Source organism: Gorilla gorilla, chromosome 2, assembly GCF_029281585.2.
Source record: "Gorilla gorilla gorilla isolate KB3781 chromosome 2, NHGRI_mGorGor1-v2.1_pri, whole genome shotgun sequence".
NCBI classification, from domain to species: domain Eukaryota; kingdom Metazoa; phylum Chordata; class Mammalia; order Primates; family Hominidae; genus Gorilla; species Gorilla gorilla.
In genome coordinates this window covers 189,311,999-190,436,727 of record NC_086017.1, presented here as the reverse complement: position 1 = coordinate 190,436,727, position 1,124,729 = coordinate 189,311,999, and the positions used below count along the sequence as shown (strand labels likewise).

The following is a 1,124,729-nucleotide window of genomic DNA, read 5'->3' as shown; positions in this document are numbered from 1 at the left end:
CTTTTGAAACTTTCTGAAAACCCAAATAAGATGAGTTGTAAAGATAACAGTAATCAGCCATAGAATATAATTTCAGAAATAATGTATTTAAAAAAAGATGAATAAGGCCGGGAGTGGTGGCTCATGACTGTAATCCCAGCACTTTGGGAGGCTGAGGCAGGTGGATTGCTTGAGCCCAGGAGTTTGAGATCTGCCTGGGCCTCTCTTATAAAAGAAAATGAAAAACAGAAAAAGACAAATAATGCCACTCTGGACATAACCACGAATGAACAGCGTAGGCAGGAAACGTGTGAATTCTGTATTCTCAAATTTTAGCCAACCAAAATTCTGAACAGCATGGTGAATAGCCTTAAAAAGAAAAAAGAAAATTACCCACCAGAAATTACATTTGCTGAATATGATTCCAATTTCTGATTTCAGCTTTACTTTGAAGAGTAAAGGTGAAAATGTCAATAATTCAACTGCAGTATTTTTCGGTAGTGGATACACTCTCCAGACAAGATATTAAAAACTAGAAAACTTTGAGTTTTCATTCAAAATGTGTACTATTCATTACATTTTCGGAATGTAATTCATTCAGCTCAATATTTCTAGCAAGGGGAAAAAAGATGTCAGGTTAGATTCATTTGCCTATTTAAAAACAAACAACAAAGAACACACTTTTAAATGTTCTGTTAATTTCTTTTAAAACTCTCTAAATAATCACCCTTCATAAAGTATGGGAATAAGATTAGTAGATACTATTCTTTTCTAGCAATGTAAGAAAATTTCTTTTTAGAATGAATAAATTACTCTTCACAAATTTATTTTGGGTTCAGATAGTTACCACTTTAACACCAAAATTACTAAGGAGAATTAACTTAATAAGGAATTGGTGGTGACTGATGCTTTAGTATGGAAATTCGTTATCCAGAAAATTATTTTTCACATCACTAGTACAAAGTAAATTCCTAACAACTCTAATAGTCTTAAAATCTTAGTTTTTAAACTTACAAATTGGACATATAACTTTATATAAACAGGTAAACCATATGTGAAAACTTTTAGCTTTGCAAATTTATGTTTTAAATCATGAATGTACACATTTATTAGATGTGAATGTTGTCTTAAAAGATTAATTTATGGAAAGCCAAATTAACATAAGGAGTATATATAATCCCATAAACTCAGTGCCATAATAAAAATTCTCTTGTGACTCTATCTTTAGTCATCAGTACTGAGGTTAAAAGTTACAGGCAAGCGAATATATATCCCAAAATTTGTTTTATTTATTGGGATGAAACTGTTAATTGTACAGTATACCTGACTAACCAGATTGGTTTCTCCACTGGGTTTACCAGTTGATCTTAACTATTTATTTTCACTTAAATTCTTTTTTTGTTGTTGTTTTTGAGATGGAGTCTCACTCTGTCACCCAGGCTGGAGTGCAGTGGTGCAATCTCAGCTCACTGCAACCTCTGCCTCCTGGGTTCAAGCAACTCTCTGCCTCAGCCTCCCGAGTAGCTGGGATTACAGGCGCCCACCACCATGCCCAGCTAATTTTTGTATTTTTAGTAGAGACAGGGTTTCACCATCTTGGCCAGGCTGGTCTTGAACTTCTGACCTCGTGATCCACCCACCTTGGACTCCCAAAGTGCTGAGATTACAGGTGTGAGCCACCATGTGCGTCCAGCCTCACTTAAATTCTTAATGAATATTGATGTTTTGGTAAGCCAATCTACTTCCCAAGAAGATTGTGGCCATTTGATTTTTATTAGCTCTTTCAAATTTATATAACATATGTTTTTGTTTTCTTCTTTTGAGACAGAGTTTCACTCTTGTCACCCGGGAAATGGTGCAATCTTGGCTCACTGCAACCTCTGCCTCCCGGGTTCAAGCAACTCTCCTGTCTCTGCCCCCCAAGTAGCTGGGATTACAGGTGCCAACCACCACACCTGGCTAACAACCCTCTAGATCTGTATAAGTCTATCCTCTAGTCCTTTCGGCCATTTGATAGAAATTGACCAGGGGGTCAGAAACTGGGAATCAGAGTCTCCAAGTTCTTGCTCACTGACCGTGACCTTGGAGAGATGTTTGTCTTTTTAAGAATCTGTTTCCTCATCTGGAAACCAATGGAAATTTTGTTGTTGTTTTTTATTTTTAGTAGAGAAGGGGTTTTGCCATGTTGGCCAGGCTGGTCCCAAACTCCTGACCTCAGATGATCTGTCCGCCTCAACCTCCCAAAGTGCTGGGATTACAGGTGTGAGCCATCGCACCTGGCCAACATATGGCCTTTTTAGGCCTTAAAATTCTGTTAAAAAATTAACACAGCAGCTTGGAAAATATACTAAGTCTCTTGTAAAAGGTAGTAAGACATACAAACGGGCCAGGTGCGGTGGCTCACGCCTGTAATCCCAGCACTTTGGGAGGACACCGTGGGCGGATCACGAGGTCAGGAGATCGAGACCATCCTGGCTAACATGCTGAAACCCCGTCTCTACTGAAAATACAAAAAATTAGCCAGGCGTGGTGGCAGGCGCCTGTGGTCCCAGCTACTCGGGAGGCTGAGGCAGGAGAATGGCGTGAACCCGGGAGGCGGAGCTTGCAGTGAGTGGAGATCTCGCCACTGCACTCCAACCTGGGCGACAGAGCAAGACTCCGTCTCAAACAAAAAAAAAAAAAAAAAAAAAAAAAAAAGCAAAGTGGTGCCAGGATTAAGTCATTCAATGCTTTGTAAATCAGATTTAATAATTAGGAATAGTGCTAGTCTATTAAAAACAAACAAAAGCCTGTAACAATTCAGCAAACAATAGATTATAGAAACTGTGAAATTGACAAATAATATACAATTCAGAGAAATGTAAGAAAGGTGATTTAAAATGGCAAAATTGGCAAATTTATAAGCAGGAAAAGAAGAGGCTTTTTAGTGAACAACCATTTTCAATTTCTGGAATACAGGGAAATGTTTTGGAATTTCAAAATAACTCATTGTAAGATGAAGATTTAAAACAGCAAGAAAAACAGTAATGACCTGTCACTACTGTTCACTGCTGCGAAGAATTCTACTGAAGTGTTAATAAACATCATCAGTTAGGTAATCTCAGACTTGAATTGTGGTGCAAGTCACAAGAATACAGTGAAAATGTCTGTCTCTGAAGTAAAACCAAACAAAAAACAAAACAAAACCAGGAGTGTTAATTTTTTTAGGTAGGTTTGTTTTTCTGAAGTTCTTTAAGTTAAAAATAAAGACTGGCCGGGCGTGGTAGCTCACGCCTGTAATCCCAGCACTTTGGGAGGCCGAAGTGGGTGGATCACAAGGTCAGGAGTTCAAGACCAGCCTGGCCAAGATGGTGAAACCCCATCTCTACTAAAAATACAAAAATTAGCTGGGTGTGGTGGTGGGCACCTGTATCCCAGCTACTCGGGGGGCTGAGGCAGGAGAATTGCTTAAACCCGGGAGGCAGAGGTTGCAGTGAGCCAAGATCACGCCACTGCATTCCAGTCTGGGCGACAGAGCGAGGCTCCATCTCAAAAAATAAATAAATAAAGACCAACTATTTCAAGCAATTTATGGTCAATCACTGATTTGAAAACTGGGCCAAGGCAAAAAGGTTTTGTGGGACAAACTGTCATTGGGATAGGTCCTGAAGCTGCAGATTCATCAAAAAGTACAAAATTATGCCGGGTGCAGTGGCTCACGCCTGTAATCCTAGCACTTTGGGAGGTCGAGGTGGGCAGATCACAAGAGGTCAGGAGTTCAAGACCAGCCTGGTCAACATGGTGAAACCCCGTCTCTATTAAAAACACAAAAATTAGCCGGGTGTTGTGGCACACGCCTATAATCCCAGATACTTGGGAGGCTAAGGCAGGAGAATTGCTTACACCTGAAAGGTGGAGGTTGCCTTGAGCCAAGATCACGCCACTACACTCCAGCCTGGGCAACAGAGCAAGACTGTCTGAAAAAAAAAAAGTACAAAATTATATGGTTCTGAAACTTGGATATATGTCTCTTGAGTAGCTGCATTGCAATCTTTTCTTCTTTTCTTTTTTTTTTTTTTGAGACAGTCTCTGTCACCCAGGCTGGAATGTGGTGGCGCGATCTCGGCTCACTGCAAGCTCCACCTCCCGGGTTCACGCCATTCTCCTGCCTCAGCCTCCCGAGTAGCTGGGACTACAGGTGCCCACCACCATGCCCAGCTAATTTTTTTTTGTATTTTTAGTAGAGACGGGGTTTCACTGTTAGCCAGGATGGTCTGGATCTCCTGACCTCGTGATCCGCCCGTCTCAGCCTCCCCCAAAGTGCTGGGATTAGAGGCGTGGGCCACCACGCCCGGCCTGCAATCTTTTCAATTACTAACACTTGATCCAAATGTAAAGCAGCAAATAGATTAAAAGAAAACAAACAAACCAAGGCATTACTTAAGGTGTTTTTCCAAAAATCCAATTCCTGGAGCTAGATGTATAAAAAGCATAAAAAGAAAATTATCAACAACTAGGTTAATTGTTAGGTGAAGTAGTCACAAAAAACATCCCAGGGACAAAGGTTAGGTTTATGTAACATGATGTAATGGAAACATCACTAGACAGTAAACCAGATAACCTGGATCCCACTCCCATGAGACATAACTGGTTATATGTACTTGGCCTCATAGCGATCTACATTTCTATTTCTGCGAGAAACTTAGAAAACTGGAGGGTTTAGACCAGATGCTTTCTAAGGTTATCTTACAATTTAAACTGTTACAATTTTAAGTCTTCTGAGAAACATTTGTTATCAGCCGTAACAGGAATGTTATAATTAGATGGAATGTGAGTTGCTAGGAACACAGGTATGCACATACAACAAAATAGTGGGGATAAAAATAATACCTTCTAAGAATACTTGCAGCCACCATTGTCCAAACAGACTAAATTCTTGAAGTGGGAAAATCATTGGTCATAAATTGATCTTCCACTTATATCAATAAATCTAAAAAATAATATTGTTAGCAGTGCTTGTTAAATTTGAGGGCAATGATACATATAATTCTATCTTCTTTATACTGCTGTTTCAGACTCTGCTACTCAATTGTGTTCCCTCCCAAACTCATATGTTGAAGTCCTAAACCTCAGCACCTTAGAATATGACCTCATTTGGAGATCAGGTCTTTAAGTTAAAAGGAGGACATTGGGAGGGGCCCTAATCCTATCAATATGACTGGAGTCCTTATAAAAACAAGAAATTTGGCCTGGGGCGGTGGCTCATGCCTGTAATCTCAGCACTTTGGGAGACTGAGGCAGGTGGATCACCTGAGGTCAGGAATTTGAGGCCAGCCTGGCCAACGTGGTGAAACCCCGTTTCTACTAAAAATACAAAATTAGCCTGGCATGGTGGCTGGCGCCTGTTAACCCCAGCTACTTGGGAAGCTGAGGCAGGAGAATCACTTGAACCTGGGAGGCGGAGGTTGCAATGAGCTGAGATCGCGCCACTGTACTCCAGCCTGGGCGACAAGAGTGAAATTCTGTCTCAAAAAATTAAAAAAGCAAAAAAAAAAAAGAGGAAATTTGGGGACAGACTTGCACACAGGGAGAACACCATGTGAACATGAGGCTATCCATCTACAAGCCAAGGACAGACCTGAAATAGATCCTTCCCCCACAACCCTCAGAAGGAACCAACTGCCAATAACTCCATTTTGAATGTCTGGCCTCCACAACTGTGAGACCATAAATTTCTGCTAGGTAGGCAACTCAGTTTGTAGTAATTTGTTATGGCAGCCATACGAACTAATATTGATGCTACTTTATCATTTTATTAATAAATGTTGTAAGTTATACATTTTCATGCCAGCAACCCCTATCTCCCAGATCTTCCTAACGTTACATTAAATACTTCAGTGGGTTTTCTGTCAATGAACAATTTGACATCAGAAATTTGGGCAAGAGTCAGGCATAATGGCTCATGCCTATAATCCCAGTGATTTGGAAGGCCAAGGTGGGAGGATTGCTTGAGTCCAGGAGTTTGAGACTGGCCTGGGCAACATAGTGAGATCTCATCTCTACAAGAAATTTAAAAACTTAGCGGGCATGGTGCCACATGCCTGTAGTCCTAGCTATGCAGGAGGGTGAAGTGGGAGGATTGCTCGAGCCTGGGAGACTACAGCCTGGGAGCTATGATCAACCACTGCACTCCATCCTGGACAACAGAACGAGACCGTCTCTAAGAAAAAAATATTAAGTCTGTGAATGAATTTATGGTTCCTCAACAGAAAATGAAACATCAAGTTATGAATGAGTTATGATATAGTTATTTTTTATTGTGTAAGCCCTTATTAGTTCCTCCCTCATCCCATCTTAAAATATTCAACAATAGATAGTGGCTCAAAAATTTTTTTTTAAAAAAACAGACTGCCATGAAAACCAAATCTTTTCTTCCCGTGATAATAGTGGCTTCCTAGTGTTATTTCTTATTAATGGGAGTATCCGTGGACTTAATTGTATATTGCATTTTAGTTCTGGTCGTGTAATAATTTAATGACTTCACACATAAAAAACTAATCTTGTCTTGAGTTTTAAAAAGTTACTAGCACCCATGGTTAAGGAAGGAAAACTGTAGCTCACTTCTTCAATACATTTGTTTCTTTTCAATTCATGAAATCAGAGAATAGGCAAGAAACAGGATGACAGTCACCAAGAGTGGTTGAAACTACAAACTATCACGCAATTGAAAATACCACATTAAAGATATATTTATATACAGAAAATGGAGTAATGCCAATAAAATTTTATAATTTAAAAAAGTTACTTGTTAAAGGCAGATTTCATAAGTTGTGTTTACAATCATCCATTTAATCATCTCCAAAAAAAGGATGAATTTATTATTTTAAACTAACATTCTGTAAGTTAAAGAGAATAATCAAGTTGTCTCATGGACTGGAAGGTGACTTATTAATTCCCTTTCATTTCCAAACCTCATCAAGCAGTCACTACATTTATGAGGCAAGTCAGCTGAATGCTTGAAATCTAGATGAATTTTAAGATCTTCAATTTGTCCTGTTGAATATTCACAATATTGACATAAATAAATCCCTTCAGATAAATGTGAATTTAAATGCTTGCAATATTCTAGCATACTTGAAAAGCCTTTCCCACAGTCATCACAAACATGAGGAAAAATTTTTGTATGTTCAATAGCAACATGCCTGTTAACATTTGTATGAAGTCTACTCCGAAAACCACATACTTGACATACAAAGAAGTTTTTACATTTGTCAAAGGTAATTTTGCTTAAGAGGCTATACTGTCCATGTTCACCATTGTTATACTTATCACTTAACTCTATTAATTTACATGCATGCTCATTTACCACATGGCTATGCAAGTCTTCTGGATCATTAGTTTCATGTTCACAGAACTGACACAAGTACTGTTCATCACAGCTGTGCTCCTGGAAATGTAGGTAGAGTTCACTGCTTGAGGAGAACTGTACATCACACTGTTCACACCAATAGAGGTGATCACTAAAATGGGTGTCTGCAATGTGCTGGCTGAGGTTCTCAAAAATTACTGTCTTATAATCACAGTATTTACAAATGTAGGGATCCTCTTCATGCAATTTGGCATGTTCTATCAGAAGCATATTGGTAGAGAAACTTTCCTTGCATACTCGACACACATTTGAATCAGTACGTTTATGCTTCAGGATCATATGCTGCTTTAAGTCAGAAAAATATTTGCTGTTAAACTCACAAAGTTCACATTTATAGAGGCCACTGCTATTAGCTCTCAGTAAAGGCCATTTCTGCTGGGCAGTCACATTCAAACCTTGGCTCTTGTCAAGAATTTTACAAAGTTTAGCTGGCGGTTCTTCATCAGTTTGGTCTTGGAGACTCTCAGAGGAATTGTTTTCTGTCTCTATATCATAATCCTCAGAAATCGCATGCACTTCTACGGCAATTGGAACATCTTCAGCAGTGTGAACTTCTATAGGACTCTCCTCTTGGGTTTGCTGGTTGACTGATTCAGGTGAGTCACACTCTTCATCACAAATTTCAATATCAGCAGATTTTTCTGAAGAATAAAACAAACCTATTATATGACTATAACTAAATAAGATCTGTTAAATACAACCGGGGAAAAAAAAATTTATTGCATGCACTTTTTTTTAAATTCACCAATACAAAATATATCAATGCTATAAATTAGTTCCCCCAACCTGTAGAAAAGGCAGTGTGGTCTAGAATTCTAAGTACAGGACTGGGAACCAGGTAGTTCTGATTTCTGTTTCTGGCCTTGATTCCATCTGCAAATTTTGGCAAGTCATTTGATGTCTCGGTATCAGAATCATCATCTGTAAAAAGGGATTTGGAAGAATACTTATTATTTATACAATCAAAGCATTAATTATAGAACAAAGCATCAATTTTTAAATACGATTTTGAATTCCAACAGGAATTAAGGACTTGGATTTAGTCATAAAAAGAGAAGTTATCTATATATCTCAGACACAGAAAATCTGCTCAAACAAGCAAATGCTTTAGAATTGATGCCCCATTTGGACTAGATCACACTTTTTGAAGTTCCTTAGGATTTTAAGTTTAAATTACTGAGTTTGAATAAGTCTTTATACCCTCAGGCCAGCCACAGTGTTTCAAAGTTAGCACGGGGAAACTGAAATACAGGTTAATAGTGAAAACTGGGCTTCAACATTTTGCGAGGGACCAAGTTTTACTCAGTCTGCCAAGGCTGGAGTACACTGGCATGATCATGGCTCGCTCACTGCAGCCTCAAACTCCTGGGCTCAAGTGATCCTTCAGCCTCAGCCTCCTGAGTAGATAGGACTACAGGCATGCACCACCAAGCCCGGGTAATTCTTGTTTTTTGAGATGGGGTCTTGCTATGTTGTCCAGGCTGGCCTTGAACTCCTGGCCTCAAGCGATCCTCCCACCTTGGCCTCCCAAAGACCTGGGATTATAGGCGTGAGCCACCACACTCAGCCCATCCATCATGTTTTCTTAAAATAGACCTTATTTTTTAGAATAGTTTTAGAATTACAGAAAAATCTGAGAGGATAGTATGGAGAGGTCCCATGTATCCCAGTTTCTCCACAACTAACATCTAACATTAGTGTGGCACATTTGTTACAATTAATGACCAATACTGGTAACTTATTAATAAAGTCAATAAAGTCATCTAAATGCCCTTAGTTTTTAACCTAATGTCCCTTTTCTGTTCCAGGATACCACATTCCATTAAGGTGCCATGTCTCTCTATGCTATTGTTGGCTGTGGCAGTTTCTCACTCCTTGAGGAGTACTAATCAGGTATTCTGTAGGATTCCTTGCTAATGGAATTTGTCTGCTTTCTTTTTTTTTAAATGATTACGCTGGAATTATGGATTACTGGGAGATAGACCAGAGGTAAATTGCCATTTTCATCATTTCTTATCAAGGGTACATACTATCAATATGATTTATGGTTGTTGATGTTGATCTTGATCACCTGGCTAAGTCTTTATCAGGTTTCAACACTATAAAGTTGTCTTTTTTTTTTTTTGAGATGGAGTTTCACTCTTGTTGCCCAGGCTGCAGTGCAATGGCGCGATCTCGGCTCACCACAACCTCCGCCTCCCAGGTTCAAGCAATTCTCCTGCCTCAGCCTCCCGAGTAGCTGGGATTACAGGCATGCACCACCATGCCCAGCTAATTTTGTATTTTTAGTAGAGACCGGGTCTCTCCATGTTGAGGCTGGTCTCAAACTCCTGACCTCAGGTGATCTGCCCGCCTCAGCCTCCCAAAGCGCTGGGATTACAGGCGTGAACCACCGCACCTGGCCTAAAGTTGTGCTTTTACTTGCCATATTTTACCCTTTGTAAGAAGTCACTATGTGCAGTCCATGCTTAAGGAGTGCAGACTTATATTCCACCTCCTAGAGGGAGGAGTAGCTACATAAATAATTTGGAGTTTTATTGCTTCTTGGCCTTTTGGCTAAGATGAAGTCTAATAATTTGGAATTTTTCTGCACAGATTTGCCTCATCTCCTCTATTTAATAATTTATAACAGCATGAATTCATGGATATTTATTTTATACTCTGGGTTATAATTTTTTGTCCCCAAATAGTTTTCAGTTTTGGCTGTTGGGAGCTCTTTAAGTTGACGTGTGCTCCTTTGGCATACCCCTGTCAAGTGCGTGTGTTTAGGTTTTTTTAAGTACTTTCCTATTTTCCAGCACTACAAAATGCTCCAGGTTCATCTTGTATATTTCCTGCCCCAGACCTAGAATCAGCCACTTTCCCAAGGAGGCCTAGTTCCTTTTACTAAAGAATGGCATTAGAAACCAAGACCTGGGCATTGAATGTGCTCATGCTCACTGCTTCTGGGTGTCATTTCTTTTAGCCCTTCTCAGCTAACACAGCAAAGTGTGTGTGTACAGTACCACATGTATATACACACACATATCTACAAGCATTCTGTATGTAGCCATCTGAATCTATAGTAAGCTAAACAGGAATTCATACTGATGTCTCTAACTCTTTAACTCTACATGTTTTTTGTAATTTATATTTCTGTGCCTGTAACGGGAGCTCAAGGGAACTGGGACAATCTGGTTGCAGAAGAAGCTTAAGTGCAAGTTGTAAATTGTTATCATTCACCAATGCTCTAGAACAGAGGAGCCAATAGAAGATCCAACATTGAAAAATACCAAATCACCCTCTGTTCTTTTCTTCCACACTATGCGGTATAGCTGAGTAGAACTGTGTCTAACACTATTCTTAACCTTTCAACATAAATACTCCAACTCTGAGTCACTCCTGCATTGCCACCAATTCCTAATCAACTAAAGTGGATTTAGGGCTGAGAGCCGTGGCTCACACCTGCAATCTCAGCACTCTGTGAGGCCAACATGGGAGGACTGCTTGAGGCCAGGAGTTCAAGACCAGCCTGGGCAACACAGCAAGACCCTGTCTTTACAAAAAAATTTTTAAAAATTAGCCAGGCATCGTGGTGCATGCCTTTAGTCCCAGCTACTCAAAAGGCTGAGTGGGAGTATTGCTTTAGCTCAAGAGGTCAAGAATGCAGTCAGCCATAATCCATGGAGTGAGACATGGCTGCATGGGTGACAGAATGAAGACTGTCTCCCCCTAACCCCACCCCCTTCAAAAAATGGACTTAGGAGAGTGCACTTTTTTATTTACATGTCAGAAATAACGTTAAAAGTTCAAATTAACGCCGGGCACGGTGGCTCAAGCCTGTAATCCCAGCACTTTTGGAGGCCAAGGTGGGCGGGTCATGAGGTCAGGAATTTGAGACCAGCCTGACCAACATGGTGAAACCCTGTCTCTACTAAAAGTACAAAAATTAGCTGAGCGTGGTGGCGCACACCTGTAACCCCAGCTACTCAGGAAGCTGAGGCAGGAGAATTGCTTGAACCTGGGAGGCGGAGGTTGCAGTGAGCCAAGATCGCGCAGCAATGCTGCACTCCAGCCTGGGCGACAAAGTGAGACTCCATCTCAAAAAAAAAAAAAAAAGAATAATTAAAATTACTTGCTTTCTTAAAAAAATACAACTTTGTTTTCTTACATTGTAACAAACTTCAAAGACTTGTCTGTTTTGAAATCATCAATCCACATTTTACCCACATTTTCAAGTAAGGAATAAAAAATGTAAAAGCAGTTTAAAGAAACGTATTTTCGAAAATATTAGATATACCTTTGTTGTCAAAATATTTTAAATCTGGCTGTCTCATAGAACAGACACTGTAACAATGATCAGAGAAAATTCCATTGAATCCATCTGCAATTCTGCTTATTCCAGAGGAATCTGAACATAAAATGAAAAATATTTCAAGCACAGTAAACGTACACATTTAATGAGAAACTTCCCATTATCTAACTTATACAAATGTTCTTAATGTTAATTATAGTATCTGTAATGAAAATATTATATATTTTCAACTTTTAAAGCTTTTATATTTCAGATCCGATATTTGACACAGGACTTTGAAAGAACCACAAATTACATACTCTAAAACGTAACAACTTTGAAATATAGAAGGACACATTTGTTTTATACTCAGAGTCACACAAAATAAAAATATATGATAAACACTGTATTAACTGCACAAAAGAGTGAAATAAACACCAGGAAGGTGTGCCATGTCATGCAGAGAAATGTTATTACATAGGGGAAATGGTAAGGACCACTTAGGGCTTCTGAATATAGTCATTTCAAGTCTTGTCTAGGAAGGGCCAGTAAGCAGTATACTAGGCTTAATTTCTTCAGATATGAAGAATGTGTAGGCTGGGTAGACTAATAGGTAAGACTGAGATGGTCCCAAGTAAATGTATGCGAGGTGTATTAGAGATGGCCACAAACACCCCTTTTCTTATACTGCCAACACAGCAGAGCCAACCTCAACGAAAGGATCTAAAATTACACAGTCATCCAGCCTGTGCAGCATGGTGAAACCCCATCTCTACTTTAAAAATACAAAAAATTAGCCAGGTGTGGCAGTACACGCCTGTAATCCCAGCTACTTGGGAGGCTGAGGCAGGAGAATCACTTGAACCCAGAAAGCAGAGGTTGCAGTGAGCTGACATCACACCATGGCACTCCAGCCTGGGTTAGAGAGTGAGACTCTGTCTCAAAAAAAAAAAAAAATTACACATTCAGCATGAAAGTTTACATTTCCTAAAGTAATAGAGAGGATAAAGTCTTTTTTCCCCAATAATGTAAAATATTTTCTACCAAGGTTGTCATTATTGGGTCTTAAGCACAGCTTCGGTATCAGACATGCAAATCCCAATTATGCTATATAAGTAAATAACCTTGGCTATCTAATTTTAAATATTTATAACCCATAGAGCTGTGAGGAATAATATAATGTCTGTAAAGTTCTTATGTGTGCCTAGCACATGGTAGACAATAAGGAATATCTATTCAGATAATGTATTTAAACCGCTGTTTTACCTAAATATTGACCCAGATATTTAAGTCTTATCTGATCACTTAGGAGAAAATGGATGAGAATATAATTTTGTGGGAATTAATCCATACCCAACTTTAAAATAATTATACACTGACCTGAATAACGAGAAGGGTGTAGAGTCTTCCTTTTTCTTTTTTTAGGATACTCATTCATATCTTTTCAATCTAAAAAATGAAAAAAATTAACAAATATGTCACAAATAACAACTGTTAATGACGTTATAAAAATTCTAACTGAAGAATTTATTGGCAATATGAAATATGTGAGCCACTTGAAAATCTATGGTATAAGAAAAATGTTAAACGATGCCTCTGTTTGTATTTCAGATTGTTTTCCAGTCAGGTTTCAAGGCAGAAACTGATTTCTGTTTTCTTTCTTACGGAGGTTAAAAAATTCTTTTTCAAATGTTGATATAAATTGTGAGAACTGGATAATTACAATAAACCACATGTTTAAGTCATTTTATTTTGTGTATATATAAAAAAAGAAACACTGTGCCTATGGCACCATACTAGGAGTTTTATAGGCACATTTCCTACCACTGGAAGTATTTTTAGGTAGTTTTCAAGCTAAAGGCGGAGACATTTCCTTTAAAAAAATATTGTCACAAATATGTATCAGCCTCCTGGCTTCCAGAAAAAAGTACTCATCACACAGATCAGAATATAAATAATTTTCAAGAAAAAAATCATTTTCCTATTTATGAGGTCACATTCAATGTTCCACTGAGAACACAACAGGTGCAGCAACCACTATCCAATTAAATTCTCATTAACTGTTACAAAATTAATTAGTTTCAATACAGTCCACTTACTTGGTATAATTCTTACTACTGGAGTGAGGAAAAATGAATTACAATAAGTTTCTGTAGACGGTAAAAAAATGCCTGTAAGTAAAACATGAAAGAAGTTAGTAAGCAAAAATACAGCTCATTTCTGGTACTGAATAATACAACGGCACCAGATCTTTAATCAATTGGAAAGTTATACAGAACTAATTAAGATATATTATTTTGAAAACAATGTACTACACACTAAAAACTGTATATATTGATAAATATGTGATTATATGTAAATTTCCACATTTCTTTGAAATGATTTACCTTCTATAGTTTTTTTTTTGTTTGAGACAGTCTCACGCCTGACCTATAGTTAAATCTTTTGACACCAAAATAGGACTATGAATCTGAATTAATTTATTCATCCATAAGGAAAGCAAGCATAATGAAAGCAAACCAAATTATAAACTTTTTGTTTTTGAGACCGAGTTTTGCTCGTTACCCAGGCTGGAGTGCAATGGCGTGATCTCAGCTCACTGCACCTCTGCCTCCTGGGTTCAAGCGATTCTCCTGCCTCAGCCTCCCAAGTAGCTGGGATTACAGGCATGTGGCACCACACCGGGCTAATTTTTCTATTTTTAGCAGAGACGGGGTTTCACCATGTTGGCCAGGCTGGTCTCAAACTCCTGACCTCAGGTGATCCACCCACCTGGGCCTCCCAAAGTGCTGGGATTACAGGCGTGAGTCACCTTGCCTGGCCCAAATTATAAACTTTAAACTGTTACAGCCCTTATAGATTATTTAAGAAATAAAAGTAAAAGTGGCTGGGCACAGTGGCTCACGCGTGTAATTCCAGCACTCTGGGATGCCGAGGCGGGTGGATCACCCCAGGTCAAGAGATCGAGACCAGCCTGGCCAATATGGTGAAATCCCGTCTCTGCTAAAAATACAAAAATCAGCCGGGTGTGATGGTGCGCACCTGCATCCCAGTTACTCAAGAGGCTGAAGCAGGAGAATGGCTTGAACCTGGGAGGTGGAGGGCTACAGTGAGCTGACATCGTGCCACTGCACTCCAGCCTGGGCAACAGAGCAAGACTCTCTCTCAAAAACAAAAAATCAGAACAAAACAAAAAAAGAAAAAAGTAAAAGTGATAATAATAATTTACTGACCACCAATTATGTACCAGGCTGTGAACATACTTTATCTCATTTAATCCTATGTAATCATATGAGATGCAAAATTCACATCACCCTCTCAAAATTATACTTCCTGTTATTGAGGAAACTGAGGCACAGTAAAGTCAAAGCTAGATACTCAGTAAATGCTGGGGTTGGGATTTGAATAAAGGTTTACCCAACTTTATTTATTAATCTATTTATTTATTTGAAACGGAGTCTTGCTCTGTCACCCAGGCTGGAGTGCAGTGGCGCGATCTTGGCTCATTGCAAGCTCTGCCTCCCCAGCTCAAGCGATTCTCCTGCTTCAGCCTCCTGAGTGGCTGGGATTACGGGCGCCCGCCAGCAGGAGGCTGGGATTACAGGTACCCGCGAGCACACCCAGCTAATTTTTGTATTTTTAGTAGAGACGGGGGTTTACTATGTTAGCCAGGCTGGTCTTGAACTCCTGACCTCAAGTGATCCGCCCACCTCAGCCTCCCAAAGTGCTGGGATTACAGGCAGGAGGCACCGCGCCCGGCCTATAATGCTCTTAACACCAAGGTGATACACATGACAGGTGTTCTAGCTGAGGTGCACATACTATTTTTGCTGCTTCACTAAGTTCTGGGTATATCAGCACTGAAGTGATATAATACAGCAGGGAATGAGATAGTGCTTTTTCAGTTTATTTTATTTTTATTTTTTTTTCGGACAGAGTCTCGCTCTTTCGCCCAGGCTGGAGTGCAGTGGCGCTATCTTGGCTCACTGCAAGCTCCGCTTCCCGGGTTCATGCCATTCTCCTGCCTCAGCCTCCCAAGTAGCTGGGACAACAGGCACCCGCCACGGCGCCCGGCTAATTTTTTGTATTTTTAGTACAGACGGGGTTTCACCGTGTTAGCCAGGATGTTCTCGATCTCCTGACCTCGTGATCTGCCCGCCTCGGCCTCCCAAGGTGCTGGGATTACAGGCGTGAGCCACCGCGCCCGGCCTTTTCAGTTTATTAAGCATTTTCCTAACCCTTATTCTATTTCATCTTCAAAATGGTCCTGTGCGGTACATGGAGGAGTTACTATCAAACCCATTTACATTTTTACTGATGTGGAAACAGCCTTAGTGAAAGTTAAGTCAACTAGTAAGTGGGAGAACCAGAGATGAAAATGCATGCACATCTTGCTTCCAGTTCTTAGCTACCAGTTGGGAGAAGGGGAACAGAACAGCCTAAAGAAACAGACAACCATGAAATGTACAGAAATGATACCAATATATTAAATACCTCACCTCGCTGGGCGCAGTGGTTCACGCCTGTAATCCCAGCACTTTGGGAGGCCGAGGCGAACAGATCACCTGAGGTCGGGAATTCAAGACTAGCCTGACCAACATGGAGAAACCCCGTCTCGACTGAAAATACAAAATTAGCCGGGCGTGGTGGCCCATGCCTGTAATCTCAGCTACTCGGGAGGCTGAGGCATGAGGATCGCTTGAACCCGGGAGGCGGAGGTTGTGGTGACCCGAGATCACATCATTGTCCTCCAGCCTGGGTAACAAGAGCGAAACTCTGTTTCAAAAAAAAAGAAAGAGGCCGGGCGCGGTGGCTCACGCCTGTAATCCCAGCACTTTGGGAGGCCGAGGCGGGTGGATCACGAGGTCAGGAGATCGAGACCATCTTGGCTAACACGGTGAAACCCCGTCTCTACTAAAAATACAAAAAAAATTAGCCGGGCGTGCTGGCGGGCGCCTGTAGTCCCAGCTACTTGGGAGGCTGAGGCAGGAGAATGGCGTGAACCCAGGAGGCGGAGCTTGCAGTGAGCCGAGATCGCGCCACTGCACTCCACCCTGGGCGACAGAGCGAGACTCTGTCTCAAAAAAAAAAAAAAAAAAAAAAAAAAGGAAAAAAGAAAAAAGAATAAAATCAAATGCCTCACCTAACAATGTAAACAATCATTCCTTGAGTAACCATCTCAATTCACTGCATTCAAAAATCAAAAAGAGAAGAGCTATTAGGATTCATATAGCCCAAAGCTTCACACTTCATGCTCTAAATACTCTAAAAGTAGCAGGGAGAACACTGAAAACACTCAGCCGAACATGTTAAGTAGTCTCTTGTTATTTCAGAATGCATCTCAAGTTCTTTGCAACTTGAAGAATAAAAGTAAGAAAAGGAAACCAAGCGTGGTATTAAAATCAACGTTGCAAGCTGGCCTGGATTCAGGCTGTTAGGTGAGAGGAGGAGGCACATGGATCAGGAAGAGTTTGACTCCTACTTAGGGCCGAACGATAACCAAATGTCTATCGGACTTCCTTTCAGCACAATGGTGATGCCTACTCAAGACCAAAAATGCTAACCATTCTTCATTTTAGCAATCATTTTCATGTGCCTTTTGTGTGCATAACAGCCTTGAAAAAACTTAGCTTTTTACTCAAGGATGTCATAAACATTTGCTCACTAGTCTTCTTAGCAGGAAGATTCTGAATCACAAGCAACCTATCACAGTCCCCCCTCCCTCTGAAATACAAACGACATATGTAACACGTGTCACTGAAGAAAAATCAGAAAACTGTTTAAAAATTTTTTATATCACCTAGAAACCAACATCTTTCCACCTGTCATTTTTTTCAACCAACAAGAAAGTCTATGCACAAAATACAATACACACAACAGGCAGTCAGCAATCATCAAATAGATAAACGTTTTAAAAGGCTTTTCATGCAATGTATAGTCTTTCTTCCTAATTGCTATAAGACGTCTTTACAGTAAATAACTCCATTTTTAACGAATTTAAAAAGAGTTAAGCTTTCTTTTTCGCTCTCATTAAAATAAGCATATGCTTTAAATTGTAAAAGAATTGAAACAAAACATGTTGCAGGAGAGCCTGAACTAGAATCCACTACATGTCCAACGTGGAGGCAGTCTTTACTGCAGTATCACACGGTCACTAAATAACTTGATTCGCTATTTTTCAGTCCGGCATAAATCTTTCTCTTCGAAAAAAAAAAAAGGTATAAACTGCTTCAAATGACTCGTTTCCCTAGACAGTACTTAAAGACAAAACCAAAAAAAAGGGTTTCTAAGCACCGTCACGAGTGAGGCGACTCTCAGGCTGGAGGCTTTGGGCGCCAGCATCGACGCCTGCTCTCCGCGGCTGCAACTCGCTGCGCGAGCCCGGGGATTAGCTGCCGGAGGTCACGAAGCCGCCGGGCAGGGCCGCAGCGCCAGCGAGGACCCAGGATCGTCCCGAGCCCGGACGCAGCCAAATGCCCGTCGGAGGCGCAGGGCAGAAGTCCCCGGGACTTAGCCGCCTCCACCCCGGCGCCACGCACCAGCCTCGCCCGGGCCCAGAAGCCGGCGCCAAGGAGACTCCCAAGCCCCGACACCAAAGGTTCCGTAAAGACAACGGCAGCAGGGGGCCGAGGGGAGCCCGGTCAAGGCGTCCTGCGCAGGGGGTGGAACTGCCTTCGGGATGGGGGAGGGGAACGCCATCCCGCCATATAACGAAGGCAGAGTTTCCGTATAAAGGGAGCTCCGGTCTCTCCCGCCCTCTCCCGTTAGAAGATGCGCCCGCACGCCCGCGTCCCCTGGAGCAGTCCAGCGCCCGGCCCACCCGCTCCTCCCTCACACTCACCAGGCAGTCCCCCGAGGCCCTCCCGGCCGGCCCACGCAGAGGCGGCGGCGGCCGAGAGCGCAGGCGGAGGGGCCGCGCGGTCCTTCCCGCGGACGCACGGCGGCGGGCAGCGCTGCTCCGGCCCTGGCGCTCCCGGACGCTGTGCCGGGCCGACCCCTCTCCCTCCCCGCGCGCCCCACGCCCTGAGCGCCAGGCCCCTGGCCTAGGCTCCGCGGCCGCACCGCCCTGGCCGCCTCGCTCCGCGCCTGCGCCGCGCACCTCAGGGGCCCGCCGAGAGGGCGGGGAGGTGACGAGGTGAGGTGGGGGCAGGGAGCGGGCTGCGCGAACGCACCGCACACGCGGCCTGGGAGGGACCACCGGCCCGCACCCCGGGGGAGGCCCAGCGGCCCGCGCCCCCTGCCGGAGGGCTTGCGCCGCCGCAGTCTCCTTCTGGGCGGGGAAGAGCCCCTCCCGAGCCCCGAGGGCGATCCCACCCTCTAGGATTACTCCACGCCAGGCGGCCGGCGAATTTATCCCGCCCGCCTCCACCGCCCCTTCAAGCCCTGGGGAACTGGGAGAAACGTGGCGCGCAGCGGCACCTTTCCCACGCTGCTCCTCAAGGGAAAGGACGCGAATGGTTTTGCCCAGGTTAGGCAAGGCAGATGGCATTTCAGACCCCGAAGTGTGCCAGCCGCCTGTTGGGGACAAAGAGGCCGAGGACCGCGTCACAGTTTTACTGAGGCCACACCAGAGAACCACCCAGGGCTAGGATGCTGCCCTCAGGGCAAGAGGGTGAAACCTGAAGACTGCGAGTCGGTGTTGAGTTTCACCCGATTCCTTGGCTCGAGAAATAGTGGAATGAATGAGGAGTTAAGGGGGACTGGACTCGACGATTTAAGTCCTTTCTCGACTTTGACTTTCTTTGAGCAGCTGTAGAAATGATTAAATTACACGAGCATAAATAAATTTGTGAACATGGTTCCATAAATGATCTCTGTGCAAGTGTGGTGATATGTTTAATTCAGTCCTTTTGACAATGAGTTGAGGTTTTTAGTCACATTTTACAAAATGGAAAAGTAAATGTGTGAGAAGCTAAAGACTGGGTCTTAATTCATTTTGGTAGCCTAAACCCCTGAGGTTCAAACGGTTAAGAGGATGACTGAGGGCCATGTGGATTATCAGGTACCCAAGGTCACTCGGATAGTTAGGGCTGCAATGATGTCTCTTTGTTCACGTCCACTGCTTTTTCTGACAACCACATGCTAATCAACCAATCAATCGCTGGAAAGTAATAATCACAGACTTTACTCCGATCCCTTCACCATCCCCCAGGAGATAAAGCTATATTTGAAAGAGACACTACTTGTTTGTGAGGCTAAGTTTTTATGACCTCCTAAGTTTTATGTGCGTACTCAGCTCAAATAAATGCTCACGAATGCTAGTATGGCCCGAATTAAAGTTCGAAGAAATGTACATTTTTAAATCCTAGAATAGTTAGTATCTAGCACAGAACCGGGAATCGGTGGAAACCACAAGGGGGTGTCATGCCACCATCTTACCATTTTGCCTTACCACATAGCCTTGTGTCCAACAAAATCTTTATATTTCAAAATGAAGTTTTACTCCAAAACATTTTGTAGTGAAAGTAAACGCACACTCTCCCCAGGATCCCACGTATTGTTTGCACTTAGAGGAGCTTGACTTTGTTTAGATGTTGTTTAACATAGTCACAAATTGCAAGCAATTTCAAGTTCTTGATTAGCTGGAGTGTTTTTCAGTTTCATTTTTGGGTCCCTCTTTTCCTCATCCCCCGCTCCAAGGGAGGGTGATAGCTGGGATAAAACCCTAAAATCTCAAGAGTACTAAATTGTAGAGTTTGTTAAATACTATTATAAATTTGATTCAGGGCTATTAAAACATCGTTCTTCCAACTTTTTCACACACTTGTAGAATAGCTTAATTTCTCCTTCCTTCTTTTCTTTTTTTTCTTTTTTCTTTTTTCTTTCTCACGGTCTCACTCTGTCGCCCAGGCTACAGTACAGAGATGGGATATCGGCTCACTGCAATCTCCACCTCCTAAATTCAAGCAATTCTCGTGCCCCACCCTTCAGATTAGCTGAGATTACAGGCGCGAGCTGCCACACCTGGCTAATTTTTGTATATTTAGTGGCGATGAGATTTCACCATATTGGCCAGGCTGGTCTTGAGCTTCTGGCATCAAGTGATCCGCCCGCCTTGGCCTCCTGAAGTGCTGGGATTACAGGCGCGAGCCACCGCGCCCGGCCACTTAATTTCTTCCTGATTAGAAAATAGTTACGTTTTTAGTACAGAATGGAGACAACAGAAAAGTACAAAGAGCAAAAGTAAATTTACCATAATCTCACAATCCTGAGCTTATCAATGGTAACATTTTGCTTTCTATCTTTCCGTCATTTTTATACCTATACTGACATAAAAATTTGTTTTCAAAATTAGAATATTGGCTGTGTTTTTTTCTAACAGGTGCTTTTTTCCAATTAGTATAGCACGAGCATTCTTTATGTTTTTTGTTTGTTTGTTTGTGTGTTTTTGAGACAGAGTCTTGCTCTTTCGCCCAGGCTGGAGTGCAATGACGTGATCTTGGCTCACTGCAACCTCCGCCTCCCAGATTCAAGCGATTCTCCTGCCTCATCCTCCGAGTAGCTGGGATTACAGGCGCGTGGCACCACACGGGGCTAATTTTTGTATTTTTAGCAGAGACGGGTTTCACCATGTTGGCCAGGCTGGTCTCAAACTCCTGACCTCAGGTGATCCGCCCACCTCGGCCTCCGAAAGTACTGGGATTACAGGCGTAATGGTAGTTTGTTGTTTGTTTTTTAATTTTGTTAGTGGTGCAAACATTTTAAATTGTAGTGAAAGCAAGTCTATTAATCTTTTCCTTTGCAAGTTCTATTTTTGGCCTTTTGCTGAGATAATCTTTTCTTCTATGCAGGATCTGGTTGCATTTTTTGCTTTAACTTTTTTGTTTGTCTACAATTTATTTTGGGATATGGGATGAAGAGAACTGGGTAAATCTGGACTAGGGCCTGAGTAGCTGCAGTTCTAACAAATTTCCTTTCGAAGTCCATGCTGCTGGCCTGCGATCACATCTGGAGAACCACTATCCTAAGTCTTTCCTCACCCAACCCCACACTAACCATATAGTATTTCCCACACTAACCATATAGTATTTCTCACTATTCCACAGATACGCTCTGCCTTTTTCTCACTTGTGTGATCTAGCACGTTTCTTCCACCTGCAATTTGTTTCCTTTGTTTCTGTAAGATGAAGCTCACAGTTGATCTCTTCTATGAAACCTTGATTTTCCCTTGCCGAAATCTCTGACCAATCTTTAGAGATTCCACAGTAGTTAGTACATTTGTCCACTTCTTCCCAGAGATGGAGTTACTGTGAAGTTATTGAAGCTTAAATTTCAAGTCCCTTCAATTGCATGAATCTCTTCCAGGACCAGGTGCTTAATTTTGTATTATTTATTTTGAGACAGAATCTCACTCTATCGCCCAGGCTGAAGTGCAGTGGCATGATCTCGGCTCTCTGCAACCTCCTCCTTCTGGGTTCAAGCGATTCTCGTGACTCAGCTTCCCAAGTAGCTGGGACTACAGGTGTGCACCACCATGCCTGGCTAATTTTTGTATTTTTAGTAGAGACGGGATTTCACCATGTTGGCCGGTCTGGTCTCAAACTTCTGACCTCAAGTGATCCACCCACTTCAGCCTCAACAAAGTGCTGGGATTACAGGCATGAGCCACCACACCCAGCCTGTATTAAAATTTTATATTATTTTTCTTAAATTGATCTTCCCAGTTTGCATAAGCATCTGCCCTTGCAAAATTTGGCTCCATCTGTTCATCATGTTGTCTCTCCACGGACTGTAAGTTCCAGTTTTATTATCTTCCAATCTGCTCCATTTCCCTGCTTAGCACAGTATCTTGCACACAGCTTCATTCATTTCTTTCGGTAGAATATTCATTGCATATCTACCTTGTGTTCAGCACTGTACTAGATACTGGCAATACAGTGTGAGCAAGATATACATGGTCATTGGTCTCCTGGTCCTTACAGTTGAGTAGGGAATATGAGCAATTATACAACACTGGAATGTAATTAGTAAACTTACATAGTGCAGGTATGGGAACACATGACACATGGCCTAGCTTGGTATTCTGTTTGTCGAATGAATTGATAAACTCTGTCATGGTTACCTAGTCAGCTAACACTAGTGCACACCTAAGGGACATGCTTCTGACTCAGGCATGAGGTGGCTGCATGCAAAAGTCTCAAGTTAGTGATCTCACATACTCAACAGAGCCATCTGAGCTCCAAAATTCCAAGCCACCCTTACACAGGTACAAGGACTAAATTTATACATTTCTTTTTTGAAAGCACTACAGGCCAGGTACGGTGGCTCACACCTGTAATCTCAGCACTTTGGGAGGCCAAGGCAGGCAGGTCACTTGAATGCAGGAATTTGAGATGAGCCTGGGCAATGTGGCAAAACTGTGTCTCTCCAAAAAAACAAAAAACACAAAAAATTAGCCACGTGCCTGTAGTCCCTACTCAGGAGGCTGAAGTAAGAGGATCTCTTGAACCCAGGAGTTCAAGGCTGCAGTGAGCTGTGATTGTACCACTGTACTCTAGCCTGGGTAACAGAGTGAGACCCTGTCGAAAAAACAACAAAAAAGCAGTCCAACAAAGCCCAAATCTGGCCGTTCCAGTCAACGCACTCAGACAATTTGCTTTCCTAAAATGGGACAGGGAAAGTGTTTTGGTTGTAAAAGATCTAGCCTATTTCTCCTTTTTTTTTTTTTTTTTGAGATGGAGTTTTGTTCTTGTTGCCCAGGCTAGAGTGGAATGGCACGATCTTGGCTCACCTCAGCCTCCACCTCCCAGGTTCAAGCAATTCTCCTGTCTCAGCCTCCTGAGTAGCTGGGATTACAGGCACCTACCACTATACCCAGCTAATTTTTGGTATTTTTATTAGAGATGGGGTTTCACCATGTTGGCCAGGCTGGTCTCAAACTCCTGAACTTAGGTGATCCGCCTCCCAAAATGCTGGAATTACAGGCGTGAGCCACCGAGCCTGGCTTATTTCTCCTTTCTTGAACCTCATCCCAGAGAGCCAACTAGACTCTGTGCTGACCCAGGATCTCTGCTTATCTGTCAAACCTCTTCACTCAGTGCTCAATTTTCAGTATCAGTCTTTATTTTTTCCATTAGCTTAGTGAATGACTGAATGAATGAATAACACCTGATTAGTCTTGCATATTGGGATATTAACAATGATTCTTTCTACAGTGTTTCTGAGGCACTGTTCATTTTCTAGAGCACTGACTGTGTTTACATTACCTAGGAGTAAAGGTCATGGTGTATCCATTTGATAGATTTGAATTCAGACACACATACCTGCAAAGATCCGAACGCTGAACCTCTTCAAGGGAAATTGACACCAGTAGATGATGAAAAGGAAGTATTTCCCCAGTAAATAGATATATTTGTTATCCCTAAGAGGAAAACTTATTGACTGTTTAGGTCTGTGGTAGGCATTACTACTGTTCACCAATATCAAGGTGGGGTATGGAGACTTATACCTATAATTTTGGCACATTGGGAGGCTGAGGTGGGAGGATTGATTGAGTCCAAGAGCTTGAGACCAGCCTGGGCATCATAGTGAGACCCTGTTTCTAAAAAAAAAAAAAAAAAAAGTAGAATATTAGCCAGGCATGGTGGTGCACACCTGCAATCCCAGCTCCTCAGGAGGCTGAGGCAGAAAAATCCCTTGAGCCAAGCAGGAGGGTCCACTGCAGTCTAGCATGGACGATAGAGTAAGACCCCCATCTCTAAAAAAATGTAAAAATTAAAAGCACTATCCAATTTTTGATACTCTCTACTTTCAGGCATGTAGGAGATTATACTGCCTGTCCTGCTTGAAGTTAGGTGTAATCATATAACTTGCTTTGGCCATTGACATAACAGTAGAAGTGTTCTGTGTCACTTCGAAGTAGAGGCATTTCATGTCCAGTGCTCAATTCTCTAGCCCTCCCTTCCATTGAATGGAGTCATCAGGACCCATAGCAGACACCGTATGAAGAAACAGATTTAGGCTGGGCGTGGTGGCTCATGCCTGTAATCTCAGCACTTTGGGAGGCTGAGGTGGGTGAATCACTTGAGGCTAAGAGTTTGAGAGCATCCTGGCTAACATGGTGAAAACCTGTCCCTACTATAAAAATACAAAGAAGTAGCTGGGCATGGTGGCACACACCTGTAATCCCAAGTACTTGGGAGGCTGAGGCAGGAGAATCACTTGAACCAGGGAGGCACAGGCTGCAGTGAGCCGAGATCACACCACTGCACTCCAGCCTGGGTGACAGAGCGAGACTTGGAAAAAAAAAACCCACACATAAAAACAAAAAACAAATTTAATTATTTACCTTGTTTATGATGCAGAGACCTTCATTCACATGTTTACCTGCTGACCTTCTCTTCACTATTATCCTATGATCCTGCCACATCCCCCTCTCCGAGAAACACCCAATAATGATCAATAAATACTAAGGGAACTCAGAGGCCGGCGTGGATCCTCCGTATGCTGAACGCCGGTCCCGGGCCCTCTTTTTTCTTTCTCTATACTTTGTCTCTGTGTCTGTTTCTTTTCCAAGTCTCTCGTTCCACCTAAAGAGAAATGCCCACAGGTGTGGAGGGGCAAACCACCCCTTCACAAATCATTATTGTGTTAAACTGTTAAGCTTTGGGGATTGTTTGTTATTTCAGAATCACTAGCCTATCCTGATGGTTACAAGGGCTAAATTTATGCATTTCTTCAGCCACAGTCTGAGTCTAAAGAACAGAATCTATTAAAAATCTATAGTTCAGTAATGTGCCTTTGGATTTCATTTGGATTCATTTAAGAAGCATTTATTAAAGCCTACTATTTTCAAGATAACTGTGGTGGCCACTGTGGCTGTTTTCACTTTCTTTCATGACTCTTCTAAGCCACTGTGGAGCGGGCTGTTTTACTTTCTTTTCTGACAGTCTTGTAAGGACACATTGAAAATCTTTGTAAATCTGTTAGAACTGTAATTTTCATGTTGCAGTTCTCAAGTCTTACACCAAGTGGTGCCACATACTAAATGGTAACCAACGGAGCTGCTTTTGATGATCAAGCATATCCAGAGTTTATCTAGTGCAAACTTTGAGTAGCCCAACTTAGCCACTTTGCTTTTCCTGTTATTGCTAATGAGAGTTTAAAACAACCTCAAACGTGTACTTATTTGTAATAATTGCTAATCACACACACACACACACACCCACACACACCCACACACACCCACACAAAACAATCTCCTTGCTGGGGCAAGGTGGGGGTGAGGTGGGTCAGGGTAGGCGAACAAGACTCTGTGGTGTCTTTTCTGGTAGACTGTATGCTCTGTGAAGGTAGAAAATTTGTGTGTCTAATAAAAAACTAGCAAGGTGCTGTCCCACAGTAATTTCCTAATAAGTATGCATTGTATGAATGAAGGACAAAAGGAAGGAGTGCATGAAATCCTTAGCACAGTGTAAATCTTCATACAATGTTTAGTTTATTCTGTGTGTTTGCCTAATAGCAAAAGGCTTACTTAGTAGGCATTTTTTCTCATTTTTAATTCCTTCCAAAATTACGTTTTGAAGTTTAAAATCTTTATTTTCGAATCGGAAAATTGATGTGGAATCTTAAGGACAAAGCTAGCATTAAAGTGAGCTTCACTTAGTCACCCTTAAAGCTACAAGGTTTTCAGATATTTTTAAGCCATTAAGAAAAGAAAAACGAGGGCCATATGTGGTGGCTCACGCCTATAATCCCAGAAGTTTGGGAGGCCGGGGCGGGTGGATCACTTGAGGCCAGGAGTTCGAAACCAGCCTGGCCAACATGGTATAACTCCATCTCTACTAAAAATACAAAAATTAACCAGGCGTGGTGGGCGCCTGTAGTCCCAGCTACTCTGGAGGCTGAAGCATGAGAATAGCTGGAACCCAGGAGGCAGAGGTTGCAGTGAGCAGAGATCGCACCACTGCACTCCAGCCTGGACAACAGAGTAAGACTCTGTTTCAGAAAAGAAGAAAGAAGAAAAACAAAAAGAAAATAAAAGAAAAAAAAGAAAAGAAAAAGAAAAAGAAAAGCTTTAAAGAGGACCATCATGATAGTGAATACCGGCCTTAGTTTTTCTGCTCTTCACGGATGTAAAATCTCTTTATTTAAGAATTTTAAAATGGATTATGTATAATTGATTTGCTCATAAAAATGATGAGGTTTAGTATATCCAAAGGGTAGTTTGGACCATAATCCCGCTAAATGAATGTTTTCCATTTTTAATCTGCATGCCTTTTGGGTATTTTTATGGCTTTTATAAGCTTTTTCAAACACACAGAAGAATAGGGAGAATAATAAATGAACCTTCTGTGTTCAGCACCCAGTTTTCAATAATTATCAAAAATTTGCTATACTTCTACTGGTTTATCTCTCTGTTTTTTGTTTTGTTTTGTTTTGTTTTTTTGACACTGAGTTTCACTCTTATTGCCCAGGCTGGAGTGCAATGGTGCGATCTTGGCTCACCGCAACCTCCCCCTCCTGGGTTCAAGTGATTCTCCTGCCTCAGCCTCTCAAGTAGCTGGGATTACAGGTGCATGCCACCATGCCTGGCTACTTTCTGTATTTTTAGTAGAGACGGGGTTTCGCCACATTGGCCAGGCTGGTCTCGAACTCCTGACCTCAGGTGATCTGCCTGCCTGAGCTTCCCAAAGTGCTGGGATTACAGGTGTGAGCCACCGTGCCTGGCCGTATCTCTCTGTTTTTTCTGTCCTCTCTTCCTCCATCCATCCTTCCTTCTTTCTTCTTTCTTTTTATCTCTTTCCTGTGGCTATTTATGTATTTATTTATTTAGAGACAGAGTCTCAGTTTGTTATCCAGCTGGAGTGCAGTGGTGTGATCACGGCTCACTCGTAACTTTGAACTCCTGGGCTCAATCGCTCCTCCTGCCTCAGCATCCTGAGCAGTTAGGAATACAGGCTCACACCACTAGACCTAGCTAATTTTTAAAATTTTTTTGTAAAGACAGGATCTTGCTATGTTGATCAGGCTGATCTCAAACAATCCTCCTCCCTTGGCCTCCTAAACTGCTGAGATTACAGGCATGAGCCACTGCACCCAGCTTCTGTGGCATTTGAAGGAAACATCAGGTCATTTTACTTCTATGTACTTCTCTATAAAACATTATATCTTCTTACGTGAACATAAGTCATTTTCACACCTAACAAAAAATAACGCTAATTCCTTAATATCCTCTAGTACTGATATTTCTTTGTCCCGCAAATGTCTTTTTCCAGTTGGTTGTTCAAAACCAAGATCTAAACGAGGTCCATACATCAAACCTAGTTGTCATATCTCTTTAGTTTCATTTAAGCGGGAATAAACCCTTCCCACTTTTTCATGCCATTGATTTGTGAAAGATGAATTTATATATTTTTCTTTTAAATGTAAAAAGTTTTGTTATGAACAGAACTCCAAAGATCTGCATTGTAAAGAATCTTGTATCTCTGAGTCTTTCTCTGCCAGTTTGCAAAAAAGCAGACAAACATTTAAAATAGAGTAACTAGCTTTATAGGGACAAAGAGGATCTGTTTTTATGAATTTATTTGGCTCCATTACAATAAGGAAATTCATATTTTTCTTTCTTTCTTTTTTTTTTTTTTTGAGACGGAGTCTCGCTGTCGCCCAGGCTGGAGTGCAGTGGCGCGATCTTGGCTCACTGCAGGCTCCGTCCCCCGGGGTTCACGCCATTCTCTTGCCTCAGCCTCCTGAGTAGTTGGGACTGCAGGCGCGCCACCTCGCCCGGTTAATTTTTTGTATTTTTAGTAGAGACAGGGTTTCACCGTGTTAGCCAGGATGGTCTTGATCTCCTGACCTCGTGATCTGCCCGCCTCGGCCTCCCAAAGTGCTGGATTACAGGCGTGAGCCACCGCGCCCGGCCAGGAAATTCATATTTTTCAAGGAGAAACAAAACATTATTAAGTACAACACAGGTAATTCGATCATACTTTCCTAGCTTATCACTTGTAATATTTCTTGCTTCTCTGGCTGCTTAATTTTCTTTCCCTGTAAGGACCTGTGAAAATTAAAGTTTAAACCAAGATTGAGAGTTCCCTAAGCAGCATACATCTCACTCTCTTCCTTGTGAACTAAATCCTGATTTTACTGAGGACTACAGTGTCCATTTTTAAAAAAAACTATGTTTTTCAGCCTCTCTTACAGATAAGGGTGGTATTAAGTTGCAGGTCTGGGCCGAGTGCAGTGGCTCACGCCTGTAATCCCAACACTTTTGGAGGCTGAGGTGGTAAAATGGCTTGAAGCCAGAAGTTTGAGCCCAGGAGTTCGAGACCAGCCTGGGCAACATAGAGACACTCCATCTCCACAAAAAATTAAGCAACTTGTGGGGCATGGTGGAATATGCCTGCAGTTCTAGCTACTCAGGAAGCTGAGCTGGGAGGATGGTTTGAGCCCAGGAGCTTGAGATTACAGTGGGCTATGATCATGACACTGCACTCCAGCCTGGGCAACAGAGCAAGATTGTGTCTTTAAAAAAAAAAAAAAAAAAAGGAAGAAGAATAAAGATGCAGGTCTGATCGATGAAATACATGTAGGCAGAGGTAGTTATAAGGGGCTATCAGAAAGCTCCCGCGGTGGCTCACCCCTGTAATCCCAGCACTTTGGGAGGCCGAGGTGGGCAGATTACGAGGTCAGGAGATCAAGACTATCCTGGCTAACACGGTGAAACCCTGTCTCTACTAAAAATACAAAAAATTAGCCCATCGTGGTGGTGGGCGCCTGTAGTCTCAGCTACTGGGGAGGCTGAGGCAGAATGGCATGAACCCGGGAGGCAGAGCTTGCAGCGAGCCGAGATCGCACCACTGCACTCCAGCCTGGGCAACAGAACGAGACTCTGTCTCAAAAATAAATAAATAAATAAATAAATAAATAAATAAAATAAAATAAAATAAAATAAAAATAAAAATGGAGACAAAACCATTTATAAAGAGAGATGGCCCTTAAATGTATTTTTTAAATGCTTAAATTAATTCATAAGAATTTGAATACAAATTAAAACTACCTTGAGCTCTCACTTCTCACTGGCACATTGGCGTAAATAAAACAATTTAGGCTGAGCGTGGTGGGCCAGGCTTGTAATCTCAGCACTTTGGGAGGCCGAGGCAGGGGGATTACTTGAGCTCAGAAGTTCAAGACCAGCCTGGGCAACATGACGAAACCCCAATCTCTACAAAAATTAGCCAGACGTGGTGACACGTGCCTGTAGTCCTAGCTACTTGGAGGCTAAGGTGGGAGGATCACTTGAGCCTGGGAGATCAAGGCTATAGGGAGACGAAATCATGTCACTGCACTCCAGCCCGGGTGACAGAGTGAGACTCTATCTTAAAAAACAAACAAACAAACAAACAAAAAACCAAAAACTCTTTTAGAGAGATTGTAGGGAAATAAGCAATTTCATGAATGTAAAATGATACATCCCTTGACGCAAGATTTGAACAATACTAGCAAAATTACAGATAAATTTGCCATTTGATTAATAAATCTCACTTCTAGAAATTTATCCTTAAAACACACTAGCATGAATATGAAATCACATATGCACAAGGTGTGTTTGTGTGTGTAAGTGTTTTTATGTGTTGAAGCAAAAATTATAACATGCAATTTGGTGCTCATTATGTGAAGAGGAAATGCAGAAGATAATAGTATTTGAAAAATGGAGAGGGTAAAGGGACCTAAATGAAATTCGGCTTCTACATTTCACTCAAAGTGGTCAAACATCAAATGAGTTTGTCAAACCCCATTTATACGAGTAGGCTATGGTAAGTTGCATATGTATATTGCAATAACTAGAGGAAACACTAAGGAAACTACACAAAAAGATATACTCAAAAACACTACAAATAAATCAAGAGAAAAAAATTAAAAATCAAATAACCCACAAGAAGTTAAGAAAAGAGAAACAGAGGAAACAGACAGAAAACAAAATTTAAATAGCAGATTTAAGCCCTAACATATCAATAATTACTTTCAATGCAAATGGTCTAAATATGCTATTAACAGAGAGAGGTTGTCAGAGCAGATTAAGAAAATTGATCCAACAATGTTATGTTTATAATAAATTCACTTCAGGCTGGGCAAAGTGACTCACACCTGTAATCCCAGCACTTTGGGAAGCTAAAGAAAGAGGATCACTTGAGTCTAGGAGTTCAGGACGAGCCTGGACAACATAGCGAAGCCCCCATTTCTAAAAAAACAAATACAAAATACACTCCAAATTTAATGGCATAGATACACTAAAAATAGAAAAAATAAAACAACTTAATAGATATCTATTTGATTTTTTTGTAAGCTTTTGCTAACATTATTTATAGCAAGCAACAGTTCTTATCACATATCTATGGATAGTACAAATTCAAAGTTATTTTTGTTTTCTGCCAAATCCTTGATCCATTTTTAAAATAAGGCTTCCAAGCCAGGTGTGGTGGCACATGTCTGTAGTCCCAGCTACTTGGGAGGCTGAGGCAGGAGGATCGCTTGAGGTCAGGAGTTCAAGGCTATAATCGCGCCTCGGAATAGCGACTGAACTCCAGCCTGGGCAACATAGCAAGGCCTCATCTCTAAAAAATAAAATGAATCTTTTATTTTTAGAATAGCTTTAGATTTACAGAAAAATTGCAAAGATAGTACAGAGAGTTATCTAATACTTCTCACTTAGTTTTAACAATTATTGACATCTTACATAACTTCGGTACACTTGTCTCAACTAATAAATCAATACTGATGTGTTATTCACTAAAAGCAGTATTTACAAATTCATAAAACAGCCTTCTTAAATTTATGAGAGAGAGAGGGAGAAAGAGGAGTGTTGATAATTCCCATCTCATAGGATTATCCATGTTAGAAAATATCAACATTATTTATAAAATGCACATTATATGCCTGTGGTTATGCTACTCACTGAGGAATACAAAGCTGAATAAAACAAAGGTTCTCAAAGATTACGATAAACTAATAGTCTTCTGGATTGGACATGTTACTGGGTGGGGGGATGCAGGGTAGGGAAGTTTTCTTGGAGGACTTGTAGGAATCAGCTAAGTGACAAAGAGGGGGACGTTTATTGGCCAAAGGGAATGCATAAATAAAGACAATGAGTAACATACATGTCTTGACATTTCTGGAAGAAGGGGTTAAATTTGAAGTTGAATGTGTTTAGAGACAGGCAAAATGGGCAGGGACCAGGTCTGAGAGGGTTTTGTATGGCTTATTAAGAAGCTTAGACTTTGTCTTATAGCCAACATGAAGCCATTGATAAATGGGGGAATAACCATTGCATTTGTATTCTAGTACAAGCAACAGTGCATTAGCAACGGATTTCTAGCCACAGTGATGTGGAATAAGGGTTGTTTCCCTGGAGATGGAAGAGTTAGAAACTATTGCATTGTTCTAGGTGGCAGAAGATAAAGACTTTGAAATAGATCAATGGTATTAAGGACATAAGAACCAGACAAATTCAAGAAATAGGAAGTGAAAGAGTCAGAACTTGGTTATAACAGGGTGTTTGGAGGTGAGGAAGAGGGAACAGTCTAGAAGGAATTCCCAGTGTCTGGCTTGTGTGACTAAGTGGCAGATTAACTGGCATAGGTAATGCAAGATGGGGAGCAAGTCTGCTGGGGAAAGAGGATGAGTTAAGTTTTGGTCTTGTTGAATTTGATGTACAGTTGGAGTTTAGTAGGCAGGTCAGACACTTCATAGAAGGAGCCAATCTGGGGATAGACCATATACTGTAAAGATTCATTGTCATAGCTTATTTGCATAGCACAGAATTTCAGATTTATTCATTTATGATTCCTGTTTCAGTGTATTGTCTGCTAGTAACACTATCAGGTAGCTGTTGCAAGTGATAGAAATTCAATTTCAACAGTAACATATTGGTTCACATACAAGTGGGAGAAAAAGGACACAGAGAATGTAACTTGTGTCAACATTAGAGGGAAAGAGGTCATGAATACTTCAGAACCTGCAAAATGGATATATTTAATACAAGAATTAACTTACTTAGCAGACCACAGAAAGCCAAGTTCTGTCAAAGTCCACCAGCCAGGGATCACCAGGAACACAACTGGAGTTAAACAAGTTATGTTCATTTAGTTTGCTGCAGCAAGGGAGAATACACCTCAGAGGAACCTTGGAAGCATCTCAGTAAGTGAGCATAGGGAACAGGCAGGGGCTCCTTATAGGACTAGATTTGTGCTGCATAAGGATTAAGGAATTGGGCTGCCAACTGTGAGTGGGATATAGCCAAGAAGTGGGGGAATTTCAGCAATTGGATAGCTCAGACATTTTTTTCAGGAGGCTGAGGAACAAACTCAGACTGAGGGTGTCATTGGTAACAAAGCAGCAGTCACTTAGAAGAAAAGATTGTTAGTCTTTTTTTTTTTTAAAGTTTTACTTATTTATTTAGAGACAGGATCTTGCCCTGTTACCCAGGCTCAAGTGCAGTAGGTGCAATCATAGCCTACTGCAGCCTTGACCTCCTGGGCTCAAGGGATTCTACTGCTTCAGCCTCCTGAGTAGCTAAGACTACAGGTGTGTGCCAGCAATCCTGGCTATTTTTTATTTTTATTTTATTATTATTATTTTTTGTAGAGACAGGGGTCTTGCTGTGTTGCCTGGCCTGGACTCAAACTCCCTTGCTGTGTTGCCTGGCCTGGTCTCAAACTCCTGGTCTCAAGTGATCCTCCCACCTTGGCCTCCCAAAGTGCTGAGATTATAGGTGTGAGCCACCACACTGGGCCAAGGTTGTTGGTGTTTCTGCAACTGTGGTATGTTCTTATATAGAAAAGTTGTTTCTATGACCTTGCTCATATTCCTTGGAAACATTGTTCATGTTCTGTTAGGAATATCACAGGCTGATTACCAGTAAGGCTGGTTTTCATTTTCTTAAATCTAACTGCTTATAGGAGGGTGACTCCAAGAAGCAGGCTGATTTTCATAGCAGAATTCTGGAAAGGTTTGAATTAGACACAACAGGCAAGAGTGGGTATGACTGGGACTAAAAACATGAGGAAGTCTGCATAAAAATGAAAGAAAGCAGTCAGGCCTTTAGAACTCTTTCTCTACATAGCCAGGCTACAACTTCTCACCCCAAGAGAGGATTGAAGCTTTACTTTCTAGAGAGAATTAGAGAGATTCTGGATTTAGAAATATGAGGAGTAGCAAACAGAAGAAAGATCCTACTAAAAAGGAACTGACAGAAAGTTTGCATTTTCTTTTTTTCTTTATAATTATTTTATTTTATTTTTTTTAAGTTCCAGGGTACATGTGCAGAATGTGCAGGTTTGTTACGTAGGTAAACGTGTGCCATGATGGTTTGCTGCTCCTATCAACCCAACACCTAGGTATTAAACCCAGCATGCATTAGCTCTTTTCCCTAATGCTCTGCCCCTTCTCCACCCTCTCCTGACGGGCCCCAGTAAGTGTTGTTCCCCTCCCTGTGTTTATGTGTTCTCATTGTTCAGCTCCCACTTATAAGTGAAAACATGCAGTGTTTGGTTTTCTGTTTCTGCATTAGTTTGCTGAGGATAATGGCTTCCAGCTTCATCCATGTCCCTGCAAAGGACATGATCTCGTTCCTTTTTATGGTTGCATAGTATTCCATGGTGTATATGTACCACAGTTTCTTTACGCAGTCAAGAAACAACAGATGCTGGCAAGGTTGTGGAGAAAACACTTTTACACTGTTGGTGGGAATGTAAATTAGTTCAACCATTGTGGAAGACAGTGTGGCCATTCCTCAAAGACTTAGAATCAGAAACACCATTTGACCCAGCAATCCCATTACTGGGTATATACCCAAAGGAATATAAATCATTCTATTATAAAGATGCATGCATGCATATGTTCATTGCAGCACTATTCACAATAGTAAAGACATGCAATCAACCCAAATGCCCATCAGTGATAAACTGGATAAAGTCTGCATTTCTATAGTTAGACTTCAGCCCCCTTCCCTGACTCAGCTGTCAGAAGACTGGCTTACAGACTTAGAAACAGGATGATTCCTCCCTTGGGAAACCAGAGAATCCAAGGGAAAAAACTTATAGTTATGGGCAGGGGACAATGTGGGCCCCCAGGGAAACAGCTGGGTCCTGGCCTGATCACCCTACAATAAAGGCTACCACTGTGCTCCCAAACAGCTTTGTAGAGCCTTACTTACTCTTAAATATGGGCAGTACCCAAGGACCGTAAGAGATTTGGGAAAAGCATTCAACAAGAAAGAAAATAAACACCGTTTTTTTTTAAATTAGAAGAAAAGAGACAATCCAGGGAGAAGAAGATTTTGAGCCATGAAATAGGAAAAAAAAACAAAACTAAACTAAAAAAGGAACATTCAACAATCAAGAAAACGTTTTTGATAATTAAAAATGCATTAGCTAAATTACTAGTTAAATTAGGGACCGGGTGCAATGGTTGATGCCTGTAATCTCAGCACTTTGGGAGGCTGAGGCTAGTGGATGGCTTGAGCTCAGGAGTTTGAGACCAGCTTGGGCAACATGGTAAAACTCTGCCTCTACAAAAATTAGCTGGGCATGGACCTGCAGTTCCAGCTAGTCAAGAGGCTGAGGTGGGAGGGTGGCTTGAACCTGGGAGGTCAAGGCTGCAGTGAGCCAAGATTGTGTCACTGCACTCCAGCATGGGTGACATGGAAAAAAACAATTAAATCAATAAAAGTTTAAAAAATAATATGAGGAAGTGGGATCATTTGAGCAGATCCAATGCTCAAATGAGGAGTTCCAAAATGACAGAACATAGAAAAGAGAGGAGAAAATAATCAGGAAAAAGTATTAGAAACTTTCTCAGAATAAAAGCTCATGAGTCTCCAGGTTGAAGGATCCATAGAGTGCCCAGCAAAATAAATGGAAAAAAATTCCTACGCCTTGATGAAGCATTGTGAGATTTTAGAACATCAGGATTAAAGAGAAGATTTTAAAAGTCAAGGAATGGAGAAGGGGGTAGAACACATACAAAGCATAGAAAACTGGACGATGATGAAGCAATATCTTCAAATTTCCAAGGGAAAATGAAATCCAATCTAGAATTCTATAGCTAACATACTATCAATCAAATAAGGGTAGCATAAAGACAACCAAGGCTTTAAAACCCTTACTGTAACAAATTGTTTTTCAGGAAGCTCTGGATAATATACTCTATTGAAAGAGAGGGTGAATCAAGAAAGAAATATGTGAGCTCCAGTAACAACACAAAAGAAAAATGAGAATTGCCAGGATGATGGTAAATATAATTCCCAGAGTACAATAATGTAGCAGGCCTAGAATTTTAAAAATCGAAATTAAAATGGAATGGTGGAGAGCTCCAGACATGTCTAAATTTAAAAACAAACAAAGTAGAATACATAGTATTTTTAAAAGCACCAAAAGGAGATTTATACTTCTAGCACAGAGCTTGAAATGAATTAGAAAATTAAGCCAAATGAAGCACATATAAACTCCAAGGAAAATTAAAAGTGAAGTGGCTCAGGTAACAGCAATATGTATTTACATAGTTGCTATAGTATAAATACTAAATATTTAACAACAATAATAAAGAAAACATAAGGAAGTGAGTGTTTGGGTGTGGGTGTGTGCATGTTGTGAGGGTGGTTTTCCCACGTAAAGAGATGGAGGTAGAAGAGATCTAAACCCTTTTGATCAGGAGTAGGATGCCAGTAGAAGATATCTGAACTTGAAAAATCAAATTCCTATATAATCATGATGTCTGGAATATGGAGTAAAGTGTCAGACACTATAGCCAAAAGAGTTGGAAGTGGCTGCCATTGGCAGGGCAGAAACTGGGTATGAGGAGGGGTGGAGGAAGGGACTGCTGCTGTATATTACAAACCTTATGAAACTATTGGATTTGCCAGGCACGGTGGCTCATGCCTATAATCCCAGCACTTTGGGAGGCTGAGGCGGGCAGATCACTTAAGGTCAGGAGTTTGAGACAAGCCTGACCAACATGGTGAAATCTGTCTCTACTAAAAATGCAAAAAATTAGCCGGGCATGGTGGTGTGCACCTGTAATCCCAGCTACTCGGGAGACAGGCAGGAGAATCGATTGAACCCGGGAGGTGGAGGTTGTAGTGAGCCGAGATCGTGCCACTGCACTCCAGCCTGGGGGACAGAGCAAGACTCCATCTCAAACAAACAAATAAGCAAACAAACAAATGCCAAAAACTATTGGACTTTTAAAAAATATGTACATATATTACTTTGATATAAGTAAAGCATTATCTTAAAAATTGTAATGAGACAGGAAGGAGGACAAGTGAAAACAATTGAAACCAAGTTTTCTGTTTCCTTTTTTCTGTTTCTCTTTGTGCCTCTGATTCACTCTCCCTGCCTCGTGGATGGGATTTATCGGAGCTCTGTGGGGTGGGAAGGACTAGAGAGGATGTGTCAGGGTAAGGGGATGGCTCTCAGCAGATCTGGACTCACAGCTTTGCCGACAGAGAGCAAAGGACTCTTCACCCCAACTCCAGTTAGTATAAGAATGACTTACACTTCTCTTTTCACAGCCCCCTGTGTATTTGTGAAGGCTGTTTTATTGTCTTCAGTACTCTTCCTCCCAATGAAGATGTATTTGATGATCACAGAAATATTTGTAAATATTTTATGTACTTGTGTTTACAAATATATTTCTTTTCTCAGAATGATTTGGAGCCCCATAATGATTCCTAGGGATACTAGTTACTGACTATTCCATGATGATACAGAAAAGAAAAAGACTAGATTAGTGACCACTTTTCTCATACATATTAACAAAAGCATGCACATATGTGGCACTACATCTTTTCAGTCTAATTCCTTGGCAGAAATTTGTCCTTGCTCCTCACCTGGGAGTGTGAAAAATGCAAAATCTCAAGTGCCACTTTGTCAGAACCTGATTGATTGATTGACCGATTAATTTAGAGACAAGGTATTGCTCTGTCACCCAGACTGGAGTGCAGTGGCACAATTGCAGTTTACTGCAGCCTTGACCTCTTAGGCTCAGTGGTCCTCCTGCCTCTGCCTCCGGAATAGCTGAACCACAGGGGCTTGCCACCATGCCTGGCTAATTTTTTAATTTTTTGTAGAGATGGGATTTCTTTATGTTGTCCAGGCTTATTTCAAGCAATTCTCCTGCCTGGGATTATGGGCATGAGCCACTGCGCTCAGCCCAGAATCTGATTTAGTCTGAAGCCTGGGTTTCTTTTTCTTTATTTGGCTCCCCAGGTGACTAGGTTGTTACCGAACCATCTGAACAAATAATAACTCTATTCCTATTTATTTCACATTTGTGACTGAGGTAAACAAACAGAGTCATTGTTTCCAAAATTTTGTGTGTACTTAAATCACCTGGGGATCTTTTAAAAACAAACAAACAAACAAACAAACAAACAAACAAACCCTTTCATTTTGAAACAATTATAGACTCACAGGAAGTTGCAAAGACAATACAAGAGGTCTTGTGTACCCTTCACCCTGTTTCCCCTAGTATTGACATTGTTATGTAACGTTAGCACAGCATTAAAGCCCAGAAATTGACATTAGTACAATGTGTGTGTAGTCAGATGCCATTTTATCACATATGAGATTCCTGTAACTGCAATCACAATACAGAACCAGTCCAAAACCACAAAGATCTCTCTGATGCTACCCCTTTATAATCACACCTCCTATCCCTTTCCCCCTGCTTCCCCGGTAACCTCTAACAACCACTGTGTTCCATCTCTATATTTTTGTGATTTTTGAGAATGTTATACACATGGAATTATTCAGTGTGTGGCCTTTTGAGAGTGGCTTTTTCACTCAGCATAATACCCTTTTAAAATAAAAATAAATTTTTTAAAATTAATAATTTTAATTATTAATTATTAAATTATTTATTCTAAATAAAATTAAAAATTTTACTTTAAAATCAAATATGTAGATTATACTAGCAGATTTTATTTTTAAATCAAATATGTAGATTATATTGGCAGATTATATAATATATATATATATAATTTTTTTTTTTTTTGAGACGGACTCTTGCTCTATCACCGAGGCTGGAGTGCAGTGGTGCGATCTCGGCTCACTACAACCTGCACCTCCCAGGTTCAAGCGATTCTCCTGCCTCAGCCTACCAAGTAGCTGGGATTACAGGTGCCTGCCACCACACCCAGCTAATTTTTGTATTTTTAATAGAGATGGGTTTCACCATGTTGGCCAGGCTGGTCTCGAACTCCTGACCTCAAGTGATCCCCCAGCCTCTGCCTCCCAAAGTGCTGAGATTACAGGCGTGAGCCACCATGCCCGGCCCATTTTTATACTTAAAGAAAAATATAAGTTTTCTTTTAGCCTCTTTTGGTCATAGGAGAAGCTAGCTTATAGCTTTTTTTCTAAATTACATATGGAGAAAGGATTTCTCTTTCTCCTACCAAGAATCTTTTGAGTAGAAAAGACTGTTAATTCTCTATATCTGTGATTATTGTTTTCCGTTTCAGTGGTCCTGGAGCTCCTTGAACTCAGGATGTTTTTTACCCAAGACCATTATGTATGGCTTCAGTAAACCAAAAATAAGACATATTTTTGTGCTAAATGTAATCTTGTTTTCCTTTAATATGTAGCATAGACAAATTGTAATTGGCCTCAAAAATTAAAGAAAAAATTTATAGGAAAAGAGATCTTGAGGACAGACATGGTGGCTAACGCCAGTAATCCCAACACTTTGGGAGGCCAAGGTGGACAGATTGCCTGAGCTCAGGAGTTGGAGACCAGCCTGGACAACACGGTGAAACACTCTCTCCACTAAAATACAAAAAATTAGCCGGGTGTAGCAGCCTGCGCCTGCAGTCCCAGCTACTTGAGAGGCTGAGGGAGGAGAATTGCTTGAACCTGGGAGGCGGAGGTTGCAGTAAGCTGAGATCACGCAACTGCACTCCAGCCTGGGTGACAGAGCAAGACTCTGTCTCCAAAAAAAAAAAAAGAGGTCTTATAACTGAGAACACTTTCTTTGCCTATAATTGCAAAAAGACACTAGTGCTCTATATCTTTGGGAAATGGGCACGTATCAGTCAAAAGAACGTTTCTACTCCCCTGTAGATCAAACACTTAACATAAAAAGGACATTGAATTCTTTTTCAATTTCTTACAAAAAAGATAATGTCTCTGATGAAGGGTGGCAGAATATGTCACCCCGAAATATGCCACTTTGGCGTAAGAATTATTTTGAGCTAAAGGGACTTAAAAAACAACAGGTATAAGAAGAATGTTCTGAGTGTCTCTTTTCTTCCTGAAAGTAGGAGATAAAACTGCTGTATGAAAGGTATCCTCCCTACACTAGGAGGAAATAAGATTTTTATCACCAGGGACAGGGAGTTGAAGCACAGAGAATTCTGTACAAACAAAACTTGTTAAAATAACACTTATCTGCCTCTAGCCTCCCTACATATTTTAGTTACTTTTCCACAATTGCCTCTCTCTGTTCAAACTAGTATAAAAGCATTTAGGTTTTGCCACTTCTTTGGGTCTTCATTTTCTTATAAAAAATTCCGTGTCGCATAAAACTTACACTAAATAAATTCATGTGCTTTTCTTCTGTTAATCTGTTTTATGTCAATTTAATTCTCAGGCCCAGCTGAAAATTCTAAGAGGGTAAAGTTTTGCCTCTGCTATACTGAAAAAGAGAACAATATTACACAGTTACATTTGAGAACTCTATGATCTGATATGTCTTGCTTCTTCAGAAATTGTAATATTGTAGTTTTATATAAAGTTCATTCTTTTTTTTTTGAGACAGAGTTTCACTCTTGTTGCCCAGGCTGGAGTGTAATGGTGCCGTCTCGGCTCACTGCAACCACCACCTCCCAGGTTCAAGCAATTCTCCTGCTTCAGCCTCCCAAGTAGCTGGGACGACTGGCGGCCGCCACCAGGCCTGGCTAATTTTTGTATTTTTAGTAGAGACGGGGTTTTGCTATGTTGGCCAGGCTGGTCTCAATCTCCTGACTTCAGGTGATCCACCCACCTCAGCCTCGCAAAGTGCTGGGATTACAGGTGTGAGCCCGAGACCGGCCAAAATTCTAATAATAATAAACATTTAAAAAGTCATTTTATATGGATTTTAGAAATAATTGTAGGAGAAGACAGCAGTGAGTCTTGTATAGCTATTAACAAATACCCTTCTCATATAATTATTGGTATTACAAATTTACATTTGTTAGCTTTCTTTTTTTAATGTGTAGAGAGGGAAGCATTGAAGAAACATGTTTTGGCTCCCTTTCCTACTCTTGTGTTCCCACTTTTCTCCCTCCATATCTCTGCTTTGCTTGGTGAAAACAGAAATGTAGGTGTTGCTGGGCGCAGTGACTCACCATTATCCCAACACTGGGAGGCTGAGGCGGGTGGATCACTTGAGCCCAGAAGTTCAAGAGCAGCCTGGGCAACATAGTAAGACTGTCTCTACAAAAATCAAAATAAAATCATTAGGTGCGGTGGCTCATGCCTGCAGTCTCAGCCACTCGGGAGGCTGAGATGGGAGAATTGCTTGAGCCCAGGAGGTCAAGGCTGTGGTCGCACCACTGCATTCCAGCCTGAGCAACAGAGCGAGACCCTGTCTCAAAAATGAATACAATAAAACAAACAAACACACAAACAAATAAATAAATAAAGGTAGGGAAAGCAAGACAAAGTAAGAGCCTGGTAAGAGGGTGCATGAGTGAGCTCAGTCAGTCTCTTGGATATCATTTACATGAGGGTGTAAATTCAGAATGAAACTCAGTGAACAGTCAGGAGTTCTACAAATGACTGAGAGGTTTCAAAAAGTTGTTGATGACATTTGAAAGAACAGAAATAAGGTCTTCAGGGAGGATATTTGAAACTATTTAATTGTAGAGACAGTTTTGTTTTGTTTTGTTTTGTTTTACAGGCAGCCATCAATCTGCCTTTGGTCTTTATACTTCTGCCTTTCTGTGGCGGACAGACCCCGAGGTGACCTGCATGATTCCTACCCCCGGTGTTCATGCCTTCGTGTAATACCCTCTCCTTGGGTATGGGCAGAACCTATGACTTGCTTTTAACCAATGGGATATGGCAAACGTGATGGGATGTCACCTCTGTGATTAAGTTAGCATAACAAATGTGATGAGATGTCATTCCTGTGCTTATGTTACATTATATAAGATCCTGACTTGCTAGCAGATTGGCTCTCTCTTGCCCTCCTGAAAGCCTTGAAGAAGCAAGCTGCTATGTGACAGCCATTAAGAGGGTCATGTGATAGGGAACTGTGGGCAGGTCGTGGCAGCCTCTCAGTTCTCCAGCCTCCAACAAGTGACTTCTGTCAATAACCTAAGGGAATGCTGAGATAGACCTTTCTTCAGTTGAGCCTCTGATGGGACTGCAGCCCTGGCCAACACCTGGATTACAGCCTAGTGGGACCCAGAGGGAGAGAACAAATGTGTGTTGATAATATTGTGTGGAAGATAATAAATGTGTGCTGTTTTATGCCACTAAGTTTGTGATGCAGCAACAGATAATGAATTTGCTTTTTTAGAAATTTCGTACAAATGAAATACCATAATAAATCATCTTTTGTCTGGCTTCTTTCCCTTAACACATGCCTTTGAGATTCATCAATATTGTTGCATATATCAGTAGTCATTCATTTTTATTGCTGAGTAATATTCCATTTATGGATATACCACATTTGGTATATCCATTCACCAGTTGATAGACATTTGCATTGTTTCTACTTTTGGGCTATTATGTTTCTACTTTGGGCTATTATGAATAATACCGTTACTGTGATAATACTAATACTGTAATATTTATGTACAAGTCTCCGTGTAGATGTATGTTTTCGTCTCTCTTGGGCAGATATCTAGCAGTAGAATTGCTGGGTCATGTGGGTAGTATGTTTAACTTTTTTAATGCTGCCAAACTGTTTCGAAATTGGCGGCACCACTTTACATTCTCACCAATGGGTGATAGTTTCAGTTTATTCACTTTCTCTGTAAACTTGGTATTTTCAGTTTTTAAAACCGGTATCTCACTGTGATTTTAATTTTTATTTTCCTACTGACTTTGGAAAAGTGCTTATTAAAATCTTTTGCCAATTATTTTTTCGATCGAGTTGTTTATCTTCTTACTGAGTTGTAAGAGTTGTAAGGATTCTTGTTATAGTCTGGATAGAAGTCTTTTAACAGATGTATCAGTGAATGTTCAATCAAAGAATCAGAACCATTAGGAGGCATGCATATGTATACACACACATGTATATTTTAAATACACACAGATTTTTAAAATCAGAAATATGGCCTTATATAAATCAGATCAGGGATCTGATTGTGCCCTGTGTACAAGCTAATAAGTTAGCTTGTTATTATTTCATGAATGCTGACAGGAGATATAAGAATCTTGGGACAGAGAAAAAGGATTTCATATTGGTGGTACAATAAGCTGAATGAGAATAAGCATTTTGGCATCAGCTCCTCTTGCCCCTCAAGTTCCACGGAGTAACGTGAGTGACACTGATGGGTGACTGAACACACAGTGGCCTTACAGGAGAAGAACACTGAAGCTGAGGCTGTAAACAGCCTGCTCTTTGTCCGGGAAGGAAACATTACTTCATCCCACAAGGTTACTCATGGCAACTATCACCCTGAGAAATGGCCTGGGTGAAGAGCTCCGAGGGCCTTGTGTTCTGAGTATTCTCAGCAAGAATGTGCAAGGAAGCTCAGGGCTCATGGTGAAGCCTCTCCCAACAATCTAACCCTTGCCCTCTAAGGCTCCTTTGGGTATCAGGAGAAGTATACAAATACGTATCAGTGAGATTGAAACAAGATTGTGCTGGTCCTTGTGTTTGTACACAAATGGTGAAGGGCACATTCAGGAACTGTCATCGGTGGTCTCAGGCATAGGGGAATAATTCAGCATCAGACATATCCACATGAGCTTCTGTGTTTTCACTAGCATATAGACAGGGATGACAAACTCAGTGGTAGGTCAGATTTCCCCTCACAGCTGCTGCTTGTTACAAGTAGACCACAAGATCATTTTGCCAGACTGTGTTGGTGGGTATAACAGAGAGAGCATAAACTCTTCTGCCCCTCCCTCTACTTCCTAGGGTCTAAGGTATTCCCTAATCTGGTGCTAGGGTGTTGCTTTCCCTTCATGGCCACAATATTGATGTGTCCATTCTAGTAACCATACCTTTTTTTCTAAGAATCTCCTATTTGTACCCAGGGGGATCAGGTATGAGAGGAACAAGGGCGTTTTAATGAAATTTACAGAGATCCATTATATCTTCCACCTTGGCTCACACAGACCACTCTACAAGGACTTGGTGATTGATGTACTGAACCAAGTGATCATTACCTCTAGGATCTAGGACCATGTCAGTCCAACAAGTTTGAATTCAATAAGAGAATCAAGTAATTTTAAATGCTTAGGCATCCTTTTTGCCTGGCTGTTACACGGAAAGTATACCAATCACACAAGTCTGGGGCTGCTGTTAGTGGAATAAAAGAATCATTGTGCTCAGAAATGGTCGGGGTAAAAATCTCACATTTTCAAAACAGGTCTATATAACCCCTTCTTTCTTCCTGATCATTACAAAGAAGGAGGCTAAAAGGAAATGATCTCTCTCTGGGGATAGCCACGTGCATTGACCAAACTACCTTATTAAAGTGTTTGAACCAGAAGGAGGTGAGAGAGATAGACTAAGAAATTTTGGGGGTTGATCTTTCGAGAAGACTGTTTTAGTGCTCTACAATACCTAATGCCAGCCCATGGCATTAGGTGGGGAGCAGATTCTATGGTGGGGAGCATGGAATCTCCTTTGAATAACTTGATTATTGGCCCATTGTCAGACAGTCTTTGAGGGAGAGAGGAGAGAGAGAGGAGATGATACAATGGCTTTAGCCTGTGCCTGCTGAGCTCAAGTCTGACCAATATTCCTTTCTGGACTACCTGCTCTTTGGATTGTGAACTTGCTTAGACGGCCCCTACAATGGCATAAACCAACTCCTTGTAATAAATCACACACACATTGGAAATTGTTGGGATGAACAATTTTGGGAGTGAGAACTAGGAATTCCCTTTTGGACATCTTCAGTAGATGGTGTAGACCTCTAAATGGGGAAGTCAAGTAGGCGCTTGGATGGTTAACAACCATGAGGGCTACAGATGTAAATTTGGGACTCATGATTATAGAGATGCCTATTTTAAACCATGGGTCTCATGAAATTGGATGGGATCACTAAGGAGAGAATGTATACAGAGAAAAGAAGAAAAACCACAACTGAGCCCTGGGTAGTCCACTGTTTAGAGCTCCAACAAAGCGGGAAAGCCAGAAAAGAAGATGGAAGAGTCACAGTCCCCGAGGTAAGAGAAAACAAGAGAGTGTCATGTCACGGAATCCACGAGCAAACAATATTTCAAGAAACTAGAAGCCAAATTCCAATGTTGGTAAACCGTAAAAGGAAGTGACTACTGGATTTTTTTTTTTTTTTTTTTTTTGAGACAGGATGTCACTGTGTTGCCAAGGCTGGATGCAGTGGCTCAGTCTCAGCTCACTGCAGCCTCTGCCTCTCAGGCCCAAGTGATCCTCTCACCTCAGCCTCCCAAGTAGCTGGGATTACAGGCATGCACTACCAAGTCCAACTAATTTTTGTATTTTTAGTAGAGACGAGGTTTCACCATGTTTCCCAGGCTGGTCTCGAACTCCTGACCTCAAGTGATCTGCACACCTTGGCCTCTCAAAATGCTGGGATTACAGGTGTGAGCCATCTTGCATGGCTGTAACCATTGGATTTGATAATCACAATAAATCAGCGTTCATATGAAACATTTTGGAGCACTTTTATAACACCTGTAGTCTCAGGATTTTTCTCTTACGTGAGATAGTGGGAGGTAGTTATAATTACTATTATCCCTCTTTTATTAATGAGGATTTGGGGCTAAGATAGATTTTAGGGAATTGCTGAAAGTTAAAGTAGCTAGTCATGGCAGACCTGGGTTAGAACCAGATTTCTTTATTGCAGCTCATTTTTCTGATTCTAAATCCTGGTTGGCATAGGAGTCATCTGCGGAGCTTTCTAAAAATACAGGCACAAATAGTCTCATCAAGGAACTCTGGGATAAGGGTCAGGTCATAAGCGTAAAAAAATGTACATATACAATTCATCAAGTCGTTCTAATGAGAGGCCAGAGTTGAGGATCTATAATGAGTTAGTCTATAATGTGTTCTAAGCAACCGTTAAAATTAGGCTTCTTAGGATGAAAGTCTATGCAAGATTTGGTTAACTTAGCTCAGAAGGTCAGCAGAAACTTCTTTGAGTTTCCCCAGGGTGGAAATGCTAATTAACCCCCTATGTTAATGCCTCAGTTCAATCTGCTAAGTGTTTTCTTATAATTAGTCTCCTGCTTCTGAATGGAGAAAACATTATTAGGGTTTTATCCAATCACAATACATCGTGCAACACCACATGCAAATCTACACACAAGTCAGAACTGCCTTTCACAAAAAACAGTTGTTTTCTTTGTGACTGAACTTCCAAATTTAACTTAGTTGTCTCATCAATGAATTTCCATGACTAGGTTCCCCAGATTGAGAATCACTTAGAGCGACGAGAGATGCAACAACTGGGAACGTATGGGGATTGTCATCTGCAAGTTTATGAAATAAGGATTGTATCCAAAACGTAAGCACTTATCTGCTACAACAGAGAAAATTATGATTTATGGGTAATTAAAGCAGGGACTCATACTTATTAAATTGTGAGGTATTTTTTTTCCCAAAATTTTTTGTTGCCTAGGCTGGAATGCAGTGGTGTAATTGTGGCTCAATGCAGCCTTGACCTGGGTTTAAGTGATTCTCCCACCTCAGCCTGCTGAGTACCTGGGACTACAGGTGTGCTGTCATTCCCAAAAAATGTTTGTATTTTTTGTAGAATCTGGGGTTTCACCGTGCTGCCCAGGCTGGTCTTGAACTCCTGGGCTCCAGGGAAAAAGTATGTACAGACGTTTTTTTCTTGACTCAATTGTAAGCTTTTTCAGAACAGGAACCATGTCTTATTCAGCCCCCACAATGTTTAAGAGTAGTAAAGGATCAGTCAATGTTTGTTGAATGAATAAGTGAATGAATGGGTGATAGCTTCTTGTAGTTTCTGATTTATTAATAAACGAGTAATATATAAATTTTTCAACAGTGAGATTTTGCTTTGTATCTTTTTATTTTCGTATGTGGTTTCTTTTCTTCTGACGTTGTGCTGCTTGTTTGTTTTCACATTGCAAGATTTGAAGGAAGCTTCAAAGAGCTGACGAGATAACGCTGCTTCACCGGCAAGTATTCCCTCCCCACCTTAGTGAAGAAGGCAATTACTATTTTCTCTTTCTGCTGAGGGAATGAGACTCAGAAAATACAGGGATTTATATGTCACAGATTTTGCAGTAAAATTAGCATTCGAATGTTTAGCCTTCACAGTGACAGAAGCAATTCTTTATTTTATTCTGCGGATTCCTCTTTTCTTCTGCTTTTCTATTTATGTGTGGGGAATCTATGAGATAAAAATAACCCCTACATTTCTTATTCCTTTCTCAAAGAAAACATTTCCCAGATAAGAAATAATGTTAAAAATAAGAAACATCAAAATAACTGATAAGGTGAGAGGCCAAGGGAGATGAGCAATGGTGTTACCTAGCTTGTCCCAGCTCTATCTTTTAAAACATTTTTATCGGAAAATATTGCGCATTTGTTTAGAAATATGCATCAATTAATTCACACAGTTTAACAAATATTTATAAGGGAAACATCCATGTAACTGGCATTCAGATTAAAAAATTAAACATTGTGAGCACTTCAGAGTAATCCACCTATCAATTTCTGATTATAATCCCTGCCCTCTTTCCAGGGGAAACTGTTTTCTTTATGTTAATCACTTTCTTTCTTTTCTTTATAGTTTAACCACGTCTGCGTACATCCTTAAAAATATTGCATAGTTTTTGTGTGTTTTCAAGCTTTGTATAAATCATAGCGTATATATTATTTTATATTTCTTTTGAGACAGTCTCACTCTGTCACTCAGGCTGGAGTGCAGTGTGCAATATTGGCTCACTGCAACCTCTGCCTCCCGGGTTTAAGCGATTCTTATGCCTCAGCCTCCTGAGTAGCTGGAACTACAGGCGTGCACCACCACGCCCAGCTAATTTTTGTATTTTTTGTACAAATGGGGGTTTTGTCATGTTGGCTAGGCTGATCTCCAACTCCTGAGCTCAAGTGATCTGCCTGTCTCAGCCTTCAAACGTGCTGGGATTAAAGGCATGAGCCACTGTGCCCAGCCTGTATAAATTCTTTTGTGTCTTTTTGCCCTCAACATTATGCTGTAAGAGTTACTCATATCGCCGCATGTAGCTGAAGTTGATCAGTTTTGTTGTTAAATGATATTCCTGCTTGAATATACTATACTTTTTTCCATGTGTATGTATATCTTTAACTTTACTAGATACTACCAAATTGTTTTCCAAAATGGTTATACCACTTTACAACCTCACCAACATTAGAGTTCCCGTTACTCTGAGTCTTTACCCACACTTGGCATTCTTTTTTTCCCCCGCCTTATTTGTGGCTATTACAGTGCCAGGATAGTGTGTATCAGTGTGGTTGCAATTTGCGTGATAACTAATGAGGTTTACACCTTTTCATTGACAATTTGGATTTCTTGTTTTGTGAAGTATCTGTTCAAGTTTTACTCATTTTTCTGTTGGATTGCATGGCTTTTTCTCAGTAATTTGGTCTGTCTTTGAGTTATAAAGGTGGGCATTGATAGTGAAGTTCAGTGGTAATAGCTTACCTTTCTAGAAAACTGTTAGCTGCAGTGTAAATTTTTGTTTTTGTTTTTGAGATGGAGTCTCGCTCTGTCGCCCAGGCTGGAGTGCAGTGGCATGACCTCAGCTCACTGCATCCTCTGCCTCCCAGGTCCAGGAGATTCTCCTGCCTCAGCCTCCTGAGTAGCTGGGGTTACAGGCACTCGCCACCACACCTAGCTAATTTTTGTATTTTGAGTAGAGACGGGTTTTTGCCATGTTGGCCAGGCTGGCCTCGAATTCCTGACATCAGGTGATCCGCCCTCCTCGGCCTCCCAAATTGCTGGGATTACAGGCATGAGCTCCCCGCCCAGTGCTGGGATTACAGGTGTGAGCCCCATGCCTGGCCCAGTGTAAGTTTTTGGGAGTGGGGTGAAGAAAAGAATTGTGTGTAATGGCTTCTCCTTTTCAGATGCTACCTCCAGGCAGTTCATGAGTTTTCTGCTCTTGAGCCTGGGTAAATGACTCTGTAAGATTTGAGTAAGTGCCACCAAGGGAGAATACAGAAAGCTGATATCAGGAGACAATTTAATGGGGGACATCAAAGGATATTTATTGCTTGCGGAAGACCTGTTAATTATTACCTAGAAACAGAGAGCAGAGCATTCGCTGGCTGATCAGCCCCCTAAACTGGTGACTTCCCTTTAACTAATGCTTTGAAGATAATTCAAATTCCCATTAGACCCATCACCTCATCTGGAAACCACTGTTTACATGGAAATGAGCCAAATGAGAAAGGGATTTTCTGAAACAATCCCCTGGAGGAACACATCTTCCTTCCCCTTAAATAAAGTAAAGAGAAAGTGGAGGACAGAGAGGGAAGTAGAAGAAAGTTAATTGTAGTTTCTGATAAACACTCTGCTGGAGCACCTTTGTGGGTCTTTAAGCAAGTACTATTTAGGAAGAGCTGATGGGCTAACTGTAATCCAATGACTGATAATTGATCTTTTAAACATTTTTTCTGCACAGAGGATTAATCTGAAGAGTTTTTTTTGTTTTTTTTTTAAACAATGCTTGAGGTGGTTGGAATTTTGCAAAGCATTATTTCTCAAACAAGACAGGAATTATAACTGTATTTTTTTTGAGACAGAGTCTTGCTCTGTCACCTAGGCTGGAGTGCAATGGCACAATCTTGACTCACTGCAACCTCCGCCTCCCAGGTTCAAGCGATTCTCCTACCCTCAGCCTCTCGAGTAGCTGGGATTACAGGCTCCCGCCACGACACCTGGCTAATTTTTGTATTCTTTTAGTAGAGACAGGGTTTCTCCAAGCTGGCCAGGCTGGTCTTGAGCTCCTGACCTCAAGTGATCCACCCGCCTCGGCCTCCCAAAGTGCTGGGATTACAGGCATGATTCACTGTGCACGGCCAGGAATCATAACTCTTAATAAGCTCCACAAAGGCTGACATTTGGGTCTTTTACCTGCACCATTGTTTTTCCTGAGCCTTGAGCAGTGCCTGGTACATGATAGGGATTCAAATACTCATGAATAAATGAATGAACAAATGATTTTTTTGACACTGATGGATAATGAATGGTAATAGCTTAATAACAGAAGGAAGCAAAGATGATGGTCAAAGGGTACAATTTTTAGTTATGCAAGATAAATAAGTTCTGGAGATTTACTATACAGCATAGTGCCTATAGCTAACAATACTGTACTATATATTTAAAATTTGCTAAAAGGATAGATCTTAAAGGTTTTTTAACATGAAAATAATAATAATAATAATAAAATAGGGTGGAAGGAAACTTTGGAAGGTGACGTGTATGTCTGTGGCCTTAATGGTGGTGATGGTTACACGGGTGTATACTTATCCCCAAACTCATCAAGTTGTGCACATTAAATATGAACAATCTTTTTCCTGTCATCGTACTTCAATAAAGTGTTTTTCTAAGGATTATACTTGTTATTACGTGAACACATGAAAGCACTCAGAGTCTACTTAAATTTAACCATGTTTGTGACTTTCCAGTGGAAAAGATGCACAATTCTGCTCTTAGATAGTGCGCAAGTAACTAATGAGAATGCAAACAGTTTTATAGCCACAGACACAGGCGATAAGCTTAAAGTCTTAGTTCTTGAGGGCAAAAACTGCTTCACCCCCACTTCTTAAGGATTCTCCTGGTTAGAAAGGCTTAAAATACACTCTGTACATAAAAGATTCTCAAAAAATATCCAGAGGATGAACATCATATATCCAGAGGATGGACACCATTTACCTGAAGTTATAATTTAATTCATTGCAAATCAACACATCTCGTGTAGCATTTTTTGCCTGTTGGAAATCAGCCCTGACATGGGAAGTGTGTGGGTGGGACTGCATCCCATTGATCTCTGTGTTCTGAGTGCATTGCACATGACCTGGTACGTAATAGGGTGTGATCTTGTTGATTGAATGAATTAATCTGTCCTATGAAGAAGAGTTGAAGAAGCTGAGTATGATTAATCTGCAGAAAGATAAGTCTTTGGAGAGAAGAGGAGATTGCTATCTTTGGGGATTTGAGGACCTAACCTGTGGCAGACGAAGAGCAGAGTGAGGACGCTATGTGGACACTTCCGGTAGGCAGATTTTTATTCATTACGTATCAGCTGAGGAACAGTTTGATCTTAAAACCAAAACCCAGAAGAGAAAAAAGTTGCATTCCTTTTCTGGGTTATTTTTTGCAAGGCATTTTTATGGGGCACCTCGCTTCCCCCTCTTATTCATTCCCTTGTTTTCTTCCAAGGTTTACCTTATGAGTTCCCTGACTCAGCAGAAAAGCTCCAGCTCTCTATCAGCAGATCTGCTTCCTGAGGAATGATGATCCTCTCTGGGTCATTACATACACTACATTTCAAGGCTTAGAATTCCATGGCTACCATCAGTTGAGAGTGCTATATAGCTCTACCTTTGTCTATAAAAATGAGACCTAAGACATGGTAAGACATAAATCAATTTCAGGGCCACCTAAACCTCCACAGCATTGCTCCTAATGAGTGTTGCTAAGGACTCCCCACAAATCAACGTGAAAAATTAGTCTCTACAAACAGTGATGTATCTGTTGCCCTTGGTATTAATTTGGACATTACCTTGCTATTACTATGAGTTTATCTTGGATTAAAAATATTAGTTTTACCTTGACTTTTGTTTGGATGACAAAAATCTCAACTATTGGGCTTTTACATACTAATCTTTTCTACTTTAAATTCAGACCTCATCTTCTATTTAGAAAATGCAGGTAATCGAAGAGAAGTGCTATGACTTAGAAAGAGACCAGGAACAGGAATAGAAAGCGTTCTCAACTTGTCAGCTCCTGAAACTTCATGCAATCTTAGGTAAATTGTCCAATTTCTTAGCATCTCATGGTTCTACCCATAAAATAATGTTAACAAGAGAGATTTACTACATTCTTTCTGCTGGAGGATGAAGGTATGCTTAAAAATTGTTGGCATATATTATTAAATTGTCCCTGGAAATAGTGTAAAAATGACTAGATTTAAGTCATTTTGTCAAAATATTTTAAAAATATATATATATATATTCATTCATACTTCTTTCTTATGAACAGGGCCATATGGGACCTGGCTTGGGGGCACGCCCTGGGTGAGCTTTACAGGTGGAATTTTGGTGACGATGTAGGAGTCCCCAAGGAGAGCTTGTCCAAAGAGCGAGAGGGCCAGAAGGGAATGTGGTCAGTTTGAGGGATGGCCCCCAAAATGCCTGAAAATCAACCTCAGCAACCCATCAGTTTAACAGTGCCTCACTACACGTGGTGTGATAGAAAGGTCAGTGTTAGGAAGCTTGGGTTAGTTCCAACTTAGCTACAAACTGACAATAACTCTGAGCAGGTCATTTAACCTCTCTGTGCTACAGTTTCTTCATCTGTAAGTTGAGGTATTTCAGCTAGTTTGACACTTTCCAATACAGTGGCCGCCAGCCACATATGGCTATTGATCACTTGAAATGTGTGTGGCTAGTGCAGCTGGGGAGAAACTGAATTTTAAATTGTATTTAACTTTAATGAATTCAAATTCTTATTTATTTATTTATTTATTTATTTATTTACTTATTTACTTACTTAGAGGCAGGGTATCCCTTGTCACCCAGGCTGGAGTGCAGTGGCATGATCTCAGCTCACTGCAGCCTTGACTTCCTAGGCTCAGGTAATTCTCTCTACTTAGCCTCCTGAGTACCCAGGACTATAGGTGTGCACCACCACAGCTGGCTACTTTTTCGTACTGTTTTGTAGAGATGAGGTTTTGTCATGTTGCCCAAGCTGGTCTCAAACTTCTGGGCCCAAGCGATCCACCTGCCTTGGCCTCCCAAAATGCTGGGATTATAGGTGTAAGCTGCCGCACTGTCAAATTTAAATTTAAAAATGGGAACAGCATAAAACATTTTTCTTTTAAACAAAACGTAGTAACTTTGACAGCACTACATTTTACTTTAGCCGTTGAAAATTTAGTATCCTTACTGAGATGGGTTAGAAGTGTAAAATCGTATTTAAAGAACAGTGTGAAAAACACTATAAACTATCTCATTAATAAATTTTTGTATTGACTGTATGTTTACGTGATAATATTTTAGATATGTTGGATTAAATAAAATAATACTATTAAAATTAATTTCACCTGTTTCTTTTTAATGTTTTAAAAATGTGGCTACTAGAAAAATTTAAGTTATTTATATGGCCCACATTGTATCCGTATTGGATAGTGATAGACTAGGCGATCTCAATTGCATCTTCCAACAATAAAGCCTATTGTTCTAGGTAGCTAATGGGAAGCTTCAGCTCCGAGTGGCTTTGAGCATGGACTTTCAAAGTAGAGAGTATAAATTATATCCCCCCTTGCCAGCTATGTGATTTTGTGCAAACTTCTTGACCTCACTGGGCCTTGGTTTTCTCATCTGAGGAGTAGAAACACATCTTCTTCATAAGGTTGTTGTAAGGATTAAATGAAATGGCATGTGTAAGGCACCAAGCACAGTGCCTGTGACCATGTTGAAATAAGTTCTCCCCAACTTTCTCATTTCTCTGATTGAGAAATACCCATGAGGACCAAAAGAGGAAACAAAGGTAGGAGGGTTTTAGGAAGCACAAGTTCCTGTGTGGTGGTGGGAGCCTGTAATCCCAGCTACTTGGGAGGCTGAGGCAGGAGAATTGCTTGAACCTGGGAGGCAGAGGTTGCAGTGAGCTGAGATTGCACCATTGCACTCCAGCCTGGGCAACAAAAGCGAAACTCCGTCTAAAAAAAAAAAAAAAAAAAAAAAAAAAAAAAGAGCCAGAGTGTAAAGAGGTTTAGGAGGTCAAAGGAAATGCATGGCTTTGTCGACATGGATCAGCCATATTCAGATTTGATCCTTGACTTAATCCAGATGCCCACTTTCTAATCCTGCAGCTCATGTCTCTTCCTCCCTTTACTATTCCCTTTTTGCCCTGACAGTCTTTCTGTTAGTTATATTCCAGGCCTTTATAGCTTGCTGGTCTCAAGATGTAGAATTGCTGAAAGATGTAACTCAGACTGTTTGGGAAAGAAGACAAGTTCCTCCCTCCTGCCTGGGTTTCACTGTGAACCATGGAGGTTTCTACGATACATGGTTCTAACCGCTGAAAATTTACTGTCCTTACTGAGATATTTTAGAAGTGTAAAATACAGACTGTATTTCAAAGACAGCATGAAAAAGCCAGCTTTTGTAGCAGGCACCAAGCTTGTTTTACTTTATACAGGCTCCCTAATTCCTCTCTGCCACTTCAACCCTCAACTGATATCCCTGGCAGAAGGATGAAAAATCAAAAGGGCAAGAGAAAGAACATTTGTTTTAGGTATTGGGACAACTCCAAGTATTAAGATAACAGATTTATTTCATGCTGTTTCATTTAATCAATGTTTATTCATGCCAAATTTTATTTTTTATTTTTATTTTTTATTTTAATTTTCGTGGGTACATAGTAGTTTTATGGATTTATGGGTTACGTGAGATATTTTGATACAGGCATGCAATAATCACATCAGGGTAAATGGGGTGTCCATCATCTCAAGTATTTATCCTTGTGTCACAAACAATCCAATTATACTCTTTTAGTTGTTTAAAAATGCGGGGAGTGGAGGGCAAGTGGAGGGAGAGCATTAGGACAAATACCTAATGCATGCGGGGCTTAAAACCTATGTGATGGGTTGATGGGTGCAGCAAACCACCATGGCACATGTATACCTATGTAACAAACCTGCACGTTCTGCACATGTATCCCGTAATGTAAAGTAAAATAAAATAGCATAAAATCAAATAAAGGAATCACTAATGAAACCTACATTTGCAAAATAAATTATAAATATTGAAAAGAAATAAAAAGTACAAAAAATTATTTTTGTCTATAGTCACTCTGTTGTGCTATCAAATACTAGTCTTATTCATTCTTTTTGTTTTTTGTACCCACTAACCATCCCACTCCCCGCCCTACACCCACCAACAACCCGCCCCACTACTCTTCCCAGCCTCTGGTAACCGTCCTTCTACTATCTCCATGAGTCGAATTGTTTTAATTTTTAACTTCCACAAATAAGTGAGAATATGTGAAGTTTGTCTTTCTGTACCTGGCTTAAATTTCACTTAACATAATGACGTCCAGTTCCATCCATGTTATTGCAAATGACTGGACCTCATTTTCTTAATGGCTGAATAGTACTCCATTGTGTATACGTACCACATTAAAAAAAATCAATTTGTTAGTTGATGGATTGCTTTCAAATCTTGGCTATTGCGAATAGTGCTGCAATAGCCAAGATTTGGATATCTTTGGGAGTGTAGATATCTTTGGGATATCTTTTAATCTTTTCTTTTCTTTTTGAGATGGAGTCTCGCTCTGTTGCCCAGGCTGGAGTGTAGTGGCACGATCTTGGCTCACTGCAACCTCTGCCTCCCGGGTTCAAGCAATTCTCCTGCCTCAGCCTCCTGAGTAGCTTGGATTACAGGCACGCACCACCATGCCCAGATAATTTTTGTATTTTTAGTAGAGATGGGGTTTCACCATGTTGGCCAGGCTGGTCTCAAACTCCTGACCTCAGATGATCCACCCATCTCGGCCTCCCAAAGTGCTGGGATTACAGGCATGAGCCACCTCGCCCAGCCTGATTTTTTTTCTTTTGAGTATATACCTACCTCTATTTTCAGTTTTTTGAGGCACCTCCAAACTGTTCTCCATAGTGATTGTACTAATTTACATTCCCACTAACAGTGTACAAGGGTTCCCTTTTCTCCCTATTCCTGCCAGCATTTGTTATTGCTTGACTTTTGGATAAAAGCCATTTTAACTGGGGTGAGATGATATGTCATTGTAGTTTTGATTTGCATTTCTCTGATGATCAATGACAATGCCTTTTTGTATGCTTGTTTCCCACTTGTATGTCTTCCTTTGAGAAATGTCTATGCAGATCTTTTGCCCATTTAAAAAATTGGATTATTATATTTTTCCTATAGAGTTGTTTGAGCTCCTTTTATATTCTGATTATTAATCCCTTGTCAGATGGGTAGTTTGCAATTATTTTCTACCACTCTGTGGTTTGTCTCTTCACTTTGTTGATTCTTTCTTTTGCTATGCAGAAAGTTTTTAATTTGATATGATCCTATGTGTCCACATTTGCTTTGGTTGCCTGTGCTTATGAGGTTTTACTCAAGGAATCTTTGCCTACTCCGGGACTTACTGTTTTCTTTTACTAGTTTCATAGTTTGAGGTCTTAAATTTCAGTCTTTAATCCATTTTGATTTGATTTTTGTATAAGGCTAGAGATAACAGGTCTAGTTTCACTCTTTTGCATATGGATATCCAGTTTTCCCAGCACCATTTATTGAAGAGACTGTCATTTCCCCAGTTTATGCTCTTGGTAGCTTTGTCAAAAATGAATTCACTGCAGATGTATGCATTTACCTCTGGGTTCTCTATTCTGTTCCGCTGATCTATGTGTCTGTTTTTATGCCAGTACCTTGCTGTTTTGGTTACTATAGTTTTATAGTATAAATTTAAGTCAGATAAAGTGATTTCTCCCATTTTGTTCTTTTTGCTCAGGGTAGCTTTGGCTCTTCTGGGTCTTTCGTGGTTCCAAATGAATTTTAGAAATTTTTTTCTATTTCTGTGAAGAATGTCATTGGTATTTTGATAGGCATTGCATTAAATCTGTAGATCGCTTTGAGTAGTATGGACATTTTAACATTATTGATGTTTCCAATCCATGAACATGTAATGTCTTTCCTTTTTTGTGTCTTCTTCAATTTCTTGCATTAATGTTTTATAGTTTTCATTTTAGATATCATTCACTTCATTAGTTAATTCCTAGGTATTTAATTTTATTTGTAGCTATTGTAAATGGAATTTTTTAAAATTTCTTTTTCAGATTGTTCACTGTTAGCATATAGAAATGCTACTGATGTTTGTATGCTGAATTTGTATCCTTCAACTTTACTGAGTTTGTTTATCAGTTCTTATAGTTTTCTTGATGGTATCTTTAGTATTTCCCAAATATAAGATCATATCTGAAAACCAGGATAATTTGACTTCTTCCTATCCAATTTGGATGCCCTTTATTTCTTTCTCTTGTCTGATTGCTCAAGCTAGGACTTTCAGTATTATGTTGAATAACAGTGGTGTAAGTGGGCATCCTTGTTGTTTTCCAGATCTTAGAGAAAAGGCTTTCAATTTTTCCCCATTCAGTATGATACTAACTGTGGATCTGTTGTATATGCTTTTTATTATGTTGAGGTATGTTCCTTCTGTAACCAGTTTTGTGAGGTTTTTGTTATGAAGGGCTGTTGAATTTTATCAAGTGCTTTTTCAGCATCAATTGAAATGATCATATAGTTTTGTCTTTCATTCTGTTGATATGATGTATTACATTAATTGATTTGCATATGTTGAACTACCTTTGCATCCCTAGGCTAAATCTCACTTGGTCATAATGAATGGATGAGTGATTGAGTTAGTGAATATTGATGAGTTATCGAATGATGAGTTATCGAATATTGAGTTTGATTTGGTAGTATTTGAGAATTTTTGCATCAATATTCATCAGAAATATTGGTGTATAGTTTTATTTTTTTGATGTGTCTTTGTCTAGTTTTAGTATCAAGATAATACTGGCCTCATAGAATGAGTTTGGAAGTATTCCCTCCTTTCTTTGTGTTTTTGAATAGTTTGAGTAGGATTGGTATAGTTTTTTTTTTATTTATTTGTTTATTTGTTTGTTTGAGACACGGTGTCATTCTGTCACCCAGGCTGGAGTACAGTGGTGTGATCTTGGCTTACCATAGCCTCTGCCTCGCCTCCCAGGCTAAAGTGATTCTCTAATAATATTTGCTTTATATATCTGGGTGCTCCAGTGTTTGGTGCATATATATTTATCAAATTGTTATATCCTCTTGCTGAATTGACCCCTTTATCATTATATAGTGACCTTCTTGTTCTCTTCTTATAGTTTTTGTCTTGAAATCTATTTGTCTGATTTATCCAATTTATTTATCTGACTCCTGCTCTTTTTTTGGTTTCCATTTGCATGGAATATTTTTTTCCATCCCTTATTTTCAGTTTACTGTGTATTCTTGGACAAGTTACTTTCTGAGCCTCAATTTCCTCATCTGATAGTTGGTGCCTATTAGGATTTATCTTACAGGACTGTTTTAAGGATTAAATGAGACAATGCACAGTGCGTGGGGCATGATGAGATATGGTAATTAGGAAATAATTACTCAGGCCAGGCACAGTGGCTCATGCCTATAATTCCAACATTTTGGGAGGCTATGGTGGGAGGATCACTTGAGCCCAGGAGTTTAACACCAGCCTGGGCAATATAGTCACACCATGTCTCTCCAAAGAAAGAAAGAAAGAAAAAAAAAATTAGCCCACGATTGTGGTCACATGACTGTAGTCCCAGCTACTCAGGAGGCTGAGATGGGAGGATCACCTGAGCCTGGAAGGTTGAGGGTGCAGTGAGCCATGATTGTGCTACTGCGCTCCAGCTTGGGCAACAACGTGAGAACTTATTTCAAAATAGCTAACAAATGGTAGTTATTATTGTTGTTATATTTATTTATTTAGAATTATTATTCAATTATTATTATGTAATAATCAACTAAAATTATCCTTGTTTTGTAGCATCTTTTTATCTCTTCTCTGATTTCTTTTTTGAAACAAATTTAAAAACATATTATAATATTAAAAAACGGAGACCAGGTCTCCCTGTGTTACCCAGGCTGTCCTCAAACTCCTGGGCTCAAGCAATCCTTCCGCCACAGCTTTCCAAAGTGCTGCGGTTACAGGCGTGAGCCACTGTGCCTGGCCTTGCATTATTTCTGTTAGGGTTATTTGTTTATTTGTTATCTGTGTAATTTATTTACTTTGATGTTTAAAGCAAAGAATTACAACTCAGTGAAGGAGATATCCTCACATGTAACTTGCAACTCTAAATATGACCTTATCTAAGAGGGTATTAGTTTCAATTATGCTGCCCCTATGGGTCATTGAAGTGAGACTCTTCTGTGTGTCCCATAAGAGTGCACTAAGGCAACTGAAGTCATTTGATGTCCTCAGCCCCCTTGGCAAGCACAGAGGTGCTCAAAAGACTGATGAACTTGGCACTAAGATTTTTCTTCCAGAAGACAGGGAGAAATCACCAAATGGATTTTTTTTTAAAGCAAACTAAATATTTAGCCACCTTTTGGGTTCACTTTTTTTTTCTTTTTCTTTTTTACTAGTCATTGACTTGAAGCTCATGGTTTTACTCTTTAACACCAGCCAGTCAACTGCAGGTTCCTGGGACAAAAAGCAAAAGGAATAATGATCCCTTGTGGATTCCTGAGTCACCTGCTTTGTGGGCTGTGCAGCGTCTGTGGTCAGCACTACACCGGCTACCTCACTATTGCTCAGGGTTTGTGCTTTGGGAGCTAGCCTGGAAGCTAAGAACTCTCACTTTCACCTGGTATTAACTACTTTGTTTCTTTTTTTTTTTTTTTTTGAGACCGAGTTTCGCTCTTGTCACCCAGGCTGGAGTGCAGTGGCGCGATCTCAGCTCACTGCAACCTCTGCCTCCTGGGTTCAAGCGATTCTCCTGCCTCAGCCTCCCGAGTAGCTGGGATTAAAGGCTCCTGCCACCGCCCTGAGCTAATTTTTTTTATTTTTAGTAGAGATGGAGTTTCATCATGTTGGGCAGGCTGGCCTCGAACTTCTGACCTCCGGTGATCCTCCCACCTTGGCCTCCTGAAGTGCTGGGATTACAGGCGTGAGCCACATTGCCCAGCCTGGTATTAACTACTTTCTAAAGGCGCTTCCTGTTGCACAAGAATGCTGCTTGCAGGAATGCCTGTAGACACCTGAACCCTGGGCCTGCTGCTCCCTTAATTTGAGGGAAGCTATGGATGTCAAGCAGAGCAGAGCTATTTTGTTATTTGACCAGGTTTCCATAACTTTTTGTGCATACCTTTATTCCTGCACCTGTCCCACATAATTATCCCTTTATAGCTCTTTCACCAGCAGGAATATAAATGTCATGGCAGGGCCACCATGTTGCAAACTCCCAGGGTCCATCCTGCAGTTAGTAGCTTGTGTGAATGGTACTTCTTGGAGGTACCATTGCAATGCACAGCCTGAGCAGCCCTCTGCAGTAAGTCCAACTGTGGATGGGGCAAAATGAGTGGTTAGCAGAATTGGCCTCGTACATCTTTTATTCTGACATTGGGTACATGGTAGGCACTCAAGAAATATTTTTAAATGAATGACACTGGTCTTCCCATTTATTTTGAGTTAATTTGGCCCAGCTTAATCAGTGGATCTTTTCAGCTAGTTAATTGTCCTACCCTTCCACGCAGGAAGGTGTTTCAGTTTTAGTAGATTTTTGTTATTGGTGTTTTTTTGCACATTCAGCAAAACCTCTGGAAAGAAGAGTTCATATCAGCCCCTCAAGCAGAGGGAGCTGTGAGTATTCAGGCTGCTTGGTGCTGCTGCGGTCTTTCCAGCAGAGGTGGCTGGTCCTAGAGTGGTGGTTTGGTCCATTCTTGACCTATGATGATGCTGGGAAATAACTCAGTGATGTGGCGTCATTTTTTTATCTCACAGATGTGGCTCTGGAGAAGAGATTAAGTTTATATCTTCAGAACACAGCATCAATGAGTTTGGGTCATAGCTGCAGCCAACTCAACCAGAAACAGATACACAGTACGCAACCAAGTGGGAATAAATTCAACCCATTTTCCTAATTTGGAATATAGAGCCTGAGGGGTGAAGTTGTGGGTGGATTATCTGTCCTGGGTTCCTATTTCCTGAATTTATACTTTAGTGAAGGGAAATTTTGCTAAGACTGTTCATGTGCCAGAATGGGAAAGCCCCCAACCTAGGCCCTCACCTCTGAATTCTTCCAGTTCAAGTGGACAAGTAGTTTTTGAGCACTCACTATGTGTCAGGCTCAGGGTGACCTTTGCGATTTCCACTTCCTTCTGATCTTTTCACCTAAGGCTGTGGGACTTGTGTTCTGGGAGAAAATTAGAAGTTACATCATCCTTATGGTTTGAAAAAATTGAGCTCCCCAGACTTGGGTTCACCTGATCTGCTTCTCAAGTGTTAAAGAGGAACATAAAGCCATGTAGAAAATCCTTTTCTTTTGACAAAGCCTGGCTTTCAAATTCTACTGTTGCTGCAGTCACCAAAATTATACATTTGAATGTCAGAGACTGAATGTTGACATCCTTATTGCAAAAATCCTATCCCCACTTCTGGCTTAGCTGCCCCAGCGAGCTCTGTGTCTCGGGCTGACTAGAGAAAAGACCACACAGTTAGAGATGCAAAAAAGGAAATGCCATTAACATATTTCAGGGTGAATATTTCTTTGCATTTGGCACTTTGCAATCTAGTCCAGGCTTAAGATTTGTAGGATTTCTTTTGCTGTTTCCCTTTTTTTACTTGTCAGGGAAACGAGGCATAAATATTTCAGCTTGGACGAACCAGATGGGGTAACCCATGAAGTTGTCGATTGTTTTGCCCGCCTGGCTGCAAAGCGAGGCAAGTAATCGTGTGCTCTGGAAGTAGTCGTGGTGTAGCATGTCCTTACAGAGAGAACTGATTCCTTGCTGCCAGAATGTTAATGGGAATGTGATCACTTAACTTTGCCAATATTGATAGTTTGCTTCAATTTATGATTGATTCATAATTATAATTCATTATGATTAACAGTTCATATTCAGTTAGAAGATAGGCTTTAATTCATGATTAATAGCTGGCACATAGAGCAAATTTGATTTTCTAGCCTATTTGCCCTTTCCTAGATCATTTAAAGTCGGTAAGTTGATGGGTACTTCACTCATGACCATCTTTATGAGTATGCGAATGGGTCAGTTTTTCTGCAAAAGAAGGCAGAAAATAAGAAAAATTACTTTCATATTTTGGTGAAACTTCTTTCTTTTACCTAGATGGCAGAAATTCACTCTTTCAGAGACAAATGAAAGAAACCCAAGTCAGTCTGGCTTCAGGTGAAAGTGAATTTACTGACTCATGTAACAGGGAAGTGTATCCAGGAGTGGACTGGCTTCAGGCACGGCTGGATCTAGAAGTTCAAACATTCTCATTTGGGCAACTTTTCTCTCTCTACCTTTTTCCCTCTCCTCGTCTGTCCTACAGACAAGTTCCCTCTATGTGGTAGGTAAGATGGGTGACAATATCTCTGAATAAAATTCTCTAGCTGAACGGCCCTGGTGAAAATAGAAGTTTTGTCTTCCAGCATCCTTACACTACTCTCAGAGAAAACTCATTTGCTCCACTTGGGTCGTGTGTTCATTCTGGAAGTAGTCCCTCACTGGGAACATGGTATATGTGAACTGGATGATCTGGGTGAAATACTCATCCCTGTGGGAGAGTGGCCGGATACCACAATTGAGAGGTCCCTAAGGACACACGTGGGCAAGGAGTAGTTTCTCCAAAGGAATCAGAAGAAAAGGGGTGGGAAGCGGGATGAGCAGACAAAAGTTGTAGTTACCACAGTCTTGCAAATGGTCTTTCAAAATATCTGCCTTCCTCTCATTCTACCAGATACTGCCTTTTGTTCTGGAACTGTCTGGGTCTCTCCAGCTTCAGGAAGCTTATTTCTGTCCTGTCTCTCCTTCACTGTCTTCTGGCACTCGTGGGCCATGCCACCAATTAAAATAATACATGTTGCTCTGTATTCTTTTGAATTAATAAAAAAATTTTATTTTATTTTGAGACGGGGTTTTGCTCTTGTTGCCCAGGCAATGGTGTGATCTTGGCTCACTGCAACCTCCACCTCCTGGGTTCAAGCGATTCTCCTGCCTCAGCCTCCCGAGTAGCTGGGATTACTGGCATGTGCTATCACACCCAGCTAATTTTGTATTTTTAGTAGAGACGAGGTTTCACCATGTTGGCCAGGCTGGTCTCCAACTCCTGACCTCAAGTGATCCACCCGCCTCGGCCTCCCAAAGTGCTGGGATTACAGGCATGGGCCACCTCGCTCGGCCGAATAAAAATATTTTAAATTTTATAAATGATTTGATGATGCAGCTGACTACAAAAATGACAAAGTTAATAAAAATAAAATCATATTGTATAAAAGGAGGCATTGCCCACTACCCTGCATAGAGTGGGTATTTAATAATATTTATGATTTGATTTAATGTTTATGAAAGATAGTCAGCGACTGTGGGGCATGGATTTTGTACTCTCTGAATGCCCTAGTGGGCCTGGAGCAGTGGCCAGTCTGCGAGGCTTATGTGCTGAATGTGTCGAGGATAATCCAGAGGCCTGCTGCCTGTGTACTCTCTGGTCTGGCAAAAACTTTTCTGATGCTCATACAATGTAGTTCCAGTTAGAATTTATTGAAACTGCATGTGGTGGGGATACAAATAAGAAAATCTCCATGTTTCTAGCCTTTTACCAACCAATGCTATCTAAGGAAGATCCCGTCTTTGCAGTGCTAAGCCTAGCACACCTTGTCGTGCTGACTGGTTTAACAGATAAACATAAGGTTTGGAAGAAGCAGGGGATTTAAACAGAATTACATAAGAAAAGGCATTGGTCAACTGGAGAGGAGCCATTCAGAGATGGAGGGCTGAACTATTTTGTCGAGGTCAGTAGAGAAGAGAGAGAAGAGAAATTGGGAGTACCAAGGGTACTTACTATGTGAGATTGCAGGGAAACAAATATAATAAGAATTTTTAGGGCACATGCTTCAGATCACATACTGTAATGTCCTCCCTCACCTCACTCCAGCTCTGCTGGTATTTCAGCTGAATCCATTAGAACCCATTTGTTAAAAGTCACCAAAAATACGTCTTTATAGCAAAACAAAAACAAAAACAAAAACAAAACAAAACAAAACAAAACCCAAAAAAACCCCGGAATTTCTAGCTCCTGTAAATAAAATAGTATCACGTAGTTTGATTAGCCTGATTTAGGTACAGTTTCATCTAGGATCTCAAGCAATATGGTCAGAATTTCATTTCCGTTCAGCTTTTGAATCTACCTTCTATCATGTCGGTTTCATTCTTTGCTACCATGAGAAGGTCCCAGGTGTTCAGAGCTTTAATCTCAGTTTCTAGTCCCGTGGGAAAAGAAAGCTTGTCTCTCTTCCAACAACCCCAAAAAACGTTCCTTAATGGCTCATTGGCTCTATATTCGTTCACATGCCCAGCTTTGAATCACAAATGAGGGTAAGGGGATGTGCTGCTCTGATAGGCTACGCCTGAGTCATATGCTTCATCCTGGAGATAGAGATGTAGGACAAGAATGGAGAGGGAAGGAAGGAAGGCTGGTGTCAAAAGAAAGCTGGCAAGGATAGGAGGGAAAGTATAAGAAGGCCAGTTAAAACAGAACATATTGAGAGCCTCTAATAAAAGTTTGAGTTTATTGTTTCAGCCCTTTTTTTTTTTTTTTTTTTTTTAAAGACAAAGTCTCACTCTGTTGCCCAGGCTGGAGTGCAGTGGCGTGGTCTTGGCTCACTGTAATCTCCACCTCCCAGGTTCAAGCGATTCTCCTGCCTCAGCCTCCTGAGTAGCTGGGATTACAGGTGCACAACACCACGCCTAGCTAATTTTTGTACTTTTAGTAGAGAAGGAGATTGGCCAGGCTGATCTGGAACTCCTGGCCTCAAGGGATGCATCTGCCTCAGCCTCCCAAAGTGCAATGTGCCACTATGCCTGGCCCTGATAGTTTCTTTTGCTGTGCAGAAGCTCTTTAGTGCAATGGTGCGATTTCGGTTCACTGTAACCTCCATCTCCTGGGTTCAAGTGATTCTCCTGCCTCAGCCTCTTGAGTAGCTGGGATTACAGGCACCCACCAGGACACACAGTTAATTTTTGTGTTTTTAGCAGAGATGGGGTTTCACCATGTTGGTCAGGCTGGTCTCGAACTCCTGACCTCAGGTGATCTACCCGCCTTAACTTCCTAAAGTGCTGGGATTACAGGCGTGAGCCACCGTGCCCGGCCAATACTGGCCTATTAAATAACTTTAAGTCTCTTGGAGAATAGTCTGTATTTTTTACAAGGTCCAGATATATGAAAAACTGGTAATACCATTGTCTCTGTGGAGGGTTTTTGGGTAGCTGAGCAACAGGGATGGGAGGAGGACTCTTCACTGTAAAGTGGTGAACCATGGTTAAATATTACCTATTTAAAATAAATGTGTAAATTTAAAAGAGTCTCCATAGATGATCTAGATACAGCCAAGACTGAGAACCACAGGTATAGTTAATTAGTGAATTAAAAACAAAATAATGTGAAACAAGTAATTAAAATTTTCTATTAAAGATAATAGGTGCTAGAATAGATTTGATGCTTGAGGGGTTAATAATCTTAAAGAAAGCAACTTTCCAGTAATGGGATGGAGAAGTTAGATCACAATGGTTAAGGAGTCAGGAAAGGGGGTGAGCAGAGGCCAAAGACTGTAAGCTGTTTGTTGATTGGCAGCTGCAAGGCAGGCTGTCTAAACCCTGATGCCTCCACTCATGAGCTGTGGGACTTGGGAAAGTTTCTCAGTCCCCCAGATACCTCATTGTAACATAGTATAATATTATATGCCCTGTGATTCTTCAAGGATCTAGAACCAGAAATACCATTTGACCAAGCAATCTCATTACTGGTTACATACCCAAAGGATTATAAATCATTCCACTATAAAGACACATGTGCACATATATTTATTGCAGCACTATTTACAACAGCAAAGACATGGAACCAACCCAAATGCCCATCAATGATAGACTGGATAAAAAAATGTGGCACATCTACACCATGGAATACTATGCAGCCATAAAAAAGAATGAGTTCATGTCCTTTGCAGGGACATGGATGAAGCTGGAAGCCATCATCCTCAGCAAACTAACACAGGAACAGAAAACCAAATACCGCATGTTCTCACTTATAAGTGGGAGTTGAACAATGAGAACACATGGACACAGGGAGTGGAACAACACACACCAGGGCCTGTTGCGGGGTGGGGGATGAGGGGTGAGGGGTGGGAACTTAGAGGATGGGTCAGTAGGTGCAGCAAACCACCATGGCACACGTATACCTATGTAACAAACCTGCACGTTCTGTACATGTATCCTGTTTGTTTTTTTTTTTTAGAAGAAATAAAAAACATATAGTACTAGAAAAATCTTTCTCTCTCTCTCTCTGTCAATCATCTTTCCTAAAAATGGTACAGGATGGTGGGGTGATGAGGAAGAAAAGGACAGCTTACATACTCTTATATATAAACTTAGACATATAGAGAAGGCTGGATGTTTTCAAGGCAGGAATTGTTTGCGTTTCTCTGCACAAGCATGTTGAAACCTCCCCCAAATGAACCAACTGAGATGGGAGTATAGATCCACTTGAGTAGACATGTCCCATTTGGGTCAAGAAAGGAATACAATATGTTGAGTCAAGCTTAAAAAAAAAATCCTAAATCATAATTGTCCGCTTTCTTAGCAAGGAGAACAGTAGTGTTCAATTCCTTTAGCCCCAATGCCCCAATGCACTCTCCCCGCCAACTTTTTTTTTTTTTTTAATGGGGTCTCGCTCTGTCACCCAGGCTGGAGTGCAGTGGCGTGATCTCGGCTCACTGCAAGCTCCGCCTCCTGGGTTCACCCCATTCTTCTGCCTCAGCCTCCTGAGTAGCTGGGACTACAGGCGCCTGCCACCATGCGCAGCTAATTTTTTGTATTTTTAGTAGAGATGGGGTTTCACCGTGTTAGCCAGGATGGTCTCCATCTCCTGAGCTCATGATCCGCCTGCCTGGGCCTCCCAAAGTGCTGGGATTACAGGCGTGAGCCACCGCACCCAGCCCCCAATGCCCCTTTTAAAGCAAACACTTTACTATTCTGAAATCAAGTGCATAGATAGTATAGCTTACCTGCATGCATTAAAAAATAATATAATGGCCTAACTATGGGATACAGGAGAAATTAAAGTTAAGTAGTTTATTATTATTATTTTATTTTATTTTTGAGATGGAGTCTCACTCTGTCACCCAGGCTGGAGTGAAATGGTGTGATCTCAGCTCACTGCAACCTCCACTTCTTGTGTTCAAGTGATTCTCCTGCCTCAGCCTCCCGAGTAGCTGGGGTTACAGCATGCACCATGATGTCTGGCTAATTTTTTGTGTATTTTTAGTAGAGATGGGGTTTTGCCATGTTGGCAAGGCTGGTCTTGAACTCCTGACCTCAAGTGATCTGCCCACTTTGGCCTCCCAAGATGCTGGGATTACAGGTATGAGTCACTACGCCCAGCCAATAATTTCTCATTAAATATTTAATTCTTCATGTGAATCCTTGAGCATGGCTACATCAGTAATAGAAGGAAGTGGTCAGCTGCTGACATGTATATGGACAGTGTGGAAGCGACAGCTGGGAACAGGTTGTACTGGGTGTGTTATTGCCTTGGAAACTCAAGTACCATGAACAGCTTTGCTGATGGTGATGTGGTTTCCTAAAATGGTGAAGAACTTTGGAAATGTCTGAATAAAACAAAGTACAAATTTCTCTTGATTTACATAGTAGATGCATTTTGGGGAAATTCAGTGGATATTGAAAAAGCACAAAAAATACTTCAACACAAGGTATTTTGTACTTCATGTAAAATGGCATTAGGTTTTTACTCAGATCATAATAAGTAGCCCTGTCATCTACATTAATTTGCAGTGGACATGAAATTAATTTCCATCACACTTCGGGCAATTCTTTGTTGCATGGGACTGCCCTGCAAACTGTAGGACATCTGCCACATGTAGCTCTCCACTCCCTAAGTGCCTGGCAGTGCCCTTCCAATCATGGTGACAACCAAGAAACACCCTCACCCACAGATTCCCAAATGCCCACCAGGAGGTGGCACCGTTCCTTTTGAGGCGCCACTAAATAGTCCACTAAAGTGGAATATTTGAGTCAAATTGAAGTCTACACTATGAGAGGCTCATTAAATGCTTGTGGAACAGAGTGAGCAGGAATCTTGAAGATCCTCACAGCCATCATTTTGAATTTTAATTCACAATGTGGAGAGACTATAGACATAAATAGAAGAGCTATACAGGGATAGCCTAATGGTTTAATCTTTCAAGCCTAGTCCAATTTGTTGGAAGTTGCTGCCTTTAGTGGTGAATACAGAATAGTTTTTGCAGTAGAGTCCAGCTTATTCAATCATCCAGGAGCTATTTACTGAGCATCCATGCCAAGCACTATTCCAGGAGCTGGTGATACAGTTATAAATAAAAGACACAGATTCAGGCCTTTGTGGAGCTAAAATTTCAAGCTCAGCAGGAGCTAACAAAGGTGTGCGCCATGGGGTCGGGAACATACTATCCATGAATTTGTCTTACCTGAAACAACAGAGTTATGTGAATTACTACTAATCCTCAAGGACTTTCCTGGGATTTTATTTTTATTTTTTATTTTTGAGACAGGGCTTCACTCTGTCATCTAGGCTGGAGTGCAGTGGCGCTATCTTGCCTCACTGCAACCTCCACCTCCTGGGTTCAAGTGATTCTCGTGCTTCAGCCTCCCAAGTAGCTGGGACTACAGGTGTGTGCCACCACACCTAGCTAATTTTTGTATTTTTAGTAGAGACAGGGTTTTGCCATGTTGGCCAGGCTGGTCTCAGACTCTTGGCCTCAAGTGATCCACCTGCCTCAGCCTCCCAAAATGTTGAGATTACAGGAGTGAGCCCCTGTACCTGGCCTGGGATTTTATTTTTAAAAATTAAGCACTGGGGCCAGGTGCGGTGGCTCACACCTGTAATCCCAGCACTTTGGGAGGCGAGGCGGGCGAATCACAAAGTCAGGAGATCAAGACCATCCTGGCTAACATGGTGAAACCCTGTCTCTACTAAACAAAATACAAAAAATTAGCCGGGCGTGGTGGTTGGCGCCTGTAGTCCCAGCTACTCAGGAGGCTGAGGCAGGAGAATGACATGAACTCGGGAGGTGGAGCTTGCAGTGAGCCGAGATCTCGCCACTGCACTCCAGCCTGGGTGACAGAGTGAGACTCTGTCACACAGACAAAAAAAATTAAGCACTGGATATAGATTTATTTTTCTATTCTTTGTCTTTTTTTCCTTAGAAAGAGAAACAGAAAAAAAAACCAAAATAAAATAACTTCTACTTGATTAAGAATTCAGGTTATTTGCGTTCTTATTAATAGGGGTTATTCTATAACATTTAGGAATGCATCAAAATTCATGATCAGATATCACTTGCCAAGAATGGGGGCTTCATCAGATCTGGAACAGAATTTATCTAAAAGTGATCAAGACATGCAGACTTATAAAAAGCTATGAACATCCTGTCTGTATAACAACTTGGCCAGCAACATTCCTGGGGCAAAGGGCTAAGGCTCCTTCAAGCCTTGAGAATAAGACACTTATAAGAATAAGCCCAAGCTCCTCCTGAGCGAGGAGGCCGAATATTGTCAGTAGAAGCATGGACTTTTGGATGTGATCTGTTCTGGAGCCCCGGACCTAGCCCTTGTTACTTTGTGATTTTTGCACAAGTTCCTCGGACTCTCTGGTCTTCTGTGTCCTCATCTGCTGAATGAGCAAAAAGTTCCTACCTCCTCAAGTTCTGTGTCTGAAGGGCATTATGTTCCCACAGCACTGAGCACAATCCCTGGCACATGGTTACTCAGGGCACCCAAGTTATCATTATGTGTCTAGGGAAAGTGGGGTTGGGCGTGCAGTTGTTGAATTCTCTTCTTTCTGGGTGAGCGCTGCCTCTCAGCAGCTGATGGGGGAATCCTTGCATTATTGTCACTCCAGGAGAGAAGGTACCTGCTTCCTGCAAGCAAACTTATGGTTTCATACACTTTATTGGATCTCAAAGGCAGATCTTTTTTTGTTTTGTTTTGCTTTTTTGAGATAGAGTTTCGCTCTCATTGCCCAGGCTAGAGTGCAATGGCACGATCTGATCGTGGCTCATTGCAATCTCTGCCTCGTGGGTTCAAGCGATTCTCCTACGTCAGCCTCCCAAGTATCTGGGATGACAGGCATGCGCCACCATGGCCAGCTAATTTTGTAGTTTTAGTAGAGATGGGGTTTCACCATGTTGGTAAGGCTGGTCTCGAACTCCTGACTTCAGGAGATCTACCTGTGTCAGCCTCCCAAAGTGCTGGGATTATGGTGGTGAGCCACCACACCCAGCTTAAAGGCAGATCTTAAAAACACATTAAATCATCTGCTCTAACTCCCACACTGCACAGAGAAATAAGCTGAGTTCCAAGGAGGCAGCATAACCTGAGACGAGAAATGGTGCTTAGGTTCCTAAGCCCAGGCCTCCAAGGTCTATTTACTGTATAATGTGACCTGATGTCTCCCAAAGTATAAATGTAGGGTCACCTGTGTTAGGATCATATGAAGGGCTTTTTAAAATGCAAGTTCTTGGGTCCTTCGCCCTAATTGTTTTATCAGAATCTCTAGAGATGGGACCTGGGAATCTGTATTTAACAGAGCATCACACTTGAGTTCAAGAACCACTCATGTAGTAGAACAATTACCTCAACTTAAAATATGAAATGTGTCTGTAGTAAGTGCCACCTGGTAAAGACTCGATCACAGTGGATTTCAAACAAGACAAAATATTGAGGGCTGTTGAACTGTCAAAGAATTTCAGCTATTATTTCTATTAGTTTCTGCCTCACTATCCACCGAGTTGTTTGTATGCCAGGATAGGCCAAGTTCTCTGGCTCTTGTGAGCTTGTGTAAGTCAGTGTAGCTCTCTGCTCTTGAAAAAGCCCAAAAAGTGAATTAACATTTGTATAGACTTAGAACTGTAACTAGCTCATAAATAGTAGCCATTAGTATTATCACTCAGAGCAGGAAAAGCATCTGCACAGAGGTGACGCTGGTTTCTCTGATGTGAGCCTAGTTCAGGCAGTCAGGTGCCCATTTGATTAGCAAGATGGCTGGAGATAATAATCAGGGTAAAGGAAAGATCCCATCGAAGGCTCCAGAAGTTTGTGGCACAGATCATACTTCCTTGTTGTTTGTTTTCCTGCAAAGAGAATGTAAGATCAGATGTGACTTTACTTTTGACAGTTTGAATTCTTGCTCACATCAGCAAAAATTCCCCATATTGGAATGACTGTCCAGTTAGGGGTTTATTTATTCTCCTACAAACAAATATAGATAGTCACGCAAAGAACATAGGCTGTTGTATAAATTTCAGGTTGTCGTCAATGATTTGTGCATCTCTAAATTGGAAAACACAGACATAGTTTTCATGAACATGGAGAATTTCAGCTACAAAATAATTCTTAGCCATAATAGGTATTGTATATTTAATTGAGAGAATGTGAAAAACAATGAGGAAGTAGTTTCTCCAGTATGGTGAAAGGCAAAGAGGGTTCTTTTTTTTCCCCCTAAGTAAAGCATCTACTAAATGCAAAATAAATGATTGTGGACTCTGGAATCTGGAATCCATGATGCTAGCATTTTGCAGTAATAGCCTCTTTCATGTATAGATCTCACAACAGTTTGTAGACACTAAGTTTTTCCATGCTCCTGCAACTCACACTGAGTTTTTATTTACTCCCTTTTTACTCTGGAAAAGCAGGGCAGGAAGTTTTTAAAGGGTTCCTTGCAGTTACGAAGCTAGAATTTGAACCCAGTGTCAAAGCCTCTGGGTCAGATTGGGAGGGGGCCCACGTTGTGAACTTGACAGTTAATTCATGGTTGCTGTTTTATGGAGCAGGAAGTGATCTTTAGTGACTCAGAGGAAGGAATAAGCTGAGGGAGGGTCCAGGAGACCAGAGGTACAGTGCCTGGCATCTCTTATCACTGCATTCTAAGTGGCTTAGCCTTGCTGTGTTCCTGAATGCACACATTGGGATTGCAACTCACACCGACCACTTTAGGTTCTTCTTGAGAGATAGGCTGTGAGTCCTGAATGGAGTGTGTGTGTGTAGGGGGCTTGGCTTTCAGGCCAAGAGTGGAGTGAGTGTGGTACTTGGTGGACAGAGAGGCCAGTTGGTTATCAAGTGAAGGGGCATTAGGGAAAAAGTTCGGAAGGCAAAAAGCTATGTTGCTCCTTCTCACTTATTGTCCATGAGTATTTTCTTTTAAATGGAACCGGAATCATAAGATAAGAATGACCAGGAGGCTCTGGTAAAGGCAGGTGCAAGTTTTGTGTGACAAGCTATCCATATATACAAGGTTAAGTTGGAAGAAGGAGGCAGAAAGACGAAATTCCAGTTGTTATCATTATTTTTTATTCCAAATTGCATCTGTTCACTAAAATACTTCGGACTGGGTGCAGTGGCTTACACCTATAATCCCAGCACTTTGGGAGACTAGGCGGGCAGATCACTTGAGGTCAGGCATTCGAGACCAGCCTGGTCAACATGATGAAACCCTGTCTTTACTAAAAATACAAAAATTAGCCAGTCGTGGTGGCACATGCCTGTAATCCCAGCTACTCGGGAGGCTGAGGCAGGAGAATCCCTTGAACCTGGGAGGTGGAGGTTGCAGTGAGCCAAGATTGAGCCACTGCACTCCAGCCTGGGTGACAGAGGGAGACTCCATCTCAAAAAAACCCAAACAAATATTTTATAAAATAGAAATAGAAAAATAATACAAATGAAAAGTCTATTAAGTATATATTTTTATTAAGCAATATTAAAATGACTGCAAGTAAGAGTTTATATAGCTATATGTACATGGATATTTATAGATGAGATTACGCTTACATTCTTGCCCACACCATCTTGGAAAATGTTAAGATAATATCGCCTTGACTGAAAAACATACAGCAAACATGGTCTCTTTGGCATTCTGTCATCCACATCTACAGGTGCCTGTAGCAATGTGTGGTACTATAATATAATGGTAATTGATGTTCCTAATTTGGGAGTGTGGAAAGATCCCCAAATGTCTTTTACGTCATCAGAGAAAGATAAAATAATATTTGATACAGCTTTTTTTAAAATTTGAGATAATTTTAATGGCGAGTTATTTTATGGCCCTTTGTATCTTGAAAAATTGGGAAATCACATATGGTTTAAAAGCGAATTATCTTAATTGGAACATGCCATTAACTAGAAAACCCATTATTTCAGCTTGCACTCTAACAGACAATACGTGGAAAAGGAAACGCGGCCAGGGCAAAACATTTCCTCTTCTTATAAACCTTGAACTGAGTATGTCCCTCACCAATTATAGAGGGTCCCTTGGGCCTCAGAACTTTCCACAAGCGTTGAGGTCTCTATGGCGATGCTCCCGGCTGCCGAGGCGGAAACACAGGTGATGAGGTGGCGGCAAGCACAGTGCAAAGAGAGAGAAGCAGCTTCGGCTGCAGCAAACCACGCAGGTCCTTCTTGATCGTCTAGAACTGACCGCTCCGCCTTGCCAGGAGTCTGCAGAACCACGTGGCTGGCCTGCCTTAAGTTCTCACCTCTCCAGGAAGGCGGGCGGGGCGGGGGGGGGGGGTGGCTTCTAATGGCTGCAGCTGCGCTGGGGGCTGGGGGCTCCCGCTGGGACTCCACTTCCGTGGATGCCTAAGCTTCACCTTTCTTGCGCCCGCAGGGGCATGACTCAGGTGAAAGGGGGCCATTTTCTCAGGCCCCTGGCCTCATGCAGCCCTTCAGCATCCCCGTGCAAATCACACTTCAGGGCAGCCGGAGGCGCCAGGGGAGGTAAGTCACTTCCGGAAGCTCTGCCGGTAGTGGGAATCTGGCTGAACAAGCAGTTGCAAGAAGAGGGGACATCTCGAGCTTGGGGAGCGAGTGTTTCCTTGTTCTCTGAGGATGCCCACTTGCCATGCCTCCCAGGGTACCCAGCAGGCTTCCCCAGTAGCACTCACATCACGGGGCTGCAGCCTTTCCTGTTGGCTCTATCCTCTAGGTTGCCAGTTCTTGGAGACTGGAGACCTTTTAAACTCACCTGTGGCTCCCCAGCACTGATCATAGCCCAGCCCATAGTTGGTGCTCAAGAATGATCTGTTGGTTGAATGAGGAATGAAGAAATTAGACCAGCATTTGGTCCCATTGGTGAAGCCCTGGAGTCACGGCCCTTGGATTCAAACCCAGCTCACCACTTAATCAGCCATATGACTGGGCAAGTCACTTAACTTCTCTGTTTGCCTCATCTCCTTATCTGTGAAATGCAGATAGTAAGAGCCCCTGCGTGTCTCAGCACAGTATACCACATCCTCTCTAAACTATACTGTTATACCGGGTATACGCTCTACACCTCCCTAAACTCTAGCCTTTTAGCTATTGTTATTACCCACCCTACTCTTCTCCTTAAAGGGGGAAGTGAGAGATTATTTTCAGGACCCGTTTTCTCCCCCAGGGAAGTGAAAAGCAAAGAAGCTGAAAGCCTCTAGTGACCTGCACCCCTTTTGCCTGCCCCAGGGTTGGGGCATGGGGCAGTCAATGTGGGAACCAAAATGGAGAGAAGAGTGATGCCTGAGGGTGTTGGACAAATGGGATACTAAAACCTTTTGTGCCAGGCGCGGTGGCTCACACCTGTAATCCCAGCACTTTGGGAGGCCGAGGTGAGTGGATCACCTGAGGTCAGGAGTTCAAGACCAGCCTGGCCAACATGGTGAAACCCCGTCTCTACTAAAAATACAAAAATTAGCTGGGCATGGTGGTGGCACGCCTGTAATCCCAGCTACTCAGGAGGCTGAGGCTGGAGAATTGCTTGAACCTGGGAGGAGGAGGTTGCAGTGAGCAGAGATTGTGCCATTGCACTCCAGCCTGGGCGACAAGAGCCAAACTCTGTCTCAAACAAAGAAAAACCTTTTGGGAGGGGTACATTTCAGAACCAGGTTCACTCACTATCTGGAAATATGCATGATTTATTATTGGCTCTAGTGGAGTTGGGAGCTGAGAATTGGAAAACATTAAAGATGGTAATGGTCATCATGTTACTCACTTCCATTATCATTTAACTGCACTCAGAGGTATTTGAGAGAGAGCATGAGGAGAGTGAGATACAGGAGTCTGGATAAGATGGGGGTTCAGGGAAGAAGGACCAGACAGACTACAGAGGAAAGAAAGGTGTTCTTCTCGCTAGACATGAACCAATTTTTTTGTGAACAGACAAAATGAATTACTTTATGGCAAAAGATCAAATGAGAAACATGCAAGCAAACAAGTTTTAGTGTCCCATACGTCACACAATTAACTAGATAGAAAGGCAGTTGTGTTGTCATCAAAGCAACCTACTATATCCCATTTTCATTTCTGAAATGCACAACTGAATTATTGCTATTTCCTCTTGCTGAACTTGATGAACTATGTTGACTTAACCTTATTTGCTGTTTCAAAATAAGGTGTTAAATAATGTTGTAATTAAAAAATAGAAGAGTAAAAATAATTACCAAGGGTCTCCTCTGTAACCAAAACAAATTACAGGGAAATATTAATATAGTGTACTTCATGTTTAGACATTCATTTCACATACACCCGTGAAATGAATGTCAGATGAATTATGAAGTTTTGATGAGCCACAGCATGTTTCTAAGGAATACTTCTTGCAAAAGTTTCAGTGCTGGAGGGAGAGGCTGCTGGCTTCTGTGGGGATCACACCCAGGTGAGTGTGTTCAGGCTGTTTGTAATTGAGTTTGCCTCAGGCTAAGCCAGAAGCTGCCTGTAGCTATGTGTCGTACTTGGGCTGGGTGGGAAAGTCAGTCCTATCTGCAGTGAAGAGAATAGAAGGTGGTGGATATTGCCTTGATTATGAATAAAACAGCTCAAGGTAATACACTGGTTAGAAGTGGACATGTATTACTGGCAGAAAAAGGAATCAATATGCTTTTTATCCATCTTCCTGACTAGAAAGCAAACTAGATCATACTTAAGTGCTTCGGGGTCCTTGGATGAAAGATGCTTGTAAATACAACAAAGTTAATTACAAGGCTGTTTATGGTCTGAGAAAACTGGAAACAACCTAATAATATTCAATAATAAGGAAATGGTTAAGGAAATATGGCATATCTAATTGATGGAACATTATGTAGCCAATAGGATTACAAAGAATTGTTAATGACATGGGAAAGTTCTTATTATGTTAAGTGAAAAAGATAAGATTAACAAAAAAACCTCAAATCATATGTAATGTGATCTCATTCTGTTTAAAACAATATAGGCCAGGTGCGGTGGATTATGCCTATAATCTCAGCACTTTGGGAGGCCGAGGCAGGTGGATCACTTGAGGTCAAGATTTCGAGACTAGCCTGGCCAACATGGTGAAACCCCGTTTCTACTAAAAACAAAAAAATTAGCTGGGCGTGGTAGCCGGCGCCTATAATCCTAGCTACCTGGGAGGCTGAGGCAGGAGAATTGCTTGAACCCGGGAAGCAGAGGTTGTAGTGAGCTGAGATCATGCCACTGCACTGCAGCCTGGATGACAGAGGGAGACTCCATCTCAAAAAAAAAAAAAAAAGAAAAGAAAAAGAAAAACAAAACAGAAACAAAAAACAAAAAACCTAATATACAGCAGGAGGGGATTAACCCAGCAATCAAGTGCACAATAATTACCTTTAAGTGTTGTGGGTGAGTTTTTGTTCTCTTCTGTACATTTTTTTTTGTATTTTTCAAGTTTCATACAATGAGCATATAAAAATATATTACTTTCATGAATCATTTGACATTTGTTGAGGAATTCTTTGTGGCTAAGTTTGTAGTCAGGTCTTGAGAGGTGACAACGTGCTGGCAGCCCTTGCAGCCCTCGCTCGCTCTCGGCACCTCCTCGGCCTTGGCGCCCACTCTGGCCGCGCCTGAGGAGCCCTGCAGCCCACTGCTGCACTGTGGGAGCCCCTTTCTGGGCTGGCCAAGGCTAGAGCCGGCTCCCTCAGCTTGCAGGGAGGTGTGGAGGGAGAGGCGCGGGCGGGAACCCGGGCTGTGCGTGGAGCTTGCGGGCCAGTCCGAGTTCCAGGTGGGCGTGGGCTCAGCGGGCCAGCACTCCGAGTGGCCGGCCGGCCTACAAGCCCCGGACAGTGAGGGGCTTAGCACCTGGGCCAGCAGCTGCTGTGCTCAATTTCTCGCAGGGCCTTAGGTGCCTCCCCGTGGGGCAAGGCTCAGGACCTGCAGCTCGCCATACCTGAGCCTCCCCCCGCCTCCGTCGGCTCCTGTGCTGCCCGAGCCTCCCTGATGAGCGCTGCCCCCTGCTCCACGGTGCCCAGTCCCATCGACCACTCAAGGTCTGAGGAGTGCGGGCACATGCACAGGACTGGCAGGCAGCTCCACCTGTGGCCCCGGCGCAGGATCCACTGGGTGAAGCCAGCTGGGCTCCTGAGTCTGGTGGGGACTTGGAGAACGTTTATGTTTAGCTAAGGGATTGTAAATACACCAATCAGTACTGTGTATCTAGCTCAAGGTTTACAAACACACCAATCAGCACCCTGTGTCTAGCTCAGGGTTTGTGAATGCACCAATCGACACTGTATCTAGCTACTCTAGTGGGGACTTGGAAAACGTTTGTGTCCGCACTCTGTATCTAGCTAATCTAGTGGGGACGTGGAGAACCTTTGTGTCTAGCTCAGGGATTGTAAACGCACCAATCAGCACCCTGTCAAAATGGGCCAATTAGCTCTCTGTAAAATGGACCAATCGGCTCTCTGTAAAATGGACCAATCAGCAGGATGTGGGTGGGGCCAGATAAGAATAAAAGTAGGCTGCCGCAGCCAACAGTGGCAATCTGCTCAGGTCCCTTTCCACACTGTGGAGGCTTTGTTCCTTTGCTCTTTGCAATAAATCTTGGTACTGCTCCTATTTTGTGTCCACACTGCCTTAATGAGCTGTAACACTCACTGCGAAGGTCTGCAGCTTCACTCCTGAAGCCAGGGAGACCACGAACCCATCGGGAGGAATGAACAACTCCAGAGGCGCCGCCTTAAGAGTTATAACAGTCACTGCGAAGGTCCGCGGCTTCATTCTTGAAGTCGGTGAGACCAAGAACCCACCAATTCCGGACACAGTTTCATAAATGTTCCATACATGCTTGGGAATAATATATATTATGTAGAAGTGAGTATTCTATATTTATCATTTAGATAAAACTTGTTAATTGCTTTACTTAAATCTATTACCCTACTGATTTGTTCAGGTCAAGCTATCTAAATTACTTGGGGGAGCGTATAAAAATACCTCATAATCTGATAGTGGATTTTGTCTATTTCTTCTTGCAGTTTAATCAGTGAAACAATGCTATCAGGTACATACAAATTAGCATTGTTACATTTTCCGTGTGAATTGAGCCTTTAATCAGTGTTAAAACACTTATTTTTAAATTTCTAATAAAGCTTTTTAATTCTTAACATTCATGTTTGCTTTTTGTTACATTTTGCCTATAAATTTCACCCTTTTTGTATCTGTTTTAGATGTATCTTTTGTAAAAACATGCATATAGATAGTCCTCCATTTACAGTGGGATTACATCCTGACAAATCCATCATAAGTGGAAAATACTGTAAGTTGAAAACTTCAGAGTATTAGCTATTTACCCTCATGATTGTGTGGCAGACTGGGAACTATGGCTCGCTGCCACTGCCCAGCATCTCAAGAGAGTAGGGTACTGCATATCGCTAGCCCAGGAAATAATGCAAATTCAAAATCTGAGGTACAGTTTCTACTGAATGCATATTGCTTTCACACCATAGTAATGTAAAAAAATTGCAAGTGTGGGGCGGGGCGGGCCATGGGGCGGGAGGAGGCGCCCGAGCCCCGCTTCCTCCGAGCCCTTCCACCCCCGGCCTGGCTCAGCCCGCGGCCACCTACGCCCCGCCCCTGCCGGCTGCGCCCGAGCCCAGTCCCGCGAGCCGCTCCCCGGCGGGCTGGCTCTTGGCCCCGGAAGCGCGAGCGTTCACTTCGCGGCGAGTGGCTCCGTCTCCGCGGACAGAGCGCGCGCCCCCTGGCCCGGCCCGCGGGGAGCTCCGGCACGGTCCCCGAGCGTTCCCCGCCGGGTGGAGCGGGCCGAGCCCAGCAGGATGACTAGCCCCGCGGCACACAGAGCCGGGAGATCTACTGTTTGAGCCCGGAAGCGCAGAGGATGGCGGAGGTTCGGCTCGCCGCAAAACGGGCGGCCCTTGCGGAGGCTCGTGAGATCCCCATGAAGGAGCTGGAGCGGCAGCAGAAGGAGGTAGAAGAGAGACCAGAAAAATATTTTACTGAGAAGGGGTCTCGGAACATGCCGGGCCTGTCTGCAGCCACGCTGGCCTTTCTGGGTGGGACTTCCTCTCTGAGAGGCAGCGGAGACACCTCTATCTCCATCGACACCGAGGCGTCCATCAGGGAAATCAAGGACTCTCTAGCAGAAGTTGAAGAGAAATATAAGAAGGTTATGTTTTCCAATGCTCAGCTAGACAACGAAAAGACAAACTTCATTTACCAAGTTGACCCCCTGAAAGATATGTTGCTGGAGCTTGAAGAACAGCTGGCTGAATCTAGGCGGCAGTACGAAGAGAAAAACAAAGAATTTGAAAGGGAAAAACACGCCCACAGTATACTGCAGTTTCAGTTTGCTGAAGTCAAGGAGGCCCTGAAGCAAACAGAGGAAATGCTCGAGAAACATGGAATAATCCTAAATTCAGAAATAGTTACCAATGGAGAGACTTCCGACACTCTCAGTAATGTTGGATACCAAGATCCAACCAAGATGACGAAAGAAGAGTTAAATGCCCTCAAGTCGACAGGGGATGGGACCCTAGGAAAGCCAGTGAAGTGGAGGTGAAGAATGAAATCGTGGCGAATGTGGGTAAAAGCGATATCTTGCACAATACTGAGAAAGAACAACACACAGAGGACACAGTGAAGGATTGTGTGGACATAGAGGTATTCACTGCTGGTGAGAATGCCGAGGACCAGAAATCCTCTGAAGACACTGCCCCATTCCTAGGAACCTTAGCAGGTGCTACCTATGAGGAACAGGTTCAAAGCCAAATTCTTGAGAGCGCTTCTCTCCCTGAAAACACAGCACAGGTTGAGTCAAATGAGGTCATGGGGTGCACCAGATGACAGGACCAGAACTCCCCTTGAGCCATCCAACTGTTGGAGTGACTTAGATGGTGGGAGCCACACAGAGAATGTGGGAGAGGCAGCGGTGACTCAGGTTGGAGAGCAGGCAGACACAGTGGCCTCATGTCCTTCAGGGCATAGTGATGACACAGTTAATCATGATGACAGATGTATGGTAGAGGTCCCCCAAGAGTTAGAGACAAGCATAGGGCATAGTTTAGAGAAAGAATTCACCAACCAGGAAGCAGCTGAGCCCAAGGAGGTTCCAGTGCAGAGTACAGAAGCAGGTAGGGATCACAACGAAGAAGAGGGTGAAGAAAAAGGATTAAGAGATGAGAAACCAATCAAGACAGATGTTCCTGGTTCTCCAGCAGGAACTGAGAGCAAGGGTCAGGAGGCGACAGGTCCAAGTACAGTAGACACTCAAAGTGAACCCTCAGATATGAAAGAGCCAGATGAAGAAAAGAATGACCAACAGGGAGAGGCATTGGACTCATCGCAGAAGAGAAAGAACAAGAAAAAGAAAAGAAGAAAAAATCCCCAGTACCCGTAGAAACGCTTAAAGATGTTTAAAAAGAGTTAACTTATCAGAACACAGATTTAAGTGAAATTAAGGAAGAAGAGCAGGTAAAGTCTACTGACAGAAAGTCAGCAGTGGAAGCCCAAAACGAGGTGACTGAAAATCCAAAACAGAAAATTGCAGCAGAAAGCAGTGAAAATGTTGATTGTCCAGAGAATCCTAAAATGAAGTTGGATGGAAAACTTGACCAAGAAGGCAATGATGTAAAAACAGCAGCTGAGGAGGTACTAGCTGGTAGAGACACAGTAGATTTTGAGGATGTCACAGTTCAATCATCAGGTCCGAGGGCTGGTGGTGAAGAATTAGATGAAGGTGTTGCAAAAGATAATGCTAAAATAGATGGTGCCACTTAAAGCAATCCTGAAGAACCAGAGAGCGAAGATGCAGATCGCTGCACCCTACCCAAAAATGAAAGTCCTCACGGGACATTAGTGATGCCTGTGAAGCAGAAAGTACAGAGAGGTGTGGGATGTCAGAACATCCAAGTCAGACCATCAGGAAAGCTTTAGACAGCGATAGCCTAAAAAACGATGACTTGTTGGCACCAGGAGGAGAGCCGGGGGACTTCAATCCAGAAAGCAGAGAAGATACCAGAGGAGGGAACGAGAAGGGCAAAAGCAAAGAAGACCGTACCATGTCCTAAGCTGAGGCAGGCGGCAGGCATGGTGCACAGGAAGTCTGAGTGTGAGGGGCTCTTTTCTCTCCACTGCCAATGTAAGTAGAATGTTCTAAATTCATAGAGATGCACTGTATGCCAATCACGAGGTGATCTACTGCTTTAAGTTATAGACTGTTACTTGTAGATTTCCATGTAATCATTGAGGTTATCACCCAGATTAGAAAGACATATTTGTTATCAGTGTACGTTCTAATTGAGAGCATATATCCAGTAGTATCAAACAATAATGTCTACTGTTTATAGTCCACTTAATAAAAATAGAAGCATTTACCATTTGCCTTAGGCTGATAGGAATGTGAATATTCTTGACCAAATATATCAGCATCTAATTGAAATGACCAAATAGCATTCTTAGACTTCTGTATTATGAATATAATTAATATTTAAATTAATGTCTTGTTCATATATGTGTACTTTCATATTTGATTTTAAAATATACATTATAACCTGTATGGTATTTTATTTAAAGGAGATAAACCGCCAAATAGCAAATAGGTCACTGAAAAGATTTGCACCTTAGAACAATAATCATTTTAAGGATAACAAGTAAACGTCTGAAAGCACGAGGGGCTTTATTTGCCTTCACCTCATATAAGTCTTTGTTTTTGAACCAATGCTTTTGGATCTCATTGTTGATGATACTTGAATTTACTTTGTAGGAGATTTTAACTTCATGCTGATGATGTATCAAATTCATTTTATACAAAGTTTAAAGATTTTTTCTGGAAGTGATACATGTCAAATTACATTTCCTACTGCAGTATTTGAGCAGGGACAGTCATTTTTTAAATGTTTTTGGCCAGGCGTGGTGGCTCACGCCTGTAATCTCAGCACGTTGGGAGGCCAAGGCGGGTGGATCACCTGAGGTCAGGAGTTCAAGGCCAGCCTGGCCAACATGGTGAAACCCTGTCTCTACTAAAAATACAAAAAATTGGCCAGGCATGGTGGTGGGCGCCTGTAATCCCAGCCACTCCGGAGGCTGAGGCAGGAGAATCGCTTGAACCTGAGAGGCGGAGATTGCAGTCAGCCAAGATCAAGCCATTGTACTCCAGCCTGGACAACGAGCGAAACTCTGTCTAAAAAACACACACACACACAAAACAATGTTTTCATGCCTGTAACCCTAGCACATTGGGAAGCCAAGTTTGGAGGATTGCTTGAGGCCAGGAGTTCAAGGCTGCAGTGAGCTATGATTGCACCACTGTACTCTAGCCTGGGAGACAGAGTGAGACCCTGTCTCTAAAAAAAAAAAAAAGTTTTTGAACCTTAAAATTACTTCTCTTTGTTTGAATTTCTAATCATCATTCAAAAGAACAGTAAAAAAAGGTTACTTGTTCTTGTGCAAACTACGAGTTAGACTGGAGTAGGATACTTTAAAGAGCTGAATCACTTTTGGTATTTTGTTATAAATGTTTTCATTTGTTATGTCCCAGTATATTCTTATTGGAAAATTCTTGTTTTGATCTGCCTGAAGAAAATATCTGTTTTCTATATGAACATTTAAAAATAATTGTAAAGTTAGATTTAATTGTAAAATATAAAATCACAAAGGAATGTACCGTATGAATGTTGACATTTTATGAAATTATGTAGATTCATATTACTGTTACAAGATAGAATTGAATGCAAAAAGACCAAATCCTCATTAAAATTTGAGGAAAACATAAGTTATTATGTAATTGAAATAAAAACATTTTATAGTTGTAAAAAAATTGCAAGTGGAACCATCTTAAGTTGGGGGACCATCTATATGTACTTAAATCTAGTCTGACAATCTTTATATTTGAAAAACAGTTTTTTTAGAGATAGGGTCTCACCTATCACTGAGGCTGGAGTGCAGTGGCACAATCACAGCTTATTGCAGCCTCAAACACCTGGGCTCAAGCAATCCTCCTGGCTCAGCCTCCTGAGTAGCTAGGACTATAGGTGTGCCACTACAACTGGATGGTGTTTTAATTTTTATTGTGTAGAGACAGGGTCTTGCTATGTTGCCCAGGTTGGTCTCGAACTCCTGGGTTCAAGTGATTCTCCCACGTTGGTTTCCCAAAGTGTTGGGACTATAGGCATGAGCCACCACAGCCAGCCCTAATCTCTGTCTTTTAACTGGATCATTTACTCCACTTAGTTTTATTGTAATTACTGATATACTGATGCAATAACATTATTCTATCATGTTATTTTGTGCTATTTGTCCTGACTGTTTCATGGGTTTTTCCCTCTTCTTTATTGCCTTTTTTGGATTGATTTTTTTCCCTTCCATTCTTTGTTTCTCTACTAGTTTGGAATTTCTGGAATATCACCTAAAAGAGTAGAGAAAGGTGATATTTCTATTTAGCATGCATATTTGAACTTTTCAACATGAAATTAATGTCTTTATTTTTCCCCATGGAAAAATTACCACTGTTACTCCCTCTAAATTATATCCTCTTGTCATGTATTTATCTTTTCTTTTAACCCCACAAGACATAATAGTAATAAGATAATTACTATTATTATTATTTTATAGAATTAATATCTTTTTTTTTCTTTGAGATGGAGTCTTCCTCTGTTGCCCAGGCTGGAGTGCAGTGATGTGATCTTGGCTTACTGCAACCTCTGCCTCCTGGGTTTAGGTGATTCTCCTGTTTCAGCCTTCCGAGTAGCTGGGATTACAGGTGTGTGCCACCACGTCCAGCTAATTTTTGTATTTTTTGTAGAGATGGGGTTTCGCCATGTTGGGCAGGCTGGTCTGGAACTCCTGACGTCAGGTGATCTGCCCACTTGGGCCTCCCAAAGTGTTGGGATTACAGGCGTGAGCCACTGTGTCCAGCTTAGAGTTAATATCTTTACTTACCTGTTTACTTCTGTATTTGCTCTTCATTTCTGGTTAAATATCAGCTGTTACCTGGATTTTTTTTCGTTCTGCCTTGAGTAAATACTTGACCCTTTTCCTTCAGTGAGGGTCTATCAAGGAAAAACTCAGTTTTGTGTTTGAAATGTCTTTGTCTGAAATGTCTTTATTTATTGAGAGGATTTTTTTGTAGACACAGAATTCTGTGGTTACTTTTTCTCAGTATATTGATAATATTCTTGCCTTATGGCTTCTAGTCTTGTTACCGAGAAGTAAGCTCTCAGCCAAACTGTCATTACTTTGAAGTTAATTTGTCTTTTTCTTTGGCGGCTGTTAAGATTTTCTCTTGTCTTTGTAGCTGTGCAATATATCTGTGATGTGTTTAAGTTCCTCTTTATTTTATTCCATGGGCTTCTGGAGTCTGGGAACTGGATCTTCAATCAGTTCTAGAATTTGACTATCTTTTTAAAATATTGCTTCTGACTTATGTCTCTTCTCTTCTTCTGGAATTCTGAATAGATATTATGTTACACTATTTAATCTATCTTTCATGTCTCTGAACCTCTCTTTAATACTTTCCATTTAAAAATCTCTCTGTATTATACTCTGGCTATTTTTGCAGATCCAGCTCTGTGTTCACTAATTATCTTCTCAGATGTATCTAATTGAGTGTTATGTCTGTTCATTAAATTTTTACTTTCAATTATTTTATTTTTGATTTCTATAAATTCTTTTTTAAATATTAGCTCTACATTTTAGAATTCCTTGATTTCTGACATTTTTGATCCTTCCTTTATTTCTTTAAATATGTTACAGATGTGTATTTTATATTCTGTGCAAAATATCTGAAATTTTTCGTGGATCTCATTTTGTGGTCTATTTTTTTTTGCACTCAAACGCCTTGATTTCCGTGTGTTTTATGACTTTTATTTTATTTTTTATTATTTATTTATTTATTCATTTTTTTTTGAGATAGAGTCTTGCTCTGTTGCCCAGACTGGAGTGCAGTGGCACGACCTCAGCTCACTGCAACGTCCACCTTCTGGGTTCAAGTGATTGTCCCACCTCAGCCTCCCGAGTAGCCGGGATTACAGGTGCCTGCCACTACGCCTGGCTAATTTTTGTATTTTTAATAGAGACAGGGCTTAGCCACGTTGGCCAGGCTCGTCTCAAACTCCTGACCTCAGGTGATCCACCTGCCTTAGCCTCTGAAAGTGCTGGGATTATAGCCATGAACTACCTCGCCTGGCTGTTGTGTGTTTTATGACTTTTAAATGAGTGCATATACTCCTTGGACATTTATATACGTCTTCTTTTTTTATTTTATTTTATTTGAGACGAGTCTCGCTCTGTTGCTAGGCTGGAGAGCAGTGGCGTGATCTTGGCTCACTGCAACCTCCGACTCTTTGTTCAAAGGATTCTCCTGCCGCAGCAGCTAGAATTACAGGCATGTGCCACCACGCCCAGCTAATTTTTTGTATTTTTAGTAGAGATAGGGTTTCTCACCATGTAGGCCAGGATGGTCTTGATCTCCTGACTTCATGATTCGCCCGCCTTGACCTCCAAAAGTGCTGGGATTACAGGCGTGAGCCATTGCGCCTGGCCTATAGAATTCTTTTAAGGCCTAAGTTAAATGTGTGTGCCTACAGAGAACATATGTATTTAAATTTGCCAGGTTGCAGAGGGCACTACCTACTTAAACAACATTACACGAAATTCTTAGCTTGAGATTTTTGTATTACCCAGGTAGTATGAATTCAGGCTGTAAACTCCCTTGAGGATCCCCTTGAGGATTATCTAAAATTTCAGGGGAGATTGTAGTTTTCCTCTTTTAGTCAGTGTTAAGGTCTGAGAAAGGCATTTTCCTTGCCATTTCGTATGGAGTGGTGCGGTGCGGGTGAAGGGAGAGGGGCTATTTCCAGTTCAACCTGACACTGACTTTTAAGTCCTTTGGGGTCCCAGCTCTAGTTGGATGGTATATTAAACTACATACCTCAGATAGACCCTGGACATTGTCTCCTGTCCCTCTGACCCTATAAACTGTGAAACAAAAGCTCAAGTTCCGCAAATGCCCTCAAGTTAAAACTTGACTTCTGTCCACCTTCCTCTCTGGGTTCCTACTTTCACATAGTTTTTGTCTTTTGAGTATTTCCAATTCTTTTTAAGCTTTGGCCAGAAGTTTTAGTTGTCTGTAGTTAGAGTGGGTGTCTAGTGTACCATACCACTGAAACAGAAGCCTGCTACTTTTACAATAATAAAAACGTATCTATGTGGGCTTTTAAAAAAAATTTTTAATTTATTTATTTACTTTTTTTTTGAGACGGAGTCTCACTCTGTCGCCCAGGCTGGAGTGCAGTGGCGTGATCTTGGCTCACTGCAACCTCTGCCACCCGGGTTCAAGCGATTTTCCTGCCTCAGCCTCCTGAGAAGCTGTGATTACAGGCGCATGCCACCGTGCCTGGCTAAATTTTGTATTTTTAGTAGAGACAGGGTTTCACCATGTTGGTCAGGCTGGTCTCAAACTCCTGAGCTCAGGTGATCTGCCCACCTTGGCCTCCCAAAGTGCTGGGATTACAAGCATGAGCCACTGCGCCTGGCCAAACCTATCTATGTTTTAGTTTTTTATGATTATTTTATATTATCCCTTCCCCACACATGAAATAACTTCTTTCCAAGTGACTTATGAAGTTGTCAACTTTTCATAAAGCCTTGGAACAAAGTGGGCAGAAAAATTATAAATAAAAAGTCTTGTCTAGGACAGTACAGGTCTGTCTTATTCCTAAATTAGATCAGAATCGGGTTATGCCAGTTTTTTATAACATACCATTATAATTGGGTATGTTAAAGAATGTATTAGGGATGCATTAGAAGAGCGACCTCATTAAAAGCCTCTTCACCCATGGATTCCAAGGATATCTTACAATAAACCTCTGGGATACCTTACGCTACAGAGCAACTAAAGTCCAGCTTTAGAGCACAAGGGAAAATGCAGGATATTGGGTCCTGGAAACTACAAAAACCATCAAACTCTACTTTAGGGCTAAAACTTTCTTTTAATCAATCTGTCTTATTTATTGATAAATTAGAAAATGTGGCTGGGTGCAGTGGCTCACACCTGTAATCCTAGCAGTTTGGGAGGCCGAGGTGGGTGGATCACGAGGTCAGGAGATCGAGACCATCCTGGCTAACACAGTGAAACCCCGTCTCTACTAAAAATACGAAAATTAGCCGGGCGTGGTGGTGCGCGCCTGTAGTCCCAGCTACTCAGGAGGCGGAGGCAGGAGAATTGCTTGAACCTGGGAGACGGAGGTTGCAGTGAGCCGAGATTGCCCCACTGCACTCCAGCCTGGGTGACAGAGGGAGACTCCATCTCAAAAAAAAAAAAAAGTACAGGTTCAAATTTCATTAAAATTTTTTTCCATGCCCCTTCTCTGATGGTAGGATGATAGGGGATGAGTAAAATATCAAAGACAACTAAAAATTCCTAAACTAGATCCTCGGGTCCCAAAGAAGTGTTAACCATGGAGTGCCGCCATCTTCTGAGGTTGGTGCTTCCTGGCACAGGCTCTTGGAACATTCTGGACTGTCTGACATTCCTTTTACTCGCTTTAGAACCTAAAGATGTTGCTGGGGGAAAAGGGAGCTAGGGAGAGGGAAGGGGAAGGATGTGGGATAAGGCATAAACTGCTTTTGGGAAAAAAACAACCAGTAATTTCCTTGATGGGGTTTTTGCTTGACTTTAAAATGCAGTAAGCTTTTAGGAAGCTTGATGGAGCCTGTGTTTCTACCATTAGTGCTGCATTTGTTTGGCTTAAGATTTCATTAAGCTTCTTAAAATGGAGATACTTCTGGAACTCAAATGGCTACTGAGCAGGGAATGGCAAATCAGTGACACTGTAGGAAGTGGAGGGATTTTGGCAAACTAGAGAACACACCTTCCACAGGGGCAGCCACTGCTCTGCTGGGCCCGCTGTTCATCTGCAGGGACGTGCATCTTGGGATTATTTCCAAAGTCAGAACTCAGCATTTTTATGAGAAATGTCATGATTTTTAAGGTCTTAACAAGTTATCCCACATTAAAAAAATAATAATAAACCGGGCCGGGCGCAGTGGCTCACGCCTGTAGTCCCAACATTTTCGGAGGCTGAGGTGGGTGGATCATGAGGTCAGGCGTTCGAGACCATTATGGCCAACATGGTGAAACACCGTCTCTACTTAAAATACAAAAATTAGCTGGGCATGGTGGCCGGCGCCTGTAATCCCAGCTACTAGGGAGGCTGAGGCAGGAGAATCGCTTGAACCTGGGAGGCGGAGGAGGTTGCAGTGAACTGAGATTGTACCCAGCCTGGGCAACAGGGCGAGGCTCCGTCTCAAAAAAAGCAAAAAACAGAAAAACACAAAAACACAAAAACGACAGAGAAGGCCAAACAAAACACATCTGTGGGCTGGATGCCACCATGCCCACCGGTTTGCGACCTTTGTGTTGGACTCTTCTGTTCACCAGACACCCTGCCCTGCGAGAATGTATCTCATCCTTTGCTGGAGCAGGTTTGCAGGCACAGTGGAGAGAGGAGAGAAGAAATGAAGGGACACTTAGGCAGAACCATGAGTGGCCAGAGAGGAGGAGAAGGAGGGTGAGAGGAGCAAAGAGGCCATGACAACTTCATAATTCTGAGTGGACTGGGCAGTGGCCAGAAATTCTGGTGGTGGATATGCTGCCTTTCCAACAGGTGAATATGAAAGAACAAGTCAAACCCTGTTCAGGACGCTGTTAATTCCAAATGTGAACTTTTTGAGTCATTCTTTCCATGTGGAATTCAAAGGAGAATGTAAACAAATTTTCAGGAGGGACGTGCAATATCCCTGAAAGATAACAAAGTTTGTAACACTTATTTACATACAACATTCTCTAGTTATTGATTAAACAGATCTCTACAGACTTGCATGAGGCAACATTTCTTAGGCTTGTTTGCTACAATATCTTTAAAAATACTTGATTACACATCACTTTAGCTTGTTTAGATGGACTTTTCACCAAGCTCTGAACTGGGATTTCATTGTGTTGCATTCATCCTGCTCACGAGACACAGGTGGGCAGCAAATGAGATTATCCCTCCAGTCCCCATGGATTGGAAATGTTCCCCCTTCTTTATGAGCTCACTGCAGTATCTCCTTCTCCCTTTCCCCAAAGGACAGCCTTTCCTGCCTCAGGGAAGAAGAGAGAGACAGGCTACAGTGATGGAGACCCACTAGATGTGCACAAGAGGCTGCCATCCAGTGCTGGAGAGGACCGAGCCGTGATGCTGGGGTTTGCCATGATGGGCTTCTCAGTCCTAATGTTCTTCTTGCTCGGAACAACCATTCTAAAGCCTTTTATGCTCAGGTAAGAAACAGAGGAAGGAAATCTAGAGTTTCCAATTCAGATAAGATCCAGGCACAGCGGTAAAGGAGGAGAGGCTGGCTTTGGTTTCTCAATCTGTGACTCTCTGCCATGGTCCAGAAAAAGAAAAATACAATTCCTCTTCCGTTGTCAGTGCTGGGGGCAGCTGGGTGTGGAGGAAGAGGTGGCGAGAAGGTCAAAGATATTGCCCTGCACTGCCTCCTCCCATCTCATAATCTATATATACCTCCAAACACGTAATCCACAAATTATAGTTTCTTCATTTAGGTCATAAATCCTCCCCTTAAAATGTTGGTATTCCAAGAGAGAGTTAAACCTTGTATGCGAGCACAATAAAAGTTTTTTGAGTCTGAATTTTTTGAGTTTGACAGTGTCTACCTGGCACATAGTAGTTGCTCAATACATATTAGTTTCCTTCCTTTTCTTTTAATTAGGTTCTTTATTCAATATATGTAGTGATACAGTTGACCTTTGAACAACATGGGTTTGAACTTCGGGAATCCACTTATAAATGGATTTTCTTCTGTGCCTGCCACCCCTGAGACAGTAAGATCAATCCCTCCTCTTTCTCCTCCTCCTCAGCGTACTCAACATGAAGAGGACAGGGAGAGGACCTTTATGATGATCCACTTCCATTTAGTAAATAGTAAACATGTTTTCTCTTCCTTATGATTTTTTTTCTTCAATTTTTATTTTAAGTTCCGGGGTACATGTACAGAATGTGCAGGTTTGTTACAAAGGTAAACGTGTGCCATGGTGGTTTGCAGCACAGATCAACCCATCACCTGGGTATTAATTAAGCCCAGCATGCATTAGCTATTCTTCCTGATGCTCTCCCTCCCCCTACTCCACTGAGAGGCCCCAGTGTGTGTTGCTCCCCCCTAGGTGTCCATGTGTTCTCATCATTCAGCTCCCACTTATAAGTGAGAACATTCAGTGTTCGGTTCTCTGTTTCTGCATTAGTTTGCTGAGGATAATGGCTTCCAGCTTCATTTCATCTATGTCCCCGCAAATGACATGATCTTGTTCTTCCTTATGATTTTCTTTTCTTTTCTTTTTTCTGAGACGGAGTCTTGCTCTGTCGCCAGGCTGGAGTGCAGTGGCGCGATCTTGGCTCACTGCAACCTCTGCCTCCCGAATTCAAGCAATTCTCCTGCCTCAGCCTCCTGAGTAGCTGGGATTACAGGCGCCTGCCACCATGCCCACTAATTTTTGTATTTTTAGTAGAGATGGGGTTTCACCATGTTGGCCAGGCTGGTCTTGAACTCCTGACCTTTGAACTCCTGACCCTGTGATCTGCCCGCCTTGGCCTCCCAAAGTGCTGGGATTACAGGCGTGAGCCACCATGCCTGGCCATGATTTGCTTAATAACATTTTCTTTTCTCTAGCTTATTTATTTATTTTTTTAAGAGAAGGGGTTGGGCCAGGCGCAGTGGCTCACGCCTGTAATCCCAGCACTTTGGGAGGCCGAGATGGGTGGATCACGAGGTCAGGAGATCGAGACCATCCTGGCTAACACGGTGAAACCCCGTCTCTACTAAAAGTACAAAAAAATTAGCCGGGCGCGGTGGCGGGCACCTGTAGTCCCAGCTACTCAGGAGGCTGAGGCAGGAGAATGGCATGAACCCAGGAGGTGGAGCTTGCAGTGAGCCGAGATTGCGCCATTGCACTCCAGCCTGGGTGACTGAGCGAGACTCTGTCTCAAAAAAAAAAAAAAAAAAAAGAGACGGGGTCTTGCTCTGTCACACTGGAGTGCAGTGGTGTGATCACAGCTCATTGCAGTCTTGAACTCCTGGGCTCAAGCAGTCCTCCCACCTCAGCTTTCTGAGTCAGTGGGGTTACAGGCATAAGCTACTGTGCCTGGCTATTCTAGCTTATTTTATTGTAAGAATTCAATATATAATATAATACATATAAACATACAAAATATGTCTTAATCAACTGTTTATTGGTAAGGCTTCCAGTCAACAGTAGGCTATTAGTAGTTAAGTTTTTTTTTTGAAGCAGGGTGTCACTCTGTCACCCAGGCTGAAGTGCAGTGGTTCAATCATGGCTCACTGCAGCTTTGACCTCCTGGGCTCAGGCGATCCTCCTGCCTCAGCCTCCCAAGTAGCTGGGACCACAGGTGTGTGCCACCATACTTGGCTAATTTTTAAATTGTTGGTAGAGATGGGATCCCCCTATGTTGCCCAGGCTGGTCATGAACTCCTAAGCTCAAGTCATCCTTCTACCTTGGTCTCCCAAAGTGCTGGAATTACAGGCATGAGCCACCATGCCTGACCAGTAGTTAAATTTTTGAGGAGTCAAAAGTTATATGCAAATTTTCAACTGCAGGTTTGGGGGTGTGGTGTTGGCATCCCTAACCCCTGAATTGTTCAAGGGTCAACTTTAGTTGCTACTTATTAGGTATATGCTGTATGCTCAATACATACTATATTTTATCCTACTTAAACCTACAGCAGCCCATGATGGAAGTGTTATTATTTTAGTTTTCATTTTATAAATGAGAAAGCTGAGGCTCAGAAAGGCCAAGTAACTTGCCCAAGTTCACATAGCTGGTAAATAATATGCCTGCCATTCTGACATAAGACTTGCTTCTTAATACCTAAATGATGTTTGCTGAAATGAGGGGAATGGGGGTTCTGATTAGGGAAGGGGAGGAGCTATTTAATTTTGTAAGATGGCCCACACAACATGTGGTACTCTGGGGCCAGGTCAGTTCAGGGTAAAAGGAAGGCAAGGGGTGCTTTTTGGACATTGCTTTATTTTTGGACAGCCCTTTTTTTTTTTGGACAGCCAAAGAGCAACAGGAGTCCCAGGGGGAGTGGAAGAGGAAGGCCTAGGAGTTCAGTGAGGGAAAGGGGTCATCAACAAGGAAGAGAGTGGCCTACTTCTGTTATTTATGATTCATCTCCTGCCATTCCTAGGTTACCATTGTTAGGGGAAAGATGTAGAAGTCACCATTTACTAGAGCACACAGTGCCACTGTTGGAAGAATTCCAGAAGAAGCTTCTCTCTGGTATTAGCACCAGGAGAAGCTGTGCTGCTCCTGATCAACCAGGTTACTTTCATTTAATGGACACCAGGAGTCTTGTATCTGGTTGTGTTTCCTTCATTGCTTTGGCTGCTAGGAAGCCCAGAGGCAAATTTGTAGCTCGGTTCTCATAACTACAAGGGATCTTATGGTCTGCAGACTACATATTTGTACCTCACTTTTTTTTAAACTTTTTTTTTTTTAAGAAGTGGGATCTCACTATGTTGTCCAGGCTAGTCTCAAACTCCTAGGCTCAAGATATTCTCTTGTCTTGACTGTACCTCACTTCTGACTTCATTCTGTCTTTTTTTCCTCTTTTTCATTTACTCCTTTTCCCCTCATCTTATATATATATATATGCATTACATGTCTATGTAATTTGATTGAATGTTTGAATGTATGGGAATGTTGAGTAAATGTCCATGTATGTGCACAGGCAGATCAGATTATTTTTAAAAATGTGACATATTTGGGAGATGGCTTGAGGGTACCTTCTGCAAGCTGGTACCAAACTGTTGCTCATAATTAAGTTTTACTTTTCTAAGCATCCCTGGAAATTATTTGGTTAAATTAATTAAGTGAATGCCTAAGAGTGGTGAGTTCTCATCTCTCTCTTGCCTTACATCTTGTGCCATCTCAGCGAGTAGTTTTGCTCCATAAAGGGTGGTAGTTAAGAAGGCCTGCGTAGTTCATACCTATCCCCACTCCCTCAACCTCTCATCTCTCAATCAGATGCTGGATTTTGTCACAGCTGTAGCCAAATACACACCCGATGCTATTGAAGGAACATGCTTATTTTTTAGCCCTAAATACATCCCTGGTTCCACCTGAAAGGCTCTGACCGGGGCCTTGTGCATGGGACAGAATGTCCCACTCTATTTTGAAGCTTTCTAAAATCTTCAAGGAAAATTCAAATCATACTCAGTTCAGTACTCGGTCAAGATTTAGAGAGCTTAAGTTCTAACAGATAAAAAGTAACTCTAAATTATTATTTCAAGATGCCTAGTTAAAATAAACATATAAATTAATTTAGCGAAAAAGCAGGCCAGTGCTAAGTCTATGAAATAATCTTATTTTCCACTTTTGTATTTTCACTTGCCCAGTATTTTTTCTTTGGCCACATCTAGTGATTTTTATACCCCAGACCTTGAGGTCATGTTGAACGGCACAGTGTGTCTCAAGTTTGTTATATTAATAAGGGAAAATGATTATTTTGGTCAAAGAGATTAATGAGAGTGCATTATGAACCTAGCTAAATATTGCTTTTCTAACATTCTTACTTTTTTTTTTTTTTTTGGGACAGAGTCGGCCTCTGTTGCCCTGGCTGGAGTGCAGTAGCACAATCTTGGCTCACTGCAACTTCTGCCTCCCGGGTTTAAGCAATTCTCCTGCCTCAGCCTCCTGTATAGCTGGGATTACAGGTGCCTGCCACCATGCCCAGCTAATTTTTGTATTTTCAGTGAAGACGTGGTTTCGCCATGTTGGCCAGGCTGGTCTCAAACTCCTGGCCTCAAGTGATCTGCCCGCCTCGGCCTCCCAAACTGCTGGGATTATAGGCATGAGCCACTGCCTCTGGCCCTGCTTTTCAAACATTCTGACTTTAGAGCTTGCTAATCTAACTTATTATGTTTAAGGAACCGGTAAGTAAACACAGGAGTCCACCTATATGTGAGTGTGAGGGTATATGAAGAGCTGGTCTCATATATTCAATCAAAGCGTTTCCTCTTCCCCTCGTTTACTTTGTCTTGGACTTGTTTTCAAATTATTTCATACATATACACATGTCCTTTCTCTTCAACATCACCACAAGGTCTTCATGGCAGGAATTTTGTCTGTCCCTTCTCATAGCACCTGGGATGTTTTGCATATGTATTACATGTGAAAATTCTCAAGAAATTTTCCAAGTACAATTTAATTCAGGCCAGGAGCCGTGGCTCACGCCTGTAATCCCAGCACTTTGGGAGGCCAAGGTGGGAGGATCACGAGGTCAGGAGTTCAAGACCAGCCTGGCCAACGCGGTGAAACCCCATCTCTACTAAAAATACAAAAAATTAGCTGGGCGTGATGGTGCGCACCTGTAATCCCAGCTACTCAGGAGGCTGAGGCAGGAGAATCACTTGAAACCAGAAGGCGGAGGTTGCAGTGAGCTGAGATTGTACCACTCCAGCCTGGGCAACAAGAGCGAAACTCCATCCCCCCCCCCCAAAAAAATTAATTCAGTACAGCACTTATTAAACATCTACTCAGTGAGAAGCATTCTGTTTCATGCTTTGAGGAACATACAGATGAATTGGATATAGCTCTTGACCTCTAGGAACCTAACTGACAGCAAAAATATGGTAAGTATTCTACTGAGAGATTCCATGTATGATTTGCACTTGCCTCTTTGGAAGTAGCGGGTATGTGGAATTGTACCTTGTTGCCAGAAAGTGTGTAGGCTATGTTGACCAACGGCCCTGTAGTTAGACTCCTTCCAAAGGCACATTTTCATCAGGACAAGCCAGTGCATCTTGAGATGATGAAGCATGAGAGATGATGAGATTCCTGAGTGAGTGTGAATCTTGGTGGTTACAGCATTACGGTAATGCTAACACTGTTTACACTGTGGTTCTCCAAATACCTGCATCTTAAATACTATTAAAGATAAAGATTCCTGGGCCTCAAGTCAGACCTACCAAACCAGAATTTCTGGAATGAAGCCCTGGAATCCACAGTTTAACAAATTCTTCATTCTAACAAACTCACAGATGATTCTGAAGTTTGAAAACCACTGGTGTAGTGAGAAATACGCCAGTAGGGTCATCAGAAGTGAGGTGGAACTTGGCACTTTGCGGCTCTTTACCCCAACTCTGTGTCTTCCATGCTCCCTGTTTATTATGTGCCTGCTGTAAGGATCCTGCACCACCTCAAAATACACAAATGCCTTGTACACAAATGCCTTGGGCATTGTGTACATAAGCTCATAACCACACCAAAATGTAGAATGAAATTTTCTAGTAAGTGAAGAACTTTTTTTTTTTTCAAATTGAAGCATTCAGAGAGAAGAATCGACCTGCACTGCCATCCACACAGATATCATGGATGACTGGCTGGACTGTGCCTTCACCTGTGGTGTGCACTGCCGCGGTCAGGGGAAGTACCCGTGTCTTCGGGTGTTTGTGAACCTCAGCCATTCAGGTCAGAAAGCTCTCCTACATTATAATGAAGAGGCTGTCCAGATAAATCCCAAGGTATTGTAAAGTTTAAAGAGTTCTTATGACAGCAACCCTTCCCTGCCAGACTGTCCCTAGCAGGGTACATAAATAACCCAGGGTTGTCTTTAGGGATAAATCTATTTTTTTGGAGTGAACATTTTTATAGTGATCAAATCAGGATAAATGAAGCTTTCTTCTTGGTGGAGAAATGGGGTATATAGAAAGGAGAGAAATTATTCCAATTTCACAACTTGGTGTCTGGAATTTATAGGCTGAGCCAATGAGTAGTCATTTGTGGGGAGTCTTTCTTTTGGAGATTCCACTCCGCGCCATATGACATATGCTACAGTGTACTCACAGTCTCCCTTGAATCAAGCGAGTAATTTTTCTTATCAAATAAATGTAAAGATTATTTTTATTTTAATAAGTTACACAATGGGTTCATATGATTTAACGAATTATAGAAATGATCCCTGAAATAGTCTTTCATATGATTTAAAATTTATATTTATACCTAACTATAAAAGTTGTGTTAGATTAGTTGACATGTTACACTTTATTGTCTTTAAGCATCAATTTCAATCCGATGACTTTTGTTTTCTATTTTGGATGCAATGATTTTTAAGATTTCAAACAGTTTGTAGGCCTTTAGCACAGTACCTCAAGGACCTAATGGATATGGTAATAAACCTCAAGCTTTTTTGAAAAAAGTCACCAGCTGACAGAGCTCCCTTCTCCACTGGTTCTGTCTCCCAGGAACCAAAGTCCAGGTGGGGCTCCCTCTCTGTGAGTCTAGAGCAAAAGCCTCAACGTGCTTTTCTTCAGGGTAATATTTTGCTACAGGAGATCAAGACAGAGACAACAGAGGCATTACTAAGCGTTGAAAGCTCATAGTGAGGCCCAATACATTTTTGTTCAATGGACAAACGGATTCATACTGTCCAAGAGTCCAAGAAACTGCATGTAGGGAGGAGTCATATTCCTTATGAAGTTGGTCACTGACTCTCCTGCAATGTCATATAAACTAAGAATTCTCTTCCACATCCTTGCTTAATGACTGGAAATGGCCATTTCACTGTGGCCCTCCAATCAACCCTTTCCCATGAGCTATGTAATATTTTACCACCTTCTAAGATTGAAACTGCCCACTAATAACTTCAGCCTGAAGCTATTTCATAATTAAAAACTGTTAAGTATTTGGTATTGGTGACAGTGCCTTTATCTTTTTCCCTCTTCCATATTCCTAGTGCTTTTACACACCTAAGTGCCACCAAGATAGAAATGATTTGCTCAACAGTGCTCTGGACATAAAAGAATTCTTCGATCACAAAAATGGAACCCCCTTTTCATGCTTCTACAGTCCAGCCAGCCAATCTGAAGATGTCATTCTTATAAAAAAGTATGACCAAATGGCTATCTTCCACTGTGTATTTTGGCCTTCACTGACTCTGCTAGGTGGTGCCCTGATTGTTGGCATGGTGAGATTAACACAACACCTGTCCTTACTGTGTGAAAAATATAGCACTGTAGTCAGAGATGAGGTAGGTGGAAAAGTACCTTATATAGAACAGCATCAGTTCAAACTGTGCAGTATGAGGAGGAGCAAAGGAAGGAGCAGAGAAATCTTAAGACGGTGGCCAAATTAAAGTGCTGGCCTTCAGATGTCTGTGATTTCTGCAACTGAGGACCTAATTATGCCTGTCTGCAAACTAACAATGTAAAAGGTAATAATTAAAGTATCATATTTTCATGTGGGAAAAAATTTAAAAGCCTCATTTTGTATTCTATTTATTTCTATAAATACATACAAATTCACCATCTTTTCTAATCCCAATCTCTTTCCAAATGAGCTAAGGAAGCACTTTTTTTTTTCCTGTATAGCAAAATGAGTTCAAGATATTCTTTGCCTAATTTCAGCTCTAGCTAGAACCAGTCAATATGGAAATAAACAATGAGGGCATCTAACCTACTGAACACTGAACCATCAGCCTAACTCTATGCAATATGGTCATACTAAAATATTTCTCATAATAAAGTTCTTAACAGTTCGTTCACTATACGAAGATAAAAATCTGGTAGAAAACTTAAGAAAACATGGACCTAACATATTTATTATAGTTTTGTTTTTTTTTTCCTTTTTGAGATGGAGTTTTGCTCTTGTCGCTCAGGCTGGAGCACAGTGGCGCAATCTTGGCTCACTGTGACCTCTGCCTCCTGGGTTCAAGCAATTCTCTTGCTTCAGCTTCCTAAGTAGCTGGGATTACAGGTGTGCACCACCATGCCCAGCTAATTTTTGTATTTTTAGTGTAGACAGGGTTTCACCATGTTGGTCAGGCTGGTCTTGAACTCCTGACTTCAGGTGATTTGCCCGCCTCGGCCTCCCAAAGTGCTGGGATTACAGGCGTGAGCCACTGCGCCTGGCTTTAGTTTGTTCTTTACCAGTCTAGCCAGCAGAGGAAAGCTGCTGCCTAGAAAATTCACTAAGTTTAGAGTTACTAGTATTTAGCCTTGTCATGTACCATGTAATTTTTCTTTCAGTAACATTTTTCTAGTTAATTAAGCTTTTCATAAGCTCATTTCACTTTGTGCACTTTCTGGTGGGAAAAAATGGGCCAGAAATATGAAGAAGCTATACTGGATTTCAACATTCATCTCAGATGATCCACATCGTATTAGGCTGGTGCAAAAGTAATTCCAGTTTTTGCTGTTAACTTTTAATGGCGAAAAACCGCAATTATTTTTGCATCAACCTAATAGAAAAGTCCCACATGGATAGTCAACAATTGTCTGTACTTTAATTAATGAATCAACCGTGGTTATTAAATGATGTCATAAGGCTCTCAACAAATGCTTTCCAGATTGATTAAGCCGAATCTATGAGTGGAAAAGAGATTTTGGTCTGATTTTCCAAAGTGCCTCAAAGTATCTTTAAAATTTTATTATACTCAAAAATCTTAAATTATGGACAGTAGAATGAGACATTTGAAGCTACTTTTGTATGTAGATATAATCAAACAAAAAACTGATTCTAAGTTTAATCCCTTTTAGCAATTAATTTTGACACATATTACTAAATTAGCTGAATACAGCAATATTGACTTGATCAGTAATGAATAATCTTGGTGTTTTCCTTTCTAGTGTGCAATGGTGGAAAGAACATGTGTCTCAGAGTAGGATTTATTTGACTTCGTAGGCCATAATTACAACTTTGGGCAAATAAGCTAACCTGTGTAAACCTTTCTTTTCTCATCTATAAAATGGGGATAACCTGTTCTTTCACGCAGTTATTTTATGGAATAAGCAAAGTAGGGCATGTGAAACACTTTAGCTTGGCTTCTAGCATCTAGTAGCAGTGCTCAAAAATGTTAGATCATTTATTTAAAAATCTGCCAGGTTATAACATTCAGTGAGCCTTGGTACTTTTCACTGGACAGCTGGTATAGAAGCTAGGGATAGGGAGCTGCAGTTCATTTCCCATGCCCCTACCCGAGTTCTCTTGGCTAAATGTGATATGCATTTAAGGCCCAGAACCTGCTGTTTAAAAGGTTGTGGTAAACTATTTTGTATACCAAAGACTTCTCTGTAATAAAGTATGTAAGTACACATGAACATTTGATATGCACGCACATTTTAAATCATCTGCACATTGAGATTCTACACTTTTCTCAAGGGCACATCTCTATTCTGTTTTTGTAAATTTGACTTCTACCTAACAATATGCAATTGCTGGGATTTTTTTTTCCCTAATAAATTCAAAACTGCTAATTTAAAATGTAAAGTGTGTGTTTCAATTACCACAGTTTTCCATTTAGATAGGAGCTACCTGATTCATTCCAGCAAAGAGAGAGATTATCCCTGGAGAACAAAGTCAATTCAAAATTATTTAAACCATTTGGCAAACAAAATTTAAGTGATTATTTGCTTAATTGCTCAGAAATACTAAGTTGTTAATGCCTATGTGCATTAATGGTCAAAGAAAAGCCCACACTTACCTTTTGCAATGTTTATGAGAACTGAAAGCAAAACCAGTTTGCTTCTAGCCTAACTTCATTTCTAGGTTCTGATCTTCAAATGACTTGGAAAAAAGTCCACTTACCTATTGCATATACATACATACATTCATACATATATGTATATACATATATTTCTTAAAATACAAGCATATAATTCTTTATGCTTAAAGGAAGTAAATATTTATACATTCCTTTAATATTCATCACTTTACTGGGGTAGAAAAATTGGCTTTTAAGGTATAATAGTTTCAGATTTTCAATCAAGTATTCTTAGTCATTACTGAAAAGAACTCAAATTCAGCTAAATTTTGATTATTAGCAACACTGGCTTGCTTTTCAAAAGGAATGGCAAAAGAGAATTATCACAGTTTTTTGCTTATGTAGTACACTAAGGATTGTTTGGACACAAAAAGTAATTTTTCTTTTTTTTTAATAAACAGCGTGATGTTACAGACTGCAGAGTTAAAGAAAAGCAGACATTGACAGTTTCTGATGAGCATAAACAGTAAGTGCAGTCACAGGCCAAACTTGCTAGGAACAGCAAGACTGGGAAGAGGTCTTAAATTTAGTGATACTGTTATTATTCTATATTCTCAATATAGTAACACATGCATCTTGCTGTGTCAAATGCTTTCTGGGCCATCATTAAAAGGACATTAAAAACGTTTTTCTTCTAATGAATGCAGTATACCACAGGACTTCAATTCACTGAATGACAAAACATAGAGAAATAAACTTGCTACAATTAATGGGGCCAAAAGGGTGGTTCGAATTTCTTGTTAAAGCTTCCAGGTGAACATCTGACGTGTTAGTAGTCTTCTTTTGGTAGTGCCACATTCCCCAAGGTATTAAAATGTTATGCTCCAAAAGGGTATATTCTTTTAGATTTTATTCAACCCAGTTAGGTCTGAGGACTGAATCACACTGAAACCATTAACTTCATTTGAAACTCAAAACGTTTTTGAAATCAGATGAAGGCCAAGTTCTCCAACCACTCTTAGGAACATAAATTAAATTGAACAAGGGACTTTTAAAAATGAAATAAAAACAAAATTAAATAAAAATGAAATAAATAGATGATTTTGGAAATTCATACTAGAATTGTTTAGTCTAATTATATTTTAATATGAAACAATGAAGGTTTTCTGCCTCCTTGCTAACCTAGAAAAATTGACAAAAATAAGAATACCTAAAAGTATACATGGTTCTTAGCATAACCACAAAATGATTGTAGTGACAGATTAAATAAGGTTGCAGATAGATTCATAGACTTTAACTGGCTAACAAAATACATTTAAAAACCTTTTCTGTACTTACCTACATGAGGAATGGAGTATACTGTTGGTAGAAAAATCATTTACCTAACTACTGTATACGCACAAGGGACTAATTTTTTTTCTCCACTAAAACTCTTACATGTAGTTGTGTACAAATTAAGTCAGAAAATTTCCTCATGGCTCACACCTGTCACTTTATGCTAACTAGCAAGGCTGGAATATTAACATACCTAAAATCAAGCAGAAGAAATGGCGCTGCACTAATAAAAAGGAGGTGCAAAACCTTAAGTGGAATAGGTGCATGAAGTTTATTTAAAGACTAACATCCCAACTTGGGAAACTCCTAATAAATTCTAAACTCTTCCGAATTTTAGAACCTTGATATTTCTTTACACCTTTTATAAAAGATGCCTCTTGACTAGGGCTAAGCAAGCAGTGTGTACACAAACAGAATTGTGTGCAAGTATACACACACCAAATGCACTAATAATGAAGAAGAGAGAACAAAATGAATTTCGAATGCCGAATTCGGGAACCTCCTGGAACTACTGCCTTTTTCAAATGGCTGGACCAACGATTAACCTTCAGCCAAGTTTTTTTCTTAAGGTCTTCCATATCATTAAAAACAAGGCATGCCAACTCTGACTTTATAAATCTAAAATTCAGTGATCTGCACAGTTTCTGAGCTTGAAGTATTGAATTGTGACTCCATCTATTTTTTTTCCCATTTTCCTTCTGAGGTAGAGTTACCAATCCAATTTTATCAGGACCACAGATATTTTGAGCTAAACCCCATAATCTTTTCATACAGTAAAAATAATTTTTATGAAAAAAGAAAGCAGGCTTCCCAGGCCATGGCACATAGATATATTTACAATTTTTAATGTAATAATTAAAAATGGTATTGTTTATATTTTAAAAAACAGCCCAGCTGTATTATTCTGTCACCAAGAATTATTAATTGAGGATGCTGTCAATGCTGAATTTTACAGTTCAGCCTTCACAATCCCATCCATGATGAAGAGTTGATTCTCTTACGGTATACAATATACTCTCACAACTTTCAGCCTTCTCTTAAAGACATGCCCCAAATGAGCAGGATGGATATAAAGAATGTAATTCATTCGAACAACTCCTCCCTGTTCTGCCCCCTCCCCTCACATTCCCCTCTTCTCAAAAACATCTGAAGTATGAAAGTTGTCTTTAAATAGTAAAAGCACCACAATCTATTAACACCACAATCTATTAATATTATCTTTAAACTTAAATATTTTAGTGATGTCTTGGACATCAAAATAATTTCTTAAGGTGGACTCTTGAGTATGTGGGTCCAGCCCAGGTCTGCAGTTTGTGCAGACATAGAAAAAAGAGGAACTTTAAATATTCAGAAAAAGTTAACAGGCTAGCTTTAAAATACTGCTGGAAATTAAATTTCTTCAGAGTTGGCAAGCATGGGCTATTGATCAAAGTATGAATTAAACGGATTTACATCATTAAGAAAAAAACAAATCCGTGTTATTGTGCTGTGAAATTTCCATGATGCCTTTCAAATAGGCTGCTCACAATTTTTTTATAATTCCAAATCACTCGATTTTTGATGGAAGAATACAGATGGACTGTGTTTTACCTATGTGAAAGTCACCAATCCATTTAAAATAAAATCCAAGAGGGCATATACAGTCTAATCAAGTCATCATTTTCCTGATTAATAAGAACTACACTTTACACAAAATACTTTATCAGCAGCTGTTTTCATCAAAAAATCAATAGTCAGTTTCACAGTTGAAAAAGTTACACATTAAAATATTTTACAATTCATTATATATTCACCAGGTTCCCATTTTCTAATGGGCTTTTAATATAAAGCAGAATAGAAGGGAAAATCTCAAAGTTGATTACTTTGACACTAAGTTTTACATAGGACACTAAGAACCACAAAAAGCTTAGGTTCTATTGTAAAATAGCAACCAAATTCCATTCTTCTTTTAAAAATCCAATTAGAAACATCTTTTTTAAAAAAACAAATTCCACAATAAGAGTAACAGATTTCAAATTAACAGTAGTCTAAAAATCTTCAAAATAAATGGTTTTGTATAGCTGAGAATACGGTAGAAAGTGAAAGCATAATTTTCCAACAGTCATTTCTTACTACAGTGTGTTTAAAATTATTTTTATTATGTTTAGACTTTTTCTCAAAATAATTATTCAAGGAAATATTTCTTAAGTGGCCCAATAAAACTGTAGAGCCAATAGTCAGTTACACCATATTCAAGGACAAGGATAGTCAGCTATAGATAGGAACTGTCTAAACCACGAGAACTGATCTCTGATACTGAAGTACCCAGAAGTGGCTATATTATCACTGACTTGAAACAGATCTTAGTCACCCATGTAGCATTTAATTCAATGTTTGGTTCTTTGCCTCATTTCTTTCTTAGGTCACAATCTATAGTCTTTATAGAATTTGTCTACATTTCTTCTAATAGAATTAATTTGGTTGTAGTAACTTTTGAAAATCAATGTAAATGGTGAAATCGGCCATGTGGTTTGTGCATTTTAATGGTGGAGAGGTCCTGGGAGAAGGAGGGGAGACAACTATCTGGACTGATAGATAAAAATGCAAAAGTGGTATAAATTTTGTGCAAGGAGGCTCACAGCATTTTTGGCACTCGGGTAAAACACAGTTCTCTGTTAAATCTTCAGTTTCTACCATCAAAGTTTCAGATTTGTACCATTTTACTGAGTTTTCCTATAATTTAACCCTGATATTGAAAAGGCTGGGATGTTAGTATGTATCAACTGCCTATATCTAAACAACACAAAATGTTAATAAGTTTTAATAAGTTATGAAATCTTCTACAACTGCAAAATAATCTTTCTGGTTTCCTGCTTAAAACAGAGTTTAAATTCTGCTTAACTATTGCAAGACAGTTTGCAGAAGTAAGTTCCCTTAATCTTCAAATTTATTTTTCTTGTTGGCAATATTATATACATGCTTTAGTGAAATACCTAAATTTCCAATTATTATGCCCTTTAAGGGATCTAAAATAGCCAGATATTAAGAGTATTGGTATTAGAGTCCCTTGTTCACTACTCTTCAACTATAGGTAACAGATTTCATAAATGAATATTTTTAAAGTGATGCTGTTTTACTAGAGTATACAATGTTCACTCTTTATAAAGTTGTTTTCCAATAATATGCCTAATCTAAAAAACTGTCAATAATTATTGCACTTTTTTGATGTGGCACCTGGACATCTGCTAAAGCTAATTTCCTAGGACATTAATCATTCATTTCAAATACAGAGTAAAATATCAGATTCTAGAATGACGACTAGCAGTAGCCTCTACATCTTGGGTTAATGTTTTTCAAAATGTTTAAGAATGTGTCCTGTGCTCAAATAGTATTTAATAAAGTTGGAGAGTGAGCTCTGACTACTTGGGAATGAGACATATCTTAAAATGGTTTAATGTTCTACTTTGGAGATATGGATAAATAGTTTAAAAAGGTAAAAAGTTCATGGTTTCTATTCCCCCATATTTTAAAGTATTATTCATGAGTATACTTCAGTAAAGGGGTTTAAGGAATCAGGAAGAGAGTCTAAATTGTGTTAATTCTGGTAACTAATTTCATATGATTGAGACATTCTCAATTATAAAAGAGAATGGAAGATGGGAGATTCACATAAGAAATAAAAGGAAAGAAGATGAAGTTTTTATGTTTTCCTTAAGTAGTTATACACTGGTTATTGGTATAAATGGGATAGTGCCTGAGCCTCATCTATAGACCAAGAAGAAAGCTGACCATGCTGCTATGAACAATAAAAAATTTGGGGTGCAAAACAATGCATGACTATGGGACAGATCATGTAAATAAAGAATATATATTAATGATAGTTTCTATAATATAAATAGCCTTTAATAAAAAAAATAATCTTTTTAATAACATTAATACTTCTATTTTCTGGAAAACATGCGTGAAAAATGTATTCAGTTCAATTGCAGAAGGAGAAAAAAATCAACTTAAGGTGAATACTGTACAATTCTGGAATAAGAACTATTCCTGCTCATTCTTTTTCTATGATGATTTTTTTTTTTTTTTTTTACTTTGTGGGAGCCCAGAATTTCCCTGGGAAATAAGAATAAGATCCTTTAAATACTGTCCAGAAGAAAAAAAAAAATACCACCTTATAACAGGTCTCATTTGTGACTGCTTCCAAAACTGCAGGTAAGACCTCAGATCATCAAAAGGTTTGATTTATTAAAAAGAAAAAGTCTCTGGTGAAATCTCAAGAGTCCCTTCCACCCCAAGCATTTTTCTTCATTAAACAAGGAGTCAAAAACCCACTTCAAACTATAAATTGAACAGCAATGGAAAAATAAGAAATTTTCATTCTTTTCCAATCAATGTAATTTAACATAAACTCCAGTTTACTTACACCTAATGCAATAACAGCCTTTGTTGTGTCCACATTTCAAAACATAGAACATTTGCAAGACAAAAAAAAACATCATTCTTTTTCCTTCTCCATCATTTCTATATATTTTGGGGATTTTTGTTTTGTTTTGTTTTTTAAAAAAAGATACAAACTTCAAAGTTTACCTTTTTGGACTTAAGGCATAACATGAAATTGCGCATTATTCTAAAGCTTAATTTTGAAATGAACTAGTTTAAGTGCTATCAAACCCTGTTTGCGTTTACATTATTTAAATTATATAGTATTTTATTTCTGTTCTTGCTGTAAATTCTAATGCTGTTCATGGATTGTGCAATTCCTATGCAATCGGCCTTTGCCTGCTGAGAGTTATTAACAGTGCAGTGTGGAATCCAGAGTGAGCTTTCATTTTCTCAGTTATCTTTTCAGTTCAATGCATGCTGTTTAATTGTGTGGAAGATCCAATCCATTTTTGTTGTCCAGCCACCATGATGTGCATCATTCATTTGTTTCATGAAATACTCCAAAGCCTCTTGCTCAGTTTTATCTAAGGCTAGGGTCTTTCGAATGTATGCAATGTCATCAAAAGATTGTAGTTCTGGCATTCCAGAGCCAAGCATCATTGAGAAAAGATTTATGAAGAGATTGGCATGCTGTCGAATAGCTAGATAAGCCTTGTAACACATCTCCTGAAACCTATAAGTAATAAGAACAGTTTGGTCAGTATGGAGCAAATGATGTTAATACCTTCAGGTCTTTGCTCAAATGTCACAAAATTAGAGAGGCTTTCGTAGACAAAGCTATAAAAAAATAGCATTCCTCTCTCACTTCTCTTACCAACATCTTTTGATTCCCTTTACCCCACTAGAATGTAAACTTCAAGAGAATAAGGACTTTTTAAAAACTGCTTTATTACCAGCACCTACAACAATGCCTGGCATGTCAGGAGTTTAATAAGTATTAAATGTATGAATTGGTCCATACTAAATCCTTTTGTGCTTAAGCTAGAGTCAGGACTGTGTTGTAGACAAAGCAGAATTTTATAGAAGATTGTAAAAAGTACTTTAAAGTCTGATATAGTCTAATGAGATACCATAAGGTGGTAAAAAAGTTATGAATAAACAAGGTGATTATGGTTGACTGAGTTTCCTCAAATTGTATGACCAAAAAATGTCGTATTAAGCACTATACATTATTTGTCAATATAGAGGTGGAGTCCAACTATTTAAAGCTCAGTAAATAAAAACCTTTAATGTGTTATGAAGTTTAAGGATTACTTTCTTTTTAGGCCTTAATTAGCTCAACAAATTAAATTGTATTCCCTTTCCATTTTCCTTCACAGCATCACACAAATAAATACAAAAAAAAAAAATTAAAATAGTTTTTCACTCAACAAACTAGGCATAGAAGGGACTTACCTCAAAATAATAAAAGTCATGTGACAAACCCACGGCCAATATCATACTGAATGGGGAAAAGCTGAAAGCACTCCCCCTGAGAACTAGAACAAGACAAGGAAGCCCACATTGGCATCCAAATTGGAAAAGAGGAAGTCAAACTATCGCTGTTTACCAATGACATAATCATATACCTAGAAAACCCAAGAGTTCTCCAAAAAATTCCTAGATTTCAGCCGGGTGTGGTGGCTCATTTCTATAATCCCAGCACTTTGGGAAGCCGAGGCGGGAGGATCACCTGAGATCGGGAGTTCAAGACCAGCCTGGCCAACAAAGTGAAACCCCATCTCTACTAAAAAATACAAAAATTAGCTGAGCATGGTGGTGCATGCCTGTAATCCCAGCTACTTGGAAAGCTGAGGCAGGAGAATTGCTTAAACCCAGGAGGTGGAGGTTGCAGTGAGCTGAGATCGCACCACTACGCTCTAGCCTGGGGGACAGAGCAAGACTCTGTCTGTCTTAAAAAAAATAAAAGACTCCTAGATTTGATAAATGAATTCAGTAAAGTCTCAGGTTACAAAATCAGTGAACACAAATCAGCAGCATTGCTATACACCAACAACCACCAAGCTGAGAATCAAATTAAGAACACAAGCCCTTTTAGCTTCAAAAAAATACCTAGGAATGTACTTAACCAAGGGGGTGAAAGATCTTTTCAAGGAAAACTACAAAACACTGCCACCATCATTTTTCACAGAATTAGAAAAAAAAAATCCTAAAATTCATATAAAACCCACCAAAAAGAGTCTGAATAGCCAAAGCAAGACTAAGCAAAAAGAACAAATCTGGAGGCATCATATTACTGGACTTCAAATTATACCAGAAAACTATAATTACCAAAACAGCAGATACACACAAAAGCAGACACACAGACCAATGGAACAGAATGGAGAACCCAGAAATAAAGCCAAAAACTTACAACTGATCTTAGACATATAAAAACATAAACTGGAGAAAGGACATCCTGTTTAATAAATGGTGGTGGGAAAACTAGCTAGCCACATGTAAAAGAATGAAACTGGATCCCTGTCTCTCACCTTATACAAAAATCAACTCAAGATGGATCGAAGACTTAAATCTAAGACCTGAAACCATAAAAATTCTAGAAGATAACTTAGGAAAAACTCTTTTAAACACTGGCCTAGGCAAATAATAAATGACTAAGACCCCAAAAGCAAATGCGACAAAAACAAACAAAATAAATGGGACCTAATTAAACTAAAAAGCCTCTGCATAACAAAAGAAAGAATCATCAAAGTTAACAGACAACCCGTAGAATGGGAGAAAATATTCCCAAACTATGCATCTGACAAAGGACTAATATCCAGAATCTATAAGGAACTCTAATCAGCAAGAAACAAAGAATCCCATCAAAAAGTGGGTTAAAGCGGGATGCAGTGGCTCAAGCCTGTAATCCCAGCACTTAGGGAGGCTGAGGCGGGTGGATCACCTGAGGTCAGGAATTCAAGACCAGCCTGACCAACATGGTGAAACCCTGTCTCTACTAAAAATTCAAAAATTAGCCGTGTGGTGGCATGTGCCTGTAGTCCCAGCTACTTGGGAGGCTGAGGCAGGAGAATTGCTTTGAACCCAGGAGGTGGAGGTTGCGGTGAGCTGAGATCATGCCATTGTACTCCAGCCTGGGCAACAAGAGTGAGACTCCATCTCAAAAAAAAAAAAAAAAAAGTGGGCTAAGGACATGAATAGACAATTTCAAAAGAAGATATATAAATGGTCAACAAACATGAAAAAAATGCTCAACATCATTAATCATCAGGGAAATGCAAATTAAAACCACAATGAGATACCACCTTACTCCTGCAAGAATGGCCATAATTAAAAAGTCAAAAAACAACAGATGTTGACATGGATGTGGTGAAATGAGAATGCTTATACACTCCTGGTGGGAATGTAAATTAGTACAGCCTCTATGGAAAACAGTATGGAGATTTCTTAAAGAACTAAAAGTAGATCTACCATTTGGTCCAGGAATCCCTCTACCCAGAGGAAAAGAAGTCATTATATCAAAAAGGCATCTGCATGCATATCGTATGTTTACTGCAGCACAATTCACAATTGCAAAGATATGAAACCAACGTAAGTACCCACTGACCAATGAGTGGATAAAGAAAGTGTACATATACACCACAGAATACTACTCCACCACAGAAAAGAATGAAATAATGTCTTTTGCAGCAACTGGGATGGAGCTGGAGGCCAGGAATGGAAAACCTGAAAATACAGTATGTTCTCACTTGTAAGTGGGAGCTGAGCTATAGGTACACAAAGGCATACAGAGTGATATAATGGACTACGGAGACTCAGATGGGAGAGGGTGGGAAGAACAGTGAGGGATAAAAAAGTATATATTGGGGGCAAAGCACACTACTTGGGTTACAGGTACGCTAAAATCTCAGACTTTACCACTATTTAATTCATCCATGTAATCAAAAACCACGTGTACCCCAAAAGCTACTGAAATAAAATAAAATAAAAAACAAACAAAAAATAGTTTTTGCTAAAGTGGTAAAAGAACTTCTATTATTTCATTTTATTTATTTTGTTACAGGGTCTCACTCTGTTGCCCAGGTTGGAGTACAGTGGCGTGATCATGGCTCACTGCAACCTCAACCTCCTGGGCTCAAGTGATCCTCCCATCTCAGCCTCCTGAGTAGCTGGGACTACAGTGCATGCCACCACACCTGGCTACTTTTTAAACTTTTTTGTAGACATGAGTTCTCACTATGTTACCCAGGCTGGTTTCAATTCCTGAGCTCAAGTGATCCTCCAGCCTCGGCCTCCCAAAGAGGGGATTACAGGCATGAACCACCACACCCAGCCAACATTTATTATTTTGAAATTGCTTGAAAAATATTGATTGTTTCTAATAGAGCAGCCAGAACTCTTTATTTTGTGTTTTTAATTGCTCGAGCTCACCTCTCAAATTCTCTTGTCTTTGTGCATTCTTGGGCTCCTTTACTAATCACTATTAAGAAATCCTGTGTCAAAACAAATGGCACACGTTCTCGTTTATAACCAAATTTTTTCTTCTTGTGATCCAAAAAGTGTCCAAAATCTATATGAAACAGCTTTCAAAAATAAGAAATTATGTTATAGTTTGATATATGCAGATACAAAATGTCTTGAATAAATTAAGAACACCAAAACATTTTAAACAGAGAAAACCATTACTTGTCCATCGTCTTTCACCATGATGTTACTATTGTGACGATCTCCAATTCCCAAAATGAAGGTAGCTACACAGTATCCAGCACATGAACGTGTAAACAGGTCAATGGCTGCATCATATCTACAAAGAATAAACACCTCATGAGTAGTATGGAAATATAGTGATTCAGGCCAACTTGAGAAAAGAAAACAGGGTGCAAGTTTCCATTTAAACAATGAAAACAATCACTGACAACGAATAAGGAAATTATGTCCAAAGATTTTGAGATTGTGAAGTTTTCATGGGTTTCTAAGGAAATTTCCAGATGTTCCCTGACCAAAGTATAATTCTTCATGTGAAAAAGTACTTGGCATGTCATTAAAATTATTTTTTTCTAATCATTTTAACAATGAATTAGAAATAAAATTTTGAATGTGCAATATTCATTTGTTTTAAAAAGAATAAGCAATAACAATACATTTTAGATAATACATAAAATGAATGTTTAAGATTTTACCAAATTAAAAGTAATTATAATCATTTAAATCCATTAACATCAAATATTTCAAAGGTTGAGCATATTTTTTTCCATAGAAAGTACAATTGTTTTCTCTGGTCTAACTCAGAGGAATACACAAACGCCGACAGACTCATCTAACAAAAACTTAGATTAACATAGGAAGAAAGAATAATACAACTCACATTTCTCCTTTGTTCTTGTCTTTGAGCCACTGATGTAGTGTGTGGCTGTTGAACTGCAGTGCACCTTTCAAGCCGCCTTTGCACTGAATTTGCATAATAGTGTGAGAATTTCGCACCACCTCAATAAGTCCCACACAGTCACCGATTGACAGACAACCATAAGGTAACATTCTGAAAGAGGAGTAACACGTTTACAATTAAATGATGGAATTTTAAAATAGCAAATGTTTTAATAGGCTAAAACATGAGTATTTTATTAGTAAATTTGTCATGCATGACCTTTACTGCCTTTCCCCAATTTTAATTTTCTTTTTTATGGTGTGATAAACGTACTCCTGGAATAATCCTCAAAATTACCTGTCATCATTTATTATAACCTTCAACTGAGAAAGCACTATTTTTATCAGAAAAGAATTAAGAAAATTATTGCGGCAATTAAAATTTTACAAACATTTATGATTTTAAAAATATGTGTTAATTTAAAGATGTTTAATTGACATCGAAATAAAACTGTAGGGCAGAAGTTCTCAATTTTGGTCTCAGGACTCCTTTACACTTGTAGAAATTACTGAGGACTCCAAAGAGCTTTTAGTTATGTGAATTACATCTACTGATATTAGAAATTGAAATAGGGAAAATAAAAATTTTAAATATTTACTAATTCATTTAAAAGCAACAAACTATGACATGTTAATATAAGTAACATATTTCATGAAACAAAAAATGCATTTAAAAAATTTAGTGAGAAGAGTGAAATTCTTTCACATTTAAAAAATTTTTTAAATGTCTGACTTCATAGTACCCAGCTGGATTCTCATATATGCTTTTGTATGCAATCTAATGCAATGTTTTAATTAAAGTATAAAAAGAAAATCTGGCCTCACAAAGACAGGTAGGTAGAAAAAGAAGGAGTATTATAATAGACTTTTCAGATAATTGTGATATTTTTCTTTGGTACTGTTCTAAAACCTGACAAGATAAGTTTCTTAAGTTGCAAAATGTAATCTAAAACTGTATCAATAAACTTTTCATACTCAGTTACATTAAAATCAATTTGTCTTTCTTGCCTTTTAATGTATCTCTTACCCATACATGATTTTATAGTATCCTGCATGGTCATTTGTAGATGTTCCAAATGTTGATACTTTTCATTATACCATACTAAAAAACCACAATTGTTAATATTACCAAGAATCTCATCAGAAAGATGTTAAGTTTAGGGACTCTATTAGGTTCAGTGGCAGATACTGAAAATTAGAATTTTCAAAATTCTAATTTTGAATTTCTAATGAAATTTTTGTTGCAAGTTTGAATTTTATCATTGGCAACAAATACTGTCACAGTTGTTTTCTTCAAAGAGACAGGCACATATTGTTCATTTTCAAGAAAATGTCTGCCAAATATCCATGTCTGAATAACCATAGCTTGCCTACTAGTTATTTAAGTAAAAATCGTGTTCCATAAAAACACCAGCTAGTTCAGCTCACAACTCAAATAATCCCACAAATATTTCCCTTTGATACAACCATAATACTTGGGATGTGGCACAAATGCTTTTTAGGGTACCTCTCATTTATTCACATAGAAAATTAAATAGGACACATAGTCAAGGGTGCAGATGTGAGGATTTAAAGAGACAATGAAAAAAAGCACCTAACATTCAGATTGACACGTAAGTATCCAAAGTTTGGTTTTCCTTGCTCTGTTCTTCTCATAAGCTACTCTCCATATTTTCCACCTTTCCTTTACTTCTTAAATTCCTAATACAGTCTATACTTATTTTCATTTTCTTACTTAATTCCTTGTAGCCTAGCTTCTACACCTACCACTCTAGTGAGTAAACTCTTAAAACTAATGATGAGTCACTAAATCCAAGTGCTTTTTCACAGGCCTTATTCTTTTAACCCCCTTGAAGCCCTTGGCCCTACAAATTGTCAATCACTTCCTCTAGTACTCCTACTTCCTTTGATGACTTCTCTTACACAACCTTTTCTTCTACCTGCCCTCGTAAATAGGGAAATGTCTTAAGGTTGTACTCCTGCTCATTCTTTCTTATTTTATGTTTTTATCACTGTTGAACATGCTCACAGTTTACAGAATTTAATTGTCTTCTAAGTCTTGTTATTAAAAAAAAAAGCAGGGTTAAAATAAACCCGATTCTGAATTATAGTTTTGCCAAGTATAAATAAAAATGCTGTTATGATTTTACTTAAATAATTTTAATCTAAAGTTAAACTTGAAATAAAATTTTTACTTACATTTACTTAAGTTAAAAATATTCAGAAAATACAAGACTAAAAAACCATTAATATTTCTAATCATCTTAACTTCAGATGCTTTTTTGCAAAGTCATTAATTTATAATTAAACAATGTAATTAACCAGCATTACACAGTTATCTCCTTTACTCTTTCTTAGCTCTACAATCTTTTTTACAGTCTATTCCTTTGGGGGACATGGTAGTAGTGGCATGTGGATCTCTCATGACACAGGAAATTATACCAAAAAATGAAATTTGATTCATATAACATTAACCATTTTTGGAAAGCAGCAGGGGTTAAGCAACGTATCAGGAGTTACAAATTTGAAGTTGATGACAATTTTGTGCCTTAGCAGGTCACCTGAAATGTCCACTTTCTTCTTTGCAATAAAAGGGTACAACTATTTGTCACTGACACATTTTTGTATACTAGCTACTCTTAAAATTTATAAGAGGCATACAAATAAGCCCTTGTCTGGTGTTACCTGCAATTCCTACTAAATGTACCTTGTTGTTACAGCTAGACTTGACTCTATGTCCACTTATAGGCCAAAATACTTTGGACAGAGTGGGCTTTGCCTGAATGACTATGGATTTGCAAAAAGACAAGTCAGGTAAGGAAGAACATTTTAGAAGCAACAATGACTAGGAGAAGATGAAGCATGACAGAAAACTTGGTGATAATACTGATATTGTGGAAAGTTGGGTAGAAACCAACAGACTGGTAAAAACTCTAAGATAGCTGGTTGCATAATTTTGCTGCAAAACTGATTTCAATATTTGAGGATTTATACAGTTTTAGAATTAGAAAATTCCCATTATGAAACTTTCTTTTAAACTCTTAATTTCTGAATGAAAACAGGGGTCTTTTGTGTCTCCTTTGTCTTGTTCCTAATGGTGACACTCCAGAGGCAGTAGCAGAGTGTTTATTAGCTTATTAGCTCTTTTTACTTAGCTGAATATAATTTAGCTATTCTAAGTCAAGTAAGAGGAGGATATGTCAAAGTACTATAGTGTAATCAACTACTGATAATTACTGCATACATTTCTTTTTAGACATATGCCTCTATATGCTTCTATAATTATTAATAGTTCACTTTTTCAGGATAACTTTCAACATACAGGTTGCCTTACTGGTTACCTACCGAAGATCAAGACCTTGATTTTGCCAGATATTTTCCATAATACGAATAATTTGAAGTGTTAGCATATCTTGCCGTAAATCTGAAATTCAAATAATATGTATCACCATTTAATGCCACAGATGCAAATTTGGGGATCACGCCATCACATGGTTTTCAAATGAAAAACAAATACAGCTATATTTACTCTTCAAAAGAAACTTCAGGAAAGCACTATTCTGATTTCTTTTCAAAAAAATTTATAAATGAGTGTATATGTCCACTCAAAGCCTTTACATAGCTTTATTAATGTATTTATAATTTTTTGAGATGGGGTCTTGCTAAGTTGCCCAGGCTGGTCTAAAACTCCTGGGCTCAAGTAATCCTCCAGAGCAACTGGGATCACAAGCATGCACCACTACAAATGGCTCTTAATATTCTGATTCTTAAATCCACTTTTAAAGTCTTTGCATAAACATATTTGAATAACAGTGTAGGATAAGTGAGCACGCATCTCACAAAAATTTTTAATTAAAGCATTTATAGTAATTATTTTTCTGAATCCTTAAATTTGAACATATGTTTATATTAAAATATTGGGATCAACAGAATTCACTGCTGAAATGTCATTTCCTATTGAAAACCCATCCATGATCCTCCTTCACTCCCCCCATAGCCTTTTCCTCCATATAAGTACCTTCTTTTATATGGTTCCTGAGCAGACTACACTTTTCCTTTGCACCATGCTTGCAATTTTATTTTTGTAATTATTCATTTAATGTCCCTCTTTTCTCTGTTAAGCTGTAAGCTCCAAGAGGGCAGGGATTCTGTTTTCTTCACTGCTAAAACCCCAGGGCCTAGCACATAGAATATTTATGGAATGAATGGATACTCACACAGCTAAGCAAATGATAATTAGAAACTGATTAAAAAAAAAAACCAAAACAACAACAAAAAATACTTCTCTACACAGGTCCACGGGAGGGGGGTTGGAGGCAGGGAACAGGAAAAAGAAAAAACAAAAAACTGATTTCAGGACTTCTGATCTAAACCTAGTACTTCTTTTCTTTTCATTGATTATACATGCATATTTCAAAGGTCAAGACATCTGATAAATATTACATATTTTATCACATGTGTATATTCCTTAAATGGCTTTCAATAGTTTTTCATGGTTCATAAATATCCTGTGTATAAAAAGATAGCTAAATTCATGCATCATAAGCTCATTAATACTCTTCCTTACCATCCCCATTTTTAAAGATGATCTCATTGTTCTGAAACAGTAACTCTGACATGATGTCTGGGTTCTCCCAATTCAACCACAGTGGCCTTTTTGCAGAGGACATAATTCGACACTCTTCAAGCCTTTAAAATAGTTAAAAACTTTACTAGGTACCTTTGCTTTATTATTCTTTTACCCTCAAATTTATTTTAAAATATAAATACAATATAGCTTTTTGAAGTGTTACAAAGATTTAAAACTTTCACCTCAATTTTTATTTAGGAATCCATTTCTAAAGAGTATAAAAAAAAACTAAAAGTTTTAAAAGTTATATAATTGCATATGAATTTCCAACAAATATATAGAGATATATCATTAGTTTTACAGATATTACATTTCCATTTCTTATCCTATGGTAACAGAAATTCTGGCCATAGAAGGTTTTAAACTGTATTATTTAAGTAGTAAAAACTCATTCTGAATAAAGGCAGTACTGAACTTAAGATAATTTACTACTCTTATTTTGAGGGTAGGAGAATGAGAGAGAGAAGCATAAATTATTGAACATTCTAATTATAACAGACATTTTTACTTTTCTCAAGATTTTATCCAGAAAAGGTATTTATTTAAATATATCAATGAAACCCCCAAGAAAGTACCTGAGGTTTCCTAGTTGATGAGCAGGGTTTAGAGGAGACAGAAAGCCCTGCAGAGCATCCATGAAATCTGGTCGCCTCATTTGCTCAACTAAAAACTTCATCTGTACCTGATTAAAAAAAAGGATAGTCACAGTAAGAAACTGACTTAATAAAAGATAAAACTAACTGCTAATCTCTTTCTCACATGAGAACCTCAGTACTGTACAGTCTCTGAATCTACATCCTAGACTGGCTGCTTTCTAATTAAGAGGGTTTCTACAACACAGAGCAGCAACACTCAGAGACAGAAGCAAGACTGGCAGCACTGTGTACCCCTTCCTGTAAGAAGATGAAATCTGCTTGGTGATAGTGGCAATGCTTTTGGCTGTAGAGCAGAGCTAGTCAACCGGCAGGTCAGCTGCCAGTTTTTGTAAATTGAGTTGTATTAGAATATAGCTACACCCATTCATTACATATTGGCTGCTTTTACGAGAATAGCAGAGTTGAATAGTTAAGACAGAGACCACATGGGCCTGCAAAGTCTAAAACAGTTACTATCTGGCCCTTTAAGAAAATTTGCTGATCTGTGTTCTAGAGGAAAAACTAAGGAGACCATGTTACATTAGCTTAATAACCTTACTTTTAGGCTTTTAAGAAAACACAGCATTCATACTCTCTTTGCTGGGTGAAAAGTGGTCTAGTGAGGCTAAAAGAAATTGTTGGGAAAAGGACTTGTAAAAACATTTGTTACATGGAGTCTCATACTATATTCAGGTTTTAGTATGTGGCTACAAAACAATATCCCTTTTTAATCAATTCAAATCAGAGCCCAGACTGCTGAGTTATCACGCAATAGCTGGGATTTTATTTTAGGAAACTTTCACCTATTGAAAATATAAAATGTGAGTGAGGGAAAAAGTGGTTAGGAGCTAGGAATTAATAATAAATTAATTTTCATGCTGGAATTTAAATAATAAAGTTTTTTTCTTCTTGTTATATACAAATGAATAGTTAGAAAATCTAGTCATCACTGACTAGATAGCTCTTGTTCATGTAAAGGCATTTCTATCACTGACAACTCTAATGTTAGCACAATGCTTCATATATTTTATCACTCATTGTTACAACAAAACACAAAGCCACTCAAAGTAACTGCTCTTGTTTCTATGACTGCATCTTAGTTCCCTATCAAAATCTCATTTAAGCCAATAATGATCTGAGTAATGAATTTCATGTTCCTAATTAATCCACTGTATCATAGCCAATTTGTGATATAAAAACTCCAGCTTAGAAGAAATGCCTACACAGATGGTCTCCAACTTACAACGGTTTTGACTTACTATTTTTCAACTTTGTGATGGTGTGAAAGCAACATGCATTCAGAAATTATATGTCAAATTTTGAACTTTTATCTCTTCCTACATGCATTCAGTAGAAACTATACATCAAATTTTAAACTTTTATCTCTTCCTGGGCTAGTGACATGCAACACAGTATTTTCTTGAGATGCTGGGTAGCAGCAGCGAGCCGCAGCTCCCAGTCAGCCATGCAGTCAGGAGGGTAAACGACCAATACTCTACAGTGTACTGTGTGGCCAGCATTTTTTGAATACTGTGTTTTGTGTTTTCGCATCCCATCACATCTACAAAATGCCCATTTTTGCCTGTAAGATATTTTCAACTTATGATGTGTTTATCAGGATATAACCCTGTTATAAGTTGAGGAACATCTGTATTTACAAATGTATCTAAAATTTAGTTTCTTTTTTCTCAGCTCAGTTACAATATATAAATGCAATAGATTTTGTTCTTCCAGGGCAATCTAGACCCTTCTTGCTCATCAATTCCAGTATCAGAAAGAGTACAATTATTTTCTAACATCCTATATTTGAATTTATATATCACACTTCAATAAAATCAACTCACACTGTATGACATTTACATTAATACAATAACTTTGTTTTAATTTTTTTTTTTCCCTTCAAGTACTAGTAATGAAGATGCTGGAAACATTCATTCAGTACTGCTAACTTACATTCTCTGTCCTTTGGGGACTTACTAATATACGATTTTTTTTTTTCCTTTTACTAGAGGTGAGGAATGAGCTTCAATTGTAAGAGGTGGTGAATTTAGGATGTGGTGGATTGGACTGAATAAAGAATAGGGTGTAGGAAAAGGTCATAAAAAAGTTTACATTGGGCTAGGCACAGTGGCTCATGCCTGTAATTCCAGCACTTTGGGAGGCCGAGGTGGGCAGACTGCTTGAGCCCAGTAATTGGAGACCAGCCTGGGCAACAAAGCGAAACACTGTCTCTACTAAAAATACAAAAATTAGCTGGAAGTGGTGGCATGCTCCTATAGTCCTAGCTACTCAGGAGGCTGAGGTGGGAGGATGGCTTGAACCCAGGAGGTCAAGGCTGCAGTGAGCCGAAATTGCACCACTGCATTCCAGGCCAGGCAAAAGAGCCAGACCCTGTCTCAAAAAAAAAAAAAAAAAAAAAAAAGTTTACATTGTATTTCCTACTCTTAGTTATACTAAGCTAGACAGCAGATGACTAGAGTGTGATATATTTACTGAGTGACTTGAAATCCATTTTAAACTTGGAAATGTAAAAACTAACTTCTTTCCACTCATTTTCAGGGTCATTACTGAGAGACAATAAATGACAGAATAAGGAAATAATCACTGTAAATACTTAGGGACCTGAATAAGAGAAAGGAAGGGAAAGTAAAGGGATCTAACATTTATTGGGCACCTTCTATGTTCCAAGGATTGTGATAGGTTCTTTGCATATCTCATGTAATTTAATTCTCACAATGGCCTTATGAAGCAGGTATTATTCCCATTTTACAGACAAAGAAAATGAGTCCTGAGAGCCTGCATGACGTGTCTAACACTACACAGCTGAGAGGCAGTGGAACTTGGTTCCAAATCCTAATCTGCTTGATTCCAAGGACCGTGATCTGTATATACACTGGGCTTCTAAACAACTCTGCCCCACTGCAGTGAAAAGAGTCTCAAACACAAACTAGAGTCACACACCTTTTGCGTTTCATCCTTCTTCTCCTGTTTGAGAATGTCAGTTAAGTTAATGAGCTTTTCCATTGCCTCGACTTGCCTATTCAGGTGCTTCAAATACATCCCACATGCACGACAATAGGACTCCAAAAGCAGGCCAAACCTCTGGCTAACTGTTTTATTGTGCATCTCAGATCTAAAAGAATCGTGCAAAATTAAAAATATATATATATAGTCTTAAATCAGTATACAAATAATCTTTGCTAAACAATTTAAACACTCATTTTTGAAATCCAGTAAATGTTACAATCATACTAATAATAAAATTATTCAAAACCTGTAATTTAGAAACAAAACCACCACGAGTTTCAGGTACTTCCTGAATATGTGATTAAATAAACATCTAGTTTTTAGGTTTATTTCAACTAGTTTTCATTGACTAATCTCAGTACAAGATATAAAAACATGAAAAAAGGAAATTGAGCACAAAAATAATCAAATGAAGAGGGAGGGAACAAAGCGCTCAGTGAATGCTGCTTGACTCTTCTGACACACGCCTATGCTTCTTGTTTTCAACTTAACTTCTGGGTTCCATTTTTAAATTTTAACACTTAAAATATCATATTAGATATAAATCTGCTTCTAAATTTATGAAAAGTTATATGGTTTATGACCTGTAACTTTTGAGTACTACATATATCACATTCTACAAAACATTTTTTATTCTTAATTAGCTTGTTTTTCAGTAAGAACCACGGGAGTTTGACATTGTTCTGAATTTCAAGGTAAAACATTTTTTTCTTTGTTTGGGGATATTGTAATCCATACACACAGTGAAACCTACAGCAATATTCATCTGGACCTAGAAAATTTGACTTAAGTAGAACAAAAATCTTTAAAAATATTTAAGCTCTCATTCATGACTAAAATTTAGTTTTGAATTTACTGCTTTTTAAATTTCAAAGAGCAAAAGTTGAGAAGCTCATCACTGGTACAAAATACTTTTAGTATGGAAAACTCTTCCAGCCAAACATAAACAAAAGTATATAATACATATTTATAAATCTATTAAGAAAGCAAGTAATATGTACCTTAAGAATTTAATGGGAAAATAATTAGACTTACTTTAAATGCCAAAAGAAAAAGTGCCCAATCCTTTGATTAGTCAATGCTTTCTTCAGTAAAAATCTCACAAGCAAGTTATCCAAATATTGTTCATATTTTAGGACCTAGGTGATTCAAAAAAAACAAATCAGGGTCAGTTTCTGCATGGCCGATCTAAAGAAAATTTTTTCAAAAAGAAAGTGGATATTACTGGTAATAATTTTTTTTTTAAGCATAAAACTAGTTAGTGCAGTAGGTTTTTTAAAAGGAAGTTGTATGGATCTAGAATAAATTATTATTGTAATTAAACATTATTTACTATTTTGCATTATTTTACCTGTACTAGCTGAATTAAATACTGAGAAAGTTTGTCATCTGTTAAATATTTTTCCAAGCACCGAACAGCAAAACCTCGAACCATAGGATCTGGGTAATTACAGTCCAGAAGTTCCATAGCCTGTTCAGGTTTGATTGGAGGCCAATCTTTTACCAAGCAATACATCTGTGTATGAGAAAGACAATAAATCATATTTAAAGGAGAAAGATAGTTGTGAATGAGCCATCTAAAACACTGCCTTAACTTCTGATTTTAAAATTAGTTTAGATAAATAATCTCCTTAGAATTTACAGTTCTAATTAGTTTTATCTATGGAAATAATGTTAAGGGTGTTTTTTTCTACACTGTATTACTATTATTAGTTTATTTCGTTTATTTATGTGGACTTTCTGAGAGAAAACAATTTAAGTGACATACCAATTTGTACAACAGTTATCTAGTAATCTCAAACATACATTTACCTGGGCTACTTCATCTCTAGAATTCCATTTAACAGACAGAAGCAATTTGGGTAGAATTTCGGGGATAGTTACACAATAGTGTCTGTGTGGGAGAAACAAAATAAACATAAACATTCTTGCATGCTATTCAAAAGGCTGACATGTCTAACTTCTCCATATGCAATCTTCTTAAGAAGTCCCAAACTTCTTACATTACTAGCTTTTTTAAAATTCAAAAGACATCAGTGTTTAACACTGTAGTTGGAAATATATTTACATATATACTTAGGCACAGTTATAATGGCAAAGAACACAAAAGGAAAATGCAAATGGATTATAAGTACTTAAATTTAGTTAACAGTTAAGAAAAATTATGAATATATGTTATACCACTCTTCATATAGCTCATATTTTTCACCCACTTACGCAACATGAATGAATCATAGAGTCACCACTTCTACTGTAGTTACTGGACAAAATTTATGTCTCAATGGACTTTCTGCAGAAATGCACTGCAACTGGTTTATTTAAATATACCCGTATCACCAACAGCAGGGTAATTTCTTCATAAATGAAAATAAGGCATTATACTATTTGAAGAAACGTAAGAAAAAAGAAAAATGAAAGGGAACCCCTAAAAATTATAATATCTAGACCAACTAAATCACATCTAAATTGATCTAAAACTACTAGAATATTTTAAACAATCCTAAAGAAAGTCATATCAGGAATTCAGAGTAAGAAAAAGCATTTAATGTGCCAACTACCAATGTAGTATGATTTTCTACAAATACCAATTTACAGCCATTGTTTTTAAAAAGGCAATGTTTATAGTTTAAAAATCATGTAAATTCTGCTTTATTTATTCCAATAGGTATGGTAAAAACATGCTGAGATCAGCCAAAGTCAGTTATTTTTTCTGTAATAAAGAAAAAGAAACAGAGAATCTCCATTTTAGCACTTACCTGTGGCTCCATAGAAAATCTTTCTCCTGCTCAGTGATTTCAGAGAGAGGATCTCGTGTAGAAATTGCTTTGAGCTGTTCTTTGTCATTTTCCCTTAATTCATTGTCTCTAGCTAGTCTGTTACTCTGTAAAATAAAATAATATCTTATATAGCTTTCTTTGTCATATTTTTCCCCTCTGGATTCACAGATGATTTACAGAAAAAGCAAATACATTTTCAATAAATTTTACATTGCTAATTAACTGTTGTAAAATAATTTATTCTCATTGCAAGACTTTATTTTCAGAGACAGGAAAGAACCAATCTAAGACATAATATTTGTGGAACAAATCCAGTAATTTATTTGGTTAATATTACACCAGTCACAGAATAGTAACTGCTGAAGTTAGCCAACAACAAGACCAGATTAGGATACTAGAGGATGGTAGTGAACAATTTACTTTTCCTCCTGATGAGGATCTTGTTAACTTATCTGTGAATGTTTTTGATATAGAGAATAAGAAACACTAAAATGATAAAAATGTAAACCCTTTCATGTTCTTTGCCTGAACAGATGCTTATGATCACTGCAAGGCTTTCAAATTTAAAAAGTAAAAACCAGTAAGAAAAAAAGAATGAAGAAACACCCCCATTAAAACACTGTATCCTGAATATTAGAAAACGAAAAATAATATTTTTTTGTATAATTCCAAGCAATGTATATTCCCTGCAAATATAGATATATTAACTGTGTAATGAATAATGAGTACATATTAATGTATTATGCAAAACAAATATAAACCCCTTAGGATGGGTTACATATATTTTTAAATGGCTAAAAATGAAAGCAGACATCCATGCCACTTGGTTTGTATGTGTTTATATGCTGTTAACTTATTCAGCAGCACGAAGAAATATTACTGGCACATATTTGTTCAACAAGTATTTATTAAATATGTACTACGTACCTTGTTTTGTTCTTGCTGTTGGGATTACAAAATAGTAAAAGACCCTGCACTAACAGAGCCTCTGTTATAGTGGGAAATCAAATAAATAAAAATATTGGAAAATTGATATAATGTACTCTGGATGATGTAACAGAGAATGACTGAGAACATAGTATTTGTGATTCAAGTAACAAGAAGGAACCTTTATCCACACTAAGATTTGGGAAAGACTATTGCAGATGGAGAAAACACTGCAAGCCTTCCTCCCACCCCAGAAATAACTAGTTTGGTGTGAAGGAATAAAGCCAGTGAGCCTGATGGGCAATAGACAAGGGAAAGAAGAAATGTAAGCTGAATTCAGATCACGTAAAATTTGCGAACAGGGTATAAAGTTGGGATTTTATTTTTATTGATAGCTATTTAAAGAATGAATACCATGATTTGATTTGTATTTCATAAAGATTATTATGGCTTCTCTGGAAGGAGGGAGAGGTTATTCCAATAGTCCAGGAAAGAGATAATACATACTCAATCCTCGATTTACCAGGAAAAGAAGTTGCTGCTGTTTATTTACTTATTTTTATTTGTTTACATTTTAAATGTAAAATAACTTACAGAAGAATAAAGTGATGGGGAAAACAATTTTATTAGACATTTTAATAAGAATTTAAATATTATAAAACCAAATTCTTATCTACATTTTCCTGGTTTTGAAGATAAATATATCATTGTCAAACTAGAAACTACACTGTCAAAATGCAGTATTTTTGAAAATTCTGACGGCTCATAACTGTTGAAGGAAAGGCCATCTTTTTTCCTCTGTAATTACAAAACATTTCTACTCTATAAATGCCAATCAGAATGATCAACTCAAGGAGTTATTTTATTTCTACATCATCTTTTTACTTCTAGTCACATTTGTATACACAGCTACCTTCGGCATTTGTCCATTTAGAAAGTGTATCAGGTAAATTTTTAACGTAGATTTAGAGGTTCAAGAAAATTTTTAAAAAATTTTGGTGCATATAATAAAAAATGAAAAGAATATTGTAAAACATGAGGCTGTTCAGGTTCTTGTCACAAAATATTGTGTGATGAAGTCATTCTGGTGGAATGACTAACTGAATGTGAATACAAATTTCCTTTTTGTCTTTAGAAATACTATCAAATTTCCTTTTTGTTGTTAGAAATATATTCTTTACTCATCATTATCCTGAGTTTGAGAAGACTTAAGATAACTGAGAGACAGTTTAGGTATTGTCATCTGACATTTCATTTATATAATAAACTTCACCATGATTAGAGTTTAGAGTAGTGGTTCTCAACTAGGGTGACTTTGTGTCCCCTTGACCACCCAGGAACCTTGGCTAATGTCTGGAGACATTTTTGATAGCCATAACTTAGCAGGATGGCACTACTGGCCTGCAGCAGGGTAGAGGACAGGGATGCTAAACATCCTGGATTGCACACACAGGATGGCTCCTACAACAAAGAATTATTTGGCGCAAAATGTCAATAGTGCTGAGGTTGGGAAACTCTGCTCTAGGCTGCTACTATCTATCTACATTCATATTATGATTTGTCTAATGCTTGTGAAATATCTTCCTTGGTCAGTTTTCATCTGTCATTATTCTGGGTGAAAAGTGAAAAATTCTGAATTCTCAAGTGTCCAATGAAAGCCTGAAAGAAACCAACCAACCAAACAAAAAAAATTGCAAAGACAGTGTCTGCAGACTTCTTCTATACTTCTGGAAAGATGATGCAAGACACTGGGCAATGCAATAAGAAAACTGAAGGATGATGTAACATCATGATTTACTTCACTATTTTATTATCCTTCTAGGCTATTCTATCCTTCTTTTATATTTTCATATTATTTTAGTCTTTTTTAGCATAGTTGGAAATAATGAATATGGATAAAGTAATTTCTAGGATGATGAAATAGTAAAATATTTAAGATACAGAAAAACTAAGATCCCATGTCGTATCTTAGATTTACAAAAGTTTCCAATAGATACAAATTGTAACTGAAAAATAGAAGTTTTATTCTGCTATAAAATAAGCAAATTTTTCTTTGAAATAAAATTTCTTTTAAGAAAGAATACAGTCATCAAATATCAATTCTTACAAAGAGAACTGCTCAAAAAAGAGACTCGTATCTTTTAAATGCAGAAAAATATATATGCAGAAAAGATAATTCGTTTTCCGAAAAGTAGTGGTAAACGCCTTACTGAGAACACAGCTATGAATCAATAAATTTCCTAAGTGCAATATACCAGGCTGCCTCTTGATGCTGCTGTTACTGTTAATGGGATAGGGGTGTTTTGGACTTCTTGGCCCAAAATTCACTGGCTGGTTTATCTATAGCCAACAAGGCCAAAGAAAAAGTAATATATTTGGAAACACCAATGAACACAAACATCTTCTCGTGGCATTGACATCTTTGCCCTTGAGAAATCAGGGAGAGTTAATGGTTCTTGAACCTAGATAATTATACTGTGGTTCGAAAGCTATGGCCAAGATTAGACAACTAGATCAATATTTAAATTCCATCTTACATACGGTCTTTCCTGGGGAACCTGGGATAACATGGTGAAGACCTGCTGTTTTCTCTGCTTCCAAGCTCAACTAACAATATATTTATGCAGGTGTACCCTGTATTATTGTGCTTTGCTTTATCATACCTCACAGATATTGCATTTCCAACAAACTGAAGGTTTGTGGTGGTATCCCTATGTAAAGGAAGTCTCCTGGCACTATTTTTCCAAATGCATGGCTCATTTTTTGTCTCTGTGTCACATTTTGGTAATTCTTATAATATTTCAAGCTTTTCATTATTATTATACATTATGATGATCTGTGATCAAAGATCAGTGATCTTTGATGTTACTCTGATGCAGTTGGGGGTGCCATGAGCCAATTAAGATGGTGAACTTATTCGATAAGTGTTGCATGTTCCGACTTCTTCACCGACCAACCTTTGCTCATCTTTCTTCCTCCTCTCAGGACTCCCTATTCCCTGAGACACAACAATATTGAAATTAGGCCAATTAATAACCCTACAATGGCCTCTAAGTGTTCAAGTGACAGGAAGAGTGCCACGTCTCTTGCTTCACATCAAAAGCTAGAAATGTTAAGTTTAGTGAGAAATGCATGTCAAAAGCCACACAGGCCAAGGCTAGGCCTCTGGTGCCAAACAGCTAAGTTGTGAATGCAAAGGAAAAGTTTCTGAAGAAAACTAAAAGTGCTACTTCAGTGAATGAAGTATAAGAAAACAAAACAGCCTTAATGCTGAAATGGAGAAAGTTTCAGTGGTCTAGATAGAAGATCAAACCAGCCACAACTTTTCCTTAAGTCAAAGCCTAATCCAGAGCAAGACCATAACTCTTCAATTCTATGAATATTGAGAGAGATGAAGACGCTTCAGAGGAAAAGTTTGAAGCTAGCAGAGGTTGCTTTAAGAGGTTTAAAAAAGAAGCTGTGAAGCAGCAAGTGCTGATGGAGAAGCTGCTGCAAGTTATCCAGAAGATCTAGCCAAGATAACTGATGAAGGTGGCCACACTAAGCAACAGATTTTCAATGTAAACAAAACAGTCTTACAATGGAAGAAGATGCCATCTAGGACTTTCACAGCTAGAGAAGAGAAGTTAATGCCTGGCTTCAAAGCTTCAGGTTGACTCTCTTGTTAGGGGCTAATGCAGCTGGTTAACTGTAACGTCAGGTTTTGAGAGGACTGACTCCAAATCTGAAAGAAGTTCTATTGTGGGCAAAATGCTATCAAATAGCATCACATGCTGCAGAGAAATCTTTCACAAAAGGAAGGGTCAATCAATGTGGCAAACTTCACTGTCGTCTTAAAGAAATTGCTGTAGCCACGCTAACATTACTTCAGCAACCACCAGCTTGATAAGTCAGCAGCCATCAACACTGAGGCAAGACCCTCCACCAGCAAAAAGATTACAACTTGCTGAAGGCTTGCATGATCATCAGCATTTTTGAGCAATATTTTTAAAGTATGTACATTGTTGTGTTAGACATAAGGCTATCACACACTTTACAGATGACAGACTATTACACACTTTACAGATGACAGTATAATGTGAACAGAACTTTTATATGCACTGGGAAACTAAAACATTTGTGACTCTATTGTGATTTCTGCTTTAGTACAGTGGTCTAGAATCAAACTCACAATACCTCAGAGGTATAGCTGTACTTCAGTCTCAACTTCAAGGTTACCATCTCAGAGAGGTCTTTCCTGAACCCAATATATATATATATTTGCCTTTTCCCCACAAATCCTCAGTTAGTTATTCTTAGCTCACTATTGTTTTTTCCTTCCTGGCACTTAACGTGATTTATACAGCTGACCCTTGGACAATATAGGGGATAGGGGCAACTGATCTCCTCCTGTACAATTGAAAATCCATGTGTAAATTTTGACTCCCCAAAAACTTAACTACAAATGCCTACTGTAGACTGGAAGTCTTAACAGAAATAGAAACAGTTGATTAACACTTACTTGGTATATGTACTATACACTATATTCTTACAATAGAGTAAGACAGTGAAAATAAAATGTTATTAAGAAAATCATAAGGAAGAGAAAATTCATTTTCAGTACTGTACTGTATTTATTGATACTATACATTTATTTTGTCTTTTGGCTGGGCATGATGGCTCACACCTGTAATCCTAGCACTTTGGGAGGTAGGGGAGGGAGGATCACTTGAGCTCAGGAGTTCGAGACCAGCCCAGGCAACACAGTGAGACCCTATCTCTCTCTTGTTTTTTGTTTTTTGAGACGGAGTCTCACTCTGTTGCCCAGGCTGGAGTGCAGTGGCGCAATCTCGGCTCACTGCAACCTCCATCTCCCAGGTTCAAGTGATTCTCCCGCCTCAGCCTCCTGAGTAGCTAACAGGCATGTGCCACAACGCCTGGCTAATTTTTGTATTTTTAGTAGAGACGGGGTTTCACCATATTGGTCGGGCTGGTCTTGAACTCCTGACCTCGTGATCCACCCGCCTCGGCCTCCCAAAATGCTAGGATTACAGGTGTGAGCCACCTACCCCATCTCTTATTAAAAAAAAAAAAGTTTGGCCGGGCGCGGTGGCTCACGCCTGTAATCCCAGCACTTTGGGAGGCCGAGGCGGGCGGATCACATGAAGTCAGGAGTTCAAGACCAGCCTGACCAACATGGAGACACCCCGTCTCTACTAAAAATACAAAAATTAGCTGGGCATGGTGGCGCATGCCTGTAATCCCAGCTACTCAGGAGGCTGAGGCAGGAGGATCACTTGAACCCGGCAGGCGGAGGTTGCAGTGAGCCAAGATTGTGCCATCGCACTCTAGCCTGAGCAACAAGAGCAAAACTCCGTCTCAAAAAAGCAAAAACAAACAAAGTTTATGTTGTCTGTTTACAAGATTAGTTGTCTGTCTGAAATAAGGGCAACTGCAGCTGCAGACCTCAATATATGGTACACATCAAGCAATTCAACTTTTGCTAGTAACGTCATGACGTTTCTCTGCTTCTTGAGAGTACCTCTAGCATCACTAGAGGCACTCCTTACAGCCCTCATAGTGTTATTCAGGGTTCACGGTATTGCACTAAACATGATGAAAAATATCCAAGAACTGTGAGAGATCACTTTTTACTGCAATAAACAATTTACTGAAGTGATGAAGTGCTCATGTAGAGATGATCAGCATTACATAGCGTTTTGTTTTGTTTTGTTTTTTGAGACGGAGTCTTGCTCTGTTGCCCAGGCTGGAGTGCAATGGCGTGACCTCGGCTCACTGCAACCTCTGCCTCCCGGATTCAAGCAATTCTCCTAACTTAGCCACCCGAGTAGCTGGGATTACAGGCACATGCCACCACACCCGGCTTTTTGTATTTTTAGTAGAGACGGGATTTCACCATGTTTGCCAGGCTGGTTTTGAACTCTGACCTCAGCTGATTCACCCGCTTCGGCCTTCGAAAGTGCTGGGATTACAGGCATGAGCCACTGCACCCAGTCTACATAGCATTTTAAGTGGATATATGCAATGCTTGAGCTTACTACAATAGCAACAGGAGGTGGCTATGAAATTATTACAGTAGTACAGTATGTACTACAGTTAATTTTATGCAGATACAATTTAATACTGCATCTTTATATATGTTTGCATTTCTCTTGACTATGAGTGGTACCATGTATGGTCTGTGTTTGTGTATGTTTTGATAAATTTTAACTTTTTATAATAGATTTGTGTATATTTTATGGTCGTAAATAATAAAATAGACTTGTATCTATATATATTTTATGGATTCATGACATACCTAACTTCAATTTTTTTGATACTTCTGGACAATGTAGTTTATCTCCAAGTTTTTTTCAAATTGTCACAAATCTCCAAAAAATTTTCCAATATATTTATTGAAAAAAATCCACATATAAGTAGACCAGTGTAGTTCATATCCATGTTGTTCAAGGGTCAACTGTAATCTTATATTTCTGCTTTTATCTGCTTAATGTCTGTTTTCACAATTAGAGTGCATACTCAATGAAGGTCTGTTTAGTTCATGACTTTATTACCTAGTGCCTTTCCCAGTGCTTTACACATAGTCGGCATTCAATAAATATTTGTTAAATGAATGAAGGCAAGCTAGGGCTTTAAAAAAGCAGAGGTGCAGTAAAAATATTAGCATACAGAGAACTTAATTCTATTGCAATATTGGTCCTAAAGCTCATAGTATCTATGCCAGTAAAATATATGGATCCTTTTCCATAGAGAAAGTATCTACCTAAATCCACAGATTATGATTGATACTTAATAAACTCAGTGATTTGCCTTACCAGTCCTGCGTGGGAATAGCTAAATCCTGCTTCTCGGGATACAGACCAATTGGCATGCTCTTCAATCACTGACATATCTGGGAACTTTACCACACTGCTGAACCAGTCAAACTCCAACTCTAAGCATGGAGTTTCCTAAGAGATGGAAGAAAAGCTATTATATATACATAAGAGAGAAGGTTTGACTGCCATAAAAAATATCTAATTTATGACAATAAAAACCTTACTTTATTTGGATTTGATCCAGTAACACCAATAGGGTTCAGCAAATCTTCTAATCCATGAGGTACTGGCCAAAGATTCAAAGCCATTTTTCCAGATACTAGAGTGTCTGTGTAATCAAACAAGTTTATATTTCCCCATGCCAATGGACAGTGTTCCTTAAAAAACAAAGAAAAATATTCACTAGTCTAAATTATAAAACACATTTCAAAACACTTTTCTTCCCCAGAAAGGAAAATTCAACAATCATCTCTATAATAATGGGAATATAATATCTAAAAAAAAAAAAACATTGATTTTTCAAAGTTTAAGCCCATTCTTTCCTTTTTCCCCATTTGAAATTACATGTATTTTAATTATAAATAGAAAATATGAACCAAAGCAAGCATGAGATATTTGCATGCAATCCCTGTTATATAGTCACTTTGCATTTTTAAAAATGGTATCAATAAGAACTCAAAACATATTCATCATAAATTCCTGAAGCTCTCCCAAGGTATTCTTCCATGATACATTTATTAAAATTTTAAAAATAGGTTTGATTTATTATTATTTTCTTAAATATAAAGTAACATCCAATTTGTGAAAAAATTCAATCAGCGGTATAATCAGGAGTTTTTAAAGGTAAACATAATTGTTCCTTCTGAAATACTTTACCTCTTTAGCACCCTTTCGGCCTTTAACAGAGCAAATGGAAAGGCAAAGTCGAGCAGCACGAGGAAGATCAGGAATGTATATATCATAATTCAGCCATTCATTCCACCTATGTAAAATTTTAAAGAAAAAAATAATACATCAAGAAAAGTCTTCATCAAAGTATATAAATGACTCCTACAAATCATGAAGAAAAAGATCAACCAAACGAAAAACAGGCAAGAGACTGATTGGAAAAGGCACTTTATAAGGTCATATTCAAATAGTTAATAAACATGAAAAGGGAGTCATTATTAGTCATACAGAAAATGAAAATTAAAATCTCATGGAGATATCACTATACATAAGAATGGCTAAACTATAAAGACTGATGATGCCAAGGGGTGGTAAGGTTATGCAGTAATAGGAAATCTCATACACTAAGAGTATTGGGGTATAATTTGTTACAACCAATTTGGAAAGCATAATCTAATAAAAGTGAGCATATGTATTCCCTGTGACCCAGCTCCAACTGTAGGAATAAAACCACAGAAATGTGTGCATTTGTTAAAAGGAGAACACATGGGTATTTACTTTGTGACTGAACTATACAATTATGATTTGTATACTTTTATGCATGTGTGCTACATACGTCACTAAAAAACTTATTTATATTATATATTTATATTATATAATATACTATATACATAATATAAATATATATATATTTATTATTTCTATGTTTATATATATAATTTTGCTCATAAAAGTCAAACAAAAGGAAAACTAAAGGTAAAATAAGATTTCCTATTATGATTACATTTAGTTACTTTTATACATAATATAGTTTTATCCAAAGGAATCCACTAAATAAATCAGTAGGTAAATAAAATGATGGATACATAAAGTATTTGAATTGAAGAATAATTATTTTATAAAAGGTAATAAAACTTCACATTCATAAGGGAAGAATAAAACACTGCTACAAAAAGTGAACAAGATAAAAAATTATTTGAATTTTAATGATAAATTCCCTCAATTTACTGGGTGCTACATGTGAAATTATGTCTGTCTTTGGTGAACATATTTGTAAAGAACCACATACAATAAACAGTTTTGTATTTTAAAAAAACATTATAACAATGGATAAAGAGTATGGGCTCAGAAATCAGACTGGAGTAGAATCTTATTTCCCCTTTTTCACTAAGTGTGTGACCCTTGCTTTGTCTTTTGCCTCCTCTATGAAATGGGACTAATAATAGTACCTACCCTCATAAGGTTGATAACTATCTCATAAAATTAAATGAGATAACACAAGCAAAGGAATTAGAATAGCAATTGTCCCATGATAGAAGCTCATATGTTAGATAGTAATTTTAAAAACTTTTCAAATGTCTTATCATTCTGGTCTAATCTTGATTATAAATAAAATAATTCTTAATCAACAATAAAATAGTATAACAATTCTATTTTTAATTAGCCAACTAAGTAATAAACTTCATCAGTAAAATAAGTTCCATTTATTCTAGCATTTTTGCTCAAGTATGGATAAAGATTTTTAAAAATATGGTCTATTTATAGAAACAAGACACATTTAAAATGGGGAAATGTGGCAAGAATTCTAAAGGTAAAAGAAAAAACAAATGTTATTATTATTATTATTTTTTAGAGATAGGGTATTGCTATGTGCCCAGGCTGAAGTGCAGTGGCTAGTCACAGGCATGACCAAAGTGCATTATAGCTTCGAACTCCTGGGCTCAAGTGATCCTCTTGCCTCAGCCTCCCTTAGCCTCCTGAGTTGCTGGGATTTCAGGCGCATACTACCATGCCCAGTAACACATATAATTGTAGAAACATATAGAGAAAAATATTATGGGACTTAAGTCCGCAATGATTTAAAAAAAATTAGGCTGGGCATGGTGGCTCACACCTGTAATCTCAGCACTTTGGGAGGCCAAGGTGGACGGATCACCTGAGGTCAGGAGTTCAAAGCCAGTCTGGCCAACATGGCAAAACCCCATCTCTACTAAAAATGCCAAGATTAGCTGGGCGTGGTGGTGGGCACCTATAATTCCAGCTACTCAGGAGGCTGAGGCAGAGGTTGCAGTGAGTCGAGTTTGTGCCATGCACTCCAGCCTGGGCGACAGAGCAAGACTCCGTCTCCAAAAAAAAAAAGAAAAGAAAAATTAAAGATACATTACTTTAATGTAGCAGACTTTTTATTATTCCTAAATCTTTAGAAGTGCTCATAAATTAATAAGAAGTGTTCTATACTCTAAGAGAGCTATGTCCTACAAATCTACTTGTTCAGCCCTAAGCTAACAAAATAAAGCATGTTAAATGGTTGTGTGTGTGTATACAGTCCAAATTGACTCTGATTTTGGGAGATGCTTGTAACATTTACGAAGAAATCATAAAGCATCTAATTTATCTAGCATAAAAGAAGCACAGATTTGAAACAAATATTTAGTAAGAATTTTTAAAATCTACTTTTCTATCTTTTTAATAACTTCATATTCATTTATCTGATTTTTGTTTTTGTAAGCACAGAAAAGTTTAAAAAATTTACTTAAATTTTCACACTACCATAAATACTTTACCTTTTAGACTACAGAATGCTTAAAGACAAATATAGTCCTTTCTAAATAGCTATTTTACTAAAATTTCAGCATTTTAATCATATATTATTAAATAAATTTATCTTTTACTTTTTTTTTTTTTTTTTTTGAGTCGGGGTCTCACTCTGCCCCCTAGACTGGACTGCAGTAGTACGATCATGGCTCACTGCAGTCTCAATCTCCCTGGGCTCAGGTGATCCTCCCACCTCACCCTCCTGAGTAGCTGGGACTACAGGTACACACACCACCATCCCAGGCTAATTTTTTGTATTTTTGGTAGAGACTGTGTTTTTCCATATAGCCCAGGGTGGTCTCAAACTCCCGGGCTCAAATGATCCATCTGCCTTGGCTTCCCAAAGTGTTGGGATTATAGGCATGAGCCACCACGCCCAGCCTTTTACTTTTATAAAGCTAGTTTAACTTGTGGTACTTGAAACAGCTAGCTAGGATAATTCTATCCAGTATTATTTTGGGGTCTTTGCTTGGGGCTTGTTGAACTCCTTGGATTGATGGGTTTATAGTTTTTACCAAATTTGGAAAAATTCTGGCTATTATTTCCTCAAATGTTGTTTTTCTTTTCCTCCTACAACCACCCCACTAATCAGTGTGAGGCATACCAGTATGAGTGGGATATAAACTCTTGTTTTAGCAAGAATTTAAAAAGATCCTGGCCGGGCATGATGGCTCAGGCCTGTAATCCCAGCACTTTGGGAGGCCAAGGTGGGTGGGATCACCTGAGGTCAGAAGTTCAAGACCAGCCTGGCCAACATGGTGAAACCCCTCTCTACTGAAAATACAAAACATAAGCTGGGCGCAGTGGCACGCGCCTGTAGTCCCAGCTACTAGGGAGGCTGAGGCAGGAGAATCGCTTACACTTGACTGTACTCCAGCCTGGGCCACAGAGTGAGACTTCAACTCAAAAAAAAAAAAAAAAGATCCTGAAGTTGTTTGTTGTCACAATCTCATTTCTGACCTGAATGATACGTTTTCTGACCTACAATGGTTTAGGTAGGCTGAGGAACTATCTTCCTTCCCTGTGGCAGACAAGGCTACCATCTCTTTTAACTTTACCTAGGCTCTAAAACGGTGGCCATCTTTAGCAACAAGACCACTACTTTTTCTTGAATGTCTTAGAACTCAGTCTAAATTCATTATGAGATTTACTTCTGGAGAAGTCACTAGTTAGCTCTATTGTTATTTTATCATAAAGTCCAATAACAGTTTGAGTTCTCTTGAAATATTACTGCTATTACATTCAGGGGTACTCTTATTCCCAAATGATTGTATAGAGAGAAGCAAAGAAATGCAGGATAGTGAGCTATTGGATTATACTACTTTTTATTTCTTCATCACATCCAGGTAGTAATAATTTAAAATGTTCCCCATAACTCCCTCTCCCACTAACAAATTAATTTGCTACCAAAGACCCTTTATTTGAAAGCCATAAATATCTATTCTTGGGAGTGATTTGAAGGAAACTGCCTCAGGGTAGTTTGGTTATGGAGTTGCTTGCCAACTCTTACTTCTCCTTCATGTGAATGATGATGGAGACAGGAAAAGAATAAAATGCTAGGTTTTTAATCTAATGTGGGGAATCATTAGCATAAAATTGTAACCATACTCTGTTCTCTCTTTGATACAATGAAAAGAGACAATTAGAAACTATTCTGATAAAACTTTAGACAGAATCAATAAAATAATCCTGTGACTGATACTCATTTGACAGAAAGTCTTGCTGGTCTATATGTACATTTCTGGTAATTTATTAATATATAGCTTGTATAAAGCTAATGATGTAAAATATACATATTTTTTTGAGATCAGGTCTCACTAAGGCTGGAATGCAGTGGCACGATCATAGCTGACTGCAGCCTGGAACTTCCAGGATCAAGCAATTCTCCTGTTCTCCTGTCTCAGCCTCCCTAATGGCTGGGACTACAGGCACATGCCACTGTGCCTAGCTAATTTTTTTTTTTTTTTTTTTTTGAGACGGAGTCTCGCTCTGTTGCCCAGGCTGGAGTGCAATGGCACAATCTCAGCTCACTGCAACCTCAGCCTTCCAGGTTCAAGCGATTCTCCTGCCTCAGTCTCCCAAGTAGCTGGGATTACAGGCGCCTGCCACCACGCCCGGCTAATGTTTTTTTTATTTTTAGTAGAGATGGGGTTTCTCCATCTTGGCCAGGCTGGTCTCAGACTCCGACCTCGTGATCCACCCGCCTCAGCCTCCCAAAGCGCTGGGATTACAGGCATGAGCCACCGTGCCTGGTCAGTGCCTAGCTAATTTTTAAGAAAAACTTTTTGTAGAGATGGGGTCCTGCTTTGTTGCCCAGGCTGGTCTAAAAAAATATACTACTTTTATGGATCACACTGCTAAACACTAATATAACCTTTGGAAATATAAATCTATATACTTCCTTACCTGGGATTGGAACAAGGTACTCTTTGAGTGTTCACATTGTCACATAAGGGTTCTCCTCCATGGTAGATACCTGTTCGAACATAGATCTAAAAGAAAAAAGCATGTATATACTAATGTATACACTCAACATAGACACATGCACACACTCGATAGAATCAAATATAAAACCATGGAATTTTTGTTCAGATATAGCTTGGTTGTCCTTTTTTTCACATATGTAACACGTTAATACTGATGTAGAGTCTTCACCAAAATTAGTTGCTGCCTTCATCCACTAATAACAATGGAGACATCAGACTACTAAAACATAAATATAGGCCCACAATCCCCTTAAGGGAGGTATGTAATTCAGAGTTTTTCCGTATTTTAGAAAGCTAAATTGGTACACGTACTTACTAAATACTACTTCCTTAGCTGGTGAAGCAGTACCTCATAAAGACATTAATATTTCTTTAATAAGATACCGGAATTTTATACTAAGTGGGGTTAATAAAGATTATAAAAACCCTCACTTAAGGTTGGCCCAGGTCTTTCTGCCAAACGAATTCTGTAAAACTTTTGATTTTAAGAGCTAGAATTGTGAATATTAGAATTATTAACAAAGGACTGAGCTGTATAATAGCTAAGGTAGATGGAAGCTCAAGTAAAATTCTTGATATATTTTTACATTCGGAGATTTGGATGTTCTCCTAACCATCTGAAAACATACTACAGGTCAACAGATTACTGTATAGTTCAAGAAAAAGGTTATCTAAAATAATTTCTATAAAATAATAAGCATCAGCATTTGACTTTACCTTATCAATGTCTCGAATATTTACATTCACGTAGGTTGCACAAAGAATTTTTATTCTGAGTGCACTATTTATAACCCAAAGGGATTTTGTAGATGTTTCTCCATTCATATATGGTGTAGCTGTGGAAATGCGTCTGGAATAAGATGGCATTGTAAAACAGTCCATTGGCAGTTGAGAATAAAGGCTTTCTTTAGCCATCAACATCAAATTGGGCATCCTCCCAAGCATTATACAGCTTCTTATATACTGTAAGAGATTAAGGGGGCGAGCCATTTCCTGTAAGGTTTTTCATTTCAAAAGTAACATGTAAGAGTATTATGACTATTTACATATTAATCTGCAAAGGTGATAAAAAAATTAAACATTATAGACCACGTTTATTAGTAGTTCCTACAACATTTAAAATACTAACATTTAGGATTTAGGTTGAAGCACAAGATCAATCAAACACTTCTGAATAAAAATTGCATGAAAGAAAAAAATTAAGGTCAACTTTTGAAACTGTAGTTCTACCCTTAACTGGAGGCAAAAAAAGGAATTAAAAACAAGGATCACAGGATACTCATTATGAAAACATTGTATATGATAACAGAAAAGTAATATTACTTAGGACGCCTCTGTCATTCAATCTATTAAGTCATACTGATGTCCCATCCAAAGGCTGCTGTTCACTTGCTTTTTTGTCCAAACATTTCCTGAGAAACATTAGTTTTGCTAAAATTAAAACAAAAAACCACAAATAGTGGAGACCAGTAACATTATGGATAAATATTTACAAAAAATGTTAAAATACACTGGTCTGAATTTTGAAATGGTAGTTAAGACAGAGATTTTTAATATAAATGTTACCATATACACATTATTTTCTTACCCATAAGCCCCACTAGAAAATAAGCAACCTGAAGGCCAGGCCCAGGTTTTACTTGGTTATGTAAATTAGTACTCGACATATGCTTGGCACAAACGTAGTTGCTTCTTATAGGTATTTATTTAATAAACAGAAAAAGAGAGTAGGAAAGTATCAATAGTATATCTTAACAGTAGGTCATGGATTTTTTGAAATGTCTATTTCAATTCCATTCCACAGCCACTGGTTGGAGGGGATAAAAATCACGAAATAGGCTGGGCGCAATGGCTCACGCCTGTAATCCCAGCACTGTGGGAGGCCAAGGCAGGAGGATTGTTTGTGCCCAGAATTCGAGACCAACCTGGACAATATAATGAGACTCTGTCTCTAAACAAACAAACAAACAAACAAACAAAAATTAGCTGGGCATGGTGGCACATGCATGTGGTCCCAGCCACTTAGAAGGCTGAGGTGAGAGGACTGTTGAGCCTGGGAGGCTGATGCTGCAGTAAGCCATGATCATACCACTGCATTCCAGCCTGAGAGACAAAGCGAGACCCTGTCTCGAAAAACAAACAAACAACAACAACAACAACAACAAACCCATGGAATATCTATATTTGGGAGCTAGAGTAACTGCCAACATTTTCAGCCTCTCGAATTAATCACAGAATTAAAAGAATAAGCTTACAAATGCTATTTACTAATATTACTTATCAAGAAGTATATCCTAAAAATAGATACTTGGCCGGGCGTGGTGGCTCACGTCTGTAATCCCAGCACTTTGGGAAGCCACGGAGAGCGGATCACAAGGTCAGGAGATCAAGACTATCCTAGATAACATGGTGCAAAACCTGTCTCTACTAAAAATACAAAAAATTAGCCAGGTGTGGTGGTGGGTGCCTGTAGTCCCAGCTGCTCGGGAGGCTGAGGCAGGAGAATGGCATGAACCCAGGAGGCAGAGCTTGCAGTGAGCCGAGATCGCGCCACTGCACTCCAGCCTGGGCGAGAGTGAGATTCCGTCTCAAAAAAAAAAAAAAAAATACAGATACTCATCCTCAATGTGATTACTTTTTAAATTAAAAATTAATATTTTGAAACTTGTTACTCACCTTATACTGACTCAGAGGATATTTTTCTAGGAAGTATTCATCACATCCACACACTTTTAAAATATACTTGCCCTGATATTCTAAAACACAGAGTTTTAGTTGTTCAGAGGATAGCAACATACTTCGAGTTTTTTTCCTGATTGCTTCAGCAATTACTTGTTCTGGTACACAGTCATGGTTGATTTTCAGAGTATACTTCTGCTTGTCATTATTTGGAGAAACTATTACCCAGATCACCACTATTATTTGCCCTATAACAGGAAAACATTAGATGCAATCACCATCTCTCTTTCATTTTTCAAGGTAGAAATTTCAGCAAGTATTCACTATCATTACTTTATCCATATCAGAAATGCTGTTTAATCAGCCCAATTAAAACTAGGTAAATATCAGGTAGAAACAGAAAATGTTTATATCTGAGCGGGCTGCCAGACCATTCCCAAATCTCATGTTTTATGACAAGCACACAAAACCGTGATATGTGGGTCACAAGTACCTGAGACCAAGCTAATTTCCATTCTAAACTGTATGACATACTTCATGGGTACCGCCCCTATGAATAGTGATTCATGATGGTATCAAAGGTTTGACAGTGCCTAAGGTGGAAGTTTTTGGTAACTATGGGAGGTAAAGAAAGAACCAACGGAGGCTTAAAGATGTTCAATTAGAATGACAGAAAATGTGAGGGAGGAAAGGTAAGAAAATTACGAGGGGAGAGGAAATGGATTGTCTAATTTTCTCCTTTTAAGATTAAGCCAGGAGTCCAAAAAAGAAGAAAAGAGAAAGATGAAGAAAACGGGAAGACAAACTATTTAGAGAGGTTTGGTTGTTCACAGTACATTTCTTTCAAGTTGTCTATATGTTGAAAATTTTTCACAAAAAATGTTCGGGAAAATGAAAAGAGCATTAAAATATATGCTAGAATAGAAAAGAATTTTGAAAGATTTTATGTTGCATTAAACTACTTTGAAAAATACGAATAGTAATAAGATGTCTTAACTTATTCTACTAACAGAATTTGATATTTAATAGTGTGTGTTAACTCAAATTGATAATTTTACTGTTACCCTGAAAAATATAGATATTTATCTGATACAATGACATGCATTTTGAAAACAATATAGTTTAGTTTCTTGTTCCCTTAATTCTAGAAACTGATATATTAAATATCAAAAATCTCCCTATATATTATCACCCATGATCAGAATTACTGCATTTAATACTTAAGAAAATTACTTATTTTTTTCTGGTGTATTTATGATATATAACAACAAGAATGTATAAAGTTTTCCCAAAATTTCATAAAATGTTTCTGTTTATAGTTTTTATTTATGAAAAGATAATCAGCTCTAATTCTGAATCCTAAAAAATAGTAAATTTCAAACTCATACTTCTTCCATTTTATAGACAATTTACCAAGAAATCAGTATCATATTCACACAAAAATTCAACCAATAAATATTGATTGTACATAATTTCTATTTAGCACTCAACTATATCTTGTCAGTATAGTCAGTATAAGCAGTCCTTGCCTTCAAGAAGCTTACTATCTAGCTGGAAAAAAAAAAAAAGACTATACAAAGATATAGGCACAGGTAGAAGACTGCACTATAGTAATGATTAGAGTAGATGAGTCATTTTCTTACCTTTATCTAATTTATTATATATGTGCTTTGGCAATTCTGGTGAAGATTCTACATTTGGAGGATAGACATACATTGCTCTACTATGAGGTGAATTGAGGTCCCTAAGATCCACAGCTTCTTTACAAACGTTCAGAATATTTCTTCGGAAGTCCTGTACTTCTGGATCTTTAACCATATCAAATTCACACACTGGCATGCCGATAGCAAAACCTTTAATAAAATTACATAAAGAATATAACATTCTATTACATACACAGTATGAACATTTTTTTTTTTACAAACAGGGAACTCTGTAGATTTGGAAGATCACAATAGAGTAAAAAAAGTACCGCTAGGTTAAAACAAATTTTTGATGAATGCATATATATTAAAAGTTGACAAAGTCCTGAATATTTTTAATATATAAAAAATAATATATTCAGCAATTTTGAGCAAAGGCAGCAAACATTCCTATCAATCATTTTTAAAAGAATAACAAAACTGAGATATAACAAATCTAAGTCATCCCACAAATGACATTTCTTAAATAAAACCTTATGGAATAATATCAAGGTGTTAAAAATAGTTCCATAGTCCGATAGTAAAACATACTTTAGATTTATAATGATTTTTATTTAGAAAGCTATTTAAGATTACGAAGGTATTGGTTTAGACAGAAATATTTTAGTAAGGGACAACAGCTAAGCTTCATGGTTATTTGCATTTTAGAATAGGATATTGTATCATACCAATTTCTCGATTGAGGATCTTTTCTTCACGGTTGCCTACTGGTTCAATTACTTTTAAAAAGGGTTGAAAAAGCCGAAGGTCACAAAGTCGTCTCGTTTCATCAAAAAATTCTTCCCTTTCTGCTTCTTGAGTAACACTTACGAAAATGTAAGAAGATTCATCTTGAAGAAGTTGATGGAGGGGGTATTTTCTTGCTTCTTTAAATAGTTCATGCTTTATGGTTATTAATGTAGCCTCACGGAGGCATTCTAAAGTCACTATCATTCCATTTGGTAGTAAACATTCTACTAGGATTCTTGGGGGCATCAAGTGGATGCCCCACAGTTCACCTGATGATGGTCGTGGAGGCATTGTTCTGATTCTTTGCAAGTTTTACATATAAAACTACTTTAAGGAATTAGATGTATGGTTGTCCCAAAGCAGAAACCTAAATCAAAGAAGGAAAACATATGTTAAAAGAGACACAACTACAGAAGAATACATATATAACACTGCTAAAATGTAAAAACTCATTTTCCATAGTTTGACTTGATTAGGCTAAGCAGTAATAATTCATCTTAAGTATTCTAATCGAGACTGTTGCTCTAAATTAGGCTATAAAGAATTTATTTCAGCAGAGATTAGAAAAACCATTTGTATTTAATTAAATTTAATAAAGTCATTTAAGAAAACACTATATTTGAGTGGATTTTCTAAGGTTTCATCAAGACAGAGATGAGGCTATAGGAAGAATGAAAAGTAAGTTGCAATTCAACCCAAAATTCCCATTGCATATCACCTTTATCATTCTCTTCTATCTTACGGAAAAACAGAATTTAGGCCAGAAACAATCTTTTAGATCATGGGTCCACTGCTCTTATCTTAAAATAAGTAAAACCATGCCTAGAGAAGTCAAATCCTTTTCCTTTTTCACTCCCTGCCCTCAACCTGTAATAATGAGAAATTTTATGGCTTCGTCTTTTTTCTTTCTTAAATCAATCTTTGTAATTTTCCTTTTTCTTTTTGTATTGATTCTTATCTAGGTGATGTCTTAGACATTCTGTTCTTAAAGTATGATTTAGGTATATAGTCACAATATTAGAAAGTGTCATCAATGACTTTTCCTTGAAGTATGACGATGAATTTGTAATGATCTATTTACTTTCTCAAATAAACCAGTCCTAATACTTCTGACTGAAATGAATCTACACATAAATAAGATCCATGACTCTCTTTGTTAGTGCAATGTTCCAATCAGTTTGTAATATTTTAAGAACTATTAAGTATTATTATGAGTTGAAGGCCCTTAATTTTTTTAGACATCAACAATCTTGGGGGGTCTTTTAGAAGATGTTATCAAAATCCATAAAACAAAAGTTTACTTCTTGCTGTTTATATTTTCTTTTACTCAGTGAGCGAAACTGTAAGAGTATATCAAAAGGCAAAGTGAGAGATACCAAATAAGAAAAAAATGAAAGTTAAGCTAGAGACATGAATCAAAAAGGCCCAGATAACCTACTATATTTGATTAGTCTATCAGATATTGTAGGTAAGAGCTATAAATGACACTGTTTGCTTATGCACCAAAAGTGCATTGGTGCTGTCCCCAGGACTATGTTGGATGTGGGAATCTAATGACTAATAAGATAGACATGGCCCTTGCCTTCACAAGACAAGGCAAAGAATATGAAGATTATGTGTATGCTGTGTGTAGGGTAATTACATTCACACTTACAAAACAGAATAAATGCTATCCTGGAGAAGTGCCAGGTTCTATAAAAGCACATAATGCGGTCATCAAGTTTGGGATGGGACGGTTTCCCATAGTAGGAAACATAAACTTAATCCTTTAAAGATAAGTGGCTGGGCATGGTGGCTCACACCTGTAATCCCAGCACTTTGGGAGGCTGAGGTGGGCAGATCACGAGGTCAGGAGTTTGAGACCAGCCTGACCAACACGGTGAAACCCCATCTCTACTAAAAATACAAAAGTTAGCTGGGCGTGGTGCAATGCACCTGTAATCCCACCTACTCAGGAGGCTGAAGCAGGAGAATCACTTAAACCTGGGAGGCAGAGGTTGCAGTGAGCTGAGATCACTCCACTGCACTCCAGTCTGGGCGACAGAGCGAGACTCCATCAAAAAAACAAAGAAAAAAAAAAAGATAAGCAAGAGTTGAACAAACACAACAAGAAAGAGGAGAGGAAACCTGCCATCCCTGACTCCTCTCTCCATCTCACACCAATCAACATCTAACCCATCAACAAGCTTCGTTAATTCTCTCTTTATTCTGTCTACATTCCTTCAAATACCACTCTTAGTACCTTGGGCCGGCCATCAATATTTCTTGTCTGGACCACTGCAAAGGCCTAAATGGTCTCCCTGAATCGATGCCTGCCCCCTATAATCCACCTCCACCTCATAGCCAGTGTGACTTAAAGAGAGCAAGAGGGCCTAATTTGATTAGACATTTATGCTGTACCAATTCTTGGTTGCAAACAAATAATTATGGTATGCTTCAGAGTTATAACACACGAAGGATGTGAAGAGTAGGAATAGCAGAAATTATTAGCCTTTTTAGCCCCCACGAAAATACAGAAATTAACTGGAAACAATGAAGAATATAAGAAAAATATTTTTTGATAGTTGAAACTATTTTTCTTCAAACTTATAAAAGAGATCCACTGAAATTATAGAATTTAAAATAACTGTCCTTTTTCCTACATGTAAAAAATTTCATTGGCTAGTAAAAAGACCAGATGGATCAATCTGTATGAACAATTATAGAAGTGACTTAAATTTTTTTAAGCCTACAAAAAATCTGAAGAATGCAAGGGAAAACGCCAAATGACTACTTTTAAATGATGACATGCCTGCATAAAAAAGTTCAAATGAAAACAAAACCAAAACCACAAGCCACACAAAAACAGCAGCTGTGTTTATGATTTTTCTCTGCTGAATGGCACTGACAGGTCTCTATTATGGAACTACCGGAGCAACTATTTTATATAATAAATAACAACCCACAGGGAACCCTCATATGTTCCCTAAGTATTACCAAGAAAGAAACCTAGTTAGTATAGTAGACAGATCACTGGTTTTATTCCTTATTCTACTGTAGTATATTTATGGGTAATTAACTATTAGATACTCAAGACACACCCTTTTCATTAAGAGAATAAATGTGATTATGGTAATAAAACACTTGTTGATCCTGGAAGGCAGGCACTGGTTGACATTCTGGTAGACAGAATGACAGCTTTTTTATTTGTCAGATGGTTTTTGTCTTCTCATGCCAGGCCTTATTCTGTACAAACCATTATCCCAGGGTTCACATAAAGTGTAGAAGTGGCAAATGGAACTAACATTTGCTTTTTTAGTATGTACCGTGTACATGGGTGGGCAGTAACATTTTTGAGGTAGATATTGTCATTTTACATATGAGAAAACTGAAGATCAGAAGTGAAGTCACTTGCCTCCAATAAATGGATTTTGAATCCAGGTCTAGATTATTTTAAAGCCCATATTATAACCATGCTGTTATTTGGACTTCAGTTATGGCCAGGCAATATTCCCCAGTAGTGAATAAGAGAATGAGCTCTAATTTGAATCTACACTAGATTCAAATTTTGGCCCCCTTAGTCGATAGTTGTATGGCCTTGGGTAGTTTAGTTTATCTCAATGAATCTCATTTTTCCCATTTGTGAAATTGGGATAATAATGGCATCTACTTCATTGGACTGTTGTGAAGATAGATGAAGTGATATATGAAAAATATGTAAACACAGAGATCAGCACACAGCAAGCACTTAATAAATGTTAAACATTAGCAATAAACTTGTAAAGTATTGCCAACATTATCTTTTCAAGCTTATTAGGAATTATACAGTGCTGGCACCAGATGGGGTAGGAAACGGTTTTTGTTGTTTTTTTTTTTTTTTTCACCGAAAAGGCAAGTAAATAAGGAGCTTCATAAAGAAGTTATATTTCAAGTGCTAATACCTGAAGGTGGCAAGGCTCACACACAAGCCTGGAAGAGTACTGAGTGGCTCAGATGCCGGTGCTTTCCCAGCTGCTTCCAGTTCCCCAGATTCCCAAGATTCCTATTGAAATGTTATAGCTATCTACAGCTTAGGTGTCAGGAATCCCTTGTTATCTGTCTCTACCCTGTGTGTGTGTGTTGTTGTTTTTTTGTTTTTTTTTTTTTTTTTTTTTTTTTTGAGAAGTACCTGCTTAATGTCAGGCTCTAGGCTAAGTATGGCACAAAAACAAAGGTTAAAAAGATGCCTTCCCTTCCACAGTTAAGGGTCTCATAGTTTACTGGGGAACGACTTTAACAACGTGATAACTGTTACAAGATAGAATATGAACAATGGAAAAGCCTGAGGAGATTAGGGAAGGCTTCAGAGAGGTAAAGTTTCAGTAGAATATTACAGATTAAAAATTTCACAGAAAGGCTATGGCCTGAATGTAAGAGAGCCTATAGACGGGTGTCCTAGGTTGCCACAAGAGAGTGTGTATAAAGTCAGACCATGAAATAATGCGGCCTGTTCCTAGCAATACAAGCTGTTTTTCATTACTTGAGTCTAAAGTGTTTTTCATTACTTGAGTCTAAAGTGCATGGGAAAAGGTGGAGTATGTGACAAAGAAGGAGAGGCGAAAGGTAGGTAGGGGCCAGATGTAAAACCATGTTAGAGTTTGAATTTTATGTTGTACACCGTTAGTAAAAAGGAGACTCTGGGCTGGGGGCTGTGGCTCACACCTGTAATCCCAGCACTTTGGGAGGCTGAGGCAGCAGGATCCCTTGAGCTGAGGAGTTTGAGACCAGCCTGGGCTCAAGACCCCATCTCTACAAAAAAACAAACAAATTAGCTAGGTGTGGTGGCACATGCCTATGGTCCCAGGTACTCAGGAGGCTGAGGTGGGAGGATCATTTTAGCCTGGGAGGTCAAGGCTGCAGCAAGCCGTGATGGCACCACTGCATTCCAGCCTGGGCAACAGAGCAAGACCCTGTCTCCAAAAAAAAAAAAAAAAAAATTCTCTGAAGTATTTTGAGCTAAAAATGACACGATGCTTTTAAAATGATTTTTAAATTCTCTCAGATTTCTTTAAAAATTGCTTTTCAAGTGTAGGTTATAATCAAATGAACATTAAAGTGTAAAAATTACATATTCTCAATTGTCTAGAGAAAAATCCCTAAAATTAAGAAATCAGAATATATAACATTTTAAATAAAAGGGCCTTTAGACTACAGAAAAAATTAAATACCAATAAAGAAGGTGGGATTATTAAATTTAAAGCAATGGGGGGATAAATCACTATAAAATTATGAAATCACAATGTAGTTTGGAGGTTTGAGGTCACAGAATTAAAAATGTATTTACTAAAAATAAAACACTTTAAGGGTCAAGAAACCGCTCTATTGAGGTTTTGAGTTCAGAATGCCAGGACTAAAGATTCATATGCATACTGACAAATCACTACTATCTGGAACTCTTAAGAGTAAATAAATTGGTTTTGCTTATCCTAATTTTCTATATATCGAAATAAGTTATTTCAATTTGAAGACTGTTCAAAATAGAGCAGTCCCATTTGCTTAGAAGAGTGTGTGTGTGTGTGCACAATTCACAATTTACCTTTTTGATGAAGTATAGTCCTCATTACAAGCACCAATTACTGTGTTATATTAAAACACAAACAGCAAAACTCTTCAGGATTATTGAGAAATTTGGTGGAGACTTGGGGGTACATTTCTGGTCCTAAAACCAACAACCCCAGTTGCTGAATGCCTCCCATTTCTTTGTTTTCTAGCAATCAATGGTCACTTCTCAGCGAAGGCCAACCTGCCTGATTACAGTAGCATCTCCTTCTTCTAGTCAGCATTGACACGTGACCACCATTTTACAAACTATAAACTAAAGGCCAACAGACCAAAAGATAATACAAGAGGCTCTGCTGTATGACCTTAGGAGCACAAAATATATGACAACAGATGCCTCAATCATCAGAGATTTTTGTTTACTTCTTGCTTCTGGTGTTAAAATTACTGTTAAAAGTTACTGTGTTTAGGAAGGAAGTACTTAAAAATCTTTTGGTTCTCAGAAGGCCTGAACCTGTGTTAACTTGTTGGTATGGACCGGGTCTGCATCAGCAGTCCAACTGAGTAGACACTACTACCCGGCAGAAGTAACGACGCCTTTAAGAACAACATAAGTAGCAGAAATAAAGAGTAAAAAACAGTATCAGACTCTCCATTGTCATTTGACTTTTATACTGGAAAGCTTCTTAATTCATTGGGCAATTCACTATTTTGAACACTTGATGTGTACTCTTTCAGACCAAGAAGACAATGACATCTTGACTGTTTGATTTTTAATCCCTAAATTGAAAGCCTTTCTATATTTACATTAGAACTCTATTTTTAGATTTCATCAGTTAAGGCAAGGGTCGTCAAAGTATGACCCACAGGCCAAATCCAACTCACCACTTGCTTTTGTAAATAAAGTTTTATTGGAACACAGGTAACAAACTGTGTTTACATAATGTCAACAATACTTTTGCACTGCAACAACAGAGTTGAGCAGATGCTATAGAGACCATATGGCCTGCAAAGCCTAAAATATTACTATCTGGCATCTTGCAGAAAAAAAGTTTGCTGATCCCTGTAATGTATTAGAATTACCTGGTATCAACCGCATAAGTGCCCAGTGGCTAAGAAGTTATCCCAAACCCTGCCTCTGCAAACCACAGTCCTACAGTGTCAACCTAAGTTCTTTAAGCCATTAAGTTAAAATCTTGAAATAGGAAAGTATCTCAGAAGTGATTTAAGTGGGTACTTTCATTGCTGGGAGCTTACTACCTGAAAGGGAACTTTTTGTGGAGTAATTCTGAAGTTATCCCTAAACATTGTTACTCCTAAATTATCTTGTTCATTCCCTCAGTTCCGCTTTCTCTATCTCATCACATACTTGAAAGCTATTAGAATTTCCCCTGGGTCTTTTTCCGCCAATTCCTTCAACCATAATTCAGGCAAGATAGTTTACCATCTCATTTTTGCCATCACTGGATATGCCCTTTTGCTAATATTCATCTCAAAATCTGGCAATGAAAATCTACTACAATATTCTGGAATCAGTATTTCCAAGGCAGAGTACAGAAAACTATTACTTGACTATGGATTACCAGTCTCTATAAATAGAGCCTAAGACGTTTTCTGGCTTAACTACTTTAAAATATGCAGAAAGTATATTTTATATATTTCAGTTCGAGTTTCAATTTCAAAAGTGTATTATGTTTAAAATACTTATGTTTTTAGGCCAGGTGTGGTGGCTCATGCCTGTAATCCTAGCACTTTGGGAGGCTGAGGAGGGTGGCTCACCTGAAGTCAAGAGTTTGAGACCAGCCTGGCTAACATGGTGAAACCCCATCTCTACTAAAAATACAAAAATTAGCTGGGCCCTGGTGGCGGGAGCCTGTAATCCCAGCTACTTGGGAGGCTGAGGCAAGAGAATTGTTTGAACCTGGGAGGCAGAGGTTGCAGTGAGCCGAGACTGCGCCATTGCACTCTAGCCTAGGCAACAAGAGCGAAACTCCATCTCAAAAAACAAAACAAAACAAAACACCAAATACTTATGTTTTTAAAGCATCGATATTGCACCTGCATTAAAAAGTCATTAAAAATAAGAAAGAAAGTTATTTTGAAGCATACCTCAGCACAATTGGCGCAACTGGCAGCCTGATCAATGCAAACAGCCACAATTTGCTAAAATAAGCAGCTTGTATTTTCTAGTTATTTATGTTCCACAAGTATAGAAGCTGTTTAAATGTTTGCTGAATGACCAACAGTTTGTAAAACAAGTTTTACCCATACATTTAGATATATGTTCACAGAACATTTTCCACTCTCATTTTTAGATAGAGCCAACAGAAAAAAATAGTTTTGTGGCTGAGTTACATCTCTTTATTTGCTCATGTTAGGGGTCAGGAAACTATACCCCAAAGTATGACACTTTGACATGATGAGTTCCTTGAACTAAAAAAGCAGCATCAGAACCAAGGTCTGACATTCCCCTGTACCTCTGTCTCTTCATCCTCTTCTCTCCTCAAGTGAAGAAAGGGGTTTCTCTGAAATTTCCCTTATCAAGACGGAAGTTCCTCCAGAAGGAATGGAATTGTGAACCCCATCTCTGGAATCTACATTAACTCCTATCACAGGAGAGGAGACTAGAGGTCCGCACACCTAAGACACCAAGCCCATACAGACTTTTCACCTATTCTTCTGAGGGCTACTATCTGAGAGACTTTATCCGCATAGCAAGACAATTTTCGTTCGCAGTACAGTTCTTCCCCTCACCCTCCAGGAGCCTTAAGCCCGTATTTGTTTCTGTAGCTAAAAGTACTATTTAAGCTTCAGCCGTCTGGCCCTTATCTGAGTCTCATACTTTGTAGGACCCCTATGCATATGCATACGATACATTTACATGCCTTTTCTCCTGTTAATCTGTCTACTGTCAAGTTTATTTCTTGGACTCAAATACTGAGCCTCCAGAGGAGAGAGAGATGGTTCTTTCACCCCCCCTACAACCCATTAACGAGAGAGAGAGAAAAAAAAGCTTTTCTGATTTCTAAATTACCAAATGAATCTTTAGTCTGATTTGGAACAGGAGAACAAAACTTCCCTCTACATTTGCTACAGAAACAACATGATTCAAATCTGGGTTAATAATTCAATGGTCTTATTACTGCAGTTGAAAGTTACTTTAAATATTTCTAGAGTCAGTTACTCCCTTTTTAAATGTTACCACAGCCTTTTATATGTATTTCTATAACTGTACCTCAACATACTCATTAAAATTATCTGTAGTCATGTTTGACCTCCTATTAGGCTATGAACTTTTTCAGGATAGGGTCTTTTATGCTGGGGGTGGTGGGGGGGTATCACTATAATCCTACAGCATAGAAGAGCAGGTAGAAAAACTAAATTGTTGAAATTACTCTAGTGAAAATGTAACAAGGGCCTGAACAAAGCGAGGTAGCAATAGAAATAGTAGGAAACGGATGGTTAAAGAAAAATCAAAAGCACTCAAGAGACCATTTGGATTTGAGGGCTAAGAAGCATAATTTTAAACAAATTTCACTATAGTGGAGATGCACGGGAAGCAAGTATCCTTCAGTACAATTTTCTGGGCCCCAGTTAGGGCCTCTAAAATTCTCTTCCTCTAAGAGTCACTGAGCTGTTTCTGGAGTGAGTCCAAAGGGACAGCTGTAATATATACTAGCTCTGGAAGGATGCATATTATCCATTTCTTTCAAAGTGCCGTCCTTCACTGACCTTTAAAAGCTGGCCATGAGAAAATAGATTTAACTCACACTTTTAGAGAGACTGAAAGACCTTTACAACTTCAGGGTGGAAAATCAAGTCCTCACCACTAGTATGCAAAAAATTTAAATTCCTTTAGTGAGGAACTGCAATTCATTTTCATTATCAAATTCATATTTACAATGCTAAGAAATTAGTGAGGAACTGCAATTCATTTTCATTATCAAATTCATATTTACAATGCTAAGAAACATGTTATAAAAATATATTTCAGAGATTTAATGCATTATATAAGACAAGGGTTTCCTAATATGAGGCCCATGAATGGGTTTAGAGAGGATCTGTGCTAACAAATTTTTTTTTAATGACAAACAATCAAGGCTTAGGTGAGTAGTATTTATAGCAATGTGGACTTCTGATTATCAGTAAATGTGACCAAGGTTGGGTTAAAAGAATCCAGTTTGAATAGCAGAATCAAATGTGGTAAAGAACCATTAATGAAGTATAGATTAATACTTGGATCTTAGATTATTAGATAAAGCATGAACTTTAAATTTTGTATTTTATAAAGAGAAACCATACCAGATACTGAAATGTGTAGTCACTTTATGTATCTTTTACATGAAGAGAGAAACAATCCTAAGGTATTTAAGTTTGGCAGCACTGTAAATATGAATTTAATCGTGAAAATGAATTTTCTCAATTTGAATTTTTTTTATTTTTACTTTTTTTTTGAGATGGAGTCTTGCTGTGTCACGCAGGCTGGAGTGCAGTGGCATGAGTTCGGCTCACTGCAACCTCTGTTTACCAGGTTCGAGCAATTCTCCTGCCTCAGCCTCCCGAATAGCTGGGACTACAAGCATGTGCTACCATGCCCAGCTAACTTTTTTGTATTTTTAGTAGAGATGGGGTTTTGCCATGTTGGCCAGGCTGGTCTCGAACTCCTGACGTCAAGTGATCTGCCCACCTCATTCTCCCAAAGTCCTGGGATTACAGGTGTGAGCCACTGTGCCCAGCATACTTGAATTTTAAAAATTCAAATTTCAGCGTGCAAAAGGACAAATTAAAGTTCCTTAAAATATAAGCTCAAAGTGTGACTAAACATTAATAAAGGTGAAGGTGAGATAGGCAAATGTACTTAATGTGGAAAACGATATATATTTCATAATATACCATTTAATAGGATACAAATGATTCCACAGTGATAAAGAGTTTTCTACTAAATATTTTTCTTATTTAATTATTTTATTTCTTTCTTTCCTAGGAGGAAGGGAGTCAAGGCAGATTATCACAGTTTCACATAAAAGCAGCAGCAGGCAGTCAGAAGTAAACCATCAATCTCAGTTCCAGTGACCCTAAATCAGGTAACACTGAAAACTCTGTTTGCATTTTCACATCAAGAAGACTGTATTGGTAAATGATGATTTCAAAATACAGAACTAAAAGAATGACTACTATTCCAAATGGAAAAAAATATACTAACATTTGCCTTTGTTTTTCTAGTAGTACAATACTTGGTCTCCAATTCATTTATTCCTTTATCTTAACCAACCCACCTTGTGACCAATGGCATGCACTGGTAAGACAGGTGGACAGAATTAGGGTGTCTCCTGGCCAAAGAAAAGGACAAAAGCTAATCAAACCACAAAGAGAGCCCAACTAGTGACTTGAGCTTTTACACATCTTTAGCAACACCTGTAGCAAATGAGTAACCAAGGAACCTGGAAACATTATGGAAATCTTCAGATTATTTAACATACAGTAGCAAAGAGAACAATGTGTATTAACACAATCTAGTCCTGAGAAGACATGGTCCAACCAGTAGTTTCGTTTTAGTTGAGATCAGTGCACCATCATCCTGAATTCCACTGACCCTAGGGAGAACTCTCCAATTCTTAAGTCTTCTTTGTAGGCTCATTTGAAGGCAGTTTCCTTATTTGCAAAAGGTGAATAAAAATAGTTACTATCTCATAGTAATGTTATAAGAATTAAATGAGGGTCGGGCATGGTGGCTCATGCCTATAATCCCAGCATTTTGGGAGGCCGAGGCGGGTGGATCACAAGGTCAGGAGATCGAGACCAGCCTGGCCAACATGGTGAAACCCCGTCTCTACTAAAAATACAAAAAATTAGCCAGGCGTGGTGGTGGGCGCCTGTAGTCCCAGCTACTCGGGAGACTGAGGCAGGAGAATAGCTTGAACCCGGGAGGTGGAGGTTGCAGTGAGCCGAGATGGTGCCACTGCACTCCACCCTGGGCGACAGAGCAAGACCCCATCCCAAAGAAAAACAAACAAAATAATTAAATGAGATGGTATATGTAAAGTTCTCAGCATAGTGCTTGGAACACAGAAATTCAATAAAGGATCCCTTTCTCTTTTTTTTTTTTTGAGGCGGAGTCTTGCTCTGTCGCCCAGGCTGGAGTGCAGTGGCGCGATCTCGGCTCACTGCAACCTCCACCTCCCGGGTTCAAGCAATTCTCCTGCCTCAGCCTCCTGAGTAGCTGGGACTACAGGTGCCCGCCACCACGCCCAGCTCATTTTTTTGTATTTTTAGTAGAGACGGGGTTTCACTCTGTTAGCCAGGATGGTCTCGATCTCCTGACCTCGTGATCCGCCCGCCTCGGCCTCCCAAAGTGCTGGGATTACAGGTGTGAGCCACCGCACCCGGCCTCCCTTTCTCTTATCTACTGGATCAATGTTATCTAAATGCATGTGTCCAGAAAAGGAAACAGAACTTTACTGTTTCAGGCTTGTTGTAAAGAGATGGTAGATATTATCTAGCTAGAACTCCTACACTTAGTAAAACACTATTTGGTTCACTGAAGCAACACTTAAAGGAAATTTGGTTATCATATAGAGGGTAATTTTTTAAATTAGAAAAAAAAACACTTCCCTTATAAAATGACTATAAAGTAGCATCTTTTGCATAAAGAGAGAAACAATCCTAAGGTATTTAAGTTTGCCAGCTGTATATCCATATCAGGACCAACTGTATATACTGAAGACAGTGAAAATAGAAGTCTATGCACCTGGTTGCCTCAATGAAAATTTAACCAATGAGATCAATGAAGAGACCAACTTAGCAAGGAATCATGGTCTAATATAAAGGAAATGCAAAATACGGAAGGGTTCTTGAAATGTTACTGCAATTTCCTACTAAGCAAACATTTCAGCTCCTGTGGAACTCTAAGAGAAAAGGTCCTGATGGTTTAACTCTTTACAACAAGTTTATAACTAAATCTATATTGATGATAACCAAAAAAAATAGGGCTCATTGTCCTTCGTAATTCCCATTTACAAATGACTCACATCCCACATACTTCAGGAAGAAAATCCCTCTGTGACTTGGAACTTCAAAGATGATGCTAACCACACATTGTTCCATTCTTGATTGATGGATTTATTAAAGAAAAAAGTATAAAAGGGCTCTACTTTTCAACTTAAAGTCAATGTTAAAACCACCTCTCCTCTCTTTTTCTTCAAAAAGCCCAGGGCTTCACGAAAAGTAACTTCACTCTTTCTTGCTATAATGAAGCTAACACCATTCTGGACTTGGCTGACTTATAAAATAGTTGTTTCCTGGCTTCTTGTGAGCTAAAGAAAGAAACAAAAGGGTACATTATCCAGGGCTCAGCTTGTTGAGTTCATTAAGAGTTTAAGAATATCTAGATTAACATCTTAATTAAATTAAGAACATCTATGTGATATTGTGAAATACATATTTAGTCTCTGTCCTCTCTCCTGGCACACAACTCCTAAATTCCTTGGAATCTCCAAAGTGGTAAGTGCCTTTCTGTATGCTAATGAGTTGACTGGTGGCTGGCAGCCCCTAGGCTGCTTCAGGATGAGGGCTGGTCACCAGAAAAACCAAGGCAAGATTAAAGAACTTGGGCTTTTAGTCCTACCCCTACCTCCACCCCCCACCCACCTCCTCAGAGGAGAGAGGGGCTGAAGGTCAAGCTCATCACCAATGGCCAATTATTTAATCAATCATGCTACTTAATGAAGTTTCCATAAAAATCCAAAAAGGACTGAGTTCGAGGACCTTCTGGATAGCTGAACAAGTGGAGGTTCCTGGAAGGTGGTGTGTCCACAAAGGGCACGGAAGCTCCACACCCCTTCCCACAAGCCCTGCCCTATGCATCTTCTTCATCTATATCCTTTGTAGTATTCTTTATAATAAACTGAGAAATGTATTTCCCTGAGTTCTATGAGCTGCTCTATCAAATTAATCAAACCCAAGGAGGGGGTCATGGGAACCCTGATTTATAGCCAGTCACTCAGAAGCACAAGTAAAACAACCTGAAGCTTATGACTGCCATTGGAAATGGATGGCAGTCTTGTGACTGAGCCCTCAATCTATGGGATCTGATGCTATCTCTAGGCAGATAGTGTCAGAACTGAATTGAATTACAGGATACTCAACTGCTGTCTATTGAATAATCTGCAGCAGAATCAACTGACTGGTTGTTGGTGGGGAGAAATCCCCATATACTTCTTGGTGACCAGCAGTTACAGAAGTCTTCTGTGTTGATTATTGTAGTGTGAGAGCAGAGGAAAAATGGTTTATTTCTACAGAATCTAGAAAAAGGTAATATTAGCAATATGTCTTTCAAATCACTTGACCTGATTCTTTTAAAGATCTGTAAGAAGCTGAAGGCAAGATGTTTCTGTAAGTCATCAGGGATTAGAACTTCTCCCCCCTGAAGTTTATCAAATGGCTTCTGCTCTTTTGTTTTTATGTTTCTTTCTAGTATAGCTCAATGACTTAATAAACCTTTCTGTGGCTCTGAATACCTCAACAGCTTTCTTTCAAGTCTTTCCACTACTATGGGTGAGAGTGGATAACTTCTTGGAAAACAGTTGCTACACACTGTTCCCACAGTCTTTCTTCATCAAAAATCAACGGCTAGCTTATTTCCTTATATCATGGGGTGAGGACATAATTTAGTCACCATAGGGACTTGTATTCAAGTACTATCCCTTCTAGTGATACTCTTTAGTATTTAGATAAATTAAAACTTGCCTTCATCTCACTGATTAGCCCTATTGTCTTGAGAATGAAGAAGAGATGAGTCTTTCATACCAAACTTTTAAAGTGCTGCCATCATAAAGTGAAACTTAGGTTAGCTACAGGTTTCTTGGTAGAACCAATTGTTCTATCTTCCTTAAATATAACAGTCGGTATCCACAGAGGGGAAAAAAATCCCCACCAAAATGCCTAAACAGAAGATTTTCAGTCTAGGCTGGTCCCATAAATAAAGCTATCAACTTTGGGGACACCAGCAGATACAATATATTCACCTAATTGCATCCACATATGTTTTACAGAAGGTCTTTTTGCTTTGGACTATTATTTTCATTTTTGACCAATTCAACATTCCAAACTTAACAGATTTATCTGTACTGTCTGTCAGAAGGCCAAAGTGATCTGGAGGGGAGAGAACCAGGGACTAATGATAAAGCTTCATCATGGTCTACTGTCTTCTGTAGAGTTCTCTATTTCCTGAGACCAAGTGTCATAAAACTGTAGCTATGGTGTCTGTGACTATGATTACATACTCCCAGGCACAAATAATAAGCAAAGAAGATATTAATATGTCATTGTCCTAGCTGGCTGTTGCAAGGACATTATTTTCAAAATCAAATGACACTGTCTGGACTGTGCTGCTGTGATCGTGGTGGTGATTCTGCCAATACTTATAGGCTAAGGAGGAGGTGTAAATGGACTCCACCAATTTTGCTTTGCAGCAGGAAAACAGCCTGCTGGTAAGTGAATCAAATAAAAAGATTAGCTTAAAAATATGGAATACTTCTTGAATGTGTCTATCAATTTTGCACAGGGAGGGGCAATGCTCGTCTTCTGTCGTCCTCCTAATTTTAGTAGTATTTGCTGTGAAAATAGGCACTAGCCAATAATCTTCTACCAAAAATACTAGAAGGACCTTGCTTTTAGTTTAATTCCTGCCAAGACACAGGCCCTAATGGCTTCCATTACATAATTATGCATCAGTTAACACAGTGTCATAAAACATATATTAGTTCCCAAAGTATTTAATATACAACAAGGATTAGACACTGGAAAAAGTCTGGCTCTAGATGTACTGAGTATCCTTGTTTGCCATATAAATACTTAGATCCCTGACATTTTTGTCTAGTTATTTATCTATCCTTGCTATTATCTTTTTGTCCACATCACAACCTCAGCCTATGTCCTTGGACTGATTTCCTTTCTTAGGAGCTATTATTGTAATCTCTTATTCTTTCCTCCTATACCATATTGATATATTATTGGTATTCTTACAAATAGATATAAAGCACAGAATGTATAGTGCACTGAAATTTTATTGCACTTAAGGTGATCACTTAATGTCTATTCTTAACCTGCTCATTTCAAATGCCAAATTTATTGGTCAAAACAACTTTTTCCTGGCTCTACATAAATTAATCAGATAAATCCATAAAAAGCTTCTTGCAAAAATAATACATTTTCTTCCAACTATACTCTAATGAACATAAGATATTGTATTTTTTTTAAGTGAATACACCCCAAGTCTATCTGGGATGTTATGACATTGGATGAAACACATGATATACAGTAGAAATTTGATTTAAATAACAATGCTTTTTCCATGATAAAGACCAAACAATAACTTTATATTCTGATATAATTGGTTGCCATCTGCCCCATTTTCTGGCAATAACAAAATATTCTAGTATTATGTTAGTAATAATGAAAATGTCCATTGCAAGCAATTATTGACTAATAGTGATTTATCATCCTTCAGTATTTGATCTCTGGCAAAAGGGCTATTTCACAACAGGAAAGCTTGAAGTAATAACTTTGGCAAGCAAAGAAACTCAGATCTCCCAGAAGTGCAATCAGAGAGAGGGTAGCTTAATTTCAGTACAAGTGTCACCTAGCTAAGATGTGAAGAGAAGTTCTATGAATGAAAGCAACAACAATGTGAAGTCATGTAAGCACAGATTTCTAAAAAATCCATCTTTTCGATAATACAATACAGCCAAAATACTTCAATGGTGGGAGAGAAATATTAGTAAGTGGTCTTTATTTTCCCTTTCAAGCATTTACTATTTATTTATACTTATGTACAGTTCAATGTACCAAGTATCTTGGAAATTATAATTACTATACCTTAAAAAGCAAGCAATGAGAATGACAAACTGAAATGGGTATAACTGTGTAAAAGCAGCAACATACATGAACAGTGAGTAGAATATTACCCTTTTTTTTTTGAGACAGGGTCTCTCTCAGTTACCCAGGCTGGAGTACAGTGCTACGAACATGGCTCACTACAGCCCCAACCCCAGGCTCAAGCAATTCTCCTGCCTCAGCTTCACGAGTAGCTAGGAACTAGGACTACCTGTGTGTACTACCATGCCCAGCTAAATTTTTTTTTTTAAATGCAGAGATGGGGTCTCGCCATGTTGCCCAGGCTGATCTTGAACTCCTGGGCTCTGGTGATCTTTCTGCCTCTGACTTTCAAAGTGCTGGGATTAGAGGCGTGAGTCATAGCACCCAGCCAATACTGCCACTCTTATTCACTGATGCTCTGTATGACATTAGTTAACCACCCAAGGCATGCAGTTAAACAATAAATTACTTACAATGCTTTAATACATTAAAATGCTTCTTTATAAAGCTTATCAACTGACAAAAACTTTTAAACTGGCTATTTAACATAAGTCATTAAAAGCTGTCAATTATTCCAAACAACTGCTTCACATGTTATGATTCATGAGCTAACTTCTGCTGACTTTAAAATAAAGGCACAGAGGAAGACGTAAGAAAGTTTGAAAAAGGGAACTTTAAGATCTAAAACTTTAAGCCATCACTAGGGAGTAAAGAGGTAATTCAGGAAAGGGAACGACTGAAGAGATTAAAGTGAAGAGAAATGGGAAAGTTTTTAGGTTGGACAGAGATACCGTAAAGGACAACTCTTTTGTGTATGTGCCCAATAATTATAATTACAGAGATAAATATGTGATGGAGTATCCTGACATGGTAGAAATTCAGAGTGAGAGCATCTAGTACTATGGTATATAAAGAAGACATTCAAACCTCTATTTCTTAAATTATAAGACTTTAAAGGTTAAAATAAAACTAGAATATAATCTTTGAACTTCACCTAGCTGATACTCTTTTGATAGTTGCTTTATGGTGTATGTGACTATAATTTAGTAGACCTATACTAATTTTGAGGAACATAAGGAAAAAAGGCAGAGAAAATATGTTTAATTAACTCCACTGTCAATATTGGAAGTTAGAAATTTAACTTCTGACATAAACCCCTCAAAATAATGAAGTATTAAAAAAATAAAATTATGGGTCCTATTTCTATTACATAATTCACAGAATTAAAACAATTAATTTGTTTAAAAAATCTACTTTCCCATCTAGAATCAGCTAATTAAGATGTGCTTGGTTTCTCTGTTACAACTGGGTTTATAATACTAGTGTTCTTACCCATCACTAGTCTACTCACAATAGTATCATTAGCACTAAGATCTAAATAACAGTGCCGTATTTATGACTGCACTTTAGTTTCCACAAAAGCAAAATTCTGAGAACAGCATGAGTCATTATCCCTAGGGTAAAAAAAAAAAATGTTTCTTTGGTCAGAATATGAAACTTATTGCTGATACCAGTAATTTAGTCTAGAAATTCCTTTTCTGAATAAAAGGAACAGAATGTTTCTTTTCTCTATTCACACACTCCAAAACTAACAGAACTGTCCATCTGTCTGCTTTTACTACTCTCCATATCTGGTGTGTGGTGACAGAAAAACAACCTTTAATCTAGCTATTTTCAGTACTGCTCTTTTGTTCTTCTGTTCTCTCAGTTTGTCTTTTTGCCAGGACAAAACACACAAATACACACACATATAGAGACACAGACACACTCTCCGACCTTTCTCTTCCTAGTGGGGTATTTATGACAAAATCATGCATTAACACACAGAGAACATTCTAAACATGGATATGTACATCCATAATGTTAAATGTTAAAAAGTTCTCAGGTTCACATTTTATATTTCATCTTAAAACATCTTCATTAATTAAAAGTTACAAAGGTAAAGAAATACTGATGTTATTATTTAATTAAAGTGTGTACCCCAAATTTCCTCAATAGAATGTTGAAATGATGTGTTGTTTTTATGGCCTCCTTTAATTGTTTCATTTGTTGGTACCTCTTACTCTGCTCATTATTCAAATGTGGAATACATTCTTCATGACATCACCACTTTCTCAATCTCCAAGGTTAAAACATTTGGTGCTTTCAACTCCTCTCTTGCATGACATCACTTCCACCCCTTAAATTACCCTCAAATTCATCACCTTTTTTTTCAATCTTCTCTATCACTATTAGACCCTAAAAGAGTTCTCATATGCAGGACTGATCTGTCTCTAATTCAACAAGCATTCATTAAGCAATTACTTTCTATTAAGACACTAGCAGCCGAAGCAAAGAGATGGGTGATGGAAAGGAAAGGAGGAGAAAAACACTCATACAAGTATATAAATGAAGTATATAAATGAGGTTGAAAAGACCTTATTATCTAACAATCTACAAGGCAGAACGTGGTAATTTTAGGAGAAAGTGGGCCTGATTTCTGACAGGTACAGAATGAGAAGAGTGCAACAGGTTAAGTAGACAGTATGAACTAAGGCAAGAGGCCCTGAAAGCACAAAGTATCCAATTTCTCCCCTACCCACTTCATTATCCACAGTGTCACTAGAATTGGCTATCTAAAAACATATATCTAATTACACCATTACTCAATTAAGACAATATTGTGAATCTCTAGTAACTATGCAATACAGCCTTGACTCAAGCCTCAAACATTACAACTGTGCTCTTCTCTTATTTTTCCCACACTCCAAGCTCTAATCTTACTAGATCAATCTTTTCCCTTTACAGTTTTTTGTCTTTGTAAATATGCTCCATGATCTTTTACCTCATATTCACATTTATTGCCATTTTAATCATACTCATCCTTTAAATTCAGCCCAAGTATCTTCTGTAAAGTCCCTTCACAGTCTTATTAAACTTGGCTGATAATTCCAGATGAACTTTTGAATATTTTGCTAAATTCAAAAACAAAAATCAAGGCAAAACTTCTTGGTATTTTGAGAACAGGGAGAACTGACATCTTTACAAGATGTTTTTCCTATCCAAATATGTATTTTCACTTACCTATTTTTCAATGTTTCTCAGTAGTTAATTTTTCAAATTGAACTATAGTTAACAATGAACTCTGCACATCTTAAGCATTAAGTTTGATGACTTTTGACAACTTCTTATACCCACGTAACCACTGCACAAAACAAGATATATAATATACATTTCTATTATCCTAGAACATTCTGTCATGCTCTTTTCCAATTAATTTCTCTCTCTGCCCCCAGGCAATCACATTTTGGTTTCTGTAATTACAGATTAGTTTTGCTGATTCTTAACTTTACATAAATTGAATCACAGTGTATACTCTTATATTTGGCTTCTTTTGGTTAACATACTGTCAGGTACAGAATGAGAAGAGTGCAACAGGTTGGGATTCATCAATGTTTTAATGTATTAGTGGTTAGTTAGTTCTTTTTAAGTGGTATTCCAAAATATACTACAGCTTGTTTATACAATTTCCAGTTGTTGAATATGTGGGCTGTTTCCAGCATCGGCTATCAAAATTCCTACATCAATTTTTGTTATACTTAGCAAAATGCTAGGTTGTAAACTTGCAGAAAAGAGTTAATATTCTTATGCTTATCCTTAAAAAAGCCTGTTTGCAAGGCTGGCTTGGCATCTGGGAACTTGGATTTTAGGAGGATTCCTACCCTGATTCCCATCTGATAAGACTGGCTCCATGTGTCTAAAGCATTTATGATAACAATATGGTTTATGCTTAATACCTGCTTTCCTTTGGGAGTCTGGAATTTGGGTGTGCGCTGAGCAGAGGGTATGATCAGACCCCAGTAAAAGCCCTGGGCACTGAATCTCTAGCGAACTTCCCTGGCTGGTTAGATTTCACAAGTATTGTCACAGCTCTTTGCTGGGGGAATTAAGTGTGTCTTGTGAGACTCTATGGAAGAGGACTGTTGGAAGCTTGTACCTGGTCTCCCCTGGATTTTGCCCCATTCACCTTTTCCCTTTGCTGACTGTGCTTTGTGTCTTTTCATTGTAGTAAGTGATAGAGCCATGAGTACGACATCATGCTGAGTCCTGTGAGTTGTCCTAGCGAACCATGGAACCTAGGGATGATTCTGGGAACCTCCTGACACATTAGGTAAATGTTATGTTTAACTTTATAAGAAATAGTTCTTATATTCCCACCAGCAATAAGTTAGAATTCCAGTTGGTCTACATCATAACTATTCAGTAGTATCAGTCACTTTTATTTCAGCTATTCTAGTGGGTATCTCATGATGGTTTGAATTTGTAGTGGTATCTTACCATGGTTTTAATTTGCATTTACTGATGACTAATAATGATGGTGGAAATCTTTTCATGTGCTTATTGGCCATTTGTATATCTTCTGTGAAATGTCTGCTCGAGTCTTTTGCCCATTTTTATATTAAGTAGTTCATAATTTTTTAAATGTTAATTTCTAATTTTTTTTTTTTTGATCTTTAGAGACAAGGTCGCACGTGGTCACCCAGGCTGGAATGCAGTGGCATGATCACAGCTTACTACAGCCTCAAGCTCCTAAATAGCTGGGACTATAGGCACATGCCTCCATGCCTAGCTAACTTAAAAACAAAAAAAAACACACACAAAAAAAAACAAAAACTTTTTTTTTTTTTTTTGGTAAAGACAGAATCTTGTTTCACTATGTTACCAGGCTGGTCTTGAACTCCTAACTTTAAGTGATCCTCCCACCTTGGCCTCCCAGAGCACTGGGATTAAAGGTGTAAACCACCACACCTGGCCTTCAGAGGTTCTTTATATATTCTGATACACATCCTTAATCCCTTGTAAATGCTGGGAATTCTGTTTTTTTAACTCATTCTGTGGCTTGTCTATTCATTTTCTTAATGCTGTCTTTTGATGAGCAAAAACTATGAATAAGACCTATTTATCAAGTTTTCTTTTGAGATTAGTGCTGTGTCCTGTCCAACAAATCCTTGCTCAGTTTTAAAAGATTTCTTCATGTAAGCTCTGCTATGGTTTAAGTTTATTTCTAGATAAGTGATCTTTTTGTCAATTTTCTGAATGGGTTTTTCTCTTCCACTATACTTTATAATTAGTTATTGTTCAGATAAAGAAAAACTATAGCCTGGGCGTGGTGGCTCATGCCTGTAATCCCAGCACTTTGGGAGGCCAAGGCGGGCGGATCACCTGAGATCAGGAGTTTGAGACCAGCCTGACCAACATGATGAAACCCCATCTCTACTAAAAATACAAAAATTAGCTGGGTGTGGTGGCAGATGCCTGTAATCCCAGCTACTCAGGAGGCTGAGGCAGGAGAATCACTTGAAACGAGGAGGCGGAGGTTGCAGTGAGTGGAGACCAGGCCACTGCACGCCAGCCTGGGCGACAGAGTGAGACTCCATCTCAAAAAAAAAAAAAAGAAAAGAGAAACTATAGTTTATATATTAATGCTATAATACCAAGATGCCACACAGAAAAAGATGGATAAATCTCACTAAATAAAAGTCAAAGATTCTGGTCTATCAAAAGTACCATAAACCAAAATGAATGAGCACTGGCAAACTGGAAAAGCACCTGCAACACATACAACAAAGGGCTAATTTCTGTAACTTACAAATAGTTCAGGCAAGTCAATAAGAATTTTAAAAGGCTATAAATACAAAGTTTTCAGAAAAAGAAATTTAAGTAGCCAACTAACCTAAGAAAATATTTAAAAATGCAAATAAAAACAAAAATATATCCCCATTTTTAAACCTATCATACTGAAAAAAACAAGTTTGATGAAACCTAGTAACTGCAAAGATAGCTCTCTCAGATTGTTGGTAGGAATGTAAACTTTCTGGGAGACAGTCTGACAATATGATTCAAATTTTAAATGCACTTATTCTTAGATTAGGCAATCCCACTACTGGGAACTTATTATATGGATGTCTTTGTAAAAATTCACCCAAAAGTAAGCCAAATAATATTCATTGCAACAATATTCATGAAAGCAAAAACTAGAAACCACCAAAATCTTCATCAATAGGAAGATGATTACATAAATTATAATAAAGCATTTTATGGAGTACTATATAGCTGATAATATCAATGATATAGACTTGTAGGTCCTGACATGAAAAGATCTCCAAGATGTAGCAAAGTCGTGAAGGAACAGCTGCAGAATATTTATAAAAAAGGGGTAGAATACACTTCAGATCTTAAAATATCAGAGTACAGACCTTTGTGTCACCAATCATTTCTAAACAAGGAGAATGAGAAAAACTCTTTCTTTGATGAAGCTGGAAAACTGTAACCCTAAACCATAATATACAAAGACAGGGAGAAAAAACAAACAAACAAACAAACAAACAAAAACCTCACCGGAGGTGAGGAATGTTAAATTTAAGTGCCTAAAGAAGCCAGTCAATTCTCATGAAACCCCATTAAGTTCAGGACTAGGAGGTTCCTGGAACTACTGGAATTCCAGGTCTCCAACTCCAGTTGGTGTACTCAGTGACTTCCCAATCATGCAGAAATGAGAAGGCATAATTTCTGGAAAAACTAAACTCAAGATGCTTTGGACTTCAATAGATACAGAAGTAGATATGACTAAAACCAGAAGATTATGTGCAACTCTAAAGAGACCCAAAGTCCCTTTCTTCAGTATTTCTCTAAAACATAAGCAGCCCCCACAGAGAAGACTATAGATTTCCTCTGGAAAGGATTCAAAACTAGAGAAAACAAAACTAACCTAAAGAAAAATTGTGATATGAAGATTTCCTACAGCATAGTTTACCAATAGACAAGAGCTCTGACTTCACACCCAGAGCTTTCGGTCAGCTTTTCACATCTTTTAAATATAAATGACCACCGAGGATCTTCATGCATTTGAGGAATGTCTCCAATATTAAAGATTGAGACCAAAATGAAACAGAAGTGGTGAGAAACAGAGAATGATGGGACAGAGGAAAATGTCAAAGAAACTGTAAAGATAAAAGACTGCATCCTTATGCAGAGGAACCAATAAGACCAGAGAATAAGAACTGAAAAAAAAAAAAAAAAAATCAATGAATGTTTGAAGTTAAAGTTAAGGCAATTTTCCAGAAGGCAGAATAAAAAGAAAGGGATGAGTAAGAGGAGGGAATGGTAAAAATTTAGAAAAACAATCTAGGAAGTGTAGTATCTGGCTAGTAACAGTTCCAGAGAGAATAATGAAAACAAAGGAGAGGGAACTACCAAAAAAGGCAAGGATACTTCTGAGAAGAATGTAAGTCTGCAAGCAGCAGGGACTTACGGAGTACACAGCACAACAGATAAACGATGCACACCAAGGTACCATACCATAAAATGAAGAGATTAATCACTTCCAGACAGAGAGAAAAAAGAATAAATAAAAAATCAGGAAACAGAGTGGCACTTAGAACTCTAGCAAAATTGAAAGCTGGAAGATACCAGAGCAATATCTGGGTAAAAATGATTTTCAATCTAGCATTCTACACTCACTTAAAATATCACATAATTGTAGGAGTAGAATAACACATATTCAGGTATGTAAAATCTCAAAAAAATTACCTCCCAGTTATCTCTCTTCAAGATGCCACGAGAGGATAAGCTCCTATAGAATGAGGTAGTCAACCATGAAGGTATGGGGCATAGGAGGAATCAATGCTTCAACACAGGAAGCAGGTGTAGGGAATTTCCAGGATGAAGACAAAAGAGTCTTGAGATAACAGCTGTGAAACAGACCTAGCAAGCAATCAAGATTAAATCAGAAATACTGAAGGCTCTATGAAGGATATTATAGGAAAATAACCAAACTAATTATCACATGTGAGAGTTACTGCAAAGATGGATTGAAGACCATGGAAAGACAAATTCAGACACAATGGTAACTAAGCAGATTTCTGAGATGAAGCAATTAATTAAAAAATAACAACAAAGTTGTAATAGAAAAAATATAACCCCATGTAGCATTTGCTTTATTACTATATGGTCACTGAATAATGAAATAACTAAATGTGGATTTAACCAGTAATGATTAAATATAGGATGATGAGATAAGGCAAAGGAAGATATGACCATTAAAATTATAAGAGAAAACTAATGAATAATGTCAAATATTGGTGGACTAAGACAGAGCAATATACCCCATTATTATAAGGTGGCAAATACCAGAAGTAGTAGCTTAAATAGTTGAAGTGGTTTCCTGAAGCATGACATGAGACAAGACAAAGTTGTGAGAGGGAATGAGGGGGAAGTGAGATACAGTAATGAACTGATGTTTTGTTTGTTTCTGAGATGGAGTCTAGCTCTGCTGCCCAGGCTGGAGAGTGCAGTGGCACAATCTTGGCTCACTGCAACCTCTGCCTCCCAGGTTCAAGCTATTCTCCTGCCTTAGCTTCCCGAGAGCTGGGATTACAGGTGCTTGCCACCATGCCCAGCTAATTTTTTTGTATTTTTAGTAGAGACAGGGTTTCACTGTGTTGGCCAGGCTGGTCTCGAACTCCTGACCTCATGACCCACCTCAGCCTCCCAAAGTGCTGGGATTACAGGCATGAGCCACCATGCCTGGCCTGATGTTTTTATTAACCTTTCAGTTGTAATTTGAAAATAATATGCATGTATTATTTTATTTTAGCTTTACCTGAGGTATAAATTAAAATTCAGTTTGATGAGCCTTGGTGAATGTATAGTTGTAAAAACCACCACTACAATCAAGTTTTAAAACACTTCCGGGTCGGGTGCAATGGGTCATGCCTGTAATCCCAGCACTTCGGGAGGCCGAGGCGGGTGGATCACCTGAGGTCAGGAGTTTGAGACCAGCCTGGCCAATATAGCGAAACCCTGTCTCTACTAAAAATACAAAAAATTAGCCAGGTGTGGTGGCAGGGGCCTGTAATCCCAGCTACTTGGGAGGCTGAGGCAGAAGAATTGCTTGAACCCGGGAGGCGGAGGTTGCAGTGCACCGAGATTGTGCCACTGCACTCTAGCCTGGGCAACAAGAGTGAAACTCCACCTCTAAACAAAAACAAAAAAACACTGCCAAAACCCACCTCTACAAGTTTTCTCCCTTTGTTGTCAATACACCACGTAGGTAATTACTGGGGTAAGAACTTAAGTTTAGGTCTACGAACCATAAATCCATTTTTAATAAATTTTTTGTTATTCTAGCACTTTTTTTTTTGAGATGGAGTCTCCCTCTGTCGCCCAGGCTGGAGTGCAGTGGCACGATATAGGCTCACTGCAAGCTCCGCCTCCCAGATTCCTGCCATTCCCCTGCCTCAGCCTCCCGAGCAGCTGGGACTACAGGCGTCCGCCACCACACCTGGCTAAGTTTTTTTTTTTTTTTTTTTTTTTTTTGTATTTTTAGTAGAGACGGGGTTTCACTGTGTGTTACCCAGGATGGTCTCCATCACCTGACCTCGTGATCCGCCCGCCTCAGCCTCCCGAAGTGCTGGGATTACAGGCGTGAGCTACCGCGCCTGGCCTTTCTTTTTTTTGAAAAGACTATTCTTTTCCCATTGAATTACCTTGGCACCTTTGTTGAAAATCAGTTACCACATAAATAATACCTAACCAAGTTTATTTATGTGTTTTTATTAACAAATAAGGTAACATATAATATACAAAGCAAAAATGTTCAATAAAAAGAAAATTATTATAAATGTTACATTTCATTAAATCACGGGAAAAAGATCTATAGGATATACCAATTGTCCAAAATAAGAAATTAATTGAAAAATATTACTATATTAAGAATTACTATTTCTAGATTCTCAAATCTCTTTCATCCATCTATATGTCTATCCTTATGCTAATACTGTACTATTTTGATTATTGTAGCTTTATAGCAAGTACAAATCAGGTACTTGTAAGTGTTCAGATTTTATAGTTTTTGTGTGCAGTTATGTTTTTTGCACTTCCATATAAATTTTAGAACCAGCCTGTCAATTTCTATGAGAAAACCTGACAAGATTTTGACTGGGACTGCACTGAACATAGTGTACCAATTGATGAATATAGTGTACCTCTCAATTAACTTAGTTCTTCTTTAACTTCCATCAACAATATTTTGTAGTGTTCAGTGTACAGGTTTGTGTATCTATTCTTATTACTAAGTATTTAGCTATGCAATACCACTGTAAATGGTTTTTTAATTTCATTTTTGGATGGTTCATTGCTACTGTTTAGAAATATAATTAATTCTTGTTTGTTATCTTTTACTCTACAGCCTTGCCTAAGTCACTTGTTAGTTCTAGTAGTTTTTTTTTTTTTTTTCTGTTTGGTAGATTCTTTAGAACTTTCTCTATAAATGCCATCTATTTGGTTTTACTTCTTCCTTTCCATTCCAAATATCCTTTAAATTTCTTTTTCTTGCCTTACTGCATTAGCTAGGACCTCCAGGATAATGCTGAATAAAAGCAGTAAGAGCAAACATCCTTGCCTTGTTCTTCATCTTAAGTGGGAAAACTATAAAATCATTCACCATGAAGTATGATTTTTTTTTCACAGACATTCTTTATCAGGTTGAGGAAGTTGCCTTCAATTCCTAGGCTTGCTAAGAGTTTTTATTATAATTTGTATTGAATTTTGTCAAATACTTTTCTGCATCTATTGAGATGATCACTTTTTTTTCAAATACTTTTTTTTATACTAATATTAGTATGGTATATTACACAGAATTGATATTTCTAAGTTAAGTGAGCCTTGCATTGCTGGGATAAATCCTACTTGACCATGATTATAGTATTATCCTTTTAAATCTAATATTGCTAATTAAACATGCTAATATTTTGCTAAGGATTTTTGTGTCTACATTTATGAGGAATACTGGCTGCTAGTTTTCTTTTCTTGGGATGCCTTTGTGTTGGCTTTGGTATCTAGTAATACTGTCCTCATAAAATGAATTGTGATGCTCTCCTTCCTCCTGCTTTCCTGAAAATGTGGTTGGGACTTTTATTTTTTTCTTCCTTTGGTGTTTCACAGAATTACTAGCTATGCCATCAGAGCCCAGATTTTCTTTATTGGAAGTTTTTAACTACTAATTCAATTTATTTACTCTATATAGGTCTATTTAGATTTTCTACTTCTTTTGGAGTCAGTTTTGGTAATTAGTATCTTTCAAAGAATTTGTTCATCTAAGTTGCCAAATTGGTTGTTGTAAACTTGTTCATAATATTCCTTTATCTTTTTAGTATTTATAGTATCTGTAGTAATACCCATTCTTTCATTCTCAGTATTTCTAATTTACATCCCTTCTTGAGCATTTTAGCTAAAGATTTACTGAACTCTTTAAAGAACCAGCTTTTGATTTCCTTGATTTCTGTTCTGATCTTTATTACTCCCTTTCTTCTACTTACTTTGGTATACTTTACTCTTTCTTTTCTAGCTTCTTAAGGTAGCAGCTTAGATAATTGATTTTTTTACCTTTCTTCCTTTCTGGCATAAGCATTTAAAGCCAAACATTTCTTTCTTAGCACTGCCTGAGAGCTACATACCAAATATTTTCTTACATTTTGTGTTCATTTTCACTCAGTTAAAAATATTTTCTATTTTGCCCAGTGAATTCTTTTTTCACCCATGGGTTACTCAGAAATAGTATTCATTTCCACATATTTGGGGATTTTACTTATTTCTTTCCATTTTCCTTATTTTTCTCCATGATTTTTAATTCCTTTGTAGTTGCAAAACATACCATATAATTTCAATTCTTTCGTATTTATTAAAACATTTCATTTTTGTGGGCCAGTATACTATTCACCCTGGCTAATGTTACCAATGCACTTTAGAAGAATGTGTTTTCTACTGTTGTTGGGTATTCTGCAGATGTCAATTAGATTGAGTTGGCTGATTGCTTTATTGCTGTCTTCTGTATCCTGTTTTCTGTTTACTTATCCTATCAACTGTTGAGAGAAGAGTATTAAAATCTCCAACTCTTCTAAATATTGAATTGCCTATTTCATCTCTCAGTTCTATCAATCTTTGTTTCATGTATTTTGTGCCTCTATTAAGTGCATATACATTTAGAATTTTTGTATTTCCTGCCATATTTGTCACTTCATAATTTTGAAATGTTCCTCTTTATCTCTAATAATACTCCTTTTCTTACAATCTATTTTGGCTGACATTAACACAGTTACTCCAGTATTTTGATGCCTGTTTTCTGAAGAAGGAAATCATCCAACCTCCTCACACTGTCCTTACTGGAAGATACATTTATTTTGATGATAAAAATTAAACAAAAATTTAAAAGGGGAATATAATTATAGGTTCAGAAGATATTTAAAATGAAAGCATGTTTATCACACTTTTATACTAATACAATTAAAAATCTGTGTTAAAAAGCATATATGAACAAATGTATTTCCATATCCCCTCCAATGTCCCCCACTAGAATTCACTCCGTTACCAACACTGGCTTCACTTTGGGGAGAATGTGAGTGAGTGGTCAGGAGAAACTGATACAGGAAATTAAAATTTGCGAATATGTCTTCTCCTTTATATTATTTTTTTCCCTTACAAAAGCAAGGCAAAAAAATAGCTATTGATTGTTTCTTGAATTATTCGTAATATGAATGACAATGCGAGTCTTACATTATTAAGCCTGATTGAAGCTTCTAGTTTGGTATGTCTATTACTTAGTATGTCAAAGAATAGCTTTCTATCCCTATTTTACTAAGGTCATGTGTGTGTGTGTGTGTGTGTGTGTGTGTGTGTGTGTGTGTGTGCGCGCGCGCGCGCACATGCGCGTGTCTGTGCTGGAGAAAGGAAGAGGGAGGGAGGAAGGGAGGGAGGGAAAGAGAGAGAATTAATGCCTGTTACAGATTTCCTAAGATTAAAATGACCTTTGTATTTCTAGAATAAATGCCATTTGGCTATGGTATGTATGTGTGTTTTAACAAACTACTGAATCTGCTAATATTTTATTTAAGATAACTAATACTTTAAGTGAGATTGGCTTGTAGTTTTTTTCTATGTGTGTAATGTCTATGTCCGCCTCTAAAACAGAGTAAGAAGTGTTATAACAGCTTTTAATATACTGAATGTTTGAAAGAAGAGTAATGAGAAGGGGCTAGCCTAAGTAGGTATTAAATCCTTAGTTATAAAAACAGAATAGTATTGGCCCATGCAGATCCAGAGAACAGAACTGAGTTCAGAAACAAACTTAAGTACAATAGTTGCTGCAATTTTGTATAGGGAAAAACCCCAGAACCTTAATTAGGACAGATTATTTAATAGACGGTCCTGGTAGAATTGATTAGTCACGTGAACGGAAAAAAAATGAATTTTAACTGCTTTAAAATAAATGAAGAAAACTTTAAAATGCTCCCAAGTAACACAAAAGACTGAAGACATGGAAAAACATTCCACATTCTCGGATAGGAAGACAACCAATTCACAAAGATGTCAATTCTTCCTTAGGTAATCTACACATCTGATGTAATCCCAATAAAATGCCAATAGGATTTTTGTGTTTGTGTGTAGAATTATAAGCATGCTGATTCTAATGTTTAAAAAAAAATTGCAGGAGACCAGAAAAATTAGGGGAGGGGAGAAGGCAGGGGGAGAGAAAGGTCTAGCCCTACTGGATAGGTCACTTCAAAGAGGGCTTGTGGGGCTGTGAAACCAAGAGGTCTTAACAGTATGACCAAAAACTGAAGTTCTCTATAGGATGCTGTAGCTCTCAATGGTGCTATGTTTTCCTCAGGAGATATGACTCAGCCACTCATAAACACAACATGATAGTCCATGATTGTTGACGTGGGAAAATAAATAAACGTCTCAAAAGTTTAACCAAACCTTCTCTTCTCTAGAAAAAAAAATTATGAAACTACAATAATCACAGTGGTAAGATACGGCTCATAAAGAGCCAGACAAAAAGAAAAAAAAAAACCCAGAAATTAAAAAAATAGACACAGAATGTGTTACATGATAAAGGTATCATTTCAAATCAATAGGGAAGAGACCACCTGGAAACGGGTAGACATTTGGGAAAAAAGAGTGGGTTTCCAATTTATACCTTATATTGAAATGAATCTTAATAGAATAACAAACACAATATAAAAATAAAATCATAAGGATATAACATTTCACCTATATTTGCAAAATTTAAAAAAATGCTAGAACATAGAGCAACAAGATAGACATAATGAAACAAGGGTGAAAAAGATATACAATAAATCAAAGAGGTTCAACAACTGAATACTTCCTTATTGCACAAGTCCTGAAGTAAGAGAAAAATGGAAGAAAGGAAATTAAAGATATAAAAGAAAAACATCTGGGAGCTGGAGAGACTTACATGTTTAGATTAAAAGGGACCAGTGGGCAGAATAAATGTAAAGAACTATACTAGACAATAAAAGATAGAGATAAAAGCTTAAAAGCTTTCAGAGATGGAAAAACAAGTAATCTGCAAAAGAAAAATTATCTGACTGGCAATGCTATTCTCATCAATAACAAGTAAAAAACAATGAAGTAATTAAAATGCTGGAAAACAATTTGACCAGGAATTCTATACTCAGCAAACTATCATGTGTAAAGAAAAAATAAAAGTCTTTTCAGACAATTAGTTTTCCAAAGTTTTACTTCCCCTGAGCCAATTCTAAGGCACTTAATTGATTAATTTCTCTAGCCAACCAAAGGTGGAGGTCAAGAAAGAGGAAGAGACCACATGCTAGAAATGGTGAAACTGAACCAGTGGTCAAATAACGTAAACAAATCATTAAGAAAAAGCAGTCCTGAGATAAACTTTAATTACAGAAAGTAATATGCCCAAACTTGAAGATGAAATCTGAATTCCAGAGTAAAAAGTATTCAGGAAAAACAATACAACAGGTTTGAAGCAACAGATGAAGAACTGAGGAGTCCAGCAGCACTAATGGCACGCTGAATACCGTTTCTATGGTTTTCACAATAGAAAAAAGAAACGTAATTGGAAACTTTACGGGAAAACAAAAAAATGTATAACATCATGCTAAAAATGAAGCAAAATTGTGAGCACAATTTTGAGCAGTATGTGGAATATATGAAAAGATAAACCATATGATCTGAATGCAAAGAATATTCATTGCGTAGTTCATGATGCTGGACACAGATTCAGAGAAAGAAATCCAACTGTAGCACTCTACTTGGTTGTAAAGTGAAACATTTTTATATAATATTAATGTAAATAGTACTAGGTTCAACTATTACAATCTATCTATAGTTAAAAAGAAAGAGGATTTAAATATGGTTATAGAACAGAATGCAAATGTTATCAATACTTGACAATTTAAAAAGTAATTATATATAACATTTTGTAGAAGGGTGGGAAAGACTTGAAAGGAAGAATGGGACACGATTATCACTGTCTAACATAGTGAGGAATCAGGAATATTACTGAAAGTTGATGTGGTAGAAAATGAAGATATGAGTATCTTAAAAGTAGAAAGATAGTAACAAAAGCTAAAGAAATGAATGAAAGGCTAGTGAGATACTGATTAAACATGGTAACAAAATTAAGAAACAATATCAGAAACTTTCAAAAATGGAATTAGAATGCTCAAATTTAATAATCTTCAAGTCCAGTAGCTATTAAGAGGCAATTCTTCCACTTCTCAAATGCTCCTATTATTTACTAAGGTATGTGTATATTTCAGCTTAATACTGGGGAGGGTTATTGTAGATAATTGCTTTTTATAAAAATCTTCTGAGGCACTGAAGAACTCTTTTTGGAAATCCTATAAGATATAACAGTTTTTCAAGTGTTTAATACATTTCAAAGTGTGGTGCCCTAATTTCCATTTTCTTGGTTTCAGTTCCAGAAATATTGGCAGAAAAAGTAAAAAGCTGACAGCTGGGTATAAGATATTACAAGACGACTCTAATGATCTAAAATGTTTCTTTTAAAAGAACAGTTGCTACTAAATATTTCATTGCTAACATTTGGTTTAAACCGTGGCTACATGTATCCTATGGCATACTGGATCTGAATTTTGCAGCTGGTTGTTAATTTCCATCAACACCTTAAGAGTGAAGTCTACAGTAAGGCTAAACACATCTAAACTTTGGAAACTGAGCTTTCAAAACTACAGTGGAAACCCATGTGAATACTTACACACATATATCTGTTTGCCTTAATTGTTGCAGAATAAAATGTTTCCTACATAAATATCAGCTCAATTTGATTAAACAAATATTTGTAGACATCCCATAAGGCACTATAACATGCTTTCTGCAAGAGAAATAAGCATTACAAAGCAGAGTAAAGAAGGTTAGATGTGAAAGTGAGAGACAAATGGCTTAATATCCAGCAATCTGTTCATACCCTAGAGGAATAGGCATTATTTTATTTTTATAAAGTGTGAATATGATGTAAAAGTTTATTAAAACACCTTTACCCATAACATGATAAAACATAAACTAATATGTGAGCTTTATGGGTAGAAAATGCAGGGGGTAATTTAAATGAACATGTGAGCCGTGTGGGTAAAAATGGAAGGGGTAATTTTACAGTTATTCTCTATCTTTTCTGTAAAGACCAAAACCAGAAAAGAAGCCAGATTTCTTATGTGTAAGTCTTGAGCCTACACTTACAAGCTGGGTAATTAAAAGCAAATACTTAATTTCTCAAGATATCATTTTCCTCACTGAAAATGGGACTAATTACTCCTTGCCTTCTTTATTGGATTGTTAATGATTTGACAAATATTTAGCATGCAATTATTTTGTGCCAGGCTTTTACTGTAAGATTAAATAAAAGATCTAAAATATGGCATCGCTGACTTCAAGAGGTTCATGGTCTAGTGAGGAAGGGATGAAAAGAAGTGTAATTTGGTATATGTGTGTTGTAATAGAGGCTATGGAAATACAGAAGAGGGAGAGATAGACTTTGTCTAGGAGAGTGAGTCTGGGAACACTTTACTCAGATTACATATAAGCTGAAGATAGTGTACCAAGATCAACATGTTACTGAGTAGGAGAAGCCATAGCAAAAAAGGCTGTGAACCACAGAACAGCATGAGCACAAGAACAGGGGTCCACAATAACCTAGGTGAGCGTGTAGCAGTTCAGAGTGACTAGACTGTAAGGTGTCCATGAGAAAAAAATGTAGAAAATGAGCACAGAAAAGAAGGCTGATGCCAAATTGTGAGAATTACAGTAAATTAATGAGACTGCATGTTATCCCAAGGTCTGTTCTTCAATATCTTGTCCTGGGATCATATGCATAAGGATCATGAGAGGGAAGCCTTATTAAAATTCAGGTTCCAGGCTCAACACAGTGGCGCATGCCTGCAATCTTAAGGCTTTGGGAGGTGGAGGTGGGAGGACTACTTAAGCCCAGGAGTTCAAGGCTGCAGTGAGTTATGATCAGCCACTGCACTCCAGCCTGGGTGTCACAGTGAGACTCTTGTTTCAAAAAATTAAAATAAAAATAAAATTCAGGTTCCCAGTACTATGGATCCACTCAACCAGAATTTCTAGGGTCTGGATAATTTGCACATTATCAAGTCTCCTGGGTGATTTTATACAACCCAAGTTTGAGAAGCATCAATATAGGTCATAAGGAATTACTAAGCTTTAAGCAGATCAATATTGTATTTTAGGGTGATTATCGTAATAGCAGTGTGAAAGCAGTGTTAATCTCCCCCCAGTCTCTTCCATACAGCCTATTTATAATAGCACACACACAAAATTCTGCTATTTACCTGACAATTTTTACAGCAGTGTGGAAAGTAAAAGAGGAGAGTAGAAAGGTAGAAGGACAGGTAGGGACAGTAAAGTGAAATGGGAAAGGAATAAACTAAGGCAGTGATTATGAGAAAAGATGGGGCTAAAATCCAGAGACATTTCTAAGAAAGAATACCCAAGATTTGGTAATCAGTTGGATTTGGCAGGTCAAAAGGGATAGAATCAAGGTTAGCAGAAATTTCTTTTTTTTTTTTTTAAGACAGAGTTTCACTCTTGTTGCCCAGGCTGGAGTACAATGGCACAATCTTGGCTCACTGCTACCTCCGCCTCCTGGGTTCAAGTGATTCTTCTGCCTCAGCCTTCTGAGTAGCTGGAATTACAGGTATGCGCCACCATGCCCGGCTAATTTTATATTTTTTAGTAGAGACGGGGTTTTGCCATGTTGGTCAGGCTGGTCTTGAACTCCTGACCTCAGGTTATCCACCCGCCTTGGCCTCCCAAAGTGCTGGGATTACAGGCATGAGGCACCACGCCCAGCCGGTTAGCACAAATTTCTAACTTAGGTAAGTAATGATGTTATTAAATTAGAACAGAAAACGATCGCATAAAATAGAGATGTGAAAACATTCTGAAAACAAAATCTAATTGTAAGGTATTAATCAGTTTCCTTTCTAGAGTGCTTCCCACATTTTTCCTTTTCTTAACTTGGATGGAAAGTGTATTCATATTTCTTTCAATGTAAATGAATCCCATGTTTATTATAGAAATTTATTCACTTAAGCACTGACCGAAAGGTCTATTATGGGCCTGGGATTGTGCTCTGTAAGTATCGGAAATATAGCGGTGCACAGATGAATGATGAAACCAAAAGAAAACGTACCTAAGACACCATATTAGCATCTTTTATGTATTCTCTTACAGCTTTTTTGTCTGGATATTTTTGGTTTATTTCTTTGTTTTCTATAGTTTTGTATACTTGTACTCATATAGTATACATAATTTTGTATCTTTTTTCACTACAAAAACATTTCCGCAAATTATTGTAAACTCTTCATAAACATTTTCTAGGACAACCTATTTCCATGGGAGATGTTAAACAGTTTAGTTGTTAAATACATAAGCTGTTGTAAATTATTATATCTAATGCTGCAAAGAGAATTATTGGGTCAAACTGTATGTTGATTTTAAAGGCATGCAAATTGTTCACGTGCTTTTCGAAAGGGTTAAACCAATTCAGACTGTCAATGGAAATAAATGGACAAGCACATTGCATGGTACTCTCACCAGCAAAAACATCATTAGAAAAATACTTTTGCTAACTCAAAAAGTAAAAAAAAAAAAAAAAAAAAAATCACTACATCTTAAAATTTCACTTCTTCAATTACCTGTCAGGGAAAAACATGTCCCTTATGCTTGTACCTGCATTTCCTCTTTAGTAAATGAGCCCAACTTCTCAAATTCTTTGCTCATTCATCCATATGGGTCATGGTGCTTTTGAAAGTATTTGTAGTAAAAATTTAAAGACAAACATCTATTGAATTTTTGCAGAACTCTAATCCTGGTCTGCACATCTTTTAATTTGTTCACTTGTATGGGGGTTGGGGGGAGCGGAGGTGAGAGAAAGAGATTTTTTTCTTTTTTTTTTTTTTTTAAAGATAGGGAGTCTTGCTAGCAGGCTGCATTTAAACTCCTGGGGTCAAGCAGTCTTCCTGCCTCAGTCTCCTGAGTAGCTTGGACTAGAGGGGGCACATTGCCATGCCCCAATCTTATTTGAGAGTCGAACGAATGATTGTTCCTTCTTTTGAGTACTTACAATTCTTGAAGCTTTGGAAAGTATTTCCCCATTCACATAAATGTCTTTTTAAAATGACACTAGGCATAAGTTTACTCTTTTCCAGTCAACTCTTTAACTTACCTAGACTTTATTTTGGTATGTAAGATGAAATAAAGATTCAAAAGTCTATTTTCCTAAGTATTTAATACTCTCAAAAACAAATCTTAGTCTTCCTTTTTCTCCTAATTTCTGATTACTTCTTTATCATATTTAGAGTGTTTCTGGGATCTCTATTCCCTTTTACCAATTTTACTATCAATGTGTATGCCAGTATTCAACTCTTTTATTTACTCTAATTGTATTGTACATTTTGATAGCTAATAAGCTACAGGGTTAGCTCTCTGTCCTTCATTTTCCACTCAAAAGATACCTTACTTTTATCTGTTTATAGTTTCTCAGACAAAATTAAAAATTACCTTGCTAATTTCTCACTTTTTTTTTTTTAAAGAAGAGAATTAGGCTAAACCTGTAATTTAATGAGGAAAACTGGTATCTGTAATTGCTGGACTTCCCATTCAGAAACATGATATTCCTTTCCCTGTACCTTCCAACATCCCAGTAGATTTTTAGGTTTCTTCACATTGGCTCATTTATAATTTTATATTTTCTGTTACTATTCTAAATGGTTTTTTTTCCATTTTCTAAACAATTACTGCTATCATAAGGAAGAACTATTGATTTTTAAATATTTGCCTTACATCTATTTACTCTAGAATTCTTATTCATTCTAACAATTTCTCAGTTGACTCTTGGTTTTCCTAGGAATGAAATCCTATCATACCAGGCCGGGTATGATATTATGTCTAACTTAGGCATGTAATCCCAACACTTTGGGAGACTGAGGTAGGCAGACTGCTTGAGCCCAGGAGTTCAAGACCAGCCTGGGCAACATGGCGAAACCCTGTCTCTACCAAAAATATGAAAAATTAGATGGGTGTGGCAGAGTGTGACTCTACAACATGTGTTTAGATAATGTGTTTATCTACTTGTAGATAATTTCTACAAGTAGAAATTATCCTTAAAATGCAAAGATGGCTTAATATGGCCACAACAAACTATCATCTGTGCATGTGTATTCTCTTTGATACATGTATGTATACACATAAATTCACACTGTTTTAAATACATGTATTGCATATATTGCATATATAACTTCATGTTTTAGATTTCTGTATATGTTTTATACAGAGATAAAATGTATATTTCTGTACAAGGTGATATATAAAAACTATATACATTGTACTTTATGAGTAATTAAAGAGATTTTTCAAGGAAAACGTTGACCGTACAATCACAGAGTATGTTTGTGTTGTTTACCATTATATACCCAGGGTCTACCACATTGTCAATTATAGGGTATATTGAATAAACAGGAAATAATGTTTAATCACTCAGCTTTTTAAAAAAATATAAATATACATATAGTGATATTTTCTCAGCCCAATTCTGAAGGCGCTTTTGAAAAATGTTTCATTCCCCAGATGAATTACTTGAGTCATATTAGAACAATATGGAAATGGAACATTTGGAATTACAACCATCTCACAACATCTGGTCCTGTGACCACTGGACTTTCTGTTATTTCTTTATTATTATCACTTTTTGAGACAGAGTCTCATTCTGTCACCCAGGCTGGAGTGCAGTGGCGTGATCTCAGCTCACGGCAACCTCCAACTCCTGGGTTTAAGCGATTCTCCTGCCTAAGCCTCCCGATAGCTGGGATTACAGGCATGCGCCACCACGCCCAGCTAATTTTTTGTATTTTTGGTAGAGACGGGGTTTTGCCATGTTGGCCAGGGTGGTCTTAAACTCCTGACCTCAAGTGATCTGCCCGCCTCGGCCTCCCAAAGTGCTGGGATTACAGGCGTGAGCCACCACGCCCAGCACTTCCTGTTATTTATGTTTCTTTCTCCTATCTGTTCTGTTGTATGTCTATGGATGTGCTAAAGGAAATTCAATGATACTAGGCAGAATTTACTTTATAAAAACACTAAGCAGGTTTCTGTTACCCCCTTTGCCTAGAGACAAGAAGACAGAAAATGTAAATAAGGTGACAAATCTATGTGTTACTTTCACCTCCTTATGGAATCATCACTCCCTTTGTGCAAACACCCAATTTTTGTCCTATCTGCTCTGTGTGGAGAAGCAGCACTTCCCTTAAGGCCTTGTAATGAGAAGTGTACCCTGAGCCTCCTGTGCCATTCTTGCTAGCTGGACAGAAGACATTGCTACTGAGCCAAGAAGACTTGATCTCTCTTACACCGAGGAAGAAGGGAAGGTCTGATGCAATGAAACAGGACATTTGCTTATAATTCTAGATCAGAACCATAATAGTAATTTGCCTACTAACTATGTAACATTGAACAAACTACTGTTTTGTGAGCCTGAAAAGTTGGTACCAAGTAGCTAGTAACTGAAAGAGGTATTTCTGGGGTGCCATGTTCTAGAAAGGAGTATGTGCAAACAGAGTCTATGATTGTACAGAATCGACATTTTTCTTGAAAAATCTCAAGTCATCCATAAGGTACAATGTATGTGGTTTTTGTATACCACACTACAAAATTGTGTGTTGTACAAAGATATAATGCACATACAGCAATCTAAAACAATAAAACTACATATGCAATATATAAAATATACATAGAATTAAGAAGGGTGAAGGCTTACATGTGGGGTGCACACGTGTGTATATCAAAGAGAATACATGACAGTTTCTTGTTGCCATATCTGCAGGCCACATTGGAGACCAATACAATTGCTCAGCAAGCCCAAACAGCAGTTTCTCTTCCAGCACCGGATCAAACTGCTGTTTCTTTGGTTGGGCACTACAGGCTGGGTATTAGAGGCCATGTTGTATGAACATTACATGTCTGAATAACAGAATCACACTCAACACAGCAAAATGTACATACCTAGACCTAGGCACTGAGACCAACTGAAAGGATGGCAAATTCTTATCTTTAAGTGTCTACTTCGAAGCAAAAGCTCAGTAGTCAGATGTGATTTGCAATATTTACATTAGTTATGTGCTACATAACAATGTTCTGGTCAACTGTGGACTACATATACAACAGAGATCCTGTAAGATTAATGGAGCTAACAAACTCTCATCATTTAGTGACATCATAGCTGTCATAACATTGTAGCGCAATTACTTTACTTTTTAAAAAATCTAGTGTAGCCTAAGGGTGCAGTGTTCATCAAGTCTACGGTAGTGTGTAGTAATGTCCTGGGCCTTCACATTCACTCACCACTCACTCACCAACTCACCCAGAGTAACTTCTAGTCCTGCAAGCTTCACTTACGGTAAGGCTTTATACATGCATACCATTTTTTAAATTTTTTACACCGTATTTTACTGTACCTTTTCTATGTTTAGATATATTTATATATACAAATACCACTGTGTTACATTTGCCTATGGTATTCAGTATAGTAATATACTGTACAGGTCTGTAGCCCAGGAGTAACAGGCTGTACCAGATAGCATAGGTGTTTAGTAAGCTATACCATCTAAGTTTGTGTCGGTACACTCTGTGGTGTTTGCACAGTGATGAAATCATCTAATGATGCATTTCTCACAACATATTGCCACTGTAAAGCTACACATGACTGTATTATTTTTGTCACGTTTTTATGTTTGACTGAGTAGGTACAGTTGATTTCATGTAAAATAAATAAGGTGAGATTCTACTGTACTAATTTGATGTGGGACTTCATTTTCCTAATCATGGAAATGAAGTGATTACACATGTATCAGAAGTGTTATTGTGAGGATTAAGGGAGGCAGCATATACAAAGTCCATAATGCTCTCCCTCCTCAGGTTTATATTAAAGTTTGGGTTTATGGGAATTCAAAATACACATTTGTGTGTACATATAGAAAAATCAAGAAAACTTCTTCCATGGGTTTCAGCTGTAACTCTTCGTGATGTCATTTAAAAATAAGTAATAAATTCTTAACTTCAATGCCTAAATTAGTCATAATCCCTTACTATGGAAACAAACTCTTGGTCAGCACCAGGGCAATCCAATGTCATGTTATTTTTTCATTGTACATATCACCCCCTAAAAGAGACAAAATTATATGCAGTTTTTCATGTACAAAAAAGCTTGGAAGCATGCTTAATAAAAATCATTCTTTAAAAGCACACAACAATGAAAACAATTACAACAAAAATCGCAGATAATTTCTGAAGAAACCTCCATATATGTTAACAACAACATATGTAGTTTTTTAAAGTGTGTAGATTTTACTATTATCCTGGCATATGAGAAATACAGACCATGAAATCATCAACTTTAGAAAAATAAGTTACCCTGCATGACCATCAAGAGCAGTCTAGCCAAAACTGCTAAAACGCAAGAACATAAACATATATACATTTTCCATAAACTTAAATATGAGTGAATAGTCTCATTTACATAAAGTAGTAACAACAGTACTAAAACCAGGTAGCCAATACCACAGAAACTTGTATCAGTGGCACCACATAGCTGTTTGGTAATTAAAGGCAAAGACTTAGAGATTGAACTGATGGAAATAATTAAAACACATGGTTGCTTTCCTTATTTTTACATAAATGACTTGTAAAGTTTACACATGTCCATTGAGTGTCCTAGGTAACAATGATATGCAAAAGAGTTAAATATTATATTCAATAAAGACTTCATAGCAAGTAGAATGGACAAACAAGATACAAGCAGCTTGAAAACAGGACGTGAGATTTCTTTAAAAGCCCTGTAATATAAGGACTATGTGACAATACGACACAACTCCTGTCTTTAGTGCATGAAAAAAAGACAAGACAGGGAAAGGAAGTATCTAACAGCACAAAACAAAACTGCTTCAATGGTAGAGTGCTATTAAGATAAGTGCTGGGAATTCGAAGATTCCAGGAATGGACAGGGAAAATCAATCCACAGGAAGCACAGACTAGATGTGAAAATTGTACATTCACTTACTTAATACCTTCTGTCCATTAATTCCTCATTCCTATTAAACTAAATATCCATATGCTAACTTCCCTTAGGAGTAGGTATGAAATAGTATTCAGATTCCTAGAGCTAGAATGAAATTTTAAAAGTTTTAACGAATAAAAAGCAAGCAGTATTGTAAAGAACTGAAAACTACTCTCAACTTGTTTGAAGGCAACCTTATTGCTCACTATCCAGAAATCGGATCCACTGGTAAATTCTTGGAAGGGACAGAATTCAATTCACTTCATAATGTTAAAGCACCCAAATAAATGGATGAATGTAACATGGTTCTTACTCTCAAGGAGTTCACAGATACTTACTGAGTGCTTACTATGTACAACGCACTTTACTAAATGCTTTCAAGTATTATTTATTTAATCCTCATTACAACATTGTGATGTAGGTAGTTATTACCCCTCATTTACAAATGAAGAAATACGTATTACCCGGAGAATATTTAACAGGTTAAATAACTTTCCCAAAGCTACAAAACTAGTAATCTCGATAGTCTGACTCTAGAGAACATGCTCTTAACCATTATGAGATATATTTAGGAAAAGGCAAGGAAAATTAAAGAAGTCTAAGTACATTGACCATATTTTGTGGCTTTTCTAAGACTATCCTGACTGCAAATATCCTGTCCCATTGTCAGATTACGTGCCTCAATTTTGATTGGTAAAAAAAATTAGTTTTAGAGTAAACAAACATATATGTCTGATATTTATACCAAACAAACAAACAAAAAAGACCACAGCATGATACATTTAACTGTGCTTTAGCAGTTATACACTGGTAGATTTACTCAAAATGATTTTGAAGAAATCTAGAGTCTCATAATATCACTAAGAAATCTGAAAGCTGGTCATTTCTAGTGAAGAAAAGTCTCTACACTGTAAAATTACTAATATTTTAAACTGTTCTGAGTTTTACTACCACTGCTATTATGAAGTATAGAAACTGCTTTGAAAAAGTCATGTTCAACTTTTACAATTGGTATATAGTTAGAAAAAAGAACACAAATATCATTTTCATAAATACCATAAGATGCTGCCTATCATGGTCTCAACTGCAAATAATAGTAGCCATTAGATTTTAAGAAAAGCTTCATAAGGCATATAACTTTAAAATGACATTACTATGCATTGATATCTATATGTATAAAAGTTAGGGTTCCAAAATGTAATTCTTTCCTTTCCCTGCTGTCATGTATGGTTTCATTTCAGATTGGAGTTTATAAGTAGTGTCTAATTTCAATATTTTTTCCACAAATTTTCCCATTAATGCTGCTTTGAATTTGATGATACACTCCATAAATCTATATTCACAAAATAGTGGCTGACTTAGCAAAAAGTTCCAAGGATGTTTAGCTTGCCAAAGACGTTAACCTCCTAAGAAAATAATACAGTTCAGTCACTGTCGGGCTAAAGGCAGTCAGTTGTTTTGAAATACAATAGTACTTTCAGGTCTAGACCTGCCATAAGTCCATCATGAAAAAGAACTTGGAAAAGCAAGAACTCTCAAAGAAAAACAAGCCGCAGAAATATGCTTAGCTTGTTGAAAAATGAGTACATCCTCAAAATAACTCTAAATAATATCTCATTACCTGAGCAGTGTGCTGGTTAAAAAATATTCAAAAGTTGAAGGTAATTTGAATATTAACAAAAAAAAAACAAATCAATAGCATAAACATCACTGCTTTCTGATCAAATACAATGATTTCTGTTATCTTTCCACATACTTATCTGCACAACTGAGGACAGACCTAGATAAAAGAGGCTTACCATGCCTACAGATTTATGTTTCTAAGATTAGAACACATTTTCTGAAAACCACCTAGAGGGATGAGTTACCAAGGGAAATATGGAACATACTTTCCTAGAAGTCTTTAACAAGCAAGGATGATGGCCAGTGGCTATTAAGGGTGCTGTGACAAGTCGGCTGGGCTTTATAACCCTGGCAACTGGTGTGCAGTAGATGACCTACTCTCAATGTCTGGCAGTCATTTAATTGCTCCCAGTGCCAGTAACCAAAATTTTGACCACACCTGTAGCAATTTATTCTCCAAAGTCACTAACGGTTTCAAAAAAAGGGGGGAAAAATCCTTCCACTCCATTCTTTTCCAATGGCAGCTTTTCTCTGCCACAGAATTTCACACAAGACCTTTAAAATATGTGCAAATGTATAAACAGGCAGACAAAATGATCTTAGCTTCTGAAAATACAACAAACTGAGCTAGACTGTCTTCCCTCTAGGGAGTGATTTACTTACTCTTCCCTGAAATAAAAAACAGGCTTTAACATACTAGGAATCTCAGCATTTGGGAGTTGTATTACAAATTTTGCAGGTGAAGAAACAAGCTCTGAAAGGCCAAGATCTCAGGCCAAACAGCTAGTTAATAGATGAATGTAGAAATCGTGTTTTCTGATTCGTGATCTAATTTTTTTTCACCACAGCACACAGCCTCTCTGTAACCTAACAATCTTTGCCAAAATGTCTCCAAATATCAATAGAAATAGGCAACTAGTTAATAACTTATACAAAAGTGTTTCTTATATACAGTTATCCCTTGGTATCTATGGAAAATTGGAGATTGGGTCTAGGACCCCTGTGGATACCAGAATCCATAGAGGTTCAAGTCCCTTATATAAAATGGGGTAGTAGATGCATATAACCTACTCCTGTATATTTTAAATCATCTCTAGATTACTTTTAATACTTAATACAATGTAAATGTTATGTAAATAGTTGTTCTACTGTTTTGTTTAGGGAATAATGACCAAAAAAAATCTGTATATGTATAGTACAGAAATAACTATCCTTTTTTTCCCTAATATTTTCAATCCATGGTAAGTGGAACCCATGGAGGCAAAACCCACGAATACAAAGGGCCAAATCTGTGCTCAATAAATGATCAAATAAGACTGGCACACAGCAATTTACCTGCTTTTCAAATAAAGCGTATGGCTCCTGATAGAAATATAAGAAAGTATTTTTATTTCTAAATATGATTCTATGTCACAAAGATCAGTGCTTACTGATCACCTACATTTGGACACTACGGTATGTGCTGAGGATACAACAATAAACACAACATGGTCTCCTCCTGTTCAAAAACATATGCCTAAAATCCTCTTCATAATAGTGCCTTATATTTTTGTTGTACTTATAAGACATATTCGTCCACTGAGCCTTGCTAACTCCTGGTGAGTTAGGAGAGTTATGATTAGAGCAAAATGATTCTATCCTTATACAGTTTTTTTCTTCACATCACAACACTGATTTCCTTGGCTTTACTATACAAATACTTAAAATCCGAAGTGAACCTGACAAGCATAGTCTGTAAGAATTCTTATAGATTTTTAAAAATCCCTAATTTATTTCAAATGGCAATGCTGGCCATCATACAGACCCCTTTGTAACAATCGCAATAATGTACAAAAGTTGCTAAAACACAACCTCTTATAAATGAGTACAATTTAAATTATCAAGCTAACTACCAAAGTGATACCTGAGAAATGAGTACATTGTCAGGCCAAATATAAAACATTATGCTTCTGTTAAATATAAATTTAAAATAATAATTAGTACGTGCACATTTTTTCCTAGTTTTATGCAACTTGTGATTATTTAAATTATCTCATTAATTATGTCACTTAGCAAGCAACACATTACAATTCCTATTGTATCAATATAGAAAAAGACACAAAAATGTGTTACAATCTGTCCCCCACCATATACATATACAAAGTAGCAGTCCGAAGGGGAATTTAGTCCCTTAGGCCAGTGGTCCCCAACTTTTTTGGCACCAGGGAGCAGTTTCGTGGAAGACAATTTTTCCACGGATTGGGGAAGTGTGGGGGCGATGGTTTGGGGATGAAACTGTTCCACCTCAGATCATCAGGCATTAGATTCTCATTAGGAGCAGGCAACCTGGATCCCTTGCATGTGCAGTTCACAATAGGGTTGGTACTTCTATGAGAATCTAGTGCCGCTGCTGCTCCGACAACAGGCAGAGCTCATGTAATGCTGGCCCCACTGCTCACCTCCAGCTGTGCAGCCCGGTTCCTAACAGGCCAGGGACAGGTACTGGGTCTGCTGGCCAGGGGACCCGTTTTAGGCATCTAAACCAGAGTTATCTAATACGTATTAGACACAGTTTCACTTTAAGAACTATTTGAAGAAAAGATAGCTCTAAGCCACCGCTTTTATTACAAACTTACAAACTTTTTATTGGAATATTTTAACTTAAAACTCCCTAAACTGTATAGGTAGAGAGGGAAAGAAAGAACACCTAAAAATTCCTTAACCAGGATCAACTGATTCATATAATGAAGAATTAAATGTGAATAAGGTATACAGTGATAAAATATTAGCAGTATATCCAATAGCTGAATAATCTTTTTGAATGATGGAAATCTCTAGCCTTGAAGCTGAATCCTCAGACTTTAACTATATATTGCCTCATATTTCTCTTTTATATCCTAACACTTCAGTTTCCCCTATCCACAGTTTTTAATTTTTATTACAGTATTTCTTCCAAATAAGTTACTTATAAAATTCACTTTCACATAAACTTAAAGGAAAACTCAGGCAAGCAAATTTGATTTATACAAAAATAAGACTGGTAACAAGAAACTTCTGCAGAGCAATGTTTTGAGTATCCCTTATCCAAAACACTGGAGATTTCAGATTTCAGATTTTGGAATATTTGCATATACATAATGAGACATACTGGGGACCCAAGTCTAAACACAAAATTCATTTATGTTTCACATACACCTTATACACACAGGCTGAAGGTAATTTAATACAGTATTTTAAATATATGCATGAAACAAAGTTTGTGTACCTTTGACCACCAGAAAGCAAAGGTGCCAGGTGTAGAATTTTCCACTTATGGCCGTACGTTGGCACTCAAGAAGTTTCAGATTTTGGAGCATATAAAATTTCAAATTTTCAGATTAGGGATGTCCAACCTGTATTACATTCTGTGTAAGTTTACTTTCAATATTACCAAATAAATAAAGGTGATATATATAACACAATATTAAATTTTAAAACATAGTTCCCAAGTAGAGAAAGGTATCAACAACTTCAGTCTGCTGATATCTGTAACCACTAATCTGACATTGAAAACATTATTTGTGCCTATGTTCTGGAATTAGTCCTGACCAGAAGACCAATTTTTCCTATATTTCTTATATCACCTGAAAATTACTAAATAATGGTTCCTGAATTTTAAGGTTTGGTGAACAGAGACTTCACCAAAATCTTTGGATTTTCTTTTATAAATCATCCTTAATCTTGTTTCCTTTTTTTAGAATGATGAAGTCTGATTTTACTTATCTCTGGAGACAGTGTAAGTTCATCAGTTTAGACTGTACCCTTCTGCATATTATTATGTATGTGTGAATAGCTTGGCACTTGCTATTCTCTCTTGGTTGAAACTTCCAGGCATAATTATTTCCCAAGCAGGTTGACTAACACCTGGGTGTTTGACAGTGGAATGGGGTTCTGAGAGACTGAAACCAAATGTCACAGTGTTTTTTTGGTCCCTAATCACACCTGCAGTGCTAACAGTCAGCAAAGTGGAAAATAAGATTTATTACATAAACTGTGTCCTTCTGTTATCTCAGATAAGTCCACTCATGAGATCTAACACTTCCTAAGGAGAAAGGAAATGAACATTTATTAAGCACCTGATCCAGGGCAAGAACTCTCTTGGATCTACATTATCTCATTTAATTCAACAACTCTGTTGAATAGTAATCACCCCCATTACAGATAAGAAAATCTGTCCAAAGTAATCCTGCCAGTAAGTTTAAGAACTAGGTTTTGAACCATGGTGCCTCAGATTCCAAAGCCAATACTGTTGATACTCACAGAATTTTAAGGCTAGATCAGTGAGAACCACGTAGAGCACCTCGTACAATCCCTCTGTATTACACATGACACCCAAAGAGATTGAGACGTGCCCAAATGTTTGTGCTGAAACAGGGGTAAGAATTCAAGTCTCCTTATTTCCAGTGCAGTACTATATATCATAATAATCTTCATTTTTTGCGTGTGTGTGTATATGTCTGAGGTGGAATGCCACTCTATACAATTTATAACATCTCAACTGTCCCCAAATGAAATTCGTATGTGTGGCAATTTCAGGGTTGTACATTTTTAGTGACCAAAAATATTAAATGAAATTGGCAAGAATAAAAACTGGTGCTTATGAATCACTACATGTTTTAAAGAAGTCTGTCTCTACTATATTTATTTGTTTAGTCAAGTGCTGTAATGTACAGGCTACTGTGCTTGGCAATAAGAATACTACTGTACAGTATATAAGATAGGAGTCCCTATCCTCATGGAATTTACAGCCTGGTAGAGGATATGGACAAAGAAATAGGCTATTACAATGCAGTGAGGTTAATGCTATGACAGTGGGAGTACACGATGCTATGGGAACAGGAAGCAGGGATACCTAACTCAGGCCAGACTTTTCAAAGGAGGTGATGTGAAAGATGAGTAGGAGTCAACCAGTTAAAGAAGAAGAATGGAGTGTTCAAATGTCTCAGGAAGTACAAACTGTATTTGCACAGGAGAGTATGAAAAGACCAAGGGAGCTGCAGGAGTAGGGAGGAGAAATAAACCTAGAGAAAGAAGCAAGGACCAAATCATACAGGTCCTTGACAGCCAGGGCTTTACATCCTTTTCTATTAGCATTTCCTGGTGAACTTCAAAACAAACAAACAAAACACAGATAACTGGGATCCATCTCAGACCAATTAAATCAGAATCTCTGGGGATGAGACCAGAGTACTTTTAAAAAGCTCCCTAGATTATTCTAATGTGTAGCCAGGATTGAAAACCACTGTTCATGATGTAAAGGAAATTAAATAAAGATATTACTGCAAATATAGGAAATGGAGATCTTCGGTAATTAAGCCTCCTTGGGCCCTAATTTCTTCAGTTCTATTAAAAAACAGGCTGGAGATTAGACGCAGCATGATACAGTGAAAGGAGTCGGAAAATGTTGGTTTTGTCAATGAGTCTGTCAACTGCCAACTGACTTCAGATTAGAATACCATTTCTTAGGGATAGTAATACCACTCTGTCTACGGCACTGTTAATATAGCTCAAGGTAATACTTAAGAAAAACTATTTGATAACTGTGCTAATAAAATGTAAACCATGATATTCTAAGACATATACTTCTAAAGCTGAATAATTTTTAAGATTGTAAATACTTTCACAGGAGATGAAATATTTTATAATGCTTAAGAAACACACTTCATTTAAAGAATCACCCCTATCTTGGAATTCAAGATATAAAATAACAAAATAGAGAACTGATCCTTTTAATGCTACTGTAGCTGCTCAAGAGATCAAATGGGATTAAGTTACCTCTCTTCAAATAAACAGATCAACAGAGCAAGTGCCATTTAAATGGTAATCGTAACTGTTTAAAAATCTTTATTCAGTAAAGGGTACTTATAAGAAGCGGCACACAAAGTAAACTGGTTTAGAGAAAAAGTTATTACAGTCTACTTTATGTTGTGCATTATTTATAAGTTTGGGTTTTTTGTTTTGTTTTTAAAGGGGATACTGATTTGGGATGGAGAGGACCTTATCCTGACAGGAAGGAAGCTCTGCCCCCAGAAAGGCTGTTCCTCGCACAGAGCAAGCAAAACCACTGCACTTTTACAGTCTCCCTTTTAAATATATCAAGGCCCATGACAATTTACACTTCCATGAAGCCATTTTTCAGTTTAAGTACAATATTTGTATTTAGTAACATCTCTTTAATGCTATAATCAATTTAGTTAAAATTTTTTTAACCTTAAATAAAAACACTCTTCTATATTTACAGGTGTTTCATTTTTAATTATTTAAAACTGACAGGAATGTCTTTAAAACTTTATACGCACAATCAATCATGCCATATTAATATTCCTTTACTTTCTTGTTATTTCCCCCATGATGCTATTATTACGATATGCTATCATTTTTTAATAAACTATTTTGTGATTTTAATGGGAAGGTACTCTAGTTTGAAAAAGCACAAGAAACTTTTGAAAAAAGCTATGAAGTTTTATTTTGTCCCAAAATGTGAGATGAAACTTAAGCAAAATACCAACACACACACACACACACACACACACACACACACACACGTAAACACACACAGTCCTCTTCAGATAATTTTGGCTGATGACACTGCAGAACAGTTAATCTGATAATTAAAATTTTCCAGAACATGTGATGTTTAGACGGAGATCTATGCTGTCAATCGGACTTCAGTGCTTCAGTTAAAAGAAAAAAAAAAAAAACCAAAAACTTAAAACCTGAATACAAAGACACGTTAAATTGTTAAGACTGTAGTTGCTCTGAAAGCAAAGTGTTTCGATTTATCCAAACTAACTTAGCAACACGGTATTTTGAGTATTTTCCAGAAGTTTTCTTAAAACACGCAATCCAGCACATAAACAAATTTTGTACGGTGCAATGTAAGCAAATACTCAGAAAAATTCAATTTCTAAGCAGGATAACATATGACCAATATTGCCCTCAGTGGTTCAAAAGTCGCAGTAGAAATAATCCCCTGAGATAACCTGGAATTTACCTACCCAAGTATTCTAAGGGGTTCTCCCCGGCCACACAAACTATGATTCAAAACATCGTTCCGAAAACCCAGGTCCTGCATGTGCACAAAGGCGCAGTGCTGGAATGAGGAAGCTTCACCAAGATGAAATCACAACTCTAATTCATTAAAGAATATGCAGACTGTTTTCTAGAAAGCCCCTCTTGTTGCGCTCCCTTTACCCTACCCTTTATTTAACCATGTAAACAGTCTCAATTATTGACATAAAAAAAATAGCTTTCGATTCCCAAGTCTGGTAACACGGTTGGCCACCATCACTATTCCTTTAGCATCCTAAAATAAACCCCTCGAGCCGAGGTCAAAAACACGCCGGCTGAACGTCTGGTGTTTACATAGCCCAATCCCGGGCCCTACCCTACCTTTCCGAGCCACTTAGGAGCCATGGAACAGGCATCACATAATACACTTAGTAAAGAGACAAGTCACATGAATCAGTGTCTCAGGTCTATGAATGAAAGATCTAAGCGTTTGTCTCAGCTAAAAGGAAAAAACAACCTCGAAAGGAAGGGTGGGAGGGGAGCTGGCGGGGGTGAGGGGAGCGGTGTTCCTTCCATATCCCTGCCGGGCGATTTAAACCCAGTAAGAGGCAAACGCAGGGCCGCCAGGCTGGCGGGGCCGGAGTCCTCGGGCGTGACAGCCCCTCAGGAAAAGCTCGCCGTTTCGCGCCCGGGTCCCTTGCGCCGCGGTCCTCGCGGCAGCCCCTCCATCCGCGGGCTGGGTGGGCGTGCAGGACGCGGGAGACGGAGCCACCGCGGCCGGGGCGGCGGCCTGGGCGCACTTCCTCAACCTCCAGCCGCCCCGTCCCCAAAACTGGGAGTAGAAGCAAAGGAAGAGCGAGGCGGCAGCCAGAGAGAAAGGAGAGGGAGCGGCGAGCTCTCGCCTCTGCAGCTGGGAGAGGCCAGAGGCAGGCGAGGGAGAGGGAGCGGCGATCGCAGGCGAACTCCGCCGCGGGCCGACGCTGGGAGACGACCAGCCCGTAGCCCCCGCCCAACACGGCGGGCGCGCCCGGGAGTCTCCGGCACCCACCCGGTCCCCATTCCCACCGCACCCGCTCCCGGCCAGTCCGCGCTCTACTCACGCTCGGGGCTCTTCCAGGCTCCGCGGCTCTAACCGCATCGGGTCCCAGCCCCGCGGGCGGCGGCGGCGGCGCCGAGGGAGAGGAGAGCGGGCGGCACGGCCCCCGCCTCCCGGCCCCTCTCCCCCGCCGCTCCGGAGCTGCCCGGCCGGGCCCGAGCCCTGCCTCGCCGGCGGCCCCAGCCCCAGTCCCAGCGTCCGCGGCAGCAGCAGCCCGACACCTCAGCGGCCGCAGCGGCGGCACCGGAACTGCCGCTTTCTCCTTCTCGCTCCCTCTCCTCGCTAGCCCCCGCCACACGCCCCCGCCCCCGACTCCTTTCTCCGTCGCCCCTGTTTTTTTTTCCTTTTGTTTCCAGAATAAACTTTATTGGTCTCTTTTTCCGCTCACATCGTGTAAACAAACAACGAACTCTTCCCCACCCCCTCGGCCCCCCCCTCCTCCGGCAGAGGAGGGTAAGAGCTGAGGAGGGGCAGAGCCTACAATCCCCCGGAAGCAGATGCGCAAAGAAGCGGAAGTGAAATTGAGGCGAGGAGGAGCAGGGAATGGGCAAATAGGGTAACAATATGTGCTACTGCGCCTGCGTCTTGCTTTTCCGCCCGAAGTTTATGTACAGTTGGGGCTGCTCTTCTGACGTTTGTTTAGTGATCCGTCTTCTGCAGTAGTGAGGGTGTTGTGTCATCCTAGGACAGCGTACATGTAGTATATTTGTTTCTACGAGCAGCAGGCGAGCTGGGGTAGAGATATAGAAAGGAATATTGGGAGCAAGTGGGTTATTTCACTTTTACACCTATAGAGGAAACGAGATTAGTTCGGGGGTGAGAGGAGGTGCGGTGGCTAACCGCCGCTGTCAGTGGCTAACCAGCGTGGTTATGGATTCTATAATAGAAAGAATGCTTTTTACAAAGCGTTGCTGTGCGTTCTTCTGCCAACATGGTTTAAGTTGTATACCATCCCGAAGGCGGAATGCACTGTCACAGCCCTCTGCAGTCCTTTGACTCACTTCGTGGAGACCTTTTGCTATTCCCTCATTTTTTTTGTTTTAAATCGAATTCTGATTCGAAGCAGCTTGTAGGATTCAATTCTAACTATTCAGAAGACGTGGGGGATTTTTCGCGTAATGCCAACAGAGACTTCAGAAATGTCATATAGGCTATAGATTTGATTCAAGGTAGTGTCTTGGTGCTGCGTACCTTAGAAGTCTGTTTGCTTGAGAGTAAATCAATCTGTTGACTTTTGAGATTACTACTGATAAGGGTTCGGTACTGTGCGTTTTTCTCCCCCTACTGGTCTTTCGTTGTAATATTGGAAAAGCGTAGGAGCAGTGATTAGAAGTCTGAGATACAAGTACTCCAGCATCGGTTCCTCCTTGAATTTTTAAGTAATAGAGGGCTTGGGAAGTGACCCATCCTAGAGATGTTACAGTCCTACTTGTCCTCTAGAGCAAAACTCTGACCAATAACAGTCTTCTCGAACACCGCACGTCCGTCCATACCCCAATGGTAAATGAGATGGATCTGTTCCTCTTTGTGGTCGTAGTTTCACTTGACTGTATTTCTTTCTTTTCTGTGTTTTCTTTCTTTCGTCCTTTTTCTCCCTTTAGCTCGGGTTTTCATCTCACATTCCAGGGGTTTGTGTTTCTAAATGTTTTTCTCGAACCAATGTTCTTCAACAGTTTTAGAACACTGTTACTCCAGAGTACAGATTTTTTTTTAAAAAGGAACACTGAATTGCTAGTCAAAGTAAATTTTAAGGCAATATATCCCAAATTGTGTTTCAAGCACAGAGTTATATGAGATATTAATAGGTAGACCTTGGTGGGGAAAAATATACTAGGGATATTTTTCCTTATAAAATTTATTTTTTATTTATTATTATTATTATTTTGAGCCAGAGTCTCACTCTGTAGCCCAGGCTGGAGTTCAGCGGTGCAGTCTCGGCTCACTGCAGCCTCTGCCTCCCGGGTTCAAGCGATTCTTCTGCCTCAGCCTCCCGAGTAGCTGGGATTACAGGCACCAGCCGCCATGCCAGCTAATTTTTGTATTTCTTAGTAGAGACGGGGTTTCACCATGTTGGTCAGGCTGGTCTCAAACTTCTGACTTCAGGTGATCCACCCCCCTCGACTTCCCAGAGTGCTGGGATTACAGGCGTGAGCCACCGCACCTGGCCTATTTGTGATTTTTAAAAATGTTTTATTTTTTGTAAAGACAGGGTCTTGCTTCGTTGCCCAGACTGGTCTCCAACTCCTGGGCTCAAGAGATTCATCTACCTCGGCCTCCCAAAGTGTTGGGATTACAGACTTCAGCCGACATGCCCAGCCTAAAATTTATTTTTTAATAAGTAAGAAAATGCTAATTACATAATATGTTTTTTGTTATGTGATTATCTGCCCTTAAGAAGTTGTGTGTCATAGCAGAAAAAGCCATACCTGGTACTTGAATGCATGACACTATTCATTGGTGCAGGAGTAGCATTTACTATTCAATTCACGGTTGATAATGTTTGCCTTATATGTAAGCCATTGGTCTTAGGTGTCATCTTGCTTTCAAAGGTTTTTGCAATGTTATTCAGTGTTTAAAATATCTATATGATATAAAAATACCTGTATGACATAAGCATCTATATGACTAAACTCATCACTCAAGGATTAGGAGCTGAAAGAAGGTTTTAAAAAAATAGTGATTCTCAGGCTGTAAAGGAAACAAAAAATGGTATGCTTCAAAATTAAATAATTGCATCCTAAGGGTTCTAAAGATGGGAGGTGAAATGTCCAGTATGTAGCTATTGTTCTATTCTAATAATCAGAATTATAATGACAGTTACTTGCCTTTTGGGTTTATTTCCATTGAAAATCATAACTGATACTCAAATATGCACCGAAACATTCTCTAATAGCACTTAAGTCACTACTAAGCTTTGAAGTCCTTTGTAAATAAGTCAAGTTGATTATGTAGCAGTATACTTTAGATGTAAAAAATTGCCAAGTCAAACAGTACAAACACACCAAGAGATAACGATATGAGTTACCATGCAGCACTGTTTTTTTTTGAGATGGAATCTCGCTCTGTCACCCAGGCTGGAGTGCAGTGGCGCGATCTTGGCTCACTGCAACCTCTGCCTCCCAGGTTCAAGTGATTCTCCTGCCTCAGCCTTCCAAGTAGCTGGGACTACAGGCATGTGCCACCACGCCCGGCTAATTTTTGTATTTTTAGTAGAGACGGGGTTTCACCATATTGGTCAGGCTGGTCTTGAACTCCTGACCTCATGATCCGCCCACCTTGGCCTCCCAAAGTGCTGAGATTACAGGTGTGAGCCACCACGCCTGACCGAGACTCCATCTTAAAAAAAAAAAAACCATACACCCACACACACATACACACACGTACTTTTAAGATTTCAGTTCTTTTCAAGTTAAGATTTGTGTTGCCCCAGAATATCTTGGTGAATGTCCCATGTGCACTTATGAAAGAATATTTTGTTTGCTATTGTTGGGCAGAATGTTGTTTCTTACCAAGTTGACGATTTTGTTAGCATTGATGTTTCAAAATATAATTGTGGATTTCTTTATTTCTCATTTCACTTCTGTGTATTTTTACTTTGTGTGTTTTGAAGCTTTGTTGTTAGATGTATACACATTTAGAACTCTTGTGTTTTGATACACAAGATACTCTTTTTAATCAATCTGTACTATCTCTCTTTATTCCTAGTAATATCTTTGTTCTGAAATCTACTTTGTCTGATATTAATACAGCCAGTCCAGCTTTTTTTGATTAATTTTTCCATAGTATTTTTCCCATCTTTTTTCTATCTATTTTTATATTTAAAGTGAGTTACTCGTAGACAACACGTATTAGATCTCTTTTTAAAAATTCCAATCTGACAATTTCTGTGTTTTAATTGCTGTGTTTAATTTACATTTAATGTAATTATATGGATTTAGGCTTGCCATTTTATTATTTGTTTTCTGTTTTTCCTCTATATTTTTGTTTTTATGTTTCTACTTTCCTGCTTTTTTGTGGATTATTTGAAAAATTTTTAATATTCCATTTTAATTTCTATATTGTAGTTTTAATATATTTCTTGGTAATTTTTTGGTAATTCTATGGATTATAATATACATACCTAAAGTTTTGCGGCCTACTTAATATTACTATTACACCACTTCAAGTAAAATGTAGAAAGAAGCCTTGCAACCATGTAGATTTACCACTGTCTCCTACCCCACTCCCTGACCTTTATGTCATTAGTTGGCATATGTATTACATTTATATATATGGAAGCCCCATCAGATGTTTTTATAATTTTTGCTTTCAACAGTCATATAGAACTCAAGAGGAAAAATAATCTTTTATATTTACGTATCCATTTACATTTATGTTTTGCTTCATTCCTGAAAATCCATTTTTCCTTCTGGTATAATTTCCCTTTATCCTGAAGAATTTTAGCATTCTTTTTAGAGAAAGTCTGCTTGTGACACATTCCCTTCGTTTTCCTTCATTTGAGAATATTTTACTTTTGCCTTCATTTCTGCAAAATATTTTAGCTGATTATACAATTCTCGGTTAATGGTTTTCTCCCCTCCCTGACCCATCAGTACTTTAAAGAATCATCATTGCATTTCTTAGGAGATGAAGAGCAAACCCTGTACTTTCCTCAAAATTCCACTATGTGAGCTAAGAGATCTGGTATCTGAGAAGTTCACCTTAAAACACTTAACAGTCAATGTTTTTCATTCCAGCCATGCCTTGCCTAGAGTCAGATATGAATGTCATTACTATTACACAACGATGTTAAAGTCTAACTGCTCTACTTACACTTAGCACGGGAGGATTCTGGCAAAGCTCCTTTCCATACTTGAGATACAAAACAATTCTGGCCACAGAAAGGAGACAAATGTGTAATGTTCTCAAGTTACCAGGAGTGCACTCATGGAGAAATCAAAGCTTTGAAACTCCTAAAAGACTATTTTCGGCCAGGTGTGTTGGCTCACGCCTGTAATTCCAGCACTTTGGGAGGCTGAGGTGGGTGGATCACTTGAGCCCAGCGGTTTGAGACCAACCTGGGCAACAGGGCGAAACGCCGTCTCTACAAAATAATACAAAAAAATTAGCCGGTCCTAGTGGCATGCATCTGTAGCCGCAGCTACTCGGGTGGCTGTTGCTGAGGTGGGAGGATCCGTTGAGCCCAGGAGTTTGAGGCTGCAGTGTGCTGTGAGCATGTCGTTGCACTCTAGCCTAGGCGACAGAGCAAAACCATGTCTCCAATAAGTAAATAAATAAATTAATTTAAAAAACATAAAAAAGACTATCTTCAGGTCTCATCTGTGGTCATTCAAATAGTTTCCCCCAATACGTAATTTTTCTTTTTTCTCTAGATTATATCAAGATTTAAAAATTTAGTTGGGAGGCCGAGGTGGGTGGATCACGAGGTCAGGAGATCGAGACCATCCTGGCTAACATGGTGAAACCCCGTCTCTACTAAACAATACAAAAAATTAGCCGGGTGTGGTGGCGGGCGCCTGTAGTCCCAGCTACTCGGGAGGTTGAGGCAGGAGAGTGGCGTGAACCCGGGAGGCGGAGCTGGCAGTGAGCCTGGATCGCACCATTGCACTCCAGCCTGGGTGACAGAGCGAGACTCCGTCTCAAAAAAAAAAAAAAAAGTTTAAAAATTTAGGTTTTAAATGGTTTGATTCTGATATGTTGAGGTATTGTTTTATTTCTTCTGTTTGTGTGTGTCTAGTTCCTGAATTTGTAAAATTATGTATTTCACTAATTTTGGGAAGTTTTCAGAAATTACTTTTTCCAAATATTTTTCTGCCCCAGTTATTTTATTCTCTTCTGGGAATCCAGTGACAAGAATGTTAGCTGTTTTGAAATTGTCCTACATGTCTCTAAGGCTCCGTTCATTTTTTTTTTTCCAATCTTTTTTCCTCTCTCTTGTTCCTCATATCTATCTATGCTGGATATTTTCTGTTGCTATATCTTGTAGTTCACTTACTTTTGTCTCTGTCATATCTGTTCTGCTATTGAGCTCCCCCAGAGATTTTTAAAATCTTAGATACTGTATTTTTTAACTCTTCATTTTCTGATTGGCTCTTTTTTCAATGGTTTCTGTTCCTCTCCTGAGTACCTATACCTTTCTGTTCAAGTTAGGTCTTTACCTCAGGGACCATAGTTAGTACCTACGTTAAACTCTTTCTCTGATAATTCCAACATTTGGATCAACTCAGGATTGGCATTTGCTGATCGTCCTTTCCCTTGAGAATTGGACGCATTTTCCTGTTTTTTTTTTTTTTTAATATGTCGAGTCATTTTGGATTGTATATTGGAAAATTTGAATATTATGTTGATTTGATTATGTGTTCTGTTATCCTCTGGATAATATTAATTTTTTGTTTGTTTTAGTAGGAAATCCATGTGACTAAGCGTACTCTTGCTTTCTGTGGAAAGTGATTCTAATCTCGGTTTTGATTTTAATGTCTTTCCTATGCGGCTTTTGTCCTACCCTGTGGATGTGCTTGCTACTCAGGGGTTAGTCTGAGCTATAGTTAGAATTTTATTTTTCATTTTTCTTTCCGACTCTTATTTTGGGTTCAAGGGATACATGTGCAGGTTTGTTACATGGGTAAATTGTGTGTCATGGGGGTTTGGTGTACAGATAATTTTGTCACCCAGGTAATCTCATAATACTCGATAGGTAGTTTTCAGTCCTCACCTTCCTCCCACCCTCCACACTCCCATAGGCTTCAGTGTCTATTGTTCCCTTTTTTGTGTCCATGTATACTCAATATTTAGCTACCATTTATAAGTAAAAACATGCAGTATTTGATTTTCTGTTCCTGCATTAACTCGTTTAAGATGACAGCTTCCAGCTCCATCCATGTTGTTGCAAAGGCCATGATCTCATTTTTTAATAACTGTGTAGTATTCCATGGTGTATGCATACCACATTTTCTTTATCCAGTCCACTGTTGATGGGCTTCTAGGTTGATTCTGTGTCTTTGCTATTGTGAATAGTGCTGCGATAAACATACGCATACCTGTGTCTTTATGGTAAATTATTTATATTTCTTTGGATGTATACCCAGTAATGAAATTGCTGGGTCAAATGGTAGTTCTATTTTAAGTTCTTTCAGAAATCTCCAGACTGCTTTCCACAGTGACTGAACTAATTTACATTCCCACTACCAGTGTATAAGTATTCCCTTTCCTCCACAACCTTGCCAGCATCTGTTATTTTTTTGACTTTTTAATAATAGCCATTCTGACTGGTGTGAGATGGTATTTCACTGTGCTTTAAATTTGCATTTCCCTAATGATTAGTGATATGGAGCATTTTTTCATAGGCTTGTTGACCGTGTGTTTATCTTCTTTTGAGAAGTGTCTATTCATGTCCTTTGCCCATTTTTAATGGGGTTGTTTGTATTGTGCTTGTTGATTTGTTTATGTTCCTTATAGATTCTGAATATTAGAACTTTGTTGGATGTGTAGTTTGCAAATATTTTCTGCCATTCTGTATACATTGTCTGTTTGCTTTATTGGTAGTTTCTCTTGCTGTGCAGAAGCTCTTTCATTTAATTAGGTCTCATTTTTCAATTTTCGTTTTTGTTGCAATTGCTTTTGGCATCTTTGTCATGAAATCTTTGCCTGGGCCAATGTCCAGAATGGTATTTCCCAGATTTTTTTCTAGGGTCTTTATAGTTTTAGGTTCTCTATTTAAGTCTTTAATGCATCTTGAGTTGATTTTTGTATATGGTGAAAGTTACAGGTTTAATTTTAATCTTCTGCATGTGACTAGCCAGTTATCCCAGCAGCATTTATTAAATAGGGAGTCCTTTCCCCATTGCTTGTTTTTGCAACTTTGTTGAAGATCAGGTGGTTATAGATATACGGCTTTATTTCTGGGTTCTGTATTCTGTTCCATTGGTCTATGTGTCTGTTTTTGTATCAGTACCATGCTGTTTTGGTAACTTTTTGTTTTTTTTTTTTTTTTGAGACGGAGTCTCGCTGTGTTGCCTAGGCTGGAGTGCAATGTCAAGATCTCAGCTTACTGCAACCTCTGCCTCCCAGGTTCACGCCATTCTCCTGCCTCAGCCTCCCGAGTAGCTGGGATTACAGGTGTCTGCCACCACGCCTGCCTAATTTTTTTTTTTTTTTTGTATTTTTAGTAGAGACGGGGTTTTACTATGTTGGCCAGGCTGGGCTTGAACTCCTGACCTTGTGATCCACCCACCTTGGCTTCCCAAAGTGCTGGGATTACCAGCGTGAGCCCCCTCGCTGTGCCTGGTTACTCTATCTTTATAGTATAGTTTGAAGTCAGATAGTGTGATGCTTCTGGCTTTGTGCTTTTTGCTTAGGATTGCTTTGGGTATTTGGGCTCTTTTTTGGTTCCAAATGAATTTTAGAATGTTTTTTTCTAGTTCCCTAAAAAATGTCATTGGTAGTTTGACAGGATTAGCATTGAATCTGTAAATAGTTGTGGGCAGTATGACCATTTTTAAAATACTGATTCTTCCTATTCATGAGCGTAGAATTTTTTTCATTTGTTTGTGTCACCTCTGATTTTTTTCAACAGTGTTTTGTAATTCTCACTGTAGAGCTCTTTCACCTCCCTGGTTATCTGTATTCCAATTCCTTTTTGTTGCTGTTGTGAATAGGATTTCACTCTTGATTTGTCTCTCAGCTTGGATGTTATTGGTGTATAGAAATGGTACTGATTTTTGTACATTGATTTTGTATCCTAAAACTTTGCTGACGTTGTTCATCAGATCTAGAAGCCTTTGGGCAGAGACTATGGGGTTTTTTAGGTATAGAGCCACATCATCCGTGAAGAGAGAGAGTTTGACTTCCTCTCTTCCTGTTTGGATGCCTTTTATTTCTTTCTCTTGTCTGATTGCTCTGGCTACGACTTCTAGTGATATGTTGAATAGGAGTGTGGGAATGGGCATTTTTGTCTTATTCCAGTTCTCAAGGAGAATAGTTCCAGCTTTTGCCCATTCAGTATGATGTTGGCTGTGGGTTTGTCATAGATAGCTCCTATTATTTTAGGATATGTATCTTTGGTGTCTAGTTTTTTGAGGGTTTTTAATATGAAGGGATTTGAATTTTATCAAAAGCCTTTTCTGCATCTGTTGAGATGTTCATGTAGTTTTTGTTTCTGTTTATGAGATGAATCACTTTTATTGATTTGCATATGTTGAACCACACTCTGTATCCCAGAAATAAAGCCTACTTGATTGTGGTGGATTAGCTTTTTGATGTGCTGCTAGGTTTGGTTTGCTAGTATTTTATTGTGGATTTTTACGTTTATGGTTGTCAGGGATATTGGTCTGAAGTTTTCTTTTTTTGTTGTTGTGTCTCTGCCGAGTTTTGATATCAAAATGATGCTGGCATTATCAAATGAGTAAGGGAGGAGACCTTCCTCCTCAACTATTTGGGATAGTTTCAGTAGAATTGGTACCAGCTCTTCTTTCTATATCTGGTAGAATTGGGCTGTGAATTTTTCTGGTCCAGGGCTTTTTCTGGTTAGTAGTTTTTAAATTACTGATTCGATTTTAGAATTCATTATTAGTCTGTTCTAGTATTCATGTTCTTTCTGGTTCAATCTTGGGATTGAACCAGATTCCAGGAATTTATCCATTTCTATTATGTTTTCTAGTTTGTGAGGTATTCGTAATATTCTTGGTCAGTGGTAATGTCCCCTTTGTCCTTTCTGATTGTGTTTATTTGAATCTTCTCTCTTTTTTCTTTATTAGTCTAGCTAGCAGTCTATCACTCTTATTTATTCTTTTAAAAAACCCACTTTTGGTTTTGTTGATCTTTTGTGTGGTTTTTCCTGTCTCTGTTTCATTCAGTTCAGTTCAGCTCTGCTCTTCTTCTGCTACCTTTGGGGTTGGTTTGCTCTTGTTTATCAGATTCCTCTAGGTGTGATGTTAGGTTGTTGATTTGAGATCTTTCTGACTTTTTGATGTGGGCATTTAGCACTATCATCTTTCCTTGTAACACTGCTTTAGCTGTGTCCAGAGTTTCTAGTATGTTGTATGTTTGTTTTCATTAGTTTCAAAGAATTTCTTAATTTCTGCCTTAATTTCATTGTTTACCCAAATGTCATTGGGGAGCTCATTGTTTAATTTTCACTTAATTGTTTGGTTTTAGTAGATCTTCTTGGTATTGATTTCTGGTTTCTTTGAGTTGTGTTCCAAGGGTGTGGCTGGTAGGATTTTTTTTTCTAATTTGTTGAGAATTGCTTTATGGCCAAGTATGTGATCAATTTTAGAGTATGTGCCATGTGCAGATGAGAAGAATGTACATTCTATGTTGGGTGGAATGGTCTGTAGATGTCTGTTAGGTCCATTTTGCCAAATGTCAAGTTAAGGTCCCAAATATCGTTGTTAGTTTTTCTGCCTCAACGATCTGTCCAGTACTGTCAGTGGGGTGTTAAGGTTTCCCACAATTGTTGTATAGTTATCTAAGTCTCTTCATAAGTCTCTAAGAACTTATTTTGTTAATCTGGGTGCTCCAGTATTGTGTGCATATATATTTACGATAGTTAAATCTTCTCATTGAATTGAATACAGAGCTACTGCCGGTAGGAATGTTCAGTTGGGTGTGGGATAGCTGCTCCTGGGGGCCTTGCCTTGTGAAGAGTATGGGGTGGGCACTCACAAGGAAGAGAGACTAGGCTCCTCTGTGTTTGGCAGTTGTGGTATCCTGGAAGTGGCAGTGAAGTGACCAGTCCCTTTGTTCCTTCTCTAGAGTAAGGGCAATAAGTGCAGCACCACTTCAGCTGCAGTGGCAGAGTGGCTGTGGGTTGTCTCTGGGATTTCCTCATCAGTGAAATGCAGAGCTGCCACTGACTGAAGTGTTCAAGTCGGGGCAGCAGAGTTGTACTGGCAGCCCAGGTAGAGAGGCCCTGCCCAGTGAAGAGTAACAGGGACAGGGACCCATATGGAAGGCGTCCTGGCTACTTTTCCGTAAGGCAGCCATGCTGTGCTGAAGCACAGTCATCCTTAAGCTCTTTCTCATGAGCCCGAGGCCAGTAGGAGTGGGGCTGCTCAGTGGCAAAAATGGTGGGCCTGCCTATTACCTCTGGGGGCTCTGTCCCAGGGAAATGCAGAACTGCTACCAGCCTGAGAGCTCAGGTGGGGCTGGGGTGGTCATGCTGGGGGTCCCAGGCCGGTGGGCCTTGCCCGGCAAGGTACAGCAAAGGCGAGGCATGCAGTCTGCCCACTCCTCAGCCCTATATATAGGTTTGGCCTTTATCCTAGGGGCATGAGAGAGAGCCTGGCCTCCCCCATTGCTGGAGCTATAGCTACTAGTTCCATGAACTAGTAGGGGTCCAGGGCCCCTTGGTCTCTGCATGTGCCTGAGTGGTGGCTTTGCCCAGACTCCATGCAGCTCTCTGTGTCGGTGCAGAGGCCTTAGGTGGAAGGGGTCAGGAAGGATCTTCTGAGCTCAGGGTTGCAAAGGTCCATGGCAGAAGTGCGGGTGCCCAGGGGCTCTCACTCACCATTTCCCCACATTGATTCGGGAGTCTCCCTTGGCTCCACACCAATCCTGGGTGAGCAGCTATCCTGTCTCACTCCTCTCTGTTCTCCATGGGTTGCATTGCTTCCTTGATGAATCCTAGAATGTCCTCCTGGATGATCCAGTTGAAGAGCTGATGTTTACTTACCACTCTGTCTCCTCTCCATGAGAGCAGTGCACACTAGCTGCTTCTAGTCAGCCATCTTTTGTAGTTTAAATTTTAGTTCAGGTTTTAAAACCTTTGCTATGCTTCTTTTGATCTGTGCAATCTTTACGAGGCTCAGGGATACGCCCAAGTCTTGCATAGGCTCATACACAGACTTAGATGATCCCCCTTTCCAGCTCTCTCCTCTCTGGAAATTACCACACATTCTGGCCTTCTGAGGCCTCTTTTCCTGGTTCCTTTGTCCAGAAAGATGGGTTTTTATTGCAGTTTTAGCCACTCACGCTGCTACTCTTCTGCACAGTTCTGTGACTAGGGCCTTTCCTTGGGGGAAAAGCCATGAGATAGAAAAACAAAGACCTGGGAGACTTACCTGTTGGAGGTAGCACCTCAACATTTTTGACTACCTTCCATGACTGACTGACTTTTATTTACTTTTCAGAGTCCTCAGGTAGTTATTTCATTTTATCTAGAGCTTTAGAGGGAGAATTAGGCTATAGTGGGATTGTCCTACCATACTGGAGGTAGGACTTTGAAACTATGGTTAAATATTTTATTGTTTCTTTATATGAGTCATGGCACAAGAAAGTAAGTTCCATGAGACCAAACTGTTTTCGTAGCACTTAAACAGTATTAAAAGTGCTAGATTTATAGAAGGACTCAAATTGAATGGGAAACATGTTGATATGTGTGCTGCTTGTTAGAAAAGGAACAGGTCTTTATTACAAATGGAAGTGTGGCACCAGACGTCACCTAGTGTCATGTGTTACAGAGACAAGCACTAGCAATGAAAAGAAAATCTACATCCCTCAACAATTAAGAAGTATGTATCATCTCAAAGTATAATTAAATCTAATAGTTTTCAATTTATTTGGAGTGAAGCAATAGATTATTTGCAAATAGTATCTTTTAAACACGCAGAGTATTATCCACAAGTAAAATTTGTATTAGTTTATTTGAGCTATCTTGTGAACTATATATTTTTAACTTTAAAAATATTTTTATTGATACATAATATTTGCACATATTTATGGGGCATATGTGATATTTTGTTAGTTGCATAGACTGTGTAATGATCAAGTAGGGATATTCACGATATCCCTCACCTCAAGTATGTGTCATTTCAATGTTTTGGGAACATTTCAAGTCCTCTCATGTAGCTATTTTGAAATATACGTTGTTGTGAACTATAGTCACCTACTCTGCTGTCGGACGTTAGAACTTATTTCTTCTATCTAACTGTATGTTTGTACCAATTAACCAATCTCCCTTCATCCTCTGCCCACAACACACATACCCTTCCCAGTCTCTGGTAACCATCATTCTACTCTCTACCTCTATGAGATTAGTGTTTTAGCTCCCATGTATGGGTGAGAACATGCAATATTTGTCTCTCTGTGCCTGGCTTATTTCACTTAGCATAATGACCTCCAGTTCTATCTATGTTGCTGCAAATGACAGGATTTCATTCTTTTTATAGCTGAATAGTATTCATATATATATATATGTATATATATATATATGATCACATTTTCTTCATCTATTCATCAATTGGTAGATAGATACTTAGGTTGGTTCCGTATTTTTCCTATTGTGAATAATGCTGCAATAAACATGGGAGTGCAGGTATCCCTTTGACATACCAATTTCTTTTCCTTTGGATAAATACCCTGTAGTGGTATTGCTGGATCATATGGTAGTTCTATTTTTAGTTTTTTGAGATATATCCATACTGCTTTTCATAATGGCTGTACTAATTTACATTCCCACCAACAGTATGAAGAGTTCCCTTTTCTCTGAATCCTTGCCAGCATCTGTTATTTTTTGTCTTTTTAATAATAGCCATTCTAACTGGGGCAAGATGATATCTCATGATTTTTGATTTGCATTTCCTTGATGACTGGTAATGCTGAGTATTTTTTATATACTTGTTAGCCATTTGTATGTCTTTTGAGAATTGTCTACTCATGTCCTTTCTCCACTTTTAAACGGGATTATTTGTTTTTTTGTTTGTTTGTTTGTTTTTTTGCTGTTGAGTTGTTTGAGTTCCTTGTATATTCTGGATAATAGTTTCTGGTCAGATGAATAGTTTGCAGATGTTTTCTCCTATTCAGCGGTTGTTTCTTCACTCTGCTGATTGTTTTCTTTGCTGTGCAGAAGCTTTTTAGTTTAATATAGTCCCATTTTTCTATTTTCGTTTTTGTTGCCTGTGCTTTTCAGGTCCTAGCCATAAAATATTTGACTAGACCAGTGTCCCGAAGTGCTTCCTGTCTGTTTTCTTCTAGTAGTATTATATTTTCAGATATTTCTTTTAAGTCTTTAATCTATTTTGAGTTTATTTTAGTATATAATGAAATATCTACCTTATTCTGCATATGGATATTCAATTTTCGCAGAACCATTTATTGAAGAAAGTGTCCTTTCTCCCATGTATGTTCTTGGTGACTTTGTCAAAAATCAGTAAGCTGTAAAAAAATATGTGGATTTATATTTAGGTTCTCTATTCTGTTCTATTAATTTATGTGTCTATATTTATTCAAATATATTTTTATTTGGGTTACTATATCCTTGTAACTGTTTGAAGTCAGGTAGTATGATGCCTCTAGTTTTGTTCTTTCTGCTTAAGATTGCTTTGATTATTTGGCCTCGTTTTTGTTTCCATATAAATTTTAGAATTATTTTTTCTATTTCTGTGAAAAATGGCACTGGTATTTTGAGAGAAATTTCATGGGATCTGTAGGTTACTTTGGGTAGTGTGGTCATTTTAACAGTATTAATTCCTGCAATCCACAAGCATGAGATGTCCTTTCATTTGTTTGTGCCCACTTCAATTTCTGTCATCACTGTTTTGTAGCTTTCCTTGGAGAGCTTTTTTCCCACTTTGGTTATTTCTAGGCATTTTACTTTTTGGTAGGTATTCTTGATTTCTATTTCAGCTAGTTCATTATTAGTGTAGAGAAATGCTACTGAGTTTTATATGTTGATTTTGTATTCTGCAACTTTACTGAATTTGTTAATCAGATCTAATAGTTTTTTGGTGGAGACTTTAGGTTTTTCTAAATATAAGATCATGTCATCTGCAAAGAGGGATAGTTTCACTTCCTCTTTTCCAATTTAGATGCTTTTTCTTTTCCCCCTTTCTCTTGTCTGATTGCTCTGGCTAGGACTTCCAGCACTGTGTTGACTAGTACACAGTGGTGAAAGTGGGCATCCTTTCCTGTTCCATTCCAGATCTTATAGGAAAGGCATTCAGCTTTTCCCCATTCAGCATGATGTTAGTTGTGGGTTTGTGATATATGGCCTTTATTATGTTGTGGTATGTTACTTGTATGCCTAGTTTGTTGAGAGTTTTTTTTTTTTACATGAATGATGTTGAATTTTATTAAGTGCTTTTTCTGCATCAATTGAGATGATCATATGGTTTTTGTCCATCATTCTGTTAATGTGATGTATCACATTTATTGATTTGAATATGTTGAATTATCCTCACAACCATGGGATATATGACACTTGATCATGGTGTATAATCTTTTTGATGTGTCGTTGGATTTGGTTTGCTAGTATCTTGTTGAGGATTTTTGTGTCTGTGTTCATCAGGGATATTGGCCTGTAGTTTTTGATGTTGGGTCCTTGTCTGTTTTTGATATCAGGGTAATGCTGGCCTTATAGAATGAGTCAGGGAGAATTCCCTCTTCTTCCATTTTTTTGAATAGTTTGAAAAGAATTCGTGTTAGTTTTTCATTGAAAGTTTAGTAGAATTTGGCAGACATCTGGTCCTTGGTTTTTGTTTGTTGGAAGACTTTTTGTTACTGATTTAACATCATTACTTATTATTGGCCTGTTCAGGTATTCTATTTCTTCCCGATTCAATCTTGGTAGGTTGTATGCATCCAGGAATTTATCTATTTCTACTAGGTTTTAATGTGACCTTTTTTGTTTCTAGTTTTGTTTGAGTCATTTCACTTTTTTTCTTGGTTAGTCCAGCCAGAAGTTTATTGATTTTGTTTATCTTTTAAAAAATCAGCTTTTGGGCCGGGCATGGTGGCTCATGCCTGTAATCCCAGCACTTTGGGAGGCTAAGGCGGGCAGATCACCAGAGGTCAGGAGTTCGTGACCAGCCTGCCCAACACGGCGAAACCCTGTCTCTACTAAAAATACAAAAAATTAGCCGGGCATGGTGGTAGGCACCTGTAATCCCAGCTACTTGGGAGGCTGAGGCAGGAGAATCGCTTGAACCCGGGAGGCGGAGGTTGCGGTGAGCCAAGATCATGCCACTGCACTCTAGCCTGGGCGACAAGAGCGAAACTCCATCTCAAAAACAAAAACAAAAATACCATTTTTGTTTTGTTGATCCTTTGTATTGATCTTTTTAGTCTCTATTTCATTTAGTTCTGCTCTGATATTTGATCTTTATTATTTCTTCTACAGATTTGGGGTTTGGTTTGTTCTTGCTTTTCTGTTTCTTTGAGGTATATCATTAGGTTGTTTATTTGAGAGCTTTGTGGGGTTTTTTTTTCTGATATAGATGTTTGTTGCTATAAACTTCTCTTAGCATTGCTTGCCATATCACATAGGTTTTGGTATACTGTATTTAAATTTTCATTTGTGTCAAGACATTTTTTGATTTCCTCCTTAATTTCTTCCTTGACCCAATGGTCATTCAGGAATGTGTTAATTTCTACTTGTACAGTTTCTGAAATTCCTCTGGTCATTGATTTCTAATTTTATTCCATTTTGGTCTGAGAAGTTACTTGGCATAATTTTGATTTAAAAAAATTTGTTGAGGTTTGTTTTCTGGCCTAACATATGGTCTATCCTAAAGAATGTCCCATCTGCTAATGAGAACAATGTATATTCTGCAACTGCAATTTACAGAATGTAATTCTGTAAATATCTCTTATGTCTATTTGGTCAAAAGTGCAGTAAGTCCAATATTTCTATGTTAAATTTCTATCCAGATGATCTTTCTTATGCTGAGAGTGGGTTGTTGAAGCCTCCAACTATTATTGTATTGGAGTCTATCTCTCCCGTTAGATCTAATAATATTGTCTTTATATACCTGGGTGCTCCATTGTTGGGTACATACATATTTAGAATTGTTATATCTTTTTGCTGAATTGATCTCTTTATTATTATATTATGACCATCTTTGTCAACCATTGTTGACTTACCATCTGTTTTGTCTGATGTAAGTATAGCTACTCCTGATTGCTTTTGGTTTCCAATTTGTATGGAATATTTTTTTCATTCCCTTTACTTTCAGGCTATATGTGTTTTTACAGGTGAAGTGAGTTTATTGTGGCAGCATATAGTTGGGTAATTTTTTTATCCATTCAGACAGCCTACAAATTTTAAGTGGAAAATTTCATTCACTTACATTCAGGGTTAATATTGTTATGTGAGGGCTTATTCTCGTTGATTTATTATTTGATTTCTGGTAGTTTTGTATATCCCTTGTTCCTCTCTTATTGTTTTATCATTGTGGCTTGATGGTTTTCTATAGCGGTAACATTTGAGTCCTTTCTCTGCCTTATTTGTATGTTTGCTATACCAGTGAGTTTTATACATTTATGTGTTTTCATGATGGTAGATGCAATTTTTTTACTGTTAAGTTGTAAGACCCCGTAACCATTTCTTATAGAATCAGACTAGTGGTGATGCATTCTCTCAGTTTTTGCTTGTCTGGGAATCAAACAAAAACTTGCTTTCTCCTTCATTTGTGAAGGAAACCTTTGCTGGGTATAGTATCCTTGGCTGGCTTTTTTTTTTTTTTTTTTTCACTGCTTTGAATATATCGTCTAATTCTCTCCTGGCCTGTAAAGTTTCTGCTGAGGAATCCATAGTTAATCTGATGGCAGGGGTCGGGGGAATTCTCTTACATATGATAGATGCTTATCTCTTGCTGTTTTTAGAAGTCTCCCTTTGTCTTTGACTTTTGACAATTTGATTATAATGTGCTGGGAGAAGACCTTTTTGACTGTATCAATTTGGTGATCTCTGAGTTCTTGTATCTAGATATCTAAGTCTTTGACTAGACTTGGGAAATTTTAAGCTATGATTTCATGAAATAGGCTTTCTATTCCTTTGGTCTTCTATTCATCTTCTGGAATGCCAAAAATTCAAACATTTGATTATTTTATGATGTCTCACATGTCACATAGGTTTTGTTCATTCTTTTTCTTTTCTTTTTTTAAATAAATTTTGGTCTGGCTGGATTATTTCAAAGACTTGTCTTCAAGTTCTGAAATTCTTTGTTCCGCTTGATCTAGTCTACTGGTGAAGCTCTGAAATGCATTTTTAAATTTTATTTATTGAATTATTCGGTTCCAGGATTTCTGTATCATACTTTTTTATGATATCTATCTCATTCATATCCTGAATCACATTTCTGATTCCTTTGTATTCTGTGATTTCTTGTCTCTCACTAAGCTTTACAATGAATATTTTGAACATTTTTCCCGGCATTTCATACATCTCTTTTTTATTGGAATCTGTTGCTGGAGAATTATTGTGTTCCTTTTGAGACATCATATTTCCTTGCTTTTTCATGTTTCTGTGTCTTTATAATGATATCTGCACATCTGGTATAACAGTTATTTCTTCCAATTTTTGGATTGGATTTCCTAGGGCAAGATTTTTTCTTGAAGATGTATCTGTGCTGTTGGTTGGGTTGGACATTTTGGTTTTGATTCTAGGTGCATGCAGTAGTGTAGTCTCTGTATGATTTCTTTGGCTATAAATAATGTCAGTGTTGTTTGTGATTTCCTCAGTGCCTTAGGCTGTGGTTGTTAGTGGAGGCTCAGGGCCCAGGAAAGTTGAGGGGCTCTCCAATGGCTAGAGTTATGAGAGTTTGTGGTGGGAATGTGGACTGCTGGGGATCTCTCACTTACCCTTTGCCTGCACTGAGAAACCTCTCTGGGTTCCCAGCTGATCCTGGCCTAACTGGATACTTTGCTTTCCCTCTCCTTCCATGCCTCAGGTGTTTGCTGTTATTTCCTTGTTGAATCTTAGTGTTCTGTCTTAGATGCTCTATTTGAAGTGTGATTATCTACTTGCTATTTTGGTTTTTCTTCATGGAGGAGGTGAGTGCTGGATGCCTATAGTCAGCCATCTTGGAACCCCTCTCTATATGTTACAAATATTGTTTCCCAGTTTGTCATTTATCTGTTAATTTTGTTTATGATATCTTGCATAGTACAGAATATTTAAATGTTTATGTAGTCAAGTCTACCAGTCTTTTCTATGTTTAGTTTTCAGGCTTGGTGTCATACAAAGAAAATCCTGGCTGGGCGTAGTGGCTCACGCTTGTAATCCCAGCACTCTGGTAGGCTGAGGTGGGCAGATCTCTTGAGCTCAGGAGTTCAAGACCAGCCTGGGCAACATGGTGAAACCTTGTCTCTACCAGAAATACAAAAAATTAGTCAGGCATGGTGGTGCATGCCTGTAGTCCCAGCTATTTGGGAGGCTGAGGTGGGAGATTCACTTGAGCCTGGAGGGCAGAGGTTGCAGTGAGCCAAAATTTTGCCACTGTACACTCCAGCCTGGGCTACAGAGTAAGACCCTGTCTCAAACAACAACAGCAACAGAAAATCCACCTTCACTTTATAAAGATACAATACTATTGTATTTTTTAAATCACTTAGTTTAATTTTTACAGTTTATATATATGTATATATATATATACATATATATGTATGTATATATTACATGTTGAGGTATGTATATATAAACTGTAAAAATTAAACACGTGCAAATTTATATGTCTGTGTGTGTGTGTGTATGTGTGTGTGTGTATAAAAAACTGGGGTAATGTGATTCCCCCAGTTTTGTTCTTTTTGCTCAGTATAGCTTTGGCTACTCTGGGTCTTTTGTGGTTCCATATACGTTTTAGGATTGTTTTTTCTATGTCTGTGAGGAATGTCCTTGGTATTTTGATAGCCATTGCATTGCATCTGTAGATTGCTTTGAGTAGTATGGGCATTTTAACAATAGTGATTCTTCCAATCCATGAACATGGAATATCTTTCCATTTTTTTGGTGTCCCATTTCTTTTACCTATGCTTTATAATTTTCATTGAAGAGTTCTTTCATGTCTTTGGTTAAAGTAACTTCTAGGTATTTAATTTTATTTGTAGCTATTGTAAATGGGATTACTTTATTGATTTCATTTTCAGATTCTTCACTATTGGCATATAGAAATGCTACTGATGTTTTGGCTAGGCGTGGTGGCTCACACTTCTAATCACAGCACTTTGGGAGGCTGAGGTGGGCAGATCACTTGAGTTCAGGAGATCAAGATCAGCCTAGGCAATATGGTGAAACCTTGTCTCTACAAAATTAGCCAGGTGTGGTGACACATGTCTGTGGTCCCACCTACTCAAGTGGCTGAGGTGGGAGGATTGTTTGACCCTGGGAGGTGGAGGTTGCAGTGAACCGAGATTGCACCACTGTACTGAAGCCTAGGTGACAGAGTGAGATTCTATCTCAAAAAAAAAAAAAAAAGTAATAAAAAGAAAGGAAGGATACTAATTTTTGTTTATTGATTTTATATTCTGCTACTTTACTGAATTTACCAGTTCTAATAGTTTTTTTGTAGATTATTTAGGTTTTTCCAATATAAGATCATATCATCTGTAAACAAGGGTAATTTGACATCTTCCTTTCCAATTTGGATGCTCTTTGTTTCTCTTGTCTGATTGCTCTAGCTAGGACTTCTAGTACTATGTAGAATGATAGTGGTAAAAGTGGGCATCCTTGTTTTGTTTCAGATCTTAGAGGAAAGGCTTTCCATTTCTCCCCATTCAGTATGATACTAGCTATGGCTCTGTGATATATGGCTTTTATTATGTTGGAGTATGTTCCTTCTATACCCAGTTTTTTGAGGCTTTTTATCATGAATGGATGTTTTTGTATATATGTAATATATAAATAAAAATATGTAATATATAAATATATATAAAATATTATATATATATATATATTTTTTTTGAGACAGAGTGTCATCCTGTTGCCCTGGCTAGAGTGCAGTGGCATGATCACAGCCCAGTCCAGCCTCAACCTCCTGGGCTCAAGAAATCCTCCTACCTCAGCCTCCTCAGTAGCTGGGACTGGAGGTATGTGCCATCATGCCAAGCTAATTTTTAAAGTTTTTGTAGAGACAGTGTCTCCCTATGTTGTCCAGGTTGGTTTCAGGGATGTTGAATTTTATCTAATGCATTTTCAGCATTAATTGAAATGATCATATGGTTTTTGTTCTTCACTCTGTTGATGTGACGTAGCACATTGATTGATTTCCATGTGTTGAACCATACTTGCATCCCTGGGAAAAATCCCACTTGGTTATGATGACTGATCATTTTAATATGTTGTTGAATTCAGTTTGCTAGCATTTTATTGAGGATTTTTATATCAATATATATCAGAGATATTGGCCTATGGTTTTCTTTTGTCGGTATGTCTTTGTCTGGTTTGTTGTCACGGTAATACTGGCCTCATAGAATGAATCTGGAAGTGTTCCATCCTCCTCTATTTTTTTGGAATAGTTTGAGAAGCACTGGCATTGGTTCTTCTCTAAATGTTTTGTAAAACTCATTAGTGAAACCCTTGGGTCCCAGAGTTTTCTTTGGTGGGCGACTTTTTATTATGACTTTGATCTTGTTACTTGATATTAGTCTGCTCAAGTTTTAGATTCCTTCATGGTTCAATCTTGATAGGCTGTATGTGTCTAAGAATTTATCCATTTATTTGAGGTTTTTCAATTTAGTGGCCTATAGTTGCTCATAGTAGCCACAAATGATCCCTTGATTTTCTGCAGTTATCAGTTGCAGTGTCTCCTTTTTCATTTCAGATTTTATGTATTTGGGTCCTCTCTCTTTGTTTTTTAGTTTATCTGACTAAAGGTTTTGTCAATTTTGTTCTTTTCCACACAAAAAACAACTTTTGATTCATTGATCTTTTGTATTGTTTTCTTCTTTTCAATTTCATTTATTTCTGCCATGATCTTTATTATTTCTTTTCTTCTAATAATTTTGGGTTTGCTTTGCTCTTGCTTTTCTAGTTCTTTAAGATACGTCGTTAGTTTTTTTTTTGAAGTTTTTTTTCTTTTTTGTTGTAGGCACTTATAGCTATAAATTTCCCTCTTATTGTTGCTTTCACTATATCCCATGGGTTGTGGTATGTTGTGTTTCCATTGTTGTTTATGTCAAGACATTTTTCTAATTTCCTTCTTAATCTCTTCATTAACCTGCTGGTCATTCAGGAGCATATTGTTTAATTTTCACGTGTTTATATAGTTTCCAACATTTCTCATGTTATTGATTTCTAATTTTATTCCATTGTGGTTAGTTGAAATTATTTTAGTTTTTTGTATATTTTAAGACTTGTTTCATGGCCTGACATATGGTCTATCCTTGATCCATGTACTGAGAGAATGTGTATTCTGTAGCTGTTTGATGGAATATTCTGTAAATATCTATTAGGTCCATGTGGTCTGCGGTACAGATTAAGTCCAATGTTTCTTTGTTGATTTTCTGTCTGTTCAATGCTGAAAGTGGGGTATAGGTCAGAATAATACTCATTTCTTATGTACTTTGGGAGTATAGGTAAAAATAATAGTCACAATGCAGAAGAAAATCCTTTTGATTTTGAAAACTTTCCCAAAATGTTGACTTGGAAAGAGCTTAAACATTCACTAAAAGCTTCTATTGTATCTTTCTCTCTCTCTCTCTCTCTCTCTCTGTCTCTCTCTCTATATATATGTATATTCAAATTTTTAAAAATACACTGAAGGAATGGAAACACATCAACACTATACTTAAAACGTGTACTGTGCATCAGGTTTTCATTCCATGAATTCATATTCATTTTTTATTTTTATGCATGAAATTTTACTGGGTAGTGGAATTTACCATCCCTGTTTAGAGTTCTGCATTGATGACATATCCTGTTCAATGTCATAACCCCTAGTTAACCAGCGTGTTCACCCCAGATGGATCCATTTATGATACATGGAGAAAGAACTTGTTTTTGTTGGTCAATTTATGCCTGTGTGGACTGATCACATTGTGCCTTATTCAGAAGACATAATCACAAGTTCTTTAAAAAAATAATAAAACATATAAAAGTCACTTGACATTTCAGAATCTAAGTCCCTTTTTAATTCCAAAAATACATAAAACACTATTTTCTTGGTGAGTATTTTCTCATATACTTTGCTACTTTAACAAAGATTAATTCATTTAAGTCTTATTTTTAAAAAATGACTCAAGTGTCTCTTTTTTTAGGTAGCATGAGTATTTCAAGATGAAAGAAGACAGCTTGGTTCCTAACTAAGCCTGTCCTTCACGACCTTGGTATTTACTTCATTCTTATATTTCTTTAAGAGTAAAGCAAGACCAAGGGGAGGTACAGTTGCCCCCTGAAAAATCACAGTTCTGTTTGATGCATCGTTTCCCTTGAGGGAAGAGAAGATAACACCTGAAATATGTCAAGGAATTAGCTGTTAATGATTTCTGTGTACAAATATTTTAAGTTGGGAGTGTTGAGAAACTTGAAATTTATATGGGAATTCTTTTCCCTTTCTGAAGCCATTCTTCAGAAAAAAAATTCAAATTCTTGTCACAATTCAGATATGGGAAATTATTTTGCTTTATTTTAAAATGAAGTTTTTTGTTAAGTCTGTATTCCCTTTATTGTGTAAATAAAAAAAAATGACCGAGGCAAGTCTCAGTCATTTTAGGTTTATTTGCCAAAGTTAAGGATGTGTGCCTGGGAGGCAGGTCTATGCCTTTCTCTGAAGATGATTTTGAGGGCTTCAATATTTAAAGGGAAAAGGGCAGGATATTGGGAAATACACAATTTTCATGTGAGAAGTGAGAAAACAGTCATTCATGCCTTTGTCTGGATCTGTGAATCTGCATTTTTACATAAGACAACATAGACAAATAGAACAGAAGAAGCAATGAGATATACATTTGTCTCAGGTGAGCGGAGGGATGATTTTGAGTTCTGTCCTATGTCCCCACACCTGTGAAGATAAGCTATGAATTTACATCACCGTGGTGAGCTTCACCGGAACTGGTTTAGGGTAGAGATCTTGGGGCCCACAAGGATTCCCTCATGGGCAAAGTGTGAGGGAGGTGTGTAGTTTTTCATCTTTGTAGCCATCTTATTTAGGAACCAAAACGGGAGGCAGGTTTGCATGACCCAGCTTGACTTTTCCTTTAGGCTTAGTGAGTCCGGGGTTCGAAGATTTATTTTCCTTTCACGGACGTCTTTATGTGTAAATATTTAGATGTTTTATCTGATCAGGAAGATTATCTAAATGCCAGTTTAGTGGTTTTTAGGAAGTGATTAATGCATGAATACACATTCTTGAACTTTCCTCCAATCATACAATCTTAGACTGTTTATGTAAGTAAGAGCTTAGACCAGTGGATCTCAAACTCTAGAGAGCTTCAGACTCACTGTGAAGACTTGCTAAAACACAGATTGCTGGGCTCTACCCTCAGGGTTTCCGAGTCTGTAGTCCTGGGAAGGGATTTATAAATCTGCATTTCTAACAAGTTTCTACATGACGCTGATGTTGCTGGTCCCCACACTCTGAGAATCACAGATTGAAACTGCTTGGTTAAATTAGTGGCTATCAACCATGGTTCTGCCCTGCCCTTACACACTTGAAGGATAGAACATTAATAGTAGCGTGTCAATTTAAGGGTCAAGGCGTGGCTGGGTGTGGGGGCTCATGCCTATAATCCTCACTCTGTCACCCCGGCTAGAGTACAGTGGCATGATCATAGCTCACTGTAGCCTTGACTCCCGGGGCTCAAGTGATCTTCCTGCCACAACCTCCCAAAGCACTGGGATTACAGGCAAACACCACCACACCTGGCTGTTTAATTTTTTGGTAGAGATGGGGTCTCACTATGTTGTCCAGGCTGGTCTTAAACTCCTGGCCTCAAGCAACCTTCCCACCTCAGCCTCCCAAAGTGCTGGGATTACAGGCATGAGCCACTGTGCCTGGCCTATCCTACCTTTGTGCCAGGTAATCCTCCTCATGTGTATTACAGTCTCTTACCAACAATTTAGAAACCTCAAGTGCTCCGAAAACTACAGGTTTTTTCTTTTCATAAATCATGTAGTGGCAAAACCTTATATGATCTGAACTAATTTGGTGGCACAGCGTGACCTGAACTATAAAAGCATGAAGCTATTGCTTAGTCTGGTATTTTTTGTTGTTTCTTGTTTGTTTGTTTTTTGAGACAGAGTCTTGCTCTGTTGCCCAGGCTGGAGTACATTGGCACGATTTTGGCTTACTGCAACCTCTGTCTCCCAGGTTCAAGAGATTCTCATGCCTCAGCCTCCTGAGTAGCTGGGACTACAGGCTCACGTCACCACACCTGGCTAATTTTTTTGTATTTTTAGTAGAGACGGGGTTTTGTCATGTTGGCCAGGCTGGTCTCGAACTCCTGATCTCAAGTGATCTGCCCTCCTCAGCCTCACAGTGTTAGGATTACAGGTGTGAGCCACCATGCCCAGCCTGCTGTTATGAAATTAGATGCCATTTTAATGTCCTTTTTTTTGAGCCATTAAAGTGTGTATTTTCTAAGAACAAAGATATTCATTTACATAACAACAGTGCAATTTTGAAAATCTGGAAATTTAACATTGATGTAGTACTTTTTTCTACAATCTTTATTAAAATTCTATCATTTATTCTAATAATGTCCTTTAAAACATCAAAAAAATCATGATCCGTGACCCAATATAAGGTCACACATTGCGTTTAGTTTCCAAGTGTTTATGTTTCTTTAATCTAGAACAGTCCTTCAGACTTTCTGTCTTTCATGACATTGACATTTTTGAAAACCACAGGCCATTTATTTTATAGAATATCCCTCAGTTTGGAGTTGTCAGATATTTCCTTATGCTTGGGTTCAGCTTACATACTTTTGGCAGGAATACTACATAAATGCTGATCTGTTCTTAAAACATCACATTGAGAGGCACACGACGTCAGTTTGCCCCCTAGTATTTGTGATACTAACTTTGATCACTTGGTTTAGGTGCTTTTGCCAAATTTCTCCACTATAGGTTACTATTTTTCCTTTTGTAATTAATAAATGATATATGGGGAAATACTTGACTATGTAATTATTCTGTTCCTAAATTACTTTCATCTGCTAGTTTTAGGATTCTTTGATGATTCTTGCTTAATCAATTGTCATCATTTTAGAATGATCTGTTTTCCTCTGGAAGCATAGAGCATTCTATTCTTCCTCTGGAAGAGTAGAATAAACGCTATTCTAGGTGTACCATAATTTCATGATTCTGATGCTGGAATTTAATGATACTAGTGTATTCTTTTTTTAATTCATACTACTGAGTGCTCAGTTGATTTTTTAAATGGAGATTCTTCTCCTTTGGAAAGTTTTATTTTCATTATTTTTTACCATTTTCTTTTTTCTGGAATTCTCATTGGTCAGATATTATACCTCCTGTGTCATTCATTTTTATTTTTGTTAATATTATCTGTATTACAGTCTGTCTCTTTAATCTTCTCTTTGCTGTACTATCTAGAACTTATCAGTCCAATACCCCTATTAAATTTTGAATTTTTATGACCATGCTTTTAATTTTATAGAGCTATGTTTTCTCTTAATGTTACTTTTTAAAAAGTCACGGCCGGGCGCGGTGGCTCACGCCTGTAATCCCAGCACTTTGGGAGGCCGAGGTGGGCGGATCACGAGGTCAGGAGATCGAGACCACGGTGAAACCCCATCTCTACTAAAAATACAAAAAATTAGCCGGGCGCAGTGGCGGGCGCCTGTAGTCCCAGCTACTCGGGAGGCTGCGGCAGGAGAATGGCGTGAACCCGGGAGGCAGAGCTTGCAGTGAGCCGAGATTGCACCACTGCACTCCAGCCTGGGTGACAGAGCGAGACTCCGTCTCAAAAAAAAAAAAAAAAAAAAAAAAGTCACATCTTGTATATCATTTACGCAATGTGTTCTTTCCATATATGCATAACAAAATGTCTGGATGTCTTGTTCATTTTCTCTCATCTAGGTTGGATTTCCATTTTCCCAGCTGTTTTATTTGAGTATTGTATTGTTAGGGGCTTTCCTCAAATGCCTGGTGACCCAGGCTATCAGTTTATATTTTATAATGAGGCTTCAAAAAAGCTGGGTGGTACTCTGACTAGTAGCCTTCATTGGAGGGCGATCAGCTGTTAGGATCTGCAGAACTAGGTCACCTGGTTCAACCATGTTTTGAGCCTCCCAGGGGTTAAGTGAGGTGAGTCAATATGCTTCGTTTTGGTGGTTAACTTATGGCATCCTCCTCTTCTCTGTTGTCATTTCTCCATCTTGTTTTCACGTTCCAAAAATTTGTTGACATCTTTTGTAAGTTGGTGTTCCCGATTTTCCTTATTTTCCTTGTGAATTTATCCTTTTCAAAAATACATTTAATGCCATTTTTAGGTGGGACTAAAGGGAGACAAACTTCTGTAGTCAATGTAGCATCTATTTCTGGTTATTTTAATGTATTTTATTCTCCTAATGAACTTTATAATCTGTTTTCCATGTTATACCAGCTTATCTACCCATCTACATATGGGAATTTGTTTAGAATTACATTAAATCTATAGGTTAATTTGCAGGGAACAGACATTTTAACAACACTGAGTTTTCCATTCTAGGAATTCTCCATTTTTTAAGTGTGCTTTGATATGTATTTCAGTAAATTACTACCAGGTCCTTTATATAGAGCTTATGTGTTTCTTATAATCTTATCAATAGATATTTCATTTTCTTGGTTGCTGTAGGGAACAGATCCCTACTCCAACATTTCCATTACATTTTATAACTGATTATAGAAAATAAAACTGATTTGTATATTTATCTTGTATCTGATCACCTTGATGAAATCCCACAAGTTCTGAAAAAATTTAGTTGATTCTCCTATAAAAATGTGTATAAACATAATTTGCAAATGTATATCATATTTTATAACAAAAGCATGAGATTAAAGCTGTTTTTCTAAGCTTGATGTATTTTGTTAATATATTTTATTTTCTTGCAGCAATTAGTTTGTGAGAATTTTTTTCTATTTCTTTTTATCCAAATAAACATGATATATTCGAAATTCGTCTGATGGAGATTTATTGTACACTTTCATTTGAGTATTCCATCATCAAATACATTTGAAAAATCCTATCTTAAAATACTCAACACCTAAAACAGTACCAGGTACTTAATAGTAGCTCAACTAGTACTTACTAAATGAATGAGTAAATGTTTTCAATCTTCCCAGTCATCTTCCTTAGGCTTAATTCTCTAAACCCCTACAGATGGGACATTTTCCAAAAACTCTCCAAAGTGAATATTTCATAACATCTCTGGACACCCACGTTAGTGTTTAACAAATTTCAATGTCAGGAAACTTCTTTACTTTCAGGCTATTTTGCTGTAGCTTAAGTCATTTCCTTTCATTTTCTTTAGTACTCCTAGAGAGCAGGTTACCATTCGCTGTGTATGAATATGAGAAGAGCATTACACGGAACTCAAAATTTAAAGATTTGCTTTACAAATTCTTTCCTCTTTCCTCCACTTTGATTCCATAAAGTGAGGATAATTCTGGGACCTAGGGGGGGAAAGTAGATTTATTCATTGAAAAATATTAGAAAACCATGTCTAACAATTTTAGAGAAGGGTGGTATTTAAATATGAAGGAAAGGTGATACTTAAATATGAAGATGTTTATCTCACTCTCCTCAGAATTCTTTGGAATAATGGTTTCCAAACTTGGCCACATTTTTTAAATACCTGAGTAATGTAATAAAATATAAATATGTTTAGTCCTCACCTCAGATATATTGAATTTGGATCCTAGATAGATGTTGCTTAGAAAATTGTAATAAAAACAAAAAACTCATAACAATAATTTTCCAGGTGAATGGCCAGGTTTACTGTGTTAAAAGTTTCTTAGTCAGAACTTGATTTAAATTATGTAAATATTATTTACTTTGAGCCATAGAGAGTATTATTGTTATTTTATTTTTCATATACCTTTTCTTTTCTTTTTTCTTTTTAAGAGATGGGGTCTAGCTATGTTGTCCAGGCTGGCCTTGAACTCCTGGGCTCAAGCAATCCTCCCAGTTTGGCCTCCCAAAGTGCTGGGATTATAGGCATGAGCCACTGCACCCAGTCTCATACACCTTTTAATATTTCTTGGAGTTAAAATTATCCTATCTTTTCATTTGTTTCATTTTTATGTATATATTGCTAATTCTTTCCACACTCAGTCGACTATATATAGGATGAAACCTGTTAGATAATTTATGTCATATGCATTTTTCCCCAGAGCCTTATATTCTCCTCCAATTTTGACTTCAGTCTAAAACAACACAAGTGCATGGTTCCTATATTGAGATTTTATGGATTTTCTGTGTCAAATCTGCTTATTTTATCTCATGTCATTTTCCTTCTTTCTTTATTCCCTCATTTTAATAACGCGTATTAGCTACAACATCCTAAAAGAGCATGAGGCATACATTTCTGAGACCTTACATGTCTGAACATTCTTTGTTTACCCCTCACAAGTAATTAATACCATCTTTGCTTGGGCTATGATAACAAAATACCATAACTGGGTAACTTAAACAATAGAAATGTATTTCTCACAGTTCTGGAGACTGAAAGTCCGAGTGCTAATATGGCAGGTTTCTGGTGATGGCCCTCTTTCTAGCTTACAGAGTGCTGCCTTCTTACTGTGTCCTCATGTGGTGAGGAGAGTAACAGAATAAGTTTTCTGACATCTCTTCTAGGGACACAAATCCCATAATGGGGGTTTCTACTCTCATGACCTCTTTTTTTGTTATTGTTATTTTTGTATTATTTTGTATTTTGTTATTTTTTGTATTGTTATTTTTTTGTTATTGTTATTAGAGTCTTGTTCTGTCACCCAAGCTGGAGTACAGTGGCATGATGATAGCTCAATGTAACCTCAAACTCCTGGGCTCAAGCGATCCCTGCCTGTCAGCCTCTCAAGTAGCCAGGACTACAGACACATCCCACCATGCCCCACTCTTTTTTTTTTTTTTTTTTAGAGATGGGGGTCTTACTATGTTGTCCAGACTGGTCTCTAACTCCAGGCCTCAAGTGTTCCTCCCATCTTGGCCTCCCAAAGCTTTGAGATTACAGGTGTAAGCCACTGCCACTGGCCCCCACATGGCCTCTAAACATAATTATCTCCCAAATACACCATCCCTATATGCCATCACACTGGGGGTTAGGGCTTCAATATACAAATTTTGGGGGGGGTCATAATTCAGTCCATAGCAAATCATTTAGTTGATTATAGAATTAAGATAGAAGTTGGCCAGGCGTGGTGGCTCATGCCTGTAATCCCAGCACTTTGCGAGGCTGAGGCAGGTGGATCACCCGAGGTCGGGAGTTCGAGACCAGCCTGACCAACATGGAGAAACCCCATCTCTACTAAAAATACCAAATTAGCTGAGCATGGTGGCACATGCCTGTAATCCCAGCTACTCGGGAGGCTGAGGCAGGAGAATTGCTTGAACCCAGGAGGTGGAGGTTGCATTGAGCCGAGATCATGCCATTGCACTCCAGCCTGGGCAACAAGAGTGAAACTCCATCTCAAAAAAAAAAAAAAAAAATAGAAGTTGTATTCACCCAGAATTTTGAAGACATTACCTCATTGTTTTCTAGATGCAATGTTGTTGAGAAGTTTCATATCATTTTTGTCCTGGTTTTTTGTATATATTTGTCTTTCTATTCTGGAAGCTTTTAGTATCTCTTTTTTATTCCTGGTGTTTTTGTGTTTTGGTCTGGCTCATTTTTTAATACATTGTGCTCGGCAAGAGGGAATCCTTTTATGAAGTTGGAGGTTTATGTCCTTCAATTCTGGGATAATCTTTTAATTATTGATATAATTTGGATATTTGTCTCACCTGAATGTCACATTGAAATGAGAATCTCCAGCGTTGGAGGTGGAACCTGATGGGAGGTGTTTGGGACATGGGGGTGGATTTCTCATGGCTTGGTGCTGTCCTTGCAATAGTGAGTCCTCATGAGATCTGGTTGTTTAAACGTGTGTGGCCTCTCCCCCCATTCAATCTCTCTCTTGCTCCTGCTCTTGCCATGTGACACATCTGCTCCCCCTTTGCCTTCTGCCATGATTATGACTGTAAGCTTCCTGAGGCCTCCCCTGAAGCTGAGCAGATGCCAGCACCATGCTTCCTGTACTTTCTGAAGAACTGTCAGCCGATTAAACCTCTTTATTTTATAAATTATCCAGCCTTGGGTATTTCTTTATAGCAATGCAAGAACAACCTAATACAATTATGTCCCACTTTTATATTCTTCGTTCTTTCTTCTTGAAGTTCCAATAATTTGGGTGTTTGAACTTCTGGATTAAAGCTCTATTTTTTGAGCCATTTTTTCTCATATTAATCATCTTTGACTTTTGGGCAAATTTTTTCAACTTTACCTGATAGTACTTCTACTGAATTTTTATCTTGATGGTCGTGCTTTGATCACATATATAATCATTTCCTAGAGCAATTTTTTTTGTCTTGTGTGGTGGTTTAGTATGTCCACAAATTTTTTGATGCTCCTATCAAAAAACTTTTGCCTGATAACCCTCTTCTTGCATATGGGCTAGATTAGTAACTTGCTTCTAATGAATTTTAGAAAGAGAGCAAGCGATGGTGTGTGACTTTGGGTACTAGATTATAAAGGACATTGTGGCTTTCTGATTGCTTTTTCTCTTGATTACTTGCTGTAACTATGTCATGAGAACCCACCAGAATCTTATGGAGAGGTCTGTGTAGCTAAACTGAGGTATCTTACCAGCAGCCATGTAATGAGTCATCTTAAAGAGGGTCCTCCAAATCTTCAGAAAACTGCAGCCCCAGATGACAGCTTGACTGCGATTTTATGAGAGACTCTGATTCCAAACCATTTAGCTAGGTTGCTCCCAGATTCTTGACTCACAGAAACTACGTGAGATAATACTTGTTGTAAGCTGCTAAGTTTTGAAGTAATTTGTCATGCAGCAATAGATAACTAACATACTTTGCCTCTGAGTGTTCTTATAGCATCCTGCTCTTGTTTCACAGATATCCTATTGTCTGTTATTTCACAGGACATAAATAGTCATTATTTGTGTATTTTAAGTTTTCATTTGCTCACTGCATTGTCTAATTCTTTTGGATTTCATTTTTTTTTTGTATTAAGGATAGCTGACAAAAAGCCAAAAAGATAGAAGGGGATACAGATTCTGGGAGTGAGGTGTGGGGAGAGGAGGCAAACAAATGTCCAAGTCAGCTACGAAAATCAAGAAGAATAAAGTGGAGTAAATGATAAATATCCTATAAAAGAGATAATTATGTATATACTCCAGAGCAGGGGACCTCAACCCCCTGGTACCAGTCTGTGGCCTGTTAAGAACAGGCCACACAGCAGGAAGCGAGTGGTGGGTAAGCAAGCAAAGCTTCATGTGTATTTACAGCTACTCCCTATTGCTTGTATTAACACCTGACCTCTGCCTCCTGTCAGATCAGTGGTGGCATTAGATTCTCATATGAGTGCAAACCCTACTGTGAATTCTGCATGCGAGGGATCTAGGTTGCACTGCCCTTATGAGATTCTAGTGCCTGATGGTCTGTCACTATCTCCGATCACCCCCAGATGGGACTGTCTAGTTGCAGGAAAACAAGCTCAAGGTTCCCACTGATTCTACATTATGGCGAGTTGTATAATTATTTCATTATATATTACAATGAAATTATAGTATAAATAAAGTGCACAATAAATGTAATACGTTTGAATAATTCCAAAATCACCCGTACCCCAGTCTGTGGAAAAATTGTCTTCCACAAAACCTGTCCCTGGTGCCAAAAAGGTTGGGAACTGCTGTTCTAGAGGTTTGCTTTGCTCACTTATAAATCATGGGAAGCATTAAACATAGTCTGTCAACCTGATTTAATCAACTATCATTGGCACTCAAATTTCTTTCTTTCCTTTTTTTTTTTTTTTTTTTTTTTGAGATGGAGTCTGGCTCTGTCGCCCAGGCTGGAGGGCAGTAGCATGATCTTGGCTCACCGCAACCTCCACTTCCAGCTCAAGCGATTCTCCCACCTCAGCCCACGCAGTAGCTGGGATTACAGGTGTACGCCACCACACCTGGCTAATTTTTTGTATTTTTAGTAGAGGCAGAGTCTCACCATGTTGGCCAGGCAGGTCTCGAACTCCTGGTCTCAAGTGATCCGCCCGCCTCAGCCTCCCAAAGTGCTGGGATTACAGGCGTAAACCACTGCACCCGGCCTCAAATTTCTTAATTCACATAATCTTTGACAAATATTTCTAATATAATGTAAGTTAGAAGTACTCAGTGGTGATTCTATACTGTTTGACTTGAATTCTCCTGTCCTAAAGCTGTGTGATGGATAAACCAAGAAGTTACAAGACTGTATTTAGAAAACCTACATATTATTTATCTAACAAGTGGACTGAATGTGGAATTAGTTGAAGAGTAGTTTTCAGACAAAGATAAAGGTCAATAGAATCTTTGTAAACCCCATCACCTACTGTCTGTGTCCTTGAGTAAGTTTCTTACACTTTAAGAGCCTCTTTTGTAAAATGGGGTTATTTATATATCTACCATAAGGTTGTTATAACAATTTAATGAGATAAAGTACTTAGCATAGTGCACGGAACATTGTTAGCCTTTTTTTTGTCTTCTTCTCCTTCTAACTTCTCTTCTCCTTCTAACTTCTCTTCTCCCCACTATTCTCTTCCTTATGCTACCTCTCTCTCTCTCTCTTTTTTTTTTTTTGCTTCTCCTCTACTTTATACTTCTCCGTAGTATTAGTATTACATAACAATGAGTTATCATGAATTTTGGATCTGTCTTGGAAGGGCTTCTGACTTAGTGACAAGTTTTCTTTTCTTTTCTTTTCCTTTCCTTTTCTTTTCCTTTCTTTCTTTCTTTTCTTTCTTGACAGGTTCTTGCTCTGTCACCCAGGCTGGAGTGCACTGGTGTGATTATAGCAACTGCAGCCTTGACCTGCTGGGTTCAAGTGATCCTCCTGCCTTGGTCTCCTAAAGTGCTGGGATAACAGGCATGAGCCACTGTACCCAGCCTTTATTGGCCAGTTTCATAAGTCTTATCAATATGCTACCACACCAAAAGATATTGGTACCTACATTTATGAGTCATAATCAGACCTCAAACACAGAAGCTTGACTTTCTATAACACACCTAAATCACTGAACAAAATGTTACAGAGAGCCTACTCTGTGAGAGAAATTGCTGGGTGGTGGCTACACCAAAATATGACATACTGCTGAAAGTCTAGGGGAGGACGCAGTCAAATATGCTATTACATGGAACTATCACTAATATAGGCATTTTCAGAATGTTATGGGAGCACTGATATGCTTATGATGGTCACTGAAGGCTTGGCAAAAAAGAAAGAACTTGAAAGGGATGGTGTCTGTGTTTGTGGTTTTTTTTGTGTGTGTGTATAAGGTTGGGCATCTTTCCACATGTAAGAAATAACATATGCAAACTACAGAGATATGAGAGTGTATTATTATGATTGGAGACTAGTAGGTAGCTGAGTGTAAAATCTGAGGACTTGCTATGTATCAAAGTTGTGTGGGAAAACATGGAGTCTTCAAAGACAAAAATACAGTTTTTGCCTGTACAAAAGCAACAAATTAAGTCCGTACTTGCTATCGGAGAATTATAAAATCAGCAGAAGAAATACTCTCATAGCACTTCGTTATAGTCTTTGTTTAATAATCTATCAATGTTTAATTTATTGTCAATGTATTTGTTACTTAATCTGTCAATGCATTTAATAATCTATCAATGTTTATTGGATAAAGAAATAATTAATGACAAATCTTGAAAAATGTTCAAGAGTCAATGAAGATGAAGCTTTATTTCTCTTTCCCAGATATTACTATTGCCTCTACTCACTCCAGTGTTTCGATATTTATGTGGTACCCATGTGTTTCCTTTTATGTATTTGGCCCCTCTCATTGTTTGCTGCCATCTAGTGTAATGAAGTTGATGTTGTAATGTTTTGTTAACTAAAATGATATTCTGTTGGTTTTTGAGGAGTACTGCCCTTCATAATTCATTTAAAAACTTAAGCCATAATAAAAATTTCAATAAAAGGTGAGAGAGTGCCATCATTATGATGATATTATTTAATAGTGTATAATGATAATTTTGGAGATTAGATTCTATGCATTAAAGCTAAGTAAGTGAAAGAACCTGTATACAATTCGAGAGACCGTAGTTCCAGTAATGGTAATTAATATAATTTTAAAAACTAAATACATTCTGAGGTAATGAAATGGGATGAGGTGCAATCTGAAACACCTTCTGTTCAGTATCACCGTGTCCTGAATTCCTGTACTTCCATCTGCTCAAAGGTCATTAATCTTTTGCTGACAATGATTTTTTTTTTTTTTTTTTTTTTGAGATGGAGTCTCGCTCTGTCGCCCAGGCTGGAGTGCAGTGGCGCGATCTCGGCTCACTGCAAGCTCCGCCTCCCGGGTTCACGCCATTCTCCTGCCGCAGCCTCCCGAGTAGCTGGGACTACAGGCGCCCCCTACCACGCCCGGCTAATTTTTTGTATTTTTAGTAGAGACGGGGTTTCACCGTGTTAGCCAGGATGGTCCCGATCTCCTGACCTCGTGATCCGCCCGCCTCAGCCTCCCAAAGTGCTGGGATTATAGGCGTGAACCACTGCACCCGGCCAGCAATTATTTTTAAAATGTAAAAATGAGGTAGGTAATATTATTTCTTGATAATTAAAACAATTTTAAGTAAATTAAGGTCAGAAAATATCATTTAATTTGTTCACTAGCTTTCACTGTTGCTGTGGTCTGAATATTTGTGTTCCCCTCAGATTCATATGTTGAAACTTAATCCCCAGTGCAAGAGTGTTAAGGTTGGGGCCTTTAGGAGGTGATTAGGTCAGGAGGGCAAAATCCTCACCGTCATGAATGTGATTGGTGCCATTATAAAAGAGGCCCCAGGGAGCTTGTTTGTTCCTGCTACCACATGAGGACACATAAAAGGCACCATTTATGAGGAACAAGCCATCACCAGACACCAAATCTGCTGGCCTCTTGATCTTAGACTTCCCAGCCTCCAGAACTGTGAACAATAAATTGTTTTTGTTTATAAGTTACTCAGTCTAAGGTATTTTGTTATAGCAGCCTGGATGGACCAAGACAATTGTCATACACTTATTATAGTGTCATTTTCTCTCTCTCCCTCTCCACTCCCCTTTCTTTTTGCATTCTGTGAAATGGGAAATGTTTTTATTTTTTATATTTATTTCACTTTTAGAAAACTTGTGGCCCTAAAGAAAATGTTGGCTGGGTAGGCGTGCCATGACAACATTACTAGACTTTTCAAAGCAAATGTAAAATTAAATTGTTTTTGAAACCAGCATTTGCTGTGATGGAAGAGACTCCAGATGAAGGACTTCCTTCCGTTCTAGACATAGGGCCTCTTAGAATTTCCTCTGAGAGTCATCAAATTAGAAATGGAATGCCTTATTAGAATATTTCATCTTTGTTGGGCATGGTGGCTCAGGTCTGTAATCTCAGTGCGTTGGGAGGCCAAGGTGAGAAGATCGCTTGAGGCCAGGAGTTTGAGACCAGCCTGGGCAACATAGTGAGACCCTGTCTCTAAAAAAGAGAAAAAAAATTTTTTTTTAAAAAATTAACCATGTCTGGTGGTGCATGCGTATAGTCCTAGCTACTAGGGAGGCTGAGACAGGAGGATTGGTTGAGCCCAGGAGCTTGAGGCAGTGAGCTCTTATTACACCCCTGCATTCTAGTCTGGGCAACAAAGTGAGACCCTGTTTCTTAGAAAAGAAAAAAGAATATTTCATTCCCCCCCTCCCCAATTCTCCATCCACTTCTACCATTAACATCATGAATTCCTACATATGAGAAACTCTAGGCTGGCCCTGGGGAGCCTGAATTCTAATCCTGGCTGTTTGTTGTAAGTAGTGGTGTGACCTTAGTCCGGACACATAGGCCACTCAGGGTCTCATTTTCCTGTTTTATACATTCGAGCATTGGGTTTAGGTGTGTTTTTGTTTTTGTTTTGCTTTCCATTTCTAAGATGTAGCTTTTTTTTTCACATGCCATTTACTTTGCAGAGCTTTATTTATCCTCCAGATTTGAGGGGAAAGCAAACCTAGGTTAGAAAACAGTCCCTGAAAAGGAGGAAAATAGCTGTGGAAAAGTTGTTGGAGAAACAAGAAAGGTTAACTCCTTGCGTTCTTTTTTTCAGGTCCATCTGCTCTGCTAAAAGGTAGCAGAATAGTTCCAGGTGTATCTCTCATCCTCCCCAAATTAAAAACTGGCTAGATTGATTCTGAACATATGTTTCTGTTACTCAAAGGATACAATATCCGGTATTGGGAAAGATGGAAGTTCACAATAGATAGTTTATCACAGGGAAATGCAAAGCACAGGTGAGATAAAATGAAATGGAAAGTACAGTACTGCAGGCATGTTTAAATATTCAAAACACCACAGGAGATAAAGAATATACTGACTCCTCACTGAGAAGTTGTAGTCTGTGACCATCTTCTTACATTACTTGTGGAAACTGGAGCTCTGCTATATGAAGTAATTACTAATTCTCTAGAGTGGTTTATGGAAATTGGTTTTATTGTCTCGTAAATAGGATATTAGAAATAATGAACAAATTATTTGGAGAATCTGAAAAAGAAAGAATTTCACCTTTAAAAGTGAGGCAACTTAATTTCATTTGGAGATGGCAGCAAGGAACCACTTAACCTTATAAAGCAAATTAAAGAGTTATGTGTCAGATTGTGAATTCATCACTGCTGAAAACCTTCCCAGGAGCTTGTATTATGGGGAAAAATATTCAACCATTTAGTTATGCTTTCTTGTCAATTTTCTTCTTTAAGTCTCCTATAATCTATTTAAAAGCATTTATATAGCACCCATTGTTCTCCACTATCTCAAAGGCCCCTTTTTAAAAGCATGAAAAATTTTAAGAAAATGCCTACCGTATAGTAATTATATTTTTGTATTTGGTAATTGGGAGAAGACACAATATATAAAAATCTCCCTGAAGTTAGACCACTTTTAATGGAATTTGATTAACTGTACCCAGCATCTCTACATATCTCAAACATAGTGTATATATTATCTGGAGATACTGTTTCAGACTACAGATAATTTTTGTGTGCCAAAGGATTGGATGATCTCTTATATATCTCCGCAGGGCCTAAGGTCCAAAGGTAGGTACCTGACTGCTCTAGAATAATGACACTCAACCAGATCAGGGAGGGGAAAACCTGAGATACAAGGTGTTGAGCTTTTGCTCCTATAGTCAGTGTTACAAAAACAAAGGGTAAATTGAAGGTGTGTTTTCCCCCCCTCAAACATTATCCTGCCCCTGCCCCACCATTCTTCAGTACTTCTCTAGGAGCAGGGGTTCCTGCACTTAGTAGTTTCATGCACAGTGAACACTTAATAAGACAAAACTGAACAAAAACACATAAATGCTGGGGAGAGGGAATGGGGAAATTGTATGATTAAGAACATCAAACAACCACCACTGACTGTTATGGTCATATTATAAAAGAAGGCACATAAAAATTAGGAAGACGATAGATCTCAATATGAACAGTCAAATTTAAGTTGAATAAATTTAATATAATAGAAAATTGAATGCATTGTTCTTTTTCTTGTTTTCTGACAGACTGGTGAAAATATATTTATGGACTGGTGATTGGGAATCACTACTTAGAAGATAAAAATACGATCTTCATTTCTAATCACTTATAACTGTTGAATATTTTTTTCTATCTAGAACTTATGTTTAAATCTGTTTTAAAAGTTTCAAATAAAACTGTAGTTTCCTCCACGTTGAAGAAAACTTCAAACTTAGGTGTAACATGCAATGTTTTATTTATTTGCTTCTATTCTATTATCTTCCTCTGGTTATATTTTGTCATAAAAATTACTTTGCCTCATTCCCCAAAACTATTCGAGGTGGCTTATGGCATATTGTAGTAAAGTTAAATAAACAGAAAATGGAATTAAAATTAAAAAAATAAGGAAATACAGCAAAAAAAAAAAAAATAATGCTAGGGTAAAAAAAATAAATGATGGGAGTCCTGTGTAGATTTTAGAGGTGAGTTTCATGTTTGAATCTAGTATCCATAACAGCCAGAAAAAGGAGTGAAGATGATTGATAAATTATCTATTAAAGTATAACAAATTACCTCAAAACTCAGCTGCTTAAAACAACAAACATTGTCTCTTAGGATCAGGAACCTAGGAGTGGCTTAGCTGGGTGGTTCTGGCCCAGAATTTTTCATGAAGCTGCAGTTAAGATGTCAACAAGGGCTGCAGTTATGTGTAGGCTTGACTGGGGTTGAAGGATCTCCTTCCAAGATAACTCATCACATGGCTGTTGGCCAAGGCTACTGACCTTGGCTCCTTGCTGGGCTGGCTATTGGTAGGAGACACCAGTTCCTTACCATGCCTCTGAACAGGGCTGCCTGGGTGTCTGTATAACATGGCAGCTGGTTTTACCCAAAATGAGTGATTTAAGAAAGGTAGAGAGGAAGCTATATTGCCTTTTATGATCTAGTCTGGGAAATGGCATACTAACATTATTATAGTATTCTTTTGGTCACAGAGACCATCTCTGGTACATTGTGGAAATCAATTAAACAAGAATGTGAATATCAGGAGGCTGGGATCACTGGGGGCCATCTTGGCAGGATATCCACCACAGGGATCGAATTATAAGATGCAGTGTTATTAGCTTAAAAAAAAAACCAGTCTCTTAGGAAAAGGAAAGTTGATTTTTTTTCTAGACTGAGGTAGGAAAGACATTTATTTCTTTGAACTGCATAAAGGGGACATTATATGAAATTGTGTGCAATGCTCTCAACAATGTACCAAAAATAGCTCTAGTTAGTGAGTTACATGTGTTTTTTCTGTTACTCCCTTAATGTAAATTGATGGCATAAAAATGAAATATCATTCACTGAAAGCACTGATGAAAAATCTACGCAATCAATCAAAATTCAAAGTGTTCAGGTGTCCTGGTATGATCCAAGCATAATCTTCAGGGAGACGGAAGTGAAGCTTCTCAAATTGCAGTAATTTTACCCCGGGATTATACATATTAGTGTTCTGGGGGTAATTAAACCCAAAGAATTCACAAGTCTCATCTTTCTGAAATCTATGTTAAGATTTTGGAGGAAAGTAGTGGATTTTGTGTGTGTGTGTGTGTGTGGAGGAGACAGTCTCACTCCATCGCTCAGGCTGGAATGCAGTGGTGCCATCTCTGCTCACGGCAGCCTTAACCTCCCTGGACTCCCTGGCTGAGGTGATCCTCCTACCTCAGCCTCCTGAGTAGCTGGGACCACAGGTGTGTGCCACCACCCCTGGCCAATTTTTGTATTTTTTTGTAAAGATGGGGTTTCACCATGTTGCCCAAGTTGGTCTTGAACTGCTGGGCTGAAGTGATCCACCTTCTTTGGCATCCCAAAGTGCTGGGATTTCAGGCGTGAGTTACTGCACCCGGCTGGATTTTTTTTTTTTCTTAAAACATTTGTCATATAAATCCATAAGCAAAAGCAGCAGTTATCATTTGCATTTATACAAATTTTATATTTTATATTTGTTCAATTTTTATATGTTTTTATATTGTTACAAACCAAGAATCGCTAAGAAATTTTGACTTTTATATCATTGGTTTATTTGCTACCCTCCCCACCCATACACAATTGGGTACATTATTACTATGAGTCTAGATTATGTAAATGCAATTTCCTCCTCATTATCCACTCCCTCCAGAGTATTGATTGCACCCAGACCATGTGATTTCTCAGTTATCCTATAGAGGCTTACATATTCATTATTTTGAAGCATGAGGTTGCATCTTTTTAAATTCCTATATGTATTTGTTTGTATATTTACTTATAATTTTGATTATAGAAAACATTTCATTCTCACATATCAGTGTAACTTACTAACATAATTTCCCATAAACAAATGTTTTGTTTACATATATGAAGCTCTGCTTAGTTTACTTCCTATGCCAGTGAGTTTTCTTGTAATACAAATATACCTGAAATTCCATTTTAAGAGCTATTGTAATGATTCTTTTTGTCATCTTAAAATGCTACACATTTTAAATTACATCTTCAATTAGGACCACCCATTGATGGTGGAAAATAAAAATTTTCATGCATAAGCTTAAAACCCATGAATATATAAAATGTTCATACTAAAATAAAATAACCAAAATGATCAAAGGTTGTGAACAAGTGGAAGGGTCCCTGAAGACTTCCTCATTAAACTTCCCAGAAAAAAAGTTAGCATTACTCCAACTACAGTAGAGTGAGCAGTAGGAGGCAGCAGTAAATGAAAAAATGGAGAATGTACTCAGATTCTAGGTTATGGGTGGTAGCATATTAACATCAAAATCTTAGTGGCTTAATGCAATGGCTTATTTCTCACTTGCCTAGTTGATTATAGATCCGATAGACTCTCCAGGGCAGCTCCCTTCCAGACAGATACTCGGGTAGCTAGTCTGCTTTCATATTGTGACTCATCGCAAAACACAGCTTCCATATTTGGAAGATCATGTACTGGCTGTTAAATGCTTTGACTTAGAAATTGCTTACGTATTTTCTTTCCCAGCCGAGAATACTTACATTGAGATTATCTGGCTGCAAGTGTGTAAGGAAATGTGGAGAAGCATATAGATATTTGGTGGGCAGGAGATGCCTCTTCTGTGGATATTTCTGTAAGCATGAGTCTTATTGGGGATGTACAGAATAGCTTAAACCTTAGTATGATTTATGGGGACGAGTAACTATACAAAACAACCGCTCTTTCAGTGGTGTTTAAAAACCAACCACACAAATGAAGAAAGTCACTAAAAATTTTCAAACTGAAAAAAAAAACCATACAATAATTTAAACAAAAAGATGATATAATTAAAGCCACCTATAAAATCTGTTTCAGAATCCTTGTGGGTAACGAAGCTACTGACCAAGAGGAGATTTGATGAAGATTCGGAACTGCAGATTTGGCCAAAACATGTTTTGCCTCAAAAATTGGTATTCGAACTGAAACAGTGGACCTTTTTGAACTCTATTATTGAAGGACACATTTTCATATGCTCAAAGTGTATTCACACATGTTACGTTGAAGACAAATATTGATCTAGTTTTTCACTGATTTTTGTTTACTACTATTTGCAATGAGAATATTTGTGAAATTATGTCTATTTGCAAAGTGCAAACAAAAATATTTCAATAAAATACATGAGTTGTTAGTGAACAGAGCAGCAACTTAAAAAATAATAAATGGGGCCAAATTAATCACATGTAAAACTTTGGGAGTGCTTATATCTTGAATTTATTAGTGAACACTGCTTCTGTTATATATTTAGACTAGTCAAATGCAATGGCTAGAAGTGGGGAAGTAGAAACAGGAGTTCGATTTATAACTGACTAGGAGCAAACAACTGACATAACTCACTACCTTCGGATCAGCCTGCTTCATTTTGAGAACATCTCATCTCAAAGCCATTTCCCTTTACTTAGTATGTTTAAAAGGATGGTACATGATAAATTGCGAAAGTTTTCACTGAAAACAATAGTATTGCTTCAATCAAAAATGAAGTTTGAGCATTGTGTGCAGAAAGTTGATCTTGAAGACTGCAAACTATTTAAATGTGATAAAAAAATTACAGCTTCAATGGTAAAATGTCACTATATTCGCTGAAAATGTTTTTGGACAGGTAATCCCAAGATTGACCCCAGAGTAGGGAACCTATCAGTCTTCCTTATGTCATTAGTGACTTGTTCTCACAGAATGTCCTACAGTAACTTGAAATTTCTGCTTGCTTTCTGTCTTTGTAGCTGCAATCAAGTGTCTTTCCTTGATTATTTCTCCTCATAGCTTACAATGTAGTAAAAGCAAACAAGCATACGTACATACAAACTTCTTGTCATCTCTGTTCACATATTTTTGAGACTCTGGGATTCCCAAAATATTGTTACTCCAAGAAAGAAGAGAAAATTGACAAGAAACTGAAACTGATACTTGGTAATAGCTTGCTCCAATCTGATTTTGCAAAATTGATACATTCATTGCAATAGCATCTTATTCATTTATCACGACATGCTTTTTGATTCATTTTTTCCTGGCAGTAACTAATTTAAAATATTGTTTCTATATTCAAATATATAAAGTAGATTGCAAGAGTTCTAACAGGCAATTTCTATTCTGGAGCTACCCATGGAGTTGGAGATCTGTACCCTCAGAACCTTCAGAGGCACCCATCTCTCTCTATTAAGAGTTCGCACTCTCATCTCCTATTCCCAGTATGGGAAGACACTACGGAGGCCTCTGCTGTGTGAAGCAACACAGGCTCCCTCAGGATCTGCATTACCTTTCCCGGCTGCCAGGCTGATAACTAAGACTAAGTAACAGTATAGCCCATACAGGAATGAGCTAGACTTGACATGGAAAGAAAAAGACCATGTCCCAAAGAAGCTGCAAGAATTAGTCTACCTGCACTGAAAGGAGCTACGGAAGGTTCTGGCCAAGGTCTGAAATTAAAGACTGGATAAAGAAGAGTGTATTGACTTGGGGCCACTCTCTTGGGATGTGAGATTTCCTGACAAGGACCCCAGAGGATAGTGCAGACTCATTGCTAGGGAGGCTCTTAGAAGCTTGGAAAAAGTGACGGCCCAGGCTGAATGAAATTGAAATGCCTATATCCCTCTCTCGTCATAGCAAGAGGGATATGAGATCTTGCTCACAGAAAGAAAAGTTGTGGGCCAGGCACGGTGGCTCACGCCTGTAATCCCAGCACTTTGGGAGGCCGAGGAGGGTGGATCACGGGGTCAGGAGATCAAGACCATCCTGGCTAACACGGTGAAACCCCATCTCTACTAAAAATACAAAAATATTAGCCAGGTGTGGTGGTGGGCCCCTGTAGTCCCAGCTACTCGGGAGGCTGAGGCAGGAGAATGGCGCGAACCCACGGGGCGGAGTTTGCAGTGAGCCGAGATTGCGCCACTGCACTCCAGCCTGGGCGACACAGCGAGACTCCGTCTCAAAAAAAAAAAAAGAAGAAGAAGAAGAGGAAGAAAAAATAATAATAGTAAAAGAAAGAAAGAAAAGTTGTGAATTCCTGGGCTTTGTTCCAGGAGAAATTGTAGTCTCTCCTTTCTGGCAATTCTGAAGGAAAATATAGTCAGCTATTTTTATTACATTCAATATGAAATCTAGCCTGGAATAATAGTGCTCATTCTAAATAGTAATAATTAATTATTATTCCTCTGCTTTATTGAGCTATAACTCCCTTTTGAGACACAGTGATGGATATTTTGCTTACATGTTTTATCTAATTTAATCTCAATATCTTTTCTGTCAATTTTTATTATTATGCTTATTTTGCAGATAAGTACCTTGAAGCTTAGAGAGGTTAAATTACTAATATTAGTGAGATCCATGGTCCAGATGTCATGGAATTCTCTTCAAGGTGCCATTACCAAAATGAATTGTCTGAAACTGTTCCCATTCCTTTTCACTTGTTTCAAAATTCTGATTCCTAGGAGAGGTCATTGATTGGACTTAGCTTGGATCATGTCCTCACTCCCTGGCTAGGAGAGGGTGACACCCTGACTGACAGTCATTTTATACTCTGTGTACCAGGGTAGAAACAGTTCTCTAAGGGAAAATCAGAGTACTGTTCCAAAATGATTGCAGAGGCTGATAATATCTACTATCGGGTCACATTACCAGCGGTGTCAAGAAATGGAGTTAGAAATACTTGGTAGTAGGAAAAAATAGGAATTAGTTTAGTTTAATTCCAACATCCCACTCCCTGCTTCTGAAGAGGTTATATTTATCTGAGTTCTGCATATCCACTAGCTTTCAACAATTCAAACTCCTTTTTTTCTTAAGAGAACAGGATGCCATCTGTCTCTATAAAAGTGTGCACACACATGTGTGCATACATGTGTATTTTGTGTACTGGGAAAGAGAAGAGAAAAAGAGAGAGAGAGACAGATTGAATATGCTATTTGGGAGCTATGAAAATGGACAGTGTCCTAGCGTGGTGGCTCATACCTGTAATCCTAGCACGTTGGGAGGCTGAGGCAGGCAGATCACTTGAGGTCAGGAGCTCAAGATCCATCCTGGCCAACATGGTGAAACTCCGTCTCTACTAAAAATACAAAAGTTAGCTGGGCATTGTCGCACACACTTGTAATCCCAGTTACTCAGGAGGCTGAGGTGGGAGAATCACTTGAACCCAGGAGACAGAGGTTGCAGTGATCTGAGATCACTCCACTGCAGTTCAGCCTGGGCAACAGAGCAAGACTCCGTCTTAAAAAAAAAAAAAAAAGAAATTGGAGAGGAATGGGAAGATATGTGTTGTTTTAGAAACAGGTACTAGATGATGGCTGGGCGTGGTGGCTCATGCCAGTAATCCCAGCACTTTGGGAGGCTGAGGCAGGCGGATCACAAGGTCAGGAGATCAAGACCATCCTGGCTAACACGGTGAAACCCCATCTCTACTAAAAATACAAAAAATTAGCCAGGCATGGTGGCACACGTCTGTAGTCTCAGCTACTCGGGAGGCTGAGGCAGGGGAATTGCTTGAACCCGGGAGGCAGAGGTTGCAGTGAGCCGAGATCGTGCCACTGCACTCCAGTCTGGGCGACAGAGCGATACTCCATCTCAAAAAAAAAAAAAAAAAAAAAGAAAGAAAAAAAGAAACAGTACTAGAATAAGTCAATCTGCTCCGCTTTGGCATGATGTTTCACACCCTGGAAGTGGGACAGTTTTGGATGGGGTCTAGTTTCATCAAGAAAAAGGGGGTTAAGATCTGTAGGGCATTAAATACATTCAGGTAAGTTTTTTTAGCTCTTGACTTAGAATAATCAAAAGAGAAAGAGGCATATCTCTTTTCTGAGTTGCTGCTAACCTCAAATAGCACTTGGAGGTAGTTGGTGAAATGGAAGGAAACCTTCAAAATGTCATAGTTTTAAAAACCTGAGCCAAGTTCATTGAATTGTATGATTTGCTTTATAATAGGCCTTTCCTATTAGAGCAAGGGTACATATTCAAATGATTTCCAGGGCCAAGTAGATAATAGGTGGATCATAAGATGATAAATGCCAAATGACACTCTCCCTCAGTACAGGTCATACTCTAAGGAGTAGTGGGGACTGTGGGTGGTGAGGAATGCATGATGTATGTGAAGGCAGCAGCTGTTATTTACCCACACCTCTCTGTGGAGACCAGAAGTCCCAAGTGCAGGAAGGGAAAGCTTGAGTCTGGTGCCTTAGACCACTTGGCCATTCTGACACACTCAGCAGCTGTTATTTAGTTGTAGCTGATCATTGCAATGTGGACTGCAGTCCTACTGTTACTAGATAATGACAAAACCTAACACGTAATTCTGCTTTAAGTACTTTATATAAATTAATTTATTTAAAGACCCTGCTTTAAGTACTTTATATAATTCTGCTTTAAGTACTTTATATAAATTAATTTATTTAAAGACCTTGCTTTAAGTACTTTATATAAATTAATTTAATCCCAGAACAACCCTATGATTGCATACTATTATTAGCCCCACTTAGCAGATGAGAAACTGAGGCATGAGAGAGGTTAAGTAACTTGTCTGAGGTGACATGGCTAGTGATAGGCATAGCTAGAATTCAAACCCAAGTTCAAATCCAGAGTCCATGCTCTTAAGCATGACGCTCAGATGAACTCTTGATTTTCAAGAGAAGCTAGGATTTGTCTCATGTGAAATCTACCGATTTAAAAAATGTTAATGACTAAACAAAATAAGCCCATGTACTGAATTTAATACCAGCTAGGACTTCTTGATTGGGCTTTAATATAAACACAGGAGCTGCAGCGGTAAACAGAAAATAAGATGTAAATTAGTAATGTAGAAAAATCACAATAATCAGTGCAGGCAGAGATTTGGGAAATTCCTAAATGGCAAGGCATAGAAAGTTGTCAGGCATAGTTAGTGCCTACATCTTGGTTTCTAAATACCATTCTTCAGTGAAAAGACCTAGGGCTCTACGGACATGTGGTTGATTCTAGGACTATGACAGGGAAAGTAGGAGGAGAAACCTAGAACATCTTGTGGTGCCAGAAAATAAGAAAGTGCTTAAATAGTAATGGGAATACATCAAAGGACACAAGAGACCACTTTAAGGATTTTCCATTGGCCAAATCTAGGACAATTTGTGCAACAAATTAAATGATGACAATAATGGGTTATAGCCCATAGAATAAAATAAATGCACGAGTCCATACCAATATAAATAAATAATTGAACATATAAATAAATGGGGGAGAATGGAAAGCTCTTTCTTACAGTTGAATTCTAACTAATACATGTAGAATAATAATGGAAAATGGATTATTACCATTTGGCAAACACCACAGTAACAATTATTTCCAGCAAGAATCATCTGTGGATGCTAAAATTAGTGAAAGTATGATGATCTTGTAAACAGAATATTCACAAAGTATTAAAGTATCTCCCCACAAGACACTGATTAATTATAAAGATAAAAAGAGTAACTTTACGGTGGAAGAACCTGGGAGACACCACCTTAAATTATCAAAGGTAACACCACCAATAATTAGACATATTCACATCATATGCCTTCTGTTATGATGCACTGTAAAGAACATAGTCTCAGCTGGGTGCAGCGGCTCACACCTGTAATCCCAGCACTTTGGGAGGCTGAGGTATGTGGATCATCTGAGGTCGGGAGTTTGAGACCAGCCTGACCAACATGGTGAAACCTTGTCTCTACTAGAAATACAAAAATTAGCCAGGCGTGGTGGCATGCACCTGTAATCCCAGCTACCTGGGAGGCTGAGGCAGGAGAATTGCTTGAACCCGGGAGGCGGAGGTTGCAGTGAGCCAACACTGCACCACTGCACTCCAGCCTGGGCGACAGAGTGAGACTCTGTCTCAAAAAAAAAAAAAGAAAAAAAGAAAAAAAGAAAAAAAAAGAACATAGTCTCACTTCTGTGATATTCTTGTCAAAAATACAAAATCTGAATTTAATCATGAGGAAACACTAGACAAACTGAAATTGAGTGATGTTCTACAAAAAAATTGACCAGTACTCTTCAAAAATATCAAGGTCAAGAAAAGCAAAGACTAAGGAATTATTACACACTAAAAGTGATATGAAATCAAATGCCACATGTGGTTTTTATTTTCTTCTTTCCACCTTTTATTTTACAATCGGGGTACATGTGCAGGTTTGTTACAAAAGTGTATGTGTGATGCTGAGGTTTGGGGTGTGATTGAACCTATCACCCAGGTAGTAAGCATAGTATCAACAGGTAGTTTTCAGTGCTTGCCCTTCTCCCTCTCTCCCGAGTAGTCCCCAGTGTCTATTTGTTCCCATCTTTATGTCCATGCATACCCAGTATTTAGCTCTCACTTATAAGTGAGAATATGTGGTATTTGATTTTTTGTTCCTGCATTGATTCAGTTAGGATAATGACCTCCAGCTGTATTCATGTTGCTGCAAAGGATATTATTTCATTCTTCCATAGCTGCATAGTATTTCATGGTAATATGTGCCACATTTTCTTTATCCAGTCTACCATTGATGGGCAACTGGGTTGATTCCATGTTTTTGCTGTTTTGAATAGCTCTGCAACAAACATACAGCTGCGTGGGTCCTTTTGGTATAATAATTTATTTTCCTTTGGGTATATACCCAGTAATAAGATTGCTGAGTTGAACGGTAGTTCAACTCTTAGTTCTTTGAGAAATCTCCAAACTGTTCTTCACAGTGGCTGGACTAATTTTACATTTCCACCAACAGTGTATAAATGTCTGCTTTTCTCCACAGCCTTGTCAACATCTGTTATTTTTTGACTTTTTAAAAAATGCCATTCTGACTGGTATGAGATAGTATCTCATTGTGATTTTGGTTTTCATTTCTCTTATGATTAGTGACGATTAGTGATATGAAGCAGTTTTTCATATATTTGTTGGCAACTTGTATGTCTTCTTTTGAGAAATGTTTGTTCATGTCCTTTGCCTACTTTTTAATGGGGTTATTTGTTTTTTGCTTATTGAATTATTTAAGTTATTATAGATTCTGGATATTAGACTTTTGTCAAATGCATAGTTTGTGAACATTTTCTCCCATTCCATAGGTTGTCTGTTTACTCCCTTGATGGGTTCTCTTGCAGTGCAGAAGCTCTTTAGTTTAATTAGGTTCCAAATCAATTTTTGTTTGTGTTGCAATTGCTTGTGAGGACTTAGACTTACTCTTTTTTTTTTTTTTTTTTTTGCCAAGGCTGATATCAAGAAAGGTATTTCCTAGGTTTTCTTCTAGGATTTTTATAGTTGGAGGTCTTACATTTAAGTCTTTAATCTATCTTGAGTTAATTTTTGTATATGGTGATAGGTAGGGGTCCGGTTTCATTATTCTGCATATGGCTAGCCAGGTATCCCAGCACCATTTTATTGAATGAGGAGTTCTTTTCCCATTGCCTATTTTTGTTGCATTTGTCAAAGTTCAGATGGTTGTAGGTGTGTGGCTTTATTTCTGGGTTCTTTAGTCTGTTCCATTGGTCTATGTGTCTGTTTCAGTATCAGCATAATGCTGTTTTGGTTATAGTAGCCTTAGGAGCAGTGTCCAATCTTTTGGTTTCCCTGGGCCACATTGGAAGAAGAATTGTTGTGGGCCATACATAAAATACGATAACATTAATGATAGCTGATGAACTAAAAAAATTGCAAAAAAATCTCATAATGTTTTAAGGAAGTTCATGAATTTGTGTTCATCACATTCAAAGCCATTCTGGGCCACAGGTTGGACAAGCTTGCATTATAGTATGGTTTGAAGTTGGATAATGTGATGCCTCTTTTTGGTTAAGATTGCTTTGACTATTTGGGCTCCTTTTTGATTCCATATAAATTTTAGAATCATTTTTAAAAATTCTGTGAAAAATGATGTTGGTAGTTTGATAGGAATACTGTTGAATCTATGCGTTGCTTTGGACAGTATGGACATTTTAACAATACTGATTCTTCCAATGTATGATCATGGAATGTTTTTTCATTTACTTGTATCACCTCTGTAGGCTTTGTTCCTAGGATGCAAAGTTGGTTCAACATATGCAAATTGATAAAGGTGATTCACCACATAAACTGAATTAAAAACAAAGTCCTATGATCATCTAAATAGATGTAGAAAAAACTTTTATAAAATCAGACATCCCTTCATGATAAACACTCAACAAACTAGGCATCAAAGGAACATACCTGAAAATAAGAGCCATCTATGACAAACCCACAGCCAACATAATACTGAATGGCCAAAGCTGGAACCATTCCCCTTGAAAACTGGAACAAGACAAGGGTACCCACTCTCACGACTCCTATTCAACATAGTACTAGAAATCCTAGCCAGAGCAGTCGGGCAAGAGAAAGAGATAAAAGGCATCCAAATAGGAAAAGAAGAAGTCAAACTCTCTCTCTTTGCTGATGATATGATTCTATACCTAGAAAACCCTAGAGACTCTGCCAAAAGGCTCTTAGAACTGATAAACAACTTCGTGAAGTTTCAGGACACAATACCATTGTACAAAAATTGGTAGCATTTCTATACACCAATAGTGTTCAAGCTGAGAATCAAATCAAGAATGCAATTCCATTTACAACAGACACACACACACACACACACACACACACTCAGGGATACATCTCAACAAGGAGATGAAAGATCTCTACAAGGACAATTACAAAACACTGCTGTGCTGGCAACATATAATTTTGAATGGGATCCTGGTTCCCCAAAAAAGACATGATTGGTAGAATTTGTAAAATTTGAATAAGGTCTATAGTTTAAAAATATTCTATCAATGTGAATTTCCTGGTTTTTATTATTATACTATAGGCTATACATTAATATTTGGGAAACCTGTGTGATGGTTATATTGGAATTATTTGTACTAACTTTACAACTCTTGTAAGTCTAAAATTATTTCAAAATTTAAAATTAAAGTTAAAAATTGTCAGACATGAGCTGGGCGCGGTGGCTCATGCCTGTAATCCCAGCACTTTGGGAGGCTAAGGCGGGCAGATCACGAGGTCAGGAGATCAAGACCATCCTGGCTAACACGGTGAAACCCTGTCTCTACTAAAAATACAAAACAATAGCCGGGCGTGATGGTGGGCGCCTGTAGTCCCAGCTACTCGGGAGGCTGAGGCAGGAGAATGGCATGAACCTGGGAGGAGGAGCTTTCAGCAAGCCGAGATAGTGCCACTTCACTCCAGCCTGGGCGACAGAGCGAGACTCCGTTTCAAAAAAAAAAAAAAAAATTGTCAGACATATGCAGCTAATCTCATTGAAGGATGCCCAGAGAATTGCAAAAATAGCTAGTTTGAGAGTAGTGAGTGACCACTTGAACAGCATGTTTTCTGGTTTCAAGACAAGGCTTTGTATCAGCTAGTATAGGCTGGGTTATGCTGTGATAAAAAGAAACCTAGAAATCTTAGTAGCTTAACACATAGAACTCTATTTCTCACTCACACAAAGTCTACTATGGGTCTGGGAGGGCAACTCCCTAAGCAGCAATTCTCTGTTTCTACTTCTCATGTGGCTTCCACAGTGCCTTGATGGGGAGGATAAGCATAGACAGTGTTAAACCCTTTGTCCAGGAAGTTCCACGTCACTTCTGCTCAAAGCTCATTGGCCATAAGTAGTCATGTGATCCCTCTAACTGCAAAGAGATTGGAAAGCATGGGGGAAGCCTATTGATAGCAATAAATGCCTTTGCCACAGTGCTATTATCTTGCAAATGAGGAAACTGGCTCGTCCAAATTAAGTAAATTCTTCAAGGCCACATAGTTTATTAATAGTGTATGAAACTTATTGTTTGACTTAATTATTTCCAAATAATATGATGAAAAACCTTTTCTTTCTCTGAATGTCTTATGTGGTAAAAAGCCAGCAAGGGTGTCTCAAAGGCTTATCCTCATGAATGTAACCAGAATGGAGGATTAACAAGATGGCTCCCAAGAACTTGTTAATATGGGAAAGATTGTCGCTTGAGAGTTTAATTAAATCCACACTTGGTAGGTTAATAACTTGACCATAGGGTATACACTGGTGTGATTTTCATTACCACTGACCTAACGTCTCTATCGGAGGCCCAATCTCCCTTCCCTGATCCTACGATTACACTCTGCAGGTCTTGTTTTTTATTTTTATTTTGAAAATATAGCATATATACACAAAAGTATATGAAAACCTATATGTATAATTTAAGGAAAAATAATTCATATTCATATACCCACTAATGGACGAAGTGTTTGTAATTTAAATATGCTGGAATCCCTGGATATATTCTTGCTGGATTGCATGCCAATCATTCATCTCCAGAAGGAGTTACTATCCATAATTTGTGTTAATAACTCCCTTAGTTTTCTTTATTGTTTTTACAACCTGGTAACATGTCCCTAAATAATACATAGCTTAGTTTTGCCTGTTTTTAATCTTTATATAAATGTAATTACTCTTTATGTGTTCTTCTTTGGCTTGTTTTTTCAGTTTAGCATTCCTTTTGCGATTTATCCATGTGGATGTAAGTAGCTGTAGTTTAATTTTCATTGCTTTGTAGTATTCTATTTTATGAATATACCATAACTTATTAATAAATTCTACCTTGAGGAGCATTTGGGTTTTTTCTTTTCTTTTTTTTTTTTACAGTACTGCTGTAAACATTTTTGTTCACATTTCCTGATGAACATTGGTACAAGTTTTTCCTGGATTTTATATCTAGGACTGAAATTGTTCAGCCGTAGAGTATACACATGTTCAACTATACTACGTAATTAAAAACTGTTTTCCGAAGGGTCTGTGCCAATTTAACTTCACCAAAGAATGAGAATTGCTTCGTATCGTTATCAAAATTGGGAATTTGAATTTTCAGGTTTTTTTCTCTGATATGGTAATGTGAAATGATATCTCATTGAGGTTGTAATTTTAATTAAAAACTTCATTCCCCTGATAATTATGTTAAACATCTTTATATAAGTTTATTAGCCATTTGAGATTTATTTTCCTTGAAATTCTTTTTATTACCTTTGCCTATTTTTCTATTGGGTTTTATCCTTTTAATTAATTCACAATAATATATATTTATAAAGAATTCTTGTATGTTGTATACACATGTATAATTTTAATCTTTTGTTGGTTTCTAATCCTTTTTTTTAGGCAGGGTCTCGCTCTGTCATCGGGGCTGGAGTGCAGGGGCATGATCACGGCTCACTGCAGCCTCGACCTCCTGGGCTCTAGCAGTCCTCTTACCTCAGCCCCTGAATAGCTGAGACTACAGACGCACACCACCACACCTGGCTAATTTTTGTATTTTTTGTTGAGATGAGGTTTCGTCATGTTGCCCAGGCTAGTCTCGAACTCCTGAGCTCAAGCGATCCACCAGCCTCAGCCTCTCAAAGTACTGGGATTATAGGCATGTGCCACCATGCCCAGCCTGATTTCTAATCCTTTGTTGATTATACACATGCCAAAGATTTTTTTCAGCTTATGGCTTTTTATTCTTTTTGTGTTGTCTTTGTTTTGTAGAATGACATTTATATTTATGACTTTATCTTTACAACATTACATACCCTTTGCACAGCAAGACCTTATTAAATATAGAAATTGCCTTGATAAGGTAAATCTTTGGGGGTGATTCTAAAAACTGAGGCTTTCAGAGCTTTGGTATGTTTGGGAAGATTAATGGTTGACAGAGTTTGCAATATATGATTATAATACAAATATAAAGAAATCCAAGAAACAGACTTTTTTTAAAATCACATCCAGACTCCTAATAAATTGCCTTTCTAGACAAACACTTTTTCTTGTGATATATTCATTTTGTTCTTTTGGTTTTTGTTTATCTTATAGTCTCTGATGATTTCTTTGAAAATAAATTGCAATATAATAATATTTTGAGTTATTGCACTAGCCCAATAAAACAGTTGCCTGTTTGCCTCAGTACATTTATGCTGTTGAGAATAGGATGTGCTCATTTGCCCAGTTATTCTCCAGAACACATGATAGTTATCTATTTCACTGATCTTCAACTGATTTCAGAAAGATCTTAAATTACTGGTGGATCTTCTCCTACTAAATGGAAACCGAAAGAAAAGTGAAATTAAACAATAGAAACAATTAAATAAACTTGAAGAGAAGCTGACCAAGATATATAAATTAGGATATCTAAGTGTTTTTCTAAAATCTTTAATCTTTCATGACTACATTGAATGTTTATTAAAGTTTACTGTACAAATTTTCCATTTATCATTTGAAAGGCCTTATTATGAAGGCAATTCTTCCCATTTGATGACAAACGTCAGGCTTGGGGTGAAATTTGATTTTCCTTGAGATACAGACTTCCTTCTCCATTTCTAAAGTAAAGTTTTATTGTTTCTCCAGTGCCTGACCAACGTGGATGCATTGGTAAATCCAGTTATTTGCTTTCCACAGGATGCTGAGAAATTGTAAAAGAGAGCTGGGTGCGGTGGCTCACGCCCGTAATCCCAGAACTTTGGGAGGCCGAGGCGGCGGGTGGGTCACGAGGTCAGGAGATCGAGACCATCCTGGCTAACACGGTGAAACCCCGTCTCTACTAAAAATACAAAAAATTAGTCAGGTGTAGTGGTGGGTGCCTGTAGTCCCAGCTACTTGGGAGGCTGAGGCAGGAGAATGGCGTGAACCCAGGAGGCAGAGCTTTCAGTGAGCCGAGATCATGCCACTGCATTCCAGCCTGGGCGACGGAGCGAGACTTTGTCTCAAAAAAAAAAAAAAAGAAAAAAAAAATTGCAAAAGAGTGAGATGGTCTTCCTGCTCACCTCCAATCTTTGGAACTGGGGTTGTCTTTTCTGTCAGGGAACCTTATTAACACTATATTTTCACTACCTGAATTACTAATACCCAGCATAGCCTTTGACTAGGGGATTGCTGGGTCAAATTTCTGCCTCTGCGTCTTTGAGGAATCACTACATTGTCTTGCACAATGGTTGTACTAATTTACACTCCCACCAACAGTGTAAAAGCGTTCCTTTTTCTCCGCAACCTCAACAGCATCTTCTTCTAGGATTTTTATAGTTGGAGGTCTTACATTTAATCCTGAATCCATCTTTAGTTAACTTTTGTGTATGGTCATAGGTAGGGGTCCAGTTTCATTCCTCTGCATATGGCTAGCCAGGTATCCCAGCACCATTTATTGAATGGGGAGTCATTTTCCCATTGCTTATTTTTGTCAAGTTTGCCAAAGATCAGCTGACTGTTATTTCCAGGTACTCTGTTCCATTGGTCTATGTGTCTGTTTCTGTACCAGTAGCATGCTGTTTTGGTTACTATGGCCTTATGATATAGTTTGAGGTTGGGTAATGTGATTCCTCCAGCTTTTTTCTTTCTGCTTAGGATTGCTTTGATTATTTGGCTCTTTTTTGATTCCATATGAATTTTAGAATAGTTTTTTTCTAATTCTGTAAAAAATGATGTTTGTAGTTTGATAGGAATAGTGTTGAATCTATAGATTGCTTTGGACAGTATGGCCATTTTAACAATATTGATTCAATCCATGAATATGGAATGTTTTTCAATTAGTTTGTGTCATCTATGATTTATTTCAGCGGTGTTTCATAGTTCTCCTTGTAGAGATCTTTCACTTCCTTGGTTAGAGGTATTCCTATTCCTTTTTTGGTTGCTATTGTAAGTGAAATTGTATTCTTCTTGATTTGACTCTCAGCTCGAACATTACTGTTGTATATAAATGCTATTAATTTTGTATCCTGAAACTTTACTGAAGTTGTTTATCAGTTCCAGGAGCCTTTTGGTGAAGTCTTCAGGGGTTTTCTAGGTATAGAATCATATCATCAAAGAAGAAAGCTAATTCGACCACTTCTTTTTTTATTTGGATGCTTTTTCTTTCTTTCTCTTGCCTGTCTGCTCTGGCTAGGACTTCCTGTTTATCTTCTTAATTAGCATGCAAGAACAAAGAGCTTAGGGGTTTCTTTGTCTTGTTCTCTGCTGTATCCCCAGCATCTAGAATAGTACCTGACACATAGCAGGCTTTGACTGAATTTGTTAAATGAATGAATACATGAATGAGGTGATGGATTCCCCTAAAGTAATGGCCACTTTTTTGGACACCAATGAACCTTTCTCTATTCATATGTTTCTAGATGAAACTTCAACTGACATGCCTCTATTACCTGTGGTTGTTGTTTCAAGCCCTTGTTTTGTTAAGCAGAGGGAGGGTGGGATTGCCTTGCTTGAAAAGAAAAACTAATTTGACAGTAAAGGCCAGAGTTATAACAAATCATAAAGAGTTCTATCAACTTCAAGTGCACTCTTTTTTCAAATGCAACTTGTAAGTCACCTTGACATTAAAGAACATCAGCACTGGTATGGACCTCTAGGACTTTGTCAGGCATAACCGTCATTCTTCAATAGTTTGGAAAATACTAAAGGGCAATGTGCCATTTTGTAGATTTTTTTTAAGTAGCTTACATTTAAACTTGAAGAAATCCTACATTTCTATCATCTGTATATATATATATAGAGAGAGAGAGAGAGAGAGAGAGAGATTCATAAAATGTTATATTTGTCTATGACTGAGATATAATCTAATCCAAATAATTTATTATGCAAATAAAGATAATGCCCAGAGCTATTGATTTATCCAAAATCATTTCAGAAATGAGTGGCATAATCAGCACATCTACCTAGGTTCCTGACACCTAGTTCAGTTTTTCCTTCCAGCACTTAAATGTCATTCAGTATAGTTGTCACCAGCTGACCAATTGAAGTAGCTGGTACTTCACAGCAAGACCTGCCTCTCTGAGCTTGTCCCTCTGACCAGAGATGATGGATCCAGGCATGGACATCTGACCTACTCTTATTCAAGCAAATTCTGGGTCAAGGTTGTTAAGTTGGAACAGAATGATAGACAATGAGATTCGGTTTTCCCTGAGGGTGGAAGTCATGAGCTGAAAGCCTTGGGAACTCTGGGCACCCATGTTTCCTTCCCTGTGGGAGAACCAAGGCTGCAGTGAAGCAGAGTGAACTCTGTTCGCCCTAAGAAAGAAACAACTCCTAAAGAGCAAGAGAGATTCCAGGCAGCATCTGAGTCCTCACTTCCAGGTTCCCAGCTGCCTTCCCTATAGTAGGGCTACTAGAGAATCTCCAGGGTCTTTCCATTCCTTTGGACCAAATCAATTTGAGTGTGTTTCTGTCATTGTCACAAAAAAACATACCTATTGAATAACTAGAAGATTTATAGCAACATTCTAATCTCCCAAGGAAAGACAAATCAATACTGAGCTTCTACTACGTGTCAGGTACTGGAAATACATTGTTTTTTCAACCTAACAATCCTATGAAGCTGGTCTTATTTTCTGCATTTTAGATTAGGGAAGTGAAGTTCCATGCTAAGTCAGAAGGCCTTAAGTACCTGCATTCGAATCTGAATTCAGATGCTCAAATTCCAAAGTTTGTAATCCTTCCAATGAGTCACATTGCCTTAAATTCACTGTGATCTATGCTTTGCTACTCAAAGTGTGACATCACCTGGAAGCTTGTTAGAAATGCAGAATCACAATCACAGCGTCAGACTACTGAGACATTATCTGTACTTTAAAAAGATTGCCAGGTGATTCGCATGCATGTTCAAGTCTGAGAAGCTCTGATCTAGTAGAAACAAAGGTACAGGGAGATGTAAGCTGAATAACTTTGAACTGTAACCTAACATTTCAGAATCATCTCTAAAATAAGTAAAATAATATCTACCTCACTGGAATTATTGTGACTGAGAAAAGAAAAATATCTCAGAGCAGTCTGAGCTATGCAAGGTGTACAAAACTTATTAGGCCAAGAACAGCATGAATATGGGACTTCAGTCATTCATGCGCTAACCCCCTCGTGCCTGGGGCAGTTATTTAAAGGCATTTGTTCCTGACTAGCTGCCTCACTCACTATCTCAATGTTCTGGAATTTGTGTTACAAAGAACAATGTATAGTCAAACAACAGCTTAAAATTTTTTTTTAGAGATGGTGTCTTGCTATGTTGCCCAGGCTGCTTTCAAACCCTTGGCCTCAAGGGATTCTGCCACTTCAGCCTCCCGAGTAGCTGAGACTATAGATGTGAGCCACTTCACTGGCTCTCATGTTTTGTAATGTAAATTCTTGGTAAACAACTTAGGAACTGCCTCTTCTGCTTTATAAGCCTACTTGTAACTGCTGCTAATTGGAACATATATTCAGGGCAACATGAATCTCTGCTCCCAGGTTGCAATCCTCAAACTTGCCCCAATTAAACTCTCTACTTATATTAAATTTGCATCATTTTTTTCTTTAGGTCAACATGAGGATGATATGAGCTAGGGTATAAAAGCCCTAGTTAGAGTACCTATCTAGGGTATAGTGCCTGGCATAGTAGGCTCTTACTGTAGTATCCTTACATTCCAACATTAAATAAATGTATCATTCTTCTCGTTGTTGGACAGCACTGATAAACACATACACAAAATGATGCAGGTAAGAATGTATGGATGCATAATGAACAAGCATTTCCTCAAAATAGTATTGTGACTGCAAGCGTAAAAGGTCAAAGGGAAATATGGTTTGATTTTCTTTGTCATAATGGGTATGCAAAATTAAGTTCACACTAGCGATGTCAATGGCAAAGCAACAATGAAAGCTAACCAATTTGAATAAGAGACACAGAATTAAAACAAAGGTTAACTCCAGTAATTTTAGAAGTAGCAGAGAAGTTGTGTAGGTTGAGAGAGGGAAAAGAATATTGGATCAGAAAAGGAATACAGTTTTTAGGAAAGTTGCTAATTATTTCTACTGCTTTCAGATCATAAGACCTAAATTGGATAATCATATAACTCACAGGATACAGAAAAGAAATGTGATTGCTATTGTATTAAAAATATTCATTTTCTCTCTTGTATATTGATAGACCTGTCCACAAGGAAGAGTGTAGAATTTTAGCAATAGTACAAGTAGACAATAAAGTATTTTAAACACTTGAATATAATTCAAGACTTTGGTAATTTTTCTCTATGCCAGAAATATTACATAAAAGAAAATGCTTTTTTTTAGAATTTCATTAAATATTGTACATACAATGAAGAAAATCACAAAATGTTAGCGAAGAGCATGAAAGTCTTCAATCATTGTACAGTGGTAGGAAAGAGAATAGTGTAAAATTTTAACTTATCCACAAATGTATGTATAGATTTGACAAAATTCAATTGAAATCCCAATGGAAGTTGAGGAATTTGACAATGTGATTCTAAAGTTAATCAAGAAGTATAAACAACAAATACTAAGCAAGGAAAGTAAAAATAAAACAAACAAAAAACTAGGAATGAGAGATATACATTTTTAACAAAGTAATCTGTATACATAGTTTAAAGAGTCACAAAAAGGTAGGGGGACTTATATTAATCTCTGCCTAAAAAATTACCCCAAGCTGGCTGGGCACGGTGGCTCATGCCTGTAATCCCAAGCACTTTGGGAGGCCGAGATGGGTGGATTGCCTGAGGTCAGGAGTTCAAGACCAGTCTGGCCAACATGGTGAAACCCTGTCTCTAATAAAAATACAAAAAAATTAGCTGGAAGTGGTGGCGGGTGCCTGTAATCCCAGCTACTGGGGAGGCTGAGGCAGAGGAATTGCCTCTGCTGAGGCAGAGATGGAGGTTGCAGTGAGCCGAGATCGCTCCATTGCACTCCAGTCTAGGTGACAGAGTGAGACACCGTCTCAAAAAACAAACAACCCCCCACCAAAAAAACACAAAAAAACAAAAAACCCCAAAATTACCCTAAGCTTAGCAGTTTGTAACAACATTCATTACCTCACATGGTCTCTGTGGTTAGGTCTCTGGGACTGATTTAATTGGATGGTTCTGATTCAGGGTCTCTCATGAGGTTGCAGTCAAGTCAGGAGGCGGCCATCTAAAGGCTTGACTGGAACTTGGACGACCTACTTCTAAGGTCACATGCCATGTGGGCCCCTCCAGAGGGCAGTTTGAGTGAGGCAAGGGTCTCTAAAAGAGCAAGCAGTTCGTCTTCACAAGTAGCTCTTTTAATAGGTTCACATTCTGATCTTTTAGGAGCAAAAATTTCCAGAAGCAAGTAACGAAGTTTTGTTCTGCTTGTTCTAGTTTTGTTAAACATAGGTACGGGAAAGTATGGCTGGTCTCAGAATCATTTAACAGAAGACGGGAAACTATGTTTGGTTTTAACATTGTTCAGCACAGGAGCAGGGTATTATGTTGGCTTCTTTCTCAGATCTACGAAGGGAGGTATGGGATACTTGGCATATATGCACCCAGGAGGGACTGGTGACTGCAACTTTAGGGTTAGAATAGACTTCACAGAAGAGGTGTCATAGAAGCCGAGACCCATAGGATGAGTCAAACTTCCTTTCCTTATCTGTCTCTCTCTTTTTTGTCTTGTCTTGTCTTGTCTTGCTTTGTCACCGAGGCTGGAGTGCAGTGACCCAATCTCAGTTTACTGCAGCCTTAACCTCCTGGGTGCAAGCAATCCTCCCTCCATAACCTCCTGAGTGTCTAGGTCTACAGGTGCATCCCACCATGCCTGCCTAATTTTGTTCATTTTTTTGTAGAGATGAAGTGTCACTATATTGCCCAGGCTGGCTTCAAACTCCTGGGCTCAAGGCCTTCTCCTGCCCCGGCCTCCAAAGTGCTGGGACTACAGGCATAAGCCGCCATGCCTGGCCTAAAATTTCTGTAAGTAAAAAAATATTGGCCGGGTGCGGTGGCTCATGCCTGTCATCCCAGCACTTTGGGGGCCAGGACAGGGGGATCATCTGAGGTTAGGAGTTTGAGACCAGCCTGGCCAACATGGTGAAACCCCGTCTCTACTAAAAATACAAAAAATTAGCTGAGTGTGGTGGTGGGTGCCTGTAATCTCAGCTACTCAGGAGGCTGAGGCAGGAGAATCATTTGAACCCTGGGGGTGGTGGTGGTGGGGGGGCGGAGGTTGTAGTGAGCCGAGACAGAGCCACTGCACTCCAGTCTGGGTGACAAAGCAAGACTCTGTCTCAAAAAAAAAAAAAAAAAAAAAAAAAAAATATATATATATATATATATATATATAGAGAGAGAGAGAGAGAGAGAGAGAGAGAGAGAGAGTGCACGAGAGAGAGCAAGTAAACAAAAAACTAGGAGAACTACTCTTAACATAAAGAGACAATGGGTTGATGTTCTCAAAAGTGTATACTACATAATAAATGAGATTAGTCTCCAGAAGAAAAATAAAGGACAAAATCAGACAATTCTCAAAAAATAACTGCAAAAATTAAATAAGGAAAGACATGAAAATGTCAACATACCATTTTGTTGCTTAGCAAATTGTAAAGAAGAAAAATTTTGTAATAAGCAATATTGTGTGCGAACAGTGAGAGGATCACACTCAGAAAGGGCCTAGTGGGAATGTTGAGTGGGCCACTGTTTTGGAAAGCCAATTTGGCAAAATGTATTATAAGCCTTAAAAGCGTTCATTCCCTTTGATCTAGTAACTTCATATTATAATAATTTAATCTAATAAAAATAATTATAAATTCAAATCAAGATATATGAACAATGATGAGGTGCTGTTTATTTTAGTGAGAAAGTGGAAAGAAACTCAATGCCCAACAAGAAGTTAATGTTTAAATTTTTTTTTTTGAGATGGAGTTTTGCACTGTCACCAGGCTGGAGTACAGTGGCATGATATCATCTCACTGCAACCTCCACCTCCCGGGTTCAGGTGATTCTCCTGCCTCAGCCTCCCGAGTAGCTGGGACTACAGGCGCGTGCCACCATGCCCAGCTAATTTTTGTATTTTTAATAGAGACGGGGTTTCACCATGTTGGCCAGGATGGTCTCGATATCTTGACCTCATGATCCGCCTGCCTCGGCCTCCCAAAGTGCTGGGATTACAAGCGTGAGCCACCGTGCCTGGCTGAATGTTTAAATTTTACTATGTCTATTGGATGGAATATTAGGGAGCCATTAAAAGTGCCGTGTTCTAGGATTATTTATTGAAAGCACTTATGATATAAGTAAAAAAAAAAAAGGTACATACATAGCGTAATCCAATTTCACTAAAAATATGTCTTTACATGGGTAGAAAAACGCCTGAAAGGAAATGGTGCAAACTTAAAAAAAAAGCATGGTGTGACTATGAGAAGTCTATTTCTGCTTTATATCTTTCTGCATTTTATACAATGATGAGGTGTTATTAGTTTTCTTCTGTTTTTAAAAGTTTCTGTATTGTAAAATATGACATAGATATTGAAAAATGCATTAAAAATTACAGTTTAATGCATTATTAGAAGTTTTATTTCTTGACCGCCACCTGTGTGAATAGTAAGGACTACTGTTCCAGTAGTAGTAAGGTTTAGTAAGTAGTAAGGATAGTGGTTATTATTTAGTAAGCTAGTAATTTAGTAAGTAGCTTAGTATTTAATAAGTAGTAAGCTAGCAAACAGTGCGGACACTGGAGTAGCTGGTAAATGGTGGAGGTTCCTCACCATTCGCCAGCTTCTTCAGAAACCTTCCATGTTTCTTCTCCCAATCACACCCCATCTGCCTACCCGCTGGGAAAAAGAACCACTATTCCGATTTTTATTGTAATTAACTCTTTGCTTTTTGTTATGGCTTATCGCCCAAGCATTCTTTCTTAAACATTGTAATTTGATTTTGCCTATATCTTAAAATCTTTTAAGACTTTAAAAAATCTCCACATTCCCTTTTCATTCCCTGCCCCGCCTTTTCTGTGTAATGTACTTGTTGTATATATCAGGTCATTGTCCTATAGTATGGATTTTGCTGAGCTCAGGCCCAGAGTGTAGTTTAAGGTATTTCTTTGCCATCTGTATTTCTTGCAAGCTGGCAGTTGAATCACAGATGTGATCAGAAGCTGACGGATGGGTGGTTTAGGACACATTTCTTAATCCAGACTCTAGAGCTCCCTCTGCTCTTGTCCTCCTGTCATTTTCCAAAGGCAGTGACTTACTTTCTGAGATCTCCTGGTTCCTTCCTGTTTTTTCTTTTTTTTTTCCTATTTCTCTAACCTATACTCTTTGGATTCAAATCCCAGCATTTTCTCTTCCATTTGGGAAAGGAGTTTGGGATAGTTAGATCCGAGAGTTTATGGGCCCCAAACTGCTTCAGTCTATGGGAAAAATGAAAATCAGAATATAAATTTTAAAAGTGGCCCAAGATAGCTACAGGTTGGAGATATGGCTAATAAAATCTAGGTTTATGAACTAAGCTGTACTCACACCTGCAGGGCTGGAGTCTGTCAAATATTTCACTGACTTGTAGTAATTACAAACTTGTCTATCAGATAAAACACAAAGGCAGGATAAAATCAATCATTCCTCTCCAGACTCTGAGGCCTACATGTTTGTTAAGCACATATTTGCTGTATCTTACGTATAATGTCAATGAGCACCAATCAAAACCGTAGAACATCCCCTTTGCTTCACTACTCCCCTTCTCCTATTTTCTAGTAGCAGAACCTATAAATATTGTGTCTTGTATAGTCTACTCAGGAACACACTCTCAGTTAGCTCTGAGGTCTGTGTTTCCAGGGTTATTAGTCCTCAAACTTGGCCCAGAAACTAACTTTAATTTTCTTTAAGCTACAGTGCCTGTTATATAACCATTCCATCCACAAGTCCTGTCAAAACTCCCCTCTTACCCATTGCACGAATCCACTCTTAGAAGTGCAAAGCTCCTCTCAGTTTCAGTTACTGTTCTCAAATCAGCTCTCTGAACTTTCCAGTGAGTCCCATTAGCTACAGCTGTCCCTCAGTATGTGTGGGATTGGTTTCAGGACCCTCCAGACCTAGCATACCCAAATCTGCAGCTGCCTTGATATAAAATGTCATAGTATTTGTATATAACATATGTATATCCTCCAGTAAACTTTAAATCATCTCTAGATTGCTATAATACCTAATACAATGTAAATGCTCTGTAGATCATTGTTATATTATTTTTAAATTTTTTAAAAAATATTTTTGATCCATAGTTGTGGTTGCAGAACCCAGTGGGTATGGAGAGCTGAGAGCACCTTGGTTTTCTTCTGTCAGTTGCCCTGTTGTTTCTCTCTACTTTCTCCTGTTGATGCCACACAGGTCTCGTAGCTATTGGTGGTTTGTCCCCACTCCCTCCTATATTTTGTTATAGTTGGCTATAGGCCTTTGGTTTTGCTATCTATTTTGCGCGCCCCCCCTTTTGTTTTCAGAATACACATTCTTCTCAAGGTCCATTTTTAAAATTAGGGGAATTCAGGGAAAAAAATTTGCGACTGCTGTTGCCATGTTTCCACTATTTCTTCATATTCTATTTTTAGGTTAAAAAATGTTAGAATATTATTAAAATGCACGAGAGCCTATTTTGCTGGATTTGAGATTTTTGTATTGCTTTACTCTGATTGTAAGGAAGGATTGTGTTGAAAAGCCGAGGTTATTATGACAGACAATGAATGTTGGAGGCATTCTCTGATGATTTAAAGAAAGAAGTCGGTCTGGAAGACATTATGTGTTATGAAAGAAAAGGTATGTGGAGTCTCAAAGGATGACACAAACTCCCATACAAGAGAGGATCTGACCTGACGAATTGTATCAGTCCCTGGAGAGGGATGTGTGTTTCTCTCCTGATTGTGAGTACATCATGTAGCTTTCTGGACAGATTCCCAAAAACTAAAGCCATGCCACCAAAAGTTAAGTGTGTTAGGACCATCTCCTTTGTAAATAAATACAAATGTAGATTTTCTCAATATACGATCTAGCATAATGAAAAATAATTATCCTTATTTTAATATGAGAGTTCCTTTCTGATAAATTCAGAGAGTTTCCCACATAATAGTTACATTAAAAAAGGAAACATTGCAGTGAAGTACATAGTCAGGCACTATAATGCCTATTACAGAATGCAGAAAATAAATTCCTCATTCATTCATACATTTATGCAATCAACTATGGTCATCCAAATGTACTGGTTATACTATATCAGGTCATGAAAGTCAGTGTATAAAAGCATTGCTTTTAAAAAAGTAATTAAAATTAGTCTCAATGTTGAGATCCTGTTCTTTTTCAAGAGAGAAAAAAATTAGTCAATTCTACATGTATTTCTATTACCCACAAATCTCTCCTGTCTCCGAGTCATTTCTGGCTAATATCTAATCACTTCAAAATGATCTGCTTCCCCTTATTTTTCTGAGGATAACCCTAAAATTTGGGGTGGGGTTGGGTGAAATGGGGAGGCAGGTGGCAAGAGGAAGTAGACATCAGTGCAAACACTCCTTGGCTTTGGCCTCAATGGGCGATGTCTATTTTTTCTCTGCTATCAGATCAGTGATCTGTTCATTCAGTTCTATCCTTCCCCTTTCCGGCCTGTAGGCTCATCAGCCCCCTACAGCTGTCAGCTCCCTTGAATAGTCTCTAATGCCATAAATACTAAAAAAAAAAAAAAAAAAAGTTTAGGGGCATTCCTCTGGCTGAAACAGTTCAGGCTAACATCCTACTCTCTTTTGACTTATTGAGGCAAAACCCTAGACCTTGATTGCTTTTCTGATCCCCACTGGGAATAGAGCTCAGATGCCCCCAATCTCTAGATCTTCAAACATGTGGGAATTGTATTATTTCTAGCTCCACAGTTTCTTTCAAAGGAATCCCAACGACTGGGTGTGTGTGGCTGGTGGGTGGGTGGGGATTTATAGGCCTTTCTTTGGGACATACACCAATATCTCTGGGGAGAGAAAATTGGTTCCCCCATCTTTGTGGCAGATTGCATTATTGTTTACAATTAACCACACAACCCCCACTCCAAAAAAATTACAATCCATGCCCATTGCCATGTGATTTGCCTATGAAAGAAGTAGACTTCTCCACTTACTTGGGGTTTGGCCATATGAAAGACCTTGGCCAATGGGATTTGAATAGACATGTCATGAGACATTAGAGAAGCAGCTTTAAGAGGCTTCACAAGTTTCTAACAGCTTTCTGGCTCTTCCCATCTCCCTTGAGAATTGCCAAGTTCTACATAGGGGCAGCTTCTTCAGCTTGGGCACTGGATTGAGGAGACCCATGGAGCAGAACCTCAGATGACCCAGCATGTAATACAAATAAGAAATAAACCTTTGTGGCCATCAGCCATTTTTTTTTTTCAACAGCAAAAGTGATGAATATATTGTTTGTGGCTTTTTTTCCTTTCACCTCGTGCTGAAACTCATGAAGTCCAGCCAATTCTAAACTACAAACTCTGACTTATGAGACTACTGTCACTGCCATGAGCTTCAAATATCTATTACACAAGCATCAGATTTGCCTTTTCTTTCTCCCCGAGGCAGGGAAGGAAATGCCCTAGCTGTCTGAGAAGAGTATGTGAGCAGAGAACACGGAATTGTTCAGATTTTTATCCTGATGGATGAGAACACATCAAACTATCAAACATAAAACTTGAAAACTCCAAGACATTTATCCTTCCTGGACTCAAGGTATTTACAGGGCAGAGGAAATATCTCTTAAGTAATTATAATGTGGGACAACAAATAGTGTGTCATCAAGGTGTGCGGAGAAAAGTGCTGTGGGAGCTCATGAAAGAAGAGGCCTGGAAGGACAGGTAGGATTTGACAATTCAAGGGGAGGGGGGAGAAAGCATTTTGTATTCAAGATGCAGACAGAGCTAAATTACAGAGGCAGGAAATGAAGGGGCATGGATGGGGGTGTGAGTGAAATGAGGAGGGGAGACTGGTGGAAGGTCAGATCGGAAAGGCTCCGCAAGGCCTAGTTGTGGTCCTAGATAAGGAGTGTGGACTGTGAAGTTCTAAGACTGGCTAAAGACCATATAGAAAAGGGGCTGGAGAGTGGATTTTAGCAGCATTTATTATTTTAGAAACAATATAGCCCTTTAAAATAGTGACACATAAAGTAAATGTACCTATACAGCTGGAAAAACAATTCAGGTGATGGATTACTCTCCCCAAATGGCTGGTGTACACTGTGTGTATATGTTTGTACTTCATATTCATTGTACTTATGAAGTCTTTTATGGTTTGTTGTTGTTGATATTGGATTGGTGCATTTTTCAGCCAAAGAAACAGCCTTGATTTCCTGCAGTTGTTTCCCTACTAATAGGGCACATCTTACTATACTTAGATCTCCTTGGCATTTTAATTCGTGTTTTAAAAAATAACCACACAATAATGCAAATGTACTTAATGCCACTGAACTGTACTTTTTTTTTTTTTTTTTTTTTGGAGACGGAGTCTCGCTCTGTCACCCAGGCTGGAGTGCAGTGGCGCGATCTCGGCTCACTGCAAGCTCCGCCTCCTGGGTTCACGCCATTCTCCTGCCTCAGCCTCCCGAGTAGCTGGGACTACAGGCGCCCGCCACCACGCCTGGCTAATATTTTTGTATTTTTAGTAGAGATGGGGTTTCACCATGTTAGCCAGGATGGTCTCGATCTCCTGACCCCGTGATCCACCCGCCTCGGCCTCCCAAAGTGTCGGGATTACAGGCGTGAGCCACCGCGCCCAGCCCGTACTCTTAAAGTAGTATATTTGTTATCGTTTGCCACACACAAAAATAATACCCCAGCAGATCTTCATACGAGTTAATTTACGCTATAAGTTTAGAGCCGGAATTTCCTCAGCTAATCACTCAGTGTTAACATTGAAGATGTCCAGGTTGGTTACGAAGGATGTGACATCCTAGCGTTGGCCACTCTTTTCCTGGTCCTTCCTGTCTTGCAGGTGAGCCTCTGGGGGTCAGGAGAAAGTCTCCTCTATCTCCTGCTCACTTTCGTGTAGGGGAGGGAAGGTGTGTGTGTGGGTGGGTGGGGGCGTTTTGTGTGAGGGAGGCCGCTACTGGGCAGGCAGCCACGCTCTTCTTCCTCCATCCTGGGGCGGAAGTGGGGAGAGCAGCAGTTTAAAGGTTCTGTTGCAGCAGTTTAAAGGATCCACTCAGCCGCCTTAACCGCCAACCAGCAGGCTAAGGGAGGAACAGAATGAACAATGTTTGGATCCCAATGACTGGAGATGAAAGTTGCAAAAGCTCTGCCCAGGCTTCTACCAAGGATTAACTTTCCAGGGCATCTGCTGAACAGCTCTTCGGGGCTGTCTGCTGAGATTGGCGGCGGGACCCTCCCGCCTCTCAGTCGTGCCTTTGTTCCCCACGCCGGCCTAACCCCGCGCCCCTGCGCTCGCGGCCACGGCACCTGACCCACGCGCCGCCCGCCGGGGATGCGGCAGCCGCCACTGCTACCGCTGCCACCGCTGCCGGGCCTGCTCCGCCAGGCACATGCGCAGTGGCGACGCCGAGCCGGCGCCCTCAGTCTCCTCCTCCACCGCCTCCCGGTTCCGCAGTCACTTCCTGCAGCTGTTTCCCTGTGGGTCGGGTTGGACTGACTTTTGACAGTCAGCCTTCGGCTGCGGAGGGGCTCGGCGGCGGCCGGCGGAGAAAGTTGCTCCGAGAAGAGGCTGGGTCGAGCTGGGCCGAGCCGGGCGCGCAGGGCGGGCGTCGCGGGCGTCCCGGGCGGACGCGGCGCGGAGACTGCCGGCGCGTCCCGGGGGTTCCGGTAAGTGCGGGCGATTGGGAGCCGCGGAGCTTTCAGGTCGAGCCCCTGGAGCGCCGGGGACTAGCGGTTCTTTTCCGATGCTCTTTCCATCTGCCCTCCACGTGACAGGGCTTGCGCTGCTTCTATTTATCAGTTTGCTCGTTTCAGGCATTTCACGTGGACCAGGTGGATCATCTGTGCGTGCAGCTGCCTTGGCCCTCTCAGTTGCCCCCGCCCCGTGGGAGTCGGGGGATTCCATCCTTCGTGATGGCATCCATACCAGGTTGAGGTGCGTGTGTGGGTTCGTGTGTATGCATGCACATCTTAGGAATGTAAGGTGGATGTGGGCGACGCTGAACTGTCTGTAGCTTTGATTCAAATCTGTAAACAGTTCTCTAGGATTAGGAACCGTCACAGCGGAGACTGAAAAACGTTCGCCAATTCACCAAGGCCTCTTCACCAGTTTTCTGCGTTCTTTTGAGCCTTCTTTATAGGATATACCTTGCCTCAAGTGATTATTGTTATTATTTTTTTTACTTTTCTCCCTCTCATTCCTTCTTGCTGCGTTCTGATGACCTCTGAGTAATGCTCGCTGCCTTTCCCTCATTTCCAGAATTCTCAATTACAGACTTACCTAGTTTGCTGAGGTGCTGCTAACCTGTTCCTTGATTCTATTCTCTTTCCTCTGTAGATTTCTCCAAATGAGACAAGAGATTGTCTTTAACACAGTATGTGAAGAGTAGGCCCCAGTCCAATCGTTAAAACTAAGTATGCTATGACAATTACTTTTCTTTAAACAGGGTACCTTGTGAAGCTTTGATTTTCTTTAATGTCGTCTTAGCTCCTTTCCAAACCAGGACATTAACCAGCATAAATCCTTCATTTATGCCATCGCAAGCATCAAAGTGACTGGTTTTTAAGATTTGAAGAATATTTATGCCAGTCTTCAAATTAGTCCCTTTTAAACCAATGCAACAGTTGAACAGATCTGAGTTGCATGTTTTGGGTCTCTGTGTTCCATCATTCATGCATTCACTGAAGACTTGGTTTTATTCATTTTAAGATTTATATTTTATACTAATTTTTGTTTGCAAATGTACTAATATTTGATGCAATTGTCATATATAGATTTTTTTGAGGAGTCGACATTGTGTTGATTGTTAAATATAACAAGAAATAAATTTGGGATATCAAGCTACTCTTTAAAAATTGTAAAGATCAAATGTGATAATGGGTAAATCTGTGTTTGGCAAGAATTTTTTCTTTAAATCAGGTAACTTTATCACCTCTGGTAGGAGGCCTTCTGTGCCTCTGTTCTTTGAGAAGGATCTTTATTTTGAGGGAAACCTGTAGATAACACTGGGGGAGACACATGCTAGAATTTCCTCAAGTGAAAGTGAGCTTTCATAAAACAAGTCCAGACATGCCTAGGCAATTGGTAGCATTTGATTTTCTGTTTATATTGCTGATTTCCTTTATCCAGAGGTTTTGACACCCCCCCTCCACCTTTTCACTAATGAACTAGCAGAATGTTTGTGGCAATTTGACATCAGTAGCTTTTTAACATTATGAATTATTATTATTAGGTAGTTAAACTTTTTAAAAGCTGTTCTTTGTCTACTTAGTTCCGTTTTCTAAAATGACCATATCTGTCTTTGCTTTCTGGATTATCTTTGCTTGATTCAATTAAGAGAAATAATACCATTACAGAGAACCTGACTTTTTAAATGTTAAAACTCTATATTGCTTTTCTTTATGTTCCCAGAGATATGGGCAGTACACTTCTGCTTAAAAATTAAATAATATCATTTTTCTAAATTTTGTGATTAATGAGAAGTATTGTTAAATTCTATGACTAATACTTTTGCACTTTGTCCTTAACTACATTATTTTCCCATCACGCTGATTTCCTTTGTTGCCTCCCCACCCCAAATTTCGTCTGAAAGTTGTTACTTGATTTTCAGGGGCTGTGTAGTTATCAAATGTGGTAAAATAGACTTTAACTTTTCAAAATTTACTTGATTCATTTTAGTAATTCTATTATTGCCATAATGTACACATTTCCATTGCAGATGGAAAATTTCAGCAGCTTAAAATAGCCATATTCTATTGACCAAGAGAAGAGGTTTTAATAATACTGTATTGAGAGAGTGGAGGGAATTGTGGATTTTGAAATAAGGATTCTAATTTGGGTTAATTAGAATCTTGGGAACTCAAAGGGTGTACTGTGGTTCATTTTGAGACACTCAGGGTTAGACGGCGCCATCTGGGGGGTAGGCAGGAGACATTATGGATAAAGATTGAAGAGGGAGAGGAACATTTTGGGTCTTTTCTGAGGGAATTATAATAGAGACTATCAGTTATTTGTTAAGAAGGAGGAGGGAAATAGCCTCAAGATTGAGGAACTGGAATTATACTATGGCTTATGGTGGTGTGATCCATTACTCCATTGGACATTTCCTTGATACCTTATTTTGTGTAGGTAATTTACCTAGAGAAGGAGGAAAAATTTGGGTTTTACAGGGGACTGATGAATATAATCTAAGGCTGTATGAGGCAGGGCTGTAAACTCAAGAGCTCACAGAGAACAGGCAAGTAACAAGTACAGGCAGCAGCTGAGTGGGGACTGAGGTGTCCCAGAGAAGGCAGGCCTCGCTAGAGGGCACAGTGCCTCTGAGCACTAACTAGCTAATTGCGTCCCATATAGGAATGTGGGCCAAGTGATGCCAGATCATCCTTTTTCAAGAGAAGCCATGAATCTCTTGATTTTTAAATGCTAACACTAATTCGACTTAAAAAAATGAAAACAAAACTGTATATTCCAAACAGCACATCTGTGGCTGTATGTGGCCCACAGGCTGTTTGCCACCTCTGCTATACATTTGCTCAACTACTTAAATATTGCTAGTTGATCAGAAGGAACATATTTTATTTATTTCTGTCATACTTTAAGCTATTCCTAGAGTTCCTTGAAATTATAGCTAGTTCTATAAGTGCTTTAAGAATTCTGCAAGATGATATTCTTTTATTCACTCTTTTTGATATTGGTTGGTTGGAAGATATGTTTGCTAAGATTTTTAGCTGGTGGTCTTTTTTTTTTTTTTTGAGTCACAGTCTTGCTCTGTCACCCAGGCTGGAGTGCAATGGCACGATCTCGGCTCACTACCACCTCTGCCTCCGCGGTTCAAGCGATTCTCCTGCCTCAGCCTCCTGAGTAGCTGGGATTACAGGCGCTCGCCACCACACCTGGCTAGTTTTTGTATTTTTAGTAGAGAGGGGGTTTCACCATGTTGTCTTGAACAGGCTGGTCTCGAACTACTGACCTCAGGTGATCCGCCCACCTTGGCCTCCCAAAATGCTGGGATTACAGGCGTGAGCCACCACACCTGGACAGCTCGTGGTGTTTTTGTCTGTGCGTGATTATCATTAAGAGTGTTTAAGTGTAAGTGTGCCTGAGGGAAGGGGTCTGGACTAGGTGACCTTTGATGTCCATTTCAGCCATGTGACTTTTAGATTTAGCCGTGGATGCAATGCTGTTAATGTTCACGGGCCAGAGGGATAGCAGTTGGAACTGTGCCAAGCAAAATAAAGCCAAATCTATAAAGCCATTCTCAGTGGAAGAGCACCGTGTTAACATGAATTAACAGGCAGGGGAAGTCTGCTAAATGAGGCCAAAGGAAAGAAGTCCCAAAGATGGGTTTGGAGAAGTAGAAGAAAGGGTCAGATTATGTTGTCATTTACATGTTATCTTGCTGAAGTCTGATTTTCAAGTGAGTTTTTTGTTTCTGTTTTTTTGCTGTTGATTCAGATTTGAAGACCTTGCTTCTCATCACCCACTGGATTATGCCCAAGGCTTTCCTACCCAATGATCCTCTTGCAACACGCCGTGCTTCCTCCACCTAAGCAGCCCTCACCCTCGCCTCCTATGTCAGTGGCCACCAGGTCTACAGGAACCTTGCAGCTTCCACCACAGAAGCCTTTTGGGCAGGAAGCTTCCTTGCCTCTTGCAGGGGAAGAAGAGTTATCGAAGGGAGGGGAGCAAGACTGTGCCCTGGAGGAGCTATGTAAGCCCCTGTACTGCAAACTCTGCAATGTCACCTTGAACTCTGCACAGCAAGCCCAGGCTCATTATCAGGTAAAGGGAGAAAAGAAAACCAGGCATTTAGTGGGGTGAACATTTCAGGGCTCTGGCTATTTAGCAGTTGTCTCTCCAGATATGACTGTGCCTGGAATATCAAGATGGCTTAGAGAACAACCAAGTATGAATTTGTTTGATTAAAAGCCTTATGTTTTTACTTTAAAAATAAGTATCACTTTTTGTAGAATGGATCTCAACCTGTTACACTAAGCTGTGTGGCATGCGATAGCTTACCAGTCTTTGTAGGCAAATGTAAATTATCTATGCTGGCATCTGAACCTGTAGTCTTAAGAAGAACAAGTATTTAAACCACTATTTACCAGCCTGGGTGACAGAGCGAGACTTTGTCTCAGACAAACAAAAAAACCCATGATGTACCGAACTCAATTCAGTGTAAAATTGTTTAGAAGCTAATATAATTTGCATCATTTCGAGGTGACCTCTGTGCATGACTCTTATGCTTTCCATTTTTGACTTCTAACTCTTATATATCCTATCACTGGTAAGGAAAACACACGTATCTTTTTGTGGTGAGAATAAAATGACATTGCAATATTGAGCCCTATCCTTCATTCATAATAAACATACTCTGATTTATTTTAGCCCATTAGCGTAAACTAATACTGGTTTTTAAGATTTAAAGCTTTCACCTCCATGTTGAATAGCTAGTGGAAAGGACCATTTTAAAGGGTAATATTACCTAAGAACAAATGGAAAATTAAACTTTGGTTAGCAAGAGAGGGTACAATATTTCTTTTTATTCTAGACATTTGTCTGTATAAAGTTAAATAATTTCCTTTTTTGGAGAAAAGAGACCTGGGAAATAATCAAGGACAAAACCCACTGAATGATGTCTTCCTGGGTCATCACTGATTTGATTATTTATTATCTGCATGAAAATCTCTAGTAATAAGAGAGTATGGTAGAAGACTGTTACACAGGTATTTCTTCTGTTGTGCACTATAACTTTCTCCACTTTGTTTACTGTGGGTGTTAAGTCTTTTCTGTTTTGTTTTGATCCCAAAGACTGATTATTGTGTTGCTTTTTGATTGTATGTTGGAAGTATTTTGATGGTCAATTGTTTTCTCTGGTATTTAGGGGAAGACATAATATGTTGCCTTCTTTAAGTTCCCATTATGTGGTTTTGTTTTGCCCTCAGGTGCAGGGAGTTGAGTTAATTATATCTCGCAGCTCTTGACATGTGTCATCATTGGTTCCTAAAGGTCTCTTCTGGTTTTATTTTTATGTTTTCCCCCTTTCCCCAGTATGTACTCTCATCACCTTGCTGTCCAGTACAGTTGTTTGATACAGGGTCTTCCTTTGCCTGTCTTTACCATTCAAGCAGAGTCTGTTAGCATGATTAATCTCAACTCCAAGACTGTATTAGCTTTCTTCATTTATTCCTACGGAATGTTCAGTTTTATAGCCTAAGACTCACTTTGAAAAAAGAAGCCAGGGTTCTAAAGGTTTAATTATTAGCCATATAAAGCCCCTAACAAATCATTAACTTGGGGGCAAACCCACTTGTATGCTATATACATATATAATTATCTTTATTTATTTATTTTTTTTGAGACAGAGTCTCGCTCTGTTGCCCAGGCTGGAGTGCAGTGGCGCGATCTTGGCTCACTGCAGCCCCTGTCTCCGGGGTTCAAGTGATTCTCATGCCTCAGCCTCTCAAGTAGCTGGGATTACAAGCACACACCAGCCACCCAGCTAATTTTTGTATTTTTGGTAGAGGTGGAGGTTTGCCATGTTGGCTAGATTCAGCCTCCCAAAGCGCTGGGATTACAGGCGTGAGTGACCTACCGCACCCAGCCTATAATTCCCTTTTAAGGAAGAGTTGTTTACTTTTATGAGGGAAAACTCTCGGGCAGTGTGTAATTTTAACATGTCCATGGATTATACACATACCTTATTTCTTTTTTTCTCCTAATAAAACTTTTTGACTTCATGGACTTTGAAAGGTGCTACTGATGATACATAGAGAAGATTCAGTTTGATGCAAGGTCTTTGGATTATAAGGCTAAAACTAGATAAGCAGAATCAACATTTGTTTTTTTCTTTTATTTTACATTTTTGCGTATGTTCTAAACTATTTAGTTGACAAGATTAGTAATTATACTTAATTTCAGTTTCCTCAGTGATACAGTGAATAAATAAATTAGAAAATATAAGAAAAGGGAAATACAATTTAGGTAAATTTCTCAAAAATCAGAATTTTTAAGTGGAAAGGTTGAAGGAGAACAGGATGTAATGGGACAATTTAAGCAGCTAAAAACCAGGGTAAAGATGGGAAAGAAAAGAGGCAAGCAAGTAATCAGAAAGTAGGAGCTTACAGAAAATGGAAAGTTTGGATATAATAAAGTATATTGCTAAGACTTCAGAAGCAAAGATTCGAATGAGACTGATGTTATTGGTAACTCTTAAAGAGAGAAGGTTTTAACAGACAACTAAGGCAAAGCAGTTCATGTGTAAAAATACAGAGCAATTGTGTTAGGGTAACAGAAGAAAGGTAATCTTAGAAGTGAAATCTGGATTTCAATAAGATAGAAATGGTCAAGATGAGAGTGGATAGTGCAAAGTGTAGATCAGAATAATAAACAGAGTGTGAACATAACTCTAGAAGTGGGTGAGCTACCAAAGAAGGAAAGCATAGAAATGTTAGCCAAAAAGATGCATCAGAGGGTGTACATGAATAAGCAGTAATAAAAGAAAGATTACTGGAGACAAGGCTAAGACCAGGCCAGGTGTGGTGCCTCACACCTGTAATTCTAGCACTTTGGGAGGCTGAGGCGGGAAGATAGCTTGCGTTCAGGAGTTCAAGACCAGCATGGACAGCATAACAAGACCCTGTCTCTACAAAAATACAAGGAAATTAGCTGGGCATAGTGGCAGACACTTGTAGTCCCAGCTACTCGTGAGGCTGAGACAGGAGGCTCACTTGAGCCTGGGAGATTGCGGCAGCAGTGAGCTATAATCATGCCACTGCACTCCAGCAAACAAAGACAACAACAAAAAACACACAAAAAGAGAAGGATAAGACCAATGAGTAAGGCTTACCAAGCACAGGAATAAGTAGAATGCCAGTGACTGTAGACTAATAAAGTGGTTTAGGATTAAATGAGATGATGGATGTAAAATTTTATTTCAAGACTAAAAACTTACTGATTTTTAATACAGAGCATTACCAAGCTGTACCTTCATTATTTCAGTTATGTGTGAGCTAAAATGGGTCACGGGTAGCCTGTTTATGAGCTAGAAACACATTTGTGTGAAGTGATAAATCACTGTGATTACATTACTCAAAACTTTTTAGTCAGTTGATGCCATTGTTGAAATCGTGGAGTTTCAAATTGCCTCGGGTATTGTAAACAATGGTGGTTACACTAGAGCCGGACTGTATCATGTGCCAGTAATCCAGGACACGCAGTGGAAACTGCCCAATAAATACTTCCCTTTAAGCTCACTAGCGTTTTTTCCTGACATCCCAGTGTTCCCAAGCTGGGGCTACCTTAGCAGTGACCCATGTGTATCTGTAGTCATCACAGATTTAGTTTTATTCCAAGGACTTTTTAAAACTGGTCAGTTGGCTTCAAAACATCATCAACTATTGTTTTATTTTTAATGAAGCCATCAAATATTATATTCTTAAAATTAGGGCTTTGGGTATAACTTAATTTAAAATCCAGTCTTTGGAGGAGAAACATATTTTCATTTTATTAAAGTCTATCTGCAGGCTTCAGGTTACTTAGGGCAAGGCTGGCATGGGGTAACATACCACTGTTTCCTCAGCATAAATGCCCAGAGGAAGAATTGCTTTAGCAGGGAAGGTTATTAACAGAAATAAAGAAAAGCAAAAAGCACGGATGAATTTTGCTAAGGCATCCACAGTTTAAAGTCACCAGTTTATTTGCTAATTTGCATGTATATATTTGACAAGATCTGCTTACTCAAAGTACATTTATAAAATTTGTCATAAACATGGCTTTCTATTTGTAATAGTTAGTGGCCAAATAGCAACCTACCATGAATTAGATTGATTAGAGAAAGAGAACACAGGTGAAAGAATAGTTTTAGAATTAGGATGCTGAGTGTAGTGGTCTTAATTCATAATTCATAATGAAGAGAATGCTATTAGATTTTTCCCAAAATTTAAAGCACTGATTTTGGCACTTACATTTTAATATTGAGCACCCAGGTTTGGATCAGTGAATTAAATCTCAGCTAATTTTCATGTATTCAAAATTCTCCTATCTGATTTTTTTCCAAATGGACTTGCAGTGGACTGAGAATGGCCAAAATACACTTCAGATTTGGTTTTAATGCATGTGCTTTACACGTGGCATATATGTTTTGGAATCTAACAACTTTGGGCTAGGATCTTGGCTCAGTTACTTTAGGCAAGACACTGAATCTCTCTTTATTCAATATCTGTAAAGTAGGGGTCATTGTACTTCCTCTGCAGGATTGTGAGACTTGCATATGTTATCTTAATAAATGCTGGTTGATTGAAATAGGTTGCTATTGTTTAGAAGTGTTTGGGTCTCAAATGAGCAGAATGAGATGGTACACAGCTGTCTTACTGTTGTTACTACCTTGATAGTAACTTGCTGTAGGACCTTGTGTAAATAAGCAAAACTTTGTTTTCCTTGATTGTTCTCCCGAGATAGTCTTTTAGATCCAGATACCAGGTTACCTTAAAAGATTCTCATGAAGAATAATTCAACCAACAAATGAGGCAAAATAAAATGATTTTCAAATGTAAATATGCTTTCAACCATACTACTCGGCTGTCAGCTTAGTCCATTTACCCAATAATCAATCCTTGTTGGTTTTCTTGTTCTGCTCTCTGAAATCACCAGCTCTGTAGGCTTTTCTAGCTCTTGCTTTGATCACTTTAGAGGACAGAAGCTCTCTGTGATCCTGCCAGTTTTTTGCCTCCTCCTCTAGTCTACCCCTACCTCATTTCTTCTTATTTTGAAATGATAGATACCCTTTCTTTTGTCCAAGTTTGATTCCTCATCCTGTTTTCTGGATTTCATCACCTTTTCACCTCAATCGAAAACTATGCCCAAGTCTTTTCTATATAAATAAAAATAACAGCAGCAACCTTCTGTTTACTTTTAATCCCTTCTATTAGCAACCTTTCTCCTCTCCTCTCCTGTCCTTAGCATTCTGCAGGTAGAATTGTTCTCTTCAGGTCTTTATTTCCCATTCATTCCTCAGCCCACTGTACTCTGATTTCCATTCCTATAGGCCACTGAAATGGTCCTTTCCAGTGTCACCATGATCTTACAGGCCAAATCTAACTCCTTCTCACTTGACCCCTTTGTAGCATTAGCCAATGGTAACAACTTTCTCCTAAAAAAATTTAAAAATATTTTTATTTAAAATAATGCCTGAGGAACCAAAGAATTTATAATGAAAAGTAGTAATCACCTGTTCTCCACCCATTCCCTACCTTTTTTTTCCTCTCCATTCTCTTCTCCTTTCTGACTCCCAACTTGAGCTGGCTATAGTTTTACTTTGACACTGTCAAGATTGATCACATTTTTATCCATTCTGTCATCAAATTAAGTTTTCCATGCTCTATTTGCAGGTTGATGCCAATTGTTGAAAATTAACATTGAGTTTTTGCATTATTGTGAATAGGGAATTTTGCACTATTATGAGTGGGGAAATATTGTTCACTGCAGAGCTGTTTCCTTCCCTGTATTTCCAGTGTCATGATCCCATGCTATTCACAAGAGATGTTCAAATAGGTAACCCTTTCCTGAATGCCACCAGTTGCTCAAAATTGTGTCTATTTTAGTTTGCTTCATATGTGGATTATAACTTTGAAATAACTTGTTTTTCCTTGAGTTTCTGGTACTTAAAAAAAAACTAGAGAGAAGAATCTTAAGCCTTTCAAAAAAGGTATTAGCATCTCAATCTTTCTTTATATTGCTTACAACCCATTTCATTTATCTTCATGAAACCTACTGTTTTCTGACTCTGATTTTGACTAGTTGTTCTAATTTGGATTAGTTGTTCCATATTTGAATCACTACTTCATTGTGTAGGTTTTTATTTCCCGGAGATTTTAATTGCTTTTCTTCTCCCCTCTTTTTCTTGCATTATATTTTTCATATTATTCTCCCCTCCATCCCTAAATCTCAACCCCACTATTTATTGTATGGAATTTTCCTTTTATCCTAGATCCCTCTATCTCCTTGCTCCATTTTCAGCTGGTGTCTGTTGGGTTTGCTGCACAGCTTTGTCAGCTTTGGACTTACCACTCTTTAGGTTGGATCACTATTTTCTAAATATATGTTTTCTTTTTTAAATCTTGTTTTGTTGGAGTATATTGTCACATTAAGGAAGAAAGAATGAATATAAATGTACAACACATTTTTTTTCTTGAAATAAAATGAGGGAGTAATGGGAAATAATTTTTTTGAGCCCTTGCATTTCTAAAAAATGTTTGCATTGTGCCTTCATATTTGACAGTTCAGTTCCAGGTTGAAAATTATTTTTCTTTGGAATGTTAACAGCTGCCCTCTATTTTCTGTTTTTATCTAATGTTGCTGAAGAGAAATCTTCTGATTCTTATTCTTTTGTTGGTGACCTGTTTTAATTTTGTGTCTTTCTTTTTTTTCCCCTGGAAGCTTTTAGGCTCTCCCTTTTATTCTTGTAGTCTGAGATCTGACAATGATGGTTGTGTCTAGTTTTCCCCGGGATACTTTTTCATTTGTCCTGGTCAGCACTAGTAGATCCTTTCAGTTTGTGTACTTCTGTTTCTCTTGCTCTGGAGAATTAAAAAAATATATATATTTTTGAGACAGAGTCTCACTCTGTCACCCAGGTTAGAGGGCAGTGGTGTAGTCTCAACTCACTGCAACTTCCGCCTCCTGTGTTTAAGCGATTCTCCTGTCTCAGCCACCTGAGTAGCTGGGATTACAGGTGCCTGCCACCACGCCCAGCTAATTTTTTTGTATTTTTAGTAGAGGCAGGGTTTCACCACGTTGGCCAGGCTGGTGTGGAACTCCTGACCTCAGGTGGTCCACCTGCCTTGGCCTCCCAAAAAAAGAAAATATTCTTTCTTAGTTACTATTCTCCAGATTTTTTTGTCTTTCCTTCTAGGAATCCTGTTAGCTATTGTCATGGTTCTGCTTGATTGATTCTTTTTTATTTTTCTAGCTTTATTGAAGTATAATTGATGGACAGATACTTTATATTGTTTGTCTCTGCTATCTTTTATCATTCTTTTTTCGTTTTAATTTGAGACATGTTCTTGACTTCTAATCTCATATTGAATTTTTTTTTTGCAGTTGCAAGATTTAATAGAGTGAAATAGAGTGAAAACAGAGCTCCCATACAAAGGGAGGGGACCCAAAGAGGGTAGCTGTTGCTGGCTCGAATGCCTGGGTTTGTATCCCGATCATTGTCCCTCCCACTGTGCTCTCAGGCAATAGATGATTGGCTATTTCTTCACCTCCTGTTTTGCCTAATTAGCATTTTAGTGAGCTCTCTTACTGGTCAGGTGTGAGCTAAGTTGCAAGCCCCGTGTTTAAAGGTGGACACGGTCACCTTCCCAGCTAGGCTTAGGGATTCTTAGTTGACCTAGGAAATCCAGCTAGTCCTGTCTCTCAGTCCCCCCTCTCAACAGGAAAACTCAAGTGCTGTTGGGGAGGTTGGCCGACAACCACTCTAACTAACTACTTCCTGCTGAATCAGGGCATAGTAGGGGTTGTGCAGTTGAGATTTCCTCTGGAGGGGTGTCTTCGATGTCATTAACATCGGAGAATGGGCTAGCAGGCTGGTCCAGGGGTCCATGGTAGATTTTAGTCATGGACTGCATCTGGGGCTCCATTCGAAGAACCATTTGTAGTTTTACAGCCTCGATTCTGGAAGAGACAAACTTAACAAGGAGGTTAAAGATACAGGGATTGAAATGTATGGCCTGCAGTGCAGGGGATTATTTCTTTGGTACACTTCACAGGCCCTGACTATCTGCTTGATAGTTTTGAAAAGGCCTGGTCCAGTAGATAATACTTTGGCCATCTGATGGGTGCTGTCAATGCCTAAGTGAAAGGTTTGGTGAAGGGTTTTAAGTAATTTCCATTGGTTAGCTGCAGGCAAAAGTATTTTTCCTTCTTCGGTGGCTAGCCATCCTGAGGGGAGGAAATGATGTCCCTGTGAGGTTCCCCATTCTGTTTCTTCTTCTGAGTACTGGGGCTTGGTTTCCCGGAGGGGATTACCCCATACTAGGGGTCCTTCTATAAGCATTTCTAATGGAGGGTCCTGCATTGAAGCTCTTTTGGCTTCAATATCCACTTGGCGTTTCCCTTCTATTTCCCTTTCCTTTCCTTTCTGACGACCCCAGCAGTGTAAGACTGCCACCTCTTTAGGTTTCTGTACAGCCAATAATAATCTCCTAATGGCTTCCTGATGTTTGATAGGTGTTCCCTTGGAAGTTAGGAATTCCCTTTCTCTGCATATTGCTGCATAGGCATGGAGGACTAGGTAGGCATACTTAGAGTCTGTATATATATTTACCCTTTTTCCTTCTCCTAATTCTAGTGCCCAAGTGAGGTCTATTAGTTCTGCCAGCTGAGCACTAGTTCCTGGAGTGAGGGAATTACTTTCAAGTATTCCATTATCACTGACCACTGCATACCCTACTCTTTGAAGTCCTTTTTCTACAAAGGAACTTCCATCAGTATACAAGTTGATGTTGGGATCAGTCAAGGGAACCTCTAAAAGGTCCCCTCGAGTGGCATAGGTTTGAGCAATTACTTGTTGACAGTTATGTTCTATCTTTTCTTCATTGTCTGGAAGAAATGTGGCTGGGTTGAGTTGCACAAGTGCACAGTCGCAGCACTGGCCCTTCAAGTAATGGAGCCTGATATTTAAGTAAACGGTTGTCTGACAGCAAGTCTTCTTTAGCAGTGAGTATGCCGTTCACATCATGTCCACACAGTAAGATCTCTTCCCTGTGTTATTTTAACTGCTTCAGATACTAAGACTGCTACTGCCACCACTATCTGTAAACAATGAGGCTACCCCTTTGCCACTACATCAGTTTCCTTACTCAGGTATACCACGGGTTGCAAGCTCATCCCTTGGACCTGTGTAAGGACTCCTAGAGCTATTCCTGTTTTTTCTGTGACATATAAAGAAAAATCTTGTCCTGTTGGCAAGCTTAACACTGGGGCTTGGGTTAGGGCCTTCTTTAGGTCCTAGAAAGCTACTTCCGCTTCAGGTGTCCATTTTACTAAATGGGTATTGGCTTTCTGAGTTTCCTTAATTAGTGTATAGAATGTTCTGGGCATTTCACTGTACCTGGGAATCCATATTCGGCAGAAACCTGTTAAGGAACCCTATTAGTTGCTTTAGGGTTTTGGGATGAGGATAAGCCAGTATAGGCTGGGTACGTTCCTCACTGAGGGCCCTGGTGCCTTTGGATAATTTTAGCCCTAAGTATTTAACCTGCTGTGAGCAGAGCTGAGCCTTTGGTTTGGAAACCTTGTAGCCACAGGTAGCGAGGAAATTTAAGAGTGCTTGGGTGGCTTGATGGCACAAGGTTTCTGAATGGGCAGCTAAAAGTAAATCATCCACGTACCGAAGGACAAGAGTGTCCAGGTATTATGAGAATTGGCTCAAGTCTTGGGCTAATGCCTGGCCAGATAGATGGGGGCTATCCCTCAACCCTTAGGGTAAAACAGTCCAGGTGAGTTGAGACACTGGGTTCCAAGGATCTTCAAAAGCAAACAAGAATTGACAGTCAGGATGTAAAGGGATGCAAAAAAGGCATCCTTAAGGTCCAGGACTGTAAACCACTCTGCTTCCTCTGGTATTTGGGAAAGCAGAGTATAAGGGTTAGGTACAGCTGGGTATAGAGGGACAGCGGCCTCATTGATAATCCTGAGATCTTGCACTAACTTCCACTGTCTGTTGGGTTTCTGTACTCCTAAAATTGGAGTATTGCAGGGGCTATTGCATGGTTTTACTAGGCCTTGGGCTTTTAGGTCCTTAACAATCTTTTGGAGTTCTTGTTGGGCCTCGGGTCTAAGGGGGTACTGCTTTTGGTAGGGAAAGGACGCGGAATCCTTTAGTTTAACTTGAACTGGACAGGCATTCTTTGCTCATCCATATTGTCCTTTTGTTGCCCAGACTTCAGGATTAATTCGTTCCTCAAGCTGGGGACAACAAACAGGTGTTCCTTCTCCTGTGTTCAGGTGTATAATGGCCCCTGCTTTTGCTAGAATGTCTCTCCCTAACAAAGGAGTGGGGCTTTCAGGCATAATTAGAAAAGCATGTGAAAAGAGTAAAGTTCCCCGTCACAACTTAGTGGCTGGGAGAAGTATCTAGTGACTGGCTGTCCTAGGACCCCTTGGATAGTGACAGATCTGGAGGACAGTTGTCTGGGACAGGAGAGTAAGACTGAGAAGGCTGCGCCAGTGTCCAGGAGACAGTTAACCTCCTGGCTCTCAATGGTCAAGCATACCCGGGGCTCTGTGAGGGTGATGGCATGGGCTGGCGCTCGCCCCGGGCACCCTCAGTCCTGCTGCTGGATCATCTGGTTAATGGCTTCTCACTCAGAGTATCTTCATCCCCTGGGGCAGTGGGCCTTCCAGTGATTCCCTTGACGTAAGGTGCATGGACAAGGGGGCGGCTTATTTCTACTTGGATAATCTTTTTTAAAGTGTCCTTGTAGACCGCACTGGAAGCCAGCCCTATTAGGCATTTGATTTGCCCAGCTTTTCCCTTTTCCAGAGCCTCCAAAGTCTGCTTGCCTGAGGGCCATGACTAAAGTGGTGGACCCCCCTTTTTTTATCCTGTTTGTCCCGTTTTGCCTGCTCCTCCTGATCTCTATTATAAAAAACTGAGGTTGCCAAGTTAAATAGGGTTTCTAAGTTCTGCTCTGGGCCTAAGGCAGACTTTTGAAGTTTTTTCTAATGTCTGCAGCTGACTGAGTGATAAACTTATCCTTTAAGATTAGTTGGCCTTCAATAGAGTCAGGTGACAGGGAGGTAGGCTTCCTCAATGCCTCCCTTAGTCTGTCCAGAAAAGCAGTAGGATTTTCTTCCTTTCCCTGTGTTATAGTGGACATCATTGAATAATTCATAGGCTTCTTCCTAGTTTTCCTTAGTCCTTCTAGCACGCAAGTTAGCAAATGTTTGTGGCACCAATCTCCATGTTCTGATTCTGTGTCCCAATGAGGGTCTACACTGGGAACTGCCTGCTGGCCTGTGGGGAGTTGTTCTTTCCTCTGTTGTCATCCTATTGTTGACCTGACTGTGATACCAAAGATCGCCAAACTCTCGGGCTGCAGTTACAGCGGCACTTCTCTCATTTGGGGTTAATGTCTGATTTAGTAGTAACATTATATCTCTCCATGTCAGATCAAAGGATTGTCCTAACCCTTGTAAAACATCAATATAGCCGTCAGGATTATCTGAGAATTTACCTAGGTCTATTTTAATTTGCTTTAAGTCTGAGAGAGAAAAAGGTACAGGCACTCTGGCTGGGCCGAATTCTCCTCCTCCCACTGCTTGGAGGGGGCATAATCGGGGAATATTGGCACTCTTTGGTTCATTGTTTACCCCTTTGTCTATCTCCTTTTGGACCATTTGGGTTAAAGGGGGGTCCTTATTAGTTGAGGAAGGAGTTGGGGGGGCCGCTGGGGTAGGGAGATGGACTCTGAGGGCTTCCTGTAGGGCATAAACCACACTTTTTACATAATTGTGAGTTGTCTCATAATGAAAAGAAAGTTTGCACATATGGCACTTCACTCCATTTGCCCTCCTTTCTGCAGAAGAGGTCTAGCTGTAAGATGATGTTATAATTTATACTTCCCTCAGGAGGCCAGGTTTCTCTCCCTTGAAGAGGATATTGTGGCCAGGCGGTACTGCGGAAGAATGTAAATCGTTTCTTTCTTAGCGTCTGAGTGTCAAATTGGTCCCAATTCTCCAGAATACATCTTAGGGGCGTTTTTGCCTTGGAGGGAATGTCTCCCATCGTTTTGGAGGTCCCTTCGTGGTTGCCAAAATGTTACTGGGGGGTCCTTGCTTCCAGAGCTCCCAAGATGGCGGCGGGCCACTTCCAAGATGGTGGCAAGCCTCGTGTTCTCTGACCTGGGGTTCTTGGCCTCACGGATTCCAAGGAATGGAATCTTGGGCCATGTGGTGAGTATTATAGCTCTATTAGAAGCCGTGGGTCATGGAAGAGAACCATGGAACCCAGTGACTAGTGTTCAGCTCAATTAGGATGAACCCGGGCACTTAGCCGTGTGGGAGCAATGGCAAGCCTTTAGCCCAGTTGGGAGCAGCAATGGGTGCCTCGCTGGATCAGGAGCACAGTGGACACCCTGCTGGATCCGGAGGCATGGAAGTCGCTGGCGGGTCTGCGATGGTGGCAAGCAGCAGTGTTGGACGGCGAGCGAAAGCTCTGCTCCAGCCGTAACAAACACGGACCAGAAGAGTACAGTTGCAAGATTTGATAGAGTGAAATAGAGTGAGAACAGAGCTCCCATACAAAGGGAGGGGACCCAAAGAGGGTAGCCTCATATTGAATTTTTTAATTTGACAGTCATATTTTTAATTTTTAAATTTTAATGTTACATTTCAAACATTAACATTTTACATAATTACAGTACAATTGTCAAAATCAGGAAATTGACACAGATTTAAATAAATAAGACTTCTAGATTTTTTATTCTCAATTCATAGCATCTGTTTTATAGGATATTAAGAACCTGAAATCATGGACTTTGGGGTCAGACTAGTATTTGATGTTGTGGTCTTACTACTCGCTAGATGTATGATATCGAAAACATTTCCTAACCCTTCTCTGCCTCACGAAGAAGGAGATGATGATGAGGAGGATGATACTAATAATATCTGCATGTTAGTATGTGTGGGGCATTTAGAATAGTTCCTGGTACCTGAGATAGTCCTTGACAGTGTTGAGTGGTCCCAAGGTGCAGTGGGACCAGATTTTCCCAGCTCTGCATTGGACAATTGTGGCATTGGCCGAGTTTTATTTTTATTTTATCAACATTTTAGTTTGAATTATTTTAGACTTACAAAACAGTTCCAAAAGTAGTACAAATAATTCCTGTATGCACCTTATTCAGACTCCCCAAACATTAACATTTTACATAACTACAGTATAGTTGTCAAAATCAGGAATTTAACACAGATTCAAATGATATTGTTTAATCTATATACTGTTTACATTTCATTAATTGTGTACTAATGGCCTTTCCCTGGTTCTAGTTATTTAATCCAGGATGAAATTTTGCAGGTAGTTTTCATGTCTCCTTTAATTTGGATAGGTCCTTGGTTTTTCTTTGCTTTTTATCATCTTGCCATTTTTGAAGGGTTGTTTTGTAGAATGTCCGAAATTTGAGCTTGTTTGATGTTTGATTAAATTCAGGTTATGTGTTTTTTAGCAAGAATACCACAGAAATGATACTGCGTTCTTCCTAGTGTGTCATATCAAGAAGGATGTGATGTGAATATCTTGTATTACTGGTGCTGTTAACTCTGATCACTTGTTTAAGCTACTGCCTGCCATGGTTCTCCTTTGCAAAGTTACTCTTTTTTCTTTTGTGTTCAACAAATGTTATATGGGGAGGTGCTTTAAGACTGTGAATATTTTATTTCTCATCATAGTTTTGGTCAGTGATGATTCTTGTCTGCAATAATTATTACTGTGGCGTTTGCCAAATGGTGATTTTTCTGTTTTAATCATTTCTTCTAAGCTTGTTACTTGGAATTTTACTTTAAGAAAGATCTTTCCCATTTTTGCATTTATTTATTCAGTTATTTATATTACTGGGGATTTATGGATTCTAATTTTATAGATATTCTATATCTATATAGATATAAAGTATCTCTATATAGAATATAGATATTTTATAGATATATTTTATATCTATAGAATTTTATATCTAGATATATTTTATATCTATAGATATTCTATATCTATATTCTGTATCTATACCTATATTCTAATTTTATTTATTTTGATTTATTTTATTTTATTTTTTTGAGACAGAGTCTTGCTCTGTCACCGAGGCTGGAGTGCAGTGGCACAATCTCCGCTCACTGCAACCTCCGCCTCCTGGGCTCAAGCGATTCTCCTGCCTTAGCCTCCTGAGTAGCTGGGATTACAGATGCCTGCCACTGTGCCTGGCTAATTTTTGTATTTTTAGTAGAGACGGGGTTTCACCATGTTGGCCAGGCTGATCTTGAACTCCTGACCTCATGTGATCTGCCCGCCTCAGCCTTTCAAAGTGCTGGGATTACAGGTGTGAGCCACCGCGCCTGGCCCAGGTTGCTGCAAATGCCATTATTTCGTTCCTTTTTATGGCTGAGTAGTATTCCATAGTATATATTAATATATGCCACATTTTCTTTATCCATGCGTTGATTGATGGGCGTATTTTTTCAGTTGCAAATTGTGCTGGTATAAACGTGTGCACAAGTATCTTTTTCGTGTAATGACTTCTTTTCCTGTGGGTAGATACCCTGGAGAGGGATTGCTGGATCAAATGGTAGATCTACTTTTAGTTCTTTAAGGAAGGAATCTCCACACTGTTTTCCATGGTGGTTGTACTATTTTACATTCCTAACAATAGTGTAAAAGTGTTCCCTTTTGACCACATCCATGCCAACATCTATTATTTTTTGAGTTTTTGATTATGGCCATTCTTGCAGGAGTAAGGTGATATCATGTGGTAGTTTCGATTTACATTTCTCTGATAATTAGTGACGTTGAGCTTTTTTTTCATATGTTTATTGCCCATTTGTATATCTTCTTTTGAGAATTGTCTATTCATGTCCTTAGGCCACTTTTTGATGGTATTGTTTGTTTTTTGTTGCTGATTTGTTTGAATTCCTTGTAGACTGGATATTAGTTCTTTGTTGGATGTATAGATTGCAAAAATTTTCTCCTACTCTATGGGTTGTCTGTTTACTCTGCTGATTATTTCTTTTGCTGTGCAGAAGCTTTTTAGTTTAATTAAATCCCATCTATTTATCTTTATCTTATTGAAGTCTTTGCTTAAGTCAATGTCTAGAAGAGTTTTTCCAATGTTCTAGAATTTTTATGGTTTCAGGTTTTAGATTTAAGTCTTTGATCCATCTCTAGTTGATTTTTGTATAAGGTGAGAGATGAGGATCCAGTTTCATTATTCTACGTGTGACTTGCCAATTATCTCAGCACCATTTGTTCAATAGAGTGTCCTTTCCCCACTTTATGTTTTTGTTTGTTTTGTTGAAGATCAGTTGACCGTAAGTATTTGGCTTTATTTCTGGGTTCTCTATTCTGTTTTATTGGTCTAAATGCCTGTTTTTATACCAGTACCATGCTGTTTTGGTGACTGTAGCTGTATGCTATAGTTTGAAGTCAGGTAATGTAAGACCTCTTGATTTGTTCTTTTTGCTTAGTCTTGCTTTGGCTATGCAGGCTCTTTTTTGGTTCCATATAAATTTTTTTCTAGTTCTGTGAAGAACGATGATGGTATTTTGATGAGAATTGCATTGAATTTGATGATGGTATTTTGATGGGAATTGCATTGAATTTGTAGATTGCTTTTCGCAGTGTGGTCATTTTCACAACATTGATTCTACCCATCATGAGCATGGTTTGTGTTTCCATTTGTTTGTGTCATCTATTATTTCTTTCAGCAGTGTTTTGTACTTTTCTTTGTAGAGGTCTTTCAGCTCTTTGGTTAAGTATATCCCTATGTATTTTATTTTATTTTTTTTGTAGGTATTGTAAAAGGGGCTGAGTTCTTGATTTGATTATCTGCTTGGTAGCTGTTGGTGTATAGTGGTGTATAGCAGAGCTACTGATTTGTGTATATTAATTTTGTATCCTAAAACTTTGCTGAATTCATTTACCAGTACCAGAAGCTTTTTGGATAAGTCTTTAGGATTTTCTAGATACACGATCATTTTCATTAGCAAACAGTGACAGTTTGACTTCCTCTTTATTGATTTGGATGCCCTTTATTTCTTTCTCTTGTCTGATTGCTCTGGCTAGGATTTCCAGTACTAGGGTGAATAGAAGTGGTGAAAGTGGGCATCCTTGTCTTGTTCCAGTTCTCAGGGGGAATGCTTTCAACTTTTCCGCATTCAGTATAATGTTGGCCTGTGGGTTTGTCATAGATGGCTTTTATTACCTTAAGGTGTGTTTCTTCTATGCTGATTTTGCTGAGGGTTTTAACCATAAAGGGATGCTGGATTTTGTCAAATGCTTTTTCTGTGTCTATTGAGGTGATCATATGATTTTTGTTTTTAATTCTGTTTATGTAGTGTATCACATTTATTGACTTGAGGATGTTAAACCGTCCCTAGATGTAAAACCATCCCTAAATCCCTGGTGTGAAATCCACTTGATCATGGTGGATTATCTTTTTGATATGCTGTTGGATTTGCTTAGCTAGTGTTTTGTTGAGGATTTTTGCATCTGTGTTCATCAGGGATATTGGTCTGTAGTTTTCTTTTTTTTAGAATATCCTTTCCTGGTTTTGGTGTTAGGGTGATATGGACTTCATAGAATGATTTCGGGAGGATTCCCTCTGTGTTTTGGAGTAGTGTCAGTAGGAATGGTACCAGTTCTTCTTTGAATGTCTGATAGAATTCAGCTGTGCATCTTTCTGGTCTTGGACTTTTTTTTTTGTTGGTAACTTTTAAATTACCATTGCAATCTTGCTGCTTGTTATTGGTCTGTTCAGTTTCTATGTATTCTTGGTTTAATCTAGGAGGGTTGTATATTTCTACCCATCTCCTTTAGGTTTTCTAGTTTATGCACATAAAGGTGTTCATAATAGCCTTGAATGATTTTTTGTATTTCTGTGGTATTCGTTGTAATATCTCCCGTTTCATTTCTAATTGAGCTTATTTGGATTTTCTCTCTTATTTTCTTGGCTAACCTCAATAATCGTTTATCAGTTTTATTTATCTTGTCAAAAAACCAACCTTTTGTTTCACTTAATCTTTTGTATTTTTTTTGTTTCAATTTCATTTAGTTCTGTTCTGATCTTGACTATTTCTTTTCTTCTGCTGGGTTTGGGTTTGGATTGTTTTGTTTCTCCAGTTCTGTGAGGTGTGACCTTACATTGTCTATTTGTGTTCTTTTAGGCTTGACTTTTTTTTTTTTTTTTTTGAGACGGAGTCTTGCTCTGTTGCCCAGACTAGAGTGCAGTGGCGTGATCTTGGCTTACTGCCAGCTCTGCCTCCCAGGTTCATGCCATTCTCCTGCCTCAGCCTCCCGAGTAGCTGAGACTACAGGCGCCCACCACCATGCCCGGCTAATTTTTTTGTATTTTTAGTAGAGACGTGGTTTCACCATGTTAGCCAGGATGGTCTTGATCTCTTGACCTCGTGATCCACCTGCCCTGGCCTCCCAAAGTGCTGGGATTACAGGCATGAGCAACCATGCCCGGCCCCTTTCAAACTTTTTGATGTAGGCAGTTAACGCTATGAACTTTCCTCTTAGCACTGCCTTTGCTGTATCACAGAGGTTTTCATAGGTTGTGTCACTATTATCGTTCAGTTCAAATAATTTTTTAATTTCCATCTTGATTTTATTGTTGACCCAACAATCATTCAGGAGCAGGTTATTTAATTTCCATGTATTTGCATGGTTTTGAGGGTTTCTTTTGGAGTTGATTTCCAATTTTATTCTACTGTGGTCTGAGAAAGTACTTGCTATAAGTTCGATTTTCTTAAATTTGTTGAGACTTGTTTTGTGGCTATCATATGGTCTATCTTGAAGAATGTTCCATGTGCTGATGAATAGAATGTATATTCTGCAGTTGTTGGGTAGGATCCTCTGTAAATATCTGTGAAGTGCATTTGTTGTAATGTATAGTTTATTGTTTCTTTGTTGACTTTCTGTCTTAAAGACCCGTCTAGTGCTGTCAGTGGAGTATTGAAGTCCCCCACAATTATTGTATTGCTGTCTATCTCATTTGTTAGGTCTAGTAGTAATTGTTTTATAAGTTTGGAAGCTCCAGTATTCGGTGCATATATATTTAGGATTGTGATGTTTTCCTTTTGGACTAGTCCTTTTATTGTATTATGTCCCTCTTTGTCTTTTTTAACTGCTGTTGCTTTGAAGTTTGTTTTGTCTCAAATAAGAATAGCTACTCCTGCTCACTTTTGTTGTCCATTTGCATAGAATATCTTTTTTTCACCCCGTTACCTTAAGTTTATGTGAGTCCTTATGTATCACATGAGTCTCTTGAAGATAGCAGATACTTGGTTGGTGAATTCTTATCCGTTTTGCCATTTGGAATCTTTTAAGTGGAGAATTTAGGCAATTTGCATTCAATGTTAATATTGACATGTGAAGTACTATTTTGTTCATTGTGCTGTTTTTTTTTTTTTTTTGCCTGAATACCTTGGGTTTTTTTCATTGTGTTATTTTATAGGTCCTGTGAGATTTATGCTTTAAGGATTTCCTATTTTTGTGTATTTGGAGGATTTGTTTCAAGATTTAGAACTCCTTTTAGTAGTTCTTGTAGTGCTGGCTTGGTAGTGGCAAATTCTCTCAGAAGTTTTTTGTCTGACAAAGACAGTATCTTTCCTTCATTTATGCAGCTTAGTTTCACTGGATACAAAGTTCTTGGCTGATAATTGTTTTGTTTAAGAAGGCTAAAGATAGGACCCCAGTCCCTTCTAGCTTGTAGGGTTTTGGCTGAGAAATCTGCTGTTAATCTGATAGGTTTTCCTTTATAGGTTACCTGATGCTTTTGCCTCACAGCTCTTAAGATTCTTTCTTTCATCTTGACTTTAGGTAACCTGATGACTGTATGCCTAGGCGATGATCTTTTTGCAATGAATTTCCTAGGTGTTCTTTGAGCTTCTTGTATTCGGATGTCTAGATCTCTAGCAAGGCTGAGGAAGTTTTCCTCAATTATTCCCTCAAATATGTTTTGCAAACTTTTAGATTTCTCTTCTTCCACAGGAACAGCAATTATTCTTAGGTTTGGTCTATCATAATCTCAAACTTCTTCGAGGCTTTGTTCATTTTTTAAAAATTCTTTTTTCTTTGTCTTTATCGATTTGGGTTAATTCAAAAGCCTTATCTTTGAGCTCTGAAGTTCTTCTACTTGTCCGATTCTATTGCTGAGACTTTTCAGTGCATTTTGCATTTCTCTGAGCGTGTCCTTCATTTCCAGAAGTTGTGATTGTTTTTTATTTATGCTATTTCACTGAAAAATTTCCATTCATACCTGTATTATTTTTTGATTTATTTAAGTTGGACTTCACCTTTCTCTGGTGCCTCCTTTTTTTTTTGAGACTGAGTCTTACTCTGTCACCCAGGCTGGAGTGCAGTCACATGATCTCAGCTCACTGCTACCTTTGCCTCCCGGACTGAAGTGATTCTCCTGCTTCAGCCTCCTGAGTAGCTGAGACTATAGGCGAGCACCACCACATCCGGCTATTTTTTTTTTGTATTTTTAGTAGCGATTGGGTTTCACCATGTTGGTCAGGCTGGTCTTGAACTCCTGACCTCAGGTGATCTGCCTGCCTCAGCCTCCCAAAGTGCTGGGATTACAGGCGTGAGCCACCACGCTTGGCCTGGTGCCTCCTTGATTGGATTAGTAGTTGACCTTCTGAATTCTTTTTCTGGCAATTCAGATATTTCACCTTGGTTTGGATCCACTGCTGGTGAGCTAGGGTGATCTTTTGGGGGTGTTAAAGAACCTTGTTTTGTCATGTCACAAGAATTATTTTTGTGGTTCTTCCTCATTTGGGTAGACTATGTCAGAGGGAAGATCTGGGACTCAGAGGCTGCTCTTCAGATTCTTTTGTCCCACAGGGTGCTCCCCTGATGTGGTGCTCTCACCTTTCCTCTAGGATGGGGCTTACTGAGAGCTGAACTGCAATAATTGTTATTTTTCTTCTGAATCTAGCCACCTAGTGGAGCTACCGGGCTCTGGGTTGGTACTGGGGAGTGTCTGCAGGGAGTCCTGTGATATGATTCATCTTCATGTCTGTCAGCTGTGGATACCAGCACCTGCTCTGGTAGAGGTAGCCGGGGAGTGAAGTGGACTCAGTGAGGGTCCTTAGTTGTATTTTTGTTAAGTGTGCTGGTTTTGTGTTGGTTGGTCTCCAGCCAGGAGGTGGTGCTTTCAAGAGTGCATCAGCTATGGTAGTATAGAGATGATCACGCAGTGGGTGGGGCCCCAGAGCTCCCAAGAGCTTATGTCCTTTGTCTTCGGCTACCAGTGTGGGTAGAGAAGACCATCGGGTTGGGGCAGGGTTAGGCATGTCTGAGGTCAGTCTCTCCTTGGGTGGGGCTTGCTGCAGCTGCTATGGGGAATAGGGGTGTGAATGGGCCAATGGAGTTATGTTCCCAGGGGGATTATGGCTGCCTCTGCTGTGTCACACAGGTCACCAGGGAATTGGGGGAAAGCTGGCTGTTACAGGCCTCACCCAGCTGCCATGCATCCCACAGCCCTAAAGGCTGGTCTGCCTCCCACTGTGCCTCATCTGTAGCACTGAGTTCATTTCCAGGCAGCTGGTGGGCAGGGCTGAGAACTTGCCCCAGACCACAAGCCTCCCAGCTGAGAAAGCAGGCCGACTCAGTTCCTCAGCTGGCCCACGGAGTCTGCAGTGGCAATCCGCCTCCTTCAAAGGGCCTGTGGATACCCTCCGCTTTCCTGGTATGTTCCTGCTGTAGTTCTTGGAGCAAAATTTCATGATATGGGTCTCCACACACTGCTCTGTCCATCTGAGTGGGAGCTGCTAGTTAGTCCTGCCTCCTGTCTGCTATTTTCCCTGCAAATTTGCATACTTCTCTTAGTTGCCATTAGTATCATTATGTTGTGGATGCAATATCTGCTTGAATACTACTGGGGATGCTGCTTTGGAAATGAAATACCTGATACTATCTAACCTTGACCCCTCCACTAGTACTGGGTACCTCTTCTGCCTTTTCATGGACTGTGTTCCTGTAGTCATGCTCTTCAGCTCCTGTATCAGCTGTTCTTCTGCTTTTAGTGACTTCTTCCTGTTGTCATACAGACAAGCCTCTAAAATCCATATTTCAAAGAGAAATGATCCCATTTCTCTGTCTAGCTGCGTGCCGGATTTCTCTGCTCCCTGTCATAGAGCTCTTCTGCATAGTTGCCTGTACTGGGTGTTTTCCTAGTTAAACCATTCACATGACCTTTATCTCTCACTGTTCTACTGAAGTGATTCTTACCTAGGCCAGTTGTGACCTCTGTCTTTGCAAATCCAAGTATCCCTTCTCTCTCCTGACTTTATTCACAGCAGCTTTTGACCTGATGAACTACTCCCTTTTTTGGTTATTGTTGTGTTGAATGATTATGAAGTCCTTCAGATATAAGGTACCAAAAATATAATAAACATTTGTATTTGCCATCTAGCTTAAGGAGTACAAATTATTAATTCAGCTGAAGTCCCCATATATCTCTTCCCAATTGTATCCCTATCCTATGCCCCTAGATGTAGCCACTATACTGGATTGATGTTTATTGTTACCACACATTGTTTTTGTATATTTGCTACATATATGTTCCCTTATATAAGTATATAGTGTTGTTTTTTATATTTTTAGACCCTATATTAAAAATTATTCTTACATATCTTCTTTTGCAGTGTGCTCTTTTTATTCAGTATTTTGTTATGAGACCGATTCATGTTTCCATGCATGGCCCTAGAGTGTTTACTTTCACTACTGTGTAGTGTTCCTCTGTATGAATAATCTACAGTTTATCTATTGTCCTGTAGGTGGTCACTTACATTGTTTCCACCTTTTTTGCTGTTACAAACAATACTTCTAGGAGCATCCTTATGGTTATCTCCTATGTATGTTTCTGTTTGGTAATACCTAGAACTATAGTTCCTGGGTCATAATGTATTTAACTAGACTCTTCTTTTGAGCCACTTTGTTCCAGACTTCTATGACACTGCACTTGTCTGGTTTTTATCTTATTTCATGGGCATTCTCAATCTTATTTTTGGATTCTTTGCCACACTTGATATTGTAGTGTCTTAGAGGTTTGTCCTTTGCTCTCTATCACCGAGTCGTCTAGGTAACTTACCTAGTTTCATGGTTTTATTTAATTTTATTTATTATTATTATTTTTTATTATACTTTAAGTTCTGGGGTACATGTGCACAACGTGCAGGTTTGATACATAGGTATACATGTGCCATGTTGGTTTGCTGCACCCATCAACTCGTCATTTACACTAGGTATATCTCCTAATGCTATCCCTCCCCTAGTCCCCCGCCCCCTGACAGGCCCTAGTGTGTGATGTTCCCCGCCCTGTGTCCAAGTGATATCCTTGTTCAGTTCCCACGTATGAGTGAGAACATAAGGTATTTGGTTTTCTGTCCTTGTGATAGTTTGCTGAGAATGATGGTTTCCAGCTCCATCCATGTCCCTGCAAAGGACATGAACTCATCCTTTTTTATGGCTGCATAGTATTCCATGGTGTATATGTGTCACATTTTCTTTCTTTTTTCTTTTGAGACAGAGTCTTGCTCTGTCGTCCAGGCGGGAGTGTGGTGGTGCAATCTTGGCTCACTGCAAGCTCCGCCTCCTGGGTTCATGCCATTCTCCTGCCTCAGCCTCCCAAGTAGCTGGGACTACAAGCACCTGCAACCACGCCTGGCTAATTTTTTGTAGTTTTAGTAGAGACAGGGTTTCACCATGTTAGCCAGGATGTTCTCAATCTCCTGACCTCGTGATCCTCCTGCCTTGGCCTCCCAAAGTGCTGGGATTACAGGCGTGAGCCACCGTGCCCGGCCACCACATTTTCTTCATCCAGTCTATCATTGATGGACATTCGGGTTGGTTCCAAGTCTTTGCTATTGTGAATAGTGCCGCAATAAACATATGTGTGCATGTGTCTTTATAGTAGTATGATTTATAATCCTTTGGGTATATACCTAGTAATGGGATTGCTGGGTCAAATGGTATTTCTAGTTCTAGATCCTTAAGGGATTGCCACACTGTCTTCCACAGTGGTTGAACTAATTTACACTCCCACCAACAGTGTAAAGCGTTCCTATTTCTCCACATCCTCTCCAGCATTTGTTGTTTCCTGACTTTTTAATGATTGCCATTCTAACTGGTGTGAATCTTCATTGTGGTTTTGATTTTCATTTCTCTGACGACGAATGATGATGAGCATTTTTCCATGTATCTGTTGGCTGCATAGATGTCGTCTTTTGAGAAGTGTCTGTTCATATCCTCATATCCTTTGCCCACTTTTTGATGGGGTTCTTTGTTTTTTTCTTGTAAATTTGAGTTCTTTGTAGATTCTGGATATTAGCCCTTTGTCAGATGGGGAGATTGCAAAAATTTTCTCCCATTCTGTAGGTTGCCTGTTCACTCTGATGGTAGTTTCTTGTGCTGTGCAGAAGCTCTTTAGTTTAATTAGGTCCCATTTGTCTATTTTGGCTTTTGTTGCCATTGCTTTTGGTGTTTTAGTTATGAAGTCTGTGCCCATGCCTATGTGCTGAATGGTATTGCCTAGGTTTTCTTCTAGGATTTTTATGGTTTTAGGTCTAACATTTAAGTCTTTAATCCATCTTGAATTAATTTTTGTATAAGGAGTAAGGAAGGGATCCAGTTTCAGCTTTCTACATATGGCTAGCCAGTTTTCCCAGCACCATTTATTAAATAGGGAATCCTTTCCCCATTTCTTGTTTTTGTCAGGTTTGTCAAAGATCAGATGGTTGTAGATGTGTGGTGTTATTTCTGAGGCCTGTTCTTTTCCATTGGTCTATATCTCTGTTTTGGTACCAGTACCATGCTGTTTTGGTTACTGTAGCCTTGTAGTATAGTTTGAAGTCAGGTAGCATGATGCCTCCAGCTTTGTTCTTTTGGCTTAGGATTGTCTTGGCAATGTGGGCTCTTTTTTTGGTTCCATGTGAACTTTAAAGTAGTTTTTTCCAATTCTGTGAAGAAAGTCATTTGTAGCTTGATGGGGATGGCATTGAATCTATAAATTACCTTGGGCAGTATGGCTGTTTTCACGATATTGATTCTTCCTGTTCATGAGCATGGAATGTTCTTCCATTTGTTTGTGTCCTCTTTTATTTCCTTAAGCAGTGGTTTGTAGCTCTCTTTGAAGAGGTCCTTCACATCCCTTGTAAGTTGGATTCCTAGGTATTTTATTGTTTTCGTAGCAATTGTGAATGGGAGTTCACTCATGATTTGGCTCTCTGTTTGTCTGTTATTGGTGTATAGGAGTGCTTGTGATTTTTGCACATTGATTTTGTATCTGAGACTTTGCTGATGTTGCTTATCAGCTTAAGGAGATTTTGGGCTGAGACGATGGGGTTTTCTAAATATACAGTCATGTCGTCTGCAAGCAGGGACAATTTGACTTCCTCTTTTCCTAATTGAATACCCTTTATTTCTTTCTCTTGCCTGATTGCCCTGGCCAGAACTTCCAACACTATGTTGAATAGGAGTGGTGAGAGAGGGCGTCCTTGTCTTGTGCCGGTTTTCAAAGAGAATGCTTCCGGTTTTTGCCCATTCAGTGTGATATTGGCTGTGGGTTTGTCATAAATAGCTCTTATTATTTTGAGATACGTCCCATCAATACCTAATTTATTGAGAGTTTTTGGCATGAAGGCTGTTGAGTTTTGTCAAAGGCCTTTTCTGCATCTATTGAGATAATCATGTGGTTTTTGTCATTGGTTCTGTTTATGTGATGGGTTATGTTTTTTGATTTGTGTATATTGAACCAGCCTTGCATCCCAGGGATGAAGCTGACCTGATCATTGTGGATAAGCTTTTTGATACGCTGCTGGATTCGGTTTGCCGGTATTTTATTGAGGATTTTTGCATCGATGTTTATCAGGGATATTGGTCTAAAGTTCTCTTGTTTTTGTTGTATCTCTGCCAGGCTTTGGTGTCAGGATGATGTTGGCCTCATAAAATGAGTTCCCTCTTTTTATTGATTGGAATAGTTTCAGAAGGAATGGTACCAGCTCCTCTTTGTACCTCTGGTAGAATTCGGCTGTGAATCTGTCTGGCCCTGGACTTTTTTGATTGGTAGGCTATTAATTATTGCCTCAATTTCAGAGCCTGTTACTGGTCTATTCAGAGATTCAACTTCTTCCTGGATTAGTCTTGGGAGGGTGTATGTGCCCAGGAGTTTATCCATTTCTTCTAGATTTTCTAGTTTGTTTGCGTAGAGGTGTTTATAGTGTTCACTGATGGTAGTTTGTATTTCTGTGGGATCGGTGGTGACATCCCCTTTATCATTTTTTATTGCATCTATTTGATTCTTCTCTCTTTTCTTCTTTATTAGTCTTGCTAGTGGTCTCTCAATTTTGTTGATCTTTAAAAAAAACAGCTCCTGGATTCAGTGATTTTTTGAAGGAATTTTTGTGTGTCTATCTCTTTCAGTTCTGCTCTGATCTTAGTTATTTCTTGCCTTCTGCTAGCCTTTGAATTTGTTTGCTCTTACTTCTCTAGTTCTTTTAATTGTAATGTTAGGGTGTCAATTTTAGATCTTTCCTGCTTTCTCTTGTGGGCATTTAGTGCTATAAATTTCCCTCTACCACACTGCTTTAAATGTGTCCCAGAGACTCTGGTACGTTGAGTTTTTGTTCTCATTTGTTTCAAAGAACATCTTTATTTCTGCCTTCATTTCATTATTTACCCAGTAGTCATTCAGGAGCAAGTTGTTCAGTTTCCATGTAGTTGTGCAGTTTTGAGTGAGTTTCTTAATACTGAGTTCTAATTTGATTGCACTGTGGTCTGAGATGCAGTTTGTTGTGATTTCTGTTCTTTTACATTTGCTGAGGAATGCTTTACTTCCAATTATGTGGTCAATTTTAGAATAAGTGTGATGTGGTGCTGAGAAGAATGTATATTCTGTTGATTTGGGGTGGAGAGTTCTGTAGATATCTATTAGGTCTGCTTGGTGCAGAGCTGAGTTCAAGTCCTGTATATGCTTGTTAACCTTGTGTCTCATTAATCTGTCTAATATTGACAGTGGGATGTTAAAGTCTCCTATTATTATTGTGTGGGAGTCTAAGTCTCTTTGTAGGTCTCTGAGGACTTGCTTTATGAATCTGGGTGCTCCTGTATTGGGTGCATATATATTTAGGATAGTTAGCTCTTCTCATTGAATTGATCCCTTTACCATTATGTAATGCCCTTCTTTGTCTCTTTTGATCTTTGTTGATTTAAAGTCTGTTTTATTGGAGAGTAGGATTGTTACCCCTGCTTTTTTTTTTTTTGCTTTCCATTTGCTTGGTAGATCTTCCTCCATCCCTTTATTTTGAGCCTCTGTGTGTTTTTGCACATGAGATGGGTCTCCTGAATACAGCACGCTGATGGGTCTTGACTCTTTATCCAATTTGCCAGTCTGTGTCTTTTAATTGGGGCATTTAGCCCATTTACATTTAAGGTTAATATTGTTATGTGTGAATTTGATCCTGTCATGATGTTTGCTGGTTGTTTTGCCCATTAATTGATGCAGTTTTTTCATAGCATCGATGGTCTTTATAATTTGGCAGTTTTTGCAGTGGTTGTTACCGGTTGTTTCTTTCTATGTTTAGTGCTTCCTTCAGGAACTCTTGTAAGGCAGGCCTGGTGGTGACAAAATCTCTCAGCATTTGCTTGTCTGTAAAGGGTTTCATTTCTCCTTCACTTATGAAGCTTAGTTTGGCTGGATATGAAATTCTGGGTTGAAAATTCTTTTCTTTAAGGAAGTTGAATATTGGTCCCCACTCTTTTCTGGCTTGTAGGGTTTCTGCCGAGAGATCCGCTGTTAGTCTGATGGGTTTCCCTTTGTGGGTAACTTGACCTTTCTCTCTGGCTGCCCTTAACATTTTTTCCTTAATTTCAACCGTGGTGAATGTGACAATTACATGTCTTGGGGTTGCTCTTCCCAAGGAGTATCTTTGTGGCATTCCCTGTATTTCCTGAATTTGAATGTTGGCCTGCCTTGCTAGGTTGGGGAAGTTCTCCTGGATAATATCCTGAAGAGTGTTTTCCAACCTGGTTCCATTCTCCCTATCACTTTCAGGTACACCAATCAAACGTAGATTTGGTCTTTTCACATAGTCTCATATTTCTTGGAGGCTTTGTTCATTTCTTTTTACTCTTTTTCTCTAACCATGTCTTCTTGCTTTATTTCATTAATTAATTTGATCATTAATCACTGATACCCTTTCTTCCACTAGATCAAATTGGCTATTGAAGCTTGTGCATGTGTCACGAAGTTCCCATGCCATGGTTTTCAGCTCCATCAGTCATTTAAGGTCTTCTCTACAGTGTTTATTCTAGTTAGCCATTCGTCTAACCTTTTTTCAAGGTTTTTAGCTTCCTTGCGATGGGTTTGAACATGCTCCTTTAGCTTGGAGAAGTTTGTTATTACTGACCTTCTGAAGTCTATTTCTGTCACCTCGTCAAAGTCATTCTTCGTCCAGCTGTGTTCCATTGCTGGTGAGGAACTATGATCCTTTGGAGAAGAGGCACTCTGATTTTTAGAATTTTCAGCTTTTCTGCTCTGGTTTCTCCCCATCTTTTTGGTTTTATCTATCTTTGGTCTTTGATGTTGATGACCTACAGATGGGGTTTTGGTGTAGACGTTCTTTTTGTTGATGTTGATGCTATTCCTTTCTGTTTGTTAGTTTTCCTTCTAATAGGTCCCTCAGCTGCAGGTCTGTTGGAGTTTGCTGGAGGTCCACTCCAGACCCGGTTTGCCTGGGTATCACCAGCGGAGGCTGCAGAACAGCAAATATTGCAGAACAGCAAATATTGCTGCCTGATCCTTCCTCCGGAATCTGCATCCCAGAGGGGCACCCATCTATATGAGGTGACTGTTGGCCCTTACTGGGACGTGTCTCCCAGTTAGGCTACATGGAGGTCAAGGAGCCACTTGAAGAGGCAGTCTGTCCATTCTCAGAGCTCAAACACCATGTTGGGAGAACCACTGCTCTCTTCAGAGCTGTCAGAAAGGGACATTGAACTTTGCAGAAGTTGTCTGCTGCCTTTTGTTCAGCTAAGCCCTGCCCACAGAGGTGGAGTCTGGAGGCAGTAGGCCTTGTTGAGCTGTGGTGGGCTCCGCCCAGTTCGAGCTTCCCAGCCACTTTGTTTACCTACTCAAGCCTCAGCAATGGCTGAGGCCCCTCCCCCAGCCAGGCTGCTGCCATGCAGTTTGATCTCAGACTGCTGCGCTAGCAGTGAGTGAGGCTCCGTGGACGTGGGACCTGCCAAGCCAGGCACGGGAGAGTATCTCCTTGTTTTCCGGTTGCTAAGACCTTGGGAAAAGCGCAGTATTTGGGCAGAAGTGTCCTGTTTTTCCAGGTGCAGTCCGTCACGGCTTCTCTTGGCTAGGAAAGGGAAATCCCCTGACCTCTTGGCTTCCCGGTTGAGGCAACACCCCACCCTGCTTCAGTTCGTCCTCCGTGGGCTGCACCCACTGTACAACCAGTCCCAGTGAGATGAACCAGGTACCTCAGTTCAAAATGCGGATATCACCCGTCTGCTGCATTGATCACGCTGGGAGCTGCAGACCAGAGCTGTTCCTATTTGGCCATCTTGTATTTTATTTTATTTTTTGAGACAGGGTCTCACTCTGTCACCCAGCTGGAGTGTAGTGTTGCAGTCATGGCTCACTGCAACCTCAACCTTCTGGGTTTAACTGATCCTTCCATCTCAGTGCTCCCAGCAGCTGGGACCATAGGTTTGCACCACCATGCCTGGCTCATTTTTCTTTTTTTAGAGATGGGGTTTTGTCATTTTGCCCAGTTTGGTCTCAAAGTCTTAGACTCAAGTGATCCTTCTGCCTCAGCCTCCCAAAATGCTGGGATTATAGGCATGAGCCACTGTGCCTGGCCCTAGTTCCATGGTTTTAAATTCCACCTACATACTGATAACTCCTCAGATTCTATCTCTAACCTGACCTCGTTCGTAAACTCCAGGTTGGTCTCTCTTTGGACATCTGAAAGGGATCTCAGACTTAACACAGCAAGTGGGTCTCTTGATGCCCAGCTCTTCCCCCTTTCTCTACATTGCATGGCTGGAGCTATCTCATGCTTCAGCTTTTAGCTGACATGTATCTCCCCAGAGAAGCCTTGTCGGCCCACCCCACTCTCTCCCTGTCCATTATCTGTTATATCATCCTGTTTTATTTTTTGCAGAGCAGTTGTCAGTAACTCTTTTTTCTTTGGTTGTGTGTGTGTACATATATATATGTACATGTATATATTCTGTTTATGTCCCCTAGAAAAGCTTCTTGAGGGCAGAGACTTTGCCTTTGTTCACTGTTTTATCTCCTTTTCTTAGAATGGTTGCCAGAACATAGAGGGTAGTCAGTAACTATTTAACCCTGTTATCTTCTGCCAGAGTTGTAGATTCAAATTCTCACCTGTTTTTAGAAGATTTCTAAACCTTCTTAGCCTTGACTTCCTTAGTGCTAATGTTGCAGCTTTTGTAGTTCAGCAAGCGGGAGGAAATGGCACACTGGCTTTTTTTCCCCGTTGCTCAGTGAGCGGGAGGGAGGGTTGCAGTGTAAGGATTCCTTTGGTGCTGCTTCACCAGCCGGAAATCTCTGTGGGTGCTGTGTCCTCTGCCTGGGGCCTCATTCCACCGAGCTCACTCCGCCCACTCAGCCTGGCAGGCTGTGCTCGGCTTGTGCCTTGGCCTGGATCCTGTGCCCGCTGAGGGATCTGCACTCAGCCCATGGCTCCACTGGGTGTGTTGCCAGCAGCTTCTGCATTGGGTGTCATTGTCTAGATGAGGGGAATGTGGGTGGTGCCCGAAAACTCAGAGATGTCAGTAATGGCAGAGTCCCAAGGGGTGTTACAGCTCTCATCCGGGGAGTCCCAAGATTTGACCTCCCAAAAAATGTTGCAGCTTTGTATTGTTCCTGCCACCTGCAGCTTGGCGAACAGGGGCATGTTACAGCTCAGTCGGTCCCACCACCCGCAGCTCAGTGAATGGGTGTGTGTTACAGGTTGGCCTATTCTGGGTTCTTGTCCCGCGACCAAGAGGAATAAGAGGAATAAGGTACATGGACGCTGGAGAGTGAATAGGGTGGAGAAGAATTTCATTGAGCAACAGAAGGAAAGCTCTCAGCAGAGGGGGGCCCAAGAGTGATTAGCCCTCTGTGTGAGAGGGGACCCAAAAGAGGTTTGCCATCTGTGGGGATGAGTCTGGGATTTTTATGGGCTCAGAATGGGGGAGTGCATGCTGATTGGTTCACGGGTGGGCTTGGAAAAAGCACCATTTGATTGCCTAAAAGGCATCGAGGAAGTTCTCACTCTGGTTGTGGACTCCACCTGCAACCGGCAGCTCAGTTTTCAGTCTTTAAACTGTCTTTGGCATGAAGGTTGGGTTTCACAGGGACCCATCCCTGTCTGCCTAGGAATTTGTCTGTCTCCAGTTGCTGTCACTAAGCCACACATTGCACTGTCTCTTGGATTCATTAAGATGTCTTTCGGTTGTCTCAATCTCATATTGAGATTGAGATTGTTGCTCTATCTTCTTCCCCAAAGCCTTTTTTCCTCCCCACACCTTTAAAAATTTTTCATAAATATTTCCATCTACCCTGCAGTTCACCTCCCTTCTACCCTCTTATCCAATATGCTATTACTTGTTCTTACCTTCTTCATAGTTCCTGCGTCTTTCTCCTTTATCTAGCCATTATCTTGCTTGAGGCCCATTTTGCAAGCTGTTATCTCTCTCCACTCTGTCTAGGTGATAGTTTTTGGCTCCATAGCTTTAAATACCATCCACATTCAGATCATTCCTGAGAGTCTGTCTTCATCCTGACCACACTCTTGAACTCCAGTTTGGTTGTGGGCTTCTATGATAACATACTGTCTGATTTTTATCTTACTTTTTGGCTAGACCTTGTCAATCTCATTTTCTGGATCTTCATTCTCTACTAGACTCTATGTTGTAGTGTCTAGGATTTTGTCCTTGACTCTCCTCTGTGTATCTTCCCAGCTTCCAGCTTTGGTCTGCTACCCTGATGCTCATTTTTATCAAATACAATCAAGTCATGCACTGCTTTGCTTAAAGTTCCTCAGAGGCTCCCTGCTGCCTCTGAAGTCCAAGTTCTTTATCATGGGCAAAGGCATTAAGAATGAGCCCCCTGTGTATTTTAATTTTTGCCTCTCCTCCAAAGGATCTAGAAGACCGTTATCTCTCCTTGTAGCCCCTCAACACAGAAGGCTGGGCTTTTGCTCATGCTATTTTCTCGGTGCACAGTTTTCTTTTCCCGTATTGCTTACCTGCCCTGTAAACATTTGCTCATTTAAAAAGATGAGTCAGTTGCCCCCTTTTCAGGGAAGTCTTCCGTGATACATTCAGGCAGGAGTAAGAAATTCCTTCTCTGTGTTCTCCTATCAGTTTATTATCTTCATTATAATACTTGGTTCATTTATCCAACAGTTATTTATTGCTTGCTTGCTATATTCTGGAAACTATTCTAGGCATTGGGATTAGAACAGTAAACAAGACAGATGAGGTCCTCATTTTCAAGGAGTCTACATTACAGAGCGGAGGAAAGAGAAAAAAAAACAAGTCAACAAACTATATTTTAGATATTGATTAGTGGTACTAAGATAAAATAAAACCGGACAGTGTGGTAATATGATGGAGTGTGTGTGGTGTGGAGAGGGGGAATGGTTGTGACACTTGAGAGTGAGTGAGGTCCAGTTTGAGTTGAGACTTGAAAGATTAGAAGGAGCAATCCATACAGAGATCTGCAAGAGGTACATTCTAGGCAAAAGGAACAGTTAAGTACAAAGGCCTTGGAGCTAGCCTGAGCTTGGCATGTTTAAGGAGCACATGCAGCCTAGTGAGCCAGGAGCATAATGAGCAGGGGAAAGGAAGGAGTGCTGTCTGACATAAGACCCAAGAGATAGACGGGGCCAGATCATGTAGGGCCTTATAGGTAAGATTTGTTAATTAGATGGGGCCAGAACATGTAGGGCCTTATAGGTAAGATTTGTCAATTTTAAGTATAGCAGAAAGCCATTGGAAGAGTTTTATGTGAGGGAGTGACATGGAACTGATTCATGTCAAGAATTATTACTTGGGTTTATAATGAGGAGAATTCTAGGAGGACAAGATTAACAGCAGAGACCAATTAGGAGTTGTTACCTACTGCAAATGACCACTGTTACCTACTGCAAATGAAAAATGTTGGTACCTTGGATTACTGTGGTATTTGTAGTATCCATGGAGAGAAGTGGAGTGATGTGGGATGTATTTTGAATGACAAGACTTGCTGATGGGTTGAATGTGTTGGGCTTAGGGAAGGATGGAATCAGGAAAAGGACCCCTTGGCTTTTCTTGGGTAACTTTGTGGATGGTGGTGCCATTTACTTACTGTGGATGACTAGTGGTGGTGGTGATGGTGGTGATGAGAAAGTTCTATGGAGGAGGAATCAAAAGTTATTTTAAGTTGGATATGCCTCTTAAGACGTGAAAGTATGGATGACCAGGAGGAAGTTGGATATATGGTTCTGAAGGTCAAAGATGGAGATTGATGATTTGGGGAGTCACCAACTTACTCATGGTATTTGAAAGCTATAGGTCTGGGTAGAATAACCTAGAGTCAGAGAATAAAAGAGGGCTAAGGATGGGTCCTTGGACATTGTAGAGTTTAGAGGTCTGATAGAGGAGGAGAGGTGGGGAGGGAAGAAGGAGTATAGATGATAGTAGGAGGAATGTTTCAAGAAGGAAATGAACTGTGTCATGCTACTTTGAGTTCCAGTAAGATGAAGGCACATATGTGACCACTGGATTTGACTCTGGAGTTCACTGTGACCATGGTAAAAGCACCTTTAGGGTACTGAAGTGAGGAGAAGATGGTTCTTAGTTCATTACTCTATTTAGCTGCTTATGTATCTGTCTCCCCCTCTATGTGCTAGTCCTTAGTTTATTTCTAGGGCTTAGCATATAAGTAGATGGTGAATAAATGTTTGCCTGCAGGTTTGAGTTTTACAATGCAGTTTAAAGAATAATATACTGTTTTACCCTTATTTAGAATGCTTTTGTACTATTGACCCTTGCCACTAGTTTGTGTCAGTTCAAGGAATATAATCATGTGACTAATAAAATGTGATGAGAAAGGCAAGTTCATGTTAGTAGAGGTTCTTAGTGCATCTTGAAGCCATCATGCTGTAGTGGAAAAGGGCCGTTCTTTGATTTGGAAGGCCTGTCTCAGGCTTTGGCTGTGCTATTTAGCCCTTGAGAAGGGAGCTGGGGGCAAGCTCCTTACAGTCTCTGGATCGCAGTTCCTTGGCTGTCATAAATGGACAATATTAACAAATTCCTCTTACAAGATTTTTGTGAGCAGCAAATGAATAAATGCAATGAACATCCTTTGTAAGTAAAAAGATACTCTGTAAGGGCAGTTTTAAAAGAATAATTGGATTATCCATTTCATTACTAACTTATAAAGTATATTAGATCAGAGTGTCATGAAATTCATATTTATCTGTGGCATATAAATGGCAAGAAGTTGGGTGAGGACGTAAGTCACTGGAAAATGTGATACTTCTTTTTTTTTTTTTTCTAAAATCCCATATTCTTTTCTTTTCTTTCTTTCCTTTTTTTTAAAAAATTTTTTTAGTATTTATTGATCATTCTTGGGTGTTTCTCGGAGAGGGGGATTTGGCAGGGTCATAGGACAATAGTGGAGGGAAGGTCAGCAGATAAACATGTGAACAAAGGTCTCTGGTTTTCCTAGACAGAGGGCCCTGCTTCCGCAGTGTTTGTGTCTCTGGGTACTTGAGATTAGGGAGTGGTGATGACTCTTAACGAGTATGCTGCCTTCAAGCATCTGTTTAACAAAGCACATCTTGCACCACCCTTAATCCATTTAACCCTTAGTGGACACAGCACATGTTTCAGAGAGCACGGGGTTGGGGGTAAGGTTACAGATTAACAGCAGCCCAAGGCAGAAGAATTTTTCTTAGTACAGAACAGAGTGGAGTCTCCTATGTCTACTTCTTTCTACACAGACACAGTAACAATCTGATCTCTCTTTCCTTTCCCCACACTTCCCCCTTTTCTATTCGACAAAACCGCCATCGTCATCGTGGCCCGTTCTCAATGAGCTGTTGGGTACACCTCCCTGACGGGGTGGTGGCCGGGCAAGGGGCTCCTCACTTCCCAGATGGGGCGGCTGGGCAGAGGCGCCCCCCCCCACCTCCCAGATGGTGTGGCGGCCGGGCAGGGGCTGCCCTCCACCTCCTGGACAGGGTGGCTGCCAGGCGGAGATGCTCCTCACTTCCCAGACGGGGCGGCTGCCGGGTGGAGGGGCTCCTCACTTCCCAGACGGGGCGGCTGCGGGGCAGAGGGGCTCCTCACTTCTCAGACGGGGTGGCCGGTCAGAGACGCTCCTCACCTCCCAGACGGGGTGGCAGCGGGGCAGACACACTCCTCAGTTCCCAGACGGGGTCGCGGCTGGGCAGAGGCGCTCTTCACATCTCAGATGGGGCAGCGGGGCAGAGGTGCTCCCCACATCCCAGACAATGGGTGGCTGGGCAGAGACGCTCCTCACTTCCCAGACGGGATGACGGCCGGGAAGAGGCGCTCCTCACTTCCCAGACTGGGCGGCCGGGCAGAGGGGCTCCTCACATCCCAGACAATGGGCGGCCAGGCAGAGACGCTCCTCACTTCCTAGACGGGGTGGCGGCCAGGCAGAGGCTGCACTGTTGGCACTTTGGGAGGCCAAGGCAGGCGGCTGGGAGGTGGAGGTTGTAGCAAGCCGAGATCATGCCACTGCAGTCCAGCCTGGGCAACATTGAGCACTGAGTGAGCGAGACTCCATCTGCAATCCCGGCACCTTGGGAGGCCGAGGCTGGCAGATTACTCGCGGTCAGGAGCTGGAGACCAGCCCGGCCAACACGGCGAAACCCCGTCTCCACCAAAAAATACGAAAACCAGTCAGGCGTGGCGGTGCGCGCCTGCAATCCCAGGCACTCGGCAGGCTGAGGCAGGAGAATCAGGCAGGGAGGTTGCAGTGAGCCGAGATGGCGGCAGCACAGTCCAGCCTCGGATCGGCATCAGAGGGAGGCCGTGCGGAGGGGAAGGGGGAGGGGAAGGAGGAGGGGGAGGGGGAGGGAGAGGGAGAGGTTTTTTTTTTTTTTTGAGACAGAGTCTAACTTTGTCACCCAGGCTGGAGTGCAGTGGTGTGATTTCCGCTCACTGCAACCTCCACCTCCCAGGTTAAAGTGGTTCTCCTGCCTCAGCCTCCCGAGTAGCTGGGATTACAGGCATGTGCCACCATGCTCAGCTAATTTTTGTATTTTTAGTAGAGATGGGGTTTCACCATGTTGGTCAGGCTGGTCTCGAACTCCTGACCTCAGGTGATCCACCCTCTTTGGCCTCCCAAAGTGCTGAGATACAGGCATGAGCCACCGCACCCAGCCAATGTGATATTTTTTAAGAAACATACAGGAAATTAATTTCCTTTGGCTGTGTTCTCTTGTCTTTCCCAGATAAATTTAATTGTTCTGTTAGAGCCAAAGAGTAGGCTCTTTTACTTCAAGATCTAGCAATCAAATCTAGCACTATAGTAGTCTGTTTACCACCAGGGTTGTGTATGTATGAAGGAATAAAATGTAGTTAGTATTGTGTTTTTTTCTTTTTTTTTTAAGTGATTAAGTAAATACATTGATTAACTCAGTTTGACACACTTTCTCATGGTGATTACAGTTTTTTTTTTTTAATCCGTAGGAGATATCAAGACCCCTAGTAGAAGCCTAAAACCGTGATATTTCTGAACTCTTCTATATGCGTTTTTTTTTTCCTGTACATACATAACCCATGAGAAAGTTTAATTTATAAATTGGGCTAGTAAGAGAATAACAACAATAATTAATTAGAAAAAAGAACAATTATAAAAATATACTGTCATGGAAATTATGTGAATGTGGTCTCTCTCTCAAAATATCTTAATATTTTTGGACCACAGTTGACCATAGCTAACTGAAATTGCTGAAACTGCAGATAAGGGGGGACTGCTGTACTCATTTTATTTTTATTTCTAGGGTAAAAATCATGGTAAGAAACTCCGAAATTACTATGCAGCAAATAGCTGTCCTCCTCCTGCTAGAATGAGCAATGTGGTCGAGCCTGCAGCTACTCCAGTTGTTCCAGTCCCTCCGCAGGTGAGACATGTGTGTCAGGGTGAAGCAGCATTAGGGTGGAAGCTGTAGTATGCACAAATGGTTATAGATGACATTTGTCGTCCATGTGTCCATTAGGGTACAGTTGGGAAAATAATCCTGAAAGATGCTGCTTGGTACTTTTAACTCCTTGAACTACAGTGCTGGATTTAATGCAGGCTATTGTTACGTGAGTCTTTATACATTTCTTAAAATTCTGGGCTAAATAGGCCAGGTGCGGTCACTCACGCCTGTAATCCCAGCACTTTGGGAGGCTGAGACGGGCAAATCACGAGGTCAAGAGATCGAGACCATCCTGGCTAACACGGTGAAACCCTGTCCCAATTAAAAATACAGAAAATTAGCCAGGCGTGGTGGCGGGCACCTGTAGTCCCAGCTACTCGGGAGGCTGAGGCAGGAGAAAGGTGCGAACCCGGGAGGCGGAGCTTGCAGTGAGCCGAGATTGCACCACTGCACTCCAGCCTGGGCAACAGTGTGAGACTCCATCTCAAAAAAAAAAAAAAAAAAGAAATTCTGGGCTAAGTGATCCTGACTGTCTAGGCTAACCCCAAAATGAAAAGAGAGATTTTCAAACATGTGTTCCTTTACTGCAGTTCATCCCATTTATTTCAGATTTTGTCTTCCAGTTGCAAAATTAGGTGTTTGAGATTGCTTATTACTTACCTCTATTCAGAGAGCCTGTGTAAACATGTTTTGGACCTTGCTATCATGAAACAGACTTGAAAACCAAGTTCTTTTGCTCTTTGGAAGATAGAACAGGTGCTTTAGGCAAGATATTCCTGTACCTTAGTAGCCTCTGAAACATGGAGTCTACTCTTAATCTGTCTTTGAAGTGTTATATGTCCATAAAAACAATACAGTGGTCATAAATAATAATAGTTATAATAGAGTACATATCGTGCCAGGCACTGTGCTGAGCATGTTTCATACGTTGTTTCAGTCAGGGCTGGGACTATGGTGAGGTGATGGATGCATTAAACTTGGGCATAAAATTTAAGAAGGAGCCAAAAAACTCAGTAATAAAGATAGATATTTAATACGATATTTTAGAAATGTAAAAGTGATGTAAAATAGTGGTGAACAAAACATTAAAAACTTAAAATAAGTATTACTGATTTTCCTTTTGCCCCAGGCTGCAATATGACTTGGTGTGGCAGTGTTGTTACTGATTCTGAATGTAAAATTTTGGTATTTTATTCATCCTTAATTTTTTGCATTAAATTTAATTTTTTAAGCTGGGTGTGGTGGTGTGTGCCTGTAGTCTCAGGTACTTGGGAGGGTGAGGCACAAGAATCACTTGAACCCGGGAGGTGGAGGTTGCAGTGAGCCAAGATTGTGCCACTGCATTCCAGTCTGGGCGACAGAGCGAGACTATCTCAAAAAAATAAAAAGAAAATGTAATTAAAAAAATTCCATTAAAGTATTATTAATCTTGATTGCTGAGTTTTTTTTGATGCTCCATTAAATTCTGGGCCCAAGGCAAGTGTCTCACTTGCTTCATTTTAGTCCCAGGCCCTGACGTCATTTAATGCTTGCAGTGACTTAGAGGTATTGGCCATATTACTCAAATTGGTGTCCATAGGTCAGCAGTTTCAGCCTCACTGAAGTTTATTAGAAGCTTAGATGAGCTAAGTAACTTTCCATGGTGTTACAGGTTTTGTAAAGTGGTGGAGCAAGAATTTCTTTCTTTTTTTTTTTTTTTTCGAGATGGAGTTTTGCTCTTGTTGTCCAGGCTGGAGTGCAATGGTGTGCTGGGCTCACTGCAACCTCCGCCTCCTGGGTTTCAAGCAATTCTCTTGCCTCAGCCTCCTGAGTAGCTGGGATTACAGGTGCCTGCCACCATGCCAAGCTAATTTTTGTTATTTTAGTAGAGACAGGGTTTTGTCATGTTGGCCAGGCTGGTCTCGAACTCCTGACCTCAGGTGATCCACCTGCCTCGGCCTCCCAAAGTGCTGGGACTACAGGCATGAGCCACCGTGCCCAGCCCAAGAATTTCTTTTGATCTTAGACCTTTGCTTTTAACCAGCTTGTATCATTTTACTTTTCTGAGTGTTAGTTTTTAGTATTTAAAAGTGTGGGTAGCAATTCTGGCTGTTCTTCCTTCTCATGGATTTGTGGGGAAAATGAGATATATAAAAAACCAAATCAGAGAACAAGAAGATACCCAGAGAGATCTTCAAGCTGCGTAGTTTTCCTGTCACTGGTTTCTGAAGGCTGCTCTAGAATTGAATAGCTACCCCCAGTGGGGGCTGTTTTTGGTGGGCTCCACCCTCCTGGGCAGGCAGCCTAAGCCTTTCTTCAGAGCATACCCCAGAAAAAACTTCCCTTCCAAGTGAAACGATGCTATTTTCTGCAACTGTTCCTGATATATGTGGTTTCCAGAATCTTTATCATGTACTATATTATTCTCTTCTGGCCAAAACCTAGTGTGTCATTTTTTTTGTTAACCTAATATTTACTGAGTGCCTACTATCTTCTGGGCAACCTGTTAGGCTCTCTTTAACATGTTATTCCACAACCTGAATACAGTTGACCGGATTTGCTACTTATTTTTAATTTTTTTCCAGATTATATCTGTAGCTAGTTTGTAGACTCTTTGTGGACAGGGGCTCTTTTTAAAAATATATATGACTATGTATCCCTTCTGGACTAGACAGCAACCCTAATAAAGAGTTAACAGTCACTAAATGCTTATCGATGGATTCTGCAGACTTTACTGTTTCCCGTAATGTGATTTTAGGCCTTACCTATTTTACCCATGACTTACTGTCCTAAATCTAAGGTTTTTAAACTCTTAAAAAATGTCTTCAGTGGCGACAGCAACTAAGCATTCACTAATTTGGTACCTAAGTGATTATAATGCAAAACCATGATTAAGTATCTCCCAGCCTTTTTGTTTTCCTGGAATGAATTATTTTCTTGATGAAGCTTAATGCTTGTGGTCATGCCATATCCTTTGGTTGTTTTTCAGCTCTTAGAAAGACCTTTGAGGAGAGGGAGGAAACTCTGTATTTTTTTTAACCTTGTTTCTTCTTGTGTCTTTGATGTCAGATGGGCTCCTTTAAGCCAGGAGGCCGAGTGATCCTGGCCACGGAGAATGATTACTGTAAGCTCTGTGATGCCTCCTTCAGTTCCCCAGCTGTGGCTCAGGCTCACTATCAAGGGAAGAATCATGCCAAGAGGCTGCGGCTGGCGGAAGCTCAGAGTAACTCATTCTCGTAGGTATTGCCATTTTCTCTGAGGCCAAAGTGTTATGTGAGATTGACTGTCTTTAAAGAAAAAGAGTAGAAAGGGATTCTTGTTTAGAAGACTCACTCTTTTTTAAACTTCTTTTCTCCAGGGAATCCTCAGAGCTGGGTCAACGGCGGGCCAGGAAAGAAGGGAATGAGTTTAAGATGATGCCTAACAGGAGAAATATGTATACAGTACAGAATAATTCAGGTATCTTGTCTGTTTCCACATACCTTGGGTACATTCTGTACCTAGTCTCCTTTGTTTTTATTTCTTTTAATGATAATAGATAGCCCTGAGAATTTGGAGTTAGTCAGTGTTTTATTGAATTAGTCTAGTGGCGGCCTTTCAGGCTGGTGTGTATTTCAGGTCTCATTTATTTACTTTATTATTGTAAATAATATATTATTTATTTTGGTTTTACACTATAGTCTGTGTTTTAGGGTCTCTTATCTTTGTCCCCTTATGTTTGTTTATATTTCCAGCTGAGAAATGTAAAAGACATGATAAAAATGGGCTACTTGGTTTAAAGTTGTACCATGTTAAAGAAAAGATTCTAAAGCAGTGTTTTTTAACCAGGCTAGTGAAACAGAATTACCCAAGGAGCTTTTACAAAATGCCTGAACCATGACTTAGAGATTTTCAATGAATAAATTTGGAGTAGGACCCAGACATATGTGTGTTTTGAAAATGCTTGCTTGATGCTTCTGATATACACATTTAGTTCACAAACACTGATTTGTAGGAATAAATTCTGCATTTTCTGATTGTCTTCAGTAGGGAGAGTGGGCTGAGTAGTCCCTCACCCTCCCCTCTACTTCAGCCTCTGATTCATGCACATGCCAGCAGAGGTCATTTACTTGAACAGTGAAACAAATAGAAAACAGAGCTAACTGAAAAGCCAGAGAAGCCTACTAAAAAAGGGACATATAGAAAGCACAATTCAGGCCAGGCGCCTGTGGCTCGTGCCTGTAATCCCAGCACTTTGGGAGGCTGAGGTAGGTGGATCACCTGAGGTCAGGAGTTCGAGACCAGCCTGGCCAACACGGTGAAACTCCGTGTCTACTGAAAATACAAAATTAGCTGGGCATGGTGGCATACGCCTGTAATCCCAGCTACTTGGGAGGCTGAGGCAGGAGAATCGCTTGAACCTGGGAGGTGGAGGCTACAGTGAGCTGAGATTACACCACTGCATTCCAGTCTGGGTGACAGAGCAAGACTCTGTCTCAAAAAAAAAAAACACAATTCATTATGATTAATAAAAGTCTAAACATATATTAGTAATTATAATAAATGTAAAATTACCAAAGTCCAAAAAATGTTAAATTGGATGAAAGAAATCCATCTGAAATGAAAGAAGCTGGGATAGCTGTATTAATATCAGAAAAATAAATTTTAGGATAGATTATGTTCTCTGACTAGAGTACAATGAAATGAGATGTAAACAACAAAAATAGAAAAGCAAACAAAATTTCCATTTGTTTGGGAATTTAAAAACACTTCTAAATAACTCATGGTTCAAAGAAACAATTATACTGGAAATTAAAAATTCTTACAACGAAACAGTAATGAAAATATATTAACACTTGTAGGATGCAGTGAAAGCAGTATTTTGAGAAAAGTATTACCTATATATTATCATAGTGGAAGTGAAAAGCATAAAGTTAACGAACTAAGGGTCCAGCTTATGAGGTCAGTAATGTAAAAAGAAGAAAATGAAATGATCAGTAATGTCAGCAACACTTTTGCAGATTTCATTCTAGTCTCTTCATATGTATGACTTCTTTAAAATAGAAATGGGATCCTAGTTTGGGATATTCATAGTTTACTTAATAGCATAAGAGTTTTCTATAGCATTATTATATTTAGCAATGGCATAGTTTTCCATTGCATTCATTACCATACTTTCTTTAATCCTATTTTTGAATCTCCTTCCCCCTAAATTTTTGCTTTTATAATCACTGCTGAGATAAACATATTGCTATTAAATCTCAGTGTGAAAATTCTTAATATTTTCTTAGGATAATTCTTACAAGTAGAATTTTTGGATTAAAGGGTTAGTATAAGCGTAAGACTTCTGATATAATGCTTGGAAATTAAAGTATTTTTAAAAGTGTATTCACTTTTTTAGAGACACAGCCATTTGGAATTTGGGTTTGGCTCTACAGCAATTTTTCTGACAATAGTTGGAGGAATCATTTTATCTTTTTAGATCGAACCTGTGTAAAATTGTAATTTTAAAAATCCATTAACTTCACATTCACTTAAAGCTAAGAATCTGTGAATTTTATAATTTGAACTTAGAATTACAAATTACAGTGATAATTGGTCAGGTTGTCATTCACTTAATGAATATTTTGAATATATTATTTTTATCTCTTGCTTTAGCAGGTCCTTACTTCAATCCCCGCTCTCGGCAGAGAATTCCACGTGATCTGGCCATGTGTGTTACTCCAAGTGGCCAGTTTTACTGCTCAATGTGTAATGTTGGAGCTGGCGAAGAGATGGAATTCCGGCAGCATTTAGAGAGCAAGCAACATAAGAGCAAGGTGTCTGAACAGCGGTACAGGAATGAGATGGAAAATCTGGGATATGTATAGTGATTATCATATTAAGATAGAGCAGCTTGTCCTGCCTGTTGTTTGCCTTTTGTCAACTTGCCCTGCTTTGTGGTCTTTTTGATATGAGTACATTCCTCTGCTTAATGTTAATACATGTAACCCACAGTGGTACCATGAGATGTCAAAACCTGGGGGCCCGGGGGTGGGGCGGGGGAGGTGGGTGTGAAGAACGTGCTTCTTAGGTCATAACGCTTTTGCAGGGTCAATTGTGTTAAGCCGCTCATAGCATGTGACCTACCTACCCCATCAGAAATAACTTTTTATCTTGCTCAAGTTCTGGTCAACTAGTAGCCTGACTGCTTAGAACTTTGACTATTTAAAAGTTTCATTTTCTTTTGCAATTTTAGTTTTATGTACTGTTAAAGAATTGTATTGAATTCTTTTTAGATCACAGTAAAAATAGGTTGGCAGAGATTTCCGTTTCCCAGGGCTTAACCAGAACCGCCACCTCAATGCATTGTCAGTAGAATACATTATTAGAAACTGTTAAGGTCTTTCCCGGGACATTTTTTTTCTGCCATTTTCTTTTGCAATTGTAGTTTTATGTACTGTTAAAGAATTGTATTGAATTCTTTTTAGATCAAAGTAAAAATAGGTCAGCAGAGATTTCAGTTTCCCAGGGCTTAACCAGAACCGCCACCTCAATGCATTGTCAGTAGGATACATTATTAGAAACTGTTAGGGTCTTTCCCAGGACATTTTTTTTTCTGTATCGTGTCTCCCCATCATTGAAATGCAAGTTTTCTTGAATTCAAATACTCCCAATGAGCTTGTATACTTCCAAACCGCTAAACTTGATTTCCAGTTGTGGATTTCACACATGTAATTGCCCCCTTCTTCCCTCCTCTTTTTTCCCCCCAGTTGAATCAGCTTGTCTAACAAGCCCATTTTCATGCCCCAGCTGTGCTGTGGGTTTTCCAAGCCTCATATTTGAATATTCAATGAGTTTAAGATGGATATGATTTTAAAAAATAGGGCCGGGCGCGGTGGCTCACGCCTGTAATCCCAGCACTTTGGGAGGCCGAGACCGGCGGATCACGAGGTCAGGAAATCAAGAACATCCTGGCTAACACGGTGAAACCCCATCTGTACTAAAAATACAAAAAATTAGCCGGGCGTGGTGGCGGGCGCCTGTAGTCCCAGCTACTCTGGAGGCTGAGGCAGGAGAATGGCGTGAACCCGGGAGGCGGAGCTTGCAGTGAGCCGAGATCGCGCCACTGCACTCCAGCCTGGGTGACAGAGCGAGACTCCGTCTCAAAGAAAAAAAAAAAAAAAAAAAAAAAAATATATATATATATATACATATATATATATATATATTTTCCAGCAGATTTTAGGAAACAAAGGTGTGTTTGCTTTTCCAATTTAGAGTTACTTCATTGATAGTAACATGCGCTTATATCATGATCTAAACCATAAGTTCAGATTGCTTGATATTTTGTTTTGCCAGACTTTTTTGATAATCTGATTCTTACGGTTTACTTACATTTTCCTCTGTCTTGCCAGTCTGGTGGCCATCCTGAAAAATATCACCACCTGCTGTTTTATACACAGAGAGGAATTTTTTAAAAAGCAAATAAAGTTTCACTATCTTCGTTTCCAGTAGAAATATACACGAACTATGGTTTTATTCTTTGTAATTCGGCTTTCTTGAAGATACTAACAAGTATATGATAGATCACTTTGGCATCTGATAATTATATCAGTATTATGATTTTTGTTTTTTGCGTTTAAAATAAGAAGTTGTATGAACCCAGGAGGTGGAGGTTGCAGTCAGCCAAGAATCGTGCCACTGCACTCCAGTCTGGGTGACAGAGCAAGACTCCGTCTCCAAAAAAAAAAAAAAAAGAAGCTATAATATATATCTAGATTAACTAATGGAGTGCTCTGTGAATATTCATTAACTACATTTTATCTATTTACTATATTTTATATGGGTAAGACCAGTGGTCATCCGTATTTCTTTTGAAAGCCCACTTGATCAGGAAGTTTATATTTTAAGCAGTATGTTTGCACAATGGTCAGTTCACATTTGATTGCTTGTATTACTAATTAGAGGTAAAACTTCTATTTTTTTCTTGAGAATTCTGTAGGCAAATAGATGGGGGAAGGCAAATTACAATCATTCTTTTTCTGTAATACTTTGGGACAATTTTTAAACAACTCAGACCCATGTTTAAAAACGAGTTTTGTGTGATTAACCCTTGTATAGTATCCAGTTACTGTCTTCTGTTGAAGTGGTGGTTCTTTGAGAAGTAGAATTATTTTGTAACTTTTCTTCTCCCAGAAACAGAAGAATCAAATACTATTCTGTTAGGATTCTATCTAGACCTGTGACTCTTAGTATAATAACCCTTTTATTATTATTATTTTTTTTCAGTAATCTATAAAGTAGAGTTGCTTAGTTTTGAGCAATTTAGGGCTTTTCTTATTGGCCAGTAGGTTATTCATTTTGCTGCTAAATATAATTTTTTGGTTAATTTTAACATTATAGTGCTGGCCGCTTGGTTCTATGATTACCTAAAAATCTAGTTTTTTTCCTCCATAGGTAGATGTGTGTGTATGCATACCCACACACATACACACGTACATATATGTTGTCATAGAGAGGTATTTCAACCCTTATTTCAAATAACAGTAGAAGATATGAACATGAATTTATATTTTGTAAAAATGTCATTCATCCACTTTGTTTTCCATTGGAAATAGTTTTAAAAGAAGGGTTCCCCTTGCTCTCTCCACTTAACAATTTCATTATATACATAGAAAAAGCAGCCGACTTAAGGGCTTGATGTTTTTTCAGGCCTTGTGTATTCAGGTTTCCAGTTTCCCAGTGCCCTTAATGGATGTTATGAATGCATAAGCGCATTTTCTTTTAAAGAAAGAAGTTAGATTTATAGTGTTATTTCTTACTTGCTATATTTCTTTGCACTAAAAAAGAGCTATGTGTTTGTTTTATAGGACACTTTAGTACCGTATTGCCTACAATAACTCAGTTTGCTCCTTAAATTCCAAACTCTGGGAAGTTGATAAATAACTTCCATGATCACTTGTAAAAGTTACATGCACATCTGAAAAAAAATCTCAAATCTCAATGACAGTAGGTTGTTTTGAGCTTGTTACCTTGCAGTATTCTTCTCTGTTCCATAGGTGAAAACAAAGGGTGACAGAGGTTATCAGGCAGGAAATGCCTAAATAGATACATCTCTGCATGGTACAATTTCTCATATTCATGTATTCCATAAACAGTGTTTTTTCTCTGTTTAAGCAGACTGTTGTTTCTTCTGAGTCAGTGATATGTGATCTTCGTTGGTTTCATTTTGTGAAGCTCAGTCTGTCTCTGTAACATACTTTAGGATTTGCACCTTGTGCTCCCCAGGAATTATGTTAGTGTCTTTTTCTATGCTGTCTTCAAGGATGGACAGAGGCCTAAACAACAACAACAACAACAACAAAAATTAGAAAAAAAAAAACTTAGATTTCGGTAGTCATCCATAGGAACTCATAGCATCAGTCTCTTCTCTGTGAATAATATCTTTGTGTAAGTTGTCATAAAAAATCAACGTTAGAAGATGACAATTAGAATTCTTCTTAGGTATTGAGGGTAAGAAGTTGTAAAGAACGAAAATTCGTGTTTCAACTAAAAGATTGGATTGCATATACCTTTGAAGTGGTTTTGTAAAGAAAGTTCAGTTACTGAACTGAGTGTGCCCTGTAATCCTTTTGAGTGCACTGAAGATGCTTTGAAAATACTTTGTTGGTCTTCACGTTGTGCATCATGTCCTGCAACTTGTAAATATGTGCATGTTGTTTATGTTTGTCTGCCTGTCTCTTATTGCACTAAATTCTGCAAGGTGAATAATTTTTTATACCATTTATTTGGAAAAAGTTCCTCCTCCAACTCTTCTTCACTGACCTTTTAATTAGTTGGTAAACTTAGAAAACCAGGTAGGATTTTTGAAGCTCTGAGTTTAAAAGAAGAATCGTGGCTATTTGACATCATCCTTACGTTCCCCTGACTTAAAAAACTACCAAGAAGCATGAGATCTTCCACCTCATTTTAGAAAGCTTTTCTACAGAACTATATGCGTGCTTATAGCTACCTATCTACAGTTTGAACAGAGAGAAAGGGAGATATGTATGTCTGGTTACATCTTCCTTCACTCCTGAGTTGGCTGGGACAGCAAGCAACAACAGTTTGAGGTCCAGTGACCTACGTAAAATGAGTGTCATTTGTGTCAGGGGACACATGTAACTGTGCAACATGGTATTTTCTACAGGGAGGGCTAGGAAGGGTGGTTTTGGAACCTAACCTACTTTGTGTCTTCATTGTCAGAACTTAGGTTGGAAATGCCCTTTAAAGAACTTGGTGAGGCATATGCTAGGACAATAGAGCTGCTTTAGAAAGAAATTGAGACATGTTTTGTCAGGACAGATAAAAGTTTAATGCAGGTTTTTGAACAGATGTTTTAAAAAAAATTTGACCTTACCAACTATTTTTTTCTTCTAGCCAAATCATTGTATAGGAGTTTCATATATGATAAAAAGTGTTTTGTTACTGTTTTTGCTTTCTTGGCAGGGGAGAACCCCTACCATTGTGAGCTGTTACTGTCACTCTGGCTGAATGGACAAATAGCTGTGTAAATAGCTTCTCATAAAACACTTCTACTGATAGCTGTTTGACTTTTTCTTCCCGTTATGAATGGGAGGAACATTTGTAAACTTCCTTTCTGGGTAGCTACCAAAAAACGTACTGGCTCATGGTCCCATGTGACCTTGTCTCCGTTAAGCCCAGAATCTGAGTGCCTTTAGCAAGTGTTAGCATTTCACAGAGAGAAGAGAGACAGAATTATTGCTATTAATCACCATTCATAAATAGGAGCTTGGAATAACAAAGGTCTGTGTGAATTCTGTTCTACGTCTTTTTTTCCCTTTCTTAAATAAATCTCAATTTGATATCAAGTAAAACTATTGTCATTATTGATCAGAAACCATACATTCTGAAAATGAATCCAGTTTTCCCAAGCTGGCAGAAGTCAGAGATCATTTTTCACCTTGATCTGTGTTGCGTTTATACTTAGTGAATGGCAGTGTGGTTGATTGGAAGAGCTTGACACTGATGTTTGGAAACATTCTTTATTCTAATGGTCATTTTCAAACTTGTTTTCTGTAGAGAGGGGAAAAATTATGTATTTGCAGCTAAAGCGAAGAGACTGGCACAATAATTATTAATTGTGTTAGTTCATTTCTGTATTAAATGAAGCATCTTCACAAATCAGGTTTGAAGCCATTAAAAGCAAAATTTTCCCTAGTTTAATTAATTTAAAATTCTAAATTGCCTGACTACTTAGAATCTTAGAAACACACTGCTAGACTAATTTTATTATAGAAATGTTAACATGTTCCTCAACATTTTCTCAAGAAAATTTTCAGACCTATATCAAAGTTGAAAAAACTTTGCAGTATAACCACTGCTAGATTCTGCCATCAACATTTGACTATACTTGTATTGCCACGTATCTGTTCATATTCTCTATCCCTCTTTTCATCCATTGATCCATCAGATTTTTTTTTTTTAAAGAACATTCCAAAGTAAATTTTAGGCAATACACTGCCCTAAATTCTTAGCATGGGTGTCATTAATTAAGGTTTAGTATTCGTTTAAATATCTATTTTGAAAGTGGTGTATGAAGTTGATAATCTGAGCCAATTAACATACTTTTTTTTTTTTTCCTCCTGTAGACTTTTGTCTTCCAGTTTCTCTTCTTGTGTGTGCTTAGGGTGAGGGAGGACAATTCCTTTCAAACACAAGTTTATTTTAGAATTGGTCATTTTTAAGTGCTTGTCATAAATTTTAAAGTTTCAATATAATTTTTCTTTTCCCCACTTCTGATAATGTATTTTTGCCAAACTATGCAGCTTCTTCAAAAAACTGTAAATTACTGATTGGGGTTTATGAAATCAGCGAATACCTCATTTCAATCTTGCTGCTTTTCTCCCTCTTGTCACTTCTCCTTTCACTACTTTCAGCTGCTCTACCAGAAGGTAGAGGGGAGTAAAGGGTCAAACCCCTATATAATTAGCTGTTTTAAACAACTCTCGGAGAGCAGATTAAGTAGCTTAGTAAATTGAAACTATTAATTTTTTTAAAGAATTTGATTTGAATTCCTTGAGAATTGTAATTATCCACACTTCCTCCAGCTGTAATTAGCAGAATTAAAAATGATTGTACTGTACAATGAGTTGTTGAAATTGTAAGCCTTAGTAACCATCTTTAGCTTTACTGTAGTCATGTTTAGAAAAAATTATTTTTACATATGCCTTTATTTTTATGCCCACTTTTTGTGGATAAGATTCTTTAGATACAATCTAAAGAATTTAAGTGACTTTCTCCAGGTCATGAAGATTCAATGGGTAGAATTGAATCAGAATTGAAATGTTCCAGATTCATATTCTTGTGTGTGTTTGATAAAATTCATGGTTTCCAAAGTAACTGAACACTTCCTTTGGGCCCTTGGAGGGAAAATCCATATTTTTACTAATTACACTTTTATTTTTAGACATCTGGCAGTTCTTTGAACTTAAAAATATTCTCATGGCCATAGTTCCAAATTAAGCCCGACGCAGTTGCTAAAAATCTTGCTGCACTGTTGAATACTAATAATGCAACATTTATCGGATGTTTTTGCATTTTGATGACCTTCATGATTCATTTATAAGTCTTTGTAAGTGCTTAAGTGACCCCCTCACTAGTGAAAATAATAAATGTTCTATATCATTTATTATTATTTGTGTATTCTCTACATGATATATTTTTTTAAGGAAGAGTAACTCCACATGTCAGAATGAGTGATATTATCCTAGGGCAAAGCGCATATAGGGCAGTTTATTTCTACTCTGCAAATATGGCATGTACAGTAACAAAACTCCTTTGGAGTGGCTGGTCATTGTTTTGCCCTCTTTTGGTACCTGAGTACCTTTCTGGGGTTTTGTAAATCATGTGTCATTTGTAAGAATTTCTCGTTAACTCTGCGTTACTTGGTGTTCACCTGTGGTATCCTTGACTGACCATAATGATTTAGTTTGGGTATGATGTGTCTGCTTTGAAATGCCTTACTGGACTATGTCAGATCCTGCTTTAAAGCATTCCATATATCTGCTGGGACAACAAGTTGCTTCTCCTTGGAAATATGCTCTAGATTCAGAAGCAAAACCGGTTTTGCTTTCACCATTAAGGTTGCATTTTAATGCAGTTATTGTTTTAAATTAGGGAATAAAATGTAAAACCAAGGGAGGCTTTAGAACCCTTCATTGAATGGCATGGCAAACTTTTAAAACTGCTTTTGCTATTTCACTAGAACTATCTTTGATAAAGGATATAGCTAAAAAATGTCAGCCCAAACTGTGTGTAATTAGGGTTGTTTATTAAAATTTTCTCTAAATGTCATACAGGGGCTTAAGATCTGTGTATGCTGTTGGGTCGGAGTGCCAGTCACTGCTTTGGAAGTCTGTGTTCTGGGGCTGCAGAATGACAAACGTGTCATGGGATTAAAACCAATCAACTGTGAATTGTGAAATTGAAACTACTCTTTCGGTTTTATTTTCTTTAGCATATTGAGTATAGAAATCTGAAACTTATTTAAAATTTATACTGCTTTTGTTGATGGCTCATTTTGGCTGTGTATCCTCACTTATGTACTGATTTCTGATAAAGGCTTGACATTATTATAACACGCATTTTGTGTTCCAGTTTAATAAAACGGTTTCTGAGTCTTGTCTGAAAATTGTTTGGTTATGAGTTGAAGATCAAGGGAAGAAGGTACATTGTCATCACTGAGACGTTATTTTGATGCCGATTCTCGATGACTGTGGGTTCCCCATTCATCAGTCTGCACACAGTCTGCCATGGTCTTCTGGAAATCATGCAAGTACTGTAAGCTTTTAGGTTGGCAGTAGAATCAACCTAGCTGCCCACACTGCCCGTTCTCCCCGTCACTGGAGTTAGCCTGGGACTGGAGTGAGTTCTCAATTTTGTTGGTAGATTTTAATATTTATTTTCCCTTCAAATTTTAAGAAAGTTGGCCTTAGTACCATAAACACTGCTGGAAATAAACACATTATTAAAAAGCATATACCCATTAATCTTTTGGAGGTGTTTTACATGTAAAATACTCTTACAAATATAATCAATTTATATATGCAATATAATTGAGATGTGGTCCTTTAAACAGCCTGGTTTTCTGTATACAGTGTACTTTTGAATTTAAATGCTCACTTAAAAAAGTAGATTATAGGCTGTAAGATGCTGTTATGCTTTGATTAATCAGGATGCAAGACACATACCCTTACTGTTGTGGGAAAAATTCTTCGGTCTGCACACACAAAAAAATGTTTCTGAATGAAGTGAATAGATCACATTGAATTTGTGTGTTGTAAAGTACTCAAGGCATCAGCACATTTTATTAAATCATCTCCAGGAGATTCTTAGCTTTAAAAAAGCCATGATAATATGCACCAAAAAAGTCTTAAATGATTTCAGATTTTCAGCCTTTTTAAAGGCATTTCTGAGGCTCATTCATTGGCTGAAAATCTATTCAAGATCAAATGCTGGGTGTTATCATTTATAATTTCTTAAAAGGCTGGTGATAAAGTTTCCCAATGTATGATAAATTGATATAAGATTATAAAGATCAGAAATAGATCTTTTTATGTGAGCTTTAAGATTTTTATCATCTGAGTTGAGGCTTAAACCACCAAGTTTTATTCTTAATTGTGGGATCTTCATAACTTGAAAATTAAGAATTACAAAAAGATGAAGACAGTTAACTATTGTGTAATGTGAATATTATTTTAAAGGGATCTGATTATGAGTTCTTACCAAAAAAATCCCCTAAAAATACATTTCATGGTTTTTAATCTTCAAGTCTGTGTGTGTATGTGTGTATATATATATAGGGGGAATGTATACTAGGAGGGAGTTTATGGAAACATGTTTAAGATGATCATATGCTAGTAATGAAGTGTATCCAAAGGAACAGATGTAAATTTGCCACTGGAAGAAATACACTCCACCATAGGCAGTCTATAACTTATGCTTGGCATTTTGGATAAATCTTTAAGTATGTAATTAGGGCTTCAAATGTGTTTTGGCTGGAAGTTGTCCCTCTAGACAGGAACAAGATGCCTTTCATATTAGCTTCAATTTTTCATCTTTGCTGATGCCAGAGGCACCTCTCTAACCCTGTTTTCTAGAAATCCTTACTAGGTTATGGACTTTGACCAACGGTATCTAGTGCCACCTTGTGGACTCTCTAGATTTTACAGTTAGCAGTTTGTGGTTGGTGAACTAACTTTAAAGCAGGATGTTTGGTTGAAAACCACCTTGTGGAGGATATGAGTTTTTATCTGTAAATAAAACAAGTCATGTCTTTAAGAGATACTGAGGACTGTTTTTGCAGCTTAAGTCTATAAAGGATGACAGAGTGGGAAAGTGTTGAATTGGAAATCAGGATCCATATATATGTATGGATAGATATATATGCACAGGCGTGTGTGAATGTCTCATTTTTTGTGATTATTTAAAAACGTCTATTTTGTTTAAAAAAATCTGTTCTCTACATATTCGATGATGTGAACAACAACAAACATGGAAATTAAAATAATGGTCAATGAAAGCCCCAACCAGGAAGTAAAGGACTAGAAAAATCTTTCATCAAAGAAGACTTGAAAATTTAAAAACACAATTATATACAAGGGCAAATGTTACCAAACATGGAAATCTTACTGACATAAAAATTAAACTATAAAATATTAAAATTTTCCCAAACATAGTTTATTTTTGGGGAAAACAATATTTTCTGCTTTAATAAGCTAGCAGTGAAGAAGGAGACTTTTTTAAAAAAGTATTTTTATTAAATATTTCAAATATTCAGAAAAAGTACATACTGGGTAACTGGTCTCAGTTCTGTCACCAGTGTGTTCCCTGGCTTGTCACTTGACCTCTTGAAATTCAGATCCCCATAACTGGGGTATTAGGGGTGGATCTAGTTATTTCTTCTTTATTCCTCTCTTTCAGTACTATGGATAATTTAGAAGATTGCTGTTTTCAAAAAGAATTTTTTTTTTTTTTTGGAATACGTAAGTCCTGAACTCACCCCTGAACTCCATGCTGCCATGTCCCCCCTGCCCAGCGGCAATTGATCGCGGTTAGCAGTTTCTTGAGTCTTTTCCAGATAAAGTCTATGTAACGTGAATGGAGGCATTCCATCCCTACTGTTCTGTTCATCACCTTGGGGGGTGTGTGTGTGTGTGTATGTGTGTCTGTGTGTGTGACCTTGGCAAGCATTCCGTACCAGCACATGTGGATCTATTTCATTGTTTTTCATTCTGTGGTGTTTCCTTGTATGATTTCTAAAATTTCTGTTATTGATCCTCTATTGATGGACATTTATGTAATAATAATTTTAAAAAATTAAACCCTTAAAAATAGCAAAACATATAAAATTTACCATTTTAACCATTTAGTGTACAATCATAATCACTCTCCATCTCCAGAAATTTTTTATCTTCCCAAACTGAAATTTTACTCATTAAACAATAACTCCACATTCTCTCTTCCCCAGTCCCTGGTAACCACCATTCTACTTTCTGTCTCTATGATTTTGACTACTTGAGGTACCTCATATAAGTGGAATCATATGACAATTGTCCTTTTGTGTCTGGCTTATTTCACTTGGCATAATGTCCTCAAGGTTCATCCATGTCATAGTATGTATCAGGATTTCCTTCATTTTTAAAAATTATTTTTAATTAGGGATATATAATATTGTACGTATTTATGGGGTACATGTGTTATTTTGATACAAGCATTCAATGTGTAATGATCAAATCAGGGTAATTGGGGTATCTTATCACCTCAAGCATTTATCAACTTTCCTTCCTTTTTTGAGGCTGAATAATATCCCATTGCATGTATCGATGACATTTTGTTTATTCATCCACTGATGGACACTTACGTTGCTTCTACCTTTTAGCTATTGTGAATAATGCTACTGTGACCATAGGTGTACATAGCTGAAGACTTGGAAAATTATAAACTATTTTATATATGCAAAGTGTATAAAAGTTTAATTTTTTTCACTGAAGCTTTGATCATTTGAGTCTGTAAAACAAACTGACCATGGATTAACAGGAAAAAAGGCATACAGATTTATTAATGTACATATGGGCATGGGAGTCATACAAAATATGAAAAACTCAAATGTCCAGACAGCTGATGCTGTAAACCAAAAAGTATCTGAGACAGGTCTCAATCAACTGAGAGTTATTTTGCCAAGGTTGATGATACACCCAGGAAGAAAAGCCACTAGCCACAATAGAATCTGTGGCCCACACTTTTTTTCCAAAGAGGATTTTGAGTGCTTCCATATTTAAAGGGGAAAACATGGGCAGGAGAGAAAAGAAGTGTAGATGAAAGAGGCAAGGAGTTGCAATCTTTTGAAGATTTCATCAGCGTTCAGTGGATCCACATTTTACATGTGAAAGGAGAGGGTAGAGGCATTTGTCTCATGCTCAGTGAATCTACATTTTTACATAAGATAAGTAAACAGAATAGAGGAAGCAGTCAAATATGCATTTGTCTCAGGTGAGCAGAGGTATGACTTCTGGTTCCATCCTTTGTCCCGTTCTTCTGAAGATAAATTGTTTGTTATTGTCAGGGTGAAATTCAACAGAACTGTTTTAGGGTAAGGATCTTGAGGGCCCACGAAAAATTTGCTTGTGAGCAAATTGTGAGGGAGGTATGTAGGTAGTCTTTCATCTTTGTAGCTGTTGAGGAACAAAATGGGAGGCAGTTTTGTGTGACTCAGTTCTCAAGCTTGACTTTTTCCCTTAGGTATGGTGAATATGGGGTCCCAAAATTTTATTTTCCATTCACAACTCTTTAATACTATCTTGAGGTTACAGAAAGAATAGGGGCTTGAAGCTTGTCAAGACAGGTTATGGTGGCATGACAGGTTATGGGAAGGAGAGAAGAGGCAAGGTGTGCTGCAAAGGTGGTCTTGTTATGCAGATGATCTCACAGGTAGCAGCCCTCAGAAAGGAAAAATGGGAGGCCGGGTACGGTGGCTCATGCCTGTAATCCCAGCACTTTGGGAGACCAAGGCAAGTGGATCACCTGAGGTCAGGAGTTCGAGACCAGCCTGGACAACATGGTGAAACCCTGTCTCTACTAAAAATACAAAATTAGCTGGGTGTGGTAGCGGGCGCTTTTAGTCCCAGCTACTTGGGAGGCTGAGGCAGGAGAATAGCTTGAACCTGGGAGGCGGAGGTTGCAGTGAGCTGAGAGCACACCACTGCACTCTAGCCTGGGCGACAGAGCAAGACTCCATCTCAAAAAAAAAAAAAGAGATGGGAGCCTGTGGTAGATGTTTCTATAAAACCTTTAAAGGTGTCAGGCTCTCAGTTAATCTTGCCTTGTTCTGGACAAGGTGGGCTTCAGAAAAAGCCTGTTTGCATCTGTTGTTTACTTCACTTTATTTCCTCTACAGATGCAAATCCCCGTAAAAGACTCAGCTTTGCAGGCTGATTCTTGTGTTGCAGGCCCTCTGAATAGTCATCTCAAAATATGTCAAAGAAGTATATTTTGGAGTGAAACATTTCTTAGTTTCCTTTAGTCCCCCACTTGAAATTTTAGAACGTTTCGCTTATTCATGTTTGGGCGCAGTGGCTCATGCCTGTAATCTCAACACTTTAGGAGGCTGAGGTGGGTGGATCGCTTGAGCCCAGGAGTTTGAGATCAGCCTGGGAAATACGGCAAAAGCCCATCTCTACAGAAAAAAAAAAATAATTAGCTAGCCACGGTGGCACGTGCCTGTAGTCCCAGCTATTCAGGAGGCTGAGGTGGGAGGATCACTTGAGCCTTGAGGGGGAGGTTGCAGTGACCTGAGGTTGTGCCACTCTATCCTGAGTGACAGAGAGAGACCCTGTCTCAAAAAAAAAAAAAAAAAAAAAAAACACAAAAGTGTCACTTATTAAAGTGGGATTGGTAGCTATGGAGAGATTCGGGTTAGAAGTTTTGAGATAAGAGGGAGCAAAACAAATTGGGATAAGCAGAAAAGAACAAATATAAGTATGTCATGCCATATCTTCTTGAATCCGTCTCTTAGTTGTGATACTACATCAGTTAAACTGTTGTTTCCCATTGCAACAGGTGGCATTGCAGATGGGCTCTCAAAGTTAGGCCAAACATCTTTGATAAGAGACATTTCTATGAAAACAGAGAAAAATAACGTTAACATTTGGAACAGCCTATAAATTAGTTTCTTTAGAGTCTGGAGGGCAGTCAGTTGAGAAGATGCCCAGATTTGGGTTAGAAACATCTTCAGTTGAAACAGACAGGCAGTGGCAATCTGGCAGATTTTCCTGGGTTGTAGTTTTTTTTTTTTTTTTAGTTTTTGTGGGTACATAGGTGTATACATGGGGTACATGAGATATTTTGGTACAGGCATGCAATGCATAATAATCACATCATGGAAAATTGGGTATCCATCCCCTCAAGCATTCGTCCTTTGTATTACAAACAATCCAATTATACTCTTTTAGTTATTTTAAAACGTACAGGTAAATTATTATTAACTATAGTCAACCTGGTATGCTATCAAATACTAGGTCTTATTCACTCTTTCTAACTACTTTTTTGTGTCCATTAACCATCCCCACTTCCTCCCCTCCCCTTACTACACTTCCCAGCCTCTGGTAACCATCAGTCTACACTCTATCTCCATGAGTTCAATTGTTTTGATTTTTACATCTCATAAATAAGTAAGAACGTGCATTTATCTTTCTGTGCCTGGCTTATTTCACTTAATATATTGACCTCCAATTCCATCCTTGTTGTTGCAAATAATAGAATCTCATTCTTTTTTGTGGCTACAGAGTACTCCATTATGTATAGGTATCACATTTTCTTTATGCATTCATCTATTGATGGACAGTTAGGTTGCTTCCAAATTTTGGCTATGGTGAACAGTGCTACAACAAATATGGGAGTACAGATATCTCCTTGATATACTGATTTCCTTTCTTTTGGGTATATGCCCAGCAGTGGGATTGCTGGATTGCATGGTAGCTGAATTTTTAGTTTTTTGAGGAATCTCAAAACTTCTTCAAAGTGGTTTTACTAATTTACTTTCCCACCAACAGGGTATGAGCGTTTCCTTTTCTCCAAATCCTCACTGGCATTTGTTATTGCCTGTCTTTTCTATATAAGCCATTTTAACTGGGGTAAGATGATATCTCACTGTAGTTTTGATTTGCATTTCTCTGATAATCAATGATATTGAACACCTTTTCATATGCCTGTTTGTCATTTGTGTTTCTTCTTTTGAGAAATGTTTGTTCAAATCTCTTGCTTATTTTAAATCAGATTATTAGATTTTTTTTCCTGTAGAGTTGTTTGAGCTCCTTATATATTCTGGTTATTAATCTTTTGTCAGATGGGTAGTTTGTAAATATTTGCTCTCATTCTGTGGGTTGTCTCTTCACTTTATTGCTTGTTGCCTTTTCTGTACAGAAGCTTTTAAACTTGATGCGATCCTCTTTATCCATTTTTGCTTTGATTGCCTGTGCTTGTGAGGTATTACTCAAAATTTTGCCCAGAACAATGTCCTGGAGAATTTCCCCAGTGTTTTATTGTAGTACATTCATATTAAGTCTTTAATCCGGTTTCATTTGATTTTTATATAACACAAGAGATATAGATAAAATTTGTTCCTCTGCATGTGGTTATCCAGTTTTCCCAGCACAATTTATTGAAGAGACTGTCTTTTCTGTAATGTATGCTTTTGGCACCTTTGTTGAAAATGTATTCACTGTAGGTATATGGATTTGTTTCTGGGTTTTCTATTCTGTTCCATTGGTCTATGTGTCTGTTCTTATGCCAGTACCATGTTGTTTTGGTTACCATAGCTCTGTAGTATAATTTGAAGTTAGCTAGTGTGATTCCTACAGTTTTGTTCTTTGCACTCAGGATAGCTTTGGCTAGTCTGGGTCTTTTATGGTTTCATAAACATTTTAGGATTGTTTTTTCTATTTCTGTGAAGAATGTCATTGGTATGTGAATAGGGATTACATTAAATCTGTAGATTGCTTTGGGTAGTGTGGACATTTTAACAATATTGATTCTTCCAATCCATGAACATGGGATTTCTTTCCATTTCTTGGTGTCCAATTTATTTCATCAGTGTTTTATAGTTTTCATTATAGAGATCTTTCACTTCCTTGGTTAATTCCTAAGTATTTAATTTTACGTTTGGCTATCATAAATGGGATTACTTTTTAAATTTCTTTTTCAGATTGTTCACTGTTGGCATATAGAAATGTTACTGATTTTTGTATGTTAATTTTATGTCCTGCAACTTTACTGAATTTATTTATCAGTTCTATTAGTATTTTGGTTGCATCTTTAGGTTTTTCCAAATATAAGATCATATCATTTGCAAACAAGGATAATTTCACTTCTTCCATTTCAATTTGATACCCTTTTTTTTTTCTCATGTCCGATCATTCTAGCTAAGACTTTCAGTACTATGTTGAATAACAGTGGTGAAAGTGGGCATTCTTGTTGTGTTCCTGCTCTTAGAGGAAAGGCTTTCATTTCGTTTTTTTATCCATTCAGTATGATACTATCTGTGGGTCTGTTATATGTGGCTTTTATTATGTTGAGGTGTATTTCTCCTATTCCCAGTTTTTTTGTGAGTTTTTATCATGAAAGAATGTTGAACTTTGTCAAATGCTTGCTCAGCCTCAGTTGAAATAATCATATAGTTTTTGTCTTTCATTCTGATGATATGCTGTATCACATTGATTGATTTTTATATGTTGAGTCATTCTTGCATCCCTGGAATAAATCTCACTTGGTTATGATGAATGATCTTTTTAATATATTGTTGAATTAGGCTTGCTAGTATTTTGTTGAATATTTTTGCATTAATATTTATCAGAGATATTAGCCTGTAGTTTTCTTTTTTTGATGAATTTTGCCTGGTTTTGACATCAGGGAATACTGGCTTTGTAGAATGAATTTGAAAGTATTCCCTCCTCTATAATAGTTTCAGTGGAATTGGTATCAGTTCTCCTTTAAACATTTGGTAGAATTCAGCAGTGAAGCCATTGGATCCTGGGCTTCCCTTACTGGGAGATGTTTTTTTTTTTGGTCTGTTTGGGTTTGGGATTTCTTCATGGTTTAATTTTTATAGGTTGTATGTGTCTAGCGTTTTGCCAATTTCTTCCATATTTTCCAATTCATTGCCATATAGTTACTCATACTAGCCACTAATTATCCTTTGCTTTCTGAGGTATCAGTTGTAATATCACCTTTTTCATCTCTGATTTTATTTATTTGAATCTTCTCTCTTTTATTCTTAGCCTGGCTAAAGGTTTGTCAATTTTGTTTAACTTTTCAAAAAGCCAACTTTTTGCTTCAAAGATCTTTTGTATTGTTTTCTTCACTTCAATTTCATTTATTTCTGCTCTGATCTTTATTATTTCTTCTACTAATTTTGGATTTGGTGTGCTCTTGCTTTTTTAGTTCTTTAAGATTCATTGTTATGTTGTTTATTTGAATTTTTCTACCTTTTTGATGTTTCTGGCTATAAATTTCTCTTTTTGTACCGCTTTTGCTGTGTCCCATAGCTTTTGGTATGTTGTGTTTCCATTATCATTTGTTTCAAGAAAGTTTTCAACTTCCTTCTTAATTTCTTCATTGATCCACTGGTTATTCAGGATCATATTGTTTAATTTCCTTGCATTTGTATAGTTTCCAGAATTCCTCCTGTCACTGATTTGTAGTTTTATCCCGTTGTTTTTAGAGAAGATGCTTGATATTATTTCAGTTTTTTTGAATGTTTTATGACTTTTTTTGTGACCTAACATATAGTTTATTTTTGAGAATGATCCATGTGCTGAGAAAAAGAATGTGTATTCTGCAGCCATTTGATGACATGTTCCATAAATATCTATTAGATCCATTTGTTTTATGGGGCAGATTAAGTCATATGTTTCCTTGTTGATTTTCTGTACAGTGCTAAAAATGGGGCATTGACATCTCCGGCTATTATTGTATTGGAGTCTATCTCTCTTTAGCTCTAATAATATTTCCTTTATATATCTGGGTGCTCCAGTGTTTTGTGCATGTATATTTACTATTGTTATGTCCTCTTGCTGAATTGACCCCTTTACCATTATTATATAATGATCTTCTTTGTTTCTTCCTATAGTTTTTGTCTTGTAATCTATTTTGTCTGAAATAAGTGTGACTACTCCTGCTCATTTTTGGTTTCCAATGGCATGGAACATATTTTTTCATCCCTTTATTTTTCTGTCTATGTGTGTCTTTATAGGTAAAACGTGTTTTGTTTTTGTTTTTTGTTTTTTTTTTTGTAGGTAACACATCAATGGGTCTTTTTTTTTTTTTAATTCATTCAACCACTCTGTGTGTTTTGATTGGGGAGTTTAGTCCATTTAATTTACTGTTATTATTGATAAGTAGGGACTCACTCCTGCCAGTTTGTTATTTGTTTTCTGGTCTTCTCTTCCTACTTTCTTTTCTTCTTATCTTCCTTTTATTGAAGGTGATTTTCTCTGGTGATATTATTTAGTTTCTTGCTTTTTAGTTTCTGTATCTGTTGTATGTTTTTTTGTTTGAGGTTACCGTGAGGCTTGCAAATATTATCTTATAACCCATTATTTTAAGCTGATAAAAATTTAACACTCTTTTCATAAAGAAACAAACCAATGAGCAAAAAGAAAACTGATAAAAATTCTGAACTTTAACTTTGTTTCCATACTTCTTAACTCTTTGTTTTTTATATTTACATTTTATTTTACTGTGTATGTCTTGAAAAGTTGTTGTAGTTACTATTTTTGATTGGTTAATTGTTTAGTCTTTCTTCTTAGAATGAGAGTAGTTTACATTACCATACAGTGTTAGAATATTCTGTGTTTTTCTGTGTACTGACTGTTTCCAATTAGTTTTATGCCTTCAATTGATTACTTATTCCTCAGTAACATCCTTTTCTTTCTGATTGAAGTACTCCCTTTAGCATTTCTTGCATAACAGGTCTGGTGTTGATGAAATCTCTCAGCTTTTGTTTGTCTGTGAAAGTCTTTATTTCTCCTTCATGTTTGAAGAATATTTTCACTGGATATACTATTCCAGGATAAAGTGGTTTTTGTCCTTCAGCACTTTAAATATGTCATGCCACACTCTTGTGGCCTGTAAGTTTTCCACTGGAAAGTCTGCTGCCAGATGTATTGGAGCTTCATTGCATGTTATTTGTTTCTTTTGCTGCTTTTAGGATCTTTTTTTTTATCCTTGACCTTTGAGAATTTGATTATTAAATGCCTTGAAGTAGTCTTCTTTGGATTAAATCTTGGTGTTTGAGAACCTCCTTGTACTGGGATATTGATATCTTTCACTAGGTTTGGGAAGTTCTATGTTTTTATCCCTTTGAATAAACTTTCTACCCCGTTTATTTCTCTACCTCTTCTTTAAGGCCAAGAACTCTTAGATTTGCTGTTGTGAGGCTATTTTCTGTATCCTGTAGGTATTCTTCATTGTGTTTTATTCTTTAGTCTCTTCTGAAGGTGTATATTCAAATGGCCTGTCTTCAGACTCACCAGTTCTTTCTTCTGATTGATTAATTCTGCTATTAAAAGACTCTGATGCATTCTTCAGTATGTCAATTGCATTTTCAACTCTAAGATTTCTGCTTAATTTTTATAAATTATTTCAATCTCTGTTAAATTTATCTGAAAAAACTCTGAATTCCTTCTCTGTGTTATCTTGAATTTTGCTGAGTTTCCTCAAAACAGCTATTTTGAGTTCTCTTTCTGAAAGGTCACATATCTCTGTTTCTCCAGGATTGGTCCTTGGTGCCTTATTTAGTTCATTTGGTGAGGTCATGTTTTCCTGGATGGTGTTGATACTTGCAGATGTTTGTCTGGGTCTTGGCATTGAAGACTTAGGTATTAATTATAGTCTTTTCAGTCTGGGCTTGTTTGTACCCATCCTTCTTATGAAGGCATTCAGGTATTTGAAATGACTTGGATGTTATTATCTAAGCTGTACCTGATTTAGAAGGCACCCCAAGCCCAGTAGCATTGTGATTCTTACAGACTTATAGAGGTACCGCCTTGATGGTCTTGGACAAGATCTGGGAGAATTCTCTGTATTATAAAGCAGAGACTCTTGTACTCTTCCCTTACTTTCTCCCAAACAAATGGAGTCTTTCTCTTTCTCTCTGTTCTGAGCCACCTAAAGTTGGTGGTGGAGTGACAAAATCACCATTGTGACAAAATCACCACTATGACCATACTGGGTCAGACCTGAAGCCAGCACAGCACTGGGTCTCACCCAAAGACTGCTATAATCACTCCCTGGCCGCTGCCTATGTTCACTCAAGGTGATGGGGCTCAACAATCAGCAAATGGCAAAGCCAGCCAGGCCTGTGTCTTCTTCTCAGGGTGGTGAGTTCCCCAGGCCCCAGGTGGGTCCAGAGGTGCCATCCAGGAGCCAGGGATTAGAGGTCAAAAACCTTAGATGTCTACCTGCTGTTCTATTGTACTGCAGCTGACCTGGCATTCAAACTACAAGACACAGTCCTTAACACTCTTCCCTCCCATTTTCAAAGGCAGAGGAGTCTCGCTCTGTGGCCACTGCCACCAAAGGCCCATGGGGAGTTTTGCCAGACTACTGCCAATGTTCCCTCAAGGCCCAGTGGCTCTTTAGTCAGCTTGTGGTGAATGCTTGCTGGCCTGGGACTCACCCTTCAGGGTGGTGACCTCCCCTCTGGCCCAGGGCAGGTCCAGAAATGCCATCCAAGAGCCAAGTCCTAGAATGGGGATCCCAAGAGCCTATTTGGTGGTCTACCCGGCTTTGGCTGAGCTGGTACCTAAGGTGTAAGACAAAGTACTCTTTACTTTTCCCTCTGCTTCCTCAAGCAGATGGAGTTTTGCCCTGTAGCCATCAGATGTGGGAATGTTCTGAGTCTCACCTGATGCCAGTAAGTCTCAGAGGCTCACCCAAGGCCCTCAACATAATATGTGGGTAATACTGCTGGTTGTTTAGGACCCAAGGGCTCTTCAGTTAGCAGGTGATGTATGCTGCCAGGTCTGGGTCCTTTCCTTCAAGACAGCAGATTCCCGTCTGGCCTAGGATGTGTCTAGAAATGTCATCTGGGAGCTAGGGCTGGAATGGGGATCTCACGACCTTGACAGGTGCCCTTTCCTGCTGTGGCTGAGCTGGTATTCAAGATGCAAGACAAAGTCCTCCCCACTCTTCCCTCTCCTCTCAAGTGGAAGGAAGAGATCTCTTTTGGAGCCTTGAGCTGTTCAACCCGGGTTTAGGGGAGAGGTGATGCCAGCACTGACTTAGTTGCCCTAGTAGGTGTTTCAGTAGGTCACATACTCCCATAGTCCACTGTCTCTGGGCCCTGCTCAGCAGTAGGACTCTCCTATGAGTTGCAGTCCTTGTGACCTAGACTGCCTTTCTAGTTTATTTAGATCTGAGCACTTTAGCCCGCGGTGGTGAGGCTTGTGGGAACTCAAGTTCCAAGCACTGGGATCAGCGATACCTCTCTGGCTAGGGCTGTTTTAAATGCTCCCTCTGTGGGTGGATGTTGGCTGAGTTTGGTCCAGTTTTCCTTTCAACTGTAAGAAAGGCAGCACTGAGTTCAATGCCTCATAATCGCTGTGCTCTTCCTTTCCCCAGGATACAGAAATGCTCTCTGCACTGCGCTGCCACTGCTGGGGGATGGAGGGATTTTGTGTCAGCAACTCAAGACTGTTTTTTCTACCTCTTCGGTGCCTCTTTCAGTGATATGAAGTTAAAACCAGGTACTTTGAGTGCTCACCTGATTTTTGGTTCTTATGAAGATGCTTTTTGGTGTGTAGATAGTTGTTAAATTGGTGTCCCTGTCGGGGGGACGATCATTGAAGCCTTCTATTCTGCCATCTTACTCTGCCTCCTATCCTCCTTCTGTTTTATCTATATCATTCTTCTTTTATTCCTTCAATGTGAAATAACCTTTAAATAACCTCTAAACTAGACAAAATTGCATTTCCATGAACAAAAACTACATCTTTATGTCTCATTTATAAACTTCCCTGCCAAAAACACATCCTATCTTGTATATTTTTTCTTTATATCTGTATATTGTTTTCTTTATATCTGTATACATATATATTGTTTTCTTTATATCTAATATTTTAAATTATATATATTAACTATAATTTTAACTACTACTAATGAGTAACCCTCATTTCCAGTGAAAAACCAAGAAAGTTAGAAATTTCCATTGTTATGTACCAGATGGAGAGCCCAGGACAGAGGACAGAGCTGTGATAACAATGCCTGAAGGATTCAACATTTCCCAACTTGCCCAGGAGACCAAGCTGGGCCAGGAAAGATGGGGCCATATTGGGCTTAGCTCTGTTCTGTAGCCCAGACATTGGTGACACACATATTTCCCCAGGCCTCACCATGGCCACCTGTCTAGACTCCAGAATCTAAAGGCTCAAAATCAAGGACATAAACTCACAGCAAGTTGCATGCAAGGATTTGGGGGAGCCCAGAAACCAGCCCACATAGCTTTAGCACACTGACAAATAATTACCAAAATGTGGGAGCTAAGCAATTTGAATACATGGAGGTATAGTACAAAAACACATAACAGAGGCTGGGAAGAGTGAATGGTAGGGAGAGGGAACTGGTAGGGAGAAGGGAATGGTAGGGAGAGGGAAACTGAAGAGGATAGAGAGAAGTGGGCTAAAGGGTACAAACATACAGTAAGATATATTTTATATATATATATATAATCTATTCTATAATGTCTGATAGCAGAGTAGGATGACTGTATTAGCAAAAGGGTATCATACTCAGGTGGTGGATACCCTAAATACCCTGACTTGATTGCTAATATATACATATAACAAAATTTCTCATGTACCCCATAAATTTGTACAAATACAAAAAATAAAGTCAAAAAATCACAGAAGCAAAAGTTTTATGACTTTAAAACATGTAGTAGAGACAGTATAAATTGGTTTGACCGGTAGACCCATGGAAAAATGCTTAAAATTCTGAAGACATTTCTATTTTATTATACCAACAATTTAAAAACTAGCTGTATTTATCTAAGATTGCTAGTCATGTGAACTTGAAAATCATTTGGACTTATTTACTGAATTTATGAGGGATCATTTATGTCAATTTTGTACCATGTGGACTATATATAAACACAGAAATGTACAAATGTATACATAAAAATGCAGACAAACACAGATTTTATAGATTTGATTTTCAAATTTTGCTGTGAGACAGGTAAAACTCCCTAGTTTAAAAGTACTGTTGGATTAAACTGTGCCTCTGTAAATGTAACAAGTTAAAATTTATCAGCCGGGCGCGGTGGCTCACGCCTGTAATCCCAGCACTTTGGGAGGCCGAGGCGGGTGGATCACGAGGTCAGGAGATCGAGACCATCCTGGCTAACACGGTGAAACCCCGTCTCTACTAAAAATACTAAAAATTAGCCGGGCGTGGTGGCGGGCACCTGTAGTCCCAGCTACTCGGGAGGCTGAGGCAGGAGAATGGCGTGAACCCAGGAGGCGGAGCTTGCAGTGAGCCGAGATCGCGCCACTGCACTCCAGCCTGGGCGACAGAGCGAGACTCCGTCTCAAAAAAAAAAAAAAAAAAAAAAAAATTTATCTATGCCACATGGTTTAAGTCCCTACTAAGTTTAAAGGAAACAGGGTAGCAAATTTACTGTCAAACCAAAGAGAATTTAAGCTTTTTCAAGAAAAAGTTTGGGTGTGCATTACAGACACAGAAGAAGTTTAAAAATAGATATCAAGATAACACAAAATCATAGGAATTCATCACATACTTTATAAGGAGACCAATTTTAGTTAGATTCGTAACTTCCAATTTAGTTTCCGTGTTTTTACCGGACCATGGAGCTCAGGGCAGTGAATAGGGCTTACAAGGCTTTTGTAGTTTCCAGGGCCCAGTACTTTATATGTGGAAAGCAGGCTTAGCTGGAAGGCAGAGCACCTAGATCCCCAGAAACCAAGGATCCCATTTTTACACTGAATCCCAGGTGCCCCAGAGCTGAGGCAAAAGGCCAAGAGGGAAATGTCATGGGGCTAGGCTGTGCAACAATTCTACAGTGCACCTCACTGCAAGGACATTTTCTTTGAGGCTGTTGGGAAACCTAATGCCAATTAGCCCACTCCGTGACCAGCCTATCCCCCATGGGAATTTTATACCTTGATAGCAAGTGTTCCTACAGCCTCCAAGTGTCCAAACTGTGCTTTTCTTATCTAAATACTCAAACAATTAGCCTCACTTCAGTAATAACCATTCACTGAACAACTGTCAGCCCCCTCTAAAACTGCAGTGACCTATCAGCCATCGAACACCCAAAGGTTAAGTGTTCTTTCACAGTAAAAAGTAACCCCTGGTATTCCTAAAAGCCAAGGAGATTGGGAAACTCAATGCAAAACGGAGCTGAGCTTTAGACCTGAGAGCAGCCTGCCTGGGACTCTTGGGGTTCCATGAGGAATACAGAAGACCCTAATGGTATGGACAGGAGACGAGGAAATACTGGGTAGAAGAGGGCAGTTCCCCTGCAAAGGCCCCATCCTCAAGCCTGGATACCTGCGGCCCTAAATGGGAACAGGCATACCTGTTTTCATGTCCAAAAAGTTGTCTTTTGGCCCACCACACCCCGTATCCTATACTCATGTAAACCCCAAACCCCTGAATCCAGCAGGAGATAAGCAGACGAACAGAAGAGCAGAAGAGCAGCAGAGAAGGAGAGAAGAGAAGGAATGTTAGGAGGAGTTCAGCTGGGGACGGTCGGAGAATTGGCTGCTGGATGGCCCAACTCTAGGGGAAGATCACCTTCCCACTCCATACACTTTCCAGTTCCCCATCTATCCTGCTGAGAGCCACCTCCATCACCCAATAAAACCCCAAATTCACCATCCTTCAAGTCCATGTGTGGCCCACTTCCTCTGGGATGCTGAACTCTTGTCGGGATACAGAAAGCTGTCACACTGGCCCTCTGCCGTTGCAAAAAGGCAGAGGGTCCACTGGTTAACAAGCTGTCTGTGGATGGCAAGGCTAAAAGAGTGGACTGTAACACATGCCAACTTGGGATCTGGGAGTCACAGACTCCCACTCCTGGACGCTGCTGTGAGGCTGAAGCCCAGTGCTCCAGCTTCTGCACCTGTCCATCTACATGCTCCCCATCCCATAAGGGGTTTGAGCAGCAGCAGCAACCGAATAGACAAGCCACACCCCTGTCACATGTCCTGCGAGGGGGTCAGGGAACTCTCTCATTTCACTAACAAAGGGGTATGTGCTGCTGCTTTCTGTGTTCTTCAAGCAGTCTCAGGGCCACCAGAAGTCCACTCTAGATCTCTTCATGTGGTATTGAATGTCACAAAAAAGGAAGGAGTAGAAGTAAATGGGAAAACAAGTCTTAGGGCAACCATTTGGAAAGATTTTAAACCTTCCAAAAACCAATTAAGTTTTACATTTTTTTTTCTCAGCAAAAATTATACCAACAAGAAAGAAAGTGAACAAAGGGATGGAACATATAACTTTTTTACAACAGATTTCATTCAACGGAAAAACTTCTAGGGAGAAACAAGATCCAAAAGAAAAAAAGCAGATGGACCATTAAATATATATATATATATAGCCTGAATATCAGCTTTTTATTAAGCTGACTTTTGCCTACAGAGCTCTTAAAAAATCTTTTCAAATCTCTTACTATCAGATTTTTAAACCAAAGGTATTTTCCAAGTGACTCAGAGCCAAAACCAATAAGCCTTTTATGACTTAACCAAAGACTCATGAGGCATCTTCTAAGAGGCACAAAGCAGTCCTTGCAACCTTCTCAAAACCACCCCAAAGAAAGGTCAAAGAAAGGAAAGTGTTAGTAGCTACAAATAGGGTACAATCTGCATTTCTGTCCAGCAATATTCTCTAGCATGTCAGCTTCTCAGCTGACCATCAGCATACACATTGTACATACAATTGTATACCCCATAGATGGAGGATTAAAAGAGACAAAATATCAATAAGACAGGCTAGAAGTTGTCCATGGAAGGGAAAAGGATCTGGGAAGCCAAGGTGGGCGGATCACGAGGTCAGGAGATCGAGCCCAGCCTGACCAACATGGTGAAACGCTGTCTCTACTAAAAATACAAAAATTAGCCAGGTGTGGTGGCACGCGCCTATAATCCCTGGTATTCAGGAGGCTGAGGCAGGAGAATCACTTGAACCCAGGAGGCGGAGGTTGCAGTGAGGCAAGATCACGCCATTGTACTTCATACTCAGAGTGACAGAGTGAGATTCCATCTCAAATAAATAAATAAATAAATAAATAAATAAATAAATGGATGCCCCTTAAAGTGAAGAATCACACACATATTACACCAATTTTTATTTACTTTTAGAAACAGGGTCTTTCTCTATTGCCCAGGTTGAGTGCAGTGGCACAATCATAGCTCACTGTATCCTTGAACTCCTGGGCTCAGGGGATCCTCCTGCCTCAGCCTTCTGAGTAGCTGTAGGACTACAGGTGCAAGCCACCATGCCTGTTTGTTTCGTGTTTTTTTTTTTTTTGAGGGGAGGTCTTGCTATGTTGCCCAGTCTGGTCTTGAACTCCTCAAGCAATCTTCCCCCCTTGGCCTCACAAGGGGCAGGGATTACAGGTGTGAGCCACTGTGCCTGGCCCAAATAAATTTCCTAATAAATATTTCTCTCTCTTTTTTTTTCCTCCTGAGTTGAAGGACTTACATCACCAAGACACTGGTTCCCTGCTGGGAATCAGACCTAGGCTGAAGTGGTGAAAGTGTAGAATCTTAACTAATAGACTACTAGGTGGAGTGCCCTTCTTTGCAAATCTTACAGGGGATCCAAAGCAGGCTGTTTGAATATAGAAAAGATTTTGAGTTTAAATCTGATTTCTGCTTTCCTTTTTTTTTTTTTTAAATCTTGCCAAGGGAGTTTCTAAGGCTATATTCCTTTTGTATATTTTCATAGGTACTGATAAGATAGCTGTTTAAGATGAAAGTTTTAAAAAATGTTTATTTTAAGTATAGCCAATTTATTTATTCCATAAGTGAACTAGTTTGGATACATTTTTTTCCTGTTAATCCAGCTTGGAAAGGGAACAAGACAGATTCTTACTTCCCTCATTTGACCTGAGTACCATAGGCAGAGATCTGATAAAAGTGACTCGGGAAAAAATTTCTTACCTTTCTTTGCTGGCTTTGATCAGTTGCTCCAAAATCTCATCCATAGGCTCCAGAACTGAGTGATTTGTTATCCTGCTGACAACACCAAGACTGCAGGGAAGTTGAAAAATTTCCCATGAAATTTTACTAATTTGAGTCTATAAAACAAACTGATAATGGACAGATTAACAGGGGAAAAAGACATACAAATTTATTAAGGTGCCTATCAGATGGAAGTTATACAAAGTGTGAGAAACTCAAAGAAATGGCCAGATGGTTGGTGCTTTTATACTATCTCGAGAATATGGAAAGAATAGAGGCTTGAAGCTCGTCAAGACAGGTTATGGTGGCATGAGAGATTATGGGAAGGAGAGAAGAGGCAAGGAGTGCTGCAAAGGTGGTCTTGTTATGCAGATGATCTCACAGGTAGCAGCCTTCAGGAAGAAGAGATGGGAGCCTGTGGTAGATGTTTCTGTAAAACGTTTAAAGGTATCTGGCTCTCAGTTAATTTTTCCCAGATCTGGGCAATGGGGGCTTCAGAAAAAGCCTGTTTCAATCTATTGTTTACTTCACTTTATTTCTTCTACAGATGCAGATCTCTTCCACAAAAGACAGCTTTGCAGGCTGATTCTTGTGTTTGCAGGCCCTCTGAATAGTCATCTCAAAATATGTCAAAGAAGTATACTTTGATGTGAAATATTCTTGATTTTCTTTAAAAGTATTATTGAGGATAAGAAATCAACATACATATATCACTACTGAGCTCCCCAGCACTATCAAATCTTAAGATTCTGCCATATTTTATTCTACATTTACCGTATTCTATTTTTAAAATAAACAAAACATTACAGATTTAGCTGAGGCCCATTTTACACCCCTCTCCAATATCAATCTCCTGTCTACCTTCCCAGATAAGCCCACAATCTTGAGTTTGCTGTTTATTATTTCCATGTATATTGTTATATTGAAATGGGAGAGTTCCCTGGGCCCCCTCACAGGATGTGCAGCAGAAGCATGGCTCTCTGTTCTGCCACCATGAGCTCAAACCACTTATGGGAGGGGGAGCATACAGATGGTAGGCATAGGAACTGGGGTGAGTCCTTTTGGGCTCCAACCCCACGGCAGCATCTAGGGGTGGGTGTCTGTGACTCCCAAAGCCCAAGTGGGCATGTGTTACAGTGTGCCCTTTTAGCCTTGCTGTCTGTAGATGGCTTAAGTGTTAACCAGCTCAGAGGACCCTCTGCCTTTTTGCAAAGGCAGAGGGCCAATGTGACAGCTTTCCATATTCTGAGCATCCTGGAAGAATCGGATCACACATGGACTTGAAGAGTGAATGTAGGGGTTTTATTGAGTGGTGGAGGTGGCTTTCAGTGGGATGGATGGGGAGTGGGAAGGGGGATGAAGTGGGAGGATGATTTTCCCCTGGAGGTTGGCCATCCAGTGGCTGATCCCCTCTCTGATTATCCCCAGTCAAACTCCTGTTGGTGTTCAAATGGTCCTTCTCTTCTCTCCTTCTCTGTCATGCTATTCTGCTGTTTGCTCGTCTGTTGATCTCCTTCTGGAGCCTTGGGTTCAGGGTTTATATGGGTACAGGATAGGGGTCATGGGAGGCCAAAAGGCAACTTTTTGGGTGTGAAAACAGGAATGCCTGTTCCCATTTAGGGCCATGGGTATCCAGGCTTGAAGATGGGGTCTTTGCCAGGGAACTGCTATCTTCTCCCTGGTATTTCCTGTCTCCTGCTTATATCAGTATTAATACCATAGGTATCTATAAACAATACACAGTATTGTTGCTTATGCTTTCAAAATTAATATAAATGAGATCTCCATACTCAACATTGTGAGGAGAACAAAAATCACCTGGTGGCCCTGAAGCAGATCAGCCAGAGGCAAAACTCCTGATCTCAGGAATTCAGAAGTAATTAGACTTCCCTATTATCTAGAGCAAGCATCTGGTTCCAGGTTTCTTTTCCAAAAAGTTATAAGTAACTAGAATTTCTGTACATCTCCAGAATGCATGCATAAAGAAACTCATTGAGCAATGCTTGCTGACAGTAAGGCACCAAAATGCCCAAAATTGTAATCATTTGTCATGAGCTACCTGGGTAATATGATCCGAATTACCCTTAGTCTCCTGCTTTAAGGCCCATAAATCCTACTAAGGAAAAATCCACAGTGGTGCGCTCAGTCCTCTCTCATTGAGGTGCCCAGCTGTGCTCTTCTGCAGTGTACTTTCTATGTAATAAAACTTTCCTTTTCAAACCTATACTGTTATTGGTAAATTCTTCTTACCAACCCACAAGTCAACCACTTTCTGTTCCTGGGGCTCTGACACCTTGCTCAGCACATTGTTTATGAGATTTATGTATGATGATACAGGAAGCCGTAATTTATTTAAAATGCTATATAGAGTTTCATTGTCTGAATATGCCACAATTCATCCTCTGTCCATAGACATTTAGGTGGTTTTCAATATTTTCTTATTGCAAACCACACTGCAATGAATGTTTTGATACATAATCTCCATAGACATTTGCATGAGAGTAAGTCTTTGTTACATCACCTTGGAGCTTGTTAGAAATGCAGCATCCGAGGACCCACTCAAGACCTTACAGAAATAGAACTTATATTTATTCAAGATCCCCAGGTGAACCATAGGCTTATTAAAGTTTGAGCAGTTGTTCTCAAATTTAGTAGCAAATTGGAATTACCTGAGAAGTTCAAAACCAAAATAAGACAAAACAACTTGTGCCAGGGAATACCTTCAGAGATTCTGACTTAATTACTCTAGGATGTGCCTGGGTCTCCAGGGATTATTTATTTATTTATTATCATTATTTTTTATTCATTTTTTTTTGAGACGGAGTCTCACTCTGTCGCCCAGGCTGGAGTGCAGTGGCGTGATCTTGGCTCACTGCAACCTCTGCCTCCCAGGTTCAAGTGATTCGCCTGCCTCAGCCTCCTGAGTATCTGGGACTACAGGTGCATGACACCACGCCCGGCTAATTTTTTGTGTTTTTAGTAGAGACAGGGTTTCACCATGTTAGCAGGCTGGTCTCGATCTCCTGACTTCGTGATCCACCTGCCTTAGCCTCCCGAAGTGCTGGGATTACAGGCGTGAGCCACCGTGCCTGGCCTCTAGGGATTTTTAAAAACTCTTTAGATGATTCTAATATGTAGCCATGTCCACTGGACTGAAATTACTATGGCTGCAGTGTGTGTGGCGCATGGTTTTTATTGGGATGCCTCTCTAGAAAGAACAGTTTTACCCATAAGGGGCTAGAGCTGGTAGGTAGATGGAACTTCCAGTAACTTATCAAAGCGCTTTGTCCTATTTTAAGTATAATTAGTTCTTAGCTGAACAAACACTAGCAAGCCTCTAGCTATACATCAGGTGATCTAATAAGCACTTTACTAATATTATCTAACTTAATTTTTGTGGGAAAATTTCCTTTCCACTTAAGAAGACATTGAGATTTTGAATGAAATGGTACAGTTTATCAGAAAGTCAGAAGAATATATTAGTCATAAGAAATAATAAGACACTGAAGGAAGGTAAGATTCCTTTGCTTGATGTTGAGTGAGAATATGCCGCCGTCTGCTTTCAGCATCCAGTCTGGACCCCGCCATAGGAAAAGCTGCCACCCACTCACCTGGATATGGCACGGACTCTCAGTACACAAAGGAAGAGAACTCAGGATTGTGTTGATTCAGTGGTTGGGGCTTTTCTGCCCAACCCTACAACGTCATTGTGATCAACACTGGGAAAATTCCTGATCTTTCAGTGGAGTCTCTGAGCAATTATTAGTCTCTCCAGTCACTCCACATCTTTGCACATAAATTGTAGAACGGAGCAGTTAAATCACAACTGGATTTCAAATATCAAAATGGAAACTTCAAAACTGAAAGTTCGTTTTTTTTCATTACTTAAATTCACATCTAATCACATAAGTAAACATACATACATCTTCACCATCAAATAAACACTTTTGAAAGGGAAAAGTCTCTTTTAACTCCCTATTTCCCTAATCCTGCTTTCCCCTTCCCAGAGGTAAATAGCATTATTGATATAATGTGTATCCTTTCAAATCTTTTTCTATGTATTTCTACATATATAGTTTTTTTGTTGTTGTTGAATAATTTTAAACCCTATGCTTTTAATATCAATTATAGTGCTTCTTATGTAACTGTATTTTCTCACCTCTCTCCCAGATTTGCTAAACTCTTCCATTTGTTATCCTAGCTATGAATTTATTCACTCAGGATACAGCTTAAAAATACACTGCAGAGGATTGAAACAAATTGCCAAAGTTGAAGAGTTCACTGCTGTATCAGAATTATATTTTTAAAAGGCAAGCAGTAACATCTATGTATCTCCTGTTGTAGATGGATAACATTGTAAGGACGAGGCCTTTCCTGGGGGTGAGGAATGTGCCTTATTTTTGCACTTGGATTCCTTTTCTCCTAGAGCTAGTGGCTTCTTTAGTCAGTAGCCTGAGGGATTTTCATTTGCTGAGTGAGATGCTGTTCCTTCTCCCTTTCCTTCCTCTACCAGTGCAGGAAGACTGATGAATTTGGTTCAGTAGGAATTCTCTCAGAAAGCTGGGAGGACAGCATCCGGCCACTGGGTTCAAGCTATTAGGAAGAGCCGCAGGAAATATCCATTCTGTTTGGCAGATGGACACTCTCAGAATGACTGTTGTCTAATGCCATTGTACATTTCTTCAATATGCCCTCCTACCAAGTCTTTCTTAGTGGACCGTGGAAAGAGAATGAGAGCTTAATGTTTGTTTGCATATGGTCATCATTTTATCACTTGGTAATTGAGGAGGAAAACAGGAAATTCGTCTTTGGGCTCAAGGACTTTGCAAAGTCACTACCAGTTAGGAAAACTCTGGCTATGCTGGATTTGAAGAGAGATTTGACTGCTACCTCATAACTGTCCTACTGCATGTGATTGCCACCTTTGGATTTCATGGACCGATGGGCTTTAGTAAAAGCAAAGCATTTGAAGGTGGACAAACTTAAAAAGGGGGAGTACTTCCAAGTAAAATCCAGTCATGACATTGTTTTGCTTAAAAACTTCTATTGGTTTCTCATTGCCTAAACTTTAAATTCTATTGGCAGAGGTCACAAACCAGCAGCCTAGGTCTCAATTTGGCTGGCAGATATGTTTTGCCTAGCCCTACAGTTGTTTTAAAAAAATTAGAATTTATCACCAAGAGATTAAGGTCAAGGGATTTAATAAATAAATTTGGATTTCTGGTCGTGTTGGCCAACATTCTGTATAGGTCAGGTGAAATAAGTTGTGGCTACACTCTTCGGAAGGGGCATGAGGTCTCTTCCACTTTGCAACAGTCCTTCCCGTATTGGACTCCCCTAGGGCTACTTTCTTAATTGAGCTGCTGTTTCACTTTGTAAATATTGCTTTTTCCCCTAGAGCTTCCTCTGCTACTTCAGGGTGGGTTGCACATAGGAATTCAGCCTTTCCGATGAACATGCAAACTGAGAAGTGTGAGAAATTAATACCCTATGGGCTAACCCCTGGGTAATAAGGATGAAGAGTCAGTTGATAACAGCTGATAAATACTCCCCACTCTTATGTCTCAGATGGATGTTTCCAAGGAATATCCTACATAACTTTTCAGAGTACCCCTTGGAATAGAGCTTAGTTTTCCACAGCAGTAACCTGATCCACATTCACCCTTGGACTGGCTTTCTCCTCTTCTCCTTTTTGCTCTTTTCAGTCCCTCACTCTAATTTCTTGGGAACACTTCCTAAAATAAACTGCCTGCAGTTAAGCCCCTGTTGAAGCCTTTGCTTTTAGGTGGGAACCCATCCCTTCCCTGTTTTCTTAACCAGCTTACTTGACTCAGTCAGTTTACCTTCATGACCCTATAGGCATTTGAGGTTGTGACCCGCCTTAGAGACTCACATTTAGGAACTAGTCCCAGGTCTTCTATGCAACTATTACCCTGAGCAACTCCTCAAATATTCCATGCAATATCAAAGCTATTTGCTAGTGCTGTTTCTCTTGCCTGAAATCCCATCCCCTCAACTACCCACTGATTCCAGGCTACCTCTTTTTCTATCAAGCAAAATCCTATTCAGTCTTCAAGGCTGGTTTTATGGCAGGCCACGTCTCCCTAAAGGTTGCATAGGCAGGCCTCCATAACAACTGTTTCAGCACTGACTGAGTGGTTAAGTTAAATATTAAAAGCTGAAAGAGGCAGTGCCCTATACAAAGGCTGGAAATGTAACAAAAGCCCACCAAGAGTTTTGCCTAGGCTTTTTCCTGGGCCTTGAAGCCTGACAAGATAACAAATGAGTTCTTAACAGGACCCATTTAGAATTAAACAAGTTTTACTGGGGATCTGAAGAAACTCCCTGGGGATCTGAAGAAACTCCCCAGGCCTCCACAAACAAGTTTATTGGGGTCTGAAGGAACTTCCAAACCTCCATGATTTAGCAGGATACAAGATACGGGTAATACCCCAGCACCTGGACCCATTTAGATTAAGTAAATTTACTGATGCTCCAGAGGAAGGTCTTCAGGACTCAGACCTTAATTATAGATTTTAAAAAGTTAATTACTTATGTCTTTAAACGAATGCACACTTACAAGTAGACATATAGCTTAGAAGGCATATAAGCTCTGGAAAACTTTGTAAGTTTGTTGGTCAGGTGATATTTTCCAGGCCTTCTCCCTGTACCCAGTTTCTGAAATAAACTCCCTCCTTTGCCAGTTCATCTGCATCTCATTATTGGGCCATGAGAAAAAGCAGCCTGACCCTCAGTTTGGTCTGGGAATAGTTTTAGTTGACCTTCCTCTGTGAGCCCTTCCCTAATTCTTCCACACCTGCACACCTTTAAAGGTAAAGAGAGGGAACTAGAAGAGAGTGAGAGATTGCAGTTAGAGGAAAAGACACTGATAGAGCCAGCTCTTGTTGGAGATGATGGTAATGGCATCAGGGGTGCAAGTGTAGGAGCTTACCTACAGAAAAGAATTCTTCATTTTCTGAGATTAGAATAATGATATCAAACACTGACCTATACCTATTATGTGCCAGGCATTATTCTGGGTGCTTTCAAAATATTTAGTAAATGTTAACCTTTCTTTCTCACAAGGACCCTATGAGGTTTGTATTATTATCATTACCCTAATTTCACATATTAGAAAAGTGAGGTACAGAGAGGTCGAGTAATTTGCCCAAGATCACACAACTGGTGGGTAGTCAGGTAGATGGGTGGTCTCGTTTGGAGTCTATGCTTCTTATCACTATGACTTGCCAGTTCTTTATTATTATTATTATTATACTTTAAGTTCTGGGATACATGTGCAGAATGTGCAGGTTTGTTAAGGGAAGCTAAGTAGAAAATACATAAATAGGGAAAATAAAGCTGAGATGGTTTCTGTCAGTTGGTCTAAATTTTCTTAATGAAGCAGGAGACAAAGCCAGCCAATATGATTACAGGAAGCAGTGACCCAAATTAAATTCGCCTAGGGAGTGAGAATATGAAGTAGGAAGGGTAAATTGGTCTTGGTCTTGTTTTTCCAAACCTCTTCAATATGGTTTGGCTCTGTGTCCCTACCCAAATCTCATCCTGAGCTATAATACCCATGTGTCAAGGGAGGGACCTGGTGGGAGGCAATTGGATCATGGGGGTGGTTTCCCCCATGCTATTCTTGTGATAGCAAGTGAGTTCTCATGAGATCTGATGGTTTTATAAGTGGAAGTTTCCCCTGCTTTCTCTCTCTTTTCTGCTGCCTTGTAAAGAAGGTACTTGCTTCTCCTTCACCTTCTGCCATGACTGTAAGTTTTCTGAGGCCTCTCCAGCCATGCAGAACTGTAAGTCAATTAAACCTCTTTTCTTTATAAATTACTCAGTCTCATGCAGTTCTTTATAGCAGTGTGAGAACAGACTAATGCTGTACATTGGTACCAGGAGCTTGGGCACTACTATAAAGACACTTAAAAATATGGAAGTGACTTTGGAACTGGGTAACAGACAGAGGTTGGAATGGTTTGGAGGACTCAGAAGAAGACAGGGAGATGTGGGGAAAGTTTGGAACTTTCGTAAAGCAAAAGGCCTTAGCAAAGAGAATGGCAGCATTTTGCCCCTGCCCTAGAGATCTGTGGAACTTTGAACTTGAGAGAGCTGATTTAGGGTATCTGGCAGAAGAAATTTCTAAGCAGCAAGGCATTCAAGAGATGATAGAGTGTAAAAGCTTGGAAAATTTGCATCCTGACCATGGTAGAAAAGAAAAACCATTTTCTGGGGAGGAATTCAAGCTGGCTGCAGAAGTTTGCATAAGTAATGAGGAACTAAATGTTAATTGCCAAGACAATGGGGAAATGTCTCCAGGGCATTTCAGAGATCTTTGTGGCAGCCCCTCCTGCTACAGGCCTGGAGGCCTAGGAAGGAAAAATGGTTTTGTAGGCGAGGCCCAGGGTCTTGCTGCTCTGCGCAGCCTTGGGACTTTGTGTCCTGTGTCCCAGCTGCTCCAGCTCCAGCTGTGGCTAAAAAGGACCAAGGTATAGCTCTGGCCATTGGTTCAGAGAGTGCAAACCCCAAGCCTTGGTGGCTTCCACATGGTATTGGGCCTGTGGGTGCACAGAAGTCAAAAATCGAGGTTTGAAAACCTCTGCCTAGATTTCAGATGATACATGGAAATGCCTGGATGTCCAGGCAAAAGTCTGCTGCAGCAGAGCCCTCATTGAGAATGTCTGCTAGGGCAGTGCAGAAGGGAAACGTGGGGTTGGAGCCCCCACACAGAATCCTCACTGGGGCATTGCCTACTGGAGCTATGAGAGGACAGCCATCATCCTCCAGACCCCAGAATAATAGATCCACTGACAGCTTGCATCATGTGCCCAGAAAAGACACAGGCATTCAATGCCAGTCCATGAGAGCAGCTGCAGGGGCTGAACCCTGGGAAGCCACAGGGGTGGAGCTTCCCAAGGCCTTGGGAGCCCACCCTTTGCATCAGCCTGCCATAGATATGAGACATGGAGTCAAATAACATTATTTTGGAGCTTTAAGACTGAATGACTGCCCTGCTGGATTTTGGACTTTCATGGGGTTGTAGCCTCTTTGTTTTGGCCAATTTCTACCATTTGGAATGGGAACATTTATCCAATGCCTGTACCCCCATTTTGCCTTGGAAATAACTAACTTGCTTTTGATTTTACAGGCTGCCAGGTAAAAGAGACTTGCCTTGTCTCAGATGAGACTTTGGACTTGGACTTTTGGGTTAATGCTGGAATGAGTTCTGACTTTGGGGGACTGTTGAAAAGGCATAATTGTGTTTTGAAATGTGAGGACATGAGGTTTGGGAGGGGTCAGGGGTGGAATTATACGGTTTGGCTCTGTGTTCTCACCCAAATCTCATCTCAAACTGTAATCCCCATGTGTCAAGGGAGGGACCTGGTGGGAGGTGATTGGATAATGGAGGCAGTTTCCCCCATGTTGTTCTTGTGATAGTGAGTGAGTTTTCATGAGGTTTGATGGTTTTATAAGTGGTGATTTCCCCTGCTCTCTCTGTCTTTCCTGCTGCCTTGTGAAGAAGGTACTTTCTTCTCCTTTGTCTTCCACCATGATTGTAAGTTTCCTGAGGTCTCCGCAGCCATGTAGAACTGTTAATCAATTAAATCTCCTTTCTTTATAAATTATCCAGTTCCAGGCAGTTCTTTATAGCAGTGTGAGAATAGACTAATACACTACTACAGTATCAGTAATGCTATGTCTGCCTCTTTATGTATTATCAAGTACTTGGCAATCCAACTTCTACTTTTTCCAAATTGCATCATTTCTCCTCTATTGGTTTTCCACACAGCACTTCCAGAAACCACAGTACCTGAGCATCTTACATGTTTTGGAAATGACAGGTGTAGGAATGAACCTCAAACTGTCCAGAAGTCTCACTCTGGGAAAGCATGCTTCTGGAAAAAGGACCTTTGCTTCTCCCAGCATTGCTGTGAACCCCTAGGAAGGATTTGGAGTGCCCTGTAGTCAGGCACAACCTGAGTGGTTTCCAGAACAAATAGGCATTAGATCTTCATGAGAATGGAAAAAAAAAGGACTCATATGTAGGAAATTCTCATCCCCAGGAAGGTGGTTTGTGGGGGTTAAGTCAGGATGGTAGGGAAAATTATAAGCCACAAACCTTCTTGGAAGGCCTGAAGTCTTTTGCAAAAGTCTTGGGATAAGGTTATGGCTGAAGGCGACCTAATCCTTACCTTGAGTAAATAGCTTAAAGTAGGTACAAAGGAAGGTAGAGTAGTTTACCTAAATAGCTTGTTTATTCATGTGGTCCTAAGACTAACCTTTGATCTACTGTGGGTGCTTAATTGCTTTCTACTCAAGAGGTCCACAGTGTCAATTACCCTCTATTGGTGTTTACTCACGACCTTTGTCAATTAATCTCTACTGAATAAATGCAAGTCTTGCTGACTGATCAAGGCTGTGGCTGTGACTAAGTGGCCCGGATGCTCAGCTGAACTGGCAAAGCAGAATATCTGTGTATCAGTGTGCTTTATTCACCTGTCGTTAGGTCACGGTCTGCAGGACAGACCCCCACAGTGGTTTATTCACAGTAGTGCATTTCCCTGTGGAATATATGGGTATCTAGGAAGTTTTGTTTCTATTTGTGTTATTGCCTGTGAATGAGTTCCAAAAATGCCACATCAAAATATGCTGCTTTGGTGTGCTCATTACTTTAAACTGAGAGCACTTGGGGAATAGCAAATGCGGGGGGGAGCTTTCTCTGAACTTCCCTTAAGTGTCTAAAGATGAATTCTCAAAGAGCAACTCAATTGTCATGAATTACTTCTCTGGGAATCTTGTCAACCAGGGAGGATTAACTCAGATCACAGAAGGAGACACAATGCACAGACAGACTTTGCCAGAGTGTCACCTATTCTTCTGAGGGCTACTCATGTTACAGCCCAACAGGTTCTTTTTGCCCAGTGCACAGATAAAGCCAATGCACTGAGACAGCAGTGCTGCAACAGAGAAAGAGTTTAATTATCTCAAGGCAGTTGAGCAGAAGGATGGAAAATATTTTTCAAATCTTCCTCCCCAAGAGCTAAAAGCCTAGAGTTTTTAAGGATAATCTAATGGGCAGGGGACTAGGGAATGGGTGCTCCTGATTGGTTGGGGATAACGTCATAGAAATGTTGGAATTATGTTTGCATGCTGAGTTGCTTTCTGTGTGGAGTTCACAGAATCAGTTGAGTCACAGGTCCAGGTGGCATTAATCAGTTTGCCAGAATGCAAAATTGTAAAAAAAATCTCAAAGACCTATCTTAGGTTTTACAATAGTGATGTTATCTATAGGAGAGACTGGGGAAGTTACAAGTCTGGTGACCCCTGGCTGCATAACTGGTGAGCAGTAAGCAAGCTAGGAAGCAGTGGCTGGTTATCACTTAACTATGCGTAGGTCTTAGCAGAGTTCAGGCTTTTTTCATAATTCTAACCTTTTACACAGACAGTTTCAGTCCCCAAACCAGGAGGAGGGTAGTTTCAGGAAGGGACAGTTATTTTTGTTTTAAAGTTAAACTATAAACTAAATCCTTACCATAGTTAGCTTGGCCTATGCCCAAGAATAAGCAAAGATAGCTTGTGAAGTTAGAAGCAAGGCGGAGTCAGCTTTGTCAGATGTCTCTCACTGTCATAACTTTTGCAAGGGCAGTTTTACTCAGAGACACCTTTTATTACCTGAGAGACTTTTTATCTGCATAACAAGACAACCTTTATTCACCATACAATTCCTCCCCTCGTCATCACATAATTTGTATCACCACCACTTCAGAAGCCCCAACTGCCTATTCTTTTCTTTATTTCAGGCACCGTGTAAGCTTTCTTGGAGTCTCATATTTTGTGGAATTCCCATGCATATGTATGTAATACATTTTTTCTCATATTAATCTGCCTCACATTAATTTAATTTGTAACCCAGCCAAAGAACCTAGAAGGGTAGAGGGAAGTCATTTTTGGCTCCCCTACACCTGCTTTGTGTAACCATCTTTGAAATTTTTATATTCTCTACCGTTGAAGAAACTTTATATCATTGATGTCTGTGGAAATCTTTTTATCATCTTGTCAACCTAAAAAAAGACACTAGAGAAAATTATCTCTAAATATGTTGGCTTTACTCTGGCATAGAAATGAGGATTATACTTTGGAATGTGTGAAATGGCAAGTCACTAGTGCATTCAGTGAGGGAAGGATAAAGGGAGCTTTTATTTGCAGAAAAGTAGATTTACATAAGCTGCTTAGAAACTGAGTTCATTCGATCTAGAGGTTCAAAGTTAGAGCTGCTGTCAGTTCATTTATGGAGATGCCATTACTAGGCAAATGCTCTTCCAAGAACATCTTTTATGAATTATTGCAGTTCTAAAGAATATCTAGTGATAAACTGTACCAAAAGAAAAGAGGCATGAATGACATGAAAGGTTTTTAGAAAGTCTTTGGGAACAGTTCTTATCTTAGACATGTAAGCATGAGCCTCCCTTCTTGGCCTTTCTGGTCCTGTTTTGTCTGGATCTGACAAAAGTAATTTAATCCTGATATCTTCAGCTTTTATAATCTCATAACCATCCCACCATGACAGACTCACAACAGACTTACCTCAACAGAGGCAAGAATACAGATTTGTGGAGGGATGGAAGTATGGTGTGTCTAATTCAAGGATGTAATATGCAAACTTATTATATTTAAAAACTTTAATCAGGAAACAAAATTGAAGTAAACAAACAGACAAACAAGCTAAAAGTGTGTATGCATATGTGTGTGAATAATGGAAAAGAAAATGTTGGATTCTGTCTGGTCCTGGGCTTTTTTGTTTGGTAGGCTATTAATTACTAACTCAATTTCAGAACCTGTTATTGGTCTATTCAGAGATTCGACTTCTTCCTGGTTTAGTCTTTGGAGGGTGTATGTGTCCAGGAATTTATCCATTTCTTCTAGATTTTTGGATTCACAGCCGAATTCTACCAGAGGTACAAAGAGGAGCTGATATCATTCCTTCTGAAACTATTCTAAACAATAGAAAAAGAGGGACTCCTCCCTAACTCGTTTTATGAGGCCAGGATCATCCTGAACCCAAAACCTGGCAGAAACACATCAACAACAAAAAAAGAAAATTTCAGGCCAATATTCCTGATGAATGTTGATGCAAAAATCCTCAATAAAATACTGGCAAACTGAATCCAGCAGCACATCAAAAAGCTTAACCACCATGATCAAGTCGGCTTCATCCCTGGGATGCAAGGCTGGTTCAACATACACAAATCCATAAACGTAATCCATCACATAAACAGAACCAATGACAAAAACCACATGCTTATCTCAACAGATGCATTCAACACCCCTTCATGCTAAAAACTCCCCATAAACTAGTATTGAGGGAGCATATCTCAAAATAATAAGAGCTATTTATGGCAAACCCATAGCAAATATCATACTGAATGGGCAAAAACTGGAAGCATTCTCTTTGAAAACCAGCACAAGACAAGGATGCCCTCTCTCACCACTCCTATTCAACATAGTGTTGGAAGTTCTGGCCAGGGCAATCAGGCAAGAGAAAGAAATAAAATGTATTCAAATAGGAAGAGAGGAAGTCAATTATCTCTGTTTGCAGATGACATGATTGTATATTTAGAAAACCCCATCATCTCCTTAAGCTGATAAGCAACTTCAGCAAAGTCTCAGCATACAAAATCAATGTGCAAAAATCACAAGCATTACTATACACCAATAACAGACAAACAGAGAGCGAAATCATGAGTGAACTCTCATTCACAATTGCTATAAAGACAATAAAATACCTAGGAACACAACTTACAAGGGATGTGAAGGACCTCTTCAAGGAGAACTATAAACCAATGCTCAAGAAAATAAGAGAGGCCACAAACAAATGCAAAAACATTCCATCCTCATGGATATGAAGAATCAATATCATGAAAATGGCCATACTGCCTAAAGTAATTTATAGATTCAATGCTATCCCCATCAAGCTACCATTGACTTTCTTCACAGAATTAGAGAAAACTACTTTAAACTTCATATGGAACCAAAAAAGAGCCCATATAGCCAAGACAATCCTAAGCAAAAAGAACAAAGCTGGAGGCATCACACTACCTGACTTCAAACAATACTACAAGGATACAGTAACCAAAACAGCATGGTACTGATACCAAAACAGATATATAGACCAATGGAACAGAACAAAATCCTCAGGAATAACACCACACATCTACAACTATCTGATCTTTGACAAACCTGACAAAAACAAGCAATGGGGAAAAGATTTCCTATTTAATAAGTGTTGTTGGGAAAACTGGCTAGCCATATGCAGAAAACTGAAACTGGACTCCTTCCTTACACCTTATACAAAAATTAACTCAAGATGGATTAAAGACTTAAACGTAAGACCTAAAACCATTAAAGCCCTAGAAGAAAACCTAGGCAATACCATTCAGGACATAGGCATGGGCAAGGACTTCATGACTAAAACACCAAAAGCAATGGCAACAAAAGCCAAAATAGACAAATGGGATCTGATTAAAGTAAAGAGCTTCTGCACAGAAAAAGAAACTATCATCAGCATGAACAGATAACCTAGAGAATGGGAGAAAATTTTTGCAATCTATCCATCTGACAAAGGGCTAATATCCAGAATCTACAAAGAACTCAAACAAATTTACAAGAAACAAACAGTCCCATCAAAAAGTGGGTGAAAGATATGAACAGACACTTCTCAAAAGAAGACATTTTTGCAGCCAACAAACATATGAAAAAAAGCTCATCATCACTGGTAATCAGAGAAATGCAAATCAAAACCACAATGAGATAGCATCTCAGGCCAGTTAGAATGGTGATCATTAAAAAGTCAGGAAACAACAGATGCTGGAGAGGATGTGGAGAAATGGAAATGCTTTTACACTGTTGGTGGGGGTGTCAATTAGTTCAACCATAGTGGAAGACAGAGGGGCAATTCCTCAAGGATCCAGAACCAGAAATACCATTTGACCCAGCAATCCTATTTCTGGGTATATACCCAAAGGATTATAAATCATTCTACTATAAGGACACATGCACACGTATGTTTATTGCAGCACTATTCACAATAGCAACGACTTGGAACCAACCCAAATGCCCTCAATGATAGACTGGATAAAGAAAATGTGGCACATATACACCATGGAATACTATGCAGCCATAAAAAGGATGAGTTCATTTCCTTTGCAGGGACATGGATGAAGCTGGAAACCATCATTGTCAGCAAACTAACATAGCAACAGAAAACCAAACACCGCATGTTCTCACTCATAAGTGGGAGTTGAACAATGAGAACACATGGACACAGGGAGGGCAACATCACACACCAGGGCCTGTCGGGAGGTTGGGGGGTAAGGGAGAGATAGCATTAGGAGAAATACCTAATGTAGATGATGAGTTGATGGGTGCAGCAAACCACCATGGCACGTGTATACCTATGTAACAAACCTGCATGTTCTGCACATGTATCCCAGAAGTTAAAGTATAATAATAAAAAGAAAATGTAAAACTGAAAAAAAAATGTTGGAAAGTAAAATTACATTTTTTTTTACTTCCCAGTCGTGGCTGTTTTTTGTATTTGGTTTTGTCAAAAAATTGTTTGCCATAGTATTACTAGATCATCCTTTTTTTATGGAACAAAACTAAAAGCTCTTCAGTTGTGACAATTATCTCTAGAAGCCTTTCAATAGAAAGGAGATTTAGATATGGCTACTTTTTTTTTCTTTCAATGTCTTCTAGGAGCCAGACACTGGACTATGTATTTAGGCATTTATCATTTAATTTAACTCATCCGATGGTACAAAAGATAAAATAAGAATGAAGAATAAAAGATAAGTTCTGAAGACACTGAGAGTGCTCTTTGGGCTTCATGAACTCTTGAGATTGAGGTCTTAGTTCCCAAAATTCAGTGTGCTTTAAGATCCTTAGGGTGCCTGCTCAAAACAGGAATTTTTTAGCCTCACCCTAAGTGATTTGGTTTAAGTAAACCTGGGATGGAGTTCAGAGATCTGCATTTTGAACAAACAACAGTTAACCTTGATGTAGGGGGCCCACACTGGTTAGAGAGAATGTTTTGTTTTAAAAGTAAAGAAAATGAAAATAACATGTTCTTTTAATGCTTAAATTAACTTATTGCTGGAATTATTAAAATGAGAAACCTCCTCCAAAGTTTTGGTACTTTAAGTCAGATTTATTCATTTTTGAGGTGGTAAGTCTTGAACCTGAAAGAGAAGCCACTGTGAGGGAAAGGGATTATAAACTCATTTAAAGAGATGGAGTTTCAAGTTGATAGAATGTTAACTCTAAGGGAAATTGCTAAACTGTATTTTTATCTGTTAAATGCTTGGAAAGTTGAATTTTACTTTTATTTATTATTATTATCATTTTTCTCCAAATACCTTTTCTTATTCCTTAAAGATCTGAAAGGTCAATGGTGTAGTGGAAAGCGTGTAGATGTTGGCATTAGACCCAAGTTAAACCTCAGGTCCTTCCAGTTACAGACTGTGTCATCATGAGTAAGTTAAACTCTCAGAACTTTTGGTTCCTCATTGGCAAAACCTGTGTCATAACTACCTCAGAGTGTTACGTGGCTATCCACTGCAATAACTGATAGGAAATTCCCCAATACTGCCTGATACTTAATAAGTGCTTACTACATTTTCCCTGGGTGTGGCAATCAAACATAATTGTAGACTAGCTTTTTCTCTCCCCTAATTTCCAATTATATGCTGACGTACATTTAAACCTTATTGCATCTTAGTTTGCTTGTTTCCAGTATGTTAATTTAGTTAACTCTGAGAGAGTTTTAGCATGTGGTGATGGCTAAGTTTTTATAATATTTTTACCTGTATCCCTAGCACTCTTTATTTCTGTTCATTTTCATCTAATTCATACATATTCATTTGCTGATACATTGGTTTGTGATATTCTTTAAACATTTCATATGCTTATCTACTGAAGTATTATTATAAGTAATAAAGTTTAGATTTCTCAGAGTCCTCAGGCTGGTGGTGACCACTAAGATTCTTCAACTCATTCAGAAATATGCATTGAGAAAAAAAAAAAGAAAAGAAAGAAATAGGCATTGAGCAATAAGGAGAACCAAACCAGTGAGTAGATAATTATATTTCAGATAGGTAATTCAAAGAGAACACTGGAATTCAGCAGAAAAGTGATGGGAAATATTGAAAGCAAGGAAGACAAACCCACCCATTCCAGCTTTGCCTGCCCCTCCCCCCATGCCAGAGCATGCAGTCTAGGGACCTGGGGATTGCCTGTCTCATTTCACCACTGTTGGAGCCTGAGTTCTCCTCCTGGGGGCCTGAGGTTGGGCTATATACCTTGCCACCACCATGACAGCTGGTACCAACATGCACACACCATCTGATATATCCAAAGTGCTGAAAGAAAAGAGACTGCTAGCCAAGTATGTTATATCCAACAAAGTTATCCTTCATAAATGAAGGAGAAAGAAAGTCTTTCCCAGACAAACAAAAGCCAAGAGAATTCATCACCACTAGTCTGGTCCTATAAGAAATGCTGAAGAGAGTTCGACACCTGGAAGTAAAGGAAGATTATTTACCATCATGAAAACATCTGACATTGTAAAAATCATGGGTAGAGAAACCACACAAACAAGGAAGAGAAACAACACAAATGTTAACACTATGGGAAAACCACCAAAACACAATGATAAACAATAACAGAGAGGATATGCAAAACAATCAGAGATATTGTTTTGTATTATCTGTCATTTAGTAAAATGATAGAAATAAACTTTCACATAATAACCTTTAACATAAACAGATTAAACTTCACATTTAAAATATATAGACTGGATACATGAATGTAAAAGCATGACCCCACTATATGCTGCTTATAAGAAATTCATTTCACCTGTAAAGACACATGCAGACTGAAAATAAAGGGGTTGAAAAAAGTATTCCATGCAGATAAAAACCAAAAGCAAGCAGGAGTAGCTATATATATATATCAGATAAAAATAGACTTTGTGTAAAAGACAGCAAAAAAGAGAAAGAAGGTAATTGCATGATGACAAAGGAATCAATTCAGCAAGAGAGTAAAATTCTAAACATGCATGCATGTTTAAATGGTTGCTATGAAAAAAATATATGCACTCAACACTGGAGTACCCAGATACATAAAGCAAATATTATTAGATGTAAAGGAAGAGATGGACTTCAATACAATAATTGTTGGGGACTTCAGCCCCACACTCTGATTGTTATACAAATCATCTAGACAGAAAATTCACAAAGAAATATTGGACTTACATTGCACTTTAGACCAAATGGAGGTAACAAACATTTACAGAACATTGCATCCAACAGCTGCAGAATTCTCCTCACCACCGTACGGAACATCCTCCAGGATAGGAAAGATGTTAGGACACAAAGCAAACTCAACAATTTAAAAAAATCAAAATCATATCTGAGAAGATAGAATCTTCTCAGACCACAATAGAATAAAACTAGAAAACAACAACAAGAGGAATGTTAGAAACTATAGAAATACATGGAAATTAACAATATATTCCTGAGTTACCACTGGGTCAAGGAAAATATTAAGGAGGAAATTAATAAAATCTTAAATGAAATTTGAAACACAACTTACCAAAACCTATGAGATACAGCAAAATCAGTGCTAAGAAGGAATTTTATAGCAATAAACATCTGCATCAGGCTGGGCGTGGTGGCTCACGCCTGTAATACCAACACTTTGGGAGGCCGAGGTGGGTGGATCACGAGGTCAGGAGATCGAGACCATCCTGGCTAACATGGTGAAACCCCGTCTCTACTAAAAATACAAAAAAAATTAGCCAGGCGTGGTGGCGGGCACCTGTAGTCCTAGCTACTCGGGAGGCTGAGGCAGGAGAATGGCGTGAACCCGGGAGGCAGAGCTTGCAGTGAGCAGAGATCATGCCACTGCACTCCAGCCTCGGCGACAGAGCAAGACTCCGTCTCAAAAAAAAAAAAAAAGAAAAAAATCTGCATCAAAAAGGTAGAAAGATTTCAAATACTTAATCTAATGATGCACCTCAAGGAACTAGAAAAGCAAGAACAAACCAACCTCAAATTAGTAGAAGGAAAGAAATAATAAAGATCAGAGTAGAACTAAATGAAATAGAGACTAAAAAATAAAAGGAAGCAACAATGAAAAATTGGTATTTAGAAAAGATAAACAAAATCAATAAACCACTTGTTAGACTCACCAACAAGAAAATTGCTGGGCATGGTGGCCATGCCTGTAATGCCAGCACTATGGGAGGCCGAGGCAGCAGGATTGCTTGAGCCCAGTAGTTCAAGGCCAGCCTAGGCAAAACGGGGAGAGCCATTTCTACCAAAAAAAAAAAAAAAAAAAAAAAAAAAAAAAAAATAGCTGGATGTGGAGGCATGAGCCTCTAATCCCAGCAACTCAGGAGGTTGAGGTGAAAGGATTACTTGAGCTCAGGAGGTTGAGACTGCAGTAAGCCCTGATTGCACCACTGTACTCCAGTCTGGGTGACAGAGCACAAAACTGTCCCCCAAAATAAATAACAAAAATGTGATCTGATGAGAATTGCAAAATTTCGAGATAGTAAGAAACCAATAAATGAAAAAGATGTATCATGTCTTGTGATAGGAAAGTTAATGATGTTTTGGTGGAAATGTTAGTGGGAGTTTTGACAAAATTATTCTGAATTTCACATGAAAAGTGAATAAATAAGAATAGTCATGAAAATGTTGATAAAGAACAGTAATGATGAGTGGAGGGGATGAAAGATGTCTTACAGCTATGTATTAATATATATTTTAAAACTAAAATAATTAGTAAGTGTCAGACCAGTAGAATAGAATAGAAAGCCTGGAAGCAGACAAAACAGTAAAATAATTTCACATATGATAGAAGTAGCATCCAAATCACTAGAGAAAGGCTGCATTGTTTTGTAAGTAGTGCTTGAGCAACTTGTTAAATAGGGGGAAAATTAGATTTTAGTTCTTGCTGTAAATCAAATAAATTCTTAGTTTATTGGAGAAGCAAATGTAAAAATAATAAGCAATAAAAACTTGAATAAAATATGGTCAATATCTTACTTCAGGTAACAAAGAAAAATTGGGTGAACTACATGAAAATGAAGTTTCTGTACTCCCAGTAGAGGCCAAAGCAATTCCATCCTGGGAACAAATCCACCATGTTGGCTTCTGACTAGCCCCTGTTCTGGGAGGGCCTCTCAGATTTCCAGTTTACCTATTGTTCCTTGTGTAAAAGCACGTACTTAATGTAAATCCTGCCTTTAGGTCAAGCAACCTCGGTGTTATCGTACTTCAGCTGTCCTACACATTCCTTCTGAACCACCCCTTCTCTATGGTATAGAAGCCCTGGGTCTGAGGGATAATGGTGTAGGGATCCTCCATCTTGTCTCACTACCACCTGAGACACAGACATAGCTTCTGTTAGCAAGTTGTTATTAAATGTTTCTTTCTAAGGAACTGGATACATCAGTCTCTTTTCTTTGGCCTTTCAGCCTCCTTGGACTTTGGGGTAGGTTTGCATAGGCCTGCCCATCTTGAAACACTCCCCAGATTGCTTCAAACAGGTTTTAAAACATACTATTAATAATAATAGCCATAGAATACATGACAAACCAAAATTAATCTCTTTTACATATGCAGGGTTTTAATAAGTAAATTAGAAAACAAATACTACAGTAGAAAAGTGAGCAAAGAATATAAACAGATAATTCACAAAAAGGAAATACAAATACCAATAATCCTATGAAAAATATTTGCCTTCAACAGTAATAAAAAATGAAAAAATAAACCAAAACAACCAGTTAACATTTAAAAATCTTTCATATTGGCAATACTTTTTTTAAAAAAGCCTGAGAAACATAGGAAGACCCCATCTCTACAATAATAATAAAAAGTATTAGCCAGAAGTTGGGGGGCGGGGGTGTGCCTGTGGTCTCAGCTACTAGGGAGGCTGAGATGGGAGGCTTGCCTAAGCCTGGGAGGTTGAGGCTGCAGTGAGCTGTGATCACACCACTGTACTCCAGCCTGGGTGACAGAGCGAGAACTTGTCTCAAATAAAAATTAATAATGTCTAATATTGATGAAAATATTAGATAAATGTGTATTGCTGTATATCTTAAGTAAATTAGCACAGCGTTTCTAGAATAAAATTTGGAATTTTAAATCAAGATACATTAGTCCTTTGCCTCACTTATGAAACCAAGAACTTTTCATAAAGAAAAATAATCAGAGATGTTCCAAGATTTACATACAAGGATGTACATTAGAACACAACAGGACAATGGTAAAATAAACCATAATACATTGCAGAAACCTGCATAAAAAGAAATAAATTTATTGTATTCCTGTATGCATGCCATTTGCCATGTGACTTTGCAGTTCCTCACAAAAAGAGACGAAGCCTATGTCTTCACTTTTTGACTCTGGGGATGGTCATGTGACATGTTAGTGTACAATGGTACTTTATCAAACATGATGTAAGTAAGCAGAGGCTAAAAATATGCTGTGCATTGAGATTTGGCCTCTCTTGCTGCTGGAAACCCTTTCATTAATTACTACCTGAAAATGCCTGGGCTAGCTTCTTGGAAGATGAGAGACCACGTGTAGAGAGGCTCCCACTGTTCTAGCTATCCCCGCCTTCCCAGCTGATGCCTCAGATATGTAAGTAAGGCCATCTCGAATGGCCCATACCAGATATGTAAGTAAGGCCATCTCGAATGGCCCATACCAGAGGTGTCCAGCCACCCACATAACTGTAAGCAATAATAAATCTTCATTATTTTATTTTATTTATTATTACTATTTTTTGAGATGGAGTTTTGCTCTTGTCACCCAGGCTGGAGTGCAATGGCACAATCTTGACTCACTGCAATTTCCACCTCCCAAGTTCAAGGGATTCTGCTGCCTCAGCCTCCCGAGTACTGAGATTACAGGTGCACACCACCACACCCAGTTAATTTTTGTATTTTTAGTAGAGATGGTTTCGCCATGTTGGCCAGGCTGGTCTCAAACTCCCGACCTCGGGTGATCCACCTGCTTCGGCTTCCTAAAGTGTTGGGATTACAGGCATGAGCCACTGCACCCAGCTGTTATTTTAAACCATTAGGTTTTGAGGCAGTTTGTTATACAGCAGAAGTTAACAGACATATAAATCTCAAGAGTGGCAAGCTCAAATGGCTTTAGTGGTCAGCAGGTAACATAGATATATAAAATGTCTTTCTGTTTATTTAGATTATTTGGTTTCCGTTATCGGCATTTTGTAGTTCGTTGCATACAAGTCCTGTACATAACTTATTAGGTCTACATAAACATCAGTACGGATGGTTCCTGACTTATGATGTTTCAACTCATGATTTTTGGACTTTATGATGGGTTTATCAGGACTTAACTGCATCATAAATTGAGGAGCTCCTTGCAACTTATGATGGGGTTACTATTCCTAGTGAATATGTATTGCTTTTGCACTATTGTAAAGTGGAAAAATCATAAGTTGAAATATTGTAAGTAGGAGACTGTCTGCTGTGTTGCCAGCAATGAATGCATTTTTGCTTTGTGACATTTTTGACTTATCATAGGTTTATCAGGAGGTAACCCCATTGTAAGTCAAGGAGTATTTGTATTTCATTTTTTGAGTTGTTGTAAATGACTTTATATTTCTAATTTGTGTCCATGTATTCATTGCTAATATGTAGAAAAACAGTTGATTTTTAATATATATATCTTGTATCCTGAAAACTTGCTGAACTCATTTAATAGTTCTAGGAGTATTTTTTAGTAGATTCAGTGAAATGTTCTATGTAGATAATCACATCATCTGCAAATAGGGACAGTTTTATTTCTCCCTACAAGTTCTGTATGCTTTGTATTTCCTTTTCTTGCCTTGTTGTATTGGTTTGACCTTCTGTCACTGAGTTGAATGAGAGTAGTGGAGTTGCCTTGTTTCTAATCTTACGGGAAAGACACTCAGTCTTTCACCGTTAGGCAAAATGTTAGCTGCAGTTTTTTGAATAGATTTTTTTTTAATCAAGGTAAAAGAAGATTCCTTTATTCCTGTTTTTTTTTTCTGAGAGTTTTTATTATAACTAAGTGTTGATTTTTGTCAAATGCTTTTTCTGCATTGATTGATATGGTTTCTTCTTTTCAGTCTCTTAATGCAGTAGAGTACATTTATTGACTTTCAGATATTAAACTAACGTTGCAACCATGGAATAACTTATGTCAGTTTACTGGAATTGTCCTTTTACTAGTACAAGTCCTTTTACTAGTGAAAGTGTCCTTTTACTAGCACTAGTCCTTTTACTAGTAAAAGTATATTTTTACTAGTATTACTTTCACTAGTAAAAGCGTCCTTTTACTAGTACACATCCTTTTACTAGCACTAGTACAAGAAACCATGGTCAGAAAGGAGTGACTCAACATTCAGTCATTCAAATGACAAACTTTTACTAGTGAAAGTAGTACTAGTAAAAAGATACTTTTACTAGTAAAAGGACTAGTACTAGTAAAAGGACAGTTTCACTAGTAAAAGGACTTGTACTAGTAAAAGGACAATTCCAATAAACTGACATAAGTTATTCCATGATTGCAACGTTAGTTTAATATCTAAAAGTCAATCAATGTAATCTACTGCATTTCTCTCATTGCTTTTAATTATTTTTCTTTGTTTTGGGAAGTTTGAGTATGATGTCTCTTGGTGTAGATTTCTTTGGTTTATCCTGTTAAGGATTTTATCAGCTTCTTGAATTTGTAGCTTTATGTCTTTTGCCAAATTTGAGAAGTTTTTAGTCATTATTTCTTTGAGTCCTTTTTCAGCACAACCTCTTTCTTCTCTCTTTTCCAAACTCTGATGACACTAATATTTCCTCTTTTGTTTTTTCCCAAATGTCTCTGAAGCTGTATTTATTTTCTTTTTCTTTCTTTCCTTCCTTCCTTCCTTCCCTCCTTCCTTAACTTCCTTTTTTTTTAAATTTTGAAACAGAGTTTCACTCTTGTTGCCCAGGCTGGAGTGCAATGGCATGATCTCAGCTCACTGCAACCTCTGCCTCCCGGGTTGAAGCAATTCTCCTGCTCAGCTTCCTAAGTAGCTGGGATTATGGGCACCCACCACCACACCTGGCTAATTTTTGTATTTTTAATAGACAGGGTTTCTCCATGTTGGCCAGGCTGGTCTCAAACTCCTGACCTCATGTGATCCATCTGCCTCAGCCTCCTAACGTGCTGGGATTATAGGCATGAACCACCATGCCTGGCCATATTTATTTCTTAAAATTACATTTCCTTCAGGTTGTTCAAACTGGATAATTTCTATTGTTCTATCTTCCATTTCATGAATTCTTTCCCCTGTCCTTTCCATTATGCTATTGTATTGGTCCATTTTCACACTGCTGATAAAGACATACCCAAGACTGGGCAATTTGCAAAAGAAAGGTTTAATGGACTTACAGTTCCATGTGGCTGGGGAAGCCTCACAATCATGGTGGAAGGCAAGGAGGAGCAAGTCACATCTTACGTGGAAGGCAGCAGGCAAAGAGGGGGTTCGTGCAGGGAAACTCCCTCTTATAAAACTGTCAGATCTCATGAGACTTATTCACTTTCACAAGAACAGCACGGGAAAGACCTGCCCCCATGATTCAATTACCTCCTACCAGGTCCTTCCCACAACATGTGGGAATTCAAGAGGAGATTTGGGTGGGGACACAGCCAAACCATATCAGCTGCTGACTTCATCCACTGAGTCTTTTCATTTTAGCTATTGCATTTTTAAGTTCTAAAATTTTCATTTTACTTCTTTATGTATTCTCTTTCTTCACTAAGACGCCTCAATATTTTCATTTGTTTCAAGTGTGTTTGTTATTACTCATTGAAATATTTTTATGACTGATGCTTTAAAACATTTGTCAGATAATTCTGCCATCTCTGTCATCTCACAGTTGGCATCTCTTGATTATGTTTTTCATTCAGTTTGATATCTTCCTGTTTCTTGATATGACAGGTGACTTTTGATAAAAATCTGGATATTCATGGTATTGTGAGAATGTGTGGATCTTATTTAAACCTTCTGTATTTGCTGGCTTTCTGAAACACTGCTTTAGCAGAGAAAGGGCAGCTGAGCCTTGTTACTGCCAGGTGGGGGTGGAAGTCCAGGTTTCCCACTTGACACCTGTTGACACTTAAGGAGAGGGCTCCTTATTACTTCTGGTCAGGGTGAAAATTCTGGCTCCCATTAGATCTCTTCTGATACCTGCCTATGTGGAAGGTGTAGGAGTGCCTTGTTACTCCTCACATAGTCTTCACTGACACTATGGGAGGAAGGTGGCCTCATTACCTCTGGACATTGGTGAAAATTCTGATTCAGTGGTTTGCCTCCTCTCACATTCACCAGTGGGGATGGTAGGGAGCTCATTACTGGCCAGTGGGGATAAGAGTTCAGGCCCCCACTTGGCCTTCTCTGTTGCAACACTGGTAGGGGTGTTGGGATACATTATTATAGCCTGGTGATGGTGGAAATCTAGGTTCTCCATTCAGCCTTTGTTGGCATGGACAGGATTGGGGTACAGCTTTTTTCTGTTGTGTTTGGCTGCAGTAAAACAATTTTTATCTAAACACTTTCTGTCTTGCTTGCCTGCTCCTTTCTTGGTCCTTTGGCTAGACAGCATGCATTTTGGGGCTTTAAGAAAAAAAATCTACACTTGGTGTTTACTGTATGGCTGTCTTCTTTAGCTCTGAGTCTGGGATATATAAAAACAGAAAGACCAGGGTACTCAACATGTCATTCCTCAAGTCTTGAGTTTCCTAGCCAGACCTCAGGGTCTGCCTTCTTTTCTCCTCCTTTTTGAGTATTCTTAATGTTTGTTTTACATATAATATCCAGGGCTTTTAGTTATATTAGCAGTAGGAATAGGAAAAAGCACATTGCCTTCCTCCCAGAAACAGAGGTCCAGAGCTTTTAAAACACATATGTCCACAAAACAAATGTAAACTATGAGCTATAGTGGCTGTTTTTACTTAAAATTTTATTAAGGGGGTTTTCTTTAGGCTATATGTTCCTGAAAAAATGCTCCTTTAAATTATTGTACAATATAACATTGGTTCAGTGGGCTCTAACTTATTCAACTGATCCCTTATTTTTTTTGAGATTTAGACCATTTTTAATTCCTCACTAGTATAGGTAACACTAAGTGAACATTAACTCATAATATTCATCCAATTCTCTAATTGTTTTCTTAGGATATGTTTCTAGAAGGGGAGTTACTAGATTAGAGAGTATACAAACATTTAAAGCCCCTTGATAAATATTTGTTTCCAGAAAGATGGTACTAATTTTGATGCCTAAAAGTAGTGTATGAGAATGCCAGGCTTACCATACTCTAAAGTTGAATACTATCACTTAAAAACTATTGCTGATTTAAAAGACAGAAAGAATGTTTTTAAATGTTAAATAGGGTGTCTTTAGTAGTGAGGCTGAATTTCACTACAATGCTAATTTAATAAACTCACCAACAACATGGGAGTTTAAAAAGTAGTTTACCATATTCATGAAATTTAAAGCTTGATAATATATAAAAATCTACATATGTGGTAAAATTACACAGAACTATACACATACACAGAAACACATACAAATGAGTGAATGAAAATAAAACAGGTGAAATCTGAATAAGGTCTGTAGGTTGTACCAATGTCAATTTCTCGATTTTGAAATTATACTATTGTTTTATAAATTGTTACCTTTGGAGAAAACTGACTGATGGGTATATGGGACCTCTTTAAACTATTTTTGTGACTTCATGTGAACCTGTAATTATTTAAAAACTAAAGTTAAAAACAAACAAATGTTGATAATATTATCTTCTATTTTATTTTAATAAACCTTTTTTTGGATTGTCTGAACATCTGGCTCTTGAACTAGTTTCCTTCTAAGTTTCTCTGCTTGGATCAGGGACAAGTGAAGACTCTATTCTAGTTGTCACAGCTGAATCTGATATGGACACTTTTCCTTGCCCATGGGGAGGCCTTACTCCTGTTGGGCATATCATATCACTGGCCACGACATTGCTGATAAGCAGAGCTGAGCAGTAGTTTCATCTCAGGCAATTTAATCTTGCTTCATGTCTTGTTCCTGACTCATACATACCTGCACTTGGAGTTTCTACTTCCCACTTCACTATTCTGCTAGGTGGACACTGTTTCTCCTGTCATTTGATCCTGCTTGAAAACTGAATCTGTTTTGTCTCTTACTTTTTACAGAAGAGGATCTTGTAATTGTCTATATAACCTGTGACATTGGGGTTTATAAATAATATTGATAGGATGGTCTCTGATCAAAAATGAGAAAATGTATATAAAATAATTAAATTTAAAAGAGTAAATCGTTTTTAAAAGACTATAATAATAGCAAGGAAAAGTTTCACTGAAAAATAAAATAATGCCTAAGAATATTCTTAGGCTGTTAGGATTTTGCCTGTGAGGCAGAACCAGGGTCAGGACCTGAAAGGTTGCCTTTGAATTATATTTGCTCCTATCCTAATAAAAATCCAAATATAACTTTGACAATGCTGATTTGTGTAATATATAAAACATGCTCACTTAGACGTCAAAGTTTATGTACCTTTTAGTTATGTTCCCAAAGGACAAAATTGACAAAATATTTTATCTAATTGATTATTTCAAATAGCATTAAAATTTAGATTCAGCATATTAACTATCTTCCCAGGTACATTTTACTTGGAAAAAGATCAGGAATATGTGCAGGATTTCAGTATTGAGATTACATAAGAAAGTGTAGTCCTGTGAAACAAATGAAAAATATTGGGTTTAAGCTCATGTAGGGACCAAGGGAGGGCTTCCCTTTTGCGTTCTTCAGGTTCACTGAAAATCACTGACAAAGGCATATTAACAAAAGAAAAGACATACAAATTTATTTGATCACAGTTTTATGTGACACAGGAGCCTTTAGAATAAAGACCCAAAGCAGGGAAAACTGTCCAGTTTTATGCTTAGGTTTAACAAAGTATGGACAACCATGTGCAAATATGATTGGACAAAAAGGGTATCATTTAATGCTAATAGAGTGAGTAGGGAAACCCAATAAAGCCTATCTGTCTAGATTATTTTTCTTCTTTTTTTTTTTTTTCTTAATGAGACGGAGTTTTGCTCTTGTCACCCAGACCGGAGTGCAATGGCGTGACCTCAGCTCACTGCAACCTCCATCTCCCGGGTTCAAATGATTCTTCTGCCTCAGCCTCCCGAGTAGCTGGGATTACAGGTGCCGGCCACCACGCCCGGATAATTTTTGTATTTTTAGTAGAGACAGGGTTTCACCATGTTGGCTAGGCTGGCCTCGAACTCCTGACCTCAGGTGATCTGCCTGCCTTGGCCTTCCAAAGTGTTGGGATTACAGGCGTGAGCTACTGTGCCCGGCCTGTCTAGATTCTTCTTGGCCTCTCTGTGCATGCATTCCTTCCTTCTGGGTGTGGGGCAAGACACTCTCTGGAATTGGGGGTGGGGTCTTATAACCTATGATTGAACAACTAGGCTAGATAATTTCTTTATGGCAGATTTTTACATAGAAAGGTGGGAGGAAAGTTAGAGCAACATGTTCAGGTTTTATGGCTGGCTATGGGGAAAAAGGTTTCTGGTTTCTATAGCCCACTTTGGAGAAGAAGATTCCAGTTTCTATGACTAGCCTTAGGGGAGAATAAAAAGGCAAAGACAGGAGGGTAGGAAGTTAGAGGAAAAACTTTGGGTTCTGAGGCCTTTATTTTGGGATATCATTTTCTGAGCCCCAGCACTTAGTATTCAAAAAATGTAAGACTGCCTTGGTAGTGACCTTCTGGACACTGGAAACTTTCAATGAAAGATTATAGGGATTATTACTGGAATCCACCTGGAATAATCCTTCTGGACACTGGAAACTTTCAATGAAAGAGTATAGGAATTATTACTGGAATCCACCTGGAATAACAATCTACATCTTTAAAATATTTTCTGGGAATCTGTGATCCTATGTCACTTAGTTCAGCCTTTGGAAGAATATGTCTCATGAATTTACAGAATTTACACCTTTCTCTTGTTAAGCCTTGGTAGCCAGACTTTCTGTTTGGAAGTGCCTTTTCAGATAAGACCTAAATCTCCCTTGATATATGGAGCCTCCTTCTAGAGCCAATCTGTCTTTCCAAAGCTGAATATGAAAAGTTTCCAGGCACCGCCACGTTATTGATGACTTCCATTACCCTTTGACGACTTAAATGACAGCCCTGCTGGGCAGAAAAACAAACTGACAATGGAGCTTCTCCTTCTCCATTTTGCAATCGTACACACTCTTCAGTCTTCTACTTTACTTTTGAAAAATGTCTGTAGTCACTTCTGTCTACTCTTTCACTTCTGAAATGATTTTGAAATTGTTTTTTTGAGTAAACATCTGAACTCAGGGGCCCGGGATTACTGTTGGTTGGCCCAATTGACAACCATTAATTTAGTGAACCTCTTATTCATTTCATCTATGTCCATGAAAATTACCAGCAAGTTCAGGGTCAGGAGGGTGTGTAAGCATTCATACACAGTGTGTATGTGTGTCTGTGGTGTGTTTGGTGTGTGATAGAGAACTGATTGATAACAGTCGGCCCTATGATCCTCCCCTTTCTGGGTGTCCTAGAAGATGGGCTAAGGGTATGATGAGAGAGGGGTGTTGAGCTTTCCAAGTTAATGCTGTAAGTATTTATTAGAGGGGTAGATTATGGAAGAGGATAGAGTCCATATTTAGCTAGCGTCTTCAAAGAGGAACTGATACCTTCAAGTGAAAGAAAATGTGCATGTTGCCTTATAGAGGCGTTCTTCCTGGCAGGTGACATGCTGTGGCTTTTTATAGAAGTGCCTAAATGTCTCAATTATTCTTGCTTTATTTAAATTTTTTCTTTCTTAAAAATAGGATACATAATAACAATGACTGCTTATTACAGAAGAAGGTGATTAACTAATGAATTTAAACTTACTTGAAGTTTCTGGAGAAGACTGCTTTGGAAGAAAAAGGCCTATTAGTGTTAAAACTATTAATTATCCTTCTTCTAAATAATAATTGTTTATAGATGATTATCAGTGAATTCTGGGACTTGAGCCTCTCTTCCCCCATTTAAAAAATTAAATACATATGTGCAGATTAAATATCTATGTCTTTCATACGCAGCTATCAATTTTGGAGTCCTTGTTGGGACTGGAGGTCAATAGAAGTCACCTTCTTATGTTTTTACATTACCTCTGACATTGCAGATAAATTCATAGTCAAGGAAGTGCTTTTGCAGACATTTTCTTAGGTCTTGCAGAAACCTAGTGAAGAACGGTGAGGATTAGCCATGGGGGTTTGGAGTTTGCCACTCAGTGACTCTGCCATTCAATGAGCTCCAGGCTCTGGTTCTGACTCATCTTGTCTGTGCTTCTCCCATCATCCCTCTGCCCCTTCCTGTGGAGAGGTTGGGGTCTGCTTTGCGCCATTGTCTCCTCACCCCCAAGTCTCTTATCCGTGGTGACTGGGTCTATGCCAGAGAGGAGGAGTCCTCTCATTTGAACTGTGGCATCTTAAGGCTCTATGTGACTATTTTGAAAATGTTCTTAATGATAGGTTTAGAGTTTTCTTTCTTTTCTCTTCCTATACCCTTTCCTCTTCATTTCCTATAGGGCAAAAAGAGTGAAGACAGTAAAGAGTGAATCCTATAGATTTGATTATTTTCCATTAATAATCCAACTGAGTGTGGCACATGGTAGATGTTCAATAGACAGCTGATAAATTAATGAATGAATAACCACTATCATATCCACACTGGAAGGTGGTGTGTATGGTTGTAGAGTGTGAGCTCTGGAGTCAGACTACCTGGGTTTGAATTTCAGATTTAGTAGCTAGGAGACTTTAGGCAGGTTACTTAGTTTCTCTGCCTCAGTTTTCTTATCTGTAAAGTAGGGATAAAATTCTCTCTCTTGAAGTTCTTGTGAAGAGTAAATGAGTTAGTAAGTAATAAGGGCTAAGAATAGTGCCTAATACATATTAAGTACTCAATAAATGCTATTAAAGTATATTTCCATATGTAATCTCATTTTATCCTAACAACTATTTGGTGACATAAATGAGACAGGTATTTCTGGACCTAATAGCTGAGGAATCTCAGGTTCACAGGACTGCTAAGCAGTAGAGGGATGTCTAACATTCATTCTGATTCCAAGGTCTGATTTTTCTAGATTGAAGTTATTTGTTTAGTTTTGAAGGTGATTAAAAGACATTTAAAAAGAAAAGCAATTAGCTTTGATTTCAGTAAAGGTTATGGGTCTTATAAAAGGTCGAAATCACTTTCTGTAGTTGAATGAGATGAAAAGAGGTTGAATGAAGTAACAAAGATAAGAACTGGTGCTACAGAAATAATGAGTCGTTATCAAAACACCTCAGTGTCTCGGGGAAGAGCGAAAGAAGCACTTTGGAATAACCAAGAGAAAGAATTAATCAATCCAATTTAAAACTGAATAATACCTTCTTTATTTTTCAGTGTTAGCACTGAGCTTTTGCTGAAAATTCACTTTGCTCTAAAATGGCCTAATTTTTCCTTTTAATTTGCATTTCCTTCCTGCCCAGATGCGACTGGCAGCAGCCCAGTGGTAGTTCCACTAAAGCAACTGTGCTACAGCACCTCAATTTGGATCTCAGAGCTGTCCTTTTACATTTGCTTCTTTGCATAATTTGTCAAACTTTGTAAGTTGCACAGCAAAATTCTGCCAATAAAGAACAGGAAGTTTGGGTCATCCTTCTGGGTTTACTGTTTTATATTTGTTTTTTCAGCAACTGGAATCAAGCTCTGGTGAAAGTATTAACACATTAGCAGTTTGGAATTGTGCTCCAGGCTTCTGGTCAATGAATATGAAAAAACTGAGCAACAAGGAGACTTGGGCACATTATTTATACATTTGGTGAGCTCATTCACTCGCCCAGGGAAATCAGGCAGCACAGCCGCCAGCCCAAGGTTAATTTTGTTTTCTTCTCAGCCAGGAACAGGGTGTGCTATTACACAGAGAGAAATGAGGACTTTTTAATTGGCAAAGAGGAACTTCTGCTGCATAAAGAGATATTCCAATCACTGGAGGTCAAAAGAAATTCTTTCAGATTTTAAAATCTTGCTGTGTTGAAAGTTTAATGCAAAATCCTTCAAATTGCTAGTATTCAAAAACCCTGCATTAACTGTTTAGAAACAGAAGAGGGCACCTCATCATTCCTTATGCCAAATTTATTTATTTATTTTTTTAAGAGTGAAAAGGAAACTGGCTTGTGAATGAAAATGAAAAACCACTTCCTTTTCCTAATGAATGAATGAAAAGATTCTGTTAATATTTTTAAAAGCTTAACTATGAGTAGAAAAGCTGTATTCACTTTCTAGTTTCAAGAGACCTCAGAGTTTAAGTTGGAGACTAGCTATAAAAAGTTTAATTCTATTATAAAGTGGCTGTCAAATACAACACATTTAGATTTTAAACGAAGAGCCGCCTGGATATCCTTCTTTTCTATTGGCTAGGTAACTAGTTAATTAGGGTAACTCCTCCTTTCTTCTTCTCCTCATGTTTGAATCCCAGTTTTTCTCAGAATTAAATCTTTCTAAGCATCAGTGAATCTTTTAAATTTTATGCAAAATGTGTTTGTGTATTTTTCTAGAGGAGGTTTGGAGTTTTGATCAAATTATCTACCCTTTCCTGGGTTAAAACTCCAGGAAGTTTCCATGTTTAATTCTACCTTATGCTAATTGAGCTTTTACTCTATATTCTGTCATAATAAATACTATTAGAATAAAAACCTTAGGACTTTTCTAATAATTTAAACCATAACTGTTATGGAATGTAGCAACAAACCTTTTGATAGTCTTTGATATTCTTTGTATTAAGTTTTAGACAGAGTCAAAAGGAAACTTTTTAGTCTAACCTAATCACTTTAATTACTGGTCCTAGAGGGTAGCACTGATTTGTCCTGGGTTACACAAGCAGTGAGCATGAGAATTCAGAAGTAATAGAACGGTCTTTTACCTTTACATTCTTTTAGTCTGCATTCTTTTTTCTGAGTCATGCTTGGTTGAAAATTTGCACTGATTGATACATTTATGGAATCCTTATATTGCTCTGCTCACACATATGAGTTGCTTTTTTTTTTGTAAGAGTTGAGGGTCTCACTATGTTGCCCAGGCTGGAGTGCACTGACTATTCACAGGTGAGTTCATAGCTCACTGCAGCCTTGAACTCTTGGTTTGAAGTGAGCCTCCCTCCTTAGCCTCCTGAATAGCTGAGACTATAAGCACATGCCACCATACCTGGCTTCTGTGTTGTTTTGTGTTTTATACTTTGGTAGATAGTTTTATTCTCTAAGTGAACACTTTAAAAGCAGCAAAATGCATGTTGTTTCTTTTCCAAGTTGTCTTCGTATGTAAGTTCCCCTGATAAGCACTATGTCTTGTTCATGTCTCCAGGTCTCTTCTTCAGCCCTTGGACACAGTGTCATCCCTATTGGAGTCAATAAAGGTATGGCATGACATATGTATTCTGGGGATAGACTATTTTCACAAAGCACAGTTGTCAATTTCATTAACACTGTACCATACAGGAGTGTTTCTAGGGGGCACTTGCTTTCTTATAATAATAATAAAGCAAACATGTATATAGTGTTTACTACTTACAAGACTGGGAAACACACAAACCAACAGACTGTTCTGTCCTACTATACTCTCAGCACAGAACATTTTAGTGGCCAGATGTGTATGGGTCTTTTCACATACTTCAAGCAGCTCTCCAGCAGATATCAACTGGGTCTTCCACAATTCAATTCGATTTTGACATTGTCTACCTGAATAGCCCTTACAAGTTGAAGGCTCAGTCCCATACGACTGCTCTCATTTCAGACGCCAATCTCAAGTCTGGGGCCCCCATATTTCTGACTGACCAGCAATAAATTGGAGGTTCCCATGACCCCCTCTCAGGTTCAATAATTTGCTGGAATGGCTCACAGAACTCAGGGAAACACTTTGCTTACAATTACCCATTTATTATAAAGGGCACCACTCAAGGACAGCCAGATGGAAGAGATGCACAGGCTGAGTAGAGACGTGAGGGGCATCCCACCCTCCCAGCACCTCTACACATTCAGCAACTGTGAAGCTTGTCAAATCTTGTTCGACAGCTTTGGAGAGCTTAATCTCTAGACCCCACTCCATTTCCTGGAGGTTGGTCAACAAGGCTGAAAGTTCCAACCCTCTAATCCCTTAATCACTTGGTCTTTCTGGGGACTGGCCCCATCCTGAGGTTATCTAGGGTTATCTAAATCACCTCATTAGCATGAACTCAAGTGTTATTATAAAGGGGATCATTATGAATAATGAAAGACGTTCCTATCACTCAGGACTTCCAAAAATTTCAGAAGCCCTGCAACAAAAACTAGGAACAAAGACCAAATATATTTCTTATTATATCACACAAGCACTATTCTGGGCACTTAATTTCACTCTCAAACGACCCTATAATGTGGATACTATTATTATCTGCCTTTTATAGATAGAACAATAGAATCTCAGAGACATTAAGTAATTTACCAAAGATCACAAAATCCGTAGGTAGTGTAGGAGTGAAGGGAACACTTCATCTCTGTCCACTGAGGATTTGCTGAAAATGAGCTGATAAAAGGCAGATTAATAGAAGAAAAAGGCATATAAAATGTATTCAACATGCATAAACACAGAAGCTACACACAAAATATGAGACTTAAGGAGGAGTCAGATGTTTGATTTTTAAATGCTGTCTTCATAGAGGAGAGATGTATGGACATAGAAGGCAGACATTATTTTGTAAATTATTCTCTTTGGAAGCTGGATGACAAGGTTACAGGACGGAGAGGGGCAGAACTTCACAAGAACAAAGGTTGTCTTATTATGAAGATAAAGTCCCCAGGTAGTCTCTCAGAGCTGTCCTCAAAAAAATATATGAAAAGTCTGTCTGGTTGTAATCATGACCCCCAGTCTCTTCTCCAGTGGTTAATCTTTCCTGGTTATTTGATGAGATTCCTAGGTAAGAGGTCTTAAGACAATTGCATTGTCTTAAGAAAGAAAATTTCTTAGTCAGATAAAGAAATTCCAAAGAGGGTCCCTCTTAGTTCTTTGGGAAAGAGGATCAGAGGCATAAGGAGGCAGGGGTCAGAGGGAGGGGGCTGGAGGTAGAAGGTTAGAGAGAACTTAAGGCTGCTTCTCCCGGCCAGCACGTCAAACCACCATATTTTGGGGCATCAGTTTTTGAACCCTAACAGTGGCAAAGTGAGGATTTGAACTTGAATAATCTGACTCTAGAAGAATCTGAGCACCTCCCCACTATAGTATATAATCAATTGACCTTTGGCCAGCTTCTTGATCACCTCTGGACTAGGCCAATCTGATAAGCAAGAACCTTGCAGTCTTGAATTATTTTTATATCAAGAGATTATTCGGTTCTAATCTAAGGATGAAAACAGACACAACAAACTCAAATGCCTATGGGGGTACCGGCAAGTAGTGTTAATGAGTAAAGAAGACTGGGTGAAGGATAATCAAAAGGATAATCTTAGTTTCTACTTTTCCTTTCAATTTTTAATTCAAAATGTATTTAACATAAAGACATTTTTACAGAAAAATATTTTCCTACCACAAAAAGAAAAATAATACAGATGAAATAATTGATGATAGCTGACATTCATCGTCAGCATTAGGAAGACAATAGAGGCAGGGAGGACTGTGAAATATTGGAAATTACTTGCACTGTCTGAAAAGAAAAGTCATTATGAACTATCACCAGATTCTTTCTCAAGAAAAGGCAGGTACTCATATTTTTGTGTAAAATATGTAGATTTTGTCAGCTCAGTGTTTTAAAAGGTACAATAAGAGCTAAATGAAGCCTATTTTTCAGCCAGAGGTTACTGGTTTGTAGCCTCTGGAAGAAAGGGTATCTATCTTGTAATTGTGTTCGTGGGCATGTGCAGGTGAAAGAATAGATGGGAAAATAGATAGAGTTATTTTGTACCACAATAGCCTGAAGTCAATAGTGAAAGATTACATTTATCATCCTTTAACTGGGTTGTATTATAAGTAGTGGTTTTCAAGTCAGAGAAGTAAAAGGTCTGGAAACTGATAATAATGGGCTTATAGATTTATAAAGTAAAAAAAGAACTTCCTAAATATTTAAAATGAATTGATATAATCTATGGACAATCATAATAGGTGAGCCTTTTTCTCTGTGTGTACAGGGTAATCTTCAATTGTAGCAATTTGCATCTTGATGGATGGGTTATTTTATCTAGAATTTTGAACTCTTCCTTTATTCTGTAAAAATACAGGTTTAGGCAATTCTACTTTTCTCTTTTACTATGAGACTTTGAGAAAATGTAGACAACAAATATGCTTAAAGGGAAGAAGAAACTAATTTGTTGTAAATTCCTGCTCCATGTAGTCCCATCCTACCTGTGTAGAATGAACATTTCTGGAGACTTCCCTGCCTCTCTCCTTTCACTGATGACAGTCCAGCTGCAAGTTACAATGGGGCAATGGCTCTTTTTTAGTTAGTGTCTAGAAATTGGGACTTTCAGAATGGTAGAGTGAAGAATATAGCAAATCCTCTTCCTCTCAAAATAATAATAACACTAAACAAGACTCTAAAATTCAACCACTTGAGAAATCTCGGAATTGACCAAGGACATTCAGAAAATTGATTAGTGTTTATTTAAGAAGATCTACTAAACTATGGGTACAAACAATGAGAGTCTGTGCTGTATTAACCTGGGCTGCTTCCCTTCTACCTCCCACAGTCCCATCATGTGATAGCTTGGACAGAATAGGGCAAGCCCTACTCAGCTAAGATGAATTTAGCTGCTGGCGGGGGCTGACTTGGTTTGGAGAGGGGAGCAGAAAACCCCACACCCTCGGGTGTTTGTTATCACATATGGTTGGCAAACAAATGTTGCAGCTAGCCCAACATTATGATCCTGGTTTTGGTAAGAAGCAGAACACCAGCAAGAAGTCAGCAAACCAGTGAGAAATTTAACAGAGAGATAGCCATAGTGGGACTTGGTAAACTCTTACTTATCCATGATGATTTGGAAGGCTGCCCAAGGCTGTGCACATTCTCAGGAGTTATCCACAAATCCTTGGCTGAACATGAGGGCTTCAGCCAGAAAGGTCCAGGGGGAAGTAAAAGCTGGAATAGGCTTGTAAACAATGTGCTTGGTATACTGGGTTGAATATTGTCCCCTGCAAAGATGAGTTCAGGTCCTCACCCCTGGTACCAGTGAATGTTACCTTATTTGGACATAGAGTCTTTGCAGTTGTAATTAAGATTTTTGAGATAAGTTCATTCTAAATCACCCTAAATCCAATGACTGTTGTCCTTATAAGAGAATGGAAAGAGAGATTCAAGACACACAAAGAGGATAAACATGGAGTTGAAGGCCATGTGAAGATGGAAGCAGAGACTGGAATGATGCGTCACCATCAAGAATTGCTGGCACCCACAAGAAGCTAGGAGAGAGGCGTGGGACAGATTCTCCCTCTAAACCTCGAGAAGAAACCAACTCTGCTGACACCATGATTTCAGACTTCTGGTCCTCGCAACTGTGAGAGAATTCATTTCTGTTGCTATAAGCCACCAAATTTGTGGTAACTTGTTCTGCAGCCTTAGGAAATTAACACACTTGGTGTTAATTAACACTTGGTGTGTTAATTAGGTTGATAATTAGGTCAACTTCCCATAAGTGAAAGCCTGTGGGAATGGTGGGCTAAGAGACCTATTTCTGATTTCTGGCTCCACAACTTATTAGTTTGTGGTCATAAATATTTAACCTCTGTGAACCTCAGTTTTCTTATCTGTAAAATGGGCTTCCTTGAAGGAGCCTTCTCCTGAATCCAGTCTGTAAAAACCTTTTGTTCTCTAGGCAAACTTTCCCTTTATCTCTGCACTTAGGCCCTGTGTTAATTATTTTTGCTTATCTTTGATTCTATCAGACTGAACAAATTCTCTGAGGGCTGAGATTATATGATGTTTACCTTAATGGTAATGATACCTATAACACAGCAGGTATCCTCAATCCATGCTTATATGGTTGTTTGGAGGAGTAAGTCTGGTACTTGGTAGCAATGGTTATCTATGATAATTATTTATGACTGTTTTTAAGATTTGTAGTCTTCTTTTTCATTTTTAGTCACACATCTGTACATCCCTCAGGGAAAAGGCAGAATTTAGACTGTTTTTTTGAGGAACATGTATACTTAAGCTCATGGAGAGGTTCAAGGAAAATGCTGTAGGTGAAGGATACAACAGGAAATGAGCGTGGTCTGCTCACAGGATGCTAGGAGCCTATCTGCATAGAGGGGAAGCTTCATTCCTGCACAAAAAGATGTATTCTTAGGTATTCTTAGCTGTATTGTAAGTTCCCTTTCCCTTAAAGCATGGTATGCAAACTCTATAGTATAGGATCCACATTTTTGCACGTGTTTCCTTTTTGTTAAACTTATTTGTTTATATACATGACCTCAACATGTTTGTGGCCTAGGGTCATGTGTGGTGAAACTAAATGGGATCACAGATCTCAGAACTATGGCCAGACCAGCTGTCCGAATCTGGGATTATCTCCATCTATAAATAGTGACTGGGCACAAAATCAACTAGCAAAATTAAGGGTTATAGGGCTTGGGTATTTGGGAAAAAAAAGAAAGGAAAGCATGCCAAGAAATCCAAGTGTTAGAAATTAACCCTCCAGGAACAAAAGCAGTGGAAAGCTATAGGCAACTGCAATTGACAGCAATAAAGCTCGTCAGGAATGGAAATGTATGAATTGGTAAAAAGGAAAATATAAGGTGTTTTGAGATGCTAAACTCCCTCTGTATCAGAACTGTGCTGCCTGTTTTTGAAAAAATAATTCAAAGGATTTCACTCTTTAAGGGTATTGCATATGAAAAATTGAAATCTTTATATTCATAAAACAACTGCATGAATAAAATTAGCATTTAAAAGGGAGTTTTTCACATCCCATGCTCATGGATGGGTAGAATCAATATTGTGAAAATGACCATACTGCCAAAAGCAATGTGCAAATTCAATGCAACCCCCATCAGAATACCACCATCATTCTTCACAGAATTAGAAAAAAAATTCTAAAATTTATATGGAAACAAAAAAGAGCCTGCATAGCCAAAGCAAGACTAAACAAAAAAGAACAAATCTGGAGGCATCACACTACCTGATTTCAACCTATACTATAAGGCCATAGTCACCAAAACAGCATGGCACTGGTATAAAAATAGGCACATAGACCAATGGAACAGAGTAGAGAACCCAGAAGTACACCCAAATACTTACAGCCAATTAATCTTCAACAAAGCAAACAAAAACATAAAGTGGGGAAAGGATACCCTTTTCAACAAAGCAAACAAAAACATAAAGTGGGGAAAGGACACCCTTTTCAACAAATGGTGCTGGGATAATTGGCTAGCCACGTGTAGGAGAATGAAACTGGATCCTCATCTCTCACCTTAGACAAAAATCAACTCAAGATGGTTAAAAGACTTAAATCTAAGACCTGAAAATATAAAAATTCTAGAAGATAACATTGGAAAAACTCTTCTAGACATTGGCTTAGGCAAGGATTTCATGACCAAGAACCCAGAAGCAAATGCAATAAAAAGAAAGATAAATAGCTGGGACCTAATTAAACTAAAGAGCTTTTGCATGGCAAAAGGAACAGCCAGCAGAGTAAACAGACAACCCACAGAGAGGGAGAAAATCTTCAAAATCTATACATCTGACAAAGGACTAATATCCAGAACCTACAATGAACTCAGACAAATCAGTAAGAAAAAAACAAACAATCCCATCAAAAAGTGGGCTAAGGCCATGAATAGACAATTCTCAAAAGAAGATATACAAATGGCCAACAAACATATGAAAAAATGCTCAGCATCACTAATGATTGGGGAAACACAAATCAAAACCACAATGTGGTACCACCTTACTCCTGCAAGAATGGTCATAATAAAAATATCAAAAAACAGTAGATTTTGGCGTGGATGCGGTGAACAGGGAACACACTTCTACACAGCTGGTGGGAATGTAAACTAGTACAACCACTATGGAAAATATTGTGGAGATTTCTTAAAGAACTAAAAGTAGAACTACCATTTCATCCAGCAATCCCACTACTGGGTACCTACCCAGAGGAACAGAAGTCATTATTTGAAAAAGACACTTGCACACACATGTTTATAGCAGCACAATCCACAATTGCAAAATTGTGGAACCAACCCAGATGCCCATCAATCAATGAGTGGATAAAGAAACTGTGATACATATATATATGTGTGTGTGTGTGTGTATATATATATATATATCAAGTCCAGCCTGGGCAATGTAATATATATATATATTATATGTGTATATATACATATAATGATATGTGTATGTATATATATATATATATATATATATATATATATATATATATATATATATATATGATGGAATACTACGCAGCCATAAAAAGGAATGAACTAACAGCATTTGCAGTGAACTGGATGAGACTGGAGATTATTATTTTAAGTGATGTAACTCAGGCATGGAAAACCAAACAACGTATTTTCTCACTGAGAAATATGGTGCAGTGTATACTGCTCCGGTGATGGGTGCACCAAAATCTCACAAATCATCACTAAAGAACTTACTCATGTAACCAAATACCACCTGTGTGCTGATAACTTAAGGAAAAATAAAATAAAATAAAAAGATGTTTTTGGTGAATGGCATAAAAAGCCATATGTACTTTCTTAGAAGGCATCACATGTTGTTAAAATTTCTGGCATCATATAAAATTATGAGTAGAATTAGAAAGATCCTCACTCCATTATTATTTTGGTAAATATTATGCGTGTAATGCATATAAATTGCAGAAAAATTTAGAAGCTTTAGCTAAGTATGATTTTTTTCCCTCAGAGATGGGTCTCATTATATTGCCCAGGCTGGACTTGAACTCCTGCCCTCAAGTAATCTTCCCACCTCAGCCTCCCAAGTAGCTGGGACCACAGCACTCAACTTAGCTAATTATAAATAAAAAAAAAAATCACTAATTTTCCACCACCCAAAGCTAATGGCATAAACCTTTTTTGTTTTTTTTTTTTGAGGCAAAGTCTCACTCTGTCACCCAGACTGGAGTGCAGTGGCACGATCTTGGCTCACTGCAACCTTCGCCTCCCTGGTTCAAGTGATCCTCCTGCCCAGGCTTCCCGAGTAGCTGGGACTACAGGCGCACACCACCACGCCTGGCTAACTTTTCTATTTTTAGTAGAGACGGGGTTTTGCCATGTTGACCAGGTTGGTCTTGAACTCCTGGCCTCAAGTGATCCACCCATCTCAGCCTCCCAAAGTGCTGGGATTACAGGCGTGAGCCACTGCGCCCGGCCAACATAAACATTTTTATGTGAATCCTCCTAGATGTATTATGTATATCATGTTAAAATGAGCTTTCACACTATTATTGATAAATTCTTGATATTAGTTGAGATATTGTATAGCAATAAGTTTTCAGCCACTTTTAAAGGGGGATTAATTTATGTAGACATGAATCTATTCTTTAAGTTTCCCAAATATATTATTTGTTGTGGAAAAGAGTCTATTTCTATCACCCATCTATCTAATCTAGCTGTTTTTTTTTTAGCTAGCTAGCTTCCCTGGGTCTGGACCCCTTCCTTTATTTTGGGAAGTACCATGGCTGAACCTGACTTTCATGGTAGAAGCTGAAAATACCAGATACATGTTCCTTAACCTGGCTTGCAGTTAGGGTCCAGGGTCCAGAGTGCAGCAGCTGCAGGGGAGGTGAGCCCACCAATCTAGTCTGTGACCTAATTTTTGCTCCTGTCCTGGCTGCTGCCTAGTCTCTCTTATTCCTGTCTATTTTCTTAGCCTGTATCTCCGTATTTTGGTGATTCTGAAAACTACCCAGAAATCCTTTAGAAAATACTTTCCTTCTTAAATGAGCCAGTCTTTTTGTTACTCACAACTGAGAACGCCGATCCATAGAGCACTCTTCTCAGTTTCACCCAGAAAATAGAAGATCTAATTGTCTTCAGTAGGATAGTGAGCCATCTGGATTTTAACCCTCTCCCAGGGGCCTAGGAATTTAGACCCAGAAAGAATTCTGGACATGGTTTTGTCATCTGCATAGATTGAGGACAATCATGCACTATAGTGGAAAGAGCACCAGGCTCGGAGCCAGAAGAAGCCCTGGATTCAAGGTCTTACTGTCACTCTTAGCTGTGAGATATTGAGAAAATCGGTGAATTTCTTGGGCTGTATTTGTATGTATATGTAAATGTGTGTGTATCTGTCTATGACCTCTAGCGTGAGGGACTTAAACTTGAATCTCCTCCGCATTAGAAGATCTTTGATTTTAATCAGATCCAGAAACTTTAGACTTCACCTTATAGCTCCTAATTCTGAATTCTCAGTCCTAGTAATTACATAATGCTAAGTAAGTATAAATAATAATTTGAAAATCAAAGAAATAAAAAGGGAATCAATCTATATTCTTCTTTTGCAAGTTTAAACTCATTTGACCTTTTGATGAATCAGTAGCCCCACAGATACCCGACTGGAATAATTTATATGGATGAAAGGATATTTACGCTCAGGTTCATAGCTAAACACATGAATTACACTTTCACAATGATCAATTATTTGTTTCCTCTATGGTAGCTTCTTACCTTATGAAAGAAAGCTCTTAAATGTTATTAATAAGTATGTGTGTTACCTGTGATGCCTTTCCCTACAGTCTCTCAAGGACTCAAAATCTTATCTCAGGTGAAACTTTGAAGATATAATTGACCTGTACGTTCATAGTTAAGCACAAGTCGGTCAACGTTATACTATCCAGTTTAGATGTTTGTGTAATGAGTGCTTTCATCTGCTTCCTTTGATGTATAACCGATTAGTGACAGCAGCATAAATATTTATAGCATTTTCCTACTGGACAGAATCTAGTCCAACTTCTATGTTTTACAGATGAGACTAAAGAGACTGAGAAATTAACTGACTTGTCCAAGATCACGTAACTATCTTCAAGTTGAGTGGTAAATCTAAGACTAGAACCCAGGGCTTATTATACCTTAAGCAATATGATGTCTAAGGCAGTGTTTCTCAATGACTGTTGAGACCCAGAGCCTTGTTCATAGTGGGTACTCAATCACTAAATGCTGACTGTCAATAGGTTTTAGTACAGTGTAATTTCTGCTATGACATGTGTACTGAGGAATCAAAGAAAATACTCAGGAGTTAAATTTTTAAAAACAGAATTGAATATTTTAATTCTGGGAGACTGTGATTTATTTTGGTACTTAGGTTTTAGATTCAGGCTTCAAGTTGCTAAAATCTCAAACTGTTAATACTATATTGAAATAGATGATAACTGACCCAATGTCTTTCATTCTGAAAGCTCAAGTTGGTGTAGGATGATAGTGACATTGCTTGTCTCTTTAAATAACTAATAAGAATATTAATGTTGATGTAAAGCAGGTGGTGGGGCCATTTAACGTGTGCTCTGATTAACAGGCCATTGCTATTCTGTCAAGGTATTTGACATACGCACCCCGTGGCTCAGTGATGATGCTCTCTTCTTGTTTGGGTAAGGATTATTTGCTTAGATTATGATCTGAAGTCTTTATAGTGTATTAAGTCACTTATTTAAATGTGGCTAAAGCAGAATGGCAAATCTTCTTCAACAGTGTGTAATGACTTAGTTAAAATATAATTTATCAGATGAGATTGATATGTTCTGACAATAATGCACAACTGAGTTAAATTAAAGGAGAACAGAGATAAAATTCTGCTGGGGATGTGTTCAGAAATATGTGTGTAGGTTTATTTTGGAATCTTGGTAATTAAGATGCAGCTGATCTGATTTATTAGACCTCCTCTGCCTCCTTTCATATTTCACTGTCATCTCTTCCCAATTTTAGGATCATCTCTCATTTTCTGCTTTAGTGCGCTGACATTTTCCTTCTCTCCAGTGAGAAGCTGTTGGACCTGTTTTCATACATAAAAAAGTAGTCTTTTTACATCTTAAAGTTTGCAGTTAGTTCTCTAGAGTTAGGGGTCCTATTTGAATAACATAAATTGAAAAAAATATTCTTTGATACTTGTAGATCTTGAGTTTCCATAGTCTTTTGGGGGTATATTTCTGGCAAAAGTGAAGTGGCTTTGAATACTCTACAGAGAGTACTCTGCTCTGAGATTTTTTCACTGTGGTATTACTCTTTAACAGAGTTTAGTTTGTGACAGGGACCTTTCCATGTTCAGTACCTACAATGTGCTGTGAACATTATTTCTACATTGGTGTTAATTGAGAAGACAGGAGAGTAGCAGAAATGACCTGGGATAAACAGTGACATCTATGGACGAAGGTAAAAATAAGTATGCTTTTTAATTGCCAAAAAAAGCATTGCATTGTGTGCAGAATACTTTCAACAAATGTTCTGTTTTCTAACATGCCAGTTACTCTATTGTTTCATTACCTGATACTTCTGTGAGGTTACAGGACAAGAAAATTTATAATAAGGATGCCCTGAGGCATCGTGAGATTACTAAATCCCTTTTAAGCAATTGGTTTCTAATTTTAAAAAGTGAGTGGAAACCTTTAAAAAATGAAGTCATACATGAAACCACCATATTAAACAGAAAAAGCAGATGTGTTTGCTGCCTGTGTGGATTGTAGTATTGGAGGGGCTGAGCCTGGCTTACTTGGCCTCCCTGTATTAGCTCTCCCCATGCCTGGATTTTCTGGCATCATTTTCATGTAGCATATTTTAAAAATCAAATTCTAATTTGGAAAATATTAATCTATACTTAATGTAGGCTGAGATTCTCTATTAACTAAAATAGAAAGCTCATTTCCAGACCTTACCAGATAACAGTATATTAACTGTGCAGGGCAGATTTTATAAGTAGGTTGAGTAAATGGCTTCATTTATGATTACATTTGAGGGGTGTCAAAGGTCCCTGGGAAAAAGTATCTGCTTTACAAGATTAGAGGTCACACTGGAAAGAGAATTCTGAAAAGACCCTTGATTCAAGTGGCTTAAGTAATTACTTTATCTGCATAACATAATACATTAGGGAGAAATTCGACCCAATTCAGCATGAATGTGATGAATGTCTATGATACATGAAGCACTGTATGTATCTTTCAGGAATACAAAGATGAATAAAACAGATCTTGCACTCAGAAAGTTTACAGTTTGATAGTGAAATTCAGTTTAGAGGAATATGAGATAATCTATCTAATTCAACCGCCACATTTTGTCAAGAGGATCTGTTACTGTATGACTTACCCAGGATCCCACAGCTGGTTATGACACAAACCTGACAATTGTTTGGCTGTTCACCAACTTTTCCTACATCTCCAAGAAAAATTAAATTCAGTTCTTAGTGTCTTTCTTATTCCACATTTAAAATAAAAAAAGCAAACTACAGAAGAACGATTCTTGAATAAACCCCATGCACTCATCCACAACCAACCTATGGCAGCTTCTGTCCCATCCATTCCCCTCTCAGTCCATGTTATTGAATTAAATCCCAGACATCATGTCATTTAATTTGTGAATACTTTAATATGTATCTGTAAAAGATAAGGATTCTTATTAGAAATACATAAGCCCAATACTGTTGCCACTCTTAAAAATCTAACAGTAGTTTCTTAATATCATAAATTATACTAATAATATTAAAATTCCCAATTGTCTTATGAATGTCATGGATACATTTTTCTTTATTTCCCCCTCAAAATCAGGATCCCAGCAAGATCCTCACTGCTAATTGGTTGACACATTTTTAAAGTCTTTTAATCTATAGGTTCCCCTCTGCGTCCCTTTTGTCTTGCTAGTTTTTGTTTGTCCTCTAGAGTTTTCCACATCTGATTATTCTTGCTGAATTTCTGTGACGTAGTTCAGTAGTTCACTATGTTCCTCTGTCCTTGGTATTTTCTGCAAATTGGTAGTTACCTCTGGAGGCTTTATCAGATTCAAGTTAGATTACTTTGGTGAGACTGCCTCACAGATTGGACTGTGGTCATTCATCTTCCGTAAGAAGACTCAGACACAGAATATCTGGGTCTTCCTCTTACTCTCTTTCTGAAAAGGGCAACAATTGATGGCAATCAGTGCCTAGACCCTTTAGTTCATTAGGGATTGTAGAATAGTGATGTTCTAATTCTATCATTTTTACAAATTTACTGTCTAGAATACTTTTTTATTTTTTTCTATAGGTTTTTGGGGAACAGGTGTTGTTTGGTTACATGAGTGAGTCCTTTAGTGGCGATTTCTGAGATTTTGGTGCACCCATCACCCAAGCAGTATACACTGTACCAAATTTGCAGTCTTTTATCTCTCACTCCCTTCCATCCTTTACCCCCTCCCCCCGAGTCCCCAAAGTCCGTTGTATCATTCTTATACCTTTGCATCCTCATTTGGCTGGAATATTTCTGTAAAGAGAAACTTTCTATATTCATTTGTTTTCTGTTGCTTATAACAGAATGACTGGAATCAGGTAATTTATAAAGAGAAGGAGTTTATTTCTTACAGTCCTGGAGGCTGAGAAGTCCAAGACCAAGGAGTCACATCTGGTGAGGGCCTTTTTGCTGGTAGAATCTCTGCAGAGCCCTGAGATGGTACAGGGCATCACATGGACAGGGGGCTGAGTTCTGTCCTCCTCTTCTTATAAAGCTACCAGTTCCACTCACATAATAGCCCATTAATCCATACCAATTAATTCATTTGCCCTTTATTCCATGATCCAGAAATGGATTAATTTATTCATGAAGCTCCTCATGATCCAATCACCTCTTAAAGGCCCCACCTCTCAGTATTGCCACATTGGGGATTAAATTTCAACATGAGTTTTGGAGGGGACATTCAAGCCATAGCAATTCCCTCATTCACTATTTGCTGGAGTTTGTGTAGTAAAAGCAGGATCAATATTTGGTTCTTTCCCTTTATTTACAAGTTTTCAGAATAATGAGTTGGTTTCTTATCATCCCTCGAGAGTATCAATAATGACTCCCCACTTCTTTCTTCATTATTGAGATGGTTAATTTTATATGTCAACTAGACTAGGCTAAGGGATGTTCATAGAGCTTGTAGAAGATTATTTCTGGGTATGTCTGTGAGGGTGTTTCCAGAAGAGATTAGCATTTTAATTGGTAGACTGAGTACAGAAGATCACGCTTACCAATGTGCGTGGGCACCATTCAATCTATTAAGGGCCGGAATAGAAAGAAAATGTGGTAGGAGGGTGAATTTTGCCCTCTGTTTGAGCTGGCACATTGATCTTCCCTTGTACTTAACATTAGCACTCCTGGTTTGGACTAGAACTACACCACTAGCTTTTCTGGGCCGCCAGCTTGCAGATAGCAGATTGTGGGACTCCTCAGCCTCCATAATTATGTGAGCCTTCATAATTATGTGAACCTCCATAATAAATCTCTTTCTCTATATATATCTCTTTAGTTCTGTTTCTCTGGAGAACCCTAATACAAGTATCATTGGGAACTCATAGGATTTAAATGAATTTGATGTGTTTTAATCCATTGCAGTTATTATTCTTATTCATGTACAGATTTCCCCATCTTTGGTCAGTGCAAGCCCTTCTTGACTCCTAGGTCCTCTCGACTTGACCTCAGTAGTCTTTGATAGCTTTCCTGCTATCTGTCAATAAAAAGATTTTTCAGGTTTATCTTTTATATTCCCTTCTCATGTATCAAAATTTAAGAGGAAAATACAAACATTTCTTAATAATTTTCCTGACAAGGAATGGTAAGGCTGAATTTCAGTGGTTTCTTCATGGTTATTACCTTTATAGGACAAACCCTCAGGCACTGGTTCTGAATTTGAGTCTGCACTACACAGAAGCATAGCTACCTGGGACTCCTCCTACCTTCATTGACAGTGTTCCAGGATCTTGTCTGAGTCACTTTTGCCAACCTCAGGTCTTGTAATTTCTGTACTGAATAAATCTTTCCTTGTTGCTTGATTTTGTTAGCAGTAAAATTCTTCAATAGGAAGTGATTCATTGTACACATCCTGTCCTATAAGTGGTCAATTCAGCAAATGGCTTTGCTTCTTTTTTTAAAACTGTCAAGTTTCTCTATGTATTTTCCCCCATCATCTCTGTTATGAATTATGTCCCCCCAAAAGAGATGTCCCCAATATCTCAGAATATGACTTATTTGGAAATAAGATCATTGCACATGTAATTAGTTAAATTAAAGTGAGGTCATATCAAGGTAGGGTAGGTCACTAATCCAATATGTTTGGCATCCTGATAAGAAGAGGGAAGATAATGTGAAAAGAGACACACAGGGAGAACCCTATGCGACCATAGAGGAAGAGATCAGAGTGATGCAGCTACAAGCCAAGGAACGCTGGCCACTAGAGCTAGAAAGAGGTAGGGGAGGATTCTATCCATAATCTGAGGGAGAATAGCCTGTTAACACCTTGATTCCCGACTTCTAGCCTCCATAACTGTGAGAAAATAAATTTCTGTTTCTGTAAGACACATAGTTTGTGGAACTTTGTTAAAGTAACCCTAAGAAATGAATGCAATAATCTTTGCCAGTAATATACTACATGGACCAGTCTAACTACAGTCATGTGCCATACAATGATGTTTTCAACGATGTTCTTATAAGATTATAATGAAGCTGAAAAATTCCCATTGGCTAGTGATGTCATAGCCATCCTAATGTTTTAGTGCCATGTGTGACTCATGTGTTTGTGATGATGCTGATGTAAATAAACTGGCTGCTCTAGCAGTTGTATAAAAGTCTAGCACATACAATTATGTATGGTACATCATACTTGACAAACAAATGACTGTATTAGTCCGTTCTCATGCTGCTAATAAAGACGTACCTGAGTCTGGGTAATTTATAAAGGAAAGGGGTTTACTGGACTCACAGTTCCACATGGCTGTGGAGGCCTCACAATCGTGGCAGATGGTGAAGAAGAAGCCAAGGCATGTCTTACATGGCAGAAGACAAGAGAGAGGTGCAGAGGAACTGCCCTTTGTAAAACCATCAGATCTTGTGAGACCTATTCACTATCATGAGAACATCACAGGAAAAATCTACCTGCATGATTCAATTACCTCCCACCAGGTCCCTCTCATGACACATGGGGACTGTGGAGGCTACAGTTCAAGATGAGATTTGGGTGCGGACACAGCCAAACCGTGTCAGTGACTGTGTTACTGCTTTGTGTATTTAATTATGCTATACTTTTAATTATTATTTTGTTGTTTTGATTTTTGTTTTTTGAGACAGGGTCTCACTCTGTGGCCCAGGCTGGAGTGCAGTGGCATGATCATGACTCCCTGTAGCCTCAAACTCCTGAGCTCAAGCAGTCCTACTGCCTGGCTAATTTTTTAATTTTTGTGGAGATAGGGTCTTGTTATGTTGGCTAGGCTGATCTCCAGCTCCTGGGCTCACACAATCATCCTATTTTAGCATCCCAAAGTGTTGGGATTATAGGCGTCAATCACCGTGCCTGGCCACTATTTTAGAATGCACTTCTTCTACATGTAAAAAAAGTTAGGTGTACAACAGCCTTAGGCAGGTCCTTTAGGAGGTATTCTAGAAAAAGGCATTGTTATCATAGGAGATGACAGCTTCATGTGTGTTATTGCCCCTGAAGACCTTTCAGTGGGAAAAGACTTGGCAGTGGAAAACAGTGATAGTGATAGTCCTGAACCTGTGTAGGCCTAGGCTAATGTGTGTGTTTATGTCTTAGTTTTTAACAAGAAAAGTTTGAAACATTAAAAAAAAAATTTAAATATAGAAGATGACTTATAGAATAAGGATATGAGGAAATGAGATATTTTTTGTATAGCTGTACAATATGTTCATGTTTTAAGCTGTGTTATATAAAAGAGTCAAAAAATTAAAAAAAATAAAAGTTATAGAAAGCTAAGATTGGTTTATTATAAAATTTAGAAAATAAATTTAGTGTAGTCTAAGTGAACAGTGTTTATAAAGTCTACAGTAGTGTACAGTAATGTCCTAGGCTTTCACATTCACTCAACACTCACTCACTCACTGACTCACCCAGAGCAGCTTCCAGTCCTGCAAACTCCATTCACAGTAAGTGCTCTATACAGGTGTACCACTTTTTATCTTTTATGCTGTATTTTTATTGTACCTTTCTTATACTTAGATATGTTATATACACAAATTCTTACCATTGTGTTACAATTGCCTAGAGTATTCAGTATAGTAACTTGCTGTATAGATTTGTAGCTTAGGAGTAATAGGTTGTACCGTGTATCCTAGGTATGTAGTGGGCTTCCCCATCTAGGTTTGTGTAAGTACATATTATGTTCATATTTCTCAGAGCATATCCCCTTTGTTAAGTGATGCATGATTGTATTGAGTCAATAATACAATTGAGGATGTATTCTAAATTGAGGATGTTTTCTAAAAATGGTGATTTAGGTTTTTTTTTTCAGATTAGAAAATAAATTGTTAGAATTTCTTAGTTTGCATTTAGCATAGAGAATCAGAGAATTTGGGTCAAATCCTTATTTAACTGATGGGGAAAGTGAAGCCTTAGGGAGGAAGGTGGCTTGCCCAAGGTTACATAGGTTATATGTGGGAGAAATAGAATCAGAACTCAGATTTCTGAATGCACAGTTTAACGACTTTTCCATTCCATACATTTTTCTTTTTAGCTTTAAATTATTTCTCTTTGCCTCTTTCTTCTTATCTTTGCAGTGAAATTTTAATAACATGAAATGCAGTATGCTTAGTCAGTGGAGTATAGCATGGAGAGGAAAGGATAGTCCATACTTATGCCAAAAAATAAATTCTTTTATTATATTTGCACTAATTTTGTGAAAGTGGATTTTGGTTTTACTGGAACATTTTTGTAATCCCTCTGTCTCTAGGGGTCAGTGTGGCTTAAAGAAACTTTGTTCTACTTTGTTTCAAACTATATTCAGTTAACACTTAATTGAAGTGACTTTAATCAAAGGTGACAATAAAATGGTGCCCCAGGGGAACAGGAATTAATTCAAAATTACAACCATTATAAACTTTAACATATACAATAATATTGATGTTGGCACATGGAACTTTTCACTGAGCCCATAGGTTTTAACGACTGGAAATAATTGAACTAACTCTTATACCTTTTAGCATGTAAATTATTAATTTTTTTGTTTAAAAGATATATGACTCTATATTAGTCTGTTTTCATGCTGCTGATAAAGACATACCTGAGACTGGGAAGAAAAAGAGATTTAATTGGACTCAACAGTTCCACATGGCTGGGGAGGCCTCAGAATTATGGTGGGAGGTGAAAGGCACTTCTTACATGGTGGCAGCAAGAGAAAATGAGGAAGCAAAACTGGAAACCCTTAGTACCCATCAGATCTTGTGGGACTTATTCACTACCATGAGAACAGTATGGAGGAAACCACCCCCATGATTCAAATTATCTCCCACTGGGTCCCTCTCACAACACATGGGAATTATGGGAGTACAATTCAAAATGAGATTTGGGTGCAGACACAGAGCCAAACCATATCAGACTCCATTCCAGATTCATTTTAGAAAGAGATGTTTGTGCTTCTTGTTTGAATGAACATTTATGACTAGTCACATTTGTTCTCCATAAAGACATTTTGAAGCAGATATATATATATATGATGAATATATATGATGTATATAAGATTAATATATATATTTGTATACATATATTTCATCCTTAAGTGGCACTTAATGAAGAAGAGGCTTCGTGAGGTACTCGAGATAGAAAATTTTCATGGGAAAAAATGGAATGTCATTGAAAAGTTTGGGAAATCTTTGTGACAACTATCAACTTTCTTATCCAAAAAGCTTTCAAAGCTCTTTTCCTCTCCTGTTGCCTCTTCCTCACTCTTTCCTTTCTTATCTTATTGGGATAGCGTAAGGTTGAACTGCTGACAAAATTAATAGGTTTCGTGCCATTAACAAGAACTCTCAGATGAGTTTGCCTATTGAAGTGCTTATCAATGAACACACAGTAATACTGAGACAAGGATAGGATAGGAAGGGAGACATGTTTCCTATCTCCTTGGGGCCAGGCAGCTGCTAAGTAAGAATGTGCCCCTCCCTGCCACAATCTCAACAGTTCTGCTGTTGTTTGTTCCCTTTATTGGAGTTCCATGGGTAATTTTATTTGTAGAAAGAATCCAATTGTTAAGATTCAAAAACCCTGTATAGTGATTACAGACAGTAAATTATAAGTAGAGTAAGGGTGGCTGAATAGAAGCAGCAAACATGCTTAAGGCAATAAAAAGCAGTAACTAAATTCTGATGATAAGGCAAGAGAAAGAAAAACCAAAAGTGTGGACCAAGAACTTCATAGCAGTGTGGGGCCATTTTGTGTATGGAGAACTGACTCTGCATACTTGTATGGACATTATTACCTTTCTCATCAGTTAATATTTATTGAACTCTTAGGGTGTGCTGGGCACTGTTCTAATTGCGGGAGATACTAAGAAATATTTAGCACAGATTCTGCCCTAAAGTTTGGTTGACATAGAAAGAAAATGTGTCAAAAAAAAAATACCCAAGTTACTACAGCCTATATGATAATGGAAAGTACTAGAAAAGTTCAGAGGAAGGAGGAATTATGGAAAGTTGGATTGGTCTGGAAAGGAATCACAAGCAAGTACAACAGATACTGATGGCTTTTTATCAAAACTATTTCATCTTATCCCTGGGCCCACAACTTCTCTTGCCATCTTAGATGTGGCCACGTGAATGAGTTCTAGCTAATGGAATATTAGCCATGCCCTGTGCCATTTCCAGGCCTAATTCATGAGGTCCTCTCATGCATGTTCCTCCATACACTTTCTCTTTGTGCAGCAGTGACACTGGAAGCCAAGGATTAAAGATAGCAGAGTCATCAGATGGAAGAGCCAGGGTGCCTGGGTTCCTGAATCACCAGTTGGAGGAGAGCCACCTGACTAACAGGAATACCCAGTTTAGACTTTCTGAGAGCAAGAAATAAACTTCAATTGTGTTAAACCGATATAGTTTGGATCTGTGTCCCCACCCAAATCTCATGGCGAATTGTAATCCCCAATGTTGGAGGTGGGACCTGGTGGAAGGTGACTGGATCATGGGGGCGGATTTCCCCCATGTGCTGCTCTAGTGATAGTAAATGCTTGAGAGATCTAGTTGTTTAAAAGCGTGTGGCACCTCCCCCATCTCTCACTTGGTCCTGCTCCTGACATGTAAGACGAGCCTGCTTCCCCTTTACCTTCCACCATGGTTGTTAAGTTTCCTGAGGCCCCCCAGGAAGCCAAGCAGATGCCAGCATCATGCTTCCTGTACAGCTTGTGAAACCATGAGCCAATTAAACCTCTCTTCCTTATAAATTACCCAGTCTCTGTTACTTCTTCATAGCAGTGCGAGAATGGACCAATACATAAACCACTGAGATTTTGGTGTTTTTCTGTCATAGAGCTTATGTTACTTAACTAATACAGAAAGTGAGACTAGAACAGAATGTTGAAGGATATTTAGAATATAGACAGTCACAGAAAATGCTGAGGGCATCTCAAACAGGAAGAATCAAATGACCAATGTCAGGGAGAAGGAAATGCAACACAGGTGGCTGAAATGGAATATTAAAGGAAATTTGAAAGTTAGGTAGTCTCAGTTTATGGAGGCTAAGGCGTTTGCACCCAACTTTATTGCCGAGGTAAAAATTGGAAAGATAAAGGGAAATAATAATAATACTGTACTTTACCAAAATAAAAGTTTATTGTTTCAGTGGTGGTGGAGGCATGTTATAGGAAGATTCATATGGAAGTGGTGTTTTGGATGGATTAGCTATTGATGAGGTAAGAGTGAAGGCAGAGAACTTCCAGGAGAATGTTGGTGAAGACCTGAACTGGGTGATAGTGGAGGGGATAAAAGCAAAGGCTGAACATTTGAGTCATTACTAAGTGTGAATGTGGTTGACTAACTGTGGGAGTACTGAGAAAGGAAAGAAGGAACATAACTTCCAGGTCCGTATATTAGCTCAGAACAGTGAGTGATCCTTGTAATTATGAACTTGAGGCATGAAGAAAAGAGAGTATAATGTTTATTGTTGTCTTTAAGAAAACAAGGTGGTATTATAATATGTTGTAGAAAGCTCATCATCAAACTAGTTAACATGTAAACACATCAGCATATGGCATGCACACAAATCCATCTTATCTTCCTGGGCACAAAGGAAGAGTATATTTCCCAGGTCAAAACATGTGGCTGAGTTCTAACCAGAAGAGTATGGATGGAATGCTATATACCACTACTAGGTCTGTCCATATATCCCTGGGTTTGATTCCCCGGCCTCTTGAAGGCTACATGTTTCAAATGATGAATTGCAATATGGAAGAATCCTAGATCCCTGAGTCACCACTTGAATGAGAGCTTTCCAGAATAGCTACCCAAACACATTAAACTGTGATTTGAGAAAGAAATACACTTTTAGTGCCTTAACCTCTAAGATTTTAGGGTGTATTTATTATAGTAGCATAGCTAATCTCTTTCTGAATAAAACACAACTTTCAGTTTTTCAGCAAACTTTTATTGAGAATCTAATATATTCAAGGGATGAGATACTTCTAAAAATCAAACTTTATTTATAACAAACATCTCCTGGTGGAATATCCCTATGACACACTGTTCCAATGGATTTTTATCATCTTGAAATTCATAAAACTTTGAAGTCATCCATCTCCTGTTTACTCCCATCCTCCCATTATTTGAATGTTAGTTATTAAATTCTGGCCTTTGTGTCAGTTTTTAAAATAAAAGTGCTGACAGCATATTTTGACTCTGCCGTTTATTAAATTACTTTTTGACAAAACTCTTAACAGATGAGAAGAGCTTGAAATAAAGAAAACTTAACTCAAAATATCTTTCCTGAGATAGCTTTGGGGGTGTTAACAGATATAGTTTAGATCTGTTTTATTTTTTCTTTATTTGACAGCCAGTCAACCTAATGATGTCATAACATCTGCCCACATACACTGGAGATTTGAGCAGAGATAAAAAACCTTGATCACCTTGGGAATTCCAGTTCTGCAACAAGAAGTTAAATAACCTGAAGATTTTATGGAAATGGATTTATATCTCCTCTCTCTGTCAGATCTATCTACCGTCACATTTGAATGTCAGAGTCTGATGTAAGCATTCCTAAAACAGTAATTTTCAACATACTCTTATATACTCATCATTATTTTTATTGAGTACTGTCTGAGTAAGCAGATACCATTCTTAGGATGAAAACTGTAGACAGACCTGATTGCTGGAAAACAGATTCTTCACCTCAGCTAATGTCATTATGCAATTCTGGAACAATTACATGTCAGTCAATTGGATAACCTAGAAGACATGAATGAATTCTTAGACACATACAACCTACCAAAATTAAATCACGAAAAAATATAAAATCTGAAGAGACCAATACTGTGTAAGAATATTGAATCAGTAGTAAAAAGTCTACCATCAAAGAAAAACTCAGGACTGGGTGGCTTCGTTGCTGAATTCTACCACGCTTTTTTTTTTTTTTTTTTTTTTTTTTGAGATGGAGTCTCACTCTGTCTCCCAGGCTGGAGTGCAGTAGCACGATCCCGTCTCACTGGAATCTCTGCCTCCTGTGTTTAAGTATTCTTTGCCTCAGCCTCCTGAGTAGTTGGGATTACAGGCATGTGCCACCACACCTGGCTAATTTTTGTATTTTTAGTAGAGACGGGGTTTCACCACCTTGGCCAGGCTGGTCTTGAACTCCTCACCTCGTGATCCACCTGCCTCGGCCTCCCAAAGTGTTGGGATTACAGGCGTGAGCCACCGTGCCAGGCCGTATCAAACTTTTAAAGAGGACCTAATACTAATTCTTCTGAAACCCTTCCAAAAAAGCAAAGTAGAGGGACTACTTGCAAGTTCATTTTACAAGGCCAGAATTACTCTGATACCAAAGGTAGACAAGTACACAACAAGAAAAGAAAATTATCCTTCATGAACATAGATGCAAAGATCTTTAAAAAATATTAGCAAACTGAATTTAACAACATTTTGAAACAATCATTCACCACGATCAAGTGAGATTTATCTCTGAGATGCAGGAATGGTTCAACATATGCAAATCAATAAATGTGATCTGCTGTATTAAGAGAATGAAGAACGGAAACCATTTGACCATCATAATGGAGGCAGAAAAAGCATTTGGCATAATTCAACATCTCTTTATGATAAAAACTCTCAACAAATTAGGTATAGAAGGAATGTACCTCAAAACAAAAAAGGCCGTATATGACAAACCCATTGCTAATATTATTCTCAATGGTAAAAAGTTGGAAGGTTTTCCTCTTAGATCAGGGACAAAATAAGAATGCCCACTCTCGCGCCCGCCATTGCCCAGGCTTGCTTAGGTAAACAAAGCAGCCAGGAAGCTCGAACTGGGTGGAGCCCACCACAGCTCAAGGAGGCCTGCCTGCCTCTGTAGGCTCCACCTCTGGGGGCAGGGCACAGACAAACAAAAAGACAGCAGTAACCTCTGCAGACTTAAATGTCCCTGTCTGACAGCTTTGAAGAGAGCAGTGGTTCTCCCAGCGCACAGCTGGAGATCTGAGAACGGGCAGACTGCCTCCTCAAGTGGGTCCCTGACCTCTGACCCCCGAGCAGCCTAACTGGGAGGCACCTCCCAGCAGGGGCAGACTGACACTTCACACGGCGGGGTACTCCAACAGACCTGCAGCTGAGGGTCTTGTCTGTTAGAAGGAAAACTAACAAAAAGGACATCCACACCAAAAACCCATCTGTACATCACCATCATCAAAGACCAAAAGTAGATAAAACCACAAAGATGGGGAAAAAACAGAGCAGAAAAACTGGAAACTCTAGAAAGCAGAGCACATCTCCTCCTCCAATGGACCACAGTTCCTCACCAGCAATGGAACAAAGCAGGACGGAGAATGACTTTGACGAGTTGAGAGAAGAAGGCTTCAGATGATCAAATTACTCTGAGCTACGGGAGGACATTCAAACCAAAGGCAAAGAAGTTGAAAACTTTGAAAAAATTTAGAAGAATGTATAACTAGAATAACCAATACAGAGAAGTGCTTAAAGGAGCTGATGGAGCTGAAAACCAAGGCTCGAGAACTACGTGAAGAATGCAGAAGCCTCAGGAGCCGATGCGATCAACTGGAAGAAAGGGTATCAGCAATGGAAGATGAAATGAATGAAATGAAGCGAGAAGGGAAGTTTAGAGAAAAAAGAATAAAAAGAAATGAGCAAATCCTCCAAGAAATATGGGACTATGTGAAAAGACCAAATCTACGTCTGATTGGTGTACCTGAAAGTGATGGGGAGAATGGAACCAAGTTGGAAAACACTCTGCAGGATATTATCCAGGAGAACTTCCCCAATCTAGCAAGGCAGGCCAACATTCAGATTCAGGAAATACAGAGAACACCACAAAGATACTCCTCAAGAAGAGCAACTCCAAGACACATAATTGTCAGATTCACCAAAGTTGAAATGAAGGAAAAAATGTTAAGGGCAGCCAGAGAGAAAGGTCGGGTTACCCACAAAGGGAAGCCCATCAGACTAACAGCGGATCTCTCGGCAGAAACTCTACAAGCCAGAAGAGAGTGGGGGCCAATATTCAACATTCTTAAAGAAAAGAATTTTCAACCCAGAATTTTATATCCAGCCAAACTAAGCTTCATAAGTGAAGGAGAAATAAAATACTTTACAGACAAGCAAATGCTGAGAGATTTTGTCACCACCAGGCCTGCCCTAAAAGAGCTCCTGAAGGAAGCGCTAAACATGGAAAGGAACAACCGGTACCAGCCGCTGCAAAATCATGCCAAAATGTAAAGACCATCGAGACTAGGAAGAAACTGCATCAACTAACGAGCAAAATAACCAGCTAACATCATAATGACAGGATCAAATTCACACATAACAATATTAACTTTAAATGTAAATGGACTAAATGCTCCAATTAAAAGACACAGACTGGCAAATTGGATAAAGAGTCAAGACCCATCAGTGTGCTGTATTCAGGAAACCCATCTCACGTGCAGAGACACACATAGGCTCAAAATAAAAGGATGGAGGAAGATCTACCAAAAAAATGGAGAACAAAAAAAGGCAGGGGTTGCAATACTAGTCTCTGATAAAACAGACTTTAAACTAACAAAGATCAAAAGAGACAAAGAAGGCCATTACATAATGGTAAAGGGATCAATGCAACAAGAAGAGCTAACTATCCTAAATATATATGCACCCAATACAGGAGCACCCAGATTCATAAAGCAAGTCCTGAGTGACCTACAAAGAGACTTAGACTCCCACACATTAATAATGGGAGACTTTAACACCCCACTGTCAATATTAGACAGATCAACGAGGCAGAAAGTCAACAAGGATACCCAGGAATTGAACTCAGCTCTGCACCAAGCAGACCTAATAGACATCTACAGAACTCTCCACCCCAAATCAACAGAATGTACATTTTTTTCAGCACCACACCACACCTATTCCAAAATTGACCACATAGTTGGAAGTAAAGCTCTCCTCAGCAAATGTAAAAGAACAGAAATTATAACAAACTATCTGTCAGACCACAGTGCAATCAAACTAGAACTCAGGATTAAGAAACTCACTGAAAACCGCTCAACTATATGGAAGCTGAAAAACTTGCTCCTGAATGACTACTGGGTACATAACGCAATGAAGGCAGAAATAAAGATGTTCTTTGAAACCAACGAGAACAAAGACACAACATACCAGAATCTCTGGGACGCATTCAAAGCAATGTGTAGAGGGAAATTTATAGCACTAAATGCCCACAAGAGAAAGCAGGAAAGATCCAAAATTGACACCCTAACATCACAATTAAAAGAACTAGAAAAGCAAGAGCAAACACATTCAAAAGCTAGCAGAAGGCAAGAAATAACTAAAATCAGAGCAGAACTGATGGAAATAGAGACACAAAAAACCATTCAAAAATTAATGAATCCAGAAGCTGGTTTTTTGAAAGGATCAACAAAATTGATAGACCGCTAGCAAGACTAATAAAGAAAAAAAGAGAGAAGAATCAAATAGACACAATAAAAAATGATGAAGGGGATCTCACCACGGATCCCACAGAAATACAAACTACCATCAGAGATTACTACAAACACCTCTATGCAAATAAACTAGAAAATCTAGAAGAAATGGATAAATTCCTCGACACATACACTCTCCCAAGACTAAACCAGGAAGAAGTTGAATCTCTGAATAGACCAATAACAGGAGCTGAAATTGTGGCAATAATCAATAGCTTACCAACCAAAAAGAGTCCAGGACCAGATGGATTCACAGCCGAATTCTACCAGCGGTACAATGAGGAACTGGTACCATTTCTTCTGAAACTATTCCAATCAATAGAAAAAGAGGGAATCCTCCCTAACTCATTTTATGAGGCCAGCATCATCCTGATACCAAAGCCGGGCAGAGACACAACCAAAAAAGAGAATTTTAGACCAATATCCTTGATGAACATTGATGCAAAAATCCTCAATAAAATACTGGCAAACCGAATCCAGCAGCACATCAAAAAGCTTATCCACCATGATCAAGTGGGCTTCATCCCTGGGATGCAAGGCTGGTTCAATATACGCAAATCAATAAATGTAATCCAGGATATAAACAGAACCAAAGACAAAAACCACATGGTTATCTTAATAGATGCAGAAAAGGCCTTTGACAAAATTCAACAACCCTTCATGCTAAAAACTCTCAATAAATTAGGTATTGATGGGACATATCTCAAAATAATAAGAGCTATCTATGACAAACCCACAGCCAATATCATACTGAATGGGCAAAACCTGGAAGCATTCCCTTTGAAAACTGGCTCAAGACAGGGATGCCCTCTCTCACCACTCCTATTCAGTGTTGGAAGTTCTGGCCACGGCAATTAGGCAGGAGAAGGAAATAAAGGGTATTCAATTAGGGAAAAAGGAAGTCAAATTGTCCCTGTTTGCAGATGACATAATTGTATATCTAGAAAACCCCATTGTCTGAGCCCAAAATCTCCTTAAGCTGATAAGCAACTTCAGCAAAGTCCAAGGATACAAAATCAATGTACAAAAATCAGAAGCATTCTTATACACCAACAACAGACAAACAGAGAGCCAAATCATGAGTGAACTCCCATTCACAATTGCTTCAAAGAGAATAAAATACCTAGGAATCCACCTTACAAGGGACGTGAAGGACCTCTTCAAGGAGAACTACAAACCACTGCTCAAGGAAATAAAAGAGGATACAAACAAATGGAAGAACATTCCATGCTCATGGGTAGGAAGAATCAAAATCGTGAAAATGGCCATACTGCCCAAGGTAATTTATAGATTTAATGCCATCCCCATCAAGCTACCAATGACTTTCTTCACGGAATTGGAAAAAACTACTTTAAAGTTCATATGGAACCAAAAAGAGCCCACATTGCCAAGTCAATCCTAAGCCAAAAGAACAAAGCTGGAGGCATCACACTACCTGACTTCAAACTATACTACAAGGCTACAGTAACCAAAACAGCATGGTACTGGTACCAAAACAGAGCTATAGATCAATGGAACAGAACAGAGCCCTCAGAAATAATGCCGTATATCTACAACTATCTGATCTTTGACAAACCTGAGAAAAACAAGCAATGGGGAAAGATTCCCTATTTAATAAATGGTGCTGGGAAAACTGGCTAGCCATATGTAGAAAACTGAAACTGGATCCCTTCCTTACACCTTAGACAAAAATCAATTCAAGATGGATTAAAGACTTAAACGTTAGACCTAAAACCATAAAAACCCTAGAAGAAAACCTAGGCATTACCATTCAGGACATAGGCATGGGCAAGGACTTCATGTCTAAAACACCAAAAGCAATGGCAACAAAAGACAAAATTGACAAATGGGATCTAATTAAAGAGCTTCTGCACAGCAAAAGAAACTACCATCAGAGTGAACAGGCAACCCACAAAATGGGAGAAAATTTTTGCCACCTACTCATCTTGACAAAGGGCTAATATCCAGAATCTACAATGAACTCAAACAAATTTACAAGAAAAAAACAAACAACCCCATCAAAAAGTGGGCAAAGGATATGAACAGACACTTCTCAAAAGAAGACATTTATGCAGCCAAAAGACACGTGAAAAAATCCTCATCATCACTGGCCATCAGAGAAATGCAAATCAGAACCACAATGAGATACCATCTCACACCAGTTAGAATGGCGATCATTAGAAAGTCAGGAAACAACAGGTGCTGGAGAGGATGTGGAGAAATAGGAACACTTTTACACTGTTGGTGGGACTATAAAGTAGTTCAACCAATGTGGAGGTCAGTGTGGTGATTCCTCAGGGATCTAGAACTAGAAATACCATTTGACCCAGCCATCCCATTACTGGGTATATACCCAAAGGACTATAAATCATGCTGCTATAAAGACATATGCACACGTATGTTTATTGCGGCATTATTCACAATAGCAAAGGCTTGGAACCAACCCAAATGTCCAACAATGATAGACTGGATTAAGAAAATGTGGCACATATACACCATGGAATACTATGCAGCCATAAAAAATGATGAGTTCACGTCCTTTCTAGGGACATGGATGAAATTGGAAATCATCATTCTCAGTAAACTATCGCAAGAACAGAAAACCAAACACCGCATATTCTCACTCATAGGTGGGAATTGAACAATGAGAACACATGGACACAGGAAGGGGAATATCACACTCTGGGGACTGTTGTGGGGTGGGAGGAGGGGGGAAGGATAGCATTTGGAGATATACCTAATGCTAGATGATGAGTTAGTGGGTGCAGCACACCAGCATGGCACATGTATACGTATGTAACTAACCTGCACATTGTGCACATGTACCCTAAAACTTAAAGTATAATAATAAAAAATTAAAAAAAAAAAGAATGCCCACTCTCACCACTTCTTTTGAACATGGTACTGAAAGTCTTAGCTGGAACAATTAGGCATGAGAAGAAATAAAAGGCATCCTACTCATAGGTGGGAATTGAACAATGAGAACACATGGACACAGGAAGGGGAACATCACACTCTGGGGACTGTTGTGGGGTGGGGGGAGAGGGGAGGGATAGCTTTAGGAGATATACCTAATGCTAAATGATAAGTTAATGGGTGCAGCACACCAGCATGGCACATGTATACATATGTAACTAACCTGCACATTGTGCACGTGTACCCTAAAACTTAAAGTATAATAATAATTTTAAAAAAAGGCATCCTAATATGAAAAGAAGTGAAATTGCCTGTGTTTGCTGACAACATGATTTTATGTACTGAAAAACTCTTAAGACTCCACCAAAAAACTGTTAGAGCTGATAAACAAAGTCAGTAAAGTTGCAGGGTACAAAATCAATGTATAAAAATTAGCACTTTCAATATGATAATAAAACCATCTGAAGATAAAATTAAAAAATAATCCAATTTACAATAGCAACAAAAATTAATTTGATGTAAATTTAACCAAGGAAGTGAAATATCTGTATACTAAAATCTACAAAACATCATTGAAAAAATTGAAGAAAACACACAAAAATGGAAAGCTAGCCTGTGTTTATAGATTTTAAGAATTAATATTGTGAAAATGTCTGTATTGCCCAAAGCAATCAACATATTTAATGCAATCCCTACCAAAATTCCAATGTCATTCATCACAATAATACAAAAACAATCCTTAAAGCAGTATGGAACCACAAAAGACCCCAAAGAGCCAAAATAATCTTGAGAAAAATGAACAAAGCTGGAGGCATCACCTTCCCCAATTTCAAAGCATGTTACAAAGCAATTGTAGTCAAAACATCAGGGTACTGGCATAAAAATGGACACATTGACAAATGAAACGGGTTAGAAAGCCCAGAGATAAACCTGCACATTTACAGTCAATTGATTTGTGACAAAGTTGTCAGGAACACACAATGGGTGAAAGAACAGGCTCTGTGATAAATGATTCACGTTTATCACATATAAATGATAAATTGGATATCCACATGCAGAAGAATGAAGATTGACCTTCGTCTCATACCATATACAAAAATAATCTCAAAATGGATTAAAGACTTATATATAAGATGTGAAATTGTAAAACAACAAGAAGAAAGCATAAGAGAAAAACTCCATGATGTTGATCTGGGCAGCAATTGTTGCCCCCAAAACACTGGCAAAGAAACAAAATTAGACAAGTGGGAAGACATCAAACTAAAAAGCTTCTGCCCAGCAAAGGAAACAACAAAATGGAGAGACAGTTTGTAGAATGGAAGAAAATATTTGCAAACCATATATCTGATAAGAAGTTAATATCCAAAATATATAAAGAACTCAAACAACTCAATAGCAAGAAGACAAACAACCTGATTTAAAAATGGGCAAAGAAATTGAGCAGACATTTCTCAAAAGAAGACATATAAATGACCAACACATACATGGAAAAAAATGCTCAGCATCCCTAATCTTAGGGAAATGCAAATTAAAACCACAATGAGGTATCACCTCACATCTGTTAGAATGACTTTTATAAAATAGATGAAAGATAAGTATTGGTGAAGATGCAGACAAAAGGGGACTCTTGTACAATTGTTGGTAGGAATGTAAATTAATGCAGCCATTATAGAAAATGGTATGGATGTTCCTCAAGAAACTAAAAATAGAACTACCTTATGATCTGGTAATCCCACTTCTGGGTATATATCCAAAGGAACCAAAATCAATATGTTGAAGGGATATATGTACTCGTATGTTCATTGTAGGAATAGTGACTGATATGGTTTGCCTGTGTCCCCACTCAAATCTCTTCTTGAATTGTAGCTCCCATAATTCCCATGTGTTGGGGGAGGGACCCAGTGGGAGATAATTGAATCATAGGAGGGGTTTCCTTCTTACTGTTCTCATGGTAGTGAACAAGTCTCACGAGATCTTATGGTTTTACAAGGGGCAACCCCTTTCACTTAATTCTCATTCTCTCTTGTCTGCTGCCTTTCACCTTCCACCATGATTGTGAGGCCTCCCCAGCCACATGGAACTGTGAGTCCATTAAACCTCTTTTTCTTTATATATTACCCAGTCTCGGATATGTCTTTATCAGCAGTGTGAAAACAGACTAATACAGTCACAATAGCCAAGATATGGAATTAACCTAAGTGTCTATCAGTGGATGAACAAAGAAACTGTGTCATATATAATGAAACAGTGTTCAGCCTTAAAAGAAGGGGGAAATACTGTCATTTATGACAACATGGGTGAATCTGGAGGATACTATGCTAAGTGAAATAAGCCAGGCACAGAAAGACAAAAAAGTCATGATCTCCCTTATATGTGGAATCTAAAAAAGTTGAATTCATAGAAGTAGAGAGTAGAATGATGGTTACCAGAAGCTAGGGTTTGGGGAGAAAAGAAAGTGAATGGGACTTGCTGGTCAAATAGTACAAAGTTTCAGTGGGATAGTAGGAATACATTTTGAGACCCACTGCATAGCAAGAGAACTATAATAATGTACTATATATTTCAAAATAACAAAGAGTAAATTTAAAGTATCTCAATATAAAAGTAATATGTGGCTGGGTGCGGTGGCTCACGCCTGTAATCCCAGCACTTTGGCAGGCTGAAGCAGGTGAATCACTTGAGGTCAGGAGTTTGAGACCAGCTTGGCCAACATGGTAAAACCCCATTTCTACTAAAAATACAAAAATTAGCCGGTGTGGTGTTGCATGCCTGTAATCCCAGCACTCAATCCCAGCTTGAACCCAGGAGGCGGAGGTTGGAGTGTGAGCCCAGATTGCACCACTGCACTCCAATCTGAGTGACAAAGTGAGACTGTCTCAAAAAAAAAAAAAGTAAGTTAGATGATGGACATGTTAATATGCTTGATTTGATCACCCCACATTGTATACATATATCAAAGCATCACATTGTACTCCATAAATTTATACAATTATAATTTGTCAACCAAAAATAATATTGATAATAATAAAAAAGGAAAAGAGAAACAAAATTCTGGGAGGGTTGGAAAGTGATAGCTACTATACAGTTTAAACATTTTTCTTTTTTTTAATTTTTTATTGATCATTCTTGGGTGTTTCTCGCAGAGGGGGATTTGGCAGGGTTACAGGACAATAGTGGAGGGAAGGTCAGCAGATAAGCAAGTGAACAAAGTTCTCTGGTTTTCCTAGGCAGAGGACCCTGCGGCCTTCCGCAGTGTTTGTGTCCCTGGGTACTTGAGATTAGGGAGTGGTGATGGCTCTTAACGAGCATGCTGCCTTCAAGCCTCTGTTTAACAAAGCACATCTTGCACCGCCCTTAATCCATTCAACCCTGAGTGGATACAGCACATGTTTCAGAGAGCACAGGGTTGGGGGTAGGGTCACAGATCAACAGGATCCCAAGGCAGAAGAATTTTTTCTTAGTACAGAACAAAATGAAAAGTCTCCCATGTCTACCTCTTTCTACACAGACATGGCAACCATTCGATTTCTCAATCTTTTCCCCACCTTTCCCCCCTTTCCATTCCACAAAACCGCCATTGTCATCATGACCCGTTCTCAATGAGCTGTTGGGTACACCTCCAAGATGGGGTGGTGGCCGGGCAGAGGGGCTCCTCACTTTCCAGTAGGGGCGGCCGGGCAGAGGTGCCCCTCACCTCCCGGACGGGGCGGCTGGCCGGGCAGGGGGCTGACCCCCCCCACCTCCCTCCCGGATGGGGCGGCTGGCCAGGCGGGGGGCCGAACCCCCACCTCCCTCCCGGACAGGGCGGCAGGCTGGGCGGTGGGCTGACCCCCCCACCTCCCTCCCGGACGGGGCGGCTGGCCAGGCGGGGGGCTGACCCCCCACCTCCCTCCCGGACAGGGCAGCAGGCTGGGCGGTGGGCTGACCCCCCCACCTCCCTCCCGGACGGGGCGGCTGGCCGGGCTGAGGGGCTCCTCACTTCCCAGTAGGGGCGGCCGGGCAGAGGCGCCCCTCACCTCCCGGACGGGGCAGCTGGCCAGGCGGGGGGCTAACCCCCCACCTCCCTCCCGGACGGGGCGGCTGGCTGGGCGGGGGGCTGACCCCCCCACCTCCCTCCCGGACGGGGCGGCTGGCCGGGCGGGGGGGCTCCTCACTTCCCAGTAGGGGCGGCCGGGCAGAGGTGCCCCTCACCTCCCGGATGGGGCAGCTGGCCAGGCAGGGGGCTAACCCCCCCACCTCCCTCCCGGATGGGGCGGCTGGCCGGGTGGGGGGTTGACCCCCCCACCTCCCTTCCGGACGGGGTGGCTGGCCGGGCGGGGGGCTGACCCCCCCACCTCCCTCCCGGACGGAGCGGCTGGCCGGGCAGAGGGGCTCCTCACTTCCCAGTAGGGGCGGCCGGGCAGAGGCGCCCCTCACCTCTCGGACCGGGTGGCCGGCCAGGCGGGGGGCCGAACCCCCACCTCCCTCCCGGACAGGGCGGCAGGCTGGGCGGTGGGCTAACCCCCCCACCTCCCTCCCGGACGGGGCGGCTGGCTGGGCGGGGGGCTGACCTCCCCCACCTCCCTTCCGGATGGGGCGGCTCCCCGGGCGGGGGGCTGGCCCCCCCCACCTCCCTCCCGGACGGGGAGGCTGGCCGGGTGGGGGGTTGGCCCCCCCACCTCCCTCCCGGATGGGGAGGCTGGCCGGGCGGGGGGCTGACCCCCCCACCTCCCTCCTGGACGAGGTGGCTGCCGGGCAGAGATGCTCCTCACTTCCCAGACGGGGTGGCTGCTGGGCGGAGGGGCTCCTCACTTCTCGGGCGGGGTGGCTACCGGGCGGAGGGGCTCCTCACTTCTCAGACGGGGCGGTTGCCAGGCAGAGGGTCTCCTCACTTCTCAGATGGGGCGGCCGGGCAGAGACGCTCCTCACATCCCGGACGGGGCGGCAGGGCAGAGGTGCTCCCCACATCTCAGACGATGGGCGGCCGGGCAGAGACGCTCCTCACTTCCCAGATGTGATGGCGGCCGGGAAGAGGTGCTCCTTGTTTCCTAGATGGGATGGCGGCCGGGCAGAGACGCTCCTCACTTTCCAGACTGGGCAGCCAGGCAGAGGGGCTCCTCACATCCCGGATGATGGGTGGCCAGGCGGAGACGCTCCTCACTTCCCAGACGGGGTGGCAGCCGGGCAGAGGCTGCAATCTCGGCACTTTGGGAGGCCAAGGCAGGCGGCTGGGAGGTGGTTGTAGCGGGCCGAGATCATGCCACTGCACTCCAGCCTGGGCACCATTGAGCACTGAGTTAACGAGACTCTGTCTGCAATCCCGGCACCTCGGGAGGCCGAGGCTGGCAGATCACTCGCGGTTAGGAGCTGGAGACCAGCCCGGCCAACACAGCGAAACCCCGTCTCCACCAAAAAAATATGAAAACCAGTCAGGCGGGGCGGTGCGCGCCTGCAATCGCAGGCACTCGGCAGGCTGAGGCAGGAGAATCAGGCAGGGAGGTTGCAGTGAGCTGAGATGGCAGCAGTACCGTCCAGCTTCGGCTCGGCATCAGAGGGAGACCGTGGAAAGGGGAGGAGAGGGAGAGGGAGAGGGAGAGGGAGAGGGAGAGGGAGAGGGAGAGCAACATTTTTCCCCCAAATAAAAATTATATTACTTTTATGATTGTAAATATAGTATGTGAATATTTAAAAACTGAAGCAGTGCAGAAAAGTATATGAAAGAAATATACCCCAAAACCTACAAAGGAAAGAGAACTGATGTTAACATTTTGGAGTATATCTTTTCAGCCTTCTCTACTCATAAACAAAACCAGACATACATAGTTTTTCTTTTTTTTTGCATGTGTACAGTATTTTTATTTTTAACTTTTATTTTAAATTTGGTGGTACATGTGAATGTTTGTTACACAGATAAACACATGTCATGTAGGTTTGTTGTACATATTGTTTTAAGCCCAGTACCCAATAGTTATCTTTTCTGCCTCTCTCCTTCCTCTCACCCTCCCCCATCAAGTAGGCCCCCGTGTCCATTGTTTCCTTCCTCGTGTTTGTAGGTTCTCATCATTTACCTCCCACTTATAAGTGAGAGCACTTGGTATTCGGTTTTCTGTTCCCTTGTTAGTTTGCTAAGGATAATAGCCTCCAGCTCCATCCATGTTCCTGCAGAAGACATGGTCTTATTTTCTTTTTTCTTTCTATTTATTTATTTATTTATTATTATTATTTTTTTTTGGAGAGACAGGGTTTCACCATGTTGCCAAGGCTGGTCTCGAATTTCTGGGCTCAAGTGATCCACCTGCTTCGGCCTCCCAAAATGCTGGGACTACAGGTGTGAGCCACTGCACCCAGCCTACTATGATCTCATTTGTTTTTAAGGCTGCATAGTATTCCATGGTATATGTGTACCACATTTTCTTTATCCAATCTGTCATTGATGGGCATTTAGTTTGATTCCATGTCTTTGCCATTGTAAGTAGTGCTGCAATGAACATTCACATGCATGTGTCTTTATGGTAGCATGATTTATATTCCTCTGGGTATATACCCAGTAATGGGATTGCTAGGTTGAATGGTAGTTCTGCTTTTAGCTCTTTGAGGAATCACCATACTGCTTTCCACAATAGTTGAATGAATGTACACTCTCACATACAGTCTATAAGTGTTCCCTTTTCTCCACAACCTCACCAGCATCTGTTATTTTTTGACTTTTTAATAATAATTATTGTGACTGGTGTGAGATGGTATCTCATTGTGGTTTTGATTTGCATTTCTCGAATGATCAATGATTTTGAGCTTTCTTAAAAACATGCTTATTGGCTGCATGTAAGTCATCTTTTGAGAAGTGCTTGTTCATGTCTTTTGCCCACTTTTTAATGTTATTTTTCTCCTTGTAAATTTGTTTAAATTTATTTTAGATGTTGGATATTAGACCTTTGTCAGATGCATAGTTTGCAAAAATTTTCTCCCATTCTGTCTATTTACTCTGTTGACATTTTCTTTTGCTGTGCAGCTCTTAAGTTTAATTAGATCCCACTTGTCAATTTTTTTTTTGCTTTTGTTGCAATTGCTTTTGGTGTCATTATCATGAAATCTTTGCCTGTTCCTATGTCCAGGATGGTATTGCCTAGGTTGTCTTCCAGGGTTTTTATAGTTTTGGGTTTTAATAAGTATTTAATCCATCTTGAGTTAATTTTTGTGTATGGCATAAGGAGGGGTTCAAGCTTCAATCTTCTGCATATGGCTAGCCAGTTTTCCCAGGACCATTTATTGAATAGGGAGTCTTTTCCTCATTGCTTGTTTTTGTCAGCTTTGTTGATGATCAGATGGTCGTAAATGTGAGGCCTTATTTCTGGGCTATTTTGTTCTATTGGTCTATGTGCCTGTTTTTGTACCAGTACCATGCTATTTTGGTTACTATAGCCCTGTAATATAGTTTGAAGTTGAGTAGCGTGATGTCTCTAGCTTTGTTCTTTTTGCTTAGGATTGTATTGGCTATTCAGGCTTTTTTTTTTGGTTTTATATGAATTTTAAAATAGTTACTTCTAGTTCTGTGAAGAATGTTGTTGGTAGTTTGATAGGAATAGCATTGAATCTGTAAATTGCTTTGGAAAGTATAGCCATTTTAATGATGATTCTTCCTGTCCATGAGCATGGAATGTTTTTTCATTTGTTTGTTCCTTCTCTGATTTCTTTGAGCAGTGTTTTATAATTTTCATTGTAGAGATCTTTCATCTCCCTGGTTAGCTGTATTCCTAGGTATTGCATTCTTTTTGTGGCAATTGTGAATGGGATTGCCTTTCTGATTTGGCTCTCAGATTGGCTGTTGTTGGTGCATAGGAATGCTAGTGATTTTTTTTTGTACATTGATTTCATATCCTGCAACTTTTCTGAAGTTGTTTATCAGCTGTAAGAACTTTTGGGCAGATACCATGGGGTTTTCTAGACCTAAGATCATGTCATCTGCCAACAGAGATAGTTTGACTTCCTCTCTTCCTATTTGGATGCCCTTTATTTCTTTCTCTTGCCTGATTGCTTTGGCCAGGACTTCCAATACTATGTTGAATAGAAGTGGTGAGAGAGGGCATCCTTGTCTTATGCCAGTTTTCCAGGGGAATGTTTCCAGTTTTGCCCATTCAGCAAGATGTTGGCTATGGGTTTGTATAGATGGCTTTTATTATTTTGAGGTATTTTCTTTCAATACCTAGTTTATTGGGCATTTTTAACATCAAGGGATTGAATTTGATTGAAACCCTTTCTTGCATCTATTGAGATAATTATGTGGTTTTTGTCTCTAGTTCTGTCTATGTGATTAATCGCATTTATTAATGTGTGTATGTTGAACCAACCTTGCATCTGGGGATGAAGCCTACTTGATCAAAGTGGATTAGCTTTTTGATGTGCTGCTGAATTCAGTTTGCCAGTAATTTGTTGAGGATTTTTGTATCAATGTTCAACAGGGATATTGACCTGAAGTTTTCCTTTTTTCTTGTGTCTTTTTAAGGTTTTGTTATTTGGATGATGTTTGCCTCATAGAATGAGTTGAGGAGGAGTCCCTCCTCCTTAATTCTTTGCAATAATTTCTGTAAGAATGGTACCATCTCTTCTTTGTACATCTGGTAGAATGTGACTGTAAACCCATCAGGTCATGGGCTTTTTTTTATTGGTAGGCTATTTATTACTGATTCAATTTTGGAGCTCGTTATTGGTTCTGTTCAGGGAATCCATTTCTTCCTGGCTCAGTCTTGAGAGGGTGTGTGTGTCCAGAAATTTGTCCATCTCTTCTAGGTCTTCTAGTTTGTGTGCGTAGAGGTGTTCGTAGCAGTTTCCAGTGGTTTGACATGGTTTGGCTGTGTCACCACCCAAAATCTCATCTTGAACCATAATAATCCCCACATGTCAAGGGCAGGACTGGGTGGAGATAACTGAATCATGGGGCAGTCTCCCCCATACTGTTCTCATGATAGTGAATAAGTTCTCATGATATATGATGGTTTTATAAGAGACTTCTCCTTTCACTTGGCTCTCATTGTCTCTCTTGCCACCATGTGAAGAAAGATGTGTTTGCTTCCCTTTTCACCATGACTTTAAGTTTCCTGAGGCCTCCCCAGCCATGTGGAACTGTGAGTCAATTAAATCTCTTTTCTTTATAAATTACCCAGTCTCAGAAAGTTCTTTATAGCAGCGTGAAAACAGACTAATACGTGGTTGTTTTTATTTCTGTGGGGTCAGTAGTAACATTCTCTTCATCATTTCTAATTGTGTTTATTGTGTTTGTTTGGATCTTTTCTCTTTTCTTTTTTATTGATCTAGCTAGTGGCCTACTTTATTAATTTTTTCAAAAAACCAACTCCTGGATTTATTGATCTTTTGAATATTATTTTGTGTCTCAGTTTCTTTCAGTTGAGCTCTGATTTTTGTTATTTCGTATCTTCTGCTAGCTTTGGGGTTGATTTGTTTTCACTTCTCTAATTCTTTCAGTTGGGAAGTTAGGTTGTTAATTTGAGATCTCTCTAACTTTTTGATGTGGGTATTTAGTGCTATAAGTTTCCCTCTAAACACTGTCTTAGCTGTGTCCCAGAGATTCTGGTATGTGTATCTTTGTTCTCATTAGTTTCAAAGAACTTCTTGATTTCTGCATTAATTTCATTATTTACCCAAAAGTCATTCAGGAACGTCATGTTTAATTTCCATGTAATTGCATGGCTTTGAGCTATTTTCATAGTCTTTACTTCTTTTGACTATTTTTATTGCACTGTGGTCTGAGAGTGTGTTTAGTATGATTTTGGTCCTTTTACATTTGTTGAGGATTTTTTTATATCCAATTATGTGGTCAATTTTAGAGTATGTGCCATATGGCAATGAGAAGAATGTATATTCTGTTGGGTGGAGAGTTCTGTATAGGTCTTTCAGATCCATTTGGTCCAATGTTGAATTTTGGTTCTGAATATCTTTGTTAATTTTCTGCCTTAATGATTAGTCAAATACTCTCAGTAGAGTATTAAAGTCTCCTGCTATTATTGTGTGGGAGTCTGTGTCTCTTTGTAGGTCTCTAAGAACTTGCTTTATGAATCTGGATGTTCCTGTGTTAGGTGCATATATATTTAGCATAGTTAGGTCTACTTGTTGAATTGAACCCTTCACCATTATGTAATGGCCTTCTCATATTTTCTGATCTTAGTTTGGAATCTGTTTTGTTTGAAATTAGGATTTCAACCCATTAGTATGCTTTCACACTGCTATAAAGAACTTCCCTAAGACTGGGTAGATTATAGAGGAAAGAGGTTTAATCAAATCACAGTTCCACATGGCTGGGGAGTCATCAGGAAACTTGCAATCATGGTGGAAGTGGAAGCAGGCACCTTCTTCACAAGGTGGCAGGAGAGAAAGAGAGTGAGTGTGTGAAGGAGGAACTGTCAAACACTTATAAAACCATCAGATCTCATGAGAACTTACTCACTATCAGCATGGGGGAAACTGACCCCATGATCCAATCAGCTCACACCAGGTACCTCCCTAGACACATGGGGATTATGGGGGATTACATTTCGAGATGAGATTTGGGTGGGGACACAGAGCCAAACCATATCACCTGCTTTTTTTCTGTTTTCCATTTGCTTGGTAGATTTTCCTCTATCCCTTTATTCTGAGCCTACGAGTGTAATTACATGTCAGATGAGTCTCTTGAAGATAGCATACCATTGGGTCTTGCTTTTTTATCCATCTTGTTACTCTGTGCCATTTAAGTGGGGCATTTAGTATTGATATGTGTGGATTTGATCCTGTCATTGTGCTGTTAGCTGGTTATTATGCTGGCTTACTTGTGTGGTTGCTTTAAAGTGACACTAGTCTGTGTGTTTAAGTATGTTTTTGTGTTAGCTTTCCTTTCCTTTCCATATTTTGTTTCCTTTCCATATTTTGTACTCCTTTCAAGATTTCTTGTAAGGCAGGTCTTGTGGTAATAAATTCCCTCAATATTTGCTTATCTGAAAGGGGTCTTATTTCTCCTTCATTTAGGGAAGCTTAGTTTGGCTGGATATAATATTCTTGATTGGAGATTTTTTTCTTAAGGAACATTGATTATAGGCCCCCAATCTCTTCTGGCTTGTAGGATTTCAGCTGAGAGGTCTGCTGTTAGCCTGATGGGGTTCTCTTTACAGGTGACCTGCCCTTTCTCTCTAGCTTCCTTTAACATTTTTTCTTTCATTTTGACCTTGGAAAATATGAAGATCATTTGTCTTGGGGATGATCTTCTTGTGTAGAACCTTGCAGAAGTTCTTCATATTTCTTGAATTTGACTGTTGGCCTCTCCAGCAAGGTTGGAGAAGTTTTCACTAATGATATTCTGAAATATGTTTTCTTTTTTTTTGTTTGTTTGTTTTATTATACTTTAACTTCTAGGGTACATGTGCACAATGTGCAGGTTTGTTACATGTGTATACATGTGCCATGTTGGTGTGCTGCACCCATTAACTTGTCATTTACATTAGGTATATCTCCTAATGCTATCCCTCCTCATTCCCCCCACCCCATGACAGGCCCTGGTGTGTGATGTTCCCCTTCCCATGTCCAAGTGTTCTCATTGTTCAAGTCCCACCTATGAGTGAGAACATGTAGTGTTTGGTTTTTTGTCCTTGCAGTAGTTTGCTGAGAATGATGGTTTCCAGCTTCATCCACGTCCCTACGAAGGACATGAACTCATCCTTTTTATGGCTGCATAGTATTCCATGGTGTATATGTGCCACATTTTCTTAATCCAGTCTATCACTGATGGACATTTGGGTTGGTTCCAAGACTTTGCTAATGTGAATAGTGCCTCAATAAACATACATGTGCATGTGTCTTTATAGCAGCATGATTTATGATACTTTGGGTATATACCCAGTAATGGGATGGCTGGGTCAAATGGTATTTCTAGTTCTAGATCCTTGAGGAATCGCCACACTGTCTTCCACAATGGTTGAACTAGTTTACAGTCCCACCAACAGTGTAAAAGTGTTCCTATTTCTCCACATCCTCTCCAGCATCTGTTGTTTCCTGACTTTTTAATGATCGCCATTCTAACTGGTGTGAGATGGTATCTCATTGTGGTTTTGATTTGCATTTCTCTGGTGGCCAGTGATGATGAGCATTTTTTCATGTGTCTGTTGGCTGCATAAATGTCTTCTTTTAAGAAATGTCTGTTCATATCCTTCGCCCACTTTTTGACAGGGTTGTTTGTTTTTTTCTTGTAAATTTGTTTGGGTTCTTTGTAGATTCTAGATATTAGCCCTTTGTCAGATGAGTGATTGCAAAAATTTTCTCCCATTTTGTAGTTTGCCTGTTCACTCTGATGGTAGTTTCTTTTGCTGTGCAGAAGCTCTTTAGTTTAATTAGATCCCATTTGTCAATTTTGGCTTTTGTTGCTATTGCTTTTGGTGTTTTAGACATGAAGTCCTTGCCCATGCCCATGCCCTGAATGGTATTGCCTAGGTTTCCTTCTAGGGTTTTTATGGTTTTAGGTCTAACATTTAAGTTTTTAATCCATCTTGAATTGATTTTTGTCTAAGGTATAAGGAAGGGATCCAGTTTCAGTTTTCTACATATGGCTAGCCAGTTTTCCCAGCACCATTTATTAAATAGGGAATCCTTCCCCCATTTCTTGTTTTTGTCAGGTTTGTCAAAGATCAGATGGTTGTTGATGTGTGATATTATTTCTGAGGTCTCTGTTCTGTTCCGTTGGTCTATATCTCTGTTTGGGTACCAGTACCATGCTGTCCTGTAGTATAGTTTGAAGTCAGGTAGCATGATGCCTCCAGCTTTGTTCTTTTGGCTTAGGATTAACTTGGCAATGCAGGCTCTTTTTTGGTTCCATATGAACTTTAAAGTGGTTTTCTCCAAATTTTGTGGAGAAAGTCATTGGTAGCTTGATGGGGATGGCATTGAATCTGTAAATTACCTTGGGCAGTATGGCCATTTTCACGATACTGATTCTTTCTATCCATGAGCATGGAATGTTCTTCCATTTGTTTGTATCCTCTTTTATTTCGTTGGGCATTGGTTTGTAGTTCTCCTTGAAGAGGTCTTTCACATCCCTTGTAAGGTGGATTCCTAGGTATTTTATTCTCTTTGAAGCAATTGTGAATGGGAGTTCACTCATGATTTGGCTCTATGTTTGTCTGTTATTGGTGTATAAGAATGCTTGTGATTTTTGCACATTGATTTTGTATCCTGAGACTTTGCTGAAGTTGCCTATCAGCTTAAGGAGATTTTGGGCTGAGATGATGGGATTTCCTAGATATACAATCAAGTCATCTGCAAACAAGGACAATTTGACTTCCTCTTTTCCTAATTGAATACCCTTTATTTCTTTCTGCTGCCTGGTTGCCCAGGCTAGAACTTCCAACACTATGTTGAATAAGAATGGTGAGAGAGGGCATCCCTGTCTTGAGCCAGTTTTCAAAGGGAATGCTTCCAGTTTTTGCTCATTCAGTATGATACTGGCTATGGGTTTGTCATAAATAGCTCTTATTATTTTGAGATATTTCCCATCAATACCTAATTTACTGAGAGTTTTTAGCATGAAGGGTTGTTGAATTTTGTCAAAGGCGTTTTCTGCATCTATTGAGATAATCATGTGGTTTTTGTCTTTGGTTCTGTTTATATGCTGGATTACATTTATTGATTTGTGTGTGTTGAACCAGCCTTGCATTTTTTCCAAGTTGTTTGATTTCTTACCCTCCATTTCAGGGATGCCAATGTTCATAGATTTGGCCTCTTTACATATCCCATGCTTCTAGAAGGTTTTGTTCATTGGTTTTTATTACTTTTTCTTTATTTTTGTCTGATTGTCTCATTTCAGGGAACCAGTCTTCAAGTTCTGAGATTCTTTCCTCAGCTTGGTTTATTCTGCTGTTAATACTTGTGACTGCATTGTGAAATTCTTGTATTGTGTTATTCTGCTCTTTCAGACCTGTTAGCTTCTTTTTTTATACTGGCTGTTTTATCCTTCAGCTCCTGTATCACTTTATTGTGATTATTCTTTTCCTTAGATTGAGTTTTGCCATCCTACTGAATCTTGTTGACCTTCGTTCCTATCCATATTCTGAAATCTTTTTATGTCATTCCAACCTTAGCCTGGTTAAGAACACTTGCTGGAGAGCTGGTGTGGTCATTTGGAGGACATATGACACTCTGGCCATTTGAGTTACTGGAATTCTTGCATTGGTTCTTTCTCATATCTGTGTGTGGGTGTTCCTTTACCTGCAGTGTAGATTGAATACAGTCAGTAGACTTCTTTTCTGCTTGTTTTCACTGGGCCTAGGCTTTGTGCAGGGTCTTTATTTGAAGGTGCTTTCTTGTCTCTGGTTTCAGAGAGGGGGTATATTAGTGAGATATGTGTGGTTTTGAAGCTTTGGGGTGTGATCCAGCAGGTAGTACTCAGGCTTCTTTGTCAGTTGGTAGACTCTTGTTTGGTTGTGTGGCTTCCCTATGTTTCCACATGCAGCCATGTTCCCTCTCAATACTCTGAAAGCGTGGGTTCCTTTCCCCCTTGAGTGCTGGCTGTAGATCATGACTTGGCACTCTTGGCTGCCCACTGCAGCTCTGGGGTGATCTCAGTGTTTATTTTCTTTTTCTGACTAGGAGGCAGCAGAGGAAGGGATCTTAGTAGTGGTGTGGCCTAGGGTCATTTGCATATCTCCTAGGGGCTCCATTCCAGAAAGATGAAGGTCAGCAATTGCTCAGTGCAATCAGCTCAGGATGCAGTGTCTGTCCTGTGGACGTAAGCCAGGGATTCCCTGTCTGGTGATGAGCAGTGGTGGTATGTGGGACCCATGGGAGATGGACTGGTCTCTCCTTGGGTTGACTGCAGCGTTTTGGAGGTGTGGATAAGGCACTTAGGGTCTTTGCTCCTTTGTTAGTCCAAAGGTGGCATATGGGAATGGGCATTCACCTAACAGTCTGGGCACTTTTCCGTAGGGCTGCTGTGGTATGCTTGGGGCCCACTCGAGTTGCTAGTCACCTTGAATTTTCCAGTACCCAGAGGTATAACCAGTGAAGGTTTTGAAACAGCAAAGATGGCAGCCTGTCCCTCCCTCTGGGAGCTTTGTTCCAGAGAGGTACAAGCTTGTTGCTGGAAGGGCTAAATTGCCCAAACAGCAAAGATGGTGGCCTGCCCCTCCCTCTGGGGGATAAATCCCAGGGAGGTTACAAATCTTTGTCAGCAGGAGAACACTGACCAGGGGGTGGATGGAGGCCCCAGTTGGGAGGTCCCACCCAGTGAGGAGGAATGGAATCAGAGGCCTACTTAATGAAGCAGTCTGGCCACATTTTGGTAGAGCAGCTGTGCTGTGCTGGGGGATCTCTTCTGGCCCCAGTTGGCTAGGACTCTCCAAAGCCCAAAGCCTGGATCAGCTAAGTTACCCAAACAGCAAAGATGGTGTCCTGCCCCTCCCTTTGGGGGTGCAGTCTCAGGGAGAATTTAAATCTCTGTTGGCTGGAGAGTACAAGTGGGATGGCTAGAGGCCCCATTTGGGAGGTCCTGCCTAGTGAGGAGAAATGGGATTGGGCACCTGCTTAAAGCAGCAGTCTGGCCATGTTTTGATAGAGCAGCTGTGCTGTGCTGGGGGATACTTTCCACTCTGGTCAGCTCAGGCTCTCTGAAGCCTGAAGGCTGGAATGGCTAAGGCACCCAAACAGCAAAGATAGTGGCCTGCCCCTCCCCTGGGAGCTTCTTCTTAGGGAGGTGCAATCCTGCTACTGGTGGCTGGCTGGAATTCCAAGCCAGTGGGTCTTATCTTATGAAGTGCCATGAAAGTCTGACCTGCAGCTTGTCACTGCTCAGCCCCCTGGATTCAGCCTCTTTCTTAGGGGTATTTACAGGGGTCTAGCCTCCCACATTGCTGGAGCTTCAGCTACTTTTGCCAGATAGCCCAAATATCTAAGGCTCTAGGGTCTCCATATGTGCCTGGATGGCTGCTCTGCTGAGACTCCACATATCTATCTGACTGAAGGTCCTGGTGGAGTAGGTGCACAAGGTCTCTTGACCCAAGGGTTTCAAAGATCTGTGGAAGAAGCATGGTTTCCCTGGGTCCAATATTTACTCACTACTTCCCCTGGTCAGGGAGTTTCCCTTGGCTCTGTATTGCTCCCAGAGGTGCTGTTGTCCTGTCTTGCTTTTCTTCATTCTCCATGGGTCAAGTTGTTTTCTTGATTAGTCCCAGTGCAAGTACCTGGATGTTTCAGTTGAAGGTATTGTATTTACTCACCCCTTCCATTCCTCTCCATGAAAGCTGCGTCTAGTTGGCCATCTTGGCCACTCCTTCCCAGTTTTTTATAAATAGGATTACACTACAGATATTTTTATAATGCACATTTTTACTCACAAACCTGGCATGGGTGTGTTTGCATGTCAATAAATCTAGAGCTACCAAATCATTTTTATGAACCATAAAATATTTTTTAAGGTAAATACCATAACTAATATGTCCAGTCTTTTGTTAATGAACATTTCAGTTGCTTCCAGTTTTTCACTATTATAAATGATGCTGCCATGAACTTATATGTACATATGTTTGAATTTTGCATGAGTAGTGTAAATTCAGGGAGAAATTGCTGGGAGGAAGGTAAGCACATTTATTATTTCCAAGTTTAATGTTACCGGAAGGAGAGTGTATCTTTTCTTTTGTATAATGCATGGGAAAGACAATGGAGAGGAGGATGCCTAAATGTAAATGAATTGAGAGAAAGAAGTTCATGCTTTGTTCCACCAAGAGTAGGTAGAAACTTCCTAGAATAGATGATAGAATCTGTTCTGCATCTATAAGCCATTCTGTGGGTCTTTAAAATCTTTCTTTGTTATGGAATCTTGTATTCCAGTGTATGACAATCTTCAGCATAGCAGAGAATTTATTAAAGTTTTATCAAAAGTGTAAATTTGGTGTGGGTAGCAAGAAGAAGAAGGATTTTGTTGGAGTAGAATAATGCCACAGCCTATGTGCATTTCATCCACTTCTCCTCTTGCTCCAAGCCAACCTGTGGACTCCCTCATGATACCAGTTCTGTTGTGGTGTCTTGTAAAGTTATGATCTCCTCCTGGTATTCATGTGGCTCCTTCACAAATATTTTATTCCCACATCCCTGTTGAAGAAAATGGTAGCGTTTGATATATTTATTTCCTCATCTCTTTTTCTCTGCCTTACATTAGATAAGTACTCTGAAAAGACAAGTTGGAAGAAAGAGTTTTAGGGTTGAGGACACAGGTTTTGGGGTCTGTGTTAGGGTAATGCAAGAATATGCTGTGGCGGCAACAACAACAACAGCAACAACAACAACAACAACAACAACAACAACAACAAGAACAGCAACAAAACCAGAAAATCTCTGGAGTGTTAGGGGATTAACATAACAAAGGTTTGTTTCTTGCTTTCAGAAAGTCTAATGCACATCTTGTGATTCCTCACAGTAACCCTCTTCCACATGGTGTCTCATGGATTCAGGCTCTGTATTTCAAGACTGTACCATCTCAACTCATGGCTTTGAGAGTTACTGCTTTTAAATGCCTAGCTCAGAAAAGGCACACACATCATTGTAATTTGCTCCTTGTTTTGCTCTCACCTATTGGGCACATGACCTCAGTCTAAGTGCATGGAGGCTGGAAGATGCAGGGTAGCACACAGAATATTTGGTGAGTACCACAGTCTGAGGCAGTCAGACCTGGTATCAATTCAAAATTTTGCATCTTATGAGTGTGTCAACTTGAAAAGTTTGTTAATGTTTCTGTGCCTTGATTTCTTCATTTGTAAAATAGGGATTTGAATACAGATGCTTCCACGATGGGCTTATCGAGACATAGCCCCATGGTGGTAAATTGAGTAGTGTACTCAATGCATATAGGTTTTGCACCACCATAAAGTTGAAAAATTGTGAAGTCAGAGCATTGCAAGTTAAATCTCTGGAGAAAAAAGCAACCTTGCAGAGACTGGGGCATCAGGGGAAGACCATTAGTATTGAGCAAATTTCAGTGTGTTTTGACCTGAAATGAAAAACAAGGTATGAACAAATGACAAGTAAGCTGATATTAGTTATGAGTCAGTAGTCTTTGTTTTGTAAACAAAAGACTTCAGTCCTGGTTTTATTATTTTGGGGGTGTGCTATTCAGCTAGGTTATCTGAGTTAGGACCATCTTAATGTTTGACCTTCGCAATCTAACGTTAGGGAGTAAAACAGCCCAACTTGTGGAACCCAGCTCTATGAGAAGAAGTTTGAAGCACATCCACAGCTAAATTTATTTTTACCTTTTCAAACAAAGAGAACTTGTTTGAGCTCAGCTATAGAAACACAAATTGAATAAGAATTTTTAAAAATTAAAATTAAAATTTTAGATTCAGGGGATACATGGGAAGGATTGTTACATGAATATATTGCATAATGATGTTTGGGCTTCCAGTGAACCCATTACTCAAATAGTAAACATTGTACCCAATAGGGAATTTTTAACCCTCACCCCCCTTGCCACTGTCCCCTCTTTGGAGTTCCCAGTATTTATTATTTCCACCTTTATGTCCATATGTACCCATTGTTTAGCCCCCACTTATAAATGAGAACATGTGGTAGGTGGTTTTCTATTTTTGAGTTATTTTTGTTAGAAAAATGCCTTGTGCTCCACCCATTTTGCTGCAAAGAACATGATTTCATTTTTTGAATGACTGTATAGTGTTTCATGATGTACATACACCGTATTTTCTTTATCTAATCAACTGTTGATGGACACTTGGGTTTATTCCGTAACTTGCTTATTGTGGATAGTGCTGAGATAAACATACAAGTGCAGGTGTCTTTTTTGTATAATGATTTTTTTTTCTTTGGGTAGGTGCCCAGTAGGGGATTGCTAGGTCAAATAGTAGTTCTATTTATTAGTTCTTTCAGAAGTCTGCATACTATTTTTAATAGTGGTTGTGCTAATTTACATTCCCACCAACAATGTGTAAGCGTTCCCTTTTCTCTGCATCCTTGCCAACATCTACTGTTTTTTGATGTTTTAATAGACATTCTGTACTACACAGCCAAAAAAAGGGACAAAATTATGTCCTTTGCAGCAATATGAATGGAGCTGGAGGCCATTTTCCTAAGTGAACTAACATAGAAACAGAAAACCAAATACCACATGTTCTCAAAGTGAGAGCTAAACACTGAGTACATAAGGACACCAAGAAGGGAACAACAGACACTGGGAAACTGAGGGTGGAGGAGGATGAGGAAAGGAGGAAAGGAGGATGAGGATCAAAAAACTACCTATTGGGTATTATGCTTATTACTTGGGTGGGGAAATTATCTGTACATCAAACCCCTGTGATATGCAATTTATCTATATAACAAACCTGCACATATACCTCTGAAACTAAAATAAAAATTAAAAAAATAAAAACCAACTAAAAAACAGCCATTCTGATTGGTGTGAGATGGTACTTCATTGTGATTTTAATTTGCATTTCTCTGATGATTACTGATGTTGAGCACGTTTTCATATGTTTGTTGGCTGTTTGTATATTTTCTTTTGAGAAATGTCTGTTCATGTCTTTTGGCCGCTTTTTAATGGGATTATGTGTTTTTTGTCTTGAGTTGTTTGAGTTTTTTTTTTAGATTCTGGATATTTGTCCTTTGTCAGAGGCATAACTTGCAAATATTTTCTCTCATTCTTTAGGTTGTCTGTTTACTCTCTTGATTATTTCTTTTGCTGTGAAGAAGCTTTTTAGGTTAATTGAATCCCATTAATCTATTTTTGTTTTGTTGCATTTGCTTTTGTGGTCTGATTCATAAATTCTTTGCCTAGACCAATGTCCAGAAGAGTTTTTCCTAAGTTTTCTTCTAGGAATTTTTAGTTTCAGGTCTTACATTTAGGTCTTTAATCCATCTTTAGTTAATTTTGGTATATGGTGAGAGGTAGGAGTTGTTTTATTCTTCTGCATATGGCTACCCAATTTCCCTAGCACCATTTATTGAATAAGGTGTCCTTTTCTATTGTTTATTTTTGTCAATGTTATTAAGATCAATTGGCTGTAGGTATGTGGCTTTACTTTAGGGTTTTTTATTCTGTTCCATTGATCAGTATGTGTCTCTTTTTGTACCAGTAACATGCTGTTTTAGTTACTATAGCTTTGTGATATAATTTGAAGTTAGGCAATGTGATGCCTCTGGATTTGTTCTTTTTGCTTAGGATTGCTTTGGCTATTTCGACTCCTTTTTGGATCCATACAAACTTTAAATGGTTGTTTTTTTTTTAATTTTGTGAAGAATAACATTGATACTTTGATAGAAATTGTGTTGATTCTGTAGACTGCTTTGGGCAATATGTTCATTTTAACAATATTGATTCTTCCAATCCATGAGCATGGAATGCTTTCTATTAGTTTGTGTCATCTATGATTTACTTTATCAGTGTTTTGTAGAGATCTTTCATCTCCTTGGTTAAATGTATTCCTAGTATTTTTTATTGTGTGACTATTGTAAATTGGATTGAGTTCTTGATTTGTCTTTAAGCTTGAATGTTATTGGTGTATAGAAATGTTACTGAGTTTTGTACATTGATTTTGTATCCCGATACTTTATTGAAGTAATTTATCAAGTCTAGGAATCTTTTGGGGGAGTCTATAGAGTTTCCTATGTATAATATCATGTCTACAATGAACAGAGATAATTTGGTCTTCTTTTTTTTTTTTTTTGAGATGGGGTCTTGTGCTGTCGCCCAGGCTGCGGTGCCGTGGTGCAATCTCGGCTCACTGCAAGCTCCGCTTCCCGGGTTAACGCCATTCTCCTGCCTCAGCCTCCTAAGTAGCTGGGACTACAGGTGCCCGCCACCACGCCCGGCTAATTTTTTGTATTTTTAGTAGAGACGGGGTTTCACCATGTTAGCCAGGATGGTCTTGATCTCCTGACCTTGTGATCCACCTGCCTCAGCCTCCCAAAGTGCTGGGATTACAGGTGTGAGCCACCATGCCCAGCCTAGTCTTCTTTTTCAATTTGAATGGCTGTTATTTCTTTCTCTTGCCTGGTTGCTTTGGTGGGAACTTCCAGTACTATGTTGAATAGGAGTGTGGTGAGAATGGACATCCTTGTCTTGTTCCAGGTTATTTTTATTTTTTATTTTTTATTTTTTGTGTTTTTGAGATGGAATCTCTCTCTGTCACCCAGGCTAGAGTGCAATGGTGCGATCTCGGCTCACTGCAACCTCTGCCTCCCGGGTTCAAGCAATTCTACTGCCTCAGCTTCCTGAGTAGCTGGGATTACAGGTGCGTGTCACCATGCCCAGCTAATTTTTTGTGTTTTTGTGGAGATGGGGTTTTGCCGTGTTAGCCAGGATGGTCTCAGTATCATGACCTTGTGATCTGTCCACCTCGGCCTCCCAAAGTGCTGAGATTACAGGCGTGAGCCACCACGCCTGGCCTTGTTCCAGTTTTTAGGGTTAATACTTTCAAGTTCTCCCTTTCAGTATGATGTTGGCTATGGTTTGTCATATATGGCTCTTATTACATTGAGGAATGTTCCCTCAGATCCTGATTTGTTGAGGGTTTTTTTATCATAAAGTGATGTGGAATTTTGTCAAATGCTTTTTCTGCATCTATTAAGATGATCATATAGTTTCTGTTTTTAATTCTGTTTATGTGGTGAATAACATTTATTAATTTGTGAATATTGAACCATCCTTGCATCCCATAATAAAACCCACTTGATCATGATGAATTATCTTTTTGATGTGCTATTGGATTCAGTTTGCTAGTATTTTGTTGAGGATTTTTGCACCTATATTCATCAGAGATATTGGTCTGTAGTTTTTTGTTGTATTCTTGCCTGATTTGCATATCAGAGTGACACTGGTTTCATAGAATGACTTAGGAAGGAATCCCTCCTCCCTGAGTGTTTGGAATAATTTCAGTAAGATTGCTACTAGCTCCCCCTTGAATGGTAAAATTCTGCTGTGAATCTGTCTAGTCCTGGGCTTTTTGTTGTTTAAAGGTTTAAAATTTTTTTTTTCAAATTGCTCATTCAATTTTACTTGTTGTTGGTCTGTTCAGAATTTCTCTTTCTGCCTCGTTCAATCTGGAGATGTTTTATATTCCCAGGAATTTATTTCTTTCCTCTAGGTATCCTAGTTTGTGCACATAGAGATGTCCATGGTAATCTCTGATGATCTTTTATATTTCTATGGTATCAGTTATAATGTCACCTTGTCATTTCTGATGGTGCTTATTTGAAAATGCATTTTTTTTTGGTTAAGATAGCTAGTGGTTTATCAATTTTGCTTATCCTTTCAAAAAACCAACTTTTTGTTCCATTGATCCTTTATATCACTTTTTTTCTCAATCTCAGTTCTGCTCTGATCTTTGTTATTTATTTTCTGCTGCTAACTTTGGGTTTGGTTTGTTCTTGTTTTTCTAGTTCCTTGAGGTGTGACATTAAGTTGTTAATTCAAGATCTTTCTATCTTTTTGATGTAGGCATTTAATGTTATAAACTTCCCTCTTAGCACTGCTTTCGCTGTATCCCAGAGGTTTTGGTATGTTCTGTCTATTTGCCTTTGATTTGCTCTTTTACATTGACCTTGGGTAGTCTGATGACTATGTGTCCTGGTGATGTTCAGCTTGTATAGTATTTTCCAGATGTGATTTGGATTTCTTGTATCTCGATGTCTGTATCTCTAGCAAGATCAGGGAAATTTTCCTGAACCTTTTCTTCAAATATGTTTTCCAAACTTCTTACTTTTTTCTCCCTCAAGAATACCTATAAAATCATAGGGTTGGTCACTTTACATTATCTTGTATTTCTCAAAGGCTTTGTTCATTTTTTTAAAAATTCTTTTTTATTTGTTTTTGTCTTACTGAAGTAATTAGAAAGACTGCTCTTCAAGCCCTGAAATTCTTTTCTTCTGCTTGGTCTAGTCTGTTGTTAAAGGTCTCAACTGTGTTTTGAAATTCTTTCAGAGAATTTTTCATTTCCAGAAATTCTGGTTGGTTTTTAAAAATATAACTATCTAATTTTTCATCTCTTGAATTGTTTTTTTTTCGTTTCTTTGTGTTGTTTTCAACTTTCTCTTGGATCTCATTGAACTTCCTTATAATCCATATTGAGAATTCCTTATCTGTCATTTCAATGTTTTCCAAATGAAAACTTTGAAATGGATCTTTGAAAAAGGATCTATTGTTAGAGAGCTAGTGTGGTCCTTTGGGAATGTCACAACGTTCTGTTTCTTCATGGTGCTGGAGCTCTTATGTTAGTTTCTTCTCATCTGTAGAAGCTGTCACTTCTTATTTTTGGTTATTTTCATTTGGGTGGGATTTTTCTTCTTTCCCTCCTGAGAGGTGACTGTTGTATATGTTGGGTAGGATCCTTAGGCTTTGTGTCTATGTGCTTTTAGAGGGCCAAGGCTCTGCATGAATTCCTTGGTTATAGATAGTCTTGGTGTATTTTCTCAAATTCTAGTAGCTCGTACATTGTAGTGGTGGGGTGATGTATGTGTGGTCAGGCTCACTATCTCTTACAGAGATGGGAAAAGAGAGATCTCAGGAGGCTCATCTCATCTCCCAATGCTATGCAATTCTTTCAGTAGTAATTATATTGGGTTGAGCAGTTTACTCTACAGGCCAGCGGTTGGTGCTTGCGTGTAAAAGCCAGCTGAGCACTGTACAAAGATATCAATAGTTGTGATGGGTCCTGCAGTTTGACTTCCCAGCAAGTAGGCGGAACTTTCAGATGAGAGGCAGTTGTGGTAATGGCAGTGGAATTTTAACCTGGCCTTTTGTTGATTGGCAGGTCATGGGACTTTCAGGGTTCACATCCTGTTTCTGTGCTCTGCTGCCAAGGTGGCTGAAGGGAGTAAAGCTGGCTGGGGCTGCATTGGGCCAATCTGCAACTAGGCTTTCCAGGGCAAATGTAAGTGCTGACCTCGGTGGGGATTTAGGGGAAGCTCTCAGGCTGCCGGTATCACCCTCCTGGTAGGAGTGGAGGTGCCTCTCCTGTACCACTAAACCTGCTCAAGAGAAGAGGGGTGATCTGGGATTTTCAGCTCAGCAGGTGGCCACAGGGCCCACCAGCCTCTCACACCCTGGACCAACACAGATGCCCTGGACCCACCCAGATGCCTTGGCTGGGTGGGCCAAAGGATCTGCCTGGCAGCAGGCCTTACTGGTTAGGCTAGTGCCAAGTTCAATGATGCTGGTCCAGAATAAAAACACTTCCTGCTTCTGGAACCAGCCTGGTCCCTGGCTCTCTTATCCTTGACTGCACAGCCAGCTTCTGACATCTGCACTTGTCCCTTGATTTGGGGCACTTATGAACTCTTACCATTTTTGGTTGCTTGATTGACCTTCCCTCTCAATTCTTGGCCCTGCTTATTTTCCTGATTTTGTGGCTCCCTCAGGTGACTCCTGCCTCTAAGAAACTCTTTGGCCAATCCAAGCCCTGGACTCCCTTTCAACCTGATTCCAGGAGCCTCTCAGTCTGTTAGGGGAACAGACTGATGCAAGGCAATGTGGTGTGGTAAAGAGTGAATGCTTCAGAACCAGGCTGCCTGTGTCAGAATCTTGTGTCTGCCGCTTACTGGCTATATGACCCTATCCAAGACATTTTGACTTTTTGTGCCTCAGTTTTCTCATTTAAAAAATGGGGATAATAATAATAGTCCTAGCCTCATGGGGTTGTTGTGAGGATTAAACAAGAATTAATTAAATGAATAAAAGTGCTTAGAACTATGGCTGGCATATAGTTAAGTGCTTAATGATTTTCATCTATTATTATTTATTTAGAATAAGAGTGCCCCGGAAGCATGAGGAAGGAAGCAATTAATTTGGCCCAGGAGAGCTGCAAAAAGTTCCATAGAAACCATGATACTGGAGCAGAGTTTTGGTCAATGAGTACTTTCCCAGAAGTTGGGTTGGAAGGAGGGCAATCTAAGAAGAAAAAGGCTGATGCAAAGGCTCAGGTAGGAGACATAGAATAGAAAATGTACTGTGCATGGGGCTTTGGATGAATGCTGGAGCTAGGGATAAGGGAAGGCATGGCAAGTGATGCAGCTAGAGATGTGGGGCAACAGGAAGTTGGGAAGGGCTTTAATGCTAAACCAGTAAGTTAGTTCTTTCCTCCTAGGCAGCAGGAAGGCAATGAAAGTCTTTAGGCAAGGAAGTAATTTCGATCAGATTTGTAAGCTTACATTGGCTGTGCTGTAAAAGATGGATTGCGGTGAGTTGGAGTGTTGGCAAGGAGTCCCTTTGAAGAGGCTATTTCATTAATCCATGGGGAGACATCATGTGAGAGTTTAATATGATGGGCTATTAATGACTGCTCTTCCCTGACCTTTTTCACATTGAGTTTTTGGGTTGGATAGGAGGATTTTTTACTCATTTGTTTTGTTTTTTTATTTCTATTTTATTTTATTTGTTCCAAAGCATAACATAAAAAAGCCAGTCCTTTCTATACTAATAATTCACAGCATAAAGCCACTACATGGCATTAGTCAACTTGAAAACCTTTCTGTAGCCAATGCAGCCTAGGATTGGTTAAAACTTATTTGATATAGTATTGTAGCTTTGAGTATGCATGAGTTTTAAGTTGCCCCAGAAGTTAGTCCTTCCTCGGCTTCACTTGTCACAGCATTAGCAATATCCCTGGGTGAATGACCGAGAGTTAAGGATTAAGTTTAAAAGCCATCTTGGCAATTTCCTGCTTGCATTGGTTGGATTTAGGCTGATTTCATTAAATATTTAATTTTATTTGGTTTGCTGCCAGTTAATGCCTAAAAGAATTCTGAATGGTTTTTCTTCATTGTTCACCTGTAATTCTTGTTATTTTCTCAAATGGAAAGATCTTTCCTTCAGATGCACAGTGATTTCAAGAGTTTTATTATTGTACACCCTACCTCAAGTAATTTGAATTATGTTACCTGTAGAACTGATTCATCAAGAGCTTTGTGAAAACCCTGCACAGGTCTGAAGAGTGTCCATTTGTAATTCCAAGTTATATTTCCTATCTAAACATTCCCTGTATTTGCTCATGTCATTTTGTTTGTTTGTTTTAACTCCCATGCTCTGTCCTTTTGAAAAAGTAGCAAAGACGCCTATGGTTTTAGAATTTTTTTCCCCCAGAGCAGCTAAGGCAAAAATCTATATAGACAAAAGAAAACCCTGGCAGAGATCTTTTTTTCAAACACATTTCTATTTAGCTGAGAAAAAGACTGCGTAAATGCTTATACCATACAATTCATTGTTCCTTTTCAGTAATACTGAATAAAAGGTTTTTGGAGTTGACCAGTTTGCCCCTCTTTGAAATATTCCTCTTCATTAAACAACATTTAGAAGTGTTCAACCCAATCTGAATAGTAATCAGGGTTCTGTTTCCTTTCTCTTTTTGTTTTGGGTCTTCAGAGCGGGGAAAGGTAACTGATGCTTTGTTTAAAAATTTTTCTTTCAGAAGCAATTAATTAATGTGGTGAAACAACTGCTAAAAGTATCCCTACACTTTCTTTCAGGATTGCTGGGTTTTTCAGTGTTCCTTGGTTGGAGGACCTCCAGCTGACACTGTAGATTTCTCTTTGCTTAACATCCTTTTAAAATTTCTCTGGATGTGTGTGCCAGAAAGATCCATGGACTTACAGATTGTCAGTGCCTCCAAAGCCATTAGGGTTCCCACCTACTTTTTCTTATTTTAAGTTCCGGGATACATGTGCAGGATGTGCAGGTTTGTTATATAGGTAAATGTGTGCCATGGTGGTTTATGGCACCTATCAACACATCACCTAGGTATTAAGCCCTGCATGCATTAGCCATTTATCCTGATGCTCTCCCTCCCCTCGACACGCCCTGGTGTGTGTTGTTACTCTCCCTGTGTCCATGTGTTCTCATTGTTCAACTCCCACTTATGAGTGAGAACATGTGGTGTTTGGTTTTCTGTTCCTGTGTGAGTTTGCTGAGTATAATGGCTTCTAGCTTTATCCAAATCCCTGCAAAGGACATGATCTCATTCCTTTTTATGGCTGCATAGTATTCCATGGTGTGTATGTACCACATTTTCTTTAACCAGTCTCTCATTGATGGACGTTTGGGTTGATACCATGTCTTTGCTATTGTGAATAGTGCTGCAATGAAGATATGCGTACATGTATGTTTATAATAGAGTGGCTTATATTTCTTTGGGTATATACCTAGTAAGGGGATTGCTGGGTCAAATGATATTTCTTGTTCTAGATCCTTTAGGCATCACCACACTGTCTCCCACAATGACTGAAAAAATTTACATTCCCAACAATGGTGTAAAAGTGTTCTTATTTTTCCACAGCCTTGCCAGCACTTTTGTTTCTTGACTTTTTAATAATCGCCATTCTGAATGGCATGAGATGGTATCTCGTTGTGGTTTTGATTTTGCATTTCTCTAGTGATCAGTGATGTTGAGCTGTTTTTCATGTTTGCTGGGCACATAAATGTCTTTTTTTGAGAAATGTCTGTTCACGTCCTTTGCCCACTTTTTGATGGCATTGTTTGTTTTTTTCTTGTAAATTTGTTTAAGTTCCTCGTAGATTCTAGATATTAGATCTTTGTCAGACAGGTAGATTGCAAAAATTTTCTCCCATTCTGTAGGGTGCCTGTTTGGTCTGATGACAGTTTCTCTCAGCTTATGTGCAACCAGCCTCTGGAGGGTTTCAGAGGAATATGAGAGCTATCTTCAGATATTTGAAGTTTCATCAAGTGGAGGAAGAATTTAACATATTTAGTATAGAGCTCTGAGCGATAGCACCAGGATAGGTGAGGAAAAGAATGTTCAGAAGCAAACATTTTCCTCAGTGTGTTCTGCAGGACTGTGGAATGCTAATGGATGGGGTTGGGGTGTGGAAAGATATAGGGTTAAATGACTTAGAAAATGCTGCATTCATGCTTTTAAACATTTCTTTATCAAAGCTAATGAGTGTGGTAAATATCTGAGAGGAACATAATATATGTGTATTTGACCATGGAATGTTTTTCATGGAATGGGTCAAAGGATGGATGTCCCACACTTAGAGTGCTAAGAAAGTACTCTGTTGCCTAACATGAAAATAAGTTTTAGTGTTTTACGTTAAAAGGATTAGGTGTGATTTCTAGCTGCAATAAGGTACAGTGGGACGCCCCACACAAATATAAATACCTAAAGATTTAGTTTTATTTGTATGACAGGAAGTACAACTGCATATTCTTGAGGTCCTTACTAGGTCTCAATTGCTATGGGTGGCATCGGGATATATTAACCTTCCCATCTGTTGTGGTGTTCATGCCTGAAGTGGAACCCACTTGAAAAGCACACAGGGCATTCATGCTGGTTGCTAAATATTTATCAGCAGACCACTTCCAGAGCCTTACCAAAAAACTATCTTTCAGATGTGTCTCTTCTGAAATTGTACATGGCATTGTCATTACTACTATTATGTTACTTATAAAATGAAATTAATCATAGTGCTGATTTTACTGATAGATATTTGGGGCTTTCTCTACTAAGTGATAAAAGATTGCTTCAACAATACATACCATTTTGTTAGAATAGGGCTAATATGGTGATCATGTGCTGACTTATTTTAGTTTGGAATTTCAAAGGCTAGTAGAGTTTATATTATTTACATCTGTAGGACTTGAAAAGTAAGTATCATAGTATATTTAAAACAAGGTTCTGGGCTGGGCACAGTGGTTCATGCCTGTAATCCCAGCACTTTCGGAGACCACAGCAGGAGGATTGCTTGAGTCCAGGAGTTTGAGACCAGTCTAGGCAATATAGTAAGACCCTGTCTCTACAAAAAATAAAAAAAAAATAGCTGGTTATGGTAGTGCATGCTTATAATCCCAGCTATTCAGGAGGCTGAGGTGGAAGGATCGCTTGAGCCCAAGGAGTCGAGGCTTCAGTGAGCTGTGATCATGCCACTGCACTCAAGCCTTGGTGACTGAGTGAGACCCTGTCTCAAAAACAAACAAATGAACAAAAACTAAGTTCTTGCCAGCCATATATATGGGTTTTTAGAAAGTGGAAAAACATGGAAAATAGATGTACTATAACAAAGACATCATATCTCTTTATGTAAATAAGACCGAGGCAAAGTACTTCTTAAGCAGATTTTTTTGGATAACAGACATAAATAAAAGAGAAATAAATAAAGATGTTGAATTATAGACTTTGGATCTGAAGAAGTTTGAACAGGTTGGAATGACTACATGTTTTAGAGACAAATGTTAAGTCCCACATTTGGATATAAAAATGTTTTGAGCTACAGAAAAGGGGAAATACTAACTCTACCTCACCAACTATGGGGACAAATGATTTTAATCAGCAGTGAGTATATGTTCTGTGGTTACTAACAGAGTGAATGTGCACTTAGACCACAAGTGGAAGTCTGATAGGTGAGACAGAGAGATGACAGTTATGTTGAACCCAACCCAAGAGAAATGTCATTTCTGTGAAACAAGGCCAAGAAAATTCATGTCTGGTTTTTAGTTGGGACCATTGAGACAAGACTAATTTTTGTTAAGCTGGCTGCATGAATTTATAGCCATATACAGTAAATATTATGGTTGAAATTTGCTGATGTTCGGTGGTATTGAAAGACAATTAGTTAACCAGTCATTCTCTCTTTTTGTTTTACAGAGGCATGGTTTGCATATCCATCATAGGTCATGACTGACAGTCTAGAGGTTGGAGCTAACATTGAAAAACATATTATTATGGGACCAAGTGTTTCCCAGATGAGGGTAAGTGTCATAATGGCCCAGAATTTAATCCCAGGAAAATATTATTTTCTAAACATGCTTTCTTTCCTACCCTTTCTCTTCCTCTTTCCCTTTCTCTTCATAATTAAATTGGTATCATCCAATATTTATCCATATTTTTCATTGTCTGCCACAAAGCTCAGAACCAAATTTAGTGTGCTCAGTTACAGAAAGCAAGTCACTCATCCATGAATTCCAGTTCACTGTTCTTTCACCTTTTTTTTTTTTTTGAGACAGAGTCTCGCTCTGTCACCCAGGCTGGAGTGCAGTGGCGCGATCTCGGCTCATGGCAAGCTCTGCCTTCCAGGTTCACACCATTCTCCTGCCTCAGCCTCCCGAGTAGCTGGGACTACAGGCGCCCGCCACCACGCCTGGCTAATTTTTTCATATTTTTTAGTGAAGACGGGGTTTCACCGTGTTAGCCAGGATGGTCTCGATCTCCTGACCTTGTGATCTGCCCGCCTCGGCCTCCCAAAGTGCTGGGATTACAGGCGTGAGCCACCGCGCCCGGCCTCACCTTTCTGATGATTAATAATCATCATTTTATATCTATTTCACCTATTTTGTTTCATATGCATCTTGATATTACATATTTTTTCAAATTTATTTTTGGAAATAGGCAGAAAATACATGATGTATATATTTAAAAAATGCTGCCCCAGAAGTTACATTAATAGATGAAACTGCTTGTGTTCCACAAGTATTTTTGAATATGAATCAGGCTTTATTATAAGGAAATATCTTGTATGAAAATATTAAATATGATTTAAACAAAGGAGGGTGCCATATGTTTAGTATTTTCATATGAAGTAGAACATTCCTATATTGAGACAGACTTTTTCCAAAATAAATATTTTGACTCTCTTTGTCAGTCTTCCCAGCGATGAACAGGTAATAATTTTGTAATTGTTCATAGATCTTCTGATTCAAAGACCTACTACATCCTAGACAGGGCTCCAGGTGTTAGAGAGGGGCGTATGGAGTATTGAGACCTACTGCGTGTGCAGACCGGATGAAGGGCTGTGTTAATGACTACAGCAGAAGCAGTGACCCAGAGAAGGTTGGTGAGATGAACTTCGTCAAAGTTCTGTTGCCTGAGAAAGAATCAAGCTGTGGTGGGAGACCCAGCGATTGCTTTGGAGCACTGGTTATGAAATTCGCTGTACATTGGAATCATCTGAAAAAGCTTAAAAACACTGAAGTCTGGGTAAGCAAGGAGGGGGAATCAGAAGTCAGTGTGATACAGTTTTTCCTTGAGTACAGGGTTTTCTCTGCCTCAGAACTGTCTAAATCATCACTCATCACTACATTCTGGAGGTCTTGAGGTTGCCTTCTAAAGGGCTTAGGAGTGGAGGGAAGCTGGGGTTATTTTCTTTAGAAAGACCTCAATGACTAGTCCTCATGGATCTGTTCTAGATAACTGTTCTATTTTGGTTGGAGCAATGTGGCCCTTTTAATGCTGGCTTTAATGTAACCTCTCCCTTTTCCCTGGGGACATAATTGTGCCTACAAAGGGAATCAATCCATTTACCAATTTCAAATGGACACTTTCCTATCAATACATAGTTAAATCCTTGGAGTGAAGCATGCAGGATCTGGAGTTGATTGCTAAGTTTTGAGTGCTTTGTCTACCACTTACTAGCTAGGCAAGTCACTTAACCTCTTTATCTGTAGAATACAAATACTAATAACACAAACCTTATAGTTTAAAAATTATTTTATTTTTAAATTGATAAATAATAATTATATGTATTTATGGAGTACAGTATGATGTTTTGATACACATATATATTGTGGAATAATCAAATAAGGCTAATTAGCATAACTATCACCTCCAATATTTATTATTTCTTTGTGGTAAGAACATTTAAACTCCTTTCTTTTAGCTATTTTGAAATATACAATATATTATTATTAACTATAGTTATCATGCTATGCAGTGAAACATCAGAACTTATTCATCCTATCTAACTGAAACTTTGTACTTGTTGACCAACCTCTTCCCTTTCCCTGTCAACCTCACTCCACCGGAAAAAACCCTCTTGTAAACACCATTCTACTTCCTATTTTTATAAGTTTGACTTCTTCAGATTTTACAGAATCTAGATATGAAATAGATAATGTGGTATTTTTCTGTATGTGCCTGGCTCATTTCACTAAACATAACGACCTCTAGGTTCATAGGTTTTTATTGTAAGTATTAAATGATATAATATAAGGAAATAATGTAGAAAATGTCCTGGGACATAGTAAATACTAGGTCAGTGAGTCTCAATATGTGGTCAGAGTCTCAATGTGTGGTCCCCAGACCAGAAGCTGCAGTGTCACCTAAGGACTTGTTAGAAATGAAAATGCCTTGTTCCCATCACGGTTACTGAGTCAAAAACTCTCAGGATGGGGCCCAGCAATTTGTATTTTAACAAGCTCTCCAAGCAATTCTGATTTTAGCTAAAGTTTGAGAGCCAAACTTTAATCTTATTAAAGATGATTTGTGGTTATTTAATTTATTCCCACCAGCTCTCATTTCAAACAACAAACACAACCTAGTGGTTATTCTATTATCTAAAAAGAAATACCTTATACTAAATTAAAATTTTTAAAATTAATTTATTAATAATTTTAGAAACAGAGTCTTGCTCTGTTGCCCTGGCTGGAGTGCAGTGGTGTGGTCATGACTCATTGCAGTCTCAACCTCTTGGGCTCAAGCGATCCTCCTGTCTCATCCTCCCAAGTAGCTGGGACTAGAGGTGTATGCCACCATGCCTGGCTAATTTTTATCTTAGAGATGGAGTCTCACCATATTTCCCAGACTGGTCTTGAACTCTTGAGCTCAAGCGATTCTCCTGCCTCAGCCTCCTGAAATGCTAGGATTACTAGCATAAGCCACTGCATCTGGCCAGAATTAAGTTTAAATAGTCAAACTAGTCTTCTTAATTTGCATTTCAAACAATCACTTTAAAATAACTTATTTGTAATCAAGACCCTATACTGTCTTCATTACTGAAAAACCACTGCAAAGTTTTTGTAATGCGATGTATCAGTCCAGAGGAATATTTTTCTCCTTTGCTCCAGGATACAGCTCTGGAAAACCTTGGGAATAAGGTGGCTGTCTGGAACTGTGAAGTGATGGGCCTGACTAGAGCACTCCAAATTGTGGGAAATCAGGTTGACCAGGTGGGGTATTACTGTTTATGAAAGGCCTTGAAAGTTAGTAAAATTAAGCTTGATGTAGTAAAAACCAATGGTGACCATTGAATCTTTTTGAGAAGGCAAGAGAATGGAAAGTGAAAAGGTTAAATTGTAATAGGGAAGGCCTGGATACCCAAAGCCAGTGTCTTAGAGCTGGCTAAGTTCTGAGGAATGTGGAGACTTCAGAGGTTTTAGAATATTGGGATGGGAAGGAGGCCTGGAGAGAAAATTTACTGGCCTCTACCAGAGACTATATGTCAAATTACAATAATAGCAGTGACTTTATCAGGTCCAGGGATGTCACCCAAAGGGGTGCATTCTAGTGTGGGCTTTTGAGCTACAGGAGTTCCTAGATTGCAGTCTAGGCAATTGCTTTGTATTTACAGGTGGTCTTCATTGGCTAGCAGGTGGAGGCATGAGAGTGGGTAATTATAAATTGAGTTCAGCCCTCTCTTGCTTGCTTGCTTTTGCGCTCTTTTGGCCTGACAAGACAAAATAGGTGATATGGATGCCTTCAAATACTCTGAGACTGGGGAAAACCTTCAGTTCAAAAGCATGCATTTTCCAGGGGTTGTGCCAGCTGTATTGGATATGGGCCTTAAAGTCAACAAGTGGTTTTTTAGACTCTAGTGACTTGAGCTGTGTGTGTGTGTGTGTGTAAAGTGTGTGTGTGTGTTTGAGAGGGAGAAGAGAAGAGAAGAGAAGAGAAGAGAAGAGAACTGCTCACCTTGTTTTACTGGTGGGAGTCTATCTATTCTTTTCCTTAATGTAATTTTGCAAGTCACTCTGGGTTGGATTCTTTGCTAAGGAAAGGCTGAGTGTTTTGTGTACCTGCCCTTTCCTCATAGCGTCTAAGTAGGAACCAAGTTGACTTCCACCTCTGTAGGAACCCTTGCATAAAGATATATAGGTTCTAATAGTCATTTTCCTTTTATTCCATGGTTTGGGGAGCTACAGCTGTTGCGTAGTCCTATCACAGAATTTCATTTTTGCCAGGGTCACTATAGCATGAACATTTTTCCTCTATAATAGTTTTTGTGGTGGGGGTGGGAAAGCAGATTTATAGAAATATCTTACTTTGAATTTATCTATTGTAATGATAAGGTAGACTTAAAAAGTTCTGCAATCATCTGTTTGTGGGAGGGTATAAGCATAAATACCAAGTAAGTCTCGGTCATTTTGAGATCATGCTCAAAGTCATCTTAACCTGGGATACACTTGGGTTTTAGAGGGGGATGTGCAAGGTCACCAATACTGCGTCCATCAATTTCATGAGTTACATTTCTCAAATAGAAAAACCATCAGCTGACAGGGATACTAGAGATAATGTGGACCGTGTTCTGTGTCTTTGGTGCTGATTTTGACTTTTTCTTGCTGCTTTCAACACTAGGACCAGCAAGAACAAATTCATCATCATCTACTCTATTTCCAGAGGTCTTAGGTTCATTGTTCTTCCATCTATTTATTATTCAATTCTTCCACCCAATCATTAAATATACATTTATTGAATTGCCTTCTACATATCAGGCAAAGTATTAAGTGCAGGGATTAATATAGCTGACATTCAATTATTGCTATGAAAATGTGAAGAAGACATTGTGTTCTGTTATATTTAATGAACTATTCTGAGGTTATCATTGATAGAATCAACTTTGGCATGTAGAATAAGGTATAGTCAGAGGTTTAGTCAAAAGAGATAAACTACAGATAAAGTAGGAATGGTTGAGTGGTGACAGTCCCAGATTTCATTCACAGATTTGGGATTGTGGCATAAACAAAAGAATAATTCAAAAGCTTTCTAATTTTTTTCCTACTTCAATTAAGCTTCAGACATAAGTTCACATCTATGGCAACAGTTTTTCTTCTTTGTGTGATGCCAGGATGAAAATGTACTATTTTTGCAACACCACTTTCTTATACTTTTATGTCACCGATTTTTAAAGGTATCAATCAGATTAAACAATTGAAAAATAATGTATTATTTTTCATGTATGCAATTTCAACAGGAAGTAAGATAATAAAAAATTAAAGAAATATTCCTAAGGGTGTTATTTTTCAAAGTGAAACTATCTCAGAATTGAGAGGTATCCTAGATCAAACCATTTGGTTTAGAAAAATGGCAACATAAGTAGAAATACATGTATTTACATAGTGTGTGTATGTATGTATGAATGTACATTGTATATCCATAAATGGCTTTCAAATTTCTTTCTTCCTCCCTTCTTCACCTCTTTATTTCTTCCTTTCTTTCTCTCTTTTATAACTATCTGTATCTATCTATCATCTATCTCTCTGTTATCTATCTATCTATTTGTCATCTATCTATCTATCTTAGTTTGTTTTATGTTGATTTAATAGAACACCACGGAGTGTGTAATCCATGATGAATAGAAATTTATTTGACTCACAATTGTGGAGGCTGGGAAGCCCAAGGGAATGGCACCAGCATCTGGTGAAGGTCTTGGTGCAAAATGACAGAAGGCAGAAGGGCAAGAGAGTGCAAAAGCAAGCAAGCAAGACAGGGCTGAACTCACTTTTGTAATAACTCACTCTCATAACAAATCCACTTTCTTAATAATGAACCTACTCCTGAGATAATGAAATTAATCCATTCATGAAGGCAGTGCCCTCATGGCCTAATCACCTCTTAATGGTCCTACCTCTTAATGTCCCACCTCCTGATACTGTCACAATGGCAATTAAATTTCAACATGAGTTTTGGAGGAGACATTCAAGCAATATTATTTTATCCCTTGTCCCCCACGACTCATGTTCTTTTCACATACAAAATACATTCATTCCATCCCAATGCCCCAAAACTCTTAACTTATTCCAACAACTCAAAAGTTCAAAATCCAGAGCCTCATCTAACTCAGATGTGGATGAGATCAAGACACAATTCATCCTGAGGCAAATTCCTCTCCATCTGTGAGCTTGTGAAATTAACAAACTACGTGCTTCCAAAATACAATGGTGGGGTAGGCATAGGATAGATATTCCAAAAGGGGGAAATAGGCAAGAAAAAAAAGTAACAGGCCCGAAGTAAGTCTAAAACCCCAAAGGGAAAACAGCATTAAATTTTAAAGCTCCATAATAATCTTCCTTGATTCCATGTCTCACTTTCTGGACACACTGGGGCAAAGATTGGGTTCCTGTGGGGTTGGGCAGTTGTGTCCCTATGGTTTTGCTGGGCTTAGTCCACTCAGCAGCTCTCATGGCTTGGAGTCTTGTGCCTACAGCTTTCCCAGGCTGGGTTGTCTGCTGGTGGCCCTACAGTTTTGCGATCTTGGGGGCACCTCTAGTTTTATGCCTCTATTAGGTATTGCCCTAGTAGGTATTGCCCTATGAGAAACTAGGTATTACTCTAGTAGGGACTCTCTGCAGAGACCTTGTTCCTATGGCTTCACTGGGCATTGCTTTAGTGTGAGCTCTCTGTGGTGGCTCTGTCACTGTGATGAGTCTCTGCCTGGGCCCCAGGCTGTCTGTGACATCCTTTTAAATATTGATGGAGCCTATCATGGCTCCACAGTGTGTGTACTCTGTGTGCTGTAGAGTTATTGCCACATGGTCAGGAGTTCGAGATCAATCTTTTACACAAGGCTTGCTGCTTATACCTTCTGGGTTGGCAGATTGAGCCACATTAGGGTCCACTTGCGCTATGGCTGGGGCAGTTGAGGAGTGCTGTGCTGGAATGTGGAAAGCAGAGGACCAAGGTGGCTCTGGGCAGTAAGTCTGTAGAGGGTGCCCCAGGTCTGTCCTCTGAAACCATTCTGCCCTCCTAGAGCTCTGAGTCTGTGATGGAAGCGGCAGCCTCAAAGATCTCTGAAATGCCTTTAGGACCACTCTTCAATTGTCTTCATGATCTCTTCCATTTGTACTAATGATCTAATGATCTTCATGATCTCTTCTATTTGTACTAATCTCTTTAGCAGATGGTCACTTGGCCAAACCTTTAGTTTGCTCTCCCAAATATACTTTCTCATTCTTTACATGGTCAGGCAGAATGTTTAAACAAAATTTGTTTGCTTCTCTTTTAATTATAAATTTCATATTTAACATTGCTTTTCAGCCTTTTGGGTAAAATCCAGTGTATAAGTTCCATATTTAAGTCATTTCTTTCCACTTGCATCTTACTGTATGCAGTTAAAAGTAGCCACACAGATCCTTCTATATTTTGCTTACAAATTTCTTTTGCCAGATATTCTGGTTCATTGCTATTAAATTCTGCCTTTCATAAAGCTGTAGAGTATGGATATAGTTCAGACAAGTTCTTTGCCAACTTAAAACAAGGATGGCCCTTACTCAAGTTTCCAATAAGACATTTCTCATTTTTGGGAAGGGCGTGGTAGCTCACGCCTGTAATCCCAGCACTTCGGGAGGCCGAGGCAGGTGGATCACCTGAGGTCACGAGTTCAAGATCAGCCTGGCCAACATGGTGAAGCCCTGTCTGTACTAAAAAAAATACAAACATTAGCCGGGCATGGTGGCAGGTGCCTGTAATCCCAGCTACTCGGGAGGCTGAGACAGGAAAATTGATTGAATCCAGGAAGTGGAGGTTGCAGTGAGCCGAGATCACGCCATTGCACTCCACCCTGGGTGACAAGAGCAAGACTTCATCTCAAAAAAAAAAAAAAAAAGATATTTCTCATTTTTGCCTGAGACCTCATTAGAATGGCCTTTATTATTTATATTTCTACTAGCATTGTAATCATGACCACTTAAGTATTTATCTCTAAAGTTTTAGACTTCCCTACAGTTCTTCTCTTCTTCTGAACCCTCACCACAATCACCCTTAATGCTCCATTCATGGCAATCTAGGCTTTTTCCATTCCTCCAAATTCTTCCAGCTTCTATCCATTACTCAGTTCCAAAGCTACTTCAACGTTTTCAAGTATTTGACTAGCAGCAGCCCCACCTCTTGAGACCAATTTTCTGGCTTAGTCTATTTTATTTCACTCTAAGAGAGTATCACAGTCTGGGTAATCTGTAATGAACAGAAATTTATTTGCCTCATGCTTCTGAAGAGTGGGAAGTCCAAAAGCATGTTGCCAGCATCTGGCAAGGGCCTCTGTGCTGCATCATCGCATGGCAGAAGGTGGATGGGCAAGACAGCTCAGAAGCCAGTGAGCAAGAAAGGGCTGAATTCACTTTTATAACAACTTACTCCAACAATAATGACATTGATCCATCCATGAGGGTGGAGCCTTCATGGCCTAATTGCCTCTTAATGGCTTCACCTCTTAATACTGTCACAATGGCAATTAAATTTCAACATGAATTTTGGAGAGGATATTCAACCCATAACAATATCTATCTTTGCTTAAACAAGATCATACAATTATAATATTTGTGGATGAAGATGCTTCTATCATCAGAATAAGTAAATCATTCTTCTTTAAAGCTTTAGCCTTTAGAGGCCTATTAAAAGAATAGCAGGAGATTTTTTCAATGATGCTCTGTTATTGTTTTAGTTCAAAAAGCAGTTTCAGTAGAACAGGAGTGAGACTGAATATAGTGTTGATTCAATGCTTTTCCATCAGCCAACATCCTGCTAGGTCTTTCCATCTAGCAGAACCCACCTATTGAGATAAGCATCAGGGCTCTTTCATGCAGAGGAACAATGTAGATGTAGAAATTCCCTTTCAAGAGGATGATAAAAGGATCAAGATGGGCATTTAGTTTTTTTTTTTTCCTGATGCATTCTTCTCGATAACATAATAGCTGAAAGGTCACCCTTACAGCTCAGAAGAGTAAGAATGTTACTGCAAGAGATGATCATAAGAAAAAGTATAGATTCACTAGGAAGAAAACAACTGATTGCTCAAGTGTGCATGTGTGTGTGTATGTGTGTGTGTACATGCATAGGGAGCCTCATGCATTAAACATTTGAGAAAGCATAGGTACAGCTGGTGCCCAGAGAGTGAGTCATGTGATCTCTGAAACATCAAATAATCCCTCTCTGTTTATCTACTTTGTAATTATGGCCTGTCAAATTTCCTTCTTGTATTTGTTTGAAAAATAAATATCCAGCCAGAGTGATTTAACTCTTTCCATGTTTTCCAACTGTTCCATTTGCATCATTGGCTCAAATGTCACCCTGAGCTGTTGAAGCCTGCCTATGTGGCATTATATTAAGTAACCTTTTGTTTCACATAGGTCACCACATGGCTTTTAAATGGTAGTAAATTTCAGGCACTACTGCTTCATTCTGAGCTGCTACAGGTGAAAGGCTTTATCTCTCTGGAATCCTTGTAAAATAGCCAGTCACTCAAAAAGCAATTTTGAATCTTTTACACAAAGCTAAAAGATTAATGCCATTACTAAGGTGACATAAAGGGGATGCACCTGCCTTACAAAACTAGTAGCTTTTTCATTACCTTATTCATGTACTGAGGCTCCTCTGAGTTGCTGGCTATGTTCTGCAGTCTTTTGGAAGCTTGGTTCATGGACAGGTAAATATGTTATTCAGTCTTGTCATTATTGTGATTTTTTTCAGTCAATATTTGGATAGGGGAGCATAGATCCATTAAGTTTTCTTCCTAGATCAAAGTCTCAGTCCAGGCTGGACATTGTGGCTCACGCCTGCAATTCCAGCACTTTGGGAGGCCAAGGTGGCTGGATTACCTGAGGTCAGGAGTTCGAGACCAGCCTGGCCAACATGGTGAAACCTCATCTCTACTAAAAATACAAAAATTAGACAGGTGTGGTGGCAGGTGCCTGTAATCCCAGCTACTCAAGAGGCTGAGGCAGGAGAATCACTTGAACCTGGGAGGCGGAGGCTGCAGTGAGCCGAGATCACACCATTACACTCCAGTCTGGGCAACAAGAGCAAAATTCCATCTCAAAAAAAATGAAACAAAACAAAAACAAAAATAAAACAAAACAAAGTCTCAGTTGAGATTTCTCAGACGGTCACTATCGATATCTGCTGTTTAGTATTACCCTGCATTCCTTAATTTGTACCATTAACTTAACTGTATGAAAAAAAGATGAATTGTAGAGGATGCCTCTCCTGCCATTTTCTTCTCTTTACTCATAGTCCCTAGTAGTCAAGATTCAGAGTAGCTTAGACACATAAGGCTTCTGGCCATGGGGAAGTCTAACATTATATTTGGAATTTCTCTAGAAAGAAGTTTAGTTTCTCTAAATACCTCTATTTTGTGACACTTTTTTGATCCTATTTCCATTTTTAAAGTATTTACCACCTCCTAAGAAGACAGGAGAGATGATTCCAGAAATGAGCTAGCTCCCACTGAAGAATACGCTATACAAAAGCCTAGAACGAGTGGAAAGCAGAAAATAGAAGCTATGTGCCTGGTCTTTTTATGCCATATTCTTCATGCCTGTACAAAACTTGGCAGAAATTATGACTGAGACCATTAAAAATTGTAGAACCTCTCTTTTGTGCCAGCCACTATGTTAAACGATGGTATTTACAATGTTGTGAAATGTACAGGGCTGCTATATCCCCATTCTGTAGATGAATATACTGAAAATATAACATATTACATGAATTGCTCAAGATTACATGGCAGTTAAGTGACACAGCTGGGTTGGAAACACTTTTTCTCTGATTACATGCAAAGTTCTGTTTTACATGCAAAGTTCTATTTTGCATATTCAATAAGATAACATAGATCAACTTCTTGGTACTTATTTCCCTTTGCTTCTCCTATTCTGTTCCTCCTTCCCACTTTCCTTTACCTGTCTTCCCCTTCAAGTCACAGTTTAAATAGTTTTCACCTTGTTGAATGTTACTTGTTCTAGGAATTCTCAGACCTTTCAGACAAAGGAGTCCCTCTGTGACATGCTCTCATGTCACCCTGAAGTTTTCTTTCAGAGCATATATCACAACTAATAGTTATTTGTGTCATTCTTTTCTAACGTCTCTTTTCCATAGCAGATTTATAGTTCACGAGAACATAAAATTCTCTGTCTTGTTCTTCGTTGTGTCACTAGCCCTTGGCAGAGGCTACACACGTAAAAGCAGCTTAAAACATATTTGTTGGCTGGTCGCGGTGGCTCATGCCTCTAATCCCAGCACTTTGGGAGGCTGAGGTGAGCAGATCACCTGAGGTCAGGAGTTCGAAACCAGCCTGACCAATATGGTGAAACCCTGTCTCTACTAAAAGTACAAAAATTACCTGGGCGTGGTGGTGGGCGCCTGTATTCCCACCTACTTGGGAGGCTGAGACAGGCGAATTGCTTGAACCCAGGAGGCGGAGGTTGCAGTGAGCCGAGATTGTGCCACTGCACTCCAGCCTGGATGACAGAGCGAGACTCCATCTCAAAAAAAAATTTGTTAAATGAATAAATAGCTATAAGTAGTAGTAGTTGTGTTATATTTACTATTTTTGATAATTATATATCATGCCTTATATGGATACTCAATGGGGCAATTGAGGAATCTGTCAGAATAAAAGCAACAAAAAACCTACCGGGGTTAGTGATTTCTGAACACAGCCTGAGGTTGAGGTGATCACACCAAGAATGATGACATGTCCAAAGTGGGAAAGGAGCGCCAGATGAATGGAAAGCAAGTTAGCAATTGCTTTGCCTTTGGCCTACCTGCCAGTCAGTATTCAAGAACTTCTGAAAGAGAATAGCCTTTCATCCTATAGCTTTGAATTAAGGGAAATAATCAATTAATCTCCATGTTTACCATGTTAATAAAAAAAGAAAGATCCAGAGGCAATTTCAATTATACAGTTTCCCCCTAAGTAATTTTCAGTTTACCTCCATTATTTTTCAGTGCCAGTTATGGATTTCTACATTCCTAATCAGACTCTATTTTTGAGCAAATTGTCTACATGTCTTATAAACCTGCACTCTGTTTTATATGTGTGTGAAGTTCAGAGAGAGATTTCATCTTCTCTTTAGGTTTTGCTGCTTAAAGTCATGTGAGACAACTTTGATTGCGTTTTTATTAGTTCTGTTTCACAATATATCAACTTTGAAGTGTTTCCAAGATCTTAGCCAAAGATAATGTAACCCGACCCACTTTGGCTTCTGATTTATTAGTTTGATTTGTAGATTGAATACTGGAGAGATGTTAAGAACGTCAGTTTTTAGAGCTTTCAGGCTAACTAAAACAACTACTGTAGAAGTGTTTTTAATTCATTCTATAAGATTGTGCTAAGTGAATATTCAGTGCTATACAACATTGTAAAATGCTTTAAATCAAGGAAAAATAATTTTAATGCACCAAAATCTGTTTAAGAGTATGAAAAGACAGCAGAAACAAACTCCTTTTTGTATAATAGAAAATTATGGTTCCAAACCTGTAAGATTGAGGTAGTCAAACTATAATAGGCACACAAATGGCTATTAAACACAAAAACAAGAAAGATCCAGAGGAATAAATATAAAACAAATTATGCTACTCATTCAAAAATAAAATCTGGTAATTTACAGAAATATACAAAATACAATAGGATGAAAAATAAATAGAAGAATTTAAATTACTTCAATTTAAAACCAACATGTAAGGAGAGGATTTTGTGTTGTAAAGTTTTTTTTGTAAAGATTTTTAGTTATGCAGCAACGGATTTTTAATTATTAAATAGTAGAATTAAGTTTTAGATGGTTTCAGGCCTGCCCAGGTGCACTGAAAGAAATACAGGTAGATTCTAATTTAAGAATGGATAATTTAGGAAGAATCTGCCTATGCAGACAAGACCAGATGCTTCTCTTTATTCTCCTCTAGGATAGTTGGACCTTAGACCCCATTTAAAGACTACTGAAAGGATCAATGAACTGAAAATATATTTTTCAATGAAAATACAGAGAGGTAGAATGTGCAAAGATCAGCCCGTTTCTCCCTAATTGCTCCCTTCCCTAGTGGTGCGCAATCTATTTCTGGGAAATGGCTGGTGAGAAGTGAGCAAGGAACAGAGAAGTAGAGGATCTATTACTTTTGAAGTTTACTTCCCCTTACTTTTATTTCATTATATTTTATTTTTCAATTTACAAATTTTAGATAAATGCAAAAAATTGTGTACCCACATCCCAACCAGGATATACAAGAGTTCCCTTGTTCTCCCAAATTTCCTCCTAGTGCACCTTATATTAAAACTCTCCCGTCTCTGATGTGTTCTCTGTCCCTACAGTCTTGCCTCTCCTCCCCCCTCCCCTCTCATCCCATTCCCTCCCCTCCCCTTCCCTCTCCTCCTCTCTTCTTTTTTTTTCTTGAGACGGAGTCTCACCCTTGTCGCCCAGGCTGGAGTGCAGTGGCTCACGCAACCTCCGCCTCCTGGGTTCAGGCAATTCTCCTGCCTCAGCCTCCCGAGTAGCTGGGATTACAGGCGCCCGCCACCATGCCCAGCTAATTTTTGTTATTTTTAGTAGAGACGGTTTTCGCCATGTTGGCCAGACTGGTCCAGTCTTGCCTTTTCTAAAGTGTCAAAAAAGGGAATTAGCTGCTCTATGAAGTAGCCATTCTTTTATTCCTTTACTTTCTTAATAAACTTGAACAACAACAACAAAATGGAATCATAGAGTATGTGATCTTTCAAGTCCAGCTTTTTCCACTTAGGTTAATGGATTTAAGATTTATCCATGTTGTTTTACATATGAATAGTTTACATTTTGTTTTGACTGCTGAGCAGTACTTCATTGTATGGATGTTCCACAGTTTGTTTATTCATTCGTCTACTGAAGAACACTTCGGTAGTCTTCAGTTTCTGGTGACTATAAAAAATGCTGCTATAAACATTTGTGTCAAATATTGTGTATGTATGTGTGAACATAAATTTTCACTTCTCTTGTGTTAATAGTAGGAGTGGGATTTTTGACTTCGAGTCATATGGTCAGTGTATGTTTAACTTTGTAAGAGACTGCCAAACTGTTTTATGAAGTGGCTGTACCATTTTGCATTCCCACACCAACCTATGAGGGTATCAGTTGCTTAAAAAAAAAAAGTCATTCCACTAGAATTGCAGTGTATCTTATTATGGTTTCAGTTTGCATTTGCCTAACATTGAGCACCTTTTCATTTGCTTTCTTACTATTTACACATCTTTTTTGGTGAAGTGTCTATTTATTTTTTTTGCCCAATTTTCGTTTTCTTGTGGAGCTTCAAGTGTTCTTTATCTATTCCCAATATAAGTCACTTTTCAGGTATGTGATATGCAAATATTTTTTTTCCAGTCTGTAGCTTGTGCTTTTATTCTTGTAATAGTGTCTGTCACCAAACAAAAGTTTTTAGTTTTGATGAAGATTGATTTATCAGTTAAGAACTCTTCACTTAACTCAAGGTCACAAAAAATTTTTCTGTGTTTTCCTCCAAAGTTTAAAGTTTTATAATTTACATTTAAATATAAGATGCGTTTTGAGTTACTTTTTTGCATAAGTGCTAGATATAGGTGAAGGTTTAAAAATATATATGTACAATTGTTTTAGCACTATTTGTTGTAAAGATTATTGTTTCTCCATTGAATTTTTCCTTGCATTTTTGTCAAAATCGGTTGATAGAATTCACCAGTGAAAGCATTTGAGCCTGTAGTTTTCTTTGTTGGGAGGATTTTAATTACAAATTCAATTTCTTTAGTAAAAGTAGGAATATTCAGGTTATTTATTTCTTTTTGAGTAGGCTTTGGGTCATTTGAATCTTTCAAGGAATTGCTCTATTTTAGTTACGTTGCTGAATTCACAGCTACAAGGTTGTGTTTAGTATTGTTTCACTGTCCTTTTTTTTTGGAGACAGAGTTTCGCTCCTGTCACCCAGGCTAGAGTGCAGTGGCATGATCTTGGCTCTCTGCAATCTCCGCCTCCCGGGTTCAAGCGATTCTCCTGCCTCAGCCTCCCGAGTAGCTGGGATTACAAGTGCCTGCCACCACACCCACGTAATTTTTTGTATTTTTAGTAGAGACGGGGTTTCGCCATGTTGGTCAGGCTGGTTTCGAACGCATGACCTCAGGTGATCCACCTGCCTCGGCCTCTCAAAAGTGCTGGGATTACAGGCGTGAGCCACCATGCCCAGCCGGCCTACTATCCTTTTAATGTGAGGTTTGTGGTGACACATTTTCTTTCATTTATGTTATAAACAATTTCCATCTTTTTCCTATTTTTATTGATCTGTCTGGCTAAAGATTAATCAATTTTATTTTATTTTTTTAAAATAGAACCAACTTTTCATTAATTTTCTGTTTTCTTTTTTCATTTTTATTGATTTCCAGTGCTATAATTATTAATTCTTTTTTTCCACTTGTGTATATATTTATGGGGTACATTTTCTTTGGGGCTTAATTTGCTCTTATTTTTTAATTTCTTAAGTGGAGGTGCACCTTAATGACTTGAAATATTGCATCTTTTCTAATATTAGCATTAAGTACAATAAATTTCACCTGTTAGCACTGATTTAGCCTCATCCCATAAATTCTGATATGTTGTATTTTCATTTTCATTTAGTTCAAAATATTTTCCTATTTCTTTGAGCTCTATTTGGCCCATTGATTTCTTAGAAGTATATTGTTTAACTTCCAAATTTCAGGGATTTTTTCGGATATTTGTGTTACTGAGTCCTAGTTTAATTCCATTATGGTCGGAGAACATATTTTGTGTGATTTCAGTTCTTTAAAATTTTTTAAAGTTCATTTTACAAGATGGGATATGATGTATCTTGGTGTATGTCGCATGTGTGCTTGAAAAGAATATGTATTCTAGTGTTGTTGAGTGGGGTGTTCAACAATTGTCAATTAGGTATGGTTGGTTCATGGTGTTGTTCAATTCTTCTATATTACTTCTAATTTTTCTATTAGTTCTACTGATTGTTGAACTGATTGTTCTACTGATTGTTGAGAAAGAAATGTTGAAAACTCCTAATGTAAATGATGTGTCAATTTCTCCTTTCAGTTCTGTGAGTTTCTGCTTTGTGTATTTTTAAGGTTTGTATTGTACTGTAAATTATTTTTGACTATAGTCATTCTGTTTTGCTAGCAAATATTAGGTCTTATTCATTCTTTCTATTTTTTTTTTGTATCCGTTAACCATCCCTGTATCCCCATGCTCTGAACCCCCCAGCCCCACTACCCTTCACAGCCTCTGGTAAATTCGTATCAGGGTCATACAAATTTAGAATTGCTGGGTCTTCCTGGTACAAATTGACCCTTTTCTCATGCAGTGTCTTTCTTTATCTTTGGTAACTTTTCATACCCTAAAATCTTTTTTTAGTCTGATATTAATAAAGGTCCTGCAGCTTTCTTTTGAATAGTGTTTCCAGGTAGATCTTTTACCATCATCTTACTTTTACCCTGTAGGTCTTTTAATATATCCACTCTGAACATTTCTGCATATTAATTGGTATATCCAGAACATTTGCTTTCAATATAATTAATAATATGGTTGTAATTAGGCCTATCATTTTAAAATTTATTTTTTTCTTATTTTTAATGTGTATATTTTTCCTTTCCTGAATTCTTTTGGATTATTTGAATTATTATTATTTTATTTAGCATTGTAACTGAATTTATCTATTGGCTTTTCTCCCTTTTTAATTTTTATTTCCAATTTTTGTGGGTATACAGGGGGTGTATATATTTATGCGGTCCAAGAGATACTTTGATACAGGCATGCAATGTGTAATAATCACATCATGGTAAATGGGGTATCCAACGTCTCAAGCATTTATCCTTTGTGTTACAAGCAATCCAATTATACTCTTTAGTTATTTTAAAATGCACTATTACATTATTTTTGACTATAGTCATTCTGTTTTGCTAGCAAATATTAGGTCTTATTCATTCTTTCTATTGTTTGTATGCATTAACCATCCCTGTATCCCTGTGCCCTGAACCCCCCAGCCCCACTACCCTTCACAGCCTCTGGTAACTATTCTTCTACTCTCTGTCTCCATGAGATCAATTGTTTTAATGTTTAGTTCCCACAAATAAGTGACAACATGTGATGTTAGTCTTTCTGAGCCTGGTTTATTTCACTTAATGACCTCCACTTCCATCCATGTTGTTGCAAATGACATGACCTCATTCTTTTTATAGAAGAATAGCACTCCATTGTGAACATGTACCATATTTTCTTTATGCATTTGTCTGTCGATGGACACTAAGGTTGTTTCCAAATCTTGGCTATTGTGTACAGTGCTGCAACAAACATGAAGTGCAGATATCTCTTCAATATACTAGTTTCCTTTCTTTTCAGTATGTATCTATCAGTGGGATTGCTGCATTGTATGATAGGTCTATTTTTAGACTTTTGAAGAGCCTCCGAACTGTTTTCCATAGTGGTTGTACTAATTTACATTCCCACCAACAATGTATGAGGGTTCTCTTTTCTTCATATCCTTGTCAACATTTATTATTGCCTGTCTTTTGCATATAAGCCATTTTAACTGGGGGGAGATAATATCTCATTTTAGTTTTGATTTGCATTTCTCTGATGATCAATGATATTGAGCACCTTTCATATGACTGTTTGTCATTTGTATGTCTTTTTTGAGAAATGTCTGTTCACATCTTGTGCCCATTTTAAATCAAATTATTAGATTTTTTTCCTATAGAATTGTTTGAGTTCCTTATATATTCTGGTTATTAATCCCTTTTCAGGTGGATAGGTTGCAAATATTTTCTCCCATTCTGTGGGTGGTCTCTTTGCTTTTTTGATTTTTTTTGCTTTGTACAAGCTTTTTAACTTGATGTGATCCCATTTGTTCATTTTTGCTTTGTTACCTGTGCTTGCGAGGCATGACTCAAGGAAATTTTGCCTACTCCAATGTCCTGGAGAGTTTCTCCAATGTTTTGTCAAAGTAGTTTCATAGTTTGAGGTCTTAAGATATAAGTCCTTAATACATTGTAATTTGATTTTTGCATATGGTGAGAGATAGTGGTCCAGTTTCATTCTTCTGCTTATGAACATCCAGTTTTCCCAGAACCATTTGTTGAAGAGACTGTCCTTTCCTCCAATGTACATTCTTGGCAACTTTGTCAAAAATGAGTTCACTGCAGATGTATGGATTTGTTTCTCGGTTCTCTATTCTGTTCCATTTGGTCTATGTGTCTGTTTTTATACCAGTGTCATGCCATTTTAGTTACTATAGCTTTGTAGTATAATTGGAAGTCTGATAATGTGATTCATCTAGTTTTGTTCTTTTTGGTTAGGATAGCTTTGGCTATTCTGGTTTCTTTGTAGTTCCACATGAGTTTTAAGATTTTTTTTTTCTATTTCTGTGAAGAATATCATTGGTAATTTGATAGGGATTCTATTGAATCTGTAGATTGCTTTGTGTAGTATGACTGTTTTAACAATATTGATTTTTCCAATCCATGAACGTGGACTGACTATTCATTTTTTGGTGTCCCCTTTAATTTCTTGCATTAATATTTTATAGTTTTTTATTGTAGAGGTCTTTCAATTATTTGGTTAATTCCTAGTATTTAATTTTATTTGTAACTATTGTAAGTGGGATTGCATTCTTGATTTCTTTTTCAGTTTGTTCACTCTTGGCATATGGAAATGCTACTAATTTGTTTTTCAGTATGAATAGTTTTTTGGTGGAGTCTTTAGATTTTTTTTCAATATAAGATCATATCATCTGCAAACAAGGATAATTTGACTTTGTCATTTCCAATTTGGGTGCCCTTTATTTCTTTCACTTGTCTGACTGCTCAAGCTAGAACTTTCAGTACCATGCAGAATAACAGTGGTGAAAGTGGGCATCCTTGTCATGTTCCAGATCTTACAGGAAAGGCTTTCAGTTTTTCCCTATTCAAGGTGATACTAGCTATAGGTCTGTTATATATGGCTTTTATTATGTTAAGGTACCTTCTTCTATACACAGTTTTTTGAGGGTTTTCATCATGAACAAATATTGAATTGTATTAAATGTGTTTTCAGCATCAATTGAAATAATCACATGGTTTTGCCCTTCATTCTGTTGCTGTGATGAATCAATTTGATTGATTTGTGTATGTTGAACCATCCTTGCCTCCCTGGGATAAATCTCACTTGGTTATGATGAATAATTTTTTTTAATATGTTGTTGGATTTGGTTTGCTAGTATTTTGTTGAGGATTTTTTGCATCAATATTCATCAGTCATATTGACCTATAGTTTTTTGTTTTTGATGTGGCTTTGGTTTTGGTATCAGGGTAATACTGGCCTTGCAGAATGAGTTTGGAAGTATTCCCTCCTCCTCTATCTTTTGGAATAGTTTGAGTACAATTGGTATGAGTTGTTCTTTAAATGTTTGGTAGAATTCAGCAGTGAAGACATGGGATCCTGGTTTTTTTTTTTTTTTTTTTTTGTGGGGAGACTATTACAGCTTTGATCTCATTACTTTTTATTGGTCTGTTCAGGTTTTGGATTTCTTCATGCTTCAATCTGGGTAAGTTTTATGTGTCTAGAAACTCATTCATTTCTTCTAGATTTTCCAACTTATTGGCATATGGTTGCTCATAGTAGCCACTAATAATCCTTTGAATTTCTGTGGTATGAATTGTAATGGCTCCTTTTTCACCTCTGATTTTATTTATTTGGATCTTTTCTCTTTTTCTCTTAGTCTGGCTAAAGGTTTGTCAATTTTATTTATCTTTTCAAAGAATAGACTTTTTGTTTTGTTGATGATTTGTATCGTTTCCTTCATTTCAATTTTACTTATTTCTGATCTGATCTTTATTTTTTTTTCTTCTGCTAATTTTTGGATTTGCTCTGCTCTTGTTTTTATTGTCTTTTAATATGCATCATTAGGTTGTTTACTTGAAGTTTTTCTTTTTTTGATGTAGGTGTTTGTAGGTATATATGTCCCTCTTATTATTGCTTTTGCTGTATCCCATAGGTTTTGGTATCTTGTCTTTCCATTATCATTTGTTGCAAGAAATTTTTCAATTTCTTTCTTAATTTCTTCATTTACCCACTGGTCATTCAGGAGCATATTGTTTAATTTCCATGTGTTTGTATTGTTTCCAAAATCCCCTTTGTTACTAATTTCTACTTTTATTCCACTGTGGTCACAGAAGATGCTTGACATTATTTCATTTTTTTGAATGTTTTAAGACTTGTTTTATGACTTAATATGTGGTCTATCTTTGAGAATGGCACATGTTCTTAGGAAAATAATGTATTCTGTAACCGTTTGATGAAATGTTCTGTAAATATTTATTAGGTCCATTTGCTCTATAGTGCAGATTAAGTTCAATGTTTCTTTGTTGATTTTCTGTCTGGAAGATCTGTCCAATATGAAAATGGGTGTTGAAATTTCCAGTTATTATTGCATTGGGGTCTATGTTTCTCTTTAGCTCTAATAATGCTTTATATATTTGGGTTCTGCAGTGTTAGGTGTATATATATTTACAATTGTTATATTCTCTTGCTTAATTGACTCATTTGTCATTATATAATGATGTTCTTTGTCTCCTTTTATAGTTTTTGTCTTGAAATCTATTTTGTCTGATATAAGTATAGCTGCCTCTGTTCTTTATGGTTTCCATTGGCATGAAATATCTTTCTCCATCTTTTTATTTTCAGTCTTTTTGTGTCTTTATAGGTGGAGTGGGTTTCTTTCTTCTATTTTTATTTTTGCCTTTTAAGTTCAGGGGTACATGTGCAGGTTTGTTACAAGGTAAACTTGTGTCGTGGGAATTTGTTGTACAGATTATTCCATCACTCAGGTATTAAGCCTGGTTTCCTGATCCTCTCCCTCTTCTCACCCTCCATTCTCTGATATGCCCCAGTGTGTGTTGTTCCCCTCTATGTGTCCGTGTGTTCTGCTCATTTAGCTCCTACTTTTAAATGAGAATGTGTGGTATTTGGTTTTTTGTTTCTGAATTAATTTTCTAAGGATAATGCCTCTAGCTCCATCCATGTCCCTGCAAAAGACATAATCTCATTCTTTTTTATGGCTGCATGGTATTTCATTCTGTATATGTATCACATTTTCTTTACCCAGTCTATCATTGATGGACATTTAGGTTGATTCCATATCTTCGTTATTGTGAATAGTGCTGCAATGAACATACACGTGCATGTGTATTTACAATAGAATGATTTATATTCCTTTAGGTATTTGCCCATTAATGGGATTGCTCAGTCAAATGGTAGTTCTGTCTTTAGGTCTTTGAGGAATCGCCACACTGTCTTCCACAATGGTTGAACTAATTTACCCTCCCACCAACAGTCTATAAGTGTTCCCTTTTCTTCACAACCTCACCAGCATCTGTTATTTTCTGACTTTTTAGTAGTAGCCATTCTGACTGGTGTGAGATGGTATTTCATTATAGTTTTAATTTGCAATTCTCTAATGATCAGTGGTGTTGAGCATTTTTTCATATGATTGTTGACCACATGTATGTCTTCTTTTGAAAAGTGTCTATTCATGTCCTTTGCCCAATTTAATGGGATTGTTTTTTTTTCTTGTAAATTGGTTTAGTTATTTATAGATGCTGGATATTAGACCTTTGTCAGATGCATAGTTTGCAATTTTTTTCCCATTCTGTAGGTTGTCTGTTTACTCTGTTGATAGTTTCTTTTCCTGTGCAGAAGCTCTTAGTTCAATTAGATCCCATTTATCAATTTTTGCTTTAGTTGCAATTGCTTTTGGCATCTTTGTCATGAAATCTTTGCCCATTTCTATGTCCTGAATGGTATTGTCTAGGTTTTCTTCTAGGGTTTTTATATTTTTGGTTCTTTTTAAGTTTTATTTATTTTATTTCCATAGGTTTTTTGGTGGGATGGATGGTATTTGGTTACATGAACAAGTTCTTTAGTGGTGATTTGTGAGATTTTGGTACACCCATCACCTGAACAGTATACATTAAACCCAATTTGTAGTCTTTTATCCCTCACCTGCTTCCCACCCTTTCACCCTGAGTCCCCAGAGTCCATCGTGTCATTCTTATGTTTTGCTTCCTCATAATTTCGCTCCCACTTATGAGTTAGAACATACAATGTTTGCTTTTCCATTCTTGAGTTACTGCACTTAGAGTAATAGTCTCCAATTCCATCCAGATTGCTGTGAGTGCCATTAATTCATTCCTTTTTATGACTGAGTAGTATTTCATTATATATATATATATCTATATATATCACAATTTCTTTATCCACTCATTGATTGATGGGCATTTGGGCTTGTTCCACATTTTTGCAATTGCAAATGTGCTGCTATAAACATGAGTGTGCAAGTATCCTTTGTAGAATGACTTCCTTTCTTCTGAGTAGATACCCAGTAGTAGGATTGCTGGATCAAATGATAGTTCTCTTTTAGTTCTTTAAGGAAACCCCCCCGCTGTTTTCCATAGTGGTGTTACATTTAAGTCTTTAATCCATCTTGAGTTAGTTTTTGTATATGGTGTAAGGAAGGGGTCCAGTTTCAATCTTGTGCACATGGCTAGCCAGTTATACCAGCACCACTTATTGAATAGGGATATTTTTCCTCATTGCTTGTTTTTGTCAGGCTTGTCAAAGATCAGATAGTTGTAGGTGTGCAGTCTTATTTTGGGGTTCTCTATTCTGTTGTTGTACCAGTACCGTTCTGTTTTGGTTACTGTAGTCCTATAGTATAGTTTAGAGTTGGGTAGCATGATGCCTTCAGCTTTGTTCTTTTTGCTTAGGATTGCCTTGGCTATTTTCACTCTTTTGTGGTTCTGTAGGAATTTTAAATAGTTTTTTTTCTAGTTATGTGAAGAATCTCAATGGTAGTTTAATGAGAATGGCATTAAATCTATAAATTGCTTTGGGAAGTATAGCCGTTTTAATGATATTGATTCTTCCTATCCATGAGCGTGAAATGTTTTTTATTTGTTTGTGTCATCTCTAATTTCTTTGAGCAGTGGTTTGTAGTTCTCCTTGTAGGGATCTTTCACCTTCCTAGTTAGCTGTATTCCAAGGTATTTTGTTCTTTTTGTGGCGGTTGTGAATGGGTGTTCATTCCTGATTTGGCTGTCAGCTTGACTGTTGTTTGTGTTTAGGCGTGCTAGTGATTTTTGACCATTAATTATGTATCCTGAGACTTTTCTGAAATTGTTTTTCAGCTTAAGAAGCTTTTAGGCTGAGACTACTGGGTATTCTAGATATAAGATCATATCAATAGAGACATTTTGACTTCCTCTCTTCCTATTTGGATTCCCTTTATTTCATTCTCTTGCCTTATTTTCCTGGCCAGGACTTCCAATACTATGTTGAATAGAAGTGGTAAGAGAGGGCATCCTTGTCTTGTGCTGGTTTTCAAGGAGAATGCTTCCAGCTTTTGTCCAATCAGTATGATGTTGGTTATAGGTTTGTCATAGATGGTGCTTATTATTTTCATATATATTTCTTTCAATGCCTAGTTTATTGATAGTTTTTAACATGAATGGCTATTGAATTTGATCAAAAGCCTTTTCTGTGTCTATTGAGACAATCATATGGTTTTTTGTCTTTAGTTCTGCTTATGTGATGAATAACATTTATTGATTTGCATATGTTGAACCAACTTTGCATCCCAGGGATAAAGTCTACCGACTGTGGTAGATAAGCTTTTTGGTATACTGCTGGATTTGGTTTGCCAGTATTTTGTTGAGGATTTTTGCATTGATGTTCATCAAGATATTGGCCCAAAGTTTCCTTTTTTGTTGTATTTCTGCCAGGTTTTGGTATCAGAATGATGCTGGCCTTATAGAATGAGTTTGGGAGGAGTCCCTCTTCTCCTTAATTTTTTGGAATAGTTTCAGTAGGAATGGTACCAGCTCTTCTTTGTACATCTGGTGAATCTGTCTGGTCGTGGGTTTTTTTTTAGTTGTTAGAATATTTATTATTGCCTCAATTTCAGAGTTCATTATTAATCTGCTCAGGGATTCAGTTTCCTTCTTGGTTTAGTTTTGGGCCAGTGTATGTGTCCAGGAATTTATTCATTTCTTCTAGATTTTCTAGTTTATGTGCATAGTGGTATTCATAATTCTCTGATGACTGTTTGTATTTCTGTGGTGCCAGTGGTAATATTCCCCTTGTTGTTTCTGATTGTGTTTATTTAAATCTTCTCTCTTTTCTTCTTTATTAGTCTATCTAGTGATCTATCTATTTTATTAATTTTGTTCAAAAAGACCAGCTGCTGGATTCATTGATCTTTTGAATTTTTTGTGTGTCTCCTTCAGCTCTGATTTTGGTTATTTCCTGTCTTCTGCTAGCTTTGGGATTTGTTTGATCTTGGTTCTCTAGTTCTTCTAGTTGGGATGTTAGCTTGCTAACTTGAGATCTTTCTAACTATTTGATGTGGGCATTTAGTGTTTTAAATTTCCCTCTTAACACTGCATTAGCTGTGTCCCAGAGATTCTGGTATGTTGTATCTGTGTTCTCATTAGGTTCAAAGAACTTCTTAATCTCTGCCTTATTTTCATTAATTACCCAAAAGTTATTCAGGAGTAGGTTATTCCATTTCTATGTAATTGTATGGTTTTGAGTGAATTTCTTAGTCTTGATTTCTAATTTGATTGCACTGTGGTCTGGGAGACTGTTACTATTTTAGTTCTTTTGCATTTGCTGAGGAGTGTTTTACTTTCAACTGTGTGATCAATTTTAGAGTAAGTGCCTTGTGGCACTGAGAAGAATGTATATTCTGTTGTTTTGGGGTGGAGAGTTCTGTAGATATGTATCAGGTCTATTTAATCCAGTTTTGAGTTCAGGTCCTGAATATCTTTGTTAATTTTCTGTTTCAATGATCTGTCTAATATTGTCAGTGGGGTGTTAAAGTCTACCACTATTATTTTGTGAGAGTCTAAGTCTCTTTGAAGGTCTCTAAGAACTTGCTTTATGAATCTGGGTGCTCCTGTGTTGGATGAATATATATTTGTGATAGTTAGATCTTCTTGTTGAATTCAACCCTTTACTATTGGTAAAGTATTTCCTGTAGGCAACAGGTCATTGGGTCTTGTTTTTCTATTCATTCAGCCACTGTATGTGTTTTGATTGGATAGTTTAGTCCACTTACATTTAATGTTATTATTGATAAGTAAGAACTTACTTCTGCCATGTTGTTATTTATTGTTTTCTGGTTGTTTTGCGATCTTCTCATTTTTCATTCCTTCCTGTCTTTCTTTCAGTGAAAGTTATTTTCTCTGGTGGTGGGGTTCTTGTTGTTCCTTTCTTGGTGTTTCTTTTTTATTCATTGTATGTTTTTTTTTATTTGAAGTTACCATGAGGCTTGCAAATACTATCTCATAACCCATTATTTTAAGCTGATAACAACTTAACACTGCCTGTTGCAGAAACAAACATGCCAAAAGAAAACTGATTAAAAGCTCTACACTTTGTGTCTCCTTTTTATTGTTTCTATTTATATATTATTGTACTGTATATGTCTTGAAAAATTGTAGTTATTGGTTTTGATTGGTTCATCCTTTAGTCTTTCAACTTAAGACTAGTTTACACACCACAGTTATAGTGTTATAATATTCTGTTTTTCTGTGCACTTATTATTACCTGTGAGCTTTGTACCTTCAGATGATTTCTTTTTCCTCTTTTTTTTTTTTTTTGAGACGGAGTCTTGCTCTGTCTCCAGGCTGGAGTGCAGTGGCATGATCTCCACTAACTGCAACCTCCACCTCCTGGGTTCAAGCTATTCTCCTGCCTCAGCCTCCTGAGTAGCTGGGACTACAGGCACTCACCACCACACGCAGCTAATTTTTTGTATTTTTAGTAGAGACTGGGTTTCACCATGTTGGCCAGGATGGTCTTGATCTCCTGACTTCGTGATCTGCCCACTTCAGCCTTCCAAAGTGCTGGGATTATAGGCGTGAGCCACTGCGCCTGGCCTGTACCTTCAGATTATTTATTATTGCTCATTAACATCCTTTTCTTTCAGTTTAAAGTACTCCCTTTCACATTTCTGGTAGGTCAGGTCTTGTGTTGATGACATCACTCTACTTTTGTTTGTCTGGGAGAATCTTTATTTCTCCTTTAGGTTTGAAAGTTATTTTCGCTGGATATACTATCCTAGGGCAAATGTTTTTCTTTTTTCCTTTAGCATTTTATATATGTAATGCCACATTCTCCTGGCCTGTAAAGTATTAATGTCTACTGAAAAGTCTGCTGCCAGATGTATTGGAGCTCCATTGTATGTTATTTATTTATTTTCTCTTGCTGCTGTTATGATTCTTTCTTTATCCATGACTTTTGGGAGTTTGATTATTAAATGCCTTGAGGTAGTTTTCTTTGGGTTATTATGTATTCTTTACAGAGGTTTTTGCTTGTGATTCATGAGCGAGACAGTGGACTTTCTCTATGTTAGCCCAAGGTGGAAGCCTCACCCAATTTTTTCAAAGCATTTGTTTATTCTATAAGTGGTGATCAGTTATAGTTTAAATCATTTTATTTGTTGTGTCCTTCAGGTTTGTTATGAATTAAGTAGAGTTGTGGGGTATCTGGGTAACTTATTTCCATTTTAACATCATTTATCTGTGAAAATATATTCTAAATTCTAAAAAACCATCATATGAAAACAACACTTGTAACATAACTCATTCCTATTGTATCTTCCAGATAACAGAAGGACTTGGGTCTGAAAGAAAAACTTGCATTGTTACTAAAGTTTTCTTTGTTTCTGTGTTCTCTACCCTAACGGTTGATTTTAGTTTTCAGATGTTCCAGTCCATGTCTGCTTTTCTGGCTCAGAACATGTGTAATCCTATTTCCCTATGGCTTCATGGCCTTTTAGCTTGATTGACCCCTTTGTTTCTGTCCTTCTGGGTCTTGATCTTATGCTATCACAGTCTATTCAAACCCTTCATGCTGATTTTTGGAGAAGATGACATTGGCTGACACTAATATGATTTGGTTTTATTCTTAATTGATTAATTTGAAATCTTTTATACTTTGTGCCAGGCATTGTTTTAGGTATTCCAATACCAAAATTAATGTCATATAAACCATGACTTTATGAAACTTCTCCTTTAGTAGAAGACTACAAATGACCGTATTACAAGGGTGAAAGGGAGGCTATGGGAATTTAGAGCAAGGCTGGATTACTTCTTGCTGAGGAGATTAGAGAAGACTTAATCAAAGAAGTAGCAATTGAATGGGTCTGAGAGAAGAAGCAGGGCTTAATCATGCAGAGAAAGGAAGACAATACGTTTGAAGGAAAGTGTATGGGAGAAAGTCAAGGAAATAGAGAAGTACAAGTTGGGAACAGTGGGTTCAGTTCACTGGCTGGAAGTAAGGGATTCAGAAGGAATAGCATTCACCCTCTCATCAAGCATAGATGTGCCACAGTATAGCCATGATCCTGTGTTCAGGCAACTTCTTTATATTCACCCATTCCATTCCTCAATGCTCATCCTTCTCTAAGACATGGTTATTGTGGAAATTAAGAAAGCAACATGCCATTGAAGATGCCATATAAATACTGGAGATCTTTATTCTTTAAGGGGACTCTACCTAATCTCCAGATGCAGGTGATAGGGAGCATGATTATGTAAACATCCTCCATCTTCTCAAAAGCCTGGTTCTCATAACACAGTAGTCTCTGCTTCCAGAATGCCCAGAAGTATACTTTCTGCTCCCCAGATGGGGCAAATTCTCCCTTAAATTTACTGTAGACTGGATCCCCAGTGAGATCAGAGAACTGGAGGTCTCATCAACTAGCTCTGAAGGCATCTTGAGAAGGAGGATTTCTAAAGTGTTCTAAGTAAGTAGAAGGATTTTTGGAATAAGCAAATTGACTCCCAAGATGACAAAACTCATTTGCATATAAATTTTCTCATCTATTTTTATTTTAAAGCCTCATTACGTCATAGTCATCCTGCATATAGCTCAGAGCTGTATGTCTTGTGTTTTTTTTAGGTCAGCTTAAGCAGGCTAATTGTCTCAATGCCTCTTACAACCTGTTATTTATTCAAAAGTGCATTTGCAATAATGTATTAAGTGGTAGCCTAGTGACCTGAAAGAGTTAATGTGCTTCCCCTTTTGCCGAACTCCTTCTACCTTAGAATCACTTAGGCACTTAGAGAATTTTATTCAGTGAATACGATATAATCATGTTTGACTCAGACACAGCAAGCACAGGCTTTTAAAACATGTTAAGACAGGGTTGTCTACTGACCCATGGCAAACATCAGAGAGGAATTAACAGACAGTTAAAGAATAACTGTCCATTTTATTGCAGCTGTACCTGCCATCATGAAGTATTTAAAGTCAAATCAGAACCAAGACTGGAGACTAGCAAGTCAAATATAAGCAAGTCACTAGGGAGGGTCAAGTAGAATTTAAACTTAAATGCAAAATAAATGAAAAAAAAAGCAAACCAGATCATGCCACTTCCATGTTTAAAAACGTTCAGTGGTTCAGAATAAATCTTAAATTCCTCAGTAGGACATAAAGATTCTTTATGAATCAATCCCAAACTAAATCTCTGGGCTCATTTCTTGCATGTATGTCTGTTAGTTTGCTAAGGGTTTCATTACAAAGTACCACAGACTGAGTGGCTTAAACAACAGAAATGTATTTTCTCTGGAGGCTCCAAGTCTGTTATTAAGGAATCAGCAGGGTTGGTTTCTTCTGAGTCCTCTCTCCCTGGCTTATAGATGACTGCCTTCTCCCTGTCTTCACATGGTTTTCCTTCTCTGCCCATCTTTGTCCAAATTTCCTCTTGTAAGGACAAAATGAGAACACTGAAATGAGAACAGTATAGTGAGCCCTAATCCAGGATTCTCATTTTAACTTAGTTACCTCTTTAAAGAGTCTATCTCCAAATACAGTCACATTCCAAGGTACTGGGGGTCAGAACTTTAACATGTGAATCTCAGGAATGTAATTCAGCTCATAACACCCATCCTCCAATCACACCAAATTACCCTCAGTTCTCCAAATAGGCCTTGTTTGCTCTCACTTCTTGGCTTTATGCACCCAGGCTCTTTCTACACTTCCTTGCCTGGTCAGCTTCTACTTGAATCAAGCAACACCTTTGTCCCTGCTAGCTGTGACCTAGAGATCAAAATGGTGTCTCACTTCTGCACTGAAGAAAGTTGTGCTCAACAAATTGATAATTTTAGGGAGTGAAACAAATAAAATGCGATCGGTATTATTGATTCTTCTGTACATTTCTCCCCTTTTCACATCTCTTCTCCTTAATGACACTTGCCAGTCCATATCCAGCCCAGGCCAGCCTTCTGGGTCTGGGTCTGGCTTGAGTTGAAGCTGGGTGATCCACACATGAGGGAGGATGGCATGGTAATGTGTGGGTCCTTGTGGCTGGGTGAGCAGTCTGCTCAATAAGGTAACCATTAACCAAATATGGCTATTTCCATTTAAGTGACTTAAAATTAAATAAAATTAAAAATTCAGTTTCTCAGATGTGCTAGTTATATTTCAGCTGCTCAAGAGCTACAAATGGCTAGGGGCTGCTACACTGGCTAGCAGATCATTTCCATCATAGAGAAGTCCTATTACACAGCTCTATGAGGACACAAAAGGCCAGGTTGGTCTGTGTTTACTTCCTCTGCCTAACCTTGACCCTTTTATTTGGGAATAGGGCAATCCCAAGCGTAGTGAGCTGACCAAGGTTTCTTGGCTTTCTGGAAACAAACAAAACTTTGACTTCAGAATTTACATGTTTTATTATGGTCCTTGGGTAGAACTCAAAGTTGATTCTCATAGCTAGAATAAACAACTCTTTTAACACATGTCTACTCATATCCATTCCAAGGCTACAGAAGTGTTCAGGGAACACTTGGAATACAGGGGAAGGTTGTCTTGGGTGCTCCAAGTTTCCTTTTATATGCTTTGTTCTCGTTTTGAGTGTTACAGTCTCCTCTTACCGTCACCAAATATTATTTCTTGTTTTTTTCCCACTAAGAACTGATCTTAGGGAAAAATTGTGTATTCATCATTTCTTCCTTAGCATGGATTCATTATATTACCATGCCATAGTGTAGGATGACTTAATATAGTGAATCTGAATTAGAAAATATGACTCTCCCCCTACTAGCTGTGCAAGCCTGGAGAAGTATTCTGTCCCTTCTCAGTCTGTATTTCTTCTGCTATAAAATGAGGACAATAATGTCTGTTTCATATGGTTCTAAGTATTGGGAGGGTGTACAACACCTACCTCAGAATACACATATTAAAGTTAGCTAAAAATGTTTTTCCTCTGTGAAAGAAATTTAATTATTGGCAAGTCACCAGAAGACGCTTATTTAGGGTGGGAGAGAAGTAGAGCCCTCTTGTAGGACTCCTAAAAACATTCTCAGAGCCAGCTCTCTATTTTGCCTGCAGATCAGTTTGAGCCTTGAAGGGGGCACAAAAGGTGAAGCATTGTTTGGCCTCTGGTTTTTCCTTCCACAGGTGGTGTGTTTATGATCTAATTTCTGTAATGATATTGTGAGGCTCTTCATCGTGAACAGAGGCTTCACATTGTGAAGAAAAAGTGACTTCTGGAAGTTCAGAGAAAAGGCTCAGTGTGGCAGTTCATTATTTCTGGTAGCCAAAGTGGAAACGAGGTGGATCCAGCCTAGGAACAGATTGGACTTGTTAGGCGTGGCTATGCACCTTTGCCCCTGTGAGAAATACCTCAGAGAGTGGGAGAAAATTTTCACAATCTATATGTCCAAAAAAGTACTACTATCCAGAATCTACAAAAAACTCAAACAAATCAGCAAGAAACAAACAAACAATCCCATCAAAAAGTGGGCCAAGGACATGAAAAGACAATTCTCAAAAGAAGATATACAAATGGCCAACAAGCATACGGAAAAGCTCAACATCATTAATGATCAGGGAAATGCAAATCAAAACCACAAAACAATACCACATCACTGCTGTAAGAATGGCCATAAAAAAAAAAAAAAGATGTTGGTGGGAAAGTAAACTAGTGCAACCGCTATGGAAAACAGTGTGGAGATTCCTTAAAGAACTAAAAGTAGAGGTACTGTTTGATCTCGCAATTCCACAGCTAGGTATCTACCCAAAGGAGAAGAAGTCATTATACGAAAAAGATACTTGCACACGCATGTTTATGGCAGCACAATTTGCAATTGCAAAAATATGGAACCAGCCCAAATGCCCATCAATGAATGAGTGGATAAAGGAAATGTGGTGTATATATATATACATATATATATATATACACACACATACATATATATGTGTGTATATATGTACACATACATACATATATACACACCACATATATATACACCACATATATATACCATATATATATATATCACTGAACAGTATTCCATAATTATATATAACAGTATTTATATATAATATATGTAATGGAATACTGTTCAGCTATAAAAAGGAATGAAATAATGGCATTCGCAGCAACCTGGATGGAATTGGAGACTACTGTTCCAAATTAAGTAACTCTGGAATGGAAACTAAACATTGTATGTTCTCACTCATATGTAGGAGTTAAGCTATGAGGACGCAAGGCATAAAATGATACATTGGACTTCGGGAACTTGGGGGAAATGGTTGGGGGTGGTGAGGTATAAAAGACTACACATTGGGTACAGTGCACACTGCTCTGGTGGTGGGTGCACCAAATCTCAGAAATGATCACGTAAGAACTTATTCATGTAACGAAACACTATCTGTTCCCCAAAAACCTATTGAAATAAAAAAAGTAAAACAAACAAACAAAAAAAAGAAATCCTCCAACTGTTCCACCCAGTTATCCTGTCAAAAGACTGCCCATATTGTGGGGATATTTGGGGATAACAGGACAAGGCGATGACTATCCTTATTCAGTAAAAAACCTGGCATTAGAGGGACAAGTTTACTTTTAAAATTATGCTTTTAATTGATTCTTATAATTACCAATAATCAGAAAATCACCTTAAAAGAAAGACAGTTAGAATGTAGCCTTCCAATTCCAGCATGAGGAAGCTGATTTCAGGATATTAGCATTTAAAGGAAAGCTCTGCTTTTCAGGTAAGTATTCCACTTGTATAAAAACAAAATTTATTTCTAAGAGTCACCCTTTATTGATGGTCATCACTGACAAGAAGAATAATGTGCTACCCAGAAGTTACAGATGTAAATGAAGAGTACTAGAAATAGAAGCTCTTCATATAATGCCACAAAAGCCTCCTTAAAGTTTTCCCCTAAACTGAGCTAAATGTTCTATCAGGTAATTACTTTAATGGTGTTTTCTCATGATGTATTTTAAATTTGAAAAACATATGTGAAAGTGTTACAATAGAAAGAGATTTATGTGCTATTGTCCTATTTGTTTTCCTATGTTATAGCAATTTACTACATAATTCAAACATTTTAGACCTGAGCTTTCAGATACCATGAGCAGAAATAATAACTGGGTTAGAATAAATTCTCAAAGGGTCAAATAGGGTAACATGATGGTATTTTGATGGACTACACAGTATTTAATGGGCTATTTCTTTTATTCACTGAGATAAATTGTCCTCCCTCCACTCCTTTTTTATCTCTTCTTCCTTCCTTCTTTTTCTCCTTCCTTTCTTCCCTTTCTTCCTCCCTCCATTCATACCCTTCCTTTTTAAACTAATGAGTCTAGGAGCTTCTAGTTTTACTCCCTGCTATATAATATTAAGTCTTGTAGAATCAAGTACACAGTATTGACTGAATACCTGCTATATTCCAGACATGGTTATAGGCATTAGGAATATAGCCAATGAAAAGGTATATAAACCGGTGTCCTCATGGAGCTTATATTTTCAAAATAATCTCTAGATTTGTTGGGGATTTTCTTGAAGCATTTTGGGGGGATTTTCATAAACTGTAAAAGAGAATTCAATTTCTCTGGTTTTCAGCACACATTAAAAATCCATTTCCATGTACTGAAGGACTTGTAGACAGCCCATTACCGAAAGCTTGGGAAGCCTTGACCTTAAGATTACTGTTCTGGTCAAGTGCCTTAAACATCTCTATCTCTAAATCTCACATTTCAAATGTAACTCATCTACAAACTTCCATGGTCATAAGTCATCTTTTAAAAAACGAAAACTGTTTTTCTTTTCTTTTTTTTTTTTAACCTTGATGGATTGTCCTGTTTCTTCATTTCCATTGGAATGTTTATGAGCAAATGCCACACAGATCCTGATTTATCTTATTCATTTAGGTCCTGAAATTTGCATCCCTTTTCCTCTGACAAACAATAGATGGCAACATGTTCTGCATCAAGATCACAGCCATTCTGTTTTTCTTATGCCTAATATATTTTTGAGTTCCTAAGCACGAACTGTCCAACTCTCAGACCATATGTTAACAAATTAGGTGGCAGGAATCAAAACGCAAGCAAAAGCGAGCACTCTCAGGGAAAGGCATTTTGCATGAATTTAGCATTTATGAATGGGGAAATGCCAGGCAAGTTTAAAACAACTCATTTGAAGTAATTACCTTTGTCTTACCTTTTTGAATTCTCTCCACAGTGTCATTCTTTATCATAATTTTCTGAACTATACCTAGCAATTCAGATTGTGAATGAACTTAGCTAAGCATAGTCTAAGTGTTACCAGGAGACAGCCCAACTGGTGTGTAGGAACATTTTCATTTTTTTTATACTTAATTTTTTCTTTCTTTAACAAAGGGAGACAATTTATCCTTTAAATTACACAAACTTGATTTTTGTTATTTTATTTACTGCTTTTTCTCAAGTATAATCATCCTAAAGTTTGACTTCTCCCTCTCTGAAGAATCCCTCTATGAGGGGGTCTGAATTTGATGGCAATGCCACTTTTGTTCTGAAGATTTAGGTTTGCAAATGGGAAGTATTAGTAGTACATATTTTATGAAAGCTTATGTCTAGGGCAAGAAAATCCTTTGATCCTTTTTCCCATATTTTCATGCCTTCTCTAACTTTTATTCTCAAATATTTAATGAATATTTATTAAATATTTATATAAATATGTATAATATTAAATATTATTATACAATATTGTTATATATGAAGCACTATTCTTGGGGATGAGAATTAATATAAATAATATTATGATGGTGATAATAGTTAATGGATACCACTCAGTGCCTATTTCTGCCAGGCACTTAGTTTATTCATGAACATATTTCCTGAACCCTGGCTTGGAGCTCTAAAATCAGGAGTATAGCATCCTGCTCATGCACAGCAGGTGCATAGTAAATGTTAACCAAACACATGGGAAAACTCCATTTCCATGAAAAATAAAAAAATATTAGCCAGAGGTGGTGGCAGGTGCCTGTAGTCCCAGCTACTTAGGAGGCTGAGGTGGGAGAATTGCTTGAGCCTGGGGAGGTCAAGGCTGCAGTGAGCTGTGATCGTACCACTGCACTCCAGCCTGGGCAACAGAGCAAGACCCTGTCTCAAAACAAAACAAAACAAACAAAACAAAATAAAACAAACAAAAATGTTAACCAAACACATTTTCAGTTGTGCGTGTTGTTCATGAAGAGCTTGTCTCACTCTTCCCCTTTTATTTACCTCTGAAACTTTATTTTGGAGAGGTACTGTCAAGTGATCCAGGGAGGTGATTTGGTCATGGCTTCAGTTATGGTGTTTATGAAGACGCTGACCGTTGATTTTCAAGTCATCAGGAGACAGAGAGAGGGAGAAGGGTTTTGATTAAAAGAGGAGATATCGGGGTTAAACAAAGTGAAGGACTTGACTGAGTGGTAAAAGATGGAGTGAGCTCCTTTGTTGTGTCTCCATTCCTGCAAAAGTTAAACAAAGTCGGTAATAATTGACTACTATGGATGTTTTTTCACTTTCTAAGGACAGAGTGGGAAGAGAGAGCTAGGGAGATGGGGTGCAAATGGTGGCTATAACAGTGAAGGCAGTTGTGTGGAGAGCGAGTTGGGAGAAGGAAGGAGCCTAGCTTCTTGGTTGAGGATGAGAGCGGAGACATTTCTCTTGTTGTGGGTCCCAAGGTCGATTTAGCAGCCCTCCCAGTTCTTCCTTTCTGGGCTCCTTTGTATCATAGTTTCATAAATGAAGTAGTTTCATGCCTGCTTTTTTTTGCCTTCTTCTATGCTGACTAAATCACTTATTTCTGGTTGTATTTGCTGTTGGTGGAACCAATTATTCTACTCCTATCTTTTTTCATCCTAACCCCCTTTTATTTTTAATTTTTTTTAAAAAACATACATAAAGAGGTTGGCAAACTCTGAAGATAACGAAAAGATCCTTGAACACAGAAGGTGGTTCATAACATTTATTTCTTTCTTTATTTTGAGATGGAGTTTCTCTCTGTTGCCCAGGCTGGAGTGCAATGGTGCAATCTTGGCTCACTGCAGCCTCTGCCTCCCAGGTTCAAGTGATTCTCCTGCCTCAGACTCCCGAGTAGCTGGGAATACAGGTACCTGCCACCACACTCGGTTAATTTTTTGTATTTTTAGTAGAGATGGGGTTTCATATGTTGGCCAGGCTGGTCTTGAACTCCTGACCTCATGTGATCTGCCTGTCTCAGACTCCCAAAGTGCTGGGATTACAGGCGTGAGCCACTGCGCCTGGCCCGATTCATAACATTTAGGTATGGGATGGAGTGTGATATGGGTGTAATGTAGGCACAGGGGATGGGGAGGGAATGAGAATAACATTAAGAGTTTTCCATATTTATAACAGATCCTAAAAATTAAAATGCAAAGCAATTTAGAATACATTGATAAGTAAAAAGAAGAAAATAAAATTACCTAATAATGACTGAAAACAATTTTATGTCTAACCAAATATTTTTTCTTATTTGTATTTATACTTATTATTTTCAAACTGAATTAAAAACCTCATCAATGTACGACAAATTCATTTCCACACACATATATATATACATTTAGATTATTATATATATATATACACACACACACACACACACACACACACACACACACACACACAATAATTCCAAGAAAGGGATTTTCCTATAATATTTTATAGCTAGAATGACTTGGTATACATAAAAGCCATAGATTTTTGTTACATTTGTTAGATAATGGCCACCTACTAATCTTGCTTATTGTTTCTAATAGACGAGATCATCTTTGGTGTCTTAGAGAGGAAAGCAAGTGCTCTAGGAGCCAGGGGAGGGGCAACTGACTGGCCACTTATAGGCTTCATGGGTTGTAAACTTTAGTCCTGCAGTTATAGAAACTGTACCTTCACCAATACCCCCACAGACCGATAAAAATCCACATTAGCAGGAGATTAATGGGTAAAGCAGAATGATAACTCATTAACATATCATGAAAAGTCATCCCTTTGTAGGGATGAGAATGATCTCATGGTTCAATACAAGACACTCTCATTCTTTATTTTGAGGTAGCTGGGAAATAAAATTAAAAATGAAAAATTTACTTTGGAAGCAGGTAGATCAATGGACCTGGAGTTCATTTCAGATGGGTCATATTGGAACTGATGGATTTTCTCAAATCTCAAGCAGGGAACAAACACTTTCCGCAGGTCCAGAATGTTAGATTTCATCCTGAGCAATTTTTATTCTCCTGCCTAGTGCTGGATACATACTCCTAAGGGGTTTGCCTTCTAAATCCAGCATTTTTCTGGGTCACTGACTGTATTAGTGCATTCTCACACTGCTATGAAGAAATATCCAAGACTGGGTAAGTTATAAAGGAAAAAGGTTTCATTGACTCATAGTTCTGCATGGCTGGGGAGACCTCAGAAAACTTAGAATCATGGCAGAAGGCAAAGGAGAAGCAGGCACCTTCTTCACAGGGCAGCAGGATGGAGTGAGTGCAAGCAGGGGAAATTCCAGATGCTTATAAAACCATCAGATCTTGTGAGAACTCACTCACTATCATGAGAACAGCATGGGGGAAACTGCCCCCATGATCCAATTACCTCCACTTGATCCCAACCTTGACATGAGGATGGGGATTACAACTCGAGGTGAGATTTGTGTGGGGGCACAGAGCCAAATCGTATCACCAAATTTGAATACTTTTTTTTCTTTTTTCGATTTTTTTTCTTTTTGAGACAGAGTCTCATTCTGTTGCCCAAGCTGGAGTGCACTGGCACAATTATGGCTCACTGCAGCCTCAACCTCCCAGGTTTAAGTGATCCTCCCACCTTGGCCTCCCAAGTAGCTGGGAGCGCAGGCACAGGCCACCATGCCCAGCTTTCTTTTTTCTTTCTTTTTTTTTTTTTTTTTGTATTTTTAGTAGAGATGGGCTTTCCCCATGTTGCCTAGGCTGGTCTCAAACTCCTGAGCTCAAGTGATCCACCCGCTTTGGCTTCCCAAAGTGTTGGGATTACAGGCATGAGCTGCCGCACCTGGCCACATTCTTCCTTTAGATATGTTCTTACTACTGAAAAAGCTAGCAAGCTGTTTTTACAAGAGTAAGTCTTTCTATAGGGACAAACAGACTTTCTGTCTCCTCCCATTATGTGTTGATTTAATTAGATTAAATTTCAGAAGGTGGACTTAATTTTCTGATTTCCAAATTTAGAGTGCATGTGAGAAAACTGCCTATAAACCCCTTTGTCCATGGTTTCTACAAGCATAGTGAAAAAAATAGAAGGATTGGTGGCCATGTGGCCTCCTGTAATTTCTTTTGTAAAAACTAAGGTTGTTAGAAATACAAAGGGAAGGCTGGGTGTGGTGGCTCACACCTGTAATTCAAGCACTTTGGGAGGCCGAGGCGGTGGATCACGAGGTCAGGAGTTCAAGACCAGCCTGGCAAATATGGTGAAACCCTCTCTCTACTAAAAACTACAAAAATTAGCCAGGCATAGTGGCAGGTGCCTTTAATCCCAGCTACTCGGGAGGCTGAGGCAGGAGAATCGCTTGAACTTGGCGGCAGTGGTTGCAGGGAGCCAAGATCGTGCCACTGCATTCCAGCCTGGGCAACAGAGTGAGACTCCGTCTCAAAAAACAAAAAACAAAAAAACAAAAAAAACCCACAAAGGGAAGTTAATAAATGCATTTTGATGACAATGGAGGGCATTGCCAAAGCTCAGGAAGAGATGGAACCAATAAAGCTTGAATGTGCATACCTTTGACCTTCTTCACCTCATTTTGCTTTCTGTGGCCAACACCAGTACCACATCTGTGAGAATCTTTCAATGACAGCTGAAGGGTGCTCTAGAAAAGAAAAGGCCTGGACATTTTTGAGAATATTTTTGGATGATGGGCTGAGGGTTCTTTTCCTGTTGGCGCCTAAGGGGCTTATGTTATTGTTTTCTCATGAACCAGAAGAGGAGAATTAAGGCCCTTAATGCAAAATGAGCAGATAAAAGCTCACCAACTTAATAAATAAACATCACTTTGTTACAGTTTGGCTTAGTACAATTTATTGGAGTCAGTCCATTGGGTGTTATCTGAAACATTTGCCAGAAAACATGTTTCAGCTAGGTTTGCTTAACCTGAGAAAGCATGCAAAATATCCACCAAATTTAACATAAATAAAAACTGAAAGAGGAGCCAGACAGAAAACAGCATCACATTATGTAAGTAACCTTATAAGTGATGAGGGCTAATTAGGCTGAACAGGAGCATTTTACTTGGGTTTGGTGTTTGAACATCCATTGTTGGTCCTTTACTTCTTCCTTTATGATTTGCATGTGTGTGTGTGTATTGCAATGCATATAGCAATGCATATATATATATATGTAATTTATGCATTTACTTGGTCCTGTTGTTTGAACATCTGTTGTTGCTCTAGAGCAGCTATCATGCTCTAGACTTTCCACATGCTGCTGATGTGAGTTGATGGTCTTACTTCCACTTTACATGTAGAGAAAAAGAGATGCTTTCCTAAATTGAAAGCTTAAAAGAGAGCAACCTTCCTAGTGCCTGTGTTTCATGCACCTTTCAGAACCTTCAAAGCTGTCGCAGTGTATTTAGCTACATTACCTTCACCAGGTGGTAGCTGGCAAACCACAGCCAAGTCCTGGAATAGCTTCCATGTTTGTCAGCTTAAACATTTCAGGACCAGAAGGGGAAATCCTCAACAAATTGCTGCTGAATTACTAAAGGAGTCCTTTAAATAGGGCTGGGTTTTGAATTATTGGGAGTGGCTGCCAGTAAAAGGCAAGAATATAAAAATAAAGAAGAAAATAACAGACCTGAGCAGGAAAAAGATCTAGAAGAGGCAGAGTTAGAGAAATCAGAGAAGAAGGAAATCATAGGCTGCAGCCTCCCTAAAGTCAGGTGAGCAAATGGCCATTTCAATGAGAACCAGGAAAAACCTGATGAGAACCTACTGGCTTTTGGAATAAAGAATTCATTAATGGAACAGTTTCAGCAGAGTGGGAAGAGCAGGGTCAGACCACAAGGGGTTGAGAAGGAAAAGGGCAATCAGGGAAGAGACAATCTAGCTGGGTGGTTAGCACAGTCATTTGCAGTTAGCTGGTCTGGGTCCAGTTCTACATCCTGCCATTTACTAGCTCTTTCTGATGAGTTCCTGAAACTTTCCAAGTCACTTTCCTCATTTTTACCAATGAACTTATGACAGTACCTACCTCAGGAGGAATAAATGTGATAATGCCTATAAAACTTAGCTCAGTCTTGGACCCACAAGAAACATTTAATAAATATTAGCTGCAGAAAAAGAAGTAGAGGCAGTAAATTTAGATATTTTTGAGAAAGGAAGAGGTAAAGGTGATTGAAGAACAGAAAAAACTTGAGGACATTTATAGGCTCAGTAAAATGGTAAATGTAAAGGAACATACTGGTGTAGAAGAGAGAAAAGGTGGTTAGTGGAGGTGTGAGAGGAGAGTGAGGTCAGAAAGCTGAAAGGAAGAAGGCCTTGACCAGCCATGCCTTTTTCAAGCAGAGTACAAAGAAGGGAAAGAGCTTGCTAGATTATCCTAACCTTAAGAGTGAAAACTCAGAGGTAAATGTATCTGCTGAGAGAATGAGGATGGAGTGAATGTTTAAGGGCTTAGTAGAGGAGAAATGATTTTGAATAGTTGTGGCACCTGCTATGGAAAATTAATGAAAGAAAAACACAAGACAAGATAAACAGCTAAGCTCTGTGGGTCTTGCTGATGGTAGTCTGATTTTATGGTGGACCGTATATCCAAATGGTGAGTTATGAGGCTAAGATTGGTAAAGCTCTCTGGGCAGAAAGAAGGTGCCCAACTGGTAGGCAGGGGAGTTTCTCCAGAGCTGGGACTGGCAATAAAGTACAGTAGAAGGTCTAGAGAAGAGGGGTCTAGGGCAAGGGAGGGCATTGTTGATAACTGACTATGAGGTCCAGATGGGAAATGAGCCAACTGATGCTTCAAATGAGACTAGGGAATGGAAAAATTATGTATAGGCAGATGTTATAATGGATATTTTACTGCATCTTGCTAGAGTTCACATGAACTCTCGTGGAGTTTGAGAGATACTGGCTTCTTGGACAAAACTAAGGTAATTTTTCAAGGAAAACTTGGCAAACCTTCACTACAAAAAGAAATAAACTTTGGGTCTGTGTCCTTCTGATAAAAACTGAAGAATTCACAGAGGTCATTCAGTTTTCTTGGCCAAATGTCTTCTTTGAATGTAGACTTCAAGGTCAGTAAGTCAGGAAACAAAATATTTTAAAAATTTATTTCACCCTGTGGGAACATTTGAGAAGCAAATCTCCTCCACATCTGGAGAACTGGATACACAAAAATGAACCCTGTAGTTAAGACTTGTGAAAATTGGAATGATTGAATATGAACATTTTTGGCTTACAGAGATAGTTTATTTATAGGTAACTCATTTCTCAGAATCATTTTTAAAAATAGCCTTTCTATTAATAAATGTTGCCATAATTAAAAGAATACTTTTAATCTCATGATAGCTCTGTAAAAAGGTATGTTAGTTTCCTATTGCTGCTGCAAAAAATTACCGCAAGTTTAGTGGCCTAAAACAACCTAAATTTATTACCGTATAGCCTTAGAGGTTAGAAATCGATTTCACTGGGCTAAAATCAAGGTTTTGGCAGAGGCTTCTGGAGGATCTAGGGGCAAATTTGTTTCTTTGCCTCTTTCAGCTTCTACAGGTTGCCTGTATTCCGTGGCTTACAGTTCCTTCCCTCATTTTTAAAGCTCACAACATAGCATCTCCACATCTCTTGTTCTTTGACCTCTGCTTCCATTGCCACGTCTTCTCTGAGCCTCCTTTTCTCCCTCTTATGAGGACCATTGTGATTACACCGGTCACCTGTATCCTTAACTGTATCACATCTGCAAAGTTCCTTTAGCCTGTAAAGTCACATATTAACCCATTCTGGGGATTAAAATGTGAACATCTTTGGGAGCCGTTGCTTTGCCTACCACAGTAGGTATTATTACCCATTTCATGGGTGAAGAAACTGAGACTCAGTGTTTAAGTGCTTTTCCTGAAGCCATGTAGCTAGTGATGGTGTATGATAGCAGAAGTCAAGTCTCTCTGAATCCAAAGATCTCATTCTTTCTGTGAGACCATGGTAATTTCCCTAGTCATGAGGAAGTTTTGGATTATTATATTTTTACACAAGTGCTACATGAAATACGCATGTATATGAGTTTCCTGTTGACACTGTAACAAGTTACAACAAACTTGCTGTCTTAAAACAGCAGAGGTTGATTTTCTCATAGTTTTGGAGGAGCCATGAAAAGTTTAAATCAGTGTAAAATCAGAAGTTTAAAATCAGTTTCACTGGGCCAAAATAGAAGTGTCAGCAGGGCTACTCCCACCAGAGGATTTAGGGGAGAGCTTGTTCCTTGCCATTTCCAGCTTCTGGTGGCTGCTGGCGTAACTGGGCTTCTGGATACATCACCCCAATCTCTGCCTCTTTGTCTTCTCCTATGTGTGTCCATCTAATCTCCCTCTGCCTTGCTCTTGTAAGGATGCTTGAAATGACATTTAGGGCTCTCCGTACAGGATGATTTTTTTATTTCAAGATGATGTTTATTTGTATCAATCTGGGTTCTCTAGAGAAATTGAATTAGTAGGAAGTACACACACACACACACACATGCATATTTCCTATATATGCATATAGAAAGTATGGTATATATATTATATATACACTTCCTATATGTATATGTGTGTGTGTGTGTGCGTGCACGCACACACACACACACATATTTTAAATAATTGACTTACATGATTGTGGGGCTTGGTAAGTCCAAAATCTGTAGGACAGGCCTGCAGGCTGGCAACTCAGGCAGGAATTGATGTTTCCGTCTTGTGGCAGAATCTCTTCTTCTCTGGGAAACCTGAGTTTTTTTCTCAAGCCTTTAACTGATTGAATAAGGCTCATCCACATTATTGAAGATAATTAAAGTCAACTAACTAAATCTTAACGATGTCTGTGGAACACTTCTATAGCAACACATAGAGTAGCGTTTATGAATAATAACTGAGTACGATAGCCTGGCCAAATGGACATATGTGTCACAGGACTTATGTCTATGAGGGCACCATTTGGTGTATTATAGCATATTACAAAAATTAAGATTTAGATGGCATAGAAGGATGAAGAGTTAAAGTGAAAGCTCTTAGTTCATTTTCTGTCCCCCATTCTATTCTCCTTCCCAGAAGAAACACTGTTAACTGTTGGGTGTCTATAATTTCAAACCTTCCCCCATGTATTTATAGATCCACATAATATATGCATATATGCATAAATCTATTTTATGTGTATTATAATTTTGACTTGCTTTTAAAATATTATGTCTTAAAATTTTTCTATGTCTGTACATGTGGGTCTATTTCAATTTTTAAGAATTATCTGCATAGATGTCCAAGGTATGAATGTCTCATAATACATTTAACTACTTTCCTTAGTGATAGACCATCATTTTCATTTTTTAAACTATGAAAAACACTGTTACTGTGCATATCTAAGAATGATTATGTCTCTAGGAGACATTCTTAGAAGTGGAATTACTAAGTCAAGTGGAATTCACATTTTAATATTTGATAAGGCTCCTAAATTGTTCTTCATAAGGGCTATACTAATTTATCCTCACACAACCACAGAGTACAGTACTCATTCATCCTCACCCTTGTCAACATTGAGAATCGTAACATTTTAATATTTTTCAGCCTGATTGGGGGGAATGAAATATCCTTGTTGTTTTGGTTTATTTTTTCTTGATTACTAATGTTATATTAAGCATCTTTTCAAGCACTTATTGGCCATTTTTATTTCCTTTCCTATGAATTACCTGTGCCTATACTTTGCTGATTCTTGTTTGGGGTGCCTTTTTAAATAGCTTTTTAGGAGCTCATTTATTCAACATATTGTTAATTTATTCAACATATTTTTAATTTGTTTACTATATGAATTACAAGCATTTTACCTGTGTTTTTCACTTGCTTGTGAACTTTATTTATTTTTTATTTATTTATTTATTTATTTTTTTATTATAGTTTAAGTTTTAGGGTACATGTGCACATTGTGCAGGTTAGTTACATATGTATACATGTGCCATGCTGGTGCACTGCACCCACTAACTCATCATCTAGCATTAGGTATATCTCCCAATGCTATCCCTCCCCCCTCCCCCCACCCCACAACAGTCCCCAGAGTGTGATATTCCCCTTCCTGTGTCCATGTGATCTCATTGTTCAATTCCCACCTATGAGTGAGAATATGTGGTGTTTGGTTTTTTGTTCTTGCGATAGTTTACTGAGAATGATGTTTTCCAATTTCATCCATGTCCCTACAAAGGACATGAACTCATCATTTTTTATGGCTGCATAGTATTCCATGGTGTATATGTGCCACAATTTCTTAATCCAGTCTACCATTGTTGGACATTTGGGTTGGTTCCAAGTCTTTGCTATTGTGAATAGTGCCGCAATAAACATACGTGTGCATGTGTCTTTATAGCAGCATGATTTATAGTCCTTTGGGTATATACCCAGTAATGGGATGGCTGGGTCAAATGGTATTTCTAGTTCTAGATCCCTGAGGAATCGCCACACTGACTTCCACAATGGTTGAACTAGTTTACAGTCCCACCAACAGTGTAAAAGTGTTCCTATTTCTCCACATCCTCTCCAGCACCTATTGTTTCCTGAGTTTTTAATGATTGCCATTCTAACTGGTGTGAGATGGTATCTCATTGTGGTTCTGATTTGCATTTCTCTGATGGCCAGTGATGATGAGCATTTTTTCATGTGTTTTTTGGCTGCATAAATGTCTTCTTTTGAGAAGTGTCTGTTCATGTCCTTCGCCAACTTTTTGATGGGGTTGTTTGTTTTTTTCTTGTAAATTTGTTTGAGTTCATCGTAGATTCTGGATATTAGCCCTTTGTCAGATGAGTAGGTTGCGAAAATTTTCTCCCATTTTGTAGTTTGCCTGTTCACTCTGATGGTAGTTTCTTTTGCTGTGCAGAAGCTCTTTAGTTTAATTAGATCCCATTTGTCAATTTTGGCTTTTGTTGCCATTGCTTTTGGTGTTTTAGACATGAAGTCCTTGCCCATGCCTATGTCCTGAATGGTAATGCCTAGGTTTTCTTCTAGGGTTTTTATGGTTTTAGGTCTAACGTTTAAGTCTTTAATCCATCTTGAATTGATTTTTGTATAAGGTGTAAGGAAGGGATCTAGTTTCAGTTTTCTACATATGGCTAGCCAGTTTTCCCAGCACCATTTATTAAATAGGGAATCCTTTCCCCATTGCTTGTTTTTCTCAGGTTTGTCAAAGATCAGATAGTTGTAGATATGCGGCGTTATTTCTGAGGGCTCTGTTCTGTTCCATTGATCTATATCTCTGTTTTGGTACCAGTACCATGCTGTTTTGGTTACTGTAGCCTTGTAGTATAGTTTGAAGTCAGGTAGTGTGATGCCTCCAGCTTTGTTCTTTTGGCTTAGGATTGACTTGGTGATGCAGGCTCTTTTTTGGTTCCATATGAACTTTCAAGTATTTTTTTCCAATTCTGTGAAGAAAGGCATTGGTAGCTTGATGGGGATGGCATTGAATCTATAAATTACCTTGGGCAGTATGGCCATTTTCACGATATTGATTCTTCCTACCCATGAGCATGGAATGTTCTTCCATTTGTTTGTATCCTCTTTGATTTCCTTGAGCACTGGTTTGTAGTTCTCCTTGAAGAGGTCCTTCACATCCCTTGTAAGTTGGATTCCTAGGTATTTTATTCTCTTTGAAGCAATTGTGAATGGGAGTTCACTCATGATTTGGCTCTCTGTTTGTCTGTTGTTGGTGTATAAGAATGCTTGTGATTTTTGTACATTGATTTTGTATCCTGAGACTTTGCTGAAGTTGCTCATCAGCTTAAGGAGATTTTGGGCTGAGACAATGGGGTTTTCTAGATATACAATCATGTCGTCTGCAAACAGGGACAATTTGACTTCCTCTTTTCCTAATTGAATACCCTTTATTTCCTTCTCCTGCCTAATTGCCCTGGCCAGAACTTCCAACACTATGTTGAATAGGAGTGGTGAGAGAGGGCATCCCTGTCTTGTGCCAGTTTTCAAAGGGAATGCTTCCTGTTTTTGCCCATTCAGTATGATATTGGCTGTGGGTTTGTCATAGATAGCTCTTACTATTTTGAAATACGTCCCATCAACACCTAATTTATTGAGAGTTTTTAGCATGAAGGGTTGTTGAATTTTGTCAAAGGCTTTTTCTGCATCTATTGAGATAATCATGTGGTTTTTGTCTTTGGCTCTGTTTATATGCTGGATTACGTTTATTGATTTGTGTATATTGAACCAGCCTTGTATCCCAGGGATGAAGCCCACTTGATCATGGTGGATAAGCTTTTTGATGTGCTGCTGGATTCGGTTTGCCAGTATTTTATTGAGGATTTTTGCATCGATGTTCATCAAGGATATTGCTCTAAAATTCTCTTTTTTGGTTGTGTCTCTGCCTGGCTTTGGTATCAGAATGATGCTGGCCTCATAAAATGAGTTAGGGAGGATTCCCTCTTTTTCTATTGATTGGAATAGTTTCAGAAGGAATGGTACCAGTTCCTCCTTGTACCTCTGGTAGAATTCAGCTGTGAATCCATCTGGTCCTAGACTCTTTTTGGTTGGTAAGCTATTGATTATTGCCACAATTTCAGCTCCTGTTATTGGTCTATTCAGAGATTCAACTTCTTCCTGGTTTAGTCTTGGGAGAGTGTATGTGTCGAGGAATTTATCCATTTCTTCTAGATTTTCTAGTTTATTTGCGTAGAGGTGTTTGTAGTATTCTCTGATGGTAGTTGGTATTTCTGTGGGATCGGTGGTGATATCCCCTTTATCATTTTTTATTGCGTCTATTAGATTCTTCTCTCTCTTTTTCTTTATTAGTCTTGCTAGCGGTCTATCAATTGTGTTGATCCTTTCAAAAAACCAGCTTCTGGATTCATTAATTTTTTGAAGGATTTTTTGTGTCTCTATTTCCTTCAGTTCTGCTCTGATTTTAGTTATTTCTTGCCTTCTGCTAGTTTTTGAATGTGTTTGCTCTTGCTTTTCTAGTTCTTTTAATTGTGATGTTAGGGTGTCAATTTTGGATCTTTCCTGCTTTCTCTTGTGGGCATTTAGTGCTATAAATTTCCCTCTACACACTGCTTTGAATGCGTCCCAGAGATTCTGGTATGTTGTGTCTTTGTTCTCGTTGGTTTCAAAGAACATCTTTATTTCTGCCTTCATTTCGTTATGTACCCAGTAGTCATTCAGGAGCAAGTTGTTCAGTTTCCATGTAGTTGAGCGGTTCTGAGTGAGATTCTTAATCCTGAGTTCTAGTTTGATTGCACTGTGGTCTGAGAGATAGTTTGTTATAATTTCTGTTCTTTTACATTTGCTGAGGAGAGCTTTACTTCCAAGTATGTGGTCAATTTTGGAATAGGTGTGGTGTGGTGCTGAAAAAAATGTATATTCTGTTGATTTGGGGTGGAGAGTTCTGTAGATGTCTGTTAGGTCTGCTTGGTGCAGAGCTGAGTTCAATTCCTGGGTATCCTTGTGGACTTTCTGCCTCGTTGATCTGTCTAATGTTGACAGTGGGGTGTTAAAGTCTCCCATTATTAATGTGTGGGAGTCTAAGTCTCTTTGTAGGTCACTCAGGACTTGCTTTATGAATCTGGGTGCTCCTGTATTGGGTGCATATATATTTAGGATAGTTAGCTCTTCTTGTTGCATTGATCCCTTTACCATTATGTAATGGCCTTCTTTGTCTCTTTTGATCTTTGTTGGTTTGAAGTCTGTTTTATCAGAGACTAGTATTGCAACCCCTGCCTTTTTTTGTTTTCCATTTGCTTGGTAGATCTTCCTCCATCCTTTTATTTTGAGCCTATGTGTGTCTCTGCACGTGAGATGGGTTTCCTGAATACAGCACACTGATGGGTCTTGACTCTTTATCCAATTTGCCAGTCTGTGTCTTTTAATTGGAGCATTTAGTCCATTTACATTTAAAGTTAATATTGTTATGTGTGAATTTGATCCTGTCATTATGATGTTAGCTGGTTGTTTTGCTCGTTAGTTGATGCAGTTTCTTCCTAGTCTTGATGGTCTTTACATTTTGGCATGATTTTGCAGCGGCTGGTACCGGTTGTTCCTTTCCATGTTTAGCGCTTCCTTCAGGAGCTCTTTTAGGGCAGGCCTGGTGGTGACAAAATCTGTCAGCATTTGCTTGTCTGTAAAGTATTTTATTTCTCCTTCACTTATGAAGCTTAGTTTGGCTGGATATGAAATTCTGGGTTGAAAATTCTTTTCTTTAAGAATGTTGAATATTGGCCCCCACTCTCTCCTGGCTTGTAGAGTTTCTGCCGAGAGATCTGCTGTTAGTCTGATGGGCTTCCCTTTGAGGGTAACCCGACCTTTCTCTCTGGCTGCCCTTAACATTTTTTCCTTCATTTCAACTTTGGTGAATCTGACAATTATGTGCCTTGGAGTTGCTCTTCTCGAGGAGTATCTTTGTGGCGTTCTCTGTATTTCCTGAATCTGAATGTTGGCCTGCCTTGCTAGATTGGGGAAGTTCTCCTGGATAATATCCTGCAGAGTGTTTTCTAACTTGGTTCCATTCTCCCCATCACTTTCAGGTACACCAATCAGACGTAGATTTGGTCTTTTCACATAGTCCCATGTTTTTTGGAGGCTTCGCTCATTTCTTTTTATTCTTTATTCTCTAAACTTCCCTTCTCGCTTCATTTCATCTTCCATTGCTGATACCCTTTCTTCCAGTTGATCGCATCAGCTCCTGAGGCTTCTGCATTCTTCACGTAGTTCTCGAGCCTTGGTTTTCAGCTCCATCAGCTCCTTTAAGCACTTCTCTGTATTGGTTATTCTAGTTATACATTCTTCTAAATTTTTTTCAAAGTTTTCAACTTCTTTGCCTTTGGTTTGAATGTCCTCCCGTAGCTCAGAGTAATTTGATCATCTGAAGCCTTCTTCTCTCAGCTCGTCAAAGTCATTCTCCAACCACCTTTGTTCCGTTTCTAGTGAGGAACTGCGTTCCTTTGGAGGAGGAGAGGCTCTCTGCTTTTTAGAGTTTCCAGTTTTTCTGTTCTGTTTTTTTCCCCATCTTTGTGGTTTTATCTACTTTTGGTCTTTGATGATGGTGATGTACAGATGGGTTTTTGGTGTGGATGTCCTTTCTGTTTGTTAGTTTTCCTTCCTACAGACAGGACCCTCAGCTGCAGGTCTGTTGGAATACCCTGCCGTGTGAGATGACAGTGTGCCCCTGCTGGGGGGTGCCTCCCAGTTAGGCTGCTCAGGGGTCAGGGGTCAGGGACCCACTTGAGGAGGCAGTCTGCCCGTTCTCAGATCTCCAGCTGCGTGCTGGGAGAACCACTGCTCTCTTCAAAGCTGTCAGACAGGGACATTTAAGTCTGCAGAGGTTACTGCTGTCTTTTTGTTTGTCTGTGCCCTGCCCCCAGAGGTGGAGCCTACAGAGGCAGGCAGGCCTCCTTGAGCTGTGGTGGGCTCCGCCCAGTTGGAGCTTCCCAGCTGCTTTGTTTACCTAATCAAGCCTGGGCAATGGCGGGCGCCTCTCCCCCAGCCTGGCTGCCGCCTTGCAGTTTGATCTCAGACTGCTGGGCTAGCAATCAGCGAGACTCCGTGGGCGTAGGACCCTCCGAGCCAGGTGCGTGATAAAATCTCGTGGTGCGCCGTTTTTTAAGCCCGTCGGAAAAGCGCAGTATTCGGGTGGGAGTGACCCGATTTTCCAGGTGCCGTCCCTCACCCCTTTCTTTGACTCGGAAAGCGAACTCCCTGACCCCTTGGGCTTCCCAAGTGAGGCAATGCCTCGCCCTGCTTTGGCTCGTGCACGGTGTGCGCACCCACTGACCTGCGCCCACTGTCTGGCACTCCCTAGTGAGATGAACCTGGTACCTCAGATGGAAATGCAGAAATCACCGTCTTCTGCGTCGCTCACGCTGGGAGCTGCAGACCGGAGCTGTTCCTATTCGGCCATCTTGGCTCCACTTCCGAACTTTATTTTGTTTTATGGATTTTTTGACTGTCAATATTTTGATGTACTTGAATCTGTTAATATTTTCCTCTATGGCTTCTTGGTTTTGTGCCTTGCTTAGGAAGGTTTTACCTATTTTCTAATAGGCTATGAAACAGAAAACATATTGATTTTATATTTTTAGCAAAGAGTTTATATTTGATCACCATAGTGCTAGAAAACCCGGATGATTGTGCAGTGGCTTGATAGTTGGCTGCAGTTATCACGGTTTTCCACAGACTTTGTTCTCAAAGAGCTTTGAAAGAACTGAGCTCTCTAGATCTTATTTTGTTTTATTTTTTTAGAGATGGGATCTTACTACATTGCCCAGGCTGAAGTGCAGTGGCTATTAACAGCTGTAATCATAATGCATTGCAGCTTTGAATTCCTGGGCTTGAGCGACCTCCCCACCTCAGCCTCCTGAGTAGCTGAGACTACAGGTATGTGCCAGCAATGCCTAGCTTTTTCTTTTCTTTTTTTTTTTTTTTTAATTTTCTGTGCTTACTAATAAAGGAGCTGTTATTTTTATTTTCTTCTGGAAGCATCAGAAGCTAGTTTCTTCAGTGCCGTATTTTCCATCCTATACTTCACAGACATGGCATTTCTGCTTACAGTAAAATTAATGCCAAAGGAAGCAAACAGTCAGTAGATAAACTCAGTCTTAACCTTCAGTATCATGCTGGTGATGGGCTGTTTCTCAGTCTCCCTCTGTATCATTTGTATGTTGGCTTTTTATTTCCTGCCGTTTCATTGATTGAGAGCTAGTTCCCGCCAGTTTTATCTGTTATGGTAAGGATCCCAATTGGAGATGATATCTGCTATGGAAATTGTGTATATATTTTTTATAACAACATCTGCCTTTTCACGCTGCAAAAATTGGTCCTGGGCAATGCATCACCATCAAGTTACATGGCTTCAAATGACACCCCCAAATCCCAGGAAACATGAAATATGTAACATAGCATAATGGGGCTTCCTGTTGGGCTGCAACTGAGTACTCACCTGTTTCTTTGATGTTTTGCCCATTTCAAAGTGGATCTCAACAATATTTTCATACATGAGATAGGTAGCTGGGAAATTCTCCTTTATTCTGCTTGTAGCCTGTGAATTTGGCAAAGATAGATTATTTGGAACAATTTCAAAGTCTTTTAAAATTATGTTGATCATTGAACTTTTCAAGGCACGTATAGCTTGAAGGAGTCCACATTTTGAAAACTGTGTGGTTGAAGTGACTTTTTTTGGAGCAATCTACCTAGGTGAACATAGATAAGAACTTTTCATATGTAAGAGTATATGAAAAATGGAAGAGAAAATAGGTGAGAATTAGAATCAAATTCTTTTGGAGAATTACATTTCTTAAAAATAAAGAAATTAAAACTCTTTGAATAGGTAATATAGTCAATAGTTCAAAACTCAATGCTACTAAAGGATATATGTGACAAGTAGCATTGCATCCCCCAACTTCCAGCCACTAAGTACCCTCCTAGAAGGCAATCAACAATATAAGTTCCTTGTGCATTTTGCAGAGATAGTCATGTGTAGGCAAATGTATACCTATATGTATCTGTATACCTTAGGGCAGTCTGTCAGGAAGGGCAAACTGGAACTCTCAGGCCACAGGCAGAATTCACCTGATAGAAATGAGCCCACTCAGATTATCTAGTATAATCTTCTTTATTTAGTCAATTGATCATAGATGCTAATCATGTCTACAAAATACTTTCACATGACACTTAGATTTAGTATTTGATTGAATAACTGGGACCATATCCTGGTCAAGTTGACACATAAAACTGATCATCACAAGTCCACTGCTTGTCAATTTGGCACTCATACATACCTCTTTAAACTATATGTAATCTCCAAATAAAGACAGTAACAAAGTCATACTTCCACTTAACGTGTTACAACTATCCTGTGTAGAATACAAATATGCTAATTATTTCCCAGAATACTAATTATTTCACAAATCCTTGGGTGACGTTCACTCTTATTCTTAATATCTTGCAACTTAAGTATACTGATGTAAAGTTAACTGTAATTAAACTGTAAGTATACTGATGTAAAGTTAACTGATGTAAAGTGAACTGTAATTAAAACTGTAACATCTATATTATGTTAGATGATAAGAGAATAAGAGTGGGAAGAAAACAAATATATTTGGTTAAAATATATGCAAATGTATTCATAACAAAATGAGAAAACAGCACTAATAACTATCACAGTTCTCATTTCTACAACCGGCCATATGATCATAACTGGTATTTGTTGCTACCTTCTTCCACTACACATTACATATTCCATTTTCATTTTGGCCTCAGCAAGCACCTAAGTTTATCTTGGCTCTTTGCCTGGTGGGGTGACCCAAATCTCATTCCTGAAGGATCTGGGCCATTATCCTGCCTGAACTGGGTTGTTGTAGTTTTTCACCAATTCAAGGCAATAGGCATGGCTGTACTAAGAGATGCCATAAGGCAGGGGTCCCCAATCCACAGGTCATGGACCAAACTGGGCTGCACAGCAGGAGGTGAGTGGCGGGTGAGGAGAATTACAGCCTGAGCTCTGCCTCCAGTCAGATCAGCGGTGGCAGTAGATTCTCACAGGTGCGCAAACCCTATTGTGAACTGCACATGCGAGGGATCTGGGTTGCACACTCCTTATGAGAATCTAACTAATGTCTGATGATCCGAGGTGGAACAGTAGTATCCTGAAACTGCCTCCCCCTTCCACCAGTTCATGGAAAAATTGTCTTCTATGAAACTGGTCCCTGGTGCCAAAAAGTTGGAGATTGCGGCCATAATGGATCTCCTGTATTCCAACACATACTGTTCTGTACACTCATTTTGTAATAGCAACCTGTTTTTTTTCCCTTGGTAATTAACATCAGTCTCCCCAGCCAGTACAGTAAATCCCTCTTTGCCTGTTGATTCAGGGCCATGAGTAGTAAGTGGCTGAGTGCCAGTCTTAACTTACAGTGTAGTGAAATCATACAGTGTAGTGAAGCATTTACTCTCTCTGAGACTATGACCTTTGGACCAGCAGGGCAGAGGTCTGCTGGGGACGGGAAGTCATAAGATGAGAAGCAAAATTTTTGCCAGTGGATGATTAGGGCTAATTTTGAGTGATGCCACTCCCATTTCTACCCTTTAATTCCTGGACTTTTGAATTCTGGCTATCAGAGAAACAGCACCACATATTGGATGAAAATTCAGAGCATAATCAGCTTTCTAGAGAACATTGACCCAGCACTATAAGGCTTTGCCAACTAGCTGGTGTGGTAACTGAGTCTTCAGAAGGCCATTCCACCATTCTGTCAAACCAGCTGCTTCAGAATGGTGGGGAACATAAGACTAGTGAATTCCACGAGCCTGGGTCTATTGCTGCACTTCATTTGCTGTAAAGTGAGTTCTTTAATCAGAAGCAATGCTGGAGGGTAGAATACTAGGGATAAGACATTTTGTAAGTTGAAAGACGGCATTTTCAGCAGTATTATTTCATGAAGCAAAGGCAAATTCCTATCCAGAGTAAGTTTTTATTCCAGAAAGAACAAATTTCTGCCCCCGTTGATGATGGAAGTGGTCCAGACTAATCAACCTGCAACCAAATTGATCACCCTACAGAATGGTGTCATGCCAGAGACTCAGTGTTGTTCTCTGATGCTGGAAGATTGGACATTCATTGGTGGCTGTAGCTGGATCAGCCTTGGAATTTATATTACGGAACCTATGCATATCTTTAATCTCTGCCTCAGTGACCACATTTTATGAGCCCATTGGGTGATGGGGAATGGCTAGGGAAAGAGGCTGAGTGGCATCCACAGTCATCCCATGTACTCGAAGCTGGTATTACATACTGGCTTCTCCCTTGCTTCTTTTACTTAATAAATCTCTTGCAAATATTCCATATCAGTGCATGAAGAGTTTTGAGAAAACACATCTTTCCAAGATATTTTTTTTCCTTTGTATAATGTGCACAGACTGAATTTATGGCCATGTGATTTAAGTGAAAGTCAACAAAGGGGCGAGCTCATGTCTGGACTTGAACTGGTGGCATTTTCTGATGTGCTGAGCTGACCACGGAATTAGAAATACTCAGTACCTGAGAAGGAAGCCTGTGCCACAGGATGCCAGGAAAGTTCCTGAAGCTTCAGAGTCCAGTCGAGTTTTGGTCATGACTGTATAACACTTTCATAGTAGCTCATGAGCATTGACCCAAACCAATGACTATCCTTGGCTGTCCTTGTCTTTTCCCAACTTGTCTTTAACTCAATGATGCCTATTCCTTTCATTTGTTAATCTGTGTATCCTCTCTCATCTTCTCATAGCAGGGACCTTGACATAATCATTGTTGTAGTCTAAGTGCCTAGCATAATGCCTGATACATAGTAGGTGCTCAATTTATATTCACATTTAAATTCATTCAACAAATGTTAACTGAGCCCCTGCTATTAATGCATGTTGACTGAATACTCCCTTTCTGTTTTCTTTATTTCTTTTTCTGGCTATAACTCTTTCCTTCTTTCTTTCTTTATTTGGCACAAAAGGAAAACAAGTCTTATTGAAAGACAACTTAGTTCAACTCAATTCTACAAACACTTAGTGAGTGTCTACTTTATGCTAGGCATAGAATTTGACAAAGTTTTCTCTCAGGACACTATCTAATAGAAAAGAAAGACACCCAAGAATATAATCAAAAGTAAGGTTGGGGAATGCCAGGATAGGAACATGCATTTGGAGCTAGGAGAGTATTTTCCTGCCAGCAGATGTTTAGTGTGACAGAAGAGGTCAGAGTAAGAGATTAATACTAACAACAACAATTAGAATTTATGTAGTGATTACTAAGTTCTTGGCACTATTGTTAGTACTTTACATATATTAGCTCATATACTCCTCACAACAACCCTAAAAGATAGGTACTAGTGTTATCCCAGCTTTTGGAGTGGGAGAACTGAGACATAGAGAGGTTTGCTAATATGGCAGAGGCCCATATTCCAATCCCCCACCTCCACCCACCAGTTTCACCCTCAACCAATGGCTGATAGGAACTGGTGTATTAGTAACTGAGGAATCTTACCTCTCAGGTGGCTAATTCTTAGGTGGGATAGCTCTGAGCAAAAGTTCTTCGTTATTGCACAGTTTTCCTGTGGGATAAAATGTCAGCTGTCATAGAGGCAGCGGGCTTGATAATGTTCCGTTAACTAAGGTGAAGTTTTTTCTCTTTCTCCTTTCCCTACTCTCCTGCTGGTATTTTCCGAACCTCTCAAATAAACTGCTGGCCCTTGAATCCTTGTCTCAGTCTGCTTCTGGGTGAATCCAAAGTTGTGAGTGAACCCAAACCAAAACAAGTGACACACCCAGGGTAGATTTGAACCCAGCCTTTGGACTCCTGAGTGTATGCGCTCACCAATCCCTTTACCTACACTAGGGGGCAGGATAGACAAAGAGACTGAGAAAGTCCTCTGGGTTTGAAGAAAACAGTTCAGTGTGACTAGAACAGAGCGGTCTGGGGAGTGGGGGTGTGGGGAAGGGGTGGGGAGATGAGATCAAACATGCAACGTGGGATGAATGCATGAAGTTCATGTAGATCAAACTAAGGCATGTGAGCCTTATCGCAAAGGCAATGGGAAGTCACTGCATGGTTTTGCTCAGGGTTTGATATGATCAGATATATATTTACAAAAGTTCATTCTGGTGACAATGTAGAGGATGAATTGGAGTAAGGGGCAGTGGAGAGACTGCAGGTAGGATGACTGGTTTGAGGCTACAGCAACTAGGAGAACAACAGTGTATATAGAAAAGAAGGGGCTGACCTGACAGGCACTTAGGACATAGGATCAATGCTACAAGGTGCAGGGCAGTTTTGTGGATGGCCTTCGACTGACTCAGTTCTCCATCTTTCTCACTTGTAGTTCTCAAGAATAACTATAGAATGTGCTGAGAACGCAACATCCTGAGATAAGGAGGGACTGGCTGGAACAGCTCAGTCTCTGTTCTAGTCTGCCCTAGAAACTGGAGGTCTTCCAATGCTTCAGCCTAGCAAATCACATAACCCCAAGGTATAAAATCTAGGGGGGGCTGCTTTCTGGGATCCCTCAGCTTTGGCACAAGTGGGCGCATGCGGTCATGACTCCATTTGCCCTGAGCCTTGGAGGGCCAGCTTACAATGAATCTTAGGCTTCTTTTGTCCCTTGCTGCCTCGTTGTAAGTAACTTCTTATATGTGAGTGTTCTGTATCACTGGATTCAGACAATTTGATGACCAATTTACAGTGAAGCTACTTTGCACATGGTGACTGGGTGTGGTTAGGTGCATACTTGAAGGAAATTGAGATATGTAGGGTGAATCTGAGGATTTGGGTGGAGGGTAGTGACTTTAACTGTGGTGGGAATACATTGGGGGCGGGGATTGGGGTATGTGAGAGAGTCTGTGTTTAGAAAAAGGACTATTTCAAGTGGACATACTAAGTTGTAAGTGCCTGAAGGCTATCCAGGTGGAGATGTCCAGAGGCAGATGAAAATAGAGCTCTGAGATTTAGGAAGGAGGCAACAACTGGATGTACAAATTTGGGGATGTCAGTTGATATCTGAAGGTATTAAAGCCCTGGGCATGAATGGAGTTCCTTGAAAACTCCAAAAGGCAAAAAAGCTGCTGTGGACAGTATATATTTTCAAGCATATTATCTCATTTAATTTTCATAATAATCATCTAAGATGAGGATGAAAGATATTATTTTCATCATCATCTTGTAAAGGAGAAAGCTGAGACGTGAGAGAGGTTAGAAAACTTACTTCCTTAGCTGGAGATGGGAAAGAGTTGAGATAAAGGCTAGATCTACTGGCTCCAAGTCCAGTGTCCTTCCCATCCCACCACACTGGTGACATCTCAAAATATGTTTGCATGCCTGTGTTGAGTAATTTAGGTATTCTCTAGGAAAGTTTCTTTTTAAGAGAAGGTATTGTATTTTTCTTTATGTTTTATATATATATATCTGTATTGTATTGTAGAAACCTGGCATATGCCATAACATGATGTGTAATGTTCTTTTCTGTAATTTATACTTATTTACTGATAACTGGACATATATTTAACTCAATGATTGGACCTAGGCGTAGATGACACTGAATCCCATTTTTCAAGGGAGTGCTTTCTTTGCAGGTGAATTCTCAGAGGCTCAGCTAATACTGGTGCATTTTTCTCGGTCCATTTATTTCTACATCACCTGTCACCATGGTTGTCTCCCTTTTCATTATTTTTGACCATGTGCTAAGCATCCAACCTTACTCTATAGAATTAAGTTTTAGGCTGTAATAATTCACATTTATTCAGTGGACATCCTGAATGCCTACAGCAAATCGTTCCGAGGTTTTTCTTGTCCACCTTTTATGATCTGAGGAAAACACTCTCCAAACAGTACCATAAGTCACGTCAGGAAAGGACCCTGACACAGAGCCACCTTGGAACTCAACCAGTTTTGGCCAAGATGTTAGAAAACCTACTTCCCTCTGTTATTTGCCCAGGAAATGACACTGACATTTGAAAAAATGTTACAGAAGAGGCCTTATTATGTGACAAACTGTGACATTAAAAAAATACATGATTTGTGGCATATTTTATTTATTTGGGGAAAAAATCCTGACAATGTCAAATACATATAAGTGAGTCAGGTCCTCGTTCCAACCCTGTGGCAGTCAATGCCAGAACTCAGCTGAACAGACTAAAGGAGCTGCTGGAAGCCACAGAGAGCAGAAAGGGGCCTGGCAATTCACTTTCCCACCTCTTGAAGCTTATGTTAAGTGGTGGTGGGAAAAATGATCCCCGATTATGGTATGACACTCCCTGATGTGTTTTTCAGCTTGTTGCTATTTTATTTAATTTCCAGTCAATTATACTGATGTCTGGATCATTAGTGATTTCCTTTTAGGCAGAAAAACATCACTATCCTGATCCTTTTCTTTGAACATCAGAGTTTTCTTATTCTATATTTTAATTATGATAGTAATCAATCATGACTTACTTATAAGAAGGGACAGTTTCTGAAACTTCTATCCCCTACTTTCACCCTCTTCAATGTGTCTAGAACAGAGCAGCTGCAACTCATTTAGGCTGTGGATGTGGCCTGCCTGGTGAAAAACTTGAATAAGCCATTTCTTCCAGAGGGGGTGTGTGTGTGTGTGTGTGTGTGTGTGTGTTTGTGTGTACGTGCAGACTTCTGAAACACTATGGCCCTTTTCCCACCACATCAGACTTTCTGAGTATTCAAATTATTTTTGTGAGAGCAGAAAGTGTTTTACCATATGAAGAAAATGTTGGTCATCTACAGTCATCTTTTGTTTTTAGGAGATAAAAATGTTTCCAGTATAATAACATTAAGCCATATATCAGGTAATATTCGTACTTTTTTCGATTTGCTAGCAATTGGAGAAAGTAAAGGATAAATAACATTTTCACTTTCTGAATTGATAGCTCATGTTTATGTCCTTAATCTGAAGTTAAAATAAATGCTGGAAAATCCTTGCATAAAAGTGTGAATATACTTAGAGTGTGTGTTTAATCAGAGCCCAGTTTCTTGACTCTTTTCTGGGGAAAAAAACAGAGGAACTTGGGTTCAGTTTCTGGCACTTTTGCATGTAGCCTTGTTGTTAACAACCCTGGTTCTAATGTATATATTCATTCTCTACTGCTCATCTGCATCTCTCCCTGTACCTCTTGTTTTCTTTTTGGGTGACTCTGAATTTTCTAAACTCAGACACTTCCTTGCTCAGCCTCATGCCTCTATGTTAACAGGCAGTTTCTGGGATTTCAGACATGCTAGATGAGATTCAACACTGGGACCAAATGCCTTCTTTCACCATTTGGGGGAGTGGATGGGAATCCTCCTCAGAGGTTGCTCCCTGAAAGGAACTGGGAGCAAGTGATAAAAACCCACATTAGTCTCTTGACACCTCATCCACATTCCTCTGATTTGGATGCTTTTAAATCTTCCCAGAACTGATCTTAGTTATGAGATTCCATTTGGCAGAACTAAGGCTGGGGCCAGTCCTAGGAAAAACTATAGGAGAGATGAAACTTGTCTTAAGAATCTTTTATTGTGAAACATGCTATGAACATCTGTCTACTTTATCTCCAGACTCTTAGTGTACATTCTTAAAAAATAATAATTATATATCCCCACCCAAATCTCACCTTGAATTGTAATAATCCCCATGTATCAAGGGTGGGGCCAAGTGGAGATAATTGAATCGTGGGGGTGGTTCCCTCATACTGTTCTCGAGGTAGTGAATAAGTCTCACGAGGGCTGATGTTTTTGTAAATGGGAGTTCCCCTGCACAAGCTCGCTTGCCTGTCACTGCGTAAGATGTCCCTTTGCTCTTGCTTCATTTTCTGCCATGATTGTGAGGCCTCCCTAGCCATTTGGAACTGAGTCAATTAAATCTCTTTCCTTTATAAATCACTCAGCCTTGAGTATGCCTTTATTAGCAGCATGAAAACAGATGAATACAGTAGGATATATAATTATTATTATTTTTAAGAGTGTAAACTAAGAGTTTGGAGGCGTTGCAACAGGGTGTTTGTGAAACATAGAAGATAGGCAACTAGCCTGGGACACAGGAGGTTAGGAATCACCTCTTGGTGCAGGTGAGGTTGGAGCTAAACTTTAAAGGATGAGTATGAGTTAGCCAAGTGGAGAGAAGGGAGATCAGAGAAGGTTGAAACAGAGGAAACTGTAAGTGCAAAAGCCCAGAGGTGTGAAAAAATTTGGAACATTGGGGATGGCCTTTGACTGGAATGGCTGAGGTATAAAGTGACAGTGGGAAATAGACTTGAAGGGCCAGTTGCCTTCACAATCCAAGTCATCATCAGCAGCAAAATGTTACTAGTTTTTCTTAGGAGTGTAAGTCTTCCTTAATAAAGGCTGCTCTGCAGTGCCTTGCTGAATGAGAAATCTCCTCCTTTTAGCTTGCTTTGATGCCTGCAAATGCAAGGGTTTGAGCTGGGTTTGACTTACTGCTTCCCATAAAACAAAAATGAAAATGGCAAGAATGACCACATGAAGATAGCTTTTAATTTTCCAGTGGCTGCTTTTCAGGGATCTTGGACTACAGTGATATCAGAGGTAAAGTAAATTGCTGGCTTTCCCTGGTCTTGCAAAGTGTCCCTTTGTTCCAGTTCCCCATGGGATTTTTGCAAATCAAGTTTGGTGGTTAATGCCAGGAGTTTTTGAGGCTACTCAACTATTAAAAGTTGAGTATAAACTTTTGAGTTTAAAAGTTGAGTATAGTAAAACTATAAAAAGTTCCTTCTTAAGAGAGGAGACAGTTGTGTATTTTCATTGTTGGATAATTTGGACATGTGGCTTCTCAAACATACCAAGTGAAATCTTCTAAACAGTCTTGGATGTTTGCCAGGTGAACTTGAGGATTGTTAGTATTCAAAGGGTTATTTACTCAGCCAGATAGTGTGACATTTTCAAAGAAATTGAGAATTGGAAAAGGGAAAGCCTCTGTTAGTGTTAGCAGAAAACCAATCCGTAACAAGTGGCCCCGACTGACCAGCCTAGATCTGGCTCCTGGAATTTCTGTTGGCAGATACCTGAGCTATATTTAGAGCATTCACTTTCTCTAGGAATGCTGAAACTTCACAGCTGATTATGACTTTCTGGAGATGGACCTAAATGTAGAATTGGCACCAAATTCTGCATCTGTCACAACTGATAGAAAGGAAGGGGCCTATTTTACATCAGTCCCCAGTCTGAACTCCCTGTTTTCTTCTCAGTATTGCTAGATGTTAGCTACAGCAGCTGAATGCTTTTGGTTAGAGACAGACACTGTCAATTGTTCCAAAATGATACTTCTGTCGTGCTCCAGAAGGCACAGGGAAGGCCTATTTTATTTGCTCACCATGAGAAGGAACTAAGTGTCAGGGTTTGCAGCTGCCTGGTAGAAACTGCTAGAATTTTAATGCAGCAAGTAAAAGGGTTGAGATTTGATGATTGTCCAACTAGAGGAGGCTGATGGGTTTGGGCAGAACTTACGTGAGGTTATCACATGGATGATGAGGTGTTGAAATAACCACAGTGTTGCAGATGGTAGGTGGGGTAAGTAATGCTTTCTGTTGATTTATCTGTGATAAGAAATATCACTGGATGGTCCAAGGAGGACTCACTTTCTTAAATGTTATGATGTGAGAAAAAAACTAAGAGGTAGGGAGAAGGAGAATTCATTCCTTCATCTTCTTCATGCTCCTTAAAGTTGATTTACTCCAAAATAAGCAGGTAACAGGGCAGTTGAATCTGTGCTAGACCAAATAGGTATTACTCAACGCAAGGGACAACAGCCTTAAGAAAAATGCAGAGAAATTCGTTAGTATCTCATGAATAGTAATGGTTGCTTAAATTAGAGTTTTAAAATTCTGAATGATTCCTCACATATTATCACTCCCTTCCTTTCTCTTAAACTAGTTTTTGTTTCCTATAAACTCTTATTATATCAGTTGCCCCCTACTATCTTTTTCTAAGGGAACTTCTTGTCTTCTGCTAAAATAAAAATATTTCTGCATCTTTCACTTAGTGAAAATCTGAAATGCTTTTCCCTCCTTTTAAATTGTATGAGATTACTGAGTGACTCATGCATGTAAAAATTGCAAAGTAAATTTTGAGCACTGGTTCTTTCGCTCTTTTACGCTTTCAGTAATACTTGCTTTCCTTCCCATATATGTGGGACCTTCAACCAAAATCTGGGAGAAGATTTTGGGACAAGACTCTGGCGTGAGTTTTTTTTTTCACATTTCCAGTAGTGGACATCTGCTGTTCTTACTTGCCCAGCATCCCTTCTTCTGTTCTTTACATACACCAGTTGACCTTTGAGGAATTATCTGACTTCCACTTAGTGTGGCAGATAATCACATGCCCTGCCTCCATCATTACAGAAGCGGGCATATAATGCCATGCTATAAGTCTGGCCCCAAAGAGTTTACTATCCTCTGAGCCATACTGGTGGGCCCAGTAGTGGACAGGAGATACAAAGAGAGCTGGCTTTTGTGAGGACTGATATTAATACTGGGGTTTTCTCCTTCTGTAACTATAGAAATAGGGATTTTGTGAACATGTAGTTGCTGGAGATTATCTTTGCTGGTATGTGATTACAAGTGCAATCAAAAGAAGGAAAAAATCTGAGTGAGAGAGAGAGAGAGAGAGAGAGAGAGGATTTTATGAAGATAAGTTGTGTCTGCTACCTAAAGAAATTTTTAGTATTGCTAATATACTAGTTGGTGAAGTTGTGTGGAGGGTATAGAGGACTTTGAAGCTTTCTCTGTGGTCTCTTCATATACTATGCTGGTAACAAGTCATACTACAACTTGCAAGGGCTTGGAGATTAAATTTGTTTTAAGGTTAAAAAAGCAGTTCTGGAAACCCTAGTTAAGTGATTATATTGTTTGAGAGAATGACTTCTTTTTCCACCTCAATGAAACACTTATCACAAAGTCACAACGGGAATTCACAGACTGACATTTTCTTCCAATTCTTTGGTATTGCACTGCAGAATTCATAGTGCCTTAGCCAAGACAAACCCATGGCAACTGTAGTAATATTTTGTTAGGAGCACAGCTATGCTCTTAAGTACTCTGAGTCTGGTTGTCATCAGATTGAATTAGAACATAATGCAGAGTTTCAGCAATGTTACTTTTCAGAAGGCCGAATCATACTTAAGAGGTGGTACAGGATTAAAACCAACATAGACATCAGAAGGAGTTAGCTAGTTCATCAGTTTAACTCATACATGAATATTTGGGTTCTAGTGGATATATTCTTAATCTTTTAAAACTGATGTCCTTTGTGCTACCTTCATAAATTTCCCTTTATGTCATAATTCTGTCTGAATGGGTTATTTTTCATGGTCTTATGTTTGAGACAAATGGAAATTGCTCTTCCCCATCCCCTCCTTCATTTCAATAAAATAACACTAATAAAATAAGTCAGTGCAGGAGTATTGATTTTATTGTATAGATTTGGTGGGTAGCTATTACAGGGAGACAGACTTCAACTTGTTATGAGGAAAACATGTTAGCATTAAGTGGTGACCTGTCCTATCACTGGCAGGATTCAGGTAGTAACCATTCCTATTGCTAGATGATTCCTGCTTAAAATCTATAGAAGGAATTTGTTGATGTGCATTTTGGGCAAAATGACATTTTAGAGCTATTCTAGCTCCAAGAGATTATATACTACTAGTGGATATACTAATATGACTTGTACATTTATTATTAATTATAATAACTACTGTTAGTTACTATTATGTCTGTTATATGCTGTATACAATGCTTGATATTTACATACATAAGCCATTTAAGCCCCATACCAATACTTTGTAAATATTATCCCCACCCATGTGGATTAGGTACCTAATTGTTGTTCTCTATTTTTAATTTCATGTGTGTTTGTTGACCCATCTAGTAGATTACAAAGGCATTCTTAAAATATAAGGCAGGGTTGTATACTTTGTATTATTTCTTACATTTACTTCAAATATGGAAAGGTGGAACAGATTCAACGTAGAAGTTATTTCTTCAGTCCTGCTGTGCATATCATGCTGACAAACTTTTCAGGGGAGTCCTGAAACTATTTCTTGAGTCTACTTTCCTACATGATCCATACATCGAAGTGGTTATTGTAGAACTGTGACTGTTCTTACTAAATTATTTTACAAGGGAGAGAGAAAAGAGCAGAAGTTAAGAAGAGAAGGAACAGTGTCTACCCTTTAATCATCCCTTCTTCCTTATACGGACAATGAGAACTACCTTACTTACTTAACCATTGTTCATTTCAGTGTTTTGGTCGGGGAGGGAGGAAATTTAACTATGCTTGTATTAGAACAAACCATTGCTTTACAATTATTGTTTTAACTCACTTGAGTCAATTACTCATATTGTTTTGCTAGCCTGCTGGTCTCACTTTTAATGCCAGTGGAATGATTACAGTGTTAAGATGTTTCACCCACAGAAATGTGGTAAGAAATTTATGGCTTGACATTCTGAAAATAATATTTGCTTTATAAATGCCATGCATTCACAGCATGGCCAACATGGTCATTCACAGCAATGGGAAACGGTAGCCTGCTGGAACTCTACATGTCACGTGGTCTACATAAGAGGTATTGTATGATTGCCTACATTGTTATTACCAGTGTCAGCTAGTGTTTTGCCAGTAGCTTTCTACAGAATCATATATTTATTATAGCTATTTGCAAGCAATCATTGGTGCATTTACCATTTCTGGGTTTTAATACAATTGCAACTCAGAGAATCTGAAATCAATTAAGTTTTAGATGGGGTGTGCCAATTGGATAATGAAAGTGATTTGGAAGTGTAGACGTTTATACCATTTAGGGAAGTCATTCTTGATGAATCATATGGAGATCAGAGCTCTGCTTCTAGCAGATGGAAATATAGCTTTAGGGCTTAAAAATGAAAGACTTACTAGGAATATCAATAGAAAAGCTGTTTTTCAATCCATAGATTAATATATACAGATTCTGTTTGAGAATCAGACCTGTGCTCTGAAGGTTAGCAAATGATATTCATTCCTCTTTCCACATACCTAGGATGGAATGTTAGTGTTAAAAGGGACCTTGATGATCAGCTGACTTCACCTCCTAATTTTACAGTCAAAGAAGTCAAAAGACTAATTGAGAACTTTAAAGTCATCTAGTCACCGTATCTCCACTGAAGTCTTTGACTTCCAGTTCAATGCTTTTTCTTCACTCCTGTAATCTTTTCCAAGCCTCAGAATCCCCCTGTGTTATCTAAAAGATGCCAAAGTCGTGGAAATGGTCACCATAGCAGGAAAACTACAGACCGTTTTCTTAGCTCTTCACCATCTTAGTATGTGCATAGCCTTGGGGAAATTATTTAACATCTCTGAGCTTCAACATTCTCATCTGTAGGATGAGATAATAATAATACCTCGTCCAATAGAGTTGTTAAATAATGAAATTAGTTAACATGTGCAAAGCATTTAAAACATTATTAGTTCCAGATCTTTCTCTTTTAATAATGAGCATTAATTGCATATATATCTAAATTTTTTGAAGGGGCTGTTGCTGTGTTGGGATTCTAGAAGGCAGCAGTTAATCTCTTTTTGGTGTCATTATTTAAAAATTTCTACATTGTTATCTTAAACATTATTTGGGAATTTTTAATAAAAATTCAGAATTAAGTAAAAATAAAATAACCCATCTGATAATTTCACTCACATATATTTCACCCTTGGATCACTCGAAGGGAAGCCTAAGGAACATTAAAGACTGCACATTTTCAGCTCTATAGTCTCAAATATTTCTTTAGTATCTTCAGAATTATATGTTTTAAAGTAGAGTAGAAATAAAAGAGTTTTTCATCCTATTTTTCAAATGGTCACAACATTATGTGTATGTGTTTGGGTGTTAAAAAAAGAAACTTTCTTTGTAATCACTCAAAATATTTTTAAAGGTATTGAAATACAAATTTTTGGACTACCATGGGCTTGTCAGCTCAGAATGCAAGAAGTATTCAAATCTTGCAATTTAATAGATTTTTTTAAAAAAAATTTAATTACACATTTGAAGTCCTGATTACATCCTAGGGATTTATTTGCTTATGAAAAGTCAAACTATGAATTACAATATTGCAGAATAATTTTCCATTTCATCAGATTAGTTTTACCATTCATTCCACAAATGATTTGTAAAATTTTGCATTACCTAAAAAACTTTGATACTACATTACAAAAAGGTACTTAAATATAGATGAGAAAGATAGATGTTTGTCTTCTTCTTTTGATATTGATATTAAATGAAAGATGGAATGTTTTTTATTTAAAATCAATCCCTCGTATTTTCCCCCAAACACAAAAGTAAATAGCAATGTGAACAAAGGCTTTCTTTAAGTCTGTTATTCAGTTCAAATATGTGTTAGAAAAAAGATCTATTCTGTGTATAAAATATAACAACAAAAAAGGGAATTATAAATAGAAAAATAAAACATGTAGAAGAGACTAATATTCTGTGCACATAGCTTTAAAATCCCAATAGGGAATGCTTGTCAGAAGGAGATACTACACATTCATTGACTTAAGCACAAATTCACAAAGAGCAATATTCCAACACATTAATTTGCCACAACAGATTTAGCCATTGAAACCAGTCCACCAATTTTTACCAACAAGTAGCATCTTAATTTTACCATCTAATGGTTAAATTGAAATGAAATAAAGATTTCCACACAAATATCAGTAACACAGACTTTCCTGGATTGTAATGGAGCACCTACCAACATTCAGTCAGCTCACAGGTAATGACACTCCTTGTAAGTATCATCTCTTCACACAGTAGCAGGGTCTTAAATGGAAAAGGGGTGTGTTCATTTTCTACATAAATCACAGGAAGATATTGTAGAACTGGCTAATGAAAACAGCTTATATTTTGGAAATTAGTTTTACAAATCTGAAGTTATGAATAAAAAGTGATGAAAAAAAGTAGCTGGCTGGGTTTCCCCTCTTCTTTACAGTGATATGGTAAAAAATACAAGGAAAGTACCTAACTTCCTTTAATTAGGAAATCTGGTCCCTTCACTTGCTATAGGGCTCAGTTTAGAATAAGAAAAAAAAATATTTTTGGCTGTAGCTTTAGTAAACAATAAGTGATGAAAAATATTGTCTTCAAGAGATCTGACAACTCAGAACACAGACTTTATCACATTGATGTCACCTACATTCCTCCACGAAGCTTGGCAAATGAATAACTGAGCCCTGTTTTGGCGGAATGAGAGAAGAAAGTACTAGTTCCAGTACAGAAATAAGATTATGAAAACCACCAACCAACACAAAACAGTTATTTATTCTCCTGAATAATAAAGACATCATGTTTGCATATAGAACAGCTTTTGCATTATTGCTCTACATATAAGAATATATTAGGGAACTCATAACAGACTGCACGTTACAAACTTAAGGTTCTTTGGTGAAGAATGAAAGAAAACAGTATTTGAGCTTTAACAAAAATTATTTTATCCATTTTTGTGTTTATCTATTGATCCGTTGGATCCTCTCACATAGTAGGGAGAGGTACTGTGTAAGTTTCACCATGGCAACAATTGCCACGCCCCCAGCCATCATACAGGTTGGCCAGAAGAGTGAATGGAACAGCACGTTGGAACTGTAGAGTTTGGTTAGGATAACGCTCTTCTGGTTTCCTTCTGGGTCAGAATAGCAGGAGAAGTGTTGATACTTCCTGAAGTTTTCCATGACAACATTCACCAGGGACATGGATTCTTCAAAATTTTTTCCACATTTAGGTATATAGGAGCACTGTGGAGAATAAGATAAACTGTTACTAGAAGATACTCTGTGTGTTTGAGACTCTAGGAGGGGGTGGAGTATTGTGTCCAAATTAGTGATCTGTGAAATAACCATGGTGGTTATTCTTTTCATATTCAAACTGGTGCCTTTGGAAACCCTAATAAATAACACATTGATTAAAACAATGTTTTAAGGTATCTGACCAAGATGTCCCTTGATTGCTCACCCATATATTATTTATTGATTGAAATAAAATGATAGATATGTTAATTAGCTTGATTTAATCATTCCATGTTGCATGCGTAAAATAGATTAAATGATTCCCAGGATTCTTTTTGCCATAGCTAGGTATGATAGGTTTTAATTATTTTCTATTGAACATACTTCTTTATGGAATCAGAATGTCAACTCTGCCATCATTTTGTCTGTCCACATCACATAAAAACTTACCAGTTCTCTCAGGGAAAGTAGTATACTCTTATCCTTTTATCTTGGCTTCATTTTATTTGGTTACCTTGCAACTGTCATAAAAAAACAGCTACACTTCTGTTGAATTACTGAAAAAGAAATCTGTAATATGTAGGAATATTGAATAAAGAGCTGAGATGAGTGGGTCAGACCCATTTAGTGTGCCAAAGTGGCTTTTCCTATAAGCCAAGGAAAAATAAAACAGCTTTTCCTATAAGCCAAGGAAGAATAAAACAGTTCTTTAATCACCACTCACCTGAGAACTTATGCTACCTTTCTTTTGATCTTTTCACCTCTCTTTTCTTTGGCTACCTCTTTTACATGTCTCTCCGCTCTGTATTTCTACACACTTTGATATGGTTTGGCTCTGTGTCTCCACCCAAATCTCACTTGAATTGTAATACCATGTATCAGGAGAGGGACCTGGTGGGAGGTGATTGGATCATGGGGGCAATTTCCCCCATGCTTTTCTTATGACAGTGAGTAAGTTCTCATGAGATTTGATGGTTTAAAACTGTTTGACAGTTCTTCTCTCATGTTCTCTCTCTTGCTTGCCACCATGAGAAGATGTGCCTTGCTTCTCCTTCATTTTCTGCCATGACTGTAAGTTCCCTGAGGCCTTCCCAGCCATGTGGAACTGTGAGTTAATTAAACCTTTTTCATTTATAAATTACCCAGTCTCAGGTAGTATCTTTATAACAGTGTGAAAATAGGCTAATACAGAGAATTGGTACCAGGCCAGTGGGGAATTGCTATAAAGATAACTTGAAAATGTGGAAGCAACTTTGGAACTGGGTAACAGGCAGAAGTTGGAACAGTTTGGAGCACTCAGAAGAAGACAGGAAGATGAAGGAAAATTTGGAACTTCCTAGAGATTTGTTGAATGGTTTTGACCAAAATGATGATAGTGATACGGAGAAAGAAGTCTGGAATGAGGTAGTTTCAGATGGAGATGAGTAACTTACTGGGAACTGGAGCAAAGGTTGCGCTTGCCCTGCTTTAGCAAAGAGATTAGCAGCATTTTGTCCCTGCCATAGAAATATGTGGAACTTTGAACTTGAGAGAAATGAATTAGGATATCTGACAGAAGAAATTTCTAACCAGCAAAGCATTGAAGAGGTGACCTGGCTTTTCTTGAAATGTGCAGTTATATGCATTCACAAAGAGATGATTTGAAATTGGAGCTTATGTTTAAAAGCATAAAAATTTGGAAAATGTGCAGCCTGACCATGTTGGTAGAAAAGAAAAACCCATTTTCTGGGGAGAAATTCAAGCTTCCTGCAGAAATTGGCATAAGTAAGGAGGAGCTGAATGTTAATAGCCAACACAATGGGGAAAATGTCTCTAGGCATGTCAGAGATTTTTGTACAGCTCTTCCCATCACAGGCCTGGAGGCATCTGAGGGAAAAATGGCCTAGGGCCCTGCTGCTCTGTGCAGCCTTGAGACTTGGTGCCCTGTTTTCCAGCTGCTCCAGCTGTGGCTATAAGGGGTCAATGTACAGCTCAGGCCATTGCTTCAGAGGGTGCAAGCCCCAAGCCTTGGCAGCTTCGAGGTGTTGTTGGGACTGCAGGTGTGCAAAAGAGTTAAGGTTTTGGAACTTCCACCTAGATTTCAGAGGATAGATAGAAATGCCTGCGTGTCCAGGCAGAATTCTGATGTAGGGGTGGAGACCTCATGGAAAACCTCTGCTAGGGCAATGCAGAAGGGAAATTTGGGGTTGGAGTTCCCACACAGAATCCCCACTGGGGCACTGCCTAGTGGAGCTGTGAGAAGAGGGCCGCTGTCCTTCAGACCCCAGAAGGATAGATCCACCGACAGCTTGCACTGTGTGCCTAGAAAAGCTGCAGGCACTCAGAGCCAGCACGGGAAAGCAACTGCAGGGGCTGTATCCTGCAGAACCACACCACAGGGTGAAGCTGCCCAAGGCCTTGGGAACCCATCTCTTGCATCAGTGTGCCCCGAATGTGAGACATGGAGTCAAAGGAGATTATTTTGGAACTTTAAGATTTAATGACTGCCTGTCCAGGTTTTGGACTTGTATGGGGCCTGTGGTCCCTTTGTTTTAGCCAATTTCTCCCATTTGGAATGGGTCTATTTACCCATTGCCTATACCCCCATTGTATCTTGGAAGTAACTAACTTGCTTTTGATTTTACAGGCTTATAGGCGGAAGGGATTTACCTTATCTCAGATGAGACTTTGGACTTGGAATTTTGAGTTAATGCTGGAATGATTTAAGACTTTGGGGGACTGTTGGGAAGGCATGATTGGTTTTGAAATGTATAAAGGACATGAGATTTGGGAAGAGCCGGGGCAGAATGATATGGTTTGGCTCTGTGTCTCTACCCAAGTCTCATCTCAAATCGTAATTTCCACGTGTCAGGGAAGGACCTGGTGGGAGGGGACTGGATCATGGAGGTGGCTTCCCCATGCTGTTCTCATGATAATGAGTGAGTTCTCATGAGATGTGATGGTTTAAAAGTGTCTGGCAGCCCCCTGGCCCTCATGCTGTCTCTCCTGCCAGTATGAAAAGACATGCCTTGCTTCCCCTTTGCCTTCCATCATGATTGTAAGCTTCCTGATGCCTCCCCAGCCATGCAGAACCATGAGTCAACTAAACCTTTTTCTTTTATAAATTACCCAGTCTCAGTTGTTCTTTCTAGCAGTGTGAAAACAGATTAATACACACTTGTATCTTTGGATTTTGTTTTCTTTTGTATCTCCTCCTTCCTTGCCCTTCCCTCAACCCCCACCTGGCTTTAAATCTTTCTCTCTGTTCCTCTTCCTGTTCACTCTTCCCTTTCTCCTCTTTCTTATCTAGATACAGATGGAATTAAATCACTTTTTTGTAGTTTTTCTTTTTATTTTATGTTAGATATAGTTGGACACATTTTTAATTAAAAAAGCTATCTCTGAGGAAATCTCTGTGACTTATTTTCCTTGGTTTATAAATGTGCCATGACAAAACTGATATAATAATGAGGGTTTTTTTTAAGTTTGGAAAAACGTGATTTAAATCACTTTTCTGAGAGATGTTTGGGTTTTTGGTTAACTCTCTTCTCTATTGGTAAGAACCTCTCAATAGACTTTTTACTGTCCTGCCCCTTATGTAATCAAATGATTAACTTATCTGATTTATCAGAATTAAATTGGTTTCTGACAGAATCACTGCTTATCTGTACAGTGTTTTAGTGTGAGTTGAAACACTTTGCTCCTTCTTCAAAACATTATCATTTTCAGTTGGAAAATTATCCTGATAAACTTATTTTTTTTTTATAAAACTCACATCTTACTGTCATTTACCAATTTTTGCATTGTAACTATAAATATTCACATATATGACTTTTACAATGTGATTGGTACCTCTGTGCAATGCACAACCTCCATGACTATATGCAGAGACACAGATAAGGAAGCGGGTGAACTTTGAGGTACATTGATATAGGTTTTGGGGTAGAAGCCTGAAATTTCAGAAAAATTTAGACGAGTAGATTTCCCAGAAACAAAGTATTTAAAAAACAAAGAGTTTTGGCTAATGAAATATATTTGAATTACTCTTTCCCATGACTTTATCAGTGGGCACACAGGCACCTTGCTCTTTTTTTTTTTTTTTTTTTTTTGCTGAACTGTAGTCATTGAATCATTTGACTATAAACAGCAGGAAGTTAATCTTTGATTAGTTAAGAATGGAGGATGAGCATGCTGGCATTTATCGTAAACCATGTTTAATGTGCTGTTCTTGTAGCAAGGTCTGGTTGACACCTTAAAATTTAACCAGCTAAGAATAAATGTGAATACATTTGTATAGGTGAGTAGAGCAGAGAATCCCCTGGTACTAGCAAGGCATTAAGGGGGTGAAAGTATCACCAAGAAAGCAGAATTTTTCAGTCAGTTATAATTTAGTATGAAAACTGGACTTTGACTGCCATGAAGCAAATTTCCTACCAGTTGGATGCCTCTGGATCAAAAGGGTGTAAGGCAGTGTGGGAATACCTTAATTTTTGTCCTTCAAAAACGGACATCTTCAAAGATGCCCTGATCATTTCTTTAACATTTTTAGAAATGTTTTTTGAACCAAAGCATTTTAAAAAATAACAGACAAACCATTTCTGGTTGAATTTAAACCAAGCCAATTTAGATTATGAATGCTTCAGGTATCTTTATATTTTTGTGCCAAGATAGTTTATAGTAGCAATTTCAGTGGTGAACAGTGCTAAGTTATTGAAATGATCTCAGTAAAAATGGCATTCCATTGAAAGTGAAGTTTTTCCTTTTCTTATGCTTTTGTGAATTGATTCAGCTTAAAAATATAGATTTTTAAAGAAACATTTGTCAGACAAATGGCAATAATTCTGTCACTAGGTAAGATTCTTCATATAAACTACCACTGAGACCATCTGGCGGAACTGTAATACAGGAGCTGCTAATTAAAGTTGAAAGCCATTGGGCTTTCATTGCATGCATGTGGGCTGGATGGATGAGGCATGGTCCATACTTGATTGATTGTGGGACCTCAGGGCCAATGGTACACATATGAGCAACAGACAGATACCAGTGGAGAAAAGGTCCTCTGCCCTGGTGTTTTTAGCTCTTTCTCCTCTTGTCATTTTTCAACATACATATAAACCAGCTGTCACTAGATCATTAACTGCCCCTGAAAATGAAAATTCTACTATTTGTCAATCAGTCATGTACTTTTATTATTGATAAGTCCTTTGGTGATTATGAATGTGTGAGTAGTATAACAAGCTCCTAACTTGTGCTCAGGAGATCTGGTTACTGTGTGACTGTAGGCAAGTTACGTGGCCTCTCAGAATCAATTTTTTTGAATCTATATAATGGGGTTAATAGAGCCTTCATGGCAGGGTTTTTTTTGTGAGGATTAAGTGATGAATATGCATAAAGCCTCAATAAATTTTCATTAACATGTTTTTCTATTGGAATTTCACATTTGTCCACATGATCGTCTAAAAGTCGTCAATCAAGCATCACATACTAAACTATGAAATCTCTAAGACGAGAAAATTACTAGCTGCATGGTTTTCACAGAAGCAGTCCTGTTTAATGGCTGTCATCTCATGTCCCTTGCCTTTTTGTCTTAGGAGATTTGCATTGTGCTGAATTCTACACTAGGAGCCTAGGTTTTTGTTTCTGTGGCTCAAATGATAGTCATGAGTATGTTTCTTAGGCAGGTGTGAATTTAGAGTGAAGATTTAGTTATCTTATGATTTTATCATGTGTTCAGAGGGTATTTTTATGTCTTTGGTTTTGAATACATAGAATGCATTTCAATAAACAAAACTTTACTAAGTGAGATATACACTTAGTTGGAAAAATGTAATTTAGATAGAAAAAATAAACATCCATCATTTTTAGATCTCTCTTTTTTGGTGGGAGGTGTGGGAAAGGGAAGATTTAGCTTTTAGACTCTGTATGATATTTAACAGAAATAATATATGGGTAATAATTTTATATATACAATATATTTTAGTACTGATAAAAAATATGCTAATATTTTACCATGGCTATAGGTCATTCTTTCTTTTGTGCCTTAACATGTGACTATATAAATCTATCAAACCTCTGAAGCAGCCATTCAGTGGAAGATTTAGACTTACATCTCTCTTAATACTGAGTTTTGTTAATAAAATCTTACTGCTTTTCCCAATCCTTAGATTCTTGACAGACAGAAACTTCTCTTTAGTACTGAAAACCACAGAGATGGACCCATGATCATGCTCTTTCCTTTCCCAGCTGAAAAACCTTGGGTCCTGTCAATGTCTTCTGATCATCCTTTCCCTTACATGGGCAATGAAGGTCCAGCAATTGCATCTTCTCTCCAATTTTTGGGGAACTGACTAAATTTTTTTTTCCTTAGCCTCTCTTCCAGAATCTTTCAGAATAGTTATTTTTATTCTCATGATGGACAGAAGTTTTGAGAACTACCTGTTGGGCTTTTTTTCAGACATGCCTCACTAGGCTTGTGTGAAGCGAAGAGTGACATGCCTTCATCTTAAAAATAAAAGATGTGGGGAAGGGAGGAGGCAGTAAGAGAGTGTTTTTGGCTGAATAACCTCACTGTCAGCCTCCTTTTCCTTGTGATGGTAGGAAGGGAGCTATCCATTTCTCAGATCACTTCAAGGGAAAGGTGTGTTCTTCATTTGCCTTTTTATAAAGAGGGAAGTGTCTTATTCTTGAAATGGGGTTAGAAATTTGATAAAATCCGTGCGATATTTGTTGGCTCCAATATACCATGTAGCATGTTATATATAGGTGACAAAAACATAAACAATATAGAATGTATAGTGAAACAGAAAAAAAAAAACACAGATGGGTGATGAAATGAATTGAGAATGTGGCTAAAAAGCCTTTCAGTAAAGACTGTACCATCATAGAGGTGGGCCACACATGTACTGTAAGAACTCCTTAGTAACCAGGTCCTAGTCTACAATGTCCATGACGTAAACAAACAAACAAACAAAAACCAAAAATGGAAAAAAAGCATTGCTCATGTGAAACATAAATATTATTAGTTCCAAAGTCAATGGAACTTTTTCTAGTGTTCCCAAACAATGAATATTGTGCACATATTTATTAAGCATATATAATGTACCAGACTTTGCATTCTATGCTTGAGAATGGGACATAGCTCAAATGTTCAAAGAATGTATAGTTCCCCAGCTGGTAGCCTTGGATTCACAAATATATTTTGAACTTTTGAATTTTTTGAACATTAGTGATAAACAGGTGAGTTGAGAAAGTAAATTGAGACTTCATTTCTTCCCACTCCTTTAGAGACTTCATGCTCTTTACTGTCAACTTTTTAAAAAAGTGGATCCTACAACATTTACCTTAGACTTGTTTAGTTTGAACTTCTAGTATCTGCTTGATTTTGGCAAGTGGACCATTCCAAGAATTTAGTAGTGAAAAGGAAAACAGAATTCACACTGCTATGCATGACTGTTTCTTTCAGTATTGAGACAAAGGTCCCACTACAGAGAGATTTTCCTTTCCTGTATTTGCCCACAGATCTCATATCTATTATGGCACTTCTGCTTGATTTGGAGTAGAGAAGAAACTTGAAAGACCTAGGAAATTGACTAAGGAGATACAATCTTCTCGGCGCTTTGGGATTAGACAATATCCAGAGAGCTTAAACCATGGAATCCCTAGGATTCTGATGTATCCAATTAGTCCTAAAGTGAGGCTGATATCTAATCTCACCTTGAATCTTCACCACGCCCCTCTCTCTTGGCAATTGAAAAGCACTAGGTTCCTTCCCCCTGCTTTTCTTCTTGATGCTCAGTATCAGCTTCTTTCTGGCACATTCTTTCTTTTACTTATACACAAAGGTGCCCTCTTCAGCTGTCCCAGATTCAACTTTGGTAAGGAGTGACTAAACTTTGTCAGTCACAAAGTGTTTCTGAATCTATGGTCTACAGGCAGTTTCAGCAAATGTCTAAGAAATATCTCAAATTTAAGATGCTAATTATGGGATGTCAAATGCCAAATTTCAGGGCATATTCCCCTCCTCCACGCCCCCACTTTTTTTTTTTAACCCCTTTCAGGGTAAGCTTCTATCTGTTTAATATCCACTCTACATAAACTGGTGCTGAATATACAGTCCTAATCTTACGTATGGATCACAGATAATTCTATTCCTTGCTCATTGTTTCTTACTTGATCCTAAGTGCCTCTTGGAATAGGATGGAATGGTGTAGATTCTCACCTGTTCACCAAAATATCTATCAGCAGGATAAATAATTCATAGAATTTGGATTTTTCAGAACTCTTGTCTTTATTCTCTCAAGGGGATGCTCTAATGTTTTACTCTTTTAAGAGCAAGCATGATGAAATAAAAAGACTTAGATTTTAATTCAGACATAATTAGTTAGTGAATGTGTAACTCTGGGAAAATTATTTTATTATTCTGAGCTCACCTTCATTATGTGTGGGGAAAAGCCCCACACACACCTGGAGTTAGCAGTGTGTTGTGAGAGTATAGTAGGAGAAACTGAATTTGGATTTTTCTACATCATCAGAACAGATATATAGTATTATGCCATATACCAAAAAATGGGTATAGTTTCCTTTTTTTTTGCACCAAACTACATTTTTAATCTAACCTCAAATCATAGGGGCATGTTTTGGGAATTCCTGGTGAGTAAAAGAGGTTTTAAACTCCTGAAGGAGATGGACATTGAGGTATTCACAAGCAACAACCATAGTGAATTAATACTCAGCTGCTGTTTTTTATGATGCTGGTGACAGCCTTGTAGCCAAGGGAGGCAGGGACCCTTGAGCCCTCTTGTAGCTCCCAGAGCCCATTAGTCAGCCAGTGGCTCCAGGAGAGCATGACAGTTTATCAGCTTAAGCAGCTTCGGTCATAATGTTGACAAGAGGTTGGGCACTGGGTTTAAAGGCTAAAGAAAAACTATGTGAAAGAGGGTAAAAATGTAAAAATAAAATGCTTTCTACCAAGATGCAGACAGATTGACTAATATCCTTTCACCTCCTATTGTCTTAGGACAGTTATTATCAGTAGCGCCTGATGTATCTCAGTACAACCATGCCCATTTCTTGGTAACTGTGAGGGAGACCATTATTTTTGGTGAGCTTGGGAAGGATAACAGGAAGGGGAGTTGACATTGAAAATTGTTTATGTTTTTGCCAGAATTATCTTGAATATTCCTCATTTTGCATGAAGATGGTTTAATGACCTTTCGACATGGAGATAATTGTGTATTTTCAGTGTGTATATTTCAGATTAAAAGCAGAGGCTAGCTTTCTAGAAAGTAAAGAATCACTGGGCCAGGAAAGTGAGCCAAATGTTTGGTGCCTTTTTTCCCTGGGAGCATTTGCTGATTGTGGAAGTGGGGTGAGAGCCCAGGAGGCTAACTGGCGTTTTTGACAGCCTTGCAGAGCTATGAGCAGGAATTATGATTGTGGGCCTATCAAGCTGGGGTCTTGATAATTCCCCTATTCACTTTGGGTTGGGATTCTGAAGGGCTGCATCCTGGGAGAATAGTCAGCCTGAAATACATAGGTCCTCATAGGGACTTCAGTTCAGATTTGAATATCACAATTTGTGAAGTCAGAATGAGGTGGTCCTGAATGGCTTGTACCTGGCAGAAGTAAGTGGAAATAATTTTTGGAAAAGATGACATTGTAACATTATCCTAGTATTGAAGTTATTTTTTATAAAAATTTTGCAAATATAATATCAGAAACCTAATAAAACATAGCCAGATATTATAAGACAACATGAAAGCAAACAAGAGAAAACAAAAACAGAACAGGTATATATGGGCTTCAAATAGTGAAGATATCAAAATAGACTTTATAATGACTATAATTTTACTTTTTATGTTGAAAGATTTAAAAGACAATAATTAAAATATTGCAGAGAACTAGAAATGATAAAACAAGACTCAGCTGGATATTCTAGAATTGAAAACACAGTAAGAGAAATTAAGGACTCAATGGATGGGTTTAACAGTTGATCTGCAGAGCAGAGGAAAGAATTGCTGAATTAGAAGATAGGTATGTATCCAGAAAGAAGCAAAGAGAGACAAAAGGAGGGAGAAAAACAAAAGGGAGCATAAGACATGTAGGGGATACAATGAGAAAACCTCGTATGTGGCCAACTGGAGTCCCAGAGGTGAAGAGGCAGAGAATGACTACAGACAATGTTGATGAGATAATGACAGAATTTTCTAAAATTGACAAAGAATATTAAGGAGCAGGGAAAGAAGTCCTGGAAATGCTAATGCTAAGTAGGCTAAATAAAAATAATTGCATGTATTGGCACATAATAGTTAAACTGTAGAAAAACCAATAAAATAATCTTTAAAATAGGCCAAGATTACCTTCAAAGAAGCAGCAATTAGACTGAGGGCTGATTTCTGAATAGTAACAATGCTCACCAGAAGACAATGGAAAAAAAATAGACAACTTAGAATTTTATACTCAGTGAATGTGTCCTTCCAGAAGAAAAATAAAATGAAAAATGCTTTCAGACAAATGAAAAATGAGAACATTTTTTAGGGATGTCATTGCACTAAAATGAATACTAGTAAAGATGATCCTAGGTAGAAGAACAGAGATAAAGGAATACGAATAATAAAAATGGAAAAATGTGGATCCATGTAAATTAACATTGGCTATATACAACAACAGTAGTAATGTCTACATGAGCTTCAAGTATACATAACATAAAAATGATAATATATAAGTTGGGAAAAGAATAAAAAAGTGGAGTTAAAATGTTTCAATGTCTTTGATTAGTCAAGATTGCAAGTTGTGAAGTTTTATTTTAGGTTTAGGTGCCGGTTTGTTACATAGGTAAATTGCATGTCACAGGGGTGTGGTGTACAGTTTATTTCACCACCCAGGTAATAAGCATAGTACCCTATGTAGTTTTAAATTCTCACCCTCCTTCCTCCCTCCACACTCAAGCAGGCTTTGGTGTGTGCTTTTTCATTCATTATGTCCATGTGTACTCAATGTTTAGCTACCACTTATAAGTGAGAATATGTGGTATTTGGTTTTCTGTTCCTGTGTTAGTTTACTTAGCATGATGACCTCCAGCTCCATCCATGGTTGTTGCAAAGGACATGATCTCATTCTTTTTCATGGCTGCGTAGTATTATTCCATGGTGTATATGTACCACATTTTCTTTATCCTGTCCACTGCTGATGGGCATTTAGGTTGATTCCATATCTTTGCTATTGTGAGAACTGCTGCCATGAACATACATGTACATGTGTCTTTGTGGCAGAACAATTTGTATTGTTCAGGGTATATACCCAATACTGGGATTGCCGGGATGAATGATAGTTCTGCTTTGTGTTCTCTGAACACAATGGCTGAACCAGTTTACATTCCCACCAAAAGTGGATAGGCGTTCCTTTTTCTTTGCAACCTCACCAGTATCTGTTATTTTTTGACTTTAAAAAGAATAGTAACAGAATAGATAACTTCTGATAAAACAGAGGAAGAAATGAGATTCTAAAAATAATTCAATGAGGAAAAGTGTGATCTCTTCAAAAATGGACTGGAGCACATGGGTGTCCATATGAAAAAACAAACAAACAAAAAAGAAACTTGATCCATATATAAAAATTAATTCCAGTCAGATTTTACTGTATACATGAAAGGGAAAACAATAATACACCTAGAATGTCATTTAGGAGAATGACTTTATGATATTAGGGTGGGCATAAGACTTAAACAGAACAGCAAAAGCACTGAACAGAAAGAAAAAGATTGACAAAATCTGGTTACACTGAAATTAGAAGTTTCTTCCATTGAAAGACGTTCAGAGAGTGAAAAGGCCACATAATGCGAGAAGATATTTACAACACATATAACCAACAGAGGTTCATATTTAAATGATTCCTATATTGAATGTAAAGAAGAAACAATTCCACAGAAAAATGGGCAAACAACTTGCATGGACACAGCCCAAAATGGATACCCAAATGGCCAATAAATAAATGAAAAGGCACTTGATAACATTAGCCATCAGAATCATGAGGAAATATCACCACATTAGCTAAATTAAAATTACAGATATTACCAAATGTTGGCAAAGATTTGGAGCAGTAAGAACTCTCATACCCATAGGGTTGGTGAGAATGTATATTTGCATATACATTTTGGAAAACTACTTGGCATTATCTACTTAACTTTAAGATATGGATACTCTGTGATTTAAATATTCCATTCCCAGGTTTATACCTGATGGAAGTGTGTGTGCTTGTGCACCAGAGACATATATGAGAATATTCATGGTAGAATTACTTGTAGTAGTCCCAAACTATAGACAATTCAAAATGTCCATCAGCAGTAGAATGAATAAATAAACAGACATACTCATACAATGGAATATGATACAGTAATGAAAATGAATGAACTGTAACCAAATGGAATAAATCTAACAAACATAACACTATGTGAAGAAAACCAGACAGAAAGGAAAGTATTCTATGTGATTCCATTTATATAATGCTTAAAAATGAGGCAAAACTATTAACAAAATATATATGTTTAAGGATATATCCTTAGGTGATAAAAGTACAAAGAAAAGTAAGAAAGTAATTGCCATAAACAGTCAGGATAATTGTCTTTGGTGGAGGCAGAGCCTGTAGTTATTGAGAGGGGGCATGTAGGGTGTTTTTGGGGTACAGAAAATGTTGTATTTCTTTACCCTTAAGATGGTTACACGGTGGTTACGAATCTGTTTGTCATACTTGAGCTGTACTTTTTCATTTCATGCACAGTTCTGTATGTTATAATTTACTTTAAAAAACAAGATAGTGGGGCCAATAAAACAAATGATGACCTAGTATTATGCTGAGAGCAAATAAGGTACCAGTCCTGAATACATATCTGGGACATTTATTGGTAGCTTCCCTCTCCGTTTATAGCCTAAATAATGCATTCACAGGGCTGTAGTGATAAATTGTCAAAATGAGGAAATGAAAATATGTCCCACTTTTTGATGCCTATTCAGGTTTAAGAGTTTTATAGGCATTTGTCATTACTGGTCAGCTTTGATTTTAAAATGTGACTTAAGGGAAGATCTTGAAAGACAAGCACTTTGTGAGAGAGCTAGGCTTTACATACTGCAGCACAGCGCTGGGACTGGTATTATTTGTGGCTACTACAAATGAAAGAAAATCAGAGCCAGCATTTTCAAACAACATTCTCTGAAATATTTATTATGTTGAGTCCTCAGAGATATTTGCAAGAATTCCTTTAAGTTATTGTAACAAAAGTTCAAGGTGGGTTTGTCAGAAACAAATCCTATTCACTCTCTATGTGCTAGTATTGAACCTTGAATCTACTGCATTTTTTTCAATAAGTTATTTCATTTAAGTGCTGACAATTTAATGAAAAGAAAAGCTTTTACAAGAAAGATTAGAGGTCAGAAGGGTTTATCCTGGTAATAAGAGCCAAGAGTGGCATCGAGTTGTCTTGGCATATGGGATTATTCTGCATATCGAATTGTTACCACAAATCCAAAACTCAATATATTTAACTTAAAATTGTAATGGCAAGTTGGTTCTGCTGACACCTTCCTGGTCATCCCAGACCTTATCAATGTAAATTTTATGTAAAGCTTTAATAAAATACACATTCGTTGAATATCTACCATGTGGACTTGAATATCTTAGTGGACTGGAAAATTCAGCCTCTATGAATATAACATATGTGAAGAACACACACACACACACACACACACACACACACACACACACACACACACACACAGTGACCATGGGTTGAAAGTAGCATGCTCTGCTTAACATTGTACATGCTCAGGACTCATCTTCATAAGGACCTTGCAAGGTGGCCATTTGTTACTTTTTAGAGAAAAGGAAGCTGAGGATCAGAAAGGTTAAGTTATATCCCTGAGGTCACAGAACTAAATGACATTGACCATGGACAAACAGAATACACCTTTACTTGATGGTTCCCAGGTACAGGACAAACCCACGGTTTTGTCTTGTACATCTCTAAGCTGCATACTTGCTTTGAAAGACTCAGTCTATTTGTGTAAAGATATATTAATATTTACCCTTTCAAATGGAAGTGAAAGCTAAATCTGCACTACCACAAATGTAGGAATGATTTGTCCACAACTTGCACAGAAAATAAATATTTTCTAGGCAAGAGTCACATAGCAAGTTCTCTGAATGGAAGAGACAGGCTCTGCTTCCTGGAAGTATTTTCCTTTGAAATGCTGGCAAAGGGGAACTTCAGAGGCAGAGAGCCTGGTGTGAAGCTCTGCGGGGTAACTGAAATGCAGTACGCCAAGTTCCTACCTTCTGATTGATTTTTATTGTCTCTTCTGTGTGGTAGAGGAGGAGCTTTTCCCCGGAAGAAGTCAGGTTAACGTACACCTGGAGGCAGGGGTACTGAGAAAGTTTCCAGCAGTCTGGACCACAGCTGAAGGAGCAATTAAATGTTTCCGTGATGGACGCATTCAGCAAGGTGCATTGAGACTCTTCGGTCCACACGCTACAGAGAAAGGGGTGAGAGTAAACACAGGCCCAAGAGCTAATAGTGAGAAAGGTATAGTCTGAGGGAATTATTTCTCATCTCCTGAAGCTGAAAAATCTTTTCTAAATCTCTAATATGATCTATCTGTGTAAAGTTTAGGCCTTCGAGTAGAACAGCTTTAAGCAAACTACCGTGTAACATAGACAAACTTGGACACGTGAGAACGTTTTCAATGACTTCCACTGGATATGGTATTCTCCAGTGCTTGACTTAAGTTCTTTTTTCCCTTATGGAACTCACTGGTAACATGAGGCATACTTTAAAATCATCACGTGTCCTCACCCTGTATTTCTACATTGTAGGCAGCTTCTTGACATGCTCCAGCCCCTACCTCTGTATGTTTTACTTTGTACTTTCTGCATCCCAGCTCCCTCCCCAGCCCAGTTTGTGGGCACAGAAGGTGTGAGGGAGAAGGAGGGGAGAGATGGCAAAGGAGTGGAGGGTCGTGTGGTCCAGCTTGACAGAGATGGAAGGACAGTGACAGAATGCCTTAAGGTCTTTCTAATAAGGGAAAAAAGATAACTCAACCCTTTCATTATGTCATGAGCAATCACTTACTGCACATTCCTTTCACCCTAATTGGTAATTTACATACATTACCTTCTTTTGTTCTCTCAACAGCTGTGCAAGTTGGGTAGTAATTTCTTTTTAAAAGTGAGTGAACTGAGAAATCCCATGACATATGCAAGGACATATAGGCAGTAAGTGATGGAAATTATGATCCAATCTTGTAATTCTCTAAGGCCCAGGCTCATTCTGTTGTGTTTTGCTGTCTCCCCACAAACACAATGGAAAAGAAACCCTTTTACGCAGACTAATGGATGAATAAGGGTGCCCTGTTACCTCTCACCTGGAAGGATTCCAGCTGCCCATTGGTCAACTGGTCATTTAAAAATACCTTTAATTTTATGATCAAGATTAACATTTGTAATTAGGAATTAACACACCAGCAATTGATGGTTTGGTTTTGGGTATAAGCTGATCACCATAGCAATGGGAAAACATGTTTTCTTTGCAGATTAATACCCTTTCCTTTTGTTGGACAGGCATCCACAGCTTCCTGCCCCTTTGCATGTGTGAAGTTTTATTCCAGAAGCAGGATACTAGACCTGATCCCCTCCCTTGGTGTGGCAAACTGTATTTTCCTGGAACATGGGTGGTCACATTTTGCTTATATACTGAGGAAAAAGTCTCTGATGGTTCTAACCAGATGTGAAGAGCTGAAAGCATTTTGGAATCAACGACCACTTGGGGCCTGAGGCATCAGCACTTTCATAGAAAATGAGCACAGCTGAAGGCCATCAGAGAAACAGAGCAGAGCAGCCACAAATGTGAAAGATGATGCCTTAATTTCAGCAAATTACTGTATTTCAGCTAGATTTTGCTTCTAAAATGAAAGTATTAATTTAGATGGAGAAACAAATGCCACAAAATGGTTTCATTTTCTTTTGGATTGAAACCTCAATTTTTCATTTGAAAAGGTCTTGTTTCTTTAAGCTGAACTGCTGTGAGACTTCCCCCCATTCGATACATCAGGGCTGGGCTCGCCTATGTTTAGAGTGTCCAATTTATGGACAACAGTTAGCTAGAGATGCTGGTGGGATTTACTACATGGCTTACTGAGGACAGGAGTACACTTGCTATCCCACAATTTATTTGCCTCCCTATCCATTCAATACACCTACAGCAAATATTGAAATGAAAAGATTCAAAATCTGTTATTTTTAAAAGTTGATGCATAGCAGTGTTTCTCAGCCTAGAAGGCCCATTAGAACAACCTGGGGAGCTTTAACAGATACTGGTGACTGGGTCCCTCTCCGGACCAATTAAATCTGACCTTCTGGGTTGATGATGATGGGGGCTGGGTATTAGCATTTTTAAGAGTTTCTGGGGAAGTTGGAATATACAGTTGAGAACCACTCACGTGGAAGGTGATGGAGGGGTTGGTTGGGGTGGAAAAGGGAGGAGGGTGGGGAACGGACAGAAGTGTGAAGTGGCAGGAACAGTGACTTTGGAATAAGCGAGATGTGGGCTTGAATCTTAGCTCTGCCACAAGCAAGAGCTGTATGACACTGGGGAAATCATATCTCTCTTGAGCCTCAGTTTTGCCGTTTTTATAATGAGTATATTTATACTTACCTTATAGAGTAATTGTGATAATTAAAGAAGTAGAAGTCTTTGACACCTGGTATCCAGATTATATGTAGAGCTATATGTATCATTATTATTAGATAACATTATTGAAAAGTATTATTTACCAGGAACTTCTCAAAGTTCTTATCAGGAAAGAAGGTGAGGAAGGTGACCTTAGGGTTGCCTAAGTGATGGGGGAGGATGGAGGAGGAGACAAACAGCAGGGTTCCACCCACCCAGTGGTATTACCTCTGCATGTATGAGCGCAGGAGTGTGATTCCCAGCAGAAAATACATCATGATGGAGCACACCATCATAGCCAGTCCCAGGAGAATAGCTCGGTCCTCTCCTGCCTTCAGTGCTGTGACTGTTTTCCTTTTGTCCAGGAGGTCATGGTCCCTGATTTTCTGGTAAATATTTCTGAGGTTAAAAACAATATGGTCTTACATTAAGTTTAGTTAATCAGCATGCCCCTAGAGAGCAGGTCAGTTTCTGCCCATGCCTTCCTAGGGCCCTCCAAACCTGCTTCAGTGCAGCTGGACCTCAGTGTGTGTCCACTACCTCCCACACAAGCACACACATGCACACATGCATGCACACACACTCACAAGCACATGCACGCCTGTATGTGTACCAGTCCTGAGCAGAAATAAGCCCTCCTTCTTTACTCTGGGGCCAATGTCTTAACTGCAAATTAATTTTCCTTCTATCTAATTCTAAAGAAAGAAACCAATCCCCTCAACCCTCAAAATAATGCTTTCGGTTTGTTGACTTTACTATTTAACCCAAATCTGATCATTATTGATTTTTAAATAATTTTGGAATACCTAATGGAGCATTGATTCAAATAAATGGCAACATATACTAGGAATATATCAAATTAATCTTTCATTTCTCTTCAGTAGTGATAGGTAGAAGTTATTTTGGTTAACATTTTTCTCAAGCTGAGAGCTGCTTAGGGCTTTGTTGGCTTGAGATTGATAAGCAGTGTGAAGATGTAGAGTGGTGATCCAGCTATTCTTATATGTGAAAACTTTCGATTGAGTTAGAAAAGTGTCATTCAAATCGAGGCCAGGCCCTATAACTTTGGACAATTTTATTAGTATTTTTGTTTTTTATTTTAGAGCAGCAATGTAGGGTAAGAAAGAACAAGAAATTGAAATCAACTCTCTCCTGAGTTCAGACTGATATCACTGCTTGTTAGCTGTGTGATCAATAACAAGTGCCTTAGTCTTTCTGATCCCCAGTCGCCTGCAAAGTGAAAATAATGTTTAAATGCATTTTAATGGCTAAGTGACATGATACAAGCAAATTATTTAAGAGAATGACTGACATGAGATTTGGCCGGGCGTGGTGGCTCATGCCTGTAATCCCAGCACTTTGGGAGGCCGAGGCTGGCGGATCACAAGATCAGACGATTGAGATCATCCTGGCTAACATGGTGAAACCCCGTCTCTACTAAAAAAAAATACAAAAAATTAGCCGGGCATGGTGGCGGGCACCTGTAGTCCCAGCTACTCGGGAGGCTGAGGCAAGAGAATGGCGTGAACCTGGGAGGTGGAGCTTGCTGTGAGCCAAGATCATGCCACTGCACTCCAGCCTGGGTGAAAGAGCGAGTCTCCATCTCCAAAAAAAAAGACAATGAGTGACAAGAGATTAGTAATAAATGCTCCCATTCAAAAATGGGGTGGGGAGCTACAGCTCAATGACACGGACATCAGAACATCCTAAAATTGCTACTATTCTCCAGAGAATTTTTAATGGACAAAATGGCAAGAAAATGAGTAGTGTATAAAGCTTGGAGATGGAGGATTGGATTTGAAACCAGGTCTGGAGGAGAAGGTAGAAAAGAAATGCGGAAGTGCTGGATGCTTGGGGAGATGATGAGAAGCTTGAGTAGGAAGGCAATGCACAGGAATTCCTGCAAGGCCTGTGACCAAGAAACAGCTCATGATTTTTCAATGTCTATTTTGAGAAGGGAGCTTTGGATTGCAGGGCAGTGGAAATGGGAAAATCGCTGGCCTTTAGAGCCTAGAAACAGCAAGGAGGACAAATAAAATGCTGAAAATGGAAAAAGAAACTGAAGTCATTTTTTTTTTTAGCTTCAGGCAAAAAGCCAATATGCACAAGAATAACTTCAGATTTTTCATTCAGATTTTTATGGCTAATCGCTCTTGTTGCTTGGGAGAGGAACCAGAGTTGACTCTAAAGTGGAACTTTGCGGGGGAGGGAAGATATGCCTGTTGTTTGTGCAGTTGTGTGTTTATTCAGGGCTTATATTTAGCTTTGTGCTCCAGGATGGCCTGACTGGTGTTTATGGCCAGTATCTGTTCTGATTGGCTGATCCATTCTGGGCTGGTTCCTAAATATTTTGATTCCTTATAGAGGTGATGGAGTGTGTATGTACTTAATATATTTCCATGAGGTTGTAGGGCCGAGTATTTATTAATCTAAGTATTGGTTGTGCAAAATTAACTGATTAGCTTCTTCTTCTTATTATTTTAAAGTTCTCTTTTTGAGGTGGTTTGTATAAATCTTACTCTTTCCTTGAGAAGTGAGCCCATTGTAGTAGGAGAGTCGGAGCTAAATACAGGCCTTTGTTTATCATCATTTCACGGCGCTGTCTTTCCTGGCTTCTTCCCACTCTCACTTGCTCTTGGCTGCTCATGGTCATTGCCAGAGGCCTGGAGAGCCCATATCTTTCATTGTTCCCCAGCTCCCAATCCCAATGCCTCTGGATTAGCTGGCCTGCCCTGCTTTTGACTTCCACAGACTGGCAACCACCCACCCTCTGTGTTTCTTCATTCTTTTTTGAGATTTTGTTTGGAAATTCTAGGATTTACATCAAAGCTTTTAAAACTTCACCCTTTATGAACTCAAATTTTAAAAAATCAGTGTCCGTTAGCAGCTAAAGCCAGTGGGCTGAAAGCTTTTCTGAATCAGGAAGAGACAGGCTGAGTCTGAGTAGCTTCAAAGACCTGCTGTAAAATAATAATCTGCTGTTACTTCACTTATATTATTTATCAACATGTATTTAACTCTGATGGCTGCCATAGAGATCTGAATTTCCTGCAGATAGAAGACAGCAAGGAGGGAGCATAATCTCACAATTCCAGGGTATTAGACTGTCACACAGCATCACTTATGTCAGCCTATACCCATAAAAGAGAAGAAGTTTAATCAGTCAGTTGTGTCATCAGAACAAGAAGCATATAAAAATGATTCAAACATGTAATTCAAAAACAAATCACAATTTGAAAAAACAAATGTTTTTGATATGCTCTGGAATGTATAGAGAGGGAAAAGTGAATGATTTTCATACAGCCCAAAAATATCTGAGAAATCAGGATACTACCCAGCAAAATGAAAGCGGGTGAGTGGAGTGGGCCATACCCATGGAATTCATTAGTAAATGATTATAGAATTAATGGAAAATAAAGAAATGAATAAATGATTTGGAAGAGCAAAGAGTTCAGTTTAGGTTCACAAACTTCTCCTGAATGCTGGTAATCTCTTGTTATTGGGGATATGGCCCCTGCCCCAAAGGAAAACAGACATGTATATAAATATCAGCATAGGGTGAAAAACTTAATGATGGAGCAATTCACAGAGTGTTATGGGAATAGAGAAGAGGGAAGGATACCCCAGCTTAAGGGAGCAGGACAGAGAGCCAGGGTTGAATTTAGGGAAGGGTTCCTTAAGGAGAAACACCTTAAACAAAATCTTCAAGATTGAATCAGAGTTAACCAAATGAGACAAAGAGTCAAAGGTATTTTAGACAGAAAGACTCACATGAACGAAGGGATGGAGACTTGCAATTGCATGGTGAATATCAGAAACTGCAACTGTTTTAATATTACTGAGATGCCTATGGGACAGGGAAAAAGAGGCAGATGAGTTTGCAAAGGTAGGTAGGCCATGAAGGTTTTTGTAAGTCATTCTAAAGAGCTTGGCCTTTATTCTGTAGTGAATAGGAATCTGTTAGAGGGTGACATGATTGAGTTTCAAAATGATCACTCTGGCTTCTGTGCAGAGTTTAAGAAAAAGGATAAGGCTTAAATCAGAGAGAGGAATGGGGGGATTGTTACTGTAGTGTTGGCAAAGGACAGTGAGGGCTGGATCTAGGATCAAGGTAGGATGTATAAAGAAGAAACGATACGTGGAGAAATATCTGTGAGACAGAACTTCAGGATTTGGTGGCTGATAGAATACAGGGGATGATGAGGAAGTAAGAAAAAGGGTGTAGTTTAGATTTATGCTCTAGTACTTGATGTGGATGACTGGAGAAATCATGGAGAGTGGTAAGGTGAGATTCTTGTTTCCGTATTTCCCTACTCTTCCAGGATCCAAAGAGGTGACTTCTGCTGACCTTGCTAAAAAGGAAGAAAGTGATTGCACATTTATAGATTCTCTTTCCACAAGTTTAGTGTCCTAAGCACAGGCAGAGGAGTGACTAATCTCAATGGTGAGATAGGCCAGAGTCAGAGGGCCACCTCTGTTTTTTGGGTCATTGCTTATGTGTGGCATAATTTTTGTAAAAAAAAATTATGATTTGGACTTGCTTTTGTTCAGGCTTTGGTTTTTTGCATGTCCAGGTAGTAAAGGTAGTAAGTCTCAGTTGGGAAAGAGGGTGTTCACAGCCTGAGACAGGGTGCATTAGTTGGCCCCTTCTACACCATGTTGTCTTCAGTGCTAGTTGGAAGGAGCAAGATGCCATATTTTGGGCCACAGCCCTATGTATCCTCTTCCATACTACGAAGCCTTGTAATGTGTGAGTTACCATGTAAGTATTAACAAGGCTGATAGCTTATCACCCTTTGGTTCTTCCTGTCTATTCTTTATGAATCTACCTGAGAGGAATTGAGGGTGGGGGTGGTAGTGCTAAGAATAATGGAATGAGGGACAATTCACTGATGTAGAGAGCTCAGGAGGAAGAATGAGTCTGGGGTATGACTACAAATTCAGTTTTGACTAAGTGTGCTGCCCAACAGTGGGTGTAGAGCAGGAATTTGACTTTATAAGTTTGAAGCTGATCTAGCCTTGGTGTGTCCTGGCAAAGCACCATATTTAAGGTCTGTTGAGATAGTCTTGGCTTCACGGTGAACCACATGTTGACAATAACAAATAGTAGATATGTGCAGTCTTTACTATATATAGGGAACATTCTGTTCAAAGCCTTTGGAGAAGTTATTAATAAATCTACATGGCAAATCCAAGTATAACAAAAGTGTTTGTGATAAATATCTTGTAAACAAAATATTTTCAATTGTTTAGTAAGGCTTCAATCAATTTTACGCCAAGCATTAGTCAACCTAGTAAAATTTTATTTTGAGCTCCTTTTATATAGTTTCTTGAAGTTTGATATTGGGGGTCAGCCCATAATTCATAAACAAATTATTTTTGAGGCCATGCACATACAAATATGGATATAAAGAGTAAAATGTGAAAGAAAGTTTTTCCTCCTTGGCTGTCACACCCATTTAAATTCAGATTCCCTTGGTATCTATCCTATAAAGAGAAGGAGAAAAGTATTCAGGTTAAGGCAGCATAAAGGCCATTTATGAATTAATTTGCTTATTCATTAGTCAACATTTCTAAGTCTTCATCAGATGAAACACAATGTGCTAAGTTCTGGCGATACCAAATAAATAAGACTTAGAGTCCCAAGGGAGCTGAGTGAGATGTCAGTCATTGCAGTGTATGGCAATGAGACTGATTAGATAGGTGTGTACAGGAGAAGCAAACTGATACGCCAAGGGCCAACTTGCTAAAGGATCAGTTTCTCAATGGCTAATTCCCCAAAAGCCAGTTTACTGAAGGATCAGCTCACTACATAAATATTTTGCCAACTTTACGACACTTACAGATTTAACAAAGACTTATTTTAAGGAGTATTGTTTTAAATATAGTAAATGAATATAAATAAATTTTTGTATGAATATTTTAAGACTATATTTTAAAAATCTGTTCAATCATAAAGTGTATTTTTCTTACGGATACATTCATCTTAGTGGTATTTTTGGATCAGTTTGATATTTTTAAAAGCTAAGTTTTCTAAGGAGGCTTAGTCTCTTTGTAAATATATTCTTATGAATATATTTATAAATATGCCTTTCTTGAATACGTTTGTGAATATATCCTTCTAACAAATATGACAAAAATTTAGCATTTCACCTGGGAGCCTTTCTATTTTTACTAGTTTTCAGATTCTTTTTAGAGTCACTGGCTCTTTTGCTAATATTTTAGAATTATTGAAATTCTTGTGGCAAATTTCACATTATGACCACTTTGATGGATTTATCAACTTTATCAATTAACCAAAATTTGTTTCTTGACTCATTGATAAAGGTTATGGTAAGAATAGTAGGACCCTCTGCTAAGTTGAAAAGAAGAATCAGTGAAACACGAAGTCTGGCCCACTGACCTAGAGAGGGGGACACACAGGGGTAGAGGAGGGAAGACTAGTGGGCAGAGGAAGCAGGAGGGCATGGCTGGGATGGGGGTGGGGGGAACAGGGGACAGAGAGGAAGGGAGACTGGAGGCCGAGGGTGTCTGGGACAAGAGATGGAAAGACAGAGGGGCGGAGAGATTGAGAGACAATGGCTGCAGAGAGTGAGAGACGGAGTGGAGCGAGTCTGAAGGCCCTAAATCTGGCCCCCCTGTAAATGTTTTCATTCCATCGTAGTGTGGTTTATTATAGAACTGTGTAGGGTTACAGTGGTATATAGCTACATACAGTGGTATATAGCTAAATTCGATAAATTCATCAAAATGACTGATGGCAAATGGATTCTTTGGCAAATTGGCTTCAGGCACATTGGCCATTACTTTTTCAGGCATTCCTTAAAATGAACAGTCAGTGGATCGATGGTAGAAGAAAAAAACAGAAAAGGGCCAAATAAATGTCAGGAATTAAAAACCATAACTACAGACATGTTATGGATTAAATTGGCCCAGGGCTATGATTTACAAGCTCAAAGGTGGTTTAGGAAGCCTGCCAGTTAGGGACCATAACTTGATTTAAATGGTGATGATTAAGAGTCCTTTGACGGACCAAACTAAGTCTTGGACGAGCAAATGATTGAGAAGGGAAGAGTATCCAGGCAGAATGTAAGAGAATAGAGGTAGTAGAGTGTGGTTGGATTCCAGGATATTGTGGGCGGGGAATGGCAGACAGTGAGCTGGTTAGATAGGCAGGCACCAGAGAAAAAGGATCTTGTATGTCTTTTGAAGTTAGGGGGGGGCATTAAAAGAATTAAGCAAGTACAATGATTAGATATGTGCTTTAGAAAGATCACTCGTGTTAGTGTGGTTGGTTTTTTAGAAATGTTTACATATGGAGACAAAGGGACTGATTCTTAAACTCTCCCAGTGTTTCAGGTATTAGATAAAGAGGGGTTTAAAAAAAGAGAAGTGATGGAGGAGATTAAGATTTAGATTTACTTAGATGAAGCTGGAAGCCATTATCCTCAGCAAACTAACGCAGAAACAGAAAACCAAACACCACATGTTCTCACTTATAAGTGGGAGCTGAGCAATGAGAACACGTGGACACAGGGAGGGGAACAACATTTACTGGGGCGTGTTGGGGGAGAGTGGGAGTGGAAGAGTGTAAGGGAAAACAGCTAATGCATGCTGGGCTTAATACCTAGGTGTTGGGTTGATAGGTGCAGCAAACCACCTATGGCACATGTTTACCTGTGTAACAAACCTGCACATCCTGCACATGTACCCCAGAACTTAAGAACAAACAAACAAACAAATAGGTTTAGATCTGGGCATCATTTGTGTCTAGAACTAGCAACACTATGGGTTTTAATGAGACTCTTTAAGTAGTCAGAGAAACAAAAGACAGTGTGGCCACTAAAACATGGAAAGGGCAGAAGAGAATTCTGCAGAATCCTGAAGCTATCAGATACGTGATGGGGCACCTGGGTGGATGCAGGGAAGAGAAGTAGGGAAAGCATGAATTAGAAATGAAGAATTAAATATATCTGAAATTACTTGGCTGAGAGCTCTTCCAGAACTTACATGTGCTGAATATTTATGTTTGTGCCTCTCTGGCCCAGTGAATACTGAGCTGTTCAAGAGTTAAAGACAGACCACATCTTTGTAAGTTCAGTCTCTTGCATTTATTAGGCTCACAAAATATGTTCCTTTTATTTGGACTAGACTGGCTACAACAAGCATAGGTTGTGAGATAGCCAGTTATAGGGAGGCTGAATGGTCTATTAAAACTAAATAAATCAGGGAATGATGGCTAGAACAAACCTCCAGTTTCTATCTTCCCATCAGTGTCCACTGGACTCTACCACCAACAAATTTAGTACTCTTTCCAGAAAAAAATCAAACTCTCCAGGCACTGAACCCTCTAGTTCCCAGACTTAGGGAAACACGTCCTTCTGTTAGATCTTATGAAGGTGTACCTATGAGGCAATGGATTGCTGAGTGCCTTCAGAGCTTCAGTGAGCACAGCTGCTATACATCTCTGCCCCACGAGAACACACGTGTTGTTTCATATGGCAGAGAAGGCATGGCATTGATGAACACAGCCATTGTTCTGCCTTCTGTCCACCACAGCCTCCTCCATTTTTGAGATGTGCTTCTTTTACATATATCCTCATCTTAAATTATTTTCAGATTTTATAGATTTTTCCTTGAGCTGGTAAGTATATATTTTATGGTACAATTTGATTAGTTTAATTATTATTATCTGTTTTGGTCTTTTAATGTGTACATTTCATCAGGAGCAATGTGTTTTTGAGTTTGGGGAGAAATGACAGTCACACTTCATTTATATATATATGTCATTAACATGAAGGATTTTGTCCATGAGCTTAACGTTATTATTGCCAATGTATTAATTCATGGGACTTCCCAGGAAGTCTTGTAACACTGTGACCCAGGTCTTATGGGTAAGACACTAAAAGTGAGAACAAAATTATGGAAACAAAGGTTGGAATTATTCTTTTTAGTCCTGCCTTTAGCTTATCAGATAACACACTCTCCCAATGATATCTTAATATTTTAATTCATATTTATTTTTGTTGGACCAATTAGCATATTAAATTTTATGAAAAGCTTTAATCCAAGATATAGAAAGAAACAGAAAATTATGTGAATCGTCCAGATAAGTGAGGGTGTTATAACCTAGAGAGACTTTGAGAAGTACTGGCCTTTTTATTGACCACATTATTTGGCTCTAATGCAATAATGCTAGAAATAAATAACAAAAATAACTAGAATGACATCTACAGAAGAAAGTAAAACCATAGTACAAAGAACTCATGGGTCATAGAATAAAGTCCAGCAAAAATTAAAAATCAGAATTAAATGATATGAAAAACACTCTAGAACAATTAGTGGGATGCAGCTAAAGCAAAACTGTATATTTCTAAGGATAGAAATATATAGTTTCAAATACTTAGATAAGAAGAAAGCCTGAAGATTAATGCACTAGGCATCCAAATTAGTAAGTTAGGAAAAGATTGACAGAATATACTAAAACAAAGTATAAGGAAGGAAATAATAAACTTGAGCAGAAATAAATGAAATAGATGAACCATATTAAAGGACTAATTAATGAGTTCAAAGGTTAATTTCTTTTGAAAAGACTAATGAAAAACTGAAAAAATTGATCAAGGAAAAAAATAGAAAAGGGCCAAATAAGTATCAGGAATTAAAAACTATAACTACAGATAAGGTATGGATTGGAAAGAAAATATTGAAAATAACTATATAATGAGACATTTGAAAACTCTGAAGTTTATAACTTCCTGAAATATACAGCAAACTTTTCCAAAAATATAACTTACTGAAACTGATTCAGAAATAAATAGAAAACTCAAATACTTATAAACCATTAAAAATTTGAATCATCAGTTAAAAATATCACCATAATGGAAACAGTAGTCTCTGATGATTTATAGCTAAACTGTACTTATAGTATACAAATCATTCCAGAATATAGAAAAAGATGAAATGCTACCCAACCTATTAATGAAGTTAGTAAACTTTGATACTAAAACCAAATCAGAACAATACACAAAAAAATTATAGGTCAATATCTTTCACAAACATAAATGTGAAATTTTAAAAACAAGATAAACTAGCAATATATAAAAATGAAAATATATCATGATCAAGCTGTGGTTATCCCAGGAACTTATAATGTGGGTTATTATCTGAGTAGTAATGTAATCTATTACATAAATAATATACTAAAGGGTTATAATCATATAATAATGTAATAAATGTAGATAAACATATTTGACAAAATTTAACATTCATTCATGATAAAAACTCCTATCAAATTAAAAATAGATAGGAACATCCTTAATATGATAAAGGGTATAGAAGAAATACCTATAGTAAACTTGATACTTAATCGTGAAATGTTGACAGAATCCATTTTATGAGCAGAAACAAAAGTAAAGATGTCCATTATTACCTGTTTTATTCATGATTTACTGATTTACTAGCAGTATAACATATGAATGAATAGTATATTTACTGTAAAGAAGAAATAAAAACGTATTCACCAATGATGTAATTATGAAGAAAATACAAAAGAATCTATAGATTAATTATTAATAAGAAAATTTAGGCTGGGTGAGGTGGCTTGCATCTGTAATCTCTACACTTTGGGAGGCTGAGGTGGGAGGAGGATCACTTGAACTCAGGAGTTCAAGACCACAGCAAGGCACCATCTCTAAAAAGAAAATTAGCCAGGCGTAGTGGTGCATGCCCGTAGTTTCAGCTGCATGGAGGGCCGAGGTGGGAGGATTGCTTGAGCCCAGGATTTCAAGGCTGCAGTGAATCATGATTGTGCTACTGTACTCCAGCCAGTGTGACAGAGCGAGACCCTTTTGCAAAAAACAAAACAAAACAAAAAACAAACAAAAACTAGTATAGTTGCTGAAACCAAAGTGATATGCAATAGTCAATTGCCTTTTTATATATTAGCAAAAATGGTGTAATTTAAACATTACAAAAAAAAAGATAGCGCTCAAAAGTAAATGGAACAAAACCAAAAATTGACAAATGGGACTTAATTAAACTAAAGAGCTTCTGCACAGCAAAATAAATAATTAACAGAGTAAACAGACTACCTACAGAATGGGAGAAAATATTTGCAAGCTCTGCACCTGACAAAGGACTAATATCCAGAATCTATCAGGAAGTTAAACAAATCAACAAGGAGAAAACAAATAACCCATTGAAAAGTGGACAAAGGACGTGAACAGACACTTCTCAAAAAAAGACACATATATGGAAGCCAATAAACATGAAAAAATACTCAACATTACTAATCATTAGAGAAATGCAAATTAAGACCACAATGAGACCATGCAGGATGGCTGTTATTAAAAAGCCAAAAATAACAAATCTTGGTGAGGCTGAGAGGAAAAGGGAACACTTAGGCACTATTGGTGGAAATGTAACTTAGTTCAACCTCTATGAAAAGCAGTGTGGAGATTTCTCAAATTACTAAAAATGGAACTACCATTTGACCCAGCAACCATAATTGATACCATTACTGGAGTGGGTATCTACCCAAAGGAAAAGAAATCATTCTATCAAAGAATATCTGCACTCATATGTTTATCAAAGCACTATTCATAATAGTAAAGTCATAGAATCAACCTAAGTGTTCATCAAATGTGGTACATATACACCATCAAATATTGCACAGCCATAAAAAAGAATGAAATCATGCCATTTGCAGCGGGAGGCTGTTACCCTAAGTGAATTAACGCAGAAACCGAAAACCAAATACTGCATGTTCTCACTTACACATGGGAGTTAAACAATGGGTACATGTGGACATAAAACTGGAAACAATAGACACTGGGGACTCCAAAAGGGGGCAGGGAGGGAGGAAAAAAGAGTTGAAAAACTACCTATTGGGTACTAGTTTCATTATTTGGTTGATGGGTTCAATAGAGGCCCAAACTTCAGTATTACTCAATATGCCCATATAACAAATCTTGCACATGTACCTCCTGAGTCTACGATTAGAAAAACAACAGCAGCAACAACAATAATAATAACAACAACAACAACGTAGTGAAGTTATGAGAGTAGGGGTCGTTCAAGTTTCTTTTTTGGCAGGATAATGAAAGCATTAATTATCTTCATATTGGTCAATTCATGCACACATATGAAAATGTAATTATCTAAAAACATAAATGAAATATCCAAATTTCCAAATGGGAGAAAATAAAATACAATTTTAAAGACTTAATTAGTTTGGCTGAATTAAACAGACCAAAATTACACAAACACATGATGAGTTAAAAAGTAACTTGAGTTTGAAAAAGGCAGCCCAAATATATTAGTAATCATAATTGATTTACTCTACAATATTATCCTGAAAGTTCCTGCCGATAGAGTAAGAGTGTAACACATGAGAAAAAACCATAAGGATTGGAAACAAAGAAACATTGTTATTTGTAGAAAATACAAATAGGGAAATCAAAACAAATCTATCAGCAACTATTTGAAAGCATACTGAGTTCTACGAGGTTGATTGATAGAAAAAAATCAGTAACTACAAAAGCAGTAGCATTTCTACACATCAGCAGTAAAAACACATATATAACATAAGAGGTATGATTATAATTGCCGCAAAATGTTGCTTAAATATAAATCTAATGAAATAATTGCAAAATGATAGCATGATTGATACTGCAGTCATGATAATTCATGATATAATTCATGAATAAATAAGGAATTATATTCCAGGATGTGGAGACTCAATATTTAAAACAATTCAGTTATTCAGTAAATTCAATGCCATTTCAATACAAAGGTAGTACTTAGGAATAAATCTAATAAATGATGTACACTTTTTTTAAATGCAAAACTTTATTAGGAGATACTAGGGAAGACAAACCAATGTAGAGGTTAATCGTATTCATTCAGAGAAAGACTTGGTGACATAAAGATGTAAATTTATCACAAATTAATTAATAAATTTTATAAAATTCTAATAAAAATCCCTAGAGTTTTTTTTGGGAAGTGCGATAGGTGTGACTTGCCAACCTGATTTTAAAACTTACTTGGAAGTGCAAGTGGCTAAGAATAGTAAATACACTTCTGACTACAAAATAACAAGATGGGTGACTGGTCCTATCAAATATCAAGATGTATTACAGGCATAATGCTAAAATTTGTAAACTGATGTGAGGTGTTTGTCTGAGGTGGACAAAACTGGCCGCTAGAACAGAATAGAGATTCAAAAACATATCCATGTACATATGGAAATGTAATATATGACAAGTGATTTTTAGATCAATGGGGAAAGGAGAAACTCTCCAATAAATGATGCTGGGGCAATTGGTTATCCATATAAAAACTGGATATTGGGTATCAGTTCCAGATGATTAAATACGTAATTGTGAAACATAATGCTACATAAAATTTAGAAAACTGTGCAGGAGGATGTCTATTTGAAACTGGAGTAGGATGGGATTTCAAAATGTTACAAAAATTGTTAATTTAGAATATATTAAAATTACCAAACACCGCATGTTCTCACTCATAGGTGGGAATTGAGCAATGAGAACACAGGGACACAGGAAGGGGAACATCACACACCGGGGACTGTTGTGGGGTGGGGGGAGGGGGGAGGGATAGCATTAGGAGATATACCTAATGCTAAATGACGAGTTAATGGGTGCAGCACACCAACATGGCACATGTATACATATGTAACAAAACTGCACGTTGTGCACATGTACCCTAAAACTTAAAAGTATAATAATAAAAAAATTAAGAACATATTAATATATTTATCAAAAGACATGAAAAAGAAAGTGAAAAGCCAAACCACAAACTGGGAGAAGCTATTTACATACATATAGCAGATAAATAATCAATATGGACTTTTATAAAGAATTCCTGCAAGTCAAGTAAAAGACAAACAATCCAGTAGAAAAATGATAAGAGGTATGATTATAATTGTTGCAAAATGTTGCTTAAATATAAATCTAATGAAATAATTGCAAATTATTTAAACAGTCAAGTATTTGACCTAATTGGGCCAAATATTTAAACAGTCAACTCAGAAAAAAGGACTAAGGAAATAGGCTCAATCTCATTAATAATCTGAGAAATGAAAATTAAAATAATAATACCCTCTTGATTACTGAAAATTAGAAATCTGAAAACTCTAAACAAGGCTGTTGAGCAATGGGAATCGCATGTATGGCTCCTTCGGAAAACCATGGCATTACTTGGTAAAATTAAAGCTGCGCGTACTTTTGAACCAACCATTCCCATGTTAGGTATAACATGGGACATTAAGAAATGTTCATACATGTGCACAAAGAGACATGTACAAGAATAGCATCATTGTTGGCAATGACAAAAGAACTGGAAATAATGCAAATGTCGCTCAGCAGTAGACTGGATGAATAAATGGTAGTATGTTCATGTAGTGGGAGACTACATAGCAGATAAAATGAACTACAGCGACTCACGCCGGCATTGGTAAATCATAACAACATAATGTTTGGTGAAAAAAACAAGTTGCAGAATAAATATGGCATGATTCCATTTACATGAAGTCTCCAAACATTTAGATGGAAACAATATATTGTTTAAAGATCCAAATGTGATAAACTCATGAAAAAAAATCAGGGAATGATATGCCCAAAATTCAGAATACTGATTGATATTGATTGATGGGGAGTAGAATAGTATTGGGAAAGCATCCTCAAGGGCTTCAAAAATTCTGATTGTTTTGTTTTTTAAACTGAATGATGGGTACCTGGATGTTTATAACATCACTTTGTATATTAACATATGTAATAAATATTCATTTGTATCACTTCAATATTTAAAAAAACAATTTAAAGAATATTTGATAAACAGTCTGTAATGCCCTTAGCTTAAAAACCTCTCTCTTCTTTAATTTCTAAATTAATTATTCTGTTTGTTTGCTGCTTGAAATTTAGGGATCGCGCTGGGTGTGGTGGCCCACGCCTGTAATCCCAGCACTTTGGGAGGCTCAGGTGGGCGGATCACCAGGTCAGGAGATCGAGACCATCCTGGCTAACATGGTGAAGCCCCGTCTCTACTAAAAATACCAAAAAAAAAAAAAAAAAAAAGTTAGCCAGGTGTGGTGGCGGGCGCCTGTAGTCCTAGCTACTTGGGAGGCTGAGGCAGGAGAATGGTGTGAACCCGGGAGGCGGAGGTTGCAGTGAGCTAAGATCGCACCACTGCACTCCAGCCTGGGCGACAGAGTGAGAGTCCGTCTCAAAAAAAAAGAAAAGGAATTTAGGGATTAAAGTAAGTTCAACTAACAAAGAAGTTTGTTTAGAGAAGAAAAAAATATTTCTCCACAATGCTGGGTTGCAGAATGGAAGATGAAGATAGGACCTTATGTTTTGTATATAGAAGATGATCAGAAAAAGATCTGGCTTGGAATTAAAATAAGGAAAAAAAAGTGAAACTGACTTCCATTTCTTCTGAGCAAAAAAACATTTGGTTTCAGAATTTTCAGTGAACTTTTCCTTCCACTGAAGTTGCTCTGCCTGCCCTTAAGCTGGTTTCCTGGTATTCTACCATTTGAGGAATCCCAGGGAATCCGATATACTGACACATTTGGCCCTGTTCTCAGGAAGAGGAGGTGTGGAGAGCAGCTGAGGATTTTGTATGGCCTGGCTTCTGGGATTGCTGTGGGAACACAGCTGGAGAAAGCAGGCACACACAGAGGCCAGGTTTGCAGAACAAGAAGAAACTGAATTACCAGCAATTTGAGGCAGTGCTGTCAGACAATCTAATTAATTTATTTCCAAATAATTAACTGGAGGACCTTAATTATGTAGATTAATTATCAGCCATCATCATCTTCATTATCACCATGTTTATTGCCACCAAGAGCACCTTAAACAGAGCCACAGATACTGCTCAAAGTCAGTTTAAAATCTGAGTCGTATCTTCCAAGAGTTTGTGAATTAAGCAGCAAAGACAAAGATGTGGTCAAAGAAAAAGCACAGACAAATTGACTTCCAACATTAAACTAAGGAATGGCAGATTCTATTGCTTAATGGCAGATTCTATTGCTTGTACTTTTTGGCCATGCAGACTTATTTAATAAGCTTTTGCATCCCTATCCCATAAATAAAGCTTGCTGAAAAATGATTTCTTCATAGTCAATATTTTAATTATTATAAATCCCATAGTTCTGAAATCATACTTTAAAAATAAAAAATTAAAACAGTATTTTCAGTTTCATAGAATCTTACTGATGCAGAATACTAAGCTAATTGTTCACACCTTTCAAACGCCACAAATATTACCAATACGTCAGTCACATATTTATTATCTTCTTCGATATGCAATATCCAACTCTATTTTAACATACTTTTCCCCTTGTGGGCTTGGCTGTTCACTATCACTCCAAATATTTCAAGTTTGACAAGAACCTGGGCAGGTACTGGGGTACAGGGAGAGAGCATCAGCTGGGTTCAAATCCTGATTCCATCACTGGCTAGTTGTTGGGCCTTTGGAAGTTATTGAAAATCACTCAGTTATTTAAAAAGCCTCAGTTTCCTAATCTGTGAAGCCAGCATAATAATCTCTATCTTAAGAGAACACAATTAAAACCTACAGTACACAGTAATTGCTTCTTAAATGTTAATTCCTTTGTTCATAAAAAGTAGCAAAATATATTAAATTATTTGCTGAGAGTAAATAGAAGGTGAAAGAAATATATTACACTTCCCTTGCTCTAATAAAGCCTTCAGAATTTCAGGACAGCTGGCTGTTGACAGTTACAATATTCCTGTAGGGCAACAAAACTCTTGGATTTGGTCCTGGCATGAAAGTTGCAGGACCAAACCTCTGTCTTTCTGCACTTTCAAATATAGAATTTGAAATGACATATGAAATTTTATAGTGTTACAGAAAAGATCTTGCTGAAAGATGATTCAACTTGAAAGCAAATGAAAAATAATTTGATTAAGCCTTGAGAAAAAGCAGTGAAAACGTAGAGATGATCAAGTAAAGTAAATTTTCAGTTAATCTGCTTGGTGTCATGATGAGCACTGGGACTTGTTTTTTAAATGCTGACAAGACAACATTATTTGCCTTCTGGGCTATAATTTTACTTAAATATCATATAATTATTTTTTCCATAATTAAGGTAACAATATGTTACAAAGCATTTGGAAAGCAGAGCAGTAAAAACCATGCTATTTCTTCCAGACTTTTGCCTATGTGTATTTTTTGTGGCTGCAATCGTAGTTTGTATGCAAATTTTCAACTTGCTTTTTTCAGTTAATATTGTGTCAAAGCATTTTAAAGTGCTAAGTGGTATATTACATTCAGTGATTTATTTAGCACATTTTCTATTGTGAATTTTCAAGTTGCTTCCCAATTTTTGCTGTAATATATAATTATTGTAAAGAACAACTTTGCTTTTGAAATTTTTAAAAGAATTTTTATCTGTGAGGCAATTCAGGTTTTAGAAGGAAAATAAAAGTATCAGCTCTGAAAACAGTATTCAGGCAAACCTCCTTCAGGTTCTTCTCCTTGTGCCCAGCACCATTTATCAATTGTAGTTTTTAATTTTTATTTTATTATTATTTTTTCACAAATTTCCTTCAACCAAATCAGTCCTGACTTCTGTCAGATTCTGCCTGATGCGCAACTTGCTTACGTCGCCATATGCTGGTGAAGGCAATTATACTTAAAATTTAGCTTCACTTAACCCAAATAATAGGGCAAGGTCAATGAGAAAGAGGAAGACTAAATATTTAAAAATGACTAGAGAATTTTATGAATACATTTACTCCCTAAACCCAAGTGAGAGGACTGGATTGAGTTGCACAAAGGTCATCTTGTCTTTCATTAATGCTGCCTTTGCCCTTTATCTTTCTTCTTATTCCCTCATTTTTCCCTTCCTCCCAGGCTATTCTTCCAAGGATTTTGAGGGTTCAATGGATTTGTATGTCCTCTTTTCCTCCTCTCGTAGCTTCTGTTTTCCTTCCCTGCCATATGTCCAGTGCCCAGAAATGCAGTTTTCATCACTTCAGAAGAAGAAACTGAATTGCCAGTAGTTCTCAGTATTATTTTATTAATTATATTATTTTTTATTATTAATTTTTTATTGTTAATAAAATTAATTCAGTTAATAAATTATTATTAATACATTTGGTGCTCAGTATTTATTGAGCGCCATGTGCCAGGTACAGTGCTAGGTGCTGGAAATTCAACAACATAGTCTGTTTGGTTAAAGAGGATGATGGGAGTGGTGGTTCTTATTGATATCTGAAGGCAGAGCTGGAGTTAGCTAAGCAAAGAGCTTGTGACATGGGAATTTCTGACAGGGAACAACTTTTGCAAAGCTATGTGCTGAAAGCGAACATGTAAAGTGCAAGGAGAAGGAAGGCCAAAGTGTCTGAAACCCTACTCCTGTAGTGTAGAGTCTGTCCCCACATTGCAAAGCATAAGGCTCAGTTGCCTACTACTTTCCTGTCAGTATCCTCTTTGGAGAGTCAGGTTAAATGCTTCTGAAAAGTGCCCAGAATCCCAGTGCATTTACCTTTTTTCATCATGTCTATAAGATGAAGAGGTCCGGCCACTGGTCCATATAAACATCTTAGAGAATGTTGGTCCAGGGTCTCCTTTCCTTATGGTGGATGTCCTGGAGGAATGACAAAAAGACCTAGAAGAGGTACACAATGAAGTTAACAGCAACAAATAGCTCTCAGTGGATTGACTCTTACATAACAACAGGGTTTTGATTCCATAGGGGCAGTGGTTTTCTATCCCGGCTGCATATTAAAATTGACTGGGAATTTTTAAGAAAACAGTAGAGCCTAGTCCTCTCTCAGAAATTTGCATTCAATCTTTTTAAATCTTCCTTAGCTGATTGTAACACACTGCCGGGATTGAGAATTACTGCCTTAGGAGAACGTGGTTTTCTAATTGATGTTAAAATCACATTTTCCCAAAAATATCTCCTTCAAAATATCACTTTGGTATGGTTTCATACTCTGTACTATGCTGTATTTTTCCAAAATTTTAGTTCAGATTTGGATACTAAAACTCAACTTCTTCTTTCCTCTTCAATCTGTTTTTTTCTTTAAAATGCTGACAAGTGTGACATGTTGGTGATGAAACGTCATCTTTAACTGTGCCCCACTTTTGCCAATGTTGTGGCATCTGCCCATGGCAGTTGAGTCTCTGCCTAAGAAAATTACAGCATCAGTGGCAGCTGATACTCACTGGCTTCTGGAGAAGCCAGGTTTATAGGCTCTGGAGTCAAGACGTTTTAAGAATGTTGTGGGTTTATTATTATTATTATTATTATGACTTGGCTTTGGGAGAAGTTCTTTCCTCTCTAAGCACAGCACTAAAAGTAGTTAGCTATTATTGTTTTCCACATAATAATAATTTTCTTGAGAGTTAGGAACATTAAATAAAGAAGCCTTAATCATATATAAAAGTTAAAATGATATTTAACACATTAGAACAAAGGAAGGAAGACTGGTGATTCCTTCATGGATGCATAGTCATTAGTGGCTTTCAGTTTGGTTAAGCACAATATTAATGATAAGCATGAGACAGGAAATAACATTAGCTACTATATACCATATTATCTACTATATGCCACACAGTTTGAATGTATTATTTATGCACATACGTATTTCATGAAATGAACATGCATATATCTGTGTTATGCTTATACAGTGAAAACTCTGCAAGGTGGGTAGTGATATTATTTCCAGGTTCTAAATGATGCTTTCAGAAGGTTGAGATTTTTGCTTACATTTAGAAGAGGTAGACCCACGCTTCAAACCAGTATCTACTTGCCTTCCATTCTTTTAGTTTTTAAATTAAAAATATATTCTTTAGAGATGAGAACTTGCTACATTTCCCAGGCAGGAATGCAGTGGCTATTCACTTGCGCAGTCATAGCTCACTGCAGCCTCAAACTCCTGGGTTCAAGAAATCCTACCTCCTCAGCTTCCCCAGTAGTTGGGACTACAGGTGCGTGCCAATGTGCCTGGCTTGGCTTCAGCTCTGTAATGTGCGTATGAATGATCTAAAGATTTGGGCCAGTTGTGGTGGCTTATGCCTATAATCCCAGCAATTTGAGAGGCTTAGTAGGGAGGATCGCTTGAGTCCAGGAATTTGAGACCAGACCTGGCAACATAGCAAGATCCCGTCTCTACATAAAATTAAAAAAAAAAAAAATTAGCCACGTGTGGTAGTGTGTGCCTGTAGTTCCAGCTACTCGGGAGGCTAAGGTGGGAGGATGGCTTTAGCCTGGGAGTACCAGGCTGCAGTGAGCCGTGGTTGTGTCACTGCACCACTCCAGCCTGGATGACACAGTGACACCCCCTGTTTAAAAAAAAAAAAAGAAAAAGATTTGTTACAATTCAAATTCTGCTTTAGAGGGTCTTGGGTGGAGTCTGAGAGCCTGCCTTTGTAACAAGCTCTCAAGCGATGCTGATATTGCTGGTCTGCAAACAACACCGAGCAGCAAAGGATCAGAGCATGCACTCATAAGTGATTGGTTATAGGCCCTGTTTTGTCACTAACTAGCTGTGTGACCTTGAGAAAGTCACTTAACATCTTTAGGGCTTACTCTGTACCATGGAGAGTTTGAAATTGTTAGCTTCTAAGATTCCTCTCAGCGCCAATATTTTGTGATTCAATAAATTGAAGAATGGATCTAAGCATATGCTATATCGTGGTGTATTTACTTTCTGGGATTAGGTTTGGGAATTGATCTCCTTCTATAACCCTTGGGTCAGCATCAGAGCTATGAGGAACAGAGACTGTGGGAGGTAGAACAGAGGCTGAGAGTTTAGTAACCAGTACAGATGCAAGAATTCATACATCTACCCTTGTTCTAGGATAATGGCAGGAATCAAAGGATTCACCTGAATGGATGCCCTAGACGCTAGATTTAGTAAGACGTAGAAATTAAGTCTGCTATCTCTTTAAATGGCTTAGGCCCGGTTGTTTAAAGTTATTTGTTTCTTTTTGAACATCTCTAAAATATCAAATAGAATAGGGACTACATCCATTATTAAAACCAGTTAACTTTCAGGAAATAAGAATACTTTTCATCTAAATTGAATGAATTACTTCATAAGAATGAGGATTGGCTTAAACTTTCAAGAAGTTGTTTCAACTTGGACTCTGGTGGAATCCTCTGATTGCTTTAGTCATTCCTTCACAGGGTTTGGGCACAATTTGAGTCTAGCTAAACCAATAAATTCCTGAGTGCTGTCCTGTTCCTGGCTATTAGGCAGCATTTAATAGACACATCATACAAATTATAAATGTTTTGAAACTATACAAAGCGAAAGGAGCTGCAGTGATTTCAATACATTTAGAATACTTTTCAGACTGTGTGTCATTATTCCAGCATTGCATCTTCGCTCTATTTCAAGATGATATAGAAAGAGGGAGATTAAAGGAGATTAAATATATATTTATTCTAATGAACTGTCTAAATCTTGTTGGAAAGGACTTAGTGACTCCTCAGTTTATTCCAACAAGTGGATTTGGAGTGTTTCCACCCTAGTTTTCTTTCATAAAGAGAAACCATTATTTAAAACCTGCTGAAGTCATTGTTAATTAAAATAAAAGGGAGTAGCTGCTTTAAAGGCAACAGTACAAAGGTTCTGTGCAGGTTAAAAAAATTTCCAGGCTTCAAAGAAACACCTATAATTCCAAATATGTTAATGGAAGCTGGCTTGGAGGTTCTTTCCCAGCTCAAAGACAGCCCTCCTGAACTCCTTAAGAAATTAATTCAATTTTGCTCATTTTATAGGACAAGAAACTTTTCATTTGAATTGTGATCAGGATAGGGATATAGAGACCAAAAAAGAAAGTACTTTGTACAATTTTGTAATTTGGAATCCTCACGTAAAACAGAGATCTGCATTGTATAGTGGCTGAACAGAGCTGTGGGCAGTGAGGAGAGGAAACCTGAATCTAATTCCACCATTAAATGATCTAGGAACTGGAGTGAACCTGGCAGAACCATTCCTATGTAACTGCAGATGAGTATGATGTGAAAATTCAAAGCTTAAAGATATAATCTCAGCCCTGAGTAAAAGGAGGGAGTCAGTGAGAATGTGATAATTTCCCCGTCTCAGAAATTTATAAAGGGCCCTTTCCATTTCTCAAGCACACACCTTGCTAGTTTCTGTTTCCATGATTCAGTTCGGCCATTCCTTCTGCCTTCATGGTGAATGAGTTACCCTGTTTCAAAGCCATCTCAGATGACCCTCTTCTGTGAGGTCTTCTCTGACCCATATGAACAGTTTCTTCATCTCTGCTCCCAGTTATCGGTACTTACTTCTGCTAAGGCAAGGCAAAATCTATCCTGTTTGTGCACAAATCTGCCTCCCATGCTAGGTTATAAGCATCTGTAGGGCAGGACTGTGTCTCATGCACCCTTACAGCACAATCCAGGACACACAGTAACACACTGGCTGTATTTGCTGCCTTGACCATCTAAGTATGTATTGGGAAATGTGGCCATTAGTATGACTTTGGCCTCATGCACGTGACTCATCTGCTGGGTGCAGTTGATGTTTCCTTTCTGACCCTTCCCTTAGCTTGCACTGTCTTTCATTCTTCTTACTCTCTACTTCTTCTCTTTCCTTCTCTCAATTGTCCAGCTCCATCTATCCCTTTCATTGGCTTGGACAGAAAACTTCTGTTGCTTGGTGAAGTATCATTCACTAAGATTTTCTTTAGATAGGGCAGCATGGCCTGATGAAAAGATAAGTGAGAGCAGCAGATGGGGCCATTTGTTTGTTTGCCTCCTGGCATCACCATATGCCAACTCTGTGACTTTGGACAAGTCAATTTAACGTCTCTGAGTTTTTGTTTCCTCAACTGTAAAAATGGGAATAATAATATTTGCCTTTCTGGGTTGCTTGGGAGACTAAGTAAAACAATACATGTAAAAGTGTTTAAAGTAGACCATGAAACATAATAACATAATAATTGGTTAGTGGCACACACTAACCAATAGTTTACTTCTTTTTCACCCTGTTATTAAACTTAAAAACAAATGGATTGAATTTTCTCTTTTTGTAAAAAATTTCGATTAAGTCACTTTGTACTTGTACATTTAGACTATTGATCTTTTTTCTTATGGGTCAGTGGCACTCAATAGAGGAAAAGTGGTTTTCTGAGATATAGGGTGATAAAATCTGAAGTACTTTCTCATTAGCATTAAGTTCTGATACCCATTCTGAGATATAAAGACATAAAGATAGCGCCTCTGAATGCTGGCCACACATTAGAATTATCTGGAAGAATTTTAAAAAATACTGGTGCCTGGATCTCACTCCAGGCCAATGAGAACCTCTGGGAGTGGGTCTCTGGCATTAATGTATTTTTGGAAGCTATCCAGGTAATTATGATGGGCAGCCGAGAAACACGACTATCACCTCTCAGGTTCTGATTTCATTTAAGTTTAATTAGTGATGGATACTCTTTCTGTTTCTAGAAGCTTCTACTGGGTGCCACTTCTCAGAGGCTTCTCACTTCCTACCAGTGCTGAGGCCTCAAGGTGACAGCTGCAAGGACAAGTGAGATATGGGGCAGGGAAAGAACAAAGTGGTTGCAGTTTTCTAGTGTCAGTGGCCCTGAGCTACGCATTTGGGATACTCTTAACGAACTCTTCTTTATTAAATGAGCAAGCAGGAGCCCATGGAACTATTTAACACATACTTACACGCCTAATCTTGCATAAAACTGTAACACTAATGACATCACTCTGGCAACTCAAAAGGTCACTCTAAGCACAGAAATTTAGAGTTGCTTCTTATGTTTGAGACTTTATCTTTGTAGGTGGCAAATTATATATTCTCCTTAGGAACTGAGTTGTTTTGGCTTCAGGGCCTTTGGGGAAGAAGCCAAATATATGGTGATAATTTTAGACTTAGTGATTTAATTAAGAAAATATTGGTGCATCTTATTACAAGCAGTTTTAAATGTCATTGGGATCTTTTCCCTCCAAATCAACTACATACTTTACTTTGTTTTAGTTCATTCATTTGCCAAACATTTATTAAGTGCCTCTTACATTCCAGGCACTGTCCTAGGTACTGTGGGGACCAAAACATTCAGACCTGCTTCTAAGGAGTGCAGTCCATGGAAGAGTCAGAATAACAAATCAACATTTGTACTACACCAGACCAGCTCTCTTCTAAGGTTGCTATGACTTCCTAGCAGGTATATATAATAGTTGCCTCTCCACATTTACTTAAGCTCTCAGCTTGCTGAATTTGATATTGTTGCTCATTTCCTTCTACTATAAAGAGAAATGTTGTAAATACTTTGCAACCTTGACTTAGAGGACAATGACCTCTTAGCTTTCCTTCTTATTATCTAGCTGCTCCTTCCATTTCTTTTGTGAATTCTTATTTCTCTAACTACCCCTTAAATGTCAGTATAATTTTGGGAACTGGCAAGTACTACTGAATAGTCTCTTGATGCTTCATAACAAGAATGAAAAATACTTTTCTCTCCCAATTTGATGCCTAGAAGATTGAATGAATAGCCCTGCTTACTGCCCAGTTGTAGAGGAAAAGAAGAGTGCATTGCAGAACACTATTGTCTTTTGAGAAGAATGAAATAAGAGAGAATACATTCTTTGGATTTTTATTGCAGACTTCTTTTCTTTCTTTCTTTTTAATTTTTATGGGTACATAGTATTGCATATAGTATGGGGTACATGAGTTATTTTGATACAGGCATACAATGGGTAACAATCATATCAGAGTAAATGGGGTATCCATCACCTCAAGCATTTATCATTTCATCGTGTTACAAACCATCCAATTATTACTCTTCTAGTTATTTTAAAATGTGCAGTAAATTATTGTAGACTGCAGTCACCCTGTTGTGCTGTTAAATACTAGATCTTATTCATTCTATCAACTATATTTTGTACCCATTAACCATTCTCATTTTCTCCCTCCATTCCCGACTTTCCTTCCCAGCCTCTGGTAACCATCCTTCTACTTTCTATCTCCATGAGTTCAATTGTTTTAACTTTTAGCTTCCACAAATGAGTGAGACCATGCGAACTTTGTCTTTCTGTGCCTGGCTTATTTCACGTAATATAGTGACCTCAAGTTCTATCTATGTTGGAATAAATGACAGGATCTATTTTTTTTGTGGCTGAATAGTACTTCATTGTGTATATGTACGACATTTTCTTTATCTGTTCATCTGTTGATGGACACTTAAGTTGCTTCCAAATCTTGGCTATTGTGAATAGTGCTGCAACAAACATGGTAGTACAGGTATCTCTTTGACATACTGAATTGCATTCTTTTGGGTTTATCTAGCAGCGGGATTGCTGGATTATATGGTAGTTCTATTTATATTTTTTTGAGGAACCTCCAAACTGTTTTCCATAATGGTTGTACTAATTTACATTCCCACCAACAGTGTACAAGAGTTCCCTTTTCTCCACATCCTCACTAGCATTTGTTATTCCCTGTCTTTTGGATAAAAGCCATTTTAACTTGGGGTGAGACGATATCTCATTGTAGTTTTAATTTGCATTTCTTTGATGACCAATGATGTTGAGCACCTTTTCATATACTTGTTTGCCATTTGTATGTCTATTGAGAAATGTCTATTCGGAACTGTTGCCCATTCTTTAATCAGATTATTAGATTTTTTTCCTATAGATTTGTTTGAGCTCCTTACATATTCTGGTTACTAATCCCTTGTCAGATGGATAGATTGCAGATATTTTCTCCCATTTCGTGGGTTGTCTCTTCACTTTGTTGATTCTTTTCTTTGCTATGCAGAAGCTTTTTAACTTGATGTGATCCCATTGGTGGATTTTTGCTCTGTTTTCTTGTGTTTTTGGGGTACTGCTCAAGAAATCGTTGTCCAGACCAATGTCCTGGAGAGCTTCCTTAATGTTTTCTTACAGTGGTTTCATGGTTTGAGATCTTAGATTTAAGTTTTTAATCCATTTTGATTTGTTTTTTGCACATGGCAAGAGACAGAGTCTGGTTTCATTCTTCAGCATATAGATATTTAGTTTTCCCAGCACCATTTATTGAAAAGACTATCTTTTTCCCCAATATATGTTCTTGCTACCTTTGTTGAAAATGAGTTTAATGTAGATGTGTAGATTTGTTTCTGGGTTCTCTATTTTGTTTCTTTGGTGTATTTGTCTCTTTTTCTTCCAGTGCCATGCTGTTTTGGTTACTATAGCTGTGTGGCATAATTTGATGTCAGATAATATGATTCCTCCAGTTGTGCTCTTTTTGCTCAGTATCGCTTTGGCTACTCTAGGTCTTTTGTGTTTCCATATAAATTGTAGGATCATTTTTCTATTTCTGTGGAGAATGTCATTGGTATTTTGATAGGGATTGCATTGAATCTGTAGATTGCTTTGGGTAGTATGGACATTTTAACAATATTGATTCTCCCAATCCATGACTATGGAATATCTTTTCATTTTTTGTGAACTCTTCAATTTTTTGCATCATCGTTTTATAGTTTTCATTGTAGAGTTCTTTTGCCTCTTTGGTTAAGTTTATTCCCAGATTTTTTTTTATTTGTAGTTATTGTAAGTGGAATTACTTTCTTAATTTCTTTTTCGGATTGTTTGCTGTTGGCATATAGAAATGCTACTATTTTTGTGTGTTGATTTTTGGATCCTGCAACTTTACTGAATTTGCTTATCAGTTCTAATAGGTTTTTGGAGAAGTCTTTAGGTTTTTCCAAGTATAAGATTATATAGTCTTCAAACAAGGATAATTTGACTTCTTCCTTTCCAATTTGGATGTCTTTTATTTCTCTCCCTTGTCTGATTGCTCTAACTAGGGCTTCCAGTACTATGTTGAATAACAGTGGTGAAAGTAGGCATCCTTGGTGTGTTCCAGATCTTAGAGAAAAGGCTTTCATTTATTCCCCATTCAGTATGATATCAGCTATGGGTATGTCATATATGGTCTTTCTTATGTTGAGATATGTTCCTTCTATGCCTACTTTGTTGAGAGTTTTTTTTTATTATCAAGGGATATTGTATTTTATTAAGTGCTTTATTTTTGAGTCAGTGACCAACATCACATTGTTTATTTTTATTTCTTTTTTTTCTTAATTTTAATTTTTAAGTTCTGGGGTACATGTGCAGGATGTGCAGGTTTGTTACATAAGTAAACATGTGCCATGGTGGTTTGCTGCACCTATCAACCCACCACCTAATAATTAAGCCCAGCATGCATTATCTATTTTTCCTAATGCTCTCCCTCCCCCCACCTCACTCCCTGACAGGCCCTGGTGTGTGTAGTTCCCCTCCCTGTGTCTATGTGTTCCCATTGTTCAGCTCTCACTTATAAGTGAGAACATGCAGTGCTTGGTTTTCTGTTCCTGCATTAGTTTGCTCAGGATAATGGCATCCAGCTCCATCCATGTCCCTGCAAGGAACATGATCTTGTTACTTTTTATGGCTGCATAGTATTCCATGGTGTATATGTACCACATTTTCTTTATCCAGTCTATCATTGATGGGCATTTGGGTTGATTCCATGTCTTTGCTGTTGTGAATAGTGCTGCAATGAGCCTACCAACCAAAACAAGCAAACAAACAAACAAACAAACAAACACAAAAACAAACCAAGGACCAGATGGATTTACAGCTGAATTCTCTTAATAACTCTTAATAAGCTAGGTATTGAAGGAACATACCTCAAAATAATAAAAGCCACTTATGACAAACCCACAGCCAACATCATACTAAATGGGAAAAAGCTGGAAGCCTTCCCCTTGAAAACCAGCACAAGACAAGGATGCCCTCTCTCACCACTCCTATTCAACATAGTATGGAAGTTCTGGCCGGGGCAATCAGGCAAGAGGAAGAAATAAACCGTATTCAAACAGAAAGAGAGGAAGCCAAATTGTCTTTGTTTGCACATGACATGATCCTATATCTAGAAAACCCCATCGTCTCAGCCCAAAAGCTTCTTAAACTGATAAGCAACTTCAGTAAGATCTCAAGATACAAAATCAATGTGCAAAAGTCACAAGCATTTCTGTACACCAACAACAGGCAAGCAGAGAGCCAAATCATAAATGAACTCCCATTCACACTTGCTACAAAGTGAATAAAATACCTAGGAATACAGCTAAGAAGGGAAGTGAAGGACCTCTTCGAGGAGAACTACAAACCACTGCTCAAGGAAATCACAGAGGACACAAACAAATGCAAAAATATTCATGCTCATGGATAGGAAGAATCAATATCATGAAAATGGCCATACTGCCCAAAGTAATTTATAGATTCAATGCTATTCCCATTAAACTACCATTGACATTCTTCACAGAATTAAATGCTTTTTCAACATCAGTCGAAATGATCATATGGTTTTTGTCCTTCATTCTGTTTATACGATGTATCACATTGATTGATTTGCATATGTTGAATCATCCATGCATCTCTGGGATAAATCTCACTTGGTCATGATGAATTATCTTTTTAATGTGTTGTTGAGTTTGATTTGCTATTTGTTGAGGATTTTTGCATCAATATTCATCAGGGATATTGGCCTGTAGTTTTCTTTTTTTGATGTCTTTGGTTTTTGTATCTGGGTAATAATGGTCTCATAGAATGAGTTTGGAAGTGTTCCCTACTGCTCTATTTTTTTGAATAGTTTGAGTAGGATTGGTATTAGTTGTTCTTTAAGTGTTTGGTAGAATTCAGCAGTGAAGGCATTAGGTCCTGGGCTTTTCTTTGCAGGAAGCTTTTTATTATGGCTTTGATCTCATTACTTATTATTGGTCTATTCAGGTTTTGAGTTCCTTTCTGGTTCAATTTTAGTGGATTGTATGCACCTAGGAATTTATCTGTTTCTTCTAAGTTTTCCAATTTATTGCCATATAGTTGCTTGTAGTAGTCTAATGATCCTTTGAATTTCTGCAGTATCAGGTGTAATGCCTCCTTTTTCTTATCTGATTTTATTTATTTGAGTCTTCTCTTGTTTTCTTAGTCTGGCTAATGGTTTTTCAACTTTATCTTTTCAAAAAACCAACTTTTTGTTTCATTGATCTTTTGTATTGTTTTCCTTCATTTCAATTTCTTTATTTCTGCTCTCTGTTATGTCTTTTCTTTTATTAAGAATGGGTTTGGTTTGCTTCTGCTTTTTTAGTTCTTTGAGATGCATCATTAGGTTGTTTATTTGAAGTTTTTCTACTTTTCTGATGTAGGTGTTTACTGCTATAAACTTTCCTCTTACTACTGCTTTCACTGTATCCCATAGGTTTTGCTATGTTGTATTTCCATTTTTATTTCAATAAAATTTTAATTTCCTTCTTAATTTATTCCTTGACCCATTGGTCATTCAGGAGCATATTGTTTAATTTCCATACATTTTTATAGTTTCTGAAATTCCTCTTGTTATTGATTTCTAGTTTTATTCCATTGTGGTCAGAAAAGATATTTGATATTATTTCAGTTTTTTTGAATATTTAAAGACTTATTTGTGGCATAACTTATGGTTTATCCTTGAGAATGATGCATGTGCCGAGGAGAAGAATGTGTATTCTGCTGCCATTGGATGAAATGTTCTGTAAATATCTATTAGGTCAATTTATGTGATAGTGCAGATTAAATCCAATGTTTCTTCGCTGATTTCTGTCTGGATAATCTGTCCAATACTGAAAGTGGGGTGTTGAAGCTATTATTGTCTTGGGATTTATCTCTTGCTTTAGCTCTAATATTTGCTTTTTATATCTAGGGGCTTCAGTGTTGGGTGCACATATTTATAATTATTATATCCTCTTGATGAATTAACCCCTTTATCATTACATAATGACCTTCTTTGTCTCTTCTTATACATTTTCTTCTTTTTCCAAGTTTCTGTAAGCTGGTTTATTTTTCATTTTCATTTACATTATAATATAAGATAGTATCTTCCTTGCTTGACTTCACAAGCATAAAGGTGGTAATATTAGTGGCAGGAACACCCATGGTGACATTTCCAGAGCGCTGTCCAGCTGTTTATCATCAGCAAACTGTGTTTCATACACCAGGACAGTGATACACATAACTCAAGTACAAATATTAAATTTAACCTCAACTTTATTTCAGTCTGAGATTAGTGCATTAAAAGAATCTGTAATAAAGTTTAATATAGAGTCTTGTCACACACATAATCTATTTTTATTTAGTATATTATATTTTATATTGTTTAATCCACACGGAATTTTTATGTGTATGAGTTTTCTATTGCAACTTACAACAAATCACTGCAATCTTAGGCTACAGTTCTGGAAGTCAGAGGTCCAAAATCTGCCTCCCTAACTGGGCTAAGGTCAAGGTGCTGGCAGGAGCGGGACTGAGGTTCCTGTTCCCAGCCCCTAGAGGCCACCACATTCCTTGGCCCCCTACTCCAAGGCCAGCAAAGCCAGATACCAGAAGAAGCCTGAGGAGGGCCCTCAGGCTCTAATGTTTTCTGCTTCTTTTGGTATCTCTGTGGCTCAGCCAGGAAAAGCTCTTAAACTGCAAGGACTCATGTGGTTACCCTGGGCCAGCCCAGATAATCCTGGATAATCTCCTATGTGAGGTCATATACCCATAGCTTCTGGGGTCGTGACGTAAGCACTTGGGGACCATTTTCTTGCTTACCTCACTATGTTTCCAGGGTCTTTGACATTCTCAATAATAAAAAGTTTAAAAGCGATAATTACAAAAATATAAAAACTCAAAGGATGCCCCCTGCCCCAGTTGCATCACCTGTCAGCCCACAGCCAGTGCCATTCCATTCATACCTGTCTGCTTTCCAGGTATTGTTTAGCAAATCCCAGACATTGCGTAGACTTTTTCAGTACATTTCTCTGGAAGGGCCCTTAAAAAAAAACAAACAAAACAAACCATAATGCCATTGTCTTACCTAAAAATTTAATAGGATTTTTTTTAACATCAAATATGTAATCAGTTCAGGTTTCCCTGATTGTCACAGAAATCTTTAATTCAGAGTCCCCTCCATCCCCCACAGTGACTTGTCATTTTGCAACTGTTTTTTACACCCTAGGCACTGTGGATTCCAGCATCTCCCACAATAGCCAGGCATGACTTGCCATAAAGGAGTATGATGGATGCAAGCAGATGTGGCCTCATTTGTCCCCCTGGCCTTGTCCTTACCACACTCCAACTATACTGCCTATGGCCAGGGGGCTCTTCACAGAGCTGTGATGATTACTTAAGACCCTCCCCACCTGTGAGTTCCAGCCCTCCTTTCCAGCAAGACAGAGGGTTTTGGGTACATCATGTTATTCCTTGCTTCAGACCTGGAAACAGCCACTTCTCCATGAAGGCTGAGTCCTCTTAGTGCTCACTGCTTCTGAGCTGGTTATAATCGTCATTTTTTGAATCTTGATTCTATCATCCTATGCACTGGCTATACCTGTGGAATGGTATTACCTCATTCCAGACTTGGATGGATCTGCCTTGCGGGTCTAACAGTCCCACAGTGACAACGACAGGGACCAGCAGCAACTCCTGCAGGCCTCCTTCCACTTGGTGTAATCCTTCACCTGATAAAACACAACCAGACCTACATGTTTCATGGATATAAGCCTTTTTTTTTAGATGGTGCTTGTTGTGAATACTGTGAGAGGCTGTTCAGGTACCGATCCAAGGTGAGAAAGCTGGGGCCAGATAGAGGGGACAGCTGGTCTTTGAGGTTAGGGAGGCAAAAACTTACTTCCTCATGCCCAGCACCATGAGACTAGCTAGGATAGGGGAACACGAAGCTACAGAATGACCCAGACATCAGGACAGAGCAGACGTGTGAAGGGCCAAGGGAAGTTGCCAATCTTGTCATGCCTGTTGTTGGTGGTGTTCTGCAAAGGCGTAGTGTTCACCAGGCCCTTAGTGTTCACCTCTGTACCTGGGGCCAGTGGCTGCTTTGCAACCGTGTAATATCCCTTGTTACATGTCACATGCGGCACTGTCCAGCCTGTGAAGACCTTGGTGTTGATGTCCATCCACTCACTAATGAGCCCTTTGAAGTCCTGGATATCCCTTCAGATGGCAGCTCAGTGCAGAAAGGTCTCTTCTTGTTTGTTTGTCTTGTTCCCTTTATCTTTGTTTTTTGAGGCAGAGTTAGCTATTCCCTTCCAACACACTGTAGACTGGGAGGGGTGATTTGGTGTTTTGTCCTCTGGGCTGTTTTCAGACTCCTTGGCTGTCATCTGCATGGGAAGAGTCACCTGCTGGTGTTCAGAGATGAGGTAGCTGGCTTGGATCCCTGATAGCCCCATGCCGAATAGCAGGCTGGACTTCTGGATGACAGGCTCCTTCTTAATCGTCTTCTGCTCAGAACCTGCTTCTCTTTCTTCTTGGCTGTAGGAACCTCCATCTCATGCTGTGGTGCGTCAGGGAGTGTATCAACCTTGCAGTACCACAACAGAGACTGGGCTGGCTGGAAGCATCTGTGCCTGAGTCCTTCTGCTCTCCATTGCCCCCACTAGGGTGAAGAGCAGCTTCCGCTTGGTGGCTTGCTCTCTCAATTCCTTCCCTCCATCACTGTAGTCCAGCTTTGAGGTCTTGGTTAGAGAAACTTTATCTTATCATTTTTTCCTAGCTTATTTCTCTGCCATGTCATCACTGAGAGAAAATTCTTGTCATGTTTTAGAACATCCACCCTTGGGCATCATTCTGCTTCCCTGACTTGATATTCATTTATGATATCATTGCTTCATCATCAACTGTCTGCAATTCCATAGATGAAAGTGTTAATGAGGAATGTCTATTAAATCTGGTAGAGGTGTGTCCCAGAGTAGGACTATATATATTTGATTCCATAGCTGAAAATTAGTATTGATGAAGGCTGGCTATTAAATCTAATGGAAGTATGTCTGAGAGCAGGGCTGTGTATATTTAGGCTCCAAGGATTGAGTGACTCTATGGTGGCTCAGCAGCAGAACATGGGCACTGTCGATATAGCTTGTGGCTGTGTTTACTGGGCTGTGTGGCCTGAGAGAAAGGGCAGCAGTGACAGTACAGGCTCCAAGCAGCAGCCAAGATGGGAAGGCTGGGTGGGAGCTGAGCCTGCTCTTGGGTGTGCCCAGTGCTCAGACAGGTGCTGTGACACCCAATGCAGGCACTATTGAGAGGGCGTCAGGCTGCAGGCTTGGCAGTGACACTTCCCCAGCTGGAGCTCTTAGTCCATCACTAGTTTTTGTCTTGAAATCTCTTTCATGCAATATAAGAATAGCTACTTCTGCTCTTTTTTGGTTTTCATTTGCAAGGAATATCTTTTTCCACTCCGTTATCTTTAGCCTATGTGTATATATAGGTGAAGTGTGTTCCTTGTAGGCAACAGACCATTTGGTCTTTTTTTTTAAATCCATTCAGCCACTCTATGTCTTTTGATTGAAGATGTTCATTTATTTCCATCCAATGTTGTTATTGATATGTAAAGATGTACTCCTGCAATTTTATTGCTTGCTTTCTGGTTGTTTTGCAGTCTTCTCTTTCTTCCTTCTTTTCTTCCCGTGTTCCTTTTTGTGAAGGTAATTTTTTTTCTAGTGGTATGCTTTAATTTCTCACTTTTAATTGTCTGTGTATCTGTGGTAGGTTTTTTGATTTGAGGTTACCATGAGGCTTGCAAATAACATCTTATAACCCATTATTTTAAGCTGACAACAACTTAACACTGATTTCAAAAACAAACAAAAACAATAAGCAGACAAATAAGAGGAAAACTAATACAAATTTGACTTTTTAACTCAATTCATCCCACTTTTAAACTTTTAGTCATTTCTATTTATTCCTTATTATACTATGTCTTGAAAAGATGTTGTAATTATTATTTTTGAAAGGTTTATCTTTTAGTCTTTCTACTCAAGATATGAGTACTTTATATACCACAATTACAATGTTCTAATATTCTGAGTTTGTCTGTGTACTTGCTGTTTTCAGTGGATTTTGTACCTTCAGATGATTTTTTATTGCTTAACATCCTTTTCTTTCAGACTGAAGAACTCCTTTAGCATTTCTTGTAGGACAGGTCTCGTATTGATGAAATCCCTCAGCTTTTCTTTGTCTGGGAAAACATTTTCTCCTTCATGTTTAAAAGATATTTTTGCTGGGTATACTATTTTATGAGGAAAGTTTTTTTTTCTTTTTTCTTTCAGTACTTTAAATATGTCATGCCACCCTCTCCTGGCCTGAAAGGTTTCCACTGAGATGTCTGCTGCCAGACATACTGGAACTTCTTTGTATGTTATTTACTTTTTTTCTCTTGCTGCTTTTAATATCCTTTCTTTATTCCTAACCTTTGGAAGTTTGATTGTTAAATGCTTTGAGGTAATCTTCTTTGAGTTAAATCTGTTTGGTGTTTTATAACCTTCCTGTACTTGAATATTGATATCTTTCTCTAGGTTTGGGATTTTCTCTGTTATTATCCCTTTGAATACACTTTCTACTCTATCTGTTTTTCTGCCTCCTCCTTAAGGCCAATAACTCTTAGATTTGCCCTTTTGGGGCTATTTTACAGATCCTGTCGGTGTGATTCATTGTTTTTTATTCTTTTTTCTTTTGTCTCCTCTGACTGTGTTTTCAAACAGCCTGTTTTCAAGCTCACTAATTATTTATTCTGCTTCATTAGTTCAGCTGTTGGAAGACTCTGATACATTCTTCAGTATGTCAGTTAAATTTTTCAACTCCAGAATTTTTGCTTAATTTTTAAAAACTATTTCAATCTCTTTGTTAAATTTAACTGGTAGGATTTTGAATTCCTTCTCTGTGTTGTCTTGAATTCCATTGAGCTTCCTTAAAACAGCTATGCTGAATTTTCTGTCTGAAAGGTCACATGTCTGTCATTCCGGGATTGGCCACTTGTGCCTTATTTACTTCATTTGGTGAGGTCATGTTTTCCTGGATGGTTTTGGTGCTTGTGGATGTTCAGCAATGTCTGGGCATTGAACAGTTAGGTATTTATTATAGTCTTTGCAGTCTGGAGTAGTTTGTATCTGTCCTTCTTGGGAAGGCTTTCCAGGTATTCAAGAGGAATGAAGTGTTGTGATCTAAAACTTTGGTCACTGCAGCTGTATCTGCATTATGGGATACCTCAAGCCCAGTAACACTGTGGCTCTTGCAGACTTGTAGAGATACTACCTTGATTGTCTTGGTAAGATTGTCTTGGTAAGATGCAGTAGAATTCCCTGGATTACCAGGCAGAGACTCTTCTCCTCTTCCTTAACTTTTCCCTGAACAAATGAAGTGTCTCTCGTTGTGCCGAGTTGCCTGGAGCTGTTGGAGGGGTGACACAAGCACCTCTGTGGCCACCACCACTGGGACTGCGCTGGACTGGATCCAAAGCCAGCACAGCACTATTTCTTACCCAAGGTGCACAGTGACCACTGCCTGGCTACTGCTGATATTCACTCAAGGACAAAAGTCCCTTCAGGCAGCAGATAGTGAACCCAGCTAGGCCTGAGTTTCTCTTTTTAAGGCAGTGATCACCCCTCCAGCCCAGGGTGAGTCCAGAAATGCCATTCAGGAACCAAGATCTGGAATTGGGGATCCCAGAAGCCTGCTTGGTGCCCTACCCTACTGTGGCCAAGTTGGTACCCAAGCTGCAAGACAAAGTGCCCTTTAGTCTTCCCTCTCCTTTCCTCAACAGAAGAAGTCTCTCTCTATGGGCACCACAGCTGGGAATGTGCTGGGTCACACTTAAAGCCAGCATGACCCTGGGTCTCACTGAAGCCCCGTGATAAGTACTGCCTGGCAACCACTGATGTTTATTTAAGGCCCAAGGACTCTTTAGTCAGCAGGTGATAAATCCTACCTGGACTAGGTTCTTCCCTTCAAGGCAGTAGGTTCCCTTCTGGCCCACAGTGTATCTAGAAATGTCATCCATAAGCAAGGGCCTGGAATAGAGTCCTTAGGACTCTGCCTGGTGCCATATTCCACTGTGGTTGAGCTGGTATCCAAGTTCCAAGACAAAGTTCTCTTTACTTTCCCCTTACCTCTCCTCAAGCAGAAGAAAGGAGTCTCTCCTGGAGCTGCAAGCTGCACTGCCTGGGTTTGGGGGAGGGGTGATACAAGTACTCCCTAAGTTGCCCCGGATGGTGTCTCCCTGGGTTGTGTGCCCACCAAGTCCACAGGCTATGAGCCCAGCACAGCATCAGGACTTGCTCAGGAATTGCAGTCCTTGTGGCCTAGGCTGCCTTTCAAGTTTATTTAGGACCTTAGAGGACTTTTTCCCACAGTGATGGAGCTAGCTGGAACTCAGGTTCTGACCACTGAGAAGGGTGATTCTTCTCTGGCTAAGGCTTGTCTAAATATTCTGTCTGATGGTGCCAGCTGGGTTCTGCCCCCATGTTGTTTTCCACTGTGACAGGGCAGCTGTGAATTTCAATGCAAAGTCCCACAATCACTGTGCTCTTCTCCAAGCACACAGATTCTCTTTCTGTGCCATGCAGCTTCTGCCAGGGGATGGAAGTGGCAGTGCGGGCAATTCAAGACTGTTTTTCCTACCCTTTTCAATGCACTTTCCTTGTTATGATTTTAAAACCGGGTACTGTGACTGCTCACCTGATTTTTGCTTCTTATGAAGGTGTTTTCTTGTGTGGATTGTCTTTCCATGTAGTGTTCCTATTGCTTGGAAGTGGTGGTGATTGCTGGAGGGTTCTATTAGGTTGTCTTGCAGCCTGCTTTTCAGTTGCTGGGGCAACCATGTATGGACTCCTCTGACTGGCAATGGTGTGGTGGTCACTTGTGACCTCTGTCATGTGTTATGTAAAACAACTGCTGCTCATGTAATCATGACGCATTGACATCTGTTTCAGGAGGACAGCAGCTCAGGTTAAATAATGTACCTGTCCTTTAGCCTGCTGTTGACTTGGTTCATTAAACTCAGCAATGGGCTTTTATTCAGAGCTTTGGGTTCCTAATCTTCATTCTGTCACTGAGCAATGGTAAACTGCAGACAAAACACTCTCTATTCCCCTAGTTTCACCATCTGTGAAAATATGACTGTGGAGCTAATCTGTATTCTTTTAATCAATTCAGCATTCACTTCTTTATCCAACAAATACTTACTGAACTTTTAGCTAGGTGGCAGGCACCGAGTTGGGTGTTGGGAACATATTGATAAACATATCAGACAATGCCTCTGCTCTTATAGAACTTTGGTCTAGAGGACTAGACAAGCAGGTCAGACAAGTGTGGATGGGTGTCTTTAATATAAGATTGTTAGGCATGTTCATAAATAATAAAATAAGTTTTGCATTGCATCACTTCTATGGTCATCACAGCTATCAGAAATGACCATCTCAGGTTTAGTTGAAAGAACTTTTAAATTAGATTCAGATTGCAATCCCAGCTCCATTATTTAGTAATTATATGACACAAATACATTGTTAATTTCCCTGAGTTTCATTTTCCTCATCAAGAAAATTAGAGTAATAGCAGATATCATACAGGATTTCCACGTGACAATTATTTGAAATAATATATATGGTATTCTGTAGGTACTCAGTAAATGTTAGTTTTTTCCATTTGGGGGAAATAGCAGAATTTTTTTTCAAAATTTGGCCATACTGATACATAAAGCCCTTCTGTTTGATTTTTTTCCAAAGAACCCCAAAAGCCCTCTGAAGAAATGGAAAACACATTTTTACATGGTCTTAATTAGTTCACTGTTTGATAATTTACCTTTAGTGAGCTGTACAAGTGAATAATCACAACTGATGTTCAGTTTTGATTCCTTGTATGCTACACATTTAAAACCAGCTTAATTGTTAAAGCTTCACTGTGTTGGGCATCACACATACACAGCTGGTGTGAGGAAACCTGCTCATAACTCATGTGTTCCTCCTAGATCAGTATAAATGACAGATTTATGTTGAAACCACCCTTTCCTCCACGGTGAATGTGGTTTAACTCTTGTTTCTATCTCAGTTGAGAATCAAAGGATTCAAACTATAATAAGAGCTCTTTATGGAGAAGAACTTGAGATGACAACAATAGACATGAAAATGTGAGATACTTCTCTAGACCTATGTACATAATGCATTTGTATGCATCTGACAGTAACCTTTATGAGAACTCTTTACCCAAAGAGGAAACTAATTTTCAGAAAACTAAGTAATTTTCTCAGTTCACATAACTGTTCATTGGTGAAGATGAAATTTCAATCCAAGCCTGTCCAACTTCAAAACCAACGTTCTTTCATTGGTTTTGAATTTTTTCAAAATTTAATTTTTTTTCGGAATTTAATTTTTGCTAGGCAAATGAAGTACCAAAACCCCATCAAAGAAATAATGCTTAAGTGATGGCAACATTCAGCTTATTTCTTCCATTAATTCTTCATGACACAAAATTTAGAGAGAGAGGGAAAATGAGGGATGATAGAAGAGTGTGGCAGGATGAGAAAAAGACAAGAAAATAAAATATAATGGTAAGAATATGAACAGATGGACCCAAACCTAGGCTTTGCTCCTTATTATCTAAGTGGCCTTGGGCAATTTCTAATGCTTTTTTACATTTGTCTTTTCTTCCGTAAAATTAGCGTGATAATAACAGTACATACCTCATAAAGTTCTTGTGAAGGTTGAGTTAACTTATGTGATATACTTTGTGATGTTACAATGCAATAATTTTATACCATATATGTGCATATGCAACAGTACATACTATATGTAACGTGAATATATGTGAGTTAATACATATATATGTTAATACCTGAATATATATATGATATGATATACATGTGAGTTAATGTGTGAAAAATGTCTGCAACATGGGAAGCATTAAGTATATGCTATTACCACTTAAAAATGAATTACATATATATTAGATTTGAAAGATAAAATCAGTGTAAAGGTTCACACAGTTAAATGTATTCAGTAGACATTCATAGATGTGATATTTAATTTTTTATGGAGAAAGGCACGAAGAAAAGAGTGAGCCATGGAAAGAGCACTAGCTCTGTTATTAACTCATCTGTAACTGGGGTCCTTTTGCCTCATGGTCTCCTATTCCTTATATGTAACATGTGGGATTGAAAAAGATGAGTCTAAGGTTCCTTTCACCTGAAAAGTTTTCTTATGTTCTACTTTGGAAAGTTGAAATCGAGGTCTGTTCCTGCAACTTATTTGACTTATAATCTGTCTTTGGTTAAATGTAATTTATATTTTACATTTTGTTTATTTATTTCTTTTTTTTTTTGAAAAATTGCAAGTAGGTTTTTTATTTTTTGGCTTTAGGTGAGTCATATTACATGACACACCACCCAGTTAATACTTTTTTAAATTTTTTTATTTTATTATTATACTTTAAGTTTTAGGGTACACGTGCACAACGTGCAGGTTTATTACATAGGTATACATGTGCCATGTTGGTGTGCTGCACCCATTAACTCGTAAATGAATATTCAGTAATGCTCATGGCAAATCTAGTAAAGTTGAGGGTGGAAAGATTAAGCATCAAATGGGAAGGCGAAATGAAAGTCCTCCACTGATCCTTGTTAATGATTTCTATAGGCTGCATTTCTAGAGTTGGGCATCTTGGGCACAAAACTTCTTATGGTGTTAGGATCCAACCACGTTTTTGTACCTTATTTCTTCCTCACCCTATTCCATTTCCCCATGGAGCCCCATCTCTAATGCAATGGATAAACTACTACTCCATCCCAAAAGGGAGCTAATGATTAATTGTGGAAATTTTAAGTGTCATGGCAAATTGGTAAGGGAGGTATTTTGTGGCCAAGAAAATATGGTTCACTGGACCTATTCTATCCAATTGTGGTGGTTATTGGGTGAACTATAATTAAATTTGTCCACAGCCTCTCTGAACTCATAATATGTGTAAAATTCTATTCCTGAAGGAAACCAGCATACTGAACTCAGTGTTCTCAGCCTGAAACTGAGTCATTCAGCCCTTTCTCTTTGCCAATAGGACAAAGCTTCCTTTGATTTATTCATGTCTTTTATTGCTTAGTGCAATTGTGGTAAGAAACTCTGGAGATAGAGACGACTGAGTTTGAATTCCATTTCTGTTCTTTTGCTATCAGTATTACATTGGGTACAAGCTAATTAACTTTTCTGAGTCTTAATACTCTTGTCTCCAAAATGAGACTGTTAATGCAACCTTTAAAATTTCTTGTGAAGATTAATTAAAATAATAGGCCTGACATTATTAGTAGCTACTTATTTACACAGAGGTGTTTATTTATATGTATACAAATGAATGTGCTTTTTTATATATCCTAATATACCTAACATGCCAATGTTTTAACTTTATATGGGTGTATACTTTAAAAGAGAAAATTCTATAAAACTTAGTGTGCAGTTGAATAAGTTTTTACAAACTGAACACACGTGTAAAACCAGCATCCAAGTCAAGAAACAGAATTGTAGCAGAATCACAGAACCCCTTTTTATTCACCTCCCATTCTCTACTTACTTTCCAGGGATAACCGCTATTGTGCTTTTTTAATATTATACATTCATTTCATAGGTTTTTAAATTTTGCAAAATTTGATTCAGTCAATATGTAATTTTTGTATCTTATTATTTGTCATGTTATATTTGAAATTGTTTGTAGTACTATATTTTTAATATTCCTCAGTGTCGTTCTGTATGGCAATGATCAATTATTATTATTAGTGTATAATATTTCATCATGTAAATTTATAGGATATAGAATATGTGTATTTTAAATTGTATTATTAGAAACTGCCAAAAAGTTCTCCTATGCAATTGTCAAATTTATATTATAACTTATTGAGCACAATAGTTATCATTTACTCTAAATCTTCCAAAAATTAGCATTGCCTAAATTTTCATTCTAGTTATTTTAGTGAGTGTGTGATGGTATCTTATTGAACATTTTCATTTCTTTGATTAATAATGATGTTTATTATCTCTTTAGATGCTTATTAGATTTTTAAAAATATTTTTCATCTTTAATTCTTTTTCATTTAAGCCTTTTGGCCGTATTTCTGCCTGATTCCTAACATGCTAAATTAAGAGCATTAGCCTGACTGAAGGGATTTGAGACATAATTCAGAGAAATCATTGAATATTAGCATTTGTCAGAGATATCCTGGGCCAGATGCCAACATTAAGAGTGGATACTTTTTGGTTTTCTTGGATAGCTTTTTTTTTTTTTAAGGCTTCAGGTAAAAGGCCACTTAGAAGCAAATGGATCCAACAGCAAAAGAAGACTTTTACAATGCAAAAGACACTAAGCAGATAAAGGAAAATGTATTTGAAATTCTAAATCCTACTCTGACTCATTGAAGGATTATACTTAAAGATGTATTTTAAAAAATCAGTTAACAGGAATAATGATTCTCTTTGGATGGCTACAGGTCAAAGAAAAACCAGGTCAGGTCAAATTGCTTGGATTCTATGGTGAAAGACTCTTGAGAAATATTAAATTAGATACTCCTTTAAAAAAATCTATGCTTTCAGAATTGCCTGGAAAATCTTTGATAGGATGACTTGGGTGCCAAGGAAGCCCTACACATAACATAAATAACTTAGAATAGTTTAAGAGCTTGCATCTCCTACATTTTGTAGCATATGGATTCTTGAGTTCTAAATTAGGGACTTAGAACCCAAGGGATTAGAAGAAATCACTTTAGATGAGTGACTAACAGAATATGGGATCTTGAATTCTTCAATCTACACATATACTCCTAAAAGACAACCCAGTTTACAAAGAGGAAGCATGGATCAAGAAGGCAGACGGACTTGCTTTTACCTCTCACTTCTGATCCTTCTTTGCTATATGACACGGGGTAAGCTAGTTAACCTCTGAATCTCAATGTCCTTATCTGTAAAAATGAAGGTTGTAATAGCTACCTCCAACAATTGTTTTGCTATGATGCAAGAAGACATATTAAATGTCTGGAACATGATAGGTACTAATAAATGTAAATTATTTCTCCCAAAAGAACAGATTTGGTTATTTTGTCCAACATCTGCTGTCAAGACCCAGAAGAACTGCCTCTTTGCCCGTAGGCGATAGCAGCCAATACAGACAGTTGTTTTCTTGGGAAAATAGACATCAGTCTGTTAAGAAGCATTCATTAAAAGCGGTTTCATGTTAGAAAGTGTCAGGTGCATAGGCTCCATGAAAGAAATGATTTAGGCCAGAAAACTAGAGGTGGTCCATCACTCCCCGCTGTTCCTCACCCCTCATCCCAGATCCCAGCAGTCACCAAACCTTTGCTTACTATATATATATATATATGTGTGTATATATATGTGTGTATATATATATACGTGTATATATACATTATTATTATTTTTTTAATTTTTAGACAGAGTCTTGCTCCGAGGCTGGAGTGCAGTGGCACAATCTTGGCTTACTGCAACCTCCGTCTCCTGGGCTCAAGCAATTCTCCTGCCTCAGCCTCCCAAGTAGCTGGGATTACAGGCGTGTGCCACCACGCTTGGCTGATTTTTGTATTTTTAGTAGAGATGGGGTTTCACCATGTTGGCCAGGCTGGTCTCAAACCCCTGACCTCAGGTAATCCACCCACCTCGGCCTCCCAAAGTGCTGGGATTACAGGCGTGAGCCACCGTGCCCGTCATATATTCTTAATTCATTTGGTCCCCTTTGCTGTAAACAAAACAAAACAAAAATTTCTTCTTAATATTTCTAGAGAAGCACTGTCCAGTAGAAGTAGAATGTGTGTCACATATATAATTTTAAATTTTCTAGTATTACATTAAAATAATAAAAGAAATAGGAAAAAATAATTCTAATAATATATTTTATTTAACCTAATATGCCCAAAATATTACAATTTCATCATGTAATAAAAATAAAAAGAATTAATGGTATAATTTACATTACTTTCACCAAGGCTTTGAAATTCAGTGCGTATTTTATACTTATAGCACTTTGCAATGCAGACCAACCACATTTGGAGTGCTCAGTAGTCACCTGTGGCTAGTGGCTACTGTTTTGCACTGTTTTAGAATCTGCTGTCTGTCAGTATATAAATTTTAGCAATAATAAAATGTCAAAAATAATCACTATTTTTATTTATTGAGCACTTGGTATGTAATAGGTCTTATGTTTTACATGTATTACATTGATAACCCTATCAGATATGTGTTATTACTATCCCATTTTGTGAATGAGGATGCTGAGGCTTAGGGAGGTTAAGTAATTTGCCCAAGGTCATGCAGATTTCCAAGTAGTAGATACGGGATTCAAACCCAAGTTAGTTTGACTCCAATACCTATCATGCTGCTTTTCCTGAAATAATCAAATTGCCTCCTAACTGGTTGGCTTGCCTTACAGCAGGGTATTTTGATATGGCTGTGTCATAGTAGCCACTTGAAATTGTAATACCATTATTTTATTATTTCTACCAAGTCATTTATGTCATGGACATCCCTGGGCTTCAGCCATCTTTGAGCCTAAACCTATCTGTCATCATATTCATGAGGAACTTTCAATCCCTCCTTGCATCCTTGAGTCTCAACTGGGAGGCATGGTGTTGGGGTGAAGTGCAGAAATGCAATAGACATTCAGGTTGGATTAAGATTGTTGGAGAAAATGCCAGCATTGTTCCTCTAAGGAATAAAGATTCCTTAGGGAGAAGACTGATTCCAGATGTGGGACAGGAAATAAGGAAGTTGAATTACACTAGATAGCAGGGTATCTATCAAAGACTATCAGACTATCAGGATTGCTTCAAAGGAGTTCAGGGACCAACTTGAAGATGGAACAAAGAAAGGGCAATCTAAGTATCAATCAGGACAACAGCTGAAATGGATAGAAATACAGCAAATGTATTTAACCCGTAATTTCATAGTGCTTTTTTTAAAAAAAAAAAAAAAACAACTAATTGGTCACCATTAGAAGATGCTAGGGAATCAATCAACTTATTATATTGAAACCTGGTAAGGACAGGAAAAGAATCCATCATTTGTCCTATATTTCTTTTATTAACTAAAGCACTGGGAAACCAAATAGTAGGTGAATTAAAGTTTTTCTTTGTAGAAGTATTTAACTTAGTTAATGAGGATGGTATAGTAGAATTAAACTATCATCATTTTGCAACTCATAATGGGTTAATGTACTGAGACCTTGATCATGAATGATTTTTATTATCAAAAAGAGAACAACTATAATATCAATTATGATTTAGTCTTACAAAAAACCTGAACCTGAATATAATCAATCCGTTAGATCCTATGAACAATTTATAGAAAGTAAAGAGGACAGAGGAACATGTTATAAAATATTGTGGGAATCAGTCAGCAAAATTGATACTGAGAAACTCTACACTACAGAGTGGAGCCTTAGAGAAATAAATTGCAAAGATAAAATGGAGAAAGAATCTATAAATTAAATGTAACTTAAAGGACATATTGACTATGACGTTTGAACTTTTTCAAATTCTAATTTACAAACTGTAAAGAAAAAAAGTCATGTTCTCCCTTGTTCTTATTAATTTTTACCTATGCCAGTACAATTCTTCTAGTTTACGTATATCCATCAATGGCTTCCCATCATCTCTAAGTAAACCCAAAGAAGATTTTTGCAGTGCCTTACTTCAAGGAGGGGATCATAAATACAAACTTTAGAGATGGTCTCCTGGAAGAGGTGGATATTGAAAGCTAAAGAAAATGAATAACAGTGGGAAGAATTTCTGGGAAAGGCCATCAAATGGACTCACTGATGTGAGCATTTTGTGTGAAGGCTGGGTGGGAGGCTGGGGCCTCCTCAAGTAGAAGGTCCATGTTGTGCAGCTGGAGAATAACCCTCTGTGAAAAATCCAGACTTGGGTCTGGGAGGAGTTGGTCCTTGGTACAGTGGGATTCATCACTGCACATTCCTTTTGCCCCTTAAGTATCAATACGAGATGGTGCTTTCTTCATCCTTTCCCCTCACATTTCACACATTTTCTTGTATTCCATGCCATGGAATTTCCATATTCTGAAGATCAGGCTGCAGTATGGACTCCAAGTTATGCAAAACTTTATGCTGTGCCATTCATAACCAATCACAGCATAACATGTCTTGACACTCCAGCTGAAATGGATGATTAAATGACTAAATTATCACATCGCTCTTGTGCAGGTGGTGGTAAGGAAACGCCCAGTGGCCAGGTGCCAGGAGTCGGGTTGGAGGGTGTTGGTGCTACAGGGAGGGAGAGCCTAACTGGCTAGTCCTGAGCCAGTGGACAAATCCAGGCCAAACAGTAACGTGCAGGTACAAACTGTAACATCAAATATTATATGCAAATTCAAAGACTGGCCTCGGTGTGTTCCTCAGGGTGAAAGATGGTTCAGGACCATAGAGAATGGTACACTGGCTTCTCCTACCTTCAAGATTTGAGACATGCTTTACTGTATGATGCAGGGAGTGAGCCTGGAACAGGTGTGTGTGTGTGTGTGTGTGCACGCACGCGCGCACGTGCGTGTGTGTGTGTCTTAAAGGGTAGAAATCAGGCATAATATATTTGACATTAGACTCACATGACTGACTCTTAGCTTTCCTCCTTATTGACCATGTGGCTTTGAGTTGGCTATTAAGCCCGTCTTAGCCTGTTTCTTTATTTTTAAAATAGAATTATTATTGGTACATAGTAGGAATTCGACTGAGTAGCTCTTTTTAATGGATTTATCTTAAAGCTTCAGTTGTATCAAGGTCAAAAGATGACTCAATTTCTTTGTTTCTGAACTTTTTCACCTTCTTGAAACTGATACATAGGGTCAAAATAAAACTCCTCTCAAATTCCCTTTGGCATATTGCTTTCAAAACACGTTAAATGAATGAAAAGAAACACTGCAAGCAAATTGTAGAGGTAAAAAATAGTCATTGTGTTTTTCAAGAAAAATTCCATGGGAACAAAAGGAAATGCAGCTGCAGTAGCCAGGAACAGCTACCACTTGAGAGCATTTGTCTAGAGCTGTCCATGATGAATCATGGAGCTGGGGAAATAATTTCAGATGATGTGACACATCCCTAGATCTGTATTTTACTCATCACTGGGTAAACAGGGTTATTAAGGGAAACTAGATGACAAATCAACCTAAGCTCGTGCCATGACTATTTATACTTTATGGAATTTACTAAAAATAATTACTATAAGCACCTATTTACTGTTAGGTGACATATGAAGCCCTTTGTCATCTAAGACCCCTAAGTCCCTTAGAAGTCATTTTTCTCCCCTGCATTTTTTTGATCAATTTCTTTGAAATATTGTAAATGAAGAGTTATCCAGCTATTGGTTAAACACCTTTAGTGGAGGGGAACCCACTTTCTCTGATGACAAACCCTCTTATTGTTAGACATTTCTTTTATGAAAAGTGTTTCTAGAATTTGAGCTAGAATTGGTTTCCCAAGAGTTCCACTAATGTTCCTGGTTCAACACTCTGGATTGCTTTCCAGATATTTTAGTACATCTTGCCATGTAATGTCTTGCCAACATTTCTGACTTTTTTTTTTTTTTTGAGATGGAGTCTCGCACTGTCACCTGGGCTGGAGTGCAGTGGCATGATCCCAGCTCACTGCAACCTCTGCCTCCCAGGTTCAAGGAATTCTCCTGCCTCAGCCTCTGAGTAGCTCGGATTACAGGCGCCCGTCATCACACCCAGCTAATTTTTTGTATTTTTAGTAGAGATGGGATTTCACACTGTTGGCCAGGCTGGTCTTGAACTCCTGACCTTGTGATCTGCCTGCCTCGACCTCCCAAAGTGCTGGGATTACAGGCGTGAGCCACCGCGCCTGGCCAACATTTCTTTACTATAAGTTGCATATAACTACAATTATTCTTCACATGGCATAATCTCAGTTTGTCTTCATATTCTGGTCACCTTGTCAGGCTATGCTCCATTGGTTAATATCTCTCTTAAAGTATTATGGGCATTACAATATTAACATTTATTATTTCATGTTGCTTTGTATATTTTAATTAATGTAGTTGCCGGAAACCCCCATAAGATAGGTATTTTTATTATTTCTAAATTACTGATGAAGGTTGCATAGCTTCATAACTTGCTCAAAACCGGCAAGTAGAGGAGCCAGGGTATGAACTCCAGCAGCCTACATTAGGAGTCTACACTTTTAAACACTGTACGATTCTGTTTTTCTGAATATACAACTTCTGGTGTCATCTAATTACTTCTGAGGATGGCAAAACTATCACCTCCTTTTATTTATGTATTCTGTGATCATGTCAACATTCCTGGCTGGCAGGGTCGTCTATGATACATACAGGAAATTGTGAGTGAAGAGTCAGATTCTGAAATTCCCCACCTGCCTTGTGAAGACCATGCAGAAGTACTAGGCTCTATCTTGAAAGGTGACGGTGTCCCATTAAACATTTAAATTATTTTTTAAAAATTTGAACTTCATCACACGCTTTTAAGCAAGGGAGTCAGCCACCCGGTCATATTTACATATTTGAAACGTTACTGTGAAGGTAATGTTGAGGATAAATTAGAGCAGATGAAACTATGAGCAGGGAATTGGATGGTAATGGCCATAGTCCAACCAAGGGTAGGGGTGAAAAGAATGAACAAATACAGGCAGTATTTAGAAGATATAGGGTCAGGGCTTGATGACTGATTAGACTAAAGAGAGTGAAGATGATGGAGGGAGGAATTAAAAATGATTTTTAGACTCTCTTTGGGGACTGTGTGGATGGTGGCATTATTAACCAGTGTGGGAAATATAATAAAATAATAAAATGAGAGGTGCTTTGGAGCAGGGATTGAGTGGATGAGTGGATGGAGTTGTTGGGGAAGGCAGGGAGTGGTTGGGAAAGGTAAAGAAAATGACAAAGAAGACACTTGGGGAAAGTGTTATAGGCAGTTGACACATGCTAGGACTCAGAATAAAGGTCCAGGTTGTAGATACAGACTTTGGAGTGTAAGAATTTTTAAGAAAATTATGCAGGGTGAGAAGGGAAGGGGTGCTTAAGATGGAACCCTGGGGAGAAGCATCAGTTACTGGATACCTCTGAAAATTATAAATGAAAGCAGGATCCATTGACTTAAACCAGTCTGGAGGGAGGTAATCTCCCTCGAGATATATAGAGAGTGCTGCAGTTTAGCTTTTGTTCTTGGGAGCCCCAGAGGAGAAAGTCCCTGAGTTGTCCTTGATGACTTCCTGTGTCAAAACTCAAGGAAAATCATTCTAATTTTCTTTATTGCTTGTCATTTGTAAATGAATTTGCATTTAGATAGAGAATAACATGTTTGACAAGAGCCATATTCATTATATCAAAATGTTTCCTAAATACTCTAGAAGGGTAGCTATTTGGTATGAAATGGACATGTTTTGCATAGTATATCTGAGGATAAGTGATTATCGCTTAAGAAAAAGAACTCCTATTTTAAGAATCTAATATTTTTAGTGTGAAAATCCAGGAAGTTTAGGTTTCAGTAAAATGATAGTTAAAATTCGATTTTATCTAGAATATAAGTGTTAGGTCATTCCTCCTCAATATTTTCTCTAAAAAAAGTTAATTTCCTTTTCTTTGTCTTTAAAACAATTTCTCTGGGTGTTTTATTTACTGATGCATTTATTTACATAACATTTGTTATATAACACATAGTAGGTGTCAGATATCACACTAGATGTGAAGGATTAATTCCCTGTTTTCAGACAGTATCAGGAATATGGCAAACCTTAAAAGAAATCAAGTGTTTAAAAAAATAACAATGTAATTTATGATTTGGCAGTGAATATTAACTGGTAGACTGTAGACAATTTTTAATAGCATCCTTATTTTTGTGTGAATCATGTATTAGTTCTTGGTCCAGAAAGTCAAAATGCTACAATATGTCCTTGAACTTTAGATGCATTTCTGGAATTAGGATATTAATATCATAAAGAAAGTGAATCTGTTTCTGATAGCAGATCTATACCTGCATTTGTGTAAAGATGGTTCTGGGAGGCATGGTAACCTCCAGAAGTTGAACTCTTTTGCAACCTTACAGAAGAGCTTCTAGTCAAAACTAAGGTCAAAGGAACAAGGAAAATACTGAGATGCTAGGTAGAAGGAATGCACAACATTTAAAATTGCACTAAGTGTTAAAATGATATTTAAACTGTTGGTATAATTTAGAGCTATTGTTCTTACTGTCTGCTCATTTTGTAATCCTAAATTACAAAGGGGGAAAGAAGGATAGTGAAGTCATTTCAAGTTTAAATGGAGAACAAGGAAGTAGAAGTGTTTCTTGGCAAGCCTAACGCTTTTGCCTTCATTACAGTCCAGAGCGGGGGTGCCCTCAGTGTGTGCTTTTCCTGGCTTCTGTTACACAGATCTTGCCAGGAATGTCCACAACTCTTCTGGAATATAAATGAGAGTAGAGCGCTCAAGTCCCCATGATGGTTCAGAGCCCATCTCCATGTAACTTCCCACACAGCCACTGTCTTAGATTACCTAATTGCTTGACTTCAAGTATTTTCTTACTCACCTGCTCTAGATTTAATGGATTCCCCAAAACCATGAGATGGAAACAAGGCAATATATGGAACAGGAACCTGGGACATAGAAAGGGCTCTGTAGATATGTTTCCTATCCTGTCTTTCTTTTCTTTCTTTCTTTTTTTTTTCACCTTATATCTTTCCAAGGCTCAGTCCAAAGAAAGGTGTAGACATGAAAGGTAGGACTGTAACTGGTAGGTCTGAATGCTCTTCTCCCCATTCCTCTGCTAAAACTTACTTACCAGCGTGATAGTATTAAGACGTGGAGCCTTTATGAGGAGATTAAGCCATAAAGGTGGAGCGCATGTTCGTGGGCTTAGGACCTTTAAAGAAGAGGCTTCACACAGCCTTTGGCCCTTTTCACACTTCTGCCTTCTGTCATGTGAGGATGCTACCATCAAAAATTTGATCAATGGAGTGGTCTCTCACCAGACACCAATGCTCAGACCTCTTCATGGACTTCCCAGTCTCCAGAATTGTGAGAAAATACATTTTTGTTCTTTGTAAATTACCCAGTGTGTCACATTTTGTTATAGCAGCACAAATGGACTAAGACAGTAACTGAAGCAGAAAACTCTGTACTAAAACGACTTTGAGTTAATATTTTTTAATAAGACACACTGAACATTTGGTCTGTGGCTGAAATGAAGATGTAATGGCTTTCTGTCTGTAAATGAGAACTGGCAGGATAGAGAGCTCCTTACCTCACACAGCTTGGCAATTATATCAGCAAGAGAAAAGGAGGTATCACAAATCTTTGGAAGAATATCCCTAGTGAATTTCTGGAGTCCCAAAAAAGAATATGGATCTGGAGTCTGAGTTGGTGGGAAGAGTGGGGAGGAAGAGGTAGTGAACATGCATATATGGTAATTCCCAAGATATGCACATTCTCCTCATTACATTCCAGTAATGATTATGTTCTTTGTGTTATGGTGTCTCAGACCCAGTACAAATACATTTGACAGAACAAATAGGGTAAAGCCTATTTGATTATTTTGGACCCAGATTCAAAAAGAGGGAAAAAGCAGGTCTGATATTAATATTATTGAGCATTTACTGCTATAAATACATAATCTTCCATGGAATTTTAAAATACTTAAAATTTAAAAATAAAAGTCATGTTGAATAGTAAGAAAGCAGTTAACGGTAAATTGCTAGAAAATAATGAAGTGGAAATAAAATGTTATTTAGTATATATTAAGATTGGGGATCAAGACTCTCTAAGCCTTGAACAAAGAGAGCAGAAAGGGAGGATGACAGGCCTTTCTACCTTTTTCCTACTCCTAACTCAGTAAAGAGTTGCCGTGACTGTGTGATCCAGGAACAGCCTGCCAGGGACCCCAGAATGCCCTCGTCCATGCCAGGTTTCCCCTTCCAAAGTGTGGAATATGTAGGGGAGGTCCAAGAACAAAAAGTAATAGATAACTTCTTTTTTTTTTTGAAACTGTCAACAGGAAAAACTCAGAGCTTTGAAGTCTTTGAAGGGACAGAGGCAAATGGGGTGAATACCGCTAGCTTTGAGTTCCAAAGAAACCACAAGGGTGGTTCAGGTTGAACTAATTTCCTAACTGGGTATATAAGATGTGATAATTGGGGACTAAATTGGGCTGAGATGGAAATTAATTACCATCAGTTAGACAAGATATCTACCTACTTCTACATGTTTCAGTTATTTAAAACTTGTGCCAAACAAGTCATTTTTAAACAATTATTTATTGAACACCTATTATATGCAAGGCAGTGTTATCTGCATTAGGAAATTTAGCAGTGTATAAAACAGATCATTATAAAGTTACTGTATTAGTCCACTTTTACACTGCTGATAAAGACATACCTGAGACTGGGTAATTTACAAAAGTAAGAGATTTATTGGACTTACAGTTCTACGTGGCTGGGAAAGCCTCACAATCATGGCAGAAGGTGAAAGACACGTCTCACGTGGTGGCAGACAAGACAAGAGAGCTTGTGCAGGAAAACCCCTGTTTTTTTAAAACCATCAGATCTTGTGAGACTTATTCACTATCATGAGAACAGCGTGGGAAAGACCTGCCCCCAAAATTCAATTGTGTCCTTCCAGCCTCCTCCCATGACACATCGGAATTACAGTTCAAGATGAGATTTGGTTGGGGACACAGCCAAACCATATCAACTACTAAGTTAAACAAAATGAAATTATAGACATTTGACCATTTTCTACCTACATAAAAGGCAGTGTCATATGGTTCAAGCTAACACATTCAAGTGGGATAAAGAGATAAAGATAACAAATTATGACTGTATATATATCATGTTGGCTGGTGATAATGCCTTGGAGAATATTATGCAGGGGAAGAAGATACGTGGGAGGAGGGGATCACTAGTTAATCTATTAGTGACCTCACTAATAAACCAACATTTTGATGAGGGCCTGAAGGAGGTAAAGGATTTAGCTAGAGGCGAGTAAGTAAGGAATTTAGCTATGGAGTGAGTAGGTAAGAAATTTAGCAATGAGGTAAGGAGGTAAGGGATCTGGTCATGAGGTAAGGAGGTAAGGGATCTCTCCATGAAGTAAGGAGGTAAGAAATTTAGCTACGAGATAAAGAGATAAGGAATCTGTCCATGAGATAAATAAATAAGGGATCTGGCCATGAGATAAGGGGGTAAGGGATCTGGCGGTGAGGTAAGCAAGTAGATTTCCCACTCAAGGCAGGCGAATGGAAAATGTAGACCCTGAGATGATAATGTGCTTATTGTATTTGAAGAACAGCAAAGAAGCAAAGTGAGTTACATGGAAGTGGGGGAGGTGCATTAGAAAGTTAGTAGAGGGCTGATGCCATGGCTCATGCCTGTAATTCCAATGCTTTGGGAGGCCAAGGTTGGGAGGGTTGCTGGAGCCCAGGAGGTTGAGGCTGCAGTGAGCTATGATTGTACCACTGCACTCTCGCCTGGGTGACAGAGTGAGACCCTGTCTCAAAAAAAAAAAAAAGAAAGAAAGAAAGAAAGAAAAAGAAAGTCAGCAGGAAGCCAGATCACAAAAGGCCTATAGGCAATGTCCAGGACTTGTCTTTTGCCTGGAGTGAAGTGGAGAGCTGCTGCAGGGCTTTGAGCATCTAATGGACATGATCAACGTCGCTTTTAATGGAGTCCTTCTGGCTGACAGGTTGAGCCCTTGCAGTGAGCAAGGGTTGGAACAGAGAGACCCATTTTGACATTGTATTTAGAAAGAGTCAGGACAGAGATGATGAGCTTGTGGAGCAGTAGGGTAGCGATGGAGATGCTGAATCTATTTTGAAGACTGGACTGACAGGGTTTGATTGTAGAGTGTGTGAGTAAAAGAAGAGCCAAGGATTATTCTAAGATTGGTATTGTGATTTTGGTGTTATCGGGTAAACCAGATAATTATAATTTAATGAGTATTTATTTTCTTCAAAACTAAAACATAACTGACTAGATTTTGTGTGTTTTTCCTGAGAGTATCTGTTGGACTTATCCTGTGCTGCCAGGCATCTCTATTCATTTACCCCCAAATTAATCCTGATACCAACAAGACATAAAGGCTAAGAGTCAAAAAGACTTGAGTTCTGACTCTGCCAATTAGCCGGGATGTGAGGTACCTCTCCTGGAAGCCTCGGCTTCTCTTAGGTGAAGCTAATACAATAGCTTGGAGTGGTGGGTGTGGTTAAATGAGATAGTGCATGTAAAGTGTCCAGCAATAAATGCTTTATGTAAATTTCAGTGATAGTAAAATGTGTATGGACTCTATCAGAGTTCTTGGCAGCCCTCTGCACCATTTTCACATATTTTTTTTGATTTTAACTGTTGAAGCTTTCTTACTGAGGATCATTTTATGGTAGTTTGCTTTTTTATGTTGGTAAAAATAATGGTCAATTTGTCTCAAGAATTTCCCTAAAAATTTATGACACTTGTGAAGTAGGTAAAAGTAAAGTGAAAACACTGCTAGGTCCTGTCTGTTTCCTGGCCTTTGTACAATACCGCACTTGGTCCTCATCTTCTGTTCACTCCAAACGTGAGGCTATTCCTCTTGATCAGCATTTTGGTAACTTCAGGGTAACCTGAAGCTCCTGTCTCTTGTATTTCAAGTCATTGAAACTAAATCTCTGCCTTGATTGCTGTCAAATTCCTGTAGATGTAACCTAGATATTATCTTCCAATCATGTCTGAGAATATGGGCCCTGTCTTGTTCTTGGCATAGCCTCTCTCAGAGCCTGGAGCTTGGCTCTTGAACACCTGCCTGGAGACCAGGCCTTATAACTTGGGCAACTGTAGAATTTTGTACCTGAACTGGCTCTGAGAGTGAAATGAGGAGCTATAAATTATGCAGAAACAGCCCTATAGGTAACTATGTAACCATATGTCAAGATTTGCATAGGATAGTTCAATATTTGGCTGTTGTTCTATCTTCCTATTGGTATTCCTTTTTACTGTCAAACTGTTCTGATTTGGACAATAAATTGTATAAATTATTGACTGAGTTACAGACATTTTTTTCTGTTAAGAGCCAGTTTTACTAGAGACTACATTTATAAGTAATACATAGATCTGTTTTTAAATTATACTCTAATTTATTTATATAATTTGCATATTCTGGCATCCACAAGGTTTTGATTGCTGTAGCTTTATGTCACATTTTAGTATTTGCTAACACTATACCATCATTGTAATTTTTTCTCATAAAAATTTGTTGGCTATTCTTCAGCACTTTTTCTTCCAGATAAACGTTAGAAACAGTTTGTCACATTTATAAGTTTAAAAATTCTCTTAGGATCTTGATTGGAATTTCTCTGAATTTTTGAATTAATTTGGGGAGAATCAACATTTTTACAAAATCAAGTATTTTTATACTTTCTACCTTCTTGTTCTGGAATATTATTAATGGATTTGCAATTCTTATCCTCTGTCCACCTTTTGGGGTACCTTACTGGTAGGATTCTTTGCCTCTCTCCCATAGTTGTTATTTTTACCTTATGCTTGATCTCATGCCTTGCACAAACTGCACCATCTTTTAGTGTCAACAGCTGGATCATACCCCCCTCTTACCCCACCCCAGCAGAGGGTTGCTGGTCTTTCCCATTTTACCCTGTCCTGGTGCAAGAACTGGTTATGTAGGCACTAACCATAAGACATGATAGAACACACTTTCATTAAGCAGTGAAAGCTTTTTGTACTCTCAGTGAACCTGAAAATCCATTTATACCATATATACTTTAATGGGAAAATAATGGCCAAAACATCAAATGGTTCCAGTGAATTCAAGGTAAATCAGAGACCATACACACCATGAGTGAAAAGCTAAATTGATCAAGTCAATAGAAGAAGGCACATTTAGAAAACTCAAAGTGTCTTGCACTTCAAGTGGCAGGTGAACTTTCAGTAGATGGCGTAAATGTAAGTGTTTCTTAGAGGAGGGATTGGGTTGGGTTTGCTGGGTTTGTTTTGCTTTGGACATTAGACAGCTCTCTAATATTGCTATCACTTCACCATGCAATGTTGGTACATTATGGGGTATTCTTCCTTTCAGATTTCACTCATGCGAAGCTAAAGGAAAAATGTGAAAATTAGATACACTGAATTGATGAGTATGTCTTGGTTTTTTATTTGCTCTGTGAAATGTACATGTGGCTCTTTTTATTACTTTTATTGTTTATGTGGGGGGAAATAAGAAATAGGTCAGTAAGATCTATGAGGCGAAAATGCAGATCTGCCTGAGAAGTAAATGCACGTTGCCTCTCTCTAGAAATGGACAGAGCTCCTTTAGGGAAGTGAAATGGCAAAGCAGGTGTCCTGAGAGTAAGACTTCTTAACCTTTGAAAATCCATACCTCCTGCAGTGCTTTTCATTCTGTTTTCTGCCAGCCAAGAACATTTCGTCAGGTTTTACTTTCTATAGTGTGTATTATAGAAAACAAAAATATACTGAATATATATATTTTTCTCAAACCATTTCTTTGATTTGAGATTATCATTTAGAGTACATGATAAATTTTTATTTATCATGTATAAATATTTATCATGTATAGTCTTCACTTGCTCTGATGCTTTAAAATACTCGAGGGCGCTGCAATTTGTTAGATGGAGAGTATGATGGGGAGTGTAATGGGCTGGGATGAGTGTAATGATTTCGATCTTATGAAGTCAGTGGAGAAGGAGAGGAAGTAGCGTCAGGCAGAAACTCATTAGCTAAAGCAGCATAGGGAATCAGGGGAAAACTGAGCTTAGAAGAGATGCTGCCACAGCAGTGGGGCAGCAGATGGCCCAGGCATCAAGATTTTATGTCCAGGAGCACAGCAAGTACCTAGAAAATATTTGCTAAAATAATCTTTGAATAAACTGTTCTGGGGGAATCTATCTTCACTTAAATTCCTATCTGCACATAGTAGGTAGTGGGGGAAGATATCATTCCTGGAAAAAAAAAGACTGGGCAAGAACCAATGTGGGTATCAGCCAAATGCGAACACTGCAGCCTGTGGTGATGGAAGTGATCAGATCAAAGAAGAAAGTGTCTGGACAAAAGTCCTTTCCAATAGATTGGCCCAGTATGGTGTGTGTGTAGATAAGGAGTGTTTCATCCATGGCTGAAGAGCCACAAATCTACATAAAACCCTCAGCCTTGGGCTGTAGATATCAGGTTGGCCTTGAATGAGACATGTGAGTGAGGAGAGAGAGAAGCTGGAAAGGAACCAGTGGTCACAGCCATACAGCTGTGGCATCTGACCTCAAATAGTCCCACTTACAGGGGTTGTAGATGAATAAAGAAGATGTTTGGGGCATCATCTCCTTATAAAATGAGTTTCTACCTTTGGCATTCTTTTGAGCATTTTACACTCATAATTAGTTTTTAGCAGTTTAATTTGCATTTCTTTTTGCAACAACATCTTGCTAACACTAACCACAAGATGGAACAGATTTATGTGGGCTCTAGAGAATATTGGTTGATTTTTTAAATGTAAAGTAATATCATAAAGTTGAAATCTATTTCAAGTTATCCTCCCTAGGTCCATTCTTCTCCCTCGCATTCTTGAAGCAGCCCCAAATCATGAATTTGATTCATACCTTTCCAGTTCATGTTCTATTTATAACATGGCTGTGAGTGCTTCTGGAATATACAAACATTCAGACCATTTGTGTATATTATTTCACCACATTCTAGTTTCACTCAACATTGCATTTCAAGATCTACCTATTTTGATACACATTGTTTCATTTGCTTTAACGTTATTCCTTTGAATAAATATAATACAGTTGCTTATCTGCTGATGAACAGTTAGATCAGGGTCCCTCAACCTCAGCACTATTCACATTTTGAACCAGATAATTGTTTGTTTTGGGGGATTGTTCGGTGCATTGTAGGATATTTAGTACCCTCTCTGGCCTCTACTCACTGGATGCCAGTAACATCAATTATGACTATCAGAAAATATGTCCAGACATTTCCAAATGTCCCCTGGAGGGCAACCTACATATTGAGAACTACTGCCTTAGATTGTTTCCAGTTTTTCATTGTGACAAGCAATAATGCATTGTTTCCTTGGTCATGCTCCTGGTATACACATGTAAGCATTTCCTTAGGACAAACATCTAGAGACAGAATTGTGGGTTTCAGGGTATGTAAGTTGTTTAATTACTCTCTAAAATTATATCAACATCATGATACTCTTTTAAAACCATTTATGTTTTTATTTGACATTGTATCTAAAGTAATGTCCACATATCAAATCAAGTGAATAATTCTATGCATATTTAATAAATTGTGAAAAGAGATGTTTGTTATCGTGTCTTCCTTTAAAACACTTAAAATCTAGTTGGGAAGGCATATCAGAAATATGCACGAAGTTAAATAACAAAATAGGAAAATAAAACAGCAATTCAAGATAATTATGCAATTGTCACAAGGCAGAATTAGGTTAACTGCCAAATCACATGTATGAAAAATATTTGTGGGCTGAGCATGGTGGCTTATGCCTGGAATCCCAGTGCTTTCGGAAGCTGAAGCAGGAGGATCACTTGAGGCCAGGATTTCTAGATCAGCCTGGGCAACACAGTGAGACCCCATCACCATAAAAAAATAAAAAAATAACCAGGTGTAGTGGTATACACATCTAGTTTTAGCTACTTGGGAGGCCAAGGCAGGAGGATCACTTGAGCCCAGAATTTGAGGGTGTAGGGCGCTATAATGGCATCACTACACTCCAGCCTGGGTGACAGAGAAAGGCCCTATCTCAAAATAAAAATAAAAACAAAACTTGTGATAAGAATATGGAAGAGGGGTATACCTCTTTTTCTTCTGAGAACGTAAGGGAAGGCTTCCTATAGGAGGTGGGATTTGAGGTGGGTCTTTTTGTTCAATGAGACTTGGACAGGCAAAGAGGAGTGGAGATGTGGAGAGGTAGAAAAACATTTGATTATATTCTAGGCATGGAGTCTTGGGGAAGAAAGAAGGTCTTAGATTAAGAAGGAAGAAAATCAAAGGAACAGAGGAAAGTAGAATCTGGAATATTTGGAGTAGGGAAGATAAGGTAGTTCATATCTTACAATCACCATCGTGTGGTAGAAGTAAGAGCAAAGGCATTTAAATAAATGTGATGATAATAGAGATGGGTGGGATTGAGGGCTTGATGAACAGGAAGATGGTCTAGGATAGCAATTTTTAAGGAGTTATAGGTACTAGGGAACAGACAGGTGATTAATAAAAGCATTGTCTTGTACAAAACCAGAAAGTGCAGGGTTTCAGTCTTGTTCCTCCAGTGCACACATGTGTGGACATGCACACACGCATGGACATGCACACATGCACACACACGTGGACATGCACACATGCACACGCGTGCGCACACACACACAAATTCTAGCAGAACTGATCTAGAAGCCCAGCTTAGGCATTTGCTGAGAACGTGAATGGGATTGTGGAAGAAGAATTAGTGACAGATTGTGTAGGTGACAAGCCAAATCATGTTTACTGAAGTAAACACCTTTTTAAAAATCTGGCCTCAGGCTCCCTTTGGAAAAATAAAGAAGAAAAGGTAGAAAGTGAAAGTCAACAAGAAATGAGAGGTGGTTTTATTTTATAAAACAGAAAATGAGCCAGGCTGTAGTAAGTACTCTCGCAGACACTCACCCCGTATCTTAAAGTCGGGTCTATACTAGTTGGCCAGTGATAGGCATCTTTTTTAGTGGGTGGTTGATAACACGTGTGTGAGGGGTAGTTGCCACAACAATGCACTTTGGGAAAGAATGAGTGAACTCTAGGAGTCCATGCCCAGTCTCAAATGCTGCGATGACTACTTTTTGGTGCCTACTTTGTAAGAAGACACAGCACCATTACCTGATTAGCAAAGTATAATTTGTGAGCAATAGTGTACAATTTAGCTTGGATATGTTCACACTGTAATTTAGTGAAGATTCCCATACTACGTTATTCATTCTAGACATCAAAGAAGAGTAATAAATATGCAATATTTTTCCTTGTTCTAAATGTAGTTTATTATTCTCTTTGATTTGTTTTCATGAGTCACACAAAGTATTATACTTTACTTGTATTAGTTCATTTATCTGAGTGAGTTAAATAGCTATTTAAATACCCTTCCATTTTCTTCTGTGGCTAACACAATGCTCTGGGCCAGGAGAGATTTTATTTTATTTTATTTTTGGACAAAGTTTAGTTGCTATATATGCATATCACTCTGGGTAATGCAAATATAAAAACTTCCAGTGTTCATAATGTGGATTGTTCTTGCAATCACACCAGTCTTAACAGGATCTGCACTGGGCATTAGTACTCAAAATAATGAGTTGTGCTGAGTCTCATTCTTTGACTCAAGGAAGTACACACATGCACTGCTTAATGACATGGATATTTTCTGAGAAATGTGTTGATTTTGTCCTGTGAGTAACGTAGAATGTATTTTACACAAACTTAGATGGTATATCCTACTACACACTTAGACTATATAGTGTAGCCTATTGCTCCTAGGCTACAAATCTGAAGTTTGTTACTTTATTGAGCACTGTAGGCAATTGCAACACAATGGTAAGTGTTTGTATATTTAAACATAGAAAAGGTAGAGTAAAAATACAGTATTATAATCTTATGAGACCATTGTCCTATGTCCTATATAGTTCATCATTGACCAAAAAAGAGGTGCATGAATGTAATATGTTGTAATGGTATGGTATTAAGAATTTCTGCTTTTTGGGTGACAATTCATGAAAAATCAGTTTATAATTCAGTGTGCCACCACATTTCTTGTTATAATAAATGTATTTGCACAAAGACCAAAATGTGCGAAGTTATTTGTTTTTAATAATGAGATGTAGATTTTATGTTTGACAAAATTGTAAATGGTGTGGTGGAAAGAGCAGTAGACTACAAATCAAATAATGGGGGTTTAATTCTAGGTCCTTCATTTATCATCTAACCTTGAACATTTAGTTATCTTGAGCCTTGTTTCTTACCTATAAAATAATCCTGATTATGGCTTGCATTTTATAGTGGTTTTCTGCTTTAAAATGAGTTTGATATATGTCACTCTATTTAACAATGAAAAATCCTGTGAATGTTAACTTAGTTATTGTTAGCCCCATTTTTTCAGATCATGAAACAGACACTGAAGGCTTTTCCAAGGCATGCCACCAGTAAATGACAGAAGTATAACATAATCTACAGTTTTCTACTTCCAAAAAGATTATTTGTTCTACCACTACACAGTGGTGTGTTTCATTTGATTCTCTCACAAGAAATTCCTGAGTATCAAAAGACATGATCTAAATTTTGTCTCCACCTACCCAGTCTCTCCCATGGTCATACCCTAAATTGTATCATCACTAGTATCTGCACCATCTCAGAAATCTTGATTTTAAACATCCTACTCCTGGTCAACAGCATTCACCTGAAGCTTATTTATTCTAAGATTCTCTATGCAATAGCTTTTTGAGCTTACTGAATCTCCCAGCTGTTTTTCATTATCCATCAACTTCTCACTTCCTCTCTTTGCTTTTCTCCTCATCTAAATCGATTTCACAGTCTTTTCCTATAATCCTTCCCTTGCAGTCACCCTTAACTCCTTTGCCTCATTTTCCCTTTATTGTCCTTATCTGACTGAACCCCAATCTTTGGTGAAAATAGCTATCTTTTCTGCTCCTGTACAGCAGCAGCCAACCTTTACTGAAGAAAATCACAAAGCCTGACTTACTGGCTTCATATTAAAGAATGACTATACATTTCAAATGGTACTCAACCATCACCTACAGTTCCCTAATGAGTTTGATTTCTCTCTTTGAAACAATTAATTCATATCTTCACCTTTCTTGTCAAACCTCCCACAGTTTTCAGTTTGTTAACTGATAGCTTGCCTTTTCCACCACAAATCTATACATCCTTCCTTCCTAGATGACCTCATCTAGTTCCATGCCTGTAATTATCATCTATCGCTGAGTGACTTCCAAGACTCCCAAATTTATATCTCTGGATTTGTCTCCTAAACTCTAGACTCACATATACTTCTGCCTGACACTATTTATGTATCTACTAGACATCCAAAAGTTGACACATCCCAACAGGACTCTGATTACTTTCCTGACAGGTACTCATTCCTTTTTTTTTTTTTTTTTTCAACTCAGTAAATGATCATACAATCTACTCAGTTTCTCAAGCCTAAAATTTTATAATAACTTTTAATTTATTTTTCTATTTCATCATGCTTTCCTAAATCCAGAAATGTCCATGCTCTGTTGCTCCTACTTCCAATATATCTCTCTAACTAGTTCATTTCTCTTCATTACCACTACTGCCACCCCAGTTTCAACTTTCAACCTTTCTCTCATCTGGATCTCAGTTATAGCCTCATTACTGGTATTATTTTTTTCTTGGCTGTTCCCTTACATTCTACACCCTGCAGCAGATGGAGAGGCATTTTAAAATAGGAAATTTTATCAGGGCTTCCCTTGTTTTAAATCTGTTAATGGTTTTTCCATTGCTTCTGAAATCTGAATTCCCCATAGGCCCTGCATGTTCATAGTTTCTCTAACGTGGTTGTGTTGTACTCCTTTTCTTACTGGGATATAGCCACACTGGACATGCCACGTCTTCTCAGGGCTTTTGCATATACTGTTCTCATGTCCTGGAATGTTCCATTCCTTACTCTTGGGTTGGCTGGATTCTTCTCACCTTTTTGTGTTCAGCTCCATAGCATGTCCCCAGGAATGCTTTGTGTGGCCACACTTTCTAAGAGCTCCACCTGTTTTTCCTTTTTCTTCCGATTACTTTCTGTTCTTGGTTTTTGGGTTTTTTCTGAGACGGAGTCTCGCTCTGTCACCTAGGCTGGAGTGCAGTGGCGCGATCTCGGCTCACCGCAAGCTCTGCCTCCCGGGTTCACGCCATTCTCCTGCCTCAGCCTCCCGAGTAGCTGGGACTACAGGCGCCCGCCACGACGCCTGGTTAATTTTTTGTATTTTTAGTAGAGACGGGGTTTCACCGTGTTAGACAGGATGGTCTTGATTTCCTGACCTCGTGATCCACCCGCCTCGGCCTCCCAAAGTGCTGCGGTTACAGGCGTGAACCACCATGCCCGGCCTACTTTCTGTTCTTAAAATTTTTTCTTCATAGTCCTCACAATCTGAAATTACTTTGTGTGTTTGTTTGTTTATTGTGTATCTCCTTCAACCAAATGGTCAATGCGTGATATTAGGGACATTGTCTATAATTTTTTTATAGCTTTTCTTCAGTGCTTGGCATAGATCCCAGCAGCTACTAGGCTCTCGGCAAGAATGCTTGTTGAGTAGTGCATGAACATAAAGGACTCTTTTACTGTGGTATAACACTTTCTACTCTTTATGGATGGGAGGATTTGCTTTAGCTGATCAGTGGCACAGTTGATCTATATTGGGCACCAAAAGGCAAAATGACAAGCCATCTTGGCTACATTTGCCATTCAACAGTTCTTCCCACATGAAAATCTATCTTTTGTTTTGCCAACTCTAAACTAGGACTAATAGGATGTGGATAGACTGTAAGGAAGTGTTGACTCAGATAAATAATATCTGTTAAGAAAGATTTATGGGGAAATGATGTTGCATAGAAGAAATATAATTTTATTTCTTCTGTGCTTTAGAAAATAATATTGGATTTCTATTGCTTGTTCCACGTGATGACCTGAGAAGAATGCACAGTGCTACTATTGCTCTGGCACCACAGGAAACTGCCTTGAAACACTGACATCATAGAGACGAGGAATGAGAATCAGAGCGTGTCACTCATTATGATTCATTTCTAGCCTCTTTGTCTAAGCATGGAGATTTTCTTTAAATGAAGTTAAAGTTCATTCAGACTCGGAGTTAGTGCAGACTCAGAGAAACTGCCCACACCTCAACTTAAGTATGTGAGTAATTAAAGATGTGCCACTTTGAAGGTCTCACACCTTCCCATTTTTATGAAATTCAAGGGATTAAAGACCTTATCCAATTTCTTAATGCCGAGGCCCTACAGCCCAGAATTGCAAGTGGTGCATATTGTTATTAGTAGATCAAGTTATTACATAAAATTTTGATCAGAAAATGATATAAACAGTAAACAAGTAAACCCTAAATATCTTCTATAATCATTCTTTCCTTCAATGGCCAACACTTACATGTATTTTTTCTATTTGTTACTTGTCTCTAAGGAAGAAACTGATTATAAACATTTTCTTTAGAGACTGTATTTGTTATTAAATCTGCTGTTTGGGCCAATTTCAAAGCCTTTCCTCACTACACCCATCCTTGCTTATCTCCCTTACACTTCGACTGCATCTTTGTTTCTTCTTTTTCCTTGAATTTATTTCCTTATTGTAAAAGAAAATTTAGCTAAGATTGATAGGTACAAAGAGAAGTGAAACCAAAGAAAGAAGAGTTATGATAAAAAGTTACCAATGAAAATTGTGGTATACACACACACACACACACACACACACACACGAACCTCTTGGAGATACACATATATATATAAAATATATATATCTTGGATATGGATATATATATATGTAACCAAGGAGATATATATCTATATATATCTATATATATATCCTCTTGGATATATCTCTCTAGATATATCCCTCTTGGATATATCTCTCTCTCTATATATCCCTCTTGGATATATCTATATATATATATATCCCTCTTGGATATATCTATCTATATATATATATATCCCTCTTGGAGATATATATATATATATATATCCCTCTTGGATATATATATTATATATATATATATCCCTCTTGGATATATATATTATATATATATATATCCCTCTTGGATATATATATATATATATATATCCCTCTTGGAGAGATATATATATATATCCCTCTTGGAGAGAGATATATATATATATCCTCTTGGAGAGATATATATATCCTCTTGGAGAGAGAGATATATATATATATATCCTCTTGGAGAGAGATATATGTATATATATCCTCTTGGAGAGAGATATATGTATATATATCCTCTTGGAGAGAGATATATATATATCCTCTTGGAGATATATATATATATATATATCCTCTTGGAGATATATATATATATATATATCCTCTTGGAGATATATATATATATAAATATATCCTCTCGGAGATATATATATATATATATATATATCCTCTCGGAGATATATATATATATATATATATCCTCTCGGAGATATATATATATCTATCTCCTCTCGGAGAGAGATATATATCTATCTCCTCTCGGAGAGAGATATATATCTATCTCCTCTCGGAGAGAGATATATATCTATCTCCTCTCGGAGAGAGATATATATATATCTCCTCTTGGAGATATATATATATACATATGTATATATATCTCTCCTCTTGGAGATATATATATATATATGTATATATATATCTCCTCTTGGGGAGAGATATATATATCTCCTCTTGGAGGGAGAGATATATATATCTCCTCTTGGAGAGATATATATATATCTCCTCTTGGAGAGAGATATATATATCTCCTCTTGGAGATATATATATATATATCTCCTCTTGGAGATATATATATATATATATCTCCTCTTGGAGATATATATATATATATATATATGATTATATATATGTATATATATCCCTCTTGGAGATATATATATATCTATCTCCTCTTGGAGAGAGATATATATCTATCTCCTCTTGGAGAGAGATATATATATATCTCTTCTTGGAGAGAGATATATATATATCTCTTCTTGGAGAGAGATATATATATATCTCCTCTTGGAGAGAGATATATATATATCTCCTCTTGGAGATATATATATATATATCCTCTTGGAGAGAGAGAGATATATATCCTCTTGGAGATATATATATATATATATATATCTCCTCTTGGAGAGAGAAGAGAGAGAGATATATATATATATCCTCTTGGAGAGAGATATATATATATATATCCTCTTGGATATATATATATATATCTCCTCTTGGATATATATATATATATCTCCTCTTGGATATATATATATATATATCTCCTCTTGGAGATATATATATGTATCTCCTCTTGGATATATATATATATATATCTCCTCTTGGATATGTATATATATCCCCTCTTGGAGATATATATATATATATATATCCCCTCTTGTGTGTGTATATATATATATATCCCCTCTTGGATATATATATATATGTATATATCCCCTCTTGGAGATATGTATATCCCCTCTTGGATATATATATATATATATATATATCCCCTCTTGGATATATATATATATATATATATATATATATATATATATATCTCCTCTTGGATATATATATATATATATCTCCTCTTGGATATATATATATATATATCTCCTCTTGGATATATATATATATATATCCCCTCTTGGAGATATATATATATATCCCCTCTTGGAGATATATATATATATATATATATATATCCCCTCTTGGAGATATATATATATATATATATATATATATATATGTATGTATATCCCCTCTTGGATATATATATATATATATATATATCCCCTCTTGGAGATATATATGTATATATATCCCATCTTGGAGATATTTATATATATATATCCCCTCTTGGATATATATCCTCTTGGATATATATCTATATAATCTATCCTCTTGGATATATATCTATATAATCCTCTTGTGTATATATATATATATATATCCTCTTCTGTGTATATATATAGATATATCCTCTTGTGTGTATATATATATATAGATATCCTCTTGTGTGTATATATATGTATCCTCTTGGATATATATATATATATCCTCTTGGATATATATATATATATGTATCCTCTTGGATATATATATATATGTATCCTCTTGGATATATATATATATATGTATCCTCTTGGATATATGTATATATATATGTATCCTCTTGGATATATGTATATATATATGTATCCTCTTGGATATGTATATATATATGTATCCTCTTGGATATATATATATATGTATCCTCTTGGATATATATATATATGTATCCTCTTGGATATATATATATATATATGTATCCTCTTGGATATATATATATATATTTATCCTCTTGGATATATATATATATATATGTATCCTCTTGGATATATATATATATATATGTATCCTCTTGGATATATATATATATATATGTATCCTCTTGGATATATATATATACACACACACACGTATATATATATATGTGTGTGTGTGTGTCTACCACAATTTTCACTGGTAGTTTTTGATCGTAACTGTTTTTTTTTTTTTTGGTTTTACTTCTTCAACCTATCAATCTTAGCTAAATTTTCTTTTACAAGAAGGAAATAAACTTAAGGAGAAAGAAGAAACAATGGTGGGGTGGAAATGTAAGAGAGGTAAGCAAGGATGGGTGTAATGAGGAAAGGCTCTGAAATATACATATATATATATATTTCCAAGAGTTTTTTTTCATTGTCACTTTAGTGCCACTTCTTCCTATTTTTGTACTTTTTCTTGGCAATTTTTCTATTTAAAATCGCTCCCAAGAGTACTGCTCAAGTGCTGTCCAGTGTTTTTAAGCTCAAGAAAGCTGTGATGTGCGTTATGGAAAAAATGCATTAGATAACCTTCATTCAGGCATGAGTTTTAGTGCTGTTAACTCTAAGCTCAATGCTAAGCAATCCACAATAGGGTACATCCAGAGAAAGAAAGAGGAAATTGGCTGATATTTGCCTGTAGGTGAGGTTGCTCTGGAAAGTGCTAAAGTAGCATCAATAGTGCCTGATAAAGCTATGGAAAGGAGAAATGGCTGAATTTGGGATTCATGAGATGATGCTTGATAAAAATAGGCATAATGGACAACATTGTTCTGAGGCTGAAAGTCAGAGAAATTTATATTCATTTTACCCAGGTTCAGGAAAAATTTAAACTCTTCTTGACTAGTGTGTTATTATAAAGAAATAATGCATATAATTATTTGTGAAAATATATATGAAGTAATATTTCAAACAGAAACACACATAAAACACACATAAAACAAGGTTTTGTTTTGATTGGTTGACAGAAACATTGTGACCAGAGGCTCACAGAAACCTATTTCTTTATTTCCCATAGGAACAGTGGCTAATTCAACTTTACATAACATAAATAATGCAAATAATGAGAATTGACTGCCCATATGCATACTTTTCTCTATTCACACAAACACACACACACGCATACACACACACACACCCACACCCACATATATATACATACACGTGGAAAATCTATATATACCCTTTAATATGTATATTTTATTAAAATGGGATCATGCTTTTCACAGTTTTATAATTTGCTTTTTTTCTATTTTAACATTTCATTATGATCATCTTTTCAGTTGAACTGATTTGTCACATAATTTTTAATGGCTGCATGACATTTATTTCATTTTATGAATATAGCAAATTTGCAGCAAGAAAGTTTGTAATAATTTATATCCTCCTCAGCAGTGCCTGAACCCTGACCTCAACTGAGTATTGTCTGAAATTCTTCCTCATTCCGTTGTCGTGTTTCTCATTCTATATCCGGCATAATTTCTTTCTGTATTTCTGCCTTGGGTGACTTGAAATATAATATTTTAGGCATGAGGCTAATTTTGAAAAGTTCTGCTGGTTTTGAGAACAGTGTTTGAGTGCAACTCAGAAAATGGTTGTATTGTAGTTGATACAGCCATGCCAAGAAATTAAATTTGTCAAATTTCCAATAGCCGAAAGTTTTTTTTTTAAAAAAGTGAAGGAATAATAACCCAGAGAACGTCCTTTGCATAGCCTAGGAAATATCAAAAATTTGCCATCCACATAATCTCATTGCCTGCTCCAAGTTAATATTTGAAATAATTTGGGCAAAACCAAAAATACCATAGCAATAACATTGACATTTTGTTTTACCTGCTTGATACAAAAGGGTGGCTATGGTCCCACAGAGGTTAAAAGTATTTTTGTTCTTAAAATGACCTCAACCAAAGGAAAGATAGTAAAATACATTTTCCTACTCTACATTAAGCTTTAAACAAAAATTGAAACAGATCACAACTGTTAAAGGGTCAAACCTGAAAAGACAGTGGTGCTTCCCACCCCCAGTGTGGTATGTAATTGAAAATAAACCTAATATGAAACTGTACAGTAAGTGTGAGGAAGTTCTCACTATGATTTTTCTCATATTGGCTATCTTGAAGCCTTTTTATATTCAAAATGCCAGGTTCATTCATGGGGCGTTTTTTGAGTGCTCCTGCTATGCACAGGCATGTCTCCTTGTTGCTGCTGCCCCAGATGGAGGAGTTGCTGACACTGCCTGCCGTGGAAATGGCACTCTCATAGCTGTTGGTCATGCTTCCCTTCCCTTCCTTTGCTGCTGGTTAGCAACTCCTAGATGCGGTAGGGGAGCCTAATTTGTGCCTGCCAGAATGGGGAAATGGTCCGTCTGCTCTGCATTGAGCTTTAATTTCATTGCCAGTGACGGCTGCAAGGCAGATTGATGCCCAAACATGGAGTGCAAAATGGCACTTAGAGACTGGGGGAGAGGAACTTTAGTCTGTTCATAGCCCATAACCCAGAATGAGGGCCAAACGTGCTAAACAAGCTGTCTGTAAAGCTGCAGGGTCTGTGCCATCCCAACCAGATGGAACTGGTCTAGAAGCTGGGAGCACTCAGTTCCTAGCCCACTGATGTTGCTACAGTAGTGTGACCTTGAGCAAGTCACTTCGCCTTCATGCTTTGTTACAGCAAAGTATCATCTATAAACGTCAGATTAGAGAATGTGATCTACCTACCTCCCCTGTTGTGGGGGTGCATGACATAACATCAAATCTCAATGATTCATCCAAGTGCACCACAAATGCTGCCTCCTCTGTGGTCATTCAAAGGGCACCTCTGATTCCTCCAACTGAACAGAGTCTTTCCTTTTGAATTCTATTGGCATTTTAATAGCATCTTTCTTTGGACACATAATAAATAGATTAGCAAACATTTATTAGATGTGCCAACTTTATTCTGGCTACTATTCTAAGTACTTCAGTGGTAGTTGGGGGTGGAGTAGTGAGATCAGGTACAAAGATAAATAACCAAGTTCTTGAAGGTTTGGTTTAAAGATAATATGAACTAAAATGAAATTAGTATGTCAAAGAGATACCGGTCTCTTGTGTTCATTGAAGCATTACTACACTAGCTAAGACTGGAATTGATCTGTGTGTCCATCAGTAGATGAATGAATAAAGAAAATGTGATATATATATGTATATATGTGTGTGTGTGTATATATATACAATGGAATATTATTCAGCCATGAAAAGGGGGCATCCTATTATTTGTGACAATATGAATAAATGTGGAGGACATTATGTTAAGTGAAATGAACCAGGCACAGAAAGATAAATACTGCATAATCTCACTTATATGTGAAATCTAAAAACATTGAATTTATAGAAGCAGAGAGTAGAATGGTGGTTATGAGAGTCTGATGGGACAAGAGAATGGAGAAGTGTTTGTCAAAGTATACAGAATTTCAGTTTGATAGGAGGAATAAGTTCAAGAGATTCATCCTACGACATGGTGATTATAGTTAATAACAATGTATCGTATTCTTGAAAATTGCTATGAAAGTAGATTTTAAGTGTTTTCACCACAAAAGAAATAAATATGTGAGGTAATGAATTTGTTAATTAGCTTGATTTTGCTTTTCCACAGTGCATACATATATCAACACATCACATTGTATGCCATAAATATATATACTTTTTAGTTATCAATTAAAATATATTATGAATTTTCTATATTCCATCCAATTTTCTCCCAATAACTTTGTGCTCCTCCATAAGAGAAACTCTTTTTTTTGATAACTTCCTTGGCCATTTTAAAGCATTCACCAGAATGTCTCATAGAAAGTAATGACAGCATATTGAACACTTAGGAGTCCCAGGCATTTTTGTAAATGCTTTACATGAATTAACTCATTCAGTCATTTTTCCAATACGATTGTTATTACTACCTTATAGACAAGATCAGAAAATGGCACAGAGGAGTTAAGAACTGCTCAAGGTCACACAGTCAGTGTTTGGCAGAGCCAGAACTCAATCCCAAGCAGCCTGACTCCAGAACATACACTTGTGATCATCGTGGCTACCTCCCGTGGTAAATGAGGTCCAGAAATATTTGTTGAGTGAATGAGTGTTAGAGTGTTTTAAAAGGTTTAAAGTGCTTTACAAGGTTAAGTCATTACTACGGTTACTACAGACATAACTATCACTACATGACTGCCATTGACATCCTGTAACATTTTCAGAGGAAGGAAATCTCATCATTTTACTTCTGATGTTGGAGCTCAATAACATGCAGAGAGCAAGCACCTGATCAGAGAGTTGAGCAAACCTAGTATAAAATGCAAGTTCAGCAGAAGGAAAGGTAGAAAAAAAGAAGTCTTTGCTTTATTATCCTAATGCTTGGGCCCATAGTATTTCGGCTAATTCTGGGTGAATTCTGATTACTAGCCCCAACCCACAGTGTTAGTTTTTTGCTTTCCCAAAAGACTATGCATTAAGTTTGTCTCTTATACAGACTGATTATTCACTGACTTTATCTTTACTCTCAAATATATCCTTTTTAGTACTTAAGCTAGACAATATCGTGTCATCTTTAATTTCTACTCTCCTTCAGTTGGTGGCTAAATCCTGCCCATTAAGTGTTTTTGAAAGATATTCCCTCTCTTCTACTCTGACTACCATTAACTTCAGTATTTTTGATTACACCACAGTAATAGGTTTCTAACTGGCCTCTCAGGGTATGATCTGTATTTTCTCCAGTTTTTCCTCCAGTTTTCCATTCTCTAATTTACATTTATGAAGTACACATCTGATATTATCCCTTGTTCTTAAAAGTCATTAATGGCTTCCATTTACCTCCAAGATAGACCATAAACTCACTCCACAATGTGGTCCCAACCTGCTCCTTGGACACCATTTCCCATTATACTTCCTTATTAATTGTATATACTATAACCACACCAGACTGCTGTTTACCATTCCAAAAATGGGTCATATGCTCCCATGTTACCAGGACAAATGCCCTACCTTCTTGTCAAAAATTCCACCTGTTAAAAAGTTTGGTTTTCTTAAAGGCACAGCTCAATGTCATTTTCTGATTATCCTGAGCTAAAATTCATTGCTATTCCTAACAATTCTATGTTTATAGTTCTCTTCTGACACTTATTTGTTTATATTATGAGATCAGTAATATACCTTTTATATAATAGATTGGAAGCTCCTCGAACTTTAAAAAATAATTCAACTTTGTAGCTATATAACAACTAGCATAGTTGTCATATATTTTTAGCTTTTTAAATATGTAGGGCTCATCTCCCCACATATACTGTTGGCTTTGGCAGGCAGTGACCATTTGCAACATGAGTTTGCTTCTGTATTTGGGGTGTTAACTTTAAATTTGCTTCTACCAGTTAACTTCCTTGGGCAGGTGGCCAAAAGGAAGTTATTCTAATTTCTTCTTTCAATGATTGCCGTGAGGGCTAAGAGAAGTAACATCTGCAAAGCACTGGATATATTAGGATCTCAAAAAAAGGTAGCCATTGATTGGTTGCTTTATGTTTGAAGTTGGCGAAACATTTTATGTTGCTGAGTCTTGGCATGAGCCATCCAGTCTCAGGGATTGATTGTCTCCCATAATAAAACACGTGTGCAGTTTAATTCTAGCACACTCTCCAAATAAACATTTCCCTCTTCCCTATTGTACCTTTGTGAACTGCCAGCATGTTTCCATTTGCTCTAAAATAATCTACTCAGTAGTGTCTTGTAACTGCTTTTTTTTTTTTTTGAGATGGAGTCTCGCACTGTTGCCCGGGCTGGAGTGCAATGGCATGATCTCGGCTCACTGTAACCTCTGCCTCCCAGGTTCAAGCAATTCTCCTGCCTCCTAAGTAGCTGGGATTACAGGTGCCTGCTACAATGCCCAGCTAATTTTTTGTATTTTTAGTACAGACAGGGTTTCACCATGTTGGCCAGGCTGGTCTCAAACTCCTGCCCTTGTGATCCACCTGCCTTGGCCTCTCAAAGTGCTGAGATTACAGGCATGAGCTACTGTGCCTGGCTGTAATTGCTTTTAATTTTGAAGGATTTAAAAGATTATTATTATCTATTTGTCTCTGAACTATTTCTTTGTATACCTTTACTCTGGTCTTCTTGGAACCTAAAAGAAAGCCTCAGTCTTGCAGAGTATAATGCCTGAAGTATAACATCAATAAATAAGTATTTGTTGACTCAATAAATGGGGAATAAGTGAATGGCTTCCATGCTCCTGGTAGGCAAAAAAAAATTGCAAACTATTTAGTTATGTGAGTTGTCTATATTAGTCGTGCAAAACTATCCTGGGTTTCTAGGCAGCATATCTGAGAATGTTTTTTAATATCTGGGGGTAGATTAATCTACTCCTCCCTTAAATAACAAGTAGATCCATTGAGAAGAAAGTGCTATGGTGTACTCTGGCAGAATTTAAAAGAACATGAGCATTACATGAAGCAGGAAGTTAATTTGCCTGCTGGAGTTGATGAGGAAGTAACACAGGGAATTATTATTCATCTCTTTAGGACTGCCAGGGTGAAAAGTTTTCCCTCTTATTACCTAATGAGGCTCTGCCAACTGGGTACCCCATAAGCTCCTACTGTCTGAAAAGCAGTGCCAAATCAGGACTTTTGTTGGGAAAACTGACTCTGTTGCCCATGCGGGTGCAAAAGTCTGTCTGGATGCTCTGGGCAGTGTGTGCTGAATGACAAGGTGAGTCTAGAGGAGACAAAGTGACTCCTTCTACCTAGGTTAGATTAGACGACGGCAAGGGCAGATACAGTTATCTAGGAAACTCCATGTACCAGGCTCTGGAATCAGATCTGTTGGATTCTGCCTTCAGAGTAGAATGGCTGACTGGCCTTTCTATTGCCCTTATCAATGAAGACTGTTTAAAGCTGAATTGACTGAGCAGTGTTTTTTTGTTTTTTGTTTTTGTTTTTTTTGTAGAAGGCTGTCGCAGAGTAAAATAATATCATGAAATGACTTCATAATTAGCTACTTTAGATTCATTTGTGGGAAAAAAAGTCAAAGTCGAAACTTTACTTCCTTTTCTTTTCCTTCCCAAAACACCTACATCACCATGTCCTATTTTCTAATTTTTTTTTTTTTTTGCCAAAGTTATTGACTAATAAGATCATGGTATCTTACTGGCAGAGTAAGTGGATTATTTTAATTCCCATTGGACTTCTTTTCCAAGTGACTTCCTCAGCAATAAGGAAAGAGTTCCCACATCTGAGCTCTAAAAGTGGTTAATGGATGTGTCTCTCTCCGCAAATTTAGTGTCTTAAAGGCACACAACATACTTACTTAAAGGAAGCTCTCCTGTACTTCTACTGTGATTTTCATGTCCATGCCCATGGGAAAGAGCCTCTGTCTTCAATCTTACATAGTTACCCTGGGTCTCACATAGTTACCCTGGGTCTCATAACCAAATTAAGAGCAGAAGAAAATACTGAGTGGTAAATTCAATCAGCTTTCCCAGAGGTTAGAAACACTTCTCAGCTACCTCTGTATTCATACATCTATCTTCCAATCTGTTCAATTCAGCTGCCACAATTTCACCCCATTTACCCCTTGCTAACACTTGAAATGCTGCCTTTAATTAATTCTCCACACTCAGAACTTTGAGCAATGCCAAGTTAGTTAATTATCCAAGTGTATTGCTTTAAGCATTTCCTAGATGCGAATTATAAAAATTCTTGGTGATGCCAGCATCATATCTTCAAAGACTTGAGCTTCCTTGCCCTCCACAGAGCTGTGCTGGATACGAAATGAGCAGATGGCACAGAACAGTATCTAGATTAAATTTTCTCTCTCAACTATGATATAGGTATCCAGAAACATCCTCCTTTACTTTACTGATGAAGTGGAAAGGTTGAAAGGAAAGGTGTAACCAGCTTTTGAGTAAGTTGGACTAGAATTATTATTGTATAACTTCTCTAAGCTCTCTAGGGGCTTATAGCTTTGTGCTAGGTGTTACCAGTTGAAATGAGATAAGATTATCATGGATGCCAAATTTTACTGTTGTAGTAGAAATTTGTTTTACAAAACGTCTCTCATGAGAAAAGAAAGGAAAGCAATAACATTTATTTATTTTCTTTTTCTCTGCAGGCATTCTAATATATGCATTCTTCATGACAACTGTGTGAAACATATTAATATCCTCATTGTTAAAGATAAAGAAACTAAATCTCAGGAAGAAAAACTAAGTGAAGACAAAAGAAGGATTTGAACTGAGGTTTGTCAGACTCTCGGGACCATGCTGTTGAAACCACTAAACCATACTGCCTCTGGGTCACTTGATAAACAGCATTCAACCATTAAGAAAGTCATTAATAAAGTTCCTTGTGCTCTCCTTGAGATTACAAGCCATTGATTTGCTAAACTGGAATCTTTGTTTTGTTATGGTCACAATTACTTGTCAACAGGAGATAAATTTATTGAGTTTCTTAAATATGAGCACCTGTCTTGCTTCCCTTAGCAGAGAACATGTCTCAGTCAATATTTCAACATAGTGGACATAGTGTCACCAAGACACAAAGTCTCAGGAGAGTTAAGAAATAGTTTGTGTTCTAAGGTATCTGGGGGTACCAATTTTCTCAATTTTCAATAGCTGGGTTCTCAATTTTCAATAGCTAGCTTCTATTTGTGAACATTAATCCAAAATTGTTAAAAGCATAAAGTTCAGAATATTTCCTGCAGGCCTGTAAGAAAAGGTACATACTAAAATCTAATCTTGTTATAGAGAATTAGTTTTTATACAAACTCTCTACTTAGGGGTGGGAAAAAGGATTGTATCTCATGTTGCCTAATTCCCATTCATAAGCCATTAATGTTCTTTTCTAAACTTTGAATTTTTACAGATTATTCTGGGAGATTCTGGGAGTCTTTTCTCCAACACTCCAATGGCATCTGACTATGTGAGCTGATAAAGTCTATAGATCTGTGAGTTGGCAGAGCTGTGAAAAGTTTCTCCCTTCTTAGGACATAAGCAGGAAATCTTGATACAGGAATCAATAAGGGGAAAGAGAAAATGTTTATTAGAACAAATTTATTATATTTGGGTGAACAAAATACTTATTTTACAGTAGACTAAACTCCAGGATATGGAATATTTCTCAATTTCTTTAACTTGCTATTGTTGAATATAATTTTGGCTATAGTCACTTTGAGTGATGGTTCCAAACAAGGCAGAATTTGGCCTCTAGAAACATAGAGAGAAATATCCAGAGGAAATATGGAACGTTCACTGGCCTCAGAGTAAAAAGTTCCAAATTGAAGTCCTATCTTTGGCTACAGTTAATGGAATGAAGTTGGGTTAGTCATCAGACTTTTAAAAACCTTCATTGCTGAATCTGCAGAATGGGTACATTAGAAATGTCAATCATATTGCTGCCATGCAAACAGACTCCTCTATTTGGTGCTATTTCAACCAAGTAACTTTCCTGCCTACAGCAACAGAAAACTGGTTCAGGGTGAACACCTGTCATAAGGTGAACTAGCTAACTTTGAGGAGGTTTATCATAAAAAGATGAACTGGATTTGAAATAGGAAACAGTGAAACATGAGGTAGAATCAGGACCAACAGAAGTCTTGGTGAGCCGAAGTTAGGATCATTTCAATCAAGTAACAGTGAGGTTGAGAAAAGATTTATAGACTCAAAGACAAGACTAAGTCAGTTATTACATTAGCATAGTCATTGAGACCATAGGTTTTGGAGTGAAATGGATGTAGATTCTTATTAGCTGTGTGATCTTCAGCAATTTACTTAACATCTCTAAGGTTCTGGTTTCTTGTCAGTAAAATGAAGATAATAGTAAATAAATAGTAAAATGGAGTTAATTTTCATTATAAGATTGTTGTGAGGATTTTAATTAATACATGATAAACCCGTAGAACAGTGGCTGGCATTTTGCTAATTCTACATCAGTGATATGGTTTGGCTGTGTCCCCACCCAAATCTCATCTTGAATTCCCACATGTTGTGGGAGGGACCCAGTGGGAGGTAATTGAGTCATGGGTGCATGTCTTTCCCATGCTGTTCTCATGGCAGTAAGTCTCAGGAAATCTGATGGTTTTATAAAGAGGAGTTCCCCTGCACAAGTGCTCTCTCTTTGCCTGGTGCCATCCATGTAAGATGTGACTTGCCCCTCTTTGCCTTCTGCATGATTGTGAGGCTTCCCCAGCCATGTGGAACTGTAAGTTCATTAAACCTCTTTCTTTTGTAAATTGTGCAGTCTCAGGTATGTCTTCATCAGCAGCATGAAAATAGACTAATACAGTAAATTGGTACCAGTAGAATGGGGTGCTGCGGAAAAGATACCTGAAAATATGGAAGCAACATTGGAACTAGGTAACAGGCAGAGATTGGAACAGTTTGGAGGATTCAGAAGAAGAGAGGAAAATGTGGGAAAGTTTGGAACTTCCTAGAGACTTGTTGAATGGCTTTGACAAAAATGCTGATAGTGATATGAACAATAAGGTCCAGGCTGAGGTGGTCTCAGATGGAGATGAGGAACTTGTTGGGAACTGGAGCAAAGGTGACTCTTTTCATGCTTTAGCAAAGAGACTGGTGGCATTTTGCCCCTGCCCTAGAGATCTGTGGAACTTTGAACTTGAGAGAGATGATTTAGGTTATCTGGTGGAAGAAGTTTCTAACCAGCAAAGCATTCAAGAGGTGACTTGGGTGCTGTTAAAGGCATTCAGTTTTTTAAAGGGAGCAGAGCATAGGAGTTTGGAAAATTTGCAGCCTGACAATGTGATAGAAAAGAAAATCTCATTTTCTGAGATACATCTTCTCAGAAGATGAGAAGAAATTCAAGCCGGCTGCAGAAATTTGCATAAGTAACAAGGAGCCGAAAGTTAATCCCCGAGACAATGAGGAAAATGTCTCCAGGGCATGTCTAAGGTCTTCACAGCAGCCCCTTTTGTCACAGTCACAGAGACCTAGGAGGAAAATATGGTTTAGTGGGCTGGGCCCCTGCTGTGTGCAGCCTAGGAACTTGGTGCCGTGTGTCCCAGCTGCTCCAGCCATGGCTGAAACGGGTCAATGTAGAGCACGGGCCATGGCTTCAGAGGGTGCAAGCCTCAAGCCTTTGCAGCTGCCACTTGGTATTGAGACTGCCAGTACACAGAAGTTAAGAATTGGGGTTTGGGAACCTCCACCTAGATTTCAGAAGATGTATGGAAACACCTGGGTGTCCAGGCAGAAGTTTGCTGCAGGAGTGGGGCTTTCATGGAGAACCTCTGCTAGGGCAATGCAGAAGGGAAATGTTGGGTTGGAGCCACCACACAGAGTCCCTACCGGGGCACCACCTAGTGGAGCTGTGAGAAAAGGGTCACCATCCTCCAGACCCCAGAATGGTAGACTCACTGATAGCTTGCACTGTGCACCTGGAAAAGTCACAGATACTCAATACCAGTCCATGAAAGCAGCTGGGAGGGAGGCTGTACCCTGCAAAGCCACAGAGGCAGAACTGTCCAAGATCATGGGAACCTACCTCTTGCATCAGTGTGACCTGGATGTGAGACATGGAGTCAAAGGAGATTATTTTGGAACTTTAAGATTTGATTGCCCTGCTGGATTTCAGACTTGCATGGGGCCTGTAGCCCCTTTGTTTTGGCCAATTTCTCCCATTTGGGATGGCTGTATTTACCCAATGCCTATACCCCCATTGTATCTAGGAAGTAACGAACCTGCTTTTGATTTTACAGGCTCATAGGCCTAAGGGACTTGCCTTTTCTCAGGTGAGACTTTGGACTGTAGACCTTTTAGTTAATACTGAAATGAGTTAAGACTTTGGGGGACTGTTGGGAAGGCATGATTGATTTGAAATGTGAGGACATGAGATTTGGGAGGGGCCAAGGGTGGAATGATATGGTTTGGCTGTGTCTGCACCCAAATTTCATCTTGAATTCCCACGTGTTGTGGGAGGGACCGAGTGGGAGGTAATTGAATCATGGGGGCGGGTCTTTCCCATGCTGTTCTCAATTATAGTAAATAAGTCTCACAAGATCTGATGGTTATTATAAGGGGGAGTTCCCCTATACGAGTTCTCTCTCTTTGTCTGCTGCCATCCATGTAAGATGTGACTTGCTCCTCCTTGCCTTCTGCCATGATTGTGAGGCTTCCCCAGCCACGTGGACTGTAAGTCCAATTAAACCTCTTTCTTTTGTAAATTGCCCAGTCTTGGGTATGTCTTTATCAGCAGCATGAAAATGGACTAATACAATCAGTGTTTGACTTATTACCTGAGAGGTATCATACTAAGTGTTTATATGATTTATGTCAGTGAATCTTTCAACAACTTTATGAGGATTATTTTATTAATATCTCCACTTAGTGGATGAATAAACTGAGGCACATACAGGTTTATTAACATCTTCCTGTCACACAGGTAGTAGGTGGCAAAGCTTGCATTTGAAGTGGGGCTTTATGGCTTCAGAGTCTGCTTGTTCACCATTACCTTCCACTGCTTCTCTATAATTGATGAGTAGCAGCAAGAAGAATGTAGAGCAGGCAAATAGAAAGTAGCTGAGCCCTAGAAGTGGCTGATAACTTGTGTAAGAAGAGCAAAATCAGCCTGTGGGGATTTATGGCTGCCCTGGGTTCATTGCAGGTCTTGAGAAGCCTGGCCATGCCTAATCCTTTTTTTTTTTTTTTGGATCCCACAAGATCCTATGTGTCCTTGCAGGAAGATTCCCGTTTCAGGAGAAGGCTCCACTGAGCCTCTGTTCCAAGCATGACACTGAGCCACTGGGTGTCAACACTTGCTCTGTCTTGAAGAAACAAGGTTTGTCAAAGATTTTTGTTCCATGGAAACAGGGATTGGTTTCGTTTGGTCACCATCATCCACCTAACATTTAGCATAGCACATAGTAGGGGCTCCTGAAATAACTTTTTGAGAGAATGAGTAAAAAACTGGAGTAAAACAAATGTAAAGCACTGCTTTCTTCTAATTACTGATATAACATTTCTTTCAATGACTAATTCCTCATGCACTAGTCTACATAGTTATAGAAAAATGACCTTTTGTTGAAAAACAGAAGGAATTGTACAATAGTTATAAAATAAGTGTTTCAAATTCCTATTACTTGAAGGACTGAGAGAGCAAAAAGACATTTCAGGTTATTAATCTATATTTATCATGTCAACAATTTATCAGGCAGAATGCCTAACAATAAAAGCCCCATTATGGCTTCATTTAACATGAAATACTGTGTTATTAACTTACAATATTATGTGTATTTCACCCTGATCATAGACATTTCAAAGAGCTCACAGTCTCTTTCCATCTCTGCAGGTAGTTAAAAAAAGATTTAACTTCTATTGCTACAGCAAATCATATTCTAGTGAATACTGACCTTCTTGAGGGTCATATGCCTATAGCCTCTAAACTAAAATTTGCTAATGATATTTCACAAATCTCCAGAAATAGATGCTTTAATTCTGTCAATGTTACATTCTCTTCAAACAATGCCTCTCTTTTTCTTGCTGAAAATTCATAGCAAGACCAGCGGTCGATGAAGCCAAACACTTCCCAGGCTTCCCCTTGATCCTCCTGCATCAAATGCTTAAAATTTAATGCTGGAGCTTATAGCGCCATGAGCTCCAGAGATAGAAGTAAATGAAAAGTCAACCTTTCAGGCTGTATTTCTGCTCAAGCTTTTGTGTTTGCGGTTCCCCCCGCCATGGCAGCTGAAACAGTTTGCTATCAGAACACTCTACTGTCAGAGGAACTTTGTGATCAACACGACGCAGAGATTGGAAAATGTCACTATTAGGGAATTACAGTAACCAGGGTTCTTTCTGACCAGGTCCATTTGTGCTTGCAGAATTTTGTCAACACAGCAGGAGCCTGGGGAGTCAGGCCACTTGTAGTAGCACTTGGGAGTATATGCTTGCTTTTTCTCAGGGAAAATTCAGAAGATTAGAAGGCTTAGCTGCTCTGAGTATCTCTAAGCCTCTGTATCCTCAGAGGATAGTGCTTTAAGGAGGAAGTGTGGTGGGCATCATCTGACATCTGCTATGGCCATGATAGGTTACCATCGTAATCTGTTTTTGTGTCTGTCTTGATAAAAACTAGAAATATAAATTTATGTGTACAATTTCTACAGTAGATTTATCCTAGCATAATTCAGACACTTACAACTTCTTTCTAGGAGACAGAAACTTTGGGGAGAGGATGTGTGACAAGCAAGAACATTGTTACATGATATGGTCACAGGGCTCCTGGACTCCTTTTCTGCACACTCTGCTACACTTCTATGGAGGCCACACCGTCTTATCTTAAGACTTTTCTTCCCTTTACTTTCCCTTCTAGGAATCCCACTCATTTTGCCCACAGGCCTTGGTATTCCCTCAAAATAGTGTTTCTTGTAACAGCCACAGACTCAAAAAATCATTCAATTTACCTTACCCTGAATACCACACAGGCCTCTGAGACAGCCTGGACAAGGCCCTAGTGATGTTTACCAAGTCTCCCTCTGTCAGGTCACTGGATTGCATATTTATTGGCCCGTGTACACACAGCACAGTGATGAAAAATGATACCCCACAGCCATATTGAAGCAATATTCCAAGGTGTGCGAGGCCGTCAACTCAAAACCCTTTGAGAGATTACCCCATCCCCAGCCATATGTTTGGTACTACAGGTACGTTTTTCTGCCTTTACCACTTTGGGAATTTTTTTGACAAGGGGTCTCCAATGACTGCCTTGTTGCTGTGCAGGGAGGAGAGATGTGAGGCTCAGGTTTCAACTGAGGTGTTAATTATACCAGTGACAGACTTGCTTTAATAGGGCTTAACTGACATCTTTGTCTCAAGCTTGAGAAATCTAAACAAAGAATATTTAAACTTTGGCTTTAGTTTTGCCTCGACCAAAAAATAATTATTATTCCTATAAGTTGTATAGTGATGTATTAGGGGTCAAATGGAAATAAAATTTGAGGCAAATCCAATGTCATTTAGAGTTACTTGCTTTGCCACAGCCATGATCTTTACAGCACGAAATAAGCCTCAGATCAGAGGGGTTTCTCTAGAGCAAAGACATAGATGTGCAGGTGTAGAACACGTTTAAACAGAGCCCCCACCCTTGTTGAAAGAATGTGCTATTCCATTAGAGGTTTTATGAATGTGAGTATCATTTGAATCTTTCTAAATGAATGAGCCTGATTTTCCTAACCATTAACCGTAGAGTAGTTTTAATGGCTCTACTCCATGAAATACATGCTGACAGTGAAACTGCCTTTATAAGGTGCTCTATGACTTTCAATGCTATCGTTCTGTAGTCAAATGTATTTTTATTATAGATATTAACAGTTGGTTAGACTTTCTTTACCTGCCCATTATGTTCATAAATCAGTGCATCTGTAATAGTTAAGAAAGAAGAACTTGTTAAAGCTTATGTTTATTCTTCCACATAATAATCTTAGGAGCTAGATAGGTGCTTATTCATTACCCATTAATGTTGGATTTCTCCAGAATAAATAGAAAACTAAATCTATCCTGTGAGCCTTGGGTAGATGCAGAGTTGGGGTTTATCAGAGAAATATTTAAATAGTTCATAAGGGCAAGTTCATTCCCTCAGCATGCATCTACTAAGGTCTGTTGTTGACCAGACTACACACTAGGCTGGGGGTCTCACCAACATGAGGAGGGTAAGTGTGACCCTTGAAGAACTTGCTTTCTCATAGCTGAAGGAAGGATGTGGATGCCTGGTCTGAAATTGACATTTGGAAGCCTGGAGAGGATCAATGTCCTCCCCTTTTAACCTCAGCCTACAGGAAAAGGATTGTGGGGAGAGGAATCTTCCTGGTAGAAGACAAGGAGGGATGACCTGTTGGTGGTAAGACAGATTCAGTTAAGGGGAGGAAAGTAAAAAATGAAGCATGGGATAGGGATAAATGTGATGGAGGTAAGAGGACTTTGTAGAAAACTAATAAAGCCAGTGGAAAAAAGAAAAGCAAGAGATATTTTCCCTTCCTTCTAGGAGGAATGGAGGAAATAAATATTCACTGGGTTTCTGCTATGAGCCATCCAGTGTGCTAGGTGTTTCACAGGTGTTCCATTTTTTTCTTAAAACAGCCCTGTAAGTTGATGTTATGTCCATTTTATGGGTGGGAGAATGAAGTGAGCAAGGTTAAATATCTACCAAAATTCACATTCCAAGGCATGGTAAAAGTGATGTTCAAACACAGGTGTGTTCATCTCCAAACACACTCTCTTTACGTGACAGATGCCAAGACCTCAACTGCAAATGGACAAACATGTTCATTTATTAATTCAACAAATGTTGAGCCCTATTGTCTGCCAGACAGTCGAGGATATTTCTCTCTCACTCCTTACTTTTGGGCTTTCATGCGTTTCTCCTCTCCTTGCCTCTAAGCCTTATACCCTTTTAAGCTTTTTTTAATTTGTCACTTGTGAAGAATTGATGATTTTGTATCCCAGGTCTGCTGTTCAGGAAATTAAATTGTTTTGTTACTTTGAGCCTGTGATTTCTCTTCTGTAAGGTGAAGGATAGTAAGAATCTTTCTCTCATAATGTTGGGTAGTTTAAATGAGGTAATGTATGCAAAAGAGCCCAGTGCCTGACAGATGGCAGGTGCCCAACATGCGTGTTCATTAAGGTAGTCACCAAAGATTCTCCCACCGAAGCAGAAAGTGGTACAGAGAATGTCTCCTTGGAGAACAATAACTCTGCTGATGGTGATGATGGTGAATAATGATAGAGAAAATCCTTAAAGACAGAGCACAAGTAGGCTTCCTAAATATATATTTTGTGTGGCATACTAAGCTTAACAGTAGCTCCTAAGATTATTATGTGGAAGAATATAAGTAAGCTTTAACACATTCTTCTTTCTTATTTATAGTGGATGCACTGATTTATGAACATCATGGGTAGATAAAGAAAATCTAACCAACTGCTAATATCTATAATAAAAAATGTTTACGGGGGCCAGGCGTGGTGGCTCATGCCTGTAATCCCAGCACTTTGGGAGGCTGAGGCGGGCGGATCATGAGGTCAGGATATCGAGACCATCCTGGCTAACATGGTGAAACTCCGTCTCTACTCAAAAATACAAAAAAATTAGCCAGGTGTGGTGGCAGGTGCCTGTAGTCCCAGCTACTCAGGAGGCTGAGGTAGGAGAATGGTGTGAACCCAGGAGGCAGAGCTTACAGTGAGCTGAGATTGCACCATTGCACTCCAGCCTGGGCGACAGAGCAAGACTCTGTCTCAAAAAAAAAAAAAAAAAAGAAAGAAAAAAAATGTTTACGAAGCAGAAGCAGCAGCAGAAGGAAAAAAAAATCACTTGCTGACATTTTAAATCAAAAAAATTTTACATAAAAGTCTAAATTTCTGCATTTTCTTGAAAAATAGGAAGATTTGTTAAGAGTAGTTTAGTGTTCCCACGTCAACTGGAGCTGAGCAGTAGCTGTCCCATGTCAGCAGGATCATGCTACACAGTGTCAGGGTGAGTCTGTGTTCTGGTTTTCCTGGGACAGCTTGGTTTGTGCCCACTGACCTAGCATAATTATTAATAGCATCCCCTTTTCTTCTGATTTGGAGAAGTTTTATATATTCCCTTCATCTCTTTTATGCTTTAGGCCTACTTGCACTGCCTCTCACCTTTATGTTACCTGCCTGCCCCAGTAAGCATTAGAGTTTGTGACCTCTTTTTATGGGCATCTTTTTCCTGTAGACTATGTTTCAATAGCACACTGTTTTCCAAAGGATTTGGAGGTCAGAGAGATTTAGCTTCTCTACCTTCAGAAACTATATTCAACAATCACTCTTGAATTCAAGGAAAGGACAATATCCTGTTAAGTTCTATCTGCCCTATGGAGAGCCTATACCAAGCATGGTAATTTGCTGGAAAATTTGGTCAGACTCAGTATGTTGAACTAGATAATTCATTTGCCTTTGAGGAGTCCTTTCATCTCTGCAATAAAAAAATCTGGAGTTGTCCCCAGAGGTAAATTCTTTGAAACACTCAAACAGCAGGAATAAGAAGATATGATTTCCATGGCTGTATGATAATGGCCTGTTACTTTTGTATAACTCTTTTCCTTTGACATAGAAGTCTCTCCTTCAACTTATCACTTGAGGTGGGCAGGTAAGTGTTTTTGTTCTAGTTTTATAGATGCGGAAGCTGACTGAGAGGTTAAGTGACAGAGCCTAAAGTCACACAGCCTGTGAGTTATGCAAGTGGGGTTGGCCCACTTCTGAATCCTCTCTTTATGCTCTTTCTACCTCCTGCTGACATACATGTTTTTTTTTTTTTCTGTTATTTAGGGACATTTTTCTAAGCTAGAGGCCCCTAGCCTTTCATCTTATGAGTTTTTTCCTTACTACATATCAATTGACCACTGGAAATTATATATTTTTATAAAAATATATGCCCTTGTCCTGCACAGCACTATTTTCTACATGTTGGGAAACAGACTGATTCAGTAGGTATTCATTGCAGGCACATCATGGACTAGACGTACTCTCTGACTTCATTAGACTTACAGTCTGGTGAGCACGGAGAACAGACATCGGTATGTTATTACAAACTATAGATGCTGGTAAAGACAAAGTTTCTGCCCACAGAGGTTTATGTTTCAGTGAAGGAAAAGTACTGTGAGGGCCTAACGGGCTGGGAGGAGGGTGAGTGGGGAGAATTAGGGTATAGGAAGGAATCTACTATGGAGAGTCAAGAGGAGGCTCTTCTCAGGAAGTGAAATTTGTCCTGGGGTCAAAAATGGGGCTTTAAGTTGGGTAGGAGGGTTCCAGGCAGAGGAAAGAAGATATTCAAAGGACCTGGGACAGAAGGAAGTTTGGCTTATGGGAACAACTTAGAGAATACCAGTGGTTTCATGCTTGAATAATGAGGAAGAGTTGTACAGCCTGAAGCTGCCAGGTCATGTAGACTTTGGAGCCATGCTGAGGATCTTTGGTAGTATTCTGAAAGCAGTGTGGAGTTAGTAATAGTTTTAAGCAAGGGAGTCACATGACCAGATTTGAATTGTAAAAACATCCATCTTGCTGCTAGAGTAGAATAGATTGTTGGAGGGAGGGCCCAATAGATGAGCACAGGTTAGAAGGCTGGAGATGCCGGTGGCTGGGACTAAGGGTGGGAATGAAGTTGAAGAGCAGACTTGGTGTGGGGTTAAAGATGGGGAGTGAGAATGAGAGTGAGAAGGTGTTAGGATTACTGCTATGTTTCTGTCTTGGGTGGTGGTGGTGTCACTCATTGAGATAAGGAGTAGTGGAGGGGGAGGAGTTCTGGAGGAAAGGAAATTAGTACTAAAGGTTAATAAAAGTGGTTAATCAATCAGCAAACACACTGACTTTCTCTTGACAACAGAAACACCAATACCTTCTGATCTCTTGGGTCGGGGGAGGATATTGACAATTTTTAGCTGTTCAGTCAATAAACACTTACTGATACCTAGTTGAGTATTTGCTAAATACCAGTGTTGTTAGCAAATGCCAATATCTCACAGCCCTCTTCAAAGTGAATATCTTGGGTTACGTTGGAAAAAGTGATAACATTGAGAATCCACTTAGAAAAGTTTTAATCAAATCCTGAGTAATCCTCATCTCTGAGTTGTCTTTCCTGATATTACCCTCAACTTACATTTTATGTGTAGCTCTCTTAAGCCACTACACCAAAGCCATTATAGTCTTTTTTTTCATACTAAAGTATACATTCTTTGTTTCCAGCACTACTTTGGAAGCTTCTGGAGGACAGGGACCATGTTGTATTCACCTTTGTTTCCTCAGTATCAAGCACAGGTCTAGCACTTGGAAATTATTTAGCAAATGGTTGTTGGTTGAGTGTTTGATATTATAGACAAGCTTTAAATTTGATATTCCTCAGTCTCATTTTTTATTCTACTAACAATGTGCTGTAATGTAAATGTAGGAACATTTCCTAGAATGTAATAAGGACGAAGTTTGAGACCTAAACTGAAATCCCTTAGGCTGTGGTTTGTTAAAAAGTAAAAAACAAACAAACAAACAAACAACCCTGTTTATATTCTTGCATTCTGAAAGGCATACCTAGAACCATTAGTGGTTTATCTTGGGGGAAGAGATGGAACTAAAATTTTCCATAATGCAATGTTTTTTTTTTTTAAACAGAATCTCACTCTGTCACCCAGGCTGGAGGGCAGTGGCACATCTCGGCTCACTGCAACCTCCGCCTCCTGGGTTCCAGTGATTCTCTTGCTTCAGCCTTCCGAGCAGTTGGGATTACAGGTGGACACCGCCACGCCTGGCTAATTTTTGTATTTTTAGTAGAGATGAGGTTTCACTACGTTGGGCGGGCTGGTCTTGAACTCCTGCCCTCAAGTGATCTGCCTGCCTCAGCCTCCCAAAGTGTTGGGATTACAGGCATGAGCCGCTGTGTCTGGCCCATAATGCTATTGTAACAAAGTTTAGTAACAGAGTTTGGGAGGGAAAAAATTAGGTGCTAGTCTTACTTCAACTTTTGCTGTTTTTTGATAAAATTGGTTAGACAGTCTTTCATCCATAGACTTCTTGTATAATTACCTGACCAGGGACATTTCACGCATCATATGTCATTGTTTTGGCACCAGTACTTAAATTAATTTAAAACATTAAACATTTTTTGTTAGCTTTAAACATATTTCATTAGTATCAGTTCTCACTCAGACTTTTCAACTTATTTTCTATAACTCTACGTGGTGGGCACCTGTGTACGTCCATTAGGAGCCTTTGGGGTCTATGTTTCTAAAGAGGCTGCTTTATCAGCCCTCCTTCTGAAAGCTGGTGCCCATTCTGAATGTCATCCAAAGCCATCCATCAAACCAGTTACAGCATGGGCAGAGGTGAATGTGCCTCTGGCGCTGTGTCAGGAGTTTGTATAGCTTGTGGGGCTTAGTCCTAGACATTCCTCTTTAGCTGCAGAGTGACAAGGTCTGGAAAGGAGAGCACAGTCTGTTCTTTGGTGAGACAGTCTGAGTGGGTGTGAATGCAGGAGTCTCAGTCTAGCAAAACAGGTACAGAATTCAGAAGCAGGCCCTTTAAAGATCTAAAGCCAACGTTCATCATGGCCTTGGTATTTAAATGGTTCATTAACCCGTTTAGATGGGTTATCTTTTAAGTAAGGTTATTGAGTCCTCATAAGCAGCATGACATAGCTTGTTCTGTTTTATGAAATGCCATTGAAAGTTTTCTTATTGCCATATTTGAAATACTAGTTTCAAGTAAACATGCTGTTCTGGAAAAGACATTTATTCAGCGTCCAGGGAAGTGTTGGGTTTGCAGCCCAGCTCTATCACTCACTAGTCTGGAATCCCAGGGCAATCCTTGTGTCTCCTCTGAGCCTCAGGTATGTTATGAGTATTAAAAAAGATGTGTGAAATGTGCCAAATGTGTAGTAGACACCAAAAACTGGCAGACTTTATTTGTACTCCTATAAACATTTTACTGGACATAGTTGAATTATCCCTGATGGTGGACACATCTATATTTTGTGTTCTTGGGATTGTCTCTGTCCCTCTGTGCTATTGTCATCAAGCACAGTGCTGATTCTCATTACATAGAAAAAGTGAGTCTCTTCTTCCAACCCCTTTTCCATTAATCCTTACTCTTCGCTTGCACTTCTGACTGATTCTGCTCTGTCTTTTGAGATGTAACAATAACCATAAAACAATTTATCAAGGAGTTACATGTACCAGTACGAAGCCTGGTATGCATATCATCTCACTTAAAATGTATACAATGCTCAGAAATAGAGCTTACCTCCACTTTAGATATGTACTGATTTAGATATGTAAAGATTGGAAACTGAGCTTAGAAAAAGTCACGGCACAGTGAGTTGTGAAGGAGCTGGAACTTGAACTCAGTTGTTTTAAACACACCCTCCAAAACTGGGCTCTCAACCCCTTAGCCAGTACTCTTCAGAGTGTGCGTTGGCTCGCATACTAAGGAGTGAACTGGATATTATGCAGATAATCTGCTCTATTTATAGGTAGAAAGCAACTCCGATTTGCAGGCTTTGGGTTTTTGATTGTTACTAGTTTTTATTTTTGGTGCCTTTCTTGGCACCCTGGAGTCATACTGTTTTGAGAACTGTGATCCAGGCCATCTCCTGTGTCCCTCTGTCCTGCCTTAGTTCTGACCAGCTGGTGGGTGGCAGACTGGATGCTGCCCAGGGGCAGACTGCTCAGCTTCTCTGGTGTGGCGTCCCTGTCACTCTCTGGCTGTCTTACTTCACAGCGAGTGCTTTTCAACCTTACTTGGGTTTGTTTACAGACAGACACTAAGGCTTGTAGCAGAAGGCAACATGCTGGGGCATCCTGTTTAATTCAGGGCAGGAGAGCTGCTAAGAAGGTAAATCTGACTCCCTAGTCTTATTCACTACTCTGCTACGGAGATAAATCGTGATGAGGATATTGATCTGATAATGGGCTAATTGTGGCAGAGATTTATGAAGGTGAAAAGATCTTAGCTGGCATACAAGAATGAGGATTTTCAGAAAACTTGAATATGAACATTAGTGAGAGTTTGTGGCAATCTTTGGAAGTCATTAAAAATGAGACAAAAGTGGTTCTTGGTAGGCCTTTTAATAGATATACTGTAATCAATTGATTGAAGACACCAGTTAACTCAGTTCATTGACTTGTAGGAAGAAGGTGGGATTAGAATGGAGAATTCTTCTGGAATCTGGCTCCAAATTTGGAATCAGAGGACTTGGATCTAAAACCCGGTTTTGCCACCTAACCTGTTCTTTGAACACAGGCAAGTGGTTTCACACCTTGGGTCAGGAATTTAAAGACTGGACAAAATAATAGGTAACGCTAGAATTGTGCATGCCAACATTCAAGCAGAGACAAGCTGTGCAGCTAATTTTTTCTACAAGTATCACTAAGCACCTACTATGTGCCAGGCTCTCTGCCAGGTGCCAGAGGTATATCAGTGGACCAGATGGCTGAAGTCCTTGCACTTAATGGTGTTTTTATTTTAGTGAAGGGAGACTGAGGAAGCACAAAAATAAACAAGATACAATTGAGCATCCTTAATCTGAAAGTCTAACATCCGAAATGCTCCAAAATCCAAAAGTTTTTGAGTGAAGGCATGATGCCACAAGTGGAAAACTTCACACATAGGTACTAACACAAGCTTTGTTTCATGCACAAAATTAGTAAAAAATATTGTCTAAAATTACCTTCAGGCTATGTGTATAAGGTGCATATGAAACATATATGAATTTTGGGCTTAGACTTGAGCACCCTCCCAAGTTATCTCATTATGTATATGCAAATGCTTCAAAACCTGAAAAAATCTGAAATTTGAAACACAGGGCTACTCAACCTGTAGCTGTTGCTCAGCTACAGAATTTTGATTCTTCTTTTCTCTCATATCCCATATCCAACTGGTCAGAAAATCCTATTATTGGCTCTGCTTTTAAAATACACCTAGAATTCAATCACTTTTCACCTCCTCCACTGCTACAACACCTCAATCCAGCTACCATTATTTCTTACTTGCATTACTACAATGTTCTTCTGAGTTTTTTTGCTTTTATTGTGAATTTTTCATAGTTTAGAGTTTAGATTCAATATAGAAACCAGATGATCACTTAAAAATTTAAGGGCTGGGCGCCGTGGCTCATGCCTGTAATCCCAGCACTTTGAGGGGCTGAGGCGGGTGGATCACGAGGTCAGGAGATCGAGACCATCCTGGCTAACATGGTGAAACCCCATCCATCCTAAAAATACAAAAGTCAACTGGGCATGGTGGCATGCACCTGTAGTCCCAGCTACTAGGGAGGCTGAGGCAAGAGAATCACTTGAACCTGGGAGGTGGAGGTTGCAGTGAGCCGAGATCGTGCCATTGCCCTCCAGCCTGGGCGACAGAGTGAGACTCTGTCTCAAAAAATAAATAAACAAATAAAGATAAATAAAATAAATTTAAATCAGATTATATCCCTCCTCTTCTCAAAACTTTCCATTGGATGCCTATTCAATCCAGAGTAAAAGTCAAACCCCTTACAAAGGCCTATGATGTCCTGTGTTGTTTGACTTCTCGTGACCTCTCTGATCTCATCTGCCCCAGCTCACTCTACTCCAGCCACATTGGCTTCCTTGCTGTGCTTGGAATATATCAGTGATGTCCTGCCTCAGGACCTTTGCATCGACAATTCTCTCTTCTTTGATTGCTCTTGTTCCAACTATCTGTATGGCCAACTCTCTTACCTCTTTCTGAAATGTCACCTGCCCATCTTAACTGAAATTGTAAACTTTGCTGCCTACCTGCTAAAATTTCTACCCCATTTATCTACTCTATTTTTATGACTTTTTATTATGGAATATTTCGAAGATACACAAGAGTAGAGTACAATGAAACCCTAAATATTTATTGCGCAATTTTAGCTATCATCAACTATGGCCTGTCTTTTGCTGTTTATCCCCCATCACTACTCCTCATCCCAGATTATTTTAAAGTGAATCCCAGAGTCATGTGATTACATTTGTAAGATAGCTTCGTCTCATTATTTGTGGTAGTTACGTTCCATAAATCCACTGTGAACACTGAGCCAGCGAGTACTAAACCATGACTCCTGGAGGAAATACAGAGTTAGGTTCCTGTGAGCCTCTGGTCACATTTTCATCAATAGATCAATACACAACTTTGTTTCATGTATATTTTTGTTTAAATGCACTTTATATAATATACATTATTGATTCATTAACATTGCATTCAGGGCAACATCATTATAACTCATGCTTGAATGAAACTTATTTAACACATGTGTTTTCTCCATTAAGCACATCACAGCCTTTTCGTACCTTGGCGCGCTAGACAGCACTTCAGTACTATGCTTGGGGGACATTTTAAACAATAAAATCACCAACAAAACCCACAAAAATGTGACACTAAATAGACCATAAAAAGTATACTTTACAGTATGAGAGCTGTACAACTGTTGCCTTGTTCAGCCTCAGGTGGGAATGTGTACTTCAGGCAACTTAAATTTTTTGCCTCTCTGCACATGTATGTCTCTGAATGACTGTGAAAGTTCTTCAAGTGTTGATTTTGAGGTTACAAATAAATTGTATAGCAAGTAGGTAAATTTGTAAATATGGAATCTGCAAATAATAAAAACCTACTGTAGTTTAGTATCTATTTTCAATAGAGATTCTTTTAAAAAACACAATCACAATATTATTATTTTACAAAAATTTTAATAATTCCTTAGTATAATCAAATATCCAGTCACTGTTGTATCTCACAAATTTTTTCTATATTTCTTAAATCTCTTTTAATCTGTACATTTTCTCTCTACCTCTCTCTGTCTTTTTTCTCTCTTGTTTTTACCTTGCAATCCTTGGTTGCAGAAATAGATTGTTTCCCATGGTCTGGATTTTGCTGGTGGTTCTTCTGGCATTGTCTAATAAGGTCCTCTGTCCCCTGTACTTCCTGTATATTCGTAGTTAGATCTACAGGCTTAATCAGATTCAGATTTTAATTTTGAGACAGAGTTTCGCTCTTGTTGCCCAAGCTGGAGTGCAGCGGCACAACCTAGGCTCACTGCAAACTCTGCCCCACGGGATCAAGCGATTCTCCTGCCTCAGCCTCCCGAGTAGCTGGGATTACAGGCATGTGCCACCACGGCAGGCTCATTTTGTATTTTTAGTAGAGACAAGGTTTCACCATGTTGGCCAGGCTGGTCTTGAACTCTAGACCTCAGGAGATCCACCCACCTCGGCCTCCCAAAGTGCTGGGATTACAGGCATGAGCCACTGTGCCCGGCTAGGTTTTAATTATTTTTATTTTTTGGCAGGACTGCTTATAGGTTGTTTTGTGCTTCCATCAGGGAACACATAATGTCTGTCTGTTTCTCATCTAGTCGTATACATTGCCGCTGATGCTCATTTCCTTGACCAGTGGTTCTCAATCAGGGACAATATGTTTCTTCCCACGGGGGACATTTGGCAATGTCTGATAGGTAGAGACCAGATATGCTGCTAACTATCGTATAATACACAGGAAGCACCTCACAACAGGGAATTATCTAGCCCGAAATGTTGGAAAATGGTGACACTCTATCATTTCTGCTCCACTGGTTCGCTGAAATCCTTTTATATTAGAGAAACTTCTCAAAGTTTAATCATAAACTTCTAGTATCCTGAGGTACAAGTCATATAGAAATGGTATGATTTAAACTGTGATGCTCGATATTGTTCCAACTTGGGCCAATAGGAGGCTATTCATATAGGCTCCCACTTGGCTCTGGTTTTCTTCCTTTTCCTTATTTTTTTTTCTTTCTTTTCCCTTTGTTAAAAGCCATCTTTTAATAAAATATATAATTTAATATGTTTGTTGTATATCGTATGTCTCTTCCACTAAAGCAGGAATACTTGTTTGTTTTGTTTATGAATATACTTAAGTATATAAACTAGTGTCTGGCACATAGTTAATGCTTAAATATTTGTTAAGTGAATGAATAACAGTGAGCAATTAGAGGGGGTACTGTTTTAGATTGTGCGGTCAGGGACAGCCTCCCTGCAGATGGTGCATTGATATAAGGCCTGAGTGACAAGGAGGTGCCTGTCATGTGAAGATTTGAGGAAAGAGCATTCCAGGCAGGGGGAAGGCTTGATGCAAAGGGTCTACTGCAGGCATTAGCTGGGCTTATTTAAAGATCAGAATGAAGGCCATTGTGGCTAGAACAGAGTGGACAAGAAGGAATGGTATCAGGCAAAGTTGAAGAAGTTGGCAGGATTGAGCTCTCATAAGTCATGGCAAAGAGTTCCCATTTTATTGTTTGATGGAAATAAATTGGAAGGTCTTAAGTAGGAGAAGATTTGATTAGATTTACATTTTACGAAGAAGCACTCTGGATGTTATGTGAAGAAATGGCCTTTGCAGGGCAAGGGTGGAAACAAAGAGATCAGTTAGGAAATTATTGGAGTAGCTGAGGATTGGATGAGGGGATGTGTTTGTGTGTGTGTGGGGGGGGGATGTTGGGGGACAGTAGTGACAATAAAGATAAAGGAAAGCAGTTCAAAATTTGAAAAATTAAAACATACAGATACATTCTGACTTTATACGTGCAAGTACCGTAAATATCTAGTAGGTTATTATAACAAGCATCTGTATCATGAGCAAGTTATGCAATTTGATAATTTGCAGATCATAGGGCCACCTCAAAGCACAAATTTTTTAGTAGTATGTGATTGTTATTAGGGTCATTCACCAATATTTTGAATCTCTAACTTCTTGGAACATGGTAGAATTGTCTTCTTAGTTTTCTTGTGGTTGGTTGAGGCCAATGAGTTGTGGATGAAAGTGATACGTGTCAAACTAGGCTAGAGCACTTAATTGTCAATGCAAGATTCTCTAGAGGTCTTTTTTTCCATGAAGATGGTGAGATTACGGCTATTTTGTCAATCTCAGTTTCCTGCTCAGTGACTACAATGAAGAGAGCCTTTTGTCAACCAGCAGTGGGCATGTAGCCTGAGTGAGGAGTAGACTTCTGTTGTTTTAATCAACTTAGATGATTTGTTTATAACTGCAGCATAATCTAGCCCACGATGATTGGTATGTGGCACAAAAGCAAAACCTTAAAGACAGAAAAACCAAACCATCTTCCAGGAAGTGCCTGGGAAAGACAACTATTCAAAGACCATTTGCTTCATACATACATACATACGATTAACAAGCTGAGATGACACAAAGTGTAAAATATGCCTGGAAATGAAATAAAATTGCAATCTGCCCAATGTGGTCATTTTATTAGTCTATTTATTAGTAAAAGAACTTTTGGAAGGAATCTTCGACCTGGCTGACTTTGCCCCAGCACCAGACTAATTGAAAATCTCACCACATAAAATATAAAAGTCAAGATAGCAGGAATCTAGAAACAGAATTTCTCAAAGAGATAAAGGATTGCAAGTTCATGGATTGTGCTGGAGTTAAAAAAAATTAGAAGGAGAAGACAGGGAGTGAATGACATACTTAGCTGGATTTTTGTCTGCTTGCAGTTGCTGAACCTGATTCTGGAAGGTACAACAATTTCGGCCATCTTCCTAATCAATACTGTGAGATGGGACCAAATTGATTGTGTGGTACATGAAACACAGCCCAGAAAAAGCTGATGAGACCTAGACACCATTATATATTTTGCCTGACTTATTAACTTACTCTGTGTCAAAATTGAGTCCGTTTTTGATAAAAATACAGTACTGAGGAACTGTTTCTTTCCTCGTTCTCCATGTCCTTGTGTCTTCTTGGTTAACAAACCTGACTAGCAATTGTTTTTATTTTTTCTTTTTTTGCAATGTTTGTGAAGATTTTCTAACCTGGTATCACACGGGTAACTTCCTTTTGTTTGCTTATCTTACATTTCATCTGGAAAATCATGTGATAGGCCAGAGTAACACACAGACCTTTCTCCTAAAGAGTTAAGCAGAGCTACGTATCAACTTACCAACACTTGATTCTTTGGTTCTAACGTTGAGAACAGACTAAGTAAGTTTGGAGAAAAATGAGATAAGCACAAATGATGAAATAGGATCACATCCCTGAGTAACTTTCCAGGAGTAGAAAAGTTCTTAATTTAATAGAGGGTGAGATGCCAAGTTTCAAGTGTATATACTATTTTTTGTAGGTAGAGTGTATCCCCATAGAAAAGCTCATTTTGAAGAAGCACAATTGTAACTCTGGATGGAGGTAGTCACCCTGTGTATAAAAGGACAGCACAGGTAGAGGGAGAAAGTGGATGAGAGAGAGTGGAACCCCCCCTAGACCTGAGGCTAATGGAGGTGACTGGTAGGTGCCTCTTGCAAAGAGTTGTCAAGAACACAGATTCATCCCAAAGCTGATCTCATCTCTTGCTTCTTGGACAGACAGCGCTCAAGTGATTCACAACTTCTCTTAGAAATAGTAATCTGTCTGGTTGTGTCACAGGCAGCATTGCTTGATGCCTCCTGCCCAACACTTTTTATATGAAAAATAAGAAACTGCATTTCCTTTCTGCAGTTTCTCCCCCATTTTGGTCCATCATGTTTCCCAAAATAACCTCACTGATTCACTGGAAAGATTTTGTGGATACGAATGTGTCTTTAATGTTCTCTGACTGCTAGATCTAAAGATATGAATACGGTTAGGGTCCATGTCTGGGTGAAGCCACCCATCTTTATTATGTCTGATTCCTGCCCACTCTCTTTAAGGAAAAATCACAGGAAGGAGACTGATTGGAATGAAAAGGCAATATTAATATGCATTGCCATTATCAGAGTCTATCCCAGAGCCTGGTGTGAGTGACGATGCAACAACAATTTTGGGTGATTAATGAACAAATTCACAGATATCCAGTTCCATGCATAAGGCCTATACCTGTTTCCAAGGCACTCACAGTCTATTGCAAGAAACAGACAAATAAGAATATGAAATCAATACTGACTGTATGGTAAGTGCTATGCACATATTGTTAGCAGTATGTGTGGAATGTGGCAAGAACTTTTAAAAGTAGCATTTAACCTGACCTGGAAGGGATTATATTAGTTTTCTATTCTTGCTGTAACAAATTACCACAAACTTAGTAGCTTAAAAGAGCACAAATTTATTATCTTATAGTTTTAGAGGTTAGAATTCTGACACAAGTCTCATGGGGCTAAAATAAAGGTGTCAGCGGTGATGCATTCCTTCCTAGAGGCTCTAAGGGAAAACCATTTTCTTTTCTTTTCTAGCTACTAGAGGTTGCCCACTTTTTTTGGCTCATGACTCCCTTCCTCCATCTTCAAAGCCAGCAATGTTGCATCTCTCTGACTTTTCTTCCTTAGTCATGTCTCTCTCTGACCATAGCCAAGAAAAGTTTTCTCCACTTCTAAAAACTCATTTAATTAGATTGGGCTCACAAGGATAATACAAGATAATTTCCAAATCTCAAGGTTATTAACTTAATCACATCTGCAAATTTCCTCTTGCCAAGTAGGGTAACATCTTCTCAGGTTCTAGAGATCAGTACATAGACATCTTTAGGGTGTCTACTACTCTGCCTACCACGGTGGAGAAAGAGGACATGAATAAAAGCCTTCTAAATGGGAGTGACAATTTATTTGAGTCCTTAAAGGCGAAACTAAAATTATTCAGGTATATAGGGGAAGGGGAAAAATATGGGGAAGAGAATCTTGACCAGATGGGAACTTTGGATCAGATGAGAGCAATATGTATTGAGGCCAGTACGTAGATTCAAGAACATTGAGAGCTAGAATAGATATTTCCTTGGTATTTCAAAAGGGTATATGGCTATTTCCTGTTACTTCAATACACACCTAAATAGCAAGAGTTTTGCTGTTATTAGCTTACTTATTCTAATTTAATTAGCAGCCTGACGAGGGAGGCAGGTGGTGTTATTAATGAAGATAGAGTTTGTTGTTTGTTTGTTTTTCAGGTCTCTAGCCAGGGTAGTAATGAAAATGTGATCACAACAGAATGGAAAAATCAATGAAAGAACAGCTGAAACTGTAATGAAAGAGACAATATATCTTTTCAATAAATTATGGGAGAAAGACAAATTAATAAAAATAGTGACAGGCTGTGATCTTGAGCTACATTGGCTCAATGTCTCATATTATCATAAGTAAACATTTTATGTTTGCTATAGAAACTTTTCTACTTTGAAATCTTCAGGGCAAGTGCAGAAGTGCAAGTAAGTAATATATTTGAATGTCTATTTTATCTCATATATTCTTATCATAAAGAGAAAAAATGGAGCAGACTCTGGTCTGTAAAAGCAATTCCAGTGTTCTTTAGATTCAGTGTATATCTAAAAAATATCTAAAGAAATATTTGAAAAAAAACCCTGTCAACCCAGAATTCAATATACAGTGAAAATATTCTTCAGGAACGAAGGTAAAATAAAAACACTTTCAAGTCAAGTCAAAGAAAACCAAAAGAATTTGTTGCCAGCAGACCTACTCTAAAAGAATCAGTAAAGAAAATCTTCTGACAGAAGAGAAATGATACCAGAAGGAAACTCAGAACATCACAAATGAGAAAAGACCAACAGAAATGGTAAACACAGTAGATTATTTTTTTCCTCTTGAATTCTTTAAGTATGTTTGATGGTTGAAAGTAGAAGTTAGGGCATTGTCATATGAGGTTTTCAGTATGTGCAGATGTCATATATAAAATAATTGTAAGATAAAGGGGGAAGATAAAGGAACCTATTTGGTGGTGAGAGTTTTACATTCTACTTGAACTAGTAAAATATTGATTGTATGTAGACTATGAAAAGTTATATATGTAGATTGTAATCTTTAAAAGGGCCACTAAAATATTATGCACTGAGATAATTAAAAACACATTAAATAAATTAAATTTAAGCATTAAAAATATTTAAATTATCCAAAAAAGTCAAGTAATAGAAAGCAAAGGAATGAAAAATAGAGAAAACAAATAAAATGGGAGAGCTAAATTCATAATAATTATATTAAAAGCAAATGATCTAAATATACCAACTAAAACATAGAGATTGTTAGGATAGATGGATTAAAAAAATAAACCAACTACATGCTATCTACAAGAAACTCACTTCAAAGGAAATAATATAGGTAAGTTAAAGGTAAAAGGTTAGAAAATGATACTTCATGAAAACACTAATCAAAAGTAAATGGACATGTTTATATTAATATCTGACAACATTCCATCGAATAACAGCACATGAAATATTCCTTTTTAAGTGCAAATGGGAAATTCACTGAGATAGATTATATTCTGGGGAAAAACAAACTTTAACAAGTTGAAAAGCTGAAATAATAAAAGATGATCTCTGACCACAGTAGAATTAAACTAGAAATAAATCTAGTTGAAAGATATCACGTGTATAGAAATGCTACTGATTTTTATATGTTGACTATTTTTATCCTGAGACTTTACTAAAGTTGTTTATCAAGTCTAGGAGTCTTTTTGCAGAATCTTTAGGGTTTCCTAGATATAGAATCATATTGTTAGTGGTGATAACTTTTTCATTTTTTGGTGGGGGGAGGGCAGTGCCTTTTATTACTTTCTCTTGCCTGATTGCTCTCGCTAAGACTTCTAGTACTATGTTGAATAGGAGTGGTGAGAACAAAATCAAGAATGTAATCTCATTTACAGTAGCCACACACACATACAAATACCTGAGACTACATGTAACCAAAGAGATGGAAGATTTCTATGAGGAGAACTATAAAACATTGCCTAAACAAATCAGAGATGACACAAACAGGTGGAGAAGCATTCCATGGGTTGGAAGAATCAATATTGTTAAAATGTCCGTACTTGCCAAAGCAATATACAGATTCAATACTACTCTTTTCAAATTACCAATGTCATTTTTAACAGACTTTGAAAAAAGTATTCTAAAATTCATTTCTCACCAAAAAAGAGCCTGAATAGCCAAAGCAACCCTGAGCAAAAATGAAAAAATAAAAATAAAGCTGGAGGCATCAGATTACCCAACTTTGAAATATACTACAAAGCTACAGTAACCAAAACGGCATTGTGCTGGCACAAAAAAAGACACATAGACCAATGGAAGAGAATACAGACCCCTGAAATAAACCTGCACACCCACAACAAAATGGTATTTGAAAAAGTTAACAAAAATAAACAGTGGGGAAAAGGTACGCTATTCAATAAGTGGTGCTGGAAAACTGTCTAACCGTATGCAGAAGAGAGAAACTGGACCCCTACCTCTCACCATATGCAAAAATTAAGGCAAGATGTATTAAAGATTTATGGGTAAGACCTTAAACTATAAAAATCCTAGAAGAAACCCTAGAAAATACTCTTCTAGACATTGGCCTAGGCAAAGAATTTCTGAACAAGACCCTAAAAGCAAATGCAAGAAAATAAAAAATAGACAAATGGGACTTAATTAAACTAAAGAGCTTCTGTACAACAAAAGAAACTATCAACAGAGAAAGCAGGTAACCTAGAGAATGGGACAAAATATTTGCAAACTCTGCATCTGACAAAGGACTAATATCCAGATTCTATAAGGAATTTAAACAAATCAACAGGAAGAAAACAACCCTATTAAAAAGTGGGCAAAGGACATGAACAGATCCTTCTCAAAAGAAGACATACCAGTGGCCGACAAACATGTGAAAAAATGCTCAGCATCACTAATCGTCAGAGAAATACAAATCAAAATCACAATGAGATACCTTCTCAAAATTGTCAGAATGGCTATTACTAAAGAGTAAAACAACAACAACAAACACAATAACAAAAACAGACGTTGGTGAGGTTGGTGGCTATTACTAAAGAGTAAAACAACAACAACAAAAACAATAACAAAAACAGACGTTGGTGAGGTTGGTGGCTATTACTAAAGAGTAAAACAACAACAACAAAAACAATAACAAAAACAGACGTTGGTGAGGTTGGAGAGAAAAGGGAATACTTATACACTGTCAGTGGGAATGCAAATTAGTTCAGCCCCTGGGGAAAGCAGTTTGGAGATTTCTCAAAGAACTTAAAACAGAACTATCATTCAATGCAGCAATCTCATTACTGGGTATATACCCAAAGGAAAATAAATAGCTCTACTAAAATGATACCTGCACTTGTGTGTTTACCATGGCACTATTCACAATAGCAAAGACATAGATTCAACCTAGGCACCCATTAACAGTGGACTGGATAAAGAACAGTATACATACACCATGGAATACTATGCAGCCATGAAAAGAATGAAATCATATCTTTTGTAACAACATGGATATAGCTAGAGGCCAGAATCCTAAGCAAATAAACACAGAAACAGAAAATAAAGTACCACATATTCTCATTTGTAAGTGGGAGCTAAACATTGGGTATACATGGACACAAAGACGGGAACAACAGACACTGGGAGTTCCAAAAGAGGGAGATAACGAGAGGAGCAGAGGTTGAAAAACTATCTCTCAGGTACTATATTCACTACTTAGGCAACAGGATCCTTAGAATCCCCAACTTCAGCATAATGTAATAAGTAATAAACCTGCACATGTATTCCTTGAATCTAAAATAAAACAATAAAAAATAAAAACAGGAAAGATATTGGGGAAAATCTCCAAACACTTAGGCATTAAAAACACTCTTCTAAAGAGCATCTACCTATTTTATTTGCTGAAAACTACAAAATGCTGATGAAAGACATGAATAAATGGAGATACATATTATGCCAATGAATTGTAAGGCTCAATATAGTAAAGATGTCAATTATCCCCAAAGTGATTCATAGATTTAGTACAATTTCAATCAAAATTCCAGCAGGATATTTTAAAGATATCACAATCTGATTCTATATTTTATACGGAAAGGCAAAGGAATTAGAATAGCCAGAACCATTATATATGAAAATGAAAAACTAAGTTGGAGGAATTATATTATTATATTACTGATTTTAAGATTACTATAATGCTATAGTAAGACAATGTGGTAGGGATAGACACATAGATGAATGAAATTGAATAGAGAGTCTAGAAACTGATTCACCCAACTAGAGTCAACTGATTTTTTTTTACAAAGATACAAAGACAGCCCAATATCGAAAGGACACTGTTATGGTTTGAATGTGTCCCCTAAAGTTCATGTATTGTTAATTTAATCCCCAATGCAAAGGTGGGAACTTTTTTTCTTTAAGACAGGGTCTTGCTCTGTTGTCCAGGTTGGAATGCAGTGGTGCAATCTCAGCTCATAACAACCTCCGCCCCCAGGGCTCAACCCATCCTCCCACCTCAGCCTGCTGAGTAACTGGGACCACAAGCATGCATCACCACACCCAGCTAATTTTTGTATTTTTTGTAGAGACGAGGTTTCCCCATGTTGCCCAGGCTGGTCTTGAACTCCAGAGCACAAGCCATCTGCCCATCTTGGTCCCCAAAGTGCTGGGATTACAGGCATATGTCACCGTGCCCCGCCAAAGGTGGGACCATTTAGAGGTGACTAATATATGAGGGCAGAATTCTCATGAATAGATTAATGTCGTTATCTCTGGAGTAGGCTCATTATCACCAGAGTGAGTTTGTTATAAAAATGAGTTCAGCCCTCTCTTGTGCTTTCTTATCCTCTCTCACCCTCTTGCCTTCCACCATGGGATGATGCAGCAAGAAGGCCTGTGCCAGACGCCAACAGTTTGATATTGAACTTCACAGCCTCCAGAGCTGTGAGAAATAAATTTCTTTTCTTTATAAATTACCCAGTCAGTGGTATTCTGTTTTAGCAACACAAAACTGATAAAGTCTTTTAAACAAAGCTATTGGAACAATTATATATGTATATATGTGTGTAAAAAAAGGACCTCATTTTAAACCTCATACCCCCTTATTAAAAAAGTAACTAAAAATATATGATAGGTAAAAGCTATAACATCAAACTGTAAACTTTTAGAAAAAAAAACGGGGAAATCTTTGTGACTAGGAATTAAGCAAGAGTTGTCAGATATGACACCAAAAAGGATAAATTGTACTTTATTAAAATGAAACCTTTTGCTCTGCAAAAGACTTTGTTAAGAGAATAAAAATACAAGCCATGGACTAAGAGAAAATATTGAAATTACATATCTGACAAAGAACTTGTAAGAAGGATGTGTAAAAAATTTCTAAAAATTCAAAATTTTAAAATAGGTAAATGGCTTGAACAGACATTTCACCAAAGTAGATTTAAAAATGGAAAATTACCACATAAAAAGGTAATCAACACCATCAGCTATTTGGGAAGTGTGAGTTCAAGCAAAAATAAGATAGTATGACACATTGATTAAAATGGCGAAAGTGGAAACACACTGACAATTAATACTTGGTGTTTGAAAAAATGTGGAAAACCTGGAACTGTTTTGCATTGCTGTTGGGAATTCACAATGGTACACCCACTCATCCACAGTGTGGTAGTTTCTTACAAAGTTAAACATACACTTATGACATGAGCCCAGTAATTGCGCTCTGGGGTTTTCATTCCAGAAAAATAAAAACTTATGTTACATACAAAATGTACACACAAACGTTTGTAGCAAATTACTTACAATCACCATAAACTGAAACTATTGAAATATCCTTCAAGGGATGAATGGATAAACCACTGTCCTATAGCTCTACAATGGGATACTATAACAAACTATACAAACAACAACAAGAGCAAATTTCAAATGCATTATGCTAACTGAAATACTGGTACCAAAACAGAGATATAGATCAATGGAACAGAACAGAGCCCTCAGAAATAACGCCGCATATCTACAACTATCTGATCTTTGACAAACCTGAGAAAAACAAGCAATGGGGAAAGGATTCCCTATTTAATAAATGGTGCTGGGAAAACTGGCTAGCCATATGTAGAAAGCTGAAACTGGATCCCTTCCTTACACCTTATACAAAAATTAATTCAAGATGGATTAAAGACTTAAACGTTAGACCTAAAACCATAAAAACCCTAGAAGAAAACCTAGGCATTACCATTCAGGACATAGGCATGGGCAAGGACTTCATGTCTAAAACACCAAAAGCAATGGCAACAAAAGACAAAATTGACAAACGGGATCTAATTAAACTAAAGAGCTTCTGCACAGCAAAAGAAACTACCATCAGAGTGAACAGGCAAACTACAAAATGGGAGAAAATTTTCGCAACCTACTCATCTGACAAAGGGCTAATATCCAGAATCTACAATGAACTCAAACAAATTTACAAGAAAAAAACAACCCCATCAAAAAGTGGGCAAAGGATATGAACAGACACTTCTCAAAAGAAGACATTTATGCAGCCAAAAGACACATGAAAAAATGCTCATCATCACCGGCCATCAGAGAAATGCAAATCAGAACCACAATGAGATACCATCTCACACCAGTTAGAATGGCAATCATTAAAAAGTCAGAAAACAACAGGTGCTGGAGAGGATGTGGAGAAATAGGAACACTTTTACACTGTTGGTGGGACTGTAAACTAGTTCAACCATTGTGGAAGTCAGTGTGGCGATTCCTTAGGGATCTAGAACTAGAAATACCATTTGACCCAGCCATCCCATTACTGGGTATATACCCAAAGGACTATAAATCATGCTGCTATAAAGACACATGCACTTGTATGTTTATTGTGGCACTATTCACAATAGCAAAGACTTGGAACCAACCCAAATGTCCAACAATGATAGACTGGATTAAGAAAATGTGGCACATATACACCATGGAATACTATGCAGCCATAAAAAAGCATGAGTTCATGTCCTTTGTAGGGACATGGATGAAATTGGAAATCATCATTCTCAGTAAACTATTGCAAGGACAAAAAACCAAACACTGCATGTTCTCACTCATAGATGGGAATTGAAAAATGAGAACACATGGACACAGGAAGGGGAACATCACACTCTGGGGCCTGTTGTGGGGTGGGTGGAGGGGGGAGGGATAGCATTAGGAGATATACCTAATGCTAAATGACGAGTTAATGGGTGCAGCACACCAGCATGGCACATGTATACATATGTAACTAACCGGCACATTGTGCACATGTACCCTAAAACTTAAAGTGTAATTTAAAAGAAAAAACACTGAAAAAGAAAAAGATTATATACCCTATGACTCCATTTATGTTATTCTGGACAAGGGAAAACTTTAGGACAGTGGTTGCCGGGGGCTAGATACTGGGCTGACGGCAGAGATTTGAATACAGCAGGAGGGAATTTGAGGGAATTGAGAGAACAGTGTATCCTGATTGTGGTGATAGTTACATGACACAATATGTGTATTAAAATTTACAGAATCAAACACCAAAAAAAGTCAATTTTACTGTATGTTATTTTTTTAAAGAGAAAAAATGTATATTTGGACATAAAGATGGTAGAAGCTGAAAAATCTTGCTTATGTCTCCAGTTTGCAATGGTATTTTTGATGTGGGACAGGAGAGAACATAAAAATCATGAGTTTATTCCACCTGAAAATTATAACTATTCCTCAGCCAGGTTTTATAAGCAAAAAAAGAAAGAAAAAGGAATCAAACTTGGAGACAGAATACAGTGAAGCCAAATGCTTCCCACTGACCTCTGATAACAGGGTTAATCACTTCTGAAGTGGCCTAGAGGCCCAGAACAGAGTCACACAAGCTGTTACCTATGAGTTATAAAGCCAGGCCATTCCTAGTTTCTGGGGATCAAGGTTAAATGTGGCATTGCCACAGCCTGTAGAGAAGTATCTTGAAATGGAATCCCCAGGAATGTTCAAAGATCATGCAACTCCCTTGGGTTTAAAAGACTGTAATAAGAGGAAAGCCCAACTTTAGTCTACTTGGAACAATGCCAGCCTCCTGTACAGGGTTTGGTATGCTGACAGGAGAAAGGGTGTTGACATGCAGTAATTGTTAAGGAAAAGAATAAAGCAAGTGTTGAAAATGCAAGAAGCTGGGCTAAGCTGTAAAATGTTGTACTCTATAAGCAGCCTTAATCAAGAGATAATAGATCCAGACTGATGCAGTGATGCTTCTGAAAAAGTCACAGGGCTGGGCTGGAGACTGCGAGAGATCGTTAGCTTAGAGACCCAGCCTACCTCTAGATGTCCATAGCTTGTGTTAAACCCCATCTTATAGCCACTTGGGGTCTTCTGGCTGCTTCTGTGAGGGGATAGATCTCATTAGACTTGGGCTTCCAAATCCAGGACTATGAGTTTATAATGAGACAGAGATTTGTGTCCCTATGATGTTGGTATGACCATATATTTGCTTAGGTCAGTAAGATGCATATACGATATAGAGAAAAAAAAATCAGACTAAAGTATGCTAAAGTGCTTCATGATTTGACTTGCTGAGGTGTGGGGCAGTGGAAAGAAACTGGGAATTTGTCTAAACCCCAGCTCTATCCCAACTCAACATGTGGTCTAGAGCAATCTCCCAGTGTATTCCAATTTATAGCTCACCTAATCTATGCCACTTCTGATATCAAACCAAGAAACTGAGTCCCAGAAAGACAAAATGACTTGTCTTGGGTAACACTGTCATTTAGTGCCATACTGGCTTTAACTCAGATCTTCTGATTCTAGAGTGGGGGAACACAAAGGAAATGATTTTGATCTTATAGGCAGGCCTACCTAACTTCTGAGAGAAAAAGTTTATGTCCTTGAGAGGAAGATTAGCTAGCTAGCTAGACACATGCATACATACAGAGATAGATAGACAGAAAAAAACTCAGGGACTTGGTAAGATTTTCTTGTTTGGTTGGGTTTTTACCTGCATACAGGGCAATGCAATGGAACGTAACACCTACTAGAGAGGAAATTGTAAGGAAAAGTTTCTTCTCAGGCACAAAGCTGCAAGACGCTTGTATCCCAAATACTTGTAATTTGTTAAGTGTTATTCTGATCTACTTCTGTCACAGAAGGGATGCAGAGTGGCTGACACAAAGGGGCTCAGATCAGAGCCTGCTGATAGAAGGACAGCAAGTGAGAAACAGTAAAGATTATTCAGAGGGAAATGCATGAAAGTAAACTCTATTTACAAAAGGGATAAGTCATGTCCACTAATTATGGTTAAAGATGGTGGCAGTTTTGAAACAAAATAGGTAAGTCTCTAGAGATGGACGAGAGTTTAGGAATGGTGATCTCACTTCAGATTCTCAGGAGTCACCAAAGGTGAAGATGCCTTTTTTTTTTTTGTAAAGAAAGTACTGACAAAATTCTGACTCTGCTCCTCCTTCCTGCCTAAGTTCCCATAACTTATCCACTTTGTCCACCTACTCCCCAGGTTATCCCGAGGCTGTCTTATTCATCTTTGTATCACTTATTAGACTACTCTAGTAGAGTGCCTGGCATACAGCAGGTACTCAATAAATGCTTGCTGAATAAGTTGATAATGTTGACTTTGTAAGCTCTAAAGGGCTACATAAGGAATTGTTGTATCTCTTGAGAAGATGTCTCCCTGAAGCTATTTCAATTCCAGGAGTCAGTTATCACACTTAATGTGAACAGAAAGGGTGTTTAACTTCAATTGTCCAATTCTCTCTGGGAGAGTTGAAGCAAACTCAGGGGAGTTTGGACCTGGCAGACTGGCACTTGGGCAGCATCCTATACTGAGGTTGTATTAGGCTTCATCATTAACTGGAGGGACTGGAAGCAATTTTCTAGCAATTTACAGCCAAGGAAGGAAATCAATTTCAGTTTAAAAGAAACATAATCAAAGGACGCAAAGTATGAATGTGAAGCCCTGGGCAGGATCTGAGGAGGTTAGAAATGAGTGAAAAAAATTTGGTGCAAGCAGGATGAAGGTAAATGGTTCGTGAACACAGTGGTTCTGGAAGTCCATACTTTGGAAACAGGTGGTCAGTTTAAAAGCCCAGGTCAAACTAGATATGAGGTTAAAAAACATAATAGAAATACACTAGTTTTATTCTCTTTAATTTTCCATTTATATGTGGATACATCTTGATGTTGACATATACTTATTTTAGGTTAGACATGTTGGAACTTGAATAGTTCATCCTTTTTTTTTTTTTTTAAGTTGCTGAAATTTGCCCAGACATAAAGTGTGGGCATAAGCCTGACAAGCTGATCATTTAACTTATTCCAAAAAGGCAGGGCTTTATGTTTTTTAAGCAATGCCTAAAGACTGACTCTCCTAAGACCTGTGGATATGAGTGATATCCTGGAGAAAGAAGGGGTGTCCCTGGAATGTCCTCAGTCTCTGACTTGGGGGTGAAATATAATTTGGTCCAGGGACCTGTTCCTCCCAACTTCCTGCAGTTACTAATATGCATGTATGTGGAAAACCTGTCCCTGAGATGCTCTCAAGGCCTGTGGTATCAAGAAATGCAGGTTTTGGCCAGAGGTGGTAGCTCATGCCTGTAGTCCCAGCACTTTGAGAGGCCGAAGTGGGCAAATCACTTGAGGTCAGGAGTTCGAGACCAGCCTGGCCAACATGGCAAAACCCATCTCTACTCAAAATACAAAAATTAGCTGGGCATGGTGGAGCATGCCTGTAATCCCAGCTACTCGGGAGGCTGAGGCAGGACAATCGCTTGAACCTCGGAGGTGGAAATTGCAGTGAGCCAAGATCGCGCCATTGCACTCCAGCCTGGGCAACAGAGCAAGATTCCATCTCAAAAAAAAAAAAAAATGCAGGTTTTAGTTCTTGCTCCACCTCTTACCAGTTCTGTGACCACTGATGAATTATCTTTCTGAGACTCAGTTTTCTCTCAATTGAATGGGAAGGACAATAGTATGTAGCTCATGAGGTTGTTGTGAGGGAGATAAATGTGATAATGTGAATGTTTAACAAGACCCTGACGTATTGCAAATGCTCAACAAATATTTGACACTGTCAATGTTATTATGTACATTCCCTGGGCATTCAAAAAAATTCAGAAATATCAAATATGGAAGAGAAGCTAAACACACTGTTAGCGGGTGTGTGATCAAACTGCAGAATGCTCTGCTAATTCTGTTAATTCAGAAGAACCACTGGGAGTTGGCTGAACTGTAAGCTTTGGTTAGAGAGATTTGTGTATTCAGTTGGTAACAACTGACAGTATGGAAAGATACCTCACAGGGTCAGAGGCACTGACAGGAAAGTCCTATAAAGGATAAGAGAGGGGCAGGCAGTTCTGGCATCTTATCCAGATCTCAATCAGTGCTGTTGGACCACTACAGGTCTTGGACTTGCTACCTGAAAAATTGACTTCTGTTCTCCCAGGGCCCTGGTCTCCTGGTCAGGTTGGTTTAGTTGTCATCCTACCATGAAAGGGAAGCTCACTAAGCCAAGGGCCCTTTGTAACACCAGTGATAGGAAACAAACTTCATCGACTAAACACACATAGTACTTGACAAATGCCAACTGCATATAGTGTTTAGTAAATAATCACCACATGAGGAAGAGGCAGGTCCCAGTTGGATATAACAATAAAACCCATGACAGCAGTATGGTGTGGTTTCCAGATATGCTTGATTTACAGTAGGACTCAGAAACCAGAAAAGCAGCCTAGTGATATAGGTCCTAACTTGTTCCTCCTTGAAACAGTAGATCCTAGCTGAAAACTTAACTCAAAGACACAGGGAGACATACATCAAAATGTTGAGAAGGTGAACTTCAGAGGAATGGCTCATGTAAACCTTCTATTTGAGCCCACAGAAGGAATCTTTCTCTATTTGCCTCAACCAACCACCAACTTTCTGAAACCAAAAAAAAAAAAAAAAAAAAACTACAACAACAAAAACAATAGAAAAAACTATACCACTGCTCTTTCGGATCTGTTCTTCCCAAGTGATGTGAGTGTTTAGGAGTTAAATTTTCTTCTGTGGCTCCTGCAATCCCCCTAGAATAGAGCTCTAAAAGCAGACAGACAGCTGTTTCAGAAAAGCATGAGGCAATAATCAACCCACATTGCTTACCAAAGCACAAAGCTCTCGGGAACACAGGCCATTATTCAAATCAGACCCAAACTCTCTCTTTCTCTCTTTTTAAAATCCTCAAACAGAAAAAGTAGGCTGGAACCTTCAAAATCTCTCTGTAATTTTCCTCCAAAATAAACAAAGTGGTCAGATATTTTTTTCTTTTCGGTGCTATAAAAATGCCCGGGCAGACATATAGAATTTCATATTCAGGAATGAAGAGCTTCAGGAAGCTGCAGATGCAACTAGCTGTTTTTTCTAAACAGAAGTCTAGATGTTTTTTCTAGACAGAAGACTGGTGCAGCCATGATTTCCATGTTCAATCTCTCCTCAAAGTCTAAGAAAGTGGGCCCAGCCTCAAGGGCAGAAGCTTTGCCAACGGCTGATGAACATTAGATTTTCCCAAAATGACCCTGAGTCTGCTCACTACTGTTTAGAAGCCTTCACTAGAGCAAAACTACCCACCTACCTGTGAACAAGTTCAAGTGCTTTCATTTGACCCAAAAGAGTCTTCTCATTATTATTGCAACCTATCTTTCCAAACTGGGCTCACTCACTTCTGCGCACTGTTCCTTGTCATTCACTAACCATGTCGTGCTTTCTCCTGAGTCTACATCCTTACACATGCTCTTCTCCCTTCCAAGAACTCTCCCCAGTCATCACCTGGAAAATTCCCGCTGGTCCTCCAAGACCTAGTGCAAAGTCACTTATTTTGTGAAGCTTCCCAGGTGTCTCAGGAAGAGATGGCTGCTCCTTCTGCTGCCTCAGCCAACACTGTGTCCCTCCTCATGAGTCCAGGAGAGCACTTGTTACTTACTTGTTTGAGGGTCTGTCTCCCCAGTGAATGCCTCCAGAGCAAGAAGTGTAGCTTATGTCTAGCATAGGATCGAATGCATAGCAGGTCTGAAGGAATATTTGCTCAATGAATAAATGAAAAAATATTGAAATGAAATACATGGTAAGTCCAGAAGCACTGAAGAAGAAAGAGTGTGTCTGGTATTTCCACTGTGTGTGTGTGTGACTGAAGGAAGAGGCATGCAGCTTAAGTATAACCAGGAATCTATTCCTTGAAAAATTAATACCAGGTTTTCTGGTCAGTAGCTACTTTTCTGAACGGTTTTGTTTTTCACAGGCAACAGAAAAACTTGAGAGTTTAACAAGATGATAATATTTTTATATGCAAGCGGAATTTTTCTTAAAAACATGAGCAGACTAGTAAGACAACACAAATGCTTTTCCCACAGGGTTAATGATGAGGGATTCATGCATTCCAGGGGCTATATTACTTGGGAGCTTCCACACAGGTTTGCTCCACAGAGCTGAGATTTTTATAATGATGGTCATTCTCAGAGCACCTCCAAGGGCCTCCATTCATTAAATTGTACTAAAGATAGACCATGTGAAGGTGGCTTTGTGTGGAAGCAGTGTCAGAGCATGGCTCATCAGGTAGCTTTGTAGGGCCCATGGAGAGCCTTGGGGCAGAGACCATACCTTCTGTGTGGCAGAGACCATACCTATGGGGGTGGGGTGAAGAGTGGAGGTAGGGGGCAGGCTGGCAGAGCAGGAGTCTACTGCAAGATGTTGCCCCAATTGGATGTGGAACTTTGGACAGAGTAGTTCATATCTGTGTTTGGTTTCTAGATTTGTTGGACCAGATCTATAAAGTAATCTCTAAGAAATATTTTTGCTCTAGCAATGGGTGACTTCAGGAGTAGGTAAATCTTTCTGTTAATTTGCAGCTACAACATTATTTTTCTTATTTTGTCTGCCCATTAAACATTCATGTGGACCAGCTTTACAGAGCTGGTTTTGTTTTGTAATTAACAGTGATTTGACTGTTCAGAAATTTCCCAAGAATGAAATGCAATTTTTCTGAGTATTTGCCCATACCCAGTGTGAAAGGATAAAAACATGAATCTGTAACCACAGGATGAAGAGGCTCTAACATTTACAAAGTAATCATTACATGCTAATCACTATACAAGCTTTATCAGTCCTTACAGTAACCAATCCAAAGCCAGTTTTAACCTTATTTTACGAGGAGGAGACTGAGCATGGTATAAGATCTCTCAGTCCATTTCATATTTGAACAGGCTCTTCCCCTCTTTTCCCAACTAAATGTGTATGTATATGTAGCAAGAGGAATACTAAAGACGAAAAGTAGGAGAAACCTGGGTTCTTGTTTCCACCCCCTGTGGACTAGGGCTATGAGTTTGCCAGTTGCTTTAACGTTCTATTTAGTTTTAGTTTTTAAAATGGTGATTTGTAATACCTAGTATTCCCAATTCACAGATGTGTTACGAAGTTCACAGAATAAAATATAAAATCTCTTTGAATAATATAAAATACCACTCAAAACTCCAGATTATATAGAAAGGCAGTTTGCACTGTGAATGAGGCAGAAGTCTCTGGAGTCCGTCTGAATCCTCGCTCTGATATTTATCACGTGTACGACCTTGGGCAAGTTAACTGACCTGTCTGTGCTTAGGTTCCCCATCTGTAAAGTGAAGATAATAAAAGCAGCAAATGCTTGTAGGGTTCCTAAGAAAATAACACACACCGACGACACCTAATATTGCAGTGCCTCACATACAGTGTGCGTGTAATAAATGTCAGCTATCATTGGCAGAATTTTTTCACTGGGGTGACATGCTACAAGAGCCAGAACTCTGTTTGTCTCATTCAACATCTTCAGCACCCAGACTCTCGGCTGGCACCTAGGAAACATTCAATAAATATTTGTCGAGTCAACGTAACCCCACACTTATTCACATGACTGCAACCTCCTTCAACTAGACTGTATGCAGTATGAACTGAACAGTCTTCAGGGAATATCTTGGGATAGGTGTCCAAAATAACAGGTAAATTTCTAATCAGTTCCAAGTTCCTCCCATTATACACAACATCTACCGATTATGGCACGTAGGTGGTTAGGCCCCCTAGTAAATATGTTACTCTTGTTATTTTCTGTTGGGAAAAAAGTGATATGGAGCTACCAGTACACTATTAAATCTCCTGGTTTGAATAGGCATGCTAAGGTAGAGACCTTTTCAAACTTAGGTGGCACAATAGAAGGATTAAACTCACAACATCAAAGTAGAAAATACAGAATTGGATACTCCCTAGTCACAGTGACAACAGCAAAATTTTGTCTGACAGAGAGAGGATGGAACTGAGGGAGCCAACATTTGTTGCATGTCATCAGAGACCAGATAAGTGATTTTAGTTAATCCTCATAACAACACAGCATTTTACACTTTCCACTCCACAGATGTGGAATCAGAAGTTCAGAGAAATTACATAATTTTCTAAGGAAACAACATAATTTGAAAGGAGGTCATCTTATCCAAAACTAGTCCTTTCTGCACTACGTTAAGCCTGGCACATAGAAAATTCTCAGTAAGTGGAGAATATTAAAGGAAGTTTTATTTTATTTCTTCTGGCTGGCCAGAGATGATGGTGGAAGTGATGTTTAGCCTGACTTTAATTTTAACTGGGGCTTTTGGACTGTTCTGAAGACTCTGTTTTCTCTGGGTTTCATATAGGAAGTGGCTTTACTGGCTGAGACTGCTCCCAGTCCCAAGTAAATTTAATTCCGAAGTTGGTTCTTATCCTGCGTTCTTAGTGTCTTATGACCAAATCTTGTCTCTTGGTTCCTAAAGAATAGGTAGAAATCTGTCTTGAAGGGAGAGACAGCGCAAGGCCACAATGATTGTCTGGAGCTATATTAAGGGGTGATGGGTATGGTAGAAGTTTGGGGAGCTCAGGATTAGTTAAGTTCTCTCTGTGCAGGATGCAAGAATAAAAACAAATTGCTGCAGACCAAATGCCAGGCACAATATTAAGAGTTTTTACTTGTACTGTGATATTTAATCTTTATAACTAAAATATTTGCAAATATACACAATTAAAATAAATGCAGTATGGCATGGTAGTAAAGAGTTTGTGCTCTGGAATACCCTGGCTTGAATTTTGACTCACTATTGGCAAGTGCCATTTTCTCATCACTTTTTCTCAACTGTAAAAAGAATATTAATCATAATATCTACCTCAGGTGATTTTTTATGAGAATTGATGCAAAGAAAACTTAATAAACTATATAAATGGATAGGTATAGTTCCTGGAACAGAGCAAGCATTCAGTTAATGTCCCCTTGATAGCAATCTCCTTGAGGGCAGAACCCATGTCCATTCAATTCAGCCCCGTGTCTCCAGCTCCTTCTGTATAGTAGGCACTCAGCAAATGTTAATGTGGGTTGAGTAAATAAATGAATGGATAATGGATGTAACAGAAGAAGCATTAGAAGGACCTCAGATCACGAGGCTGAAGTAAAATATCAATACTATAAGGAGGTTTAATGTTAAAATAAAATTAATAGGAGCCTCAAGGAAAACTTTCAAGGTGCTTTCTACCCCATTTAGTACTAGGGAGAATTTGAATGTTTTAAATGGCTTTCATCTGCATAATGGCTTTTCTTTGGCCTCCCTCCTATACACAGAGACACGCACACACACTCACACACACACGTACACATATGAGTGGGGGAAACCTCTGAAAACAACCTGCCTCCAGGCCTTGGGCTTAGTTATAGCCCTCTATAAACAGGGGTTCCTATAGATTGGGGAGGAGAAACACAAGTTTGGTTTCTTCTAGCTGGCATGCAAATCTGGAATTTAGGATTATTGAGGTCTGAGGCTTGGAATAAGGCACCTGAGAATTGTGTCTTCCCAATAAGGTTCTCTCCAAAGTCCTAGACTGCCCTGCATTCCTTTCCCCGGTTTGAATATGGGTAGTTCAAGGTAGTACTTTCTTACAATGGGGAAAGAAGAAAAAAACCTCAAGGGAAGTTCAGAAGTGAATATACCTCTGGGCCCTGAAAAGGCCTTGCTCTGAGAATGAGCTGAAGTGAGCCCCTGCTTGACTCCAGTGGCTTGAGGGTGCCATTTAGTTCATGCCTTGGATTCCTCCCACCAGTGGTAGGGAAAAAAATAAAACTTTATATTAACTAAATTAATATAGTTAATTTTTGGTTAACTATATTACTTCAGGTCCCTGGAGGCTACCTGCCAGGGATGGGAGGTTATCTGAATGGATAGGTACACACAGGAGCTTCAGAGTTCAGAGAAGGTAAATGTGCATTTCCAGAGCTTAGACTGAGATTTAAGTGCTCTGTAGAAATTGCTTTTGATCCTGGGCTCCTCTGAAAGTTTTTGGACCCTAACTATATTCTGCACAGGGACCTTATCCATACAATCTCAGCTGCTTTATCTGTAAAATCAGTGAAAATATTTTTCTCCCAGAATTGTAGTGGAGATGAAACAAGATGTACATGGAATGGCTTAAATGAGCAGTACAAATAAAATCTGGGGAAGACTGGGAAACAAATACCAGGATTGCCTAAACTGGTGTCTTAATGTGTTAATTTTTAAAAATTCTCAACTTCCACTAAAACAAAATTTCTACTTGAAAATTTTGTGAGTTCATTTGAAGTCACTGAACTTAACTGAATGAACAAAATTCCATTCTGTGTAATATTCTGCAATTTATACTTTTTACCATTTCAGATGTGCCCTTTCTGATGTTTGAGTTAGGGAATCGTACTGTATATAAAACAGTCTTAAAAAATCCACATTGTGTTAACCCGTCTTTTGCTATTGACCTAGCACTGACAGTGACTGCTGTTAGTGACAATCTCAGAAAACCAGTGTAAAATTAAATGCCATCTTCTGTGGTTCTGTTTCAATACTTTACCATAGCCTATAGCTAGAAGTTTAATTCAAGACTTCCCTAGAGCTGAAGCCCAGGTGATTTAGCCACAATGCTTGGAAAGCAGGAAGACTGTTGCCTGGCAACCGGAAACATTTGAAAATATCCAGTACATTTTCTGTTTCGCGTTCACAGCCCTCTTGATATTCCAATACACATAGCAGATGTTAATCCTCCTGTTTGAATTTTAAAGGCATGAAACAGAGTAGTGAAAAGTGGAGACAACGTTTTCATTTGCAAACTAACAAATTGGCTTCGGCTCCAAATCTTTGGGAATTTGCAGAGACTCATTTTCTTCATGTTGATTTTCCCTTCTTCTTCCCCTAAATAGAACTAGTACACTGCTATTTTTTCCTCCTTTAACCTATAAGAGGAGTTAAGCTTCTTATAAATCAGAAATGCTTGCTGGGAATGTTGATAAAGAAGGTAAAGCTAGAAAGAGACTTTAGAGTATTATTTATTCATTCGCTCATTCATTCATTTGTTCTTTTACTCACCCATTGGTAAATTAACAGATGCATGCTGTATTGTTAGTAATTAAGAGACAAAAATCAGACACACTTAGGTTCAAATCTATCTGTCTGAATGACTACATTTGAAGTTATTTAACCTCTTACTAAGCTTCAATATCCTCTTTGTAAAAGGGAATAATAATAGGAATTGTGTTATAGGGGCTTTTTTTTGGTGAGAATTAAATGAAATAAAGTAGGTAAAGGGATCAACATAGCTCATGGTATAGAGGGAGCTCTCAATAAGTTGTTGGTGATGCTATTGCTACTGTTGTTATTTTTGTTGGTAAAGTCCCACTCTAAGGCCACACTATGGTATGGAGGTTTCTATAACTTCATGGAAAAGAGTATAAGCTCTGCCATCAGACTACCTGTATAGCTTTGAGCAAGTTTTATACACTGTAAGTGCCTCAGTTTCCTCAGGTGTAAAATGAGGTAAACAATAGCATTTTACCCCACAGGTTGTTGAGAGAATTAAATGAGAGAATGTTTTTTGACAGCATAGCCCAATGCCAGGCACAGAGAGCTAGTGCTCCATGAAAGTTGGCTTCCATTACCATTATCATTATTACATATTACCACCACTGGTAGTACAAAGATGAATAAACCATGGTCCCTGTTCTTGAGCAGTCTTGTGAGGGTATATGCATTCACTGGAGCACACTTAAAAATGATTACCTAGAAGGGGGCAGGTATGATAATAGAGCTACAAACAGAAAGCCCTAGAAACCCCAATAAGAGTGTTATCCTCCTAAGGCAGACACTGAAACTATGGTTCTCTTAAAAGATAAACTTTGGCATGTTAACATTTTAAAGAGTTTATTTGAGCAGATAGCAATTCATGAATCAGTCAGCTCCAAACTGGAAGTGATTTAGGGCTCTGCCCAAGAGGCACAAAGGGAAGGATTTAATAGGTTGAATGTGGAAGTAGAGCAAATAAATTATTCGATTGGTTAAAGTTTGAGCAATTGCCTTACTTGGACTGTCCTGGTGGGAAGGTCAAGACAATATAAGTAGTGGTTAGTTGGCCTCCTGTGATTGGCTGAGCTGAAGTTTTGTTTTCTTTTAAATTAGCCCCTTACAGGAAATGAATCTGAGCTAGGTTTCTATTTGCTTAGGTAGGAACCCAGGGTGCGAGAATCACCTCAGTCTAATGGCTCCCATTTAATGATTTGAACAGTTTTCACTGTTGGCTGCATATTAGCATCGCCTTTAAAAATTACTTATGCCTGGGTTCTCCTCCCAGAGATTCTGAGAATTGGCACAGGGTATCATCTGGGCATCAGGAATTTTTAAAGCTCTCAGATGATCTTAATGGGCAGCCAAGTGCAGAATTACTGTGAGGTAATCACCACTTGATCCTGATCATCTTTACTGCGAAATTGGCACAAGTATCTGAGAGGAGTTGTGAGGTTCTTATCCTTGTTATCTCTACCCCTGCCAAGAGCATGGCACTTCAGAGTACCAACTGCAACAGAAGCAATACTTCTGATTTTTCCAAGTAGTAGTGCTGGCATGCAGATACTGACAGTAATTGCTCTCATTTATTTAGAATATTTTATCTCATTTAACCATCCCAACAACTCTGAGAGCTACTTTTCTCTTCTTTACACAGATGAGAAAACTAATGATAAAAATATTTAATTAGTTTACCCAATGTTTCGCAGCTGGTAGGTAGCAGATGTCTCTGTTCCACTCAACTCACCTCAAGGTTTATACCAGAGACCCTGAAATTTGACCCTGAAAATAAGTATCACTTGCCACTCATATCCTCCCTTAGGCCTTTCTCCTTCTGTCTCCACTTGCACTTGCAAATGAAAGGGACTAAGTATTCTTTGTTTTTTTTCTTTTTGCTGTATACATATATATATATTTATTACACTTTAAGTTCTGGGATACATGTGCAGAACGGGCAGGATTGTTACATAGGTATACATGTGCCATGGTGGTTTGCTGCACCCATCAACCCGTCATCCACATTAGGTATTTGTATTCTTTCTGTGAGTCCTCTGATGGCTGCGTTTTGTGTTGATATGGTAAATAAGTCAAGCTAACTGTAAAGCTTCTTTGGTAGAGGAGTCTGGTGTTTTCCTGAAGGCACAGAAACATTGGTGTGGACTATAATGCGCACTTGCAAAAAACTGGGGATTTGGGAAGGTGCAGATAGCAAGTTATATTAGAGTTGGGTAGAGTCTGGGGTGCAGAGAGAGCTGTTCTTAATCATCAAGTGATAAAGTTGGGACCTGGCAGAGGGATTACAAACTGGGAAAGAATAACTTCCTCTTTTTTATGAAGTTCCTGAGGGCTCAGTAGTGCTGGCTTGGATTGGGAGTTGAAAGTTTTGAGATTAGAAAGGGGTACAAGGCCAGACATTGTGTCTGGTCAAATGTCATCTGCACCCATTGGGAAATAGCGTGGACCTTCTAAATGCTCCAGATGTGGTGGTTTCTACACGAACAAAGACTAGATGGTGAGGGTTGCTAATGGCACCTTACCTTTGTCAAGGGCATATAATTGCAAAAAGGAACGTCAGCTGTTGTGTGGGGAGGTCCTCCCTGTGCCAGGCATTCTGCATACATTATCTCATTTAATTATTATAAAATTCCTGTGAGCTTAGTATTATCGTGACCTTGTTACAAATAGAAACACGGATTCTTCAAGACTCAGTACTTTGTGGAAGATCAAGCAGCTGGTAATTTGAGAAGTAGGCAAATAAATACCTTCTGCCTCTGGTTGCTGACACCAAAGGCAGGAAATATGGGTCGTCAGTGCATGTCTTGGAGTGGTTATTCATGTTCAGCCTTGGGCAACTGACTGTGAGCTCCGACAAGACAAAATTTTCCCCTCCCTCCCTACATATTTAAAGGTGTGTCTTGGTCTGATGTGTGGGTGGTAGAAGCAGGAGCTTCATAGAACGAAGGCCAAAGTATGTCTTCTACATTTGTGCCTTTCTTCCTCCGCTTCTATGTCTATGTTTCTATGTAATGTTTTTGGCTGAAGGAGATGGGGTTTTATTTCTCCTACCACTGACTCCAAGGTATTTGACATTCTGTTTCCTGGAGGAGATGGCTTTGACTCCAATTTTGGTATTTCCTTTTAACTATGATTATTTCAGATATGCTGAATATGAATTACCGTTCAAAAGCATAGGAATGAATAACAATAATTTTTAAAAGTTTTGTTGGCAAAGAAAAGGCTATTACAGACAACTATAAAAAGCATTCTTTTTTTAAGTTTTTCCCAAAGTGCAAACATCATAACCCTTCTGGAGTGTGTATGTATCTGGAACTTATTTTTAAACATTCTTTCCTGTGTGATTAAGCTCTAATTTGAACAACATTTCTGTAATCTTTAATTTTATGAAAATAAAACCTACTCTGTCATTTATATTACTTGAAGGTAGACAATGAAACAACTTTTCATAATTTCACAGTACCTGATACAAGTTCTTGGCTAGGCCAGCTTTAGCCTATGGAATGACCTAAGAGACAAGTGAGGATATTATCTCTTACCCCCAAGAAGCTGCTGCACAGTGGCAGCATGGTTTTCACAGGCCTGAGATTCATTCCCTTTTTTGCTGCTTGGGATAGGAAGTGACTACCTAGAAAATTGTCCAGGGAATCACCCCTCCATCAATACTATTCAGGGACTCAGAATAGGCCTCTGCTCAAAAGTCTGAGGTGAAGCTACCAGAAGGGCTGTATAGGGATGTAGTCGGTGGGCAGGTTCCCACGATATGACTGGTTTAGGCTACCAGCTCGAGGATTGGGGTTGGGAGCATGAGATCTGGAACCATGGATTTATGGGAGAGAGTCTGGGTTTTTGGCTTAGAAAACCCTAGAAAGGAGCTTACAGGAGAGTTTATGCTAACTTGGATTTGAGTTTGAAGAGGAGGAAAGGATGGCAGTGGTGATGGTGGTATATACCTAGAGAAGTAGAAATAGAAATGAAAGAGCCTGGAGACTTGTGAAAATTTCATCTTATAGGAGTCAGGAACTGAAGATGGTTGGAAAATATCTTGGCCATTCAAATATACCATTTATTCATAGCATTTAATGAAACGACCCTGTGAATAGCCTGGGAATGAGCATGATGCAAGAAAGGTGGACTTTATTCTTGGTTCTCTCATTAACTGGTGTTGAGTTTGACAAAGCCAGTTAACCTCTTGAGTCTCATATTCTTAAATTGTAGGAGAGGAAGTAAGGTGATTGCTTTCTTGTTCTCCCTTCCAACAAGGTATCTTTAAAAACAGATTTCCATCTTTGTGAAGGGAAGATACTTGTCTAGAGAAGCACTGATGAAGAAAATTTTTTTTGCAATGATAGAAATATTCTATAACCATGTGCCGATAAATACAATAGCCACTAGCCCCATATGACAATTGAACACTTGAAATATGGCTAGTGAGACAGGAATATGGAATTCTTAATTTTGTTGGATTTAATTAATTTAGGCTTGTTTGGCTAATGACTACCATATCTAGACAGATATCTAAGTCTAGATAAATTTGAAACACATAGTATGCTTCTAGGTTTGGAATGTATGCAGGGGTGATACCCAGAATATTTTACAGCTAGCGTAAAAAAGGGGAGAGACTATCTCTTATTAGTTGACCTCTCTGCTTGGGAGCTGCCACGATGAGTTTGAACTGTCAGAAAATGTTTGTTTGGGAGTGTGATTTACATAGCAAATCAAACATAGGGCATGTCAATTTTTACAATGACACTTGAAACCTGGTTGTTTTCCCTGGAAGATGGAGATTTTAAATAAAATTAAACATAAAAAGACTTTGTCAATTTCTAATGCCATATCTTTCAAATTCCTGCATTATAAAGTGAAATGATTCCTTTCTCCAAGTTCTGATGTCAATTGGTCTATAAACGAAAGCATTTTCTTTATTGCTTGAGAGATTCACCACAGACCTGACTCCTGAATTTTTTCTGGACTTAAAACTCTGGGAATTGTGTTACTTTATGCTATCATTTAAACCACCTTGTTCCTCACTGTAACATCTTATAATAAATGTGTGAAGTTACTCACAGATGAATTCCTTTTGATTACTCACTGTTTAGAACGAGATTGGGTCTACAGCAAGCAATGTTCCACATGGAAAAGCTAAGATAAACACACCCATGTAAGTAGATACATGATTACATAAACAAGGCCTGTGGAGAATGTTCATACATTCATGTGACTCTCAAAGTTTTTATGACTCATTTATGCTATATATATTTTCCTATAATTTTGGTCCAGCATTAGCTGAGTACTGTTAGCTAAAGAATAACAGTTTCTCTTTGCTGTGATTAAAACCCTTGGTTTCTTTATCAATTTCAGCATGAATAATGAACATGAACAGCTACTTTTTTGGGGGGGGTGGGTGCCTGAATGGGACTTACCAGGGTCTCCATATCATCACCTGACTGAAATGACCAGCAGGAGGCCAGAGGAGTACAAATGGAGAACTAAATACCTTCCTTTTCCTTTTTTCTCCCCTTTATCTAGCCACTTCTGTTTTTCTAAAAAGCCTTGGGAATAATGGAATGGTGGAAAGCATGTAGGCAAATCCCAACTCCAAAAACTTTCCAGTTCTGTGGCCCTCCACTCAACCCCTTTTATCACTTGCAAAATGAGTCTATGAGTACCTGATAGAGATAAGAATGTATTTGGCACTTAGCAAATAGGAGCCCTGAATAGATGGTTATTAATATTATTGGTCAAGAACTCGTGGTCATTGTCATCATCTCTCTCCTTTTTGTTTATTTACTGATTCTCTTTCCCTTTTTTCCTGTTAATATTAATCATCCTTCAAATATTTTTCTTGACTATCTTAAAACTTAAAGGGAATAAGGCTATCTGTACAATTAACTACATAACTAATCTTCATCCTTCTCCTCTTGTCTCCCAACCTTTCCTTGGCCTGAAAATACATCCCTACCAACAAGCCCATTACTATATACATGATGATAAAGTTGCAGGAAGCAGGTAGGATAAAGCTACTTAAGCAGAAGTAAAGGAAAAGTTGTTAAGAACTCACTTTGTATCAGGCAGTGGGACTAGATGCTTTTAGTAAGGAAGAATGTCTGGCGTATCTGCCCTAACTCCACCTGCTTCCATGAACAAAGATTTGACAGTGAAGGTCTCAGACTTGGTTCATATCCCTTGATTAACTGTTTTTTAGCACTGATATTTGTGTAGATGTGAATGCTATTGGAGCTTTAAAAAATCATTAGATGAAATTTATTTTTGCTTGAAAAGTCTACATAGAATGTAAGTGGCATTAATTAAGTGAGTTTAGATAGGCAGTCACAGTAAAATCCTGTAGGGGAGGACCTTTGGCTCTTGTAATACAGCTCAGTGGGGCTCAGTTTCACACTCAACCAGGCAAATTCTCTCATTAGCTTTATTTATTTATTTTTATGTATTTCTTTATTTTTAAATATATATATTTATTATACTTTTTAAGTTCTAGGGTACATGTGCACAAAGTGCAGGTTTGTTACATATGTATACATGTGCCATGTTGGTGTTCTGCACCCATTAACTTGTCATTTACATTAGGTATATCTCCTAACGCTATCCCTCCCCCCTCCCCCCACCCCACAACAGGCCCTAGTGTGTGATGTTCCCCTTCCTGTGTCCAAGTGTTCTCATTGTTCAGTTCTCACCTATGAGTGAGAACATGCGGTGTTTGGTTTTTTGTCCTTGTGATAGTTTGCTGAGAATGATGGTTTCCAGCTTCATCCATGCCCCTACAAAGGACATGAACTCATCATTTTTTATGGCTGCATAGTATTCCATGGTGTATATGTGCCACATTTTCTTAATCCAGTCTATCATTGATGGACATTTTGGTTGGTTCCAAGTCTTTGCTATTGTGAGTAGTGCTGCAATAAACATATGTGTGCATGTGTCTTTATAGCAGCATGATTTATATTCCTTTGGGTATATACCCAGTATACCCAAAATGGTAATGGTATGGCTGGGTCAAATGGTATTTCTAATTCTAGATCCCTGAGGAATCACCACACTGTCTTCCACAATGGTTGAACTAGTTTACAGTCCCACCAACAGTGTAAAAGTGTTCCTATTTCTCCACATCCTCTCCAGCACCTGTTGTTTCCTGACTTTTTAATGATTGCCATTCTAACTGATGTGAGATGATATGTCATTGTGGTTTTGATTTGCATTTCTCTGATGGCCAGTGATGGTGAGCATTTTTTCATGTGTCTGTTGGCTGCATAAATGTCTTCTTTTGAGAAGTGTCTGTTCGTATCCTTCACCCACTTTTTGATGGGGTTGTTTGTTTTTTTCTTGTAAATTTGTTTGAGTTCTTTGTAGATTCTGGATATTAGCCCAATGCCATCCCCATCAAGCTACCAATGACTTTCTTCACAGAATTGGAAAAAACTACTTTAAAGTTCATATGAAACCAAAAAAGAGCCCATGTTGCCAAGTCAATCCTAAGCCAAAAGAACAAAGCTGGAGGCATCACGCTACCTGACTTCAAACTATACTACAAGGCTACAGTAACCAAAACAGCATGGTACTGGTACCAAAACAGAGATATAGACTAATGGAACAGAACAGAGCCCTCAGAAATAATACCACACATCTACAACCGTCTCATCTTTGACAAACCTGACAAAAACAAGCAATGGGGAAAGGATTCCCTATTTAACAAATGGTGCTGGGAAAACTGGCTAGCCATATGTAGAAAGCTGAAACTGGATCCCTTTCTTACACCTTATACAATAATTAATTCAAGATGGATTAAAGACTTAAATGTTAGACCGAAAACCATAAAAACCCTAGAAGAAAACCTAGGCAATACCATTCAGGACATAGGCATGGGCAAGGACTTCATGTCTAAAGCACCAAAAGCAATGGCAACAAAAGCCAAAATTGACAAACGGGATCTAATTAAACTAAAGAGCTTCTGCACAGCAAAAGAAACCACCATCAGAGTGAACAGGCAACCTACAGAATGGGAGAAAATTTTTGCAATCTACTCATCTGACAAAGGGCTAATATCCATTCTCTCTATAGCTTTAAAACTCTGTTTGAAGAGTATTTTAAAGCATCAACAATTTCTTGTTGTTGGTTTTTTTTTTACACTACTCATCAAAAAGATATTGGTGATTGGGGATGAGTTAGCTGGAAAAAGTAATGAGCTCTTGTTTCTATGTCACGAGTAATATATGTTGCAAATATCTTCTCAAATCTCTTCCTAAATCTCAGTCATATTAGGCATGGGAGGATATTTAGAATTCTTATTTTCTGTAAGGAAATGGCCATGTGAGGACCCAGAGCATATCCTTTCACCTTCTTGGGCTTGTTTTCCTTTTGAGAAAGAAGGGCATTGGGCTAGCCCAATATCACTGTATGGCCTGAAAAGTCCTTTCACTGAATCTAAGTTCCAGTGGTCCAGGGATTTAATTTACCTCCCTGGTAAGGATAGGAGGCTATAAGAGAGCTTGTGTATATACTTTCCAAAATATATGTGTACTTTATTAAGCCTTTAGGCTTAAAATGGAATTTTAAAGAAATCCTATAAATGTTTTAGACAGTGAAGTGGAATTATTTAGTTGACAGGAGATAAGTACTGAATTGGTTGTGAGAAGATCTGGTATTTTTTTAAGCTAGTTTAGTATCCATAAGCAACTAACATGGGCATTAATATTTGCATTGTAAAATTAATGTAATTATATCTGCACAGAATTATTTTGAAAATTAAAAGAGGCAAAGTGAGTGTCTTCTGTAGGCTTGAGTCAAGAACTCTCAGTCATCTTGGTAATACTGGCTTGGATAGATGCCTAGAGCTGCTGGAAAAAGGCCAGAACTTTCAGATCTTCAGAGGAAAGGCACCGACCTTGCATGGGCCATCGCACACTGGGACTCATTTTTGAACCACAACAGCGCCGGGGGAACTGGTGAGTTCAATTGGCAAGGAGCAACTCTTTCTTGCCACAGGCCTCTAGAACCCCGGCAGGAGGGGAACCCTCGACCACCACATGACACTTGAGGTAGCAGCAAGAGCTGCCTAGAGAAGTGGTGGGATGGCAAGCCAGCTGATGTGAAGCCCAGAGGGTTTGGTGCAGGAGTGTCTGTAGTGGAGCACGGTCAGGGACAGCCATCCCCCTAAGCTCAAATTGCTCTCATAGGAGACTTTAGCCCTAGGGGAATTGTCAGTTCTGATCTCTGCAGGGTGGTCTTGGACATCAGATGGGGTTGGACTGACCTGAGCACCCCTTGGTCTCCTGGCCTCTCCCAGGGCCCCAGCCTGGTCATGCCAGCTTACAGAGCAGTTTTGGGTGCCCGGGGGGCCCACACCATAGCTTCTGCACTGGCAGACCTTACCTGACTGGCACAGAGCTCCAGTGAGCCAGCCCCTATGGCCTCACACCAGCCTGTATGCCCTCTTCCCATACTGCAGCTTTCCCCAAGCCCACATCAATTCCTCATATCACTTTGCTGGTGTGTGTCTTCACAGGTGGGTTTTGCATTACTTTGCCCATCAGGATGCAAGAGTGCAGTCCACTCCCCTTCACTCACTAACCACCATTGCAGGGAGCCTTGGCTGGCACAGAGCCAGCAAGCCCCACCCTCACCAGAGCCCTGCTTTTGCACTAACACTGTGCAGACAACAATGGATCCTTCTATGTCCTGAGTGATCCTGCTTGCAGGGCATGGAGAAGGCACCCAGGCCTGTGCTAGTCAGCATCCTGCCCCAAGCCAACACCACTTCTAGTGCAACAGCACACACAGGCTCCAGCAGGGGCCCTCTGTACCCCCTGGTTGCATTGCCCCCACCACTGTGGTGGATGCCCACAGGATGGCAGGCAGCCCTGCATCTGCTAGCACTCTGCTGCAGCTGCTGCACCTTGGCTCTCCCAGCACAGTGGACTCCAAACATTGAAGAGCCAGATAATAAAGTTGGGGCCGAATATGAGTCCCCCAGAGTTGGAGTATGCAGTCTAGCAGTTGGGAGCTGAGGGTTGGCCCCCTAAAATCTCCCAGAGACAAAGTCAGTCAGCTGAATCCACCTTATACCACAATTAAATCTCCAAGGTCGTCAAATAGAATAAAAGAAAAAAATCCAAAAATCAGCAACCTCAAAGATTGAAGGTAGATAAGCCCACAAAGATGAGAACAAATCAGCACAAGAAGTCTGAAAACTAAAAAATGCAGAGTGCTTTCTTTCATCCAAACAACTGCATCACTGCTTTGGCAAGGGTTCTGAACTGAGCTAAGATGGCTGAAATGACAGAAAATAGAATTCGGTATATAATAGGAATGAAATTCACTGAGCTACAGGAGTATGTTGAAACCCAATGCAATGAAGCTAAAAATTATGATAAAACAATGCAGGAGTTGGCAGACAAATAACCAGTATAGATAAGAATGTAACTGACCAGATAGGGCTAAAAAACACAAGAATTTAATAATGCAATCACAAGTATTCATAGCAGAATAGACCAAGTGGAGGAAAGACCCTCATAGCATGAAAATTGGCTTTCTGAAATAAGACAGGCAGACAAGAATAGAGAAAAGAGAATGAAAAAGAATGAACAAAACCTCCAAAAAATATGGGATTATGTAAAGATATGAATCTGTGACTCTTGGGTTGTGAATCTATGACTTATTGGTGTCTCTGAAAGAGATGGGGAGAATGGAACAAACTTGGAAGACTTATTTCAGGATGTTTTCCATGAGAACTTCCCCAAACTAGCTAGACAAGCCAACATTCAAATTCAGGAAACACAGAGAACCCCAGTAAGCTACTTCACAAGATCATCCCCAAGACACATAAGCATGATTCTCCAACATCTAAATGAAAGAAAAGATGTTAAAGGCAGCTAGAGAGAAAGTTCTGGTCACCTACGAAGGGAAGCCCATCAGACTGACAGCAGACCTCTTAGCTGAAACCCTGTAAGACAGAAGAGATTGGGGACCAATATTCAACATTCTTAAAAAAAGAACTTTTAACCCAGAATTTCATATCCAGCTAAACTAAGCTTCATAAGAGAAGGAGAAATAAGATTCTTTTCTGACAAGCAAATGCTGAGGGAATTTGTTACCACCAGACCTGCCTTATAAGAGCTTCTGAAGGAAGCACTAAACATGGAAAGGAAAGACCATTACCAGCCACTACAAAAACACACTGAAGGACACATACCAGTGACACTGTAAAGCAACCACATAAACAAGTCTGCAAAATAACCAGCTAACATGATGACAGGATCAAATCCACAGATGTCAATAATAACTTTAAGTGTAAATGGGCTAAATACTCCAAATAAAAGGCATAGAGAGGTAAGCTGGATAAAGAACTAAGACCCATTGGGCTGCTGTCTTCAAGAAATCCATCTCACATGCAATGACACACATAGGTTTAAAAGAAATGTGTGGAGAAAAAATATACCAAGCAAATGGAAAACAGAAAAAAGCAGGGGTTGCAATTCTAGTTTCTAACAAAATAGGCTTTAGACCAACAAAGATCAAAAAAGACCCAAAAGGGCATCACATAATGGTAAAGGGTTCAATTCAACAAGAAGATCTAACTATCCTAAATATACATGTACCCAACACAGGAGCACTCAGATTCATAAGGCAAATTCTTAGAGACCTTCAAAGAGACTTAGACTTCCACACAATAATAATGGGATACTTTAACATCCCACTGAAAATATTAGACAGATCACTGAGACAGAAAATCATCAAAGGTATTCAGGACCTGAACTCAGCCCTGGATCAAATGGACCTGATAGATATCTACAGAACTCTTCACCCCAAAACAACAGAATATACATTCTTCTTATTACCACATGGCACATACTCTAAAATTGGTCACATTCAGAAGTGAAATACTCCTCAGCAAATGTAGAAGAATTGAAATGATAACTAACAATCTCTTGGACCACAGCACAATCAAATTCAAATCAAGACTAAGAAATTCACTCAAAACCATGCAATTACAAGTAAATTGAATAATTTCCTTCTGAATTTCATTGTTTACTATTTGGTAAGTAGTTTGGTAAAAGTAACTTACTTTTTGGTAAATAATATCATTATTTACTTTTGAGAACAAAGATACCACATATCAGAATCTACAGGACACAGCTAAGGTGATGTTAAAAGGGAAATTTATAGAACAAAATGCACACATCAAAAAGTTAGAAAGATCTCAAGTTAACAACCTAATATCACAACTGAAAGAACTAGAGAATCAAGTGCAAAGAAATCCAAAAGGTAGCAGAAAATAAGAAATAACAAAAATCAGAACTGAACTGAATAGGATTGAGAAATGAAAACACATTCAAAATATCAAAGAATACAGGAGCTGATATTTTGAAAAAAATTTGATAAAATAGGCAGACTTCTAGCTAGAATAATAAAGAACAAAAGAGAAAAGATTCAAATAAACACAATCAGAAATGACAAGGGGGATATTACCAGTCTCCTCACAGAAATACAAACAACCATCAGAGAATATTATGAACACCTCTATGCACACAATCTAGAAAATCTGGAAGAAATGGGTAAATTCCTGTACACATTCACCTGATATGGTTTGGCTTTGTCCCCACTCAAATCTCATCTTGAATTGTAGTTCCCATGATCCCCACAGGTCATGGGAGGGACCAGGTGGAGATAATTGAATCATAAGGATGGTTTCCCCCATCCTGTTCTCATGATAGTAAGTTAGTTCTCATGAGCTCTTATGGTTTTATAAGGGGCTTTCCCTTTCACTGGGCACTCATTCTTCTGCTTCCTGCTGCCATATGAAGAAGGACATGTTTACTTCCCCTTCCACCACAATTGTAAGTTTCCTGAGGCCTCCCAGCCAAGCTGAACTGTGAGTCAATTAAACCTCTTATCTTATAAATGACCCAGTCTCAGGTGAGTCTTTGTTAGCAGTGTGAGCATGGACTAATACAGTAAATTGGTGCTGGGAGAATGGGGTGCTGCTATAATGATACCAAAAAATGTGGAAGCAACTTTGGAACTGGGTAACAGGCAGAGGTTGGAACCATTTGGAAGGCTCAGAAGAAGATAGGGAAATGTGGGAATGTTTGGAACTCCCTAGAGACTTGGAGGGCTCAGAAGACAGGAAGATGTGGGAAAGTTTGGACCTTCCTAGAGACTTATTGAATGGCTTTGACCAAAATGCTGACAACAATATAGACAATTAAATCCAGGCTGAGGTGGTCTCGGATGGAGATGAGGAACTTGTTGGGAACTGGAATAAAGGTGAATCTTGGTATGCTTTAGCAAAGAGACTGGTGGATTTTTTACCCCTGACCTAGAGATCTGTGGAACATTGAATTTATGAGAGATGATTTAGGGTAACTGGAGGAAGAAATTTATAAGCAGCAAGACATTCAAGAGTTGATAGAGCATAAAAGTTTGGAAAATTTGCAGCCTGATGAGGCAGTAGAAAAGAAAAACCACTTCCTGGGGGAGAAAGTCAAGCCTAATGCAGAAATTTGCATAAGTAATGAGGAGCCAAACACTAATCACCAAGACAATGGGGAAAATGTCTCCAGGATATGTCAGAGACCTTAATGGCAGACCCTTCCATCATAGGCCTGGAGGCCTAGGAGGGAAAAAAGGTTTCCTGAGCTGAGTCCAGGGCCCCCCTGCTCTGTGCCATGGGGACTTGTTCCCTGTATCCCAGCTGCCCCAGCCATGGCTAAAAGGGGCCAAGGTACAGCTAGGGCTGTGGCTTCAGAGGGTACAAATCCCAAGCCCTGGCAACTTCCATGTGGTGTTTGTCCTGCAGTGTGTAGCATACAAGAATTGAGGTTTGGGAACCTCTGCCTAGATTTCAGAGGACGTATAGAAATGCCTGGATGCCCAGGCAGAAACCTGCTGCAGGGGTGGAGCCCTCATGGAGAACCTCTGCCAGGTCAGTGCAGAAGGGAAATCTGGGGTTGGAGCCACCACACAGAGTTCCCACTGGGGTACTGCCTGGTGGAGCTGTGAGAATAAGCCCACCATCCTCCAGACCCCAGAATGGTAGATCCACTGACAGCTTGCACCATACACCTGGAAAAGCCACAGACACTCAACACTAGCCTGTGAAAGCAGCTGGGAGGGGAATTGTACCTTTCAAAGCCACATGGGTAGAACTGTTCAAAACCCTGGGAGCCCACCTCTTGAATCAGCATTACATGGATTTGAGAGATGGAGTTAAAAGAGATCATTTTGGAACTTTAAGGTTTAAAAATTACCTTATTGGATTTCAGAATTGCATGGGGCCTGTAGGCCCTTTGTTTTGGCCAATTTCTCCTATTTGGAATGGGTGTACTTACCCAGTGCCTGTACCCTGTTGTATCTAGGAAGTAACTAACTTGCTTTTGACTTTACAGGCTCATATACAGAAGGGACTTGCCTGGTCTCAGATGAGACTTTGGACTTGGACTTTTGAGTTAATGCTGGAATGAGTTAAGACTTTGGAGGACTGTTGGAAGGGCATAATTGTGTTTTGAATTATAAGGACAGGAGAATTGGGAGGGGACAGGAGGGGAATAATATGGTTTGACTGTGTCCCCACCCAAATCTCACCTTTACTTGTGGTTCCCATGATCCCCACATGTTATAGGAGGGACTAGGTGGAAATAACTGAATCAGGGGTGCGGTTTCCCCCATTCTGTTCTTGTGATAGTGAGTTAGTTCTCATGAGGTTTTATAAGTGGATTCCAGTCCACTGTCCACTCATTCTTCCTGCTGCCACATGAAGGAGGATATGTTTGCTTCCCCTTCTGCCATGCTTATAAGTTTCGTGAGGCCTCCCCAGCTATGCTGAACTGGGAGTCAAACTTCCTTCCTTTATAAATTACCCAGTGTCGGGTATGTCTTTATTGGCAACATGAGAAGAGACTAATACACACCCTCCCAAGACTGAAACAGGAATGCATTTAATCCCTGAAAAGACCAATAATGAGCTCTGAAATTGAGGCAGTAATAAATAGTCTACTAACTAAAAAAAAAAAAAAAAAGAAAAAAGAAAAAGAAAAAAAGCCCAGGACCAGATGGATTCACAGCTGAATTTCACCAGATGTACAAAGAAGAGCTGGTACAATTCCTACTAAAACTATTCCAAAATATTGAGGACTAGGGGCTCTTCCCTAACTCATTCTAGGAGGCCAGCATCATCCTTATACCAAATCCTCCCAGAGATACAGAAAAAAAAGCTTCAGGCCAATATTCTTGATGAATATCAATGTAAAAATCCTCAGCAAAATACTGGCAAACAGAATCCATCAGCATATCAACAACTTGTTCACCATGATCAAGTAGGCATTATTTCTGGGATGCAAGGTTGGTTCAACATACACAAATAAATAAATGTGATTCATCACATTAATAGAGCTAAGGACAAAAACCACATAATTATCTCAATATATGTAGAAAATGCTTTCAATAAAATTCAACTTTCATTCATGTTAAAAAGTCCCAATAAGCTCGTTATTGAAGGAACATACCTCAGAATTATAAGAGTCATATAAACAAATCCACAGCCAACATCATACTGAATGGGCAAAAGCTGGAAGCATTCCCTTGGACAACTGGCACAAGACAAAGATACCCTTTCTCACTGCTCCTATTCAAAATAGTATTGGACATCCTGGCCAGGACAATCAGGCAAAAGAAAGAAATAAAAGACATCCAAACAGGAAGAGTGGAAGTCAAAATATCCTAATTTGCAGATGACATGATCCTGTATCTAGAAAACCCCATAGTCTCAGCCTAAATGCTTCTTAAGCTGATAAACAAGTTCAGCAAAGTCTCAGGATACAAAATCAATGTACAAAAATCATGAGCATTTCTATACACCAGCAACAGTCAAGTCAAGAGCCAAAACAGGAATGTAGCCCCATTCACAATTGCCACAAAAAGAATAAAATGTCTAGGAATACACCTAACTAGGGAGGTGAAAGATCTCTATTAGGAGAACTGCAAAACATGGCTCAAATAAATCAGAGATGACACAAACAAATGGGAAAACATTCCATGCTCGTGGATATGAATAATCAATATCATTAAAATGGCCATAGTGCCCAAAGCAATTTATAAATTCAATGCTATTCTTATTAAACTACTTTTGAGATTCTTCATATAACTAGAAAAATCTATTTTAAACTTTATATAAAACAAAACACAACAAAAGCCCAAACAGCTGACACAATCCTAAGCAAAAGTTATAAAGCCAGAGGCATCACACTACCCAACTTCAAACTATACTACAGAGTTGAAGTAACCAAAACAGCATGGTACTGACACAAAAACAGCCACATAGACCAACGGAGCAGAATAGGGAGCCGAGAAATAAGGCTGCACACCTACAACTATCTGATCTTTGACAAACCTGACAAAAACAAGAAATGGGGAAAGGATTCCCTGTTCAATAAATGGTGCTGGGTTAACTGGCTAGCCAAATGCAGAAATTGAAATTGGACCCCTTCCTTATACCATATGCAAAAATTAACTCAAGATGGATTAATGACTTAAATATAAAACCCAAAACTATAAAATTCCTTGAAGACAGCCTAGGCAATACCATTCAAAACATAGGCATGGGCAAAGATTTCATGATGAAGATGCTAAAAGCAATTGCAACAAAAGCAAAAATTGACAAATGAGATCTAATTAAATTAAAGAGCTTCTGTACAGCAAAAGAAACTATCATCAGAGTAAACAGACAACCTACAGAATGGGAGAAAAATTTTTGTAAACTATGCATCTGAGAAAGGACTGATATCCAGCATCTCTAAGGAACTTAAACAAATTTACAGAAAAAAACAACCCCATTAAAAATTGGGCAGACATAGACAGTTTTCAAAAGAAGACATACATGTGGCCAATGAGAATATGAAGAAAAGCTCAACATCATTGACCATTAGAGAAATGCAAATCAAAACCACAATGAGATACCATCTCACCCCAGTCAGAATTGCTATTATTAAAAAGTCAAAAAATAACAGGTGCTGGTGAGGTTGTGAAAAAAACTGGAATATTTATAGACTGTTGGTGGGAATGTAAATTAGTTCAACAATTATGGAAGATAGTGTGGCAATTCCTCAAATACCTAAAGACAGAAATACCATTCCACCCAACAATTACTAGGTATATCCCCAAAGGAGTATAAATTGTTCTATTATAAAGACACATGCATGCATATGTTCATTGCAGCACTATTCACAATAGCAGAGACATGGAATCAACATAAATGCCCACCAATGATAGACTGGGTAAATAACATGTGGTACATACACACTATGGAATACTATGCAGCCATAGAAAGAATGAGGTTGTATCCTTTTCAGGGACATGGATGGAGCTGGAGGCCTTTATCCTTAGCAAATGAACACAGGAACAGGAAACCAAATACCACATGTTTTCACTTATTAAGTGGGAGCTAAATAATGAGAACATATGGGCACAGAGATGGGAAAAACACACACTGGGACCCTATTAGAGGTTGGAGGGTGGGAAGAAGCAGATAATTGGGAAAAATAACTAATGGGTACTAAGCTTAATAACTCAGTGATGAAATAAGAAATGCCCATGACACAAGTTTATCTATGTTAAAAAAAAAAACCTGCACATGTACTCCTGAACTTAAAACAAAAGTTAAAAAAAATTAAAAAGCCAGGTGTGGCTCACACCTGTAATCCCAGGACTTTGAGAGGCTGAGGCAGGTGGATCATTTGAGGTCAGGAGTTCAAGACCAGCTGGGGAAACATGGTGAAACCCCATCTCTATCAAAAAAAAAAAAAAAAAAAAAAAAAAAAAAAGACTTAATGGGGAATTATGCTGTACACCTGTAGTCCCAGCTACTCAGGGGACTAAGGTGCGAGAATTGCTTGAACTCGGGATGTGGAGGTTGCAGTGAGTTGAGATTACACCACTGCACTCCAGCCTGGGAGGCAGAGTGAGACTCCATCTTAAAAAAATAAAAGATTATAAACATAAAAATACTTTGCAAACTCAAAGGCCTTAATTGACCTATAGATCGCTAGATCACTTGAATCACTTTTAAAGATGATTCCATAGATTCCCTGCCAAAACGTTTGAAGCAGAAGAACTCTGAGTTTCATTCCAACCTTGAGTACACCATGTGATGATTCAATCTTCCATGAGTGAACTATCCATAGTGCTGAATCTGACTGCATTGATTTAGAAAGGGAAATCTTATTTTATGTGAGTGGTTTGTTATTAATCACTTTGCATAAAACATAATTTAAATAATCCAAGGCTAATTTTCCCAAAGTAATAAGTGTAAAGAAGAAGAGTGCATGTCAGAGGACAAAAATCTACATCCCCATTGTCTCAGTTCTTCCCTCACTCCCTCCCTCTTTCTCTTCCTTCTTCCTTCTCATTCTCCTCCTCTTCCTCTTATCCCTCTCCTCTTCCTTCAATGATGCTTTTATATATTTTGGTGCAAAATTATTTATTATTTATCACACTTCTCTCCTAAATCAGCAGCTCATTGTTTCATGGCAGTCATCTAGTTCTCTTTAAAGTGTTTTAGCATATCTAACCTTTGTCCCAAAGTTGTTATTTTTGGAGGCTTTTTTTTTGCCCTAGCTCTATGATTTGATGAATAATTAGAAACTTTATTATGGTATATTAAAAGGCTACATACATTCATAATAGTAAGCATCACACTAAAAGTCAAATAGTCACCAGAATTATCTGCCAAAGTTCTGATACATACAATGATAAGATTCACATGATTTTGGCAAAGGATAAGTTATTTTGCCATTTGGTGACAGCATAATACAGTTTATAATTCACTTGGCTTTCTACTTCAGAAATAATACATTTCCTGATTTCTAAAAACACAGATTTTTATTATAGAAAATTTTGTGTATACAGTGATTTTAATATATCACACTATTTCAAATTTGCACAATCTAAATTTGCATAAAACGTCAGTTACACTACACTTTAAGGTCTCTCTCCCTTCCTTTGTCTGGAGAAGAAAACATAGGTGATGTATTCTCTTTCCCTTTGGTAAGTTTCCACAGTAATATTGCATTGTTTCAGTGGAGATATTGCAGAGTAGTGTATGAACATGTCACTAGAGTGAGAAGACCCAAGTTCAAGCTACAATTTTACTACTCACTCACTTTAAGTCCTATCCATGCAAGGTCTATGTTTTCTTTTCTAGAGAAAGGAAGGGAGAAAGAGGTATTTTCCAGAGTATTTGGGTGTTAAATCAGATCATTTGGATGTCTTTCTTCCATAACTTCTCTTTATTTTGAGACAGAGTCTCGCTCTGTCTCCCAGGCTGGAGTGCAGTGGTGCGATTTCAGCTCACTACAAGCTCCTCCTCCTGGGTTCACGCCATTCTCCTGCCTCAGCCTCCTGAGTAGCTGGGTCTACAGGCGCCCACCACCATGCCCAGCTAACTTTTTTGTATTTTTAGTAGAGACGGGATTTCACCTTGTTAGCTAGGATGGTCTCGATCTCCTGACTTCGTGATCCCCCCATCTCAGTCTCCCAAAGTGCTGGGATTACAGGCATGAGCCTCTGCGCCCGGCTTATAACTTCTAAGATGCTATACAAATGCAAGGCGGTTCTAGCTAGTAACACCCTTTTTAACAGTACACAAAGTTCCATAAAATGAGATAAAAAATATGGTATTAAAAGTCCAGGATTATAAAGATGCTCATCATTATTAAGTCAATGTACATTTTTTTAACTAACATTTTTTTGAGGAGAGAATGACACAAATCCACTATAACAATAGAAATTTGCATTATAATAAACAACAGTATTTTCTTTAGACTCAAGATTTTCTGAATGTTAACTTTGTTTAAAATTTTATAATACACAGCAATTTTCTCTAAAGACTGATTTGACTTAAGCCAAAACTGGTGATAAGTTTAGTTTCTTTTCTCTTTTCTCTATTTCTTATAGTTTTAATTCCCAAAGAGTATTTTTTATGTATAAATACTTACTGAAACATTTGCTGTTCAAATAAAAATAAATACTGATAACAAAGCTGGTACATATAGATATTCAAATTACTTGATAGAAATATGAGAACGTTTACCACCTTTAGTTAAGTCTGTCTTTCTTTGCCTCATGTTCAATAACTTTCTTTTGGCCCTTCCACAAAAATTAAAGCCTATGCAAATATAAATAAATACAAAGTGCACAAAAACTTTAAATTTGAGCTAGAAACTCAATGGTTAAAAAAATCAAACACTAGATAGTCTATCTTTAGGGTTTTCTTTTTGTTTGCTTGTCCTTTCATTTTTCCTGAAATTGCAGATTGGACAAAACCATTTCAGGCCTCTGGGATATGTATCTTCCATCTATAATAGAACAAATTACAAGTGAAAAAGCATTGTTATGGAGTCTTCAGCTTAAAGTTGGCATATTTATTTGTTATGTGCTGCACAATTTCTATTTCTTGGTCTCTTCCCATTATAAATTCATCATTATACTTGTTTTTTAATTAAAAAGGTAGTTATTTATTGTGTCCTCATTTAATTTAGAACCTGAGGTATCATATCATTAAATCAATAAGATTTGATGACAAATTTTATAAAGTTGCCAGAAAAATATGACCATAAACTTGATTTTAAAATTCAGGCTACAACTGCTATCACTAGCTTTATTTTTTCTAGTGATGAAGTAGCAAAATTTGCCATAACATTAAACCTCAATTATTATCCTATAAAATATTTTTCACCTGAGCACTCAGAATCTCATTAGTTTCTTTATCTTTTCAAATCAGCAAGTTCTGAAAATTCTTATTTGAAATGAAAAAGCAAAAGGGAGGGTTGTCAGCAGCCCACTTAATCCTTGATTCTCAATTTTTCTCACCCCAAACCTAACCTCTTTCCTCCTCCTGTATTCCATTAATAATTTCAGGAATATTTCCCAAACTTTCATTGATTGAGTTACCTTAGTAACAGTGGACCCAAAGTTTCTGGTAAGAAGGTTTCAATTTTGTCAGGCAAAGATATTTTTCCTTTCAGTTACATTCATTTGTAGTTTCACCTTTTGGAAGAAAGCCTATTTAAAAATAAGTTGTTTGCAGAAATATTCTATTTCCAAGGAGTTTTGAATTTTTTTCTTTCTTTTCCTTTACTCAAATTTTTGAAGGTATTTTCCAAGAAAAAAATAATGAAAGTACTAAAAGTGTCAAAATTAGAGTATTTTCCTAGTACTTTCTCTTGGCTGCTCATGAACAAAAGCAGTAGTCATAAAAATAAATAATAAAAATTGAGGTTCTGCATTCAAACTTTATTTTACAAAGCCCTGGTTACCTCCACAATTTTGAAACTCTGTCTCTGCCCTACCGTGCTGTTTGCGTATCATTCTCCAGTTGTTTTGTTCACTTGATTCCTGAGCATTATGTTAATTCCCATAAGCAGCACAGTTCAGCATTCAACTGGATACGTTTTTCTCATGCTATCTTTGCAAAAGTCTTTGTTTGAAAGCTACTTCATTCCCATCAGGCAGCAATGTAGAAACTCCAGACCCATAAGTACACTGAAGCATATTACAAAAATATGATGAGACTCAATGAGGAAACTTGGATATAAACATTAATCTTCCTTTTATCAGGATGGGAACCAAAAAGTCTGATCTGACTTTTTGAATTGTTCATGCAGTTCATTCTAGTCATGTGAAAGTATATCAGGGTCAGCCTTTTTTTAAATGGCACTGCCTTTATTTTGGAAAATGTCATGGCTGCAGCCAGAGATATAGTTTTCTTAGTTCCTATTTCTTTTTTTTCTTTTTATTTTTTTTATTAAAGTTTTAGGGTACATGTGCAGGTTAGTTCCTATTTCTAAGAGCATCCTCATATGGATTCCCGGATGGAAATGCAAAATGCCTTTGTTATCCTTAGCCACCCCTACTGGGCCACTTTGTCCTTGGATGGTATTTGTTTTTCTAAATCAAGCATGCTCAAGAGAAATTTCCAGTCCATCTAAACCTATTCATAGATTCAATATAGAGATACTTGCTAATTTGCTTTCATGGTTAAAAAGATAAATAAAAGCTGTCTGCACCTCTTGCCAGTAGAAATTCATGATCTACAGTTGGTTGGAACATGATTTGTTCTTCTTTTAAATGTAAAGTTTCCTGAATTAAGTAGAGATAGTTTGTCCAGATACCACTCTCTGATTCATCAGGGAGTCTCTGTGGTAACTACATTTTCCTCTTTGATTATTTGGGTGTTGGGAAAGTTTTTTAAATTACAAATGAAGTAACTAAAAGTTGTACACCATATACAGACATGGACTTAGGTGCATACATACACAAAGAGGTGTTACTTGATGGGATTTAGGACATGGTATCCCCAAATAGGACACCTTGGAATTTGAGAGAACAGCAAAAGCAGGAAGGTCACTTTCACCTTCCCTCCTCCCTTGAAGCAGGTAATAAAACTTAGGAAGAATTTTTCTGGCCCGAAGCAGGTTATAAGGCCCTCATTTGAGAGGTGCCCTTCCTATACTCAGAAGAAAAGAACATCTTTACCTCTAAAGACACAGGGCACAGAGAGGAATTGGAATAAACAGGTCTTACTAAATTCCTTCCAGTTTATTACCAATAGATCACTTTTAAAGAAAATTAAATCATATTTCTTCATGACTACCAACTTTATCACCAAACCTAGTATGGAAAATGCACAGGTTTATCCATTTCTTTGGGTCTTTATTTCTTTATGAAGTCTCCCATGCCATGTAAAACTTGTATTAAATAAATGTGTATGCTTTTCTCTTGTTAATCTGTCTTTTGTTATAGGGGCTCAGCCTGTAGAGGCCTCAGCCATCAATGTAGAATGGGTGAGAAAAACATATTTCTCATCCTATCTATACTAAAAAGTGAGTTTACTATTAGCAAAAGTATGGGACCATCAAGGTTTATTATCTCTCTCTCTCTCTCTCTCTCTCTCACACACACACGATAAAATCAGTTATGAAAGAATACTAGAGTTTCTAAAAAGTATTTCATAACGATATTATTAAGAACATGGTTTGTGGTAGTCAGTGCTTTTTCCTGAAGCCTGGAGAACTTTTTACTTTGACTAACCAGAATTTGCAACTTGAGTGCCTCTTACCTCTATTTTTAAAAAGGAAAGAATAACTTACTTAGAAGGTATTAACTGAACTATTAAATATTTTATTGGGTTTTCTTCTGGTTTCTATCTATCAATGCTTATTCCTTCAGAATGATACTGTTTAAAAAGAAAGCACTTGCTAGGCTGTGGGAACATTATTGATTAACTTCATGGTGAGGAGATAACAACTGCTCAGGTTTGGACTTAATAATTTCCTAACAAAAAGCTTCCCACGTGCATAGCCCTTCAAGGCAATAGGATGATGTTATATAAAAACAAGGTGACTAAAGTATTAAGTATCAATTCCTAAATATAAAAACAGAACCACTGTTGATGTGGCTGATGGATTTGGCAAGAATAAGCAATAGCCACCTTGATCTCTGGCTGCCTTTGGATGGCACTAACACCCACAGGCCAACATGTAGTTGTAACCACATGCCTTAATGTTATAAGACAACAGAAACCTCAAGGTATCTATGAAAGATCGTATCAAAAAGCAAAGATGCTATCAAAAGGCATTCTCAAGTGTGGATTCCTTGGACTAAACTAGATTATTATTATTGATGGTTATGGCCTATTCCAGGAGCTTTTAAAATACTGATAGCTACTGGTCCCAGCCCCACCTTCACCCCTATTTATCAAGGAAACCTAATGGCAGAGCCTAGGCATGAACATAAAGCCAGGCCTGCCTCACTTCAGAGCCCTTGCTTGTCACCCGATCAGTTTTTACCTTGTAATCAATAGATCTCTCTTCTCAGTTTGTGGCCTCTCACCCAGGTGGAGTTAGGTAGGCATGGTCCCCAGAGGAGCTGTCCAACACTCAAGGTTCTGAAGTAGCAGAGTAGAAGAGGAAGGAGGGAGGGCTTTCCAAACAGATAAAAGATGTATGCATTTCTTTAGGTAAGAAAGGGAAAACTTCACAGATGAGTGCTTTTAAAATAAATTTTACTGTGTATGTTTAAGGTATACAAAATGATGTTATGGAATATATGGAGATAGTAAAAAGGTTCTATAATGAAGCAAAATAACACACTATTTATTTATTTATTTTTTGAGACGGAGTTTCGCTCTTGTTGCACAGGCTGGAGTGCAATGGCGTGATCTCGGCTCACCGCAACCTCCACCTCCCAGGTTCAAACCATTCTCCTTCCTCAGCCTCCTGAGTAGTTGGGATTACAGGCATGCACCACCACACCCAGCTAACTTTTTTGTATTTTTAGTAGAGACAGGGTTTCTCCATGTTGGTCAGGCTGGTCACGAACTCCCGACCTCAGGTGATCTGCCTGCCTCGGACTCCCAAAGTGCTTGGATTACAGGTGTGAGCCACCACACCTGGCCACATACCCATTATCTCAAATAATTACCCATTTTTTTTTGTTTTTGTTTTTGTGGCAAATGCAGCTAAAATCTACTTATTTGGCACAAATCCCATACCTATATTACCTATAGTGCTCACGTTTTACATTGGATCTCTAGACTTGTTCATCCTGCATATGTGCTATTTTGTATACTCCAATCTACATCTCCCCATTTCCTCTCCCACCCCCCACCCTGGCAACCACTGTTTTGTTCTCTATCTCTCTATATTTGAGATTTTAAAGATTCCACATATAACTGAGATTATGCAATTTTTTTCTGTGTTTGGCTTATTTCACTTAGCATAATGTCCTCCAGACTTTGCCATTTGGTGGCAAATGGCAATATCTCATTTTTTAGGAATAAATAAGTTTTCATTGTATATATGTAGAACAGTTTCTTTATCCATTCATCTGGTGATGGACACTCAGGTTGTGTCCATATCCTGGCTACTGTGAATAATGCTGCAGTGAACATGTGAGTGCAGATACAAAGTGGTGATCCTTTCCTCTGGCCTTTCACTGTAAGTATAGTGGTGAGTATCTCCACTTCTCATTTACTCTGAGTATTTGACCAGAAGAGGGGTTGTTGGATCATGGGGTAGTTCTATTTTTTGTTTCTTTAGAAACCTCCATACTGTTATTCATAATGGCTGCACCTATCTGCATTCCTACCAACAAGATACAAGCATTTCCTTTTCTCCACACCTTTGCCAATATTTACCTTTTGACTTTTTGATAATAACCAGGCAGATGAGTGTTTTGATAAGCATTTGACAAGCCCAGAAAATCAGAATCATTAGCAAACAGGAGCAGTTGATGAGTGAAGGTTAAACTGAGGGTTGGGCTGCATTGTCTGATGCAATAACAACTAGGTACATGTGGCCACTGAGCACTTGAGATGTAGCTAGTGTGAACTGAGATGGGCTATAAGTATAAAACACACATCTGAATGTGAAGACTTAGCATAAAAAGAATGTAAAATATCTGATTAGTAATTTCTGTGTGATTACATGTTAAAACGATAATTTTCATGTATTTATTCAACTTTTATCCTAGATTCAGTGGGTACATGTGCAGATTAGTTATCTGGGTATATTGCATGATGCTGAGGTTTGGAATATGAATGATCCTGTCATATAGGTACTGAACATAGTGCCCAACAGTTAGTTTTTTTGAGACTTGTCTCCCTCCCCTCTCTGTGCCATCTAGTAGTCCCCAGTCTTTATTGCTGCCATTTTTATGTCCACAAGTATCTAATGTTTAGTTTCCACTTACAACTGAGAACATGCAGTATTTGGTTTTCTGTTTCTGCATTCACTTTCTAAGGATAATGGTCTCTAGCTGCATTCATGTTGCTGCAAAGAACATGATTTCATTCTTTTTTATGGTTGCGTAATATTCCATGATGTATATGTACCATCTACTGTTGATGGGTACCATGGTTGATTCCATGTCTTTGCCATGGTGAATAGTGTTGCAATGAATGCACAAGTGGATGTGTCTTTTTGGTAGATTTATTTTCTTTTGAATACATACCCGATAATGAGATCACTGTGTTGATAATGAGATCACTTTCTATAGTGGCTGAACAAATTTACATTCCCACCAACAGTGTATAGGCATTTCCTTTTCTCCATAGCCTTGCCAACATCTGTTTTTTTTTTTTTTTGACTTTTTAGTAATAGCCATTTTGACTGATGTGAGATGGTATCTCATTGTGGTTTTGATTTGCATTTCTCTGATGATTAGTGATGTGGAACATTTTTTCATATGTTTGTTGGCTACTTGTATGCTTTCTTTTGAGAAGTGTCTGTTCTCATCTTTTGCCCATTTTTAATAGGGTTTTTTTGCTTGTTCAATTGTTTAAGTTTCTTATAGAAAATGATAATATTTTAGATATATTGAATTAAATTAAATCATCAAAATTAATTAGCCATTTACTTCCACTTTGCTTTAATGTAGATATTAGGTGATTTTAAAATTACATATACAAGTCACATTTGCGGCATGCATCAAATTTCTATTGGACAGTGTTGACTTAGAGTTAGAACTTGAGAGGAATATTGCTTAGGAGATGCTGAATAGAAGATTTGAGTAAATAGGTGACAAAATCAACATTATACTTGAGGATTATGTTCTTGTGGTTGTGGCAGCTTAGAAAAATTTGCAAGGAGAAGACAGCAGTTGGAGGGAAGAGATGACCAACAGCAATTATTGTGTAGTGACTATGTGCCTGGCACACTGGTCCACTATCTCTCTTTATCTCCACAACAACCTTGGTATGTAAGTATTCCTTGTATTTCACAGATGAAAAAACTGACATTTAGCAATAGTAAGTAACATTTCCCAAATTACTTAACCTACTGAAATAAGATTGCAGGTTCAAACTCATGTATACTCTATGTCCTTCCACTTGACCAGGGAAGTGGAGAAGAATGGCAGGGGTACTGGGGACTTACCTATGGGGATGGGGAACATTTAGAAAACTGCAACACAAAAATTAGCAGGCTTTGAGAAAAAATGAGTGCAAGCAGTTAAGAAAGAAGATATTTAAACAAACCTTAGGACCAAAAGCCTTGGGGATACTGAGAGTGGTGAGAAAAGTTTTAAGTCTGAAGTTGAGGGTTATGCTGATGAAATAGCACTGCTCTCCCCGCAGACCGTTCCATAAGTCCACTATAATAATGTACATTTAGTGGACTCCCACTGTATGCAAGATAGTGCCAGGCAGGATGGTAGGGGGAAAAAAGAAACACAAAATACATTTTCTAGTCCTTTGTCTACTGGAGAAGGCAAGAAGTATGCCTCTGAATCCATTGAGTGGTAACAAAGCTTCAGGTAGTCGATATGACAGTATCCGGCTAGGTATTCGTCTAAGGACCTTTGGATAACTAGCAGTAGGACCTTGGACAAATTACTTAACCCTTCTAATGTTCAGTTTTCTTATCTGTAAACTTGACATAACATTATTTTGCCCAACTTTCATGGTTGTTGTAAGAACCAAAGTCTAAATGAAACAACGTGTATTAATGTACCTTGTGAATTATGAAGTGCCATTCCTGACTTGAAAACTCATTTATTAGATGTTATTAACCTAGGCAGATATAGGCCCATTGTTTTTTGGGGGGCCATTAATAAATCCACAGATGTTGTCAGGCTTCTAACTCATTCCCAAAAGCACCTGAATGTGAATTAGCTATTACAAATTATTGAGCACATAACTAATTCTCACAGCTTACAACAATCCTGTAAAGTTGGTATTGTTAGTACTATTTGGCTAACAAGAAAACTGCAGCTCCAGGTTTCAGTGACTCTAATTAGTAAGTGTGAGATGATGATCTGAAATCTGTGCTCTCTGACACAGGTTCTGTGTTCTGGCCTCTGACTCCCAGAGTCTGATTCTCTGAGTCTGGAGTATCTGTATATCTGTTAAAACTTTTCAGTGATTTTAATAGGCAGCTAAGCTAAGGAATCACTGCTCTAGCAAGCTCTTGGTGACAGGAGTTGTCTTGTGAGGCAACTCAGAGCTCTGACTGTGAGAAAAGTCACAATCTGCCTCCTGGAGCTTCTACTGATTGGCCCCAATCCTATCCTGCAGGGACACAGAGGTAGCCTGAAAAGCTTTCAATGACAGTCCTTCAGGCACTTATCTTCAGGGGCATCTGTTTAGGGAATTTGGGGGCCCCGTTCCTAAGAGTCATATTCTAATAGTCTTTAGACTCTAAGTCTAAAATTTCTTTACTGGGATACATTTTGCTGAGAGAAGATAGGAAGACAAGATTTAGAAAATGAGTCACACTGAGCAAGGTTGTTGAATGAGGAGTGAGCAAAACCAGGAGAGCGTGGTGTCCCTTGTGTACACCTAGACTAGATCTGTACAGTTGCCAGCAGAGAGCTCTGATGGAGGATATCAGAGACATGACCTCAGTAGCTTCAAAAGCCAAGAAGGAAAATGAGAAATTCCTCACACTGGAGTTGGGTTATAATATTTCTTTTTTCAGTAAAATGTAATATAAAGAGTTTTAGCTGTGTCTTGATTTTCCTGCATTTTCAGTTCCCAAAATAATGAAACAAAAATCTTTGGAAATAAAGAAAAAAAAGGTTTGGATAAGGAATAGCCCAGGTGAGTGACAACCAGCCTCCAGATAGCACAGGTAGGTGTTGTAGAAGCTGTAAGTGTAGCTGGAGCACATGGAAAAAGTGTGCTTCTAGCCGGACAGGCCCTGAAGAGACCTCTGGGCCTCCCTAGGCAGGTGCTGGTAGAGTCAGATTAAAGGAAAAGGCACAGTCCCTCTGCATTCCCCAGCTCTTCCTCACCTTATCTCTCTCCCACAGGCTTTGCAGTAACTTTACTGGGATTAGGGAAGACGTGTGCAGTCTCATTCAAGAAGAAAAGAAAGTGGGGAGCAGAAACAATGAGCTGCTAATTCATGTGTAGAGGGGTGCTCCAGAGCTCCTTGGGGTCTCCAGAAAGTTGTTCACTAACAACCCTGGAGTCTGGGGCCGATCCTTCCCCACTGTCACCAGCCAAGGTCAGACTCTATGCTGTCCTCCAACTGCTTGGGGGAAAAGCTCTGAAATGTATCTTTAGGAGACATTTCTGAGGACAGAGCACTTTGTGAATGGGGGCATTTTCACTCACCCTCTTTCAAATCCTTGTTGGAAAAAATAAGGGAAATATATACAAAAATCAAATGATAGGCACTCTGGAATGGTGAGGCTTTATTGCACTAGGGAGTTTTTAAATTTAATATCTCTGTTAATTCTTGCCAGGCCTTTGGGCATCTTTATTTTAACCAACACCACCAGAGGTCAAAGGGGACAGGGCAAGTGGACATGAACTTGGGTGTAACTTCTCTTTGTTTCCAAAGATCCTTGAAATGTGCATGTGGCCCCTACTGCCATACCTAAGACCTTCCTTGAACCTAATCTTCACTACCAGCTCTTCTTTTGCAGATCTAAATCAGCATGTCACTCTGAGCTTTGTGTAGAATCATGTATCTACCTGTGCAAGCCCCAACAGACTTGGAAAGCTCTGAGAGGAAAACTTGGGTGTATGAAATACATACTAAAAATCAGGCTTTGTGCTAAAGATTTTAATACGCATTCATTCATTCCACTGATACAAGTAGAGCCCATAGGCTGGGTATGGTAGCATGCACCTGTAGTCCCAGCTACTCAGAAGGCTGAGGCAGGATGACCACTTGAGCCCAGGAGTTCCAGGCTGCAGTGAACCATGAGTGCACCACTGCACTCCAGCCTGGGTGACAGACAAAGAGCCTATCTCTACAAAGAAAAAAAAAGGAGAAATTGAGAAATGAACCCTTAGTTAATATCACATTAGTGATTAATGTTAATGTAGTGTATATCTTTTGGGAGACCCAGTCAACAAATAAAAAAACTGATAAGTGAACAACAATGACAACAACAACAAACCAATTATAGCAATAGTTAAATGTTAAGAAGGGTACAAATAGAGTGCTGTGAAAGAGAAAAACAGAAGGATTTATTTTAGAAAGAAGATCAGGAAAGGTCTATGGATCTCTTTTACATTGAGCCCGGTAATGTGATGAGAAAGCCATAACCATGCTAGTGACTGGGGGAAGCCTGCAGCCCACAGAATACTACATGCTCCCCACGTTATTCTAGGACGTGATGGTCTCCCCTTCTCCACTCACTGGCATGCTTTGCCCATTGAATACAGAAAATGTTTCCATATCTTTCTGTTCTTTCTGTTTTGGATACAGCAGCATCCCCAATAGGTGAAGTCATCTGAGTTTTCATGTGCTGGTGGTTCTCAGTGTTCTGGGTACTGGACTATGTCAGAAATGAGGTTATCAGTCTACAAAAATGTGTTCCAAGGCAACTCCAGTTTGATCAGCCATTCACATAAGGCTGAAGATAAACAAATCAAGTTCTGCTATTCTTGAATTTTACTGCCAGTTTTCCTGTCATCTATCTTCCTCTTATTTTTATGTCTCTTTGGCTAATTTCTTATATACCTGTGTAAAATAAAAATAAAGTCCTTTAGGCCCACAGGCAAGAGGGAATGGGCTCTTTGTGGCAATAAGATTCCAAATTATAAATGGGATCTGAGGCCATGTCAGGCAAGGGTTAATTCATGCACCACCCCCTTCCCCCTCACTTAAAGAATAAACTATGTTCTAACTGCCACAGTTTCCATTTTTGTTTTTTCCTCTAACAGCTAAGGAAGCACTGGTCTCAAGACAAAAAATGTTAAAACAATTGCAGCTCACTGACCCCTGACACTGACTAGCTCACCCTCCTGTTCCATAAGCCATAACTCCCATTTTGGTTGGACAAGAGACTGATTTCAGCAACCTTCTCCTAATTAGAGACCACTGATGATGAACTAGTTCTGGCCCGTTTATAGAGGTTGTGAACTGGGAGCCTTCGTGTCCTTCTTTTATCTTTTGACCTATACAGGCTAATTATAATGCATTTAAATGTTAAGTCTCTACCCCAAAGTGAGCATGGGTCATATGTAACATACATGATCATTTAGTATGTGTGCATTAGGACCCCCTTCCTGAATATTCATAGCTCCTCCAATAACCTGTTGAATATGCATACTTGACCAACCTGTTCAGTATAAATTCCTGTCCCATCCTTCTCCCCCTTGAAGGGCTTGCTTGCTTTTTCTGTTAGAGGCTATGCTTCCCAGCCTATCAAAATGATCACCTCTCAGGGTGTAATCCTCATTAAGAAATAAAGCTTGCTCTCTGAATTTGTGAAAACCTCATGATTTTTGAGTTGACACCTGGTTCTCTTTACATGGTGCACAGACGACAGGCCAGGGGTTTCAGGAGGAGGCTGGGAAGTGAAACACATGTTCCTGGTGGGAAGACAAAACAAATGAGCTGAGGGCAGCAGGGGAAGGTGGCTGGATACTGAGCTTCATCTGGGCCAGCACAGAGGGCTGACGATGAAGAGAGCTGTCTGCGTCAGGTGGGGACTTCCCACGTGCCCAGGCTTATCTGTGTGAGTCCCTCCTCATGTCTTCTTGTCTCTTGTCCTTTACATGACCCATATTCCTCATTTCTTTGGTTTTTCACAGTCTAAAATTGTCCTCCATGTAAATACCCTCCTTATGGAGTCTGGTGTTTTCGTTAGGAAAACAGACATAAATATGTAGAGGTTAGGAGGAAATCTCTGAGTCAGGAAGCCCTCTGTCAACTGAGGTCAGCGTGGGGAGTTTGATTTTCCACTCCCAGAGTTGTGGCAAGTGCTTTTGTTTTAGCTGGTTTTACTTATATTAACTGAGGCAAAGTTTACACCATGAGGAAATGAAAGTTGGGCTGAAGAAGACTTCGCTTCGATTGCAGGTGGAGTCATTCTCTCTTTCGCTGTGGTGAGGCGAGCAGGGCCCAGAATAGGGACCACTGGCTCTGGGCTCTGACTGCTGTTTGAGGTTGGCCACTCCTGTGGCCTAGGGCGGACTGTTCACCTTCTCCCAGGCTCCATTTCCTCATCTGACCGGGGATTAGGCCTCCCACACTCTAGTGAGGGCTCAGTGAGGTAATGCAGCAGAAAGCGTTTCGTAACGTTAAAATGCTAAACAAACGGAAGGGATTGTCTTTCCCTAGTATGGAAAGGTCAGGAATAAGTTGAGTGTCAGGCAAAACATGAGAAAGTTGTGTAGCATGCAAGTATATTGACTCTGCTACCTAAAGTCTGTGTGCCAGGCTATAAAGACTAGTGTAAGGACATTTGCTGTGAGAGGTTACTTTACCTCGAAGTGGCTTATTTTCTGCCTCTTTATGGATTATCATTACCTGGGTGACAATAAAAAAACTCAAGCTTAGGGCTCAGTGGCCTTCTTGGGAGGCAGAAGGTGGTAAAATTCAAACCCAGGATGCTCCCTTGTAGAGCCACTAAGGCGTGCTTGGAGAGAATGGTGGAGCTGGAGAAGAAAAATTGCTGGGGAGGATGTGAAGACGGACTTTGGATGTTAGGGGAGAGGAGAGTGGTGAAGGTCCCTCCTGTCAGTCCCAGCCCTGCACTGTCCCTCTCCATCTGTGTCAGTATCTCCACATGTCTGTCAGTCATTTCACCTCTCTGTCTGCCAAGAATTAGACTATAGCTCTAACCATGGAGTGAAGCCTTTATCATTCGTGCCCACTGAGTTAGTCTTGTCACTCATGTTCTGGTGTGCGTCCAGGCTCTGAGACTGGACTTATGCCCTGGGTGGCCTCCAGTTCTTTACTGGGGCCTTAGCACTGCTATGATGCCAGCCTACTCCCTTTTCCAGGCCTGGGTGCTTTCTCTAAACCCTAGTTTCAGCTTCAGCCTAGTATTAGAGGCGTAACATGGGCTTGGGGTCATAGATACTTGAGTTTGAATACTGACCCTATCTCATACTAGCTGGGTGATTTTAGGCAAGCCGATTAACCTTTCTGAGCCTCAGTATTCTCATCTTCAGAGTGCGGGTAATAAGTATTTTGAACAATTATGAGATAATGTTGATAAAGTATCTAACAGACCCAACACAGAATATGTTGTTTAGAACTGGTTGATATTGTTAAGGTTATTGCACAGGGGGAGAAACTTTGGGAACAAGCATGTTTCTCTCTGTCTAACAGGAGGCCAGAGACTCCTCTAGCCACCGGCTCTAGCATTTTAGATACCAATCCTCATTTTGTAATGATGCTGTCAGCTCTCTAATTTATACTCTGATCTCTATTATGGCTATTCTGTTCTCTTGCCCCTAGAAGTTTCTAGAGAAGAGCAGATAGTTCCACTTTTAGATGTGCTTTTCCAAGAAAACGTGTGAACATTGATCAAAGGTTTTTCATATTTATTGAAGAAAACTTTTTTTTTAATGTCTAAGGAAAAAGTGGTCAGATGCTAACTTGCACTCTTTACTTACCCAGGCTTGCCCTTGATCAGGTTTTGCCCTGAGTCCACCCCGAGCAGGTGTGTCAGAAGTTCTGACACTAACAGAAATCCAGCCCTGTGGGAAAGCTGGCAGTTCATCCCTCTAAACTGAACATCACCTCAGTCTCCTTGAAATGCCCTCAGAAACACGGTAACTGGTACTTAGCTTGACGCAAGTTAGAGGAATAAGATCCTTTGTTTTAAACCTAATCAGGTTATGCAAGTCTTGGCTGATGTTTACAATTCAGTAATTTAAATACACCAGGCTTTTCACAAATGCTTATTAAGAGGCTCGTTAGGCTTTTAAATACTGAATAGCTTGTATAATAGGACATGACAAAGGTTGAATTAAAAATGAATCAAAATTATATTTTAAAACTATATTATCTTTCATTCAACAGTTACAGACATTTACTGAATCCCTACCATGTGCTGGATATGGTGCTCAGGATTAAAAGCAATAAGACTATTTCTGTCCTTGTGAAGCTTGCCGTCTATTTTAACAATTAGCAGAGGACATAATAAGAAGTGCAGGAGCTGCAATTATAATTTTATGGTCAGAGAAAGTCTTGCTGAGAATTTGAGAGGGAACCACATGGCATTCTGGGAGAAGAACATTCTAGGCAAAGAGAATAAAGCCCTCTTTCTGGAACAATGTCCAGTTTGTTCCAGCAATGGCAAGGGGGCCATTGTGGCTGAACTGGGCCAAGCAAGGGGAGAGCAGTGGAAGAGCTCAGATTGTGGTGGCCAGATGGTGATGGGACTGGGAGGCCACTGCAAACATTGGCTTCTATTATGAGAGAGGTGGGTTTCAAGAAGGGGGAAACCATGATCTGGCTTGCCTGTTAGGGTCACTGAGACTGCTTTGTTGGAAATAGACCATGATGGGGTTGCTAGGGAAGGTAGAAGCAGGGAGACCTGAGATAATTGATGTGAGAGATAAAGGTAGCTTGGATTAGTGTGGCAGAAGTAGTGGTGTCAGACTCTGAATCTATTTTGAAGGTAAAGTCTATCAAATGTACTGATGGATTAGATGTAGGGAATGAGAGAGAGAGGAGCCAAGGATGTCTTCTAGACTTTCATCTTGAGCAACTGAGAAGTTACCATTAATGGTGAAGACATGAGTGTAGGTGAAATAGGCTTGGAGGAACCAGATATTTAACTTAACATGCTAAGCTAAAGATATATATATATATGACATCTAAGTGGAGATGCTGAGTAGAAAGCTAGAGTGGAGTCCAGAGTAGAAATATAAAAAGTTGTGAGTTTACAAAAGGTATTTAAAGCCATGGCACTAGATAAGGTCATCCAAGGAGTGAGTGTAGAAAGAGAAGAGAAGAGGTAGAAGAGATGAGGAGTAAAACAGAGGAGAGTGAAAGAGAGTGGCCAGTGGGGTAAAAAAAAATCAGAAGATCGTGGCATTCTGGAAGCAAGGCAAGAAATTAATTGATGGATGAAGAAGGGACAGAGTCAATGGTGTCAAATGTTTCTGAGATACAAAGAAAAGGAGGCCTGAGAATTGATATTTTGTTTAACAAGTAGAGGTTTAGTAAACATGATTAAAACAATTGGTAGAGTGGTTAGTAAACTTTATTAAAACATGTGGGCAAAAGTCTAATTGAAATGAATTTAAGAAAGAAGGGGAAAGAAAAAATGGGTGAGAGTGTAGGCAGAGGCTTGTTAGGCTTTTACAGATGAGGACCTTACTTTAATGAGAAGCAGACCTTAAAGGACCTTACTGAAATGAAAAGCAGAAAAATGAGGCAGTTCCTCTAGGGAAGTGAAATCAAGAAAAGATTCTTGAAAGACTGGAGAATTAGCCTGAGGCTGCCTTTAGGCTGATGGTAAAGTTTCCATAGAGAAGAAAAATTTAATCATACAGTGTTGGAGCACTGTCTTGGGTGGGCATGGGCTCCAGTGCAAAGTGAAGGGGTTGCTCTCCCACACGTGTCCTGACAGTTCATCTATAGTAAGAGGAGGGAAGGTGAAATTTATAGGCACAGATGCTGGTAAATGGGTAAGTATGATGGTGGGAGCTTGAAGGAGTTCTCTTAAGGTTGCTTCTATTTTTTTTCAGTAAAATAAGAATTAAGGTCATTAGCTGAGAGTGAAGATATGGGAATAGAAACCAGAGATGTAAGAAATAATGAGATATGAATAGAAGAATATTGCATTTGGTAATAGACTAGGAAAGTATATTAATAATATATTTTCCCTTAGGCCCACTTGAGGTTTATGGATATGAATAAAAAGTGAGACTCCTTCCATTGTTGTATGCTTGTGTCTAGCCATAATAAACTGAAGGGTACAAGCACAGATTAAGTGGAGAGTTGAATTTAACTAGGGTTGAGGTTTTGCTGAATGATTGTAACGAAGTATAAGAGGGACAAGAGAATTGAGAGTGCATGCAAGGGAGGGATACAAATAATTGGGTATGCACTTTAAGCTGGGTAAGAGAGAAGGAAAAATAAGGAGGCAAGGGACAATAAAAGAATAGTATGATCAATGAGTTGTGGCTCTTTGGGCCATCAATGGTTTTTGGTAATGTGTAAGAGCAAATGAACTGGAGATACAGAAAGTGGTGGTCAGAAAATGGGATGCTTCAAATTTAGATTACAGGTGTTTTGCAGGTTTGGAGGACAAGCCTGGAGGTATGACCCTGGAAGTGAGTGGCTGAGATAGGAAGATGGACAATATCACTAGAGGAGAGTGGTTTTGGAAACGAAAAGGCCAGAGTTTTGGAAGTCTCATCTTGCAGACACTGAAGTCACTACGAATTTAAAGAACTTCCCTAGTAAAAATATTGAAGACATTAGCTTAGGATGTACCATCAGCTTCCTCAAATCAAATGTTCATGACCACATTTCTCTATGGGTGTATGAAGTCACGAAGTCAATGTTAGCATAGACCCTTGTGAATGTTCGGTGCCTCTCCGCTGCATTTCCATAAGCAAACTTTATCTCCTCTAGGCTATCAGTTACACAGCAGTCATCTTTTTAATCTGCTTTCTTTACCCGACTACAAGCTCTTTAAGGACATGGATGTACTATTAGTCATAGGAACCTTAAAAGCTGGCACAGTGCTCAATAGATATTTGTTACTTACAATGGTTGAGAACACTGATTCTGAAGTCTGAAAGACCTAGGTTGTAATTCCAGCTGCCTCTTATTAGCTAAATACTTCTGGAAAAGACACTTATGGCCATTTCCTTGTCTGTAAGATGCGGACATTACCCCCCACTACCTCCTGCACCCCTCACAGGGGTGTGGTAAGGAATCCATGTGACAAGGCTTTACATAGAAGGTGATCAGTAGAGTCCTGGAACGTAGAAAATGCTTTATAAATTTTAAATACTGAATCATGAAGGCAATAAAACTTCATGCTTGTGTTATTTCCAGGGTGCCAGACTTCCACATCAGCCAGTCCTGTGCTGCAGTCCTTCAGAGAAAAAGGGTGTTAGGAGGAAGCTGACTCTCTGAGAGTCTCCAGTAGTTTGGTAACATGCCCAGTGAGAGATGATGAAAGAATGTTATTACTAGAAAAGATTTCATGAGTTCTCTTAGCCAAAGGTGTGCACCTCTCTGTATGCACAGCCCAGGAAATGCAGTGTCTCTGTTTCCATAGTTACCCAACGAACTGAAAAGTGTTGCTAGTTCCAGCCTCTATGTTGTCAATGATTACATTATTGTATTACATGTTGATTAAGCTAGAGCACACAGATATGATAAATACTCATTTATAAGCACAAAAATTACTGTTTCAGAAAAGTGCACTTAAGGAACTGTTCTTAGGCTCTTTGTTTTCAGGGAAGCAAGGACAGACAGCAGAGCAGGGTGACGTGGGCTGAAATGCACGCTGTCTAATGCAATGCAGCCTTTCTCTGCTCTCTGTTAAGCCCCTCAACCTTTTGACTGACCAGAAAACTGTGCTGTGGATCATCAATTTCACCTTCTCTCTGTATTCTGTATTTTCTCTCTAAGCTCAGAGCTTGCTGCTCTGAGACACTGGGGGCTGAGATAATGAGTCTAGACTGCTCATTTGCTCTGCCAAGCAGATGGGAGCACCTGTCATGTGTGGGCAGACTGCCTCTCTAGAGGTTGGGCAGTAGTGGTGTGTTTGGACCTTCTTTCTAGTTCCAAATGCCACAGGGTTACACAATTAAGGGAGAGTTTGAATCAAAACATCTTAGGTCAACCTCAAAGCAACTAAAAAGTGCTTCTTCTTGTAGTTTAGTGGAATTATCCCTGAATTGGAAACTTTAATCAGAGCAATTTTCTTTCAGTGTGCCTAGAAGTTTTTGGAAACAATACAGGCATTTTGATTCTCTCGATTTCTTTAGATCTCTGCAGGTTCAAACCAATATCAACCAAATTCTCTATTTCCTTGAGGCCTGTGTGTTTGTACGTGTGTTTTGGGGTGGGGGGTGGTGGTGAGGGGGGCAGTGGTGGTGTTTGACTTTCAAGAGTTAATCTTTTAATGAAGGAATCAGATTGAATCTGAAACTTCTTTCTATTCTAGAACCAGTTCTATTGTCACCTGTTACTTGCTCCAACCTCTGCTGCACCCAGGTCTCCCAGAGGGAAGAATCAATCTCCCTTTTGTACATTCCCAGAGGCCTCTATGTATCAGAAAAACATCTGAAGTGTGAGTTAGAAGACCTAGATTTTATACCCAGAGTGGTCACCAACAAATGAGTAGCCTTGGACAAATCACATCACCTCTCCCGGCTTCAGCTTCCTCTGTAGCAGAATAAAGAACACTGAGCTGCCTCACAGGAGAGGAAATGCAGCAGAGTGGTTAAGACTTTTGACCAGGAGTCAGATGACCTGGTTCAAAGCCCGGATTCAAAACTTAAGAACTGAATGACTTGGGCCTCAGTTTTATTACCTGTAAAATGGGGATAATAATGGTACATAGTTTATAAGGATTGAGGCCTTCTGTTGTGCAGCCCTCTTAGGAGTTGAGCAATGAGCCATCATCTTTAGGTAGGTTTATTCTGCTAATTGTAAACTTGCTTAACATCAATACAATAAAGACCTCAGAACACTGGCACGTAACACTAAAAGTGTTAATTACTGTTGTTATTACTAACAGACATTCTAAAGAGTCTCCCAGTTTTAAAATTTTCTTTTGTTTTAATATCATTTGCTTCTATAATCCCCACCCCTTTGCAGAAGTTCTTTGATTGTCGTGACTGGTGTTAATGATATCTAGTGGGTAGAGCCCAGAGGTGCTGCTGGATGTCCTACAGTGCACAGGCCAGCCCTGCTTCCCACCAACAAAGAGCTGTCCTGTCCTTGAGGATTGCTATGAAGGAGGGATTTGAAACCTGCTTTGAGTGTCTTTTGGTGATATGTTTTCTTTTCCTTTGCCAAATTAGTATTTATTGGCAGTGGTGATGCTTCTGGCTCAATAAGTGGTAATAGAAGAGGATGGTAAGTCCTGTTTTATATCCTTCACTTTCCACTGAGAAAGCTCAACTTCGAATCCTTTCTCGCAAATCAATCAATATGTATATGTATTTTCTAGTCAAGAAGAATCAGTGAAAACCAGCTCCAGACACCTAAAAGTGAAACTTTTCTTGGCTGTATATCCACTTCCTGCTTGCTTTCTCTTATCTCTGTGGTTTGCTGCTGCTTCACATTCTACCCACTGTTGACAGGGGATCCCTCTGCTTCTGTACCTACTAAAATTCTGCTCATCCTTTAAAATCCATGTCACGCATGGTTCCTTCCATGATGTTTTTCCAAAACATCCAAAAGTTTCCTTTTTACTGCTGGCTCCCAGAGCCTATGATTTTATGTTTCATGATGTATCTCATATCCTGCCCTGTATCACAGGTATTGACATATTTGTATAATCCTTTCTCCTAAATGATAAGTTCCTGGAAGACAGGGATTGCCTCTTATTCACCTTTGAATTATGTTTAGAATTTAGCCAATGTGTTGCATACACATTGGTGAGGTTGATTACGTGAGGCTTCAAGCAACACTTGGTGAATTACAGTATTGTTCCCGTGACTAAAGTCCACCCCTACATGTTCACTGCAGTTGCCCAGGACGTCCCTAGGCCTGCATTAGAATTCCTGTTTTAATGTTCCTAGGTATTACCTTTGTAATGTCTACACTCTGTCCTCTCCTTCTCTCCTCTCTCCTCTTTCTTTTGAAGGTTAATTATTTTCACTGATGAAATCTGCCATGATATACTTCATTTGTCTGTCTTCTTCTGTTAACATGCAAGCTATTTTAGGAATGCAGTAAAAGGTTGCATCTGCTATTTATAAAATAAGAAGCAGTCCTGAATTCCCCTGCGGGTCACATGCCCATCCATCTTCACTTATGTTTGAGAGGTGTTTCCTATGAGCCCATGTGATTTACTTTTTTCCTATCATACTACCCACCCTACACACTACACCAATCATTGAGGATTTTCATGTTATTTTTGTCCTGGCTTTAATTTTACATTTGATTTATATTCTTTCCTTACTTCTCTCTTCTCATAAGAAGCAGAAGATGGGGAAAACCCTCTGAGCTATGTAAATATCTTTTTATGAATTGGATGAATTGGACCTCTAGAGATGAGAGCTTCATTACTGAAGGAAAGATGAACTGTCTGTCCCTGTGATTTGATCACAGAAATGTGCCATTTTATAAAGTCTTAAGTATTTTTTTAAAAGTAGTAATAGATAAACCATTTAATGTTATAATCACTTGCTATTAAAGAACAGAAGATATGGACAATTGCGGTAAGTCATTATAAGTAATCATAGCTTTATTTTTAGTGCTGATGAATGGAATTACATTTGGACCTGCCCACAAGTACACAATGCCCACACATACATAAGTAGCAGTTGTGATTCAGTTTTATACACTGTAGCAATACTATTAGATCGATGCACAGACCATAACTTTAGGACCTCGTAGGGAAGAGATTCATTACTTCATGACTTTAAAGAGCTTCCAAGCTCAGCCCCCTGACATTTCTTTTTTCCTACCTCTATCTAACCTCACTTCTGCTAGGGTTATAATTTTAAAGATGATCCTACGTTTCATGTCCTGAAAAATTTCACAGTCTCCATTGTGTACAGCTTGGGGTCCACAACTCCTCAATATCGCAGAAAAAGCTCTTACACTCCACCCAAATTTATCTCTTGGCTCCTGTATTCAATACACACTTAAGCCACAGCAAACTTCTTTATCTTCTCTGAAAATATTGTGGACCCTTCTGTGCCTTGGACCCTCTGAACAAAAGCTTCCTATTTCCTGGAAGGCTCTGCTCACCCCCGTCTCCTTACCTCCTCTTCACATAACCCCACTTCCTCCTATGAAGTGATAAATGTGAAAAGGACTAGCAGAGGGCTTGCCGCAGAGCAGTGGCTCAGCAAATACATGTTCCATGGATGAATAGACAACTGAGCTTGCAAATTCAAAGAAGGCTCTTTGTCTTATTAATGAGTTCTCTTCTGGATGTTTATAAGTAAGTTTAACCCAGCATGACTGATCCATGTATAATATTGTTTTTATGTAAAAAGAGATACATACTCCCTCTGCTTAAAAACTCATGGGGGCAAGAGAGGACCATCCTCACAGTAATTATTCGCCCCCAGCCAACCACCCACTGTGGACTGTTTGTCTGTCAGCCTTGGCCAACCAGAAACCCTGGGGTAGGGGAAGAAATAGAAGTTTGGACAGGAAAGCCGATACTCAAGAGTGGGGCTTTAGGGGGCAGAGTCCTGGATGGTAGAGGTTTGATGGGAGAGGTGGGTTGTATTAGTTTACTAGGTCTGCCAGGCTAAACAGCAGAAATTAATTGTTTTGAACATTCCAGAGGCTGGAAATCCAAGATCAAGGTGTCAGCAGGATTGGTTTGTTCTAAAGCCTCTTTTTTTTGGCTGTAAATTGAGGCCACCTTCTCACTGTGTCCTCATATGGTGTCTTAGTCTGTTTTGTGCTGCTACAACAAAATGCCTGAGACTGGGTAGTTTATAAGAAATGAAAATGTGATTTCTCACAGTTGTAGAGGCTGGGAAGTCTAAGATCAAGGCATCAGCATTTGGTGTCTTGGGAGGGCCTTCTTGCTGTGTCCTCACAAGGTGGAAGGTAGAAGGGAAAGTGAGCTAAATGATGTGTGAAGCCTTTTTTTATGAGGGTCATAACCCCTTTCTTGAGGAAGGAATCCTTATAGCCTGCTTACTTCTTAAAGGCCTTGACTTCCTAGGCCTTGACTATCACATTGGCCCCATCTAAACTTTGGAGGGGACACATTCAAACAATAGCACATGGTCTTCTCTGTGTGTCTGTGTCTTAATTTCCTCTTTTTATAAGGATACCAATCAGATTGGAATAGGTCTATCCTAATAACCTCATTTTAACTTAGTTACTTCTTTCATGACTCTAAGTACATTTGACCCCCCATATCCATGGATTAAAAATGTTTGAAAAAAATAAAATAAATATAACAATAAAAACAATACAAATCAAAAAGAATACAATGAACAACCATTTATGTAGCATTTACATTGTATTAAGTATTATGAGTAATCTAGTGGTGATTTAAAATATCTGGGAAAACTTGTGTAGGTTATATGCAAATACTACATCATTTTATATAAGGAACTTGAACATCTGAAGAGTTCGTATCTGTAGGGGGTCCTGGAACAAATCCCTGCTCAATCACATTCTGAGGTACTGCAAGTTAGGACTTTGTTGTATGAACTTTGGATGGGGGGATACAATTAAGTTGTTAACAGGGTGGTAATTGGGACAGCAATGGCTGCTCACAGGAAACGCTGGAGAGCAGGAGCTATTCCTTGCCTTGGCATTTTTCACAGTGCCTTGTTCATGGTGGGCATTTAACAAATCTTTTTGGAATTAAATGACAGACTCTACTTAGAAGTGAAATAAGATTTTCAACATGCAAGCTTTCCCTCTTGGCCTTTATTTCATATGCGAGTTTTATCAGCATTTTGTTGACATACTGATTTAAATAATTTTAGAAAACACCACGCAGAATCAAGGATCGAGGCCTTTCATTGTACACCCTTCCTCTGGATTGGCAATAGCTACAATTTTTGGTAGGTTTATTTCATTAATTTTAAATTCAACTAACTATATTACCATGCAGGTCACATGCCTCTACAAAGATGTTTTGTTATGTGTTTATTTTACCAAGTGTATTCATGGATTTTTTACATGCTTATCACTAAACTGATTCCTAAAAAATGCTTTGAAGTGGCCCTTAAAATTTAGACACAGTATTTCTAGTGCATTGTCTTCATCTATCTCTTTCATGACCCTCTTGCAAATGTAAGTAGTGTTGATCTGCTGATCTTACTTGTTCTCAGTGAACCATGCTGGTGTCTAGTAAATGTCATGCTCTTAAGTGTTCACAAACCATGTTTTAAGTAACCTTTTCAGAACATTTACACCTACTTCCCTGGTCTGCTGCTCTCCAATGACACACACACATCTACATTGAATAGACAAGTAGAGCTAAAGTGTAGAGGCCTCCATAGTTGCTTCATGTGCCCAGTAAAGCCACATCATACATACTTATCAGCATTAGCTGGAGGCATAATAGAAAGGCTTAACAGGGATGCTATTCTCGGACAACCCCACTTGACAGGATTTGTGCTGATGAAAAGATGCTAGGAATAGTTCTGAGATTTGAGACTGGTCACTTGTATGGTCTTAGTATCGCCATTTATTATTCTCCTGGCATTATATTACATATTTATTTGTTCACACATTTGTGAGTATCTCATTCTGGAAGATAAGCTGTACAAGGATAGAAACTTTGCCTGTCTTGTGTGCTGCTCTATTGCCAACCATCAGAGAAGTTCCTGATATTAAGCAGGTGACAGATTCTCTGAGGATAAACTTGCTCATATGTCAGATTATAATACCAATATTTGTTATGCCTAATCTCAAAGTCATTGAAAACAACTAAAGAGGCATAAAGGCAATTTGTATAGTGCAAAGTAGCTTGTAAAGATAAATTAAGCAGTTATAAATATATGTGGTTTTGAAACACTATAAAGAAACACTATGTAATAAAATGTTACATAAGGACTTCAGACTTGATGGAGTAAAAACCTTTAAAAAAAAAAAAGTTTATTTGCTGGGTTGCCAGCTCAGTATTTTTAAAAAGTTTATCATTTTTTAAACAATGTTGAATTTGTTTAGAGAAATCTAAAAGAAAACAAAATTATATTTGAAAGCAAAAATTGTTGAAATTACAGATAGTACATGAACCTCTCTTCTCTTGTTAATAAACTCTTTTAAAAGTGTGACTTCTCTCTCAAATGAATCCTGTCTATGAGAAATGTCCTCTGGTGGAACCTTAAAGGTTGATCAGAATTCCTAGAAGCTCCTTGTTTAAATAATCACATGAAAAGATTCCTCTTAAACCTGTCTGTCAGCAAACAAATGCCACAAAGCAGAATGAATTTTACACCTTTTGGGAGTCCATTAATTTACTTTCAGTGGCATCAAGTAATAAAAACCCTTATAGCAAGGTCACAGTTCCATTTTATATCAAACAACTGTCCTTTCTCATGTATGATACATGAAGCACATTTCTTGCTCAGGGCAAAATGTTTTATTAAAATTATTTCCTTTGTTCTTTTGTATAGACCGTCCTTTGTGACAAGAAAAGTTATCTTCACAATATATCTCTTTAGGACTTCACTGTATAATTATAATTATGTCAATAGAACTTCATCTAATGCTACTTTTTTATTTTCTCTAAGAAGGATGCCATTATTTACGTGAAAATGCAATTTTTCCCTTCCTCCCTCCTTCTCTCCCTTCCTTTCTTCCTTCTTCCCATTCTTCCTTCCTTCGTCTCTCCTTTCTTTTAACTGTGGGAGATTTATAAAAAGAGAAGTAGAAAAAAATGAATCTTTCAGATACAGGGATGCCTTTCTTAATCCTCTGGGTACAAAGAATGACTGATAATTATAGATTTTACAGAGCAAACAAGCCAATCTTCATAATCCCCTCCTTACACCATCACAAGTATATTCTCTAGCCAAAATTGATGGAAAGAAAAAAAAAGTATATAATAGTGTAGCAAAGAGGAGTGTATACCCAGGTTGTTTGACTTTAGAATCATCCCCTCTGTCATTCAGTCTTAGATTTTTACAGCCTTTCACCCAGATTACTGTAAAAGTCTCTCAATTGTTCTCCCTCTTATCTCTGCTTTTTCCAACCTATCTTTCCCTCTGTTGACTGAGAAATGTTTCTAAAATTCCAATCTAATCATGTCATTCGTTCTCTACTTTTATTAAAATTTTAATCTTGACCCTCCTCCTCCATTGTGGACATTTACAATTTACAGGGCTAGCTGCAGTGAGTTCCTGCAGGTCCCAGTGTACCACATGAAACTTCTCTGAATGAGGATGAGCATTCCTGTTCTCCCTAACCATCAGGAGGTAAAAGTGCTATGTAAACGGAAAAATGCCAAGTCTAAAGACATGAAAAAGAACAGTAACCCTTGAACACCCCGACTCTTTCTTTTCCCTCCCCTCTAGATGGTTAGAAGGACCAGTTTTTCTTCTTTTGTGAGGTCTTGTATGTTTCATTGCCGTAACTCTTTCAAACTTGTGCCACAATCTCTAGATTAGTCTTCTTGCCACCAGTGTTTCAGCTACAGTACTTCTTTCACATCAGTTTAACACCCTTAAAACACTCCTTTGCACCATGCTAAGATAGCCTCAGAAGCTTCCAGATGCCTATAGGGAAAGCCCAGATGAATGAGTTTTATATTCATTTTGAAAGTTCTGTGCTAATAGTAAAGTGTTATACAAAATGAGGTAATACTGTTGTCTTTTAATGCATTGGTGTCATTTTGGTATCAGCTAGGTCCCTAGACAGCAGCTATGTAAAGTTCAATCTTTCTAGTAATACAAATGACTTAAGGAATGAAAACATAATCTGCCTTCAATTTGTACTTTGCTAAGCCTACCCTGAGACTCAAGGGATTTTGTAAGTCAGAAAGAAATCATTTGGAGATGAGATTAGGAATATCTTTGCTGTTTCATAAGGTGGCAGTTTAAGAGTTAAAAGAGAAACCGACATCATGTAGAAAACATTAGGGGAAATTTTCTTGGAGGCAAGTGTGATGTCATGGTTAAGAGCATGGGATATGAATTTATAGTTCTTCAGTTCAAACTTGGAACACTTTTATATTCTGGATAACATATCTTATTACTACAGTGACTCTCAAAGAATCATGCCTATTGTATGCATACCCTTGTTGAGCTCTCTCCACATTAACCCTACGTTTGGGACATTGGTAATGTGACTCAAGCAGAGGCTTAAAGAGTGCTTATTCATTGAGGCTTGCCCTTTCTTACTCCTTCCTGGGAACCCATTTGGCAACAAGTGAAGAAACCTAGGCCAGCCTCCTTGAAGATGAGGGACCAACGGAGAGAGAGGCTCTGCTGTCCTAGCCCTCCCACAGAATAAGTAAGCCTAGCCAACACCACGTGGAGCAGAGATGAACCATCTCATCTGAGCCCAGCCCAAATTGCTGACCCAAAGAATTGGGAACAAATAAATAATCATTGTTTTAAGCTACTGTGTTTCTGGGTGGTTTTGTATATAATAGTAGCTACCTGATACATTGGATGACCCAATTACTGAACTTCTCTTAGGCCTGTTTTATCATGTGCAAATGGGGATAATTTTAGTAATTTGGGGTTGCTGTGAAGATAGTGAGATAATCCATTTAGAGATCTTAGCATAAGTAATGAATAAATATTAGTTATAATTATATTTTATATCAGGAATTATTATAATTAAAAATCATTAAATTTGTAGTGAAATAGTGTAATTTTTTCATATTTGTTATTTCATACTCACACTTCCTCTGTGAGATATTATCCACAATTTATATTTGAACAAGTGGAAATTAAATGATATCCTTGACAAGCAAATGTTTTCTAAGCCTGGGCTCTTTGCACCATGTAATAGATGATACAAGCTCTTGTCCTTTTTATACCACAGAAAAGGTATAAGACCATAATGGTGTGAATTTTGTATATAGTCTTCATCCTTGGTTATATTTTATAACCCACAATGATCTGTATCATTGTTTACATCATATTTATCTTGCATTTTATGTGTTTCTAAGCTACCTCAAATCACTTTTCAAAACTTTTTTGAGGCATTAGAAAAAGAATATAAAATTTATATAAATATTGCCCAAGTAATGACATGGCCCCTTGAATAGTTTTTGATGTTGGATAAAGCTGAGTAAATGGCAACTTGTGAAGAGAAAATGCAAAGAAAACAGTTTAGCAAAGGGTATTCTACTTTTAGGATTATCTTTGAGAATAAAAATTTATTCCTGTGGCTATGCAGTAATTTCAGTACTTTAGCATATAAACACCTGTGCTTATAATTGTGAAAACAATATTTATTCACATCTAGAGTTAGTACCTATGGAATATTCTGTGTGGCCTTAGTCATACCATTTCTGAGATGAATATCATAGCAGATTGTTTAATTTCTAGTTAAATTTCAATGCCATCTATTGTCTCCTTGATTCATCTAATTTCTCTCAGCTTTTGTTTCCTCATCTGTAAAATGGGATAATAACAGCCACCTTGTTCTGTTGTGAGGACTATAGATCTAGTAGTGAGTATTGTGCCTGTAAGAATGCTTGGACTATAAGAGGCATTCAATGAATTAAAGACATGTAGAGCAGAGCTTCTCACACTTCAATGTGTGTATGAATCTTCTGGGGAATCTTGTTAAAAGTCTGATTCTGATTCAGTAGATTTGGGGCGGGATCCAAGATTCTGCATTTCCAGCAAGCTTCCAAGTGATTCTAATGCTGCTGGTGCATGGACCACACTTTGAGTAGCAAGCATAACGATCAGGGGTTGGTAAACTCTAGCCTATAGGTCAAATTCAGCCAACTGCCTGGCTTTGCAAAAAAGTTTTACTGGAACACAGCCAGGATCATTTGTTTATCTACTGTCTATATCTGTGCACTACAGTGGCAGAGTAGAGTGACCGCAAGAGAGACTGTATAGCTCACAAAGCTGTTTAGTGTCTGTCTCTTTATAAAAAAAAATGTTTATTGCAGCACTATTCACAATAGCAAAGACTTAGAACCAACCAAGATGCCCATCAATGTAGACTAGATAAAGAAAATGTGGCACATATACACCATGAAATACTATGCAGCCATAAAAAAGGATGAATTCATGTCCTTTGCAGGAACATGGATAAAGCTGGAAGCCATCATGCTCAACAAACTAACACAGGAACAGAAAACCAGACGCCGCATGTTCTCACTCATAAGTGGGTGCTGAACAATGAGAACACATGGACACAGGGAGGGGAACATCACACACTGGGGCCTGTCGGAGGGTGGGGGGCTAGGGGAGGGACAACATTAGGAGAAATACCTAATGTAGATGACGGGTTGATGGGTGCAGCAAACCACCATGACACGTGTATACCTATATAACAAATCTGCACGTTCTGCACATGTATCCCAGAACTTAAAATATAATAATAATATATATAATATATGTGTGTGTATATATAGATATATATATAAAACACTGAAGGTTTGTAACATCATGAAGGGGCAATATAATGCTGCTAGAGGGACATAGAAGGATCTGTCTGAAGAATCAGGTTATTTTATTGGATCCCACTAGATCACCATGTAGGAAGAAGATGCTGGGAATAACTGTCAGTGTCAGGCCCTGTGTATATGAAGCAATAGGACCTGGTGACAAGTGTGCAGGATTTGAAGTCTTGACCCTGCCCTTTACCAGCTCTGTGACCCTGAGCAAGTCATTTTAACCTCTCCGAGTCTTAGTTTGCTCAACTGTAAAATAGCATTCACCAAACCAACTCTTGGATTCCCTTGGAAGATTAGTGATTATGTATGAAAGATATTTAACATATAACCTGCCACAGAGTAGATAATAAAATAACTGTTACCAGGGCATGGGCTAAGCAAAGAGGGTCTTGTCAGCTCTAAGAGACATGGCTGGAATTTCTAAGTTATTGTGATGCTCAGGGTCAAGTGGGTAGTTGTTTCCTGGTTCCAGGTGGTCCTTCTTGGGAAGGGGCCCCAGTGAGAACTCAGTCCCAGCCAAGTGGGTTGGGCTTCATGGCAGAGTTCTAGTCCTGATGGTAATATTTCAGAATCTGAGACAAAAGCCTTATCACACAGATAGGGAATATTCGTAATAATAAAAATAATGACTATTTTCAGTTGAATGCCTACCATTGTCTGGTGCTGTAATTGGTATTTTGCATACATTTTCTTATTTAATATCCTCTGCAAACTCTGCAATGTAAATACTAAGAGATAAGACAACTGTTGCTCAATAAAATTAAGTAATTAATCAAAGGGCAATCAAGTAATAAGTAGCAGAAATGGATTCAGATACAGGACTGTGTGATTCAAAATTTATGCTCTTTTTGCTTGGCTATGAGGCTCTCATGCTGCAGGATAGAAGGAATGGCTGAAGCTTGATATAGAGACTAGCGCTCAGGGCTCATCTTAGGCCTATTGGGAAGTCAGCCTATTGTGAAAACTCCAACTTCAACACCATTTTCCATTTGCTGATGGAAAGTGGTCTCTTAAAAACAAAGCCAGGATGTCTGTGATTAGGTGGGAAACTGTGTGGGGCTTAGACTGCAGATTGGATAATAATAATAATAATAATAATATTAATGATAATGATCATAGCAAAAGCTGCCATTTATAAAGAACTATAATGGGTCATGTGCTACACACACTATCTCATTTAATTAACATAACTTTCGTATGAAATAGGAGTTATTCATTTTATTTTAAGAGATGTTAAGTAGCTCGCTCATGAAGCCCATGTGGCTTGCATTATATATCAGAGGGTGCACATAAGCCAAGCTGTACAGTGCAGAAATTGACCAAATCTGGGGCCATGTCTTGGCTTTGATGTTAGCTGAGTGAACTTGAGATAATCATGTACCCTTCTAAGTTTTTATTTCTTTATCTGTAAACAGAGGTAATTGTACCAGAAAATATATCATGGATATTCTAACACCAACATTTTAAGATTCTATGAAATTGACATCAAAGTTGACTAATATCACTATCTGGAGAAAATTGAACTTTTAAAATTATGGTTCTAAAGAACTTGTTGAAGGCTTTAACTCTCCAGCTTCACAATATTAATACAAAAGTTTAAATGTGAGGGGCTTGTATGTCTAAGTGTGGATTTGTTCTTCACAAATGTTTTGTCTGGCTGGACACCTGAGGATGCAGAACATTCTGGCTTGAAATCAAATTGCATAATATAATGCTTCTGTGATTTTCACCTGGCAGTTGTCATATCGGCTCTGGCCTCCATTCTGGAGACATGCACACAATTCCATAGTGATTGCTTCATGCATGAGCTGACTTTGCTATTTGAAATGTTGAAAATATCCTTAGCCTATTGCTTTGCGAAAGCTCCTTTAGCCAGAGTACAGGCCAGAAGGAAATGTGCATCTTCTGAGAGCCCGTTCACTTTACTATTGGCTTTCAGTTGAGGCCCAAGCTCAGGCATTTGCCTGAAGAGATAACCTGGTATTCTTAATAATCTGATGGGGTGGGAGCTGTCTCTCAAGTATGTCATTCATGTTCACTCAGCACTGTGCATGCCAGACTTAATGAGATTATCCTAATTCAGGAAGATAACATTCTGAGCATTCTGTAGGCTTTTGATGTAATAATCTGAGCAGTCCTTCATGTGTATTATTATTTTGAGCATCATTTACTTAGTAATATATTATAGTCATGATATGGTATTAGCTAGAGGAGTCTGGATGAAGTAAAGAAAGCAGAAGGCATGGCCCTCTGGGCTTTCTGTTCATTGGCTGGGATGCATTCTATCTAGATTGGAAGGCAACCATCCCCACATTAATTAATCAGAAAAAATTCATCTTTTATAGTGACACAGGAGAGTGTGACACAGATATCTTAGTTCAGAGGAAAGAAAAAGTAAAGGAAGAGAGGGATCAGTGCAGGAGTAAGAAAAAGCTTCTTGGAGTAATTAGTACCATGAGCTTTCCTGACAGCATAAAATGTGGGTGCTAGAGAAAAGGGAGGAAGTACTACTAAGAAGAGATAACCTTATCTTAATTAAATAATGAAGATTCATTTAACTTTCATGAACAGATGGTTTTGACTTCAATTTCTCAATGATGAAAACACTAGCAGCTTACTGGACTTGTTATTATGAGGGATACCTGTTTCTTAAAGTGCATACTTTGGAAGTTTGACAACTGGTGTGAAAAAAATGGCATTATTTTGACAAGATCTTAAGTTTCAGAGCCAATGATGGCTGTCTCTTCCCTCTCATCATCTATGTCTTTGTCATCACTTCCTTTCCTTATTTCTCTTTCCTGGACTCATTCCATGCATTTAAGCTGGATGGGATTCTAAAGTGCCAATACCAAGACAGAAGTAATGGCAAAATAGGACTGGATCAAAGTCAGATACTTGAGGGAGTAAGTGCCATGATTAAAAGATGGTTTGTCCCCATGAAAACTTGTGTTGACACTTGATTCCCAATGTGGCAGTGTTGGGAGGTGGTGCATTTAAGACGCAGTTAGGTCATTAGGATGCATTGCTTTCTTTGTGTGGGATTGGGTTAGTTTTTGTGGGACTGGATTAGTTACCATGAAAGTGGGTTATTATAAAGTGAGGCTGCCTCTTGTGTTTGTTCTCTTTTGAACATGCTCCTGCCATATGATGCCATCTGCCATGTTATGACACAGCATGAGGCCCTCACCAGATGTAGCCTCCAGGTCTTGAACTTCCCAGCCTCTAGAACCATCAGCCAAATAAACTTCTTTTCATTATAAGTTATCCAGTTTCAGGTATTCTGTTATAGCAATATAAAACAGGCTAAGACAGTGTGGTACAAAACACTCATTATAGAGCAAAACCATAACTGATTACAGACCACAGACATGAGGATAGCTTTTATCCATTGATGGTAAGCTTGCTATGTAACATTACCTCATTTTGAAAGGGTCTCATTTGAGGTAGGTGTAACTATCCTTATTTTACAGGTGAAAACCCAAGATTTAGAGAGATGACATAGCTTGAACAAGGTCACATAGGTTTAGAGGTGGAGTTTGTTCCCAGGTCAGTCCAGCTTCAAAGGCTGAGCCTTATGCTGAGAGCAAGAGCTCTCAACTCCAGGCTGGAGTGACTAAGAATCAGCAATGAAAGAGAACCTTGAGATATCTTTCAAAGAATTCAAAACAATTAGGAGAGAACACCAGCAGCCTGAAGAAATGAACTCAGAGCTATCCTGTGTGGTGCAGGACCTCTTTTGTGGGGATCATAGCAGCAGGGAAAACATATGGGTTCTGGAGTCAGATCGAGGTTTAATATTGCCTCTGCTACTTACTAGCTGTGTAGACTTAGACAACCTGTGAACCCTATTTCCCTCATTTTGCAGGAATGTAATAACAACTGAGGTACTGAGAGACAGAGAGCATCTAGCAGGCAAGTGGCGGAGGGCCAGCATAGTAGGTGCTCAATCAATAAAAACCCTGAAAGTCACACCCTGCATTTGGGTTTGATTGAGTGAATTTTTTCTTTTTTTAACTTCAGCTGCTTCTACTTGTCTCCTTTACCACCCACCTACCCTGCCCCAACAAACACATGTTTTAATCGTGGTAATACGTGCTGTTTAAACTTCACAGATGAGACTTAGGATATAGGTCAAAATGAGTACAGCATTCCTTTATTTATTTATTTTTTTGAGACAGAGTCTCGTTTTGTTGATAAGACTGTAGGGCAGTGGCGCGATCTCAGCTCACTGCAACCTCCATCTCCTGGTGCAAGCGATTCTCCTGCCTCAGCCTCCCGAGTAGCTGGGATTACAGGCACCCACCGCCACACCCAGCTAATTTTTGTATTTTCAGTAGAGACGGGGTTTCACCTTGTTGTCCAGACTGGTCTCAAACTCCTGACCTCAGGTGATCTGCCTGCCTCAGCCTCCCAAAGTTCTGGGATTATGAACGTGAGCCACCGCACCCGACCTGAGCACAGCATTTCTTTAGATGGTTGCAAGAACACCCTGTTACCTTTGCTATTACACTGATTAACACATTTCTGACATATGCTATAATATCATTATTCAAGAAGAATTCTCAGGTGATAATTTCTACTTTATAGGAATATCATTTGAATTCAGCGTTTGTTAGCATGAATGCCTGCTAGCTAATGAAAGAAAGCTTGCCTGTTCCTGGAGAATCGTTTTGGGACTTATTTGGGAATTATTTCAGTTGTCAGAAATAATTCTATTTGCATTTAATAGGCTGTGAAGATATCTCAGAAGAAATTAAATGTACATTTTCGTTTACATTAATGTAATATAATTGAGGTCCCACTCAGCACTTCCTAGGTCATATTGATAGGTAAGCCTGTTTTCTATCATGTTTAGGTCTTATTTACATGTCTGGTTATGAGACAATTGTTGCCACTTTCAAAAAGGAAATAATATTTCCTTTTACTAAAGGAGAAAAGGCCTTTTGTGGGCCTCCTTTATGGAGAATACATGAGTCCCACTTGGTTTCATTGCTGTTCCATCCCCAGTAAAAGAAGGCTGATAGTTACTGTGATACAGATCTCTTGTTTTCCCTGTAATAAAAGTAAATTCTGATGAGAGGTTGTGAATTCAGGAAGTCTGGGAAGCTCCTACTTTTATATGAATAACTTTCACGCATCAGGCTTTGGGGAAAATCCTCAGAAGACCAATTTGTCTGCTTAGAAGTGTGGCAGGTAGGGCCTTCTCTGCTGGTGCTGCCCAGAGCCCAGGACCTGGGCGTTCCTGGCCTCCGAAAACCTCACTCTTCAGACCAGTAAACCACAGCACTGTCGCGCTTTCTACAGGGCTAACTCTCTCCTTGCATTTTCTCTCCGTTTTGTTTTGTCGTTTTTGGAGAATATTCTTTAGAAAAGATTGGGAAAGCTCAAAGGCAAATCAACCAAGGGGGGATCTTTACTGTCCTTGTAGGTGTTTAATTCTTACCAGTTACCCTAAAAGCTTTCTCTTTTAATTTCTCAGCACTCCATCTGGGCTACAGCTGTGATGTTTTATTTCCAATTCCTTTATCTACTTCTTATAGGTAGAACCCAGAGATCATTCTGCATCAGCTTTTTGTCACTAAATTTTTCACCTGTGATTTGAAACTGCCTTATACTACTTTAAATCTGAATTTGGGTAAACTCTTACTAACACATAATACAATAATTATCTTACATTTTTGAGAGAATTAAAATTAATACTGAAGTACCATTCCTAGTTTGTGCAAGATTTTCTTTTCTTGGACATGGAAAGGTGTATTTAAATATAATTCATTTCACTAAGTCCCAGAGAGATAGAGAGAGAGAGAGAGAGAGAGAGAGAGAGAGAGCTAATATTTACTGAACTTTACACTAAGCATGTTATATACCTTATTTGATCTCATTTAATTCTCATGACTGCTCTCTGAGGTAGAAACCACTATAATCTCCATGTTACAAATGAGAAAACTGAGGCTTAGACAGCCTGAGATAACACAGCAAATAAGCAGAGGAGCCAAAACTTGAACCTATTCAGGCTGACCGTAGAGCTTACTCCCTTAAACAAGTATGTGATACCATTTTTCGATAAGAACAATACAGCTCCACCTTACGTTTTGCTAGTCAAAATGTCTTCACCTCAAAATGTCCTCGCCTCTTGTGTTTTCCTTACCAAAAACTCTCTACACTTAAAAAACAAAAACCAAAAGCAAACACATAAAAATCCCAGCTTTTAAAAAAAAAGTCTAAGTATTGGAATATAGTTCAAGGCTATGCCTCAAGAGATAACATGTATGTAAAAGTTCTTTGAAAAGTATAAATTGTCAGTTTTGACCAATTTTTGTTGCGGTTTTCAATCTCATTCATTTTTGCCATTAATTTTATTATTTTCTTCCTCGTTTCTTTCGGTTTGCTCTATTTATCCTTTGAGTTGAATGTTCAGCTCAAATTTTTGGTCATCTTTGTTTTGTGATAAATGTATTCAAAGCTGTAAATTTTCCTGTAAATATTATTTTATCTGTGTCCCTTATATGTTGACATGAGATGCTTTTACCACCCTTCAGTTTAAAGTATTTATAAATGTGCATAAATAAAACCAAAATCTCCTTCGTTGAAAAGACAAACAAGAAGAATCAACTTATGGCAAGGCTAATTTTTAAAAATAAATGAAAATACATAAAACCCAGAATGAAATAAGGGAAATAGTCACAGTTATAAAATAAGTTTATAATGTAATAAGAATAATCATGTAAAACACTGCATGCCAATAAGTTTGAATAAAATGGACAAATTTCTGGAACTGTGAAAAGTGCTAAAATTGGCGCAAGAAGAGACTTAGCTAGATCTATAACCTAAAGCTTCTAGGTTCAGCCCATTACACAGATGATCTGACTCAAACTTGCAAGAAATGGTAGTTTTCATCTTATGAAAGAGTTTTCAGAAAGTAGTAAAAAAAGGGAAGATTTTCTAACTCATTTCATGAGGCCAGTGTAATACTGAGATGAAGGACACATAAGCTCAGCACACATATGAAAATTATAGGCCAATTTCAATGATGGTTATTGGTGCAGATGTTGCAAGTAAAATCTCAGCTAGCCAAATTTTACAGTATATTTTATAAAAATTATAATTAAGCATGATTCAATCTTCAAAACATAAAGACAATTTGATATTAATAATATATTAATGTAATTCAATTCATTAATAGAGAAAAAATTATTTAATTATATCAATTGTTACTTTAGTTAAAGAATATCAAAAACACTTGATGAAGATTTATGGTTTCTAAAAATTTCCTTGAGGGCCAGGCCTTGTTTAACTTTATAGAAGCTACATATCAAAAGGCTAGAGCAAACATCGTACTTAATGGAGATACTTTAAGGTCAGACACAAAACAAGGATGGCCACAATCTTTACTACTATTTGGTACAGTACATAGTATCCTTGCTATGCTATAAGAAAATAAATAAAGAGTAAGAATTAGAAGGGAAGAGACAGAACTGTTATTATTTGAAAATGACATAATTATTTACATCAAACATAAAAAAGAATTCACGAATAAACTATAAAAACTAATATGAATGTTTAGCAAGTTTAAATTAACTTAGTATTTTTATATTAGCAAAAATCAGATAGAAAATATGATATTATCCAAAGCCTATGAATATAAACTATCTACATAGAAATTACCTTAACAAAGAATCCATAGGACCATTATGGAGAAAGTATAAGATCCTACTAAAGAATATAAAAGATACCTGAATAAATGAAGTGATAGCATTAGTATATGGATAAGATGATGTTGTAAAGGTGTTAATAATTCTTAAATTAATATATCAATTAATTTATGGATATAAATTTAATTAAAATACCAGCAAAAATTTTAGGGTAATCTTAATAAGTTGACTTAAAACAGTATATAGAGGGCTGGGAGCAGTGGCTCACGCCTGTAATCTCAGCACTTTGGGAGGCCAAGGCAGGTGGATCACGTGGGGTCAGGAGTTTGAGACCAGCCTGACCAACATGGTGAAACCTTGTCACTACTAAATACAAAAAAAATGGCCAGGCGTGGTGGCACATGCTTGTAATCCCAGCAACATGGGAGGCTGTGGCAGGAGAATCACTTGAACCCAGGAGGCAGAGGTTGCAGTCAGCTGAGATTGCACCATTGCACTCCAGCCTGGGCGACAAGAGCAAAACTCTTGTCTAAAAAAAAAAAAAAAGTATATAGAGAACTAGAGGTCCAGAAATAGCTAAGAAAGAAAAAAAAAGGAGCAAAGAGGGGAAATTACCTTACAATATTAAATACGTAACATTATTAAATTAATTAAATTTAAACATTAAAACATAGTACAATATCATAGATGTGTGTTAAAAATAGCTTCACAAATCATTGGAGAAAAAAATACATGATTTTTTTTTTAATACTTCAAGTTCTGGGGTACATGTGCAGAACGTGCAGGTTTTTTACATAGGTATACACATGCCATGATGGTTTGCTGCACCCATCAACCTGTCACCTACATTAGGTATTTCTCCTAATGCTATCCCTCCCCTAGCCACCCAACCTCGACAGGTCCCGGTGTGCAATGATCCCCTCCCTGTGTCCATGTGTTCTCATTGTTCAACTCCCACTTTTTGATGGGGTTGTTTGTTTTTTTCATGTAAATTCGTTTAAGTTCCTTGTAGATTCTGGATAATAGCTCTTTGTCAGATAGACGATAGATAAAAATTTTCTCCCATTCTGTAGGTTACCTGTTCACTCTAACGATAGTTTCTTTTGCTGTGCAGAAGCTCTTTAGTTTATTTAGATCCCATTTGTCAATTTTGGATTTTGTTGCCATTGCTTTTGGTGCTTTAGTCATGAAGTCTTTGCCCATGCCTATGTCCTGAATGGTATTGTCTAGGTTTTCTTCTAGGGTTTTTATGGTTTAAGGTCTGATGCTTAAGTCTTTAATCCATCTTGAGTTAACTTTTGTATAAGGTGTAAGGAAGGGATCCAGTTTCAGCTTTCTGCATATGGCTAGCCAGTTTTCCCAACACAGTTTATTAAATAGGGAATTCTTTCCCCATTGCTTGTTTTTGTCAGGTTTGTCAAAGATCAGATGGTTGCAGATGTGTGGCATTATTTCTGAGGCCTCTGTTCTTTTCCATTGTTCTATTTATCTGTTTCGGTACCAGTACCATACTGTTTTGTTTACTGTAGCCTTGTAGTATAGTTTGAAGTCAGGTAGCTTGATGCCTCCAGCTTTGTTCTTTTTGCTTAGGATTGTCTTGGCTATATGGGCTATTTTTTGGTTCCATATGAACTTTAAAGCAGTTTTTTTCTAATTCTGTGAAGAAAGTCAATGGTAGCTCGATGGGGATAGCATTGAATCTATAAATTCCTTTGGGCAGTATGGCCATTTTAACTATATTGATTCTTCCTATCCATGAACATGGAATGTTTTTCCATTTGTTTGTGTCCTCTCTTATTTTCTTGAGCAGTGCTTTGTAGTTCTCCTTGAAGAGGTCCTTCACATCCCTTGTAAGTTGTATTTCTAGGTATTTTATTCTCTTTGTAGCTATTGTGAATGGGAGTTCACTCATGATTTGGCTCTCTGTTTGGTGTATAGGAATGCTTGTGATTTTTGCACATTGATTTTGTATCCTGAGACGTTGATTTTTATCCTGAGACGTTGCTGAAGTTGTTTATCTGCTTAAGGAGATTTTGGGATGAGATAATGGGGTTTTCCAAATATACAATCATGTCATCTTCAAACAGAGACCATTTGACTTCCTCTCTTCCTATTTGAATGTGCTTTGTTTCTTTCTCTTGCCTGATTGCCCTGCCAGAACTTCCAATACTATGTTGAATAGGAGTGGTGAGAGAGGGCATCGTTGTCTTGTTCTGTTTTTCAAAGGGAATGCTTCCAGCTCTTACCCATTCAATATGATATTGGCTGTGGGTTTTTCATAAATAGCTCTTATAATTTTGAGATATGCTCCATCAATACCTAGTTTATTGAGAGTTTTTAGCATGAAGGGGTGTTAAATTTTATCAAAGGCCTTTTCTGCATCTATTGAGATAATCGTGTGGTTTTTGCCATTGGTTCTGTTTATGTGATGGATTACGTATATTGATATGCCTATGTTGAATCAGCCTTGCATCCTATGGATGAAACCAACTTGATCACGGTGGATATTCTTTTTGATGTGCTGCTAGATTCAGTTTGCCAGTATTTTATTGAGGATTCTCGCATCAATGTTCATCAGGGATATTGGCCTGAAATTTTTTGTTGTTGTTGTGTCTCTGCCAGGTTTTGGTATCAGGATGATGCTGGCCTCATGAAATGAGTGAGGGAGAAGTCCCTGTAGTTCAGAAGGAGTACCCAGATTCATAAAGCAAGATCTTAGACACCTACAAAAAGACGTAGACTCCCACATAATAATAGTAGGAGACTTTAACACCCCACTGTTAATATTAGACAGATCATCGAGACAGAAAATTAACAAGGCTGTTGAAGACTTAAACTCAGGATCAAGCGGACCTAATAGACATCTACAGAACTCTCCACCCCAAATTAACAGAATATACATTTTTCTCAGCACCACATCACACTTATTCTAAAATTGACCACATAATTGGGAGCAAAACACTCCTCAGCAAATGCAAAAGAATGGAAATCATAACAAACAGTCTCTCAGACCACAGTGCAATCAAATTATAACTCAGGATTAAGAAACTCACTCAAGGCCGGGCGCGGTGGCTCACGCCTGTAATCCCAGCACTTTGGGAGGCTGAGGTGGGCGGATCACGAGGTCAGGAGATCGAGACCATCCTGGCTAACACGGTGAAACCCCGTCTCTACTAAAAATACAAAAAATTAGCCGGGCGTGGTAGTGGGCGCCTGTAGTCCCAGCTACTCGGGAGGCTGAGGCAGGAGAATGGCGTGAACCCGGGAGGTGGAGCTTGCAGTGAGCCGAGATCGTGCCACTGCACTCCAGCCTGGGCAACAAAGCAAGACTCCGTCTCAAAAAAAAAAAAAAAAAAAAAAGAAACCCACTCAAAACCATACAACTACATGGAAACTGAACAAGCTACTCCTGAATGACTACTGGGTAAATAATGAAATTAAGGCAGAAATAAATAAGTTCTTTGAAACCAATGAGAACAAAGACATAATGTACAAGAATCCCTGGTACACAGCTAAAGCAGCATTTAGAGGGAAATTTATAGCACTAAATGCCCACAGGAGAAAGCGGGAAAGATCTAAAATCAATACCCTAACATCACAATTAAAATAACTAGAGAAACAAGAGCAAAGAAATTTAAAAGCTAGCAGAAGACAAGAAATAACTAAGCTCAGAGCAGAACTGAAGGAGAAAAAAAGTCAATGAATCCAGGAGCTGTTTTTTTAAAATGATTAACAAAATAGACTGCTAGCCAGACTAATGAAGAAAAGAGAGAAGAGTCAGATAAATACAAATAAAAAATGATAAAGGGGATATCATCACTGATCCCACAGAAATACAAACTACCATCAGAGAATACTATAAACACCTCTACTCAAATAAACTAGAAAATCTAGAAGAAATGGGTACATTCTTGGACACATACACCCTCCCAAGACTAAACCAGGAAGAGTCAAATCCCTGAATAGACTAATAACAAATTCTAAAATTGAGGCAGTAATTAATAGCCTACCAACCAAAAAAAAGCCCAGGACTAGACAGGTTCACAGCCGAATTCTACCAAAGAGGAAAAAAAATTCTATAGATGATGTTGGGAGAACTGTTGCAGTATATGGAAAAAAATAAAGCTGGATCCCTACCTCACATAATATGCAAAAAGCTTCTAATTGAAATAACTTCTAAACAAGAATAGTAAAAATATGAAAAGAATAGAAGGTGATGTTTATGAGTATCTCCAGTTTTTATGTGGAGAAGAATCTATTGAACAAGACTAAAAGAGCTTAAAACATAAAGAGCAAAGATGATGAACTGATTTACATCCAAACAAAAATTATATTCAATGAAAGAGAACACAGGAAAAATTATCAGAAGATGAAAAACTAAGACAAGTTACTTACAAAATGTAAAGTAGATAAAGGAAACTAACATCTAAATCATATAGGGAATTACAAATCTGTAAGAAATGGCAGGAAACCTAGGAAAAATGGGCAATACCATGATTAGGCAATTTAGAGAATGAGCTACCTATGTCTATGATGAATAATGACGTTAAGATATAAGCAACATCACACTTATTAGAGAAGTGCAAATTCAAAAAACAATGAAATACCACTCCACATCCATCAAATAACATATATTAGCACACCAAATAATGCCGTGCTTTGCCAAGGACATGGGGAATTGGAAAATGAGGCAGCAAACTATAAGTGACATTAAATATGCAAATCCTGGTGCCTAGATATGTCTATAAACCAAAAAATCTTTAACAGACTTACATGGAGTTGATGTTTATTTGTTACGGCAGCAAGGAAAGAAAGCAAATTGGATGTCCAGCTAGGCTAACAGATAAGTAAAATGCAATCTATGCATTCCATGGAATACAAGTTAGGTTTACGTAAAAACAGAATGGTTCACTCAAGAAGTGTTAAGAGAACAAAGAAATGACTTATTTTTTATGTTTTTGTTTTGTTTTGTTTTGTTTTTAAGAGACAGACTCTGACTCTGTAGTTCAGACTGGGGTAAAGTGGCATGATCATAGCTCACAGCGTGCTTCCTTGAACTCCTGGGCTCAAGTAATCTTCCCCCTCAGGCTCACAAGTAGTTTGCACTACAGGTGCATGCTGCCACATTTGGCTAATGTTTTAATTTTTTTGTAGAGATGGGGTCTTGCTATGTTGCCCAGGATGGTCTTAAACTACTGGCCTCAGGTGATCCTCTTGCCTCAGTTTCCCAAAGTGTTGGGATTACATGCGTGAGCCATTGTGCCTGGTAAAACAACTTATTTATGACATAATATTTTTGTGTATATCATATATGGGAACATATATTTCAAGAATGCATAGAGCTCTGAATGAATGTGTGAAAGTAGAATATTAAATTCTTTAGTGTAGATACCTATGGTGCAAAGAATAAGAGTGTTGGTAAGGAACAAAGGGAAAAATAGGGCTCTGCATGCACTTGATGAGAGTGTGTCATGAGCTAAGAAATGTGATTAATTCAGTGTTGTGCACTTGAAGTCAGAAGAAAAAAGAAAAGACAATGTACTGTATAAATGAAATTAATTATTTATATATAATTATATCAAAACATTACTGATATTCTCATGTTTGAAAGTAATAACCATCTTTAATCATTTGACTTAAAATGAGACCTTTATTTTTCATGAATTGTTAGCAAATATTTGTTCTATGATTATATGTCCTACTATATTTTAGTATGTCCAGAATCGTGTCCACGTTGCTCTTTTCTATATCCCAGCAACCTAAAACATTACCGCTGGACCATGATGGATTTTCAGTAAAGGTTTGATGAATAAATAAATAAAACTGCCTTGGTTATCCAAAAATCATGAAGGGAAGCCTACTTAACTATTATTAAGTACTTAATGTGCTGTAGGTAAATAACATGTATTCTCATTTAATCAACAAAACACTATGGGGTAGCCTTTCTCATTTGCATTTTATAGATGATAAAACTTGGGTTCAGATAATTTAAATAACTTTTTTAAGCTTATAAGTGGTGGAATTAGGATTTTAACTCAGGTTATTATGATTCTAGTGCACTCTATTAAGGCTCTGGAAACAGGCGAGTAATCACAAGACATTGCTAAATTCTAGTAGAAAGCAACTAAACTCTTTTTCTGATTTATTTTTGTCTGCAAATTTTGTCCATAGTGTATGTCTAGAATTAAAAAGAGAAATATGGAAAAAAGCACACAGGTAATGAACTTCATCTGTCTAATAGGAATTTTCTCCCTTTATTTTATTATTTATTTATTTATTTATTTTTTAATTTGGAAGGAGAACTTTGTGTCTTATAAAGGGTTGCAGCCTGTGCAGTGGTCTTTCTGACAGGCTAGGAAGCATATTTATCCTTACAACTGGCATTAGCAGACGTGCAAACCAGAGAGGTCCAGCAGCAGGCAAGCTGAGACTTAAGTTAGAACTGGATAGATTATAAATTGATGTAGCAGAATCAACATATAAACATACTTCATAGCTGTCTTCTTTATTGCATCTATTTGCAATTACAGTATAACTATAAGATCATACTTATTTTTCTTAAAGCTTCTTAGCATTTATCCAACAATAATATATATGGAGAAGTTGATTCAAGAGATCAATTATGTGGCTGTATAATGAACTTTACTATTGAAAATGCTTTTTTAATAAAGACGATTTATCTGTAGAGCTGGCATAGATTTTATTGAAGTCATTTTTCTCCTTATTGAGTGGAGGATAAATGTTCTTTAATGAATTCTGTCACCAGGAACAGACCAAGTTCATTAACAGCACAACACACTATTAACTTACTATCCAGAACTGTGGCTTGGGAGATTGATGCCAGAGAATGCTTCCATCACCCTGTCTTCTGTAGTCCTAACTAATTCTCAGACCTGCTGGTCGGAAAGGATTGTTTCAGCCTCGCTTACAATAGCAGGTTCTTACTTCTTTACAGTGAGTGTCATGCTTTCCCTAGACTACAACATCAACATCTCTGGCCCCACAGCTGTTTCCCTTTTATCTTCCTATAAGTCAGAGAAACAGATGCCCTTTGTCCCTGAGAGATTCAGTCTGTTCTTTTCTGGCTGGCATAGCTAAATTATACTAAGTTTGGTCCAAAATGAAGCCGGCAGTTAAACCAAGCTTATAATGTAGAGGAAACAAATTAATGTGCTGATGATTCATCAAAACCTTTGTCACGGAGGTTGAGCCATTGTCAGATATTTGCCTGTTTCCAGAGTCCTTAAGAGTCCACTGCCCAGCACAGATTGAAATGAACCTTGGGCTCTCCCCTACAGCTGTTTGATTTCTCTGTGATCTTCAAACTATCTCTCCAGGACTATCATCTAGGCAGGGACACAGATACCCTCAGGAAATAAATGTTCTCAGGCCCACTTCTCTGGACACTGTCACCTTTTTTGTTCCAAGCTACATTTTCTTGTGTTCAGATGAGACGTTTCTCTTGATAACCATGGATGCAGGTAACTGTATGCAGATGGATGCGAGATGCGAGGGTCTGCCTTACTTCTAAGTGGAAAAAAATATGTGCCCTCATTATGTGATTCCAGGAGGACCACAAAAAACTCCTGTCCCCCTTCAAGCAGCACTAGACATTCTATCAGATTTGTTAAATGCCTAATACTTTTTATTCCATTAAAAGGTAATAGGCACATGAGGCTTTTTGGACACATATGTTTCGCAGACCCTTTCATGCTGTGCCTCACCCATATGCTCTTCCTCCCCACCTCAGTCAGAGCACAGCCTCCAACTGCCTGCTGTGAGCACTGGTCTGTCTTGCCTGAGGGCTTTCTCAGGCCCCCAGAACCGGCTCTGTGGCCGGGTTGGCGGAACGGAAGCGCCACTAACACTGATCCAGGAGCACCCTAACCAGTGAATGAATAGATACCTCCACTCTCTTTGAGCTATTCTCCTACACTGGCTCCCAGGGCTGCTCTGGTGGGATTGCACATCAGTGGCCCATAGAGGTAGCTGGCTTGATATTTTCCCCTTCATTGACTGCCTTTCCTTCCTGGACTGAATTTGCATCCCCCTTACAGATGTTTATTTCCCCTGCCAAAGAAATGAATGGCACTGGAATCATTGTCTCAGGAGTTTGCTTTCAGGGGATTCTAAGTACAAAAGGCAAGGAGAGAAAACATAAGAATATTGGATCTTAGGCTGGGTGCAGTGGCTCATACTTGTAATCCCAGCACTTTGGGAGGCCTAGACGGGCAGATTGCCTGAGGTCGGGAGTTCGAGACCAAACTGACCAACATGGAGAAACCCCATCTCTACTAAAAATACAAAGTTAGCTGGGCGTAGTGATGCATGCCTGTAATCCTAGCTACTCAGGAGGCTGAGGCAGGAGAATCGCTTGAACCCGGGTGGCAGAGGTTGTTGTGAGCCGAGATTGCGCCATTGCACTCCAGTCTGGGCAACAAGAGCAAAACTCATCTCAAAAAAAAAAAAAAAAAATCTTGGATCTTAAACAAGGGAGGGGAACTACCATTAGAAAAAGAAGGCAACGTTTTAAAAAACAAGTACCTATGTCTTAGGTGCTAAGGACCTTGAAAGGCATTTTCATATACATGTCTTCATTTAACTCAATTTAATCTAATCTAGTTCTGTTTGGTACATTCTTATCCCTATTTTATAGGTGGGTAAACTAAAGCTCTACAAAATGAACTTGTCTAAATTCATGTAGCTTGTAAGGGATGTAGAACTTTGGTTCATACTGAGATTGTGTGACTCCAAGTTCGCTATTTCTTCTGTAACACCATGTTTGCCTGCCACTCTGCCTCACAATTTTGGGTAGTGCGAAAATAAAAGCATGGGTCTATGGCAGAAACTGATGCAAAGCTAAGAGGAGAAGCTGACGATGCAAACATACACATGTCTTTAGCTTAAGGACAATCTGTGAACACATTGGAGCCTAAGTGGCCCCATCTTAGCCTTCCTCAATCATCTCACAGATGCAGCACTGCTGCAGAGGGCCTGCTAAGCCAGGCAGGTGGAGTTCCAGGTGTCTCAGGATGAGTGTAAGCCCTTAGTGTGACAGAGTGCAGTGGCTCTTACATAGTTGTGTCTGGGTATGATACTTAGTCACATGGCGCCATGGAGGACATGGACTTTGAAAATCAGCAGCCCTGTGGTCCAATTCACATCTTCCCCACCTGGCCCTCTCCAACAACACTCCAATAATGATCCACCTCTCTTCCTTGGCTAAATGTGCTCTCTCAGTGCCTTTGCACACTGGTGCCCTTTGCCTGGAGTTCTTTCTTGCTTCCTGTCTATCTAGAGAGTTTCTCCTGTATCTTGAAGTCCCAGTCAAGCACCACCTTCTTGGGAGCCTTCCCTGATTTAGGCATTCTGGTGGAGTACTTTGTTTTTGCCTTGCTCGGAGGGTATTATCATTTCTTTCAGATCTCAAAAGGACTTCTGGAAACCAGGTACAGTTAGTGACATGGTGGAACTGGGGGAGTATTTAATGTGCTGGTTTGCCTCAGAGGACATGGTCTGTGAGAAGGCTGTTGATTGGATATCTAAAGGTGTGAAGTGTGAAAAGGGATGGAAAAGGCAGTGGCATATGCCTCTATATCCTTCTGGTAGTTCCATGGGCAAGGTCTAAGCTCTTGAGGGATGATAATATTGAAGACAGAGTTGGCGTTCTCAGACAGCTCTGAGAACTGGGAAGTGGTATCACAACAGGCAATGTAGATTGAGGAAGAAGAAGGCAACGTGTGTGAGGAATCCTTGAAAGTACCTAGAAACAACAGGGCGAGTCCCTAAGAAAGTCAGGCTAGAGGGTTTGAAATTTGGGGCATTTCTATGACTGAAACCTACTGTTTCCTGTAGGCTGGGGAGATCAGGGATGCCTGACTTTTAGCTCCTGGAGAGCAGTGAACTTATCTTTTTTGATAAGATTATCAATATCTTGAAATAATTATAGATTCACAGTATGTTGCAAAGAAATGCACAGGAAAGTCTCATGCACCCTTCATCCACTCTTTACCAACATTAGTGTCATGCACAACTGTAATACAATATAAAAACCAAGAAATGGACACTGCTACAATCTGTAGAGCTTATTCAGGTTTCAGCAGTTATACATGCATGTATGTGTGTGTATATATAGGGCTATACAACTTTATCACATGTTTAGCCTCATGTAAACACTACTACAATCAAGACACTTAATTGTACCATCATCACATGACTCTGTCATGTGACTGACATCTTTATAGTCACCACTTCTATCCCTTCCACTATGATCCCTAACCCCTGGCAACTACAAACCCATTCTCCAGCTCCATAATTATGTTATTTCATGAATGTTCCATAAATAAAATCACTAAGAATCAATCCTTTGAGATTGGCTATTTTCATTTGGCATAATTTCCTTCAGGTTCATCCAGGTTATTCCATGCAGTGGTTCATTCCTTTTTATTGCTGAGTTGGATTCTATGCTATTGTGTACCAAAGGGACCTTGTCCCACCCAGCGCATAGCTGGAGCTCAGTGTCAGCTATGTAAAAGAATAACTGACTCTACAAATAACTTGCTGTGTCAAACATCTTCTGCAGGTGGGGAACGTTGAAGCTGGTTATTTCCATAACATTTAAAACAGGTAATTGTTTTGACCTTCTGATTGAAATCCACTGCCATGAATCCCCTTAAATGACCAGTCACCTCATTTGAATGATGAAGAAGTAGATCAAATAAGACCAAATGATACAACAACTGCATTTGCATGCTGCCATGATCAGGCCAAATTTTAAATTGGTGATATAGTTGAAAACTTCAGTTTTTAATGTCTTGATTACACTGCAAGATTTTTACCCCAGCAATGGAGTTTAACAAAAAATTTGAAATCCCAGGAAATGAAATTGCATTAATGATGGACTTTGTGTATAAAAACCTGATGAGAGGATCTCAGAACATCTTCTCCCTAACTTGCACTTCTAATAATATTAGTATCTTCCATTTCTATTGCACTTGAAAATTATAAAAGGTAGCTTCATACATACTGTTGTGCTTAGTATTGAATTAATACTGTGAGGAAGGTGGGGAGCACAGGGTGGTACTGGTGGTGGGTGTTATTGTCATTTCCCTGGACACATAAGAGAACAGAACCACAGAGGTGTCATCTTATTTGTCCAGGACTGCACAACTACTTAATTCATAAGCCTGGTTAGAACTCTGATCTTCATTCTACTTTCACCCCATTTCTTATGGATAAATAAACACTTTTTAGAAAAGGAGAAATCTGTGCTTTTTTATTTGGAGACTATTTCCATCATTTGACCTTTACAATCCCAATGTCAAAATATCCCATATGTGTATTTCTGTAGTAATCACTTGCTGAAAGTCATGTTTGTAAAAAACAAAATCTCTATCTGAATTGTTTTTCCCCAAACAAATCTTAGAGATACTTAGAATAAACTGCTGTATATTATTACACATGATTGCAGTAATTTATTTTACCTGGGGGCAAAATCCTAGCTATTTAGTAAGTCTTATAAAAATCTCCAGATGGCTTAATTATACCAGTTTAGAAACTAAGGGTATAAAAATAAAATGGATAAATAAGCATAATTTAGAAACATATTGAGATGAAATATAAAAGTTAAAAAGAAAGTTTTTAAAAATAAGATTTACCCATTCATGATAAAAACTCTCAACAAACTAGGAATAGAGAGGAACTTTCTCAACTTGAAAAGAACATGTACAGAAATACTAGAATTGGCATGATGTTAAAGAGAAAGGGAACATTTTCTCTAGGGAACAAGGAAAAAAATTTAGCTCTTACTACTTCTATTCAACATTGTACCAAAAGTCCTAACTACTGCAGTAAGATAAAAACAAGAAATAAAATGCATACAAAGTGGGAAAAAACAAAAAAACTTTATTCACAGATATGATTGTGTGTGCAGAATATCTCAAAGAATCAACAAGAAACCCTCCTGGAATGAATCGGTGATTATAGCACGGTCCCCGAACAAAAGGTAAATATATAAAAGCCAATTGCTTTCCTTTTACTAGCAATAAACAAATGGATTTGAAATTAAAAAAAAAAGTATCACATAAAATTGCACCAGTGAAACTTAAGTATAAATCTGACAAAATATGTGTGGGTTCTATATGTGAAAAACTACAAAACTCTTTGAAAAAATCAAAATAAATGTAGAGATATACCCATTTATTGATTTAGAAGACTTAATATTAAGATGTTAATTCTTTCAAACTTAATCTATAAAGTTAACACAATATCAGTCAAAATTCCAGGAAGCTGTTTTGTAGATATTGACAAACTGATTCTAGAGCTCTTATAAAAAAGCAAAAATCTACAATCAGTTACACAATACTGAAGAAGAACAAAGTTGGAGAACTGAAACTATCTGATTTCAAAAATTAATGCAAAGTTAAAGAAATCATGACAGTGTAGTATTGGTAAATTAATAGACACATAAATCATTAAAACTAAATTCAGAGTCCAGAAGCAGACCCAAAGAAACATGTTCAACTGATCTTTGACAAAGGAACACAGACAATTCAATGGAGGAAAGGTAGTCTTTTCAACAAATGATAATAGACCAATTGGATCTCCATATGCCAAAAAGAAGAACCTAGACACAGACCCAGAGACCTTATTACTTAAAAAAAAATTAACTGAAAATGGATCATTGACCTTAATGCAAAACTACAAAACTTCTAGAATAAGCATAGGAGGCAATCCAGGTGACCTTGGATTTGGTTCTCAGTTTTTAGTACAACCCCCAAAGCACAATCTATGAAAGAAAAACCAATAAGTTGATCTTTATTAAAAAATGAGAATTTTGGCTTCATGAGTTGGGAATTAACTTTTGGTTGTGAAATAATTAACTTTTAGTCCAGATGAGTTTTCAAATATATATAAACAAAAAAAGAGGAAAATTTTCAAGGCATAGAGACTTAGTGATATGGTTTGGCTCTGGGTCCCCACCCAAATCTCATGTCGAATTGTAATACCCAGTGTTGGGGAGGGACGTGGTGGGAAGTGTTTGGATCATGGAGGTGGATTTCCCCCTTGCTGTTCTTGTGATAATGAGTGAGTTCTTACAAGATCTGGTTGTTTAAAAGTGTGTAGCACTTCACCCTTTGCTCTCTCTCTCTTGCTCCTCCATGGTAAGACGTGCTTGCTTCCCCTTTGCCTTCTGCTGTGATTGTAAGTTTCCTGAGGCCTCCCAGCCATGCTTCCTGTACAGCCTGTGGAACTGTAAGTCAATTAAACCTCTTTTCTTCACAAATTACCCAATGTCAGGTAGTTCTTTATAGCAGTGTGAAAACGGACTAATACAGTTACCAATAGAGATAGTAGTGTCTTGTGCCCATTTCATTGTGTTGTAATAAGTCATGATATATAAAGTCCACAAGAATGTGAGGTTGAAAATAAATTTTAATATTTCATGGCATTCTTTTTTTTCTAGGACAAGGGAAAACATTGATATTTATTGGCATGTGTTCTGTGTCAGACATTGTACTAGACACATACATAATAGTATGAGGAAATCTTTTTCTTTCCTACTTTTAGTCGTGAGGTTAATACATGCTCACACTGATTCCATCCCTCACTCCATACAGAAATAATAGAAGGATGTTATGCAAGACATGCAAACTAAGAACTTGATTTAAACATTGAAAAAACCATTTAATTTTAAATGTCCTTCTGATGTTGTATAGAACCACATGGCACACGTAGGTGTGTGGATGTGCTATAGTGAATCCCATTTTCAAAAAATTTCCAAGAGGCCTTAGAAGTGAGTGATAACTCACAGAGAGTGGAAGAATAGAAAGGAACATGCAAAAGGGGAATGGACAATTTAGGATCAGTTTGAGAAGAGCCCTTTTTCCCAAAGGGGAAATTTACTCCTGAGGATGAAGAACCCTGGGATTTGGGTTATATAGATATTATTTTATTTATTTTTATTAATAACTTTGTCATATAAGTATTATTTAACCATATTGTAGATAATGAAATGAGTCTCAGAGAGGTTAAATACTTTGCTCAGGATAACACAACTAGTAGTAAATAACAGAGGAAGGATTTAATCCTTGTCTAACTCCACAGCCAATGGACAGTACAGTATAGTGATCAAGTAGGTAGATTCCAGTGTCAAATTACTTTGATTCTCTTTCTGTGATTTTCACTTATTAGCTGTTTAACCTTGGATAATTTATTCAACATATCTGTGCCTCAATGCTCACATCTGGAAAATAGTGATATGATCTCATCAGATTGCTGTGAGACTTAAATGAGATAATTAATGTCAAGATTTTAATACGTTACAAGGTGTATAAAACAGATCATATATATCAACTGGAATTATTTTAACATGGCTTTGCTTCTGTCATAAGCAGCAAACAATATTTGAAGATGTTACTTGCATTTATAGAAATTTAAAAAAATCTATTCAAGGGTAACTCTAGTACAGCTAAAACCGATAAAACAAACAAGAGTAGAAAGACATCTTACACATGAAATCTGTAGCTACCACTGCATAAAGTAGAAACCTACCTTAAGTCAATGGTCTATATTTCTAGAGTAAATATAAATTACATGGATGTTTAAAAAATCTATTTAACAATTTAAGTCTTTGAATATCCATAAGGAAATGATTGACTAATGCTATTTTAAAAGGCTTGTATGAAAGAAGTCTACAAGCATTTGGTAGTCTGTACTAGAACAGCCCATCTAAACAACCCCTCTAATTGATATGTTCTTTCTACTATCTAAGAAAATACTTCCTGGTCAAAATGTAATTTCTTTCATATCTGTCTCCTCTGATGAGACTTCAACCTCAATACATATGAATTGGGGCCAAAATATATACAAGACACTACATTAGTTATTTAAGCTTACATTCTTGTCAAGAGTGTCTTTTAGTAAGTATTTTATCATAAGAAGTGAGAAGTGCCATAAGAGAATTGCAGATAAAACACTGTAGGTGTTTGGAGGCAGAAAATATTGCTTCCAGCAGGAGGATGGGGAAAAGCTTTAGAGAAGAGGTGGCATTTTATTGGTGCCTTGATAGAAGAGTAGATTCAGACATGCAGAGATAATGGGGAAAGCAATCTAGAGGGGAATAAAAACAGGAAAATATAAAGAAAGGACCATGCAATTCAGTAAGTTAGGAGTGTGTCTGAAACAGATTAGAAGGAAAAGAACCAAAAAAAGTTTGGTTGAAATGAGGTTGTGGGGATCTCAAAAAACAGTCTGGGGAGTTTGAATTTTACACACAGGCTAAAGGGTACAATTAAATGTGTTTAAGAATAGTAGACTTTTCCCTGTCCTTTGAAAAATAACTCTGGTAGCTATTTCCAGAATGGGCTGGAAGACAGAGAAAAGAAGTGAGGCTGCAAATTAGGTATTGTGGAAATCCACAGAGAGGTCTGAATCGAGGTGCCGATGGTGAAGAGGACGTAACTGCTATGAGTTGTGGCAGTTGAATCAGCAGGATTGAGCCCTATTTAGATGAGTGCCCAGGAACAGAAAGGAGTTTAGTAAATCTGAAAGCTGTATCACTAAGAGGGTGCTGGGACTCCTCAATAGAAACAGAAGTATTAGAAGATTCAGGATTGACAGAAATACTGAAATCACTGTGGGACTTAATAAGTTTGAATTTGTCTTACAGAACACCCAAGTAGAAACATGTCCAGTAAGATGTTGTAAAGGGAGAATGGTCTATCAGAGACAGAAAATAACTACCATATGCAGGATTTGTTATGAGCCTTGTGTTTCTTCTACCATGCTTGTGACTACCTAGTATCTCCAGGTTTGCCCCATGAGTTTGTTAGTGGTTTCTTCATAAACCATCTATCCCTGTATGACCTTCATTTCACTTGTGTTAGACCATTTACATTCATTTACTGAATTAGAACAATAGGTATGGGACCTCACAAATTTTCTTTTTCTATAATTTCACCTTATAGATTGGGGAAACTAAAGATCAATGTAATTAACTATCTTCTAAATGTTATTAGATACTAATGAAGAACCTGCTCACCACTCCCTTCCAGTGTCCAAGTTCTGCCATGTCATAAGACAGTTCTGCCCATCCCTGTGTCACAGGAACTCCTAACCTCAAGAAAAGAAAATAGGAAACAAAGATAGTTTGATCATGCTGGTGAAGCCACATAGAAAAAGGAATGTTTTTACAATGTTAGTGGGAGTGTAAATTAATTCAACCGTTGTGTAAGACAGTGTGGCTATTCCTCAAAGACCTAGAAGCAGAAATACAATTTGACCCAACAATCCCATTACTAGGTACATACTCAAAGGAACAGAAATCATTCTGTTATAAAGATACATGCTTGCATATGTTCATTGCAGCACTATACACAATAGAAAAGGCATGGAATCAGCCTAAATGCCCATCAATGATAGATTGGATAAACAAAATATGGTACGTATACACCATGGAATACTATGCAGCCACACAAAAAAGAATGAGAGCATGTCCTTTGCAGGAATATGGATGGAGTTGGAAGTCATTTTCCTTAACAAACTAATGCAAGAACTGAAAACCAAACACCACATGTTCTCACTTATGAGTGGGTGCTGAATGATGAGAACACGTGGACACATGGGGGAACAACACACACTGTGGCCTGTTGGGGGGCATGGGCTTAATACTTGGGTGGTGGAATGATCTGTGCAGCAGACCACCACGGCACATGTTTACCTCTGTAACAAACCTGCACATCTGGCACATGTACCAGTGTACTTAAAAGTTGAAGAAAATGAAAGCAATGCTTAGAAGAGACTCCAATGATAGAGAAGGATGATTCTTGGAAAGAGGTCCCGGATGGCTTGCTCAAGCAGTTTTGTGTATTTGTCCCACATGAAGATGAAAAGAGTGCTGGAAGCTTCAAGATACCAAGAAGCTAAGAGAGTGAGTGCAGTTTTTCTTTCTGATTATATATTAAGTCCCCAATGCACAGTGATATCACAAGGCAATTAATTAAGACATGGGTCCCTCTATTTGTGTTTTGTTTTTAAATGACATGCCCGAAAAACATAATTCATCTAAGTTGAAGAGATTTTTTTAATGTTACTTGTGCCTCTTACTTTATTTTATTTTATTTTATTTTATTTTTTTCATAAGTTATTGGGGTACAGGTGGTATTTAGTTACATGAGTAAGTTCTTTAGTGGTGATTTGTAAGATTTTGGTGCACCCATCACCCGAGCAGTATACACTGCATTATATTTGTATTCTTTTATCCCTCACTCCCCTCCCATTCTTCCACCCAAGTTCCTACAATCCATTATATCATTTTTATGCTGAAGGGATCTTTTTTGAGAAGCAATTTTCTGTAAGTCCCTGGGCTGGGGTTGGAAAATTTGGAAGAAACCAAACACTGACTTATGGTTGTATCTGAGACACAGATTTCAAGGACATAAAGTACTCAAACAATAAATTATGTTATATCTAATTTAAAATCAAAGTTCAAAATTACTTTAGCTTGGGAAAAATGCTCAAACCATACATAACATGAAGTGCACAGGTGAAATATGTCTTCTGCATCTCTAATGACAGTGATGTCAATGAAACTATGAAACTCTGGCTTTTGGTTAATAACCATTTTGTTTGTGGTACTAATGACTATGAATTAGTAGGTAATGAACAAGAACTGAAGTATTGAATTTTTATAATTATTATAGTTTACCAGGCAATGATCTTTAAAATAATAAGCTAAAAGATAATTTCATGCCCAAATATAAATTCTTAAATGTCACCATATAGACACAGTGGTGAATGATTAGTATGTGAAGAAAACACAGAATGTATACCTGAATATAAATTTAGGTCTTGATGGCACCACACAGCCTGAATGAAGAAGGACTATGACACAGAAAACTGGGCAGAGTTGCAGAGCAAGTGATGAGACTGGTGAGGAGAATGTGGCAAGATGCCAAATGACACTTCTATTCATTCATAGAAAACTGTGACACAGAATTTCAGAGCTATTCCACTGCAGCTACATCTAAAGTTGTCTGTTGTTTTTCCCTCTGCCCGGTGTCAAAGCTGAGCTTATTGTGAGGAAGGGAGTGTGTGTGTGTGTGTGTGTGTGTGTGTGTGTGTGTGTGTATGCGTAAGCACCTGTGTAAGGAATATTATAATTATTGCAAACAAGAAACCTGTAACTGCTGGATACTTGTCTTAGTAACATGCATGTCCCCAGCCCTCACTAGCCTACTGGCAAGGAAGAAAATAAATCAGCAATTTGTATCCAAATGGTGCTGGTTCTTAGCTCTTCTTAGTTCAAGCAGGTTAGTAAAGTGTCCTCCTCTGGCTGGTATTTTGGCTCATCTCCAAGGCTGTTGAGTGCAATAAAATCTTTGTGCACTGGGCATTGCTGTTTCCTCTCCAGCCCTTCCACTATAGAGAAGCACTATCTTGTCTGGGGTGCTGCCCCCTGCTATGCCTTAAAGCTGAAAAGTCATACACGAAAACAGAATTCAATTCCCTTCCATCACCACAGTCCAGGAGCCTCAATATGGGACAGGGAAAGGGGAAAATTTTCCTCCCCACTAAACTCAGACTTGTACCCTTGCACCCCATGTTGCCTCTATCTCTCCCATTTTACCCTAGGCCTGGCATGACCAAGACCTGCTGATCAAAGGCCCTTTTCCTCAGAGCTCAAACAATTCACACAAATATACAGGTATAGAGGCCTTCAGGGTCATAGGCACTCATAAACTTAATCGTGGTTACTCCCCTCTGCCTTCTTAAATATTTCTCCCTGAGATCTCACATCAGAAAGATGGCAGCTGTTAACTTAGGCTTTTGAGGGAGTCTAGCATTGGGTTTTGCTCTGTTAGACCAAACCGTGTGATATGGTTTTGTTGTATCCCCACCCACATCTCATCTTGAATTGTAGTCCCCATAATCCCCACGTATCGTGGGAAGGACCTGGTGGGAGGTAATTGAATCATGGGGGTGGTTACCTCCATGCTGTTCTCATGATAGTGAGTCAGATATCTCATGATATCTGATGGTTTTATAAGGGATTTTTCCCATTTTGCTTGGCTCTTCTCCTTGCTGCCACCATGTGAAGAAGGGCATGTTTGCTTCCCCTTCTGCCATGATTTCAAGTTTCCTGAGGCCTCCCTGGTCATGCTGAACTGTGAGTCAATTAAACCTCTTTCCTTCATAAATTACCCAGTCTCGGGTATTTTCTTATTAGCAGTGTGAGAACGGACTAATACAGTAAATTGGGACTGCAGAGAGTGGAGTGCTGCTGTAAAGATACCCAAAAATGTGAAAGTGACTTTGGAACTGGGTAACAGACAGAGGTGGGAACCATTTGAAGGGCTCAGAATATAGGAAATGTGGGAAAGTTTGGAACTTTCTAGAGACTTGGAGGGCTCAGAAGACAGGAAGACATGGGAAAGTTTGAAATTTCGTAGAGACATGTTGAATGGGTTTGACCAGAATTGTGATAGTGATATGGACAATAAAGTCCAGGCCGAGGTAGTCTCAGATGGAGATGAGGAACTTGTTAGGAACTGGAGTAAAGGTCACTCTTGTATGCAAAGAGACTAGCGGCATTTTGCCCCTGCCCTAGAGATCTGTGTAACTTTGAACTTGAGAGATATGATTTAAGGTATCTGGCAGAAGAAATTTCTAAGCAACAAAGTGTTCAACAGGAAGAAGAGCATAAAAATTTGAAAAATTTGCAGTCTAATGATGTGATAGAAAAGAAAAACTTATATTCTGGGAAGAAATTCAAGCCAGTAGTAGAAGTTTGCATGAGTAACAAGGAGCCAAATGCTAATCGCCAAGGCAATGGGGAAAATGTCTCCAGGGCATGTCAGAGACCTTTATCGCAGCCCCTCCCATCACAGGCCCAGAGGCCTAGGAGGGAAAAATGGTTTCCTGGGGCAGGTACAGGTGCCCACCCACCCTGTGACCACTGTGTGCAGCCTCAGGCCTTGGTGCCCCACATCCCAGCCCCTCCAGCCTTGGCTACAAGGGGCCAAGGTACAGTTTGGGCCATGGCTTCAGAGGGTGTGAGCCCCAAGCCTTGGCAGGTGCCATGTGGTGTTCAGCCTGCAGGTGCCCAGAAGTCAAGAACTGAGGTTTGGGAACTTCTGCCTAGATTTCAGAGGGTTTATAGGAATGCCTGTATGTCCAGTCAGAAGTTTGCTGGAGGGGTTGGGGGCCTCATGGAGAACCTCTGTGAGGGCCGTGCAGAAGGGAAATGTGGGTTGAATCCCCCACACAGAGTCCCCATTGAGGCACTGCCTAGTGGATCTGTGAGAAGAGGGCCACCATTCTTCAGACCCCAGAATGGTAGAGCCACCAACAGCTTACACTGTGCACCTGGAAAAGTTGCAGACACTCAATGCCAGCCTGTGAAAGCAGCTGGCGGGGGGGCTGTACCCTGCAAAGCTACAGGGGCGGAGCTGCCCAAGACCATGGGAGCCTACCTCTTGCATCAGTGTGACCTGGATGTGTGTGAGACATGGAGTCAAATGGGATCATTTTGTAACTTTAAGGTTTAATGATTGCCCTATTGGATTTTGGACTTGCATGGGGCCTGTAGCCCCTTTGTTTTGAACAATTTATTCTCTTTGGAATGGGTGTATTGACCCAATACCTGTACTCCCATGGTATCTAGGAAGTAACTAACTTGCTTTTGATTTTACAGGCTCATAGGCAGAAGGGACTTGCCTTGTCTCAGATGAGACTTTGGACCTGGACTTTTGAGTTAATGCTGGAATGAGCTAAGACTTTGGGGAACTGTTGGGAAGGCATGATTGTGTTTTGAAATGTGAGGACATGAAATTTGGGAGGGGCCAAGGGTGAAATGATATTGTTTGGCTGTGTCCTCACCCAAATCTCATCCTGAATTGTAGTTCCCGTAATCCCCATGTGTCATGGGAGTGACTCAGTGGGAGGTAATTGAATCATAGGGGGAGTTACCACCATGCTGTTCTCATGATAGTAAGCTCTCAAAAGATCTGATGGCTTTATAAGTGGCATTTCCCCTTTTTCTCAGCACTTCTCCTTGCTGCTGCCATGTGAAGAAGGACATGTTTGCTTCCCCTCTGCCACGATTGTAAGTTTCCTGAGTCCTCCCCAGTCATGCTGAGACATGAGTCAATTAAACCTCTTTCCTTTATAAATTACCCAGTGTCAGGTATATCTTTATTAGCAGTGTGAGAATGGACTAATACACCATGGGTCTTAGTTTGATCCCAGGGATAGAGAGCATACTGTGTGTACTATCATTTTTCCTTAATCAAGCCACTCTTTTCTGTAATGTTATTGTTTGTTGTGGAGATAAAGGCAGAGGGACATACCCAACAGTCAGACAAAGCCCTGTGTTTTCAGCCTCTGTGTTGAGATGTGTACATTTCCTGAGGCATTGTACTAATCCTGTTTCCAAAGGAAACAAAAGCATCAGGATAACATGGTCTTGCCTCCCAGATGACGCAGAATAATTTATAGTTTCAATTAAATTGCTTCCAAACCTGTTGTACTGTCAACCTGTTGCAGTGAATGCAAATTAAATAACCCATATTTCTATTTTAACTGAAAATATTTTCTAGTAAGGCTGGAAACCATGCATGATGTGAAGCTGTGGCTAGAATAGCTGTTTTCTCCGTATGAGAATTAACATCTGGTTAATTATTATACCTAGTTATTATGCTAGGTATGCTTCTGTGGCTTGAGAATTGTTAGTGCAGTTAACTGAGTAAAATTTAAATTAATTAGCCAAAGGAGTGGCAAAACAAGCTGAAATCCATAATTTGAATTTTTGTTAGTAGTCCCATTTTCTCCCAACACCTTTTAATTTGAATTGCGACAAATAGCACACCTGAGATTTGAATTTCCCTCTCTCATTCTTTGTCTACCTGGCTATAGTCAAGGAACAATTATTCATCTGTTCATCCATTAATCCATTCATCCATCTGCCCATCCATCCACCCCCCGATCCAGTGTTCACCATGTGTTATTTGGGCCTAACCATGGGCAGCAAAAGGGAATTAAGGAATGCCAGCCGCATAGGCGGAAGCTGAGTAGTTTTGTCAGTTCTTGGATTGTGGGGTAAAATGCATTCATGTCCTTTTATTAATAGCTATGTGGCTTGGGTCCCCTAGCCTTTTCAGTCTCAATGTAGCTGTTACTGACAGCACTAATAAGCTGTCAGTCTGTTTTTGCCATGTGTTAGGAAGCAAGCACCACTGAGAATGCCATCTTTACCAGGAATTTCAGAAAGTACTGAGAGGTTTATCAGTCATGGAGAGGAAGGAATATGAAGTGGGAAGATGACCTAGAGGTTTGGTTAGTGAGTAAGGAGTAACTTTTACCCAGATGAACCATATTAAGGAGGTAGGAAGGGTCTCTGCCTTTCTTAAAGTTTAGATATCTGAATCCTTTTAAGAGATAAGCTTCCATCAGGGAGAGTAGAAACACTTTCTCCGTATTAAAAATGCTATATAGTTTTATTAAGTTGTCTGACTTCTTTCTTTGCTTGTAAATAATGCCTAACATATTCGAAACTACTGAAAAATAAGGTGCTTCACATAAATCACTTTTCCAGATAATTGAAAGTTGCTTTCTAAAACACTAAAGCTGATTAGGCTTGGATAACATTTTCTTAAAAACAATTCCAGCATTTCTGTTCATAAGAGCTCTTAAGAGTTCTTAAGAGTCCACTAGTGAATGAAACATTTTGCTTAGAAGACAGAAGTTCAGGTCTCCATTCCTCACATCAATTTGCATATACTATTGCATATAATAGCATCTATGTATCTTGAAAAAAAGAGATGGGGAAGACAAGAAAAGGAGAAGGGAGGAGGGAATGGCATGGTATCTGTTGCCCTCTCACCTCCTTGAATTTACTATAAACTAGAAGCTGGACTGTGGTGCCCACAGTATACTTATAAAAACCAGAAACTGGCACAACCATTTTCAAGAAAGAATTTGTGATATTCCAGACCCAATGTAACTCTAGTTAGGAACCAGGTGGCAAAATATGGCAAAGAGTTTAGAAGAGATCGTTCTGTCTGTGACTGGCAGAAACAGAACTTGACAGTCCATGACCTTGGCATTAGTGATGGTTCCAAAATTCTTATGTGGAACAGCTTACTGGTGGCCGTCCCGTTGGGAGGAGATGCTGGAACACTTATTTTATTTCGAAGATGATTTTGTGTTCAACACACATTTTAATTTAGATTGTATGCTTATTTGTCAGTAGGTTCTAGGAGAGTATTGCTGGAAATTGTGGGAGAAGGAGGGGTCTAAAGCCCAAGCAAGCCATCCTTTGATACCATCTTTCTCGTCATGGTCTTGGTGTAAACAGAAATGGCTCAACTGTAGCAGAGAGTCTCTTAAAAGAAGCGCCAGGGAAATGGACTTTGTGGTCATTTATACATGGAAGTAAAAGCACGAAAAAAGCAATATGGTGGACACTGGGGCAGGGTGAGTTCTTCCTTTAGCACTGGAGATTCATAACTGTCATTGGGCATAACTGTAACTGTGAGTCTGTTGGTGGTGTCAGGTAACATTGGCAGTACATTAAACATGATCTCATCTTACCAGATCTAAGAACCATCACTAGCCTATACTGTTTACTGTAGTTTGTACTGCAGAAATGCCCTTTGAAAGTATGGAGGTATGTAGGGCATTTTGCCTTACTCTAAATGGGCCCAAACTTAATGAGGAAGTTCCATTTGGAAACTTCTGGTTGACTATTCATTTCCATGAGCACAAACTTACTACTTCTCCTTCTTGACATTTTATTTATTGAATTATTTGTGTTTATTGTGTATTTCTTTGAGGTCAAGGAGTTTGTCTTATTGATCTTTGTGTATCTGTGTGTCTGGCACAAAGCTTTTACTATAAGAGGTACTCTGTAACTATTACATAACAAAATACAATGATGATTGTGATCTTGGAATATTGGTGACCTCATTTTCCAGACCAGGATTCTGTTTATGTTGTTTTCAATCTCTCTGATTATAACACCTCTTATGCCTTGCAACCACCCCATTCTCACCCCAACCAAGTAACACCCTACTGCTTTGATTCCTCTTGAACTTTACCCAGCGCCTCAGACTTCTAATAAGAAATTTGCCCTTCACTTCACCACTCTCCCTTTCAGGAGGAATCACCTCCTTTTTCCCTGTTAATTTTTCCTACAGGATTGCATTTAGTTTATCCTTGCTTGCTCTAGAATTAGAATATGCTATTTATAATAAACAAATCAAACAAATCCAGATGAGTAGAATGAACAGATATATAAATGTAGAAAAATGTAAGACTATGTATAGAAGACAATGAGTCGCTTAATATGGCTGGAACTAAAAATGCAGGAAGGAGTGGAAAGAATAGAAGTTTGGAAAGCTAACCGGGAACTGAAATAGGGAGTTGGGGGTTATAATGTAGATAATTAGGAGCCATTTTAAATATTATAGAAAAGGAGAGGTCTGAATGAAAATATTAATTCCGTACATTAAATTGAGTAGTTAAATTTGCTTCAGTTAAATGAGTATTTTTATATTGTTGAGATGATATCAGGAGAAGATATTTAAGTAGACAGAGGTCTTGTGGTAAAAGTAGTTCGTGCTCTTGGGACATGAGCAATTTAAAACCAAGTATGTGTTTTCCTAGATATAAATATAATGGCTATAATATACACACAGTTGGAAGTATTCTCTCCAGAGCAGCCCAACCAGAATTCTTTAAAAGACTTAGGCATTTGAACATCTCTACTATTTTTAAGAATGATTTTCCCTTTCCTAAATCCCAGGAAACTACACAGTGGTCCTTAATATAAACACCAGAAAATGCCCTTCTATGGTAAAGTTTATCACATGTACTCCTAGAGGGTCTTTTGCAGTGGCATCTTCCCATAGTGATTCTTCAGTTCATTTAACTCACACCCTGAGCTGGATACTTAACAAAAGCCCCATCATTTTCTGTATAGTTTTAGACTGCAATTCCTTGAAAATATTGCTAGATCACAATAATCAAACCTCATTCTCTAATCTCAGAAATGATGGCTAGCCTACCCTCTCCAGCATTTTGATTACATTTAGTCTCCAATTCATGTTCTGTGTTATAGGAAGTAAAATGATAGGTTAAATGCACTTTAATTGGCAGAAACCAGGATCATTAATTTTCCTTTCATAGGATTTGTTTTCAAGAACTATTTACTTACAAAATCAAATGGGACTAGAGTCTTGTATTCACAGAAGAAAACCAAGTGCTCTTGTCTTCTTTTGTTCAGTCTTCCTTTTAGCATTGAAGCAGAATCCTAGAGAGGAGTGTTAAGGAAGATGGATGTTGACAAGAAGGGAGAGGGGCTTAGGAAGAGTTACTGTATGAGACAAAATAATCTAGCTCTAAGATAATTCTAATAATAATTAGAAGTTTGTTTATGAGTATATTTTTAAACTGTTAAAAATATGAAGCAAAATCTTATACAATTAATTTAGAGTGAAGTCATTTTCTTAATTAAAACTGGGCTAAGTGGTTAGTTTGCGCTCATTGTCATTAGCCAGGAAATTCACACTAGTCAGTTCTGCACAATTACAGCTGCCTCTTTAGCATTTTCTGGGTGTTCAAGTCTCACTTTTTCCTTCCATCAAAATTTAAATTCTTTGCTCTTCTTTGGAAAACCAGTGACTGAAATACAAGAACAGAATATTTGATTGCACTGGTTGCTGTCCCCATAATACAATTCAAGTCTTTGAGAATCAACAACTTATTTCAATACAATTTTATCAGATTAGCACAATCAAGGCTGAAATGGCGCATAAAATACAGGTGAAGATAGAGCAGCATGATTAGCAGCTGCAGGTCTGTTCTTTTTTCCTGTGACCTTAAATCAAATGGTCACCATGATGAAAGAAAATTAAGAGAAGTTTTCCAGGGACAAAGTTGAGAAGGTGTCTGAACATTTGTTGAGGAAAGTTGTTTCATATAGAATGTTATTATGAAAGTGAAATGAGTCAAAATGAGATATCATTTCTCACACGCTTTTATAAGAACAAATGTAAAAGTTTTCTTTCAAAAAAGAACTGGGTGTTAGGTTTCAGCATCAGTCTTATAATGAGGCTCTGGACTGTACATAAAACTGTTCTCCTAGGACATTCTACTATAATCCAAAATGGATGTTCAAAGCCACAACATCAGGCTTCAAATTCTTGTTTCAAAGTCAAAATTATGGAATAACAGTATAAATTAGTCTCAGTATTTTCTTTGTAGTTGTACATTTAAGGAAAAATATTACCAGATAACCAAAATGTAAGGCCAATCATGAATGAAATTAAAGAATTTCAACTTTTCTTTCTGGTTACTTCAGAAGTTTAGGCTTTTAACACAGAGAGAATAAAATAAATCTCAATGTTTATAAATAATCTAGCTAACTCAAATCCTTAAACCTCTATGAGGCAATTAATAAGATGACATTAATTGCACTTAATAATTTTACACAGGAGACAGGCATTTATCCTTATAAATTAATTTTATAACCTTGGATTTTGCCATTGGCCAGTGTAAGTTAACACTGTTATAGTTAACAAGTTTACTTGTTATAGTATAGTTAAGTTATATATATACTTATATATATACTTACTATATATATGTGTTACATATATACTTACTCTCTCTATGTAAGTTATATATATACTTACTATAGTATAGTATAGTATAGTTAAGTTAACAAGTTATAGTATGATATGGTTAGGCTTTGTGTCCCCACCCAAATCTCATCTTGAATTCTAATCCCCATAATCCCCATGTGTCTAGGGAGAGACCTGGTGAGGAGTGATTGGATCCTGGGGGCAGCTTACCCCATGCTGTTCCCGTGATAGTGAGTGACTTCTCATGAGATCTGATGGTTTTATAAGAGGCTCTTCCCACTTCACTGCATACCCTTTCTCTCCTGCTGCCTTGTGAAGAAGGACATATTTGCTTCCCCTTCTGCCATTATTGTAAGTTTCCTGAGGCCTTCCCAGCCATGTGGAACTTGAGTCAATTAAATCTTCTTTCTTTATAAATTATGCAGCCTTGGGCAGTTCTTTATAGCAGTGTGAAAATGGACTAATACTTAGTTATAAAGATCACTTGTTGAATACTTACCATGTGTCAGGCACTTTGCAAGCCATTTTACTTAAATTATTTAATTTTTCCCACAAGCCTGTGAGGTAGACTTTATTATAATTTTCACTTCATAAATGAGAAGTCAATGCTCAGAAATGTTAAATAACTTGCATGGGTCTGACAGTTAATGACAGTACTGGTGTTCAAATTCAAGTCTCTCTGACTCCAGGTCCCCTTTGCCTTTTTGCAAGATCTCTTATACTGCACAAGGGAGCAATGCCAACGATAGAAATTTACAGGAGCATTTTGTCCCATCATTTTCCACTTTCCTCAGTGGTATGAGAGAATGAACTCAGGTACCAGAGCATTCTGAAATTAACCTTCAGCTGGGCGCTCATTAAAATAGTTTCCCTGGTCAGTTTCTTCTTAAAAAATACTCTGTGTCCTTTAGGCCTATTTCACTGTATAATAAATGAGACAGGGGAATGTCTCTCACTAATACTTATGGCAAGATCAAGTCTTACTCTATAGGGTGAGTCATGTCAAAGTTTTACTTTTTGCCGTTGACGCATTTGGAAGAACACGAACACGTGACCCCTGATTTATGTAAGAAGGGTAGGAAAAGTGAACAAGTGGATATTGAGCATATACTACACTGATGATAGTCCATTTTGAGGAGTTGAAAACAGGTTCAGAAAAGTTTAATGACTTCACCAAGGTTGCCTACCAAGTAGGTGAAGGGTTAGTGTTTGAACCTAGGACTGTCTAACTCCTTGACTCATCTTTTCTTCCCTATTTTCCACTGTTCTACACTATGTAATAATTCACTGCTTGATTTGTGGCAATCTCTGTTCTCTATCTTCCGGATAGACTTTGCTATGAGTTAGATAATAGTCAAGCACCTTAGTTGCCCCTCCTCTCCCCTCACCTGGCCCACCTCCCCACCCCGGCATTGACCCCAAAATGCAATGCCCTGGTCACTTGGCAAGCGGCTGTGCCTGGTGGAGGCCTAGGGGCAGGCCGGAGCTCCAGCCAGATCCCTGAAAAGAAGCGGGTGCTCCCCGACTTCCAGGCCTTAGTTGGGGTGGGGGGGTCCAGCTCCTGGGCCTGGGGTCTTCTCCCCGCCCCCACCCCCTTGTCCTGGGTGGGCCCCTGACTGCCTCTCTCTGCCTTTTCCTTGAGTGTCCCTCCTCAAGCCCTGCGGCACTGGCTTGGGTGGCAGGGCCCACTTGTTTCAGGGACCCCAAGAGGTGCCCCCTGGCTCCTGGGACTGTGTGTGTGGGTCTGGTGGGTGATGGGGGGAAGAAGGGCCAGGCAGAGGGTGCAAGGGAGGAAACCCCTCACCAGGAGAGCCAAAGACAGGGTTGTGCCTTACTCCAGGAGCCACCCCTGTGCCCTCCTTGCCCTGCCATTCACCCCCTTCCCCTTCCCCTGGGCAGCCTGCTGCTTTTTCCTTATCTTCCTCCCCTGCCCTGCCCTAAGCTGCATGGTTTCCCTCACTCTGGGCAGCCAGGAAGGAATCTGAATGGAGAATCACCAACCACCAGAGAAAAAAGACCATGGGGCCCTCCCCTGCCAACTCCCCTTCCCTGGCTGCCCACTCACCCACACCTCTGTCACTCAGGACAGGTTGCCCGCCCTGTCCACGTGAAGTGCCAACACCCTTCCCACCCTGGACCGAGCCCCCACCCCTCCCTGAGCCCCCAAGTGAGTTTGCACACTTAACTACTGTAATGAGAAGAGCAGCGTTGGCAAATGTGAACCATGATAATATAAGTGAAACTGATGAGGAGAATAAACTAAATGCCTTTAAAAAAAAAAAGAAAAAGAAAAAGAAAAAAAGAAAAAATAGAAAGCTACTGAATCTTTCTAAAAGCCCCCAATTCAAGATATTATGAAATTACTAACATAGAGGTCAAATGGATCACACTTGATAAATAATGTGTTGTCTCAACAAGTATGTTGGAAGGAGAAAAATTTGACTTTATGCAACATTACACATTTTCCACAGTGGAATTCAACCATTTAGTACAGACATCTTAGTACAGATATTTTGCAGCTACAAAAAACAAATTTGTGGATTTTCAAAAATCCCAGGCAACAATGAGAAACTTTTATTATTAAGTTGAGCTGTTCATGGGTTGGGTATCAATCCAGAAAAAGGCAAAAAAAAAAAAAAAAAAAAAAATACCCTGTAAGCAAGTTTTTTGTTTGTTTTGTTATTTATTTATTTAATTCTCTGAGGTTTGATTAAAAGAAAGCTGAAATCTGCCCTTACTTGAATGCTGGTGGCAATTTGCTCAGCTCAGCTCTCCTTTGGACCAGGGGCCTTGGGTTAGCTAACTGCCTGGGAATTGGGCCCAGATGCACACAGCACATAGGTGCTAATCCATATGAAACTTGAGGCACTGAAGGGGGCAGCTGTGTCTGAGGTAATTTATCATACCTGTGATGCTATTGTCCTTAAGGTATCCTATGACCTGGGACCTTCTCTCAGGAGAGCTCCTGGGCAAGTATTCTTCCAATGAGATTATACCTGATGCTTGCCCAGCACTCAAGGAGAAGGCTAGCTGAGGCTTACCCCTGACGTCATGAATAGCTGTGACTCATCATTTTAAATGAAGGCCTTGAATTCGGTCCAACAGTATGGATTTGTAGATACCTACAGGGCATGTTTCCAAAACAGGAGGAGTTGATGCAGAGGGAAACAATAAACAAAAACCTAGAATGAATTATAAAAGTTTGCTGAACCTCAACTCAAATACCAAACATTATTATTTTATTTTCTATGGAACTGAGAAATAAAACAAAGCTTATTTTATTTTATTTTATTATTTAAACTGCAGTGAACCACTTTGAACCTGTCACTGATTCACTGAACTGGAACCAGACTAGAATATCAAAATATTTTCTAAATCACACATGAGTCAACTGAATATTATTTAGTTAGGAGTTCCTGGCTTGTTCACTGTCAGAACTAAAATTCAAGTTGATGATTTCTCCCTGCCGTATATCTGGGTGTGGGTAGAGACACTATAACAGAGGCTTTGGTAGTCGAATAGGGAGAGAGAATACCTACTAAATTAATGCTTCAAACATTTCTTTTAGCTAATTTTGTTAATCAAACAAACTCTGACACTGAGATTCAATATAAATCACATAAGTGTGGCCCTATGGTGATTGAAGCAGTATCTGAGGTCCCAAGTCCAGGCAGTTGGATACTGCTGCCCCTCTAGGGAACGTCAGCACACCATCAGACACAGAATAGCCCCACACTAAATAACACTGTGCAGGATTTGAGTTCTGTGGCTTTAATCATTTTTTTGTGTGTAGGTGATTCCTTGGGCTTGATTTCTCTCCTGAATGTTAATCCATTTCTATTTGCTATTCACTTAGACTACTTACTGGTGTCCCAAACTCGACGTGTCTAATGTTGAATAGTTCTATGTTCCTTCAAACAAACTACTCTTGTATTGACTATTTGTGTTAATGTCATTCTCCTGGTTAACTGGGCTTGAAACTTAGTTAACTCATTTAATCTCTTCTCATATTCAACCCCCCCCCCCAAAAAAAAATCAGTGTCCCACTTTGTTATGGTCCAATTAAAGGATCCTACGTTTGTGTCAGACTTGGTTTGTGATGCTGTACTCAGATTTCAGGTGGGCAGTGAAGTCAGCAGGGGCGCCTGGATAAGCAGGCACCACCAGATGCTATGGGAGAGGCTACTTAACAAAGCTGAAGCAGCAGGTAGAGAGGTTTTCAGGAATCACAGCAAGATCAAGGTTCAGAACTGGGGCAACTCAAGAGGGCACTGTGAATGGTGATTGGTTCAACCTTGCCTCTGGTGACTCTCATCTGGGTTGTCTTTAAGATAACTCTGGCCTTGGGAAGTTTGAGAGTCAGGATCTTCCTTTGGCTTTACCATTTATCAGCTATATGACCTTGAGCAAACAACTTTCTGAGACTCAACATTATCAAAGGTAAAATATGGATAATAGTTCCTTCCCTTCTTTGACTTTGTGGTTAAAATTAAACAAAATGGTCATGAAACAGGCACCATACATTTTAATGTGCTCTATGCATGTGGTGGTGTTAGGCAGTAAGATCTGTGCACTCAGCTTTTCATTTGTCCATTCATTAATTCAAATATTTATCAAACACCCACTGTGTCCAGGCACTGTGCTAGGCCTGTGATATAGTGTTAAACACATTCTCAACCTCTTACAGATAGATTCTGCCCTCACAGAATATATGAGAAGGCAGGTTTTAAACAACTTATTACACGACTAGTAATAGTTTTCAGATATACTCCACTTCCTATATGCCAATCTTGTTCTCAGCATTCATCTCATTTAGTATTCCTGACAATCCTATAAGAGAAGCAACAATATCTTATTTTATAAATGAAGAAATTTAGCCCCAGAGAGCTTAAACAACTTGCTTGAGGGATTTCACAGCTAGTAAGTGGCAGAGGCAAGATCATAACCCAATTAGTCGGTCTCTAGATTCTATGCTTAACCTAATAATCACTACATCAAATTACCTCCCTTACTTGAGCCAGAGCATCCCTCTAGGTAGGCAAGAGCAGTCACTTCCAAATTCCATAGTTAACTAACCTTTCTGATCTTGAGTTCCCTTCTCTGGAAAATAGGGGATAATACTAATGTCTACTTATGTGCTTTTTTATTTTTTATTTTTTTTTGGATAAAAGGAGATAATCCTTGTAAAGAAAACTTAACAGAGTAATTTATCTCACAAATGCACAGTAAATATTAGTTTTTAGCTATTGATTATAATAAGTGCAATGGAAAAAAACTGCAAGGTGCTGCGAGGGAGTAAAACAGGAAGACCTAGTCTAGACTGGCTTAGAGGGGTATGAAAACAGTCCTGGAAAAATATTTAAGCAGAGACCCAAAGAAATAATGAACAAAGATATCAGAAAGGGAAGGGTGGAGGAAGCAGATATTTAAGCAGAAACCCAAAGAAATAATGAACAAAGATGTCAGAGAGATAAAATATTTAAGCAGAGACCCAAAGAAATAATGAACAAAGATGTCAGAGAGAGAAGGGTGGAGGAATCCCTAGCTGGGCAACTAGATTAGTTCCTTCTAGAAACAGAGAAAAGGCCAGAATAGCTAAAATGGAGAGAATAAGAGGAGCAGGAATTAGGGGGTTGGTTGGAGAGGCAGAAGAGGAACTTTCCCATCTGTTCCTCCCTTGTTATGTGTTCCACTGCTATCATGTGAATTCAGGCTCTATTGTTTCGGGCCTAAATTATTTCAATGACTTTGTAATTATTCTTCCTGTTTGTACTGTCTTGCGTCTTCTATTCATTGTGCATATTCCCGGCAAATTAAGGTCCTAAAGCACCCCTTTGACCATGGCATTGCCTTACTAAAAATCTTTCAAAAGTTTGCCATTGCCTATGAAAATAAATTCCAAACTCTTTAGCCAAGCATACAGTGATAATTTCAATCTGGCTTCAAACCGCTTTGGGTCTTATATCTCACAACTTCCTTTACATACCCAAAACTCTTAACTAATTTTGCTCTGTCCTTCTCTGCCTAGAATGCATCCTTCTTTCCCCTTTCTATCCAGTCTTAGCATTGGCAAGTCCTGTTTATCTTTCACATATGTATCACATGTTATCTTATTGCCAGGAGTTAGATCTTCATCCTTAAAATCTTACACCTTTTTGGTTGTCTTTTGCTATGGTCTGAATGTTAGTGTTTCCCCAAAATACATTATGTTGAAATCCTAACGTGTAAAATGATGATATGAAGAGGTGGGAACCTGGTAAGTGGTTAGGTCATGAGGGCTTAGTGTTCTTATTAAAGAGACCTCATAGAATTAGCTCATTCTTTTCATCATGCAAGAGCACAGTGAGAAGGTACCATCTATGAACCAGGGAGCAAGTCCTCACCAGACACTGAATCTGCTAGCACCTTGATCTTGGACTTCTCAGCCTCAAGAATTGTAATAGATAAATTTTTGCTGTGTATATCCCACTCATTCTATGGCATTTTGTTACAGAAGCTTAATGGACAAAAATATCTTTCCTGTATATAACTTTTTCTCTAAAAAATAATTTAAAATTTTTTCCATTTAAAATCTGCATATAAAAATTATTCATAGTTTTATTAGCTTATCCAGCTATTAGCATTTTGGCATATTTTTTCTAGTTGTATGTGTGAATATTGAGAACTTAATTTTTATATACTTTTCATTATAATCGTATGTTCATAACAATGTTAAAAATATTACTTTGAGGGCTGCCTAATATTCAAGCATAGGAACATATCATAATATATATATAAACATTCCCCTATGGGGGCCTCAGTTTCTTTTTCCAAAGAATAAGTCAATAAGAATGCCTATCTTCCACCATTATTGTGAAGATTAATGAGAAACATATTAAAGAACTTACAAAAGGAACTAAGACATAGTAGATGCTCAGTAAGTAATAATCATTGTTCCTTTTTGTCTTGCCGAAAAATTTCCCTATGATTTATCTGCTCTCAGATGAAAGATGGAGCATATAGGGGTAAGAATGAGGAAGCTCTTATATGAGGGACTTCTTTTTGCCTATTAAAAACAAAGATTATTCTGCCCACAAGAAACAAAAGGCTTCCATCTCTCTCACAAGACTCAGTAAAAATTATCCAAAACATGTAAATTTTTATTTTTAGCAATTTTGTGGGTCAAGGAAAAGGTTGGAAGCAAAATGTGGTTTAAAGATGATGGAAATGAAATTCATTTTACTTTCTGTGGTCCTTATTTCCATATATAATCATGGATTGACTTTAGACTTTTTTGGTTTAATTGTCGCAAGCAGAAATATCTTTGGGCCTCGGTTTTTTATACTCTAATAAATCTTTATAATAAAATGGGTTAGAGGTAGTCTTATTTTATCCAATTACTCCAAATTTGATTGCAAGTCCAAGAGCATTTTAATCCTCTTGGTATTTAGAGTCTGTAAATCTTTGATAATTTCATGTTGCAGCCATCTTTTACTCAAAGTTACGTGTTTAGTAACTTTGCTTTGAGTATTTCTTTAGGTTTTTATTTCCTTGATCAAAACTGAGCAGGCTGCTTGAGACACTTCTAGTCTCTATAGTTCAATTTTCATGTGACTTCTGACATTTATTCTTAGAGGAGATGAACAGTTGCTTATTTTAAATATATCTGCCATACCTGCAGCTAAGGAAAGACAGTATATAAGGCCCTCCAGTCTCACTCTCCTTCCCCTACTAGACTGTAAATTCTTCAAAGCCGGAGGTCATATAATGCTCTACTCTGTATCCTCAGAACCTAAACTGTGTCTGGTACATGGCAGCTGCTCAGTAAGTGTTGGCTGAAAGAATTAATGATGACTGCTGTTTCCTCACTGTATTAGAGAAAACTTTTTAGGACACGGGCTTTGGGATCAAACAGAGCTGGGTTTTAAACACCATCACTGGCTGTGTGTTCCTGGACAGGTGATTTGTATTCCCTAGTCCCAATTTTTTATCTTACAGTGAAAAAATAATTCTTACCTAAGGACTAAAGGAAATAATATGTGTAAGTGGGCTTGGCACATAGAACATGCACCATAAAATGTATCTTTCCTTCCTTTTTGAGACATCCCAATTCACATTCCTTTTTAAATTCTCTTAGCCTCTCCTCTATCTGAGGGTAAATTCAGAAGAGAATAAACTATGTAAGTAAAAGGCTATAAAAAGCAGTAGAAAGATGGAAAAATGGGAAGGGCATTGAGAATTTTTTAAACTTCTTTATGGCTTTCGGGAACTTTCATTTTCCAAAAATAGGTTTCTGTTTGCCCATCAGATAGATTACCTTCCCTTTACCTCCTCTCTTCTCACTTTTGAGTTGTAAGTGAAAAGGAGGCATAAAGAGAGTGAAAGAAAGTGTCAGAACTCCCTATGCTTGACCCCTGAATGCAAGAACGAAGCTCTTGCTATGTATTTGGTCTTTATTTCTGTTGAAATAGGGTGAAGACAGAGAAGGATTAGGGCAGGATGATTCAGCACACAGGCTCTGGGGGCAGATGGGTTATGAGGATAAAATAAAAAATTCATGTAAAGAAAACATTGGCAAGGTATCTGGCACACTGTGAGCCGTAAATAATGCCAATATTTAGGACAGTAATAGATGATGATGATAATGAAAATGTTAACGGTAATAACTAGAAGGAAATCCACACAAAAACAAATAAAAAGTTATATTATTTTTGCTGTTATTTATTTTTGTAATAATGTGGAAAAGTAAGAATTTGAGCTTGTGGAACCATAATTTGATATTGGTTGAAGTTTTTTTCCCCTCATTTTTGCTTATATATTGCCTATAGGAAATAAGATAAAGTATATTATTTTTACTTAAAGATACTATCTATAAAAAAGATTCTAAGTTTATTAAAAATCTATCTGTCTGCATATGATTTTTGTCTATAGGCATATCTACAATGAAATATGCCAGAAATGTGTTTTCTTAATGTGAAGGACGATTACTTTTGAGTGTTGGGTTTTCTTTTTTTTTTTTTTAGACAGAGTCTTGCTCTGTCGCCCAGGCTGGAGTGCAGTGGCGTGATCTTGGCTCGCTGCAATCTCTGCCTCCTGGGTTTAAGGGATTCTCCCGCCTCAGGCTCCAGAGTAGCTGGGACTACAGGTACCCACCACCACACTCAGCTAATTTTTTGTGTGTTTTTAGTAGAGACGGGGTTTCATCGTGTTGGCCAGGATGATCTTGATCTCCTGACCTTGTGATCCGCCTGCCTTGGCCTCCCAAAGTGCTGGGATTACAGGCATGAGCCACCACGCCTGGCCGGGTGTTGGGTTTTCTTTTGTGTTATTTTGATACTTTCACCTTTGTGTTTTAATTTTTATTTTTATTTTTTTGATATGGAGTCTTGCTCTGCCGCCCAATCTGCAACCTCCACTTCCTAGGTTCAAGCGATTCTCCTGCCTCAGCCTCCTGAGTAGCTGGGACTACAGGTGCCTACCACCACGCCTGGCTAATGTTTTGTATTTTTAGTAGAGATGGGGCTTCACTGTGTTAGCCAGGATGGTCTCGATCTCCTGACCTCACGATCTGCCTGCCTCGGCCTCCCAAAGTGCTGGGATTACAGGCGTGAGCCACCACGCCTGGACTGTGTTTTTAAAAACATTTAATTTTTTTAGATGGTAACATTTCTTTTGAATAATAATAATATTTTAAAACAAGCTAACAATCATAATTAGAAGCAAATATTTCAACATTCTAGTAATAATTAATTCTGAGTGGTAGGAATTTGAGCAATTGTTACTTGTTTCTATGTTCTTTTAAAAATAAAAAACACACACAACAAAAATCATCTTAAAGAGCACTAAAATCTAGGAAAAAAACAAAAATAAAACCTCTGTATCTCCTCCGCCCATACCACATTTCCCCAGTGAGATAGATGGATGTCTATGTAGTCCTAAAATCTCTACAGGGAAGAAAATGGAGTTATCCCTCTGGTCATTGATTCCAGCCTGGTCAAGTAGGAAAGGAATGGGTTGGAGATAATATACCTAGATTCCATTTTCCATTTTTACAAATGATTTGGTGTGAATCTGTAGGCATATCATGGAAGTTTACTTCCTTTTTGTTTTTCCATCTACGAAATGGGATTATAAAACCAACCCCACAGGAGGCAGGGCAAGATGGTGGGATAGAAGCTTCCACTGATTGTTCCTCCGACAAGGACACCAAGTTAACAACTATCCACACAGAAAAAAACACCTTCATAAGAACCAAAAGTCAGGTGAGCACTCATAGTACCTGGTTTTAAGTTTGTGTCACTGAAAGAGGCATTGCAGAAAAGAAAAAAACAGTTCTGAATTGTAGACGTCGCCCCTCCTCCACCCCAGGCAGCAGCAGCTTGGTGCAGAGAGTGTCTCTGGATGCTGGGGGAGGGAGAACACAGCAATTTTGAGGCATTGAATACAGTACTATCCTGTTAGACCAGAAGAGAACCAGACAAAACTCTTCCAACACCCACCCAAGGAGGGAGTGTTTAAACCAGCCCTAGCCAGAGCACCATTTCTGATCCCAGTAGCATGAACTTCAGTGCCTGAAAACCTTGCCACTGAGGGAGGGCTACAGCACTCTATATCTCCAAGTAAACTTGAAAGGAAGTCTAGGACGTAAGGACTGCAACTCTTACGTGAGCCCTAACGACAAACTAGGCTCAGAGATGGTGGACTCTGGGGGCACCCAACTTACTAAGACATCAGCTGGGGCTGCCAAGGGATTTCTGGCATCATCCCTCCCCTCACCTCAGCCTGCATAGCTCACAGATCCAAAAGACAGCCCTTCTTTCTGCTTGCGGAGAGGAAAGGGAAGAGTGGGGAAGACTTAGTTTTGCATCTTGGATACCAACTCAGCCACAGCAAGATAAGGCACCAGTCAGAGTCGTGAGGTTCCCATTCCAGGCCCTAGCCCCCAGATGACATTTCTAGACACCTGGGTCAGAAGAGAACCCAATGCCTTGAAGGAAAGGAACCAGTCCTGGCAGCATTCATCACCTGCCAACTGAAGAAGCCTTGGGCCCTGAATAACAAGCAATGATACTCAGGTACTGTATCAAGGCCCTTGGGTAAGCCTCTGAGACTTGTCTTCAGGCACCAGCACAACCACAGTGAGGCAGAGCATCAAGTGGGCTTTTGGGTTCCCCAGTTCCAGGATTTTACTCTTGTATGGCATTTCTGGACCTGCCCTAGGCCAGAGGGGAGCCCATTGCCCTGACAGGTGAGTCCCAGGCCAGGCAGCACTCATCGCAAGCTGACTTAAGAGCCCTTGAGCCTAAAGGGAACATTGGCTGGTAGTCTGGCAGTTCTTCTTGTGGCCTGGGATGGTGATGGCTATAGGGTGAGGCTCCTTTGCCTTTGGAAAGGGGAGGGAAGAGCAGGAACAAGTGCGTCTTGTGATTTGACTGCCAGCTCAGCCTCAATACAATAGAACACCAGGTAGACTTCTAATATTTTTGACTCTGGTCCCTGACTCCTGGATAGCATCTCTGGACCCACTTAGGGCCTGGGGGAATTCACCATCCTGAAGGGAAGGACAGAGGACTGGCTGGCTTTGCCACCTGCTGACTGTAGAGCCCCAGAGACTTGAGTGAACATAGGCAGTAGCCAGGGAATGGTTACAGCAGGCCATGGGCGAGATGCAGTATTGTGCTGCTTCAGATCTGATCCAGTGCAGTCATTGTAGTGCTGGCCCACAGGGGTGTGTGTGTCACTCCACTTTCAGCTAAGGTGACTCAGAACAGAGAGAGAAAGAGACTCTGTTTGCTTTGGAGAAAGTAAGGGGAGAAACAAGAGTTTCTGTCAGGTAATCCAGATAATTCTCCTAAATCTTGTCCAAGACCATCATGGCAGCACTTCTATGAGTCTGCAAGAACCACAGCATTACTCGTCTTGTGGTGCCCCCTAAAGTAGACATGGCTTAGATCACAACACCCAAGTCCTTTCAAATATCTGAAAAGCCTTTTCAAGAAGGACAACTACAAATAAGCTCAGATGGTGAAGACTACAATAAATACCTAACACTTTATGCACAGACACCAAAAAACATCTACTATCATCAATACCATCCATGAAAACATGAACTCACCAAATGAACTAAATAAGTCACCAGGGACCAATGGTGGAGAAACAGTTATGTGACCTCTCAGACACAGAATTCAAAATAGCTGTGTTGAGGAAACTCAAAGAAATTCCAGATAACACAGAGAAGGAATTCAGAATTTTGTAAGTGATATGGTTTTGCTGTGTCCCCACCCAAATCTCACCTTGACTTGTAGCTCCCACAATTCCCACATGTTGTGGGAAGGACCTGGTGGGAGGTAATTGAATCATGGGGGCAGGTCTTTTCCATGCTGTTCTCATGATAGTGAATAAGTCTCATGAGATACGATGGTTTTATAAAGGGGAGTTTCCCTGCACAAGTCCTGTTCTCTTGTCTGCCACCATGAAGACATGACTTTCACCTTCTGCCATGATTGTGAGGCCTCCCCAGCCATGTGGAACTGTGAGTCCATTAAATCTCATATATATATAAAATTAGCCCAGTCTTAGGTATGTCTTTATCAGCAGTGTGAAAACGGACTAATACTATAAGATAAATTTAACAAAGAGACAGAAATTATAAAAAGGAATCAAGCAGAAATTCTAGAGTTGAAAAATGCTATCGGCATACTAATGAATGCACCAGATTCTTTTAATAGCAGGACAGATCAAGCAGAAGAAAGAATTCGTGAGCCTGAAGAAAGACTATTTGAAAATACAACAGTCAGAGGAGACAAAAGAGAAACATAGAAATGAAGCACACCTACAGGATCAAGAAAATAGCCTCAAAAGGGCAAATCTAAGAGTTATTGTCCTCAAAGAGGGGGTAGAAAGCTTATTCAAACGGATGATAACAGAGAACATCCCAAACCTAGAGAAAGATATCAGTATCCACGTACAAGATGGTTATAGAACCAAGCAGATTTAACCCAAAGAAGACTACCTCAAGGCATTTAATAATCAAACTTTAAAGGTCAAGGATAAAGAAAGGATTATAAAAGCATCAAGAAGACAGAAACAAATAACATATAATGGAGCTCCAATACCTCTGACAGCAGACTTTTCCATGGAAACTTTACAGTGCAGGAGAGAGTGGCATGACATATTTAAACTGCTGAACTTTACCCTTGAGTAGCGTATCTGGTGAAAATATCCTTCAACATGAAGGAGAAATAAAGACTTTCCCAGACAAACAAAAGGGGAGGAATTTTATCAATACCAAACCTGTCCCACAAGAAATGCTAAAGGGAATACTTCAATCAGAAATAAAAGGATATTAATGAGCAATAAATACTCACCTGAAGGTACAAAACTTACTGGTAATAGTAAGTGCAGAGAAAAACACAGAATATTAATACACTGTAACCGTGTGTAAAGGACAGTGGCACAATCTTGGCTCACTGCAACCTCTGCCTCCTGGGTCAAGAGATTCTCCTGCCTCAGCCTCCCAAGTAGTGGGGATTAAAGGCGCCCACCACCATGCCCCACTAATTTTTGTATTTTTAGTAGAGATGGGGTTTTGCCATGTTGGCCATGTGGGTCGTGAACTCTTTACCTCATGTGATCCTCTTACCTTGGCCACCCAAAGTGCCGGGATTACAGGCATGAGCCACTGCTCTCAGCCTAACAACTTTTTGTCATTACAGTGAGATATAAATAGAAATAATAAAATGTTAAGAAGTGGAAGGACAAAGTCATGGTGAGTTTTTATTAGTGTTCTTTTTGTTTGTTTATTTTTTGTTTATGCAAACAGTATTAAGTTATTATCAGGTTAAAATAATGGGTTATAATATAATATTTGCAAGCCTCATGGTAACCTGAAACCAAAAAAACATACAATAGATACACAAAAAATATAAAGTAAGAAACAAAATCATACTATCAGAGAAAATCACCTTCACTAGAGGAAAACAAGAAGAAAAGAAAGAAGGAAAAGGAGATTATAAAACAACCAGAAAACAAATAACAAAATGACAGGATTAAGTCCTTACTTATCAATAATAATATTAAATGTAAAATGGACTAAACTCTCTAATCAAAAGACATAGACTGGCTGGACAGATGAAAAAACAAGACCCATTGATTCACTGCCTACAGGAAATACTACACCTATGAAGACAAACATAGACTGAAAATAAAAGGTTGGAAAAAAGATATTTTATACCAATAAAAACAAAAAAGAGCAGGAGTCACTATGCTTCTTTCAGCCAAAATAGATTTCAGAACAAAAATTATAAAAGACAAGGAAGGTCACTATATAATGATAAAGGGGTTAATTCAGCAAGAAGATATAACAATTTTTAATATATATGCACCCAACACTGCAGCACCCAGATATAGAAAGGAAATATAATTAAAGAGAAATAGGCCCCAATATAATAATAGCTGGGGACTTCAACACCCCACTTGCAGCATTGGATCTTCCTGACAGAAGAATCAACAAAAAAAATCAGACTAAATTTGCACTGTAGACCAAATGGATCTAATAGATATTTACAGAACATTTCATCCAACATCTGCAGAACTCACAATCTTTTCCTTAGAACATAGATCATTCTAAAGGATAGACTATGAATTAGGTCACCAAACAAGTCTTACAACATTAAAAAAATTAAAATAATGTCAATAATCTTCTCTGACCACAGTGAAACTAAACTAGAAATTAATAACAAGAAAAATTTTGTAAACTATACAAATACATGAAAATGAAACACTATATTCTTGAGTGATTAGTGGGTTGATGAATAAATTAAGAAGGAAGTTGAAAAATTTCTTAAACAAATAATAACGGAAACACAGCATGCCAAAACCTATGGGATACAGCAAAGACAATACTAAGAGGGAAGTTTATAGCTATCAGTGTCTACATCAAAAAAGAGAAGAAACTTCAAATCTACAATCTAACAATGCATCTTAGTAAAGCAAGAGCAAGTCAATCCCATAATTAGTACAAAAATAAATAAATAAATAAAATGAAGAAAATATAAAAGATCAATGCAATAAAAAGGGTTTTTGTTTGTTTGTTTGTTTTTTGTGAGACAGAGTGTCGCTCTGTCTCCCAGGCTGGAGTGCAGTGGTGCGATCTCAGCTCACTGCAAGCTCCGCCTCCTGGGTTCACACCATTCTCCTGCCTCAGCCTCCCGAGTAGCTGGGACTACAGGCACCCGCCACCACATCCAGCTAATATTTTTGTATTTTTAGTAGAGACAGGGTTTCATCATGTTGGCCAGGATGGTCTCGATCTCCTGACCTTGTGACCTGCCCGCTTCGGCCTCCTAAAATGTTGGGATTACAGGCGTGAGCCACTGCGCCTGGCCTGGGGTTTTTTTTGAAAAGTTAAACAAAGTTGACAAACCTTTAGCCAGACAAACTAAGAAAAAAAGAGAGAGGTTCCAAATAAATACAATGAGAAATACAAAAGAAGGTATTACAACTGATACTGAAAAAATTCAAAGGATTACTAGTGGCTACTATGAGCAATTATATGCCCATAAACTGAAAAATCTGGAATAAATGGACAAATCCCTAGATACATACAACCTACCAATATTGAACCAAAACATGCACAGACCAATAATAAGTAACAAGATCAAAGCTGTAATAAAAAGTCTCCCAGTAAAGAAAAGCCTGGGACCTGATGGCTTCACTGCTGAATTCTACCAAATATTGAATGAAGAATAAATACCAATTCTACTCAAACTATTCACAAAAATAGAGGAGGAGCGAATACTTCCAAATTTATTCTATGAGGCTAGTATTACCCTAATACCAAAACCAGAAAAAAACACCTCAACATCACTTCATGATAAAAACCGTCAGGAAGACTGGGTATAGAAGGAACGTATCTCAACATAATAAAAGCCATATACAACAAACCCACAGCTAGTATCATATTGAGTGGGGAAAAACTGAAAGCCTTTCCTCTAAGATCTGGAACACGACAAGGATACTATTCAAAATAGTACTGGAAATCCTAGCTAGAGCAGTCAGACAAGAGAAAGATATAATGGGTATCCTGACTGGAAAAAGAAGTCAAATTATTCTTGTTTGCAGATGAGATGATCTAAGATTTGGAAAAACTTTGAGACTCCACAAGAAAACTATTAGAACTGATAAATTCAGTAAAGTTGCAGGATACAAAATCAACATACAGAAATCAGTAGTATTTCTATATGCCAACAGTGAACAATGTGAAAAAGAAATTAAAAAGTAATCCCATTTAAAATAGCCACACATAAAATTAAATATCTAGGAATTAACATAACCAAAGAAGTGAATGATCTCTATAATGAAAACTGTAAAATGCTGATTAAGGAAATTGAAGAGGACATCAAAAAATGGAAAAATATTTCATGTTCATGTATTGAAAGAATCGATATCGTTAAAATGTCCATACTACCCAAAACAATCTACAGATTCAAAATACCAATATTTTTCACAGAAATTAGAAAAAACTATGCTAAAATTTATATGGAGTCATAAAAGATACAGAATAGCCAAAGCTATCTTAAGCAAAAAACTGGAGGAATCACATTACCTGACCTCAAATTATACTACAGAGCTACAGTAAACAAAACAGCATGGTACTGGCATAAAAACAGACACATAGACCAATGGAACAACATAGAGAACCCAGAAACAAATCCACACACCTACAGTGAACTCATTTTTGACAAAGGTGCAAAGAGTATACACTGGAAAAAAGATAGTCTCTTCAATAAATGGTGCTAGAAAACTGGATATTCACATGCAGAAGATTGAAACTAGACCTTTGTCTCTTACCATACACAAAAATCAAACCAGGCTGGGCATGGTGACTCATACCTGTAATCCCAGCACTTTGGGAGGCCAAGGTATGTGGATTGCTTGATCCCAGGAGCTGGAAACCAGCCTGAGCAATGTGGCAAAACTCAGTCTCTACCAAAAAATATGAAAATTAGCTGGGCATGGTGGTGCATGCCTGTAGCCCCAGATACTCATGGGGGTGAGGTGGGAGGACTGCTTGAGCCTGGGAGGCAGAGGTTGCAGTGAGCCAAGATGGCACCACTGCACTCCAAGCTGGATGACAGAGGGACAATCTGCCAAAAAAAAAAAAAAAAAAAAAATCAAAATAGACTAAAGACTTATATCTAAGATCTCACACTATGAAATGACTACAAGTAAACATTGGAGAAAATTTCCAGGACATTTGTCTGGGCAAAGGTTTCTTGAACAATACCCTACAAGCACAGGCAACCAAAGCAAAAAATGGACAAATCGGATCACATCAAATTAAAAAGCTTCTGCACAGCAAGGGATGTAATCAGCAAAGTGAAGAGACAACTGACAGAATGGGGAAAAAAAACACCTCAGACAAGGGATTAATAATCAGAATACATAAGGAGCTCAAACAACTCTATAGGAAAAAATCTAATAAACTTATCAAAAAATGGGCACAAGATTTGAATAGACATTTCTCAAAAGAAGTCATAAAAAAGGGCAAACAGGAATATGTAAAGGTGCTCAACATCACTGATCATCAGAGAAATGCAAAACTACAATGAGATATCATGTCACCACAGTTAAAATGGTTTGTAGCCAAAAAACAGGCAATAACAAATGCTGGCGAGGATGTGGAGAAAAGGGAACCGTTGTACATTGTTTGTGGGAATGTAAATTAGTACAAACAGTATGGGGAACAGTTTGGAGGTTCCTCAAAAAACTGAAAATTGAGCTGCCATACGATCCAGCAATCCCACTGCTGGGCATGTACCCAAAAGAAAGGAAATCAGTATATTGAAGAGATAGCTGCACTCCTGTGTTTGTTGCAGCATGGTTTACAATAGCTAAGATTTGGAAGCAAGCTAAGTGTCCATCAACAGATAAACAGGTAAAGAAAAATGTGGTATATGTACACAATGGAGTACTATTTAACCATAAAAAAGAATGATACAGTCATTTGCAGCAACATAGAACTGGAGGCACAGAAAGACAAACTGCATATTCTCACTTATTTGTGGGATCTAAAAATCAGAACAATTGAACTCATGGACCCAGAGAGTAGAAGAGTGGTTCCCAGGAGCTGGGAAGGGTAGTTGGGGGCTGAGGGGGCAGTGGAAATAGGTACAAAAAATAGAAAGAATAAATAAGACCTACTATTCGATAGCACAATAGGGTGATTATTGTCAATGATAACTTAATCGTACATTTTAAAATAACTTAGAGTGTAATTGGATTGTTTGTAACTCAATAGATAAATACTTGAGGGGATGGATAGCCCATTCTCTATGATTGTGCTTATTTCATGTTGCATGCTTCTATCAAAACATCTCATGTACTCAATAAATATATGCACCTACTATGTACCCACAAAAATTAAAAAAAAAGATAAATTAAAAATACAACCAACCCTATGTATATTTTAGGACAGTTTTAATGAGAGAATTAAGAGCCAATTTGAGCACTTCAATTTTAACTCCACGTCCTGCAGGAATAAATGATTATTGCCAGCCTATGGGTAAAATTATAAAATGCTCTTGCATCCTTGTTTACTTTCCTTCATGGGTTAAAAATCCCACAAAGTCCAGTTTTTCTCCAAAGCATTCATAGTGTCTGTTGCTTTACTTTAGAAGTTTGAATTTAATTTTCTTATTTTGTCTATTTTGCTCTTACCTCTTTCAAAGTCTCTCTATCCTGTGACTATAATTTTACTTCCTTTCATGTATATTTCTATGCTTGTTTAGGATGATTCAAAATATAAACTCACATTTTTAAGCTCTTTTACTCCCTTTGTGTGCTCTGTGTCACCTAAACATTAAAATTTTACTTAAGGAAGAATCTTAGAACTACTAGAGAAATGGTGTTCATTCTTGCTAGCTGAGTAGGAACATGGATCCCATAAAAATTGATCTGTTCTTTTCATTAAAACCTATAAAGAAAATCTCATTTTAAATGACTGTATTAACAAGATAACAGAGCATGGAAGGAAATTACTTATGTTAGATACTCAGTAGCTGACCCAAGAAATTACGAATGTTTTCTTAAAGCTTTGTCTTTAGTATTTGCTAATAAGCCAGTTAGCAAACCTGAAACACAAACTTGTATGTGTTTATGCACACACACACACACACACACGCATGCACAATGAATTTGGAGGGACTAATGCTAATTAAATTGACAATTGCATTTACTTTGATCACTACCTTGGCAATCCTGTATATAAACTCTCAGATAAGATACAACGCCTACATTACAGAGACTGAGAAACACAACTCTGTAGTCCTGAAATCTGGGCAGTCTAGAGCAAGAAGTTCACAGGTTGTTGTAATCAGAGGTTTGAAGAGGTTTGCAGGCATTTTAAAAACAAAAACATGGATTTTAAATGACCACTGACATACTCCATCCACAATCCTGCCTGTCTTTTGATTTCTTAATTTATTATCAATTTAACCTTTCCACATGTTTCAGAATCTTTAGGGCTCCGTCAAAATATCTTTCTTCTAGGAGATCTAACCCATTTGCCACTGCACTGTATACCTGCCCTGATGTTTTTTACACCCGAATCACCATTAAGTTTCTATATTCAGTTCCTTGTGTTGTCTTAACCTCTCTTTAAGAGGAATATGCTCCAGTGGAAATAACACTCGTCCTAAATCTGACCTTGGACCTGGTCCTGTTTTAGTCTATTCAGGCTGCTATAATAAACTACCATAAACTGGGTTGCTTATAAACAGCAGAAATTTATTTCTCACAGTTCTGAAGGCTGGGAAGTCCTAGATCAAAGTGCTGGCAGATTCCATGTCTAGTGAGGGACTACTTATTGGTTCATAGATGACTGTCTTTTTGCTGTGTCTTCACATGATGGAAGGGGAGAGAGAGCTTTCTGGTATCTCATCTTGTATTTCCTGAGATTGAAGCTTTCTCTATAGCTCAAATCCCATTTGTAAGGGCTCTGCCCTTGTGACTTACTCTCCTGCCAAAGGCCCTTACCTCTTAATACCATCACGTTAGGGATGAGGATTTTAACTTATGAATTTGGTGGGGGGGATGCAAACATTCAATCTATATTATTCAGCTTCTGCCCCCACCCCCAAATCATGTCCTTCTTACATGCAAAATACATTAAAGGGATCATCATAGCCCCAGAGATGGGTGAGACTCAAGGTATGATTCATCCGGAGACAAATTGCTCTCCAGCTGTGAGCTTGTGAAACCAAACAAATTACGTACTTCCAAAATTCAAAGATGGCTCAGACAAAGGAAAGAAATTTCCACTAGAAAAAAAAAAAAGAAATAGGAAAGAAGAAAGGCATAACACATTCCAAATAAGTCCAGGCTACAAGGCAAACTTCATGAGGTCTTACAGCTCCAGAATAATCCTCTTTGGCTTGTGGCTCTGCCCTCTAGGTCCACTAGTTGGGGAGGTACCTCTCTATGGACCCACAGCTTTGGGCAGAACCTGTCTAACCAGTTGAAACTCAGGCAATGGCTCTACTTTTTCAAACTGAAGAGGCATCTCTGATGATATTTGAATTGCTTTTGGGGTCCTTCTTCCCTTGTCTTCAATAGTGCACATTTGCAGCTGAATAGGTCCTATACTATAAAACGTATCTATAAGATTGGTCCTATCCTATAAGACGTAAGAAGTCTGACAGCCTCCCTTCATTCTTTCCTATCTCCTTCCCCTTCAGTTCAAACTGGTGGTATTCCTTCTGGGGTGGCTGATTAAGTCTACAGTTTATGCCCACACAAATCTTATCAAATGGTCACTAGGCCACACCCTTAGTGTTCCAAACATTTTTTCTCAATTTTTGCAATATGGATGGCTGCAAATTTTCCAAACCTTTAAGTTTAGATCCTTTTTGCCTAACAATTCTATTGTTATGTCATTTTCCCTCTTAGATTTTACTGTAAGAAGCCAGGGGGCACCAAGCTGTACTTTTAACACTTTGCTTGGGAATTATTTCAGCTAAATATCAAAGCTTGCAAGTTCTATCTTCCACAAAACGCTAGAACATAAACACTATTCAGCCAAATTCTTTGCCACTTTATAAAAAAGATCACCTTTCCTCCAGTTTCCAATAAAATATTCCTCATTTCTGTCTGACTTTTGCTGTTTATATGTCTACCAATATTCTGTTCATGATACTTAGCTATTCCATAGGAAGACTGAGGCTTTCTATGCTGCTTTTCTTTCTGAGCCTGTACCAGAATCACCTTTAAAGGTCTATTCATGGCAATGCAAACTTTTCCTAGCATGTACATACAAACTCTTTCAGCCTCCACCCTTTATCCTGTTTTAAGATACGTTTTAAGGTATTTGTTACAGCAGCACGTTCACTTCTTGGGACCAATTTTCTGTCTTAGTCAGTTTGGGCTGCTATAAGAGAATTCCACAGACTAAGTAGCTTTTATAAACAACAGAAATTTATTTCTCCACAGCTTTAGAGGCTGGGAAGTCCTAGATCAAAGCACTGAGAGATTTAGTGTCTGGTCATCTTCTGGTTGTGTCCTCATGTGATGAAAGAGGGTGAGAGAGCTCTTCAGAGCTCTTTTATAAGGGCTTTAATCCCATTCATGAGGTCTTGGTCCTCACAACCTAATCACCAACCAAAGGTCTTGCTTCCTAATACCATAATATTTCAAAACATGAATTTTAGGGGAACACAAACATTCAGTCTGTAGCAGGTCCTAAAAAAACTACTTGACCTTAGGCAAGACATAAATCTTTGGGAACTTCTTTTTATAGATCAGTAAAACAAATGGGGCAAATTGAATATTGTCTAAGCTTTCATCAGTTTTATGATTCTGTTGGTCATAAGCTATTATATCACAGTTATGAGTATAATGTGTCATGTTTTCAGAATTCTTAGGCTAGCCAGGAACTTACAGATTGCCTAATCAAATTGAATAATTTTACTTACTGGGAAACTGATTGATTTAAATGATTTACTTTGTGTCAAATAAGTTAGCCAGCAGCAGGACCAGATTCTATGCTTTCTCATACAAGGCAAGTAACTTCAGAATGAATATCATTAGTCACTAATAAATCAGACGAATGATTTGGCAAGGGAAATGCTAGCAGGTATTGGTGAAAATGAGATTTTTCTGGATTTTCATAATTTTGAAAACCAAATCTTGTAATTCCAAACTTGTAAATTCCATTTATATTTCTTTAGTTCATTTAAAAATATTCATAAACCATTTAAAATCAGACTTGAATGTTTGCACTAAAACCATAGGGTAATTTTAGGTTATGAGGAGAAAATGATGTGGATTTCAGACATTTTGAAATGCTGCTGGCTGCATGCTATAAAATATTCATGGTTCTGGGTTACATTGTGTGCTTTTTTTTTTTTTAACCACTCCAATTGCTTCTTTCAGCATGTTTTTTGTATTGAATTTTACTCTGTGAAACTTTGTTTGTAGCATTATTTTCCATATTTTGGAATTAATTTTGTAATTTCTCTTGATCATATCTGACTTTGTCCATCAGGACTTCATATAACTCACTCCACTCCAGTTGCATGTCAGTTCTGTGGTTTAATTTTCTTTCTCACCTGCAAACAGTGCTTATTTAGCAAGGAACAGCATTCCCATTTGCTTTGTTCCAAAGGGGTGAGAGTACTGGGGGGAGGTGGGCAGGGAATGAGGACACACCGAGTATGAGGTGATGAAAGACTAAGATCAGAAACAGGATGCCCTTTAGAGAAAGAGGTGAGGAGAGCCATGTTGGGGTAGCCTGCTGTGTCTCTGGGAAACGGCTGCCACAGTTGCCTTGGGGTGGTTCTGTGTCTCCTCAGTGTGAGAACTCTTGCTCCAGGGCTTTGAACTGTGTCACGGATACTCTTCCTTTTAGACCAATATATGTGCAATGTCAGTTTCACTTACCAGCCTTCATGGTTGCTTTCCCCTAGACATGAAATTTTCAAATGTCCCTGAACACAGAATGAAGGTGCTTAAACTTGAGAATAAGCAGTAGAATTTCCAATTCCCAACAGACCCTCCACTGCCTAGAATACAATATCATCACGTCAGTACTGCATCTGGTTACCCTGCTTATCATTCAACTAACATGCTCTCCCTATGGTCTCAACTCTCCCATGTTTCTGAAGACAATGGATGTTTGTGACCCTCTCTTGTTGGTCCTCTCTGCAGTTGTAGAGCATCATCTCCTCCTGGAAATGTTCTCTTCTATTCTGTTAATTTCTTGAGCACTTCTGATTGCCTCTCCTGACCTTTTGGGTCTTCCTTCTTTCCTTCGTTTGCCCATTTCTTCCTTCCTTCCTTTGCCCATTTCTCAAATGACCCATTTCTTTTTTCAAAAATTTGTTCTAGGGCTTCTCTTTTTATCTACATGTTCTCTCTGGGCTATTTCTACAGCTTTAATCTCTATCTCAATAAATTCCCAGATCCCTGACCTGTGTCTCTGTCCATTTTTCTATTTCTTTTAGCTCCTTAATAACATATATTTAACTATCTGCTTTGTGTAAATCTGATATATACATTTGAAATAACTTACACTTGATTATTACATTCTACTTATGAGACTTATAAGCACCACCCTCAGGACCCAAATGCCATTTTCTGTCCCATCTCTTCCTCCTTTTTTCCCTGCCCCAGGGAGTAACATAATCCTTCTGACTACACACTTCAAAGACCTCATCACCTGCCATATCCAATTAGTCACTGAGAACTCTCAGTTCTACACCTTGATCACAGTCCATCACCTCTCCCACGTTACTCATCCAGGCTGTCACTATCTCTTACTATAATGGCCACCTGTTTTGGAAGATGTGCTTCCCACCCCCTCCAATCTCTAACTCCAATATATTCTCTACATTAGTGGTTCTCAGTATGTGGTCCCCAGACCAGCTGCATCTGCGTCATCTGGGAACTTGTTCAAATTGCAAATTCACTAGCACTATAACATCAGAAACGCTGGGGGTAGGCTCAGCTGTCTGTCCTTTAACAAACCCTCCCGATGGCTTTGGTGTTTGTAAAATATGAGAACCTCACCAACCTCAACCCACTCACTTCATACTTGTCCTACTGAGCTACAGTCCTTTACTCACCCTGCCTCCTCTCTCCAGCTGCAGGACCCTCGTACCTGCTGCTGCTCCCATTCTTCCTTTCCACCTGGCTGGCTCCTCCTTGTCCCTCTGGCTTTGCTTACATATCACTCCTCCCCCCCACCCCTGAACCTCCCAGTACCCAGAGCTGTAGTAGGGCTTGTCCTAAGTGTCCCACAGGACTCTGCAGTAATGGCTATTTTTTTATTAACCCCCTTTATTGTAATTGCTGATTCCTTGTCTGTCACATTTTCTAGGAACTCTCTGAGGATTTGGACCGTGTTTATTCTATTTCCTAAAGCTTTATTTCACTGAAGCTATTAACTAAATCAGAATTATTCAGGCATATAGTAGGTAAATCACCAAAAAAAATCGATATATATATTTTTTGTGGGGAGGGGGATGAATGATTCTGGTTTCTGCCCTGTATCCCTCTGGGTTCATGCTGCTCTATAGGCATAGGAGATAGTTACCCTAGATTGGCGAGATAGTTACCCTAGATTGGCAATCTCTTCTAATTCTCCAAAGTCATACTTTCCCCTATATTCCAGGTCTCTGCCATACCAGCTAAGTCATCTGAGTGGTGATATTAGGGTATTATCCTGGATCTATCCTTCTTATACCTCTCTCCTCTATCATATCAAGGCAGTCAATAAGCCTGTTGAGGAAAAATCATGCAGAAGCCTGTTATTAATTATAGAGAGATCTAATAATTCAGTCTGGCAGAAAACCCTTTAATTTACCTGCTCTCCTCCAATTCTTTGCCAAGGCTCCTCAAAATGGTCAGACAATTACTGGCCAGGTATTTGCATAATGGCTTTTCTTTTGTTGCCTTTGTTCCTCTGTGGCCCCAGCTAATTGCTTGAGAGTGCCACTGTTAGTTTTCAACTCTTTCTGATAGAAACCCTGTGTACTAACATGGAAATCTTAGGTAATCTGCTTTTTCAAAGCACAATGCAGAATTTATTGGTGGTGGTGTAACTTTTAGAATATCCGAGAAGCCACCAAGGCCTCTAGGTAAAATAGAATGAGGAACTTTTCTGTACACTTCCTTTACCCTGCGATTCAAAAGGAGGGCCCCTCCTGAGGAAAGGCCAGGAAAGTAATGCAACGTTTAATTTTTCTATACTTCTTGTAGAAGTGTTCTTTCTGAGTCAGCTGTGGACAGGGATATTCACTGACCTCAAGATTATGCTATCCAAAGAGGTTTGTGTTATTTTCGTACAAGTGAAAAACCCCTCACGGGGCCACATTCATTAAAAAGACCAGTGGTAGTTGTGGGGAGGTTCTAAAGACCTTAACAAAACCACCTTCATTTTTAAAATTTTTATTTATTTATTTATTTTTATTATACTTAAGTTCTGGGATACATGTGCAGAGCGTGCAGGTTTATTGCATAGGTATACATGTGCCATGGTGGTTTGCTGCACCCATCAACCTGTCATCTGCATTAGGTATTTGTCCTAATGCTATCCCTCCCCTTCCCCCCCAACCCCCTGACAGGCCCCCATATGTAATGTTTCCCTCACTGTGCCCATATGTTCTCATTGTTCAACTCCCACATTTGAGTGAGAACATGCGGTGTCTGGTTTTCTGTTTCTGTGTTAGTTTGCTGAAAATGATGGTTTCTAGCTTCGTCCATGTCCCTGCAAAGGACATGAACTCATCCTTTTATATGGCTGCATAGTATTCCGTGGTGTATATGTTCCACATTTTCTTTATCTAGTCTATCATTGATGCTGCACAGGATATGGAGAAATAGGAATGCTTTTACACTGTTGGAGTGTAAATTAGTTCAACCATTGTGGAAGACAGTGTGGTGATTCCTCAAGGATCTAGAACTAGAAATACCATTTGACCCAGCAATCTCATTACTGGGTATATACCCAAAGGGTTATAAATCATTCTACTATAAAGACACATGCACGCATGTTTATTGCAGCACTACTCACACTAGCAGAGACTTGGAACCAACAAAATCACCTCATTAACCTCTCTGAGAGATGTCTGCCCTTGCCCTTCATTCCTACCATCTCTGTCCTGAAGTCCCCATCCTCCGTTTCCTTTCTCTCCAAAGCAGCAGATCCCTCCCTACCCTTTATGAAACAAGTGCTTATGTAGAATTCTGTTTTATAAAATAGATAAAGCTGCTTTTTATGTGGATACATTTATTTTCCAATGTGTAGCTTTTACTTATTAAAAGTCAATGTATTCCTTAAAAAATTAAAAACAGAGTTATTGTATGATCCAGCAATTCTACTTCTGGTTATCTATTCAAGGTAATTGAAGGGTCTTAAAGAGATATTTGCACACGCATGTTCATAGCAGCATTATTCACAATAGCCAAGACATGAAAGCAACCGAAATGCTTGTTGATGGACAAATGAGTAAACAAAATGTGGCATATATGTACACAATGGAATATTCAGCCTTAAAAAGGAAGAAAATTCTGACATGTGATACAACATGAATAAATCTTGAGGACATTATGCTAAATAAAATAAGCTAGTCACAACTGGGCCCAGTGGCTCATACCTGTAATCCTAGCACTTTGGGAGGCCGAGGTGGGTGGATCACTTGAGGTCAGGAGTTCAAGACCAACCTGGCCAACATGATGAAACCCCCTTCTCTACTAAAAATACAAAAATTAGCCGGGCATGGCGGCACACACCTGTAATCCCAGCTACTTGGGAGGCTGAGGCAGGAGAATCGTTTAAACCCAGGAAGTGGAGATTGCAGTGAGCCAAGATCGTGCCACTTGACTCCAGCCTGGCTGGGTGACAGAGTGAGACTCCATCTCAATAAAAAGGCTAGTCACCAAAAGAGAAATACTGCAGAATACGTCTTGTATGAGGTATCTAGATTAGTCAAATTCATAGAAACAGAAAAGTAGAATGTGGTTCCCAGGGGCTGGCAGAGGAGAGGGAAACGAGTTGTGTGTTTAATGGGTATGAAGTTTCAGTTTTGTAAGAGGAAAAGGTTTTGAAAATTAGTTGCACGACGGTGTGAATGTGCTTAATACTATTGAACTGTATGCATAAAATGAATAATGAATACACATAAAAATAAAATTTTATGTGTATACTACCACTTTTTTAAAGAAAGTAAATGCACAAGGTAAAAAAAAGTCATGTGTAAGAATGAGTGTGCGGAACACAAAACACCTGAAATCTGGAATTGTGTGTTGCGATTTGTCATCAACATGTAATGTGTATTGTTTTGATAGCACATACTTTTAAAAAATTCTGTAGCCTGATGACTTTTTCTTTTTCCTGCTTTTTTAGTAGCTTGCCATATAATTCCAAGCTATTCATCAGTTAAGATTTCAGGAGCATCTTTATTGAATTAAATTGGAAACATAAATTCAGCCATCCTTGATGTATTAAAATTTGATCTATATCACATTGAATTTTTGTCAATTATTCTTTTTAATAGTAATTAAGCAAATATTTTAAAAAGCAAATTGAAAGCAAGTGTTTTACAACCTTTGCAGAAACTCCATAAAACCTTAGAGCTTTGGTGAACCACAGTTTGAAAATCACTGCTATAATACACTATGTTAATCTTCTACTTGGTTTTCACCTCTCTCGATCCACTCTCCACACATCTGCTGGACTTGTCTTTGTAAAACACGAAACTGACCTTGACATGTCTTTGCTTAAACATCCTCTGCATAACTCCATCTCTGTAGCATGGTGGTGATCCCTAGCTGTCTGTGAGTGGCACTGAAAATTCCAACCTCGAGTCTATCCCCAAATCAAATAAATCAAATATTTTGGGTTGGGTTCTGAGTATATTTCAAAAACTCCCGAAGTGTAGTGTGCAGCAAGAATGAAGAACAACTGATTTGGAGGAGAGTGCACACACTCCTTAATATGACACATAAGAGCTTGAAGATTTGATCTTTCCCCAGTCATGCTTAACTTCAACATGGCCCCACACATGGATCAAATGAGGTCCCTGGTCACATGAGCACTCTAACCCTTTCCTGCTTGCTCAGGTTGCTCCCCCTGCATCTGGCCTTTTTTGTTATAACCCCTGAGAGTCCATCTTGACAACACAGCTCAAACATCACCAGTTGCATGCTGGTTCCTTCTTTCCTTTGTCCCTCCTTCCCCCTTTCTTCTAACCAATGAATAAACTCTACTGTAATCTTAGCTTTCTTTCTAAAAAACAAATATCTCTCTGTTTGGTTCATTATTGATGTGAATTACTGGGAAAAGTTTCCTTACCAGAATGAGTACATAAATGAATGAGTGAATGAGTGAACAAATAAATAAATAAGCAGAATACCTATTGGCTTGCTAAGAAATCTGGTCACTCTATCTCTATATAACAATTCATATTCTCTAGTGCTTTACAGACCTTTATTGTCTATAATTTGCATCGCAGAAAAGTGGCGCTATGTCGCTATCTCTTGGCTGGATTCAAACCTGGAATTCTCTACAAATCCCAAGCTCATCCCACCAAACACTTTTACATATGGAACTACTCCCCAGTTTAGAGAGTTTAGAGGTTAAGATGGAGGAGTTATAGCAAAATGGTCAGGTACCTGACTGAGCTTATGTAGCAAATTTTGAGGCTGGTTTTAAACTCTAATTAGAAACTTGAAGTCTGTATTTCTTGTGTTTTTTTTTTGTTTGTTTGTTTGTTTTTTTGTTTGTTTTTTGTCCTGCATTTTCCTGAATTCTTTATCATCAAACTGTTTTCTAACAGTTTAAAAATCTGAGTTCTCATTAAGGCTCCATGTTTCACTTTTCCAGCCATTTCTTCCTCCCACCCCAATTTTTTAACTTTTGAGATATTTAAGAGCCACCACAAAAGAAGAAGTTGTAGCCAAGGAGATTATCAACAGGGCTACTTTTTACTATCATAACTCGGTCAGAGAGGAAAAGATGAAAATAACCATCTAAATATCTTGCCTATAAGCTTGTCAAACACAACCCATGGTAGTTTGGAAAATGAATGGTGTGGAGCACATCATTTGAGTATATTTGTGTGAAATCACTGACATTGTGATACTTGAGCACCTCCAGTATTTCTGCTTCAGGAGTCTTAATGCAGTTCATGGTGAATGATGTGTTTGTTGTATCACTGTGTCAGTAAATTGAAATGACAGTGTGACTTTGTTCTCATTCATGCTTTGCATGCCAATTTTATCCCAAGTGAAACCTTCTCTTTGATTATTCAATGGGCCTAGCTGTGCAAACTCAGTGTTGTGCACATTTCATGAGGAATGAAGCTAGGGAGAAGCAAGTGGCTTTTAGATGCCTGCACACTTATAAGTGAGCTTTACTTTTCCCAGTGACTGTGTCCTGTGGGTCACTTTCTCCTTCATAATGATGATATCCAAAATAAACTTTAAACTAGACATTAATGTAATGGTTATTGAGCTGTACATTGTGTATCTTTGTACCTGTTAAAATCACAATCAACACAGCATTCCAGAGTGCCCCACAATCATAATTCATTAACAAGGCAATGATTTTCAACGGGCTGAGGAACTCCTTTATGTGATAAAAACCCATTATAGAAAAGAGGCATAAGAATGTCAGGGTGTGAATTAAATTTCTCCCCATGATGCCTGTTTAAGTCAGGTAGCTTGAGACTATGCATTACTAACCCTGTTCTTTTATGAGTCTCCTCAGCATGCATGGCATCTGCGTGGAGAAGAGCAGCAGGCACACCTGTGAAGGCTGAACCTCAGGATGGAAACTCCACCCACCCTGTTCTCTCTTCTCCAGCCATATGCCACATATAAACCTTAAATGTGAAGCAGACAATGGATTGGATGTATTAACTGAAAGAGGTTCTCCAATAAATTATATCTTTTAGTTTTGGTGGAGATTTATGGGTCCTGTTTGAGAGACAGATTTAGTGTCTGGTACAAAATTGAATCTCTTGCCTTTTAGAAACATAGAAGTTTCTTTCAATCAGGCTGTTGTAAAGATATCTCATTCATTCCTGAACTTCACTAATTGTATCAGGGTTTGGCAATCCCTGGGTTGGGGGGTGTTGGTGGGAATGTGGGGCTAGAAGATGGGAGAGGACCATGGAAAAACTTGTTGACTCTTTTAAGGCAGAAAGAAGAAGCAAATTAATCTCATCCAGAGGATGAAGTAGACTACAGTTTGGCTCATGTTTGATATTGTCTTATGGAAAGTAGCAAAGGGTCATGATGAGGGGAGGTGGTAGTGTAATTAGGGAAAGCTTGGACTTTGGATTTATATGTTTATTGAGTTCATATCCCAACTCTTCCAATTATTAGTAGCTTTGTGATCATAGGAAAGAATGTTTTAGTTTTTCTGAGTTTGTTCTCTCATTTTTAAAATAGAAAAATAATGCCTTTCTAATATAATTGTTGTGCAGCTTAGATAACATGAGCAAAGGCCAAGTGTATATAAAAGTATAAAATCAATGATATATGTTCTTATTCTGAACTATCATTATTGAGGATAGGTTATTGAAATTGAAAACAGATCATCTGCAACTGGATGCATGGGAATGTGTGAGTAGGACTCAGAAACTTAGTTAACAAAAGGAAGGCATCTAAGGGATTAAGATTGAAGAGCAAGATAAAATGTTAATGTGTTGGCATCTATGGGAACACATCTCAAATCTAAGGTGGCAAGAGCTAAGTGGGTGAGGGGGTTGAGTGGAAGGTGCCTCTCAAGCTGAGTCCAGACACATTCTTGGGGTCATCATTCTCCTCCCCTTCAGTGCCTCTTCGGAAAGCTCAAGATCCCCTGCCTGAGGGTGTCTAGTGATTAAACCCAGATCCACACACAGAGCATCTGACCTACTGAATGGTGCCCAGTAAAGACCATTTATTTCCTTAGTCTTCAATCTGAAATGTGAAAAAGACCTACACTACTTGTCATCCTGCACCATTTATTGGTTTGGCACCTCTGTTAGTCCGTTCTCACGCTGCTAATAAAGACATACCCGAGACTGGGTAATTTATAAAGGAAAGAGGTTTAATTGACTCACAGCTCAGCATGGCTGGGGAGGCCTCAGGAAACTTACAATTATGGTGGAAGGGAAAAGCAAACACATCCTTTTTCGCATGGCAGCAGGAAGGAGAATGAATGCCCAGCTAATGGGGAAGCCCCTTATAAAAACCACCAGATCTCGTTAGCACTAACTCACTACCATGAGAACAAGATGGGGGAACTGCCCCCCATGATTCAATTATCACCACCTGGTCCCTCCTGCAACACATGGGGATTATGGGAACTGCAATTCAAGATAAGATTTGGGGGGAGACACAGCCAAACCATATCAGCAGCTAAGGATGAGCAGGACCTCGGGCTTTTCAGAAAGGTGGCAAGTTGAAGAGGAGCAGTCACTTGGACTACCAGGATTCAAACCATGATGACCCATTCATCAGCTCAAGTAAATCACTTCACCTCCTGAGCCTTAGTTTCTCAAAATTTAAATCACGGATAATAACACTGACCTGCCTAGTATTTGGATGTCATGAGGTTCAAAGTCAAACAGAGATAATGGATGATAAAGCACACTGGAAGCTGTTAGCCATCATGTGAGGATGTGACAAATTTTTAATATGCTGAAATACCTCTTTTAGCAGTGATAGCCATCTAACAGTTGACAGCCTCATCGTATTGATGTATTGATTTTTTTTTTTTTTTTTTTGCAAATACTGTATATGCCACTAAGGCACGGAATAATAAGACGTTAGTAATTCAATATTCAAACAGATAATTGTATGCCCATGTCTATATTAGCCTCATAAATAACTTCATTAGTAGTGTGTCATTGGAAAGAAGAACTGCAAACAGATTTTTCATAAGAGAATATGGTGAAGAATGAAATCTCTCTAATGATACTCATATGAAACTTTAGTATTGTTGTGTAAGTTGGGATCTCAGTATTATTCATTCATTTATTCATTTCACATTTTTAGTGCTTTTTATGTGTTAACATTCCTCTTTTTTATCTATACTCACTTATAAATAATGCTTATATGTTGACAACTTCTGAGTTAATTTATCTAGTTGCAGCCTCCCCCTTGAATTCCAGACTAAAACATCCAATTGTCTACAAGGCATCCTGACTTGAGTGTCTAATAAGCATCTCAATTCAACATTTCCAGGATTGAACTTCTAATTTGCTCCTATTCTCTGCAAACATGCTCTTTCTATTCTATCTCAGTAAATGGCTACTCCAATTTTCCAATTCCTTTGACCCCAAACATGGGGGTCATCTTTGATTTCTTCATTCTGTCACACCTACATCAATTCACCAGCAAATCCTATTGCTTCTAGTTTCGAAACACATCCAGAATCTGGCAACTTCCCACCATCTTCACTGCTTCCACACTAATTTCTTGCTCAGGTTAATGTAATTTCTTCGTAATTGGTCTCTCTGCTTTTGCTCTTCTCACACTTCTCACTCTCACAGACATTCTCACCATGGAAGCCAGAGTGAGCCTTTAAAATACAAAACAGATCATACCAATTATTTGCTAGAATCCTTCCAGTGACATTCCATATTACTCAAAGCATAAGGTCCTACATGATCTGCCTCATTTTCTGTCTGCCACCTAATCTCCTAATAGTCTTCCCTTCACTCACTTTACTCTTGCCTCAGTGCTGTCTTCCTGATATTCCTCAAATATGCCAGGCACACTTGGGTAGGTAAGGAGGGAGGGAGGGAAGAGGGCATACCAGAAGAACAAAATAGCATTTTCAAAGTGATAGCTCTCAAAGAACTTGCCTGCTTGGAATTTCAGTCCCTCTGGGGTCATGCAGACATGATTAGAGATAAAAGCTTAGTCAGGTAATGAATGGTCTGGTATGCCGTGGCCAAGAGGTTGGACTTTATCCAATAGGTAAAGAGTAGCCAATAAAGAGTTTCAAGTAGAAGGCTGACATAATCAGACTTGCATTTTAAGAATCTAAGGTGGAGATGTATTGAAAGGAGAAGGATGACCTGTTGGAAGGACATTGCAACACGGGAAAGAGACACAAAAGCCCCATCTAAGGCTGGGGAATTGGTAGTAGATAGAGACAGGAGGTGATTAGGTCATTCCAGGAAGTGGAACATGCCATATTATGGACATTAAATAACTATTGGTCAACAAAATAAGCATCAGTCAAAATCAATAGAATAAAACTTTGTCACCAGTTAGTTTTCAGAGTAGATTGTAGTGGGGAGAATTCAGCTCAAGGACTCCAAAACCACTTTGAAATCAGTTTACAAAATTTAACTTACCCAATGAAAAAGTGGACTCATAAAAGTCAAATCATGTCTTTTGATGCAGTATTCTCTGGCTAGACTCTTTGGCATGTTTAATTGATTTCAAGATGCATTTCATTTGATTAGTCCCTGTAGAAGGAACTGAATCAGGTGATATATGACTTCTTACTGGTTTGCTTATTTTATTAGACACTTATTTCATTTCTGGTACTTCATTTCTGGTATCATTTTCCATTTTACACGTCATAAATATATACATAAATATTTTAAAAGTTTCTGTTAATCCAGGTTGAATATGTGCCATATAATTGATAATAGCTCTAAAAGTACCTAGGTAATAAACTGCTCTGGCCTCCAAGCTTAAGTTAACTTAAAACTCGAGAATGGCATGTTAGTTGGCAGGACCCATAGAGATCATCTACAACACCCCACTCCCCAACACCAGAGCCCGCTTCCCTCTGCTCGTACTTTATTTTTTAAAAAAAGAAATTAAGGGGTAAAAGAACTTGTTAAACTTTATACCTTTAGTGGCCAAAACATTTGGAATATTAAATGGTGTTTTCTGAGGCCATGTTAAAGCAAAGAGTCACACGAAAAAAGAAAACAACTTCAGTGTGCATTAGAAGCTCCAGAGAGTATGCTAACAAACTGGGCCCTTCTCACAGAAATTCTGATTCCATAGAAACCTTCACTTTAAAAAAATACCTCACTGCAGTGATGCTGACGTAGATGGTCTATGTGCCATACTTTAAGAATGACTCTCGTAAAACAAAATAAGCAGGCGCAAACCAGGAGTTTACCAAAACGTATAGACCTACCAGAACTTTAAAGAGACAATAGTATAACCCAGATTACAGGTTAACAGATACTACTTCTCTATCAACATCTCTTTTTATGGAGAACACACATAGCACACATAGGCTGTCATAGAGCCTTTGTGGCTGTCCAACATAGCATAATAATTGCAAATACAGTTATCCCTTTTCAGCCATTTGTGTATCAAGCCCTCCTGATTTTTATGCATTACACATACGCATCATTCCTTAAGAGAGTGTGAGATAACCATAAGTATTAAATGATGTCTTTGTCCTCAATGGACCTCTGGCTTAGGAAAACAGATGTGGTTGCTCTCTTGTGGGAGGCAGAAGCTCATCTGTATTACCTTCGCATTCCACCTGCACTCTTACATTCCCATAGTCTGAAATAACACAGTCAAACTATGCCTTTCAGGAATGCTTTGTTTGAGGGCTAAGGGTGAGAGATCACACATTATGTAGCTTGAACATGATTTACAACTGCTGGTGTGATTAAGATAATCAGATCAGACCATCCATAAATATTGCCAGTAATAGCAAAGAAGAAAATCCTATGGAAAGCAATATATGCTACAGACATGAAGGGAAAGTACTCTTTTGCCCTCCCATAGAAAGATACAAACTTGAACTGGGTTATTATAAAAATTCCCATTGGGCTAAAACTGACACTAGGAATCATCTTATTCAGTAATTTTCACCAAAAAGAAAAAACATTGGTGGCAGAATACTGTTTTCAAACAAAGTTTTATATAGAACCCTAAAAAAAAATAAAGGCAGAGCTGCTCTCAATGAAGCCAGGGGAGTAGGGAAAAGCTGGGCCTGATATTTTCAACCTGTGGACTGACCGACCTGATATTCTACATCAGAGTCCCGGGGGTTCACAGGAAAGCACTATGACCAAAGACGTTAAGGGATTTGACTATAGCAAGAAGGGCTGGAGTCTTCAAGTTAAACTTAGGAGCCTAGGGACCAGCGCTTATTCTCTGAAGGCCAAGCTGCCTCTCACTCCTTGATACAGATGCCAGATTATAAAAACACACCATCAGCAATGGAGGTCCCAATGGCATCTATAGCCTCTTTATAGTCATGTGACAGTCTGGCTGAGTGCCTCCTTCTTCAATGTGGGTTTCTTTGGGGAAGATTGATTTAAAGCAATGAGAGACGGGGAGTGCTACCTCCTCCTGAGAAGGCTTGGGGACAAGCAGGAGAGAAGTTTTTAAGAAAATGGAAACCATGAGTTCCTCGTTTATGCATGTTTTGAATCTTACTGTGTAGAGCACTTGGTTCTAGAAAAAGACAGAATGAGCCCCGAAGAAGGGAAAAGTGATGAAAACCTAGTGATCTGTGCAAAGAAAGACAAGGAATGTGAAACAACAGTCAGCTCTTTCTTTTGGCAGACTCACGTATATGCTGATTCCTCTAATGAGTATTTATTAATCTTAACCATTGAGTATTGATTATATACAGGGATGTTTGAGGTTTTTTTTCCACTGGAGTCCTCAGATCTATGGACTAACTATGAGAGGGTGAGAATTACTTTAAATAAAGACCTACCAAAATGTGGCTTATGGAATATTAGCTTCCTCTCCGTTGCAGATTACACCATTTTGTTTTACAAGTTTCCTGGGCCAAATTCTGAAGTAACTTGCTTTCAGTCACTAATCTGGGCTTTGTTTTTTAGTGGATCATGGATCATGCAACATAATAAAAAACATTGAAATGAAATTAGTAGACTTGCTTTCTCTTTCATTCAAATAGGAGGAAATGTTTGGGGGAAAAAGAATTTACCAGTCCTGCTCCAAAATTGTAATTGCAGTGGGATCCTAACTCTACCTTAAAAAGTGATTAAAGTATTATATAAAAGTAGAGTCGTGGAGGGCCTGGGCACTGGCATGATACACTCAATCATGACCAGTCATGATGTACTCTTAGTTTGAATAGTGTTTTCTCCAACTACAAGCTGTATGGCTCAAGGCAAGTTACTTAACTGTTCTGTGCATTAATTTCAACCACAGATAAGAGATACTAGTAGTGCCTACTTTGTAGCATTGATGAGGATTAAACAAGATAATGCATACAGCTCTTGGAGAAGTATCTGGAATATACAAAGTGCCCAATAAATGTCAGCTATTATTATTTCCAAGTGGTAGGACAATGAGTGATTTTTTCCCTTAATTTTTTAAAAAAAGTTAATGCAATTATGTTATATGTTACATTATGACAGAAACTAAAGTCATAAATACAAAACAAAAAGTAAAAATTTTTGAAATTTGAAAATGTTGAAAGGCTCTCTTTTTTTCTCTAAATCCAATGTCAACTAAGATGAGGTTCAATTTTTGAGAGGAATAGTGTGTGTATGAAGGGGAGAAAAATGGATAAAAAATGTACAGATAAAATTGTTCTACCCAATCTTTTTGCAAATACCCGTTCTCCCTCCTTTTTTCTCAATGAATATTTGTCACTATGACCTTCCAGCACTAAATAAGAGAGAGAAGGAAGGAGGATAAGAGGAAGAAGATGAATAAAAATGGTTAGATGCAATTTTTCTGGTTAAACCTTCCCAAATCTCAATGGAATAGCATTTTAGTCTCATACCAAACCTTACCTCTCACTGTCATACTTTTGGGCCAGTAATTTTAAGTGTGTTGTTATGGATATAGATCTGACTTGATTTCATCTTACACAGTAGGCCGTTAAAAGAAAATTCCCAGCTCAGGGTGAACAATTTAAAATGTTACGGCTTTCTTTAGGGGATTGCAAAAGAGAGTTTTGAGATCTCACTTTTACCTGGTCTTGCCACTTCAGTGAATTAACCCACAAGTATTTATTGAATGGTTAATTACTCTGCGTCCAAAGTTTTAAAACTATGTCTAGGACAGGTCACTACCCTTCCAAATGGCCTCACACAATCTCTTTTCAAATGTGAGGGAACCCTGGATGGGATCAGGCTGAAATAAATCTATTGTCAAGGAGTTTGAGACCAGTGTAGGCAACACAGCAAGGGCCTGGTTTCTACAAAAATATTTAAAAATTTGTCAGGTGTGGTGGCACACACTTGTAGACCTAGCTACTTGGGAGGCTGAGGCTGGAGGATTGCTTCAGCCCAGGAGTTCAAGGGTACAGTGGGCTATGATCGCACTACTGCATTATAGCTTGGGTGAAAGATCAAGACCTTATCTCAAAAACAAACAAACAAACAACAACAACAAAAAAACACAACCTCCCCCTCCCCCCCAAAGAAAAAACCAAAACCATGGTGTGAGTTCCTGTGATCTGCTGGTTATTTCTGAGACACCATAATTGGGAAATTAGGAAGTGGGGTGTGGAGACAGATCTCATTGAATTAGCACAGGCTGTGGTGTTTGCATGTGAGCTCAGGCAGAACCAAACGTGCTAACAAAATTCAGCGATTTTACAATGCACCTAGTGTTTCTGCCAGAAATTTGGGCTCTGCAAGCCTTTTATTTTCTAATTGGAGGGCTTGGAAGGGGGAAGCTGAGCTGTTAGAACGCTTGGGTAAAAACCCATTACATTTATTTGATAAGGATTGTATGTTTTAGGTAACTTTCTATTTAGATAAACCTGCCCTTCTATTTAGTGAAGAGTCTTTTTTTAAGGCCATAGAAGATGGTTTAAAAAAGCAACCCTACTAAGTATTTAGTGTTTGAGTTAAGCCTGAAGGGAATCAGTTCATTCACATAGGCTCTGTTAAACCACTTAATAGCTGTGTGACCTGAACAGTCATTAGCTGTTGAGCACTTTCTCTGCGACAGGTCCTTGCTCCTTGTTTGATATCCATTATCTCATAAATTACTCACAATAGTCCTTTGAATGGCCCCTCTTATTTTCTCCATGAGGAGCCTGAGGCTTAGAGTACTGTGGTAATTGCCCAAGGTTTTGTAAGTGGTGTAATGTTGCTGGGTAGCTGGGTTCAGTGTCTTCAAACGGAAGTCGTAATAGCTACCTCCCAGAGTGGCCGTCAGGAATACACATATATGTATACATGTTTATATACAATATGTGATATCCACACATATATACATATGATATTATGAATATAGATAAAAATTAAATTAAAAATGATATATATACCCACACACATATATGCATGTATGTGTGTGTCTGGTACATGAGAAACATTTGATAAATAGCATTATATCAACAGAGATCACCTTTCTACAATGAGAAACTTGCTTCTGTAGAGGAATATATAGACATGACACAGGTGAGAAGTAAATGAAGAAGATTTCATTTGAGGCTTGCTAACACTCTCTTAAGGCAGAGTTTTAATTACTTTCTACCATCTCCCTGCTTAAAGTTCCCTGAAAATTGTTAATCTCCCACTAGTTAAATGAATTATACACTAATAGGACTCTTTTGCTTCCACCTCAGGTAATGGTGACAGAGCTTTTAACCTCTGGTTGGAATGAGGCCTTTTTTTCGCATGGGACCTCTCTCTGATAGACTATGAGCTTCTTAAAGGCAGGGTCGATCTGGTTAATGAAGTCCTTATCAAGGTGCCTGATGTTGTACAGGTGCTCTGTTACCTGCCATCTCTTAGTAGGTCAGAAAGAGACTCTGATAAAAAGATTACTATGCAGCCATAAAAAATGATGAGTTCATGTCCTTTGTAGGGACATGGATGAAGCCGGAAACCATCATTCTTAGCAGACTGTCGCAAGGACAAAAAACCAAACACCGCATGTTCTCACTCATAGGTGGGAATTGAACAATGAGAACACATGGACACAAGAAGGGGAACATCATACACCGGGGCCTGTTGTGGGGTGGGGGGAGGGGGGAGGGATAGCATTAGGAGATATACCTAATGTTAAATGATGAGTTAATGGGTGCAGCACACCAACATGGTACATGTATACATATGTAACAAACCTGCACGTTGTGTACATGTACCCTAAAACTTAACGTATAAAAAAAAAAAAAAAGATCACTGGCTCATGCCTGTAATCCCAGCACTTTGGGAGGCCGAGGTGGGAGGATCACCTGAGATCGTGAGTTTGAGACCAGTCTGACCAACATGGTGAAACCCCATCTCTACTAAAATTACAAAAAAAAAAAACAACCCCAAAAATTAGCCGGGCGTGGCGGCACATGCCTGTAATGCCAGCTACCCTGGAGGCTGAGGCAGGAGAATCACTTGAACCCGGGAGGCAGAGGTTGCAGTGAGCCGAGATGGCACCATTGCACTCCAGCCTGGGCAACAAGAGGGAAACCCTGTCTCAAAAAAAGAAAAAATTACTGGAAAAGATAATCTCCTGAGTTCTGTTTATTGGGGGAGAAAAGTCCTTGGACTCCAGGGGTCCTTCTTCCACCCTCTGTTTCCCAACACCTCCCAGGCCTTAGGTCAGCCTGGGATAATCCATTTCTGCTGGAAAATTTATTAGGGATTATCTAGTAAAAATGAATAAATGAAGATATCTTAAAAAGATTTTCCCTAGTAGATTGGAAAATGTAGTATAATAGCTGAAGAAGTTAGGAGCCATTTAATAACAAAAGAGGAATAGATAAATAGACCACCCAGAGAGCAGAATAGAGTTCAAACCATGTCCTCTTCACCAATTACTATGTTCACACCATAAATGTGGCATTTTGAATCAGTAAAGGAAGAAGAGACTATTTTATTACATATATTTGGAGAAAAATAAAAGTATATTCCTCCTTGGTATCCAAAAGGTGGTTTTAATCCACATTTTAGTCCAGGTGGATTAAAAAATCTAAACATAAAAAACAGTATTGTACTACAAAAAGTATAAGAGAGTAATAGTTTTATAATCTTGACATCAAACCGAGAAACCACAAGAGAAAGGATTGGTATTTTGGGCCGGGCATAGTGGCTCACGCCTGTAATCCCAGCACTTTGGGAGGCCCAGGCGGGCAGATCACCTGAGGTCAGGAGTTCGAGACGAGCCTGACCAACACGGTGAAACCCTGTCTCTACTAAAAATACAAAAATTAGCCAGGCATGGTGGCACATGCCTGTAATCCCAACTACTCAGGAGGCTGAGGCAGGAGAATCGCTTGAACCCGGGAGGCGGAGGTTGCAGTGAGCTGAGATCATGCCACTGCACTCCAGCCTGGTGACAGAGCGAGACTCTGTCTCAAAAAAAAAAAAAAAAAAAAAAGAAAAAAAAGAAAGAAAAAAAAAAGAAAAGAAAATTGCTCTCTCCCCACCTCCTTCTATTCTTCTGAAAAAAAATTATGACAGGCTGTTTTCAAAAAGTAAATTTTAAAGGCATGAGATTTATTTTATGCTAAAATATAATGCTGACTAAAAGAGCTCATCTTTAGACTTCCTGACGTGCTTGATTTGTTACCACAATTACTTGTTTCTTTTTTTTTCCTGTCCAGTGGCATATCACAAAACTTCTTTTTAATTTGGCTCTCTGCTGGTGTTTGCAGCTGGAAATTATTTCCACCTCCTGCTTAGGTCAAGGGAAAGTCAAAGATGGAAGGAATCTTAGAATTCATCTAGTCAAATCCTCCATCCTAAACTTGAATTCCCTCCACAAAATCCCCTCTTGACACATCCATGGGCTTATCCCAGTTGCCCCAGCCTATGTAAACGAGGCAAAGAGCAAGAGACAGGGTAGAGAAACAGCAAGAGGGGAGCAGTGGCTGTTTCTGCACCTTACAATCTTACTAAGTTTTCTATACCACTTTACCATACAGGAAAAATACTCAATTAAAGATTGTTTTATCAAAGGCCTTACCTTCTGTTGTACCACACACACTAACTAATAAACTTACATGGCAGTGTGCGAACATTAATGAGAATGAATCACTCCTAAATTATCAGCTCACATTATCATATAAATGATCACTTTTATTTTCTCTCCCAATAGTGCTATAATCTCTAATAAAACAGTTTATACATGTTTTAAGTGAGACTACTGTGCCCTAGAAAACTAGCATTATATTGCTTTGTTAATAAAAATGCAAAACTACTCAGGCAGCTTTTATCAGATGCCTAAGTCTCTGGATCAAGCCCAAGTCAGCCCACCGTACATCTGGAAGAAAAGCAAGTCAGACTGAACCCTGAACACAGTGTTACAGGAAGTATCCCAGGCTTGGTATATTCAAATACCCAGATAAGATTGCTGATGATGGAATCTGTTTCCAGCCCTGTCTCTCTCCCCTTCCCAACCCTAAAAATTTCTTTTATTAGAATGTGGGGGTCTAGTAGCAAAAGTAAGTGGAAAACAATGATCCTACCTTTGATGCATTGTGGCCACGATATGGGCCATGAAAAAGAAGTTCTCTAGTCTAGTGAAAGGGATGGTTAATATAATAACTTGGACTTAAATGAAGCCTATTGGCTCTGTAGGAACACAAAAGAAATGACCCTGTGGGGGTAAAACAGACCTTTATAAATTTCATCATGCATCATGTGGGACAAAAGAGCCACTGAAATTCGAGTTTGTACAAATGTATTATGATGATGCTGTTCTCAACAAGTTCTGCCAAAGTCTGAAAAACACAAGCGTTTCTAGAGTCGCTATTTGCCAGGAGAATAATCTGCTTTCTGTTTGCAGAAATCCAAGTGAAGGAAAGAGGATTCTGTCCAGAGAGTTTTAATTTGACCCAAAACCTTAATCAGATGACTTTTCTGTAGATCCTTCTCTTAGTCTGTCAAGAAGAGCGCTGCTGCTGAAGCCAAAAACATTGGCAGATAAACTCCTTAGAAGAAAGAACATTGTAGATAGGTGCACACAAATACAATATGTAAACAATGGCTATGCCTCAGATGGTTTCTGTTTGTTTTTCGAGGGTGATGGAGGGAGGTTATTGCAATCTTTTGGCAGTGAAAAAACAGCAGGTGTGATAATCAACTCACCTTTCTATCAAGAGAGTGAATTTAAATGGGTGTCGCTTACATGATATTAATATAGTAGAAATTTGACTACTTAGTCCAAAATAAAAGAAATAGGGATGAATTTTCATACAAACTTTTTCTTTTTTTTTTTGGTTTCTTTATTCCATTTTATTATTTATTAAGACAGTTAACAAAAAATAGGCTTTATTTTTCCTCTGAACTTAAAAACTATAAATTTACTTGGGTCACTAACAGTGCTCTCAGTCTGAGAGAAAATAACATAATAACAACAATAATGAACAAAGCACTTAGCATGTGCCAGGCACTATTCTAGGTGCTTTTACATATTCAGTCATTACTTTTCACAACAGCTCTGTGAGGTAAGTACTATTTCATACAAACTTTTTCTTTTGGAGAGGGAGGGAGGGAGGGAGGGAGAGAGCACCTGCGGGAGACTGGGCAGGATCTCTCCTATAAAGTCGGAAAAACTATTGCCTGTGGCAAGGTACCCAGCACTGTCTCCCACTAAGCCTCACTCATTTATCTTAGTCTGTACATGTAAGAATCCTCTAATACACCAACCTTGGACCAGTTTCTCATTCTCGTTCAGGGTTTTTTAAGGTGAGCAGCAAGCTGCTTTGGAGGCACTAAACTTGTGTGTTGGCTGGGATATAAAAGCCATACCCAGATGCATGAGCCATCCGTTTCATCATCTTTTTAAAGCAGACGTGTTAGCCCTGCCAGCTAGGACAACCCCTTGGCTAGCTGCCTTTTGTCTTCTGTACATCTCCTTTGCCAGTGCCCTTGGAGAAGTTAGACATTACAAAACATGACAAAAATAACACCATTTCTGGTTAAATAATTGATTTCAACCCAAGTTTTCCTAACCAGGAAAGATAGCTTAGTGTGGAGTTTCACAGACCTCCGGTTAATTCTTCCACCTGCTACTGCATCACTTTCAGGCCATGAGAACAGGTAATTATAACACTATGGAGTGCAGTGAACAGCTTGCTATTGGAAGTCAAAGACAGGAACCATTAACTCTGGCCATTTCCTTCTTTTCTGACCTTAGCGTTTCTGAGTACATTTATGTGCATTATCTCATTTCTTCTTCAAAACATCTCTGTGAAGAGAGTAAGGTATTATTCCCACTTTTAGAAATAAAAATTTCGGAGCCTCAGAAAAGTTAAGTAACTTGCCAGGATTACACAGCTAGTAGATTTTAGCTGTGAAAAGGAAATTTTTATTCTGCTTTTAAATTCTATCTTCTTGAGGACATCATTGTAAAAGATCCAGTCAATGAGAAACAGTTATTGTTTTTATATTTTGTAACTCAAATTTGAAATAAATAGCTCAAAGTTCTTAACTACAATTACAGAATATCACCTCCAACTACTGAATTAAAGGTTTTTGATGAATCCCAGCCAAAAAGAGACTGAAACTTGCCATTATTAGGTTCCCTTTTTATATTTGTATAACTTAATTTTGATTTAAATAAGAAAATAAGATTTAACCAATGATTAGTATAATCTAATGTAATTGCTCCTCTTACTTTGTGGAATGCAAATAACAAATAGATCATACTTTAAACAGCCAAATATCCTATAGGTATATTAGCAATTTTTATAGTAACTTTTTTATTTCTGAAACATGCATTTTAATATGTATTAACAACTCTAGGTAGCCATTTCATCCATCAAGTAAATAATGTATACTTTAAGACTGTTCACTTGAAGTCCTAAGACATAGATTATATTGAACTCAAAGCACATTATTTCTGTTTCCTCTTATAACCAAATGAACGTATAGAAAACTATTCCATTTTTAAAGAGAACCAATATCATTGGATTCTTATTTTATGCCAGAAGTTTTACATATACCATGTCTTTCCTTCTTCAGTTTTACCATTGAGGAGTTGATTCTCAGAAAAGTTAAATAATTTGCTCGTGGTCATGCAATAGTTCAGTGGTAAAAATAGTATTTAATCCAAGGCCTTTTCTCTGCATTGTGCTGATTCACAGTGACATTATTATTTTTTCTTATAAAAGGGCATATAAACAAAATCATATGCAAAGTCTTCCTATTTCTAGAAGGCCTAAGAAAGATATAGACAATAGATACAGAAAAATAATTATTCTGGAGGGAAAGCTCAATGCAAATTAACTTTTAAAGAAAATTAGTGATAGATGTGGGAAGAGGTCAATCAAAAAAGTGACCTTTTGAATGATTTGCCCTGTATTTGTAAAACTAGACAACCCATTATCTTGTAATTACATGACATGTTTTAAGGAAATAAATTAAAATATTTGTTATGCTCCTTATCTGATTTTTTTTTTCTATTTTTCTATACTTTAAGTTCTGGGATACATGTGCAGAATGTGCATGTTTGTTACATAGGTATATCTGTGCCATGGTGGTTTGCTGTACCCATCAACCTGTCACCTACATTAGGTATTTCTCCTAAGGCTATCCCTCCCCTAACTCCCACCCCGCCACAGGCCCTGGTGTGTGATGTCCTCTCCCTGTGTCCACGTGTTCTCATTATTCAGCTCCCACATATGAGTGAGAACATGTGGTGTTTGGTTTTCTGTTCCTGTGTTAGTTTGCTGAGAGTGATAGTTTCCAGCTTCATCCATGTCCCTGCAAAGGACGTGAACTCATCCTTTTTTATGGTTGCATAGTATTCAATGGTGTATATGTGCCACATTTTCTTTATCCAGTCTATCATTGATGGGCATTTGGGTTGCTAGCAAGTCTTTGCTATTGTGAACAGTGCTGCAATAAACATACATGTGCATGTGTCTTAATATTGGAATGATTTATAATCCTTTGGATATATACCCAGTAATGGGGTTGCTGGGTCAAATGGTATTTCTGGTTCTAGATCCTTGAGGAACTGCCACACTGTCTTCCACAATGGTTGAACTAATATACACTCCTACCAACAGTGTATTCCTATTTCTCCACATCCTCTCCAGCATCTGTTGTTTCCTGCCTTTTTAATGATTGCCATTCTAACTGGCATGATATGGTATCTCATTGTGGTTTTGATTTACATTTCTCTAACGATCATTGATGATGAGCTTTTTTTCATATGTTTGTTGGCTGCATAAATGTCTTATTTTGAGAAGTGTCTGTTTATATTCTTTGCCCACTTTTTTGATGGGGTTGTTCTTTTTTCTTGCAAATTTGTTTAAGCTCCTTGTAGATTCTAGATATTAGGGCTTTGTCAGATAGATAGATTGTAAAAATTTTCTCCCATTCTGTAGGTTGCCTGACCACTCTGATGATAGTTTCTTTTGCTGTGCAGAAGCTCTTTAGTTTAATTAGATCCCATTTGTCTATTTTGGCTTTTGTTGCCATTGCTTTTGGTGTTTTAGTCACGAAGCCTTTGCCTAAGCCTATGTCCTGAAATGGTATTGCCTAGGTTTTCTTCTAGGGTTTTTATGGTTTTAGGTCTTATGTTTAAGACTTTAATCCATCTTGAGTTAATTTTTGTATAACGTGTTAGGAAGGGGTCCAGTTTCAGTTTTCTGCATATGGCCAGCCAGTTTTCCCAACACCATTTATTAAATAGGGAATCTTTTCCCCATAGCTTGTTTTTGTCACGTTGTCAAAGACCAGATGGTTGTAGATGTGTGATGTTATTTCTGAGGCCTCTGTTTTGTTCCATTGGTCTATCTCTCTGTTTTGGTACCAGTACCATGCTGTTTTGTTTACTGTAGCCTTGTAGTATAGTTTGAAGTCAGATAGTGTGATGCCTCCAGCTTTGTTCTTTTTGCTAAGGGTTGTCTTGGCTATACGGGCTCTTTTTTGATTCCATATGAACTTTAAGGTAGTTTTTTCTAATTCTGTGAAGAAAGTCAGTGGTAGTTTGATGGGGATAGCATTGAATCTATAAATTATTTTGGGCAGTATGGCCATTTTAACTATATTGATTCTTCCTATCCATGAGCATGGAATGTTTTTCTATTTGTTTGTGTCCTCTCTTATTTCCTTGAGTAGTAGTTTGTAGTTCTCCTTGAAGAGGTCCTTCACATCCCTTGTAAGTTGGATTCCTAGGTATTTTATTCTCTTTGTAGCAATTGTGAATGGGAGTTCACTCTTGATTTGGCTTCCTGTTTGTCTATTATTGGTGTATAGAAGTGCTTGTTATTTTTGCATATTGATTTTGTCTCCTGAGACTTTGCTGAAGTTGCTTATCAGCTTAAGCAGATTTTGGGTTGAGATGATGGCATTTTCTAAATATACAATCATGTCACCTTCAAACAGAGACAATTTGACTTCCTCTCTTCCTATTTGAATACCTTTTATTTCTTTCTCTTGCCTGATTGCCCTGGCCAGAACTTCCAATACTATGTTGAATAGGAGTGGAAAGAGGGCATCCTTGTCTTGTGCTGGTTTTCAAAGGGAATGCTTCCAGCTTTTGCCCATTCAGTATGATATTGGCTGTGGGTTTGTCATAAATAGCTCTTATTATTTTGATACATTGTTATCAATACCTAGTTTATTGAGTTTTTAGCATGAAGGGCTGTTGAATTTTATTGAAGGCCTTTTCTGCATCTATTGAGATAATCATGTGGTTTCTGTCATTGGTTCTGGTTATGTGTTGGATTAAGTTTATTGATTTGCATATGTTGAACCAGCCTTGCATCCCAGGGATGAAGCCAACTGGATTGTGGTGGATAAGCTTTTTGATGTGCTGATGGATTCGGTTTGCCAGTATTTTACTGAGGATTTTCACATCAATGTTCATCAGGCCTGATATTGGCCTGAAATTTTCTTTTTTTGTTTTGTGTCTGCCAGGTTTTTGTATCAGGATGATGCTGGTCTCATAAAATGAGTTAGGGAGGAGTCCCTCTTTTTCTATTGTTTGGAATAGTTTCAGAACGAATGGTACCAAATTCTCTTTTACCTCTAATAGAATTCGGCTGTGAATTCATCTGGTCCTGGGCTTTTTTGGTTGGTAGGCTATTAATTACTGCCTCAATTTCAGAACTTGTTATTGGTATATTCAGAGATTTGACTTCTTCCTGGTTTAGCCTTGGGAGGGTGTATGTGTCCAGGAGTTTATCTATTTGTTCTAGATTTTCTAGTTTATTTGCATAGAGGTGTTTATAGTGTTCTCGGATGGTAGTTTGTATTTCTATGGTATAAGTGGTGATATCCCCTTTATCATTCTTTATTGTGTCTATTTGATTCTTCTCTCATTTCTTCTTTATTAGCCTGGAGAGTGGTCTATCTATTTTGTTAATCTTTTCAAATAAACCAGCTCATGGATTCTTTGATTTTTTGAAGGGTTTTTCATGTCTCTATCTCCTTCAGTTCTGCTCTGATCTTAGTTATTTCTTGTCTTCTGCTAGCTTTTGAATTTGTTTGCTCTTGCTTCTCTAGTTCCTTTAATTGTCATTTTAGGGTCTTGATTTTAGATCTTTCCTGCTTTCTCCTGTGGGCATTTAGTGCTATAAATTTCCCTTTAAACTCTGCTTTAGCTGTGTCCCAAAGATTCTTGTATGTTGTGTCTTCGTTCTCATTAGTTTCAAAGAACTTACTTATTTTTGCCATAATTTCATTTTTACCTAGTAGTAATTTAGGAGCAGGTTGTTCAGTTTCCATGTAGTTGTGTGGTTTTGAGTGAGTTTCTTAATCCTGAGTTCTAATTTGATTGCATTGTAGTCTGAGAGACCGTTATGATTTCTGTTCTTTTGCGTTTGCTGAGGAGTGTTTTACTTCCAATTATGTGGTCAATTTTAGAATAAGCGTGTTGTGGTTCTTAGAAGAACGTATATTCTGTTGATTTGGGGTGGAGAGTTCTGTTGATGTCTATTAGGTCTGCTTGGTCCATAGCTGAGGTCAAGTCCTGAATATCCTTGTTAATTTCCCATCTCATTGATCTGTCTAATATTGACGGTGGGGTGTTAAAGTCTCCCATTATTATTGTGTGGAAGTCTAAGTCTCTTTGTAGGTCTCTAAGAACTTGCTTTATGAATCTGTTTGCTCCTGTATTGGGTGCATATATATTTAGGATAGTTAGCTCTTCTCATTACATTGATCTCTTTACCTTTATGTAATGCTCTTGTCTTTTTTGATCTTTGTTAGTTTAAAGTCTGTTTTATCAGAGACTAGGATTGCAAACTCTGCTTCTTTTTGCTTTCCATTTGCTTAGTAAATATTCCTCCATTGCTTTATTTTGAGCCTTTGTGTGTCTTTGCACATTAGATTGGTCTCCTGAATACAGCAGACTGATGGGTCTTGATTTTTTTATCCAATTTGCCAGTCTGTGTTTTTTAACTGGGGCATTTAGCCTGTTTACATTTGAGGTTAATATTGTTATGTGTGAATTTGATCCTGTCATTATGATGCTAGCTGGTTATTTTGACTGTCAGTTGATGCAGTTTCTTTATAGTGTCAATGGTCTTTACAATTTGGTATGTTTTTGCAGTGGCTGGTACTAGTTTTTCCTTTCCATATTTAGTGCATCCTTCAGGAACTCTTGTAAGGCAGGCCTGGTGGTAACAAAATATCTCAGCATTTGCTTGTCTGTAAACTAATTGATTTCTGCTTCACTTATGAAGCTTAGTTTGGCTGGATATGAAATTCTGGGTTGAAAATTCTTTTCTGTAAGAGTGTTGAATATTGGCCCCCACTCTATTCTGGCTTGTAGGGTTTCTGCAGAGAGATCTGCTGTTAGTTTGATGGGCTTCCCTTTGTGGGTAACCCAATCTTTCTCTCTGGCTGCACTTAACATTTTCTCCTTCATTTTAACCTTGGTGAATCTGACAATTACGTGTCTTGGGGTTGCTCCTCTAAAGGAGTATCTTTGTGGTGTTCTCTGTATTTCCTGAGTTTGAATGTTGGCCTGCCTTGCTAGGTTGGGGAAGTTCTCCTGGATAATATTCTGAAGAATGTTTTCCAACTTGGTTCCATTCTCCCTGTCACTTTCAGGTACACCAATGAAATGTAGGATTGGTCTTTTCACATAATCCCATATTTCTTGGAGGCTTTGTTCTTTCCTTTTCATTCTTTTTTCTCTAGTCTTGTCTTCATACTTTATTTCATCAAGTTGATCTTCAATCTCTGATATCCTTTCTTCTGCTTAATCGATTCGGCTATTGATACTTGTGTATGCTTCATGAAGTTCTTGTGCTGTTTTTCAGCTCCATCTTCTCTAAACTTGTGTTTGTGTTCTTCTCTAAACTGGTTATTCTAGTTAGCAATTCCTCTAACCTTTTTTCAAGGTTCTTAGCTTCCTCGTATTGGGTTAGAACATGCTCCTTTAGCTCGGAGGAGTTTGTTATTACCCACCTTCTGAAGCCTACTTCTGTCAATTCATCAAACTCATTCTCTGTCCACTTTTGTTCCCTTGCTGGTGAGGAGTTGTGATCCTTTGGAGGAGAAGAGACATTCTGGTTTTTGGAATTTTCAGAATTGTTGAGCTGGTTTTTCCTCATCTTTATGGATTTGTCTACCTTTGGTTTTGATGTTGGTGACCTTCGGATGGGGTTTTGGTGTGGATGTCCTTTTTGTTGATGTTGATGCTATTCCTTTCTGTTTGTTAGTTTTCCTTCTAACAGTCAGGCCCCTCTTCTGCAGGTCTACTGTAATCTGCTGAAGGTCCACTCCAGACCCTGTTTGCCTGGAGTGTAGGCAAGCGGAGGCTGCAGAAGAGCAAATATTACTCCCTGTTCCTTCCTTTGGAAGCTTTGTCTCAGAGAGGCACCCACCAGATGCCAGCTGGAGCTCTCCAGTGTGAGGTGCCTGTCAACACCTCATTTGTGGGAGGTGTCGACCTGCTGGGAGGTGCCTCCCAGTCAGGAGGCACCGAGGTCAGGGACCCACTTGAGGATGCAGTCTGTCCCTTAGCAGAGCTCGAGCACTGTGCTGGGAGATCCTCCGCTCTCTTCAGAGCTGGCAGTCAGGAACATTTAAGTCTGCTGAGGCTGCACCCGCAGCTGCCCCTTCCCCCAGGTGCTCTGTCCCAGGGAAACAGGAGTTTTAGGTATAAGCCCCTGTCTGGGGCTGCTGCCTTTCTTTCAGAGATGCCCTGCCCAGGGAGGATGAATCTAGACAGGCAGTCTGGCTACAGCGGCTTTGCCAAGGTGTGGTGGGCTCTGCCCTGTTTGAACTTTTGGGTGGCTTTGTTTACACTGTGAGGGGAAAATTGCCTACTCAAGCCTTGGTAATGGTGGATGCCCCTCCCCCTACCAAGCTTGACCCTCCCAGGTCAACTTCAGACTGCTGTGCTGGCAGCAAGAATTTCAAGCCAGTGGATCTTAGCTTGCTGGGCTCCATGGGGATGGGATCTGCTGAGCTAGACCACTTGGCTCCCTGGCTTCAGCCCCCTTTCCAGGATAGTGAACAGTTTTGTCTTGCTGGTTTTCCAGGCACCACTGGCGTATGAAAAAAAGTTCCTGCAGCTAGCTCGGTGTCTGCCCAAATGTCTGCCCAGCTTTGTGCTTGAAACCCAGGTCCCTGGTGGTATAGGCACCCAAGGGAATGTCCTGGTCTGCAGGTTGCAAAGACCATGGGAAAAGAGCAGTATCTGGGCCGAGTGCCTAGTTCTTGGCACGGTCCCTCACAGCTTCCCTTGGCTAGGGGAGGGAGTTCCCCAGCCTCTTGTGCTTCCTGGGTGAGGCAACGCCCCACCCTGCTTCTGCTTGCCCTCCGTGGGCTGCACCCACTATCTAACCAGTCCCAATGAGATGAGCCGGGTACCTCAGTTGCAAATGCAGAAATCACCTGCCTTCTGCATTGATCTTGCTGGGAGCTGCAGACCAGAGCTGTTCCTATTCAGCCATCTTACCAGCCACCCCCTTATCTGATTTTGTATAAGCTTAGAGTGATGTAGGAAAGGTGGCAGGACTGCAAATATAACCTCTAAAACTGGGACAAACTTCTGACTTAAAAATCATATTTTTTGTGAGATCCAGCTGTAGAAATTGCAATGTACTTAGGCTAAATAAATGGTGAAATGAAGAGATTTTGATTTTAAACAGTGTTCACAGTGTTACCAACACGGATGACATAAATATATGGACATAAAAATTTTTTCCCTATAAAGTTCAAGCTTGGTAATGTTCTCTCCCTTGCACATCATAAGTATGTATTGCAAGCATTTTTTTATTACTCACAATTTCTAAAAAGTGAGATTGGTGGATGCCTACCTGGCATGGGACTCACTGTTCTTCCCTTTACTGTAGTTTATACTGGTAATGATCATGATCCTGTGTATCTATATAAAGTCCTTTGGTTCACTAATGCTTTTATATCTTTTATTTCATATTAGTTGCATCCTGTCAATAATCCTGTGGAGTAGAAATCACAGCAAAATTAGCATCAGTTCTGACTATCACTAGATGGTATCTTTATTTTCTTGGATTTGTGCTCCTACATGTTTGGAAGTTGATTCGTCACAGCTCACAATTGTTAGTATACATATTTTAAACTTGGTATGTTAATATTGACCCTGGTTGGGAGGAGGATTGGAATGATGCTAATAAACTTAGCAGTCTTGGTATATTTTACTTGTGGTGATGTGACATAACCCCCTACCCCAGAACCCAACTCACCCTGCTCTCTACTCACTGAGTCCCCTTCCTTCTGTAACTACCCAGCCCAAACCAGTATCTCATCTCTTTCCTCACTCCCATTCTCGTTAGATATTTTAATATTTCCATAGTATTTATCACAGTTGAATTTATCTTATTTTCTCACTTTTATTATGGCCTCTTACAACTAGAATGGAAGCATCACAAAGATACAGATTTTATTTGTTTATTTATTCATTTATAGACAGAGTCTTGTTCTGTCGCCCAGGCTTGAGTGCAGTGGCATGTTCTTGGCTCACTGCAACCTCTGTCTCCTGGGTTCAAGTGATTCTCCTGCCTTAGCCTCCCGAGTAGCTGGGATTACAGGTATGCACCACCATGCCTGGCTAGTTTTTGCATTTTTAGTAGAGATGGGGTTTCAGCATGTTGGCCAGGCTGGTCTCGAACTCCTGACCTCAGGTGATCCGCCTGCCTCGGCCTCCCAAAGTTCTGGGATTACAGGCATGAGCCACCACGCCTGGCCCAGATTTATTTACTTATTTAAATTGTGTACATTGTATCATCCAGCACATAGAGCAACAGGTGTGTGAACGAAGGGTAAAATCTAGATGGTCAGGCCTTGAACCACACAACACTTCCACCCTGATTAAAGCTGATTGGGCAATAGTTGGGCACTTGACTCAAGGGCAGCCGATCCTTAAATTAGACAGGGATGTCTGACACGGACTGGATTAGAAAAAATAAGCCAAACAGGCAGATTCCCTCCCTTAGGAATTTGCAGCAAAAGCCATAAAGAGAATCAACATTACCTGGTGGCTGTGGAAGTAAAAACATGAATAGAAAGCAGTTCTAAGCTGCAATGAGTCCAACAGGGATAGAGACAAGTTGAACATAAAGAAATACTTAAAAGGCAAAGAGATAAGATATGTCCGGAAGGAATAAGGCTCACTTAGTTCTGAAGCCCCAGGAGGAGCCAGGTTAAAATGGTAGAGTCAGAGCGTGAAGAGGCACAGCCTGCTGCGTGTGTGCTCAGTGCAGCCTGATCTCCAAACAAGCTTCTGCTTCCCTCATTTCCTCCATGGGAACCTGCACTACCTAACATCTCCTTGTTTGGGACAGGAGGTGTGTTTCCTTGGTTTCCGTGTTCTTAGAGGACCTCTGTTCTTATATCTAAAAGAGACTAATACAACTGTCCTTCTTGGTGTCGAATTTAGAGTGCCACATGTTTGGCTCTATTCTTGGAAAAAATCATCTAACATTAGAACATAATTTTATAATTTACAGAGTGCTTTAATGTATTTTATGCCATTTGCTTCTCACAGCAACCTCGCTCTGTGAAGTTTCTTTATTTCCTCTAGGTGAGAAATTTCTCTCTTACACACTTCTTGATCATTTTCATCTCTCCTTTCACAGGCATCACAGCTTTATTTGAGTGAATGCCTTACATTTTTCTATTAAACACTAAACATGTAGAAAGCAGTTTATCTCTCATATTGCTTAGTGCCATGTCTCATACAACATTGCTGCTAAATAAAAGCCTTTTTTTTTTTTTTTGAGACAGGGTCTCACTCTGTTACCCAGGCTGGAATGCAGTGGCACAATCATGGTTCACTTCAGCTTTGACCTCCTGGGCTCAAACAATCCTCCCACCTCAGCCTCCCAAGTTGCTGAGTTGAGGCATGCACCACCACACCTGGCTAGTTTTTTTTTTTTTTAATGTTTTGTAGAGATGAGGTCTCCCCACATTGTCCAGGCTGGACTTGAACTCCTGAGCTCAAGCATTCCTCCTGCCTTGGTTTCTCAAATTGCTGGGATTATAGGCATGAGCCCCCACTGTACACAGCCAAATCAAATCTTTGGTCAAATACGGAACTGGCTTTAAGACTGAATGTAAAACAATTCCAGAAACTCTGGTTGCACTTATTAATATCTATACTACTGATTTAGACCTTAATTCATAAACTTTTGGAGTTGTTACTTAGAATATTTCTGGCCAGGTGTGGTGGCTCATGCCTGTAATCCCAGCACTTTGGGATGCTGAAGCAGGTGGATCACCTGAGGTCAGGAATTTGAGACTAGCCTGGTCAACATGGTGAAACACCATGTCTACTAAAAATACAAAAATTTTCTGGGTGTGGTGGTGGGCACCTGTAATCCCAGCTACTCGGGAGGCTGAGGCAAGAGAATCTTGGAACCTGGGAGGCGAAAGTTGCAGTAAGCTGAGATTGTGCCACTGTCCTCCAACCTGGGTGACAGACTCTGTCTAAAAAAAAAAAAAATTCTTCCTCAAATGTATTTACATTTTCACATTTTGTTCATAATAGTTTCTGGAGAACCTACACAATATTTACTGTATGAATTCGTAAATAAATGAAAAAACCTACTTAAAACATGTGTCCAGTTATAACATTAGTAAACAGTTTTAGATTCATTTATTTTAGTTATTCCAAGCATTTGCTTAGGTTTTTATTCTTTAAAGTCATAACTTCCTAGACTATGACTTGATTAGGTTATTTATATTTGCTGATTGCTTTTCTTCCTATGTAAGTGGTGTTCTGAGGACTGAGTCTGGATGAATAATGTCATTATCCATGGAATCCACACTTCCCTCAAAGATGCTAGGATTTCCCTTTGCTTTATCTTGCTGTTTTATTTTTAAAGATGCAGAAGTAAAGTGGGGAGAAGTAAATCAACAACCAAAATGCACAAAATTGCAAGTCTTTTTCAAAGGTAGTAGAGATAGCACTGGAATTTTGCAGAAGATTAATACATTTCCTTTGTTATTACTACTAGATATGTTCTAAGCAACTATATTGTTATATACTAAGGTCATATGTTTGAGATTCTTGATAATCTTTCATCATCAGTATTAGTTGAGAGTAGCATATAGATAAAAACAGACAAGATAGCATTTTTCTTTGGATGATTCTTCCCTTGAGAAAATCAGTGATTTTCTGTTTCCTTAGCTACTCTGTTAAATAGGTAGTCATGCATTCTATGTATGGATATAATTGTATAGCTTTGTTGAGCCAGTTAAGTAAGCAAGTGGCATGATTCTGCCAGAAAGTCTCTTCTCTCTATACTAAACTGTCATACTCACTCACACAAAAAATGCGCATTGACCAACCACCCTTCTTTTGTATATGCTGTGCAGCTACCCCTGAAAATGTTTCCATTTGCTTGGAGAAATGATTGTGTAACATTCATTTGAAATATTCAGAATGGCAGAATTTTAAATTCAAAAAATAAATTCTTACACTTGTACAGTAATTTACAGAGTGGGAAACAAAGACACATGCACACGTGTGTTTATCGCAGCACTATTTACAATAGCAAACACTTGGAACCAACCCAAAAGCCCATCAGTGATAAGCTGGATAAAGAAAATGTGGCACATGTATATCATAGAATACTATGCAGCCATAAAAAGGAATGACTTCATGTCCTTTGCAGGGACATGGATGGGCTGGAAACCATCATTCTCAGCAAACTAACGCAGAAACAGAAAGCCAAACACCGCATGTTCTCATTCGTAATTGGGAGTTGAACAATGAGAACACGTGGACACAGAGAGGGCAACATCACACACCGGGGCCTGTCAGGGGTTTGGGGGCAAGGGGAGGGAGAGCATTAGGACAAATACCTAATGCAAGTGGGGCTTAAAACATGGATGACAGGTTGATAGGTGCAGCAAACCACCATGGCACGTGTATACCTATGTAACAAACCTGCATGTTCTGCACATGTATCCCAGAACTTAAAGTAAAATAAATATATAAACAAATACATAAATAAGTGAAACAGAAAAAAGTATACATATATATATATCCATAAGGAAAAGGCAGATCCATAGAGTTTGCCTTACCTACAAATATTCCTTCTATTTTATTTATTTATTCACCATATATTTATGTAACACATTATTAGATCTTGATCAAAAGGGGAAATGTGAAAGTTGTCAGTTTCAAAACAGAGTCACTTGTGGTAAAACAACAACAACAACAACAACAAAACACTTTTGTCAAATAGAGCCAGGGAAAGCCGTGAAGCTCGATTAAAAAAAAAATCACAAATGACTCTGCTACACATCCACATACGTATATAGAGCAACTAAAAAGTAGAAAGAACAAAATTGTAATAAATTAGAGATTATATTTAAAGTACACATAGTAATTCAGTGTTTTAAAAGTTTATAGTTAATTTGTGGAAGAAAATATTAGCCTCTGTGACATTGTGGAAACAGTACAAAATGTTTACATCATAATGTGGCTAGCCTTGCTTTCTTGGGAAAACCACTTTAAGTCTGAAACACAGTTTCCCAATCCCAAAGTGATGAACATCTAATAGCTATTTCAAAGCACTGTTGAATGGTTATATCCTATGAGGCAAAACAGATAAAACTTTGGTGTAAATTGTTAAGTAAGATAGCATATCTTTGTGGTCAAAGCTCCTTTTCTTCTTACCAGAGTTCATTAATTATATTACCTATTACCCCCATTTTTGTGAGAATAAAAATTCATATTTCCTTGATAGTCATTTCTTTGTAAGGTTTTGCCCTTTTAGCTGGTGCCTTCTGCTCCTTTTTTCACTTGTTCTTTGCTCCAGAATCAAGTGTTCGGGGTTTTTTCTCTCCACAATAGCTAGTGACAATTATGTGAAAAGAACTGAGGACTAAAAGTCTTTGTTATACTGAGTTATTAACAAAGGAAACATTTACTTTACCAAGAGCAAAAAAAAAAAAAAAAAAAAAAAGAGGTATCATTACCATTGGTCAATGTTCAGAAGGGACTGGAAATATTTTAATTATAATGACCTTCTATTGCAGTTGGGTTCATTTTAATGAGGTAAGTTTCTAGTCTTCTTGAAATATTTTCACGTTTTGTCTAATGACTTCCTAATTTCTCAGACTAAATTAAAAAAATTGTGGGGGACTTTTTTGATTGCAGGGCGTTGTGAGTGATTTAAAAAAATGTATAAAACATAGTCCTCCTTGAGAGGGTTATGATTTGTCTCCCAGCATAATTAAAAATACATGAAAACTAGGAAACCACTTTCAATGGGTGAGAGACTGGTTTCAAGATAGTGATGACTTGTAAGGCACTACAAAGATATTGGGGAATATTGAAAACAAACTACTTCATTCTGAAGATTAAAAGAAATAACATGCATAGAAGAAAGAGCCAATGCATACCAGATTAGATGTCATTACTAACAAAAGAAAATAAAAACAGACATGGCTACCTTCCAAATAATCTTGCTCCGTGCCAGGAGTAGAGAAATAACATTACAATGAATGCTATAGGAGTTGCGTTTCAAGATAATAACACAGTTTTAAAATTTCATCTTCAGCCCCTTTCCTTTATAAATCAGGGAAAAAAAGGCATGCAATAAACAGATATAAGTTGAAGGAGGCATAGATGCAGAAGCTATTGCTGGAAGCAGTTCTGCATTACCCCTTGAAAATCACTGAATTTTGAGACAGAAGGGCTGACTTTTTAACTCTTTCAGAAGGTTGAAGACAATTAATTATCCTAAATATTTACATTTATATAATTCTTTACAGTTTACAAAGTGGTTTTGCAGAAGTTATCCCTTTAGATTAAAGAGTGCAGATGATGTTCAACACACCAGGTTGTGAGGAAAACATGTCTTTCTACTCAGAATGTTTAAATCCTGAGGCAGTCCGGCGGTTGTAAACAACTGACTACAGTACTATGGAGGCTCAAGGAGGGAAGCAACCAAGGATGTAAAAGTAATTTATGGAAGAAGCTGTAGGTGGCATCTATTATTTTGTTTCTTCTACATCCTTTTCATTTGGAAATTGCCTCTTTCTCTTACCGTGATTTGGATGAGGCTATGAATCAAAGGGTAGTGCACCCCTCTACACCGCAGATGTGGTTACATGAACCGAGGTGGTAAATTAGAATGTGCTATGTTTCTAACCATTGTGATTAGCCACCATGATCGTGTGGGGCCAATCAGATTTAAGCAGGGTCTCTTCACTTGAAGTCTTCTTTTAAGGTAATTATTTGGATGTTTGAAGAGAGAGCCTCTCTGTCCTACTGAGGGCAAAGTCTATGTAGCTCTGAAGCTTCTGGTGGCTATTTATTCCTAATACATGGGGAAAAACTTCTGGAAAATGTAGCCAACCCAAAAGAAAAAGAGCCAAGAAATAAAGAGAGAACACTTTTGAGCAGCTATGCTAAGCCAGTCAACTCCTGATATTTTTACTTCTATAAGCCAATATAATTCATATTTGGTTGGATGTATTTGAAATGTGTTTCTGTCATTTATATCCAAAACAGTTCTGAATAATACAGAGACTCAATTCTTTTGAACCAAGGTCCTAGTTCAGTCTATCTATCTATCTATCTATCTATCTATCTATCTATCTATCTATCATCTATCTATCTATTATCTATCTATCTATCTATCTATCTATCTATCTATCTATCTATCTATCATCTTAAAGATTTCTCTACACATTCCAGGTAGGATAAATGCATTTATTAGTTCAATAAGTATTCCTTGAGTGTCTTCTAAGCACTGGAAAAGTGCTGGTTATGATGTATTTCTCTCCCTTTCCTTTTACCATTCCTCTTAAGAGCTTTGAAGTACTGTGACTATTAAGCTGATTGACTATCCCCGTGATTATAGCATGAATGTCATCAGAAGGTTTTGTGCTCTTTCCAAGCGGAATTCCTTCCTCTGACATTATGAGTGTTCAAGATATCACTGGCATTTATGAATGTGTAATCTGGAGGGATCCAGATTTTGTCTGTGGTTTCAAAAAGGGAAACAGGAAAGTATCATGAAAGAAACATAGCAGGAACATACATCCAAGCTGGTGTAGTTACACTCACAGTGGTGTAGTGGCTGGCCCTGTTTCAACAATTAGTCAACAGGCTTTAAAGTCTGAGACGTTTATGAACTTGCTTTGACTCAGATAAAAAGGAGAAAGGGAAACTACTTTTTCTTTCTGTCTGTGATTACATATCTTCTTATCTGTGTCTGATTATATATTAAATTATAAACCAAGTCTAACTGCAGTGTCATATGGAAATTAGGCTTTCCATATGTTAATTTTCTAGATAACTAAAAATTACCTCTTTACATGACAGCATTGTTTTATAACATTAAAATATTTGAAAGGGACCTTTAATCACACATTTCTGTTTTCTTAAGCAAAATATGTTAATAATAATGTAGTTACCTAAGTGGATTCCATGTGGTAGACCCTGTGTTAGCCACATACATTCAACATTTCATTTAGACCTAGTGTACTGTAAGGAAGAGATGGAATCTTTATTTAAGGGAGCAGTAAACTGAGAATCATGGTTAAGCAACTTAACCAAGATCACAAAACCACAGGGTGGTAGAGCTGGGATTTGAACTCAGATATGTGTGACTCCACAGCTGCTATTTTTAACAGTGTCATCATTAAGAACATAAAGTGTGTGTTTTGCAAAGATTAAGTGATGCTCTCTCTGGCTACAAATAGTCTAAACTATTTGTCCTGGTGCAAATGTCCTGGCGCATGCTGCTCTTTAAGTTACGTTTGTCTTTTATAATTTTCTTTATATTTTTTCTTTATTGTTAGAATGCTAGCTGTAACTCTTTGCTATTGTAAGCAGGCCTGACTATAGCAAAATGTGTCCTCCATTTCAGCTGATTGCTTCTTATCTGCTTTAAGGCTAAATAAGTTTGTTAGTGATTTCAGGTTATCTGTGTAGCCATACAGAGGCAATAATGATGATAATAATATAGTGATCATTTATTGAATACCTTCTCTAAGCCACTAGTTGTATTACATAAGTGTCTACTTAATCTCCACATTTAGACATTTCTATTTGTTGCTCAGGACTTCCTCCCTAACTATTTTCTATGTCTCAGGTAATTTTCAAACAGATGATATTGGCTGATAAATGATACCATGCTTAAGTGGGCTATTTAGACACACACACACACACTCTCACACGCTCTCACACATGTGTACTCTCATCTACATGTACATTCAGAAACTCAGATTACTTCCATTGATCTTTCTGCTTCTGGTCAGATATTGGCAAGTATAAAGATCAGAATGAGAAAACCTAGAATGGTGATATGCAAAGTATACCTTCAATAGAGTCACGATACGCTTGTTTGAAAATAATCGAACTACTTCTATTAAGTACCAGAAGGTTTGAAGACATCTTATTAATCTGTGTAATTATTCATCATAATGCATCCTCAGTACCTACAGCTACAAAAGATAGGACATTTATCTTTAAATGAATGCTTCTCAATTATGCCAACATCAATGTGTTTTGCTGTAATATTTCCTGGGTAGCCATTAGGTGGTTAATTCATACAATATGAATGCACATTGTTAAGCACAGCGCTACTTGGTAACTTTTGCAAAGTGTGCACTGTAAATGTATCCTTAGTAAAATGAATTTTTGCTGAAATGCCCCCACTTGAGCAACATTCATATGGAGTTTCCTGGATTTGTACACATTTATCTAAATTTAAAGTAAGGGATAGTTTTTTTTTATGTTTGCTTGATTTAAAAAATTAAATTAATATGTTATTCCTCTCTGACATTGGGTTCAAAACAAAAAACAGAGAAACAGTGGTTTTCTTGAAGGAGACAGGATGTAATGGCTAGGTAGACTAACATTTCTTTTGACTTGGTTTTGGAGAAAGTTTTTGAATGGCTTGTGTGTTATAGTCCATATGAGTTTTCTCTGAGCTAACATTGCCAAGTAGGAGTGTGTGTGTATGTGTGTGTGCACATGTACAAGTGTGCATGTGTGTTTGAGTGACACGGCCAGATACTGCCACTCAAGTGCTGAGACCAATGAACTTTACAGATGTGATTCAATTTATATTTAGACCTACCTCTAAAAGTATCTAATAGAAAATTAATACCTTTAGTAAACTGCACATTCTAAACATGGTTTTACCTTATTTATTAATAGGCCAGAAAAAGTTGGACTAATATTATACCTTGAGAAAGTTATAGACTACCATAGACCTTAGCAGATCAGCCTTGAGCATTTTCATCTGAAACGTCTAAGTGTTATTACTTAGATGTTTTAGGAGAAATGCATGTAAGAGAAGAAAAGACCTTAAAGGACATCTGGTTCAATCATCTTTGGGTGCTTCAGTTTATTCTCATGATATTCTCCTTGCCAGTAAGAATCTGCCCTGATTCAAAGAGATAAGTTACTATCATTTAGTTTGTCTACCTTCAATATTCTTGGAACTTTGGACATATTTCTGAATTTTTTATATTCGTGTTTTACTCTTTGTTACCTTGTTTCCGGGTTCTAGATTTCATTAATAATTATAATCAGTGTTATTAAATATTGTAGTGTTTCTAAAAATCCAGCTCTTCTTCCTTGTATGAGATTTATATTGTGAGGATGTGATTGATCAGAATCTTGATTTTCAGCAGGATACTATATGAGAAAAACCAGAGGAAAAACAAACAACCCCATCAAAAAGTGGGCGAAGGACATGAACAGACACTTCTCAAAAGAAGACATTTATGCAGCCAAAAAACACATGAAAAAATGCTCATCATCACTGGCCATCAGAGAAATGCAAATCAAAACCACTATGAGATACCATCTCACACCAGTTAGAATGGCAATCATTAAAAAGTCAGAAAACAACAGGTGCTGGAGAGGATGTGGAGAAATAGGAACACTTTTACACTATTGGTGGGACTGTAAACTAGTTCAACCATTGTGGAAGTCAGTGTGGCGATTCCTCAGGGATCTAGAACTAGAAATACCATTTGACCCAGCCATCCCATTACTGGGTATATACCCAAAGGACTATAAATCATGCTGCTATAAAGACACATGCACATGTATGTTTATTGCGGCATTATTCACAATAGCAAAGACTTGGAACCAACCCAAATGTCCAACAATGATAGACTGGATTAAGAAAATGTGGCACATATACACCATGGAATACTATGCAGCCATAAAAAATGATGAGTTCATGTCCTTTGTAGGGACATGGATGAAATTGGAAAACATCATTCTCAGTAAACTATCGCAAGAACAAAAAACCAAACACCGCATATTCTCACTCATAGGTGGGAATTGAACAATGAGATCATATGGACACAGGAAGGGGAACATCACACTCTGGGGACTGTGGTGGGGTGGGGGGGGGAGGGATAGCATTGGGAGATATACCTAATGCTAGATGACGAGTTAGTGGGTGCAGTGCACCAGCATGGCACATGTATACATATGTAACTAACCTGCACAATGTGCACATGTACCCTAAAACTTAAAGTATAATAAAAAAAAAAAGAGAAAAGCCAGAGGAGATGCTGAAGATTTAAATTTGGAGATATAAATGCATTGGTAGAGAATCTGAAAGTCAATGATAGCTATGTGTACCTAGCCATGTCTTCTGGGGGTAATTTAATCGAATAGTTAGACCTGCTCTAAAGAACGACACTCTTAGAAAAACAAACTCATGTGACACAACACTTTCTTTGTATCCATCTTCATATCTAGAGATACATATTAATTCTTGGCAAAAGAATGAGTTTGTGGCTGCTGCCATGGCCTTCATCCATGCTTTAATTGATTTTCCTTGGACAATTTTTCCTATTCTGTCACATAATTCTGCTGTGTATCATTTTCCACTCTAGACAGTGTAACGTCATTTCAGAAGAAGAGGAATCCCAAAATGTAAACTTAGAAGTCAATACTGAAGCAGGAACTATGATGAGTCTCGACTGCTGGTGGCTGCTTGTATGACTTTGGGTTCATTATTCCTTTCCATCTTTTTTAATGGAATGGTACTTTTCTGTTTGAAATAGTTTAAATAATACAGAACAGCAGAAGGTAGGATGTGGTCTCTTCTGCTCTAGCCCTTTGTCTCATTCTCTAGATGTAACTACTGTTAATCACGTGACATGTAGTGCTCCAGATCGTTCACTATATCCATACAGATGTATATATACTTTATTAATAAAAAGTTAATTTTTCTACTTATGATATTTTTGTATTTTTGATTTTTATACTAAGAAATATTACTAAAATATTCTTCCGCATGAATTTAATTTCATATACTTTAATATTTTTATTACCTTCAAAGTATTCTAGAATATAGATGTATCATAAGTTGTTTTACCAAATAACTGTTAGGTTGCCTCCAAAATTTTAATATTACAAATAATGCTGCAATGAGGAAAATTGCACATAATATCTTTGCACATATGAAAAAGTATTTCTGAGGAATAAATAGCTAAAAATTTCGTTGCCGAGGTAATAATTTTGCTTCTTAAAGTTTTTGATAGATTTGGATGAATTACCCTCCAAAACATTTGTATTGATTTGTAATCCATCAAGTTAATGAGAGATGGGCAAGTTTTTTAAACTGAGCTCTAGTTTTCTTGTGCAGAAATGGGAATAAATTACCTTTTTTTCTCAAGATTAACATGGGGATGCGATAAGGCAATGCATGTAAATCACCTAGCACTGTGCCTGCTAGAAGTGGGGTGTTTGATAAATCTTTATTCCCATCTGTTTACTTTCCAACTACTCTACTTTATACAAAGCAACAACATGCAATTGTTAGATAGGTCTGATTTTTCCTCTCAATTTTTCCAGTTGGATTAAGTGCCCTGTTCTCAGACCTATGATATTCAGACCTACATAAGCACTGAATTTCTTGTCTCAGTCAGAGTTTGTTCTAGTCACTATTGTTATATATTAATCATTGTCCTTCTGTGACATATGGTACCCACCATAATCAGAATCTCAATTTTTTTTTTTTTGAGATGGAGTCTCGCTCTGTCGCCCAGGCTGGAGTGCACTGGCACAACCTCGACTCACTGCAACCTCCGCCTCCCGGGTTCAAGCGATTCTCCTGCCTCAGCCTCTTGAGTAGCTGGGATGACAGGTGCATGCCACCACACCTGGCTAATTTTTTTATTTTTAGTAGAGATGGGCTTTCACCATGTTGGTCAAGCTGGTCTCGGACTCCTGACCTCGTGATCCACCTGCCTTGCCTCCCAAAGTGCTGGGATTACAAGCATGAGCCACCACACCTGGCCAGAATCTCAATGTTTTAAAAGTACTTTGCAGATGTCTTCTCAGTCTTCTTGTTGTGACTCTTCATTTCCATGTTTTGGGGATTTTAAGACATGGATTTCTATTTTGAATGATTCAACATTAAAGTGTCCACTTTGACTCAGTCTCACAAAACATCATAAAGGTGGCTCTGAGAGATTGCAGATCCTAAATTCTGAAGCTCCTCATCACTACGCCCATGCTCTCTGCTCCTTTGTTGAAGGACTTTGGGGGACGCTCTGGTATTTCCTTTCCAAAGTACCCACACTTCCTGGACACCACCCTTACTTTCTAGGATTGCATATACCTTCCCCATACTTCATTTTTCCTGGGTACTTAATTTATGACTTCAATTGATTCTCATCTCAAAGCAGGGATGAGTCCTCTCTGAGAAGTGAAATGTGATGCAAGACCATTCAGTAAAGGAGACACGTCTTTGACTTCAAGTACCTGTTGCACATGAAATTGAGTCCAGGTTTATAAGCTACCTTCGAGAACCATCTAGGCCTGGACCCTGGTAGTCTCCAAGTCTGGGTGGGCTTTTCATTTATCAGAATACTGTCTCATAACCATCTCATGAATGTTTGCGCTCCAGCTACCCACCACAGAAACAACTCGTTTAAGCTTTGGACAACTCTGACTGTGAAGACAACTTCATTTTATTTAATAGATAATGCTTATTCTGTGCAGATACTACTTTAGGTGCTTTACAAATATTTACTCATTTAATCCTTAATGGCTGCCCAGCTTTTTTCTGGTTTAGCCCCTAAAGGGAAGCTAAAATATCTGTAATACCTCATCCGTATAGCAACCTTCAAATACTTGGAAGACAACCACCAGGTTCACAGGGGTCTACACTTCTTCAGATTAAAGGATCCCAGTTCACTCAGTTGTTCCACATGCTGCACAGTTGTGAGTTATTTCGTATCCTGACCACTCTCCTTTGAATGTCCTTTTATTTTTTAATGACTCAGAGATTCTGGCTCACGGATGTGTTTTGCTTGACACAATATCTATTTTATTTGTTTTGTTTTTACATCCAAAAGTAAAAGCAAAAGGAATTTGACTATCTTTCTGCTGGGCACACCCTCTCCAGCTTCAAGGTTTCATCAGTGCCTACTGTCTTTGTCCCACTTTCACTCAACTTGGTCCCCAAAGGTGTCTATGTTTAAGACCCCTGCTAAAGTGTCATGTTCAGAACTGAACCTAGATGCAATCTAGCCAGTCACATTCTGATCGAGGAGGGCCTTCATGCTATGATGATAGCAATACTGCAAATTCAGATTTGTGTATTTCAGCACATTTCCTTACAATGCATTTTTAACCCATGAGTCAGCCTCTGAAACTGGATTTAATCACTTTACCTTCAAAATAAAGAATCCACTTGCACCAAGGCATTAGTGAAGAGTGTATAGTTTATTGACAATTTAGAATTGGAGGAAAAAGAGAGGGTTTGTAGAACACAGCATTTCCCTCCAAGTTTCTTTTCTTAGCCTTATAGCTCTTGGGTCTTCTTCTCTACCTTCTTATCTGCTTTTTCACCGCTACCACTTAGCTGTAATGGTTCCTGCTTCCCTTCCCAGAATCCTGTCTCTGGGGCTTCTCAATCTCTTTCCCTTAATTACTCAGTCTTGGCCCAGCTGTGCCAAACCTAGTGGTCACACTTGTCATCCCCTCGGCTAACAACAGACCCTCCACTTACCAGGACCTATTTCATAGAAGTCAGTGAGTGATTGCATAACCAAAACATATTGTTTTTGTATCACAATAAAATCAATTGTGTTAGAGCTAAGCAACATATCTGACAGGAAGGTCACATTCATTAATGAAGATAACACAGCTAATTATAGAAAGGTAGGCAAAGAACCCAGCACTGGGGGTTCCAGATCTGTATATATAGCATTGCTTTATATACAATATTACTAGAAACTGTATTTGTTCACAAGCTGTCACTAATTGTAAGTACAGTAAGTCTTGATGATATTTTAGATTTTATTTTATGTACACCAAAGTGGATAACTGAATTTTAAGTAAGCCCAATTAAAATTGAGAAAGTTCTAGAAAATGGCTCAGATTGCTCTAATTCCCTGTGTGAATCTTGCCATGTCTTTCATCATGTCTTGGCTGGTCTGGTGTCCTGTAATGGTGACAGTTTTGTTTTTCCTTTTGTTAGTCTTATTTTGTCACTCTTCCTTCACCTTGCACATACACTATAGTTGCTGCATATCAGATTATAGCTAAAAGGCTGCTGTATTTCTTTCCCTTCTGAGTTTTGGCATAAAGTATGTTTTGAATCTCCTGATACAGAGAATTTTGCAAAAGGTAAAAAATTGTGAAGTGAGCATTTCCAACTACGCTAACATTGGAATCTAATGCAGCACTATTACAGAATGACGGGATTTTAGAGTTGGAAGGACCTTATAACTCATCTCATCTGATCCTCCCCTACATTTAACCATGAGGAGATTTAGGCCTGAAAAGGTCAGTCTTTTACTGAGAGTCGTAGAGCCATTTAGTTTCAGAACCAAGAATAGAACTCAGCTGTCCTAACCCTAGTCTAGTTGCGCAACTCCATACAGCTTTCATGTAAAAGCAAATAAACAAAATGGCCTATTTCTCAGCATTGTTTTGTTTTTATTGATAGCAAAGGGGATCATGTGCTACTTACAGTAATCTCTAAAAATTTTATAATAATCCTTGCATTATCCTGTTAAACTGTTGCTGTAGCTCTGTGCTTAATAGATTGAAATCTATTATTCATAATGCCATCTTGTTCCTGTTCAAATAACATTATCCTTATGACTAAAATTTTATGGAGCCATACTTGATTTCTTAGCGGAGTGAGATGATACATCATTAGAGAAAAGAGTTTTCATTTGTGAATATGATTCAATAGATATTTTTCAAGCACCACTCTGAGTGTGGCATTATTGTTGGCACTTTTTTGGATGCAGAGGCAACATATGGCATGCCTTTTAGCCTCAGATAACTGATACTCTGCTGTGTGCTTCTGAGTGTCCAGAAGCATCTGAAGCAAAACAGTGCTGCGCCTAAGGAGATGGTATAGGGTGGTGGCTCAGGTCGCGCTGGGTTTGCATCCTGGTTCTGTTGTTTAGCAGCTGTGTTATCTTGGGCAAGCAACTGTAGTCAAGCCTTAGTGTCCACATCTGGGGACAAAAATGCACTAACTTCATATAGTTATTTCAAAAATTCTGATAAAAGACAAGACAGAAATCATTTGGCACATCCCCAACATGTAGTGCTCAAAAATGTTAGCTAATGTTTAAAATCTTTATCACCTTAAGTCAGTGAACTCTCTATCAAAGCACAGTGTAGAGCAAAGCCAATTATCTCGCTACATTTAGGAAAAGAAAATTTTGGCTTTGGATAGATTTTATTGATTGGCTGACTACTGGTTGATTGATCTAGTTGTGCTTGTGCTTGTGTGGCTCAGTGGAGCGCATCTGCCCATGCACTAATCTCAAGCTTGGAAAAAGAATTCTAAGGATAAAGTTGGGAATAGCAATTGCTTCAGTGGGATGATATCTTTAATTTAATTTTGCATTATTCGTTTTCATGAGAAATACCCTCCAGATAGAAGTCTCCCTCCCTTTGATTGTCAGATTTTATTAGTCACCTCAGATTCTTAGACAAAGGCCTCCTGATTGGATGTCAATTACTTGGGTTCTCATCCTTTCTTATCTCTAACTCACTCTGTTGTTGCTAATAAATTAGCCCCTCAGAGGAAACATTTGAACCAAATGTTACAAACTATCTTGGAAAACTTGAAGTATTTTGTTTGGTGATCTAAAATAATCAAATGAACTGACTAATTACTTGCCAATTATTTTCTTTCTTGTGGTTCTTAATTTATATATATATATATAAAGTAATTTATATATATTAGTAATTTATATATTCTTTTCCCTGTTTAATAAAAAAGATATGTATAATATATAATATGTTGTGTATTCATAAAAGAGTATATAAATATACATATATTGTTTTAATATATATTTTATACATATTTGTATTATATATTTTATATATATATAATTTTTATTAAACAGGGAAAACTAAATATGGGCAAGGAAAATGACCTTAATACATCTGTATAGTCTGAAAAAATAAATTATGGCTAATTTAAAATGAAAGGTTTCTTAAACAATTTTGCAGTCAGGCTATTAATAATCATTTTCGCAAAGTGGACAACATATACCAGGAATATTAGAGATTCATGAATTGCTGTCAGTTTGAATTTGTATATATTTTCTCATCACTAAAAATACTGTGATCTAGTATGCAGAGGAAAAAAGGGTCCTGGAAAATAATAGTGTTGTTAAATGTTTTTGTAAGACAATTTCTACGTGTGAAAAGTTAATTAGTGATATAAAATACATATTTGGATAATTAATACCAGTGAAGACTAGACACTTGTTGCCTAAAACAATGAAGATGCTTTTTTTCTAGAGTCATCTAGATGCTTATATCCATTTTCCAACTCAGTTTGCATGTCTAGACAGAGCTTCTTTTAAAAAATTGTTCAAATACAAGAAAATTCTGATAGTAAAATACTTGAGAATTTGAAAGGCTGAGAAAAAATCGTGATTCCAATGTATTATATTAAAGTTGAAATCTGAGACTTGTGAATTAACATCACGCAATGTTTTAAAATATGGGAAAATATGCACTAGAATCAAGAATAACCCTAAATCCAACTAAGAAAAGAAAAATCACTTCCCTGTGAAAAAAACCATTCTCACAAGTCCTCATGTCCCTCCACTCCTGACTTTATAGTCATACAGATAGTTCCAAAGCCAGCAAATATTGCATTTTCTACACTTTTCTATCATGTAATCATTTTACAAAACATCCAAACCAATACAGCTCTTTTAAATTGTAGCCTCTCCTCTCTTTGTGTATCACCAATTCTTTTTATTAATTCATGGGGATGAATGCAAAATAAATACAGTTCTTTGGGTGAGTCCAGCTTACCCACAGCGCGTGCTGCCCTCTCACACCACTCGCCGCTTTGTTGCTCTTTGTCTCAGTTCTTTCCAACATGCCCCTGGGTCTCATGAGACGACCCAAGAGCGTACTGCATACTTGGATAGGATTAAGAAAAGAAGGAAAAGAGAAAGGTGCCCAGCAGCGTTTGTACCAAGGTGCAGTGCCCTTCCTGGCACACAATGTGAGAAGAGAGCAGTCAACCATGCAAGGTAAATAGCAACCAGCCTAGTGCAACTAACTAAAGGTAGTGAAAAGCCCACTGAAGCACAGAGCTGAGTTTAGAATATTTACACCAACGATCCTCTATTTTACTGATAAGGAACCTGAAACTGAGCCATAAATTTATTTATAATTTTAAAAAAACCTGGAACTATGATCTGTGAAATATTCTTTATAGTTTGTTTTTAACTATTTTAGAAATGTTGGTGGAGGGATGACAAAAATTAAAATACAGACAGAAATAAGAGAGGCTTAATTCTGAAAGAAGTGTTCTAGCTTATTCATCTTGTTTTACAGATTTAAAAAACCCCAGGCCCAGAGAATTGCAGCTCCTATCCTTGTATTGTAGCCATGCAGAGGAGACCCACTGATCTTGTTACTACACACACAGCTCCTTTTTAATTACTTAAAATAAGTCCTGTTACAGCTTGCAGGATCTATCCTGCTGATTCTGTAGGATTGCAAGTTTTCCTTTTGCCTTTCGTTGGATTTCAAACAATGTATTGAGTGTGGCAACTGAGTTATTACAGTCAGTTATCTGTGTATTTTATGGGCAATTTAAAATTGACTTGGGTTAAAATGGGAAACTTTACACTAGTCATAAGAAACTCTTCAGAGATGCAGCAATTCAATCTGGTTCACATAATAACAGCAATAAAGAAGAAATTGCACACAGTTTTTTTTTCTCTCTTGCAAAGAGCTAAAACCAATTTACAGATTTTCTTATTAATCCTCCCCAAAGAACGACAGCCATTTTGCTAACCAGGAACCTCACAGCAGAGGTCAGGAGGCCAAGTGTGCGCAGGAGCTGAAAGCACAGGTGTGGGGCTCCAAGGTTTCGTTTCAATGTCTCTTGGTGTTGCTAACTTGCTGTTTGATGGTGGTCAAATCACAGAATGTCTCTGAACCCTAGTTTACTCATAATTTAAATGGTGGGTGAGATAATCTCCAAGATCCCGTCAAGGATGAATTCTCAGTGATTTCACAGAGATCTCAATGCACTGCTTAGATTTCCTTATTCTTGATACCTTTACTTAAAGTCTTCACTAAGGCTCTGTTAACGTTACTATTCTTCTATCTGTTCCCCAATTATAATATTTCTTTTTCTCTTTTTCATAAGAGTAACAAGAAACACAGTAATGCCCTTTCTTTGTAAAGGCATGGCCAACGAATAAGGGTAGAGAGAATAAAGCAGTAATTGGACAGTTACCTTGTTTATCTCTGTGGAAATCTTAATAGTTATTCGGAATGCTTTAAATTTCTTTAATGGCCCAATCTTACTTTTGCACCCTCAATGTAAGCATCTCACCTTCTACTTTCTCAGTTCGAAGCCATTCATCAGGAGTCCTTTCAAAGTCTTTCTAAATGTTTCCGCTCTTAATTCATCCTTTTCTTACTCCGCCACCCCGGTACTATACTACCCTCATCTCAGAGGAAAAAGAGAGCCTTTGTCATCCCAAAATAACCATCTATAGTGGTCTTAATCCAATGTCCAGTTCTTCTAAGTAAGTGACTCTCATACCTAGATACAGATTTGAATCACCTGGGAAAACTAGTAAATAATCTGGATCAGAATCAGGACCAGGCATTAGTATTATCATAAGGGTCCTAAGTGAGTTTTATGTTAAGAAAGGGTTGATAACCAGTGCTGTGGAGGTCTTGATTGATTAATTAATCCTTGTTTATTCTTCAGCTTTAATCCATTTTACTGGCTCCTTCCCTCAAACCTGCAAATGTGTTTAGGCTATTATTATCCTAATAAAACACCTTCCCTTGTCCCTCAAGCTACGATTCTATGCATCCTCCTCTCTCCCACTTTATCTTCTCAATGGTTCTGCTCCTTGTTAGCCCTGAAACAGCTTTCTATGCAGTCACCTCATGGCATACACAGTCCCTTATGCTTCATGCTACTCAGGCTCTCTTTAGGGCCTGACATTCCCAATCACCCTTGCCACTGAAAAATTCGCTCTTCCTTTGGCCTCTGTGATTCTGCATTCTCCTGGTTTCCTTCCCAGTTGCACAAAGTTTCCTTTAAAAGTATGTGTCGGCCGGGCGAGGTGGCTTACACCTGTAATCCCAGCGCTTTGGGAGGCCGAGGTGGGTGGATCACGAGGTCAGCAGTTCAAGATCACTCTGACCAACATGGTGAAACCCCATCTCTACTAAAAATACAAAAAAATTAGCTGGGTGTGGTGGCAGGCGCCTGTAATCCCAGCTACTTGGGAGGCTGAGGCAGGAGAATTGCTTGAAACTGGAAGGCGGAGGTTGCAGCAAGCCAAGATTGTGCCAATTGCACTCTAGCCTGGTCAATAAGAGCAAAACTCCATCTCAAAAAAACAACAACAAAAAAACCCAACTATGTGTTCTATGAGTCTCCAAAGCATAGCTGCTTCTTACTGTTCTATACTAGTTGCCATTAAATTATTGATTTATTCTCTCCCCTAAAATGATTGCTTAAGTTTAAATGATCACATCCATGAAAATGACTCTGGAATCTGCATCTCTTCCCTGAGTTGTAAATTATACTTCACCAGGATATATCCTCATCTGGATGTTCTTCCTCCACCTCAAACTCAACCTGAGTTTATCATCTTCTACTGATTTCACCCCTTTCTCTGTGACGTCCTGCTGAACTTCAGTCAGCACTGTCCTTCCAGTTTTCTGGGCTTCTAAATTCTGGTTATCTTTCACTCTTCTTTTTCCTATTTACTCTCCATATCCTATGCATCCCAAGTTGTGTCTGTTTTGCTTTTGAAATTTTGAGGTGTCTATTTCCTTCTTATTTCTAATTCTTATTCAAGCCTTTGTTTAAGACACAGATCAAATATGCAGCCTTCCATGATGGCATCCCCAACTCCTGATCAAAATTAGCTTTCCCCTCTTTGGTGATCCCAAAGTGCTTTGTGAGTCTAGTATAACAGTGAGCACATTCTACTTTCTAATATAGCACCGTATGTATAGTCTCCACCACTTAGGTTAGACCCTCAATGTCAGAGATGATATGCTTTCTTGGATGTAGTTAGTATCAAGGATCAGGGACTTACAATCTATCTGAGTAAACGAAAATACCTCCCCATTCTTTCTTGCCCTGGGCCTCCTCCCCACAAACTGCAATACAGTGGAAATGGCTATTCACCATAAAGTGAATAGTGACAATAGGGCTTTGTGAACATAGCCCATGCTTTTATAACAACGGCTAGTTTTGATTGCTCACCCATCATATGAGCACATGTGTTATATATGTCATTTCATTCAAACTTCCCAAAAGACCTGCAAGATAAATATTATGAGCACCCGTTTTATAGATGTAGAAACTGATGCTCAAAACATTAAGTAACTTGCCCAAGATGACACAGCTAGTAATGAGAGGACAAGGTCCAAATCCCAGATGTGAAAGCCCACGCTCTTAACTTCATGTGATTCCATTAGACTAAATTGGGTGTTGTGTCATACAACAGGAGCTGGCAGCACAGGGAAGAAAATTTTTTGCTTGGGGAAGGTTTGTGGACAATGAAGAGTTATTTTATTGAGAAAGAGTAAAATGTTCTGTTCAGTCTTTCTTTTGACTCTGGTTGTTCTTGGAACTTCCCAGTTGCAGAGTCCACCTGAGCAGCAGGTAGCATGGGGGCTTTCCATGCGTGAGGACACTCTTCTAACATGCCAGCTCCTCTGATCTGTCAGACCACCATTTCTATCACCTCTCTTTTCATCCTGAAGGCATCAACTTTCAGTAATTCTAATTTAAATGACAAGAACATTGGTCTTGGTCATATGTTCTTATCAGCTACCTGCTAAGGAAGGATTAGTTTGACAGCCTTGTGAAGTCCTCTCTAGACAACCTCTATCCATAATAAAGTCACTTGCAGAGAGCAGAGACCCATGTCCTTACACAAGACCCATGTGCTTTTGAAAACCAAGACATTGCTTTCTTTTGAATAGTAATCACTACTAATTTGCAAGCAACTTGAGAGTAAGGGAACATGTCTTCCAGTCTGTTTATCAACCCTAGTTTCTTACTAGCCTACTGACTTCTGAATGTAAATTATACTTATTTCATAGAAATAATGCAAACTTGAGTTCTTTATTTTTGAGAGGAAGGAAAAGCATAAGTGCTTTTTTTTCTGAAAGGGGCCTGATAATTGATTGTTAAAAAGAATTGAATTAAATTAATTTGCAAGTTGGGTCACTTGTTCTACATCAGAAAGAAAGAAAGGAATTGACATTTCTAATAAGGTTCTAGGTGACACTGATAAGAGAAAAAAATATTTTTTTCTTTAAACAATACATGTTTATGAACTCTCTAAATATCACTGTGATTTGAAGTTCAATTCTGTAACACCAGATGACAATAGGCATGGTTCTTTGGTACCAATTGTAGTTTCGAGATTTGACTCCGATAAATATTTCAGGCTTGAATTCTTATTAAAAGTTGATTCAAATTTATCTACAACCATATCCTCCGAAGGTTATTATTTTACCTGCATAGTGGTTTGAAATTTTATTGCAATGGGGATAAAGTATATAAACTCTGGAATCAGGATTGGATCAACTGAATTTGAATTAGGCCTTAATATTCGTTAACTGTAACTTTGAAGAAGTTGAAGGTCTTTTCTGTGCCTCATTTTCCTCATCTGAGAAACAGATATTAAAAAAAACCTACCTCATAGCTTTATCATCAGGATGAGATGAGATAATCATGTAAGCATAACACCTGACACATAAATATAATAAGTAATCAATAAACGTTAGCTATTAATAATTTTAATAGTTTTTGTTAAAACAATCTGGCTGTGGTACATTTCTTTTCAATGGTTTTGTCTAATTATTTGCATTTTTCTTTTCTCTGCTTACCTTCATTCCTTCTTTTATTTTTAGGAAAACCGATATGAACAATCCTCCAGTACTATAGAATCTCTGGCTGGGCGCGGTGGCTCAAACCTGTAATCCCAGCACTTTGGGAGACCAAGACAGGCAGATCCCTTGAGGTTGGGAGTTTGAGAACAGCCTGGCCAACATGGTGAAACCCCATCTCTACTAAAAATACAAAAATTATCTGGGTGTTATAGCATGTGCGCCCATAATCTCTGCTCCCTGGGAGTGATGAGGCAAGAGAATCACTTGAAACCAGGAGATGAAATGAAGGTTGCCGTGAGCTGAGGTGGTGCCACTGCACTCCAGCCTGGGCCACAGAGGGAGACTGTCAAAAAAAAAAAAAAAAAAAAAAAAAAAGGAATCTCTCTGAAGCTGATCAGAGAATGCTCAGTGCTGAGTGACATTCCTCAGCCAAAAACTCTCTTTCTGTGTCTGGGTCACAATTCCCATCATTTCTTGCATTTGAGTGGTTTGTCCATGCCTTTTAATTTTGTTTTCAGTGGCCATTGTTAAAAGTCTGTGTTGGCCAATTTTCAGTTCATTTTTTGAAAGTTGGAGTCAAATCTTATAAACATATCCAGATTAAGACTAGCCACAAACCAGGATTTCAGGTTCTTTTCTAGCATGGTGCCAGATGGTACTTAGGTAGGATAATAAGGGAAATCTGTTTCCTTCCTCACATTTTATGTATCTGTCATAAATCTTAACTGACTTTAGATGAACTGCAATTTAGAAGTTCAAGTTTCAGGTGAAGGTTCGGGTGAAATTTCATTTTAATGTTTTATTAAAATTGATTTTCTTTTGTGATTATGAATGAATGCAATATCACTGCAGAGGAAGCATGTTGACAAGCAGTGACAGAAATCCAGCTAAGATAACAACATAGGGCAGTTGTTTTCTGCTTATCTTTATTGTAGAACTACCAGTAAGAAACGCTTAGGCGTTATTAGGCCTTCAAAACACGAGTAACATCAAACTCTGCACTAGTTAGCAAAGAAGAGAGAAATCTAAGCATCATTACGGGGGCTGTCAGAAGTGACTATGGTATTTATTCACAAATCTAGTGGACTACTGAGGCTTAAAATATGTGACTTATTAGGACATTGCTTTTGAATACAAATTATACTAATTTTAGAATAATAGATTGTTTGAATTCCTATAATTTAGAGAAAAGCAAAAGCAAGGATACTTATTATATTTGCTTGAGTTAAAACAGTTACAAATATATATATTTAACAAACTAATAGAGATGGAAAGAACTATGGTCTAAATTCTACCTAGTTTGGGAAAAGGTGATTTTATAGAAAAGCAGCCCCATGCATCATATTAATAAACTCAAGGCTGATTTTGGGGAAATGAGACAGAAAGAAAATAAAGCTTATAGTACCATTGATATACAGTTATGGAAATTATTAGGTAAATAAAATAGAGGCATAATAGTATTTTGTCTGAAATGGGTTGTCAAACTGAATTGTCTTAGGATGGTGGCAAAAGAATAGAATATTTTTTTGGGGGGGGTTTTAATTCAAAACATAAAACTGCAGAAAAATAGAGAAACAATTTGATATGTTAAGAAAAGAATAGGAAATCTGTTATAAAACATTTTCCTTCTTTGCTGGACTCTTCTTTCTCTTTCACAACTCCTCAGTGTGGGAGTTTGTGGTGGGAGTGCTGTTACATCATTCTTCCACAGTCGACATTTAGAATCGTATCTGTAAACCTTGGTCAGCGTCTGGATGGGGACCAGCCATGCATTACCTTGTGCATATACAAAGAGAAAAGATAGATTTTGATCCACAGGAAAGCAGATTGCCTGGGTTAGCTGCCCCAGACGTTTGTGTGTGAGTCATGTGCTTTCTTCTGGGTTCCGGAGCTCTGGGTGTGGCCCTCTTAGGACCTCACAGTCCAGACCTGCACACTTGGGGCTTGTGCACACCGGTACCTAGGGAGAAAGCATGTCAAATGGCCAGCAGGTGTCAAATGAGATATTTGAAGGTCTGTCAGTCTGGCAGGCTTCAGCTTGAATATTGGCTTTGCCATCTACAAGTTGTGTACCTTGGGCAAGCTGATCATGCTTTCTGAGCGAGAGATTTCTCAAGTGCACGATAGGGATTTTAGGACTTTTGAACTTTAAATGACAAATGCAGGTAAAATGCCTTGTACAATCCTTGCACTTAATAAGGGCTCACAAGCTATAACTGATATTATTGTGTAAACTGTCTGCCATCTACAAAATGCTCAATAAATATTGTGCAACATTGTGGATATTTTTAAGGACTTGCTAGCAGTGGCCCCCTTAGAATAAACAACTATTTCTCCAAGGATTTTCCCTCCAAATCCTCTCTGAAAATGCACATGTCTTAGTGAAGAAGGTTCGAAAGGCCGAAGTGATGGGTTCATAGTTGGGTCAGGCAGTGTGGCCTGCAGTTTACATTAGAAGAGCTGGTGGAAAGCCTGGCTCTGCCATTACTTGTCATGGGACTTGGGATAGGACTTTCAGTGCTTTTTAACTTCAGTTTTTCTGTCCTAAATGGGGATGGTGATGCTCACCACACAGAGTTGTGAGAATAATAGGAGATAAGTTTAGAGTGAATTCCATGTGTAATCTACAAAATAGGATAAGATACTAGTTCATCAACTACTAAAAAGCCCTCACAGCCAGCCTCTGGGAAGAAAAAGCATCTGTACTGTTCCTTCATCCTCACCGGCCCTTTGTCAACTGCCCTCACTCTTACTTTCCTTTTGGGGAAAATTTTTTCTTGGAAAGCAAAATCTGCATCCTCACCACTTGCTCAGTCCTTTAATGTCATTGCAACCTGATTTTGGTGCTTATCTTCTTTGTGGAAAATGGTCTCCCGCTTTCTCATTGAATTCAGAGCCAAAATCCAAAATCCAAAATCCAAAGCCCTTCCTTTGAATTCTCTGTAATATTTGACATGATTACCCACTCTCATCTTAATAATAAAAACAGGAGTCATTTATTGAAATGCTACTATGTGCTGCACTGTGCTAGCCACATGGCATACATGATTTCATTTAACTTATACAAAAGCCCTTGTGTGGCAGGCATTCGGATCCCATTTTACAGAGGAGGAAACTGAGGCACCGAGTTGCTAACTTCTCAATATCACATAATTGCCACACTAGTGGCAAAAAAGAGATTGGAACCCTGCTAATACTGATGTTCCTTCTTAGAGCTTTGTTCTTTTCTTAGCTTCTGTTCATAATATTTTTTCTGTCTATTAAAAAATCCAAAGCACTGTGTACCTTTGTATGGCATTTCTCTTACTATCTCACTCCTAACTCCTGGGAACTTGACCTACCTCTTGAATAATGTATAATCTTCAAGGACCTCTTTTATTGTAATGCCTTTGTGGGGCAAATCTTTTTTTTTTTTTTTTTTTTGAGATGGAGTCTCTCTCTGTCACCCAGGCTGGAGTGCAGTGGCGCTATCTTGGCTCACTGCAAGTTCTGCCTCCCGGGTTCATGCCATTCTCCTGCTTCAGCCTCCCGAGTAGCTGGGACTACAGGTGCCCGCCACCACGCCCGGCTAATTTTTTTTTTTTTTTGTATTTTTAGTAGAGATGGGGTTTCACCGTGTTAGCCAGGACAGTCTCGATCTCCTGACCTCATGATCCACCCGCCTCGGCCTCCCAAAGTGCTGGGATTACAGGCGTGAGCCACTGTGCCTGGCCGGGCAAATCATTTTTTAACAAAGGAAGTATTAGACAAAGAATCTCTCCTTGGGGTTGCAAAATCTGAAGATTAAAGTAAGAATCTGAGAATGACATCAATTCCTTAGTTAATTTACTTATATAGCCAACATAACACTGACCTTATCAAGGTAAGAGTTTCCTTTAAGTTAACTGGTCAAGAGGTATTTTTCTTTTCATAAATAATGCAAGGGGATAGAAAGATAGCTGAAGAGAAAAAAAAATGCATACTTTTTTTATAAGTTACATTTGGAAACATTATTGTTATTCTGATTAATGACAAATAATTTCAGCCAGGGTAGAGTGTAATGTGATTTAGATAAACTCTAGGTAAAGTAACAATGCACAGGAGAGAAATTTGAGCAAGTTTGCATGATGCTCAGATGGACCATAAACAAGAGACAATGAGTGTTGTTACTTTTCTTGTTGACCTTTATTTAACAGAACTCTCTCATTAGAAAAGAGCTTGCTTTAGCTTATTGTTAAAACTGCTGTGTGCTCACCTGCTTTGAAAAAGGAACAGGCAGCCTGACGTGGTGGTTCACGCCTATAATCCCAGCACTCTGGGAGGCTGAGGCAGGCGGATCACCTGAGGTCAGGCGTTCAAGACCAGCCTGGCTAACATGCTGAAACCTCATCTCTACTAAAAATACAAAAAAAAAAAAATACATAAATAAATAAAAAATGCTGGGCATTGTGGTGAGTGCCTGTAATCCCAGCTACTTGGGAGGCTGAGGCAGGAGAATCGCTTGAACCCGGGAGGCAGAGACTGCAGTGAGCCAAGATTGTGCCATTGCACTCCAGCCTGGATGACAGAGTGAGATTGCATCTCAAGAAAAAAAAAAAAAAAGAAAATAAAAGAAAAAGGAAGAGGCAAGGTAAGCCCCGAGGCAGATTGTTTCCCTTCTTTTCTCTCTTCTATCTATTTCAGAGTCTCTCTAATTCTTCTCTCTCTTCATGCTAATAGGGATAGCATTACTATATTCATTTATATATTCAGTGGGCAATATTTGTAAAGTGGATGTAAAGCATAGTATACAACATTATTTTAAAGAAAAGCGTACTAAAATATAGAGAACCACCAGGTATAATGAAATTTCCATTTTGTTAGTGAAAATAAAATATTAGCCATTTCATATTGCTTATCTTTTTATAAGATACCTCTACTTATACTGACCAAAATTCTATAAAGTAAGTGACATAATCTCACTTAATAAGGGAACTCAATTATTTGCCCAAGGACATGCACTAGATGGATTTTGAACTCTGGTCAACTTTCTTTCTATTCATCAATTCATCTTTTCATAAAATATAGTTCCTGTCTTCAATTTTGTAAGTAGAAGTAAAAAAGGAAAACTTATTTATACATATAATTATGTTACAAGCAAGTACCAAAAGGTAAAATCTGCTGAAGGAGTTCAAAGATTGGAGAGGCTCCTTCTAGCTTGGAGTGAAAGGAATAGAAAAGGAAGAGGAAAAATGGGAAAGGATTAAGGGGAGGCTCTATTTAAGAGGAACCATTGAGAATGGATAGATTTTGACAGGTGGAAATGAGAGGGGAAAGAGACCTTTTCTGGAGGTTTGAAATGCATGGGGCTCAGGGACAGAGATATAAAGACATGATAGGCATGCTTGAGATATGGCAAGTAGTATAGTTTAGTTGTAACAGGATGAGAGAAGGGAGGTAAGGATTAGGCTAGAAATTCACCTGGCCATCAAAAATTGGAGGGTCTTGACATCCAGTCCTAGAAGACTTGATTTGCTTGGTTAAGTGAGAGCCAATGGCTGTGATGAGGGAAGTTCCATGATCAAGGTCATGCTTTGAAACTATTCATTTGCATGATCTATGCAGAAGAAACCCAGGGCAGAAAGAGATTGCAAGATCTATCTATAGTATTTGGTAAATTTCCAGGCCTTACCCAAAAAGATTCTGATTAAATATGGGCCACATGAATTGATGTTTTTACAAAGCTCCCCAGATAATTCTTGTGCAGGTGATTCAATAACTACCACTTTGAAAAATATGAGGGTAGAGTTGAGGAGGTTATTTAGCAAACTATCTTAATAACCAAAGTGTGCCAATAAAGGGACTTTATTTGTCTGTGAAAAGTGACAGAAACAAAAGATATTTTGAAAGAAGAATCAGTAGGCCAATTAGATCTATCATTGGAAGAGGATTCAAAGACAATTATTGGCTTTAATAGCTGGAAGATTTGTGGTACAATGAATAGAAACATGAGACAGTATAGATTTATTAGGTCTGATAAGAGTTTAATTTTGCCAAGTGAATTTTGAAGTCTAAAGATGACAGCCACAGGGAAATGTCAACATAGGTAGTAGACAACACAGGACTTGGGTTGGAAGAGCAAGGTTGCAGCTGGAGAGATGGCTTGGGTTTTAAGTGTGGATAGATGATATTTCCAATTACTGAAAAAAGCTCTAAAGTGTGAGAGAAGATAAAGAACCCAGGAAAGGAGAAAAGATAAAAAGAACTATAAAGTAGGAGAGAACCTGGGAAGTTAAATAGTTAAACATAATTCAAGTCAAGTAAAGAGAGGATTTCAAGAATATACATGCACACATACACACATACATACATACACATACACACACATATATGAAGTAGAGGCAGTGAGTACACACTATAATTTTAAAATGTTTTATGATGAAAGGGAACTGTAGTCCTTTTCCAGTGTTCCATAATCTCACCACCTATCCAGTTGTTTAACCAGAAATATAGCGTTATCCTTGACATCGTCTCTTTTTCTATCCACATCTCAAATATAGTCCATGAACAACTCTATGAAGTGATTTTCTGTCTTAGTTCATTTTATGCTGCTATAACAGAATACCTGAGACTGAGTAATTTATACAGAACAGAGATTTATTTCTTACACACCTGGAGGCTGGGAAGTTCAAGGTCAAGGGGCCAATGGTGGAAAGCGGAAGAGCAAGAGAGCACACACACATAAGAGAGAAGTGAAGGAGGAAAAGGGGGCCCAACTCGTCCTTTTATTAGGGACCCACTTCCACAATAACTAACCCACTCCAGCGAAAATGGCATTAATCCATTCTGGAGGGCAGAGCACTCATGACCTGCTCACCTAAAGGTCCCACCTTTTAACACTGTTGCATTGGGGATTAAGTTTCTGTCACGTGAACATTGGGAATGTATTCAAACATAGCACTTTCCAGACACATATTCTTCTGGCCATCTTTCCGCCATCTCACAGCTGCCTGGGCTAGGCTAGCATCATTTGGATTACTACAGTAGACTTTCATCTGGCTTCTTGGCATCCACTTTTGTTCTTCTCCATTTTGATCACAACACTGCAGTCATATATACCTTTGGAAAGTGCAACTACCTTGTCAGCCCCCTGCTTAATACCTTGGATGGCTTTCCATTCCTCTTAGAATGATGAGCAAACTCATTAGTGTGACCTGTAAGGTCTTACTTAGCATGGCTCTTTTCTACCTTTTAGCCTTATTTCCAAATACATGCTGCTGACTCTGGCTCTCCAGACACATTGACACTCTGTCAGGGCACAGTCCCCACTTACTCCCTGTAACAGGCTATAATTTAAAGGGTAGTAGGATGGAGAATGAATTTTTAAAATGTGTAGACACCTTAGGACATTCATAGGTTGAGGTGAAGTAAGTAGCTTCCTTTTTATCTTGTTTATTAATTTTCTTATTACTTCTCACTAGAAGGCAAGCTGCAATAAACGTACTAAACACCACCATGTGCCTGAAATCAAAATTACAACTTTATATGCTTATATGAAAAAAGACAGCTTTCTTCATATAGGCATGTAAATCAGAGCACATTTGTTTTCTTTATACCAGTTTTTTTCACTTTCAGTTCAGCAAACACTAAATCCACGTGTCAATGGGGAAATAGACCTAGAAGACTGAGAAGCAGATTGTTATAGACATTCTCTAGCCAGTTTTCTTTGTACCAGTTCTGTTGTTATATTTTCTATATCTACAAAAATTTTCTCATATTTGGGTATATGTTATCTAAACCTTCCTTCTCCTTTGTACATAAACTTTATTTCTCTCTCAACTTTTCTTTTGATTCATTCCAACAGAGAAATGAGTCCTGTGCTGTTCTATTTTTATGTGTTCAAAGCAAACAGTTACCTTGAGTTATCTACACAGAGAACCTCACATGGCTGTTCCCAAGCACCACACAAATAAAACCACCATGAAGCAAAGTTAAACCAGCGAATGATCATCTTCACAGAGAGGGAGAAATGGGACCAATCCTGTCAAAATGCGATGAAAATGTGGCCTCTAAAGTTATGTATTATTTTCTTCTGGATGTCAGGTTTTTTTTCCCCCTTCTAATTTCCTCATTTGAAATATAGTAGGAAACAAACAAACAATCCAGAGACAACCAATAGTTCCAGAATTTCTACAGAAATAGAATCCCTCTGTAGGAGTTTTAGTTCAATTTGATGGGACTATACATTCTTCATATAGTCTAAAATTTTCAGATGTTTATGCAAAACCAAACTCAAGACATTCAAGAATTATCTCACGAGCAAGATTTACCAACTGCTTCTCTATCCTTCTCATAAAGTGCCTTATGCAGCATGTCCGGAATGATTCTCTGCATCTGATGCAAAGCAAGAAAGATTCTAGATTTGCATTTGAATGGCTGACTATTTTTAACTTTCTCAGAGTTTTACTTCGAGAGATATTTTACCTTTGTGGATGAGTTATGGAGTCAGGTGCTTGACCTTTACCAGCTTTCCAGTGAAAAATCCAATGAGGAAAAGACTTCAAACGTCTTACAAAACCAAACTCATTATTTATGAAGTCCTGAACTATGTCAGTGACATTCCCAGACACACATAGTGTAGTAAGGGCTTTATTTCGAGAAATTCCCAAATTGAATCCTCTTTAGTAAGAATCCTATGTGGACTAATTTTGTAAATGATTTCCAATCATAGAAATGCCTGTGAGTGATAGGATTCTACAAACAAACGGGCAGCATCAGAACTCACAAGCTGCTCTTTCCTTCCCCTTCTATAAGAGCCCTCTCTACACCATGGTGTGCAAAGGGGATTCTGTGGAATTAAAACTTGTGTGGTTTCTGGAACCCTAAATCCCCAGTCAAGCAGTCTGGTAAATAAAGATAAGGCATTTACTTGATTTCCCTAATATGGCTTTACCTCAGGGGATAGGGTGAGGAGGAGGGCATATATTAATCAAGAGGTTGTTTTTAAAAAACCTATTGTATATATTTAATATAGTTCTAGTCACCTGAGATTTATAAAAAACATCGTTGCTGCTTTCAATGAGTTTGCAACCTAATTATCTGGCTAAAAATTAGACTTTAAAATTTTAGTTGCATATTTTACTACTTGCCTATTTTTTTTCTCATCAGATAGATTTGTTGAAAACTGAAAATGAGCTCTGATGTCCAGAATCTTTTGGAGTTTTAATTTTACACTCAGGAAAACACCAAGATGACAAGGAATCTACATGTGGGATTCAGCTGACATTTTCCCTATTTAGTATAATGCTGGCAAACGTAAGCCAAAGCCCTCCTGTCCAGTATTATAAGTATCTTCTCTTTCTTTCCTAAGAAGTCAGCAGACTTGACATTTGACTGCTGATTCATTTCCTCCCCTCCCCAGAGCTGAAATTCTCACCCAGGATCATCTGTCACCCGGCCTTTGATGAGGAGGGGGTTTAGGCATTTGCTGTCTCAACTGTCAAACTCAAAGTCAGCTTTGAATGGAAGGTCCCACCGTGTGCTTTAGAAAAATAGGGTAGTGGCTGTGGGCAGACAGCAGAGAGGAAGGGAGAGAGAAACAGTCTGAAAGAGCATCTGATGTGGGCCTGGGAATATAAAGAGAAGAGGTGAGAGGACAGGTGAATGAGAGTTTAGTGAGCCCATGGCAGATCCAGGGCTTCATTATTATAAAATAATTCCCTGCAGCACTGTATTTCTGAGGTGTATGATTTTTTTGACCATGTTGGCATTTACCCTTTTTAGGTCAAACTGGACACTAAGAAATCTGCTATAGATATGATTGATTTGTTCTTTCAAGAAACACTTATTGAGCATTAACTACTGCCATGAACTGTGCTAGGCATTGAAAGTACTGTGATGACGATGACCTAGTCCTTAACCTTTCAGAGACTTACAGTTTAAGGAGGGGTGGAAGGAGGCGGATAAGTGAACCAAATATCACAGCATAATGTATTAAGGACCGTGGTAGAATTATGCACAGAGTATTCTTGCAACAAAAAGGAGAAACATATTGTGAAGATTAAGAAAAAAATCCAATCTTAAAAATCTGTGACATTTTTATGACAGTGACACATACACACTTTTGGAGAGAGATACTAGTGTCGGGACCAGTTGCACTTACAGAGGAAGATATGAGAAATTACAAAATATTAAAGAACACATCCCCCAAGATTCAACCATTAGTTACCAAGCTTCAGGAATCAGAATCTGAGAAGTTATTTGGTACAGAATGAAGCTCAGAATTGACCGAAGAAAAGGAAAGTTTAACCTATGTAGTAGATCAGGATTTGAGAGTTTCCCAATAGTTTAATTGGAGGTAGTGACATTTTTATTGAGCAATTAAATGAAACACCCTTTGGATTCAAAAATTAATGCTAAATCTAGAGTAACTGATGAGGTTAATTCCCAATTTCATGCACGTTGTGCACTGAAGTCATTTGTATGATCGTGCATTCACCTGGTCAGTTTCTCAGGGTTTCAGTCAGTGCAGCCATAGACAGAGTGAAGACACTGGACATGTTGAAGCTGAAGTCTGACAAGGTACTGGGTTGAAGTTCTGTCCCAGGTATGTGAATTATAAAATTAGGTTTGGTATCTCAGAGAGGCAGACATTTTCTTTGATTTTTCCAGAATTGCTTCTTTCATTTTGGGCCTAATAAGCAGTGAGCAAATGTCATACATTTCAGGAAAATTGGTTTCTGGTTCTGGTCAAATGACTCTTAAATGACATCTATTGAATGAATTTGGAGACATGAAATGCCAAGAAGTAAAAACTAAAGGGGGCCTTTAAACCAAATCTCGCAGTATTATAATACATACAATTAAAGTTTATAGTTTCATCTTAGATGATAATAGTTTAATACAAATAGGTCATAGGCAGTATGCACTAATTTGTGCCAAGCATGGTGCTAACACCTGGGCACAGGTTATTTCATTTAATCCTTGTGACCCCATGAATAATATACCATTACTACCTACATTCCTTCTGAGGAAAGGGAGACTCAGGCAAGACGCAGAACTGGGATTCAAACCAAGATATTCAGGGCTGTGAAACTGGTTTTCTAATACTCCATTATACAGCGTGTCTAGAAAGGGCTTTCTTAATTTGTAAATTTGCATTAATTCAGATTGTTTCCTGGGAGTTTGAGTGTACTTTTGTTTAGGGAAGGAGTATATGAGACATCTGTATTGTTCAAATATGAAAGAAAATTCTATTCTTTAGATTCTTCCTTTAAAAAAATTCTCCTAACCACCAGTAGCCTTCAGTCATCAAACACATTAAAGACAGTTAATCTAACATTCTATTTATCAGGAGTCTTTACAGCTGAATAGAGAGTAAATTTTGATAGCATAGTAGCTCTTTGACCTTGAGCAATTTGATTAACTTTCCTACTTCTGAGTTTTCTTATCTGTTCAATGGAAGGTATAATATCTACTGCTGAGGTATGCTGTGAGGATTAAATAACAATAGTAATGAGATAACTATTACTCTTTGAGCTTCTCCTCTGATCCAGTTACTCTAATGGGAAAGTGGTATATATTATGACATTTAATCTTCAAGCCAACCAGGTAGTTATTACTGTCATCAATTATCACTGAAGAAACTGAGGCTCAGTAAGGTTTAAGAAACTTGCCCAACATCATGTAGCTGTTGTTATATATAAAGTTTCGGTGCTGCAAAAGGAATAGCACTAGAATGTAAAATTTTCTTTTTAATTCTTAGCAAGACAAGTTACTTCTATAGAAGGATGCGCCCTTACAGATGGATCAATGGTGAGCGTACACTTGGACAAGGGAGGGGAAGGGGTCCTTATCCCTGACACACGTGGCCCCTGCTGCTGTGTTGTTCCCCTATTGGCTGGGGTTAGACCGCACAGGATAAACTAATTCCAATGGCTAATTTAAAGAGAATGACAGGGTGAGTGCTTTGGCGGGAGTCGGAGCAGAGCAGGTAGCAGGTAATCAGAATGAGTCAGGGTGGAGAATGAGCAGGTAATCGGAATGAGTCAGGGTGGAGCAGGTGATCGGAATGAGTCAGGGTGTAGTAGGTAATCGAAAAAGGTTGCTTTATGAGGAAGTTAAGTTTAAAAGTAGAAGGCAAAGAATTGAACATACTGATATTAATTCTTTGAAAAGAAATTTAGAACTCATATCTAACAACATGAAGTAGAAAAGGTGAGATTCAAACCAAGTTTATCTTGTCTTAATGCTTGTGTTTGTCTCAGATGCTGCATCCTTTTCATATCACACTACCTCTTGACACTATAAAACATTCTAGAAATATTGGACATTATTATTTAAATCCAATTTGTCCAATAAGATTATTCTATTATATTTTAATTAATTGAAAAAATGTATAAATGGTAGAGATGTCACTGTTTAACAGACCATGAGATTGTACCATGCTGATTTTGAAAGTGTAAATGAATAGTACGATTATTGATTGTATTAACTGATTACTACTGCTGCACAGGCTACTGGGGCTTGTACACTTAGAAAGCCATACTGACCCCAATCATCCCTTCCAACTTGGTTTTACCATCCCTTTCCTCATCGCCAGGGGAGAGCAATGAAAATATAGGACGTGTCAACATTTATAGTCATTTGTATAGGAGATCTGTGAAAATGTCGTTTTTGAAATAGAAGTCATCGTTTGGATAAGATCAAATTCAGACAAATTGAATTTTTATTTGCTTTGACATGGATTGGAATCAGTGATGTGATTTTTTTCCCCCTCCTGTGCAGGCAGGGGAAAGAAAACCATCTTGATAAATTTCCTTAACTTTCTTGAAGGTGCTCTGTATTTTTCTCTTTGGAAAAAGCAACAGAGTGTTATGACACAGAACTCTGACTCTGAGGTTGAAAATCTTATACTTGGAATCTAATGCTACTAATGAATTTTGATGAAGGAAAACATTTAATTACCACACTGAATAATTTGTTCATTCGTTTGACAATTGCTCATTAAGTGCCTACTACATAAGAGACCCTATTCTACGTGCTATGAATACTTCAGAAAGTAAATAAAAATTCCTGCTTTCATAGAGTTTACAATTGAGGAGAAGGGAGATAGACAATAAAATCTTAGCATGTAATGTCCTGGGGGTAATATGGTATGCTATGGAGAAAAAGAAAGCATTGTCTGGGAATAAGAAGTGTACAAAGGGGTGTGATTTGAAAGGTGTTTTCAGGGAAGTTTTCTGACATTCAGCAGAAACCTGAAGAAAAGTAAAGAACTGAGTCAAGTGACTATGCAGGGGAAGAATTCTTTAGGCAGCAGGCAGAGCAAGTCAAAGCCTCTGAGGTTTGAGAGTGCTTGGTGGATTTGAGCACTAGCCCAGGAGGCCAGCGTGGTGGCAGTGGAATGGGGAAGAATGGTAGCAGAAGGGTACAGGGAGGAACCAGATTATTCCAGGGCACATGGGCCACTGTAAGGCCTTGGCTTCTATCTGCAGTCATACAGAAAGACATTGGAGGCTTTTGAGCAGAAGGTATGACTTAACGTCAATATTGAAATGACCACCGGTGTTGGGTAGAGAATAGAACGTGTGGGTGGGAGAAGGGAGGCAGAAGTAAGAGACCAACTGTGAAAAATATGTAATAATGTGAGAGTTGGTAGTGACTTGCCCAGAGTGGTAGCAGTGGAAATGACAAGAAATAATTAAAGCTAGGCACAGTTTGAAGGTAGAGGCATTAGGATTTCCTGTGATGTGCAAAAGAAAGAGAGGATCACAGAGGACTCCAAGGTTTTTCTTCTGAGCAAGTGCAACAGTGAAGTTCCCATTTACACAGATGGAGAAAAATATAGAAGGAGGACATTTTGTGGAATTCTGAACTTTGATTTTGAACATATCCTGTGTGAGATGCCTGTAGACATTTAAGTGGAAATGTTATGTAGGTAGTTGGATATGTAAGTATGGAGGTTAGAGGAAAAGTCAAGGTTAGAGATTAGAATTTGTGAGCTCTGTATACGGGAAGTTTCTGAGGGCTTGATACTTGATTGAACTCATTTAGGGCTTAAGTATAGATAAAGAAGAAATTTATAGTTGATCCATGGAACACTCCAATATTTAAAGGTTTAGGAAATAATAAGGAACCAGCAGGAGATTGAAAAAGTCTCTATTTATAAAATAAGGAGAAATCACACACACGCACACACGCACACTCAACACACACACACACACACACACACACTCTCTCTCTCTCTCTTTCCCCTTTTTTCAGAAACCTGAGTTAAGAGGTAGGAGTCAGTCCCTGAAAAAGGATAATGCTATTTTTCTTGAAGTACCAAGAAACCTAAGGATGAAGAGGATTTGACAATGGAATGGCATCTTTAATCAGTTGTGCTTAGACAAGCAAATGACTTTGGAATTTGAGGTAAAGACATACTACATGATATGCAGCAGGATCACAGACAAAGATGGCAACAGGGGCTAGAGATAAACTTTTATGATATGTCTTATTCTTACTATTGATATAATAGATGCTTTTTGAAAAAAGATAGCAACCGTGCAAATGTGTGAAGAGAATAAAATGCACCAATTCTGCCTCACTGAGATAACTGCTGTTAAAATTTTGATGCATTTTTTTCTAGTTTTTTTCATACACACATATGCATTAACAAAATTATATACACATTCTTGCAGTCTGCTTTTTTATTTGATATAATAGCAGAAATATTTTTGGAAGCTTTATTTTTAATTATATTTTGATGAGAGGGAGAGATGATCAAAGGGAAGATTGTGTTAGTTTGAGAAATATCTGGTCCAATATCTTCCAATAAAGTAGGATGATGACTGTCTGTGTATATAAGAGAGACAGAGAACAAGGACAACTCTGGATTCTAAGTGTCTTGGTGACTGATACGATGGCTGTGTTACCCATGGGGACTGAGGAAACAAGATTGACTAAAGCTGTGCTTATTTTTTATATCAAGGGGGACTGCAGACTTGCTTTTTGCATAGCTGGAGAATTGTTTGTTTTTTATTACTAGATGTAGAAGAAGCTGAAAGAAAAAGATATCTCAAAATGTTTTGGCTGGTATCTACCAATGTAAACAGGCAATAAAATTAATTTGTGATACAAAGTAGATTGTTTTGACTAAATTACTTGGTTTGGCTTTCCTCACAGCTTATAAAGAAAAAAAAACAAGCACCATATCTCCTCTATATTTTTCAGGTTGTAGGCGTACAGTCCAGACACATATATCATCAAGAATTAATATGGAAACTTTTTCCTCATCAATCTGTGAAAATTGTGAAAATTCGTTTTAGTTTATCAGTAAAGTGTTATGAGCATAACCATAGCAAAATAATTTCTCCTGTTGACAACTTTCAAGGCACGAATTGCCTCTAAAGTAAATACTTGATGCAATTAGATTCAGAAGATATTGGTAAGACCAGAGGCAGTGAAAGTCCTTTTACCCTTAATGAAATTAATGAAAATAATAGAAATAATATCGATTTGTAAACCTCTAATAACAGTAAGTAAAATGTATGTGTGTATTTTTGTTTGTGTATTTTGAGCTCTCTCTTTCTATACATGCATTCTTGACTGGTCAATTGGCTGGAGAAGGGACTTCACAAGGTCAAGGGCACACATTTCACTGGTAACATAGAAGCAGAAAACGATGTCATAGCTATCAAATGCACCAAGAATTCCATACAGTCATTTCATGGACGTGTGGTCTGGTCACGTAAAGACCAGCCAAGAGAGTTCGGCTGGTTCAGTAAAATCCACCACACTGTTAGGAAAAACAAACAGGAAACTGTAACATAGATGCCACCTACTATGGGGCAATGATTTCAACTTTGTATGTGGATTACAGTATATATATAGAAGCTCACAAATACACAAACTCGACTGCATCAGAGAAGAGCAAAAGCCCTATTTATCCTTAATTGCAGTATTTAGCTGAAAACAAACATACTCTAATTGTCTTCCACTTTTATTTCTAGTTAATTCTGCATTAGTATGGAAGTTTTAGATGCATTTGAAGAATATTGCATTCTTTTATAAATTTATAATTATTTCACATATCTGCCATTCGTTATAACCAATCTATGCCTCAGAATACAGAGTTTTTCAGAATATAAAGCAACATCTTTACAGCTCGGAGTTTGTGAAGTCCACTGGGGAAACAACACAACAGCACCGAGAAATTCACTTACTATGTTTCTGCCACTTCACATTGAGGGTCATATGCAATGACAAAGACTGAAATTTGCTCCATAGATCAAGTTGAGAAAACACTGGTTTCTGATCATTGTACTTTTGCCTTAGAAATCTCAGCCTGTGATTTCCTGACATTTCCTTTTCTGATTGTGCTATACCGATCCCATATAAAGTACAAAGCAGTATAATAAGTTCCTCTGCAAATCTACTCATTATCGACTGGACTTTGGAACTGCCCCTCCCATCTTTGAAGGAGAATTGTGTTTTTATGCTGTTCATTTAAAAAACAAAACAAAACAGAAAGGTAAAATGTGAAGTCCATAACCTCTAACTAATCACCATTTCCATCTGCAGCCCCGGCAGTTGCTGAAAAGCAAGAGCAGGAACCGAGAGAAAGCCCCTTCTTTTAGTCGAAAACTCTTACTCTGCTTAGGAAAACCATGAACCCAAACAGTGTGGGTCAGCCTTTCAATATGCAAAACGGACGAAGGTACCCAATTTTCTTTTATAATGGATTACATAGGAAGTAGTTCTTTGTCAGGGAAATTTGTCGTAATCTTCCCATTTCCCCTTTGAAAAATCAGACTCTGACCATCAAAACACATTGACTGTAGAAATAAAATAACAGGTTTCAAATCTTAAGGACCGCTTCCTCTTTATTTTTCTTGGACCTTTATGCCTTCCGCCCACCAAAGTCTTCACTCGACCCTACCAGTAGCCCAGCTGGCACCACAGGTAAGAGGCAAAGTGTTTCCTTCGTGACCTCTAAGCATTCTACTCCACAGGAAAAGCAACGTGGAATGCACACTCAGCAAGCTATAAGCCTGGAGCCAGTTTGTCCTGGAGGCATTTCTGCCATAAAACATAATACTGTCCACTGTGTTTTGCTCTAAGCAGACCGTCTCCCACTCCCCTCTCCCTCCTCTTGCTGCTTCTCACTCCGCACCTGGCTGCAATTCACGATCCGCACGCCACAGAACAAACAAAAAGCATGAAACAGCAACAGATTCCTTTGTTTTACATGCAAATCCTACCTCCGGTAGTTGTCACATCTTCCTCAAAAGCCACGCGTAATTTTTAATGACAGCGATCCAGTGCAGTCCTCCAAATAGCCACCGGTAATCATCATTACCTCTTGTGCCTAAAGCCTTTGTGGACCATTAATGTCACAACCCTTTCTAACTCATAGCTTTAATACTCCCTGCTCAAAATGTCTGAAAGAGTTTGGAAGGACAATAGGAGTGACAGGCACGCTAGACAGCCATGCTTGAAATTAGTTATCTGGAGCTCCGTTAAAGCTGCTTCATACTGTTTTAAAGCGTGCAGGAGGTAGGATTTATTAGCCTATGATAGGCATGCTGCTTCTGTTTTTATTAAATACTGTAATAGGCTGTCTGTTAGCAATGCTGTGATAGGTCCAACATCACTTCCCCACTGCTTTCGAATTCTCATATTAAAAAGGGAGAGAGGGCTCACAGTCTTCCTTCCCAGACCGACATCGCCCTGCACTGGATCAGATTTCCAAATCCTCCTTAACTATAGGAGAGAGAGCCAAATAGATATTTTCTATATGGAAAGCGAACTTGGTAGTAAACACTCTAGGATTCTCCAAACAATTTTCTCACTCCCAGTAAGGGATTCCTGCTCTTCCCAGTTAGAAAAATAAGTGTTCTCTGGAGTTAGGTATGAGAATCAATCCAAATAGGAAAAGTTCTCATTATTACTGAGATATGACTTAAGGTACACATGTACACAAAATCTCAAATTATAGATCAACTAGACTGAATGGATCATTCAGTGCATAAAGTGTTTATTTTATGCTGACTTACAAAGCTTTGTGTTTCAGGCTGAAGCAATCACATGCCATGCACAACTGTCAAACGAAAAGAATGAATGGTGGATGGAAAGAATGGGAATGTGTACGTTATCTTGCTCCACTTTGGGCAGTCAGATCATGGAAGATAGAAGAAGGATTTCTTAACATTGGTCAGAGAAGAGGGTATCAGTTAGCTGGAAGTGCTACTCTGAAAAGTTAAGTACCTTTGCAAGTAAGGAAGCGGAGAAAGTTCTTAATAGAACTACACAATTTATTCATTCTCTTCCGCATTTCCTTTCTTCCTGCTACCCCAGGAGCAATAGTATTGTAGTAGTTACTACGGAAACTAGATGGTGTGCTCCAGGGAAGGGCTTGAAGAGAGCAGCAGATGTAATATGGATGGACATGTATTATACTGGCCTATAGAACTAAAAATGAGTAGCAATTAACAAACAAAAACTGCTACAAACTACTACAACAAAATTTTAGAGAGAATGATTATAAATCACCACTACTTAATTATTGGTAGTTTTGTAATCTAGAAATGCTCTAATGATCGGGTCATTGCATCCATTATTTTATTATATGTAATAACTGAATATCTGAATTGCTCAGATGTCTGATAAAGCTAAGACGCTGTTTCCTCCGCTCCTTTGTCCCTCCCTCCCTCCCTCCCTCCCTGTCTTCCTTCCTTCCTTCCTCCCTCCCTCCCTCTCTCCCTCCCTCCCTCCTTCCCTCTCTCCCTCCCTCCCTCCTTCCCTCTCTCCCTCTCTCTCTTTCTTTTCTTTTCCTCTCACTCTCTCTCACTCTCTCTCTCTCTTTCGAGACAGGGGTCCACTATGTTACCCAGGGTGTTCTCAAACCTTTCTTTTTCTAAACTCCTGGTTGTCAGTTTGAATATGCCCTAATGGTGTGTGAGTTTTAGTTGTTACTTGACTGGTTACAGTTTCTTCTCAGGAATAAGATGTGATTTAGAGGAAAACTCTCCTAGTATCACAAACCATAATTTTATTCTCTTTGAGTATCCTTATAGTGGTTTTCCTGGGACAACCAAAGTCAGAAAATACTTACTGCAACTCAAATTAAAAAAAAAAAAAATCTTTGCCCATTAAATTGGTAGGAAAAAGAGAAAAAGACTTTTTCAAGTTTTCAGTTTTCCAAGTAGTAAAAGAAAAAAAACTCTTTTATGTTAAGAGTCCAAGACATTTCACTAGCCTCATGGTCATCCAAGAGGAACTATTTCTCACCAGCGTAACTAAATTTTCACAGTTGTGAGGAGTCCAGGGAATACAAAATTATTTTCTTTAGTACCTCAACTTCACAGTTTGTAATTGGAGTAATTGATACCACTGAAGTGAGAGTATCAAAACTCCGAAAAGAAATTGTTGAAAAACAATGCTTAAAGATTTTATGAAAATACTGTCTTTTATAGGCAAGCAAATAATCCAAACATTTGTAATAGAAGAATTATTTCAGGGGAAAAGTATTTGTGATATTCTCTTTTAACAATAATGGGGCTGGGCACGGTGGCTCACGCCTGTAATCTCAGCACTTTGGGAGGCCAAGGCAGGCGGATCACCTGAGGTCGGGAGTTCGAGATCAGCCTGACCAACGTGGAGAAACCCCGTCTCCACCAAAAATACAAAAAATTAGTCGGGCATGATGGTGTATGCATGTAATTCCAGCTACTCGGGAGGCTGAGGCAGGAGAATCGCTTGAACTCGGGAGGTGGAGGTTGCGGTGAGCCGAGATCGTGCCATTGCACTCCAGCCTGGGCAACAAGAGCGAAACTCCGTCTCAAAAAAACAAAACAAAACAAAACAAAACAAAAAAGGAAAAGTAATATTATAAATTATATCTCACAGTTATTTTTTCAAATGTAAGGAAGTGTTTAAATTATAACCTAAACACCACCACTGTATGATTTGGAGAGAGAAAAGAAGAGAAAAGAAGAGAAGAGAAGAGAAGAGAAGAAGAGAAGAGTAGAGAAGAGAAGAGAAGAGAATAGGAGAGGAGAGGAGAAGGGAGAAGAGGGGAGGGGAAGAAAGCAGAGAGGAGGGATCAGAAAAAATACCCCAGTCGTATACTTCCCTCCAATTTTTATCTGTGGCTAATTCAGAAAACAGTGGCTAAAAATACAAGAGATAAATGAATAAGATTTTGATAATGGGATAAAGCGAGAAGGTGGGCCTGGGGCAGGGATTGTTAGTGACGCTTTCTGGAGGCTCTGTTCCTGGAGGAGCAAAGAAAGCCCCTAACTCGGACCCATCTGAGAATAAAGGAGGTTTCTGGAAGGAGCAGTGTTCAGATGGGAATGGGGATGGAGCATAAGACGGTTTGTTGAGGTAGTGAAAGAGGAGCAGGAAATGAGGAAGGGAAGCTGAAGGAGGAGAAGGAAGAGAAAAAGGAGAAGAGATTTATGAGGAAGGGAGGAAAGAATTTCTTGAGATAGCATGGTATTGGAAGAGGGCACAGGCTTTGAAATAAGGCAGCCTGACTTGGAAACAGTTCTGCTAGCCTGTTTCCAGTTCATTGTGTTCAAATGAAATGATAGCAATGGCTGTTCTAAGACTGCAGTGATGTGAATGAAAGGACATAAAGTATGAGTGAAGCTCTTTACAAAGAGATGTACTGAAATAAATGTTAGTTATCACAGAGCAGGAAGAAAGAGGGAGATGCATGATTGAACATGAGGAGAGGGCCACAATAGGAAAGAGAGGAGAAAAGGGATAGGAAGAAAAGGAAGCATGAAAAGAACCTCTCTAGGGGAGGTAGAAGAGAGAAAAATTTCTCCTGTTGAATCATATAAGATACAATCTCTTTCTTGCATTTGTTTTGTTTTCTGGATCACATTTCAATAGCTGTTCCTTTAGTTCTACCTCTATCATGAAGTTTCAGATAATAAAGTGTCTTTGAAGCTCACAGCTTCTTCAACAAGAGAGAAACCTACGCTGAATTTGTTGAAAGCTTGTTCTACCATTTTGAAAACAGCTGATCTGAGGAGTGAATTTAGTAACTCCTAGCATTACTTTTCTGGATGGTTCCCCGGAGAGTGAAGTTTGGGCCGGCAGAAGGCAGGGACTGAAGTGATATTTCAGAGCTATATTACCAAACACATTCAGCAAGAATATTTAGTGCATCTGTAACTTGATAACATTTCAACAGCATCTGCTCCCCGAATGTACATCAGAGAACTTGTTCTGGAAAGAATTTGTGTGTGTTAACAAATATTAGGTTAAGAACTGGAGACTGGGGGAGAGTGGTGTGATCACACATACACATAATTTGCAGTTTACATGCACAGCCCACTAGTGAAATGGTTTAATGAATGGAACGATGAATGCATAATTTCATTATGAGTCATCACTATTAAAATGAAAATTTGATGGATACATAACCAGAAAATGTAGCTATCTGTTACAGACACAAGTGCTAATTATATTTTGGAGTATATAATTTATGCTCTGAATAATACAGCAAGTAACTGCTTTTGCCCTATTATGACTATTTTTCCAGGAACAACAGGAAAGTTAGTTTAGACACTGCTTCCTTACTATTATATTTCTGTGAATGTTGAAGCTGACTCACTTTGAAGTGATCTACAGTTCCACATTAGGTGCATACAAAAGGCATTTTCTAATATAAACTCAAATGCATAAACTTATAAAGCAATTAAAGACAACAGTTGAAGAAAATCTAACATCAAACCAGCATCTTATTTCTAAAATAGAAATGAAATGCTTTAATTGGTCCGTATCACTTTTCACAAAAATTGTCCTTCAAATTTAAATTTCTCTAAAAAAGTTTTCATGAAACTATAATTTCTAAAAGTTTACATTTCTGGCGTATATTTACCCACATCATATTTGATCCTTTTAGAATAAAGTTATTGGGTGGCAAGGCAAATATTAATAGTTACATTTCCATCTAGGCAAATTGAGGATAAGGGAGGTTTAATGATTTTTTTTGCAATCACGTAGCCTGTGCATATGTCCTCATAATCCAGTGTTCTTTTTATTTCATAAAACTTTTCACCTAGGTCCTGTATTTTTCAGTTAAAACTTCTACTTCAGAAATATATGCAGCAGAAGATTTTTTTAAAAAAAATTTTAAAATAAGAGAGACAACAAAGAGAAGCTACGCACTGGTAGAAAATATTCACAAGACATATTTTATAAAGGACGGCTATCCAAGCTATACAAGGAACACTTAAGACCTAGCAATAAGAAAAACACACAACCTGATTAAAAAATGTTCCAAAGACCTTAGCAGACACTTCACTAAGGAAGATATATGGATGGCGAATAAGCATATGAAAAGATGCTCCACATCATATGTCATCAGGAAAATGCAAATTAAAACAACAACACACTACCACTATGCACCTATTAGAAGAGCCAAAATCTACAACAGTGACAACACCAAATTCTGGAGAGCAACAGGATGCAAGAGCAACAGGAACTATCATTCATTGCTGGTGGAAATGCAAAATGGTGCAGCCACTTTGGAAGACGATAAGCAAAGCATACTCTTACCATATGATCCAGCAAACAGGCTCTTTGGTATTTATCCAAAAGAGCTGAAAACTTATGTCTACACAAAAACCTGCACACAAATGTTTATGGCAGCTTTATTCATAATTGCCAAACTTTGGAAGCAACCAAGATGTCCTTCAGTAGCTGAAAAAAATAAACTGTGGTACACCCAGACAATGGAATATTATTCAGCACTGAAAAAGAAGAGCTCTCAAGCCATGAAAAGACATGGAGGATAGTCAAATGAGCATTACTAAGTGAAAGAAGCCAATCTGAAAAGTCTACCTACTGATTCCAGCAACCTGATGTTCTGGAAAAGTGAAAACAATGGAGACAGTAAAAAGATCATTGGTTCCCAGGAGATGGGAGGTCAGGGGAGGGATAAGTGGGTGGAGCACAGAAAATTTTTAGGGCAGTGAAAATAGTCTGTATAATACTGTAATGATGGATCATGTCATAATACATTTGTCCAAACCCATAGAATGTACATCACCAAGAGTGAACCTTAATGTAAACTAAGGACTTTGGGTAATTATGATGAATCTAAATATAGTTTCATCAGTTTAAAAATTAAATATAGGTTCACCAATTTTAATAAATGTACCACTCCGGTGGGAGATGTGAATAACGGGGAAATCTCTTCATATGTGGGGCAAGGAATACAGTGAGGGGGTATATGGGAAACCTCTGTCTTTCTCTCAACTTTGCTGTGAACCTAAAACTGCTCTAAAAAATAAAGTTTTTAAAATAAACTACAGAAAAAAGCATAAAATAAGAGATTGCTGGAATATATATATATGTATATATATATATATTTTCTCCTTCTATCGACAAATACTCATGGCTTTTTAAGAAACATTTTGTTTTATTGCAACTTATGTTTTTAAGATAGAGTTGCTAAATATTTTTAAAAGGTGAACTATAGAAATTCATAATAATTCTAATTACAGACTCAATATTGAATAATTCTGTAATAATTGCAGCTGCCCAGGACTTCCTGACCTGTGGGTTACAAGCAAAAACCCACCCAGTACGACCACGATTTGGGTCATGTTCTTGGATTCTTTGATTGCTTTCCCATCTCTCTTTATCACAATTAGGAGAGCAAGTCCTATAGGACCTAACCCCCACCACCAACCTTGTGGCAGTTAGCCTTACCTGCAGGTTTTATATAGAGTTATTACCATTCTATGTGCATGTGGTCAAATGGGAGAAGGTACATAATAATGTAATATACATATTAATTAATTTTATCTGAATTTTCAGAATAGTAACATCCTCTCCAACACCTCCCTGATTCCCCACCAAACACAGATAGAGATGCTGCAGAGCCCACTCTTGGATCCCATGAGAAAGCACTGGAATAAGCTAGTTTAACCACTTTCAGAAGCAATAGTTGTTTGGCTGAGGCATTGCATTTGGCAGAAGCTTATTGGGGCTTCATTACCATCCTTCTGAAGCCTGTCAGAGTACTGAACATAAATCAGTTTTAAAATAAAACATAAAATAGAGCATTGACATTGCTGAGGTTTTATTTCATTTGGAATCTCCTACTTCCCAGGACCTAGCTGCTGTCTTCCTGCTTATTGGAAATATGGACTATATGAATGTGGCACTCCAGGCTCTGTGTATCTACATGCAATCAATGGGAAGATGATACTGGTTGCTATACAACATAGCATTAGATATGATACCTGCTGCTTTCAATATTATGTTAATTAAAAGACATCTGTCTTCCAAACAAAATGGAACAAAAACAAAAATCTTTGGTATGCAGAGAGCTCTAAGGTTAGCTATAAAAGGCAAAAATTTATGTGTATGTTGGTATTTACATTTATGTGTATATTTTATTAGCTCATTTTATGTTGCTAGATTCTTAGAGTAAAAGAAGAACCACTTAACAAACAAAATGCTATTTAGCAAAATGTGAATATTTTTTGTGAAACGTTCACTTTACAAAATGACAGCATAATCCTGATAAATGTATTGTGTCTTTGCTAGGTGGAGAATTTTTAAGGGCTTATTAAATGCTAGGCATCTAGAAAAGTCTTAATAAATATTTCCTTGTTTCATAATTTACTTAGAAAAGGAATCGGCAAAATGGATATAAACACATACATTTGCATATTGAAGTATATTTGTAAAGTTGCTTTCATAAAGGGTGTAAGTTAGATAGGATGGTAGTGTCATTGTATGTCCTGTTTTATTCCTTAAAAATAAAACAAAAAATCCCTAAACCTTGTTTAATTCAGATTATGAAAGGGATACACACTCAGTATTTAAAAATTGGAGTATAGAAAAAACATAAAAATTAAAAGTATATAAAGAGTATTTTAAAAGTTTCCTATCATCCCACAATCCAGAGATAACTTCTATTATAATATTAAAAAGCATTTTATTGCATATAGTTTTATATATTTATTTTCTCCTTATCCTTATAATATGTTTTCCATGTTATTTTGAAATCTTTAAATCTTTTTAATAAACATATAGTATTTTGTCATATGCATCTTCTGTAATTTTTTTCAACAACCCTCATTGGTTAACACACAGGTTATCTTCCTTTTTCATTAGCAAAATGGCTTTGCTGAAGGCTTAGTCCCAAAATCTTTGTCTACGTCTCTGATTACATTACTTTAGGACAGATTTCCATGCGTGGATTGTTGGGCTGAAATGTACGAGGATTTTAAAGGGTCTTGGTATGTTCTTGCTGAGTTGCTCTGTTGAAGGGTTGTACCATTTTCATAGTCCCATGAGTGGAGTATGACTCTACTTTTGGCAGAAGAGTCATCGTGGTGAGAAAAGAATGCTTTATTCCAGTCTTCCACACAGGTTTATTTCATTTTCTTTTTGCTTTTGGGACTAAAGTGGAAATCACTTGTCATGTAACAAGAGGGGAGAGAAAGGGGGCAAAGGAAAAGAATAACTAGTGTTGGCATTTTTATTTCAGTTTCTTGAAGTAGAAATGTTTTCATTCTTATTGTGGGAAGAGGGAAAGTGAAGAACTACTGCAAAGTCTGGTCCCTAGATTCATGTTGTTCCCATTGCTCAAAGCAAAATCTCTTCCTCACTGTGTCCTTTAAAACCTTGGGTATTTCTACTTCCAGGGGATTCTGATGTAAGCAAATCCACATGGTAAATCTGGTGTGTCTTCCTGGAAAGTCAATTTGCTCGAAGACTGTAGGGACAGGGTTTTGAATTTTTGTGTTCTGTAAAGTTTTTAACAGATGCATAAGATCAGGTTATTCAACATCATTAATAACGTAAACTCGGAAAAAAGAGCAATTTTATGAACTGGGAGTCATTTGGAATCTGGAACTATTTTGTCTTCAGGGAGCTTTTGTGATAGAAGTCAAAATGAACAGAAAACAAGTCCTCAGTGAGAACTGGTGATGCTAATACAAAAGGGTGGGAGTGTACAATTTCTTGGCAAGTTAGAAGAAACTTATGTTGCTTGCTATATGGAGAAAGAGTTTATTTCCTTTCTAAGATTCAGTATTTTTTTGGTTGTTACACATAAGAAAACTGCCCACATACAAATCAGATCAACATCTTGCTAAAATTGCATTCAATTAAATGTTAATTTAAATGAGTCCCTGTTTTATTTTAATTTCTACCAGTGAAGTAACTTAAATTGTGTGTGTGTGCATGATTCTAGGCCATACCTAATTTATGTCTTAAGTATGCTAATTCTAAAGTTATATTTTCAACTGTGATAGCTCTCTGGCCAGTTAAAAACAGTAACTCTTAAAATGAGCTTGAAATATCAGGAAATATGCAAGATAATGAAGGAAATTAAGAATAACCTGAAATTATAGACACGTGTCAAAACTGACATCCTTAAAGCTCTCTACAAAGTGCTTGATAGCAACAAGGTTGATAGCATGACCCAACTATGTCTGGAAAACACATAATGAGAAGCATCCAGACTTGTCAAAAAGTGTAGAATGTACCCAAATGTTTATTTAAAATTTGAGTATATTATTACGGAAATAGAGAATGACCTTTTTTCTTATACAAGAATACAATGGATAAACATTCCATGAATCTATCATTTCTGAAGGGAAATTTAAAAAACAATCACAGAATTTTTGAAGAAAAAAATCACTAGAGTTTTGCCAACTAAAAGAAAAAGTCTTGGGTAGAAGTACTAGAATGAATTACAAAATCAAACAAGCCATTCAAAACAACTTGATATTATCTTTAAGTTTAAAGTGTTACCTTTTCCATTTCTCTTAGAAAATGAAGTTTATGAAATAGAGACACTTTGGTGAAATCTTAACCATGCGTGTGGCCAGATGGTGACTTTGTAAAAATTAGAAAAAGCCACCCCTTCATCAGAATTTATGAACCTTCTGTTAGAAAATAATCTCAATAAGTAGAAAAACACTGTGATGTCTACATATATGAATGGCAGCTCTGGAATCACAGCATAAAAAACCTGCATGACTACAGGTGATAGTCTTGTATTTCTCAACTGAGAAGTGGTAGCACATGCCAAAATAATTGTGGCAAATTTGTGTTTTAAAAAGGATTAGGATTAACCTTCCTCTTTCCCTTATATTTTCATGATAACTTGGATAATTGTCTATTTTTATTTAATACTGTATTATTAATGGTCATGTTTGTGATATTAATTTGCAAATTACTCAATTGTATTAAATGATGAAGAATTGTTTAGTGAGTTATTTAACAAAAACAATAGTAAGTGCAAAAATGTATTAACAAAGAAGAGATTTTACGATACAGTTCGTTGAGTGTGGCTCACTTCCACTCTTTTCCTTTCTCCAATGGACTGATGGCCCTTTGCAGGTGTGACCCTGAGCTCTGCTGGATTTCTTGTGAAGAAAACTCCAAGGAATGGAAGAATGTCTGGAAACTTACTGCTGGAAGTCATAAGGCAATGACAAGAAAATAGCATATCATTGGAAGACTTGACCCATGGGATCTATAAATTCCGAGGGAAGCTCCTTACTAAAATTTGTTTGGTTTCTATGGAATCCAACAAGAAAAGAAATAGCGAAACATGTGGGTTGTCTCCTCTTTGGCACTAAGCCTGGGAGAATATGAAGATATCTGAAAACAAAGAGGCTTCCTTCAGGTGTTCAGGAGGGGGCTAACAACTGCCTACTTGTATGTCAAGGGCCCATGGGAGTAGACACTCCCAGAATGCTACCACTTGGATTCTCCAGGGATCATATGTGATACCAATCAGCTGACAAAGAAAATAACAACCCATCTAAGGGGATTCGGCAGCTAGAAAGAAAATGAGTATGCCAAGCAAACTGAATACACGACCAGCAAAATAGAGCTTCAAAAGGAGACAAAATACAACATTCTCTCTCTCTCTCTCTGTGTGTGTGTGTGTGTGTGTGTTTGCATGTAAATAACAAAATTCAAGTTCTGGACACAATTTTTAGAGCTAAACACATGACCTTCCAACTAAACTTTTTATTAGATATCAAAGAGGCTGGTCACTGTTGAGGTGAAGATCAAGTGCAAGATACATTTTGAGGCACAGAGCAAAAATATAAAGAATCAGAAAAAGACAAGAGACTTGAGGATTTAATCCAAACAACTGAACAGCTACAAACAAGAGCTACAGGGGCAGAAGAAGAAAAAGTTTAAAAAAGAGACAATATATTATTTTCTCTGAGCAGAGGTAAAGCTGGAAACCTGTTGTAAGCAAGATTTATTGAATTTTCTCATCATAGTCTTAAAAGAGCAGTACTCCAATAGGTCTTGTTTACTAAAGGAAGATTTGTTGAAAGAATCAAACAACTGATGGAGGCTGATGAAAAGAATACATGATGATCAATGACACTTGGTACACACATTCACACTCACAGACACATACACAAACGTTGGATAGGAAAAGGCTGGCTGGCAATATGTGGCAACAGTGCTCTGTAAGGACTCTTGAAGTAGAATAAATAGCCTTACTGAAAGAGGAATTCAGATTATTATTTTTAAAAACTTAGAACAAGAGTTCTAGGCTGACTCAGCAAAAACTAGGAGTCAGGCTAGGGGAGGGGATAAGTAAAAATCCTTCCAAAAGATTCCTATCTGGGGAAAGGAGGAGAAGGCCAAGCATTTAAGATCTCATATTATAGAGGACAGGAGAGGGAGCACATTGAGAAGAAATATAGCATCTTGGTCGTATAGTGTGTTCTGGTGTGAAAATGTGCATTTAATGTTCAAAAATAGTGTGAGAAAAGATAATCATTGATGGAATAGTACCATAAAAGTCCCAAATTAACAAGAAAAAAAAAAAAGAAAAACCACAATAGATAATTGCATGATCAGCAAAGATAGGGGAAAGAAAAAAAAGAAGTAATATAAAATAAATAATTAAAATAAAGTGTAAAGGAAGACATAAAATCAAGTACAATGGTTACTATATCATTTGTAGGCAGAATTTTCCCTTTGAAAGACTGAGACGTCAGATTGGGTTAAAGCAAATTTAACCCATGTATATGCTATTTAAAAGAAAATAAGACAAAGGTGAACAAAGATTGAAGATAAAGAGGTGAAAAAAGAGGTATCATACAAATGCAAGCTAATAGAAAGTTATAATATTAGTGGCAGCTGATATATTTAAACTTAAAAGCACTATAGAGGACAAAAAAATACTATATAATGATAAAACTGATACTACTTGAAGCAATGATAATCATAAACCTATATTTACCCACCAATTAAAAAACATCAACTAGCTAAATACATAAAGCAAAAACAATTAAAAATTTGAGAACTTTTAAAAAGTTATAATAGGTAACACTAATTTAAGGAAGTGATAGCTCTCTCTAAGAATTGGACAGATTAAATATGCAAAAAATAAGTAAAATCATAAAGCAATTGAAGAGTATCATACATCGGTAAGAATTTGTAAAAAGCTTCCATCTTTCAAATAGAGAATCACAATTACAAAATAATCATAGTAATAATAATAATGGTGATAATTATGTACTTGACTAACAAAGGAAAACCTTACAAATTTTTAAAAGTTGGGTGTGAGCCATGAGCCATGGTCTTCTATCAAGTATAATTTGTGACAGAAAAAAATGAGAGGTGACTAAAGAAAGGTTATTTCTTAGAAATAAAATTTTAAAAAGCACTCTTGAATTACCATTGTAGAAAGGGGAAGTCAAATGGAAATTATTATTTATCTAAGAACTACAAAGGGAGACTCTTTATTCTGTAACTTACTACTCCTAAAATATACAACCCCAAATGCCTGTACTATTAAAAAAGAAAGATGAGAAAGTAAAGCTAGTACTATACATCTGAAAAGATTAGAAAAGCAATTTTTAAAAAGAAGTAGAAATTAATAGAATAGGAAAAAATGAAATGAAAGAAAAGACAAATTAATCTAAAACCTTAAAAAAACTAATGAAATAGATATACTCTGAGCATGATTAAAGAAAACACAATGAGCAAAAATACATGACATCAATTAGAAGGAAGATATAATTATAAATATAGAAGGAAGATATAACTGTAAACATATACATTACAGTTGTAATAAAATAAAACATTTGAAAACTTAGATAAAAAACATGCTAATAAACCAGTCATCACATAAAAGATCAGATGTGTTCACAGCTGAAATTTTACCTAAACTTTAAAGAATAGTTAATTGTAAAGCTATTTCTAATCCAGATCATAAAAAATGAGTAAATCATTTAATTTGATTTTTATGAAGTCAGAATAACTTTAGTACCAAACCAGAATAAAGTTACTTCGGAAAAAGTAATAATATATTGTGTCAAACTAGGATTCATTCAAGAAATGCAACATCTATTAATCTATCAATATAAGCTTTCAACAAATTCAAGGGGAAAAGTCATATTATCTTGTTAAAAGACATTAAAAGGCATTTGATAAAAGTCAACATCCAGTCCTAATAACATATTAAGTAAAATAAAAGAAAGAACAAAGAAAGACAATTTAAATATAATAAAGACTGTTTTCCAAAATCCAACAGCAAATATTCTAAATGTAAAACTCTAAGGAAATTTCAATTAAAATAATAAATTAGTTAGGGATGCTTAGCTCAAAACTCTTGATTGGTTCTGCACTGGTCTATTAAGAAGTTCAAGCTTCCTGACATGTGAAGGCATTCTTGCATGGCCCTGCCTCCTTTTGGAGCTTCATTTTCTTCACTGTATTACTCATAGGTCACTGTCCATTGAGATCTTTGTCTAGCCCCCATGTTTGATGTTTTCTTCCCTCTCTGCTTGTGCTCATGCTGCCCTCTTTCCCTTCCATGACTGCTCATGCTTCTCCTTTCTTTTTCATCTGGGGTATGTCTCATTTTTAAGACCTACTCGTGCCCTCCCATAGATGCCCATGTATTGCTCATAAGAAATGCTGCTTCAGCACAGAAATGAGGTTCATTTCCCTTTGCATACCCAGTATCTAGCTCTGTGCCTGACACATAGAACATGTGTAATAAAAGTTAACTGAATCAATGTATGAAGAGATGAACAATCCACAAACACTAAAGCCTCTGTTGCCTTGCTTTTACTCCTAGTAACAGCAATGGTGGTTACTTCCTGCTGAGATGCCTACTCATGATGATGACAAAACTTGTCTCTTTGTGGATGGATGAATTATGTTCTTTTGTTTTATGACCCATACGCACACCTGACAAATGGTGCTAGTAATGGGTTTTACTCGTGTTCTGCATCATGAACTGCCAATTGTGTCTGTATCTGCTAGATTACTTGCTCATTCCTTTGTTCTTGCCATTGTGTCCTGAAAGAATGGGATGAGCATGGGGGCAGAGGAGATGTTCCAGAAGCCCTGTTCGGTGATCTAGAAGAAGTCTTCACCTTTTACGTGGTGTTTTATACAAATTCTCTAGTGTTTTGCTATGGTGTTTTGCTGGCTGATGATTCAGTGAACACTTGACAATCATTGCTTGTGCAGTATGCATCTTTTTAACTACAAATTTCGAGGCTGTCAAGGGGAAAATTTCTTTTGAATGAACTCAAAAGAGTTCAGTAGGTGAGTTTGATTCTGCAGCTGCTAGAACTTGCCACTTCTTGTAGGTAATTTTTTTTTGTCTCTCACTCTAGCCTTTGCCATCTGCCATTGTTACATGTCCCAGATGTGAAAGATTTTCTCATTATCCTGTAAACATGACTCTGTCATCCCCTTCATTTGTCTGGCCATTAGTTATCAAATTGTTGAGGGTCTGGCTGACCGTTCCTTAACACGTCTGTTCCAGATGCTACTTCTCCAAGGGGAATGAAGAATAGCTAATATGCTTCGCAATTAGTAGCTTATATTTAATTGCTTTCTCCTAATTCCAGTCAACTTGCAAACATTTTAATAATTGGTATAATTTATACTCAGTTGTCCTATATATTTGGGCATGTAAAATGTACCATATGGAAATTAAGGCCACACTCCTCCAACTTCAAAACTCATTTCAAGTACCATATTCTCAGGGAAGCCTTACCTGACCCCACCCAGAATAAGCTGTGATTTTTTCCTTTATTCATGTCAGTATTTGATAATATGCCACACTTAATTACAATTGTTTGTATCTCTAGAGGTGAGGTTAGGTTGTATATGTCCTTTACTTCCATAATCTCATTTATTAACACTATTAGCAGTTGCTTAGAAATTAACAGATGCTCAGTAGAGACATGTAGCCCGACTGACCAACTACCACCTTCATTTGAACTCTTTATATCCATGCTGGTGACTTCTTAAAGAATGCAGGAGACCAGTGCTAGGGAAAATTCTAATAAGCAATCTTTGGTGATATTTCTTTTTTTTTTTTTTAAGATGGAGTTTCACTCTTGTTGCCCAGGCTGGAGTGCAATGGCATGATCTTGGCTCACTGCAACCTCCTCCTCCCGGGTTCAAGTGATTCTCCTGCCTCAGCCTCCCGAGTAGCTAGGATTATAGGTGTGTGTCACCACGCCCAGGTAATTTTTGTATTTTTAGTAGAGACGGGGTTTCACCATCTTGGCCCGGCTGGTCTCAAACTCCTGACCTCGTGATCCACCCGCCTCGGCCTCCCAAAGTGCTTGGATTACAGGTGTAAGCCACCGCGCTCAGCCACTTTGGTGATATTTCTCTGGAAGCCTGGCTTGGAAGCAAGAGCACTGTATTTATAGTTGGGAAATGTGGATTTCAGTATCATGGCTGCTGTCTTTGAACTTTGCATGGAGTAATTTTGAATGTCACCTTGGAAAGTCATGTACATTCACCTTTCCCATTTCTGATACAAGGATACTAATATGTATCCCCACCTCAGAAGGTTATAGTGAGAACCAAATAAGAGAGCATTTGATAAAATGTAAAATGATATGCAGAACGAAGCTGCTAAAGTTGCTTCTGCTCATTTTGACATATTCAATGTATACATAGAGGTCACATGATATATTTAATTTAGTACATTTAAATACTGTTTTAAAAAATTATTTGTCACATAAAGAATATAGAGCACTCTAAAAAGGATAATAAAAGTGATTTTTCTTCTGGGCATAACCAAGGCTTTAGTAATCCTTCAAAGACGGAAATATGGCAGGTTACAACGAAATGGAAAGCATATAGAATAATCGCAGCATCCTTTTTCAAAACTGGTTGCTGACTGCCTCTTTAGTTCTCTCCCAAAACTATATAGGATTCATTATATTTATATATGCAGGTGGCATTTGACCAAATTAGGCTGTCTGTATAAGAGCTTTATTGAGTAATTCCAAAGGAATTTCCCACTCTTGCTTCCCTTGATAGAAGGTCACAGAATTCACTTGGCTTCAAATAGACCCATGTGAGTGCCGGGAATTTGGTTCAGCTTCCCCTCCCTCTACATATTCTGCTGAGAGTCAATTGATGTCTGCTGGTGTTCTATTTGTTAAGTAGTGGATTACTGATCAAATGTTATCTCTCTGGCAGAGCATATGATGACTTAGAAACCCTCACCTTTTACTATCATTTAGGGGTCCCACAGTCACTACTCTCTTAGGTTTGTTAATTTCTCCAAAGCCTTCCAGTAGTTATTACCACCGTTCCTTCTTTAGGGTAATCAAAAGCAGTTTAGAGAATAAATTACGCATCTCTACTCTGGAAATTTGACAACAGAACCCTTAGCTCCCTAAGATGCTGTCTTCATCACATAAAGCAGGCTTTTTTGGGGTCTATGACCTTAAATTAAGTTTATGCCATTAGCTTCACCTATCATAGTACTCGGGGCTAATTCATTTCTTTTATCTTAAGAAAAAAGATTAAAGATCTGGTATAATGCTTTTAAAATTTTTCACATACTTTGATTTCCTCTTCTTATCGCCATTTTTCAATTTCAATTACTTAGTGTTTTAGAACCAATATGCTAAAACTCAGCATGATAGAAAATACAGACCAGATCTTTAGAAAAGGGCAGACAGCAGACTAAAAGGCAGAAAAAGAAATGGAGCAAAGAATGGTCACACAAGATCTGTAGTCTGAGCTCTTCGAGATGCCATCCGTTCAAATGTTACTTACCTTGGCCGCAAGACTTTATTCTACTGAACATCACTTGTTAGGTCCCTAAGCTAACATGTATTTTCAGACATGGTTCTCTGATTTTCTTACGTGAAAACCTGGGCTGATTTACATTCCATGACCTGAAAATAGATGCCTGCTTTTGTTGATGGAGTATTAGCTCAATTAAAAAGAATAGGAATCCTGGAATGTGCCTAGAGATGACATGGAAAATTAGAGGATTATAACTCTAACTTTTTCACAGAGGAAACTGTAATAAAATTCATTTTTCCAGAACCCTGGAGTTGATACAGGATTTGACCTAGGAGTACTTGCCTTCAAATCTGTGTTTAGCCATTTACTTGTGTGCGAATCAGGGCAAATCCTTTAACTTTTGTGTTTTTCAGGTTTCTCATGTATTAAATAGGACTTCAAATACCTACCTCACAGAATTATCATTAGGTTCAGCTGTATACAATTCCTTTGAATACTCTAAAGACTACAGCTGCCAGTTGGTCTTGAGGTTATTTCTTGTCAAGATCAAGCCCTATCAGAAAAACCTAGTCTCATGTAGGGCAGAAGGGTAGTTTTGGTTTCTGACATTCTATAGATGTCATTTCTCTTGACCTTGGTAATGTTTCTAAATTGAGTTTGCAGCACAGTATCGGTCCTTGTGGGAATATGACTAAGAACACGTACACTTCTAACTACATAACATCTGGCTAGAAACATAATCTGAGAATAGTCTTTGAAAATAAATGGTTAGAGACACAACAAGTGATGTTCAGTAGCAAGAAGTCTTAGAACCAGGGTGAGTCACATTTAAATCAATGACACAGCAGAGACCAATGAAGATTATTAAGTATATCAGTGACAAGGCTGTGTAAACTGGGTTCTATTACTTTGAGAAAAGATAGATTCAGAATTCAAAGTGACTTTGGTGATTTAGAAAATAAATACAGAAAACTCGTTTCTAACTAGGAACAGAGGAAGACACAGGATGGGGAGAAGGCTCAAATGTGGCCATATTTATGAGGGGAAAGAGCCAGCTATGTGTGGAGGGGGAGAAAAAGAAAGGTTCTGGGTAGTTATCAGATTGCCTGTGAGTCAGCAATGCGGCACTGCAGTTAGAAGAGCCAGCTGAGTGCTGCAGGGCACGACAGGAAGGTGGCATGGAGCAAAATCTGAAGGTCCACCTCCTCTTAGAGGGATAACTGGACAGACTACATATGGATTATCAGTTTGTCTCTGGTTAAATACCTGTATATATTTCTTTAGGATACCTACTGTGATCACTTTTGCAGAGTGAAGATGGCTTTTCTCTTTCTAATGTGAGCCATAAGGGATGCATTATGGGAGAGGAGTTATCTAAAAATGAAGAAACCTAATCCTATTTAGGGCAGGAGGGACCCCAACCCTCCTTAGCCTCCTCTATTAAACTATTATTTGTCAGTTGTTTTGAAAGTTTCAAAATACTTTAAAGATTTTCTAATTTTCAGCCTATATTATCTCTTGAATAAGTGAATCCTTAAGTTTACTACTCATAAGGGTACCACTGTGCATGAAGACCATTGCACCCTGTGTCTTGTGTAAATTCACTTTTTTCTTGGACAGCCCCTTTTCCTTATGTCTACTTGGTGAACTTCTCATTATCCATCAGGTCTCAGCTGAAGCCTCACTCTGTGTGAAGCCCTTTTTGACCTTCCTGGGTAGAGTTGCATCCCTTACGCTCACCTCTGCTGCATTGTGTACATTCCCCTGTTAAAGGCTCATTAATCACACTGGATAGAATTAGAATGTGAGCTTCTTGAAAGTACAGATCACATCTTACTCATCTATTCATCTTTGTATTCTCAGACCTAGAAGTGCCCCTGGCACATGGTGTGTGCTCTATAATTACCTATGAAATGATTTAATGAAGGGTTGAATGAAGATGAGTACATAACTACAAGATCTATGTGAATAGGTAAAAAAAAAAAAAAAAGTCTGCTATTTAACTAGAAAAACGGCAACTCCAACTTTCTGTATTCCATAGTGTACCACACGGGTGAGGAATTATATTTTAAAAAGAATTTTAAGAGTTTCCCGTGAGCTGTAAGAAAGAAGTCATTGCCAGTAACAACTAAGCATAGTCTTTTCTCCATTCACATACAGACGATGAGCTAGAGTAAGTTTCTTCTAACTTTAAGTTCTTTATTACCTCATGCTAAGTTCCAGCATTTTCTATTCTTTGGCTTGTACCAGTTGCTTGAGGATCCCTGATGGAGACAGACTCATCCTGAAAAGCCCAGTTCCACCTTCAGCAAAACCTACAAGAGGTCTCATCTGTTGAAGTGAACTAAAAGTTTAGCAAGCGATAAAATTTTCACATTGTCACATTCATTTAATAGTAAGGGGAAATGTGAAGCCAACAAATATTTTTTAAGGCAGCAATGTACAAACATATCTTTTTCATTCTGTTAATCTCTTTTCTCAGGGTAGGTTTGATCAAAGGGAAAGAAACATCTTTACCATAGTATTGTCTCCAAGTGTTCTGTTTCTGTTTTTTGAGTGAAGCGTTTGATGCCTGTTGAGGGTTTTAATGGTCTGATTCTGACTGTAAAGTTGCTGATTTCTTCTACCCACTACCATTTTTGTTTCAGAAACAAAGCAACAGAAAATGGCATTGTTTGTTTGCCTAATGACATGTGCTACACACACACACACACACACACACACACACACACACAGAAGAAAAACAAAAAGCCTCCCTCCTGTCCTCCAGCTCATTTTTAATATTTATCTTTCCATGAGTACATCCAGCCTATCTTTAATGTTGTCAACATGTTCCTAAGCAGGCTGAGTAGGGTGTTAGCAAACAACAGCAGCAGGAAATCTCTAGCCCCTGACAGTTAAAGAAGGCTCCCCTCCAAAAAGTGAGCCTAAAAAGTACATATTAGCTTTTTTTAAAAAATCTCAGACTCAACAAATTTATTAGTGTCATGATTTCATTTTCTATTTTAGAATATCATGGTTTTCACAGTGTCCCATGATTCTATTAATTCCTTTTATTAACAAATGAGTTATAGATATTTTAATTTATATCTCAATTCTTAAGATTCTAGAACACATAATTCATCAGTCACAGACATCAAGACCTCAGTGAGAAATTGGTTGGTAGTGGTGACAGCATGAGTTTGAGAACCAGGCTCACCTGAATCTGAATTATGGTTCTGTTATGTTCTACCTGCATGACTGAGGAAATAAGCTTCTCTGTGCCTCAGTTTCCCACTTATAAAATAAGATTGACATTACCCCATTTTCAGAGTTAGTGTCAAAATTAAGTGAATTGCAACATGTAAGGCTCTTAGTACAATTTCAGATATATAGTAAACTCCTGATAAATGGTGACAATGAAGATGATGATGGAGTTGAAGATGCATTTTTTTCAGCAGAGTTCATTCAGACAGGTACATTCCCTGATGCTGGAGATCACAAATCCTTATACATAAAAATCAACTCTACCTTTTAGGATGGAAAATGTCTAAAGGTTTTCAAGGTGTTGATTTTCAAATGTGTTAAAAAGCTCAAAAGAGACAAAGGCTTCAATATTCAGACTGTCTTCTGGCAGCGTTAGAGAAGGCTCAGTCTATGTAAATCTAGAAGTTGCAATTTGTCATTTATTTTCTGAACCTCCAAATGCATGTTTTGGACCTTTATTTTGTTTAAATTCTTGGGTGATAATTAAATCACAGGAGTATCTACGACATATGTGGATGGGTGATCACCTCTTAATCTCAAATACCCTGTGACTGTTTCTGACAAACATATTTTGAAGACATTTATAAAAGAGGATAAATAGTTCGCAAATATTTTCTCCCATTCTGTAGCATGTCTGTTTACTCTGTTGATAGTTTCTTTTGCCATGTAGAAGCTATTTAGTTTAATTAGGTCCATTTATCAATTTTTGTGTTTGTTGCAATTGCTTTTGAGGACTTAGCCATAAATTCTTTGCCAAGGCTGATGTCCAGAATGGTGTTTCCTAGGTTTTCTTCTAGTATTTTATAGTTTGAGGACTTACATTTAAATATTTAATCCATCTTGTGTTAATTTTTGTATATGGTGAAAGGTAGGGGTCCACTAGCATCCAGAATCTCTTAGGAACTTAAACAGTTCAACAAGCAAGAAGTAATCCTTTCAAACAGTGTGCAAAGGACATGAACAGACATTTCTCAAAAGAAGACATACAAGCAGCCAACAAACATATGAAAAAATGTTCAGCATCACTAAACAGTAGAGAAATGCAAATCAAAACCACAATGAGGTATCATCTCACACGAGTTAGAATGGCTATTACTATTATTATTATTATCATTATTTGAGATGGGGCCTCGCTCTGTCACCCAGGCTGGAGTGCAGTGGTGCGATCATGGCTCACTGCAGCCTCGACCTCAAGTTATCCTCCCACCTCAGGCTCCTGAGTAGCTGGGTCTACAAGAATGTGACACCACGCCCAGCTAATTTCTATTTTTTTGTATTTTTTGTAGAGACAGGGTTTTGCCATGTTGCCCAGGCTGGTCTTGAACTCCTGAACTCAAGTAATCCATCCGCCTCGGCCTCCCAAAATGCTGAGATTATTGGCATGAGCCACTGCACCCAGCTGGCTATTACTTAAACGTCAAAAAATAACAAATGCTGGTGAGGCTGCAGAAGAAAAAAAGGAATGCTTATACACTGTTGGTGGGAATGTAAATTAGTCCAGCCACTGTGGAAAGCAGTTTGGAGATTTTTCAAAGAATGTAAAACAGAACTACCATTTGTCTCAGTGATCCCATTACTGGGTATATATCCAAAGGAAAATAAGTCATTCTACCAAAAAGACATGTGCTTATATGTTCATGGCAGCACTATTCACAATGGTGAAGACATGTAATCAACCTAGATGCCCATCAATGGAGGACTGGATAAGAAAATGTGGTACAATATACAACGTGGAATACCACGCAGCTATAAGAGAGAACAAAATTACATCCTTTGGGCTGGGTGCAGTGGCTCATGCCTACAATCCCAGCACTTTGGGAGGCTGAGGCAGGCAGATCACTTGAGGTCAGGAGTTTGAGACCAACCTGGCCAACAGGGTGAAACCCTGTCTCAAAAAAAAAAAAAATGTCCTCAGCAAATTAATGCGGGAACAGAAAACCAAGTATTGCATGTTCTCACTTATAAGTAGAAGCTAAACATTGGGTACACATGGACATAAAGATGGGAGCAATGGACACTGGAGACTACTAGCAGGGGAAGAGAGACAGGAAGGCAAGGGCTGAAAACTACCTGTTGGGTACTGTGCTCACTATCTGGGTGACAGAGACTGTCATACCCCAAACCTCAGCATCACACTATATGGCCATGTAACAAACCTGCACATGTACCCTATGAATCTAAAATAAAGATGAACATTTTTTAAAAAGTAAAAAGGGTCGAATTAAAAGATAATTATAATAATATAACTGTGTCGTATTTTAAAAATAAGTAAACGTATAAATGTTAAAGACTAAAAAAAAGAGGATCAGTAGAAAAAAAAAGGTGTTACTATTTTAAGGTAATTAATATTTTGGCTTCCTTGGCAGTAAAAATAGGACTTCACCAGATGGCAGATGTCTTTTTGGTTAGTAATGTCCCGTTATATTTTCAAAGAAGAAATGGGGGAGGGAGGGGAGATGCTGTTGAGAACAGCTTTTTCAAATCACACCAAGGCATATAATATGGGTTTGGGAATGGAGGAGGAAATGAATAAACAAACAAGGTATTTTTATTGCCTAAGAGCATGAACTTAGCTTTCTTGAGAAAATGTGACTTTTTCAGATGAAATTGAACATGTGAGAGCTGTGGAATTCTGTGAGGGTGTGTGTATTAGAAACAGAGCAATGCAGATAATGAAATGCCCAGACGCCTCAGAGCAGGAGTGTTCAGGGTAGTTAGGAGAATGCTTCCCTGAGACAGAAGGGAAAGACAGGACAGGTGGGTCTCCCTTACTCTGAATTCCTCTGCAGTGTTCTTCTCCTTTCATACACATGGATTGATTTAAGACTCTTATAAGCCTCTGGGAAAAGCACTGGGAAAACAAAAGTATCCTCAAAAGTTCACCAGCTGGTGAAGAAAGCAGGATGTAGCCCCCACTTATGGACCAAAGCCAAGGCCCAAGCAAGGCAAGAGGAAGGCCAAGGTCCCATATCTATTGCAGCTGGGGGCAGTTAGACCTCAAGCCTTTTCTCAATGTGATATTCTCAGTCCTCTCCAAACGGCCTTATGGTGGTGATGGTGAACCAAATGGCTGAGCCATGAGTGAGCCTCAGAGGTAATAATAAGTGGCATTTATTGAATGCCTACTATGTGCCAGAATCTTTACATGTGCACTCTCTGCTTCCTTGTTGATCCCTCAAGACAGGTGTCATCTCCACTTTGTTGGAATGACAGGGAATTGAGGCTCATATTGGTGGAGTAATAAACCCAAAGTTACACTGAAATGTCATTTAAGCCCCTATCATTCTGGAGTCAAAGCCTGCATTCTTCCTATGATACCACAGGGTTCCATAGGGCACATTTATTAGTCCATTCTCACATTGCTACAAAGAAATACCTGAAACTGAGAAATTTATGGAGAAAAGAAGTTTAATTGGCTCAGGGTTCTGCAGGCTATACAAGAAGCATAGTGGTTTCTGCTTCTGGGGAGGCCTCAGGAAACTTACAATCACAGTGGAAGGTGAAGGTGAAGCAGACACATCTTACATGGCAGGAGCAGGAGGAGGAGCGGGGGAGGGGGGGAGGTTCTACACACTTTTAAATAACCAGATCTCATGATAATTCACTCACTCACTATCACAAGAACACAACTGAGGGGATGGTGCTAAACCATTCATGAGAACTGCCCCCATGATGCAATTACCTCCCACCAGGCCTCACCTCCAACACTGGGGGTTACAATTCGTTGTTAGATTTAGGTGGGGACACAGGCCCAAACCATATTAGCACACTTGTGTCTTCTGGCATGTTCTCATTTTCTTTAGCTTCTGGGCTGGCAGCAGGAGAGGAAATATATGTTTACATGATAAGATTAAACATCCGGATTTTAATGCGCCCAGTGACATGAAGTGTGTGTCAGTGTTATTTTAGTATTACCACTATGGAGAACAGTTTGGAGGTTCCTCAAGCTAAAAATAGAGCTACTATATGATCCAGCAATCCCACTGCTAGGTATCTACCCAAAAGAAAGGAAATCAGTATATTGAAGAGATAGCTGCACTCCCATGTCTATTGCTTTTGCTATCTTTTTTTGCCATGGTGAAGCAGGGTAGTATGTGGAAAGGATATTTATGTGGAAGTTAAGCCATGAAGATTTTAGTCTGAGTTGCACAGCCACAAAGTTGTGGCTTTGGTAAGTTATTTAAAATTCTATGCCCCAGTAACATCAAATGAAAATGAGGAGTAAATTAATTTACTGTTTCTCTAATTTTTCCTCTAGGTCTGATACTAAATGATTTTTAAAGGCTCTCAAAGCCTTTTTTGATGAAACCATCACTCCTACCTTTACCCCATCATAACTGCCCCATTTTCATGTGAAAAGACTATGGTACACATATAGCAGATAACTTACTTCACATCTGCTTTGAGTGCGAGTAGACTCCTGATTGAGTCTTCAATGATGGTTTGAGTAGATTTAGGAGCACACTTTCCAAATAATTACCAATATTCATGAAGATAATTAACTTACACAGACGTTGGAGGCATAATACAATTCTTAGAAATATCATCTGATGCCAGGAATGTTTACCGAAGATTCATTTATTTCCCCAATCAGCTGAGGCATGAGGGGAAAAGGAAAGATAATTTCATGGTTTTACGTGCTCTGTGGGTACATTCTTATAAACCTCCCTGGTTTTATTATTTGCTTTTTAGACTCATTAATTCTGCCGAGGAGATTAAAGAAGCAAATGCTAGTAAAAGAGAATTGAAAACTCTAAAATGCTCATTTTAACATATGTTATTGCGAGTATCAGTAGCTGCTGACTTGAGTACTTCCTAAATTCAGATTCTCTGGACATATCATGACCACTCTTTACAGTGACCTTTTAAGGCAGCTACTGTCATCTTTTTTTTAATAGCTTTATTGATACATAATTCACACTGTTGTCTTCCTTTCACCAGCAGTGTAAAGAACCTCATAGGACTTACGTTGTATATTCAAAGGAACTTACTGTTTATGCTAAAAGTATGACTTGAGCCCAGATAAACCTATTAAAAGGCCTGTGTATTTTCCTCTCTGCTGGAGGGGAGAACACGATCACAGCGGTAAGGAAGGGATGCACTGCAAAATGAGTGATCTTTACTCTGAGTGCGTGCTGAGGGTATCGCTTCTCATGCCAGAATACATGGGTGTTTGGGATGGGCTACAGAAGGTCATGGCTTACAACTGAAAACTGGTGCTCTTACAAACATTTCTCCTGAAGCCTATATGCATGGCTATCCCCCACTCTTTTGCTCATTGTACGTCCACTCTTTCAAAATGTTAAAAAGACAAAGTTCAAAACTTAAAGGTCATCTGGTTTAACCTTCACTTTTACAGAAGAGAAAATGGACAATTAAAGAGAGCAAGTACTGTTGAAGAGTAGAGAGAGTCTGGAAACATAGATTTGAGTCCAATGGCAGAGTATCTTGAGAGCCAGATTAGGGAATTTAGACCTGAACCTATAGGCAATGGAGCTACTTTAGGCACTAAGTAGGGAAGAGACCTTTACTCAAGGTCACACCCTCATCTGAGGTTGATTTGAAAGTAAAGTCCAGATGGTCATGTTTAATTGTTTCTGTCTGTACCCTGCTTCTCTCATTCACTTTAACCTTTGATCTGTTTGGGTACCATTATGATAAACTAAGATCTTTGGAGCCATGGTAATCCCAAACTTTGTCACTGATGTGTAATATACGTGTAAATAAGGGTTACAAATAAAAAATCTGTAGAAAATGTCTTGTTATAAGAAAGGAATGTTTGCTGCATTGGATTTAATCTAGATACCTTTTAGAACAAAGAAAGCATATTTCACAATTGCAACAAGTAGATTAAGCTTAATAGGAAGTACATGATTTAATTACAGTAAACAATTTGGAACACAGTGGTTTCTATCTAAAGATAGACCACAGCAGAACTTTCACCTGGAACATTTATTTTCCTTGCATTATGGATATTCCACATAATCAGCAATTTTATGTTACCTAATTAAACCATACTTTCAATATTTCATAAAATTATTGTTATACTTATGATTATCTTCCCATATTCTTGCCTCTGCTTCTTTACTTTTGCTCTGGTGTCTGTTTTTATTTTACTTTTCTTAGAAAAACAAATACACACACACACAATTCTTTCCCTTTGTAAATGAAAATAATTTGAAGGTTTTATACTTGATGTAAAAGTCTATGTAAAACATCCTTTATGAATTTTGTTTTACTCTTTACTTCAGGGCATGCTACATTATTGTTTAATATTTTCAGGTTATCTTTGTATTAAAATAATACTGCCCTAGCTTGGCTTCTCTGACACTGAGGCAGAGTTTGGGGTATGAATTAATTTCCTAGGGCTGCTATAACAATGTACCACAAATTGAGTGACTTAAAAAACAGAGACTTTGGCCACGTGCGATGGCTCACGCCTGTAATCCCAGCAATTTGGGAGGCTGAGGTGGGTGGATCACCTGAGGATGGGAGTTTGAGAACAGCCTGACCAACATGGAGAAACCCCGTCTCTACTAAACATACAAAATTAGCCAGGCGTGGTAGCACATACTTGTAATCCCAGCTAGTCGGGAGGCTGAGGCAGGAGAATCTCTTGATCCTGGGAGGTGGAGGTTGCAGTGAGCCTAGATGGCACCATTGCACTCCAGCAATGCACTTGATGGGCAACAAGAGCAAAACTCCGTCTCAAAAACAAACAACAAACAAACAAAACAGAAATCTGTTGTCTCACAGTTTTGGAGACTGAGTCTGGAGTCAAAGTGTGGCAGGGTTGGTTCCTTCTGAGAGCTGTAAGGGAAGGCTCTGTTCTACGCCTTCCACACAACTTTTGCTGATTTGTTGGCATTCTTTGGTCTTCCTTGGCTTGTGGCAGCATCACCCCATTTCTGCCTTCATCTTCATATAGTGTTCTTCGTGTGTGTGTGTGTGTGTGTGTGTGTGTGTGTGTGTCTATGTCAAAATTTCCCCTTTTCGTAAGGCCACCATTCATATTGCATTAAAGCCTACCTTATTCCAACATGACCTCATCTTAACAAGTTACATCTACAGTGACTCTGTTTTCCAATAAGGTCATATTCTGAGATACTAGGGGTTGGGACGTCAACATACAAATTTTGGGGGTCCACAATTCAACCCATACAGGGTACAAAATGTATATCTGTGAAGGAAATGGGGAAGAAGCAACATTGGGCAGAGGAAGAAGTTAAGCTGTGATGCAGAGCCTCCAAAGCCTTGGACCTTCTGGCGGTGGGCTTTGGAAGAAATATTGCCCATCAGAATGTCCTTTGACAGGCAGTGGTGAGCCTTCACACCCCTGCCTCACTCAGTCATTGGGTGTGGGCTGCTAGGAAGGACTTGACCTTGGATGGGGCATCTTTGTGAAGTACTGGGAGACCCTGAAGGAGCAGACAGTCAAAGGCTGGCTACAGACTGCATTCCTCATGGGGACAGCAAGTTCTTCCATGAAGAGAGCTCTGGGTGGGAGAAATCCATGTCTACCACAAATACAGTGAATGTTACTGACCTCTATGAAGGTCAGAAAAACCTTGATCTGAAAAAATATTGACCTTATAAAAATGTCTCTTTTCCTCACTTAAATGCCTCAAGTATCTCCATTGCCTATAGGTTCAGGTCTAAATCCCCTAACCTGACTCTCAAGAGTCAAATACTCTGCCATTAGAGTCAAATCTATGTTTCCAGACTCTCTCTACTCTTCAACAGAATCCTCTTCCCTAGCCATGCTGATATTTCTTTACCTAGGACATGACTTTTGCATTCTTGCTTCCAACACTTTGTACAAATGGAACTCCTGCCTTAATGGTCTACCTGATGAGAAGTACAGAGGTATTGAAAAGGTAGATTTTAGTCCAACTGGAAAGGTCTTGAAGTCCAAACTAAGATATTTATAGCTAAATCTATAGTCTAACCCAGGGGCTGACAAAATAGCCTGCAGGTCAAATCCAGTCTGCCATCTGTTATTGTAAATAAAGTTTTATTGGAACACAGCCATGCCCTTTTGTTTACATATCGTCTGTGGCTATCACATTACGATTTTGCTCAATAGCAGAGTTCAGTAGTTACAACAGTTACTGTATTGCCCACAAATCCTAAAATATTTACTGTCTGGCCCTTTACAGATAAAGTTTGCGGATCCTCTACTTCCTCTAAATCAACCCTTTGTAGTAGTAGTAGGAAACATACCAGCTTCCCCCTTCAACACTCTGAATGATTCCTACTCTCACTGAGCTTTCCAATCTCTAAAGCTATAAGGCCCATAGCAATTTTGCTATATTGGGATTTGTGCTTCCAATGTCCATGTCCTACACATCCAGCCAGATTGTGAGCTTCCTGTGAGCAGAGACTGTGCCTTCATTTTACTTTGGACTTTGCACAGTGCTTAACAGGGAGCATTTGTTAATAACATGGAGATTAATAGCACTTGCTTGTGAGACAGTTTCTTGGACTGCAGAAATGGGCTTTGGAGTCCAATAGATCCAGTTCCTCAGTGTTATGTGTGTGACCTTGGGAAAGACACATAATTTCTCTCAGCTTCAGACTTCTGCTTGACCTCCTTATGATTTTCACAATTTGAGGCTACAAGAGAGGTATTTGGCCTAGAAGATAGTCTTTCATTCTATGCTAGAGCTGCTGAGGTAAATGACACCTCTCACACTCAAGCAGAGTGGAGCAGAAGGCTTTGTGTAGAAGGCATTGCCAGAGTGACTCATTTATGTTACACACAGGCTTGTGCAAATAAAAGAAGAGATAGAACTCTGAACTTTTTCAGTGGGGACACTAATGGCATTTGGTGGGGCGGGTGATAGTTTTCTGAGGTTAGGGGGTCCTTCTCTCTGTAGATTGTTTAGCTTTTCTGTTTCTCTCCCGCTAAATGCCAGTAGTGACTCCAGATATCACTGTGACAGCTGTAATGGTTCACACACATTTCCGAATGCATGCCAGGGGTCACCAGCACCTTGGCTGAGAACCACTGGTCACACTCTAAAAAGTGCTAGGCGTTCTGCACTTAGAAATCTCTAAGGGATTGAGGAGACTTCCAGTAGAACACTTCTACTTTTTTCTGTTTTGTGTCATTAAGATTTTTTTGAAAGATGCTTATGGCTACAATTTTTGAAATTAGATATAATAGTAGCTGTACAGTTGAAATCAAACGTTGCTTCACTGTAAAGCCTGAACCAAAAACATGTCAGATTGAAACTGAAAAAAGATCATTCAACCAAAGAAGGCATGGAGCAGGATAGAAAAAATGGTGGTGGGATTGGGGAGTCCTGTCCTATTGAGACCAATATAGACTGCCCCCCTCCCGCCATCATCTAGATATGGACACAAACACCAGTATTATACTGCAATCATGATAACAATAATGTCCAAATAAGTGATTTAGTACCTAGTAGGAGCTAAACATTACATACATACTATCTCTACACTTAAACTTAGCGTGGTAGATATTATAGAGGCCAAGCAGTCTCAAGGAAGTGGAGCAACGTCCCCACACTTATGCGTTTATGCAGCTGATTAGTGACTGAACCTACATTCAAACTTACATTTTGCTATAAGAACCATAGACTTTCTGCTCTACCAAGCTATATAATATTATTTGTAATTTGTTCTTCATCTGACATATCAAATAAACAATTGTTTGCATGGGGCATGTTACTATGGTTGCTGTTTATGTTTTTTTCTTTCTTTCTTTCTGTTTTTAATCTGGAGGCAAGATCTTGTTCTGTCACCTAGGCTGGAGTGCAGTGGTGCAATCATGGCTCACTGCAGCCTCGACCTCCTAGGCTCAAGCAATCCTTCCGCCTCAGCCTCCTGAGTAGCTGGGATTATAGGCGTGCACCACCATGCCTGGCTAATTATTTTATTTTTGTAGAGATAGAGTCCTACTATGTGGCCCAGGCTGGCCTCTAACTCTTGGGCTCAAATGATCCTCCCACTTGGGCCTCCCAAAATGCTGGGATTGCAGGCTGAGCCACCATACCTGGCCAATGTTTCTGTTTAAAAGTGAAAACATTGTTTGTGGCATATTGCATATGATAATATAAGTTTTATTTTTTTCTGCTCATCAATCCATTTTTTGTCCTTATTAAGACTCCTTTCAGGTAGTTAAGTGAGACGCCTGCAGTAGGGTGAAGCATCAATATTTGCACTGTCTTAGAGCCCTCTCAGGCATGCCAAGCAAGGAGTGTCTCCTCTAGAAAGAGATTGAAAGCAGCCTCTTCCTGTGTCAATTACTCCACGTTGGTACAGATTAGGAACAGAAGGAATGCTACAGAAATCAAACATATCCACAGGAGGCAGTTTTTCTTTCTAACAAATCATAGGAATGGTTCTGTGAGGCAAATAAGGCACTGTTTGAAACTGTGGACTTTTGATTTTTTTAGCTAGGATAAATATGTGTCACTTGTGAAAGCTCTGAGTCAGGACTTTAGATTATTAAGTATGCTGCTATTGTTAAAGAAATAAGACAAGTCAATTGATTCTCATCTTTGGAACTTGGGAGTCCATTTTGCAAAATCAGCTAATGTGCCTAATCATGCACGGAAGTTAGATATGAGACCGTTATGTGTACATCGATAATAAGCCATTGTTACGAAACACAGATACAGGATTTCCTATTCTGTTTCTCATAATGCTTGATTCCCATATGTTTCATTGTTGACAGCTCAGCAGAGGCATGCAATATTTCTCCCTTATTTTCTGGCTTATCACATAGATAAATTGTCTAGAAAATGCCATTAGTAATTTTCTCTGTATTTACTTAAATTGCTTATACAAATTGCTCCATCAGTTCAGGATATGAAGTTCTTTAGAAATTAGTAGCTTATATCTCTGGCTTTGGGTTTTTAGTGTTTTTGGGTTTCATTGTCTTCTTTCTTAAAGTATGTTATAAAGACTTGGGCCAACGAATTCTACAATTATCGCCAAACTTCAGAGGTTTTACATTTTTTCCTTCAGCCCACTTCACTATTTAGTGTCCCTTTTCATAGTAAAAAGTGGTCTTATACAATTAAATCAAATTGTGTTATAAATGAATATATTTTTGAAAGAAGAACACTGTACTTGCAGATGAAAGAGCTGGATAATCTTTGCTTTTAATTTCTTTTTCCAACCTCTAGATTGGCTATGTGGCATAGAGCAGGCCATCGTTAGTCTGGGCTAAGGTTTTCTCTTCTGCCAGATGAGCATGTTGGAACAGGGATGGAAGAACTCGACAAGTGACATGCTGGATGGTGTGGGTCAGGCATTTCTCTCACGCCCATAGAATCTGTCTGGCTTCATTGTCCTTTTCAACATGAATCTCTAGGCAGTATTTCCAAATGATCGAATTAATGTGAAGTAAAAGCAAGTTGTCATCTTTTGTCCAATGACTAGTTGGCTCCTTCAAGCCCACATTAATGAGTTGTAATGTCAGTCCCTCTTAGATATTTTTACATACGCGAGAGATGATGGGTGGAGCACAACACTTAATGGAAAGCAAAGACTCCCTGACAATAAAAAGTTAGCAGAGTAGATGAGAACATTGGGGAAGGACAGATGAGTAGCTGAGGCTTTCTTGGTATCATTCAAATCCCATGCGCTTAATATCATCCTATATTATCTCCCTTTCAAAACTCATTCTATTGAGACTTTTAAAAACTAAGAAATTTTAGCTGTTAATTTATAAGAATAGTTTTTCTACTACTTAAGACTGAATAAAAATTAAAACTTTGGGTTAATTACTTAGAATTTTACATATGAATAAGAATCAATGAATTTTAGTTGTGAGAAAATTGAAGAAATCATGAAAAGCTGCAAAATTGTGGACAAATAAAAAGAATTTTTATTAACGGAATCGAGTTTCTTCGTTTCAGAGTAGCTGATAACTGGTCTCAAATCCTCAAAGGATATTATTTTCATAGGTGACATGCTCTTTGCATTTACTGTTAACCATGTGAACATGTTGGGAGCACACACACAGAATACTCCTCTCCATCCCCCTCCCCAACACCACTCCACTCTTTTTCCTCCATCACAATTTCTATTCTTTATCTGTTAAGGTAAATGTATCAGAGCTGATCATAAGAGACACATATTCTCAGGTTGCCATTTATCTTGTATATACTGGCAGATTTGCTTATTTTTTCTTTTGATGAGATTGTCGCCTTTTGTAAATTATAGGCAAGACCAAAGAAAGCACCTGTTCTTTTCCCATATGCCTCTTTGTTTCTCCCCAAATCTAGTTCCCCTTTAAACTCAATTTAGCCAAATGACTCATGTAACATCATAATAATATCACCCCAAACAAGCTCATTTCTCATGGTCATGCCAAGAAACTTGCTGTCAGGGGTTTGTGAATTTTCCTGCATCCACATTGGGATTTGACTCATACTGAAATTTGTTGACCTGAACATAACATTTGTTATAAAGTATATAAACGGATGCATAAAAGGAAGTGCCATAATGAAAAGAGTTGAAACTTGGAACTGGATAGATCAAAGGATTTACTTCTGGTTTAATTATTTACTAGCTTTTCTCATGCAAATTCTTTGACTTTTTTTGTCACTCGGCTTTCCTATCTGGAAAATAGGAGTAATATTCTTACTCAAACAGCACCTAGAAAAGTTTCTGAATCATAAGAGATGACCAAAAGTGGCTGTTATTGTTCATATGTTATTGCTATTTCTATTACTATTTGTTATTCAATGGCAAAAATCTCAAATATAAAAAAGTCCTAGAACCTGTCTACAGTTGGCCTTCGTATCTAGGGGCTCTACATCCGTGGATTCAACTAACCTTGGAATAAAATACTTTAGCTGGGCACAGTGGCTCACGCCTGTAATCCCAGCATTTTGGGAGGCAGAGGTAGGTGGATCACTTGAGCTCAGGAGCTTGAGACCAGCCTGGACAACATGGTTAAACCCCATCTCTACAAAAAAAAAAGAAAAAAAAAGAAAAAAAATTAGTCAGGTGTGGTGGCTCACACATGTAGTTCCAGCTACTTAGGAGGCTGAGGTGGGAGGATCTCTTGAGCCTAGGAGGAGGAGACTGCAGTGAGATCATGCCACTGCACTCCAGTCTGGGCAACAGAGCCAAACCCTGTCTCAAAAAAAAAAAAAAAAGTAATTAAAAATACTAAAAAATGATGTGTGGTTGTGTTTGTACCAAACATGTACAGAATTTTTTTTCTTGGCATTATTCCCCAAACAATATAGGAAAACAACTATTATAGAGCATTTGCATTGATTGTATTAGGTATTAGAAGAAATCTAGAAACAATTTAAAGCATATGGGAGGATTGTGTGGGTCACATGCAAATACTGGACCATTTATATAAGAGACTTCTGTGGATTTTGATATTGTGGGGAAGATTCCTAGAATCAATACTGCATGGATACTGAGGTATGACTCTATTTCTATATTGGCTGAGTTGTGAATTAAACATTTTCTGTAAGAGAGAGAGTCTATAAGATCTGTTCTTATTTTATAAGATAGAAGAAACTGTTGTAGTATGTGTAGTATATGGAGTGATAGTCTTGGAATACTATATGGGTTAAATTTATACTGATTCATAGAATTAATCTGCCTAATTGGAACCCCCTCAGGAGCTGATGAGCACAAGCAACACAGCAGAGCCCATTAACTCCCATTTTAATCTAATTTTAATGTAAAAGCCAATGAGCAAATAGTGTTTACTGTATTAAATTTTGCTCTCCGTATCCTGTATGACTGAAGTGAACTGCCTCAGGTGACAGAGATAGCCTGGGGTCAGTGAAGTTTCCCTTCATGGTTTACTCTTATACAGTGACATACAACACAATGAGAAGCAATGAAACACAATCACATATCCAGATTCTTCATTCATTCACTCTTGCTTTTACTTTAAAAAATCATTGTTTTTCACACCTGTAATCCCAGCACTTTGGGAGGGCAAGGTGGGCAGATCACGAGGTCAGGACTTCGAGACCAGCCTGACCAACATGGTGAAATGCTGTCTCTACTATAAATACAAAAATTAGCTGGGCATGGTGGCACGCACCTGTAATCCCAGCTACTCAGGAGGCTGAGGCAGGAGAATTGCTTGAACCTGGGAGGTGGAGGTTGTAGTGAGCCAATGTCGCACCAATGCACTCCAGCCTGGGCGACAGAGCGAGAATCCATCAAAAAAAAAAAAAAAAAAAATCATTGTTTTGATTCTTTACGACAAACATGTTGACGTCAGTTAGTATTTGTTGGAATGGTCCCCTTACTCATGATGCTAAGCACTGAAGAAAGAGACTGCTTGGATATAGGCTCTGCCTTCATGTTGTTTACTGTCTAGTAGGAAAGGTAAACATAAATAAATCAGATGAATGAATGTTATAGATACACTGATGACACTGATTAGGAAACAGGGAGAGTATAAAGGCAAGAGTAGTTAATCCCAAACTCTGCAGTATGAGAGTTAAGGATTTTTGTGATCTTGCACCAGCCTAATTTTTCAGCCTCATCCTTTACCACTTTTCCTAATCTTATATCCACTCCCCACAAATACACGTATGTATTCTATATTGTATTAAATTGTATTAATTGCCACCCCGTATTAAATTATATTTTTCTGTATGTCCATGCACAGTCGTATTACTTTAATATTCGGATGGCTTGGTAGGAAGCCTAAACCTTGGCTAAGATTTAAATTTAATCATCAGAGGGGTGAAAAATAAACATCTCCTAGGCAATAGATTACTTCCTCTCTGAGAATTTTGGAAGTCACATTTCTAAAGTGACTGCCGGATCAGTACATGGTTTCTTGAGCATGGCACCTGAGGGAGGAACCTAATGAACACCATTTTATTTCCCAATCCAAAGAGCTGGCAAATGTTTTCCCAGAGAGCTTTCTAAAAGTGAGGATCGAAAGTCTCCGTCGTGATGAGCATGAGCAAGCTCATTCTTTTCTTTTTCTTTTCTTTTGAGACGGAATCTTGCTCTGTTCCATACTCATTCCTAAGATAACATTTTCTCGTAGAGGACAATGGTGTGGATTAGCCTAAAAACAATATAGAAGTAGTTATTACCACACTTTTGACTCTTGCATCTGATGTGAACATGGCTGAGAAGTTAATGGCAACAATTTTACATCCTGGTCTGAAGAGACACGTTTTGCAGAAATATAGTCCCAGAGTAATGCATTTATAACACTAGGCTTAAACGTACCATCTGTGACAGAAGAATTCAAGCCTGTCAAGTCTCCTTTCTACTCTTATTTCATTCATTTCTACAAGCGATTTGTGATCACTTGTGTTAGGTAGCATGGAGAAATAACCCAAGCAATCTTCGATCACCTATGTTTTAGGTAATGTGTAAAGAAGTAACCCAAGCTGCTTGCATTGACGTGGATAGCTATTATGCCGGTTTCAGCTTTCACTTACTGGGATAAGGTGGTGAAAGCCATGGTCAGGTTCTTTTTTTTTGAGACGGAGTCTGGCTCTGTCGCCCAGGCTGGAGTGCAGGGGAACGATCTCGGCTCACTGCAAGCTCTGCCTCCCGGGCTCACGGCATTCTCCTACCTCAGCCTCCTGAGTAGCTGGGACTACAGGCGCCCGCCACCATGCCCAGCTAATTTTTTTATTTTTTATTTTTTATTTTTAGTAGAGACGGGGTTTCACCAAGTTAGCCAGGATGATCTGGATCTCCTGACCTTGTGATCCACCCGCCTCGGCCTCCCAAAGTGCTGGGATTACAGGCGTGAGTCACCGCGCCCAGCCAAGCCGTGGTCAGGTTTTGGTAGTCAAGACCACAGCTGCTGTCTTAGGAGTGATGCATACACTACAGTTCTGGCCATTTTTCTTGAGCGAGACAAACACTTTCGCATCATTCCAGGAGGGTTTCTTTTTAGACTATTATTGAATATGGTTCTGATATGAGATTTGTCAAAGGAAGCCAGCCTGGCTAAAATTTTCCATTATCTGAATCACTTCTTCTGAACATAGTTTACAAGAAACCAAAAAGTATTTTGACTCACTTTTAATGATGACCATGATAGAGTACCAAACTTTACAAGGGTTGGTAAAGATATCTCTTAAGTTGTGAAATAAAGAAAAATAGGTCAATAAATATTTGCATTTTAGTTTGACTACATCCCGAGTTTGGAAGAAGTGGGGGACAAAGAGAAGGGTAAGATTGATGGCTGATGCCAGAAATGGCTAGGAGGTTTTCTGAGGTCTGTTAGTCCCATATTTATAGGGAATATTTAAGTCAGGGACAATTACTTAAATATTAATTTTTGTAAATAAAAGCAAAATGATTTAACGAGAACTAAAGCAATATAGCCATACCACCCCCAACAGCTTGGAAGACTGCATCTTTGAGCCACACCTGGGCAGGCTAGAATATATTTCTATGTTCTTCACATACAAAAGGGGTCTGATGAGGTGGATATAGAGGAGGAAGAAGAAGTTTCATGGCCTTCAAAGTGGGCACAACCCTAGAATGTGGGGAAGAGGCCAGGAAACAGCAGTATCTAGATGAAAGCTTGTACATTGAGACAATGGAAAAGGTTAGCTTTCTGAAAAGTGAAGTATGTTAAGGTTGGACTGGTTCGTAAATTTCTCTGATATACTCAAAGGATTTAAAAAGCAAGAAAAGTGGGCTCTAGGCTCTTTGTTATTTACACGACCTTCAGCAAGTCATTTAACCTTTGTAGAGCTCAATTTCCTCATCTATAAAATAACAGGATTGAATTAAATGATCTTTAAGGTCCCTTGAAGTGCTGATATCTATGAGATTAGAAGCATTAATACTTAAAAGGATTAAAAATATTATCTATCCATTCCCCTTCTCTCCACCAAAAATAAAGCAAATGAACAAAAGTGGACTATATCTCAATAGAAACTCCTCATTTGGGTAGTGAGATTGATAAATACTTTATTCTCCTTGTCATTAGAACAAAAAGAAATCTCAATAGGGTTAAATCCCTTAAGGTATGTCTTGGATTGGATTATCGAACCAACTCAGCACTGCCTCTTTCCTGCCTCATGCCTCTGATCCCCTACCCTAATGAAAGACCTGAGGTTCTCCCACAGCATGACCTTCTCCCTTACCTGCATGCCTCGGTGAACCAACCTTCTGCCTGCCCACTCCTTGTACACACTTCAGGACTCAGCATAACAAAAGATTCACCAGAAAGTCTGACCTTCCAGACATCTTATCCCTCCCACAAAAAAGCAAAGTCTTATTCAGCTGGCCATTTCTGACTACATCATTGTAATTTTAACTGTTTATCACCCTTCTCCCCTACTAGTCTGGAAAGCAAGGATCTTCTTATCTATCTTGGAATTTAAGAGATGAGCACTTTGCCTAGTACTAGGAGGTGCTCAATCAATGATGTTAATTAAATTAATGAACACACAATTAAACACTATTCAGGGAAAAAAATGCAGAGACAAAACAATGTCTTTAAAAGACAAGCCAGAGACATGTCTGCTTTTTCTAATAGTCTATTTCAAAACTGCTCTATCACCTTCCCATTGGGAAGAGTCTAATGGCAGAGATAATACTAATCACTTCCCATTTGCATGCAATTGCCAATTTTCCCGGGCTGCATTTGGCTGGTAGCAACGGAGTCTAATCTGGTCCCATCCATTGGAGAGCATTCCATTGTAATAGCTGTCTTAACAAGTTGGGAATGTGTCACACACAAGCTACTTATTTCTGCATCATAAACTTCTAATGTTTCTTTGGGCTGATAGGGTTTTGTGTTTCCTGAATTTGGGAGATTAGCCAAATATTCTTTTCTTCTTGTCAATGTTTTAGATTGCCCCCTCACCTTGTGTCACCCTCCTGTCCCAGTGCTCACTGGAAGTCTGGGATTGTTGGAGTTAGCAGACTTTTTTCCAAGATACTGTTCCCTCCTTAAAACCAACTATAAGTTACTAGATGTTGACTGAAGATAAGAGGTCAGCCATCCGTGGAGTTTATGCCACAGGTCTCAATTTTGGGGCATGCTTAGATCGATCCATACTATCACTCCCCACTTCAAAACCTGCCAATATTTCTCCCTCTAATTCTCTAGGAGCAGAGGGTGTAAGCACATGATGTGGCAGGAGGTGGAGAGTAGCCCTCAGCACTGAGCTGCAGATGGCTATGTATTGAGATGGGCCTGGGAACACAGAAATGAATAGGACATGATGCTGAACCCCATGGAATCCAGCATCTGATAAGGAGACAGATAATTAAATTATAATACAGTGTGATAACTGCTAACATAGGGGCAAGCATATACTCTTTCATGCCATTTCTTATTCCCCTGGCACCTAAGTAGAGTGGACTGCAGTGTGTAAAATGTATTCCCCTGCTCCCTTTGAATATCTACTAATTATTTGTTCCTTCAGAAGGCTGGGACCACACTGTTCTTTCATATTCATTGGTTATAGTTATCAGTAAAGGTCAGATAGAGAGGAGAAAAGAGCTATGACCCGGCTCTGGATTCACCACTAAGGAATTCACTCTCTACCTATGTAAAGGAAGACACTCTCATGTCCTTGCCCTCAAAGGGCTCTTGGTCTGCTGGGGGAGAGAGAAGTGTGACATGTTTGCCCTCAAAGCTTTCTAGATCCAGTAGGGCATAGTGAGGATAAGGTGAGGTCTGCATTAAAGTGCAATGTGTACGTGTGCATGCACGTGCGTGCGTGTGTGCATGTATGTGTTGGAGGGGTAGGAGGAGGGCAGAGGTTTCTTGAGCTATGAGTTGGGCAGTGTATTAGTCCATTCTCACACTGCTATAATGAACTACCTGAGACTGGGTAGTTTATGAAGAAAAGAGATTAGACTCACAGTTCTGAAGGCTTTACAGGAAGCATGGCTGGGGAGGCCTCAGGAAACTTACAATCATTGTGGAAGCTGAAAAAGAAGTAGGCATGTCTTCACATGGCAGAGCAGGAGAGACAAAGAGTGAAGTGGGAGTTGCAACACACTTTTAGGCAACCAGATCTCATGAGAACTCATTCACCATCATGAAAACAGCAAGGGAGATGTCTGCCCCCATGATCCAATCACCTGCCATCAGATCCCTCCTCCAACACTGAGGATTACAATTCAACTTGAGATTTGGGTAGGGATACAGAGCCAAACCATATCATTTGTCCCTGCCAAAAACTTATGTCCTTCTCACATTTCAAAACACAATCATGTATTTCCAACAGTCCTCCAAAGTCTTAACTTATTCCAGCATTAACTCAGAAGTCCAAGTTCAAAGTCTCATCTGAGACAAGACAATTTCCTTTTGCCTATGAGCCTGTACAATCAAAAACAAATTAGTTACTTCCAAGATACAATAGGGAAATAGGCATTGGATAAATGCTCTCATTTCAAAAGGGAGAAATTGGCCAAAACAAAGGGGCTACAGCATCTATGCAAGTCCAAAACCCAGCAGGGCAGTCATTAAATCTTAAGGTTCCAAAATAGTCTCCTCTGACTCCATGTCTCACATCTAGACCATACTGATGCAAGGAGTATGCTACCAAGGCCTTGGGCAGATTCATCTCTGTGGTGCTGCAGGGTACAGCCCTTGTGGCTATTTTCACAGGCTGGCATTGAATGCCTGTGGCTTTTCCATGCACACAGTGAAAGCTTCAAGCTGTCGGTGGATCTACCATTCTGGAATCTGGAGGATGATGGCCCTCTTCTCACAGCTCCACTAGGCAGTGCCCCAGTGAGGACTCTGTGTTGGGGTTCCAACCCCACATTTCCCTTCTATACTCCCTTAGTACATGTTCTACATGAGGGCTCTGCCCCTGCAGCAGACCTTTGCCCGGACATTCAGGCATTTCCACACATCCTCTGAAATCTAGGCAGAGGCTCCCAAGTCTCAACTCTTACCCTCTGTGTATGCACAGGCTTAACACCATGTGGAAGCTGCCAAGATTTATGGCTTGCACCCTCTGGAGCAGTGGCCTGAGATGTATCTGGGGCCCTTTGAGCCATGGCTGGAGCTGGAGTGGCTGGGGCACATATAGCAGTGTCCCAAGGTTGTGCACGACAGTGAGGCCCTGGGCCCAGCCCACAAAACCATTTTTCCCTCCTAGGCCTCTGGGCCTGTGATGGGAATGGCTACTGTGAAGGTCTCTGAAATGCCTTCCTGGCATTTTCCCCATCATTTTGGCTATTAACCTTTGGCTCCTCTTTACTTTTGTAAATTTCTGCAGCCAGCTTTAATTTCTTCCCTGAAAATTGATTTTTCTTTTCTACTGCATAGTCAGGTTGCAATTTTTCCAAACTTTTATATTCTGCTTCACTTTTAAATATAAGTTCCAGTTTCAGATAATCTCTTTGTTCATGAATATAAGCATATGCTATTAGAAGAAGCAAGGCTACATCTTGAATGCTTTGTTGGTTATAGATTTCTTCAACCTAAATCAACTGAGACTGGGTAGTTTATGAAGAAAAGAGATTTGACTCACAGTTAAAAATTCCACAGATCTCTAGGGCAGGGGCCCAGTGCCTCCAGTCTTTTTGCTAGTGCATAACAAAAGTGACTGTTGCTCCAGTTCCCAAAGTTCTTCATCCCTATCTGAGACTACCTCAGCCTGGATTTCATTGTCCATATCACTATCAGCATTTTGATCACAAGAATTTAACAATACTCTAGGAAGTTCCAAGCTTTCCCTCAACTTGCCTTCTTCTTCTGAGCCCTCCAAACTGTTGCAACCTCTGCCTGCTACCCAGTTCCAAAGCTGCTTCCACATTTTCACATATCTTTATATCAATGCCACACTTCCTGGTACCAATTTTCTGTATTAATCTGTTCTTGCATTGCTCTAAAGAACTACCTGGATGGGGTAATTTATAAAGAAAAGAGGTTTAGTTGACTCAGAGTTCTGCAGACTGTACAGGAAGCATGGCTGAGGAGGCCTCAGGAAGCTTACAATTACAGCAGAAGGTGAAGTGGAAGCAAGCACGTCTTCATGTGGTGGATCAGGAGAGAGAGAGAGTAAAGAAGGAGGTGCTACAAACTTTTAAACAACCAAATCTCATGAGAACTCACTCGCTATCATGGGAACAGCAAGGGGGAAGTCTGCCCCCATGATCCAATCACTTCTCATCAAGCCCCTCCTCTAACATTGAGGATTACATTTCAACAAGATTTGGGTAGGGACAAAGAGCCAAACCGTATCAGGAGGTGAATAAATGTTTACCAGGTTAACCGATAGACAAAAAAAAAAAAAAAAAAAAAAGATATTCTAGGAAGGATGGATCTGGAGGTCTAGGCCTGACGGCTCTAGCTGTTTATAGTAGTGGAGATGTAGCCAAGTGGGCTAGTATTTCTTCAGAAAACACAAAATACGTAATCATAGCAAATATATATGACAGGCATTAACACTCCAAAGGTCGGGGTCCCAAGGTGGTCAAAGCACAGAGGTGGTGAATCCAGGCAGTCTTCACCTAAGAGAAGCGCAAGGCCTTAGACACCAAAAAAGCCTGTAGAGTAAACATCTTACCTCTGCAGGGGTGGATGGTGACAAGGCAATGTAGAGGCTTTAGGAAGCATAGCTCCTGGGCACCTGGAGGATGGAGGGCCACACAGGAGCCTGGGGTTATCAGCAGATATTCACGCCTTTTGGCAGGTTAGGGAAAGATTTGAAGAGTCAGTGTTGGAATACTGAGAATGTGAAGGAAAATATTGCTGAGATCCACAAATAGGGCTAAAGGGACAGTTGCTCAAAATGCTGAAGCTCCCTGTGGCCTGCTTTGGCCAGGACTGGCTCAGGAACTGCAGGAAAGCACTGGGGGACACACATGGGGTGGCTGAGGGAGAATGGACCTCTCTTCTTGAGTCACCACCTCCATTGTGTTATTCTTTTTCAAAGACTTAGAATGAGTTCCTGATGCCTCGCCCTTTAAGCTCAAACTCCCCTGAGTGGCCAGCTGGGACCTTCAAATTAGACCCATGTTTCCTTTACAGTCTTATTTCTCACTTTTAAAATAACATTTGAGAAACGTTCCCAGACCACAGCAGGCTCATTTCTATCTAGGATTTTGGTTTTCCCTTCGTTTTCACTTTAAATGGCTGGAATGACTTGCTCACTACTTATGTAAATGATATTCATCATTAAACAGCCAGTCAAGCCCTACGTGTTTTCCACTCTTACCTTCAGTTATTTTCTCTCAATGATTTCCAAACCAATTTAGCCCATGTGTACACATACTTGTCTTGTACGATGACACACTATTTAACATCTAATTATTCCCAGATTGTTTAGAAGATGTTAGCTTTATCTCCTTAGATAGATAATAAGCTACTATAATAACAAGGAAACAAAATAATAGTAAGGAAACAAAAGTTTCCTTTTCTCCCCATATTCTCAGTCATTACCTAGTACTTAGCACAACACTGCAGAACCATATGGGGCTAGATACAGGCATATAAATTGGCCAGATAACTGAAGTAATTTAGAGACATAGATCTGAGTTCCACTGGACACTTAATAACTTATATTTGGCTGAAAAATGTGTAGATCCTTCTTTTCATTCTAACCACTCATATGAGTTCTCATGGTTTATCATGAAGTGGTTTTTTTTTTTAAATCCACCATGATCATTTTTCACATTTCCTATTATATTTCATGTGAGTTTTGGGCTGTCTACCACTACCATCCACAAATTCGGAGTAGAGTAAGGCCAGAAACAGTGGTGGGTAATAAACATAAAGTTTTTTCGTCTTTGTAGTTCAAAGCATTTGCTCTATTGTGTTATGCAACTTGGACCTCAAAAGCCATTTGGGAGGCTGAGCATTCTGAAATCATTCTCGGCTGTTTTGCAGACACCACCAACACTCGTAGCCCCATACTGTCAGACATGATCTACCCCACCATGTTCTCCCACATCACCATCAATGGCAAGCACTTGGGCCGTGTCTCCTTAGAACTGTTTGCCGACAAGTTTCTGAAACAGCAGAAAACTTTTATGCTTTGAGCACTGGAGAGAAAGGATTTGGTTATAAGGGTTCCTGCTTTCACATAATTATTCCAGGGTTTATGTGTCAGGGTGGTGACTTCAAACACCATAATGGCACTGGTGGCAAGTCCATCTATGGGGAGAAATTTGATGACGAGAAATTCATCCTGAAGAATACAGGTCCTGACATCTTGTCCATGGCAATGCTGGACCCAACACAAATGGTTCTCAGTTTTTCATCTACACTGCCAAGACTGAGTGGTTGGATGGCAAGCATGTGGTCTTGGCAAGGTGAAAGAAGGCATGAATATTGTGGATGCCATGGAGTGCTTTGGGTCCAAGAATGTCAAGACCAGCAAGAAGATCACCATTGCTGACTGTGGACAATTCCAGTAAGTTTGACTTGTGTTTCACCTTAACCACCAGACCATTCCTTCTGTAGTTCAGGAGAGCACCCCTCCACCCCATTTGCTTGCAGTATTCTATAATCTTTGTGCTCTCGTTCCCTTTGGGTTCCATGTTTTCCTTATTCTCTTCCATGCTTAACTGTATTGCAGACTTAAGTTTATGATTATGAAAAAAACTAAATAATAATAACAACAACAACAACAACAACAAAAATCATTCTCATTTTTGGTCTGAGTGCTGAGGCTGTCTGTAAATGAGTGAGAGAAAAAATTTGCTTTATGCTAATTCCAAGTAGAAATGAAAAGTCTATCAATAACCATGATGGTTTTTGGAAGGCTTAGGTCACGATGTTCGGGTGATCGTAGTCACTCTGCTCAGCTCTTTAATTTCACCAAAGCCTTGATACATATGTTACTACTACTTCTGTTTTATAGAAGAAGTTTAAAGTGCCTCAGAATTGCCTGTGACATGGGGAACAAAAAACAAAAGGTGGCACTTTGGCAGAGGTTACAGCTGTGGCATATCAGTCACATTCACCAAATGTCATCATGGGTTGGAGCTGTCGGTTCACAGTCCTTTTGAGGTAGTGTGAGAAGTAGAGGTCTGGGATGGGCAGGCCTCCTGTAGATTCCACCCACAGTTTCCTGGGCTTTGTAACTGAGAGCAAATCACTTAACCTTTCTGTCAGTTTATTCATCAGTACAATGCAAGGTGCTAATAACACCCACTTTGCAAGATAATTTATATTTGTATATGGCCTAACACAACATCAGGTGCTGGTAGACACCCAGTAGCTGTGGCTATAATTATTAATTCAAAGAATGTAGTTCATAGAGCTAAGATGAAAGAAACATAATATTGAGGAAAGAACAAAGACTTTGGAGCAAAATCTGGTTTTCAATTCTAGTTCTTCTGCTTATTATCAGCAAAGGTTGGTAAATTACACATCAACTCTAGGCTTCAGTTTCCTCATATGTGAAATGAGGGTAGTAAGAGTACCTACCTTAAAGGATTATCATGCAGATTTAAAGAGCAAAACATGTAAAATCCCATGAATAGTTCCTGGCATATTGATAAAGCATATAATGAATAGTAACTGTTGTTAATTCACATTCAGATCTTAAAGAAAAAATAGTATTTCTAAGCCCATCTCTCTATGATGGATCCAGGGAATCAAAGGTGAATGTTGTTCTTACAGAGGAGGGTGAGAATTTTATCAGCGATATACTAACAAATGTTTAAAAATTAGCTAACTATACCCACCTCCTCACTAGTTAAGTCCTAATCTGTAGTGTTTGCTGATTTCCATGGTATAAACACTACCAATGTGATGTCAGTGAACACAGAGCTGGCAGGAGATGCTAACAAGCTGCCACTGGATTTTTTTCATCTTCCTGAACCCACATAATACACAAGAGCTACAAAATCACATTATCTAGGTTGCCCCATGTGATATACTGATAATATATATTTATATAAACTCTATGACTGAGAATTCCGACTGTGGTGAAGTAGTCACAGGACTGGGAATCAACGACTTGGGTTCTAGTCCTAAATTTTTAGGGATGCTGTGACCTTGGAAAAGTCACTTAACCCCTTTAAGACTCAACAAAGTCTGAAGTCCAGAGAGTTTCTAAGACCCTTTCCAACTCTAAAAGCCAATAATCAATAATTCTAAAGATACAGCTTTCCATTGCTTATTCCTAGGTCACACATCTTTTTATCTAGAGACAAAATGGACAGAATGGATTTTAACAAGCTCTGTAGGAAAAAATAAAAGTCTTTTATCTTTATAGATCCTGGTGAATATTTGTTCTCTGTGAAAGGGATTTTATTGACCATTACAAAAGTACATTCTGAAAAGAGCCTCAACAGTGATTAGAAATTTGAATTAAGTGGGTCTTACCTTCTTTTCATGCTTGTCATGTGATTTAATGAAATAATACAACTCAGGGAAGGAGTTTAAAGAGCATAAAGTGCTACCCACTGTTAAGGTGTTAACGTAAACAGGTCTTTTCTACATTGCAAAAATGTCATTATGCTAAAATAAAAGTAAGTTTAATTATCTTTTAAACGTGTACTTCAAGCTGCACTGTGAGCTGTTCGCAGTATCTGGCCACAAAATAAATAAATTCATGCAATATCTGGCCACAAAATAAATGATTTCAAAAGAAATGATGCCATATTTTAAATAATTAATGATCGACACTTTGAGTAATATACAAATCTGATGCTTTGCAAGAAATGTTTGTTAAAAAAACTATAAGTCAATTTTATTTTGTTTTGCATAAGAATCATGCTATCAGACATTTCAGTGCTCTTGGCACTGAGGTGTTTAGAATACAACAGAACAGAGAGAAAATGTTAATTGAAACATATAAAAAATTGTCTTTGATGTAAATGTTATTATTAAGTAGTTTATCTAGCTTAGACATTTAATTATACCAGAAATCCATCAATGACTTTTCTTTCCTTTTTGCAACAGAAATGCTCAAAAGCATTATTTTGGAAACACCAAAACAATCCACTGATTTTGTTATTTCAGAGTAACAGTTTGTTCATTCAGTGAACTATCTATCAACAGTTAGGATTGAACTAACTAGATTATTTTACTTGCTATCCATCCATTCCACAAATATCTGTTGAGCACCCACCTATGTAAGACACTTTTGGACACTGGGGATATAGAAATGGATCAGATTGCATCCTGTAATGGGCTCGATGGTGGCCTCCGCAAAATATATGTGCAGGTCCTAATTCCCAAAGCCTTATTTGGAAAAAGTTCCTTACACATATAATTAAGAATCTTAAGATGAAGAAATACTTCTGGATTATCAAGATAAGACTAATTCCAAGAACAAATGAGGCAACATAGCTACAGAGGCAGAGATTGGAGTGATGTGGCCATAAATCAAGAAATACCTGCAGCTACCAGAAACTAGAAGAGAAAGGTAATTAATTTTACCCTAGAATTTTCACAGGGAATGCAGCTCTACTAACATCTTGATTTTGGACTTCTGTCCTCCAGAACTATGACAATAAATTTCTGTTGCTTAAGCCACCAAATGGGTGGTAATATGTTATGGCAGCCTCAGGAAACTAATGAAGATCCAGTCTCCAAGGAAGATAACGTATTTCTTTCTATATCATATTGTTTTTAAATGCAATAAGATTGGTTACAATAGGAATTTGGAGAAAGAAGAGATTTCTTTCTATTGGGGGGTATCAGGACATAGTTACTAAAGGAGGAAGGATTTGAGAATCCTCTTAAAATGAACAGAATTGTGATTTAGAAAGATTGAGCTTATGATGATGGTGCTGGAGGTTGGTGAGCCTGGGATTGTTGAGTAGATGTGTTTTGGGTATGGGTGGAGGTGGGCAGTGAATTCCAGGCAGAAGGAAACTTACAATTAAAGGTCCATAGGCTGTCAGGTGGGAGACCTATCCAGAGAAGAGGGCAGAGTTCGATTAATTTGCAAACGGAAGAGCCACAAATAAGACACATAAGAAATGGCCTTATGTGTCCAGTTACAGTGTAGATTTCATTTTATAATCTATAGAAAATAGGGTTGTTTTTAGGCAGGAGGATGACAAGGTAAGATCTGTGTTCAGGAAGAATCTCTGGCTGTGGTATAATTTAGAGAAGAAAAGTACTGAAGGTAGGGAGAGACTGGTTAGGAGGAGATAACAGTATATTGCAAGAAACTAGGGTGTTATGGGCTAAGTTTTGTCTCCTCAAAATTCATATGTTGAAGTCCTAACCCCAGTATGTATGTGAGAATGTGACTATCGAGAGACAGCATCTTTTAAGAGATAATTAAGGTAAAATGACGTCATATGAATGGGCTCTAATTCAATATGACTGGTATCTTTTATAAAAAAGAAGAGATTAGGAAACAGACAACACACAGACCAAGGGGTGACCATATGAGGACATGGAGAGTAGGCTGGCATCTGCAAGCCAAGAAGAGAGGCCTCAAAGAAAGCAAATCCACTTACAACTTGATCTTGAACTTCTAGCCTCCAGAGCTGTGGGAAAATAAAGTTCTGTTGTTTAAACCACCCAGACTGTGATATTTTGTTATGGCATCCCTGGCAAACTAATACAAAGGATTTCCCATGGGTGTTTTGCAACAAAGCACACCATTCAACATGGAGATTTTTGATGTGTGTTATTATTTGCTCTCTTAGATAGAGTTGTGTCTGACCTTAATATAAGGACACTCAGTTTAGTTTCATTACCTCCCAAAAGGAGGTATACCATTGCCATGTTCCAACTCCAAAAGCGTGGTGCATCAAAAGGCACAACAATAATACCAATTTTATAGTTGCTATAATATCACTTCTTTTCAGAATATGTAACAGAATCTCCTTTGCTTCACAAACTCCATGCATTTTGTTCCTACCTTTCTCATAAATAATGATACTGAACAGATGCTACCTTCAGATATTTGTTGACTGAGTTATGAACTATTCCCATGGCCTGAGCTTCTGGGCATCCAGATACAGTAATCTATCTTAATTTTCCCTTTCCTAATCTGTCCAAATTGTACTCATTAGTGAGGTCTGATTAAGTATGTGGGCTTTGCCCTGAAGATGTACAGCAGATGGGAAGTGAATGAGAAAGATATGGACTACCCCTGTAGTTCATATTGCAGGTTTCTAACTGAGAAGACAATATTGTCCATGCATCAGGATGAGCAGTATAAAATGATTCAGTCAAAAAAGTGGCTTATCTGTTAGAATTGAGGGCAAGAGCCCTAATGGATGCCCATTCAGATTTCCCAACAGAAGTTAGTGTGATGTTCTTTAGCGTTCTGCAATGGGGAAGCTACAACTTGTGGAAACCAAAGCAGATCAGAAAACTCGGGCCAGTCTTGACTTTTTTCCCATTTACACTTTTTTTTTTTTTTAAGTCTCATGGAAAACATAGCTTCTGACTGTTTAACCCTGTTCTTTTTGTTATGGTCAGCCATAAGGCTGACTGTGAATCCATTGAGCGTCCAGCACCATGCTAGATGTTCTAGAGAAGAAGGAAGAATCTGGGCTCTTAGGAAGCTGGTGATCAATCTGGAAGGCAGGCCAAATACTTAACACCTTATCAATTATTGTAAATTAGTATGGAACAGAATGAGCTAAATATGACTGGCTGGCTGTGGGGTACTCGACAGCAGATTTGGGTTGATGTGGTTACATTCAACACGTGCATCTCATTATTTCCTAATGCACACTCAACTATATGCCAAGTGATATGGGAGTTACACAAAGGTTGTAAGACCTTTCTCTGTCCCAAAGGATGCTTAGGTCACCTGAGTGACTAAGACTTAGGTGACGCAAGCAGGCAAAAAGTAAATGAATGATGTCACTGTGTGCTAGAGAATTTAGAATTCAAAAAATTAAGAGGACAGTATAAGCCAGTTTAGCTGTAGGAGGCATAGAAAATAAGGCTTGGTATACACATTAATTTATTTATTATATGTTACATTAATTATAGATAATTTTTATGTATTTATTATAATTTATTTATTATGCATTTATTATTCATATATTTTTCATTCACACAGCAAACATTATATGTCATGTACAATATTCCATGTTCTGCTAAAATGGTGAAGAAAACTGAAATGGTCTCTATCCTTATGGTGTTTATAGTTTAAGGGGAGAGACAAACATTAGTCAACTAAATGAACAGATATTAAATTATACACTGTGTTAAGTGCCTTGAAAGAAAATTATTAGGGGAAATGGTCTGGAGCAGAGTGGTCAGACCGATGTTTAATCAAACATCCAAAGGATGAGTAAGAGATAGTTAGGCAGTGGAGGTGGGGAGTATTCTAGGTATATGACATGGCACGTACAGAGAGAGACATAAGGTGGAGAAGGAAGGCAACAGCCCATCTGCAGGAAGGCAATAAGCCAGTGCAATTAGTGGACTGAGGTGGGGAGAATTTTCATTCCTGATGTTTCTGGACTCACAGGTGTATTTAAGATCTGTTGAAAGCTATGCATCCTCTCTCCAAATTGTGCTCTACATTCAAAATTCAGGAGCTTCACAGATTTGCAGAAGCTTGTCCTCAAACTCCAGAATAAGAGCTCCTGCTTTAAGGACAGGATGCAACTGGGCCTGGCTCTCAGGAGAAGAAAGTGTTTTCTCAGCAAGAGGAGTGTTTGGAAAGAGCAGTGTTTGCATGATTGTCAGGGACAAGGGTTCCTGCTAGGCAGGATTTTTATCAGTCTTACTCCAGTTCCACTGGATGCTCTCAATTCACAAAAAACAAGGTGAATAATAAGGGAAGAGCTATCTCTATGCTTGTATGCATCTTTGAATTTGCTAGCAATGCTAATGGTGGCATTTGGCCTTTAAATAATGATTTCCCTTCTCCCCCTGGCTTGGCTCATTCCTCCCAGTGCATTACCCATCAGCACCAGGGAGCTGGTACAGTGTGCAGGATATGGCAGAGAAATAGACTCTATGGCATTGATTTTCTGCCTCAGTGGGCTTCAAAAACGTCAGCAAGAATATTAGCAAAGCTGTTGAATACAAACCATTTCTTAATGCATTTTTAATTAGTATTTGGTCAGTTAAGTTAATCAATTTGTAAAATATGTGGAAGGAAAGGCCTATTAAAATAGAATTCATGTTTGTTGTGGTAAATCTTTCCATAAACTTACAACTACAAACTAGATATTTCTTCTGAATGGGAAATGTGGGCAGGCAGATACACAGATCCCCTGCGGAGACTATTTTCAGTATTAATTACCTTGCTGTGCCTTAAAAGGTTATCGTTTAGGTGTTAAGAGGTTTTTGGAGATTAGATTATTTAAATGGCAAAAATCAATTTTCCTGAACCTGGACAGTCTTTTGCAGTGTAAAAAGCCAAAGGGAGTAGAGAAAGAGGGGAATTTTGTGCATCTCATTTGTTCTTTTCCAAATGTGAAAACAAACTGAATTGTTAAAACGAAGAAAAGGAGGGTCTACATTGGAGAAAAAGAAGTGGAGTTCAAATGCTTTTGTCTTTCTTAGACTGCGTGGTAAGAGGAAGCCAGCACCCATGGCCATGGTTGGAAATCAATTCATGGACTGTGCTCCGTTAGCTTAGAAGTTTCTTAGTTCAGGAGCCAGGAGGGCTCAGGCAGAAAAAATGAGGTAAACATGTGCAGTGGGATGCTCAGAAGAGGAGCTGAAATGTGCCCTGAGGAAAGGCAGTATTGTCTATCATACTGCAAATGTCTTCCTCTTCTCCAGGGCCAACATGTAGTTTAAGCAAAATTTGGTTTTAATTCAGCAGATGAGTAAGCCTGTAGTCTGCAGAAGGCATGTGCTTGGCTCTGAACCTTACCGCTCCACAAAGAGCTTCCCGTTGGGCAGTTACACTGATACACAGCTGGCAATGTTACACAGGGGGCATGATCAAGAGGTCTAATATATATTAGTTTCCTGACACAAGTTTGCTAAATGTATTAGCCTGCTCCAGCTGCCCTAACAAAATATCAAACATCGAGTGGCTTAAACAACAGGAATTTATTTTCTCACAGTTCCAGGGGCTGGAAGTCTAAGATCAAGGTGCCAGCAGGTTTGGTTTCTCTGAAAGCCTCTCTCCTTGGCTTGCAAACAGCCACTTTCTTCCTGTATCCTTACATGGTTCTTTCTCTGTGTGCTTGGAGTTGGGGGCAGGAAAGAGAGAGAGAGGTCTCTAGTATCTTTTCTCCTTATTATAAGGACATCAGTTCTATTGGATTAGGGCCACATCCTTATGATCTAGTTTAGCCTTAATCACCTCCTGAAATATAGTCATGTTGGGAGTAAGCACTTTAATGTGGGAATTGTGGGGGGAATGGAATTCAGTATGCATCAGTGAGTGAATGAAAGAGGAAATACAAATATAGTCCATAGTGCTATAAACATAAATGGAATAAAAGATTAATTTTGATTTGAAGTGGGGACATTTCTTAGAGGATTTGTGATTTGAGCTAGATCACAAATAATAGCAAGAACATTGTTAGAACTGTATGTGAGGGAAAGGAAGCTCAATTGTGCAGACAACACTTTGAGGAATGCTCGGAGGCCTGAAAGATCAGGGGAACCATGTGGGGAACAGTGACTGGATCATGGGTCTTTTGGAGGGGGTAGACTATGCAGGTAAAGCTAGAGAAGGTTGTGGGGTAATTCATGGGGACGCTTTATTATACTGAGGGCATTGAAGAGACAGTGGGCTCTACTTGAGAAGGTGCCATGATTCATGGAGATTTGTGGAAGATGGGTGGGATGGCTTGACATGGGGAAAGAATAAAAGGCAGGGGGCTCAGGCAATCAGTATGGGTATCCCTACTCCCTTTCTTCACAAGGCAAGTTAACATCATTTTCATGTTGCCCTCTGGCTATCCAGATAAACTTCTATCGTTCCATGCCTCCTCTGGGCTGAACATCAGACTTTAGTTTAAGACTGGGGATCTTGATTTATACTAAAATTCTACAACAATAATTCACAACCAGGTGTAGTAAGCAGTAGGGGTTATTTTGGAGCACTGGGATTTCCTAGCAAACAGATTCAAACTCCAACAGCCACATGACTGTGCCCCTGCTCTCCTGCCACACCCCCCAGCCTCCATCCCAGGAATCCCGAAGCCTCCATCTTGAGGAGTCTGTACCCCCACCATACTTTCTCAAGGGGGATGCCTGCCATAACCAGCTGCATGAATGATGGGAGTGTGACATTCTTATGTGATTGGATGAGGGAGAAAGTTGAGAATCAGTCTGCTAGAAAGTGGGGTGATGTTCTGCTCCCTGTTTTTGAGGCCAAGAGAATAATTTATTCCAGATGGGCTGCTGTTCTTCTATAATTCAGAACAGAGCCTTTTAAGATCTAGGGAAGACAATTGAAGAACTGTTATCACAGGTTAACCAACAATACTATTAAGAGAGGTATTAATTCTCATTGCCTTGCCATTCAATAGCTCATGCAAACAATACAGGAGCTACAAGAATAATTCACAAAACTAATTTCCTGCTTTGATGAACACTCCATTTGTAATCTATTCAATTCTTCTTCTGCTTCTTCTCCGTCACCCTCTGTTTCTTCATTTTAGTCTTTGGGTATTGATCTCTTCATCACATCTTCTTTTCCCCATCATTACTTTTCACATTTACTTCTCTATGCCTCTTCATCCAATTTACTAATAATTGTTTTAAGATTAAAATGATATATGAAATTTTTCTTTATATGAAACTGTCATGTAAAAATATAACTCAAACTAAAAGACTCTGGGACACTCTGTTTGTCTGGATAGAGACAAATTGAATGTGTTTTCATACTCTCAAAAGGAATGAAAGGAATGAATGGTTGAGTAAGAAATGAGCTTAATGTTTGCCTCCCTTCACGATTCCACAGCTGGCAGAATGCGAGGGAATAGAAGGATCTAATCTCTTTTCTTCCTAAATACATTTCCTTCTTCTTTCCTCGCTGTGTGCCTGTCTGTATATTTCACTATCTTTTAAAATTTCCCATTTTTTTCAATTTCCATGATATGGGGCTAAAAATGTTATTTCAGCAATTCTGATACATGATGGAGTTTTATGTTTAATTTGCCATCTTTCTCCTAAATAAATGGAGAACATTATACTAAGAGTTATAGGTGATAATTTTAAAAAGTTTAGAAATAATCCTGGCCTTCAAGGAGCCTAACATCTAGTGAAATGTATCATGTAAGAACTCTTTGAACAGAGAAAGTGGTCAAAGTGGAGGTCCTCTTATAATTTCTATGGCTAGGGGCAAAACCTGAAGTTGGTCCCTTTACCATTTTTCTCTTAAAATGAGGTAAAAACCGGACCAAAGCAAAAACAGAACAAAAAACTAAAAGGCAATGGGAAACCTATCTCTTCCAATTGGCTGTGTAGGAATAGGGAGGGTCTCTGACTGATTTGGTTTTGGCTATGGTCGCAGGCTCAGGGGCTGGCTGTATACTTACAAGCCTCAGGAAATATTCAGCTCCAACTAGTGCCATCTCTTTTCCTGGCAGCCTCCTTGTACATTGCTTAACCACAGATCTCTCATATCATGGGGATGTTGATCACAGTTGCCATATCCAGGAATGCACTTCCGAATGGCACTGACACAGCTGGCTGGTTCGCTCACTGGAGGGAAACCTAGAAGATTGGAGTCTGGGTAGAGGAAGCATTAGAAGCAGGCACTTGCAAGAGAAATTTCCCAAGTGATTTTTAAAAGCATTATTCTTTGAAACAATAGATATTTAGGTGGATTAAAAAGTTTTCTCTCTTTCTCTCCATTTTCTTAAGATACAGATGCTGGCTTTTTCCTAGTGGGGCTATTTCCATTAGGGCTGCATTTTAGTGAGGTCACCGCTTTCACCAGTGGGTTAGAGCCATTAGTGCTCTGAGTTTTAGCTATCGTGACCTCTCATTACCCATGCTGTTTGGCCTCACAGTCACATAAAACACACAATAATAGGACCACTGGCATTTTAGATTTCATTACAATTCATATTTTGTTTAGCGCTTTCCTCCTGTACACTTTAATTTCTGTGCATAACTGAACTGCCTCATTTCCACAGAAACGAAGTTAGACCCAAAGCCTACACTCATGGTTCTAGAGGTGGTGATTCACTTCTGAGTTTTTGTGTCTTTTACCCCATGTGGGAGAAGCATACACACATACGCACACAGAGTAATTTATCTTTTCCCGACTTTGCTGTTTTCATGATCTCTTCTAAGAGTAGATATGGAAACAGATCTTTGCTCTGCTTAATTGTTTTTAATACCAAGGGCCATTAGAAGTCACAAAACAACGTATCTGAGTGCTTTCTGAGTGGCTGTAATAACCGAAAGATTATTTTATCAATATTTCCTACTTTTGTTTGAGTACATACACACATACACAGTCTCAACCATTTTAGACTGAATTGGCTGTTTCTTAACGGACCACTTAATTGATTGGTATATGCTTGCTGAATGAAGTGACCAGTTTCCCCCACACCCCTTGACTCCAATTGATCTATCAATAAAATCCATCACAAAGGTTTGGCAGTATGGACAAAACTTTAGCTGCATGTTGAAGCTATCTTTGCCTTTCTCATTATCTGTATGATTGAGTCAAAAGCCCTGACAAAATCCCAACATAATCTTTCTGAGTGAAGCCAAGTAATAACATCATATGCTGCTTCTATGAGAAATAGTTTTTTCATTTGAGTAGCTTGAGGATTACAGAACTTCCTGCTGCTACCACATTTGGAGTCACATCACAGGTAAAGGCTCTAACTTTTTTCTTTCTTGAGACAGCGTCTTGCTCTCTTGCCCAGGCTAGAGTGCAGTCGCATGATCTCGGCTCACTGCAACCTCCCCCTCCGGATTCAAGCAATTCGCCTGCCTCAGCCTCCTGAGTAGCTGGGTTTACAGGAGCACACCACCACACCCGGCTGATTTTTGTATTTTTAGTAGAGACAAGGTTTCACCATGTTGACCAGGCTGGTCTCGAATTCTTGACCTTGCGATCCGCCCACCTTGGCCTCCCAAAGGGCAAGGCTCTAACTTTTAACATCAGTTAGTAAGGATCACTCATCCTTAGAAGAACCATAAAAAGGACTGAAGCTGAGCTGCCTCTATTTTAGCACTAAGCTCAGATTTCTGTTTTTCCTACTTCATGCTACTGTCTCAGCTAGCTCCTGGATTTGAGGCCTTTTGCCTATTTTGTCTTCAATTTTGTCTACTTCTTCAGATTTGATCTATTTCCTCTTAGATTTTCATTTGATTTCCTTCCCAACCCTTTTTATCTTGCTGAATTTCCTTAGCTCTTGGTCTATTTGGACCTCAAATATCTTCCCTAACCCCAAATAATGCCTAAGTTCTACTAAAAATACAAATTCCACTAAAATACAAATTGAGTAAACTGTGAGAACATTTTAAAATCTGCTGGAGCAGACTGCAAAATACTTGATGAGGAGGATGTTGGAAGGATGGGTTAAGGCGTCTATTCAGTGGCCCATCTAAAAAGCTTGCATTTTATTCTGGAGACGATGGAAAAACTTGGACACTTAAACACCAACATCTGGAAATAAATGCTTGACATATGTATACATATTTGAGGAAGGTTGAGCTTTCAGTGTGATGTGGGATGCATCGGAATAGAGATGCTGGAGGTGAGCAGTTCAGGCTGGGGTCTAGCAAGGTTCCAAGCAAGAGCACCCAGCCAAGATGATAGAAGTCAGAAAGTGAAATGCAGGGTGGTGTGAGAGGTAGAACTCATGGAACTCGAGGGAGTGTGGTGGGTGGAGGTCAGAATAGAAGCAGAAGTGAAAGCTGCCCCCAAGGTTCTGAATCAGTGACTGGTGGTATAGATGATGCTATTAGCACGGACAGGAAAGGCAACCCAAAAGGAGAAGAACAGCTTTGAGAAAGGGGATGCTTTGCTTAGGGAATTTAAGGTGCTGACTCCTGAGTTCAAATTAGTTAGGGATTATAGGGGCAGCTAAAAAGACATTGATGGGCTGAGAGATTTGTTTGAAAGAGGACGCTAACCCAGAAAAAAAGGAAGAAGGCAGACATACACTTTTACTTGCCTTAAAGAAAGAGTGCTGTGCCATTTAATAAGGTGATCTAGTAGGGAAAAGCCTCTTCTATAAACTTATTCACAATCCTAATTCCAACCCACATGGCTTTCTCCAGGTGCTAGCCCTTCCCAAGAAGCACCCCTGCATGACCCTCCCTTTCAGCCCAGCAAATGCTACTGCACTGGTTGTGTGGGTGATAAAGAGCACTGCCCCCAGGCACCCAGGCTGGGCTTGTTGCATAGCGGGGTGGGGAAGAGGGTGTGAAGTGGATGTGAGGGAACTGATGCCTCTCTCTGTATCGAAAGGCCGAGTATAATAGATGGGGGCGTACCCCTTCCCTGACACCTCACAGACCCTGCCTCTCAGAAACGGTTCTTTAAATGGTATGATCTGCCACCTTTCTGAGAACTGTCTTAAAACACTCGAGACTGAAAGTTAAAATTCACAAACAAAAGCTTTCTTGTTCCCATAGCAAGTGATCATCATTAGTCAAGCTATTCAGAGGAAATTGAAATACCCTCTCTTGCTTGCAGGTGCCTTGGCTGGACTCCCACCCATCTTCCAGGTCCCTCATCCTCGCCTGGTTTCCCTGGTGACCAGGACTCCTAGAGCAGGGAGCAAATGCTTTTATGGATGCCGATCAGGCCAGGCTGTCTCACTGCAGGCCACCTCCCATGCCACCCTCGTGGCTGTTGAGGGCCCACTACTCACAGGTTCAAGGCCGCTCCAGGGCACAGTAGGCAGGGATTGCTGGGGAGGCAAGCCTGGCAACCCTGCTCCTGACAAAGGAGGCAGTCGGGGTGGGGGTAGGTGGCACACCTGGGCCTTTTGTTTTCTGCTGTAACTGACATGGACTGTGCTGCATTTCTTTGGCTTCATTTGCAAAGGGCTTTGGGATTAAAGATCCTGTATAAATGGAAATTATTTTATCATTGAAAGGAAAAAGTACAAGTATGCATGAGATGATGAGAAACTAAGCTTCATATTATTGCATATGACCTTTTTCACTGGATGTGTATGATACGTGACAAATACCAGCATTGGCAGGAGCTGGCTTCCAAATACTGACACTGTCCTGGATCCATGCCTTCACTCCTGGATTATTGCCATAGTTCCCTAACTGGCCGTTCAACCTCTAATCTCTCTTCACTATCACTGTCTTCAAAATAAACTGCAGGATACTACCATATGCCCTGATAAAGGCAAAAATGGAAAAGATAATAGTACCAAGGTTGGTGAGGATGTGGAGGAACTGGTACTTCATAGACCGCTGGGGGGAGTGTGAATTGCATGTTTTAGAGAAATGTTTAGCAGTATCTACTAAAGTTGAATATCAGCATGCTCTTTGATCCAGCAAATCTACTCCTACTACATATACTCAGCAGGAGTAAGCACACATATTTATCAAAAGTCTTGTATGAAGTGTTCATGGTAACAGTGTTTGTTAATCGTCCAAATCTGAAAATAAGCCAGATGCCCACCTCAACATTAGAACTGATAGATTATGGTATATTCGTATAATGGGATACTATACATCAATGGGAATGAATGAATTCAATCTACATCACAATGTAGATAAAATCTTACAAACATTAATATTGAGCCAAAAAAGCCAAACACTAAAGTACGCATACCATATTGTTCCATTCATATGAAGTTCAAAATCAGCGAAACTAAGCAACAGTATTAGAAATCAGGGTAATTGTTCCCTCGTTGGGGTGGGAGGTTATGACAGGAGAGGAGCATGCGGTGGGGAGTGGTCTTTTGGGGAGTTGGCAAATGTTATGTTTCTTGACCCAATTACTGGTTATCTGGCTGACCAGAGGCCTGAGATGGACATATGTTCACTTTGTAAAATTCAATAAGTTGAACACCTATTTTGTGTCCCTATTATACTTTGACAAAATTTATTAAACAAACAAAATAGAACTACCACAGCTTTCATGTTGCTTTCCTGCATAGAAACCTGAAATGGTTCTCCGCAGCTTTCAGGCTAAAGCCTAAACTCCTTAGCTTCAGATATGAGCTTTTACAATCTGACCCCATCTATTTCTCCAGCCCCATCACCTACCCATTCCTACTAAGTACACTATGCTCTAGCTCTGTGGGATTTTTCAAATCATTACTTCAGTCTTCCATGCATTTGTATGTCTTCAGCACTTTGCTCATGTTGTTCTTTCTGCCTGGAATACTCTTCCACATTTGTTAACTTGATGACCCAACTCAAATGAAAGGTCGTCTCCCTTACAAAACCTTCCCTGACTTACCTGTCCAGATGTATTTGTGTCTCATGTGCTCATATTGCTATTAAAACACAACTTACCTAGTTCAGAATAAACTCTCATATGTATTTGTTAAATTAATGATTTCTTTGAGAGCCGAGCTACCTGAGATAATAGGATTCATATTTCAAAGAACCTTCTGATGTAGATAGATGCAGAGACTGTCACCAGGAATTATTGGCTTGACTGTTTCTCATTCTGTTTACTTAGCATTGCTGCCCCTACCTTGAGAAAGAAGGACTTGTTTGTGGGCTTCAAAGCTTTTTATGTAGCTACATTATTTACGGGTGTTATCTGCTGATGGTTTTGGTAGTAGCTGGAGACTAAAGATAATTTTATTTTGCTCTTATCTTTTGCGGGGAAAGGGGAAAATAAAAAAGATGTGTGTATTTGTTTATTTCAAGTTAAAATAAAATTTTAATCTGCAGAGTAGAAGCAAAAATTAAAATAGGGTCAAATTCTGCCATATGCTTCGGACTCTCTATGTTTCTTGGGCCATGTTTTATTCTTCTAGCTGCATCTAGAGAGAAGTTTCTAGATAACATGATTTCCTTTTTGCAGGATTTAGGTCTCTGCATATTAAATTGATCACAGTGTGTGACTAAGAACTAGTCTCCTAATGTTCTAGCTAGTTATTGGGTTAGCAGTATATACATATTAGGAGATGAATGTTGTTTGTGAGACTTCACCCTTATATCAAAATGCATTAACACACGTATGGAGAAATAGAGAAAAGCAGTAGACTAAAAGAAAACTTGTTTATAAGCCTGGGTACATTTTGGGTTGTTTTTTCCCCTTTTCATTTTATATACACCAATTTAAAGCCTCACGTTTCTCCAGCCTCTGCAATTATAGCCGCCTAATTCTGTGTCTACCCTGGAGATACAAATGAGCTAAAAAGAGACTTTCTAATCAACTCTTATAATTATGCAGTCAGATGGAAAATACTGATAACTAAGTCTTATTCTTAGTTAAGAGCTTTGCATATTTCAAAGAAGATGGGTGGGCTGCAACACAGAGCATAGCCTATGCCTAGATTACACAAGTGACCCTTTGGAACAGTATTTTAACAAGCCTTGGTTTTCACAGTCTTAAAATATTAAAAGAAAAAAATAATACATTAGGGTTTATATAGTGCATTTTGTATTGTTCATATTTATTTTAAGGTGTCATCAGATCATTCCCATGTGGCTAAGACCGGTGTGTAACATGAGTCATAATGTACAGAAACTGCTTCCTAAGTGGCAACACAGGGATAAAGAGCCAGCTCAGAGCTGGTTGGCATCAGAGCAGAGTCTAACTTAAACCCAGGTCATTGACTGCTGGATTAGGCTGCTCTCATTGACTCACTCTTACTCTTTTCACTAAATCCTACTGTCTCATGAAACTCAAAAACATTAAATAAAATGCCCTCCCTGTGAACCTAGACTACTGGTGAAGCTGTTGGAAGCCTCAGTCTCCCAGGTACCAATACAAAGTAAACACCCTTCCACTCTCCTTCTCCTCCAGCCCTTGGTAAAATCTGGCTGCTATGATGATGGCACAGATGCTCCCTCCCTAGAGTGACTCCAAGTCTCTAAGCACACTCTCTATGGGGCTCCAGAATTAACCCACTAATTGCTACAATCAAATCATGAGAGGTTCCTCTCCCTCCCCACACTACCAATTGTCGTTCACCTATTGCAAGGGGAGTAGCTTGGGGAAGTGAAGAAAGGATGGACTCTGGAGCCTCAGAGCTCTGTGTACCAGTTTTCCTTCTGCTATTTTGTAGTTTTGAACCTATGCAAGCAACTGAATTATCTGAAGCTAAGGCATCCCTTGATGCCTTTTAACTGGGTTATTTGGAAATTTAATGATAGTGCATACAATTACCTGGTACATAGTAAAAATTCAAAACTACTTTGAACTGAAAAGTGGCTGCTAAGCCTGAAGATTTCAGATGCCACATAGTTTAAAGACCTTCACATTATTATAAATATAAAATTTTCAGTGAAACTAAACTAGCCTTCAATCTTCATCTCACTTGGCATCATTACAATGCCTGGCAGTTCCAGTTAGACATTTTGTGAGATGTATCTAGTTATGTGTCAGATTTTTCCCTACCTAGAAAAACTTTTTTTAACTTACTTTCAAATCTATGATCATATTCATTTAACAATGTATTGGGAAGGGTTTTGGGCTCCAGGAAGGTAGGGCCAAGCCTGTTTTTGCCCTTTGTATTTTTATTATGTAATACTGAGCTAGTGGCTAAATGAATGAATAAACGGCTGGGTTGGAGTGCTGATGATTCTATAGAGCTTCCTTAGCTCAAGAAAATGTACCATGTCCTGTGTCAGCAGGCCCACAGCATCATCCTTACATTTAAAGGGCAAGGGCAACACAGAGATAAAGAGCCGTTTTGGACTGTCAGAGTTCTGAGTTCATGTTTTGCATCTGCTGCTGACTCACAGTATGACTCTGGTCAATTAAACTTATTTGCTTTGAAATTGAGGGGAGGGTTACTTGATATTTCTCATGGAGGCATCAAGTAATGCCTATGACATACTATTTCATAGAAGCAAGGGGGTAATGCATAGTCATTAAAGCACACTGTGTTGACCAGCTGGCTCCAACCCTTGGCATAGCTCCTATCCCACTGCTGTGGCTCCAGGAGCCCACCTGAGGACCCAACCCTACAGGGGCTTTGAAACAGTTCTGATCTTGGTTAACAGAATATTAGGAGCCTTTATTTGATAGCTCTTGTGAATCAGTATCAAGTTATCTTGGCCGCCACGCCTATTCTGAGCTTTTGTGGCCCAAATATGGTAAGTGGGTTTCCATCAAATTCATGTAATTAAGTTCATTTGTTGCATCTATTCATCCTCTATACAATTTACAATCCATGTTAGGGTCTGGGTATTTAAAGATGGGTCTGCCTTTAAAGAGTTCCCAGTCTAGTGGGAGAGATGTATAGACACATCATTGTATAAGAACAGAGCTTGGTAAAGTGTTTTAAGAGTGCCTTACGATCAGCATGAAACTCATTTAGCCCTTGTTGGGTGTTGTTCTGCTCCTCTAGGCCCAAGTTCTTCTTATCTTGGGATCCTGTCAGCTCATAGCAGGCCATCTGGCACTGACTGCTGGCCAGGTCTTTACCTACTAGCTGCACTGACCAGGCAGGATTCCCTCCATCAGCCTGACTTTGTAATGCTGTCATCTCGCCACATATTGGGGTCCTCCTGTTCCTGGGAATCTGCATCCTGTTCCTCTTTGTGGTTCTATCTGATGCCCAGGTATTGACCTACTTCAGTTTTTATGGGTGTTTTTGATGTATGTTTTCATCTGGTTTTAGCTGTATAGATGTGGAGTGGCCCACATAATGTATATTACTCCACGCTGCCTCCCAAAAATGTTAATGATAAATTGTAAACAAAGTGTGTGTCTTCAATGCTTTGATCGAATCTACTCGCATATCACGCCAAAGAAACACATAAAAATCAACTATGAGCTCCAGTTACTGATCCCACTGTTTATCCAGGCTGTCCTCCCCCTTTTCTGTTCAAGTGTCCTTTCCTGCTCTTGTATTTGTTACTCCCTCTGCACTCTCCTGGTTTTGTTCCCCAGCTTGCAACAAGACATACCAGAATTCCACTTCCTCGCGGTGTACAGATCAAATCTGAGATAAGAACTCCTTAGATAGAAGGCAGTGCTGTGTACTGGAAAGAACACAGTCTTGGAATCTGATAAACGAGTTTAAACCAGGCTATGTCTCTAGCTGTGTGAGCTTTGTTAATTTAAAATAACTCAGCTAATCTGATCTAGAGATGTCTTCTGTTAAGTGTAGATAATAACATCTCATAGAGTTATGAGGTCAGTATGAGATAACATATGCAGAGCTCTTAGGACTTAGCAGAACCTCAGTAAATGCTTGTCCCTTCTCTTTTCTGCATATTGACACACAAACCCCTTCTATAACTTAAATTTGTGATTGCTCATCTGACCCTAAACCTGGGAACAAAAACAGTGTATTCGTGTAGTAGTTCTGACTTGACCAATAACTGTTGTTATAAGCCCTGGAAAGTCTTTTGTTATGTTGTCTTAAAAATATTATTGAAAACATATTTACCATTGGTCTAGGACAGGCTGTGGAATACTAAGAGTGGATAGTCACTTGGAAGAGGTTAAGGTCAAGAGGAAATCAATGAAGAACATTTTCCCCTTCTTTATCAGTCCTCAGCTCACAATGTGAAATGTTTTCTCTGAATCAGCAGAGAATGAATGCATCCATATACTTGCATCAATAACATAATGATTGGAAGTCACAGTTGCAGAACTAGACAGCTTGGGTTCAAATATCAGATCCACCTCCAACTAGGTGTATAATTTTGGACCATAGTTTCTTTATTAGTAAAATATTTGAATGGCTCTAAAATAGTAATACTTAATTTAAAGGATTTTTCTGATAATTTCATGAGTTAATTCATATAAAGCACTTAGAAAAGACTATGGCTCCTAGTAAACATTGCATCAGGCTTTGCTATGATTATTCTACCCTTATCAACATTATTATCATTGAGGAAAAATCTGTGCTATTTTACAAGTAAATATATCTTACATCAATTGAATCAATATAATCATAAAAAGAGATTTTTTTCATTTGTTTATCATTTGCATTATTTCTTGATTTGTTTACTACTTGTGTTTTTTCTTAAAGTTATTATTTATATTCCCTATCCATTTTTAATTCTTTACCGTTAATAATTTCAAAGAACTCTTTTTGTGTTGGTGATTATATTCCACCATCCACCTTTCCTTTGTTTTTTTCTTAAGCATATATATTTTCAATCCAGATTAAATTTGCTTCAAGGTAAAAGTAGACAAAGTTTGCTTAAAAGCCTGTAAGCAAAATTTTGAAATTAAATATTTTTAGCCTTTTAACCACTTGTCTTATATTTTATAATATATAAGGTAGTACAATGAGCTGATACAATTGGTAATAAGTATTTAAATTGAAGCTGGTATTTCAGCCTCAGGATCAATATCTAATTATGTATTATATGAGGGACATAATTCCAGGGGCCTTAATCCTATCTTTAAGCTATATGGCCAATGTGCCAATCCAATTGTTTTTACTTAAGTATATTTTCAGTCTTGAATTAATAGGCTTCAAAATTATACTAAGATTTTTGGTTGAGAACATTGCAGGGTGATGGAGTGAATAATACATATGCACTATTTCTTTCCCTGTGCCTTTTTTTTGCTGACCTTACATAACACAATATATTTATATTGATTTTGTATTTTCAATTATTTTCTCACTAAAGACTTTTTCTTACTTTTTTCCACACTAGCGTAACCATTTAACTTTTAATAAGATGAAATATAATAATAATGACACTTATTGAATGTTTACTGCACACCAGGGACTGTTTTGTGCTTGTCATACAAATTTATTTAGTTCTCCCCAATAACATGCATTTGGTAGTATAACCCTCAGATGAGAAAACTGAGGCAGAGGAAGGCTAAGTTGCCCAAGAATACCCAGCTAATAAGTGAATTACAGAAGGATGTGAATTTAAGTAGAATAATTTCAGGGCATTGTCTGGCAAACTTTTTTTATGGTCAAGGGTCAGATATTAAGTATTTTTGGCTTTGAGGGCCATCTGATCTCTATTGCAACTACTCAGCTCTGTGGTTATAGCACAAAAACAGCCATAGGTAATATGTAAACGAATGGGTGTGGCTGTGTTCCAATAATACTTTATGGTCACTGAAATTTGAATTTTATAGAATTGTCACCTGTCACAAAATATTTTATTTTGATTTTTAAAAAATGGTTTACAAACTGTGATAAACATTTTGGCTCATTGGCTGTAGATTGCCAACTTCTGTTCTAGAGGGTAAGATCTTAGCCACTGTGTTCCTACTTGACTTGCACATATCAAAAAGTGAAAAATCCAAAGTGTGTCTAATACTAATGGTGTTACCTAGTAAGGATAACTCCTTCTTCAAAGATACTACTTATTAGAACTATATTATTTTGGTTTGGAAGTTAAAAGTTTATCAGTTGAATTCTTAAAGTTCTCCTGAGTGTTTGCATTTTTTTCACCCTTAATTGTGAGTATAACCCTCTTCAGGCTGAGCCCGTATAGTAAAAGTAAGGCCAATTTGTAATTACTGGATTGGCTTCACTAAAGTGCAAACAATGGAGTAAATCAGAGTGAGAAAACATAATGTCACGTTCTGAGTTATGCTGTTTTACTGTCTACATTTATAAATTAACCTGGTTTGTCTTCAGAACAGCATTTTGCTCTGTTTTGTGTGGATAGATTCTAATTCACAGCACCAGCATCCAGCATGGTTTCTTTATTATGGAAAATAAATTCCCAATAAGCCACCCAGCAGCATGATTAAATTTTGAAATAACATTGGCTTTGTGGGCACATCATTTTAATTGTCCTCCCTGCCAGCCTAGTTTATCTTCATGACAACCATCTCATTCATTATCACCTATTACCAATCCAGAAGGCTCTCAGTACACCATCTCCAAGGCAGTTCCAAACAATAAAGCCAGTTGTACATCTAGACATGTCATATTGACACACAATTTGAACAGGACTCCCAAGCTGTTGCATAGGCACCAACAACTTTGATTCGTCAGTGACTGACTCTAAGATTCTGCTTGAGAAGGGGAAGGCTAGGGCCTGGAGAGCTTGTGGAGCAAGAAGGGAAGTAGTCAGCATTGCTGTGGAGACAAGTTTCTCAACCTCATAAAACTCTACACTATCTCCACACCAGATGATGTTAGAATGGCATTGACTAACCTTACCAAGAAGGATAGAGAGATTATGCTGAGAAAATGAAGAAATACAAGAGATTTCAAGTAAAAACGTTTTAGATTATTGCATGGTGATAGGTTAGCCAGACAACTTGAACAGATCTTTGCCATAATAAGCATTGTGGTTGTAAATTCTAGATTCACTTGTATTACAGCCTTTAATCACTGTCACAATCATGCATGTTTTTTCACATATGATCATTTTTGGCCTTTAATGTGTAACTCACTCATGCAGAGTAGATACTACTCTCCTCCTTCATAGCTGGGGGAAGCAAGGCACAGACGGGATTCACTGATCACCTCAAGTGATTAGGAGAGCAGGTTAGCGCTGTGACTGGAGTGTTGCTCCAAACTCCTGGCCATTACTCTTTCTGCCATGGTATACTACATATAATTCCTAGGAATGGTGAAATACTGCTGAAGCAACCAGCCATTTATACAGGGGAAGGAAACAAAATACAAATTTTTTAATGCATTAATGAAACCAAATTTTTAAAAGTCTGCGGAGGGCCTTGATTTAGGAGACATGGATTCAAATCACCAAGTTCATAGATTACTAGGAACATAAACCTGATCTTGTCAGTTATAATCTTGAAGTCTTACTTTCCTCTTCTGTAAAATGTGAATAATAATATGCTACACAAGTTCTCGTGAGAATAGAATGAGACAAAGCCATCAGGAAGCATCTAGCAACTGGCTTAGCACTTGATTAACACCAGTTCTTTTCCTCCTTGAAATTGTGCATTATCTGAAGCCAGATACACATGGGTAAAAACATTAGAGATATTTTCAATTATCTGTGCAATCTCTAAAGAACTTTAACTTGAAAAAACTTTTGCAGATGCCACTATAATTTAAACTTTCTCTTTTATTTGCTTATTTAGTGAGACCTGTTGTCCAGGCTGAAGTGCAGTGCTCTGATCATAGCTCACTACAACTCTTTCTTATTTTTAATATTTCCTCTTACCCCTAGTGAATTGAAATTAGCAAATGAACAATAACAACAGCAAAACCCCCCAACCCCAGGATTATTTAGAAGTGGGAGATCATTAAAAGCTGATTTGTCCATGCCTATGTCCTGAATGGTATAGCCTAGGTTTTCTCTTGGGTTTTTATGGTTTTAAGTTTTACATGTAAGTCTTTAATCCATCTTGAGTTAATTTTTATATAAGGTGTAAGGAAGGGATCCAGTTTCCGTTTTCTGCATATGGCTAGACAGTTTTCCCAGCATGGGCAAAGTCTTCATGACTAAAACCCTAAAAGCAATTGCAACAAAAGCCAAAATTGACAAATGGTATCTAATTAAACTAAGGAGCTTATGCACAGCAAAACAAACTATCATCAGAGTGAACAGGCAACCTAGAGAATGAGAGAAAATTTTTGCAATCTATCCATCTGACCAAGGTCTAATATCCAGAATCTAAAAGGAAATTAAACAAATTTACAAGAGAAGAAAAAAAACATCAAAAATTGGGCAAGGGATATGAACAGACATTTCTCAAAGGAAGACATTTATGTGACCAAACAAACACATGCAAAAAAGCTTATCATCACTGATCATTAGAGAAATGTAAATAAATACCACAATGAGATACCATCTCATGTCAGTTAGAATGGCAAGCATAAAAAGTCAGGAAACAACAGATGCTGGTGAGGATGTCGAGAAATAGGAGCACTTCTACACTTTTGGGAGTGTAAATTAGTTCAACCATTGTGGAAGAGTGTGGCAATTCCTCAAGGATCTAGAACCAGAAATACCATTTGACCCAGAAATCCTATTATTGAGTATATACCCAAAAGATTATAAGTCATTCTACTATAAAGATGGATGCACATGTATGTTTATTGCAGCACTATTTAAAATAGCAAAGATGGAACAAACCCAAATGCCCATCAGTAATAGGCTGGATAAAGAAAATGTGGCACATGTACACCATGGAATACTATGCAGTCATAAAAAACAATGAGTTCATGTCCTTTGCAGTGACATGGATGAAGCTGGAAACCATCATTCTCAGCAAAGTAACACAGGAACAGAAGACCAAACACCGCATGTTCTCACTGATAAGTGGGAGTTGAACAATGAGAACACATGGACACAGGGAGGGGGACATTACACACCGGGGCCTGTCAGGGAGTGGGGGGAAAGGGGAGGGAGAGCATTAGGACAAATACCTAATGCATGCGGGGTTTAAAATCTGCATGATGGGTTGATAGGTGCAGCAAACCACCATGGCATATGTACACTTATGTAACAAACCTGCATGTTCTGCACATGTATCCCAGGACTTAAGGTAAAAAAATTAATAATAATAATATAATAAAAGAAATCTAGGTGGGGAGATCGTGAGGTCAAGAGATCGAGACCATCCTGGTCAACATGGTGAAACCCTGTTTCTACTAAAAATACAAAAATTAGGTGATGGTGGCACGTGCCTGTAGTTCCAGCTGCTCAGGAGGCTGAGGCAGAAGAATTGCTTGAACCCGGGAGGCGGAGGTTGCAGTGAGCCAAGGTCACGCCACTGCACTCTAGCCTGGCGACAGAGTGAGACTCCGTCTCAAAAAAAAAAAAGGTTGATTTGCAAATTTTTAAGTTACAGTTTTTAACTATGGTACTATATGCATAACATAAAATTTACCATCTTGTTTCTAAGTTTACAGTTCCATGACATTAAGTACATTCATATCGATGTGCCACAATCACCACTATTTGTCTCCATTTCATCATTCAAACTGAAATTATGTGCCCATTAAACAATTATTCCTCATTCCCCCTCCCCCAACCCCTGACAATCACCATTCTAGTTTTTGTCTCTAAGAATTTGACTGTTCTAGGTACTTCATATGAATTGCTTTGCATATTTAACTCTCCATTCTCGAAGGGATCTGGAAACTTCTATTTTTGTTGCAGTATTTTATAAATTCAGTCTAATGTTATTCGATTAACTTTAATCTCAGTGGAGACTCCAACACTTAAAGTTACATGTTTATTTAATCAAAAACTAATCTTTCAATATAAAGTGACATTTGAACTGAAAAGATTTACAAAGTTGTTAAAAATTATCCATGAGCAAACACCTCATCAATAATAATTATTCCCAGGATGGAATATGTACATACATGAGCACATTAGGTGGGGGTGTAAAAGAAAAAAGTTAATGCTGCATTAATCATCCAAATGAAGTAATACTATTACTTTTATGCCATCCAATATCTTGTATTTGAATTTATTAAAACCAGACCATAAAGTACAAATTATTAAACAGAATTATGTTGCCATTTTACACTTAAATCTCTTTCTTTACATTTTACTGTAAACAAACACATTTTAAACGTTTGTTTATTAGCATGCATCAATATTTCTAGAGGCCTTTTAAAACTGCTTTCAAAATTAAACCAGTAATAATTACTAAATGATGCTTTAAATGGCCAATAAATTCCACCTTGGAAACTCATCTCCCTGCACTTCAAGTAATACTGGGTTGACATACATTATCTAAATTTTCAGCAACCCTGTGAAGAGAGATTACTTCCACTTTACAGAGGAGGACAGGAAGATCCAGACATGTTGAGTGACTTGCCCAAGTCATGCATGTCCAGTTTGGGACTCAAACTCAAGTCTTCTAGCTCAAAGTCCTGGACCTGCTACTCTCAAGGCCCCTGCACTGCACAATTCCAGGGACATCACATTCTCTACACACCTGCCCCCTTTCTCTTTTCCATGTCGTCATTTCTTTATGGCACCACTTCCTTCCGGTTATAGTATAGTGGCTTACCAATGTGTCTACTATATTCTACCAGACTTTCATCTCTCTGGAGTCTGAAGTATTCTCAGTTATCTCAGTGTTTTCTGTCACTCACAAAGTGCTTTTGGAATTGAGGCAGGGATGTTGCAGTTGCAGAGTGTGTCATGTGAGGCCATCTTCCTGGTGCCAAAATGTTAGAGCAAAAAATGTGAAAATTTTAGTCAATTATCTGGATGCTTTTCTCATAAACTTCTATTTGGCAGTAGACACATGGATGCATCTTTCATCTTTGAACAGTAAGATTAATGATGCGTGGTAGCATCTTTACTGTTATCAAAGTTGTCTTCATTGCTATGTAGACTAGGATGTCTTCATGATGTCCAATTAATTGTTTAAGAATGCCTATTGAACAATTTCAGGGAGATGACTTGAAGTTGACTTGGGATAAATTCCATTTTCTCCTTAGTAATGGAGTTGATCACCCTTCATGGACCCATCCTGATATAATTGCTGATTTCTGTAATTTAGCAATAAAAGATAGTCTATGAAACAGGTTATCAATAGTGTGCCCAAATGGCAAAGTCATTATGAATTTAAGTTATAAATTAAATCCTGGACATTTCAAGGTACTTAGGTCTAAAAATTGTTTTATATTTAGGACTCTCTTAAATATATATATTGATATATACATCTCATATATATATATGAAACTCTGAGAGTCTACATATTCTTAGAAGCCAAGAGCAAACTAAACCTACTCAAGAGTTCCTCCTCATATATATATTCAAGAGAGTCCTAAATATAAATATATAAATATATATTTATTTATATATCTCAGATATATGTATCTCATACATATGAGACATATATATCATATGTAATATGATAAAACTGAATATTATATATACATACCATATATAACTGAATACTATATATATACTATATATATACTAACTGAATATTATATATATAGTATTCAGTTATATCATACAACTGAAGTTTCAGATTCATCTTTCCTGCAGAAGGCAAAGCAATGTGAGGGCATCAGCATAATGTGTTGCATAGATGGCCCATCTGCCAAGTATTTCTCTTTTTGGCACCTCAAGAACAGAAAATTCACTGGAGATTAATTGAAAATCTGTATGTCTTGTGTCTGCTATATATTATTTGAGCCTATATGTTCATTTAATTAAAATTTCATAAAGCCTAAGATTATTCTGTCTCCCTAGACTATGAAAAACATACTATCTGCTGAATTCAATGTCACTATAATTGTATCTCCTCTGCCAATAATAATGCTTTATATTCTTTGGGTTTTAGACAAGCATTAATGTGAACTTTCTCCCCAGATATTTTTACAGTACCATATAACACAATTAACAAGTTAAATTTTACAGCAGTCTTAAAAGAATGTAGGAACTGCTAGACACAAGGGAAAGTGATGTTTCTGGATGAGATCAGATGGAAGACCAGGAGTCAATGCAATGTCTGTGACTCCAATATCTGCAGATCTCAGTACCAGCTCCAACTGGTATTGACCTGGTAAAGGTACAACCTCCTAAAATCCTAAATGGCCTTTGGAGAAGAGAAAGTTGTTAGCAGCTCTCTAATCTGCAGAAATGGAATTCTAATTGCTTGAAACTAATTGGGACTGAGGAACTGAGCATTTCTCTGGAGTTCTTTGGTTGAAACTGGATAGCCAAGAAGCTACATTTGTTTGGGTTCTTTGTATATAACCCTACAAGATGGATGCCTCAGATGAGCATTGCCCATTAAACAGTCCTGGTTATGGTGTGCTGAACATGAGGGCTGCAGGTGAGGAGGAGCTCTTGAGTAGGTTCAGTTCACTCTTGGCTTCTAAGAATATGTAGACTCTCAGAGTTTCATCATACATTTTATTCCTGGTTTCATTCACTTTTCTTCTCTTCTCCTCTTCCTACCTTTGTCAAACTTTCATTCTATATGGTCCCTTGAGGTACAGAGTAACATATAGGAGGGAAATATGCTTAGCATGACAAAGGTCAGGTTGAGTATAGACGGTAAAAGGGAACTATTTTGGTTTTGTTTTGTACTCCCCCCTGAGTCATGCAAATGTCTAACAGAGCCTTCTGAACACAGGCTTCTGAACACACTTCCTTCAGGCAGAAAACTCTCCCAGATAATAGAGGCAGAGCATGGGAATCTGAAAGGAATAAGCCATATGAAGAAATGTACACTTGACAATCTTGGGTCTATCTCAAGAAGGAGAACATATATCAATGCTTACTAAGTGTTAGGTGCTACACTAAGCCCCTCACGGGCATTGCATCATGCATCTCTCACAGCAACGTTCTCAAAGGAAGTGTTATTTTTATCCTCATTATGCAGATGAGGAAACATAATTAGAAAGGTTAAGCTATGCAGCCATGTTGCTCTGAACTTGCTGCCTAAGTTCTTAACCTCTCTGCTATACTGGCTGGTTGTAGGTCCCTTTGACTTTGTTTTTAGTGACCTGGCACTCATCCCCAGGTTTTCCCATTTAGTGGTCTCCCAACACTACTGAAATTCTGGCACAGTGTTTTATTTACCATGCTATCTCTACTGCTCAGATCTAGCTTCATGGCAACCAGTTCCTTCAGGGCTGCAGTGGATATCTGGGGGCTTGCAGACCAAGCAGCTCTTCCCCTTCACTTTCCAATGCAAGTGAAGGGAATCACTTCTTCTCCAACGAGTATAGGCTAGTGGGATGATTAATAAAGCAGCTCTTTTTTTCCTTTAGCTGAAACGTGAGAAAAAGACCCAACTAGGCACACAAGCCCTCTCTCCTTGGAATTAGCACACAAAGCAGAAAACATAACACCCAAAAATGATGGAGTCCCAATGACAGCGATTTATCCCTACCATGTAGATTTCAAGAGATCTTTGGGTTTTGCCTGTTTCAAAGACTGGTTCTTCAGTTTTCCACTCTGTACTGTGAGTTAGCCCATATCATACCTTTATACTTTTTTTAAGGTAGTTGACTCAATATTCACTGTTTAAAGGAAAAGAACCTCAAGTGAAACAGGTTCAGCAGTAAAAGCCCTGGAAACTTCAGTCATACTATATGAGTACTTTTTAAATTTCAACAAGGTAAGCCAAGCCGTTCATGTGTGTCTCCTTCTCCTGCAGTGTTCATATTGAGGCTGAGCAAGGTAAGCTAGGAAAAAAGCTTTTTCACTAATCAGTTCTCTCTGGGGAATGGGCAAACTGAAGGTAAAACACACAGGAAAGGCATTCAAGATGCCAAGATAGAAGATATGAAAAAAATCACAACTGAGAGAAAATGAAGTTCTAGAGAAAGAATCAAAGGTGAGAAATCCATATTTAGGTGCATATGTCTTCCATTAAACAGCTTCTCTGGTACAGTCATCACTGATATATATGCCCTGTTCAGTGACATTACTAATGCTGTGCTGTGTGACACTTACAATCTTCTGCAAGTTGACTGGCCTAAGCCATCAGAAATGACACATCAAAAATGGACCCATCAGCTTGAGTAATTGAAACAGAAGCAGTTCTTTGAAATTTCATTTTTAAATGAGCTTTGAGAATGTTAATAAACTTGATTACCAACATTTAAATAAAATTTCTTTTTAAAATATTGCTCTTTTCTGTCTCTATTGAAAGCCTGGTACTCAGCAAACCAAACATTCAGAGTCAGTGATAAAGTCCCAGACAGACTGGTTGCTTCTTTGTTCAGTCTCATGGAATTCACATGCCTTAGATCACACTCTTCCAAGAAATTATCTTAATTTCATATTTTGAAATTTTGATATTTAACACATTCATCTAGCTCTTTTCTTCTCCCAGCCACTCCCCTTTTGGAGAAGAGAATTACCAGGATAGGCATGAAGCTGTTCTCCCTGAACAATTTTTTCTTCTTTTAAGTCCATTGTGCAACACCTGTAACAGTTACACTCCTTTCAGTGTCCTCCCTGACTTTTTGCTAAAATGCAGTTAACTGTTGTCTGTGCTCTGTTTGAGCTGCAAAGTCAACGTGGGTATAATGGTTATGCCTGCATTTTGTCTCCTCAAGCCTAGCTCAACTGAGATCGTTGCAGGTATAGCTTTGTACAACTCTGGGACCATTCTAGGGTAAGGCAGACAGTACATGGAAGTAGAAGGAAGCTGGGTTTAATTTTGGCTGCATGGCCACTGATGGGAGCTCTGGACATGTGCAAGCATATCGTGCCATGGTGTTTTCTTGACCCAGCCATGTGAGCGCATCCTGACTAGCTGCTCCTCTGCCTCAGTACTGTATATATTTTTAAGTTGGATATCTAAGTTCCTGCTGTAACCACAAAGCTGTCCTCACAGCCTCAGCCCACTTGGCTGAGACTTGGCCTTCTGTCTTGTCTCTCTTTTCAGAGATGACTTTTTTAAATCCCTAGTCACCAGATTTGGAGCAGGACTGGTTCTGCTCTGAATAGCTCAGTCTACTCACAGTCTTTGCACCCTCTGCTGCCTGATTTCAAGGCTCATGCATTGTCTGCACCTCTGCGGTTGTGCCCTGCCAACTGAATTGGACCTTTTAACGCTGATAGCAGACCCCTCAGATTGACCAAAACTGGATGCCGACCCTCAGAGGGCAGCTCCACGTTCCAATGCAATATATTAGCTCCAGACTCATCAATATGCAGTCTCTCCCCACATTTTCCCACAGCACAAACATTTTAAACAATTTTAGCATACCTGTATTAGTCCGTTTGCATGTTGCTGATAAAGACATTCCCAAGACTGGGAAGAAAAGAGGTTTAATTGAACTTACAGTTCCATATGGTTGGGGAGGCCTCAGAATCATGGTTGGAGGCAAAAGACACTGCTTACATGGCGGTGGCAAGAGAAAATGTGAGAGAAACAAAAACAGAAGCCCCTTATGAACCCATCAGATCTCGTGAGACTTATTCACTATCGCAAGAATAGCACAGGAAAGACTGGCCCCCATGATTCAGTTACCTCCCCCTGGGTCCCTCCCACAACATGTGGGAATTCTGGGGATACAATTCAAGTTGAGATTTGGGTGGGGACACAGCCAAACCATATCATTCCACCCCTGGCCCCTCCAAATCTCATGTCGTCACATTTCAAAACCAAGCATGCCTTCCCAACCGTCCCCCAAGTCTTAACTCATTTCAACATTAATCCCAAAAGTCCATAGTCCAAAGTCTCATCTGAGAAAAGGCAAGTCCCTTTCACCTATGAGCCTGTAAAATCAAAAACAAGCTCGTTATTTCCTAGACATAATGGGGGTGCAGGTATTGGGTAAATACAGCTGTTTCAAATGGGAGAAATTGGCTGAAACAAAGGAGTTACAGGGCCCATGCAAGTCCAAAATCCAGTGGGGCAGTCAAATTTAAAAGCTTCAAAATGATATCTTTTGACTCCAGGTCTCACATCCAGGTCACACTGACGCATGAGGTGGGTTCCCATGGTTTTGGGCAGCTCCGCCCCTGTGGCTTTGCAAAGTACAGCCTCCCTCCTGGCTGCTTTCACAGGCTGTCATTGAGTGTCTGTGGCTTTTCCAGGTACATGGTGTAAGCTGTCAGTGGATCTACCATTCTGGGGTCTGAAGGATGGTGGCCCTCTTCTCACAGCTCCACAAGGCAGTGCCCCAGTAGGTGTTCTGTGTGGGGGCTCTGACCCCACATTTCCCTTCTGCATTGCCCTAGCCGATGTTCTCCATGAGGGCCCCACTCCTGCAGCAAAGTTTTGCCTGGGCATCCAGGCATTTCCATACATCTTCTGAAATCTAGGTGGAGGTTCCCAAACCTCAATTCTTGACTTCTGTGCACTCTCAGGCTCAACACCGCATGGAAGCTGCCAAGATTTGGGGCTTCCACCCTCTAAAGCCATAGCCTGAGCTGTACATTGGCCCCTTTCAGCCATGGTTAGAGCTGTTGGGACACAGGGCACCAAGTCCCTAGGCTGCACACAGCATGGGGACCCAGGGCCCAGCCCATGAAACCACTTTTTCCTCCTGTGACTCTGGGCCTGTGATGGGAGGGGCTGCTGTGAAGGTCTCTGACATGACCTGGAGACAATCCCCATGGTCTTGGAGATTAACATTAGGCTCCTTGCTACTTATGCAAATTTCTGCAGCTGGCTTGAATTTCTCCCCAGAAAGTGGGTTTTCCTTTTCTATCACATAGTCAGGCTGCAAATTTTCCAAACATTTATCCTTTGCTTCCCTTATAAAACTGAATGTCTTTAACAGCACCCAAGTCACCTCTTGAACGCTTTGCTGCTTAGAAACTTTTTTCCACCAGATACCCTAAATCATCTCTTTCAAGTTCAAAGTTCCACAAATCTCTAGGGCAGGGGCAAAATGCTGCCAGTCTCTTTGCTAAACATAACAAGAGTCACCTTTGTTCCAGTTCCCAACAAGTTCCTCATCTGTGACCACCTCAGCATGGACCTTATTGTTCCTATCACTATCAGCATTTTTGTCAAAGCCATTCAACAAGTCTCTAGGAAGTTTCAAACTTTCCCACGTTTTCCTGTCTTCTTCTGAGACCTCCAAACTGTTCCAACCACTGCCTGTTACCCAAAGTCACTTCCATATTTTCGGGTATTTTTTCAGCAATGCCCCACTCTACTGGTACCAATTTACTGTATTAGTCCTTTTTCATGCTACTGATAGAGACATACCAGAGACTGGTAAGAAAAAGAGGTTTAGTTGGATTTACAGTTCCACATGGTTGGGGAGGCCTCAGAATCAAGGTTAGCAGGTGAAAGGCACTTCTTATATGTCAGTGGCAAGAGAAAATGAGAGAGAAACAAAAGCAGGAACCCCTTATAAACCCATCAGATCTCGTGAGACTTATTCACTAACACAAGAATAGCACGGGAAAGACCGGCCCCTATGATTCACTTACATCCTCCTGGGTCCGTCCCACAACACGTGGAAATTTTGGGAGATACATTTCAAGTTGAGATTTGGGTAGGGACGCAGTCAAACCATATCAATACCTTATAGCCAAGTCCCACCCTGAGTTATGTTGGGTTCTTGTGCATCAGATCATGCATCAGAGAGAATCATGCATTTCATGAGTGTTCCAGAAAAGTTGTTCAGAGTATCTGTACAGAAAATTCCAGATTACAATGATCAAAAGCACCCTAAAAACAGAAAAGCACAAATCTTGTAAAATAAGTGTTATAAATTACATTTTACAGGTGAGAAAAATGAGGCTCTCTGGAGTTACACAGCTGTTACTCAAATATATTTATGTGTTGTGGATTAGAACACAGGGTCTCTGATTCCAAATCTCCAAATTCTTCTGCACTATGTTGCCTCTTCGTGAAGTGGCATTGGTATAGGGGTTAAGAAGCAATCACTTAGGCAGATAGTAAGAGTATGGGAGTCCTTGGTAAGGCTTTTCTTTTTAATGAAAAGCAACCCCAGATAATTTTCTCACAAAGAACAGCCTGTAAAGTCGACCTGCAGACATATACAAGCAAGCCAGGAGCTTGCACGAATGAATGCCACCAGCAACTAGGGACTAGACATCCTCAAGATGGCGGCTCCATCTTCCCTTCTCTGTCAGCCACTTGCACAGTAAGGAGCAGACAAGATGGTGCAGGCCAAACAGAGAGTTCATTTGCATAATAAGATTAGGGTGGGTTGACCAACCTTCCCCACACACTATGTAAACGTCACACCTGATCAAACCAATCTGTGGACTCTATGTAAATCAGACACCATCATCTCAAGCTGGACTATAAAATCCGGCACATCTACTGCCAGCCAGTCTTTGCACTCGGGCGACCCCTCTATAGAGAGAGAGCTGTTTTTCTTTCTCTTTTCTTCTGCCTATTAAACCTCTGCTCCTAAATTCCTTGTATGCGTCCGTGTCCTAAATTTTCCTGGTGCCAGACTACCAACCCCTGGTATATACCCCAGACAGCATAGCCACTTCAGCATCTTAGGCTGCAGCATTCTGTGAGTTACTTCCATCTTTCAGACATGCCCCATGATCCAGAATTATCCTGCTACACGTCTCAATATCTTCATTCAAAGAACCATCACTTTATAAATTAAGGAACAAACATTAGTGCTCCTGCAGTTAAACCCTCTCATTTTATTGATGAAAACACCACCACCACGACCAACAACAAGCTGAACCTCTAAGAGGTGCAGTGATTTCTCCATGAAAATGAGCTAATTCATAGCAGGATCAGGACTGAAGCCTATTTCCTGATTTCTAGTTCAGGGCTTTTTCTATTGATCCCAACATTTTTCTGTCCAATTATAAGGATCACTTAGGAAAATTTGTCACATAAGTTAATGTGATATATAAACCAAAAGAGAACTGCTGATGATTTCTGTTTGACAGACACTCACAGGAATATCTGCAGTTGAGACAAGTCTTAGGAAAGACTGACAGGAGCCACTGGACTCAGAACTTTATCTTTTTCCCATCCTTCATTCCACTAAAGCAATAGTAAAAAAAAATTTGAAAGCATAAACCCATGAGGACAAATAAAACAAAAGAGGAAACCATAGTGGACGTGAGATTTTAATAAGTTTAGAAGATGGAAAGCAGACAGCTGGAAGGATTGCAAAAATGGAGTACTTTCGGAATTGGATATCCATGACAAGCACAGTCATTCATCAAAAAGCATCATAATGATTCAGGAATAGAGGCACTAGGGACCATAGAGCACTAGAGTAAGGGATGAGACATTTGATTAAAAGGCTCTAGGGGTAGTTAGACTCCCCGCTCCCCACCTCCACTCTATGAAACCAGGTGAATGCCATCTTCCCAGCAGGGGATGATGGGCTTACTTATACTCCGGGGAAATGTGACCAGAGATCTTTTTAACTTAGAGAACAGGCGGGCATAACGACCCAGTCTGAAAACAGAGGAATTAGTTAAAAGTCTGAATGTTGAAAAGTGAAATCCCAAGCTCACTTCCCTTGACAGCCTTCCAGAATATCTGTGAAAAGCTTCCACCTCACCAATTCTCTCAGGCAGAGGCAGATTGTTTTCTGCAAAAACTGGGGACTTTCAGGGAAAAGACTTATAGATAATAATATGTTGGGGTCCCTCAAGGAAGAATCAGTTTTCCATCAGACCTCTCAATGAAGTCCACTGTTTGGCAAGTCCCATCTCTGCACCCAGAATTTTAAATCTGTATTTAAATGCTTCACTTTTAAATAAGAACAGTCAAGTGGGAACAGGTCTTACTGGAAATATGCAACATGGAAGACAGAAGAAAACAAATAGGAAAAAAAAAACCTGACTTGCAAAATATATACGGAAGACTAAATACAGATATCTCTATGAAAAGCTTCTACAAACAAATATGAAAAGATAAAGCATTGTGTTTTGGAGCTCAGCCTCACGGAAGAGCCAAGAACATGATATGGATTGGCAATTTGTAGAACACACGTGTGAAAATGGCCAGCAAATGAAAGAATGTTCAATTTTCATAGTGATTGGGAAATGTTATTGAAGACACTAAAAATGCTTCTTGAGGCTGAGATGGGAGGATTGTTTGAGTCCAGGAGTTCAAGATCGCAGTGAACACTTGCACACCTGCCACTGCACTCCATTCAGAGCAACAGAAAGAGACCCCGTCTCTTACATCAAAAACAAAATAAACTTCTTAACTGATGCATTTAAAAAAGATTTAGACTGGCAAAAATTTAATAGGATTGGTAATCTCCAGTACTGACAGGGGTATGAGGAATTGCGATCCCAAATACACAAGGATATAAATACAAGGGTGCTCATGGATAACTAACTTGTTGTAATGGGGAAAAGTTGGAAAAAACTTAATATTCATTGATAGGGGAAATAAGGTAGGTTAATTTTGTATAACATTATATAGCTGTTAAAAAAATAAAAAAGATATGTATGATTCATGGAGGAATGTCCACAATACATTACTGAATTAAAAAGTTATGTCAAAGAACTGTATTTATCGCATTATGACATTTTTTCAAAAGCAAAAACACTATTAAACAGTTTATATTTAAACACACACACACACACACACACACATTGTACACAGAGAGAAAAATGACTGGAGAACTAACAGATTATGAATAGTAGGATGGGAATGGTGGTCGTGGGAAAGGCATTTGCTTTTCATTTTGTCCTCGAGTATTTTTTAACTTATTTTTTACAAGCATGTATTAATCATTTACTTTTAAACAATTCTTTTCAGTTTAATCCATGTGCACAACTATCAAATAGTGTTAGTGTATAGGTTACAACAGTGCCTAGCTCAAAGTAGCAATCAATAGTTACTATCTGAACAAATGATTTCTGAAAATCATTACTGTCTGTAAATAATTCAAACTTCTGCTCAAAAAGCCATTGTTTTTGAACCTTTTACTAAGACATTTTCTTATAAAAATTGCTAGCTTAATCTGGTTTTCTTGTGGCTTGTAAAAGCCTTTAATTCAGAGTTTGGTAATACACACTTAACTGTGTTAGCAGCATCTTTAAAACCAAGAGACTAATAGGAGTGCGATAGCAAAAAAGCTTTAATTACTGCAGAACCAGTGGCAGGAGAAGGAAACTGTCAGTTTTCACACCTCAGTGGAGGCTGTGCAAGTGTCTTGCAGGTTCAGATGCACGTGGTCAAGTGATAAATGGCAGGCTCTGGATTCGGTTGTGGTCTGAGCTCAGCATGGGGGCAGGAAACAAACAGTGCCTTCAGCACTTGTCCGACACCATCCCTGGCAGGAAACAAGTCCGGAAAGAGCTATGCACAGTCAATTTTCCTTTTCAGCCCTGTCTATCCTACAGCAGCTGGAGTAGCTGCTCTAGGAGGCTGTAATTGACAGCTTTGATTTACCGAAGAAAAATAACTGTGGGCAGTTATCTAGTCCAGGGACAAGCCCTTCTGAATGTGAAAACGGTGCCTTCTCAGTAACAAGGGACTGTTATTGATCTTTACACTGTCATTTCTGCTGTGAACCAACCTCGACCAAGTATGGGCTTCCCTCTGTGTATTCCTGTCCCTGATTTAGTCCCAGAACATTTTGGAAACTTACCAGGTCTGCATATCAGCTTAATATGTCCACCACATGCACTCTCTCTTTCATGGCCTCCCTTACGGACTGTGATTCCATTTGTGTTGTATGATTTTGCAATTGTGATTTGTTGTTTTGTATTGTTTTCAAGTTGTGTCAAGCATGCACATGTAGTTTCCCACCTTAGAAACAATTTGACAGAGGAAAGAAAGAAACTGTATTAAAGACAAGCAAAATGTTTCCTTTCTAAAACTCTTTTCACTGAATAACTCTGCCACTTCTCAGGAGTGTGAGTTTTGTTTTCATTTGTGTTTGTGAAGTAGAGAAAATATATTTGAAGGCACAGGCAAAGGAACTTGCCACGACCTTCAATTTTTTGAAAATCGTGTAATTTACATTAAATTTCTTAAAATTTTGCATTCTTTTCTATTATCTGTGTTTTTATTTGAATACAAAATTAATAATTAAAATTATTTAATGCAGAACTAAATAGGTCCTCCGGGAAGAGGGAGATTTCTCTTCTGTGGCTTCTGATTTTATGCCCAGGCAGTATTGAGACAGCCAGGTGGGAGGGGGTCCTCAGAGAAACTCCAGCCAGCTTGCCCACTGAGGTGGAGCCTTATGAAGTTTACCATGTTTGTAGCAGGGAGGAGTCTGGCTCCTCCTCTTCCTGTGTGGAGCCTGGGATTTGAACAGTGGGCGTGAAGTGCTCTAGAAGGGACTCTGACCTAGCAAGAGTCCCTGTTTCCCCCTTTTCTTCCTCTTCACCCAATAAAACCCTGTCTCACTCATCATTCAAATTGTCTGTGAGCCTGAATTTTCATGGCCGTGGGACAAAGCACCCCATCTTTAGCTGAATTAAGGAAAAGTCCTGCAACAGTGTGACCTAGAATGTGCACAATCCTGGAGATCTGGAGAAGCCAACAACATCCCTAATAGGAAAGCATTAACATGTTCATTTTAGTAACAAACAGAACCCCAGGAGTATTTCCCGAGTTCATGGACTAACACCTAACTCCAGATACAGCCATTCCCACAAGACCATGCTATGGAAATTCTCTTCTATTAATTTTGTTTCTTCTCTTTCATCCCTCTTAGCTTTACATTAAATAGAGTGTTTTTTATATTAAGTATAACATGTGTTTAAAAATTATTAAATGGTAAGTTCTCTGGTAACTTATTTATTTTTTAAGAGCAGTGAAAGGGGTAGGATAAAGCAAAGGCTTTAACAAAAACCCTATACAAAATTTTGGGAAGTGTGTAGTTACAGACCCCATACTGGGGCTGCATTCTTTCTCGCTGACATTTTTGGCAGAGTGACTGAGTGGCAAATCACCAGATCCAAGTTCTAACTTGTAATGCTACCAAATAATTTCCTGTGCATGGGGGAGTCATAAACTCTCTTATACCCTTCTATCACACATATTATTGAGGAAGTGAGGGCTGAAATCAGTGATCTTTGAGGTCTCTACACTGTTGTTTTACTCCAGTGGAAGATTCAATTGAGGATGGAGAAAATTCACACCCCCTAGCCTGGCCTTTTCATAATATTGCTTGGGCTGATTCAAGGGACAGTGCACTTTTCTTCAGCTAATGTTTTTACTTCACAGTAACACTATGATATGTATTCCATATTTTATTTTCTTCTTTCAATTTGTCTTGATGTCTACTGTTCTACTATAACTGTTTAAATGGAGAGCAAGATTAGCTCATCTTTCATGAAGCTTCCAAATATGCTGGCGGGCCCATGTCTACTCTTTGGCTCCAGCTTCCCTCGACCGTCAGCTGCTCTGGCCATGCAGCAATCTTCATTCCCAGCTGCAGCAAGAGACCCAGTGGAGTGCTGGCCTGGCTCAGATGCAACCTACAGTGTTATTTTTATAATCTGGAAGTCCTAGGCAAAGAAAGCAACTCTTCTTCCGTCAGCTATTAGCTATCCCCTACTGTCCAAGATCCTGTGGTTCTTCAATGACTCAGAAGGGAGCAAAGTCTAATCTCTTGACCTTGCTATTCAGCTTCCTTCATTGTAGGGAAGGTGATTACAAAGGACCAACCATTTAATTAGCTTCTGGGGCCTACAGCTTGCAGTTTTACATTTCTCTTTCTCGTGATTGAATATTTTATTTAGTACTCTTTGGTAGAGCAAACACTGAGCCACTGCTAGCATTTCCTGGTGAATGATATGGGATTGGCTTTCAAGACTTATTTATTTATTTTAGAAGAAGGAGGTAAAAACGAATTGAAGTTTATCTGTTTTCACAAATGCAGAAAATTTCTAGGAAGCATTATTAAGCTATCCAGTTCTATGCATTTTAGGTTTGGGTGCAAACTATTGAATTGTAATAATTAATTATGCTAAGGAACAGCCATCTTTGGTTATGTTTTCTAAATCCTTTGGCTAAACTCTCTTAATCAATATTCACTTAAAAGTGTGGTGTGCTCCTCGACTCCATCCTTTCCCTTTCCCTAGCAATGTCCAATTATTTCAGGTGGAGGTAACTTTATTTTTCTAAATATCTTTAGTGTAAGTTTGCTTATAAATTCATCAAATATTTATTTAACAGTTATGGCAAGATATTTGAACATCTTATCAAAAAAGATCAATCAAATATAAATAAGAATATGAAAAGATGTTTAACATGACTAGTCTTCAGGGAAACGCAAACTAAAACCATAGTGAGGTACTGCTGGATACCTATTATGCAAACTAAAACCATAATGAGGTACTACTGGATACCTATTGGAATAACTTTCAAAAATGACAATCTCAAGTACATGAAAGGATGCAGAGTAACTTAAACTCTAATACATTGCTTTTGGAAAACAGTTTCCAGTAACTTATTAACTTATTAAGTTAATCATATGCTGATAATTAACTTATTAAGTTAATCATATGCTGATAATATGACCCAGTGCTTCTATTCTTAGGTATTTGCCCAAATGAAATGAAAATTATTTTGGAACAAACATATGAATGATTTATTTTCCATCAAACTAGAAACAACTCTAATATCTTTCCACTGGGGCCTGGATAAATGCTGATATATTTGTACCATGGAATATTACTATGGAAAAAACAGAAATGTACCACAGTACTGATACAACCACAGTAAGGATGAACTTCAAACACACTATGATAAATGAAAGAAGCCAGACTCGAAAGGTTACATACTGTGTGTATGTGGTTGCCAGGGGCTGGAGTTCTGAGATTGACTATGAAAGGGCAACATGAAGAAATTTAGGGGGTGATGGAACTGTTGTATATCTTGATGGTGGTAGTGGTTACATTATGATATACAATTTTCAAAATTCACAAACAAGGTGAATTTTATTGTATGTAAATTACTCTTTAACAATAAAAGCAAAAATTATTGAACACCTGCTATGTGCTGTTGTTCCAGAAGTGAAAAGACAGACCAGGTTCTTGCTTCCTAGATCTTATATCCTTGTTCTGTGTTCACTCTTCTGTGTCCACAGTCAGCACTAAAGTCTATGTTCTTTTCGTCTTTTGCCAGCTCTAACCTTCTAAATTGATCCCCTTTTCTCCCAACTCTCCTCTTCTCCAATCCATTTTCAATAGTGCTACCAAATGAATCTTTTTATGATGTCAATTTGATTATGCATCTTCCATGTGGCAGTGGATAGTTTCTATGATTTGTAGCCTTTTAGCTTCTTTGAAATACCTTTTCTGTGCTTGGAATTTCTCACATCATGGTTTCCTAGATAGAAGCTAGAAATTCACTTTCCAGTCTCCCTTGCAGCTATGGTGCTGGCATAAGACCTGGGCCAATCAGAAGAATATAAGCATGACTTTGATTAGAAAAAAAGCAATGGGAGGAAGGAGGTGCTCTGTGGAATTCATTTCTGTTGAGGGTGACAGGAATGGCTTTCTTAGAGTACTGGTGGAGGTTTTGCTGACTAGTGCCCAGGGTCTTGATGTGACCGCTAGAGTATGTGCTCACAGTCTCTGCCAGAGTGTCTCTGAACTACTTAATATTCTCTAATAAATTCTTCTTTTTCTCCTTAAGCTGGAGTGGTTACTGTTTTTCACTTACTTTGCCTCCGAATCTCAATGGATACACCTATGTATAAGCCTTCAAAGACTTCCCATCACCTTAGGAAAAAAATCAGTACTTTTAACTATGGCATCTAAGGCCTTCAACATAGAGTTCATACATACTTTCCAGTTTAAACTGTTCTCAATGTGCTCTATGTTAATTTAGTCACCCTAAACTTGCTGTTTGTCCAACACTTCATTCTCATTTATACCTTCATGCCTTTGCAGATGGTGTTTCCTTTGTTTAGTATAAGTTTTCCTCTTTTCTCACCACTTTGTAACCCTCTCTTCATGTTGCCCTTATTTACCCTTCAATTCCATTCGAAATCTATCTCAAATACCACGAGCTCAAATGCCCTTTGTGAAGCCTTCCTTGATATCCTTACCATGGTCCCAGCGCCCAAGAGCTGTTTGCTTCCTCCTGTATCTGAGAGCTTCTTGTATTGTATTATGATGTTTTGTTCATTTAGTCATTCATTCAATAATAATTATTGAGCAAATACCGTGTGCCAGGCACAGAGCTAAAATCTGAATGATAAGTAGGAGTTAATTAGGTAAAAATGGAGTAGAGTGTGTTCCCACAGAGATCAGCATGGAAATTGGGCAGGCAGCTTGTGGAGAGTGTGAGCCTCCAAGTGAGGGCAGGTGTAGTGGCCAGGGCTGAGGAGCAGGTGTGCCCCCTTCAGTCTTCTGCAAGTCCTTTGAGGCAGGAGCCCAGTTTTACTCACCTTTGTGCCTCTAGTGAAGCCAATCAGGCATGGAGTTGACATTCAATGAAGGGTTATTGAATTAATAAATAAATCACCAGATCATGTCTCTCCCTGAAACATTTATTTGATGCTTGAACCAGAGGAGATAATTTAGGCTTAATTTCCTGTGCATCAAATCATTGTCAGGACATAAGTATTACCTTTAATTAGCAAGCAAAGTCTCCCACTTCCTCACACTAATAATCCAGTGTTGCATTGATGTAATAGTGGCAGATCAACTTCAAAAGTGTTTTCTTGGATAATTGTTTGGGTGTCATCGGTTTACTTATCTTTAAAAGCCTATTAACACAGCAGATATCTCCAATCTGCTTTTTCATGTGATTCTGTCATCATAGCAACCTCACAAATCAACTCTCTGATGTGTCTTAACATTATAGCTTGGGCAAAATGAGGGAAAATAATTTTCTGATCATTACACAGAAAATCAGTGTCACAATAAAAGCCATTTCTTCCCAGACCTTTCTTTCATGGCCAAGGGTCATCTTTTAATAAAAGAGGTATTAAGTGAGGCAAGAGCTGCATGTTTAAATCAATCTGTGTGCAGTAAGTGTCGATACCTCCTTTAGCCCTATATCCATAGGATACAGAACAGCCGCTTCCTGGCGAGGGTGAAACTGGAGGCGCCAAGCTTCATTGTCATCCACAGGGCTTGGAATGTAAATGCATGTCATTGCTGCTTTGGATAGTTTTGAAACCCTCCCCTACCATCAGATAGCAATGTCTTTCCTTTGATTTGGTACCAAAATTAAGCTGAATTTTAATCACCTCCTTAATGCTTAACTTCACAGAGAAACAGACTGAGTATTAGGGATATCTTTCTGATGTTTTCAATGAACCAGAGGCACAGACTTTGCTGTCATCTTCAGCCAAGGACAAATTGTAATTGGCAAGGCTGGCAAATTGCTTCTTCTTATTGGAAACTGCCATTGGCACATTAGATTGAAAATAAGATCCTTCCTGGATGGATGTGATGTGGTTCTTTACCATGCAGCTGTAAGTGAAAAGTTGTTTTTCTAAACTAATGTTTATAGAGGTAATTCAGTTGGTGATACTAAGGGATATAAATTTCGGATATTACTGAGAATGATTCAGCTTTCATTTTTTACTTGAACTCCTGCAGTTGCCCTTTTTTCTTCCTCCTTAAATGTGTGATGGTACATCCGTCTTGTTAGGAACATGCTCAGAGGATAAAAATGAGCAGTCTTCCTTAAGAGGAAAGTGAGAATTGAAAGGCGGAATATGCCATCATCACAAACATTGCCCCCAGATGACAGACATGGGACTTCATATTGACACCATTAATCATGGTGGGGCCCTGTGGCTGTCTGCTACACAGCTCTCAGCTAGACTTACTTTGATATGTCTAAGAGGCTCATTTTTGGATGTTAAAGGTGGTTGGCTCTGTGCTCTGTTTTAGTGGAGACTCGGGGCAATGGGAGTCTCTTTCCTAGCCCGAATACAAGGCACTCGCACTATTTTCTAATTAATAAGCAAGGTATTAACAAGTTTCTGAAACAGAATATAAAATGTTCTTCAGGTGCAATCAGCATTGTACTCACTCATAGCTAAATAAATAAATAAATAAAGGGCTAACTTCATAAGACAGAGATGGTACAACTTGAAAATCTATTTTTTATAGTCCTATTGATCCTTTCAGAACTCCTTACTGTCTTTTACATCTGTACCAGAGAAAAGCTTTATAAACAGCCATTGTGATACAGCAGAAACAGTAAAACTTGGAAGCAGTTGGCTGTGCAAATCAGCCTCTACTAAGATGAGACAAAATTGTGTGGTTAATGGACTTTTGCCATGGCACTTGGTGTTCATCAAAATCTAAGGAAAATGTTGTCCTCAAAGGAAATATGAAAAGTTAAAGTCAGCATTCAGATGTCTTAATAGTGCCACCCTAAGATCTTGGGTTCCAGTTTCTTTAACTATGTCCTCCTAATCAGTGGGCTTTGAAGTCAGCATGCTGGGCTTTCCATCAGGGCCTCACCACTTACTGTTATGTAGCTTTCAGCAAGTTATTTGACCTCAGTTGCTTTATCTCTAAAATGGGGATAATAGCAGTATGGTATGGTTTGGCTCTGTGTCCCCACCCAAATGTCATCTTGTAGCTCCCATAATTCCCATGTGTTGTGGGAGGGACCCAGTGAGGGATGACTGAATTATGTGGGTGAGTCTTTCCTATATTGTTCTTGTGCTAGTGAATGGGTCTCATGAGATCTGATAGTTTTAAAAAACCGGAGTTGCTCTGCGCAAACTCTCTCTCTGCCTGCAGCTATCCATATAAGATGTGACTTGCTCCTCCTTGCCCTCCAACATGATTGTGAGGCCTCTCCAGCCATGTGAAACTGTAAGTCCGATTAAACCTCTTTCTTTTGTAAGTTGCCCAGTTTCGAGTATGTCTTTATTGGTAGCATGAAAATGGGCTAATACACAGTATCTACCTCATTTTTGTGAGGATGAAATAATACCTGCTAAATACTTAACACACAGTGCCTGGCTTATGATGAGGACTCAATAGTAGTGACTGTTTTCTTGATCTTGTAATATCTGTACAAGTAGAAAATTCATGCCTCTAAACTCCAGTCCTATAGCTAGGATTTGGTTTAACGGTCAGTCTTCCTGATGTCAAGAGTTACCTACCTGATGTTCCTGAAGCGTTTTGGGGTATCAGGTGGTAAGTGGACTCACTGCCTGTCACTGTAATTGAATGGTATCTATAGGCCAAGGGAGCCTGAAAAAGCACTCGGGAATTAACTCACTGTGAGACAAATGCTTTGTGTGTGTATGTGTATGAGGAGGAAGCAAGTGTGGGATTAAATTCCTGAAAGATGTGAAATTGCATGGTTAATAACTTTGGGCATCTTTGTGGTCAGGTATTGATTATTTTAGTCAAAGGCAAAGCATTATTGAAAGAATCATCCAAAGTATGAAATTGTTAGTCTTTGAGGGGATATGCGGAGATACTAATACCAATTCAATAAGTACAGAAAGCGTTGAAGGTTGATCTGTGTGATCTGCTCATGAATTACATAAGCATTTACTGTAGATATCAGCCTGAATGGAACACTGTAATTATTTGCTAACATGGCTGATTAATGATGAGCTCCTTGAGAGAAGGAACATAGCTTATTTGCTTTTGAATTCCTGATGTTGTCCTAGTACCTGGCATATAGTAGGTGCTCAATAAATGTTGGCCAAATGAATGAAAGAGTGAATAAATGAGGCCTGAGAGAAAAAGTTCTTTACAAGTCAGATGGGGGCTTCATGGTGTAAAGTTTTGTTTTATTCTTGGGTGAACTCATCCTCCCTTCCCTACCCTTGAGGAATCCAGATCAAAGTAAGGCTTTCTGTCTTTGATGTTTCTATTCTCTTGGGAAGCTATCAACTTTTATTTTCTGAACAGAGATAATCTTCTGATTTGGAAGTAAGTCATATAAGAAACCTGGAAATGGAATAAATTTATACAAAAGTCTGGAATACCATTATATCATTGTTAGTTATACCTTATCCAGTATTGTGGGTGAGATCGTGTTTCATTCTGGTAGTGATTAATCCACTGAGTCAAAGATTGGAATACTTACCACAAACGGTATGGCTGGATCCCTCTGTCATTCTTTAGAGCCATCAACTCATTTTTAAGTGAAAAATTATTCTTAGCATGGATGTGTAAGATTAAGTGAGTATATGGAAGTGCCTGAATTTCAGAATTAATGGAACAGAATTTCTTCAAGAAAGAAATTATAGGCTGGATGCCAATACTTGTGAGCAACAGTTAAAGAAGTGGAAGCTCTTTTTGCTATTGATGAGGTGATTCTGGACAGTGAATCAGTGGTTCTTCCATGTTACGTTGTCGAGGAGACAGTTATAGACATATTTTTCTACATAAACATCTTAAATTGCCTGAATCTTTCTTTTCAATGTTGAAACAATTATGCTAATGAACCAATCTGAAATTGCACAGAACTTTCTGACTCTCAGAAAGTTTCCATGTCTTCTAGGAATGTAGGTACTTCAGGAACTCTGTGCTAGGTCTGAGATCATAATGACAGCCACTTCCAATAGAGTGTACTGATACAGATCGCAGAGGTACAATTAGGATTTACAAATGCATAATTGTATAAAAAGTCAGGGGCAATGAGCTGGAAAATTTTCCATGTATTTCTCCTTGTGAGATCATGTAGCTTTCTTTGTTCTTTTCGAGATTAAGTTAAAACTTAATGACAACCTTAACTTATTGGAACTGGTATAATAATTCAGAGGTCAAGAGCAAGGGGTATTTTTAAAGGATTATGATTACATTCAAATCCTGTAATTTTCTACCTCTCTTCTTCGTGGTAATGAAAAATTATAATCCTGAAACACTGTTGGAGAGGTAAGGCCTGTCTGGATACACCTGTGCTTCACAATTTGAACTGTTCTCTCACCTGCAAAAGGAGATTAGCTAGATGATTAGCTAATATCCTTAGGTCTAACATCCTAAGGGTGCAGGATTTTATGTCCCGTGAAGTTTCATTTCTGGGAATATCCAAAGAACAGATGCTCACAACAAGAAAAACGTGCATTGGCGTGATGGTGATATATTCACCTGCATAAGACCAAGAAGTCTTTAATTAAAGGATTGATTGATTGATTTAGAATAAGACAATATTCTTTCATTAGGTGAGTCCTTTTTGTTGTCTCTGGTGTTCCTGATAGTATATTGGCAATTGTGCTGGGCAAGTAATGCTGACACAGTCAATGTTTCCTTCAAACATGTCAAAGGAAAGTGCCTTGAAGTTCTTCTCTCTTTTTCCACACTCAAGCTCCTGCCATCTCTATCCCTACTATGTCGTTTCCTGATTGACTTTTCCAGAAACCAGAGCCTCCCATTCCAGCATTATAGACCTATTCTTCACCATGAGTATATTGTAACTTTTATAGCTCAAGTCCATTCATTTTAAATCACAAAGTCGTAAAACCCAAAGGTTGGAGGTTAATAGAGAGATCATCTGTAGTAATACCTTAATTCTTTGAGGGTTCCTGTTTAATCATGGCATGTGGATCAGGGATCCAGATGCAGATGCCTCCCCAGCTGAACTAGCAAATACTCCAACCCCAGCTCTCTCTTCAGACTGGGCCTATGCAGCCAACCAGAGAATTGGCCTAGATATTGTGTAGATAGGTGAATCTCTCCCACAGAGTCAGAGGGGACTGCAGCTCTTGGGGATCCATCTTGTATCCCCTTCTCAGAGAAGAATACAAAATTAGGCTGGAACAGGAAGAAGGAAGTCTACTGACTAATAACCTCAGAACTTCAGTCAAGCCTTGGGAAGAAGGTAGACTTGAGCTACACAGAAATCTGCATTAAAAATTATCCAAAATGGCTCTCCTGTGCAAATAAGCCATTCAGTTGTTTAATAAGACATTTTAGACAAGAAGATAATGGATAAAATATAGATATTACTGCCCCAAGGTATTGATTGTACTTAAAATGACAAAGCCTAAAATTTAGTGACAGTATCCTATGAAGAGGAAATATAAACCCTGAGTATCTTTTTAGAAGATAGAAATAAAGCACGCTATTTTCAGTTGTAGACTCTTGGTTATGATTTCCTGAGTAGTAGATAACATATAGCCAGAATGTGTTGGCAAGCTTTCCTAAGTGAGGCAATATGTACATATAGTTTTAATGTGTTTGAACATAAACACAAGTGTACAGAAGATGGAAAAAGAAAATAGAGCAGGCACCACTTCTAGCCATGTTTTCCTTTTCTTGCTGCAAAGAAAAACAACGTTATTTTATAAAATAAAACAGAATCTAATTATGCATATAATTTTTTATAAAGTAGTAAAATGCAATATTTATAATGATGATGAAGATATACATGTCAAAGTGTAGTCAAACATGACAGCCATTAAATGCCTGGCTGGAGAAAGATCATTAATTACACAGGACATTAGACGCAGTTGAATTGAGAAGGATTATTGGCCAAGTCAACAAAATTATTTTCGAGGCTAGATTCATGTTATTATACCCGTGAATAGAATCAGGGTGTACATTTTCAGCCACATTCAGATTTTAGGCACCACCAGGCTCAGACCTTCCCTCCTGGGCCCATGATCACTGGCTTTGCCTTTTTAGAGGGACATTCTCGTGGTCACTGAGGCTTTTGGGAGTGTGAACTGTCAAAATGGTTACTGATGCTTAAAAACAAAGAGCTCCCAGAGGCTTGTTAAGTAGGAGAGCTGATAGCGTAGGAACAAGAAAAATGAAAAAGCAAGGGTAGATAGAGGGCAGGAAGGGCCCCAATTTTTTATCTTGGGCTCTAGGGCAGGACTTCCCTTTCTTGGAAATGATTGGCAAGAACAAAGCAATCTTCCAGTCCTAGGAGCTCTAGAAGAATGATAGGCTGAGTGAGTACTAGCGGGCCAAGAGTAATCATATTATTAACTAAAATGTATTTCATGCTTATTCTATGCTAATCACTGTATACATAACTCATCTAATCTTCACAATGATGTGATAAAGTAAATATTAGTATTTTACCTATTTTACATATCAGGCCTTGAGAGGTTAGGTGACTTGCTCAAGGTTGCACAGTTAGGAAGTAAACTTCGGGTGACTCACCATCTCCGTTTCCCTGTGACTGAGGAATTTCATGGGATCCTGGACTTTTTGGTGCTGAAACCGGGACAATCCTAGGCAAACCAGGATGGTTGGTCACCCTAAAAGTGATGGTACTAGGACTCAAACTCAGAGCCAGAGATATTAATCCTCATGCTAGTTGTTGCCTTCCCAAGGCATGGATTCAAGTTCAGCACAACACAGCAATGGGTCCAAATGACAAGAGCCTGGGACGGACAGGGGCTTGTCTAAGGTTCAACTACAATGTTGCACAGAACAACCAGCCATAAGCTTAATATTGAATCACCTTCTAAATAAGGGAAGAATGGCCCCAGAGCTTCAGAAGGCAAAGGGCTGAGTTTGTAGGTCTGGGTCAAGAAACTACGGCTATAGAGGAGGCTCCTGAGAGCAGAAATTCCTGCCGGTGTGATTGGGAAATCAGGAACATCTGGAAGCAACAGTAATATTAATGCTTATGATTTACACCAAACATTACTTTGAAACTTATACAATACTAGATAACAATAATAATAGATGATGATAAAAACCAATGGATATTGAAACGCCCTTTTGCAGGGTTCTAGAGCCTGGGAGTTGCCCTGGTGGGCAGCCCTATTGTGCTCAAAAGCCCAGGAGACAGGAGCTGCTGGGTTGAAGTTTATTAGGTCCAGTGTGACGGTCCAGCACCCTTAGCTGCTGTAGAATAGAGCCTGGACAGGAGACAGTCCCAGAGTTTGTTTTATATCCATTCTTGAACTCTTTTTACTGCTTTGTTTGTTTGAGGCCTTGAGGCAGTATGGCAGAAATTGCACAGGATTTGGGTTCAGATAGTTTTGTCTTTGAATATTGATTCTGGCTGTATGCCTTGGGAAATTGACTTAACACTCATTAACCTTATTTTTTCATTTGTAAAATGGGGATTAAAATCAATAGAGATATCTCAGTCCATTCGGGCACCTGTAACAGAATATTATAGACTGGGTGGTTTATAAACAAGAAAAATTTATTTCTCACAGTTCTGGAGTCTGGGAAGTCCAAGATCAAGGTGCATGAAGATTCGGTGTCTGGCGAGGGCCTGCTCCCTCGTAGATGGTGCCTTCTAGCTGCATCCCCACAAGGTGGAAGGGGCAAATAAGCTCCCCTGTGCCTTTTTTGTTAGGGATGCTAATTCCATTCATAAGGGCTCTGCCCCATGACTTAATCTCCTCCCAAAGGCCCCACCTCCTGAAAACATCACAATGGGCTTAGGATTTCAATATATGAATTTGGGGGGAACATAAACATTCACACCATAGCACAGGGTTATTTTAAAGATTAGAAATAATGTATGTTAAGTGCTTAGCATGCACGAGGCACCCAACAAATAGGGGCTGCTACATTACTACAGGCCCCAGACACAGAATTCAAAATGGAGACTTCAAATCTTCATTTCTTAAAATTAAAACTATTTCCCAGCATTGGATTTATCATTTTAGCTTGAGGCTGACACCTTGTGGAATTCTCTGATAATTATGAACTTATTTCACGGTCTGTGTACAGTAATAAATCCTTTCTGGAAGCTGAAGCAACAATGTAGATTTAAGTAAATATACTAGCTATTTAAGTTGGAGAAAACAGGCAAAGCCTAAACAGAGTAACTTATTTTTTGAAACCATTTTGGGAGATTAATTTTAGGCTTTAATTTTAATTTATTATTATTACTTTTTTTGCTGTTTTCCCAGGAAGAGTATTAATTCAGAATTTTAAGTCTCCCCCCTCCCCTTGCCTAAATTATTTACCTCCTAAATTTTATTTAAAGCCTGGATTAAGTCTTTCTTTTCCATTTGCTTTCCTTGACCAGTTGTGCATGCAATGCCTGCCCATCTGAAGACTCCCATATCACAGGCAAGAGTAGAGACATACTTTGTGGAGCCCAATACAAGGAAACATGGGACCCTTTGTTTAAAAATCATTAAGAATTTCAAGATGGCAGCAGCAGAGCATTAAACCAAAGGGTCTTGTCTAACTGTCTCTTATTAATTGCTTTTTAAAATAATTATCTACTTAGTTATAATATAAATTGTTTGCTAGCAGAAACAATATCTTTTTATTCATTCCTACCTTTTTTCCCTCTTTTTTAAAATTATACTTTAAGTCCTAGTTTCTGAGATAACTTTTCTCTTTCTCAAAACTCCTCCCTTAAAAATATTATGCAGAAATTCTACTTAGGTCACATTTCTGTATAGAGAAGTCTAGAGAAGACACTGGATTTTGGGGAGGTGCTAAGTGATGGGCAACCTGCCTGGAAGTTGTATCAAAGTAACAAGCATTCTATTTTTACTTATATTTGTATGGCTACTTAGGTGAGGCTTTAGGAGTTACTGATATAGATTGCGGAAACAGTAATTATCCACTAACAACTCCTTGTGCAAACTCACATTCATCCATGTAGAGCCCAGCCTTTATCTTGAACTGCATTGATCTAGATGCTTTTTGGATTTAGACTTCATGGGAGAGAATAAAAAAACAACTCTTCGGAGAGATACTGGTGATGGAAACTGCTCAATAGATGCATTGACCTTGGTTCATAATGACCACTTAATTTGAATCAAAATTACTTAGGATTTTGATAGAATCACTTGTCGTGGTGCTTAGACACGCAGCAAGTGCTAAAGAACTATTAATGGAAGTAGGGCTCTCAAATAGTTAATCATGATTGTTTGGTCAATTGAGAACCTGAGTGTTTTTGATCTTGGTTATTCTCCAGCCCAGTGCTGGCAGGCATTTATAGTGAGAAAACCTGGCTGTGTGGCTAGAAACAGATAATTTTAAATGGTAGCATTCACCTTTCTCTCCTCTGTTTTCCCTCAATTCTAGCTTATGCGTCTGTAACTCTGACCTGCTTTTATCTCCCTGGATACATCAATTTCTTTCTCCCTTCCAGGCCTTTGCCTAGGCTGCCTGCTCTGTTAGAGCTGCCATCGCACAGTCTCATCCTCCTGGTCCACACCTGCTCATCCTTTGAGACCTAGCATGAGCATCACAGCCTCATCGTCATAATTACTGTCAACAAAAGGAAACAAACCACTTAGTAATTTTCTCTTCGTATGTACTACTGGGATAATATACCTTTCTATTAGTTTGGAATTTTAGAACTGTTCTTGTAATTTCTTCTGGTGCATTGTAGAAATAATATTTAAAAAAGGGAAAATGTGATGATTATGACAGGGACTAAAATGAATTCATGCAATTTTCGTTTTCCAAGAATCAAATGAACTGTACAATGAGAGAGTTTTGTTACACATCTTTGGAGATCTCTTCCAACTACAAACTGTGGTTCTGAGTTCACTTGAAGTTTCCTCAAATGATCTAAGTTTATGTAGAAAGTTTTTATGCTGTGGTCCTTTTTAAATTTTCTTTACATTTATTTAACTATACCAAGACTTAAAGTGTATTATTTGCATACTGGGAACCATAACTATCTGCGAGAAGAGGTGCAGTGAGATGCATGCTGACAAAGAGGGCATCTTTAACATGGCCACCCACAGGACTTCTATAGGCATCAAAACAAATGGCCAGGAGCAGGTGAAAATGCATTTGTAACACAGTCCAGTCAAAGCCTTCCCGAGAGTACCATAAATTAAGGCAAGTATCTTTGCCTTATGGAGGTCCAAGGTGGCTGCAAAGACTCAGTACGATGAGGACAAGAGGTAATTTACAGTTTTAAAAGCAGTATTTTATGTATATGTGTATAACCTGTTTCATACCCGTAAGAGACTGCCTTAACTTATTTTTAAAAACAAGGTGGCACTTCCAAAATAGTTTACTGCAGATAGCTTTGTGAAAGCTGTTTATAGAGATTTTGGCAGGGTGAAAGGTTTTTTTTTTTTTTCTTTTTTTTGAGGTGGAGTCTTGCTCTGTCACCCAGGCTGGAGTGCAGTGGCATGATCTTGGCTGACTGCAAGCTCTGCCTCCCGGGTTCATGCCATTCTTCTGCCTCAGCCTCCCAAGTAGCTGGGACTACAGGCGCCCGCCACCGCACCCAGCTAATTTTTTTATTTTTAGTAGAGACGGGGTTTCACCGTGTTAGCCAGGATGGTCTTGATCTCCTGACCTCCTGATGCACCCACCTCAGCCTCCCAAAGTGCTGGGATTACAGGCGTGAGCCACTGTGCCCAGCTGGTGAAAGCTTTTAATAGTGATATACCCAAGGTCTAGCAAGAGTGACATAATATTTTTCCAAGAGCACTGTTTTTATGAGTCTGGCTATGAAAGAGAGACTACAAGCAGGAGCTGTAGCCACAGAGGCAGAGAAGGAGCAAGAAGAATAAATACCCTGACCTCTCACTCTTCCCATTTTCCCATCTCCCCTAGTACATCCCGTTATGCCAATCCTAACCAGGAAGCCAGAGGCAAGGAAGCCCAGGCTCAGAACAAGACAAAGAAGTGTGGAGAAGGGATGGGGATGCAGGAGCTGATTATGCTGTCAAGCAGTCCCTAAGCAGCATCAGGAAGGTTTTAGGTCAGCTCTGCAGAATTCTATAGGTTTGACTGGTAAGGAGATAATGAACACACATCGATTTACTCAGTTGATTGCCCCTGGGACAACAGGCAGCATGAGCTTCTTGTCGGCTTCAGCTCCCCTTACCCTCCAGTTTCCCTGGGCCCCATGCGAAGCCGGGTCCTGGTGGATACTATACACACTGTGAGTTGTGTCACAGCTGGGGAACACTGAACTTAGGAAGCCACTCAAGAGGGATGCTAGAAAACATGCCGAATCTTTGTCCCTTGGGGAAGAAGTTATCTATATTGTCCTGGTCAGGAAACAAATCTTCCCTCTCTCTATCCTAGAGAGGTACACTAGACACTATATCTACTTTCCAAGGCTGTTTGCTATAAAGATCATCCTAAACAAAAGCTGTCACAAGACTCACAGAAATGCCATGGAGAATTACCTCCCATCAGGTGCAAATGGAGATTAATGAACACTGGTATAAACACATTTAATATTTACATAATCAGTAGGCCTGGCTGGCTGACTTTGCTCTGAGCTCCACCCCGCTCCACACTCGAACCTAATATTGCCCATTTGCCACAGTCATCGCCTTTTCCTTCCAAGTCTGCTTTTTTTTCATTTGTTTTTTATTACATTTTATATGGAGTAAGGAAATAGTACATCTTAGTGAACACAAAACTGACTTTGGCTTTTGACAGATCTGTTAGATTCTCCTTGCCATTGGTTAGCTGATTGACCTTGTGTTTTCTTTTCCTCTGTCAAATTGAGATAATCACACATATTTTTATGTAAATTTGTAAGGATGAAAACCCAAAATGTTAAGTATCAGCCCAGAACGGGGTACATGCTACTGTGGTTAATAGCCTGTGTTGGAAGGATAGGCAGATGGGTGTTTGTTCTCAGGTTTCTTAGGACAGTCATGGATTTTTCCATACAGTGGGTGAAACACAAAAGGTTCCACTGATGTTGAAAAACCTGGACAGTGCAGCACAAAATGACTGCAAAATTCCCCTATGGCTTAGCATAAACCAGGGCTACTGCCTATTCCTGCTAGCTGGACACACGTGCTGACTCATCCCTGCCTTGTAGTTGCTGTCCACAAAGCAAATGAAAGAGGAAAGCCTTGAGGTATTCTTATTCAAGTGCTTGAGCTTGGATTATTTGGGGAATAAGTATACATTTTAATAACCCTGTGGATTCAGTGAGAAAATGCAACATACATTTACTTGTTCAGTGTCCAAAATGTAGACTGTTTATAGGGATTTAAGAAAAACAGAACCTTGCGGTTCAAGACCAAATAAATCACTAAAACTCTTTTCATAACGTGAACCTCTGTGGCCCAAATATGAAGAGAGGTGGATTTATATATTTTTAATATGATTAATGATTTGAAAGTCCCCAACTTCTTAAGTACCATGGTTAATAGTTAATGAAGTACCTTTTTCTAAGCCCTGTGCAAATTAATGTCAGAGAGAAAAAAATATGGAAAATGCATACGAATTAAAGCAGAAAGACTTTCCAGTTACTTAAAACCAGGCAGATGGAAATGAATTACTTTTCTTTAATTGTGGCTAGAGGCAAGGCAATGTAGTAAGTCCAAGATTGGAGACTGCAGAAGTTTTCTAATCAGATCCCCCAGCCTGGCTTCCTGATGTTGTATCCAACCTCTCTTCACCAACCCCATACACACACGCGCGCGCACACACACACACACACACACACATACACACACATGTCTCTCTCCATTTCAAGGTTCTGTCCTGGATAGTACCATCATTCCTAGTCCACTGGATCATGGCACATGATGATATTTCCTTGCCCCTTTTTTCTCACATATAAGCCCATTCTTTAAAGCCTGGCACATAGTAGGAAATTAATACATGTCTGCTAAATGAGCTGACCCATATGTTTATTTGAGCTGTAATGATTTTTGTAGGCATGGCAGGAGGAACTGTTGGATGTCATTCTTTTTTTGGGGGGGCGGGGCGGAGTCTCACTCTGTCACCCAGGCTGGAGTGCGGTGGCGCGATCTCAGCTCACTGCAACCTCCGCCTCCCGGGTTTAAGTGATTCTTCTGCCTCAACCTCCTGAGTAGCTGGGACGACAAGCGTGTGCCACCATGCCCGGCTAATTTCTGTATTTTTAGTAGAGACGGGGTTTCGCCATATTGGCCAGACTGATCTGAAACTCCTGACATCATAGTCTGCCTGCCTCAGCCTCTCAAAGTGCTGGGATTACAGGCATGAGCCGCCGCGCCCAGCCTGGATGTCATTCTTGTCTCAGCAACTTGAAGCAGGTTCCTGGAAGAGACCATTTATTTAAAGTTTTGCATAAAGGGGTGCCACAACATCCCACATGAATTGCAGATGTTTATCGTAACACACCTTCACCTTTCACCTCCCCCAGGTGTTCAATAAACATGGAATGAATAAGTACTTGTATCATTTGGGAAACTCTTTTACTCTCTCTGCATCTCATACTTGATGTTATGGATTTAAACAAAAGTATTCTTACTTATAAAATGAGTAGCATTATTTCTGCTGTAAATATTCTGTTTGTGACTTGATTTGAAGAGAGTTCAAATCCAATATTAAAGATACTTCTTGTAATGCTTTGCAAAAGAATCGTGAAATTCTGCTTAATTTTATTCCTATCCTCAAAAACCTAATCAAGTATTGTAATTCTATAAAGAAAATATTTATTGATTTTTAAATATTTTTGTTGCCTCATATAAAGTTGTATCAGAATTTTAAGTAAGTGCAAAAAATAGTAAACTGCTATTCTATCTCACATTCACTTCCCTCATAGATTCCTAGACTCTCAGGTCTGGAGGGGTCTTTAAATTTGGTCCCTAGCTCTAGACCACAGTCATTTTGGATTGTAAGCATTCTAAGGCCACTGCTCCTTGAACAGTAATGTGCATACAAATCACCTGGGACTGACGTTAAACTGCAGCTTCTGGAGTGAGGCCCACGCTCAGATTTATTCCTAATAACCCTTAAGAAAGATTATTTTCTAGTTCCTTTTTCTGCAACTGATTGGAATGCACACAGATAGAGACAACAGGATAGGGTTTCCAGATAAAATTATTCTTAATCAAATCACATTTCAGATAAATAACAAATAACATTTTCAGTGTAAGTATGTCTCAAATACTGCATGGGATGTATACCAAAAAAATTGTTGTTTATCTGAAATTAAAATTTAACCGTATGTTCTGTAGTTTTATTTGCTAAATCTGACAACCCTACACGGGCATAAAGAAGAAAAGCAAGGGCTTTGGTGTCAAGACCTCGCCAATATTGAGTACTGTCTTCTCATTTACTTGCTGCGTAATAAGAGGCAGTCTTGTGACATCGAAGCATCTACTTCCTCATCTATAAAAAGAGAGAGAAGAGCACTGGCCGTGCTGGGTTGTTATAAAGAGTAAATGAGTTGATACTGGTGAAATACTAGGCCCATAGTAAGTAATTAATGAGGCCAACAGAAATGATATTGGTGATTGAGGTTTGTCCATGCTGTTGACTCTGAAAAGAGAATATTGCATTCATTAGGAAATAACATTTGTAATGTATATTATCATGTTGCCTCAATGTGAAAAACTATTGTCTGATTTTCATGCAAACTTGATTTTCTATCTCAGTGATTCTCACCTTTTAGCATGCAACATTATCACTTATTAAAACACGATTGTTGAGGCCCACCCCTAGAGATTATGATTCAATAGGTCTGGGGTAGGGCCCAAGAATCTGCCTTTTGAGCAAGTTCCAAGGTGATGGTGATACTGCTAGTCTGAAGCCAACATTTGAGAGCTTCTGATCTGTATCAGAATTATTCTGGCTTTTTCATGGTTTTCTTGCTTTGTGTGGTTAAAGTAATGCCACCTACTGGACATAATTGAGAAGAACTCTCAGTAGAAACTTAAAACATTTTTTTTTTAATGATTAAATTCTAAGGGTCCTGTCGAGAGCTTGAAAATTCTTGTCCTTTTGACAAATTGGGAACAGACAGAGGATTTTTATTGTGACACAAGAATATCAACTTGTTTGTAGGATTTCTTTTTTAAGTAAAGAAAACATTAAAAATATTCTCCCTTCTATTTATAGTTAAATACATAAGAGCAATACTGACACTAAGTGCTGCCAATTACTTGTTGTACTCTCAATTTCATGAAAGAAAGGAATGTATCTTGGTACAATAAGCGCAAAAATTCTTTCTCTTTGGTCCCATGTATTCATCTAGACAATGAGAAAAGGTGAGATAATCTCAACAAGTAGTCTCTAATGTTCTGTGATTCTGCCCAAAAGACATTTTACTTAGCTTAACCTCAGAAGGAGAAAGAATCTCATTTAGAATGAAAGCCTGTTCTCTGACATTATACAACTCTTTCATTTTATAAAAACTAACCTAAATGTGACTCTTACCCCAAATGCAGTCATATTCTGAGGTACTAGGGAATAGAGGTTCAATATATGAATTTTGGAGAGGCATAATTCAGCCCATAACAGTACTGTACAAATATTGTTTTAAAATAGAATCTTATCCCCTTGGGGTTTATTTTCCGCATTTGTAGAACAAGGAAGTTTTCCTGAGGGAGTTCTGAGTAACTTGAAACTCAATATTCTGTTGTGCTCTCATTTCTTTAGCCCCTAAGAGTCTATAGTTAAGGAGAAGCTTATCCAGGAGCCAGTGCATGCCAGGTTTCAGGAGAGGGGACCGTTTGCATTTATGTAGTGTTGTGAAAAGAGCATGGCATCAGATAACTGAGTTTCATTTCAACTCAGTAATTTTCTTATTAAGAAAGCTTGGATATAATAATCAATCTCTCTGGGTCTCAGTTTCCTCCTGGGCAAAGTGGGGCTTGTAAAACCTGTCTAGAGTTGCTCTGAAGGTAAGGCATATAACATGCGTAAAGCACCTGACACAAAGATTGCTTAACAATGGAGGCTCAGCGAATGGTAGTTACACATTGCACATTCAGCCTTGTCTTGCCTCCCCTAAGGCAGAATCAATCTTGCAGCGGCGATGCCTCAGTGGTGTTTGGAGACTGTGCCTCATTCTTCCCTGGGGTGACTGCGGCTATGGTGCTTCCTTCTGAGCAATACTGCTGACATGAGAAGCAAACAGCAACCTGTCTTTCTCCCCATTGCAGAGCCACAGATCCCTTTCTAGGGACCAGTGAGAACAATGGTTATTCCAACAACTATCCATCATTACAACCTCATGTACTTTTTGGATGCAAGCTCTGGAATTGAAACACCAGAGCTTCACTTTCGAGTAGCCAGTTCTTTCTTAACAGCATCCTCGAGGAAGGTAAGAAATGCTGCATCAGGTCCAACAGCAACTCTAGAGAAAGCTAGCTCTAGACACTGTGCTAGGTCAATTTTCCCAGTGCCTGACCACCTGGTAGAGCTTTGGTGAGTCTTTGACTACTTTAACTTTCTTTCCCTATTTCAAAATTATCTAAAGCACAGATTACCCTGGGGCTTCCTGGGTAAGTCTCTCTTAGGAGGGGAAGCTATGCTGTCATATTTAGGCAATTACTTAGATACTACTTGAAATGTGAAAAACAAGGGCATTAATAATCCCAGCGCCCTTAAACAACTATGTTCATTTCTGTATCAAAAATTTCAGTCTAATATTCATGTGTGTATATATATGTACATGTATAATACATATACTTTTTGTATATTTACAGATCAAAGATTGTTTTACATAAATACCATTTTTACTGTATCTAGCCAAGAAGCATTTTTCAACTGCTGTCATTTTTATGGTTTAATTATATTATATTATATTGTATTGTATCATATTAACTACATGGACAAAAATTTCCCCATATCCTGTCTATGAGTATTTATTTTGCTTTTAATTTTATAAATGGTGCTGCAATGCCCATTATTATGCATATGTTTTCCATGCCCTCCTTCTCTCAAATCATTTCCTTAGAATAAATAAATTTCTAGAAATTGGCATGAACATTTCTCTGTAGATTAGACTTCAGAACCAAGCATTCCTCACTTTCCTGAAAAGTGCTGCAGTCTTTTAAATTTTTGATTCTCTATAGAAGACAGAGCTTCTTTCATTGAAACTTTTAGTACTGAAGCATAGAAAAGAGTGCCATCTGCTGCCTTGAAAACATCACTTCCTTCAATTTTCTGCTTGTTCCTGGAGAGCATGACCAGTTATCTGCCAAGATAAGATCTATTCCCAAGTTGGGTATTAAATGATAGGAAGAGTGTTCATTAAGTAAAGTCACATTGCCGTTACAAGGCCCAGTGTAACCTGCAGTTACAGTGTCTAGAGTGCAGCCAGGCACTGTTTCCTGCTTCCGCTGGGAAATACAAAGTCCTAATAATTGGATGATGAGAACTTGTGATGCAAGCCACTGTAAAATGATATGTGCTATGCTCTGGGCTGTGATCACTCCGTCCAACTAATCTTCCTCTTCTCATTATGCAGATCTACCCACCTAAGTGGTGATTACCTTTGGAGTCTTGCCTCAATCCTCTCCTTTTTGCCTTCCTAGGAGTTTTGCAAGATTTTCCTACCCCTGCAATGTCCCTAATCACACTACCTCCCATGACTGCTCTTTGATTATTATATGAGATTTTTCTGGAGAGCAAGTTGAGACTATGTTTCATGTCACATAAAGCTCTTAGTAATAGGCCCCTGCCTGTTAATCCACCTTTATCTCTCATAATTAGTTCTTCGTTTTCTATACTCTATGATAGCATTGTCCAATAAAAATATAATTCAAGTTACATAGGAAATTTAAAATTTTCTAGTAGCCATATTAAGAGAGGAAAAACCAACTAACCAAATAAAAGAAATACCTCCAAACAACAATAGGTTACCCAGAATATTATCATGTTAATTAACTTTTGATACTACACACATTTCAAGTGTTCAATAGACACGTGTATTCCCAGCTCTAGGAAACCCAAGCTAAATGTAAGTTCCCCAAATACACTAGTTTTTTTCAAACCATGGGCCTTTGCACACAGTCTTCTTTCTGCCTGGAATGAGTTTTCCGTCGTCTGGTAAACTCCTACTCATCTTTACATGCTTAGAAGAAATATTACCTTTTCTAATGATTCTTTCTTGAGTCTCTGCAAATGTTATTAATCTCTTTCTTCTCTGTTCTGTGACTCTACATTTGTACAGGCTTCTACTTTATCACTTTCTTTGTTGATATATTGATTCCAATTTATAAATAATTGATTCATAGCTTTATACCTGATTTTGAGCTTCTTTAGGGCAGAGATGTCTCTGTATCTCAAGCATTAAGAACAGACCACATTCTCACTATCAATGTGCAATAAATAGGTGAATGAATGAATGTCTATTAATTGAGCTACCACCCACTGTCACTGTTGATGCTTACTCTGTAGTCCTGTGTAATATTACAGGGCTTCAATACAAGCCTGATGGAAAGATGTATCCAGACAAGCCATGATTTCCGTTGTTGCTCCATTTCTTGGTCAGAGTCAGAAACAAAAAAGAAATAACTGGCAAGAATAGGGAAATATTGGTAGCTTAATTTTGATGCCTGTCTTCACACTGATTTCCTGGGTGTTTTCTGGGATAATTGGCTTTTCAGGTTAAACTTAGAACACTATTTTAAAGTATTCAAACAGGAATGTCTTCATACTTTGAATAAGATGTTTCCCCCACAAAAACTCTTTCTTCACAAAATCTGCTTAGATGTGTGCGTGAGCTGGGACTTAATCTCATTTATAGTTAAATCACATTCCCTTCTTGTTAAAATCTCCTACAATATGCTTCTGATAGAAAGCTTTTGGGGAAGGCCGGATGGCAAGATTATTGACATAGTGTATTAGGTTGTTCTTGAGTTGCTATGAAGAAATACCTGACACTGGGTAATTTATAAATAAAACAGGTTTAATTGGCTCAAGACTCTGCAAGCTGTACAAGCATGGCTCCAGCATCTTGCTTCTGGTGAGGGCCTCAGGAAGCTTACAATCATAGCAAAAGGCAAAAGGGGATCAGGTAAGTCACATGGCAGGAGAGGGAGCAAGAAAAAGAGAGAAGGGGGAAGTCCCAGACTCTTTTTTTTTTCTTTTTCTTTTTGAGATGGAGTCTCGCTCTGTCACCCAGGCTGGAGTGCAGTGGCACCGTCTCTGCTCACTGCAGCATCCGCTTACCGGGTTCAAGTGATTCTCCTGCCTCAGCCTCCTGAGTAGCTGGGATTACAGGTGCCTGCCACCACATCTGGCTAATTTTTGTATTTTTAATAGAGGTGGGGGTTTCACCATGTTGGCCAGGCTGGTCTTGAACTCCTGACTTCAGGTCATCTGTCTGCTTTGGCCTCCCAAGTTGCTGGGATTACAGGCATGAGCCACTGCACCTGGCCCCAGACTCTTAAATAACTACATCCCCCGTGAACTGAGTCAGAACTCACTTGTCACCAAGGGGATGGTGTTAAACCATTCATGAAGGAACCACCCCCCCCGCCCCACCCCATGATCCACACGTCCAACCAGGCCCACCTCCGACACTGGGAATCACATTTCAACATGGCTTTTGGAGGGGCAGACATCCAAACCACATCACAGTTTTTGGGAAAAAAAAAAATGGTTGCCTTTCTTGTTTTGTTTTATTTCACTTAGTTTCAACTCACTGAGTATTTTTAAAGTGTGCACTTTTAACACTGTTTAATTCCCAACAGCTTGTGCAGGAAAGCAACTCTATGGCAGGTCTCATTGTATGAATCCTACTATCTCTAAGTGGAGTTGTATGTAAACGACAAAAGGTCAGCTCTGCATTGGAAAATGTTGGAAGCCATAGGGAAAGAAACTGCAATAGTATACCTGGATGCTATGCTTCTTAACATTAGAAATCTGTTACTAAAATCAGGTAAAATATTAAAATAAAATATAAATATTTTGAAAACAGAAGAGTACACCTGACCCTGTAACTTAGATTCATTACTTTAAATCTGCACACATCATATGTACATATATAAATTTTTAAGTAGGTCCCTTATTATATACTGGCCAATGTGGACATACAGATATAATGCCAGGGATTTATGGCTTTTTTAGCAGATGTGAAAGATACAATTTACTGGCCCCTAAATATGAAAAATCATGGTGATATTAATTCAAAAATACCTAGTAGCTTTAAAATGTAATATTATATAAGCTTTATTAATAGTTAATATTTACAAACATTTTATAATATTTGAAAACAATTTTTAGGTTAAGTTTCCTCACTTACAAGAATTCTGAAGCATGTACCATGATTGCTGGATACTTGATGATCATAAATTAAATAAACTAGTCAGACCCAAATAACTTAAAAAGGAAAATTATAAAAATATTTTCACATTTTTATAGCAAAAACAATGTTTACTGTGGGATGTGAGGACATTTTAATAGGTTTTATATAATGATTTTTAAAAATAGTTATTAACTTAGTGTGGTTTTTAAAAAATAAAATATTTTCTTATTAGTGGAATCCTACTTGGTCTGTTTTCATGATGACTTATTTAATCTTCTCCTGGGGTGTATTCCAAAGTTGGATACTTACAGTGACTTATTTTCTGGATTACTATTGTTATTATGTTTATTCAGGGCATCTATTAGGTGTTTGATTTCCTTCAGTTGGTTGCCTCTGATGTTGGGTCCTTATTTCCTGTTGTCACCTAGATTTGTTTTCACAGATTATTACCTATCTTTGAATTTTCTTCTTTATGGATTTTACTGTAGTGCCCCAACAAGTTATTTCTGAGGAAGCCTGTAGCTGTTTTTCAGTTCCTATCTTTCAGTACCAACTGATTGGCTAATACTAAATGAACTAGAAGTATAATAAAATGTAGTGAAATAATGCAGGTCTTAAAAATCAGAAGTAGATTCAAGTCCTACCTATCACTCACTAACTGGGCATTAAGCCTTCAATAAATGGGAATAATGATGCCTGATCTGCCTTTGAACATGCTCGTCCTTCTGTCTGGAATGTCTATCCTGCTCAGGCCTGCCTAAAAGCAATCTATTTTGCCTTCAAAACTTGATTTGTAGGTCAACACTTGCAGGATGCCTTCCCAGATAGAGTCCATCATTCCTTCCTCTGTGTCTTATACATACTACCACTCACTACGATGTAATGTGTTTACTTTCATGTCAGTCACAAGGCTATCATAAGAATGAAATGAAATGCTGTTCATAAAAATACATTGTGAATCATAAAGGTTCCTATAGAAATTTTTATGTACACATTGCACTGCTTCACGAAGTTGTTGCTCTTGTCTTCAGAGAGGCTAGCATTTAAGAAGTTTTTGACAGCACAAGTATAATTACTCATTTATTCCTTCATTCAAAAATGTTCATGGAAGCACCAACTATATCCCAAGAACTATGTATGAAAGCATCGCCAAGAGCATAAACTGTTTTGAAAATGTGATAAAATATAATACTTAAAACACAAAAAGCAAGCAAACAAGACCAATAATTAGTAAGGAGGGCTCTGAAATCAGGCATGAGCGTCTCAGTTGCTGACAACTGAAACAAACAATAGCATGGGAGCTATCAGAGGATAAGAGCTACTCCCCTGCTCCACTCGTTACGGGTTATTATATGTGCAAAAGAATCTGGAGTTTGATAGCATAACCCACTGAATATCCTTAAGTTATCTCTTAGAGCTTATCATAGATATGTAAATGTGATATATTCTCATTTAAAAAGTGTGGCTTTGATTATTCTTAATAAATTCATTTGTCATAAAACCCCTGGTCAAAAATTCTTTTAAGTTATATTTGGTTAGTTATGCAAAACTGAGTTGGATGGTTCCTACATGACTATTAGGATCAGGATTCTGGGACTACAGGTGTGTGCCACAATGCCTGGTACATTTTTAATTTTTTTGTAGAGATGTGGTCTTTTTTTACTGCCCAGGATGGTCTCAAAATCATCCCACCTCAGTCTTCAAAAATGCTGAGATTACAGGTGTGAGCCATCATGCCTGACCCCATCCAATTTTTACTGAGTGTCACCCCTATGCTAAACTCTGGGAATACAGATGAGTGGGTCCCAGCACTGCCCTTTTGGAGTTCACAGTCTTGTATAAATCAGGTAAACACCTGTGATTCTATCTGGAGATTTTTAACTTAGTGTAAATAACTGGGATGAATGTGTTCCCCTTCCCTTTCCCTTTCATTGTTGGTTTGTCTCATGGCCTTTTGTGGTCCCTTGCCTAACATGTCTAAGGGATCTGAAGTATATACTAGGCTGAGTGGTGATATCTGAGGTGACACCAGCTCCTTCTGGTTGTATTCAGGTGTGTAGTCTTAGAGAGGACTGGAGGTTGGGGACAGCATTAGAGAGACTGAGCGTAGTTGATGCTTTGTGAAAATATTTCGTTGGCAACTTCCAGTGTAATTTCTCATTTGTGGTATACGGTTCACAAGCGGCTTCAGTATTACCTTTATTGATTGTTTTGTAGACATAATCTCAAAGTGTCTCTGGCCCTACCACCCTGAGCATGCCCAATCTCATTTGATCTCAGAAGCTAAGCAGGGTCTGCCATGGTTAGTACTTGGAGGGGAGATATAATTTCAAAGTGACAATATGTGAGTTAAATAATAGAAATAATTTTCAATACACTTTGTAAAGCCAAACAAATATACTCTGTGTTGTGTGGGTTCTCAGTGTTTACTTTTTGGTATCGTGATGAAAAAAGAAAACCCTCATTTAGTAATGCAACAAAATATATCTTGAATCCTCATTGATTATAAGACTTTTAATGAAGCCAACTAGACATCTGTTTGACAACTTACTTGGGTATTATGGTCTCTCTTCTTTGTGAGAGAGTTTTCAGTCATTTCTAAATCTCTCTTGGACACTTGATTCTTTCTTATCACAGAAGAGCCGTTCTGGCTACATTTCAAAAAAAATTCAGTAATATCGGTAGTGGTCTAATGTTTAGAACAGCTTTTGAGTCTCAGATCCTGCCATGATTCTTCTTAATGGGAAATACCATGAAATAAAATGGGGTATAGGTGGTGAAACAATATATGTCTCCTTGCTTGTTTGGCTTAAAGCTCACTGGACCATAATCCAAATCTAGCTGATTGTGGTACCAAGTATTAGAGAAACAATGACACCCCTGAAACAGGGATTTATAAATCATTTTTCTTTTGGAGAGCGGTATTGTGTATTGATTGAAAACAAAAAAGGATTTCATAGCTATCAATTATAATATTTCATCAATTAACAAGATACCTTTTTTCCTGTACATGTAATATTTATGAAATTGAGGCACAATGTTGTAATTGATGGCATGTTGTAGTCTAATTCGCCATATTTTTGTCCCCATGAGTGGTAAATAAAACAATAATGTTACTGTCATCCTAGATTAGATGATGATATGGCATTAATTATGTGAACCATAGAAAAGTTACCTAAATGCTTACATATCACATTGACATAACAGGATAATTTCTACTTTATAGAGTTGCTATGAAGATTAAATTAAATAATGCATGTAACTCTCATTGCACAATACTTAGCACTTACTAAACTACAGAAACAAGATTGCTTTTCTATGTTTTATCTCATGTTATTTTAGATTTCTTCATCTCTGTGATACACAGTAGAACATAAATTAGATTTATTTGCATATTAACAAGTATGTGTTTTTGTGATTACTTGTTAATGTTATTACTCTAATTATCATATGATGATTTATTTATTTTTATTATGAAATATGATCATGGGTGGGGCAGGGAAATAAGTATGGAGAAGAATAACAATATATATTTGCAAAATGTCTTATGTTTCCTACCCTGACTGCTGCTGCCAGCGCCTGTGTGCACCATCCAGAAGCCTAAAGATAGGCCTGGCCCATATGCTGCTGGCTTTGCTGGCACCTGGACACATCTTCTGGAGACTTGGAGATTCATCTGTGACACCTGCCACCACCAGTGCCTGCATGCACCATCCAGGAGCCTGAGGACAGGTCTACCCTGCCTCCCAGTGCCTCTGTACATCTTCCAAGGAGCTGCCGTGCCCGCCATTGCGGGCACTCATGCACATCGTCTGGGGCCAGAGGGTGGTCTATCCCACCTACTGCCACTGCCCATGCATACTGTGCAGGGGGCCTACAAACTGACCAGCTCTGCCTGCCACTGCTGGTACACATGCAAGCCATCCAGGGGCCTAAAGATGGGCCTACCCCAACTGTCACTCATGCTTGCACATACCCCCTGAGAGACCAAAGAGCAGCCTGCTAAGCTTACTGCCAACACCACTGGCACCCACTCATGCATGCCACCCAGGGACCTGGGGACTGACTTACCCAGCTGGCCACTACCACTGCTGGCCCCCATGTATGCCATTCAGAACCCAAAGGTTAGCCTGCCTCCCCACTATTGCCACTCCAATGTCATGCACACCACCTGAAGATCTGAGGACCTACCCACCTGACCCACTGCTGCCACTGCTGGCACCTGAGCATGCTTCTTGGAGGCTTGAGGACCCACTCACCTGGATCCTCCACTGCTGGTGCTTACATATGTCACCTAATGGCCCAAATTCTCAATTCTTGCAAGAGACATAGGCAGTCTGAGACAGGAAGCTCAAAATCCCCAAATAGATTCAACTCAAAAAGGTCTTCTTCAAAGCGCGTTATAGGCAAACTGTCAAAATTCAAAGACAGAGACAACTCTAAAAACAACAAGAGAAAAGAGTCCAGTCACATATATGGAGATTCCCATCAGACTAACAGCTGGTTTCTCAATGGAAAACTTACAGGTCAGGAGAGAATAGGATGATATATTCAAATTGCTGACAAAAAAATGCTGCCAGCCAAGAAAACTTTTACCCAGGAAAATTATCCTTAAAAACTGCAATGAAATCTTTTCCACATAAACAAAGACTGAGAGAATTCATCATCACTAGACTGGCCCTGCATGAAATGCTTTCAGAGGTATTATATTTGGAAGTGAAAGGATGATATTTGCCATAATGAAAACACACAAAGTATGAAACTCACTGATACAGGAGTCAAACATTATCAAGTGGGGTTTATCCCAGGGATGCCAGGATGGTTTAAAACACACAAACCAATAAAAGTAATACATCACATCAACAAAATGAAGGACAAAAATTTGATTATTTTAACAGATACAGTAAAAGAATTTGATAAAATTCAACATCCTTTCATGATAAAAGTTCTCAACAAATTATGCGTAGAAGGAACACATTTCAATATAATAAAGGCTGTTTTTGATAAACCCACACCTAACATCATACTGAATGGGGGAAAAGCTGAAAGCCTTTCATCTAAGAATTGGAACAAGACAAAGATGCCCACTTTCATCACTCTAAAAACTTAATACTGGAAGCCCTCACCAGAGCAATCAGGCAACAGAAAAAAAAAAATGAAAGACATACACATTGAAAAAGAGGAAGCCAAATTGTCTTTTTTTGTAGAGAACACAATTTTATATGTAGAAGAAACTAAAAACCCCGGCAAAAACTCTTAGAACTGACAAATTTGGTAAAGTTGCAGGATGCAAAACCAACATACACAATTCAGTAGCAGTTCTATACACCAATAACAAATTAGCTGGAAGAAAAATCAAGAAAGTTGAACCTGGGAGGCGGAGCTTGCAGTGAGCTGAGACGGCACCACTGCACTCCAGCCTGGCCACAGAGTGAGACTCCGTCTGAAAAAAAAAAAAATCAAGAAAGTAATTTCACCTAAAATAGCTACAAAAAAAGTGTAGGAACAAATTGAACCAAGGAGGTGAAAGAATTCTACTATGAAAACTACAAAAAACTGATGAAAGAAATTGAAGAGGCCACACACAAAGAATATAAAGACATCCCATGCTCGTGAACTGGAAGAATTAATTTAATGAAAATGGCTAAACTACCCAAATCAATCTACAGATTCAATGCAATCCCTATCAAAATACCAATGCCACTGTTTACAGAAATAGAAAATACAATACTAAAACTTGTATGAAACCACAGAAAACCACTAATAGTCAAAGCAATCCTGAGCAAAAAGAATAAACGTGGAAGTGTCACATTATCTGGCTTCAACATGTAATACAAAGCTATCGTAATCAAAAGTATGGTATTGATATAAAACAGACACATTGACCAATGAAAAAGAATAGAAAATACAGAAATAAATTTACACATTTATAGCCAACTGATTTTTAACAAAGGTACCAAGAACATACATTGTGGAAAGGACACTCTTTTCAATAAATGGTGCTGGGAAAAGTGGATATCCATATGCAGAAGAATAAAACTAGATCTCTGTCTCTCATCATATACAAAAATCAATTCAAAATGAATTAGAGACTAAAATGTAATACCAAAACCTGTAAAACTACTAGAAGAAATCATAAAACACTTCAGGACATTGGTCTAGGCAAAGATTTTATGGCTAAGGCTTCAAAAGCACAAGCAACAAAAACAAAGCTGGACACATGAAATTACATTACAGTAAAAAGCTTCTCCATAGCAGAGGAAACAATCAAGAGTGAAGAGGCAACCAGTAGAATGGAAGATAATATTTGCTAACTATGTATCCGACAAGCTACTAATACTCAGAATATACAAGGAAGTCCAACAACTCTACAGTAAAAAAACAAACAAAGGATCTGAATAGACTTTTCTCTAAAGAAGGCATACAAATGACTAACAAGTATATATAAAAATGCTCAATATCACATTATCAGGGAAATGCAAATAGAAACTACAATGAGATATCACCTTACCTCAGTTAGAATGGCTGTTACCAAAAAAATGACAAATGCCAGTGAGGATACAGAGAAAAAAGAATGCTTGTCAGCTTTATCAAAGATGACAAGATGTCAGATGGTTGTAGATATGCAGCCTTATTTCTGAGCTCACTATCAGAATAGAGTGTCTTCTCCTTAATTTTTTAGAATACTTTCTATAGGAATAGCATCAGCTCTTTGTACACCTGCTACCTGTTTTTGTACCAATACCGTGCTGTTTGCTTACTGCAGCCCTGTAGTATAGCTTGAAGTTGAGTAACATGGGGCCTCCAACTTTGTTCTTTTTGCTTATGATTGGCCAAAACTGGCCATAAACAAAATCTCTGCAGCACTGTGACATGTTCATGGTGGCCATAATGCCCATGCTGGAAGGTTGTGGGTTTACCAGAATAAGGGCAAGGAACACCTGGCCCACCCAGGGTGGAAAACTGCTTAAAGGCATTCTCAAGCCACAAATAATAGCATGAGCGATTGGTGGCTTGAGGACATGCTCCTGCTGCAGTTAACTAGCCCAACCTATTCCTTTAATCAGGCCCATCCCTTCGTTTCCCATAAGGGATACTTTTAGTTAATTTAATATCCATAGAAACAATGCTAATGACTGGCTTGCTGTTAATAAATACGTGGGTAAATCTCTGTTCAGGACTCTCAGCTCTGAAGGCTGTGAGACACCTGATTTCCTACTTCACACCTCTGTACTTCTGTGTGTGTGTCTTTAATTCCTCTAGCACCGCTGGGTTAGGGTCTCCCCAACTGAGCTGGTCTCAGCAGTTGGGGATGAAGAAGAGTTGGTTAATGAATACAAACAGAGTCAGATAGAAGAAATAAGTTCTAGTGTTCAATAGCACAGTTGGGTTACTATAGTTAATAATGATATTTAATAATAATTCATAATAGCTAAAAGAAGAGATTTGAAGTATTTCTAATACAAAGAAAAGATAAATGCTTGAGGTACTGGATATCCTAGTAACCCTGATTTAATCGTTACACCTTGTATGCATTTATCAAAATATCACATATACCCCCCATTAAATGTATAATTATTATGTATCAATAAAATGGTTTTAAAAAATCAGCTTAGAATTTCTACTACATAACATTAAAATGTATCATCTAAAAAGAGTTCATATTTCTACTAATTTTATGTGTATTAAAAATTTATGCATTGTTAATATTTAGCTACTTACTCAAATATTTAAATTTTTTGAAGAAATGCAAAAATTGCCTAAGTGTTAAGGTCCCTGAGAAATTGTAGGAAAAATGCTAATGAGACATCAGAGATGAGCTCACAAAGGTTGGGAGATTGAAATGGAGCTCCAGGACAAAAGAAGTCAGGGAAGGAAGAAGAAAGGGAACTTCTGAAAATGAGAAGAGTAAAATGTCAAAGGGCTCATCAAAGAGAAGTTCCAGATATAAATACTTAACTAGCTGTAAACAATGAGGGTATGTGTAACGTATAAGATGAGAGCCCTATTCTGTGGACTACATTTCATGACACTGGGAACAAAAGTTCAGTGCATCGGAGAAATATATTAAATGTGGCCATGGTAGGATATTTCACTAAAACATCTACTTAGTTATGAGCACTGTTTTCACTGCATACGTGAGAAGCAAAAATGAATCTAGACAATTTATATACAAGAGAGCAAATGAATTACTGCCTACACTTACTAAGAAACCACGTGACTTTCTTGAGTTTAGCAATTGTTCCAATTAAGTTTTGTTGCTATGATTATTGTGTTTCCCACAAAATATTAAATAAACATAAAATAATACAAAATGCCTTATGTTATTAAATAGTCTTATCCCCATTTCATTTTTAAATCTTCCCCATGAGGTAAAGAGAAGAGGTATTATCCTCGATCTACAGAGAAGAGATTGAGCGACTTAAAAACGCTCATATCATTCAGATACTTTTAAAATTCCTGGTCCAGTGCTCTCTTCCGTGTTTAAAATCTTACCCATAGTCGCAGTGTCAACTTTCACTATATTTAGATTGTCATTTCTACTTCCACGTGTACCTCTTCATATTTCTAAGATATTTCCACTGTGTGTCAATGCATCATCCCCAGCTCCACATGCCTTACACAAACTTGCCATCTTTTCCTTGTAGCATACCCATTAGAGTTCTCTTCCTACATTTACATCTGTCAGCAGCACAGTTACTCTCTCATAGAAATTTGGAGTTTATTTAACTGCTCCCCTTTCTTTTATATCCTATATTACAGTTTATCAATACCAATTTTTTAAATTATTCCTCTATAGTGGCTTTCCTTAAAACTTTCTCCAGTATTGTCTTCTAGACAGGTCTTTTGCAATAGCTCTTAGTTCTCTAACTCATTCTGTACTTGGCCAGATTAATCTTTATAAAATTCACCTTGTGTATGTCACAGATAGGGGGCAGAATGAAGTCTAAGGATTGATACCAAAGGAGGATCTCAGATCTCATTAGTGTTACCTTTTGGTCACAGAAGGTTGGGAGATAATGGGACTGGGTTGACCAAGAGAAATTAGAGTCATGAATCCAGCAAAGAGAAGATAATGCTCATTTAGACAAGCAAGGTCCTCAAAGATCTGACTTCTCCTGAACTATTTTGACGTATCTTCTATTATCTGCAACATAAAATGCTTTCTTCTGCACAGCTAGTAATTTCAATGAAATCGGAACATGCTGTGCTTATTTCTGCCCTGTGCTTTTGCTTGTATTGCTTTGTAATCACTCAAAAATGCACTCAACAAATGTTTATTGAGCACCTACAGACTCTGGAAACACAAAAATGAAGACCTTGCTCTGCCTTTTAGTAGTTCATAAGGATGTAAGGAGAGTGTGTTGGGAGGGGGAGGGAAGTGGAGAGGGAGTAAGCAATTAACTACAATATATTGCAACAAGTGCCATTGCTTGGAAAGCATTAGATGGAAACCTGAAGAAGCTAGTAGCTCTGGAGGTGACATTTGAACTGATCCTCTTTTTCCCCTCAATTTGTTCAGATCCTATTTGGGTGTCCACATAATGCTACAATTCTTCTCAAATACCCACGGCCTTCATTGAGGTGTTAACCTACATTTTTCACCTTCTGAAACTCCTTTGGAAATTATTGTTATTATCTCTGGTTTTGCCATTAATCATCATTTATTTCCCCTGTACTTTCCTGGGTTCCTCCAACCAGATCATCAACTACTAAGTGCCAGGGATCATGTTTTACACTTTTTAGTATCCACCTCCAGACATAGAAACCAAATTCATGTTTTAAAAGATTTCTTTCAATCCTTTGTGTACATACAAATTTTCACGTTTGAGAACTCTTGTATTTGCGGTCACATATTAGTGTCTACAAGCTCTAGTGATCAAAATAAATTTTTCAGAGAGAAGAATGGACTTTAGTACAGTTACAATTTCTAAAGAAATGTGTCATTAAATAATTTTAGTTACATATCTACTGATCCTAAGCTGATTATTATGTTGTTAATGATTCTGTTATTTAGTGCTCAGGGAAAAATGCGCAAATGTTTGAATGAAGCACTGCAGGCAAGAGAAAGTGATGATGTATGCTCAGCAATATATGCCGTGTTATTACAACAAACATGTTGGGTAGAATGTTTATTGATTTTTTTAATCCTTAAGTAGGACTTCTGGTCTATAAAATATTTAATATTGTTTCCCAGGATCAGCTTTCCTTGAACAAACATAGATGACTGCTCTTCCCTGACACTTTTTCATCAATGATTACCAGACTGGCACCGCGGTGTACCCTCTTTCCATCTTCCCTGTGTAGGTAAGGAAAGCTTGAACTGTGATTATTTTTATTTCAGTCACTTAAAACAAACAAGAAAGACAGATGGAACTGGACCAAAATGAGGGATTTTATAGCAGAGGAAGTGTGTATGCCTGAGAATAAATTAACCATTCAAAATAGACTCCATTTGCTGCTTAGGGACAATTCAATCCATGTATCTAGATTTGAATTTTCCAGATTAAATGCCCAATTTAATAATCATCCTTTAAATAAAAAAAAGTAAAGCCAATGCTATTTTAAATTTTTAGCATTGAGGAATTCCCTGTTTCTTCAGGTTAAAAAAATCATACAATAAAATTTAAGCAGAACACTATTGTTGCATTCTACATAATACTTTTAAGGCATTGGAGAATACAGAATACATGAATTTTCTCTCTACAAACAGTTATATCTCAAGATCATTATGTGTGAACACTAGTCAAACTTGAAATCATAAAAGTAGAATGAGTTTATACTTTACTGGTTACCAATTTAGGGATTTAAATTTATAAATGATTTTCTTAATAAGACTTTCTATTTGACTTAAGGAACAGATGAAAAAACAATGAAATAGTTCATGTAGCACTTTTAAATTATTAGAGAAAATAACATCATGATTTATAGGAAACATTTATAAGCTATAAAAAAGCTCATAGAGGAAAAAATAAAAATATTTGTAATAACTCAATAGATGATATTCTAGTTTTATTGTGTATCACATTATTTTAAGATTACTCAAATAATTTGTATGTCAGAGAAGTTGCTTTGCATATGGGTTATAAAAGGTGTAATTTCAAACACTTTCTTCTGGTAATATGCATTAAACAAAGAAGGACTCAAAATGTAACATTACAAATATTGAAGTCTAGTGTTATGACTCACTTGGCATTGCTCATTTCATAAGAAAACTCATACAAATATAATCAGTGGTATATTAGATATGACTTAGGAGATTGGAGACTACTTCTAAATATACATTTTCATTTTCAATATGTATATACGTTTCATAAATATACATATTCATCTAGCATTTGCTCTTCCACAACAATCATTGTATTTGTTCACCTGCTGCCTTTTCATGGTGAGGTGAATAACAACTGCTCCTCTCTGTTTCCTTGGATTACTTGAATAAAAGCCTTTCATACAATCAGGGCCAGGCCCTCAGTTTAAGCTAATATTGTTGTATGATTTGAGAGAGATAATTTTGGTTTGGGGGCTTATTTAACTGAATTTTTATGGTGATTTTTATGGTGATTTTTAACAAAATACATTCATTTCTTTAACTTTTTAATATGGATTCGAATATTAGCTAAATATACAAGATAAATCAGAGGGCAATAATTTTAAAGAATGGGAAAACAAGATTGCTCAAATAAACCTATTCTGAAATGTATTTGTCTTGCGTTGACATTTCTGCTAGAATAGGTGACCAATTCCTTAATAACATGGAATTGGTTCCAGCCCCTGATTGTTCCAGATAGTAAACAATGGGACGCTCAAGCAACATCTTGGAATAAAAATTTAACTTTCATTGTCAAATGCATTTTTACCTGATACGACAGCAAGTGAAAGATTAAAGGACTAACACAAGTTTGAGGGTCTCAGTAATGAACAAATTTGATTGCCATTAGCTTCTCTTTTGCTTTTTACTATATATATGTATATATGGCAAAAACACTTCTGGATACTTTATCAATTGCTCATATGACATTTCTTGTTTTGATACTACAGCTAAGTCATATTTCCCTATTGAGAAGTGGGAAAAGTTAGGCCAATATGCCAATAGAAATATCTATGATAACACTACTCCTTTAAAAATCATTCTACTGATTTTTTTTAAATGACTTACCTCATTATGTCTGTGTGATATTCAAAGTTAAAGCTCATTTCTTTTTCCAGGTTGTAGGGAGGCTTCTGTGCTGACCATCTTCTGGCTTATTCATGAAAATGTCGTAAGCAGAGGAACGAGAGGCAGTGAGTAAAACAAACATAGAAACCCAGGAGAAAAGACGTGCCCTGGAGACCTGTGCTAATGGCAACGAAGGGAAAGGAAGGAAGGGCTCCTCCTCTGAAACCTTCCCCATGTTAGCATGGATAGCTCGCAGATCCCCTTTTCAGATGCTGAAATTGTACTTTAACCCAGAAATGTTTAGTCCAGAAATGTACTGAAACTAGTTTTTCCCCTGCATAAACAAGGCATGTCATGCGCTTGCATATCAATATAGCATATAGTGTGCAAAGATAATGTAGCTTCTTGACATCTCTGATGTATAGAGTTATACCAGGGCATAGAAATTTAATCTCCTGTTTATTTTAGTAACTGTTTAAAAAGGTTTAGTTTGGTTTTCAAATCAAGTAATAGAACAGAGTTGTTTTAAAAGCCCATTTTTATAGCAATTTCTGGCTAAAAGTCCTGAAAAAATAATCATGCTAGCAATATATAGCTGGTTCTGAGGGGAGATTAACCAGTCAGGAGAACATGAGCAGTTTTGCTGCTTTGAAATGATTGGCATTTTTTATGTCTCTATCCATGTGCAATAAGATGAAAAAGTAATATTTTCAGAATAGAGTGCCCAGAAATAAACTCACATAAATATACTCAACTGATCTTTGGCAAAGGAGCAAAGGCAATACAATGGAGAAGACAGTCTTTTCAACAAATAGTGCTGGAACAACTACATATCCACGTGCAAAAAAAAGGATCTAGATACAGACCTTACATCTTCTAAAAAAATTAACTCAAAATCAATCACAGACCTAAATATATAACATATAACTCCAAAACTTCTAGAAGATAACATAGAAAACAATCTAGTGACCTAAGGTTTAGCAACGACTCTTTAGAGACAACACCAAAGACACAATCCATGAAAGAAAGAATTGATAATCTGGACTTCATTAAAATTAAGTATTTCTGCCCTATGAAAGACACTGACAAGAGAATGGAAAGAGAAGCCACCTATTGGGAAAAATATTTGTAAAAGAAATATCTGTTATAGAATTGTTATCCAAAATGTACAAAGAATTATTTAAATGAACAATAAAAATAATACTATTAACAAGAGACCAAAGACCTTAACGGACACCTCACCAAAGAAGATATACATACGACAAGCATATGAAAAGATGCTCCACATCATATATCATCGGGGAAACACAATTAAAACATCAATGAGCTACCACTACAAACCTATTAGAATGGCCAAAATCCAGAACGCTGACTACAACAAATGTGGGTGGGAATGTGGAGCAACAGGAACTCTCACTTATTGCTGATGGTAATGCAAAATAGTACAGCCATGTGGGAAAATAGTTGGGCAGTTTCTCACAAAACGAAACATACTCTTACCATGTGATTCAGCAATTGTGCTTCTTGATATTTACCTCAAGGAGTTGAACCTTATGTGTACACAAAAACCTGCACATGGATGATTATAGCAGCTTCATTTATAATTGCCAAAACTTTAAGCAACCAAGGTGTCCTTTACTAGGTGAATGGATAAATTGTGGTACATCCAAACAATAGAGTATTATTCAGCATTAAAAAGAAATCATCTGTCAAGCCATGAAAATATGTGGAGGAACCTTAAATGCATATTACCAAGTTAAAAAACCCAATCGACAAAGGCCACATACTGTTTGATTCCAACTATATGACATTCTGGAAAAGGCAAAACTATGCAGGCAGCCAAAAGATCAGTGGTTGCCAGAGGTAACCGGGGAGAGCGGGATGAATAGGCAGATCCCAGAGGAATTTAAGGCAGTGAAACTACTCTGCATGCTACTTTGATTGTGAATGTATGTCATTATTAATGTGCCCAAGCCCATAGAATATAAACACCAAGAGTGAACCTTAATGTAAACTATGGATTTGGGATAATAATGACTTCTCATTTAGGCCTTTTTTTTTTTTCTTTGTGGCTCACTAAAATGTCTTGGGTTCACCTTATGTCTTACCTGTTCAAGATTTGGAGTCAGTCATTATTTTTAGACACTGTTCCTTCTAGAGAGCAGTGACAGTTTGAAATAAAGTTCTGAGTGCTAGGTATTTTCACTCCTATGAGAATGTTATCGCTTCTAGGCCACTTCAGTAGACAGAGCCAGGAAATAAATTGTTAAAAATTATAAATTTGGGTTGATATTTTGGGGTTAAATTTAATATATGGAGCTTTTTATAACTTTTTATTCTATATTTGTAACTTTTTAACACAGAAAAATCATTTTATAGTAACACTGTATTTATTTTAAATTACTTATTCTACAATATTCATAAGTGGTTTCAAATTATAATACCGGTATATTACTATTATAAATTTAAGTATAGATTTTGAAGTTTTCTCTGTAGTTTAAAATTTTTTAAATTTTTTGGTCTGTAGAAAGTATTCTATAAAGGATGGATATTTAGAACACTGTACTCAAAACTTATTTGAAATAATACTTCTCTCTGTGTAGCTATATTATAAATTTGATATATTGACTTATCTATATCTCTATGATTAATTGTTATTGTTTTTTCTGCTTTAGTTTTACATTAGAATATATAATCTTGATTAAAATAAAAAATAAGTAAAAATTATACTCAAAGTAATATGGTTTTTATTCCTATTGCTCCACCTCATTTCTACATCCATACATAGGTAACGAATTTCATTACTTTCTGGCTTATGTTTCCTTTGTTTATTTTAGAAACAGTAGGCAAATATGTGTGTAGGTAGATTAATTCATATTTTATTTTCATGCAACATTTCACATATTATATAAAATCCAGAGTCACTAAATTTTGTGTAAGAATAAATCAATGTCTTGATTTTTTCTACATAGTATTTCCTATAAATCATTTTATCTTGATACATAGAAATTTTCCTTATTCTTTTTCATGACTCTATATCATAGACCTTTTATTGCACCACTGTTTATTCAATATATCCCTTATAAACTAAAATTAAATGAAATTTTGCACCTACAAGTGAGGTCTAATGCGTATGTTGTTTGTATTTGAGGAGTTATATTCTATTATCCATTTATAAGAAGCTCTGTCTGTAAAATTACCAACAAAGTGTTTTTTCAAACTTTTGAATTTCTGCCCATCTTAGAAATAACAATGACATAGTAGTATTAATTTGAATTTCTCTCATTATCGGTAATATTGATACTTTCTTATTTAGTGGCCATTTTCCTTTTTCTTTTATTTTCTGTGATTGGCTTATTAATATCTGCTTTTTTTTTTTTTTTTTTTTTTTTTTTTTTGAGATGGAGTCTCGCTTTGTCACCCAGGCTGGAGTGCAGTGGCGTGATCTTAGCTCACTGCAACTTCTGCCTGCCAGGTTTAAGAGATTTTTCTGCCTCAGCCTCCCAAGTAGCTGGGACTACAGATACCTGCCACCACGCATGGCTAATTTTTGTTTTTTAATAGAGACGGGGTTTCACCATGTTGGCCAGGCTTATCTTCAGCTCCTGACCTCAAGTGATCGCCTGCCTTGGCATCCAAAGTGTTGGAATTACAGGCTCGAGCCACCGCACCCGGCCTATTAATGTCTTTTGACTTAGATACTCAAACTTTTTTTCAATTTTGAAAATATTTAGATGTCCAAAAGTAGTGAAGATGGTACAGAGTTCCCGTATACACTTCACCCTGTTTCCCAATGTCAGCATTTTACAATATCATTGTACATTTACTGAAACCAAGAACTTATCATTGTTACAATACTGTGAACCGAACTGCAGACTTTATTCAGATTTTACTAGTTTTCCACTAATATTATTTTTCTGTTCCAGTATACCGCATTGCATTTAGTTATCTCGTTGGTCTCTTCCAATCTGTAATTGTTTCTCAGTCTTTATTTTCTATGACTTGGATACTTTTGAAGAGTATTCGTCAGGCATTTTGGAAAATATCTCTTTGTTTGTGTTTGTCTGATGTTTTCTCATGACTAGACTGGGATACTGGGTTTTTAAGAAAAATACCATGAAGCCGAAGTGCGCTTCTCATCACACCACGTCAGAGGAATATGGTATAAACATGATTCATAACTTGTGATATTAACTTTGATTACTGGTTAGGATGGTTTTGATTTGGTTTCTTAACTATAAAATTACACTCCCCCAATTTTCATTTTCTATATGTTAAAAGTGAGTAACTAGGTTTAGTTTACACTCAAGAAAAGGAAAATTACACTCTACTTCTTGAAGGGAGGGCATCAAGGAATTGGTGGATATATGTTAAAACCATCATATTATTTTTTTAAAATTTCATGAATACACTTTTCAGACATGAAAATATCCTCTTTCTCTTTAAAGTTTTACCCACTTATTTTAGCATTTGCCTGTGGATCTTGCCTGTACCAATTATCATGTGATGTTCTAAGATATTTTTTCTTTTTCCCGTTCCTTCTACATTTATTCTTGGGGATTGTTCTGTAAAAACATATTTGTTCCTTAAAACTCATTTAGTTATTTATTGGGACATTTACTTTTATAAACATAGACTTACAAGTTTCTATTTTATTATTTCACTTATAATCTAACATTATTTTTATTTATTTTGTTGCTCAAATAGTTTCGGATTATTGGGAGTTCTTTCACACTGGCTCGTGTATTTTTTCTTTGACTATCTATTTTCTAGCATTACAGAATCCATTATACTGTACTTGTATTTCACCTGCCATGTTTCATGAGCATATAGACATGCAAAAAACTTTTTTATTTTGAAATATTTGTATGCTTACAGAATATTTACAAAAGTAGTGTGAAGTTTTGTTTTGTTTTTGTTTTGTTTTGTTTTGTTTGAGGCAGGGTCTCACACTGCCTTGTACAGTGTCAGGGTCTCACACTGTGGTCATACAGCGGCACAACCACAGATCACTGCAGCCTTGGCCTCTGGGCTCAAGTGATCCTCTCACCTCGACCTCTCAAAGAGGTAGGATTACAAGCATGAGCCACCGTGCCCACCCTCGAGTTTTAATACATCTGTCATTCAGCTTTTCCTAATGGTAACATCTTATGTAACCATAGTACAATTGTCAAAGGAAAGCAAATAATTCCTCCATCTTTTCTTATCATTTATGAACTTGACACTTTTGAAGAGTACTGGCAAAGCAGTTAGTTCACAGAATCACTACCCTCAATTGGGTTTATATGATGTTTTCTCTTTTTCAACTGAGGTTAAGTGTTTTGAGGAAAAATACTATAGGATTATTGAGTTGCATATTTTAAAACCTGCTTAAGTTCCAGTTTTCTTATCTATAAAATGAAATAAGTGCCCTCCTCATAGGTGTGCTGTGATAATTAAATGAGGCAGTAAATAAAGTGCTTAGCACAGGACTTGATGCAAAGTAAGGCTTTGATAAAATGTTAGGTGTACAGTTTCCATCATCATCATCATAGTTGTCATTGTCATTATTATTATCACTATTATCTTCATTTCCACCATTATTGTGTCAAGAGATAGGTATTGAACACCCAATAGTTTGGTCTTCTGGACTCAAGTGTCACACCTTGCCCTCCTCATACTCTTCCTACACATATCGACTATGTTAATCCATAAACAAACCAAATATATATTTGATCCACTTGATCAAGTTATCTCACTTCTTAAAATCTTTCTCTTATATCACGTAACTATCCATCACCTACAGAATTAAGTTTAAACTTCCTCATGTAACACCAAAGTCCTTTATGACCTAGATTCTGCTTCTTTAGGCTTATCTCCAACTAGTGCTTTGAAAATCTGCTTGCAGGTCCTCACATTAAAGACACTCTGTCTCCTCTTTGTGTCTTAACTCATAGTTTTCTCTGCCTGGCTATTTTTCCACAGCATTCCACTTCTGCCACCAACAAAATTCCATTATCATGTGAGATTCAACTCCAATTTAATCTCTCTCCAAAAGCTTTTTTTTCCTTTTATAACTTGTGATAATACCTGTTTCCTTTTCTTCCCATAACACCCATTCATGCATTCATTTATAGATTAAATAGATATTTCTTGAACACTTACTATATTCCAGGCTGGGTGTTAACTAGCAGCCTCGATAAGAGCAATCCTATAAGAAATAGGATTGCAGGTGTCCAACCAGAGAGCTATGGCAAGAATGATGACCAACTGTATACATTCTGGTTTGTTCTATATTCAGATTGCTGGCAGAGGTAGCAAAAAATAAATCTGTTTTGAGTCACTGAAGTTTTTAAAGGCAAACCCATTTAGAACTTTCTGAACACTTACACTCACTATTAATACTTATTTGAAGAGAGTCAGAAACTTAAGGGGTAAGCTTCCTTTAGAAAACTTACCCTCCAAGGATTAAAAAAGGGGAAGTCTTAAATTTATGTCTCAGCATTAACCAGGCTCTTCCCTACAAAGATGGATACTTGAGAACAAGGGCAAAAACATAACTTCAGGAGTAAAATTACTTGGAACACGTTATAGAAAGGAGAAATAAAATTTAAGGCTAAGAAAATAGGTTATGATTTATTAACCTGACCACGTATTCTTGCTTTTCAGAAGTTGCTCAGAGTGACCTTTGGCTATTTCAAAATATGCACCTCAAAAAATCATATTTGGAAAGAATAAGATTAAAACTAGATGGTGAAGTTTTAATAGATTCTTTCAGTCATTCAATTTCCTTTCTTTTTTATAAAGTGCAGTAAATTATTGTTCAATGATTCTGTTTTTGTCCTGTCTAAGCAAAAATATCCTAATTTTTCTTGACAATATCTGAACATTTTAATGGACCAGTTCACTTAGATGTTAGCCACTGTTTTTGAGAAAAATGAGAAGAGCTTGAAACTCTCTATGGATACCTATAGTGCCCTTAAATTCAGCTATAATTTAATCAATTATTAAAGAAATGTGGTCAATATGTGTAGAGTCAAGTAGCAATGATAAATTGACAATAATTGCTTTTTAAAAATTAAACTCCTATGTGCCAATGGCTATGCTAGGTGCTTTACATACATGATCTAATTTAACTTTTACAATAGTCCTTTAGATGAACTATTAATATATCCCTGTTGAGCAGCATCTCAAAGAGATTTTCACTTGCCTAGGGTCAGTTAGTTAACAGGGGGTCTGGGATTTAAATCTGTATATGCAGGATTTGAAATTCTGTGCTTTTTCCCTATATTTATTTGTTGTCATGCGGATGCTGGGATGAGGGCAAAAGTATGGAATAAAATGATAGCAGAGAGTCACCCTCACTTGGCCAAGCATCACAATAATTATGAGTAGCTTTTTCAGAATATAGAACTCCAGGATCCATTGAGATATAGTGAATCCTCAATGATTTTTAAAGGCATTGGGTGATTTAGATACATCCTGTCCATGGAAAAGGGTTGAGCAACCACTGAAATTGCATATTAACAAAACATCTGAATTATATTGTATAAAACACAAGGACATTTGTCCTTGCAGAGAGAAAAAACACAGCTTAGTGGGAGAATTACTTGGGAATCTTTATAGAAAGAAGGAAAAATTTATGGCTAAGAAATTAGGTTATGATGTATTAACCTGATCTCCTAATCTTACTTTTCAGAAGTTGCTTTGAATGACTTTTGACTATTTCAAAATGTGCACTTCAGAAGATTGTAATTTACTACCTCTGAAGTTATTCAAAAGAATTTGCTACAGGCTCTCAAAGGCAATTCCAAAATAGGAGTTTCAGAAATTATATGAGTAATGGAAGTTTTGTGTAGTTTCTCAAAGGAAGAGGCCAGGGCTTACTTGTATAGGTCTGACACAAGTTTCAAGAGCTTTTTCTATTTTTCAAACAACATATTTAAAATAATCACATAATTTTGTGTTAAAAAGTGAGTTTCCATATTGCTCAATTCACAGTTTAAAATGTGCCCCTATAGTGTAAAATAACAATATAAGATTGGACAGTCAATTGAAAGAAAATAAAAGAAATTTGGCATTATAATTAAGGGATAATAAACATGTTTAAAAATGAGAGTTCGGGTTTTTGTATTTTATTGATATATATATCATATAGTTTAATATATAGGGAACAATTTGTAGAATCCCAGGTCTGGGAGGATCTTTACCCTCTAGCCCCACTTCCCATTCTTTAGTTGAAACCCTTTTTCAATATTGTTGTAGAGATGAGATAATATGTGATCAGACACATCTAGTGATAAAAATTTAATTTCTTGAGTATCCCTTTTAATCTTAATACACTCTTGATATAAAGAAATTTCTTCTTTTGAGATGAAATCTGCTTTCTTCTTGCATCTACCTATTGTTTTCTGCTCAACTCCCTAACACCCTACCAACTAGATTACCTTCCTTTGCCACACTCTAACCTTAAGGGTTCTGGTGATTGCTAAAATGACTATCCTTCTTCTTTAAACTAGTCATTTCCATTCCTTTAATGTCTTTATACAGCATGGCTTCAAGCCACTTCATTCAGGATGTGCTCCCTTAAAACGATCTTAGTTTCTCTATATCCCTCTCAAATGTGTGTATCCACAAGCATTTTGAAATAAAAAAAAGTTCACTAGATACTTTGTATTTATGATTGCATAATAATGGAATATGATGTAGTAGAAGGACATCTCATCTGTCTAGGTTAGGATTTTTTTGGTTATTTCTCCTTTCATGTTTGTCTTTCTCCATTGGACTATTAGCTCTCTGAAGGGAACAGAATTTATTTTTTGGTCATTAGTATTCCCCATGCCTACCATAGTGCCTGTGCTGTGCACAGTTAGTATTATATTTATATCCACTAGTTGAACAGATGAACGGATGGATGTTAAGGTCTGTGGCATAATTGTGATTTTAATTCAATAATAAATTACTTTTACTTTCAGTTGGGCTCTGATACAAACTGGTTCATAATAGTCAATCTCATAATCTATTTTTTCAAAGAGCTACAAAATCTTTCTAGTATGACTTTTTTTACAAAGAAGAAAACATCACATATCAAGAGGATATATCTTGGAGGATGAGGTGATTTTTACTTGTGTAGTAACCAAGTTATTGATGTCTTTTTTCCCTTGCAATTTTTTTTTACTGGTCTGTCACTTTGGACTGACATAAGTATTAGGTGATTATTTAGCTGATTTGAAATAGCCTTGATGTCATGGTCTCAATATTTTAATCAATATTATGGATGAGTAGAATTATGAGAGGCTGATCAATGTACAAATAGCATAGATATGGAATATGCTGCAGATACGCTGGAATCTTAATCACAATTGATCTCAGCAGGTTGGAATAATGCTGTAATTTCCTCCCTTTTAACCTAATGCCTAGAAAAGATACAAGAATAAGTCATAATTATATAGCCAGACTTGAAAACTCATGGCGGGCCAGAAGCTATGAAGACATCGAAGAGATGGGAAGCAGATAGGAAGTGGCATCAATCAGCTGAGTTTTCACAGTAAGCTTTGAAGACCATTTTAGAAATCATGCAGGGCACCTGTGGGAGAACCTTGTCCCATAAAATGGCACATAATGAAACAAGTGAAAGAGATTCGGGGCCTAGAAAGGTTTTGCTAATGCTGAAAAGGGAACCAAGTACTATCTTAGGCTGCATTAATTGAATAAGGGAGGTGGTAGCCCTGTTTCCTATGGATGTACGGAGTTTTACATTCTTTATCAGGAGTCATTATTAATAAAACATGATTAAAAGCTAATACTTCTCAAAGAGTAGCAGCTGAGATGGAGAGAAATTTTAGATTTTCTCATTTGAGAAAGAACTAAGGAGATTGAAATAATCATTCTGAACTCTGTGTATACTTTGGAATCATTGGAGATTTGTGTTTATTTTTAATACACATATGGATACTCCTCCTCTGAAGGATTCTTACGTCTTAGATCTGGAATGAGCAGAGTATATGCATTTTAAAAACATTTTTACAGATGGTTCACATTTATACCTCTGGTTGAGAATCATCAAACTAGAAGTAGCTTAGAAAAGAATATTAAGTAGGATATAATGATTGTCTACAAACACAAAAATGACAAAGTTACTACTCACCGAATCCCCTGGGAAAGCCTGTTGCTCGATTTCCACATGGGGTTTTTTACAAATTCTAAAATTAATAGCTAACTAGATGTGGGCCAAGGGAAATGGCTTTTGGGTAACTAGTGGGCTGGGGTAAATATTGCTGGCATAGAAGCATTGTGCTTCCTTTTCTCTATATTCTACATTCTCTTTTCAATCCCCACTTCAACACTCTTCTGTGCCAGGGTAGCCCAGGCCCTTGGGGGTGATATGGGTCTGAACTAGGACTAGGACTAGGGTGGGACTAGACCTTAGATAATTATGCATGGTTTACAATTTAGCAAAGATATCAAATTCATTAGCTCTTTATTTAGAACCTTTCTCTCATTATTGCCACAGCAATATCAGATTTGTAAACAGACTTAACTCATTGAGAAGTTAAGTCACTCATCTGTCCTGCAATCTCGGTCAACTTGGTGTTTGAAAGGTGAGATAATTTTCTGCTTTGAAAAGGTCTGCAATATTTCCTTTTTATTACAAAGTAGTTAAAGGCAGTCATGCATGCCCACAGTTCCTTCACTCTTCCATCTCTGTCCACTATACTTTACTCTCCAAATTTAGTAGCTCATGGACAAATGGGGGATTTTTCTGGTTGTGTTTGTAATGATCTGACCTTGAAGATGAGGAAAGGTAAGGCAGGGAGTTTAGGAATTTTCCTCTCAAATATTCTTATGATTTTCTCACCTAGGAAAAGGGTGGCAGAGATCATATGATGTCTAGCTTAGAATGTGAGCATACTTTGGCTTTAAACTTACAATGGTTCAAACATAGTTTTACTCTAGTATCTGAGACTTGCCTAGAAGGTTGTTTCACTTGCTTGAATGTTACCACAGATTGTCTTCCTAAATAAGCTAAAGCAGTCAGGCTCATAGTGGTCTCACAGCCCTGAAAGAAAAGAACCAGTAAGATCAGACAGGTCTGCTTCTCATAGGTAGAGTGGGGGCAATGTTGGGAGAGAATGGACCTGTGATGAGGAGGTGGAATGGACACCTCACATTTGTGCCTTCAGAAGGGAATCTGGGACCCAAATATACCCTGCCTAGAAGAAAACCACATAGTTAAAAATAAAGGCTCAGTGCAGACAACTAGTTAGCCAAAGCATCTTTTATGTTCCCTCTGTCAACAGTCCTATCTATCCTAAAGAAGAAAGAATACTTTCTTAGGTATTCTTTAGGACCAAGAAGATGAGAACAGAGAATTAAGTATCTGGTTACTTTTATCTTTTCCATTTTTGTCTGCAGCAGACAAACAAATAGGCTCTTCTCCACTGCTCCCCTCATTTATCTTGGTATTGGTATAAAATATTTTTATAATGTGTTACTTAATTCCTCAGTCTGTAAAACTAACCTCCTACTATTACTTTTAAGAAAAGTACCAATAGAAGTTTTTCCCTCAGCTCAGGATGAATTTAATGGGACTCTTGAAGCCATGTTCATATTTTAAGCCTCTCATTTAAAAAATAAACCTCTTAGGCTTTATTAAAGAAATTTCAGACATGGTGGATGTAGATGAAGTTAGTGTGAGTGTGGAGTATATTTTGGAACATACAGCTGTCTCAGGGCTCCTACATTTTATACCAAGAGATGAAAACACTACCAAGTCCTGATGATGGCACTAAGAGCAGACTCTTGTATTAAAATCTCCATCACTCCTGAGGTTTTCCCAGCTATAACTCCTATATGCACAAAGGGCCCTTTAAAATGAGTTAATGACTTTGATTTTGTATCACCAGCTCCACTTATTTATCGATATTCTTACCCTCAAAAATCTATTTCAGGCCGGGTGCTGTGGCTCACGCCTGTAATCCCAACACTTTGGGAGGCCAAGGCGGGCGGATCACAAGGTCAGCAGATCGAGACAATCCTGGCTATCACAGTGAAACCCCGTCTCTACTAAAAACACAAAAAATTAGCCGGGCGTGGTGGCAGGTGCCTGCAGTCCCAGCTACTCGGGAGACTGAGGCAGGAGAATGGTGTGAACCCGGGAGGCGGAGCTTGCAGTGAGCAGAGATCCCGCCACTGCACTCCAGCCTGGGCGACAGAGCCAGACTCCTTCTCAAAAAAATAAATAAATAAAAATCAATTTCATCACTTCTAAATGATTGACAGAGAACGTTCCTATCAGTAAAGTCATAATGCATGGTTATTTTATGTTTGGGCCTTGGAGTAATCGGAACCTAGGCTTGAATTCCAACCCCTACATTAATTAGGATGACCTAGAGCAAGCTACTTAACCATCCTGATTCTCAGGTTCCTCACTGTAGAAAGGAAATGATGTTCAACCTCAAAGGGAAAAGACAGAGTATCTATTAAGCGCTTGCTGTAGAGTAAGCAGCAAATAAATATTGGCTCATATTTTGATGGTCACTTAACTTACAGAACAATCTTCTTGTTTTCTTTTTTTCATCAGTTAAGCTGAGGTATTAAAAGTCATAGCAATGATGATTTTAAAAGTTATTGATAACATCAACTAAGAAGAGGTGAAAAGTCAGACTGCAAAGCAGTAAGACAAGGTGTTTATTGGGGTCTTAGGAATTGCAATTTGGGAGACACAGATTTAGCTAGAAGCCAAATTGTGTTCTGAAGAGAGGGAGGAGTGTAGGGGTTTTTGTGTGTGTGTGTGTGTGTTTTGTTGTTGTTGTTTTTTGTTTTTTGTTTTTTTTTAGAAAGCTCAGGGAAATTACACAAGTTGTTTTGAAAGAATTATCATTCGTGGAGGTAGCTGTCATAGCACATGGGTCCATAATTCATTGGTTGTTGCCATTGAGGAGCTGCAGTGCTAGAGAAATTCAGCTGTTTCCAGGATGTTGTGGTCTGGTGGTTTGGCCCAGTTTAAAAGTTCCAGGCAAGTTTCTATAGTAAGTTTCTGGGTTTTGTTTTTTTGTTTTTTGATTTTTTTTGCATGGTTGCAGGTCTTGCAGGCAGTCGTTAGAATGGCTTCTTGACTCTGTTTTAGAGCTCTGAACTTGAGTGATGACATTTTGTATATCACATTTCACAATAATAATTGTAATTTAATTTTACTTTTACTATAGTGGTAAATTTATGTGTATCATCTGGCATATAATAAATATTCTTATCCTCATGTTTCTGAGGAGGAGAGCAAAACTGGAAATTAAAGCTAAATATTCTAAGTAAAATGTATACTAACCCCCACTGCCTTATCCAAAAGAAATCCTCTATGCTGTTTTTGAATTTCACTTTTTCCGTTATCTTGTTTTGATTAAACTTGGCCTTCTTCACAATGAATGCTATAAAAATCCAACTCTGAGACAGTAGTGGAAAAGATAACTTTAGGGGATGATATAAGCTGGAAACACATTTTGTTTATAGCACTCACTTTATCCCAGGGCGTTCTAGATAGAATGAGGGCTGCCTCAGGCCACTGGCTTTTCAGGTATTCATTAATCCTGAAGAAAGCTTCAGGTTGGGGTCATTACTGCTTAATTACAGTTTGTGATTACTGGCACATTCTTCAGTGACCTTATTCTGTGTGTTGGCCTGTTTGTTCACAAGAGAATCCATGCAGCTGGAAATTTTGGCTGACTAGAAAGTTTAAATGAGGATTTTTTTGGCTTGAATTGAAGGCTGTTCTTGCTGAAATGTCAACACATTTTTCTCCCATCTGGATATAGTTAATCACGGTGCTTGCTTTTATATACTTTTTTTAAATAAGCTTTGCTTTTGAGGTGTGCTTGAACTTATCGAAATGCTGTTTTAAAGCAGAGCTTCGAGCAGAAGTGCTCCTCTATCATTATTTACTCTTTGTGGGCATAACAGGGGAGGTTTTCTCATGAACACTTCAGCATCTTCAAACCTGTAATCTAAGCGACATCCCAGACTATGAAAAAATTGGAGGAAATTTAAATTTTATGAAGAATCTAAGAATAATATTGTTCTACAGTCATAGAAAAGGAGACCTGATGTAGTAGCAAAGATAACTTGGCTAGGAAATGGTAAATCTGGCTGGATTTTATGCTGAATTGCAGCTGATTACTGGGCAAAATAGTTTTACTTCCTTATTCACACGTTATTCATGCCACAGATACTTATTGAGTGCATCCTTTGAGCTACACATTGGGGAAGATATTGTGGATACCAAACTCTGTGAAAACTGGGATAGTGCTTTCTCTTTCGTGATTGTATCTATGATACCTTCACAGTGTGTGACAATACATAAACAAATGAGTATGGCTGGGCTCCAGTAAAATTGTATTTGTGGACAATGGAATTTGAATATCATATAATTTTTTGTATGTCATGAAATTTTTATTTTGAGTTTTTTCAACTATATAAAAATGTGAAAACTATTCTTAGCTTGTGGACTGTACACAGATAGCATGTGTACATGGCCTATGGGCTGTAGTTTAGCAACCCCTGATGTATACCACAAACAAAATAAAACAGTAGCATGATCACTGCTAGTAATAGATCTTCTGGGTTTTATGGGAGCATATGGAACTCTTGAGTGTCCGGGTATTGCTTAAGGAAATGATGGCTTCTATGCTGGAACCACAAAAAGACAAAGGATAAGCCTGTTAAAGCCAAGGAGAAGAGTATGTACAAGAGCCCAGAGGCAGGAGAATAAAGTATGACCAGAGTGTAAGATGGGAAATAGTGAGAAACGTGCAGTCTATAGAGGTAAGCAGGGGCCATATTATGAATAGCCTTGTATGTCGTATAAAGGATCTTGGAGCCGTAGGAAGCCTCTGGAAGGGTTTAAGTATTAAGATTAAATCTGCAGTTTAAAATGTCCCTATGGATGCACATGGAAAGTGGAATAGACATAGCTGTGTCCAGTATAATTTTACTTATAAAAACAAGTGGCAGGTCAGATTTGGCCTGTGGTTTATATTTTGCTAAACCCTACTCAAGAGTCTGACAGCCTGATTACAGTCTGATTTCCTAACTGACTGTTGTTTGTTTGTTTGTTTTGTTTTTGTTTTTTCTGTTTGTTTATTTTGGCAAATTACTAAAATTCTTTAGGATCCTGTTCTTGTGAACTCTTCTTTTCAAGGAAAGTTCCATCAGAAGGCCATAAATCTAAAGGAAGATTGGAAAAACTTAAAACTTTCATTTACTATGTTTAAAGAAAGCAGTAACTCTGGGTAAATGTCAGACTAAAGCTACTTTATTTCATTTCATTCAATGCTATTACCACCTTTCCCCAGGGAATCTGTCCTTGTGTAGGGTAATTTGCCCCATTACTAGTTTTGATATTTCCTTTTCCTCATGTCTGGGTCATGTTTCCCAGCTCATGCTATTGAGGTTCCTGCATGACATTGGCCACACTGACTTGAGTTGTAAGATGGTCAGCTAGTTAACTTGAAATCTAGGCTTAGTTTTCGAATTTCAGTAACTTCAAATCAAGTAGAGGGGAGGGAGGGATGAAGAGAGGCTGGTTAATAGATACAAATATACACTTAAATAGAAGAAATAAGACCTGGTGTTCAATAGATGAACAGAGTGACTTAATTAATATTAATCAATTGTACATTTGAAAATAGCTAGATGAGAATAATTTGAATGTTCCTGGTGTAAAGAAAAGATAAATAAGGTGGTGAACATCCAAGTTACCCTAACTTGATTATATGAATGTATCCAATTAGCACATGTATCCCCAAAAATGCACATCTAATATGTATCAGTGAAAAAAATTCAAGTAGAGAATGGCAAGGACTATTTGCCAGATTATTTAATTTTAAAGACATTTTGCCAATTTTGATACAAAAAATAACAATTTTTCAAGTGGTGAGATCCCAAAGCTTACCTAGAATTCAAATGTATATGAGAAGCAAAGTGACATAAAATGACAGACTCACATGAAAGCACTAATAAAGATGAATATGAGAAGACTCTATAGAAGTAAAGGCTTCTTTTTTATCAGAGGATTTAGCACAAAAATCCAAGGTTGAAAGTTTTGGCTATAAGAATAGATATTAGAAGTTTGAAAAGTCATGAACTTATTGATGTTCTGAAAAATTTGTGTAATTATTATTTTTTATTTTAAAAAAGAAAAAAAACCAAGAGATCTTTACAAAGTACATTAGCATATGTAATGTGTAGAAGAAAGATTCCTGAACTGGAGGGCTGATAAGACCAGGGTTACAGTCTGTTACTCACTAGTTGCTGTTTATCTTTGAGCAGGTGATATGATGCCCTATGAAATGAGAAGGAAGGGGGTATTACTGTATTACTGTCTAGCCTTCAAATTTGCTCCCTACCTCTGCCACCTCATCATTCCAGAGCAGATGTAGAATGTCAGTAAGGGTAATTTTCCCAAACATGAGTCAATGTGCATGCTTAAAACATTAGTACTATTTATAATACTAATATAACAATTAATACAATATTATATTAGTACAATTATGCTAACAGCAATTATTCATAAGTTAACAACTCAAAAAATGTTTAAAGTAAATCATACATTGATTGAAAGGCTTATATTGTATAGATGAAATTCTTCCAAAATGTATCTGTAGATTTTAATCTCAATCAAGGTCCTAGCAAGTAAATTATTTTTCCACTTGGGATACCAAGAACTCAAAATACTGTTACCCCTAGCCTAACAATGAGAAAAAGCCAGATAATCTACAAAATCACAGCTTTTATTATAGCCATCAGAGAGTCCTGAGGTCACAAGACAATGAAGGAAACTGAATTCTGAATAGTAACAGATCCCTTGATATAGGGAGGGCTGACACAGACCTTTTCAACTTTTACAGAGGATGGGAAGAATAAACAGCTTTCATAGAAGCATGTCAGAAAAAAAGTTAGCTAAGAATGTAAATGCTTTTTAAAGGCCAAGAGTGGGTTAAGATTTCAGTTTAGATAAATGGAGAGCCCCAAACACAAGGAGCATTTGCCCTAACTCACAAATTGTTCTCCATGGGCCGCTACTAGGTGCTCACAGAGAGACTGGGTGCAAGGCAAGAGGCTGGAAAGCCCCGACCCTTGGCCTATAGTGGGGTAGATGCGCAGGAGCTAACTAAATGCACGGAGTGACAGGCAAAAACACTGTCCACTTCTGCAGATCCTTCTTCCATAGGGAACAAAGGGCTTCAGAGACTGAGAGAGGACAGAAAACACTTACCATAAGGAATGCTGAAGAAAGAGCAGAAAAACCTCTTGGGTCAAGAATCGTGAACCAGTACAAAGCAGAGATATGTTATCACTTGTGGAGGACCAGAAAACCATCCCTTGCCAGACAATTGACACAGATTTTAAAAAGAGTTTGGGTGCTATGGGAAGGAGAAGGAGAAGGGAAGGAATGCTAAAAATACCTCATTCACAAGACTCATATGAAGAAGTGTTGCCTTACTTAGCCTGAGGTTGAACCAGGGGAACAAGAATCCTCCTCACCCCCACCATGCAGCTAACACTAAGTAACCAGCAGAAGCAAACCGCTGACGGAAAAGGGTTTAAAGAGACTCCTTCTGTGATTCAGACATTCAGGAACTGCTGAAATGGAGGGATAGAAAAAGAATAATAGAGCCCCTCCAGCAGCCCCATCCTCTGTACGGAAGATGGCAGCCCAATGCTGAAGGTATTTGACGACTGGGTCACTGAGGATAATGACAGCAACAAAAAAAGCTAAACCCAACTCAATTATTGACTAGATTGAGTTAAACTCTCCGTGTACTAACAACCTGAGAGAACTCATTTCTAGGAATAAATACTATTTGCCTCAGACTCTACCGCTATTTGATACGTTATGTTTAGCATCCGATCAAAAGTTATGTGACTCACAAAAAGAAAACGAAAGACCCGTTGTAAAAAAGATAAAGTAATTTGCAGAACTAGACACAGAGAGAATCTAGCTATTAGAACAATTAGATAGGAGTTTAAGATTACCAGAATTAACAGGTTAAAATATCTAATAAAAAGGGTGGACAATATATATGAGTGAATGGAGACTTTCAACAGAGAGATAAAAATTAGTTTAAATGGCAAAATATTAGAAGTTAAGAAAAATGGGCTATCAGAGGTGAAGATTTCCTTCAACAGGTTGATCAGAAGACTAGACACATTTGAGGAAAGAGTGAGCTTGGAAGTAGGCTAATAGAAATTACCCAAAATAAAACACAAAGAGAAAAACAATGCTAAAACAAAACAAAACAAACAAACAAAAAAGCCAACATAACACCCCAGGGATGTGGGTCAATATCAATTGGTCTAAAATATTAACTAATTGGAATCTCAGAAGGAGAAAAGATATAGAAATAAGCAGAATAAATATTTGTATAAATAATGGCTGAGGATTTTTCAAAATTAATGAAAAACAGATCTATGTTGTTCAAAACAGAGCATTCAACAAATAACAGATCCATGAAGCTCAGAGTACCCCACAAAGAATGTTTACGGTGTAAACATGTCTGTATATGTCATAGACAAACTGCTGAAAATCAAAGATAAGAAGAGATCAGTGTAGGCAGCTGAAGAAACGTGAACATTTTAAACATGCTGTCTCTACATATGAACACACAGTGTCTCAGTCCATCCAGGCTCCTATAATAAAATATTAGAACCTAGGTAGTTTAAAATCATAATAAATTTATATCTCACAGTAGTGGGTAGTGGAGTAGTGGAGATTGGGACATTCAAGATCAAGGCATCAGCAGATTCAGCATCTGGTGAAGGCCCACTCTCTGGTTTATAGATAGCACACTCTAGGTGTGTTCTCACATGGCAGAAGGTGCTAGCTAGCTCTCTGGGGTCTCTGTTATAAGAGCCACCGTGTTAGTCTGTTTTTCACTGTTATAAAGGAATACCTGAGACTTGCTAATTTGTAAAGAAAAGAGGTTTATTTGGCTCACGATTCTGCAGATGGTACAAGCATGGTACTTGCATCTGCTTGGCTTCTGGTAAGGCCTCAGCAAGTTTTTACTCATGGAGGAAGGTGAAGGGGAGCAGGTGTGTCACATGGTGAGAGAGAGAGAGAAGAAGAGAGAGGGGCGGAGGTGCCAGCTCCTTTGAACAACCATCTCTTGTGTGTGAATTAATAGAGCAAAAACTCACTCTTTACCAAGGGAAGGGCACCAAGCCATTCATGAGAGATCCACCCCCATGACCCAAACACTTCCCACTAGCCCCACCTCTTACATTGGGGATCATGTTTCAGCATGAGATTTGGAGAGGACAAACATCCAAATGATATCAGGCACTAATTATAATCATGTGGGTTCTACCCTTATGACTTGATCACCTCCCAAAGGCCCTTCTACTAATTCCATCAACTTGGAGATTAGGATTTCAATGTATGAATTTGGGAGGGAAAAGTATTAAGTCTATTGGAGCATAGGTCAATAAGAAGTAAAAAGATAGATTATATTCTATCTTTATAGATTATAAAGTGTTCAACAGATCAACAGAGTGACTTAGTTAACGTTACTAAAATTCTTCAGTTAACTTACAGGTTTGTTTTTGTTTTTGTTTTTACTAAATCTCTTCTTATCTTTATAGATTAGAATATAGATTATATTCTAATCACTAATTACAAGAATACTGGAGTGGCTGTATTAATGGAAGACATAATAGACTTCAAAATTAAGGATATTACCATGGATAAAAAGGGATATTACATAATGATAAGTAAATTAGTTCATCAAGAAGACATAACAATCTTAAATGTTTATGTACCCAATTACAAATCTTCATATATGTATGTATATATCTATTCCAAAGTATATATGCATATATGTGTGAGTATATATATATATAAATATATATGTATCCCAATGAAATGCTCAAAAGAAAAATTGGTAAATCTACAAAGATAGTTAAAGATCAACATTGCTCTGTCTAATTAATAGAAAAAGCAGACAAAAATCAGTAAGGCTGTATAATACCTGAACGACACGATTAACCACTTGACTAAAATGACATTCAGAGAACAGTTGTTTTAATAACAGCAAAATACACATCTTGAAAGTACATATAAAATATCTACTGAGATATTTTATATTCTTGGCTGTCAGATAAAGCACATCAAATTTCTTGAATGGACTTATGCTAGAAAAATATACGGTGAATCTTCATATATTTGGAAATTAAACCACATATTTCTAAACAACTATTATATCAAAAAGGAATTTAAAAGGGTCATTAGAAAACAATTTTAATTTAATGAAAATCAGAATATATTATACTTTATGTTATGCAGCTAAAGCAGTGCTTGAAGGAAAATTTATAGCATAAAATGCTTACACTTGAAAAGAAGAAAGATTTAATGTGATTTATCTTACTGTGCTAAGGTTCCACTTTAAGACAATAGCAAAATAAAGGCAAACTAAATCCAAAGCAAGCAAAAAAAGAGGATATAATGAAGTTAGGAGTTAAACTAAAAGTAATTTTAAAAATAGGGAAAATCAATAAAGTCAAATGCTCTTTCTTGGGAAAGATCAAATTGATAGACTTCTAGACACAGATGATAAATAGCAAAGAAATGTTATGACTAGATCATACAGACCTTGAAGATATTAATAAGAAAATATTATGAATATCTTTATTGTAATAAATTTGATGGCATGGATTAAATGGATCAATTTATAGAAAGACACAATTTACCAAAGCTAATTCAAGAGAAGGCAGATAACTTAAATAGCCTTCTGTCTGGCAAAGATAATCTTTGCACAAGAGCACTCCAAAAAAAGATGGCTTCTCTGATTAATTTTACTAGAAATTTACATGCTACAACAATTCTTCCAGATAATAGAAGAAGGAGGAATAGAATACTTCCAATTCAATTTAGGAGGCAAATATTATCCAAATACCAAAATATAGACAAAGACATTACAAGAAAAGAAAACTATAGGTCAAGATTTCTTACAAACATAGATGCAAAAATCCTTAAAAATAACATGACAAAATGGAATCCAGGAATAAATAATGATAATGCATCATAACCAAGTAGGATTTATCTGAGAAATGCAAGGTTGGTTCAACATTGAAAAATCAATATATATAATTCATTCAAACAGACATAAAATCTACCAGGTTACTCTTTAGAAATTGATAAACTGATTCTAAAATTTATTTTGAAATTGGAAATGTCAAGAATAGTCAAATCGTGAACCCAATTCTCAAAGAAAAAGAAAACCAAAGACTAACAATGCCAGATGGCAAAATTACAGTAAATAAGACAATGTAATATTGGCACCAGGACAAACCAATAGAACTGAAGTGCAGTTCCAGGAACAGGCCAAGACACATGTAGTCACTTAATTTATTACAAATTTTGCAATGTAGCACTGTGGGAGGAAGGTTGGTCTTTTCCACAAGTACTTGGTTCACTGAATATACAGATGAGGAAAATAAGTCTTGATCTCTACCATAAAATATAAACAAAAATAAATTCAGATAGTAGTCTGAAATTTGAAAGTTAAAATAGTAAGTTTTTTTAAAAAACTGAAAATTACATGTGCTTAAAATGGGCATTTACTTTAAAATATACAAAACTTACTGACTTTAAAGAAAAAAAAACAAATTGAGCTAGTAGATTAAGAACTCCTGTTCGTGAGAATACTTCATTAAGAGAATAAAAATATATGTTACAGAGTGGGAGAAGATTTTTTGTAACACAGATGTCTAACAAAGGATTTTTACCCAGAATATATTAAGAACATCTTCCAATTAATAAAAGAGGTCATGGGGGGAGGTCAGCAACACAATTGGGAAATGATTTAAATGGGCACTTTATAACATAGGATACCAATTGGCCTGTAAACATATGAAGGGATCCTCAACTTCATTAAGAACCAGCAAAATTCAAATTCAAAACTGCAATATGATCTCACTACCCTCTTGGGAAAATGTAAAAGACAGAAAATACCAACTGTTAGTGAGGATGTGAAGCAACTGAAAATGTAAATTGGTATAACCACTTTGAAAAAATAGTTGGCAGTATCTAACAAACCTGAATATATATATTTATATTTATACATTATATGACCCAGCAATTGGACTCCTGCCATATTCCTAACAGAAGTGCATACATTTGTTCATCAAAAGACATATACAAAATAAGCTTTGTAGAAGTCTTATTCATAATAGTGAAAAGTACCCAAATATCCAACCATAATAGAAGGATAATTAAATATTGGTATGTAGCAATACAATAGAGCAGTGAGAATTTTAAAAACTCTAACTATATGCAATTACGTCGATGGTTCTCAAAAATATAATGCTGAACCAAAAAAGCAGAGATAGAAGAATACATAGTTTATGATTCCATTTATATAAATTTTAAAATGGGATAAAATATGTTTTGCAACACTAAGATTCTAGATGGTCACTGCTTTTGAGGGCAGATGGTAGGAGGTGGTCACAGATGAGCTTCTGGAGTGTTGGTGATTTTTAAATTTCTTGATCTGGATGCTGGTCAAATGGGTATGTTTACTTCATGACAACACATTAAGCTGTACACTTGGAATTTTTGTACTTACTATATTTATGTTTTATTCCAATATTTTAAAAATTTACATACAATATGCACTATTAAATTTGGAGACCACAGACAATATTCATGAAAAATGAGATTAAAAAAAACACATCTCTATGTGGGCAGATAATAGTAAAACTTCTCAAACAAGGTGAAAAAATATTCTGCCATCAGCCAAGATGAGGAAACTGTGACTGGATTTACCCTTCTGCCTAAAACAGCTAAAATCCCAGAAAAAATCTCTGAAACAGAAATTTTTTAGACATTAGACCTTAGGCCGCATGGGACAGTTATACCTGGGAGAGGAAAAGCAAACAAAGTGAACATTATGATTGCACCAGGTAACTGTCTAGAGAGTTTCCACGCTGCAGCATGAAGAGAAGATACCAGGCAAAACCTGGCAGTCCCTGAGATGAGGAGACAGAGTTGGGTGTCCTCAGAAACCACGATATAAAGTATATAAAAAAATCCAAAATAAATGTCCAAAGATAAAAATTACAATGTTTAATATAAAAAATACATTGGATGAGATTAACAGTATATTAGACAATGCAGAAGAAAGATTAATGATTCGTGTGTAAATAGAAACTATAATAAACAGTATTAAAAGATTGAAAAAATATGAGTATTACATTAGTGAGATAGGGGACGACTTTAATTGGCCAAATATCCATCTAATTGGAGTTCCCAAAAGAGAAGAGAGAAAAAATAGTGTAAAAATACTGATAGCCCAGGCCATGCTCTAGAATAATTGAATCAGAATACCTGTGGGTGGCATCTGGAGATCAAGAGTTGGACAGGAATGGTATATGCATGCTGAGAACAGGATAAATCAATGGCCTAGCCTGGTGAAAGTGTCTTTCCAAACCAGAATATATGTTATTGACCAAAATGGAAGTGGAATCTGACATTAGTGGGTTTTTGGAAGGAGCAGAACCTGTGACATGAAGGAGAAAGCCAAAGCTACAGGAATTTACATAAGGGCAGTCTTTTGTGAGACTTGGCAAGGAGACAGCAAAACATTGATCTGATTGGTGGTTAAGAAGGTGATTATTTCGGAGAACCTGTAATAAGATCATAGGATCCTATTATAGGATAATTTCTGCTCCTCACTGCTCTGAGTTGATAGATTTTCAGGACCCAGTCTTGCCATTTCCAAGTAATGTAATTATATTTTGTGAGCAAGAGATATGATCCTCAAAAGATATCTTGGTGGCTGGAGCAACATCCCAAATGGAATCAGCTGAAAATTTCCAAGATTCAAGATTGCACAAAATTAATATTAACCCACTATTAAAAGAATGTGTATTTCAAGAGGGGAAGTGAGGGAGAAAAGACACACACAGTGAGGGAGAAAAGACTTATACAGATTAGCTTTTAGTTTCAGACTCTGCTATTATTTTATCTGTAATCTTGTCTCCCAAAAATGGATTGTAAATATTTTCTAAATACCATGAAATTAGGAACATATCTTATCCTTAGATTTTTGCCACTAGCATAGCATTAGGTGTTTAATTAATATTTGTTTAGTAATTTGATAGGCAAAAATGTATTCGTTGTGTATGTCAAACCGATGAATTGAATGCTCCCTGAGATTTTGTTACAGCTCTTAATCTATGGGAGTTGTTATCTTGGGCTAGCTAATGGCAACTCTGCTTTATAAACACATATATGTTTTGATGTAAACTTTTAATTGAAATATATCTACAAAAAGCACAGAGATCAATAGTGTATGGCAGAATAAACTTTCACAAAGTGAACAAACTTATGTGATCAGCACCAGGATTAAAAACAGAACATCACCTGGATCCCAGAAGGTCTCTTCTGTCTCCTTGTATTTGGTAGCTTTCTAAGAGTAACCACTATCTTGAATTGTGACACCATAGATTAATTTTGCAATCTTTTGAGCCTGGCTTCTTTTGCTGTATATTTGTGACTTGTATCTGTATTTTTGTGTATAGTTACAGTTCATTCTCCCTGCTAAATAGTACTTATTGTCTAAATATGCCACTATTTACTTATTCAGTCTACTGTTGTTAGATATTTGAGTAGCTTCCTATATGGGGATATTATAAATAGTGCTGCTATGAAAATTCTTGGACATGTCTTTTGGGGAATATGCTTATGCATTTTGTTAAGTTTGTATCTAAAAGTAGAATAGCTGGGTCAAAGATATTCACAGCTTAGCTTTAGTAGACCTGCCAAGCATTTCTTCAATTTTTACTCCCACCAGCAATATATAAGAGTTCCAGCTGCTCTACATTGTTACCAACATTTGGAATTGTTAATTTTTTTAATTTAAGCTTTTTTTGGTGTGTAGTAGTACTGCTTTGTGATTTAAATTCTCATTTTTCTGATTCTTAATGAAACTGAGCTCCTTTCCTTATGACTATCGGCAAATGCAAATTGATATGTGCTTTTGTGAAACACTTGGTAATATCTTTTGCCCATTGGTTTTCTTTTAATTAAATATATCATGTGTTATTGATTTGTAGAAGTTCTTTGCATATTATAGCTATAAATCTTTGTCAGATATATGTGTTGCAAATGATTTCTCCAGCTTTGTGGGTTGCCTTTTTACTTGTTTAATGCTATCTCCACATGAGACTGTATAAGCTTTATTTAGTCTTTTAGAAGCTTTCTGTTTAGATTTTAATTTCCTGCCTGCTACTGTTCCAGAATTTGGTAACTGTCATGAGAGGAAAGCTAGCAATATGATTTAGACTCCCCATGTCTCTGCCAAAAGCTTAGTTCTGTTTTCTCTGTCCTTTTGTAGCATTCTTGTCTGAGTACATAATTCAGATTCTCATTGTATTAGTCAGGGCTCTCCAGAGAAACAGTATTCATGGTATAAATAAACAAGTTATATGTATATATGCAACATACATGTATTACATATATAGATAATTCAGTTAAATATGTATATTTCAGTGTTGCAATTTAGTCTGAGTCTGAAGATTTGAGAACCAATGAAGCTGATTGCAAAGGCCGGAGAAGAGGACTAGGAAAGCCTCTGGTATAAGTCCTGGAGTTTGAAAACCCATGAACCAAAAGCTTCAGTGTTGTGGAGCAGAAGATGGATGTACCAGCTCAAGAAGAGAGATAAATAATTTACCCTTCTTTCATGTTTTTGTTCTATTCAGGCCATCAATGGATTGAATGATGCTGCCCACATTGGTGAGGATGGATATTCTTTGCTCAGTCTACTGATTCAAATGTGAATCTCTTCCAGAAACACCCTCACAGACACACTAATAAATAATGTTTTACCAGGTATCTGGACATCATTTAATCTACACATATAACATTCATCCTTTGGTCCATGCACAAAATTGCCAAATGCCACAAGGGTAAATATAACTACGGAATTCTGTGTATTTCTGCTATGCTCTTCCCTCTCTGGAGTTATGGTTTTTCCATTTCTCTTTTCTGTTGTAGCAGTGTGGAGACTTCAAACAGATGATTACCATATGTTATGTGGCTTTTTTTCTTTTTATTCTCAGGGGCAGCATTGGCCTGCCGAAATCTACTTCTTCCCATTTTTAAGCAAAAATCTACCACAGCATATTTTGAATTGATGTACACTGATATCAGCTATCATATATCAATCAATGAAGAAATACCAGTGGAGAAGTATTTTATGTAAAATAAACCACAAGTATTGCTAATCTGAGTACTGACACATTTTTTACTAACCCTGGGCATCAGCAGATCTGAAGAGTAGGATCTCTTGATAATTAAGGGACATCTCAGTTTTACTTGCTTTTGGGGATTAAACCCTGATTAGCAGTATTGGAAAATTAAAGTGGAGTTGATTATCCAAATAAAGTGGAAGAAGTGAAACAGAACATATTTAAGGATGTTTAAACACATTAGTAATAATTGTCTTGTGCATGACTAGTTTTTTTGCCAATTCGAGTAATGTTAACTGAATCATTGGTTTGATCTTTCTCAGAAAACCATGAAAAGAAACTGAAAAATTAGTTGGCAAATCACACACACACACACACACACACACACACACACACACACACACACACACACAACGTGATTTGTTTTGAAATGAATTCCTAACCTAGATTACCAGCCTAATTCCTGTTTTTGTGCCAAGGGTGGAACTTGAGCATATGACATCTTAGCTATGGCTGGCTAAGGCAAAAACACTGACTTAGGTTGGCAAATCCCATGGCTGTTGCTTACAGTAACAACATAAACAATCTGAGTTCTTTCATGTACATTGTCTCTCTTACTGGTATTTTAACTGAGGCCACTTAATTGAGCCTTAGCAGTGTTTGTATACACAACAATTACTTTTTAAAAATCTAAATAGCTGTTTCAAAGTGAAGCAGAAACATTAATAATTCTTGGACCCCTCCAGGGGATACTTCTGGACTTTAAATTTAGAGCTTAGAGAGTTCCTGAGAATGATTCAAAATATGTTTGTTTCCTTTTAAAAAAAATTCCATATCCAAGCAACATTCAGTAAGAGTTGGCACAAATAATGTGACACTTGAATAATAGCAGTTAAATATCTAAGTCAAAGATGTTTGCTATAATTCTGATTTTAAAGATAACATTTATTGACTTTTTCTAGTTATAAAGATAACACTTTTCTGTACATAACTTAAAAGAAAATTCTTATCATTTCATCCTAAAAAGAGTTAACAGTTTGTGTAAAACTTTATTTTTTATAGAAGATATATATGTTTAAGTTGGATTCATATAACATATGATCATATATTTGTTTATATATATGTTTAAATTATATATGCTTAGACTTACGTGATATACAATTTTATAATCTGATTGTTAAATTTAACTATATGACAAACTTGTCTTGTCATCATATTTTCTGTAAAATGTTATTTTAACAGGTGCATAATGTAGCAAAATATGTATACACTGACATATTAATAGACATGTAAGTTCTTTGGAACTTTTCACTGTGTTATGTGGACATCGTTGTATATAAAATTTTAATACACATCGATTATTTTATTAGAATAACTTTTTAAAATGAAAATATGGGCAAATATTTTACAACTTTAAAGCCCTTGTATCATAATATCAAATTATCCTTCAGAATGATGGTAAAGGAATGAGAGCATCTATTTCACTGAATATTTGCCAGTACTGAGAATTGTGCATTTAATTATCTTTCCCAACTTTATAGGTGAAAGAAATGCTATTTTATGTTCTTTTTAGTATTACTTACCATTTTGCATTACTGGCCAGTTGGACATTAAAAAACGTTTATTGGTCATTCGTATATGTTTTTCTTTAGTATATTTATTGCCACCTCATGTACTTTACTTTCCGTTATATTGGGTGGTTTACGTTTTTCTAACTATTAGTGAGACCTCTTTCAACACAAAGGTTGTTAGCCCTTTGTCTGCCATACATGTTTCAAAAATTTTCTATTTATAATTTGTCTATTAATTTTCTGACACAACAAAAATTTTACTATGTACATAGTCAAATCCATCATACTTTTTCTCCCTGGTTTTTAATTTTGATTTTATGCCTAAAAAGGTCTTACAGCTTCAAGTTCAGTTAGATGTTTACCTATATCTATCTATACATCTATGTCTTAAATTAGCATTTTTATTCATACACTGTGCAGACTGATGGAGTACATGTGATATTTTGATACAAGCATACAACATATAATGATCAAATCAGGGTAATTGAGATATCCATCACCTTAAATATTTATCATTTATTTGTGTTGGGAACATTCCAAATCTTCTAGCTATTTTGAAATGTATAATAAATTATTGCTAAGTATAGTCATCCTACTGTGCTAATGAACACCAGAACTTATTTCTTCTATCTAACTGTATTTTTATACCCATTAACTAACCTGTCTTCACTCCCTACCCCCTACACATACACACTTTCAAGCCTCTGGTAACCACCATTCTACTTTCTACCTCCATGAGATCAGCTCTTTTTAGCTCCCGCATATGAGTAAGAACAAGTGATACTTGTCTTACTGTGCCTGGCTTATTTCACTTAACATAATGTCCTCCAGTTTCATGCATGTTGCTGCAAATGACAGGATTTCAGGCTTTTTTCAATAGCTGATATTCCATTGTGTATATGTACCATATTTTCTTCATCCACTCGTCCATTGATAGACACATTGATTCCATATCTTGGCTATTGTGAATAAGACTGCAATAAACATGGGGTATTTACTTTTGCTTCTTTTATGGTTTCATTTTCTTACACTTAACCCTTCAATTCATTTAGAATATATTTGGAATGTGATACTAATCTAATTTAACCTTTTCCAAATATCTCATTTACTATATAGATTTTATTATATACCAGATAGTTATATACATTAGGTCCTTTTGCTGTGCTTTCTGTTTGTGGTCTGTCACGTAGAAATATTGAAGTCTTTTACTATTTTAGAGTATACTCGGACATTTAGACAGTGGGATAGACAAACTTTCCCTTTATGATTATTCTCTTTATAAAAATGTCTTGAATATTTTCACCTGTTTGTTCTTCCATGTTAAATCTAAAAATAATTTTATAAGGTACAGAAGTTATATAGCTTGTCAAAAGGATGAGTAAGCTTTTGGTGCACTCTTACATATTTAACGGACTTTGAGAAATATTGATAAGTAAATAACAAATGTGAAAACTATGTATAGTAAACTACCTTTGGTGTTAAAAATGAATAAAATTGCTTGACTATGCAAAGGATTTCATTGGAAGGATACATAAGAAACAGTGGTTTTGAGTTAGAGGATAGTAGTGGTGGAAGATTTACATGTAACCAAATATTCTTTGGCATTTTTGAATTTTGTAATGTTCATGTTAAATATAACAAATTAAACATTTTCAAAGATAAAATAAAAACCCTGAAGGCAGATATAAAACTACCTCGATGTTTACAGATTGAAAGTTGTGAGGATAAAGCACTTGCTCCAAATCATACATGGCTAGTAAATGGTCAGCCAGGACCCCCTCAACTACCCAGGATTTCTTCTTCCAGGCTTCATTGAAGGAGGGAAGAAAACAAAGGATTCACAAGCAAATTTAGCCCAGGAAGCACATTCTTTACTGCTTCTTACTGTTTGGCTTAAGTCATCTTGAGCATAAGATTTTTAGTCTGAATATCATTCAGTTTCTGAATGTAGCTTGTAACTTTCAAAAATAGTTGAGGATAGGAATCTAGTTTGGGGAGATAAGTTGTGAAAAGTCCAGTGTAAAGAAGGTAAATAGCTGAGAAACTAGAGAGACTCAATAAAACCTATATAATATTTGGTAAAAATAAAAAAGTATATATGTAATGACCAGAGCTATTGTTATGAGATAATGTTTATGTACTAGTTAATGCTGACACATAAGAATGTCACATTCCTGCACAAACAGGTGACCACATTCCAGCTGGGCACCATGTAGGTAGAGTGCCAACAAAGGACTTTAAAACGTTTTCTGTATTAATTGCAGAGGAGAGAATGGAGTCCACTGTGCAGAACACTGAGAAGCCAAGTGTCTCACTCAGAGTAGAGACATAGGGCTAATAATTTACCAATAACATCTGGAAGGAAAGCAATGCTTTTCATGGCAATAGACTTCATTACTTTGAAATATATTTGTTGGCTTTTGAAGTTAGATAGAACCGAGTTATACCTCAGCCCAAAACTTACTAGCTGTGTGCAAAGGGACTTGTTCTTTGATAATGTAGAGGCAAAGCAACATTGATTAGCGTTAATGTTTTTCATCTGTCAAATATATATTGCAATACCATGAACATTCATTTATTAATTCAACGAGCTACACAGTAGACAGTGTTCCAGGTATGGGTGGTTCCATAGTGTATAAGAAAAAAATGTCTCTGCATTCATGAAACTTATCTTTTACTAGGGGATAACTAAGTGAAATAAACACAATGCTGCGTTTACTAGAACACTTAGCACGGTAAATCCTGAATGAATGATATTCCTTATATTATAGTCATAAGAGTATATATATATATATATGCTAACATTATTTATTATTTTCATTATTTCAATGAGTAGCTAAACAAAGTTCTGGTCTGAGTTTTAAAGGTCTTGGCACAAACTCTAACGGAGCAATAGCAACATAGCACCCACCAAAGGGGAACCAGACAAAAGCGGAATTCAGTCCTTTAACTCCATTGGCAAAGGAGTTCCCTCAGTCCTTAGCAAAGAGGTATTCAGTCTCAGAAGCAACCTAACAGTCTTTCTTAGTTGTGTCCTATATGTTGTAAGCCACATCTGATTCTCATTATAGTGCAGGTTTCAGTTCTTTACGGTAAAACCTTCTACCATTTTTACAAAATATTGAGTCCCAGTCCCTTTTAATACGGTTCTATATGGATACCTAGATCAGGAGAACACAAGTCTGTGTCCTGAGTGGAAAATGAAAGGACCATTCTTTGTTAATGAGGGTACATATTTCCCCTGTAGTTAGAAAATTTCAATTTGATGGGCTGAAGAAAATGCGCCTCTTTCAAAAGAAATTATGACCTTCCTCTGACCTTTATTATTCATTTAACATTTATTGAGCAAGTCTTTCATATCGCTCAGAAAAGAATAAGGAAACGGTGAGGCAGTAGATGGAGTCTATTCTGAATCTCAAAAGCCTTTTGATTTCATCCCTCAAGGGTTTGTGAGGAGACATTGATAGTCCAGCGGTGAAGTACAAAGCACAGGACTTTATCACAGAAGATTAAATCACTGAAAACTATGCTGGGAATCTACTGAGCTCTCTTTTTGAATGAGAAAAATGGTATTTTTAAAGGCAAAGTAGAGAAGGGTAAATTTGCTTGTATTAATTATAGAATTAGGACATCAATATTAAATAGTCCAAGTGCACTTAAGATAATAGTGGAGTTCACAGAAATGAAGTGGCAAGATTTCAGAAGTTTGGATTACCAGGCCACAAGAGCAATAGCAACCCCCTTTCTTTTCTTTTTTAGCAAAAAGCTTTTGACCATTCATTTCCATTTAAGAGACTCAAACGTATGGCATTGCCCATTGCTCGGCAGGCATTTTCTTAATTGGAAAACACGTGTGCCTCTCTTTCGGATTCGTCAGGATACTCTGGAGAAAATGTTTTACCATCCGTGGATGTTCACTTCTCTTTCTCTTTATCTGCGTCAGAAATTCTGTGTTAACAAACCCAGTTTCATTCGTGAAACAGCAATTACGATTCCTAGCTTGGTTAAATATTTGTGCCAAAGGTGAGAAAGGGAAAACTTCCTGGAATTCAAAAAGAATGCTTTTAAAGTTTTCACCATATCCGTTTCAAAGGAAAATTCTATGAAAAAGGTAATTGAGAGACTCTCATATTTATAAATGGTTACTTGGAAATAAACAGGTCTTTTCAAAGAGGTGGAAATGGCCTTCCACTCCCTCTCTTGCCATCTAGAAATGGATTCAAAAGGAGATTCTTTATCGCAGCCAAGTGTTTAGGGGTTTAGGGGAGAGACACTACTCAGGAAGGTTTCTGGCTGTCCAACAGCCCTTTTCTTTAGTCTCCCAGCAGCCTCTGGGGGAGGATGTGAGTAGGATGATCCAGCTGGGACATCTTGGATGGCAGGAACCTAGCATGTACTTGAACACTTCTCCCTAACCTCACTACCATTGCATTCCAGGAAGATTGCATACTAGGGAGCAGATGCTGTAACTCTTCTCTTCTAATGTGACCACAGGAAAATTAATCCTGGTAGTTTGCTTTGAAGGGACTTTTTGAAGTACAAAGTATGAAGGTGAAAGATTAAAGGTCTTATAACACAAAGAAGATCTATCACATCTCCTGCCACCCCAGAACTGACAATATTTGCGTAAGTTCAGTGTTTTTGTGATCGATGTGTGGGTCATTTTTATTTCCAGTGGCTGTCAGCCTAAGACTACAGGACTTGCCAGTCCTACTAATGCAAATTTGCATTGTATCTCCATTTTAAGGGACCCAAAACACATTGCCGTATTTCTCTGCCTGTTTTCTTATCCTCTCATTAGATAATGCATGTCTATTTGTTGCAATACAATTCTAGGCAATGGTGGATAGAAAGTAATTACAGTAGTCTGAAGAGATTGCTTAAAGAGACTGGCCATAGTGAAACCAGTGTCTAAGGTTTCCATCTGCCTGTCTAGCCATCTCTGAAGGCTTTGGACAGTGTGACAGAACATAGAATTTGGGGCCAGCTTACCTAGGTTTGAGTCTTAACTCTACCTGCTAGGGCCTGTGTGGTTTTAAGCCAATATTTTTATGTCTCTGTGTTTCTGTTTCTTTTTCTGTGGAAACGGTGAAGAATAATAGTTACTTCTTAGAAGAGTTGGGAGGGTTAAATGAGCTCATACATGAACAGCACTTAAAACAGTACCTGACACGTAGTAAGTGGTATGAAAGAGTTTGCTATCGGCCGGGCATGGTGGCTCACGCCTGTAATCTCAGCACTATGGGAGGCCGAGGCAGGCGGGGATCACAAGGTCAAGAGATGGAGACCATCCTGGCAAACATGGGGAAACCCCGTCTCTACTAAAAATACAAAAATTAAACGGGCGTGGTGGGGGCGCCTGTAGTCTCAGCTACTCCGGAGGCTGAGTCAGGAGAATCTCTTGAACAAGGGAGGCGGAGCTTGCAGTGAGCCGAGATCGCGCCACTGCACTCCAGCCTGGGCAGCAGAGCCAGACTCCATCTCAAAAATAAATAAATAAATAAATAAAAGAGTTTCCTATCACTATTACTAGTTCAGGTTTTGTTTGTTTTTTACAGCCTGACCTTCAAATGTTTTATGCGCTCCTTGGGGTTGTGTGCAAAATTTAGTGTGGCTGCTCAAATATAAAATTTCCTGGCCGAGTATTCATACTGTTTATCGAAGTCATCTATGAATTTTAAAAGCTTGGGAACTACTGTGCCAGGCTCTGCAGGTCTCCCAACACGAATAGATAGCTTCTATCGTTAGTAAAACTCAGTGAACCATTATGAGTTTTGATTCCTACAAACACGAATTAGATCTTCAAGTAAAATAGTCCTTAAGAATTTATTTACAACATACATGAAAGCTATTGGTGAGATATGTTCATTTTGTTTTCTACAGCTTTCTTTGAATCATTTTTTTAAAATACACAATTATCAACAGCAGCTATCTAGTGAGATCAATGGGCCAAATTAATCAAAGAGAGCGTACCACACTGAGCATCACAAAGATTTGAGAATTTCCCCCAGCTTTTGAGCTGGCCTGCATTAATGCAGTGACCCACTAGATGTCAATGTTTCCACGAGAATGAATAAAGGCATTCTGTTGTTATCCTTGAAACAGGATTAATTGATTGCTATAAAAAGTTAGATGAAATAAAATGTTCTCCTTGCTCTTCAAACTAAGATAAGCTAATAACTTTGGACACAATTTCACTCCTCTGCATTCACCAAATGTCCAATTACATATCCTCCCTGCCTGGACCTTCAAAACAATATAAAACTGAATGAAGGCAATGAAAGAAGTCACAGGAGGATTTTTGCAGAGCTTCCATCCAGTTCAGAAACAAAGCAATTCAATACATGTCTTCAAGATTTCTAAAGGCAATGACTTAGTAAGTAATGTTCTTCCCGTATCATCCTCTATGTCCTTTTTTTCCGCTTTATTTGATACATTTTTAAAAATGTCTGTGTGAAAACAATGTTTTAGCTATCTTTGTTCAAGTAGGCTTGCTTAATTGGGACAAAGAAGATCCTATTTGAATCATAAGTCAGCCAGGAATACTTTCGTGTTTTCAGATGTTCTGTTTTCACCATTTATCTGAGCACACATTTTAGATTATGTGCCTCAGCCGTCAGATACAGACAATCAGGAGAGCCACAAAGAGCCATCTAAAGAGGGAAGAAAACACAATAGATGGGATATGGGAAAAAATATATAACTAGAACATCTAAATGAGTGAGGAGGATGCTGAAAGCATTAACGCAGGGAAAATACCAGCACACGGGCTCCTTTATCTCCCTGCTCTTGTGGTTTCATTTAGTACATGTCCCTTTTCCTCCTGAGAGCAGAGAGCAAAGCAAATGAGACTTTATAGGATTCCATTGCATGTGCACTGAAACTTCTCCAACGTCAAATATTGCTTTCCTGGGGATATAAAGTCTACTGTGTGTAGTAAAGAACCATACCTAAGGTGTTCATCAAATATATGCTTGAGGTAAAACACAGAGATTGATTAGGGTGGAAATGTTTTTCTAATAAAACAGTAGGAAAAATGTGTTCCAAGAATTCAGTCATCTCTGGTTATTTTCAGCGCTGAAAGCAGATGGCCTCAGAGGCTGAGCTGGACACTGGTTCAGAAATGTAACACAAGGTTAACACTAACATATGCTGTCGTTCGTGGGCTACCAGAGTTCCAAGAAATATACGAATTCATCCCAGTAAGACCCTTCTCTGAAGTATTTTCTCCGTGCATTTTCTAAAAGTTAATGTAAGCAAGGCTTAAATGGGCTCAGGAAAAGGGGACATTTTATTTCCTTTGGACCCCCTGGGAAACTTCCACAGTATCCAGTCTCTTTTCTCTGTCTTTTACAGTTTTCTCTGACATGTTGAAAGTAGAAGTGGTTATTTGTCAATGACAGTTTATTATTTTTATTCAGACAATATTTCAGTATAATAGTCTAAGCATTTAAAATGTAATTCTTCATTTTAAAAGCAATATAGACAAATTATTAATCTAAATCTAGGAAGCTAGACTTAAAAATATACATCTAATTCATGTTATGGTGAGGTTTAGGGGTAGCAGTTGCTAGTAAGACTAACCATTTCCAAATATTTTCCCTTGCAGCCTGTCACTGATATCTGAAATGAACCAATAAGAGACTCATAAAAGAAATAGCTTTGCCATTAACAGAGAAGTCCATTTATCAAATTACTATCATTAATGTCTTAGTATGAACTCATTTATTTTCCTCTTTCTGTGGAAAAGATGACCAAAACAGGGAAGTACATAGGGTTCTTCTTAGAGAAGGTGGTTTTGGTAGATTGCTCAGGATAGCGAAAGTCCTAAGAAACGCTGGATTTCTGGGGCTGTGAGAGAAATAGAAGCATCCAAAAATTAAGATGTATATCTAAAGATTTAGTAATAAAATACCAGGAGAATGTTTTTCTATACTTTTTCCAATTTTGCATTGGGAAGACCCTAAGAACAGGGTATTAGTTCCCGTAAATAATATAGCCAGTCCAGAGAAGTGGCATTTTTTTTCTAGTGGGAAATATAGAATAATAAGGAAGGAGTTATGGATTGAGTTATTGCTATGATAGTACATTGAGTTTAGGAAATTGCCTGACCTCCCGACTACTATGCTAGGGGCACTAGGAAGATCAGCTGCCTCTCTCCCTCTTTCTCTCAATTGTGCATCCCACGCATAGGAACAGGGTATCGTAATTTTAGAGGCAGATGAATGGTTTTCAAGAATCATTTTACCATTTGCATGCTCTGTTAACCTTGAGAATTTTCCTTAGCATTTCTAAACTTCAATTTTCTTCTTTTTAAAATGGAAAAAAACCTCACTATAATCTGTCCAAACAAATCATAGAGTGGTTTTAAGTTGACAACAACTATGTGCAAATGGGCTTTGTGAACTGTGAGGGGCTTTGCACAATCTCCTGAGTATATTATTTATATAAATAGTGTAATTACATTATTTCATGCTCTTTTAGGTCATGAAATCTGATGTAATTACAAGCAAAAAATACATCTGGTATTTACTAGGTTAGAAAGCATGAAAATGTGTGTAACAAGATTGGAAAAAGGTTACTTCTCCAAGAAAGGAAAAAACAAAAGAAAGAAATGCTGTGGGATTGTATTGGACTCCTGACAATGGCACCAACTTCACAATGTGATATTAATAGATTTTGAAGGATGGGGTGAGAGTGCCGAAGATATGACAGTATCCTTCTGGTGTTTTCTTTGGAGATGAAAGAGATAAGGCAATTTTTAAAATGTATATCCTAGATGCTTATTTAGCTCATGACCCTTTCAAAACATTTGCAATCACTCATTTTGATGATTTTTCTGATGTGACTAAATCTTATGAGTTATTTTTATTAAGATCTTGCAAGGTTGCCAGACAACTAATTGTGGTGGAAAACAGCCAAGGAGCAGGGCCAAAGTGGTGCACAATGTGGACTGTTTCTCCAGCCTATTAGTTATCTGCATTCCTAATCATTCCAGAAACCTCTTTTAAATCTGAACAAATATTTGTCTGCATACTCTTCTCTTTTTTTTTCAATTTTTGTGTCTGTGTCATGTGTGCATTTATAACTTACTTATCTGACTAGATTGCCATCTCCTCCCAGGCATAGTCTGTGTCTTGTCTTATCTTGAAGACTACTGGTAGGATCTAATATAAGTTTAGGCACACAGGTCTTCCTCTAACATGGATCCTTTTGGTTGCAGGGAAAGGAGTTTGGGTTGTAGATAGGACTAACCTCCTCACTAGATGTACACATTTTACAATTATCTTTACAAAATTTGCTCCTTATCTTCTCATGATGACCCCAAAGAAGAAAAGAAACTTAGCTTATTCCTTCACATGGATTCGTGCATCAAACACTATTGAGTGCACATTGCATGCCAGGTTCTGTGTTAGCAACTGGAATGACCAAAAAAATGTGACAAGAATTCTGTCTTAGAGGAACAGTTGAATAAGAATAAGGATTTCAGAGAAAGAGAAGCTCAGAGAAGGAGAATTCCAGCTGAATAAAGTCACGGGAAGGGACACCCCAGCTGCTGGGTTTTAAGATTAGTATGTATTTGTGCCTCATTTGTTTTTTTCTATCCTGGCTGTCTTTTTTTTTATTAATTAATTTCTTTTGTAATTTGCAAACATTGTATATATTTGTAATGTACAGCATAATGTTTTGATACATCTGATGGTTGTGATTCAGAGTGGTCTCTGGTTAGCACACAAATTACATCATTAACTCCATATTAGTCTATTTTAGATAGATAGAAATAAATCAAAGCGAAGAAGATGACTTGGAATTTATGTGAAGCAAATGAGACACATACACATAGAGAAGGTCAAGACATGGGATGACTAATCTCATCAGATAGGAATCTCTCTTTGTGAATAAATACACTAATATATGTAGAAATACACACATTATAGTATCATTTAAAAGAGGAAAATATTGAAAACCACATAAGTATCAAATATATTAGAAACCACAGAAATATCTTCTTATCATTTCTTCATTTCTTAGGGCTATTTTGGGGAGATACTTTTTTCTCAGCTTCTATTCGTTTTTAAGAGCTGTTTTTTGTATTAATACATCATATATGTTGTAAATAGTTTCAGAGTTTATGTTTGCATTTAATTATTTCCTTTGCTGTTATATGTGATATCCTAATTTTTAATTAGTTGTACTTATGAGTCTCGTACTTTTGGTTTCTGCTTTTGGTATCATGCTTAGAAAGACTTTCTCCACCACGATGCCATATAAAGTGTTTATTTTCTCCTACTGTCAGTATGGTTTAATTTGTTTATATGTAATTATTTAATCTTGATAAAACTTATAATGATAAAAAGTAATAATTTAACATTCTACCCTCCCCAAGTAGTTAGGCAATTTTCCCTTTGCCACTTGTTGGAAGTATCTCTTTTACGACAAGCTTCTGTTTTAGACATGTCTGGTTTTGCACTAGTCCAACACTATTTAAATATAGTTCTGTACTACATTAATTCTGATAGATATTATCCCCTCCTCATTACCCACTTTTATGTATTCCTGCTGTACTTTTTATTTATCCAATACCAGGAAGAAAATAAAATGTCAAAAAAAAAGGCAATAAGAAGGCTTTAGTGATAAAGAACCAGAGCATCTCTTGTAAGAAAGAGAAGCAAGAGTATGAAAGACTTTGTTGGATGGTTTCAAAGAGGATGAAGGTTATCTAACAGAGGCACCCAATTCTGATTCAACTTTATTAGTCTCTAGACTCTGTTGACCCAGTTAATCCTGTAACAACTGCTACTTCAACAGATTTGGAAAGCAATTTAATAGCCTACAGATAGCTGCCGTATAATACCCAGAACTAAAATAACTACTGACTGACCAGACATTCCATTAAAATAGGTAACATTCATACAAGTAATTCATACTTGGGCAGAAAGTAGTCAAACCATGACTTTCATGACTAACCAGTGGTAATGAGATATTTCTGTCTAAAACAGCAACGTACTTCTAGTGACCACACTGTACCCAATATGTAAGTAGGCTCAGGCCTGCCCTTGGGGATGCACTATTCTTCTTCTTTTCTCAGAGTAAAACTTTGTGGCACAACTATTACAAACGGACTTGAAAAAAGAAATCAGAGATACAGCAGCATAAGGAACTCAAGAAATTTTTTACCCCACCCTAATCCCCAAGGGTGGAAGTATTTGTTGCTTGTTATAGGTCTACTTTTTAATAATCTTATTATTAAAATTATTTTCAAGGCAAATAACATAGCATAATTTTAAAGTTATAAAATGCTGATCTTATTACTTTTTCATATAAAGGGAACCAGTGAGATGGAGTCTTCCAACACCACTGGTCTTACTATCTCAGATTAATAGATTTAAATTTAACTTCATTCAAGAGCCAAAAGCCCCATTAGGATATTCTAACGAGTTGATTATTCAACCTTTACTTGGATATATCCACGGTCTGAAAGCCTTTGTAAGCTGGCCCATTTTGCTCCTTAATTTTATTAGGTCAAAATGTCTCTCCCTATAACTTCTGTGGTTTTGTCCCCTGGTGCCCCACGGAACACATCTACCCAGTCTTTGTTAAGTCAGCACTTTAAACATTTAAAGAGAGCAAGCTTCCAAAGATCTACAAAGATCTCCAAGCTGACCATTCTCATTGATCTCTGGGAGCTTGCTGCCCCTCAAATGATGCTATTTTCTGGATTTTTTTGGTTCCTTTGATTTCTGGGTTTATCAGAATCTGGAGCTCCAAACCCAATGAATGATTTTTTAAAATCTGCTGTATTTCTCTTTGCATTCCCAGTGTCAAATAGAGTTCAACATGTACATAGTAGGTTCTTATTAAATATTTGAGAACATAAACAAATTAATGAGATACTTTTGATCGCTTTCATGACGATTTTAACAATTATACAAACTCGGATCTGTGTTCTGACCAGAACGAAATTCTTCCACACGTATAGCTGCATTCCTTGAAGTGTGTGAGAAAAAAAATCATACGTGGGCAGGTTAAATAAATTTTGGCTTACAATTTGCTTAAGGAACTTCAAGAGTTATACCAGTTGTATTTTATTGTTATTTTGTCGCAGTTCTGGGATCCAAAGCAGAAATTTGGTGTGTGGCAGCTCTACCTATCTCACAAAGGAAGATTTCACGTGGAAAGTTCCTGCAATGTCCCAGTGCACAGACACCGGTCTTTTCTAATGTGCTGGTGCAAAAGTAGTGTGCCTTTTTTTTTTTTTGAAACAGTCTCCCTCTGTCGCCCAGGCTGGAGTGCAGTGGCGCGATCTCGGCTCACTGCAAGCTCCGCCTCCCAGGTTCACGCCATTCTCCTGCCTCAGCCTCCTGAGTAGCTGGGACTACAGGTGCCCGCCACCACGCCCGGCTAATTTTGTTTTTGTATTTTTAGTAGAGACAGGGTTTCACCGTGTTAGCCAGGATGGTCTCAAACTCTTGACCTCAGGTGATCCGCCTGTCTCGGCCTCCCAAAGTGCTGGGATTACAGGCGTGAGCCACCGCGCCCGGCTGCGTGCCTCTTCGTTTAATGACCTGGCAGCTTGTTTCTCAGCTGCAGATTTCTTTTGTTAGTGTTTCTGCCATTGCCAGAGGCATTTCTGTTGAACCTAGCATCTGTTAGTAAACTTTCTCCAAAACAAAGCTAACTTAGGTTTTGTAGTATATGAAGCCCTTCTAGCTCTTTCCACTTTTGATTTTATTTCATCCCTAAATTGCCATTGTATTGAGGTCATTTTTAACTATTTTTTTCCCAATGATTTATTTTTCCTAGTGTATTTTTTTTTTCTCTTGGAATTTGACCTTGGGCATGTGTGCATGAGTTTTACTCGGGACACTTTCTATTAATACCCCATAACTTTTCCAATTGTCTTCTGCCCTCTTCCCATCCTCCCACTTCAACTTCTTGGTCTAAGTTGAATATGAACTTTCCTTTGCCTGTCTCTGAGATTTGGATCTCTACCTTACACTCTGTCATCACTATCATAGTAGTATATTGTGAGCTATTCCGAGTGGGATGGAAGCCCTTTCTAGGAAGTGAAAAAGAATTATCCTCAATACATAGGAACATCTCAGAAACAAGTGAGGGCCCTCAAAATTTCCATATGAAAAAATGTAGGTGTGATTATCTGGTTGAAAGAATGGAAGGAAGAGTGTGGGTATGAGGGGTTGTGTTGAAGCTGTTTGTATATAAAGCAAACTTTCTACTTAGCATATATCTTTATTGAAGGGAGGAGGTGATAAAGATTATTGTGGCAATGAAAGCCACCTTCATTAACTCTCCGATCTGGCACTCCTGTGCTTTCGTTCCGGATATTAAGTGACCTGACAGAGATCCCTCCTGAGTGCTTGGCATCTCCTTTCCATTTCGATTTGTTCTGCAGAAACTCCCTTGTTTTATGACAAGATTGGGATGACACAGGTAGCTCAACAGTGGGAGTGAGAACTCGGCAAGGAACAAGAGTCATGCCTACTTCCCCAATTCCTGCAGTCCAACTTCCTTCTTTCTTCTTCTTTCTGGGATACTCCTGACAAGTAGCAGGGTAAAAAGGAAGCCACATTAATTTAAGAGTTATCGGATAATGGATAAAAAAATTAGAAAGAATGAATAAAACCTAGTATTTGCTAGAACAAAAGGGGGACTGTAGTCAAAAATAATTTAAGTGTTCATTTTGAAATAACTAAGAGTATGATTGAATCATTTGTAACACAAAGGATAAATGCTTGAGGTGATGAATACCCTATTTACCCTGATGTGATTATTACACACTGCATGCTTCTTTAAAAATATCTCTTGTATGCCATAAATATATACACCTACTATGTTTCAGCAAAAATTAGAAAAAAATTAAAAAGGGAAAAAAACGAATTGACACTTATGTTGGGATTCTGGGTATGGCACCTAGGAGTATGAGGTCTGAGACAAGTAATTGAACATCTTTTAGACTCAGATATTTTTATCTGGGAAACAGGAATAATAAAATTACCTTTTAATTTAATTGGTTAATGGGAGGGTTGAAACAGATACTGTATGTTGAAGTTATGTTTGTATTAGAAAATGTTGAACAAATGCTATTCATCCTCCTTCCCTAAGGAAACAATGAAAATGATGTAACAATATGAGAAATATAAAGAGCGTTATCTTCTTTCTAGTTGAATTTAATTCATTTCCATTCAATACGTTCTTTAATTGGGTTGCCATAGCTAATGGAAACCTGGTGAATGGAGAGGGAAATCTAGGATTATTGATGGTAGTTCTTTTGCATTAACTTGGTGTACAGGTACATAGGACTGTACTTGTACTGTGGTCATAATTTAATACAAATATTTCATAACAATATGAATATCAGTTTGTAAGAAAACTGTTTTTAGAAAGTAAATCTGTGATATGATAGAGTTTTGTGTGATGTGTCTGTATGTAAGCACATGTACCCATTCAAGCAGCAATCATCTCTTCCTTTTTACCAAAATAGGGCGTGTGTTTCCTTGTTCTTCTCTATGTGAAAGACTTCTGACCGACTACTTCATAGGCATGCAGGCACGTAATGATACATGAGTACACACAGTGGTGCAAAAGGCTGTGTTTAGGCATGCAAATACTCTAAAAAAAGGTGCAGAACATTAGCAGCATGACCATTCCTTACATCTGAATATCTAATTTTGAGACCTAGCTCCACTATTAATGTGCTGTATGCCCTGATAAATCACCACCCTGAGTTTGCTTTCTCAGCTGTAAAATAAGAGATTTTAATTCTTAAAATTTCCAACTTGTAGGGTTTGGGACAGATTTCACATAATATACATGAAAGAAATTTGTGGATTTGTAAATAAAAGTGCTATTCATATGCCAGTTATTATTAATTCAGATGGGAGCATGAGTTCCTTGAGTGATGAGCCAGCCTTGCTCTCCCAGTGGCAGAGGCCATGTGGACATGAACAAGGACTCCTAGGTGGATGCACTATCGCTACTTGTTCTAGCAGCTGGAGTGGGAACAGCTTCTACCCATTGAGATTCCCCCTTCCATTTACTTTGAGTAAAAGTAATGGTGACAGAAGGAAGAATATCAGAAATGAGAAGCTTCCTGGGTCACACATTAGTATTTTATCACACAGAGTGAAATAAGAAAAAAAAAAAGTCTCCCAGCACTTTGGGAGGCCGAGGTGGGCGGATCACAAGGTCAGGAGGTCGAGACCACGGTGAAACCCCATCTCTACTAAAAATACAAAAAATTAGCCGGGCGCAGTGGCCGGCGCCTGTAGTCCCAGCTACTCGGGAGGCTGAGGCAGGAGAATGGCGTGAACCCGGGAGGCGGAGCTTGCAGTGAGCCGAGATTGCACCACTGCACTCCAGCCTGGGCGACAGAGCGAGACTCCGTCTCAAAAAAAAAAAAAAAAAAAAAAGTCAGTGTGTTAATTTTAACACATCTTAATTCAATCCTGATACACTTTTTTGTTGTTGTCAGCTGAAATCTTTTAGGATTGCATTGTCCCCTAGAAAAGAGATAGTCACATACAAGTATATGAAAACTGAGTCATTAGGTAAATGTGGAAAAACATCGTTCTAATGTCGTGTTATTTCTCTTTACGTGAACCTGATTACTCTTTTCAATGGAAGAACCACCTCCAATCTTGTCAGATGAGACTTTGCTGATTTTTGTGCAAGAGTAAAAGTAAGCTTGAACTCAAAATGATGAGGATAATCTTAATCATAGATGGTATTTACTAGAGTATGTGTGGGGGACAGAGTAATTTTACACATGCATTCAGTGACTTCAAAATGAACATGCCTTTGGATGAATTTACTTTCTTCTCAAGTATAGTTTTATTTGATTGAGAAAGATATGCATTTATGAGATTTGAGGAGGATTTGCATTATTTTTATGTGTATGAATCTGGGTATGTTATTTTTGCTCAAATATATGAAAGAACACTGAGTTCTCATTATGACTATGTATGGGAAACCATGGCACTTGCACACAATCAGGGATGCCAGTTTGGCTCATTGATCTGTAAGATCCAGGTCCAGGTCAAAGATGTGATGAGGGCAACAGATGGTTGTGAGGAGTCTTCTTACATGAGGAGATGGACAAAGTCGTAGTTCTGTTGGGAAAGGAGAAGTCATACACCAAGCGCTCCAGGGACAAGATACCAACCTTGTTGCTGAGAGCATTTTTGCCAGTCCTGCCAAGGGTCCCTAGTCTGTTGTTTTTACAGAACTGTCTGTGTATTGGTGATGTGTACTCAGGAGCATCATATAGTTCAGCTATATGATGGTCAGATCTAGAAGAGGGGCTATAATGTCGCCAGCATTAGGGCCCCTGTGGAGAATATATGTACCAAATGGGAAAGAATGGCACAAAAGGAGGATTTGTTCCTCCTTTCATGTCATTCTTTTTCATTTTGTATGCAGTTTCTGAGAGTCCACACTGTAACAATGAATCTCATGACAAAAGATGTTCTGGGGCTATACAGTGTAAGCACTGTGGGAAGATAGGTGCTGGCTCTCTGTAATATGCAGCACCAGGATTTGCATGCACAACCTCACATTGTCATCACTATTGTACAGTAAACGGATAAATCCTCAAATTAGGATTTTATTAGAGTATAAATATGCCCTGGGAGGAAATCATAGCCTCGTGGAAGGCTTGGGGTGAGTGCTGCTCGTGTCACACTGTCTATGGAATCAGAAAAGTTACCTTAACTGCCCCAAAGTGGCAATCTTTCGAATATACAAAATGAGGTGAATTTAAATTACCATACCACCCAATCCATCTAAATTAGAATCTGAAATTGGTAATGCGTCTCCCTTAAGCTTCTAATTAATTTCCATAATGTAGTTTACTCATAACACATTCTAAACAGCCAGGTATAATCTGTCTCATCCAATTTCCTTGAGGTTTTAAACGTTCTATGTAAAAATATGAAATACTTATCGGTTTCCCTGGGCTTACCTTTCAATTTTCCTACTATTTATGTATTCAGAAAGTTTGATGAAGTCAGGTATAAGAGTGACACAAGGCAGAGTTAAATCCAATTTCTCTCTATTCCACACAAACTGGTAGATATGGCAGCACCCAGCTAAGTGGATAGGATTCTAGGTGATGTTCTTTTCATTAAGCAGTTATGGCTCGCTAGCATGTCTTGTCTTTTAAGGTGTATGTATTAGGCTATTCTTGTATTGCTATAAAGAAATAAAGGGATACCTGAGACTGGGTAAATTATAAAGAAAAGCATTTTAATTGGCTCAAGCCTCTGCAGGCTGTGAAAGCATGGAGCCAGCATCTGCTTGGCTTCTGAGGCAGGCCTCAGAGAGCTTTTACTCACTGTGGAAGGCAAGTAGGAACAGGCATGTCACATGGTGAGAGCAGGAGCAAGAGAGAGAACACAGGAAAGTATTACACTCTTTTAAACAACCAGATCCTGCAAGAACTCACTCATTATTGTGAGGACAGCATCAAGCCATGAGAGATCTGCCTCCATGACCCCAAAACACCTCCCATGGGCCCCACCTCCAACACTGGGTACCACATTTCAACATGAAGTTTGGGGGGACAAATATCCAAACCATATCAGTGGGGTTAGAAACACATACTGATGTCTTTAAACTAGATCCTGAAGTAAGTGTTTCACCCAACCCACATGCTTGTTAGTGTGAACTCTAGTTCCATGGACTGTAGCCATAATTGTTTGGCACGTGATCATCTAGTAGAGCATGTGAATCAGAAGGATATGAAGAAAGCATGGACCATAACAGTCTCACCATCTTTGGCTGAATATTCACTGTGTGTAAGGCACTGTCCTAGCCATAGCATATCTTAGTACCATTCACAACAACTCCAAGAGGCAGGTAGTTCAGTTATTTTTATTTTATGTATGAGAACTATGAGGCTAGTTTGTTTAAATAATTTTCCCAAGGACAAGTTGCAAGATGGATAGAGAGCACAAATAATCTGATTGTATACCCATGTCCTTGGCCATCATCTGTTTTTCAGCTGTTTTTTTGTTTGTTTGTTTTAGCTTTTGTTTTTGTTTTTTGCCTCCAGCCTTTAGACATTTCATTGTTTGATCTGTTTGTCTAATAATCTGGCTACACCTCTGTCTGTCTCATCTAGACTCTTAGAGAAAAGAAACCTAGCTATTAGTAAACTGGTCATCCACGATTTCCTGGTGCAAAGAGTCTACTCAAGCGTTAATCAAAAGCCAGGTAAAACAAAGCTAAACAGAACAAAAATATCAGACTGAAATCTTATCCTTGAACCATTGATCAAAGAAGACACATTTTGTGCTTTCGTATATTTTCTTTTATCCTGAAGTTTCTTCTTCCAGGAGAAGCTTCCTGAAGAGATGTACAGATATGCAATTTAGAAAGAAGAGTAAAACATACAGTTTTCTAGGAAGAAAGCATATTTTTAGGAAAGGCTTCTCAGTTTGATATATGAAAGTCAGTTTGGATCTTGATGAATTATGCTCAACATAATTTGCAATTAAGATACTTGAAAATAATCAAATAAATCTTGTATATGAAGCAATATAATATAGTGATCAAAATCATGGAGTCTAGCAGCCCGAATTCAAATCCCAGATATGCCACTATTTGTGTGGCCTTGAGCAATTCATTTAAACTGTATAAGACCTTGTTTTCTCCTGTATAAAATGAAAATCATCATATTTGTACTTCAAAAGGCATTGAGGAATTAAACCACATGTTTAAAGTTCGTAGCAGAGTTCCCATGTAATAATGAACAATCAATAAATAATGGCCATTATTATATGGAACTTTAAGATATCTGGGGTAATGATAAATCATAGGGTCATAATTATATAGGTATTAATTATAGCCATGAGTTTGGGTTATTTCTTTAGGGCTTATGGTATAGTAAAAGAAACAGAGTGGTAAGGGTAAACCAGTTGGGGTGGAAAGATGAGAAGTAAACAGCCCATGAGGAAGATAAGAGGTGACTGGAGAAAGGAAAACTAGAAGCTTAGGAAAGAGAGACTTTACAGAAAAAGGAGATTAACAGCACCAAAGGAAGTCCAGCAGTCTAGTAAGATGAGAAAAAAAAAATAGTCCATTGATTTTTGGCAGTTATGTATGTTATGATAACTTGAAAACTGTGGGTAGAAACGATATTCTGAGTGTGGATGACAAGTGAAGTTATGACACTTGAGAAGGAGGAGGGTTGGCAGCTAAAGGGGCCAAAGGAAAGGTTTTGTTATTGTTGTTGTTGTTACTGTTAGTTTTGTTTTTCAGGTGGGAAAAATGCATGTGCCGAATGGCAAAGGGCCAGTACTAGTAAGAGACTGGTTTAAAGGAGAAAGTGGGTTGCAAGCCCTTGAGGAGATTGATGGGCTGGGATACAGAGCTCAGTTTCATTCACATACTTGTTTCTTGTAATTCTACAAGCCCAAGAATTTACTTCTTATCAGACACCAAAACCTGTGCTGGAGACATTGTGGCAAACCAGACATATGTTACTCTTATTGTCATGGAGCTTCTACTTTATATTCTGGATTTTATTCTAAGTCCAATGAGAAGAATTTACTGAAGAGTTTTAAGCAGGGAAATCGTATGGTTGTTATACAGCATTACTGCAGTAATAGCTAGTGCTACATAGAAATAAAGTAATATGTTAAAATGCAACATGGGAGCAATCAGAAACACATAAAAATGGACAGAGGTGGAACTCATGGTTTAGCAGGGAAAACCCGGCACCTTTGTCCTAGCTCTTTCCTCAGCCTGGGTCCCCCTTTCCCTCAATATTTGTAAGGCTAGATCCTTTTTGTAATTTATTTCAGGTTAAACTTCACTCCCTCAGAAAAGCCTTTCCTAACCTTGAGTCTAAAGTAGTTTGCAAGTTGCTCTCTACTACACACTTTAATTCTTTAGATATAACTGATACAATCTTATGATTTTTATTTAAATATTTATTATGTATTTATTTTTATCATCTCTCTTTTTCTGTTAGATTCTAAGTTCCATGAAAGCAGGCATTGTGTGAATTTCTCCTGCATCTGGAACTGGCCTAGCACAGCAAGTAAGTGCTTGATAAATGAATATTATGAATAAACGCATAAAAGCATAATATGATGTAGCTGCAGAAACAGAGGCAAGCACCAAACTCTACGACAACACAGAGTAAGAAAAAGCACAGAGACTAAGTGTCATTTATGTATCAACAGAGAAGTATACCAGGGGACATTCTATTTCAGAGAAACTAGACTTGTGATCAATTAATAGCTTGTCAAACTGCCAGTAAATAATGAATAATGAAGGTGGGATTTGAGCTCAAATTGAAGTAGGTTCAGATTCCATACACTTTACACTCCTCCACATTGCCTTTCCTTTCCTTTCTCCCATGGACAGGGTAGTTTTTATTAGCTTCCTACAGACAAAAGATACAATCCCCCTAGCTTAAATCAGGAAGAATTAGATATCCTGAACAGACCAATAACAAGCAGCAAGATTGAAATAGTAATTTAAAAATTATCAACAAAAAAAGTCCAGGACTAGACAGATTCACAGCAGAATTCTAACAGACCTTCAAAGAAGAATTGGTACCAATCATATTGACACTATTTCACCAGATAGAAAAAGGGGGAACCCTCCCTAAATCATTCTATGAAACCAGTATCGCCCTAATACCAAAACCAGGAAAGGACATAACCAGAAAAGAAAACTACAGACCAATATCCCTGATGAACATAGATGCTAAAATCCTTAACAAAATACTAGCTAACTGAATCCAATAACACTTCAAAAAGATAATCCACCATGATCAAGTGGGTTTCATACCACGGATGCAGGTATGGTTTAACATACGCAAGTCAATAAATGTGATACACCATATAAAAAGAATTAAAAACAAAAACTTACATGATCATCTCAATTGATGCGGAAAAAGCATTTGACAAAATCCCGCATTGCTTTATGATTAAAACTCATAGCAAGATTGGCATAAAAGGGACATACCTCAATGTAATAAAGGCCATCTATGAAAAACCCATAGCCAACGTAATACTGAAGGGCGAAAAGTTGAAAGCATTCCCTCAGACAACTGGAGCAAGACAAGGATGCCCACTCTCACCACTCCTCTTCAACATAGTACTGGGAGTCCTAGCCAGAGCAATCGGACAAGAGAAAGAAATAAAGGGGGTCCAGATCTGTAAAGAGGAAGTCAAACTGTTGCTGTTTGCTGATGATACGACTGTTTACTTAGAAAACCCTAAACTCCTCCAGAAAGCTCCTAGAACTGATAAAAGGATTCAGCGAAGTTTCTGGATACAAAATTAAGGTACACAAATTAGTAGCTCTTTGATACACCAACAGTGACCAGCTGGGAATCAAATCAAGAACTCAACCTCTTTTACAACAGCTGCAAAAAAATAAAATAAAATAAAATACTTACGAATATACCTAACCAAGGAGGTGAAAGACGTCTACAAGGAAAACTACAAAACACTGCTGAAAGAAATCATAGATGACACAAACAAATGGAAACACATCCTATGTTCATGGATGAGTAGAATCAATATTGTGAAAATGACCATATTGCCAAAAGCAATCTACAAATTCAACACAATTCCCATTAAAATACCAATGTCATTCTTCACAGAATTAGAGAAAAACATTCTAAAATTCACATGGGACCAAAAAAGAGCCCACATAGCCAAAGCAAGACTAAGCAAAAAGAACAAATCTGGAGGCATCACATTACCTGATTTCAAAATACACTATAAAGCCATAGTCACCAAAGCAGCATGGTATGGGTATAAAAATAGCTACATAGACAAGGGAACAGAATAAAGAACCCAGAGGTAAACTCAAATACTTACAGCCAACTAATCTTTGACAAAACAAACAAAAACATAAAAAGTATATGTTGGAACTTAATCCTCAATGCAACAGTGTTGGGAGATGGACCCGAATAAGAAGTGATTAGTTCATAAGGGCTCTGCCCTCATAAAAGGATTAGTGCTTCTATTGCAGGAGTGGGTTTGTTATCATGGGAGAGGGCTTATCTATAAAAGGATGAGTTTGGCCCTCTTTTTGTTTGTGTGCTCTCTCTCTCTCCCTCTTTCTCTCTCTCTCACACACACACCCCTTCTGTTTGCCCTTCTACCGTGGGATAAAAGAGAAAAAAAGCCCTCTCCAGACACCAGCGCCTTGATCTTGGAGTTCCCAACTTCCAGAAATGTGAGCTAATAAATTTCTGTTTATTATAAATTACTCACTATGTGGTATTCCACTGTAGCAAGACAAAACACAAAAATGCTAAATGTTACACTTTCCACCTTCCAAGCCTCCTTTTGTTATTCCCAACCCCTCATCAATGGATTTTATATTTTGAAAGATTTCGTTCAAGTTGCATTTATTTAGTATAATTTCCTCACTTTTTTTAAAAGTGTGTGTACATGCCAATAAGAGCCCATCCTCAGTCTGAGATAAACAGTGGTATGTGTGACTTGAACTATAGCAGAGCATTGGTCTCTGAAGGTTTAAACACTCATAGAGGTACATAACACAGTGACAGTCATTTCACCCAGATTTGTATTTGCTTTGAATGTTATGGAGTTGATGAATGAGCTGGTAGGGAGCCTGGGTGCCTGCCCAGTTCTCATCTCCAGGCAGCAATGTTGACCTATACTCTTCACTAACCATTTGATGACTCTTATAAAGGGATTAAAAACTTTATTTTTTCACAAATTCATTGTATTTGAGGTTAGCATTATTATCCTGAGTATGCTGTGGCAATATGATTTACAGGTTTTTGGGTATGTGTGTATGTATGAGAACTTATGTTAATAGCTATAGTCTGGAGCTAAAAAAATAAGGATATGTAGGGGTGCCATTCATTTTTAGATATAATATATATCACTTCAGGAGATATTATATACTATGATGTATCCATGAAGTGAAGTTTCTGGGATCACCTTGGGATTATCAAAGGTGTGATATAACTTTAGCCAAAGCAAAGAAAGTTGCCATTTTAGTTAGCCTGTACAGTCTCATTATGTGCAAATACAAATTATAGCTAATTAAATTTCTGAAATATTTAAAGTAACTTCAGATTTCTATTAATATCTTTGGGAACCCTTAGGTAGCAAAGAATTTCAGGTTGGAAACAACTGCCCTCATAGGGATCTAATTAATGTTTTTTGAGTTAATGAAATGATAACGTTTTGTCTCTGAAAAGTTCAACTACTTCCTCATTTAGTACAAATTTGAGAGTTCAGTAGAAACACAGTAAATGAGAAAAATATAAATTTTGGCATGATAAAATGAAATATGGGCACATGAAGATGTACTATTTATATGAGAGAAACGAAGAAAAAAGAAAGAAAGAAAGGAGGAAGAAAAGAGAAAGAAAGAGAAAGAAAGGGAGGAAGGAAGGAAAAAGGAAGGAAGGAAGGAAGGGAGGAAGGGAGGAAGGGAGGAAGGGAAGAAGGGAGGAAGGGAGTTATCTGGAGGTTGAAAATCTGTTAGTACAATAAGGTCTGTCTTCAGGGAAAATTTTGAAATTGCCATAGTGTAACTACAAAGGAAGACTAAGAAAGCTAAGACCATAATTTCTTATGAAAATTCCAACCTGAATAAAGGAACCCATTGCTAATTCATATTTGCAAGTCACCTTATCTATTTCCCATTTTTGGTAGGTACTTGCAACACATAAGATGCCTGCCAAAAATGCTGGCTGAGAGGAAACAATATTCATGCCAGTATTGAAATACCTTGCCAGATTTCAGAGGTAATTTTAGGTCACCAGTCCCATGCCAAATACCTTCCCATTTTAGAAAGACTACTAATGTATTAGGATGGGGAACATGGGAGAAGGGATTTACTAAGACTCCATCTCTATTAAAGCTCCTCCAATAGACATTACTTCAAAGTTAGATTTCTTTGTGTGTTTCTCCAAAACGCTGGAATAAAAATCTGACTGCTAATGACAACTCATTTAGCAGAATGACAGTTGCTTGATGCTCACAGGGAACAAAGCAAGCATTGCCAGATGTGTGCCATACCCTCTTTTAACAGCCTCATTGCAGAGTATCTTTACTATAATGACCATTAGAATAAACCATATTCTATTAGTGAAGAAAAATCTTACACTATCAATTAATAGCCTTTAAAAAATGTGAGAGAGCAGAAGGAAACTCTGAGAAATAGTATAACGCTTTATTCTTTGTACTAGATGAATTGATCGCTACAGCATTTAAATCTATGGGGTAACAACGCAGTAGGGTTTTTGGACCACAGATACATCAACATAAATCCTTATTTTCATTCATTTAAGAATTCATAGCACAATTTGTTATGAGGAATATGGCTTTTTTAGGCTGCCCATCTGTGTGCAAGCACACTCTCACACACAATAGCATTTGTATGATTTAAAATTTAGATAGCAGTAAGTCTGGATTCTGAATAGTTTTATGTAAACTTTAATAAAAATGCAAGAAAGGATTCTTTTTTATTATACTTTAAGTTCTAGGATACATGTGCAGAACGTGCAGGTTTGTTACATAGGCATACATGTGCCATGGTGGTTTGCTGCACTCATCAATCCGACATCTACATTAGGTATTTCTTCTAACGCTATCCCTCCACTAGTCCCCAGCCCCCGACAGACCTGGGTTTGTGATGTTTCCCTCCCTGTACCCATATGTTGTCATTGTTCACCTCCCACTTATGAATGAGAACATGTGATGTTTGGTTTTCTGATCCTGTGTTATTTTGCTGAGAATGAGGGCTTCCAGGTTCATCCATGTCCCTGCAAAGGACATGGACTCATTCTTTTTTATGGCTGTGTAGCATTCCGTGGTGTGTATGTGCCACATTTGCTTTATCCAGTCTAACGTTAATGGGCATTTGGGTTGGTTCCAAGTCTTTGTTATTATGAATGGTGCTGCAGTAAACATATGTGTGCATGTGTCTTTACAGTAGAATGATTTATAATCCTTTGGGTATATACCCAATAATAGGATTGCTGGGTCAAATGGTATTTCTAGTTCTAGATCCTTGAGGAATTGCCACACTGTCTTCCACAATGGTTGAACTAATTTATACTTTGACCAACAGTGTAAAGTGTTACTATTTCTCCACATCCTCTCCAGCATCTGTTGTTTCCTGACTTTTTAATGATCACCATTCTAACCAGGGTAAGATGGTATCTCATTGTGGTTTTGATTTGCATTTCTCTAATGACTAGTGATGATGAGCTTTTTTTTCATGTTTGTTGGCCGCATAAATCTCTTCCTTTAAAAAGTGTCTGTTCATATCCTTTGCCTAGTTTTTGATGGAGTTTTTTTTTTTTCTTGTAAATTCGTTTAAGCTCCTTGTAGATTCTGGATATTAGCCCTTTGTCAGATGGATAGATTGCAAAAATTTTCTCCCATTCTGTAAGTTGCCTGTTCACTCTGATGACGGTTTCTTTTGCTGTGCAGAAGCTCTTTAGATTAATTAGATCCCATTTGTCAATTTTGGCTTTTGTTGTAATTGCTTTCGGCATTTTAGTCATGAAGTCTTTGCCCATAACTATGTCCTGAATGGTATTGCCTAGGTTTCCTTCTAGGGCTTTTATGGTTTTAGATCTTATGTTTAAATCTTTACTTGATAATGAGTTGATTTTTGTATAAGGTGTAAGTAAGGAGTCTAGTTTCAGTTTTCTGCATATGGCTAGCCAGTTTTCCCAACACCATTTATTAAATCGGGAATCCTTTCCCCATTTCTTGTTTTGTCAGGTTTTTCAAAGATCAGATGGTTGTAGACGTGTGGTGTTATTTCTGAGAACTCTGTTTTGTTCCATTGGTCTACTATGTGTCTGTTTTAGTACCAGTATCATGCTGTTTTGATTACTGTAGCCTTGTAGCATAGTTTGAAGTCTGGTAGCGTGATGCCTCCAGCTTTGTTCTTTTTGTGTAGGATTGTCTTTTTTGGTTCCATATGAAGTTTAAAGTGGTTTTTTTCTATTTCTGTAAAGAAAGTAAATGGTAGCTTGATGGGAATAGCATTGAATCTATAAATTACTTTGGGTAGTATGGACATTTTCACAATATTGATTCTTCCTATCCATAAGCATGGATAGGAAGAAATGAGTTTTCCATTTGTTTGTGTCCTCTCTTATTTCCTTGAGCAGTGTTTTGTAGTTCTCCCTGAAGAGGTACTTCACATCCCTTGGAAGTTCTGTTCCTAGGTATTTTATTTTCTTTGTAGCAATTGTGAATTGGAGTTTGCTCATGATTTGGTTTTCTGTTTGTCTATTATTGGTATATAGGAAAGCTTGTGAATTTTGCACATTGATTTTGTATCCTGAGATGTTGCTGAAGTTGCTTATCAGTTTAAGGAGTTTTTGAGCTGAGACGATGGGGTTCTCTAAATATACAATCATGTCATCTGCAAACAGAGATAATTCGACTTCCTCTCCTCCTATCTGAATGCCCTTTATTTCTTTCTCTTGCCTGATTGCCCTGGCCAGAACTTCCAATACTATGTTAAATAGGAGTGGTGAAAGAGGGCATCCCTGTCTTGTGCCGGTTTTCAAAGGGAATGCTTCCAGCTTTTGTCCATTCAGTATGATATTGGCTATAGGTTTGTCATAAATAGCTCTTATTATTTTGAGATAATACCATCAATACCTACTTTATTGAGTGTTTTTAGCATGAAGGGATGTTGAATTCTATGGAAGGCCTTTTCTGCATCTATTGAGGTAATCATGTGTTTTTTGTCCTTGGTTCTGTTTATGTGTTGGATTACATTTGTTAATTTGTGTATGTTGAACCAGCCTTGCATCCCAGAGATGAAGCCGACTTAATCGTGGTGGATAAGCTTTTTGACGTGCTGCTGGATTTGGGTTGCCAGTATTTTATGGAGGATTTTCTCATCGACGTTCATCAGGGATATTGGCCTGAAATTTTCTTTTTTTGTTGTGTCTTTGCCAGGTTTTGGTATCAGGATGATACTAGCCTCTTAAAATGAATTAGGGAGGAGTCCCTTTTTTTCTATTGTTTGGAATAATTTCAGAAGGAATGGAACCAACTCCTCTTTGTAACTCTGGTAGAATTCGGCTGTGAATCTGCCTGGTCCTGGGCTTTTTTCAGTTGGTAAGCTATTAATTTCTGCCACAATTTCAGAACTGGCTATTGGTCTATTTGGGGATTTGACCTCTTCCTGGTTTAGTCTTATGAGGGTGTATGTGTCCAGGAATTTATCCATTTCTTCGAGATTTTCTAGTTTTTTTGCTTAGAGGTGTTTATAGCATTCTCTAATGGTAGTCTGTATTTCTCTGGGATCAGTGTTTATATCCCCTTTATCATTTTTATTGTGTCTATTAGATTCTTCTCTCTTTTCTTCTTTATTAGTCTGGCTAGTGGTCTATCTATTTTGTTAATCTTTTCAAAAAACCAGCTCCTGAACGCATTGATTCTTTGAAGTGTTTTTCATGTCTCTATCTCCTTCAGTTCTGCTCTGATCTTAGTTATTTCTGGCCTTCTGCTAGCTTTTGAATTTATTTGCTCTTGGCTTCTCTATCTCTTTCTATTGTGATGTTATGGTGTTGATTTTAGATCTTTCCTGCTTTCTGATGTGGGCATTTAGTGCTATAAATTTTCCACTAAACTCTGCTTTAGCTGTGCCGCATAGATTCTGGCATGTTGTGTCTTTGTTCTCATTGGTTTCAAAAAACTTATTTATTTTTGCCTTGATTTTGTTATTTACCCAGTAGTCATTCAGGAGCAGGTTGTTCAGTTTCCACGTAGTTGTGCAGTTTTGAGTGAGTTTCTCAATCCTGAGTTCTAATTTGATTGCACTGTGGTCTGACAGACTCTTTGTTATGACTTCCATTCTTCTGCATTTGCTGAGGATTGTTTTACATCCAATAATGATGTTGATTTTAGAATAAATGCTATGTGGTTCTGAGAAGAATGTATATTATGTTGATTTGGTGTGGAGAGGTCTGTAGATGTCTATGAGGTCTGCTTGGTCCAGAGCTGAGTTCAAGTCCTAAATATCCTTGTTAATTTTCTGTCTCATTGATCTGACTAATATTGACTGTGGGGTGTTAAAGTCTCCCAGTATTAATATGTGGGAGTTTAAGTCTCTTAATAGGTCTCTAAAAACCTGCTTTATGAATCTGGTTGCTCCTGTATTGAGTGTGTATATATTTAGGATAGTTAGCTCTTCTTGTTGCATTGATCCCTTTACCATCATGTAATGTCCTTCTTCGTCTTTTTTTATCTTTGTTGGTTTAAAGTCTGTTTTATCAGAGACTAAGATTGCAACCCTTGCTCTTTTTTTTTTTTTTTTTTTTTGCTTTTGATTTGCTTGGTAAATCTTCCTCCACCCCTTTATTTGGAGCCTATATGTTTCTTTGCACGTGAGATGGGTCTCCTGAATATAGCACACCGATGGGTCTTGACTCTTTATCCAATTTGCCAGTCTGTGCCTTTTAATTGGGGAATTTAGTCCATTTACACTTAAGGTTAATATTGTTATGTGTGAATTTGATCCTTTCATTATGATTCTAGCTAGTTACTTTGTCCATTAGTTGATGCAGTTTCTTCATAGTGTTGATGGCCTTTACATTTTGGTTTGTTTTTGCAGTGGCTGGTACTGGTTTTTCCTTTCCGTATTTAGTGCTTCCTTCAGGAGCTCTTGTAAGGCAGCCCTGGTGGTGACAAAATCCCTCAACATTTGCTTGTCTGTAAAGGATTTTATTTCTCCTTCACTTATGAAGCTTAGTTTGGCAGCATATGAAATTCTGGGTTGAAGATTCTTTTCTTAAGAATGTTGAATATTGGCCCCCACTCTCTTCTGGCTTGTAGGGTTTCTGCAGAGAGATCTGCTGTTAGTCTGATGGGTTTCCCTTTGTCAGTAACACAACCTTTCTCTCTGGCTTCCCTTAATATTTTTTCCCTCATTTCAATCTTGGTGAATCTGACCATTGTGTGCCTTGGGGTTGCTCTTCTCGTGAAGTATCTTTGTGATGTTCTCTGTATTTCCTGAATTTGAATGTTGGCCTGTCTTGCTAGGTTGGGGAAGTTCTCCTGGATAATATCCTGAATAGTGTTTTCCAACTTGATTCCATTCTCTCTGTCACTTTCAGGTACACCAATCAAATGTAGGTTTGGTCTTTTCACATAGTCCCATATTTCTTGGAGGCTTTGTTCATTCCTTTTCATTCCTTTTTTCTCTAATCTTGTCTTCATGCTTTATTTCATTAAGTTGATCTTCAACCTCTGATATCCTTTCTTCTGCTTGATCAGTTTAGCTACTGATACTTGTGTATGCTTCATAAAATTCTCATGTTGTGTTTTTCAGCTCCATTGTGTTATTTATGTTCTTTTCTAAACTGATTATTCTAGTTAGCAATTTCTCTAACCTGTTTTCAATGTTCTTGGCTTCCTTGCATTGGGTTACAACATGCTCTTTTAGCTCAGAGAAGTTTCTTATTACCCACCTTCTGAAGCCTACTTCTGTCAATTCATCAAACTCATTCTCTGTCCACTTTTGTTTCCTTGCTGGTGAGAAGTTGCGATCCTTTGGAGGAGAAGAGTCATTCTGGTTTTTGGAATTTTCACCCTTTTTGAGCTGGTTTTTCCTCATCTTCATGGATTTATCTACCTTTTGTCTTTGCTGTTGGCGACCTTCGGATGGAGTTTTTGCATGGTCGTCCTTTTTGTTGATGTTGATGCTAATGCTTTCTCCTTTTTAGTTTTCCTTTCAACAGTCAGGCCTCTCTTCTGCAGGTCTGCTGAAATTTGCTGGAGGTACACTCCAGACCCTGTTTGCCTGAGTATCACCAGCAGAGGCTGCAAAGATTGCTGCCTGCTCCTTCTTCTGGAAGCTTTGTCCCAGAGGGGCACCCACCAGATGCCAGCTGGAGCTCTCCTGTATGAGGTGTCTGTCAATCCCTGCTGGGAGGTGTCTCCCAGTCAGGAGGCACTGGGGTCAGAGACCCACTTGAGGAGGCAGTCTGTCCCTTAGCAGAGCTCGAACACTATGCTGGGAGATCTGCTGCTCTGTTCAGAGCCAGCAGGCAGGAACATTTAAGTCTGCTGAAGCTGCACCCACAGCTGTCCCTTCCCTCAGGTGCTCTGTCTGAGGGAGATGGGAGTTTTATCTATAAATCCCCTGGCTGGGGCTGCTGCCTTTCTTTCAGAGATGGCCTTCCCAGAGAGGAGGACTCTAGAGAGGCAGTCTAGCTACAGAGGCTTTGTGGTGCTACAGTGGGCTCTGCCCAATCCAAACTTCCTGGCAGCTTTGTTTGCACCCTAAGGGGAAAACAGCCTACTGAAGCCTCAGTAATGGCAGACACCCATCCCCCCACCAAGGTTGAGCATCCCACATCGACTTCAGACTGCTGTGCTGGCAGCGAGAATTTCAAGCCAGTGGATCTTAGCTTGCTGGGCTCCATGGGGGTGGGATCCACTGAGCAAGACCTCTTGGCTCCCTGACTTCAGTCCCCTTTCCAGGGAGTGAAGGGTTCTGTCTTGCTGGCATTCCAGGTGCCACTGGGGTCCAAAAAAACTCCTGCACTAGCTTAGTGTCTGCCCAAATGGCCACTCAGTTTTGTGCTTGAAACCCAGGGCCCATGTGGTGTAGGCACCCAAGGGAATCGTCTGGTCTGTGGGTTGCAAAGACCATGGGAAAAGCATGGTATCTGGGCCAGATAGCCATGTCCCTTATGGCAGGGTCCCTCAAGGCTTCCCTTGACTAGGGGAGGGAGTTCCCTGATCCCTTGTGCTTCCCAGATGAGGCAATGCCGCACCGTGCTTCTGCTTGCCCTCCATGGGCTGAACCCACTGTCTAACCAGTCCCAGCGAGATGAACCAGGTACTTTAGTTGGAAATGCAGAAATCACCCACCTTCTGCGTTGGTCTTGCTGAGAGCTGCAGACTGCAGCTGTTCCTATTCGGCCATCTTGCCCAGGAATCCAAAAATGGATTCTATAATATCATTTTGGCTACCACATTTGATTTTTTTTTATGAGACTTTGGATACTAGTTTGATTTGCTATTTTTTTTTAAACTCATCAGAACAGGACTGGAGATGAAAGGATAGCGATTTCTGACATTTCTGCTGCTCAGCTTGTTACAGTGATTGTGCTCTGTAAACAGCCCCATTTTGTTTAGCTGCTTGTGTGATAACTATTACAAGCCTTTTACAAAATGTTAAAAGAAATATTTTCATTCAAATTTTATATTTTAGGGAATAGTAAATTGTTTAGGAATTTACATTTTGGAGAAACAAAATTGCTTCTTTTTCTTCTAAGACCTAGGATTCCTTTTTGTAGCAATGCACAGTTGGCTACATGAGCATAAACAAATGTGAAACCACATACTGAGAGACCCTACATTAAGAAAGCAAAATAAATTCAATACATAGACAGGAAATATCATTCTATGTCATTCTCTGAATGAAAGGATAATATGTTTCCTTGTGCCAGAATTGCCGTTTTTTTTTTTTTTTAAAGAAAAGCCTAGACAGCTTCTTTCAGTTCTTAATAACTTCTCTTGCTCTGAGCCCTTATTTATAAGCCTGAGAAAGTTATGTGTTTTTCTGCCTTACACTGCCTCATTCTTATTTACTCTAGGCCAAGATGCTTTTAGAAAATGTTTAAAACCAATGATTTGATATGACCCCTTAGTAACACTGTAACATCCTCCAAAAAAACCTCTTCCTGCTTTGTATGTCCTGGTGGGAGATATTTTCTGGGCTTACTTTGAGGACAGATTCATGCCTTGATTAAGAATGAAAACCTGGAGGGAACAAAGTCAATAAAGTGTGGCTACAGTATCTTTTAAATAAAGATAACTTTCCCTGAGTCTGCTGGCAGGAAGTAATCTGACTCCTTCTTTGAGGTTAAGCCTGTTCATCATTTTATCTCTTGTTTTCGTAACACTTCCTTTTTTTTTTTTTTTTGAGACGGAGTTTCGCTCTTGTTGCCCAGGCTGGAGTGCGATGGCGCGATCTCGGCTCGCCGCAACCTCCGCCTCCCAGGTTCAAGCAATTCTCCTGCCTCAGCCTCCCGAGTAGCTGGGATTACAGGCATGCACCACCACGCCCGGCTAATTTTGTATTTTTAGTAGAGACAGAGTTTCTCCATGTTGAGGCTGGTCTCTAACTCCTGACCTCAGGTGATCCACCCACCTTGGCCTCCCAAAATGCTGGGATTACAGGCATGAGCCACTGCGCCCGGTCAACACTTCTTTTAAGAAAAAGTTTTATTTTGTTTTCTATTGACATATAATAATTGTATATATTTAGGGGATACAATGTGATGTTTTATTACAAGTATATACACATTGTGGAATGATCAAATCAGGATAATTAACATATTCATTACCACAAATATTGATCATTGCTTTGTGGTGAGAACATTTAAAATTCTTTTAGCTATTTTGAAATATACAATACATTACTATTAATTGCACTTACCATGCTGTCCAATAGGTCACCAGAACTTATTCCTCCCTGCCTAGCTGAAACTTTGTACCCTTTGATTATTAACATCTATTTTCCTACTCAACATCCACTCCCCTGACCCTAGCATGAAAACAGTTATGTGGTGATATATTATTGTGATTTCAATTTGCATTTCTCTGATTAGACTTGTTGAGCATTTTGTTATATATCTGTTGGACATTTTCATGTCTTCTTTTGAGAAATGTCTTTTCAAGTCCTTTGCATATTTTTTAATATGGTTATTATTTTCTTGTTGTTGAGTGCTCTGAGTTCTTTGTTCATTTTGGATATCAGCCCTTAATCCAATGTATGACTTACAAATATTTCTCTCAGTCTGTGGATTATCCCTTTACTCTGTTAATTGTTTGCTTTGGTATGCAGAAGTTTTTAAATTTGATGCAATCCTACTAGTTTATTTTTGCTTTTGTTGCTTGTGTTTTGGGGAACATCACCAAGAAATTGCAGCCCAGACCAATGTCATAGAGATTTTCCCCTATGTTTTCTCCTAGTAGTTTAACTATTTCAGTGCTTATGTTTAAGTGATTTTGAGTCTATTTTTTTTTTAAGCAGTGAGATAAGGGTCTGTATTTATTCTTCTGTTACGTGGATATTCAGTGGAATTTTTTTTCTGGGCTCTCTGTTGCATTCCATTGATCCATGTGTCTGTTTTTATGCCAGTGCCATGCTTTTTGGTTACTAAAGCTTTGTAATATATCTTGAAATCCAGTAGTCTGATGACTCCAACTTTCTTCTTTCAGCTTAAGATGGCTTTGCTATTCAGGAATTTTTTGATTCCATATGAGTTTTAGGATTGTTTTTTCTATTTCTGTGAAGAATGACATTAAAATTTTGACAGGAATTGCATTGGATGTATACACTGCTTATGGCAGTATGACTATTTTAACAATATTAATTCTTTCAATCCATGAACATAGAATATCTTTCCATTTATTTGTATCTTTTTCAATTTCTTTTATCAATGTTTTATAGTTTTCTGTATATGAATTTTCCACCTCTTTAAAATACTTACTCCTAAGTATTTTATTCTTGATGCTATTGTAAATGTATTGTAAATGAGATTGTTTTCTTAATTTCTTTTTCAGACAGTCTGTTTGTATAGAAAAGCTACTTATTTTTATAAGTTGATTTCATATCCTGCAACTTTACCAAATTCCTTTATCAGTTCTCTCAGTTTTTTTGTAGAATCATTAGAATTTTCTCTATATAAGATCATGTCATCAACAAACAGAGACAATTTCACTTCTTCCTATGTAGACGTGATTTATTTTCTTGGCCGATTGCTCTGATTAGGACTTCTAATACTGTACTGAATAGAAGCGGTGGAAGTCGGTGTTTGTTTCTTATTCATGATCTCAGAGAAGAAATCTTCAACTTTTCAACATTGAGTGTGATGTTAGATGTGGATTTGTCATATATAGCCTTTATTGTGTTGAGAGGAATTTTTCTATACCTAATTTATTGAGAGTTTTTATAATAAAATGTTGAATTTTGTCAAATTATTCTTTCTGCATCTATTGAGATGATCTTGTGGTTTTTTGCATCTATCTTCATCAAGGATATCGGCTTGTAGTTTTTATTTTTATTTTTTTGTATTCTTTTCTGAGTTAAGTGTCAGGGTAATAATGATTTGCAAAATAAGTTTGGAAGTACTTTCTCTTCTGCAATGTTTTGGAAGAGGTTAAGAAGGATTAGTACTTGTTCTTTAAATATTTGTTACAATTCAGTCATGAAGCCATCTGGTCTTGGGCTTTTCTTTGATGAAAGACTTTTTATTACAGATTCAATATTCTTACTGCTATTGATCTGTTCAGATTTTGGATTTCTTCATAAATAAGTCTTAATAGGTTATATATTTCTAGAAGTTTGTCCACTTATAGATTGTCTGATTTTTGGCATATAGTTGTTCATAGTAGTTGCTTATTACCCTTTGTATTTTTTTATCAGTTGTAATGTCTTCTTTTTCATTTATGATTTTATCTACTTGAGTCTTGCTTCTTTTTTTGTCTAGCTGTTTGTCAAGTTTGCTTAGCTTTTCAAGAAACAACTTTTGATTTCATTGATGTTATATATTGTTTTTCTAGTCTCTTACTTCAGTTCTTTCTGCTCCCAATGTCGTTATTTCCTTTCTTCTGATATCTTTGGGTTTAGTTTGTTCTTCTTTATCTGGTTTCTTAAGGTGTAACATTAAGTTGTTTATTTGATTTTTTTTTGGATGTAGGTGTTATTGCTGTAAACTTTCCCCTTAAGTCTGCTTTTGCTATATACCATAAGTTTTAATATGCTGTATGTTCATATTTGTTTGTCTCAACCTGTTTTTAAATTTTCCTTTTAATTTATTCTTTTATCCCATAATTGTTCAGAAGCATATTATTTAATTTCTAATATTTGATAATCTTCCATGATTCTTTCTGTTATTGATTTCTAGTTTCATACTATTATGGTTGGCAAAGATAGTTGATATGATTTTGACCTTCTTAAATTTATGGCCTAACATGTAATCTATCCTATGAAAGGTTCTAAGTACACTTGAGAAGAATGTGTATTCTGTTGCTGTTGAGAGCAATGTTTTGTATATATCTCTCTGATCCATTTGGTCTAAAATGTAGTTCAAGTTCAATATTTTCTTCTGACTAATGTGGGGTATTAAATGTGGGGTATTAAAATTCCATATAATTATTGTGTTGTATCCTGCCTCTCTTCAGATCTTTTAGTGTTGGCATTGTATATTTAGGTGCTCTGATGTTGGGTGCATATATATTTACAATTCTCATATTCTCTTGATGAAATGATCCATTTATCACTATATAATGACATTCTTTGTGTTATTTTTACGTTTTTGGCTTAAAGTCTATTTTGTCTGAAATAAATATAGTTACCTCTCCTCTCTTTTGGTCTGCATTTGCATGAAATATCTTTTTTCATCTATTCACTTTCAGTCTATGAGTGTCATTTAAGGTAATGTGAGTTTCTTGTTGGCAGCATACAGTTGAGTCTTCTATGGTGGTGTTTGCTTTTTCTCAGGAATCCTTCACAAAGCTCCAGACTAGATTAAGTTTTTTGTTATTATTGTTGCACTCTTATAGGATCACATTTTTCTTTTCTGTAGAACACTTATATTTTTCTTACCTCTGTATCTATTTGTGTTATTATTTAACTCTGAGCTCTGTGAGACTAGGAATTGCTTGTTTTCCTTCACCACAATCTTGGGCACATAGCATGGTTCCTGGTACTTAAGTACATAATAAAATGTTGTTGAAGGAATGTATAAATAAATTGGCAAAAGACTTTGCACACAAAAAATTTTCAGTCAGTAATTTCAGATATAGTCACAGAAAATAAAACAACTTTACTTTTAGTATGTTAGAATTAAAAGCATTGATTTTGCTCACAGAAGAAGGCTCTTTGGTGCTTCATTATATATTTAAAAAGAAACTGTAAAGGACACCACTTCTTCAAATAATTATAATAAGGCCATTTCTTAATTGTGAAATGAAAAAGACTCATAATTATGTTGGTTGACTCTACTTATTATATAAGTACTTAACCAGGTTTTCAATTTACATTGGATGGTAAACACTGACAAGGAAACGTCTGCATGATGGAAAGTACTTTGACACCTGACCAGCTTTGCCAGGATTCAATTTCATTAAATTATTGTCAATGTACACATCAAGTATGTGAGGTGGAGTTGAAGGGGTTCCCTTGTGAAGAAATGTGGGAATTATATCTCAAGGCATATAAGGTGACTTAGCTCTCAAAGGTGTTCTTTTTTAGGGCAAGTAACAAAAGTGATTTTCACTGTTATCCTAGAATCATTCTTAATGAAGTTATCATTTGTTTCTTCCCTGAATACATCATGTTCTGACACTCGCTTATGCTCCTACCACACTGAATTTCTTATCATACTCTGAATTCAGGCCCTGTTATACTTCTCCCTTTGTCTTTGCACATATTCATCCCCCATCATACTTTTCCTTGTTTTCCTAGCTGAAACAAGATGTGAATTTGGTCCTTGAACAGTCAATGCACTTGCATTTCATTAGTGCTACATGACAGATTTTTTACACTCCTTTTTGGTAGGTACGCTTCTTTATCCCTCAATTCTATCTTTGTCGTTATTGACAATGGACAACTCTCTGGCTTTTTTTGTTTTGTTTTGTTTTGTTTTTGAAAGCATAGTCTTTTTCTAAGCCCCGTTATACGTCCTTGTTTTTATGTCTCAATGACCCTTTCCCTCTGAAGCTAACCATTCTTGTCATAATCTTCGTACTGATCCCATATTCCCCTCTGAAGGACATTATGCTCATACTTATCTTCCTCTGTTTAGAAGCATCAATTTTTATTTTGCTTTTTCTTGCTCTCAATGTTTATATATTAAAAATCTAATTCTTTTCATCTAAATAAATACAGACTTTTCACAGATTTTATTGTACTTTGTAGCGTTCATATACTTTGTATCATTCTTTTTTAGCAACACAAATCCATTTTGACCACCCATTCCCCTTGCTTCTGCCTCTACCATTGAACTGAACCCAGTATTTACAATGTTGTTATGATGTTCTTACAGTCAGATTTAAAAGCTTCTCCTTAGTCCTCTTACTTTTTGACATCTCAGTGCTATTCTGATTCTGTTGGCAATTTCAACTGCTTTCCAAACTTTTCCTTCCTCTTACTCTCACTGATATAGATGATTCCAATTTCTCTTTTTGGTTCATCTCTTTGTGGTTTATCTTCCCTCCATCACCAGGTCTCCTTTCTTCTTCCATCTCTCAACCGTGAGAAATATCCAAACTTTATTTCTTGACCCTCTATTCTCAAACTTTATTTTGTAGAAGCTGCTATCCTCTATTTCTGTCTTAAATCTTCATCTATAAATCAATTGTTCCCAAATCCTAATCCTTTGCCAAATCTTTCCATCAGGCTCCAGCCTTTTAGTTCAAACTACCTACAAGAAAACTTTTCTTGAAATTTCCTAAAAAGTAAAAATTTAGTGTGACTATAGCCAAACTTCTCATTTTTATCCTTAAAAATGTCCCTTTTGTCCTCATCCTCCTTTTAAGTTGGGCCACTAGTACTCCTCAAAGTTCAAATGCTTGTAATTCATGACAAAGCCCAGTATATTTTCTTATAGGTTTCCCTGTCTGTTTTTATTGCCTTCTTCAATTTTTCTTCCCACAGGAAGACTTCACAACTCTTGTGTGAATATAGTTGCCTCCTAGCTATATTTTTTCTTTTATATCTTCCAGTTTTCCAAAACTATATCTTACCTTTCTCTCATTTTTTAAAAAATATTACCTTTCTCTAACTGTGTTTGCATTTAGTAACCCTATTATACAATTGGGCCCTTCTATTATAAATAGGCTATTCAGAAATCAGTTTACTAAATCAAAATAACACTATCAGTAATCATACTCTACTGCCTCCTACAACTGACAGTATTTTTACTGCCTTTTAAAACTTGCTATATGTAAGAAAGTTAATAATGTTTATTACACATCTCAGAAAAATAAGCACAAACATAGCTAGCAGGCAGGCCATTATGTAAACAGAGAGATGAAAATGTTAATATACAACTGAATAGATGTCTGTTTGTGATGGACACAATCTCCCTGGCACTTAGCTTTGTTCCTCTCTATGGAAGTTTATGGGGAGAGGGTTTGTGAAAAAAGCTTTGATACTGTCTTATTCTTTTATGGTATTGTATGGTTTAGCACTCATGTGGTTTCCTAGTATTTTATAAATTTTATTCTTTTAAGTGCCTCCATATGAATAGAAGCTATGATGCCTGTCATCTTGGCTAGCATATCTAGTTTCACTGTAAGAGTAAAGCCAAAAAAAAAAAAAAAAGAGTAAAGCCAAAACCAAAACAAAACAACTATAATTTATTGACTAAATTTTATTAGAGGCATTTTATATACTAATTTTATATTAAAATTTAGACTAATATAGGCAATTTGAAGGTAGAAATTTAAGGCAAGTAAAGTGATAATTTGGTAAGGGTATTCTACATCATTAGATAATTAGAAACATGTACTTAGTTTTTTTTCTATTTTAAATTTGAACCCTTTGGCAAGAATTCAAGTTATACAGTTTTTTTTTTATGATGCCTAAGTAGTCTTCAGTCTAAATGATCTTAGATCTAAATGTGTTTACATGTGATTTTTAAAACTTAATGACTATATAACCAACTAAAAATTTAGCAAATTCTGAAAAAATTTTATACAACCCATCTGTTAATATTTAAATATTCTCTTTTAATCTTTTTAAAAATGTGTATGTGTTTTGCATGCCAGTAATCATAGTGTTTATGCTTTTTTCCTGTGGAATTTAAAAGACAACACTTTATCACAACTATTTCCCCTGCATGTGCTGCATAGCTTCCATGCTTCTGTGATTTTTTTTTAACAACAGGTTCTAAGGAGGGAGCAGGGTAAAATCTAATGACGCACAGCCAAAGAATTTCCTTGCCTTGAAAATAGGCCAGCTGCCCATTAACTTACCAGCTTCTAGCTCACTGTCACACACTATCGTATGACATTTGTTCTAAAATTGTCAATCTACAGGGAATAATTAAGGCTCATTGCCTTGAGATTTAAAAAAATAAAATTGGCTTTATATGAGAGATTCTTCCTAATGTAATGCAGACAGAATAAAACAGGAGTAATGTTTCAATCTGTGAAATAAATTCTCAATTTGAACATCCTCATGCTGAGAAGGAAACATCCAACTATTTCAGGGTATAGAGATGCAAGAAATTTGATATTTTTCCCTTGACATTTCTGTCATATTCAGCCATCATCCTGGGCTGTCAGCACCTGCCCCATGACTTAAAAATCCTGTTTGATCTGTGTTCATCAATTACTGCATCAGCAGCTCTACCTCTCAGTTAGTTTGAATGAACTTAAGAAGAAATGGGCCTGGGTTAACTAAACACTTGGTTCTCTTTTTAGTGTGTGATACCCTATACTTTCCCCTTGTATTGAAAAAAATATTATTTGGTTTTCTCTATTTATTTGCTTCCCTTCTCAATGTCCTGTACTTTCCATGTGTTTCAAATTATATTTTGGTTGTTATTTGAGGGTTATTTTTATAGAACGTTAGTTTTGTTTTTATTATTCATTATTATTTCACATTTTATCTTTAAAAAATTATATTTTTAGTGACTACATCTGTATTTAATGTTAATTGAAATATGTTTACCTTCATCCATTCGTTCATCAATTTATCACTTATTTATTCATTAATTTTAGCTCTCTTTTATGGCAGGAAAAAAGTTTGATTACTTTTATTGAGTTGATTCACTTACTTTGGTTTTAAGAAAGGACCAATTTAGTCAAATTATGATTTGTGATTGGCTGATTTTTCCGAAGCGTTCATGTATGAAATCAGAATCTGTTTATTTCGTTGAAATGGAGTTATGTAGCATATCTTGTTGATAATATAAAATGCATTTTCTAATAATTACTTTTTATTTTTAATATCTTCATTTTAAGAGCTCACAATTTTTGTTTTCTAAACTGTGTATTGGGATTAAATTGACATTGTTTCTACTTAGAAAAAAGTGTTTATTTTTTACAGGTTAGTTGTCATAATGTTTTACTGTACTGACTGGTGCTAATAATTTGTGTATAAATGTGTTTTAAAATTTGGGCTTATTTGTCATTTGCTTATGCAAGGGTACAAAATCTCATTTTCTTCTTCCTTTTTTTTTCAGGCCTTGCTTTCATTAATCTTTTTTTCTGACCTGTGTGTAAAGACAAAAAATTATTTCATTTTCTCATCCTCTTCAATCCTTTTTGCAAAATTCTTCCTTTTAAAAATATTATTCTCTAGATAGTCTTTAAATATAAACGTACACAATTATTTTGGTCTAATAATGACTGACCCATTCCCTAGCTCTTTACAGCCATTTTATTACATTTAAAATCCAGAGTATACTGTATTGAGGCCAAGTAAACATTGTTGTGATGGCACAATTTTCTCTTCTCTGGCTCACTGTGGCTGTACTCCTGATAATGTTTTCATGTTGTGTTTTGCAGGGGAAAATGTATTTCTTCACAAGAAAATTTTAAGTTTAGTGCCAGCCATTCTTTGCCACTCTTATTAGAGACATTTGCCGTTTGCCTAGTAAACATTTGTTGAAAATGCTTCCATGAATAATTATCTCTTCCTACACTATTTAAACTCAAAGTTATTCATGTACATCTAATCAATTGAGAATAAAATCCCATTTCTTAGAATTTGTTTGGATTTCTTCACAGCAATGAGTAATCGTTGCTAAAGGAAGATTTACTGGGGCAAGAAGCATGATCAGTCCAGTTTCATCAGATTTATATTTTATGTCTGAGGCATTCCATTCCTTGGGATAATGGTTTCCCAGCCTACCCACTCAAAATGCATTTATAATTTAACTTATATATGTCTAATAGTTGCACAAATTTTCTTTAAATTACATTAATTTTGGTATTGTATGAATTGACTTCCACTTTTGTTTCTATAATAATCGAGTTTGATTTATCATAGCTTGCCATGCAGCCACTGACCAGAAAACATTTACATTATAAATCAGAGAGAGATCAATAGTCATGACAAATTTCCTTCTATTATATTAATTTACACTTTCACAGTTTATAGAAACACCTATTTTCCCATTTTCTTGCCAGTACAGAGCGTCTTATCTGTTCTTGTTGCAGCAGCCTGAAGTTAGTTAGGGATCTGTCCACGTTTTCTCCCTTGGTCTCTCTGTATCTCTATTATATAGTTAATATTTAAACACTTTCTTGCCTTCAAAAAATTCAAACAATATACATGTATGTTAGTAAAATTCAAATTTCTCCTTCACTCTTTTTCAAGGGCTACTACTCTCAACAGTTTATAGTGAGTGTTTCGTAAATTTATTTTAAAACATGTTTTGTTGATATGTACCTGTGTATTTTTTTACATTCACATATTAAATTATATGCATTGTACTGTCTTTTTTCTTTGCTTAAAAATATTGTAATGACATGTCTATTTTTAATAATTGCATACATGTTATTATGTTCCCTTTTAGCCAACCTTTAGTTTGTTTCCATTTTTTCTGTATTATAACATTTAAATGAATGCTCATAATTGGTAATTCTGGGGCAGAAAAATAAAAATGTATCTAACTTTATTGGATATTGTAAAATTTATAAACACTTTCTTAATAATAGTGTAGGTCACTTTTTCTATGTCCTTAATTATTTTTAGCTGATTTATCTACAAATTTCAGAAAGAGAATCTGAAAATCTAATTTATTTTTTACTTGTGGACTTGTCCATTTCTCCATAATGTTAATTTTGCTTCATACATTTCAACAATATATCTTCAATGGTACACATCTATGATTACTATATATTCCTTGTGGGCTTTTTATTACAATTTTATGCTATTCTGTATTTTTAATAATTTTTCTTAAATCTATTTTGTCTAATATTAGTATTATTTTACCAGTCTTTTGTTTTCCTTTGGTTAGTTTTCAGTTAGAGTACTTTACTGTATTAGCTAGTGTTCTCCAGAAAGACAGAACCAATAGGATGTATATAGATATTTAAGAGGAGATTTATTATGATAATTGGCTCACGTGATTATTGAGGCCAAGAAATCTCACAGCATGCCACCTGCAAGCTGGAGATGAAAAAAGGCCAGTGGTATAATTCAGTCTGAGTCCCAGTGAGAGGTGAAGCCAGCTGGGCTTCTGGGTCCGGTGGGGACTTGGATAACTTTTCTGTCTAGCTAGAGGATTGTAAATGCACCAATCAGCACTCTGTAAAAATGCACCAATCAGCACTCTGTGTCTAGCTAAAGGATTTTAAATGCACCAATCAGCACTCGGTAAAAATGCACCAATCAGCACTCTGTGTCTAGCTAAAGGTTTGTAAATGCATCAATCAACACTCTGTAAAATGGACCAATCAGCACCCTGTAAAATGGACCAATCGGCAGGATGTGGGTGGGGCCAAATAAGGGAATAAAAACTGGCCACCCAAGCTAGTAGCCGCAACCTGCTTGGGTCCCCTTCCACTCTGTGGAAGCTTTGTTCCTTCACTCTTCACAATAAATCTTGCTGCTGCTCAATCTTTGGGTACACACTACCTTTATGAGCTGTAACACTCACCACGAGGGTCTGCGGCTTCATTCCTGAAGTCAGCGAGACAATGAACCCACTGGGAGGAACAAACAACTCCGGATGTGCCACCTTTAAGAGCTGTAACACTCACTGTAAAGGCCTGTGGCTTCACTCCTGAAGTCAGCAAGACCACGAACCCACCAGAAGGAAGAAACTCTGATCATCTGAAGAAACAGACTCCAGACACACCATCTTTAAGAACTGTAACACTCACCACGAGGGTCCGCGGCTTTATTCTTGAAGTCAGCGAGACCAAGAACCCACTGGAAGGAACCAATTCTGGACACACCAAGGCCAGAGAAGCAGTAGAACTGATGGTATAAATTCTAAAGTCTGAAGGGTGGAGATCCAGGAACTATGATGTCTAAGGCTGAGAGAAGACGGCTTGAGAAGAGCTCCCAGCTCAAAAAGAGAGTGAAAGAATTTCCTCTGCCTCTGCATTGTTGTTCTACTTGGGCCCTCAATGGATTGGATGATACCCACTTACATTGGTGAGGGTGCATCTTTTTTACTCAGTTTACTGACTCAAATGCAAATCTCTTCCAAAAATACTCTCACAGACACACTCAGAAATAACATTATAGCAGATACCTGGGTGTCCTCAGCCCTGTCAAGATGACACATAAATTTCACCCTCACATCTTTCTTCTTTATCAATCTCATGTGTGTATAACTAGATTAATAATAACTTTAGTTTCTAGTGGAGTCATAATTGACAGTCCTTTTCATTTTATTTACATAATTTTTTAATAATTATTTATGTATATATAAGTGTTACTGTCTTAAGTGTGTACAAGTTACACTGTACACTTTTTAGGGTTAGATTGATCATTTATTATCAAACCATCTTTTTGATAATTTTCAACACTTTTGACTGGCTTCTTGTTATCGCTGATGAGTTCATCACTGATTCTTACCTAAGAATGTGACCGACAAAGAGCTCACTTCAGGAGTAGAAGTGCTGGTTTTGCCATTTTATTTTTATTTTCTTGTGCTCTATTATTTGTAGCCCCTTGTTGTTTTCTTGCATGAATATTTGAAAATCATGTGACCACTTTTGTGAGGATTAGTAGAAATGCATAATTTTGGCAATCCACTTGACATGATAAATCAAAATATGAAAGAACAAATGAGTAATCTGTCAACATTTTGGGGTTGAGGAAATCTTATTCTTCCCCTGGGATATTTTATCTATTATATATGATTAATAGGCATTTGACATGCAAAAATGATGATGCCAGTGTCCATTTGTATATTACATATTAGTAAAGCATAATTTAAAATTTTGTTTTAAATACAAATTACTTTCCTTTGGTTTATTTTATTCTCCCTGTTACAATGAATTAGCTAATGTAGTGATTCTCAAAGTATGACCTATGGACATCTGGAGGCCTCTGAGAACCTTTTTGGAGGTCTATGAAATCAAAATTATTTTCATAATACTAAAAATTATTTATATTTTTTGCTGTGTTGACATTTGCACAGATAATGCATATACCATCATAGGGAAAACTGCTAGATATATAGCATGAATCAAGGCAATGTGGAAAAAAAAAACAATACTGGTAGACATTGTATTCTTTGTTGCCAAGCACATACAGAAAAAAAAAGCAAGTTTTACTTACAAATGTATTGGAAGAAGCATTAAAATTATGAATTTTTATTAAATCTTGATCTTTGGTTACATGTCTTTTTAATATTATGTGTAAGTAGGAAGTATGCATAAAGCATTTCTGCTACATTGAAAGGGTAGTTGTATGGCTGTGGCATTGTTGAGAGCTGAACTGGCCCCTTTTTTCATGAAATGTTATTTTTTTTGTTGAAGGAAACTGGTTATTCAGACTAGGGAATTTGGCAGACATTTTCTCAAAAAAGGGTGAAGTGAGCTTGTCATTTCAAGGAACAAAACTGACAGTATTTGTGGCCTATGATAAAATTTGAGCTTTTAAGTTAAAATCAGAAGTTTGAAAATGTGTATCCACCACTATAAACTTGACAGCTTCTCAATACTTAAAGACAGGGCCAGATACATCATTTGCAGGGCTCGGTGCAAAATGAAAATGTGGAGCTCCTTGTTCAAAAAGCAGGAAAAAAGTGCCACTAAAGTACTAAAATATAAAGCTTTTTTTTCCATTCCATGGTCTGTCTCTTGACTTGCCATGGTGTTTCATGTTTGCTATTTAATGTTGCTCTAAGCAAAAAAAAAAAAAAAAAAAAAAAAAAAAAAATTAAATTTTTATATTATTAGCATGAACTTTACTGTTTAAATTGCAAAATGCCAGTTTTATATGCAAATATAAAAACATTTCGTTTATATGCAGAATCACGAATTTGAACAATTTGTATTTCATAGTTCATACATGCACTTTTTTTATTCTCGCCCGAAGAGTGGAAATCATGCACAACCTTAATTAGCTGTTTTTATTTCATTTCTTGACACTTGCACATTCTGTCAACACTATCTTTAGCTTACTTATGAGTAAGGAAGGACTGAAAAAAAAGGAACTATAAGTTGCCCTGTTTTTCCTTTTCTTACTCTCATCATTGTTGGCTATTATAGGAAAGGAACACCAGTAAGAAAGAATACGACAGAGTTACCTGTCGATCCATCTTTCTCAGAATGTACTGCATTCTTTCTACATTGGAAACAAGTTCTGGTTTGATTGAAAAGTGTGGCCTCTGAAGATTGTTGGTACCCTCATTTAGTTAGAAGCTTAATAAGGTAACTGTGATAGTTTGAATGTTTGTCCCCTCCAAAACTCACATTGAAATTTAATTGTCATTGTAACCGTATGAAGAGGTAGGACCTATAAGAGGTGATTAGATCATGAATAGACCATGCCATTATCACAGGATTGCGTTCCTTATCATGAAAGTGGATTTACTCCCTATTGCTCTCTCTCTTGCCCTCTTTTGCTCTTCTGCCTTCCACCATGGGGTGGACTTACCAATAGGGCCTTCACTAGATAATTGGCCTTTTGACTTTGGACTTTCCAGCCTACAGACTGGTAAGCTAATAAATTTCTGTTCTTTATTGATTACCCAGTCTGTGGTGTTCTGTTACAGCAACACAAAACAGACTAATACACTTACCTTGTACTTACTGTGAATCTCACTAAATTCCCAAAAATCGTGGGTTCACTAGAACTTTGTGATTGTGGGGTGTTATGAACACCAAATGCAATAATACACTGTAAATTTATATAATGCTTTTGGAAAGCAAGCTGTCGATACTATAAAAAGACATTTAAAAATCTGCTCTTAATTCAGGAGTCTTAAATTCGTGGAAATGTAGCATAAAGAAATATTGAAACAAAAGTAGAAAGCTATATGTACAAAATTGTTTTCTATTGTATTAATTATCCAATATTAGTGGAAACTAGAATGAATCACTGTCTAATGAAGTAATTAAATATTATACAATCATGACAAAAGCAAAAAGCATACGTAAAATCATGGTAGCATGTTAAGTAAGTCAAAATCTTAATAAAAATTAACAAACACTGGGATTAGAGCTGTGTAAAATTATGAATGCTTTTGGATAAATATCATTGGGGAACACATGAAAAATAGAAAAGTTATTCCAGGTAATAGGATCATATTAAATTTGTTTCCATTTTGCTGAACATTCTCTAATATTGACTTTCTGTGGTAAAACAAACACATAAACCAAAAATTCAAGAGGCTTTCTGAAATAATTACAGTCTAATGCATGGCATTTGGAATTGAGACTCAGGTTGGAGACCTGGCTCTCTTATTTATATTTATACTTTTATTTTTATGTGATTTATATTTATATTTATCATTTATATTTGTGTGATTGTAGATCAGTAACTTAATTTTGTGAGCCTTAATTTCATCATCAGTTAAATAAAGATTTCCACTAGCTTTTTAGAGTCATGAGATTAAGACGATGTGTGTGAAAGTGTTTCTTTATTTAACTTTTAAGTTAAGGGGTATGTGTGTGTTTGTTATACAGGTAAACTTGTGTCGTGGGAGTTTGTTATACAGGTTATTTCATCACCCAGTTATTAAGTCTAGTATCCATTAGTTATTTTTTTCTGATCCTCTCCTTCCTCCTCTCAATGGTAGTTTAATAGGAACAGCATTGAATCTATAAATTGCTTTGGGCAGTAGGACCATTTTAATGATACTGATTCTTCCTACCCATGAACATGAAATTTTTTAAATTTGTGTCATATCTGATTCTTTTGAGCAATGTTTTGTAGCTCCCCTTGTAGAGATATTTTATATCCCTGGTTAGCTATATTCCTAGGTATTTTATATTCTTTTTGTGGCAATTGTGAATGGAATTGCATTCCCGATTTGGCTCTTTGCTTGATTGCTGCTGATGTATAGGAAAGATAATGATGTTTTTTACATTGATTTTATATCTTGAGATGTTGATGAAGTTGTTTATCAGCTTAAGAAGATTTTGAGCCAAGACTATGAAGTTTTCCAGATACAGGATTATGTCATCTGCAAATAAGGATAGTTTGACTTCCTCTCTTCCTATTTGATGGGCTTTATTTCTTTCTCTTGCCTAATTTCTCTAGCCAGGACTTCTAATACTATGTTGCATAAGAGTGGTGAGAGAGGGCATCCTTGTCCTGTGCAGGTTTTCAAAAGGAATGTTTCCAGCTTTTGCCCATTTAATGTGATGTTTGCTGTGGGTTTGTCGTAGATGGCTCTTATTCTGAGATATGTTCCTTAAATAACTAGTTTATTGAGAGTTTTTAGCATAATGCAGTGTTGAATTTTATTGAAAGCCTTTTCTGTTATCTATTGAGAAGATCTTATGGATTTTGTCTTTAGTTCGAATCATATTTATTGATCTGCCTATGTTGAAACAATTTTGCATCTCAAGGATAAAGCCTACTTGATCATGGTGGATAAGCTTTTTGATGTGCTTCTGGATGATTCAGTTTGCAAGTAATTTGTTGAGGATTTTTGCTGCAATGTTCATCAAGAATATTGGCTTGAAGTTTCTCTTTTGTTGTATCTCTGCCAAGTTTTGGTATCAGGATGATGCTGGCCTCATGGAATTAGTTAGGAAGGAGTCCCTCCTTTTCAATTTTTTGGAGTAGTTTCAGCATTAATGGTACCAGCTCTTCTTTGTACATCTGGTAGAATTCAGCTGTGAATCCATCTGGTCCTAGGCCTTTTTTGGTTGGTAGGCCTTTTATTAATTCAATTTCAGTGTTTGTTATTGGTCTGTTCAGGGGTTATATTTCTTGCTGGCTCAGTCTTGGGAGTGTCTATGTATCCAGGAATTAATCTATTTCTTTTAGATTGTTTAGTTCCTGTGCATATACATGTTCATAATATTCTCTGATGGTTGTTTGTGTATCTGTGAGGACAGTGGTAATATGCCCCTTGTCATTTCTGATTGTGTTTATTTCAATCTTCTCTTTTTTTGTTATTAGTCTAGCTAGTGGTCTATCTACCTTATTATTTTTCTTCAAAAAAACAACAGGTCCTTAATTCCTGGATCTTTTGAAAGTGTTTTCATGTCTCAATCTCCTCCACTTCAGCTATGATTTTGGTTACTTTTTGCCTTCTGCTAGCTTAGGGATTTGTTTGCTCTTGGTTCTCTAGTTCTTTCAGTTGTGATGTAAGGTTGCTAACTTGAGATCTTTCTAACTTTTGGATGTGGGCATTTAGTACCATAAATTTCCCTCTTAACAGGGTCTTAGTTGTGTCCCAGAAATTCTAGTATGTTATATCTTTGCTCTCATTAGTTTCAAAGAACTTTGTGATTTCTGCCTTAATTTCATTATTTGCCCAAAATTCATTCAGGAGCAGGTTATTCAGTTTTCATGAGATTGTATGGTTTTGAGTGAACTTCTTAGTCTTGATCTCTAATTTGATTGCTCTGTTGTCTGAGAGACTGTTATGATTTCAGTTCTTTTGCATTTGATAAGGAGTGTTTTGCTTCCAATTATGTTATCAACGTTAGAGTAAGTACCATGTGGTGATGAAAAGAATGTATATTTTGTTGTTTTTGGATGGAGAGTTCTGCAGATATCTATCAGGTCTATTTGAGTACCAAGTTTTGGTTCTGAATATCAGTTAATTTTCTGTCTTGATGATCTGTCTAAAATTTTCAGTGGGATGTTAAAGTCTCCCACTATTATGTGGGAGTCTATGTCTCTTTCAATGTCTCTAAGAACTTGCTTTATAAATCTAGGTGCTCCTGTGTTGAGTGCATATATATTTAGGGTAGTTAGATATTCTTATGGAATTGAACCCTTTACTATTATGTAATTCCCTTCTTTGTCTTTTTTAAAAATTTTTTGTTGGTTTAATGTCTGTTTTGTCAGAAACTAGGATTGCAACCCTTGATTTTTCTGTTTTCCATATGCTTTGCAGATTCTTCTGTATGCCTTTATTTTGTGCCTATGAATGTTGTTGTATGTGAGGTGGGTCTCTTGAAGACGGCATACTAATGGGTCTTGGTTCTTTATCCAGCCTGCCACTCTGTGTCTTTTAGTTGTGGCATTTAGTTTGTGTACCATTAAGATTGGTATTGATAGATGTGAATTTGATTATGTCATCATGATGTTCGCTGGTTATTCTGTAGACTTATGTGATTGCTTTATAGTGTCACTGGTCTGTGTATGTAAGTGTGTTTTTGTAGTGGCTGATAATGTCTTTCCTTTCCATATTTAGTGCTTCCTTCAGGGACTCTTGTGAGGCAGGTCTAGTGGTAATAAATTCTTCAGCATTTGCATGTCTGAAATAATCTTATTTTTCCTTCATGTATGAAGCTTAGTTTGACCAGATATGAAATTCTGGGTTGAAACTTCTTTTCTTTAGGAATGTTGAATATTGGCTTCCAATCACTTCTGGCTTATAGGGTTTCTGCTGAGAGGTTGACTGTTAGTCTAATGGGCTTTCTTTGTAGGTGACCTGACCTTTCTCTCTAGCTGCCTTTAACATTTTTTCTTTCATTTTAACTCTGATAATTATGTGTCTTGGGATGATCTTCCTGTGAAGTAACTTACTGGAGTTCTCTGTATTTCCTGAAGTTGAATATTGGCCTCTTTAGCTAGGCTGGGGAAGTTCTCATGGATGATATCCTGAAATATGTTTTCCAAGTTGGCATTCTCCCCCATCTCTTTCAGGGACACCAATGAGTTGAAGATTTGGTCTCTTTACATAATCTCATATTTCTTGGAGGTTTTGTTGGTTCCTTTTCATCCTTTTTTATTTATTTTTGTCAGGCTGTCTTATTTGAGAAAGCCAGTATTCAAGCTCTGGGATTCTTTTCTCTGCTTGTTCTATTCTGCTATTAATACTTGTGATTACATTATGAAACTTTTGTACTGTTTTTCAGCTCTGTTGGGTCTGTTATATTCTTTTCTATACTGGTTATTTTGTCTGTCAGTTCCTGCATTGTTTTATCATAATTTTTACTTTCCTTGCATTAGGTTTCAACATACTCCTGTAGCTCAATGATCTTTTTTCTTGTTCATATTCTGATTTCTATTGCTGTCATTTCAGCCATCTCAGCTCAGTTCAAAACCCTTGCTGGAGAGGTGATGCAGTCATTTGGAGGAAAGAAGGCACTCCAGCATTTTGAGTTTTCAGAGTTATCTTGCTGATTCTTTTTCATCTTTGAGAGCTTATCTACCTTCAATCTTGGAGGTTGTTGACCTTCAAATGGGTTTTATTTCTTTTATCCTGTTTGGTGACCTTGAGGGTTTGATTGTAGTAGAAGGTGGATTCAGCCAACTGGCTTTCTTTCTGAGAGACTTTAGGTGGCCATTCCTTAGCTCCCAACTCCTGGACTGTGTGCTCTAAATCTGGGGGACTTGTATTGGGCCTTGAGTTTGTTCTTTGGATCTGGATCCCTGAGGTTTGGAATTCATTGCACTGAGGGAGCTGAGGTGCAGCAGCTATGGTAGAGTGCTAGTGGGTGCCAGAGTGCCTGCCTCCCTGCAGGCATGTACCACAGTGGTGGAGGCAATGCAGCTGGGTTGGCAGGGGCCCATGCTGGAGACTGCACATGGTTGTGCTGTAGGTGGTGTTGGCTTCGGGGTGAGGTGCTGGCAAGTTCAGGTCTGGGTGCTTTCTCTGTACCCCACAAGCAGGAGTGATTGCTCAGGGTGGAGGAGGATCTGCTGTTCTCTGTGCAATGTTATTACAAGGAAGGTGGTGAGCCTTGCTGGCTCTGTGCCCACCAAGGCTTTGTCTGCAATGGCAGGGCAGTAAGGGAAGGGTGGGCAGACTGAACTCCTGTGCCTGGGTGGGGCAAGGAAAGCAAACCTGCCTATACAGACAGGTGCCAGCAAAGCAATGTAGGGAGTTACCACGGTCACAGGGGAAACTGCAGTACGGGGAGGGAGCAGGTTGGCTGATGTACCACCATAGGGGCCGCCTCTCTGGAGTTCTCCACTGGTCATGATCAACCAGCACAGAAGCTATTGTTCAGGTCCCAAGGGTACCCAAGACTGCCCTGCAAGCAGCCATGGCCAGGCTGGGGTCTCAGGAGAGGACAGCAGACCAAAGGGTGTTTAGATTTGACCAGCCCCATCTGATGGGCAAGACCACCCTGCAGAGATCAGGTCCAACAGTTCCCCGAGGGCTAAAGTCTCAGTGGGAGCAACTTGGGCCTAAGAAGATGGCTGTCCCTGGACATGCTGTGCTGCAGATGTTCTCACACCAAACCCTCTGATTTCCACATCAGCTGGCTTCTGCCCCTACCACTTCTCTAAGCTTTCTTAATTTTTCAAATTCTCTAAGCAGGTCTCTCTGCCAACTCATGTGTCAGTGGTAGTCAAGGGGTCTCCTCATGCTGGGGTTCCAGAGGCCTGTGGCAAGAGTGGGTTGCTCCTTACCAATTCAACTCACCCATTCCCCTAGTGCTGTTATGGTCCAAAAATGAGTTCTGGTGCACAGTAGCCTTGTGCAGAGTTTCCAGCTTTCTCCCCCTTCAGCCTAGCTTCTGGGTCTTCCCTATGTCCATTCTCAATACCGTCCCTCTGAAGATCTGTTAAAAGCACGCCAACTGTCTCAGGCCCTGTGTGGGAGCTGTTCCACGTGGCTGTGTCCTCCCCCTTTGAAAGTGTTTCTTAAAGTCCCTGAAGCATTGGTATTCAGTATATTTTAGTTTATTCTAAATGTAGGGAGACTTTATTTTTCATTTTAGTATTTTTAAAATGCTAATAAACTTTGCCAAAAGGCTTAACATGCTGGATGAGAGAAGGTTATACACTTTGGGAATTTTACTTGATAACTGCACTTACTGCTTTCCACAGTTCTGACTGCATATGCTTGAATGATTTTAAGTAGTAAATCAATTTTTACCTTCAAAGGCCATTTATTGTCTGGTAGGACAATGAAATAGATTCAAATGCAGGTGTATATCTAGTTTAGGCAAAATATTTTGCTTTATCAAAAAGTAACAATCTTCAATAAACTTCTGTAAGAGGTCTTTCAATTTCAAATTCTTGAAATATTTTTCATTGTACAAATAGTTGCAAATGAATTCTTTGGTGCTATTTGCAAGATTCTGTGGAAATGTCTGTAGTCAACATTTTGATGTAGTGGAAATAACATGAGAAAGGAATCTGAGACAATTGTGTTCTTGCAAATTCAGCATCGTATCTTTCCTTTCATCTGTAAAATTAGGGGTTGCATTACCAATTATTTAAGCTTTCTTAATTTTTCAAATTCTGTGATCTCATGACTCCATTTCTTTCTATCCATCTATCATCTATCATCATCATCATCTATCTTTCTATCTAATGGCTATCATACATTTCTTCACATAGATCAGGAACTTAATAAGAGGTGTTTTTTGTTGTTGTTATTTGTTTTTTGTTTTTGGATGGAGTTTCACTCTTTTCCTCCAGGCTGGAGTGCAATGGCGTGATCTCAGCTCACTGCAACCTCTCCCCCTGGGTTCACGTGATTCTCCTGGTTCAGCCTTCTGAGTAGCTGGGATTACAGGCAGGAACCACCACGCCTGGCTAATTTTTTGTGTTTTTAGTAGAGATGGCGTTTCACCTTGTTGGCCAGGCTGGTCTTGAACTACTGACCTCAAGTGACCCACCTGCCTTGGCCTCCCAAAGAGCTCGGATTACATGTGTGAGCAACCGCACCAGGCCTAAGAGGTAGTTTTTACATCCCTTATCAGTCAACAGTGTGTTCACATATACTGCTGTGGACCTGAAGTAAACCCTGTTAAAAAGGCCACATAATTCCCTTAATATGCTTGTCTTGTGGGCTAAATTTCTTCATTCTATATCCAATAAAAGAAAAAGTTATCTATCTCATTATTGTAGAAAAACCTATGATATGATAGCATAACCAAAACCAACCTTTCCTGGGAGAGGTAGGGCTGATAATTTCTGAGCATTTATTATATTCCAAGCTCTTTTTAAAAAACACTTTACATACATCATTATATCTAAAACCCAAAGTAATATTCTAGGCAAATACCGTTTAATATATAAGGAACCTGATACCTGGAGAACATACAGAACTCTCCCCATGGTCACACAGTTAAATAGCAAAACTAGAACGTAAGCCCATATCCACCTGTGTCCAAAGCCTGAGCCCTTATGCAATATGTTGCATTGCTTTATAAGAGGAGTCTGCTAAGGAATGTCTCCCCAAATGCCTCTCTTGTTTATAATCATACATTTATAGTTATTCATAGGTGGTCTTTTTACAAGTAGAAGTAAAAATATCTGTTTTAGGTTTCAGGACTTCCAGTTAGCCAAGGTCAGAGAATAAAAACAGAGAGACAGGAAGCTTTATGACAATTTTTCAAAAGGCACCAGAAATTGGAACAGCTATACTAAAATGAAAAATTGGAGCAAAGGAGGATGAGGGGGCACAAGACAACAAAGATGTGATTGAGAAAGTATGTATATTGAATTATCAGACAGTATGGGGCAGAAAAAAGATGTTTTCACTAATGATGACAGATAGTTGGCAAAGATTTTTGAAACAAGATAACCCATTCTCCACAAGTCAAGTGACAGGACCAAGTCCAGATTTTAAGAAAAATGTTGCTATGATAGAGTGCACTAGTATGAACGTCACAGGCATAGTTCTGTCTATTGATGTTTCCTGTGACAAAAGCAAGATATTACTGAAGTTGCACGTTCATCACTTTCTAAACCAGATGTCAGAGATCTTAAAACACCCCAAAAGGAAAAGTCCCATCTTTTATATTGTGAAAGAGATAAAACACACAGCAGGAAATGTAATTCCCTTGAGGATTCTTCCCAAAGGATTTGACAGAGCATAGCATTTCTTATTTGGCTTTAAATAAATATCTGTCACAGAAATTTTAGCTTTTAGGTTCAATTTAAACCATAATTCCTCATGTTAAATACATGTAAGGACAAAAGAGATTGGAATACAGTGCACTGCCATGAACCTGAAGCTTGACGGCAGAGCAGATTTCAATCAGCAGTCTGCAAGTAAGCCAACGACACTTCTGTGATACAACTCAATAAGGTGTAAGGTGGTGAAGGTTGGGCCGTGGCCATGAACTTGGTTCACGTGAACTGCATTTGGGAAGTCATAAACTATTCATTTAACTCCATTCATCTTCTTTGGTTCTCAACATTGGATTTTTATTTCCTGACCCCACGGACAGATATCCAGGTTTCTTATCATCATATCTGGAGAGATTAGTACTTTCTATTTCCTTACTTATACACAATTGAGACTTGACCGTAATTTTGTTTTAAACATCTTGGTTTAGCCATACCCTCTTTTTCCTATATGTTACCTTGTCACTTGAAATTTTATTAATTATTTAATATTGGTAGAAAAGAAATGAGATGTATACTAGTTATCTCTTTCTTGTGTAATACATTACTCCAAAACTTAGTGGCTTGAAGCAACAAACATTTATTTTTCTCACAGACTATAACCACGTGGGGTGGTCTAGCTGAATGGTTCTGTCTCAGGGTCACTGACAAGGTTGTAATGGAGGTACTGGCCAGGTCTGGAGTCATCTCAAGCTCAGTTGCTGGGGAATCTGCTTCCAAGCCCTCTCACTTTACTGTTGGTAGGTTGCAAATCCACACAACATGGCAACCACTTTCTTCAGAGCAAGCAATACAATAGAGCAAAATAAAATAGGGTTTAAGGGTGAAAAAGTTAAATTAAACATTTACTATCAAACCAAAATGACACATTTTTGTTATATAATATAATTTTAAATCTCATGCCCATTGTCTGTGGTCATAGGTCAGGAGTGTCAGAATTATAAACTTTTTTGAGTCGTGTGAAAAATTAGTCATTGTGAAGTGCCCTCAGGTAAAAGAGTAAAATGATGATAGTTGTAAAATATATAGAAATTTAACAATAAAACATAATAAACAGGATATAACATAATGAATTATGTTAGAAATGAACAACATAACAGTGTAACCATGACATAGCTGTGGCCTTAAGCACATTTTTTTAAAATGAAAGCCAGTTGAAATCTGTGACCTGAGCATTTAAGATAGAAAGTCAGAAAAAAAGGTCAAACTTGTGGAAAAACAGAATAATAATATTTATAAAAGAAATTAGTAAAATAGAACTAAGCAATGAATATTTGCTGGTTATATTAAATAAATACAACAGCCATTTTTCTAAATGGAAGGAAAAACTGATAACCCAAACTGCTAGCAAATATAATAATGATTTATGCAGAATGATATTTATTGTGAAAGAGGGATACAGTAGGGTAAGTCATGATATGTTTAAATAAAGAATACTCTGTAGTGTGTATAAATAATGCTTTGAAAAAAATCCTTTCTTATAAAAACAGTAAATACTATATGCTAATTTAAAAATTTTGATAAAGTGCATAGATTTGATTATTTTGACTATTGCAGGTGGTATTTGATTATTTCCCTAACTTGCTGTAATTACCCCATCAAATAATATTATTATAGTTAAATAATAGTTGTCTTCTTATAGTATAAATTTTTAAAAAAATGTTTAACTTTACATTTCTGCTTCCTATAATGGCAGATTAGGTAACTTGGTCCAACTATCCCCTAGAAGTCAATTGAAAATCTTGTCGATATATAAAAAATTTTGCTTGAAAGTAATAGGGAGATAGCATAATAGTGAGGAATTATCAGTCTGGGATGTGTGGAAAGATTGAAAATCAGAGGAATTTGAGTTATATTTCACCTGGGAGTAAGTAAAAAAATCTACGAGGGAGCTGAAAGAATAAAAAGATGGATGGCTCATTTGATAGCCTCAAGGCTAGAGTAAAAACCTCTGGGTACAAGGCCCACCAGTAAAAGTCCTGATGCATCTTCCTAACACTGAGATGGAACTCTAAAAAGCCTCACTAGAGAGTAACTGTGATAAAGAAGAAGATGGCTTCTGCAGGGACTGCAGTTCAGCTTTGTGGGCATCTCAGCTTTGAGTAATCCCAGATGGCTAGGTACTCTGAATATAAAAATTTAAATACTTTTGGGAAAAACAAAGTGTTTCTATTACTCAAACTATCTACAAAGTTTTGAAAATACTAGCACACATGACATAAGTATGGAAACAATAAACATTACAGACTACTAGAGGATGGAGGGAGAGGGGCTGGGTTACAAAAAAAAAAACCCATTGAGTACTATACGTAGTACCAGGGTGACAGGATCCATACTCCAAATCTCAGCATCAGGCAATATTTCCATGTAACAAATATGTACATGTACCCCTGTATCTAAAATTAAGGCTGACATTTTAAAAATGAAAATACAATATTTAAAACATGAAATCAAAAGGCTAGTTATATAAGTTGTAAAAATAACATGACTGGAAAGTAATATCAATAATGATAATAACAGAAACAGACCCACTGGGGGAAGTTGTCAATTCCAGGTTTTAAAATAAGTATGCTCACTAAATTAAGAAGTTAAGGGCAGGAATAAAATAATTTAAGCTTGAAACTGGGAAGAACCACATTGAAATTCTGTAACTGAGGAATCTAAACACCAAAGTGAAAAACTCAAATAGTGGAATTAACGGCAGACAAGAGAGAATTTGTGAACTAGATTACAGATTAGAAATGAATTTCAAATACCAAAACAAATTATATGTAAGTCTAGAAAATATAAAGAGAAAAAAAGAGAGACAGTATATAGGTCTGCTTATATGTAATCTAATCCCAAAATAAAAAGGAAGAGAGGATAGGACAGAAATGATATTAGAGAACGTAATGATAAATAATTTGTTTTTAATTGAGGAAAAGCATCAAGCTTAGAAGCCTACAAATCCTACAAATCCCAAGTAGAAACATTTAAAAGAAAGTCACATGCAGGCTTATGATCATAGCAGTATTGAAGCTAAATTTGAAGAAAAAATATTAATATAGATTATATGAATTAATTATTTTCAGGGAACAACAATTAGAATGAAAGCCAAATTTTCAACAGAAATAATAAAGACAGGAAGGAAAATAAATGGTATTGTCAAAATGGGGAAATGAAATAATTGCAAACCTATAACTATAATTTATTGAAATATTCTTGAAGAGTGAGAGTAAAATAAAGACACTTTCTGACAAACAAAATGAGAAAATTTTTCAGTGTACCATCACTGAAGAAAATGCTAATAATTTTTTTTCAGGCAGAAGAAAATAAGCTAAAATAGAGCTCAGAAATATAGAAAGAAGTGTAGTGAATCAAGAAAAGTACATAGAAAAGTAAAGGTGAACTAATATTGAAAGTATAAAACAATAAGAAAGATGTATTGTGGAGCTGAATTAATATTGAAAGCATAACACAATAAGAATGATGTAATGTGGAGTTTAAAACATCAAGATAATTAAAATGTAAGACTTAGCAGCATATGCTTTTGGAAGTGGATAACTGGAGTTAAATGATTCTCAGGCCCTTCCTTCAAGAGGAAGGGAAACAAAGAAATTAATGAGAATTTGGCCTTCTGGCTTGGAAGAGTGGGTGCCTAAAAGGCCAGTTTCTTCTACAAATAACAGCTATAAAATTTGAAAAACAAATCTGCAACAATAGAATCTAACAGAGGACTCTAGGGGTTGAACAGTGGTGGTAGATTTGGGATTGGAGTAGAAACTTGTAGCAAATGACTGGCATAAAATGAGTTCCCTGGATTTTGTGACTTTTCTCTGACAGTGGCCATAGGCATTACCTTGAAAGCAAAAACAAATGCAATTCTGTGATAGAGAACCCAGTCCTTCTGGCCATCAAGGAAGATCAAACAGCCAAGGCTACCAGAGAATAAAGGAAGGTACTCAGAAAGCTGAGGCACAGAGAAGGTGAACCCCAAGTCTCCTGGTTTAACTCAGCCTGTCACTGGCTGACTCTTGAACCTGTTGTTTATGACACAAACTGAAAATTGCGTACATCTAAAAATTTAAGAATTGATCTGATATCTGAGCCACCACCCACCACAGGCATGAGAATTGACAATATGATTCTAAGTGAATTGCCTGCTGAAACAAAACAATACTCCTTAAAACAATATAATACAATAGAGTCTATACAACATAACATTCACAACTTCCAGGAGACAATCTAAAATTACTCATATGTGTGTGAGAAAAATGTGGCTTTATTGCAAAGAAAAAGGCAAACAACAGATGACAAATTAGAGATAACCCAGATGTTAAAATTACATAAAGCATAGTAGAGAGTGTGTGGATAAATGAACTTACTATTTTGCAAGGTTTCTAAATATTAATACTCTAAGTAGACTGAGAAAAATAGGGTGCACATAGTAATCCCTAGAGCAACTGCTTAAAAAGAAAAAATGCAAATAGACATAGTTAAAAAGCTAAATTCTAAAACACTACAAATAAAAGAAGACAAGAATGGGGAAAGAAGGAGAAATGTTATACACAGTGAACAAATAATAAAATGGTAGACCTAAATTTAACCTAATCAATAATGCCATTAAATATTGATTAAAAACACTCTGATTAAAAGGCAGATATTATTAGAAATAAAGGAAGATGAAACTATATTCTATCACAAAGAGAAGCACATTAATATAAATAAACAAGTTAAAAGTAATTGATAGAAAAAGATATATCATGCAATAAGAAAATGTGAGTATAAGAAGACTAGTGAAACTATATTAATATCAGATAAAATAGACTTGAAGACAAAGTATTATTAACATATAAGTATTAATAATATAAAGAACATTATTTTATAATGTTAATAGGCTAATCGATTTGGAACATATGATAATCATGAATATGTATACACCTAATAACAGAACCTTAAAACATATAAAGCAAAAACAGGATTAAAGGAAGAAATAAATAATTGGACAATCATTTTAAAATCTCTCCCTTAGAAACTAATATATATATATATATATAGTTGTTGTTGTTTGTTTGTTTTGTCAGTAGAACCGTGGAGAATTGCCAAGATTGCTGACTAGATGTGGCCAGGAGAAATATCTCCCACTGAGAGACTGGGACATTGGAAAGACTATAACACACCTCTGAGTAGATCTTCTGATGGAAGGCATTAAGAGTGGATGCAGAGAGGATGCAGATGCTGGGCTGAAGAGAGAGGAAGCTGGGAACCCTGCATAGTGTGGCTGAGCCTCAGGACTTGTACCTGGCCCTCAGAGACTCCTGGGGGAAGGGTGAGTTTACAGGTGAGGAGTGGCCCGCTCTCACCATGGACCCATTCCGGTAGGTCCCTCAACCTCTATGGGCATCTGAGATGGTAGGAAAAGCTGCTCAGAGAGGTCATATGGGCAGGACTCCAGCCTATGCAGAGCCCAGAGTGGTGGGAGAACAGCTGCAGTGAAGCACATCCAGGGACGTCCATCTTCCAAGGCTCACTATGCTTCTCCAGGATACTTTAGCCTCAATATGACTGTTAGAGCTAGACAAAGCAGGGCAGTCTTGCTCGTGGGATGTGGCCTGATGCCTGATCTGATGCTGTGTTACCTGCTGGCCTCTCTTGGGGAGCCAGTCTGGTCGTGCTTGCTTGAAGTGCAGCCTTGGATACCCAACAGGGGTGCTTCTAGGAACCCTCATCATAGCTCCTTCAATGGCAGACTGTGCCTGATTATCAGAGAACTCCAGCAGACCAGGCCCCACTTACATGAACCAGCCCACACACAGCTTCACCCCATCACAGCCCTCCCGTAATGCTTTACTGACATGAATTTGCTCATGGCCATCCTCCATCGCTGTGCTTGTATGAGTCCACCTTGTTGCTTCCCCCGGCCATCAACATGCAGGTTCACTCCTGTGCCAGCACTAATGTGTGCACAGATGCTGGCAACACTGCTCTCCCCCCAACCCCCGCCACCACCGCCACCAATGCTGCCAGTGTGAATGCATACATGGATACCAGTAACTCCATCTCTGCTAGTGTACTGCCCTTGCTGTGCTGTCATCACTGGCATAAACATGTGCAGGAACACCACCTCCCTGCTCCCACAGTTGCCCTTCGCAAGCCAACATGTGTGCATCTTGCCACATTGCTGTGGCTGCTGGTATGCATGAGCCAGCATGGATCCCACTGCCACTAATCCAGTGACATGCTTTGACCAGCACCCCTCCCCATCAGAGTGTGGTGGCCAGTGGACAAGAACACCTCAGTCTCTCCAGTGCAGCAGCTTCCTAACCTTGAGGGGCCAGAGAACAAGGCCGGGGGCCCAGTACCAGCCTCCCAGAGTTAAAACATGCAGCCCAGCAGTGTAGAGCTGAGACTTGGCTTTCTAAAATCTTCCAGAAATGAAGCCTGTTGACTGAACCCGTCATATGCCACAATCTAACTCCCAGGGCATCAAAGAAGATAAAAGCCAAAATCCCCATCCAAAGGACAGTAATATCAAAGATGAGAAAGAACCAGTGCAAAAAAATCTGGCAATTCAAAAAGCCAGAGTATCTTTTTACCTCCAAATGATCACTCCATTTCCTCAGTGATGGTTCTTAACTAGGCTGAAAAGACAGAAATGACAGATATAGACTTCAGAATATGAATAGGAAAGATGATCAAGATTTGGGAGAAGATTGAAACCCAATCCTAGGAAACTAAGGAATACAATAATGCAATACAGGAACTGAAAGATGAAATGGCCATTTTAAGAAAGAACCAAACTGATGTGATAGAGTGACAGAGCTGAAAAACTCACTTTGAGAATTTCACAATACAACTGCAAGTATTAACAGCAGAGTAGACCATGCTGACGAAGGACTCTCAGGTCTTGAAGACCAGTTCTCCAAAGTTAACTTGGTCAGACAAAAATAAAGAAAAAAGGATATAAAAAGAATAAATAAAACCTCCAAGAAACATGAGATTATGTAAAGAGATCAAATTTCGGATGCATTGGCATCCTTGAAAATGAGGGAGAGAAAGCATGCAACTTGGAAAACATATTTCAAGATATTGTCAATGAAAAATTCCCCAACCTTGCTAGAGAGTCCAATATTCAAATCCAGGAAATGAAGAGAACGCCTGCAAGATATTATACAAGATCATCATTCGCAAGACACAGAGTCACCTGATTCTCTGAGGTTGAAATGAAAGAAAAAATGTTAAAGTCAGCTAAAGAGAAGGGACAGGTTGCTTACAAAGGCAACCCCATCAAGCTAACAGCAGACCTTTCAGCAGAAATCCTACAAGCCAGAAGAGATTGGGGGCTTAGATTCAGTATTTTTAAAGAAAATAAAATCCAAATAAGAATTTCATATTCAGCCAAACTAAGCTTCATAAGCAAAGGAGAAATAAGATCCTTTTCAGATAAGCAAATACTAAAAGAATTACCATCAGATATGCCTTTACATGAGGTTGTGAAGGGAGTACTAAATATGGAAAGGAAAGATCATTATCAGCAACCACAAAAACACACTTAAGCACATAGACCATTGATACTATAAAGCAACTACACATCAAGTCTGTATAATACCAGCTAAAAACATGATGACAGGATTAAATCTGCACTATCAATATTAACCTTAAATGGCAATGGGCTAAATGCATCAATTAAAAGGCACAGCATCGCAAGCTGGATAAAGAAGCAAAATTCATTGGTGTGCTGTCTTCAAGAGATCCAGCTCACATGAAACAACATGGATAGGCTCAAAATAAAGAGATAGAGAAAATCAACCAAGCAAACGAGAAACACACAACCATAAAAAAAATGTATTCATGTCCTTTGTGGTGACATGGTTGGTGCTGGAGGTCATAATCCTGAGCAAACTAATCAGGACAGAAAACCAAGTACTGCATGTTGTCACTTATAAGTGGAAGCTAAACATTGAATGAATACACATGGACACAAAGAAGAAAATAACAGACCCTGAGGCCTACTTGAGGGTGGAGAATGGGAGGAGAGTGAGGATTGAAAAACTATCTATTGGGCACTATGCTTATTACCTTGGTGAAAAAATAATCTGTGCAGCAAATCCCTGTAACATGCAATTTACCTATAATAAGCCTGTGCATGTACCTCTGAACCTAAAATGAAAGTTACAAAAAGAAAAAAAAAGAAACTATACAAAACATATTTGTAGGAAAAATGAGTAAAGTGAATTCAGTGTTAAACTCTTTGATGATTATTATTAAAATTATGTAAATCTATGTAATTTAAGTAGACATTTTGCCAAATGTGGTTTCAGTGAAGACTTTTAATATCATGGTATTTTTGTTTTCATCTTACGGGATCTTTTTGAGTAATAAAAATAATATTTTCAAACAACTACAAAAATATATTAGTAAACATTATAGGATCTAAACAACACTATTTGCCATCTTGATCTAGTTGGCATTTGTAGAACAAGAATCCAACAACTCCAGAATATACTTTTCCACCCTAAATACACATAGTACATTCACCAAAATAAACCAGGAACTTCAGTCAGGAATGAGATAGATGTCATGACTTGATGTTTAAGAAGAATCTATTACCACCAAAGCAATCACTTTGCAAATTGATAAAACCTATATTTACATTTTGAAATATTTCCTAATTTATTAAATTGTTGTAAGAAAAGTGAATTAAATATAAAGTGCCACAGCAAGACCTGTAATCATAGCTGTCTTTTTTTTTTTAATTTTCACATACAACCTCATTGTTTAATTAGTAAAAATATCAAATTCTAAATTTGGAAAATAATATAGAATCCATTTTAGGAGCATTTTGAAATGGCACTGTGTCTGTGATCATATGGAAGCTTATGTACTTGACATCTGAGAAACACGTAATTCTATTTCAAACTTTCTCCTGTTCTCGGCACTTTTAGCCTTGAATGATATGCTCTTGGCAATTTTTATTTTGTGATCACAAAACTTACTGCTTTAACTTCATGTTTCAAAGTATGATTTGGAGGGAAAATTAACCCTGTTCAAAACTAATCCTTTCCACAGTCACTGCCACTATCCCTTTAACATTTCCTAAAGGTCATTGTTGAGATTTCATTATCACGTTGCTGATTTTTCTGCCCTTTTTTTTTTTTTCCACTATCAGGGGAAGAGAACATTCTGCAAAAGGTTTGCTGGTCTCCCTGTTCCCTTACAGTCCCAAAAGAAGAAAACTGATTCCTTAAGCTTCAGAATCTCTAGGCTAGCTCCAGATTCTTATTTAGATACAAACACTCATGGCTTTCAGAGACCCAAAGAATCTTACAAGGAAAGCACTGAGGGATTACAAAATATTTTTGAAGGCTACAGTCTCTATTTTGAAAATAAGAATGAAAAAGGTATCATCACCACCTCTGAAAACTGTACCCGCCCCCCAAATCAATGTGCAGTGTTTTAGTACATCCAGTTTCTGTTGGGGACAAAACCCATATGCATATTAAGACATAGGCTCAAATTCAGTGTCAAAAGCCTTAAATGATTAGCCCAAGTATTAAGAAATGCATAAAAGAAGGCCCTGACATTTATTAGGCACCAAAAATGCTTTCCCTTACACTTCATAGTTCAGCAAGATGATATCAGAATCTTTGTTTTAAATATATATTCAATAGCCTTCTTTTTAAAAAGGATAAACTAGGTCCAAAGATGTGAAGCAGCTTACCCAAATATACACAAAAAATCAATCTGACCAGTTTTTGTTACACCCATAGTCATCAGTTGCAGACTTCTCAAATATTTTTGGACCAATTTTGTTTGGGTTTACTTTCCTAAAAATCTTCACCTTGTTGTTGATCTTTAAAGGTTTGCAGTTGTTGTTCTTGTTAAAATCATTTAAACCTTAGCCTAGGGATCTGTATTCTCCCCGAGAACTATGACAACGGAGGCAGGATTTGACTTAAAGCAATTAAAGCAGGCCAGAGCTGCATCCCTTCAGTAGGTAAATGTTGTTGATAACTTCAATGTAAGGCAGCAATGTGGACACTGCTTGTTTCAGCCACTCAGAGGCTTTCAGCTTAATCCATAGCAGTGGGCAAAAGGATTGCTCCGTTTAATTGGTTCTGTAGACTGCATTATTTAAGGAATAGCAAATCTTGTTTGGGGTCTGTGTGAAGGGAAACAGAAAAACAACTGCTGCAAAATGGGAATACAACAAATTTCTTATCGACTTCTCTGAAATATTGAGAGATTAATGAGTCTGGGCCCATAACATAGTTATACTCCTAAAAAAAAGTTGATATATATGCCAAAACCTTTTCCAGTTTAGTTTACTGCTGTTACTACTGGAAACAACATAAGACTTAAAGCCAAAGCTCTAACCCTGAGTCCTGGTTCTGCGTGTAATTACTTATGAGACTTTGGGAAAGTTATTTCACCTCTGTGGGTTTTTCTTTCTACATCTTTGAAGTGAATATTGTTATACTGACCTCACAGGGTAATTTGGAGAGTTAAATGCATAAAAACACATAATATTGCATTGTAAGCCATAAAAATGTGTACAAGTGGTTGTCTTATACTCATATATCATTAAACATTTAACGTCATACCCATGCAGCAATATGCCAGTAGTTCCCAAAGTATGCTCTACAGATACCTTGTGCCATATATATTCCTTGAAAAATGAGTTTTGGATCTTTTTGGCTCCAAGGTACTCGTTGCTACAGTCCTAATGTGTTGTCCAAAATTCATGTGTTGGAAACTTAATTTCCAAAGCAACAATGTTGGAAGGTGGGGTCCTTCAGAAAGTGTTTAGGTCATGAGGATTCTTCTCTTATGAACTGATTAATGCCTTTATTAAAAGGGGTTGTGCGAGTGGCGTCTCTCTCCTCTGCCCTTCTGCCATGTGAGGACACAGTGTTTATCCTCTCTTGCTTTTCCACCACCTGCCACACAAGGACTCAGCAAGAGGGCTCTCACCAGATACAGACTCTGTGGTCTTGAACTTCCCAGCCTCCAGAACTGTGAGAATTTCTATTGTTTATAAATTACCCGGTCTGTGGTGCTTTATTATAGCATCACAAATGAAAGAAGATAGTCATTGAGCCCTGCTAGACGCTCTTCTCAATTAATAATAAAATATGGCTCATAATTTTCTGTTTTAAGAGGCTCGTAATAATACAAAAGGCATTATTTAATCCTTTGTATTCGGGTTCAATTTCAACAGTATAAGTGTAGTCTTTTTCAAGACAGGTCATTCCCATCCCCCTTTATTTTTTTGCATTTTTCTCTTGAGCCTCAGCCTGTACCATGGCACCTCTTTTCAAGGTATATAGATACAGTACAAGGAATAATAATAAAGATGAAATAATTTGGTATTTCCTAGTCTCAGAAGAAGAAGTAAAAAGAGCAACTAAAGCTGCAGTCTATTTTTTCTCCAAAGTTGTTCATGAGACTTTTCTAACTTCACTTATTTTCTCAAGTCACTTCATCTAAGGTCTTTACATCATAAGTCTGAAAGTTATTTATTTTTGTGGTAAAGATCTTTTTTCTCTTTTTAGAAATGTGTGCCTGCTTCTGAAACTAACCTGGCAACATTTCAGAGGTGAAGGACAGAACTCAAAAGCCAGGAAAGATAGTTTTCATTTTTATATTGAAAACTCAATACTCCAACCCGAACTTACTGTGGACAGCCATGTGTTTACTGGTTCTAAATTTGAACTACATGTCTCTGCTTCTTTGTACAATGTCATATCCAACATGCCACAAACTTGGACAACTTCAACTGGGACATACTCCAATCCTAGAGTCATAGGCTCTTAGAGATAGAAGTCCTTTTGTCTTATTACATTATCTACCAAGAAAGATGTTGCATATTTTCAATGCCTTTTAATGTCTTTCCTCTGAGATCCCCTGAAGTTTTAAAGAAAGCACCTATTTTGAGTGATGACTAAGAAGCTGAGAATGTGGACTCAAAATTTGACACTAAATTCAGCTAATATATAGACCCACACTGGGTAGGCCTTAAGTTGATTCCTTAATTCACATATTTATTTACTTCATTAAACATTCATTAATTTTTTAAAGCACCATTTTGTGCAAGACCCATAGGAGAGTTAGCTTTCACCTAGGTCCAGAATAGCCTATTTGCTGCACACTTGGTTCCCTTAGGCCCATCCTGCTCTTAGGGACAAATCAGGCACAGTACTCTCTCTACAGAGGTCTTCTCTGAATTCTTCTCAGCACAATGTTCCCGAAATGCTCAATCAGAGCTGACATGCAAGAAGCAAAAATGACCACCTCTGACCTAGCCAGTAATGGCAATAATATCTGAACAGCTATTGAGGCGCTGTGCTAGGCATTTCATGTAGTTTAGTTCAATTAATCTTCACAATAATCCTAACAATGTAGGTACTATTATCATACCTTTCTGGCAAATAAGGAAATTGAGCTCAGCAGAGTTAAATACCTAGACTACAGTCACGCTGCTAGTTAATGGTATAGCTGAGATTGAGCCCACGCAGTTTGAATCTAGAGACAATACACTGGGAGGTAGTGCTGAGAAAGTTTTTTAGATCCAAGAGTATCAACAGAAATACCTACTAGTTCATATACAGGTGGCGCTGGTGAAAATGCAGTTGGCTTAAAAATCTTGAGTTCCACTTTCAACTCTGACATTCAAAACTGCGTGTTTCTTAAAAATTACAGTGGTAACCAATTACCTCTATCATGAGTTTTGAGAAACTCATGAGTGATATGAAATAAATCAGATAGTACATAAAAGAGAGTTATTACAGTGAATAATATGTAATGGAAACTCAATACACATGAAGTTGCTCTCTTTTTTTCCTAAAGTCATAGGGGATGAATGGAGGTTTATTATCTTTCTCTTCCTTCTAACTCTTAGTTTAGTAAACAAACTTTTTCTCCTTCTGGACATTTTTTTGGGAATAGAGTTTTTGCTCCTTGTTGGGATAATGGGAAAGAGGCTACATTGTAGAAGATGGCAATAAGATTTGTCATCTTTGTAGGAAAATCCACAATCACTATGATGGATTTTTTTCCTATTTTGTGCAAAGACTTGATACTTGTAAAATATATATTCTTCTGGGGTGAGTAGAAGTTGATGTTGTTGTCTGCCATTTACATTTTAGTGTAAATTGAAACTTCTGTGAGATTATCTTTTGGAGGTCAAGATTAGAATGCATTGGTTATTATTAAGAACTTAGGTGGTATCAATATGAAAGAAAAGGATAGAAAGTATAAGTGGAGAGTCAAAATAAACACATCACCCACTTCTGGTCGTGCCTGACATGGCCCTGCATCCATAGCTGCCTAATCTGAAGATGCAAATAAATGATTCCAAAATATACATGTATGTATGATAGACAACAACCTCGGTGCATGGATATGAATGGCATGGCATTTTATGGTTGGAGAGACAGAAAAAGGAGGCTCAGTCTAGGGTTCTACTTAAATCAAATATACTTCAAAATTACGCCTCATTTTGAGTCTGACATCATTTTCAAAGGTTAGCTGCCTACTGCCAAGCTTCTGGAACAGCCTTGGGGTATACCTGTGGGAAATGACTTAATATTGGTAATCATTCCTTTATCTCATCAAGACCAATTTATAACCCAGTGGTTTAGGAGTTCTTCTAAAGGCTAGTTTCAAGCCCAGTAAATATGAAAGTTGTTTATGAAAGAAAAACTTCCTACCATACAAACCATCATTAATCATAAGCCTTGCCCAAGTAGCGAAGAGGTGAAGTCAATGAGGAATACTCAGTGCTGAAGGAAGAGTCGGAAATAGGGCTTAAAATGAGATAACATGAGTTCAGATGCCAGTTTTGCTATTTCACATCAGTGTAAAGCCTATATTATTTAACTCCTCTGAACATTTATTTGTTTAAAAAAAGGGATATCTATGCTTTTTTTCCTGGATGGTTGAGAAACCTAAATTAGAAGAGTATGTGAACATGCTTGGTATACTAAGATGACATGTTCTGGCCCTGTCAGCTAAATATACTTGAAATTTTCTGCTCTATTCCAGAGGCATCTGGTATAGAAGTACTCTATCAGACCCTTCTATAATCTCTTTATGACCTGGTGGCTTTCTAGGAAAGGGGTCTTTATCTGGCAGCTGAATTCAGAAAGCTTGTGACTGGTGCTAGTACCTTAAAGTGATGTTTTCACAGAGCGCCATGAAGGTCGAGTTCCATGTCTGGTGTCCCTTTTCCTTGTGATTAGGACCACCACTCATGGTCAATGAGAAACTTGGTGGTTCTCCTATCACTTATCTTCCTAGTAGGAGAAGCTATATTATGCAATGAAGATGCTGAACTGGAATTCAGGAAATTCAAGTTGCAAGTTATAGACAGCCTTCTGGATGTTTAATTTTTTACTAATAAGCCGTGGAATAGGGAGGAATGGTGGCAAAAAAATGTTCTTCTGTCTAATTTGTAACTCTCTGACTCTCTTTCTTATTCAATCTTGATGCCTTTTGACCTTCATAACTCCCAACCTTTCTACCTTTCTTGATATGTCTAAAAAAAGATCGGACAATTTTTCTTCTGTGTTTTATTTAAGACCTTGACTTCCTTTAGAGAAAGATCACGATATAAATGTGAAATAGAATGTTGTGACTTCTCAGCCCATCTAGTTCCAAAAATATTAGACTGTGGCTAAGACTATATAGTCTCTTCACATTTTTTCCCGTGGTGCCGTGTATGAAAATACAATTATTTATTTTAATTATATATTCAAGTAAAATAATGCTCCTCTAAATGAGTACTCCCCTAATGAGAATGATTGGAGTTTTAAAAACAAATCTTTTCCATGCCAGTTATCATGCTGTTTTCCTTTGTTGGTGATATTCAACATTTTCTACTCTAGAGGCCAGTATAACGTTAAAAATGAAAATCTTTTTTCTTCCATGATAAGATCTTAAAGTCCTTAAAACAAATCTCACATAAAACAGAAAAAAAGAAATCTCTAACCACAGAAAAGTACTTGTAAAATGAAGATAATCCAAAACAGAAAGTCCAGGGAGAATTAAACAATGATTGAGGTTGGTAGATGAATTAGGGGCACAAAATATTTCTTCAAAGTTATCTAATCTGGGGAACAACAATATATAACCAGTAGAATGTTGGAAATAATACAAGAAAAATGCAAAACAAAAGAAAGCCATCATGAAGTATCAGATGGAGTGGGAACAAATATTTATATGCAGATTCTAGAAGTGCTTCTATCATGCTTAAATGACAGCGATAGGAAAATAAAGAAAGGAAATACCTGTCTCTACATTTGGGGTATCTACACTTTATGAAAAATCACTGGTCTATTAAAATCCTTATTCAACCACTACCTTTTCATGCTTAGCTAATTACCTTGCCTCTTTCATCTAGAAAACCAAGGTCATAGCTATAATATCCTCCAAATCTTTCTTACATGTAACTCCACAAGCATGTTTATATCTGCCATCAAATTCATTGCCTTCCTCTCAGTACCAGAAGAAAGGATGCCTCACTTTTTGTTTAAATCCAAACCCTGACCATGTCTGAGGCCACATCTCCTCTCACTCCTGCCAAAATTTAATCCATTAGATATTCAGCTTCTTCAACTAATATCTTTCATTTTCCCCCACTCTCACCTCCCCACCCCTGTTCATTCTCCTCAGCCAATCCACTCTCACCTCCTCACCCCTGTTCATTCTCCTCAGCCAATAAACATGTTTGAACATTTCTTACCCCAAAAAGAGAAAAGAAACAAACAAACAAATACTGTGTTTGTGTCTTCATTAAGCAACTGTTCCATCTTTCTGCTCTGTTCCTCCAAATCTCTGATAAGAACAGTCTATAATTTCTTCTAATTCACTCTTCAGTTTATTTCAGTCTAATGTTTGGCCTTACCACTCCTCTGAACCTTGCCTTGCTGAGTCACCGATAACCTTCTAATTGACCAATCCATGGATATTTTTAAATCCTTGATTTATAGGACTTTTCGTTGCACTTGCCACGGCAATTAAATCATTTATCTTGAACTTTCTAATCCCCTTGCCGTGGCAAGTGCGACGAAATATGTGGGTTATCATAAATAAATAATCCCCTTTCTTTGGTGTCATAAATATCATAAATAAAGGGTCAGCTGATGAACAGCTGTCATTTTATTCTCCTTCTGTCTATACACTGGTAGCCTACTGTTCATCAGCTGACCCTTTATTTATGATAACCCACATATTGATCCTATATTTGAAAGTCTTCAGTAGCTCCCCATCACCATCAGATAAAACCAAACTCCTTAGCATGGGACAGCAGGCATTCCATAAACTGGCACCTTGCCTAAAGCAATACTTGAGCATAAAATTATAAATGTTTGTAAAACTAATATATTATATATATATATAGCAGTAAATAAAAAGAGTTCTAAGATTTTAATGTTTGCAACTAATCTGGGTCTTTATGTTTCCATGTGCTTATTCAAGTTTGGACCAGGCATCACAGTTTTTTCTTGGAGAAATTAAGACTCTGAATGTTTGATTGGTATAATGTCATAAAATATAGCTATAGTGAATCAGTCTAGTCTACTCTCTTAATATAAGAAATGCTGTATTTTTGGCAGGGCATGGTGGCTCACACCTGTAATCCCAGCACTTTGGGAAGCCAAGGCAGGCGGATCACGAGATCAGGGGTTCAAGACCAGCCTGACCAACATAATGAAACCCCATCTCTACTAAAAGTACAAAAATTAGCCGGGCATGGTGGCGGGTGCCTGTAATTGCAGCTACTCAGGAGGCTGAGGCAGGAGAATCACTTGAACCTGGGAGTGGAGGTTGCAGCGAGCAGAGATCACCCACTGCACTCCAACTTGGGTGACAGAGCGGGACTCCGTCTCAAAAAAAAAAAAAAAAAAAGCTATATTTTTATCTATGGGTCTTTTGGGAGGTACTTACCTCCTATAACAACATATGACTAAGTTTTGGGTGTGGAATCTCCTTTTTATCATTATCATGATAGTCCAAGTATTTTCTTGAAAAATAAAAGACTAACAATGTTGCATTTGTTGAGCCTTACATTTGGTTGAGCCTTGAAATGGTTATTTACATTGTTTCTTTTGTGTATTGTTCGTTATCTGTCACAACTACTCAACTCTGCCCTTGTGCAAAAGCAGGTATTGACAATATATAAAAAATGAGAGTAGCTGTGTTCTAAAAAACTTTATTTATGAACACTGAAATTTGAATTTTATATAATTTCAATATGTTGCAAAATTTATGACTCTTTTGAATTCTTTAACTGTATAGAAAAAAAATTCATAATTCATAGGCTTGCAGGTTGTACACAAGTAGGCAGTAACCAGGTGGATATTGAGTCAGTGGCCTGGAATCAAATCTGGACTCTAACATATGCTAGGACTTTGATAAAACAATTCACCTTTCTGAGTTTTTCCTGGACTTTAAAATGGAACTGATAATATCCACTACACAGTGTTTGGTGAGGACTTAAAGATAATACGTGAGGAAATGCCAACACAATATATTTCCAATAATAGAAAAATCCATATCTGAGTTATTTTTGTCTTACCTAAAATCATGGTAATATCTAGTGGAGAGAATAAATATTCACGCTCCTCTAGTGTATGTAGCAATAGAATAGGCCTTTTAAATATAATTAAACCCATTATGTTTTCTTTAACATCCACTGGGTTTTGCTCTTCTGAGTGTCCCTCAACATTCACACCTAGTTATTTCGCATTTCTAAGGTTTTTTATTCTGTAATATTCTCCTGTTTCTTCAGAAAATAGTTTACTGGGTGATGTGTGGGATGTGAAACACAGGTTACTGAGAAGCTTTATAACTTCATTTTTGGTTTAGAGCAGTGGAATGGTCAACCGTGATATTTTCTCTACTTTGAAAGGTTTTCTCTTATATTTAAAAAAGTAATTGTAATTTTTACCACTTTTTGAAATGTTTTCTGATAGTGTTAAGCTTTAAAAATAAATTTCTAGAAGTACCTTGAGCAAACACTTCATTTAAAAACAATGGAACAGCAACATTGGACCCCTGAGTTTCTTCTGAGCTTCTGTGAAACTTGTTGGGCACTACTTATTAGGAACAAACGATTACATTCACTTCTGCATTTCTGTAAAACTTATTGAGCACTCACTAGGTGGGCTTTGCTCCACCTTAACTTTGTTTCTCTTATTTCTTACTCTCTTCCCCATCCTCCTTCCTCTAGATCATAATTGTCTAACTCTTATGTCCTTAAAGCAATAATTGCAGATAGACAAACTCCTGGCTCAAAGATACAACATTTCACAAAGCTTTCTTTCTTCAAACTGCAGACACCCTAGTGACTCTGTCTAGAAATGGTTGTCATTTGCACTGCTGTGTTTTCAGTCACTTCAGAGAAACTAAAATATTCGAAATGGAGAGAGAAAAATGCAATAAAAAATTGAGGCTCAATGGCTTTTGTATTTACACCTCATCCTCAACCCTGAGCATCAGACTCTCATATCCAGCTGCCAATAAACTTTTCCACCTGGATGTTCAAATATTCGATTGTTGTGTATCTTGCTATGTGAAAGGCCCAGTATTCATGACAAGCATTCTAAACTCCAGTCACTCACACACTATTTGTTTGTAGAACCTCCCTAGCACTTTCTTCACTGTCTGCCCCCTGCTCCACTATCCTTTTCTGCCTGGGTAGCACATACACATTTCTGCAAAGCCTCCCCTGACTTCAGCCCTCTAAAGCTCCAAATATAAATTTGATGTCCTATTCAGTGTTTTACCACATTGTATGGCAGGCAAGCATTGGTTAACTAGGCCAGTGCCCCTACTGCACTGTGAACCTGGAGGGCCAGACTGTGTGTTTTATTTCCAAACCCCTAAATCCAAGCATAGATAAGACCCAAAGCTAGATACTTATTATTCCTAACCTCGATATTTTTCCTGAGTCCATATAAATGACACATCCAGAGAGGCAATAGCATTACTGTGTAAATGATCCCTTCATCATTGATAAGACAGAGACCCAGTTCAAATGTACTTTCTAATTGCTTCATTTGGGCAAACCACTCATTTTCTCTGTGTTTCTGTTGATTCTTCTAAATGAAAATAATAGCACTTACTTTGGCTTAAAGGTGGATATATTTATCTAAACAATAGATTACATGCAAATGCAAGATGTTTTCATTATCATCTGCTAATTTTTTTTTCTTTTTCTTCTAAGAAAGAAGAATGGGAGAGGGAGTTGTGTCGTGAAAGACACGCACAGATTCTTTTAGAGCTGGAAGATAAATTGAAGTTAAATCTGCCAATCTCTAAAGTTTACAGATGGGAAAAGTGAGATCCAGCACAACACAGGCTTGCTGGAGTCATGTGGACCATGGGTAGCAAAGCCAGAAGTGCTTTCTGGCCAGTTCCCAGCCAACTATGATAGCTGGTTGCTTCTCCTAGCAAGACTAGCAATGAATCCTAGGCAAATAAATGTTTAAAAAGTACCATTGATTCTATACCTGCCAACCAATTTCCAGGGCTGGCAATCTGGCCTTTAGGGGAAGGGACAGTCTTGTGGGGGAATATTACGACTGGGAAGCTTCCTGACATGGAGGCACCATTAACATTCAGATTGTTTTCACAGAGGGTAGGCTCTGTTTGGTCTGCCAAGGGGAGGAGGAGGAAGCAGCAAAATTCTGATTTCTCCTATTTCCTACTATTCTTTGTGTCATGTTTACAGTGCAGGGGGTGGATAGGACAGACTGGCATCTCTCTTGATGCCACCTCCCTCCATGGAGCCCCCTGCCAAGGCTCACTAGCAGTCCTGTGAGATGAAGATTTTATGCTGGTATCCTGGCCAGCTTCCATCTGGCCAAAGGTATTTTATCTAAATATTTCCAAGGCGCCTATCTCTGCAGTATTGAAGTGTTCAATTAGATATGGCCTAAGTCTCTGAAGCATATCAGTGTGCACTGCTGAACAGCTGCTGCATTCCAACAGAGGGTGAAGTCATCTCTATATATAGAGCATGGCAAGCTGTTTGGAACTGTGGCAGATTTAAGCAGGCAAATGCACACCTGAGTTATAAGTCAGTCACCTGCCCAGAGTGACAGAAGGGTCTGGAAAAATCTCTACTTCCTTAAGTGGCAACTAGCAAGAAGACCACAGGGTTACTTTTTCAGCTATATTTTTTTTTCTGTAGTTTACAGACTCTCCTTTTTTTTTTTCTATCAACTCCACAATAGAAAAAATCATGATCTACAAAACTGGCTTTATTTTCTGCCATGATTTTCTCTTAACAATCTGTGATTTGTTTATTGATAAGAAGTTTGACATATATTAGCTGGTATCCAGGGGAGTATTGTCATCCTTTAAATAGCACTGTAGGAATTAAGCCATTGTGTACTTCTTCATTTAATATCTATCTTCCCTATTGGATTGTAAGCTGCTAGCTCTTGGCACAACAGAGTGAAATAAATATATAAGTTATGACCATTTATAATCTTCTTGGAGTGTGATTCTCTGGTTCCAACTAAAAGGCTATAATTATTGCTCCTTCCAAAGTAATCTGGAAATCTACTAAATCCCTGGGCTAGTTCTGAGAGATATATTGCTATTAATATGGTGACTGATACCTGTCATTGGAAGGGTCCTGGAAGGTCATCTAGATCTCTACCTCATTTGAATAAACATAAGTTGCTTTGGTTTGGGGACAGGGAGACAGGGACAGGACAAATAGCTAATTGTGCAAAAATGCTTGGAAATGACTCAACCACTTAATACCTGTGTTAATCTGGGAAAATCACAGAAGCACAATGGGCTTAAGTTCTGTCATCTAAAAATAAAATAAAATAAATAAATGGAAAAGAAAAACCTCATCGGAATTCCAATTCTCACCCAGTGCTACAGGGAGGATCTCCTTCAGAAATGTGTCTGAAAATGCTATGCAAGTTATATCGCACTCAGACATGAGACACATATTCTTATTTTTATTACCGTGTCTTATCTGTCAGAAAAGGTCAGATGGTCACATGAGCATTCCAATTCTGGTCAGCTAGAGGCAACAGCTCCATTTCAGCCATTTTTTCTTGAGCAACTGTAATGGAGCAACTGTAATGGTGTATCAAGCAAACAGGCAGGTGAGAGAGAGATTCCTGGGGAAGTTCAGTTTCTGGCTTCTGGTATTGCAAATCACCTGAGCAGAGAATCACTGAGACTTCCTCTCATCCCTCTTCACTCTGTCCCTTAGCAGGTAGCGACTGTATCTCATTTCATGATGTCAGAAGCCACCAAAGGTCAAAAAGCACCTAAATGAGGAACACCAGACTAGAACATTCCATTTATGACCAATGCCTTGCTTATCCCACAGCTCTGTTATCAGTTATTGAAGCTACAGCATCTCTGTGGGGATGGGGAGATAAATTACTTCCTGGGGTTATACTCTGTCTTGGCTGTCAGGACTCAGATTCCTATATGATGAATTTATAAACTGAACTTTGACTTCTGTGAAGCAGGCAAGATGCAAATCCTTGCCTAGTGCTGATTTGTGGGACATGCCTAGTTTTTCATTGATTGGTCATTAAATCGAGCCAGGATGATGTAAACACATGCTACAAGAAATGTGAATCAAGGAGCCCAAAGCAAAGAAGACCTCTTGGGATGAACAACTTCCTTAAATCGGTTATAAAATTCTGCCATGGGTCATGAAACTCTATTCTGTGTAGAGAATAACCCAAAGTAGGTGAATGCCTTGCTAGGGCTAATACTTCTTTTTTAAGTTCCCTGAAGGCATAGATGACAGCATGTAAGTCTTCGTTGTCCCTTAATTTTTCTTGTTCCCACCTCTGTCAGTATTCAGCCTGTGTAGGTTTTTCCAAGTCACCTAAATTGCCAGTCTGACAGCTAGCTACTCACAGGCAAGAGGGGGAGGAATTGAGCTGATTACCTATTAACTTCTGCCTGAATTAAATATTTCCATATTGCTTTAAAATTCAGAGTTCTTTCTTATGCATCCCCCCTGGGTTTCCGTGCTCTATATATAAAAAGGCAATGTGACAAATTCCTTTGCCAAGGCTTGGATGTTGGGAACTCAGAGTTTTTATTTAATCATGGTGCTGAGTTCCTGTCTGGCCTTGTATATGCTATTTTACATTTCAAATATTCCATCTGTAAAGACTGAATGATAATTCTTACCGATCTCGCAGGGAGTTTGGAGATGATGGATTATTTAATGTTGTAAAGAGCTTTTGGACACACTGAGTGCTAAATAACTTGTATTATTAGACCCTCTCTGCATTGAAGCTGAAACATTGGCCACCTGACTTGTTTTGGCATCAGATCTCCTGAGGTTCTCTTTCCACAGCACTCACAGAGTGATGATTCTCTGTATGTGTAGTAATAAAAGGAGTCTGGGCCATTAACTTGGGTTGTTGAAATACAGCAGTTCTTTATTTCTTGTCCTATTTTATTTCATGAGAACACAATTCTAAACCATCATATTTGTAGAGATTCCATTATATAATAAACATGCCTCAAAAGAACTATTTTATTATGAAATGTGCTAGGTTTTTTCTATGACAGCTGGTGGTTGGGGTAGAGGACTCCTGGTCAATGCTAAGTTTTGAAAGCAAACTAATTATCTTTGAGGTTTACCACTTCTGTGATGCTGACTGAATCTCTGACATTTGGGGAATTCTTCCTCTATTTGCATATATTTTGTATAGATTATTTTGTTTGTTGGCCAAACAGATGTTGAATTTCTATAATGATTCAGGTCCTAGGTTAGGACATAAATATAAAATCTATATCACTCATGTTGTCTCTATCACAAAGGACTTTATAATATTAGGATAAACATTTAGTGATAAGTGAAATACAAGATGAGATATAAGCAGGGTATTGTATGAATGTAAATAAGGTAATTATTGCCTTAAGGAGTCAGAAAAGATTTCTCTGACATTGGAGGCACTTAAATTGAGACTTTAAAGAGGCCATTTGCCAAGTAAAGAAAAAAGGATGAGAAATGGAATATTTTCTTTGCATAGCGTGTAGCACGTGTACTGAACGTTTTGGCTTTACTACACTATTTACTGACAGGAAATGAAAGTGGCGCAAAAATTTGCCTATTGAGACCCACTTAGACATTCTATAAGAGGCCCTTTTAGCTTTATTGATCACAAATTAATATCTCTTGCAGGAAGGGCCTCTCTTTTGGAAGGACTCTGCAACACAAGTTTACTCGGCTTTTCAAATGAGTGGAGAAAAAAGATAGTGGCTCTTGAGGGTCCATTCCCCTTAATAATCTAGAATTGCTCTGGATCAATCATGCTTGCCCCCTGTACTTCCAAATGCTGGCTGGAATCATGAGAAACCTCTTCATGTTGAATTGCTGCTCCTCAGCAAGCCCACATTTCCTCCAACAGAAAGGAGAAAATGTGAGCTTGCTGAGGAGCTGCCATTCACTATGAGGGTATTCAATTTTGTGTATTAGTGCAAGTTGTAGGGAGCCATAGAGGGCTTGGAGAGTATCTATGATCAGCTTTTTGGGATGAAAGACATGAGACAGCTATCAAGATACCATTACATTATGTAATTCTCTTTGGGATTCATTAGTCTCCAAGGCCTAGATATTGGAGAGGCTGTTTGGGCAGCCTTCTGGTACTTGCAGAGGGTTGTAACATTATAAATATAAATTAGGGCTTCATTTCATTCAGCTTATTTTGATTCTACATACTATGCCAGTTACTATGCTAGGGATTTTCACATATTATCTCATTTCTGTGTATTTATAATAGCTCAGTATGGTTAGGTATTATACTGATCTTATAATCTTATAAATTTTTAAAGACCACATATTATATATCTTTTTCTCCTTATTGTTGGTATTGAGGATGGAGACTTTTCAAAGTGGTGTTATCCATCTACTTGGAAATTGGAGTTGGTGTTCTGCTCTGTAAAATCCTCGAATCCTTTCCTTTTCTGGCATTCTAGATGACTTTAATGTGTACCATAGAATCAATTTTCTTTTGTTGCTGTTTTTGGATACTTCTTCACTTTATGACTGTAAGCTAAATATATATCAGTACGTTCACTTCTTCTTCTATTCCCTGTAATATCTAATGAGGCACATAGGAAGTATGCTGTTTCAAAGTTATCAGTATGATTTTGACAGAACATTTTGGGAATTATGTATTAGGTTGTCAGATAGGCTCAAATGAGTGTGAGGCTGAGTTGTGCAAAACCAATTAAATGTACTAGTTTCTATCTCACATAGCAAATTACCACCAACTTAAAGACTTAAAAAAACATAGATATATTATCTCTCAGTTTCCATGGGCCAGGAATCACACATGGCTTAATTGGGTCTTCTGTTTGGGGTCTCACAAGGCTATATAGGCAATGTGTCAGCCAGGCTTTGCTCCTTTCAGAAGTTTGCGGTCCTCTTCCTAGCTCATGTGGTTGTTGGCAGGATTCAGTTCCTTGTGGGTGTAGTACTGAAGTTCCCCTTTCCTAGCTGGTGGTCAGCTGGAAGCCACTCTCAACTTCTAAGTCTGCCCACAGTTTCCCACCACATGAGCCTCTCACAGGCTCTTCCACAACGCCTCAGCTTACTTCTTCCAAGCCAGGAAGAGGATCCCTCCAGTCTACTAAGATGGAGTTGTATATATTGTAACACAACTATGGGAGTGACTGTCCTTTCACCTTTGTCGTATTTCATCAAGTAGATGAGAGTCACAAGTTTTTCCTGCACTTATGGGAGGGATTATATAACAGCATGCATATTGGGGGTTATTTAGGTTATATCTGCCACTTTTTTTTTTTTTTTTGAGATGGAGTCTCGCTCTGTCACCCAGGCTGGAGGGCAGTGGTGCAATCTTGGCTCACTGCAAGCTCTACCTCCTGGGTTCATGCCACTCTCCTGCCTCAGCCTCCCGAGTAGCTGGGACTCAGGCACCCGCCACCATGCCTGGCTAATTTTTTTTGTATTTTTATTAGAGACGGGGTTTCACCGTGTTAGCCAGGATGGTCTTGATCTCCTGACTTCGTGATCCACCAGCCTCGGCCTCCCAAATTGCTGGGATTAGAGGCATGAGCCACTGCACCCGGCCATGTCTACCACTTTAAGAGTTAGATCTAGAATAATGCTTATATCCACCTAATGAGCAAATTCCCCTAACTCCCATTCACCTGGGCTTGATATAACCTAATAAAACAAAGTAACAGTTGCACTAATGGTTATATACATAGAGGTGTCAGAAGAGATAAGAAGAATAAGAAGAATAGTCATGTTTAAGTAGATTATTCAAAAGGAGTTTGTGGGGCCTGGACCTAAGATTCAGAGTCATCGAGTGAGGGTAGAAAAATTCCTTATTAATAAAGATATAGAAGCATCATTTTAATCTGAAAATAATATACATTGTAGCTTTTCATAGAAATGAAAGGCCCTGAAGGGTAAGCTATGAATGAAGGAGCTTGGATCTATTAGAAAAAAAATAAAAGAGAATGACAAATAGAGATTCAGAAGAACATTTTAGATTAGGAGAAAATATAGTCCTGGGTCACAGACAAAGATGGATAAGTGGAAGAAAATCTTTGAAGTCAAGTCATCTGGAGGAACCTGTTCAGAGAGCAGACACTTACCCAGACAGGGCAAAGCCAAGTAGAGGGCAGTTTCACAAGCGGAACCCAAAATGCTACTAGTGACATTTGGATCAGTTGGCTTTAAGAGCAGCATCTCTAACCAACAAATAAAGAATAAATTTTGCTTTGCTAGAGACTACAATTGCTGAAAATAATAGCCCTTGAATAAGCAATAGTGGAAAATAAAAAGGGAAGTTAACATGATTGTAAAACCTAGACCTCTGGGTACATAGAACAGATAATTTGCATACAGCTTATTTTCCAAGTTTTCCTGAATTGTTATAAGATGACCTCTACACATTAAAGAACTAATTGGCCACATTTTTCATGAAGGACCACTGAGGAGTGAGCAACAGGATCCTGTCCAAAGATTTTTGAAGGGGTGGTCTCTTGTCACCTTTCTAGTGGGAAAGGGAGAAAGACAGCTAGAGAACCCATTTGATGACTTCTCTTGGAAGGTTTTCCCATGACTTTCTAGAACCACAGAAAAGCAGCTAACTTTATGTGTCATGTCAGAAGGGACAATATCTTCCCATGATTTATCTATTTTGTTTGGCTTATGTGTCCTCTCCGTTTGTTACCGTAGCACCTGTGCTTGCATGCATGATGGCTTTGATCACACTGGATTTTTGCCTTGTCTGCCTCTTTCTCTCCCCTGAGAGCTTCCTGGGGGCAAAAAACACATTATTTTGTCTCTAGCTCTAGCATTTACCACATATTTGATTCACAACAAATGTTTTCTAAATAGTTTAATGGTGTTAGCACATCAGAATTCTATAAATCCAGATCTTTTAAGTTGTGTTGTTTCTATCAGAATACTCAATACAAAGAACCTACTGCTCTGACCAGAAAGAGCATTATAAACATGATTACAGACATAGAATCCCAGAACTCACATAAATTCGCATCTATAGTTAGACATGAGGTTAACAAAAATTGCAAAAACATTGCCAGAAAATTCTAAACAATTCATGGAGAACTCATTAGTCTATTCAACAGACTACTGAGTTCAACAGACACCCTACTGGATGCCAGAGATTTCTGATGCATAAAACAAGACTTCTGTCCAGGATATGCTGTCAATCTAGAAGGAGAGACAAATATGCTTAACAGATAATTTCAGAACAGTGAATAAAATGTTCATAGAGATTTGCACAAAAGGTTTTTTTGAACATAGAGAGAAGAACAACCAACTCAGTCTGGAGTCGGAAGGGGTGGTAGGTAAGGCTTCACAGCGTTGGTGATAAACATCATTACTTAATAAAGAAAAGCATTTCACGTGAAAATGAGAATGTGCAAGAGAAAATGCACGTGAAAATGAGAACATGCAAGAAGCATAAAGGATTATAGAGTGGCAACGGGCATTAGGAGACTAGAGGGTCCATGTGGAAAGAAGGGTAGGACAGGAAAGTGGCAAGGAATAGGTGGTGAGGTTGTTTTGTGCCATTCTAAGGAGTTTGAGCTGGGTAAAGAAGAAAAAGTCTTTATGACAGACAGTCTGAGAAAGAACAAAACCTTTTAAACAGAAGTACAGTACAGCTGCTGCTCCCCGACTGCTTTAACAGTCCGAATTTATACTCCTTAGATAACAAAGCAAAGCTTTTTCTACTCTTTGTCTAGAACCTGTTGTTGCTAATATGAATAATAGAGCTAGAGGTTGGATTCGCTCTCTGAATAATTATGAAAATAATCATTTTTCTGTCTTCCTCTGGTCTTGTACCCCGAGAAAGGAGGAACAAATGTAGAACAGCCCCCAACTTCTCTACCACTCTTTTGCCATACATTTAGAACCCAGAAGTTCTTTCCCTTTACTGTTCTGTCTATTGATAAATACTGAGTTTCAATACTCATATGCTAGACCCCTTACTTGGATTATCTCACTTAATTCTCATATCTCTCAGTAAAATGGATTCTATAATTTGGGTCTCATTTAAAACTTTAGGGCATGTGAAATCCAGGGAAGTCAAATAAGTCACAGGAGGACAGCCCAAGGCACAGGGGCCAAAAGCCAAAACATGAGAGACAAAGGAGCTTCAGGTATAGAAAGCAATGTTTCAGGATTCAGGGCTTGTGGAAAGGAAGCACACTCCAGGCTCCAGTGGAGAGAAAACGGAAAGAGCACTGGAGGAGTGCCTGGAATATTCAGTTGCATCTGACTTGTTTTGCTTTTATTTTATTTATTTATTTTTTGAGATAGGGTCTCACTCTGTTGTCCAGGCTGGAGGCCAGTGGTGCCATCTTGGCTGGCTCACTACAACCTCTGCTACTTGGGGCCAGGTGATCCTCCCACCTCAGACTACCGAATATCTAGGACCACAGGGATGCACCATCACATCCGGCTAATTTTTTGGTAGTTTTTGTAGAGATGGGGTTTTATCACATTGCACGGGCTGTTCTCGAACTCCTGGACTCAAGCAATCTATCTGCCTTGGCCTCCCAAAGTGCTGGGATTACAGGCGTGGACTTGTTTGGCTTTTATGCCTCACCTGATGCACAGGACAGGGACAGAATGAGGAATAAAAAGAATAGAATGGATACATTTAAATAACCGGCAAACATTAGTGTATTAGTCAGGGTTCTCTAGCGGGACAGAAATAATAGGATATATGTATATATGAAAGGGAGTTTATTAGGGAGAATTGACTCACACAATCACAAGGTAAAGTCCTACAGTAAGCCGTCTACAAGTCGAGGAGCAAGGAAGCCAGTGGTGGATCAGTCTGAGTCCCAAAACCGCAAAAGTAGGGAAGTTGACAGTGCAGCCTTCAGTCTGTGGCCAAAGGCCTGAGAGTCCCTGGCGAACCACTGGTGTAAGCCCAAGAGTCCAAAAGCTGAAGAACTTGGAGTCTGATGTTCAAGGGCAGGAAGCATCCAACATGGGAGAAAGACAAAGGCCGGAAGACTCAGCAAGTCTGCCCATTCTACTTACTTCTGCCTGCTTTATTCTAGCCTCACTGGCAGCTGATTAGATGGCACCCACCCAGATTGAGGGTGAGTCTGCCTCTCCCAGTCCACTGACTCAAATGTTAATCTCCTTTGACAACACCCTCACAGACCCACCCAGGAACAATACTTTGCATCCTTCAATCCAATCAAGTTGATACTCAATATTAACCATCACAGGTTTTAATTTTTTCACTGGTATGTAATGTTCATTTTTAGAAAGTGAAATTTAAGCCAGAGGTATAAAGGCCTAATTATTAAATTATATGGAACTATGAGCAAAACTTTCCGAAAGTTTGAAGAGGCTGGAGTAAGGTAGAGCATATTCTGAGAGTCACTGACATGACCGACATAGATAAATGTCTTTGTTTGTATATAACAGGGGTCCACAAGCTAAGCCAGTGGACCAAATTCAACCCATGACATGATTTTTAGGGCCCCCTCATTAAAAATAATTTTTAGATTTTTAAAGGGTTGTAAAACACACACACACACACACACACACACACAACCCCCCCCCATTAATATGAGACAGAGGCTGTATGTCACCTACAAAGCTGAAAATACCTATGAGTTGGCACTTTATAGAAAAAGTGTTCCACCCCCCTGGTCTGTATAATAGTCTCTTGTAGAGGTCACATGGCTGACCCCCACCCATCCAGCCTGACTTGATATAAGCCTTCCCATTCCAGGGCTTGTTTCTGCTCTCACTTGCTCTACAGTATTGTTCCACAGCCCATAAAGCAAATCAGCAGACTCCATTTCAACTCTTAATGGATTGTGACATGAAAACCACTAGTGCAAATGAGGCCCTTTCTGGGAGTCCCTGCGGAATTAAACAGCCTGTGGAGACCAAACCACCATCCTTTTGTGTTGTGAGGTGGCACTTCACCAAGACCTTTAGAAGTTTTAATTGCTGATGCCTTTTCCTAGAGATAAATAGTAACTGGTGCTGTCAATCTGTCACTTTCAAGAGTACTAAAATCATGAAGAATTCATAGGAAGCTGCTGTAAATGTCATCCATTTTCAAAGAAAGCTTTTAAATCAATTTTTCAAAATAATGTATACACATCAAAACTCATGGGATTTACATAATATTCTTTTTCATTGATCAAGAAACTATTATTAATGCTTACATTACTTCTGTTTTGAAATGCTAGTTAATAATGATACATATCAATAGTTTAGAAATCAAAAGTGATTTAGAAACTCAAGTCTCTCATTTTATGCTTACAATGATAATAATAACAACAGTATTACCACCTTATATTTCTATGAAAATTTATAGTTTTTTCAAGCATTTCAAAAATATATTTCGTTGAATTCACATAATGATAATCAACATAATGACCCTATCAGCTATGAATGGCAGCAGCTGGTCCTAAATCTTTTTCTTCAGTAGAGCAAATTGTACTTACATTAAGTAAAAAATCCAAGGTCATCAAGCCAGAATATGGCAGAAGGAAAATATAAAATTTTTGTACTTCTGACCTGTGGTATTTCTACCATACCAACATAATACTTGCCTAATATGAAAAAACTTCATGTTTAAAAATTATCATTTTATAATTATGATTACGAATGCATAAGAACTATAATACAATTTCAAAAATGTTTTAAATGATAGCCATTACTACTCCACAAATTTGAGCAAATTCCATAGGCCTGAAAGATAAAAAGTAGACTCTAAATATGTTCCAGGTAGATCTATCCCAATTATTTGTCTATGGTAAATATTTTTCATTCTTCCAATCCAGTCTTTCAAAAGATAGAAAAACAACCCTTTCATTACTTCCCTGGCTGGGCTCCTTCTGGGCTAGTCATCTTCCTCACAATCACCTAAGGCTGTGATCCTAGCTTAAGAGATTCCTTTCCAATAAACTTCAAAAATCGTTTTTATATCCTGTCAAATTCCTTTGGAATTTGTTTTTGAGTTGACTGCTCTGTTCTGTGTTTAATGGAAAAAGCAAATGTAGCATAAATTATCAATTTGAAAGTTAAAATGGAAATTATTCTGTTACTATTTTAAAGGCTACCCACAGTTAATTCAAAATAAAATTATTTTCAACAAAATATTTTAGTAATCAATTGATATTAACAAAATATACACTTGAAAGATGAAAAAAAGCTGTGCCTTAATGTATCTAAACTTAGTAGGGAAAATGTTAAAGGAGAGGTTAACATGCTGGTTGCAAAATAAAACATCCCATTTTCAACTGTACATTAAAAACGAAAGGAAAAAGAGCAGCGTGGGAACATATGAAAAGAAAGAAAAACGTGTAGGTGAGGCATTTTATGTAGTACCAATTTTTAGACAGAAGAATATTCATAGCACTGGTCTCCACATCCTTGGGATATGATCAATAGGTGAGTTTAAGGAAAATAAGATAAAAAACTCAATTCTTCTTGAAGTAAATTATCTTTGCTGTGTTTCATGAACCATTATTTTTAAGTAAATGTTACTTTTCTGAACACAAAACAATTCTTAATGTATAAAACTTGGAAAACAGAAAAACATAAGAAAAAATAATTACTATCATATTAATTACCTTAATATTTTGTTATTTTTTTCTTGTCTTTTGGTTAAAAAATTATATATATATGTTTATGTATATTTTACTCGGAATACATACTAGATTGACAGAACTACTTATAAACTTTTTCTAGCCAAATGGCAAACACTTGATCCAAACTAAAGTGAGACTAGACTCAGTAGGTGGGACTAGACTCCGGACCAGACTGTAGACTCCCCAAAACTGGGAAGAGACCCTGAAAGCATGGCTCCATAAGACATGTCTACCAGCACCATGATAGTTTACCATTGCCATTGCAATGCCCAAAAGTTACCGCCCATTTTCTAGCTAATCCTGAAAAGCCTGCTCCTTAAGCAGGAGCAGTCACAGTGCTCTAACCCTGCCACTGCCTCAATAAAGCTGTTTTCTTTCACCACCAGCCAGTTCTTGAATTCCTTCCAGGATGAAGTCAAGAACTTGCCTGTATCAAAAGCAATCCAATTTTCTCTTGACACTTTGAAAAAAAAAAAAGAATAAGTCATGTGATGGTAAACAGATGAAGCTGACAGTTAGCTCCTACTTGTTGGATCCTCAAAACTGTCTTTTGAGTCTGATTCATCAGCTGCCCTTCTATGTTTCCTCCTTCTCCTCCCTAGGCATGATATCTTTTGGTTTAATCTAGGCAACATTTTTTTTCTGTTGCTTATATAAAATATTCAAAATGTAATATGAGGCCGGGCATGATGGCTCACGCCAGTAGTCCTAGCACTTTGGGAGACCAAGGGAGGTGGATCACTTGAGGTCAGGAATTCAAAACTAGCCTGGCCAACATAGTGAAACCCCACCTCTACTAAAAATACAAAAAAAAAAAAAAAAAAAAAAGAGCTGAGTGTGGTGGCAGGTGCCTGTAATCCCAGCTACTCGGGAGGCTGAGGCAGGAAAATCACTTGAACCCGGGAGGCAGAGGTTGCAGTGAGCTGAGATTGCACCACTGCACTCCAGCCTGGGTGACAGAGTGAGATTCCATCTATTAAAAAAAAAAAAAAAGGTAATATGAATACTACATTTTTGGTTGATTTAGACTCATGCATTCATCTAAATTTGGAATTCTTACTATATGAACACTTTGTGTGTTTCTTTTTATTTACATAATGAAAATGTTTATAATCACTTTCTACATACCTCAAAAGGGTTTAGTTACATTCAGTGTAAAAAATGCTTTGAATCCTTTGGAGAAATGTCTTATTATGACTTTATCTGACCAATTGCTATAGGAATTGCTTCTTCAATTTAGTATTCTTGACCTAGCATACAAATTTAAAATATATTGTAGTCATATTAAGATATGACTCAGAAACTTGTTTTCCTATTTCCTGTGTTTTTGTTTCTGTCTCCAATGTTAAGAAAAGAATACTACAATTAAGTATCTACTCAAAGGCATATGTCATTGAGGTATTTGTTGAGATTGTGGTCAGTGGACATTATACAGCACTCATCTTGAATTCAGCCATTTTATATATCAGCACAGTTACCATATTTAATTTGCCAAATAACTAGTAGAGGTAAAAAAAAAAACCCAATCACAAAGTAAATTACAGGATAAATTTTCAATGAATTTTCACATTGGTGTTTTTAGATAATGACTGTAATCGGATATGAAACAGAAAGGGAATCCATAAAAATCTAAAGAAAAACTTACAGAAATCGAGATTAAATGAAAGACAATCCCAAGTGAGAATATACATACAGACATGCATCCACATTACTTACTTGCATAGAAAATGGAGATGGATTTAGGATGAGGCAGCATCATTTGGTGAAATGATTTAGACTCAAAGTTGTAAGACTACAGCAAGTTAAGTCCCTTGTATCTGAGTTTATATTTTGCTTTGGGCCCTGGGGCTTAGGCAGTTCTATTGCCAGGAACACTCCTGTTGGTTTAAATCTCAATTCACCTCCCCTTTCATTCTTATTCTTGTACTAGAGTTCTAGTAACTGGAGTTTTTGTCTCCTAGCTCATTACCTGAGGCCTTGTTCTATACCTTCCAGATGTTCATTCTACTAAATGTACATAAAGGCCTCTGTCCCAAATGTGAGCACTGCCCTTCCTCATCCAGAGGACTGAATTTCTGCTGCATGCTTATCACAATAGAAGCACTCTGCCCGCCCACCCAAATGGTCTTCTAAGAACAGTGTTGCCAGCCTAGTGTCCATTGATTCTTCACATATAAGGAATCTCGCAATTTTATCTTGAGTTCTTTGTTGTTTAATTTTGCATGTCAACTTTCAGGCCGAACTTTGTCTAATAACAATTATAAACAATTACAATTAAGTGCCACATAATGACGTTTTGGTCAATGACATACCACATGTACAACAGTGATAATGTAAGATCATAATACCGTGCTTTTACTGTACCTTTTCTGTGCTTAAATATGGTTAGAAAAACAAATATCATGTTAAAATTACTTATGGTATTCAGTATAGTAACATACTGTACATGTTTATAGCCTAGGAGCATTTGTATCAAATAACATAGGTGTGTCGTAGGCTATACCATCTGAGTTTGCGTAAATACACTTTGTGATATTTGTGCAATGACAAAATTGCCTAATGATACATTTCTCAAAGCACACTTTTGTTGTTACATGACACATGACTATATATATATATATATATACACAGGTCAATACTTAGGACAGATTCAGTGTCTTCCTAGTTTGATTTGGAGTTGCCTCTACCTCCTCTATCCAGCAGTTATGAATAAGTTACATAGCTCATTGAAATGTGATATGGCTAAAAGAAGGGGAGAGAAGGGGGTAGAGGGAGGAGGAGAGTTTTTATCCTCTGGTTTTAATTATGACCATGAAAAGAAATGACTTAACTACTCAGCATAGAATATTATGACTGCCTCTTCATTCATGGCAATACAGTAATTTCAGCTTCTTTGCAGATAGCAAGGTAGACAGACAGCAGATAGGCAGACAGATAGATGCATACATACATATAAACATATGTCTTACATAAATACATAGAAAAATGGGTTGTTTTTTTAGATAGATGGATGGCTAGATAGATGATATGTAGATGATAACTAGCTATACAGAAAGGTATAATCAAAGATGTTGATATCTCTGACTTCCTATCAGTTCTGTTAATTTCCTATTCTTCACTGTTGTGTCAGAAGATATCTTTGCAACGATTCTTAAACTATTTAGTAACCATCCTAGTATCCACAAAGGTCAAAAGCAGCGAACGACATGATTAGATTTTTCTTGAGTTATAGGTTCAATTCTGTTTTTATGTACATACTATACACAGATATGCATTTGAAATGGTTAAAGAATCATTTGAAAGTGAAACGTTTGAAAATATTTTGAACTTTCTATGAAACAGAAAGCTGGTAGCATGGTGAAGCCCACGGAGAACTAGACTTTGAGTGAAGATATTTGAGTTTTTCCAGCATTACTACTAACTAGCATTATGACTTTACACTTGACTAAATGAATTTTCTCATTTATGAAAGAGTTGTCCTTAAAATGTTACCTCAGGGCCGGGCGTGGTGGCTCACGCCTGTAATCACAGCACTTTGGGAGGCCAAGGCGGGCAGATCACCTGAGGTCGGGAGTTCAAGACCAGCCTGACCAACATGGAGAAAGCCCGTCTCTACTAAAAATACAAATTGGCTGGGCCTGGTGGCGCATGCCTGTAATCCCAGCTACTTGGGAGGCTGAGGCAGGTGAATCACTTGAAGCTGGGAGGCAGAGGTTGCAGTGAGCCGAGATGACACCATTGCACTCCAGCCTGGGCAATGAGAGCAAAACTTGGTCTCAAGAAAAAAAAAAGTTACATCAATTTTGACATTCCGTGTTTTCTATAAATTGGTTAATATTCTAAAGTTCCATTATAAGACCTCATAAATGAAATAACCTGAATAATATCACTCTTTCAGGGTATATTTTAAAATATATTTCATTTTATACATATTATTTGCATTTTGTGTTAATTGTACTCTACTTTCCCTGAACATAATCTTGGTGTGGAGCTGGGGTTGTCCATTATGCAAAAAAGAAATTTTAAATTTAGATTTGACTTTTTAAAATATGCTATCAATTAGAACCACACAATGCTACATAATGATATTTCCAACAGATGTTATGTAAAATATAGTACTATAACTACTGAATATTCAAGCACATATAGTGCAAATCTTGCAAAATTCTTAGTGACACTTTGAAAAAAATTAGAATGTTTATAAGAAGCAATACAAATTAACATGAATTCTTTGTTCCAACCACTACAGAAAGACATATAAGACTCTGACTGTTTTTATAGTATGTGTATAAACTGTATAATAAGCTGATGTCTTTAATTTAAGGTAAACAGAAAAGTGTATGATGTCAGTAGCATCTGTACTTCAATTTTTTTTTCGAACACTAGTAATTAAATTTCACTACTCCATCCACATTCTCTTAGGCAATCTTTCTTATGACAGAGTTATGACCACAGATTGCATGCTTGGGACAAGGAAAAACATCATCATTTAGGAATGCAATCAAATTCATGACTTCCTAAGTGCATCATGTTCTAACCAACCCAGTTAAGTAGGTAAAGGAAAACTTAGGATAGAATACACCCTTGACAGTCACCATGGTACATCCTGAGACTGTGGCAAATCCCTAAATTTATAAACATTATTATTATTAAATATATTTTCTTGCACAAAAGGCAGTAAAGTAAAACAAAAAATAAAATAAATATTCTTTATTTTGTCCTCATCTCTTTAAACTGTGGAATTCCTATTTATTCTTCATATCTCACCTTTTCCATGGAGAAATTTCTGGCCAATGCCTAGTTTGGATCTCAAAGTTTTATAAAAATCATCTAATCTTAGAATTATCGTCATAGCTTGTTACTAATTTCTTGCTTAATAGCTGTTCCATAGCTGCAGGCTTCTTGAATTCATGGATCAAGTCAGCACCATTTTAGCACTCCTCACAGAGTTGATTAGTAGGTATTTCTTTTGGATGAACAAATGAATAACTCACAATATGCATGTGATTTATGAAAATAGTGGTAAGTAATAAAAATAAAATTAAGTTGATATGCAGCTTCTGGGCAGTAGCTAGGTCCACTCACTAGTAACCAACTTACATCTGAGCATCAGTCTTAGTAGACACAGTATTTTTCATAGTTTTGACCAAAAATTGTATAAATTTGTACAAATCATGTTCCTTGTTGAGGGCCCGTGAATACTTAAAACTGTGACCGTCCTATGCCTATGTCCACAGCCTACTATACGAAAGCAAAATTTTGCCATTTACTAGTTTTGTGGTCATAAGCAAGTTGTTCTGCGTCCAGAGACCACAGTTTCTTCATCTGCAAAATGAATATTATAATTCTTTCCATGTTTAAAAACCCATGTGTTGTTCTCAAAAATTGAATAAATTAATTTGTATAAAAATGTCTTGAGGAGCACTCTACAACTGTATGGTGTTTGCATAAACTGTGATTAGAGCATGATGCCATAGTTATTTCAAAGAGAGTTGTAGCTGCGATGTTGTCTGCTTGAGGAAAGATAAACAAGCATCTGTTATTTCATAGCTATTTCATTCCAGTTTTCAGCAGACTACTAATGATTGCAATCAATGAATCTATAAAGAGACTTGTGCCACAGAACATGTGATACAGGTTTACCTGGCTGAGAGCCATTCTAAGAAGCAGAATTCGTCACAGGCTTGCAGATCCAAAGGTTTTGAAGGAAGGAAAACCTCCTTAGAAATACAATACTATTGTTCATATTAAAGATTGAGATAGCTCCCATGGCAACAGTTTTTTACTACATACAATCCTTTTTAAAAAATATTTGAATGTTTATGCAATAAATTCAAATGCAAAAACCAATTAACTGTATATCCCATAATCAAATAATTTTTCAAGCGAGTGACCCAAATTTCAAGAGGCTTTGAAAGCACTACCAAAGTGAAATGGAACAAGTGAAGTATTTGATGTCAGCAGAGGAAACATTTTCATTGTGTTTTCAGGCACAAATAGAGTTGCATAATATGTAACTTACTAAATATATCCAGGTTATACTAATCATGCTTTTTAAGTCACCAGGGTGACTATAGCTTAGTATGTATCAAGCATAGGAGATTTAGTTTGAGAAAGACATCAAGGAGCGTTGGTTCCCATAGGTATTAGAGGTAGAGGTCTCTTTAAATGCCTTTAAAAACTAGCTGTGGTTTCTTAGGTAAACTAATTAAACCCTTGGGGTTTCGTGTTGTTTTGAGAAAAAAATGCCAGGTATGGAGTCTGCACTGTGTTCATCCCACAGCAGAAGCTCTTGTTAATTGTGTGTCCTCTGGGTCAGGAATCATCTTTACATATACCACATGTCCTGTCCTCATGTATCCACTTGCTGGTTAGACAAAGGCATCTACCAATAAACCAAACACATGAGCAATGTAGCTTATTATTATCATAATAATCTATCACTAAAAGATTATGTCTTTAATTATAATATTGTTCCGATGGAGTATGACACAGTGATGGCTGAGGGGCTAATTCAACTGAATGCCAAGGCACAAGAGGCCAGGTAGTGCATATGACTTCAGGAACCCTGGAAATGTTCCTCATCCATGGACAATCCTGGATGCTTTTGCTTATCATTTTTGTTAGCATTTAAAACTAAACTGATATATCCAAGTATCTTTTCTTCCTCTTGAGAATGCAAATACCCTGGGAGGATGCCCCCTACAGAATGGTTTCAGTACAAATCAAGAATCTTAGAGCTGGGCACGGTGGCTTACACCTGTACTCCCAACACTTTTGGAGACCAAGGTGGGAGGATTGCTTGAGTACAGGAGTTTAAGACCAGCCTGGGTCTCATGTCTACACTGTGTGTGTGTGTGTGTGTGTGTGTGTGTGTGTGTGTGTGTGTGTGAATGTGTGTGTGTGTGTATGTATGTGTGTATATACATATTTTTTTTTAATTAGCCTGGTGTTATGGCACATACCTATAGCCCCAGCTACTCACATCACTGCACTCTAGCCAATAGAGGGAAACCTCGTTTCAAAAAAAAAAATAAATAAAATAAAATAAAATAAAATAAAATAAAATAAAATAAAATCTTATAGCAGGATTTGATAGGAATGTGAGAAGAAGGGCTGTGTGCTGTAAGTATATGGCCATATGGTAGTGCATGAATAAACAATTAGCCGGGCGTGGTGGCACGCGCCTGTAATCCCAGCTACTCGGGAGGCTGAGGGAGGAGAATTGCTTGAACCCAGGAGGTGGAGGTTACAGTGAGCCAAAACTGCGCCACCGCACTCCAGCCTGGGTGACAGAGCGAGACTCCATTTCAAAAAAAAAAGAAGATTAGAATTATTTTGGAAAGTTTATTTTTGACAGCAGCTGTTAAGCCCTCTGTAAGAACTGTTTTCACATCAAAATTACTAGGTAAATAAAATTCTGTTTATCTTTAATCTTTGGTTTCCAAGGGTAATTTCTTTTGTAACTACTTTTAAGAAATGTTAGCTGATAATAGTAGACATCAGTTCATTAAAGTGAGTGATGTCATGGAGAGAAAACTTTTAATGAACATCATCTACTAATGTATTGATTTTTGTCAGGCATTATCTTGTTACCAGAATTTAGCGAGCCATACATACTTTTTTTTTTTTGTTGAGATGGAGTATCGCTCTGTCGCCCAGGCTGGAGTGCAGTGGTGTGATCTTGGCTCACTGCAACCTCCACCTCCCAGCTTCAAGTGATTCTCCTGCCTCTGCCTCCTGAGTAGCTGGAACTACAGGCATGTGCCACCACGCCCAGCTAATTTTTATATTTTTAGTAGAGATGCGGTTTTACCTTGTTGACCAGGCCAGTCTTGAACTCCTGACCTCAGGTGATCTGCCTGCCTTGGCCTCCCAAAATGCTGGGATTACAGGCATGAGCTACTGCGCATGGCCCACATTTTTTTTTAAGTGAATTTATTTTGGTATTTGATAGTAAGTCACCTACACTTAAGCAGCTGTCACCTTCCTATGTAAATATACTGAGACAGTTCCTTCCCGTTGTTGTTGGAAAATAGTTTGTAATTTATACTGATGAGAAGTCATTAACTAGGCTTTTTAAATGGTGTGATGTACAAAACATTTTCTTAAACGGAAAGATCAATGTTCATTGTTAAAAAAGCCTAAAAATAAAATTGTCAGAAAGCAAGATAGCAAAATTAGCCTATGGTTGATATTCATGACTTGGAAAGAGCAAGTCAATGATACAGCAGAAGCTGGTGCCGATTTCTTCCTTTATCTTACAGCTGCCTAACAACAAAACAAGAAAACGCACAACTAAAGTAGTTCAAACATAGCAAATTATACCATTCAAATAGAATAGAAAGATACATATTGAGGCGTGAAGCAACCAGGTAAAAATTGCCGAAATTATATATACATATTGCAACTACTTTTAATATACCTTAGTTGACATATATATAAAATTCCATTTTGGGGGTCTTTAACAACTTTTGTTTCTTCTAAGTTTTTATTTATTCACTTATTCATTCATTCATTGATTCACTCATTCATAATGAAACATTCATTGAGCTACAAGCTGCATGGGGTAATGAACATAATAAAACATATGATCCATATCCTCAAGAAATCCAGACTGTGAGAGGAGACAGACATACTAGGTAGATAAGAAAATACAAGGTGATTAGTGATAGCGAAAAAGTACAAACAAAAGTTGGTTCATAGCAGAAGGAGTACTCTGCCTTGGGCTAGATAGTAGCTTTAAGGAAGGCTTTGTTGTGGAAATGACATCTGAGCTTCTGGAATGGCTTACACTGCAGTCTTCTGACCTTGAAGTGGGAGTTGGGCATTTCTGCTTGCTTCTTGGTTCTTATTATTTGCCTCTAGTTTGAACTGGACAACTGTTACTACCACAGGGGGAAAAATCTGTAAGAACTTAATACCTCTCATACCCTCACTTCATATTGGGGAGGTGGAAGGTGAAGTTTCGATTGGTGAAGGTTTTGCCTGAGATTACACAGCCGTCAAGTAGTACAATCAGGGCCACATTTGCTAAGATTTCTTGCCTGTCACTCCAAAGCTCTTTGCCCTTTTCCATGCCATTTTCAACTTTTCCCTTCGGTTTTCTGAAAAGCAGCTTTGGTAAACAATCTGGAAATAAGAAATAGCTCTTTGATAGTTTTTTGTTTGTTTGTTTGTTTGTTTTTAACCATTGAACAATTTCAAATTTTGCAGAACAATTGGGTTTTTTTCCCTTACCTTCACTGCTTCTAAATTAGGAAAGTGTACATTCACTCATTTTTTTTTTAACTGTATGAATTTTTATGCAAAGAAGGTAAGGCTAAGAGAGCAGATGTAATTTGTTCAATGCCACACAGTAGTCAATGAAATGTGTGTCCAAGCTGGGAAGGTCTTTCTCTAAGATCTGCACCTTTCAACTTTACACTCCTGCCTATTCAGATCAAGATGAATTACATGGTTTCTGCTATTAAGATTTTATAATGTAGTAGAAAGACACAAATAAGCAAATGTAATACAACAAAAAGAGATAAAATCTCCCATCATAATCCATCGAGAGAGAGAGAGAGGAAGAATTTCTCTAAGACTTCAGAGAAGGAATGTAAATTTGGAATGGATTTGAGGAGAACATGTTATTTGCACTGACATTTTAGGAATTTATGTGATTAATACGTGTAGATGGCATGAGAATGGTAAAGGAGATTCTAAAATACTCTAAACACAGTGATTGCATCCACAGAGTCTTCGATTATGACATGTGTGAAATGAGAAGCTCATTTTGAATGACACATTGGTATACATAAATGATGTGTGGAAAATGTAGTAGAAGGAACAATGGAACAAAGTTATGGACAGTAGAAACAATGGGACAATTTATTGAATGTGCAGGTAACAATTTGGGCATTTTGTCACATGCTGTGGAGAGGCCGATAACTATTTAGCCTAAGGAGTGGAGTGATCCAAATTGAGCTTGATTTTTTTTTTTGTCTCTGAAATAAAAGTAGTCATTTTACCTAAAATCCCTTTTTTTAAAGATAGAAATTCCAAAAACTATTTTCTAGGATTTACTTTTTAAATATTTTGATTCATCCAATCAATATGCATTTTAAAACATTTTTCCTGTTTAATTTTACTTTTCTTTTGAGACAGGGTCTCACTCTGTCACCCAGGCTGGAGTGCAGTGGCCCAATCACAACCAGCTGCGGCCTCGACCTCCCTGGCTCAAGTGATCCTCACAGCTTAGCCTCCTGAGTAAATGGGGCCACAAATGTGTGTCACCACACCCAGCTAATATTTCATTTTTGTGTAAAGATGAAATCTTGCTATGTTGCCCAGGCTGCCCTGTCTAATTTTAAATTTAAGTTTCAAGCTATTATTCTCAGAAGGACTCAGGTTGTGTTTATAGCACAGAAGGAGTCAGTGAGTCAGCAACTATGTTACCAAGTGAACTAAGAATTGTAATTTGGTCAACATTATTTCACCTGAAGTTAACTTATTTTTTTAATGATCAAGAAAATAAGAATCACGTTATTCATTTAATAAATTGTAATCTTATTATCTAATTTTATGAGGCAGGCAGAATGAAAAAAAGTATGTGGTTCTTTGTGGATGAAAATAAATAAGAAGAAGCATTTTTTGAGTGCCTTCTGTAATATGGTCTTGTGAGATAAACCTCACCTATGCTGAAACTGGTTTTCTTGATAATCCTATAAAGTGGTATTATTGTTGTTGTTGGAAACAAGGAAATGGAGATCCAGGAGGTTAACTGATTCACCCAATTCTCATTGTCAGTGAGTGGCAGAACTGGGACTAACATCCCCATGAATCTGGTTTCAAAGGTAATGCTCTAGTCACTTCTTCACCTGACCTCATAGTTATTATTTGAAGTACTATCACCTTGTATCTTCTGTGTAATACATAAAGCCATCTTCATAAACACAGGCTATTTGATAAAAGACTGAATTCTGTCTAACAACCAAATTTTTACCACTTTTTACATGTTTAAATTCCATGTAAAAGAATCATCTTAGTGTATAGCCATAGTCAGATTTTATTTTGACTGTTGTCACTGTGAATTTCTAATAAAACAGAAGGCAGAAGTAACTACAAGTTTATAATCTTTGAGAGATGTCAGTATATATTTTAAAACCACTTAACTTGATGTTACAAGAAACTTCAGATTGAGTTTGAAAATATGTATATTGTTATGCCCTGTGGCATTTTCTGACCTGTCATAATGCCACTCAGTTTCAAAATCGCTATTCATAGATGTTGAGAATATTCTTGCTGAATAAAGAGGCCATTTTGAAAATGTGTGGAGGTTAATATTATGCACATGAAACTGCTCAGCTTTCTCACACCCTGTCAGATCTGAGCAATTATTCTACCATCTCGCTGCCTGTCCCCGCCCCCACACCATTTCCTTAAATTGCTATGGAAATTAAATCGTGAAAGACACTCTTCTTGCAAAGATGCCTCCTTCAGAATCCTCTCCGCTTTGCCCTAGCTAATTTGGAATAGAAAATCATCCCACATTTCCATGGAACTTAGAAAGGCCAGGGGCCAGACCTAAAAGGCATAATTTGCCTGACATCTGTGTTCCAGAATCATGTTGCATCAAAACAATTCGTGATGCTCAAGTGAAAGTAAGCATCCTGTCTATTCACTAAAGCATTTAACAAGTGAATGTCAGCCACTTTCTATTCTCTCATCCATAGAATCACATCCCATAAGGGCAATCATACTTGTAAAGTGCCCAATTCACATTACATTATTTCATGATCACATTGATATAGTGAATATATTTTCTATCATTTTGCTTATTTTTTTCCTCCAGTGGGTGTTATGTGTAGCACAACTGAGGATACCAGAGATTATTCTTAAAGTCTTGATTTATAGAGACTAGATGTCTAATTAACGGAGGCAACAAGCTTACTGAGAACTTGCAGGATCTACCCCTTTGCCAGTCCTACTCAGCTTCAGAATCCAGGTTGCTAGTCAGGCCTGTTCTGTGGCTATTGTAGGCAGCCAACAATGACTTAATCCAAAGTGTTGAAATGGCCATTGGAAGCCAAACATCTGGGTAGACTACTTTTCACCACTAATTTTATAGAGAAGACATTGTTTCTAAAGTTTTGGAAACTCTCAAATCTGCTCCTTTTACAGTAACTGGCAGTACACTCGAGTTTCTAAATACTAAAATGATCTTGAAGCTTCAGATACAGCCTCCATATAACATACCTCTCTGTCTCAAACAACAAGCTCCCATATGTAAGGCAAAGCAAAGCAACTGTAATCTGAATATTAGAAAGATGTCTCTGAATGTAGAGAAATTGGGGCCATCAGACTCTACAGCTATGTAGGATAAAGACCTGTATCAATGAGATATTCAGTGTTGCATAGCAGAGGAATTTAGTAGTAGTGTAGCAGAAGGACCCACTTAGGAAAGGAACTAAATTTGGGCAATGAAAAATGAGAGTATAGGATGAGGCAAATTTTCCCAATTGTCTCTCAAAACCAGTAACTGTTGAACATTTAGCAGGTGCAACACTTTCCTTTTTTTTTTTTTTTTTTTTAGTTGGAGTCTCACTCTTGTCGCCCAAGCTGGAGTGCAGTGGCATGATCTTGACTCACTGAAACCTCCACCTCCCAGATTCAAGCGATTCTCCTGCCTCAGCCTCCTGAATAGCTGGGATTACTGGCACATGCCACCATGCCTGGCTAATTTTTTTGTAGTTTTAGTAGAGACAGGGTTTCACCAGGTTGGCCAGGCTGGTCTCGAACTCCTGACCTCAGGTCATCTGCCTGCCTCGGCCTCCCAAAGTGGGGGGGATTACAGGCATGAGCCACAGTGCCCGGCCTTGCAGGTGCAACACTTCTATCCAAAATCTTTGTTCCTTTGGGAAGGTGGTGGAGTTAGATGCTCTCTGAGGCCCAAGTTAAAAGTTTCTACTTTCAGTTGTGACTAAAAAATAATGCTGGCTTCCATAAATACAGTGTAAAGAAAAGTAAGGTTAGATAATGGTTCTTTACCTCTTGCAGCTTAGATCGCCAGTAACCATTTGATCCTGGTAGTTTGGAAATGACCCCCATCAAATTATTAAATTTTGGCCTTGGAAAATTAGAGCTTAGTTTAATTAAGGGTTCTTTTTTTTCCAGTTCAGCTGGATTCTCCATAGTCTTAATTATATTCATTATTATTTATTTTTGTATTTACTTTCTCTATGTTCTTATGCAAAACACACCAAACTTCAGTGCCTTTCAACATTTGCACTTAAGTCCACCGAATGCAATGATCTAATAAGAAAGATAAGCCAGGCCGGGTGCAGTGGGTCACGCTTGTAATCCCAGCATTTTGGGAGGCCGAGGCAGGTGGATCATGAGGTCAGGAGTTTGAGACCAGCCTGGCCAACATAGTGAAATACCATCTCTACTAAAAATACAAAAAATTAGCTGGATGTGATGGCAGGGACCTGTAATGCCAGCTACTCGGAGGCTGAGGCAGGAGAATCACTTGAACCTGGGAAGCGGAGGTTGCAGTGAGCTGAGATGGTGCCATTGCACTCCAGTCTGGGAGACAGTGAAAGACTCCTCAAAAAAAAAAAAAAAAAAAAAAAGGAAAAATAAGCCAAATTGTGATAATTTATAGTTCACTCTCCTTTAAGTCTCTGTCCTATAGCAGTCTCCTATCCCTAATCAGAGAACTTTCATAATTGCATCTGTCAGGCTTTCAATAATAGTATGAAAATAAATGCTCATTTTCTTTCTGGAAGACTAACACATGCTTTTTTTCTATAGTTGGCAAATGTTCAGTAGTGGAGTTTTCAGAAACCCCTGCAAAGACTTTTCCCATCAAACGCCCACTGTTGGGTAACTGATGTGAGTCCTGAGCAGCCAAAACTTTGGGCTAATGAGCACTCCAGGGTTTGTCATGCTGGTGTTCATCCAGCAAGATGGTTACAGAGACTCATGATTTATGATTTCATAGCCTGGTCCCTTAAACTGAAATTGGAAACAAATGTGCATAGATTTTACCACTTTTTTTGATAATTGCACAATGAGCAAGAGACTTGTGGGAGGTTTTGTTCTCTCTGACATAGTGTTTTTTGATGATACTTCATGGGAATTGTGTTAGAAAAAAACCAAATAACAAGGTTTATATATACTTTCTTATAACTAGAACAAAGCCTTCTTTTAGTAGACCTGAAAAGACTATAGCTACAATAGAATCATGGACATAATAAAGATAGTTGTTGTGTGGAATCTTAGTAATGGAACCAGTGTTACACTACACATTTATTAGTAGATATTAATGTCAATTTTACAAGTATTGTCTCATAATCTCTTTGATTACCATGACTTTTTCTTACTAGATGAATATCCAAATTGAGATGTATTACCCTATTATTTTTCTTAATTTCTATGATTTTTTTGATTTTGATTTGGGCATATTTGTTACCAAAAAATTCTAAAATTAGTATTTTATTTCATATTTGAGGGTGTAAGGTAGGAAAAAAGGCTGATATCTGCAGTCTATTTCAGCTTTATGAATAATTAGTTTTGTATATTTAGGAAAATTATTTCAACTCTCTGAGCCTCAGTTTCCTTAGCTGTAAAATAAGAAGTTTATAACATAAGAGCTCTAAAAGTTTTCTGAATGGCTACAATTCATGATTCTATGTTGAAGAATAGTTGTTTCACTCTACAGTATTTTATGCATGACATGATGAAAACTCAGTAGCTTTAAAGTAATTATAAGCCTTCTTCCAGTGGGTAAAACGCTTACAAATACATAAAACAGAAGACACATGATAAACAAGAAGAGAAAGTGACATGCAAAGCTATTTCTGTCCTTTCTGAGTAAACATGTTTTTGTAATAAAGTCAGGGATAAATTCTAAATATAATGAAAATTACTTCCTTGCATTAATTAATATATATTATAAATGGAGCCTTTTTATAATTATAAAAATTATTATAATTTTTACAATTATATAAAAAGTAGTATAATTATATAAATTTTTATAATTTATATATTTTAAATATAAATTATAAATATAAATATAAAAAATTATTATAATTATATAAATTATAAAAAACAAAAAATTATATTTGTTAATTTTAAATAAATATTTCTCATTTCAATATTATGATATAGTAAAAGCATATTGGATCTGCTTTTCCCAAATTTGTTGCCTGTGATAGGGAGTGCTGGGAAGGGAAGAGCGTGGTCCCTTAAAATGATATGGAAGTGGGGAAGGGAAGTGCTAGGCAGAGGAGGGTGTGGTCCCTGGCTAGGACTCTGCTCCTAGGGACCTAGGTTAGGACAAGCACTTCTGCCATGGCGCCCAAATGTGGGCATTTTCCAAGACCACCCTGGCCTGCCATGCCCCCATGCTGGGCCTATAAAAACCCCCGAGACCCTAGCAGGCAGGCAGAAACTGTTGGATGGCAGAGGAACACATCAACGGAAGAAGACCAAGTGGCTGGACATCAGGAGGACCTTGAGGGGTTCATGCCGGCAGAAGAGCTCACTGATAGGCACTGGAACGCCGGCAGGCCGTTGACTAGCAGAAGGACGTGGAGTGTGGCTGGGACAGTGGGAAGACAGCCTGGGCCACCTATCGACACAACTCCAGGGGTAAACCACTTCCCTTCTGGCTCTGCCATCTGCTGAGAGCTACTTCTACTCAATAAGACCTTCCACTCCTTCTTCAAGCCCAGATGTGATCCGGCTCTTCCAGTACACCAAGGCAAGAACCCGGGATACAGAAAGCCCTCTGTCCTTGCAACACGGTAGAGGGTCTAATTGAGCTGGTTAATACAAGCCGCCTATAGACGGCAAACTAAAAGAGCAAAACTTCAGAGCACCCTGTAACACATATCCACTGGGGCTTCAGGAGCTCTAAACATTCACCCCTAGACACTGCTGTGGAGTCGGAGCCCTACAGCCTGCCGGTCTGTATGCCCCCCTAGACGTTTGAGTAGCAGGGCACTGAAGAAGTGAGCCACACCCCCATTGCACGCCCTGCGAGGTGGACAAGGGAACTTTTCTTGTTTCACTTGGAGACCTATGTGAACTCCACTAAATCACGTAAACACAGTTTTCTTTTATAAAATTAGCAACTTTGCACTTAATTATCTCTAAGGTTTCCTATACTTCTGAAACGTTTATATTATGACTTACGATGATGAACGGAGTAAATTTGTAGTCTGGATTTTGAAGCCGGGCAGACCTGGGTTAAAATCCTAGTTTTGTTGTTTTGTTGTTGTTCTAAGCTGTGCAAACTTGGTTAGAATATTGAAGTAACAAAGGTCACCATTGGCCCTTTGTTTTATAGTTAGTAAAGCATCAGTAGTTTAACAAAATAAAAGTCATCACTCAACAGTCGAGTGCAGGTATTCCTGGTAAGAAGGCTGCATATTGTCTGTGTATGAGTAGAGGACTTTACTTCTTTTACCTTGTAGCTTTACCGTCCAAGCACCGTGGAATCCTCTCCCTTCAAACCTAGGGAAAGACATACAGCAGAGAAGCCTTGTTTTCGTCATTAAAGTTTTGCCCTGAAGGTAGTCTGCATCACTTTTGTTCACATTTTTCTCCCGAGAATCAATATATGGTTATTCTTCAATGCAAGGAGGGTTACAAAATATAGCCCGTGTCTCACCAATGGCCTAGAGCCATTCCAGAAAGAAAAACATTTTGTGGACAACTAGTAGAGCCTGCCATAGAAGGCATTCAATGTATTTTCATAACCCACTTTTCCCTTCTCCTGATTAGAGTACTATCTTTCAAATCTTAGCAGAGGAATGAGAAGAAACGTGAAAAGAACTCTAACAGGTAGAATCGCTTCATTCTCAGATATCATATTCTGAATGGCATATATCAGATCTTGGTACCTGGTACCTGGTTATATATTAATATTTCATAAATGTTTGAAAAATACTGTGGACCAGAAGTACTTAGGGATAATGCAAATAATAACCTTTCTCTTTGAAAATGTTTCTAACATATCATCTATTTCCTTGTTACAACAAAAGAATTTCTTGATTTGTCATAATTTCACAAATCATTCCGCATTTCTCATCTTTATACTTTTTTGTAAAGTTTGCTTTTCATCCATGTGCTCTTGGAAGTAAATTGACAAATAATGTTTCAATCTTGTATGAATAAACTCAGAGGCATTGTATATGACTATTTTCAGATGTTTCTAAGCCAAAGCTGTGTTGCTGCTTTGATTTTCTTTTTTTTTCCTTTTGGTATGTCACAAGAACATAATACGCTTCAAAGATTTTATCACATTTCTTGTGGATTACTGCATACAAATAAAACAGCCTTTAGCCTTCAGCTTTGTGCTGTTTTCAAGGAAATAAAATATGCTTTGTTATTCCCTGGAAGTTGTGCTTTACTTTCTGATTATTATCCACATTGTAGTTGTCTGTGGTATCTATTAGCAAAAATCCAGATGGCTGAAATATAATTGATAAAAACCCACCTGAAATTTTTACCTCAGAGTCAAGTTTTACTCTGAAATATGTATCTAAATATTAGGAAGAGTCAACTCCCAGCTTATATCTGCTTTCAGTTGGAACATACCATGCTGTTTTTCCTACTGTGGGACTGTCATTCTTTTCTGTATTCATACTGCCACTGGCAAACTGATCCTCTAAAAACAGACGAGAAGGGGGAGGGAGATGCTTCCATGCTGACTTCTCCACTGCTAGAACTGCCAGCAGGAACATGTTTGATTCAATTAAATTAAACAAGCATTTATTGAACACAGTCACTGGGCTAAATACTAGCAAAAAAAAAATAAAGAATAATACAACACGGCCTTGTCTGTAAGGAGTTCATTCTAGGTGAGGTGACAAACAAGAACAATTGCAATCTTCTGTTAAAAGAGCTATAATATGAGTGCTGTGGAAGATTACCACCTAATACCAAAATGTGAAATAAAACCCCAACATTATTGGCACTGTGAGAATATTACTACACCCCCAGCAGCATGGCAAGGCCAAAAGTAATACATGTTGGAAGGATTTGGAGGAAGAAGACCTCTCATACATTATTGATGGAAAGGTAAAATGGTACATGTATTTTGGAAAAAGGTATGTCTGTTTCTTTTCATATACAACTACTATCACTCCCAGTAATTCTGCTTCAAAGTATTTACTCAAGATACGTGAAAAAACATATTCCTAAAAAGACTTGTACAAGAGTGTTCAAAGCCGCTTTGGGTACACTAGAAGTCTCTCATTCGAGAATGGCTAAACAATGAATTACTACTCAGCAATAAAGAGCAATGTGCTATTGCTACACCCAGCAGTATGAATGTCCCCTGAAAATATTTTGATGAGTGAAGAAAGCCTTGTACAAATGAATCCATACTGCACTAATCCATTTATATAAAGTTCTAGAACAGGCAAATATAATCTACATGGAAAAACATCAGAATGCTGGGTGACTCTGGGTGTGTGGAGGTGGGATTGGCTGGGAATAGATATGAAGAAATTACCTGGAGTGGTGGGAAGGTTCTAATCTTGATAGGAATTTGGGTTATGTAAACAGGCACATTTGTTGAAACTCAGTTAATGTACATGTGAAATTTGCATTTCATTGTATATAAATTTGACCTAAAAAATTCTTTTGAATGATACAACACGGCCTTGTCTGTAAGGAGTTCATTCTAGGTGAGGTGACAAATATAAACTAATAATTGTAATCTGTCAAAAGGGCTATAATACGGTGACATGGAAGATTACCTTCTAATACTAAAATGTAAAACAAAACCCAACACTATTAGCACAATGAGATATTACTACACATCCCACATATATTGCTACACAGCCAAATAAATATTAAACTTCTATTAATGAAATTCATAACAAAGTTTTTAGTGGAAAGCAATTTACATCAGAATGCATCAAAAATAAGTGGATTAATGGAAGGGTTGAGTAGTAAATAGACATATGATAGATCAAATAGAGTTAAATCTTCATGGTAGAATATAGTGGTGCATATATAGGTGTTCACTGAGACATTTTTTCAACTTCACTATATGTTTAAGTATTTTCATAATAAAATAGTTGTCATAAAAAGAGTAGAGCAGAAATAATTCCATTTTCCATCTATGCCAGTGAGTCTCTCATAAGAACTAGTTCCATCATTTTAATTTTTCCCTCTTCAATTCTTTTCTCTATTGTTTTTGTTTCCCTCAATATACAAACTTGTTTATCTTTCCACCATCTAAAAAAAATTATCCCTAAATCTGGTATCTATTCAAACTACTTTTTGTTTCCTCTTAGCAAAATTTTTGTTGGAGTGAAAAAGTATCTAAATTTGCCTTTGTGCTAGCTTCCCTTTCTCACCCCCAGGCAGTTTGGAGTTCATTTTTATTATTCATTTAAGCTGCTCTCTCCGTGGTTTCTAATAACCACCTAATTGCCAAATCCAATGTTCCTTTCTCAGTCCTCATCTGTTGCGTTTGAGGTCACAGCAACAGGCCGAGGCAGCTGGTTTGGCTCAGAACATTATTATGGTTATAAAATGACATAACCCACGGTATTCTGCTTCCTGTGACAGACAAATAAATCGACAACTGAAAACTGTGCATGGAAGTTACATTTTAGTATCTCCTAAACACATTTTTTCCTGCATCTCTTCTCCGAATATTTGCCACTGCTGACCATCTGCTGGTTGAAAACCACTCTTCTTCCAGTTTCTATGATTTAGATTTCAGTTGCTATTCTTCCTTCTCTGTTTCTCCATTTGCTGAGCACTATCAAGCTTTTATTAGATAGCCCTGTCCTTCTTTGTTTAATTTCCACTTTTAAGTGAGTATGTTTCATTATTTTAATGGCATCTACAAGTATTTTTAAAATACTGTAAGATGTTAAGAATTGAGGCTCCAGACAAAGCAGGTGTGGGTGGTGTGGGTGAGTCTATCCACCAGCAGCCCTAGCCTACAGGTTGGGAAATACTTTAGGTTACTTTTGGACTAAAGATAATTCTGCTCACTACATTGAAGGATGATTTTTAAACATTCTGTAAGCAATAGGTTACATTTTTAAAGTTTGATATGGGACCTCAATATATAAAAGATACAGACTAAAGCCAAACTGCTCTGGTAGTGAAGGAGTGGGAGAGGGTGAGAGGATCCACGTTTGCCTTTGACTTTCCATAGATCTTCACTGTTGCCAAGCAAGGTAGGCTCTGGGGGTTTTCTTCAGCACTCGGGCACAATGCTCCTTAAAATTTGTGTGCATATTAATAACCCAAGAATTGCATAAAGATTCTGATTCAGTAAGTCTGGGGCAAGGTCTGGGAGTCTGTACTTCTAGCAAGCTCCCAGCTGATGCCTGTGCTGTGGGCCCACAGACCACACCTAAAGAGCAAGGCCCCAGATTTTCTCTTTACCAAGTTTGAAGGTAAGTTTTAAACTTAACTACATTCTAGAGAACATTGCAATTGTTTCATCCTTTAGGAGATCTTTATTTGTTTCTTCGGAGATTAAGAAAGATATTTTATTCTTCGTAATGCATACTTATTCCTCTACAGTGTTTTCAATTTTGAATATTCCACTTGGAATTGTACATTGGCCAGGTAGAATGATCAAGGAGATTGGATCTTAAATATTCTTTCAGGAATCAAAGTTAGTAGACTAGGAGACGACAGGCATAAGAACAAAAATGAAATCAAAATTCTTCAAGACAACTCAAACTGTATTTGGAACTGGTCACCTACAGTCTCAGTCACATCAAGGCACCATGAATAGACAGTTAGTGACTCCACCTAGTTGCAGATATTTCTTCCCTGTGTTACCATAGAAACCAAGACAATCTGTTTAGTAGAGAGTAACTCTTGCAAATAGACTCCACAAGCCAGGGGTAGGACAAGTGTCACCAGAGTAGTGAAATCAGTAGAGCTGGTAGATTTTGTATATGTGTTACAGAGTGATATGGTTTGGCTCTGTGTTCCTACCCAAATCTCATCTTGAATTGTACTCCTATAATTCCCATGTGTTGTGGGAAGGACCAAGTGGGAGATAATTAAATCATGGGGATGGTTTCCGCCATCCTGTTTTCGTGGTAGTGAATAAGTTTCACGAGATCTGTTGGTTTGATAAAGGGAAATCCATTTCACTTGGCTGTCATTCTCTCTCTCGTTGGCTGCTGCCATCCATGTAAAATGTGACTGGCTCCTCCTTGCCTTCTACTGTGATTGTGAGGCCTCCCAGCCACGTGGAACTGTAAGTCCAAGAAACCTTTCTTTTGTAAATTGCCCAGTCTTGGGTGTGTCTTTATTAGCAGTGTGAAAATGGACTAATACACAGAACAAGGGCTTTTTCACTTCCTAATCCTGATAGGATTGTTCTCCAACTTGAAAACATCCTTTCTCTTCTTTTTATATGAACTTTTCTCTTTTATCTGCATCTCCATTTAAAATTCTACATATAATAGATGACTTCCATATCTGTATCTTCCACTTTGGTCTTTCTGAAGTCTTTGCTTCTGTTCCAAAAGTTATTTATTTATTTCTCTTATTTATTCATGAAATATAAATACATAGACTTAAGGAGAGAGAAAATATAAACCAATTCTTAGAGTTTCTTTGGGGAAATGGAAAACCCAGTAATTATAAATCAGTGTATAATTGCCAGTCCTTAGTTTTCTAGCCTTTTGAAGTCTCCCACTTTCTTTCAATCTCTAGATAAAATGGCTTTGGCCCTTATTCCACACACTGTAGGATGTTCAGTGATGTTCCTGCCTCCCATTTTTGAGCAATTCTATGGCTGTTTCTTACGCCTGAATAGCACTTGCTCCAAATTCTTTCTTAGTGTTAAATTCTCTATCCTATAACATCAGCTTCCCTCCCGCAGCTGCTGTGTTGTCTCCACACATCTTTGTCCTAGGGATGGTTACTGCCCCTTTTATTTCATATCCTGAAGCCCTACAAACACAAGATCTTGCTAGTAATAGACATTTTTACACAAGAGTTAGGGATAATGGAGGGTAACTAGAGAACCAGAAGTGGACACAGTGAGACACTGGTGCTTTGCAGACATTTCTCATTGGTGTCTTTCTCCATAGATCATAGTCTGCTAGCCCACAGTCAGGGACCTCCTCTGGCCCGTGGTACTTTCTTTCCCTTTCTAGCAGTCAGCCCACAACCACCACTTCTCTCATCATAGTACAAGAAGAGAAATGGAGCTCCTTTCCCTGTTTTCCCTTTCCTGACCTTGCACCAGGGATCTGAATGACTAAAACTGCAAACTTTTTTCTCTGCTATCACACATCAGCAATCAACATAAAAGACTTCTGTGACTGAATGTATGAGGATTTTCCCCCGCTAACAAGCAAGCAATTAATTCTGCAGTAGATACCAGTTGGGTGTCCTCCAATTCAATTCTGACACTATCTACTTTGAGACAACATTGGATCCCACAGGTTGAGGGCTCAGTCCCACCAGACTGCCCATCACAAGCTCCGGGTTGTTTTACCTTTGCTTCTTACCAATGGGCCGTAAATATGGGATCTCACAACCCTCTTCATACGTTTCATTAATTTGACAGAGCAGCTCACAAAACTCAAAGAAACACTTACTTACATTTGCCAGTTGGTTGTAAAAGATGTCACAAAGAATACAGTTAAAGAGATGCATATGGTGAGGTATGGGAAGGGACGTGGAGGTTCAATGCCCTCCAGGGGTGCACCACCCTCCAGGAACCTCCACATGTTCAGCTGTATGGAAGCTCTCTAAACTCTGTCCTCTTGGGCCTTTTATGGGGATTTCTCTGGACAGGGATGATTGAGAATTGTGATTGGACAAAGGGCATATGATCTAACGTAACAGTCTGAGTGGGGAAACCAAGCAAGGCCTGTCTATTCAGGTTCTTCTTGGCCTTTCCGTGCAGCATTCCTTCCTTCAGGGTACGGAACGGGACCCCTCCTGAAATGAGGCTCTTACGACTCCACAATCAGACAAGGTAGGTCACAGCCAGCTCCAAGATGGAAAGGCAGAGAAGATTAATGTTCTGCCTTTGGGAGAAAAGTAGCAGGTGAAAGGAAGGCATAAGAAGGTCAGAGAGAGAGATTGTCTTTTCTGAGGCCTGTGTCTGAGGCTAAAGGGACCCAGTATTATAACAGAAGAGTGTGACAAGGGCCATGGGAGTTATGAGCCAGGAATTGTGGACAAAAACCAATATTTACATTATAATATCACAGGGGCATCTCTTTCACAATCAATAAAGTTCTATCAAGGTGTCTGCATTAAAAAAAAAAAGAGAGGACATTTTTCCCTAATAAGAATTTCTTTTTAAGGCAATCACCTCAAACTTAATATAATTTTTTTCCAACCCCACAAAATGTGTGAAAAACATTTTGAAAACAACAGTAAAAATGAAAGTTCAATAGCTACCCATGGCAGAGGTAAATCTCAGAAACATTATATTCAGTATTAAAGGAAAGTTAGAGAAAAAGATGATTTCTTTTTCTGAAAACTAAAAATTAATTTAAAAGCATATTTTATAGTCAGACATACAGATGTGCTCAAATTATTTTAATGTTTATTTTGAAAAAAATACCTTTGAGTTGCAAAACAGGACAGTGTCATCTCTAAGGGTGGGGAGAGGTAGTAGGACGAATTGGGGCTGGAGGCTGCAGGTTAACTTCAATGCTAATGGTGATCTTCCAGTTCAGTACTTGGGTAGGAGTAATAACGTTTTATTTGTATGCTTCATAAATGCTACATGTAGTATATAGATTCTTTGCAAAGTGATATGATGAGGTTTTCACAGGGTTCTCTGATCCCACCGATACTAAATTCAGATTTTTAACAGAGAATTAGAGGAAGCTCCAAGAGAGGATGATTTCTGAGATACTAGTAAAAGGCAAAAGCCACTTCTATCCACCTGGAACTCAAACTCATATTTCATTCTACTTCAATCCAATCAAACTTCTCCTATCTCTCAAAAGCTGTCTCCCCAAAATATCAACAAAGTAACCATTCTAATAAAACAAAGCTGTTAACTGCCTGCTGTGGTAAGAGAGAGCATTACTCCAACAATCTTAGTGACATCTTAGAGAGTGGAAGAATGACTTTGGGATATTTATTGAGATTTTGAAGTTTCCTGCAAGACTGGTCTTTCAATGTGGAATTGGGGTATGGGGAAGGCATGATTGCATAAAGATCATGATTAGTAGTGTAGAACTGGTAAACACAGAAAGAGGAAGATTTTGATATAAGGATTCACAGAATCTCAGAGTGTAAACTGTTGTTTGATACTTTCGATTGAAGATTTTAAGTTCCTGCAAAAAGCAATAAAGTAATTTATAACATTTATTTTCCTGGAAACAGCTTCCTGAAATATTAAGGTTTTGTTGGTGAGGACAGTGGAATACCAAAGTCATGTCAGTATAGATAGTAGGATGTGTAGATGCTTTCAATTCTATTGTTTCTTCTATGTTATTCAAAGACCTCATTAGTTATCCAGTGAGGAGAAAGAGATTAAACTTAGAATCAGAAATTTTACATCTGCTTCCTCCTTCTACCTTTGGCAACTTGGATGATTCACTGAACCTCTTTAAATTTCTATTTTGATACTTTCCTAACGAGGATGGGGGATGGATTATGTTTCCCCTTTAAGGATTAGCTCTGGAATTACATGGGGGAAGAGAATTAGCATTACATTGTAGGTTCACCCTAGATCCCATCTGCCCACCACCTCTAAACCACTCAGAAATTTAGCTCTGAGTGCAGACACCACTTCCAACATGGTGTAACATAGGTAAGTTTCACATTACAATGTTCAAAACTTTTAAAAGAATGATAAAAATTATGAAAGGAAAAAATTCAGTCTACTTGAAACAAATTTTGGAGCAAAATTAATCCAGAAATTGATCTTAGATTTAAATTTCACCTGGAATTTGGCATTTCTGCCAATAAACTCTGCTTATTCAATATTATAATTGACTGAAATTCTGTGTATCTCTCTTCTTGATTGTGTGTGTGTGTGTGTGTGTGTGTGTATGTGTAGATGGCTTCAGCATTCAGAATGAGCTAATTCTGCTTCAGTCACGCTTGATGGGAACTGGTGATTCAACTGTTGCAAAACTTTGAAAGCATTCATTAATTCAGGCTTAATTAATGCAGAATGACAATTAAAACTTTCATGCAGTATATATCATTAACATGAATACCATGCATTTATTATACTACAGAATATTGAGATGAATACAAATGAATTCCAATGACCAAAAAGCTTGGAAAGTTACCCCAGTTGGATAGCTGTAGATACGTGCAATGTACCTCATGTTGCTGAATGAGATTTGAAACTACATTTTATAATCTATGATGAAAATGCAGAGAAAACATTATATTTTATTAATGGAATGATAGATTTTGTTACAAAATCAGCCTCTGGAAAAAAGACATAGATAATTTCTTTAACTTCTTGCTCAATAATTTATATGCCCTAAAAATGTTAGAATTCTAGATTCCTGATATTAAAAATTGTCTGTAATTTCAAGGATATTTAGTGTTTCTTGAACCCAAATATATCTTCTTTTGAGAACTCAAACCTACATTAGGTGAATGACTTAAATATGCCTGTTCATTTCAAAATTACATAGCTTCATCAAATCCTAGGCTTATATACCAGGTTCTAGCATTCAGCAGAGCCAGAAGTTTGCCATGGCAACTGCTGCATCCTTTTTTAATATATAAAGCAGCAGACTAACAAGAAAGAGCCATTCTCAGATGCTCTTCCAATTCATATAGAGCTAGGTTTCTGTTGTTGTTTATTTCTAATGTATAATTTCAATAGTGTCCCAAAACTTTGTTTTTGTTTGAAATTTGCAATCAGCATACTGATATTATGACCTTGATTAAGAATATTGTACACAATTTTCACAATTTTTTATTGTGGCAAAATACATAACATAAATTTATCAATTTAACCATTTTTTAATGTCAGTTTGGTGGCATTAAATACACTCCTATTGTTGTGCAGCCATCACCATCACCATCGTCTATCTCCACGACACTTTTTTTTTTTTTTTTTTTGAGACAGAGTCTCACACTATTGCTTGGGCTGGAGTGCAATGGCATAATCTTAGCTCACTGAAACCTCCGCCTCCCAGTTTCAGGCGATTCTCCTGCCTCAGCCTCCCGAGTAGCTGGGATTACAGGCGCCCGCCACCACGCCTGGCTTATTTTTTGTATTTTTTAGTAGAGACGGGGTTTCACTATGTTGGCCGGGCTGGTCTTGAATTCCTGACCCTGTGATCCACCCACCTCAGCCTCTCAAAGTGCTGGGATTATAGGCGTGAGCCACCGCGCGCAGCCCACAACACTTTTCATCTGGTAAAACTGAAACTCTATACCCAGTAAACAATAACTCTCCATTCTTCCCTCTCCCTAGCCCTTGACAACAATCCTTCTACTTCTGTCTCTACGATTTTAATTACTCTAAGTACTTCATATAAGTAGAATCATACAGTATTTGCCTCTTTGTATCTGACTTATTTCACTTAGCACATTGTTGTCAAGGTTCATCCATGTTGTAACGTGTCAATATTTTCTTCCTTTTTAAAGCTTAGTAATATTCCATCGTGAGTATATACCACATTTGGTTTATCCATTCACATGTTTATGGACGCTTGGGTTGCTTCCACATTTTAGTTATTGTGAATAATGCTGCTAGGAACATAGGTGTACATATATCTCTTGGAGACTGAATTCAATTATTTTGGGCATATACCCAGAAGTGGAATTGCTGCATCACATGGTAATTCTATTTTTTAATTGTTTGAGGAATAACCATATTGTTTTCCACAGCAGAGTTACCATTTTGTATTTCTACCAACAGTGCACAAGAGTTTCAATTTATTTGTGCTGTCACCAACACTTGTTACTTTCTGCTCTTTTGATAGTAGTCATTCCAATGGGTGTGTGGGGTGGTATCCCATTGTAGTTTTGATTTCCATTTCCCTAATGATTAGGAATGATGAGCATCTTCTCACGTGCTTCTTGCCCATTTGTATATCTTCTTTGGAGAAATGTCTGTTCTGAAATATCTGAACAAGTCCTTTCTTCATTTTTTAATCAGGATGTTCATTTTTCTGTGGTGAATTTAAAAGTTATTTAGGTATTCTGGATATTAATCCCATATTAAATATATGATTTACAATTTTTCCCCATTTTCTAGTTTACCTTTCTACTCTGATACTTCCCTTTCATGCCCAAAATTTTAAAGGTTTTCTCAAAGTCCAATTTTTTATTATGTTGAGGTTCTTCCTTCTATACCTCTTATGGATAGTTTTTATTATAAAAGAATTTTAAATTTTGTTAAATGCTTTCTCTGCATCTACTGAAATAATCATATAATTTTATGCTACATTTGGTTAACGTAATGCATTAAAATGATTAACATTCTGTTAATGTATGCCACATTTATCGATTTGTGGATGTCTAGACATATTTGTAATTCAAGCATAAATCTCACTGGATCATGATGTAAGAGAATTTTGGTGTGCTGTTGAGTTTGTTTTGCCACTATTTTGTTGAGGATTTTTGCCTATGTATACATCAGTAATACTGGCCTTTAATTTTCTTTTCTTATAGCATCCTCTTCTGGCCTTGGTGTCAGGATAATGCTGGCAATGCAACATATGTTTAGAAGTACCCTCTCCTCTTCAGTTTCTTAGAACAGTTTGAAAAACATTGATATTAATTCTTCTTTAAATATTTGCTAGAATTGGGAACTCATAAATATGTGCAAATACAACACATATGTGCAGGGATGTATTGTTTAATTTGTACATATTTATGAGTTTTCCAATTTTCATCCATTATTGATTTCTTCTTTTACACTGTTGTAGTCAGAAAACATACTTGATATGATTTCAATCTTCTTAAATTTATTAAGATGCATTTTGTGTCCTAACATATTATCTATCCCAGAGAATGTTCCACGTGCACATAAAAATAATGTGTGTTCTGCTGCAGTTGGATGGAATATTCTTTACACATCTGTTAGGTCCAGTTAATCTATCATATTGTTCAAGTCTTCTGTTTTCTAATAATTTTCTTTCTAAATGATCTATTCATTGTTTGAAGTGGGGTATTGAAATCCTCTACTATTAGGGTATTGCTGTCTATTTCTCCTTTAATTTCTGTTAATGTTTGCTTTATTTATTTAGATGCATTGATGATGAATGTATACATATGTATATATTTATATCCTCTTGAAGTATTGACCTCTTTTATTATATAATGATTTATTTTCTCTTGTGACAGTTTTTTACTTAATTTCTATTTTGTCTGTTATAAATATAAGCACTTCTATTCTCTTTTGGTTACCATTTATATAGAATGTCTTTTCATCTTTTCACTTGTGTCCTCAAAACTAAAGTGTATCTCCTATAGGGAGTATATAGCTGGACATTAGTTGCTGTTGCTATTTTTTAATCCATTCAGTTACTCTGCCTTGTGATTGGATAATTTGATCCATTTATGTTTAAAGTAATTATTAATAGATTAGGATTTATTATTGCCATTTCATCATTTTGCTATTGTTTTATAAAGACTTTGTGTCTTCCTTTGCTGTGTGTGTGTGTGTGTGTGTGTGTGTGATTTGAGGATTTTGTTTGTAGTGGTATGTTTTGATTCTTTATCTTTTACATATTGACTACAGGTTTTTTTCTTTGTGGTTACTATGAGGCTTACATAAATATCTTACTGTTATAGCAGTCAATTTTAAGCTAATAACAACTTAACTTTGACCAAATACAAGAACTCTACATCTTAACTTCTCTCCTCGATTTCAGGTCATTGACATCACAATTTACATCTCTTTATATTGCATATCTGTTAAAAAGTATCATAGATATGATTTTTTAATACTTTTATATTTTAGCTTTTATATTAAATTGATTTATATACCACCACTATAATATTAGAATTTGGAATATTCTAATTTTAGAATTTGGAATATTTGACTATATTTCAAATTTGACTATATTCTTATTTTTACAGGTAATTTTTTACTTTCATATGTTTTCATGTGGTTAGTAAGTATCATTTTATTTTAACTTTAATTTCCTTTAACATTTCTTGTAAGTCAGGCCTAGTGATGTTGAACTCCCTCAACCTTTGTTTGCCTGTGAAGGTCTTTCTCTTTCCTTCATTTCTGAAGAATAGCTTCATTAAGTATAGTATTCTTGGTTGACACTGTTTTCTTTAGTACTTTAAATGTAGTATCCTAGTTTTTACTGGCTTGCAAGGTTTCTGCTTAGAAATCCACTGATAGTATTGTTAAGGTTCCCTTTTAAGTGATAAGGCACTCTTTTCTTGCTGCTTCTAATATTCTCTCTGTCTTTTTAGAATTTGATTACGTGTCTCAGTTAAAATCTCTATTTTTAGTCTATCCTGGGTTCATCAGGTTTCTCTCCAGATGTTCATTTTCGTCTCCTGATCTGTAATGGTTTCTGTCATTATTTCTTTAAGTAAGCTTTTAGCCCCCTCCTTAGCCCCCTCTCAGAAGAATCTGAAATATCAGCTGAAATATCAGCTTCTTCTGAGATTTCCATGATGTGAATATTGGTTTGTTTGATGGTGTCCCATTACAGGTTTTCTCCATTTTTTTTCATTTGTGTTTCTTCTTGTTCCTCTGATTGGGTAATCCCAAACGACCTGTCTTAGAGCTCACTGATTCTTTCTTCTGCTTTCTCAAGTCTGCTGTTGAAACTCTGTTTATAATTTAGCTCAGTCATTGTGTTCTTCAGCTCCATAATTTTTGTTAGGGTCTTTCATGTGGTTTCTATCTCTTTGTTGAACTTCTAATTTTGTGCATGTATTGTTTTCCTGTTTTCATTTAGTTGTGTATCTTTGTTCATTTTTAGCTCACTGAGCTTCTTTAAGATAATATTGTTAATTCCTTGTCAGGAAGTTTGTAGAACTCCACTTTCTTGAGGTTGATTACTGGTGCTTTATTTTGTTTCTTTGGTGGTATTATGTTTCCCTGATTATTCCTAGTATTTATGGTCTTGCATTGGTGACTACATATTTGGAAAAATAGGTACCTCTTCCAGTCTTTACAGACTGGCTTGGGCAGGGAAAGCCCTACTCCAGTAAGCTCATTCAGAGATTCTGGGCAGACTAACTTGCAGAGTCTATGGGTGGTTTTTTTGCTACATTCCTTGGGAAGACTGGCCTGGTACCTGGATCAGCAGACAACTGGGCCTGGTACCTGTGTCCACAGGGGCTGGCATAATTCCTGGGATCCAGAGGGTATGTCTGGAGCCTGGGGCCACTAGGCTAGACCTGGCATCTAATTGACATGAGTTAACCTAGCACCAGGGTCCATGAAGGATATCATGTCATTGAGGTGGGCCATGGGCCTGAGTCCACAGTGCTGGATCTGGAACCAGGTGCTGTGAGGGCTGTCCTGGTGTCTGAGTGGGCTTGAAGTCTGTGTCCACAGAAGCACGCATAGATACTGGAGCCAGAATTCAGCCTCGTGCTGGATTTACTGGAACAGTTCTGGTGCTGGGGTCTGCAGCAAAGTTAAGTGCTCATTTCTCCTTTCCCCATGCAAGGGTGTCTCTCATTATACTGCAGTGTGTGGACTTGGGGAAGGAATAATACAGATGATATAAAACTATTCTTTCTACCCCCTTCAATGTGTCTTTTCGTAGTTCTGTGCTCCACCTAGGTGCCATAATTTCTCATTTGGTACCTTAGCTCTTGTAAAGACGCTTTTGAGCATAGCTGGTTGTTCAAATTGATGTTTCTGTGAGGGATAAAGTACTGAAAGCTCTTATTATTCCATCTTATGATGTCACTTATTTAATCTATAAACTTTTTGAAGATAGCCCTGAGTTTTATATTTTTATATCCCATATAAATGGCAATAGTGCTCACATATAGTGCTTCTGTAGTGATGTCTGTAGAAAGAGCTAATAAAAAACCTTACTCTTCAAGCGTGATATTAGATGGAAAGACTTGAAATTTATTAATCTTTTTTCTTTTACATTCAGTTAAATTCTATAAAAGTTTGTGTTGGCAACATACTATGTTAGGGAGAGCCAAGACAAATGGGATGGTAATATTTGAGAAGATTGACATTTAAAAAATAAAACAAAATACACCAGAGGAAAGTACACAAGTGGAGGCAAGTAGAGTAAAACAGTTAGCAAATTGGTAGGATTCTAAAACTAAATGCATTAAAAGAACTAGAGATCTATAAATTGGGTATGTGAGCAAGTGTGGGTAAAGTATAGAGTTGTATCACTGTTTTTGCGGGTATAGTCTAGGAATGTCCTTTTTTGCTTGCTTGTTTGTTATTTTGTTTAGATGGAGTCTCACTCTGTCTCCCACGCTGGAGTGCCTCTGAATGCTGTTTTAGCCATGGTTCTGGAGAGGGTAGCGACAGGAGCTGTCTAGGTGGGATCCAGAGGAAAGTACGAATGAGCAGAAGGTAAGGGAACATTATATTTCCTCCCAGGTTGTTGAGACTAGGCCTCCAGAGAAGCACAGTCTAATAATAAATTGTTTGTAATTCTCCTGAGTATTACTTTACTGAGTCATTCATTAACCTCAGATTTAACAGTATGGAGATAAGGAGTCATATTGTATCACAGAAGTTGGCAAACTATGACCTGCCTGCCAAACATTGCCTGTAGTAAATACATAAGTAAAATTTTGTTAAAATACAGTCACACCTATTAGTTCACATCTTGTCCCTGCTGCTTTTTTAATACTACAACAGGGGAGTTGAGTGGGAGTGAGCAAGATTGGGTGGCCTGTGAAGCCTGTAATAGCTATCTGGCGTTTTACAGAAAAAGGTTGCTGGCCCCTATTCTAGTCTTACATATTTCTCTTTTTTTCAACAATGTAGATAAAATTCGGCAATCCCATAAAAGTGATGAAATAATACTCAATTTCTAGTTCATAGACTGTCTGATGTGTTACTGTCTGACAGATTGTTGACAAATAGTAAATAGTTCATGAAAACTCTGTATTACATATAAGCAGCCACCAAACACACATCCTATGCTATTTCATGTTGCCATTACAAGGTGTTTAGATAAAATGAAGATCATCCAGGTGCTGTGGCTCACACCTGTAATACCAGCACTTTGGGAGGCTGAGGCGGGCAGATCACCTGAGGTCAGGAGTTTCAGACCAGTCTGGCCAACATGGAGAAACTCCATCTCTACTAAAAGTACAAAAATTAGCTGGGTGTGGTGGCACATGCCTGTAATCCCAGCTGCTGGGGAGGCTGAGGTGGGAGAACTGCTTGAACCTGGGAGGCAGAGGTTGCAGTGAGCCAAGATGATGCCACTGCACTCCAGCCTAGGTGACAGAGCGAGACTACATCTCAAAAAAAAAAAAAAAAAAAAAGAAGAACGTCACAGGGGATTTTTACATACCAAAGTAAGAATTCACAGCTCAGGCATTTTGAGAGGGTAATTACCAATAGATAATTGATAATTATCTATTATTAAATTTATTAGTATTATTTTATATATTAAAGCAAGGTGTTCAAGTATAATTTACACATCCCAAATGTTGTGATGTTTTTAGTGACAATGTTCTTTTTGTATTTTGTTTCATAGGAGCTTCTGTACTTCATATAATATTTATTTCAAGTATAAATTTAAAGGGCCTTCATAAAAGTTCAGCGAATTTTCATGAAATAGCATTATATCCCTACTGCTTCAACTTGTGAACCTTCATTGTCATCTATATCATAAGGTTATTGTGAGGATTCAGTTAATGTATACAAGATGCCAAAGACATTGCTTGGCAAACTATGTCATTCAGTGTACAGTAGCTATTTTTTTGCATCTCATTTTTGAGCAAACATGTTATATGGCAGAATAAATACACATAAGAAATGATATGTTGACTAGGAAAACAACTTTAGGATATTTAGTTGGCTTCTAGGGAACAATTTCTAGGTGGCGATTTCAAATCTAAAACTTAGCTTACTGTCTTCACCTGTTTCTATTTCTTTCTGAGGTAAATATAGAAAGTCACCTGTCCCTTGCAATAGGGTAGAAGATTAAAATACAAAGCAAGATATGATTCTAAGTAGCATAGAAATATTCGTTCTTGAGAGAATGTAATTTACGTATGCTTTTGAAGGTTCGTGTTTTCAAACATCTGCAGTATAATTCCTGCAGGGTACTGTCACAGTCTCTGCTTATTGCAGGGGCAAACTTGTTTACCAAATTCTCAAATGAAAAACAAAATGTTCTTGTGCGGAATTTCAGAGAATTGCAGTTCCTGTTTCAGCCTGAACCTCAGATTTTTCCACCCACATGGAGTTTGGAGAGTCTTACAACATGAAGTTCAAAACAGAAACATTAATCGCCTCCACGCTTTAATGCCTTGTTTTTCTCCAAAACAAAAATGTTTACCCAGGCTGAAGTACTTTTTCTCCTGAGCCCAGACTTGATAATCACTTTCTCAATCTCTGCTTGTTAAATGGCTTCTTGAAATTCTTGGGTAAATATGGGTATGGTTGCATAAAAGAAAAATCACTTAAAGGATAAGCCAAAATTTTTCAGTGATAGTGCATAAAAGCCTTGTTATCTTTAAGGCTTGTCTTTTGGTGCATAGAGCCAAATAAATTGCCAAGGCAAAAACAAAAAGAAAGAAAATGTACTCTCTGATTTAGTGCCCAAAATTTTTAATGCTTTGGGTCCTCCAGTTGCTCTAAGAATTTTTTGTGTCTTTGAAGCTTTTTATCAGGTTTTAATTTTATCCTTATATTTTGACTGATATTTCCATTAAATGAATTAGGGGATGTACAATATGCCAACCATATAGTACATAAAAGTATTGTCACTCAGGCCTACAAAGTGCCTAACAACCAAACAGAATATTCACTGCAAATGACTCATGGAATGTTACCTGAGAGAGTAATAAATATTCTTTCAACATTCATCCAAGTAAATAAGCTCTGTAAGGAAAGAATGTTCAGAAGCAAAGGGCCCTTCACTGGAAAAGAGGTAACAATAAATACATAAGAAAGGAAGAGAAGATATGAAGATTTTAGATTGTCTAAGGGGAAGTGTTTATATGTAAAAGGAAAATGTAAAATATGATGACTATCTCTTATTGTATAATATTCCTTACATAAAAATAAATCTACTTGCCATTAATTTATTTTTCTAATGTAGAAATTAGACATGTGATTCATTATTTTCTAGTAGCCATTAATCAAGTATGATCATGTTCTGCCGACTCATCCTCTGGAAGAAGGCTGTTCTCCAATAGGTCAACTTTCTCCAAGTCCCAGCTAATATATCACCCATGTTATGATGCCTTGTTTCTGAAACTCTTCAGCTGAATTATGTTGTCCCTCCAATGACTTTTCCTACGGCACTATTCAAGCATTAATTACTCTATGTTGGGTTTCATTTGTTCATCTATCTTTCCATCAAGAAAGGAAGCACATCAATGGTAGGAAATGTGTCACATTTATTTTAGTTTATCTTTTGCCCTACCTCAGGGCCCAGGACATGTCAGAACATTTCTTGAATGAATGAACAAATGAATGAATATTATGCTGAACTCATTTTGATAACATCACATGCACGTAGGAGAATATAAACAAATAAATGCAACTTGCCACAAATCGTAGTTGTTTATTCACTCACTCTGTTAAAAAAAAAAAGCACTAGAGTTCCCAGTATTGAGAAAGATGGACAATAAACAAGTAAATAAATAAATAAACATGCATTATATACATAATGATACATATACAAAGGTAAAATGTAGGATGTTAAGAAATAGAAAAGCTTCGTGGATCTACTTAGATTGCGTAAACAAAGAAAGCCTCTCCGTGACTATACTTAAGCTCAGACTTGAAGGAAGAGATGCAGCAGATACATAAAATCGGGGTAGGGAATGTTGGGCAGAGAATGAGCAGCTGGTGAAGAATGGTGACAAGATGTGAATTTCAGTCACAATGTAGGGGATGATGGATGATAGTTGGTATTCAGTTCAGGGAGTTCAGTTTGGGACATGTTAAGTGTGGGGTTCTGGTAGCAATGTCAAGTAAGTAGGTGGCATGGGAATTCAAAGGTAATGTCTGGGCTGGATATAGCAATTTTGAATTCATTGGGATATAGAAGGCTCAGGACTAAGCCATCATTATAAAGTAAACTTCGGTTTAGGCGTGGATAAAAGCTCACGTGCTGAGTGCCTTCTTTGTGCTGCACACTGCTAGATGCCTAACACACATTAAATATCCTTACTCAATCCAGCTTTACCAAGGAGAGCTCATCGGTACCATTTTGCAAATTGGAAATTGGGGACTCAGAATGCTAAAGTAACTAATCCAAGGTTACATTGTTAGTAAGTCCAGAACTGGAAATTGAACACAAGTACATTGGTCCCAAGACACATATGTCCATGTGCACAAGGTTCTGTCTCTGAATCTTGTATTTAATATTCTTTATGTGCCAGGTATTTTCATCTATATAACCTTGCTTAATCCTTGCAACAACTTTATAGGAATGTATTATTATCCAAGTTTTGCTGCTTAAGAAATCACTGTTACATAGGTCCAGTGATTTATTTTAGGTGAGTTGGCTAGGTCTGGGTGAGCAGGATTCACACCTATGGTCCCTCACCTCCCGTGTGTCACATTGCCTCTCTGGCAATGTGGCATTTAGAGGAGAATATAAAGATCTTGCAGGTGCATGTTTGCAATAGTGGGTGTCTATGCTGGAGATTGATGCAAAAGCTTCCTTGAGGTCCAAGGATTCAAAATAATCCCAAGGATTTGTGGATTAGAACAATAGGGGGAAGCTTTCTTGATTCCTTCTCTAAGATGCAGTAGATTTGTCAGGACCCTTATTATTTGAGTGACACTAAAAATAGAATCTTTCCAGGAATCAATAGACAAATGAATACAGTATTTGGGCCTCAGTACTCTGTAAAATGAGAAGTTTTGATTTAAAAGGTCCTAATGTTTTTCCCCACCCTGCCTTAACATATATGCAATTCAGATATCTCTTATATACTCTCTTAATTTACTGGAGACAGCATTCTGTTCCAATTGTGCACAGAGCCTGCAGTTGAGCACCAGACCAATTGCAAAACAATCACATGAATCAGGATTAGCACACCTTACTTGAAAACTACCCTAATTTCCAGGTAACTCTATTCTCTTTGCCTGCTCAGAACATAATGTACTGATGAGATGCACACAGCATTATGCAAGTAATTTTGACTGTAATTACGGTTAATTTCACCCTCTTATTACTGCAAAAGCAATGCTGAAGTTCAAAAGACATGACTTTAAACTATGTCTATGCCACAGTTCTGTAAATTTCCAGCCCTGTAATATGATGAGAGATTTTGCTTAAAGAGAGGTTTAATTACCTTAAAAGACCTGGAGGAACTGTCAGATGGCGGACGCTGATTCCCTGTTTCACTCAAAACAGCACAGAGGGATTTAAAAAGAGAGAAAGCAGAATATTATAGACAGTTGCTGCCTAGCAGGATAGATAGATAATAAACTTTGCTCCTTTTCCAGCTGAACTGTAAAAATCACATAATCTCTCCCTTGACAGAGATTCACCAACTCAGTCTGGCAGTCTTTGGATAGCCTTGAACTTAGGGTTACTGGCAAGGATAAATAAAAATTGCATGTGGCGTGGATTGATCATTTGGCCCTCATTCCAAAGCCTTGCTCAGAGGAAGGAGGAGATATTTTTATTAACAAAAAATAATGCAACTTTTCGAGGACCATTTTCATGCAGAGAGATCTTGATGTTGATCAAGTCAGAGGCTTCTGCAGACATATGCAGAGGAGATATTTGTAATAATACATTTTAAAGTATATTTGAGATTGAAACTTAAAATGACTGAGATAAATATTAATATGTTGTTTGGGTACATAACCTACTAAATTACTTTTTCTCTTCTTTTGAGGATATCACATCTAAGTAGCACAATTTTCACTGTGATATTGGACTTAGAGTTGGGAATAGATATGAGGACTCCCTTCCCTTTGAATGCTTAACCTAAGCTTACAGATAACTAACATGCAGACTGCTAAGAAACAGATTTTTAAGATTGTGCAAAAATGTACGTATGGTGGTTTCTGAATGTAATCACTATTTAATATGCATATGCACTCTTGAACTGTTTTAGGTACCAGCTCCTTCTGTCAATCTTTCGTGACTTCTGCTTTCTTAAGAGTTCCATTCTGGATCACCTTTGGCTTCATATTATATATCCACAGGCATACATACTACTGCATTAGTTTTATCATGTATACAAATAGTTGTCACTTAAATAGTAATGAATGCACACAAAAGAAAAACAGTACATAGACTGCTGTTTATAGCTAATGTTTGTGGGAGTAGTGTAGCAACATCACTATGCGGGGGACAGAGTTTAAGGACATCTGACTATTATTTCATTGTCAGCAAGTGGAGGAGCCATTACCAGGTGGAGCCTGGAAGTGGGTCTTTCTGGATCTCATGGCTTTAACCACTATGATGCAATATTTCTCATACAACATGTAATCAGAGTTCTACATCAAGATAAACACTCTTGTTGATTTCCCTCCTGCTTTAATTTCAGTAACATGTATTTAATGCATACTTCACCAGACATAAATGTAGAGGGACTTCTCTTAAAACCCTCCAATGAGGCTTTCTTTCTCGCCCTATCAAAAGTGTTCTCAGTAATGACATTGATTACCTACATGTTGCTAAAGACCAAGATCATTTCTTAATTCTCACATTACTTAAATTTGAAATCAGCATTCAACATAGTTTATTTGTCCATTCTCCTTAATATACTTTCTTCACTTGGCTTTGTGGACAGCACACGCTCCTGTTTCTCCTCTTACCTCACTGGTCACCCCTCAGTCTTCTGTACTGATGACTCCTTTTCTTCCAACAATTTCATGTTGGAGTGCTCAGAACTCAGCTCTCTTCTCTTCCATATCTGCCCTCACTCCTAAGTGTGTGTATATACCATTTATTTGTGAAATAGGTTCAAACATATACTTCCAACCCAAGCCCGTTTCCTGAATTCCAGACTTGATTATTCACCCATCTGCTTGACACCTCCACTTAGATGTAGAGTGCACAACTCAGACCTAAGTCCAAAACTGACTCTCTTTACCCCAAACTTGTAGCCTTCATCATCTCAACCAATGGCAACACCTCCATCCAGTCACTCAGGCCTTAAAGTAATCCTTTTGTATTCTCATCTTCTGCATGTGATCCATCAGGAAATCATATTGGCTCTACCTTTAAATATACCCAGAATTATCAACGCATTATCGTGTTGTCGCCCTGGCCTACGAAGTCATCATCTCTCACCTTCTCAGTCATCTTATAAAACTTAAGTCAGATCATGTTACACATCTGCTCAAAATTTTGCAAGAGTGTTCATTTCTCTTAGAGTAAAAGCAAGACCATTATAAAGATTGGCACAGACCTATGTTATCTGCCTTCCTCCTTCCCAACCCTGAGCCAGTTTTGCCCTCCTCTCCTACTACTCTCCTTGTTCATGTGTTACTTGCCCTAGCCAGACTAGTCTTCAAGCTATCTTCCAACATGCTGGGCATGTCTCTATCCTAGGGCTTTTGATCTTCTTCTGCTTGGCATCCTCCTACCCCAGACACTGTCTCGGTTTCTTTCCTCACCTTTTTTAACTTTCTTATCAAACCTCACCTTCTTATCCCAATCTTCCTTACCCTGCTCTAAGATGACATTTTATTCTACAGCATTATTGCCTCTACTATAGTACATATTATAGTTGTACATAAATAAGTTTATATTTTATTGCCCAAGATTCACAAAAACAAGAATCTTTGATTATTGTTATTGCTTATTGATGTAGTCAGGTACCCAGAACAGACGAAATAAATGACTGTTCATTTATAAAATAATTCATTTTAAATACTGGCACTAGGTATTTGATGAAAGATATTTATGATTTCTTAGCTTTTATAAATGCGAATGTTTTGGAGGGATCTTACCCCTTGAGCAGCCTATGAGACTTAGCTTGTAAATAACAATATTTTTCTAAAAAGTGAACCTTAAAATCAATAGTATTACATTATTGTTTGTTTACAAGAATAACGGCCACTGTTAGGGTTTCGAGATAAGAGAAATTTGTCAAAGCCCCATATATCTACCTCTACCTGTTCTCCTCTCTTCAGAGTATCCCCATCTCATCTCATCATGCTGGGAATTTGATAAGATTGTATGCTCTTCATTCTCTTGTCAGCAAGAGTAGTTCTCATAAAATGGTGTAATATACTAATTTTTAAAGAAATTATAAAATGCGGGTGAGGGTTAATTTTGTCTCCATTTCTGGGGCCATTCACTTTTAAAGGGGAATTGAGTGTGGACTATGGAGGCAGTACAAAGAGACTGTGGAGAAGGAAGGAGTCTTGCCTTCTAGGCAGAGTTTACTCTGCTTAGCTAGATTATCAAATCACCTTCTCCCAAGACCGATCCAGAAAATCAGCATTTAAGAGAGCAAATAGACAAGTATTTGGGGCATTGTTGTTTACAACTTCATCTGGAATTCATGCAATATTTTTCTTTTCTGCTATGTCTGCTTGAGAAAATCATCTTGATGAAAGAAAATGAGTGGCCACTCATTCTAAGTAAGAGGGAAATGATGCTAGTTGGCAGTAGAAAGTTATCTAATGACAGAGAAAAATGGCCATGTCTCCTGAGAGATGCTTCATAACTTCCTTAAATCTATCGCACTTTTGCAAGTGAACTCATAGTGCTGTTAACTGCCTGTCACCCGGGAACAACTGAAACACCAATTGAGATTAAAATTTTAGAAGCTGTTCATATTCTAAGGAACACAAAAGCAGTTGCCACCTGTTCAGTAATGCAAAAAGAACCTAACCCAAAGATAATAAATGCAAATGCATCTTAGCTCATGTCCTAGCCAAATGATAACTTTTTCTTCATGTGAATCTATCACCATGGTAACTACCGTATAGGAAGATTGTCCCATGTTCTCATTAGTGCAGAGATTTAAGAGCAAAACCATAGTCTTATTATTTATGTAGCAGTAATGAACATCAACAACTCAGGAAAGCATTGTGTATAGTTATGGGTAAGTTGTATTCTACTAAATATTGAAACTTTTTACCTTTCTTCTAAGCTTCATTCATAAATTTTAAGGAAGCATCCCTTAAAATAAGGCACAGAGTTGGGACGTGTTTTATACAAATATATTTATTTGAATTCAATGCACACTTGTGAGTTTCTATCAGGTTGCAGGAACCTTATCAAGTGCTGGGGATGCAGTGATAAATGGCGTGGTCCTTAACCTCAAGAAACTAAAAACATAGTGAGAGACTGACATAAATTTAATAATTATATTCCAATGTAGTATTTTCACCAATAAAAACATATCCGTGATCTAGCAGTGGTACATGGGGAAAAGAAGTGAACCAAAACATTAGAGATGGCTTCACAGAGGAGGACAAATATGATTATATTTTGAAGAACCTGTGGAGTTTAATTTTGTTTTGGGTGGGTTGCCTTTTAGTTTTGAAAAAGAGAAAAAGAAGAAAGAAAGAAAAGAAAGAAAGAAAGAAAGAAAGAAGGAAAGAAGGAAAGAAAGAAAGAGAGAGAGAAAGAAATGAAGGAAGGAAGGAGAGAGAAAGAGAGAGAAAGAAACAGAGCAAATGAAGGAAGGAAAAGAAAGAGGAAAAGGAAAGGAATGAAGGAAGAAAGAAAGTATGAGATAGGAGAGGCACAGAAGTCAAAACTAAAAGTTATGGTAATGAAATAGGTATAGAGGTGCATAACATTTACTGCATACCAATTATATGAAACAAAGTGTGCCAAGTACCTTGATATATCCAAAGATGAATGAGAACTATACCTTTTTTTCACTCTTGCTTTTTACTGCAAGAGGTGTGGAAATAATTACTGTAAAAGGTTCAGGCAATAGCATAGGGCGATAATAGTCAGAAATATAAATTGTAGTGGGACTACACTATTGTGAGCTGAGAACAATCATGGACAACAAGGATAGATATGGCTGGTATACTAGAGGTAGAATGATAGTATTTGCTTAAGTCTAAGCTCTTGATCCCTTGGATTCCAAAGAGCCTTTCTGCCTGCCTTAGACACACACACACACATGCACACACATTCATTGTATTCATGAACTCTTCCAAGCCCAGGAATTCCTTCTTAGCATCCACATTGCTGCCTTCTCATTAAACATCTGACATTTCTGGACCTTCTTGCTCCTACATTTTAGTTCCCATTATTTTCTTGTAGTATATGGATTTGTAGTTGACCTATTTCATGACCAAGCTCAGTGATCTCCAAGACTACTGATAGCTACCATCCACATTTTATGTGCCATGACTAGCTCTAGGAGATACACTCTGGAAGGGAATTCTGGAACCCCTGCTAGAGCCCAGCAGTTATTCTGGGGACAAAGAATAACATGATATAGGAAGGAAACATTATTTGGTACTCTCTTACAAAGATTGTTTGATATAGTCTTGTTCTTTCCTTTCATATTTCCTTTCTTTTCAATGAACTTTTATTAATAACTTTTTCAAAAATAAAACATTTGCTCTCTCACAAAACTTAATGAAACAAAAACTCTGGAAGTATTTCCAGGCATGCATCTGAATATACTAAATGCTATGCAGATGATTCTGGTGCTGTGGAACACAAGAGCCCAACCTTAACAGCCACAATACATCACCCATTAAAATAACAATCACCAAGACTGAAACCTAAACCAATATGAGTGTGATCACATAGACTCACCAATTTACAATTTATCTCAACCTTCGTTTCACATTTGAATCACTGAGAGTTTAAAATAAAACATACCAATGTTTTATTGTGATTATTTGGTTTATGTTAAATCAAATTATGCAGGATGACTTCTGGGTTTCAAAATTTAAAGAGCTCTTATATGTAGCCAGGGTTGAGAACCATGTATCACCAGAATCTCTTGTTTTTTGAGCAGTCTAGTGATTAGCTGGGGACCTAATTTGAACTGACTTTTCAGGTGAGTCAGATACAGCTATGGGAAGTTTGTAGGGCCAGAATAGATGCTTTCAAGATAAAGTGATTAAGAAACACATCTATCACAAAAGTTATTGGATAATTGGATGGGAATTTGTTAAAGTAGCCCAAATGGACTAAGAGAGGCAACAATACTTTTATGTGCCAGGCAATGTTATTACATGAGTGATGCCCATCTGTTTAAATATATAAGGCATATAAGAGACTATATAGAATAATGGAAATAACTTATATTGAGAATACAGAAAACTCTTTATAAACCTAATACTCTCTCTTCCTGTGACTTTGGGAAGTTATTTAATTGTTACGTTTCCATTTTTAAAGAGGAAGGTGCTGAACCATGATAGCTAAATTTTTTCATCTCTAAAATACTAATTAAGCACAATCATCGAAAATAAATATTTATCTGTAAACTACTAGTATTGGAAATGGTCCCTAAATTCTTGAACTCTTCAGACTTTCCCATTGTCAAGTCATTCTGCATACTAGTCTATCATAATTTCAGTTTTCCTGTTTCATTAGCCAGATTGTAATTTAAATTTGGTTGCTCAAATAGGAACTTAAATTCAATAAGACATTTATTACATAATATGCTATCCAAATGTCATCTAGTTATTTAAAACATATTTAATGAAGTTTGTCATCCAAGTAATTACTGCAATATATTGCTTAAACTAGAAAATATGTACATGTAAATAATCTTTTAACATAGAATTATGGCAATTAGACTCATCTCTTTACATTTACTTAAAAAGAATTTTATTCATCTAGATATTAATTGATCCAAACATATCAGTTTTTGCCATTTAAAACTGGTATGTATATAACTTTGTTACCAAAATTCTGGTAGTACTATCAACATGCTCTGTGGAGAGAAAATATGACACAGGACAGAGACAATGGTTTTCAAGTAAAGTCAGAACAACCTGAATTCAAAGCCCAGATCTGATATTTACTAGGCAAGTAAACTTAAATAAGATTCTTAAATCACCAAGTCTCTTTTTTCTTATCAATAGAGATATTACCTCCAACCTTACAGAGTTGACCGTTGTGTATTAAATAAAATATATGTAACATACCCAGCATACATAGTAGACCAAAAAAGGGGTATAGCTATTATTATTATCATTATTATTGTACAAAATCTACACTAAACAAAAGCAGTGCTAAACTTAAAGAAAATAGCTCCCAGTCTTGCCAGCATCTATTGCTTCCTGACTTTTTAATAATCACCATTCTGATTGGCATGACATGGTATCTCATTGTGATTCTGATTTGCATTTCTCTGATAAGTGATGTTGAGATATTTTTCATATTTGTGGTCCACATCAATGTCTTCTTTTGAGAAGTGTCTGTTCATATCCTTTGCCCACTTTTTGATGGGGTTGTTTGTTTTTTTTCTTGTAAATATGTTTAAGTTCCTTGTAAATTCTAGATATTAGGCCTTTGTCAGATTGGTAGATTGCAAAAATTTTCTCCCATTCTGTAGGCTGCCTGTTCACTCTGATGCTATTTTCTTTTGCTGAGTAGAAGTTCTTTAGTTTGATTAGATCCCATTTGTCAATTCTGGCTTTTGTTGCAATTGCTTTTGGTGTTTATGTCATGAAGTTTTTGCCAATGCCTATGTCCTGAATGGTATTGCCTAGGTTTTCTTCTAGGGTTTTTATGGTTTTGGGTTTTACATTTAAGTCTTTGATCCATCTTGAGTTAATGTAAATTAGTTCAGCCATTGTAGAAGACAGTGTGGCGATTCCTCAAGGATCTAGAACCAGAAATAAGATTTGATCCAGCAATCCCATTACTGAGTATATGCACAAAGGAATATAAACCATTCTACTATAAAGACACATGCACATGTATGTTTACTGCAGCACTGTTTACAACAGCAAAGACATGGAACCAACCCAAATGCCCATCAATGATAGACTGGATAAAGAAAATGTGGTACATATATACCATGGAATACTGCATGGTACATATATACCATGCAATCATAAAAAGGAATGAGATCATGTCCTTTGCAGGGACATGAATGAAGCTGGAAGCCATCATCTTCAGCAAACTAACACAGGAACAGAAAACCAAACACCCCATGTTCTCAATCATAAGTGAGAGTTTAACACTGAGAACACATGGACACAGAGAGGGGAACAGCACACACCGGGCCTGTTGGGGGGCAGGGGTGAGGGGAGGGAACTAGAGGACGGGTCAATAGGTACAGCAAGCCACCATGGCACGTGTATACCTATGTAACAAACCTGCACATTCTGCACATGTATCCCATTTTTGTTTTAGAATAAAAATAAAATTTAAAAAGCATATTAATAAAGCTTATTAACTATTAAAAATAAAAAAGAAAGCAGCTGATTTGTGATGCTTAAAATATGATTTTTGGTGTGGTGCACTTGTGCACGTGCTTCCTGCAGTTCATTTATTAATTACTTACAGTAAATGCTCAAGAAATATTTGTTGATTGATTATTCAATCTGACTTATAAAAGTATTTGAGCTCATTACCCCATAGTGAATTTATTTTATTTATTTATTTATTTATTTATTTATTTATTTATTTATTGAGACGGTGTCTCACTTTGTTGCCCAGGCTGGAGTGCAGTGGCACGATCTCGGCTCACTGCAAACTCCGCCTCCCAGGTTCAAGTGATTCTCCTACCTCAGTCTCCAAAATAGCTGGGATTACAGGTGTGTGCCACCACACCTGGCTAATTTTTCTATTTTTAGTAGAGATGGGGTTTCACTGTGTTGGCCAGGCTGGTCTCGAACCCTTGACCTTAGGTGATCCGCCCACCTCTGCCTCCCAAAGTGCTGGCATTACAGGCATGAGCCACCACGCCTGGCTGTGATATTTATAAAGTAATATTTCTCAATGAAAATAAAATCTCTACATTGTTTTGCAGTTTGGATTTTCATATAATAGTATTGCACAAAGTAAAACACAACTAGTATTCTTTTCTTTTTTCCCTTTAAAGTACTAATGAACTATTTTTACTTACAATTTTAATTTCAAATTTCTAATTGATATTCATGGAAAATGCCTCACTACAATTACTTTACATCTGAATACCTTTCCTGAGTTATTGAATTAGTTTATTATTTTCAGTGTACGGATGAGAGGCAGAAATTTCCTGAATTACTTTCTCATTCTTAGTGCATGGATGAGAGGCAGAAATGCTTTTTACCAGGTAGGCCCCTTTTTTCTGAAATCAAAACTTCCTTTTTGGGGAATAAGAATTACATTGCTCTCTCCTACCACCACTATGAGACAGCATAGAGAAGACAAATAGAAAAGAAATAATTTGACTTCTGGAATCTTATCACTATAAACAAAGGCAGATTAAAACTGAATGAAAACTCAAACATCTAATCAATTTCCTGCTTCATATGAAACATGATGTCAATTACCATGTCCTGACACATTCTGTTTCACAGTTATCAAAGTTTAACTAATAACAGGTTTTATTAATTTCTGGTCAAATGAATATAGTTCATGCTATTTGTTTATTCATATATCACAAATGTATGGAGCTTTTACTAAACTATTAAGCTGTTACTATAATGTAAAACAACTAGTCTAAGCTGGAGAGAGATGGTTAGGTTTTGGAGGGAAGGAGCTGAAAATATAAGATCCAAGATTTGCCCTTCTAGAATCTTGTGATGGAAAAAAAAAACATATAACTTCAGATACACATATCAAGGGAAATGATACATACAACAAAAACAATACAACTTGACAACCATGTGATGACAGACAAATGGTTTGTATTTGGTCTAGTTGGAGCTCAGTGTTCATTTGTAGAATAGAGGAAGATGAAGCTTGTAAGGCAATTTGAAACCAGGCTGTGTAATCCCTTAAATAACTCACAGTTGAAAGGCCCAGCCTTCAAGAATAGGCTTTAGTAATCAGAAGAAACTACCCTAAGTATAATTAAGTGCAGAAAGAACCATATCCTTCTTCCTGTAGATAAGGCAACTGACTGACCTTCAGCATTTTGCAATACTTAATATGGAAGTTACACACTAACTCAGGCAAACATCTAAACTTCATGCCTATGTATAGCTTGAAATAATCCTGAGCTTTTTATTATTTCTAGAATTCAGTTCATTCATGTGTCTGTAATGCCAATAATTGTACGTGTAGAATTCAGTGTTTACTTTTTAAAAATGAAATAGCTCTCCATATTATTCTGATGTACATAGGCCATAGACTGTGGTATTTGGGAAATGCCAGTTTTTTATATACATATATATATTTCACACACACTACAGTATAAACACATACATAAGACTTGAATAGATACTGCTAAAAGTATAAAGCTGTATCTGGAATTCCTGTAAGTAAATAATTTTTCTAGAAATGATTTAATAATAATGCCTACAAGAGCTGTATCTCCTAAGAATGTTATGTATCAGACTTCAAATACCATATTATCCACTAATTCTTAGGTGTTTGACAATATTCTGATTAAATCTTTCTCTTTCTCTCCTTTTGGTGGGATCTAAATCAAAATATTGACAGAAACAATTTCAGAAGGGAAAATGGAAAAATACATAGGATAGTCAAAGTTGCATGCATGTCTGTGCATTTGCATGATTTACATTCTATTTAACTTGTGTGGTACAAAATACGTAAGAATTTCAAGCACCTTTTTACTCCAAACTATGATTTTGGCAAGGCAGAGAGAGAAGACTTTACCACATAAAGTAGTAACGTTTTATTTGGTAATATTTTATGTTATCATGTAACCATTCACAATATAATTGCATAGACTCTCGTAACAACCTCTTCAGGACAAAAAAGGTAATTACTGAGTCAGATTAAAAGCAACTGATCCTTAAGCAGCCTTAAGAATAAACACATAAGCTACTAGTTATATATCTATATTAATTCATCCATTTGTTCTTTCAACAAACATGTAACCAGGGACTCTTGTGTGCAGGAATTATTACATAGGCCAAGCCTGTACACGGGCCATAAAGTTCAGCAACTGATAAATAGAAAATACTAGATTCAAGAAAACCAAGGAAGAGTCTATGGGACAACAGGATGGCTTGGCTGTAACTACAAAGATTTTAGGTCTCCACTGCAGGCATGCCACTCTCAATTAAAAACAAGAAAGCAAGCAGAGCACACAAAAAAATAAGTATGTGAGGTAAACGGGTATATTAATGAACTTGATTCAATCAGTGTATAATGTATACTTATGTCTAACCTCACGTCATGCTCCATAAATATATACAATTATGATTTGTCAATTAAAATAAAAAAATAAAAACAAACAAAAAAAAGCCCCAAACAAGGAAACAAACAGAAGACAGTGAACTAGATATTATGTGATCTTGGACAAATGGTTCAATGCTTCTATTCCCTCAGTTTCCTTGTCTGCTAAATTAGAAAATATCCCTTAATTCACAGTTGTAAGAAGGATAAAATTGGATACTGCACATGAAAGCAGTTTGTAAATGATGAAATATTCCTCAAATGTAGATTGTCATTTCCGTTCCTGTTTCATCGTTAAAATTGGTTTTTAGGAGCACAAGGGACCAAGCCTGAGGAGGCATCAGGTATGTAGAAAAAGTTACCCTTTGTAGGACAAACTGAAACAAAGTTCTGTTTTGGTGAGAGTAGAAAGGTGTGCAGCATTGTGAGGAAGGACATATAGATGACAATAATTCTTATCATGGTAGAAAATAAGTATTCATAAGGCAGCATAGAAGCAGAAGGCAGAGAATCCATTTATCAAACTTTTTTTGTTTCTTTATCAACAGCGACTTGGAAGACCTATCAGTTTGTCAGTGAATTCATTGAGCTAAATGCATAAAATCCTCCCTTCAGACATAACAAAAGCATGAACAAAATCAGTATTCTGGCAGTATTAGTAGCATTTGACTTGACAAGCTGTGTGGGAAGCTACTTGTCAAGGCCCCGTGATAATGAAAATGGCTTTCTTCACATTACAAAGATATTACTTATCTCCTATAGTTTGAAAAGCTATAAAAATTCTTGCACTTTTCCTATTTACATTCTAATCTTCAACATACGTTTAAGTGCATGACATTTTGTTTCTGCTATTCTTGCCAGAATATAGGAAAGGACGTGTGGGTTGCTGTTACTTTTTGTTTTAGGAACAAGTCAAAACGTGGTTGCCTGTAACTTTAAAAAACTTTGTAAAACTTTAAACTTCTTAGTTGTGACTGTTGAGCACGTTTTCCTCAGCCTGGAGACAGTGATAATAAATTTCAGATGTTTACTATGACACTGATAAGGAGGCTTCCAGATACCAGACTTCTGTGAAAGCAGAGTCTCGCCAGGAACAGGGGTGGAAAAGGGCACCTGCTAGTTTATTTGAAAGTAAGCAGCCTAAGAAACAAAGTGTAGTTAATATTTTTTAAAAGCAAGATCAAAGGAATGGACCCATGAAAGAGGCTTTACACTTAGTGTTTTTTGGAGTATTTTCCTTTTTTTAGAGGAAGGCTTTTTGTTTCACATGGCTACCATTTCTTTTTTTTTTTTTAAATGATCATGTGGTTTTTTTGTTCTTTATTCTATTAATATGGTATTACATTAATTAGTTTTTGGATGTTAAACTGACATTAAATGCCTGGTATAAATCCCACTTGGTCATAGCGTATAATTCTTTTTTTTTCACTTTTGAAAAAGAACGATTTTATTGAGGCATAATTTGCACATTAAAATGCACCCATTTTATGTGCACATTTGATGACTTTTGGCATATTTATACACCTTAAATCTTCAGCAATATAATTGTGAATTAATCAATATATAGAACATTTCTATCATCTTAAAAAGTTCCTTGTGCCCTTATTTAATTTTCCATGCACTTCTGGTCCTAAGTATCCACTGATGTGCTTTCTGTCATAATAGATTTTTCTTTTTTATACATTCATATCAATGAAGTCATATATTATGTACTCTTTTGTGTCTAGTTCCTTTCAGAACAACATAAGAATGTTGAGATTCGTTCATATCATTATACATGGCTACCATTTCTATGTGGGTGAGAAGTGCATTTTAAGAAAGAGTATCACTTAGCTCAGTGCATCCCAGATGATCTTTCTACAAATTGCTACTGTTTCTTAATGTTCCAAGCTGTGAAAATCATTGACAGAAATGAATATATAAGTAAATAAATTTTCAAAATGATCATTTAATAAGTCTTATTTAACTCTACCCATTTTCTGCAAGAAAAGTAAACTTAGTCATGAATGCACTAAGGTTTTACTAAAGTAACTACATCTTATTAGATGCTCAGTAAGTGCCAGCTAACTCAATACATTATTTGTCTTTTATTTATTGCTGCATTGAATCCTAAAAACATATATATGGGTTAGCACAAGATAAGGACATAGGAATTCAGGACAGAATTTGAGCAAGTTGTCTAGAGTCATGCAACTTCCTAGTAGTGGACTAGTAATTTGAACCTAGGTTGCACTGACAACAAAGACAAAACCACAACACATTAAGCATCTGTATGGACTTATAAGAAGACTATAGCAAATTCTGTTAACATTATTCTGCATAGCATCCAATTTTTTAAGCACTAAATCATATAGATAAATGTAAGTCCTTTCAAGTTGATAATATTAGTTAGAATTTTAAAATTTACATGGTATCTAGACATACATACATACATATCATTTAAACAAATACAGATACATCTTATATTCTTTTGCAATATCCATTGTTCTTCCTTTCACGGAGACCATGATTATTAGTATAGTATATCGTGTTCCAGTCCATTGTTATATTTTTAATCCATAACCAATTAAAACATATTTTTGTACATGCGTTTAGTAATATTTACATAAATATCCTATGTTTTCCTGTTTTTGTTTTGCAACTTTGTTTTAAAATTTTTATTTCACCTTATATTTCTGTGATTTATCCATACCATAATTATTTTAACTATTATATAGTTAATGCTGCATGGTGTAAACACTCCACTAAAATTTTTTCATTTCCTTATGGATAGCCCTTTCTGTTTTTCCTGTTATATTTATACTATTGATTTCTAGTTTGCTTTTATTGTGGTTGGAGAGAATACTCTCTTGAGATTTGTTTTATGACCCAGCACATGACCTATCTTTGTATATGTTTGGTGTGAATATTAAAGTAATGTGTATTCTGCTGTTGGTAGAGTGTTTTATAAATGTCACTTAGATCCTGTTGTTTGATGGTGTTTAATTACTTTATATCTTTGCTGATTATATATTTGTTATATAAATTATTGAATGGAAAAATTTGAAGTCTCCAACTGTAATTGTGAATTTTTAAAATCTCTCCTTTCAGTTCTATTAATTTTTGTTTCATGTATTTGGTAGCTCTAGTATCTGTACATACACATTTAGGATTACAATGTCCTCTAGGTGAATTGACACTTTTATTATTATGTTCTATCCCTCCTCTGTCTTTGGCAACTTTCTTTGCTCTGGAGTCAACTTTATCCATTATTAATATAATTTCTAATTTCCTTTGATCAACTTTAAGTGGCATATTTTTTCCAATCCTTTCATTTTAACCTGCCTACGTTGCTATATTTTAAGTGAATTTCCTCAAGACCACATACAGTTGATGTTTTTTCAATTTACTTTGTAAATATCTGTCTTTCAATTGGTGTAATTAAGTGATTTACATTTAACGTAATTATTGGTATGTTAGGGCTTACTCTGACATATTTGTTTCTTTCTGTTTTTCTCTTCTGTTTTCTTCTTGCTGCTTTAAGTTACTTCAATATTTTTATAATTTTATTTTTCATTTATTTATATTGCTTTCAAGTATATCTCTTTTTGTAACTTTTTTAGGTTTCCTACTTGGCTTCCACTGACACCTAAGGAAGGGTGGGGTGGAAGTTCCAGGTCCCTATGTTCCAGGTCTCCACTGACACTGTGGTTAGGGTGGCTTCCTTATCACCACCTTGACTTTATACTAGGTCACCTGTGACACCATCGAGTGCGAGAGTCACATCATACTGAGGTGGTGATGGAATTCCAGTCTCCCTACATGGTCTCGGTCTTCATTAACACTGGAGAAAGTGGATGTTGCTTTGTTATTGACTTGCAGAGGCATAAATTTTGGCTTTCTACTTGACCTTCTCTTACACCAACTTGATAGGGTCTCATTACAACTTCCTAAAGGTGGAAGTCTAGACTCCCCACTTGGCCTTTGACAGTTAGAATATAGATGAGGCCACAGCTTTTTCAGTGGTGTTTAGATAAAGTAGGGTGGTTATTATCTAGAAGTTTTCTGGCTTGCTAGGCTGCCCTATTCCTAGTTCTCTATCTAAAAATAAGTAGGCTTTTGTTGGGATATATTTTTTTTTTTTTGGTCTGTGCCTGTTGGTATGTCCAGATTGCTGGCTTCTTCAGCTCAAAGTCTGGAATATATGAGGCAAAAGAGAAAACCTCGATAATTTATCACCATTTCTGTCTTTGTCAGCTCAGGCTGCTGTAACAGAATATTATAAACGGGGTGGCTTAAACAACAAACATTTATTTCCCATGGTTCTGAAGACTGAACGCCTGAGATCAAGGTGTCAGCACAGTTGGGTTCTTGCCAAATGCCTGCTTCCTGGTTGACAGGTGGCTGCTTTCTCACTGCATCTTCACATGGCTGAGAGCAGAGAGAAAAAGTGAGCTCTTTTATGTCTCTTCTTAGAAGGACGCTAATCCTATCATGACAGTTCCACCTTCATGATCTCATAACCACTCAAAGTTCTCATCTCCAAATACTATCAAGTTGGGGATTAGATAATAATATATGAAATTGGGACGTGAGGGGCACAAACATTCAGTCCATAGCAATTTCTGTCCTCAGGTCCTGAGGTGCCTAGATAAGCTGTCTTCTTCCTTCTACCTTTCAGATTCCTTTTAAGTTTCTTTTATATGTAACACCCAGGGTACTTAATTGTACTTAGTAGGATAAAAAGGGAAAAGTCTATCTATTCTATCTTCCCAGAGTTGAAAGTTCCAATTTATGTGTGTGTATTTGCCATTTGTATGGCAAATGTTTGGTGAAATGTTCAAATCTTTTGTCCAATTTTTAATTTATTAATGTTCCATTGTTTGTTGTTTGAGAATTCATTATATAGTCTGAATACAAGTTCTTTGTCTTATATATGCTAGAAAATTTTCTCTCACTTTTTTCATTCTCTTAAGAGTACTTTTTGAATAGCAGAAGTTTTATGTGTTGATGAAATTCAATTTTCAATTTGTTTTTTCTGTATCATACTTTTGGTGTTGTATTAAATAAATCTTTGCCTAATTTAAGTTCAGGCTAATTTTGTCTTTTTCACAGAAGCTTTATGGTTTTAGGTTTTGCACATAGATCTATTATCTATTTTGAGTTTACTTTTTGATATGGTGTGAGTTACAAGTTGAGTTTCATTATTTCATATTGATACCCAAGTAGTCCAGCACTATATCTATTTCCATTTTGTCAAGTCAGTTGCCCAGAAATGTCAGTCTACTTCTGAACTCTCATTCTGTTTCATTAATCTATTTTTCTATCTTGATGCCAATACTACACTATTTTTTATTACCATACTTTATAATAAATTTTGAAATCAGTTGTTAGACAGTCAACATTGTTCTGTTTTTCAAAATTGTCTTGATTATTCTCTGTCGTTCATATTTTCATATGAAATTTAGAATTAAATTGTCTATAATTTTAGTTACCACTTGTGTTTATATACATAAACAGACACACATGCATATACAAAAAATATACAATCACAAAAAAAGAGAAGTTTAGTTTATATTTACCATTAATCTAAAATTGTTTCTTTGTTTACTATTGCAACTTGAATTCGACTCTTCTTTTCTGGGTTTATTTTCCTTTTTACAGATATAAGTCTTTTAGCAGTTTTTCTGTGACAGTCTATTTTTTATAAAATATCCTAGTACTTAAATAACAGAATATGTTTTTATTCATTCTCAAAATATATATTTGCTTTTCATAGAATTTGATGTTGATGGCTAATTTTAATTAGCATTTTGAAGATATTTTTCACTTTTTTTTTGGAGATGTTTGTTACAGGCAGGAAGTCTACTTAATCCTGTATCATCAGAGTCTAGAACCCACACAGCAATTTGAATAGGAAATATTTAATATATAGAATCCTTAACTACCACAGAAAATGGGAATATCAAATAATTGAATGGTGAGAAGGAAAGCAGAATATAAAAAGTATGGGAATCACAAAAATAAGACAGATTCATGAATGCTGGGGCTGAGATAAGCACTCAACAAAGAGACTTCCCTTTACCCCCAGGGTTGAGATCCAGACTTTGTTGAAATAGGCACACTAATGACTCACTGTATGACAGATGTTTTGGTGGTGCCATGCTGATAGAACTTGCCAGAAATTCACCCTCTACGATGCAGAAGAAAGCTGCTTATGGGGAGTTACAGCATCAGAGACACTCTGCTACGAACCATCTGTATAGTAAAGATTTAATTTTACCAAAGAGAAGTCTAGCCTTTGCCCTTGGCTTATGGGACTCATTCTCTAAAATTTGGAATGTCCTGCCTGAAGAAAGTATCTTACCACATTCGATAGTCTTACAGTGTGATTTATAGTAGAAACTTTGGGCCATGTGGTATCAGCTTGACTTCTGGAGGAGCTAAAAATTAAGGTGGTTAACTATGTCTCTGTTACTGAGCTCCAATAAAATATGTGGACACAAAGGCTTGGGTGAACTTTCCTGGTTGGCAATTTTCCCAGCATATTTGTACGTATCATTGCTGGAAGGAGTTAACATGGACATAACTTCACTGGGAAATGACAACTGGAAACTCTGATTCATGTATCGCTTCCCTTGGCTGATTTTAATCTATATTATTTTGCTGTTGTACACCATGTATTAGTCCACTCAGGCTTCTGTAAGAGAAAGCCATAAACTGTGTGGCTTAGAGACAATAAAAATTTATTTCTCACAGTTTTGGTGGCTGGGAAGTTCAAGATCAAAAGACTGTCATATTCAGTGACTGGTGAGGGCTCAATCACTGGGTCATAGATGGAGGACTATCTTCTCACCATGTCCTCACAAGGTGGAAGGGGTGAGGAATCTCTCTAGGGTCTCTTTTATAATGGCACTAATCCACTCAGGAGGGCTCTACCTACTTCATAACCTAATCACATTCCAAATTCTGTACCTCCTAATACCATCACATTTAGAGATCAGGATTTCAACATATGAATTATAGGGGGATAAACAAACATTTAGTGGATAGCAAATCATAATTAGTGTAACAACTTTCAGTGAGTTTTATGAGTCCTTGTAGTGAATTATAAAACTAATGGTAGTATTGGAGACTTCCAAACTTGCAACTGGTGTGAAAAATAAAGGTGGTCTTGTAAATTGTTCCCTGATTTTGCACCACCCAAGAGGGATGCCAAAAGAAGCTGCTGGCCGCTGGGTGCTGCTGACAACTGGATACTGCAGGAGCTGGGTGCTGGTGAAGCCATCTGTAACACAGAAACCCAGTACTGGAGAAGCTGCCTTCGTTGCACTGCAAAACCTGGGATCCAGGCAGTGACGCTGTAGTTGTTGCAGGAGTCATGTTCTGGTGAAGTAACCTGTGTTTGTAGCAGTAGCTGGGCAGGTACTGCCTGATGGGAGAGTACACGGAACTCAGAATGAAAACCTCTACGTTTTGCTGTCTCTCCAGTATCCCTTACTGACAAACTTTAGCATCATTCCAGTGGACAAAGGAAAAAATGTAAAGGGTCAATCTATGTTTTTGCATAGCAGGTAATACAGGGTAAATTTGAAGCCGAGCAACTATGAACAGATAGCTGTCATTGTAAGATTTTAATTTCTGTCTAGGGTATGCATCTGTTTTCTTTGATGAGTTTTAAGTTTTTAAAAAAACAGTCTACTGTTTTACTATAAAGTTTACGGTTTTACTATAATGTTTCTAGGCTCCTTCTCATTCCTACCTTCTTTCCTTCTTTTCTTCCTTGTTGACGCTTGGTTGGCACATGATGGGAAGTTCAATCTAAGGATACATGCTTTCATTTAACTGAAAAAATACATAGGCATTATCCTTTTACTTCAATCTTATTCTTCCTATTTATTTCTTCTAGGACTGCTATTGGAAGGATTTAAAGTTTCTCTATCTTCAATGTCTCTTAAGTTTTCATTTATTTTTTCTAATTTCTTAATCTCTCTGTGATACAATTTGAAAATTTTTCTCAGTTCTTGATTCCAAGTACATTTTTTTCTTCCTATGAGCTAGTCTACTATACGTAGTCGAGTGATACTTTTATGACTATTCTTAATTGAACTTTGAATTGGTTCATTTTTAAACCACCTACTCATATTTATACATCTAATTTTGTTGTCTTGAATGTCAGTCCTTATTCGCCCATTAGAGATTTTAAAAATACAGTACATTCACTTTTTGGTTTAAGCCTGTCAGATTATTGTTGTGGAATGTTTGTAGAGCATTTTTCTTTCTTATATGCTCCATTATTTTTGTTTTAGTATTGAGTTTAAAATACAATTTTTTAAATGTTGAAACTTTCTTCAAGATAATTACTGATATGCTTCAATCTTGACTCATGGAAGCTGGTGTTGTGAACAAGCTCTTATTATTGTTTAAAATTTAGTTTGAACCTCCAATTGCAAGTGCAGAGCAGTATTTTTCAATCTTCTTTTTTCCCCCATAGACAAATCAACTTATTTGAATTCATATGGGAAACTCCACTAATCAAATATCTAAACTTTCTTTATGAAGAAGAGAATGCAGCTAAGATGATTTTCCACTTTACTTTTTCATCTTATCTCTAGCAAATTCTAAATTCACAACCTCCCATGCATCACAGTTCTAAGGAAGAAAGCTTGTGAACTATCATCTAAAGATTCTTGTGCATTTTGTAAAAAAAAAGTTTACTAAATATGTATATATGTTTAGTATACTGACATAACTGAAACATTCTGAAATCCCTGGATGACAGGCATCACATTGAAATATGTGCAGAGAATTATTCCTAGGGAATCATTTCAAGACAGGCAATTTTTCAGATGTAAAGTGTGCAATTTAAAATTAAGTGTTGAGGGACTAGATGTGCACAGATATTTATAGAAGATTTTACATATGATATTATAGAAGAGTTTCTAGAAGATGTTAATGAAGCCTCATTTCTCAGTGTTACATATTAGACAAGGAACAATTGCAGAAAAAAATTGTTAGTTGCCAAAATGGTGTGACCAAAATATTTAACTAAAAAATTAAGCTTTATTGAATCTATTACATTGATATGTTTTCCCATTGCTGCTTTGTGTGAACATTGTATAAATAATTCTGCAGTCTGTTTAGTTAGAAAAGCGATGGTAAACATGTACTATTATATAGCCTTGGGACAAGATAAAGAGACAGGTGCTTCTTTTGTCTGACAAAGAGAGAAGCTTAGTCTCAGTTTGAGAACTCTCACATAATAAAAAGAGACACATTTGGTCATTAAGTATGAGACTCCTAACTAGAAGATTACTTTCAACTGGCAAATTTTTTAAAAAACTGAATTTAGATATCAGCTTCATAATTTTCTAGTCTAAGTGATAATCCCTTGATAGGACCAGGGTAATAGCTTCCTGACTGTTCTTCCTGTTATGATATGTATTCTTTCATCATTGTATCATCCCTCTTCCAAGAAAAATACTATACAGAACTGGGTGTTTATTATCACAATTTTATGCATTTCTTGATAATTTGCTATACCTATATGTACACCTATATTAAATGTAGTTTTGCTAGATATGTTTTAATATTTGATATGTGAAGCTTGTTTTTTCTTAATATTATGCTTGTGAGGTGCATTTATGGTGACCTATAAAAGTTTACCTTTAAAATTTTCATTTTTCTCCCATATAATATTATTTTTATGAGTATAACATAATTTATTCCCATCCATAATGTTTCTCTACTATCAACAATGCTGCAATAATTATTCTTATTCATATGCTTCTTTGTACTTATGCAAGAGTTTCTGTTCATACATACTTAGAAATAAAATTGCTGAGGGGCAGCATTTGTATATCTTAGATTTATCTGATCTTGCAAAATTGCTCTCTAAAGTGGTTTTACCAATTTACTTCTGACAGTAATATATGAGTTCCATTGCTCTACATCCTAACTAAAACGTGTTATTGTCAGATATTTTAAGTTTTGCTAACCTGATAGGGACAAAAATGTAATCTCACTGTGGTTTAACTGAATCTCCTTGAATATTAATGGATAACATCTAATACAAATGGATAACCTGTTTATTGGCCATTTTGTTTTTCTCTTCCTTGAACATCTGTTTAAGAGTTTTTGAGCTATTTTTCTTTTACTAACTTATTTTTAGAATTTTTAAAATATTTTTCTCCTAGTTTGGGACTTGCCTTAATGCATTTTATAGTATCTCTTGATGCAAAAATGTTCTAATTTAAATATTAATTTATCCACTTCTTAATTCATTTTATTTTAATGCTTTCTGTGTGTTGTTTTCTAAGGTACTGTGAGGATAGATAAGTATTTTCATGTGTTTTCATTTGAAGGAAAAAAGTTTTCATCTCTTCTTTTATTCCTTTTAATCCCACTGGTATTGATATGCATGTGTTTGTGAGTATGTGTGTGGAGTTCAAATACATATATTTTCTATTATAGCATTCAGTGAATATTTGCTGAAAGAGTGAAATGAATCCTAACATTTCATTTTTACTTAATTATTGATTCACCTTTGTAAATATGTCATCCTTGCCCAAAAGGTGGAAGTTGCTCTTGAATTACTACAATTTTAGCATATCCCAAGTCAAATGTAGAAATGGAGTAAAACACACGCATATTAAATGTGGGTAAGCATTTCTAACATCATCTTGAAAAATAGATGCATAATATTTTATTCAGAAAAATCATGTTTATTCAAAATATTTTATCTAATCAGAATTATGGTAACAACATAAAATGTAGAAACATTACAACTTAGACCATTTCCCTCCACCTTCCGGATGTCCATTAAAAATTGTTTCAGTCGTGTGTTTTTTTTTAAATTAAGAAAAAGAAATATCCTGTAATTCACTAAGATATTTAAGATTTCTGATGTTCTCTGTCTCTGAATATCTGATTTTATCTCCATTTTCATATTTTTTTGGCCAAAATAACTTCTTAAAATTTCTTCCAGTGTAGGTATATTTTGATGGTTAATTCTCCTAGTTTTCCTTTATATAAAATCTGTTTATTTCTCCTTTATTCTTGACAAATATTTTTGCTGGATATAGAATTCTTGGTTTCCTTATTTTTTAATTTAATAAATTAAAGATTGTCTTTTTACTGGCTTTGTTCTCCACAGTTTCTGATTAAAAATCTATGATAATTTAAATCATTACTCCTTGTATGTATACATGTTTTCTAACTCTCAAGATTTTTGTCTTATTTCTGGTCGGCCACTAGTCTGACTATGATATGGCTTGGGGCATTCTTTGGTACTTATTTGGTTAAGATTTGCTGAGTTTCTTGAACCTACCTTTCACTAAATTTGTAAAACTTTTAGCCATTATTTCCTTAAATATTTTTTCTGTCCCCTTACTCTCCTTTTCTTCTGGGGCAATAATTATGCTTGACCTTTAAACCACATGGATTTGAACAATGAAGGTCCATTTTAAGCAAGTTGATTTCACTAGAAGTTACACAAAGTGTGCCTGCCTCTCCTGGCTCCCCATTACATCTTCTCCACCTCTTCTAACCTCTGCCACTCCCTAGACAATAAGATCAATCCCTGATCTTCCTCGGCCTACTCGATGTAAAGATGATAAAGATGAGGACCTTTATGATGATTTATTTCCATTTAATGCATAGCAAGTACATTTTATTTTCTTATAATTCTCTTAATAACATTTTCTTTTCTCTAGCTTATTTTATTGTAATAATTTAGTATATAATACATATAACATACAAATACAGGTTAACATACAAAGACAGTTTATGTTATCAGTAAGCCTTTTGGTCAACAATTGGCTGGTAGTAGTTAAGTTTGTGAAAAGTCAAAAGCTATATTCACATTTTTGTCTGTGTGGGGGTTGATACCCCTAGCTCCCATGTTGTTCAAGAGTTAGCTGTACACATATTTTAGAACTTTTGATCTACTTCAGGTTTTTGTGTGTTTGCTCATTTTTACAGGCATACGTCATTTTATTGTGCTTTGCTTTATTGTACTTCACAGATATTGCACATTTTACAAATTGAAGGCTTACGGCAATTCTGTGTCAAGCAACTTTATCAGCGCATGTACCAACGTTGTGTCTCTGTGTCACATTTTGGAAATTCTTGCAATTTTTCAAAATTTTCATTATCATTTTATCTGTTAAGGTGATCTATGCTCAGTGATCTTTGATGTTACTCTTATAGTTGTTTGGAGGCACCACAGACTGCATCCACGTGAGAGGGCAAACTTAATCAATAAATGTTGTGTGTGCTAACTGCTTCACCAGCTGACCATGTCCCCATCTCTCTTTCTCTCCTTGTGCCTCCCTACTTCCTGACACACGACAATATTGAAATTAAGCCAATTAATAATCCTACAGGGGCCTCTAAGTGGTTAAACTAAAAGTAGAGTAGCATGTCTCTTACTTTAAATCAAAAGCTAAAAATGATTACGCTTAGTGAGGAAGGCACATTGAAAGCCAAGATATGCCAAAAGCTAGGTCTCTTGTGCCAAACAGTTAGCCAAATTGTGAATGCAAAGGAAAAGTTCTTGAAGGAAATTAAAAGTGCTACCCCAGTGCACACATAAATGACAGGAAAGCAAAAGGGCCTTTTGCTGATATGGAGAAAATTGTAGTGGTCTGAATAGAAGATCAAACCCACCACAGCATTTCCTTAAGCCAAAACCTAACCCAGGGAAAGGCCCTAACTCTCTTCAATTCCATGGATCCTGAGAGAGGTGAGGAAGCTGCAGAAGAAAAGTTGGAAGCTAGCAAAGATTGGTTTATGAAGTTTAAGAAAAGAAGCCGTCTCCAAAACATAAAAGTGCAACATGAAGCAGCAAGTGGTGACGTAGAAACTGCAGCAACTTATCCAGAAAATCTAGCTGGGATCATTGGTGAAGGTGGCTACACTAAACATCAGATTTTTATTGTAGACAACATGGCCTTATATTGGAAGGAGATGCTGTCTAGAACTTTCATAACCTGGATTTAAAGCTTCAAAGGACAAGCTGACTCTTGTTAGGGGCTAAGCAGCTGATGACTTTATGTTGAAACCAATGTTGATTTGCTATTCCAAATATCCTAGGGCCCTTAAGAATTATGCCAAATCTGCTCTGCTTGGCTACAAATAGAACAACAAAGCCTGGATGGTAGTACATCTGTTGACAGCATGGTTTACTGAATATTTTAAGCCCACTGTTGAGACTTGCTGTTCACAAAAAAAGATTTCTTTCAAAATATTCATTGCTCAATGACGATACATCTGAGAGCTCTTGTATATCTCACCCAAGAGCTCTTGTGCAGAAGCACAAGGAGATCAATGTTGTTTACATGCCTACTAACATAACATCCATTCTGCAGCTCATATATCAAGGAGTAATTTTGACTTTCCTTTCTTATTATTTAAGAAACGTATTTCATAAGGCTATAACTGCCATAGGCTGTGATTTCTTAGATAAATCTGGACAAAGTCAATTCAAAACCTTTTGAAAAGGATTCACCATTCTAGACGCTATTAAGAACATTTGTGTTTCATGGCAAGATTATCATCAACATTAATAGGAGGTTGGAAGAAGTTTATTCCAATTCTTATGGATGACTTTGAGAGGTTCAAAAATTTAGTGGAGGAAATAACTACAGATATGGTAGAAACAGCAAGACAACTACAAGTGGAGGCTGAAGACGTGACCAAAATCCTTCAATCTCATAAAATTTTAACGGAAGAGGAGTTGCTTCTTATGGACGAGAAAAGAAAGTGGTTTCTTTTTTTTTTTTTTTTTTTTTGAGACGGAGTCTCGCTCTGTCGCCCAGGCTGGAGTGCAGTGGCGCGATCTCGGCTCACTGCAAGCTCCGCCTCCTGGGTTCACGCCATTCTCCTGCCTCAGCCTCCCACGTAGCTGGGACTACAGGCGCCCGCCACCACGCCCGGCTAATTTTTTGTATTTTAAGAAAGTGGTTTCTTAAGATGAAATCTGTTCCTGGCGAAGATGCTGTGAACATTGTTGACATGACAACAAAAAAATTTGAATGTTACATAAAATTAGTTAATAAAGCAATGTCGAGACTTAAGAGGATTGGTTCCAATTTTGAAAGAACTTTTACTGTAGGTTAAATGCTATTTAACAGCATTGCATACTACAAAGAAATCTTCTGTTCAGGAAGGGTCAATCAATGTGGAAAAATTCCTTGTTTTATTTTTAAAAATTTTCACTGCCACTGCAATCTTTAGCAACCACCACTTTGATTAGTCAGCATCCGTGAACACTGTTGACGCAAGACCCTCCACCAGCAAAACAGTAAGACTTGCTGAAGGCTCAGACAGCATTTTGTCTAGCAACAAAGTATTTTTAGTTATGATATCTACATTGTACATGCTATTACACACTTAATAGACTACAGTATGCTGTAAATATAATTTTTGTATGTACTGGGAAAGCAGAAAATTTGTGTAACTCACTTTATTGCTATATTCACTTTATTGAGGTGGTCTGGAACTGAACCCACAATATCTTCAAGGTATAACTGTATTTTAAATCTTTTTTCTCCTTTATTCCAGATTAGGTAATTTCTATTGACCAAGTTCACTAAACTTCTAGTTCACTGATTTTTTTTTCTATGTAAGTCCAGCTAGTGAAATGTGAATTTCTAATATTGTACTTTTTCTTTCTAACATTTCTATTTGTTTGGTTTTTTTTATACATAGTCTATTTTTTTGATGATATTTTCTATATTTTTCACTCATTACAAGTATATTTTCCTTTACCTTATTGGACATTTATTTACCTTATTGGACATTTAAAGCAACTGCTTTAAAGTCATTGTCTGATAATTCTCACTTCTGATCATCTCAGATTTGAATTTGTTATTTTTTCCTCTGAAAAGGGCTCATGTTTTCTTGTACATAACTTGGATTTAATATTAAACATTATAAATGTTATACTGCGTAGACTCTAGATGTATTCCTCAGAGGAACATTAATGGTTTTTTGTTTTTGTGGGCAATTAGCTTGGTCAGATTCAGACTGCAAATTCTGGTTCACCAGCACTGGGTGGATTTCAAATCTTGGTTCAGTTATTTTATACTTGGATGGTCACTGGTAGTGTTCTTCATGCACGCACATTTCAGGAATCAGTCAGAGGCTCGGGCAGAGTTTATACACACAATTTGGGGATCACCTTTTCTAAATCTCTCCTTTCTGTGATTCCCTCCCATTCTCTATCATCTCTGGTTATCAGGTTCATTCCCTGATTCCTTGGCAGAGAAAGATGGCAGGTTTTCTATTAGAACATCAGAATTTCTGATACTGAACCAAGGCCATCAGAACAAAAAACATGTACCATTTTATTCCCTGTTTCCTAATGGCAGCTTCCTTTCAGAATCTGCCTCGTTTCTCCTCCAGAGCCTTCAAGACGGTTTTAGTATTTTGTTCAGAGCCCAAAGTTGTTATTAGCAGAAAGACTGTTTGAAGCTCTTTGAAGCTTATTTGGCTGTCACAGAAGGGCATCAACATTTTTTATAAACAATGATGAAGGATTGGTATAATGTGGATTTTTTTTAGTCAAATTGAAATTGTTAATTCTTATTATTTCTCAATAGGAATATAGTCATCTTAGTAAGCTATTTATTTATTCTGGAAAATCCTACATTTTTCAAAACATGTCTGAAACTCCTTGTTTTGGAATTGTCTTGAGAGCCTGTGATATATTTTTTAATCTACTAAGAATTATTATTTATCTAAATATTAAGTGTCATTTACCCCAAGAGGAAATAGTCAAAAATAGTTGGCATTAAATAAATAAAATTATGGTTACAGACTGAATTGTGTCCCCCCATATTCATATGTTGAAGCCCTAACCCCCAATATGACTGTATTTGAAGACAGGGCCTTTAAAAGGTTAATTAACTTTAAATGGGATCATAAGGGTGAAGTCCCCAATCCTCTGATAGGATCTGCATCCTTGTAAGAAGAGGAGGAGACACTAGGGTTTCTCTCCTCATGCACACACATAGAGAAAAGACCATGTGAGTACACAGACAGAAGGCACCATCTGCAAGCCAGGAAGTGAAGCCTCACCAGAAACCAATCCTGCCAGCACTGTGCCCTTGGATTTCCGGCCTCCATAACTATGAGAAAATACATTTCTGTTTAGGCTACCACGGTCTGTGATAATTGGTTAGGGCCTCTGGAGTAGACTATGATACAATTACCTAACTTATGTTTCAAGAGTCAAAACCACTGTAAGTATACAAGACAGCAACAAAAAATAAATTTAGGGAAGGGAAGGTGATAAAGAAATACAAAAACATATTGTATTACGGCAACATAGTTAAGTCAGTAGAGCATCCTAATGCAGCAACATTTAACGGGCACAATAATCTCCATGACTGACGTGGGCATTGGAGGAAAGAAGAAGCTTCATGATTTTATAATTATATCTTCTACATTATTTATCCTTTTGGTATCACTTTGTTAGACTACTCCAAAATGATAATTTCAGTTTTGTTTTAGACCATAGAATACTTGCAAAAAAAAAAAAAAAAAAAGGCAGAGTAGTTTGTAGCTTTGCCCATTTCAGCTCCCTGCAAGTCTTCAACATGTGTGAGTTTCTATTTTAAGCAGATATTTATTACCATGTTTAGAAACCCTTTGACCCTAGGATGAAAAGATATTATTTATTTGGTTTAAATCGGCAGGACTGTCATGAATCCACAAGAGAAGTTACTTATAGAGCTTAGAAGAGATAAGAAAATAATCACTCATTACTCTGCCATCTAGCAGCTGTGACCTCAGTGGTGGGTGTTTGTATGTGTACGTGTGTGTTTAAATTTGCTAAAGGAGTGGAACAGTAAATCACCAACAATAACAGAAGGATCAATACTCTCCCTCACCACTTTTGTGAGATCTGGAGCATGGCCTGAATCTGTCAGATGGAATTAAAGGACTCAGGGTATCAGAGAGGATGCCAACAAATAGACCTGCCATACTGTCCATTAACAAAAGCCTCAGATCACTGCCATGGCCATTGTTACCACTTTAAAAGGGGGACATTTGGGACCTGCCACCTTTTAAATGAAAGGTGGTCTGGTTATTTACAGCAGAGATTAGTCGCATTTCTAACCAGTAAAGTGCACACTAATTCAGTGATAATATTGAATAAACTCTTTGGAAAGGAGGAATCGTTGTGTTTTACCATGAAGGGGGAAATAACATTTGATCAAAAGACAGAGAAAGGAGGTTACTGCGAAACATAGGAACATGGCCCATGGCTTGCTTGAAAGTTTCCATCACGTGCGCAATCTTTCTTTTGGCAAAGGCTGATGCCTAAGGCTTTCTGGGTTCTTTTGTCTTTGTACAACAACAACAGCACATCATGCATCTGGCCAATTGAACAGTGGGATACCACAGGGAGAGTTTCCATCCCGGCACCAGCTGGTAATGATTTTATGGCTACCAGCATGAGGATTGATAGCATCCATAAATTCACATCCAGCTAGTGTATCCACAGATGCCATTCTTATTCCTATCTTGAAACTTTGCTAAATTTTAGCTTGAGAAATATCCTGCAGCAGAGAATTCTGAAAGCTGATTATGCACCACATAAAAAAGTCTTTTTATCCATTTTCAATCTGCTGCCTTTTGAATTTCATCCAGTTTCTGCTCTTTCTCAAATTAAGGTGAATGGGAGTATGGTATATTATTAGACCATGTTATACTATTCATCACTTCATTCACCTTAATCTTATTATCTCTGCAGTCAATTCCAGCAACGTGTGAACAGAAAATGTGATTAATATTAAATGAGCTGAATATAACTAATAATATGGTTGATTGAAATAAACTCTAAATTGAAAAAAAACTGTCATAGGAACTTTATTCTGTTATTAAAACTGGCAGGCATTTTACAGGCACAGGGCTGGTGACAGGGTAACTCTTTGTATTTGTGAAAAGCTATACAGACATGCGAACATATCTATAGATCCTCCATTCACTTTGCATTAATTATAGGTGATTAATAGGTTGTAAATTTTTAATTATACATTTGAAGCCTTCCAAAGAATGAATCTGTAGCAGACATTTGTAATACATCAAATGTATGTTGTCCTCAAGTTCTAATCCTTGCCATTTCTAGAATGAAATGTTAGCAGGGAAATAAATTGAAATACTTTAAAGAACTGTAGTATAAAGCATACAATAAATGCCTATACAGTCCCATAATGAAAATAGAATATAGATTGTTCTTCCCGTGAATAAATGAAAGCAATATTTTGTATGTAATACACATTGTGTTTATTATATACATCAAATGCATATAATCTAGGGTTTAACATAATTCTTCTTTCATCTATAACATTTTAGGTCATATGCTTATGAATAAGCTACATTGCAGATTATCTGTGGAGTGCCAGTGCTTTAGTTTTTGGGCTGGTTTGTTCTTTATTCAGCAATTTTCAGTGACATTAATCTCATTTCTCTCTCTCTCTCTCTCGTGTGTGTGTGTGTGTGTGACTCTGCCTCTCTTCTACTTTCCCTACATTTTTCCCTCCCTCCCATATACTATGTGTGTAGTATAACAAAATACTATACACTGGTTAGATTATATACAATGGAAATGTATTTTTTGAGGTTCTGAAGGCCAAAAGGTCCAGATCAAGGTACCTACAGATTCAGTGTCTGATGAAGGCCCACTTCCTGTTTCTCATTGTAATTGCACCTGGAGGAACAATCAGGGGATCTCTCTGGGGTCTTTTTGATAAGGGCACTACTCCCATTCATGAGGAACCCTCATGAATGGAAGATTAAGGTTACTTAATTATTCATCTATTTCTACCATTAATATTGTTTTTTAAAATATATATATAAATAAAAATCTGATAAATATCTTGTATTTCTCTATATTTCATATACTTTTCTTAGACTAAATTAATCCAGTGGAAACTATTTTGTTAAAGCATAAGTGTTAGAGGCTTTTGAAATATACAGATATATTATATTATATTAATTATACAAATGGAGCAGAACTAGTGTTGTGAACTATCCCCATTATATAGATAAAAGTGCTTCTCTGGTTGGGGAAGAGGAATAGATGAAGAACGTGACATTTTCATATTATGCCATAGTATGGGAAAAACACATCTCGTACAAGTTCAAATGCAGACTTGACCCCGTGATCATCGGTGTTCTATACCCTATTGTTCTAGACTCATGTGGAATTGCCCTCTTATATCCCATTATTGTCTAATGTTTAGATACATTATGCAACCTTGGGTATCCAATATTTTCTCCATCTTCAACTCTATGGCTCTGATAAATTATTTAACTTCCCCTTTCCTCTCCAGTTTTTGTTCTGATATTTCCCTTCTGCATGTCAATTCCTGTACCATTTTCTGCACATGGTCAGCTGCCTTTGGGTGTCAATTGTTTCTGAGCAGAAGTCAGTGTTCAGCTGAATTTTTGTTTCCCTTTATGCAATGTGTCATTTTTTCTTTGGCTGCTTTCAAGGTTTCCTCTTTATATTTGACTTTTAGTAGTTTCAATGGTGCACTTAGAGCTATTTGTTTGTACTTATTCTGCTTGTAGCTTTCTGAAATCTTTGTAAATTTAGGTCATTCACCAAATTGGGGAAATTTTTGGCTTTATTCTGAACTCTCCTTAGGACTCTAATAACATGTATTTCATATATTTTGGTATTGTCCCACAGACTCTTGAGGTACTATTTTTTAAATCTATTCTTTCTCATTTGCACTTTTCCAGATTTAATTTATACTGGTGTATCTTTGTTATTTTTTTAAAAATTACGCATCTCAGGTATTTCTTTAGTCTTAAAATTTTATTTTATTTCAATCATTTTTAGGGAACAGGTGGTGTTTGGTTACATGAATAAGTTCTTTAGCAGTGATTTCCGAGATTTTGGTGTACCCATCACCCAAGCAGTGTACACTATACCTGATATTTTGTCTTTTAGCCTTTACCTGCTCTCACCCTTTCCTCCAAGTCCCCAAAGTCCGTTATATCATTCTTATGCCTTTGCATCCTCATAGCTTTGCTCCCACTTGTAAGTGAGAATATACGATATTTAGTTTTCCATTCCTGAGTCACTTCACTTGGAATAATGGTCTCTAACTCCATCCAGGCTGCTATGAATGTCATTGTTTCATTCGTTTTCATTGCTGAGTAGTATTCTATGATGTATATGTACCACATTTGCTTTATCCACTAGTTGGTTGATGGGCATTTGGGCTGGTTCCATGTTTTTGCAATTGTGAATTGTGCTGCTATAAATATGCATGTGCAAGTGTCTTTTTCATATAGACTTATTTTCCTCTGGGTAGATACCCAGCAGTGGGGTTGCTGGATCGAATGGTAGTTCTACTTTTAGTTCTTTAAGGAAACTCCATACTATTTTCCATAGTGGTTGTGTTAGTTTACACTCCCAACAGCAGTGTGAAGGTGTTCCCTTTTCACTACATCCACATCAACATCTATTACTTTAAAATTATGGCCATTCTTGCGGGAGTAAGGTGGTATTTCATTGTGGTTTTTTGATTTGTAATTTCCTGAGAATTAGTGATGTTGAGCATTTTTAAAAATTATACTTTTGGTTCTGGTATACATGTGCAGAATGTGCAGGTTTGTTACATAGTTATACACATGCCATGGTGGTTTGCTGCACCCATCAACCCATCATCTACATTAGGTATTTCTCCTCATGCTATCCTTCACCTAGCCCCCACCCCTTAACAGGCCCCAGTGTGTGATGTTCCCGTCCCTGTGTCCATGTGTTCTCATTGTTCAGCTCTCACTTATGAGCGAGAACATGCAGTGTTTGGTTTTCTGTTCCTGTGTTAGTTTGCTGAGAATGATGGTTTCCAGTGTCATCCATGTCCCTGCAAAGGACATGAACTCATCCTTTTTTATGGCTACATAGTATTCCATGGTTTATATGTGCCACATTTTCTTTATCCAGTCTGTCACTGATGGGCATTTGAGCATTTTAAAATATGTTTGTTGGACATTTGTATATCTTCTTTTGAGAAATATCCGTTCATGCCATTGGCCCACTTTTTGATGGAATTTTTTTCTTGCTGATTTAAGTTGCTTGTAGATTCTGTATATTAGTCCTTTGTCAGATGCATAGATTGTAACTATTTTCTCCCACTCTGGGGTCATCTGTTCACTCTGGTGATTATTTCTTTTGCTGTGCAGAAGATTTCTAGTTTAATTAGGTCCTATCTGTTAGTTTTTGTTTCTATTGCATTTGCTTTCAGGTTCTTGGTTATGAACTCTTTGCCTAAGCCAATGTTTAGAAGGGTTTTTCTAACGTTATCTTCTAGAAATTTTGTGGTCTCAAGTCTTAGATTTAAGTATTTGATCCACCTTGAGCTGATTTTTTTATGAGGTGAGAGATGAGGATCCAGTTTCATTCTTCTATATATGGCTTGCCAATTATCCCAGCATCATTTGTTGAATAGGGTGTCCTTTTCCCACTTAACATTTTTGTTTGCCTGGTCGGTGATCAGTTGACTGTAAATATTTGGCTTTATTTCTGGGTTCTCTATTCTGTTCCATTGGTCTACATACCTAATTTTATTCCAGTACCATGATGTTTTGGTAACTATAGCCTTGTAGTATAGTTTGAAGTTGGGTAATGTGATGCCTCCAGATTTGCTCTTTTTGCTTAGTCTTGCTTTGGCTATGCAGGCTCTTTTTTTGTTCCATATGAATTTTAGAATTTGGTTTTTCTAGTTCTGTGAAGACTGATCATGGTATTTTGATGGGAATTGCATTGAATCTGTAGATTGTTTTTGGCAGTATGGCTGTTTTCACAATATTGACTCCACCCATCCATGAACATAGGATGTGTTTCCATTTGTTTGTGTCATCTATGATCTCTTTCAGCAGTGTTTTGTAGTTTTCCTTGTAAAGATCTTTCATCTCCTTGGGTAGGTATAGTCCTAAGTATTTTATTTTATTTTATTTTTTGCAGCTGTTGTAAAAGGGATTGCATTCTTGATTTGATCCTCAGTTTGATAGCTGTTGATATATAGCTGTGCTACTGATACGTGTATGTTGCTTTTGTATCCTGAAACTTTACTGAATTCATTTATCAGATCTAAGAGCTCTGTGGATGAGTCTTTAGGGTTTTTTAGATATGCAATCATACCATCAGTGAACAGTGACAGTTTGACTTCCTCTTTACCAACTCGGATACTCTCTGTTTCTTTGTCTTGTTGAATTGCTCTGGCTACGATTTCCAGTGCTGTGTTGACTAGAACTAGTGTAAGTGGGCATCCTTATCTTCTTCCAGTTCTTAGGTGAAACATTTTCATCTTTTCCTCACTCAGTATAAAATTGGCTATGGGTTTGTCATAGGTGGCTTTTATTACCTTGAGGTATGTCTCTTTTATGGCAATTCTGCTGAGGGTTTTAATCATAAAGGGATGCTGGATTTTGTCAAATGCTTTTTCTGCACCTATGGAAATAATCATATAATCATACAATTTTTGTTTTTAATTCTATCAGTATATCTTTGAATTCTCTGATTATTTGGAAATTTCCATTCTGCTATGAAGTATATCTATTTAATTTTTATGTTAGATACTGCATTTTTATTTTCACTTCTGGAAATTTCATGTTGTTCTTTTTATATTTCTATTTATTTGCTATTTCCTGTTTTTGTGCATATTACATGCATACTTTATCTCATTTAAGATAGATGCTTTAAAACCCGTATCTGGTAATTACAACATCTGCATTATTTGAAGCTGAATTCTGTTTATTTTTTTTCCTTTGAAAATGGGTCATATTTTTCTGGTTTTAATATACCACATAATTTTTTACTGCATGCTGGATATTATGAATTATTTGTCTGAAAGAATTTAGATTCTGATATTTTTCTATAAAGAAAACTCAAACTCCAGGTAATGATTTCATAGTTGAATTTTTTCCTTATTTGTTGTTTTACCTTAACTAGGCTTCTTGGAAGCTGTCTCTTGAATGTGTAGTTTAGGAGTGAGCCAGAGATTTGAGCAGAGTTTGCAGAATTTAGTGCTCTATCTGTTGCTCTCATCTTTCCAGGATTTTCACTTCACTTTCCGGTTACTATAGATGCCTCTTTATTCTGTGTTCTTGGTCCTCAATAATCTGGGTTTTTTTTTCTGGTTTTAGCAACTTTGCATGTCAGCTGTGGCCTGTCTTTAGGCTAAAAGCTATAAAAAATGAGAAACATACTTTGTACTATTTCTTTCTTCTACATGTTGATTGCCCTCCAGTGTTTGGGCATTTTGTTTTCTTTCCAGTGCCTTTGGAAATTGTTTTCCATATTTTAACCATAGTTTATAGTTGTTATTTACAGGAGTTTGATCTGATAGCCATTACCAAAATTAGAAATTTAGCCATGTTTTCTGAAACAAATTCATTATGCAGTCTGAATCTTCTATATTCTACAGGTGGAATAACTGCTCTGAGGAGCCAGAGTTATGAATTGTCACAGAAGAATGCTGTTAGGGTATCTGGGCTTTCCTTCTTGCAGCTGAATCAAACTACTGGAGAATAGACTGCTTATTCTCACCCATAGTCTGCCAGAGACATTAAAAAGGAGTCTAAACTTTGCTGTTAGAATTCTAAAATTATTTCACACTGCTTGTTTGAATAGGGGAGAATTAAAATATCATCCTTTGATTTCCAGAAGATAGAATTTTTGATTGACTATCCTGATGCAGGCAGGGGGTGGGTTTAGCCTATGTCTGTGTATCTCAAAGGGTGCTCATTGAGGACTCATATCAGAATCATCTGGAGTATTCATTTAAAAAGGAGTTTTCTAGCCCACCTTTGACCTGCTGAATAATAACCTCTGTGGGTGTCTGCATTCATATGCAGGTGATGCCTACATTCATTAAAGTTTGAGAACAACTGCTCTGTATTGGTGAGTGGGGCAGGTTCTTAAGCCTGGCTATATATTAGAATCACCTGGGAAGCTTTTACATCTTACAGATTCCTGACTCATTCTTAGAGGTTCTCTTTTAATTGCCATGCTTTGGGACACAGGGATTGGTATTATTAAAAGCTACCTGGGTGATTTTAAAGAGCTTGAAACGTTGAAAAATCACTGCTTTTTTTGAATAGTAGTTGCTTTCTAGAGGGCCAATAGAGTGACTTTTTTTAGGACATTGAGGACAATGAGAGGAAAAATAACACTAACTAGTAACTCTCCTGAGACATTTAGACAGAAAATACATTCATGAATATGGCACTAACTTCAGGATACTTTTCTGACACATTTGGGGGATAAGAAGAAGCTATGAGTTCATTCTCCAACGGCATTACTGACTTGGAAACACAAAGTGAAGACTGAACACGTTTGTTTAGTGTAGGGGTTTTCAGAACCCAATTTCGATGTACCCGAGACAGAGAGAGAGAGAGGGAGAGAGAGAGAGAGATGGTATGCCATGTTTCTCAAACTTACTTAATCATGTAATCCTTTCACTTGTGCAACACATATTAATACCTTGCACAAAAATATCTGGGAGATATTTGTTCCAGGAAGCATTCATACAGAACAAACACACTAGCTAAGCACAAACCTTGAAACATTCCTATTTTTAAATAATAAATTTTTAATATCTGTATTTTTTTATCTTGAAGATATCTGGATAAGAAATAGGCAATTATTTACTTATGTAGCAATCTCAGCTCTGGTATTCTTTTTATCCCTTTGGGGTGACACAATGAGAACAGATGTCATCTGCATGTGCAAAAGGGGGTTTTGTGCTACAAGTGAGAAACTCCAAAACTATACAATATAGTTTATGTAGGAACTTTTCTCCCAGATAGATGGAGAGAAAATGTTGCTCTCTCATGGAAACAATTTTTTTTTGGGAAGAGAGAGGAAAGATCCTTGATGCTTCCAATAACATTTTAGAATGTAAACAAATAGCTCTAGGTTTTTTTTGTTATTGAAACGTAAACACGAATCTTCAGGGAAATAAAGCTCTGTATTTTTTAGAGGCTTACATCTTAACCCTACTATTCAGTCATTTAACTCATGTTGCTAGCAATCTTTGCTCAAAGAGCCCTGACCAGGCAAAAACATGTACACATTTTTTTTTTAACAATGTCATCTACTATCAACTTGGAACATCCTCACTCATTCCAAATATGTTCCTGATTCAACAATATTTTCTGGCATCAATCTTAGAAAAGCTCATGAGATGACTACCCGGAATAACTCCAGGACATGCAGACAGACTTGCAAAATACCTTCGGGCATAAAAAAAGAAAGTAAACCAGATTGCTAACCATCGTGCAAAATATTTATAGATCTCAAATATACTTACCAACCTGCCTATTTCAACTGCTTCCTCTCACCTCAAGTAATTATAATTGCTTCAAAGTCTTTATGTAATTAACTATAATGTTAATTAATGGTTAATTATTTAAAAGCTATGAAATCTATCCTATAACCTTGTTGTCTTACTTAAGTTCAATGTGTCATTCCACTGGCACTTCCCTCATCAGTGAAATACCAGTTTTCACTATATGTAGCATAATAACACCATCTACTCTCTTTATATAGACAAGGATCCCTAATGTACATCGGAGTTATCTTATAGTCATATTACATCTGTATCCTAATGTACATCGGAGTTATCTTATAGTCATATTACATCTGTATACCTGCTTTGCTTTGAAGCTTCCAAAAGAAGTAGATATACCTGAAGGATATACCTAAAACAAAAATAGACAACAACTTCAATTTCATCAAAACTTTGGAAGCTTTTTCAGATTCTACCTGTAGTTAGAGATTCTCTTTCTATTTAATCTGAACATGGGTAACTATGGGCTCATTAGTCTGAATTTCTCAGCCTCTCTGGAATCTAATTTCTTGATAAGCTCACAGAAAGTTGTTCATAATTCATTGATGTTCCTGAAAAATTATAATTTGTAATGGTAATTTACGTATAATCCTAATTGCATTGTTTTGTCTTTTAATGTTTTTTAATTCTCAAGTAGATATCATACAGCATAATGGAAAATAGGGTGAACTCTGACTCTAAACTGCCTGTGTTCAAGTCCTAGCTCTGCCATATGCTAGCAGTATAGGTGTATTAGAAGTTTTATTATTTAACCTGTCATTCAGTTTTCTTATTCTCAAAATTAGGTAATTGTTACTTATAATACACAGTTTTTGTATGATTAAATAAAGTATGAAAAGTGTTTGAAACAGAACTTATCCCTTAGTACTTAATGAATATTAACCATTGTAGCACAGATTCTCTAAGTCTGGTTTATTAATTTCATCTGAGTATACCATGTTTTTACCACTGCTGGATCTTTACAGCCTTTCTTCTACATATTATGAAATGAAATGTAACAGAGGCATAGTTTAAGAGCTTGAGATAGACATGGAAACCAGAAATGTGAATGGAAAATTGGGTATCAGGCCCAATTCATTGTGTGAGAGTTGAGTGGGGGTGACGGTAGCAAAAAATAGGAGATAGGGTGGGGTTTAAACAAGCCAGGTAGCAAATTAGCAGTAAGTCCTGTCTTTAAAGGCAATCAATAAAATGTAAACAATTTGAACCATAAATCTCAAGTGGGGGCAAACAGTTAAGCTGGGACAAAAGTGACACAGATATGGCAGTGGCTGTCAAACAAGAGACTGTTGATAAATTTTGACAACTAAGAGTATTATTATTTCTGCTGGTTCTTTTTTTTCATGTGGTAATTTTACTTTTAATTTTTTGATGAACCGCAACAGTGTTTTTTATAGCAGCTGCCCCATTTTACATTCTGACCAGCCGCACACAAAAGGTTAAATTTTGATATATCTTCGTTAACATTTTCTGTTTTGTTTTTTTTTAAATTCTTAAAGATGTTAGTTTTTAGAGCAATTTTTTTGAGTTTTTTTATTTTTTTATTTTTATTTTTTAATGCTTTTAGTTCTAGGGTACATGTGCACAACGTGCAGGTTTGTTACATATATATACCTGTGCCATGTTGGTGTGCTGCACCCATTAACTCGTCATTTACATTAGGTATATCTCCTAAGGCTATCCCTCTTCCCTTCCCCCACCCCACAACAGGCCCCGGTGTGTGATGTTCCCCTTCCTGTGTCCAAGTGTTCTCATTGTTCAATTCCCACCTATGAGTGAGAACACGCGGTGTTTGTTTTTTTGTCCTAGCAATAGTTTGCTGAGAATGATGGTTTCCTCTGCTGGTTCTTATTGTCACGGAAGACTGTTTGCCCCTAAATTTTCTCACAGGCATTTCAAGGACTTAGAAACAGTTGCAAAGATAATTTGGAAGAAATTTTCTCTTATAAGGAGAAGAGTATTCATATTGCCTGTGCCTGTCTGCTTCTGCCTCACTAGCCCCCAAGAAGGTATGTTGTATGCTCTGCCCATGAATATTCTCCACACCTATTCTGTGCCCTCCTTTGGTTTTATTTAAAATGCTTTTAACCACACCTGAGGTCATCATGAAAAAATTCTCAACTTAATTGTAAAACTGTATTTATTTATTTATTCATTTACTTCTGTTTTAATTGCTGTTTCAATTTCTTGTTTGCCTTTGATCTTGACCAATTTGGGGAACTTCCTTTTTGGTTAAGTGCTCTTTCTGTGTTTTAAAGGCTTTTTTTTCTGCACCACAGTCTCACTTACTTTTATTAATAAGCCATGCAAAGCTGTTCTAGTCATTAATTTAGGTCTATTTCAGTATGTCATTTTTATTTGTATGTTAGTGTTTCCAATTCATGTGCCATATTATGCTGAACCTCTAATACAGATGCTTGAAAATAATCTCTCAGTTTTCTGTGTATTTTTTACTTTTTAACTCACCTCCTTTTAGGTAATGTAGTATACCAATATAAATTTATGTTTGGTTGAATAATTTAATTAGTTCATTTTTCTTAAGCTCACTATAAACATAATAAGAATGTATCGACTTTATAAAAGGGTTTATGCTGCACTAGTATTCTATTAAATCGCTGTTGTAAGCTATCTTTAATCTGTGTACGTAAATAGTTAATGATATAAATAAGAATTAAGGAAGTACTTAAAAATTGTATTCTTGGCAATGGCAAGCAGAGTGTTAATTAACTAGATTTAATTCTGATAAAGAACGATCCATAGCTTCTATGGAAATGGCTAAAAGTGTGACCAAAATGCCTGATATCACTGTGTTGCAGAAAACACAGATTACTGTATATTGGCATAAGCTATACAAGACTGCAGCTGCTACCTTAAAGATAAAATTGAGAGGATCTCTTCTAGTGTAGATCACCAACACATACTGTGCATATTTCCACAGACCAGCTACAGGTGACCCAGCTGGTTCCTAAGCGGTATTAAATTTAAATTGCAGACTGATTAGCAAATGTATGTATGGAAATACATGTGGTGTGTGTGTGCTTGTGTAGTATGCCTGTGGCTATGTGCACGTCACGGGAAAGGGGCATGGAAGAGATTATAAGACAGCTGGCCAAAGAGGTTGTATTTTCCATGAATGCTTTCATCTGAGGGATGGGGTTTTATAACCACACCCTCTAACGGATCTTGCCTGTCAATTTGTTGGATACAAATTTTCCATATCAGTTTAAACTCTGTATTCCAAAACATTTGTGCTTGCATCCTCTGGCTCTAAATAAATCTTCTATTTTCATACCTCCACCACAGCAGTTGGCCAACTGATGCTTCAGAATAGCATTAGATGGCCAAATAAGTAGCACCATCTGCTACAATTTAGAGGAATCCTCCGTGGTACTGTGACAGCTGTCTGGTTCTGAGTCCTGAACACCAGAATCCATTTGTCAGAAAGGACACATATTCAGTGTTAGAATGGCCATTTTCTATAAAAGGGATAATTTTTTCTAGCAATGCAATGCACTATTTTTATGGAGGTCAGATTTCTGGAAACCATTGTCTAATGCTTTAAAATATAGCCCCAAAATGTGGATGTTGAGAAAACAGTCTAAGCAATCAGATTTGAAGCAAAACTTTCAAGCCATGATTTAATGTATGAAAAGTCATTACACCCTCCCTAAAAGCCTAATTACATTTACTTAATACATATTCCTTAATAAGCTTGATTATCTGGTTTGTCAGCATAGTAGAGTATCATGGAAGCTGCAAGCTAGAATTAGTTATGGTAGGGTTATAAGTGATTCGAGCTCAATAATTAGGAGTAAGTAGAGTGGTGAATTATTAGGTAGAAAATATTAAAACATGGACTATAATTTTATAAACATTATAATGACACAGTCAAATATTCACTTAATACATATGTTCACTATGATCAGGCACGTTTTTTACATACTATAGTACATACAAGAGTTAGTAAGACAAGGTCCTTGTACTTAAAGAGTTTGAAATCTGGTTATATGGGATACTTCATTAATATTACCAGGCAGGCAGATTATATAAATACCATTAGAGGAACAGATCATTTAACATGAAAGCTCAGACTAACGTAAGATTACTTTTAATATAGACAGATTTATTGAGGCTGTAACATTTAAAATTGTATTTAAAAATTGTAACATTTAAAAATATGTATATAATTTGAGCATACAAACACAGGGACCATGGCATTCTGGGTAAATAAAAGAGTGTAAACAAATTTGAAAGCCCAAAGAACTTCAGGAATTAGCAAGGTCCACCAAGGAACTGGAAGCTCTGTCAGTATGCAAGCTGTGTCTGTCCTGTTTTAGTGCTAGATCCCCAGTAAAAGGACTGGCACATGGTAAGCTCTCAATATTTTGTAATGTATGAAGGAGTAGCTTAGTTTTATTTCATACAAAATATCTAACATTAGATAAATAACTAAAGAGTATGTAACAGTATGAGACCAAAAGAAAAACTTGACATTATGTAACTACTACCACAATCAAAATACAGAAAATTTTCTTCTCCCCAAAATGTTTACCCATGCCTCTTTATTGTTAATTCCTTCCCCTGCTCACAGCCATGGTCAACCACTGATCTATTGTCACTATAGATTAGATTCCTTTTTTTGTGGTAATTTTTATATACATATATAAGAAACAGACATGTAGGTACACTATTTTTTTGGAGTGAACAAGCACAGACTTTGAAAAAACCTTAATAAGTTCAAGAAAATATTTGACAGGATAAAGAATTTTACCAGAGAACTAGAATTTATTTTCTAAAGAAACAATATAAAAATTTTAAAAATAGAAATGTTTAAACAATAATTTTAATTATTTTTAAAATTAAGAGTTCAGTATGGATTTCAATGGAAGATTAATGGAAGAAAGCATTAGTAAGTATAAGTATAGGCTAGTAGAAAATATCCATGGTGAAATGAAAAGAGAATGGAAAATGCAAAATAAAAAAAATATGCGATACAAAGCAAACAGTTTTGGGTTTTTGTTTTAGACTTAAGACATGAGTGTTTGTGTGCTCATTCCTTTGCTCCACATCATTTCCCTTGGAAGATGTCTACTGGTAAGAGGCATGCTTCTAGGCATGCAGGAAGTAGTATTCCTCTCCAGTACAAAATAAATTTGGGCCAGATGTTGAAGGTAAAGCTAAAGATAAAGTACAAATAAATCCTTTTTAGAAGATGAGACCAGTAATCAAAAGCATATATTTTTCTAGTAAGATCAAATGAGTAATTTTTATGTTTACATTAATTAATATTTAATCAACTTAATAAACATGTATTTTACATATTATAAAATGCACTTGGGCTGGGCACGGTGGCTCACACCTGTAATACCAGCACTTTGGGAAGCCAAGGTGGGCGGATCACCTGAGGTCGGGAGTTTGAGACCAGCCTGACCAACATGGAGAAACCCCGTCCCTACTAAAATTACAAAAATTAGCCAGGCATGGTGGCACATGCCTGTAATCCCAGCTACTTGGGAGGCTGAGGCAGGAGAATCACTTGAACCTGGGAGGTGGAGGTTGCGGTGAGCCGAGATCGTGCCATTGCACTCTAGCCTGGGCAACAAGAGCAAAACTTGTCTCAAAAAAAAAAAAAATGCACTCACTTAAAATATAATTTAATGTGTCCAAAAAATGCATAGAACACTCACATCATTCCTAAAAGCTCTTATATGCTACCTTACAGTTAAACCTTACCCACTCTTGGCCACAGTCAACCAGTAATCTGTATTCTGTCATGTATATTAGATTCCCTATTTTTTTTTAACGTGTCTAACTTCTTTTCCTCAGCAGAAGGTCTTTGAGGTTTATCTGTGCAGTTGCATTTATCAATATTTACTTCCTTTTTTCTGAGTAATATTTTATTGTATAGATATACCAAAATTTATCTATTTGCCAGGAGATAGACATTTGATTGGGTTCCAGATTTCGAATACTATGAATAGAGCTGATATACAAGTTAATGAACACATATTTGTGTAAATATTTGTGTTCATTTGTTTGAAGTAAATTCTTTACAGGATAATTGTTGGGTCATATGGCAAGTGTATGTTAAATCTTATAACAACTGTTTTCCAACTGTTTAACATCATGTTATACTCCCATGAACAAGAAAATGATCATTCTTCCACACAACTGCTAACACGTGAAATTTTCAATTTTTATTATTTTAGCCATTATGATGGGGTGAAGTAGTATCTCACTGTGGATTTACTCTATATTTTCCTGATGACGGATAATCTTGAGCATTTTTTTATGTGCTTATTGGTCAATTTTGTGTTTGTTTGGCATGATGTGATTGGTAGAAAGCCGCCCAATTCCCAGTTCCATCCCTCAAAACAGAAGAAAAAGGGTAGAACATGTTTGCAATTTTCTAGCCTGTCTGTGAACTAGTTCTGTTATTGCCTTATCCAGAGCACAGATAAGGTCCACAGCATAGTTTGAATCTCAGGTTAGAAGCCACAGAGGTGGTAGTGAGCATCATGACTTGTGACAACTTCAGGGCAACTGCAGATCTGTGGGCACCTTTGTGAAAGAATTAAGGGCAGAGGTATACATGAAGGGCTCCACAAAGCAACTGGGAGAAATTTTTAGGAAAATTAACACATTTAAAAACAGTCATGTATTTAGAATAATTGGAACAAAAGTATACACACAGACTCAGGGAAGACGAATGCACAAAAAAAGCCTGAGAGAACCCTACCTAACTGATTAGGGACCATCTTCTCCCTCACATAGCCAGTTTGCAAAGGCTAGTGGATATAACTGTTTCTTTCAAATACCCAATTTTAATAGATCACAAGGTATACAAAAACAAAAAAGAAAAATCAGATAAACATAGCCTATTCAAAGGAACAAAATACGTCTCCAGACACTGACCCTAAATAAACACAGATTTCAGACTTACTAGACAAAGACTTTAAGACTCTCTTAAATATGCTGAAAGAGCTAAAGGAAAATGCAAAAAAAAAAATACTAAAGGAAACCAGAAAAATATATAATATATGAACAAAATAATAACGTCAGAGATAGGAATTATATTAAAAAATAATCAAACAAATTGGAGAGCTAAAAAGTGCAACAAACACATTTAAAAATTCACTAGAGAAGTCCAACAGCAGTTTTGAATAGGCAGGAGAATAAATTAGTGAACTTGAAGGCAGATCATTTGAAATTATTGTGTCTGAAGAGCAAAAAAAAAAAGAGAATGAAGAAAAGTGAACAGAGCCTAAGGAGCTTATGAGCCTCCATTAAGTAGACCAATATATGTACTGTAGAAACTTCAGAAGAAAAAAAAGAGAAAAATACACAGTTAATGGGGAGAAATAATGTCCAAAAACTTCACAGATTTGAGGAAAGATGGGGATAACAAACAGAAGCAGCTCAACAAACTCTAAGTAAGAGAAACCTGCAGAGCCCCATACCAAGACACACTATAAACCAACTGTAAAAAGACAAAGACAAAGAGAGAATCTTAGAAGTAGCAAGAGAAAAGCAACTTATCACAAAATAAGGGATCCTCAATTAAATTGCTAGTGAATTTTGCAGCAGGAACTTTGCAGGCCAGAAGGCAATGGGCTGATATATTTAAAATACTGAAAGAAGGGGTGGGGGTAAAACCTGTCAACTGATAATCCTACATCCAAAAAACTGTCCTTCAAAAATGAGGGAGAAATTGAGACACTCCAAGAAAAAAATTCTGCATTTTCAATAATGGGTAAAACAACCAGACAGAAGATCAATAAGGAAATAGAGGACATGAACAACACCATAGACCAATTGGATCTAAGAGACATACACAGAACATATCATTCAGCAATAGATCTTTTTCTCAAGTGCACGTGTAACATTCCCCAGGATAGACTGTATGTTTTCCACAAAACAAGCTTCACTAAATTTAAAAAGAATGAAATCATACAAAGTATGTTTTCTGTTCTCAATAGAAGAAAATTAGCAATAGAACAAGAACTAGAAAATTCACAAAAATGTGAAGATTAAACAACACACACTTAAACAACCAATGAATTAAAGAAGGAGTCACAAGAGAAATTTGAAGTCTTGAAATAAATGAAAATAAAAACACAACATACCAAAACTTATGGGATGCAGTGAAAACAGTACTAAGAGGAAAATTTATAGCTATAAATGCTTGCTTTAAAAAAGAAAAATCCCATATGAACAACTTAATCTTATACCTTAAAGAAATAGAAAAAAAAAAAGTAATCTAAACCCAAGGCCACTAGGATGGCTATTACAAAAAATAAAAGCAGAAAACAACATGTTAACAAGGATTTTTTTTAATTGCAAATCTTGTACATTTATAGTAGGAATGTAAAATGGTACAGCTGCTATGGAAACAGTATGATGATTCCCCAAAATATTAAAAATAAAATTAACACATAATCCAGAAATTCCTCCTCTAGCTATGTACCTAAAAGAATGTTAGTCAAGACCTTGAACAGGTATTTGTACATCCCTGTTTATGGCAGCATTATTTACAATAGCTGAAGGTGGAAGCAAATTAAGAGTCCATCAATAGTTGAATGAATAAACACAATATGATCTATACTTACAAAGGAATATTAGTTAGCTTTATAAAGAAAGTAGGTTCTGACACACATTACAATGTGGATAAAGCTCGAAGACATTGTGCTAAGTGAAACAGACACACAAGGACATATACTGCCTGATTCTACTTATATCAGGTAACTAAAGTAATCAAGTTTATTTAAAAAAAAAAAAAAGAAAGTAGAAAGATGGTTTCCAGGGGCGAGGGAGAAGGGGAAAGAAGAGTTATTTAACATGTCCAAAGTTTCAATTTTACAAGGTGTAATGAATTATGGAGGTGAATGGTGTTAACAGTTGTTGCACAGCAATGTGAATCTTCTTAAATGCCACTGAAACAACACTCAAAATGGTTAAAATTATTTTAAAAGCCTCACTCTTCTCAGTATTTTTTGAAAACAGCTATTTTTTCATCTAAATTCAATTTATGTCAACATATAATGGGTTTATCATTGCAATTTTAAAATAAATTAATAAGTAAAGATTTTTAAAGTTTCCAAAAAATTGTTTTGGCTACTCCCAGTCACTGTGTCACCTTATAAATTGTGTAATCTGGTTTTTAATTTCTACTAAGAAAATTGCCTGATGGAATTTTTATTGTGATTATGGCTAGACAATTTTCCACCCATCACTCGTGTTTCTGCACATTTTGTTGCACTGATTGCCTTTCCTCTGGATTATTTTTTCGCAGATGTTTCTATAGTGACCATCCTCAAAAGATGATAAAGATAATATCTTTCTTTAGAGCAAAGGGCATATTTTCTTACAGGCTTAGATGGTAACTATAATGTCTTCCCTGGAGCATAGAAGCATATTTGTTGCATATGCTTCATACTCCTTAGAAATGCTTCAGATTTTCTAGGCTCAGGGTTATTCTCCTGTAAAAAAAATAATGCAGCATAGGTTAATGTGTCAATTGGTTCTCTTTGTACCACCTGCAGAAATTAGAATTGAGAGAGCTGACCAAAAAGATACACCGATACCCTAGCTACTGCTATCGCTGTGAAGAATAAATTTCTTCATCTCTGATCAAAAGTTTTATGTCTTCATATTAAAAATATATTGAGATCTATTTTATGATTCATCATATTATGTAACTTAATAACATTTTGTGTGCACTTGAAAAGAATATGCATTCTACTATTATTGAGTGACGTGTTCTATAAATGTTCATTAGGTCACTGGATGCATAGTGAAGGTCAAATGCTCTGTATTCTTACTGATTTACGTCTACCGGTTCTATCAATTTCCCAGAAAGGAGGGTTAAAGTTCTATATTATAATTGTATGTCTATTTCTCCTTTGAGCGCTCAGTATTTGCTTTCTCCATTTTGGGGCATTTCTGTTATGTGCATAATCATTTAGGGTTGTTACTTCTCTTAATAAATTGAACCTTTTATCATTATTGAATGTCTATCTTTATGAATGGTCAAATTCTTTGAACTAAAGACTGTTCTAATATTCAGTAGCCACTGCCACTTTCTTATAATTACTCCGTTGTATTGTATATCATTTTTCATTATTTTCCTTTTTAAAATATGTGTGCTACATATTTTAAATGCAATTATTGTAAATATAGTACAAAGATGCATGCTGCTTTTTTTATCAGTCTGACAACCACTGCCTTTTATTTGAAGTACATGAACTATTTATATTTAACTTTTTTATCTGGAGGTGTTTAAGTCTACCATCATTCTATTTGTTTTATATTTGTTGCAACTGATCTTCATTCTTTTTTTTATCATTTTCCTGTCTTTTCATTCAGATTATTTTTTAATACTTAGTTTTACATCCATTGTTGACTTATAAGTTATATCTCTGTTTTTCTTTGTAGTGGTTGCTTCAGACTTACGATGTAAAATTTTAATATATTATGAGCTATCTTCAATCTATATTAAAATATTATCATAACACTTCACGTATGTATGATGCATGCATCTTACTGCAATATGCTTTCATTTCCTTCCCCCATACTTGTACTATTCTTGTCATAGATTTTACTTTCATATATCTTGCAATTCATTGTTATAGTTATTGTGCAATAGGCTCTCTCTATTTTAACAATTTTTTAAATGAGAAAAAAATATTTTCTATTTTTTTCACACTTTAACCATCCTTTATTGCTTTTCTAAGGTACATGTTCCCACCTGAAGAACTTTCTTGAAGATGTCTTATAGTGCAGGTCTGCTGTTTATCTTGCTTAGGGTTCATTAAACTTCTTGGATTTGTAAGTTTATCATTTTCATCAATTTCAAAACTAATTTTGACTATATTTCTTTACATATTTTTGGACCACTCTTTTTTTTAAAATTTGCAATAAAAATACATGTTTGGTTGACCACTTGATATTGTTCTACAAATCATTAAGGCTTTGTTTATTTCACTTTTTTAGTTTTATTTCTCTGTGCTTCAGTTTGGATTGTTTATATTGTTATGACTTTACATTCACTGATCTGTACTTCACAACAAGTATGCTAATAAGTGCACCCAGTTACTGTTTTCATATTAGATACATTATTTTGAAGTAATTGTCTACTAGTTCCTTTACCTATCATTTATATGTTTTTATGTATAGATGTTTCTCCTGGTTATGAAAGTCATTTTTCTGTGTATCTATATTTGTTAATTTTAGATCAGATGCTGGCCATTTTTATATTATATGGATGAGTGTCCAGATTCAGTTATATTCTTTTAACAACTGTTGAAATTTATTCTGGCAGATAGGTAAGTTACTTGCCAATCAACTTGATTTTGGGGGGTTAGTTTTAATCTTTATTAGGAAAGTTATATGATACGCTTTTCTCCAGGACTATAATAGTTTGAGATTACTATTAAGGATGGACCTTTCTGAGGTCTCTAATGAATCCTTGAGCTTTTGATGAGGATTCTAACCTCTGGCTGGTTGTAAGATGAATGTCTCTTACTCCTGTGTAAGCTTAGGAATTATTTAGATTGCCACTTTCTGATAGGATGTGTGTGTGTGTGTGTGTGTGTGTGTGTGTGTGTGTGGTTTTTTTTTTTTTTTTTTGGCTTGTTATCACAGAGTTTTACTGTATGCATCTATGGCTTGATATTTAGCAACAGATCCAAGCAAGCCCCTATACAGAGTTTTGGAGCACTTTCTTGCATAACTCTCTCCTTCCAGTTCCCTAGCCTAAAACTTCTTCCTGCCTTAGCTTTCTCATACTCTAATTTCTATTTCCTCAACTCAAAAATACGACCATGCTTGTTTCAGTCCTTCTTCGTGGCACTGAATTCTTGGAAGTAACTGCTGAATTAAAGCCAGAGAAAGTATAGAATATTCGTTCTCTGAAAGATCAAAGTCTCCTGGGTCCTCTTTTCCAGTACCTAATAAATTTTCATTAAAGTTTTATTAAATTTTTAATTTTTTGGTGGACAAGTTAAATATTTTTGAAATCTGAAGTGTAATATATATGTATGGCATTAATAAGAAGAGATATTGAAATTTGCATATTTGGTTCAGAATAAAAATTTTAATTTGGTTTTAGGGAATGACAAATATAATATTTTAATATAATAAAATAATCAATGAAATATACCAAAATTACGGGCAAAGATAAATTACAAATTTTATGCAATTCGATTTTTAAAATTCTCTTCTTTCAACATCGAATAGTGTCAGAACAGAATCTCTAAATTATTGGCTCTTACTTTCTATAGTGTACAAGAATTGGGTAAAATATTTGCCAATGAGCAGATTCCTGAGTTCAAACTCAAGATCTTATAATTAATGAAGTTTTGGTTGGCCCAAAAGTATCATCATTTTTAGTATTACTCCTGTTGATTCTGATGTAGAAGGTCCAAGAGAAAATTCAGATGAAATGTCCTTGTGTTGTTATTTTCCTTCTGAGTGACTGTTTAATGATAAGTGACCATATTGATTCTGCAAGATGAAAGCATAATTTAAGTGTCAGAATATCTGGAATCTATGTGCGTCTTATGTTTGACCACTCCAAATTAGTAAACATGGAAACTAAACATTTTGTTTTCTTTCTATGATAGTTAATTTTACGTGTCAACTTGACTGGGCCACAGGATGCTGAGATACCTGGTTCAACATTATTTATGGGTGTGTCTGTGAGACTGTTTCAGGAAGAGATTAGCATTGGAATCATAGGCTGAGTACAGTACATTACCCTTCCCAATCTGGGTTGACATTATCTAATCCATGAAGGACATGAATAAAACAAAATTGTGCAACAAGGCAGGATTCATCCTCTTTCTACCTGACTGATTGGGCTGGAACAGCAGTCTTCTGTCCTGAGTATTCCTGGTTCTCAGGCTTTCAGAGTCAGGCTGGAATCCATACCACTGGCTCCTTGGCTCTCAGGCCTTCCTGCTATACCACAGACATTCCTTGGTCTCCAGCTTGCAGATAGCAGATTGTGAGAGTTCTCAGCCTCCATAATTTTGTGAGCCAATACCTTATATAAGTCTCTTTCTAGATGTATGCATATATCTAGAATATATCTGTTCCAGAGAAACAGAACCAATAGGATATATATTTACACACACACACATTATATATATATGCACACAGGTGTACATATATACAGTTCAAGAAATTAAAGGAGATGATATTTAAATTTGGCATAAATTAAATCTTACCATGCAGGTAGCTTGGACAATGTAGCTTGAACACACAAGTATATGTATACATATATACACACACATACTTGTAGCATATATATACAATGTAGCTTGAACACGGAAATATATATATACACACGTGTGTACATATATACATATATACATATATATACATATATACATATATATACATATATACATATACATATGTATATACATATATACTATGTATATAATGTAGCTTGACCACACAAATATATATATATATATATGCACATGTGTGTACATATATACAGTTCTATATACAGTTCAAGAAATTAAAGGAGATGATATTTAAATTTAGCATAAAGTAAATCTTACCATGCAGGTAGCTTGGATGATGTTTTAGGTGCCTTATAAGAAAGACATATTTGAAATGTTTAATGCAGTTCAGTTGGAAGCTCAAACCATCCTAAATCTAGAAATACATTAAAAAATAAAATGCCATTTGTGACAAGGTCTCATAGCACTTAAGTTTAGGTTTTAATTTTCTCCAAAAGGCATTTAGTAGCAGGCAATATGCCATTTACTAGTATTTTTTACTCTCTGATTAATTACTTGGTTGACAAAATAAAAAATATGTTCTCTGATGTGTCTCTGAAGCCCACTGTGGGCAGGAAGATATGGAAGGCTAAAGGGTGCTCTCTCCATACTAAGTTTTCCTCTGTCTTCTGCCCAAATTGATCCTCTTGCTGTTGGGGAGGGTTCACCATGCCCATAGAAAACACTGATGTATAAAAGCTGCAGTTAGGTGAATCCACCAACACATTGAATACTGAGACATGCTAGTGTTGTTTTGACAGATTAATGTCAGATTAAAACTATAACAGGCCTAGGAGAACTATTTTGACAAGTAACCTTCTAAGGATGGATGACCATTTCATGCTTGGCTCCTTTCTTGGCTTCAGGAAAAATATAAGAAAGATCAGGCGCTGATTCTGAAAATGTTATTTTGGGAAAAACATTCTTCCTTGCACTTCTAGAGCTCATCTATTTTTCCTCAAACTGGAAACTTGCCAGTCTGCCCAACAGTGGAGAAACCGCTAAGCTTCCACTCAAACCCATAGAATGGTTTCTGATTGCTGGAGGCTCTCAATCTGTCCCGGAAATTGCCTTTACTAGAAGTTGCAAAGTACAACAGTATTGACTCTTGTCAAAACTAGAAAGAAAATGTAAAAATTGTCTTGGTGGCCCTAGATGTATATTTTTGAAAAATCTAGGTGTATTTTAGCAAGTATTAATGTAGGAAAGTCTAAATTCACATCCCTACTTGTTTTTATCTTCCTACTTAATAAAACCTATTCTTTCTTGAGCAGTTACTATACAGACAGACATGAAGCACTTTGCATAGCTTTCTCATTAGATCTTCATAGCCATCTTATGAGGTAGATGCTATTATTATACCTATTTTGGAGGCAAGACAACTGAGGATAAATATTAAATAACCTGTTTAAGAGCAAAAATGACTATTAGATAGGGCCAATAAATGGCAGAGTTCAGGTCTCAATCCAGGGTTATCTGACTCTAAAAATCCGTGGTCTTAGTGATTACACTGTATTTTAACATCTTAACCTGTACCTTCTACAGCTATTGGCTACATCTATAGGATGCCTCTGCCTGTAATCTCCATTTTTCCCTGACATGAAAATACATCATCAACCTTATTGAGTTTTGGAATTAAAAATTTCTTCTAGGCTTAAAAGTCAATTCTTCAGTCACACTTGATAGATGACTTTCCTTGGATCCTCTTTAGTTAGTTCCCTTTTCTTATCAACAAGATTCAGAATCTAGTACTGTAGAAATAAGATGCCCATATTTTCTTAAGACACATTAATTCCTGTGACCCCTTCTCTTCCAGTGTTGACCTGCTCTGGAATTCTACCTGGGTTTGTACTTCTCATTTTATCTATTTCTTGAATGAGCCCCATTTTGAAGACTGAAATACAATTTTTCACCCCAGGATGTTCCCAAAGTTCTTCTTGTCTTTTGTGTTCTTATTTTCTAGACTCTGTTATGATACCATCTTTTGTACTAGGCATCTTCTACTTATGGACAGACTGTTTAATAATGACTACCACCTGAATTCTCTGTTGTTATGGGTGGATCGGATTTCTTGTTGCTACTTGATGGATATCCTTGGACAAACATTTATTAAGTGTTTTCTGAGTGCAGGCTCTGTGCTGGGGGCTTCAAATACACAAATTGTCTATCATATATTCATAGTCTATTGACTCTGCCTTATATTAAGATGCAGTCAATATTTCCTTTGGTCGGTTAGAATTATTTACTGTTTTTGGCCAGGTGCGGTGGCTTACACCTGTAATCCCAGCACTTTAAGAGGCCGAGGCAGGTGGATCATGAGGTCAAGAGTTCCAGACCAGTCTGGCCAACATGATGAAACCCCGTCTCTACTAAAAAGCCAAAAATTAGCCAGGCGTGGTGGTATGCACCTGTAGTCCCAGCTACTCAGGAGGCTGAGGCAGGAGAATTGCTTGAACCTGGGAGGCAGAGGGTGAAGCAAGCTGAGATCATGCCACTGCACTCCAGCCTGGGTGACAGAGTGAGACTCTGTCTCAAAAAAAAAAAAAAACAAATTATTCACTGTTTTTGTCTTGAAATTGTTTTCTTCCCATCTCCCCTTGATAGGAATATCTCTGCTTGATTTGTTGTAGTTCTATTTTCTGGCCCAGATTTGCTGAAGACCTACTTCTCCACATGTATGAGAGTTTCAGAGTGACACCTCTTATTTCAGCTCTTACCTCTCTTTTATACCACTTCTGAGATATGACTTGAACCTGATCATGATAATTACTTGCCTTTGTCCTCTTAGATACATCCTCTGATGGTGTGGACTTTCTCACTCTATCAGCAATTAGAGAATAAGGAATAGAGACCTCAGAAATAACACCACACATCTACAACTATCTGATCTTTGAAAAACCTGACAAAAACAAGCAATGGGGAAAGGATTCCCTATTTAATAAATGGTGTTGTGAAAACTGGCTAGCCATATGCAGAAAACTGAGACTGGACCCTTTCCTTATGCCTTATACAAAAATTAACTCAAGATAGATTAAAGACTTAAACATAAGACCTAAAGCCATAAAAACTCTAGAAGAAAATCCAGGCAATACCATTCAGGTCATGGGCATAGGCAAAGACTTCATGAATAAAACACCAAAATCAATTGCAACAAAAGCCATAATTGACAAATGGGATCTAATCAAACTAAAGAGCTTCTACACACTAAAATAAACTATTATCAGAGTGAACAGGCAACCTACAGAATGGGAGAAAATTTTTATAAACTATCCATCTGACAAAGGGCTAATATCCAGAATCTACAAAGAACTTAAACAAATTTACAAGAAAAACACAAACAACCCCATCAAAAAGTGAGCAGAGGATATGAACAGACTCTTCTCAAAAGAAGATATTTATGTGGCCAACAAACATATGAAAAAAAGCTGATCATCACTGGTCATTAGAGAAATTCAAATCAAAACCACAATGAGATATCATCTCATGCCAGTTAGAATGGTGATCATTAGAAAGTCTGGAAACAACAGATGCTGGAGAGGATGTGGAGAAACAGGAATACTTTTACACTGTTGGAGGGAGAGTAAATTAGTTCAACCATTGTAGAAGACAGTGTGGTGATTCCTCAAGCATCTAGAACAAGAAATACCATTTTACCCAGGAATATCATGACTGGGTATATACCCAAAGGGTTATAAGTCATTCTACTATAAAGACACATGCACACGTGTTTATTGCAGCACTATTCACAATAGCAAAGGCTTAGAGCCAACCCAAATGCCCATCAGTGATAGACTGGATAAAGAAAACGTGGCACATATACACCATGCAATACTATGCAGCCATAAAAAAGGATGAGTTCATGTCCTTTGCAGGGACATGGATGAAGCTGGAAACCATCATCCTCAACAAACTAACACAGGAACAGAAAACCAAACACCACATGTTCTCACTCATAATTGGGAGTTGAACAGTGAGAACACATGGACACAGGGAGGGGAACATCACACACTGGGGCCTGTCAGGGTTGGGGGCAAGGGGAGGGAGAGCATTAGGACAAATACCTAATGTGGGGCTTAAAACCTAGATGACAAGTTGATAGGTACAGCAAACCACCATGGTACATGTATACCTATGTAACAAACCTGCACATTCTGCACATGTATCCCAGAACTTAAAGTAAAATTTAAAAAAAAAAACTGTAAATATATAAATCAATAAAAAATAAATTACAGTGTGTTTATTTGGTAAGCCTTAGCAGGATCACATAGAAAAAGTCAAAAATATATTTTTAAAAATTATTCGATCACAGGCACACATTCAGTTTTGTGCTGTTATTGGCTGTTTTTATACTACAATTGTATGAAAAGTTGAGTCACTGTAACAGAGCACCTACTGCCTACAAAACCTAAAGTACTTACTATCTATCTGATCTTTTACAGAAAAGTTCACCCCCACTTATTCTATGACATTCTTAAACTCCCTGGGAAGCACATTAAGTAATAATACATGGCTACCTTAAGTACTCTAATGATTAGAAGAGTAAATTAAAATGAATGAACAGCATAATGAAAAGGATATACTCTTAGAAGCCTCATTTCTTTGGCCACTTAGGTCTCACAGCCTGAGTAATAATAAAGGAGGCATTATGCTTGAGTCATATTTATATTTTCCAAGTCTCTGGCTATATTGGTTACCCATGATCCCACATTGCTCTCATCCTTCTTCCAGAGAGGATGCCCAACAGTCTCTTCATGAGTTTGCATGAAACAGTTCAAAGGATTTAGAGTCACGGGGCCTTTGTTTGCTATGTTGCCAAACTGAAGCCAGCACTGCTTGCTTCAGTTTTGTCTCATCTTCTCCAATTCCATGTTCCACCACTGACTTTGGTTCTCAAGCAGAAGCAATCTTCATTCTACACTTACCACTTTTATATTTGGTCTGGCTTTATTTGTCTTCTAAATATAAACAGCCTATGCATCTTTGAAAATGTAGATTTGCTCTTTAGGTTTGTATCTCTCTCTGCTTAAAGAGTTCTACCAAGTTTTCTAGGGACTAAACCAACTTTCTAATAATAACAACAACAGCTTTGCATACTTATTATATAAGAATCCTAATGATAATAAGCATTATAGTGTAATAATAAGCTGTGATAGCCTTGAATGCTTATTATATGTTATATGTGGGAAATGGTTCCAAGTTCTGCACATAAATTAACTCATTTAAGCCTCACAACATTTCAGTCAGTCTGACACAAGAACATATGCACTTAATCAATATGCAAAAGACATATTACTAGGCAGTTTTTGTTGTTTTCAGCATGGGAAGAGCATAAGAAAGTGGTATTACTAGTTAAATGTCTTTAAGGGAATTCCCTAAAAATATAGTGCATATATAGATACACAGACAAATATGTACATATATATGTATATACTTAATACATGTACATATATACATACAATGTAGTAAATATACAATAAATTTTGGTAGCTAGATGCATAGAAAATTTGTTTTATTCACCAAAAATATTGTCAAATGTCTACTATATGGCAGGTATTGTAGTTTGAAAGGAATGTTTTAACTGTTTATCTGATGTATACATACTCTTAAGAATTATATTACTGAGAGTAATAAACTCCCATAAATTGGATAAAAACACAAAAACAAATAACTTTTCCTAGCATATAAGGGTAACTTATGGAAGACAAGTTCAAGAAATACAAGAAGCAAGCAGTTTGGGATCACATTAGTCTCCATCCGTCTTTCCCAGTCTCTGTCATTCTTTCTCAGTCTCCCTTTCTCACTCCTGCTGATCATATCTACCAGAGTCAGTCCTTTCCTGGTAGTTCTGAGCATCTACCTCCTTTAATCTGCCTTTCTGTAGACAGCCTCCCTCTGTCTCTGAGTAAACATGGAAGGCCGCACACTATAAGCTCCTATGACACTAACTAGAACTTCTGGATCCAAACCACAGATTTCCCGGAGAGGAAATCGCTGAGTCAACTGGAATGAGATGTCCTCTTCTGTCCAATCAATAATGCCTGACAGCAGGGTTGGTGTACATTCATATGATCTCCTAAGGGAACAGAATCCCTAAGACTGCCTTAAATAGGGCATGAAAACTGGGTAACAGTTTTGCCGTATACAAATATATTTCACTGTATACAAAATATATCACTGTACAAAAATATAAGTTTGCTCTGTACAAAATATATTGACCTTTTTTCTCCCTCTGAGTGCCTAGCAGCTATAGTAATTTCCCTAAAACCAATTAACAATACTTTTAACTGCCCTCAAAGATTATGAGAAAACCTCTTATAATGTATTCTTATAAAGAACACCTTAAATATGATAAAGGCACATCATGTTCCTAGACCTTCCCTCCTTGGATGGCGTAAGTCCCTGCTATCTCTATAACCCTACGTTCGCTTGTAATGCCAATGAAAGTTAAGGTGGTGGCTATAAATGCCATACTTTCTGATACTACCTGTAGTCTCTTCAATTTCATACTTCATCCTTCTCCCCAGAATGCCAGTTGGTATACTTCATCCTTCTCCCCAGATTGCCAGTTGGTAGTCTACAAAGACTAGCCAGAGGATACAGAAAAGGTAAAATGGGACCATTTCAAGTGGTATCCTCTAGACCTGCAGGAATCATAAAACTGGGCTACCCAAGTGAACTGGCACTGCTAAGTGGGTAATAAAAAAAATTTGCCACTTCTATGGCAGAATTCCGCTACTGATTTCCTTTTCTCAATACTCTCCATAGGTCAAATGCTGAATCTGAAATCACATAGCTATTACTGAAGAGACGCTACCAAAGAGATGCATTGAGAGATGTTCAAACAGCCTATTGCGTAGCTAGAGTCATTTCGGTATCAGTTTTACTGAAGTAACAAGTCTTTTTTTTATTTTTAATTCAAAGTAAAAATGTTTATCTTATTTGAGTAAATAGTTGGGGTTATTATTTGCTTTTAGCATATTTACAATTAAGAAAGATTTATGTACATAATGTAGACATGGAAGAAATGAAACAAATATGAAAAAGAGCCTCAATTCCTTAAACAACTAACAAGAATTAGAAAAGAAAACAAACTTTTGGGTAGAGATCTGTATAGACATACCACAAAGGCATATCACACACGAGCATACAACTTACCAGACACAGAGCATTCTCATATAATCATCCCAATTGCCTAAATTCTGTTTGTCATAAAATTCTCCCAAGTTCTCTCCTATGGAAGTTTTAAAGATGGTGTAAAAGCGTAGATGCAATACATGTGGACCTCTGGATATACTCTAGAATGTAATTTTTAAAAGCCATTTATGAATTTATTCTATCTCTACTTCCCTTTTTAAGTTCCTGCTACTAACATTTTGCAGATTTGATTAACCCACACTGAAAGAGATGCTTTCTCTAGAAATAAAAAAAGTGGCAAATTGTTTTAGTATTAACTACCATGCTGACCAAGTGAAAGTGAGATTTAACAGGAAAGTTATTATTTTAATTATATCTAGATCAGTGGTAGATCTAGTTGGACTGCTCCTGACAATCCCTCAGAGTTTTAAAACGAATGCCTAGGTCTCACCCCAGAGGCTCTGATTTGTCTGTGGTAATCTCCGGGCACTAGTATTCTAAAATAAGCTTAAATTTTTTAACATTTTCAAATTTAGAGGAAAGTTGCACAGATAGATCCCATATGACTTTCTCCATTTCCCTTCTTATTAACATCTTACATTGCCCTGGTACATTTGTCGCAACTAAGAAACCGGCACTGGCACATTACGATTAACTCCAGTCTTCATTCAATTTCTGTAACTTTCCCACTAGGGGCTTTTTTATTTTTATTTTTTATTTTTGCTCCAGAATACCATTCATGATATAATATTACATTTTGTCATGTCTCCTTCATCTTCTCAAGACCATGATAGTTTCTCATCCATTCCTGGATTTTTATTTTTATTTTTTAAATGTCTTAATTTTTAATTGTCGTGGGTAAATGGTCGGTATATTTGTGGGGCACATGTGATGTTTTGATACAGACATGCAATGTGAAATGATCACATGATGAAGGATTGGGTATCCATCCCTCCAAGCATTCATCCTTTGTGTTATAGTCCAATTACATTCTTTTAGTTATTTGAAATCTACAATTATTATTGACCATAGTAACCCTGTTGTGCAATCAAATAGTATGTATTATACATTCTTTCTATTTTTTTGTACCCATTAACCATCTCCACCACCCCCTAACCCACCACCCCAACCCTTCCCAGCCCCTGGGAGTCATCCTTCCATTCCTTATTTTTAATGATCTTGACTCCTTTGAAGAATATTGGCCAGGTATTTTGAAGAAGATTCCTCAATTGGGCTTTTATGTTTTTATCATGGTTAGACTGGGGCTATTGGTTTTTGGAAAGAATACCACAGAGGTGAAGTGCCTTTGTCATTCATATTAGGGAGTAAAGTCTGTGAATGTAATTCATCATAGTGGATGTTAATCTTGATCACCTACCCAACGTAGTATTTTCCTGTTTCTTCACTATGAAGTTATTTCTTCCTCCCTTCACATACCCATAATTTATTTTGTTTTAATCAAGTCATTAAGAGGAGTGGGGAGGGGGAAGGAAGGAGGTAAGTTTCACCTGCTTCAGGGGAGAATACAAAAATGGTTTGTGATTCTTTCATAAGGAAGATTTCTCTCTTTTCCTACATTTATTTACTTAATATTTTATTTATACAAATATGGACTTGTGGGTATTTGTCTTATACTTTGGACTGTAACTCAAAACTATGTTATTCATTTTGTTACTCAAATTTTTCCATCTTTGGCCATTGGGGCCTCTTTCTGGTTGGCTGTGTTAATATTTTAAGAGGCCACCAGATGGTTCTCAAGTACAGCCAGGATCTGGAATTCTGACTTATAGATCATGTTCTTAAGGATGACAATAGATGTTCTATAGATGACTTATAGATGACAATAGATCCATGTTCTCAAAGTGTTGTCCCTAGACAAGCAGCATCACCATTTTCACTCGTGTCCGTGTGAAGAGACCACCAAACAGGCTTTGTGTGAGCAACAAAGCTGTTTATTTCACCTGGGTACAGGTGGGCCGAATCCTAAAAGAGTCAGTGAAGGGAGATAGGGTTAGGGCCGTCATATAAGATTTGGGTAGGTAAAGGAAAATTACAGTCAAAGGGGGGTTGTTCTCTGGTGGGCAGGAGTGGGGGTCACAAGGTGCTCAGTGGGGGAGCTTTTGAGCCAGGATGAGCCAGGAGAAGGAATTTCACAAGATAATGTCATCAGTTAAGGCAGGAACAGGCCATTTTCACTTCTTTTATGGTGGAATGTCATCAGTTAAGGCAGGAACCGGCCATCTGGATGTGTACGTGCAGGTCACAGGGGATATGATGGCTTAGCTTGGGATCAGAGGCCTGACATTCCTGTCTTCTTATATTAATAAGAAAAATAAAATGAAATAGTGGTAAAGTGTTGGGACAGTGAAAAATTTTGGGGGTGGTATGGAGAGATAATGGGCGATGTTTCTCAGGGCTGCTTTGAGTGGGATTAGGGGTGGCGTGGGAATTTAGAGTGGGAGAGATTAAGCTGAAGGAAGATTTTGTGGTAAGGGGTGATATTGTGGGGTTGTTAGAAGAAACATTTGTCGTATAGAATTATTGGTGATGGCCTGGATATGGTTTTGTAGGAATTGAAAAACTAAATGGAATAAGAGAAGGAGAAAAACAGGTATTAAAGGACGAAGAATTGGGAGGACCTAGGACATCTAATTAGAGAGTGTCCAAGGTGGTTCAGCGTAATTACTTACTTGGTTGGCAAGTTTTTGGGTTTTATCCTTGAGTTTTTTATGTTGTCATACACCAGGCCAGATTGATTTAGGTAAAAACAACACTCTTCATTTAAGAATATACAGAGTCCTCCTTTTTCAGCTGTGAGTAAGTCAGGCCTCGGCAGTTTTTGGAGGACAACTGCAGCTAAAGAGTCAACTTGGGCATGGAGGACTGATAAAGTTTGTGATATGTCTGTGATGCTAGCAGAGAAGTCATTAGACAGGCTATGGAAGGTTGTGACAGAGGTCGAAGGGCCTGCTATTCCAGTACCGAGAGCACTAGTGGAGGCAGAAAGTCTTAAACCGACAAGCAAGGGAATTTGTGGAATAACTCTTTTTTGTTGTGTTGATGTCACGAGAGGAACAGGGAGCTCTTCGGTCCTCTTTGCAAATTGAATTTTGGGAGTAGGAAAACTAGTGTGCATGTGCCTGTCCAATTAGCAGGTAGACACATGTAGGCAGAGGATCCACAGAGGAAGAAGAGACCTTGTGCGAGGCAAAACTGGAGATGCAAAGCAAAAAGATGAGAAGGAGTGCTGAAAGGGGTGTCTTGTACCTAGACTCCTAGGGATGCAGCTAGGGCAGCAGCCGTCAGAGGTTGTAATAGGGTCTGATGGGGTAACTGCGTAGAGGGGGAGGTTTGATTTTCATGGTGTATGAGAAAACGCGGAGTGTCTACGAGCAACCTTTCACTGTTATTTTTGAGGCCGGGTATAAGTAAACAAGAAGAAGGCTTTGGAGATGAAGAGTAAAGGAACATCGAGAAAGTGAAAGGTTACCTAGGGGAATTCCAGTGGGTCTTTGCCGAGAGATACATACAGGAGCGGCCACAGGAATAGTAGTTTGTGTTGTGAGAGGTCTAAATATGGGGGGAGTAGAGTTGATATAAGGAGAAAGGTTTTTTAAGTAAGTGCAGAGGAGGGCGGCAGCTTGCTGATGTGAAATGTCTGGGGAGGTCTTGCTGGACCTGTCTAGAAAGTAAATGAGTTCTTCAGGAGGGTAAAGGTGAGGGCTGTTAAAGGAAGTTTGGAGGTGTACGGAGACAGGAGGTGTTGCCTAGTCTGCATGTAAGGTGGGGACAGCTGTGTAGGCGCTGGAAGAAAGAGAAATGCAAAGCCAGCAGTTGTTCACTAAGGAGGGATTAGAAACGGCTAGGAGAGAATGAGTAAGGTTGACAGTGTGGTAGAGATAGCTGGGGAGAGGTAGAGGGTGGCATAAAAATGGGAATGAGAATAAGAGTGAGTATAAAAGTAAAGAGTAGAACTTCATCAGGGTGAAAGAATTGGAGGGTCCCCTGCCAGCAAAGATCATCTATGCACTCTAAGAGGGAGTTAAGAGTTGCCAGTCCTGGGTAGGGGGAAATCCTTGAGCTTGATATGTAGGTAAGGGAGAGAGGCTGAATAATCCCTGAGGAGTAGTAGAATAGCAGATGGAACACTAAGAAGTGATTTCCTTGAGGACAGATTTCCGTGATGGAAAGGAAATTAGAGGTTTTAAGAGACAGGCTAGTGGCTTGTAAGCTACATGGAAGAGGTTATGAAATGACGACAGAGTAGAATGGGACTGTGAGGCTGGAAGGAGATATTTTCCTTGGTCTAAGAACCATTTGCCTTGTGTGAGAAGAGATTGATAGGTGGAAGTTTTAGCAAGGGAGTAGGTGGGAGTGACCAGATGAGAAGGAGAAAAACTGAAAGTGAGGGATAGAAGTTGGAATGCTAGCTGTTTTTTGCTATCTTATCAGCATAAGTATTGTCCTGAGGGATGGGATCTGATGCCCTTTGATGGCCTTTGCAGTGAATGACTCTAGCTTCCTTTGGAAGTAAAGGAGCTTTGAGAAGCGTTTTTATTAAAGAGGCATTCATGATAGAGGACCTTTGTGTAGTGAGGAAACCTCTTGCATGGTGGTGCAGGATATGGAAGGCATATTTAGAGTCTGTATAAATATTGACGTTTAGTCCTTTTGCAAGAGTTAGGGTTTGACTTAAGGCAATGAGTTTGGCTTGCTGAGAGGTAATGGAGGGGGGCAGAGCAGCAGCCTCAGTGATAGATGTGGAAGATACTATAGCATGGCCTGCCTTTGCTGGTGAGTGGCGATTAGGCTTGGTGGAACTGCCATCAATAAACCAAGTGTGTTCAGGGTGAGGAACACGAAAGAATATGGGGAAATGGAGTGAATGTGAGGTGGATCAGAGAGATACAGTCATGGGGGTCAGGTGTGGTATCAGGAATAATGTGGGAGGCCAAAGTGAAGTCCAGGCCAGGAACAATGGTTAACTGTGGGAGACTCAACAAAGAGTGAGTACAGCTGAAGGAGCCAGGGAGCAGAAAGTATATGTATCAGGTGTGAGGAAGACAATAGATCTTGGAAGTTATGAGAACTGTAGAGAGTGAGTTGAGAATAGTTTGTGATTTTAAGGGCCTCTAAAAGTATTAGGGTGGTGGTGGCCGCCACATGCAGACTTGAGGGCTAGGCAAAACAGTAAGGTCAAGTTGTTTGGATAAAAAGGCTACAGGGTGTGGTCCTGGTCCTGTGTAAGAATTCTGACTGCACAGCTCTGCACTTCAGCTGTGAGTAATGAAAAGGGTTGGGATGAGTCAGGGAGAGCTAGTGTGGCAGCAGTCTCTAAAGCTGTCTTCAAGGAATGGAAAGAGGAGTGGGGAAAGGATTTAGGATCTATGGGGTCAGCTAGGTTTCCTTTTGTGAGTTTAAATAATGGTTTTGTTAGGATGGCAAAACCAGGTATCTAAAGTCAAAAGTACCTAACCATGCCTAGGAAGGAAGGGTGTTGTTTTGTGGAAAGTGCTGGGGTTTGAGAGATCAGTCAGACATGATGGGCAGGGAGAGCATGTGTGTTTTCATGAAAATCATGCCAAGATAGGTAACAGGTGAAGAAGAAATCTGGGCTTGACTGAAGTAATGGGGGCTGTCTGTGAAGCCTTGTGGCAGTACAGCCCAGGTAATTTGCTGAGCCTGATGGGTGTCAGGGTCAGTCCAAGTGAAAGCGAAGAGAGGCTGGGATGAAGGGTGCAAACAAATAGTAAGGAAAGCATGTTTGAGATCCAGAACAGAATAATGGGTTGTGGAGGGAGGTATTGAGGATAGGAAACTATATGGGTTTGGCACCATGGGGCGGATAGGCAAAACAATTTGGTTGATAGGGCACAGACCTTGAACTAACCTGTAAGCCTTGTCTGGCTTTAGGACAGGTAAAATGGGGGAATTGTAAGGGGAGTTTATAGGCTTTAAAAGGCCATGCTGTAGCAAGTGAGTGATAACAGACTTTAATCCTTTTAAAGCATGCTGTGGGATGGGATATTGGCATTGAGCAGGGTAAGAGTGATTAGGTTTTAATGGGATGGTAAGGGGTGCATGATCAGTCGCTAAGGAGGGAGTAGAGGTGTCCTATACTTGTGGGTTAAGGTGGGGAGATACAAGGGGAGGATGTGAAGGAGGCTTTGAACTTGGGAAAAAGGCAGCTATGAGGTGTGGCTGTAGCCCAGGAATAGTCAGGGAAGCAGATAATTTAGTTAAAGTGTCTCAGCCTAATAAGGGGGCTG

At 38.1% G+C, this 1,124,729-nt stretch overlaps 5 protein-coding genes, 3 long non-coding RNA genes, 1 other non-coding gene and 1 pseudogene across 21 annotated transcripts; 6 read left to right on the top strand and 4 right to left on the bottom strand.

The window, feature by feature from the left end:
- Nucleotides 1-5,751: 5,751 nt before the first annotated feature.
- ZNF639 (zinc finger protein 639) lies at nt 5,752-18,643 on the bottom strand. Of its 2 annotated transcripts, none has more exons than XM_031009820.3 (6): nt 18,502-18,643; nt 13,760-13,831; nt 13,041-13,109; nt 11,667-11,777; nt 8,174-8,308; nt 5,752-8,028 (listed from the first exon to the last, which is right to left on the bottom strand). In XM_031009820.3, exons 3-6 carry the CDS (start codon nt 13,096-13,098, stop codon nt 6,875-6,877), a joined length of 1,458 nt encoding a protein of 485 aa, XP_030865680.1. In that variant the 5' UTR covers nt 13,099-13,109; nt 13,760-13,831; nt 18,502-18,643; the 3' UTR covers nt 5,752-6,874. The 2 variants fall into 2 exon arrangements, with proteins under 2 accessions (XP_030865680.1, XP_063560468.1); XM_063704398.1 differs by lacking the exon at nt 18,502-18,643 and adding an exon at nt 17,955-18,486.
- Nucleotides 18,644-73,175: 54,532 nt separating this feature from the next.
- KCNMB3 (potassium calcium-activated channel subfamily M regulatory beta subunit 3) lies at nt 73,176-100,595 on the top strand. 4 transcript variants are annotated; one of them, XM_063704397.1, is made up of 4 exons: nt 73,176-73,595; nt 89,203-89,394; nt 95,478-95,676; nt 100,094-100,595. In XM_063704397.1, exons 1-4 carry the CDS (start codon nt 73,534-73,536, stop codon nt 100,160-100,162), a joined length of 522 nt encoding a protein of 173 aa, XP_063560467.1. In that variant the 5' UTR covers nt 73,176-73,533; the 3' UTR covers nt 100,163-100,595. The 4 variants fall into 4 exon arrangements, with proteins under 4 accessions (XP_063560467.1, XP_063560466.1, XP_004038086.1 ...); XM_063704396.1 differs by lacking the exon at nt 100,094-100,595 and adding an exon at nt 96,888-99,010; XM_004038038.4 differs by lacking the exons at nt 73,176-73,595; nt 100,094-100,595 and adding exons at nt 81,086-81,216; nt 96,888-99,010.
- LOC101145529 (leucine-rich repeat flightless-interacting protein 1-like) lies at nt 78,904-81,145 on the top strand (annotated as a pseudogene).
- Nucleotides 100,596-102,662: 2,067 nt separating the features above from the next.
- Nucleotides 102,663-191,389, bottom strand: PIK3CA (phosphatidylinositol-4,5-bisphosphate 3-kinase catalytic subunit alpha). The gene is made up of 21 exons (XM_004038036.5): nt 191,255-191,389; nt 140,587-141,014; nt 139,859-140,068; nt 138,213-138,463; nt 136,254-136,499; nt 135,457-135,542; nt 130,444-130,549; nt 129,792-129,944; nt 129,565-129,699; nt 121,802-121,926; nt 120,858-120,939; nt 120,397-120,561; nt 120,081-120,184; nt 118,980-119,151; nt 115,959-116,065; nt 115,321-115,442; nt 114,099-114,177; nt 110,695-110,865; nt 110,016-110,133; nt 109,761-109,912; nt 102,663-106,062 (listed from the first exon to the last, which is right to left on the bottom strand). The coding sequence occupies exons 2-21, from the start codon at nt 140,936-140,938 to the stop codon at nt 105,792-105,794; spliced, it is 3,207 nt and encodes a 1,068-aa protein (XP_004038084.1). The 5' UTR covers nt 140,939-141,014; nt 191,255-191,389; the 3' UTR covers nt 102,663-105,791.
- On the top strand, nt 170,628-170,755 carry LOC115934194 (small nucleolar RNA SNORA25). Its single transcript, XR_004070016.1, has one exon. It is a non-coding gene; the product is annotated as a small nucleolar RNA SNORA25 (small nucleolar RNA).
- Nucleotides 191,390-259,479: 68,090 nt separating the features above from the next.
- ZMAT3 (zinc finger matrin-type 3) lies at nt 259,480-313,632 on the top strand. Of its 4 annotated transcripts, none has more exons than XM_004038034.5 (7): nt 259,480-259,708; nt 259,856-259,976; nt 263,496-263,822; nt 299,859-299,978; nt 303,048-303,214; nt 303,337-303,437; nt 305,619-313,632. In XM_004038034.5, exons 3-7 carry the CDS (start codon nt 263,553-263,555, stop codon nt 305,825-305,827), a joined length of 867 nt encoding a protein of 288 aa, XP_004038082.1. In that variant the 5' UTR covers nt 259,480-259,708; nt 259,856-259,976; nt 263,496-263,552; the 3' UTR covers nt 305,828-313,632. The 4 variants fall into 4 exon arrangements, with proteins under 4 accessions (XP_004038082.1, XP_055237775.1, XP_018879980.1 ...); XM_055381800.2 differs by having other exon boundaries at nt 259,499-259,708; nt 305,616-313,632; XM_019024435.4 differs by lacking the exon at nt 259,856-259,976 and having other exon boundaries at nt 259,499-259,708.
- An 11,068-nt stretch (nt 313,633-324,700) lies between these two features.
- LOC129532439 (uncharacterized) lies at nt 324,701-582,639 on the top strand. Of its 4 annotated transcripts, XR_008678189.2 has the most exons (8): nt 324,701-325,375; nt 326,619-326,743; nt 365,739-365,790; nt 423,984-424,087; nt 425,022-425,312; nt 531,623-531,764; nt 581,673-581,799; nt 582,425-582,639. It is a non-coding gene; the product is annotated as an uncharacterized lncRNA (long non-coding RNA). The 4 variants fall into 4 exon arrangements; XR_008678187.2 differs by lacking the exon at nt 582,425-582,639 and having other exon boundaries at nt 425,022-425,165; nt 581,673-581,952; XR_008678185.2 differs by lacking the exon at nt 582,425-582,639 and having other exon boundaries at nt 581,673-581,952.
- KCNMB2 (potassium calcium-activated channel subfamily M regulatory beta subunit 2) lies at nt 488,989-795,806 on the bottom strand. Of its 3 annotated transcripts, XM_055381799.2 has the most exons (6): nt 795,349-795,806; nt 538,329-538,405; nt 526,093-526,215; nt 507,786-507,956; nt 505,166-505,361; nt 488,989-490,873 (listed from the first exon to the last, which is right to left on the bottom strand). In XM_055381799.2, exons 3-6 carry the CDS (start codon nt 526,146-526,148, stop codon nt 490,589-490,591), a joined length of 708 nt encoding a protein of 235 aa, XP_055237774.1. In that variant the 5' UTR covers nt 526,149-526,215; nt 538,329-538,405; nt 795,349-795,806; the 3' UTR covers nt 488,989-490,588. The 3 variants fall into 3 exon arrangements, with proteins under 3 accessions (XP_055237774.1, XP_063560469.1, XP_004038081.1); XM_063704399.1 differs by lacking the exon at nt 538,329-538,405; XM_004038033.5 differs by lacking the exon at nt 795,349-795,806 and having other exon boundaries at nt 538,329-542,928.
- A 78,787-nt stretch (nt 795,807-874,593) lies between these two features.
- LOC134758021 (uncharacterized) lies at nt 874,594-912,668 on the bottom strand. The gene is made up of 3 exons (XR_010132717.1): nt 912,494-912,668; nt 875,177-875,337; nt 874,594-874,858 (listed from the first exon to the last, which is right to left on the bottom strand). It is a non-coding gene; the product is annotated as an uncharacterized lncRNA (long non-coding RNA).
- Nucleotides 912,669-946,474: 33,806 nt separating this feature from the next.
- On the top strand, nt 946,475-1,002,953 carry LOC134758119 (uncharacterized). Its single transcript, XR_010133014.1, has 3 exons — nt 946,475-946,663; nt 960,284-960,352; nt 999,306-1,002,953. It is a non-coding gene; the product is annotated as an uncharacterized lncRNA (long non-coding RNA).
- Nucleotides 1,002,954-1,124,729: the final 121,776 nt, after the last annotated feature.

Excerpts from the sequence above, each read along its gene's own strand:
- ZMAT3 (XM_055381800.2), top strand. The coding sequence starts at position 263,553 with ATGATCCTCTTGCAACACGCCGTGCTTCCTCCACCTAAGCAGCCCTCA. Across the intron at positions 263,823-299,858 it reads AAGCCCAGGCTCATTATCAG|GGTAAAAATCATGGTAAGAA; the intron begins GTAAAGGGAGAA and ends TTTTATTTCTAG. Across the intron at positions 303,215-303,336 it reads GCTCAGAGTAACTCATTCTC|GGAATCCTCAGAGCTGGGTC; the intron begins GTAGGTATTGCC and ends TCTTTTCTCCAG.
- PIK3CA (XM_004038036.5), bottom strand. The coding sequence starts at position 140,938 with ATGCCTCCACGACCATCATCAGGTGAACTGTGGGGCATCCACTTGATG. Across the intron at positions 129,700-129,791 it reads CTGGATCAAATCCAAATAAA|GAAACTCCATGCTTAGAGTT; the intron begins GTAAGGTTTTTA and ends TCCATCTCTTAG. Across the intron at positions 114,178-115,320 it reads CATCTTTAAAAATGGGGATG|ATTTACGGCAAGATATGCTA; the intron begins GTAAGGAAGAGT and ends TTTGAATTTCAG.
- KCNMB3 (XM_004038037.4), top strand. The coding sequence starts at position 89,034 with ATGGACTTTTCACCAAGCTCTGAACTGGGATTTCATTGTGTTGCATTC. Across the intron at positions 89,102-89,202 it reads ATCCTGCTCACGAGACACAG|GACAGCCTTTCCTGCCTCAG; the intron begins GTGGGCAGCAAA and ends CTTTCCCCAAAG. Across the intron at positions 89,395-95,477 it reads CTAAAGCCTTTTATGCTCAG|CATTCAGAGAGAAGAATCGA; the intron begins GTAAGAAACAGA and ends TTCAAATTGAAG.
- ZNF639 (XM_031009820.3), bottom strand. The coding sequence starts at position 13,098 with ATGAATGAGTATCCTAAAAAAAGAAAAAGGAAGACTCTACACCCTTCT. Across the intron at positions 8,309-11,666 it reads AAAATATTTTGACAACAAAG|ATGATGATTCTGATACCGAG; the intron begins GTATATCTAATA and ends CCCTTTTTACAG. Across the intron at positions 8,029-8,173 it reads CCACACTGCCTTTTCTACAG|AAAAATCTGCTGATATTGAA; the intron begins GTTGGGGGAACT and ends TTTATTCTTCAG.
- KCNMB2 (XM_055381799.2), bottom strand. The coding sequence starts at position 526,148 with ATGTTTATATGGACCAGTGGCCGGACCTCTTCATCTTATAGACATGAT. Across the intron at positions 507,957-526,092 it reads TATAGACATGATGAAAAAAG|AAATATTTACCAGAAAATCA; the intron begins GTAAATGCACTG and ends TTTTAACCTCAG. Across the intron at positions 490,874-505,165 it reads CAATAAAAATCAATCAGAAG|TGCTCCTATATACCTAAATG; the intron begins GTAGGAACTTGG and ends TATTCTCCACAG.